At 38.2% G+C, this 1,013,771-nt stretch overlaps 4 protein-coding genes, 1 long non-coding RNA gene and 1 other non-coding gene across 15 annotated transcripts; 1 reads left to right on the top strand and 5 right to left on the bottom strand.

The window, feature by feature from the left end:
• Window positions 1–43,599: 43,599 nt before the first annotated feature.
• Window positions 43,600–575,601, bottom strand: LOC106005973 (serine/arginine repetitive matrix protein 1). Its single transcript, XM_045088141.1, has 5 exons — window positions 575,384–575,601; window positions 566,862–567,529; window positions 566,066–566,310; window positions 316,108–316,176; window positions 43,600–43,833 (listed from the first exon to the last, which is right to left on the bottom strand). Exons 1-5 carry the CDS (start codon window positions 575,599–575,601, stop codon window positions 43,600–43,602), a joined length of 1,434 nt encoding a protein of 477 aa, XP_044944076.1.
• Window positions 575,602–614,097: 38,496 nt separating this feature from the next.
• On the bottom strand, window positions 614,098–745,136 carry ZCWPW2 (zinc finger CW-type and PWWP domain containing 2). Of its 6 annotated transcripts, XM_013057166.2 has the most exons (12): window positions 745,047–745,136; window positions 737,743–737,857; window positions 726,042–726,146; window positions 720,141–720,240; window positions 704,792–705,145; window positions 692,740–692,899; window positions 663,994–664,108; window positions 651,480–651,526; window positions 626,129–626,184; window positions 624,911–624,978; window positions 618,037–618,143; window positions 614,098–614,725 (listed from the first exon to the last, which is right to left on the bottom strand). In XM_013057166.2, exons 4-12 carry the CDS (start codon window positions 720,200–720,202, stop codon window positions 614,564–614,566), a joined length of 1,131 nt encoding a protein of 376 aa, XP_012912620.1. In that variant the 5' UTR covers window positions 720,203–720,240; window positions 726,042–726,146; window positions 737,743–737,857; window positions 745,047–745,136; the 3' UTR covers window positions 614,098–614,563. The 6 variants fall into 6 exon arrangements, with proteins under 6 accessions (XP_012912620.1, XP_044944933.1, XP_012912623.1 ...); XM_045088998.1 differs by lacking the exons at window positions 726,042–726,146; window positions 745,047–745,136 and having other exon boundaries at window positions 737,743–740,859; XM_013057169.2 differs by lacking the exons at window positions 720,141–720,240; window positions 745,047–745,136 and having other exon boundaries at window positions 737,743–740,858.
• A 3-nt stretch (window positions 745,137–745,139) lies between these two features.
• AZI2 (5-azacytidine induced 2) lies at window positions 745,140–781,172 on the top strand. Of its 3 annotated transcripts, none has more exons than XM_045088997.1 (9): window positions 745,140–745,701; window positions 758,476–758,696; window positions 760,120–760,245; window positions 760,909–761,008; window positions 762,136–762,284; window positions 770,927–770,985; window positions 771,811–771,879; window positions 776,769–776,988; window positions 779,096–779,234. In XM_045088997.1, exons 1-9 carry the CDS (start codon window positions 745,599–745,601, stop codon window positions 779,108–779,110), a joined length of 1,062 nt encoding a protein of 353 aa, XP_044944932.1. In that variant the 5' UTR covers window positions 745,140–745,598; the 3' UTR covers window positions 779,111–779,234. The 3 variants fall into 3 exon arrangements, with proteins under 3 accessions (XP_044944932.1, XP_044944931.1, XP_004754374.1); XM_045088996.1 differs by having other exon boundaries at window positions 745,147–745,701; window positions 776,769–776,887; window positions 779,096–781,172; XM_004754317.3 differs by lacking the exon at window positions 771,811–771,879 and having other exon boundaries at window positions 745,149–745,701; window positions 776,769–776,887; window positions 779,096–781,172.
• CMC1 (C-X9-C motif containing 1) lies at window positions 777,231–866,834 on the bottom strand. 3 transcript variants are annotated; one of them, XR_006609267.1, is made up of 7 exons: window positions 866,614–866,834; window positions 846,210–846,299; window positions 787,338–787,428; window positions 783,635–783,755; window positions 781,868–781,975; window positions 780,782–780,875; window positions 777,231–779,706 (listed from the first exon to the last, which is right to left on the bottom strand). XR_006609267.1 is itself a non-coding variant. In XM_013057171.2 (5 exons), exons 1-4 carry the CDS (start codon window positions 866,630–866,632, stop codon window positions 783,635–783,637), a joined length of 321 nt encoding a protein of 106 aa, XP_012912625.1. In that variant the 5' UTR covers window positions 866,633–866,834; the 3' UTR covers window positions 777,231–780,875. The 3 variants fall into 3 exon arrangements, 1 of the variants encoding a protein (XP_012912625.1); XR_006609265.1 differs by having other exon boundaries at window positions 777,231–780,875; XM_013057171.2 differs by lacking the exon at window positions 781,868–781,975 and having other exon boundaries at window positions 777,231–780,875.
• Window positions 863,678–863,785, bottom strand: LOC123394614. Its single transcript, XR_006609371.1, has one exon. It is a non-coding gene; the product is annotated as a U6 spliceosomal RNA (small nuclear RNA).
• Window positions 866,835–869,831: 2,997 nt separating the features above from the next.
• On the bottom strand, window positions 869,832–908,743 carry LOC101689406. Its single transcript, XR_001179769.2, has 4 exons — window positions 908,470–908,743; window positions 879,447–879,579; window positions 872,536–872,631; window positions 869,832–869,935 (listed from the first exon to the last, which is right to left on the bottom strand). It is a non-coding gene; the product is annotated as an uncharacterized LOC101689406 (long non-coding RNA).
• Between the last annotated feature and the right edge of the window lie 105,028 nt (window positions 908,744–1,013,771).

Genomic DNA, 1,013,771 nt, shown 5'->3' with positions numbered 1-1,013,771 from the left:
CATGTCACTTATAAGCATGGATTATTCAGTTTTCAAAGGACTGATACAGAAAAAAACTACGTTCTACGTGTAGTACAAATGCTAGATTCATAAAGAAGCAAAAACTAAGATCCAGGGATATATTTGTTTCTCGTAACTGGTAATCAGGACGTAATATTTAGCATATTGAGCATTCACTGGAAAAGGAAAGGAAACTCTAAGGAAAAACTATCAAGAGGCTCTTCTTTCTAAGCCACACAATGTGTAATGCTCTTAGAGGGTCTTGCCTATGGTGTAACCACAAGGACTAAAAAGACAATTGCCATGAGTTCTATATTTAAAGAAAAATCTCTGGTGTTTTTCTCAGCTCCTATTTAATTAGTGCAAAAATTATCCATACAGCTGTTGGGAGTCTTTTTCTCCCAAATTCTTTTACTTGAAGGCACTTCCAACAAAGGGTCACCCTGCGCTCTGATCAAGCAAAACATAACATCCTTTACGATATGCCACTGTGTTTGTTGGCACCGCCTCATAAAATAGACATTTTATATAACCAAAAGCAGTTCACGTCCTCTGCACCACAGGTCTTAGATCTACCCCTTAGATCTCCTCAAAGAGATCCTCTGTGCTGGTGATTTTAAAACATTCAATTTTCGCACATCGTTTCAATCAAATGTTTTCCTGAAAGAATGGAATTTATTTATATGGTAGAAGTGCAATTTAGACATGAACTTGCCGTTTACTCGTTCTTTCATTTGACTGATGTTTATTGAGCATCTAACAATACAATGCAGGGATTATTCTAGGAACTGGAGCCTAGCAAACATAGGCCATGCTCTCTAAAGGGGTAGATGGACAATAAGAAACACAAAACAAACAAAATAAGACAGAATCAATAGGAAAGAGAAATCCATCTACTGGCAAGCCTGACGTGTGTAACAGCAGTCCAGTTTAAGCTCTGTACCTCCGCACAGCTCAAGAGTGTGATTTTGCACATTGCCAGTAAAACGCACGCAGAGCTAACCAAAGATATTCTGCTTATACCTCTTCTTCTGATCGCTGTTGAATTCAAATGAGATTCAAATGTGCTGACCTGTCGCCGAGTTTGCAACAAATCACTCTGAATTATTTTAATCTTTCATCCAGGACTACTAAAAATTCTGTTCTCTTCCATGCTTTCACATTCATATAGATAATAAATTAGATGATTTCCATTGTGTTATTTTCCTGTTTGAATTTAGCTGTGTGTATTTGCTCTCCCATTCCCTCCAACGCCTCTTCGGTAAACAAGAGAACCCCTGGCTAAACAGCTTGCTCTTGGAGACTCACAGTCTCATTGTATTAGAATAACAGAATTACAAGAGGATTAAGTAACCAAAACTGATATATATATATATATAGATAGATATAGATATAGATATCTCCTGGTTCTGGAACACCAAATGACCTCCATGCGCTCACCCTCTTCCACCTTTCCTGTGTCCAATTCCACAACCCAACCTCATCAAAGATGAGGAGGTGAGAGGAAGGGAATCATGCCTTCTTTAAATCAGACATCCAATTTGTGGCAGCTTCTGAAAGCTATCACAGAAATGCTCGATTTGACCAGGTCAAATTTCATTTGTCGTGTACTTTTATCACTCTCAAAGCTGGTGCAACGTGTTTGCAATAGAAATAAGGAAAACAAAAATGAACTGCCCCGTCGGCTTGTCAGATTAAAAAAAGTGGATTGATTTTACACCTTTGAAATAAGCTGCTGGCTTGAACGCTCTTTCTTCTACTTTCTCTGTTTAAAGATTCGTGTACTCTTTGGACTCAAAGAGAAGCATTAAGGTCGGATAAATGTAGAACACAATTCTATTCATGATGATGACAGTGGCTAACATTTACTGAGCACTAACTATGTGCTAGTATTTGTGTTTGTTATCTTATTTAATACTGAAAACAATTATTATTACCATTTCTCCTTCCTATTTGCTGACCCTATACTTTCTCCCAATCCTTTGCCGTCTTCACTTCATTTTTTCATTCAGCTCTATCTCATGGTTATTTTAAAAATGCACATGGTGAGACACAACCCCCAACCCCCACCCTTGCTTGCTGCTTACCTAGAAAACCAAGCAAGAAAAAATTTTATATGTATTTATATATATATATGCAATATATATAAAATAATATAATAGAATTAATATATACACATATATTTTTTCTTCTCCTGAGTAGCTGAGCTCAGCTGAATTCCCACAAAAAGATAGCTGGGTTCCACTATAAATTTAGGATGACTGAACTCAAATGGGAGCCCAGCACTGGTGCGTAATCATAGTCCATATCTTCAGTCAACTTAACTTCCCATTACCTACAACCACAACTTCAACATTTCTACTCTTCTCAATGTTCCAACTTCTAACCCTCCCACTCCTCCTTTCCTCCTTAATCTGAGAAGAATACTTTGCCTTCTATTTTAGTGGAAAAACTAGTGATAATGGAAAGGGGCCTCAGCTACCTTCTACTAAAACTATAAATGTTACAGCTTCTTTTTTCTTTGACCTTCAAGATCCCTCATGTTACTGCAGAGGGGGCCCTTCCTGTCACTTAAGCCCAGTGAGCCCATTTATTTATTCTTCCATTCCTATCTTCATCTTCCTTCCCAGTAACTTATGTTTCCCATCTCCTCTATGTTCAACTAGTTTTTCTCAACAGATCATGCCCATCAAAGTTTAAATATGCTCATGTCTCTTCCATTTTGAAAGAGCCCCTTTACTCATCATTCCAAACTCTTTAAATTCTCTCTTTCATTTAATAGACGAACTTGCTGAAACAGTTGTCTTCACATTCAATATTCATATCCTCCATCCACTCGAAGCTACTAGATTTTAACCCCATGTGAATGGAAATAGCTCCAGCTAGAGCACGGTGAGGTAGATGGACTGCTCATTTTACACTGGTAACTGGTGGAAATGGTATTTGAACCCATGCCAGTTTGCTTCTAGAACCCAAGGTCTTAGTTAATAAATTAGACTACATTTAAAAAAATTAACCTACATCCATTACAAAAGCATTAACTGTTTGCCCTAACAATTTTAGTCTTAGATGGTCTTTTTTTTTTTTTTTAAGATTTTATTTATTTATTTGACAGACAGAGATCACAAGTAGGCAGAGAGAGAGGAGGAAGCAGGCTCCCTAAGAAGCGGAGAGCCCGATGTGGGGCTTGATCCCAGGACTCTGGGATCATGACCCGAGCCGAAGGCAGAGGCCTTAACCCACTGAGCCACCGAGGCGCCCCTTAAATGGTCTCTTTATAGGTACACTTACACACCTCAAGAGAACATATGTATGAGGATATTCCTTATTCATAGCAAATATTTGGACACAAATACAATGTCCATAAACAGAGGATGGACAAATAGACTACGCTATTTAGTTAAAATGGAATATTGTGCAGTTATGTAAAAGAAGAAAGAAACTCTCTAATTGATAATATATCAAGATTTTATTTTATTTTTTAAACTTTTAAGGAATATTTATTTATTTGTGAGAGAGAGAGAAAAAAAACACGATTGGGGAGAGAGGGAGAGAATCCTCAAGCAGACTCCAAGCTGAGTGTGGAGCCTGACACAGCCCTCAATCCCAGGACCCTGAGATTATGACCTAACCCAAAATCAAGAGTTGGATGTGTAATTGACTGAGCCACCCAGGTAGCCCTAAAGACTTCAAGTTTTCGTTTTTGTTTTGTTTTGTTTTTAAGATTTTATTTATTTATTTGACAGATAGAGATCAAAAGTACGCAGAGAGGCAGGCAGAGAGAAAGAGGGGGAAACAAGTTCCCCGCTGAGCAGAGAGCCCTATGTGGGGCTCGATCCCAGGACCCTGGGATCATGATCTGAGCCGAAGGTAGAGGCTTTAACCCATAGAGCCACCCAGGTGCTCCAAGATAAGTTTTTAAATGTAAGGTGAAATTTTATGCAAGTTTACATAAAAATGAGGGAAAATGAGACTATTTATTCTTATTTGCCTATTTTTACATAAAAGATAAAAGTATGCACAAATAACAAAAAATGATCACCTCGTGTTGGATGTTAGAAAATGGGCAATAGGAGAAAAGGATATGAGTACAACACCATAGTCTACCTTTATGTATTTTTTTGGTTTTTGAATCATGATATAGTGAAAACTATTTAAAAATTAAACTTTAATTTTTGCTCTATGGATTTGCTATGGAGAATTTATGAATAAAAATATCCAAAAAAATTCAGATATGATGTAAAACATTACTGATATGATGGGTTTGATTTAAATACTCACTCTATCACACCACTCCCTGTGGCTTTTCTGACAGCTTCCTCCTACAACCAAAACACAATCAAATTCCTTATCAAGGCCTACAAGGCTCTACCTAGAGAGAAATTTATCAAATTATATTCAAAAACTTTCCCAGAATGAAAATATGATTTTCTCATTTAAAAAAAAAAAAAGTCTACTGAGTTTATAGATAAATAGATGGGGAAAAACAAGACAAAACAAAACAAACCCTACCAAGCCACGTCACTGTAGAATTTCAGAAGCATATGCAGCATTGGGAATGAGATGTCACCTGATTTCTGAACCTCAACATCAAAAGCTAGGGGACAATGGAGAAAGGAACTCAATATTCAAAGAAAAACTGATTTCTAACTCAGAATTCTATATCCAACCAAACTGTCAACCAAATATGAACAAAAGTGAATGAAAAATGGAGCAAAATTTTCCTCCCACATAGCCTTTTATGGGGAACTACTGGAAAACATATACCACCAAAACAAGAGATTAAACAAATAGAAAGGAAAACTGGAGCCAGAAGGCTGAGGATCCGGTGCAGAAGGGGTAGGGGATCTCCAAGATAAGTGTGCCAGATTAGAGGAAGCCAGCTCCGCATCAGTCAAAAAAGTCATCATCCAAATCAGAACAGGAGAACCGCCCATACAGAAATAGAAGCTTCATTGTTAATGTTAGTGTATGTAAAAAAAAAAAAAGGTATGATTTTAGGACAAAAAGTTGCTCAAATATGCCATAATAACAGGAACACTGAAGAATCATCTAAAGAAATATCAACACATTGCTATAGTGGAGAAGTATGACAGACATATGAATGGGAATGTGAGAGCTGAAGCACAAATGTCTATAATGGAAAAATCATAGATAATATCCAAAATCAAAAATATCAAGAAATAGAAGGGCAGACATATTATTGAGAGCTGTTGAGATAAATAATCAAGGAAACCACAGGAAGATTTCTAAGTCGTTTTCTCTGAAAGCAGAAAGCAAGGGCAGAGCAGGCAACTGCTGTTTTCCCTCATTTTCCTTTTAGAAATATTAGATTAACTAAGAACATGAATAACTATAATAAAAATTGGAAGTTAAAGAAGGAAAGGAAGAAAAATATCCTCAACATCTAAACTTGAAGTTAAAAATATTAGTCAACAGCTAAGTTTCTGTCATAGTTAAAGAGAGAGAAAGGAGAAATTCAAAGACTTATGTCTTTGGCATTCTAAGAAAGATATAAAATTAATCAACTATCTGCTCAGTTGTACAACTAATGTCCTTAAGGGGGAAAGAGCACGAGTTTGTTCATTCTTCACAGCTGTTTTCCCATTCATTTTCCATTCTTAGCAGAAACTCTCACTAAAATTAATGGTAGTTATTTGAGTGTAAGTAAAGGATAATGTATTTTTCCACAGGCCAGGAAGTACTTAGTGAAAATAATGTGGGATAGGATTATTGCTGAATTAAAAACCATTCTTAATGTCCACAAAGCATTATTTAAAATGAAATAGCATTAAAGGTTTCATTATTTTCATCATTTTACTATACTTGATAAGTAAAACGACACTTTCAAAAATTTCTCAAGTTCACAAGCTACTAAATTTTAATTTTACTGGTAGTACATTCTACCATTATCTCATCCATTTATTTATTATTAGTGATCAGAGAGAATTTTTCACCTCTAGGTTTATTTAAATATTCAATAAACTCAACATTTTAGCTACAATATTATAGTACTACATGGTTTTTAAAAAACTGCTACTAAATTTCTTGACTTTCCTGTCAAACAATGACATAAAGGGACTGCAGTTATTGTAAAAAAAAAAAAAAAAAAGAAATAATTTTTCTTCTCAATTAACAAGTGTTAAAATAAATTCCTTTCTTCCTTAGATGTTGTGGGGGATCTTGGTTTTGGCTTTTTTGGTTTGGTTTGCCTTGGTTTGGTTTGGGTCAGAGTTTAGTATAATTGAGGTTTATTTCTTTCTTTATTTGACAGACAGCGAGCGAGAGAGAAAGAGAGACTACTAGCAGGGGGAGGCTTATTTTTTTCTTTACTTGACAGAGAGAGAGCAAAAGCAGGGGGAGCACCAGAGGGAGATGGAGAAGCAGGCACTCCATTGAGCAGGAAGCCCCATGCGGGGCCCGATTCGAGGACCCTGGAATCATGACCTCAGCAGAAGGCAGATGTTTAACTGACTGAGCCACCCCTGTGCCCTAATTGAGGTTTATTTCTTTTTAAAATAAGATTATTTTATTTTCACTTATAAACAGTTTCTAAAATGTTTAATTTGGGAAACGAGGGAAATATTGAAAGAAAAATATAAAAATCACCAGAGCCCTCTCTCTCCTGTTGCTTTGAACAGCAATGACCCATGTTGCAATGGTAGAACCTCTATTAGCTTAATTCCCTGAGATACTGTTTAGAACAGAGTTCACGAACCAATTAAGAAAACTAGGATTAGCAATAAATAAATCTTTTTAGGCATTAAGCCACTGAGATTTCAGGAATATTTGTTAGTGTAGTAAAAATCCAGCTTATCCAAACATTCCCTCCAACCCTACCTCCATCAACCCCTCCAAAAGGGCAAACAAAGAAGGAAGAAAGGAAGAAGCCATCTGGAGCCCTTTCCTTGGTATGTAGGATCTTGATGCTAACCTCACCAGGCCACATAGGCTAAAGCATGAGAAAATTTAAAGACTATTCTAATTGTGGAGCTACAGAAATAACCCCAAGTCAAAAACCTCCGAGAGAATGTGGCAAATTCTACTAAAGTTATTGATGATTATCATAAAAATAGCCAACACTGACTGAGAGAGTATCTTTTGCCAGATCCAGTTCTAAGCATTTTGCACATGTGAACATACTTAATTTGCACAACAACTAAGAGACAGCTACCATTTTTCCCCCCACACATGAAAAAGCTTAGACAGAGTAGCATACTAGCTGTGTGTCAAGGTCACACAGCTAGTAAATAACAGAATTGGGATTTAGGTCTAAGAAGCCTGACTGAGACTTAACCTGAAAAAATGTGTTTTTATCCACCAGGCTATGCTGTCTTACCAGTGACAGGAAGAATTCACTTCTCCATACAAGAAAATGGTACATGAATATGGTCAGCTCTAAAGCAGATAGGGATACAGGGTACAATCATTGATAGGCTGCCCAATTCCATTACTTAACATTTGCCTACAGCTTTGATATTCTAGAACCTGCCAGGGAATAGTTCAGTTTCCAAGGCAAAGCAGTAAGTGGCAGAGACTGAACAAGATGGAGGAAAAAGCAAGGACCTTTGTCCTTCCGGCCGTGCCACCTTTCCTTTGGGACAGAGGAAAGAGAGATGTTTAGAGTTTTAAAAGCTTACAGGCCTAAATTTGAATCCTGGATGCTGCTAGGCAACTTGTTTTATATAGGAAGAAACAAAGGCTCTACAATATTATTTCACTTTGGTTTTTTCATTTATGAAACAGTCATTGTAAAGCCTTCGTCAGAGATTTCCTGTGGCATGAAATCAAGGTTTTAGAGGAGGTGATCGTTGACAATGGCCAGCCCAAACAGCGGTGACCAAACTGCATGTAACTGAAACTGGCTGGGCAAAAGGGGATTATCGGCTCTTAATACTTGACACGAAACAGGAGTTGAAACAAAGTCATCACGATCTCTTACAGTCTTTCAGCTTTGCTTCCTTCAGGAACCTCTCCCTCTGAGACAGGTTCAACGCTCCCAGAGGCAAGATGTCTGCCAAAGCCTCCTGGGCCACAATTTACTTTATCAGCCTCCTGGAGCGAAAGGAAATACCTCCTTGTCAAGGGCTCAAGGAAAAATCCTGAAAAGGCCTGCAAAGTCCTGAAAAGACATGTGCTTGAGAATGACAGGTTCAGGGGCGCCTGGGTGGCTCGCTCACTTTGGGTGGCTGCCTTCGGCTCAGGTCATGATCTCGGGGTCCTGGGATGGAGCCCCAAGCCCCAGGAGCCTCCTTCTTCCTCCTCTACTCCCACTGCTTGTGTTCCCTCTATCTCTGTCAAATAAATAAATGAAATCTTAAAAATGAAAAAAAAAAAAATAGAGGGACTGGTTCTGTTTGTGGGATGTGCCAACGTCTGCAGCACACTGTGTTCTGATTGGCCCGACCTGGATGACCTGCCACCCTGGAGAACAAGGACTGGGATCATCCCACCTGAAATACACATGTGAAAGTGAAGAAGGGTGGTTGTCCAAAAGTGTATGAGGAGCGGCGGGGGAGGAGGGAGGAATGGGTGCTGCAGGCACAGACCACCTAACATCCACCGGAAGTGGACATTTCTCTTACATTGTGATTCATGAATAAACAAAGGGAGACATTCTGGAATTAGTCAAGTTTTTCCTATCAAGATGATTTATGTTCACCGGGTAGACCTTAGAATACTGCCAAGACAATGCTGAGATGTATTTCTCAAAAGTATGAGTGCTAGCAACAGTATAATTTATAGGAATGTAATCTTATAATATGAAAATACTTAATTTTGACCAGGCTAAGCAAACTAAGTCTTTTAGGGGTACTTATTTCCACTTAAAAATAAATAAATTAGATAAATAAATGAATAAATAAATATCCTTAGGAATATTTATATGTATGGTATGGGACATTTTTTCCCCCCAGCTAAATGCCCCAGTTAATCTGGGAGTAATCCTCCTCATTTTTATCTATTTTATCTATTTCTGTTTTTTATTTTTTATTTTTAAAATTATTTATTTATTTGACAGAGGGAGAGAGATCACAAGTCGGCAGAGAGGCTGGTGGGGCGGGGGGTGGGTGGGAAGCAGGCTCCCTGCTGAGCAGAGGGCCCAATGCAGAGCCCAATCCCAGCACCCTGAGACCATGACCTAAGCCCAAAGCAGAGGATTAATCCACTGAGCCACCCAGGTGCCCCTCCTCCTTTTTATAATGAGATAATTTTAAAGGAACTGCCTTCTTCCCATGCTTATTTTAGTGAGCCAAGCAACTCAAGTATACACAGAAAAACCAACAATTCACAAGGCTGCATACAGTTCTTCGGATGGCTATATACGGTATGCGAAAACATGTCAGGAAACTATGTTGTGCAGATCTTTTCTGTTGAATATTGGGATGGCTTGCATTTAAGAATGACTGGCACATAAATATGTTTTTCTTTTCCAAATTTATGTAAAACAGTGATTGGCACCCGACCCAAAGGTCAAGTATGGCCTTCCACCTGCTTCTGTAAGTGAAGTTTTGCTGGAACATACAAACAAACCCAGGGCTGTTTTTGTACTTCAAGAACAGAATGGAGTCATTGTGGCAAAGACCATACTGACCCCAAGCCCAAGATATTTACTATCTGTCCCTCCATAAAAAAAGTTTGCCCACGCTTTATGTCAAGAATATAGGTAAACTGTATATATGACTCCAGGTCAAATATGTCTGATCATACAATATAGAAAAGCAAGATGTTCTTTTTCCTGACTTGATAATATTACAGCAGTTGTCCCTACAAGCCACACAAGGCATCTAAATTTTTAAATAATTTTGTATTTGTTTTGCTACATCGGGAAATGTACATTGTTATTTCAAAATTGTACAGAAGCTTCTCTGGGTCCTGAGATAATTTGTAATCTAACAATAATAATATTTGGTTCTAAAATAACAGTGGTATTTGAGGACAGAATGCCAGGGAACACCAATATGATGTTCTGATGAATATTTATGAGCACTTCCACCTGGCCTTCAAGCTTTCCATGCTTCAGTGCTAATGTATTTGTGTCTGCACGGTGTGTGAGTGTGCGTGTGTTTGCGCGTGTGTGTGAAGAAGGCTGAGAAAACGGAGAACCATTTTGAGTCCACCTCTCAAAGAATAACCAAATACATTAAGTCTAAACTCTTACCCCCTTCTTTCCCTGTTATGAGCCCTGACTGCAATCATCTTGGGATCCTATCTATAGAACCTCTTCTAATTCTTGCATGGGTCTCACTGTATTCGCATCATTGTTTCCCCTCTTTCCTGAAACTTATGTTTTGTTTCCATTCCTCTTAGATCATTTCCATTAGCACACAAGCATTCTGTATTAACTACCTCTGGTTCACACTAATTTCTTTCATTATCTTTACAATAACAGCCATTGAAAGATCTTTCTATGTTTGCCCTCTTCCCGTCCTCTCTTCCATTCTCTCTTGAATCCATTCCAAAGCAGGCTTTATGGCTGCTGCTCCCCCCTCCACTGAAACCAGTCTTTTCAAGTCACTAAAGACCCTCACATTGCTCATTCTACATTCAGTTCTCAAGCCATCTTTTCCCCCAACATTTCAGCAAAATTTATGGATATCCTTCAATACCTTTCTTTATAACACTTTTTTCGCTTGAATTCTGGATTACCATTCTCTTCCTGGTTTTCCTCCTAGCTCCTTGGACCTTTCTTCTCAGTTGCTCTGACGGATCCAGCCTCATTTCTCTGACCTCTGAACATTAGAGCAACCCTAAGTTCATTCGGCAGACCTCTTCTCTTTTTCTGCACTCACTTCTCAGTCAACAACACATCCAGTCTCATGATTTTAAATACCATTGTTATCCTGATTAACTGCTTAACTCCCACACTGGTTATTAAGTTCTTACGGGCAGGGGGCACAGCATATCTTCACTGTCTCGCATCGAAGCTATGCCAGCTCTGCCTCCCTCTGTCATAATCCAGTCCATAGGCACATACCTACTTTGTCTGGACAGTCTACAGGTCACCTCACTGGTCCACTACACTGATGGCAACGTACTGACTGACCTGGAAAACAGAAATAGCATGAAGCTTAGAAGCCTTGCTGAGACACATGAGTAATGGCCAGAGCATAGGCAAAAACACAAAAGGCAGAGGACCACTACCTCTGTGAGATTTCTGGGACTCCAGTGGTCTGAGACACTTCCTCCAAAGTGGAAGACAAAGTATGGCAATTAGCACTGCCTGGAATTAAGACAGAAGCATTGTCTTGGTATCTGTGCTTTCTAGGCAAAATATATTCCATTTCAGTGTAATGCTCACAAACCATTTAAAGATAACTTTAAGGTCTCTGATTTTGAGGGGGGCCCAGAGCAAGGGACTTTCTGCTGCAGATCCAGGCTTCAGTGAAAGCTTCTCTGCTATTTGGAATTTACATCCCAGCTGCTCCAGTGGGATTTATAGTGTTTGTCGCAAATATGCATATCTCATAACTCTGCTAGTAACCTTCAATAGGACAATTACAGGGTAGACCCTGACTTTAAGGTTTCAGAGCTAAGGCTTATCTTATTCTATAGATAACGATTCTCTTTCTGAGAACAACTCCCAGATTGCCATCGGGTTCTCCTAGACACTACACTTGATTGTGAGACATCAAGTGATGGTACACCCAGAGCTGTCTCCCTGTGTTATCTGACCCCTCAAATCAAGAAGACTGGGCATGCACATCAGCAATCCACCAAGTGGAAATAGGAGACCAGACATGGATCTGGAGCAGGTCCTGAAAGAAGAAACAAGCTGGGTCATCAAGTAATTCATAAAACATCTACTATTGTTGCATTGGTTTCACCCCCTCTGTCTAGATTGAAGGCGTCAAGGAAAGTTCTTAGGAACCATTTAACTGAGGGGTAACAACCTGGGCTTGGCTTATAGCATGACAGACTGAAAGCAACTGGAAATAGATGGCTGTAACATCACCGGCCCGATCTAACTTAGTTCTTTTTTTTTTTTTTTTTTTTTTTAAGATTTTATTTATTTATTTGACAGACAGAGATCACAAGTAGGCAGAGAGGCAGGCAGAGAGAGAAGAGGGGAAGCAGGCTTGACGCTAAGCAGAGAGCCCGATGTGGGTCATGACCTGAGCTGAAGGCAGAGGCTTTAACCCTCCGAGCCACCCAGGTGTCCCCTAACTTAGTTCTTAAAGGTGGAAGTAACAGAGGGAGTTACAGATATCCACAACAGCCCTCTCCCAATAAAATGCAGTCTTTACCTTGGTTTGCTGGTTTCTATAGGATCTGTTCCCCAGAAACACAGCAGACCTCACCTCCTACCCTCTCCCCCAGGTTCATTCTGCTGTCGTCAGACTGTGCTCAATGTTCCCAGAATACCTAAGCAATATCCAGAAGAGGGTCACTGCACCTGGTGTGATCTCGGCTTGACCTACTCTTCCATTTCAGTGTAGTCTGTGCTGAAAAATCCCCACACAAGAGGGCCTTTCCTGACCGCTCACTCCAAACAGGTCATGTCATTTCTCTGGAACCTTACCCTACTGGATTTTTCTTCTTAGCACCCACCACCACCACATGACAAATCTTTATGGCCTTCTGGTTGTTAATATTATTTCAAAAAATACTTTTACTTACAATATTATTTAATATTTATTAAATCTATTATAATATTTAATTTTATTGATTTATTATGTACGTATATATGTATGTACTCATTTATGTGTTTTTCTTCTCCTCTATCCAGAAGATAAGATCTGAAGGTGAAGAAATGTTATTTCTGTTTATGACTGTATGCAAATTGCCTAATAAAATGTCTGGATTATAGTACCACACTAAAATGTGTTCTTACCTACCACCATCCGCCTACCCTGTATTTATTTTTGAAGCAATCAAGGGATCCACTGTTGTCATACGTTGAGCACCTCAATATATTTGACCTTGGTAAGTAAACACAGTATCAGTACAGCTCTGGATTCATCATTTAATTAGTGACACACTTACAACTTTATCAAGGTGACGCCTGTCCCTCCATGCCAAATTTAACCCTTGAATTTTTTTTTTCTTTACTCTTTTCAGTGTATTTATTTCCTTACTAACTCTTGGATCAGAACTCATTGGAAAGGGATGAACTATTTGTGTCCCATTGGTATTTGAAAGGCCAATGATTTCCTGTCAGTTTTATCAGGTTGTCAAGCCTCTGCTCTATGGTTGAACCTCCCTCAGAGGTTCAACCTGCCATCCTGCACTTCTATTCCTGACTTGAACGAAATCACAGCTAGTCCTTGTCACAGAGTAGGGTTATACATGTAAGCACTGTGCGTGCATCTGTCCTCTTGCGATATTGTTTTCAATAAAAAGGGATGCCCACACATCATTAAAGATTCTGCCCTAATGATTCCATGTGAGCATGTTCTGCAGACGCATAACAAGGCTGCACCTGTTACAGCCGACAATTATCCAAGTTCTGCTGTAACTCCAGCCTAATGTGAAACAATTTAGAGAAAGAATGGACCTTGAAGGAATTTGAGGATAAATATGAGGACTTAATGCATTCAGCACAGGTTGCCGGTTGCCCCTTTAACATCTTCTCTTTTTACATAGTATTAGAGTTTTTTGGTGCGTGGTCATCAGTTTAAAAACTTGATTTTTCAGCCTCTCTTTTGCGGGAAAGTGTTGCCATCTGACTGAATTCTGGTCAATGGATGTGAGATGTGATGTGTTAATTTCTGAGTTATTCTTAGACTTCTTATGTGATGGAATATATTCATAAATTGCTTAAATGGCTATCAATTTAAGTGTCTCTTACAACTTTCCAACTTATATCCCATGTACCTGAGTGCCCTGACAGACTCAACATGTCATTTAGTGCTCACTTCTGCATAATACAGTAGAATCTTTAAGAGCACAGGCTTGAGTCAATCTGTGGATTTAAGTCCTACTTCACCATTTGTTGCCTGTGGAACTCCAGTCAAGAGACTTTAACTGTCTGCACTTTAATCTCTGCTTTCAGTGAAATCAGAACAGTACAAGTGCTATCACTCAGATTTGCGGCTAAATGCAACCAGCTACCATCCTTAACATGTTTAAAACAGAACCTGACACTCCATAAGCAGCACCTAATCTTATTTATTTAGAAATGACCCAAGGTCATCATTCATTCAGCCAAGTTCTCTCATGAAGCTTTCTTTATGTCCCACATGTTCCATTCTCTTAGCATGTGGTATGACAATTCCTGCTTAAGGGAGAACTGCCTTTGCTAAGAAAATTTTCTGACAAGCCCAGTTGGGTTATGGGAGTCTGTTGAGGTGGAATGGATAGAGGCTGCTGCCAGATTTGAAAAAAAAAAAAATATATATATATATATATGTGTGTGTGTGTGTGTGTGTGTGTGTGTGTATGATTACTCTGAACAGAACCAGGAGAGACATTTCTCTGAAGCCAGTGGTGGGAGAATGAGAGATGGTGCAAGCTAAGAATATGGTGGGAAACTGTGCAAAATCTTTTATCCCCTCTCTAGGGTCATGGAATTCTCAGTGAACTTACTCAAGGTCAGAGAAAAGTACGATTACACTTTTTTTTTTTTTTAGGAAATTAACGATGGAGCTGAGGTTCTCCTATGAGGTGAAACATATGGTGAAACATGATATGGAGTAAAATAAAAACATGGCATGGGATGAAACAGAATCTGTGCAGAAATAGTTATGCGCAAGGATGCAGACTATTAGAAATTTGTTAAAAAATCATCTAAGGTAACTCTTTACATCCTCTCGTACTTAGACCTGGGCAACTAAGTCAAGTTTAAATAGTTCTTTCCTTGCAGATGTCCATCCTCCTCCCACCATTTCCATCACAGAAATGTTGACCACATTCTCCCTGGAGTTTCCATTGTGCCATGTACATATACCGCTTTTCTGTTAGCTATTACAGTGTACTGAGTGTTGCTATTCTCTCCTTAATATATGTTGCTCCAATATTAGAATGTGAATTGCTAGTAGTGGAGGTTGTGTTTTATTTATTTCTATAACCCAACATCTTACAAAGAATGCAAGTGTTTATTGAATGAATGAAATAAAGTAATGGCTGGTTATCCACTTCTCTACTCATGAATAAAGAGGACAGGGTGGTAGATACAGCCACCTATGATGAGTGATGATATGTGGAAAACAGAAGAACTTCAACTCTTCCCTCATGTGCCTGTGATCATGTGATGATCATAATAGCTTGCCTACATTCTGTCAATCAGAATTGCCAATGGCTACTCACTTCTCAAAAGGCAGGCTTAGTTTAGTGAGAAGGGCATAGAATTTATGCAAAGTATCTACTACTTATGTAGTTAGCTGTAGCATCTTTTATTATATGGATCAATAAGAACAGGTTAAAAATATGAGAACCCCTGGGCGCCCGGGTGGCTCAGTGGGTTAAGCCTCTGCCTTCGGATCAGGTCATGATCTCAGGGTCCTGGGATCGAGTCCCGCATCGGGCTCTCTGCTCAGCAGGGAGCCTGCTTCCTCCTGTCCCTCTCTGCCTACTTGTGATCTCTGTCTGTCAAATAAATAAATAAAATCTTGAAAAAAAAATGAGAACCCCAAATGGGGGAAATCTTTAATTTCCTCTCCTACATATATCATGACCTTTGTAGCTCCATGAGCTTTCCAGGTTCTCTTTATTTATTTGGTATTTTAAGAAGAATGGAAATCTTGCTTTAGAAAAATACAGGAAAATATTCTAGTCATCTGAGTGTGGGAAAGGTGAGAAATTTATGGGAAACATTTAACATTTAAAGGACGGGTAGATGATGAGAACAACCATCTCCCAGCAATACTGACATTGTACCCCAAATCAAAATATTTGGACAAATTAGCATTTGGTTAATGTTTTGTATTTCCAACTTTACAACCACTATGTGTAATTACACACAGATTAATCCATTACTTTACATGTGGGTAGTGGGAATGTTCACAAGGAAGAAAATAGGAAGACTAAAACACATTTCCAGGGGGGTGAGCGCTGCTGTGAATGAAGCTGGGTTTCTTCTGACTTGCTGTGCCCTGTCCCTGCCAACTCCAAATAAAACCAATGGAGACTGTTAATTCAATAATTATCAAATGCATTAAACATGATTTTTTTCATTATTCTCATTTGAAGTATTGAATTTTATTTTTTGAGTTTTAATATACTTTATACAGAGAGTCCATTTGGGGCCTCTGATTTTAAAATCTGATAAGAGTTCGTCTGTGGCAGAGAAAATGCAAATAAACTTCAGCTCAACTTAGAAAGGACAGTATGTGCGGCTTATGAGCAACTTATTGTGGAAAAAGAAAGCCCCGGTGTATTATGCACAAAAAAAATCTCATTAGTTTTTATTGATGGGTGGCATTTCTTTGCAAAGCTGTTTTGCTCCTTGATAAAATGAGCAGAGGTACGGTAAATCCAAAATTTGAAGTTGGTGGACAGTCTTAGGTGTGTGCCCAGCAAATGTCTGGTAGATGTAAGCAGACACAAAGGACAAAGGAGGTTGACAAAGCTGTGTGAAGAATACAGACATCTGATCATTTAGCATATATTGATTTCGTTTTAATCTTTTCATTTATAACACCTCACTCACCACTGCCACTGAATTACAGCATTTCTAAAGTTGGTTTTAAAATTCTTACTGACTCCATAGACTCTGTCCCAATCACTTCTCAGTAGTGTTGAGAATCGGTAAAGATGTGCGAGGCTTTTTAGGAACAATGCAGGTGGAAAGGGAAAGAAAGCTGATGGTGAGTAGGGGAGGAGGGATTGATAGGCACAAGGTGGGGAAGCATGGAGGAAGATTAGCCCATGACATGGTAAGAGGACATCTGTAAACCCAGTGGCACCAGGAAGACATGAGACTGGCCACGATCCATATACAAAAGTCAGATTTTGTTTGTTTGTTTGTTTGCTTAGCTTATGTTGGTAGATATCCAATTACCAAATCACAACTACTAATTCATTTGATTTGTGAAGCCCCACATTTTTTTTAACAGCTCTGTGCTTATAGCAACACTAAACCCAAAAGGATTAAATTATAATATAGGGTCTTAATCTGATGAGTTACTTCTGAAGCTTAATTATATTTGTCCAACAGTAATTTAAAGAATTAGAACAGGGCTTTTACCATATCCTGATTAATGATAGCATTTACTCTGGTTTTCCTGTTCAGCCAAATGATTCTCCTGAAAAGCTTAACATCTGATCTTGCCTGTAGTATCTATCAGTTTTCCTGACTCTGGCTCAGTTTCTAGTCTTTAAACCTAAGTTTTCTCATCTACACAATGGCAACAATAGCCCCAGTTTCATTGGTAATTAATAGAACTAAGTGAAGTAATGTTGAAAGAGTTTTTTTCCCCTGCCAACAGAATTAGCACTCAGTAAATGGTAGCTGTCCTCCTGCTGGTATCATCAGGTTCACCTCAGGCATAATGTGTCCAGGGAGAGAATGTTCGCTTTTGGAAATATAAAATATAAATAATGAGGTGATCTGCTCAAGTGCATACCTCAGAAGACTGAAAAGTTCCCACAGAAACAAAACAAAACAAAACAAAACAAAATAAAATAAACAAACAAACCAAACCCCAACAACTATGCACTAATATTTACTTAATTCCCTTCCCCCAAGTCCTGGGTCACCTCAGGTCAGCCAATCGAGCCTCCTGTATCTTTGTATCTGTCACATGTGTACTTCATGGTATTGTTTTGGTAATTATGAAGTAATGACTTTAAATGGTTTAGGAAATGCTGAGTATTTATGTGCCAGAAGAAATGATATTGACCTAGAAACATATTTAGCAATTATGAATAGCTTAGATAAAACAGGGAAAGAACTATTTAAATCTTTACCATATTGCTAAAGATCTTCAGATTATAGCCTATTTATTTTGATTAATTTTATTATCTCTATCTAAATGTGATAAACAGATAAAACAATATGCTTGTGAAGCTTATACTGACACTAACAAAATACATGAAATAAACAGTACAGTAAATGCCAAGCACCTGTTTTAATATAACAGGTTTTCATGTGATTTTTCTTAAAATCGCCTGGCCTTCTATGGCTCTTTGGGAATTGTTCTTATCATGAGAACATAAATTCTAACGTGTGTTAACAACAGATACGACTATAGCGCGTTTCTTTTTGAAATATACACAAATAAGAAAAAATTTAAAGGCATAGCAATAGTTTTCTTTAAGTGTGATTTTTAGGAAAAGCTAACACCTACTCTCTAACCATCAAAGAAAAAGAACTCCAGGGAAGCCAAAAGGAAATCCATTTTTCAGCCTCAAACAAGGGAGAAACCATCTGTGCTAAATCATAAAACAAATGCACTGAGAGTTTATATCAATATACACATGGGAAGGAGGTTATTTACTCTGTGGAGGAAAAAATCCTCATTATATTTAATCATGTGAATTTCATGGGCAAGTAGACGCCTAGGCTGTTTTAACATTTTCAAAAAAGGCTTAAAATTCTCATCTTAAAGAAATATAATCTATTCACTATCAGTTAAACTCCTCAAATAGAGCCAAGCTCAGGAAACTCCTTATCTCCATCCCATAATGTTCAGGATAAATTCTGGCAAGAAATATTAGAAAATAAGTTATTCAGTTAGTCACATCTTTTCTTGTTAATTCTTTCTCTCTAGTAATCATTTCCATTATAGGTGGTCCCTGTCTTTTGACGGTTCAACTTATGAGGTTTTTTTAAATTTTATGTTGTGCAAACGTGATACCGTTTGGTGGAAATTGTAAATCAGATTTTGAATTTGGATCTTTCTCAGGCTGGGGTCATGCACTGGATTCTTCCTTGTGCTCCCAGTCAGCCACGCCATCACGAGGGTAAACAACTGATACACCTACAACCCTTCTGGACCCATAAAGTCATTCTGTTTTTCACTCTCTGTTTATTATCAATTACATGAGATATTTAACACTTTATTATAGAATAGGTTAGATGATTTTGCCCAACTGTAGGCAAGTGTTTTGAGCATGTTTAAAGGTAGTCTTGGCTAAGCTACAGTGTTTGGGAGGTTAGATGTATTAAATGCAGTTTCAACTATAGCTTTTTCAACTTAAAATGAGTTTGTTGAGATGAAACTTCAGCACTAAGTCGAGAATGATCTGTACTTTTGTACATTAATGGATTCTGCCTTGAACTCTCAAAGGTCCAATACCAGATTAGCTAAAGAAAAATGCTATGCAAAGCACGGAAGAAGATATTCTGGAAGATGTAATTGTTTTTTAATCAGGTTACTGATAAAATTTTGTTCTAATGGATAGGTTTGAGTTTCTGAAAAATACTCAAAGAACAAAAACTATTTGTGTCTTTGAGTTCAGAATGAGGCAAGTCTTGAACTCACCCAAAGGTGTTCATGCCTAGAAGTGATAAAGGGCCCTCATTATAACTCCATCACACAGTGGGACAGCCAAGGAGAGTTGCCTTATAAAGTCACAAATTTAAAAAAAAATTATTTTTAATTTAAAAAATAATAATAATAAAGTCACAAATTGTGTTTCTCACCAGACTTGTGGTAGAGGGAAAAGAAAAAAAAAATGCGAGATAATCTTCTGAAAAGTAATTGCAAAAGGAGTCAAATGAATTTGCTATAGCTCGTAGATGAGGTAACTGACTTTATAATTAATAAGCACTCAAATTGAAGACTCCACATTCCCAGGAATCTTTATAATCAATACTTTATATTGTTAACTTAAACGGGAGTTTTGTTGTGTTCTTAAGGGCAGGAATGATTCTCTAACTTTAAAAGATTATGAGGTTTAGCTGGAAGGAAGTACTTCCTAGAATTGAAACATTTCTCTAAACAATTTAATGAATAACGACATTTCTCTCAAAGTTACACCTGACACAAGGAGTAGCCTGTCTTGTATATATAGGCTAAGGGAAAAAGGGAAAGATAGACACACGGAGGAAAATTATAAATTTGGAGAGATTTTATTAAACATGAGCTAAAAGCAGTTCAAGAATTCTAAACAGGCTGTGCCTAAGACTCTACGCAAATGAATCCTGTACCCATGGTCTACATTGTATTCGTCCAACTCTGTTACATGCTGAGATAAGTCTATAAAATATATTCATTCTTTGCATTTAAAACTTCACTCCATCAGAATAACTTTATATCTCTCCGCTGGTCTTTATGAATACTTTAATATTCATTTCCATTGTGTAAATGAAAAGCCAGCTTGTTATTGGGTTATATGCAAGATTCATAAAGTTTTATTTCTGAAATAACATCACTTCTCAATTCCTTTCCTCGATGCGCTGTTAGCGTCTGTTGAACCTCTGACATTCTCTCACATCTCGTTTATGATCTGCAGAGGTGAACTCGGTACCCACCTTGACAGACGAAAACTTACAGACTATCCCAGGGAGCTTTCCGTTTTTCAGTCAACGCTCAGGCAGCAGCTGCACAGTGAGCACCTCCCGCCCAGCTGCTAAGGGTACAGGGCTCGAGTAGGGACCCTCTGGTGCCCGCCCATGCAATAGATACTCAGTTGAGGGAGACACAGCACAGGGCTTTTGTAATGGACAGCAGGCTGTTAGGAGAATTTGTGAAATCGAATTCATCCAAGACAGTTTCAACTGAGCTCCCCTTCGCATCCTCCAAATGCAAAGCCACCTTTATTGTCTACAGACATTGAACTAGCTGCCAAAAAGAACCAACCACTAAAGCTGAGGCTTTTGACCTTCATGATGTGATTATCTGTTAGACGGTGCTCTGATTTGGGGGGGGGGGGGTATTTTCTTTTTTAAATGAATTTCTCCAACTTTTTAATTTAATAAGGTTTTGGGTAATTCATGAAGTTGAGCCTCTATGACAAAAACAAAGGGCTGAACACACCTCTCCTCCATTTTCCTCAGGAACGGACATCAGGAATTGATCTCAGCTCTTGCTATAATGAATCTAAATCTGAAATAGTAAGAATACATTGCCTGGAAGATGGAAACAGAGGGGATGAACAGGACTGGGAAGAACGGAAGAGTAATGATAGAGATGGAAGGAGGGATGAGAGTAGCTTCTTGAGGCAAGAATGCATAAATGAATGTATCTATGATTCTGTCTACACTGTAAGATGCCCCCTTGATTCTAGAAGAATTACAGGGAAAACTTTGAATAATGCAAAATGAGAGACAGCTTAGAAGCTAGGACGGTCCAGGTATGATGGAGAGCTCAGAACAGAAAGGGATTTTACAAAAAGAATGAAAGAAACTCAATAGCCAGTCAGGTATGACTGAATCATAAAAATTCAATTCTAATGGTATTAGCATTTTCCCAATGATATAGTAGTAAATATTCACTAAGTGATTTTATCTGCATTATCATACTTTGCAGACAAGGATACCAAGTCAAAATTTACAAATGATTTGCCCAGAGTCAGCAAGCAAATAAATGACAAGGCACAAATTTAAATCTTCTGACACTATATTCTCTGCCCTTTGTATAGTGTCAACCTTACAAGAGACAATAAGAAAGGAGGATGATATAGAGGGGACAGTGGTTTGTCAGTAGACAGTACCTGGTCTTAATGCCTTTAGTTTTCTTCTTAAAACGTGACTCAACTTCTTTCAGTCATATGGAGTATACATATCTGTATCCTCTCCCATGAAAATAATTACAGTTTTCCCTATCCTTAAAGAAAAAATAAACATTTTTCTTACTCTTTTGATTTTTCCATGCATTAGTAGAATAAGGAGGAATAAAAGACTTTCTATCCTGAGATGTATATGTCATATGACAATCTCAAAATTTTTTTTTTAAGATTTTATTTATTTATTTGACAGAGAGAGATCACAAGTAGGCAGAGAGGCAGGCAGAGAGAGAGAGAGAGGAGGAAGCAGACTCCCCGCTGAGCAGAGAGCCCGATGCGGGACTCGATCCCAGGACCCTGAGATCATGATCTGAGCTGAAGGCAGCGGCCTAACCCACTGAGCCACCCAGGCGCCCGACAATCTCAAAATTTTTACCAACTGAGTTTCCAAAGTAGAAATTTTCCACACACAGCAAGGGTTCCTTGTCTCTGGTAATCCCACATCATTTATGGAAAATAAATCAGTGCATGACTCTTCCCCAACGTACATGCCCCATGTGGAATTCCTTTTATACTGCAGGGCTCAAGAGTGAGCTTATCTCTGTCCTGTTTAGACAGACAAAAGGTGCCATGAGTAAAAAAAGAAAATGAAACGAAAAGGAAGGCACCGAAGGAAAATTGAATGATAGCGTTAGAATAGGATTCTATGCTATCTTTCATCCGTAATTGGTTGAGGATTTCCAGTGGTCTCAGTTTTCAGGGAAACATAGCCTGACAGTGATTTCACCTATTAATCTATGCTTCAGAATAAGTTCCAAATGACATAGCTTAACTTCAAGAAAGTTAGATGCTTAAATAAAAAAAAGCAGAGATGGGAATGAAGTTAGGACCACTATGAACAAATACAAACTCTAAAAACAGCAGTCTCGATGGTAGGAGAAGAAAGGCATTGGTAACCAACAGGTGCCTCGGATAACCCCATGGGTTCAAATTTGGAATCAGGTTGCTGTACATTTCAGGAGAGTGGATTATTGGACAGCAGTATTTCTGTAGAAAATGATTTGTGTTAATTTTCACAAGGTTCCTTATATCACAATAATTTCACAATTGACAATGATAACTATGACAAATTCATAACACAAGAGCAAAGCATGTTTATTGCAGAAAACGTAAAAAAAAATGCAGAATACTTAAAGGTCTCTTTGTGAAATACACATTGGCTTTGGGACAGTCTCAATGGTTTTGAGTTGTCAGAAATTTTAAGATGGCAGACCGCATCCTTTACCACCATTTCATGCATGTAGTAGAAGGTATGTTCTTGGTATCAACTAAGAACTTGGTTAAAAGCATGGATTTGGGAGTCAGAATTACATGTAAATCTGACTCTTCTTCAACAGCTATGTGATCCTGTAGGAGTTACCTGAACTCCCTGAGACTTCATTTCTTTATTTCTTTTAGGGAGAACAACCATATCTATTTCCCCGATTTGTTAAAAGGTTAAATGAGATAATGTATCCAAAATGCTTAGCTCAAACTGCTGTATATTGAATCAGGGAAGACCTCCAGGCTCTACCTGAGGTGTTTCACTTTTCCCCTCTCCATTTTTTTTTTTAAGATTTTATTTATTTATTTATTTAACAGAGAGATAGAGAGCACAAGCAGGCAGAGCAGTAGGGAGAAGCAGGCTCTTCCCTGAGTGGGGACCCCGATGTGGGTCCCTGTTGATCCCAAGACCCTGGGACCATGACCTGAGCTGAACACAGATGCTTAACTGACTGAGCCACCCAAGCGACCCTGTTTCCCCTCTCTTTACACACCACACTCCCAATCTCAGTCAATAAGCTTCCACCAGACTCATCATTTTTTAAAAAACATTTTTTAAGATTTTATTTTTTATTTATTTATTTTTAAAATTAACATATAATATATTATTTGCACCATGAGTACCGGTCTATGAATCATCAGGCTTACACATTTAAAAGCACTCAACATAGCACATACCCTCCCCAATGTCCATAATCCAGCCTCCCTATCCCTATGCCCCCAACCCCCAGCAACCTTCAAAAAACAAAACCCTTTGTTTTGTGAGATTAAGAGTCTTTTATGGTTTGTCTCCCTCCCAATCCCATCTTGTTTCATTTTTTCCTTCCCTACCCCCTAAAACCCTCACCCTGCCTCTCAAATTCCTCATGTCAGAGAAATCATATGATAATTGTCTTTCTCTAATTGACTTACTTCACTCAGTGTAATACCCTTTAGTTCCATCCACATTGTTGCGAATGGCAAGATTTCATTTCTTTTGATGGCTGCATAGTTTTCTACTGTTTGAGAAACCTCCATACTGTTTTCCAGAGTGGCTGCACCAGCTTGCACTCCCACCAACAGTGTAGGAAGGATCCTCTTTTTCTGCAACCTCACCAGCATCTGTCATTTCCTGACTTGTTAATTTTAGCCATTCTGACTGGTGTGAGGTTGTATCTTACTGTGGCTTTGATTTGCATTTTCCTGATGCCGAGTAACACTGAACACTTTTTCATGTGTCAGTTGGCCATCTGGATGTCTTTGAGGCAGAAATGTCTGTTCATGTCCTCTGCCCATTTCTTGATTGGGTGATTTGTTCTTAGGGTGTTGAGTTTGATAACTTCTTTCTAGATTTTGGATACTATCCCTTTATCTGATATGTCATTTGTGAATATCTTCTCCCATTCTGTCAGTTGTCTTTTAGTTTTGTTGACTGTCTCCTTTGCTGTCCAAAAGCTTTTCATCTTTATAAAGTCCCCATAGTTCATTTTTGCCCTTGCTTCCCTTGCCTTTGGCGATGTTCCTAGGAAGAAGTTGTTGTAGCTGAGGTTGAAGAGTTTGCTGCCTGTGTTCTCCTCAAGGATTTTGATGGATTCCTATCTCACTTGAGGTCTTTCATCCATTTTGAGTCTATTTTTGTGTGTGGTATAAGGAAATGGTCCAGTTTCATTTTTCTGCATGTGGATGTCCAGTTTTCCCAACACCATTTGTTGGAGAGGTTGTCTTCTTCTCATTGGACATCTTTCCCTGCTTTGTCGAAGATTAGTTGAGCATAGAGTTAAGGGTCCATTTCTGGGCTCTTTATTCTGTTCCATTGGTCTATGTGTCTGTTTTTATGCTAGTCCCATACTGTTTTGATGATGACAGCTTTGTAACAGAACTTGAAGTCTGGAATTGTGATGCCACAAATTTTGGTTTTCTTTTTCAGCATTTCTCTGGCTATTTAGGGTCTTTTCTGATTCCAAATAAATTTTAGGATTATTTGTTCAATTTCTTTGAAAAAAATTGATGGTATTTTGATAAGGATTGCATTAAATGTGTAGATTGTTTTAGGTAGCATAAACATTTTCACAGTATTTGTTCTTCCAATCCATGAGCATGAAACATTTTTTTTTCCCCATTTCTCTGTGTCTTCCTCAATTTCTTTCATGAGAACTTTATAGTTTTCTGAGTACAGATTATTTGCTTCTTTGGTTAGGTTTATTCCTAGGCATAATATTTTGTTTTTATTTATTTATCAGAGAAAGAGAGAGAGAGCACAAGCAGGGGGAGCAGCAGGCAGAGGGAGAAGCAGAATCCCCTCTGAGCAGGGAGCCTGACTCCAGACTCAATCCCAGGACCCCAGGATCATGACCTAAGCTGAAGGCAGATGCTTAACTGACTGAGCCCTTCAGGCTTGGCTAACTCTTTCACTTCTTTCAGGTCTCAGATGGAATTTTGTTTCAAAAGAGATTCTTTCTCCCATCCTGTTCCTTAGAGGAGCTCCCTTCCCTCTGCTGTTCATCCCGAATCACAACTACCTTTGTTGTTTTTCCTACTGGACCCACCACTGTCTAATTTTTATGTATCTATCCATTTTCATGCCTACTGCATATCATTCTATAGCAGAATGGATGCCCCATGTAAGTGGCGACCTCACTGTCTTGCCTAATATTGTAGTACACTTGGCAAAGACTGGCTTCATGCTCACCAAACATTGTCTCTTTTTCAAGAAACATGGCCATGTTTCCCAGCATTCCTTGCAATGAGCATGACCACATGGCTGAGTCTCAGAGAATGGAATGTGTGGGCAGTGATGTGTGCCCCTTCAAGGCTGGATCTGCAAAGACTTGCCAATTGCAATTCTCTAGTCTCTCTCCTATCTTTGCAGATTGGATGAAGAGGGTCCTCGAGATGACTCCACAATTCCAAGGGATTACAAAGTTGGAAGGTGTAATGAAACTAGCATGCTAATCAACATGGAAAATCTTCACATGAGTAAGAAATGTTTCTATGTTCTTTAGCCTCTGAAAGTTGGGTATTTGTTATGGTAACCAGACATATGAATACCTAAGCAAACATACTCTAGGACCTGAAAAACTGCCTGACACATAGTAGGTGTTAGGAGCAGAATGTCTGTGTCCCCTCAAAAATTCTTATGTTAAATCCCTAGCCTCCAAAATGATGATATTTGGAGATGGGGATTTAGGTAAATAATTAGGTAATAAAAACATGAGGGTAGGACCCTTATGATGGAATTCATGTCCTTATACAAAGAGGAAGAGAGGTGCCCACCTCCCTCCCCCACATCTTTCTTTCCCTTCCTGAGCAGGCACTGAGGAAAAGGCCATCTGAGCACACAGTAGTTGGCTGTCTGCAAGCCAGGAAGAAGGCTGTCACTAGAACCCAATCAGGCTGCACACCGGTCTCAGAATTCCAGCCTCCTGAACTGTGAGAAATAAATTTCTGTAGTTAAAACCAGTCTGTGGTATTTTATTATAGTTGCCTAAGCTAAGACTGTAGGTACTCGATAAATATGTAATAGGAATTAGTTAAATAAGCAAAATAATTAAATTGGTGGCATTATGTCCCATCTTATATCAAGTCTTCTTCCCTAAACTATATTCGTTCAAAGTGGGTCAAAGAAGAAATCACTCTCTGTGGGAAGCAATTCTATCCAGATGATGCTCGGAGCTCTCTGAGGGGTACACATTGTTAGAGGTTGAGGAAACTACACCTCCTGGGCTTAGGGGTTTAGTGAATATTAACATAAAAAAGAAAATAAAGTGATTTTGGTGTACAGTGTTACTCATTCCCCGCACTGACATTTCCTGTTTGGGATCATAAAGGGGATATGAAGGACTCATAAAACCCTAAATGAATTGTGCCATAAATGTTAACCGCTATGATAGCATGCTGAATGCTACGTCAATGCGGTGCTGCTTAAGGGGACCCCTCTGCTCTGATACCTGAGAGCGACAGCAAAGCCAATGTCAGGTCCCTGTGTGTGCCATTAAGTAGGAACCCTCCCCCACCCCGTACAAGGTTACGTTTTAATGCATGTCTGTCAGGAAGAAGCTCTGACAACAAAAAGTTATATTTGTTTAAACAGGACAGCACTCCCCATGCTGAAGAGAAATCTTCACAAAATATTCCTATGCATCTTAATTATTAAATCCCAAAATTGACAACTATTAGTCTTTAATATATTACCTTTTCTTTTTTTAAGATTATTTATTTATTTATTTGACAGAGAGAGGGAGAGAGAGAGGGAGGGAGTGCACAAGCAGGGGGAGCTGAAGGCAGAGGGAGAGGAAGAAGCAGACTCCCCGCTGAGCGGGGATCCTGATGTGGGGCTCAATCCCAGAACCCTGGGATCATGACCTGAACTGAAGCAGATGCTTAACCAACTGAGCCACCCAGGAGACCTTACCTTTCTTTTTTCTTTTTTTTTTTTTTTTTTTTTAAGATTTTATTTATTTATTTGAGAGAGAGAGAGAGAGCACTGAGGGAGAGGAAGAAGCAGACTCCCTGCTGAGCAGGAAGCCTGGTGTAAGGCTCCATCCCAGGACTGTGGGATCATGACCTGAGCCAAAAGCACATGCTTAACCCACTAAGCCAATCAGGCAACCCAATATATTATCTTTCAATTTGAGCCAGATGCCCAAACACATGAAGTTCATCCCACTTACCCTTAGGCCTTGATAACAACTTTTGGGAGATTTAAGGGACTCAACATCTCAATTTTAGAAGAATGGGGTGCCTGGGTGGCTCAGCTGGTTAAATGACTGTCTCTGGCTCATGTCATGATTCTACAGTCCTGAGATGGAGCTCTGCATCCTGCTTTTCCCTCTCCCTTTGCTGCTCCTGTTTTCTCTCTATCAAATAAATAAAATCTTATGGGTGCATGGGTGGCTCAGTCAGCTAAGCAGCTGCCTTCAGCTCAGGTCATGAGCCTGGGGTCCTGGGACTGAGCACTGCCCCCCCCCATCTGTTTCCCTGCTGATTAGGGAACCTGCTTCTCCCTCTCCCTCTGCTACTCCCCATGCTTGTGCTTTCTCTCTCTATATCAAATAAATAAATAATCTTTTTTAAATAAATAAATAAACTCTTGAAAAAAAATTAGAAGTGGAAATTGTGAGCTTTCGGTCTATATTATCATCAGGCAAACTAATAACCAAGGAGAACAGTTGGTTCCGTTAAAAAAAAAGAGTGTTTTTTTATAACAGTGGTTTTGAACCCATTTGTTGAGTCAAGTACCATCTCTGTTTCTTTAGCCTTTTTTTGCAGATGCCTTTAAGAACTTGTATTATTCGTAGTACCCTGTGAACTAAAAGAATTCTAGCGATGGCGCTCAGCCGAGCATTTGGCTCTGCGGGCTGAGCACAGGCGTCCAGGCCACTCCGAGCGGGTGAACTGGCTGTGCAATCCCTGTGCAGAATCACTGCCAACCATCCTGGCATCTGAACACCTCAGATGCCATCGTTAAGCTTTAGAGTAGTTATCTTTTTTTACGTGCCATCCGAAAAAGGCAAGTACCGAGATTTTAATTTTTAAGGAATATTTTATCATGAGAACGTATAAAGCCTGTGTGTCAATGCCTGTGCCCCCATCAGTCCGGGTCGGAAATAGAATCCTACGAGGAGCGTTGAGGCACCCATGAAAGATCCCAAGTATCCCCTCTTATTCTGAACTCGGTAACGTGCCTGGGTTTTACTTATGCTTTTGTTATTTTCTGTCACTAACATTTAAAAATATTTTTACTAAAACCTTATGCCACAGAGTCAGGATTAGAATTCTGAATGTATGACACCTGTTAAAAGAGCTTTGCAGTCATAAACTAATCAGCATTTTCTGGTGTTCTATTTTGCTTCGTTTACATCTGTTGATTTGAAAGTGTCTAACATGTAATGGATCAGAAAATAGAACACTGGGTAAAGTGTTTTGGAAGTCTCTTCTGACTATAAAACACCAAAACTAAAACGATTTCAAGCAACAAACCCAGACAAATCTGTTCATTTTTAGCATGGTTATGTTTTTTATTTTTAGGTTAAATAAAAATAGACACAAAAAAGGTCCAATTTGCAGTGATTTGAATATAATTCTATTGCTTTATGATGAAATACAATGCAGTAAAATGGCAAACCTTTCTTTAGGTACACTACTTTATATTTTCATTCTACTTTTATTCAAGGAAGGAGCTAAATCCTTTAAAAATATATATAAATGATTGATAAATACTTGAAAAGACTGTTGGCTTCTGCAGTGATGAGAGAAACACAAATTAAAACAATAGCATACCATTTTCACCCAGGTTAATAAAAGTCTAATTGACTGATAGTATCCAAGACAGACTACACTATGGTAAAACATATCTTTATGAACATTGGCAGCCTTGTATGTATATATGTATATAACCTTGAAACTACTGCAAAAATTTCAAATGAAAATATCATTAGTCAAAGAAATTGTATTTCTCTGAACAGTACTAAAAGAAAATCTCACAATACATAAAGATACACACACACACAGTATATATATTTACTCTATCGTGATAATAAAGAACAATTGGAGACCATCTCATGGTCCCTAATAAGAGAAGATTTACATTCTTCATTATAAAGCCACATTATTATATTTTATGCCACAATTAAAGGGAAGATGGATTTCTATCTTTCTAGCAAGGACAGGATGCTCAGGATACATTGCTAAGTGAGAAAAAGAAGAAGTTCCAGAATAGTGAGCATAACAGGTCTCCATGTCTGTTAAGAACTATTTTGGCCTAGATTGAATTCTTTCAAGGTAACATTGTATTTCTTCCAAAGAAATTCCTTGATTCACTTGTCTGGGGTGGAATCTGAAGTCCTAAAGGGACCTGAGTAAATGTAGCATTATTATTTCCCTGAGAACTTCTTGGTGGCTCCATAGGTCATGCAGAGAAGGAAGAGAGAAACAAGGAGATAGAGTAGGATATATGACAATACCCTGCACTGAATGTATAACCCCTCTTAATCATCCACCAAATTCCTGATACAAAAATCTTAAAAGGATTATTGAGAGCAAGTCTCTTAGAAAAAGGAAAAAAGAATGTCTTCTTTGTTCTGTGTGTCCAAGAGAGGCATAGAGAGAGGAGACACAGCCATCATCCTTCCGGTAACGTCACAGCCTTGTGGTAAAAAAAGAATTTCTCAACACACAAAAAAACATTACCCATTAAGAAAATTGATAATTTTGCTACACTCCAATTAAGATATTGTTCATCCAGACCATTTCTCCAAAGAAGGCCTACAGATGGCTAACGGAAACATGCAAAGATGCTCAACATGACTAGTCATCAGGGAAATGCAAATCAGAACCAAAAAGAGATAGACCTTGTACCTGTCAGAATGGTTAAAATAAAAAATACAAGAAATAAAAGTGTTGGTGAGGATATAGCAGAAAAGAAACCCTCATGCACTGTTGATGAGAATACTAACTGGTATAGCCACTGTGGAAAACAGTATGGAGGTTCCTCAAAAAATTAAAAATAGAATTAACATATGATACAGTATTTCTACTACTGGGTATTTATTTAAAGATATGAAAACACAATTTGAAAAAAATATATGTATCCCTATATTTATTGCAGCATTATTTACAACAGCCAAATTATGGAAACAACCAAAGTGTCCATCAATAAATGAATAAAGAAGATGTAGAGTGTACATGCATACACACACACAATGGAATCTTACTCAGCCATAAAAAAGAATGAAATCTTGCCATTTGCAGCAACATGGGTGGACCCAGAGGGTATTATGCTAAATAAAATAAGTCAGTCAGAGAAAGAAAAATACTATATGATTTCACTCATTTGTGGAATTTAAGAAACAAAACAAATGAAGAAAAAAGAGACAAACCAAAAAAAAAAAAAAAAAAAAAAAAACAGACTATAGAGAACATGAAACAGAACTAATGGTTATCACAGGGAAGTTGGTGGGGGGGTGTTAAATAAGTGAAGGGGATTAAGAGGACACATTTATTATACTGAGCACTGAATTATGTGTAGAATTATGTGTTGAATCACTATATTGTACACCTAAAACTAATATAACACTGTATATTATATTGGAAGTTAAAAAAAATATTTCTCATCAAAAGAAATCATAAAAAGTGAAATAAAACTGAGGGGCACCCAGATAGCTCAGTAGGTTAATCGTCTGCCTTTGGCTCAGGTCATGATCTCAGAGTCCTGGGATCGAGCCCCAAGTTGGTCTCCTCGCTCAGCGGGGAGGCTGCTGCTCCCTCTGCTCCTCCCCCTGCTCATGTATGCTCTGTCTCTCAAATAAATAAAGAAAATCTTAAAAAAAAAAAAACCTGAAAGAAAATACTTGCTATATACAGAGAAGTCAAAAATTATTCTCCAGCTGAATATAACATTTCTACAAATAAGAAGGAAAAAGACAAATATCTTAACAGAGACATGAAGATAATATATTGCAGGCATTTCACAGAAGATCAAATAAGAGAGACTTCTGCCTAACCGTAAGTTGGAGTACAACCACGATCTGGCATTGACTAAGCAGTTTGAATACACCATACCCTACTACCCAGCGATTCCACTCCTGGGCATAAGCAACATGTGCACCAGGTGTCAGGAACTCCACAGCATTGCTCATTGTAATAAAAACAAGAAACGACCCAAACAGTCACCGACATTAAATTGGATAAATCAACTGTGGTACATTCAAACAATTATATAATACAACAGGAAAACTGGATGAACTCTAGCTAATCACATTATAATGGATACATCTCAAAAACATAATGTTGAACAAAAACGAAATACAGATTTGCAAAATACGTATCGTATGTTTTTCATTTTGACGATGTTTAAGTACGGGCATATAGTAAAGCTATGAAGAAATGCAAGGGAATGCTTAAAATGAGAGCCTGGATTATGGTTCTTTGAGGGTGTTAGGAAGGAGATGCATTCAAAGGCCATGGGGGAGCCACAAACGTATCTGTAAAGTTCTGTTTCTGAAGCCACCTGTTGGATTTGAAGGTGAGTATTTGTTATAATGTTGTTATTATTGCCCTATTATTTGTATTTAAATACACAGCTCAGTTTGAAGAGCTACTGAAGGGGGATGGGCATTGGCAACCAAGAGCCTCTGGAAGGATAAACGACTCTCCTCTGAGGCAAGGAAAGGAGGACCCTGGAATTTCCACTTTAATGTCTATTTGAGAAGTTTCAGTGTTAATCCCAAAAGAAGGCACACTAATTTTCCAATTGAAAAGGAAAGATCCAGCCTTAATGGGTCTTTGCACAGGAACAATTATAGAGACCAGGGGGAACACTGATGTCATTCAAGTTCACTGCCTGCAGACCCTGCAGAACTTGACCTTAAGAGACAGCCATCAAAAGTTCCTTCATAAAATTGATTGATAAGGGGCGCCTGGGTCACTCAGTGGGTTAAGCCCCTGCCTTCGGCTCGGATCATGATCTCAGGGTCCTGGGATCGAGCCCCGCATAGGGCTCTCTGCTCAGTGGGAAGCCTGCTTCCCCTCTCTCTGCCTGCTGCTCTGCCTGCTTGTGATCTCTCTCTCTCTCTCTGTGTCAAATAAATAAATAAATAAATAAATCTATCTTTAAAAAAAAAATTGATTGATAAAACCGTCCTTCCTTGGGCCCTGGGTGGCTCAGTCTGTTTGTTGGGTGTCTGTCTGCCTTTGGCTCAGGCCATGATCCCTGAGTCCTAGGATCAATCTCTTAGTTCAGGCTCCGTGCTCAGTGGGGAGCGTGCTCTCCCTCTGCTGCTGCCCCTCTCCCCGCTGCTCATATGCCATCTCTGTCTATCTATCTCAAATAAATAAATATCGTCTTTAAAAAAAAAACAAACAAACACCTGCCTTTCTAGGGCATCTGGGTGGCTCCATCAGTTAAGCCTCTGAGTCTTAGTTTTGCCTCAGGTCATGATTTCAGGGTCTTGAGATCAAGGCCCATGCCAGGCTCCCTGTTTAGTGGGAAGTTGGCTTGAGATTCTCTCCCTATCCTCCCCTGCCCTCACTCCCACAGTCTTTCTCTCTTCTCGCTCTCAAATAAATAATTTTTTTTTTAAAGTTTGCCTTCCCTCACAGGGTGAGGGGAGCTCTTTGGAAGCATTCTTGTTTCTCAGCTTAAAATTCTTTATTTTTTCATTTCCAAAAGGATTCATTACAAGGAAGTATTTTTTGCTTCTTTTTTTTTTTTTTTTTTCCCCTCCCAGTGACTTAATAGGTTTATGTTTAGGAGACCTCACTCACATAGATGACAGATAACAGACAAATCTGTTAATTTATGTCAGCTTTAGCATTTAGAATAGCACAGTAAACGAAAACCTTTCCTTCTTGTATGCCTTTTATAACAACAATGCCACTTCCCCCCATCTTTAAATTCTCATGTATCAGATTCCTTATTTAAAGGGAGTTAATCTCACCCCAGTGGTCATAACCAAATTGTGGAAGACATCATGTGACCCACTAAAGTCTTTGAAAATAGTTAATTTTGTTAATATTTTATTAATGATTTTAAAATTTATTGATGATTTTAAAATTAAATGTTGTGGTGCATTTAACCAATTTTAATGTTAATTTTTAAAAAAAATTATCAAGGGAGTTTTTAAAAATCAAACATACAAAACTGAGCAGCAGGATATCCTACCTGGAACTCCGAGGAGGTCTCAGAAAATCCAAGCTTCAGCGCAGAAGATGTGGACTAAGCTGGATGGATGGCTGAATTCATTTCCCAAAACATCTGTTTTGGATACTCAGTATTAACCAGTGTCAAGCCATGCATTATTAAGACGAGACAAGGGACTATCAGAAAACAGGAAAGGGGGTTGCCTGGGTGGCTCAGTTGGTTAAGCATCTGTCTTTGGCTCAGGTCATGATCCCAGGGTCCTGGGATTGAGCCCCATGGGGGTGCTCTGGTTGGTGGGGAGCTTGCTGGGAGGGGAGACTGCTTCTCCTTTTCGTTCTGCCCCTCCCCCAGCTTGTGCATGCTCTCTTTCAAATAAATAAAATCTTTAAAAGGTAGGAGAGAAAAAAGAAGGAAAGGAGGGAGCAAGGGAGGAAGGAAGAAAACAGGAAAGGAAACCATTGTGGCTAGGAACCAAATAAAGGGCATGAAATGTGTCAGAGGAAACTCCAGCTCTTCAAACCATGTGAAAAAAATAAAGGTGAGAGGAGAGAAGCAGAACAGTATTCTCATTTATACGTAGAAAACATTGTCTTTAAGGAGAAAACCACATGAAACAAACATGCAATCTTAGACCTCACTAGAAATGACCAACTCTGGGCAAGCTTATAATGACTTCCAGTCTCGGTCTACTAGAGCAAGGATGTCAACAGCAACGTATGGAGAAAAGTTGAAATTTCTAGCCAGACACAAATGTCTTCATGTACCTGAGGGGCTCTCAACTATTTGAAACTTGAGTCGCAAGGTCTTCAAAAAAAGGTGCCATCCAAATAGTGCAAATTGGAATTCTGTAAGCCTTCTCTAATGATCCAAATTAAAATTGATTTCTTTCCCAAAATAGCTTCTATCTATTAAGTGATTTATAAAGGATAAACTTGTGTGAAACTGCTTTATGTGTATTATCTCATTAACTTTTCACAATGACCTCAGGAAGTAGCTTATCATTTTCCTACTTTATAGAGAGGAAAGATAGAAAGAACCTATCTTCTGGAGAATGCTGATCTGTAGCAGCATCAACCTTGGAAATATCTGTTATTCTAGTTACCATTGCTGAGTAAGAAACTACCCTGGGTTTAGTGACTTAACACCACAACCGTGTCCTATGCTCATGCTTCTGAGACTTAGGAGTTCAGAGAGAACACAGTGGGAACAGTTTGCTTTTCTTCTCCCATGTCCCAGGCATTAGCTGGGAAAACACAGATACCTTGAAATGACTCAAGCAGCTGGAAAGTGGAGTCCTCTGGAGGCTTCTTTAGTCACAAATCAGGCGTGTGGGCTGAGAAGACTTGAAAGCTGAGCCCAGAGCACCTGCACATAGCCTGTCCACTCCACTAGTTGGTTTTCCCCACCACATGGCAGCTGGGGTTAGAAAGGGCTTTCAAAAAAGCCAGCTAGAAGCTACATGACCTTTTCTGACCTTGATCTGGAAGTCATACAGCACCACTTCCACCACTTTGTGAAGTGAGTCACAAACATTAGGCAGACGGAAGAGGAAGGTGGAAGAATGGCAACGTCAAACTGCAGAAAATTATGGGTGGAAAGGGTGGTATTATTGCAGCCATATTGGCAAATATAAATTTTGCATCTCTACCCTAGACTTTTTATTAAGATGGTTAATTTTCATCTATCTTTTTGAAGCCATTGTTAGTAGTTAGATACTTTGTTTTCTGCAGCAAAAGAAACCCAAGTGATAATGTTCTTTACCCGACTTCAATAATCGTAATGTTATCTGCTTTGTCTATTTAGTCTTAGAGGAGAGAGTGTATGTGTGTGGTGGGGTGAAGGGGGGTGACAGCCTTAGAATTGATATAATGTGAAAGAGACACAGATGTGCAGAGATAGAGGCATCTGGGTGGCTCAGTCTGTTAACTGTCTGCCTTCAGCTCAGGTCATGATTCCACGGTCCTGGGACCGAGCCCCACATTGGGCTCCTTGCTCAGTGGGGAGCCTACTTCTTCCTCTCCCTCTGCCTGCTGCTCTCCTTCCTTGTGGTCTCTCTCTCTGACAAATAAATAAATAAAATCTTAAAAATAAATAAATAAATAAATAAAGATATGCATAGATACATAATCTCTTGGCCTTTGGAGAATGTGGGCAAGAATTGGGGCAACCAGATTTCTGAGCCATGAGCAGCTTCTTTCACAGTAAGTGGGCTCCACGGTATGAAAAAAAAAAAAAGTTTAGGAAAAAAATTACGATCAAGTAGTGGTCTTCAAATGCTGTTCACATGATCCTGGAACAATTTTGAAAGATTACGTACTCTCTTTCGCATTTCTAGGTTATCTAAAAATTTGGTTCTGAGTTTAAATAATTGTAGTGGTTGCAAGTTCCAGACCAGGATACAGTATTCTTCTGCCTTAGCACACAGATATATGTACAGCTGGGAAAGTCTGGAAGCCCCATGGTTTACGGTGCCTGATTAATCATTACATGGGGCGTCTCCTTTGTTGGCACCCCCCTGGGAAGTTTCCACACCCTGAGGCAATAGACCAAAGTAAGATTTATGTGCAAGGAATATGCTTTCTTTTGTAGGGGGATGTGGTAGAGATACCATATATTCTCTAATGTTGAACATTTTTTGACAATAAAAAGGGACACTATTAACTATTCTAAGAAATAAGCATAAACCAGGAAAACCAGGATATAAAGTGATCCTAGCAATTAGAACCTTAGTAAGCTACCAAGGGAATCAGTTTACAATAGAGACTTCATGGAAGCTAAAGATCTGGTCATCATTTTACTGAAAACTGCTCATTTTCGGTATTCCTTCAAAAGTTTTCCATAGCCCCCAAATTTGTATAGATCTATCATTAAGCTAGCATCCAGCCATACCAGTTGCCAAAGTACTGAAACATCACCGTACATGCTAGTAAATAGAGTAACAATAATTGGAATAACCAATCAAAATCATCAATAATCTAAATTCTAGCATTTGTGTTTCATTTCAGAAACCACAAGCAGGCAAACTGTGATTCTAAGACCTCCTTGTGGAATGGGTATTGGACACAGAGCTTGGGAATCTGCTACGAAGAACTTGCCATTTATTTCCAAAGTTGACGGGTACCAGTGAAGCATAGATATCCTTATCTAGAAGAAATGAGACTTCCCACTTCTTCAAATGTCTCCTTCAGGCTTCCAAAAGAAATGCCTGTCCTTCCCCGTGGGGAGAAGTAGGGTCTGGGTTCAGGAAGCAGATAGCAAGGTGACTGGGTGTCATGGACATACAGTTGTCATGGGCATAGACAGCAAATGCCTTCATTGTGGGATAAAGTCCTCTCTGACAGGTTTTTGAGACCTTTGTTTTGTTTGACAACTTAACTCCTAAAGGAAGGCAGCTGGCCCTGTGCTTTGTTTTTTTTTTTTGTTTTTTAAAGATTTTATTTATTTGACAGACAGGGATCACAAGTAGGCAGAGAGGCAGGCAGAGAGGAGAAAGCAGGCTCCCTGCAGAGCAAAGAGCCCGATACTGGGCTTGATCCCAGGAACATGGGATCATGACCCAAGCTGAAGGCAGAGGCTTTAATCCACTGAGCCACCCAGGCGCCCCTAAGATTTTATTTATTTATTTATTTGAAAGAGACAGAGATCTCAAGTTCGTGGAGAGGCAGGCAGAGAGAGAGGGAGAGGAGGAGGAAGCAGGCTTCCCGCTGAGCAGAGAGCCGGATGTGGGGCTCGATCACAGGACCCTGGGACCATGACCTGAGCCAAAGGCAGAGGCTTTAACCCACTGAGCCACCCAGGCGCCCGCCCTGTGCTTTGTAAACAAGTTTCCAGAGAGGGACTCTCCGGGAAACTTATACAAGGATAAACACAGAGAGTCCTCTAGCAAGACGGTGCTGCGTCTCTACCCTCTGTCTTGTGCCAAGCTCCACACTCTTCCTCCTTTGCCTGACTGCTCTCTTATTGAAAGAGAGACAGGGTCTAGAAGCTTCCACTACCTCCAGTCAGCACCAACCTCTCAGCACACTTCTATTTTTTTCATGCTCTTTATGTCTTCTTTTCTTCAGCCCCTTCTCCTTTGTCTCTATTAGGAACTGGGCTCTTCCTGGTCACAGACTCATGGTTGGCACAAGTGGTCTCCTGATTAGCCTCAGCGGGGCCACGGAAGCTGACTGTGCTTCCTCACTAGAGGAAAAGAAAACAATATGCAGGCTCCTGGCCTCAACAGTGAAGATCAGATCATCGCCATCTACTTTCCTCTTTTCCCACTTCCCTGCCTCCCTCTCTGCATCTCCCTGGCATCACACAAATGATAACATCATTTCAGGTAAGAAGAAAAAGGTACAAGTGAGGAGCAGGTGCAGGGAGAGTAGAGAGCAATTACAAAGGGCAACCGATGATCCCCTTCTTTTATGACTAATGTGATCGCTTAATGGTTATCAATCCATAGGGAGTGGTGGGCATTGTGATGTAATTCCCCACATCAAGTCAGGGAGCAAACAGAATTATCATTTAATAATAATGCTGACAAAAGTATTGAATGAATGATCAAAACCAGCACACCAGTCAATATACTATCTGGAAATTATTAGAATGATTTTATGAATGAAATGGATTACAAATAATACCACTAGATAAGAAATTTACATGATATATCATTCACTTCCTGAGATAATAAAAAGAGTATGATCTATTCAATATTTGACTTATATTATTAGATATATGACTGTATTACTTGAATATTTGAACATTACATTTTACCATTTTACATCCAACATTTAAGAGACCATCCTAGATGCCTGGACACAGTTTCTTCATTTGCATGATTTCTTCACTTGCTAGTGCAGTGGATCAAACATTAGTAGAGTTTTAATAACCTTGTATTCACATTTTCTTTTAACATATGTATTGGAATGATTATCAAGGGGATAGTTATCACCTCATTTTAGAAGGAGAAAAACAGTGGGTCTCAGAAAAATGAAGCATGTTAGTGAATGTGAATTCTGAATTGTGATAGGGTACCCATTTCAGTCCTCTATCACTCAAAGAACACCTCTCACATTATGTTCCTCAGTGAGAAGGTCCATCCATTTCAGGAAGCTCTAAATAATTACCTAATGGCTCAGAAGGTAGCCATCAGTCACTGGATATTATGATTGTGCTGGGCTGAGTAATAAATAACCCACCCAGATATCCACAGCCTAATCCAAGGAACCCGTAGGTGTTATATGGCAAAAGGAACTTCGCAGATGTCATCAAGTTAAGGATCTTCAGACGGGAAAATTATCCTGGATTTTGTGGGTGGGCTCTTAAATGTAACCACAAGTGTCCTTATAAGTATGAGAGGCAGAGGGAGAAGTGACTACAGAGAAGACCGTGTGAAGATAGAGCAGAAATAGAGTTGAAGATGCTTTGCTTCTGGCCTTGAAGATGAGAAAGGGCCCATGAACCAAAGTATGCAAGGAAGGTAGCTCCAGAAGCTAGAAAAGGCAAGAAACAGATTCTCCACTGGATGCCCTTTTGACACCTTGAGCTCAGTTCAGTGAAACCCATTTCAGACTTTCCAACCTCTAGAAATGTAAAAGAGTAAATGTGTATTGTTTTAAGCCCCTCAGTTTGTGGGCATTTGTTACAGCAGCCATAGGAAACTAATACAGTGATATACAACGGGACTCTGAGGATGTCCCTCCTCGGTCAGGGAGAAGCCAGACTGTATTCTGAAATTCAACAGGCTGCTAATTTCAAGTTAACTAACCAGGCACTCATGGGGTATCGGGATTCCTCAGTAGCAAGGGAATGGAAAAGAAGGGGAGCTACCTGAATCACATCTACTAACTATGCAAACATCACATTGGCTGACAGACACCCTTGAACCCCAGGAAATCAGCTAGAGACCTGGAAATCTTCAATCAAACTAGTAACTCAGAGGAAAGGGCCAGAATTTCACCAGGCAGGCTGAGCATTTATAGCTTCATTAAAGGCTACTAAATTATATGACTCAAGAAAATCACTGGCAATTTATTCGGACAAGAAATGTTTCTGTGGTTTTTACCACAAAACCTCGTTGGACCTTACACTGCATGACTATGGAATCTACTCTCACTTTTTGGAGCCTAAAGTATCTGTCTAGTTCTTTGGCTTGCAATATGAACCTAAGTAAAAAGTATGAGGGATTCAACATTTCTGGATGTTGTCACTATAACCCAGTTCTCAGTGACCCTGTACAGAACCTCTGATTCATTTTCAGATGATACAGCTCCTTTTTCAAGATGGTAGAAGAGTTGGGGCACCTGGGTGGCTAAGTCAGTTAAGTGTCTGCCTTCAGCTCGGGTCATGATCCCAGAGTCCTGGGTTCGAGCCCCATGTCAGGCCCTCTGCTCAGTGGGAGCCTGTTTCTCCCTTTCCCTCTGCCTGCTGGTCTGCGTGCTTGTGCTCCCCCCTCCCCGTGTGCTTCAAATAAATAGATAAATTTAATCTTTAAAACAAACAAAAAAAAGATGATAGAAGAGTTAAATGGTTTCCTGTTCTTAGAGTCAAGAGTTTAAAGCCATCTGATCAGGGATGGGAGAAATAATGGAAGAATGTCAAGTAGGCCTTAACATTGATCCTTAGAGTGTCTTTTTTTTTTTTTTAATTTTTTATTTTTTATAAACATATATTTTCCCCAGGGGTACAGGTCTGTGAATCACCAGGTTTACACACTTCACAGCACTCACCAAATCACATACCCTCCCCAATGTCCATAATCCCACCCCCTTCTCCCAAACCCCCTCCCCCCAGCAACCCTCAGTTTGTTTTGTGAGATTAAGAGTCACTTATGGTTTGTCTCCCTCCCAATCCCATCTTGTTTCATTTATTCTTCTTCTACCCACTTAAGCCTCCATGTTGCATCACCACTTCCTCATATCAGGGAGATCATATGATAGTTGTCTTTCTCTGCTTGACTTATTTCGCTAAGCATGATACGCTCTAGTTCCATCCATGTTGTTGCAAATGGCAAGATTTCATTTCTTTTGATGGCTGCATAGTATTCCATTGTGTATATATACCACATCTTCTTGATCCATTCATCTGTTGATGGACATCTAGGTTCTTTCCTTAGAGTGTCTTTTAAATCAGAAGTACAACAGGCATGACAAATTTTTTTAAAGAATTTTCTAGTCTTTTGCTTCTACTTTCCACATCTGGCTCACTTTACTCATGGTGGTGTGACAAAAGAAAGTAGGTTTCTGGATTATATATATATTTTTTAAAGATTTTATGTATTTATTTGAGAAAGAGAGAGAGTGAGAGAGAAATAGAGAGAGCAGGAGCAGGGAGAGAGGCTGAGGGAGAAACAGACTCCCTGCTGAGCAGGGACCCAGATGCCTGGCTCTATCCCTGTACTCCAAGATCTTGACCCAAGCTGAAGGCAGATGCTTAACTGACTGAGCCACCCAGGTGTCCGTCTGTTTCTGGATTTTAAAGCACAAAAAGTAGCTAGACTTCCTGCAGTGATTCCAGTGGTTTCCAAAACAGGGCCACACCTATTCTTTATTCCTCCCCCCAAAACTAAAATGGAGTGTTTAACACATACAAGTTCTTCTCTGAAGAGTAACATGTACATTTAAATTATATGATAGCAAAGAGTTCTATCAGGGGTATAATCACTGTCCTCAGCATGTAAATAAAGACATGGGGACTCAATGGAAGGAACACTATAATAGAGTGAATGAGAATACTGGTTAGAGGCTAAATAGCCAAGGTTTGACTCTCAGGTCTCACTACTAGCTGCATAACTCTGGGCAAGATTCTCAATTTTTCTGAGCTTCACTTCACTAATCTTTGAAATGGTGATAATAATAGTACCTACCACCTAGGGCTATTTTGAACATGCATACCTATATAACACATATAAAGTTGGCCAGTGCAGAACTTAGAAAATATTCAGAGCTCAATAAATATCAGCTACCTTTACATGACCTTGAAGCCAATAAGAATATGATTTGGAGTATTTCATTAAATTATAATTTGTCATAATCTAGCTCGACAAATAATGACTGAAGGGAAAAGATAATGAGACATTTTAACTATGGAACTGGTTACTGAAGGAAGTTTTATTGCCAAACACATGAAACTTGCTTTTTATTATGAAAACAAGTTGCACATATTTTGAACATCAAATAGATCAAAGGATATACAAGAAAAAGTTAATCTTTCCCTTACTGCAGAACTTCAGTTGCATTCTATAGAAGTAATCACATAGATACATGCGTGCGTGTGTGTGTGTGTGTGTGTGTGTGTGTGTGTGTGTAAAATCTAATTTGACTCCCAGATTTCCTTCTTGTTCCTCTACCAGGATTTTTTCACCCAGCAGCCCAAGTGAATTCTAAAACAATTAAATTGTGTCATATAATTTCTTGCTTAAAATACTCCAATGGCCCATTGTATTTAAATAAAACACAAACTTCTTATTCTGGATTACAAAGTGCTACATACTCTGGTCTCTGCTTTTCTCTCTAACCTGTCTCCCTCTGTTCTCTTCTAACTAAGCTCCAGGAACACTGGCTTTCCCTCTGTGTATATGATGAACATTCAAGTTCATTCCCACCTCAGGACCTTCACATTGTCCCTTCCCTGGAACGCTCTTCACCTTGAACTATCCATAGTTACGTCTCTTTTTTATTCAGATCTCAGATAAAACCCATCTTCCCAGTTCAGGACATAGCTGACTCTACAACTCAAAAAGCCACTCGGTTATTCTTTATCATTTCAACCTATTCTGAGTCTTTGTGCAACATCTAATACCACTCTATATTTTATTTGTTTGCCTATTTTTACTTATTCATATGTTTAGTTAGGTAATTGCAAGCTTCTCTGTTTCCTAGAAAGGGACCTTCGTGACAGCAAGGCCTCTTTGCCTAGAAGGATGCTGAAAAATAATGCGTGTCTAATAATGCTTCATACATTTTTGCTAAAAGTTAATGAGGGCTATTTAGGCTATTCCTTTTCCAACTAATTTCAAAAATGGGGCTACATTGCCCTAACGCATTCATCCCTGTACATGTCCCATCAAGTGCCAAAAGTTTAATTATTGAGGCAAAGGTATATACAATTTAAATTTTGATCATTGTTTCCAAATCACCTTTTAACAAAGTTATGCCAATTTACATTCTGAGTGGATTCCTTGAATCTTCTTTTAAGTGACTTCATGACATGATATTTGAAATACATTCTCTCAATTTAGAAGCTCAGGACACTTTATTATTTCATAACTTTGAAATGCAAACAGGATAGCCCAAGTGCAGACATCCACAGTAGACCTTCAGAATGGCTGGAGAACCCGCAATTATAGTTACTGACAATTCGGTGAGTTACTATGAGAAGCATGCATGACTCCCTCTCAAAGGTCTCTCATTACCCAAGTCTTACATCTGAATTTTTAGCAGTAAACAAAGGTTTACTAATTAACAACTTTCCCAAGCATACAAGTATAATTTATGATAACAAAAATCTTAGTTGATGAGGATTGGATGGAGACACAGAAAACCATAATGGCAGAAACAGGTACCTTATTCGAAACGGTTCTCAAATTCCATAAATTTATTTCTCCCCACCAAAGGCTTCTTTATCATGCCCTTTGAGTCATCTATGGCAACAAGCTCAGATTCTGTGTAGTAGTAACTGGAAAATACCCTACTGATGAATGTATACCTGTATGTTCATATTTGTTTAAACTATATCACCAAGACCAATGACAGAAGTGGGGGCATATAGATGCCATTGACTCCTCCATGCCATTTTGTGAAAGACATCCTCTCCCAGTGCAAAATCAACCAACTAAAGTCATGAACAACAGCCAGAAGGGAGCCAAAAAACAAAGCCATAGATGTACAAACATCCAACCTCTACAGGAACGTCATTCCAGAACTTCCACCAACCTGTTTCACTCAGAAATATCTATAAATGTAACATGAATTTTCAGCAAAGATCATCCAAACATCTGTCATTTAAGCACATAAGATGTTCTCTACCACTCATCTCTTTTACTCAACAGCAGCATATTCTCCCCTTAGAAGAATTACAGCATTGGAAAAAATTGCCCAGTTAATTCAGAGATACCAACTCTGGGTTCAAGAGGTACCTGTATGAAGTATCCAATATGCTAAATACAGAAAAATGGGGGTACTTACAGCAGGGTGTCCAGTACAGTAGGCATAGCTGGCATGGGACTGATAGTGCAAGCTTGCTCTTGGAAAGGAGTATGTGTTCCAGGCTGGTTGGCTGCTGTTCCACTGAGAGCTGAAGCCAGGGCTCATGGTCACTCGGGACTTACTAGTTTGATAGGCTCTCACTGTGGAGCTAGACTATCAAGAAGAAAGAAATGCAATGTAAAGACAGCTCTGCATAAAACCCAAGTCAGCTATATATAGCAGTAGGCACTTTCTTGTAGGACTGTGCCACAGGTCTTGGCTGGTTAAGGCAAATGGCTGATTCCTTAAGGGGAGGCATTAAATACTGTACTGACTAGGAGAAAAGTATTTTCTCACTGTTAGAATTTTAACTGGATCACAAAACACAAAGGTTCATTGAAATGGATCTTACTGATTATTTTTTTTTCCCAGTTGCAACATGCAACCCCATCCTCTGGAAATGAGGTATGTTTTAGTGGTGACAACAGTGGGGATACGGTTGATTTTGCATACACGTTCTCTTATCACAGTGTTCACCCTAGAAATTCACCGTCGATCTCATCTGAATGCAATAAACGAAAATCTTACTTTATGAGGATGGGACTAAGGCACAGATTAGTCCCTAACTCTAAATAGTCTTCAAATTCCATGAATACTATTGCTTTCCTGTGGGAGGCATCACAGAAACCTGGTCATATGTCACCATTCTACTACCTAACGGCAGCATAATGATGAAGGATTTGAAACCGTCATTTACCCTCAACCAGCCGTACCCATGTATTTAAAAATAGAGAAATAGGAAAATATCGATTAACTTGCCAAATGTTAAATATACATGGTTGTTCATAACTGTATATAGGGTAGAATGAACTGAAAACAAAACTCACTTGTATCTTCTTTGTTTTCAGATGGCCACGACATATAAGACATATAATAGTTTCTTTTCAGAGAATAACTTTCTATCATCAAATTGCAATAGCTACTTACCCAAGTAGTACAGCAACTTCCACAATAAATTCTATTTATAAATCCATGGGCATATGCCAACTCAATCACTAGGAAAATGCGCTAATCTCATTGCCATTATATTCAGGAAACCTAGTGGGAAGAAACTTCTACCTGAGATTGTGTTCCCCATTAGGCTAGATTTTGATATCATTAGATACTTAGAGGAATGACTTTTCTGAAGACAAGTTTGGGCATCTTGGAGTAACTGAAAGAAAACAAGGGTCTCAGCAACTGGAAGGTTCTAGGCAAGGCTATTTCTCTCACAATAGCCTCAAGATACTTGGAAAGGGAAGAGAAAAGATAAACCAGTGATTCACTGGTAAGCAACTTAAAATACTTAAACTCCAAACTAGAGAACACAGCCTTGTTGACGTAGACAAGTTTTTTTTTTTTTTTTTTTTTTTTTTTTTTCCGACCCTCTGTCTCTACTCTCATCCTCATGCTAACTAACCATGTGTACCCTCCTCTCCAAGTGTTCAATAATTCAATGGTATGTGCAGGTCCAGCAATGCGAAGGTAGACCCTGCTGCCTACCACCCTAGGACAAACCTGTGTTAGAGAAGCAATAGCAGACTTCTATAAAATTGGGATTTGGGTGGGGCACCTGGGTGGCTCAGTCAGTTGAGCATCTGCCTTCTGCTCAGGTCATGATCCCAGGGTCCTGGGATGGGCTTCCTGCTCCGTGGGTTTGTCAGATTCTCCCTCTCCCTCTGCCCTTTCCCTGCTCATGCTTGCTCTTTCTCTCTCTCAAATAAATAAATAAAAATCTAAAAAAAAAAGGGGGGGAGATTTTTGTACATGGTCCTAAGTATAGAAGCTCCATATTTATATATTATATGTGTGATATATACTATCACACGTTATATGTGTGATATATACTATCACTTCAAAGAGTAACAAGCTCACCCACAAAACTATCATTGGCCCTGAAAGTATCTTGGCTTTCGGCTCTGCATCTGTGGTTACTAACATTAATCACCCTCACTAGCTCCGTAGGTTCTCTGGCTTGCTCCTTCAAGACCAAACGTGGTTAGTTCCTTTATCAGTTTTCACATTTAGATCAGCTCCTGGACCTTAACATTCTTGGAAATTGTGTATGCACTCATCTCTTGGTTTAATTACATTCCCACATTGCTTTAGGCTCTCCTCAATGATTTTATTCATGGTGGTCTTCCTCTTCAAATTCTTTTTGGTCCCTCCTTTACAAACCTCACATTCGAACTACACTTCATACTTGGTCCCAGTTCCCATTCCCTTGCCTTCCTACTCTCACACAGCCCTCCCAGTGTGGCTCAAACACTTCAGTCTGTGATTGCATTGTTTTGTATTGTTCCCACTATATGTAAATTTCAGCTCTCCAACCTAGCTGAGAGTCTAATGAGGTCAAGATCGGGTATTGCTGTATTGCCTTTTTCGCAGCTCAAGGAGTCTTTATCTCCCTTGCCCTTGGAAGGCTCTGAAAGTGTTTATCTCCTTATCACTGCAATCATCTTTCCCTCTGACTCCTTGACCCTTCTGACTCTACCTTCCTGTCTCACCTGCGTCCTTATCTTTCTATTTGCTTTCCCCAAATGAGGTCTTTTGCCAGGGCTTAATTTTCAGCTCTGTGCTATTCATTCTTTTAACTTTCCTCCTTTGTGATCTTATTCATGGTCAAAGCTTTAAGTATTAATTCTAAGAAGATGACTCTCTGATGTAATTTAATAGTATGTATTCTCTTCTAAATTCCAGTCCCAAATCTTAAAATATCTGCTGGATATGGATGTATAATTATCAATCACCACAAATGGAACAAAAGTTTAAGTTACTGTGTATAAAATTAAATGAGTGTATTGTGTTACTGTAAAATTTCACCTCCCCACAATTTCTTTATTTCTGCTAATATTATGGCATTATTTTGAAAGTGACTGCATTGATCTTTTAGAATGCCTGTGCCTCATTTATTTGTCCTCCAGCCCGTTATCTAGTGCCACCAAATTCTATTGACTCTCTTCAGTGGGTCTTGAATTGATGCTGTCCTTTCCATTCCCATTATGAGTACCCAGTTCTAGGATTTTATCAGTTTCTATCTAAGTCACTAAAACTATATCAACAACCTTCTACCTTAAGCCTCAATTCACTCTACACAATGACATCAGATTAGTTTTCCTAGAAACTTGCTCTTATGGTGTTACTCTCTAATGAAAAATGTCCAGTAGTTCTCCATTACCTCTGAGACAAAATCCAAAATTCCTAGTCTCCTTGAACATTCTTTCCAACCCTAACCAATAATGCAAGGCTTATTTTTTATTCCTTTCTATATAGTCTCAAGCTCCAGATAGATTGTTACTCTGAACAAGATTTATGTCTGTCACACCTATCTACTTCCTAGAATGTACTCCCCTGCTCTTAGTTCACTTGACCCTACCAAACTCTACCTTTTCTGGAAAACGTATTTCTGTTGACCAACCCAAAGGGACTTTTGCTTCTACTGACACTGACACTGACATTACAGTGACATTACAGATTTTCTTTCACATTCTTCTGGCTCTTTCATTTGTGTGGTACCCAGAAAATCAATACCATGACTTCATGAGTAGAACTCATCAAATCCCCTGATTAGTCTGTCACACAACAAGTCGCATGTCTCAACACACATCTTTGGGAACAGGTGTCTCAATTGTATTTCTTCAGAAGAACATGCAAGAACTTGAGTATAAGTAGTTCATTTTGAAGTGATTCTAGAGAAAATAAGTAGGAGATTAGGAAATGTGACAGAGAAAGGATGAGACAATTCATTTGCATCACTGAGTAATTTATCACTATGGAGAACCAATTCCATTGGGAGGCTATGGGAGACAGTGCAGAACATGTTTCAGAGTTACCTTATCGGAAGTTCAAAGAAGCTGGGGTATTTAACCTGATTCCCATTCATCATTGGTTGAGGTCTACTACTGAGAGCATTATTCCCTGGCACAGGCATAGCTGTTCTGCCTCACCAAAAGAAAGTTCTGATGTAGAGAGTACCATGGGACTGTTAAAATGCTCTGAGAAAGTAAGTGCCGAGAAAGTATGGGCAGAGCATTGATAGCATCAATGTTAGGTGGATGATTCCCTGAACTTCTTCTTTTTTTTAATCTTTAAAAATTTTATTTATTTATTTGAGAAAGAGAGAGAGAACACAAATGGGTGGAGGGGCAGAGGCACAGGGAGAAGGACTATCAGCCACCCTGCTGAGCAGGGAGCCCAATGTGGGGCTCGATCCCAGGATCCCAGCATAATGACCTGAGCTTAACTGACTAAGCCACCCAAGCACCCCTTCCTGAAATTCTTTTTTTTTTTTTTTAGATTGATTATTTATTTATTTATTTATTTGACAGAGAGATACACAGTGAGAGAGGGAACACAAACAAGGAGAGTAGGAGTGGGAGAAGCAGGGTTCCTGCTGAGCAGGGAACCTGATGTGGGGCTCGATCCCTGAACCCTGGGATCATGACCTGAGCCAAAGGCAGACTCTTAAAGATTGAACCACCCAGGCTCCCCCTGAAATTCTTTATATCTGTCATAGAACCCCAGACACTTGAATTTTCCTTTTGCATGACTGAGAGCAAAGGGCTCAAAAATATTGGTCAAATTGGCTTGACTACACTACTGTTAAGGATTTGAAAGGACAATGCATGAAAGAAAATACTGAGATGGCCAGTAAGCATGGTGAAGAGGTGCTCAAAATCAGTGGTCATTAGGAAAATATAAAATAAAGCTATAAGAAGATACCGGTTTATATCCAGGCAAGTAGCTAAAACTAAAACTGTTGACAACACTAAATGTTGGTGAGGTTACGGAGGACCTGGAACTTCATACATTGTCAGGGTAAAACTATATGTCCTCTGCTTGGTGGTTTCTGATAAAATTAAGCCTATTTCTACTTATGACCTTGTAATTCTATCCCTATTTACCCAAAGGAAAATAGATTTATGCAAAAATATTGTATAAGAATGTGCCTAGTAGCCTTATGCATAATAGTCCCAATCTGGAACTTATTCAAATGTCTATCAAGAGGAGAATGGTTTAAAAAAAAGAAAGTGCTTTCATATAATGGGATACTACTCAACAATAAATAGAACAAAATTCTGATATATACAACTACATGGATAAGTCTGAAGATCATGCCAAATAAAGAAAGACCAGGAATCAAAGAATAGATATGTGCGACTTCATTTATATTAAGTTCAAAGGAAGGAAAACATAGAACAATAGAAATAAGAAAGTGATTGTTGGGGGTTGGGATGAAGAAGAATTGATTAGAAAGGGGAATGAGGTAATTTTCTGGGGTAATGGAAATGTTAGCCATCTTATTTTGGGTGGTCATTACGTGAATGCATTCATTACGTGAATGAATTTGCCAGAACTCATCAAACGTGAACACTTGAGATCTGTGCATTTTATGTCTTTCTTTCTTTCTTAAGATCTTTATTTATTTGAGAGAGAGAGCGCGCACACAAGCAGGGGAAGTGGCAGGCAGAGGGGAAGGGAGAAGCAGGCTCTCTGCTGAGTAGGGACCCCCCACTGACCCCCCGCCCAACCCAATGCAGGACTAAAACACAGGACAGGGAGATCGTGATCTGAGTGTAAGGCAGCCACTTAACCAACTGAGCCACCCAGGGGCCCATTTTATGTCTTTCTTATATTTCAATTGAAGTGAAATATAAGGCTCCAAAAGGCCTTAATTTGATTCTGAATTTTCCATGGATGTGGAGGATAGAAATGTCTCATAAAGCTGAAGCCCAATGATCTAAAAGTCCTAATTTTCTAGACCTCATAATTGGCTAGTCTGAGTTCTGCTATCTTTTCCCTTCTTGGTCTACCCTCTGAGAGCAATGCCAGAGAAAATCTAACAGCCAAAAGGCAGGCAGCCAGAGAGAAGAGCAGAGAGTCTGGATAAAGAGCATCTGAATAACCAGGAGCTGGCAGCATCATTTGGTGTCTGCCAACAGATCAGAGGTCAGGGCTGTTGGAGCAAGAAAAATGGAGCACAGCACAAAAGAAGGGCCCTCTTACATGCTTCCAGAAATTACAGAGCTCCAGGGAGCACTTGCTGTTGGCTCTACTCAGTCAGCACTAGCAAACAAAAGAAAGATAAAGGGAGGGGCAGAAGGAAGCTGCACAAGAAAAAAAATGCATTAGGGAAGAAAGCAATAACACTAAGATTTCCAGACACAACTGAGTGTGTGCTACAAAGGCATACTAAGAGGTAGCATTTACATGCAACTTATTACTTCTCAGACGCTGTTCTAAACGTTTTATATCTCCACTGCTGTAATGCATGTGTTGCTCACAACAATATTATAAGGTAGTTACTATTATTATCTGCATTTATAGGCAAGGAAACTGATGCAGAAGAAAAATGAGATAATTTAAAATTGTAGGGATATAGAACCACTAAGCAGTTGAGTGGATTCACACCCCGACTGGGTGCTCCATAATCCATCCTCCTCTTCCACTATCTCGGTTTGCATTCTCTCTGAAACAGATTCTAAGGCAAGGACTGGTTTGGTGTTTTGTTTTCTGTTTTGTATTTTGAGGGGGACGGGGGGTTAATTACAAAAATCAGGAGGAAAGGAACAGTGAGACTGGCTCAGAAAATGATACACCATCACTGTATGTTATTGTGAGCTATGCTATAAAGCAACAATCAGAGAAGTCTCCTGGGACATTTGAGAAGTGCTCAAAATGCCACCCAGAATTGTCCACGGAGAGATGAGAGGTTAGAGCCCTGGTGGACTTGCTTCTGTCACCCAACGGGTAAGGGTTGCCCTCAAGGAAATGATCACTGCTAGCACTTCTAAGCTATGTTTAGACATGGGAGAAAAAACTCTCTTGGTATCAAAGGAGAGCCTGGGGAAGAGTTGAAAAACACACAGTTAAAGTCAGGTAGGACACCATTAGTGCTTGGTGGATAAGAGCCCTCCATTGCAGTTGGGTTAGAGTTCAGATCAAAGATGAGCCAGAGGGGCGCCTGGGTGGCTCAGTGGGTTAAGCCACTGCCTTCGGCTCAGGTCATGATCTCAGGGTCCTGGGATCGAGTCCCGCATCGGGCTCTCTGCTCAGCAGGGAGCCTGCTTCCTCCTCTCTCTGCCTGCCTCTCTGCCTACTTGTGATCTCTCTCTGTAAAATAAATAAATAAAATCTTAAAAAAAAAAAAAAAAAAAAAGATGAGCCAGAGATGGGGTTGGGAGAATGTTATGTGGTTACCAGTGGTAGCTCCTGCAACCACCTCTCTGAGAGTTAAACATTATAGCTATGTTTATTATAGAGCATTTACAGCTATGTGTGTTTCAGACATTGTTTCTGAATCCTCAGAACATTTGACAACCTAGGTGTTATTGTCCACATTTTCCTGAAGACAGAGGGGCATACAATGTTTAGGCAACTAGCCTGAAGACACAGTTAGGAAAGATACAGAGCTAAGGACTGAAGAGTCATAGGAGGCAGAAGTATGGCTGATTATGCAATTAACCACTTGTCATCTCCAAAAAATAAGGCTTAGGAATGAACCGCATACTGCACTCTAAAATGGAGATTAAGAGAGAAACCATTAAAGGTAGAAGTTGATATGAATATATAGAGAAAGTCAGTGATCCCAAAGAGCACACAATGGTTGTGGGATGCAGGCATAAGCATCACTTACTATTACAAAATAATGTTACCTTTCCCTGCTGGTAATATCATTATTACATGTAATGCTCTAAAGTTAACTCAAGTTCAATGATCGGCAATGACACAATAACCAACTCAAACTGCCTACATATGCCTCCTTTAAAAGTTTCTTAGTCTCCATAAGTGAATGTCCTCCCCAGCAGGAAGAAATTACAAGGTAACTCTAGAAACACACTCAATAAATTTAAACTGAAATTTCTTTAAGTATATTCCAATGGTAACCTAAAAATGCTGCCAAAGTTGTCTTAAAAGGAATTTATATTCTTTATAATAAATACTTTTGAAATGCATACAATGTACTTGTATGTACTAATAGAGCAGAGCCCCATAATAATTATCGTAGTAGATGTGCTCCACTAGTCTACCAGCCCTGCCAGTCTTCCCACAGCTCCAGCTGACCACAGAGTATGCCTGTACAAACATGGTCATCCCAGGTTAACTGCACCCCCCAATCTCCTGCCCAACCCGAGTCTGGTTGAACCAGGTAGTCACCAGACCCACCCTGGGCCAATCGGATGACTTCTCCCGGAAATACGGAATTGTCATCTGACGACTCATAAGCCTCCACTGGGCACCTGAACTCAGAAGTGATGTAAAGGTAGAAATGGGGTTTGTTTGTATGGATATAGAAACAAACCAAGCCCTTCAGAGGGCTAGTGGGGCTGGCGGGGAGGAAGAGGGAAAAACAACCTATGGATAGTAATAGAGGCAAGAAGCAAGAGACACTCTTACTTAAAGGACATGAATGGAACATTTCCGTTCTGGGTGACTTTTATAGTTTTTGGCTCTGGTCTCTTGAACATTGGCTGTACTCCTGATCTCAGTTCCATAAGATATTACTGTATCCAGATACTAAATCCTTCTTTCCTGCGTAGGAGATCTTGAGTAGAAATTGCAATTAAATGACCTCTGACTATGCAAAGTGAAGGGAACAGATGTGCAGAAAGAAGCAGGGTTGAGACCACGTGATGCAGATAGAGAGAGAAACCGAGAGCTTTCTGGTTCCCACGAGGCCTGTAATACATTTCATGGGAATCCTGTGAACCATTCCGGTGACTCCCCATTTCCCTTCCTAACAACCGAATGGTTGCTTGTGGGGCACTGGTATTCTTTTTCTTTGTCCGTGTACCTTCATTTTCACCTGTAAAATGTCCTTATTGTTCTCTTTTGGCTTCTTTTTTTTTTTTTTACATTTTATTTACTTATTTGACAGAAAGAGAAATTGCAAGTAGGCAGAGAGGCAGGCAGAGAGAGAAGGGGAAGCAGGCTTTCCACTGAACAGAGAGCCTGATACAAGTCTTGATCCCAGGACTTGAGCCGAAAGCAGAGACTTAACCCACCGAGCCACCCAGGCGCCCCCTCCTTTGGCTTTTTAAAATCAGCATTTCCCACTGACATTAGGGATTCGGTGACCCTTCATTGAAGATTTTAAAGTTGTTTCCATTCTAAAGCAAGCATCATATAAGTAAAGATAAAAGTTGTGAACCAAACATTACACCTAAATAGACATTTTGGGTCAGCCCGTGAGCAGAAAACACGACCAAGTACCCATGATTGACGGCAATCAGCAGATGGTTAGAAATTCAGAAATACGACATCTATCTAGCTTCGACTCCTCAAGCGCAGTGTTGTAAATGGAACCACACCTATATTTTTTGTGTCATTCTTTTTTTCCCCAACTGTTCATTTTATTTTTAGTATCACATTGCCAACATTGTAATAAGGAAGAATTAGTAAATATTTATATACACATCTACATGCATGTATACCCACGCACACATACACATGTATATACACACACACATGCATCAGTTTCATAAGAACCCACAATGAACTTTTTTAGTAAGCAAATGTCAACATGAAGTTCACAGAGAGGCTAAATGACTTCCTGTGTGTGTTTATTTCCCTGTACTGCCCCTGAGGAAGTCTAAAAAGAACAGTTTCTACCCAAGGGCTCTCAGAGTTTCAATAGGTTTTTCAAAGTTCCCTCCCCGCCCCGTGCCCCAAGCAAAGGATTCCCGCTGTGAGGTTTCTAAAGATTTCACTTACAACCAGCCGAAAACAGGGCCTGAATGGACAGTAAAACCCACACCAAACCTCTCTTTGCACCCTGTGTGGGACAAGTGGTTACTTTGTTCATTTACAAAGGCTGGGCAAGCGAGGGAGAGAGAGACAAACTGCCCCATGGTATAAGAAGCTCCTTTCAAATAAATCCTTTCAAATGGATCTAAATCATGACACTCAAAAGGAAGGAGGCTGCCCAAGGAAACGGGGAACGACTTCTAAGTTCTTCTCACACCCCATCGCCCTCGGAGGAACAGAAAAAAAGTTTTCTCTTCTCTGACGTACTATCTTTTGTAACATTCCTCAAAGATGAGTCTCTTGCTTGGTCTCCACAGACCGACTTCTCTGAGGAAAATGAGGCCTTCTTGTTACGGTTATTGTCGCTTCCCTGACAGGGGGACTGTCTTGATGTTTCTAACATCGCTTCTTTCATGACTTGTAAATATAAAGGGCCTGAGTGATTTGCTTTGCTTATCAGAGACCGTTTTTATAAAATGATCATAAAACACGGTGCTTTCTGGCACTTCATGCTATTGTTACTGTCTAACTTCAAAACTTCAAAGGGTGGAACGTGATAGAACATTCTGTGTGCTCTGCAGACCCATTTGAGGGCTCTTGCCAGACCCCCTGGTGGGATCCTAGCCCCTGCTGAAGACTATCCCTAGACCAGCAGATCATACTACGTGAGTCCCCCAGTCACTCGTATCTGATGGGACCAGGTAGTCCTGACCAGATGCTCTCTTAGACCCTGGGAATGGCCACATAGTAACTAGTAAACCCCTGTTAGGCTAGAGGAAGAAAAAGCTCTGACCACTACAAAGTACAAATTAAAAGAATGACCGAGAGTACTTGGGAGGTTGCAAAGAGGGTTTCTTGCATGAATGCAAATGGAGAGGAAATTTCACATTCTCGCAGATGCTCTCACATACTTCTCCAGGAAAGGAATCCAGTAGGTCAAAGTCAGGCACTGTTCTCTCCTAAGCTTTTTCACTTTGGTAAATTCCCATACCCTTAGAATACTGGTATGACTCTGCAGCTCTTGCTAAGAGGAGAGGTGACTAATATAATGATTGTACTTTTTTTTTCTTTCTTCCCCATATCACCTCAACTTTTATTCCCTGCCCCACTCCCTGCCCCTGCCCCACCTGATGGAATGGTCACAGGACCCTGACAGCAGCTCTAAGTGTTGGAGACAGGATTGGTTCCTAAGCCAGCAACTGTTACTACGTTTGTTTGTTTGTTTGTTTTTAAAGATTTTACTCATTTATTTGAGAGAGAGAGAGAGTAAGAATGAAAGCATGAGAGGGGAGGGTTCAGAGAGAGAAGCAGACTCACCGCCGAGCAGGGAGCCTGATGTGGGATTTGATCACGCGGCTCCAGGGATCTGAGCTGTAGGTGGTCACTTAACCAACTGAGTCACCCAGGCGCCATGTTACTGTGTTTTTAAACACTTATGTCAGAATTTCTCATAGCCTGACCATGCAGGATGTGCCTTTTCCTCCACTCAGCTAACCTAGAGCCAGTGGTGAATGAAGCCATATTGGCTGGGGGGTGACAAATAGCCCTCTAATTCTGCACCTTTGCCCCCTTACCTCCCTGAATGGGAGTGGACAGCTGCTGAACAGCTGCCCGACTGGCTTTGCTGTCTGCAACCTAGACCCGTGGTGGTTGAACTTAATGTGCCTCCCAAAGGTGGAAGAGTTGCGGTAAAAATGCACAGTAGAAGGAATAGCAGCTGACGGTAAAAGAATGAATAAACGGTTATGCAGAGGGGAAATCTACTATCCCATTAACTGTGAAAGAAGCTGAGTGCAAGAGATGATTATTGTCTGAACTCAGTTATAACAGATGCCTGAACGGGCCTGAACGGGCAAAGACAGGTGTTTGCTGAGACCACTCCCACTTTTTGGAACCTGACAAGATCAAATGGAAGCCTGCAACCCTGAGAGGCCTTGCCCAGGGAGACATTCTTCGTACAACATGAGGATGAACTGGACTAACGATGAATGGCTAAATGGGATTCTAATCCCATGCCAGTATCTTTTGAGTTGCATGTCATTTTGCTGTGAAGGGTCCATGGCCAGAGACTGGGGCTGGGAGATGAAAGAATAGAAAATCTGTACATTGGTTTCTATCTCTATCCCTGATTCCTGGCCCAGAGCTCATAAAGCCCTTGTGATTTCCTAAGTGATAAGAGTACTAGGAGCAACTTTTGTTCTAATATTTGGTTCCTGGGACAAAACTCCTCAATCCCTTGGGATTTCCTAGGTGATGGCTGGATCTTTTGTCCTAAGGAGGCAACACTTGGAGGGCCTCCGGAGGGGAGCTGATCACCAGAAAGACCAAGCCATGATTCGAAGTTTGGGACTTTCAGCCCCAACCCCATTCTCCAGAGAAGGGAATGGGTGCAGATGGAGTTCATGAGTGTTGTGCCAATGCGGTAAAGCCTCCATAAAATCCTGAAAGGGAGGTGTTCGGGTGATGGAGCTTCAGGCTGGTGACCACGTGGGGGTGCTGGCGGTCAGAGCGTGGGCTATGCATCTCTGCTATCTGCATGTTCATCTGTAATCCTTTATCATATCATTTTACATAAAAAATTGATAATGTAGTAAGTAAACTTTTCTTGAGTTCTGTGAGCTGCTTTAGCAAATTGATCAAACATGAGGAGAGGGGCGTGAGGACCTCTGATCAATAGCCAATTGGTCAGAAGCACAAGTGACAGCTCTAGACCTGCAACTGGCTTCTGAAGCTTGTGCATGCGCGTGTATATCTATGGTGCAGGGGTGGGGACAGCAGTCTGGTGGGATCTGACGCTGTGTCCAGGGAGACAGTGTAAGAATTGACTTAAACTGTGGGACACCTGGGGCACCTGGGTGGCTCACTGGGTTAAAGTCTCTGCCTTCAGCTCGGGTCATGATCTCAGGGTCCTGGGATCGAGCTCCGCATCGGGCTCTCTGCTCAGCGGGGAGCCTGCTTCCTCCTCTCTCTCTCTGCCTGTCTCTCTGCATGCTTGTGATCTCTGTCAAATAAATAAATTTAAAACAAAAACAAAAACAAAAAAAAACTGTGGGACACCCACCTCATGGCACCAAATCGCTTGCTTTGGGGAAAACTTCCACACATTTAGTGACCAGAATTATCAGAAGTAATGTGTTTTGTGTGAGTTGTAAAGGAAATGCGTGAGAGCATTTTACTGACCGTGCAGAGTGTTGGTAAACAAGATCCCATACTTGGGCCTGAAGCATTGATTCATCTTTATTGTATACACCTAAGAAATACATCTCACACCCCAGCATACATGCTCTTCTTGCTCCTTGGTCTTTTCATGTGTGTAAATTAGATCCCTTTGGACGCATTCACAAAAACATGTTCATCGGGATATAAAATATTATCCAGATTTCTTAATGGGTTCACATGAGCTGCTTTAAATACTGGTGTAGCTTCAGAGCACCGGAATTCGTGTTGATTGGGGTGAAGCCTACTTCCACATTGCCATTTCTGTATCTTTAATGTGCCTCAGTTTATATATCTGTAAAATTCTGGTTTCTTTTCAATATAGTGTTTTTGGAGTATAAATTCCCCATGCTAGCATCTCAGCACGGAGATTCTTCCCGGTAGGCTAAGGGCACTGTATTGTACCATTATGGTGATGAACACACTACTTTGAAAATGGCTACTTTGCCTCATAAGGCCACAAATTTGATTCCTATGCTGAGTGATAAAAAAAGACTTTGCTGTAATGATAATAGGATGTATTTTCCCAAGGACCAATATGTTTTTCCCACTCACCCTTCCTGTGCCTCAGTTTCCTTTTCTGTGATGCTGGACTGATAAGAGAATCTACCTCATAAGATTGGCATTGGGTTAAATAAATTAACAAAACATTTAATAGAATGTCTCGTATTCATTAGATGTTACTACTGATTATTATTGAATTAAAATGTGACTACTTAATTTTTTATTTTTAACACTGTACAAACACATAACTTTAGGGACTAGAATTTGTGAAAGACTTCTTTCCTTCTCTCTTCCTTTTTCCTTCCCCTTTCTCTTCTTTCCTCCCTCCCGCCTTTCCTTTTAGTGTTCCTTTCTTACCTTCTAAATAGAAAAAAAAAAAAAAAATCAACCTAGCAAAGGCTAATTTCTTTATATCTGAGTAATTGATTCTAATACTTATTTTTCTTTTCCACACTAAAAGTCACTTTACAGCTAATTCCTGGCTCAATGCACATTCAATGAGCCCAACTACACTATTGCTTCTGTCTGAGTGTGTTGGAAGTTAAAGTCACATAGAACATCCCTGGGGGACAGTCCCACAGCCCCAGAGTGACTGAAGACTAGAATGGGCTGATTCCCCAAAATGAAATTAGCCTATAAAAATGACAATAAGATAAATGGAAAACGATTCTTACAAGTCTTTTAATAGCTTAACGTCAAGAGGTAAGCTAGTTCATCTGTTTTAAGAGGAATTGCAATGCTAGACCATGAAGTGGTGCTGGGGCAGGAGTTAATAATCTTCTTATCTCTACCACGTCTAGCACCCTGCAGATGTTCCGCATGAATCATCCAGCCATTCACTCATTAAACACTTATTTAATGAAGGCCTACAATGGGCCAAGTATTGTGTAAAGGCTGGGACTAGAACTATGAGAAAGAAATTAATAGAGATGAATAATTAGCAAGGGAGACAAACATTTGCATAAACACATAAATAGTGATATAATTGTTTTCATGGGGAAGTAAAATGTAGTAAAACGGGAATATACAGCAGGGTGCCCTACCATAATGTGGCAGCAGAGGAAGAAGTTGTAAGGGAGGCTGTGTATACTGCTGGGTATAAATTGGAAGAAGTAGTATTTAAAACAGTATCTGGAAGAGGGGTCCTGGGAGGCTCAGTCCACTGAGCGTCTGGCTCTTGGTTTGACTCAGGTCATGATCTCAGGGTCCTGGGATGGAGCCCCATGTGAGGGTGTGGGAGCTCTCTGCCCAGCAGGGAGTCCAAGGTTTCTCTCCCTCTGCCCCACCCCCCATTCATGCATACCCGCACTTGCACCCTCTCTCTCCCTCTCTCTATCTCAAATAAATAGATCTTTAAAACAGTATCTGAAAGACAGAGGAGTATTCTAGATGAAGAGAAGATGAAGGTACTAAAAGCATGGTCCTGACTGTGTGAAGGTTCAGGGGCAAGAGAGAACAAGATTAACATGAGAAGATCAGTGGGTCCAGAGTTAAAAAGAAGAGCAGTGTGTCCTGAGGCTATTCTGGGGAAAGGGTCCAGAAACTGGAAAAGAAAAAAAAAAGAAAAAAAAAAAAAAAAAAAAAGCCTGGAAAGATAGGGAGGGCAAAATCCAGAAGGATTTTAGGAGTCTAAGTTTTTACCCAAGAGCAAAGGGTAACTAAGATGGGTGAATGATTAGATTTTCATGTAAGAGCAAATTGTTTTCTGGAAGTCCCTGGAAAATGGATGGGGGTGGAATCGGACCAAAAGGTAGGGGTTGATTAGGAAGGTAAAGAATAGAGGTGATAGTACAGAATAAAGGCGATAATAACCAGAAGCAAGGTCTAGATTTGAGATATATTTAGTAGAGACTGTCATTAGGACTTTTGGAAATGAGGAACGGGCAGAAAGGTGTGAAGAATCACAGGTGATTCCCAGGTGAATGATGACACAGTGGTCAGTTAATTTAGGGAGCAAACAGAAGTGTTCATCACCAGGAAGTAGGGTGGTGTCCCAGCTAATCCTCAAAGATAATAAACTCAATTTTCAACCTTTTGGTGTTGAGATGTCTGTGTATCTACAGTATAGAGAACTATGGGCCTAGAGTTCACCAGAAAGCACCAGGCTGGAGAATTGGAAGTCTATTAGTAACTACAACTCTGCAAATGAACTGAGTTTAGAAGGCAGAAAGCTTAAGGCTATCACCAAAGTTATTAGTATAAGCTTCAGGTGATGAGCTAATTCAATTAGGCCTAGTATCTAAAAAATTAATTCCCATCGGCCAAAGATGTAAGGAGTGGCTTATTAGTGGAAAGTTCTATTACTGTTTCCATGCTGCAAAGTATGGCAAAGTACCAGGAGTAGTTTGCCCTTGGCATCAAGCTCATTCTAATAGTAGTACCACTTACTGAGTTTTCATTCTAAAGCAAACAATGCACTCCATAAAAATCATCACAGATTGAAAAAAAACAAAATAAAAACTGGACTAAGTGTCAGAGAATTCAGGATAGAGTCACAAATGAATCTTAATTTTTTTGTTTGTTTCAGGTTATTTATTTATTATTTATTTATTTTTGAGAGAAAGAAGAAGAAAGCATGCACACACATGTGCCCACAGACACATGGCCCCAAATGGGGAGGGGAGTGGTGCAGAGGGAGAATCAGAGAGAGAACCTCAAACAGGCTCCACACCCGGCTGAGAGCCTAAGGCAGGGCTCAGTCTCACAATCTGAGATCATGACCTGAGCCAAAATCAAGAGTGGGGCACTTAACTGACTGAACCACCCAGATGCCCCTGTTTTGTTATTTGTTATTTTAAATGGTAATCATTACTCAAGGACTGTCCTACCCATCATGTAACTTTGATTATAACACCTCTCCAATGCATCTTCTCCAAGAAATAATGCCAGAACTTAATGTCTCCTTAGTATTGTTACGGTTAATAGTGTAGGATGTTATGGTGTATTTGTTACAACTATTTCCTCAGCTAATTAAATAACAGGCATTTATTGTCAACACGTGCAAGACACTGTGCCAGGTCCTATAGAAGGCACAAAGAAATGACAGATTGTCACCCTGAGCAAACTTTCCATCCATTTGAATATAGCAATAGATACTCAGTAAATGTTTGTTGAAAGAACTGGCCCTACTCCCCGTTCTCTTGCTACAAAGATTATTTTCAAGTGTTCTACTGAAATCTGAGCTCGTGAACTCTTACCCCACTGTAGTCCTTTAGCGGATATTAACTGTTCCCTCATCTTTATTATCACATCATTTTGGAGCTTCTATCATGTTTGTGTGTGTGTGCGACAGGTATATCTAAATTTAAAACTGTTAGGGAGTGCCTGGGTGACTCAGTCTGCTCAAACAACTCTTGATTTCGGCTCAGATCAGGAACTCAGGGTCGTGAGATCAAGCTCCACATTGCACTCCGAGCTGGATATGGAACTTGCTTGAGATTCTTTCTCTGCCTCTCCCTCTGTCCCTCTCTCTACTCTCTCTCTCACTCTCTCTCTCAAATAAAGAAAGAAATAAATCTTTAAAAGTGTTAGAATATGTATTTAGGCATACATTTAGATACATACATGTACACACATGTGCACACACACATTCCACAGCCTTTTAGATCAGGGTTGGCAAACTTTTTCTGTAAAGGGCCAGATAGTAAATATTTTAGTCTTTATGGGCCATAAAATTTAGGTACTAATTATTTAACCTGGCATTGGAGGGTGAAAGCAGCCACAGATATTCTGTGAAAGAATGGGTATGACTGGGACATCTGGGTGGCTCCGTCAGTTGAACATCTGCTGTAGGCTCAGGTTATGACCTCTGAGATTGAGTTGGGGGGCCACCTGCTCAGTGAGGAGTCTGTTTCTTCCTCTGCCTGCTGCTTCCCCCACTTGTGCACACTCTCTCTGACAAATAAATAAACAAAATTTTAGAAAAAATAGGTATGACTGAGTGACAATAAAATTTCAATTGTAAAAATAAGCAGGGAGCTAGATCTGCCTTGATATAGTTTGCTGAACACTGTTCTAGACTCTTAACTATTTTTTTTTAATCTTTGTACTTTTTCCAGCAATTAGCATAATGCAGTGAGAATAAGCAACGAAAGGAGAGGCTTTGGCTCAATTTATACATGTCTTTATATGCTGATAGAAAACAACCAATTTTGTAATTCCAAGGGAGGAGGAAAAGCTCACCGAGATGGTGAATGTGTAAAACAGTGGTATTGATGAGATCTACAGGGAAGAAGAAAAATGGATTTGGGTAGAAATATTAATATATCTATCGTATTTTGTTCCAAATACCTACAGAATATCCAGTTGTAAATACCCTACAGAAACAAAGATGACCAGGTCTAAGTATAAAGTTATAGAATTATAGGCTAGAGAAACATATTTTTGACCATGCACCAAGACAAAAGCAAAATAGCTAAGTTTACCTTAAAAGATAGTGTTTCTGAGGACGCAGGTAAAAAAATAAATAAATAATAAATAAAGAGAATCAGAAGGCTAAGAACAAAGACCTGGGGTCATCTACAGGGAAAAGTCTATTTTCAAGTATGGGACTGCTGTGGATTGAATTTTTCCTCCCCAAAATTCAAAATTTTGAAGCCCCAATCACCAGTGTGATCATATTTGGAGATGAGGTCTTTGGGAGGTAATGAGGTAGATGAGGTCATGAGGTGGGCCCTCATGATGGTCTTAGCGTCTTTATAAAAAGAGACACCAGGGGGGTTGGGAGAAGGGGGGTGGGGTTATGGACATTGTGGAAGGTATGTGCTTTGGTGAGTGCTGATTCACAGACCTGTACCCCTGGGAATAAAAATACATGTTTATAAAAAAATAAAAAATTAAAAAAAAAAAAAAAAAGAGAGAGAGACACCAGGGAGCTTACTTCCTTTCTCTCTCTCTCTCTTTCTCTCTCTCTCTCCCCACCATGTAAGCACACAGCCAGGCAACCATCTGAAAGCCAGAAAGAGAGGCCCTCCAGGAAACTGAATTGGCCTGCACCTTGACTTTGGACTTCCCAGCCTCCAAGACTGTGGGAAATAAATCTCCTGTTGTTTTAAGATATCCAGTCTATGATATTTTGTTGGGGTAGCCTGAGCAGACTAATGCAGAAACAAAGGAGAAAGTTGGTTAGTTACTTCTAACTAGCAAATTCCCTTGTAAGGGAATATCACTAGTGGAGTATAATTATCATTTTACAAGTGTCGGCAACCATGTCTCACTCTGTAGTCCTAAACAAAAATAAGACCTTTCTAAGTTTCTTTGTTTGTTTTTTTCCAGTGCTGCCAGTAATCCAGTTCACTCTAGAAATGACACTGGCAAATATGGGAAATGTGCTTTAAAGGGTTTAGGAGTAGACATGTAAATTCATATACCTGTGTGAGTATATAGTATACTATATATGTGGACATAGACATTTATATTTTTGTGATTATCAAATAGGTATAATTGACCTAGAACTGTGCATAATGGCAGTTTCCTTCATCTCTCCTCTTCCTTACGGTATAATCTACTGAGAGTGTGCTCAGTAGTCTATGTAGCTTCCACAGAATGAGGGAGAAATGAATAGGCTCTGAGAGGAGTATCAGGGAAGGAGTCAAATAAACTTGCAAAGAAGCACAGTTTACTTGATGTGTGTGTGCATGTTTGTGTTACATACATATATATACCACATACGTGCACATGCAGTGAATCATGGCCCATCTCTTGGTGCATATTATTAATACATCACCACGACAATGTGTGAAGTCATCACGGAGGACTCTGGGGCTGGGGCAAGTGAACGGTGAGACTAAGTTTCAAAAATAAATATCTCCAATCCCAAAACGCACATTCTTCATCGTCTTTGCAACATCGCCTTCTACTGAATGGATAAATCTCAGAAGCAGAACTAATCAGAAGGGTCCGCCCCCCAAACAAAATACTTGAAATAAATGAGAGTGAGAGATAAAAGAAAATTTATGGGGAAGGTCCCTGGAGAATCGCGTTTCCCTTTTGAGGATTACTGTGCTGGGCAACAAGCTGCTGTCTGTGATGCATCAGGGAGGACAGTGAGAATTGAGAAGCCATTGTTTTCCAAGAATTCTTTTGGCCTCTCCCTGATCCATTCTTCTTCCCAATCTCTGTAGTTTCTACTGACATAATGAGGAAGGTGTCTGGCCTGAAGGTCATTCACTCTGCAGGCACACTAATGGCCAAGGGAAGGCAAGTCAATGAAAGGCTGTTTCTAAAATATCTGCCTCGAGGTTGCAGAAATTAACACTATTAACAGGAGGGAAGATGGGAGCTTAAATGAGGAGCTTTAGGAGTAGTAAGCTGCTTCAGAAGTAAATTAGCTATTGTTTGGATATTGGAATAAAACCAGTAGAAGAGTTTCAGTGATGCCTCTGTCACTGCTGTGGAGCAGATGGTGTCTCCCTCGGCTCAGAGGGGATTTAGCAGAAAAGCAGCTCTAAGAGAGAGAGGACTTGTCAGATCTTGGAGCAGCAACGGAGACATCCAGGTAAGTGTCTGAGAAAAGCCTGGATATTCAGCACATTACTTTTAAAGTTGCTGCGGTGAGTAGGAAAGATGGATGGGGATAATCTGTATCTCCATAGTCAGAAACTGCCAATATTGCAAAATGGCTTGCAACATTAGTAACCATTTACTCAGTAACCCTTTCTGGCAGAAGGCTTGATTTGCCGAGTTGATGTTGAAGACTTTTCTTTTTTTCTTTGTCTTTGGGATGCCTAACTAGATACAGCAGATTGGGTTTGGCAGTCATAAAAGGAAACATATGTGGCCCCATTAAAGAAGCTAATCTCACTTTTCCTGTCACATCGGAAGTCCCAAGTTTGTAGGATCAAATCCATAAACTAATATATATATTCAGTAAACCATGGTTAAGATTAGGCAAGGCATGCATGTTTGTTTGTACAAGTTGCAACTGAAACAGTCTTTATTTTAAGCAGCATATTTTTAGTCTTAACTGAAAATATCGCTCTGTATTACAGTGTGTGTGTGTGTGTGTGTGTGTGTCCAGATACTCTTATTCCCTCCAGAAGCTGCACACAGAAAAATATATATTTTTTGTTAATACTTTAAAAACTTTGAACTTACATACTTTCTCATTCCCCACCCCCATCCAATCTCAACTCCCACCAACAACTGTGAGCTCAGTCATTCCAATCCATTAACCAGTACTCAGATTTGGTGTTCATATTGTTTTCTAAATGCAATTTAACTTCATATGTGTTTTTCCAGAGTTAGAATTTTAAGTTGCGATGTTATACAGAGAAACAACACTTTGGAGTAATCATCAATGTTGTTATGATGGTTTTTAGGTCTTTTCTGAACCTGAACCTCCCCCACTGATCTCTCCCCTCCCTTTCCCCCTTAATCACCCTGTTCCTTACTGGCCTCCCTGTTGTCTCTTAACACACACTCAGCATACTTTTTCCCCACAAATGGCTCTCGCTAGTCCTTCCTTCTGGAAAATACCTCCTCCCCACCAAATATCATAGTTGTGTTTACATGCCACTTGCCAGAGTAGCTATGCCATCCATCCTAATAAAATGGCACATGTTCATCCCACTCCTTAACTATCTATCCTCTTATTCTGTGTGGTAAGCAGAATTCTAAGATGGTCTTCAAGACCTCCACCTCCTGGTTTACTCTCCTTGCATAATCCTGTGAAAATGGATTTTACTTCTCTGATCAGGTTATGTTATATGGCACAGTTGATTTTACCAAAGGAAGATTATCTGGGCAGGTCTGACCTAGTCACATAAGCCTTTTAAATCTAAGTCTACAGGGCCCGGAAAGAGAAAGTCAGAGTTTCACAGCAACAGAGAAATTCTCCTGCTGATCTTGAAGAAGCAACTGTCATGTTGTGAACAGGACCACTTGGCAGGAAATGGTAGGTGGCTTCTAGGACCCGAGGACAGCTTGCTGTTAGACATTAGATTAAAACAAGGATCTTCGTCTTATAAATGGAAGGAGCTGAATTCATTCGATAATCCAAAAAGATCCCACAACTTAGATGTGGTGGCAGGCTGGGAAGACATGTTAATTTCCGTCACATGACTGCCTGAGCAGAGAAGCCAGGTATGCCATGTTAGACTCCTGACCAAAGGAAACTCTGAGATGAATCTGTCTTATTCCAGACTGCTAGATTAGTGGTGATTTGCTACATAGAAATGGAGAACAAATACTACCTTTTAATTTTCTCCAAAGCATTGATCTCTAATGGACATGTTTTATATTTACTTTTTTCCTTATTTATTATCTGTCTCCCCTTACCAGAATATAAGCTCCATCAACCCATGGACTTCATTATTATCTCCTAAAACAGCGTCTACAACATAACTGGCTCTTACTCAATATTTATTGACTGAATGAAATAAATGTGGTATTTGAAGGGGGTGGATGCTTACTTCAGAAAAAGGTAAAATAGGAACTAGTGTCTGATGACACTCAGAAAAGGTGGAAGGGTCCCTTCCCAAGAGACTGGCTATTGTCCCATTATACTCTTTAGCACCACCCTCCTCCTCATCCACTGTGCTCGGAAATAAGCTGAAGTGGACCCTTCTCAGCAGTGAGACTCGCCAGTATCTCCAAAGCAGGTGCTACGAAGCAAAGGCAACATTCCCTGAAGGACTCATAAGAAATCTCAAGAAAGCAAAGGAACCCCTAACTGAAATGCAACTCAAAACTATGAGAAGTCACTACTTCATATCCATTAGGATGATTACAATAAAAAAACAGAAAATAACAAATGTTGATGAGGATATAAAAAAAATTGAAAGAAGAGAGTTATAGACCAATATCCTTGATGAACACAGATGCGAAAATACTCAACAAAATACTAGCCAATAGGATTCAACAGTATATTAAAAGGATTATTCACCATGACCAAGTGGGATTTATTCCAGGGCTGCAAGGTTGGTTCAACATCCACAAATCAGTCAATGTGATACAACACATCAACAGAAGAAAGAACAAGAACCATATGATACTCTCAATAGATGCTGAAAAAGCATCTGACAAAGTACAGCATCCCTTCCTGATCAAAACTCTTCAAAGTGTAGGGATAGAGGGCACATACCTCAATATCATCAAACCCATCTATGAAAAACCCACCGCAAATATCATTCTCAATGGAGAAAAACTGAAAGCTTTTCCGCTAAGGTCAGGAACATGGCAGGGATGTCCATTATCACCACTGCTATTAAAAATAGTACTAGAAGTCCAAGCCTCAGCAATCAGACAACAAAAGGAAATTAAAGGCATCCAAATCGGCAAAGAAGAAGTCAAATTATCACTCTTTGCAGATGATATGATACTAGATGTGGAAAACCCAAAACACTCCACTCCAAAACTGCTAGAACTTGTACAGGAATTCAGTAAAGTGTCAGGATATAAAATCAATGCACAGAAATCAGTTGCATTTCTCTACACCAACAACAAGACAGAAGAAAGAGAAATTAAGGAGTGAATCCCATTTACAATTGCACCCCAAACCATAAGATACCTAGGAATAAACCTAACCAAAGAGGTGCAGAATCTATACTCAGAAAACTATAAAGTACTCATGAAAGAAATTGAGGAAGACACAAAGAAATGGAAAAATGTTCCATGCTCCTGGATTGGAAGAATAGATATTGTGAAAATGTCTATGCTACCTAAAGCAATCTACATATTTAATGCAATTCCTATCAAAGTACCATCCATCTTTTTCAAAGAAATGGAACAAATAATCCTAAAATTTATATGGAACCAGAAAAGACCTCGAATAGCCAAAGGGATATTGAAAAAGAAAGCCAAAGTTAGTGGCATCACAATTCCGGACTTCAAGCTCTATTACAAAGCTGTCATCATCAAGACAGCATGGTACTGGCACAAAAACAGACACATAGATCAATGGAAGAGAATAGAGAGCCCAGAAATAGACCCTCAACTCTATGGTCAACTAATCTTAGACAAAGCAGGAAAGAATGTCCAATGGAAAAAAGACAGCCTCTTCAATAAATGGTGTTGGGAAAATTGGACAGCCACATGCAGAAAAATGAAATTGGACCATTTCCTTATACCACACACAAAAATAGACTCAAAATGGATGAAGGACCTCAATGTGAGAAAGGAATCCATCAAAATCCTTGAGGAGAACACAGGCAGCAACCTCTTCGACCTCAGCCACAGCAACATCTTCCTAGGAACAATGCCAAAGGCAAGGGAAGCAAGGGCAAAAATGAACTGTTGGGATTTCATCAAGATCAAAAGCTTTTGCACAGCAAAGGAAACAGTTAACAAAATCAAAAGACAACTGACAGAATGGGAGAAGATATTTGCAAACAACTAATCCGATAAAGGACTAGTGTCCAAAATCTATAAAGAACTTAGCAAACTCAACACCCAAAGAACAAATAATCCAATCAAGAAATGGGCAGAGGACATGAACAGACATTTCTGCAAAGAAGACATCCAGATGGCCAACAGACACATGAAAAAGTGCTCCATATCACTCGGCATCAGGGAAATACAAATCAAAACCACAATGAGATATCACCTCACACCTGTCAGAATGGCTAAAATCAACAAGTCAGGAAATGACAGATGCTGGCGAGGATGCCGAGAAAAGGGAACCCTCCTACACTGTTGGTGGGAATGCAAGCTGGTGCAGCCACTCTGGAAAACAGCATGGAGGTTCCTCAAATTGTTGAAAATAGAACTGCCCTATGACCCAGCAATTGCACTACTGGGTATTTACCCTAAAGATACAAACGTAGTGATCCAAAGGGGCACGTGCACCCGAATGTTTATAGCAGCAATGTCCACAATAGCCAAACTATGGAAAGAACCTAGACGTCCATCAACAGATGAATGGATCAAGAAGATGTGGTATATATACACAATGGAATACTATGCAGCCATCAAAAGAAATGAAATCTTGCCATTTGCGACAACATGGATGGAACTAGAGCGTATCATGCTTAGCGAAATAAGTCAAGCAGAGAAAGACAACTATCATATGATCTCCCTGATATGAGGAGTGGTGATGCAACATGGGGGCTTAAGTGGGTAGGAGAAGAATCAATGAAAGAAGATGGGAATGGGAGGGAGACAAACCATAAGTGACTCTTAATCTCACAAAACAAACTGAGGGTTGCTGGGGGGAGGGGGTTGGCTGAAGGGGGGTGGGATTATGGACATTGGGGAGGGTATGTGCTTTGGTGAGTGCTGTGAAGTGTGTAAACCTGGCGATTCACAGACCTGTACCTCTGGGGATAAAAATATATGTTTATAAAAAATAAAAAATTAAAAAAAAAATTTAAAAAAAATTTTGAAAGACTTGTGCACTATTGGTGAGAGTGTAAAATGGTATAATGCTGCCAAAAACAGTATGGTGGTTCCTCAAAAAATTGGAAGTAGAATCACTATATGATCCAGCAATTCCACATTCGAGTACACACTCAAAATAACTGAAAGCAGGGTCTCAAAGAAATACGTGCACATCCGTGTTCATAGGTGTATTATTTAGAATAGCTAAAATGTGGAAACAGTCTAAATGTCTACCAGCAGATGAGTGAATAAGCAAACCATGGTTTACACATACAACAGAAGATTATTCACCCTTAAAAAAAAAAAGGGAAGTCTGACATATGGTACAACATGTATGTACCCTGATGACATTATGCTAAAATAAATAAGCTAATCACAATAATATAATACATTATGAATATACTTAATAGCACTGAACTTAAAGATGGTTAAAATGGTAAATGTTTATATATGTTTTGTCACAATTTTAAAAAAAAGAGGGGAATAAAGGTCCATAGAGGGGAATATTTTTAAAGCCAGCGGCTAGAATAATGTCTAAAGTTTAAAAACAACAAAACAAAACAAAAACCAACAACAAAAAAATGAACCTATACCGAGGGAACCAGTGTAAATAGGGAATTCAAGGTTAAAACCAGTAAAAGAGGAAAAACAGATATTTTATATATACCAGGCAATAATCCACCTCAAGGATGAAACCTTAAAAACCTAAAGCATACAATATAACTAAAATGAATTTTTAAAAGCAACAAGAAGTAGGATGCATGGAAAAGTAGACAAATGTACAGCTAGCACAGAAAATTCAACTTGTTTCTCTCTCTGACAGATCAAATAGGTAAAAAAAAAAAAAAAAGTAATGCTATAGGAGATTTAAATATAATAAAAAACTAGACCAACAAACACATATATACACATTTATATAATACTTTGTACTCTAAAACTAGATATACATTTTCTCATAAGTCATAAAACTAATTGACTACAATGGACTATGTCTTCACACACACACACACACACACACACACACACATCCTATAAATCATTCCCAGAGACCACAATGGAAAGAAAGTGGAAATTACCACAAAAGATCTTACCACTCTCCTCCAAAAATCAAGGAAATTAAATTAAATTAAATAGAATGAAAGAATTAATTAAATAAAAACTATGAACGCACACCTGATAAAAAGTAGAATTTAATGAGAGTCAGTTTCTATAAAGCTCAGTAAAATAGAGAAGGAAAAACAAACTTTTGAAATTAAGGTCTTTCAAAAAAAGAAGGTGGAAAGAAATCAATTTGACCCCCCCCCCAAAAAAAAGGCACAAAGAAGCATACTTTAGGGGGGTATGGGGGCAAATAACTATAAATACAGAGGATTATTTGAATAGGAATTAAAAGGAAGAATATTTTAAAAATAATTATATCCATAAGCATACATAATCTTACAAAAGACAAAAGAAGAAAAAAAACTACCCAGAGCATTACATAGGTTGCTTGGGTAGGCCGCTAAAATCTAACTCACTTACAACTATAAATTTCAAATTACTAAATTAAATATTAACAAATTAAACTAGCTGTATTCTTTCTGTTCTATCTTGAACACATCAAGACAAAATAGGGGTTTCAGAATAACTGAATCTACCTATCACAATCTATCTTCTGCTACTTACCAGCTGTGTGACCCTGGGCAAGTCAAATAACCATTGTGTGCCCCAGTTTCTCCACAAGTAAAATGGTTGTTTGCAAAGTGAATGAGATAATTTAAAGCACCTGGAACACTACTAACATAAAGAACTCAATGAATGTTAGTCTTTTTATTGCTGTTTGTTATTAGCATTTCATCCAGAACTGAATGAGAAAAACATGTGGCATTTTTACCAGCGAGAAACTCTCAGCAAATTACATGGGACAGTAATATCTACTAGAAAACTAAAAGAAATACCACATATTATGGCTAAATACTAGAAATAATCTCTTTTCTATCAGGAACTAGATAAGGATACTGTTACTTGTTCATTACTGAATTGGATATGCTAAGCAACCCACTAAGACAAGGAAAAAACAGTCACAAATTGAAACAAAAAATAATTGTCTTTATGTCAAGATAACATGCCCAACTCCACAGGGGTTAACTTTAAATTTATAGATTTATGAAAATAAAAGATGTATGAAGAGATTTCAGCAAGGGAGATGGATTCAGAATCAAATTACATAAATTAATAGTTTTCATATACATTCACTGATTAGAAAACTTAGAAAACAGAATCTATTCACAATTACCCCTTCCCCTCCCCCCAAAAATAGAAAATCGCAAGGAATAAATTCATCAGAAAGTATGCAATGACTTTATAAGACAAAACTAAGATACTTTTTTTTAATGATTTTATGTATTTATTTGATAGAGATCACAAGTAGGCAGAGAGGCAGGCAGAGAGAGGGAGGGAAGCAGGTTCCCTGTTGAGCAGAGAGCCTGATGTGGGACTCAATCCCAGAATCCTGAGACCATGACCCAAGCCTAAGGCAGAGGCTTAACCCACTGAGCCACCCAGGCACTCCAAAACTAAGATACTTTTAATAGAGATTAACAAACTGATTATAATAGTCATATGGAAGAGAAACAAACAAACAAACAAATAAAAAACAATGCAGGGAAACCTCTATCAAATATAACATTATAGTATAAAGAGTGACAAATTTTAAAAAACGATGTGATATAGGTACAAAAGTAACTAAAATAGGGGTGTCTGAGTGGCTCAGTAAGTCGGGACCTCTGCCTTGGGCTCAAGTCATGATCTCAGGGTCCTGGGATCAAGCCCCACATCGGGCTCTCTGCTCAGTGGAGAGCCTGCTTCCCCCCCTCCCTCTGCCTGCCTCTCTGCCTCTGACTGTCAAATAAATAAATAAGATCATAAAAAAAAAGTAGCTAAAATAGATTATAGGAACAGAGGAATTAGAAAAAGCCTATGTGTGCATGAGAACTGAGATTTTGACAAAAATGGTATTTCAAATCCTAATGAAAATAACTTAGTATTGAATAACAAGTATAAAGACAATTTTTTTTGTGAAAAAATTAAAGCAGCATTATACTTCACCATTGAAACACATACATACATGCCCAAACCTGACGTGTTAAAGAACTAAGCTTTGTGTGTAAACACAAAAACTTAACAATAAAAAAACGTTGAAGAATTGACCTCTCTCTTTCCTAGGTAAGAGCAATCCTCGGATGTGGCCTGCTAGCGCTCAGCCTCCATGACTGTGAAAATTCTTTCTGCGTTCTGGTCCAAGACAGTGACAAAGAAGCCTCCTGAATTTACCTCCTGCCATGGAAACACCAAATCTGCAGCTACGCACAGAGCAATTCACTCTGATAGAAACTAGTGAGTGACTCCTACACGTTGGACAAGCAAGAAAATACCTACACTTAGCGTCTTAGCCCACCCTCAACTACTGGGAGCCACTAAGAACAAAGAAGGAGACTTGAACGATCCCTTAGTAAGTCTGGTTTGTATGTGAAACAGATACTGCCATATACTGCTAGAAGGAGTATAAAATGTTACATCCATTTCAGAGAGCAGTTTGGCAATTTAAATTAAAATTAAAATATTTCATATTTTATGGCATCAACTCCTTTTCACTGTATTTCCATGAGAGAAACAAACCCACACATGAATGGGAAGCATGTACAATAATTCTGACTGCAGGACTACTTTTAATGGCAAAGATTAGATATCATCTAAATGTTAATGAACACGGAAAATTAAATAATTACATTCTACAGCAGACTGTGTTAGCTGCCCATCCATCAGCCAACTCTTTCTTCTTCCTTATAACCAGAACAGCTTTATTTGCAGTGATAAGTGAAGTCTGAATGATAGATCATTATGAATCTAAGCTGTTGTAACCATCCAGCTCCCCTTTGCTGGACACTCATGTTCTCACCCTCTTTTGCTGCTGGTACAGAAGTGACACAGTGCTGGTAAAATGTAGTGGAATGTATGCTGAAGGTATGGAGCTTCCTGATTAAAGGAAAGCTATCTTGCCTTAGCTCTCTGACTCTTACTCTTTTTTTTTTTTTTTAAAGATTCAGGAATTTTCTGTAATTTCCAGAAAAATCTAGAACATACTATAAATTGTAGCCATTAGATAACCATAAGAACAGTGGCTTTCTGTAAAAATTCTAAAGAAGTTCAATACACCACACCCAGGAGCCCAGGAGATGTTTAGCAATGTCTTGCTATGTCTAAGACAAAGGTAGTGAATATAATAATATTTGGCTAATGTAGAGTAAAAAACTTAGCTTATATATGGACTTCCACTGAATCACCAGTCCACCTTTTTTTTGTAAAGCTGAAAAATTTAACTGTCAAGTTTTTGAAGTAAAACTCTTTAAAAGAAATAATAATTTTTAAGGCTAAGATGTACCAAAGACTCTGAATAGGATTTACTTCTATTTAACATATTACATATCACTTCCTCAAAGTTCTAAGACTCCTAATGGAGCCAAAATAAAAGTAGTTTTCAGGGATGGGTACAATGCAGAAAATTTAGAAGGTAAAGCATATCTAAATTTATGAACAACATGATTGATGCTGGAACAGAATAGAGAGTCCAGAAATGGACCCTCAACTCTATCATCATGCAATCTTCAACAAAGCAGGAAAGAATGTCCAATGGAAAAAAGTCCCTTCAACAAATGGTGTTGGGAAAATTGGACAGCCACATGCAGAAGAATGAAACTGGACCATTTCCTTATATCACACACAAAAATAAACTCGAAATGGATAAAAGACCTCAATGTGAGAGAGGAATCCATCAAAATCCTTGAGGAGAACACAGGCAGCAATCTCTTTGACCTCAGCCACAGCAATTTCTTACTAGACATGTCTCCAAAGGCAAGGGAAATGAAGGCAAAAATGAACTATTGGGACTTCATCAAGATGAAAAGCTTTTGCACAGCAAGGGAAAGAGTCAACAAAACCAAAAGACAACTGACAGAATGGGAGAAGATATCTGCAAATGACATATCAGGTAAAGAGCTAGAATCCAAAATCTATAAAGAACTTATCAAACTCAACACCCAAAGAACAAAAACCCAACCAAGAAATGGGCAGAAGACATGAACAGACATTTCTGCAAGAAGACTCTTATTCTAATAAATGCAGTATGAACAGTTGCCTAAGCAGAAGTAGACAAAAAGCATGAGGAAAAGGACTACATTTAAGGATGGTTAAGAAAGATAAAAAGAACATGCGTCCCTGGAAAATATTGCTGAACTATCAATCCATTCCTAGAAATACCTACCTTCAGTTTTTCTTATAAGTGAAATAGCAGATCTCTACATTGTCAGAGCCACAGATTAGAGAAGTTCTGGTCACTCTCAGTCAGAGGTCTCCATTAAACATAGTATGGAATACTATGCAGTACTTTTTAAAGGAATCATATAAATCTGCATTTATTTATATATTGTTAAAAGCAAGCTATAAAATTATATGTGTATATATACACATATGCATATTTATGTATATATTTTGAAAACACTTATGTGTGTGTATATCTATATAATGTGTATGAATATAAATGCTTAGAAAAAGTCTTGAAAGCTTATACACCAAAGTGATAACTGATACTGGTGGTGTCTGGGGAGATGGAAATCAAGGTACATGTAAGATCTAGTGGTTGTAATTCTTACACAATTAAAAATAAGTAAATAAGTAAATAAAAAGTTAAATGAAATAAAGTACTTGAAAATAAAAATAGTAAAGAGATGAAATATGCATTTTATTAATCTCAAACTCCCATCAAAGTGCAGCAAATGTTCGTTGACTTGAAATGTCATGGATGCAGAGTGTTTCTGATCTCCATATTTAAAGTATATGGGGAGTGTTGGCTCTATATGGTATATTCATATGTCTCCAACTGTCCTATGAAAAATGGATTTATTTGTGGTAAGCAAACAAAGATACTGGGAAACCGTCAAGTTTCCTAACCATTTCCTAACCAAGCATGTCCTAACCATTTAGAGATATACATGAAACAGATGCTTCCACAACACAAAAGGATTTCTTTCTCTACAGATGTTGCCATGGAAGATCTTATGTGGTCCTCTTGTGTGGTGAGTACATTATGAAAGAGAAGTACAGCTTTGCTTTAATCTGTAAAAACTCTCCCACAAATGGCAACCCACAATATTTTCCAGGATCTGCCACCATAAGATAGCAGATGGTGATGGTACAAATTGCAGAAAATTGTTAAGGCATCATATGTTGAATACATTACAACGTTTATTCAGAAGATTAATAATGGAGCGAGACAGACATTAGTAGATAGACAAGACGAAAATACATGTTCGAAACGAAACTGAAATGAGATAGAGAGCCAACCAGCATGACAGATCAACAAAACCAGGCATGGCTTTGTGAAAACATAGGAAACTTTGCTTTACAAAGAATGTAGGCTCTTTCTCAGACTTGGTACCTCAGCGTGGAAGGCTGGATATTTATGCAGCATTCATGGCACACCTGCTATGGGCCAGAGATTGTACTGGGCACTTGAAATTCAAAAAGGAAAAAGCACATTCTCCTCTCTTATGGAATTACCATCTAGTTGTTGCAACTAAATAACACAGGTGTGTGATGAATATTACCACATAAGCAAGGTCGAGGAAGTTGCCTAGATTGGCACTAATTAACTCTGTCAGGGAAAGGATGAAAAAAAATAAGAGGTGCTATAGGCTTGGGTGAATGTGTGGGGAGCAATCAGGGGTGTGTAGAAAATTGAAAGAAACCAGGCTTTCCTGATGCATGAGCAAGAGGGAGTCATAGGGACCTATGACCTATAGTCATATATCGTCATATAGTCATAGAGCTATATATGGTTGGAGCCAAGCTTGAAGGGTTGGTAATTCTAATGACAAGTGCCCACCCTGGGTCCTCAGACACTGGGAAGCAACTTGGGTGACACGGTGGGACTTGGATTTTGGAAATGATCTCTGGCCTGGGTGGAGTAGAAGGATGGAAGAGGGGCAAGCTGAAGTTGGGAGAGCGCAGCCAAGAAGCTTCTGCTGTAGTCAAAGCAAGCAACTTTAAGACCTGAGTTCACATACCTATTAGGTCTCAAAATCTGAAGGATATTTCTACCATGTGCATTTCAAAATAAGGAAAGGAGAGAAGAAGAGAGAGCAGGAAGGAGAAAAAAGGTTAAAAAAAAAAAAAGATGAAAATAGCCTGTCTGTGGCATAGCAATGTCAATGTCAACAAAGGGTTAAACTTAGGATAGCCAAAACCCCACTTTTTCTTAGTACACACAATCTTTTTTCCGGGTTTCCATATGTTCTTTGCATGGTTCTTTTCCTTAATGACTCGCCCGGAAATATCTCCTTTCTCCTTTGTTAGCAGCCTGATTTCTATATAAGTAACCCACTTCAGATTCTCTTTTTTCCATCAGTTCCTCCCACATTCACAGTGACCTGTCTCTTCCAAAAACAAAACTGGTCATTCTAAGTATATGATGTATTTTATTTTTCTTACCTATTGATGTGTTCCTGTTGCCTTCCTAATTAATGGTGTGCTTCCTAGAGGTCAGGGAGTTCTAATAATTTGTAAGCATTTCAGTACCTAGCAAAGCATTGAGCCCAAAGAAACATCAAAGTTAAGAGCCATAAGGGACCTAAAATCACCTTAGAAAAATCTCTTGTGCCATAAATGAAAAAACACCTACTCAGAAAGATTGAGAGTTACTTACTTACTGTTAGAGAAAAGAACTAGGATTAAAACCTTGGAGTTGATTTGATCAAGCATTTTTTGGAGTGTACTACCTACTAGGGCATTGTCCTATTCGACAGGAAATCATCTGGATTTTCAAGCCAGATTGCCCTTCTAATAAGCCATTCTTTTGATTGGAAAGGTAAGCAGGTGACATCTTCAGGAGAAGACTGCTAGTCCACGGAGCAAGCCTGACTCCCCCGGGTCGTGCTGAGATCCGTAGAGAAGATTGGTAATGTAAGATGTAAGAGATACCATACCTGAAAACCCCATCTCTTTCCTACAGGCTGAGAGAAGACACGCACTAGATGTACCCAATGAAGGAACAGATTCTGAACATCCTATAAAAGTGGTCACGCCCCAGCTCATGGAAAGTTCCAAATTAAAGAAAACAAAGAGGGCACTGTGAATCCTAAAGCACTCAAAGGATATACTCTCTTTCTCTTGAAAGCAACAGTTAAACTAATTGCAAAGAACTTCGGGTCTTGCACTCAAATTAAATATTCATAGAACTCCATTTACGTGCTGCATTTAGAAGTTAAGAGACTTTAAAAACCCTTCTGCATTCCCAGTAGTCAGCTAATCCATTAGAAATGTGATACCCACTCTAACCCAGAGTAACAGAGTGCCAGCCCAGGCGGCCAGCTGAGCTTGGAAGCTTTCTCAAGAGCTGCAGGCAGGGGCTTGAGGATGCTAAGTCATTCTGGCAGGAAATCTCTGGCCCTTCTCACCAGTGAGGTTTATCACGGAGCAGTTAAGTAAAAGAGAAGGCTATGCTAAGGGGAATAATGCGAAGCGGGGGAGGGCAGTGTTTCATGGGGAAAAAGACATTATTTTCTTATTTGGTAATGACAACTGATTCATACGTGGCCTGGGGGAATAAAAAAGATCTCGTGCTTAAGGAATCTAAATATTTCTTTAAGCTGAAACTTGCTTATAAATGTGTTTACACAAAGATGGCCGGCTGCCGTCTAGACAGGTGGCTTCTTTATCATGTTATCCACTATGCATTTTGTTGCACTAGGCATCAGTGAAGTGCCGGACGGAGGGCCATGTTCAGCCTGCCATCTGTTTTTGTAAATAAAGGTTTATTGGAACACACCATGTCTGTCTGTTTTCAGATGATTGAGTGCACTGTGGAGTAGCCGCAGCAGAGATGGTACGGCCCACACAGCCAAAAAGATTTCCCGTTTGACCCTTTACAGATGGAATTGCTGACCTCTGCTTTAGAAAGATTCCAGTGTTATAAACAAGGTTAAATTTTTTACTTGAATTAAGCTACGCGTGGCTTCACTGTGCTTGAATATATTAATGAAACACACACACACACACACATAGTATTAAGGAGGTGAAATGGAGAATTCAAAATGTAAAGAAAAGTCGGAACTCAGCGATGTGAAATTTTTTACAGTCTGCTTCCTCTGAAAAGGCAAAAATGGAGGAAAGTTTTTAAGCATTACAATGCAACCATCACTGAGTAATAGTGTTTTTGATCCTGTCTCCTTGAATTTCCTGCCATTCGTCAGCATTTTCTGAACCTCCTGGTAGAAATCACATTTTACTCTCGTGATTCCTCCCACCCACGGGGGGTGGGGAAGAACAATTCTTGGTGACAAAAGAAATTGCTTGGGTGAAATCTGTTATAGACCAGATGGGCTGGAAAGCTTGATGGAAACAATCCTTCATAACCTCTCACTATCCTCTGAATGCTTTCTTATTTACTCAGAGTAAGCCTTCCATGGCACATAAGAAATGCATATGTTGCTTCATTTATTATTTACCTGACATGTTGTTAGCAACTAGAGTTGGAAACCAGCTCAGAATATGATTTCTTAAGAAAAGACCAGGCAAGAGGACCGCAGACTCAGGCCAGCATGGAGACTAGGTACCTAATTCTTACTGGAGTTTTTTCAACTCCTATCTTTTTGGAGATAAGATCAGGTAGAAATTTAAAAAAAGAAAGAAAGAAAGAAAAAAGGAAAGAAAGAAAGAGAGAGAGAGAGGGAGGGAGGGAGGGAGGAAGAAGGAAGGAAGGAAGGAAGGAAGGAAGGGAGAAAGAAATAGAACACTGAGGCTCTCTCTATATTCGGTTATTTTCTTGCATGCGAGAATGAAGATGAATGGGGAAGCCAACCATATTCTCTCCAGGCACGGGGAAAAAAAAAAGTGTTCAAGAGAATAAAATGCTATTTGGTCTTTGCACTTCTACAACTACCTTCTTAGGTAATCTGAGAAGAGCCACCCTGGTCACCTCTTGGGTACTGAGGGTGTGACTTTTTATAAACAGTAAACTTATTTAACATGACATTTTCTTTAATCATAAACAGATACCATGCATTCCACTGATCTTAGAATCACACATCACATTTCTAAGCCTGATGCAATTTGGCCTTTGATGAGTTCCTACTATACATGAGGACATGATGGTCCCAAAAGTGAATAAGACAACCACCCTGTCCTTGATAAGTTAAGAGAAGAGCTTCCAATACGTAGAATATATATTCAACAGATCATTTCAATATATCAAACATAATTTTCTCAGATCATTTCAAAATCATATATTAAGAACTAAGGGATGGTTTATAGATTCTAATCCTGTCTTTAATAATTTCTTCCCTAATTAGGAAGGAGGTGCACAAACTATATGAATTAAAAGTATGCATCAAGGGGCACCTGGGTGGCTCAGTGGGTTAAAGCCTCTGCCTTCGGCTCAGGTCATGATCCCAGGGTCGTAGGATCGAGCCCCACACCAGGCTCTCTGCTCAGCGGGGAGCCTGCTTCCCTTCGTCTCTCTCTGCCTGCCTCTCTGCCTCCTTGTTATTTCTGTCTGTCAAATTAAAAAAAAAATATGCATCAAAATAACACTTTTTTGTCATTCTTTGTTCTCGGCCTGAACCTTAGCAAGACCAAAAATCTCGAAATGCAAAGAGACATAAATATTCACTGGTGCCTCCTGAACTCAGCTTTCAAGAAAAGATGACTCTTCATTGACTTTTTATACCGGAGAGATGAAAGGATTAAATGCCCCTAAAGGACAGGGATTATGACTTGAGTATCCATATATTTCTCACAGCATCTTACACAACATCAAGTTGACAAAAAGAGATTCCCAAGGTCTCAGAACGAATGAATGACAAAACGTGGGTCTGCTTCTCAAGACCTGTTACTTTTCACTGTATTGTCCTTAGGGCCAGTCCTAAGAATTCAGAAGAGGAAGCAAATTCCAAATGATGGTTGCCACGTGTCCACACGTCACATAGTTCATACCCGTAGACCAAGTATGCTTGGTTTAGTCCAGCTTCCCTTGCAAGAGGAAGAAACTGTTTCCATGTTGCTGCCACCAAAGCGTGCAAAGAACCAAGAGCTACTCACCACCCATCAGTCCAATGTCTGGCTTCATCAAGGGCAGGGGACCCTAGTGTCTTGCAGCTTCTCTCGTTAAATCTTCATGTTCTCTTTTCCTTTTTCATTATGTTTTAATAGATACCACTGTAAAAGGTTGTACTGTAAGACATATTTGCAAATCCTTTCAATTCCTTAAAGGACACTTTTATCCTCTCCCACCCCTTCTTTCTCTTTGTCTTTATCTTGTGTGTGCACGAGCACGCGTTTGTGTGAAAAAACAATTAGGGCTTGCCCAATGTAGTTATTTTTGAATAGTTCCATTCTCTTGGTGTATTGACCTGAATACAAGAGATAAAGTTGAAAGGGGCAAATAATTTGGAGAGGAAAAGAGTAAAATGTCCAAATAGGAACAAAGGTAATTTCAATGGCATATACATTGTTATTAATATCAGAAGAATTTGATAAACTTTTAAAAATCTCACTGGAGGAGTGCCTTGCAAGGAATTTGGGCATATACACACAATCTCTCCAAATTCAGGGATTCACAACATTAACTTTATAACTTGTTCCTCCTAGTCCACATTTTTAATTTTTTTTTTTAATTATCTGAATCCCTTTCAGTAAAAATAAAGATGTGGGCCCAAGACTTTGGGGTGAAAAGTTCAGTGTTAAAAATATCTTATTTGTCACTGCTCTTTGTGTGCTTAGAGACCCATTTTCCTTAGTCTGACCAAGAATTAGCTTTATGAAAAAAAGTGAATTCTATTTACATTTCTTTTCACCCAAATAAATATTCACTTAGAAAAAATCACATATTTAAATAAAGAATTCAGACACTTCTCAAAAACACTTTCCACATTTCATCCCATTGGTCTCATCCCTCTAAAATTCTAGAAGACATTTTCCTATAATTGAATTACTATATTAGAAGTGATGGCACCTAAATTGTCCTTATTTCAAATTCTATCCCAGGACTAGCAGAAACAGAGACCTTATACACAAGTTGGGTTTTATAAGAATGAAAATGGTCTCTACCCAATATGATTTTATTTTTAAAAGAATGTAGTAAGGGACGCCTGGGTGGCTCAGTTGGTTGGACGACTGCCTTCGGCTCAGATCATGATCCTGGAGTCCCGGGATCGAGTCCCGCATCGGACTCCCAGCTCCATGGGGAGTCGGCTTCTCTCTCTGACCTTCTCCTCATTCATGCTCTCTCTCACTGTCTCTCTCTCAAGTAAATAAATAAAATCTTTAAAAAATAAAATAAAATAAAAATAAAAGAATGTAGTAAAAACATGAGCAGGAAGCTCATAACTAAAAAGTCATCTTTGGAGTTTATTTCCAGATGAATCCGTCAGGTGCTCTGAGAGGATTTAAGGCTCAGCTCATAAAGCCTATAAAAATAAAAATGCAGCCAGATAGCAACCTAAGAGAGGAGCCCACAGCAGAACTGCCAGCCAGCGGTTCTCAACTGGGGGTGGCTTTGTCTCCAAGAGGACATTTGGCAATGCCTAAAGACATTTGTGACTGTCACTCCTGGAAGGGGCAAATACTGCTGGCATCTAGTAGACTGAAACAAGGGATACTGCTCAACACCCTACTGGTCCAAGGACAGCCCTCCACAACAAAGGACTGTCCATCCGAAAATGTCAACAGTGCAGAGGTTGAGAAAACCGGTGTTAGTCTCGTGAGCCATAATCTTTTGAGAGTTGCCATACCCTATTATTCCAAAACACACTTCTTGCCGTGTGGCATGCATTCATCTTATAAATGGAAGCAAACAAAAATTAATTTTCTTTTTACTATTTCTGCAACACCCCTTAATATAACTGGAGTTCCCATTGGGTGTTGCGTAACTAAGATCGTGGATTAATGATCCTGACTCAGAGCTGACCCAGTTAAATGGAGACGTGTTGGCACTTCTCAAAAAATGTGAAGGGATAGTATTTTATTTCTTCTTACACTGCCAGTTCCTCAAAGCCTTAAAAAAAAGCTCAAGTTTAGAATATACAAGATCATAATCACTTAAAATCAGAAATAATATAGTTTTTCATCACTAAGGAGAGAAAGAGTATTTTATAAAGGTAAAAAAAAAAATTTAACTTTGATCTTATCTTCTCAGGGAATTTTCCACATCTGAAAGTCTGGGGGTTAAATAACATATTAGGTCAATAAAGTGCTATTCTTTTTCACTTTATAAAGTGTAGCACAGCAGACAGCAAAGGGCCAGCAAACATATTTCCAATGTCATCTATCTCTTACAAGACTGCTAGCGCCCTTAATATGTTAATAGGTCCTATGAATCTCCAGTGGTACACTATACCCCATAGGGTTTCCTAAACTACTTCCACTATAAAACCTTTTATTTAGTTGCATTTTATGTAATTAGAATTCCAAACAGCATATTTTAAAAGTGCTGGAATGGTAAACCTGGCCTATTCCCAATGAAATCTCCCTCTATATTGACTAAAAGCAGTGTTCTTAACCGGCTTACCCGTGAGAGCCGCCTTATCTCTCATTTCACTGGACCAAGTCAAGCCCTTGGAAACGCAGTTCATTAGATTCTTCTAATGGATACGGTTTGGATTTTTTTTTTTCCCCTCACTCTTTAAGAGCCAACAGGCCACATTCTAGAGAATACAAAACACCCTCGGCATCACTGAACTGGTGGATTTTCCTATTTTCTCTCTTGCTTAAAGAAATATTTCCAATGTATTGCTCAATATATACTTAAAGGAGTGAAGCCACAGAAAGCATGCACATGTTATCATGGTTTCAAAACAGTATTGTTCTTCCAAAGTCAAAAAGACCAGGGAAGTTGACATAAATATCTATACACATAGAGAAATACACATTCAGGGGCAATGATACAGATTTGTAGTGTTCAAAAAAGATTAATTCTAAGAAAGGGGATTTTTAAATTAACTAGGATGGATTTTATATCCCATATTAGACTGAATAAATCATGAATATTTTTTCTAAATGGGCTGTCCTTCACTTACAGGACAGTAACACTTATCCACAAACAAGGATACACGCCACGAGGCACGTTTTTAGTCACAGGGAAAGATTTATTTTGATTCACCCATGTTCTCTTCCCTAGATCTTATTAAGAGTAAGTATTTGCAAGACCGCTGTTCACGCTTTGATATTGGGTTTATGGCTATTGAAGCAGTTGGTTCATGGTAAATTTGAACCAACAACCTCATTTTATTTAAGATTCTTATTGGCTGAGTGAATCAGCCACATAAAAGAATATAACCTCATTATACTGGATACACACACACATACACATATACTTAGATATAAATTTATACATATACCCCTATTTTTTAATAGCATAGGTGTTCGTATTCTAATATGGCCACAAAATTAAAACTTGCCTAAAAATCTGAGACAGTACCAAAGGAAAAAGAGGGATGCCATAGAATTATATTCAATATATTTTTTCTTTCTTGAAAATATAGAAGTACTGAGATGGGGGCAAATAGATGATCCCTTCTTTCAAAGAGCTCACTTGTATTTCTTTTTTCCTCTTTACCAATTATAAAACTGCATCTATTTAAGGCAGTTTCTTTCTTTCTTTCCCTCCACCTCCCTTCTTGTTCATTCATTCATTCATTTACTCACTTATTCAACATTGCTTGAACTCCTTCCAGGTAGTGTAGTGATATTAAACTCAGACCAGAAAAAAAATTAGAAAGTAGTGGAAATTAATCTGATTCAGAGAAGATTGCAAAAGCAAATATAACTGAAAGGTACCAAAACAACTACTCTAGGACAAAAAGATATGCTGCAATTTAATAAATATTTTCTGTACTTCATTAAAATTCCTTTTCGAATAACTCAGGGGTCAGCGAACCACATACAGCTCACGGACCAAATCCAGCCTGGTGCCTGTTTTTGCACTGCTCACAAGCTAACAATGTGTTTTGTAAACATTTTTTTTTTTTAATGTTGGAGAAAAAATAAGAATGGTAATATTTTGTGACATGAAAATCATATGAATTCAAGTATCACTGTTGTTCATGCTAAAGTTTTATAGGAATGCTGCCATATCCTTTCACTTATATATTGTCTGTGGCTACTTTCATGCTATAACAGCAGAGTTGAGTAGTTTTAACAGAGATCTTATGACCCACAAAAATTTTTACTACTGGGCCCTTTCAAGAAAAGATTTATAAAACCTTAGATATTACTGGCCTGAGAAAAGCAGTGTGTTTTGACAATGTAACTTCAAATTCTGTACCATTAAAAATGCAATAAGAGGGTATTCCATTTGACTACCAATATATAAAATAGATCCGAAAAAGAGATGCTATATATCTAAATCTAAAAGCAAATACATGTGAAGAAGGAATAAAAGCATCACAGTAGTTTATGACTTTGTAGTATGACTCCAGGGTATAAGAATAAAAATATATCCAAGAATCATTAGATAACTCATCTCAGCATTGACTCAGGTCAGCATTGCCTTGATCCTACTAAAATACTAATTGTGGTTTATGTGACCGAGTTTACAAAGAATTAAGAAAGAATTAAGAGAAATGAAGAAGGCTAGAAACTAAATGGAAAAAAAAAATTGGGATAATTCAGTGAAAAGAGAAGAAAGCCAAGGGGCAATTTATTACTGAAGTTTCAACTATTGTTGAAGACATCGAGCTTATGCATTAAGGAGACTTTTATGACAAAGTATGTTGCTCATTGTGGACCTGAGTTATCTAGAGAGACAACTGATTCTTCAAGTCTGCAAGTCCTGGAAAAAACAAAAAAGACGTTCATCCATGCTACCCTTTAGGAAAAAATATTTGGGACACCTGGCTGGTTCAGTTGGAGGAGTGCAACTCTTGATCCCGGGGTCATGAGTTTGAGCTCCACATTAAGTGTAGAAATTACTTAAATGAATAAATAAAAACTTGTAAAAAATCATGTAAGTAAATAAACTATATTAAGTGACCTCTTAGATGCTTGGACTTCTGAATATTCTAAGACTATTTCTGTAAATCTAAAAACATTAATAATTCTCATTATCAGTTGGGAGAAGGAAGGCAGAGCAATGAGCACCTACATGACTGTGTCTACCAGTTGTCCCTATAAAATGTGGGTGGAATGGGGTAAAAGCCTCCCTCAGTAACTTTGCTGCATGAGCTCTAAACAACTCAGATCAAGATTCTTTTTGCCAGAAGCAGAGCTTTCCAAGCAGTACTGATATTTTTGGCCTTGATTTATACTGATCAACAAGCATATGTCTGTAGGGATTAAATTAATTAGAGGAGATTTGCTGGATAATGTTCAAAGACAATAAAATTCCTCAAGGTTTACAGGCCATACAAGTTGGAGCACAAAATGGTACACCTTGGGGGAGGATTAAGAGAAACTAATTTTGTACCCAAAGGACCATCATTTTCTATCCCCATGCAAAAGGGAGACTTTGCTTCAACACGTTTCCAACTGGAGAACTAAGTTAATGCCTATAGAACTATATGTGTTGGAAAATAAATCCTGAAAGAATAAACTGAGAAAAAATAGATTACATGAAGAAACATGAAGTGTAAAAGGCAAATAGCCTGTTTAAAAAACATTTTTTCAAATGTCCAAAGGACATTAAGCTATTATTTCCCATGTTTTATGTTCTAAAAATAGGATAAGAGAATGGTTGCACTTAATCATACCATAGGATAAGTTTCCAGTTGAAGAAGGCTATTAAATCTTGAGTAAATTATTTCAAAACTTGTAGACTCTTGAAAATAAAATTATGTACAAGTAGATGGCTATATGGGAGTACAGCACTTGATACCAAGCAAGAGGCAGGGACTACTTCAGATTTCTTCTAATCCCAGACAACTTGTTGAGTAGATGAAACTGATGGTTACCTGTGCTTTACTACTTATAAGTTACTTAAGTCCAACCCACATGAAGACATCTTCAAGCTCCTAGTCCTCTGCCATTAAAATCGATCAGGGAAGGGTCCCCAAATTTGTATTTCTATCAAGTCCCCAGGTGATGCTCCTGCTGCTGGTCCAGGGACTGTTCTATGAGAGTCACTGGTTTATAGCCATCTCTATTGTCCCTTCACACAAATAGACGGAAGGCACCAAAGACCTAATTCACTAACATAACTCTTAGTCTGCTATCTCTGAATGTGAACATTTTTACATGATGCTTAATCAGCACCTTCTAGAAGACTTATATCTAATTAGCTACTGACTCTACAATAAAGTTTTGTTGTGGCCTTGTCTAAGTCAAAAGAGATACAAAGTACTTGGTTTCTCCAAATCCTGAGAAAAAAAATTACAGGGAGAGGAATATTTATTTGGCCAAAGGCTAAAAGCTAAGATTCTACCTAGGTCCCCCGACTCTTAGTGCCTCAAATGCAATGAAAACAAACAAACAAACAAATAAAGCTATTTCAGATTGCAGCTGTGTTTCAGAGCCTTCCACAGGCAATGCAAAGAAAGGCAGAGATATAATGACACAAACAATTTAGGAAGCTTGATTCTGAGATTATAATTTTGAGAATGTGAAAAGCAACAAGCTCATCAAGGCCCTGAACATACCAAAACATTATGCCAACATGTAGCTATTTCAAAGTACTATTTTCCCTAGGGTTCAGATACACCCAGTGAGAAATATCCCTAATTTTGTTTTATGTTAATAATTATTTTACACAGTTGTTAAGCCTATACAAAGTACCATCTCTAAGGGCGATTCCTTTATGCAGTCAATATCTGACGACGAATTAAGAAGCATAGTCTTAAAGAAAAGATACATTGTAAAAGCATTGTCGGTTAATTGGGCATAGATGAGTTGAATCAGTTTAAATGTAGTAAGGGTCGCAGCCAAAAAAAACACATAATGAGTCATTTACTTAAGCTAAATAATTTTCAGTTAAATCATTTACCTCTTTATTTAACCTTGGTAACCTTAGGTTTGATGTAGCAAACTTAGCACGTGAGAAACTGAGACACAACAATTTTATGCTCTTTGATGAAATCGACCTTTACTCTCATGAAATTTGGCTCCTTTATTTATACCATTTGAGTAAGGGATTAGAAAAGAACCAAAAAATGTGGAGGAGAAGAAAGGAAAAGAGAAAGGGAAATGAAGGGAGAAAGGAAAGGAGAGAAAGAATATTCATTTTTCTTTTTATTTTATTTTTTTAAGATTTATTTATTTGACAGAGAGAGACACAGTGAGAGAGGGAACACAGGCAGGGGGAGGGGAGAGGAAGCAGACTCACCGCTGAGCAGGGAGCCTGATCCTGAGATCCAGGATCCTGAGATCGTGACCTGACCCGAATGCCAACACTTAACAACCGAGCCATCCAGGTGTCCCCATTTTTCCCTTAAATAGGAGGTGATTTTAAACTCCATGCTCTGAGATTGCTCTGTGAATGTTAGCTTAAATAACTACATTAAATGAAAGGCTGAGAAATTCAGGAAAACCAGCCAAGACTGGGAAACATGCACAATATCCACAATACCCCACATGTACGAACAACTCATTCTCATTTAGTGAATTTTTGCCTGCTACAGGGAAATGGGAAATTTCTAAACTTAAATGAATTACGTTATCTTGATGTTTTCAAAGCATTTGACTTCAAGTTGTTAGACTTAGGAATATTAATACCTTACGACCAAAACGCTACCTAGCCCATTTTGTAAAACATATTTATTTTTTTATTTTATTTTATTCCATTTATTTTATTTTTTAAAGATTTTTATTTACTTATTTGACAGACAGAGATCACAAGTAGGCACAGAGGCAGACAGAGACAGAGAGAGGGAGAAGCAGGCTCCCCGCTGAGCAGAGAGCCCGATGTAGGGCTCGATCCCAGGACCCTGGGATCATGACCTGAGCCGAAGGCAGAGGCTTTAACCCACTGAGCCACCCAGGCGCCCCTGTAAAACATATTTAAATGGTTATACATTCCAAACGTTTTAAGAATTTAAAAAAAAAAAAAAAAGAATTAACAAGAATTATTAAAGGGCGTAACTCGGTCTGAGTTTCCCTAAATTCTGTAACCATTTCAGAAGTCTGGATACCCACAGAAGTGCAATAACTCTCCTAACTAGAGAGTAGACAGCTCACATAAAGTGAAAACAGACTGGCAGATAGAAACACATGTCCCGATTGTGAAATGCAGTTGAGTTTAGAGCTCCATCTGTTCCCAGACTTGAAAAGTCTGGGGTTTTCTCAAAACCACCACAAAAGATTTGTGTGTTGTACCAACAGAATGCAGACATTTTCTAAGCACTGGGCCAAATAATCATTTATAAATAAATCCTTATCTTTATAACCACAAAAATTGAAAACACTCAGTAAGAATGTGCCAACCTTGAACAAAATACCATTGGCCCCTCATATATCGTCACTATTTCTCTTTTTAGAGGCATCATTCATCTCATGAAAATAGAGTAACGAGCAAATAGCCACTTTTTCCCAATCTGCAAGGATATTTTCAGGACTTTGCCCTTGAAAAAGGTAGCTTTCTCACCGAAATCATTTCAATCGCTTTCAGGCAAGCATGGCAAACATCAGTGATCTAACATCAGGCAAGTTTTCCTTCTTGATAATAAATATGTTAGTTTGGAGCAGGCTCCCAAAGAATCCAGACAGCTCTGATCTGGCCCTGTTCCAGCAGTGAAGCGTCTGGTGTCGGAGGAAAACCATCAGATGTCTTTCAGATGTGTACTTCTATCTACCCCTACTGTCTGCAGCTTGAAACAGAAGTGGTGACCATTAAAGGCCCATCTTTTGGGCACTGATGTCAAACATCTTTGCTAACCACAATGTACAGTCAGCTGAGAACATCACGTATTTGTGGAAGAGGGATCTTTTGAAAATGTATGGCATCTGTCAGGTTAGATACTAGAAAACTGACAAGACTTACAGGCCACTCTGGGTCGGGATTCATAGCCAACATTGTAGAATTAGTGTACAGCTCTGTTTTCTTTTTGAAATTTACATACATTCCCCAGGATATGTGAAGATGTGATTCTGGTGCTGGACTAGCAAATTCTTTTGTATAAGCTGCACGTGTTCGGGGTCAGCCAAAGCCTCAGCATGGGGCATTTGGCTAGCTTCCTCGTATATACAGTAAACTGACTTAAGGAAAAAACAATGGTGTTTCTACTAAAATACTCTAATTCACACTCTGGGAGTAACAGGAATTAATTTAATGCTTAAGAGGGAGTGTGCACATGATGTACTCTGAGCACAAAGAGAGAACGACATTTAGTAGGGGACCCTCGATGATTTTGCTGGTGTAGTCCTGAAGACAGACTCAAATATCACAAAGCGGATGAGGCTGAAAAGGAGACATGTCCCTTGGGAGCTGGAAGTAAAGAAATTGAGCAGAGTCGAAACCAGGGGAAAGGCAAGGCAAAAGCAAGGTTAGAAACAGGGATAGGGCATAAGGATGACTGAAACTCAGTTACCTCTGGATAACTAGAAATCAAATGCAGAAATATTCATCATAAACTCAGGTGATGGCCAGTAGGAAGAATCTGGTGGCAGAGAGTAAACAAAAAGGGAATGGGAAGGGAGTGGCTCTGGACTGGCTCTAGACAGTGGCTCTGTCTAAAGAGACAGAGATTTTCATTCCGTTTGTCAAAACGTATCTGACATACACTCCAGCAGCTGAATTTACCCACCACTTTGTGTTCCATTATGGGCACTGGGGTAACTGAACGAGGGTAAGAAGGCTAATGTCCAGCAGCAGGCAGGGCTGAGGAGGGTTACCTGCCTTCAGAATCAAGCCATGGAACATTTCACAGTAAATTAGGTCGTTTATTTACCAGCTGAACATATCACTGTGGAAAACAGGACATTTATTTATTTTTTAATTTATTTAGTTATTTAAAAGACTTATTTGAGAGAGTCAGCGAGTGCTCACAGCCATGCGCCTGTGGGGGGGATGGGTGGAAGGGCAGAGGGAGGGGGAGAGAAAGGCCCAAGCAGACCTCCTGCTGAGCATGGAGTCCAATGTAGGGCTCGATCTCAGGACCCTGAGGTCATGATCTGAAGGAAACCAAAAGTCAATCACTTAACCGACTGCATTCCAAGGCGTCCCCAAAACAGATATTTAAAACAAAACGCAAAGTTGCCTATATTTGATGTGGGGTATTGCATAGAAGTTTGTGGTGCCCTCCCCCACCATTTTAACTATTGTAAAATAATCCACTGTCTGTGCCTTGATATTTTTTCAAAGATTTTTAAAGATCTTATTTATTTGTCAGAGAGAGAGAGAGAGAGCAAACACACAAGCAGGGGGAGAAGCAGGCAGATGGAGAAGCAGGCTCCCCGTTGAACAGCGAGCCCAATGCGGGGCTCACTCCCAGGACCCTGGGATCATGACCTGAGCTGAAGGAAGACATTTAACTGACTGAGCCACCCAGGCATCCCAATGCCTTGATATTTTTTGTCAAAATGTGAGCAACTCCAAGTGATACATTAGAATAGAAGTAAAAAAGAGACAGAGAGAGAGAAAGCCATGGAAATGTATTTGTTTTTGTTTTGTTTTTCAACAATCATGAGAAACCAAGGTTCAGATTTGCTTGTGTAGGCAAACAGACTGCCCATAGACCTAATATCACATATGGAAATCCCAAGTTCTGGCATGCGTGCATGATGGACCAGACTCTGGAAAAATCTCATGCCAGGGAAAACTGTGGATTGTCAGCCATTCGTGCCGAGTTTGGAATGTTACTGTCCCATTAAAGTTTCCAAGGCTTTACCCCTAAGAAACTTTTACAGGCACCCTGGGCAAGCCTTGCTCCGAGCCCCAGGAGTCAGAAGACATTCAGAAAATGAAGGCTTCTAAGGAGGGAACCTAGAAGTAAGTACATGGAGAAAGAGGGTGGGAAAGGAGAGGGCCTCCAGAAAGCTCTTTGGAGGTAAGCTTGAGAAGTCTCCTTAAAAACAAGGAGGACAGAATGAGAGAAACAGAGAAGAGGAAGATGGAAACTTTAAACACACAGCTGTGACAGGAGAGCAAAGGAGGGAGATCATGAACTATGTACGGGGTGAAATGTCATGCAGTGGGGTCCTCAGCATGTGCGGACAATGGCACTTTTTGGAGGAAATTCCCCACACCTCTTACTCCAGGAAGGAAACCCCTTTAAAGCCTGGAGGAATAGTGGGAGGGACAGTGGAGGGGGGGGAGGTCTCTAGTAATTCATTCTTAGGGCCTCTGCTTCCCTCAGGTTTGGGGTTTCTTCCTATAACCCAGTGCAGAGGAAATAAACGAAAACCTAGGAACCTTATTGTACCGGAGTTCAAGCAATCCACAAGTCACTCAAATGTCTGCACCCGCCACAATGTTTAAAATGGGACATGAATGGAAAAACAAGAATACGAGGGAAGAAAGTTAAGACTTTCTTCACGAATGGCTGAAAATCCTTCACGGCAGGAAGCCAAGACTTCCTCTGTGCTTCTCTATTTCTCTATTTCTTTATTTGGTTTTCACCTTTCTATATAACCTAAAGCCATGCCAAGAGAATGCGCTGATGATCCCACCACAGGGCGCACCTCTCCAAAGGTCCAGATTCTCTTGGGCTCCGCTCCAAGAATACAGAGGGACAAGGTCCCTTCATGCAGATGGGACTGAGGGAAAGAGGGAAGAGATGGTCTTACATGTTGCTCATCAGGAATTACCCCTACTGCCTCAGGCAAAGGCTCCCAAGCTGGATCTGATGCCCCAACAGGTTTCTGAAGATGTTTTCTGGTTGCTGTACCGTGGAGGAGGAGTGCTGCTCCTGTCCCCTCGTTCTGACTTCAAAGCCTGCCTATTTGTGACATTAGCAAGTGCTGAGATGAAAGCAGCGAGGAAATCAGTCTGCAGTGAGTGGACTGGAGCTGGCGGTTATATGTGTCGCTTTTATCCTGAACGAGGAGACTACAGAGAAAGATACAAATGATTTATTGTACACTGAGCCAGACAATCCTGACTTTGAAAGAAAAAAAAGCCCAACAAGTGTACATTTTCCTCCTCTTAAAAGATTCTATTTTGATAAAATGGAGAGATTCCACCAGATTCCTCACATGTTTGATATATACATATATATGTATACAGTGCAATACAAGGACTTTTGGCTGAAGCTTTCTGTTGCATAAAAGATACAAAATTATTTCTCAATGCCAAAGAAGTGCTGTGTTGACCTCCAGCCTGTTTCAGCTTTTTAATTCCCAAACCCTGTTGGATAGCATGAAATTTAATTTTTTGCCCCATCATGGGAACTGGGAAGAATTAAGATCCTAACCATGACCTCACATTCCATGAAAAATAAACTACTGAACCATGTGCACATAATAGCCAGTTCTATTTTAGTTGCAAATGACAGAAAACCCCGTCAAACTGAAACTGAAAAGAGAAATTATTGCCTCTTGTAAAAGTAGAGTCCAGGAGGAGTCCTAACTTCAAGGCATAGTTTGATCCAGGATATCTAGGAAGTGACACAAGCTGGTTTATCTCTCTCTATCTCTCAACTCAGTTCATGGAAGCCTATCTCCATATTGGCTTCTCCATCAAGCAGCCTCATAATGGCAAGATAGCTACCAGTAGCTTCGGGATTTTATCCGTATAAGTCTAAATCCAAGGGACAAAAAAAGTGAATTCTTAGCAAAAGTTCCATAAAATTTCAGGTTTCACTCTGATTGGACTGACCTGGGTCACATCACCCCTGATCTAATCACTGAGGTTAGGGCAATCCTGGGCTGCGAACCGGCAGGCCTGAATTACAAGTCTCCTTCTTCGAGGTCCATGTAAACCTCAGAACCTGAAAACTGACGTTTTTTGTGTTAATTCTACCTCCAAAATAGTATACAGAATCTGGAGAGGCACAACAAAAGACACACACTAAGGCATAGTAGAATATTTTAGAGATGTGCTGCTAACATATAAATGGTATTCCTCTCCTAGTACTCAAAGGCAAATAGTGGTAACAGATTCCAAAACATTTTTAAAAACTATGGAATAAAATTTAAAATTGATAAGATTAGATTTTTCTATGGATTTTTATTCAAGAAATATCTATTATTTTCTCTTCCTAGCTGAATACCTTTATCCAATTTATTAAATATTTAGGAATGTTGTTCAACACCTGCAATGCTGGCTTGTCGTTATGCTGCCCTTCTCCCCACCAACTGGGTCAAATAAAACAGTGTATGACACACAGTCACTTTTTATTCTCCTTAACTCATTCCTTCCTTAGTAGTGACCAGTTACCAAATTCCTACCATGTCCTAGATCTGTGCTGAGTACTTTCAACACAGAGTCTCCAACCCTTAAACTAACAGACTTTATTGCTTGTCCAAAGTAGTAACAGCTGATAAATGGTGGAACCACAATTTCAACCAAAATTGGTCAAAAGACCCCCTTAGGCTTTTCTCCTGTAGGAAGCTGCCTTGCACTCACTTCTATATGTTACTTCTGAAGGTCTGCTGTTCAGAGCCGCCTTCTCTAACGGTTCTGGTGCATCTACTCGGGTGAGTAGGAATGGGTAATTACACCCATCTACTAATTCTATTAAAGTCAAGCTAGACTAGTTATCCATTGCTGACTGCACTGTGTGACTTTTCAGCTTCATTCCCTTTTCATATTGCTCACTGGGAAGACTTTCCAAATTTTCCATCTATGAATAGTACATCCATGTCCATATCTAAAAATCCTACCCAGTCAAGTTTTACTTTATTATACTGCTATGGTCTTTAGGAAGAAAATTTTGCACTATACATCAAGATTCTTGAACATGAACATATCCTTTGACCCATTAACCCCATTTCTAGGGATTAATCTTAAAAAAATAAAGAGGTATGCATGGAGCTAAAACAAACAAGCACACATACACATATTGTCACATTAATTTTAACAGTGGAAGAATTAGGAAAAATCTCAACTTTCAATGCCACAGGAGAATGCTTAATAACATATTAATGTACATGTCAATAACAGTCACCATGTACAGATTATAAAACAGAATGCACAGACTGATCCAGTTTTAGAAGATAGCCTGATTGGCCCTTCCAGATTTACTCATGATCCTCTCTACTCTGCTGTCTGCCCCAAACAACAGGTCTGTAAGCACTACTCAGCAGACTCTTTTGATCTCTGCTTTCAGGTGGGTGCAGCCAGTGGGAAGCCCAGCACAATATCTGAGACAAGGTGGGGAGGAGGACAACAGGGTATTTATTCTCTTGACTCTCTCCCTGTGAAGTTACCTAAGCTGGCCAAGTTTCTTCAGGAAGGACAGTGCTTCTCTCAAGGTAGAAGGTTTTTCTCTACTAATCTCTCCTGCTAGGTTCCAGTAATCACAGCCTCCCCTTATCCCTTCATTAACAGGCCTGGGGTTAGTAAGAGCTCCTTTACTATTACTAGCCCCAGGTTACTGCACCACCCTGTGCTTACCCTATGTTTACCCACCCATATAATTTGATTATGCCATCTGTTTCCCATCAGGACCTTGACTAACACAACACAAATATAAACACACTCACTCATAAAAGGGGAAAGAAATCTTACAACAATATACCACCAAAAAAAGAACCAATAATAGATATCTCACTAGGTGGTAGTATTATGAGTAATTTGGATTTGTTTCTCCTTATGCTTTTCTGTACTTTCCAAATTTATATAATCAATATGTAATACTTTCAGAATTTGAAATAACCACAGGTATTATGTTCCTACAAATCTAACTTATGACAAGTGTCAGCTCTTCCATAGATTTTCCGCTGATCACATACCCTCTAAACTTGCCACTCTCTAAACCGAATTTTTCTACCATTTATCTTCTATGCTACAACACTCATAACTTCCTAGTGGTTAGGCTCTTTTTAAATGTGTATGTATTTATTTATACCACCCTTACTCAATGAAGGATTTAAGAGAACACAATTTGTATATAGCACTTCTCTTTTCTGAGATTAAAATCTCAAAATCTTGGAGGGCAGGGGCCATGTTTTATGTTCTCTCTATTCCCTACTGTACCTATTATGCAGTAGACAATCAATAAACATGGATAGAATAAATGAAATCTATAGAAGAGATTTAAAATCTCATTTCTGTCATTTCAACTTCCTTCCTATCAACTCTCCTCTATAAGCAATAAAAATGAATCATTTGAATTCAATTTCTCTACAGATCCATCTTCTAGTGAAAGCGCAAATCAGGAATGAAATAGCTAGAGGCAAGCAGTCTGAGGGACTAGGGAAAAACAGAGGGTTGGGAAAAGCCACTACGAGAGTACAATAATGAGTTCTTGGATAATCATGAGGTGGCTAGGTTTTACAACTAAGCTTTCTCACTAACAACAAATCTTGAGATTTTAGTTTCAGACCTCTGAAATGTATCATCAGAGGAAGAAATCTGAATAGCAGTATTTAGATTAATTGGGTCATAATTATTCTTTGTGGAAAAGAAAGATCAGCCTTAGAGAAAATCAAATTGTGACCCGATTCCTCAAAGCACCATTTCTTACTTGCAATTTCTATTTTCCTCAAGCTCCTACTATAAATAGAGGCAGTGAGTCTAATTAGGTATTCAAATAGTCACCAAATGCAATCTTCTAAGTTCAATTTCAGCAACTGTTGAGTAATGTACTCCTGAGAGAGTAAAATAACATCCTCGGACCTACAGGGGTAGCTGGCCAAAGTGACAGGAAGTTACCACTATCTTTCTGGAGAAATCTTTGCTTCATATCTGTCTTTGTCTTCATATCTGCAAATCCTAACCCTGTTGGGTGTGTCACCACTTCCATGGTGGTTGGAAGTAAGTGGGAAACAGATGTTGACACAAGATGCAACATGGCCAAAAACACAAACATGGTGTCTTAAGCCCCACAAGAAACCAGGAGAAGGAGCTCTGTGTCTCCCTTTTCAGGATTGTGAGCAGGACCTCCAGTAAAGCAGGTAAAGCACGGTGGAGACATAGTACGTCTGACTTATTTTATTGACTTTGACAGTAAAAAGGGTGTAGGGACAACTTGTCTGCAACATCCCCAAGAAGTTCTGGATCTTGCTGTCTCATAAAAATTTATTATATTATAATCTGGATTCACATACTCCTGGTCTCACCCTTTGCCTATAGAATGATTGCCTTTCAATGTTTCCCAGACCACATGTTGTTTAGCTGCCCAATATGCGCTTCCATGTGGTTCTTATTATTAACAAAACATTGTCAAAAGGGAGCCCCAGGACCAATGACAAGAACTGAACATAGCCAGATGCCACCAGTATCTCTGATTCAGTATCTGGAGCTCCAGTGGTATTCCTACCTCACCCCAGTTATCTTGTCTGTTTTCACACAACATCTATTCTAAAATCAGTAATTTAAAGAACACATTTCATCCCTACCAACTGAATACACAATGTACATTTTCCTCTGCAAAACATTTACTAAATACATTCGCTGTATTCGGCTCTTAACTGACAGATTCTCTATTCTAATACAATAAATGTCTTTCCTAACTATTCTTATATATTACTAAAAATGGTTTGTCACTTTTCAGGGCTAGGGATACCCCAGTATATAATTCTCCACTGCCCCCCTCAGGCATGCAGAGCTCTCAAGTTTCTCATTATTAAAATTTGCACTCAGAATCTGATTGACTAATTCACAATGAAGTATAATAGTTTTTGCTTCTTTCCAGATTTTTCCAGATCTTTCTATTCTAAAATATACGATCTTTAAATTAAGAGGACATATCTCTCCAGGTAGATTTCAGGTACTAATGGCAGGTGCTGAGTTGTTAAGGTGGAAGAGGGGGTGTTTTTAGAGGAATAACTTCATGGAGCTTTCCCAACCCTGGCCTGTAGGTTCGCAAAGGTCACATGTCAGGCTGCTCTAAGAGTAACAGTCTAAGAGTAGCAGTCATAGCACATCAATAACAATTTTTGCTATTTCTCATACCACTATTTATTAAGTGTCTTTTCTCTTCAGAGTTGGGATATGAATTTTAAAATTTTATTTCATTTTCACTGTGATCCGATGAAATTGCCCTGTTACTCTCACTTTATGCTGTAGAAACATAATTTGATCAAAACCATCCAGCTAAATAAATGGCAGAGCTGGGGTTTCAACTCACAGCTACAGGGTTCTAAAACCCATGGTCTTAGCCATTATGGTCTGCTTTGTGATGACCCCAGATAAATTGAACTTTTAAGATATTTACTGGATGGACTCATTTTTACTTCATAATTTTTTTTTCTTTAAAAATTTTATTTATTTATTTGACAGACAGAGATCACAAGTAGGCAGAGAAGCAGGCAGAGAGAAAGGAGGAAGGAGGCTCCCAGCTGAGCAGAGAGCCCGATGCGGGGCTCGATCCCAGGACCCTGGGATCATGACCTGAGCCGAAGGCAGAGGCCTTAACCCACTGAGCCACCCAAGCGCCCTACTTCATAATTTCTTGTTTGTTTTTCTCAGTACTCTCTCGTCAATATCATGAGGGTAATGTGATCAATTGCATTTGAACCTCTCCAAGTTTTGGGGTAACTCATTGTTGATCTAGTCATTTTTACACTCCATGGAAAGCTTAATTGGGATAGATTTTTCCTTTTTTTTTTTTTTTCTTCTCTCCAGCCTTCCTAGCTAATGAAAAAGTTTAAGGGGAAACTCAAGCTTGCATTTATTCCAACCTTATTACTAATCAAAATGAAAGAAGGAAAATGAATCAATAAGATACAATTTGTCTGTCCTAAGTTGGTGATGCTATGGGAGGATGAGTGCTTTTAAACAATACTGGGAGGATATAAATGGATAAAAGTTTTGTGCAGAACTGTTAAAGCATATGACCCTGGAATTACACTCCGTTGAACTTTTTTTAAGATTCATTTATTTGAGAGAGAGAGAAAAAGAGCACATACACAGGAGTTGGGGGAAAGGCAGAGGGAGAGAATCATCAAGCAGATTTCCCACTGAGTGCAGAGCCCAATGTGGGGCTCCTAGCACACTCATGAGATCATGACATAAGCTGAAACCAAGAATCCAATACTTAACTGCCTGAGCCATGCAGATGGCCCTGAACTTGTTTTAATTAAATAATCAGATGCACATCCAATAATTCATCAGGATATCTGCCTTTGTATGAGGAAAAACTGAGAAAATAACCTAAATATATAATTATAGGGGACAGTTAAATAAAGATGGGTGTATTTATATGGAAGAGTAATATGCAGCAACTAGGATGTTTTCTAATAATTCTTAAGGAAATGAAATTTTGCTAAAAATAGAATACTAAGTGTGAAAAACAGACACAAAATGAATGCTCTAAATGCTTTTAAATTTCAGAAAATAACAGATATTACATCAAAAGATTCACTGTTGTTAGAGTTAAGCAATAGGATTGTGGCTAATCTGTTGTTGCTTTGTTGTGCATCTTTAACTTCCCTTAAATTTTCCTACAAATAAATATTACTTAGAAGAAAAATAATTTCTATTTTTTTAAAAGATTTTATTTATTTACTTATTTGTCAGAGAGATAGACTGAACAAGCAGGAGGAGGGGCAGGAAGAGGGAGAAGCAGTCTCCCTGCTGAGCAAAGAACTTGATGCTGGACTCCATCCCTGGACTCCGGGATCATGACCTGAACTGAAGGCAGAGACACCTAACTGACTGAGCCACCCAGGCATCCCAGAAAAATAATTTCTAAAATAGAACTCAAAATAGAACTTTTTGCTTATATAAAGTAGGAAATGATTGGGTTCTGTTTTTATTTTCAACCAATTTCTACATTTCATAATTTGAGATTGAGTCCTTTCAACAGATTACTTACATTTTAACAGATATTGTAATATCTCAGTTCTAACCCCCCACCAACTCACACCAAATTTATCTACTCATTTTTAGCTACTGATCCAAGGTATAGCAAAATTAGTGCAATAAATTTAAACCACTCACGGCCAATTTTATGATCCTGGAATACATAATGCGAATGAATGCAAGAGTCATTCTTCACTTTCTTGTTACAAATTCCCTCTAGTAAAATGCAATGTGATGATTAAATTCTGTGGAATGGTGACCAGGGTGTGGTTAGTATTCTTTAAAATTTTCTGGCAAAACTACCAGAAAGAAGAAACAATGGGAGGGGGGTGTTTTTAATTATATGACAAAGAATTATTTCATATGTGCTTTGCTGCATATAGTGATGATACAAAGATTTAATGTTCATAGGAAAGAGAAAGTGCTAAGTCTCAGGAATTCAGGTCTAATCAACCAGGAATAACCACATGTGGTATATAGACCCTGTGAATCCAAGCACAGTCTCTGGAAAACAAATAGATCTCTACTTCCATATCTACAAATAATAAAAAGGGAACATTTATAAATCATGAATTGATGGCAGAGTATACACTCACAGAAGAGGATACACAGTCACTTGCTCACTGATTATTTGATTCTTGCATTCATTTATTCATTTGGAGATGTACTGAAGAGGTATTATGTGTAAAATCCAAATTAAGGCTCTAAATTGGTCTCTAATTTATAGTAACCAATGTATAGTAGCACCAGGCAGTACCCCTGGGGTGCTCATTGACAACGAGACTGTAGAACCACACTACATACCTCTGGAATCGGAGCTTCTGGGGGTAGGGCATAAAAATAAAAACTGTTACCAAGCTCCTTGGGTTATTCTTATGACCATTACATTCTTTTGTCTTATACAGACACAATTAATACATGAATATTAAGCAGCAATAGGAAAATGTAGTTTACAATATATCAAAGGAGTAGACCCATGGTTGTTAGCAAAAGTGAAGCAGTTAAGGATATTAATACAGTGACTTTAGTGCTTTTGTCAATTTAACTTTATTATGATAATGTACTTTTGGATAAACAACTACAAAATGTTACCTATGGTCCATCAGGAAAGTCATGAATCATTAATCTTTAGGTAAACTAACACTAGCTTTGCTAGATCGATGGCTGACTCAGAATACAACTAAAATAAAAATGTTTATGCATGTTAGTATGAAGGAAATGAGATATTGTGAAGCATAATTTCTGGAGCCATAATTTGTGAAGCCATGGAAAGGAGTATGACTTCTCTAGAAAAGGAAATAGGTAATGCTACATTTAAGTTCTGGGGAGATAACCTGCAGGTTCTGAAAAGCAAGTAATGAATATTTAGTTTGCAAAAGTAAGAACTATTATTTATTGAGAATTTACCATGTGATAAGAGGTATAGTCAGAACCTTATTAAATTATCCCAATTACCTAATAAATCTGAGACATAGATAGTATCATTGCATTATTCCCACTTAAAAGATGAGTAAACAAAGGCAAATGGAGATTAAATATTATTTAAGGCCACAAATCAATAATCCACAGCTTGTATACAAGCTATCGTTTAAAAACTTAAAAAAAAAAGTCTGTAAGGAAGCAAAAACCAACAACAAATCTCATAGCTTAGTAAATTAAAGAACAACAATGAAAAGAATTCAAAAACCATAATGACAGATACAATCATCCAAGGATACCATTGATCAAGGATCACAGAACCAGAGTACTAATGGAGAAAGAACATTTCATTTCGTCCAACTGTCTCTACTATAAATGAGGCATCTGAGGTTCCAGGAGCTAACGTGACTGGTGACAGGTAAGTCTGAATTCAGATGCCTAAATAGTCATGAATATAATGTTCCAGATGGACCTTTGTCTCATGGGCCCTAGAGTTCTTCCTTCAAGTCAATATGTTACTCACATGAGCCTTACAAAGTCAGCACGTTGAAAAGAAGATAAATTTTTAATTTAATATGTAGTTTTCCCACTACAGGACCACAGTGGGAAATATTTGAAATGTGAAGTGTATTAAAGGACCCATTTATTTGGTTTGCCATTTCTGGAACTAACCCCAAGCTCATGTCTATTCGTCCCTTCTTCTCTATTCCAAGTTCCTACTTCAGGACATTATCATCACTTCCATCATTATTATCTTTATGTTTCCTGTTTGATGCTTCAACCTCACAAACTCTTTACCTGTTGTCCAACTCTCTGTCGTGTCCTCTGTTTGGAGTAATAGATTAGAGTTCCCAGCTCATTAATGCTACTTACAAACTGTAACTACTGAACTATTTGAGCATAAGTTTCCCCACTTTGAGAAATGAACATAATAATATGTAGCTCATGAAGTTGTTGTGGGAATTAAAACCTAGGTTAAAATATCACTTTATTGACCAGTACAGCAGGTGTTCAAAATATAAACGAGTCTTCCCTACTACCTCCGCCTGAATGTTTCATTTAAGTGAATCATTCTGCTACGATCCCATTCGGCTACCTTCTTCCCCCATCCCCCACTTGCCCTTTTTCTCACCTCAGAAAACCTCCTCTTCAGTTTTGACTTCCTAAATTTACCATTTGAGTGTTTTTCTGTAGTTCTCTTGGTCTTTAAAGAGGAAGAGGGACAGAGAGAGAAATAATGAAAGTGAGCAATTTAGCTGTCAATGAGTTTTTCTCATTTTTTCCCTTTTGTTTCAATCCTGTCTCCTTTCAATTGTTGCTTAAGATAAATCCTGTTTACTCTGTTCTCATAATGGCATGTCGCTATCTGAGGTATCCATTGAAAAGAGGGAATGCGTTTTCCTTGGCAGTAATCTACAGAAACATCTGTTAGAATAACTGACTCGAATCACGTTATTGACAGGAGATTGCCACCCAGAGATGACTGCAAAGAGTTATTTTTTCTAGAAGCCTCAACTTTGGTTGTTTTACAGCCGTGCTCCATGGAAGTGCTTAATTTTCCAAGCCCCTTCTTTCTTAAAATAAGCAGCTCCCCAAACCTTTGGAATATAACTCATTTTAAAATTCACACTGTTGAGCTATGGGGATGAAAGAAAGATCTTAGGGCTTGAAAAGAGAGAAAAACATGTGCAAAAGGCAGGGGGTAGGTCATGGAACCACGTATAAAAGAGACAAAATTATAGAAGTACAAGAGTGCAGAGTCAAGGGCTGAAGTTTTAAAAATAAATTTTACCCTCTATAAAATAACATCCTGCTCCAAGTGAAGAGAGCCGTGTCTCTGATATCATTGATATCATGGAGACATAATTTATATTCAGCTCTGGAACTCATAATTCTAGGTGGAATTTCAGCCATATTAATCTGCAGCCAGAAGCAATTGTAAAATGTGTAGTCGGCCTCAAGGATATGAATATCCAACAACAAAAACAAAAAAGTGCTTTTCATTTCATGATCTGGAATCCTAACTTCAGAGTGGATGGGGTCAGAGACAAAATATTAAACATTGAATTAGAGCCTTTTTAATGATATGTATATAAATATTCATTTAAATCAAATGAACCTTCTTGGCAGACCCCCTGAAAACCTGATTGTCCCTGGCTTGCAGCTGGCCGGGAGTCTGTGGGAGCAGGGTCATAGAGGCATGCCTTCCTTCCTGTCTGCCCGCTCTTGTCTGCAGCTGAGCAGGACAGGAGGGCTTTGAAGGGAGGGAGGTCTGTGATGGGAAGGGTGACTTGGCGGTTTCTCAAAGGTCAGGTGTACAAATGCAGCTTAAATCTTTTCTCTCCTCTGCTGTCATTTGCTTTAAAATTGCTCATAATTTCAGAGAAAGTCAATAATCTTTTTCCCTTCACTAATTTGTTAACTTAAGATACTTACTAGGCACCTACTGGAAAAATCAAACTAAAACAAGGCAGATTAGGTCCTTAACCTCGTATAGCTTATATTCCTTCCATTCATTATACTTTATTGAGCACTTATAATCAGCCATGAGCTAGACAAGGTGGTAGGTACTATGGATTTACGGATGGAACAAGAGATCTCTGTGGCCAAAAAGTGCATGGTTAGGTTCAGTCAGTAGCCTTGCATCCAAATAATAACTCAGTGGTGAGATAAATGCTAGGAGTTGTCAGTACAAAGTGCTTCCTAATTATCTAGATAATGAAAACAGTGCCCATAGCCCTCCCACATTTCTAATATCTTAAAGAAAAATTACATTTCTTAGGTCTCAGTCAGCTGCTGAATTTATGAACTAGGGAAAACAGACACTCTGGCAAACTAAAATCAGTCATTTAAAACAGAGAAAGCATTAGATGGCATTATAGCAGGGCCTGGTATCTACATTTTCTCTTCTCTGTTGGGATGGAATACATTTTAAAATGCATGTAATAAATGATCATCCCAAGGCTTTCATCAAAAAGTATTATTTCCCATTGCTGGTTTAAATAACAAAAAGGTTTATGGGAATGAAATGTTAAGGTAATAAGACTTCAATATTAGATGTCACCTATTGATCTCCAATATATTGTTTTCCTCAGGACTCATGAATTTCCTGCAAATTGCTAAAGTAGATCACAAGAATATTAGGTCAAATATGGTCAGTGGTAGGTCTCTGAGTTTAGAAACACAAGTATTTAGCAAAAATGATAAAATTCTGATTAAAATGGAAGTTATATAAATGAAGATTTTTATATCAGTTATGTTGAGTTTTCTCCTTCAACTAAATGTCAGTCCCCTCCCCAAAATAAACACTGGTATCGAAAATGTAAAAGAAAAATTTTTGCCTTACTGTTGCTTTATATGCAATATATGAATATACACATACATATTCAAGATATGCAAACTATGCAATCTACATCGTTGTCCTATGTTCTGTAATTTTTATACCTTAATAGGCAGTATGCACAGCCAGAATTGACCTTTATAGAGATGATCCCACAAAAAAACCCAAAGTTTTAATAATATGTGCTGTACTTTCTATGGAAAAGAAGTCAATTATAGTTTTCAATCAGTTCTAAGGTGTCATTAATTGTACCCTATTTTATATGTTATATGAAAGAATTAAAAAGCTGCCAATTAAAAATAGCACAGGATTTATTATCATTTAGAATCTTTATTTCATACTAGTTGAAAGAGGTCTGTTAGATTTACTAAGAGATACAATTTTAACTCTATCACTCTTACGCACTCATAAAAAGGAAAATATAAGTGAAAAGTACTTGTGATAGTCTATCACATTCTGAGTCTGAATTTCCTGTATCACTTATCAGCTCAGAGATGTCACTACCCAGGTTTCTATACAGATTACATTCTAGAAACTGACAAGGGGGTTACTGATGTAGGTTTTCGTCAGAGGGTGTTTCCGCTAGGGTTTCTGAGCTTCCTGTCCAAGCTTCTGACAGCAAGTCCGCCAGTCCTGAGGTTAACTCTTTCTAAATCTTAGCAAGAGTTGTTATTAGAAGGTTTGAAGGTAATAAGCAGAATTCTGATACCCAATTAGTCCTCCCCAGTCAGTGTGTATGGAATCAAACACTAAGAGTTGAACTAGCACAGATATGTGATCATGGGTCCTAACCAATCCTGCTCATGAGCACGCAGGGACCATCATGCCAAGAGGTAGCCTGACCAAAAGAGATTGTGAGACATCATGGCTTGTAAGGGTCATCGCGATTTCAGAAAGGTTAGAATGCGAAGACTCCCCCCTTAGAATTGGCAAGATAAAGCAACCCCCAAATTAAGCTATTCAGAAAAGCACATTTCTCTGACATTCTTACGAATCGTATATTAACACATAGCATATACTATATAATAATATGTATTATATATATACTAAATTACATAGCAATCGTAACACAATAATGTAGCACCAGCCACACTTCATATAATGTTAGCAAAACAGTGGTTTCTAGGCTTTGTTATTATGGACAAAAAGACCAACAATGGTGTCCTCTCTAAGGGATCAAAATCATAATTACATAATTACTAATAATATAAAGAACATTTAGCTTGAGCAAAATATAATTATGTATCATTAAAAATGCATAAAATAGAAGCTAGGAAAAAAGGAAAGACTCTCTCCCCCACCCTTGACCTAAAAAAATTGAAAAATGTGGAATTGGGAAGAGCCAATAAAAATGGAATAAGCAAGGGCTTTAAGGTAGGGAAGAAGTTTTGATGCGTTATTTTTTTTCCTTGCAAAATTCCTGTGAAAAAGATACTTTCTACAAAGAAATGCTAATTCCCAAGCACCACACAGAATTTACAAAAGGAGGAATATTCATTTGGAACAACAGGGCAATTTAAAGAATACACAGATTGGTGGTATGTTGTCCAAAATGAGCTTACATTAGGAACTTGTTTAGATTTCAAGGCACAGACTAGATCTAGGCAAGAAGTATTCTAATAAGCTTATTTGCCCATTAGCAATACTATTCTGACATATGTACTAAATGGATCATAGAATATAGAAGTTTTCACCTGTTTAAAACCTCTAAACTATCTCAAGGGCAGCATCTCTACCACCTTTAAATTTCTACATCACTGATAATACATGCCACCTAATTAACACTTAATGATATAGTCCATCATATTAATTTTGCACGACCATAATGGGTATGTGCAAGAATAAATGAAGGATGAGGTCAGAAAGATGAATTTAAATTGGGAGCCCTGTTATCAGTTCTCCTTAATAAATGTTAGTGAACGTGCCTAATTAATAACCCAAATCCTCATTAGAAATTCATTCAAGTGTTTTCTGAACTGATAGGGATTTTGTAGAACTTCAATTTTGCTCCAGCAAACAATGCTGTACTATTTCGTAAGATTTTCAAATGTGTAGGTGCAAGGCATCTAACAAGCAAAAGGAGTTGAGGAATGTGATCTCATGTGGACACACAGGTATAATCCAATATATGCAAATATATTAAATTTTCTAAAGTCAATATTGGTAATACTATATATCATTTTTCTATGTAATATAGCACATATATAGTCATATCTTTTCATCTATGTACCCACAGCCATCTACTCATCCCCCTGTCGTTATCAAACTATCTAGTAAATCATGAAGTGGTGTAAATGGTTCTACATGGTGTGACCTCATTCCTGCCTGCTACTTCAGGCATACGTATATGTATTAGTGCTTCTTGTACCCTAGGCTCCAGCCATAAAGCAGTCTATATTCTCACATTTAGGACTACCCACTTTCAGAACTTGAAGGCTTTATTTGTGCTACTCTGTCTTTGAACGCCTCCTTGCCAGCTGCCAAGTGCCTTATCATGCTTCAAACATCATTTATCTCATTACCAGTTGTAAAAGGAAGCCACTACAGTCAGTGCTTTATACTGGGCCATGGTAAAGTGAGAGCTATAATGTGAGAAAAAGTTTTCAGTGGTATTTGTTCCAGGCATTAAAGTGGTCTGGGGCACTTGGGTGGCTCAGCGGGTTAAGCCTCTGCTTTCAGCTCAGGTCATGATCTCAGGATCCTGGGATGGAGTATCACATGAGGCTCTCTCCTCAGCGGAAAGCCTGCTTCCCTTTCTCTCTCTGCCTGCCTCTCTGCTTACTTATGATCTCTGTCTGTCAAATAAATAAATAAAATCTTTAAAGTCTCACTGCGTTTGAAAACAAAACTAACCTTAAAACAATAAAATTCTGAATGTATGTTCTGAAGATTGGGGCTACGGATTTTTTTTTAATATTTTATTTATTTATTTGACAAAGAGAGAGATCACAAGTAGGCAGAGAGGCAAGCAGAAGAGAGGAGGAAGCAGAGAGACTGATGCGGGGCTCGATCCCAGGACCCTGAGATCATTACCTGAGCTGAAGGCAGAGGCTTAACCCACTGAGCCACCCAGGCCCCCCGGGGGCTACGGTTTTATCATTCTGATATGCATATTTCATTTTAGCATGGTATCCTCATGACAACACATTAAGCAAAAGTCCTTAAATAGCTTCCCATACTTATCTTCCAGGCCAATAATTCATAGTGAAAAATATATCATGAAAAATAAAGAAGGTGTTAAAGAAAAATTTTAGTCTCCTCAAGATCATTATTGATGCAATTACTGCCTTAAATAAAATCACTAAAATATTTAATTGAGAAAACTAATTACCTTCAAGACTGCTAAAGTAGTTATCACAAACTACTATGACAGAAATAAACTTTTAGTAATTTATTTTTAACAAATCCTGCATGTGTCTACAGAAGAAAGCTCCTGCTCTGAATTAAAATTAATTTAAACTTATTCAAAGAACAAATCTGGGATATAACATTTAATAGATTTAGCCTCAATAGAACATAAATTCCAGCAGCTAAAATGATGGAAGTCACAAAATGTACTGATGATTCAAACAATGCCAAATCAAGGTGAAGAACAGACTACATTATGTATGGATATATATTTAAAATAAATAACGATGCCAATAGGTATCACAAAATAATTGCTATTATATTTAGAAAACTAAATTCATTCATATAAAGAATGTATTGACAATTAGGCTATCTTCTATCAAGATTCCTGAAATTTTTATTTAAAATTTAATACATGAACGTTTACTTCCTAAAAATGTAAATATTTCAGAAGGCTATATATTAACAGGCAAAATTCCTTTTTCAATTCCCAGTACCACCAATGACCTCATGGTCCTCTCTTCAAGTAGTTGCTTGTAATCATTTGAATGCATCCTTGCAGAATTATTTAAGGTTTCTACATTATGTATATATCTGTGTCTGTATGTATTATCTCACTCATATTATTCTGCTTTTGTCTCAAATGCAAAATAATTTTACATTTCAGCAAACATAGATAGTAATATATTCTCTTTGAAAAGCTGTTGAGTATCTTATGTACCAGAATGGATGTCTTAGAATTTGCCTATTTATTTGTCTCATTGTCTGTTGGCTGAAATTTAGATTATTCCCTAACTTCAATTGTTATAACCCACTCTATTTTATTGTTGTGCATCCCATCTCCCAACATTGGGGCACAAAGCATACCCCAGTGAAAACAATTAAATACATTTGATAAAACATTATTAATACATCCTTGAATGCACTGATGATCTGCCAGTATAGTAAGTAATACCACACTAAAGCCAGAAGGGAAGTTTACTCTGGTGCCAAGGACTTGATATGTGTGCCCCCCCCCCCCCCAGAATTCATATACTGAAACTCAATCCTCAGTGAGATGGTACTTGGAGATAGAGTCTTTTGAAAGAAATTAGGTCATGAGACTGAAGCCCTCATGAATGGGATTAGTGTTCTTCTAAGAAGTAACCCCAAAGAGAGCAGCCATGTGGGGGTTACAGCAAGAAGTTGTCCATCTGCAAGCCAGGAAGAGGGCTCTCGCCTGGAACTGAACTCTTCAGATCTTGATCCTGGTCTTCCATGCCTGTAGAACTGTGAGAAATGAATTTCTGTTCTTTTGGCCATCTCGTTTAGTATACTTTCTTGTAACAGCTGGAACTAAGACAGTTGATTTGTACCTTATGAGAATTTTTTCAAACTATGAATTTGGGCAACCACAGAAGAAAAATTCAGGGCCTTGTCCCAGTGAGACATCTAATAGAAGATACTTTATAAACTTTGGAACCTAAGCTGGGTAGGTACCCTAGTTCTTAATGGCTAACTGGTCAGAAACTGTCAGTGCTTCCAGGAAAATGACAGAAACAAATAAAATGCCTTTCTGGAATTTTTTTTTTATCCTAAATTTTTTTTTTAATTCCATAATTAAAATTAAAGAGAAATGAGCATCTTTGACTTCCAGTTTCTAGTTCCACATTTAAATCACCCCACTATCCTAAGAAGTAAACAAAAGACTGAAAAAGCAACTTTTCTTGCAAAAACTATAGCAACAATAAATAATTAGGAAACAATATTATATATAAATAAATGTGTATGTGTATATATATACATACATACACAAATATTATATATATACAGAGAAAGAAACTGGTAATGCAGTTGGACGGCTGCCTTCCTGCAAATGACAGAAGAAATGGCTTGCACATTAGTAATGGTAGCCTTAGTAGAAGCTCTAGCCGAATCTACAGATTCCAGGGACCACCATTGTCCTTTTTCTGTTCCACAGGCAAGGGTATTCAGCAGTTTCTTAGTAATTAAACTCCAAGATACTTCCCCTTCCTGTCTTTGCTCCTTAGAACTTCCCCCTCTTTGTAACCATTACATGTATTAAATTTCTTTAGTTTGAAAATACCCAAAAGTTTCAGGGGATACTAACAGTTTCCTTATACCTTGGAAAACCAAGATATTTACTGATTCAGTAAAGACATTTACTGATTCAGTAATCAATATTTACTGATTCCTTGTATCTTGGAAAACCAAGATATTTACTGATTTACTGTTCCTCTAGTATACTTTAGCAAGTCTCTTTCATGGTTATCCTTGACCCGAAATAGTGTAAGAATAAGTTGTTTTACTGTTAAGCATATTTGTCACATATTCACCATTAATCTAATCTTCTTGTATCAAAAAGATAGGTCTAGACAGAGAGATAACTTGAAGAACTGTGTTGAACTGTCTTGGAGAAACAGAGACCCACCAGATATATTCTAGATGTATTAAAGTCAAATATATTACAACGTGGACCTAAGTAATATATGTGTATGTTTAACTCTATATTTACATGTATTTTTATATATGTAGATTTTTCATATACATGCATTTATCCATGTCAGCTGTACATGAGTATATATTTAGCACCTATTCTTTAAATATCTTAAGTTATATTCAGGTAAATTTTCTTTTACATGAGCTCTCCTTAAAAAGATAACACTATTTGACTCTAAGGGAAATGCCTATATTATCTTTCCTTATTTCTTTCTTTCCTGAATAAGCCTAAAAGTTATGATTTTTTTTTAGAAAATTGGCAGAGTAGATTATTTCGACATTTCTATGTTGAATCATTCAAATATATACATCAAGCCATTTTAGCTTCCTATTCAAACCCCCAATTTTTAATTCTCTATGAGAATAGTTTCAGCTCTGAGGCCAAATAAAGATGTAAAACAGTCCTTTGTCAAGAATAAAAAGATTACCTCATCAACTAGCTACGAAATAACAGAACTAATTTAACTCAGATAATGGGGACAGTTTTTGGAACAAGGTAGAAATGAACTTACAAAACTGTAGAAAATATAACTTAAAAAAATTGTCACAGAAGTAAAGGTTGATGAAAAGAAATGCATCAATTTTTATTTTTTAATTGCTTTTTAATCTGCTGAAGGCTTCACCTCCCAAAGGGGCATAAGTGAGGGTCAGTGCCTTTCTCAATTTTTGCTATAATAGTAACATTTTCAACTACATCGAAACATTTGGAGAGAACCATGTATTTAAAGCACTTAAACAACAGATTCAACAGTGTAAAATTAAATTATAAGCAATGAATATGAATGTCCATTTCTATATGACTTAATTTTTTAAAGATTTTATTTATTTATTTATTTATTTATTTATTTATATAAATAAATAAATACACACAAGCTGGGGAGGAAGAAGGAGAAAATCTCAAGGAGATTCCACACAGAGCACAAAACCTGAAACTGGGCTAGATCTCAGGACTCTGAGATCATGACCTAAGCCAAAACTAAGAGTCTGATGCTTAACTGACCTAACCACCCAGATCCCCCCATGACTTCAGTTTTTTAGACCAGTATTAGGTTCACAAAAAAATTTCAGGGAAGGTAAAAGATCTCCCATGAACCCCCTGCCCCTACACATGCATAGCCTACCCCATTATCTACATCTCCCGCCAGTATAGTATATTTGTTACAATTTATGAACCCACAGCAACACATCATAATCACCCAAAGTCCATAGTTTACATTAGGGTTTATTCTTGGTGTTGTACATTCTATGGGTTTGGACAACTGTATAATGGCATGTATCTGTCATTACAGTATCATAAAGAGTATTTTCACTGCCTTAAAAATCCTCTGTGTTCTGCCTAGTAATTCCTCTCCTATCCCCAGTCTTGGCAAACACTGATCCTTTTAATGTCTCTACAGTCTTTCCTTTTCCAGAATGTCATGTATACAGAATCATACAATATGTAGTCTTCTCAGGCTAGCTTCTTTTATTTAGTAATATGCATTTCAATTTCTTCCATGTCTTTCCATGACTGATAGCTCATTTTTTTAGTGCTGAATAATATTCCACTGCCTGGATATGTCACACCTTTTTTATCTACTCACCTCCTGAGAACATCTTTGTTGCTTCCAAGTTTTGACAATTATAAATAAAGCTGCTATGAACATCCATGTGCAGGTTTTCACAGGGACATACATTTACAAATTGTTTAGGTAAGCATCAAGGAATGTTTCTGCTGAATTCATAGTTAAAATATGTTTTGTTTCATAAGAAACTCTCTTCCAAAGTAGTTGTACAATTTTGACCTCCTCCAGCAAAGGATCAGAATTCTTGTTGCTCTACATCAGTATTCTGGATTTTCCCATTCTAATAGGTATTCAGTGATATCTCATTGTTATTTTAATTTTCACTTATCTGATGACGTGTTTACATATGCTTATTTGCCATCTACAGATCTTCTTTGGTGAGGTGTCTGTTAAGGTCTTTGGCCTAACAGAATTGGTTGTTTTTCTTACTTAAGAGGTTTTTTGTATATTTTAGATAATAGTCCTTTTATCAGATGTGTTATTTGCAAACATTTTCTTTCAGTCTATAGCATGTCTTATTCTTTTGACATTATCTTTTGCAGAGCAGAAAATTTTAGTTTTAATAAAATCCAGTTTAACAAGTTTTTATTTTATAGACAGTGCTTTTTGTATGTCAAAAGGCCTTGCCACAACCAAGGTCATCCAGTTTTACTCATGTTATTTCTAGAAAGTTTATAGTCTTGAATTTTACATGTATGTCTATGATCTATTTTGGGCTAATTTTTTGAAGGGTATAGAGTTTGGGTCTAAGTTTTTTTTGTTGTTTTTTGGGTTGTTTTTTTTTTTTTTTTTTTTGCGTGTCAGTATCCAGATGTTCCGACACCAAATTGAAAACACTAACTTTGTCCCATTGCTTTGTCTTTCCTTCTCTGTTGAAGATCCACTTCACTATATCCATGCAGGTCTATTTTGGGGCTCTGTATTCCATCCCATTGATCTACTTTCATTTAGTTTGCCAATACACTATCTTGATTACTGCAGCCTCATAGTAAGTCTTGAAGTTTAGGTAGTATCTGTCCCCCAACACTATTTTTTTCCCTTCATTATTGTGCTGGCTATTCTGGGTTTTTTGCCTCGGCACGGAAACTTCAGAATCAGTTTGCTGATAGCCACAAGCTCAACTTGCTAGATTTTGATTGAGATTGTATGGACTACTTAGACAAGTTGGGAAGAACTGACATTGTGACAATATTGAGTCTTCCTACCCATAGAGTTGGAACATCTCTCCGTTTACTTAGTTCTTCAATTTCTTTGGTTAAACTTTTAAGAGTTTTCCTCATATAGGTCTTGTATATATTTTGTTAGGTTTATACCTAAGTATTTCATTTTGGGGGGGGGGGGGGGGTGGTGCTAGTGTAAGTAGTAATGTGTGTTTAATTTCACATCTCACTTATAATTGATGTTATAGAGGAAATCATTTGACTTTTGTATATTAACCTTGTATCCTGTAACCTTGCTATCATTGCTTGTTACCTCTGGTTCTTGTTGTTGCTGGTTCTTTCAAATTGTATGGATGAATATGCCATCTGTGAACACAGACTTTTTTTCCCTTCTCAATCTATATTCTTTTATTTTCCTTCCTTGCCTTGTTGAATTAGCTAGAATTTTCTTTTCTTTTTTTTTTTTTTTAAAGATTTTATTTATTTATTTGACAGACAGATCACAAGTAGGCAGAGAGGCAGGCAGAGAGAGGAAGGGAAGCAGGCTCCCTGCTAAGCAGAGAGCCCAATGTGGGGCTGGATCCCAGGACCCTGAGATCATGACCTGAGCTGAAGGCAGAGGCTTTAACCCACTGAGCCACCCAGGCGCCCCTAGCTAGAATTTTCAATACGATATTGAAAAAGAGTGGTGAGAGAAGATACTTGCCTTGTATCTGATCTTAGGGAGAAAACCCACCATTCAGTATGATGTTAGATGTTAGCTTTTTTTGAAACATACTTTATCAAGTTCAAAGCTCCATTTTTAATATCCTTAAAAGTAAAATAATGGTCCACTTCATATGTAAGAGGTTTTTATTTTGTTTGGCTTTCAAAATTTTTCAAAAATTCAAGAGTCCAGATTTCACATCATTTAAATTTTTATTTGTTAATTTAATAACTTCTTGAGTTTCGAAGCCTACTAACCTTGCATATCTTAATTTTAGATTAGGATTAAGCCTTAAACAAGGTTAAAATTAATACACTAACAGAAGTCATAATTTAATCTGGAAGGCAGTGGAACTATAATTAATATCTTTTATAGATCCTGTACTCCTAGAGAATCTTTATAACAAGCATAACTTCAGGTCACGAAAAAAAAAGACTTCCATTCACTCTTCAGTCAAGGGCATTTACTATGATAGTTAAGATGGACCTGAATTATCTTAGGAATTAAGGTGGTGGTGGGGTGTAACGCTGAAAGGCTGGCTCTGAAGACAGTGGGCATGGTTTCAGACCTTTGCCCTACTAGTTACTAGCTATGTGACCAGGAAAGTTGTTTAATTCTCTAATGCCTCATTTGTTATTAGTTAAGTGGAATAATATTAACTTCAAAAGGTATTTGTGAGGATTAAATGAGTTAATATGCATAGTACTCAAAACAGCCTCTGTAATATAGAATGTATTATAGAGTATTACTATTATTATTAAATGTTAAGAAATACAGAAAAGTACTTGCATAAATAACCCAGGTAAACTAGCAAATCACATAACTTTTCAGACTTTACAGCCTCATGTAAATGTTAATATGACCGATATAAAAATTAGATCATTTCAAGGAACCACAATGATTGGTCAAAAAAGCCACCTTTTGTGGCTGTGGGAGAGGAGAGAAGTTGTACATGAATTTAACCAGTTATGATATGAGCTCAGTTATTTCATCTGCCCTTGGTGGACACAAAAAAAATGACAATTTTAAAGGTTAATTGATTTGCCTTAACCTGTTACCCACAGTAAATAAACAAACTAGACCAGAATCATTTCATTTATGTGGATAATCTATGATCTCCTTTCAGGCAAGTTAATGAACTATTTAGGAAAGAGAAAGAAAATCAGAGAAGCATTGACCCCTGTTCCCAAAGCAAAGTATGCATTGAACATATTTTCCCTTGCTTAGTTCTACAGTGTATCTGCTTCTTTAGCTGGACATTTCTTTTATGAGGTACAATAGGAGGTTAATGGATCAAATGAGCAGATGGTAATATTCTGGAAAATAATGATAATACTTACACCACTGCCAGCGTCCCAACCCTGCTGAGTAATATGTTAACTCAGCAGTGGGGAACTGTTCCTGGGGGTACACAGACAATCTGTAGTGTTGCTTCCATTAAGTGGCTGAATGATCAGCTGTTGAACTCTCTCTCTCTCTCACACACACACACACACACACCCTCACACAAGAACACATTGCGTAAAATGCACTATTAAAAACAATTATTCTAAAGAATGCCAAGAGATAGCTAATTCTTCAAGTCAACAAATGTCTAGGAAGTGTCAACTTCATGCTGAGTAATATTGCATGATACTTCTCAAAATATGTTATGCTTAAAATAAAAAGTTCATTAAATAATCTTGGGCATTGTGTAGACAATTAAAAAGATGGTTTAAAAGAACAAACCTACAAGACAAAGGAAGCGAAGAGGGATTATAGTAATGTGAGTCTGACAGTTTGAAATCAGAAAGACTAGAGAAAAAGCTTGTATATTCAGGCTTGGGAAAGCTGAGTTTGGAGGCAGCACCAAGAGAGCTCAGAAACAACTCATTCTTCACTGCAGAACTCACACAGATCAGGAGTTGGTAATATGGAAACTTCTAGAAAAGGGAGTGACCATGGAAAAAAGACTGAAGATTGCATGATTGCATTCCAACTTTACTCAAGAAGAATTTGATGTCCAGATTCTTTCTTACACTTTGCATAGCCAGGCAATTGCTAAAGGCCCCACCTCTGCAAAAGACAGGAGGATTCATGTCTGAAAAGAATAAATATGTCTGTGAACAGTGAGGCAGAGCTAAGAGCAGAGATACTTTAGTAAAAACAGGGAATAAGTAAAAGCTTACATATGAATGATTATAAAAGACTGGAAAATTCTTCTCTGGTGATTTTTGACCAACCTGACTAAAGGTAATGGTCTTGGGATTCCCTGATAAAGTAGCCCAATCAACTGCATAGAAGAATTTCCAACTACCTCTGGTACCATGCTCTTAAGTTTAAACAAACAGAAAAGGATAGTCAGATAGCTTAGGGAAAAAAAAATACCAATGTACAAAACAAAAATGAGAACAAAAAAAGAATTGGGGCAAAACAGAGATTCATAGAGAAGAACACTTCAAAAATGTTAATATCCTCAGAGAGAGAACAGGAAATCTTTCATTTATGAATCAATAACTGGATGATATAAAAAAGAACAGAGACCTAAGAGTGACAATAATAACAAAGATGGTACAGGAGATATGTCCAGAATCCTAAATGACTCAAGTGGGTGCTTACTCATGTAAGCGCCATTATACAGTTAGATGTGGGCCACAGAAGAGATACCACCTGCAGTATTACTGGTGTTGGAGAATCTACAACATTGGGGCACATTGGAAAGCTCCTTGAGGGAGGTGGAGTGTGGGATGAGCCATCAGGGGTATGTACCGCTGTGAGAGTAGAGATGAGCTCAGGACTTTCCTTTTGGAGAAAAATGGCAATCACAAAAGAAATAAATAAAAATGTGGGAGTACCATAAAAAGAAATAAAAAGCATAGAGGAGTCACAGATTTGGAGAAAAGAGGGATACAAGAGGAAAACTGGTACCAGTATTCAGTAAGTTTTATAAGGACTAAGAGAAGCCTGGGGCACTTCCAGATGGAGGCATCTGGCAGAGTCCATGGCCTGGCAGTGGAATTCTAGAGAGAAGTCCAATCTGGTGGTTACCACTGGGTTGTTCACATGCAATATTATTCTACCTTTCTTCCTTCCCTTCTTTGTTTCCTTTTTCCAACAAATATTAGTGGATGCATAGATAAAATAAGACAAATCAAACCTCTGCACTTACAAAACTTTCATTCTTGTAGAATGATGCTAAGATCATGCATGAGATTAAAAGAGAGAGAGAGAGAGAGAGAGAGGCAGAGAGAGTGAGAGAGAATGTTTCAAAGAAAGAGGAATGCAGTGTGGAAGACAATGATGATGATGATGTCAACATTTCTGTACTGCCAGACTTGGTTTTAAGCCTTCTCCTTACTACTCACATGTGTCTGCAAACCAGCAACATCTGTATCACCTGGGAGTTTGTCAGAAATACAAAATCTCTGGCCCCATCTGAAATGACTGAATCAAAATCTACATTGTATCAAGATTCCTATTAGATTGTATGCACGTTACTGTATTAGTATCCCAGCATTACACAGTTTTACTCAGGAAATCCAGTGAGGTAGATTTTATCACAAGCCCTATTCGAAAGATGAAAAAATGGAGGCATAGAAGGGTCAGGGAATACTTACTAGCTATGTGCCCAAGTTAGGATTTGAGGTCACACCATCTCGTTCAGACATCCTTACACAGAATCATATATGCAATACTGTCTCTCAGTGGCCACTGAATTTGGGGGAAAACCTCATATTTAAAGGACAGCAGCAGAGGAAACATATTCTAAACGTTCTAGTAAGGACAGATGTAGGAAGAAAGCAAGAACAAGAAGGGTTTAAGAATCCAAGATGTATGTTTTTAAAGGAAAATATCCACAAGCCACATGGTCATCAAAAAAAGATAAAGTCCAGTTCAATGGAGTCACGGGCTAGGAAGTTAGTGATATTCCACAGAGGGCAGCAGGTACAAGCTCCTTTGCAGAACAAGGGGCTGGAGCGGCTGTGGGAAGTGATGAGCGCAGACTGCTCATTCAAAAGCAGCTCCAAGGAGCGCCATCAGTCTCCACAGCAATAGAAGCAACTGACAGAGCAAGAGAATCAGTTCTGCTGAACAGGAAGGTTTTCCCTGCACTTGGAGGATTAACGCCTGACCCCGGAAGATTCACTGCTCTTTTGAAGACAACCTTAGAGCTGACTTTTCTCTCTCCGTTTTGCATATACAAATGTCAAGCTGAACATCTGAGTTAAAGGGATTTTTATTGGTGTTGAAGTATGGCATGGCTTAAATGAAAGAGGGAAATATAATCTGCTTCTGTCACAAATCCACCTTAGTCAAAGTGTGGGGAAAATAGGTTTTCAGCAACTTTCTGATCCATTTAAACTTCAAAACACTTTATATTATAGCTGCTCTCCACTTTTCTGTCCTTCTCCTGCCTCCACATTTTAATAGGTTTCCCATTGAAGGGAAAACTCTGGTGAAAATTACTGTGAGTAGTGTTTTGTTGCGGTGGCCCCTCAAATGCTAATTTTCTAGGTATGCATGCAACACTGTGGTGCTGGGCTCCTGATGCTTATTTGGGGGATTCTACCTTTCTTCTGCTTTACATGTAAACATGTTAGTATCTGAGGAAACTCTCTGTTATCCGGGCACTATACACTAAAAAGATCTTTTCAAGTGCTGCTTTCCTATTGCAAAGAGCAAAGTCACAAAAAAGCCAGCGAGAAATTATTCATTCACTGACTCCACAAGAAAACAGTTGGAAAAAAACCAACAACAACAACAACAACAACAACTTTGTGTGCAGGATCGTATATCCTTTTTTCCGTTTTTTTTTTTTTTTTAATTTTAGATTTTATTTATTTCAGAGAGCGAAAGAAAAAAAAAAGAGCACGAGCAGAGCGGGGAGGGGCAGAAGAAGAGGGAGAAGCAGGCTGCCTACTGAACCAAGAGCCTGATGAGGTGGGGCTCCATCCCACTACCCCAGGATCATGACCTGAGCTAAAGGCAGACACTTAACTGACTGAACCACCCAGGAGCCCCAGGATGATATATTCTTAAACCTACTTTTTTTTCCTTTTTTCTCTCTTTTTTTTTTTATTTTTTTTTTACTGTCAACATACTTTTAATATTTACAGGTGATGAGAAACTGAGATTTTAAACAATTAACCAGCTTAACAATATCAATCCAATATGAAAGACGGACACATCCTCAAACATTCCATTTCTTATCTAATACTGAAACTATCAATACAGTCTCCTTCAGGACCTTTCATATGGAAGAGGGGTAGGGAAGCTATGGTCTGTGGACCATCTGTTTTTGAAAATAAAGTTTTGTTGGCATACCACTGTGCCTATTTCTTTTGTCTATGGTTGCAGTTACACTATAATGGTAGATCTGAGGAGCTGCAACATAGGTCAAAGGGCCAATAACACCTGAATATTCACTACTGGCCCCTTAGAGAAAAAGTCTACCAACCCCAGGTAAGCAATTTTGATGGACACATGGGGCAGAGGCCAGAGAAGGGGACTGGCTATGAGATGAGATTGTGTTTTTCCTTTTTTTAAAATATGGATTAAATTTTGTAAGAAAATAGTGTCTCAATCCCCACATTTATTTCCAGTTCCTTCCAAGGTCCTAGTGAAATGACAGTACAGATATGTAAAACTAATCTATCCATAACAGCAGAGAAAAAGGAAGTATACAATCAGCAAGCCAGAAGTTTCAACTAATTCCTGGAGGATAGCAGTTAGATAGGTCATACTGATGCTTAAGTTAGAATGAAAAAAATAGTCAGAAGAGGCTGCAGCAGAGGTAAGTAAGCACAGTGCTTTCGGGTGGATCCCCGCCCCCGCAACCCCGTGGCCCAACAGATGGAGGGAGTACAAGCAAACTTGGAGCAAGAATCAGGGTAATTAGTTAAAGGACTTACTTTGCATAACTGGGCTAGTCAGCCCCTTCAATTTCCTCTTCTGTTCAGTTGGCTATAGCAGTGAGTCCCAACTTAAGCCTCAAGTAGGGCTTTCCAATGAGAAAGATTAATCTGTCAAGGGTCCATTAATGTGTATGCTAGGACTACAGAGAGGGATAAAACAAGTACAATGCTGGGGCACCTGGATGGCTCAGTCAGTTAAGCATTTTAGGCCTTCAGCTTTGGTCATGATCTCAGGGTCCTGGCAACTGAACCCCATGTCGGACTCCCTGCTTAGAGAGCAGTCTGCTTCTCCCTCTTCCTCTGCCCTTCCCACCATGAGTGTGCTCTCCTCTCTAAAATAAATATAAATATATAAACTTTTTAAAGAAAAATGTTCAACGCCACTGGACCAGTGGCATAAAAAATGAAAGGCAGCTCAACCAGGATTGAAATAAACTCAAGTATGTGTCTCCACGTAGGGGACATTGAACATTTACAGCTGCTCCGAATCTTTAGAGCACTTTCTCTACTTTTCATGGGTCCCAATATTGTGAATATTACTTCCTGAGATACAACTTTGAAAGCCTGTATTTTCTAGTCTACATTGCAACTAGAATGTAGATACATGACTAGTTCTCCAGTCAGCTGTGTCCACACAAGACTCTGATTTAGGCATGACCTACACAAAGAAGCAGGTTGGGCACAGGGCATCTACTTGGACTCTAGGGTGCAAGTGGCAGCTGTTCCCCAATTAGACCAGTTCTTTAGTGAGGTTCTCGCAATTGTTTTTAGTTAGTTTGTTTCTAGTAGTTTCTCCTAGAAGCTGATCAACTCACTCAACAATTGGTGAGTTATTTAATATCTCTTAATAAATTCCTTCTTGGTTAAACTAATTGAAGTGGATTCTGTATTCTGCACCTACAAATTCTAGCAAGTAAAACCTCAAAATGAAATGTTCTTTAGCTTGGTGACAATGGTAGCCCTGGGCCTGCCTATACACTTCCTGTTCCCACATCCTAAAGCAAAATCTGTATGGAAACATGTCCTTATCCTTACACAGAATGACTCTTCTCTTTCAGAGTGTGAGTCTTTGGGGACAACAGTCCACAACTCCTAAAGAAATCCAGACCACATATTACACAATCAAGGCAGTTCTTCATTGGTAAAAACAAATAGTAGACCAAGGTTCATTTGTTATTTGAGGAAAATTCACAACTTCCAGAAAGATCAAAGTGGACAATAGAAACATAGATCCAGAAGGTACATAAATAATATGCTAATGCTTTTAAAGAAATAATATTTATTCTTCTCTTAGATATTTGAAATAGTCATCTATAATAAAACAATTAACTATAAAAAAAGTGTCAATTAGACAGCAAGAAAGAGATCTTGGAGAGGAATAAAATAGTTGCAAAATAAAATGTAGACTGAAGAGACTAAATAACAGAAGGGCAACAGATATAGGACATATTTATAATAAGTAATGTAAATTCAAGGAAAATCCCTAGAACATGTTCCAAAGGATAAATTAAACAGGAAATATTGGAAGAATCTTAAGAGACATGGAGAGTAGATTCAGAATGTCCAAACCTAATCTTAAAATCATTCAAAGATAAAAGAAGAAGGACAATGAAGGGAGAAGATAATCATATAGAATAAAATTTATCTCAAGTCCTCAGAACTGATGAAAAAAGTTTCAGGCTTATATATTTTTATGATATTTCAGCACTCCACTGAAAGAATATATTAAATCTTCCCCCAAAGAAAAGCATGTCATCTGCAAAGGAGTAAGAACCAAAATGGCACCATCATTCTTTCTCATCATCAACATTTCGTGTTAGGAAACAAACAGAACAATAACAAGTGTCAATTAAGAGTGACATGAAAGAATTCTGAAAATTTGTTTTCTCCCTCCTCTTACTGAAAACAAAAACAAAGCAAAAAAAAAAAAAAAAAAAAAAAAAACTTGAAAATCTATTCCAGCTAACTGAGAGAGGAATCCAAGAGAAAGAAATCATGGCATCTTAGAAACAATGCAATAATTTTAGAAATAAAATGAAAAATAAAAACAACTAATCTAAGAATGGCCGTCAGGTGGCATGTGGAGGCAAGTTTAAAGAATGTCTTCAAGAAGAGTCTCCATTTCATGGATGTGATAATAAGATGAAGGTATGTGTTCTCCACCAACTATAATAACAAGATTATCAGAAACTTTAAAGGTAAGTCAGGTTTTAAATATGAAGCAAACAGGGGCACCTGGGTGGCTCAGGGGGTTAGGTGTCTGCCTTCAACCCTGGTCATGATTCCAGGGTCCTGAGTGTTAGACTCCCTGCTCAGCAGGAAGTCTGCTTCTCCCTCTCCCTCTCCCCTTCCCCAGTGCTCATGTTCTCTCTCTCTCACACACACTCTCTCTCTCAAATACATAAATAAAATCTTTTAAAAATATATAAAGAAAACAAATATGGGGTATCATTTTGAGTAAAAAATAGAGTATAAAAATAAGGAATATACATTTAATAAATCCTCTTTGAGGTCAGACCTTTTTTTTTTCCATTTAGATTTTAAAATAAATAATAGTAATACAATCAAAATGTTATAAGTTCTATTTATAAGATTTTCAAAGTTTGATATCAACTTATGGGTAAAGCATTGAACAATGAATTATAATCAAAGAACAAGATATAAAAGGTGTAGTTTTGACATGTTAACATTGATAGAAAAAGGAGGAGAAGAGAAGAAAGGACAGGGAGACACAGAACTTCCTTATATTACTTAGGACAGTCCAAAGTTTAGGATAAAGAAATAAAAGGTTAAGTGTGTTAATTGAAAATGTTAAAAACAATATTATTAATCAAAACAGGAGGTAGAGGGAATAAAGGAGGATATCAGAATTATAACTGCTAAATTCCTAAGTTTTCTTATTAGGAAGTCAATAGAAACTTTAGTATATGTGCCGCCGAAGCGAGCACAGGAAGTCAATAGAAACTATATGTCTTCATCAACTCAAGATATTATGACAGAATATCACCTACTGGTGGTTTAAACAACAGAAATTTCTCATAATTCTGGAGGCTGGGAAATTCAGGATCAAGGTGCCAGCAGATTCAGTCCTTGATCTTTATTCCTGGCTCACAGAAGGCAGCCTCTCACAGACAGAGAGGATGCTCTACTGTCTTTTTCCTCTTCTGACAAGGCACTAATCCCATCATGGCAATTCCACCCTCATGTCTTCATCTAAACTAAGTTACCTCACAAAGGTCCCACCTCTACCTTCAACATAGGAATTTTGGGAAGATATAAACATTTAGTCCATAACACTATATAAACATGATAAGTCAATGTATGTCCATTATACTTCTTAAAAAAAAAAAACAAAAGGTCAAAAAACATAAATTAATGTATTTATTTTAAATTGTTTCATTAACCAAGAAGGTTCTAGAAGTATTCAAAGACAATTGTCTTGCAGCATTATTTATAATAGCCAAGATATGGAAGCAGGCCAAGTGTCCATCAACAGATGAATGGATGAATAGATAAAGAAGATGTGGTTTACTCAGCCATAACAAAGAATGAAAGCTTGCCATTTACAACATAGCTGGACGCAGAGGGTATAATACTAGTGAAAAAAGTCAGAGTGGAATTTAAGAAACAAATAAACAAAGAAAAAATAAAAGGAACCAAAAAACAGGCTCTTAAATGCAGAGAACAAACTGATGGTTACAGGAGGGGTGTCGAGTAGAGCATGTGTGAAATAGATAAAGAGGATTAAGAGTACACTTAACATTGAGAAATGTATACAATTATTGGATCATGATATTGTATACCTGTAACTAATATAACCCTGTATGTTAATCATATTGAATAAAAAAATAAAATCAAGATAAATGTCTCTAAGGAGTGGCACTAGAAGTGGAAAACTCAAAAAGGGAAAACTCTTTGGCTTTTAATTTTTTTAACTTTCTGTGTTGTTGAATTATTTTTATACTATGGACATACCTTATTTTATAATTTAAATAAAGCACTTAGGTAAAATAAAGACCATATTTGCAAGGATTAAGAGTACACTTAACATTGAGAAATGTATACAATTATTGGATCATGATATTGTATACCTGTAACTAATATAACCCTGTATGTTAATCATATTGAATAAAAAAATAAAATCAAGATAAATGTCTCTAAGGAGTGGCACTAGAAGTGGAAAACTCAAAAAGGGAAAACTCTTTGGCTTTTAATTTTTTTAACTTTCTGTGTTGTTGAATTATTTTTATACTATGGACATACCTTATTTTATAATTTAAATAAAGCACTTAGGTAAAATAAAGACCATATTTGCAAGGATAACCAGAACAAGATTTAGATATTCCAAATAGTAAAGATAAAAAATAACACGATGGGACGCATGGGTGGGGTAGCTCAGTTGGTTAAGCGGCTGCCTTCGGCTCAGGTTATCATCCCAGCAACCTAGGATGGAATCCCGCATCGGGCTCCTTGCTCAACAGGGAGCCTGCTTTGCCCTCTGCCTCTGCCTGCCACTCTGTCTGCAGGTGCTCACTCTCTCTCTCTGACTAATAAATAAATAAAATCTTTAAAAAAATAAATAAATAACAAGATTAGGATATAGGTCAAAAAGATGTAAAAAGTTTTAATTTTGTTATATTTGGGCAGCTAACAATACAGTTGACCCTTCATCAGTACAGGGGTTAAGAGTACCAACCTCCCGCCAAGAGTGAAAGATTCACCTATAACTTTCAACTTCTTGAAAATTTAATTACTAATAGCCTATCATTGACCAGAAGTCTTACCAATAACAGTCCATTAACACATATTTTATATGTTATATGCATTATATACTGTATTCTTACAATAAAGTAAGCTAGAGAAACGAGAATGTGATGAATAAAATTATAAGAAAGAGAAAATGCATTTACAGTACTGTACTGTATTTATTTTTAAAAATTGCCTAAGTGGACCAGTGCAGTTCAACTCTATGTTGCTCAAGGGTCAACTGTACTTATTAACACAGATGACAGAAAAAAATATCTCAAAAATAATGTTTTGTTATAAATTTATTTCTCAGAAAAAATTATTCTGAAAGCTACAAGCTCAGGCTGTACTAACATGAAAAAAATAATTACTGGGGTGTCTTGTTGGATAAAAATCATATCCCATTTCTTCATAATAAAAACTAAGCTTCTTTATAAGAGGTGGCAGCTTACTATTTCCATTGTATTTTCCTATTTATTTTCGAAATCATTTGATCTAGTATCTCCATCTCATCGATATCCCCAATCCACTGACACCACATCCTTTTTTCCAACTACAAGGCCATTCCTACCTTTACTTTCATCCTTACTTGGTTTCGAGTCCATACATGATTGTTGTCATTAACTTGTAATTGCTCCCAATCCCCCTGTGCTTTTCTACTATCTTCATGGTTTCTCCTTTATCCTTAAAGATTTGGGTCCTGGGTTCTCTCTTTTTCTTTGTTCCTCCAATTCTGCCATCCATCTCGATGTCAGAGTCCATGGGAATGACCCATCTAATATAGCTCCTTGGATCCTTGACTTCCTTATCTCCAGTGACTTTTTTCTCCTATCACCTCAGATATCATATCCCCAGAGTGAGACCCTGGACTGCCAACACTTGAAACTGCTCAGTATCCGAAGTTATTAGTTCAATCATCCCACTCTCAAACAAGAAACTTAAAGAGGGAACTGCTGTAGCCTTTTTGCCCCTTTTCTCCTTCCTGCTGGCTGCAATGGAACACCACCTTGGACCAGGAAATGGAATTCAAATGAAGGAGAATATGGCATTCCAAAGAGAAGGGGTCTGTAGAAACACTCCATCATTCTCAACTTAAGACCAAGAAATATGAGAGAGAGAGTTTTCGTAAACTTTTATCATTTTGAGTCTAGGTCCACTGAAATTAGATTCTAATGTGCTGATATCACTATATACTCTTGGTCATCAGTTCAAATGGTTACTCAACACTGCTTGGCAGCTTAACATCATTTTCGAAGAAGTTGTCTCTCTTTCACTTCACAGTCACTATTCACTGCCTTCAAATACCTGAACTTTCTTCTTCCCCATCTCCACACTACTTTCTTGCTTCATACTTCTTCTTCTTCTTTTTTAAAAGATTTTACTTATTTATTTGACACACACAGAGAGAGAAAATACAAGTAGCAGAGTAGCAGACAGAGGGAGAAACAGGCTCCCTGTTCAGCAGGGAGCCCGATGTGGGGCTTGATCCCGGGATCATGGGATCATGACCTGAGCCTGAGCGGAAGGCAGTTGCTTAACAACTGGGTCATTCAAGCACCCCTTTATTCATACTTCTTAATGAGAAGTATGTATAATTATCATTATATACTTATCATTAATATTGCTATAAAATCTAAAAAAATATTGCTATCAAATCGATTGACTAAATCCTTACTCATCTTTTCGTTTTTCCTTCTGATAACTTTGAAGGAAATGAGGCTCCTTCTAGCAAAGGTCAATCCCTCTATGGGTGCCCAGATTACACCTTTCTGCCACTTCAGTTTTCCCCTCCTAATTGCATTTTCAGTCTCTCCCTCCCCACTGCCCTCTCTCTTAGTTCTCTGAAATCAGTATTTTAACTTGCTCCAATTAGTGTCAAACTGAAAACCCAACTCCTCCCACACCACCTCCCCTTCTAGCTACTGTTCTCTCGCTCTTCCTCTATACAGGCTGCTCATATCAGTATTATCTGTACACACTACCACTACTTTCTCACATTCCATTAATTAAACAACTTACTTCAAAGACAGTACTGTATCTTAAACCCAAGGACATTACTTTTGATAAGAAAACATGCACTTGAATTAAAAAAAAATTTAAAATAACCCTTCTGTTACTGCTGATATCAAAAAATGGAAGGTAACAAACAGCCTCCAATCAATGGAGTTTTGTTTTGTTTTGTTTTTTTATGGTTTTTTTGTTTTGTTTTGTTTTTGAATCTTAAACTCCGTTGACCTTATATAACCATACTTTCTCTTGACTACTTTGACAACAAAGTCTCCTGGCTCTTCTCCTATCTCTCTGACCAGTCATTTTCCATTTCCTTACTGACCCAGCTCCTTTATATTTGAAACCTCCAAACCCTTTGCCTTCTCACTAACTGTGCATTTTGATCCCCTTCCCTCACCCTCTCTTAGTCTCTGCAAGGGGAACCTTTATTCACCTTTCAGGTGTCATTTAAATAGTACGACCTTACAGGACTTGTATAAGCTCCCAATCAAAAATTGTGTGCCATGGGGTTATGGACATTGAGGAGGGTATGTGCTTTGGTGAGTGCTGTGAAGTGTGTAAACCTGGCGATTCACAGACCTGTACCCCTGGGGATAAAAATATATGTTTATAAAAAATTAAAAAATTTTTTTAAAAAATTGTGTGCCACATTTTCTTTTTAAGTCTCTGTTTCAAAAAAAAAAAGTCTGTCTTTTATAATTCTATCCTCATTTTTGATATTATTTATGTCAAGACTCACAGTCTACCATAAACACAATAAGGGCAGGGATAATGTCAGTCTATTCATCACTCTATTTGAGCATCACAGTATATGGAAGAGATTCTATAATTATCTCTTGAAAGAATACATGAATAATTTAAGACTAGGAAATTTCTCAGCCACCTCTATTGTAACACAACTACAGAGAAAGGAGAGGGACATGCATTAAGTAGACTACTATTTGATTCATTTTCCATTGTTTTCTGCATCAAAAATCAACAAATATTTTTGGGCAGGGGTGGTGGAAGAGTATGTTGGAATGCTCTATACTTTTTGCTCAATTTTATCTGAAAACCTAAAATTGCTCTAGAAATTAAATCTATTAATTTATTTTTAAGTATATTAATTAAAAAAAATAAGAAGTCATCAAAACTTAATAGTTAACAGCATGGGCTATAAGTCAGACTGCCTAATTCAAATCCCAGCACTGCCATTTAGGACCTGTATGACTTCAGTCAAGTTCCTTAAACTCTCCCTCCAGAGAGTTCGCTTTGGAGTGCCTAGGTGGTTCATTGGGTTAAGAGTCTGACTCTTGGTTTTTGGCTCAGGTCATGATCTCAAGTGGTCATGAGATCAAGCCCCACATCAAGATCCATGTCAGCCTCCACATTGGGCATGGAGCCTGCTTGGGATTATCTCTCTCCCTCTGTCCAACCCTTCCCCCCACCCCTGCTCTCTCTCCTCCTCTCTTTCTCTCTCTCTCTCTTTTTGAAGAGAGAGAGAGAAAGAGAGGAGGAGGAGGAGAGAGAGAGACAGAGAGAGAGAGAGTTTGTTTTATTTTGCTTTAACATTTTGGTCACTGGTATATCCACAGCACCTAGAACAATGCCTGACATACCATTTGAACTTAATAAATAATTACAGAATAAATGAACCATGCACTTTTTTAAAAGACCAACAAACAAGTCTCAAACTTTGCATACAACTTTGTAACCAAATTGAAAATTCTCTGTTTGTACAATCCACATAATTTCTTCATTTTCTACAAGGATGGCCAGAGACATCAGTACCAAATCCTTATATGCTAAGATTTTCTCCAATTCATGTTTCTCAGTGTTTCAAATCTTTTTCTCCCTAAAACCAACAATACAAGTTTACCCATCCACCTAGTTTTAATCAAGAAAGCACATCTTGTCAATAAAAATGGAAAGTCGTATTTCATGTCTTCACGGACAAAATAAGTGCTTCAGTCTACCTGTTGGCTATGACTGGTAAAACCACAACTTTGATAAATACCAGCTGAGTGTTAACCATTTAGACCAGTCTTCAACAGGCAGAAATACTTGGTACCACCTCAACTTCAAATGTCTCAGCAAACAATCTACTTACTGCTGTTATCTAGTAATATCATGTGTATGACTCCCAGGAGTACAAAGAAAAATAATTAATGTCTCTCTCTGGAACTTAGAAGAAATAGAATAGCTAAAATGCAGGGGATTGCCAAGACCAAAAGCATGTTCCACACAACTTGGCAAAGGAATCTAAATTGGCAAAGGAATCAAAACATTCTTACTATGCAGGTTGGGATCATGTTGAATTCATGTCAACAAATCATAGTACTTTAAGGCCCAGCTCAGCAAATTTATGTTGTTTAAGAAAGAAAAGCAATCTGCTAGGGACAGTACAGTTACATTAAATGCCTTAAACTTCGTGCAGCACATGGTGAACATTTGTTCTGGTATTTCAAAGTTGAACAAAGTTTTTTCAAGATTGTACTTCTAAAATAGACATAAATTAAACTTCCAGAAGAGGATACAATTCATTCTATTTTAAAAATTTAACTCTCCTTGTGGAAGATAAAAACAGTCATTCAATAGAACCGTAGTTAGACCATTAACTGTTAGCCTTGTCATCAACCTCAGTGTCAACAAACATTTATTGAGTATACACTATGTGCTGGATGTTAGGCCAATCTATGAAGACAAATGTTACTATCAATAGATAAAATATGGTTGAAAGAAATGTAGTTAGCGCTTGCTTATTTGTTCCTTCATTTAGTCAGCCACTCAGTCATTCAGTCTTCTATTCATTCACTCTATAGCCCCTCCTATTTGCCAAACACTCTGCCCAGAGACTGGCATATAGAAGTAAACAAAACAGATAATGGTCTCAGTCCTCATGGAGCCAGATATTCCACTAGGCATTTTCCAAATGTTATCTCACTTAATTTAAACCTCAAAGTTATAACTACCAAGAAAGTATTTCCTCTATGACAAAGACAATTTGGTGCTTATGAGAGATTCATACTTTCCTCTATTTTCTGTCCCCCTTGCAGGTGTGTTGGGTCATGTGAAAATTCTAGACAACTGATGGAGATGGAGATAAAAAGTAACAAATGTCACTTCCAGGCAAAGATCATGTAAGCTTATGGGCCTCCTCCATCTCCAATCATCTATCTACTTGAGCCAATGAAGGCCACATCCTCAAACGTTTCTGCCACAAAATGGAAGCTGCCTGGAGCACTGGTTACTAAATGAAAGAAAGTTTACTTGGGGAAATCACTGGATCTGCACAGTAATATACATGAGCAAGAAAAAAACATGTATTGGTAATCCACTGAGATTTGTGTTTATTTGTTACTACAGCAAAGCCTAACTCATACACCTTCACCCTTCATAATAACGATCCCTAAGATTCTGAAGTGCAAGTTAAGATGGAGGCTGTCTGTCTCATGAACCCTCAGGAATTTTATTGGTAATTGGTCATCTCAAATGTCAAAGAAGTCCAGAAATGTCAACTGGCCAATGTGTGAGCAGTGTTGAAAAAAAGTTTACCAGGGAAAATAGCTGGTTATCTGAGGAGTTTCTGAGCCTATCATGTCCCACAGTCCTGTTTCATAATTTAACATTCCAAAGTGTCCATAACCATAACTCTTATTTCTTTATGCCTAAATTTATATACCTCAAATTCCTAAATTTATACCAACTGGGATAAAACAACCATTCTTTACTCTTTTCCATCTCTAAACTACTTTTTACAGAAACTCAGAACAAACTCAAGACCTAGAGTCAAATTTGCCTACCAGAGATATTTGACTCTAATTAACTAGGAAGGCAAGATGAAATGAAAGCCAATGTGTACCTGTTTGATCATCCAAAGCCATATTGCCTTACAAATCAGAAAATCAGCCAATAGAAAATTAACCTACATTTTAGACCTACTTATAATGAGTATCAGATCTCCAAATGATTATCCATATTATAATTCAATATTCAAAATACATTTTTGATGTGGCAGCACTGCTTCAGATTTTAAAGATAAGGACATTGAGGCTCAGAGAGGTATTACCTAACTGGTGAATAGATACAAACCAGATTTACCTGCTTCCTCTCCTAGGGTTTGATGTAATACTAAGGAAGATAAAAGCAATGTGAGGAGAAAGGAAATATATCTGACTCTGTCACCTGGCTAAAACAGCAGCCATTCCCAAACCTATTTCCCTGCATCCTAATGAGGCTTAAGAAGCTAAATATCCACTTCCCCAGATGCCCTAGCTGCTATCTCTAATCAGATGACACATTCCTGTCCAATGAAACACAGAATTCTGGTAAGGATGTTGGAGAAAGTTCTGCTTTCCCAATGAGTGAGAGCAGTTGGCGAATCCATGATCACTTCTTCCTGCCCTGAGCATGGGAGTGATGCCTCAAGATAGAGCAGCTTTCTTGCCATGACCAGTAAGCCAAGCCACTAAAGATAGAAAGCCCCTCAATGACATCATCAATCCCCTATACTAGCTCTGGACTAATTACCCTCAAACTTACAGCCATGTCAGATTTAATCAAGAAAGAAAAAAGAAAGAAAGAAAGAAAGAAAGAAAGAAAGAAAGAAAGAAAGAAAGAAAGAAAGAAAGAGATGGAGGGAAAGAACTCTTAGAAAATCCATGTACATTTACTAGGTCAGTAATCTACTATTATGCCACAAATCATCCCAAAACTCAGTGGTTTCAAAAAGTTACCATTTATTAATGCATGACCAGCAATTTGGGCTTGGTTCAACTGATGGTTCTGTTAATCTTGTCTTGGTTCTTTCATCTGGCTGTCCTCATCTGGCAGCTCACCTGAGGCTGGATGGAATGAAATAATCTTATCTTGTCTGGAGGTTTGTGGTGGTAGCCGGGTCATGTGTCTCCAGCAACTTCATCCAGGCTTCTTCATGTGGTAGCAGCATTAAGAAAGTTGGTCTCAGTGTACCAGCTCTGAGCCTGTGTCACATTTGCCAATGTCTAATTGGCCAAAGCAAGTCACATGGCTAAGCTTAGAGTCAGTGTGGGAGTGGACTACACAAACATATGCACACAGGAAGGAGTGATTCATTGGGAACCATTACTCTAATAATCTACCAATTCTATTTATGTTATTTGCATTCTTAGCATTAGCAGATTTTATAGCCTATGTGACAGATGAGTGTACCATCCTAAATAACCCAATCTTATGTAATCTGAACTACCATCAATGTTTCAGGTTTCATCTTCTCATATATCTCTATGGAATGATCCTTATCCAACTACCCTAATGTTGGAAAATGTTGTGGCTGATATATGCAAAATTGAGAGCAAACTCTACTGGTTACTGGAGCTACTTATCACTAAGGACCTCTTGGCTCTGCAAGCAGTCTTTGCTCGTTTTTTGTTTTTCTTAGAAAACTTTTTTTCCTTCAGCTTTATTGAGGTATAATTGACAAAAAAATACACACTTAGGGTTAGGAAATTAATATTTTGATATACATATGTATATATTATGAAATAATCACTACAATCAAACTAAGTAACATATCACCTGACATAGTTATTATTGTTTTGTATGTGGTATCAATACTTAAGATCTAGTCTTTAAGCCAATTTCAAGCACATTATATAGTATTGTTAATTACAGGCACATTGTTGTAGGTAAGAGCTCCAGAACTTATCCATCTTGGGCAATTAAAACTTTATACCCTTTAACCAACATCTCCCTGTTTTGCTCTTATCCTAGGTCCTGGCAACCAGCATCTCACTCCCTGCTTATATGAGTTTGACTATTTTAGATTCTGCATATAAGTGAGATCATGCAGTATTTGTCTTCCTGTATCGGCGAAATTCACTTAGCCATACCGTACTCCAGGTTCACGAGTGTTGCTGGAAATGACAGGATTTCTTTCTTTTTTGAGACTGAAAATACTCTGATGTTCATTATGGCATTATTCAAAATAACCAAGATATGGAAACAATCTAAATGTCTACTGATGGATGGCTGGATAAGAAAATGTGGTACACACACAAATATTATTCAGCCTTTAAAAAGAAGGAAATCCGGAAGCAGGGTTAAGCGGCCAGCAGATAGCTAATGGCTCATTACAGATAGTGGCAATAGGATAACAATGTGACAATGGAAGATGAAACTTCCCAGGGATTGGGAGGTCAGATACAATTGGAAGTAAATGGGTCAGGAAATGTGAATAATTATTGAACAGCATGGTCTCTATCATACTGGTAATCAGCAGAAATTATCCCTGATACCTAAATAAAAACATAATATTAGAGTGTCATGAATTAATGTGGAACTTAAAGAGATGGGTGGGGCATCATATGTTACATTTAACTAATAGAAAGTCTGTATTTCGGGACAAAAAATTAAAAGTAGCAGTGACTTGTTCACTCAATCACCCGTTCAATAAGTATAGGACTCAGAATTAGGTAAGAGAAAAGGCACAAATCCTCTAGCTCAGCTCACGCTACGGTGCATCATTCAGAGCATGGAAGTCTTGAGGAAATTTATTGGTGTGAGATTTCTCTCTTTAATATTTTTTTTCTTACGCACAGTCTATGCAGATGTAATTCCAATGTGAAAACAAGCCTTGGAATATAGTTACCACCAAAGTGTTCTGAAATTCCACTTGACTTAGAATTTTTTTTAAATTATAAATATATATATATAATTTTTTAAAAATTATATATATACACATATATATAATTTTTTAAAAATATATATATTTATATGTGTGTGTGTGTGTGTGTGTGTGTGTGTGTGTATATATATCCCCCCCAAAATGTGCCACATGATGCTCTCTGGGGATATTTTAGCAACCAGGATATTGTCAATGCCACTGCTACCACTAACTTCACTTTCCAACCCAAACAAATTTATTTTAGGGGAGGAGTAAAAAAGAAGGCAATACAGATGAATGAGGAGAAAGTGTCTTTCTGCTAACCCTCTTCTCATAGTTAGATTAAAAGCATTGAAAAAGCAGGGGAAGATCACATGCAAATCTTTCACTGTGTAAAAAAAAACAGGATATCCCACATTTGTCTAACACAAATGTTAATTTTTAGGCCCTGTGGCACGGTCTGTGATTGGCTCTGTTTCCACAATCAGAGACATTGTAAGATGCTCCTAGCTCCTTTTGTTTCCACCCAGCTTGCCTTCTTCCCAGTCACTAACTTCCAATCTTCTAAATTTTCAGACATAACCAAGGAGTAAGAATGAAAAAATTTCCAAATGCCCTTTTCTTCTTTTCTCTCTGAAATCAATACCACTGTTGGCTCTGCGGATATTATGAGCTAAGGAGAGACCTCACATTTGTTCTGAGAGTACTTAAGTTAGCTGGAAAGAAATATTTAAATGCATGGTAACTGCCAGGCTGACTTTCCACAGAACTTCATTTCATTGTCTGACAAGGGGATATTAATGGTTGCCTCACAACTTCCAAGCTAATACTTCTGATATTTAGGAATTCATATGGAATCACAATAAACTCAACCAAAAATGTTTAGAAAGCCAACCAATAGAAAGTGCTTTTCAAAAATGACTGTAATTTTCATCATAGTGTATGAAACTGTTCAGATGGAAAACCACTTCCCAATACAGATGTTGGAAAATATCATTTTTTCCCCAGAATGATCTATCCTCCTAGAATAGTTTACCAAAAAGCTATGGAAACTCAGGCATGTGCCTACTAAATATTGTGGAAACATCATCTTTTGTTTAATGTTACATGTAAACAGGATACAATTTGAACAATGAAAGAGGAACCAAAAGACTCGAAAACTCTCTGTCATAGGAATACCTATTTCATGGTTCTCAATTCTATTTACAAAGTATTTTAGGAGGGAAGTAGATGTTGCTGGAAGTGCTACATGCTTTCTAAAAAGGAGCATTAAAATAATATCACAGAGCTGTTCACAAAGCAAGAAAATTATCTTCTCATGAGGAAAAAGAACCCAAATAGTCTTTTCCATTTTTCATCTGATACAGCGTAATTAAACTAACTTGAAATTCAGATCGAGGGTGTAGATGTTCCTGCTTGAAAAGTGAGTAGTTGGTAAATAAATCTAACGGGGACTACAGAAAAGCTTTGCCAGAAATAAGTTCAGTTTACCTAAGACAATGCAGAGACACTTTTTTTTTTTAAATGTTCAGCAACTTACAACGACTTGAAGAGATGGAAAAGTTGTGTACTCTACTCTTCGGATGAAACACAAAAGCAAAGGAAGCAAAACCATCCACTTCCACTCAGTTACAGAGCATACAACGACTTCCCTCTCAACTCATCCATTTGTTTCTCGTAGAGTGATGAAAAGTACAAAGTTTTGCTTAGGTTTGGTGTGACAACCAAATCAATGTGAACCATTCCCTGTGTTTAAATCCCATAAAAAAAAAAAAAGGTTATAGCTCCTGACCATAAACCTGTGCAGGAACTGGCAGGCTAATTTTTTCATGAAGACAGAAAATGTTCCTTTTCCTTTACAAAAAAGACAATTTTAAAGACCATTTCATAGCTACAAATGATAAATGTGGATAATGGGGAAAATATTACACACTCGTGATTTTCACCATTCCTTCAATGTCTTATAGATTATGAAAAGTACATACATGGTTATTTTTAGCTTGCCTGTATATAATCCCTCAAATGCATATTAATAGCCACACACACATAGATACATAAAAACATAAAAGACTTTTCTGCCTATCACCCCGAGATAACATGCCTTTTTGCCTAATTTCCCTTTATTTCCCTTTTTAAGCATGCAAAACATGGCACTGGCACAGGAGACCATCAGTTTCATCTGCCAACTCTCATTATTCGTGTCAATCAAAAACAAGGAGTTGAGAAGGATATTGACATCAACCTGGCCATGACCTCTTTGGCAAGGGGTTACCTACCCCACTTTAGATATCTTCTAAACGTTCTTTGTTTTAAGAGACACGGCAATACTGACCACAGAAGAAAAATCATCAAAAAACTCAAACTAGTTGGTGTTGGATCTGTGGGTGTATGAGGTATATGACGGTAAGAAGCAAAGAGATGTGGAAAAGCAGGTACAACCTGTTAAGAAAATCCAATCTGTAGCTGCATCATTCGGTTAAATATTTGGTAGCTCAATTCATCACAATTAAACCCATTAGACAGGGCACAGATATTTAGTACTGGCAAACCCACTGGGATCACTGGAGGAAAGTGTTCGTTTACAGGGTCAATACTCACAAAACAGTTACACATTCCTTTCTACAGATAATGAATCCAGGAACCATCTCCAAGCCTGACAGGCATTTTAACATCCCAAAGAAGCAACTCTAACAAGAGGTCAGGCATGGTCAGCAGAACCCTTTATATTCCCTACGAAGCCGACACTCCCGTTAAAGAACATTGTAGCCTTTTCACAATCAAGGCACTGTGTTGCATAAAAAGGAGGGAAGGGACCCCTCCAACTGTCTTATTTCTTCCCCCTAATGCTCCATAGAGTCCCCCACATAGAAGGGTGACGATCTTTTATGACCTCCCTTGGAGGCCACCCATGTCCAGAAACTCTTAAAGAAGGTTAACTGCCTACACTGGATCCTGTGAGTGAAGGACAGCTAAGAGGGGAAGGTACAAAAAAAAAAAAAATCTCAAATTTGGTAATGTGATGACCCTATACTTTAAAACCATCAGCTGTCAACAAGTTGCAAGTTTGATTATTGATGTTCAGGAGAATTACAGACTCTTAATAATTTTATTTTGAACCATAAAGCCCTTGAATATTATCATATCAAAAACTAAGTGGTAACAGCAGGGAAGGAATTCCTTAGTTCTGCAGCTCTAATCCTCATAATAAAGATAAACCAGACAGAGTAAAGACAGTTTGGCATTCAAACTCCATTTACCATTCCTTACATTTTTTTACAGGAGGTTTGCTATAGTGATGGCATGCCTTACTGCACTTAGCTTGAAAACCAATAAAATATCATACGTTTTGAGAGCAGAGTGGTTGTACAACCACCAACTTCAGCATTGGGCTCTGGGTAGGTATTAAATCAGTGGGAGTCACTATTACTTTACTAACTTTTATGCAAGGACAGCAGGTAAGCTAGGTGTCTATAGAGCTGCCTGAGACCTACCCCAGACTACCCTATCCCTGAGACTTATTTACTTCCTTAGCTAGGTTTTGTTGCCATACAAATTCATGCCAGATATGGGTTCAGTCCCATACTAACATTTTTAGATTTTTTTTTTTTTTAAGATCCTATCATGCTTCTTCCTACTTCCTACTTCTTCCTACTTCTGCATTGAGAATAATTCCCTTCACCTGGGGAACTTTACTTGTCTACCATTCAGGACTCCACTGAGGTCCCACTTCTCTCCTTGCCACCCTCTTTTCATCACTCAGGGTTGGCATCACTTTTTTTTCTCGTGGCATCTTGGCCATATCTTTATCATAATACCCACCACAGCTGTACTGTGTTATCATCTTTGTCATATGGTTTTCTCCCTATATGGAAGGCAGGGACCTCCAATTTGTATCTATAGTGCCAGATGTGCCATGAGGGTTACATAAATATACACTGAGCGAATAAATTTCAGTGCCTTTTCAAACAAAATAATCATATGCCTATTCAAGTTGGAACTTTTCTGAACTTTTGCCTAACATCTTCATCAAGATAAGGAATAAAAGATGAAATCTACTGAGCGCTTAATTCCTGCCAAGCACCATGCTAAATCATTTATTTATAAGGATCTCATTAATTCCTCTAAAAAACCCTATATAGAAGGTTCCATTATGATGACTATTTTAAATAAGGAGAAATTGAGCCTTGGAAAGCACAGGTAACTTGTCTAAGAAGGCAAAATGAGTTCAGAGAATCAGGATTTACAGCGATGTGTTCTGACCCCATAGTTATCTATTTAGCCACTAACGCATAGGGTCTTCCATAAAATACCCCAGTTTGTAATTCAAATCCTACTGAAAGTCAACCACAGGACGCCTGTGGCTCAGTCTTTAAGCATCTGCCTTAGGCTCAGGTCATGATCCCAGGCTCCTAGGATAAAGGCCAACATCCCCCTCTCCCACTCCCCCTGCTTATAATCCTGCTCTTGCTTTCTCTCTCTCTGTCAAATAAATAAATAAAATCTCTAAAAAAATAAAGTCAACCATGTATTAAAATACATGCCTACACAGGCTCAAACACATGCATGCCAACAAAATGCTAGAAAATAAAAGAATACCTACTGATAAGAATACAGATTCAACATAAAAGAGCCTCAGAAGCAATCCTGTCCAGGATTAGTCTCAGGACTCCTGAGTTTTATAAGCCTTTCAAAATCTGCATGAAGGTGGCAGATGGTAACTGGGAAGGTTTCTGATGATGCTAACTTGCCTTGATTTGATGGGGTGGGGGGTGGGGAACCCACACATAGACGATCTAAAGGAACGCCAGACGGACTCCAGTGTTTTGGGTGAAGGGGCGGATGGATGGCAGATGAAAATTAACTCCAGAAAGGGAGAAATTCTATGTGTCAGCAAAACATCGACTCAACTTTCAGGGGCAGCCTTCTGGACTTTGTTGTAGCCTAAGTTTAAAAGGTCCATCCTCAACATTCCACCGGCACAAGAGCACAACACACCCTAAAACAAGGAAACAAATATCATGGAACAGGAAGTTCTCCCTTGTAACTTGCATCTGTCAACAGCCGGCTCTAAACCGACCAAATGTTCTATGGAGAAAAGAGTTTGGAGATAGTTTGGAGTTACTTTGATGATGTTCTCCACCGTGAAAAGCAAACAGGATGCTGCAGAATGTGAAAAGGGAGAGAACCTAACACCGTGCTGAAGAATTACATTTGAGTTCACTGTCTGCATCTTAGACCCAAAAGTGAAACAGTCCTAGACTAGAAGTTAATAATCTTTTTCTATATAAAGAGAACTATTGGCACCAGAATCCAAGGACCTTCAAAGAAGTACAGTGAGAGAGATGGTAATACATTTAAATTGCATGAGGTGACATAAACAATATTTTTATTTTTGGCAATGGAAGACACTGAGAAGTCCTATTTTAATACTACCACAGGGCGGGGGAGGGGAAGAGGGTGAGTCCTCTCTTCGGTGCAATTTTCTTCTGTCTTCTTATGCAGTTTCACAAAGCGAGACCTAGGGTCACAGGGAGGTAATGGCAAATAAACAAAATATATAAAAGGAAATTTTTCTTCTCCGTGGATATAATCGGCTTGTGGCATTCAATGTCGCTGAAGGTCAGAGTGGCAAAGACTGTGGCTGGAGTTCAAAGAAGCTGCATATTTGAAAATCAACAGTAACAGTGGCAATGGGGTAGCTAAGTGAGCAGCGACCATACTTCAGGCCGAAATACGGGCAAATAACCTTAGAAGTCTTGAAAGGTTTTATTTAGCCTTGATGCACTGTCCCTAAACTGGAAGTGTGACTGGACTGTCGGATGGTAGAGGCAAGGGACTGCCTCCCCTGCCCTCGTTAGCAGCTTTGCAGGTACACTGTCCCCTCCAGCTTCAGAAAAGTGACAGGGCACCAGGCATTTCCAACTTCCTCCTAATTCAAAGTTGTTCTTCGTTTACTGTTGACAGACTTGTATGAATATGAAAAGTGGTCTTTCTTACTAGTAAAAATGTGATACTAGTTAAAACCATTTGAACCACGAATTGTTCAGGAGTAGCTTCAAATTCAAAGGGATGGGTGTTTTTTTCCCCCATTTTTTAATTTAAATTCAATTAATTAACATATATGATTAGTTTCAGAGGTAGAGGTCAGTGATTCATCTGTCTTACATAATTCCCAGTGCTCATTACATCATGTGCCCTTCTTAATGTTAAAGGGATTTTTTTTTAAAGGAAATAAGTGGGGCTTCTTTTACTCTTCATTTTAGATCAATTTCTGACAAGATAGAGTTTATCCTTCCTTGTTTAGAAAGATACTTTTTGCATGTACATCCTATTTCTTAAAAAGAGTTTATTTATTTACTTGTCAGAGAGAGAGATTGAGCACCAGAAGGGGGAACGGCAGGCAGAGGGAGAAGCAGGCTCCCTGCTGAGCAATGAGCCCAATGCGGGACTCAATCCCAGGATCCTGGGATCAGGACTGGAGCCAAAGGCAGACATTTAACTGACTGAGCCACTCAGGTGTCCCAGTACATTCCATTTTTAACAAAGAGGTCAATTTGCTATAGATTTGGGTTTGAATATTAAAAGAAAAGTACCCACAAGTGTGGTTGTGCAGGAAGAACGATCCCCACCCCCACTCCTCCCGCCCCCACCAAAGATGTCCATGTCCTAATTCTTAATTGACTGAAACGCCCAGGCACCCCCCATGTCCTAATTCTTAAAATTTGTGAATATATTACCTCAAGTGGGAAAGGGGACATAGCATATACAATTAAGGATCTTGAGATAGGAAGATTATCCTAGATGATTTAGGAAAGCCTATGTGACCACAGGTGTCCTTAAAAGAGGGGGGCAGGAGTGTCAGTATCAGAGAAGGACATTTGATAGAAGAAGTGGAGATGAGAAGGAGGGGGTGGGGAAGTAGGCAGGGGAAATGAGATCTGAAGAATCTATGCTGCTAAGTTTGCTGGCAGAGGAAGGGGTCACACATCAAGGAATGTAGGTGGCCTCTAGAAGCTGCAAGAGCCAAGGAAATGGAGTCTCCCCAAAGGTTCCCAAAAGAATGGAACCTTGCCAACATGTTAACTTTGCAACTTCAGTCCTCCAGAAATGTAAGATAATACACCTACGTTGTTTTAAACCACTAAATCTTTGGTGATTTTTTAGAGCAGGAATCAGAAACAAACATAGACTCTGGCACCAAAAGTGGGCTGCTACTCAAAAGAACTAAAAATGTGAAAGTGGCTTGGGAATTAGGAAGGGTCAGAGGCTAGAAAATGTTGATGACCATGACAGAAAGAGCCTGGATTGCCTTAAACAGACTGTAGGTAGAAATGTGGGTTCTGATGATTCTGCTAAGGAGGACTCAGGTGAAAGGGGAGAGTACAGTGGAGAGATCCTACGTTTTCTTCAAGAACATTTAAATCTTCATAAACAGACTGTTGATAGAATTGTGTACTTAAAGGCATGGTTAGTAAGGGCTCAGAAAGAAATGAGAAATATGTTATTAGAAACCAGAGGAAAGAGGCTTCACATTACATAGAGGCAGAAAGCTTATCTGGAATGTGTCCTGCAAATGCAAAGCAGAACTTGTAAGTGATTATTTCTCAGTGATAATTTAGCTGCAGAAATTTCCACACAAAGTGGTGAAGATATGGCCTGGTTTGTGTTGGCTGTTTCTAGTCAAATCTACAAGGAGAGAAAAAAAGTAAGGAAAGAATTCTTAGCAAGGAAACAAAACCCTAGGACTCAGTGATTTTAGAAATCCAATTTGGATCTCAGAAATGTGTGATTTTAGGACTATAAGATAGTAAATTTGTGCTGTTTTAAGGCACCAAATTTGTGCTAATTTGTAACATTAGCAAATAGAAACTAACACAGTTGTAAAATGAGAAGTCCCAGATGAACACAGAATATGTTTATTCAGGGAGGAGAGTCTCTGAGACGTTAGGATTCAGCTGAGGAATCTCCTTGAGACTGACACACACTATGGCCCCATTCCTTCACTTAGATATGGCAAGTTTCAATCCGTCCATAGTACACATACAACTGCAGCATCAGCAAACCACCCCAAACTTGGAGACTTCAACACTACTGTGTACCATTTCTCATAAGTCTAAGGGTCATCTTGGCAGTTCTGATGGGCTCACTCCTGGGTCTGGTCAGCTAGAAGGTCCATTGGATGCTGGCTGGTCTAGAATGGCCTTGGCTCGGATGACTTGGCTTTTTTTCTGCACAGTATCTGATCCCCCAGCAGACTAGTCTGCTTTGTGCTTATAACAGTATCAAGGTTCCAGAGGGAAAAAACAGAAATATGCAAGGCCTCTTGAGGCCAAGGCCCTGAACTGAACACACTGTCATTCTGCTGACCAAGGCAAGCCTCCCATCCAGCCCAGAGTAAAGGGGCAGGGATATACTGCACCCCTTACAGGGAAGACAACAAAGCTGTTTTTTTTTTTTTGTTGTTGTTGTTGTTGTTGTTTGTTTGTTTTTAATATTTTACTTACTTATTTGTCAGAGAGAGAGAGAGAGAGAGAACAAGCAGGGGGAGTGGCAGGCAGAGGGAGAAGCCGGCTGCCTGATGGGGGATTCAATCCCAGGACCCTAGGATCATGACCTGGGCCAAAGGCAGATGCTAAACGACTGGTGTCCCATTGGCAAAGCCCTCTTAAGAGAGTTTGTAGGAAGGAGGAAAAAAGGGAAATATTTTTGCATCAATACGCCACAGTGTTCATGACAAAAACAATAACAATATACACCTGGAAAATACCCATTTTCAAAAGCATTCAACTGATAGCATGGTTCAGAGTCTCAAGAGGGAGGGAGGGGAAGTGGCAGAAAGGACAAGCGAAGGAGTGATTCAGTGGTATGATCACACTATTCCATTCACTGGTGTCAGGGGCAGAAAAGAAGACTATGAGCTTGACTGTTACCCCTACAGGGGGTATGAGTCATTGACACCTGCTTTACTAGTGCTAAGATGGCTTTTTCCTTGTCATAAATGCCAAATTGCTCTAATCATCAATGACATCTGCTGTTTGCAGAAATAAACTTCTGGTATATCAGTTATCATCATTAGGTTTAGTTCAAGTCTTTTTAATAACCTTATTTTTAAAGAATTAACCAGAGAGGAGGTTGGTGGGGGGCTGGGTGAAATAGGTGATGGGGACTAAGGAGGGCACTTGTGGTGAGCACTGGGTAATGACTGGAATTACTGAACCACAATAATATACAACAAAGCTAGTATAAGACTATATGTTAACTAACTGAAATTAAAACAAAAACTAAAAAAAAAAAATTTTTTTTTAAAGAACTAACCTTCAAAATCCACTCTTAAACCGTAAATCAGAGAGATATATGTTATTAACCTGTAAGTCAGCTGAAATTGAACAAGGACTTGAAATAAGGCCCATCATTTCACAGGCTTAAATTCCTAAGACCTATATGATGCAGTAATGTAGGAAAATAAAGACCCAAGTGGCAATGCAAAAATGCTGTGATGGAAATTTATGAAAGTCTGGAACCATTTCTTCCCAAAGGGGGGAAAAAAAAAACTTGATAACTTGTATCTTCCCACTCTCACCATGATTTCATAAAGAATAATTCAAGATGTACTGGCTAGGTCAACAGCAGTAGGTAATATTATAAAGATGCTTTAAGGATCTCACATAGTTTGATAGTTAAGTTCTACCTAAATTGATTTTAATTTTATTTAGACCTTTCTAGATGAAAAAAAAAAAAAAAGATTTTTTCAAACTAATACAGCCTACTAGTAAATATTGCCATTGGCCTGCATTTAATAAGCAATATGCAGGACATTTTAATAAAAGTTACCAATTTAATCTTCATCAAAACCCCTGAGGTGGACATGATTGTTCCATTTCAAAGTGATTAAATGACTTATGTGTGATTATACCACAACCAAGTTGAGGGTTAGGATTCTATCCATAATCAAAATAATATTTTTGTTTCCTAATACTGCTTCCTATGCCTAAGTAGAAGTACAAGGGACATGCTGAAAAGAACCCAGGGATGTTACAAGTGAAGGCATATGCTTAGTAATAATGCAAAGGCACTTTCCAGTGTCATAGCATTTAATAGGGTTCACCAAGTCTCTCTGGATCCCTACTTCCTGGGCAAATATTGATTTGTACCCCTTTTCTCTTGTAGCTGGTTGGGGTCAAAGGATCCCATGGATCTGGCCACTAAGGAGAGAGAAGTAACATGTGAGTTGCTTCTGAGGCACAGCGTTTAATTACCCAATGAAAAAACAACCAAAAACTCCCTTTGTTTCTTTTTTTTTTAAATTTTTTGTTTTTTATAAACGTATATTTTTATCCCCAGGGGTACAGGTCTGTGAATCACCAGGTTTACATACTTCACAGCACTCACCAAAGCACATACCCTCCCCAATGTCCATAATCCCACCCCCTTCTCCCAAACCCCCTCCCCCCAGCAACCCTCAGTCTGTTTTGTGAGATTAAGAGTCACTTATGGTTTGTCTCCCTCCCATTCCCATCTTGTTTCATTTATTCTTCTCCTACCCACTTAAGCCCCTATGTTGCATCACCACTTCCTCATATCAGGGAGATCATATGATAGTTGTCTTTCTCTGCTTGACTTATTTCGCTAAGCATGATACGCTCTAGTAACATCCATGTAGTCGCAAATGGCAAGATTTCATTTCTTTTGATGGCTGCATAGTACTCCATTGTGTATATATACCACATCTCCTTGATCCATTCATCTGTTGATGGACATCTAGGTTCTTTCCATAGTTTGGCTATTGTGGACATTGCTGCTATAAACATTCGGGTGCACGTGCCCCTTTGGATCACTACGTTTGTAACTTTAGGGTAAATACCCAATAGTGCAATTGCTGGGTCATAGGGCAGTTCTATTTTCAACATTTTGAGGAACCTCCATGCTGTTTTCCAGAGTGGCTGCACCAGCTTGCATTCCCACCAACAGTGTAGGGAGGGTTCCCCTTTCTCCGCATCCTCGCCAGCATCTGTCATTTCCTGACTTGTTGATTTTAGCCATTCTGACTGGTGTGAGGATATCTCATTGTGGTTTTGATTTGTATTTCCCTGATGCCGAGTGATATGGAGCACTTTTTCATGTGTGTGTTGGCCATCTGGATGTCTTCTTTGCAGAAATGTCTGTGCATGTCCTCTGCCCATTTCTTGATTGGATTATTTGTTCTTTGGGTGTTGAGTTTGCTAAGTTCTTTATAGATTCTGGACACTAGTCCTTTATCTGATATGTCATTTGCAAATATCTTCTCCCATTCTGTCAGTTGTCTTTTGATTTTGTTAACTGTTTCCTTTGCTGTGCAAAAGCTTTTGATCTTGATGAAATCCCAATAGTTCATTTTTGCCCTTGCTTCCCTTGCCTTTGGCAATGTTCCAAGGAAGATGTTGCTGTGGCTGAGGTCGAAGAGGTTGCTGCCGGTGTTCTCCTCAAGGATTTTGATGGATTCCTTTCGCACATTGAGGTCCTTCATCCATTTTGAGTCTATTTTCGTGTGTGGTGTAAGGAAATGGTCCAATTTCATTTTTCTGCATGTGGCTGTCCAGTTTTCCCAGCACCATTTATTGAAGAGGCTGTCTTTTTTCCATTGGACATTCTTTCCTGCTTTGTCGAAGATTAGTTGACTGTAGAGTTGAGGGTCTATTTCTGGGCTCTCTATTCTCTTCCATTTATCTATGTGTCTGTTTTTGTGCCAGTACCATGCTGTCTTGATGATGACAGCTTTGAAATAGAGCTTGAAGTCCGGAATTCTGATGCCACCAACGTTGGCTTTCTTTTTCAATATCCCTTTGGCTATTCGAGGTCTTTTCTGGTTCCATATAAATTTTAGGATTATATGCTCCATTTCTTTGAAAAAGATGGATGGTACCTTGATAGGAATTGCATTAAATGTGTAGATTGCTTTAGGTAGCATAGACATTTTCACAATATTTATTTTTCCAATCCAGGAGCATGGAACATTTTTCCATTTCTTTGTGTCTTCCTCAATTTCTTTCATGAGTACTTTATAGTTTTCTGAGTATAGATTCCATGCCTCTTTGCTTAGGTTTATTCCTAGGTATCTTATGATTTGGGGTGCAATTGTAAATGGGATTCACTCCTTAATTTCTCTTTCTTCTGTCTTGTTGTTGGTGTAGAGAAATGCAACTGATTTCTGTGCATTGATTTTATATCCTGAAACTTTACTGAATTCCTGTACAAGTTCTAGCAGTTTTGGAGTGGAGTCTTTTGGGTTTTCCACATATAGTATCATATCATCTGCGAAGAGTGATAATTTGACTTCTTCTTTGCTGATTTGGATGCCTTTAATTTCCTTTTGTTGTCTGATTGCTGAGGCTAGGACCTCTAGTACTATGTTGAATAGCAGTGGTGATAATGGACATCCCTGCTGTGTTCCTGACCTTAGCGGAAAAGCTTTCAGTTTTTCTCCATTGAGAATGATATTTGCGGTGGGTTTTTCATAGATAGCTTTGATGATATTGAGGTATGTACCTTCTATCCCTACACTTTGAAGAGTTTTGATCAGAACGGGATGCTGTACTTTGTCAGATGCTTTTTCAGCATCTATTGAGAGTATCATATGGTTCTTGTTCTTTCTTTTATTGATGTGTTGTATCACATTGACTGATTTGCGGATGTTGAACCAACCTTGCAGCCCTGGAATAAATCCCACTTGGTCGTGGTGAATAATCTTTTTAATGTACTGTTGAATCCTATTGGCTAGTATTTTGGTGAGAATTTTCGCATCTGTGTTCATCAAAGATATTGGTCTATAGCTCTCTTTTTTGGTGGGATCCTTGTCTGGTTTTGGGATCAAGGTGATGCTGGCCTCATAAAATGAGTTTGGAAGTTTTCCTTCCATTTCTATTTTTTGGAACACTTTCAGGAGAATAGGAATTAGTTCTTCTTTAAATGTTTGGTAGAATTCCCCCGGGAAGCCGTCTGGCCCTGGGTATTTGTTGGCTTGGAGATTTTTTTTTTTAATAATTTTTTTTTTTTAAGATTTTATTTATCCATTTGACATAGAGAGATCACAAGTAGGCAGAGAGGCAGGCAGAGAGAGGGGGAAGCAGGCTCCCTGCTGAGCGGAGAGCCCAATGCGGGGCTCGATCCCAGGACCCCGAGACCATGACCTGAGCCGAAGGCAGAGGCTTAACCCACTGAGCCGCCCAGGCGCCCCAGCTTGGAGATTTTTGATGACAGTTTCAATCTCCTTACCCATAATCCCCTGGTTATGGGTCTGTTCAGGCTTTCTATTTCTTCCTGGTTCAGTTGTGGTAGTTTATATGTTTTTAGGAATGCATCCATTTCTTCCAGATTGTCAAATTTATTGGCGTAGAGTTGCTCATAGTATGTTCTTATAATAGTTTGTATTTCTTTGGTGTTAATTGTGATCTCTCCTCTTTCATTCATGATTTTATTTATTTGGGTCCTTTCTCTTTTCTTTTTGATAAGTCGGGCCAGGGGTTTATCAATTTTATTAATTCTTTCAAAGAACCAGCTCCTAGTTTCGTTAATTTGTTCTATTGTTTTTTTGGTTTCTATTTCATTGATTTCTGCTCTGATCTTTATGATTTCTCTTCTCCTGCTGGGCTTAGGGTTTCTCTCTTGTTCTTTCTCCAGCTCCTTTAGGTGTAGGGTTAGGTTGTGTACCTGAGACCTTTCTTGTTTCTTGAGAAAGGCTTGTACCGCTATATATTTTCCTCTCAGGACTGCCTTTGTTGTGTCCCACAGATTGAACCATTGTGTTTTCATTATCATTTGTTTCCATGATTTTTTTAAATTCTTCTTTAATTTCCCGGTTGACCCATTCATTCTTTAGAAGGATGCTGTTTACTCTCCATGTATTTGGGTTCTTTCCAAACTTCCTTTTGTGGTTGAGTTCTAGCTTTAGAGCATTGTGGTCTGAAAATATGCAGGGAATGATCCCAAACTTTTGATACCGGTTGAGTCCTGATTTAAAACCGAGGATGTGATCTATTCTGGAGAATGTTCCATGTGCACTAGAGAAGAATGTGTATTCTGTTGCTTTGGGATGAAATGTTCTGAATATATCTGTGATGTCCATCTGGTCCAGTGTGTCGTTTAAGGCCTTTATTTCCTTGCTGATCTTTTGCTTGGATGATCTGTCCATTTCAGTGAGGGGAGTGTTAAATCCCCTACTATTATTGTATTATTGTTGATGTGTTTCTTTGATTTTGTTATAAATTGGTTTTTCTAGTTGGCTGCTCCCACGTTGGGGGCATAGATATTTAAAATTGTTAGATCTTCTTGTTGGACAGACCTTTTGAGTATGATATAGTGTCCTTCCTCATCTCTTATTATAGTCTTTGGCTTAAAATCTAATTGATCTGATATAAGGATTGCCACTCCTGCTTTCTTCTGATGTCCATTAGCATGGTAAATTCTTTTCCACCCTCTCATTTTAAATCTGGAGATGTCTTCAGGCTTAAAATGAGTTTCTTAGAGGCAACATATAGATGGGTTTTGTTTTTTTATCCATTCTGATACCCTGTGTCTTTTGACAGGGGCATTTAGCCCATTCACATTCAGGGTAACTATTGAGAGATATGAATTTAGTGCCATTGTATTGCCTGTAAGGTGACTGTTACTGTATATGGTCTCTGTTCCTTTCTGATCTACCACTTGTAGGCTCTCTCTTTGCTTAGAGGACCCCTTTCAAGATTTCCTGTAGAGCTGGTTTGGTGTTTGCAAATTCTTTCAGTTTTTGTTTGTCCTGGAAGCTTTTAATCTCTCCTTCTATTTTCAATGATAGCCTAGCTAGATATAGTATTCTTGGCTGCATGTTTTTCTCGTTTAGTGCTCTGAAAATATCATGCGAGCTCTTTCTGGCCTGCCAGGTCTCTGTGGATAAGTCAGCTGCCAATCTAATATTTTTACCATTGTATGTTACAGACTTCTTTTCCCGGGCTGCTTTCAGGATTTTCTCTTTGTCACTGAGACTTGTAAATTTTACTATTAGGTGACGGGGTGTGGGCCTATTCTTATTGATTTTGAGGGGCGTTCTCTTGAACCTCCTGAATTTTGATGCTTGTTCCCTTTGACATATTGGGGAAATTCTCTCCAATAATTCTCTCCAGTATACCTTCTGCTCCCCTCTCTCTTTCTTCTTCTTCTGGAATCCCAATTATTCTAATGTTGTTTTGTCTTATGGTGTCACTTATCTCTCGAATTCTCCCCTCATGGTCCAGTAGCTGTTTGTCCCTCTTTTGCTCAGCCTCTTTATTCTCTGTCATTTCGTCTTCTATATCACTAATTCTTTCTTCTGCCTCATTTATCCTAGCAGTGAGAGCCTCCATTTTTGATTGCACCTCATTAATAGCTTTTTTTATTTCAACTTGGTTAGATTTTAGTTCTTTTATTTCTCCAGAAAGGGCTTTTATATCTCCCGAGAGGGTTTCTCTAATATCTTCCATGCCTTTTTCGAGCCCGGCTAGAACCTTGAGAATTGTCATTCTGAACTCTAGATCTGACATATTACCAATGTCTGTATTGATTTGGTCCCTAGCCTTCAGTACTGCCTCTTGTTCTTTTTTTTGTGGTGAATTTTTCCGTCTTGTCATTTTGTCCAGATAAGAGTATATGAAGGAGCAAGTAAAATACTAAAAGGGTGGCAACAACCCCAGGAAAATATGCTTTAACCAAATGAGAAAAGATCCCAAATCATGAGGGGGGAGGAAGGGGATAAAAAGAGGTTCAAAAAGGAAGAAAGAAAAAAAAAAAGAAAAGGGAAGAATTTTAAAAAAAGAAAACAAATAAAGAAAAATATAAGAAAAAATATATATATTAGATAAACTAGTTAAAAACGTTAAAAAAGAAAAGGGTAAAAGTTTTTAAAAAATTTTACCAGAAGGCAAGAAAAAAGAAAAAAATTAAATTACCTGCGAGACTAAAAAAAAAATCACAGGGAGAAAGCCATGAGTTCCGTGCTTTGCTTTCTCCTCCTCTGGAATTCTGCTGCTCTCCTTGGTATTGAAACCGCACTCCTTGGTAGGTGAACTTGGTCTTGGCTGGATTTCTTGTTGATCTTCTGGGGGAGGGGTCTGGTGTAGTGATTCTCAAGAGTCTTTACCCCAGGCGGAATTGCACCGCCCTTACCAGGGGCCGGGTTGAGTAATCCGCTCTGGTTTGCTTTCAGGAGCTTTTGTTCCCTGAGCGCTTTCCATAGAGTTCCGGAGGATGGGAATACAAATGGCGGCCTCCTGCTCTCCAGCCCGGAGGAGGCGAGAGCCCGGGCCCCACTCCTCGGTGCGCCCTCAGAGAACAGTGCCCAGTTACTCCCATCTGCCTGACCTCCAGCCGTGCTCCGAACTCACCGCCGGTTCAAGGTAACCCTGAGCTGTGATCTCACTGTCTCTGTAGCCAGTTTTCCTGTTCCAGTACGCACAAGCTCTGCAACACTCAGACACCCCCAATCCTTCTGTGACCCTGCGGGACCTGAGGCCACGCTGACCCCGCATGGGCTTTGCCCCGGTTTAACCTCTGGATCGATGCCCCTCAGTGGAACAGACTTTTAAAAGTCCTGATTTTTTCCTCCGTTGCTCCGCCGCTTGCCGGGAGCCAGCCCCTCCCCCGGGGTCTATCTTCCTGTCGCTTTGGATTCACGTCTCCGCCAGTCCTACCTTTCAGAAAGTGGTTGTTTTTCTGTTTCCAGAATTGCTGTTCTTCTTCTCTTCGATCTGCTGATGGATTTGCAGGTGTTTACAATCTTTAGATATGCTATCCAGCTGATCTCCTGCTAGCTGAAGTAGTCTCAGCCTGCTACTTCTCCGCCATCTTGACTCCTCCCCCCCCCTTTGTTTCTTGATACTGACCATGAACATTAAATGTGGTGGACGCTCCATCAGCCTGGGTTCCTGTGTGACTACAATGACAGGCCCCTGCATCCCATGGGACAGGTACTGAGATCCATAAATAAAACTTTGCCAAGTTAAGTGTCTGAAATCTGGAAGCTCCTGATAATAGCAACATAATATAATCTTAATTATACACATGATACTCACTTCTCTCAAAAAGAAGACCCTTTCTAGGTTGCACCAAAAGCATACACTATTCTGCCTGGGTAGAGTAACCTACTAACCTCAACATCATAACAAAATACAAGGGTAGCCTAACCAGACACACCCAGATATAAGCAGAACTAACCTATGCATGAATAAAATAAGAAGGCATTTCCGGGTTTAAGAAATAATGAATGTGACGTTATTTCTTACATTATCAGTGTTTGGTTGTTTTATTTATTTATTTATTTATTTTTCGATTTCCAATGTCACTGATCAATGTGTGACCTTGCCAAGTGATTTCATGTGATCCCACTGACTACTTCATAGTTAGTAAGGACCCCCTATGACTCAAAATGCACATTCAACAACACCCAACTATTGGATGAAATGCAATTTCATCCAATTATTATTAAATTGCTATGAAAGTTTCTAAGAGATTACTTTGAATATCTAAACTGTTGTGTGGGCTCCTGGGTGGCTCAATCGATTAAGCATCTGTCTTCAGCTCAGGTCGTGATCCTGGAGTCCTGGGATGGAGCCCCACATTGGGCTCCCTGCTCAATGGGGAGTCTGCTCCTCCCTCCCCTGGCTTGTGCTCTCTCTCTCACTCACTCTCTCTCTCAAATAAGAAAAGAAAATCCTTAAAAAGAAATAAATAAGTTGTGGTAGACCAGTAATCAAATGTTTGCAGCCCTTTACCAGCTCACGTAACCACACCTTGAGAAGCACTGCTTAATGCAACAAAACTTCCTGGATTTGTCTTTAAAGTGAGCTTTGCATATGTGCAACTAGAAATGCAGAACTTTCCATAATCAGTTAAAAAACCCAACATAAGGGAAACTGCGACTAGTACTGATAGAAACAAGATTGAGCACTCCTGAGAGCATTAGCAGAACTTTGGTGATGAAATGAGCAATCTGGATGCTGAAGATCATACATGTGTCCCTTAGCCATACTTAGTAAGCATTTTGCTAATTCCTAATGGGAAAGAATTAATAGTTAATGTCAAAACATTCTGTATATTATTTATAGTTCATTGCATAGAAATCATCCTCAGAGACAAAATAAACTCTACATCATCTTCACTCCCTAGGGTAGGTCTGGTGTGCTCAGGTAATTTTTGTGGTCTTAAAAAAACAATCGCAGATACAGGAGTGCCAAAAAAATTATCCAGATAAATCCGAACAGTGGACCTAAGATTGACATTGTTATTAGAATTCTGGCTCCCACTCTGAACAGACAGAGCAAAAACAATTTAGATAGAAAAGTGCCTTAGCATAGTTTATTGCTATCTGAACATGCTACAAATGAGGCTTTTTATTTTAAGATCAGTCTGTGTATATACACCTACATACGCACACAGCACACAACATACACTCATTACATCTAAGTGTATATATGAAGTTTTCTCAACTTTGCATTATTGACATTTTGGGCCAGTAGTAATCCTTTGTTCTGAGAGCTTTCCGTACATTGTAGAATACTTCTAAGTATTCCCAATTCTACCCATTAGATGCCAGTAGTATGGCCCCCATTTCAAATCAAAAAATTTCCAGGTATTGCCAAGTGTCTCAAGGGGGAAAAATTGCCCTTGGTTGAGAATTAATGATATACATTATGTATATAACTGTCTCAGTCTGTTTGGCCGGTTATAGTAAAATACTCTACCTGGAATAGTTTATAAGCAACAGAAATTTATTTCTCACAGTTCTAGAGGTCAGAGGTCAAAAACCAAGGTACCAAAAGGCTCATGTTCTGTAAGACACCTTCCTACTGTGTCCTTACATGGAGGAAGGGGCGAGGAAGCCTTCACGAGGGTCCCACCTTCCTGACTTAAGCACCCCCTGAAGGTCCCACCTACTAATACCATTACTTTGTGGGGGGTTAGGATTTCAATTTATGAATTTTGGGAGGACACAAACATTCAGTCCATGGCCATATCTTTTAACAAATAATTGTATTAATTTCTTGGAAAAACTTGCATAAATGCATTAAAATCTATTTAAAAAGCAAACAAATCTATTATTTTCACAAAAGCAGATGGGACAAAGTTTTAAAGCATTGCTTAGCTGACATGTTATGCAAGTGATTTAAAGGTACATAAATCGTGTCCTGGTGGGGTTTTCAGCTCGCTGTTTCAGGCAATGGTCTCTGTGAAGGAAAAGTTCCAAATAACACTCAAAAGTAAGTGCTCAGTATAAAACCTTTAAGTTATTGAAAGCAACGGGAAGGGAAAAATAATGTCAATGTGGAGGCATGTGGGTTGTGCATCTACATTCCAATCACTATGTGGGAAGACATTCTTTACCTTTCCTCCTAGGACCGGAGGCGTTGGATCTTTAAATGGAGCCAGCTGCAGTAACCTGCATAACTCTCATGGAATGTGGAGTGTTCTGGGATTGTGTCTAGTCAGGTCTCTGGCAGGGCTGTGGCAGCTTTGTTTGTGGGCAGGCGGCCTCCTCACATTTCTGTTACTTATCCTTAAGAAAGTTGCCATGGAGACTGGCATGGAGATGGCAGTCAGCCAGCAGAGAGAGTTTTAAGTTGAAAAAGTGTGTGCGCACGCGCACACACCGCAGTCTCAAGCTTCTACTCATACATATTCCTAAAATAAACACATCTTTGTGTGTGCATAATCAACTTTTTAAAAACACATTTGATGTCATTGCCTATTTGGGTAAATGGCTGAAACATTGTTTCTTTTCTAACTTGCCCAAAGAAACACCACCAGATAAAGAGCAGTTAATGAAGTAGGAAAATAGCACCTATTAAAAGTAATCCATCACAGCTCATGAACACCCAGCTAGGAGGCATCTGATTGCAAAATCTGTTTGCTTGGAAAAAAGAGTCATGGAGAGAAAAGTAAAATGATATAGTAAATGAAGAATTTATTCCTCATTTGCTGAAAACAAATGAGATTTAGTTAAATACTATGAAAAATGGTCCAACACTCTATTTTATTTGCACACACAATATATAAAAATAACATAAGGCTTTGCAGACTTGGTTTTTAATTTTAGAAGGGTGGCTAAATTGGGATTTTCTTTAGCAATCTGAATAGCCTTTGTTTTTATCCAATATTTGGCATTTGGAGCGCTTTTTATTACAACCTTCAACTCAAGGTATTTTGTCAAAAACAATGATAAAATCCTGAAGTGTATCTAAGTTGGTAAGAGGGAGATGCGGGAAAAGTCATAAATCCTTCAGAATTCCCCAAAACAGCATCCGAAGCTTGTATTCTATTAGTGCATAAATCACTTAATGTTTATTTGGAAAGTAAATCTCTGTATGCAGTGTGCGCTTAATAAAATCAAAGTTTCAATATGCTTTTATCCCAGCATAGACAATATGCAGGAAAGCTTCTCCATAATTTAGATTATTGGGGTGAGGACCATGCAAATAAGTCTTCAAATAGGAAGACAAAATGAGAGAAAAAGTTTTCATGATGAAACTTCCCTTTCTGCTTCTTATGAAAGTACTATCGACTGTCCAATGACTGGAGTTTCTTTTAGTTTTTTTAAGATTCTATTTATTTATTTGAGAGAGAGAGATTGAGAGAGCATGAGTAGGGGTAAGAGACAGAGGCAAAGGAAGAAGCAGACTTCCTGCTGAGGAGGGACTCAATCCCAGGACCCTGGGATCATGACCCGAGCTAAAGGCAGATGCTTAACTGACTGAGCCACCCAGGCACCCAGACTGTCAGCTTCATTAACTTTATGGTGTCTTTTTAAAAAGATTTTATTTATTTATTTGACAGACAGAGATCACAAGTAGGCAGAGAGGCAGGCAGAGAGAGAGGAGGAAGCAGGCCCCCCGCGGAGCAGAGAGTCTGATATGGGGCTCCATCCCAGGACCTTGAGATCATGACCTAGCCGAAGGCAGAGGTTTAACCCACTGAGTCACCCAGACACCCCAATTTATGGTGTTTTTTTTCCTCTCTCCCCGAAGAGCAAACTCCCTTGGCGATATTGCTACCTGGGCTTGTGTGTGTCCTTGTAAAGCTAACCCAAAGCAGTTCACAAAGCTTTCTTTTCAATGTTTGGGGAAAAGAGTACAGAGTCACTGCATGGGTATGCACCCCTGTATCTTATAGGCCTCCTGACAACCAACTCTGATTTTACATGGTCCTTCTGTTGCTATATAAACACAACCTGCTGAGATTGCAAAGAAATTACAGGGTTAGTAGAGTTGCTACACATCATGTCAATACTATTCAAATCAGCTTGCTGTTGATGTGTTAACATCACAGTCGTTCCTCTCCATTTGATTCCCTATTCTCCTTGCCTGATGAATGACACAACATAAAGTAGGAGTCTGACTAGACAGAAGTAATTTATCCAACCCGTCTCTCTCTCTACAACCCACAGAAAGAGATACCATGTATTTTCCCCCACATATGTGACTATATCATAAAAATCCTGTCTTTCAGAGGGAGAAGCAGACTCTGCTGAGCAGAGAGCCTGATGTGGGGCTGGATCCCAGGACTCCAGGATCATGACCTGAGCCGAAGGCAAATAGATGTTTAACTGACTGAGCCACCCAGAGGCCCCCATACGTGAAATCTTATCATGGTGTTAATGATGAAAAAAGAGCTATTAAAATCCATTTTTAAAAATGTTTCCGGTAAAGGGAGATGTTTTGCAATAGAGGGGAGTTGTGTTTTTATTCTAGGCCTCAGAGTAAAAAGTCTTCATTCTGTGAGAAGACAATTCTGACTGTATTCTCCTATAGTATGTTGACATGTGTATCCGTCTCAGCTCAATTTTCAAAGGCATCTTGGTAAACCTGTTAAAGGCTGAATTAAAATACTCCTTCCCCACCCCCCAACTCTGCTAACGTTTTGCACTATTTTTTAGCAGGAATGAAGGTAAGAATGTTCAACGAGGGCTGACTTTTAACTTTTCATAGATGAAGTGAGCACAGAGATTGCAAGTCTCCAATGACACACGAGGCTTTGACGTTCCTTCAATTAAAAGACTTGCAAGTATAAAGCTTATGAAGTTAGTTAAAAGGTATGCTGGGAAAAATACAGAAAGGCAAAAAGAGTAATTTTCTTTCAGTGTTGCAATCGCATAGAGGATAATTTTCCTCCACTGAGATCAGGCAAAAAGCAAATGGATAGACACTTTATCATAAATCATCTAGTTTATACAAATAAAAGCAATTTCTTCCAGAAGGGCTATTAAGACTGGAGTCATTTCCAACATATATGATTCTGTTGATAACCTGGGAGATCACTGGGGTCAGGATTTTGATTTTGTGCTTCACTGTTCTACTCATCCTCCCTCCTGCTCCATTTTTAAACATTTCTCTGGATCCTTCAGACCTCTACTTCTATCTCTTTCATCCCCATCTCTAGAACCTAGACTGCAGTCTTTTCTTTCTAAGCCACATTCTATCATATTTCTCTTTGTATTGAAACACACCTGCCCTACATTTCAATCCCCCAGAGCTTCGTCCTGTGTTATCTAAGATGGTGTCTGATTGTGTGATAATCTAAACACATTCTAATGGCTGAGACTGAGTGGGTGACTTGCTGCCTGGGCCTCATCTACCTACCAGGCATAGCAGGCACTGCCAAGTGTCCATAATACTTTTTAGAGACCTACGAATATGCTTTTTTTTTTAATTAGAAGAAAAACATCAACCTTCAGCTCACAAAAAGATTGTATCATACAATATTTGCCTTTTCACCAACAACATCCTAAAATAGAATTTTTAACAAGGTTTCGTGGCTGAAGGGGCCCATGAAAGTCATACTGTGGAACTATCGCTATCCAGTGATTTATGCTCTGGATTGATTAGCAATCCTCCTGCAGTAGTTTCCCTATGTTCTGGCCCCCACTTCTAACTCTCTTTAAACAACTTTTATGAGATGTGACCTTCTTGCAAAAAACACTGTGAAGTGAAGATCTTATGAGATGATTTCTAATAACAATCTCAGGGGTGCCTGGGTGGTTCAGTCAGACTCTTGATTTCAGCTCAGGTCATGATCTCGGGGTCCTGGGATCCAGCTGTGTGAGGCTCTATGCTCAGCTTGGATTCTGCTTGAGGATTCTCTCTTTCCTTCTTCCTCTGCAACTCCCCCAGTTTGCACTCCCTGTCTCTCAAATAAATATATCATTAAAAATAAAATAATAACCATCTGAGAATAACCAAACCAAAAACTCTAATCCTCACATAATCTGAGGGATTACTGTCATGTCTACAAGACACTCCTTATTCACGATGACAATGATGCTAATAAGTCACATTTGCATTACCAGGCATCTTTGTAATCTTTTTGCACATACTATGAGAAAATACATCTTTTTTAAATGTCTCCCCCAGTAGTAGGTAATGCGGCTCCCTGCACCTTTATGACCAATTTCCTACAGTTACCCATATAAATTCTAAAATTATTACAGTATTTTTTATTATTATTTTTGGATGGTGAGTAAGGCTACATGAGGGTGATCTCATATTTAAATATTTTTGGAAACCATGTTATATAAGGATGTTAAGGAAATTTTGAAATTCAGTTCATCAATCTTTCCTTTATGTGACAAATGATATACAGTTCTGAAATACAAAGCAAAATAATAATAAAAAGGCAAAGGGAAATCAAGGACATGGGCAAGTAAGAATACTTACCTTTCATCAATAAGCATAACTTATGAGTCACTGCAATCACCAGAAACCCAACCTCCTACGTAAAAGAAGACAGTTATCAGCTCCTGATTTCTAAGGAAGGACTCAATAACCCCAGGAGGGAAGACATACAAATGGCTTTGCAGACCACTGTAATCAAGGACCATAATGCCTCCATGATTTATTATCTTTGTTTATTTTCTCTGATTTTCTAAATGTAAGAGGAACTCAAATTCACAAAGAAAGAAATCACAGGGCTGAGAGTTTTAAGTAGTTTTTTAATCACTCTGCTACACAGAATGTTTGTTACAGTGGAAATGGCGAGTGAATTCAGGGAATCATGTAAAAAAAATTAGACATTCCGGAACATGCATATCCCATCAATATTCTGGGACCAAACAGAAGTATGTGATTGAAAACAGTCAACAGAGCATTGGGTGGCATGTAGTTTGAGACAAGGGTATATATTCCCTCTTTTTGCAGTGCAGCTTTTTATTTTTTTTCCATGTTGATGTGGTCAGTACTTTGTATTTGCCAACAGGGATTGGCCTGTGATCAGAGGATAGGGCCTTGGAAATGAGTTATACATTGGATTTGAAAACTACTGTAAATCCCATGTTTATATGAATAGGAAATTAAAGTACAAAGATGCAGAATGTTATATCCATGAAGTTATTATTTCAGTATACAAGTTTTCTAGAAATGGTCCTCTCTGAGCTCCTAGATCTGGGTCTGTATTTGATGAGAATATAAAACCTTTAGTAAGGAACTGGTTATTCAATGCCCAAACAAATGTCTTCCACCCAGACTAAAATAGCATCTACTACTAACTTAATTCTCTTCATATTTTGTGGAGCAATAAAGATATGCCAACCATATGAACAGGTTTCAATTTAAAGAAATTTTTTAACTTGTGTTATTTTTTAAAGGTAAGTGAGAAATCATTTCTTAAAGAACTAATTAAGATTTTTAATTTTTAAAAGTTAACTCTTGCATCCTGTTAACATAACCTAGTATAAGCTTCTTATCAATCAGTCTCTAAGACACTGGCAAAGTCTTAAGGACCCGTGTTGTATTGCACTAAGCACGGGGAGCAAAGAGAAAACCTCAGTTACTATACCAGATGGAACAAAACTCAGTCTCTCAGTTACTATGTATACACTTCTGAGGGTCCTCTTTTGCATGTTCATTTAGTTGGTTGGTTTGTTGACTGATTGGTTGGTTGGTTGATTGGATTTGTAGGGAAATTAAAAAAAAAAAAATTAATGCCATAGAGCTCAGTGAATAGTATGGGGAAAAAGTATTTCTTACTGGCTAGTAACAGAGACTGAAAACACTAAACTGATAAAGACCATTCTAGTAAATGTTGAAGACAAAACCTGATTTTTAAGTTTGACATCCCTAATAGCATATAAGTTTGTTTTTATATTTATCACATTAAAACCAATAGCTTCCAAATCTGATCTTACTATAGAAGTATTTTTATACAGAAGGGTGCAAATTTCTTTCCTTTTATTTTTTTAAAAAAACCAGTTTCCTCCCATGATAGCAAGGCTATAATTTAGATATATAAGTAATGGTTTTGATTGATGTTAAATTACTAAGAATAAACCAGGATTAATTTTTTTTTCTTAAATTGATGTATTTCCTTTTGTGAAAGTAGGAGTGGTTAAAAGTTAATGGCTGCAAACAGCACGGAGGGTCCTCAAAAAATTGAAAATAGAGCTACCCTTTGACCCAGCAATTGCACTACTGGGTATTTACCCTAAAGATACAAACGTAGTGATCCAAAGGGCCACGTGCACCTGCGTGTTTATAGCAGAAATGTCCACAATAGCCAAACTATGGAAAGAACCTAGATGTCCATCAACAGATGAATGGATAAAGAAGATGTGGTATATATACACAATGGAATACTATGCAGCCATCAAAAGAAATGAAATCTTGCCATTTGCGACGATGTGGATGGAACTAGAGGGTATCACGCTTAGCGAAATAAGTCAGTCGGAGAAAGACAACTATCATATGATCTCCCTGATATGAGGAAGTGGAGATGCAGTGTGGGGGGCTTGGGGGGTAGGAAAAGAATAAATGAAACAAGATGGGATGGGGAGGGAGACAAACCATAAGAGACTCTTAATCTCACAAAACAAACTGAGGGAGGCCAGAGGGAGGGGGGTCGGGAGAGGGTGGTTGGGTTATGGACATTGGGGAGGATATTGCTATGGTGAGTGCTGTTAAGTGTGTAAACCTGGGGATTCACAGACCTGTACCCCTGGGGCTAAAAATACATTATATGTTAATAAAAATATAATAATATAATAATAATAATAAAGTTAATGACTGCAAAGAAGTGAGGATTGTACTTAGTTTTTACTGAGTAAGTATTATTTTAAAAACTACTGTGGATCCTTCTCAAAACACACCCCACTATGAAATGAGACCTCTGATGCCAACTCTCCCTCACTTCGGTGTGGATGGGTGCACAATGAATTGTATATTCAGAGACAGACTGATGGTGGAACAATCTTGAACAAATAATAAGGACCACAAATCAAAACAGGAGTAAGAGAAAAGTGAATGGTCACTGGAGCACTTGGCTTGGGGTCAGACTTCATTACAGCACATGGTAAATTTGACTTCAATCTGCTCAAGAAATACTGTACATTCCACATCTTTACTTACAAAATAGAGAAGGAACAGCCATTATGAGATAGTGAAATGGGTTGGTGGTCAGAAAGTAATTGTCAAAGTGCCTGGGTGCCTCAGTCAGTTAAGCATCCAACCAATTCTTGATTTTGGGTCAGGTCATGATCTCAAGACTGTGAGATCAAGCCCATGTTGGTTCTGTACTCAGTGCAGAGTCCACTTGACATCCTCTCCCTTTCTCTCTCCCTCCTCCTCTGTTCTTCCCCACGTTCACATGCACGCTCTCTCTCTTAAATAAATAAATAGATAAATAAAAATTAAAAATTAAAAACATTGTCAAAGTGCCTCTGACACAGACTCTTCTAGGAGGGGACTACAAGGGCAAGAGCCCAAAGGAAGGAATAAATGTGAGGAGTTCCTTCACATACCTGAAGTACTTTGGTCCAAAAGGCTAATAGCAAAGCTTATATTCTGAAGGACAGTTCAGAGATCCTAGCCAAGTGAAAGGTGTGAGATCAAAAGACTATCAATTAAATGAACACTGGAAAAGGTGATTAGTCCATGGGTCATCAAGAGAAGAGAAATTAGAACCACAATGATATATCTAAACACATAAACCAGGTTGCTAAAATTAAAAAGACTGACAATACCAAGTGCTGTCAAGGATGCTGAAGAAATGGAATCCTCATATACTGCTGGTGTAAATGAATGTGAATATTGTTTGGCAAAACTCATCACATCAAAGTGTACCCATCCATATAATCCAGCAACTCCAGTCCTAGATGTATAGCCAACAGACGTACATAGGTATGAATATCAGGTGACTTGTTCAGGAATGTTAAGAACAGCATTATTCATAATAGCCTTAAACTGGAAAAAAACAAATGTCTGTCAAAAGTAAAAACATATACATTGCATACTGTGGAATATTATACAGTGATGAAAATGAATGGGCTAATGCTTAAGGGGAAAACCTACATGAACCGCACAAAAAAAAATTGGAGAACAAGTGCCAGACACAAAGGAATATATTCTCTACGATTCTATTTAAGTAAATATCAAAAACAGATGAAACTAATCTACATTGTTAGAAGTCAGGATAGTGATTATCTTTGGGGTTACTTCCAGGAAGAGGGCATGAGGAAGAAATGGGGGGCTTCTGGTGCTAATAATGCTCTAGAGCTAGCTCTGGGGTGTGACCCAATATGGATATGTCCAGTTTGTGAAAATATATCAGGTAATACACTTATTTATCCACTTTTTATGTATTATCTTCCACTAAATAAAAGTTTTTTTTAATATAATTTTTTATTTTTTATAAACATATATTTTTATCCCCAGGGGTAAAGGTCTGTGAATCACCAGGTTTACATACTTCACAGCACTCACCAAAGCACATACCCTCCCCAATGTCCATAATCCCACCCCCTTCTCCCAAACCCCCTCCCCCCAGCAACCCTCAGTTTGTTTTGTGAGATCAAGAGTCATTTATGGTTTGTCTCCCTCCCAAAAGTTTTAAAGCTATTCATAAGTGTCATAGGCAGAAGGAGGAACGTGGATATTGAAATATTTTATGGTGACTAACATAACACAATTAAAAAAAAATAGAAAAAAAAAAGAAATGAAAGATAGTGGGAGGGCGATGCCTCTAAAGGAAGAAATCTGAGCAGGAAAGCAGAGGTGCTTTCTGGACCCATCCTACAAATCCTGTCCTAAGAGCCCACCTTCCGCTAGAGAATTAGCAGTCCTTGTTTTTAACTGGGATCTCTTTGTCATTTTCTCTGTGATCTTGGACGCATAATTTGAACTCTCTATACCTAATTTTCTCACCTACAACAGGGAAATATCTTGTAGTTTTGTTAGAAAGACTAAATAAAAGAAGAAAAATGTCCATAAGAGCAGCTAGAACAATCCTTGGTACACAGTTGATCATCAATAAATATAGGTTCTTCTGTGACTTCCTTCTCTTTTCCCGTTAGCTCTCATGAAAGGCTGCTTGAAAATAGAAAAATTAAAAATCTCATTTTCTCTATTTATTAACATCGTGGAAAATTCTTTTCATATCTATATCTGTGAACAAGGAGATCTTTTACTGCAATAAGGGAAGACACATGGCATAGGCCTGGCCTCCATTTCTTAAACTAACCAGATAATAGAGAAGGATGGCCAACATTCAAAACACAGTGTCAAAAGACCAATGCTGAAAATAAAGAGTTGCATCTCAGGGTTGGAAATGTAGGATTGGATTCAGAGAGAGAAAGGTTATGCAATGAAGAACAGGTAATAACTTAAATCTATTTCCCCCTACTATCTATCTTCTCAGCCATCACCAGGGAGAAGATAGGTTGCACACATGGCAAAAAAAGATCCACTGTTAATTTTGAAAAGAAAAAAAAAAAAAGAAGGAAAGTCTATAATGCTAAACTTATTTTGAAAGTATATAGTTAATCAACAATAAATTTATGGATTCACAGATGGATCTTATTTTGATATAATCTGATCTAGAAAATGGGGTAGTATCTTTGGCTCTATACACAACTTACTTTCTTTCTTTCTTTCTTTCTTCCATACAGTGGATGCTTTTGTGTGAAAGAAAATGCTAAACTATAGCATTCTGACTCCTGCGAATGTGGCTCATTAGAAATGGAGGGGAAAGTCAATTCCTTTGAAAGAAAATGTGCTGACCATCTGTGTATCTGGGGAGCCAGTGGGCCGCCAAGTCTCCACTACCCAGAAGGACTATAAGGGAATACACAAAATTGCAACATGTTTGCATATAGCCTCATAATTCAACATTCTGGGACACAGTACCTCTATGGAAGTACTTATTTTTATGGGGTAGGAAAGGACAATGGAAACGTTCTTAGCTTGGGTGATATTAGAAGGTGAGATAATCCTCTGACTCAGACAAGTCCCCTGCATGTGAGAAAGTGGTCCTAGAATCCATAAACCCACAAATGAAGGTCACAACAATGACAGCCACCATGATACAGTGGCACAGCTATAGGGTACAAGCACATAGATTTGATGAAAGCTGGACCCTAAGACCGCTTAATGCGTTACAGGTGATAGGGTACAATACTCGCCTTTGAGTTTTCAGTAAAAACTGGGACAGAGCTAGAATTCCAGCAAATGCATTGATTCCACTCAGCTAAAGAGTAACACTTTATCACCTTGTACCACTCCAGTTACACACAGTTCTGTATCCTTGCTTTCTAGGCACCCCTCAATGTCCAAGTAAAAAATCAATAATTGCCATAGTTGATTTGACTCGTTTTCCTCAACACTCTCCTCCTTGAGCTGGTCTTTAAGTACAGAGAGACACAGCTGTGTGTTCCTAGCTCATGGGCCAAATAGAGTATACCGACTTCTTTCTCTTCATTCACTAACTCGGTGATTCAATTGGAAAAGTGTGACCAAACCTGTCGAGCCCAATCTGTGCTTTATAAACCAGGCTGTTTATTGCTAATGTTCTGTTACTCCCTGGATATGTACAGATTTTTCCTTTTAATTTTTGTCCCATTACTTTAATAGAATTTGAAACTAGATTTAGTGGTTGTAACTGCCACGGCCACAGGTATGGCTTTTTATTGTTATTGATGTTTTTTTTTTCCTTCTTATTCCTCTGTATGAATAATGGGCAGGGGGAGAGTGTTATAACATCCTCTCGGATAGATTTTCATTTACAATTGAATGGTGACAAGTATAAGGGCATTTATGTTTCAATTAGTAAAATAGAAACAAAACATGGATGGTGCATTAAAATCAGACACCCTGTTTCTTAATGAGCTATACCTTCTTCCTACCTCCATTCATCCTTCTCTCTCCCCCTCTCTCCCTCCCTCCCTTTCTTCCTCTCTGTTCCTGTCTCTAACATATGGGGTAAGAATCTGCATCACTGTGATAAGATCCCAGAAGTCAGAGGTAGAAAAAAATACAATCCATGGAAGAAGTCCTCCCAAGTCTTTATTTATATTAGCAAACATTTACTTGCACAGTGGTCCTACAGTAGAATGGAGAAAATACAGAATTCGAAGCCAGAGAACTTGTGTAGTTACTCCAGGCCAAGTTTACTTAACCTCCCTTTATTTTTATGCCCTCTGAGGTTATTTTAAGTAAGAGGTCATGGACCAAAGTAACCATGAAAGAGGGCTATGGAAGTCAGGTTCTCTGAGTTATAAGTCACTCATGACCTTGTACTTTCAGTTTGACCTTAGGAAGTTACTGGTATCAGTTTCATCCTCTGGAAAACAGGGATGAAAACAGGACCTACTGTATAGGGTTATGGAAATTAAGTGAATCAGGTTACATAAAACACACAGTGCCACATGTAAAGAAAGAGACCAATGATATTATCAGTAGTAGAGTACCCATAAAAATAATTTAGAAAATGAAAAGTGTTTGCTATCAAAATTTCAATTCTTTTAAGGTTATTTCATGGGAAACATGGGAATCATCAAAGGCTGAATTTATAAAAAGATAAAGAACATACTATGCTCATGTACCTGCCCTAAAAAATAATGAGTAAGCTGATGACTAGATGGGACATTTTCATATAAAAGTAATGATCAAGATCCAAGTGCAGACTATGGGCAAAATCTTCCCTTCTGACAAGTCCATGTCACAGGACCTGAGGTTAGGGTGAGGTAGGAATACACATAGCAAGTTCTGAGGCTTGCATATAGAATTAGACTAGAGGGAACATTATTACAATAGGACAGTAGAAAGTGGGCTTCAGGGAGTTAGGAGAGAGCAGATTTTAAGTTCAGAGGCTCTTGTAGAGCAAAAATGTAATGAGGAAAAAGGATTAATTCAGTATGCTGTGTTAGAACTACTGAATGGGCAGGGGTATATAGAGAAGAGATAGGTCCCAGGAGCCACAGGAGTAAGGGGACATTTATGAAACAATCTCAGTGCTCCACTTTGCTTGGGTTCCATGGATTATCCCATACAAATATGATGTAAATCAATTGATGTGTATGTGTGCATGTGGGTAGGTGCACATGTATGTCTCCATGTATTCCTTGTTTTGTACACCAAATCGCTCAGAAAATGTAAAACTAACAAGTAATAGGTTCATATTTGCTCACATTAAAGATTGGATCTTTAACAACTGACTTAAATACAAGTAAGTCAGGTAGTTCCATACCATATGAATTCTAGTGAGTGAAAATATAAGTAAAAAGTGAATTAAATTTCTCTTTTTTAGCTATTATGATCACACCATACATTCAATAAGAATAGCTAATATTTATCAATTGTTAAGAGGGTGTTAAGCACTACAGCATGTACCTTTTATCTATTCACTTACTTATTTAATTTTTGAAAGAATCCTCTGAGATATATACTATTTTACCCTATTAAGGAAACTTAGGCAACGACTGAGTAACACAACACAGCTAAGTGGTAGAGTTGGAATGGGCAATGAGGTTCTGGAGCCAAAAGAATTCCTACCCTCCTTGCCAAAGTTGTATATAATAATTATCTGTGGATCCTGGGAACGGTTAAAAACAGAGACTCCTGAACCTCCTATCTAAAAATTTTAAGTCTATGGTAAGGCCCAAGAATTTGCATTTCTAACAAGTTCCCAGGATGGTGATGCTGTGGTCAATGGATTACACTTTGAGTAGCATTGTGTCAACTGTTGGATGAAAAAAAGTGAAATATCATAATAAGAAAAGGTGATCTCACTTCCAAAATGTTTAAAGTTTACTTCAAGGCAATATTCCAAAGCACTGATATGAAAATTACAGATTTAGTCCAAAAGTATGAGCTTGTTCATTGAGCATGATGATAGAACTGTTGAACTTATACCAGTATTTAGGATTCAAGCTGCTTTATTCTTTCTCTAAATTATCCTAGTATTTCTTCTGTATATTTTTTCTGTATTGAATAACAGCTTCTAGGCTTAGCATACTAATTGAAACATATCAATATTATAAAGCACTTAATTTAAAGACAGGAGACAATCCACTTGGAAATGTTGTGAAAGTCTCTTCTTATACTTTATTGCAAGAATTGAATATGTTAAACAACAACAAAAAAATTGACACAAATCATAGCCATCTTCAGTATGTTCTTTCAAAGAACCAGGAGAGTGACAGTCTAGTAGGACAAAGTCTTTTAGATAATACCACTCTACACCAAACAGGGAGATCTATGGGCCTACCACTACCCTCAGCAGCAAAGGCTGAGCAGGGGACCTACACTCTCTCCGGGCTATAATAAGGCACTTTGACCAGGGTAGTATCAGAGAAGACCGAGTGGGAAGCTGAGACTTTCACTCTAGCCAGGTGGCAATGAGATCACACCAATAGGATCAATGGTGATGATATGGATTATGGATTTTTAGCCTCCTCAGTGATAAAAAAGTGTTTCAACTCCTTGCTGGGAAGTGTTATTGGAGGCCAAGTGGAATCAGGACTTTTACCATCACCTGGGGGTAAAAGCAACTCTCCTCTTTCTGTGGTATCAATGGAAGCCACATGAAAAGCAGTAACAAACACTCTTATCCCTCACAGCCTGGGTGGTTATAGCAGAAGCCTCGTGAGGACTTAGAGCTCCTATCTCAACCAGCAGTAATGAAGAGCCTCTCAATGCACTCAAAAATCACTACAGATAAATCAAAATTTTACTCCAAAAAATTTTCAAGTAGCCAACAGGAAGGTAAGGACAAGAAACCAAGAAATAAAAAAACAAAGAGAACAGAAGACAAATTTAATAAGTAATTAATTAATTGATTAATAAAATGGCAGATTTAAACCCTAACATATGGGCACCTGGGTGCCTCAGTGGGCTAAAGCCTCTGCCTTCAGCTCAGGTCATGATCTCAGGGTCCTAGGATCGAGTTCTGCATCGGGCTCTCTGCTCAGCAGGGAGCCTGCTTCCTCCTCTCTCTCTGCGTGCCTCTCTGCCTACTTGTGATCTCCGTCTGCCACATAAATAAATAAAATATTTAAAAAAATAAAAATAAACCCTAACATATTTATAATTACATTTAATCTAAGTACTCTAGGTATACTAAATACAGAGATTGGCAAACTGTATTCAAAAACATGACCCAGCTATAGGCTGTCTATAAGAAATTCATTTCAAATAAAACAGTATAGAAGGCTGAAAGATGAAAAAAGATATATTACGCAAAAAGGAATCAAAAGGAAGCAAAATGGGGGCGCCCAGGTGGCTCAGTGGGTTAAGGCCTTTGACTTCAGCTCAGGTCATGATCCCGGGGTACTGGGATCGAGCCCCACATCGGGCTCTCTGCTCTGCGGGAGCCTGCTTTCTCCTCTCTCTCTCTCTCTGCCTGCCTCTCTGACTCGTTGTGATTTCTCTCTCGGTCAGGTGAATAAATAAAATCTTAAAAAAAATAAAAAAGGAAGCAAAATGGCTATTTTAGTATCAGATGAATTCGACTTCAGAGCAAAAAAAATTACAAGATACACAGAATAACACTGAATAATTTATAAAAGGGTCAATCTACCAAGAAGACATAGCAACTCTAAATGTGTATTCACCAAACAATAGAAGTGCATGATATGTGAATCTCAAAGTGATATAACTGAAAAGACAGATCTAGATACATGGAGTCTTCCACACTACTCTCTCAGAGGCTGATACAACTAGATGGAGAATCAGCAAGAATATAGAAAACCTCAAAAATAGCATTACTACAAGGATCTGATCACATTTATGGAGAAGCTTTTTAAGTTTCTAGGCAACATATACTAAGACTATATCCAAAGACATAAAATAAACGTCATCAAATCTAAAAGAATTGAAATAATATACAGTGTATTCTCTGACCCCCAAATGAGTCAAACTAAAAATCAATAAAAGAAAAGTAAAAGGACAATCTCCAAATACTTAGAAGCTAAACAACATACTTTCTAAAGAACACATCTGTCAAGCCTCAAGGGAAATTTTAAAAAATGAACTTAGTGAAAATATGACAACAATATTCATGGGATATAGCTGAAGTAGTGGTAAAAAAGAAATTCATAGCACTAAAATCATACATGAGAAAAGAGGAAGTGATTCAATTTTTGAGGCCCTCATTTCAAGACTCTGGAAAAAAGCAGGCAAAATAAATTCAAAGCAAACGGAGGAAGGAAATCAAAGTTAAGAGCAGAAAGCAATGAAATTAAAAACCAAAAAAATGACAAAGTTAATGAAACAAAAAGTTGGTTCTTTGAAATTATAACATAAAACTGACAAATCTCTAGCAAGACTGACAAGGAAAAAAAGAGAAAAGACACAAATTAATAACATCAGGAACGAAATAGAGGATATCAATACAGATCCTATAGATATCAAAGTATAAGAAGAGATTACTACAAACAACTCTACACACATACATTTTAGACCTTAAGTGACAGGAAATAAATCCTCAAAAAACACAAACTACCACAACTTACCAAATATGAGACAGACAATTCAGATAACCCTATACCTGTTACGAAAACTAAATCAATAATCTAAAAACTCTTACTCACCAAAGTCTCCAGTTCCTGGTGGTTTCACTGGATAACTCTACAAAACTTTTAAAGAAAAATGAACCAATAATTCTTCACAATCTCTTCCATAAAATAGAAGAGGAGGGAACAATTTCCAACTACTTTTATGAAGCTAGTAATACCCTGATACAAAAACTAGATAAAGATAGTATAAAATCAAAACAAAAAGAGGAAAGTTATAATAATATCCCTCACTAATATAGTAAAAAATCCTCAACAGAATGTTGGCAAACAGAATTCAGCATGTGCAAATAGAATTATAAAACATTACCAAATGGGGTTTATTCCAGGGCTTTACAGTTGGTTTGATACTTGAAAATAAATCAATATAATCCACCCTATTAATAGGCTAAATAAAATGATCAAATCAATCAATGCAAGAAAAGCTTTTGATAAAATTCACATACATTTATGAATAAAACTCTCAGAAAAAGAAGAATAGAAGGAAACTTCCTTAACTTAATAAAAAGCATCTACAAAAAACCTATAGCTAACATTATACTTAAATGGTGACAAATACAGTTCCCTACAAGATCAGAAATAAAACAATCTCCTCTATAACATTTAGGAGGGAACTGCCACTGGTGATTTCCTATCAAAGAAGCATAATCCCAAAGCAGTAATTTGTTTCATTTGATCATTGATCCAGGCTCTTCCAGAAAACCCTTAGAACTACCATGTTTTCATTACTTTATATTTTATGTCCAGATTTTTATTTACATTAAGGTTGGCTAATGGATGGGTAATTCTATACTGCAAAGTTCACATTCTGTCATTGACTAATGCATATATTATCAGTAAAAAAATATAAGTTGAGCTTAACCACTTCCATCATTCTTATTCAATACAGTCCTAGAAGTTCTAGCCAGTACGAGAAGGCAGAAAAGGAAAAAAACCCAAACAGATCAGAAATGAAAATGGGGCAACTGTGTGGTTCAGTCAATTGAGCTTCCAACTCTTGATTTCAGCTCAGGTCATGATCGTAATGGATTTTGAGATCCAACCCTGCGTCAGAATCTGTGCTCAGTGGGAAGTCTGCTTGAAGATTCTTTCCCTCGGCTCCACCCCCACTTGCTTGCTCTCTCTCTCACTCTCTCTCTCTCTCTCACAAATAAATAAGTAGGTCTTTACAAAAAAGAAATGAAATAACAAAACTAGTCTTCATTTCCCTGTAACATGTTTACATAGAAATTCACAAGGAATCTACAAAAAACTTCTAGAACTAACATGTTTATAATGAGTAAAATCTGAAGATATAAGAAAAACATACACAGATCAATTATATTCCCATGTGCTAGTAATGAACACATAGACATTGGACTTAAAATATTTATCATTTACAATCACTCAAAAAATACTTAGGATTCTAACAAAATATGTACAAGGCTTGCATACTAAAAATTACAAAAGGCTGATGAAAGAAGTTTTAAAACTCTAAATAATTAAAGAGTCACACCATGTTAATGGACAGTAAGATTGAACACAGTAAATATATCAACTTTCCTCAAAATGATACACAGACTTAGTGAAATGCTGAGTTTTAATACTTAGAATTTTTCTAGCTATAAAATTTCAAGTACCATAAACCAGGTTTTTGTCTTCATGTCTATATATATCTGGAAATATACAACATATTCTTCTTTTGATTGAAATATTTATCCAACCTTTCCTCCATATAGTTATTCAAATTTAAAATGAAACAAAGCATATTAAAATCCTATTAATATACATGCCAGGGAATGTTCTAAGCAGAAAACACTCATGGGAAAATTGACGAATTCCCCACCATCAGAGCTTCCCTCTCCTTCTCTTATCTGCATATATGTGACTTTTAAGACTTGCTTTCTTTGGGCACAAGTAAACTCATTGAGATATTTCAGCTTTATTATCTAACCAATTTTGAAAGGCACTGGAGTTCAGTGGAGTTGAAGAAAGAGTAGGAGGGCAATATGTACAGTCCATTTATATATTACAAAAAGTAGATTATTAGAGACATTTTCAAGGGCACCACATCTCTGAATATTTAAATACTCCCACACAAGAAATTTGTGTTACTGTCACAGAAGTCAACTAAAGAAGAATCTGAGAGCTTTCTAACACTGGCATGTTAGCTAATCAGATGTATCTTGGTGGCTACCGCAATGGGAGTATCACAGGTTTGGCATCTAGAATACACTGTTCGACTCATACCCCTTATTCTGGTGATATATTAAATTTCTCTCTCTTTCCTATTGCTCATATTGACACTTTTTTCTAGAAGTCTGAAATGTCCTTCACAAATGGGAACACAATGTTGCCTCAAAACTAGCCTAAAACTGACCTTTCATCTCTATCCAAAAATAGCGGTTTTTTTTCTTTCATTTGTAATGTTTTAATATATATCTCTAAAATGTAAATACCTTTTAATAAAAGTAGAACCAGAATACAATTATTATGCCTCAAAAAAACCCAGAACAATAATTCCTTAATGTCAGCAGAGAGATGTCAAATGCTTTGAATTATCTAACTTTCTTTCATGGTTGGCTTAGTATTCAAATAAGGTCCACATACTGCAGTTGTAAATTTGTGTCGTAAGTCTCTAATCCAGTGAGTCTCAAAGTATGGTCCTCAGACTAGCAAGATCAATATCACCTGCGATCTTCTTAGAATGCAGTTTCTCTGGCATTGCCAAATGTTTTAAGAGCTTTTATATAAATTATCTACATACCAGGCACTACTCTAAGCACTTTATAGTCAATATCTCATTTAATCCTCATGGAAAGTCTACAAGATAATCTTATGATAAATCAAGTCTTGCTGTCATCTTGCAGTAAGGAAAGTGAGGCTGAGGGAGACAGAGGTTGAGGGACTTGCCCAGTGTCAAAGGGCTAGTGACTGGTAGACCTAGGACTCATGTCCCGCAGCTTGGCCTCACGGTCCATGCTCTGAAAGCCATTCTAAATTATGGTCTAGCAGTACATGAATCTCATTCTGGCTCCCTTTTAGATCTACCTCTAATGACTAATTTTTCTTCACTCAAATTTTACTTAGATTTCCATTTGATCTCAGGCCATGGATAACCATATTAGCAATCAGAAAACAGAAACGATATGGACTGTATCAGCCAATTTTTATTCCTCACTTGGTCAATAAAGAACATTTAGTCACTTTGTCTTTAATCAGAAATATGGCAAATGAAGTCTTGGGACTGGAACTGGGTTTATTTGGATGAAACAGTTTAGAATATCAATTTGGCCACTATTTCTAAATGGGTAGCAGAACCTAGGGTCCTTAACATTATCCCTTGAAACTTGCTCTTAATGTTTCTTGTTTGAATTGTACAACTGAATGTGTATCAACATAAGGTCACTATCCCCCTTTGCAGTATTTTCATCCTCATTATGGTTCCCTTCATTTGTGCTGTCTTAAATGCTAATGGAATTTAGTTGGGCAATGATAATAAAAAGACAATAATTGCTGACATGTTCATGGCAAAGAAATCATAATTCTAAGTTTGTATCATCCTGACTTCATTACAGAACGCATCCCAGTGTTAAAAGCAATCTGTTTTGCTATCAGAAAAAAAAAAATGAATGTTTGTTAATAATTTTCTTGAAAAAATATTTAAGAATATTCCAAGGCTATCTCAATGTCATTTTCTCTTACTTCTTGAGTGGTAGGGAAGGATTAAATTCAAGGTCCTCCTTAACCCAAAGCCTATTTCATCAATGCGGTAGTCCATAAAAATTATGAATCATCGCAGTGCTTGTGGGTTGTGATTCTGGAGTTAGTTTTGCTTTCTTTTTAATTTTCCACATCGCTAATTTTTAAATAAGGAAGAAAGCAAGTGCAGATGAAGAAAGCTGGAGAAGTGCACCCACATCTACATTTACATCTGAGATAAAAATGATGGTATGAAAATCCATCAGTAATGACACAATCACTGTGATTGTCAAAGTAGGGCAGACAGAGGTGATGGGATAAACCTGGCATTTAGTTGGACTGAGGAGAAAGACCATGTTTTCATGTGTTCAGTTGTTCTCTATGAGATCTTCAGATGTCAAGTGTATTAAGTAACCCATTTTGAAAATAATAATGATTCTTTACCTTAATAAACTTTTGAATTGATGTCGTCCAGTCCTGATGAATCAACAATGTCCAACTTGTCAATTAGGTTTAAAACATCGATAGAAACATTTAGCCTAGTTACATCTTATTTACCGATTTCAAAGGAAAAATGTCCATTTCAGAGAAGTGGTTATTCATCCACTGTTTATCCAAAAGTCATTCCATAAATATTGAGCACCCACTTTAAGTATCAGGTATTTGGTTTCGAAGGGGCACCAAGGGGCAGGAGACAGAGAAAAAGAAGGCATAGTTTAAAAAAAAAAAAGTTGAATTTTGAAAAATGTTCTTTAGGCATTTAAATTCTAGGCATGGAGAGTAAAATAACAAAATTAGGCCATGTATGATTAAGTTTCAGATGAATGGCACACAGTGAATCAGATAATTATCACAGAAGCAGAGATGAATTTAGCATAAAGGTAACATAGCTCCAACTTTAGGATCCCTCATTTGGAAGGGTATTCACTCCTTTAACTTAACTTGTATATGTAATTTTAAAATATTTTTTTCTGAAAGTGGACCCCTCAAACAGTGTACTCTAATCTGCAGAATCTAATCTGCCTCAGTATAGGGATTCAGAAAGGCATTGAAGATGCCTTCTTTGCATTTGTAAATTCTGTTTTGGTCATGACTAGTGGTTACTTGTTTTCTGCACAGTTGCTAGCCCTTAGGATCCTTAAAGAACTAATTTGATTTGATTCACTAAAAAAAATAATTCTCTAATTTTTTGCAAGAGACACATGGGGTTGTTCTTCAAATCTGAACATGAAGAGAGATCTTGAGACACATCTCTTCGCAAAAAATAAAAAGTATGTACAAAAGAACAGGTATCGGTCACCAAATCCAAAGCCCAACTCTTCCTGGAACCAGAAAACGAATTCAATATAGAACCAAAATTCTTGCTTAGAGATAAGGTGTACCTTTATATGCCCTCAAATAAGTCAGATGCTGATCCCAAAATTATTTTAGCATACAGTTTTAAATAGATGTTCAGCTTCATTTTTTCTCCAGGTGTCAAATAAATTTGACCAAAAGAATTCACTTAAAAATATTTCCCAGTGATCTGAAATGCAAACTTAATGTTAACTAAATTCCCAGAAACATTTGGATCTATTCCTAGAAATTCTATTCTATTCCATCCATAACACTGTATCATTTATCCATGCATGAGTATAAATTATTTTAAATATTATAGTTTTAAGGCATGTTTTAATATTTGTTAAGATTATTCACTCACTGCCCTTTATTCTTCACATCTTTTTCTTTAATTTTCTTTGCTCTTCTTGGATGCTCCTATTTTATTTGAAGATCTGATATGTGATGTTTGTTTTGTTTTTATGGAACTAAATTCACAGATATGTTAGATATTTCTTTGTTCCTTAATCATGAATTCAAATCAGATATTTGCTTTCAAAGCCATTACCCATCTCTGACTTCTGTTTCAGGCTTTAAAAAAAAAAAATCATCTGTCTAAATTGCTTAGAAAATCTTTACGATGCATGTTGCTATAATGTAGGTTTGGTTATAAATACCTGCCAGTCAAATCCATCTCCCATGATGAAGGGCGGCTTTCTCTTACTTAATGTGGAAAGCTTAAAATGAAGGTGTCATCCTTGTCCCCCCAAACCACTTTAATAATGGTCTCCTACTGTAACAGAACTCCACCAGCTTATTGAAGTCAGCTGTTTTCTTGAGAGTTCCATTACCTGTGGCTATTTTCATTCACACACATTATTAAACAACAACAAGCAAAAGCAAAATTCTCTAAATTCAACCAAAGCCAATCCTTCAGGAAGTCAAAAAGAAGTACTGGGATTTAAAAATAAAATGAATTGTATCTCCTTATATTTTACAAGGGCTCTAAAAATTAATTTGCCACTGTTATATCTTATATTTGCTTAGAACACATGATTAATATCAATAAAATATTGTAATGTTTTTGCTTGATCTTACAAAACAACTATATTAGCTTATTAAGTTTACATCTATTCTTGACCCAAAAAAGATTTGATGCCAATGTATTTTTATTGAAAGTTAACTTAAAATAGAATATATTAATGAAATAAAGGAAAAGTTTTGCATTATTATTTGCTAAGAAGTTTCCTTATCTTTTGTTCAATTCTGGCCAACATATGAAAATTAAATTTCCTGGTTCTCTTGAGCTGTAGCAGAATCAAAAAGCATTATATTCAACATAGGGTTAAAATATGCTATTTGTTTATCCTTCTCATTAATTTGTTAACTAACTCTCCCTCAAACATCAAAAAGATTCATCTGAAAACTGTGACTTGACATATAATAAACCCAATTAAAAAAAAAATTCACACACAGAGATACATATACACACACTTACACATTTGTGCAGCTCCTAATGGTGCCAATAAATCAACTCAAAACTATAAAAAAGTAATTAGGAATAAAGAAATGACCTGTCTTGATGTTGCTTTTTTCCTCAATATGATTCTAACTCGATTATACATGCATATCTAATTACTACATCTGATGACCTATGGTCATAGCTTGATTTCTGTATTACAAATGGCCTGACATTTAATTAGTTTGTGTGATTAAATTATGTAAATATCTACATGGTGACCAAATGATTAAAACTTTTTTATATCTCCAGTTTCTCAGCACTAGAGTTAATTATATCTGCCCACATATATAGTATATGAACAGACTCACACAGAAATCCTTCCAAGTGAAAAGAAAGCTACAGTTATTCAAATTAAGATTGAAAGATATATCATTGAGTACATCTTACAAAAGGTGCAGCGGGATGGTTTAGGACTTCAATCATTGCAAAAACTTCAACCCTAAATTATAACAAGGACAGATCTAGTAAACCAGTTTCTCTACTTCTCATTCATTCTCATTTCTTTCTCTTAGGAATTGATGGCCCCTGAGTTTTGGTGTGGGTTTGCTTATAAGAAATGATTAATTCCGGGGCGCCTGGGTGGCTCAGTGGGTTAAAGCCTCTGCCTTTGGCTCAGGTCATGATCCCAGGGTCCTGGGATCAAGCCCCACATCCTGCTCTCTGCTCAGCGGGGCGCCTGCTGTCTCCTCTCTCTCTCTCTCTCTGCCTGCCTCTCTGCCTACTTATAATCTCTGTCTGTCAAATAAATAAATAAAATCTTAAAAAAAAAAAAGAAATGATTAATTCCTATAAATTTTAGATCAAATTTCAATGGTTACTGTCATGATTTCAAGCTTATTTCTTGAATTTGAATTTCTTATATCCCAAGTCAACCACCAATACTTCGGAGCCTGTCCCCTGAATTGCAACAGTTCTACTCTCAAAACTCTGGTACAAGCATCAGTAAATTCAGGAGTTCTGAATCTCTGCAAAAAATGTGAATTTGTTGTGAACCTCAAGATGACCCAAAGAAAAGTAAGAAAGGATCCCCACTCCCATTTACATAATCAAATTGAATGAAGCAGGGAACAAACGCTTTCTCTTAAAACTTGTTTACATTAACAGAGGACATTCTCTTGCCATCTTGGAGACACTTGCTTCATTCATTTTTACCCCATCCATATGAAGGCAGTGAATACAAAGGCTCCTAATTTTTCAGGCATAATAATGAAAGACAAAGAAGTTACACTGAAATCTACCACTAATCCTGAAATCTCATTTACCCAATGCATTCAATGACTGTTCCACCAGAGATTCCCCCCCAACACACCCCCCACCCCGTAAGAGATAAGAACAAAGTTAACTGATATGTGACAGTCATACATACAAAACTACTTGGTCAGAAAAAGGAAAACTTCACAAATTTGACTTTTGTTCCAATAGTAGGTTATTTCCTAAACTGTAGCTATATGATTATTTATTAGGATTAAATTATTTATCTTTAAAACAGTAAGTGACTTGATAAAACCTCCATGTCCTCCAGAAGGTAAAAGCAGATATAAAGGTAAAAGCAGACGGAATTTCTTTTCTCCAGATTTTATAGCAAAAGTGCTAGAATGCTTCAAATAGCCAGTATTGAAAACAATAGATGTAAGCAATCCAGAAGCTAATTAATTAATCTGTAATCAGAGAAAGTCATAACTTTAAAGGAGAGAATGATGATAAAAAGTGGGGTTTTAATAAAAGCAGAGAGAGAAAATAAGACCAATAACTTTGAAGAGTAACAGAGAAAAAGAAGAGAGAAACAAGATATGATTCAGTTAACGGTTTTAGAATCGGAAGGTAGAAATGATAAAAAATAATGAATTAAAAATGAAAGAAAATGGGCTTCCAGCTCAAGATGGAAGAATGAAGACCCACTGTATCTCATTTCCTTCACGGAATACACTGAGATAAAAGTATAAATATATAAGAAAAAACAAACTTATAAAAAGAATGGGAGTAGGAATCACCATTAGTCCAGAAATATTAACAAACTTCAGAAAATTATAAAATACATGACGCAGTAAATTGGCAACTAGCTGACAACCCTTCTCTATAAAGGTTAGGCCTGAACGACCACACACTCTCTTGTCATAAATACTCAGTTCTGCTGTCGTAGCTCAAAACACCCTTCAACCATACCTAAAAGTAAGAATGTAGTTGTATCCCAATGAAACTTCACCAAAATAGACAGCTAGCCCGTGGCTGTAATTTGCCAACCCCTACAACTAAAAACACTTCTGCAGTCATGGTATTGGCCACTCTGCTTATCAAATATCCATAGCTTCTGAGCTTAAAGATAAAAGAAAAACCAGAGTAAAATGTGAAAATAAAGAGAAGAAATTTTAAAAAGCCCTCACTGTGGAATAACAGTGCCAGTTACTCCTTCTTTAATCCTCAGTACACATAAAAGTAGGCAACTCGGCTCTAATGTTGAAGGGGAAAAAGGCAAAAGTTCTTCTGTAAATAAATTGCGTGATTTCAATCAGTGGGTGTTGATACCTTAAACAAAGGTCTCTTCTTCTGACATTTGGATCACACTTATCCTTAATTCCAGCCTGACCTCTTATGCACACTGTGCATCAATTCAGACTGCCTACACACGAATGGTGCCCATTGCGAAATTACTCAGTACTGAATAAAACTCCCAACAACTACACTGTGTTGAGTGTGAAAAAGTAAGCAGGAATCATCAGATGTGAGAAAATCTAACCGAGCAAATGACAAAGACCAAATTAACCCCAAAGTAAACAAATAATAAAAGAAATTAAAAGTAATCATAAAAAAATGACTCAGTATGCTCCTTGAAATTTGAGAAGACATTACACATTCAAGAAAATAGAAATCAAAAAGAAAACAAAAAATCAGGGATCATGAAAGAGTTCTCCAAGATTAAAAAGCAATTTTAAAACATTCGCTAGAATGGTAGAATGATAACATCAAATAGCTACATTAGAAAATTAATAGGAGTAATAAGGGGGGCATCTGGGTGGCTCGGTTGCTTAAGTGTCCAACCTTGATTTCAGCTCAGGTCATGATCTCAGGGTCTGAGATGGAGGCCTACATTGGGCTCCAAGCTGGGTGTGGAACCTGCTTAAGATTCTCTCTCTACCTCTCTCTCTACCCTTCATACTCTGCTCACATGCACTCAGTTTCTCCCCCTCTAAAAGGGGTGGGGAGGAGAAATAAGGGCTGACACATTGGTAAATGCTTGCAAATGCCAGGCATTATTGTAAACAGGCTGCATGTATCAACTCACCTAACCCTCTAGATTACTAAAAGGTAGATATTATTTTCAATTTACAGATTTTTTAAAAAAACCTATAAATCTAAGATATAAAAAAGGTGTGTGTGTGTGTATGTGTGTGTGTATACACATATATACATATGTATATATACCACATCTTTATCTGTTAATGAGTCAATGGACATTTGGGCTACTTTCATAGTTTGGTTGTTGTTCATAATGCTGCTATAAATATTGGGGTGCATGTACCCCTTCAAATCTGTATTTTTGTATCCTTTGGGTAAACACCTGGATCAATTTCTGGATCACAGGGTAATTTTATTTTTAACTTTTTGAGGCACCTCCATACTGTTTTCCAGAGTGGCTGCACCAGTTTACATTCCCACCAACAGTGCAAGACAGACTACTTTTTTAAAAAATTGATTTGTTTATTGATTTTTTTTTTTTTGTACAGACTCTTAATGATAGAGAACAAACTGAGGGTTGATGGAGGAATGTGGGTGGAGGATGGGCTAGGTGGGTGATGGATATTAAAGAGGGCACCTCTTACGAGGAGCACTGACTGTTGTATGTCAGTGATGTACCACCGAATTTTTTACTCCTGAAACCAACATTACACTGCATGTTAACTAACTAGAATTTAAATAAAATCTGAAAAAAGATATAAAAAGGTATTAAAGATATAAAAACAAAAAAAAAAGGATAAAAAGATATAAAAAAAGGTATCTGATTCAAAGAGTGAGTCTGTTCCATGACCCCTGCATAACTACCATATTCAGGGTGAAACACATGAGATATGGACAAATAATCAGGAGCCTAATATTAAACCACCAGGAAATTATTCAAAGATAAAACAGAAAAACAAAACATGAACATCAAATTATCACAGAGAAAATTTCTTTGAAGTGTAGAAGGAAATGTATTTTCAGATTTAAATGATCTAAGAATTGCTAATAGGATGATAAAAAATGTTTTAAAATTGGAAAAATTCTCATTAACTTGAAACATCAAGGGTAACAAGGAAATACTAAAAATGTCTATTAGAAAAGAAATTCCAAGTAAAATGTCTAACCCAGTATGACAATCAAGGAAATTCTCAGGATAATAGCTATGCAAAAGGCTTAGAGAACATAGAGTCCTGAATGAAGACGGAGAACACAGTACTTTTATAGCAATTCTCTGGAGAGAAAAGGAAAATTCAGTCATGTAAACCATGATTGAGGTTCCAGATTACCTTGAGGGTAAGCTAAAAGCACATCATTCTTTTTTTTATCAACATCAACAAAAACCAAAGGCCATTAGAAATTCTGGGAAAAAAAGAAGAGGAGGAAAAGAAAAAAATGTAAAAGCCATAATAAAAACATTATTTTTTAAAAATTTCCAAATGTGGATTCTCTTGTAATTTTCCACATTATTGATTTCTAGCAAAATGTCACTGTCACTAGAGAATATACTCGGAATGACTGTTGTAATTTGTTTTTGATAAGACTTGATTTTTGATCCATTTATGGTCATTTTTCATAAAAGTTCCATGTGTGCAGAGAATGATTATGCTGCACTTGGTGGATATAATATTGTTTTTATATTCATTAGGTCAAAATTGATCATTGTTACTTAAATATTGATTTCTGAAAGTAGTTAAAATCTTCCACTATGATTATAAATTTGTCTATATGTTTTTTGTCAAATATATTTAATATATTTTGGGGCCCTATAATATAACTTCACAGCATGAGCGTTACTCATTTCTTTGGGACTCCAAATGAAAGTGACATATGGGATCATTCTTTTAATGCCCTTGTCCATATTTTCTGTCATTTGTCTTTTTATGCTTAAAAAAAGCTTAACTTCTTCTGATTCATTTTCATTCACTACATTTCTCTTCTACGTCCTATTTAATGTAAGGTACACACTGAGTTATTTCAGTTATTGTGCTGTTCAGACCTCAAATTTTCATTTGGTACCTATTCAAATCTTCTATTTTATTTTCTACAGTTCCAATTTCCTGTTTTATTTATAACTTTGGCTTTTGTTCTTTGAGCATAGTAAGCAGTCTGAGCCTGACAGTCTCAGATACCTAAAGTCTTTGTGAATCTTTCCCTTCTCTGCAGTTTCTGCTGGTTATTATTCATGGTGTCTCATTCCTTTGAGTGTCTTATTACCTTTGACTGTGTCTTGGACATTTTATTGTAAAAATTATTCATAGGAATAATTTGAGGAATGAGATGATGACAAATCCCTCCAAATGGGTTCTATTTTGTTTCACTTTGGCAAGGTGTTAAGAGCTCCACTAGTCTGGGATGGCTTTAATCATCAGAGATTCCCTGGATCACCTAGATAATGTAAACCCAGGCTGCAGGTTTACTTCCAAAATCTACCCAGATCCCAGGATACAGATTGTGGAGTCTCTGCTTGAAGTGGAAGTGGCTTTAAAGGTGTCTCTACCCTTGATGGGCCATTGGCATTTACTTTTGGTCCCTCCTAGCCCCATGAGGTTGCCAAAGTGCTTTAGTCTGACAGGTCATTTTTGGATTTAAAACAAAACAAAAAACCTATAGGCTAAAGCAGCTTTATAGGCTAGGCTAATCCGTCTGGGTTCTTGTCCTCTTCAAGATTTTGGTCTTGCATGTCCTTACTGTATTCTTAATACTTTAATGCTTTTAGGAATATTTAAATATATTTTATCTAATATTTTGGTTGTCCTGAGCAGAATGATTCATCCCAGTTGCTCTGAGAACCCTTCCCTAAAGCTTAAAATATTAGTATTTCATTGCTCATATTTCCTGTTAACCAGTAACTTCCCCCGCACACAGACAACTGCTTTAAAGTTCTATGCCCATGTCTCATAGGAAAAATGCACAGCACAATGCAGAGAATAAAAAAATAAAATGATTTTCTTCTGTTATTTTGATAGACTTGATCAGGATAAACATGCATCAGTTTCGGCAGATGACACATTTAAGATCAAAATTATTCACTCCCACAATCTGGGCAAAAGTCCCACAAGTGAGTTGAGGGACTCAATGTGAAAGCTACAAAGCGAGATACCAGTCAATGTGCCCTACAGAAGAGCCCGTTCCCTAACACCTGCAAAACTTCCCCATTGACTTGGTCAAGTACTCCAATTCCAAGAACAAGAAGGTGGAATAAAGAGTCTAGGAAACTCATACAGGTTTATAACAAGTAGAAAGCAAGAAAGCAGTAAGACTATAAAGCCCCACTCCTAAACACAAAGTCTCATCTCTTGTGACAGAACGGTAGAGTAAAAATGTCCAGGTAATGAGCCTGGGCAATAGCCTGAAACAGAGTCCCAAAGTTCCCATAAGACCAAGGTTTGCCCCTAGGCAGTTAAATGATACCCATACATCTTCATATTTTAAAAAGATAGTGAAGGATTTTTGGATAGGCCTAATCAATAGCCCATAACCTCAAGTAGACTGAAAAAAAATTACTCTTCACAACCCAGAGAGGAGAGAAAGTTGCTGGCAGGGACTGGACTTGAACAAGTCTTGTTAGAATAAGAAGAGTATAGGGCTGTGAGCAGTCTGCTGGGATTGAGGACCAGGTACCAGATGGGATAGTGTTCATCTCCACCACGACCAAAATGAACAGATGTTAGCCAAATATAAGATTCACTCCTTCCTCAAACTCTCCAACATATTAAGTGATCTCTTCAAATTGGGAAACATACTCGGTGATGTAAAATCATCACCTTTTAAAACTGTAGTGAATCGTTACACAAAAGAAATATACCCTTGGCTCATACCTTATCTTTGATCTCTCTTTCATCCTGCACTCCTGTGTTGTATGAGTTTCTAGAAGCTTCTGTAACAGAGTACCACACATTGAGTGGCTTCAACAACAGAGATTTACTCTCACCCAATTCTGCAGGCTAGAAGTTCCAGATCAAGGTGTTAGTAGGTGTTAGTGTTCCTTCTGAGGGTTGGGAGGGAGAATTGGCGCCATGTCTCTACGTAGCTTCTAGGTTGGTTGGCAATCACTGGCATTCCCTAACTTGTATATTTATTTTCCCAGTCTGATCTCTGTCTTTATCTTCACACGGTGCTCACCCTGTGTGTCTTCATACAGTCTTCCCCTATGCAGGTCTATCTCTGTCCAAATTTCCCCTTTTTATAAGGGCACCAGTCAAACTGTATTACGTCCCACCTTAATGATCTCATTTTAAACTGTTCACCTCTGCAAAGACCCTGTTTCCAAATAAGGCAACATTCTGAAATACTGGGGGGTTAGAATTTCAGCTCATCTTTTTAGGGGACACAATTTAATTCATTACATATACCATCACTCACTTTCACCCCATTTAATTCATTACATATACCATCACTCACTTTCACCCCAACCCTCACTAGCTCCATGTCTCTGGTCCTCACATCAGAAGTCCTCACAAGAATGTCCTCACATTATTGATGTCCTCACATTATCACATTCTGTGATAATGAAAAAACAGAAAAGCCAGGTTTGAAGTTTTTATGTCTTTAAGGCCATACATGAAGAACCCACAGCACGTGGCTATCATCCTTCCATGATACCCATTCTCTGACTCCTGATGAATATTTAAAAGTAAAAAACAGATAGATTTGGAGTCTGCATACTGTTAAGATCAGCCAATAGTCTATTTAATTTAAATAGAATTGACTGACTACTCCACTTCCCCCACCAAAAACACTTAATAAGCTATCAAAGACCAACAAATTTCTTTTGATCTCGATTCCCACTGCTCTTTGTTTGGGTGGGAAAAAGAAAATAAAAATATAGAATGAACTAGACTGAGTGCTTGGCTGAACTATAGCAGAATGATGTTGGCTACTGAAAACTGTGGGGAAGAGGAATGGGGAAGAATTCAGGGAAGTTGGAGCAATAATTGCCAACAGGTTTCACTGGAATTAGAAAAGATGCTCATCTCTCAACTATTTCCTAAAAAATGTGGCTTAGCTAAATTATTTTCATCTACACTCCCCTAGGCCAACAGGTGAATGCCCAACATTTATATGAAGAGAAACTAAGTCTTTAAAATACTGCTTTACACCCGTATGTTTCAACTATAAACAATGTAGTTGTGTCTGTGTTCCTGTCAAAGGAAAGGATCCTGACTTATTTCTATGTTTGCGATGCCCTTTCCAGTGGCTATCACATAATCTAGCACACATAGGGCTTTAATAAATCATTTAAATAAATGTATATGAGCACATATACATTTTTCATCATTGAAAATTTTGCCCCTTAGGCAGTGCCACATTCTACCTCTTCTGCATTGAACTTCTTGATTAGGTCAACTTTTGAGACTATTTATTTCCTCTCCTTCCCAATTCAGCATTCATTATGTCTTTTAATGAATGTAAAAGATTTTTTATGAAGAAGAAAAATGGATAAAGCGCATTTTAGTATTAGAGAGCTGAAAATAAGAAACAAGTGAAGGAGGTGCTGTTTTTATTTTTATTTTTTTTAAGATTTATTTATTTGACAGACAGAGAGCACAAGTAGGCAGAGAGGCAGGCAGAGAGAGGGGGAAGCAGGCTCCCTGTTGAGCAGAGAGCCTGATGCGGGGCTCGATCCCAACCTGAGCCGAAAGCAGAGGCTTTAACCCTCTGAGCCACCCAGGCGCCCTGAGGTGCTGTTTTTAATGTGGAATCAATTCGAAAACATATCTATCTGTACACCGTGGATAAAAAGTGCCTAGCATGAAGCACTTCAGGTCTTTTTAAAGAACGGGTCTAGATAAGGCATTTGCAATCTTGAAGAACTGCTCTTGTTTACACGCACATAGGCAAATAGATCAGCTGATAGCCTTTCTTACAAATGTCAATTCACCAGCAATGTATACTACTGAACCTATGTCTTTTTTTCATAGCATCCCTGGTAAAATCCCAGAGAAATAAACCTCAGCCAATCTCCCAGGCTCTGGGATATTTTAGTCCAGATGTTGGCAAACTACAGTTCACGGGCCAAATCCAGCAATCCAGCAGTTGCTTGTTTCTGTCAATAGTTTGACTGGAGGGCACGTGGGTGGCTCTCTTGGTTAGGGGTCTGCCTTCAGCTCAGGTTATGATCCCACATCCAGGCTCCCCACTCAGTAGGGAACCTGCTTCTCCCGGTACCTGCTGCTCCCCCCTGCTCATGGTCAGTCTCTCTCTCTCTCCCCCTCCCTCAAAGAAATAATAATCTTTTAAAAAATAGTGTGACTGGAAAACAGCCACACCTTTCTCTTTTTGGATTTTTCTAGGCTGCTTTTTGTACAATGACCTTGTCATTGTGACAGAGACCCCACGGTAAAGGCTAAATAAAGTCTACACTACTGACCATTGGCAGAAAAAGCTCACCAACAGTGACTTTTGCTACAGACAACAGCAGATGCACAGAACTGATTCTTTTTTTCTCTTTGTAGACAAGTCCAATCACCAAATGATTTGCTTAAACACTTGTTTTTGCTTAACTATATATGGACATGAAAAAAAAAAAAACAATTTTGATGTAACTGTTTGGTTAATGTGAAGTTACACCTTCATTGAATGAAGATTCTCTTAGCTGTCTTCTGAAACAAAGTAAAGTTTCTACCAAGGTGAAAGTACAACTTTATTAGAAGTCTCCAAGTCCATTCAAAAGAATCCTTCTTAGAAACATCTTCGCTTTTGACAGTCGTGTCTATGCTCTCATTGCAAGTAAGTCTTATTACTTTCCCTACCTCAAGTGGAAAATCAGTTATGATCTTATGCCTATATTTTCCTCTTCCCTCTCTTCTTTTAGCTTACTCTTTATCACTTTCTACCTGTCAATACCAAACGTCCTCATTTTTTGCTTACAAAGTACTCTCACATATCCACTTCAGAATTAAAATTAATTTAGTCTCTCAGGCTCTTGTTAAGGAGTACGGCTTTCTCCTGCCTGTCTTTCCCCCTCCATGTTGACAGGAAAAGATTTATTTTTACATTTTTTTTAAACTAGAAAGTTAAAAATCAATCCAGTCAACTGCCCTTAAATAATCCTTCATTTTAGGCTCCAGGTATAAGCTTGTGATGTGTTTGTCCATGGATGACTGCAAAACGCGTTGTCTTCTTTTTATAGAACTGGAAACAGTTGTTGTTAGTGGAGGACCTCAGACCACTTCCATATTGTATAGTTCCTTTACCCTCCTGAACTTTGGTTTGGAAAATTCTATGTAAGCATACTAAGAAAGCAAAAGTCTCCAGAATTTCCTTTCTCTACTCTCACTCCAGCCAAGATAGACCCACCGAGGCCCATGTGTGAGGCTTGCTGAGGCAGAGAAACATGGAGGAAGAGGCAGTGAATGGTGCAGGTGAAGCAGCTCAGCGTTGGGATATGCGTCTGGGGCAAGTGGGACAAGGGTCTCCTCGAACTTAGGACAGAGAGTATAGAAATGGCCGTAGACTCCGACTGCAGTTTGTGGAGAATGCAGTGTGACAGGGACCTCTGGGCTCACTAGAGTGGCAGAACTCAGGAAAGAGGTGACAGGGACTTCCAAGCTCCAAAGGACAAGACTTCTATGATAAATCTGGTAAACACCACTGACAAAAGAACTAGTCCCTTCCCAACTTTTGTAGCACTCAAGAGGCCAGAAGACTTGTGAAATCATGTCTAGCCTGGGAGGGATCCTGCCAAATGGTTAAGACTGATTTTCCTACCAGACTGGCAGGGGGTACCTTGGAGAAAACGAAGTATGATTTAAGAAAAAAACAAAGGAGGGAAATGTTTGGAGCTAGAACCACTATTGTATACACTCTGAAGCCCAAATGAGTTAAATTTCAAAGAGAAATTGTACGAATAATGTAGTCATCTAATCTCATTTGGCAACAAAAACTATACAATCTAATAGAGTTTTAGCTTAGCCATCCAGAGACTTAGATTCAAATACAGTACTCAATAAAAGTAATTACTTTTTTCAGATTTGTGGTGCTTCTTGTACTTAATCTCTTTGTTTCTATTACACATTTACTTGCTTTTTATCCTGAATTGTACTATTTTGTGGATTGTTTTGTTCAATTTATAATTTGCCTCAAATCCTGCTTAAAAGCTGAATGCGCATGCTAAATGAGGGCTTGATGCAAGTTCCTTAGTGTCACATTTCTTTAGAAATAATTTTGTTCTAACTAATCTAATCCCATTATAATATAGAAAAAAATGTTATACCCTCAAGGTGCTTCATGTAGTTCTAGTTGAAATGCTTTTTCATTGCAATTGTTTCATGTAGTAGAAATAAAATAAAATTTGTTTTTAAAGTCACTTTTAAAAACCCAAATGGTTCAATTATGTACACTGTCTAACCAAGATTACAAGAGCATTATAATTTATCAAATTTATTCATTTGTGTCCCTTGAAAGCATTAATTTTGAAATTCTTCTGGAAAAATATGTAGCATAGAGCATATAAGAGAGTTAACAAATAGTATTTTAGTATTTCATTTTTAAGATTGTTTTTTTTATAAACATATAATATATTCTTATCCCCAGGGGTACAAGTCTGTGAATCGCCCGGTTTATATACTTCACAGCACTCACCAAAGCACATACCCTCCCCAATGTCCATAATCCCACCCCCTTCTCCCAACCCCTCTCCCCCCAGCAACCCTCAGTTTGTTTTGTGAGATTAAGAGTCACTTATGGTTTGTCTCCCTCCCAATTCCATCTTGTTTCATTTATTCTTCTCCTACTCCCTTAAGCCCCCATGTTGCATCACCACTTCCTCATATCAGGGCGATCATATGATAGTTGTCTTTCTCTGCTTGACTTATTTCGCTAAGCATGATATGCTCTAGTTCCATCCACGTTGTCGCAAATGGCAAGATTTCATTTCTTTTGATGGCTGCATAGTATTCCATTGTGTATATATACCACATCTTCTTGATCCATTCATCTGTTGATGGATGTCTAGGTTCTTTCCATAGTTTGGCTATTGTGGACATTGCTGCTATAAACATTTGGGTGCACGTGCCCCTTCGGATCACTACGTTTGTATCTTTAGGGTAAATACCCAGTAGGGCTATTGCTGGGTCATAGGGCAGTTCTATTTTCAACATTTTGAGGAACCTCCACAGATTTATTTTTTGTAAAGGAAAAAAAATTACAAATACAACTAAGGCTTTACCATACCCATCTTTTTCTTTCCCCCTCCTTCCTTAAAGTAGGCATTATACCCAAACTGATACATATCTTACTAATATACACGTTATACGTTAACCACTTATGTCTCTACCCACAAAAATGTATAAAATTATCTGGACATAACATAAATGACATCTTAATGTATATGGTGTGCATTAAAACTTGTTTCCTAGGGGTGCCTGGGTGGCTCCGTGGGTTAAAGCCTCTGCCTTCCGCTCGGGTCATGATACCAGGTCCTGGGATCAAGCCCCACATCAGGCTCTCTGCTCAGCAGAGAGCCTGCTTCCTCTTCTCTCTCTGCCTGCCTCTCTGTCTACTTGTGATCTCTGTCTGTCAAATAAATAATTAAAATCTTAAAAAAAAACAAACTTGTTTTCTAACAATTAAAACAATTTTAAAGACTATCAATGCATTATTTTAAGAATTAGATTCTGTATAAAGCATTTTCTCAAGAACTGAGTGCTGTATATACATATAATATTACATAATATATAATATACAAATAATTATATATTTATATCTTATATATGAATATATTTATATATTATGAATATATAAATAAATACAGAATATACAAAATATTTATTATATAATATATGTGTTATATATTATATATAAATATATATATATTTTTTTAGCTCAGTTTATACCTTGGGCATAATTGTAAATTCACCTTACACTTATACAAATAATGCACAGAGATAACTATCCTATCATCGCGAGGATCACTTGTGTTGCTCTTTAATAACCACTTCTCTTCTCTCCACACTAATAGTCTAATTTCTAAACCCTGGAACTATTCATCTATACACCATCTCTATAGCTTTATTATTTCAAGAATGTCATATAAATGGAATCATGGAGTGCATAACCATTAGGATTGGAAGGACTTTTTGCATTCACCTTGCTTTCATATTGGTCTCCTGAACATTCATTCATTCATTCATTCACACATATGGTCATTGAATGTATCACTCTACAGTTTCCTAGTGGTTTCTCTGGAATATACATACACACATGCATGTATGCATATATGCATGTATATAAAAATCACAATCTACTGTCAATATTTTTTAAAGGATTTATTTATTTATTTATTTATTTATTTGAAAGAGAGTGTGCACGTGAGGGCGGCGTAGGACAGAGGGAGAAGATCTTCAGGAAGACTTCCTGCTGAGGGCAGAGCCCAAGGCAGGGCTAGATCCCAGGATCTTGAAATCACAACCTGAGCCAAAATCAAGAGTTGGAGGCTTAACCAACTGAACCACCCAGGCACCCCCGTTATTCTGGAAAGGTAGGTCTGCTAGTGAAAAATCCTTTTAATATCTTTTATCTTAGAATGTCTCTATCTCCCTTTCTTCCCAAAGGATAGTTTCACTGGCTATAGAATTTGCAGTTGACGGTTCACTACTTTCAGCACATGAAGAACGTTGTATTGTGTTCTTCCCATCTCTGGTTTCAAATGAAAACCCTGCTGTCATCCAAATTGGTGTTTCCCTGTAGGTCATAGTTGTTCCCCTCTCTCTGCTCTCAAGATTTTTCATTGTATTTACAAGTTTCATAATCATGTGTTTTGGCATGAATTTCTCTGGAATATTTGCCTTACTGGGTTTGTGCAACTTCTTGAATCTTCTACATGCTTATGTGCAAATACAGAAAGTTTTTAACCCTCATTTTTTCAAACACTCTTTCAGCATTACCATCTTTCCCTTCTCCTTCTGGGACATCACCATGGAGGATGAATCTGTTTTTAATCACACCAGTTTCCTGAAACTCTGTTCATTTTTTACCCCCGGCCCATTTCTCTCTGTTGTTCAGATTGAGTAAATTTTATCAACTTGTCTTCAAGGTCACTCACACATTACCTCTCTACTAATGAACCCATATTTTGAGTTTTTAATCTCTGTTCTATTTTTTCAGCTCTTTAAATTCCATTTGGCTATTCTTTTTTTAAACCTCTATTTCTAGGTGGGGTTTTCCTTTCTTTCTTTCTTTCTTTCTTTCTTTTTTAAAAAGATTATTAATACAGGTTTTTTTTTTAAAGATTTTATTTATTTATTTAACAGACAGAGATCACAAGTAGACAGAGAGGCAGTCAGAGAGAGAGGGGGAAGCAGGCTCCCGCTGAGCAGAGAGCCCCATGCGGGGCTTGATCCCGGGTCCCTGAGATCATGACCTGAGCTGAAGGTGGAGGCTAAACCCACTGTGCCACCCAGGCACCCACAGGTGGGATTTTTCTATGTGTTTTTTTTTCCTTCTGTTTTTCTATCATTTTTTTCAAGAAAATTTGTAATTCCTGATTGAATCATTTTTGTGATGACATCTCTCAAATCCTTAGATAAGTCCAACATCTAATTCATATTGGTATTGTATGAATTGATTGTCTTTTCTCATTCATTTTGATATCACTAGATGCCAGGTTATTTTCTATTACATCCTGATTATTTCAGCTTTAATGTAGACAAACTTTAAGTCTTATTTAAATCTTTTATTGTAGTAGGTAGTCACTCTAGGATTAGCATACAGGTCTAGGCCTATTTTTGTCAACTGTGAATCCAATGACAATATCATATTCTGAGGCTTTGTGATTCACTTTTAGTCAGACTGTACACTGCTGGGGCTCTCAGTGACCTCTGATGATGCAACCTGAGGGGATGAAAGGTGTTCCGCAGGCCAGAAATCTTTCAGATGATAAAAGATAATACAGAACCCATCCCAGGCTGGGCATCTGTGGTGGGGTCCCTCTCGGTGTCAGCTGTCTACCCAATGTGTCTAGGCACAAGGAGGAATTTTCCAGTCCTAGAAAGGACTGAGAATGATTCCCAAGGTAGATACTTGCTGTAACAGATGTGTTCCAGCAACGCACCCTGGCTGCCCAGTTTCTCTAGGTTGAGGAAGCCATTTTTCCAGCTCATGGAGAAGAGGATTCTTGGGCTGGGCACTTGTCCCTAGGTAGGGGAAGGAAGTCATATGCCCAGTAGGAAAACAAAGTACTTCCCCTTGACTGTTTATTGTCAGAGGGACTCCCAATAGACTCTGAGATTGCCTAAGTATTATCATTTGGTCTCCTTTTCAACCCAGAGTAGGAATGAGACAACTCGACCACCTTCTGTTGCTAGGTTGGGGATGGCAAAACATAAACCTGGATTGTGTTCTGTTGTTGAGTGAATGGCAATAAAATGTCCTGCTGCTGTATTCTTCATCTAACCCTAACGTTCCTAATCAGTTTACCTTCTTTCTGCTTTTCAGATTTTCTTTTGGTTGCCTCCTGCGTTATTTCCACAGTTGACAGTTATATTTCATGAGGACCAGGAGCCATAATATCCAGATGAGAAGTCAGGTTTGATTTTTACACTGTAAAAGCAAATCTCTGAATCACAGTCTAACAAGGGAAGAACTGTGAGAATTTTACTTTTTAAATGGCAAGTATTTCATAGTGATCTGTTAAAGGCTGAAATTTATAAACACTTCTTACTAAAACATTATTTCAAAATAGGTATTCTCATAATTTCCTAGATGAAATCAATAAAAAACATCTTTAATATCTGGAAGTAGTTCTGTTAACAATGCCTTTTATGTAGTAACTGTAGGAGCCAACTGGGCTCATTGCAGCCTAATGCGCTAGAGCTTTTCATTGTGTGTACAATCATTTATCATAACAAATAATTAAAAGGAAAGTGTCCATTAAATTTATAGAATATATTGCCAGTATGATGTCTACTTTGTAAAAAGATTAGATACTCAGTCTCAGGATTACAGAAGAGCATGGAAAAGCTTTATAAATTTTCTGTATATCTAAAACTATTTTAAATAAAAGATTTTTTTTTTTAAATGTGCCTTTGACTGTAAGAATAAACCTGAACGATTTGGGAGAGTAGCAGTTACCTGATCCTTTGGTCAGAGCCAACAGAGAGATTCAAGCCAATGTAAAACTGTTTTTCAATTAGAATGGAAAACTCAAGGTTGATGCTTTTGTTATTACTGTTAAGGAAACAAAGGTCATTTACTCTCCTTTATCTTCTTTTGAGGATATGGGTAATGTTAAAAATTTACTTTTTTTTTAAGCACTAAGGTAGGAAAAATACCATGTGAGAAATCTTGAATCTTAGAGTTAATTGTGACTTGAATAGTCTTGTAATAGAGATGGCCCCAGCATATACTCCAAAATGTTACCAGGTAATAGAGGAAATGGAGATTTCTACTTTAATGGAAAGACTGATAAGAAAGGTTTTTTCTTTATGTAAGCTTAATGATAAAGGGATCCCATTACCACTGCTTTGCTTAAAGTGAAAACATGAAGTAAAATTTACTAAGAAAGCAAAGAAAAACTTATCTGAGTAGCCAAGTTACAGGTGTTAGGTTAGGACAAGCACAGAAAACTGCCTATAAGGACACAATATTTGCACTCATCCAAAATCAGGCTTCTCCATAGTGAGTCAATGAACTGTGTGGGAACCAGCCATCTACACAGATGAACAAATTCTTCTTGCTAGATTATTTGGTAGCCTAGGATGCAGGAAGAGCCACTTAGCACTTAAGACACAAACCACAATATAGACAGGTTCCCAAGAGTCAAAGCTCCAACTATACTTAGCTATAAATCTCTACCTATTATTGTGAATTATCTACTAACATTTAAGTTCCCTACGAAACATTCTTGAATGCCAAGGCAAAGTTTGCTTATTTACATCTGTGTTTATATTAAGAACAGTGATTTATCCACCCACCCCCATTAATGTAGCAATGGTGGTTCTTGAAACACAAAGTTATTACAAAAGAAGTTTCTGAGCTGGAACCTACCATGAGAACTTTCAGAGTGATTTATGAGATAATGATACCCTAGCTCTGTGAATGACAATCTGGTTGCAAGCTGGACAATCTGTAGAGGTTTATCTGCAATCAACTGATTTCCCCTGTTTCTACAAACTTTAGACACTTTCTTTTTTTTTTCCTCTCTCCCTACCAGTCTGATCCTGAAGTGTAAACATGAGATAATTAGGCATTTTTTTAAATATACAATTTACAATGGTGCCTGATATAGGGGGCTGGTCACTTACTAAATTAGAGAGATGAAGTTCATCTCTGGGAAGTTATCAGTGAAGTGATAAAGTTGAATGTAACAATAGGATTTGAGAATCCAGATTTCACTTGAAAGCTTTAAAAATTCATTTCACATTATAGGTAACCCAATATATACATTTATTCTCTTCATTTTCCCTTTCTTCCTTATTTCTTTTCTTCTTTCTTTCTCCTCTATTAGTTGTTTCTTCCCTCCCTTTTTCTATCTCCTTTCTTTTCTTTTTTCTATGTTGTCTTAAGGTACATTTTTGTGGCTTCTATATGTATGCTTTAGAGAGTACCTTTTGCTCAGAATTTTATGATTATACATGGAGGCTAAGAATTTATCCTACTAAGAATAATGTTTTAAAAATTACAACATGCTAAATGGTTTTAATATATTATGATGAAAAATGGTAAGATGGGAAGAAGGAAAACTTCAGCCATGAATGAACAAACAGATCACAGAGCTTGGAATAGAGACTCTTAATTTTCTATAACAGAAGGACACTTGACTTGGGAATCCACCAGAGCCAACCCATTTGCAATGTAAGGTCAAGTTACTTTATGAGGAAATTATTCTTGCATCCATAATCTAGGTTCACTTAACATATTCAGCCAGAAAATTAGAATGTGCCTACAGTTGGTCCTCTGTAACAGGATAGCTTTAATCTGTGCAGAACACTGTAAAATGCACTCGTATGAAGGGAAAAAGTCCATTCCCTGCCTTCCTAGAGATAGGAAATAATAAATCTATGAGCATTTTCTAATGCCTGAAGGTGGTAAGTTACTTCCTTTAAATCAGACTTCCAAACACCAGTTGGGCTGTTATGAAAACAATGCTACATTTCAGCACTGAGAAACCATCTGCTGCTCCTCTGGGTAATATACTCTTTATCATCCAAGCTTGGAAATGAAGCTTTTTTTTCCTCATCTCAAGCCTTCTTCCAACCACACAGTTAATTCTGAGGCACTGGAATAGACACAATATCCAGCATTGTTAGCCCTGGATACGGTATTGTGTAGAACATGCTCACCATTTGCTTTTCAATATGTTTGTGATTGAGGCTCAGGGCGATGAAGAACACTCAGCTTTTGTGACTTTTGTGGAAGTGTTGGATGTGCTTTTATGTGAGTACAATGTGATTGTCTTCTTGAAGAGTCAATGAATTTCCTAACGAAGAGAGCAAAGAAGAAGAAGAAGAAGAAGAAGAAAAAAAAAAACTGCCTGAAAATCGTTCATTAGAAATGACTTCCAAAACAAAATGTCTGGTGGAGAGATACAACCACAATTCATTTGTTCAATGTTTGGCTCCTGTGTCAAAGGAAAATGGAAAAAGTATATAAATCATCTACAAAGCCAGATCAGCCCTAGAAAATGAGCTAAGAGTTAGATGCCCAGAGCCTACTCCCATTCAATATGACAAACTCCAGAAATGTTCACAATTGCCACAGTTTGTTAATTGCTACACAAGAGTTATCACATTAATGCAACTCAGATGCCAAGAAGGGTTTAAATGAAGTTAAATGAGTAAAGCACGCAGAATGCTTTTCATTGTTCAGGCTTATGGGTAGTCAGTGAGTTGTATAATTGGGATCTCTAATGTTTCCAGCTCATTTAATCTTTTACTGTATTGTGTGAAGTCAACAAACATCTGCCAAAGGAAAAAAAAAAGTGCATGCCCAAATTCAAAGACCCAAATGCAAGGATCAAATAATTTTTCCTCCCAGAGTTTACTTTCTTAGAAATAAGACTTTTAAAAAATATATTTGTTTTTGCTTACTACTTTTATCTGATGGCCACAATAGCTAGACCTTTGCTAGTCAAAAGATATCCCATAGACCGGCGTGATCAGTAAGAGCTTGTTAGAAGTGGAAAATATGAGGTCTGTCCCATATTTACAGAATCAGAATCTGCATTTAACAAGACCCCTAGGTGATTTGTATGCGCAATAAAGTTTGAGAAGCACTGTGCTAAAGGACAATCCACATGAAATCTGTAAAGGAAGAACTATGCAAAACTCTTCCTTTTGAGTCTGGAGTGTGAGTTTTTTCTCTTACAAACATTCATCCTGAGTTTATAAGCTCCTAGAAACTTTCTTGCTTTATCGTCTTCTTAGGGTTGTTAATTAAATGTGAACAAACTGACTTCAGACATACTTGACATTAACAAACTTACAATACTGTAATAATAAAGAAGAAAACAGGTAATTCATGGACCAGAGCTCGTTTGCCACCTTTTGCTGTTAAATGACATCTTTTATTGATAGGGTGCCTAAAACTTTACCTAGTGGTGGGTGTGCTGGTATATGATTAATAACCAAATGATTGTCCAATAGAGGGGAAAGCTCAGATTTGAAGCATTTGGTGATTTCTGGTATGAATAGTCCAACTGTGGTCAATTTAAAGCCGCTAACACAAGGTCGCAGAACCCAGATTTGGGAAGAAATCGTACACAAGCGACTCTAAACTTGCGAGTACGAGGTAGTTCTGGTGTTCAGCTATACCTACGCATAGAGTTGACCACTTAGCTCTCCCTAGAACCTCAAGCCCTCAGAACCCCGTTGGAAAACTTCAGCAAGAAAACTGAAAGGAAATCAAGGCAACCAAGCTTCAAACAGCTTTTGTCTCATTCTTGCAATTCCTTTCCTTGGCTCCAACATCTGGTCTGCTTGCCCCACCTGGCTTGTCCTTGAATCTTCTACTTTGATTCCCATCCTATTACCAGCAACTTTTTGATGTGCTCAGTTCTCTGCCCATGGCTCTGAACTGTGCCAGTGTGACCTACTGCTCATGAACAGAATCTAAAGTGTTGTGGCTTGTAAATTTTTGACTAATGGTAAAGCGTACAAGTTCACCAATGATTTCTTCTTCTTTATGTATTAAAGCATTTCAGACTTCTATTCAAAATCCATTCTACAAATATTTAGTGAACCTTTTCTGTATCTACCACTTGAAAAGGAGAAAGGAGACTGAGTAACCGTGGGGATGCTGTAGGTTCTGGTGCATTTTACTCATTGAGAGAGGCGCAGGGAAGACGGCAGGGCTCTGTCAGCATCATGGATGCCCTGCTCTCCATTCTCCCGTGTGAAAGGAAAAACCTCCCTATGCCAGTGTCTTCCCTGAGGCCCAGTTCTCTGTTACTGTCCCACATCCGGGGGACAAAATATCTAAAATACCTAAAACAGTAATTTTTTAGGAATTACTTTCTTAATTTCTTTAGGAATTCCTTCTTTACAGTGACAGAGCTGATCAAAGACAAATGGGCCCTGGGCTTTGTGATGAATCTTTAGGGTGGTCGGTTGAAGGCTGACATGGCCTGAAGGGGAAGATCTTCACGAAGGGTTTCAGATGAGCTGCTTGAGCCTTATGACCCCTCTTGCCTCCCACCAATACTTTCTAAAAGTGACAGATTGTCAGGGTGCCTGGGTGGCTCAGTCCGATAGCGTCTGCCTTTGGCTTGGGTTGTGATCCCAGGGTCCTGGTATCTAGCCTCACACCGGGCTCCCTGCTCAGCGCAAAGTCTGCTTCTCTGTCTCCCTCAGCCTGCCACTCGCCCTGCTTCTGCTCTCTCTACCTCTTTCTCTGTCAAATAAATGAATAAATAAAATCTTTTAAAAAATAATATAAAAAAAAGTGACACATTCTCACATCAAGCAACCTATGGAATTCGTCTGTATGCACTGAAGACATAAGCAATGAACAGCTATTGGCTACATGAGAAAGATGAAATTAGATATAATACAGGGAGACCTACACACAGCTGATCACGTCCCCCTCAATTCTGGAGTTCTGCATCAACATGTTAGTCTATTAGTTCACTTTTTAATCTGCTTTGTAGCCCTCAATATTTTTTTTCTGAGTATCAGTCTACTTTATACAGCAACCACAACACATTTTTATGTTTTAAACACGTACTGACACTGTCTTCTGCTTAGAGTTTCTGTCAGTTTACAAAAAATAAGATGTTAATGTCAGATTCTTCAAGATAGAGCAATTGTGTTTATTTTGTAAAAATAAGAACACACAAATAGCAGAATTGTATTTTAGCTGAATAAAATATACTTTTAACTCCCAAATGCCAACTAGATAATCTCATGTAGGAAAGTTATCTAAACACATATTAATATTCAAAAAGTAATTTGTGTGAGAGCATACATTTCAAGACATCCCCACAGATTCAAAATTCCTGTAAAACTACAATTGTACAATTGTACTTGTGATCTCACATGAAAAAAATAACTATCTTAATAACATCATCATGTACATAGAGGTAACTCAAAAATATCTGCTGAATAAACAGTGACCTTGCATTTATAATAAGAGTGCCATGGTTTTGCTGGTGATGACTAATGAAAGTTCAGCACAGGTTAATGACATGGCTCTGTATACTATTCTGTATGAGTAATTTTAATTTATCTTAGTGGAAATAGGGATGAAAAGTACCTACCAACACTTCTGCCTGGAATCTTACCTCTCAAAATCTTAAATGTTCTCTTATGTTGCTAGTATCTCTTCTTTGGACTTATTTACTACTGCATCTTCAATGATGTTATGATACAACCGAAATAACTCTTACGTGTGTAAGTATTTGGTTAATATATTTAGAAGAACACTTGGGCAAAGTCCAGATAAACACTTAAATTTCAATGCTTATAATTACCGTTAGAGCTGAGGAATATATTTTCATTCTAAAATACTGAGGTTTAATAACATAATTATTGGACCAAACCCAAAACAAACACCTAGAAAAATATACAACAGCGAATTATATTTTTATGTATGGCTAATTTATTTTGAAAGAACTTCTTAAAAACCTCATTAAGTTGTTTTAATTTGAATGTCTAAAATTAACCTTAGGAGAAAAGAATACATTTTATTTATAAATATGAAGAAGAATGAATATTGTAGCTGCTGGAGTAGAAGCAAGTTAGAAGTCTGCAGAAAGTATAAAAAAACAATTAATTATGGTCTCAAAAGAATGTGACTTAATTTAATTTACCTAAATACTGTGTATTTTACATTTGTGCTTCAGGGAGACTTTTAACATTAAAAGAGTAATTTCATAAATCACAGAAGCAACTGGGCTGGTACTTATAAAAAGCATTAAGGTAGCATTATTTTTAAAAATTTTTTATTAACATTATTTAAAGAATTCATTACCACAATTTGTCTTAGCTGAATTTTGAAATCATTTGGTCGCCCCATAGCTTTGTAATCTTGGTCTTACATAGGCAAACTTGGAAGAAGAATGTGTTAGAGCCAAAGGGTGCTGATGAAGGAACCCAAGGCACTATCCATTATACATAACTATACAAGATACTAAAAGAAAATGAAAGGTGAATTTTTCAGATTATTTATCTAGAACCCTCTCTTCATGTTAAACCATCTACAAAGTAACTACTAATGGTATCACCATTAGACCCAGAGAAGGGGAAGCCACTGCATCCTCTCCAACACTCGTGATTGCTCTGCCTTTTATCAACATCTAAGTTCTCCCAGGGCAGCAGGATCCCAGCCAGCCACAGAAGCTCTCCAATACAGAGGAGGCTTCTGCACCAAACCCTAGCTGTTCTCTGTCCCTGTAGCGATATTTTTCCCACTGGAAGCCAGTTATCCAGTGGCAGCTTCTCATAAACTCTGAAAAATGCTCTATTTGACCAGGCACAGTGGAAAGAGGTTGTGGGTTAAATACAACCCTGGGATAAAGCAATGAGACAGCACTATAGACACCAGAATTTGCCAACATCACAATAAAGGCCAGGTCTCTAGGGCCAAAAAGAGCATTTGGAGATGGGTTTATATTTTCTCCCTTCCCAGTTGAAGGAGAACAAATAGTAAACTTCGAACTTTGAAGCTATTCCATTTCTTACACTTTAAAACATTTGCTTCCTTTGTCTTAATTCCTATACATTTTTCTCCACATTTTATTATGCCAGTTTTCTTTCTGTAACTTTTGTCTAGATCTCAGGGCTCAGAAGAACTATATTATATTTTAAAAAATCACTGAGGATCATGAAGAGCTACTACACATGTGTGTCCCATGTATCCGTATTTACCATATTCAAAATTAAAGCTGAGAATTTTTTAAAAACACAAGTATGCCCAAGCACACATGCTATTGGCTGCTAGAGTGATGCCATTACACATTACGTAGCATCGGAGGGCTCCACCGTATGCTTGCGAGAGAAAGAAAGTGAAAAACACAAAAATCATCTGGTGTTGCCACAAAGTGTTGACCTGTGGATCCCTGAAAAGGGAATTCCAGGAGTCCCTGGATAACAAATTAGAAGCTGCTGCCCCAAATAAATAGAAGGCAAAATTTAGAATTATTTTATCTTTCTCATATCAATTTCTACTCTTCCTCCAAATACTGAAAAAGAACAATGAAGTGGAACTTCACTGACTGATTTCATGATTATCATGTCATAGTACTCAAGACCATTAGTACTGTGTACTTATTAGAAGAGGACTAACCATACCAGCTATTGGTGAAGATGTGGGGAAACTGGAACATCTCACACTGTTGGTAAGAATGTAAAATGATACAACCAGACCAGGAAAACAGTTGGCAGTTTCTTAAAAAAATTTAAACATATACCTACCATATGATATGGTTATCCTCCTCCTAGGTCTCTAGGTCTTTTTCTTTCTTTCTTTCTTTCTTTCTTTCTTTCTTTCTGTCTTTCTTTCTTTCTTTCTTTTTTTAAGATTTTATTTATTTATTTGAGAGAGAGAGAGAGCAAGAGAGCACAAGCAGGGAGAGAGAGGCAGGGAGAAGGAGAAACAGGCTCCCCACTGAGCAGGGAGCTGGATCCCAGGATCCTGGGATCATGACCTGAGGCAAAGGCCGAGGCTTAACTAACTGAGCCACCCAGGCACCCCTCCTAATTCTTTATGTAAGAAAGACGAATGTGTATGTCCATACAAAATTCATACATGAAAATCATATCACCTTTATTTGTAACAGTCAAAACTGGAAACAACCAAATGTCCATTAACATACGCATTGATAAGTAAATTATGGTATATCCATACATTGAACATACTACTCTACAATAAAAATGAGTAAACTATTGATATATACAACTACATGGTTGAGTTTCAGAATAAACTTACTCAGTGAAAGAAGCCAGTCAAAAGTAGTACATTAAGAGAATGAAAAGCCAAATCAGAAAATATAAAATCTTTGCAAAATACAGTTCATATAAAAATCTGAAACCAAAATCTTAAAATTCAACAATAAGTAAAAAAATACAGGGGTGCCTGGGTGGCTCAGTGGGTTAAGCCGCTGCCTTCAGCTCAGGTCATGATCTCAGGGTCCTGGGATCGAGTCCCACATCGGGCTCTCTGCTCAGCAGGGAGCCTGCTTCCTTCTCTCTCTCTCTCTCTGCCTGCCTCTCAGTGTACTTGTAATTTCTCTCTGTCAAATAAATAAATAAAATCTTTAAAAAAAAAAGAGAGATAAGTAAAAAAATACAGCTCAGTTTTAAAAATGGGCAAAAGATATGAACAAACAACTCACCAGAGAAGATATAGATGGAAAGTAAGCATATGAAAATATGCTCAATGTCATTCATATGTCATTAAGCAATCACAAATTAAAATGACAAGGAGCTATTACTCTACACTTATTAGAATGGCCAAAATCCAAAACACTAACACCACCAAATACTGGAGAGGATGTAGAGCAACAGGGAGTATTATCCACCGCTGGTGGGAAAGCAAAATGGTATAGCTACTTTGGGAGACAGGTTGTCTGTTCCTTATAAAACTAAACGTATGATCTAGTAATCATGCTTCCTGCCATTTACTCAAAGAAGATGAAAACTTATGTCCACACAAACACCTGCACGTGAATGTTTACAGCAGCTTTATTCATGATCAATAAAACACAGAAGCAATCAATATGATTGTAAGTAAGTAAATGAATAATAAAACTGGGTGGTACATCCATATACAGTGATTTAAAGAAAAAAAGAGCTATCAAGCCATGAAAAAACACGGAGGAACCCTAAGTGCATACTGCTTCGTGAAAGAAGCCAATCTGAAAAGGCTACAGACTGTATAATAACAACTATATGACCTTCTGGGAAAGGCAAAACTGTGGAGATAGTAAAAGTAGCAGTGGTTATCAAGGAAAGGGAGGGAGGGTAGGAGGTGGAGCACTGGGGATTTTTAGGGCAGTAAAACTATTATTCTGTATGATAGTGTAATGGTGGATACATATCATTATATATTTGTCAAAACCTATATAATGTACAACACAAAGAGTAAACCCTAATGTAAACTATTGGCTTTCATTAATAATAATGCCTTAATATTGGCTATTAATTGTAACAAATGTGCCACATCAATGCAAGATGGCAAAAAAAGGGGAAATTAGGTGGGGCAGGGTGGGGGCTGAGTGGGTAAATGGAAGCTCTTGTACATTTTTGCTCATTGTTTTCTTAAACCTAAAAACTCTTGGGGCACCTGGGTGGCTCAGTGGGTTAAAGCCTCTGCCTTTGGTTCAGGTCATGATCCCGGGGTCCTGGGATCAAGCCCCACGTTGGGCTCTCTGCTCAGCAGGAAGCCTGCTTCCTCCTCTCTGCCTACTTGTGATCTCTGTCTGTCAAATAAATAAATAAAATCTTAAAAAAAAAAAACTAAAACCTCTCAAAAATATTAATTTTTAGAAGGAAATATTATATTATTCCATTAATATAAAGTTCTAGAATATGAAAAATCATGTACCTGGCAGAAAGTGGAGCAGTGGTTGCCTGGAGATGAAGAAGAAGAAAGGTAGGTTTTACCAAAGAGTGCAAGGAGCTCTTTGAGGGCAATGGATGGGTTCATTATTTTGACTGTGATGATGATTTCTTGGGGAAGCAGATATGCCAAATGTCTCAGATTTTATACTTTGAATATGTATAGCCTACTTATGTTAATTTGTTGTTCTAACCATTTCCCAGATGCTGCTAATGCTGCTGGTCAGGACCACACTTTAACACCACTGAGAGACAATGACACAGAGATTAAAGAGAGGGCAATTTTTCCCACCTTGGGTATACTTTGGAATCACCTGGAGAGGTTAAAAAACAGAGATTCTGAAGTCAGTTTGAGGTGAAGCTTGCCTTGGGGATTTTTTTTTTTTAAAGCTTCATGAGTGATTCTCACTTAGTTAAGATGGAAAGCAATTAGGATAGAGATACCTTAACAAAAAAGAAAAAAAAAAAGAGTTCACATCTGGCCTACTTGTAATAGCAACCTCCCAAGAATAACTAAAAACTAAGGGCTATTATGACTCAACCAACAGTGCATACTTGAAATTCCATTCGTTTTATTTGTATCACATATAGAATTTTTGGTATATCTACTAAAAAGTATAAGTTGTTAATTAATTGAGTATTGGGAGAAAAAGATGGGATTTCTTTTGTTTGGGAAATAGCTACAGTTTAATATTTAACTCATCACTAAAGCATAATCTCAGAAAAAAAATATTCTCATATCTTCTCCTTTCTGTCAGTTGCTAAGTCATATGAGGACACCAAAAATAATACAAGATGACTGCTGATCTGTTTAAGATTTAGTTATTTGAGTGATGGGCTGGGTAATTTTATAGTTCATTTGTACTGAATAAATTTCTTCCCTTCCAATAAAACTTCTTTAAAATTCAGTTCCATCACATCTCTTTCACAATGCATGTATTACTGGATTCTTCTAGTGTCCGCCTCCCATTGAAAGAAAAGAACCAGTGCAGGGAGACACACAGGGCTTAGGGAAAGGGTCTGTACCCCAAATCCTCGAAGAATTCATTTATTCTTCTATCTCCCATCCATAGGTACAAACCAAAGATGGGAATGAGGAAAACAAGCTGTGGTATTTTACTATTCAAGTCAGCCTCAAAACCTCTCTACCACATAACCAATTTTTACTTCTGTAAGGATTATTTCTCACTTGCTGTTCTGAAAGGTGGTTTGGCCACTTTTTTTTTTAAATTGTGCTATGTCAGTCACCATACAGAACCTCATTAGTTTCAGATGTAGTGTTCCAAGATTGGTCACATCTTATAGAGAGGAACATCAGATCTTCAGCCAATGGCCTTAGTTAACCTGGCTGTAGGGACTTTCCTGGATAAATTTTTGGCTGGCTACTAATATTACTTTTGATATACTAAACAGAATTTTATCAGCTATCTGAATCCTAATCATTTGTGGTTTACACTAACCAAGGGCTATTGTTGCACCTAACTAAATTCCTCAATTAATGCAACCCAGGTCTTTTCAAGTCAAGCCAAAGGCAAAGGTAATTTTATAAAATAGTGTGTGTATAATTGATTAAACAAATACGTCACTAGTCCAACAAACAACAGGAAGCTTGGTACAAGAGTATTTCAAGGTATTTGCTATTTTAATGTGATTCTAAATTTAGATGCAGAAAAATTGAAATTATATGGAATTCACATTAGCATTTACATTCCGGTGTCAAGGAGCTGTATTATTTTGTATAAACAAATTACTGGAGTCAATTTTCAATGAAGACAGAAAGTTCCTTTCATGATCATTGAATTAATATCTTCATAAAAAAATAATAAAATTTAATGATCTCAACAGCCAACTTCAGCAATCCTAGAACTACATGCTTAAGTTCCAAGAAGGCTCTAACTCATCCATTCTACTTTTTAAAGTTGTTCCAACTAAATGCCACAGTGATGAGGTAGACAGTGTATGGAAGGGGCCTCCATGAACACAAGCCAAAATTATACCCAGAGCTGGTACTATGAGCATATTCTTGATCTCATCTTCTGAAGAGTATGGCAGTTTTTTCTATAAGAGAGCTTTGTTCCTATTTCTCCTCTAGTCACACATTTCACCCTTTTAATCTGTATATCAGTCCCCACCAGGGCTGCAAAGCGATAGGTTTCAGATGAGCTATGTCATACAATTGGCTGTAGAGAGTCTAAGTGGTAAAGATAAGAAAAACAACATAGTTAAGGGAATCCAGATTCTCGTCTATTCCTATCCTTTGGAACTGACTCCACCTCATCACCAAATAAAGATGACAATGTCAGCTTCAATTCACTTCCTCGATTCATTACTCTGACCTTCTGCGGGACAGACATTAAAGAGCAGGTATGGACTTCCATGTCTGACAAGAATAGAAAGTCACAGGATAAATTTGCTCCCACTCTAACCAAACAAGGAGCCAGATAAAATATAAAAACAATGATTTTTTCCCCAAAGCTTATAAAAGAAGTGAAGTCACAAATAATAATGATTTAAAAAAAAAAAAGAAAAAAGAAAACAAAGCTCTACTGAACTAAGTTCAAGATGTGACAAGCCTTTCACAGAAGAGAAGGATATCATGTTTGCTTTCTTCCATAGTTGAGTAGTAGAAGAAAGAAGAAGCCATCTTAAATGTAGGTGAAAAGAAAGCTGCTGAACTTTCTGCAGATTTGACGGCTGTCTGTGGACTGGCATGACTCTTTAGGCTGGGAGCCTCAGATGAAAGGGGAGACTGGACAGCCCTGCCAATTCTTTTCCACAGGCCTTTCTAAGTTTTCATGACAGAGGCTGGGAGCAGGGCAGGAGAACTGAGAGAACAATAGCAAAGTCTTAGGGTGGCCCAGGAGAAGGGAGGGAAATGTTTCAGGCAAACTGGGCCTCAGAACTGAGTGCCACAGCTGTCAACCACTAGCACCAAAACTAGAGAGCTGAGAGACCCCCCTTCCAGGCTCTCTCAAGCCACTAGGACTGCTTAAATCTGAAGGCATTTGCCGAAGGACTTAAAGGCACTCCATGCTGACACTAGACCCGCCATAAATAATAGGCAGTGGCTGTCTGCTGCTGGAAAACACTAAAAGAGACTCCCTTGAGGTAAAGATGCACTGGGGCCTGGTAAAATATGAAAAGTAGTGAAGAAAATGGAGAAAATCCAATAACTACACCCAATTTTAACTGTATATTACTAAGGATTTGGGGGGACACAATTGGTGAGAAAGACCCTCACAAACACACACACACACACACACACAAACTACACATACACGTGACCTGCTAAATTCTGACAGAACAGAACTGAGACAAACCTGTGGTGAATAACAAAGCCCAGACACAGCTCAACTGATGATGAAATGTATTCATACCATTGCCTCACCTCCACATACCCATGTGTACACCACAGCTTGATAAAGGACAAGGCATGGCACTCTTTCTGGGATTAAGCATTTTCCTCAGTTTCTACTTTTCTACACAATGTTCAGAATGCAGTAACAGTTATGAGAGTCATGAAAAGGCAAGAAACTGTAAACCATCAACAAAAGAAAAAAACATTTAATAGAACCAGACTGCAAATAGCTCATATGCTGGAATTATCAAATAAGAACTTTAAAAGAACTATGATACAAATGTTAAAGTATGTAAGGGGAAAGGTAGGACAACATGCATGCACAGATGGGAAAATTAAAAGATGAAAACTATAAAAATGACCCTAATACAAATGTTAGAAATAAAAAATATAAAACTTGAAAAATTATTTCAATGGGATTAGCAGCAGACTAGACATAGCAGAGGGAAAAAAATCTGCAAACTTGAAAACTCTTGAAGAGAAATGGCCAAATACAAAGAGAAAAAAAGGAGTAAAAACTAAAAACAGAGTATTGGAGACCTGTGAGACAATATCAAACAATTTAACATATGTGTAAACGGGAGTCTTAGAAGGAGAAAAGGGAAGGAATGAAACAAAAAAGTATATATTTTAAAATATAATAATGAAGAATTTTCTAAAACTAAAGCAAGATATCAAAACCCACAGATACAAGAAGCTCAGTGATACCAGGCAGAATAAATACAAAGTAAATCACACAGAGGGAAAGTATACTGAGATGAAAGTCAACATTATGGAAAATCTAGAAAGTGATCAGAGAAGCAAAGACATAATACATATAGACAACAATGACAAAAGTAATGGCTGATTTCTCATCAGAAACTACTGAGGCAAGAAGATAATGAGAAGACATCTTTTAAATCCTGAAAGAAAAAAAATGTTAACCCAGAACTCTTTATCCAGAGAAAATATTTCAGGGATGCCTGGGTTGCTCAGTTTGTTAGGCATCCAACTCTTGATTTCAGCTCAGGTCATGATATCAAGGTTGTGAAATCAAGCCCCATCTGGGACTCTGCACTGGGCATGGAGCCTGCTTCAGATTCTCTCTCTCCCTCTCCCTCTACTCCCAACCTCCCACCCCCACTCACATACACAATCTCTTTTTCAGTGAAAAAAAATTTTTTTCAAAAATGAAGGAAACAGGCATGGAAACTGGTATAGCCACTATGGAAAGTGGTATGAAGATTCCTCAGGAAATTAAAAGTAGAAATACCATATAATCCAGTATTCCATTTCTGAGTATTTAGTGGATGAAAACAGAAATGCTAACTCAAAAAGATATGTGTACCTCCATGTTCATTATAGCATATTTACAGTAGCCAAGACAATGAACGTAATTGTCATCAATGGATGAATGGATAAAGAAATTAGATTATTTAGCTATAAAAAGAAGGAAATCCTGTCATGTGCAACAACGTGGATGGACCTCGAGGGCATATACTAACTGAAATAGGTTATACAGAGAAAAACAAATACTGTATGATCTCACTTATCTGTAGAATTTTTAAAAAGGCAACTCATAAATACAGAGAACAGTTTGGTAGTTGCTAGAGGCAGGGAGGTGTGTGTGAGGGGCAAAATGGATGAAGGTGGTCAAAAGGTACAAACTTTCAATTATCAAATAAGCCCTGGGGATGCAATGTATGGTATGATAACTATAGTTAATAATATCATGTTGTATATTTGAAAGTTGCTAAGAGAGTGGATCTTAAAAGTTCTTATCAAAAGAAAAAAATTGTGTGGTGATGGATGCTAACTAAACTTATTGTAGCTATTGTTTTATAATACATAACATGTATCAAGTCCTTATATTGTATATCTGAAACTAATGTCAATGTTATCTCAATAAAAAAAAATTACCAACAAAAGCAAACCATCTACTCAAGCACCATCTTTCCTACCAAGTTCTAACTTATATATTCTATTACAATTTTTTGCATGTCATCAATAATACCTTTAAAAAATGAAGGAGAAAAATAGATTTAATTGGCAAAACCTGAAGGAATTCATCTCTATCAGACCTACACTATAAGATTAAATCTTAAAAAAAAAACAACTATGAGCTATATAAAGTAAAATTATTAAAATTATTGCTGTGTATATAGCATGTGTGACAATAAGAACACAAACTATAGGAGTGTGGTAATTGGAAAGATACTATCATAAGTTCTTATATTGTTTGTGGAGTCATACAATGCTTACTGAGTTAGACTGTGATAAATTCAAGATACATACATTTGTATCTTTGTATGTTCAAGATACATATATAAGTTCAAGATATAATTTTTCATCTCTAGAGCAGGGATTGGCAAACTTTTCTTGCCAAGGGCCAAAGAGTAAATATTTTATTTAGTCTTTACAGATCATATAATCTCTGTTACCACTACTAAATTCTACTATTGCAAAAGCAGCCATATATAATAAGTAAATGAATGAACAGGACTATGATCCAATAAAACTTTATTTATAAAAATAATTCTGGATTTAACCTGTAAGATGTGGCTTGCTGACCCTTGTTCCCAGACATCCACCAAAAAAGATACATATAACTAAAAAATCAATAAAGAAATAAAAATGGAGTACAAAAATTTACTTGATTCATTCTTGAAGAATAGGGAAGTGGTAAAAAGCAAATGTGACAGGTGTAACTCAGATACCATGATGACAGACTTAAACCAAAACATATTAACGAATACATTGAATTAAAGTGGAATACACACCCCAATGAAACCAGAGACTGACATACTGGATTATAAAGCAAGACCCATATATATATGGTTTATTAGAACACCCTTTAAATATAAAGATGCAGATAGGTTTCAAAGTGAAATAAAAAGATATACTACACAAGAACATATGAATAATATTTTATATGAAGAACAGATAAAATAGACATCAAGAAGTAGACAATTATTAGTGTAGGAATTTCTTAAAAAGTTAAATCTACATCTTTTCTATATATGTATATAATATATGCAATTTTTCAAAATATTCTCTTATAATTGTATTTCTGTGATGTTGGCTGTGATTTCTTCTCACTCATTTGTACTTGTATTTATTTGGGTCCTTCCTCTTTTCTTTTTATTAAGTATGGCTAGAGGTTTATCAATTTTATTAATTTTTTCAAAGATAAGCTCCCGATTTCGTTTATCTGTTCTAATGGGTTATTTTTTTTGTTTCTAGGTTACTGCTTCTGCTCTAATCTTTATTATTTCCTTCCTTCTGCTGGCTTTAGGCTTCATTTGTTGTTCCTCTTCTAGCTCCTTTAGAAGTAAGGTTAGGTTGTCTATTTGAGACTTTTCTTGCTTCTTGAGGTAGGCTTGTATTGCTATATACTTCCCTCTTAGGACAGCTTTTGCTGGGTCCCAAAGGTTTTAGACCATTGTGTTTTCATTTTCATTTGTTTCCATGTATTTTCATTTTCATTTGTTTCCATGTATTTTTCTCGTCTTTGATTTCTTGCTTTACCCATTTATTGTTATAGCATGTTATTTACTATTTATTGTTATAGCATGTTATTTACTATTCATGTCTTTATGGTCTTTCCAGATTTTTTTCTTGTAGTTGACTCCTATTTCATAATGTCATGCTCAGAAAAACTGCCTGCTATGATTTCAATCTTTTTTGTGTTTGTTGAGGCCTGTCTTGTGAGTTAATATGTGATTTATTCTGGAGGACGTTTCATGTGCCCTAGAAAAGAATGTGCATTCTGATGTTTTAGGATGGAATATTTTGAATATATGTTAAGTCCATCTGGTCCAGGGTATCATTAAAGCCACTGTTTCTTGTTGATTTCCTACATGTAAGTAGGGTGTTAAAGTCCCTTACTATTATTCCATTATTATCAATTAGTTCATTTATGCTTATAATTAATTGTTTCATACATTTGGGTACACCCATGTTGGGTACATAAATATTTACAATGGCCATATCTCCTTTTATATCTTGTTGGATTGTCCCCTTTATGATTATATAATGCTCTTTTTGGTCTCTTTTTACAGTTTTAGTTCTAAAGTCTATTTTGTTCAATATAAATATCGTTACTCTGCCTTTCTTTTGACATCCATTGGTGTGATAAATGTTTCTCCACTCCCTCACTTTCAATCTGCAGGTATCTTTAGGTCAAAAATGAGTCTCTTGTAGGTAACATATAGACAGTCTTGTTTTTCTAATCCATTCTGACACCCTATGTATTTTGATTGGAACATTTAGTCCATTCACATTCAAAGTAATTATTAATAGATATGTACTCACTGTCTTTTTATTATTTGTTTTGTCATTGTTTCTGGAGATTTCCTCAGTCCTTTCTTGTCCTTGGAATTTCTGGTCTCTCCTCCTTTGCACTCAAAGATTCTCCTTTAATATTCCTTGCAAGGCTGGTTTAGTGGTCATGAACACCTTTAGGTTTTGTCTGGGGTACTCTATCTCTCCTTCTATTCTGAATAATAACCTTCTTGGATAGAATATGCTCAGCTACAGAATTTTTTCCCAATCAGTACTTTGAATTCATCATGCCATACCAAGCCACCTTCTGGCTTGCCAAGTTTCTGCTGAGAAGTCTCCAGGAAGCCTTATGAGTTTTCCCTTGCAAATTAAGGACTTTTTGTTTTGCTGCTTTTAAAATTTGTTTTCTTTATCATTATATTTTGACAATTTAATTACAATATGTCTTGGTGTTAACCTGCTTTTGTTGATTTTGATGGGAGTCCTCTGTGCCTCCTGGATCTGGATGTCTGTTTCCTTCCCTAGATTAGGGAATTTTTCTGATATTATTTCTTAAAATAAATGTTTTGTTCCCTTTTCTCTCTTCTTTTTCTTCTAGAACTCCTACCATATGAATGCCACCCACGGATCTTACTCTTAGGTAGAAAAATGAGAACCTATATCCACAAAAAACCTCATATACAAATCTTTATTAAAGATGTATTCATAAGAACCCAAATATGGAAAAGCTCAAGTACCCATGAACAAATGAACAGGCAATTAATGATATATTCATATTGTGGAATACTACTTAGTAATAATAAAGAACTAAAACTACTGGTATCCATGACAGCATAATCTTAACATTATTCTGAGTCTAAAAACAAAATAATATATATTGTACTATTTATACAAAGTTCTAGAATAGACAAAACTAACTTATTATAATAGAAATAAGATCAATGCTGTATTGTACTTGACTCAAAAGGCACAAAGAAACATTCTGGGGTGATGTAAATGTTTTCTATCTTGACAGAGAATGGGTCACATGGGTGTATCCATTTGTCAAAATTAACCAGCCTCATACTTAATATCTGTGCATATCCTAAAAATAAATTATAACCCAATAAACTTGACATTTGATTAGAAAAAGCATTTATACATGACTTTGAAAATCAGTAGGCATTTATGTAAATCAACTATAGCTATATAAATATTCATTGGCTATTAAACTGTTTTCAGGTCCAAGCCAAGAAGAATATTTGTTAATTAGGTTTTCTGCTGATACGGTCCTTAGATATTCCATTTCCTGAAAACACTGGGATAAAATATATAGAAACATGCAGCATACAACAGATAGGCAACACAACATTGTCCTTCCCCCTTTCCTTAGATGGAATCTAAAGGCAACATCTCTTATCCAAAATTTCACATGTATAACGTGTACAGTTCCTTTCATATTTAAGTCACATACAACCATTAGCTCTTCTAATCCTCTTTCAGCAACCAATGTAACCACACCTCCAATGGATCTGACTTAGCACACATGTTGAAACTTGTGTGTCACCTATACAAAACCATGAAATGCAGTTCTCAAAAGCTCAAGGTGGGCTTTGGCAGAACAAGAGAGTTCTAGTCAAAGCCACACTGGACTAGTCAATTTAGTGGAACAATATCGAGAGAATCCTGTGATAAGTTAAAGATGATATCCTAACCTGGCCAGGCAGCATGTCAAAAGTACAGATGACAAGGGGTGATGAGAATAGCATTAAACAATAAAGTTGAGTTCAGTGACAAGGCATTAGGCCAGTTCAGAGATTAGAGGTAATAGAGTGAATCAGGCTCAGGACTTTAAAACCTAATCCAGATTAATGGGCCTGGGTAGAAAGGGAAGGCTGTGCAGAAAGGGAAGCTTGTGCATTAGAGAAGGCATCAAAGAGTCAAGCCAAATGACACAACTTACCCTAGAACAGAGCTTTAGTTTCTAGTAATGCTTGCATTGGAAATTGATTTCCATTATACATTAGAGTGTGTTCTTTTAATAGTTATTGTTGCGAGAAAGGGGAGTTTTCTATTTATCTTTCAAAGCATATAATTTAGGGGTTTCAGTGAAGGAAAGAATAGAATGTGATGTTTGTGATTGAAATTAAATTTTAATAAAACCGTCTCTCTGAGTTCTGCTTACAATGCTAACTTGCAACTTCTGCTTTTGATGAAGTAGAGTAAAGAACAAAGCTCCCAATGAGAACTAGGAAAGGCAGATAACAAACCAAAACATCTGTTTGAAGGTAAAAGGGCCTGCCAAGAAAAGCCAGGACTGCAGAAGCCAAGATAATGGAAAGAAAGATCATTGAGTTGAGCCCAACTTTCTGCACACTGTTTTTCCCCCTGGGTCATTTGCCAATTCCTGGTACAGAATGAGAAGCTAATAAGGCTGGCAGATGTCAGCTACTAAATGGCAGAGAAGCCAGCAGAGCCTTTGACAATCTCATGGTGCTTGCCAAGACAAAAGTGACATTTGGAGCTGCCAAATTAGAAGAGGTTGAGAGGCCAGGCATCTAAGGTAAAGTGATCCCAACTCTCAACACAAGGTTTGCCCTGGAGGTATTTATGAATTCTTAAGTTGTACTGGACAAAATACTAAGGAACCAAATAGAAAGGAAGAAAAGAATGAAAAATACAGAGGAGTGATTAATAATCAGACGCTAGAAGATAAAAATTGACTTTACAAATTACCAAGGAGGAGGGGAAAAAAAAACACCCCAAACCCTAAATATCTCAGGTTCTCAGGTGGAATACCTAAAGGGCTAAAAGACGGGAGGGTGTGAAGCGAAGGTCGACTGAGTCCTATAAAACTACCACCCAGCCTTGAGCCTGTTCCGCCCCTAGCGGAAGTGATTTCCCTCCACCCACATCAAAGTGTCACCTGAGGAAAAGGATAATAAGTAACATGCTGAGTCTCCTTGCTATTTCAAACATGTGCTAAATAGTCAACAAGCCATTACCAACTATTAAAATAACAAGACCAGGAGAAAAGCAAAAAGACAACAGACACAGAAACAGATATGAACATCAGAAGACACAGATAGGATGCCAGAATAGCTAACTGTCAAGAAAATCAATGCTAAGTTCAAAAATTTCCCTGGAGAACTAGACTTTGTGAAAAAGAAACCAACAGAAATCTAAACACACATATGAAAATAGTGATGCACCTACAACTCAAGGAACACCAAGGACTGCCAACAACCACCAGAAGCTAGGAGGCATTTTTTATGACAAGCCTTCAAAATCGAAAATGTATTTTATGTGTAAAGCATATCTCAATTCAAGTAAAAATTCATTTTTTCCCAACTACACTAGACATACTTCAGTTACCCAATGACCACATATAGCTCTGGACTACCATAGAATGTATCAGATAGGACAACTCCATATCACAAAAAATCAAAGTAAAGCAAAGGTACATGCAGAAACAGGCACAGCCTTCACAGACATATTCCTGAACAAAAAGAAATCAGAATCAAAAGAGGACATGCTGAGGATTCCTTTTATATATCTCAAGAAAAGGCAAAGCTGACTGACGGTCCTATAAGTCAAAATAGTGATTCTCTTATGTGGGAATGGTTTTGACAGGCGAGAACACGAGGGAACATTTCTGAAGTGATATTCTATATCTTGATCTGGGAAGTGCTGTGTATATAAGTAAAAAATCAAAAAGTTGTCTATTTAAGAGGAGTGTGCCATCTGCAATTGGGCATAATACATATTATACCCTGTGGTATGCTGGCTAGCTGGACTTGAAGGGGAAGGGAGTGGAGAAGACAGAAGAATTTGTGGTTTGTAGAATCTGCTGCTTTTGTTGTGCACATATTTTGATTAAGTCCAATTTGAAGCCTCCAACATGACATCACTGAATACAAACACGGGAGAGAGACGAAATATTAGCTCCTACAAGTTGGTACAATCCAGTTCCCACACGTCTACCTTAACACAAAAAGTACAATAAATAAATACATGAAGAACTTGGAATTTAAACAAAGCAGGCAGCAGAGAGCCCGCTCTTTTGATGACGATCCCTCCCCTGCAGAAATAATCATGAGGAAGAGGAGGGAATCTTCTTCACCAGACTGAGACAGGCACAGGTAGGCTCCCTCAGCCTCCACTCCTGGGCACTCCCCATAGGCCCTCCTGCTCAGTGGCACTCGCTCTCAGCACCCCCAAACAGAGCTGAAGGATGATGACGGCATGCACTCTGAATGGAGCTTTCTCTTCTTACACACTGTTTAGTGCCAAATATGCTGTCAAACTCTGGAAATAATGCACTTTAAAATAATGAAGTGTATTAGACAACAATAGCAAAGGCAATATTGAAGTGTCAAATAAAAAATGTACAACAGTAAAATAAGGTAGATGCTCCCTGGTGCCTGGCTTGTTCATGGGGGAATATATATTAAAGCACAAATAAACAGTATGTGCTTCACTGGGTCTCTAAATTTTTACATGTTTGCTGTGCAAGAAAATTCATGCTGAGAGTCACCGTTTGCATTTCCTAACCTTTGTTAGGTCTCTATGGCCTCAGTAACACAGTGCTGCAACCATGTGAAATTAATTTCCTGGTTGCATTAGCTCAAAGAGATGCTGTCCTTTAAAGGTTATCAATTAATGAAAATTCTAATTCAATGTAAACATGGGGCCATAAAAGGCCTGGATACTGCACAAGGTGGCCTATTCTGGAGGGCAGTATGACATTTGCCCTAAGGCCTAGTACGACATACAAGAAAATGACAACAGTGGTAACAAGGCCTTTTACTATTATCTAATGCCATAAAGCAGTGCCACTCAAGGGAAAAAAAATTTTGATTCCAATAGTATAGTGGTTAAGAGGCAAGTCCCTGGCATGATCAACCTGAGGTTGCATGTGCCAGTGACTAAGCTGCATAAACTTGAGCAAGTTTCTAAACTTCATTGTGTCTCAGGTTCTTTATTTAAAATGGGGATTACAATAGTAATTATCTTACACACATCTATATAATCTTAAAAGTAAATTATTATGTAAAATTATTTTGATACATAGTTCTAAAACTCATTCTAGAATACTATAAATATATACATTTCTACTCCCTCAAGTAAGTTATCATAAGTACTCATCTAAATATTTACTTTATTTTTTTTAATTTTATAATTTTTTATTTTTATAAACATATATTTTTATCCCCAGGGGTACAGGTCTGTGAATCACCAGGTTTACACACTTCACAGCACTCACCAAAGCACATACCCTCCCCAATGTCCATAATCCCACCCCCTTCTCCCAAACCCCCTCCCCCCAGCAACCCTCAGTTTGTTTTGTGAGATTAAGAGTCACTTATGGTTTGTCTCCCTCCCAATACCATCTTGTTTCATTTATTCTTCTCCTACCCACTTAAGCCCCCATGTTGCATCACCACTTCCTCATATCAGGGAGATCATATGATAGTTGTCTTTCTCTGCTTGACTTATTTCGCTAAGCATGATACGCTCTAGTTCCATCCATGTTGTCGCAAATGGCAAGATTTCATTTCTTTTGATGGCTGCATAGTACTCCATTGTGTATATATACCACATCTTCTTGATCCATTCATCTGTTGATGGACGTCTAGGTTCTTTCCATAGTTTGGCTATTGTGGACATTGCTGCTATAAACATTCGGGTGCACGTGCCCCTTTGGATCACTACATTTGTATCTTTAGGGTAAATACCCAATAGTGCAATTGCTGGGTCAGAATCTATAAAGAACTTAGCAAACTCAACACCCAAAGAACAAATAATCCAATCAAGAAATGGGCAGAAGACATGAACAGACATTTCTGCAAAGAAGACATCCAGATGGCCAACACACACATGAAAAAGTGCTCCATATCACTCGGCATCAGGGAAATACAAATCAAAACCACAATGAGATATCACCTCACACCAGTCAGAATGGCTAAAATAAACAAGTCAGGAAATGACAGATGCTGGCGAGGATGGGGAGAAAGGGGAACCCTCCTACACTGTTGGTGGGAATGCAAGCTGGTGCAGCCACTCTGGAAAACAGCATGGAGGTTCCTCAAAATGTTGTAAATATTTACTTTTTTAATGGATTTTATTTATTTATTTGACAGACAGAGATCACAAGTAGGCAGAGAGGCAGGCAGAGAGAGAGGTGGGGAAGCAGGCTCCCTGCTGAGCAGAGAGCCCGATGCGATGTGAGACTCAATCCCAGGACCCTGGGATCATGACCTGAGCTAAAGGCAGAGGCTCTAACCCATTGAGCCACCCAGGCACCCCTAAATATTTACTTTTAATTGTAGCTTTTTATCCACCCTTATTACAAAAGAATTTCAGGTAGCTTTTGAAGCTATATACAAGATAAAAAAGATAAGTAAGTATAAAAATATGATCAAATGGAATACAAATAAGAAAAGTAAGATGGGGACAGGTGGGATATTAACATATAAATACTGTGAGATTCTTCACAGCTGTACATTTTACTGTGTAAGAAGCCATATTCAAACTTTATAAATATCCAGACAAATACTTGATTAAGCAAACTGATGACATGAATGAATCATCTCCAATTCCTTTTGAAAGTTGGTGTAGTATGCATAATAAATGAGCGAGTTAATGACAGCAATGAAAAGTCATGTTGATAATCCATGACATGGACATGAATAATTAGATGATGACTGTATTAGTAAAATGGGAATGATTTTCACTCAGATGGACATAAAACTATAGTCAATGAGTCTTCAACCCAAGAAGGAGCATTACTATTCAAATAATTATTATAATCTCGATTCCTTTGCTTTTTCTTATCAGAAAATTTTAATCAATATCTATGTCCTCTTGTATCCCAAATATTCATTATACATTTTCTTACTATATATATACTTCTAAAATTAGTAGTTGAGCCCATTTGTGGGGTACAATTCCATTTCTAAAAAATTAAGTGGGCTTAGACAATGCTTGTATGAAGAAGAAGATGGTAACCTCTAGAACCAATCACTAATGATGGTGAAACAGACCAACAAAACCAACAGTCTTTCAATGTCTCTGGAAATGTCTCTCCAATACAGTAGCTACTAATCATAAATGGCTAGCAAACTAAAACAAGTGAAATAAAATTGAAAAACCAGTTCCTCATATGGAGTAGCTGTATTTCAAGAGCTCAGTAGCTGTACTTGCTTGGTACTATCACATTGGATAATGCAGATATAGAACATTCCTATCACCACAGAAAGTTGCATTGTACAGTAGGACTTGTAGAATGTAAGTTTTCTTTTACCAATGAAAAGATAACACATTTACAAGTATATATGTAAGCCTATGGACCAGAGATCAAAGTGTATCTTCCAATAAAATCACAAGCACAAACAATTTCTAGGTGAGTTCATGGCAGTTTACATAGCCTTCAATGAACTGAAATCCTGCAAACTGACAGTGTAACACAGTCATAAAATATTCTATTGTACACCTGTGAGTAAACAAACATGGAATACAATAGCAGTGCCTGAGAAATGGTGTTTCATTTCCTATGAATGCTGTCATTAAGGGATAACAAGTTTCATTAGATAAGCTGATGTCCATCTAAATAAGGACAATTGTCGGTGACAATTCAGAAAACATATTCTCACCTTCTCATCAATATTAGAGGTGGCTAATAAGTCATTCTATGTTACAATTTGTCTTTTGAATCACAACAGAGGGCCTCTTTTCCTTGATAGGAAGATATCACTGCCACTAGACTTAGATATGTTCGCTTAGGTATTTGTAGTTTGTCTTCAGAAATTGAATTTTAAAAGAGGAAGAAGTGTGCGGGGATAAATAATCTTTCATAAATTAAATAAACAAGGGAAGAGAAGGGAAGGTTAAAGGGTTGCGGCTAACATTAGTTTGTGCTAAACAGTTTACACATACATATTTTCTCATTAAAAGTGCCTGTGAGGGACACCTGGGTGGCTCAGTTGGTTAAGCTGCCTTCGGCTCAGGTCATGATCCCAGTGTCCTGGGATCGAGTCCTACATCGGGCTCCTTGCTCAGCAGGGAGTCTGCTTCTCCCTCTGCCTCTGCCTGCCATTCTGTCTGCCTGTGCTCTCTCTCTACCCCCCCTCTCTGATAAATAAATAAAATCTTTAAAAAAAAAAAAAGTGCCTGTGAGAACAAGTGAGAAAATAAAAGAGATAAAGGACAAACTGAACTTCACACAGAAAATGACAGAAGAAATAAATTAAAGGATGAGATTAGAGAAAATAAAAAGGTGTGATAGACCAGACATACTAAAAAACTTTGCTACTTAAAGTGTGGTCTATGGTCTGGTAGCATTGACATCACCTGACAGCATGATGGGAAAGCAAATTCTCAGGCCCCACCTGAGACCTACTGGGTTATAACTTGCATTCCAGGAAGATCTCTAAATGATCCACATGCACGCTGATGTTTGACATGTGGACAATACATAGGAAACCTCTGAAACAAGCCAATTTTATTGCTTTGTAGGATGGTGTCAGAAGTTGTCAGCAGCCCATCCATCAACCACTTCCAAACCCTCTCTCTCTTGCCTGCTTTCTACTAATGAAACTAAAAAAGTCAGATTGCCTTCCTTCCTTTCTTGCAGCCAAAAGTACCAAGGACCACCAGGGGGACAATGAGACACAATGAAATACTTACTGACTGGCATTTGGTAAAGTTTTTCCTACCTGATAAAAGCCAAGATAGTGAAGTGAGATTTTTTTGCAACTTGCTGACTTTCCTCAGTTAAGACTGCCACTGTGAAGATATGATGCTTAGAATTAGGAAAAGAAAGCCAACGTTGGTGGCATCACAATTCCGGACTTCAAGCTCTATTACAAAGCTGTCATCATCAAGACAGCATGGTACTGGCACAAAAACAGACACATATATCAATCGAACAGAATAGAGAGCCCAGAAATAGACCCTCAACTCTATGGCCAACTAATCTTCGACAAAGCAGGAAAGAATGTCCAATGGAAAAAAGACAGCCTCTTCAATAAATGGTGCTGGGAAAATTGGACAGCCACATGCAGAAAAATGAAATTGGACCATTTCCTTACACCACACACAAAAATAGACTCAAAATGGATCAAGGACCTCAATGTGCGAAAGGAATCCATCAAAATCCTTGAGGAGAACACAGGCAGCAACCTCTTCGACCTCTGCCGCAGCAACATCTTCCTAGGAACAACGCAAAAGGCAAGAGAAGCAAGGGAAAAAATGAACTATTGGGATTTCATCAAGATCAAAAGCTTTTGCACAGCAAAGGAAACAGTTAACAAAATCAAAAGACAACTGACAGAATGGGAGAAGATATTTGCAAATGACATATCAGATAAAGGACTAGTGTCCAGAATCTATAAAGAACTTAGCAAACTCAACACCCAAAGAACAAATAATCCAATCAAGAAATGGGCAGAGGACACGAACAGACATTTCTGCAAAGAAGACATCCAGATGGCCAACACACACATGAAAAAGTGCTCCATATCACTCGGCATCAGGGAAATACAAATCAAAACCACAATGAGATATCACGTCACACCAGTGAGAATGGCTAAAATCAACAAGTCAGGAAATGACAGATGCTGGCGAGGATGCGGAGAAAGGGGAACCCTCCTACACTGTTGGTGGGAATGCAAGCTGGTGCAGCCACTCTGGAAAACAGCATGGAGGTTTCTCAAAATCTTGAAAATAGAACTGCCCTATGACCCAGCAATTGCACTACTGAGTATTTACCCTAAAGATACAAATGTAGTGATCCAAAGGGGCACGCGCACCCGAATGTTTATAGCAGCAATGTCCACAATAGCCAAACTATGGAAAGAACCTAGACGTCCATCAACAGATGAATGGATCAAGAAGATGTGGTATATATACACAATGGAGTACTATGCAGCCATCAAAAGAAATGAAATCTTGCCATTTGCGACAACATGGATGGAACTAGAGCGTATCATGCTTAGCGAAATATGTCAAGCAGAGAAAGACAACTATCATATGATCTCCCTGATATGAGGAAGTGGTGATGCAACATGGGGGCTTAAGTGGGTAGGAGAAGAATAAATGAAACAAGATGGTATTGGGAGGGAGACAAACCATAAGTGACTCTTAATCTCACAAAACAAACTGAGGGTTGCTGGGGGGAGGGGGTTTGGGAGAAGGGGGTGGGATTATGGACATTGGGGAGGGTATGTGCTTTGGTGAGTGCTGTGAAGTGTGTAAACCTGGTGATTCACAGACCTGTACCCCTGGGGATAAAAATATATGTTTATAAAAAATAAAAAATTAATAAAAAAAAAGAATTAGGATGCATATTTCAGGATTAATAAAAGACATTATCAACTTACTAAGAATAACTAAGTGGAGTTAGAAAGAGCTTGGGTTCTTGATGATATCACTGAGCCATTACACCAACCAAACTGGCCACCTTTGGACTTCTTGTGTTTTGAGAAATAATTCAATATCCTTTTCTCTAAGTCACTGTTCCATTACTTGCATCTATGGCCCCCTGTCCCAGCAGTGTTTGAGGAAGAAAGGAAAAGGGAAGGAACTAGTTATTCTTTACATAGAAAATTCATACATCAGGTATTCAAAATTCCAGAAGGACTCAAAAATTTTTAGTCATACTGTAGATCTGATTAAACCAGTGATTTCAAATTTCAAAAGGTTGTGTGTGTGTGTGTGTGTGTGCGCGCGCACACACACGCGCACTTTTTCTCCCATAAGGAAGTAAACATGATAGTTGGTATGTCTATAATTCACTTTCTGTTTCATAGACATAACTGAATGTGAATCACACTTAAATTTTAGTCTTATTTTTTAAAAACTACTTAAGTCATTGATTTAAAATGACAAGATCTGCTACTTTTTTGTCAGGCATGTTACTTTCAAACTTATTTACCTCAGATTGTGTGTTGTTAAATATTCACTGTACCTCTCAAAACCTGCTAAAATACAGAATTTCGGTTCACAGGGAGTAGATATCAAAGAGATGCAGGAAGTAAACAGGTTATATTTTCCCAAAACTTCATGATTAAAATCTTTAATCGAAGAGCATTTCCTACCATTCTCTTTCTCTTCCTCTGAATCAACAGATTAATTTGCAAAAGGAATGGAAATTTCGGCATCTATGTCTGTTTGGAATTGAAATTTTCCATGACACTTCGGTCTTATCCTACCAGTATAAGAGAGTGCTGCTGCCGCCACTGTTGCATCAAAGAGAAAGTGAAATCAAAGGCATGAATTACCAGAATTTGCAAGGATTAAGGTTTAAATCTTCTAGTTACTGAGGATAATGAAAGAATATATTGCAACACTTGTGAATGAAAATCTTTTGTGAATGTATCAATGCATTTCTTTCTTTGCCATCCTTCTTTACCATCAAAATAGCAATATAGGAAATCTTTTGATCATGGTGAACTTTCACAGACATCACTAATCAATTTCGTTCATGTTACAGAAAGGTTAAAATAAAAGGTTTGTACTTACTGTTTATGGATCCTAGGACATGCCTTGCAGAGACGTGTGAGTACTGTTCCTGGATATTGAGATATTTTTTTTAATTGTTTTTAGTTCAGACCATGTTTTTCTTTTGGACGAGGCTGGTTTGTCATTAGTCTCTTCTCTCCAAAGATTATAAGATAATAAGCAACAAATAGTTTAGATTTTCAGTTTTACTCCTTTGGAATAATATTTGTTACAATACACTCAATATAGGCACAACAAAGTAGTTCTAAATTATAATGTGCGTATAAGTCCCCTGGGGATCTTATTAAGGTGCAGATTCTAATTCAGTAGATCTGGGGTTGGGCCTGAGATTCTGTACTTCCTATTGGCTCCCAGGTGCTGCTGGTGCTGCTGGTCCACACAACATTCCGTGAGTAGCAGGATCTAGTATCTCAAAGTTCACAAAGTGCTTTAACTTACATAAACTCATATAATTCCCACCCATCCCTACCACATTGATGAATAAGAAAAAGTAAGTTTCCGGAAGCCTCACAGTCTTCCTCAAGACCAAAAGTAATAAAGTCGACACTTCAACCTTACAATCTGGCAAAATCTAATGTGTTTTCTACTTCAAAATAGGGCCTTTCCCTCTAACTCTTTCAGATGAGACATCTAAACCTTTGGGACAAATAAGAACAAATTCTGCAGGCCATCAGTTCATTCAGACTAATTACATCAACCAGTTTCACAGAATAGTATAGAAAGATCAATCTAGCTTACTTACATATCAGAATACAGTGTAATTTGGACTTTAATTAGACATTACAATGTTATACAAAAAGAAATGTCCGTTTACATATGTGCCATTAGCATGCCAGTTCTCTATAAAGCAGAAGTTAATTTTTCTTCAGATGGGGGGAAGAAGGAGTGATAAGCAGATTGGTTCTAATTTCAGAAGATGCTTCTTCTGGTCTAGGGAAAGATATCATTAGGGTTTCATTCTCTTCACTCTGTTGTCTCCCTTCCTTTCTCCTCCTCTCCCCTCTCTTCCTTCCCCCACTGCCTACCATCTATAAAATCCTTTAGGATCTGATTTCGTTTTTATGATTCAACTAACTGGAAAAGCTAAAATCCCTATGAGAGTCTGAGAGCAGCAGAAAATCTGATTATTTGGAGCGCTGTTGGCTAGCTCATGGCATCCACATTTAAGGAAGCATCCTGCAACAATCATCCAGAATGAGCATATGGCAGACCTCTGTATGCAGCCATTATTATTCAGTCATTGTTCATTATGTTTGAATTAACAGTGAAAGCATACATCATACTTATTAGATGATGTTTCTATTTAATTCCCTATTATCTATTAAAATCTCTCCACTCTTGCAGAGAGAAAACACAAAAAAGTCATGCACAGAGACTCAAGGACCACCCGCGATTACTTTTCCTATCCTTTCCAAAATATAGTTCTAAGCAGTTTACTTTAAAAAGCAACACCACCAGATTAGTACAGTAACATCATATGTCTTGTTCTGACCAGAGTTTAATAGGAGGAAATGGACTGATACTTTTTTTACTGATTTGTGAGCCAAATTACATTCATTCTTGGAGAGCAGAGAGGTAGGAGTGGCCCTCAACTGCAGAGTGGCCTGGTGGAAAGATGGCTTCAATATACTCTTGGATGATATTAATACATAAGCTAGACCAATACGATCATTTCCTGATTCTACAGAGCTACTATTTTGTTAATCGCTCTAGCATCCAGGAGACTGGAAAGAAGGGCCGGCATAGAACTGCTTAAAGACCATTGACCCTGTACCACATACTTCAAATGTTGTTGAACTTATATGATATAGGAAGGTGGTGAAAATATAACTGCAACATGACCATTCAAGAGTTATCTGAGACTCAGGTCTCAGTCCTGTGAGTTAATTCAAACCAGGAATATAAAGGGCTTTCTAATGGAGTTTACTGAGTTCTTAAACCTTAATGCTACCCTACTAATCTTTCATCCCAAGTGACCACCATGTTGTTGGGATACAACTGGCACTGGGATCACCAAAAGTGGGCTCCAGTGTGTCTTTTTTTTTTCCTCCTTGAAAGTCTTAGTATTCTTCTAGAATCATAAGTCACCCGCTGATGCAGCCACAGCTATAACCACTGCTGGGTATTTCATTCCTGTTCAGAGACTTTCCCCCGCCTTCCCCACTTTGATTTGATTAGGGAAAAACCATGCTTGCAGATCTAATACTTGTGCTCACAATGTTACAGAATGAGAATCAAGAACTATAATCTTCAAGGCTTTCCAAAGTTCTATTTGAAACTATTATAACAAAATAAGATTAAAATACTCATTTTTGTCATTTTTCTGATTTCTGGAGTTTATGAGAAAATGGCCTTCTCTTTATGAAGGTGAGCAAAATAATGCAATGAACCACAGTGGGGACTGGGGCAGAACATATAGATATACCCCTAACTTAACAGTGGCAAAATGAGCTAATTCCATTTAGATTTCATTAACTCTAAGTGAATCTTGTTTTCAGGACTGATTATTTGTTATGGAAAACAGAATTACAAAACTTTTCCTCAGCAGAAAAACTGAGGCAAAGATTTAATAGTAGCCTAAAGACTAAAGATTCATTTACTGAGTGCATTTTATTTAAATTAAAGTAGTATATAATCTAGTCAATGTTCAGGTTCACTTGTAAACAAATGACTACCCTCCTTCTAACAATAACAATGTAACAGTAACACCCTCCATGTGTTAAAATCTTGTATACTTTTCAAACACTTTCCATATGGATTAAGCCACTTTTGATCCAATAAGCACCCATAAAACTTACATTTTATTTAATGGCGAATTTTCTCCCACCCACAAAATATGGTGAAATCCTAACCCCCAGCACTTCAGAATGTGACCTTATTTGGAAATAGGGTCTTCACCAAGAAAACCAAGTTGAAATGAGGTCTTTAAAGGTAGGTCCTAATCCAACATGACCGTATCCTTATTAAAAAGGGGAAACTTAGATACAGACAGGCACTGAGAAAAGACGACGTGAAGAACACAGTGAAAAGATGGCCCTCTACAAGCTAAGGAGTACCTGAGGCTATCAGAAAGTAGGTTTCTTCTACTCACTTGAGGTCAATCATTTGCACTTTTTTTTTTTTCCTTTAATGATGCTTCTCTTGGAGTGTTTGACATGGAAGTTGATTGGCCTGCTTCTTAGATGGATGAGGTATGGTTGTAAGAATGCTGAATTTCTAAATTTACATAGTGAGTGTTCAGGTAATGTGACTGGATAAGAGGGGAAAATAATTTCGGAAACAAGATCCTTCTAAGTGGATATAAATGTGCTAGTTCATTCAGCATACAGTTATTGTATACTTGTTATATGTCTGGTATAGTACAAGCTGTGAGGATCTTACACAACACACACAATTAAACTAAGATATTATTATAACCAGATCTGGCAAAAGAATAACAACAGTGTCCTTACCATTCCTTCTGGGTAGAGCCAGGAAAAGGAAGACTCTTTCACCCTCATCCCTAAAGCTTGAGCTAAGATTTATACTGCAGGGGAAGAATTTGGCATAGTCTCCCTAAAAACATAGATGTTTCTGTTGGGTTTAACAAATAATAATATTAACTAAGCTAGCATTGTACAATTAATTGATAATTAAATTGAATGATATTATTAATGATTTTCATTAATTTTCATCCTAATTTTGTGTACTAGAATTACTACATTAAGAACTTGACAAGCACTTTCTCCTTTGATCTTTAAGACTAAAGTCTACTGGATAGATGCTACAATAATCCCATGTTACCGATGAGGAAACTAATGCACACAGAAGCAAGTTACTTATTTCAAGAGGTCCCAGAAATAATAACATGTAGAATCCAATTCCAAAGTGAACAGACAACAAAACAAAGAAGACTCCCAGATCCACTAACTAGGTTAAACTTCTGGTAAATATCTGCCTTCTCATTTCATGGAATAATACCTGTGATTCATACTTATGCAAAATCTATACACCCCCTCTATTTTACAAACAAATTCTAAGTCCAAAAGAGTTACAGTGTTGCAAAAAATGGAAAAATGCAATAAAAACTCCAGATGACAGGGTATGTAGATCCCTCAGAATGTGAATTTCTTTTGATAAGTCACTCCAAAAACAAATTAGTATTTCAATAAGAGGAAAAATATGTATATAAGATCACTGGTGTAAAGAAAATAACAGATGGCAAATGGAATCTTTAAAAATCCAATGCTGGTAAATAAGACACATGAGATTGGAAAACAATTTTTTATTTCAACCCTCAACAATTTTCCTCCTGAATAAAAATTCTCTTGTCAACTATAGGGTTTATATCAAATTTACCATTAAAATGTTAAAAAAAAAAAAAAAAAAGAGAGAGAGAGAGAGAAACCATGGCATCATTGAATGACAAAAGTGGAAGTGCCTGTAGAGGCTATTTGAACCCTCATACAGAGGCTAAAACTTCAGCTCAGAGAATTTAAAGTTAGTAACAATAGTAGATGGAAATTCTGTAACAAAGATGCATTCGTGGTTAAGATGAGGATTTTTAACAGTGTTAGCCCAAATTATTCTTTTTTTCCTTCATGTATCCTTCTCTATGTGAGGTCTGAGATGTTCATGAGTTCAAGTAATTCATAACTCTGTTAAGAACATTGAGTACTAATATATTTTTAAGGTTGAACCATCTGCCTCCCATCACCAAAAAGATTCTTCTTCATTTTGGCAATGAAGCCTTTCCAGGGACTTTCACATATGCACCACATGCCAATACAGTATTTTTCCCTCATAATCTTAAGAACTGAGGCAATGATAATAACTCCATGTCTTCTTCCAGAGCACAAGGACAGTCTACAGGCCACTATTACTTAGGCTGAGACTACCTCACCGACTTCTGGTCCATAATGGGTACCTTGAAGAAAGAAAGATTATTTTAAAGCATGATTCATGTTCCCCCAGTCTTTCTTCTCCTTCAGTGGTTATATTGGGAGTCCTTTGTTCCACATGACATAGCCTTTACATAGGTCACTGAGCCACCACTTAAAAGAGCTACTGAGGAGAACAGTCATCTTTTATATGTGGAGCCACAGATATTTTAGTGTTTGTCACCATAGCACAGCTTAACCTATCCTGACTAATGTGAAAAAAAAAACTATCTGTGTATGACCATTCATAAAGCTATATGTTTTGTTTTATTTTGTTTTTTTTTTTTAGAACTCTGTGTGTCCTACAATATACTCACATGTAATATTCCATGTAATGAGGGTTTTAATGCCAAATAAAGCATCTCAACAAGGAGCTAAAATAACTGGCTTAATTTTCTCTTTCTCTGGCTGTCTTACTTCTTATTTATTGTTATTTTACTTCTTTTTATTCACTTCTTATTATTGTTTCTTATTACCCACCTACGCTAACAACCAATCTATATCTTTCTAAGACATCAGCTACTACGTACTTGGCCATCCTTCTCCATCATTTCAATACTCTACCAATCACAGGGTCTGTGTTTTTGATGTCTTATTCCTTTTAGTCTAGTGCTCTCAAATGTACATTGCTGACTTGATCCATCTGACATCTACAGAGTTAATAACTCTAACTTCCCAGGATGTGTTATAAACATAGACCGTAACTGGAATACATAACCCTGAATATATGATGAAGATATACAATCAAATATCCTTTAGTTGGCATATCTTTCTGTATCTCCCTAGATAAGGGTACCATAACAGCCAACAAATATCCTTCACATTTGTTGGTTAAATAGAACCATGGGAAAATAGAATTTTATTTTACCTTCACCCTTTCTCCTGATAGATAGTTTTTTTATGAATGTGATATTCATCACCATGGGAGATTCCATTAATTCCAAAACGTCAAAAGCAATAGATCACCTAAAACCTTTTCTTCTGTATAAAAAAATATTAAGATCTCATGACACTTTAAGGAGAGAATTCCCTCAAACTGGAATTGAATATTAGATTAAGGACTCATTTCTCCCATTCCATTTATAATGTCCTTGCTGTGTGGTATGAAACAGAGTTCTTGATGGCGATGTGGAAGGTGAGAGGCTGATCTAGGAGCAGTTAATTGAGAGTAGATGGATTTTAGAAGAGCCTGCTATGCTGAAGCTGACAGGAATCACAAACTCAATAAAACCTCCTAACATTTGCAGACAAATATTTATATTTTCTATATTTTCTTATTCTAAAGTGATACCGTCACTATGTGGGAAAAAGGGATGAGAACATTTATAGCAAGAAGGCAGCAAGAAACAGCCCAATGCTAGAGAGAAACATGTGAAAAGAACATCTGCTTTCCCATAAAAAATACAGAATGGAAATTATCTGTGATGATATGCAAAGCATTGACTGAAGGGATAGAAGCTTTCATGCAGAGAAAGGTGAGGGGAGAAGGCAAAGCTAAAAGAATTCGCACAAAAATAAAACAGTATACCCCAAAACTATGTGTGAAAAGGAGCATGGTCGCTAAAGGAAACTGCAGTGACTCATTACAGCAACAGCAGAGTGCAGCAGATGACCTCCTTCATTTACAACTTACTGGTTCTTAATCAACAGTTTTAACCCATCATCTTAAGACAATAATCCCCTACACTGTCTCTTGAATCTTTCCTTCAAATTCTGATGAAGAGCTCTTCTTCTCAAAAACAAAAACAAACAAACAAACAAACAAAACCTATATCCACTATTTATCATACCTTATAGATACCTTATAGATGCCAGAAGCTTTGAATACCCTTGCTGGTTTGGGAAATTCCTCACATTGTCAATCCTAGTAAAAAATCAGAGGTCACTTTTTGTATAAAAGTCTCAATTGCACAGCTTCCCTCAAAGATGAACTAAGAGCATACCCATCAAAGCCAAACACTGAATTAGAAGCTGGTAGCACAAAGAAGGAGGCTTTGACCCAAATTCCTTCTGGCTTAAGTTACTCCCAGTTTCTAAGGACAGCACTGAACAGAAGTTCTATGCCGGTGTCTCATGTCCAGTATTAAAGTGTCTACCATGGTGTCTCCCCTTCACAGTTCTGATTGGTGATTTGAGACACTGGTCATTTTTATGTGATCCTGGCACCTCCTTTTCTAGCTTCCTAGAAATTATGACCTAATTATTATACTATACTTACTTTTTGCCTAAAACACTGAGGATTGATATGTCCTGTTGAGAACCAAAACCCTGTGGGGGACACTGTCTGTGCTCTGCTCAGATTGCCTTCACCTGTGGTGATTCCTTCTCCTTGCTTCCTAGTACTTTTATTTCTAAAGGCAACTCTTGCAACTTTCTTTGGAAAGACTGCTTCTGACTATAATGTTGCTTTGTATATAGGTAAAAAGAGCTGGTAGTGCCTGGAAACTGATGTTCCCATAGGCAATATTTGGCAAATGGCTGACAGGTGTAGGAATATGAAAACTACTATCATAGTTTGCTAGGGTTGTCATAACAAAGTGTCACAGATTGAATGGCTTCAAAAGCAGGAATTTATTTTCTCAGAATTCTGGAGGCTAGGAATTTAAATTAAGGTGTCCATGGGTTGGTTCTTCTAAGCTGATGCCCGTGGCTTATCTCCTCCCTGTGTCTTCATTTCCCTGTGTGTGTTTCTATGTCCTAATCTCCTTTTATAAGGATACCAGTCATAATGGATCAGAACCTGCCCATATGACCTCATTTTAACCATTACCTCTTCAAAGACACTATCTCCAAACACAGTTACTTTCTGAGATAAAGGTTAGGACTCATATATATAAATTTTCAGGGTGACACAATGTAGCCCATAACAATGACCTCACTTGTCCCAAGGAGATACAAACAATAAGACATGACTTACATTTCAGAGAACCTCTGCAGGATAGGGCTGAGGCTGGAACTTGGTCTAACATCACATTCTTTCTTGGGCTTCCTTCCCTTGCCTGGCCTGCTTCACTCACTTTTTAGTGGTTTCTCCTGGGATTTCCCTAATAAATTACTGGCATAGGAGTTCTCATCTCAGAACCAGTTTTCCTGGGAAAACTGATCTTTTACATAATCCTGATTAATACCCATTTTTTGCTCAGACAATATCACACCTGAAAAACTTTCAGGAGGATATGCAAGGCATCAGGAGGTGATGTCAATAGGAATGGAGAAGTAAAGACTTCCCCAAACACAATCTTCTATAAAAGCAATGAGAGCACTGGAAAAAAATTATAAAAATATCACCTTTCTCATAACTCTGGAAATTAAACAAAAGCTTGCAACAGGGGTACCTGGGTGGCTCAGTCAGTTAAGCATCTGCTTTTGGCTCAGGTCATGATCCCAGGGTCATGGGATTGAGCCCTGCATTGCTTCGCCCTGTCTCTCTCTCTGTCAAATAAATAAATAAAATCTTAAAAAAAAAAAAAAAAGAAAAGAAAAGAAAAGAAAGAAAGAAGGAAGGAAAAAAGAAAGGAAAAAAAAAGCTTGCAACAGACTAGTGAACATAGATTCAAGGAAAAAATGGCTGAATCTTAGTAGAAAGAAGTTATAGCATTTTTAGGTGGTCTGTTCCTATCCCTCTCTTCCAACTCTACTATACCTTTAAACATCAATAGCCTTACAATCACAGTGAAACTTGTATCTCAACTGCCTCTGGAAGTAACAGAACAGAGTTGGAAATACCCTAAAGCCCAATCCCAGAAAACTGTCATTATTTGATGCATCTGTCCATTCCCTGGAAAGCCACTCTCATTTGACCTACCTCTGAGTTTACCCAGTGCAAACAACTTTTCAATACATCATAATAAAACTATCAAATCTGAATACAAAAGAGAATCTTGAAAAGGCAAGAGATAACTCTTCACATACAAGAGATCCTTAATAAGACTAATAACTAATTTCTCATCAAAAATCAAGGAGGCCATAAGGCAGTGAGACGATTTATTCCAAGTGCTGAAAAACTGTCAACCAAGAATTGAGCCAGTAGTTCTATGCACACAAGAATTCTACATTGAGGGACGCCTGGGTGGCTCGGTTGGTTGGGCAGCTGCCTTCGGCTCAGGTCATGATCCCGGCGTCCTAGGATCGAGTCCCACATCAGGCTTTTTGCCCCACGGGGAACCTGCCTCTCCCTCTGACTCTGCCTGTGCTCTCTCTCTCTCTCTGACAAATGGATAAATAAAATCTTTAAAAAAAAAAAAAAGAATTCTACATGAGAAAATTATCCTTCAAAAATGAAGGAGAAACTAAGACATTCCAAGGTAAGCACCAATAGAGAAAACTGATCATTAGTAGACCGGCAGAGAAATAAATACTAATGGGAGTCCTCCTCACTGAAATGAAAGAACACAACATGGTAACTTATGTCCACATGAAGAAATAAAGAGTACCAGTAAAGGTAATTACTATATAAAGGATGCTATAAAGCTATTTATTTATAATATTTCCCCTTTATAATGAAAATAAAACTGCATAGAATAATTACAAATCTAAACAATGTAAAAAGATATAATTTATAAGGCATTAATGCACCAGGAATGATGAAGTGGGTTGAGCTACATAGGAGAAAAGATTTTTGTACAATTGAACTTGTTTGTATTAATCTGGCTAGATTGTTGTAAATTCATCTGTTAATTGTAATTTCTAGGGCAACCATTAAGAAAATAATAAATACATAAAATAAATGACAAGGAAATTAAAATGGTACACTAGAAAAATCTAACACAATAAAATATTAAAATAGAAAATGCAGAATAACAAGATGTGAGACATATGTAAAACAAATAGCAAAATGGATAATATAAATCTTACCTCATTATTAATTCATCAAATGTAAATGAAATAAACATTCTACTTAAAAAGCACAGCTTGGTAGAATGGATTATTTTAAAAGGAAAAACACATCATCTGACAACATACAAATCAAAACCACAGTGACAGTGAGATAGCACTTCACACTCACTCACATGGTTATAATAAAAAAGACTAATAATAACAAGTATTGTCAGTGATATGGAGAAATTGGAATCTTTATACAACACTGGTGGTAATGTTAAAGTGGGATAGCTGTTTTGAAAAACAGATTAGCAGTTCCTCAAAAAGTTAAATGTAGAGTTACTATTTGACCCAGGATTCCATTCCTAGGTATGTACCCAAGAAAATTAAAACCATAAGTGCAATTAGAACTCAACAATAAGAAAATAAACGATCCAATTAAAAACTGGGCAAAAGATTTGAACAGACACATCACTAAAGAAAATTTACAAGTGGGAAACAACCATATAGAAAGAAGTTCAACATCATATAGCATTAGGGGATTGCAAACTACAATATTAACGAGATTCTATTCCACACCTATTAGAACAGCTAAAATCGAAATATGGGCAGAAATGCTTCTGAGGACATAGCAACAGGATCTGCCATTCTTTGCTGACGGGCATAGGAAATGCTAGAGGTACTTTGGAAAGGTATTCAGCAGTTTCTTACAGACCTAAATCTAGTCTTACTATATGATCTAGCAATCAACACTCTTAGGTATTTATCCAAATGAGCTGAAGACCTAAGTCTACATAAAAACCCACACCTGAATGGTTATAGCAGTTTATTCCTAATTGCTAAAATTGGAAGTAACCAAGATGTTCTTCAATAAGTGAATTAACTGTGGTACAGCTATACAAAGAAAGAGTATTAGTGATAAAAGGAAATGAGCTATCAAGTCATGAAAAGACATGGAGGAAACTTAAATGTACATTGCTAAGTGAAAGAAGCCAGTCTGAAAATGCTACAGACTGTATGGTTCCAACTATATGATAGTCTAGAAAAAGGAAAACCATGAAGAGACGAGCCAGAGGTTTAGGGGACAAGAAGGAAAGAATGAGAAAGGAGAGGGGAAAGAGAAGGAGATAGGAAATGGAGCACAGCTATTATTTTGTACGTACTGTTAAAGCGGATACATGACATTATGCATTTAACAAAACCTATAGATTGTACAACAAAAAGAATAAACCCTAACACAAATTAGGTTCTATAGTTTATAATAATAATCTATCGGGGCACCTGGACAGTGCAAGTTAGTTAAACGTCAAACTCTTGGTTTTGGTTCAGGTCATGATCTCAGGGGCGTGGGATCTAGTCCCGTGTAGGGCTTTGTGCTCAGTGAGGATTCCATTCATCTCTCTTCCTCCCCTTTGCCTCTCCCCTTGCTTTCTCCCTTTCAGAATGAATAAAAATCTTTAAAAAATAATAATCTACCAAGGTTGGCTCCTAAGTTGTAACCAATATACCATACCAATGTAAAATGGTAATAATAAGGAAAACTGTGAGTGGTGGTGAGTGGGAGGGGACAGGGAGTATGTAGGAACTCTCTACACTTTTAGCTCAACTTTTCTATAAACCTTAAACTGTTCTAAAAAATAAAGTCTATTAATTTTTTAAATGTTCGCACAAAAACTTGTATATGTTTCCACAGCAGCATTATTCGTAACAGCCACAAAGTGAAAACAACTCAAATGTCCATCAACTGATGAAGGAACAAAGAGTGGTATATCCCTATAATAGAATATTGTTCATAAGACAAAATGGAATAGTGATATATGTTACGACTTAATTGAACCTGGAAAACATCATGTTGAAAGAAGCCAGACACAAAAGGGCACATATTTTACAATCCCTTTATATGAAATTTCTAGAATAGGCAAATCCATAGAGATAAAAAGGATATTAGTGGATGCCAAGGATAGGGGGAGGGGTAATGAGAGTGACTGCCAATGCTGAGGGTTTCTTTGGTGATTATGAAAAGAAATTAGGTCATATTGGGGCGCCTGGGTGGCTCAGTGGGTTAAGCCGCTGCCTTCGGCTCAGGTCATGATCTCAGGGTCCTGGGATCGAGTCCCGCATCGGGCTCTCTGCTCAGCAGGGAGCCTGCTTCCTTCTCTCTCTCTCTCTGCCTGCCTCTCTGCCTACTTGTGATCTCTCTCTGTCAAATAAATAAATAAAATCTTTAAAAAAAAAAAAGAAATTAGGTCATATTGATAGTTGTACAAGTATATGAATATACTGACATTCATTGAATTGTATACTTTAAAGGATCCATTTCAAAACATGTGAATAATATAGCAATTTAAAAATATGAAGCATGAAGTCACCTTGTCCTCAACAGGAAGAAAGTACATGTAGAAAACAGTATTGTTCAAAGGTCCTAAATACCATTGTGCTAAATCATACAATGATATAATCAAGTGTTTTCAACCTGACAAGTAAGATCATTGTGTTTTCTTATTATCAGTGATTACATTACGCAACTCCCCCCACCACACTTAAATCTAACCCATTCATTTTGGAGACTTAAAAAGAACTTGAAACAACTTCAACTAATCACAAGTGGGCCTACAATTCTATCTTCTTACATGAATGACATCCACGATATTCTAAGGTATTATTTGTTCTTCATTTTCTCTTCAAGTTAAGCTGTCTTTATTAGAGGGCTATTGTTTTGAGCTTTGAGTGTTTTTTGGAGACACAGAATCGTACCTCCCCTCTGCCAAGATACACACATGTGCACGCCTCTAGCATCTTGTTATTTCTCAGTTCTATGGGCTAAAATGTAGGAAACTCAACAAATGTAGGCAAGGCCTGGTATTCATTGAACTTAACTCCATGTCAACAATTGTGCACATTTATCCACAAAAGTTTAAGAAACAAAATTCCCTCTTGCAAAATATGCCACATCAGAGCAAAGCGGGCCAGAGAGCCTTGAAATATCAGAATGGACTGTATTTGCATTTTTCTCACTTTATCACTATTTCAACCCTATGATGTAAATTTGACCAGTATTTTAATCTCCACTTAAAAAATAAAGACTAGGGGCTCCTGGGTGGATCAGTCAGTTAAGCATTCAATTCTTGATTTCAACTAAGGTCATGATATTAGGTTCCAGAGAGTGAGACCTACATTGAGCTCCATTCTGTGCATAAAGCCTGCTCGAGATTCTCTCTCTCCCTCTTTTTGCTCTCCCCAACCCTCACTAGCATGTGCGCCCACTCTCTCAAAAAAAAAAAGAAAAAAAAAAGAGACCTAGAAACCAAGAAGGCACATTATTTGCAGAGGTTGCATTATTAATTTGTGGTAGCCAAGGAAGTATTAAACCATATCCTGATTCTCTCATATGTTTATTGAAAAGGGCATACCCTCTTCACTTGCATTGTGCTAGCAGCCCATTGAAGAAGTAAGGAAAATTATTCTGACTTTGTAGTTAAAATGCCTGAGAGAATTTAAAAATAGGTGATTGGGTTTTGCTATTCTATAACTTAATTTGGAAAGAGGAATGAAAGTAGTTGTGCAGAGAATGGGATGCAAGCCTTTAATGGCATATTTGTTTAAAATATTGTAGAGGGAATTACCCATGAGTCGCTTACTGAAATCAAATAAATTTCTTTAAATCACTCTCTTTTTCTTTTCATTAACAAATTCTGTATTGGGAATGATTTTGTAATCTCCACAAAGTAATAAAATGCAGTCTATCAATCTGTCTATGTGAAGTCAATAGCACCCTAAACTTAGTTCTCCTCCCTCCAGCATGCACACACATACACATGTGTGCACACACAAACTCACACTAAGTCCTTATTTTATGGCCTGAAGTATTTTCTCTTCCAGCATGTGCTTTGCAAAAGAAGAAGAAGAAGAAGAAGAAGAGGCAATGCCTCAGTAGCATTAAGGAGGACTCTTGAGGCACTTTTGCAATAAATTCAATATCTACTCCTGTTAGAGAAAATTGCCATAAATTACCAGGTATCACATTTTGGCTAAGCCATCAGTCAGCCACCTTTTGTGGAGGTGTATTTACTATCTAGTACATTTCTTGAAATTGCCTAGGTTGCTTATAAATGTCAAACAAGGTTCACATGCTTACCTGTGTTTCTTTTTAGCAACTGACAGCAAAATGCCCTCTCAGTGGGGTACGTGTAATTTAGCCAAGAAAGTAAAACTAAGAACCAAGATGTTTTTGACCCCACTGCAGTGGTACTGCTGAGCAAGGAAATCTCCACTTGCTGTCTCTTAGAAACAGCACCAAAAGAGACCATGGAACACATCTCTATGATGCAACCAGCTGTGCACGGAATCAACCCTTAATTAAACAGTACTTAAGAGTAATAAAACTAGGGTCACCCTGGCCATTTTAATTTCAGTGGAATCAAAAGGTAAACTCTGCCAATATTTAAGCCATTTTGTTTTGCTTTCATCAAATGTTCTCCTTCTCTAAGATTCCACTAAGGCAGCCTAAGTTCCCATTCCTATGAGAAGAGATTAGGTATGAAAGTAATCAATAATGTCTTTAAAGCACAGGAGAATAACTATAAAATTTTTATATTGTTCCCCCTTCTTAAAAAAAGAATTGGATTTGGGCTTCTATTTCCTCATCTATAAAATACTAAGAAGAATGCCCAATTCATAAAGCTGTTGTAAGGACTGGATGAACAATGTACATAAAATGCCTAACAAAGTCTTCTAAGATGGTACCAAAAGCTTACATGGAAACACCACCTTAACTCATCTCTATAGACTTTAAAATGAGAAAGATGAGTTTCTAAGAGGTCTTGCAGTTCCATCACTCAAGAATTCCATAAATCTGTAACAGAAAGGAAATATTGTTTGATTCCCCCATCTCTCATGCATGCTTTGTTTTTCCTTTCCTTCTTGCTTGCTTTGACACTACCACACTACCCTACCCTATCCCCATCACCACCACTAAAAAAAGAGGAAGCAAAAGGAAAGTTTTGTGACAAGTGCCTTTACTTTTGGCAAAGTTTAACATGCACTTAGTCATCTACTGTAGGTTATTTTGGCTTGATACTCTATTTTTTCTGTCAGTTAATAAAAAAATGTACCACTCACCACACCACCAACTACAGCATATGTGAGTGGACTCTCACATGGAAACAGAAGACTCCTTTTGTGGAATTTTAGAAAAAGCTATTAGCTATATAGGATTTCACTAATATTTTTGGCATTTCAACATAGAACTCCAAATCTTAGGCATATGGAATCTCTAAGAGTTCTATTAAATGTCAGTGAACTGAAATATTTTATTGTTAAAGGACCATTTTTCTTAGATAAACTGGAAAGGAAAATTAAAAAAAAAAAAAAAGAAGGAAATGGTGGAAAATGCTGAGTCATTGTAGAAGACAGAAGGGAAAAGAAAAAATGCAGAGACCTTGATAGATATGCATACTTCCAATTCTGGCTAAATTTAGGGGGAAGAAATGAATTATAAAACCAACATATGTGATCCAATTCCCAGAGAACTCCTTTTCACTACCAGCAAAGGAAAACCAGCAATCATGTAAGTATGTTCTCTCACGTAGATGAGCTAGGATCAAATCTTTGTGGGGGCTGAACCCCAACCTTTGAGAGAGTGGTGTCCCAGACCCAGGTTCTGAGTGCTATGTAACTTTGGAGAAATTCTTTAACCTCTCTGAATCAAAGCAACATACAGCAAAATAAAGGATGCCTAGTTACATCTGAATTTTAGATAATAAATTTTGCATATGTAAAACTAAGTTTTGAGGTTGTTTTGTTTTGTTTTGTATTTTGATCATTAAAGTCATTTGGGAGAAGAATGGTGAGTAGAAAAAAAAGAAGAGGTTTAAGTCAAACTATCTGAGTTCCTTCCTTCCAATTCTCAAGTCTATCTTATATATTTACTTGGTACAAGGCACTAAGCAGCTGATGATGAATAAAAGCAGACATTAAGCTATGAAAAAATAAATACACCAGTAAAATTAAAAGTGTAGTTCTCATGAGGGCAGTGGAAAGATGTTTGACCAGGAGAACCATTGCAGGTGCTAACTGAAATTGTGCATATGATACACTGAAGTACAGGTGGGAGAAGATGGAAGACAAGGTGCACAGGCTTGGTCTTGAGGAATCCCAAACCCTTATTATCTAATCAAGGAGGACAAGCCTCCAAGGAAAATAAAGGCTGGAGAAGAAGGAGGGATCTAGGATATAAATATTGTTGAGAGCAGAATAGGGGCTTTATTCAAATAGACAGTCATGGTTAACACTGAGAAATGTTGTTGACAGGTCAACTAATACCAGCACTGAGAGGTGTCATTCCATTCCATGACAAAGATGCCACGGTACCTGAATGAGGATTGTAACAACAGGCTGGGGAGTGTGGGCAGGGATATATTTACCTCTATTAGCTTTGCAACTGTGAACTAATCTTGAGAACAATTTTAGCCTCGGTTTCTCTAGCTGTAAAATGGGAGCTAATCACATCTACTTCAGAGGGAATTCCAAAGTCTTTAATAGAGTATATGTTCACTAAATAGTTCCCTGCATGTTCAAGTTCCCCGAGAAAACTGTGCTTTCACGGCACTAATTCAGATTCAACTTGCCCTCAAATTTTTCTTGGTGAGGTTAATCTGAATAACAACCATGAAATTTATTCTTATAGTCAATTACACTAGAACAGCTTTTAGGTAACAATCCACATAAAAATGTAGATATGCAAGCAAATAAAATCAAAATAAAATGCCATTGAGTAGGTAATTCAGAAGAATTACATAATAGACTTTATGAATCTGTCTTGGTGTTAACAGCAGAGTTTTTATCATTTTTTTTCCCCATCACAGTCTGAATCAAACTTGCAACACCCAAGATGATACCTCACCACTCCATACTTTTGCAAGAATTAAAGTGAACAAAAACCTCACTTAGATTCCTACCTATAGACATTCTCCAACAAATAAACACCATCTACCAAGCTACAAGGGGTTCCGCTCTTGTTCCTCTTTATCTGCAGAAACAGGAGTCAGCAATAGTTGTGACCCCAGGCCTGTTATGCCCCAAGCATAGAGTTACAGGCTTTACACACATTGTCTTATCTAAACATACAGCAATTCCACCAGGTAATTATGACTGGTCCCAACAGATAGAACTGAGGCTCCCAGAGGTTAAATAATGTACAAGGCTGGAACCAGGTGGAACCAGGCTCTGAAATCAGATTTCTCTGATTCTAAAACCCTAACACTTTTCATTACATTATTTTTTTCCAAGCTCAATGGTGTAACAATATTTGGGAGGGGGAGGAAAGATGGAGGAGTCCAACAATAATATTCACAGAAAGGAGATAACATCCTCCTATGTTATCTGCACATAGTGTTATCAGATTTGGCAATAAAAATAGAGGACACCCAGTTAAATTTGAATTCGAGACGAATAACCTTTTTAAAATTATTCTTTGTAATAAGTTTTTAACAAAATAAGTATGTCCCAAGAATTATTTGGGAAACATCTACACTAAAATATTATTTGTTGTTTCTCTGAAATTCAAATGTAACTGGGCAAACTGTATTTTCTCTGGCAACCCTATCTGTAAAGATTTTTAAAATATTAATAAAATTATCTACAACTTGGTGTGTTTTTATTATCACCACACACCAGCAATTCCAAACAATGTCAGTGACAGAATACTTCTCTGATGAATGGACTTCTTCCTACCATCCTCACCCTACACAGGGTGGTCATCACCACCTAAACTGTTCTATAGAATGTCAACACCCCATGAGATATTAAAAAGTCTGATGGATAGGGGTGCCTTGGTGGCTCAGTGGGTTAAGCATCTGCCTTTGGCTCAGGTCATGATCCGGGGGTCCTGGGATTGAGTCCTGCATCGGGCTCTTTGCTCTGCAGGGAGCCTGTTTCCCTTTCCCTCTCTGTCTGCCTCTCTGCCTACTTGTGATCTCTCTCTCTCTCTGTCAAATAAATAAACAAAATCTTAAAAAAAAAAAAAAAGTTCTGATGGATAATCTGCAAAGATGGCCACCGTTCATTCCTTCCATCTTTCTAAGCTCATGTAGCTCCATCAGGAAGTTAGGTCTAATTTCCCTCTCCTTGAATCTGGGTTGGTCTTCAGACTTGTTTGACCAAGAAACTGTGGCAGAAGTAGTATTCCGGAACTTCCAGGACTAAAATATTAGAAGCCTTGCAGCTTCCCCCTGGGTCTCTTGGAATGTTCACTCTTCAGATGCTCCCTTTGAGAATGCTTCCTCACAGAAATCCTACAAAAAAAACAAAGCCATGGAGAAAGGACAAGGTAAGTCCTCTCATTAACAGTCACAGCTGAGCTCTTGGATTAACTGCCAGTCATATAAATGCCCAGGCTAGTGAAATCTTCAGATAACTCCAGCCCAGCCTCTGTTTGATGAAAACTGCACAAGAGACCCAAGCAAGAACCACCCAACTGAACCCTGTGAAGTTTGAACTGTGAAGAACAGTCATAGATCATTTCAAAGCAGGGGTTTCTGAGCTCTAAAGCAGTATACAATTAAATGAAGAGAATTCTTGTGGGATTAAAAAAAAATCCTCACATAAAAATTTGGAAAACACTGAAATCATATTTTTCTCTTGGAAATATGCAACTAATGAATCAGTGAACACTGCTTTAAAAACTAATGATGTACTATATGTTGGTTAATTAAATATAATTTTAAAATGACAACAACAACTACAAAGCATTCCATAGTGTGTAAGTCCATGGCAACAGTTCTGAGAATTTCTGCAGAAAAATAACTGTTTAATTTTTGTTTAATCCAATATTTCCTAAATGTATCTGGTTTCCTAAATGTATCCAATATTTCCTAAATGTATCCATTTTCTGTAAAATTCTCATTAACATTTTGGGGAAAAAAGATGTTCTGGGAGCTCAGTTTAGGAAAATTTGTATTATTCCACGCTATTTTCCATCAAAGATAGTTATGTGAAGGAACTGTTGTTTCAAAACTAATGAAATGATAAATCTTCCTAATAGCTTGGGCTCCAAAAGAGAGCTAAGATGTAGAAATAGTTTGATTATATAATGTATATGATAGTTCCATTTGCTGAACAGCCAATAAGGATATGCTTTCTAATCACAGAACATATACATACAGGAAGAATGGGAGGGAATATCTGAAATTAAGATAGTCTACTCCAGGAAACCTAGGATGCAAAACAGCTGAAGCATAGGGCTGCCTTTATTTTTAGTAGGAAGGTCTCAATATAGAAATCTTCTATCTTAACAAAAGCTGGAGATTTCAACTCAAAGTTTTACTTTCCAGTTTGAATTGCTTGGCTTGGCCACAGCTGACAATCCAATTCAATTTCTAACTTTAAAGTGTGCCGCACAGATAGAGATTTACTTGTAAAATAAATCACAGTTAAAGTACAGGGAATATTTGTCTCCACCCATTTGTTTGAAATAGATCTTGAGTAATAAAACCATAATTCTCCAGCATTTTTGACATATATAACAGTTGACATATTTTCCCTCTTTAGTTCATGATAGCAAGCTGAAAGGTATTTTTTTTAACTCCTCATTTATCTTCTTTTAATAAATCATAAAGATAACATATTCCTTTGCAGGTTTTCTCAAATATGAGTGTTTTTAGAGTCAACTGCTTGAAGGAAAAGACATTTTTATTTATGGATTCAACCGAGATGAAACAAAGTAAAAAGCTGTATAAATAAATTGCTACAAACATTGCCTTCATTTTAATGTAGTTATCAAAGTACAACAGGTATTTACAATGAAACACTACACAGAGAAAAGGTAAACAAACACACGAAAGGATCCAAGAGAGATGTCGGTAAGATGAATCTAGGGCCTTGTTATTATATTGGGGAAGCTTATATCACTGAATGGAAAGGAAGTCAGCACAGGTCATCGGTGGAGAACGAGTTGCTCTTCACAAAATGCTTATCTGGTTTCACCCTCTCCAGTTCATTTTATAGATGAAGAGACTTGGGCTTGGATAAGAAGTCAGAAGTATCTTTGGGGGTGGGCGGTAGCACATTCACCAGAAGTAGCATCTTTTCAAAAAATGTTCACATGCCCCTTGTTAAGACAGTGAAAGAGAAAAAGGGGGGAAAAAAAAAAAAAGGACAAAAATGTTAGATGGACTTCCAGAGCCTGAGCCCAAAGACTCTAGAATGAGTTGATATCCCAGCCACACTATTCCTGCCAAAGGGGTCTTGGGAAAGGTACAAAGAAGCAGGAACAACAACACTCACCCCACAGGGGTCCTGAGTTTTACATGAGTGAGCATATGTAAAAATGCTGATAGCAGTACCTAGAACAGGGTAGGCCATGATAAAGTTAATTCATTTATCAGGGCCCCAAGATTCCTCAGGGAGAGTGCTCTGCTGCTTGTGAGGCACTGTATTCCCCCAATCCTTGGACTGTTTTCTCTTGAATGAAGGAAAAACTTAAGAAAAAAAAAAAAAAGGTTAGATGAAACCAAATGAAATATTCTACAGAATCATCAATAATCAAATTATAGGAAGCAGGGTGGTCAGAGGGTTTTTTGGTGAGTATGGTTTTGTTTTTAAATGTGTTTTCTCCCCTTTACTGACAGCAAAACAGGCCCCACCTCTAGAGAAACCTTTCTGTCCTGTTCTGAGGGTTCCATTCACACTGAAAGATGAATGGCATCCCTGAAAATGTACAGTGCACATATGTGGCTTGAAGGAGAGGCCCTGCCCAGCCCCCTTTCTGTCCTGGGCCTTACTGCCAAGGTTGCTGAACCCAACTATACTTAGATAACAAATCAATTCTTCAAGTTCATATATCTTTTCAATCCAACAATGGCAACTTCAGAATGTAGATTCTAGCCTCTATGATTTTTGAGTCCCATTATTGCTTTTAGTTACATGTGGCCAAGAAGGACATGGTAAACTGACCTAGGTTGTCATCAAGTGAGTAAGAATAAGGTACATATAGTATGTAAGAGTAGAAGACAAGTAATCAAAATAGTCCAAATGGCTTGTACAGTATATAAACTCTTAAAATCCTAAGCTACAAGGTCTTCCCAAATCTTTGTTAGAGACACCAAGAAGAAATCTAACAAGACCAAGACCTTCAAGCGATCCCTTAGACTAACTTGGAAATATAAGTATTAATATATTCACATATACCAACAGTCATGTGGGTGTATATGCATGTAGCCATGGAGAAAAGAAAATACTCTGGTCACTAAAGTCAGGTCTATCCTTTGGTTTAAATTTTAGAGAACCATAATTAAGCCAGCTCTATGACAGTCATAACTTCACATCCTTGATCTGACTCCTCTTTGCCAGAAGTTTTGAATTTACCTTTTTTCATGTAATAACTGTACTTGAAAGTCTATTATAACAGTTCTATTTCCACGTTATTTTTTCAGTTCAATGCACATGACAATCCAGAGAAACTGGACCCAACTGTAAAGATAAGAAAACTAAAGCCAGTGGGATTGCTGTGACTTGCGAAGTGACACAGCTACTTAGAGGCAGGCAAGCCAGGGATCTGACATTTTTTTCCCACTATTAGTCAACTACTTTTTCTCTAACATTTCTTGTTTTATGTTTTTCTCATTTCCTTATACCATTTCTGTGTTGAATTTTATGCTGATAACATTGGGTTATTCTCAGAGCTACCTGAGATCTTCACAGGAATGTAAAAGGGAAAATGGGAAAATCTGAGTTTCTGAGACATAAGTGAGACCAAGAAAAAAGAATCTACCTATATGGCAAGTGTGTGACAGCTGCACTGAAGTAGGAAAACAGGTGTAGACCTAAGCAATTCTGAAACTGACTGGAGGGTATAGGTTAAAGATACTGCATCTAGGCAGAGTACTGTGGTTGATAAAGCTTCTCCTCATGGGAATAGGGGTTTTACAAATTCTGAAACCACTGTACACCTACCCTGGAGCTAAACATACAAACAAATGGATGGTGGAGTAAGAGCAGGCTTCCCATTATTAGAGGGGAAGGTTCCAGATAAGCAATGGGGAAGAGGCCAGAATAAATCCTATAATGCTGGATTAGAGGTGGAGACATTGGTAAAAACTCCTGTTTAGCTTAATGCAAATGGATAAATATAAAAATGCTAAAGTTAATTCATTATCTTAATGGGTGTATATACGCAGGTTAGTAAACGTATATATATTTCCAAGTTCCGTTTGCTGAGTGGGCCTTAAAGCAGTGACATTCAATAGCAGGGAGCACATCTAGTGCCCAGATCTTAGTTTCTGACACTGTTCTCCAAAACAAGGAATGAGGACTCCTTGGAGAAATGGCTGGGTCTAGGGCTAGGGCAAGGAATATACTAGGTGAATCTGGAGTATCCTATAGAGTTAGCGATAAGGAAGTGCTCCTAAAACAAAATAACGGGTGTATGTCACAGGGGCATGAGTTCCCATTGAAAGTTCTTTCAATGGCCAAGGCTGGAACAATTGGAGTAACAAAATAAAAAAAAAAAAACATAGTATTGGGGTATAGGCCAACATATAAATACCCACGAGTTCTTTTTTTTTTTTTTTTTTTTTTAATTTATTTGACAGAGAGAGAGAGAGATCACAAGTAGGCAGAGAGGTAGGCAGAGAGAGAGAGGAGGAAGCAGCCTCCCGGCCAAGCAGAGAGCCCGATGCGGAGCTCGATCCCAGGACCCTGAGATCATGACCTGAGCCGAAGGCAGAGGTTTAACCCATTGAGCCACCCAGGCGCCCCAATACCCTCGAGTTCTAATGGATATAAATAAATGATTGAATAAATAAGGAAATGTAAGCAAATCTATGCAGAAGAAGCCCAAATAATTTATGCAGATACTTCCTTTCAAGGTGGTAGGGCTTAACTATTTTCTCCCCTTGGCCCCAAGTGTGGGCTGCACTTAGCAATTTCCTTCCAAAAAGTACAGTATGAAAAGGGAGGGAGGAATAACTTTATAATGAAGAAACTTACTTCAGCCAGGTAAATAAGCATAACATCATCACTAAAGCATATATTTTTGATATGCTGAGAATACTGTGTGGTCTTCTTCCCAAGAACCCATAATCTCAATCTAATCAGGAAAAAAAAAATCAGACAAAACCCCAAAGAAGAACATTCTACAAAAACCCTACTAATATTCCTCGAAACTGTCAAGGCCATCAAAAACAAGGGAAGTCCAGGAAACCACCACAGTTTAAAGCCTAAGGATATACAACAACAAACTATAATGTTGTATTCTGAATAGGATCCTGGGAAAAAACAAACAGGACATTAGGTAAAAACTGATATCTAAATGAAGTATTGACTCTAGTAATGGCCTGAATATATTGGTTTATTAACTGTGAAAATGTACCAAACTAATATATAAGATGTTAATATTAAAAATTATTTTAAAAACCACACACACAGAGCTTCCAAATGGATTTTCTTTTTTTAATCTTGGGTTCTCTGATGGTATTTGGTGAAGCATTAACTTTCCAAAGACCAGTACAGCATTTACAACCAACTCTTAAAAACATGTACTAATGAAGGGAAGAAGTCATGACATGGATATTCTAAAACATAAGATCTTTAAAATTGCCTCTATATTTGTTGAGGAAGATTCTGAGGCATTCTTTCTCCTATCTTACCTGCTCTCCCTTCTTTATTACATTTTGCTTGACCTTATGCTAAAATGACTCAGCACACTGAATAGTCAGCAGTTGGTAGTGGGAAACAGGGTTACGACACCATGGAGTGCAGTGTCTAGTATTTAAATACTGACGGATGATAGGCCTGCAAAGTTAGCAAGCCACACAGATAAGGAGGAGTTAGTCATATGCTCAAAAGCTTCTGGTAATTCTAGATTCAAGAATCCAAGGTTAAAGTTGTCTTTCAAGTAGCACACATTAATTGCAGATTCAGGCACTAATTAGAGGCTTTTCTCAACTTGGTCAAAAATTCATAGGGCATGGGAAGCATTTTTTCTACTTCAATTCCAAACAGCACAGTGAATGAATATAATAAAAGAACTTAACCCAGCGTGATGCAAAATGAAAGGGTCTCTCTGAATGCATGGCATGAGGAGTTGGGGGAGGATGGAGGGGCCACAGCAGTAGGTAGGGAGGAGACTAGAAAATTGTGCTTTATATTCCAATCACTTTGAGAATCGTGGCAGGTTCTGATCTCCTCACTCTCCGATTTTTCTTATTCCTAAAGAGAGCAAACAAAGCAAAAGAAAACAGCCTTAGGCCCCAAAATAGCAGGTCTCAAACACTGAGAACTATGATGCATATAACACTTTACAGCAACCCACTGTGCATGATTTCTGAGCATCAGCAGCAAGAAGAAAGGGGATACAGGCAAATGAATCACTCCAGGGTCACCAGTTGAAGTTATTCACCAATCCCAGTTCAGCGAGGTTGTCTGCTCACCTTAAAAAGTTGCAAACTCTACATACTAATGCAAATCCAAACTAAGTGCTCCAGATTTCCATCCAAGAAGCCCTGAGCGAGCATAAAAGACTTTCCGTTCTGCTTTTCCTGGCTGACTATGATGCTCTAGTCTTAGACCCACATAGCCATCTCAATAGGAATGTTTCTCTAAGTGAAATGCAACCATAGAATCATGGGCTGGTTCCAAATTAATTATAATTTCTGGCTAAGTCACCCAGATCCCAGGGCCACTTCCCCAGGAAATTCCTAGAAATTAGGATCTCTCCATGGGGGATGGTCTGAAGCCAATGACAAACTGTTTCAGGAAGATAAAAGTTGGTCACCCAGTCTCAAGAGTAGAACTTTTGGTGTGGCTTCCCCTCCAGAGCTCCCCATGGGATCGGGCTGAGGTCAGACCTCAGTTAAAACCGTATCTTTGCCTATATCCTTGCCCTATCCATCCTTGTCCTATCCGAATTTTCTCATTTCTTTGCAGATTTCACCTGAGATGGACCCTCAATAAACACCTGCACCAGAATCCCTCTCTCAGGCTCTGCCTCTAGAGAACCGAACCCAAGTTATCACCAATAAAAAGCTCAAATAATAATAATGGTGATACCATCACCAACCAGAAATACAACCACACAACAGCAGCTTACATTTGTTGAGGGCTTATTATTGCTGGGCACTGTTCTAAAGGGTTTTATAATAATCAGCTCTCTTAAACCTCACAAAAACCCATGAGGTAGGTGCTATTATCATCATCCCCATTTTTAGAAGAGAAAATAGAGGATCAGAGAGTTAAAAAAAAAAAAACCAAAAAAACTTGCCTACGGTCACACACCTCATAAGAGGTAAAACAGGAATCCCTGGCAGTCTGGCTATAGAGTCTTGGCTCTTACCCTTGATTCCACTCCAGCTCAAGTCCTAATATATTTTGCAACCTCTATTTGTTGTGAAGTTTCTCATTTAAGGACCCCAAAATGTATCCATAAGTAGCTAGTCTAGATTTGGCCATGGGATCCAAAGAAAGTGTGAAGAATTATGACCAAAAATACATTGCAGACCATCTGCTGATTTATAGGGTGCTGGGGCACCATGGACAGGAAGAGGCCCCCCCACCTCCCCTTCAGCACAGTTTGGCCTGCGGGAAGTCACAACCCATGGACGGACTTCAGAGTATGGTCTGTTTCATAAACTAACTTAAGGGAAATCAGGTGGATACTCCTGAGCTGCTGGGCACCCTGTTCTTTATTTGAGTTCATGACCCCTGTTATAAGAACCCAAACTTCACATTTAAAAAAGTTGAACAAGAAAGACTTAGAATACCCCCCCCCCTTCCCTCTTCTCTTCCCTATGAGTAGAGCTGCACAGGGCACTTCAACAGGAGAGAATCTAGAGGGCTGTTTTTGCTTACAACAGCCAATTAGAAAGCAAAAGGCCAGCAAAGGCCTGCCAGAGATTCACTGTGCCCTGGACAACTTCCCACATAAACAAAGTGGGGACTCCTTTAAAGAAAAGATGCCCTTGGCTTTTTTGAGGGTGAGAGTGATCTTCCTACAAAACCGCAACCTTTCCCTGGCCTTGAGTTCCCCTTATGCAAAACTCAAGTATATGTGGTTTTACTTCTGCATAACCTTCTCAGCAAGCCCACAAAAATTTGGGTTCCAGTATAAGTGATTTGCCAATTACTCCAGTTGGGGATAATTAGAAAAAATAGAAACCCAGGTTTATAGAGGAAGGAGGAGGTAACTCAGAAGGCAGAATTGTGGTAGAAATTTTGGCAATAAAATTTGGAAGGAGAAAAGAGAAGAAGATGAGCTTAAATCAGGGTCAGATTAAGACTTTTTAATACTTGGTGAAAAGATCATTGTAAGCTCCTCACTCTATATGTAATTCAAACCAAAAACTTTATACCTTAAATACTGGCTTTAACATATGCCATAATGAAACTAGTTTTGTTTCATTTCTTATTTTATTTTATTTTATTTTAAATTGTAAAAGTCTGAAGTCCATAGCAGCTGAACTCCCCCTAGCTTTTTGGAACCTTTGCTTGGTTCCAAAAGCAAAGGTTCTTTGCTTGCTTGCTGACTCTTGCACAAAGCAGCATGAGGTAAAGTGAAATCCATGTCTTAAAGCTAAATCTTTGTGCCTGTTGGGAAAAGAGAAACAATGGTATGTGCGATAGTTGCTGATGTCTCTGCTTGGCATAAGTTAATATCAGACAAATCTGAGCTTTCACATTATTCTGCATTTTAGAGGCCAAGGAAGATGTTAGAGTTAGGACATAGAAGGACAGAGGCAACAAGTTTTGTGCTATGAAATTCTAACAACGTCTCAAAGGCATTGACTATCTAGGAGAAATCCTAGACACAAAAGGGAGAAAACATCTTGATGTGTATGTGTGCTCCCTGTTGACAACAAAATAAAGCAACCCTATACGCATAACCAGTCGTCACCCAGAACATTGTAGTTCCATCAGACTCATTATTAAAATACCTGCAAATAGGCCTGTTCTGATTGTGAACCAGGGGATGCCCTCAGCAAACTGTACTCCCCAAGCCTTCCTCAGGGACTCCAGGAACCACAGGCATTGCCACAAGCCAGCGACAAACACCTGGACCAGCTCAGATCAGTGTCCACTCTGAACAGTCGGTGTCCCCACTCATGGCACACCTACCTATAACCGTGACATTGAAACCATAAGCCAGGAAGAGCAAGACATTTCCTCAGCAAAAGCGATCTGAAGACTGGGAAAGAAGAGGATAATGGCTATTATAACTCATTTATAATAAATACAACATATTTTAAAGAAAATTCTGACTTCCTTTTAACGTAAAGTTTCTCAACTATACTTTTCTCACTATGAGGTTTTCAAGACTCTGATCTTCAGAGTTGGAAAGACAAGTCTCTACTTTTAAAACTTGCTATAGGTAAGTAAAGACACCTAAGGACTCATTAAACTTTATTTACGTAAACCACTCAAACATGCGGCAAGATGCCGTCCATAATTTCATTCAACACAGACCTAATGAGGCCCCTCTATGTTTCATGCGTCCTTCCTGGTGCTGAGGATCCACCTTCCAGAAAGACCCATGTATACTTCTCTAGAATTCGCTGTCCATGAATCCTATCACCTTGCTCCCTCTTTAGAATGATTTCCCACTTATAGACTCCCATGGGAGAGGGTTTTCTGGAGCACAGTTGTCCGAGAGCCTTCCTCCCGTTTTTTGTTGTTTGTTTGTTTGTTTGTTTGTTTTTTCCATAGTGAGCATATTTTTGCTTCTTAAGACTCACATACAGATGGTTCCTTAGGCACCAAGAAAATGGTGAATATTGTGTAAGATTGATGACATGTGCACTAACATACAGGCAGCAGCAAAATAGCATCCAAATAGCTGCACTCATAGAAGTGTTTTTTTGTTTTGTTTTGTTTTTAATGTGTCTGGTTCCCTCCTTTTCCTTTTCTTTCTCTCTTCCTTCCTACTGTCTTTCCTTCTTTCCTCTCTCCTTCCTTTCTTCCTTCCTTCCTTTTTTCTTTCGTAAACTTCTACGTCTTACAGTAGTCTTCCTATTTTGAAAGAGATTGAGAGAAAAAGAAATGAGGAAGGGAGAGAGGGACCAATGGAGGAAGGAAGGGTGGAAGAAGGCCTTAGCTTGAAATTCTAATTGTCACAGCCCAGGGCGGTATGATAATATTGGATAACCTCTCTGCTTCAAGCTAAGGAATTCAACTCCCTTTTCCATATATCTTCTTTTATGGAGGACCGTTCTTACAGACTTTCAGTATCTGCATTAAAACCCTCCTCATAGCCCACTGTCAGTACATCATCTCCTTAATAAATTGCCTTCTGCTTGGTAATACCTTGTTTAGTTTTTATTTTCCAAAACTACACTTTGGAGATGAGAGAGTGGAACTTTAAAAGATATTACAAAATTAAAATTTCTGCCTGTTGCAGTTTCTAGGAACTAAAGCTGATCCTCATCAAATTATGCTAATTTACTGTATAGTGTTTAATTAAATCTTACACCAGGCAATCTAATTCCAGGGTTTATTTTCTACAGCTTAGAACTTGCAAACATGAAAATGCCTTTCAATTTAAATTTAAAAAGAAAGAAAGAAATAAAGAAAGAAATAAAGAAAGAAAGAAAGAAAGAAAGAAACTATTCACTGAAGTTCATTGGGAAAAAAATTTTACTTTACATCCTGGGTTTACTTCAGCCTCACTCCCTTTCTCATTCTTACTCTTTGTCTCTTTCTCTTTTCAAGAAAACAAATGCTCCTTAGAAATTGCCTCCCTCTATCCTGAATAGTAGATAGGTACATATCTCTCTGAAATGCCAACTTCTTTTAACTGGCCCATTTCCCAGACAGATTGTGTTCCTCAGCAAAAGCGATCTGAAGAGTGGGAAAGAGTGGGCTAAACGTAAACATAAGTGACTGGGGATAAGATAGGATCTCTTTCTGCAGGAAGTGACAAGGACTGTGCTGCTGCCACTGAACACGTGGGTCTCAGTGCCACCTGCTCCTCAAGTCCACTTACATGGGAAAAAAAGCTGACTTCAGTAGGCAGCCTCAGCTCTTACACACACACACACACACACACACACGATGAAGTTACTCTCTCCTTTCATCCTGACCCCACCTAATGGCCCTGACTCCATCACCTGCCAGCTACCCATAAAGAATCTTGTTCCCTGCATCTTTCCTTGTAGAAAACTACTGCACAGCCAAGAGCTGCCCAAGGCTTACAGAACTTCTGCTAAACCATCATGCAAGGTTCCTGGCTCCTGTGAAAACAGAACCAGCCAACCAGAAAGCTAATAAGTTTTGCTTCAACAGGGCTTTTTTTTTTTTTTTTGTCCTTTTGAGAAAATATTGCATCTGAACGTTATGACATTGTCCCAAACCTTGATTTTAAGTAAACCAAATGCTTTCGAATTGTGTTTCAGAGCAAGTACTATATTATCTTTATAATTTTCCATCATTTCCTTGATTTAAGTTGAAACAGTGAGCAATGGCCTCTGACACCTGAATGGCACACACAATTCAAAATCGACATAGTGTCACTGTGGTGTTGAACTTTTCCCATCAAAGTCCTCTAAGCCAAGACATTATTTTACCCTTTGTTGTGTGGGCTCCTGCCCTTTCCGATTTAAGTCACAGAGAGAAGGAACAATCTCTTATACATCAAATCTACTCAATTTCTCTGGAGCACTTGTGGTAGGCAGCTTCCAAGATGACTTCTAATGATCTCAGTCTCCTGGCATTCCCATCCTGTGTCTTCCTCCAACATTGAACTAGGGTTGGTCTGTGAGGTCAATGAAATACTGTAGAAATGTATGCCATTTAAGTTATAAAAGATGACATCTTCCATCTTGGATACTCACTTTGATCATATGCTCCTGAAGAAGCCAGTGTCACTCCATGCAACACTCAGTCTTTGGAAAAGCCCAGATGATAAGGAGTTCCAGCCAACAGCCAGCAAGGAACTGAGACCTGCCATTACTATCTAAGTGAGTCTGGAAGCAAATCCTCCCCCAGTGAAGCCTTCAGATGAGACTTCAGCTCCTGCCACCACTTTGACTACAATTTAATGAAAGATTATGCCAGAACCACAAAGCTACCCAATTCTTAACTCACAGACACTGGAATATAATAAATGTTCATTATTTTAAGCTGCTTGTCTAAGGGAAAACTGTTATACAATAATGTATAGCTAATACAGAAATGTGGACTATCCTATCCTTTCCTCTTCTGGTATTTCAATCAAAGTCTGAATAGGAAAAAAAAAATAACTTGGTTATTTGCAACAGAGGGACTCAATGCAGGGGGCTGGTTATACAGGTAATAGAAATGTTGTCAACTTAGAGAACAGTGAGAAAACCCAGAGACTAGCAGCATCAAGCTGCCATGCCCACCCTTAGACAAGAATAGCAAAAAGAGAAGGTGATATTACCGGAGACTGTGAGCCACATAACTCTCTACTACTCTACTCACTGTCTAACAGGACTTCTGAGATAGTGGAAATTATCTATATCTGCATTTTCCAATATGGTAGCCTTTAGCAACAGTGGCTACTTAGGACTTGGTGGCTAGTGCACCTAAAGTAATGAATTTTTGCTTTTAAGTTTAATTAATTTAAATTTATATAGCTGTATGTTGCTATATAAGTTAGTGGCCACAATACTGCACATTGAAGCTCTAGAAGCTATAACCACAGTAGGCCATTCCCTTGGAAGCAAGAGCAGTGGAAGACATGTAGCTGCTGTGTAAGGTGTCATCAGAGCTAGAGAGGGACCAGGAGAGAGTGAGACCTTGACATCGCTCATCCCTCTCTAATTTCCTCCCAATACTCCCCACTGGTAATAGCTAGTAGAAAGAACATTCCAGGACCTTGCTTCCCTGTGGGATACAGAGAACAGCAGGGAGGAGGTATGAACCAAAAGGTAGCATATGTCCAAAAAAGGTGAGCCTAGTGGTGGGTATTATGGAGAACACATGTTTCTTGGAACACTGGATGTGGTGCATAAACAATGAATCTTGGAACACTGAAAAAATTAAATTAAATTAAAAAGAGAGAGAGAGAGAAGGACTCAGAACCTTGATGATAGCTTTAGAATATCCAGAGCCTATAACTTTCTTTTGATAAAGAAAACACCGCCATCTTGTTTTGGGTTTTACAGTAGCCTTAGGTGCAGCCTTGGGACCTAGCCAATCAAATCTTTTCTTCCAAACAAGTACAGCCTTCTCCCTAAAGGAATTTAAGCACGTAAATGTCTCTTCATCTTGTTCTATGTGTTGAATGGGTTATTGTGTTTTACATGGTAAGCTGTAAACTGCTATAGTAGTGGCTTAAAAGAACATATGTGTTACCTCACAGTTTTCATAAAACAGGAATGCAGACAGAGCTTAGCTATTTCCTCTATTCAGGTTCTCACAGGCTGTAATCAAAGTGTTGTCTCTTCTATAGGCTTGACTAGGGAAAAATCCACTTTCAAGTTCACTCAGATCATTGGAAGAATTCATTTCTTTGTAGCTGTATGACTATGGCCTCTCTTCTGGAGGCTACCCACAGTTCCTGTCACATGACCTTCCAATAGGGAGTTCACGAAATAGATATTTGATTCTTCAAGACCAGAAGGAGATTTCCTTGCTCCAGTCTGTTAAGAGGGACTCTTACATAACAAAATGTAATCATGGGCATGACACCCCATCGCCTGTGCCATTTAACACAACCTATTCAAGGCACCGACATCCCATCACCTCTGCTATGCTCCATTGGTAGAAACCAGTCACAGATTCCCCCTCAAGGGGAGGGGATTTTACAAGAATATTACTCACTGGAGGTTCAACTTGAGTTATGTCTTCCATACTGCTGGAGAACAAAGTCTATATCTTATTATCTTTTTAATATTTGATGTTTATATTCTTGACAAACTTCATAGTCCTTAGCACACTAGGGTTGCTTTATAGTTTCTCAAATTAGAAAATCATATTTCAAAAAAAATGCTCCAACATGCAGTAAGATGGGAAATGCATGAGCAGCAGGATAGGATGAGCGATGAAGCATCTGCTTGACTAGAAAACACAATGAGATGCAGAAGTCTAGACAGCACAGGCTTGGGCACCTAGACAAAAGCACAGACACAGTAGTTACTGCCTAATTCAGGAACATGGTATAAGATAGAATTCATGCGTATATGGTTGTATCACAGGTCAGGAGGCAGCTGGAGTTTATTTGGTTCATATGTCATTGCTTGAAAAAAATGAATCAGTGCTAACATTTTCTAATAAGAAGATTTCACACCAGAATTCAGATTCCTTCTTGTCTCGAATTGCCACGATCAGTGGGCTATGACTTGGGACTACCTTCTTTAAATGAGGTGTTTATTTTCCAGTCCAATCAATCCTTACTCAGCCCCTTCCATTCAGAATTCATGTGAGTTTGCAACCTGTGATCTAAGATAATACAACAAGGGGTCCTAGAAGGTGAACCAGGCTCAACCTCCAGAAACAGAGGAAATGATTAAACTTTAGAAGTCCAGATAGATTGCTGAGATTTGGGGGTCCCTAGATGTGAAGAACATTGACCAGAGAGAGGCTCTACTAAGAACAAAGCCAGATTAAAGTTATAAGGAGATGTGTAGTACGGTGACTAACAAAACATCATTAAAAATATAATAAAAGTTATAAGGCAACTCTACAGATCACAGCCTTTACAGAGGAACTCAGGATAGGGACAGGAAAGGCAGCCACTTCTGTGGAGGCTAACTAAAAAAAAGTACTTTTGTGCTACAGAATCCTATGATCAGAACAGGGACATTGAAACTCATAGGATTTGGGGATTCTGTCTTAGTGCCCTTATTCACAGAGCAGTACACCTGGAAAAGGGGCTTAATGCTCCTCTCCCTCCCCTTTCCCAGAGTAGAAGGGCAAAGAGCAGAGCTCCATCCTCCAGAGAAGACCAGCTCAGAAACTAGAGATGGAACTAAGTCAACCTCTAGAAATTCAAGTAAATTCCCTGAAGAGATGAGGTATACAGCTGGGGCTGATAAAGAGATTCATTCCACTCAATTCTTCAAGTATAAGAATCCAAATTTGTTTCAAGAAACATTTATCCAGTTTTCTTCAGAATTAAGGTGTTAAAGAGTGTGTCTCCTTCTTCCCTTAAAAACAAAATGTCATCACCGAATCTCAGACATATTTAAAAATCATAAATTCAGAGCTTCGGGAACAATTGGCAGCGTTTCTATTCCAAAGGAGAAATCACTGATTTTATGAATTCTCCCAAAGTGGTGGATAAAATAGATTACCCTTCTCTGAAATCTTTTTTTCTTCTTTTCTGCCTACCGCTTTTCCTATTTCCTGGTTGTCCCCTATGTAGATGTAGGGAAGGGTCAACTTCCTGCTAGTAAATTTCTGAATACTTAAACTTCCTGTCAGTAATTTCTAATGCTTGGTATAGTCTCTGATTCTCATGATGATTAGTTGAGTGAAATTACTATCCACTTTCACCATTGGATGCTCACAGAGAGATGTGGTTTGTTTTTGATTGGCAAGCTTCTCAACCATGCTTGGCAGCCATTCCTATTCTTAGGTTATAAAGGGCCTGTGATGAAAAGGAGGGGTATCGGGATCAACCACAATGATGGTGGGGGTCTGCTGAACGATTGCACAAAGCAGCTGCAACCAGGTAGGTCTTGGTGGAGGAGCAGCCCTCCCATCTCAGTGCTGTCTATACCATGGTTAGTTTCATATGCCAAGAGTGGCATGTATTTAACATTAACCCCTGGTGCGTAGGCATGCCACAAGCTACAAAGAGCAAAGTAAAACTTCTCCTGAGAAAAATATAACCTGGTATTATGATGAAGGTGAGAGTTCTTGAGAGAAGGAGGAAAAGAAATTCAGTGGTAGGAGATTTCCCACTTCAGCAGATGGAGCCACATCCTCAATGCAATTAGAAGGACTACAGAACCCCCCATTTGTTTCCCAGATCTCTGGCTGTCACTATTTTCTCCAGCCCTCCACCCAGTATCCGGAAGTCTCCACAGTTGTGTAAGTCTTCAGATTGGTTGTTTTTGTTTCACTCTTCTTGAAAACCTTGAAGAAATCAGCTGAATATTCATTAATTTAAAAAAATCCATCTAGCCAAATTTTTCAAGTCACGGCTCAAGGTTTATTTGCTCATGAACTCATCCAGGAAGTGCTCCCTGCACGTTCCGTGGCTGGATGGCCCTGCTCCCAGGAAGGCAGGGTCACCACTTTTGATTATCACACCCTAAGGGAGGGAGCATGGCAATTTCTGTCCTTGAGGGATGACTTTATTGCCTCTCCATGGAGCATATCTCTGGCTTTAAGAGGAAGCTCTTTGGTACTAGGAATTTGGTAAGAAAACCTCCTTCTTTTCAGAATCAGTGGCCCACCCTCCACACTTAGTACTCCCCTGAGTACCTGCTAAGTAATCAGGCATGCCCAGCTCTTTTACGGGTCTCTTTTCAGGGGACCTAGGTTCCAGTTCATAAACATAACTGAAATCTGGTTGCAAATATACCCCAAGAGTCAGAAGCTGATGCAGCAGACACGGTAAAACTCTATTGTCAGCCAGGTTCCTTTATTCCATTAGGGGTGGGGCTCATGGGAAGGAACTACAGTGAACCAAGTAACTTTGCAATTTAAGTGAGAGAGAACTTGTGAGGAGGAGGATAAAGTTGGGGGTGGGGGGATGGGGTCCATGGCCTCCTTTTACAAGGTCAACAAAAGGAAGGAGATCCAGATTGCTACAAATAGATACATAGTCTCCTCATACTCTGTGACCAACACAGTATTGTGTATCTCACTGCTCCTCTCCCTGCCTGTCTCTGGAACAAACATATAATCATAGGTTTGAATCATATAAACATAGTTTGTGGCACAGAAGAAGATCCAGATCACAGTTCTGGGGTTCCCAATCTCACTTTTCATCTGACACTTCTTTAGTCCATTCAGAAAAATGAATCACGTGGAACAGGAATGACTTATTCTTCTTCCAATCCTAACCTTTGCTGATCTGCTTACTATCTGGTTATTCAAAACTATTAGGGGTGCCTGGGTGGCTCAGTCATTAAGCAACTGCCTTCGGCTCAGGTCATGATCCCAGGGTCCTGGAATTGAGACCCGCATCAGGCTCTCTGCTCAGCAGGAAGCTTGCTTCTCCTTCTCCCTCTCCAACTGCTTGTGTTCCCTCTCTCGCTGTCTCTCTGTCAAATAAATAAATTCTTTTAAAAAAAAACTATTAAACAAGAAGAAAACATAAATATGATGTGGGATGGTGGTATGTGTGTGCTCTGTGTGTGTGTGTGTATGTGAGACATCAAGTCTGAAGATGATAAACTGAGGCTAAGAGCATGCACAATTCCAGTTCTCATTGGATAGTCTGGTCATACACTGCTGGGTAACAAACCTCCCCAGCAACACTCATTTATTTAGCTCATGATATTGTAAATTACAGATAAAATTTTGACTTAGACTTATAGACAATGGCATGGAAGACTCAATTTATTGTTAAGTAAAAAATAATAAAAATGAATGAAGAAGTTGCAAAACAATACATATTGTACGGTCCAATTTCCAGAATTGCAAAACTCAAAAACACAGAATAGAACCATAAGAACTGTATGTGTATACATGGTTTTGAAATATATACAAAGTGATTGCTCTGAAGGAGAAGTAGTGAGTAAATGGACACCTATCCATTTTATTCTAACAACTTCTGTATTATCTGAATTTGTGAAAATAGATGTAGTTATTACTTTAGTAACTAAAAGTAAATATTAATTATAGACTTTACAAAGCCATTCTGGAACCAATTTTATTGGTGTATCAATGACTAAAACCCATCCTCCAATAATAGATCAGTCTCATTTGAACTGGCCACCAATACCTCTCCTTACTCTTCTTTTTAAAGATTTATTTATTTATTTGAGAGAGAGATAGGGAGAGGAAGCTGGGAAAGGGGCAAAAAGGAAAGAGAAAGAGTCCTTAAGAAGATTGCTTGCTGAACATGGAACCCAATGTGGGGCTCCATCCCAGGACCATCCCATGACCTGAGCTGAAATCAAGAGTCAGATGCTCAATGGACTGAGCCACCCAGATGCCCCTACTTCTCCTTACTTTAATACTCAATAGATTTTTTTTAATCTATTAACAACATTCAACACTTCCCAATGAAGCCAGTAAATACATGAAAGCAAGAATCTCCTCTTATATTTTATTTCCTGCCCTCCCACCATCTGGTTCATTGTTAATGTACATAATAAATATTTGATAAATACCAGGTAAATTTAACTCACACTAAGTCTCCTTTATAGGCTAAAGATTTAATTGTTGTAAATGTTTAAAAGGATAGAGACTACATACATACAGGAATAAAAACATCTCCCTAAAATTTACACCTTTTAGTGAGTATTCCCCACAGTCACCAGTTTGAATTATGCAGAGGCAGGAGAGGGCAGGGAAGGAAGTACCCTTTTAATAGACTGGCTAGGTGTCCTGTATCACCTTAAGGGCAGTCTTAAAATAGTGTATTACTGAGTTTTTTAGAGTTAAGAAGGAATTGATAACAGAGGAAATTTTGAGATCTGTGGATAAAATTATAAATATAAAATTTGTTACAGCATTATTCATAAGGCAAAATTGAGAAACAGGCTAAATGTCAAAAATAGAAATATTTAAATAAATTAGAATCTTCACCTCAGAAACTGTTGCACAGACATGTTTTTGAGATCTAATTCAACACAGGTCTCCTCTGCCCCTAATTCTTGTTAAAAGGAATAGTTGAGGTTGAAAACAGGGGAAATGTTACGCTAGCTCTGTAAATCAGGTAAGGATGCTACTTATAAGCCAGACATTTTATTTTTATTTCTAAAATATTTATTTATGTATTTGAGAGGGAGAGAGAGAGCGCACAAAGATCATGACCTGAGCCAAAACCAAGGCTCTGCTTCTTATCCAAGTGAGCCACCCAGGTGCCCCATACAAGCTAGGCCTTTTAAGTAACTAAGTAAAAATTAGACTAAATAAAGAAATAGAAAAATAAAATCCCACTTGAGAAATTAATGAAAGAGACTCCCATCCAAGGTGAAGAAAAATGTTTAAAAATGGCAAATATTGAATAATCTATATAAGTATATGATTAGTTATAATCCAGACTGAAAATCACAGATAATTCTAAACAAAAGTGGGCATTTGTCCTCTTCTATGTTCTCCTCCAGGAAGGTGATATATAAAAATAGTTTTTCTCAAGGTACCACCTTACAAGAGAGGCATAGATTATTTTTTTCTTTTCATTCCTAAACTTTTTTTTTTTTAATAGTTTTTAGGGTTTTCTGAATGGTCAGACTTGCAGGTACTTAGAGGAAGCAAGAGCTAAAGAAAATGTTCTCATAATCTTCTTTAACCTAAATATGAAAGGCCATTAAATTAAATATTCAAGGCCAAGTCTTTGAAAAAGAACAAATTCTTAGGTGCTGCGTATGGCCAGAATAGAAGAGAGAAGTGGCCCCTCCTAATCTCAGACTTCCAGTCACCGAGCCAAAAATTCTCATAGACCTACCTCCATCGTGAAGATGAGCTGGTGATGGACACAGCACTAGTGACCCTTTTGGGCCATGAGTTCTGGCTTTCCAGAACTGCTTATTCCTGGAACAGCCACAGGATCAAGTCAGTCCTCAGAACATCACAGATGTTCCATCGTATGCCCAGGGCTCAAGCTCTACAGGGGACCCTCAAATCTTACTCATTAGCAAGTGCTCATCTCTCAGCAATTATGTCTTCTGAGGTCCTCTGCCATCATATTGCATATGGATTTATGTCAGTTTAAAAGTTCTATTATTGGGGCACCTGAGTGGCTCAGTCCGTTAAGCACTTGCATTCAGCTCAGGTCATAATCCTGGGACTGAGCCCCAGCTCAGCAGGGAGTCTGCATCTCCTTCTCCCTCACCCTTCCCCACAGCTCATGCTCTCTCACTCAAATAAATAAAATCTTTTTTTTTAATTAATTTTTATTTTTTATAAACATATATTTTTATCCCCAGGGGTACAGGTCTGTGAATCACCAGGTTTACACACTTCACAGCACTCACCAAAGCACATACCCTCCCCAATGTCCATAATCCCACCCCCTTCTCCCAAACCCCCTCCCCCCAGCAACCCTCAGTTTGTTTTGTGAGATTAAGAGTCACTTATGGTTTGTCTCCCTCCCAATCCCATCTTGTTTCATAAAAGCCCTGTTATTGGTATCACTACCATATCCTGTTTAACAAGACAAAGTGTGTAACATTATTAATTAAAGTTTTCTTTTGTTAAAAGCTGTTACTTGTTCTTTCCTGTCATAAAAGTAATTAATAAAATTACTAGATTTTATTAGTATGATAACATTTATTATTAGTAATAAAAATATAGTTTGTTCAATGAAAATAAAGATAAAGGGAGGAATGAATATCGTTTAAATATTGATATAATGCAAATGTAAAGATTATGCTATCGAAGATTGTGGGAAATTCTAACAATGCTCAATATACTCTAAGTATAGAATGTTAAAAAGAAAACCACAGGCCCCAAATGGTAACAGTTTGGTTAGGGACCCAAGTCAGTAAACTGAGACTAAATACCTAAACTGACTGAAATCTCAACCTCTCCCAGAAAAGCAGTTTTAATAAGTCAGTCAGAAATTGCTGATGGATTCCAATAAGTCTGCCACGGGGCCCTCTTCATTCCCCAGAGGAAGATGAGGTAATCTGCATTAGCCCCTTTGCTCTACTCTCCAAGGGAAAATTACCTTGTCTGGAATAATCCTTGCTTTTCTTTTGTTTATAACTTTCTTGCCCCGCCCTCCTTCCTACAAAAACCCTCCATTTTGTACAGTTTCTTGGAGCTCCCGTTTGCTTACTATACAGGATGCCTCCCGTTTCATGAGTCATCTTTTTTTTTTTTTTTTTTTTTTTTTAAAGATTTTATTTATTTATTTGACAGAGAGAGATCACAAGTAGGCAGAGAGGCAGGCAGAGAGAGAGAGAGGAGGAAGCAGGCTCCCCGATGAGCAGAGAGCCTGATGCGGGACTCGATCCCAGGACCCTGAGATCATGACCTGAGCCGAAGGCAGCGGCTTAACCCACTGAGCCACCCAGGCGCCCCTCATGAGTCATCTAATAAAGCAGATTAGATCTTTAAATTTATTTGACTGAATTTTGTTTTTTAACAAGAATACACTCAATTTTGTTTAAAAAAGAAAATGTTTGTATGAATTTCTATTTAAGTATGTATGTGTACCTGTGTTCATGTATATATACATGTGTACACATATATATATATGTATACATACAGGTTGATAAAAGGTATCTCCAGTATTTGTCATCTCTAGATGCTAAAAATACCTATAATTCGTTTTCTTTCATGTGTTCAAAATTTCCCATAATCAACACATCTTAAACTGATAAAAGTAATCATTTTAAATTTTAAAAGCTTAATATAAACAACAAATATGAACAAAATTATTTTCCTTATAGTAGATTAGAATTATAAATTCAAAAGAAGGTAAAACAGAACGTAAAGGCAAGCCAATGTTCAATACAAAACGAACAAATTTTTGGTACTTATTGTAATTAATTTCATTTACCTAGTGATGCTTTAAATATATACTTGTGCAATATTCTGAATTCAAGTCAATATTTTTAATAAATAATACTCGGTAAGGTTAAATCAGTCAATATCCTATTATGAACATTTTCTTGATTTTTTCATTTTTGTTTTTGTTTTGGTATATACTGAAAAGAATCCTAAACACAATGGTCAGAGACTGGAATTCAAGAATGTATCAGGCATCTTCCAACTGTGTAAATTTGGCTATCACTTAACATCTCTGAATCTCTCAATGTTGAGCAAGTAAAAAACTTTGTTGTTACACATTCACACTTCTTCACAGGATTACTGTGATGGACCGATATCATTTTGGAACTTTGTATAAAATTGTATAAAGAGAATTGTATTAGTTTGGTGATCTGGAATCTTTGGTTTTAGCACAGGCACCTGTAATTGCTAATGGCAAAACATAGTAAAATATATTTTTTAAAAAGTTTTAAATTTAATAAAGGAATAGAAAACATTTCCTAGTATATCACCCAAAGATACCAAAGAAATGATGCATTATCTTTCACAAAGTGAAAGATAAATATAATTCAATTGCATTACTCATATACCACATGGAGAAATGAGGTCCCTGTATAAGTTTATAGCTCAGATCATGACCAACATACATTAGATCATGAAAAAATGCTTGCCTTCAAGTCATTAGTATTTTTAAAGTCAAAGAATTAATCATCAGAAAATCTATCACTATGATTCAGATTCAAATGTGGCTGCAGAAAGTCACACAGTATCTATCTAGCCAAGAAAATGTAGTTCAAATTATAATTGATGGTAGTTTATTTTTATGAGACTTTAAATTTTGTAAATAGTCTTTGATTGAAAATAAGATGATTGCAATGTAGTATAATAACAGAATACAGTCACTGATGATAGTACATGAAATTTGACAACAAATTGAAATACTTGGACAAAGAACACAGAAACATTCAAATACCTTGGCAACAGATATAATTATGATGATAAAATTATGTATCAAACTAATTCTTAAAGGGCAAGTATGTATTTTTAAGTAGGAAGACTATGTAATATGCATATATATGTAAGTCTAAGAACATTAAAAAAATTCTAAGAGCCACATAAGGCACTGGAATTAAGCATAGATAGTTACCAGTTAATGAGGGCAAATATTTAATCATACATATGCATAAAGCATCAGAGCTTAGTCATGTAGCAATTTTACACAGTACAAAAATGATTAAAGATGAAAGCAGAAAAAAAACGTAGGTAACGGCAATTGTCCAATTACTGGAATTTCTGCTCATAAGCTATTATTACACTTTTATTATATGCAGTTATCTGGGGTCCTATCATATTTTGATGACAGTTTGATGACTTCATTATTATACCTAATTCTTTCAATTAAAAAAATGGCTATCCCAGTAATTGAGAATTAAAGTATATTTAACACAAAAACATAATACACATTTTCTTATTTTGTTTCATTTCATTTCTTGGTGGCTCCCTCAGATTAACATTATTACCACTATACAAGGAATTTAGATGAGATTTGTTTCATTGAGTCTTGACTTTTGCTTGACATTTTGTATTAATTAGGACATACCTCCCCCAACTGTAACTATGATTGATACCATAGTAAAAAGTAATAGAATCTAATGGAAAAGAAAGCCAAAAGAGATCCAAAATATATAAGGATTTAAATGCAGAAAAATGGCATTTCAAACTCGTAGGGAAAAACAGAATTCATTGGCACTATGCTTAATGCACAAGCTCTATCTTAGGTCTATGGTACCTTATTTAACAGAGTATCTGGCACATACTCAACAACCAGTAAAGCACATTACTGAGTAATTCAGTGAAGAAAAAAGTTCAAAAAAATATTTGTTAATTTTCAACCACATAGAAATTTAGGACTATAAAGAAAAAAATCAAAACAATGATCTTTTTAAGTGGCAATTTTTATACCTCAGTCAGCTAGTTTAAGCTTTATTAAGTAAAAATATTTTTATATTCTTTTATAAGCAAAAGAAAACAGAAAAACAAAAAACAAAAAAAGAAGAAAGATATCATGGAAAATTTGGGCTGATCCAAATACATAAAGATGAAAAAGTCTGCAAGAAAAAAAAATACAATTAAAAGAAAAATGATAAAATAGGGAAATATGGCATATGTTATGACAAGAGTTAGTTAGAATTTGATAAATCAGGAAAAAATTCTAATTAGCCAAGGATACCATTAGATAAGTTACAAAATACATATAAGTGGTCAATAATCCTAAAAAACAAGCTTACTAGCCATGAAATGAATGCAAAAGAACAGCATAATGAAATGCCATTTTTTAAAAAGATTTTATTTATTTATTTGACAGAGAGAGATCACAAGTAGGCAGAAAGACAGGAAGAGAGAGAGAGAGAAGGAAGCAGGCTCTCTGCCGAGCAGAGAGACTGATGCGGGACTTGATCCCAGGACCTACTAGGATCCTGACCTGAGTCGAAGGCAGAAGCTTAACCCACTGAGCCACCAGGCACCTCTGAAATGACATTTTATTTTTTTAAGACTTTATTTATTTATTTGATGGAGAGAGAGAGAGCACAAGCAGGTAGAGCAGAGAGAGAGGGAGAGGATGACTCCCCCACTGAGCAGGGAGTCCATCATGGGGCTGGATCCCAGGATCCTGGGATCATGACCTGAGCTGAAAGCAGATGCTTAACTGACTGAGCCACCCAGGTGCCTTTGAAATGCCATTTTAAACTAAAAAATTGCCAAAAACTAAAATAAAAAGTAATAGTGAAGACGGAATCTTCCCAAAGGTGTTCAGAATGCATAGACCAAAAACTGCAAAAGCACACTATACTTTTACCTATTATTCAGTATATATTTCAAATCGCTTATCAAATGTACACATTAATACTGATACACAAAATAGTTCTCTATAATATTTACAATAGAAAAATCTGGATGCCTATAGCAGATATAACTAATTGCTCCCCACATTCTATTCTCCCCTTCTTCATTTTGTAATAACACCACCATTCTCCTCCCCAGGTTTTATCAGATGACATTTTTATAAGGAAGTAAGTTGCCCTTCACATAAAGGGCAAGGACATAGTGCTCATGAAATAATTCCAATCACAAAAAAAGGGGGGGCAAAACCCTTGAAGATGGAAGAGAAATAATACAGAAAAAAATCTGGATTTTAGGGGACCTTACAGAGCAAAGCGACTCATCACAGCCAGTCCACCTGCTTATCTTTGTGCTCTATCAAGAGAGAGAAAGAAACTTCTATTGTATTTGAATGATTAAAGTTCTCTTTGTTCCAGCTGCTTAGTCTCTACCTAATTAATACAATGTCCAAGAGAATAGGATTACCTAAATAACTTCATTCATTTCACAGAACACTAGCCAGCTACTGAAAATCATATTCCTAAAAATAAAAAATGTAAAAAATGGGAAATGCTTATGGCGTGGAGATTATTTACTAATCTGGGGAAAGCTGATTGGTAAATAACAGATATAATAAATATATTAATATCTCAAATTAAAGATAGAAAAAAATACAAGGTTAAAGTAGAGAAGAGAAACATGTAACGATGGTTCTAGATCTTTGGGAATACAGATCATTTATTTTCCTAATTTACTATGATGGCTTTGTATTCTTTTGACAGAATATAATAAAACTGGGGGAAATCTACAAAAAAATAATAAAATAAAATTTCTTAAAAAGAACTTAAAATGTTACAATTGAAGGAAGAGGTGCTTATACCTGGATATTTAAAGAGTGGATCAAAAAATATAAAACAGTTACATTGAAAGGTAAAGTGCTTTCCTCATAGTGGGAGCTTAATACATGTTTATTAAATTTGACCCAAGCAAATACATTTTCCATGAGACCCTTTGGTAGCATTTTAATGAAGTCTTATTTGAATAACAGGATAAAGATTAGCTGCATTTTAAAAAATTTGCCACTATTTACAACATATTCAGCAATAGTTCTAGGATTTTGCTATGGATGTATTAATTTTTTTCATATTAAATACTTCTAGTAAGTACTTATTTATCCTTTTGTGTGGCTTAAAAACTGATGTGATACCCAACACCAAAAGTGCTGTGAATCACTCAGCTTGCTTGGGCAGAAGATTGAAACTTACTGAATGCAGCCCTTGAAATGGCATCATGGAAAAGTGAACAAGTGAACAAATATAAAACAGCAATTCACATAATTTTGTAGATAATACAGAATTACAAATTCAAAAATATAGGACAATCTGCTTTTTCATGCTGATTTTTTTACCACTATGCAACATTTTTCTATTGATTTATTTTATTTTATTCTATTTTTTAGTTATTTCAAATATAGGCAAAAGACAGGAAGTAGTAGACATTTTCAGAATTCATGTTTCCATGTAAACTTCCCAACCCAACTGAGCCTAAACACCTTAACGTATATTTTAAATGTGTCAACCAATGACAGGTAAAAGTCTCTGGGAATTCCATTAAACTCTTAAATGACCTGATTTTTCAGTGACTTTAAGATGATCAACAGAAACAAGAATGAATAAATTCTTACTGTCCCAAACACAAGACCAAAGATGACAGTCCACATGACAGTCAGTTCAGTTCTTCATGAGTCAGTTTACACAAAGATGGATTCGTTGACTATCCCCAAGTACAAATAGCTACAATGAGATTATCTCTAAATTCACCAGTCACATTATGTGAATTTAACTGATAGGTCTCAAAACATAAAAACATGAAAGCAAATGCCCTGAGGTGGGAGTTTATCTCCTGGGAAAGATATGGTGCCCTTTGCGGATGATTCTAGCATTCTTCTATTCCTTGCATCTCATATTTTAGATAATAGTTTGAGGATTAATCTGGATTCCTAGAAATCCCACCTTATTAAGCATGTCTCCCTTTGCCTGATCAATTCTTCAGGTTTCAGGACAAACTTCACTTGCTCAGGGAAGCTTCATGACTCCCTGTCTCTCCCACTCCGCAGTCCGGGTCAGATGTTCTGCCAAATGCTCCCTCATCACTCTACACGATTTCATCCTGGGCTTGGCACTACCACTTACCCATAACCTCCACTTAATCCCATGGAGAATGGAATGATTTCAATCTTGTTCACTGTTTTATCCCCGGCAATTAGCACTATGCCTGGCAGAAAGTAGGCACTCGACTGTCAGATGAATGAATGAAGGAATGAATGAACAAACGAACAACTAATGCCAAACAAATGAAAGGGTAATGCAGACCCACCATTTCCTTACTGTCTCTCCTAGGTCAGGCTTCAGTTTTGCATTTAGGAATTAGGGAGTGGTTATTTTCCTATCACCTTCTCACTGACCTTCAGGCCTCCCTCAATTCCAGTTACTACATGTGAAGGCAGAAGCCAAATTCTTCTGTTCTTTCTGCATCATATATCCTTGTCTTGTTTATGACATGTTGAACAATAAGAAGAAAGACACAGTGTACTTTTGCTAATTTTTCAAAAGTCCATCAACTACTCCTAACCCATAAGAAAGGGCTTCTTCTCTTGGCTGTGCACTGGAGCTCTATCAGTTAACATCTATGAGCACTGAATGTAGATGAAATATTTCCATAGAGCATGAATATAAGAATACTTAGTAACATAGCTTACATTATTTGCTAGATGTCAAAATCATCTCCACATAAAAACAAATTTCTACAGATTCAATCTGAAGTAAATTCAGGTAATAATAAAAAGTTAGGTGAACTTAGTTGCAGATTTGAACCGTGACTATTACTATGACTTTTCCCATCCACCAGCTGGGTTCCCTGAAGTCAGAAAATCTAGTAGAACAAGAAAGATGTACTGAGACCCAAGTGCCAACAGTTGCCTTTGGCTCAATCACAGGTTTGAGATCATAAATTTGTACTGCTCATCCAATTTCCCCATTACAAAATTTACAGACTATTTCTTCTTTATATTCCAAACACTTTGCCACCCAACTGTGGTCCCCATCTGGCTGTAGCTCTCTCTGTATCAGTCCTGATTTTCTGGTTGATGATTCTACTATGGAAATAGTTTTTGAACAAAATGTTACAGAAAACAATCTCAGCTGCTAAAGAAATAGATTCTAAAATATCCTGTTTAAAATTTGTCTACCTTAAAAATCCAGAAAAATGGAAGCTTAATTTCCAGTATCTAAGAATACTCAAGATAATGATATTTTTAAATAACAATCAAGAAGTGTTGAGTTCTAAATCTAGTGTAATTTTTTTTTTTTTTTAAGAAGTGGGAAAGAGGCAGAAGAATGGCATTTAGGTTGGATGTTTAGTGTTAATGGTTTAGTATAGTCTTTGCTCGCTGCCCAGTCTTTATCATGCCACCATGCTGGGGTCATTGAAGGGATATGAATATTGGCTAACACTGCCAAGCTAAGTATGCATATTTTAATGATGATTTTAGAATACACTTACAAGATGCTCCAAAGAAAAAGATCTTATTACATTTTACTTGAGACAATTGAAAACTTCAAATATATTGGAATCTTATGGTAGAAAAAGCTCTCAAAAATGAGGCCAAGTCTGCACATGAAATAAGAAGAGAAAAATTGAGGCAATTGCCCAGATCTTTAAGGATAAGAGAGATACCTTAGCCTTTATAAGTCTACCCACTAAAGCAAAGGCTTGCTTCTCTCTCTCTCTTTTTTTCCCTATTTTCTTTTTCTTTCTTCAGGTATGAAACATAGAGATAATTGTGGCAAGTTCCTATTTCAGCAAACCTGTGTTAAAATAAACATAAATACTTGACATTTCAAGTCCAATTTGTACTTGCATTTTGCAGCTCTTGTCAGGAGGGAGTAGGTAATGAGAGTAGGAGCTTCTGGTCTCCCTTATTGCCTAGGTATGGCAATACTAAGGAGCTCTGGGCTAAGAAGACAAAGGGAGACAGCTTATAGTGGCTGGGGATCTTCCTCCAAGCCTTGGGCAGTGGCTTTGGGAGATTTAGATGCTAATTTGAGCTTTCCCGTTACACGTGCATTCCGATGTGTTTCTTAGTTACTAAGCAAATGCTTTACTTATGCCTCCAAGTCTTCAACAGACTAATGGTACCTAGACTGCTGCCTGGTGGTGAAGAGTATATCACAAAATAACATAAGCAAAACACTTATACCCATAAACACTTGTACCCATGGACGGCATGGGCTTGATCAACAGGAACTTGGAGCTAGTCTGCAACGGGGTCCAGAAGTACTTCCAATCCTATATATGTATGCATAAATAAGTGCTTTTTCATAGTCCTAAAGTACAGATAAATCAGCTTTTGGGACTAGCTAACCCTGTATCATAGAAACAAGACTGAAAACCTTTGTCAGCCTAGCACTCTTATGTCAAGAGACCTCTGTCCCTTTCATTTATAGCACATTCAATGCAGCCACACCCAATGTAAAATGCAATTTTGTCTGCTGCAAATACTTGGAGGGATGTTTAATTTTTGTTGAATATAAATTTAAATTTCATTATGATTTGATTTCTCAGCAACCATCACCATCTTTTGTGATCTGAGTATAGTCTAATCTATGATTGTTTTCCAAATGTAATACAACATTATGACAAATTTAATAATTTCTGAACATTAATATAATAATTAACATTAATTTTGATCAAGACCATTCCTGAGTGAAAAAAAATTCACTGATTAGTTGTTAAGAAATTTAGGTTTAAATTCCAGCTGTGTGATCTGAATAAAGCACTTGCTCTTTCTTTATACAATGGGCATGTCATCACCGTCTCCACTTCCTTCATCCATATATTGTGAGAGTCTTTCAAAAGAAAACAGGTGCAGGTACCCTGTGGCATGTAGGAATATTAGTACATGAATGAACAAATGGAACAAAAATGATAGTAGCAGCCTCAAAGTTAAATCTAGACTCCTCCAGTCTTTCTACATCCTTTGCAGTAAGTATTAACCCAGAGCATCCTGGGGAGAGCTGGAGGAGGTAGAAGACCCTACATCTACATCTATGAATAGCAAGAAGGAAAGCAGCAGATCTAGGACCTACTGGCTCTAAGTTCCACCTCAGAGGTATGACCCAGGGAGGTTCATGCCACACTCACATTCCTTTCCTCCACAAAGGTAAAAGCCTCAGGAGATTGGGGGAGGGTGTCTTTTGATTAGAACCCACCCTTCAGTAGCCTTGCATATGGCTCAAGAAAGGGCCCCACAAGTCGCTTACTCTGGCTCCCTGGAAACTTCTGCGGCTTTCATCAGAGTTATGAAAGTGAAACGAGGCCAGACATCGTTACAGGGCCAAAATGGTTCGGAAACAAAAATACGCCGTGCAGCAAACCCACCTAAGCCAAGGCAGCTGAATAAGCACCCAGCTCACAGCACAGGAAACCAGGCTGCCCTGTAAATAAAATTAACGTAATGAGACTCTGTCGCCATCCCATGTCTGAGCTGAAAAGTGATTTCTGCCAAGCCCTGTATCCAATCAGATAATCATGTCTCTGAATAAGCATAAGATTTTGAGCTAGAGACTTTTCAATGGAAATTTGGAGCACCCATGCACCAAAAATATTTTCTTTAGGATCGATCTCCCTGAAGAATTATAGCACTGAGAGCATTTTTCCCATTCTGTGATTCTAGTAGCTTGTTACTTGCCGCAAACTATTTTAACTGAAGAATGGCCTTAAGACTGAATATGTACCCAAGGGAGGCAGGAAGGGAAGAAAGGAGACAGAGACAGAGACAGAAAGACAGAGAGGGAAAAAAAGAGGTTTTCACTGTCCAAAGTACTTTTCTTTCAGCTCCCAAACTAATAAAGAATGAATGGTTTAGATACCCATCTCTATTCACTTTGCAATAGAGTATCCAATGAGAGTGGCTCTCAAAGGTTTTTTCCATGAGGAAAGCAAATTCACTCATAGAAACAAGAAGAGCAAAGAAAATTGTTACAGATCTGTCACAGCCTTATCTCAATAAGCCTGGCTGTGTGTTTAGATACTTGGTTGAATTAATACATCCCACTAAGTAACCTTGCTGCCTCCTGTAGCCTGCTCAGTGAACAAGAGAAGCAATCAACGGCAGGTGACAATACTGTGTGAGTTCCTTGTTGCTGAATCAATGACTAATCCTACCTGGCTGGAACGAATAGAATGGTAGGAAATCTGCTCTGACTACAGAATGCCTTCTACAATATTTGCATTGAAAAAACTTTTAATGATACGCTCAGCCAAAGTAGTCAACATTCCGTAGAAATATATCAGATCAGCTAGTTGACCCCCTACAGAATAATTCATCCCTGCTCCATATATATGCCTCTGAATGTGTTCTTATATAACTTTGTGTTTCACTAGGCTGTGGCTCTTCTCTTCCTTTGGTTACTCTCTAAGGGAACAGGTCAGGACTCTAACCATTGTGAACTCCAAAGAGTGGTCCTGGTTGATAGTCTAAGGTAAGACCTAGAGACATTTTAGGGGTGCTGGAAGGGAACATGACAAATTGAGACTCACCTGAGTACATAATTTTTAAAATTTAGCTTTTGGAAGCAGTCCTGAAAGTTTAGAAAGTTAACATGGAAACAAGCTGAATAGAAGAAATTAGCAAAAAAAAAAAAAAAAAAGCCTGATTTTCTTTTTGTGTATAGCTGTTTTACCTTGTTTTGGTTTTTTTAAAAGCAAGTTATAAAAGGGAATTCCTGAAGTAGCTGCTCCTAGGTGATTGGAGGAGGAGAGTGGAATGAACTGTGAATTCTTGAGTATTCAAAGTAAACCTCACTACTCTATAGTGATATGAGGTGCCATGGTAAACATCTGTGCTTGAATCCCCATGATAAATAACTGAATCTCTCTACACCCCACTCCCCTCATCCATAACATGGGAACGCTATCTATCAGAATTTTCCTGAGGATTCAATGAGGTAAAGCACATTAATGACTGTAAGTATGTCTCACAAAGGGTTAATACTGGATAAACATGGACATAATTATAGTGTTCATGCAGACTGTAAACTTGACAAACAACATTACCCACGTGCCTCGGCTGTGAAAGTTTGTGTGAGTACAATCTGTGTGCCACCTAGAACCAGAATTTAATTCAAATACAAAATCCTTTCTAGTTATTTAAAAGCATACTAAAATGTAATTACTTAAAAAGTTTTTATTCATTGCCAAAGCCGAGTCTGAGGGGACTTAAAAATTAAAATATTTGAAGGATGACTGAACGAAGCAACAATCGTAAGTAGAGACAGGCCCTGATGCATGTACAGTTGACCCCTGAACCATGTGGGGGGTTTGGGGCACTGAACCTCATGGACTTGAAATTATAATGTGTAACTTTCGACTCCCCCAAAACTTAATTATTAATAGCCAACTGTGGACCAGAAGCCTTAGTACTAACATACAGTTGATTAACACATTTTGAATGTTATATGTATTAAATACTATATTCTTACAATAAAGCTAGAGAAAAATATTAAGGAAGTTATAAGGAAGAGAAAATCCATATCCAGTGACATATTGTATTGATTTTAAAAAGTCACATATAAGTGGCCCTGTGCAGTTCAAATCCATGGTGTTCAAGGGTCAACTGTATACTTCCCAGATAATGTCCCTCTCAGCTAAGTCCTCTGTCAAAGCTGAATGCATTTCTTCTCCTCCCCATAGCTTCTGTTTACTGTCTTTGCCAAGGCATCTTACAATATAAGGGTGATTTTTCAAGATATTAAAATTTAGCTTTTGGAGTTAAAAGCAGAATCTACAAACTCAGACCACCTTAAGAGTTGAAGTCTTTAGACTACCATTCAATTCAACTTTCACTCCATGTAAAAGTTGTTACCTCGAGAATTGTCAGTTACACATTTGAGCACTAACCATTACAAGAGCTCATTGCCTTCTAAGGTTTTCCACTCCAACTTCACATGGTTCTTACAGTTTGAAAAGTTCTTCATGCTAAATTGCATTCTGTATCCTTGTAACTATTTCTACCACCTGCTAGAACAATGCAAAATTAATCTATTTTCTAAAACCCTTTAAATGAAGATTGTTTTCAGCGTGGCCCCAAAATCATTCTCCCATAAGCCAAATACCTACAGTACCATCAGAGAGCTATTTTTTTTAATTTCATGGAAATTAAAAATTGTGTTTTAATTTCATGGAAATTCTCTGATCACTCTTCTCTTAGCTTATCAATGAAGCACCTAATAGATAACAACACTCTGATGTGAACCGAGAAGCACAATGTGGGACAAGTGCATCAGCTTCCTTGGAACTGACAATAACCTGCTATTAATACAATTCAAAAAGAAATTAGAGTGTTTAATAGCTGCACCATTTCGTTTCCTTGTAGGAGATTTGGTTTGTATAAAAACCTGCTCATGCTTATTTTAACAGCAGTCTGGATAGGTCTCCGTCTCTGTTCTTTGTTTTCTAACCTAAACAATTGAATTTGAATTCAGTCATGTTCAGTGAGGTTGGGTGGATTTTGGCTATTTGTTCCAACTGGCCTACATCATCCTGAATTCCAAATTTATTATGCGATCTTCAGGTTTCAGGTATTTGCACAGCTTTTCAGTCCACATCCAAGTTGCTGACCAGCTTTGTGAAAGGGACAGACACAGTGAGGCTGGGAGTTCCTAAGCCAGCCTCTCCGAGTAATATCTGATGATTGTGTTCTTTATTAAGAGCTTTCCAATTTGCCAACAGGAGATCAGTAAAAACTGTCAAATGTCTTGCTCAAACTAATGAAGACCTGGATATTTTTAAAATGTCACTCAACTTAGACTCTTAATCTCACAAAACAAACTGAGGGTTGCTGGGGGGAGGGGTTTGGGAGAAGGGGGTGGGGTTATGGACATTGGGGAGGGTATGTGCTTTGGTGAGTGCTGTGAAGTGTGTAAACCTGGTGATTACCAGACCTGTACCCCTGGGGCTAATAAAAAAATGTTAATTAAAAAAATATATATATCACTCCATGTAGAAGTCAAATAATTAATGTATTAAAAAACAAACCAAGGGTAACTTTTGTGCCTGCCCTTTTGAAACACGATTTGAAATCTAGCAAATGCTTCCCCTTTTCTGTGAATGCACCCATCATTTGTTATTGATTTTCTGTTTTACCCCCAAAATTGGTGTCAAATTTACGAGTCTGTCACATCCATAACCGAGTTCTCGTTCCTTTTTTTTTTTTTTTTTTTTGGTAAATTACATAGTATATTTTCCTCAAGGATCCTGCTTACTTCTTCTTATCTGCTCTTCAAGTTTATCCCTTTCTCCAGAGAACAATTTATCTAGGCTTGATATTAGAAATCATTTGAAGTCTCTGGGTATCTCTGGAATAAAACTATAGAATATATTATAAATATATACTACTTTTATATATCTACATTATTTATATTTATATTCTATATAATAATTCTAATATATTCTCATTGCCATTTATTCTACTTCCCAGTTTGCCAAAAAAGTCAAATATAAAATTTCAAGAAGTTTCTAAAAAAAGGAACAAATGGGAAAACCTTGTATGTTGATTCTTTTTAAAAAAGAAAATTTATTTTCTTTTTTATTCCCCAACAAAACAAATAAAAGGTTCTATCTTATTCATGCCATTTGTTAGCATTATTCTGTGTTTCCCAAAATACCAATTCTGCCTCCTTTTGTTGTGAATATAGCTACATTATGATTTGGGTAGGGGGGAGGAGGAGGCCAGGGGAGAGTCTTTTTCCAAGACTGAAATACTTACAGAATTTTAAGTTCTTAACAAAATTTGTACATATGCCTCTTTCTATCTTTTAAAAACTTTTAGTATTTTTTCTTTTAGAAGTTATATTTTATATTTTTGCATTTATTTCTAATTTTAAAAATGAACTATACTCTGTAGAAATTCTTAAAGGAGAATTATATAAGAAAGCAAAAATATATATTCCTATATGCACACACACCCATATGTATGTACACTTTAGACTATATCATATGATTTTCTTATGTTAATAGAAATTATTTGATACATTCTACCACATGGACATTCTCCTAATGTTGAACATTTAACTTTTGCCAAGTTGTACTATTATAAATAATGCTGTAGTAAAAATATTTATATTAATCATTTTCCCTATTTCTAAATATACCCATGTTAAAATAGCATTGTCCTAATAAGAATAGCACTGTTTAAATACTATATTGTAGGATTTAATTTTGATTTGTAGGAAGAACATTTTTAATGTTTTCCCCAAAAAGGGCTGCTTTTATATGTGGGTGGCAAATTTCTGAATTCTTACTCATAAAATAATATAGGGTTTATATTAATTTCATTATGAAAAATAAACTGTTTCACAAAATTTTTGGATTATAATTCTTTTACTTCAGTGTTGGTACATGTTGTGTCATTGGTTTCAGGAACATTCTATTAAAGTCTGAGGATACTTGATTTCTTTTCTTTCATAGATACATTGGGATATATGTATTTTTTTTTCTTCTATTTAAAATATTGCCAAGATACAGGGTGTTTAGCGGCACCTGCGTGGCTCAGCCAGTTGAGCATCTGACCCTTGGTTTCAGCTCAGGTCATAATCTCAGGGTTGAGGGATCCAACCCTGCCTAGGACTCCTGCTCAGCAGGGAATCTGCTTGAGATTCTTTCTCTCCCTCCCCCTGCTCATGCTTTCTCTCTAATAAATAAATAAAATATTTAAAATAAAGATACAATATGGGGCACCTGGGTGGCTCAGTGGGTTAAAGCCCTTGCCTTTGGCTCAGGGCATGATCCCAGGGTCCTGGGATCAAGCCCTGATCGGGCTTTTTGCTCGGTGGGGAGCCTGCTTCCCTTCCTTTCTCTCTGTCTGCTATTCTGCCAACTTGTGATCTCTGTCTGTCAAATAAATAAATAAAATCTTTAAGAAATAAATAAATAAATAAAGATACAATATGTTTAGAACTCCCCCAAAACAGTCTTTTCCATGTACATTTCCAGGATCATTTTCTAATGCTTCCTATATCTTGGGCTTTATCTTAGGCTGTTGTGGCCTTTGATTATTTCTCAAGAAAACTAATATTTATGCTTTCCATTTGAGACATTTTAAACTTTTTGTTTTATTCCTCTTTGCTCAAGCATTCTATAGTTTGTTATTTTCCTCCATATCCCTCATTTAATATACATCATTTTTTATATACAGATATATGTTGAGGGAAAGAGAGTCAAGTTGCCATCCCTTTCTGCTAACAGATAAGATTTTAATTAAAAACTGCAAAAATATTTTTTAAATCTAAGTATATCAATGGCATCTCCATTAAACACATTAATACTTTTCCTCAGATTATTCACAATCACCTGGCCAGAAATGCATTAAGGAACTTCTCTACCCCTTGAACCATGTATAATTTTATATTATCTGTCCCTGAAAGCACATTCTTCTGGATTCTCATTTCCAAGAGAGAAGATTCATGGCTATTCCATGTCATATCTAGCACCAATACCTAACATGGTACCAGGCTTACAATACATACTCAAAATCTCTGTGACTGACATATTTACTCTGCATTAAAAAATATATATATATGTACTTGAATTCCACAATACTCTTAAGCCGTCTCTGTTCATGTCATTCATCTCTTCTGGGGTTCTGATTTCTGACTTAACTAGATGCCAGAAGAGCCATTCGTAAGAGCTAACTAAGCATTCTAAAAAGAACAGTCTTTGTCCTCAAGAAGATTACCAACTATTAGGTAAACAAACAAATAAATTAAAGACAGATAAAACCTGGGGCTGTGTAGATCATAAAAGGTGAACAGAAATCACCCCTCCTCACCCCCCTGGAAAAAAGAGCACCTACAGGAGCTCAGGAGAGGAAACTCTCCTTATAATCTTAAAGGGAGGCTCTAGGTTTAATACTCTTTTGAGCTACAAAAACATCCTGAACACTTCCTTTTCAGTCTTTATCACACACACTTGAAAAGCTCTTAATCCCCATTTGTTTGACCAAAATATTCATCTTATCTGTTCTCCCTATCTTGGTGAAGTTCAAAATATGTTTGTTTTCCTCAGTGCCAAAAAGAGTATTTTACCACCTAATAAGAGGTTGTTACATGCTCACAAAATACTGTATGTATTAAGGCAAGAGAACCATCTCTCAAGTGATCTTTGTTTTGATCTGTAGAGGATTCATAGCTGAATTTAGGGAAACGTTCTTTCCCCCAAGTAATTGCAATATCCATCTAATTCTAGCAGAAACAAACTCTTGTCATTCTGCTTATTCACACACCTACGTGAGCAAATGTAATTTCCTTGAGATAAAGTATCTTGGCTGAATTGGTAAGAAAGAAATAGGAAAGTAATTATTCCAAAAAAAAAAAAAAAGGAACAAAAGAACCCTAGGCTTGCTTATTAGTTGTTTGGTACAGAGCCATGTTTTTGTTCAGCTGGGGAGCTTGTTTAAGTGTGTATCTTATGCCTGGCTGGGAAAGAAATAAGGAAGAAACACACAGCTTATGGAGGTATAAATACATGGGATTTTCTTTTGGCCAATTACTATAACATGTAATGGTAGCTTTATACATATTCTTCCATAAATGCGATATGACAGTAAATAAACTTTTTTTTTTCTTTTTAAAGAGTTTATTTGACAGACGGAAATCACAAGTAGGCAGAGAAGCAGGCAAAGAGAGAGGAAGGGAAGCAGGCTCCTTGCTCAGCAGAGAGCCTGATGCGGGGCTTGATCCCAGCACCCTGGGATCATGACCTGAGCCGAAGGCAGAGGCTCTAACCCACTGAGCCACCCCAGTGCTCCACTGTTTTTTTACCAGTAGGCACAAGATAGTCAGCAAGGATGAAAACATGACCTTCCATGATTTGCAACATGTATCTTTGGCTCGCCAGTTTCTGCCCAACATGCTACCTTTGAAGAATTTCTTACATTATCAGACCTAGAGGGAAAGAGAAATAATTTCAATGACAGAAGATGCGGAAGACTCACTTTCCCAGCTCCCTTTGCAATTGTGGAGAAAGCACGAGACCTACGTTGTATTGGACATACACAGATCCAGGGCATTAAGTCTAGAGTGGATCACCAGCAGCATCCGGTGACAGTGGCGGTGACAATTCATGATGGTGCACTGACACTCAGTGGTGACAGCCTAAGTGTCTTCAGTGGCCTGATTCAGTGGCAAGGCTTGACTGGGTTATCTAGACTCCATTTACTTCTGCCTTTTTGCCAACCTGGTTTTCCATCCTTCTAGGCATACCAGTGAGCTGCCAACTAAAGCCTCTTTCTGCTTAAAATACCCACAAATAATTTTTATTCCTTGTCACCAAGAATCCCACTAATACAATGGTCTTACCAATGATACTCATGTTCGAGGTTCTATTGCTGTGTCCAACCTACTGGATGGCAATTCACCTTTTTACATACCTGATTCTCTTGTGAAGTCCTTCAGGACAGGCATAACTTTGTAGGGGGTTTTATGTTTTTTCTACCACCCATAGCTTTAGTCTATTGCACGGTTCCTAATATATATTAGGTACTTCAAAATGTGTATGAAAGTGAATAGTGCCATTAAAATTCTTTTATTGTTTCCCAGACAGATGATCTACCACATCCTTTTAAATTAATATAACCACATACTCTCCCATGCCTATGCTTGGAAAGATTGTGTTATTTGCTTCTGAGTTTGCCTTCTTTACCAGGTTATTAGCTTTGGTAAAAAGACCAAGTCTTAGTTAAATCTGGAATCAGTATCTGATGAATAAATTATTAGTGAACATGAACACAGCTAATAAATAGGGAGCCATGACTAGAAATTACGTCCACCAACGAGCTCCTGCCCCGGCCACCTTCCACACTCTGAAGCAGCAACATGACCAGCACAAGTATATCATCACTTTGGCCTATCAGCTCTTAGAAGAAATCCTCCTATAAAATCCTCCTATAAAACACTCACACCGGTTCCCTGAGGAAACCTAACAGGCCCGAGGGACTAAGGAAGGAGACGAAGGAAGCTTAGAGTGTCTGATTCTAGAAAAAAATAGTTCAAACTAAAAGGTCTATAACAAAACAATGATCATTAGCCATATAACAATGCCTAGTGTGTTATAACTTGTGTATGGATCATCTCTACTGCTCTTCTTAGCATACTTAGGAAAGACAAGTATTTTTATCATCCTAACATACATATCAGAATACCCACTGTGAATTATTCCCTCCAACACATCCTCCTAGACTGTCATCTGTTCAAGCAGCCAAGACACTAATGTTGTAACACATGGATTATAAGGAAGATATTTACTTCAATATCCCTCTTGAGCTGACGGTCTCTGCTGGGCTGTCTTGAATGTTTATTCAACACATCCACAGTGTGGCATAGTGCAAGGAGGGCCAGGTGTGTGCCCAAAAGCCCTGGCTGCCCCCCTCACTTCCTGGGTAACCCTGGGCAAGTCAACGAACTTCACTTTCCCTTGGTTTTCCCCTTCTACAAAGCTGAGTGTGCTACCTTGTGGGGATTTATTAGGCTCTGAGTAGAAAATTTTATTTTTCATATACGAAGCACTTAACAGGTGACCACAGAAGGGAATGGTTGTCATTATTGTGATTTTTGTCAGGTGTTGTGCTCAGTACTTTACCCAAGTTATTTTATTCCGTAGGTACAAATAAGGCCCTCTTCTTATCCCCATTTTACTGATGGGGAAATTGAGGCTCTGAGAAGTTAATAACTTGTTCAAATCTCCCAGTCTGGGATGTGAAGTGAAATTTCTCTGATGCTCAAGACCGCCCACTTAACTAGCGCATGCCACTTCCTTTGCCATTACATGCCTCCTGCCTTCTCGACGTCCTTTCTCTTCCTGCAGATGGATGGATCCACTGCACCACAGATAATGAAGTTGCCTTCCAGCCTGGCACTTCATTACTCAAGAAGCTGAATCACAGCCCTCAACCGCACCTCAGCTCCCCCATCGGCCCACACCACCCCTGCTCTCACACTGAGCACGAACCCAGTCTCCTTTGGCCCTGTAAGGAGTACGACAGAACCTCCAGTGTATTTATCAGAAGAGCCTTAAGCTTTTAATAAATGGCCATTTCAGAAACACAATTTCAGAGATCTCTGGGAGGCTATAATTGGAGATGGTATTGTCACTAGTGGCGATGGAAAGCTGCTTGCATTTGTTTCTCTGTCCTCTTGCGTTCCCTTCAGGTACCACGTAAAAGCAGTAAAAAATAGCTTCGCCATGCTGAGAGCTCCTGAAGGGTAAGCCGTTTCTTTGTCTCTCCCTGCTACAAGGTTGAGGCCATCCTTAAAACGGAAATGCCTACTGTAATGACTCACTGGTGGCTTCCTAATGGCCTGTTTTATTGTTAAATGTCTCATTTTACCCGATAAATCATTGTATCATTGCATCAGTTGTATGTCACTAGGCTAAAAACACACCTTCGTTGCTGATCTTTCCAGAAACAACAACCCCAACCCACACACAGTGCCTGTTCTTTATTCTGCATTCTACAGATGCAGACCTGCTTCCTGCAGACCTACCTACAGACTCCAGGCTCCTTAGGGTGGGAACATTTTTGTTATTTGTTCAACACGATTACATTCCATGAGAAAACTCTGTGTACCTTAAGAGTAGAACATAAATAAAGCTACCTGAGAGCCAAAGCAAGAGAGAGCCTGGAAACTGCTGTGTTTGGGGAAATTAAAGATATAACTGATGAATCTGAACATGATATTAATTTTAATATTAATATTAAAAATAAGGGTGTATTCTCAAACTGATAATTCACTCTAGGAGAGGTACTATTCTCTTCAATGCAAATGGTAGAAAAGTTTTTCACCAGTAAGCAAAATGATATGCAAAATAATAACTTATATGAAAAGAATATTTTCAAACTTAGAGTATCTTTGCCTTTGGACTAAAATCCTGTGGATCCAACAAGATGATCTTTATGGAAACTTCTGATGATTGAGGGGAAGTAATAAGCAAAATATTATCTATTAATTTTTAAAGCTATTTCAAATGGTGTGTCTTGATCCCCTATGACAATTCTTATACCAAAAATTATAAATAAAATTTCTTAGATTTGAAAAAGAAAAGAAATTTGAAAAGAAATTAGGTAGTATATACATATGATGAGCTATATTTGTCCAGTATTAAGATAAAATGGGTCACGCTACAGTAATGAACCAGTCCTATACCTCCCCGACTTAATACATATTGTTTCCTCATCAAAATTCTTGTGGCTCCATTGTTTCTTCAAAGTAGGACCCTTTTAAGTACTGACTCATGGTTCAGTTTACTTCCATCTCGTAACTATACCATCTAGAACACACAGCTTCCAGGGTGGCCAAGGCAGGTAAAGAGAAAGTTGGAGAATGACAAAGGATATTTTCACTGTTATTATGGGCTGAACTGTGTCTCCTCAAAATTCACATGTTGAAGCTCTAACCCTCAATGGGACTATATGTGGAGACCTTTTATTTGAACCTTTGTGGGGGTAAGTGATATTAAATGAGGTCCTAAGGATAGGATCCTACTCTGATAGAGACGATGTCCTTATAAGAAGAGACACCAGAGCTCATACTCTCTCTCCTTCCATGCACATACAGAGAAAAGGCCATGTGAGGACATAGCACACAGGTAGCAGTCCATAAACCAGGAAAAGAGCTCTCACCAGAAACCAAGTTTGCCAGTACCTTTCATCACAATGGTGAAAAAACACATCTATTATTGAAGTCAGCCCAGTCTGTGGTATTTTGTTATGACAGCCTACACTGACTGATACAACCGCCTTTGCTCAAATATGACATATGTCATCTCTGACCGCAGACCCCTGGTAAGAACTAGGCAAACAGCTCTGCCTGACTACATGGGGGCTACAAAGTTCTATTTCTCATACCCACAAGAGGAAAAGGAACCTCAGGACTAGTGAGCACTACTAATGCCCATACCTCCACACACCCTTCCCCCAAAGACATGAGAGCTAAACAAACTCTGACCTGGGGAGGAAGACAGACAGGATTTCAGAAAAATAAGGACAGCAAGAATCAGTAACAAATTAATGTCATTTCCATCTCTCTTAGATTTAGCTGCAAAAGACAGAAGGTATATAAAATGAGTCCTCTTGAAATTATGAGTAATTCAGAGAGGAGACGGCCTGACTAGCTTCTATTTCAAAGATTTCTGAAAGCAGAAGATTCCCCAAAGCACCGTGGAAGCCACTGGATGGCATATTGGGGAAGTGGGATGCAACTACCAACCCCAGCATTGGGTTCCCAATGGCTTACAGGGGTTTTGGTAAAAGACTGAAGCAGAAATTCAAAAAGTCCAGAGGCAGAGTTAGCTGGTAGCCCAGAATTTTCACTGGTAAAGAGAGGAACAGATCCTTAATGCTATGTTCTGCAAGACAGTGTTAAAAGTAGGAGATGCTGACACAGAACTGGGATTTATGGCTTCAATAAGGACAAAGGGATTGCACAAGAGCAAAGGCCATGTGGCATTACTTAACCGACAGAGGCAAGATGGATGAAAATACTGTCAGGAAAAGCAAAGCCAAAGTGGCAACCAGGGTATCTTGACCCACAGAGATCTGTAACTATAGCTAATAGACCATGGTATTCCTAGGAACAGGATAGATGTCTAATAGTCTGTGGCATGTCAGGATATCCTCTCCTAGGTAAAGAACAAGTTGTCATGCCTCATACCCCATAGCTCTAAAAGGGATGTACAGCATTTGGTGGGTCTATTTGAACTTTAGAGGCAGCTTATATCGTACTTGGGAATATTGCTCTGGGCCATCTATCAGGCGACTCAGAAGGGTACTAGTTTTAATGGCTTTCAGAGTAAGAGAAGATTCAGCAGCAGGTCCAGCACCCATTGCAAGTTGTCCTAGAACTCAGGCCATATGACCCAGCATATTTAATAGTGCTAGAGGTATACTTATTGAATAAAAATGAAGAATACTGTCCCTGACAAGCCTGAAGAGAAGAACCAAGTGCATATCCTCCAAGTTCTAGAATAAGGCCGGGCCTTTTGTAGGAGAATACTATTCACCATGTGAAAATCTGTTCTTGGAGTGCTAAGGAGCTCTAGTAGAATCTTAAGAGCCTGACCTGAGGACACCAAATAATTGTTATGTCTGGAATTGCCCATTGTGAACCAATATTATCAGATCCATCAAATCATAATATTGGATGGCTATAAGTAGCAATCCATCATGTGATGGAAATAGCACATTCAGGTCTTGAAGGCATACATAACTTACATAAAGAGGTGACCCAGACTCCTAGAACCGTTAGGTCATACTGATCATCTCTCTCAACTCATATCTTATAGCTACAGGGGAACACAGATACTATGATCAACTACTAGAGAAGAAAAACACCTAGGGCTTAGTTCCCTGATGGATTGGCTCTACATGTTGGTGTTGGCTGAGAATGATGCCACACAGAAGCTCTAGTCATAAGTGGCCTTGATTGAAAGTGGTAAAGTGAGAGGTGCCTGGGTGGCTCAGTCAGTAAACATCTGACTGTTGATTTTGGCTCAGGTCATGATTTCAGGGTTGTGAGATTGAGTCCCTGTTCAGCTCCGTGCTCAGTGTGGAGTCTGCTTGAGAGTCTCTCTCTCTACCTCTGCTTCTGTCCCTCCCCTAGCTTGTGCTCATTTACTCTCACTCTCTCTCTCTCTCAAAATAAATAGATAAAATCTTAACATTAAAAAAAAAAAAAGGAAAAGAAACAAACAAACAAAAGGGTGAACTGAAAGCCTGCTAGTAGACAAAGGTGAGAATAGAACATGTGATCATTCACTTTGTATGAAGGAAGAAATGACCTGTCCTGGAATGTAGAATAACCTAAATTATGGGCATTGCTGAATGGCTTATCTTACGAGTAAGCTGCCTGAAAGGAATAAGGTCAGAGACAAAAAAAAAAAAAAAAAAAAAAAAAAGAAGAAGAAGAAGAAATGTGTGAAGAAGAGACATATGGGTGAACCTACTAGAGAAGATACAAAACATGCTCTTATTTGTGTTTCATATTATAGCTCACTACAAAGTACCCACTGCCTCCAGAGGTGGAGAAAAGGCACTTACACAGTTGCTATAGTGATAGGAATGAAGGTTATACATGAGCCAAACAGCATAGGATACCTCTTACCAAGGTCACTGCCAAATCCCCAGCTTGCCAAGAGCAGAGTCTGATGCTGAACTCTAAATATGGCATTATCTTCTGAGAAGACCAGCCAACCACTCACTGGCAGATTAATTTATTATACAACTCCTACCTGGAATATTGCTTGCTGGAAATGATACTTACTACAGATATGGGATTGTCTCCCTGGCCTACAGCTCTTCCATCAGCATCTCCCTGCAAAAATTTATAGAACACCTAATTTAGATAAATATACCCTACCGTTCATCAAAAAGGACCCCTTTCATGGCTATGAAGGTACAACTATGGGTACTCGATCACTTGACCCAATAGTCCTACCATATATCACACTACTCAGAAGCAATCAGCCTAATGGCATTAAGAAATGGCTCATTGAAGTCTCAAATAAGTTCCACCTCAGGCACAACATCCTTTGGGTTTGGGACACTGTGCCCTGGGACTTAGGACTGAAGCAATGGCTGATGCACACGTAGCTATGTCTCTAAAAGTCAGAACTAACTGGCTAGAAAAATAAAGAATAAGATAGACAATGTTTGTCACGTCCAATTCCCAGTCTGGGGAATTTGCTCTTCTTGTCCCTAAAACTTAAGGCTCCACTAGATTGGATTCCACTGAACCGGAACTTACAACTACCACCTTGCCATTTAGGGCTCCTCATGACAGGAGAACATCAAGCAAGGAAAGGGATTACTGTATTGGCAATTGTAATTGATCCTGTTACAATTGGGAGGTTTGGTTACTACTATACAATGACGGACTAGGAGTACACACAGTACCTATGGAATTCTCTGGGGCATCTCTTAGTACTTCTGGCAATAACCATAAATGGGGAATTGTAGAAAAACATGGTCAACAAAGGTAGGACAACTGAAGACTCACATCCTCAAAGATGAAGTTCCAAGTTAACTCTACCAGGCCAGAACCTTGTCTGCACTGAGTGCTGAGTAAAGGTGAGGGAAATATACAATGAGAGATGAAGAAAGGAGATGAGAGGTGAGCGAGTAGCTGAAGCTTACTCCACTAGCCTTCATGTTCAAGTCTTTTGAAGATCTGGGAGTGAAGTGCCCTAGTTGATTCACCATATTGAATAGTTTTTGTGCCCTAATTCACATCTTTACTCACATCATTTACTGCAACCATTGATCCCAGCACAAGTTTCTAACTAGAAGCCTCTACCTGAAGTTGTACATTATAGTGCTTCTCTTCAGCTGTATTGCTGCTTTTCTGACTCTGCAGGGTGGGGTATCTATATGAACTCACTTAGCACTCATATATGGAAATTCTGAGATGGGAAAGAAAGCTAACACTTCACAAGGAAACTACTGACTGATGGGGAATGGAAGCTGATGGATAAATAAATGCTCTTCTTTTCTGCCCCTTTGGTAGAACAGAAATAGAATCTACCCCATCTTTCAGAGGGATAGGACAGAATCCAGCCCCAGGGGCCTTTATTACTATTCAACTCAAGAATGTATCCTTCTAGATTGTTTCACTGGTAAATTCTACTAAACATTTAAACAAGAAATAACACCAATTCTTCACAAATTCTTTTTTTTCAAAACAAAAACAAAAACAGAAAAGGGAAGACTTTACTCAATCTAGTCTATGAGGCTAGGTATTATCCTGACATCTAAGCCAGATGAAAATATCACAAGAAAGGAAAATTTCATACTAATAGCTGTTATAAATATAGATGCAAAAGTCTTGAACAAAATACTCTCAAAGGATTACAAACCATGACCGGGTAAAATTTATCTCTGGAATGTAAGGATGGTTTAACATCTGAAAATCAATCAATGTAATACACCTTGAAAACAGGAAAAAAAAAAAAAAAGTGGCCAAAGAAACCACAATCATCCCAAAAGATTCAGGAAAAGAAATTTGATAAAAGTTAAGACCTTTTTATGATTAAAGGACTTAAAAAACAAGGAATAGAATTTTTCATCTCAATAAAGGTTATCTATAAAAACACCCATAGCTAACAAAACTTAATGGTGAAAATATCAGAACTTTGGCCCTAAGATCAGGAACAAGACAAAGATCTTCATTCTCCCTCTTGTATTCCAAATTATACTAGAGATTCTTGGCACTGTAATCTGGCAAGAAGATGAAATAAATGACACCCAGGTTGAAAAAATAAATGTATAATTCTCTCTTTTTTTCAGGTGGCATGGCCATATATATATAGAATGTCCAAAGAAACCCACTTAAAAACTATTAGAATAAACAAGTTCAGCAAGTTTGCACAGTACAAAAGAAGCTTTAAAAACACAGTTGTATTTCTTGTGCTAGCAATGAAAAATCTGAAGGTAAAAGAAAGAAAACAATTCCATTTGCAAAATCAAAAATACCTAGGAATGAAGTATTTAGACAAAAGTATAAAATTTACACTTTGAAAATGATAAAATATTGTTCAAAGAAATTAAAGAAAAAATTAAACAAATAGAAGGACATCCGTGTTCATGGAGCAGAGAACATTACATTGTTAACATGCCAATAGTCACCAAAGTGATCTACAGAATCAACACAGTCTCTAACCAAAACCCCAGTTGGCGTCTTTGTGGAAGAAACTGACAAGCTAAAATTCATACAGAAATTTGAGGGTCAGAATAGCCAAAATATCTTGAAGATGAATAGCACTGGAAGTCTCCCATTGTCTTTGTCCATTCGGACTGCTATAACCAAATACCATAGACGACACACCTAAAAAAACCAAAAATTACTCACAGGTCTGAAGTCTGGCAAGTCCAGGATCCTGAGATGCCTGAAGACAGCTTGCTTCCTGGTTCATAGATGGCCTGCTTTTTGCTGTGTCCTCATATGATGGAAAGGGGGTGAGGGAGCTCTGTGGAATCTCTTTTACTGGACATGAATCAGATTTATGAGGGTCCCACCTTCCTGAACTTAGCAACTTCCAAAGACTTCACCTCTAAATACTATTACATTGAGCATCAGAATTTAACATGAATTTGGGGGGACAAAAATATCCACCTGCTTTCCAATATCAAAACTTACTACCAAGCTACAGTAATTAAGACAGTGTGGCACTGGCCTAAGGCTAGTACATGTAAACCAATGAAAAGAACTGAGACTCCAGAAGTATACCTTTACATATAGGTATACATGGTCATATACATGACATACATGTATATGTATATGTATATTATTATACATGTATCATGTATATGATATCTATACATATACATGATACATATACATGGTTAACTGATTCTTAACAAAGGTGCTAGGATAATTCAAAAGGGGAAAGAACAGTTTGTAAACAAATGGTGCTAAAACAACAGGATATGCATATGCAGAAAAATAAAATATGCTGCTTCCTCACATACCATGCACAAAAATGACCTCAAAATGGATCACAGACCTACCTAAATGTAAGATCTAAAGTTATAAAACTCTTAAAAGAAAATAAAGAAGTATATCTTCATGACTTTGGGGTAGACAAAGCCTTCATGTATTTAATACCAAAAGCAAAAGTGCCAGAAGAAAAAAAAGAAAAAAAAAGATAGACTGGCCTACATTGAAATTTAAACTTTTGTGTTTCAAAAAATACCATTAAGAATGTTTTTAAAAAAGTACAGAATGAGAAAAAAAATTGCAAATCATGTATTCGATGTAGTATGTGTATCTAATATATATATATAGCACTCTTAAAATTCAATAATAAAAGGAAAAATAACTAAAAAATGGGCAAAGGATCTGAATAGATCTGAATTGGTATTTCCAAAGAAATACCAGTCTGAATAGATCTGAATTGGTATTTCCAAAGAAATACCAATGACCGAGGAGCATGCAAAAGATGTTCCACTTCATTAGCTATCAGGGAAAAACAAATCAAAACCACAATATGATACCACTTCATACCCTCTACAGTGGCTAAAATCAGAGAGACAGAAAATAACAAGTGTTGTTAATTAAGGATGTAGAGAAATTGCAGCCCTCAACATTGCTAGATGGAATAAAATGGTGCAATCACTTTGGAAAACAGACAAAACATTAAACACAGGGTTATATATAATCCAGCAATCCCATTCCTAGAAATTTACCCAAGAAAATTGAAAACATATGTCCACACAAAAACTTGTAGACTAATGTTCCTAGCATTTATAATAGCCAAAAAGACAAGATAACTCAAATGTCCACCAACTGATGAATGGATAAATAAAATGTGGTTTGTTCGTATAAGGGAATGTTATTGGGCCATCAAAACATATGAAGTAGTGATACACACTACAACACGGATGAACCTCAAAAACATGAAAAGGGAAAGAAGCCAGTCTCATGGGATTCTATTTATATGAAAGGCCCAGAATAGGTAAATCCATAGAGACAGAAAGTAGATCGGTGGTTACCAGAATCTGGGAAAGAGCTGGGGGAAAATGGGAGGTGACTACTAAAGGGGATTTCTTTTTGGGTTAATGAGAATATTCTAACAATTGACTGTGATGCTGGATGTACAACTCTGAATATACTAGAAATGATTTAATTGTACATTTTAAATGGGGGAATTTTGTATTACATGATTTACATTTCAATAGGGTTTTTCTTTTTTTCTTTAAGGAAGAAGAAACTAAAAAAGAAAGAATGCACCCTTGCCTTGACTTTTCCTTTATCCCAATTTTCCTCTCCCATGTCCCTATTCCCTGGACCACCTTTGGTAATAAACTAGCCAACATAAACCCTGATTTAGGCTCTGCTTTCTGAGGAGAACACAGGATGGAAATACCTATTTGTGTGTGAGTGAGCGATTCTATTTCTCCTTGGAGAAACGGTCAAAAGGCAATATCACTACCAACATCATCACCTAGAGAAATTCACAAATTCTTTATCTCCTGTACTTATCTTGAATCTATGAGATAAAGAGGAAACCCCCACATACACTTTCTCAGAGATTTCCTTTCAAAGACTAAGAATTAGGGCAATAAAATTACCAACATAATAATTTAGGGTTTTTAAAAGTGTCAATATAGGAATGAATAAGAGTACTTTTCCTTCACTCACCACTAAAAGCCTTGAGTTCTGAACTTGGACACCCTATGTTAAAGACACATTCATGGTTTTGTTACAAAGAGTTGCCAAGCATTCAAACAACTAGCTACAAAAGGCTTTCTTGTGGGAAGGATAGACAGATAGATGAGAGAACTTATTCTGGAAGTGGTGGAAGTGGTGTGATTCTGGATCCATGACAATCAGTTCCCTAAGGCAGAAATGCACCTCTCTAGTTTGGTTTAGATCAGGGTTCTGTAAACTTTTTCTCCCAAATCGTCTGTACTTAGGTTTTGTGGACTACAAGATCTCTGTCATAACTACTTACCTCTGCCCTTGCAGTTTGCTGTAGACAAGAAGAAACTGAATAAGTGTGGAGATGTTCCAATAAACCTTTATTTATGGAAACCACATTTCTTCTAACTTAAATTCCAAATTCTTGTAATTTTCATTTTTCATGAAACATCACCCCTGCTTTGATGTTTTTCAGCCATTTAAAACTGCATAACCATACTGAGCTTATGAGCCATACAAAAGAAATAGTGTGTTAACTTCTAGAAGTAGATGAGTTCTACTGCCATTAGCAAAACCACAAACTAGGGCCTAAAGAAAGGGCCCCATACTCATGTTTGGCATAAAAAGAATAGAGCCACTCACTTCAAATGAACAATACAGCCAAAAACAACAGACACCTGACTTAGGAACTAGCATATACCAAAACCTAGGGTTCTATCTGCTGGTGGTGGAGGTGGTAGGGGGACCCACAGTGAATGAAAAAAAAAATTCCCCCAAATTGACATTTGATCCCTTTCTTCCATGAGAACAATAAGGCTTAAAATATTCATCTCCTTATTTTTTTTTTTTCATTTGATGTATACAGCATCCAATGTTAAACAGAAATGTCATCTCTCTCTCTCTAAGATTTTATTTATTTAAGAGAGAGCAAGAGAATAAGCAGGGGGTTTGGGGCAGAGGAAGATGGTGCCTGACTTGGGACTTGATCCTAGGAACCTGAGATCATGACCTGAGCCAAAGACAGTTGCTTAACCTCTGAGCCACTCTGGTACCCCAAAATGTCATCTCTAATGCTGAGGTATGTCTTCAGAAAAAGGTTGACTTACCTGGTCCTGAAGGCTAGACCCTGAGGAATACTCACTATAAGGTCAGAAAGAAGACAAGAATCTCAATCCAGAGATAGAAACTCTCAGCTCAAAAAGGTATTTAATATCGATGTAAAATAACCTTTTTTCTTCCTCAGCTAAATCCTCTCATTGCCAGAGGAGAGCCAATGCGCCCCCTTTGAGATTTGAAGCATAGCCTGAAGCAGTCTACCATAAGGGCAGACTTTCTTTGAAATCTAGAGCTTTATTTTAGGAATGCACGTGCATTTGTATTCTACTCCATAACACAGCTGCATGTTTGTTTTCATATAAAAATGGCATGTTAAACTACTTACCATCAAGGAAAACTGGCTCTCCTTGAGGATGCATCGTGTTTACCCTGTAGTTTTAAAGACCCCCAGGCCAACCACCTCACCCCCAAGGGTACAGGGAGTGCATATGAAGAGTGTAAGCCATGAAAGGACACAGACCTTCAAGATTTTGCTCAGGTACTGAATGCTCACTTTTTATTAACAGGGCATGACTGAAATAGGTTTAGAGTTAGAGGACGTCCCCCATGTTACAGGGCATAAGCTCTCCAAGTGCAGCTCTAGAACCCTACATCACCTTCACCTGGGGCTTCTTAGAAATGCAAATTCTCAGGCTCACCACAGGCCTACTAAATTGGAAAGGCTGAGAGTAGGGCCCAGCAATCTGTATTGTAAAAGCCCTTCAGGAGTGCCTGGGCAGTCCAGGTGGTTAAGCTTCCAACTCTTGATTTCGGTGCTTGTCATAATCTCAGGGTCTTGGGATCAAGCCCCATGTCAGGCTCCGTGCTCAGCTTGGAGTCTGCTTGAGATTCTCTCTTCTTCCTCTGCCCCTCTTGCTTGTCCTCGCTCGCTCTCTCTCTCAAATAAATACTAAATCTTTAAAAAAAGGAAATAGCCCTCCGGGTGACTGATGTTCCTTCGAGTTTGAGAGCTGCTTCTATAGTGGAAGGAGCTTGAAAGAGCCATTAAAAACTTTGTTTAGGGGCGCCAGGGCAGCTCAGCGGTTAAGCATCCACCTCTGGCTCAGGTTGTGATTGCGGGGGTTCCTGGGATTGAGCCCCGCATCGGGCTCCCTGCTCAGCGGGAAGCCTGATTCTCCTCCTAACTTGTGCTCTCTCGCTATCCCTATCTCTGCCTCTCAAAGAAAAAAATAAATAAATAAAATCTTAAAACAAAACATAACACAACTTTGTTTAAATTCATCCTGACGGTAGCGACCTCCCCAATCTCTCTTTGCCTCCTTGTCTCCATCTACAAAATCAGGTTACCACCTTCCTCTCAAGACTGTCTTGAGAATCAAATCAGATACACTCAGACATCCAGAAAACAAGACAAAGCATCAGATGTCCCAGTATAATTATTCTTTTCCTCCATCCCCAAATTTAACCCCAATACTAAAATTAAGGTACAGTTGGCCCTTGAATAACACAAGTTTGAACAGTTTAAACTGCTCAGGTTCACTTATATTCAGATTTTTTATATAAATACAGTACTGTAAACATATTTTTCTTGTGATTTTCTTTATAACATTTTCTTTTCTCTTATTTTATTGTAAAAATACTGTATAGAACATATATATAGAACATGTGTCACATGACTATTTATGTTATTGGTAAAGCTTCCCATCAATGGTAGGCTACTAGTAGTTAAGTCTGCGTGGGAGTGGGGAGGAGGGTGTGGGAGTCAAAAGTTATACATGGATTTTGACTATGTGGGGACTCAGTGCCCGTAACTCCATATTGTCCAAGAGTCAACTATATAAGTATAACTGAAATAATGACCTATTTCCATGAGGTGATGTGAGAGATGCAGCCGAAATATTTCCCACAAGACGCTCTCACCATGGTGTGTTCTCTCATCCACATTATTTGCACATTCCTGACGCTTAGCATATGGAATTTTAAAATCAAGTAATTATCCGAGTTGAGAAATATTTAGGCTAAAAAGTACTGGTGACAAATCAATTTTCAAGCAGCATATTTTGTCTTTGATTTTAAGAGTTCTTTGGGGAATATTCATTTATAAATTATCCAATTTAAAGTAGAAAAAAAATTCTCTGAAATACCAGCTTCAAAGAATAGTAAATTGTAAAGGGCACCATTTCCTTCTACATCCCAAATTAGAGCAAAATCTTTAAGGCATCCTTCTGGTTTCTCACAAAATCAGAGACTACACGCACCCTTCTCTCCTCAGCTACTCAGCCAAAACATTCATATAACCCTTGAATACCTATCATGAGACACTCAGTTCAGATCTACAGAGAAAACAAATAGGCCAAAACAAAACAAAAAAAAACATTCTTTAAAATAAGCAGAGGGGAGTTACGCTGCTATTTTTTTTAGTTGAATAATCTCAGTTTATTTCACTAAACAAGGTATTTTTCATCTGTTAAAAACTCTGTCTTTTCTAAGTGGCTTCCACAAATATATACAGCAAAATACAATTAAAAATGAGTCCATGGAGACAAAATTAGAAGAGTGTCAAAATGTAACTAGCAGTAAATACTGAAAAGTGTGATGCCTCAGTTTTCTTCAAAAATAAGAACACTTTTGAACAGAATGCAGAAATCCACACCACATACATATAAGCATACATACACACGTGTTCTTATATGCTTGGTGTCTCTCACAAACGCATATGTACAAGCTCCATTTTCTATGCAAAGTAATAGGAGAATAAACTTTAAGAACACAGCCCTCCCCCAAATATTTAATTTTCAATTATTTGGGAAAGAATTACATGCAAGCTTATACATAAAAATGTGGCTCTGAAAATAACTGGAAAAAAAAAACAGATAATTTGGGGGTTATAATATGGAGGATAATTTGGCATAGGAGTATATTTTACCTTACTTAAAAGAAAAACCCATTTTCAAATATGCTTAGCACCACTACACCCTGAAGTAGAAATCAGTTATGAACCATTGGTAAACTAATTCCAAGTCATTCTTCTTTATCCTTTAGAACAGGCTCCTAAAGGGGCTCCATTAGGCAAAATCTTGCTGACCTGCTCATTATTGTACACTCCCATACAGAACTTGGGATCTGCATTATTTAAAGCATTATCTTAAGTCATCTTGTCACTAACTCACATAATTATCTCTGTCTTAGTCTATATGGGATAATGGTATTTCAGAGGCAAAGTAGATTTGTCTACCTATTTGACAGAGATTGGAAAAGAGCAAACTTTCTAAATCTGGAGTTTGGAATCCAACGATGGTGAAATTCTTCTGGAATACCCTCCCACAGCACCCACACTATCAAAGGATAATGCAAAGGCCACCAGAACTTTAAAAGAAAACAGGAGGAAGAGAAGGTTTGTTGAGTTTATTAACTTGCCAGGCAAGAGAGAACACAGCAGAGAAACACTCACAGTATAGTTGTGGAGGACAGAGGCAAAGAAATCGGGGTTTTTTAATCACTAGAAAAATGGATGGGGTGTCTGGGTGGCTCAGTGGGTTAGCTTCTACCTTTGGCTCAGGTCATTATCTCAGGGTCCTGGAATCGAGCCCTGCATCGGGCCCTCTGCTTAGTGGGGGTACTGCTTCCCCCTCTCCCTCTGCCTGCCTCTCTGCCTACTTGTGATCTCTCCCTGTCAAATAAATTAAAAAAAAAATCTTAAAAAAAAGAAAAGAAAAATGGGAGTGGTTCAGATGGCTACGCTAATTAAGGATGACCAACCACAACTCTACATAAGACAGAATGAGTCCATAAGTCTGAATATGGTTGGCTAAAATAAATCCTTTGTTCCTTCTAGAAAATATCTTTAGTTACATCGAATGAGATGAGCTTTCTGGAGGGTTAGAGGTCCTTTTACATATTCATTTGTGATGAAACACAGCATTTGCACATATACATTTACACAACATTGATAGTGAAAGAATTTTTTGAAGTTTGGAATTTAAGAACTGGGCTCTGCAATCAGACTGCCTGGGTATGAACCTTAGGCTCCACCACTTACTGGTTGTTTGATATTGATATTGGGAAGACTACAGAATCTTTCTTGGTTTCAGTGTCCTCATCTGTGACACAAGGATAATAAAAGGATCCCTTCCTATGGTAGTTGCAAGTATTACATCTATTAATACATTGGTCCATACTTATTAATTACTTAATAAATGTAAGACATTATTAGAAATATCTTCCCCGTGGAACCACAGAAGATTGATGATGATAGACCTTGTCATTTTTCTCTCTCTCCCAAAGGAAATTAAAATTCTAGGTTGGAAAGTGATACAAACATTCATTCAACATCGATTCATTCATTCAGTGACTTGCATTCGTGGAGTGCCTACAAGGTACCAGGCCTGGCAGAACTCACAGTCTAATGAGAAACACAGACACACAGGTAATTAAGAGTCTGTGTTGAGAGGAAAATAAATAAGGTATAATGAGAAACAAAAATGGTATATTTCACACAGGAGTTGGGACTGGAGAGGTAGATAATTCTTTAAGAATCTGAGAGAAGGTGAGCTCAGCTATAACTAACTAGCTTTTTATTCATGTAAAAAGTTCTAGAAATATTATACTCAAAGAGTTATAATTTCTTCCCATTTAGCAAATATTTTTGAGAAACTCCTTGCTAAGAATTGCAAATACATGCATTTTTTGCTTCAATATTAAATATACTCAGAAACTTTGCATCTTTTATGTGAAAAATAAGATTTTATGGGAAAAATAAAATTGGGGTAAGCCAGTCAAAACTTATGAAACTTTGATCTAGAACCTTAATGCACACAATAATTATCTTAGTAAGAAATACTAGCATAACTAAATATCTACCATCACTTGAACCTACCATCTTTTGCAAGCCCTATACCTTGGGGTTTGCATTCCTCCTTACAGATCTAGGTTCTTGAGACATTTACTTTTAATAGTTTCATCGAAATTAAAACTATAATCTTGAGGAGATCAGAAAATCCCACCCTCAAATATTCTACTTCAGAATACTGATTCTTTTGATAGTAGATGCAGGAAGGGCTTTCTGGCCTCCCCCTTTCTACCTAGAAGCAGGACCTATCATTTCCTGTGAGAAAAATGCCCTTCCTTCACAAAGAAGAGAACATTTTTTTTTTTAAGTTTTATTTATTTATTTGTGTGTGTGAGAGAGAAAGAACTCGGGGATAGGAGGCGAAGAGGGAGACAGGTTTCCAGCAGACTCCATGCTAAGGCCCAACACAGGGCTCGATCTCTGGACCCTGAGATCACAATCTGAGCCAAAAACCAAGAGTCCAACACCTAACCGACTGTACTATCCTGGCACTTAGAAAAGAGGAGTACATTTTATTACCAGAGACACAAAGCTGTTGCCAAAATGTATCAGTACAAACCAACCTACGAAAATGACCTTCATCTTCCCTTAGTTTCCTCCGCGTTTCCTAATAACTGCCTCTGCTGCAACACTCCCTTTCACTTTGTCACAATTTCTTGTTCTCTGTTAAAGCAGTAGATACTGCTCTCAGGTCTATCCGAATCTTAGGGTATTTGCTTCTTTTTTATGAAGGCTGTCATGCTCCATGAAATATTAACATCAAAATAAACCTTGCAATCCTGTTCAACTGTCTTTGGTCAGTTTACTTCTCAACTCCAGCCACAGAACCATGAGGACAGAGGAAAAGTCTTAGTTCCCCTACAAATCCAATAATACCCTTCTACACCCAAGACTTTTTTTTTAAACCCAGAGGGAAAATGTCTTTGCCACATCTGCCCTTGCTGTCTCTCCTAACAACCTGACATGGTGGAGAGTTAGCAGTTCTAGGAACCACTAACTCATCTATTTCTTGCACTCAACGGAAGGCACTTTGACAAAAGTTTTCTTTTTCTTAGGATCCTGATGTATTGCTAAACGTTCTTCTTTAACTGTAAGAAAGCTTACATCTGATCATTTCAAAACATTAACAAGCTGAGAAAACTCACACATAAAACACAGTTTCTGTTATGCTGCTATCATGCCTTTATTTGCCACTCATGTTAAGAAACACACTTTGCTTCAGAACAAACCCTATGACCAGACATAGTCCCGAATCTCAAATAATTCACAGTTGGGTAGGAAAAAATAGTCACACAAACTCAAATTGTACTATTTTGAAATAACTGCTTTACTAAAAAGGGAAAGAAGTGCTAGGAGAAATCAGAGTAGACAGGGATTAAATTCCTGTAGCTAATTTTCAAAGGTTCTCAAGGTTGTTTACAATGGGAGAAACATGCCAAGGATAAGGAAAAGTGTTTCTAAGGCAGAAGGGACCTCTGGGAGTGCATTTCAGGAAGGGACAATGGGAAATGCAGAGATGCAAAACCACTCCTCAGAGTGCAAGAAGAAAACACCCCCGCCCTTCCTCTCTCCCTTCTCAACAATTTTTTGCTACTTCATCCCTGATTCCTATGGTTCTAATCATCATCGAGAAAACACACTTTAGCCAGGCCTTATTTAATCAAACTCAGCTTCCCTGCATCCATTTGAGGATATTTTGTGAGGTTGTTGCTTTTGGAGAATAGAGATGTGCTGGGGTGGAGGAAGCTGTCTCCAAGGCTGGATTTGGCTACTCTCCTAGGTAATGAATGTGATCAATTGATTTCCAAGAGTGGGTAGCAGGGCTCCACTTAAGAAGGAAATGTCTTTAGTTGGAAAAATAACACCACTGGTGTGAAAGGTGTGCAACCCTGTGGACCTGTGGGCTGGCAGAAACCAAGACTACAAAAGATGAGTGATAAAGTTCTCACCATGAGACAAGGAGAGGCTTTTGCTTGGCCCTCAGAGAAGCCAGAAAGCAGCTGGGAAACAAGCAACAGTGCTACAGGACGATGGTGGTGGTGCAAAAGCATTCTTCATATACTATAGTTCATATACTCTAGTTATTTGCTCTACAATACTTTCCCCATGATCCTTAAAACATGCTACACAAGCTCGTAATGTGTAGTCCCTTTGGCAGGGAGGGGGGGGGGGCGTTAAGGAGAAGTCCCATGTTTGTGTGAAACCCAAGATGGAGAATAAAAATTCCCATCTCCACCTAATAGGAACAGATATAACAGAGAACATTTAAGAAGAGCTTCAGAACCCTAAAACCCACAGCCTGGGTGTTGGAATCAATCTCATCTCGATTTTAAGTAACCAGGAGACCCTAGCATGGAATTAAGCCTACTTGGTTTGCCTTAATTTTTGATACCCTATACGTAGTCCTCCCTGACTGCAGTGTTATATCCTCTGCACACAAAAGATACTGACCATTGGATGTGTTCCTTAGGTGACCATTTGCTAATGTAATTTTATTTTTAGCACATGCTACCAAAACAAGACCATTTGCCTTCTGGTAATAATAATAAAGGAAGTTATCAGTGCATCCATTTTGCACCTCTGTTCCTCCTTAAGGGTAAGGTACTTGGAAGCTCAAGTTTCTGGCTTTTCGCCTTTGTGTATTAGCCCACTGCCTAGTTCGCAATAGCAATTTTCGCTCATGTGACGATGGAATCTGGCAAGTCCAAATTCTGCAGGGCAAGCCAACAGCCTGGAGGCCTAGGGAAGAGCAGATGCTGCAGTTTTAGTCTGAAGACAGTCACCTGGGAGAATTCCTCTTCAGGGGAGAGCAGTCTTCAGTAATCGACATTACTTAAAGTTTACTCGTGTAAATGCTAATCTCAGTAGAAAAGTATCTTCAGAGAAATAGTATAATGTTTCACCACTCATCTGGGCATTGTGGCCTCGCCAGGTTGACACATAAAATTAACCATCACACCAATGTACCCCCAAAGCTCCATCCATGGGCCCCATCACAATCACAACCCTCTGTCCCCACCCACACACCCAGCAAGTAACCATTCTTCTGATGATAATCACTTTTGTATTTTTAAAAATAAGTTTATCATTCAAACATGTATTCCTAGACATGACAAATAGGCAAGAAATGTTTGAATTTAATATTCCTTGTAAGTCTCCTTCAATTCATAGAACCCACACATTGCCTCTCTTCACTTTACAATTAATTTACTGAAGAACTTTTTGGGTTATCTAATGTAAAATTTTAATTAAAGATAGACTGGGGGCACCTGGGTGGCTCAGTTGGTTGTGTCTGACTCTTGATTTTGGCTCAGGTCATGATCTCAGGGTCATGAGAGCAAGCCCAGCATCGGGACTCTGTGCTCAGCATGGAGTCTGCTTGAGATTCTCACTCTCTCCCTCTGTCCTTTCTCTCACTGGTCGATACACTCTATCTCTCTAAAATAAATAAATGAAACTTAAAAAAAAAAAGACTGGAATATTTTGACACCTGAAAATAACACTGTTCTTACTGTTAAGGGCAGTAAAAACACTAAAGGATCTCTCAGTAAGAGACAGAAGAGGGAGATAGGACAGAAAAGGTCAGGGGACAGCAATGGGAGCAAAGGAAACTATTTACTATTTGTACCACCATCGGCTTCACTTAACACGCATGTACTACTTCATCAAGCTCCACATGCAAAACACTCTCACCCTCATTTCCTAGACAACAGAACCAAAATCAGCAGTCTCTCCAGTGTACCCACGAATGTACCCCCAGGTATAATAAGGCTAACTTCTCCACATCAGCCAGCCTGGTAAACTGGTTGCCAGTTTCTGAATCCAAGCCACCTGTCGCCAAAGCTCAATGCTGCCACCACAACGTTTAACTGCCCTGACTGGCTTCTTCTGTGGCTGTAAAAAAAAAAAAAAAAAAAAAAACACACCTTGGCTCACTCCACTGGAAAACTGTGAGTACTTAAGCTAATTTATGACTTTGCTATGCCAGTGAGGAAAAGCATTATTTCCCTACCATATTTCCAGAGAGACAGCTGTCCAGTGATCGTCATGTGACCTTCTTAGCAACTAGCTCACTAAGAGAGTTTGGATAAATGCTTCCTGGATGTACAGACAAATAAAGGAATGAGGGAAATGCCTGGGTGTAAAGAGAAAACTCGCATTTTAATGTTGGCTTTCTGCTAAGGACACAAGTGATAAAATAGACTTCTCCGCGTCCTCAGGTGTTGTGAAAATAATTCAAGTTTTGGATGTCCAAGAAGACTACATCAGGTGAATTATTTTAAGCCGTGACTTCTGAAACTCACCTCTGCACTGATAAAAATAGGCCCTCGAAACAGCTGCAGCCATAAAATGCGCCCCGGGTACAGGCTCGTGTGGCGCCGGCCAAACAGAGCAGGAAATGTCAAGAGCGGGGAGGAGACAGAGCAGGAAGCTTGCTTCAGCTCTCCTGATTTCAGCCGAGGGAGGAAAGGCGGCCATGGGCAGGACAGGCCTTGCGAGGCACAGATACACCTAATTTAGCTCATCCCTACAAATGTCACACAACTAAGTCACACATATTCCCACAGCTAAGCGTTAGCGCTTTCCTGGAGAGCAATTTCATAACCAGGACCCCAGTGCTTCAAGAGCTGATGGAAGTGTGGCCAGGTCTGTCTGGAGAGATGGCCACCACCATGGAAACAGCCCCTGGGCTAACCACGAAGGTCATCACAAATTTGAGAAGATCCTTGGGGTAGGATGGCAGGGCACCCTGCTTTTACCTCCATTTTGATGACTTCCTTGCTCTGTCATCTGAAAACCGTCATCCATTTACTGGATATCCCAGTGTGCCCCGTCATCAAACAGGGATGGTAATGCCTTCCCTTTTTACTTCATGACTAAGATAAAGTCACCTAACGTGCAGAATAGTGTATAGGTCACAAGTCTGCAATTCTTAGCAGTGTTCCAAGATTCGAATAGCCAGGAGGAAAGTTTTTTTTTAAGTTAGGTTTTGGCGGCAAAGCTTCATCTGACATAAACAGATTTGGTGGTGAAATCTGACCTAAACTAATTTGAAGCTTTGTATTTATTTAGTCCCATTGGGTAAATAGTCATAAGTTGCACTGCAGAAGTGCTAATGGAATTAAGGATGTGGCTCAAGACCCCTTCAGGACTATTCTAAAGTATATGGAATATATGCTGTTTTAACTTTCTAAAAATCCAAAACAATTTTAAAGTATATCTAGACATTGGGACTATGGGCTTGCATTAAAACAAAGACCATGATATATAAAATCTAACCAAATGCCCAGATTTCCTTTGACCATGATCCAAACTGCTTAGCCTTCAACTTAATTTTTTCCTGCATTGGTATAAACCTGCATCTTATCCTCAAACAGTTCACCAGCAGGGTCATTTTATCCATTAAGAACAACAGACACAGTATCCAGGGCTTATGATCTATCTCAGGTCCTGCAAAAATGAGAACTGAAAAACCAAGCTATTGGTCCCAAAATCTGAAAACAAAACTATAAAACAAAATCTACAAAATGTAGACCACAAAAATCTATAAAACTTAAAATGAGCTACTTCATCAGTGGCTAAATTTAGTATTCTAAAATATCATTGCTTTTGAAAACAATTTATAGATTCAATTTTTCTCATTTTGCAAGAATGCTCATGTATGCACAATAATTGTCAAGAAATGATAGCCTTTCATAAATTGTGTTTGTTCTTGTAGTCAAGTGATTGCAAAAGCAAAGTAATAAAAATCCTTCCAAATGTTTATAGAAAAATAGTATGTTTAGTATGAGATGCAAATGGCACTTAATATGTTTTATATACGTTAGAACATATAGTGCTTATAACGTTCAGCTTGGCCATGGAGAGAAGTATCAGCTCTGCCAGTACAACCTCTAAGAATGATATTAAGTATTGGGGTTGAGAGTTTTTCTCCAGGTGTCCTGAGCATCACCTGTTTTTCCTATGTTTCCTTAACAGCTTAGAGTTTTCTAGTTCCTTTTTTCAGTTATAAAGATAAACATCACTGATCAAACATCCCTGGCCTGGAGACATGTTCTGAAAAGTAGCCAGACCTAATATGACCTTCATACTAGATGTCCACTTAATTTGACCTGTAGATCAAAAGAATTCATCTTCACTTGGATTAATAAATTGATTCCAATCCAACTTGGAATAGTGACAAAAAAAAAAAAAAAATGCTGGTCTAAATCTCAGGCTGTCTACATAGAAGCACTAGTTCCATGGACATGAGCCATTGTTCAGATCACAATCCTTCAGCACAGAAATGCAATTCTATGGCAAGTTGTAGAAATGACTTACCTATCATTGGGGTATGCTTTATATAGAAAACTCAAATTCTAGGGATTCTGCTGCTTTATCATTTAATATTATTATACCACTTAATACTTAAAATACCTTATAAGTTAGTTGCCATATTTTTCTCCATTTTACAGGTAAGGAAAATAGCACTGAGAGATTCAATGGCATTTCCAAGATCAAGCTAGTGACATTGCTGAAATATGTATCATAGCTTTGTGTGTCTCCAGAGTCCAAGTTCTTACCATTATTATGGTGAGAATTGCCAAGCTCTCCCATCCAAAATAACAAGCCCAATCATTCTCATCCTTTTCTTTCCCCAGCATCGTGAAAGATTTCATACACACACACACACACACACACACACACACACACACATATCCTATAAAAGATGAAGCTATCTTTATCTTATAGAGCCATATCCCACTATGGAACTAAAGACTTTTTAGACTAATCGTATCATTCTGCGGTCACAGCCTATATCTTATTTCCCAAATTCCAAAGAGGCGTACTCTAAGATTCTACGGGCATAAGAAAGATAAATAGTTCTATCAAGCTCCACTACACTGCGGAGAGCCCGCAGCACAGTGTAGCAACAAATCCAATGAAACCATTGTTGCTTCTCCAGGCAGCAATCAGCAACTAAGTCCATGTCCACTGAACCAAAAATTTCTAAAAACAACTACTTGGCTTTTATTCTCTTTATTTCTAGCTTCCCCCCTGCTTGGTGTTAGCAGAGAAGGTTTCTGTGCCTCAGGCATTCATCTATAATTTGCCACTGGGCATTTACATCGATAAGAGGATTCATAGTGAAGTAAGACCACTGGTTTCCCTAACTTATTCTATTTTCCACAGCCCCAAAACATCAAGACGTCTCCCCATTTATACCACTAAGGACCTCCTTAAGTCTTAAGTCCACAGATTATCTTAGAGAGCACCACTGCCCACTGTTACAGTCATGCTTCCCTTAATGTGGAAGTGAAGGAGTCACCTACTCTGGCTGACAGCTTATTATGGCTAACATCAGGGTGTTAGTATCAGACGAACCCAGCAACCTCTTCTTATTCAACTCATGACTTCTTGCCACAGCCAAACATTGATTCATTGACTGTTTACTCTAAAGTGGCCTCTAATACCTACTCATGTTCCAGTAACAGCCAATTCACTGCTGATCCACTAACAGGTGCTTTAGAATCCTCATTTATGATTAAATAAACAAATATAATATAGAAAGGGTACAAAAGCCTCACTGTTTCCACACCTCATTTTTTATTCCAATGTCAATGATGCACTTTGATAATTTTATAGAAATCCCACTATTTACTATGACACAAAAGAATCACGAAGAAATCTGAGCTTACTCCTTAAAGTAGTTCAGTATTTGACTGCTAAGGTAACACATTTGCATCACTGACTTCTCTCTTCCTTCAACAACTATCTTCAAAGAACTCAAAGGAGTTTTAGTCCAAGTGGGTTTTTTGACTGGATAAATACATTTATAATGAAGTGAGCAGAGACATATTTTAAGAGGTTATGTCCCACAGTCTATATGTAAGTCAACATATTGAATGTCTTCAAAACTACACTTGAAAGTTCCTTTGGAAGGCTTCACATTGGATATCAATACATGTTTCTTGGTACGTTCAACAACTTCTCTTTTCCTTCAAAGATGAAACAGATTTCTCTGTTAGTATGCAAAGATGAATGGTTTGCATTTATGAGTCATTCTATACATAAAGTATGCACTTTTGAGCAGTAAAATCACATAATAGGGCAGCATGATGGTGACTTCATGAGGGCCCTCTGGTAATGGAGCCATTTGGGGTAATGGGAAATATAGCGACTCATCTCACCAGCGCTCATGCTTATTAAAGACAAAGTAAGGTGGAATCACTGGAACTGTTTAAATTGCTTTCTCCCGCCCCCCCTTCCTCTATTTCTCCCAGCTTTGTTTCTGATAGCATTCACCAGAATTGTTCACTTTAGTGTTGAAATAAAACTTGACATCATTTGAAGAAAATGGACATCGTACAACAATCTCAGTTTTATTTTCCTTTCTTCTTTCTTTCATTTCCTTCCTTCTTCCCTTTCTTAATAGCAGAAAGACCTAGAGGTCCATCCATGTTATGGCAAATGACAGGATTTCCTTCTTTTTATGGTTGAATAATGTGCCACTATATATACATAATACATTTTCTTTATCCATTCAGCCACTAGAGGACACTTGGGTGGTTTTCCATGTCTTGGCTTTGTAAATAACACTGCAATGAACAGGAGGGTGCAGATACCTTTCTGAGATAGTGATTTCATTTCTTTTGAGTAAATACCCAAAAGTGGAATTGCTAGCTTACATTTCTATTTTTAATTTTCTGAGGACCCTTCATATTATTTTCCATGCTGGCTATACCAATTTCCATTCCCACCAACAGTGCACAAGGGTCCCCTTTTCTCAGTTCCACCTCTAAGAGTAGATATAGATTTCAGTAATACTAAAGGTAATCAGAAAAACAGAATTCTATAAAATATAAAATAGGTACTGGATAAAACACAATAGTTGTGACTGAGCATGATTTCTTAAAGTCTGTATGTTCCATACATGGAGGAAAACAGCTCAGGCTTAACCCACACTGCAACCAGTGAGATAGAGAAGCGAATTTAAGAGTGGACAGTAAAACTAAACTAGATGCAATGTTAAGCCCAAGAGATCCACAAAGTTTCAACTCAGGCTTGTTTTGTTAAACACAATAATTAAGGAGGTGGCATGTGAGCAGAAAAAAGGTACAGTTTAACCAGCAATACATGTCAGAGAGAAGGTCCAGGTGACTGATGAGAACATGGAGAACAAAAAAAGTGCATCTTGTTTCCTGGACATGTGTGCGAAATGACTATATTTAATTCCTTGGAATCCTGGACCAGGGTGAGAGCTCTGCCAAGAGTTAGCTAGTCTAGGAAGACTTAGAGTCAGAAGAGCAGAAGGGTTATGATCATTCACTTAGAAACCAAGCCCATTTGTGTTGGGAGTTCTAGCTCTGCCACCCATTAGTAATAGTAAGGACTCATTAGATGGTACAGTAGCAGAAAAGCCAGTGTTCCAATTATAGAAAAGGATCAGAGAATAAGTTAACTATGCAGACAATAGCAGAAGGTTTATTGCAAAAATGCAAGGTTGTAATTGGTCAACATAGGGAACTAGGGGGGGTTGGGGGAGGAGTGAGAGCAGTAGACCAGAGGCTGGTTTCATAGGTGTGTTAATTTGCTGCACACAGTGTGTGTATTTTGTTTCTAAGCAGAGGGTCCCACACTTGGTTTAATGATTTGCTGTTGCAATCTTAAAATTCTCAATAATTTTTTACATTTTGCACCAGACCCCACAAATTATGTAGTTAGTCCTGGGTAGGCCATTATGGGTACCAAAGACACTTCAGACACTGAAGATATTGCAAGCAACCACAGAGGTTGAAATAAAGCTTCACTGATTATGACTGGCTTAGATTTGTCTGGGTCTTGCATGGATCTTACATGGCAAGACACAGAATCCAACTCTGGGGGATGGAACAAGGCAAAAGCAGGGCAACCTAGACAGGGGCGCTGGGGATGCTATAAATAATTACACCAGGACAAAAGGCATAACCTGTGATTCTCCAGTCAAACAGGGAGAAATGGTCACTGCATAAATAAGCCATTCTAGCCAATATTCTGAAATGATTCCTACAGAGCAAAATTGGCAATAAATATAGAAGATATGATCAAGACCACAAAGTGTGAGTGTTCATAGAAAATTCAAATCTATTTTTGGAGGTGGGAGAAAGGATAGTTATTATCTTATCTTTGAAAGGATGATCAAAACAGAATAAAATTTTATGTAGTCAAAACTTATGTTTGAAAAGCTGCCCATATGGTGATAATTGTTGCAGCTGGGTAAATGAGTATATGAGGTTCATTATACTATTCTCTCTACTTTCGTGCGTATTTGGAAATTTCATAATAACCATTTTTAAAATTAAAAAAAAATAGATGCTTTTGTTGATACCATATCAAATAAATATTTCTTAAATCCTCTAATACATTATTTTATTTTATTAAATTGTTATAAAATTACTTTGAAAAATAAATAGGAAAACAATGTGATTTGAGAATGATTTCAGCGTCAAGTGTTCTCAAATTACCCAAGTAAATAAACAGTGCTATTGCCAGAATTTCTATATTGAGGGACTTAGGGATATAAATCTAACTGGAGAAAAAAAATCAGAAATTCTGTCTTGAAGCTCTGTTTACATAGAAATCACATTATTTTTATTTAGATTTCAAAGTTGATTTTGAAAGGCCTGGGATGACTTTGATGGAGCTTAAGGGAAATTAAAGCTCTTGTATTAGTCACAAGAGGTTAGATGGTACTACAGATCCAAATTAACTCCAAATCCCAGAGGCTTAGGAACAGCTAAGGCTTGTTTCTGGCTTGTGGTACTGCCAGTCAAGGATTAACAAGGCACTCTGCTGCCCTCACTCACCCAAGGAACCCAGGCCAATGGAGAATCTGCCATGCAGTAACTGCGCTAGCTGGTGGAACACATGGCTTCCTCTATTCCTGTGTCAGGCAATAGACTACAGAATCACACATTGTCTCAAAACATGAGAGTCACTTCACTTCCACTACCATTTAATTGGCTGAAAACAGTAATATAAAAGCCACCTGACTGCAGAGGGGATCAGATGGAATATTTGGTTAGTATTTCTATTTCCACTATCTCCCAACCAGTCTTTTGGGCACAGCAAGAAAAGTACAGCTCAGAATTTCTGGGGTTTTTAATCCTAGAATCTGAGCTACACACTGAATGAGAATTAAAATGTCATTGATAGGTCTAGAAATATTTGTTCAACAAATTCATAATGAAAAGAAGATTATAGGGTGAGATTTCTGTCTAACTTTTTCAAACACTAAATAGTATTCATTTTCATATAAGAGGCATGATTAATTCAAATGAATATTAGTATTTCATTCAAACCAGCATAGCTGAACTTTCAACTACCAATACTTTCCTAGCCATTGCTATGGATAATAGTAATGTTTATTTTAAGATGAATGATTGTTTTAGTCATCTATTCCTATATGACAAAGTACCACCTTGGCTCAGTTGAGTGGTTTCACTTGGGGTCTTTTGTGCAATTACAGTCAAATGGTGACTAGGGTTAGAATCATCTGAAGGCATCTTTTCTCATTGGTCTGATACTTCTGTTGAGATGGCTGAAACAGCTGGGAGCTCTCTTTCCACACAGAGTCTCCACAATCTTAGCTTGGGATTTTCTATAGCATGGAATTCTCAAGATAGTTGGGATTCCACAAAGCAGATAGCTTCTCCTATAATAAACATTGTAAGAGCACCAGACGAAAAGTGCAAGGCTTCTTAGCACTACACTTAGAAGTCCCATGGTGTCACCTCATTCCATTCCATTGACTCATAGGGCCAGCAACACTCCAAAGAAAGGAAAGAACCCAAAGGTGTTAGTTACTAGGAGGCATGGTTCATTGGGGCACCATCTTTGTAGACAAGCTATCATTAATCAGATATTTCATTTAATCCAACCCTAATTTCCTTTATTCCAAATAATTCATTTTCAAATGCAAGTCCAAATCTGTAAGGGTTTATAGTATGTCAAGTTTGCTTTTTCACAGGTTTTGCCTTATCCTTTAAAAAAACTGTAAATGGGACATGACAGTTTGCAAATGTATAAGAATTGGTATTGCAGATCTTCCCTGATCTCTAGATTTATAATGCTAGCATGTCAACTGGATGTCAGCTCTAGTTAAGAACATTGCCACTTCACTATTCTGGTGAAATTCTCAAATATAGGAGTGCAAGTATCAGGAGGAATGCAACAGTCAGGGAGAATAGTGTAGGTCTTCCATTTTATATGTACAATCACATAAGTTGTGTGTGCATAGACATATACACACATATACACATATATGTATATATAATAGTTATATATGTATATATATACATGTGTGTATATGCATGTGTGTGCATATACATATGTTTATATATAAAATATATCTGTCTAAAGTAGATGGCCTGGCATTAGCACCTAGGCCAAGATGTTCCCTACTTAACAGAAACAATTTACAGAACATAAACATCAGATTAGACAAAGTTACTCTGTGACCCTAAACTTTACAAAATAAGTCAAAAACAAGACTGCTCCATAACTACATCCACGCAGAGAGAAAAACAAGACCACTGTCCAAACCACAAAAGTGGCCAAACAATCCCTTTACCCCAGTAACATAAGTGACTATTGCTTCATTATCACTTATATCTTTAGCTTTGCTCCACTGATCCCACCTTCTGGGTAAAATTATTAAGATATCCAATCATAGAAATATCCCCCCTTCCTAACAGTATTCAATCCAGAACAAATCCTACTTCCTTATCTCTTACCAAAATCATCTAACCCAAGCCTGAATCCCATAATAAATCCCACCCAACAGTACTCTCTTACTCAGATTTCCCTCACTTTGCATGCTATGCTCTCTGCTCAGAGCAGCAAGCAAAAATAAGCAAAAACTCTACATTTGCCTTAATACATGTGTTCTTGGTAGTCTTTAGCTGATGAGCATTATAATAATAATTTTATATAACATGTGAAATGTTTTCTATTGTTTAAACTGCAAATTTCAACAAATGCACACACAGATAAATGGGGTCAATTTTGTTCAGAATCCTGAAAGAGAATAAACTAGAAGTTTGTCTCATTTGTCTCTATGGGCTCCAGAGCATCAAACAACAATACACATGTTCCCAACATTGGGGTTCGTCACTGAAATCCCATGGCAACCACATCAATCTCAAATGCATAACATAGACAACATAAAGGCAACATCAGATTGACCAGTGATTCAGAGTATGGGCTCTCCTGTCCACTGTCAGCCTTACTTCTCCTACCACAATGCTTGTTATCAGAACTAACACCAGAGAGAAGGTAAAATGAATTTACTTAAATCAACTCATGATTATCAGCTTTGATGTGAGCCTCAGTTAAGGAAAAGGTAGAAAAAAATTATTTGGAGAAAAGAGAAAAAAATAGATATGGATTTGAGGTCCCCCCTTCCCCATTCTATCCCTGCTGTTATGTCATACAACTCCTTCCATTCATTCAACAAATACTTCATGAGCTCTACTACATGCTGAGTGCACAGATTTTTATATACAAGTATGAAAAATTATATAAGATGATCCAGGAAAGATACTCACTGTAACCTTTTATAGGTGGGCTGCACCCAGATACATTCTTTTACCACATGCACCCAGTGAAACAATCCATTGCTCTCTTCTTCTTTCGTGTAACATCAACCCTTCAAGATAACCAAACGTGTGCTGTCAACCTCGCATTCGGCCAGGTCTACCTGTTGCTAGAAAATGACACTGGGATACCTGATTAAATTCTCTTGAGAAAATGGTCACTCCTTAACATACTAAATTATTTTCCTAAAATTCATAAGTTATCCTTTTAATGAGATGAATTTTAATGTTCTTACCTACAAGGACTACTCTAAAAACAAAGCTTACAAAGTTACAAAGTTTAAAGGGCTAAAGAGATGTCAATCAATCGATTGATCATTATTGACCAAAACTTTATAGTGAGCTTTTAAGACATGATGCTTGGATGGGTGCCAATTATCCAAAAGAAAAACTCTCCATTTCTAAGTCATAGGAAGATAGTTACTTCTTATTTATAAGGAATGTGCTGAAGAGGAGATAGAAAATATGATGGGAAATACAAAAGTTTTCTAAAGAGAAGTATACAGTATGCATAAAAACATCACAATTTTCATTTCAGATTTGAAGATACCAGTAGCCAGTCACCATTCTTATTTGCCTGTGTCACTCAAAATTCAATTCATAATGACTTTTACTACATAGATATCTGTAGGTTTGTAAGATTCCTTACAAACTGAAAGCATTAAAAAAGACACTTTTTTCTTTTTTTTTTTTAACAAAGATGTTCTCAAATTATTCCAAATAAAACCCCAAATTATTGCAGCTTAAATAAATGGCATGGGGGGTGGTGCTGGGTGGTACAGTCCGTTAAGTGGCTGACTCCTGGTTTTGACTCAGATAGTAATTTCAGGGTTGTGAGATCCAGTCCTACTTTGGGCTCTCGTGCAGCTCAGAGTCTGCTTGAGACTCTCTCTCTCTCTCCCCCTACCCCTTCCCCCTGCATGTGTGCACTCACTGTCTCTCTCAAAATAAATAAATAAATCCTAGATAGATAGGTAGATAGATAAATAGATAAATTAAGAAATGTGTTTTTAAATAAAACTTACTAAACATATTAAGATCTATATTTTAAAGATTTTCTATTTGCAAATAGACTGATCTATACTTGAGTGGATACAAACACTTGTTTCAACAAAGACAGTTAACTGGGAAAAATAATTTCAGATTAGAAATATTATCTAAAGGCCAAAATGTAGTGCTCCAGTCAGTGTAAAATAGAACTATTGGTAAAAATGAGTTTTCACTGGCCTTAAGTTAGTCTGAAATCTTCAGGGAGTTAATATTGCCCACTGGTGAAATGACTGGGGTGTAGCCAGTCTGGAAAATAGTATGAAGGTTCCTCAAATAATAAAAATAGAACCATCCCATGATCCAGCAATTATACTACTAGGTATTTACCCAAAGGATACAAAAATACTAATTCAAAGGGATACATATATCCTATGCTATTTATAACAGCATTATCTGTAAGAGCCAAATTATGGAAAAAGCACAAATGTCCATTGACTGATGAATGGATAAAGAAGATGTGGTATATATGTATATATATGTGTGTATATATATATATACACACACATACCTACAATGGAATATTATTCAGCCACAAAAAAGAATAAAATCTTGCCCTTTGCAATGACATAGATGGAGCTAGAGAGTTCTATGCTAAGTGAAATAAATCAGAGAGAGACAAATGCCATACACGTTTACTAATCTGTGCAATTTAAGAAACAAAACAAACAAGCATAGGGAAAAAAAGAGAGGAAGGCAAACCAAGAGACAGACTTGCAACTACAGAGAGCTGATGGTTACCAGAGGGGAGGTGGGTGGGGTTAATGGGTTAAATAAGCAATGGGGATTAAGGAGTGCATTTGTTGGGATGAGCCCTGAAAGTGCTGAATATTGAAGTCCTGAATCACTAAATTGTACACCTAAAACAAATATTACACTATATGTGTACTGGAATTTAAATAAAAACTTAAAAAAATAAACCTAATTAAATGGACAGGAAAAAAAGAAATAGGAAGGTGCTGAAATCTAAGAACCAACCCTGTGGCGGTTAACTGGACCAACATAATTAAATGTTCGGGTTCTCAATTCCCACCCCTATAAAATACTGTCTCTTTATCATAGAGACATTGAGAGGATTAAATGAGATAACGCATGACAAGAAATTGGCGGACACCACAGAGTAAACATTCAGTAAATGTTAGGTATGATGATAATGATGAAGAAGGAATGGTGATGATATTAATTCTCAAATGAGCATGTATCTACCTGCACCAATTCACTCATTACTATGTCTATATTTGTATCAGTCTGAGCTTTACAAACAGTGTTATGAAGACAAATAGAAAAAGGTCCACTAATAAAATAAAACTAAAAAAAAGAAAAGAAAGAAAGAAAAAAGGTCCACTTTTCCTAATGAATAAATCCATGACAACTTCCTTTCTAAACTGTTCTGCTGATAACAAAAATCAGAGGAAGGCACAAAGCTAGAATCCAGGATTGAATTACAGTTGTCTTTTCAACCTCAGGCTGAGAACTTGTGTAGGTACTTTCAAAAACTGAAGGCAATAAGCCTATTATATTGCAAGCACAAAAGACAAAAGTTTTGTAATAAACACAAATTTAGAAGGGAAGGATTAGCTCATGAGTGACAAAGAGGAATAATTATTCTGTGTAGGATAGGGGTATAAAAGGATTACCACCACCCACTAGGCCAGCTCCAGAGAATAAATCTCAGAGTTTTCAGCAGCTTCGAGTCTGGTGAACCTGTAAGTATTCACATAATATTTCTAAAGTTAAAGTTAAAACCCACTGTTCTACAACAAAAGAATAAACAGCATCATGCCATGGTAGGTGTATCAATCAGAAAACAGTCAGAAAAATTGCTGGAAAAACAGAGCCCATAACAGGCCGTCAAAGAGAAGGAATTTAATATAGGGAACTAGTCATAAGGCTAATGGAAAGCCAAAAAACCAGAGAGGGAAGAATGAGGATACTTCCCCCTTCCCTAAAGCTTGGGAGACCACAGAGAGGGTATTCAGAAGCCAGAATCAAGGACTGTCTCACACTAGCTAGATCCACACAGAGGTACTGAACATGGAGATATACTGCCCAAAGCAAAAGAAGGGAAAGATATATCCTGGGTTTTCCCTTTCTATCTCTTCCTAACCAGCAATGGTACCTCCAGCTGGAAGAACCTATTTAGCAGTCAGTTAACAAGGGAGCCTGGGAACATAGATGTCAAGAGATGGGCATGGAGTAGATCTGAAAGCAGACAAACAATTGGCCAGCACAACAGGTAAATGCCAAGGAAATCTACCAAATATAAAAAAATGTACCACTCCTCTCAGTTAGGGTTAAAGAGGATCAAGAAAGATGGCGGAGAAGTAGCAGGCTGAGACTACTTCAGCTAGCCGGAGATCAGCTAGATAGCTTATCTAAAGATTGCAAACACCTGAAAATCCATCGGCAGATCGAAGAGAAGAAGAGCAGCAATTCTGGAAACAGAAAAACAATCACTTTCTGAAAGGTAGGACCGGCGGAGAAGTGAATCCAAAGCGACGGGAAGATAGACCCCGGGGGGAGGGGCCGGCTCCCGGCAAGCGGTGGAGCAACGGCGCACAAAATCAGGACTTTTAAAAGTCTATTCCGCTGAGGGACATCGCTCCAGAGGCTACACGGGGCAAAAGCCACGCGGGGTCAGCGTGGCCTCAGGTCCCGCAGGGTCACAGAAGGATCGGGGATGTCTGAGTGTCGCAGAGCTTGCGGGTATTGGAATGGGAAAGCGGGCTACAGAGACAGAGCCAACAGTGAGCTCACAGCTCGGGGTGACCTTGAACCGGTCGCAAGCTCGGTGAGCTCGGAGCACGGCCGGAGGTCAGGCAGACGGGAGTAACTGGGCGCTGTTCTCTGAGGGCGCACTGAGGAGTGCTGCCCTGGGCTCTCGGCTCCTCCGGGCTGGAGACCAGGAGACCGCCGTTTGTATTCCCGTCCTCCGGAACTCTACGGAAAGCGCTCAGGGAACAAAAGCTCCTGAAAGCAAACCAGAGCGGATTACTCACCCCGGCCCCTGGTAAGGACGGTGTAATTCCGCCTGGGGCAAAGACACTTGAGAATCACTATGACAGCCTCCTCCCCCAGAAGATCAAAAAGAAATCCAGCTGAGACCAAGTTCACCTACCAAGGAGTGCGGTTTCAATACCAAGGAGAGCAGCAGAATTCCAGAGGAGGAGAAAGCCAAGCACAGAACTCATGGCTTTTTCCCTGTGATTTTTTTTAGTTTTGCAGTTACTTTAATTTTTTTCTTTTTCATTTTTTGTTTTTTTTTTCTCGCCTTCGGGTAAATTTTTTTTTAACTGTTACCTTTTTCATTTTTAACGATTTTTTACTAGTTTATCTAAAATATATATTTTTTCTTTTTCATATTTTTCTTAGGTGTTTTCTTTTTTTAAAATTCTTTTTTTTTTTCTGTTTTCTTTTTTTTTTCTTTCTTCCTTTTTGAATCTCTTTTTATCCCCTTTCTCCCCCCTCACGATTTTGGATCTCTTCTAATTTGGTTAAAGCATATTTTCCTGGGGTTGTTGCCACCCTTTTAGTATTTTACTTGCCCCTTCATATACTCTTATCTGGACAAAATGACAAGACAGAAAAATTCAACACAAAAAAAAGAACAAGAGGCAGTACCGAAGGCTAGGGACCTAATCAATACACACATTGGTAATATGTCAGATCTAGAGTTCAGAATGACAATTCTCAAGTTTCTAGCCGGGCTCGAAAAAGGCATGGAAGATATTAGAGAAACCCTCTCGGGAGATATAAAAGCCCTTTCTGGAGAAATAAAAGAACTAAAATCTAACCAAGTCGAAATCAAAAAAGCTATTAATGAGGTGCAATCAAAAATGGAGGCTCTCACTGCTAGGATAAATGAGGCAGAAGAAAGAATTAGTGATATAGAAGACCAAATGACAGAGAATAAAGATGCTGAGCAAAAAAGGGACAAACAGCTACTGGACCACGAGGGGAGAATTCGAGAGATAAGTGACACCATAAGACGAAACAACATTAGAATAATTGGGATTCCAGAAGAAGAAGAAAGAGAGAGGGGAGCAGAAGGTATACTGGAGAGAATTATTGGGGAGAATTTCCCCAATATGGCAAAGGGAACGAGCATCAACATTCAGGAGGTTCAGAGAACGCCCCTCAAAATCAATAAGAATAGGCCCACACCCCGTCACCTAATAGTAAAATTTACAAGTCTCAGTGACAAAGAGAAAATCCTGAAAGCAGCCCGGGAAAAGAAGTCTGTAACATACAATGGTAAAAATATTAGATTGGCAGCTGACTTATCCACAGAGACCTGGCAGGCCAGAAAGAGCTCGCATGATATTTTCAGAGCACTAAATGAGAAAAACATGCAGCCCAGAATACTATATCCAGCTAGGCTATCATTGAAAATAGAAGGAGAGATTAAAAGCTTCCAGGACAAACAACAACTGAAAGAATTTGCAAACACCAAACCAGCTCTACAGGAAATCTTGAAAGGGGTCCTCTAAGCAAAGAGAGAGCCTACAAGTGGTAGATCAGAAAGGAACAGAGACCACATACAGTAACAGTCACCTTACAGGCAATACAATGGCCCTAAATTCATATCTCTCAATAGTTACCCTGAATGTTAATGGGCTAAATGCCCCTGTCAAAAGACACAGGGTATCAGAATGGATAAAAAAACAAAACACATCTATATGTTGCCTCCAAGAAACTCATGTTAAGCCCGAAGACACCTCCAGATTTAAAGTGAGGGGGTGGAAAAGAATTTACCATGCTAATGGACATCAGAAGAAAGCAGGAGTGGCATTCCTTATATCAGATCAATTAGATTTTAAGCCAAAAACTATAATAATAAGGACACTATATCATACTCAAAGGGTCTGTCCAACAAGAAGATTTAACAATTTTAAATATCTATGCCCCCAGTGTGGAAGCAGCCAACTATATAAACCAATTAATAACAAAATCAAAGAAACACATCAACAATAATACAATAATAGTGGGGGACTTTAACACTCCCCTCACTGAAATGGACAGATCATCCAAGCAAAAGATCAGCAAGGAAATAAAGGCCTCGGTCCTAAATCAGGACTCAACGGGTATCAAAAGATTGGGATCATTCCCTGCATATTTTCAGACCACAATGCTCTAAAGCTAGAACTCAGCCACAAAAGGAAGTTTGAAAAGAACCCAAATACATGGAGACTAAACAGCATCCTTCTAAAGAATGAATGGGTCAACTGGGAAATTAAAGAAGAATTGAAAAAAATCATGGAAACAAATGATAATGAAAATACAACGGTTCAAAATCTGTGGGACACAACAAAGGCTGTCCTGAGAGGAAAATATATAGCGGTACAAGCCTTTCTCAAGAAACAAGAAAGGTCTCAGGTACACAACCTAACCCTACACCTAAAGGAGCTGGAGAAAGAACAAGAGAGAAACCCTAAGCCCAGCAGGAGAAGAGAAATCATAAAGATCAGAGCAGAAATCAATGAAATAGAAACCAAAAAGACAATAGAAAGTAGGAGCTGGTTCTTTGAAAGAATTAATAAAATTGATAAACCCCTGGCCCGACTTATCAAAAAGAAAAGAGAAAGGACCCAAATAAATAAAATCATGAATGAAAGAGGAGAGATCACAACTAACACCAAAGAAATACAAACTATTATAAGAACATACTATGAGCAACTCTACGGCAATATTTGACAATCTGGAAGAAATGGATGCATTCCTAGAAACATATAAACTACCACAACTGAACCAGGAAGAAATAGAAAGCCTGAACAGACCCATAACCAGTAAGGAGATTGAAACAGTCATTAAAAATCTCCAAACAAACAAAAGCCCAGGGCCAGATGGCTTCCCGGGGGAATTCTACCAAACATTTAAAGAAGACCTAATTCCTATTCTCCTGAAACTGTTCCAAAAAATAGAAATGGAAGGAAAACTTCCAAACCCATTTTATGAGGCCAGCATCACCTTGATCCCAAAACCAGACAAGGATCCCACCAAAAAAGAGAGCTATAGACCAATATCCTTGATGAACACAGATGCGAAAATACTCAACAAAATACTAGCCAATAGGATTCAACAGTACATTAAAAAGATTATTCACCACGACCAAGTGGGATTTATTCCAGGGCTGCAAGGTTGGTTCAACATCCGCAAATCAGTCAATGTGATACAACACATCAATAAAAGAAAGAACAAGAACCATATGATACTCTCAATAGATGCTGAAAAAGCATTTGACAAAGTACAGCATCCCTTTCTGATCAAAACTCTTCAAAGTGTAGGGATAGAGGGCACATACTTCAATATCATCAAAGCCATCTATGAAAAACCCACCGCAAATATCATTCTCAATGGAGAAAAACTGAAAGCTTTTCCGCTAAGGTCAGGAACACGGCAGGGATGTCCATTATCACCACTGCTATTCAACATTGTACTAGAGGTCCTAGCCTCAGCAATCAGACAACAAATGGAAATTAAAGGCATCCAAATCGGCAAAGAAGAAGTCAAATTACCATTCTTCGCAGATGATATGATACTATATGTGGAAAACCCAAAAGACTCCACTCCAAAACTGCTAGAACTTGTACAGGAATTTAGTAAGGTGTCAGGATATAAAATCAATGCACAGAAATCAGTTGCATTTCTCTACACCAACAGCAAGACAGAAGAAGGAGAAATTAAGGAGTCAATCCCATTTACAATTGCACCCAAAACCATAAGATACCTAGGAATAAACCTAACCAAAGAGACACAGAATCTATACTCAGAAAACTATAAAGTACTCATGAAAGACATTGAGGAAGACACAAAGAAATGGAAAAATGTTCCATGCTCCTGGATTGGAAAAATAAATATTGTGAAAATGTCTATGCTACCTAAAGCAATCTACACATTTAATGCAATTCCTATCAAAGTACCATCCATCTTTTTCAAAGAAATGGAACAAAGAATCCTAAAATTTATATGGAACCAGAAAAGACCTCGAATAGCCAAAGGGATATTGAAAAAGAAAGCCAACGTTGGTGGCATCACAATTCCGGACTTCAAGTTCTATTACAAAGCTGTCATCATCAAGACAGCATGGTACTGGCACAAAAAAAGACACATAGATCAATGGAACAGAATAAAGAGCCCAGAAATAGACCCTCAACTCTATGGTCAACTAATCTTCGACAAAGCAGGAAATAAATGTCCAATGGAAAAAAGACAGCCTCTTTAATAAATGGTGCTGGGAAAACTGGACAGCCACATGCAGAAAAATGAAATTGGACCATTTCCTTACACCACACACAAAAATAGACTCAAAATGGATCAAGGACCTCAATGTGCGAAAGGAATCCATCAAAATCCTTGAGGAGAACACAGGCAGCAACCTCTTCGACCTCAGCCGCAGCAACATCTTCCTAGGAACAACGCCAAAGGCAAGGGAAGCAAGGGCAAAAATGAACTGTTGGGATTTCATCAAGATCAAAAGCTTTTGCACAGCAAAGGAAACAGTTAACAAAATCAAAAGACAACTGACAGAATGGGAGAAGATATTTGCAAATGACATATCAGATAAAGGACTAGTGTCCAGAATCTATAAAGAACTTAGCAAACTCAACACCCAAAGAACAAATAATCCAATCAAGAAATGGGCAGAGGACATGAACAGACATTTCTGCAAAGAAGACATCCAGATGGCCAACAGACACATGAAAAAGTGCTCCATATCACTCGGCATCAGGGAAATACAAATCAAAACCACAATGAGATATCACGTCACACCAGTGAGAATGGCTAAAATCAACAAGTCAGGAAATGACAGATGCTGGCGAGGATGCGGAGAAAGGGGAACCCTCCTACACTGTTGGTGGGAATACAAGCTGGTGCAGCCACTCTGGAAAACAGCATGGAGGTTCCTCAAAATGTTGAAAATAGAACTGCCCTATGACCCAGCAATTGCACTATTGGGTATTTACCCTAAAGATACAAACGTAGTGATCCAAAGGGGCACGTGCACCCGAATGTTTATAGCAGCAATGTCCACAATAGCCAAACTGTGGAAAGAACCTAGATGTCCATCAACAGATGAATGGATCAAGAAGATGTGGTATATATACACAATGGAATACTATGCAGCCATCAAAAGAAATGAAATCTTGCCATTTGCGACAACATGGATGGAACTAGAGCGTATCATGCTTAGCGAAATAAGTCAAGCAGAGAAAGACAACTATCATATGATCTCCCTGATATGAGGAAGTGGTGATGCAACATGGGGGCTTAAGTGGGTAGGAGAAGAATAAATGAAACAAGATGGGATTGGGAGGGAGACAAACCATAAGTGACTCTTAATCTCACAAAACAAACTGAGGGTTGCTGGGGGGAGGGGGTTTGGGAGAAGGGGTTGGGATTATGGACATTGGGGAGGGTATGTGCTTTGGTGAGTGCTGTGAAGTGTGTAAACCTGGTGATTCACAGACCTGAACCCCTGGGGATAAAAATATATGTTTATAAAAAATAAAAAATTTAAAAAAACAAAAGAGGATCCTCAATACAAAGCTGATGTCACCAATATTAGTTTTGATTGGGCTACCATTTGGAAATGTCATCAAATTAAGCCTCCCAATCCAAATGGCACTGCAAAGATTGAAAGACCGCCAATATAATCACATTTCTTTCAACATATGAGAAGACAAAAATGAAACCCCTTTTGGTAGCTCTTTTGCTCCTGGATTTCACATACAGGTAAGAATTCAGAGGACACATTGGGAAATGTATACAGGATGGTTACCATTTTAATTTGGCTTGGATATCAAAAACTACACAAAACCATCTAAACATTACCAGATTTCAGTTAAAAGGGTCACTGGAATATTGGAAAGCTAAAAGGATACATTCTGAGAATTAAGGACTGTTCCAAATATCATCCTGTCTTTGCTTTTCTCTTTTCACTGCAAGATGTAAAAACTTTGTAGGACCAGTCCAGAGTCAGATTCATATTAGACTATTTCCCTAGGATGTCCTCAGAAAAATTGTTTGGGCTTATAAAACTGAGTAAGTTCTAGGGGGAAAAAAATCACAGAACTGTAGACCAACTGAAATCGTGTAACCTTAGACAATATAATCTCTGTGTCTCACTTTCCTTAGACTGTGAAGATCAGATTAGAACATCTCCCCCATCTTCATGGAGAGCGCAGGGATGTGACCAGTGACTTGCTCAACCCACACCAGACAACCAGACAAACTCTGGAAAGTGTGAGAAGTGTGAGAAGAGAAATCAAAAACACTGATTAAAACCCAATGTGCATTTTCAGGAGATGCAGGAAGCCAAAGAAAACTGGATATTAAAAGCAATCTCCCAAGACTGGAGCCATTGCCCCTCTTTTCAGGTTGCCTTTTTTCTTAGCTCACACTCACAAAGCAATATATCCTTCCAGAGTTAAAAGACACTAAGCAAAGCTGATGCCAGTGGAGGCAGAGCTATCACCTCAAGTTTTTTCTACCAACCAATCAATATAAAAAGAGGCACCATGGGGCACCCAGGGGATGCAGTGAGTTAAGCATTCAGATTCTTGGTTTTGACTCAGGTTGTGCTCTCAGGGTCATGAGATCAAACCTCACTCTGGGCTCCACACTCAGCATGAAATCTTAAGTTTCTCTCTCCCACTGCCTCTACCCCTTTCCCCCTTTCCCTAATGTGCGCACTCACTCTGTTTCTCTCTCTCTTTCTCTCAAATAAATAAATAAATAAGATAAAAGAGGCACTGTGATAAAATAATGCATAATGGAAGAATTTATTTTTCCCATTAATTTCTTTAATATTTTTATTGATAAGTGTCAATTTCTTACAAAGAAGTTGCGAAGACAAGATAAAAGAATATAACAAGAGTGCTCACATTATGCTGAGACTGGACTAAATTACCATCCATACTAAGTGTCTACAGAGAGTCAATAAAATGTGGGAGAAGATGCAACTATAAACCATTTATAATGTGCTTCTTCTACCATCACTCCAGCCTGCCTAAGTGACCTTAAAAGTCTAAAAGAGAATTTGGACCAATAAAGCAAAAGACAAGACAGAGCTTATTTCCTGTTGGTCTCGAGGTAACAAATTCAAGTCCTACCCAGCTTTTAGAGTCTAAAGTTAGTGTTCTCACCATATGCTGCTTTAAATAGAAGCCCATGTAGTCACCTGTGTAAATGGCTTACCAACCTAAAAATCTTGCTTTTTTTACACACAGAAACATAACGGTGCTGTACTGGCTTAACTTGCTTGACCCGAACGCAGATTTTAATCATCCTGAGTAACAAGGTGAAAAAGTGATTATTTGCAATATCAGTACATTTTCGGATATACCAGTATATACACTCCTAGAGATCCTTTGTGTCATACACACACACACACACACAGAGGCATGCACATATGCACACACATGGGAACATACACACTTTCCTAGAACAGAAAGGACAGAGAGAAAATCTTTGGTTGAAGAATAAGAGGCAAATCTATTCTCACGAATTGCCAGACTGACTTCGTTAGCTAGGCACGGAGGAGGGCTTTGGATGTGGAACTGGGCATTTCCCTCTCACTGTTCCCCTCACGTAGCCCTGACTGGAGACTCGAGGTGGATAGAAGTCACCAAAGAGGAACTCCACAGCCCTTTGCCAAGGGGCCACCTTCAAGGTGAGAACAGGCAAGAGCCTGATACCCTCCACGTTTGCCCAGTAACGAGGTAACTGTACTTTGAAGGGCACTTCGGGGGGAAACAAGCATGACGAGATTCTTAAAAAGAGCATGTTACCTGATGTGGCTGTGAACTGGACCATCTGCTATAGGAAGGAGCCCCCGAAGACTTGCTGGCCGAGGGTCTCTGAAAAAGGGAAAGGGGGGGGAGATTTCATGTTGTCACACAAACTGAATCACTTTCTATTTCTCTAAACAAATTATTTATTCAGTGTCTACAGCTCCAAAAATTAATGCAGTCTTAGACTGTCTCAATTTACTCTCTGTTTCACTTCTTTTAAAACACATTCTCCTCAGTGAGTATAATAATACAAACACCAGAGCCAAAACATCTGGATCCAACTTGCAGTGTGTACTCGTTGTTTGACCTGGTGAAAGTTATCCAAATTCTCTCTGTCTCTACTTTGTCTTCAGTGAGACTAGAATAATAATTTTTATGTCACAGGATTCTTGAGGGGATCAAATTTTGTATGGTAAGGTGCTGTACACATAGAAGCCTTAATTCAACAAGCAGAAAATAAGGCAAATTATTATAAGTTTCCACATGAAACCAAACTGGTATACAGATATCCACATTAATAAATGAGGTCATTTGAATCTCTTACTATAAAGAGACCGTTCATCTTGGCAAAGACCTGACCGTACTATTGTTACCAGTTCTCTGGGCTTGTAAAAATACCATAAATTCACTGTAGATTTTCTCATCCACAGCCATTCTTAACACCACTTGGCAGGGGGTGGGGTACGGGGGGTGAACTTCTACCAGAGAGGCTCAAAAAAACAAAACAAAACAAAATAAAACAAAACTGCATACGCACATCCTCGGCATTTCCTCCCTCCACTCCAATGAGACAAAATGTAATTTTGGAGGGGCAGGAGGTAACAGAGTTCTGGGAAACCCTTTGCTTTTCTGATAAAAGGGAAAAGATAATGCTGTGACCTTCACCACTACTACTCCTTTCTCTCTAAATAAAGATACGATGCATGGAGCTGAAGCAACCATTCTGTGACCAAGAGGAAAAAGGGCCAAGAGAAGAACAGAGATGCTAACCCTAACTGGTCTTCTTATGCAGTTTAACCACAGCTTCAGGCTGCTACTCTTGCAGCCTGAACTTCCTTGGGTAATTGACTATACTCACATTTTCTACCCCTTGCAGAAAGTTATGGATACTTCATGGCAGAGGCGTGAAGATATGGAAGTGATTGGGATGTTTGGAGAATGACCAGTAGACCACTACAGTACTGCCAACTCCATACTACCCATCACAGCATTCCATCTGCCTTTCAGGACCCCTGTGTAATTCTGTGCTGGCCTTTGCTGTTCCTGACAGCTTTCCTCAATCTCTGCCACGGAAGGCTGGCATGCTAGCTAAATGCTGTGTTCTGCCTGCTCAGTTCAACTCTCCTCTCACATCTGCCCGTTTGAGGAGATAGACATGGGATCAGCTCCCCTGCCCCACTGAGGCTGATGGGATTGGATGCTATAACACAGTATAAGAGGCGTTTCTGATTTCAACTTGGGTAAAGGGAGAACTATCAAGGAAGTAGCTGGAAATTAAACTAAAAACTTAATCATATTCCCTCAATGAGAAGCAGTAGCAATGAATTTCAAACACATCTGACTTTACCAGCGCATGACCATGTACCTTCTCTTAATGCCATTTTCTTAATTGTGAAATAAGAATAATTTAGATGGTCTCCATGCTCCCTCCTTATCCAACCCAAAATCTAGTCAATTAAATGATGCTATGCTTTACTGATTATAGTGGCAACACTGAACTTCCATGGAAAGATGCGATTCCTCTCAATGTTATGTACCTAAAATACCAAAGAAACATCTGAAACCTCTGTTACCTAGAAAATGCTAGTTATCCAGAAATAGCCCATTGCCTGAATATTGTAGCAGATCCTGACTTCTCTGCATTTTTTGGAAGGGGCCATTGGCTGATTTTCTACCCCAATGATTTGGGCTTCAGTAGAATCTCGTCAACTCTCCTTAAGTCATAACCTTTAGGAATTTACCATCAGATTAATTTTTGAGACATCATATGTTGAGAGCATAACTTATCATAGTTTCAAGCCACAATACAGGTTTCTAAAATTAAACCATAATTTTTATATTATTATCAGGAAAATAAAGCTTTATGGTTTTTTTTAATTGAGATATAATTGACAAATAATATTATATAAGTTTAAGCCATCAGAGTTGATTTGATACATCTACATTTTGCAATATGGTTATCACCCTACTGTATATAGTAAATTTTATATAAAACATGTATATTATATATAACATATATATCTCTTCTTTATCCACTCATCTGTTGACAGACCCTTAAGTTATTTCCATATCTTGGTTATTATATATAATGCTGCCAGAAACACCAAGTGCAGATATCTCTTTGATAGCTTGTTTTCTTTTCTTTTTTTTTTTTTTTTTATATCATAGAGTAGTTCTATTTTTTCCATTTCTTAAGGAAGCTTCATACCGTTTTCCACAGTGACTGCACCAGTCCCACCAAGAGTGTGCACAAGGGTGCCCATTCCTCCACATCCCCATGAACACTTGGTATCTCTTCTTGAAAGCTTTGATTTTTTTTAATCAAAATAAAATGATGGTAATCAAATTCAAGACGTGAACACTAACATTCAAAAAAATATTTTAAAGAAAAGTGAGATGTGGGACCTACAGTATATGAACCAAATTATTACGGAACCTTGAAGTGGGAAGGACAGAAAATGGGTTTCTGTGGATTTGAGTGCAATAAAAACCCAATGTGAAACACACAGCTCTCCCTTCTTGAAAGGTGTCATGATACTTCCATGCCCACGCTTAACTTTCTCCTAAAGGTCACACTGCACTTCAGCACACAAGTATAATTGACTGCATAATGGTAATTGCAGTCTATTGTGATTCACACACTTCATGTCCTTTCTAGTGCTAAGGATAAATGTAAAAGGCCAGAGAAACAACAAAATAACTGGTCAATATTAATTACAATTTTAAAGACATGGCCACGTCCCAAATTGTAGCATAGCTTCTGATGGATGTGACTATATTCAAAAATCAGTTTAATAGCACAAAACACAATATCTGATATCTTTTTGAATCTTTGATTCAAAGATATCTTTTTGAATAAACTAACCATAAGGTGTAGTTTGGATTTCAGTCTGGACGAAAATAAACTCACAGATAAGTAATAGATCATACCCTCCATCTCTCCCTCTTAGTGCCCTTAGCAGTGGTTAATCAAAGGACAGTATCCAGATCAGAATAATGAGGCAAGCTGGTTTAAAATGCAAATTTATTGACCCCAGGAATTTACAAATCTCTGGAAGTGGGATCCAGCAATTTGCATTTTTAAGAGGCTCTTCAAGTGATTCGCATTTAATCTTGGAAGCAAAGAAACATCCCAGAATATTCCCAGCACACACTTCTACTGCCACATGCATCCACTGAGTAAGGATGATGATGAGTAGAGGTATGAAGACCCAAGGATATTATTGATAGTAGTTTTCTCTAAACAGACAAAATGAACTCTCAAACTCCAGAGAAATATCTCTGGAAATTGTGGGAAGATGCTTGAGGAAAAAGAATCTGATTTTTAATCTACTGATATAGATTGAATGTTGAACCACCACAGTCCAATTAAAATGGCTGAGTAAGGGTTGCAGTTTAGATATCCAACTCCTGTCCTTGGAAAACCTTCCCTGAATACCAAGAACTGGCTACTCTACTGATGTTTCCGGCACATCTGCACTTACATCTTAGCAAAACTTCTGTTACACTCACTTGTAATTGCCTTCTAAATGCAGTTTCCTCTTGTAGAATGGACATTCCACAAGGTTATAAGGGAAGACAGGAGAGAGTTGGGGCTGGGTCTTATTTACTCAAATAACTAGGCATGCTTGTATACTAAGTGCTCAGTAAACATCAAATTAATTAATAGGTTTAGCAGGCTTAATCCTATTCAAGTTTAGCGAGTATGACCAGGGGACTGTGACAATGGAACCAACACGCCTGAGGACAAATGCAGTAAAAACTGGTCAAATTCCAGAGCCTCAGTGGCTGCTATAATATCTTAGAAAGGGTAATACCACTGGCCCAGATTTCAGGATATTAGGGTAAGGAGTTCCCTAATGTGGCTTCATAGAAAAAACCAACCGTTAAAGTCAACAGGGCAAGAAATCAGGGAAATGGCAGACATCACACAGAGGTAGAAAGCACTGGTGAACGGCTACATGTGATTCCATAGGAAATGTCTCCAGAAGGCTGTGAGGTAACTGCCAAAGGACTAGATGATCTACAAAAACAGAGAGAGGCCGGAATTCAAAGAAATATTGAGGCAAAAATACATACCCCAGTTTGCGTCTTCTCTCTCTCCCTCCCCCAGGCTGTGGGTCTCAAGCAGATCCAGGTTACTTATATCAGAGAAGGGAGCTCAGGAGGAGGAGGATGGAAAACTGTTTAGTGACAAAAGCATGCAGAGTGTGCTATTAACAAAGGCAGGGAAGTACTATGCAGAAACCTGGAAGACAGACCAAATTCAATGGCAGCTCCTAAGTGAGGAAGGCTGCCAATGCTGCAGGGAGCCCACCAGCCAGCCAGCCGCCCTACTTCGTCCACACTGTCCTTCGCTTGGCCAGCTACTTCCAAGTCTAATTGCCCATCAGCGTAAGACAAGGAACTTTGGGAATGTGTACATTTTTCAGTAGCTACAGTTCTTTCTGCATTTGGCCTGGAGCATATTTGGAGAACGAGAAATGAAGAACCAATAAATAGTGTTAGAAGGTGCCAATTAGACATCTGCGTTTAACATCGTGGCACAAAACGTCATTGACAAATACAGTCCAGGAACCAACACGGGTTATTCAGACAGACTGAACTCTGGATGACAGACATGACTTTTGGGATTTTAATTTCAGATGGAAAACCATGTTTCCAGCCCCAGTGAGATGAATCATGCAAGAAACAAGACCAAACAGCAAAGGACCTAGACAGCAGTAACACTTTTAATAAGTAAGGTAGGAAGAGATGACTCAAAAACCTTCCCAGGGCAAGAAACTTTGTAAAGAATAAGTGGTAAAGGCTCTACCCACATGTACCTTCATAAGGAGCTACCAAAAAGAAAAAAAAAAAAAAAAAAAAAAAAAAAGAAAAAAAGAAAAAGAAAAAAGAACCCACACACAACCAAAGTCAACAACAACAACAAAAAAAACAAGTGCACATACCAAGCCAGTTAAGAAAAGGAAACTGATTAAGAAAAAAAAAAAAGGTATAGGGTGAAGTTCTGCAATCTCTTTAACAATTTTGCTATTGAAAGCATGATTTCGGGGGCGCCTGTGTGGCTCAGTGGTTAAGCATCTGCCTTCAGCTCAGGTCATAATCCCAGAGTCCTGGGATGGAGTTCCACATCTGGCTCCCTGCTCAGCGGGAGTCTGCTTTTCTCTCTCTCTCTCTCTACCTGCCTTCTATTGATGCTCTCACTCAAATAAGTAAATTTAAAAAAAAAAAAAAAGCATGATTTCCTCTTTATTATTATAATACCCTGGAACACATATTCCAGCATGTGCTGTTGCATGGACTCAGCATTTATGGATGGAGCCTATGCTGTGAATGTGAGAAACATGAGAAACAGCCTCTCCCCTCCCCATCCTCTGTAAACACCATGATCCATTAGTTACCTTCACTTTGATAAGAAATTATCAAGCTCAGGGCACCTGAGTGGCTCAGTGGGTTACAGTCTCTGCCTTCAGCTCAGGTCATGATCTCAGGGTCCTGGGATCAAGTCCCGCATCGGGCTCTCTGCTCAGCAGGGAGCCTGCTTCCCTCTCTCTCTCTCTCTCTGCCTGCCTCTCTGCCTACTTGTGATCCCTCTCTGTCAAATAAATAAATTTAAAAAATAAAAAAGAAAGAAATTATCGACCTCAGTTATGGAATCCCAGAACTCTGGACTAAACCATCATTGCCAAGAAGTCCTATCATGTTCCTAATGCTACAGAGAATCCTCACAGTTAGTAGCTAAAAGCTGATCTAAATCTTTCCAATTTCAATAAAACTCCAGATCATGAAAGTATATGACAAACAGCTCATATAATCTCCATCTCTTTCTAAGGCTCAGCATTTTCTCCTATTCTTTTCCCAATTAAATTAACCAATGCTGTTTAACCTTTCTCTGTGTGCCCTCGCCTCCAGTCCGTCTTCAGCCATTTCACTGCCCTTCTCTGGGTCACATCCAATATCTCCACGCTCCTTCTTCTCAAGTTGTGAAATCTGAAACTGAATGAGTTACTACTCCTTGTGTCCTCAGTCCATTATGAAAATGCAAAAGAAACCTAAGCTAGCCTCAATGCAAAAAAAAAAAAAAAAAAAGGGAAGAAAATCCCAACACAATTCCAAGCACTAAACATTGACTTAGTAACTACAGTCATTAGCCTTTGCCTCTTGGTCTTATTTATTTTCCATTGATGAAGGAGAAATAAAGGAATCTTGTTTAAGGAGACCTAACCCAGTCATCGTGTTGTGCTTACAAAAAGCAGATGCAGAATAATAGAGACTCCATCTGTCTCCATAAGTTAAAATAGCATATATATTTACTGAAACCAAAATGGCGCTCTCATTTTCTTTCCTAGGGTCTTTCTTTCCTAGTTCTCTGGCCCCTCCTTGTCAGAGGAAGCATTTTGTTGCACACCTAGGAAGTGCAAAGTTACCAACAGGCATTGCGAAGATGGCATTGCTTTCTTCTCTCCTTGTCCTCCCCTTGCTGCCCCCAAGAACCACCTTCTAGCCCGCCCTTGTCACTCCTTATCCTTTACCCTTTGTAGGTTCTTCACAGCGCCTCTCACTATCTGAAATTCTCTTGTTCATGTACTTATTTTGTTTTTCAGTGTTCCTGTCCCTCCCTAGAATGTAAGTACCAGGAAAAACAGCTTTCTTTTTTTTAATGCTTCTCTTTCTTAACCATCACTGTACTATCACACACACACAGCAGTATCTTCATATATACCCGCTGAATGATTCAGTGAAGGAAGAAGTACACTTGGTTCTTACTCTCAAAGACTTTACAGCCCAGTGAGGGAGATGAACACAAACGCAAGTTCATTCCAAGTGGTGCTGCTCTTTCCATCACATATGCAGGCTGGGCAGGCATGTGCTGCATGGGGAGCCATGTGGTATATTACAAGACTTTTCCACAAACAAAGTAAAATGCCTTGCTGTAATAAAATTCATACATTAGGATCATTTTTTAAAAAGCGGAAGTAAACAATCTTATGGAGCGTACCTTTTTCTCATTTATAAAAAGCTGCTCTGTAAGCTAACAATGGTTTTACGGGGGTAGAGCTGATTTTAGGGCCAATTCCCTGGCCTTAGGCTTTGAGTATCCTGGACCAGGGGCAGGAAGTCAGGGCATAAGGCATTCCTTCACCAACAGATGCTGCTTTAAATAACCAGAATGTGGTCTCCAGGCTCCAAGATGACCTCCAAAGACCCTGCTTCCTGATATCCATTCCACCTTCCAGTCCCCTCCACAATGTACAGGGTTGGTATGCTTGACCAATAGAATATAATAGTAACAAGGATATGTCACTTTTTAGGTTAGCTTATTTTCTGGGGCATGGCTTATCACCTTTGGGTTCCGTAGATCCAAGCCGTGTCACTAGAGAAACCATGTCATGAGCCACTTTATCAAGAGTCCCATGTGGGGAGAAATTGAAACCTTTCGCAGACAGCTACATGAGTGAACTTGGAAGTTGATCCTTCAGCCCCGGCCAGGTCTTCAGAGACTGCAACCCTGGCTAACAGCTTGAGTGCAAACTTTAAAAGAGACCCTGACCAAGAGCTCCTGTTCACTTATCCCCAACCCTCAGAAACTGCAAGCTGATCAAGTTTTGCTGTTAAGCTGTTAAATTTGGGGTCATTTGTGACACAGAAATATATTAACTAATTCACATTATTAGCAGAAAAACTATTCAGCTCTTAGTCTGTAGAAAGCATACAGTATTCTGTGAATCATACCTACCGGAGGGGAAGACATTACACTTCTTACAAAAAAAAAAAGAAAGAAAGTTTCTAGATTTTTCCTCCTTTAGGTTTTTTTTTTCTTTTTTAAATTAAGTCCCTGAATTTCCACATTGTTATTTAACATGTCTCGCAGTCACTTTCTCCAAGGAGACAGAGAACTGTAAGTCCCTGAAGACGCAAGCACAAGGTAACCCCCAACTCCCTTCCTGCACAGGACTAAAAACAGTGAACAGGATGCTCAGTAAATAAATGATAAGCTTCCTGTTATCATGCAGCTTTCTCTGTAACTCAACTTGATCTTGCTGTATCTTACAACAAAGAATAGATTCACTTTCGCTACTGGGCTCAATCTGCCACTCAGAGAAACAGAAACCCTTCTCTAGTGCAGCTGCCTAACAGGGGAGGGGAGGGTATTCTGCTTTCAAGGTACTAAGGGGAGGGGAGGGGCGACTCCCACAGACCCACAAGAAAACACTGAGTTGATTCGGTGTTCGCCCATCTGTTATATAGAGACTGGACCCACAGAACAACCTCCTGAAAAGTGGTTCTCTGGTCCTTTTGGGGAAATGCTACATTTTCCAAATGATTCAACCCATGCATCAGCAAAATTTTTCTATAGGGGACCACAGAATAAATATTTTGGGGCTTTGTGGGCCATACTCTTTCACAACTACTCAACTCTGCCATGTGACCTGAAAGCAGCTATAGAGAATACAACACAATGAGTGGATGTGGCTGTACCCCACTAAAACTATATTTGCAAAGATGGGCTTGATTCAGATTTGGCCCATGGGCTGGAGTTTCCATAGAGTTCTTGTTCCCCACTGGAATGTTTAAGTACCAGGAAAGCAGGAAGGTTAACACAGAGGACACTGTTCCAACCTCTCTCTTGGAGAATTACTGAACATGTTGGTACATAAAAGGCATTGAGAATTTCTGCTCCAAAGGCCCATCCATGGATCAACTTGTCCCAACATTACTTGTCCAAAGAATGAATGAATTTATCTATCTATCTATCTATCTATTTATTGTTGGCTGGCTGGCTGTACCTCTCCCCTCCTTTTTTCTCTCACTCAACTTATTTTCTTACCAAATATTTATTAACATCTCAGGAACCTAGTCTTCCATAGTACCTCCCCAAGGAAATAATGAGTCACTGAAACTGCCATGTTCATCTGAGTGAACAATTGGATTCTAACTCTTTAGAAAACTGGTTTGGAACTCAGAGTGTCAGTGAACATCTTAAGCAATACCTTGACTTTCAAACGTAAGATAGTCCCAAAGATAGAAAATTGTAAAAGTATCTGGGGTTTTGTGTGTGTGTGTGTGTGTGTGTGTGTGTGTACATATAATATGTTTTATGGAAAACTGATTGGCTAACTGCTTCCCACATTTTTCTGTGTCCTCTACCTCCCCTCATCCCTGTCCTAGAAGTGATTGTTCCTTTTGGAACCATAGTATGAAAACCATTAGGAAGTTATGGAGTAGGTCATTACCTCCAGAAAATGTCATATCACTAACACATCCAAAACTTAGAACACAGAGTTAATTTCACTGGCCAAATTAGCAAATTAGTGATTTTCTGCCAAAGTGTCTTAGGAACTTATAAAACACACATAGTGGCATCAGGGATTGTCAGAGTTCTTTTAAGCAAAAGAAACCTTGAATTCCTTCATTAGTAGTCTCTAATTATTGGTGGTTGTGGGCCAAACAGACCAAATCTGGAGTAATACAGGAGTGCACCTCACCAGGGTGTGAACAGCAGGAGACAGGGATCATTGGACAACATCTTGGAGCCTGCCTGCCACCAAGGTAGGTGGAACGAAATCAGACAAGCAGATTTTTCCCCCTTCCTGGATCTGATACTAATTATAAGGCATTAACCAAGTCATTTCAGCTCATCTATAAATTGGGGAGGTTGAACAAAAGTCAAACTTGCTGTGAAAATGAGAATCTATCAATATTCATACATTGCTTTAAATATTTTCAGTGCATATTCATATTAGTGTTGCCACAATGTTAAGTGGGAAGGATCTGGTCACAAGCTGGCTAGGGTCCAGTTTCCCAGAATGGAGCTACCCCTAACCTGAACTCCAACCCAATCATTTTTCTCTCAAAGGCATTAGAATTCCCAGGACAGACTCTCCTGAGCTTAGATACCACCAACGCACTCTAATCCAAAAGGCTTTTCAAAGCTTGAACTTTCCAAAGCCTGAGGAGGGGGTGGTAGTTGCTGAATTTTAAGAGTGGTTTATTAAACTGTCCATCAGATTAGAGGTTGCTCTTTCTATCTCCCAGACTTTTCCTTCATCATGGAGAGACATGGAACTCTCAGAAGTTTTTCTTATAGAAACATATCCCAGGACACTGCACAGCCCTCCATTCTTATCCTGGTATTTCCTCCAACCTTTTCACCTCATCACCAAACAGTGGGAAGACCAAGGTCTCCTCTGCACACGTAATACCAGATGCTAACTCAGTGGCAATGATCCTTCCAACCATGGGCACTTGTGACAAGGCTCTGATCTAGCCATTTAGCTGTGGCTAGCAAGGGGAGCATGGCCACACTACCATAATGAATCAGATTTGCTCTCCATGCTAATTGCTATGTACAAAACACTACTGGCATGCACACTTTCCAGGATGAGCATGTTGACAAGTGGAAGACGTTTGAAGTCTTTGCTCTGTGACTGAATGGACTAGGGCAGAGAGAATGCTTTTCTGACTCTTCCTGACAAGTCCTCATGTGGCTGATTCTTCTGGGGGCATAAAAGACAAAGAGAAGTAGAAAAACAAATTTTTGGCTCTTCTCTGCCAGGAAACTAAAGATTTCATAATTCTCAAAGTAAGGAATGACTGTAGAGTTTAAAACTTTATGAAGAAATAGCCATATCCCATCAAAATGCTCGTGAATAAACGGGGCGGGGGGGTTGAAGTTAATTCCTCCAAATAAAGCTCTCTATTTGGAAGAATTTTGTTGCCATCTGCTTCTGAAACTTTTTTAAAAACAGGGAGGAGGAAGGTGAGGTGAAGAATTAAGCCTAATTTTCAGAGAACGAGATGATTCAGGGCCAAAATGGATAAAAGCATTCACAAGCATTAAATCACAAAAAAAATTAACTGCCCAATGCGATGTGTATTTAGGTGGAGCAAATTCCAAGAAATTGTGGAAAGGCTGCCCTCTTCAGACACACTATTTTTCCTTAAGTTGCTATAGGTTTTTCTATATAAGTTTCTCTATAGGGGAAAACAGAGTATGGGGTAAAATATCAAGTCTGAGCTTTACTCTAATAAATAAATGTCAAACAAGGACATGAAAAAAAAATGTTATTGAGTACCTAGTGTGCTTGTCCGGACTTGTCTGGAATATATATCTTGAAAGTATTCCACATGGCCCTTGAAGCATGGAAGCAAGCTTCAGAATCCTAAGTGGTGATTAATTAATGGAGCTGTCTGTGGCTGAAATGTTTACCTCGGCTGTCACGTACCTAAGTGCATTCGGAATAACCAACTGAAGTCACAATAATTGGCTTTCATGCCATTAGAAATTTTAATAGCCATGATGAACTCTACTCTTATTCCACAAAAAATCCTTGTTTTTGGTTTTATTCCTGTAATTCTGAACAACCCAAAATGACAATTAAGAAGAGTCCTGTCATAATGGTAAGTATTGTGCATAGTTGGGACCTTGGGAAGGCACTAATTCTACTGTCAGCAGAGTTTCCTTAGAATACCCCACAGACACGTACTAGTGAGAAGCAAGGAGAAAATTTCATTTGAAACACAACTTGTTTCTCTACATTTCCTGATCTGGGTTTTTTTCTCCCCCAACCATTTATTTTTTCAATGATCAAACGCAAAGTATAAGTAATATAATAAGATGGCTTCTAAGAACCACACTCAAAAGCCAATTTCAATTATTTACAGTCAGTTCCAGAACAAATGAGAGCATATATATATATATATATATATATCCAACAAATCATAAAATACTCCCATTGTATCATCTTCTGCAGGAAGGACAGGAAGAAATTTTAGTTTGCAGGGTGGACTTTTGCTTCATAACAACAACAAAAAGAGAGGGCACATAATATACTCAAACAGAGGTCACTGGGGAAAGAATTTCCAAATATTGTTTTCGACAAACAATTGTTGATGGAAATTGAATTGGAGTCTACAGGAAAATGGTGTGCAGAGCAATAATAACTACAGATTTACATAATATGTGACACATGTAATAGAAGTATCCATTTTTTGCACAGGGACGTAAACACAGAATGAACTTGTTCATAATGTGAGGTGATCAGGCTGAAAGGAAGTGCGTGCCAGCATGTTTCTCCTCTGCCTTCTAATATTCAGTTTCATGTATAATTGATAGGCTACCATTTTTATGATGGTTAAAATAAGAGTAAATAAATTATGAGGATTTCAAATATAAGCCATTTTCCAGGAAGGCTCAGTTTTTCTTTGAATGGACATCATATGATTTTAATTCTGAAGGCATTTCTAGCAGACTAGCAATGTCATTGGCTTCTTATGTTCCCAAATTTTACTTAGCTTCCAATCTAAGATTGGTAGATGACTAGACCTCAAATACAACCCTTGTTTTATATTTTTGCAAAGGTGAAATTCATAACATTTGGGCTGAAGAGCCAGCATAATACCAAATGCTGAACTTCCGTTATACTTGTATGCAGGGATAAAATGAGGAAATGCCAAACAGAACACGCTTTACCCCAAGACCTTGGGGTAAAGAGAAGTGAATCACATGCGCCGTAACTTCTGAGTTTTCAAATACAGATCTATTGGTTTACATAATTAAAATTCTGTAAAATTACATTTTGAACATATATCCAACTATGGACACTATATATACACATATATAAGCTTGTAAATTTGCACAGTGTATGTATATAATTATATAAACGTGTATTATAAATAATATATTGTGTATATATAATATACATAATATATAATATATATTGTGTAAATATAAATATGTTTATAGTCATATTTTTGTATTTATCTTATTTATGTTATAAATATATGAAGATATTTACTAGCATGTACAATATGTAAGTATATAACATACTATGTATAATATATAAATATTATATACAATATATAAGTATATAACATTATATATTACACATTAGATATGTCACATGCTATATGCACATATTTTATAATTACATATATTTCATATTATGTAATATGCTATATAATGACGTTATATATACTATAGATAATGTTGCTGCTACAATGTATATATAAAATCATAGGCACTGAACTTATATTGAAATCTGAGAGATTTCTAAGGGTACTCTTTACTGTATGCAATTTCTAACTTCCACAAGGACTTTGAAATGAGAACCCTTTCATGAGAGGAGACACCTCTGTATCTATCCTCACCAGAGCACTCCACAAGCTTTCCAGCTTCCGCAGACATAAACGCATCTTTAATACTGAGCTCAGGAACTCCTTCATACAACTTCAAATCAAAGCCAATTTGTTTTTTTTGAATTGGTATTGGCTATGTTGGCCTTGGTCTACAGACAATTTGAAACAGAACCATATGGTATAATCAGGGATTTTATCACTGATTATGACACCTTTGTTGTAAGGTGCAGTGAAAGAAACACCAAATTACCTGGGAGATGTGAAAAGGAGAGCTAGCAGCCAGTGAGTGTTGGGACCAGACTATTCCACGGACAGGTACCGTAACCACCAGACCTCCCAGCTTCTCCAGGTCTCTGTGCTTTGATTAACCAGTGCTATGGAGGCACTGGATTACCCTTAAGGCATCAGTACAATCATTGTAAAAGGCTCTCGAAACCCCTTCTTCCCTCAGATGCACATTAAATAAGCTAGCATTCACGCCGCTTTCTCCTCACAGACAAACCATTACCAGCCACTGTTACCATGGCACAGACACACGCCAGGGAAAAGCCCCACACACAGAAGGGTTGTTTTTGTGATTAACTGATAGAATCAAAAGGAGAAAAAAATAATAGAGCGGGAACTCAAGCCATGCATAGCCATTTTTCCCACATGAACAAAATATTCATAAAAACAAACAGAGCATGGAGCCAATATGGCAAATTTCAGACATGAGCATGATTTTATAAATAATGACTTATAAAACTGTGGGAGAAAAGCAAAAGACAGCCAGTGTGCATTCTCCAGGGTTTGCCATACATCACAGCTTCGTTAGCGACAAGACAGAGGCAGCTCGGTCTCGGGAAAACCCCACAGCTCTACCAGGAGCAGGGAGGCACATGAGCTACAGGGGTGCATGTGAGGGTGCACTTCAGTTCCAGGGGACAAACTCCTCTAATCACCGAGGCAAAGCTACTCAAGTCTGGGTAGAGAGAAAAGTCCTACAGCTCTTCTGGGGAAGGGAACAGCCAGGAGATTTTCTGAAAGAGCTAGCACCTGTCCTTCAGCTTGCTGCTCCAGGATTTCTTACCATGGTGCCAAGTCCGAGGTCCGTGCAGAATGTTAAACTAAAAACACTGGAGCTAGAAATATCTGCAGTGGGGGGCCTGTTGATTTGTTTGCCTGGCTCCCATACACATTTTCTTTCATAAAACAAGGTACTCCTTTGAGAAACTCCTCTATCCCCACTAAGCTTGGCAGTTCAGGTGCATTGTCCTCTGGGTCACCCATGCCTGCCAGGCAGTTTCTTTATCCGGGATCTGGATCTTGGGTGGAATGGCCCAAAGGGCACTTGGAGCTGGTTCATCTCAATGGAGATGCTCTGAAGAGACCACATGGTAGTTTCTAAAACCTTCCTAGATCCCCGGAACTTCCCTCAATGTTGTAAAATGAGCACTGAAGGCTCATTTTGTTTTTTCTTTGAAATGTAATTCTGTCCTACCACATATCTTTCCAATAAATTCCATTTTGCTTAAGTTAGCCAGGGTTAGTTTCTGTTGGATTGAAACCAAAGAACCATAAGAGACACAGACTCTTACCAATTACCGTGTTTCCAATGTCTTTTCCACTCTCCCCTGCACACTATTTACCAAGTTCTGCTCATCTTATACTATTATTTTCTCTCTGTATACACACATTATAATACATGTTATGTTATATTCTGCTGTATTACACTCTGTTATACTATTCCACGTCTTTTGCATCCATAAAACACCCTAATGATGGACCTATTTATTATTGCAGATGCACCGGAGCTGAGGAGGTAATTGTAGTTCTCACAAGTTAAACTAGTCATGCATCAGGATAACCGAAAGCCTTTGGTAAACAACAGATTCCTGGTCCCCAGTCCCGGAGGACTGAGTCAGTTGGTCTAAGAGAGGGCCCTGAGAAGTCACTTTTCTAACAAGTTCCCAGATGAGGATGCTGCTTGTCCGGGACCACATAATGAGTAGCACCAGATTAAGTCAAAGCTTCTTGAACTCTGATGTACTTACAAATGCCCTGGGGAATACATTCTGCTTCAGCAGGTCTGAGGTGGGGCCCAAAACTGCATTTCTAACAACCCCCAGGAGAAGAAAATGCCACCAGACCACAAAGAGTAGCAAGGATTACATGACTGGCTCAGCTTGCACAATAAATAAGTGCCGGAGCCTCGACCTGGTCTCAGGTTTAACTTCTACTCGCTCTGCTGCCTCCCCTGAAAAAACCTGGTCTTTACAGATGGGAAACCCGAAACTCTGAAAGATCATACAATTTGACCAGATCTCTTAGCTCGTTAGTTACATATTTCATAGGACACGGACCCCATCTTTGATCACCAGCCTAGGCTGCTTTTCTCTGCTGTGCTCAAGAGTTTACAAAATATTGTAGATTCACTCCGTTCTACATTAAACCCTGACAAAGACACCAAGATATGGGCAAGGCCAGAACTCATCCTTATTTCATGGATGGGGCACCCAGGTGGGGTGCAGATTGCAGAAACCACTTGTTAATGACCACAATGCTAGAAGGTGTCAAAGCTTGACCTGACCTAAAGCAATTCTAATGCCAAGTGCCTGCTCCCACCTCCTGCAACAGCCCCCCTCTCTAAGAAGGAAAGACACATCCTTACTGTGAAAGACGGAAGGAACCCAGACAGACAGCAAGTATGGGGACCCAAGACTGAATCCAGGTGTCAAAACTAGAGGTCCTCTAGTCCTGTCTGGCCTGCAGAAGCATTTTCTCTGGCCTCTACAATGTCTGGTTGTTTGGTGGTGGGGCAGTTGCCTGTGTTTAAATACTGAGAAATTTCACACTATAATCTAGAATGAAAGCTGTAAAGATCTGGCAACACAGAGTGCAGATCTCATACCCTACGAAAATCAGCTCTGGGTGTGAGGAGAGGAATGTGGGGGCCTGGGGGTCATTAAGGTGGTCACACCGTCAGTGACCTGGATTTACATGATAGAAGACAGACCACTGGCCCCTTGTTCTTCAGTCCATCACAGCCCTCATTCAGCATACAGCCAGGAGACCCTCTAAGTATTGAGTTCCAATGGCTGAAAACTAAAAATCTACAAGACTACAGTACTATAATATCAACATTTCCCAGGGAAATGCATCTGTTAAAGTACTGGAGAAGAAAAATCCAGAATCCATGCCCCCGCCTTTATGGTTACACGAAGGTAAGTAGCTTCTCACTTTGGATGAAAGCTGAGCTCATGGTTGCCTCCTTTTCTCTCATAAAGTACAAGCTGCTAATTCTATTTGAATTACCACAGCATCCCTACTCATCTCTAAGTTTTAGTACCTTGACTGGTGATTATTTGCTGGTTCTGGAAAACCCTGCCTTTGTAAAAAAAAAAAAAAAAAAAAAAAAAATCATTTTCTCTACCCTCATGGATTAGCGGTCCCTGTTGCACACAGCCAAGTATGTTCCTGAACGAGGCCAAGGATCCAGCTGGCAAAATCCTGCTTTAGCATAATTTTAAATCGCCGAGTCAACATAATGCCACTCTTCTGTTTAAATTACTGAACAATTAGAACTATGTGGGGTGTAATTCCAGACCGAGTCCAGCCCTGCATGCGACTCTTTTTTGTTGTCACTGTTAAATGACCATATTAAAGCATATCCAGAAGTTGACTGAGGGTAGAGTTTCAGGGCAACAAAATTTATGCAAGGAATTTAAACATTGACATCCTCTTCGTTTAAGACAAAAGATTTGCCTGGAAATCATCACACCTTTAAGACCACAGTAATATATATGTGTGTATAGTTTGGGGTTTTGTTTGTTTGTTTGTTTGTGTTTTTTTGTTTTCTGTTTTTTTTTGTTTTATTTATTTATTTATTTATTTATTTTTTTGGAAAGTCAGCCCTAAGAGCAAACAGCCCTATCCCCTGGTGCTCTGCTGTCTCCTTGCAGCCTGAAGGTAGAAATAATGAGCCTGCAGAAGGGAGTGACAGATTTTATCTTGGAGACACTGACCCGAATGACTCCATTAGCATTGTTCCAAATGAAAAGTCGCCCTCCCTCTATGGGGATTGGAGGGACTGCCGGGGAGCTAGGATGCACTGAGATGTTCAGCTTCCATTTAGAACCAGATCCTTCTCAAGAACCAAGGACACGTTGTGCCCCCACCCCCACATGCATTCCCCAGAAGCCAGGCCCTGTCTTTTTCTGTAGTACTTGCCTGCACCAGAAGGAGAGCCTCTCAAATCAAGGAATACTACCTACGTCCTCCCTGCTCCCTTTCAGCCCACATCAAGGGGGTCCAGGTGGCTCAACCTGATGGGTGCCCTCCAGTCCAACCTCATGGTTTATCATTCGCCCATTTCTCTTCCAGGATTCTGTTTTTGTAGAAGATTAAAGTCATGCCTTCCCCCAGAGCTCTGACTTTCCATAGAAAACCATCCCTTCCTAGTTTTGAACCAGAAAGGGAAAGGGAGATGGAGTGGGGAAGGGGGTGATGGGTGGGAGGTCAACACACACACACATACACACACACACACACACAGCACCACTGAAGTCTCCAGGCAAAAGCATCTCATCCCACAGAGTAAAGGCCCTCTGAATCTGAGAGGAGTTCATTAGACTTTCACCTTTTGTGTACCAGACGTTCTCTAATCTAGAGATAATGCTCATGGACAAGCTTGGGTCTGAGATAATTCCAAATTTTACCCCTTACTTGCTGTGGGATCTTGTACAAGTTTAAGTAACTTGTTTAAATGCCTCTGAGGGGCTCCGTTTCTTCATTGACAAAATGAAGATGTTAGTTCTCATTTTGCAGAATCGTCTTGTAAATTAAATGCAAAAAGCAACTGTGTTCCAAGAACAGTGCCCAGTGCATGCAAGAAATTCAGTAAAGATGGCTTAATTATAATAGTAATAACATTTGAATAAACCCTCTAAACACAAAGTCAAGAATTCCCCATGCAGAGGTAGTCCCTACCATGGTAGTCCCCTACCATGGTAAGATTGTGGCTGAGGTCCCTCCCTGCCTTCTATCCATATTTCCCAGTGAAAGCTTTCTCAAGCTATGTTCTTCCCCAAGGACTGTTATGGGCAGTCCCACACTGCTGGACGAGGCTTTGATCTTGACTTTAATGAGAGCTTTAGAATCCTGAGTGACAGCTCTGTGGCAGGCCTAGACAGGAGGGACATCTCAGATAGCTCCCCAAGATAGCCCTTCACTCTGGGGAGTCTCAGTAGGTTAGAACATGCTGGAAACCATGGAGAAAATATAGTATCTTTTCCAGGAGTATCACTCTTCCTGAATGGTAAGTCATTTAAAATGTCATTTTTAAAATTGCAACAAACAAGGATATAAATGGAGGTAAAGCAAGGAACAAGATTTCTTAACTTAAAACATAAAACTTCAAGGGAAATTCAGGCCTACAGGAGGCTATTTCAGGCTCTTGGGGGCAAAGAGGTACGCAGTTTCTCTCTGTTGCCTTTAGGGTTGCTGGGAAACACTCACCAGGTCCCCAGTCACCCTCAAGACAACAGGTAAAGTAGGTGTTATTACTGCCCTTTCATTGGCAAAGAATCAGGCACAATTCATCTGCAGTGACAGAAAACAGATCAGTGGTTTCCCAGAGCCAGGATCAGAAGAACTGACCACAAAGGGACATGATTTGAGGGGGACAAATATTCTACATCTTGCTAATATTTGTGGTTACATGGCTGAACACTATTGTTTGAAAAAAAACCAACTGAACTGAACGGTATACCCCAAATAGGTACAGTTTATGATATAGGAGTAGAGCAAAATAAAATTGATTTTTTGAAAAAAGGCTTCAGTTTTTAATTAAGTGTTTAAAGCATCTGTTTACTATGCATCCAATTATAGGTGGAAAAATTGAACCTTATTAAAAAACAGAAAAACTGGGTGGGGGATGGGATGGAAAGAGATCAAAGTGAAAGGTGTAGGGAGGGGGAGACTAGAGCTGAGCAATTAGACAAAATTAGCAATTTAGACACACAGAAAGCGGATAGGGGACCTTCCTGTGAAGGGAAGAAGAAAGCAGAGAGGCAAGAGGAGGATGAAGAGGCAGGAAGAGGAGTGGGGTGCTAGCCTAGGAGCAGAATCTCCTGGGGAAGGCCAGGGAGGTGTTGGGAGGGGCTAACTGGGGGGCAGGGAACCTGGCACGCAGAAAAACTTCAGGACAGGAGAGGGGAGGTATACATGGTATACGTGGATACAGATGCGTTTATGGACATAGCCTCTGGTTTCCTGCACCATCAAGATGGGATCTCCTAAATTTCACCTACAGAGCAGCTTTTAGTTGCCTTCCCTACTGCTTCAGAGCTCTGGTAGGGATCTCCAAACCCCGAATATGCAAGCTGTCCCTCTCCCTTTGGCTCCATGGGCCATCCTCCCTACTTCTCTCTACAGAGCTCTTCTCCTGCCAAGTGTGTCTTTGCCGGGAGGTTCCATACTTAAAAAGCCGGACTTATTTTTAGCTCCTGACAGATCCTCCAGGTTTTTCAATCCAACAGACAGAGGAATGACTCGGCTTCTTTGGGGCTGAGGGTGTGAGGAAGAGGTGGGAAAAAGAGAAGAAAACCAACCTGAAGTTTGTTGCAATGTCGCTTTTCATTTTTCAATGTTAATTTGGAAATTTGCTTCTACTTGCTGTGAACCTTTCCACAGAAATATATTGCACCGAACACTGAAGTGTTTTAAAAATACTGGCGCACTCTGGTAACCGTCTGTCACTCTTTGCGGCACATAGCAATTTAAAATTATTGGAGCTCTTAAATTAAGTGCTTAAATTTGAAGGTGATCACCACTTTGGGCATGTGGATTGCACAGCTATCTCGACTATAACAGTGCTTCAATTTTCTTTAAGCAGGTCATTTTGAGGAGCGATAAGGGAGTCTGATTGCCCAGCATGCATTGATTTAAAACTAGTGGAGTCGTCAATCCATTTCTACAAGCGCTTCTGTTTGGGTGCAATCTTGCTCCGACGGCTAAATTGGGCCAAATTGGTCTATCCTGCACATGCCCAAAACACTAATGTATCTTGGTAATCTGCCTTTTTAACGGCAAAATTAACAATCATTTCTGGCTAAGCCAAAGACGGCACACCAGCAGGTATATTTGCCTTTTAAAAACACAAGGTCATCTAGGTGGGATTTTTCTGGGTGTCTAACGTCAAAGAGACATAAAGGGAATGTATGTATGGGTTTTTCAGAGACATTTGGCCCAACATACTGTATTCAATTTCTCAAAAATAATAGGAGTTTTATCAGAATGTAATGCCTGTTGGAGAAATCCATGTCCTTCCTAGAACCCACAAGTTAACATTTTATTGTCTCTGAAATACTGAGAGATCCCTGGGTTTTGCAATCTGACTATACACAAGGAATAAAAAAGCTTTTCTCAAATTAAATATGCCCTACTCAAGTTATAAGAAAAAGAAAAAAAAAATAAAGTCTTAAAAGGGAAAATAACCAATGGACAGAATGTCTCCCATGACAGATCTGAAGGTATCCCATTGTCAAGTAGTCCAACAACAACAACAATAATGTTTTCTTCTCAAAAATCAGTGAGAACTGCTGACTCAGGTACAACAAAAACAGCATTGACAGCTGATGTGCATTGAATCCTCACAGGAACCCCAGAAGGCAATTATTGTGCCCTCCCTTATTTTCCCTATCACGTAGAACTTGTTTTTTTGGTTTATAAGGAACAGATTTGCAGATTTCTTAAAAAAATATATTTTTAGGGGATGTCAGAGTAAGAAAGCACACACACGCTTACATTCTCAAAGGGTTTCTATATTGCAGCTCTAAAGAGGTATGGCATACATACCAGGAAATTTAGCCATTCTGAGTAAACAATGCAGATGATGTTTAGGAAATTTATATGTAGACAACCACCTCCACAATCCAATGTTAGAACATTCCTGTCACCTCCAAAAGTTCCCTGATGCACGGGGTCAAACCCCACTACCCACTCTTGTACTCCACCTCCCTGACCCCCAACCAAGGCCCAAGCCACCTCTAATGTGGGGATTTCACATCTGTGGGATCACACACATAGCACGCTTGCCTTCTTTCACATAGCCCAATGTTTCTGAGGCCCACATGGTAGCACGTATCAGTTCTTTGTTTTTTATTGCTGAATAGTATTCTATCATATGGTTACACCACAGGTGATGGACATTTGGGTTGTCTCCATGCTGGTGCTGTCAGGAACAACAGTGCTCTGACAAATTGTGCATGCGTCGTTGTGTGGACATAAATTGTCCGTGGTCTTTATGGGTAGAAACCCAGTAGAACTGGGGATAAGTTTATGTTTAGCTCTATAAGAAACTGCCAGACGACTTTTCCAAAGGGCCATGTCATTTTACAGACTTGTCTTTCCACCATTGAATAGATTCCCATTGCCCCAAGAGGAAAGGGAAATAGAACAGAATTAGTACTTAGCCCAATATTACACAATGAATAACTTCGAAGCTGGGGGTCTGAAGCTAAGATTCCCAATTCTATATCCAACCTCCTGAATTTCACAAAGTTGCATAGGTTATTGAGGTTAAACCAATTTCTCTGTTGGAGTGCCCTAATAATAAGGAACTTCAAAGAGAAGTCAAGAGCATCCAGTGCTTTCCCCATAGTTGGCGCACAGAACCCTTTCCTACTTAGTTCACATCTTCTGTTAAATTCTCAAAAAGCAGAGCCTCAGAAGGGGCCTGGATGCATGCAATTTGTTGAAGAAACACAGCAGAAAGAGACAAGAAACACTGAGAAGAGAAAGGAGGCTAAGTAAAATGGGGCATCAGATAGAATCAAACTTTTGCCTGACTGGGGATGAAGAGAAGCTCTGGGACATTAACTACAAAAGAGTTATCTTGTCAGCACTATGCTCCCAAAGTCAACCAGTCATTGGCTATGGGCTAGCCCTCCTTGGTGCAGAGGGAGGGGGGCTATGATCTTCTTTCCTTGGTGACTCCAAATGGTGGAGAATAATGCTCAAAGAAGGTGGCTGCTGGGAGCCGTTAGCAACCAACTCACTGAGTGCTATCTTGGAAATGGGCCTGGGAGGGGCACCCATAGCATCCATTACAGTAAACTTCTTTCCCTCTCACACAGGTTAACACATAAAACTCCTTCTCACCCCTGGGCCTTTGCACTTGCTGCTCTGGTCTGAAAACCTTACCTCAATACAACCATAAACATACTGGCTTCTTTTTACCTCTCAGGTCTCAGCTCAAATGTCAATTTAAAAAAAAAAAAAAGAAAAGAAAAGAAAAAAAAAAAAGAAAGAAGAAAAAAGAAAAGAACTGAAGAGAAAAGGGTAGTGATCATAGTAGTGTTCACCAAAACTGGATATACATGTCCTACATGATTGAGGGGGCTCTGTGAGCTCAAACACCCCAGGCATGAGATGAATCGGGGCAAAAAACAAAGCCTGTAGTATGGAAGGCACTTCCTTCCACTTTGAGACACTTCTTTCAGGATCACAGGCCTGCTGGTTACATGTTCATTCAGGACAGGACAGGTTTTGCTGTAGTAACCATAAGCCCCAAATCTCACTGGCTCAAAACCATTCCTTGTTCTTCCTACCCAGCCATGGTGGGTCACCAGAGGAGGAGGGGGATGGAGGCATTCTTCTGTCAAAGTCACCCCCTTCAGAGGCCCAGCTGGTAGATTAGCTTTCAGTATCAGTATTGCTCGTCAGTAACTGCCAAACCAGAAGGACAATGGTCCGGAGGCTCTAGCATTGGCAATTAAATGCTCCAGTCCAGAAGTAGCACCTGTCATTTCCATTCACAGCTCACCGGTGAGAATTGCTCATAGGGCCTGGACTTGCCAGGGGGTCTAAGAAGGGCAGCTGTCCCATGTGCCTAGCAAAGAGACCAATGGAAGAACTTCTGCACTTCCTTTTAGGCTTGACTTCATCTGATCCACAAATAGTGTGGCTCTGGTCACTGTTTCCAGTCAATGAAATCATTCCCTTTCTCATGGCCTCTTGTGTTGAAATGGTTTTAGAAAGAACAGAACTTCTAATGACATAATGACAGACAGCAATTAAAGAAGGGCATAGGAGTGGTTAATGAACTAGTAAGCATTTCCAAGAGAACTCTGAAGAACCATTAAATCCCAAGTCGCCAGCCAAGTAAGCCTGCTATATTTTTAACTGTACAGACCTTTTCTACTTTCGCTTCGAGGAATAGAGAGTTGGCTTGTATCTACTTCTAAGGTAAATGAAGGTCAAGAAGGCCATAAAACTTATTTTAAGACCAAGCCAGGACAGTGATCTGACAAGGTTATAGAACACAAGACCTTAATTAAACTTTCCAAGTAAAGAGAAAGAATCTAACTACTTGCTTATGTTATTCTCTGTGTGAAGAAAGTATTCAAAATTCTGTATCACAAGAAAATCTTTGCAATTAACTTAAAATAAGTAATCTTCTTCAAGGTACTTAGATTTATGATGCAAAGGTAGCTTTTAACTTAATTGTTATTTTTTCCCCCAGGACCTTCTGCATGCACGACAGCCAATTAGGAGAGCCTTCTTTTGCTAGTCAGCATGTTTGTAGCTGCAGAAGTGTACTTTCAATCCTTGCTTCTGAGATTAGCTCAATTTAGGATCCTTCTCCACTTACCTATGAGTTGCCTAGAATGATAAGTTCTGAATATCAGAGCAGGGGTTGGGGTCGGGATGGGATGGAAGAGACCTTAGTCTGTGTCTATTGACATAGCATTAAAGTCATGCAAACATCAGCCATCAACATCTGCCATGCAAAATCATCCTCTAGGTTTAAATTAAAAGAGATCACAGAAACTGACAATTTGTTTCCATGGCTATAGGAGGATTTTAAGAACAGTGATGATCCACTCAAAAGCCAAATCTCAAAGTGCTTAATTTTGCTTGTATTTGCTCTTATAGAGGCTCTCCAGTAAAAGCAACTTGAGTATTTGAGGTCAGAACACTTCCCTTAGTACTTGGTATGCCCTGACCACTTCTCCTCAGTTTTTCAGCCACACATACCTACCCAATGGTAATATGCAAGAATACCATCCATGGTCTCTGTGCTTTTTTTCCCACTCTGCAGAGTGCCATTTGTTCAATTCTCCCCGCAATGGACAGAGAAGGGAGAACGTATCATAAAAGATACGCCATTTGAAGAATGTGTCTGTCCCCTCCGTCCCTCTACTCCGGCCTCCTAGCTCCTCCTCAAATATGCCACCTCTGTCTAGACATCACATCAAATATACAGGGAAGGTTCTTGAGTCCTGAAAAAATTGAGAACATGTGGAAACAGTGAGTCCACCAAGCTGAAGCAGAAAAGCAGCTGCCTACTCTGGCCAGGACACATATGTGCTTATTTGTCACAGGGCCAGCGGTGGGCTGCAGAAATGTAAAACCACCAGCTCTTGGGAGAGAGGGAGCCCTAAATGGTACTGTTTGCCACTGGAGCATCACCCATCTTATACGTTTCCTGAAAATTTAACAACAGGATCTCGGGAGCTGGTATAAGCTGGTTCTGGCATACCACGACACAGTGGCCCATACTCCACACCCAAACAAAGTTAAGTACAGGAATTAAACCCATACCTGCTTCACATGCTACTTTCCCTGCCTGGGGCTCCCTAGGCATCCAAATTAGCCACCACCGGAGTAGATGACCCTACATCTTTCCAGCTCCAATAGGACATGATTCCACGTCTTACCAGGAGACTCCTCAGAAAACCCTTTCTACACGAATAACAGGACAGTCTGATATTGCCTCACTATTTTTAGATCTAGAAAGGGCTGCCAGAAGATTGAAAATCCAATCCAGAGTCAGATCTGATGCTACAATCTTCACCATCTCATCCTAGTATTATTGTAGCAGCTTCTTGGATGGTCTCTCCCACTCCAGCCCTTTCCTTAGCTAGGCAGCCACAGGAATAATTGTCCTCCATCAGCTGTGAGAATGAAGCCCTCCATCACCATTTTTGTCATGACATTTCCCTACCAGGCAGGCTTCAGAAGCTTCCCACGGCTTGTCATATCTAATCCAAACCCCTCAGCGTGGCATTCAAACCTGTCCGCCCATAAGCAAGACCAATAATCCTGGGCTTTTGTGGCCTCTCACAACACCAGAGAAGGCCTTTGAAATCCCTCTAGACCCTCCACATTGTGTCTCAATTTCCTCATTCACAGAAGACAGCAATAACTCTGATTCCCATCTTTCATCAGACTTGTTAGAATACAGAGTATCTAGTAAGTAAGCAAGCTGTCTGCATACTAAGTCTCAGGGACTTCCAATACTCTTAACACATTCATGTCCTCGATAAACCACAAACCCCTGTAAGGACAGATAACATGGGAAAAAACAAACATTTCATTTTAACACTTTCAGGGCCACCAGCGAAACAAATTTTCAGACACACTGGCATTTTCAGAAACCACTAAGCTTCTCTTTTCTTTACTTCTACTTGTAGTTCTTGGTATCTTTAAGCAGGGTCGGTTCTGAAAAGTAACTCCCCTCGCCTATGGAATGACAGTCAGAGAATGTCTTGCAAGTGGGGTCCCTTTAGATGTCCTGCTTGTCTTACACAAGGAACTGGAACAAATTCCTTTCATATCACAGGCTACGGGTTGAGAAACAGACCCTATTGAGGAAAGAGGACATTCACAAAGACAGGATATATAAGATAATGTTGAGGTCCCAACCTATTGATCCTCTTAGGACACCTGAGTTCACCTACAGCTATCCTAGATGGTTTACAGCATGCTGAGAGCTTCTCAACTCAAGCACCTGCCATCTCTCTTCAACTCTGCCTACGGGTTTTCTCCCAGCACCACCTGAGCTCACAACCAAGAAATGCTGGGAAATTAACATTCTCAGGGGCAGTCCTTACCAACTTCGGGTTGGGAGTGAATGGATAAGTGCCCAATTCTCCATTCTTTGGAAGGACACTACTGAAGGGCATTCTACATTGTTCCTCAGAATGTCCCAGAGTCATTGAGCCTCATTTTCTCACTGCTCCCTATCCCCACACACCAAACGAACCACAGGGTGAGAAATAAGACCACAGGCTGAGATTAGCCTATCGCCACCTGGGTTGATCCAAAAGGAGCAGAACTGGCTCAGAATCCTCTGGACAGTAATCTATTAATTAACATACATTTTATTAGCTTCCCTCTGTTTTCAACTGTGTTTCCTTGTTCTCCCAAATAAAATACCTGAACCCGCATCTTGGGCTCTGCTTTTGGATGAAACAGAACTAAGGCATGGGGTCAGTGAGGGAAGAGAAGGCGTATGTCCCCACCCTCCCACTCTCACTATGAGTAAGCTGGGTCCTGAACAGTCACCTGGCCACACAGTAATGATTCATTGTTCCACTGGGGAATTCCCACCCATGCTCCTCCTTAGAGATCCTTACAGATCAGCGGTTCTCAACTAGAGGCAATTTTTTGAGTCCCTAGGGACATTGGCTCCTTCTGGAAACATTTTCAGATGTCACAACTGGGGATGAGAGTTGCCATGGGTATCCAATGAGTTAGCGTCATGGATGTGGCTAAACATCATACAATGCACAGGACAGCCCTCTATAACAAAGAATTATCTAGGCCAAATGTCAGTAATGTTGAGGCTAAGACATGCCGGCATAGAGCGATCATGAGAACTCCGTCCATGGAGAATTACCACACCGCTTTGGCAGCAGTTAGTCTAGATCTGGGTGTCAGCTGTTTATAAGAGCCATCTCAGCAGATCTGCCCAGCACCGAGAGGCTTTGGGCCCATGGAAGATACAGTCTCCCTGGAAGGAGAGGAAGTCACAGCCCTGGGAGAAGCTGAGGTTGGGGTGGGCGCCTCCTGCTGGGACCAGACAGCCCCTCGTTCCAGCTGTTGGTCCAGGTGACCAGAGTGAGTCTCTGGAGTCCCTTTTCCATCTTGCACACAGAAAAGGTATTGAAACTTGCCCTCCTACTCTTCTCCTTCAGGAGAATATTGTTAAGATCATTCTTCAGGCCTGTAAACAAGTGTAAAAATGTGAAAGAAAGATAGAAGAAAATGTAAGAAAAAACCTTCCCTTTAAAAGCTTTTTGATCCGTGAATAAATCGTAACCAGAGAGGAAATCACCCTCCCCTGTCACTGATCCCTGTCCCCACACACCCAACAAACTACAGGGCGATAAATAAAACCAGACGCTGAGGTTAGCCTATCGTCTGCGTTGATCCAAAATGAGCAGAACTGGCTCAAAATCCTGTGGACACAAACACTTTCCTTAAAGATTGTCTCAGGGGCACCTGGGTGGCTCAGTCCTTAGGTGTCTGCCTTCAGCTCAGGTCATGATCCCAGGGTCCAGGGATCAAGCCCATGTCAGGCTCTGGTCTCAGAGGAGAGCCTGCTTCTCCCTCTCCCACTCTCCGTGCTTGTGCTCCCTCTCTCACTTTCTGTCAAATAAATAAATAAAATCTTAAAAAAAAAAAAAAAAAAGAAGAAGACTCTAACTCTCAAAGATATCACTATGAATTCCATTAGAAACAAAGAGTAGCAATGATGATGGGGTTAAAAAAGAAAAGAAAAGAAAAATCACTAGGGCCCCAAGAAGGCAAAGATCAGACAGGACAATCCTCTCAGGTGAGTCACCTGCCTAGAGGGAGTCGACATCAAGCAGCTGCTCAGCCCCTGCTCAGGGACACCTTCAGCCCCCACTGCACCTGGACGGGCACTGCTCAGGAATTCTACGAAAAGATTCCAAGTAGGACTGTCCCTGCCAAGTAGGCATTTGTCTACCTGCACGGCCCCCCTTGGCTGCTCGAATTAATAAGCTCCACTCCCCAAAGGTGGCTTCCCGCCAGAGTAGGGAGTTGGCTACCCAATCCTAACTCAATCTCCGGCTCACATTAAAGCCCACAGTGCTCCTGGAGCAGCTTTGCAAATCACTAATGGTTTCTTTTTCGGGAAAATAGAGAAGCAGGGAAGTGTAGCAGCCAGCTGACTGACAGAAATCCACAAAGCTGGCAGCCAGCCCAGCCCAGAAAACAAAAGGGTCTTTGGTTCACCTGTCAGGACCACGCTCCTTCCTCAGGTCTCTTCCCATGGAGCTTATCTGATTCCTTCAGCCAGGTGTGATGGAGCCGGGAGTGCTGACATCATCACCCGGGGTGAGCGGCTGGCTGGTTCGGAAGCCGCCAGGGAAGGCTGGCAGGAGACGCTGCTCTCAGCAGAGGCTGCAGCAGCCGGAGAGACTTGGAGTTCTCTCCTCCAAACTGGGGGCTCTGAGGAAGACGGAGGAGCTGGGGGCCGGGGTGACCCCCAGGAGTGTGAGGGAGCTCTCCATACTCACCTCTTAACCCTGGCTTCTTCCTTCCATTGGGTGCTTCCCAGAATGAAAGGACCCTTTCAAGGCTATGGAGTAACATTAGCCGGACTTAACTGAATCAGGCAGAACCTTTAGTTATTATCATTTGGTTATTCTCTTCCACCCGTTTTGACCAGCAAATATGCTCTTAAGGTTTTCTTAGAGCAATGGTTCTCGATGGGCAGCCCCCGGGGACAGGCATCACCAGGGAATGTTTTTAGAAATGTATTTCCCCCTTCGCCCCCATACAGACTCCCAACTTAAGAGGTTAAGTCAGAAACTCAGGGGGCCAGGGTGGGGGTGGGGGGTTGGCAGGTTTTATAAGGTTTTATAAGCTCTTCACATGATTCTGATGCACTCTACGATGTGCAGTCCGCCCTGGGGAGGAGCGGAGTTTATTACTAGGCCCCGGCTTCCCAGGTGATTTCAACTCCCAGCGAGTTCGCACCTGACAAAGGCACGCCTTCCATTTAGCCTTCCTCCCCAATGCCGTCCTAGCACTACCACCCCTCTCCCCCAAATATTATAGACTGACTTCAAGCTTTTCAAAATTTGCAATTTAAACTTCTCCTCTGAGTGTGAATGTTATATTAGCATAGATTTCTCATAGAATGCAAATGTCGCTACTCAGAAGCATTTCAAAGCCGAAAAGCCCTTGCACCTGTCATCCCCGTTAGTGAATTTATTTTACCCTAATACAAGCAATTCTAGATGAACCCCATCAGCATTTTTTAAACAAAATGGTTACTTGTTTGAAAATGATTGTATGGCGGGGTGGGGAGGTGGTGAAGGAAAGAAAATACACACACACACACACACACACACACACACCCCTACACCTAAAATGTGTATGTATAAGGGAACTATCATGGGCAAATATCTCACGTGAAGGTTGTTTAGGGGCTACTTTCTTTTAGAATAACATCACCTCTCAACTCTAAAATGCTTATAATATAGGTACCTGAGTAGCTCAGTGGGTTGGGCATCGGCCTTTGGCTCAGGTCATGACCTCAAGGTCCTGGGACTGAGCCCAGAGCGGAGCGCCCCTGCGTGGCGGGGAGCCTGCTTCTCCCTCTGCTCCTCCTGCCGCTCTCAAGCGTGCACGCACATATGCACCCAAGCACTTGCTCTCTCTTTCTCTCTCTCAAATAAATACAATCTTTTAAAAAATAAAATGCTTATAATAAGGTCACAATACTCCACCCTGGCTTTCCCTGCGCTCTTACAATTATTCCTCAATGCAGCCCCTCCGACACTCTGTATTTAAGTCACCCAAAGGGCTCTGCCTTCTCCAAATAACCCACGGATATCCAGGCCTTTCTGCTTCACTCTTTTTGTGCCCTCACTGACCTTCCCTGTGACAATTCCCCCAACCCCCAAGTCAGAATAACTTCTTCCCCATCAAGCTCCAACTCCATGGGTGAAGATGAACTAAAATGTTAGTACTCACTGTGGGCAATAATATGATGAGGGGGGCACCTGGGTGGCTCAGTCATTAAGCATCTGCCTTTACCTTAGATCATGATCTCAGGGTCTGGGGATGAAGCCCCGCATCGGGTTCCCTGCTGGTTGAGAAGCCTGCTTCTCCCTCTCCCACTCCCCCTGCTTGTGTTCCCTCTTTCCCTGTGTGTGTGTGTCTCCCCTAAATAAATATATGAAATCTTTTTAAAATTTTTAAAAATACTATGATGAAAGAAGCACTTCTGTACATGTTTCAGGGATGTAGGTGGGAGCAACTTTTCAGGAAAGCCACTGGGCAATATAAGCCATGGCCCAGGAATTCTTCTTGCAAGACTCTAACCCGAGGAAATTTTAGGAAAATCATGTTCAGTCTTTTAGGGAATCTGTCTAATCCACAGGCTGACCACCCTTTTGGTAACCAGCCCCCGGGTGTCCTGGTCATATGGTACAAAGGTGGAGGGCAGATTTGGGAGCTCAAAACCTGGATTTGAAGACTGACTCTGAAACAAGACACCTTCGTGACACGAGATAATTAGGAAAATTTTCTGAGCTTCGGCGGCATCCCACACGTAAAACAATCCTGTCAGGACTACCTCTCCCACGTAGGCTGTATAAGATACCCCATCGTAAGCACTTGGCACAGTGGCTGACATCCAGTTCACGTTCAGGAATTGCAAACTAGTGTACGCAACTACTCTAGGAAATGCAAACTAGTGTAGGCGTTATGGCTCACTCTTCTAGAGCTGACTGGTGGTAACGTCAGCTGGAGCTATCGATTTTTCTCCTGGGAGTGTGTGTGGCATTGGGACTCAGAGCCAGCTCGTTTGTCTGTTTGTTGCTGGGAGCATAACATACGCCACATTCTTCCATGTGGATGGAGAACCTGTGAAGCCTCTTCAAAGAAAGGGAAGTTTGACAACACAGCAGCAAAAGCAAGGAATAGAGCGCGTCCTGAGGGCTTCCCAGCCTTCAGTTCTGCTCTCTACTGGCAGCCGGGCTTTATTCCTGTCCTTGATTTCAGGAAACATTCAGTTCTTTCTAATACATAGAAGAGCATCATGATGACCACCTTTCTGCCCCTCAGGTCTTTGCCTTCTTCTGCCCTGCTCTCTGTCTTGGGGACTCAGAATAGGCTTGGCATCACCCAGGACCCCTTCCCCCCTTTAACCACACACCCTATGACCTTGTGATTTCATCTGTGAGTTCTTTTTTAATTGAATTGTCAATCCTCTTAGGTTCTTCTATAACATAAAGCATATGCATGAGATTTTCTTTTATTCCCTGAGTTATCGTTTTCTTTTTTGACGAGGTTCTTTGTCTTTTCCAGTTATGCCTTTTTCTCCCCTCTGTGGACCCTTTTACAGCTGCCATGTGGTTTTCTTTTTCATCTCATGGTTATCATGAGACACTTGTCCAGAATTTCTATTTGATCCGCTACAGTGTGAGTGAGTGAGTTCCCTTTAAGTTCCTTTCCACTGAGACTTATTTATAGCTCTCTAAACTACAAATAAAGCCTGGGCATTCCAGGTCCTAGCCAGTTGTTTTTGTTTTCCTTTCAGTGGACCTAGCAAGCTTGAGTGGAGGACCTGAAAGAGAAGGAAAGGGAGTGCAGCACAGGCTGCCAGCAGCTGTTAGCAAAAGACCTGGGTTGTCTAATGTCTCCTGATTTTGACAGACACCTGATCTAAACCAGGGTCCGTGCCACCTACATTAACAGGGTATCCCAGGGCCCTGACAGCTGTGCTATGTTCTCAGGTTGTGCTCCCCCACTTTATGGGGATCCTGGGAGCCTCTTGTCCACAGGGAGGGTCATCTTCAGTTGCTCACTTCTCATTTAACGATCTCACTACCCCAGTCAAAAGAGGGGAAAGCAGGGGGTGGGCAGCCCTTCGTAACACTTCTCTCCAGTCTGGGAATGATTCATGGAAATTGAGATTATGTAGACTCTGTGACAGAAACTGATATTGTCACCAAAAACTTTCCGTTTCCTGGTGGACACATGAAAGACAATGTTTCCCGGACTCCCTGGCAATTAAAGACGTCTGGCCAGGTGAAGTCAACCACTTCCAAGCTTACTCCAGAAAAAATTGTCATTTCTGATTCTCTACACTTATTCTTTTTAACAGGAAGGACTTTGAGGATCTAGAGGAGGAAGAATCCATAGATGGAAAGAATCTTGAAGCTACATCACAAGAACAACAATTTCGGTGCATAAAGGGTGAGAAAGGAGGTTGCACATAGCATGTGAAACATTGAGGTTTTAGCATTTTATGTTTCAACTCTGAATTAACCCTGAGGAATACATTCACAAAAGTTGTTTCTTGAATTCCGTAGCTGTGGTTCCGTGACATGCTATGTACGCCATTATATTTTAGTTCTTTTCTTAGCTGCCACTGGAGAAATATAGGGCATTCAATTATTCCTTTTTTCCTATTTTGTTCTACTAGTGATCTACTTTTTGTTTACTCGCTAGCTTTTACTAGTTGTCATTCATTTCATTAGGGAGATTTTGTAAACCTATGCCATGCAGCCGTTGTTATCCGAAAGTGACACAGTATATATTTTTTCAATCTGTTATAACCATTTTTGCATTCTACTTGCAATATATGTAGGTAGTTACAGACCTGTTTCTTTTCCAGACTGTAAGTTTCTTAGACGCAAGAATGATGACCTAGTTTGCTGGTAACTCTCATGGGTACCACAGAAGCTGGTTCATTGTAGGCACCCAATATTTTCTGACTAATAGATATACTTGTCATCAGTAACACTGGGCAATCAGAATTTTGTCTGCACGAATCTGAAGGTAAATATAAGTGGAGTAAACATTGATAATAAACACAAAATATAAACTGCAAAAATCTATCTATGGCCATATAGGACATTCTGTCAGAGAACCTCAAATAGTCAATTTACCTGCAACAAGAAAAAATAAGCACAGTCTACTGAAGTACTAAATACCTTGTCAATTACACAGAGATAATTGACACATCTACTTTGGGAATAGTAACAGAACCACAAGTAAAAATTTTGTAACTATTAATGTTGTATAAACACAGGCATGCCACTTTTGCTGCCTATTAACAGAGATCTATTACGATACAAATCTCTCAACACACCTCCAAGGATATAATTCAAACACTTGGGTGGCTTAGTTGGTTAAGCAGCCAACTCCTAATTTCAGCTCAGGTTGTAATCTCAGGGTCCTGGGATCGAGCCCCACATCCAGCTCTGTGCTCCACACAGTTTGCTTGAGATTCTCTCTCTCCCTTTCCTTCCGTCCCTCCACTTGGTTGTGCACGCTCTATCTTTCTTTGTCTCTCAAATAAATAAATACTTTTAAAAAGTAAAAAATAAATTTTAAAAAAAGTGTGCCATCAACCTCATCACTTTTGTAGTACATTGGTGCAGTACTTTTTAGCACTTAACTCTGAAATCCTAAAAACAAAACAAAACAAAAAATCCTAGAGCAAAAATGAGATTTATAAATAAGACCAAATGGACAATTGCCAACTTCTGACTCTTCCTGGACTTCTTGAGATAGAGTCTGTCCATGATCTCTATCCATGCACAGAAATTCAATGCTAAGACTAGTAGTCACTGGAATATAAAGTTTAGGTTGAAACTAAAGAAAGGTCTCCCTTCATTCCTTTTTCCTATCTATATATCTTTCATTCCATGATAAAATGAAAAAAAGTCCTTTTCTACCAGCTGATGCTCCCAAATTTACCTCTTCTCTGAACTCCCGATCCAACTAAATATTCAATGTGTCTACATGGATGCCTCAGGGGCATCTGAAAGAGATGCCTGCACCGTCCCTGTCCTGCCTGAAACCTACCTGGGTAATTGTCACCCCTCCACTGTATGTCCCCCATCCTTATCCACACCACACCACCAGGAGCCATCTTTGATTACATTTTCTTCCTTACTCTATTTATCTCTTCAGAAAAGTCTGTTATCTCTCCAAGTCTACATCTCACCTTTCACAAAACTAATCTTGGACTTCATGGCCTCTCATGTGGACACTGCCAGAGTGTCCGACATGGTCTCCTTCTGCTCTTCGGTACTGCCAGTCTATGTACTAAATACAGCCAATGCTGTATTTTTAAAATCCCAAATCAAATCATTAGCCTATCTTTAGGAAAGCCTAAAAGGCAAGAAATAATGTCACCCCAATGCTCTCTATCCACATTCTATAAAATTTTCCTCCTTCAAGACTGCCTTCTAGGTATAACTGTCATCCTTTCAGGTTCCCACAATGCATCAAGCTCTTTTTCATTGCTATTAACTTTTGCATTTGTCATGCAACTTTTTGTTAAATATCTCCCCCCACCTTGGAATGGCTAGGTCCTTATTCGTCTCACCTCACTTTAAATGTCCCCTCCTCAGAGAAGCCTTCTGAAATTGCCCTTCTTCATCTTTTCCATCTGGGATATTGTTTCTTTACTCAGTATCTTGTATAACACTTGACACTTAGTTGATGCTTAAGAAAGTATAATTAAATAAATGAGTGATTGTGAGAACTTGAGAGACCCACTGTGACTAGGATGACACTTTTATATTCTTGTTGCTTGTTAATTTTTAAGTCAACAGTTACCCACAACTTATGGCAAGACAGGTGAGTTTTTTATGAAGCAAAGAGAAGGGTTATTTTTGCTCCCCAAAAGGAGAAAAAAGCAGGACAAATTCTGGTAGAGAAAGTGCTGGTAAGGTCAAGATTTAACAAAGAGAGAGAACAGAAAGAGCTAACAGGAGGGTTGGTTTCTCTAATGTGGAGTGGATATGAACTCTTCCTTTGTCAATACTATAAAATCCACCTTGCTTACTAATGCATTTTGAGAATATCAAGGGATGTTAACTCTCGCATCTACATTAGCATGGACTAAACCAGAGCTTACATAACATAGGGTAATCCATGAACTGTGCTCACAAAACTAAGGAACTAGGGGATGAGGGAGCAGGTGACATCTTCATGACCATGTATGGTGAAAAAATCTTAGAACAAGATACAAAGTGCATAAAATATATAAAAAAAAAAACCCATACCTTTGAATACATTAAAATTAAAATTACTTTTAAAACTCACTATAGAAAAAGGAAAAGAGAAGCCAAAGAGAAGCCACAGACAGGAAAATATATTTGCTGTGCATATAACCAACAATACTTTAGTACCCAGAATATATAAAGAACTCCAACATTTCTCTTTGGAGAGCAATTCAGCAATATTTGATAAAGTTGAAGATATTCATATCCAAAACTTAGCAATTCCATTGTAGTCTGATCCTCTAGAGAACCCTTACACATGGAAACATGGTTAAGAATGTTCATTGCAGCATTGCTTGTAATAGTGAAAATCTGGGGACAACCTAAGAAAAGGGATAAATAAATTATGACAAAATCATACAAAAGAAAACTATATAGTAGTTATCAATTTTTAAAGCCTGCAGAGCAAAACTATTTCCCAATTATGGTTTCAAAGTACGTATTGAAATATGGAAACATGCATGAGAATTTTAAAAAATACCATATTCATGATAATGGTTCTTTCTAGAAAAGAAGGCAAAGGAAAGGAATCGGCAAGACTTGGGAAAATATCATGATCTGATAGGAGTGGAAGGGTCATCCGTCAGGGTTCATTAGGTTTACCTCAAAATCACTTCCATGTGTAAAATCTCTAAAAATTACATTAAAAATTTTTAAAGACTTAGAAAATACATATGAAGAGGAAAAAAATGTGGAATAAAGTAAGGTGAAACCCTGGCTAAGGTTAGCACACAAAAAAACAGACACTGTACACCACCATTCACATGGCAAAAAGTAATTCTAACACTAGAACATTTATTTACATAATCATTTCAGTTGTATTTCCAAATGTAGGTAGTATAAATCCTTGCCTGCAGATCATGGTATAGCATGGATTCAGTAATTTCATACCCACAAATTGGGGGAGTTTCAGCAACTGTTGCAACCCCCTCACCTCTACAAAGAAAAATCTAGATCAACTGCCAGTTCTATTCTATGCCACTCGGCTCTATGCAGTGCAGATCGCTAGGGGAGGGTAAGGATCTTGCCTGGTGGACATATTTCTGGGTTAGTTTGACAGACAGGGCATAAAATGCATCTCTAAAAGCAAATGAAATTATATTGTCATAAATAGGTAACAGCTCTGGCCGGGGCATGACATGCACACTGCCCAATGAATCACTCCAGGCTGTTCTTGCCTAAAATAATCCGGGGCCTTATGTGTTGGAGGAAGCCATGAATCTTTCCACTCCCAGAGCAGCAAGAGTATGCATCTGCACTGCTGGCTGGGAGAAACCTTCCTGAGGTAGAGGGGAGAAGAAAAAAACAGAGCGAGAATTTGGACTCTGAGGAGGAAAAAAAAAAAAGGGGGGTCATGTTTTTGTCTCATCCGGCTCATCTTTGGAGAAATTAAATTCACTCTGAATCAACAAGGGATTTAACCTCCTTGTAAGGAGGCTAAGATTTTATCATAATATAAAACCTGACACAATTACAATAGAATTTAAACCAGATTTGCTTTTAGTCTTTGTTTTTCAGGTTAGCTCTAACAGACACTAGTGACCGAAAGAAATGAGCAATGTAAAAAAGATATTCTTTCTTTTTTTTTTTTTTTTAAAGGAAGGCTTTGCCTTTTTTTTTTTTTTAAAGATTTGATTTATTTATTTGACAGACAGAGATTACAAGTAGAGAGAGAGAGAGAGGGAGGGGGAAGCAGGCTCACTGCTGAGCAGAGAACCCGATGCGGGACTCGATCCCAGGACCCTGAGATCATGACCCGAGCCGTAGGCAGAGGCTTTAACCCACTGAGCCACCCAGGCGCCCCAAGATATTCTTTCTTTAAACTAAGTCAGAATGCTTCACTTCCTCATATTTTCCCAGTGGCCAATGGGTGATGGGGTCTCCTCCTGGGGGATATCCCAATCCTCCAGGGGAAAGTTCAGATTCCGTGCCTTCCTACTCAACTTCCTGTGGCCCATTTGGTAAATGGGACCTATGTTTCCAAAGAAGCATTACCATTGTCCCAGCTTCTGGACTCTATAGACAGAAAACTTGCACGGTAGCAAGTACCATGTCATCCCTCCCTTCCACAAAGACTGGTGGGTTGTGATAACTCCATTTAGAAATAGGCCAAGTCCAGGCTATGATGTAGACTATACTTTATTTTAAACTACTTCCAACCTAGATCATGTAATGTCAATGAAAGTGATGCCTCTAGGCCCCAAAGCATAATTTCCCTATTTGACCATATTCTAGGGGTGGTTAGTGGACACTTATTCAGAAGACAATGTACCAGAGATGGTGTCCATAAGGCTTCAGCTAGCTCTATGTCTGATCAACAGAGAAATGTGTTAATTAGCATTATGAATGTTATAAATTGATTTTCAGGGACGCCTGGGTGGCTCAGTTGGTTAAGCATCTGCCTTCAGCTCAGGTCACAATCCCAGGGTCATGGGATCGAGTCTTGCATCAGGCTCCTTGCTCAGCAGGGAGCCTGCTTCTCTGTCTGCCACTCCCCTGCTTGTGTTGTTTTTTTTTTTTTCTCTCTCTGAGAAATAAATAAATAAAATCTTTTTTAAAAATAAAAAAAATAGATTTTCATTGGTGAAATCAGTGGCTTTATTAATAAGCATAATGGACACTAGACATGGGCTTTCATCAGTAAAAATGATGGTGTTACAGATACAAGGGCAGGATTGAATACAGTTGATACAGTCCTACTTTTACATGAACAGAAAAATTTTAAAAATCTAGGATTCCCTCCACATTTAGTAATGGCTCCCTAAGTTTAATTTCTACTTCGTCCCGGGATACTAGTTTAGAAAGTGCTTGATCATTTGATTATAAAAAGAAAAATAATTAGAAAATTCATGCCATAAAATATTATACTTTTTCCTTAAGTGAAATTTTCATACAAAGTGATTTGGGAGCAGACAAAGGACAGAGAATGAAGAGTTCATTGAGTTTATAGAACTTTGTACTTGCTTACTTTAGACTTCAGATGTATGAAAGAATGCTGTTTGAGATTTATTTTCCTTATACTATACTGAGATACTAGAAATGGGATAGCAAATACCATTTATCTCTAATACTAAAAGGAAACTAATAGTTGTGCATTGCCAATTAGGTTTAAGTCAGGTTTTAGCATAAGAACTAAAGCAGACTCAAATCATGACTTCATGAGGGAGCAAAATAGGAAAATGCCTGAGGATATAATTTGGCAATAAATGACAGATGGAAAAGAGAATTGGAGACATGGAGACTTAACAGGGTCAGAGAGAAGAGAACAAAATACAAAATGGAAGAATTGAGTGTAACATTCAGGAAAGAGAATGAAACGAAAAACTGAAAACAAAGAGGTAACATTAAAATAAACTTTCAAAACATAGGAATAAGGTAAAATAATAACTGTACGCTCTTTGGAAGTCATAAGAATATTGTCTAATAGGTCTTCCCCAGGGTGACTTAATTTTCTAGGAGAAGGTATCTTTGTCTGACTATTTACCGTTGATTGGAATTCATAATCTTTGAAGTTGAATGTTAACTTTAATCTTTGATAAATATACAAATGATATTTGAACAGTAGAAATGGTAATGCTAAGAGTTACAATTTTTGTTATTTATATTTTTACCATTTTACCAGTTTTATTGCCCTGTAGGAAGTGAACAAATTTTATATTTAAATTTAGCAATCTTATTCCAGCAGTAATTCTTTCAGAGCCTCTATGTACTTAGCTTTTCAAATTCCTGCTGCTTCTTTTGTTAATGAGTTAAATAAGTCTTTGACATGATAGTCATGTTTTAATTTTTTTTTTAATTCTACTTTGAGAGAAAGTTGGAAGAATTGCCAAAACATTTATAAGTAACTTACAGTGCTCAAATACCTCAGAGACAGATTGTTGTCTGATTATTATTATTCTCCAAATACCTATGTGGAAAGATATTAAGCATTCTCTTTGGAAGAAAATGTATTCATTCCCATTTCACAGAGAAGAGAACTGAGTTTGAAGAGGGTAAGTAAATTTGCTCTTATGAAACAGACCATAGCTTGCACTCAAAAGGTTGCCTGAGTCTTTTCCTTCTGTTATATAACCTTCAGATTCCATGAATAGAATTGCAAAATGAAATTAAAGAGTTGTCACATAAATACCCCTCCTTCTCAAGCAACCTCACTGTGTCACCATTCTATGTTGCCACAGGCATTTTGCGGAAACAATTCGGTGCAAGTCTGGCCAATACTTCCACTGCCTGAGGCTGCCTTTCCTCTAGCTGTGAGGTGATCTGTATTCTTATCAAGAAAACAAGGATGTTTTACGGGTTCCTTCCTACAGTTCTTTCCTAATAGTAGGATGAAATAATCTTGGCCCTGGTTCTGACTAGAGCATTTAGAGAACAATGCAATTATTATTGCAATTTTTGAATTGTCAGAGAATGAAAAAATAAATAAATTCAAGAAGATCAAAATGTTCTAATACCAACATTCTCCCCCATTTTGAGATCAAAGTTTTAAAAAGTGGTATCTCTCACCTCGTCTGTTTCCCCACCACCACCACCAACTTTCTTTAAAGCATGAAGGTTAGATTTTAATACACAGAGAGAGGACTGGATAGTAAGAAGTTCAACAAAAACTGATGTTGAGATGTTGAGAACTGTGAAGATCAAAAGGATATGTTGATTCTCAAACCCTCCCAATTTGTTGTACCTTGTGGGTGCCCCACACTGTACTAGGTACATCTACCAGAAAAATTCTGGGTCTACTTTAAAAAGACAGAGAGAAGTAATAGCCATGTAACAGGACAGAGGGCAGCCACACTTGTGGCGAACATGGCATAATGTATAAACTTGTCAAATCACTAAGGTGTATACTGGAAACTAAAGTAACAATATGTGTCAACTATACTCAAATAAAACAAAACAAAAGAAAAAGATAAAGTGAACATAAAGCAGAGTTCAATCATTTAGTATTAAATGTTATGAAACAGACCCTAAGAGTTACCAAAACTCAAAAAGACAGAGTAGGGAAAATAAGTGATCTGTGACACAGAAGTCCAAATGCAGAGACCAAAGCTCATCAAGGTCTCCAGTAATTTGTAAAGTTGGGCAGCAGGAAGGATTTTGAAGGGCAAGGTAGATCTGTCTACAGGGTTTATATTGCAGCCTAGTGATAATAAAGTACTTTTTGGTGAGTGGTTACTTTTTTGCCAAGTATAGTAAGTAGCAATTTACACACTATGTGTATTTAATTTCATTTGGACATCAGTCATGGGAGACAGATAAACATTACACCCATTTTGTAGATGAGAACACTGATATGATGCCCAAGATCTTAACTGAGGATTACTGAGCTCAAACTCTGTGTGGGGGGGGGGGCACACACACATACATGCATGCACACGCACACACACATATCGAGGGCAATAGGGCCACGCCGGCGCCAGGGTGGAGATGGGATGGTCACTTGGTGAAATTGAAAGGTACCAGGAAACCTTCAGTGGAAAGCTGCAGAGTGTGAGTTTGAGAAAAACAGACATTAGAGAATAGCTGTGGATTTTTTTTTTCTTCAGTCTCTGGCATGATGAAATCACAGTGGAGGATAAAAAAGCAAAGAGAGGGAAAGGGGAATCTGGACTGTAGATACATATCTTTTGCCATCTCCAAAAGAAAAGTGTCTTCTATTTTTAAAAATACACTTTTGCCCTCATTTGATTATATATACATCTTTATCATTTTTTGCTTTTTTTGAATTATAAATTTTGGTTAAATGTAAACCAATCATAAAGAAAAATTGGGGAGCTTGCTTGATAATTTTAAAAATATTTAAAATGTTTTACCTTATTTGCTGCTAATAATGCTGTGAGGTAGGGAACATAGGGTTTACTTAGTCATTGTACAGATGAGGGAAATGAGGCACAGAAAGTTTCAATGCCCCCCTTCTCTGTCCTCAGTTGTCATGAATGATACCATTACTTATCTATTAGAGTCAAATACACTAGACATTTGAAGATCATCCTTGACCCCCCTCTCTTTTCCATATGGCCTAACTCCAATTGATTACTTTGCCCCAACAGTGCTACATCATTTTAATAATGCTCAAATGCCATACCTCCACTCTCTGCCTATACTGTCATAACCGAGGCAACCATCCCTCCATCATTTATACACAGATTGTTTTGGCAATGTAAAAGGGACCAACCTGCCTCTGGTCTCACTAATGCTCAATCTCTTTCCCAATGGGCACCATTTTGTGAAGTTATTCTGTAGATATCTCAGCCACCATGTCAATGATGTTCTTATTTTCATGAATAAATACAAACTCTGTTGGAGCATATAAGGTCCTTCATGATGCAGCCTTCACAAAACCCCAGTGTTACCTCTTGGCATTTACCCTCTGTTCTGATAAGTCATACCTCCACCTCAGGTGCCATATTGTCCAGTCACAGAATACTTCCTGATGGTTCCAGAAGCTTCACACTGGAATTCTCTGCGTGTGTTGTTCTCTGTGTCTAGAATACTCATCCTCATTTTTCTCACAGTTCATTTCTTGTTCAGTCCTTCAAAATTCATTAGCTATGCTTCCTTCCCCAGGAAGCCTTTCTAGCGCCCCCTAGACAAGCATAAGATGACTTTCTATATGCACTTGGCCATATCATAGAATTTATCACTCATAAAACACACTCTATTTTCCTGTTCATCAGTCTTAGCACTAAGCTCTGTATCATTAAATGTCATGATATCGTTTCTGTCCTCTGCACGCATGCATACCACCCATTCCTTTAACAGCTCTCAAAATGCATTAAGAGACATATACATCCCAATACATTAAGAAAACTTGACTGGGCAGAGAGTTTGACCGGTCTGTAGGGAACCCAAAAGACACAAAATACGTTCCCTGTCCTTGAGGGAGAGTTCTATGAACTGGAAACAGGAGAAAATACAAGGAAAAATGACACATACCCAAGATAGTAGATTGAATGATGTCCCACAAAAGATATGTCTATTCAGAAACAATGAATGTAACCATATGCGGGGAAAAAAAAAAGTCTTTGAACATATAATTAAATTAAGCCTCTTGATATGAGATCATCCTGACCCCTGAGTGGGACCTAAATGTAATGATGAATGCCTTTATGAGAGGAGAAGATACTAACACAGGAGGAGAAACAGTGGAGAAGTTGATGTGAAGACAAAGGCAGAGGTTATCATCATGTGTCATAGCCAAGCAATGCAAAAGACTGTCTACAGCCTGCAGAAACCATGAGAGGAAGGGAACAGATTCTCCCAGAGCTTCCAGAAGAAACCAAACCCAATGACACTTTGATGTTGGACTTAAGGACTTTAAAACTGAGGGGGGATTTTTTGTGTGTGTTCAAAGCCATTCAGTTTATGGCAATTTGTTATAACAGCCCTAAGAAACTAATATGCCAGATATGAACAATAATAAGAAAACAAGACCTCACTTACTTTCAACACACATTTGCAATAGGTTAACACATTTTCAACAATTTAAGATGTGACCCTCTTCTTTCTGCTTGCGTGTTCTCTTCCAATCGTCAGACCCTGGCAGGGAAGCCTATGTAGAGATGCACTGAGGGCTCGGTAAATACTGAATGACAGATAACTATATTTTGTATGATAAGAGAGAGATGCTACCATAAGCAAAGCAAAAGTGAAAATAAGTACAGAAATGTGTGCCTTCCTTACTTCTAAAAAGGAAAAAAAAAAATCTGTCAGAAACAGGAAGGAACTGTCAAAAGTACACGGTATTGAGTACAGATACTGTGAAACAAGTCACAGTACAAGTTGTTTTGTGACAGTGTAAATGCATACATTTTACATCATGTTAGCAAGTAGGTATCTACTACCTCAACCGAATTACATGTGCTCCTCCCAACACTTTAATCATGCCGTGCAGTAATCTCCAATTCAAGAGAGATAAGTTGATAACTGATATATTCAGAGCTATATAGGATTTTAACACTGGGGAAAATAGGTTCTTTGGGAAAAAAAAAAAAAAAGATGGAGGCAAATTAAAGAGGGAAAAACATATGATAAACACTACTGCCGTGAAACGACAAGGACAGATAAAAAAAGGCAGCCAAACCCTTCTTCTTTTATGATTTGAAATTCAATAACCTGCATCTTTCCTCAGTGCCAAGTATTGTACTTCCTACTGAGGGACAAACTCCCTGAACTCACAGTACTTGGATTCTAGGGCAGCTCTTACAAAGCTACAATGCATTATGTAAATTGGTAATAAAAATAGCAATGAAATCATCTGCTCCCACATAATGTTAATAGTTAATAATTATTGAGTGTTTATTATGTAATAGGCACTTTCTAGGCTCTTTCCAAATTTATTTATTCAATACAACAATCTATTATTATCTCTATTTTACAGAGCAGGAAACTGAGGCAAGGGAAATGAAGTAAATTGTCTGCTGGCTGAACCAATCAGGAAGTGGTAGAGACAGGAGTGAAACCCAGCAGCCTAGCTCCAGAGCTCGTGGTTTCAATTACTGCCTTATCTTGCATCTAGATGTAATAGCAGTGACTTGCAACAATAAAAAGGAAAAATCATCTTATGGAATGAATTAATCAGTCTTTACTCCACATCACAAAGCACAAATTAAATAACCATTTCAGTCTCACACATACCATATTAAAAAAATGTGGAAAATAATAACACGTACTTTGCAGGATCCATGTGAGTATTCAAGAATGGGACAGATGGAAATGTGCCAGGCACAGTACTCTGAACAAAAAAGGAATTTAATAAATATGGATTTTTTAAAAATTACACACAGATTATTCCATGGCCCCTTTCCCTATCTTTTAAGCATTAACTTATAATTGGGCTGAAAATGCAAAAGATCACATTGAAATCACCAAAGTATATAACAAATCCTTAAGCCGTTGCCTACAGCAGAAATTTATGTTATAGCATCACTAAACTGCTTTATTTTTTCCCCAGCACAGAGGAAGACGACATTTGGTAGCCCAGTTTGTGTAAAAGAGGCCATGAAATCTCTTCTGACCAACGGAATCTGAAAGAATATGATGTATACCATGTCTAGATCTGGTCTCTAAAACCTACACTTCTAGACCTCTAGATCTAATGTGTCAACCCTGACAGACCAATTCTTCAACCAAGAACAACTAGAAAAACTACATGGAATGGAAAACAAAACAAAACAAAATATAAACTAAAAACATCACTTTGAGGCCATCACTTTGAGGCCATCATGTTAGAATATGTAGCAGGTATTAAGGGAGATGCAACTTAAAAGAGACCATGATGCTACCAACCAGAAACAGATCACCGAGGTGAGCATGACTTTCTGTAATACTTTTATCAATCTAATCATTTATCAGAGAGTATGACAAAGTTGCCAGATTTGGAGAGCCAGAGCAGAAAGCAGCTACTGGGAAACTGAAAAGCTAAGCAGACTTTTTTTTTTTTTTTTAAATTTTCAGTTAGCCACTGTATAGTACATCATTAGTTTTTCATGTAGTTCAATGACTCATTAGTTACATATAACACCCAGTGCTCATCCCAACAAGTGCCCTCTTTAATACCCATCACCCAGCTACTCTACCCCCACAACCTCTTTTCTGTAACCCTCAGTTTCCTGAATTCCAGAGTCTCCCACAGTTAGTCTCCCTCTCTGATTTCCTCCCCTTCAGTTTTCCCTCCCTTCCCCTGTGGTCCTCTGTGCTATCCCTTATTTTCCACATATGAGTGAAACTCTATGATAACTGTCTTTCTCTGCTCTCAGCAGATCCTTTGGCATGACACATTGGGGAATAAAATCAGAAGTTTAGGGTCCACTTAAGTGCAGAGTCTCAGGAGAATCACACTCCAGAGTCAGAACAAAGTGGAAATGGACCAGATATTACAAGGACTGGAACCTCAGCCTCAAAACAGCTCCAATCATTTGGCCAGAAAATAAACAAACTCTTTTATGGGAAAATATAACAGCATCTATAGACTTTAATATTTGTTAACAAAATGTATGGCATTCAGGTCAGAATTACCAAGCATATAAAGACACACAAAAGAAAAAGAATTAACTGAAACAGACCTGGGTGATCTGTTTCATGGGTGATCCAGATATGTGAGCTACCAGACACAGACTATATATTCAAGAAAAATGAATCAAGATGAGAATTTTACCAGTGAACTTGAATCTGTGGAAAATTAAGGGAAAATTCTAGAATTAAAAATATATATATAATTACTGAAATTAATACAACTTAGAATTCTGTAACCAGTTAAGATACATATCATAATGAAGGTGAGAAAGGTTTAAGGAGCTTGGAAGTCACCACTCTGTCCCAACTCTCCTTGGATCCATAAGAGAGGGAAAGACAAAAGACTGCCCCCACAACTGCCCCCAGGACTGGAGAGATGGGTGAACACAGATCATCACAGCATCCCAGAGCAGAGACTACTGAAGAAATTGCCACAAGAACCTGTGTTGGTTGGTAAGAGAATTTGAACTGTAATTGATGAATTAATTGCAGAAGGCTCAGTGTGGACAACTCTCAGAGTAAAAAAACTCCAGAGGGCCTCAGGCAGAGGGAAGATCCACAACATTGTAAGATTTACCTCTAGGAGCTCAACCAGATTCCCATAGTAAATATCTGGGGGGGGTGGGGGGGGGGGGAATCAATCCCCTCAGGCTTCCTGCAGGGAAAGAGAATAAGAAACCATTTGGAAATAAGCCAGAGCACTCAGTTCTTCTTAACAAGGCCTGTCCTCAGGGAGAACTAGTTAACTAGAACCTTACCTGCTTGGGTATTATCAGAGCTTAACGTGCCTGGGGGAAAGAAAATACCCAACTCTAGTCCATTGGTGTCATCCTGTCCCACCTAAATGGGGAGGAAAATACTGAGAAACCCTTTTGAAGTTCACCAAGACACACAGGATCCCTAAGAGACAGACCTAATCATAGGACAATAGAAAGCTCCCATACACCACCACCACATCATTAAAGCCTATTCACTGGAGTTGCTTTTACCTAGTACCCATGTCTGATTATTTAGAAAAAACTAAAAGGCATGCCAAGAGGCAAAAATATAGTTTGAAGAGCCAAAGCAAGCATCAGAATGCTTGTTAAACCAGATATGCACCAGATATGGCAGGGACATTGGAATCATCAGACTGGGTATTTGAAACAACTATGATTAATATGCTAAGACTTTAATGGATAAAGTAGATAGCACGAAGAAACAGATGGACAATATAAGCTGAGAGATAAAAATACTAATAAAGAACCAAAAAAATGCTAGGGATAAAAAAAATTTTAAAAATTGTAAGAGAAGTGAAGAATTTCATAAGTTTATATAGACTGGACATGGCTGAGAAAAGAACCAGTGAGCTAGAGGATATAGCAATAGAAACCTCAAAAATTAAAAAGCAAAGAGAACAAAGACGAAAAATAAAGAACAGAATTCTGGGGACTGTGGACAGCTACAAAAGGTATAACGTACACATAGTGAGAATACCAAAAGGAGAAGAAAGGAACAGAAGAAAATGTGAAATAATAATCACTGAGAATTTCCCCCAAATTAATGTCAGACACCTAACTACAGGTCCAGGAAGTTCAGAGAACACCAAGGAGAATAAATGTCAAAAAATCTACATCCAGGAATATCACCCTCGAACTATAGGAAATCAAAGACAAAAAAAAAAAAAAAAAAAAAAAATCCTGAAAGAAGCAAGAGAGAATAACACATTTTCTATAGAGGAACAAAGATAAGAATTGCATCCTACTTCTCAGAAACCATGCAAGCAAGAAAAGAGTGGTGGGAAACATTTAGAGTATTGAGAGAAAAAGAGAGAGAAAAAAAGAAATAAAACATTTCATAATGGGCAAGACACAAAGAACCTGTATTACATGATTTTTTACATTGTGTTTTACTTTGTGAAAATTCATGAACATCATACTGGACATAATGAAAGTTTTTTTCTAAAATGTCTACACAATGGTGAGAAGGAGGAGAGATGAGAAATAGTGAAGCTTTAATGACTATATTCACCCTCTCCTACTGTAAACCACCTGCCACAGGCTCAAGTTCTAGATGGGAAAACTAATTAACTTCAAATCATGTTCTCAACTTTGTTAATTACAAAAGACGACATTTTGACTACTGGACTTTCAATTACCTAAATATAACCAGAAAGTGCATGGGGTTCCTGAGCCTTCATCCAGGGTCAGTGCTTTAAGAACTAGGCAGTATGACAGGGCGCCTGTGTGGCTCAGTCAGTTAAGCGTCTGCCTTTGGCCCAGGTCATGATCCCATGGTCCTGGGATTGAGACCCTCATCGGCATTCCTCCGTAGTAGGGAGTCTGCTTCTCCCTCTGCCCTTCCCCTCCCTTCATGCCCTCACTCTGGCTCTCTCTCTTCCTTTCAAATAAATAAAATCTTAAAAACAAAAACAAACAATCAAACAAACAAAAACTAGGCAATGTGGCACTTGGTGACCTTTCTGAGTCATGGACCAGGCAGGTCCCTGCAGCATGTGCTGGGAGTCCTACACCAAGATGTTTCAAAGCCTTTTTAAAAATGTTTGCGTCCCCACAAAGCCCCATTCTACACAAGTTTATCAGGAGATTTGGGTAGGAATGGGCTTCACATCTATAAAATCAAGGAAGGAAAACTCTGAAAGGTTCAAATTCTGCACCTGTTCAAGGTCCTCATTAACCCACTTTACCTGAGCACACATCAGATGGACCATCAGTCTGGCTGTAAATCTCAGCAAGCTCTATTAGCTGGGAACATGCAGCATCGCTGTAAACTTGTAAACATACTTTGTGGCCTGCATAAAGGTACCTGGGAGGTGCATCAAACAAACTTGGCAATAAAAAAGTGTTGTGCTTATAATTATTTTCTAATTTGCTTGCTCTTCTCTTGTTTTTGTGCTCAAGACAGAGGATGCAGTGGAGGACCTGAGTCACAGCTTGGAACATAGCTACCCCATCAAGAAAACCCACTTGGGGGGCGCCTGGGTGGCTCAGTGGGTGAAGCCCCTGCCTTCGGCTCGGGTCATGATCTCAGGGTCCTGGGATCGAGCCCTGCATCAGGCTCTCTGCTCAGTAGGAAGCCTGCTTCCTCCTCTCTCTCTGCCTGCCTATCTGCCTACTAGTGATCTCTTTCTGTCAAATAAATGAATTTAAAAAGAAAAGAAAAGACGGGTTTTCTTTTTTGTGAGTGAGACATAAATTTTATTGACTAGTGTTACAGTATTTTAAGGCTGTTTGTTTTATGTCCTGCATTAACTAATGCACTGCTGTTGGAACTTTCAAGGTAAACAAAACCACCAATCTGTAAAATGCTTTGAGTAGTATGAACATTTTAACAATATCTGTTCTTCCAATCCATGAGCAGGGAATATCCTTCCATTTCTTTCTGCCATTGTCAATGTCTTTCATCACTGTCTTACAGTTTTCAGAGTATACGTCTTTCACTTCCTTGGTTCAGTTTATTCCTAGATCTGTTATTATTGTTTGTGCAATTGTAAATGGGATTGTTTGCTTAATTTTACTTTCTGCTGCTTCATTATTAGTGTATAAAAATGCAACAGACTCTTTGTGCATTGATTTTGTAACATGCAACTTTACTGAATTCATTTAGCAGTTCTAGTAGTTTTTAATGAGGTATTTAGGGTTTTCTATAGATAGTAAGATGTCATTCACAGAGAGTGATGATTTTACTTCACCCTTACCAATTTGGATGCATTTTATTCCTTTCACTTATCTGATTGCTATGGCTAGGACTTCTAGTACTATGTTGAATAAAAGTGTTAAAGTGGCTATTCTTGTCTTGTTCCTAATCTTAAAGGAAAAGCTTTGTTTTTCACCATTGAATATGATGTTAGCTATGAGGTTTTCAATATATGGCCTTTATTATGTTGAGGTATGTTCCCTCTAAATCTCTTTGGTGAGGGTTTTTATCATGAATGGATGTTGTACTTTGTCAGTTTCTTTTTCTGCATTGATTGAAATGATTATATGGTTTTATCCTTTCTCTTATTGATGTGATGCATCATGTTGATTGATTTAAAAATGTTGAACCTCCTTTACATCCCAGAATAAATCCCATTTGATTATAATAAATGATTTTTTTAACGTATTATTGGAGTTGGCTTGCTAATATTTTGTTGAAAATTTTTGTGTCTATGTTCATCAGAAGTATTGGCCTATAGTTTCCCTTTTTGGACGTGTCTTTATCTGGTTTTAGCATCAGGGTACTGCTGGCCTCATAAAAGGAATTTGGGAGTTTTCCTCCCCCTTCTATTTTTTGGAATAGGTTGAGAAAAATATCTATTAAGTCTCTTTTAAATGTTTGGTGGAATTCATCTGTGAAGCCATTTGGTCCTGGACTTTGGTTTCTGGAAGTTTTCTGAGTATTGATTTAATTTCATTTCTGGTAATCAGTCTGTTCAAATTTTCTATTTCTTCTTGGTTCAGTTTTGGGAGGTTATGTGTTTCTAGGAATTTTTCCATTTCTTCTAGTCCAATTTGCTGGCATATAATTTCTCATAATATTCTCTTAAAATCCTTTGTACTCCTGTAGCATCACTTGATATTTCTCTTGCATTTCTGATTTTGTTTACTTGACTCTCCTCTTTTTTTTTTTTTTTTTTTTTTTTTTTGAGGAGTTTGGCTAAAGGTTTATCAATTTTATTGTTTTTTTTTTTTTTTTTTTTTTCAAAGAACCAGCTCCTGGTTTCATTGATCTGTTCTATTGTGTTTTGTTTTTTTTTTAAGATTTTTTATTTATTTATTTGACAGAGAGAGATCACAAGTAGGCAGAGAGGCAGGTAGAAAGAGAGGAGGAAGCAGGCTCCCCGCTGAGCAGAGAGCCTGATGCGGGACTCGATCCCAGGACCCCGAGATCATGACCTGAGCCGAAGGCAGCAGCTTAACCCACTGAGCCACCCAGGCACCCTGTTCTATTGTGTTTTGTTTTGTTTTGGTTTTGACTTTTTTTTTTCGTTTTTGTTTTTGTTTTAATTTCTATTTCATTTATGTCTGCTTTTATCTTTATTATTTCCTGCCTTTTACTGGTTTGGAGTTTTGTTTGTTGTTCTGTTTCTAGCTCCCTGAAGTATAAGGTTAGGTTGTTTATTTATTTGAGATTTTTCCTGCTTCCTGAGGTAGGCCTGTATCACTATATCTTTGCCCTTAGAACAAATTTTGCTGCATCCCAAAGACTTGAAACCACTGTGTTTTCATTTTCATTTGCTTCCATATGTTTGGCTTTTTGTTTCATTTTGTTTTGTTTTGTTTGTTTGCTTGTTTTTTACTTTCTTCTTTGATTTCCTGGTTGACCCATTCATTGTTTAGTAACATGTTATTTACCTGCCCTGTTTTTGTGCTCTTTCCAGATTTTCTCTTGTGCTTGATATAGACTTTCATAGCATTGTGGTCAGAGAAGATGCATGATATGACTTCAATTTTTTAAAAAATTGTTGAGACTTGTTTTGTGTCCTAATGATCTATTCTAGAGAATGTTCTGTATGCACTCAGAAAGAATGTGTATTCTGCCGTTTTAGGATGAAATGTTCTGAATATACTTGTTAAATCCATCTGGCCCAGTGTGCCAAAGAAACTGTTGTCATTGATTTTCTGTTTGAATGATCTGTCCATCGATATAATTGGGGTATTAAAGGCCCCTATTACTATTGTATTACTATTGATTACTTTGTTCATGTTTGTTATTTACTGCTTTGTGTATTTGGGTGCTCCCATAGTGGGTGCATACATATTTACAATTTTTATATCTTACTGTTAGATTGTTCCCTTGATGATTATATAGTTTCAGTCTCTGTCTCTTGTATTTTGTCTGATATAAGTATTGCTACCCTGGTTTCTTTTCACCTCCATTTGCATGATAAAGTCTTTCCCAAACATTTGCTTTTGATCTGCATGTGTCTTTAAGTCTGAAATGAGTCTCTTGTAGGCAGCACATAGGTGGGTCTTGCTTTTTTATCCATTCCATTACCCTACGTCTTTTGACTGGATTCTTTAGTCCATTTACATTCAAAGTAATTATTGATAGGTATGATTTTATTGCCTTTATATTACTTATTTTGTGGATATTTTTGTAGTTCTTTTCTCTTCCTTTCTTCCCTTGCTCTCTTCTCTCACAATTATGTGGCTTTCTTTACTGACATACTTAGTTAGATTCTTTTCTCTTTATCCTTATGAAGGTACTACTGGATTTTGATTTGTGGTTACCATTGAGTTAGTATATAACATCTTCTGCATAGAGCAGTCCAAGTTGGTGGTCAATTACATTTGAACCTATTCTTTGCTCTTCACCCCATAATGTATATGGTGTCATATTTTACATCCTTTCTTTTTTCAAGGGTGGGGGATCCCTTTGCTGACTTTTTACAGAAATACTTATTTTCACAGCTTCTGTGCTTCTCACTCTTCTCACTCTTACTTATGGTCTTTCTTTTCCACTTAATGAGTCCCTTTTAACATTCTTTATAGGTCTGATTTAGTGGTCACGAATTCCTTTAACTTTTGTGCTTCTGGGAAACTCTTTATCTCTGCTTCTATTCTGAATGACAGCCTTGCAGGCTAGAGTATTCGTGGCTGCAGATTTTTTCCTTTCAGCACTTTGAATATATCATGTTACTGCCTTCTGGTCTGCAAAGTTTCTGTTGAAAAATCAGCTGATATTATGGGGTTTCCCTTGTATACAATGGCTTTCTGTACTCTCTTTGCTTTCCAAATTCCTTCTTTATCACTACTTTTTACCATTTTAATTAGTTTATGTCTCAGTGTGGACCTCCTTGGATTGATTTTGTTAGGGGATCTCTATACCTCCTAGATCTGGATTTCTGTTTCCTTCACCAGGTTAGTGAAGTTTTCAGCTATTAGTTCTTCAAATAAATTTTGTATTCCCTTTTCCTTCTCTTCTCCTGGGATCTCTATAATGCTTGATGGTGTCATTGTGTTCCCTAAATCTATTCTCAGTATGCATAATTTTTTGTTTATTTCACCTGCTCAGCTTGATGATTATTTTCCATTACTCTGTCTTCCAGGTCAACTGGTCTGAATGCAGACCAGGTCAGATTTGTTCTTCTGTTTTCTTTAGCCTATTTATTCCATCTAGTGTATTTTTTAAAATTTCATTTATTGTCTTTTTCATCCCTGGTTATTTCTTTTTTATCTCTTTTGTGAAGGTCTCCCTAATGTCCTCCACTCTTTTCTTGAATCCGGTGAGTATCTTTATGACCACTATTTTACTTTTTTAAAGATTTTATCCATTTATTTGAGAGAGAGAACATATAAGCTGGGGACAGTGACAGAAGGACAGGGAGAGGCAGGATTCCCACAGAGCAGGGAACCTGATGCAGGGCTAACCCCAGGACCCTGGAACAATGGCACAAGCTGAAGGCAGACACTTAACCAGTTGAGCCACCCAGGAGCCCCAGTGACCATTACTTTAAATTCTGTATCACGCATATATACTTATCTCCATCCTTTTAGCTCTCTTGTGATTTTTGTCCTATTCTTTCATTTGGAGTATATTCCTCTGTCTCTTCACTTTGTGAAACTGTCTGTGTCACAGCTATGTCTCCTGCTCTTGAAAGTAGTAGCATTATGAAGAAGAGGTCCCCTAGTGCCCTGCAGTACAGTGTCACCTAGTCACCAGAACCTGGCATTTCAGGCACATCTCTTATGAGCGTTGTATGTACCTTGCTGGTTTTGGTGAGCCACTTTTTCCTTTAGTCCAGTTGTATGCCTGTTGTGAGCAATGTTTGCTCCCTGTGGTGTTAGTGGGCCAATCTGTGGCTAACTTGGGCTTGAGTTCAGTCAGACCTTGTATTTTCCAGAGATGTAGTAGCACCAAACTGCAGGGTGTTTTCCCTGAGAGGCTTTCATTGTTGGGTAGGGCCTGCATTCAGACCAGTTGTCCGCCTCCGGCCCACTAGGGCCACGGTGTGACTTGTATGTGTGGTTATCTCCCTCTCCTTCCAGGGCAGGGGTCACTGTGGAGTGGTGCTGGCCCCTGTTGGGGCTGCTTGCACACTGGCAGTCTTGAGGTACCAGTCTGGATGGGTTTGGGCCAAAAGCATATTGGAGGGAGGGGATCTGCAATGTGCATGGGGGTGGGGAGCAGCAGTGTTAGCAAGTTAGGTAGTAAGTCTTGGAGCTGTGCTGTTTCCTGCAGATGGCCATGTGTACATGCTGCAAGGTGGAGAGGGATATAGAACTTGCCAGCTCCTTTGTTCCTAGAGGATTCTCCCAAGATCTCTATCCATCTGGGACACAATTCTGAGATAAGTATATTGTTCTCCCTCTTGTATACCCCAGGTGTTCTTCAAACTGCCACTTACATGCTTTATCTGTATGGGGCTGTTTGTTGTGCTGTCTCTTAAAGGGTAAGGACTCAATTTCCTCTTGCCCTTCTGTTTCTTCCAGAGCCAAGCCCATTGATTTTTAAAATTCTAGTTTTTAACCAGCCCCTCTAGTTCTCAAAGCCAAGTGTTATGGGGATTTATTTTCCCCACATGGGCTCCCTGGTGTGAGGATCTATTTCTCTCATCTTTCTGGGCATCCCTCCCTCCCACAGATAACCACATTCCATTTTGCTACCAACTGTGTCTCTGCCTTTCCTGCCCTTTTCAATGTGGTCTCTTCTCTATATCTAACTGTGGAGAGTATAGTGTCTTACTGTCTTTTTCTTAGTCTTAGTGTCATTTTCTGGTTATTTACACTAATCTGGGTGTTTTCTAGTTGTATCTATGGGATGAGGTGAACTTATGGTCCTCTTCTCCACCGTCTTCCCCTGAAGTCCTCTAGACCCACATTTAGAAAGCAGAAATCCATTCAAGAATCCACTCCATTGTAGGCTCAAATGCAAGACAGTCTTACACCAAAACTTGTGAATAGCATTAGACTGTATTTTTTTTTTAAGTATTTTATATATTTGACAGAGAGAAAGCACAAGCAGGGGGAGCAGCAGACAAAGGGAAAGGGAGAAACAGGTTCCCTGCCGAGCAGGGAGTCCCACTTGGGGCTCAAACCCAGGACCCTGGGATCATGACCTAAGCCCAAGGCAGATAACTGCCTGAGCCACCCAGGTGCCCCTTGACCAGCATTTTTTATACTGAGCTATCTGATTAATGGTTTCTCAAGAATTTTTTGACAGGAAATCATTTTAACTCTCCATGCCTCTGTTTCCTCATCTGATATTCTCAAATAAAAATAGTAAAACTAGGATTGTTCTAAAGATCATACATATAAGGTGCTTGAAATAGTCCTGGACACATGGGACTTTAATACCAGTTAGGTATTGTTTTATTAATGTGGGTATGATTATTGAGTAAACAGATGATTCAAGCAAAATAAAAAGAGGGGGAAGATCTATAGTGAAATAAATGTGGCAAATCCTGGGGTCACAAAATTAAACAGGTTTCTTATATGAAGGACAGTGACACCCCCAGTAGGCATGTAGAGTATGCAGTGTTTCCAGCCCTTACGTGCTAATAAATTTTTTTTTCAGAGCACATTAACATCATTAATTCATTTAACAGATGTTTATTGAGGGCCTATCATATATCAGGTACCGATACAATGATGATCTGTGTGGTTCCTCTTTTATGAAGCTAGTAGACAGAAGGGGAAAAATACAAGAACAAGTGAAAAACAAATAAAGTTACAAACCAGGAAAGGTTTGTAACCTTTAACCTTTGTGAGGTGGAACTTCAATGTACCTTTGAATACTGGAAAGTGTAGAAGGAAAGAAGATATTCCAGGTAAGGCACAGGGCACAGGGGAAAGGAAAATAACTCATTAAAATTTTCCATGAGGATTAGAACTTATCTCAAGTTAATGGATTAATGCCTGTTGTTCTCATAGCCTGGTGTATCAACTCAGCAGAAACTACACCTATTTAGGCCAATTATGTCATTTTCCCAATTCCTCTCTTGTTGCTATGATCATCAAAACAAAGAATGATACAAATAGAGAAGAAATTAGAAACTTTAGCATAAATGTTAATTACATAAATGAGGAAACTGAGGCCCAGAGAGGTTCAATGACTGGTGTCCCAGTTTGGTTGCGTGGACCCACACTGTTCCCAAACATCATTCTTCAACCTCACTGAGCATCATTTCCTCAACTAGAAAAACAAACAAATTAGCAAATATTTCTCAAGCTTTATATAATGCTAGGTGCTAGGGAGCATTAAAGCAAATAAATAAATAAATAAATAACAACATAACGCATGCCCTTTGGGTGCTTAGGGTCTGGCTGGGGGACAAGAAACACAGGTAAGTAACACAATCAAGTTTGAATAGGATCTCAGGACAGCAACCAAATGGGATGAACAGACAGCACTTAACAGTGTCCAGTGAATCTAAAAGCACTAATTATTTTAAAAGTATAGAGAAGGGGTTGCGGTACCTGGGGAGGTCTTTTGTAAGAAATCCAATTTGACTTAGGGGTGGAAAGTCTGGAAGGATTTGAAAGGGCAGTGAAAGAGAACATTTGCAAATAAAAATGATAAAGGAGGTATACAAGGAAGTTCAAGGTGTGTTGTATTTTGAAGAATAACCAAGTATGGGAACAGCAAAATAGAGAATGGCAAACTCCAGGCAAATAAAAATTATCAATTTAGTGGATCCTTTGGTGGGGAAAAAACTCAAGAGGAGTATTCAGGTCTCTGTGGACCTTCATTCACTCATCTACCCATTTGATAGTTGGAGAGTCTGTTCTATGCCAGGCAGTGTACTAGGCTCTGGGGATCTACAAATCAACAAAACATAGTCGAAGAAAAGAACCCTTTGGGAGCTTATCTTCTAATTTGTTGTCTCTCACACCTGACTGCACATTACCATTTCCAAGAAGCTTTTTAAAAGGACATTAAAATAAGTGAGAGAAGCCAGTAAGACTACATACTATAAAATTCTAACTATATGACATCCAGGAAAAGACAAACCTAGAGACAATAAAAAAGATCAGTGGTTGCCAGTCGTTCAGAGTGGGCTGAGGAGAAGGATGAACAGGTGGAGCACAAGGGGGATTTTAGGGGGACAAATTATTCTGTATGATATTGTCACAGAAGATACATAACATTTGTCAAAACCCAAAAGAACCGTACAACACAGAGTGAACCCTAATATAAACTATGAACCTTAGTTAATAATACATCAATACCAGTTCACCAATTATAACTAAGGTACCCCACTCTTCTAGGATGTTAATGAAAAGTGACACTACATAAGAAGAGAAGGGATATATGTGAACTGTCTATACTTTCACAATTTTTCTGTTAACCTAAATTATTCTAAAAGGTAAACTATATTAATATTAATAGGCTTTGGGTTTTTTTGTTTTTTGTTTTTGCTTATATATTTTACTGGGGGAAAAAAGAAGGACCTGCTCTTGGGTCACACCTGAGAATTCTGATTAAATAGAACAATGTGTCTCAGGTACTCTCTTAAGGTGCCCCTTATGCTTTTAAATCTACAATATCAGATGTTAGCAAAGACTTCAAACAACTGGAATTTTCATCCATCGTTGGAGAGAGTGCAAAATGATGCAACTACTTTGGAAAACAATTTGGCTGATTCTAATTTTAATAAAATTAAACATATACTTACCATACGCCCTAGTAATCCCACTCCTAGGTATTTATTTACCCAAGAGAAAATGAAACATATTTATGTGAAAACCTGTGCATATATATTTATAGCAGATTTATTCATAATTGTCAAAAACTAGAAACAGGGCGCCTGGGTGGCTCAGTGGGTTGGGGCCTCTGCCTTCGGCTCAGGTCATGATCCCAGGGTCCTGGGAGTGAGCCCCACATCGGGCTTTCTGCTCAGCAGGGAGCCTGCTCCCTCTTCTCTCTCTGCCTGCCTCTCTGCCTACTCATGATCTCTGTCTGTCAAATAAATAAATAAATAAATAAAATCTTAAAAAAAAAAAAAAACCTAGAAACAATCTAGAAGTCCTTTAAATGTTGACTGGATAAACAAATTTAGATGCATACACATAGTAGAATTCTACTCACTAGTAAAAAGGCATGAACCACTGATGCACACAACACAGATGAATCTCAAATGCATTTTGCTGAGGGAAAGAAGCGCTGTTCTAGTGAAGTAAGAGAATCAACAAACAAATGAGCAAACCTGCGGTAAATCACATAGCAATACAAGCTATAAAAATATAGCAGAGAAGAAAGTTAGGGAGACAGAGGGACGGACTTGCAAATTCAGACAGAGTGGTCAGGAGAGACCTCCCTGAGAAGGTGACATCTGAGCAAAGACCCGAAGGATGTGAGGGAAAAAGACCTTGTAATATGGCAGGACAGTTCAGAGTTTACAACAATGGCATAAGAATGCCATCAGAGGGTTTTATGGAGAAAATTCATGAATTTCTCTTAACTGACCATACTGGATGCTCATTGGAAAAAAGTTTCTTGCAGTTTAAGAGAAGCAGCAGACCCATGAGGAGACTATTTACAGCAGAGAAGGTGAAAGATGATGGCTGAGAGAGACATTCATACTTTCCCCCACAGAGACATACACAGAGTTTTGAAAAGGGACATTCTCTCCCTAAATGGAACAGAGACAGAGCATATCCAACAGGCATTATGCAGCTTGCACAAAGTGCTAACTACGCTGGTTATGTCCGGAGTAAAAGGAGGAAAATGCTCTCTTTAAAGTTACTCAGACAAATGTTTACTTTCTTCATTGAAGACTGGCAGTGGAAAATGAACAAAGCTCAGTCTGATTAGCAACAATTTGTCTTCTACAAGTGTGTGTTATGATAAGGGTAAAGGACACAACAAATAGGGAGAGGGGACACAAGGAAGTCCTTTAAAGACCTCCTCTGTTCAGAACCCTTCTCTGTAAGCAGAGTCCTATCCAAACCAGCTGGTCAACACTCTGATACCTGGGATGCCAGCGAATGGGATTCTGGAACCAGTACTTTCAAGACAGAACTACAGAACCTGAAAAATCAGGCCACTGTCCAGGTTCCACAGTGAACAAATGGCACAAAGAGCCAACATTTTGTTCCTATTTTAATTTGGGTTTTCCCAGAATCTAATCCTAAGCAGGGATTCAAGCAGAAGCATTTATTTGGGAGATGCAGGAAGCATTAGTAAGTGGGGAAATGACAAAGTGAAGAGAAGGCAGTTCATCAAGCCAGCTTCCCTTGCAGATAAATAGAACTTAACCCTGAATGGAAACTCTGGGGAACTGTGTAAAATAATACCTAGTAGTTACATCACCCAAGGAACTAGGGAGCTGGGGTATTTATATACCAACTGCTATCAGTCATTGTTTGAGGACTGCTGAAAGCAGTCACTAAGCTATTTTCCAAGCATTGCTGGCCTCTTACATTAGAGGCTTTGAAAAAAGGCTTCAGACAACAAAAAGCAAATACTAGCATCTGGAAGTCAAAAGGAGCTCTCTGAACTCATAAGAGCCAAGGGCTAGACCAGAGCACCCACACATTCTGCTACACACCAGGATTCTTCTCCATGCCACAAGCAAGGCATTTCTTTATGTCTGGCCAATAATTCCTCTGCACAGGAAATGATTTCAACAAATTGCAAAAAGGAGGAACTCTTCCCTCCATCCATTTCTCTCAAAGCACTCCTCATTGATTTATCCATTACATTATTGTTATAAATTAATAAAGTAAGGCACACGTTAATTTACTTTATAGGTTTCTCAGCCACTGATTTGCTATTATCCCTTTCTATTACTCAACTCACTGACTTCTGCAGATAAATTGGCTGCAACACAAATGCATCCCAGACTCTTGGATTTTATTAAGTATATAAAAGGTGTGTGATTTGTATTAACAACTCAACTCATCACCCCATATTCAAAACTTAGCCAATTAAGCTCAAGTACATATTAAAATAGGAAAGAGATTCCCAATTCCTAGTTAATATTCTTATTGCCTAATGAATTGCTCATTCTTTCTAATTCTAGTGCCATTTGCTTAATTTCCTTTTAATTTCTAGAATGTAAGAAAAACATGTCTAATTTTCTAGATGTGTGAAAATATATTGTCTTAATATTGCTTGTTAAAATTTCTTCAGAACATTGGAAAAAAGTGCCATAATGAGTGATAAGTAATAGATTCATCATCTGACACAGTGCCAGGTACATAGCAGGCACTCAGTAAATGCCTGCTAAAAGGATGAATGAGCCTACAGTTATATGACTAATGCCCATGAACAAATGAGGAGACTAGCTCAGTTATCACTATAGCAGCTTGTTTATTTATCTGGTAGCTATTGTCCTCATAGGTTTTTGGTGAGCCTGGTAAAGTGAAAAAATGTGCTTTTATTGATACTATCTCTTAGGGCTAATTGGTAGTTTTTATTTGTATAGCCCTTTGGAGCATTAATAAATTTTGATAAGAACAGGAACCATTAATTCACTCATTTATTCATTCAAAATATTTATTAAATGCTAACTATGAACCAGGACTCAGTAATAACTTCATAATGCAGATAAAGTTAAAATGATGCCCAGCCCACTAGAATATCATCTGTGGTGAACAGTTTTAATACAACTGTAGTTCAGCTTACAGAACAAGAAAACTGACCACGGAGGGAGTCAGGAAAGTTTTATCCAACATAGGATATCCGAAATGAGTCTTCTTCTGCCTGAGGTTGTTTCCAAATGGTGAAAAACATGTTCCAGTTTTAATTGTTTTAATGAACCTGTTGTAATGTCACTCTATTAATCAGTGTTCTCCAGGAAAATGGATATATATTTAATAAATTATATATATATATTTTATAAATTATATATCTTGTATACATATCTTGTAAATTATACATTTATATATTTTTATAAATTATATATATTTATATACATGTTTTATAAATTATATATATTTACAAACATATATATATATAGAGAGAGAGAGAGAGAAACAGAGACAGAGACAGAAAGAGTTGATGTTGCATCCTTAGGTCCAAAGTATAAGCCAACAGGCTGGTTATAGTCCTGAGGCAGAATTATTTCTCTTGTTCTGGAAACTTTAGTCTGCTCTCAAGGTCTCCAGTGGATTGGATGAACCCACCCACACTATGGATGATAATCTGCTTTACTCCAGGTCCACTGATTTAAATGTTAATCACACCTAAAAAACAACTTCACAGCAACCCAGCTAGCTAGACCAATGTTTGACCAAACTGAGCGACATGGCCTAGTTGACAAATAAAATTAACTATCACTGTCATGGGAGTAGTGGCTCTCAAAGCACAGTCTCCAGTCAGAATCATCATTATCTGGGAACTTGTTAGAACTGCAAATTCTTGGGCCTTCTCCAGACCTCCTAAATCAGAAACAGTGGGCGTAGAGCCCAGCAGAGTTTTTTTAACAAGGCTTTCAAGTGTTTCTAATGCATATCAGAGTCTGAGAACCGATGGGCTAGAATACTAGGTTCACTATTTGGGTCATAAAATGTTAACACAGAAGCAGGCTATTAATTGCTTTATTTTTGCCTTAGTCACTTGATAGATTCCACATTTAAATGGCATATCTGATAGGCCCAGCAACATCAAGTTGTATTCTAATTTTGGAGAAACAACCAAAGAGGGGACTATTGATTGTTTATAAATCTTTACTCAGAGATACTAAATAATGAATCCATTGAACTCCTCCTCCATCACTACCTCTAGCTCTTCAGCTCTAAGACTCTGCTAAGCTGGCTTCAATTTCCTTGACTAAGGTCAATAGGACCCACATCATAATTTGCCTCAAGACTCTTTAAAAGTCCTTCTGTTGGTATTGATCACACAATGGGAACTGTTTCTAAATGGTTTCATAGCAGTTGAGAGACAGTATATTCAGATAACCAATGGAAGTGGTTACAGTTTCTTCTCAGTGATTCACTGAATTATTTTCAGTGATTTTAAGTACCCTATTCATTCACTGGCCCCCGGACTTATCTATCAGTCATCTGTCACCACAATAATGCTGTATAACAATTGCACAACTTCTTGGCATGCTACAATATGTATTTACTGCTCATGTGTCTTATGTAGGTGGCTCTGCTGACTTAGGTGGGACTCAGTCACATGTCAAAGGATTGCCTGGATGTTGGCTGATCTAGGTGCCTCAACTGGATGACTGGAGTAACTTGACTCTGCTCCATGGCACTCATCCTCTAGCATCCCCGCCTAGACACAGTCTTATGATAAGGGAAGAGTGCAAGAGAGCAAGTACAAATGCAAACTTGCTTAGTTAAGCCTCTGTTTGCATCATGTCTACCAAAATATCATTGGCCAAAGCAAGTCATAGGGTTGAACTAAGAGTGAGGGGTGGGGACACTGCAAAGTTACTGGGAGGTGAGCCTACTTCATCCAGAGAGAGGTAAACTAAAGCCATGTTTAGTATCTACCTCAGTCCCTAATTGGAAACTCTTCCCTATCTCCCCTCCACCCTCTTTACCTGGCTACCTCTCACCCTTCAGATATACTTTAGGTATCACTTTCCTGATAAAACTCCATCAACTCAAGGCTAGACTCTGGGCTTTCCCATAGTTCCCTATAATTTCTATTACTGTAGCCCTTAATGATATGGACCTAAGTTAGTGAATCAAAGAAAGTTAACTGAGAGGGATGCTAATAATACATATTTGAAAAAGGTTGAGGTATATTATTTCTAAATGATTATAGAAGTATGGTGAATGTTTATTGGGGTTTTTTGAGATTTTTAACTTCTAGAGTAAGTGATATAAAATTCTGTTTATTTTGAAGATGGATTTTCCTCACCAATATCCACACACATTACTCAGCTCTTCCATATGCCACCCCTTCCACCTGTAACCTTTCCCCTCTGTGACAAATTAAATCCTCATATTTCAAGTTCCACCAGGCTTACATAGTAGCTATCCTGATAGTCCCATAGCACTCCACTTACCTTTATTACCACATTAATGACTCTGTTTTACAATTGATGGTATGAAGACAGCAGATTATTTACACTTTCTAATGAAAAGTTTTGGTATACTGCCAGACTGTGCCCTCAACACTGCAGAGAAAGAATGGAAACTTACCCAGAGTGCCCATCGTGGACTGGTGCCCAGGCACCTGTGCGAGCATCAGGCAGCAGTCTCACTCTCTAATTTCCACCATTTGATTCTAATAAGCTTAACTAACTAGCCTTCTGCTTATGCTCTGATTTCCCGTTTCCTTTCAGTCGCTAGAGACTCACTGAAAACCCTTACATGGACCTGAATTCTTCACTCAGGTATTGTTATCTATGTCTGGGTACACTAGACCCTGTTTTCAGTGTCATTTCTTGACCTAAAATTCAAACACAGCAGTAACATTAAGCCCCTCCTAACCACCAAAATACATCCAAAGGCTCTGCTATTTGTCCAGTAGGCCTCTTCGACCTCACCTCCAATGGCCATTTCTCTTTTGTAGATTTCCTGCCTCTACACACTCCCACTGATATCTCTGCATCCTGCTCAAGTGGGCAGCAAGCTTTTAGAATTATTCTTATCCTCATTTCTTCTCATCCTTTCTCTGTTTTTGCTCTCTCTTTTATAAAATATTTATTTTGCATAATGTTTAATTCTCCCAAATCTGTGTTTTCCACCTCCATTTTCTCTTAGGAAGTTCCAGCAACTGAAGAACCAGGTCCTACCTGCTTATCTGCCAGTCTGATATAGGAAACTAGATGATGGGGTCTTCTAATTTAAAAAAAATAAAAATTAAAAGAAAAAAAAAACAGACTCAGCAAGTACACATCATTATCAGGAAGCATGATGGTCCCTAGAGTAGTGATTAGGCATTTAAAGAAATAATAAGGATGGAAAGCTTGAAAACCGTACAGCAAAAAAACATTAAAAATAATCACCAACTGGCCGATTTTGTGAAGTTGATGACTTGCAAACAGTTTGATTTATAACATAAAAGGGATTTTTAAAAAAAATTAACAGACCAATATATTATGAAGTTCCCTAGTCATTCTTCCAAGGAGCAATGGAGGCTGGCTTAGCAAAGAGTTTCTACCATGGATACTGGGGATCTTTGGGGCTCTGTCATAACTTCACATGCTATTCCTAAGAGATGGCAACCACTTTCATGGATTGCATTTCCACTTTAAACCACTGACATCTGTAGCTTTAGCCCAAACTATTTTTCTGAGTCCTATATCCACAGAAGCCATAGTCTACTGGCATTTCCACTTGGGTGCCTTGGAGGCACCTTGTACTGTTTGGATCTCATTTGTCCTGTGAAAACTCTCCACCTTTCTTTACTCTGCTCTGGACTCTAGAAGACTATCTTTAGGAGCTACATCAACTAGACCCCTAACCTTTTGAATCTATATGAGTTTAATTAGTGATTGGCAGGTGCTCCAAGGATGGGGGCAGAGAAGCTGGGCTCTTTATTCCCCCAGTTTCTTCCCTGCCAGGCTATACTCTGACAAGACCACAACACTACACATAAGGCCATACCTCTTGTTGGATGGCTCTTTCCTACTGGTAGATTAAGTTCTGAGACCCATCCTTCTCTTTGGTCTTTAGACCTACAGAGAGTGATAACTCTCCATTACTGCTGATGCGAGAGTGCTTCACTAGCTGCTATTGATTTCCCTTTACCCCACTCTTAACTTTGTGAAGGGACTCTTAAACTCTTTAGTTGTACCTTCTGAGCTTGCATCAACAGTCAAATGTCCTAACCAGACATTCATTATTCCTCACCTCCATCCCCAGCAGGCCCCTGCTAACATTTCTCCTATACTACCTGCCACCGTGAATGGCTCCACCATCTATCTATCTAGTAGGACTATCCAGAAGTCTGGATCACATGGATGACTTCCCCATCTCACTCACTACTACCTATCAACCATCAAATCTAAGACTCTCTCACATCCTTCTACTTCTCTTCAATCCTACTTCAGGCCAACATTATCTTTTATCAAATTTACTATGACAGCCTCCCAAATGATCTCTGTACCTTTGATTGACCCATTCCAAATCCAATTCCTTTGATTGACTTGATGACTTAGTTCTATATCCTCTAAACAAGTCAGCTTCTTTGTTTATCCCAGTTTTTCACTGTGTCTTATCTCTTCATCCATATTGACCTACGGTGAACATTTGTCAATATGAATGTCATGTAGTATATTAGCTCTAATCCTCACAAGAATTAGGCTAAATGTTAATCTTCATTTGGCAGAAAAGGGAAATAAGCTCGATAATAAATAAATATTTCAGGGTCACATTGTAAGAAAGTGACATAGTCAGAATCTGATTCTGTGAGAGTCTAATGCCCATATTCTTTCCATCCTTGACTCTATGTGGTATATAATACATGAAGAGGTCAGTGCCCAGTGCTTATTTTTGTTCCTACAAAGACTCAGCGAGGCTGCTGGCAAAGGAGAAGCCCATGGCTTCCTTTCGGCATATAGCAAACCTTACACAACCAGCCAAATCAAAGATTAACAAAGGCAGCTCACAGTGTCAAGATGGGACTTCTTCAAATGACTTCAAATGGTCCCAAACTGTCTAGGTGTACTGAGCAATTTTATCATGGTCAACCAAATATCCCCATCCTTGTTCTGCAGCTTTACCTTGACCTTTGCTTTCATTAAGGACTCTGAATTGCACAGGCTACCCTTTGAACATTCCTAACCAAGTGGCCTTTTCCCAATATCACTTTATCCTTGGGGTTAGGTATTGTGCCCTGGTCACGACCTCCTTATTTTGGGACCTCAGTCCAACCCTACTTCCATCTGGCAGCATCCATTTTATTTCTATATCACTAAGTCCTCACGTTTGTCTGAGGTACTTCTACAATAACTATAGAAGTGCCCAGGTAACAAAAGCCCTGGGAAGAGAGCAATGTGTTTAAGGGTAAGAAGGAAGGGGCTCTTCTTGAGGCTGATAATAAAGAGAAAGGGACAGGCAGCAGTATGTGCCTGAGCCTGGCTGTGGCTCAGATGGCATCCTTCAGGACTTAGAAAAATCAAGCTCACCTCTGCTCCACCATGGTGAGGTCTATGTTTTGGATAAAGTTGGCAGAAGTACCCCTCTCCCATAACCTTAAACTCTACTCTATCATAGTCCCCTCACCAAAAAGGGAAGGAAAGCATAAAAATGTCTATTTTGTGGTATTGACAGAAGGGGCAAAGGAGATTTGGGGAGGGGAACTTATGATATACCACCTGGCACAGGGCAAGACCTCAACATATACTAGCTATAATTTTTTTTTAATTTTTTAAGATTTCATTTATTTGAGAGAGACCACACGATGGGGAAGGGACATAGGGAGAGGGAGAAGCAGACTCCACTGAGCACATGGCCCTTCACAGGGCTCCATGTGGGGCTCCATTTGGGGCTCAATCCCAGGACCCTGAGATCATGATCTGATCCAAAGTCAGACATTTAATTGACAAAGACACCCAGGTGCCCCAGCTAGCTAGATCTTAAGTCCAAATGTATGTGGCTAAGGCAAGGCATCTCTTGAAATCCATTCTGTTCAGAATCTGTAAGAGGACCCAAACCCAGAATGGGCATAATCAAAATAATAAGAAGGAAAATCAAAACAGACAGAAAGAAAAGAAGTTTAAACCATGCTTTACAATGAAAAAATTTTTAAGTTAGTTGGACCATTCTACGTAAATCACATACAAATATACTTCATAATATAGACCAAGGTAGTCCCTAGTTTGAGGTCATAAAGGACTGGGATTTGACAACTTTTATGTCGGCCTACAGTTTGAATTAAGTATATGAAAGGTGGCAATAGAACTTTGAAAATATTCACAAAGGAGAAACCAGTGAGGGCAGTGATGGAGGTAGTATCAGTGTTTGACTGGAGAAGGTACAGGTATGCTGGCTATGGGATGGAGGGCAACACGAAGACCCAGTTCACGAAAAAGAGAAGCTAGAAGGAAATGGAAGAGCATTTCTGCATCAAATATGCATACATTATTTAGCTGGGCAGTTTATAATTACTTTCTGGGAATCTCAGTGTGAGATAGCACTTTAAAGGTGATTTAGTCCCATTTGAGGGGTCAATTTGAGTTCTTAAAAATATAAAACACATGGGCTCACAAAGATACATATTTTCTCTCAGTTAGACTATTCATCTGGACACCAAAATCCATAAAGTTGATAGAAACAATGGTGACTTTATTAGAACTTCCTGAGCTCTAACTATGTACCAGGCACCATTCAACATTTTCCATATACTTTTTCATGCAGTGCTTCCAACAAGACTAAGAGATAGACATACTGTAACTGTTTCCATGGCAGTGGTATGGAAACTGAGGCTTGCGTGGGCCCATGGGGTTAGGTCACACAAGGAGCTAGTGAGAGAGAGAGCCAGAGCCTGATGCTGCCTCTCTCACCTCAGTATCTATGGATGTTAATTATCAGAGCTGTTTGTGCATTTGGGGAGCCCAGAAACGTGGCGAACCAGACACAAAGAAAATACAAGAGATGAAATGAGGCACTGAAGGACGAAAATGAGTAAAGTCAGAAGTTTAAGGTTAAAAATGGAGAGAAGCCTTACTCGCCAGAGAAATGCCCTGGCCATAGTTCTTGCAGCCAAGGTGGAATAGTCAGACACACAGCCTGGGTGAATTCCAACAGGAGGGGGAAAGGCCGCTGTGCCTCACTTGTAAAAGAAAGCCACGGGGAAGGCCTGGGATAAAGAGGAGACACAAAGCATGTCAACAGAGCAGGGAGGGCACAGTGGGGCAACAAACAAGAGAACAGAAACATCCTAATTGTTAACAGAGACAGGAAAACAGGCAGAAGTTAGCAGGGTAAAGGCTGCCTGGTGGCACTGTCCTCCAGGGAACAAGAAAAGAGACAGCAATTGAGGGCAACTTGGGGGCACATCCTTAGAGTTTATTAAAAGCACAACTGCATGGGGACCAAATGGGAATGTTTGCTACCAGTTCTCCCCTTAATACTGTCTGGAAATGCTTTTCCTCCTGAAAGCTAAAGAGCTTCAAATTTGTTGGAGGCTGTGGAAGAGAATTTTGAAATCAAAAGCTCTCAGAGGTAGAGCTCTTCTAGGATATGTGTAGAAACCAAGGCTCTTTATTTTTTCTGCTAAGGCCCCGTAAAGAAAAGGTAGAGACCTTACAAGGAAAAGAGCCAAGAAAACTTCCAGGTGTCAGACAGGAGCTGGGTGGAGGCTGGACCTCCAGTTTCGTAGCCTTAAGTAAGACTACTACCCAGCAGTGTGAACCATGGACTTCCTTCCCATGCCAAGAACAAATCACTTCTAAGTGCAAATTGGGGCAGCTTTTTTGAAGATTTTATTTATTTATTTGACAGAGAGGGATCACAAGTAAGCAGAGAGGCAGGCAGAGAGAGGGAGAAGCAGGCTCTCCGCCGAGCAGAGAGCCCGACGCAGGGCTCAATCCCAGGATCCTGAGATCATGACCCGAGCTGAAAGCAGATGCTTAACCAACTGAGCCACCCAGGCACCCCAGTGCAACTTCTTTGAAGAGTAACTTGGGGACAGCCATCATAACATTAAGAATTAGTGATTCCAATTTTAGTAATTTTGTCTCTAAGATATAGAGATATACAGTGATGTGTGCCTGAAGGTATGTATTGCAGTTTTATTTATAATACTGAAAGTCTAGATGACCTAAATGATCACGCATGAGAGACTGCTGAGTAAATAATGCTGCATCATACAGCAAATTGGTATTTGTCAATTTTTGGCAATATATAGAAAGATCTTCAAAATATATTCATTAATAAAAAAACAACATCCAACTTCTATAACATAAAAAACTCATTCATATTAAATGAATTTATTTGAATATATTTTTGTGTGTGTAAAAACTTTTAGAAACATTGAAAGAGTTGCTTTCACAGTGAAAGATAAAGTTAGGGTATATCTGAGATGGAAGAAGTTTTAATTTCATTTCATTTTATATCCTTCTGTACTGTTTGCATTTTTAAACCATACACATGGATTTAAAAACAGAACAATATTTAAAAAGTTGAAAAGAAGTTTCTCTGTGAGGGATTATAGTTGAAAATGGAATCTCTTTAAAATTAAGATACAAATCCCTGAGCAGAAACTATAGTAAAATGGAGTCAATACTTTAATAAATTTTTTATCCTTTATGACCAACTAGAATTTATCCCAGAGATGTAATAGAGGTTTAATATTAGAGAATCTATTAACAAAATACATTATATCATTAGACCAAGGAAGAGGAATTACATAATCATTTCATTGGTTGCCAAAGAACATTAGGTAAAAAATAAAAACTGATTAAAAAAAAAACCCTCTATAAATAGTAGACTGTCATAATGGATAAGCAGTAAGTATCTGAAAACAATAGCCAATATCATAATTGGAGTTATGGAGACATTTCAATTATACAGGACATTTTATCCTTTTGAACTTTTTAAAATGATGTTCACGTCTGAGTTTTACGTTAAAATAATTATGTTTCAGGGGCGCCTGGGTGACTCAGTGGGTTGGGCCGCTGCCTTCGGCTCGGGTCATGGGATCGAGTCCCGCATCGGGCTCTCTGCTCAGTGGGGAGCCTGTTTCCTCCTCTCTCTCTGCTTGCCTCTCTGCCTACTTGTGGTCTCTCTCTGTCAAATAAATAAATAAAATCTTTAAAAGAAAAAAAAATAATTATGCTTCAGAATCCATCTGGAGAATTCCTCTGAGAGGAGTGAGAAAGGTAAATACATGACCATCAGAAGGCATCCTCAATACTGAAAAAGACCTACCTCCCTCAGCCCCAAATCAATATTCCAAAGCATTGTTTGGGAATTTAGATTGCACCACGGACATGTCTGAAACCCATGTTTAACTCTTCCCATGTGTGACCCTAAACTATCTTCATGATGTGCTTTTTTTCAAAATCATCTAACAAGAAATTACCTAGCACTTTGTCTGTGCTCAGGACTGCTAGGTTTGAGACACACAAAATAGAAAAACACATAGGAAAAGGAGCAGGGGACTAAGAGCTCCTAGGAGGTGTCCCCATGTGAGGAAAGACAACGGGTCATGACCAATGTCCATGTCAGGGGAATGCCGACGGCCAATGACTTTGAGTGGAAGAGACAATGACTGCGAGGAGGCCAGGCTGACCTTGAAGAAGTCTTTCATGATTCGGTAAGTGTGGTAAGCTTTGAATGAGGTAGTGAGGAGGTAGGAAGGATGGAGCTGCTCCTACAGAAGAGTGCTGCAGGTGGCAAGTAGCCCCCTGTAAAACCGGGGTGCCACTGAGACACCAAGAAGCAGAGAGATGGCTCAGTGGCAAGTGTGAAAATATAAGGGTCCTTGTTCACAACGAGAGAGGTTCAAGTGATTGAGAGAAGGTAAACAAATGATTGGGTCTCAGAGCTCATGTGGATTGGAGGGGTGACTTTTCATTCATTAACCAGGAATCTCCAAAGCAGGAAGTGTCACTGGAGGTAAAAATCTTAAAAATCCTAACTTGGACAAATTGGTGTCAGAACTGTCCTTGGTCACTAGCTCCTGTGTTAAAGGTTCAGCAATTAATCCAAGACTGGGATTGAGGTCTGGTGGCGCCCCATGTGACATTCCCTACACCTTACTCCACCACGGCATGAATATGCCAGTGGCTCAATATACCTTTGGGCATTCTGTGTGGGCAAAGCACTATGAAGAAGATAAGGGGAAGAATTAAGGCAGAACTGCCCCCTCCACCCCCTCAAAATTACTCAGTACAATTAAGAAGACTTGTGACAGTGATTCTTTTTTAAAACACTTTTTTATTTAAAATCAATTAATTAGTGTTTAAGTATTATTGGTTTCAGAGGCACAGGCCTCTCATTTGTCAGTCTTCACACCCAGTCCTCAGTACATCACGTGCCCTCCTGTGACAGTGGTTCTTAAGGTTAGCATTGTCAGGATCACCTGGAGAGCTTATTAAAACACACATTTCTGAGCCCCAGGCTCATAATATTTGACCCAGTGGGTCCAGGGTGGGTCCTGAGAATTTGCATTTCAAACCAGTTCTCAGATGATGCTGGTGCTACCAGTCCAAGGACCACACTTTGAGAACTACTGACCTATGAGAAATAGTTACCTACAGATACCACGGGAACTCAGAGTATGGGGACGCTCACTTATGGAGATGAAAAATCAACTATAAAAATAAATAAATAAAAATCATACTATAAATAAAATTCCAATAAGTACTCAAAGTTATGACTTTTAGGTCTTTGATGTTCTCCGAAAAATGCATGTGGTTATCAAAGAAGAACCAGGCTCTAAGTAAATTCAAATAGCAGGGGAGGATATCCTGCCATGATTTAGGCCTACTCAATCAAGCATTAGAAACAAGAGCTTCAGGGTGCTCTTACAAGATCAAATCCTGCAGTACAGGACTCATGGCACAAGCTCATGGTCACTGCATGTACGGGCCAGTCTGGACCACAAGGAACATCTTTCCTCTTCAAGCTTTCCTGGGAAATATAATAACCACAAGAGCTACAGTTTTATAACACACAGCAGTTTACAAGTACTTTTGCCTACATTTACCCAAGGGACCAAATGAGGAACATATGAGTAAGTGTGCTGTAAACCGTAAGGTCTATTTAAATATTAGGTTATCATCATAATTTTATCCTTACAGATTCCCAACCATGAATATTGCTAATTTTTACCTACAAATAAAGTAAGACAAAAGTGGCTTGACCATGGTCAGGAAAACTCCAAGGAGCAGAGATAAAATTAAAATGAATACAGGATTTTGCTTCCAGATTCTGTGGTGTATTAGGCAAAAGATATCCCAGAAATACCGACTTTTCCACCTGCTCCATCCATAGTCACCAAGGAAGGGAGAGCCCTGAGTAATCATGTTTTATACTATGCCATTCTCTGTTCTTTTTTCTCACTGGACCAGAGCTGAGGATCTGACCAGAAGATTAGCCGATCCGTAAGTTAGACTATGGTTCTCAAAGTTAAATGTTCATTAGACTCACCTGGAGGCTTGTTACAAACAGCTTGCTGCCCATGCCCCCCCCCCCACACTCCACTTCACTCCCACCCCCCTCACCCCTGGGTTCCTGATTCAGCGGGTCTGGGGTAGGGACTACAGATTTGCATTCCTACTGAGTTCTCAGATGATGCTGAAGCTGCTGCTCATGGGGCCTCACTTTGAGAACGTCTAATTATATAACAGTTGGCCAGTCAGATTCCCTTTCTTCAAAATTTGAACGAGCAAATTCTGAGAGCATGAAATCTTTAGTGGAAGAGGGAGATGAAAGGAAACACGGAAAGAGGATTAATGAGTAAGAGCTGCGAGAGATTACAGCAAACCCATCTTACAAAGGAACAGAAACTAGAAGTGCAAGCAATGGGGCAAAGAAATGTTTTTCAGAACAGAGAGAAAGAACAAGCAGTTGATGGCAGAACAGAGAGCAGCAACCACGCAAGGGGTGCCTGTGCTGATGGAGCATTATGGAATGAGAGAAGAGACCCAAAAAGCCTCCTGACAGGTCCCCTGGCTCTGTCAAGGAACTAGAACTCTATGCTTCCTCTTCTTTCTGATCCCTGCTGATTTATCTTCTTCTGGATACCCTCTCAATTCTCCCTTCTGTATTAGACATGGAACCTCAAGAAAGTTTCCCTTTCAAAGAAAAGAACTGCATTGATCAAGAGAGGAGGCTGGAATAGTCTTCAATATGCCACCCTGTTTGTCTAACATCCAGGACAGTCCATAAATTTGGAAATTCTATCACCTCATTAGCAGTGTTCTGCAATGCACAGTGGCCATTGAGTCACTGGACCACCAGGTTCCATAGGACATGGCCATTCCCCATGCTCCAGTACCCATAAGGTCATTCTGATCTATAACCTCCCATGTCTCCGAGTTTGTCACCCTGACCAGTATTTGACAATGTTTGTTCCCCCAGATATGTCTTCTCTTGGAAGAATTTCCAGCACAATCTTCCAGCCCATTAGAAAGGGGAAAACAAAACAAAACAAAAAAACAGAAACAACAACAACAACCAGGGAACTTAAAAAAATCAAAATCACACTCTGGTTACTAATACTTTAAATGACTAGTTGCATGATTTAAGGTAATTACTTTAAAAAAAAATGATGCCCAGAAGGCTTATGTCTAAGGTAAAATATGTCTTTAAATCACAGTTTACTTTGTCAATGCCAGTCAATTGGTGGTCACTTCCTCGAGTGCTGTCTGGAGGATAATGAGCCTGTGTCCATCAAGGGTGCCATGATTGGTTAATAATGTCTGTCATGGCATGAAAAAGGAAGTGATATGTAGATGCTACATATTTTCCCTTCCTGATCCAAATGCTATCAGACATCCCTTCCATTTCTTAATTCTATGATTCTCTATTATCGTTAATGTGAATGCACCAAACATGTATTTACCTCTACAATGTTAGCTTTATATCTCTTGAAGGGCCATCCTTCTGGCTTTCTGTTGGGTCTTGGGCTCCACTTTTTCTCAGGTTGAACACAACAATATTCCAGCTCATAGCATTGTATGTGCACAGCAAATGCATCATAATACAGTGTCTATTAAACACTTTCAGAAAGTAACATTAATAATTCACACCAAATCCCTGCTTCCTTAGAAAAAACTGCATGAGGCAAATGAATTCAAATCCCTAGTAGGGGGGAGCTGTAGCCCTGTGACCACAGTTCTTAGATCCAGATAAAATGGCTGCAAGGAGAGAATTTTGATGAAAACCACCTTGGTTTGCCTTATTTCTTTTCTTCCTAAGCTTCTTAATAGTGGTGTCAAATTATTCCAATGCACCTGGCCTTGTTTCTGTAGAAACTATATAGCATAAAGTTGCATGGCGGAGAGAGTCATTAGGTCAAAAACATTCTTCCAAAGAGCATTAGAAAGACAGAACTACTTATCTTGCACTGTAACTGTCAACAAACTGCCTCTACCCTGGGCAAGTCACCACCCTGAGCCTCAGTTTCCTTATCTGTTAAAAGGGTTTTAAAATAGATGACTTCTCTACGACCTTCTCTGCAAAAAATTTCTACATGGGATTGGGAAATCAGATGTATCTAAAAAGGAACTCTCCTGTTACCACATTTATGATTAAAAATTCTGATTGTCCTCTATTGGTAAAAATAAAAATAAAAATCCAATTGCTTAAATATTGGCTACCTTCAACTCGGTTGGATGCACACTCCTGGCTCTCTGAGGGAGAAAAGGGACAGACACCAGGGAAAATGTGGAACTATGTGGAGATATTTGGGATTGCCAAATCTAGGCTGGAGGACGAATGTTACTGGCATCTAGTGAATAAAGTCTAGGTCGCTGTTAAACATTCTGCAATGCACAAAACAGCCATCCCACAATAACAAAAAATATTATGTGACCCAAAATGCTAGTAGGGTTGAGGTGGAGAAAAACTATACATCAATTCCATCTCACTGCAACAGAATTCACAAAGATTTTAAGGGTGGCAAATGAGATCTTCGATTTGATATCAAAACATTTCAGTTGTTTTAATTGATGTAAATCAAGGTAACTGTGTAGTTTATGTCAACTGTACCAGGCCAAATTAGCCACTGCAAAATAGCTAAAATATTCAGGATTTCTAAATATTACTAAGTGATGAAAAAAAATCACACTTGGCAATTTCTGAGCTGATGAGTACTACTTGAGGCAAGTCATTTTTCTATAGTAACATGCTTTGCTTGTATGAATTTCAAGCTCTCAATTTTATTTTTAACTTTTTTCAAGAAAAGCTGCAAGATCCTCTTTAATTATCATTAAATGCAATAAATGAAACAGTTTTCTATTTCTTAGCCTCATTCAGCTTAAGTACGAGAATGGAAAATCTTGCCAAAAGAATGTGCCTTCTATTTTGGAGGGGAACCAAAAGCACCTTCCTATATCCAGTGCTGAGACTGCCAAAATGGAAGCTAGGACAAAAACATCTTTTTGCAGTTCTGCTAAATTTTATTTTTGCATGTTAACTATCTTTAGAGGACTAGAAAGATTCCCACTGAAGACACCATGCCTGCTTTCCTCTCTGACCAAAGAGGAAAGAAATAATGTGTTTTGTGCTAAACTCTTAAGATCAGGAGATGGTCATTATAGTAGCATAAGTAGCCTGTCCTGACTAAAGCTCTCAGAAATAGGACCCATCTCTCTACAACAGGATAATAAATATGAGCCCCTCATTGCCTCAGGGGCATAAGAATATCCAACATCTTAAGTAAACTAACTCATAATTACAAACATATAAATCCCAGATACTGTTTTTATATATACCTTATGCCTCTTTGCTGCATTAAATAGGGTCTGAGACACTTCCAAACCAGTGTCTCCTTTGGTACAAACTTTAGTCCCAGTTTCTGAGCATCTTCCTTACAAGTTATAGAGACAAGCTGGTAATATGTACATTAAAAGTACCTTGCTCTGCTCAGTAATGGAAAATCTGTATTTGAGTGGCCCTTTTGCTACTTGAATTCATCCAAAAATACAAATTTTCCCTTTGTTTGACCAAGTATCCTTACTTAATAAGGGTCTGAGACCATTTCTACTTTATATTCTTGGGACACTTTAATGTGCAGGGATTTCTTGGGCATAGTTAGGAAATTTGATTAATGATTTGACCCAATCTGTGCTCATGTACTCATTTTACTCTTTCACGTATCTTCTTGATGTCAGGTTTTCTGCAGTTACAAGGCCCATCACAGAAACTTCGCAGGAGGGCCGAGTCATTTATTCAAACTTCTCCATCTGACATTTTAGTCCAGTCATAGTTATCCAAATAAAGCAAAACATTCCACACTAACCCCTCCCAACTGCCCAGCTGATCCGAGCTATTACCAAATGGTCTATATTCTTTTATCTATGGAAACCTAATTTATGAATTCTCAAACTTTTGACAATTCATTCTTCAAAAAAAAGCATGTTCTCCTATTGCTCTTAAAATAGTCTGTGGGTTCTTTTTTTTTTTTCTTTAAAGATTTTATTTATTTATTTGACAGACAGAGATCACAGTTAGGCAGAGAGAGAGGGGAGGAAGCAGGCTTCCTGCTGATGAGCAGAGGGCCCGATTCGGGGCTCGATCCCAGGACCCTGAGATCATGACCTGAGCTGAAGGCAGAGGCTTTAACCCACTGAGCCACCCAGGCACCCCCCAGGTTCTTTCTTTTTTAAAACACTGTGAAAAGTTTCATATTGTACTGTGGAAAAAACTCACAAAATCTCACAAAAAAACTCACAAAATCCCAAAAAAACTCACAAAAATTGCCCACTGTTTGAAGTCTTAATCTAGAGGAATTAGAATGCAGTGGATAATTTTTGGCCTAAAGGGCAGAAAATAGCTCCACACAAGGAAGACCCAAGACACCTAACTACAGTGAATAGCAAAAACGAATAAGGCGGAGATATCTAAAAACCTTCTCTGTCCTCAGATCATTCAGTTACAAAAAAGCAAGTATGACAGAATGTATAGTAATCATCTGTTTACCTGTGACAGAATATAGTAATTTATCTATTTACAAGTCTGTTTTTCCTGGACTTGAACGTGAGGTCTGAGGGCCAGGAATGTGTCCTATTTATCACCTCAAGGCCTAGAACAGTACATGGCACATGGAAGTTGTGTGATTGATTGAATAACTACATGAATGAACACCAGTTTTTCAACCTGATTTATCTGGCACATACATACTGTTTTGCTCTGCCTCTCAGATTGATTTTGCATTAAGGAACTATCACTAGGAATCTCCAACAACTTTAGAAAAATTTTCGCTTCTCCAGTGAGATCCCTATAACAACATCTGTTTTGTTACTGGTAGTCTTAAAAGGATGCTGACATATTGTATGCCCTGGTAAGACTAAACAAGAAATGGCAGGAATCAGGGTTGCAAATAAAGAAGGACTTAATTATCACCGTGACAAAATATCGAAACGGGGATTCTCAAGGACATTCTGGAGTCTCTGGAAACTTCTCTTCTGGGGAGACCAAATGAAAAGCCCCCACAAGCCCTTTATCTCATGAATTCTCACTCTATGACAGTATTGAAGAGAGGGTAGTAGGAAGAGTTTAACCACCATTATTCTGCTATAAAACAGGAATAAAAATGCTGAACTACCCATAGGAAAATAAAAATAAAGGAGATTATAAAGCATTTCACAAACATAAAGGATTCTGGCCATGCTGAATAATAATTTTAATTTCTTCCAACAGAACCACTACGTTTGACAGGGTTATCTTGAAATAACAAGTGGGGTCTATTCTGCCTAAAAGAATAAACAATTGTTGTGAGTGCCCTGGAAACCCATATGAAGTCTGGATTTTATATAGAAGGCTGTTTTCTCACTGGCTTTCTCCCTTCCTCCTACGATCTCTCCTTCCCTCTCTCCACCTCTTTCTCTCCCTCTCTCCATCCTTGTTTTGTAGTCTTAGTCCTATTAACGGATGATGACAAAAAACTACCTGCAGTAAGGAAAAGAGCACACAATTTACTTAAGACATGGAACAAGACCTTAGAAAGTTCTTTATCATTTCAAGTAGCAGAAAGCTTTTTAAAGAAGATGAAATCATTGAAAACCAAATCACTTCTAAATAGTTTAGCTCCAGAAATCCCGGCAAGAGTGACTGCAAAAGGGCAACCAACTAATGGCCATGCTATAGCCTCTCCCACTGCAGTATGGCTTGGTAGCTCCTCCCACCAAGAGGAGGGTTCCATTTCTTCACCCCTTTCATCTGGTCTGGCTGTGTGATTTGCTGCGCCCAGTAGAATATGGCAGGAGAGACAATGAGTCAGTTCTAAGCCCACACGTCTCAAGGCACTTTGCACATGTGCACACTTAATCTCCAAACCTCCAGCACTGCCACTTGACAAGCCTGGATTAGCTCACTGGACCGGGGAGAGAGCACAGGGAAGAGATCCACACTGTCTTGGCTAATGACAATATCAACCACCAGTCAACGGCCAACCAACAACTTAGATATGTCAGAGCTCAACCAGTATCAGCACGGCTGCCAACCTAACATAAAACTTTTCCCAGACATATGACTTAGTTTAGCTAAGCCAGAAAGCAGCAGAGCCAAAGCCTTGTACACAATGAGAGGTGATTATTGTTTTAAGCCCCTAAGTTTTAGAGTAGCTTGTTATGCAGTAGTACCTACATTATACAGGGCTCATCTTTATCTTCTCACCACATGCTCAATTGACCTACCTGACACTTATTAACCTTAATGGAGCTGAGACATACCAAGACCCTGAACATATAAAGATTTTATACCTGATGCATCGTGACAGATGATTGACATTTGGAGTACCACATGTGGTGTCTAAAGGGCATCCCTATGTTCAGAATAATTTTTAGGCAGAAATTCAACAAAGATACAGAATATTTAAACAGTAAAATCCACCAAAAGAATCAATAGAAACAATACCCCATCCAACAACAGCAGAATATACATTTTTTTTTTGTCAATTGCACATAGAGCATTCACTAAGATAAACCATACTGGGGCCATAAACAACCTCAACAAACTTAAAAGAATTGAAATTACATGACAAAAAACATATTTCTACATAATCGATAGGTCAAAGAGAAAATATCTCAAGAAATTGAAGAATACATGAAACTAAATTAAAACAAAACACAACATATCTTATGGGGGAACAAATAACATAACACTGAGAGGACATTTATAGCACTGTTTACATTAGAAATGAAGAAAGTCTAATAATCGAAGTTACTACCTCAAAAATTAAAAAAAGATATGTAAAATAAGTCCATAGCAAGAAGAGGTAAGGAAACTATGAAAGAATAGAAATTGATAAAATAAAAAACAAAAACAAAGAAAATCAATGAATCAAAAGCTGGTTCTTCAGGAAACAAACAAACAAACAAATGAATAAACCTTTCCTAGGATAACAAGTTTTTTCAAAAAGAGAGAGAAGGCACAGATCACCAATTTTAAGAATGAATTAGGCTGTTAACTACAGAGAACTGAGGGTTAGCAGAGGGGAGGCACAGGGGAACGGGTTAAATAGGCGATGCCGATTAAGTGCACTTAGGATGAGCACCAGACAGTATGGAATGTTGGATCACAGTATCCTACACCTGAAACTGGTATTACACCATGTTAACTAAATGGAATTTAAATTTCAAAAAAGGATAAAGTAGGGAAGATAACTACAGATCCTGCAGCCATTAATAAGATAGTAAGGGAATGTTATGAACAACTTTATACTCATAGATTTAGCAATTAGAAAGAAAATGAATCAGTTGCTCTAAAACTGCAAACTAAAAAAATCCAACCAATATTAAATAACAGCCTGAATAGGTCTATAACCATCAAAGAATTTGAATTTATGATTCAAAAGCTTCTAAATAAAAAATGTCCTGGGCCAGAGGGTTTCACTTAATTCCACCAAACATTTGAGGCGCCTAGCTTGCTTAGTCAGTGGAGCACGAAACTCTTGATCTTGGGGTTGTGAGTTCCAGCTCTGTGTTGGGAGTAGAGATTACTTAATTTTTTTTTAAATCTTCTGGGGCAACTGGGTGGCTCAGTCGGCTCAGTGTCTGCCTTTGACTCCAGTCATGATCCCATTGTCCTGGGACTGAGTCCCACACTGGGCTCCCTGCTCAGTGGGGAGCCTGCTTCTCCCTCTCCTTCTGTCCCTCCCCCTGCTTGCCTGTGCATTCATGCACATTTTTGCTCTCATAGATAAAATCTTTAAACATAAAATAAAATAAAGAATTCTACAAACATTTGAATAGGAATCAACCCCAACCTTGCCATTATTGACATTTTAGACTTGCTCATTCTTTAGGGGGCTAGCTTGTTCTTGTAGGATATTTAGAAGCCTTCCTGGTTTCTACCAAATACTACTAGCAAACTGTCTCCTCTTTTCCCCACAGTGACAACCAAAAATGCCTCCAGACTCTACCAATATCCCACTGGAAACAAAATTTTTGGTGGTTGGGAATCTGCGCTCTGCTGTGTTACCATGTAGAAATATACTTTTTTTTTAATGGGCACTGACTGCAGTGTTATAAAATGTCTGCATATAACCTATTCTATCCTAACCCAATGAATAAAATTTTAATTGCCTTGATTCTGTAGTTTTAAATGATACCCCAAAATTCCAATTTAAATATTAAGGTAAAAACCAAATGCTTATTCATTATACTAATTTGTTTCAAACCCAGTCTGGCACACACCTTTGGTAATAACACATACTTCAGAAGCATGCTGGGAGAATTAGTACTTAGAAAGTGCTTTAAAGATAAGACCATATTAAAATTATTAGTGCAGATTTTAAAACCTATTTTGTTCTAAAACTAGATTTTGCTAAGGGTTATTCTAAATTTCTAAACATAAAACCTCTACTCATCTCTCCCTAACTACTTGTTAGTGGATTTTACAGATGCAGGACTGGCTATAGTGCTACGTTTATTGGTCCCTGACATTTAATACTCATAAAATGTTTGTTTACAGAAGGTGATCTGTTATATTACATTGCCATAACTGGCTCAGATTCTTCTCTGAGCCATTGCTGCACTTTAACTGAAGGGCAAAGGGAAAAGAGAAAATATCAGATATTGGGTGTGACCTGAGCCAAAGAGACTAAGAAGGTATGTGGCCAGAGAACCAAATTCGAGTGCCCTAAGAGACTTGAATCCAGAATCCATGCAGCCTGTATATTTGAGCTGGTGGCAGGGATATAGTTCAAGTGATGTCTGTGTGATTTAGAGAAGGTCTCTAGGCATGAACTGAGAATAGGAGCAGACCCAAAGTGCAGAAATTATAGCAAAGGATGGGTTTGGTGCGTACCTTTTCAAACACTTGGTCAGAAAAGCTATGGTTTCTTGATGTTCAGAGGCTGCACTGAGCATGCTAGAGATGCAGGTCAACCCTATGTACTTATTAAGATATTCTTGTACTCTGCAGGTCAATGGGTACTCATTAGTGGTTTAAAACATGACTATGGAGAATGACTTACCCATGAAGATCCTGACACCAAGATCATGAAACCAAGACAGTGAACTACATATGAATACTCCAAACTACATATTTAAACACTTTTCCTCCAAGGTGAGTACCTATGATTCATTCGGAGATAAAGACATGACATTTTAAGAGCTAAGGAGAAAGGGAAGGAGAATGTAGCTGTCAGACGCAGAATAACAAAACAGGCCCAAATGTTTCAAATCAGGAGACAAAGGTACTTGTTAGCAAGGGTAAGAAAGGAACAAGGGATGATGAGGCAACCAGACATTAACAACATTAGGAAGCCATTATCCCCTGCTAGAGCCAAAGAGACAAGAAGAGAAAATAAGCATGACAGAAGTTTCATGAAAGCTGGAGCCATGACAGAGGGGCTCTCTGGTAGAGGCAGAGATCACACAGAGACCTACTATCAGAGTGTGGGCTTCAAAGCAAAGAAGAGACATGGAAGAAAAGAGCCTGCCTGCTGCTCTATATCTTTCTTGTACCTCCCATTGGCCAAACCCTATTGGAAGCCATTGAACAAGGGGCCCTGAGTGTTGTGGTCCAGAGTCATCATCCTTTCATGTCACAATTCTGGGCACCTGTGTGCAGAGAGGGGATCTAGGTGTCAAGGCAAGTGGAGCATAATTAGTACAGGAAAAAACATGATTGAATATCTACTATAAAAAGCAGACACTTTAATTATCTAACTGAAGTCATATGTAACTAGAATTGGTAGATGATTTAAGGATAATTTCCCCAAATATTTTCTGTATCAACCTAAAATTTCCACCATTCCATAAGATTTGGATTTAAATGGGTACTCTGGTAGTCTTCTGGAATAATAACTTTTTGTATAGGTAAGAAGCACAGTTTGATGACTTTTGAGTTTTTGTTTTCATAGTTCTTATATGGATGTCACCTAATCATTATCATTGAATAGCAGCTGTTTGTGGATTAGGTCAAGAATATCCTGTGAGTTTAGCTGGGGGCAGAAATTATGGACAAGACTGTGCTGATGAACGATGGTGATGGTTGTCCTCAAATGCCTGATAGGTTGTCCAGTGAAAGAGATTTCACATTCCTTCCTTGTAGCTATGGGGCTTAGGACAAAGGCTGAAAATTCATGACAATAGGTCAAACCTACGTATAGATGTGTGAATTGGCTCTCAGAGGGTTTTAAACACTTGAATTGGTTGCAAATTTAAAAGTCAGGAGTCGCTCCCCAAAAAGCCCACATTCTGATTTACTTGAAAAAAGTTAGAATACCTGGCCCACATTTCTATAAAGAAAAAAATATATGAGAGCTAAAAAGCCATACTCTTCAGTTTATCACAGTCCCTATCGTTCCCTATTATGTTCACTACAATGGGACTACATACCAGATGTTATTTATTATAATATTTGAAATGTTTTAATTTTTAAATCTGGATTACCTAGCTCATATGTACTATCTGCTAAGATTCTGTAGGCATCTGAATTTGAATTTCCTGAGTTAGAATTAGGATCTATGAGTAAAGTTATGGAGACACAGATTTCCACCTGACAATAAGTATGAACTCTTCAGAAATGGTACTGATTGCCATGGATGATAACAAGTTTACTAAAACAGGATTTCCAAGGGAAGCCGGATCACCATTTGCCAGCATGGATACACAGAGGGAATATTTTTTTAAGATGTATTTATTTAAGAGAAAGAGTGAGAGAGAGTGCACATGAACAGGTGGAGGGGTAGGAAGAAGAGAAAGAATCTCAGGTAGACTCCCCACTGAGTGGGGAGTGGGAAGCCCAACCCAGGGCTCCTTCTCACAACTCTGAGATCATAACCTGAAACAAAACCAAGAGCTGGAGGCTCAACTGAGTGAGCCACCCAAGCAACTCCAGGTTCTACAGAGGGAATTAAGCATTGGATGATAATCCTTAAAGTCCCTTCCTTGAGATTTTACTGGAGTTCAGACTGTGATCTTTTAAAGTCATCAACAATTCCTCAGTCATTTCTGATTCTAGCACAGGAATTAGAATATGCTTGAAGCAACATAAATATATGTTGTGTCAGATAATATTATGATTCGTTAACTATTTCTTATTTTAAGGTCATGATGGCTAAAACAACTTTTTAATCTGGGAAAAAAGGACATATTAAGTTATTGTTGTCCATCAACAAATGATCTTACCTGATTACTTAGCACAATCCAGCATTCATGAGACACAGAATAAGTTTAAAAGGAATGAAGAAGTAAGTTCTAAAAATATCAGAGAAGTTCTCAAATACTGTTTATATCCTTCAAAATTTTGAAGTGATTACTCCAGTGAATTATACACTGAAGTTAGTCACCTAGAGGAATTAAAAAAAAAAAAAAAAAAAAAGTATGGACTGTTTTGGGCTCTGTAAAAAAATAATTAAAAAAATAATAATTTTACCAATAGTGAAAAACTCTGGAGTGACTACATCTGATTAAAGACAGTGGTTTACAAAATATTTGGCTTAATTTAGCAATTATATAGTTTGTACCTATTATATATATACCACTCCTAAAAAAATAATTAATAAAAATGGAATGCCTCTATGAAGAGCTCAAGAACCTCTTTTGTTCATTCCTAAAAAAGAATGCTGACATAGAACATGGGCCAAGATCACTATTTGACCTTGTGGATAGAGCATGGAGCTTTGCTGTAATCATAGGTACTGCCATGTTATGAACAAATATTTTAAAACTGTAGGATCCACATAGCCTAGACTGTTTGGATTCCCATACTTTTTAGAATTTCCCTTTTCTGAAAGTTTTCCCATGTCATTGGTATGGTAAGATGATTCCTGGGTATCTTTAGGATATTTAACTTGGAGTTTATTCTTTCCTGCCTTTTCTTGCCATAGGATCAGAGATATCAAGGGCCAAGGTAAGGTTTTGGCCAATGGAGAGAAAGGCAAAGGGATGACTTGCTTTTGATCCACAAAAAAACAGAAATTTTTGAGGTCTAACTACAGGCTAGCCAGCTCACCCAACCTAGAGTTTACAAGTATTAAGATGTTAAGAGTTTAAAAAAAAAAAAAAAAATATATATATATATATATATATATATGTTAAGAGTTTACAATGACAATGTAAACTGCTTGCATTTTCTATTGTGCCACCATAACTCCATTCCCATTCCCACAGAGCATTTATCCTGCTCCAAACCCCTTGAATGTTTTCCCATATCATGCTTAGAATAAAATCAAAACTCTCCCCCAAAGTCTACATGGCCCAATGCAGTTAATTCCCACCTTCTATTTCAATCTCATTTCATACAATTTATATTAATAACTATTCTCTATCGTGCTGGTCTTTCTGCTGTCTTAAATATACCAACCTAATTTCTGCTTCATCACACTTCGCATGCTCTTCTTCAGTTTACAACACTTTCCCTCAGTTCTCTTCCAGACTGTTTTTTTCCTCATTCTTCTGGTCTCAGATTAAATGTCATCTACTCTGAGAAACCCTCCCTAACTACATACATTTCACATTCACACTCTCTTCAACACCACTTTGTTTTCTTTTATCAATACAAGTAACAATCTATTTTAGTTTGTTTCTTGTATTTGTTCTTCTTCTAGAACATAAGCTCTATGAATTCCTGACCATACTGTGGTCTCCAGTGTCTGCACAAGTGCCTGGCCAAGAAAAGGCTCTCAACAGCATGGATTTGCCAGGAAAGTCCACATCAGTATTTCCCATGTATATGTCCAGGATCCAACAAATAATGTTCTACATCATCAAAACTACCAGGTATAAGTGGCAGGTGAAATCTCCATAGAGTAATGAAGGACTTAAAAGGAAAAGAAAAGTAATACTGGTTGATGGTGAATCAAGCAACACTCTATAGGAAAGTACCATTTCTTATGCACCTTTAAAAAGAGTTTTGGATTTCAACAGGTCAAAAAAGAAGATGATATGAAGAAAGATTAGCATAATCAAAAAATTAAATTTAAAGTCATGTTTAAAGATTGATATCACACCAATGGAGAGGGTTCATAAGTGAATAGTAAGAGAGGAAAGTGTGAAAGTGAGTTGGGGCTGTGTGTTGGAAAATACGGAATGGCAGCATTAAGAGTTTGAACATATCTTATTACCTACTGGGAGTCATGAAAAATTCTAGATCAGGACATCCTTTGATCAGTGATGTGATTTGGGGGAGAATTTGTGTTGCAATGATATTTAAGAGGGATTTCAGTAAAGAGAGACCAAAAATTAGAACATTAGTGAAAAAGCTTTAACAATCATTTGAATGGCAGCACTGGGTGCCTAAGATACAGTTTTGTCAGAAGATGGAATAAAGATATTAACACCAAAGAGACATACTGGAGGCTGAATATTGTGGATATCTGGGATGATAAAGAGGGAGGTTTTAGTGAAGCAAATAATGTGGCTTATGTACAGAGAGAAAACAAGGATAATATGGGCTGAGTAGAGGAAGCACTGAGTCCTGCTATAGGCAGGTTTGAGCTGGTAGACAGACATCCAGATAAAGATGTCCTACAGTCAGTTGGAAATAAAATTTTGATTTTTCTTTTTTTAGAGGGGGGTGGGTAGGTGGGACTATGACATCAACCCCTCTATAGATAATTTAAAGTGTGTGGGGGAGTTCACTGATAGAAAAATCAGAGGTCAAGGAACAAAGAGAGAAGGCAGAACTTTGAACAACATCTACATTTGGGGGCAGACAGAGGAACAAGAAAACAAAGGAGTTTTGTCAGGTAGTTCCAAAATAGACTGAACACCTGCTCTGTGTGTCAGAAGTTCAAGTTCCTCACAATAGTATAAATAAATGCATCTATTTATCTTCTAGCATGATTCTTCCTGCAGGATTGAAAATGTCTTATTAATGTCACACACAACATCCATTTATTATGGCTGTTTATTATTCATCTTGAAGTGACAGCATACCTGGCACTTGCTTAAACACTTAGGAAGATAGACTTCCTGCTAGAACAGATGTCAGATAAAGGGAGATAAGGTCTACACTTCAACCTCAAAATAAAATCAAGATTTACAATCTGGGTTTATAGATACAAAATCCCTTTGTGTGAATTCTTTCCCCACCAAAGAAATTTTTACAAGAAATTTCATTATTGTATATTTATGTGCAGATTAATTTCCTATGAGAACTACAGAATTCTGTTGATTTTTTAATTGATGTTTTCATACCTCACTGTGTTTGTAGATATGAGATTTATAGCTGATAAGCAGTCAGAATTGCCCAAAGAAAATGGAGCCAAGGAGTAAAAGGCAGACCTGGTTGAATATGCAAGATCCACAGTGATAACTCCAATTTTTATAACCCAAAAACTTATCTTTCTAGAAGTCATTTACTTGCTACCTTTTCTTAACCTTCAGCTTGATTAACAGCCTCAAAGTTCAAGCTCCAAAGGCTAGCTCCACCTAGTCAATAAAACTTACTTTATGTACCTTAGAGTGTGGTCACTCACCCATCCGCATTAGCCCCATCTGGAACTTATGAGATATGCAGTTTCCAGTCCCACCCCAGACCTATTGATAAGTAACCTGAAAGTGGGGCTCAGTAGCCTGTATTTGAACACTCCCTCCCAGTGATGCTACTTTGAGACTCACTGCCTTAATCCAGTGATAACAATTCTAAGTGGTATTCATTCCATTACCTATAGGACAAAAGTCTCTATCCTAAACCTCATCAGAGAATTCCTTTTACAGATGAGAAAGCCAATATATCTACTATATCCCAGGTCTATCTTCACTTGGATCCTGTCTTATGTTTGTCAATAAAAGAACTACAAAATCGTGAGCAATTAAACATGCAAGGCTAATAAATGAGAAAAGCATGTGATTAGAGTTTGAGTTGATAATCCAAGAAAATATGGATGGTATAGGAAAATAAATTTTAAAAATTAATATTAGATAAAAATTTAGAATTAGTAATATTAGCATTTATATTAGAAAAAGATAAGGAAAACTTATAATCATATTTTTCTAGCACTTGCATTACAGTGGCCAAAATCAGTATTATTTTGTCTATTATCACATTCATGGGGATAAAACTAATACACGATCCTACTGCTATTCTCTACTAACAAGACTCAGGGCTTCTCAAGGACTAAATATTGGAGAATATTTAGTAGAGAAAATATTTAGTAGAGAAAAATCAATACAGGTATGGAACATCTTGTTGCCTTTAAGCAAAAGGCTTTCAAAAATATCTCAAGAGCAGCTGAAAAGACAAAAGAGACTATTTAAGGGGGTGTCCACATTCCAATAATTTGAACGAGAATAATTATAGCTCTTTGGAATAACTGGTTTCTATGGCTTGAGTTCATCGTAGTACTCAACAAGGAAAAGGACAAGGTATACAAAAAGGTCATTAAAAACAAAAAGGGCATATTGCAAAATATATATTCCTAGTAAGTAGGTTAGGGATTTGATAACTAGAGATGCTCTGTTTCTTTTATTTTATATATTTTTTCTCATTAAATAAAATAGAACAGGTACAGTGAATGTTAAGTCAAATAACTCAAGAAAAGTTAGAGAGTTTTCCTGGTTGATCAGAGAAATGATCTCCCCTAAGGCTACACATCACAGTCAGCTGTGTGTTGCAGGCAGATGCATGAGGTAGCTATCAAGAAGAGAATCTGCTGTCCAGACCCCTCCTTTCATCCCCTAGAATATTAAGTGGCTGCATACTTTGTTATCAAAATCCTGAGAAAACAAGGCGTGATGAAGTAAAGGCTCACTGTCTAAGATTTGATGAAGATGGAAGTTCTCAGAGGGTGGTCCATGTTGCCATTACAAGACAAGTGCTTCCAAGGTCTCACTGACATAGCAATGGAACTTTGACTCTAAGAAAACACTCAGGCCAGAAAACACCAGCCCACAATGGAACTGATTTTGCAGAGATCCACTAAGATGCCATATGTCAACCAAAAATCAAGCGCCTAATAACCCAGAATGTGATAACCCAGCTAGTTTAAGCCCACATGCTTTTTCTTTCAAGTCTGGCAAGATTACTATAATTCTAGGAAAATATAAACACTGATAAGCATTAAAAAAAAAAAAAAAAGAAGGGAGGGATAAAACAAGTTTACAAATAACAAAGACATAAATCAAATCCATAGCATAAATACTTCTTAATCATTTAAGTGAAGGTATAATGTATTTTGAATCTCATGGTGATTACTCTGTGTGTGTGTGCGCGCGCGCGCATGTGTGCACGTGTGCACGTGTGTGCTGTCTGCTTTTAAAAGTTTGTGAAGCTTTTAAATGTTAGAGGCTCTACTGAAATATTTAGGAGAATGTCTACTTAAGTTTCTAATCAGCATTTAAATATTTAAAATGATATGATTCATAAAGTATATTTTATTTGTGGCAAAGTAGCATTTGAATATTTAAAAAATTTTTAATAATTAATGAGATTTAAAATGTGGGTATTAAAAAGTTACCAGTAGCAATAAATGTTTTCCCTACATAAAAGAGCCTTGATCATTTTAGGAACAATATTATTGTCTGATTTTCTTTCTTAATAGTATTCTTGCCCTCATCTTGCATAAAATATAGCCCCACCCTCCAAGAGGTTAACAAAGATTGAGAAGAGATAAGGCAGACCCTGATACATACCGTGGTTCCATTTACATCTCTGATAAAATAAACATCAGAATCTTGACTGGGAACCCCAAAGAAATGTGTTTCTTCATGCATCTTCCTCCCAACAACAAAAATACATGAAGTAGGTGTGTGATACCTCTAACAAAGATAGTTACATCTCTTACTTTACAAGGTTGACATTTCCAACGTTTATCTTTAAAAGCTACAGTGGGTCAGTCTGACATGCTTTTTAGAGCATCATAACTCGAACTTAGAGAATTGGCTCAAGCTGATAATGATAATGGCAAAGATGAAATCCCGTTTACAAAACTGCCAAGCCAGAAAAAGCAAACCTCTTGTATAACAGTCCTGATCAATGCATTAGCTACTCCACACAATATTCAATATTCCCACAAAAATGTCCCAGCACTACAAAGGCTTGTGGACAGAGAGTGTCTTGGAACCCGTGTAATGGGATTTGACAAGAGCCAGGCACTCTAGGCAGGCTCAATCAATGTTAATTGAAGCAGAAGTGATTCAAAGGCAAATGGGAGTCCTTGAGAGGTGAAAAGGGGGCTCTGGGATTGTGACTCCCTCCTTTTCCCATTACCCCCTTATATTTAATTACTTGTTCTAGCTGGTGATCTGTAATTTGATTTGCCATCAGGTGACTCTTGCCCAGTCTCATATGTTAGTTGAGTCTTTCGTTTAAAGGAAAAGTATCTCGTAACCTGTGGAGGTGCCCGTTTCACAGGAAGGAGGCTTCTCCGGCAAGTGGGTCTCAGATTTATAGTCTCCTTTCTAGTTCCTAACACAGCAGAGGTATCAGTAGAAGGACAAGGGAAGAAACGGTTTAGTCTCAGATGACACTGCTGTATTTTCTCTGGGACTTTTTTATTTATTTTTTTTATTTGACAGAGACACAGTAAGAGAGGGGACTCAAGCAGGGGGAGTCAGAGAGGGGGCAGCAGGCATCCTGCTGAGCAGGGAGCCCGATGCAGGGCTCAATCCCAGGACCCTGGGTTCATGACCCAAGCCGAAGGCAGATGCTTAATGACTGAGCCACCAAGGTGCCCTGATGTTATTATTTCTATAACTGACCAGCACCTAAATTTTGAATTCATTTGGGCTCCCCACAGAAGCAAACCCTAAAACAGAAATTTGTGAGCATTAACTCCTTACTGGGAAAGTGATTCCAGGAAACACTAGTTGAGAAGCAAGCGTACGACACAGGAGAGAAAGACAGACAAAAAAGTGGATTAACAAACTAGTTCCTACCATGGGCAAGAGGAGTGTCACCTCACTGGGGAGCTTAGAGTCAGGGCTGACCCCACCTCAACTGGACCACCCAACAGTGGGGAGCTGGATCATTTATATACCAACTCTCTTCCGTGGGGTTGAGGGCTAGTCTCAGTGAGGGAAGAATGAACCCCTAAGCACTTACTGTCTGGGATCACACAGGCCCCACAGCCAGGGAAAGCCCTCAGAAACATGCACAAGGTACCAACGGCATCTGCTACAAATGTGTAAAATGCTTTAAACTCAGGCAGTCCTTTGGACAGGTACACAGTAACATCACGTTCTGTCCTTTGGACAGATACACAGTAACACCACCTTCTGGACAAGCTGTTGGAGCGAACTGGGAAAAGGTTGTTTCTGTCCTACATAAATGATGTCCTTTGATACAGTTTTAGGAACTAAGGTTAGAGTCAGCATTGCTTTGTTCCAGAATCTAATATTTCACCTCTACAAAAGGTGCTCCCTCATTTACCCTTGAGAAAGTTCTTGGACTCAACATTGACATGCGTTAGGATCTCCTCTGGATAAGATGCACTGAAACCTCTGAACACTGAACAGAAATAGAATTCAGCATAAGGCAGGTTGAACCTGGACCCCATCCAGAAGAACACCTTTACTTTTCATATTGATTTACAATTAGTTGGTGTACGTTTGCCAAGAGCCTAGACAGTAACTATGGGAAGCAGGTAGGAAAGCTGGGGTTATAAGTAACTTAGGGTTACTTATAACCCCAAGTTATAAGTAAGAATGATGCAGTTCTGAAGGTAAGGTTCACAGTAAGAAGCCAAGACAGCAGACAGGGACTGGGACCAAGGTGAGGGAGCAGCTGATCAAAACAATAAAGAGCCCAAGTTTTGGAGTCAGGCTGACCTGGTGCATTAGAGCTATGACTCTCACCAACTGGGAAGCCTGGCCCACTTACAAAGCAATTTCATGCCTCAGTTTCTCATCCAGGTCATGGGAGTTGAGAGTACCTACCTCATATGGCTGTTGAGAGAATTAAGAGCCACAACTTGCAAAGTACTATGCCCAATACCCAGCATTAAAGTAAATATTTAGTAATTGTTACCTGCTTTTGCATTATTATTATGGTTTTATGACTTCAGAGTAGAAAGTAGAAAATGCTCTTTCAACTCAGTATGGTTTGAAGTCCAGGACTATCTGTAGGACTGTAATACACACCACGGCAACCAGAGAACAATGACTTTATTGCCACTATGTATGAAATGGACAATCTAAGCTCTTGACCTTGCTTCCCATGTTGGTCATCCAGAAATCTCAGGTGTGGTACTGAGACTGCAGGGGGCTTTCAAACAGTGCTTTCTCCTGACGTGACAGCCACAGTCTGATGAGGCCTGAGGTGGGTCGAATTCCTCCCCCACGGTGAAGGAGACCTCTCTGTCAGTACCCAGAGAGATGTGCCTGCCCTTGGATGATATGGGCCTGATGTTGCAAACAAGTGGGAGAGATGGTCTTTCCTACACCTATGTGCTTGGTAAATTTTACTTTCTGTAAAAGCAAAAGTATCATTTCTGTGGAGGTAATGACTGCCGTATTTCACTCAGGAAGTAACCAAGGTATTTGGCTGCCATCAAGGTAGTGAGCTACAGATTGGCTTCTCCTGACTTTTGTCCCATGAATCTTTACCTTTCTTTCTAATGGCTTTAAGCAAGGAGGCCTAAGATGCTACTCAAAGGCTACTGTGTTCTTAGTCAACTATGCAGTCAACCTTAAGGACTTAGAGTGTTCTTTCAATTCTTTGCTAACAAATAAAATAATCACCATTTATGGAGTTGCCGCCACATCCCAGTATGTTTATAATGTGTACCGGGTCATCCATCTGATGTCCTTCTACAGGTGCTTATGACTGTAACTACACAAAGGATCATTATTGCCATGTTGCATGTGAGGAAACTGAAGTTCCAAGAGTGTGCAGCTTGTTCTACAGTCTCAGAGAAATACACGGGGGTTCCAGAACAAGATGGCAGCACCCTGGCCTACCTGGGCTACACCATAACTACAGAGGTCTAGAGCTGACCATAGCATGAAGAAGGGAAGTTGACCACATGTACATGGACCCCACATGGAGACAGCAGATGGCTCTGGAGACACCCCTGAAAGAGCAGTAAATCTGTGTCCAGCTGCGATCTCTGACAGTTCAACCACTCAAAGGTCTACCCTGGACTTTCTGACAAAGCACTGAGAACACAGTGTTGCAGGAAATTGACAGAGACCTTGTTGTTGAGTCAACCAAAGGTGTTTTATTGCAAGGCAGGCACAGTTACAGAGCATTCAGTCAGAGACGCCACAATTTCCATACACCCAAACACAGAAGCAGGCCTTGTTCTTGGATTCCTCCAAAATGAGCAGATCCACAGACAGACCTGGGCAACCCTATTGATGAGGTCAGCTGATCCAATTCCTGCTTTGCCTTGGAAAGTGGCATTTCCAAACTTTCTACTTATTGTTTTGTATTGGTCAGCTTACATTCAGGGTGTTTGAAGCTGCTTTTGATATTTATAATTTCTCCACCATTCTAACTGCAGGATCAGACAGGAATTAAATTTCAGCCTACAAGGTTTGTGTTTCTTTGTAGTGTAACATATATATCAAATATCGTGCAAGAACCCCAGGTATAATATATGTTTGATTATATTTCAAATCCAAGCGATACCACATTGAGATCGCTTCAGTAGCTAAGCAAATGTGACTCAGGCCATTATCTGGATCCAAAACTTGAGGGAAAAAAAAAAGAAAGAAAGAAAAAAATGTATTTTTAATCTAAGGATCAGTGCTACACAAATCAAATCACGCAGCCCCATTTACCAGGTAACCTGGGATTGCAATTCAGAAAATCCTTAGAGACAGAATTTGTTCATAAACAAGGCCAATTTCACCAACAGAATTATACTTTCTAAAGCAATCCTTTTCTTACAATTCTCAGGGCCAAGAGAAGAAAAAAGACAGAGAGGGGGCGGGGAAAAGGAAAGAAAGCCAACCATTCAAAAGCATCCAGAACTGTGTTATGCAGGTGATGGCAAAGCAAAAACAGTCCAATCAGGAACCACACGCAGCTCAGAGAGCTTCAGTCTGAAGGGGTGCTGGGCTTCAGTCCCACTCCAGGTGCTTCTTGGTTCCAGCTGCAGTGTTTCTGTCCTGGGGATCAGCAACATCTCCCTCACTCTCCTTCAGCAGTTCCCCCAGAGACCTGAGAAGGTGGTTTTTCCTCTGGCCAAAAGCGGAGCCTGTGGAAGGACACACGGGAAACAGCCCATCAGGCCTGGGCCCACCCATCTGACAGCTAAAGGTCGATGGAGTCAAGGGCAGAGGGAAGAGTGATGTTTCCTCACCTCCTCCAGGCTTCCTTCCTGCCGCCTCTCCAGAATGGTGGCTTTATGCTTTGGAGCACCCAGTAGCTTGGAATCTTTGAGATCTTGTAGTGAGCTGATTGGGATACCCATCACCTTTCAGTCCATGATATCTCTGTTGACAAGAACATAAAATAAATACCCCTGCATCACTGGTCTATGAATCTTGAGGAGAAGGAGACAAAACAGAGTAATACAGACATATGGAAAGAAGAGAAGGGAGGACGAGAGAGAATAAAACTCAGAAAGGATACTCTACCTGCCACCTTTCCCTGGAATTCCCCTAGGTGGTCGCATCCTGGACAGGAGGCTCCAGGTGAAGTCTAAGACCTCCCAGAGGTCTCAAAGTTCTGAAAGGTCAGGAAGCATCATTCCACTGCCACGCGGGCACCTGAACTCAAAACTCAGCTCCTTGAGAACCTCAGCCAGCCTTGCCCCAACTCTCCTGAGTGGATCCTGTCACTGAAATACTACATAACAGAGAGCAAAGTGCAGTTGAAAATTAGCAGGAGGTCCTCCATCTTCCTTTGCCCCAGGGTAGTGGTTAGGGAAAAGGCAGGAGGGGTGGGGGTGGGAAGTGTATCAACAACCACCTGGGCTTCTCTTTAGTGATGTCAGTCTTCAACTTCAAACTCTCAACTCCCCAACCAGTGATAAATCTCTAGGAAGATTCTTCCAGGCCTATGGTCCATGCCCTTTGGTTCAATTAGCCTTGCTCATTTGACTCTAAAGCATCATCCAGATCCTGAAGAAAGTTTCTATGCCTGGGTCAGGAGAACTCCAGACCCAAAGCATGCCAGGCACCTGGTTCCACTTGTGAACCCCCTTTCCCAAAACCCATGGGAAGTCCAGGTCTACCCTCTGTCCTTTGTAGAACCTATCTCCCTGGAACACCAAGTAGGCGGCATACCAGTGAAGAACACAGGATGAGAATTGTAGGAACTTGCAGTGCTACCAAGAAACGCAGAGAGAGGAGAACTTATCCAAACACACCCAGTTACCAGTGCTATACCAAAGGGTAGCAGCCAGTGGGAGTGGTCTGTCTTGGGCACACATTTATAAAGATGGCACACAGTCTATAGGAGATTTAAAATCAATAATAATATTAAAAGTTTCTGTACTTTTTACTATGACCACGCACTGACAATTCGAAGAATGTTGGCGACAGAAGAGTCCTTCCTGTCCAGGCACATTCCCATCCTTGACCAGTTCTGCAAACTATTCATGGTATCTTCCTTCTGCCGAATCTGTTCTTGTGCTCCTCCCTCTGCCTGGAAGTTTCTTCCCCCAATACCACCTGCCAACATGTTACCAACTTTCAAGCTCTTCTTCAAAGAAGACTCTCAGGACCTCTTGACAAGGAGGAATCCCTCTTCCTTTTAACTCCTACGACAATTTACCAATTTTTTTTATTTATTCCTTGTATTACACTTGAACATGCAACAAATATTATCTTCCCTATTAATATACATCAAGATGCTGTGAAAAATACCTGGGATTTGAAATTAAGTCTATGTTAGATTCCCAGTTCTTACCCTTAACTAGTAGTGTGATATCAGACTAATTTTAACAACGTCTGTAGCTTATTTCTGTATCTATAAGTTGAGGAAAATATCAGGGTTATTGCACGAAATTAGATAAACACACAAAATATCTAGCCTGAGATAATAAACCCTCAACAGCTATTGGTTTCTCTACTCTCTTCATAAGGGTAGGCTCATTCTTTCCTCCCCACTCCTGAAGGACTTAACCAGAAAAGTGGTAAAATGTGGAGGGTACTGAAAATGAGGATATGGAAGAACTACAACATAAGCCCATTTGAAGGATTCAGTAAGGAGTATGTACTAAGTTCATAGATCGAAACCTGGTAAATGGTATGGATTATAGTAATGTATAACATATAGGATAATCTTGTGAGTTAATGTAGGATCCCCTGACTTCATGAAACATTCTAAGTATCAATTATCAAGATATTCCTTTCCCTGCTTCAAAATTCTTCCTTTCTTCTTCAAATAAAAATATCAGACAGTGAATGGCGACAGTGGAATTTTTAGAAAATCATGTCATGTTAGAGCTAAGAGACCTTTTCCCCCTTTAGGTAACATATATTGAGAATCCATGATGTGCAAGGTACCATCCTAAGAACTTTACAAATAGTGTCTTATTTAATTCTCTTCTGAACCCAAAGAGGAGCTGCCTTGACTACTTCTGCAACTGAGGCACAAAGAGGTTAAGGAACCTGCCCATGGATGCACAACCGGTAAGGTACAGAGCTGAGTTTGTTAAATAGGTTGAGAATCAGGCTCTCACTCACTACGGACGTACTCCAGAACTTTCTGTGATGATGGAAATGTTCTGTGCTAAGATAGTAGTCATTAGCCATATGTAGCTCCTGAGCTCTTGAAATGAGTCTACTTGAGGAACTGACTTTTAAATTTTACTTAATTCTACTTAATTTAAGTAGCACACATGTCCAGTGGCTGCCATATTGGACACTGCAGGTTTACTGTTCCTTAAGACCTTGCAGAGTTCGCCTATTTTGATGTTAGAGAACATGATTTGCCCTAGACATTAAAGTCAGGGCAGAACATTCAGCAGGGGGAGCAGGGCTATGCTAATTATAGACCATAGGATTGGAGCAAGATCCACTTTAGTTGGAAATGCAGGTTCTTTCATTCACTGACTGTGATCACAGGACTTTAGATAACCTTCCTTTGTATCTGATCTCTTTATGGTTGAGGAGGCCTAATAATAGCTATTCTAGGGTCAATGTGACCATCACGTAGAACAGCATATGGGAAAGTGCTCAGCACATACCTGGTATAATTTAAGGGAAAGCTCTGGAACACATACACATAACTTAGAAGAAGCCCTTCTTCCATGTCGGCGAGAGAGCAGAGGAAAGTAGTAGTATCAGTGAGGCAGGGGAAAGGTTTTCCACCCACATTCCCTCAGGATGTACATGTATGTCACAGACCAAGTACAAGATGAGGGTTACAAATGCTTTCTCGTTTCAACAGGCTCTCAGAGTCTTAGTGTATGATTCTAATATTTCTATGTGAATTTCCCCTAAGGCCCTTACTTTAGATCTTAATCACCACCCCACCCCACGCTAAATAAGGGTCCTTAATGTTATTCCTCCCTGCTATTATTATGATTATTTCTATAGCCAAGTAGCAACACTCCTTATCCCAAGGAGCTCTTGGCTACAATCTTGTTCTTGCTACCTCACTCAAATGAGAATGAACTCTCTCCCTTTCACTCTTGTTCTTCCTCTTTCTTGTGTATACACACATTTATGTTCTCTCTCTGTATTGGTTTTTAACTTAACTATGTTTCACCTCCAAACCCCTCCTGCTTCATAGTTCTGGGGCTGGGACCCCTCAGAGCACATCTCTCCTACATCACAGGCCCCCTGTTGGGTCTGCCAGTAAGGGGAGGAGAGGGAATGGGGCTCCTTATGGGATTCCTAACCTGTCACATGACTCCAGTGAGCACTCTCCACCCTGGCAACAGCAGCCAGTTCCAGTAGGAGCAGCTGACTCCACTTTGCAGTATCTCTATACTCCCAGCTCCCTTCAGAGACACCAGCACAGCCAACTGTCCTGTGCCCCTCCTCAGAAGTCTGGGTTCCCCCTCTGCAAGGCCCATCACCCAAGTATTTAAGTTTTCATTATCCTAACTTCCTCCCTTTGTTCCCCCAGCCACAGGGGTACAGTAGCTTCCTGCAGCGTGTGACCTCTGTGAAGCTCAGTATCTCTTTGCATCTCTTGGATTATCCAACACCTGGTTAACAAGCGATGAGGTTCAAGTAATGCCATCCTGAAAGGCTCCACCTTGTCATACTGAAGTCTAAGAAAACAGCAGAAGCAGCAAGGTCACGGTGTCCTCTGCCTGCCTCTTACCCTTCTTCCAGGAAATAGCTCACGAAGCCCTCCTGTGAGAGATGCCTCTCTATACCCAGTGGAAAGGAGCACACTCACCTCTAAAGACAAGGGACACCTACATGAATCCTAACCAAGGGCCTTGAGAAGTCTCCCCCACTTACTCTGCTTACCTCCTAGTCCTTGACCTATCACATTCTCCCCCGACTGTGGGCTCTCCAGCCTGCCTCACTGAGAAACTCGCAGCTCTAACCACTGTGGTGGGTCTTTATTTCCCTGTGAAGGCTCCATGTCACGTAACACTGACATTACATAAATCTATATAGGCTTTTCTCCTGTTACTCTGCCCTTGCAAGTTTGCTTTTCAGACAGAGGCAGGGACCCTGAATGACTGGAGAAAGACTTTTTCCTCCCATACAAAAGTCTTCATGGTAATTCCTTCTGTTAAAATAACTTGCTTACGGGAGCCTGGATGGCTCAGTGGGTTAAGCCTCTGCCTTCAGCTCAGGTCATGATCTCAGGGTCCTGGGATCGAGTCCAGCATCGGGTTCTCTGCTCAGCAGGGAGCCTGCTTCCTCCTCTCTCTCTCTCTGCCTGCCTCTCTGCCTCCTTGTGACCTCTCTCTGTCAAATAAATAAATGAAATCTTTTTAAAAAAATAAATAACTTGCTTAGCTTCTGTCTCCTGACCGGATCCAACCTGATACTCTTCCTCTCCCTCTTTCATGGAAAAACTGTGTTACTGTGTATATAAGAATACATAAACATGTCTTATGGGGTTTTCCCCCCCACATAAAAGCTATCAATAAATTATTAACATGTCCTGGCATTTCTATTCTAGATCCTATCTGCCTAGCATGTGAATACAGGATTAAAAAGAAAAAAAGGAAAGAGCATATCAAATCATATAATTTGATATATCAGAGAGTAATTAACCCCTGAGGTGCAATCTCTGGGAGCTCATTCCTGGGCACATCTGCCAGGGCAGCTAAAAACCAGGTAAAACACATGGACATCTCCATTAACAAAGATCAACACATGGGAGTCCTGGCAGCGCATGTGCTAAAGCCTAGTGCGCAGACCTTCTGTAGCAATACATCAACAACTAACTGTGTCAAGTGAACGAGAGCCTTCTGCAATCCTGCAGCCTTCGACAAGCTGAACTGCCCCCCATGCCAGGTCTCCAGAGAAGGTAAATACCCACAACACATTGCAATGCCATACAGTTCAGTATAAGAGGAGACTACAGCAAAACCACTTTAGAGGTACTGACCATGACCACCCCTATCCCCATCTCCCCAACCAGGCTGCCAGTCTTATCCTCTATAAATACAGCAGGAGACCTGGGATGAAATCAGCACTGCTTATTGGTCACTACCTGCCTCTTCAACCTAAAAAGCTGAAAAAGCCCATGTTGACTCACAGCCCCTCCCATCATAGGTAGCTTTCATTCTTCTAAAATGATCACTGGAGATGAATCAGGTCTTTGTGACACAGATAAGTGACTATCTATCATCCACAGTACAGCTAACCTACCTCATAGCCCCAACATGATCTGCAGCCAATAGGTGCCTACTAGGACACTAGGTGTCCAAACTCAGAGCAGCCATCACAACCTGGATCCTCAGACTCCAAACCACCTTCCATCTCCAGTATGCTGCAGCTGGTCCCTTCTTCCCCATGTCACTTGAACCACACTCCTTTGAGGAACTCACATAAGAAAGCCTATGGGTTTTGGCTTCAATGTCACCCACTATTTATTCAGGCCTTCTTAGACAGTGGTTTCCTCAATGTTCAAAACTTTTCTCTCCTCTTCTTTTCAAGCCATTGTTCCCATTAATACCTGTAAATGGACCAGAGGCTGTCAATATCCCACTCTTATCCCTCAGGCCTTTCCTAGGCCAACCTCCAATTGCCATTAGCTGCATCTCTTTGCATGAGAGTTTTCTCCAAAAACTATCTGTCTGGGCCTGGCAGGCCAGGAATATGTCGGTAACCCATCCTGAGAGGAGTCCTCAAGCATCGGCTGATAGAGTCCAGGAGATAATGGTGAGGGGCATGTTCTTAGCTCTTCCCTATTATTTCCCCAAAGGTTTGAACATAGGTGTCCAATGTCACCTGCAGCTGACTCAGGAACATGCCCTTTATTAGCTGCCTTTCTCTTCTCTTCCTTTCCCTTTCCTCTTGGTGGTGCTTCTGAAACTTCTCCAATCAACTACTTGTTCTTAAATCTTTGTCTCAGGGTCATTCCTGGAGAACCAAACTTAGGCAGCAGAAAACTACCCTTTTTCTAATTCCAGTTACTTCAAGGCATTTCAGCAAATGCTTTAGCTTTATGTACATATTGATAGATCAACATAAATATGTGTTCCTAGGCTACTTTAATTGGATTTATAAATAATGAACTATACGTGTCCAGTTGGCATTTGAATTTTCACGTATTTTCGCCTTGTGCTGGTTCTGTCTCTCCTGTAAGTTGATAAGATGTTCAAAGGCCAGTAGTGCACCACCTCCTTCTTCTATAATTTTCCACAATGCCTGGCATGATGCTCTGCAGAGTGAATATTCAATCAGTGCTGAAAGACAAGAAGCTGCAGAGGTCAGATCCGTTTGGCCTGCAGGCTTGTCAAAGGTGAGAAAGCTCCTAAGAGAAGGAAATCGTGATGCTATTTTCAACCCTTTGAAGGATGAACCTGGAAACCCAGAATGGAAGCTGGCCCTGAGACAGAGCACTAAGTCAGGACACCAGAGTCATGTGGCACGTGCTCAGCCCTCCAGCCATGCAAGACAGGAGAGGCTGCATCACCGGATATGCTCTCGTGGCCTGTTTTTGAGTGAGAGTCCAGTCAGAGACAAAGTGAGCTAGATGAGCTAGCCTGAGTACTGTCAGGTCCATCCCCAAGAGATCTCTCCTGAAAAGTCTGGGCCTTTGCCAAAAACCAGTAGTCTTCTGAATAAGCTCCTCAAAATGCATCACAGAGCTGGGTGCTATTAGGTAAGGCACAAAAATGGATAAAAAGGAAGTCCTACCTTGACCCGTCTTATACTCCAGAAATGAAGGCTTAGGGGACAATTAGCAGAGGCACACAGTAATAAAAACTAGTACCCCTAACTACAAACATCCCTACCTTTGCTTCGGGCTGTCATCCCCCTCCTGGGCCAGGAGAACTTTATGCCCTTTCCACTTACGTATTTCCTTTCCCAACTGGAATAAAGTCTGGTTTATCAGAATCCTGGACCTCCAATCTTTACTAACTGGCTCTCTTGAGATATAAAGATTCTAAAGGACCTTTTGGGATCAAAGAAAGGTGAAATGACACTCAGTGTTATTTCAGAACTGAGTATTCTGCTGCATTAGTTTCTAAGCCTTTTACAACGGACAATCCAAATAAGGTATTGATTAAACAGATCACTCCATATCCCCAACTTGGTTGCTGAGAGACTTCAATCATTCCTGGTTGAGTCTAGTGCCTTACAGTGAATGGCCACTGGAAACCTCACGCACTCAGCACCTCAGAGGCTCAGCCACAGCTCCTGGTCCACAGGACAGGCCTGCCCACAGAATGCAGCTGTCTACCAGTTAGGGGATTCTAAAAGAACATTTCTAAGCCTTTATCTGAGGAAATCGCACCAACATATGGCTTTACATAAATCCTGCTGATTGAGGAAACTTAATTCTACAGCAGCTTTCTAAAAATAATTCTAATCTGAATAGAAAGTCCAGCCCTTTACACAGCCTAGACTGGTTTGCTCGCCCCACTCCCCACACCAGCACATGGGAACTTGAAGAAGCCGCAATGACAAGTGGATAGAGCAACGGGTAATTCATCCAGAAATGAACCGCAAACAGAATAATAAATTGTTGTCACAATGGCTGGAAAGAAGTGAGAATCCAGAAGGGCATGGATAGGAAGCACAATGACAACTACAGACTTCTAAGCACCAAATACGAAGGCACACACAACGTACTTTCACAATCTCCCTCTAACTTCTGCCCCTGTCTACACAGAAATGAACTGTCAGCCAGATAAACTCACTCAGGAAACAAATATCATTTACATAATACATAGACACAACTGCCAGAGCTATCAAGTCTCAGAGTGAAGTTCTAGATGATCTGGTCCATTCAGATGAATTCTGCACATTATTTATGGGAAAAAACCCGCTACTCAATTTTCTCACAGCTGAGAAGTACAATGCCAATGGAATGAATGTTTAATTACAGTCACCTTCAAAGCTCCAGGCCTACTGAAAGAGAACCATGGCAGAAGGGAAAAAGGAAACACATTTCCATTAGGTTTATTGACTCCCTGGGTTCCTTGCATGCTCGAGTGCCATTACAGCATGAAAATGATACCACAGGTTGCCAACGATTTTTACCCACACAGAAGGAACGCTTCAGTGCTTCCTTAGGAGACATGGTAAAAATATTCCATACTATCCCAAATTGTGCTCAACTTTGCATTCATTCACTGGCTATTTAACCTGTAGTAAGTTATAATATTAAATATGGTCCCATGGTAGCCCTACTAATGCCTGGTGTGTCTGAATATTAAAGGGTGGCCTTTTTGAGGTCAATTCTAATCCCGCCTAGTCTCTGCTATAGTCTAAGGCAGTTTAACATCTTCCCCACCTTAGTTTTATAGAAATTCCTTTCCTTTATCCCAAAACTGCTTTTGTCCTTGACAGCTTCTGGGTGTTATGAGTCAAGAATGGACAAGGGATTATTTATCATGAAGTGTTTTTATGACTTTGATTGGTCAGTTGCTTCAAAGAAGCCTAGAAGCTCCTATCAAAACATCTTTATGCATGCCCTGGACCTCCAGTGTGAACTCCCTGAAGGCTGAAGCTGTTTTTTCGCACTTGTTCCTTTTGTAAGTCTCACAATGCCCAGTACAGAGCTGGAGATTAAACTAAAGTTACTATCTTTTCTAATAAAAAGTTCTGGTGCTTACCATAACAGGAGATACCTTGTAGCTGCCCAACATGGATTAGGCATCCCCAGGTAGGTACCAGAAAAAGATGGTGCCATTGAGTCTCCTCCTGGAGTAGAGGGTTCCCAGTTTTTTTCTCTTTTTACTCCTCACTGACTTCTACCTGGAACTCACTGGTTGAAGGCAGAGACTTGGAACAAGATCTTAAATGCCAAAAAAAAATTACATGTACAGGTTGCTGAGATCAGATGGTCACAATGGCAAAAGAGGCCCTAGAAAGTCCCTACAGCTGGCCCCAGGACAGTCTCCTACACTTAATCCCTTCCCTCTTGGTCCTTTGCAGATTGCTGCTCACAGGAAATGGGAACGGAATGGGTGCATCTGTCTTTCCCCAGGAACTCTAAAATTGGAGCTTGTTGACTTGCCTGAGACACATCCAGGAAATAAGAAGGAATTCTGATCATTACGCAGAGGTGTTGGGGATATATAATGGGTATTTTCCCCCAACCAATGTAACTTTAGACAACCCTGGGTTTCAACTGCCTCATCTATAAAATGAGAACACTATATGTCTTGATTACATTGAACATCTCATATTCAGACATGTTCATTGCATTTGCTATAATCCATTGGAACTATCAATGAGAATGTCCCTTTTACTGTAGCACAAAGAAGGTTATTCAGGTCAGCTTCCAAAATGGGTTTAAGTGAGTTTTTGCACCCACGTCTACACCAGTAAATTTCCAATCTATCAATCGTTCCAAAGCTGTGACCCAGAGGAACCAAGTTCCCAGGCAGGAAATGAATATAAACAGAGTTCACATTTGTCTGTGTGTGGTCTACTCAGATGCAAACAGATTACTCAACCAGGGCAAACACAGGAGGTGCCAGCATCAAACCCAAATGGTGACACAGCCAATTACGATTCAGCTTGCCTTCCTGATTCTGAAATGTCACTTATGCTGAAGAAATGCTCTGTCTGGAAAAGCCCTGCAAAGAGAAACCACGCCACTAGGACTTTCACTCCTATGGCTCTTGTGAGGTAGAAGCCAAGGAGGATCATCAGCTTCCTTATGCTATCCAACAAACCTTCAAATTCCTTAGTTTTGGAGGAGTAGAAATCTTTAATCTGGAAGCCACAAACTCCTATGGACAAAAAGGCTTCGGAGGAAACACAGACAGAGGAAGAGGAGTGGGGGGGTACTCTGTGTAACTTGAGAGCACACCATTCAGCTCCAAGGGTCATTCGCCATGGAAGGGTCAGGACCTGGGGAGGCCAGATCTTTCCACTTTTCAAAAGAACCCAGAAATCTATATTATTTATGGGAAGCTTTTTGACATTAAAATGTTGGCAACTATAAATTTTTTAATCACCATGCAAGGAAAGAAGACATATCGATGGGCCATATTTGGTTTGTAAGTTGCCAAATTCCTAGGTTTCTCTGACAGATAAAATTAAAGACACAAAATAAGTGGAATTCCAATGGTTTCAATGTAAACAGGGTACAGTGGAAGAATATCAGCCTTGATGTCAGAAAACCTATTTATTTCTCTTGGATCTCCCATGCATGGTCTTTTGGGGAGCGGGGGGGGGGGGGGGGGGGGACAAATCACTTTGCTTCCTGAGTCTCCGCTTCCTTCTACCTGAAATGGAGCTAGACTAATGTAAGGCTGTTGGGAGGATCACATTAGAACAGGCTAAACTACATGAAAAGCACTCAGTGCAATGCCTAGTATGTTAGACCTCGATATACTATGCCTTCAATTCCCTCAGCTGAAAATTTGGGATAATAATGACTTTACCTCAAAGGAGCTATCATTTGAATTAAGTGGGATAGTGCAAGCAGAGGGCTTATCTTGGTGTCTGACAGAATAAGGGCTCAGTAGTATCTGTTGTTGTTGCTGTTATTTGTAACCATGAAACAAGTTTTAAACCCTAAGTTTTACCAACATGGACATGGTCACCCAGAGAGAAAGGCACTAGTCAAGTCTCTGCAAATATGTAGCAAAGTCGGAAATAAGAAAAGGGTTTCCTGACTCCTGACCAGCAAACTTTTCCATGAAGCTCTGGTTTCTACTAAACTCTTGGCCTGTTGTGTGTTCTTTCTCTACAGTAATTTCATCTATATAGTTACTATAAAACAATAGGCTGGTGTTATTTTGTTGTTGTTAATGACTGATGAAGTTGACATGACAATGTCTTAATTTATTGACATAGGGAGAAAGGGCAAGGAAAAAAAAAAAAAAAAAAAAGACCAGACTTTATTATATAAAATCCAAAGGATCAACTGAGTTTCTTTAAAAAGTAAAAAAATAAAAAATAAATAAAATAAAAGCCGACTATATAAAGTGGCCTGCATTCTGATTAATTATATAAAATTAAAATTTTGTTCCCTTTTCCCAAGACAGTCCTGAAACTGACAGCCCTTTTGATCACAAACAGTAATATGTTTGATGTCTACAGGAAAAGAATGTTATTCTATTTATGTAGACAAACAAAATTATCCCAAGCCACTGTTTGGGTAAACATGGCTTAAGAATATCAACACTGTCAAGGTGTAAAACACTCAGGAATTCAGCATTATCTTCGATGAAAGCAAACTGAGTAAAATGTTTGGAATCCAAGGTAAGAGACAATATTGTAAGGAATCAACAAAACTGACAGTTCACAAAACATGAAGTTCCTTTTAAATGTAGGCCTGAAAATAAAGCCCTACTTGTTAAAATTTATTTGTTGCCTATTTTCTGTCCTTGATCCCACTCATTTCCTTCCGCTATTCTTCATGTCTTGTCTCCTATTAGGATCTAAGGCTCTAAAATCTCCCCTTCTCTCTCGAGTTCCCACCCAGCCTCCATGACCACCACGCTAGGGGGAGGCTGTTCAGAAAGTCTATGTTAAAGCACGCTCTTGGAAGACTCACAGGGAACCTCAGTCCTTCTCTCACAGAGTTCTTTCCTTCAGCTTCTTCTCTCACGCTTCCCAAGTTTCTCATTTGTTTAAAGACAAATGAATACTAACTGGGGGTCAGGCACTGACCGGCCCATTCAGGCCCATTCATTCAAAAAATGCCAATGTTGGGTAGCCATTCTTACCTCTGTCTAGGTAGGTCCTTAGCTTTGAAACTGCAGAAAGAACAACAATGATAAACTTTATACTCCTCAAGGCTTGCTTCCAATCATTTTTTCTATCTACTTATGCCTGATTCTACCATTTAGTCTCCCCTTAGTAATATGCTCTGACTCATCACAGTTGGTTTTACTAGTATTAAGTACGTACCCCTTTATCTCCTTGATTACATTTTGAGTTTCTTGAAAGAAGAGACTGAGTGTTGTTGGCATTCAGAAACATTTCCTCTAATGAACACCCAGTAGACTGTCCTGCACTTAGTAGGTGTCCTCATAAAAACTTGTGTAATTGAATTATGTCTCAAATTCATGTCAGGTCATCATTTGAAAACACTTCAGCCTTTTAAAATTCTTCTCAGTGCTCTCATAGGAGAAAGTAGAGATGAATTCATTACTATGCTTGGCAAAGTGAAAAGCCCAAATTGGATCTGCCTTGCCCTTCTAGTTTGTTACACAGCTGGAATGTGAAGCTGGTTAGAAATCACATCCATCTAGGCTGGCAGATCTATCAGGATCCTGTTGAAGATATTAACATATGAGCTGGTTAGAATGGGATTTATGCATTTCCATCATAGGTAATGGAGATGAAAAGGAACCTGTCAAATCATAGGGCCTATCTGTCTGCCCAAGGAGAGTGTTCAATTAAAACAATTATTTATATATATTCTGCAGAGCTTTAAAGACTTCATTCTTCATGTCCCCTTGGGAATCTGGCAAGGGACAAAGAGAATGTCCATTTTTGCAAGTGAAGCAGACAGTAACTCAATGAATAATCCCAGATGCCTTGGAGATTGAAGCTTTGTCCCCTGAGCTCAGACAATGGAAATGTTTAGGCCACAGATTTCAAGATAAAGATTCTTTGGCAGGTTTATATGTTCCTAATCAGAGTGTAGGAGCTAATTACAATGAAGTTTACTGTCATTTTATAGACATGGCTTTGTAGAATGAGGCTATTTATTTCTTCCTAAACACTGCATACAATTCAGATATTCAGCTGCCAGTTGAGCAGTAGTGGCTTAACAATGGTTTCACAGACTAAAACAGATATAAATAGCATCATCATTCCACTGGGGAAAAGTCCCTCCCCACAAATAAACCTGTTTATTAAAACAATTACCATTCTTCGTATTTAGTCAAACAATACACAGAGTAATAGCAAAATTTAAACACTGAAATGCAATAAGGTACCACATTTACAAATCTTACACCGTTATCAGTCACTACGAAATCTACGCATGAGCATAACTACCAACCTCATTAAGTCTCATGCTATGCAAAGTTCCTTGCCCCTCTCTCTCTGTGAGTGTGTACACATTGGGTGGGTTCCTTGCTCAAAATCGTCTGTCCTCCAGCATTATGTCTAGACCCCATGTGGCCTTCCTTCATATGTAAGTTTTCAATTTCTCTAGCATTGAAACTAATAGAAAAATGTATCTCTGCTGTCTTAACACCGAATATTCCCTCTTTCCCTTCTGTTTTCCAGTTCCTTGTCTCTTCATGGCCCTTGCAAAAGGGATAATACAGGCAGCCTAGAGACATGAAAAAATAGGTAAACACTCTTACCATTACTTATTACTTTGTAAAATTTCTACTTCGTACAATGATAATAAGGAGTCACACTATACCTTACTCTGAGATTTATTCCATAACCCTTCGTACCAGCTGATTTGCTCCCTCACACACAACTCACAGACACTATTTTTAAAGGACTTGAAATTACCTAAATACCAACCTATTTCAGACATTCTCCTTTAAAAACATGTAAATAAAATATTTGCTTTACACACATACACCACACACAAATACACACAGCATTTAAGTGCCCAAAGGAACTGCAACATATTAGACATCTTGACATTTGTTTTTCCTAGGAGCTCATAATAAAATAGGCAACACTGACTCAGGCAGACGTGTAGTGGGCATTCAGCAAACATGACCTACATCACTAAACTGTGAAGAGACAGTGAAATGTCTGTCCCATATACTACAGCCCAAGGGCTTTTGAGGTAAGGAACAAAGACAGGTATAAAACTGGGGAAAACAGTCCAACATCTAGTGACACTCACATCCAGTAGGCTAAGATGGCTGGGAAACCTTAAGTTCTTTGCTCAACATCCAAAGCAAACAGAACCAATCATGACATCACTGCTTGAGTAATTAAAAAGGAAGATGGCTCAAACAAGGTAAGAGATTGTTAAAAGGAGAAATATCAATAAAGCTCTCATAAAGTCCCAAATAAACATAACAGAAATAAATTTTAAATGATAACACTAACCAAGTGGCTTCAGAGAAAGCTTGTTGATGAGCTTATATTTTCAAAGGGTGAGTATGAAGACAGAAAACATGTGCGCTATGAAAGATACACACTAAAGGGTCAAGCTAAAGCAGAGAAAGAAGCAAAGGTATATTTAGAAAAATATGAAGAAACATAAGCACCTTTTTCTTCTGTAAGTCTTTCTTTTAAACTGAAGGCAAAAAGGAAAATGGGTAGAGATAGTTGGGCTAACAATCATATAATTAATGTTCATAGCAGAGAAGGGAGTCTGACGACTCTTTTGCTGTTATTTTCTCTATCAGGATAGCTTTCAAACAAAAAAGGCTCAGGGTGGCAAAGAGAAAAATGTGTTTATTTACTAGCTGATTGATTACTTATTAATTCTCTAGTGCCAGGAACTGGGCTCCCCTTTGGCAACTCTGGAGAATAAGAAAAACATGATCTCTGCTTCCATGAAACTTGTATTATGGTGACATTAAAACTGAAGGGAAACCTGACCACTCCCTTAATACAATCACACACAGATCCTAAAGGTTAGCAATGAAATTATCTCTCACTCCTTTGCCAACCATGGAGTGCTGAAGATTCATTTTATTAAGAGAGATGTCAGATTTCTTTACAATGTCTAATAGATGAGAAAATAGTTATGGTGCACTTGACTGAGTTTGAGACTCCAGAACCCAATAAATCAGATCTGAAAATACTGAAAAAAAACTTTATGAGGTAACTGCAGAAGACTTAGTGAAGTGCACTCTTTTAAAATTTTTTTATAAAAAGACTGTCAAAAACTACATAAGTATTTTAATGCATTTTTTAAACAAGTCTAGCAATACAGAGAGATAACAGAAAATAAAGTTAAAGGATCACAGTGATGCTATGATTTGGGTTCTGGTACATATCTTACACGTGTGCCTCTACAATTATGTGCATCTTTTATATAAATACAGCATGGAAAGTGGCAGGTGTTACAAAGGAGAGATTTTCTTTCTCCTTTCCTTTCTTTTTTTCTCTCCTTTTGTCCTTCTTCTTGAGAACCAATGTTTAAACATTTACCAGTCCACTAGTGTCTTAATGTGATATGCTGTGGTTGCTATGGAACTATGTTACCCAATGGGTTTCTTGGGTGTGTATACTTTTCATTTTCATAAATGTTATTACGTTATGTTTCCTTAATGTATAAATTTATACTGTGACCATAAGCATATGAAAGTATATATATAACAACATCCCACCAGTTATGTGGTAAATGTTATACCTGCTTTTCATCGCAGCTAATCCTAAAGGTGGAAAATTTTTGTTCCAATGTACTTTTAATTTATGCTATCTAGATTGTAAATGAGGTGAGGGATATTTTTATAAGTTATTGGCAATTTGCATTCCTTCTTCTATAAATGGCCTGTTTATACACTTTGCCCATTCTTTTATTTGATTGTTTACTTTTTATGCCATTTTGTCTGACCATATTACTTAAACTTCTGTCATGTGTTATTAAGGTTTTCCCTAGTTTATTTTTAATATTTAGGCTTTGTATTTGGTATCTTTTGTCAAACACCATTTGTTGACAAATGTTTCTCTCTTTCCTTGGTAACTCTTGGTTTTCTGGTTTTACTCAAGCAGCTCTACCCTGCCCAAGTGCTACAGTCTGAATGCTTGTGTCCTCTCATCCAAACAGTATGGAGGTTCTTCAAAAGTTAAAAATAGAACTACCCTGTGACCCAGCAATTAAACTACTAGGTATTTATCCAAAGGATATAAACATAGTGATTCAAAGGGGCACAGGCACCCCAATGTTTACAGGAGCAATGTCCACAATAGCCAAACTATGGAAAGAGCCATCTAGTCTGTGGAATTTTGCTAGATCATTCTGAGCAGACTGAGATGCCAAGGTATGAAGGGAAGTCACATGGGTAAGTCGTTCACAGCATAGGCTCCACACTCAAACTGCTTCTGCCCGAATCCCAGCTCTGCCGTCCTGAGTGCCAGTCTGCTCTCTTCAAGTCTCTGCTTCCCCATTTATAAATTGGGGAAAAAACAAAAACAAACAAAAAAAACAAACAAAGAAACAAACCACCTTGGTAGAGCTATTTTGATGAGTAAATATTTAACTACATATTGTGAAATTCATTGTTCATCACTGTTCCCCCATCTTGAAATGTCTATCCTGGTTCAATTTTCATTTGGTATATTAGTTCATCAAATACATTCACAGGTATAGTCCAAAAACAGATTACAGTCTGAGGCTGTGCAGGTCTGACTATTTCTGTCTTTGCTCTGATTGATGAGTAAAATCTCAGTGGAGATTCCTGATACCACTCCTCTCTCTCAATAGCCTCTCGACATCCCGCTGACTTCTAGCTTCAATGGTTGTAGGCTAGTGCTGGTCTGATTCTTTACCTATTAAGAAATTTCTTCTCTCTGGGAACTTAGAAAAATGTCTCTGTCTCCTTGTCCTTCCAGAATTTCTAGGAGATTTAGATTACACATATATACCCATGTATTCTCGCGTATACACACAATCGTACATCCTTATGTACTTATAACTCCAGGGTACACACACCCACATGTGTTCATGGGTGTGTTTACATGTACGTGTGCATTTACATGTGTCCAAGCATGTCTAGATAAATGTGTGTGATGTACATGTGTGTTTATGTATGTATGTTTGTACGTATGTATGTATATACACATACTCACGCAAATATATATATGTATATATATATATATATATATGTATATGTATATGTATATATACACACACACACACACACATACATACTTTACTCTCTCATGAAACTAGCCTGGACCTGGATCATATTTTTCAAAAAGAAATTTCAACTCTTTTTTATTTTTAATCTTAAGAAACTTTTCTTCTCCTTCTTTTTAAATCACTATTGCTCTTCCATCTGTTCATTTTTTCCCTCCTGGATTTTTTTTTTTTCCAAGTTAGTGTCTTGGAACTGCCTTCTATGTTTCTTACATTTTTTCCTCAATATCTCTATTCTTTGTATTTTTGCTCCCTCCTGTGACTGTTCTTCTAGGAATCTAATTTGGTCTTCAGAAGAGACTATTCTCCTTTTAAATTATCTGCTGAATTTTTAAGTTTTCAAAGAATTTTTTTTCTTAATTCTCAAATTTGGGGATTCTAATTGTATCTCTTTAAAAATCTTCTGACCCTTTTGGTAAAGTTTCTGTCAATTCCATTATATCAATAACAAAACCTTTCAACTGGTTTACTTGGCTGTTCACACATAGCTTTATTTAGTTCTCTCTCTTTTCAGAGACAGGTGGGACTGTAGTTCCTGCCACAAGAAGTTAAGAGTGACTTACTTTTGCCATTAAATTATGAGAAAAGTATTGTGTGTAACTTCAGAGCAGAAGGGCTAAGAGCCCGTGCATGCTTCCTAACATTCTTTTCTCTCTGTCCCAGCAACAAGCACCATCCTAGTTAGTGGCTTTTCTATCGTCTTCAGACTTGTAGTAAGAACAATGATGCCATAGAGAAGAGCCCTCCCAGCAATCCTCAGGGGAAATGTAGATGACTGAGAATCACATTTTAAGCCACTTAGTCCTGGGGACCATTTGTTATTGCAGCACAGTTTAGTACACCCTGCCTGATATAGTCTGCTTAGTCTTCCTCTCTGAGATAAAATTTTGCTTTTGTAATCACTGTTGAGTACTCCTTCAATAACCTGTAAAGATTAAGCAATTGGAGTTTCCATGCAGAGGGAAACCATAGATGAACAGAAAGGGATATCTTTTAGACTAATAGACCAGATGTGAATGGAGAATGAGTCCTTTCTTCTCAGTTTCTTCTAGTACAAGGGGCACTCTTCTTTTGCATGCCAACCCTGTCCACTTACCCATGTAGTAAGAGTATGTTGAAATGGAGTCAGCAGGCTTGGGGACCCTACAAAAAGCAAAAGCATAAAGTATGGAGATGTGGGCTCCTTGCAAAATCTTGGTAGTCACCAACTGACAATCCCAACATTTATAGTGAAGCAAACCACCTTCTCTGTCACTTATCCCTTGACTGTTGTGCAATGACTGTTCCAGGGAAGCTCTGTGCCTGCTCTCTCAGAAATCTCTGGGGAAGGTGGAATCACAGACCCAGCGTCGAGGGTCCTCTAGCCTTCTTACTTTGGTTGCTGTGATGTTCCGAAAAGAATTAAGAGGGATAGGTGGACAAAATAAGTGATTGGGCAACCATCTTCATAGATCTCAGCCTGCAAATTTAAAAAGAACAGGAGAGATGCCAGGTGTCCTGACAGAAATGAACGTCCTGATCTTTTAAAACAGTGGGAATGTGCAATGAAGAAAGAAAAACTCAGAAACTGGTGAGCCTAATACCAAGTCTTAATTAAATTCTAATGTGTATATTAACTAAATTGTGGCTTCTTCAAAAGAAGAAATGATTACCAAGAATTAGTATTTGTTTACCTAGATAGGATGGCCAAACCTCATTGATTCAGGAATGTACCATGGACATAAGAACAAGCTTACCAAAAGATTTTCCTGTTTCAAGATATCCTTTAAAAGAAGGTGAAGAAATGACTAGGATGAAGTGGATTAATCATTGGTTGAAAGAAAAAATTCCTAAGGAGTGTTGATTAATGACTTCAAGTCATTGTGGAAGAAAATCTGTATAAGTTGCAGAAAGTTTTTATCCTTTTCAATGACATATATCAATGTCAGACACAATAGCAGAAATTTGGCTTAACAGAAGCTAATATAAATAAGAACCAGGGACTTCCCTTAGCCACAAGGTCAAAATACTGCATAAATGACGTGCTTGCCAAAACAGCATAGGAAATCTTGGGCCCTATTATAAAGATGTACAGAGTTTAGGAGGTGGGCAAGGTAAGAAAGGGTCAGCATAATTGACTTGGTATTAGCAAGCCTATACCATGCCTTTATACTAATAAGAAAATGGAGGCCCTTTAGGAAGAGACAGCCGGAAGATGAACAAGGACATGTGGCTCGGTGGGTGGAGTGAAGGCTAGAATTTAGCCGCCCAATACCACCTTTGCCAGGCATCACTGTACAGTACACAAATCTGCCTAACTATATGGCAGTCTTGCAATAAACTACCATACTCAGTTTTGGTCAGACCTCACTTGACAGATTTTGCTCTGAACTGAGTGTTCCTTTTTAAGAGAGACTTTCAAAGTGGGATACTTCAAAAGATGAACAGAATAGCAATTAGTTTGGAAAGTAACCCATATGAGAAAGGATTTAGAAACTGGTAAAGCTAACAATTGATAAGAGAAAACTCGGGAGACCATGATAGCAGACTTCAACTCTATGAAAGGAAAAGGATTAGATTTATTCTGGGTAGATCCAGAAGGTCAGATGAGGACTAGCAAGTAGACTCACAATGCCCTGGAGATAGTGAGTGTTCAAGAAATATGACAAATCAAGTCATAACATGTATGTTTCACTTAAGTTAAAGGGATAATTTTCCATATATATGGCAATTCAAAAAATATGTATGTTTTTAAATAAGTTCCTTATCAGTGGAGCGTTCCACCGGTCAAGAATTTTATACTAGACCCTTCATTAAGCAGAAGATTGAACTAGCAAGACTCTTCCTAAATTTTACACAATGCCACAAGACACAGTGTTTTTAACTATGCATATGTAAGGAGTTGTAAGAGATACAAATATAAATAACACGCATTTTTGCCTTTAAGCAGCTCACAGTCTAGTAATGAAGATGGATATGTACACAGCCATGACACTAAGCTATAAATAATTATTTCTTGAACACAACCAGTATACAAACCAAACCTGTACAACAGAAACTGTATCTCTTTTTTATTCTCATCTGCAAGAAGTAGAGTCTAAACCACCCAATAATTCACCATACATGTTTATTCTCTTGCTTTACATATTTAACCCCCACAGGAATACGAAGAATATATTTATTCACAACATCCACTAAAGTCTACTTTACTCTTAGGTATCAGAAAAGAGACCTGAACATAAGTGCCATCTGCGCAACTCTCATTCATGTTTTCATCTTCTTTAAATAAGAATTACCATTTGTGCTTCCTAAGAAGCCTACATATCTGGTTTACCCAGGAGGGTCCTGGCCTGTTGTCCAAGCATAATTTCTAATACCACACCCGTCACTCCCAAAGGTGTTCCATTTGGACTGTAAATTATATGGTCACTCTCATGCTATCCTACCTTCTAAATGCCTTATATCTGCTTTGTGGAACATAAAGAAGCCTAAAAACCACTGGATGAGTAGTTTTACATTGAACACGACACTTTTTAGGTGACCACTAACACTACTTAAATCTGAAACAGACTAAAATGATTACCTAAACAAAATGCAAAGATCTATGGAAATATGGTGACAGAAGAGAAGAACTCCATTAGAGAGACTCTTATAAGAAATAGGGAATTCCCTTAAAACCAAGAAATAGGTTCAAATGTCAGTAAGTAGAGAAGGCATTTCAACTAGAACATGGAAATACTTTTACGCTCATGTTTATTCATTCATTCATTTATTCACCCAACAAATAAGAATACAAGTAAAATGGTTCAAGGAATAGTATATTATGTAGGTAACAAAATTGGGAAATGGAAATATTGGGTAAGTCAGATATTCCTATATCAACATTCCTTTCTTGTTGATAGCAACAGAAATTGAAATGGAAGGAAAATAAGAGAAAATGGGTTTTCTAAGGTATTTTACATATTATTGTTAGCAAATGGGATTCAATATAACCATCTAAAATAGTAATGTTTTGTCCCTCAGTGATTTTCTTCATTCAAGTTGTTTTTTCTCTTTCTCCTGCCTGGGGATTTATGATTTAACAGGCTGTAATAGGCAAGATAAAGCCATTCATCATGCAGGCTTAATGTGGGAAAGTAAATTTAACTTGGTGAGCTTGATATATAAATATTGGCCTTTTTGGGAACACACAGAGCATATTTACTTGAGTGTAAAATCCAGGCTATATACTATGTCCAACAAAATTCTCAGGCTCAGGGAAGGACCTTTCAGTTATGAAGTCCGTAGAGAAGACTACTCCGGTGGGAGAAGGAGGTTATATATCTCTCTTGACCCTACTCCTTTGACAGCACTTTAATAACAGTACATTTTATCTCAGTATTTACATTCATATTTAAATTTAAAGGACAATGGAAATTAACATTTAGGCAGCTGGAAATTTAAGAGTGGGTTTACTCTTAGTAGATTTTTTCACAAAGATGGTTGGTATGTCTCTGACAAAGACAAGGCAAATGAAAATGGCATTTTACAAGTTTTAACGCCCTGTCTAGACACTGTTGATAAGCCACCAACTGCTGCATATGCCAGAAAGGCTTTGCATAACAAACGTGGAGAATACCTTCAGAAGGAGCTGACGGAGGCTGTATATCAACCAGTCAATACAGAGAAATACTGTCAGGCTGATCAATCAAATTACTTCACTTTTATTCATTTTTAATCAATAAATATTTTAATATTTAAACTGAGAAATTTGAAAATGTAGCTACACATCCCCATTTAAAGCTTTAGTATCAAGAGCCAGGCTTAAAGTTTCACCATGGATATGTCCCATTCGTATAACTAAAAATCTTTTGAGAGATTGGTCACCTTACTTCAAAATACTAAAATAAAGCTGGAGGCTGTGGGTAAATACAGCACAACTCTCATTATAGGTCGTAGTTTACAGTACGCTGTCATCAATATCGGAAGGTTTTGCCAAAGCCAAAACAGAAGCCATCTGCATGACAGTCTCAGCTAGCATACCTTCAGCTACATACATACGATGTTCACAAGCAGAGTTATCAAGGAATGCTATTCATATCTCTGTTTTCTGAATATCATTATAATAGTCATACGATATCCAGTTAGTAGAGATAATTCACTTTAGTTCAACATAATCTGAGTGCCTATGACATGATAACTGGGGACTGAAAGTTAAGTAAACCATGGCTCCTGCCTTCAACAAGATTATAATCTTTCGGTTTAAGGTTATCAGCCTAATATAAAGGCAAAATGATGAACTCGGATTATTAATCTTCAATTTGTCCAACTGTTTCACTTATATAAAAATGCATGTTTATACTGGATGAAGAAGGGGTATACAAAATTGTGGTAGTGAACCTGGCCTTCTGAGACTCAGAACTGAGAATCTGGATTGTAGGCAGATTGGCACATAGAGAAATAACAAGACAAGAACATACTTCAGAGATACCAAGGACACATTTTTTTAGTTCAGTTGATTATATAGTCAAGGTGGTCTCCAAGCTGCTCAGGAAAAGCTACAGAGAAAAAGGGTGGACTTCAGCGTGTACTGGATCCAAGTCAGAAGGCATCCTAGGAGGTTAGGATCAGTAGAAAAAAAATCACGAAAGAAATCTGTGCAATTTCTAGAGATTGAAGTGGGACAAAAAGAACAATGAGACAGATGCTATAACTCAATTAATAGAACAAAAGACTGAATGATGAAGGCAGAAATATTTATGGTGGCCTTATAGTCAACCAACTAACCAGAGGGTTGGAAAATGAGCCAAGGATCAGTGTTTTTGCAGCCTTTCAATGGAAATTCCCAATTCACAAATTCAGGCCATTCACAGTTACAGTCGTTGACCTCAATCTCTTTAAGTGATGATGCTGAACTGAGGATGGTTATTCAGTGAAATGCACCCAAACACAAAATACTATACATACATACCAACCCATACATCCAAGGGGTAAGCCTCCGGTTACCTAAGATATCAGATCATAAATTCTCCATTCTGTGTTGAAAAATAAAATCCTCACTTGTCTTGAAAAGAGAATTTCAGCATGCAATTAACTCACTATACACTGACTTATCACCCCAACAAATCAGTTCTTTGCATCAATTTTAAGTACATTAGAGCTCTCAAGAGGCAAAAGATAGCTTGTGTTACATAGGACACCATTAGTCATGTGTATCAAGCCCTAAAATGTCAAAAATGATTCTGACATTCTCTTAAACTGTTACAAGTCTGGGAAGTCACAGAAGTGTAACTTTATTGATAACAGTAAAGCACTGTAGGGAGAAACAGAATACAGAGGTAAGCATGTAAATTGCAACTGTACCTGTCTCCTTCCTTTAGAACCTGAAAATATCATCCAGATGATAATTATGACAGTATACATACTAAGCTTTTGATATAAGGCTGACACATGACTCCAGGATAAGATTTGGGGGACTCAGAATGCTTAGCTGAATGGGTTAGGAAAAAGATACGATCAGAGAAAATGCTTTGGCTTCAAAATATATTGATCTTTTAACTGTTCCTATACAGATAATGATACCCAACATAATGTGTTCCACTTACATTTAGAAGAGAAAATTTCCATTCTAGATTTCATAGCTAGAATCTCCTAATTGCATTTAAAAGCCTGAGAAAGTGTCCTCCAGCCCCAACTGTTCACTCTTTGAAAATATCCTTCTATAAATAAGGCTAATAGCTTCATTTTCTTTACAATAATGGGATTAACTATTTATAGACATAACGACAGGTCAAAAACCAATCTCCATTATCTGCCAGATGAAAACAATTCAATAATAACTGCTTTTGGCATTTTTTTTTTTTAATGCAGTGGCTGTAACACAATGATATTTGAGATAATTACTGACCTTTGTCAGAATAAATACTATCAACACAAACCTACCCTGAAACTAACCAAAGAGAGAGATACAGCTATTGCAAATTCAAGGTGCTGGAGGGCTAGAGGAGTAAAAGCAGACTTTCTAGCAGGTCTTCCTGCTGGTGGCTGCCGCTTACCAGACGCACCTGATAAAGTCAGTACACATGCCAGCTGTTTTTTTGTTTGTTCTCTAATATTTGTCAGTTCTTTGAAGAGGAAAGGGTCCCACAGTGTCTGTGTGTCCACCAGGTTAGCAAAAGAGTCAGCTATTTTGCTGAATCGCCATAAATGAAAAATAAACTGTTTCCTACAGTTAATAAGTTTTAAAAAATCAGTTTTCTATTTAAATAACACTGGCAAAGATAAAATAACAGGAACTGTAGTATTCTGGTTATTCTAAACTACATGTCTGAACATGTTTCTAAAGAGGAACTCTTCATTATTAATGAATTGTGGTAAATGTAGCAGAACAATCCACCATCTAGAAATCTGGGACCCTTACTATAAGATCAGCATTGTGAACTACAGAAAAGGGTTTCTGGTCAATACCTTGTTTTTGCTTGCCTCTCTATCTGGGTCTTTTCTATTCAGGAATAGTTGTTGACTCATCTTACAATTGGCTGACAGGAATTAATTGGTTATTCTATTAACCTGCCCCTTTATTCTCTCTTCCTTTTATATCTTACATCCTTCACACCAGGAGAAAACCCTAAAAAACTAGTTTCCATTACTGATTTCTGATCATTTGAATAATAATCTACATTTAAATTTTAAAAAGAAAGTTTTGTCTCCACATCTTCTCCTTCTTCACCACCCCTCCCCCAATAATTTGCCACTCTGAAGATACATCTCATTCTACCGATAAGCCTATAAAACACTGGTTTATGGGTGCCGATTTATTAAACCATCTTTACATTCCTGGAGATAAAAAAATTAATACCATCAAATAAAGTCCGATGCCAATACTAAGCTCATAACTGTACAAATCAAATTTCTTTATGTAACGTGCAACTTACTGGGGACATCCCTTATATAGCAATTCCTTCCATTTTCTATTTTATCCTAGACACCATTACAGGAATGAGTCCAACAAGTCAAAATGAGTTCAGGGAACCTTCTTCCAAAGAATGCATGCATGAGATTAATGAGATTTTGGAAATATAAGTGCTAATTGCAAATCATCAAATCACACTGCATGCAGATTACTAAGCAAGTACAATATGTTTTTCAGTTAATTACAAGCATAAAATAGAAGTGTTGTTTTGCTTTTCATCATCAATCTTTCCCTATTAAAAAGATGATAAAAGTCAGAAAATCCTAATTTGTTAGATCAGGACATCATCCCTAGATCACTGGTTTTCAGCCACTTTTGAACCAAACCGACTCCCTGAGAAGCCCCTCCCTGTACCCTTAAAAATCTACAATCTGATAACCACTTAATACAGTTTCCCCACTTTGCTTACTAGAAAGGAACGCCATGTCTTGCCCAAGGACAACTACATGGTTAATTTAGAGGCAAAGCATGTGTGTTCCCTTTTCCCACTCCCTATTCCTCCGCATTTCCCCCCTTTCCCTGCCCCTCACTTCCCCTTTCCTTTTACCCCCTCCTATACCTCTGCTTTGGTGATGGGTTCATTTGCCTACGGCCATGTTTCATGTCCTTTTGTTGTATTGGCATCATGTCCTTGATCCCTTCAATCTCCACCCTTTCTTCCCAGATAAAGAGCCCATCACTCAAGGTCATATCCTCATGTGTATAGGATTCCGAGCAGCCTTTATGCTCTTATTTCACTTATTAGATTGTAAGAACAATTATTTCTCACCTTCATGGTTTCTAATGAGAAAAGACTGTTTTCCTGGGGCAATATCTCTGGAATGATTCCAGGACAAGAAAACTTGTTTTGACAGTGTTTTTTGCTTATATCCCTCTCCTCCTCCACCAGTTTTAAATATTTATCTGGAAGCTATTAAACACACACACACACACACAAAGTGACAATACTTCAGTTGATGCTATTTACATTTCTAAGTACTCCTAATCTCAATATGTTTGGCTATTTTTAGAAACAAGGATTATCCCATCTGCCGAAGCAGTCATCTCCTGGGCTCACTCATTATTAATGCAGAAATTGCCCAAGATTTCCTGCCTAAGATTTGATGAGATTGACCTGTGGGTTTGGTATACTGATCCCATAACATCAACCAGGTTTGAGCCTTCATTACTCTACTGTGTGATGAAATCTTTTTACTTCTCTATTAGAATGATCATAATCACAATAGCAATCAGAGATCTTCTACCCACATGGTTTATTTAACTGCATGTCAATCAGAATTTGTATTGGGCTAGATGTTCTTCCTACTCTTTTTAGACCAGGTGAGTTTATTGTTGACATTATGGCACCTCCTGCTTTGGGCAATGAATGTGATACTACATAAGGGCTAGACCAATTAGTAGACAGCAGCTTTGCTGACTATCTTGTACTCAAGAAATTGGAAGTGGTGAGGACCACACCAAGGTATGAAAAATATTAGTGCAGTGAAGAAATAATATACTTCAGAATCTGTAGCTTTCAGAACAAACTGAAAACACAAACTCAATCTATTGTCAACTTCAACAAACACTTTAAAATATGGTAACTGCCAGGAAGGATAGCGACAGCTCCTATAAAAATTAGAAGCCTTAAGTCAAGAAGAGAATTGTCTGTATAGAGCACTGTCCAAAGATCTGTCTACTGTTAATTTTTTGATGCAACTATTCAAATGCTTCAGCATAAAAACAGCATCATACTCTATGGGTATTTTGTCTTTTTACCCTAATTAATAAGTTACAGTGAGGATCTACACACTGGATACATAGAGCTATGATAACATATATATCCTAGACAAACACAAAACTATAAATCCTCAGTCACCATTAACAAGAATTCACTATGAGTACATTTTGCAATTTTCTCTGTATCTTTCAACTACTGATTGAGCACCTACCATGTACCTGTCACTGAAAGTGCTGAGGACAGAACAGAGAACAGAACAGCAAAACTCTCCGCCATCATAAGTTTAAAAATAAGAATTGTTTTTTATTTGTAGAGTTGCAGTTATTCTTTTCCTCAATCTCCAGTTGAGTTCACAGGTGTTCAGAATGGTTTGATAGCTACCTAGATGAATTCCTGGGACCAGACAAAATTAAGGTCTCCTACTCCTCCTCCATCTTGGACTTTCCCCTCAAGAACTGTTTTTTAAAGCTAGCGCACTCAGTGCTCTAAAGTCATAGTTACAAGTAACTACCAGAAGTGGTTTTACATCCACTTAATGTGACAACTCACCTCAGTGAATGTTCTTCTGAAAGCCAACCAAACAGTAAAGCCCTTGGTCTATCTTCCTATTTTTCTCTATCACCCCACCCGACTCTCAAAAACAAGGTTTAGGAGGACAAAGACTGGCTCTGCCTTCCTAACCTCACCTCAGCAGCATCTACTTGGGTTCCTGGCACACACCTGATGCTTAGTAAGTAATGTTGACTGATTGAAAGTGAGGAAAGAAATCTGATTAAACTAAATCGGACTAATATATGAATTAATGTTAGCTCTTTAAGTCCCATACTTACTACACTTACCAAATCTGTTAAACTTAAATAAAATCAACCTCTTAGGGAAAGAGAGACCCACGATTTGGTGAGCCAGATGGGTCACATTCATATTCCTAAGATCAGCTATACACCTGGTTTTAGTCTTTTCTGAATCCATAGAATTCTGAAAGGCCTCAAATTTTTTCACAGCAGCTTCCTTCCCAGGGCTCCAGCTGCAGATAAGACAAGTATGCATATTTAGATGATCAATTGGTGGGCAGAGATTGCCTAATCTACCCTCGTCCATTTATGTGTAACAACAACCAACAGTATTTGTGAAACTACTGTCTCATCCATCCATCAAACTTCTATTATCTGAAGTGTAATTGTTATTTCACTAAGGGATCACAAAGATGGTACCTTTTTTATATGTTGCTGCTTCAACAGTTTGAGATATGCATCCAAATTGAGATTTTTGTTTCAGAGGAAAAGGGAAAAGATGGGGAAGCAACCATATTTACTGAAATGTCTCTCAGTCAGACACTTTGCTACATATTCTACTTACATCATAAAGTTCATAATCAAATCTATTTATTTGGGAATTCATTCAATCATTCATTCAATATATGTTTATGGAGTATCAGTGATATATTGTGTACTGGAGATAAAACAATGAACAAGATGATGTAGGGGGAAATGTACACAGTAGAATGATACCTATAAAGGCTGTACCATTAACCCCATTTTTCAGATAAGAAAACAAGTCGTAAAGAGCTTGAACACAAAAATGTGTCCAACTCATAAAAGTTTCAAGGCACTGTAAGTTTCAGAGCCAAAATCAAACTACCCAGGCCTTTCTGGCTTGACTGTAAAACTCAACCTTTTTGCTACCAGGCTCCTTCCCCTTCCTTTAGCCATTTTTATCCGAACTATGATCCTCGGACAGCAGCATCAGTGGCCCCTAGAAGCTTGTGAAAAACACAGAATCTCCAGCCTCTACCCCCATCAGACTTACTAAATCCTAATCTGCATATTTAACAATGCTCAAGGGGTTGTGTGTACATTAAAAGCTGCACAGGTCTCGGTCAAGAAGCTCTTAATGAGGTAAAAAGAGGAAGAAAAAGAATTAAAACGTTTTGCTACAATGATACCAAAAAGGGCTGTAATTCCACCAGTGTGTTTGGCATCTTGAGATAAAAAGATGTAGGCTGAGCCTGCAAATTTATAACCTTACTGTAAATAGCTCATGCACTTACACTCAAAGAGAAGCACAAGAGACGCAAGGTTGCACGGAGACCTCCAGAACATATACAACTCCTAGAAAGCATTGATTTTAATCCACCGGTTTGCTAAGTCTTGAGGATATGCCAGGCTTACACCACTCCTATCCTTGTTCAGTAAATCCGCTTAATGAGTACCTTCATATTCCCCCTAAATTGCCAAGCTAACCTATATTTTCAAGACACAAGTTAACTACTACTGCACATCAAATTTTTGAAAACCTGCTACAACTGAAGAAAGGTCACTTGTTAAAAGCAAAGGCTTTTAAAAATGTCAGGCATTTGCAAAACCTCTGTAGGAATGTTTTCCTACTGCTTGACCAATATCCTCTCTCCACCTCACTCCTCAGGACCTGACCCATGAGACACCGGTTCTGCTTCGTATATTACTCCTAAATTCTCCTAAGTTTTATGACAGATGCCTCCAGCTCTCTGAGTGACTGAGATCTGTACCCATATGTGATCTTCCCCCATCATTCTGTAATGTTTTAGTACCTTTCTGTGTTCACGTATAACTTTGTATCTAAGAACGGCTAACCAACCAACCAACAAGAAAACCCTTTTGAATATTCTCTGAATTTTGGTCATAAGACAAAGCTGCCTCCAATTCAATGTCAGAAGTCATCAATAAATTCTAAATCATTAAAATCTAATAACCGCCATGGGCAGGTTACAATATTTTTAAGTATTATTCTCCCCATCGAATTCCTTCCTCAGAATCCCCAGGGCTCTCTTCCAAAATGTGAGTGGGTCAACTCTGGGGGCAACAAAGATCACAAAAACACTTCACCATAACTTTAAAAGCCACTCTTCAAAATGTCCAAACCATCTGCACAAACAAGCAGGAAAGGAGGAAAGAGAGGAGCTGTGTAACCAGGAAGGTATGAGATCTGAAACCAATGTCCCCTCTAAAGCAAGTACCATCTATGGCCAGAAGCTGGGGTTGTGAAGGCTTGCCATCATCCAGACATATTTTCCCTGATGCCACTGAGGAAAATCAACTCACAGCGGACAACAGAGTGCCTGCTAATGTCCACTCAAGGATGGCATTTGTCTATGTCCTGTAACTCTCCTTCTCACCCCATGTACCCCACTCCACATAGGCAATCTCTTGGCTTACAATAAGGATGCTCATCAACCCCTGGAGGTAAGGAATTCTTGAACACCAAGAGGAGGAGGTGGGAGCAGGGGGAGAAAATCCCCACACCTGACCAGGTAGGACTAGCTACAACCAGTTCAAAATCTCTTTTTCAACCAGGACAATGCTGGAATTTGTAACCAGTGTTATTTTCTCAGATTGGCTACTCCTAAAATATAACTTTATTTCCTCCTAACCATCCTTAAAACGTTCCCTCTCCTCATCAATCCTTACAAGCTCTATGCTCGCTCCTCTGCCACGGATGATTCCTTCTATTTTTTTTTTCAAGATTTTTATTTATTCGAAAGAGAAAGCATGCACACACACGTGGGGAAGGAGGAGCAGAGGCAGAAGGAGAAGCAGACTCCCCACGAAGCAGGGAGCCCAGTGTTGGGCTCAATCCCAAGACCCTGAGATCATGACCTGAGCTGAAGGCAGAGACTTAGCTGAGTCACCCAGGTGCCCCTGACACTTCCTGCTAAAGCACTGGCTGCTTCTGCTTCCTCTCACCCCCTATACAATTCCCAAAGCCTGCATCCTGCCAGGGCTCCTCTCCTCACACCCTCCCTTCACCAACAGGGCACTATTTCTCCAAATCCTACAGTTCTTGGTCTTCCATACCAAAGTCTCTCTTCTGGTTTTTTGGTTTGGGGGGTTGTTTTGTTTTGTTTTGTTTTGTTTTTTAATGTGTGTGTTTCTACAGTGGTATTTGACTGATTTAAAGGTGAAATTTGAACAATTTAGTCTACAGATCAAAAGGCCCAAGCAAGTAGACAGATACGCAAAAAGAATCCTATGCTTATGAAGAAGCTTACATTTTGGGAACAGACCTCAATTGTACCAGCCACATGTAAAATTCAAACAGGCTGAGACTTCGATGGTCAGACAGATTGGAAAATTGGAGTAATTAACTGGGTAATGTAATAAAAGAAATAAATTCCAACAACTGAAGTGGGGGAAAGCTTTTTTTTTTAAACTAAAGGCACTGAGGTTGCCAGTCTACATTGATCAAATTGACAAGAAAATTGCTCAATTCTCTATTTCCCATTTCCTGGTAAACACAGTGAAAGGCATCCAGATGACTGAACAATTTCATAAAGTGACTAAAGTATATACATTATCCTCAGACCTTAATAGAATTTACATTTGTGCAAATGCCTTGCACGTAGTGTCAGGGAGAGATGACTGTGTTTGCATAATGACCTCTGCCAAAGATGCCCTGTAGACAGTTTTTCAAGAATGGAAAGAGAAACCCTACACCTCTCTCTCAGTAGCTGAAGCTGGCTTAGGCCCTCCTTGGGGATTTTCTGAGTGCAGTAGACAGAGCTAGTTCTTTTAAAAGCAGGCTCCTATCTCTTTAAGGCAATATTGCTAAATTTTCTCCATATCAAAACAGATATTTGGTGACCATCTAGACCAGAGATCAGCAAACTTGTTCTGTAAAGAAGAAGACAGTAAATACTTTAAGATCCGTGGGCGCATACAGCCTCTGTTGCATGAACTCAGTTCCAGCACTGCAGTATGAAAGTAGCCAGAGACAATACATAATTGAAAGGGCATGCTATAGATATGAATTTATCTCCCCTAAATGCAAGTATAATTTGTATCTTAACGTGTGTACCAGAACAGAAACATTTCTCCTTGCTCCAAAGCATCAGTATATATTATGTATTATTACTATTTAATAATATCTTATTAATAATAATATTAGTTATATATAATATATATATTGAGATTATTCTGCTAAAATGTGTGGATAGGTGAAAAGCTTCTTGAATTTTTAAGCCATGCTACATTTATTAACATTCAAATACAGATAGTATTTTCAAAAAGGAAAGTTTTCATTTTTGTCATTTCCTTTTCTTGGAGGCATTGGGTGGAAAACCACTGGTTCACCATGATCCATCTCTCCGCTCCTTAAGCATACAGGAGACTCTACATTCTAGTCTCCCATAGCCAGTTACCAAATAGAAGAAAGCTTCCCTGGGGTCTTCTGGACCCCCACACCAGGTCACTTCATAGGCATTTGATCTATACAATTACAAAGGAACCTATGCTCTGTGTTTGGTTCAGTGTTCTGCCATCACTATTTTGAAATGCTGAAGTTTTTGGAAAAGAGGTCCAATATTTCCAGTTTCCCCCAGGTTTCACAAGTTTATACCTAGTCCTGCCCACAGATTCAAAATCCCCGAGATTTTGAAACTGTTTGTTTCTGCATTGCATACCTACCCTATCCAAACATAACATGACACCCTTCAAGCCCTAGTAAGTGAAACTCTACCCCACTGTTTCCCTAAATGCACCTTCTCCCCTCTGAGACAGGTAAGTTCACTAGGCTGTCCCCACCTCCCCCCAGTACTATTACCTACTCCAGCATAACACTGACACAATTTATTGTTGTTATCTCCTAACTTGTCTGTCTTCCCATGTTGGGCACTCTGGATTTCCTCCATACACATTCCAACACCTCTAGAGTAACTTCCTACTAGCAGAAACTGGAAAGATAAAAACTACATTTCCCAGAGTTCTTTGCAGGTGAGATAGCGGATGTGGCCTAGGTGTTGCCAATTATAGATATACCCTCGGAAGATCTGTAATGAAAAGAAGGCAATGCAAGATCCCTGAAGGGTCCTGTAGTTACAGAAAAACTGAATATCTCAAAGGTCCTGCATGTGCACTTGGGGGGATGGGATCTTCCTGCAAGCATGGATTTCTTCTAGGGCAGCAAGGGCAGAGGCTCTTACCCACTATTGTGAAGTAGAAGCAGGGGGGGCTTCCCCTAGAGCAAGGCTGTGGGTGGGCACTTTTCCTGGCATCTCTCATTCTTGGTGATGTGACATCAAAAACGGATACCCAGGGCTTTCCAAAGACTTTTGTCAGCTACCTAATGCCCTCAAATAAATGTGGGGTTTTTTGGGGGGGGTTGGTTCCCCCTAGAGTGGACTCTGTTGCCCACAACGTGAACTTACACTTTTCCCCCAACTAGAGTAAGTCTTTGAGCACACAGACTGAATTTTATATATTTTCAAAAATCACCTCTTCACCTAGGACTAGCTTCATGTTTTGATACATATTAATGGTTCAGTAAACATTTTAGAGAAAAATGCAGACAGGCACACAGGAAGGAAGGAGGAAAGGAAAAGAATCCGTTTCCAAACATTCACAGAATTGGAATACAAACCTATCAATAAATGGCCCTCATATTTTAGGCATATTATAAATGTAATACATTGCTCTGATACACAGGATTTCAAACATTCTCGTAGTTACAGAAAAAGTGATTATCTCAAAGGTCCTGGTGGATAGATCCTTCCATGTCCTATGATGGTCTAAAAGTACACACGAGCATTTGCTGTATTTCTGTAAAGTATCTATTTTAACAAGCTCTTTGTTTTCAATTCATTTCCCAGATAATAAAATTCTTAAAAAATGAAAATTATACAAATATAAAAAACCTGTGCTTTTCCAGAATTTGAAAGCCCAGATTTCCATTAGGCACAGATGACAGTGAGGTAAGCTACAGTCCCAGTCAGGGAAAGAAAATTTGTCAATGTGATTCCACTTGAAGCCTCTCCCTTCCCCTGGGGCTCCTAAGAAGTTTGCTCATAGGCTGCATGGCAGCTTCTTGGGCGGTAGCAACACCTTGAGCTGCTCCATATTCTTCAAAAATCTGCAGTCAACACATTCAGCAAATAAGAAAAAGAATTGGTGCTGCTTAGGCAAACACAATCTTTGCTTTTCTGTATGTTCTCTTCAGTGTGGAATGTACTACTACTTTATATAGTATCAACTTCTTATTTGTAATTATATATTCACTGGAAAGTAGGTCAAGACACACTGGAGCTTTCCCATTTCCCAAATACTATATACCATGCATGAAAGTTGAGACTTATCAGGGTTGAAGTACAGGAAAGGGGGGAGGGGTGAAACAAGGAGAAGATATGAAGAAATGCAATATATTTCCCTCTAAGCCCCTTCATAAATCTTCATCTTCTTTCCAACAATATCTAGGAAAATCACAGTTTCACTCCAGGACAGGGATGCTCATTACCCAAGTTCAAAACCTATGAAAAATTACAGTGGAAAAATCATTCACAATTGATTTATGGTTAAATTGAAAGAAGTGGAAGTGTTGGACCAATCACCTGCTTTTTAAATATCTTTCAATCTCAACCCCACTCTAAAGCTTGGCTCCAATCTGCTTCTATAATTAGAGTACCAAAACACGAGGCATTAATATCGCCAACACACCATTAATCATTCCAGCTACCTCATGATGGAGGCCGCAGCCATGGATGAGAGGCAGGGTTGAACAAATAAAATAGTCATTGATCTCTATTTGAAGACTAGAGCAAGACCATTCACTCCATGTGTGTTTGCTGGTGTCTGTCATGCTGGAATTGTTGTATAGACTATGAATAACAAGACCATTTCACTTTAACAGCCTGAAACAGAGACAGAAACTCTGCATGTTAACCAGGTAATAAGCAAACTAAGATTTCAGGTACCTACACTTGGTTAATACGCAGTCCCTAATAAGCAATTGAAGAGCAAACATCATTTCCTCCTATGACCTTAATATCAGAAGAAAAATTGATGTGTGTTTACTAAAGGAGTCCAAAACTGTCTACTGGATTCTCTTGAATCCTTCATGAATAGACATGGTTTGCTTTGGTTTGGTTTGGTTTGGTTTTTGAGAGCAGTAAAACCTCAATAATATGAATTGTTCTGTGGGTAGACCTTCTAAGCCATAGGGGGAAAGTAGTTATTAGGTATGTTTTCCTTAAATAAGCGAAGTTACCCTTTTATGGTTTGTTACGAATACCTTAAGACTAGGAGACAAGAGATGTGAAATCAACTCTAGCTCACGTGCTTCAGAGGGAAAGATGAAACCACAGGCATCTTAATATCCCTCATTTGTCCACTACAGATTCCAGTGCTTGCCCATCCTGATAATTGTGAAGATGGAAGAATATAACACTTTTAAAGTAGCTTTGCAAAGTTGAGATCACTATGCAAAGGTAAACTTCTAGTAAGACAAGAGAAATAAAGTTAGAGTCCTTTAAAAGACCTGCATTGATTATTAGGTAAGGGTGACTTCTTCTTAGCACATTACTAGTTTATAAATGGATGCTCGGATACCACTTGAAAATTCTCTTAACACAGAACAACCAACTGTTCTAACTTGCCACAATTGACTAACTTATCATGTGCTCTCTCTATACATAATTGTTGCAATACTCCTCATGTTCAGCTCACATGTGAAGTAGGAGCACTTCAGTGTGCCTAAACAGCCCATGGTCACCCCAATGCCAAATCAACATCTGCATTCTCTTATAGATAAATCCCACAGATAAGTACAAGTAGTCCCTTAAAGGGCACCTGGGTGGTACAGTCGGCTAAGCATCAGACTCTTGGTTTCAGCTCAAGTCATGATCTCAGGGTCCTGAGACCGAACTCCAGATCAAGCTCCATGTGCTCTGCAGGGAGTCTGCTGGAATTCCCTCTCCTTCTGCCCAGCCCCCGCTCATGCACATGAAATCTCTCACTCTCACATAAATACTATAAAAAAATAAATAAATAAAGTACCTGTAGTCCCTTGAAATTACTCATCGTAAGACCCTTAGAATTCTCCTCTCCAGGCATGGGTAGTAGAGCATATTGTGTAATAGTCTCTTTCTGAATCTCTCACTATCCTCCTGGTGATGAGTAAGGACAGAACAGAGCTATTGGCATAGAAACAGAGTCTGCTTCTGGTTCTGATATTCTAGGTACCCACATGCTACTGACCCTGTGGCTAACCTGACAAAGATCTTCTAGAACTCCTTTAAATATTTTCTAAAACTTGCTATGATGAAGTCCAATATGGGAGCCACAAACCACCTGAGGCAGCCTGAGCTGACAGGGTGGGGGCGAGGTCAGGCATTCACCTCAGCTCTTCCCTCCATGGGAAGTGCACCTCTCTTGGTACTGCCCTGCCCTGCGCTGCCCAGGAAAGGTAGCAGAAGTAAGGTAAAGCTGCCCTTCCTACTCTCTCCATCGTTGTCTTGTCTTAGTTCCATGCTCCACCCAGCTACTATAATCTTTCACCTGGATTCCTTAGCCCTTGTGAAGGTTTTTTCATGTGCGGATAGTTGTTCAAATGGACGTCTCTGTGAGGAGAAAGCAGTGAAAACTCCCAATTCCACCATCTTTCAGACATCACTCTCCAAGATGTGAAACCTGGAAATGTGATTAGTATGTCTGAGGATCTCTTTTTAATTTAAACTTAAATAACAATATGTGATTAATGGCCATGATATTAGCCACTGCAGCCTTAGAGGGTTTTTCCCAATGCAATTCCAGTGTTGCCATTCTCCTTCTGTGACCTCGAAAGCTTCTCAATCTGTAGGAACCTCATCTGTAAACTCCTGGATTTAACTGCACCCACCATGGAAGGTTCTGGTGAGAATTTAAGATAATATACTAACTACTTGGAGTTGGCACTCAGGCTATTATCACCCACCATTCTCTACTTAACTCATTCCTGTATCACCATTGAGCATCATCTCCTCCAGGAATCTTTATCGGGTCTTAAAATTTGGCCTAAGGCCTCTTCCTAAGAGATCCTAAGGAACAGCCATCTCCTTTGCGTAACTGTCTATATTTTCTCACTAAACCCTGGGCTGCTGATAATGATTTATCATGCTATCCTAACCATTCATGCCTAGAACACAGCAACCTGAAGTTACACTTGAAAGGCTCCTATAACAATGTCCAGTGTATCCCCACATTCTAAACATTCTGATTATTCCTTCTATGCTTGTGGATGCCTTGCCATATAATAGATGAGAAATGACTGTAGGACCCATTATCTATATTCTCGTCACAGAAACTAAATATGGTTATATGTGAGAGTCAAATAACTCACTAAAAAGGGATTCATGGTGAAAGTACCCCAAGAAGATCTGCCAGAACTCTTACCATGTCAAAGAGGAGCTCAGAGTACTGTTCTGGGTTCTCCTGCTCAACCCTCTGAAAAGCACCAGGCCCAGTCGACAAGGCGATGGTCCTTCACTCCTCAGATCCAGAAGGCACCAGACCCTCAATCCAATCTACTTTGATACCCAGTGAACTACAGTGACTGCAAGCTGGCTGTCCTGTATATCATAAAATTAATGCTGACTGCACCTCCACAGAGAACATGGTGCTCTCCTGGTTCAGAGAGAAAACAAACCGTAAAGCCAAACACAGAACCATGTGCAGATTGTTAACCACAGAGTTTGGATCAGACATCTGCTCCTTTCTCACTCTTCAGAAATAAAACTGGACTTGGAAGAAAGTAATAAATTAACTAATAAATTAGCTGAAAGGATGGCCTTTCTGATGCCTTAGTATAAAACCCACCCCATTATTTCATCTAATAATAGAGGACTATTATTATAGTGAATCTATATAAGACTCGGTTTCCACATCTGTACAATGGCAGTTATAGTACCTATCATGCAAATTTGTGGTGAGCAGTAAAAATAATGCATTAAATGTCCAAAGGAGAGACTGAGGCTGTTATCATTCAGCCTTCCATGCCCACTTAATTCCTACATCACTTCTTTAAGCGATCTCAAAACTTGAAAAATGATCCTATGAGGATCCAAGACACCTGCATTTTCTCTATTTAAATATTGGTTTTGGGGCACCTGAGTGGCTCAGTCAGTTGAGTGTCCGACTCTTGGTTTCAGCTCAGGTCACGATCTCAGGGGCCTGGGACTGAGCCCCACATCTGGCTCTGGGCTCAGCAGAGAGTCTGTTTAGGATTCTTTCTCCCTCTCCTTCTGCTCCTCCCCCAGCTTGCATGTGCTCTCTCTCTCTCTCAAATAAATGAATACATATAAAATATGTAAAATATGTAATATATATTGAAATACTTATATCTTGCTCTCACTAGACCTTGGCTAGTTACCATTATTCCAAGCATCAATATCTAGAGCACAAGAGGAACTCTCCATGTATTTAAGGAATGAGTGAGTAAGTAAATGAAGGAATGAAAGCATGTGCCTCAGCCAACAATAGAACACACAGGAGAATTATATGGTCCACTGGTTAGAGTTCATATCCCTTTCCCCCTCAGAATCAGAATTACCTGGTGTGGTAGGCAAAACAATGGTTCCTCAGAGCTGTCCACGTCATAATCCCCAGAACGTATGAATATGTTAGGTTACACAGCAAAAAGGTCTTAAGGTTGCAGAAGGATATAAGGTTGCTATCAGCTGACCTTAAAACTGGGAGATTATCCTGGATTATCTGGATGGACCCAACAAAATCACAAGAATCATTAAAAGGAGAAGATGATATTAGGTCAGAGGTAAACAGAATTGAAGAAGAAGGTCATGTGATGCTGTTGCTGGCTTTGAAAAGGAAGGAAGGAGGCCATGATCCAAAGAATGAGGGTGGCCTTTAGAGTCTAGAAGAAAGAAGAAACAAGGGAATACACTCTCTCCTAGAGCCTCCAGCAGAAGCATAGCCTTGCTGATATTCTGATTTGTAACTCCGTGAGACGCTGTGTCATGCTTCTAACCCACAACAGTTTAATAACATGTTTAAGCCACTAAATTTGTGGTAATTTGTTATAGCATCAAAAGAAAAAAATCCACTTGGGTAATTTAAAAAAAAATTAATGCCCAAATCCCACCCCAGAATTCAGATTCAGTTAATCTGGGATGTTGCCAAGGCACTAGAATTTTTTAAAGTGCTGCAGGTAAGTCAAATATGAAGCAAAGCTTCACAATCATTTAATTAATTATCCACTAGTATTTAGATGTTCTCTCTGTCTCTCAGACACAATACACACACACACACACACACACACACACACACATATACCGGCCCCTCCCCCAATCAGTCAAGTACCATGTTCAGCTTGAGATAAAGCATGGGTTGAGCAAATATAATATTCCTTGATTTTTTAAATAGAAATGTGATGTTCCTGAATAGTGTTTCACTTGGCTATGGTAGGTCAATAGGAAAGATAGCACAATCTAATTCATTTAGGAAAGAAATATAAGGTTAGTTGCAAAAGTATTTAGTGTATTCTCCAAATCTGGGAGTTAAATCAGTAAGGAACCCACACAGAAACCACCTGATGGCCAGGATCTTAAAAATGGAAATGCCTAGGACACTTGAAATTGAGAATTTCCCCTATGGAACCTACTAGGGTACCATGCCCAGCAATAACCAAACTAGGAAACAAATGACATGAACAAAATTTTTGTAACTATTTTCACAGTCTTGACTTTGAGACCGTGTCTCTCTTGCCTTTGGTTCAATTTAGTAATGTATTTCTGAATCAGCTCATGAGTAGTCCCTGGAATTTAATCTTATCACCTAGATCAGGTGTTAGCAAACCACAGCCCACAGCTCCTGTTTTTGTAAATAAAGTTTTATTGGGACACCCCATGATTAACTGTTTGTATATTATCTAGGGCTGCTTCCTTGCTACAAAGGCAGAACTGACTAGTTGTGACAGAGACTATATGGTCCACAGTGGTGAAAATATTTTTACCATCTGGCTCTTTACAGAAAACTTTGCCAACCATTGACCCACATTAAGTATGGGTCCTTGACTTTCCCATTGCTACCAATGTTATTCTTAAGTCTGTTAACTTCATAAGGACAATTTAAAGAGCCTGGTAGAGGTATCCAACAATAACAGTTTGTGGGTATAGATAGAAACACCTATAACTGATTTTTTAATAATAATTTTAATTTAACCAGTGATTTAGTTCAGAGAAACTCAATATACTTTGAACATTATCTCATTTTTTTCTGACACTTTTTATTAGAAAAAAAATTGGGATAACCAATACATTAAAGACATCACTTAAATCGTTTAAGATATCATCAGTTCCTTTGTGCTTTCTCCCACTGTCAGTGTTTTGAGGATTAATTGCTCATTTGTGCATAGTACTGTACAATGCAATCTAAAAAGACATGGTATTTGCCTTCTGGGAGCTTACACAATCTGAGACAGGCAAGGATGGCAGAGAAAGAGTGCTCCTTGGGGGGTGCACTACACAAATCCCATAAAACAAACAAATAATCATTAATGTAATATAATCACAAAAGGTGAGTCCAGATTTTAATGGGAAGGCAAATAAACAAGCGCTCATGAAAGTAACCAACTCTTCTAACAAACTCTTCTAATTATTTAATGGAAGCTTTCCTGGAGATGAAGTTGGAGATAAAGTGATTAAGGTGACCTGAGAAACAATTCTAGGCGTATGGCTTAATTATACTTAAAGGGGCTAATTAGATGTAAGCATTGGTAGAGCAATTTACCCAGGAAAACTAAGGAAAGTCAAAAGCATTCTAACGTGACCCAACGTTTGAAAGGAAGACAAGGCAGTACACTTAGCATGGCAGAAATGGAGTATAAGCACCCCATGTGTCCTCACCCACTCCCATGGCAGGCATCACTAACTGATCACAGCATTCTTCCCAGCTATGCACAGACATAGCCTTCTATGTCCTTTACGTCACAGCACTCTGAGCGGCTACAACACTGAAAAGTGATGAGAAGTGGCCCTTAAATTAAAAAGGAATGATACCACTTCTTTAAGATTGTATTCATTGGACAATGAGAGATGAATAACCAGTTGCCTTGATCTGCCCTCTTCCCCGCAAAATTTGAAAAGGAGAAGTGAGAATCTATACGGTGTTCTTAGATATCACTTTTTTTTTTTAAACAGCAACATTGGAATTTGGGGTCTCTAGAGGAAAAAGCTAATCAGAGTGAAACTCAGTGCTGTGAAAAGAGAAAGGAAATCGATGCCCAAGAGTGAGCAGAGGCAATCCCAAATTATTGAGCACATAGTGGATATTGTGGGGTGTGGCCAGATCCTCTCGGGACAGAGGCACTACTTCCTCAGCTGTCAGAAGTGCTGCCTACTCTGTAACTCACAGCTGTATTCCTCTCCAGCAGCTGCCCTCCATCAAAGGCAACTGTATACTCAAGGTAATACCACTCCCCTAGGTAGTCCCCACCTAATGACTGTTTGAGGTAGTAACAGTGGCTGGGCCCCTTTTGATAATTCTCAAGGGCCATCCTAATTTCAGTCTCCCTTTGGGTTTGGTTGAGGTTTCGGCTGCAATTGCGTTGCAGTTCAACTTTTCCTTCTGCTGATCCTGCCACCTTCACTTCCTTACAAATGTGGCTCCAGAGACCACTGCCCCAAAACATCGTTGCATGTAACTCTCCACCTCACAGTCTGTTTCCAGGGAAACCATGGGAGACAGAGCACTTTCTAAATGGGGAAACACTCAGATACGTTTTTTTAAGGTCTCGAAACAATTCAATGAGATCGTTGTTACAATAACCATTTGAAAGATGGCTGAAGCTCTGAGGTTAAGTCACATGCTTGAAGTGCTAGAGCCAGGAGTTGAACACCCAGCTAGGTGCTACACTGTTCAGATCCAAGACTGATTGGTTGGCAGGGCCACAACAAGAACTCTAAAGATGTGGGTGAGCTGATGAGACCAGAGGGGTAAAGACTGCAAATGTCAGAGAAGGCACTAGGCTGAAGTCAAGAAAGGACAAAAGTTTGAGGCAACAGTGGAAATGGGTAGAAACTTGAAGCAAGACTAATTTGGAGACAGGAAATGCTGGCCTATATCTCATGCGTGATCCCAAGCATTTGTTTGTATACAAAAAATAATAATAATGACAATGATAATAGCTACTCTTGATGGGAAGCAGCTTCTAGGCAGACACTGTGCAATGTTTTACATATACAACCTACATACATATAGTACATGTCACATACATGCTACCCATATATTTACATATATGATCCATTCTAAAATCCCCAGCATTGCTGTGGGCAAGTATCATGAGCACATGTTTGCAGATGAGTACCACAGACTCAGAAGATTGGAGTGACTTGTTCATGGTCACGCAGCTGAGTGCAAAATTCAGTATTCAAACCAGGGTCTGTCTAAGTTCATGATACTTCCCTTACATTACAAAAAGTGAGTCCTAATGGAATTTTATGAATCTGATATAATAAGAGTAGCTAACGTAGACTGAACATTTTCTATCAACCAGATATTTTCTATCTCTTAAATCTTTCTCATACCCCCATGGGATAGGTACTGTTACTATCTTCATTTTACAAAAGACAAAAGAGAGACGCAGAGAGGTAGAAAAAACCTGCCCAGTCACATAGCTAGTAAGGACAGCACTTGATTCCAACCATCTTACTCCAGTGTCCTTGTGTGACACACCAGAAGCTGAAGTAACGGAGTGGGGGTTACAGACAGTTCCTTAAAATAAATAATGGGTCAAAAACTGCTCTTGAGTTTGTAACTTGAAATCTTAGAGATATACTGTGATACAATCCACTGTGATGAAGAAACTGGAATTGGGGGGAAATAGTCACAGAGCAAAGAAGATGAAATAAGTACCTTCGTCCAGTTAACCTTGAGTAGATTAAAAAAATATTCCATTAAAATTTTTTTTGAAGATTTTATTTTTTTAAAGTAATCTCTACACCTAACATGGGGCTCAAATTTTCAACTCTAAGATCAAGAGTCACTCTACCAACTGACCCAGCCAAGATCCCCTGGAATTTTATGTTATTTAAAAAATTTTTTAAAGGTCATATTTATTTATTTAACACAGAGAGAAAGAGAACCTGCATGAGTGGGGTGGTGGGAGTCACGTGGAAGAGGAAGAGGCAGACTCCCTGCTGAGCAGGAAGCCCCACTCGGGGCTCCATCCCAGGACCCCAGGATCACGACCTGAGCTGAAGTTGGATGCTGAAGCAACTGAGCCACCCAGACACCCCCCTGGAATTTTATTTTTAAGTAGTGTTTTATAGCTTCAGAGCTTCTTCTATATCATTATACAAAGTACACAGTTTAAGCAGGACTGGGTCAAGATGACCACTCAGGGGTGGCCAGGGACTTGGGTAGCACGTAAAAGTGAGCAGTAGCCAGACCCAGAGGAGAAGGTGACAAGTGGAGAGACCCTGGAACAGAGGAGCCCACATCAAGGGAATGAAATTGTTAAAAAAAAAAAAAAAAACACTCCGGCTGGAGAGGGAGGAAGACACATAAAAGAGGACTGTGCCCTGGAACCCTGTACTCAGTGTGTCTGAAGGCAAAAACAGCCTGGAACTTCCACTGATTTAATGGCCTTTCCATATATATTAAGAGGTAGCTCTCATTTTTTTCCTTCAAATGTCTCCTTCCAAAACAAATCTGTGGTTATTCCTGTCCCAAGCCTGACATCACTTCTGGCACCTTAGTCATTGAGCGGCGGTTGGGGGTGGGGGGGGGCTGGCTCCTTACCACCAGCCCCAGGGACTGTAACCAAGGCTTTCATATCACCGTGCTTCTTATGGGTCAACTCCTTCTGAACCCAGTCCCGAACTGCTGGTTGAACCTTGCCCTACATAGTTCTTTGAGTAGCTCCCGCACCACAGAGACTCTCCTTAGGTGACCCTCTCTGTATGGCCTCTGCTGTCTTCCTGATACTTGAGCAGAAAGAATGAGATGACATTCTCTTAGAGGCCCCTTCATCATTTACTTTCTCTCAACTTGGCATTAGGTAAGTCCATTCCTTTTCTTCCTCAGATATTGGTGACTCCTAGATTTTTAAATACTGTCCCCTTCTCTTCTTGCCCTCCTCCTGAAACCCATCTGAGTGGGGATCTCCAAGCCCATGACTACCATCTGGAAAGAAGCGCCCTAAGACCTGCTGCTTCTTGCCCTTCCTCCATGCCAGCATGCGTCTCCCCACCATCACTTTGCATTATTGCTCCTCAGCATGACCACCACCTCTAAACTCACAGACACTACCTCAATCCATCCAGTTTGCTTATAAAGGCAACAGACATCTCAGCTTTCCTCAGATCATAAGGGAATGAATCCCTGTCTCTCTCATTTGCCATGAAACCCTGATACAAGGCAGCTCTCTCCAGCTTTGTGAAGCCCCATGTCTCTTGGCTCCTATTCCACTGCCCTCCCTATCAAGGCCTTCTTCCACCTTTAGAGAAGGGTGATGGCAAATACTCTCATGTGCTTATTCATAACAATATGTTCTCTAAAGAGCAAATAGCTTGATCTGGCTCAGAAATACCATTCAGTAAGATCTCTCCACACATATATTCAAGGCATAAAGCTATATCAACTCATGTCGGCAAATAAGCATGAGTGCCTTATAAATAAAAGATATTGTGCCCCTGTGCTTTGTGAGTCAGAGATGATGGCCTAACCATTTCTCGGGTCTGGTTTTGAAAATGAGGTCACCAAGTGGATAGAGGCACCTCTGGGTCTAGCTGCCTGTGGCCTAAGTGCCAAGAGAAAATCCAGGCATCTACTGAAACTGAATGGGCACCAGATGCCTGCCTGTCTGATACTACCCTGTGGGCTCACTGGGTGGTCCTGGCTACCTCAGTCCAGTTCCCTCAAAGGATCTGGCTCAGATGAAGAATAGGTCATAATGAGAGACAAGTCCTAAGGTCTCTGGCTTGATAGGATTAGTGGGGATCAATCCAGAGTCACTTTCCAGAACCACAATGTTTCAGAGGAAATTGCCAAAGGATGAGTCTCCTCCTGGAGTGGAAAAGGGGATGGGAGACCATAAAATCCAGAAGCTGAGGGTTGGGGAAGCTTCAGTGGGAAAGTTATTCTATTTCCCAGAACACATGAGAAATATAGATGAGAGAAAGCGGCATAATGGATGAGCAACTCCCAACAGCCTCGCATAGCTTGTGTTAGACAAGGAACTGGGACAAAAGCAGGATCTGGGAACCAAATCAAACAAGGCCAGCTCCTCCTGCATTTTAAATCAACCAAGCGTTTAAGTTAATATCATCTAGGACACTGGGGCATTGTTGAATTTAAATAAAAATCAATGCGTTTTGCAGAACATTTTCCGTAAAATTATGAATCTGGAAGAACAATCAGTCATGGGGAAGACAATTAAAGAGACTGAGAAGTTTGTTGGCTCTAATCTCAACCACTGTAGAAGAAAAAAGAACACAGAAAATTCTTCTCATATTTTTAAAATTTAGGAGAGGCCAAAGGAACTAAACTTGCTTATCCTTTATAAAACAGTGCTCCAAGGTAGGGCATGATAGATAACGCCATATAAATATTGGAAAGTAAACAATGCTGAAAAAACAAAGAACTACTTCTACCAATATTGGCTCTGAGACAAGAAAACGGCTGAGGCAGACAAAAGATTCTCTGTGCAAAGCCACTTGTCTTCCTGCCCCTCACTAAAAAGCAAACAAGGCTTTAGAGTAACACAGACAGGTGTGCAACTTATCACCTGGCAAGTTAGGAAGCAGTATGTGGCCTCCAACCAGCTTTACCCCCCTGACAAAAGCTAATGCTTCACTGGTAAGCAACTGTATTAGCATGCCAGGCACCAAAGTGCTTATAAAAATGAAACAAAACAAAACTTCTGAACTACTTGGAAAATGGCTGCTGTACCTGAGTCCCTCGTGGTGTTCCCCCGCCCTGACTGCCCTTGGACTCTCTTTTGGAACTTTCTGTACCGTCCTATGATTCAGCATCTAAAATGTTAACGGCTGCCGTATCAGATAGCTCCCAGGCCCCTGCTTCAGGTTAAGCCCTGAGACTGCATGGTATCCATGTCTTAGCATTTATTGAATATTAAATATCATCTCTATCCTCTTTCCTTTTCTTGTGATGCACAGATTTGTGGATCATACGAAGTTATTTCTTCCCTAGGCAAAACCACCAGCTCACCGTTCCTCAGATCAATCCAGTGGAGATATGGTTTTCAAAGTATCATTCCAGATGGTTCCTCCCCTGCTCCAGCCCCCAAGAATGCAATAAGCATCACCCTATGAGTACAGAAGCCCAGACTTGGCATCCTAACACCTGGATTCAAATGAAGACCAGCTCTTCTACTAGTTTTGTGTCTGTGCTACAGCCATGTCTCTGAGCTTTGGGGGGGGGGGTGGTTTGGGGTTTTTTTACCTGCAGCACTGAATTACAGTCAAGAACTGTGCAGGGTTTGGACAGGATCAAAGATAATATGTAGAAAATGCCAAGCACAGTGCTGGGCACCTGGTAGGCATTCAATAAAATGTTCTATTATTACCAGATTAAACAGGGTGTGAGATAGGAGATCTGGAGCTAATACTTACATCTATCTCTATACTCCAAATTATATTCCTTTCACTTCCCCAATTTTTTGTCTACTGACCCCTTATTTTTTTCCTAAACACTTATTTTATGTGACATCCATCAGTCCTCAGAGCTGGCGTGGACAGTTGCCTCTCTGTTGGGAAACCAGGCACATCTGGTAAGAGCTGATGCCTCCATGTCCCCTGCGTCCATGGTGTGACAACTCCAGGACTTCAGGGGCCCCATACTGTGAGGCATCTATAACCACTTCCCCAAAGATGAAAGATGGATTGGAATAATACTTGAGGCTGGTACTCAGTTGACATTGGTCTCAGTGATCCTGCCGGTGAGACTCCTCTGAATCAAGATCTTTCTGAGAACTGGCAGCCAAACTCCAGCAAGATGCCCTTTCAGCACAAGGACTTGGTGCTTGTTGGGTCCTACCTGAGAGGCAAGCCTCCTGGCTACACATTCTTGGGCCCACTGCAATGTTCGTTGCCTTCCAGGATGATGCTACAAAACTATATTAAGAGACCAGGACATGATGAGCCACTAACAATACACTGTTGTCTGGACAAGCTCAGGGCCAGCCTAATTTACACTGAATTTTGATATACCATAAGCTGTTTGAGAGGCAGGCCCCAGGGGGATATTTTTTTAAAACTACAGGGATAGCACTTATATTGGGCATGTTTTGGGGGCTATGCACTGTGATAATTATTTTCCATATTTCATTTACCAACCACCTACAACATAGGCACTATCTCAATTATACCTATAGGGAAACTGAGGCCCAGAGAGGCTAAATCAATTTGCCCTGAATCACACAGCTGAGAATAAACACAACCCAGATGCAATCCATATCTGCTTTACCTCAAGAGTCCTTGTACTTTTCATTGTTTGATGTCTTCTATCCACCTTTAGCTCTGCCACTGAAGCAGAAATCATGGTCTCCACTTCACAAGAAGAAACCTGAGCAAGGTCCACATTTCTGAGAAGTCAAGACAGTAGAAAAGCCCAGACACACTGTCTCCCTCCAGCTGAATGCATGTAGGGGTACAAATACTCAAAGTGGAAGGTTTCACACTTATTCCATTTAAAAGAATGAAGCAGCCTTGGTGGGAGGGCAGGCATGAAGAGTGGGAGATGAGTGAACAGGGTTCAGAAAATGAGCAGGCCACCTGCAACGGGCCCATCATCTCCATCTTCTTCAGAAAAGTCTCCAGGGAAATATCAGTCTATGAGTTTTCCCCAAATCAAGTTTGCCCTCAGTCTTTGATTTTTTTTTTTTTTAAATGGGCCACAAATCCCCAGCTCAACAGTATAGCTGCAGAAAGAAATTTGTCATCTGTTGGCCGTAGCAGATAGACTTCGGCTCTCTTCTCTTCTCCAGTCTTTGGGGACAGATCCAAGATCTTGCAATTTATTTTAATCATGCAAACTCCTTTCTTCCCTTCATTTCTGACATGATCAGTTCAAGGAGTTTGCAGCCATCAGCGCAAGAGGCAATGCGCCCCATCTGATAGAAAGAGTCAATATTTGTAAACAGTTAACATGCGACTCGAGCAGGCAGGAAGAAATTGAGGCTGAAAAGAGTAAATACTGCCTGCTGCAGATATCCTACAGAAAGCTCTCTGGGTCCTGAATCCGACACCTTTATTTCAAATAAGCAAGGCAACTGCCACTGTTTGAGAATATTAAAAGAGTAAATAATGACACCTTTACAAATTCAGCAGGCTCTCCCACCAAGGGGCTTGAACATAACTGCCATGAAGCCATCCCACACATAGTGAAAGAAAATAAAATCACTGCTCTCACCATCAAAATAAATCAGGGGGCAGTCTTACAAGGGTGGTTTCAGGGGAAGGAAGGCACTTTGCTTGTTAAGAAGCTAATATCACATAAAATTTAAATTAAAAAAAAAAAAAAAGGATAGAATTCCCTTCCAAAGCAAAGATTTCACAGATTGAGAGAAGATTCTGGACCAGTTTTGCCAATTAATACATCTAAGAAGGCCTTGGCGGCCATAGTTATGATGGGAGATGCATCTCTACACTCCCCAAGCCAACATGGGACTCTGTCTGCCTGGGCCCAGGCCAGATGATGCTGGCATTCTAACCCTCATGCACCACCAAAAATGCATATCATAAAACTCAGAGCTTTGCCATTCCTTAAACATTCTAATCATTCTGAGCTCCTCTTAAGAGTGGTAGCTTTAGGACACCTGGCTGGCTCAGTTGGTTGAGTGTTCGACTCTTGATCTTAGGGATGTAAATTCAAGGTCCACATTGAGTGGAGATTATTTAAGAATTAAAAAAAAAAAAAAAAAGCCACAATGGTCGCTTTAACTAAGTGAAACCCTCAGACCCAGAGTTCTAGAAAAACACTTGGTGTCTGGTACACCTTCAAGATGGTTGAGTTCACTTGCTTCTATTCTTAAGACAGGAAAAACAGAAAGGTACAAGTGGGAAAGAACTTGCCTAGGAGCTCTTAGGAAGTTTTAAAAGACAACTGTAGTAAAAATCAGAGAATCTAGAGTGAAACAGAGCATCCATATGAAAAATAATTGAGTTTTCCTCATCTTCTTAATAAAAGAAGCCTATATCTCCTTAGAAAGACTTTTAAAAGACCTTTATAAATACATAAAATCAACTTTTGCCTAATTAGGTACTTGATGGCTACAAATTCACCCACCAATATCAACTTTCACCAATATTTATCTCAAAAAGCTTATTGTCTCATTAAATTCCCATGTTTTCCCATATATCAATCCTCAGATAGTCTTGACATGTATAAGACATCTATCCTTTGTTTTCTTTCCATAGAACTGCACAGTCAAGTGCCTTCCAGACTCCTCCATGTGGCTAATTACTTTCCAAACTAAACATGGCCAAAGGGCATTCTTGACTCCATCCCTCTCAGCCCATCCTTCAGCCTTCCTCACGGAAAGAAGAGGTATGACCACCATCAATCTACACAAAGAACAGCAATCAGCCCTGATTCAGATTCCTGCCTTCTGCTTAGCCCTCACCCCCACCAGCACCTCCCACTTCTCCAGAATCTTGTCAACTCAATAAACAAATTTCAAAAAAAGAACCAAGATGCCTTTCAACAGACAAATGGATAAGGAAATTGTGGTCCATATACACTATGGAGTATTATGCCTCCATCAGAAAGAATGAATACCCAAATTTTGTAGCAACATGGATGGGACTGGAGGAGATTATGCTGAGTGAAATAAGTCAAGCAGAGAGAGTCAATTATCATATGGTTTCACTTATTTGTGGAGCATAACAAATAGCATGGAGGACATGGGGAGTTAGAGAGGAGAAGGGAGTTGGGGTAAATTGGAAGGGGAGGTAAATCATGAGAGACTATGGACTCTGAAAAACAATCTGAGGGGTTTGAAGTGGCGAGGAGGTGGGAGGTTGGGGTACCAGGTGGTGGGTATTATAGAGGGCACGGATTGCATGGAGTGTGGTGTGGTGAAAAAATAATGAATACAGTTATGCTGAAAATAAATAAATTTAATTAAAAAAAAAACTTAAAATAGCACTTGGTCTATGCCTGGACTGCTGAAATTTACAAAAAAAAACAAAATAAAATAAAATAAAATCAATCTCAAACAGAAGCACTTCTTTCTTTTTCTAGTGCCAGCATCTTAGTTCAGAGCAACATGGTCTCTCAATTAAACAGGTGCAAGAGTCCCTTCATTTATCTATTTCTAATCTTGCCCCTTCCCAACACCTTCAGTATTTAGTAATGACAATCTACATATTTATGTATACAGTATATTGTATACATATATATTATAACATTTGATCATATCACTCTCCTTCTTACATTTTCACTGGATTCTCCTTCTCTTATAAAAAGGTTCCATATCCTTACTGCCGACTTGAAGACCTCCTGTGGATGTGCCCTTCCAAAGTCTTTAGTATCACTTCACATTACGTACTGCTTCCCCTCCTACTCCCTGATTGGGCTAGCCTGGCCTTCTTGCTGTAGCTTGAATCATACTTCATGGCCTCACACTTGCTTTTTCCTCCACATGGAATACTTATCCCCTGGCTGTTGATAATCCCGCTTTCATCCTTCAGGTCTCACCTCAGTCTTTCCCTACTAGTTATGTCTTCTCCCACCTCTGCAGCTTTCTATCACATGACCTTGTGCCTTCATCCTTAGAACTCCCAGTGCTCTGGAACTGCCTTGTTCAAATGTATTTACTTGCCCCCTCTTCCTTCCCAACCATGGAATATAATCTTCTGAGGGTCACGGCCCTGTCAATCCCATCTACCTTTGTATCTTCTTTGTCCAGAACAGTAGCTGGCACAAAATCAGCACTCAATAAATATTCATGACCATCATTCTCTCGGGTTCTTATGATTATCTAATGTATTGTTTCCTGTTTTGTGGTGAATTATCACCCACTCTGGCAGAGCTCTCTCTCATTATACCTCAGCAACAACCCCACCCACCAGCTTTCTAATAAGATGCTTCTAATCATTTGTGATCCAGAAAAATAGATCAAAAACCCATTAGCACTGAATGCAGCATAAGAGCAAATACGCTCTGAATGAAGACCTAAGTAAGGAGTTTTCATTTAGTACCTTATAACTTCATGACACCTATTTTAGCTACTCAGGAGATTCTTTTTGCTTACATCACATTTATAGGTAGACTTAAAAAGTATGGCAATGACCTCTAGAAAAGAAGTCATTCTAGTGGTAGTAGTGGTAATAATAAATTTAATAATAATTAATAATCATAATAACATCTATTCACATTTACCAAGCACTTACTGATTGCCAGGTACTTTCATAATTGTTTTATACATTTTAACTCACTCAATCTTCATAAGAACCCAGTGATGGAAGTACTGATATTATCATATTGAAAACACAGATGAGTAAACTGAGACACAAAGAGATTAAATACAGTAAATTTCCAGAGGGAATGTCAGTTAAATGGCAGAGAAAGAATGCGAACTCAAAACAACCTCAATTTAAAACATGCACTTACAACCACTACCTCCCAGTGAGCTATTACTGACTTAAAATTCCCCAGTTTAATATTTTAATTGTTAATATATGAATGGTTTAACCACGTATAAATTAAAAGTAATGATATTTTAAATTAATTTATAAACAAAAACATTTAAATCCATTAATCACATTCTTTGGCTTTTAGAAATGTTTAAAATAACAAAAAGATTGATATAAAGATGTATAAAAAAAAGTAAAAGTAATCAAAAGCAGGAGCAAGAAGAAACAAAATAGCACCTTTGTATACACAAAGCTCATCATGAACCACTTTTTCTGAAGACTTACTTTTCTGTCACTTTTAGAAACAGAAAAGTTATTACTACTATGGTACTGTTTTTAAAAACATTTTGAATCTCTAATTTGCATATTCCAAAATTAAATTCTAGAATAGCTGATCTCGTTCCTTACTGTGTGTCCTTCACATTTATGAGTATGCACTCAAGGACTGCTGGTTGGATAAATCAAGAGGACGCCACCCAAGGTGGTCCTGACCTGAGAAAAGCATTTGGCAGTCCTTTACTATTCCTGGTGACACACTGGAGACATGAAGACTCAGGACAGTGGGAACCTATCCTTACCTGACTTTCCAGAAAGTAGAGCATGGGTCTAAAGGAAATAGGAGTGAGCAAACTGGGGAGCACCACAGACGAGGGAGAACCAACACAGCACCCACCCAGCCCCACCACTTGTTTATCCGATGCTACTCAGACCGTGCCCAGGGGCGGGGTGGGGGGGCGGGGGAGAGGAGAAGAGGAAAGAATGTATCTTCAGGCTTCAATCTCCCTTCCCTCAAAACTTTGTTCCACACAGCAGAAAAACCTCCTGTTTCCAAGCTGACCCTGCATGGGCAAGATTGTGGTCCTCAGGGCATCTCATGCCTCAGTGTCAACAGGAATGTCTCAGGACAATCATAAGGGGAGCCACAGTCAGGTGGCTCCTGCATGGAGCCAGTATGAGTCCACACTCAGCAGGTCAGAAGAGCAGTTGGAAGAAGTACTGGGGTCGACAGGATCTGGAGTGGTTCACAAGGGCCCTGAGAGCTGGAAGGGGGTGTTTGTAACTAATTGAATCATGGGGCCCCAAGAGAGCGGAGGAGCAGACTGGCTACAGTCTGCAGGGGAACATGCACTAGAAGGCTTGCAAGGGGGTCCTGTTCAGCACCTTCATTACCTACTCAGATGAAAATCACAGAAAGCAAACTCAATTGACCATTCAGATGTCACAAGATTGGGAAAGAGAACTAGCAGATTGAGTGAGTGAATTAAAATTCTGAAGATTTTGACAGGCTGGAATGATAAGTGACAGTTACTAAGATGAAATTTTAAAAGGAAAAAATATTGCTTGGGTGGGTTCCCTAGCTAGAAGATGAATCACCACCAGGAATGAACATCCACAGGGGGGAAAAAATCATGGAAAGAGAATGTTTCCCTCTAATTCTTCTACCTGAGGGGCTGGACAGGGGACACCAGTGAGAATACTGTGGTATGCTAAGAACCCATGTCTCCCCTCCAGTAGATGGAATTCCCTGGGCTCCTTATGCCATAGAGTAGGCAAATGATAATTGCTTACTGAATTTAAAAAGGTAGAAGAATACTATAATGAATTCCTATATGCCTATCAGAGAGATTTGAATTGTTAACATTTTGCCATGTTTTGTATATGTGTTTTTGTGTGTGTTTGTCCCAAGAATTTGAAAGCAGCTCAAGAAAATTTCAACATACATTGCATAACCATAGTATCATTATCACGGTAATAAGATTTTACCAATTAACCTAATACTCTAATAATATTCAAAATCTAGTTCTTATTCAAAGTTTCCCATTTGGCCCATAATATCTCTTATAGCTTTCCTTTTTTCACACTGAACCCAAAGTTTCCACATTCTCTTTGGTTGTTTTATCTCTAGTAATCTAAAGGAAACTCTGTATTTTTTTTATTTTGAATCCGTCTGAATGTTTCCTTTCAGTGTCATTTAAATGATTCCTATATTCTCAGTATTTCCTATAAACTAGAAATTATGTCTAAGTCCTGATTAAATTCACCTTACCATTTCTGACAAGAATGCCTCATAGACGATTTCTCAAAATATTGCCTCGTGTTAGGAGGCATGTCATATCTGCCTGTCTCACTATTAGTGATGAGTTTGATGGCATGGATAAAGCAGTCACTGCACGATCTCTCCCTTCTAACTGCTATGTTTTTCCTTTTACCATTAGCAAATGATCGGCAGTATCATCACGCTTCCAGTCAGTCAGCATGAGTATACTTTACCCCCAAGAATACTTTATAGAAAGGTTTTAATAACCATTGACAATCCTTGTCTGGATCAATTATTTCATAGGGACTATAAAAATGGAGATTTTCTAATTCTATCATTACTTCTTCACTTATCAGCTGCCGTTCCCCATTAAAGAGCTTTCCTTCATCAAGAGCAGATGATTACAGCTCTACCTAAAAATTGACATTAGGTGTTTATATCTTCCTCATATTTGAGAATTCTAACCAAATAATCTCTGGACTAAAACAGGGTTAGAAGGCTTTTTTTTTTTTTTTTTTTTTTTTTGGCAAAGAGCCCACTAGCAAATATTTTAGGCTTTCCAAGCCTTCAGTCGCAACTGTGCAACTCTCCCACTGTAGCATGAAAGTAGCTATCAACAACACATAAATGGATGGGGTTGTGATCTGATAAAACTTTATTTACAAAAATAAATGGAGGGCCACGTTTGATACACAGGCCATCATTTGCTCACATTGATCTATAGCAGTGTCCTTTACTTTTGATATATTTTATTTGCCCTACTGTGCAGCTTTCAAAGTATTTCACATACATCAGTCAGTCTGTTCACAACAGCCATGTCACACAGATGGGGTATATGACTGCTATTAGATAGAAGAGATGAGTCTCAGAAAGGGTAAATGGGGCCCAGAACCTAGGTTTTTCAACAACTTGCCTGATGCTTATATTCCCATTGTCTCCCTTTATGTAGCTGAATATAGACCCCAAACCTACCATCACGAGCAACAAATGTAATGCCCCAAAGATTTCTGAAAAATTAAAGGTCAAACACTCTAATCGCTAAATTATGCTTTCCGCAGAGACTTAGCTATTGATTTGCCAGAATAAAAAATAAACCATCACAGCATAAACATACTCTGAAGACTACAGTTATGTTTTCATTTTCATGAAAAGAAAACAAAATTTAAAATGTTTTGAAATGCATAACCCAGGTGGAAATTAATGTCTGGGCTTAGTTTGTTAATACAATATAAAAATAAATAGAGGGGCAAACCCTTCCACATTGCCATTAACTTTGCCACTAAATCTATCAAAATGTCAAAAGCCACAGTTTTCCTCCCTAACTCATTAACAGGTGGTAAAATATACATAAGCACGTCCAGCACGGTAAAGTGCTACCTCATTACCCGTCAGTATTATTGCTGCCACCGCTGTTGTTAAAGACAGAAGCGATCCTTAAATAGTTAGACAAAATGCGTATTTTGCCTAACCAACTAGGCTCGCATCCGTGCTGGGGAGAAAAAACTATACTTAAATATAGGGTAATAAGTACCAAATCTGGTTTGTTATTGAGTCTCACCAAAAAACAGAACATGTAAGAGACCAGAGTCCCTCTCACCCCACCTTTTTTTAAAGGCAGAATTTGTCTTGAATTCCACGGGGAAAGACCAGGTTATTCAAAGTTGGAAAAACCTTCACCATCATCTTATATCCCACCTCCGTAAACTACTGTCAAAGTTTCGGAGGTATCGCAGTCCTTCTGGGGTAGGGAAGAGCAAGGAAGCTAACTTTTAATGAGACAACTTGCATGATCAGACCATTTATATTGGGCCCACCCCTCATATTGCAGCGGCAAGAATACCAATGAAAGCCCACATCCCAAACTTAATATTTTAAGTTATGTATAAAGCTAATGAATCACGGGGATGTCTGTGTGGCTCAGTGGGTTCAGTGTCTGACTTTTTGATCTCAGAGTCATAAGCTCCAGCCCTGTGTTGGGCTCCACGCTTTGCATGGAGCCTACTTTAAAAAAAAAAAAAGGAAAGAAAAAAATTTTTTTAAAAAGCTAATGAATCATTAAATAAAATACATTCTACTCTCCTACCTTAAGAAATACTTCATAACTATAAAATTTTAAATGTGTGTGAAGTTATGGTTTTTATACAAGTGAAAGTCAGCAAAACATTGGAGACAACTGAATTTAATTGTTATTGCACACATCTGGGCGTTCCGCTGATGGACCTGTGATTGGAGGATGAGTAGTTGGTTAATAATGCAAAATATGCTTCATTCACCATGTGTAACTATTGCAAAGAGATCCCTAATTCACAAGTACCTCCAGAACCATGAAGAGAAGCAAGAAAATGAATGTTCAGTACTACTGAAAAATAATACTTGCTAATCTAATAAACTACTGCACTTATGCTGAGAGAAAGGCTTTACAATTTAATTAGTCTTTTGTCTTACCTAAGTGCTTTTACTACTCAGATGTTCCCCACACTCCAAAGCAGTGCCCTTTTTCTGAGAGTACCACCCACACATCCTCCTGACATGCAGAGGCAGTCATCCTTTGTTTGAGAACAATGGAAGAGATATGGGAAAACCTGTTCCTGGGGCCTGAACAGTATTAGTAGTCATGAGAGCTAAAGTTTACCTGGCAACACTGAGTAAGTACCCTGAGTACCAGATCCCGAGTAACAGAGGCACCATATCTCCTTTACCAAATATATACATTGTATGTGTGTTAAAACTGAGTCCTTCTAAAGTGTGTAGCTCAGGACAGAGGCTCCCCTTGCCAGTTTTAGAAGTAAGTACAGCTTGACATTTCTTCCTTGGCAGAGTCATAAACCACTAGTTCTCCAGTGACTATCCCTAAGTCACCATGCTCCAGATGTGAGGGCCTTCAAGACACTCGGTTTGCCATACCACAGTAGATCCAAGGTTTCGAAATAACTATTCAGTACTGACAATCACCACTATTCATGGTCACTTCAAAGACAATTCCAATTTTCCCACTGACAGTAAGATGCAGGCACGGCAGGGGAAATAAACATTGGCAGTCTGGAAGAGAAAAGAGGGGAGAAAAACTGGGAATATGTTTCTTCCAAGGTTACTTTTTCTCCAACTCAGACTTTTCCACAGCAAAATCACACCAATGCCTTCTAACTCCCTGGCAGTTTGGAACTGTCTTTCAACATTTACCCAGTAAGTGTGTGCCAGGCACTCTCCTGGGCTCTGGGGAGAAGACTAGTCCCCCCATTAAAGGTCCCAGTATTCCATAACCATAGGTTTTCTATCGCCATTTCCTGGCTCATTATAAGGAAAATATGCATTACTTCTTTCCAACACTGTTTCTTTCACTCTTTCTCTTTTTTAGTCAAAGGCAATAACTATAGCATAAAAGAATGATGCTATTTTCTTTTTAATTGAGAGAAGATGCACCTAGTGTCACATATTCTAAGGTCAAGGAATTAACCACCTTCCCACCAGGCTTCTTGAAAGGTAACAAGTCTCAGCAGAACCAACATTAACCTTTGTCCCCTCTAGCCTGTGCCTCCGTACACCTACCTGCTGACCTAAATGGAGAACAAATCAGAAAGAAAGGAGGTTGAGGCACTGAAGGATTTCTCAGAGAAGCTTCCTCCTCACTCAACAATAAGAAAGGAAGGAGGCTTCAAGCAGGGCAGGAATGGCATTGTGTGTCCCCAGTATACACATGCTTAGTCACTGAAATTGGTACTAAGTCCCTGTACAACTGGAGGCAGGCAAAGAGCACTGGGTAGAGATGGTATAAGGGAAAACTTGGGAATTTTCCTGTTCACAAGATACATGTAGTTTAGATCTGAACATCTTGGCCACAATGATGGTAACATCACCAATGCCAGGTAACACTGCATTGCAATCTGGGCAGGCATAGGCACTGGGTAAGGCAATGTGATGTGATGTTTTCAACTAGGAATCAGCTAGAAGATACGGTTGAGTCATGTATAAGGAGCCACACAGGAAGAAGGACTTTGTTGAGAGGGCCTAATGGAGTCACCAGCCATCTGCAAAGGAGCCCATAAAATAAGTCATGAACCAGGTCAGCAGGTATGTTCAACCAAGAAAAGCCAGGCAACCCCACCATGGGAGGGCGTGCAAGGCAACATTTTCATCTCATCTCCTTCCTCATTGACCCAACATCAAAGTAGTCTTACAAAAAGGTAGAGAAAAGTGTGTAAAAGAACGGATCATGACCCAGAACCCTTCACTTTCAGGGAGTCAGAGCCACAGCTTTGGATGGGTAAGATGATGAAATAGGTACTAAATGGGATCAAAGTTTAAAGTTGGTAACACTGAAACTTTAAAAACCTAAAGTAGGGTTATTTTTATATGAAATAAGAAACTGGGTTTTGAAAGAGCAAATTGGTAGCAGTTATTGCACAAAAGCAAACCATTTCATGTATGATGCCATGGCATTCTGACAGCAGGAAACCAAGAAATTGTTAAACATATTCATCAAGCCACGATTGATGACAAAGCAATAAAACTACATCACTGTACTACAGAGAATCTGGTGTGCACATAGGACAGGTGTGCACCCCTGTAAAGCAAGCCTTGGGAAACTCAGCTCTATATTCTACCTCCCAGCTGCTTAGAATTGTAACAAAGAGTGATGCTGTTTGTCTTGATCGGCAAAGGCATTTAAATTTTGCAGAAGGTCCAGCTTAAATGTTTGCAAAATGTCTGCATTTACAGCTGGGAATCTCTTTCCCCAAAACTGCAGAGAACGGAAAATTGCACTTTGCATTTTTCTCTTTGTGCCTTCTTCTTGCTTCTCAACTTCATGGTCACCCATTAAAAATGATCTCCTTTGGAAAGAAGATCAGAAATTGCTTCAGAAAGGGTCTGTTCTTCCAAATGACATTGTTAAGATGGGCGTGTGTGGTTTTTTTTTTTTTTTTTTTAATAAATCTCTTTCTCTTCTGATCTCTTCACTTTGCGGCTAAAGTCTTTCAACCATCTTGGGATGAAAGAAGTACTGTAGAATATTGATTTTTTTTTCCTTCCCCCTGTAAATTCATGACAAATGGTGAACAAAAGCTTATCTGGAAGTTTAGACGTCCAATTAAAATTTTACTCTCAAGTGAAAATTCTTCTGGAAAAAAAAAAAAGAAAGACTCCATCTTTTGTGAACTCTGCATATATCTTCATCTCACTGGAGACATGTCCCAGGGCCAGTTTCAAGAAACTAATCTGAAAATTAACTTGGGAGAGGGTGACTGGAGAGAGAGTGAGAAAGGGGCAGGGAGAAAAAAAGGTGAGAAGCATCCGTTAACATATTTTATTCCTTTGGGTCAAAGGGGAAGAAAGAAATGGTACCTACTGGAAGGATAATGGGATTGGTGACTTTGGTGGTAATTTAGATCCAGGCTGCAATATGATTTAAAATAAATGTATATTTGGTCATTCAGATGACCAATATATATTTCTCGGCTATATTTGATCTTTATTCAGTTCCTGAAAACCCTTCAGAGCCATAAAAGTGAGATGGGTGTTTTGTTATTAATGAAGATGACTTTCAGTCCCCATCCAAGGACAGGGCTTGGTTGCGAGGAGGACCAAACATGTCATGACAGGTTGGAATGCTCAGTCCTACCTCCTTACCCCCAGAGGGGAGAGGGGATGGAGGTTGGATCACCCAATGGCCAATGACTTCATCAATAATGAAGTCAGATTCGTGATCAGACTGGAGCCTCCATAAAAACCCAAAAGACTGGGTTTAGAGAGAGTCTGGATTGGTGAACATGTGGAGGTTCAGAGAAAGTGTTGTACCTGGAGAGGGCATGGAAGCTCTGTACTCCATCCAGAGCTCTCCATATCTTACCCAGTGTATCTCTTCATCTGGCTGTTGATTCATATCCTTTAGCGTATCTTTGAATAGAGTGGTAAACGTAAGTGTTTCCTTGAGTTCTCTGAGCTGCTCTAACAAATTAAAAGAACCTAAGGAGGATGCCACTGGAACCTATAATCTGTTGCTGGTGGGGTGGAAGCGCAGTTATAGCCCAGGGCTTGCAACTGGCATTGAAATGGGGAAAGGGGACAGTTTTGTAGGACTGACAGTTTTGTAGGACTGCTATCTCCAGCTAGTTAGGGTCAGAGTTGAGCTGAATTCTCAGACACACTGCTGGTGTCTGAGAACTGCTTGATCTTGTTGAGGGTAGGGGGGATAGGGACCACCCCGATGTTGGAATTGGGTTCAGGAATCCTAAGAGAGCCGGTGTCAAGGCCCTGGGTGGGTCTGGCTGGGGTGAGATAAGACGCGGAGAGCTAGGCAGGGAAGGGGGCGTTATTTTAGACAGAGTGTGCAAGTAGTAGACAAGAGTGGACACGGGCAACAGAGGGTAAGGGAGGAGGCCTGGACAGGGATGAGCACTGTTTAGGTGAGAGACACATGGCTTGCAGGATGAAAAGTCAGAAGAAATTCTGGAACATGAATTGAAACAGCCTTGCATAGGTCCATTTCATAACAGGTTTAAAATTTAAATTGGTCCTTTGCTCACTTTTTTGTTTGTTTCTTGCCTCTGATTCTCCCTTTGCATCTATTAAATTCCCCGTTACAACTGTGCCTGATAAGCTTTATCTACTCCCTCTTTAGGTACCTTCTTCAACCACCACTTGAAACTATTACTAGAAAGATAAAAGGCCATTTGGTATAAGAACACTGTGGATGGGGTTCCGACACAGTCGGTTAAGATCAGACCCTTGGTTTTAGCTCTGGTAGTCATCTCAGGGTTGTGAAAGTGAGCCCTACAATTTAGATACTATTATATGTAAAGCTCTACAATGTCAAATTCCTAACATCCTAATACGCAGTCAGCCTTGGAAGTCCCAGAGCATTGCCACTGTCCAGCCTCCCCGCCCATGCCTGTCTTTCCAGCTGCACTCTAGTTACCCTCTGGGGAACTCTGCATAGCTTTGGTTCACGACTGGGTGCTGGTAGCGAACTTGCCTACCATTCATCTCAGAGCTTTGTCTTCATTATTCTCGTCAGAAAACAAACCTATCCTTCACCTGGAGGGAGACTCCGTCTCTGATCTTCCAGATGATACAAGATGGGCCCAAATGCAAGAGACTCATATAGAATTATCTTCCAATAATAAGCTCCCACACCACAAGGAAGGATGGGGGAAGGGGTGGTTCTCCACAAGGAGGAAACATGCTTTTTCAAAAAACAAAAAAACAAAAAAAAACAGAACAAAAAATCCTGAACAGACAACCTGTATCATTCTAACTCCAGGTGCATGAAATCTCTCTCTGGCTCCCCAACTCAGTTTTACCTGTTAAGAGCACCTGACACTGTTTTCTTTGCACCTGGGTGCATTGTGTCACTGCCAAATTCAGACAATTATTTTCATATGAAAACACGTATCTCTGAAGGCCAGTTCTTTGAACACACCTCAAAATACATATATTTTCCTAGAGGTAAATATATATATATATCACTACGGAACCACCTCTCTGCATGGACCATGAATGGTGAAGACAATAAACTCCTGCCTCAAATGCCCCAGCTACATTTGGCCTGACCCCGTAGGTATCTGAATTTGACAGTTTTGCCCATATGGTTACTTGTGTCTTTGAAAATCCTCAAGTCCACACAACTGAAGAGGTGAACTGAGTCTCAATGTGTAGGTAGGGAGGCTGGGCTGTCCTAGAGTAAATGAGTAAATAGCAGCCTCAGGTTCAGAATTTGCTTTGTCATGTAACTGCTATGACCTACCCATGAACTCCACAGAATGCTCTAAGCTCCATGGAAGGAATCTAGGAAGAGAAGTTTAGCCAGAAAAGATAGATGAAAGGAGGGCATGGAGTCTAAGAAGGGAAAATGTCCCCAGAGAAATAGCTCATGCTAAGGGACAAGTGACAACCCCCAAAAGGAAGGCATTTGAAATCCCACAAAACTATCTCTGAAAGAATCCTGTTATTTTCAGCCAAAAACATGTTTTCTCAAAACTTTGACTTGATCATGGATAAAGAGCATTACGATATAAAGATAGACCAGTTCTTTGAGTCACAGACATGGTTCTGTTAAATTCAGGATCAGATTGCCTGAAGAAAGGAGTTTCAAGGGATACACATGTTTTGAAGCAAAGTAGGTGGGGTGCTGACTGCAGCAGGCAATTCTGAGTCTTTAAGCAAAAATTTCAAAAATAAACCTTGGATATGTTCATTGACAGATAAACCAGTGTACACGGCTGTAGCCAAATGTTACATGGCAGGAATTCTTTTTCCTGTTCCCCTAAGTTTTTCCTACAACACCCAAGCATTCCAGAACCTCACCCATCCATCCATCTGTTCAGTCACCGAACCAATGTTTATCAAGTGACTATCATGTGCCAGGCACTGCTATATATTGGAAATTCGGCAGCCGCCAAAACATAGCATGGCCCCTTCCCTCACGGAGGTTTCCAACCCCAGCAGAAATTCAGCATTCATAAAGCAAAATCAGAAATGAATATCATAAAATATTATGCTAAAGACTGTAAAAGATTTTTTTTTAAAAAGGCAAAACAAAATGAAAAGAAAAGAAAAGAAAGCAGCCCTGCAACACAATAAGCAGGAACGTGACCTTTGTGCCCGTGGTCAGATCTGGCTTCTCTGAAGAAGCAGCTGCTCTGCTGAGGAAAGGAGGTACAGGAAACAACAGTTTAAAGTGGGCAAAGGAGAAGGCTTCCTACAGAGAGCTGAGACCACATGAGGGAACTGGAGGCCAGGAAGAGCAGGGAGTGTGGCTGGGTCCTGCATCAACAGAGGCAGGCAGTTGAGACCGGAAAAAGATCAGGAATATGCAGATGGGGCAGGGCAAGGCTGGAAAGCCAAGTTGGTCAGCCCTTGTGGTCTCATGAGCCAGGATCCATGGGGCCTCCTGGGCTGAGCAAGGACATGAGGAGATACTGAGGCAGGACAAAGCCATCTGACTGTGTTTCTAGTAGCTTATTCTAGCTTCTGCATGGATAGAGTCCAGGGGCCAAGAAAGGAGGCAAGGAGACTTTGAGAACGCAGATTCTCAAGGTGAGGCCTGAGGACCAGCAGTAACAGCACCACCTGTGAACTAAGAAAAAGCAGATTCTTGGGACCCTCCCCCCTGACTTCCTAAGTCAGGAACTGGGGGCAGTGGTGGGGGCAGTAATTGTGTTTTAACAAGTCCTCCAAGTGATGCCGATGCCTCTCAAAGTCTGCAAATCACTAGTTGAAGAGGTTACTGTGCAGAGCTGGCAGGAGACCCTGGCGCTTGTCACAGGAGGACGACAGTAGAGATGAAAGTCATTCATCTATGAACAATTCAGAAGTATTAATAGGTGCTCCTTACAAATTTGGCAAAAGTGAGCAAATGTACTGCTGCCTGGAGCCATCGAAAGAATAACAATTGAGTAAGTCCACAGATCTTGTAGCACCAAAGACAACTGCCCTCCTCTAGGAACACTGTTTGCTTACTTGAGGCTTTCTTTCTTTCTTTCTTTCTTTCTTTCTTTTTTATTTATTTGACAGAGCAAAATCACAAGTAGGCAGACAGGCAGTGTAGGAATTCTAGAAGGTAGCAGTTGTTGCACAAAGCTGACGTTAAGAAGCAGAGTGGGGAAAGAAAGGAAGAAATCACTGCTTAGTCCTTAAGGTGACCAGGACATTCTGCTGGTATAATTCTCTTTCTCATTTCCTTTACATCCATCCTTCCTTCAACACACACTCACACCGACAGACAAAGGCATCTTTCTATCCATTGGCTGGATGATAAGAAAAGGGGAATAACATGTTGAATAGCACTCCTCGGCAGCTGGAATGAGAAACACATCAATTAACTTCTAGTCAAGGAAAGAAAACAATTCCATGGACATGGTTTTTTTCTGTCATCTCTCGTTTGAGGAGAACTGAACTGCTCAAGAGAAAGAGCAAGTTTCTCAGAGTAGGTCTCCAAATCCAACCAGAATATTGGATTTTTGGAGAGGACCTTAGTGACCTCCTTTGACAGGGAGGTCACACTAGTTACAACAGACTTGACCCTAGACCCTACTACCTCTCAAACTCCTCTTCTCTCTCCTACACTCCTTCCAAAGCCTCATCACCCTGGGAAGGTGTTCATTCGTATAAAAAATGTTTAAGTAAACTTCATTTAATGACTATGAGATAGCACATTACTGAGGATTCCAGCTTAATCAAGAAGCAGTCTGTTCAAGGAACTCCAGGCCCGGAACATTCCAGCTAAGATTTCACTCTGTGTCCTTAGCTACTATTCCACTCTCAGCATCAGACACATTTGCATGCCGTGAAGATAATCATTAAAGGGATTAGAGACACTTCCAAGTGCAGAAGAGTGACAGAGTAACCAAGAGAGGCCTCCTCCTTGGCAACATCAATTAGGCAATCCAAATTGCCAGAGTGAAGCAACATCTTACTTCAAATAGAAGGAAGTTGGGGGAAAAAAAAAATAGGTAACGAACATCAAGAGAGAAGCAGTGGCTCCAATAATATCTTCAGACAAAAACAAACCCCAAGCATTACAAATATATCACTCAATCTCTTTATTATTATTATTATTTATTATTATTATTATTACTACCATTTTCTCAAAATAAAGAACAGCTGACTGATGTGGGAATTTTGATGGGAACAAACTTCTATGCTTCAGTTCCCCGATATTTATTTGTTCTGGTCATTTTCTCTCATTTGTTCTTAACAGATCAATATCTGCCCTCAGTTACTCCCCCACGAGCCTGCAATCTGAAAGCGAGTGAGTTTCTACAGAAAAATTGGGACTCGTTGGGGGGTTGGGGTCAGGGCACCCACAGCAGATTTGAGTTTGGGGAAACCTTTCTGTTGAGTATCGATGTCAGCACATCAGCTGAATTTAGATCAAATATTTACTCAGGGGAAAATATAATTACTTTTTAATTAAGGGAGCTTAGACCTGAATAAAATAACAGAAAGAAAAACATTTATCTGTGCTGTTCAGTCCTAAAATAATCTCCAACAGAAAAAAGTCCCTTCCGTGAAGTCTGGGAGCTCACAACCACTCAGCCATGTCATTCCAGGCATTTTTGGTAACCCAGATGGAATATGCTGTTGGCTAAGAGGGGGTTTGGGGAATTGGACCGCCAGGGAATCTCTTTAATAGACATGCTTACAGAGAGTAAGAGAGAAACCCAGTGAGAGAGAAATTAGAGAAACAAAGACACAGAGTTAGGGGAAAAAGAGAGAAAGAGAAACAGAAACAAAGATACACTGAAAAGAAAAGATATCCAGAGAGCAGAAAACATGCGCGCGCGCGCACACACACACACACACAGAGCAATGGCCACTTCAGTGCCCGTGGCTTACATACCTCCATCTTCAGCTACCATATTCCTGCTTCCTGTCCTTGGAATTCCTGAAATCGACTCGTATCCTTAAAGCCAGGCCTCTCACAAGCAGTGCACACTGAGGAGAGTAATCGCGCACTCTGATTACTTCGGGGACACTGGCTTCGATTTTTTTCAGTCAACAGGACTATACTAATCTATACTATAAATGATCGTAATTCAGTTCTCCAATGTTAAACTCAGGAAGTAAGCAAATATGGTCAGATGACTCCCCTCCCAAAACCCACTGATGCTCCTCCATTGCTCTGAGGATCCAGGTGAGTTTCTCCAACCTGTTTTCCCAAGTCCCCCAGGCTCTGACCTCTGCTGACATTACCCCCTAACCTCACCTCACCCCCATGCCCACGGACATCTCCCAGTTTCTCAAACCACCACAGGTCTTCTCTTCCCAAGCCTCTCCCTAAAACCTCTGCCACCTCCACAGACTTTTTCACAGGCCAGTCCCCTTCTCAGCATTTACAGATCAGCATTCTCCAGGGAACTCCCCTCCTCAAGGCTGGCTGAGCTGGGCTTCATCTGCCTCCCACAGGACAGCCCAGCTGCCCCAGTCATAGTACACCGGGGGCCAATAGAGCAACCACCTCCTAACTAGCCCCTCTCCCCTTCCACAAGGCTGTCTCTTTTCTGTTCACCACTAAATGTCCCACCACAGCACTGAGGACAGTGTTTAAAGAGGACGAATTTAGGTCTCTATAGGCTATATACCATTCTCTTTGTTTTCTTTGAGCATAACAAGGAGAAACTTTCACTAAGAGATATCAAAGAGCTGCATGCTGGCCATGTCCCTTATGAAGTCCCACACCATCCAGATGTCACGAGCACTGCTTCAGCTCACTGCCAAGTGCAGATTGTAAGGGTCGGAACAGCTCTGGGCCAATGTGGTTTGCCTGGCAATAGGGGTGGATGCTGAGGGACACTGCCCTCAATTTTCAGCCAACCCACTGCACAGATAAGCAGACTATTTGTCTGAGGCTGAGTTCCCTGGGAAACCAACTCTGAGACTCTGAGATTTGCGTGCAAGAGGTTTATTGGGCATGCCCTTGGGATAAACTCTGGAGGGAAGGGAAGGAAGCAGATTCAGGCAGAGGGAGGAGCTGACCTGAGATACACTCTCAACGGAGGTCTCTTGACCCCACAGGGGACTTGGAAAGCTTGGCAGGTTCTTTATAGTTTATGCTGCACAGAGGCAGGGGGCCCAATATTTGTGCTCTAGAGGCAAAGTCACTGGATGCTAGTTACCCCTTCTCTCCTGGGAGCCATCATGGCCTTGAGCAAAGCCAAAAGCCACTCTTAGCAGCCAGCACGCAGGGAAAGACCATGAGATCTGGGAACTGTCAGGGGCCGTACTGGCTGCAGCTGGCAAACAGAGGGCCTGAATGGGACATGTGGGCTGCACACCATCAAACCCATCACTGCATTTTGGAGGAGCCGAGACAGACGCTGATTCTTTCATTGCCTGCCTTGCTCAGAACTCTTGGGCTCAGACTGCTCATCAATGACAACTTTGCTTCAACCACTTCACAATACAATGGGAGAGATTTCTCCCCGGCATTCTTACAGGGAGAGATGGGAGCTAGCAAACATTTTTCAAACACAAACACAGCTCCCTTAGGCAGACTTTGGGCAGTACAGTTCTGGGTGGGGAGGGGTTGTGAAAAGAGAAAACTCTTGGGGACCTTAATTAAGAATGATAAGGGTCTCACCGGAAGCCTTGGTGAGAGAAAGAAGTGAGGGAAATGGAACCTTCTACTGTCTTCTGTCTGTGTCCGAGCCAAGGAAGAAAGCTGAGAGACATTGAAGAGGGGCTGACAGATGTAGGTCCCAGGAAAGCAGGAACCAGTAATTCTGAGTCATAAAACCGGAAAAGCACTGAACATTTGGTAGGTGAAGCAGCCCAGGGAGGGAAAAAACACCCATGTGGTATGCATTATGTCAGCCAAAAATAAACAAGTAAGCAAACAAACAAAACACCCATACAAGCTACTGCTACTGGGAAGAAAGATCCTGGAATTACTTTTCTACCAACTAAAAATGTGTACTCTCTCACCAATATGGTCCTTATTCATGATGCAGTTTAAAGTTATTTTAGTGAACATAAAATTTTAAAGGCTTTCATTGACTCATTTGGGACTTCTATTGCCACCCCTTATTTCAAATTCAGGATCCTAGAGTGCATTTTCTATTATGAGGGATCATAATACCTTATTTTGTGGGTAGAAGTTATCATACATACACACGTTTTCTAAAAGGACACCTAGTATTTAATTGCAGCTTCCCAGTGATCCACAAACTCACAGAATGTGACAATGAGTGGAAAGTACCAGAACAAGAAGGATGGCAGGCCAAGCCCCATCTTTCACCAGGACTGAGATCTCACAAAATCCCCTTAATCACAGCTAGACACATCTTTCTCATCTCTTAAATAACAGAGGAATGAATATAAAACAAGCCCTGTCCATCTTGTAAGGATTTCTGATTCAGATGAGATTTTGTAAGAGAGAGTAGCTTGTAAACTTTAAGAAGCCATACAAACATAAAGAATTATTATGACATGTGTAGAGAATATAGGAGTCTATTATAGAAAAGAGCAAAGAAAGTACCTGGTACAATAGGTGAGAAAAATATTTCAGTTGTAAGTTCATTTACATTTGGCCATTTTCACCCCAGTAATAAAAGCTATCACAACATGAAACATAATAATAAATGAAATGCTTTCTATGCTCTAGATAGCATCATGAAATAGTTGTACCTGGTTTAAAAAAAAAAAAAAAGAATTAGTCAATATTCACCAAGCTCACTTTTATGAGCTGGCACTGTTCAAGGACTTTTTACATATTAAATCATTTCATCCCCATTACAACCACCAGAGGAAAGCACTATTACTAATCCCACTTTACAGATGAGAAGCTGAGGCTCAGAGAAGTTAAGTAACTTACCCAAGGTCATAGATATAGGAAACAGCAGATCCAAGAGTTATACCCAAGCAGTTTGGCTCTGACCCCAACATAGTGATATACAGGAGTAGCAGAGAGTATCAACAATGAAAAGTTCTAACTGTGGGGAGAGGATGGAGGAGAAGGTCAGGGCAGGAAAATGTTTTTTAAATTTACTGTGCTTAATGTTATGATCCACCCTCTTCCAAATGTATAAAACTAAGGTGATTGAACTGAAAGTCCTAGCCCACAAACAAACGGTCCAATAACCAGGAATCTCTTTATTATAAAGGGATAGGTTTGTGCTTGATGGTTCTGTGGCCTGATCTCAAACTGACCTACCCCATTCCCAGTCCTTAACTACCAACAATTCAATTTGAGCCAAGGTAAGTGGATAATTTGGTCATGCCTACAGTCTGCCACCAGAACTTCTCTGGCAATACCCTAGAAAAGAGAAATGACCCTGTACCTTGGCTTTTCTCCTATCCTTCAGAAGAGAGATGCACAAATGAGCCACACTGTTTGGCCAGGATCTGTGTAATAATGAGCCCTCTTCTCCCAGAGGTCAGAGCACAACACCAGGCCATTTAGGGCAGACAGGGCAAGTTAAATGTTTTTTGAGCTTATGTCACTTCAGGAAGGAATGGCCATTTTCAGCTTTTTGGTGTCTGCCAAGAGAAACTGATTCTCTTCTTAAACATGAGCACCTTCTCTGTTCCAGAGACTATGCTAGACCCCAGGACACACAATAAATATGACTCAGTCTCTACCATGAGGAGTCAAAATATAGCAGGGCATGGCACATACATATATTGCTACCTGTGGCGAGTGCTATTTATTTATGAGAGCAGGACTCGTATTTAAGAGATAAGAAAGAGGGCAATGGGAACACAGAGGAAGGACTGAATGGATGGGGCATGCACCCATTGCATCCATGAAGGAATTACTTTTGAGTCAGATGATTGGGACTTATGGTCCAACCATAAATGAAGTGGGGTGGGAAAGAAAGAGGAATGGCCCCAAAATTCCTAACTTTTAGATCAGCTCAGACCAACATAAAGAAAGACCAGTTCTAAGAGGCTGTATCTGAGTTCATTTGTTCAAAGCGCTGACAAGTTTTAAACTACTATTAGCGCCATCTGTTGGCCATAGTAGAAATTGTCATACATTGGGTTGGTACTCTGCTTTAGCTAAATGAATTTGGGAAGTTTTCAAGATCGTCTGTATATAATAGCATTCTTAACATACTAGAGATGAAAAAGGAGAGTCCTTAAAAGTATATGTGGCCTGAGTTCAGACTGATTTGAAGATAAATCAATAGTACCACCTTGGTCAAGTCATTTACCTTGTTTAAGACTCAGATTTAGTCAAATGTAAAATGAGAATAAAATATTGTTTGTAACTGTGCCATAGAGATATTTTAAGGATTAGAATTTTGTCATATAAACAAAAACTCTCACACATTGGCAGTGGGAATATAAATTGAGCACCATTTTGGAAATCTGAATATCAGTATCTATCAGTGTTCAATATATGTATACCCTATGATTCAGGAGTTTCTCTCTTATGGATATACCCAACAGAAATAAACTCTGCATATAAACTCTGAATGATACATAGGAGAATTTTATATTGTTCCTATGTGTAATAATAAAAAACCGAATACAAATTTCCAACCACAGAAATAATGGGTATATAAACTGTGATATGTTCATAAAATGGAAAATCATACAGTAAAAAGCATAAGCAATCAGCAACTACCCACAAAAAGGTGGACAAATCTCACAAACATAATATTGAGGAAAGAAGCCAGACGCCAAATAGTACATATTGTATGACTCCATTTAAATAACCTTCAGAAACAGGTCAAACTAATAAATGTTGTTAAAAGTTAAAATAAAGATTACCAGTAGGTGGTGGGTTAGTAACTGGAAGGAGAATTAAGGAAACTCTAAAAATGTGAATGTTCTTTCTTGATTTGGGTGCTGCTTACCTGAATATATTTACTGTATAAGAATTTATAAGGCTGTAGATTAAAAAGAAGAAGAAGAAGTATAAGAAGAACACCATAGGTAGATTAAAAAAAAAATACAGTAGGTAGATTTTTTTAAAAAAGAATTTATAAAGCCGTAGATTAAAAAAGAACACAGTAGATAGGTTTAAAAAAAAACACACAAAGTATGTAGTTTTAAAGAAAAAAGAATTTATAAAGCCATACATCCATACATTATCATTTTGCCATTTTTCTACATATATGCCATTATGTCTTTGAAAATTTACTGAAAATATATTTTTAAGTGCTAACATGCTGCCTATAAAACTCACACTACCCAATTTCAAGGCTAACTATAAAGCTACAGTAATCAAGACAGTATGGTCAACTGATCTTTGACAAAAGGAACAAAGGCAATTCCATGGAGAAGGGCAGTCTTTTCAACAAATGCTACTGATCCAAATAGATGTTCATATGAAAAACTACCAAAAGGCCTAGACACACACCCTGCACCTTTCAGAAAATTAAGTCAAAATGGATCACAGACCTAAATGTAAAATGCAAAAGTATAAAACTTCTGGAAGAAAACACAAAAGCATAACTTATGAAAGAAAAACTTGCTAACTTGTACTTGATTAAAAGTAAAATTTTCTCTGCAGAAAACACTAAGAAAAAGACAAGCCACAGGGTGGGAGATTATGTTTGTAAAACACTCATCAGATAAAGGTCTTGTATCCAAAATACAGAAATCTCTTCCACTTTCTGCATGGTCCTCTGGTCAACCACAGTCCACGTGGATGATCCTCCTTCTGACACAGAGTCAGAAAGTCAACAGCAGCTTCACACACATCTCAATGTATGCACCTCACCTCATCTCATCCAGCAGGCATTCTATCATCTCACAAGATCCCAGAGGAAGGGTTAAGTACAGTACAATAAGATATTTTAGGACAAAGAGAATGACCACATTCATATAACTTTTATTACCATATAATTTCATAATTTTTTTATTAGTGATTGTTGTTAATCTCTTCTTGTGCCTAACTTATAAACTGAACTTTTACCATAAGTATGTATGTATAGGAAAATACAGAGTAATATATGACTCGGTACTCTCCTCAGTTTCAGGCATCCACTGGGGGTCTTGGAACCTAACCCCTGCCAACAAGGAGGGACTGCTGTATACAAAGAACAATAAAGACATAAACAGCCCAATTTAAAAAATGAGCAGAATATCTCAGCAAACACCCTACCAAAGAAGACAGACAGATGGCAAATAAGCATATGAAAAGATGCTCGACATCATCTGTCATTAGGGAATTGCAAATGAAAACAAGGTACCACTGCATGCATATTAGAGTACAATGCAGAACATGGGCAGCACTGAAGGCTGGTGAGGATGCTGGGACAGGAGCTCTCATCCACTGATGTTGGGAATCCAAAATTAGTGCAGCTACTGCGGAAGACCATTTGTCAGTCTTACAAAGTTAAACATCGCCTTAGCATACTATTCACCAACTATGCTCCTAAGGACTCACCTAATTTGTTTGAAAAATTATGTCTATACAAAAAGCTGCACATAAATGCTTATAATGATTTAGAATTGCTAAAAACTAAAAGCTACCAAGATGTTCTTCAAGAGGGAATGAAGAAAGAAACTATGGCACCTCTACAAAATAGCATATTATTCAGCAATAAAAAGAAGTAAGCTATCAAGACATGAAAAGATACAAATGAATCTTAAAGACACACTGCTAACTGGTGGGGAGCTGGGGGAAGCCAGCCTGAAAAGACTACAGAGAGTATGATTCAAATTATATGACATTCTTGAAAAGTCAAAAAGTATAGCAACAATAAAATGATCAATGGTTGCCAGGGGGATGGGAAGGGAGTCTTGAATAGATAAGGCACAGAGGAAATTTTATGGTGGTAAATCTATTCTGAACAATAAGGTAATAGGGGATCCATGTCATCATGCATTCGTCAAAAGCCATACAACTTTACAGCACAAAATGTGACCTTAAACATAGAGATGACTGACAAGTCACTTAGGCATTATGAGATCCCAAGAAGGAATGCTAAAAGTAACACAGCAACCTTACTGTATTACAAATATGTGAAACATTCCTCACGCAGATAGGGAAAAATAGTGTTGACTTAAGTAACTTCTGGAATGAGTCGTCTGTAAGCCTAAAAGGCAGTGAAAACTGTACATGAGCATTGACCTCTAGTTGATAAAGATTTTTCCCAATGGGGTATGGGTTAAAATTTCTGATAACATTATGAATGTCTACTGGCCTTGAACAATTAAAAAAATGAAGGGGAGATGGTGAAAGCCAGCTTTCTCACTACTGGAGTGGGAAGTTATCAACAAGCAAAGGCAGAAGGAAAAAACTATCCATGTGGTAATGGAGTAGAGCTGGAGACATCAACATCAAACTCATGTTTAGCTTAATACATATACCAACAGTCACACATAGAAATAGGTATCTATATATATACCTGTTAGTATACATACATATATGTTCCTGCTCTGTCTGTTTAACAGGCCTAAAAGAAATGATACTCCAATAAAAACAGCATATCTAGAACCCAGCTCTTGGTTTCTAATATCATTCTCCAATGAAAGGAGCCAGGGATCCTTAGAGAAATGCCCGACTCTAGAACCAGGATACGAAATATCTAAGATGAGCTTAGAGCATTTTGTGGTGCTTAAAAAATAAGGTGCTCCAAAAAGAAACACACACACACACACACACACACACACACACGAGTGTGTCGAAGGGAAACAAAGCCAACTGAAAGAGCTCCGAATAGCCAAAGCCAGAACAAGTGGAATAATAAAGTAGAACTGGATTATAACCAAAGTATAGAATAAGCATCCATGAGTCTATACTGACATAACTTGATAGAACTAAATGACTGAATAATAATTAAATGGGGGAGGATAGCTAAATCCCTTGTGTAAAAGAATTCCAAATGAATAACGTAGATACTCCATCTTCAAGGAGGTACAGCTTAACTCCTCATTTGTGAAGTGTGAGCTATAGGTAGTGACTTCCTTCCAAAGAGCATAGCATGGAAAAGGGAAAGAGAGTAACTTTACAGTGCAGAAACCTCACCAACACAACTTCAGTCAAGTGATTAAAATTAACCATCAGCAATGATAAGTCGTGCTAGTATTATGCACTCTTGATCTGACATGATGAAAATGATCTTTATCCCCAAAACTGATAACCCCGATCTAATCATGAGGAAAACATACAAATCCCAACTGAGGGACACTCTACAAAATGCTTGACCAGTACTCCTCAAAATTATCAAGATTAGCAAAAGCGAGGAAAGTCTGAGACACTGGCCAACCAAGGGGAGCCCCCAAGCAGACACGACTCATGAATGTAATGTGATGTCCTGGGTGGAGTCCTGGAACAGAAAAAGGTAAAAACTAAGGAAGTATGAACAAAGTATGGACTTTGGCTACTTAACAGTGATCTTATTTTAAAGCTCTGAGCACAGAATGTGATTCATAACAAGCGCTTGATATATATTAGGAACAAATATCATGAGAGATGAAGAAGAAGAAGAAGAAGAAGGAGGAGGAGGAAGAGGAGGAGGAGGAGGAGGAGGAGGTTCTGATATATATTAGGAACTAATATCATGTGAGAAGAAGGAGGAGGGGGAGGGGGGGGAGGGGGAAAAGGGGAGGAGGAGGGGGAGGAGGGGGATTAAGTAAAAGAGGGGTTTGGGAGGAGTGTTTGGGAAGTTGTAAATTGCACAGCTACATTCAGATGGGGCATTTATCAGCTCCACAGCCAGCCACTGAAGACATGGCAAGTACACAACTGCTAGAGAGAGCTTCAAGGTACAGAACCTGAAAAATATTATACACAAGGTACAGGGAACTAATCTGGGAAAGAGACTTATCAGGAAACGGGAAGAGAAGCAAAATCAGATTATGATTTAAAAGCAAAGGAGAAAGTCTCCCTTGAAGAAGGGTGTCAAAAGATTTAATGCTACATGAGATTGGGACAGATGAAGACTATATATAGCCCCACAGCTTTGTCTGTGACCTCGGCTAGGACAGTTTTAGAAGAGTTGGATTTAGAACAGAACTCAAGGGAGTATAAAGAAAATGAGACGTAAACCACTGGGGCAGCAACGTGAAGGAGAGAAATGCAACACTGTACCAAGATGAAATAATTGATGGAAATGTCTTCATGACATGAAGACTTGAGTACTTGGTTAGTAATTTGAAGGAATAGTAATTTGAAGGAATAGTGTCAAGGAAGCAAAAGAAGGTACAGAAAAATGGGATAACTGATATAATAAGAAATGGGATGGGACATGAGAAGAAATGATCCAGTTCCCGAGGAACTCTAAGTCTTAGAGAGGAGGGTGACTCCTCTTCCTCTAAGACAGACAAGAAAGAAGCAAGAATGAGTACTAATTATCATAGCCTATTGATGGTTTGGATGGTGATGACAATGTTGTTGATGATGATGATAGTGGTAAGAGCCCTAGCTAACATTTACTGAGTGATTCCCATGTGCTATATGGTGGATGATTCACTCACAGTGTAACCCCAGGGGGCATGGACTACTGTTACTTTCGTGTTACAGATGAACATATTGTGTTCAGTTAGATTAAACAACTTGCCCAGACCACTAAGGGGTAGAGCTTCACAGCTCCTCTTGACACTCCCCTTAAAATATTTCAGACCTCATCTCCTTCCCAGTAGCAGGTACTTTTCTAGCATACAAAGGTGCACACACCAAGTGTAGAAAATAGAGGGCACTCTTGTCTCCCCCCAGTATGCCCGGAGCCTTGTGTAAGTCACACATCATCCCTGAGTGTCAGTTTCTCTTCTGTAGAATGAAAGATCAGGACTAGACAAATCATTTCAGATTCTCCCCGCCTCTAACGTTTGTTGATCACTTTTAAAGACCCAGAAAGGCTTCAGAAGAGTCTACTACTGAACTGCGAAAGGTCTCATGGTGTTTAAAGTAAAGAATGTGGCTCATTCAATCTGGGGGTCAATAAACTTTTTCCGTAAAGGGCCAGAAAATAAGTATTTCAGAACTTTCAGGCCAAAGAGTCACACTCAATCTGTGTGTCACACAGACACAGTGTGTCACATTCAATCTGCAATCATGGTCACGAAAGCAGCAGCAGGCAATATATAAGTGAAGATTGTGGCTATGTTTCAACAAAACTTTTTTACAAAAATAGCCTCCAGACTGGATTTGGCCAAGGGGCTACAGTTTGCTAGCTCCTGCAACTCTGGGGCTGTGGCCATTAATAATACACCTCTCTCCTGTAGCTGAGCAGAGGACTTCTGGTAAGTCAGTTAAACTTACTTCAAATTAGTGAGCTAGAGTCCACAGAAAACAAGGGCATTTACCTTACCATGACATCAGGAGGCAACACTAGTAAAAATGGTAGTAAAATACTGAAAACAATATAAGGGTATCTGATATAATGGCTAGGCCAGCTGTCCTTTCTTTCTAGTGTCTATTAAATGAGAAAAAAAAATGGATTAAGTTGCATCAAGAGTTATTTAAGTTAAGAAAGAAAAGGCAAAGTGAATGGTTAACAATGAAATACCACACTGCACTCCAGAGTAAAGTGGAGGACTGGTCTTCTGGGCGTCTTGAAGAACTGAACATAAAATGATGTTAGTAACCACCAGAAATAAATCCAAACAAGGAGTGATATTCTTATCACCTGAAATCCTCTTTCCTTGGCCTTTGAAACTCACAAGGCTCTTAATTCCGGTGTCTCAGTGCCTTGAGACACTTGGGGGACATCTCCCAAGTATTCATTCATCCCCTTCTGGCATTCCCCACTTACGTTTGAGACTATGTGGGAGGGGAGGCGGTCTGGGAATGCGGACCCCAGCCTCACCTCCAGGGGGGAGCATGTTTCCTGGGCTAAGCCAAGCAAGTGGACTATCAGAATGAATTTCATGCCTAAGAATGAAGAAACGAGGGCATATTCACCTTGTCCGGATTGCCTTGTGTGGACAGGAGGCCTGGAATGGCTGCAGCTCTCTACTACCCTGAAGGAAGCCTGACTCTGAATGACACCAAACCACCACCAGGGAGGGCAGGCCACGAGAATCACAAGCAGTAAAGTCACAGTCCTAATACACCGTGGCCTTCTGGATCAAATATCCCTGGAAACCCATCCCACACCGTCAGCCTTTGAAAATTACATGACGGATAAGTCCCCTTTGTTGTCTAAGCAGTTTGAGTTGGGTTTTCCTGTTACTTTCAAAACAGTACATCCTAACTCATATATATTCTCTCCCTGATTTGTATCTACAGCATGCCTTGAGCAAGAAGTGGAGATGAATGTTTAAAATGGTCTTAATACTTTTATCTGCTTCTAAAGTATTCTCCCAAACTTTGTTGTTTTAAAAGCACAATAGCCGGGGCGCCCGGCTAGCTCAGTCGGTAGAGCATGAGACTCTTAAAAGCACAATAGCCAAACAGTCTCCTCCTCATCACTAGGGCTCCAGCCTGTCAGCCATTCATTTCTCCCACAGCTTCCGAAAGCAAAACACAGACTATCTCCAAGTCTTCTGACTTTTTAATCTGATCAAATATAAATGATCTCATTCAAAATGCTGTCTTCATGAGAGAATTCCCACTTGCAAATCGGTTTTGTCTTCAGATTTCTAAACTTCCGCCTCAGATGGCCCCTGACTAAAAGCTACTGAAACGAAGCCATGAACACCACTATTTCAGCCCCCAGAGAACCCCATCCAAGGGTACCAGTAAAGAGATTTATTCAGGAATTATTTCTGATTTATTCAAGAATGAGGGGAAGGGGCCTGAAAATGTCAGGTTATGTTTCATTCAGTCTCTCCTTTCTATTTTTAGTTTCCTCCAGGAATTAAAGTACCATAGGAAATTTTTGGTTTTCAGCCAAAAATCAGATATTTTACATGAACATAAAAACAAGAGCAGGACAACCTATTGGCCGTCATAACATTTCTCCCTTGCTAGCCAGCAGCAAACAAAGATAATGTATTAACCAGCCTCCCCAATACATTCATCATCTCAAGATATGCTGGATTCTTAGCCTGGAAAGATGCACGATGGTGAACATCCATCTTTTAAATGTCATTGAAACAAGGCTACTACTTCAAACACAAAGTCGTCTTTTTTCCTTCACCATTACTAAGTAAAACTTTTCCAAATGGCATGCCCTCCTGAAAACTCAAATATAGATAGAACAGGCCCACTACAAAAATATGCATTTCTCTACGTGCCCAGAATATAAAGGGAATCAAGTAGGCCAAACAGAAAGCAAACAGAAAAACCAATGAAAAGCAGGCACAGTGACCTCAATGGCATTGTATAGATCTCGCTTCTTATTTAAGTTATGTGTCTATGAGCTTTCTTGGGGTTCTATGCCTATGAGAGAACATAAGACCCTGGAAGGGGAAGGCAAGCAGTCTCAAAGCATAAAAAGGTGCCTTGGGGACAATCCTAGTAGGTCCCTCAGACTCAGGCTGCTGCTTCTGCTTCCACCTGTCCTGGGCTATTCATCCCCTCCCTAGTTTACTAGCTCTTCCCTCATCTCTTCCAATGGGAAAGCTCATCTACAAATGCCATTATCCTCTGGTGCCCATGGGGCTTGAAATCCCATTAGCCTTACTCTTGTATTACTTTTTCCTGTCTGTGGGGACACAGGAGAGTAATGTTACACTAAGCGAGGAAGGCCGAAGGCCAGGGTGCCCTTTCTTATTAGATGTCTGCATGCTTGCTTTGAGAATGAAGCAATAATATTTGCAGATACCCTTTGCAGAGGACTCCTGCCTGCTTTATCTTTATTTCTTCCTAACTAGATAAGAGAAGAACTTTCTCCTTCCTATCTCAAAGAAAATCATACAAGGACGTCATGGGGGGAAGTCACAATTAGATTAGGTAGGGGTTAAAATTATACACCAAGAAAATTATAAAAGGCCCAGGCCACCCCTTTTCTCTCACTGAATTAATTGACAAACTGTCCAGAGCCCTGGCTGTGAGATTCTCTTTTGTCCTCTTCTGCCCTGTCACCAAAGGGGCATATCAACTTCAGGTCTCTATACCCACAGGTTACTGAAAAGACCCACAATAAGGACGAAAGCTGGAAAAATTGGGAGGATTACTGAAATACCTTGTAAGCATCATCCTTGACAATGAATAAATGAAAATGGTTGGTACCATGTGGAACTCTTCACTATCCTGAAATTTCCATTCATCCTGCAATTAACAGAATCAAAGAACAGTCTAGTTCAGAAAATGGAGGGACCCTAAATTGGCTTTTAACTCCTCAGGCTAACACCTCTATGATTAGCCATGTCTCTAACTGCACTCCTGCTAATGACCATGCACTTTTCTGAGCTCTATACCAATCCCGACAGAGAACAAATTTCTGTTCATCTAGTAAAATTTGTCTATGTCTAATTTTTAGAGACTCATTGTAGGTGAAATTAACTATCAGTAGCAATCCTTTCCCACTATTGAACAACAGCAACAAAAATATGCATTAAAACAACTAATTTATTTCAGAATGTCCTTGCAACCAACAGCTGGTGAAACAGGAATAAGGATAATGTTAAATTCTATTGACTCACCTGGTGACTTAAAGTGTCAGCCTACCTTGAAACTCCACATAAATTAACAATGTAACACAGTTAAGCACCCTCAAGCCAACTGTGTTGCTGGTATTAGTGATATTCAAGACCAGGATCCCTTCTGTTGTCGTTGGATAGCTAATTTCTCAAGGCTTAGCAAACAAACACAGATGTCAAGGTCATAAATGGCAAGTGGGGTGATTTGTAGGCAGGGTGTGGAGGACAGTCACACAGAATATTTTAAAAGTATATGAATAAGATTATTTTGGGGGGGTTGTTGTTGGGCAGCAGAGAAAAGTAAGAAAGGATTTTCCATTACTATGAAAACCACAGAAAGCACGGGAAAGAAACCAAACATTCGAGATGGTGAATCACCTTCATCGACAATCTGTGACATATTTAACACAGTCCAGCTTCCTGTATAATAAGATTTGGCCTAAACTTCAAATATCAAGGATGTGACATGGGAAAAGAGCAAGTCTTTCTGTATCCCTACTACTCCCTCATTCCCCCCCAAAAATGGCCTTCTACCACCTTTGCTCAGAGACCTGGTGATTAAACAGTCAATGATCAAATCCAGTGACTTCAGCTCTTAATTTTTAGCTTACAGTCACACACACACACACACACACACACACACACACACACACACACACACACACACACACACACACACACACACTGAAATTTAAGAGATTTCTGACACATGCAGACATGAACCTATTCAACATCATATTCTGCATTCATAGTGCTTCGGTTCTTTTTTTCTTTGGCCCTTGTTATCAGTGGGCATCCAGCTTTGCCCAACACTTTCCAAATATTTTCCATATAAATGTTCCATCTACATATGTCATTTTATTTTATTTTTTTTTTTTTTTTACATATGTCATTTTAAATAGCTTTCCATTCTTAAGGACACAAGAGACATACATAACAACTACCCACATCCACACACATTTGTACACATAATATATTCCTTCTTCTCTTTGGAAAGAATGAAGCAACTTCAGAGACCTGAAAAGAATGGTAAAGGAAGAACCCTTCTTTTCCTGTCTACACCTCTTCATTAAACCTCACAAATAAGACAAGTGTCAAAGTTGGCTTCTTTACTTGTTCTCATGAAAGACAACATGGTGCAAGTGTAGCCTTTTCTCAATGTTAGAATCTCCAATATTATTACCTGGGCCCCATGACTAGAAATTCTAATGTGACTGGTTGAGTGGAAAGGGTCTTAAAGACAGACAGACTTGCATCTGAGTCCCTTCTCTATCACTATGAGTCATGTACTCTTGAGTAGTTACTTAAATTCTCTGCCTCAGTATTTTCATCTGTATGATGAGGATGGTATTACTGACAGGATCAGGGATTATACATGCAAAATCCCCAGCATACTTCCTTGGCAAACAGTAGTCTTTGAAAATACAGCAGCTTATTATTATTATGGCTCACTGTTGCTCAGCAAAACAGAAACCAAGGTAAAAAAGAAGGCTGTGCAGTCTTCAAGGATTCTAGCATGCTTTAAATGTCATGCTGTTGGGGCGCCTGGGTGGCTCGTGGGTTAAAGCCTCTGCCTTCGGCTCGGGTCATGATCCCAGGGTTCTGGGATCGAGCCCCACATCGGGCTCTCTGCTTTGCGGGGAGCCTGCTTCCCCCTCTCTCTCTCTGCCTGCTTCAGGGAGCCTGCTTCCCCCTCTCTCTCTCTGCCTGCCTCTCCGCCTACTTGTGATCTCTGTCAAATAAATAAATAAATAATCTAATAAAGTAAAAATAAAAATAAAATTAAAAAATAAAAAATGTTATGCTATTTAGAAACTATGCCCATGAAAATACTGTACAATATCTGAACTACTTTTGTGACCTCTTAAATAGGTAACCTATCTTAGTGCTCAGCAATGATGTATTCTGGCTCTTTCATTTTATCACACATTTCTTTTTATTAAATGTCTTTATCTAATTTAACAACAAATATTTTAGCTGGCTGGTTTATGATATGACCAATGTTTTTCCTGCAAGAGAGTATAATAGAAAGCTCCTTAATGTTTCTCTAACAGTAGAGCATTACTTGTGTGGAAATGAAGCCTGAAATTAGTGGTCTGCTATCTAATGATGATGTTTCTTATTTTTATTTTTTTAAGTTCCATATGAAATTATGCTGTAGACAAATCTAAGTCGATATAAGCTGGACACATTACCAAGACGCTATTAAGTTGTCATGGTCTGATAGTCCTCTCTAGCATCTCATTTGTGTGGTGTCTTGCAACCTAATGCCACCAGTGTAAAACGTGTGATTGCAAAAATCAAATACAAATGGGAAGAAGCACATGTGAAAATGTGGGAAGAAATCTTTTCATTTCAGTACACTGACCTGAATTAGAAACTGAGGGGTTTTTTTTCTTTAATGCAAGCCCCCATTTTTATAAACACATCCGTCCACATTCCTCTTGTAGAAGAATTCCAAAGACGAAAATGCAAAAGGACATACCCTGGACACGTTATGGGTCTTGTCTTCTATAGGATGGCATATTCTTCCCCTTCACAGAAAAAGTTCCAGCCCTGTTACTAAAAATGAAAGCGATGAATTCATGAGAATAGAAGGTCTTGCTCATACACGGAGTATGAGCACTCAGACTCATGGGAAAGGAGCAGAGAAGAGAGAGTGCAATTATTTTCATTCTAGTTTTCATGTTCCAGATATTGGAAAGAATAAAAGAGGTATTGGAAAAAGTGCCCGGAGGCACCACCCCAAATGTTTTAAATTACTATTCGGAACATTCATTAACCATCAAAAATATGCTATGCTGAACACAGTCTTTGGTAGATATCAATCAAAAGCACATTTTCTCACAAATGAACAGGGGAAAAAAAGCCCCAACTCTGGCATCTTTGTTCCTCCTGATTCTTTTCTCTGGGAAAATATTGCTTTAAATTGCTGTTTGTTCTTATAATGGACTAGTGCCTTTGAGGTCTTTACCACTTAAAGTGCTCTTAATGTACAGTCAATATACATGTAAAGTTTGCCCTGATTATATGCAGCTCAAAGGATTTCAAAACATCTTCCTAGAAGCTTTTCCTTTCTCCTCAGAATTCCCATATGAGTTTCCCGGAGGCTGATTTTCAACAGAGCACAACAGAGTCTCCTCTCGGAAATGGATTTCCCACAGAAGTGGGCTACATCAAAGGAGAGCTCACTAATGTGAGAGCGATCTCTCTGATTTCATTGAACCGCCACGCAGAAGAACAAAAACAAGCTATTCACAGACATTGGAAATGTTATGGCAGCATTAAGCACCACGCTGACCCTTCCCTCCCCTGCTTCTGTGACCGTTTTTTCTCGTAGCTGCCTTCCTTCCATTTTGCTGTGCTCATGTCAGAAGGCCCTGGCCTCCTCACTCAGAACTGCTGCTAAATTCAGTGGGTTCATTTGCTGGGCACCTTTCTTGCCCCCTCTTCGGCATCTGATAGAATTAACTCTTAACAATATCTTCATTCCACTTCCATGGTGCACACACTGCTCAGATGCTGACCACAGGCAGCCGTCCGCAGGAGTCTGCATCAGCCCGGCCACCGTCCGGCATGCTCAGTCCCTCAGGGAGACTGCGCCCACTCCCGTGACACTGATCACCATCTGTCTGCTGATGACCCCGAACCACATCCCCAGCTTTAATCTTCTCAGTCCTGGATATTTAACGCAGGAATGACTGTGATGGAAAAACACATCTTATTCAACAGGGTACACAGCAGGCAGGGGACACCCCCTTTTACCTAAGACTGGAAAGTGTATTCCTAAGGGACTGGGTTATGACCAGAGATAAACCAACTAATAGAAGAGATTAATTATTTGGTTTTATAAGTTTTCCTTCCCTAGTCCTCCTACCTGAATTAATAAATATGACTTCAAGTTCTGGTTTGTACTCCTATTGCTTATAGGTTTCCCATAATTTATACAGGCACACCCGCATACACACACACACACACACACACACACGCCATCCGTTGCATTTTGCCGCATTGGTCATTTGGTCTCACGTCTTGGAACATCAAGACAGACTCAACACGGCAGCTCCACTGACCCTAGTGCGAGATCAGGTTTAAAAATAAGGGAAAAGCAAGATGGATGGGAGACTAATTTAGATTCCAGATAAAAGAGCAGAAATCTGGAAATAGTCCTTGGATCCTGCTCCTACAGCTTTCTAAACATTTGGTGTTTTTAAAATAGCAGATATTGTCAATCAAATTCATGAAACCCAATACCTAGGGAGGCCCAGGAACTAACTGATCAACCCTGAGTGGGAGCTGTGGTAAGCGACAGCAGACACACATCCTTGGCAGGGAGGTGTGACCTCTTGGTCTGGCACGGTGCCATGCTGAGACGTCCTTCACTATTCAATGGCATCTGTCCTGGCTTTTGTCCTATTGCAATTCACCTGTATTTGCTATATAACAGAATTCCTACAAATTCACCTTGGATCCAATGTGTTATGGGATATTAGATCTGGGCAGGTCAAGAATGGATTCTAAAATTTTCTTCTTGCAGCTTCCACATAGCCTGTTTCTTCACCTACTTCAGGTATTTGTTCAAATATCCCTTTCCAGGCAGCCCTTCCCCAACCTCACTGCGTAAACTTATTACCCCCTCACTCAGCAATTTCCCGCCCCTCCTTTGCTCTTGTCCACAGCACTCACCATCTGACATACTACAGTTCCTGTTTACATGTTGTCTGCTTCTCCTTTCCAGAATACAATCTTTCCAAGGGTAGAGACTACTCTGTCTTCAATACCTAGAATGGTGACCTACACATAGATGCTCCGTCATGCCTGTATCAGATCAAAGAACTCATCTTTGATGATCAGATATCAAGAGTGACTGGACCCACCCACATCTTTTGGCTACTAATGGGACAGTGATAGGGCACAAGAAGTCAGAAATACACAAAATTTTTTTAAAAGTGGAACCACAAGAAAAGCAATGTAAGCTCTCCATACACCTCTCCTGATAACAGCACCAACTGCTCCTTAAGGCATGTATATTGTTATGGGGACAAAAATCAAGAAAAAGAGATGGGAGGGGCAATACCTACGCAATCCTGGGAATGGTCTGCTTCTTCAAGATGGATTCAAGAAACCATATTGCCTACTACCATGGGATGGCAGTCAGCTTGAAGTCAGGTCCCTGATGCTTAAGGTTTTGCAAACCAGACTGTCTCTCTGGAGAAATCTTAGGAAGGACCCAAGGCATACATTTGGGGATAGGGACAGAAGTGATACTGTGATCAGAGGGATGAGTGTCAGAATGGAAACAGAGGGTCTCGCTTCCAGTCTCAGCCACACTGTGGACCACACTGCCTCATGTGCTCTGTGAGGACATACTATGGTATATGGATTACTCACTCTACCTCTGAACTCATCATTTTATTTGACAAATTTTTAAGAATGCTTACCAGGCAGGCAGCATTGTGCCAGGTGCCATAGGGAAGAGAGCAGAGAATCAAGACCTTGCCCTCAAACGCTGAGTTACTGTGTGGCACTCTGTGATTGCTGGCCTTGCATGAGCCTCTGAGTTTTATGTGGGTCAGGGGACGTATGGTGCAATCCTGGACAGAAGAACTGTGCCTTTGATATCTGCCTTCATTGGTCCCTTTTAAATCTTGATCTATAGTTGTATGTCACAGGAATGCTACAGAGAGCTATTTCATCATTATTTTGTTATAAGAAAATCATACACTAGAATCAGCTCAGGTCTTGCTGGCTTTTTGTGACTCCATGCTTTCCAGAAAATTAATACAATTATTCTGTTAAGCACTCCCAAATGTGCCCAAACCATTATATTCACTGTGCCCAGAGGAAGTTAGCCCAAAAGATAATCGCAGTTTTACAGGAAGGTGGCATTAGCACCCATGGCTACTATCTCTGCCCAAAATAAGACTAACCACCATGTAAATCTGGTCAGATCTGAAGGAAGCAATTATTAGGACCCACACACAAACCAACACACAAACAGATGGGAGGGTGTTAACTACCGGCCATTATGAACAAAGAGCTGGGTGAGTGGAAAATGACTGGTAACAGGTTAAATATGAACTTACAGAGTAGGCACAAAGGTGGAGGCCAGAGTCAGGAAAGAGATTTGCAAGGAGCAGCAACAGGTCAGCACCATGCTGACATTCACATGGAAAGTACCGCTGAGAGGGAAGGAAATCATCGCAAGCCAATCTCCTCATAATGGTGTGTATAGTCTAGAGCACTCTGTTTTGAACATGTCCAGAGATGGGTAAAAAAAGGAAAAGCGACAGAGTCAGCTGTGATGCCTGGAGAAAAGGTTAAAGTCATATATATTCATTAAAGAATTGAGAAGATTGCATAGACACAATTATGTCTACAAAGAAATCCTGCAAAGCAAAAATGTTTGGAATATTAGTAACCTCAGTTAAGATCCATTCCGTCCACCCACCAGAGACAGGATTTCTCCTCCAAGGGAAAAATACACTAGTGCCATATTGTGACTGTGGCAAATCGGAGCACAATGACAGAGGAGGACTTCCCCCGGAACGCACACTCTGAGGAACAGAGAAGCTGAGGTTCCCTGGTGCAAGTACCTAACACCAAGTTATATAAAAGCTTAAGAAGAAAGGTATAGAAGACGACTCACAGTAACCTTCATCAGCATCTTATTCTGCGGTGCAGAGGAGGTAGGAAACAAATGAGTCCAACAACTTCTTTAAACAGATGGTGAAATCACAGCCTTATATTTTTGAAGTACTAACCAGTTGCCACCTGGCATGTCAACGCAGAATCAGTACAATTTTTAAATTTAATTCACAAAAAAAGGGGGGAAGGGAATGCCCATTTCCTAAAAGATACAAAAAGAAATTCGAGCAAGGAAAACTTATTTCAGATGTGCTTGTGTATTATAGTAATTAATAAAAACACATGGGACAGGTATGAAATGATCCCAGTATTAAAAACTGCTTTTTCAAAACCTCACCAAGCAGTATCATAGAATGAGGAACTTAAAAGACTTAACCTTTCTGCTTGACCCATGGCAGAATTAAATTATATCTTCCCCAACCTGATTTCTCCCATGAAATCTATTCTGTTTAGGATGAAGGTCAAGTACCAAGTGAGAATGATTTAGTGCTGCTCTTCAAATCCAATTCCATAATCATACTCTTGTCTCAAAATACCAGCTGGACATCAAAGATGAAAAGAAAAAAAAAAAGACACAAAAAAAAATGCGGCCACACTCTCCAGAATATTATGAAGCTGGAATACAACCGTTTCAAATTCTATCATCCTCAAGTACAAATAGAATTTTCATTCATCAAATACTAGGCAAACACAGAGCCTGTTGCAGGCTCCAGTGTTCTGCAGCATCTCACGTCTTCACAGAGCAGCACACTTCCCATTGCGAACTCCCCTTTCTCAAAAGAACTTGACTTCTTTTGAAAAACTGCAGTGCTTACGTTAAATTCTTTTCTTTCCTTTTCTGCCCGTGCATAATAGTCACTTGACTCCAGAGAAAGTAAAATTCAACAATCCATGGGTATTACTGAAAATACTTCAAAAACAGGCGGATCCAAAATAGTACAGTAGACAAGCATAGTAACTGTTTGGTCCATAATACAAACCCAACAGCAACTCGGAGCGGGAAAAGAGTCTTTATTGATTGTTACCTGTGTAGTGATGAACAATCAGAGGTTTTGAGGAGGAAGATGTTATTTAAGTAGATGTCCTAAAGAAAGCTTGAACTAGGCAAAAAGATTGTGCACTAAAGGCATTTCCTCCCCCAGTTCTTGCTTCCAAAGTACTTCAGAGGCACGCCGTAGATTAAAATTACTCTTCACAGATAAATCGGGGCTTTTATTAAATACTCCAGTAAAAACAAATTAACCAACATAAATTGAGTACCTACTACGCATTCTGTTTTTTGCTACACCCTTTACAAAGTAATAGAGGAAGGGTTGTTCTGTTTAAGAAAGCTACAGTCTCATTATATGAGATCAGACACCTTGTATCAAAGGATACATAATAGGTCAAACAGCAAAATATAAGTCGTCATCAGGTAGCATATTATATAAGAGTTGTTTGGTCAAGAAGTGGTATGAATTCAAAGGAACAGGGTGCCACCATGAACGTGGCAGCCTGAAGTGGGCCTTGAAATAAGGTTAAAAGTACTGGCAGCTATGGAGGAAAAGAACAAAAGAGTTGGGAACAAAGTACCGTGAAGAGAGCTCAAATTCTGCTTGGGAGGCAACAACAGAGTACAAGTGACTGGGTATTGCTTTTTTTTTTTTTTTTTTTTTTTTTTTTTTTGGTTAAGATTTTATTTATTTATTTAACAGAGATCACAAGTAGGCAGAGAGGCAGGCAGAGAGAGAGAGAGAGAGAGAGAGAGAGGAGGAAGCTGGCTCTCTGTTGAACAGAGACCCCAATGTGGGGCTCGATCCCAGAACCCTGGGATCATGACCTGAGCTGAAGGCAGAGGCTTTAACCCACTGAGCCCACCCAGGCACCCCTGGGTATTGTCTTTTGAAGGCAGTTCCAAACTGCTGAGGTCTAAGTTCAGGACTTTTTTTTTTTTTTTTAAGATTTTATTTATTTATTTATTTGTTTGTTTGACACAGAGAGAGAGAGATCAGAAGTAGGTAGAGCAACACAGAGAGAGGGGGAGGGGAAGAAGGCTCCTTGCTGAGCAGAGAGCCCAATGCAGGGCTCAATCCCAGAACCCTGAGATCATGAATGAGCCAAAGGCAGAGCTTAACCCACTGAGCCACCCAGGCACCCCAGGACTTTTTATATATTATGTAGTACACATCTGTGAGACTGCCTAATACCCTTCCCCCCACTCCCATAGCAATAGACATGTTTGCCCATTCCTTCACCCTAAGTTGTTTTTCCTTTTTCCCCCTATAATTTTCTATCTTAACCATTTTTAAGTGTACAGTTTAGCTGTATTAAATGTATTCATATTGTTGAACAAGCATTACCACCGTCTATCACCAGATCCCTTTCCTTCTTACAAAACTGAAACTCTGTACATTTTAAAACAGTAACTCCCCATGACCCCATTCCCCCAGCCACTGGTCACCACCATTCTATTTTCCTTTTTTAAAAAAAATCTCTTCTCTCCCATGCCCCAGCCTCTGGTAATTACCATTCTACTCTCTGTTACTATGAGTTCCGTTTTATGTCTGTTTTCTCGTTTTTTTCTTTTAAGATCCCTCATACAAGTGATATCAAATATTATTTTTCTTTCTGTGTCTGGTTCATTTCACTTGGCATAATGTCTTCCATGTTCATGCATGTTGTCGCAAATGGCAAGACTTCCTCCTTTTGTAAGGCTGAATATTATTCCATTATATGTATAATTATATATATATTTATAATTATACATATCCATATAATATTCTATTACATATGTGTGGTATATGTGTGTGTATATATATATATATGTGTATATGCATATATATATATATATATATATATATATATAATTTCCTTGACCTATTCCTCTACAGATGGACACTTAGGTTGTTTCCATAACTTGGCTATTGTAGAAAATGCTGCAATAGACATGAAAGTACAGATATTTCTTTGAGGTAGCGATTTTCTTTCCTTTGCATATATACCCAGAAGTGGGACTGCTGAGCCATTTGTTTGCTCTCTTTTTAAATTTTTGAGGAACCTCCTTACTATTTTCCATAACAACTGTATCAACTTATACTCCCACCAATACTGTACAAGAGTTTTCTTTTCTCCACACTCTCGTCAACACCTGTTATCTTTTGACTTTTTGATAATCACCACCCTAACAGGTATAAGGTGACATCTCACTGTGATTCTGATTTGTAGTTCCCTGATGATTACTGATGGTGCGCACCTTTTCATATACCTATTGGCCATTTGTATGTCTTCTGCAGAAAAATTCTATTTAGATTCTTTGCCCATTTTTCAGTTGGGTTATTTGGTTTGCTATTTGGTCGTAAACTTCCTTACATATTTTGGATATTACATTTTATTGAATATATGGCTTGCAAATATTTTTCTCATTCCATAGGTTGCCTTTTCATTTCAACTGTTTCCTTTGCTGTACATAAACTTTTTAGTTTGATATAGTCACACTTATCTATTTTTGCTTCTGTTGCCTGTGCTTTGGGGTGTCAAATCCTAAGAAGCGTTGCCAAGTCCAATGTCAGGGAGATTTACCTCTATGTTTCCTTCCAGAAGATTTATAGTTTCAGATCTTACATTCAAGTTTCTAATCCACTTTGAGTTGATTTTTGTGTATAATGCAGGATAAAGGTCCAATTTCATTCTTTTGCATGTGGTCCAATTTCATTTCTTTTCCAGTTTTCCAACACCATTTACTGAAGAGGCTATCCTTTTCCTATTGTATATTCTTGCATCTTTGCTGAAAATTAGTTGGCCAGATAAGCATGTGTTTATTTCTGGTCTCCTGATTCTGTTCCACTGATCTATGTACCTGTTTTGATGCCAGTATCATACTCTTTCGATTACCACAGCTTGTCAGTATAGTTTGAAATCAGGAAGTTCAATGCCTCCAGCTTTGTTGTTCTTGATCAAGAATGCTTTAGTTATTAGGGGTCCTTAGTGGTTCTCTATAAATTGTATTTTTTTTCTATTTCTGTAAAAAGTGTCAACTGAAGTTCTGACAGAGTTGAACTGAATCTGTAGATCACTTTGGATAGTATGGACACTTAAACAATATTAATTCTTCCAAACTATGAACATGGGATATCTGTTCATTAATTTGTGTCTTCAATTCCTTTCATCAGTATTTTATAGTCCAGTGTGTAGCACTTTTACCTCCTTTGTTATATTTATTCCTAAATATTTTATTCTTTTGATGTTATTATAAATAGAAATTTCTTAATTGCTTTTTCAGATAGCTTGTTGTTAGAGTATAGAAATGTAACTGATTTCTGTATGTTGATTTTGTAAACTGCAACTTTACCAAAGTCATTTATTGGTGTTTTGGGGGGATATTTTTTAAGATTTTATTTATTTGTCAGAGAGCAATCACAGGAGAGCAAGAGGGAGAAGCTCCCCACTGAGCAGGGAACCTGATGCAAGGCTCGATCCTAGGCCCCTCAGATCACAACCTGAGCTGATGGAAGATGCTTAACCAACTGAGCCACCCAGGCACTCCTATTTATTGATTTTAATAGCTTTTTAAAGGAGTCTTTGAGGTTTTCTTTACATAAGATCCTGTTATCTACAAACAGAGACAATTTTACTTCCTTCTTTTTTATTTGAATGCCTTTTATTTCTATTTCTTGCCTAACTGTTTTGGCTAAAACTTCCCATACTAGGTTGAACAGAAGTGATAAGTGCAGGCATGCTTGTCTTGTTCCTTATCTTTAAGCTTTTCACTATTAAGTGGGATGTTAGCTGTGGGTTTGTTATATCTGGCCTTTATTATGTTGAGGTACATTCTTTCTGTGCCTAATTTGTTGAGAGTTTTTATCACAAGATGATGCCAAATCTTGTCAAATACTTTTTCTGCACCTAAGGAGATGATTTTTTTATGTTTCATTTTATGAATGTGGCACATCACATTTATTGACTTGTGTATGCTGAATCATCCTCGCATCCCAGGGATAAATCCACTTGATCATGGCATATGACCTTTTCAATGTGCTACTAAGCAGACAATGTTAACTGGCTAAAATAATAGCCATTCCTAACCCCGACTCAGTTGTTGCTTCTCACAATGAAGGCTAATAAGCTAGTTGCTCATTTTCCCATATTCCTTCACATGGAATATTCACATGGCTCCCTGCTGGCTGATAAGTCATAAAGGGAAGTCTGGCGTGGGGTTCTGAAAAATGTAGACAAACATAATGAAAGAAGAATAAAGTTTGCTACCATAAGAACTTTTCTAGTCTCACCTTGAATGGGCACAAGGTATGTGGACCTCTGGCAGCCATAAAAATGAAGAGATGACAAGCAGGAATGTGAAAATCCTATAGAGAGAAGACAGAGCGGAAAAAAGAAAATGCTACAAGATTCTTAAGATGTCACTGAAATAAAGGTTCAACTCTAACCCCAGATTTTTTGTTATAATAGTAAATAAGTGTTAAGCCACCACTAGTTTATACTGCATTGTTACTTGCAATCAAATGCATTCCTATCTGATACACCTGCCTTCACCTTCCAAGACCCCAAGTCTTGAGGGCTGCCTCAGGAGAAGCCACATTCTCTATGACTTTACTCTCACCCTACAGTTAGGTGTTCTGAGTATAAGACCCCAACTCAGTCCCTTCCTGGGATTTTCTTTTTTTTAAGATTTTATTTATTTATTTATTTGACAGAGAGAGAGATTACAAGTAGGCAGAGAGGCAGGCAGAGAGAGAGAGAGGAGGAAGCAAGCTCCCTCCCGAGCAGAGAGCCTGATGCGGGACTCGATCCAAGGACCCTGAGATCATGACCTGAGCCAAAGGCAGTGGCTTAACCCACTGAGCCACCCAGGCGCCCCTTTCCTGGGAATCTTTAAACCACATCTGAGAAGGAAAGTTTGCACTCTCACATGGTTGCAGTCATATAAAATGTTAAGCCTGGGTCATCGGCAGCAATAGTTTTTGCACTGAATAGAAAGCCCATCCACAGTGAGAAAGGCAAGAGTCAACACACATAGCAAATCATGAATGGAACATGCAAGAAAACCTTAGTGGGATTCGATTCCCTAATGCCGGCTATTCCTGAGCCTAGCTTTCATGTGTACCCTTCCCACAGGTGAATCAATCTTTCTTTGAATCCCCCAAAATTCTGCTTTTTCCCCAAACTAGTTTTGAGTTTGGTTTCCTTAATTTATAACTCAAAAAACAAAACCTATGTATACTATTTCACATACTACCCAAAATAACTTTCCTATTACTTTTCCATTGAAATGAGAAACACAGAGGAAATTTCCAGAGGGTCAAAGTATAAGAAAAAGGTAGAGGTCATCTCTTCTTCTAAATCAGGCTGGGAAAGGCTACTATGATCCTTGATTCAAATAGCCCAGCTCTACCACTTAGCACTTTAACACCATAGATAAGTTATTTAACCTCTCTGGGCCTAAGTCAACTTATATATAAAATAAGAATTGCAGCTAACTCACAGTGGTTCTAAGAATTAAATGAGTCAATACATATAAAGAACTTAGAACGACATGAGGTAATATGGGTTCAATAAATGTGAGCTAATATTCTTGGACCTACATCAAAATCTTGAAAATAATGAGATACCTGATCCATGAAAAATAATAAGTGAACTTTCAGCTGTGGGGTCAACATATTAATCTTTTAAGCATCTACTGTGTACATAGCACTTCACAGTGCTTAAAATATTGCCTAGTATTAACTCTTAAACTTATTAACTAGCTTTATAACTGTAATCACTAAAGACTAAAGGTTAAGGAAAGTTAAATAATATGTCCACTATGGTATAGATAGAGCTTGAACCCAAGGTTGTATGAATTATAAGATTCAACTTTTTTCATGACATCATACAACCACAGGAATAAGAATGTGTTCAGTATTTTGGTTCTGTATAGTGGAGTAGAATGATTATAATGGCTTCGTATGTGATACAGAGTTAGGGTCTAAAATCAGAATTTAAGGGGGCCTGGCTGGCTCAGTCAGTTAAGCATCTGTCTTCAGCTCAGGTCATGATCCTGGAGTCCTGGGTCTGAGTCCCAGAGCAGGCTCCTTGCTCAGCGGGGAGCCTGTTTCTCCCCCTGCCTGCCATTCTTCCTGCTCCTGCACCCACACTCTCTCTGTCAAATAAATAAAAATCTTTATTAAGAAAAGCAGGTTTTTCATGTATTGTATGGTGACTAACATTACACAATAAAAATTTAAAAAAAAAAAGAAAATCAGATTTTAAGGCAAACCTTAAGTATAGAAGAAGCAACCCTTGAAAAATCTCTTAATTCATCTTTAAATTTCCATACTTGTGTCCTTGAAAGCACACAAGCCAAGAACTGATTCTCTTAAATTTTCTTTGTATTTTTTTTTTTTAAACTTGGAGGGACGGAGTACATGGAACTCCATGGGGCAAAGGGAAATCTTCTGTAAGCTCTTTTTCTTTCAAATTGTTGAATTTGTGCAAGTAGAATATGTGGTATGACTCCATGGTGGCTGCTATTCAGGGAAACACCTTCTTGAGGAACCCTGAATATGATCATTTCACTTCCCTTCCACCTCCAAGAAGGATGAAACAGCTGACTCAAGGTCATGAGCATAAAAAAAGTAAAGCACAAATATTCAAATATCTCTATTTCTACAAAGAGGTCAATAATTACTTGCCTCCTTATCCTACAGACAGATACTGCCTTAAAATATCTTTATATTCAAATAAATTTTGAGATTCCAGCTAAATGTGGATTGAACACATACGTTTCCCACCACTCTGAGCCCAAACCACATGAATCATGACAGTAGGAAAAAAAAAATTTAATGCAAAAAGGAGAAAGAAGAAGAGAAAAAAAAACAACAGATAAATCTTGAGAACTGGAGAGCAGATGAAATTAGCCCCAAAAGTATCAGCAGTGGGGGAAATCCTCTTAGAATTTGTACAGCCAGCCCCCAAAGGACTCAGGACTGAGAGGCAATGGATGCCCACAAAAGATGCAGGTAAAGCCAAGAATAGGGGAATGGCTTGAAGTAAAAAAACAACTATTCTCTCAATCCCCCAGACCACCTCCACCACTCCATGCTTCTCTACACTGTCACCCTGTCTCACCACATCACACCACACACACACACAGAGTCATCTTGAGCAGGAAAACAATGGCTCAGGGCCAATCCTCCCTCCAGGGTCCGCATATGTTCCCAGGATACTCTTCTGCAGTCATTGCCCCACTCAGCTCTGAGTCTGTCTTTCCATATGACTGATTTCAGATTTTTCGCAGCAGTATTTCTAACCCAGAAACCTCTCCTTCAAGACCACAGCACAAGCAGCTAGCCCTCAGCCATTCAGTTCAGTCTTACAACTCAATTGCAAATTTCCCTTTTGTTACACGGAAACTCGGATGAAAAAGAATTGAATATCTTATCACATTTACATTTCAAATATTATGAAACCAAAGATTGGTTCCTAAAAACATCATAATACACCTAGGATAGGGAAGGTATCCCATTTAGTGGGGAGGTTAGAGAAAGAGAAATGTCCCTATTTTCTAAGGGAGAACGTCAATAGATAACATCAAAAACTGTAAAACAAATCAAGAATGGGCTGTATAACCTTGCTTTTTAGAAAAACAGAGGTAAAACCCAGGAGAAATATCTTTAAAAGCTAGACTGGTTGACGTAGGATGGTGGGAACTGAGATAAGAGAAGAGCCAGAGAGATCTACTGTCATTGACCACGATTCTTGTAGAACTGCATAATTTTTAAAATTTCCTCCATTTAAGCTTGAAACAAAAATCAAACAAAAATAAAATACACCTGCAGGAATCTGTTCCCCCTCTTAGCTGTCAGCTCCATATTTGGCTTTACTTCTGCAACCTCTCCTCTCCAGAAATGTGCAATGACCACGTGGCCAAGTCAACTCAGGGTTTCAAAATGATTAACTACAATGTACACTTTAAATAAGTCTAAGGAAATCCATATTTAAATACTATAAACTAGGAGATGACACATCGGTGTATAAAATCTCCCCCAAATGGATTCTTTCACACACAGATCCTCTAATGATTCAATTGATTTTTAAATGTGATTTACATATAGCTTAAGAGCAATATATTCATTGAGCACAGAAAACCGGGACTGTACTCAATCTGCAATTTCCACACTATCACACAGAGGATAACACAATTTTATGAAATTACTACCTTAAGAAAACTTGAAACTGCCACTGGTTATATTTCAATCAAAATATCTACTTTTCAATTTTTTTAAATGAAGCTATCAATCCATTATTAAATCGCTTAAAGCTTATAAGTTAACATGAGTACTTCGTGAATGATTTTCTCATGTTTAGAGTAGCTCTGCAACACAGATTCACAAGTATTATTAGAAGTGTGATCAACCCCACTGAGAACTGCTGCAAATAAATGGCTTTGTAAAGCTAACTGTTAAAACTTGGCATTCACTGTCAACATCGAGCTGTTTTCCCTCCTATCTACAAAGACTCTTCTCAGATAATGCTTTGTTTGATAACTTCCACAGCCCTATATATTCTGGAATTGTTGAAAACACTCAAATTTGTTTTTCATTAAATCATTGTGACTTTGGCCTCCTGTATTTGACACATCATAAGGTTTCAAATCACATTGTTTTCTACTGTGAAGGAACATATCTAGAAGTTCTTTACATGCACTCACAAGATTTCCTATATACATAATGTTCATAGATTTATGGAGATGTAGAAACTACTGAAAGCTTGGGGTGTATTTAGGTTCTAGACACCAAATTTCTACCACGAATTTGATCTAAAATGCACCAGTCCACAGGCCTTACTATACGGAAAGCTCTGAAAATGGTGTCTTAAAAATATGATTCTTTCCATAATTTTAAAAAGGTGAATGTAATATTTAATCTACTTTTCAGAAAATTACCTCCAGCTTCAGTGACTGAAATAATTGGAGTGGCTAAAATAAAATTTTTTCAGAAAATACTGGTATGCATCAGAATGATGCCACCTTCATTACTGACAATACATCAATTGCTCTGTTCAGGTATGCTACAGTTTTAAATTATCTGCACATTAGTTAATGCTCAAAATTAAAAACAGACATATTTTTAAGGCTTTCTGTTGTTGTTATCCAACACATGTTTAGGACTGTCCATTAAATTTTTCTCTTTTACTTCTTAGAAAGCTCCAAGTGGGACACCTGGGTGGCTCAGTTGGTTAAGCGTCTGCCTTTGGCTCAGGTCATGATCCTGGGGTCCTGAGATTGAGCCCCCAACTGGGCCCCCTGCTCAGCAGGAGGGCTGCTTGTTCCTCTGACTGCTGCTCCCCCTGTTTGTGCACTCTCTCTTTCTCTGACAAATAAATAAATAAAATCTTAAAAAAAAAAAAAAAAAAAGAAGGAAAGAAAGAAAAGAAACCTTCATGCAAGTGTACTGAAGTGTACCATGTTCCATAAGTGCAGGCTTTTAAAATCAATCTCCTATACTGTGATGAAAATGAGTACATCAGTAATGAATAATACATCATCAACACTGAAAACCAGTCAACGGTTCCAAATCTCCATGATAAACTAGAAGGCAGAGTTGCCATAAATGATTGCATTTGAGCTAAACAAAGATATTGAAATCTGACATTAACTCCTAAGTACTCAAGGAAATGCTGAAATATCTCACCAGCATCTTTCCAGTTTGAGGTCCCAGGGAGAGATCAGCATAGTAAAATCTCAAGGGTAACAAAGTCTGCTTGGAATGAACTTATCCCTCCTATCCAAGGCACTGGAGACCACAGCACTCCTCAGAAAACATGGTCCACACACCATTACTGAAACTGTGGTCTAAGAGCTACAAAACATATCCTTGACTGTGTAAGGCTGATAGGCCTAACTCCTCCAGGCCACGAGCCCCAGGACATCTCTGGAGCCTCGTTTCCCACTCCCCCTGAACTGGGAGCACCCATAAAAGTTCAAAAGGCTATAAAGGCAAGGACAACCCAATGTCAGGAAGGCAATGATGAAATCCTTCATTGCTGATAAATCCAATAACAGAAATCGCAGGATCATATGGACACAGACTCCTATCTGATCAAATCCAGGTTCTCCTCCTCATTAGAACACTTTTTAAAAAATTGGAATAAGAGATAGTTCTGGAATACAAAGTTCCTGATGATAAAAGAGCAGAAAACTTGCCATTGAAGAAAGATAAAAAATCAAGGGTGAGTGGTGAAAGGTTTAGTCAACTCAGAATGAGACAACGAAGTAAGTGGCAACATCGTTTTGGAGGTTGTCTGGCAACACGTATCCAAAAACTTAAAAACATTCCGCACTTTTTTTTTAGTTTCAAAAACCATAGTTTTATTATTTGTATCCATGCAGTCACTGATCATTTAGTCTCTTGTATTTTATTTTAATTTTCCTTGAGTATAGTTGACACACAATGTTACCTTAGTTTCAGGTGTACAACATAGGGGTTTGACAAGTTGTGCACCCCTACATTTATGGCAGCTCTATTCACAATAGCTAAGATACAGAAGCAGCCTAAGTGTCCCTCCATAGACAAATGGATCAGGAAGATGTGATACAGCAGAGGATGATATAGCCACAAAAAGGACGATATTGTGCAGTCTGAGGTAACATTCAAAACCTTTTAACCCATCGATTATATGCATAGGACTTTACCTTCTGAGATAAGCAACCAGATGTGAACAGATATGCTGGGACTTATCACTGAAAAGGTGAAACAAATATAAACACAGATCAAAAGCAATTGGTAGAGAAACAGATATGTACTTACACAGTTGTGTACTTACTCATCAAAAGCAATTGGTAAGGAAACAGATATGTACTTACACAGAAAACTGGAAGTTAGCATGTATGACTGTTTCCATCATCTGTTAAAATACTGTGAAGTCATTAAAAATGCTACTCAAGGGCGCCTGGGTGGCTCGGGTGGTTAAGGGTCTGCCTTTGGCTCAGGTCATGATCCCAGAGTCTTGGGATGGAGTCCCGCATCAGGCTCCCTGCTCAGCAGGGATTCTGCTTCTCTGCCCCTCCCTTGGCTCATGCGCCTTCTCTCTCTACCTCTTGCTCACTCTTTTTCTAAGTAAATAAGTAAAATCTAAAAAAAAAAAAAATTCTACTCAAACTACATAAAGATACAGATAAACAACAGATTTTTGAGTAAAATAGACTAAATAACAATACTATCTTTTAAAAATATATATTTATTTATTTATTTGACAGAGATCACAAGTAGGCAGAGAGGCAGGCAGAGAGAGAAAAGAAAGCAGACTCCCCACAAAGCAGAGAGCCTGATGCGGGGCTCGATTCTAGGACCCTAGGATCATAACCTGAGCCGAAGGCAGAGGCTTTAACCCACTGAGCCACCCAGGCGCCCAAACAATACTATCTTTGATTAAAAAAAAAAAAAAACCCATGTCCATATATATATCTATATATATATCTCAGAGATAGATATATATATCTCAGATAGATAGATAGATAGATAGATACAAACACATATATAAAACAATGTGCCTAAAATTTTAACAGTAAATGGTAAAAAAATTATAAGTAGTTTCTGATGACTTATATGTTACTTCTAATCTTTATGTAAGTATCTTCCAAACTTTATCTAGAACAAATATGTATCCCTTATGAATTCTGAAGAAACAATAAACACCAAGTGTTTTTAAAATGTCACAGCAAAGGTCTGTGTCAAATTAGGGCTTTCTGTTCAGCAGGAGGGAGTCTGGAAAGTCCACAGTAAAGGCTTCCTCCTCTAAGGGATACCAGCAGAAGCAGAGCCAAGACAAGAAGTTACCGAAGACTCCACGCTTGCACGTTTTTGGTGCCCAAGGTAGGAATAACTGGGACATACAAGTTCAAGATAATGGCTAGATAAATGTATTACCAACAGGGACAGACCTAGTCCCATGCTGCTAAAAGAAGATGTGGTAGTTGCTCCAGTTTCAACAACTCCCAAAAAAAACCAGCGTGAAGGATGGTCTGACAGACAACCCTGTAGCTTATCATACTGATCAGCTGCTCCTCCGCAGGTGCCAAACCCACTGAGCAGGGACAAGGGCTGTGAAGGACAAGGTCACCAGAGGTGCCTCGGAGGTACAGAGCTGGGACGGAGTCCTCGTGGATGCTTCATCTGGGTTCAAGCCTTAGGAGAATTTCAGATAGAAACAAAGGAGCAGGGAGCTCTGAAGAGAACTGCGATGCGGTGTGTCCAGACGATTTCCCAGTCACAAGTCGGAAAGCAAGAGCAAGGAAGTCCATGCCGAAGTGCACAACCAGCACACTGTGGGTCTACTAGAAGAAGAAGGTGCTTCCAGAGAACAAATCTCTTAGCATATCGAGAACAAGAGACCTCCAGTCCTGGAGTAGATGTGTCAGAAAGCTGATGCTAGTGGACAAGACAGGGCAGTCTGAAAAGAAACCTCAGAAAGCGATTTAAAGAAGCAGCAAAAATGGTCCTCAGTTGTCTCCTGTCCAGAAAATAGATTACATTGTTCAGAACGACTCCTCAGAATTTTATGAAGATTTTAAATAGTAAGACAAATGTATTGACTCGGGGAAAACATGTATACATTCAATCTGCTTCGTCTACTTCATGACTTCTAAGAATAAAGTTCTGAGAATAGAATTCAAACTCTTTAGATAGGAAGCAAAGGGGGCAAAGGGCTAATACACTTTTGAACAAACAAGTTATATTTTTAAGTCATTTTTTACAAATGAAATGACCACTCTAGCACATCTGTATACAATTACCAGAAGCAAGTAATCTACCACTTGCATAAAGCAAGCTAAACTTTTCCTACATATTCTTCTATCCATTAAGCGTTAAGGTCCTCACACACACACACACACACACACACACACACACAGGAGAGTTTTCTATGTAATGATCTAGGACAGAGTTTTTCAATCTTACCTTACTGACACGCAGGCTGACTAAGTTTTCGCTGTGGGAGACCATCCTGCTCATTGTGTGATGTGTAGCTGTATGCCTGGTCCCCACCCACTATAGTCCATTAGCAATCTCCATGCTTGCAGCTGTGACAACCAAAAATGTCCCCATTCCCCTCACTGTAGAACCACATACCTACTGGTATTTTGACGACTTAATGGGATAGTCAGAGGTCTGGACACTGCAAATAGTCGGTGGGGACTTTATAAACCTCAGCGATTTGCTTGGAATTGAATTCAGAAAGAATAACAATGTGCTTTTTAGTTGTCTACTGTGATTTAACCTAATTTGAGTAAATTTAAAATCTACCAGAAGGTGTGTTGAAGGGTGATTCATTTATCATAAAAATAAGACCTTCTCATAAATTTTACAGAAAGTTTCAGTCATTCCTTTGTGTGTCCATGGTTGGCAAGAAAAGTACATGCTAGAAGGCAGAAGTATAAAATCCTGTTGCTGACACAAACTGCTTCATAATTAGCAGGTTTAGATTATGTTATAATGAGCATATGTATATATTATCAATGGATTTACCATTACATGCATACAAAAATGCTCTTCTTGGGAAAAAAAATTCATTAAATATGAATAAAGGGGATGCTGCCACAATTGCTTAAAGTAACTATGGAAATGTGTTTAAATCTTGATTCCACATTCTAATCTCTACCCAGATCTCTTTTGTTAAAAAAATCTACTTTCTCAGGGGCACCTGGGTGGCTCAGTGGTTAAGCCTCTGCCTTCGGCTTAGGTCATGGTCTCTGGGTCGTGGGATCAAGCCCCGCATTGGGCTATCTGCTCAGCAGGGAGCCTGCTTCTCCCTCTCTCTCTTTGCCTGCCTCTCTGCCTACTTGTGATCTCTCTGTCTGTCAAATAAATAGATAAAGTCTTACAAAAAAAAGAAAAACAGAAAAACAAAAACTCTCTTTTGGGCGCCTGGGTGGCTCAGTGGGTTAATCCGCTGCCTTCGGCTCAGGTCATGATCTCAGGATCCTGGGATAGAGTCCCGCATCGGGCTCTCTGCTCAGCAGGGAACCTGCTTCCTCCTCTCTCTCTCTCTGCCTGCCTCTCTGCCTACTTGTGATCGCTCTCTGTAAAATAAATAAATAAAAATCTTAAAAAAAAAAAAAAACTCTCTTTTTCTCAGCTCTAACATGAAGTTATACACTTTAGACACCAAGAATCTTTTGAGATTTCTTCCTGTGAATGACCCTTGCATCATAAATGCACCCAGCATTAAGGATACATTCATGCGGCAAGGTTGGGTTAGAACAGATAGAAAAATTAGGAAATGTGAAGCTGTATTGTAAAAATTTTATTCCTTGAAAAAACAAATTCAGGGGCCCCTGGGTGGCTCAGTCAATTAAGCATCTGCCTTCAGCCCAGGTCATGATCCTGGAGTCCTGGGATCGAGCCCAGGCAAAGGGGCTAATACATTTTTGAAAAAATAAATTATATTTTTAAGTCATTTTCTAAAAATGAAATGACCATTTTTGTGCATTAGCATATAATTATCTGAAGCAAGTAATCTACCACTTGTATAAGCAAGCTAATACTTTTCTACATACCCTTCCATCCATTAAACATTAAGGTCCTGATATATATGCATCTAATATCAGAGAGTTTTCTGTATAATGATCCAAGACAAGGTTTTTGTCTACCCACAGTCTGACTGAGCCCAATGCAGGGCTTGATTCCATGACTCTGAGATCATGACCTACGCTGAAGGCAGACACTTAAGTGACTGAAGCCACCCAGGCACCCCTGAAATTTTTTTTAAGATTCTATTTGAGAGAGAGGGAGAGAGAGAGTACAAACAAGGGGAGGAGCAAAGGGAGAGGGAGAGGGACAAGCAGACTCCCCACTGAGGGTGAAGCCCAATTCGGGGCTCAATCCTAGGTCCCCAGGATGCTGAGATTATGACCTGAGCTGAAGTCAGATGCTTAACTGACTGAGTCAACCAGGGATTCCAAATCTTAACTTCTTGATGACTATGACTTTCTCACTCAACTCTGAAATTATCCTTATTCTAATTCCAACACCTAGATCAGTAGAGGGCCCACAAGCAAATGTTTAACAGATGTGTGCTGATGAATGAATGAAGTGTTGCTGAAAGGGAATTAAGACCATTGCATAGTAAAGCAGGATGTCGGGAGGATTTGTGCAAAGTAGATGGCCCATAAAATTGGGAAGACTGAAATGTTTAGAAAGGAAAAGGGAGAGCATGTTAATGGTGAGAATGGAGAATTGCAGAAGAATGGGAAGAATTTGAAAGACTGGCCAGGGCCAACTCTACTAGACGAAATGTGTGAGTGAGAAGAAGGCTCCTCTCTGGGCCAGTGCCAGTGCACCTCTGGAGCAACCTCTATTTATAGTGAAGCACAGGGTGCCTGGGTGGTTCAGTCGTTAAGTGGCTGCCTTCAACTCAGGTCATGATCCTAGGGTCCTGAGATCGAGGCCCACATCGGGTTCCCTGTTCAACAGGAAGTCTGCTTCTCCTTCTCCCACTCCCCCTGCTTCTCTGTGTGTGTGTGTGTCTCTCTGTCAAATAAATAAATAAAATCTTTTAAAAAATAAAAATATAGTGAAGCACAGGGGAGATTTCAACCTCTGCTTGTCCAGGATCAGGAGACTTGGGCAGTGCACGCTCTGCACAACCATCTCAAACAGCCCTGAGGTGGCTCCCTGAGAGGAAGCCAAGGATTTCATTTTTCAAGCAAGTGCCCAGGACCTGATACCACTGGCTTAAATGGCTGTCATAAGCAAATGCTTTCCTCACTGCTCTTGGAAGTACCTCTTATTTACCGTTAAACTTCTAGACCTCAAGCTAACAGAACAGCACATCAAGGGATTTGAATCTCAGGCTCTGCTGCTTATGTGACCTTGGGTTAGTTAAATTTAACCTCTCTGTGCTTCAGTTTCTCCATCTGTAAAACGGGGATGATGACAGTTGCCTCACCACCGCCTTGAGAAGCAGGTTGAATAATCGTGTGTAAGACCCTCAGCACAGTGCCAGGCTCCAGGCAATACCTAATGAGGGCCCCAGATACCGTACACCTGGCTGCGTGATGCCTATGTTTCCAATGTGAAGCTTTGGAAAGCTAGTTATTCAAAATGAAAATAGCTTTTTATGCCACTTGTGAGTGGGGAATTATACATCCTCGTACTTTAAATTACCTGTTTTGTTGAGTACCGGAATTTGGTGCTACTTTTTTAGCTAACAAAATAACTAATATTAGAACACTTTTGAGAGGCAGAAACTAGGAGAAAGCATTTAGATTTTTTTCTATGTTCATAATTGCACAGCCTCTTCTCTTCTCCTGGAAAGAACCCCAGAAGATGGTTAGCATTGTCTCCCCAACTCACAGATGAAGAAACTGAGGCTCAAGCACACAGAAGGACCAGGTAGAGACCACACAGAAAGAGTGGTAGAGCTCAAAGAAGCAGTTCAGGTACTGAAGGGTCTATCTAGAGCTTCTATAAGGAGCAATGACCAAGAAAAAGAATCCAATGTTATCAGCACAAAATTAGGTACAGCACTCGGGAAGGATCCTGTGCAAGCCAGAGGTCTGGAAGCTTTAAACTTTATGCACTGCAAGACAGTTGCTCCTCATTGCTGAGGTCAGAATGAAATAATTACATTCAAATAGACTGTTGACAGAGCATGTGGGACCCTGTGCCAGGTGCTGTACTGGACTCCCACCCTCATCTAACCTCATGCTTTCCTCTCCCCAGCATCATGATAACAAACTGGGGTACAATGGTCAAGTTTCACATGTCAGCTTGGCTAGGCTATAATACCGTTATTAAGCAAAAGCCAATCTAGGTATTGCTGTGAAGGTGTTAGGTAAATGTGATTAACTTTTCCAATCAACTGACTGTAGAGGAAATTAGCCTGGTAGGCCTCATCCAATCAATGGAAAACTTTAAGAGCATAAACAGATTTCTGAGAGATGAAATTCTGCCTCAAAGCCATAACACAGTGGATGGAGCCAGAGAGTACAATGCTAAGCAAAATAACTTAGTCAAAGAAAGACAAATACCATATGATTTCCCTCCTATGCAGAATTTAAGAAACAAAACAGATGAACAATGGGGGGGAAAGAGAAAGGCAAACCATAAAGCCGACTCTTAATAGAGAACAAACAGGGTTGCTGGAAGGGAGCTGGCTGGGGTTGGGGGGCAGAATGAGCAATGGGAATTAAGAAGGCACTTGTGATGAGCACCAGGTGTTATATGTAAGTGATGAATCACTAAATCCTACATACGAAACTAATATTACACTGTATCTTAACTGACTGGAATTTAAATAAAAACTTGGAAGGAAAAAAAAAAATAACAGAAAGTTTGCCCAAATTTCCAACCTGTTTGATTTTCCAAACTGCTGGTCTGCCCTACAGACTTCAGACTTGCCAGCCCTACAACTCTATAAGCCAATTCCTTAAAATAAACCATACATGCATGTGTGCATATATACATTTATACACATATTTTTATACTTATAAATATATGTATTTATAAATGTATCAATCTAAAAATATCTCTGTACATATACATATATATCTATATATACCCTACTCTTCTAGTCTCTGGGCCTCCTCCTTCACAGGGCTTGGGTATGATCAGCTCTAAGCCTACTATGCAGTATGTGGCAACATCTCTCACAGCATGGGGCCAGTGCCAGGCTCTGGGAAGAGAGGCTGGCCCTCTGTTCCATGGGCAGGCATTCCTGCCCCCTTTCCCATCACACACAGCCTCTTGTGGTAAGCCCCCCACTATTAATCCTTAGCTTCATGCTTGCCAACCTCCCAATGCCATGACTGTCTGCGCCCCGCTGCAGTAGAGGGCCGATGGGAACAACTCTAAAACAGGACAATCCAGGTCTCTGCTCTGCACCCACCGCGACTAATTCAGAAGTCACAAGTTCAGCAAAATGACTGAATTCCACTGTGGAAGCAATCTGTCCCATACTGTTTTACTTCATTTTTTAATGTTTCAATTTTTTATTTAAGTCCTGACTAGTTAACATGCAGTGTCATGTTAGTTTCAGGAAATTTAGTGAATCATCTCTTACATACAACAGTGCTCATCACAAATATTCTCCCTAACGCCCATCCCCCATCTAGCCCATCCCCCACCTACCTCTCTTCATCAATCCTCAGTTTGTTCTCTATAGTTAAGTCTCCTATGGTTGGCCTTCCTCTCTTTCTTCCCTCTTCCCCCATGCCCATCTGTTTTGTTTCTTAAATTCCACGATGTTTTTAAAGAATGTGAAGGGCGCTTGGGTGGCTCCATCAGTTAAGTGTCCTTGAGGATGGAGCCTGCTTAAGATTCTCCCTCTCCCCACCACTTCTGGCACTCTCTAAATGAACGAATGAAAGAAAGAAAGACAGAGAGAGAGGGGGGAAGGAAAAGAGGAAGGGAGGGAGAGAGGGAAGGAGGGAGGAAAAAAGAAAGGAAGGAAGGAAGGATGGATGGATTTGAACCAACATTTAAAAATGCATGGGGTTTCACATCAAAATTTACCTTCTTCTTTAAAATCACAGAATGCCTGCACTTCTCCCAGGAGACAGGGTTGTCGACTGCTCCCTTTAGGAGTCAGGGCTCACCTGTCTTTCCTCATCTCTAAATGTCCCCTTTTTATCACACCAGCCTCCTTCTTCTATTAAAGTTATCCACTTAAATCCTATAATCCATTCTTTTCGAGGGAAACTAAAAAGTATATTTGAAATCCTACCACCAGCCAAGAAAGAAGCACAGTTACTTGTATGAAGCCATTGGCCCATGGCTGGACCAGCACGCTAGAAGGGCTGGACCCAGTTTTCCCACCTCTGTGTACCCCTCACATCCCAGCAGGAGCTCCATGAGGGCTTGGCTGATCTGCAGCCTCCTGCTCTCCAGCCCATTCATTAGACATTAGCAGAGCCAAAGAGATGGAAACTATTCATTTCTTCTAATTGCTAGCACTTCACACAACAGATTCAATGGGAGCATGAATGGAAAAATCTTGGCTGAGAGGACAATTAGGATTATATGGGGCCTGTGCTTTTAAACTCCTTCCACCTCACCTATGTACAGATGGTGCAAAAAAATTGGTCATTAGTTGGAGACACTTTTAAAGTGAATACTCAGGCAGAGAGAAAAAGACTGTAATGAGTTATCTATATGATTATGAAACCGTCTGAGAACAGCAGCAAACTGTTCTGAAGTGCAGAGTACCTCACGGAGCTGGGAGACAGAACAGGATCCCACTACGACGGACCTGCACTTCGGGCATCAGGCTTGATGAAGCAAGATACCTGTTTACCCTTCCTGCTCCCTTTCTGCTTTTGGTGAGCATGGACCATGGTGCCACAATACTGACTTTACTGCCATGGCCATTACCAGGTTTCATGGTGCCTGTACAAACATTAGGTGAAGATGTCACGTCTGTGCAGAAGATTTAGTGCACATTGCCTGTCCATGGGGGAGAGAAGTCTCTCCCCACTGTGGACACCTGGCTTGGAGTGTGGACGGTACTGTCATGCCAAGGTGCAGAAAAGGCACCCCTGCCTTGGATTATATAGACCCCTTTGCAAAGGCACATGACCATGTGAGCAGAGCACAGGCTGAATTTAATGCTGACCTATCTTCCTGTCTGGATGCTTCTATGCAATGCCAAAACCCACATAACCTTATTCTGCAGTCCCACCAGAGGTATAAAATACTGTAGCTTCTTGTCTATGAATAAGACACAGAAAAAGGAAGGAAATAGAAAAGAAAGTTTTTTGGGTAGGTAGTGATAAATTTATTTTATGATAGACTCAAACGCTAAAATCAGTTGGTCATCTGTCTATTGAGCAATGATTGTGCAGCTAATACATGCTAGATAATGGGGAGTCAATGGTATCCCTCAGACACAAGCCCTCCAGAGACCAAGGGACAGAATGTGTCAGTAAGTGCTTAGCCGGTATAATGATTTCAGAGGAACATTTGGAAGATTGGGATTCCTGGCCAGTGGGACAGCTGCTGATGTTTAGGCATTGATGCTTATGCTCTCTACACTTCAAACTTCTGAATTTCTGAAGGCTCTCCCTGCCTATGCCACTTAGAAGGTGCAATGCTGAAAAATGGGAATTAAAACCAATATATCCAGTTTTTGCAGTCACCTATTTCCTTAGAAAGCCCGGAGGAAGACAGCTAATTTTAAAAGGCAGGTACTGAAGTCCAGGATTACATGATGAAAAATGCGCCCTAGCATCAGTGCAACTGGCTCTGTTAGTAAACAGAAAAGATTCATTTCTTCTTCTTGCATCATAGCCATCCAGATTCGGGAGGTCTGGACCTGAAGCATGAATGCAAGGAGGAAAATATTTTAAAAGTATTTTTAAAGGTTCAATCCTGTATTTTTAGTTACTAAAAATGATCTCAGAAACCAGAAATTGGCCTCTTATTTACTGCTCTGAAAAATTCTCCAGATTCCATGTGAAGTGGTAACTACTTAACCATGTTAAGTAACCATGTTAAGTTCTGTCCTCCTTTTCAAAGTTTAATCCTGTGAGGATTATGAGGCGATATTAATAATAATAGAAAATGGTTATTTAGGCATTTACTCTACGCCAGGCAGGCTTCTGTTCTGCTACAGCTTTTCTGTTCCGTTTCATCAGCTCTCTTAACCCTTCCAGTATCTCCTTTTTCCTGAGAAGGAAAATAAAGTAATTGGCCTAGAATCCCAGAGATAATTAGTGGTACAGCTGGGATTTGAACCAAGGCTGTCTGGCTCCAGAGTCAGGCTGCCAAGCACTACACTTCTAGAACAACCATCACCTTTCTATTTCACTTTCCACGCTGAATTATAAATATTGGCTTAGGTGCCCAACTCTCCCACAGGGTCATGTGCTGCTTAAAGACAAAGACTCTCCACCCACTAGGGGGTGCTGCTACACTGTAGGCACCAGTAAGTATGTGCTAAATAAATGAATGAATGCACGTCTGCTTAAAACTATGTGTAGAGCCTACTAAGAGAACGTACCACATAGACCACAGGAAACAGGTAAACTAAGTAAAACGTGCCAAGTTGGGAGAAAAGAAAATTCTACATGGTTAAAAGCAAGCAGTGGAAGGGTTTTGTCAAAGCAATCAAGGTGTTTGAGAAGGATCACTTCTGGGCTCACACTGTTCATCCAAGTAGCAGGTAGCTGGTAGCTGAGAAAGGGGCAACTTCTCTTGCACAGGCCTGACCAAAACTACATGGAAGACGGGCAGGAAGGGAAGTGACAAAATATTCCCGCCACTGTCCACTGCAATCCCACTAGAAGGACATCTCCCTTTTCCAGAATGTTGGGAATGATTGCAAGGTGCCAGCAAGGATCTAATTTTACAATGACCATAAGAGTGAGTGAATGAGTGTGTGCGTTTGTGTGAGTGTGTGTGTGCTTAGAGGTGGGGAAGTAGAGGCAGCAAGAATGAATACCAGCCTTTGCAAGGCATAGGCTGTAAATGAATGTGGCCGAAACACTGAAAATAGAATACAAAAGTTAACTACAGTACTCTGACCAAGAAACCCAAAGGAACAATTCAGAGATGTACAGAGAACACAATCAAACCAGTCAGTGCAATCAAAACACAACCACAAAAGGCCTGCGCTAATGCAAAATTTTTTCCTGTTCTGTTCTCACAGAAACCAGATATAAAAAACATCCCAAACTAGCTTTTATTCTTCACCATCTGAAGAGAGGGTTGCTTGTTGCTTATAAAGCTTTAGAAGGAATTATAAATGCAGAAAATGAGACATTATCACCCAAAGAAATAAATACAATGTCCTCTCCATGGTAAATTCTGAAGGACATACCAAACCTTGAAGGAAACCTCATTCCAATCACCACTGCCCTGCCTCCATCCCTAGCATTCCTTAAAACAAGGCCCACGGTGACTTCTCCCAAGTTCCAGTGCGGGAAACCAGAGCAGTAGCAGCGCCCATGGCCTTCTGGTAGTGGACTTGCCCAGAGCTGCAATCACTACCCCATTACTGGTGTCTGTCAAGCCACTCCAAACATCAAATAATTCCTTCTCCAAACAAGAGCTGGAGTAATTTTTTTAAAAAAAATTCATACGTCAGATTATGCCATCCTTGTTTAAATATTTCCATTGCATTTATAATAAAAAACCATTAGCACACCTACAAGACCACATAACTGGCTCCTACTTCTCTCATCTTAGATCACACACTGTCCTCTAGCCTACAGGTGCCCTTTTTGTAATTCAACACCCTGAAGAAGTTTACACCAGCTAGTTCATAAAATGGTGTTTCCCGACATCTTTTTCTCTCTTCTCCTTTAGTATTCAGACTTCACCTCCACAAGAGGCCTGACCATTCACTCTGTTTTCTATTTAATATTTTACTTTCACCATCTAAACTTATCTGGATCTCTGAATTCGTTATTATTGTTTTATCCATTAAGGTCCAAGCAAGACATAGATATTACAAGCAAACTGAGCTGTGGCAGCATCCCCTACTAAAGGGGCTAATTACAGAAGTGGAGGCAGTGTGTGGGGAAGTACAACCCAGTGCAGTCCCCAGGGCCTAGGAACCATGAAGGACATTATTACCCTTGGGCCTGGAGTGACAAGGGAGGACGCAGAGAGCAGCACAGAGAAGGAAAGCATTTTGTATTTTGAGAACCACCTGGTAGGAGCTGTGACCTTCAGAAGCTCATTCAGCCAACCCACAAAGACTCCAAAGAGAGAAAGCTAGAGAAGGGATGACCCGAAGTCCCTCCTCCTTGTCCTCTGATTTCCAGCAGCAGCTCCCCATTTGCCAAGTTCAACAATAAGAGGACAAGGGGTCTATGGACAAAGACCAGGGATCAGCACTTTTCTTCTGTAAAGGATCAGACAGTAAGTGTTTCAGGTTTTTCAAGCCATAGGGTCCCTCTGGCAACTCCCAGGATCTGCTCCTGTAGGGTAGAAAGCACCCATCAGTGTGCAGACGTAAATGGGTATAGCTGTGTGTTAATGAGACTTTATGTACAGACAACTGAAATTTGACTTTCATAGAATTTTCACATGTCATAAAATTATCTTTGGAGCTTTTTTTTATCCATCAAAAACTACAAAAATCATTCCTCGCTTATAGGCCATACAAAAATCACAGCCGAGCCACATTTGGCCTGTGGGCCATAGTTTGCCTGTCCCTGATATAAACCATTCAGACCAGTCTCCCAGGCAGAATATAGCAGAGAAGGGTAGATGTCGGAGCGGAAGCAGCAAATGGAAATATGCAGCGCCTCTGTCTTGCCACAATTGAACAAAAGTACCAGGAGAGCAGTAACCTTACTGTATCCCCAACACTCTGTATGGGGCCTAGATATAGTAAGTGCTCAATAAAAATCTGTTGAATGACTCAACACATGGGTCTCCTGTTGGGATTCTTCACATGGTCGAAATCATTATAACTATCAAGAGTCCTTAAAGTCACACTAAATCACATTCCCTAAAAACATTTCTGGGGCATTATCACCTGACATTCAGGCTTTTGTCAGACAAACAAAGAGTGGATCTGGAGTCCTCAAAAGATCTACAGACAGGAAGCAGATGCAGGCATTAGAGGAATGTGCATCCCCTCTTAATATATCACCCAGGTTTAGGGCCCCAAGGCTTCCATCCAAAGTCTGATTGCAGTAAGAAATGATACAAAGAAAGAAAAAGAATATTTTCCTTTGCCTTAAGCCAAAGGCAGCTCTGGGACTGAGCCTGAGGGAATCTGTATGCTTGACTATCGATTCGCCTTCTAATCAAAATGGATAAATGCGCCCACTCGGGCTGCAGCTAGACAAAGAATGATGGACGCAGGTGGGGAGTTCCTGGACAAGTTTAGGCCTTTTTGCTTTTAACACAAGAGCAGCCTTGGTTTGGGGTATGTGGATATTTCCAGGAGCTGGGGGAAAGCTTTTGTTATTTAGTGCCACTCAGGGAAAACCCTAAATTCATATATCTATCTCCAGTTTCACAGCAAGTCTCTATCCAGAGAAACAATAAGCATATACTTCATGAATGAAAAGAAGAAGACATGTACCCTGACTTACACTACATTCAACACTAAGGAATTTTTCTGCTAATAACAATAATAGCTAATGTGCTAATTATAGAACTTATGTGCCATGTACTATTCTCAGAGCTGCTCATATATTAATTCATTTCATCCTTCTATCAGACTTACCAGGAAGGAACTATTATTATACCCATTTTATAAATTAATAAACTGAGGTGCAGAGGAGCAAGATATTTCCATGGTCATTCAGCTACTAAGCAGCAAGAAGCCATCTGATGACCCAGGAAGTCTTAGCAACTATGCTATTCTACCTATTTCTCCATTATATGATCAGTCCACCAAAAGATCTGCCTGGGAGATGCATCCAGTTCAAAACTGATTAGGAAATGACACCACCCGTGGATTCAAAGAGTTTATACTCAAGATTCAACACAAGATTCTCACAAAAGCTAGGCTAGGAGATTATACATTACATCATCAAAGTATTGCCTTCATGGCTGAATGCAATTCAGCATGGATTTATGCAGTGTCTACCGTGCGTTCTAAAGAGATGTGAGGTGCCTCTGGGAACACAAGCAAGATATAACAAGGGCCCATTATAAGAGTAACACAGGTGAAACAGCAGGTCCATGCAAGCCCAAAAAAAGATCACCAAATAGCAAACTAAGTACTTGTTTGCATTTCTTTTGTGAAGAATTAACCCTCCTTTGCACCAGTGAGCCCCCAAAATCTTCTCTATTAATAAAAAAGTTTAAATACACTGTGCCCAGGTAGGATAATTAAAATTCTGTATGAACACCCACCTTTCCATGCACTCTTTCCCTTCTGTTTTAGGTAAAATTGGTACCACCTTACTTTCCCAGATCTCTAGAGAGCTCAGTATCCTGCAGAGATTTTCTGAATTCCTAGTGGGTTTTTGCCTCAAGGTCACAATGGGTCCACCAGACGTCTTCCACATCCCAGATGAGACTTTAGCTCACTTTGCACCATTCTCGGCTCTGTGCCAGCCCAGCCATGGATTTCAGTCACTGTGATAACCCCAACCATTCATAAGGATGTGTGATAGACTTTACTTACGACTTTAAAACACAGCTATACACCTGAGTTTGATGATTAGATTTTTCACACTCAAATATCCCTCAGCCAGCCTAACACTGGGAATCTCCCCCTGCCTGCCTCTTCTCGGAAATTCCATCCTTCTACCATGCTCTCTTGTCTCACTCACTTACTTCTGCCCATTTCTCTGTCCACTCTTCTCTCTTTCAACCACTGCTCTAACATTTCTGTTCACTGCATAGAAAAATACATTTATACATCTGTTTACTACTTTTCTTACAGACCTTGCCTGTGAGGCTTCACGTTTCCCTGAATAATTCCTGAATAAAAATGGTTTCCTCACTGAAAAGAACTTTGGTGCCAGCTATTAAAATAATGATTGTCTTTAACCCCTACAATCTATTAATATTATATTCATATACACATATAAACATTAACAGTGTTAAAATAATAATCATTTTAACAGTAATGCAGATTTTCATTCAGTTTAACATACAAATAAATGTGGCCAGGTCATTTTCATTCTAGAAATTTATAATATTTCTTCTTAACGTGACAAAGCTCAGTGTGTTTACAGGACAGTGAATAGCTGAAGTTGCATATTAACAGAAATTTGTTCCTTACATCAAATCTGCAAAATGCACAACTATAAGTCTATAAGAAGTCTGCTACTGCTGGGGTCAGATGTAAGTTCTAGAACAAGCTTTCTTCTTTGGGTGAACTGCCTCCATGGACTTCCCAAAATAGCAGTCCCTTTACCCCTCAAGGGTCCTCAATGACAGTGGCCCTTTGAGAGCCCTGAGTCTATGGCAGCTCCTCCCCATCAACCACCCAATCACATGAATGACTCCCATGGGACTTTGTTACATGTACTACATAGCTTTAAACACAGAGTTAACCATGACATAACCTAAGAGTGGAAGGTATCTTTCCAATCGAAGGATCCCATAGTCATCCCTTCTCCACCCAGAGATGGGCCTCTTTGTTATGAGGCTTTATCCCGTCTCTCAGCTGGGTTTCGATACATGTACCTGAATCTAGCAACAAGTATTTAAAGATCCTGAGTTCTGCGCCGGGGTTACAGAAATTTTGACAATTCTGGCTCATGGGGGAAAAAAAGAAATGAATATTCATAAAGAGATGCAAAGACATACATCACCTACACAATTTTCATCACATATAGAGAAGACATATTAAATAATTTTAACTAGAATAAGATATACTAATTTTTACCCAAATAATAACACATTTTGTGGCATTAGTTTTGTTTTTGAGGGGACCTTTTTTACTGAGTATTTACAACAAATAAATAACCTTCCCTTAATAACACAGTGACCTTATTTTCAGAAGTGCATAGCACCTCATGACCAAAAAAAAAAAAAACCACTAAGAATAAGCAGAATACAAAGTGCTTCATATATTCCCTCTGACAAAGTAGAAGAGCAAGGAGAAAATTCAACATGCAAGCAATAACCTGGCAGGACAGCTGGGCACAAAAGCAAAGAGGAATGGAATATTGATAAAATAATTTTTACCCATCTCAAACATGGGCTCAACTCCAGGTTCATAACCGGAACATCAAATGGAATATGATCATGAACTCACGCCAGTATGCCTCTCTGAGATGTAAAATGGACTTTACACTTCTAATTCCCAGGGAAAGCCAGCATTTGACATGTATTAGATATTTTATCATAAAGACTCAAACTAAACATGACAACTGACTTCAAGTACACAATTTCCTAAGAATTCTGAGATTTGACATGGGGAATTTTGCATTTTAGTGTGGGAAACACAATTCACTAAAAGAGAAACTAATTTGTTAATCAACAGGCCTGAGTCTTGATTATCAATTAAACAGACTCTAAAAACATCTAAATAGATGCTAAACATATCTATGCAGATGGCCTCATTCAGTCCACAAATCTCAAGAGAGAAAACTCGAGCTCATTCATGGAAATTTTATCCCCTACAAAGTGAAGGAGACATGACATTGAATGCAATTGGTCTCTTAAAAAGAATAACACTGATATTTGCATGAAAAATAATTTAAGAAAACTGAGTTTAGATGATGGTAGACTGGAACAGGGGTACTGCAACAAAACTTAAAAATGAAGCTCTACCCCTTTTATAGGCAAAAATCTACAGTATTCTTGACTTATGTAAGTACAAAATATTTAATATTATCTTTAAAAATGCACTCCTTCCCAAGCAAGATTCCTATTGACCTCAACGGAACTTCTAAAATTGAAATAACTTTAGGGATGTTTCCATGTATGATGTTAACATAGTAACTGAAAGGTCATCAAGTCTTTAAAAATTTTCCGATTGTATCACCAACATATGTTCATCACAATTTCTCTTTCAGGGGTCACTCTCATGGGAAATGCTAGGAAGGTTTCTTTTTAATCATTCACAAGATTTCATATCTGTATTACACTAAAATCTTTCCTTTTAAGGCCATACCAAAACTTGTTCCAAAAAGATAAGAATAACACTTTGAAATATAAATACTTCTTAGCTAAATTAAAATAGGTCCTCTATAAATACATGAACAATTAAAATGTACTTCTAATAAGTGTCTCTTTCATGCACAGACATGGGCCCCCTTGGACAATAAAGAATATTTTTCTCAGAGTTCTATATCTCTGAAGTTTGCCACATGGGACAAGATGCAAATTTGGATGGGCTGTTTACCAATTACTCCACAGTGTTTATAAATAGCTTCCATACCCAATCAACTGCTTTTCCCTACTTAACAGGTGTTAGAGTAGGAAGGAGTTGGGGAAAGCCACAATGGGGCTGTCACATGATTATAAACTTTTTTTGGTCTCTGGAAGTGGTGCTACCTTCCAAGGAGCTATACAACTTTCTAAGCAGGGAGCATTAACTGGCTCTTTCCTGTTTTCCTAAATCATCGCTTTTGCTTTCTCTCTCTTTTGACCACGTGAGGTTGACTGACATAAGGTCAATGACAGAATTTTTCTAGAACTTTTTATTCTTTTGAAGCATAAAATGGTAAACTTTCCAAATCAATAGAGAGAGAATGAGTTTTTAAATGAATAGTCTGAAAATCTGCTAGTTTGGAAAAAGAAAATCAAATTAGAATCTTACCCTAATATAAAACACATCCAATAAATTCCAAGTGGATTGAAGAAATAGTATATAAATGATAGAGCACAGGTAAATATTTAACTTATCTGGAAGAAAGATTTTCTTTAAAAATGCAAATAAAGTTGTAGGAGAAAAAACTCTTATTTTTTCAAAGAATGCAATAATAGTTTTTAGTACTAAGTTGTAATTACAATTAAGATGCTTTTTCTAGGGGGACCTGGGTGGCTCCGTGGGTTAAGGCCCTGCCTTTGGCTGGGGTCATGATCTCAGGGTCTTGGAATTGAGCCCCGTAATGGGAGCTCTACTCAGTGGGAAGCCTGCTTCTCCTCTCCCCTCCCCCAACCTGCCTCTCTGCCTACTTGTGATCTCTGTCTACCAAATAAATAAATAAAACCTTTTAAAAAATTAAAAATTAAAAAAAAAAATTCGTCTACCTGTATAAATTTTACTCTCACATATGAAAATTTAGAAACCACAAAAGAGTAAAAGCAAAAAAAGTTTAAATCATCTGCAATACCACTCAAGAGACAGCCACTTTCAATGTTATATTATGTCCTCCTATTTCATCTGTATTATATTTATAAAGATGACATATATACAGTATGCCAATAGGAATGTACTTGGAGGTAGCTGGAGAGGGAGTACAACCCCAAAGTCCAGGTACAAAGTGTGGAACACAGACCTGAACCACTTATGATTTGGCATTCACAATGGCCATAGCAAATCATCCATGAATGAACATACAACCTCGCTAAAAACAGTAAGGTTGCTGGGACTTCCACGAGTCCTCTTAACGACACCTGTGTTTTTTAGCCATCTGTGACTGGAAGGGAAGACACGGTATGAGCACAGAGCAAATGCACTGAAAACAGAACCAAGACATAAAGAGAAACTAAATTCTACTTTGAGCCCTGAAGTCCACTGAGCCTGAAGCCAGTGATACCCCAGAATTTCAAGCTATTAAGTCCACACATTTCATTTCTCTTGAATTGGTGATCACTTAAAATAACTCCCATGGGGGCTCCTGGGTGGCTCAGTTGGTTAAGCATCTGATTCTTGATTTCAGCTCAGGTCATGGTCTGAAGGTCATGAGATTGAGACCCCACACAACAACAGACTCCCCACTCAGTGGGGAGTCTGCTTGAGATTCTCTCCCTCTGCCCCCACCCCCACTCATGCATGCACTCTCACTCTTCAATAAATAAAATCTTTCTAAATAAATAAATAATAAAAAACTAAATGACCCCCATGATGGCAGGTTTCTAATAACCAACATCTTTTTCACCAACACCTTCCATTTTCCTCAGCTTAAAACTATCAAAGCCCCATTTCTGGAGATGTGGGTTCACATACTCATGTCTGAAAATTAGAACAAGAGTGATCTGAAAGAAAATCTCAAGGAGATAAACAGATGACAGCCTGCAAAAACAAAGCCAACCACTATAAGTGACTGACAAATTTGGGAGGACATATGTAGGAATCTTGAGCGCAGTTTAAGGTTTGGCCTTTTTTCCTCAGAATGTATGAGAATTGGGACCTGACACCATGACAGAACCTATGTCTCCTACTTGTATCCTTTGCCTCATCTCCTCACTCTGAGAATATCTTATATCCACAGCTATGGCTGAAGGAGTTCAAAAATGCAAAAGAATCAAAGGAACCAACTGTAACAAAATTATGATATTTCACAATTTCTATTACCAGCTAGGCCTAATCACTGTCTCGAAAGATGAATAATTACGCACTACAGGTGCCGCATCAATCAATCAGGAACATGAATTTATTGACCTCCTATTATGTGCCTAGCATTACACAAAATGCTCTCTGAATCACAATGTGTATTGACACGATATTAAAATGTCAAAGTCATCTTTACAGCACCTCAAAAAGATGTGTGGGAAACACCACGCCAGCCTCTCCGCTGTATCCATCAACCACACAATCATGCTCAACACCGTCCATGGGCATTGACTTACAAAGGCACTGATCAGATTTCACTGCTGGAGGAAAAAGAAAATCACCTCGATGATGGTTTCATAATCATGTCACTGTGTGTGTGTGTGTGTGTGTGTGTGTGTGTGCAGGAATGTTAAAGAAAATAGGAAGAGGGATAAAACTACACTACTAATTGCCAAGAGAAGCTCAGTGTAAAAAGATCATTATAAATTGTGCTATGTTTTGATTTTACAGATGTAGACTTAAATTGCAATATCACTGGTTCTTTCTTGTCTCTCTTCTTGCTTTTTTTGGAATATAAGAGATAAAGAACAGGAAAACTGTAATGGAAATAGCACCATTCCACAGAGAAATGTTCAACAGCTGCTGAGACTGTGGCCTGCCACAAGAAGGTCAAAGTTTTGGAAGATGAAAGTGCCTGCAGCATGGCAGCTGACTGTGCCACAGCCCTTCAGACCCTGTGAAAGGGGGCATGGTGAACTAGGGCATCGGCACTAGAAAAAGCCACAGGAAAATTCAGACTGGTGGAAGCCACAGTTAACAGCAGTTGCTCCTAAGTGGAAACTGCATCTATAGTGGATGTTCCCTAGTTGACTGCCTTGGCCAGTCTGCATCCAGAAGGACTCTCCTGTCATGGTGGAATTATAAAGCCAGGCACCCCAACTAATCCCAGGGGCAGCCGCTGGATACTTTACAGTAACTCCCTCCCAATTAGGAGCAAAGTGGCACAAGATCATAAATGATAAAACATGCTCTAAATGCTGGATCCTAATGCCGGACGCCAAGAACTGCCTGTCCCCAATCTAGTACACCAGGCATCCTCCTTCAGTCTACCACCCATCCTCCCGTCTACTCAGTGTCCCTGTTCTAAACTCCCTTCTTGTGCCAAAACTTGGACAGAATTGGGATCTGCTGCTTACACAAGAGGCTTTTAACTAATGAGGTATCCAATAGCATCTCAGTGCTTGTATTTCTTTAACTCTTATTCTAAAATGCATTTCATTCTTTGGAAGATACTTGGTAGCCGCTCCAAAGAGTTAAGCAACACAGATCAATAACACATACAAATTAAAATAAGGAGCATTTGAATTTTATGTCCATTACCTAGGCTTTGGTAGGGCAGGCTAATAGCATTTTTTGAATAAAAATATCCCCACAGGCATCATCTCCCCATATCACCCTGATCTGGAAGCTAAACTTTTATGGTCACAGAACTCCCTGTTCCACACACAAGACCCCAAGCCCAAACCTCCCACCAACCGAACACATTTCCTTCCAAGAAAGAAAGAAGGGAGGGAGGGAGGAGAGAAAAGAATAAAAAGGGCAAAAAAGAAATCACAGTATCTTTTAACACTATTTTGCAAAGAAAATATATACATGTTTTAGGGTTTGTTTTTTTGTTTTTTTTTTTTGTTTTTTTTGTTTTTAGCAATCTTTCTACTTTCATGACACCAAAAAGTTCTACTCTTCATCCAATGCTTTTCACTGGTCTTACATAATTAATATCATCTTACTTTATTTTGGTAACTTCTCAATTCACTCTTTTCTAAGAAAGATACTACTGTTTTCTCTGTATAGAGATCATGACCCTGAGAACTAAAAAATACTTTTTGTTAAAAATAAACCATAAATGGTACTAGTTACGCTTTGTCGATAAAAAAGTATAACCAATCAAAAAAAAAAAAAAAGCCAAACATTTCCCTTAATTATGACAATGGCTGTAATTTAGTGATTGTCTAATCTCTGCTGGGCACAAAGCTGGATGCTTTACCCAAGTTCTCATTAATTCTTCACGACAATCCTAGGTAGCAGTGCTCATTCTCCCATGTTATTGATAAGAAAACGAAGAGGGCATACCAAACCTAAGATCCTAAGGCCTTTCTTCTTCCCCAAATGCTACAGTACTCACAACTGTCCCTGCTTCAAGAAAACTGGGCCATGCCACCCAAGTACCACTCTCTACCATATGGCAGGCTTCCCAGACTGCAATCGTAGGAAGCAATTAGTAATTAAAACTCTGCAAACCCTTTTAAGTGATGTCACCACTTCCCAGAGTTTCAAAAGAATCTTGAACAGTTTCCAAAAAGATATGATCAGTTATAGACTGATGACATTCAGTCTGATTCATACCCTATTACCAAAAAGAATGAAATAGATTATTTAAGAAAAAAAAAATTCCATAAATTAAATTTAATTAATTAAATCTGCTAGCAGGCACTGTAAGAAGACAAGAAACTAGGCTCAGCCTGTGTTTCTGTGCCTCTGGGAACTTTGTCTAACTCTACAGAGTATAAACATCATTGAAAGTCCTTGAACCAGTCATCCAGAAATGTCTTTAAGCTTCTGGGCCACATTACTCTTACCAGAGATGCTGAGATGTTGAAAAATTTTTTGGTTTGAGTCTTAATGCCTCTGGAGATCTTTGCCATTCTGTGGCTGAAATGCAAAGGAAAGAAGGAATGGCAAAAAGACAGCAACTAAAGGAGCCACAGAATTGGACAGTCCATTAATATAGATATTCAGACTCTGTATCACCAAGACGTGACTATATTCAGAATAGTGCTGATGTACCCTTTGTATGCAAAAACAAAGCTTTCATAATTACTCTGATAGCAGCCAGCGGGAACCATGTTTGGAATTTCTGATCTACCTGATTGTTTCTTATAAGGTTTTCTTAATTGAGATGGTTTGAGTGAATTCAGCTTATTCTTTCAGAATCAGTCGGGGATGGGAGGTGAAGACCTAGGCTCTAACAACTGTCCAAACCACCATCATGTAGCTACTGAGCATTTGAAATGTGTCTAAGTACTCACTGAAAAATATGAGAAGTATAATACACCCAATGGATTTGAAGGGTTAGACAAATAAAAGAATGTAAAACATCTCAATAATTTTGATATTGATTATAGGTTGAAATAACTTTTTGAACCTATTAGGGTAAATATAAGGCATCCTTGAAAACATCTCTGCCTGTTTCTTTTTAAAATGTGGCTACTAATCAAAAGAAATGAAATCTTGCCATTTGCAACGATGTGGATGAAACTAGAGGTTATTGTGTTGAGCAAAATAAGTCAATCACAGAAAGACGATTATCATATGACCTCTCTGATATGAGGAATTTGAGAGGGTAGTTTGGAGGGTAGGGAAGGGAAAAAATGAAACAAGATGGGATCGGGAGGGAGACAAACCATAAGAAACTCTTAATCTCACAAAACAAACTGAGGGTTGCTAGGGGGTTGGGGGATAAGAAGAGGGTGGTTGGGTGATGGACATTAGGGAGGGTATGTGATCTGGTGAGCACTATGAAGTGTGTAAGCCTGATGATTCACAGACCTGTACCCCTGGGGCAAATAATACATTATATGTTAATAATAAAATAAATAAATAATTTTTTTGAAAAAAATGTGGCTACTAGAAAGTTAAAATGGCATACTATTTCCACTGGACAGCACTGCTCTACCAGTCAGATTCAGAATCTGTCCCCCACTGACCAGGCTGCTGCACGGACTGTGTGGGTTATGCAGGGCATATACCTGGCAGTGGGTGCAAACAGGGATTGCCATTCATCCTGTGCTGGGACAGCCAACCCATCACCAGATGGAGAGTCTTAACCTAATGTGCACATGGGCTAAGCATAGTCCTCCTTAGCTGTCTGACTTGAGGGAGTAATATAACCTGTCTTTCCTACATCCTCATCTGTAAAATGGGGAGGCCTTGCGGACCTCATAGGATCCTTGCAAAGAGTCAGTGAGATAATTCACATCAAAGGCCTAGCTCAGGGGTCAGCATAGAGTAAGGACTCAATAAACCTTCATGATTATTAGGTCTTCCGTATAAATCATCCTAAATCTTGAGTCTTCTACAGACCACTGCAAGTCCTCAGAAACACTTTCGCTCGGATACCAGTGCCAGTTCAACTGGGTCGCCATTCTCTTGCTCAGACGTTGGTGATTCCAAAGGCAAGGCTAAGCAGCCGGGTGTTGCCTCTCAGCAGTTGGCTGATGAAATGGAATCAAGCCAAGAAGCTGCCAAGCATTGGCTTCACCCAGAGAAACTTTGCCACAACTACTGCGAAAGAAGTAAAACAAAGGTAAAGTTTTTTCAGATGAATAAAGCGAAAACCTTGGGAAAGAGAAGGAATGCCAAATAAATCCTCATCAGCTTGCAGCAACCACATCTTTTCCTCCCCAAATGAACGCCAGGTGTATAAGAAGGATAAAATTTCAATTAAGCTGCTACATAAAGATTCAATGACCTTTAAAACAACTAGTATACTTGAAAGGGCTATTAATCATCATTAGGCTACGCATCAACCACGATCCAAAAGTATGAGGCCTCAGACTGGGCACATCATTTCAAAGGTGGTAATATTTCACTTCAAAGTGCAAAGCGACAAAGGTCCACCCGACAAAGCAGGAGTCTGAGTTCCCATCAGGGAGGGCTGTTACCTCGGCCTGTTTTCCCACTATGTGGAAATGAGTTCCCGGACACAGAGTTCATTAAGCTGTGAGCCCAATTACTATCACATGGCGTCAACCGTATTGCAATTACAGCCCTTCCAAGAGGCAGCCAGCCGCCGTTTTCAGTAGAGAAACACTGGTTTGGACAAGGTTTATAAATGATTTTCATTAACTATCATTTACCATTAGCACAAATAAAAGCACTAAATGCCCACTTTGCTGTAGAGAATGACCTTTGGCCCAGATTCTCTCTCTAACCGATGAGGGCTAAATGTATTGTGACAGCTCCTAATCACATTTAGTGCAGCCCGTGATTTGATGGCGCTGGGTGTCCCATCAACTACAGACAGCCCTGGCAAGGCCATTATATTCCATTTCCTTTTAGAGATATGCATATTAGTATCCCAGGGAATCGAGAAATATAAGCCTTTTCCAATCATCCAGAGTATATTTCAATAGCTTAAAAAACTCATACAGTTACACCATTACCCACAAAGAATTGCTTGCAATGAGAACATATTTCTCGTCTTTATAATTCAGGTTTATATGCCTAAAATGCAGTAATCCGATCAGCCCTACTCTAGTACTATAGATAAAAACTCAGTCATCATAACTCACCAGTCAGAAACAATCCTCTCCAAAATCCACACATAATGTTTTGCAGCTCAGCTTCATCTCATAAAAAGTTAATACAGCCGTGTGATATTTAATGCTGAGGCATTGGTGCCTGATTTTGTACTAATCCAGGATAACACATTTCACAGAAACGTCAAGGGGAAACACTGGGAAGTCAAGACTCATAACAGGAAAGTGATTTACTTTGAAACTCTAACTCCTTGATTTGAATGAAAACAACTAAATGGACGCCAAATGCTCAAAATACAATACTAAATTATGAGTCGGACTCCACATTACCGTAGGTAACGGCTTCCCTTATCCTGAAAGAGATGGGCTCATACATTTCCCCAGCAAATGTCTGACCCCAAATGGTGGGGGGTGAAGGGGTGGGGGTTGGGGGGGGAGGATGCTTTCTAGGTACACAATCTGAAGCCAAGAGGGAAAAGAGGCAGAAGATTTACAGAGGGATGCAAAGGTTGTTTTCTAATAAAAAGCTAAAACCAGAGGCGGCTGAATTAACCACCACATGCACAATAATGGTTATCAAGCAGGTGTCCGTTACTATCCATTGTCTTCCCAGCATGAAGGCCTTGTTGTTGTCTACTCTTTGTTCTCCAGCAGCAGGCTTGACTGTCAGGGGGAAAGCAGCAAGCTGATGCCCACCCTCTGGTTCCATAGGAAAGTGAAACATACTTGGGGAAAACTCAAGACAAGGCGATGCTTTTCATCTAGATTACAAATATTTAAGGAAAAGAAAAGAATCACCACCAGCAGAGGATACTTTAGTTTTGGGAAGTTAAATGGATAATTTACGTAGGCAGATCCACTTTCTACAGATTTTTGGCAGAATGCTGTGTGTTTTATCAACACCAAAAGAACCTAAATAATTTTTAAATTGGCTACCTAACATCCTTAGCGGGGAGGGGGGTGCGGGGGGCTCATTATCATTGTTTTCTTTACCTGGAAGCTACCAGAACTTGGAAGTAGGGAAATTGTTTTCCTCTGTGAATTAAACTTTTAAAATCAGAGATACAAGGTCACTTTAAAGAGATGAGACATAGATGATTTCTATGTGAAAAAAAGAGCCTGTTGGACAATTAAAGCATGGATGGTAAAAAACAATGGTTTCCCATGGTTCAAGCACTTTGCTGTACCATTTATTCATACATTTTTATGGATAGAGAACCTAAAACACAGTGAGACAAGCAATCTGCCCAAGGTCACACAAAGCAGTGCCCAGCCAGTACTTTTTAAGGAATCTGGTCCTGGTGACCAAATATCACTCTTTGGTGGACTTAATACAACCAAACACCTCAGCCTCATGCCATTGACTATTTAAAATACATAACTCACTCATCGTGGCTGGTTACAGCTTCACAACCAGCGGACTACAATGTGTTGTCTGTGCCTACAGCGAAGTAATGGGTTAGTTGGTGGCATGTGTCTCTGCCTCCAGCAAGTATGGTTTGCTGTATGTTCATCAGTCGGCTTTCTGACTTTATATGTTAGAATCAGGAGTTTGTGAGTTTACGAGTCCACATCCACGAGAAGAAACCACTCGCAGTGCACTGACACATGAGTGTCCTGAACCTCCTGGGATCAGTCCCAGAATTTGACATATTCACAATACTAATGCCATCCTGTGACGAGATCCCCAGCAGGTTTGGGGTGGAAAGTCTGGACACTGCCATTGGATGAGTTAGGTCCTTTTCCTTTTAGTTAACTGCATATCATTACCCAACTTATGGTCTCTAATATTCCATGGTTTCCCAAAACATTTTAAAAAAGCAAAAAAATTACAGAAAATAAAAGCCTAAGGTCATATAGTCAACCTATAAAGAGCTCATTACACCTCCCTTTAATGCTACCTTACAAAGAGATTCCCCTGAATATAACAATTCAGGACATGCTTTATTTGTACTTCTTCATGTTATTCTGCACTTTGGATATGGATTATAGAATCTATAGTGCTTTTTTTTTTCCTTCAAAGTCACTAAAACTAAAAGCTCTGCTCTCTTCTTTAATATTATGCATTTAAGAACAAGCCACCACTGGAAATAAAATATTCTAAATGCCTCTTCAAATAGATGGTCCGTGTTAGCTAAACAGGGCAGTTCCGCTTAATCCAGTTTCTTTTGAAGACAAAGTGCTTTTAAATTCGATCTTTAAAAATGGGTCACCTGCAACTGTGTCGATTTCCTAATTTATTCATTGCCTTAACCTTGACATGCCCAGGCACACCAGGCAACCTGTTCATAGACAATTCATGGTGGAGTTAAATTCGTGGTGGGGGGAGAGGGGGAGCCTCCTGAACGGCCTTTAGAAAACAGAGTTGTGAGGCCAGACCCTGGGATGTCATTATAGCAAAGGGCTTAGGAGCAAGGACGGAGCCTCGAAACAGCTAGAGATCAGAATACCAGCTTTGCTACAAAAGAACCATTGCCCTTGGCATGTGAATTAACTTCTGAATCTCAGTTTTCTCACCTATAGTTGGGAATCATTTCTTTAAAAAGCCAATATTTGAGCAATCACTATGTTTCAGACATTATTGTGATTAGTGATTTAAGCCCCGCCACTTTAGGATGAAGGTGGTAGCACTATTATTGCCATGTCACAGAAGGGGAACTTGAGGTTCAGTGAAATTAAACTTGCCAAGGACACCCAGCTAGTAAATGGCAGAAGTGGCACTAGAAGCCGGGCTGGGTGATGCTGACTTGCCTCCTTAATCATTTTACTTAATACCTCCGAGGGTTGCTAACATAATTTAATGAGATGATGCATTAAAAGCACATTACCCAGTATACATTAAGCACTCAGAAATGACAGGTAAGTTTCATTTATTAAGTATTATTTTATTTGAGGCTGAGGCAAAAAGACACATAGGTCCTTGAAGTTGTTACTCCTTGTATTTGTAAAATTCTTCTTTATTGAGGGAAAATATTACTTATAGTACTCTAATGGTAGTAGCAATGATGACATAATAGTAACAGACTAGTTCAAAGCATGGCTCTCAACCCAAAGGTCTGGGTTCAATGAATGCTGGTGTTCCCCCAAATTTGTATGTTGTCCTAACTCCAAATGCAAGGGCCTTTGGATGGTAATTAGGTTTCGATGAGGTCCTGAGGGTAGGATCCTCATGATGGGATTAGTGCCTTTATAAGTAGAAAAGACAGAGCTCTTTCTCTCTCTTTGTGCCCACACACCGAGGAAGGTGACAGGAAGACACAGCAAGAAGGCAGCTGTCTGCAAGTCAGGAAGTGGGCTCTCACCAGGAACCAAATCGGCCAGCACTTTGATGTTGGACTTCCCAGCCTCCATAACCATGCTGTTTAAACACCCAGTCTGATATTTGCCATGGCAGCCTGGACTGACAAAAACAACTGGTCTGGGGTTTTCTGGTGAGATCTCTGGCAAGTTACTTCACCTGTTGAAGCCTCATCTATACAAGGCCCCCTACTTCTTAAGACTAGACTAAGAATTACATGGGCTGATACATCAAAAGCACTCAGCACAGCATCCAGTACAAAGGAAGGACTCTCTAAATATCAGCTATGATTTTGGGGATCACCCCCTTTCTCCACAGCCTCCAAGTCTTTCTGTGTAAATCAGATATGCCCATTGATATGTTTGGGAGGATATGTAGTAACAAAGATTTTCCAAGAACTCTTAGGTGGTATTACTTCTAAATCTCCAGAATGTTCTCTCTCAGAAAAGGCCATTCACCACCATGATCCTAGCAGGACTAGTGCACACACCTAAGAGCTATGTGAGGCTTTTCTCTGTTCCCATCTTTTCTTCCTGTGGCCTTTCACTGAGCATTTTTTCCTGTTAATGAACTCTTTCCTAGAAGTAGGCCCTTGGATCATTCTTTGTTTTAATACATCAATTTCTAGAACATTCTCCATGCTCCTTCCTATATATGATTTAATTCATAATCCTGCCTTCCCGTGTGTGGGTTTCAAAAACTTGTCCCTGGGTGGACACTCAGGGAAGAGGAGCAGGAGTGCCTACTCTCGGTAGCACGGCTCTGGGATCTTCTTGGGTTCCTCACTTGAAACTGACCCCATTCCTTCTCCTTTGTTGAATCCTGGCCTGAGATAAAGTCCATTTCACGTTCTAGAGATTTCATATCTTCTTTACTTTATAATATCTGAAGTCAGAGAAGCAAAATTTTTAGCCACTGAGAAGAAGAAAGGGGTGACATAGAGGAAATTATTAGCTATGGTGCAGGAAAAAAACAAAAACAAAAACCTAACATTTAGGCTGAATTTTTCATCTTTCAACCAGTTGAGCTGCTATGGTGCGCATCGAGCCTTAGAACAGTCTTTATTTCTCCCTAGCTATTTTAGATTATTAAAAAGTCTTTACTATCCCATTTCCTTTTTGCCCTGTAGTCTTTGGACCTCATTAGAAATGTTTATTCTTGAGGATAAGCTTTTGCCATACAGTCAAAAAATATTGAACTTCACTCCTTTAATCGCCAATTAGCATTTTTTTTGTTTCTCTTTTCTGTTGTTTATGCACTTTGTGAGTTAGACTCTTATTTCTCTGGAAAGAGGCTAAGCCCTTTCACACAGATTTCACATGGGGAATATAAGCAGGACATTTCAGCTCTCTCCCTCCCTTTCTCTTTTTAAATATTTAAGATAAAACACCAGTCCATTAAAAAGGCATCATCTTATCATATATAATCCTCCTTCCCAGAAAAGTGACTACATTCTGCATCTTCTAACCAAAACCACCTCAGACAACAAAACGACGTATTCAATCCTGGGTAATGATGGGGCCTCAGCGGGGAGAAAATGAGGACAGGCTAATGGTCTGAATGCTTGCCTCCAGAGCAAACACTGGCTCACCACACCTAAACCTCTCCTCTGAGGAGGCTGTCTTAGGTCACATACAACAATGCTCCCAACTAATGCGTCCCCATCTTCCCTCTGCCCTGTCTCTAAGCTGGACTCCTAATCTAGTTGTTTCTCTATTCAGCACCACTCCATGAGATTTTACTTAGAGCAGTTACACTTATTTCATAATTATTTACAGCAAATCACTTTGTCCCTGATTGCAATGACTGCATTCTAAGGCATATGTGTTTTGTCTTTATATAAAAGTTAAGCCCATCTCTGTGTTTTCTCCATATGGGTTGATTCTGAAAATGGAAAACCAATAAAGAGTGCTTCTTGTGATTTTTTTCTTAATGTATAGATACTATTCACTTAAGAATCAAGAGGAGTGATACACAAAAAATACATAAATCACTTCTAGTTGCAGATGTTTTCAGGCACCCACTGCAAATGACATTTTACCTCCTTTCTACCTTCCTTTAATTCTCTTAAACCTTATTCCTTTTCATAACACCAAAATACTACTATAATCTACTCATGAACTTTCTAAATTTTTGCACTTCCATTAATCTTTATTTTGTCTTCAGGCTTAATTGTTAATGTGGCTGAATATAGAATTGTAGCTTCACAACCTTTCCCCCACCTTCCCTGCATTGTAAAGACACTGCTTCTCTATCTTGTACACCCAGGGTCACTGATCAAAGGTAGAATATCACTATAATTCTTATACCTTGGTAAACAATTCATTTCCTCTTCTCTTCAGAAGTTCTTAGGATCTTCACTTTATCCTCAGAGTACTAGAATACCCTTAGGAGATGTTAAGTATTTTACCATGACTTTTGTCACAGAATCCTATCTCCAACTACTCAGCTCATAATGGGAAGCCTAAGGGGTAGTGTTAAAATCACATGTGGCCATATGGATGGTTTAAATAAGGTTATTAGATCTGGGTCTCTTTCTTTCCATCGTCAGACATGGCTTCCTGTGTGTTGGATTCTTTCTTAGGTTGATACTCTTTTTAAAAAGAGCCCCTGTCTGTTTCATGGTCACTGGGGGCTTAAGCATGGAGACCTCAGAAAAAGGATAAGAGCCATTTTATTCCAGCTTCTCTATAGATCCCCTAAGAAGCATTCTGGTATACAGTAGAGGACCTATGAAAAGGTAAAAAAAAAAAAAACTGAACAAAAAGAAGTCTACTAAGTTAGCACTGGGTTTTTCTTTTCCTTCATTCTGCTTCATACTTACTGAAAACTTTCAATCTAAAGAGTTATATTTCTTCTGCAAAAAAAAAAAATCTTCTATTATACCTTAGCTACAACCTCTCTTCTTTCTTACTATCTCTTTAACTCCCATTAGAATGTTAGATGCCTAAACATCTGCTTCCCATCTTAACACTATTTCCTGATTTTCTGACTATTGCAAGGTTTCCTTGATTCCATCCACAAGAATGCCAACAAGACCTTCAATCCCACTTGACTTATTATTTAGCCCATCCATTGATTTTTGTTTTAATGTCAGCAATCTAATTTTTTTATTTTCAGAAACTCCTTTCTGTTTTATGGATGAAAGCTATTTATTTACTCAGAGAACATGAATTTGAATTTCTTGCCCATTACTTGAATCATTTCTTTTTAATTTAGATGCGTTGTTCTGCTCATCCTTGTTCTCTTGTGTTTTTGCTCTTGGTTTTCATCAATAATCTGCTAAAACCTTGTTTGTCCATTCATATTTTTTCAATATGTGGTTTAGAAGAGGTAAAATGGATTTACTTTAAAGCTGTATATATACATCTGCTTACATCAGCATCTGTCCCTTGAATGGAAAGGCTGAGTACAGTTTCTAGGTAGGTCAATGGAATATGGGAGTATGTCAAGAGGCATTCATCCTGGATTATGGTTGGACATAGGGTATGCAAACATTGTGGTAAAAATTGTGTCTGTCGGGGCAGCCACGGTTATTGTAGGGATAGAACAGTTTCCTAGATTTCCTTCCTGGACGTCTACTTGTACCTCTTATTTTCCTTGGCATGTCTGTTGTAAAGATCTGGATTTCCTATACACATATCCCCACTTCATTCATAGACTTAAATTCTTTCTGGGATCTGTCCTAAGACCAACCACTTTCTTTAAGAAAGTCCTTTAGCCTTAGCTAAGGGGCAAAATCCCCTTCCTAGGGCTAGGAGGAATGATCTAAGTTCGAGGTTGTTAGAAATACCATTCTACATGATGAACAACTGCAGTGACTGCCCCGTGGCCCACTCTAGCTATCTTTGCTGACCCCTGGCTTGAAGCTGCTCTGAGTTGTGTGTCCACTGGGTTGTTGCCATTTGTCCACCACATCTATTTTCCGTCTTCCACACATTTTTCAAAAGCTCTGGCCACTAGCAGTATCTTCACTTATTCTCCTTACAGTTTCATTTTTTAATATTTTTTCTACAATTTTAATGGATAGAAGAAGAGTTAGATGCAGGTCATCAGTCTAGCATTTTGAACTAGAGCCCCCAAATACAAGTTAAGGCCTACTGGATTGACACAAAGTAAAATGATTGATCATGCTGGGTGATGGTAAATGTATAAGATATAGGCACTTTGATCTTAGAGGAAAGAAGGTTGGAACGTCTTTTTTTGGATGAAATTTGATGGTCACTACCAACATGGTAAATGTCCACAATCCATAACTTTCTAAACTCACATTTATAATATACCCTACAGAAGCATGACTACTTAAAGACTTATTGTATAATTATGTTTACCAAGGCACTCTACCTACAAGCTAATAAATAAGCAATAGCATAAATAGGGCAATGGTTGGGCGAATTAGTGTATATCCATGAAATGAGTAAAGAATGATGCAAATCTATTTGTGATGACTTGGAAAGATGCCCACAATATGTGATTGACAAAAGAAAGTTGCACAAAAGTGTTTTACATGATCTCAACTTAAAAAATAGTAAAATGAAAAGAGTATATTAATAATTTGCCTTGCTATTATACTAACATAATATAAAATGCTTCTAACATATTTCTTTTCTGTTCCTACTTTTCTTAGATTTTTAAATCTCTGCCTAGCCAGACACAGTTAATGGCTACCATCAATTAAAATCAAACAGCAATCATGCATGAAATACAAAAAATCTCCAAGAAAAAAAAAGTGCTGATACAATATGCTGAGAAAAAGAGTGCTGTAAATCATAACAAAGATATTTTGATATTTTAGAACATTTTATTTATTGTAATGTTCATATTCATACTACCCCAATTTTAGGTATCAAAATTCTATAGCTAATGTCAGAATCCTTCATGCCACAATCTGAATTCATCTCCATTAAGGCAAAAATATTTCTCACCAAATAACTTCTATAGAAATATTTGCCAATTTCACCCAAAATCAATTTCTAGTTGTGTATTATGTATCCAATGGCAATGTGGAATGCTCTTTTTGCCTTCCTATTTCTTTTCAAGCTCTCTTTCTCTCTTCCTGAACATTATAAAGTAAAGAATGGCATGACCAGAAGTGGAATGTATTACATGTAACAATAAAGTTTAGACTTGTTTATAATTTCAAAAGTAACATCTGAATAAACGTAAAACATCTAGAAGCACTAAAGTTTTACTATTGATTCTATCACAGGCATTCTTCATTTCTATTATAGTGTTTTTTTTATTTATTGCATGTCTTTCTTCATTCTTTCTTAGACTTTCCATATCTCCATTTACATTACTCATCTATTCTTTTAAGTTTTCTACTTTTTCCACTGGAGCCCTCAGCAAATTAATCATAGTTAGAATCACAAAGATTCTGAGTCTGATAATTCCAAAATTCCTGCCAGATCCAAGTGTAAATCTGACACTTGCTGTTTCTTTACACCGTGTTTTTTCCTTATAGTATGGCTTGTAATTTTTTACTGAAAGATGAACATGATGTACTGGGTAAAATGAAGCATAGTAAATAGGCCTTTGGTGAGGTAGTGGTGGGGTGGAGGCTTCCCTTCCTCCAGGTAGGTTAGGCTTTGGCACAACACCATTCCTTCAGGTATTCACTAGGCTTTAGTGAAATAGTTTCTCTTGAGGGCAGGCAGAAGAGAATACTCTAGCGTAATTCAAAATGGTTAGCGCAAGGGGAAAAATTTGAAAAATAGAGCTACCCTTTCACCCAGCAACTACGCTACTAAGTATTTACTGAAAGATACAAATGTAGTGATCCAAAGGGGCACATGCACCCAAATGTTTGTAGCAGCAATGTCCACAATAGTCAAACTATGGAAAGAACCTAGATGTCCATCAACAGATGAATGGATAAAGAAGATGTGGTATGTGTATACACACACATACTCACACACTGGAATACTATGCAGTCATCAAAAGAGACAAACTCCTTCCATTTGCAACGATGTGGATGGAACTAAAGGGTATTAGGCTGAGTGAAATATGTAAATCAGAGAAAGACAATTATCATGTGATCTCTCTGATATGAGGAATTTGAGAGGCAGAGCAGGGTGTTTGGAGAGGAGGGGAGGAAAAAAATGAAACAAGATGGGATCAAGAGGGAGACAAACCTTAAGAGACTCTTAATCTCACAAAACAAACTGAGGGTTGCTCGGGGGTGACAGTAGGGATGGGGTGACTAGGTGATAGACATTGGGGAGGGTATGTGATATGGTGAGTACTATGAAATGTGTAAGCCTGGTGATTCACAGAACTGTACCCCTGGGGCAAATAATACATTATATGTTAATTTAGAAGAAGAAAGAGGAGGAGGAGAAGGAGGAGGAGGAGGAGAAGAAGAAGAAGAAGGAGGAGAAGCAGCAGCAGCAGCAGCAGCAGCAGCAGCACAAGGGGATTTTTCTCCCATCTTCACTCTGACTGCCCAGCAGTCCTTTTGGAGATAAAACAGACAAGTGCAGTAGCTCCTCTAAGACCAGAGTCCTTGGAGTTTTAACTCTCAGACTTTTCCACACTGAACCTTCAGGAATTCATCAATTACAGTTTAGGTTTCCTACTCTGGCACTGGTTCCTGCAGAGTTTTCTGCTCTGATAAGTAGTGTTCTCTGTATTCGCTGTTTTCTCCAATTTGGGGGACAGTGGTTTGCCCTGTGACCTTTGTTCCCTGATGAATCTAAGAAGAGCTATTGACTTCAAGTTTGTTTAGCTTTGTTCTTGTGCAGAAAGGACTCTAAGCTCCTTACATGACAGACCCAGAAAAGGGGAAATTTTATCTCCTGAATTCTAGATGCTTACTTGAATGTGTCTTTGATTTGAAGCATCTATTCCTATCATTCATCTTAAATTGACAAAATGAAGAGGAAAAGAAACTTGAACAAATATATCCAAGAAATTATCAGCAAGTCATGAGAAGTTAGTCTCTATCAGACCAACACCTCTACTAATACAGTCAAACTAAACTTCTGATGAGATGCCTGGAAACTGGTGTTAGAGACTGGTGGTAACAGAGCCTTTACTCCAGCTGGTTGGAGTGGTGTGGAAAAGGGATCCTACTAATTATTTGCCTTTATTAAGAATAAGCTACTGGGGCGCCTGGGTGGCTCAGTTGGTTGAAGCCTCGGCCTTCAGCTCAGGTCATGATTCCAGGGTCCTGGGATCGAGCCCCGCATCGGGCTCTCTGCTCAGTGGGGAGCCTGCTTCCTCCTCTCTCTCTGACTGCCTCTCTGCCTACTTGTGATCTCTGTCTGTCAAATAAATAAAATCTTAAAAAAAAAAAAAAAGAAGAAGTTACTAATGAGATTAACAGCTAACTCCTTTAGAAAGATAAAGAAGCTATTAAGAATTAGGGCAGCTTCCAAAATTATCCGAAATTAAACACACACATCACATCACATCACAGAAGGGGGGGAACTAAAAGGCTAACAAATACTAGAGATTACCAAATTTACTCTTAAGAAAAGAAATGCAATCAATTCTCATTAGGGGGATGATTTCAAGTGATGGTAAGAATGATCTCATGTATGTTTTTCATAAATCTGTTGGTACTGCTGATATAAGATAAACAGGTATAACCATTCTGGAAAAGAATGTGCAGTATTTACACCATGTATATATGCTATAACCAGGCGATCTAATGCTAATGTACACCCACAAAGACATTCTGACACAAGGGAGCATCGCTTGTGATGGCTGGGACATGGAGGCACTCTGGTTGCCTACCACTGGGGAAATGAATCAACGTGATGAGCGTACACCTGGAATATTATGTAGCTATAAGAAGCAAGCCAGCGGGTGCCTGGGTGGCTCAGTGGGTTAAGCCGCTGCCTTCGGCTCAGGTCATGATCTCAGAGTCCTGGGATCGAGTCCCACATCGGGCTCTCTGCTCAGCGGAGAGCCTGCTTCCCTCTCTCTCTCTCTGCCTGCCTCTCCATCTACTTGTGATTTCTCTCTGTCAAATAAATAAATAAAATCTTTAAAAAAAAAAAAAAAAAAAGAAGAAGAAGCAAGCCAGCTGTCCACAAAACATGGACAGACACCAAAGATCTAGTTTGGGGTAAAATAAGAAACCAAATGAGAATCATAGTATAAAATACAAAACAAGATGACGTATTGTATACATACCATGAAGAATGGATGTGAGAGAAAGAGGAGAGTTGCAAAGGGTTACGGGGTTTTAAGGATCAAAGGTGGACAATGAACAAAAAAACAAAAGCAAGGTCTTACCTGGGGGAGAACAACAAACACACACAAGCCCTCTCTAGAAGATGTTACATTTTACCCAACTTTTCAGATTCCCCTAAACCTGCCAACTCAACAGCAGATCGGAAGCATAGTCCAATTCTTTGCCTTTTGCCTCTTCGTTTTTCCCACATGCCCCACGTTTACCTGCTGGGTTCTCAACCAAGTACTCATTTGCTTCCTAGGACTTGGTTCACCACTGGCTGATTCAATTTTTTAAAAATCCAGAATTTTAGTAATCAGTAACACCCACTTCCTCATTTCACAAATTCGGACTTGTTTTATGATTTCAAAAGTGACACTTAAATATACTCAGAGCATTTAGGGGCACTTAAGGAAATTGTACAATCCTTGACACTAAATGCTCACTTAGATGTGTCTGTAATTTGGGAGTATGTGTTCCTATTATTATGTGTATGAGAAAATGATGGGAGAAAGTCTTCCTTATGCAAATAAATCCAGTAATTTAGCAGCAGGCCACAAATGAGAAGCTAGGATCCCTGACTCTCAGACTGGCTCCTCTATGAATAGGGCAAAGCCAGGATGATGAAGAGTTATCTCAGAGCCCAGAGCTAGATCCACAGTCAAAAGAGACCACAGGTCTACAAAATCCCAGGTCAATGAGATTTGTTTTATTTCCTCATTGTCCACATTTGCACTGATTTTCCCAAAAGTGGTCTTTTTTTCTGGTGAAACCAGCATCTTTATTTTAAGAAGGTACATAGCCCTCTGATGCACACTGCTAATTTTCAAAGGCGAGAGCATCAACAAACTCACTCAGTGATGGAAAAAGATGCAGCTGAGGGTACAAGAAATTAGGGACCTTTGGAAAGGCAGTTAGTAGTTCCATAAACTTTCATATTTTTCACATGAAATACAAAAAGAACTTAACCTTTTAAATATTTTCCCACAACTGAATAAAGGCCTTGATGTGGAAAATCCAACACAATATGGTCATATTTCCCTGAATCAAAACCCCTACCTTCTTCATTTATTAATCACATTTTACCCTCATGGTAGTACTAGAAGTTCTCACTAACAAAATACCTAAAGAAGAAAAAAAAAAAAAAACTCACAAAGGCCCTCCAAAATGTAAAATAGTCCCAGAAGAGTGAACTGAAGTGCTCATTTTGGTTTCCCCGAGGTCTACATCTCCTCAGGCATCTCCTGTGATCTTTTATTTAGAGGGAAAAAATATTCTGCTGCCCGCCTATGCTTTCTCCTTCAGGCATTTAGCCCCAAAGAAAGAGGAAACACGAAGTTATTTTTAAAGAAAGCCCAAAATTTAAGAAATGAAGAAACAGATTAAAATGAAAGTGATTTTTGCAGGAGGTTGAAAGTGGAGTCATTTAGAGTAACCCTGGATATACAGATTACATGCGACTAACTGTAATCTTTCATAAAGAATTGGAATTTGTATTGATAGAAAAAGCTTCCAGCTATAAGAAAACAAGAGTAGCAACGATAAACAACACTGATCTCTTTTCTCAAAGAAGCACTATTCATGGACAAAGGAATTGAAGTGGAAAAATAACTTCAGATTTCAATCTACTCTAGAGTGATTCCCACAAACATACACAGAGAACGGGCTTAAATGAGAGTCACCTGAACAAAGTATAATAAACCTCGCATAATGGCACATCTCCCAGGCTGAAGTGACTCCCTACACTTAGCAATAACCCAAAGAGGTCACCAAGACAAGCATCTAATCTAACACAAGTCCACTTAACCACTTCTGCCAAAAGAGATTCTAAAAATGCTCAAAGGTCTCCAGATAAGACTCCAAAGTCATACCCAGGAACACATTTCAAAGCTTAATGGCCTACACTAGCAGGAAATGATTTCAGGTAGGTAACTTAAATCACCCATCCTGGTGATTTAACCTGTTTCTTCTCTTTTTGATTTTAGAGGGTAACTGCAGATCCTGCTTCAGTGACTAGCTCTTCCCTTACTGGAAATGCATTATCAAATTGTTCTCAAGACAAGCTGCTATTCTACTTAACCTTTGTTTCTGGGTCTCCCTTCACAACACTCCAAACTCACTGGTGGTTCCTTAGAATGATGAGAATGAGTCGTATGCAGAGAAGAACAAAGAGACACTTCCATTTTAATTGCAGGCAACTAGAAGAACCCCAATATGGGGCCTCTAAGAAATCCAGGAGTGTGGGAGGAAACTGAGAGCAATTCTCAAAAGGATATCAGAAGACCCAGTGATTCCTTTCTAAGCATTTTTCCTAAAGATATTTCCTAACATTTATCCACGAAAGGTACCAACATTTATTTACAAGGATGTTCACTGAAGCGCTATTTATAATAGGGAAAAAACAGAAGCAACATAAAAGTCCAACATTAAGGGAATTGTTGTTTTAAATTATAAGAACATTGGGGGGAATATTATTCATCTGTGAAAAGTAATACTGTTACATGAGTACTAACACAGTAAATATTTCTGTGATGCAGTATATTGTGTTAAGACAGTAGGTTGGGGTACTGTATGTTCAGACTGTTACGATTTATGTTCAATTATATATAATCTGAAAATACTGGTCTAGAAAAATACACAATAGCAAGATCCTGGCAACAGTTATTGCTGGGTAATAAGATCATGAGTTTTGCTTTTCTTATTTTTACCTATGAGTATTTCCTGCTCTTTCTCAGAAATGAACATATATTGCTTCTGTAGTAGAAAAAATTCCAACAGTGACTTTATCTTTGGAACTTCTCTTAAGGAATATTACTTGCTGCTTTGTACAAAACAAAGTAGAAAGCCGTAATGGAGCAGACCACAAAGAAATTAAGATTTAGACAAGGGTACATTCCAAAACGGGGGACATGTCAGAGACATGGCAAACGCAAAGACAAATGAGGATTGAGAGTCAATGGTTTCTCTTCCTTTCTGCATGACTTCTCTAAAGCATTTGACACTCATTCCTCTAGAATGCCACTCCCTCTTGGTTTCTTCCCATCCTCTGCCTGTCCCATTCATTTTGGCTTCCACTGTTCTACATGTTGCCCAAAGCTGGTCTCAGCTATTACTCTGTAACTATACCTTCCACCAACCTCTCTTCTGGTCCTTGGAATTAAATTTCCAATGTCCAGGAGTCCTACAGATCCATTCAAAACAAAGTCAAACTCCAAACCGCTTTCTGCTCTGCACAAGGCCCTTCAAAATCTAGTTCCAACATATCTGTCCAGGCTTAACAGTAGTGCCCCCCGCATCACCAACAACTATATCATGCCCCCCCCAACCACATACACACACAGATACCCCTGACCCACCATGTCTCTACCAAGCCCCAAGCATGAAATGCATGCAATGTCCACATGTCATTGCATCCCATTTCTACTGCCTGGAAACTCCCCTCTCTCTTCTCTGCTTATGGTCCATTCTCAAGCATCTTTCTCAAACACTCTTTTCTCTCTGATAATGAAGCCTCAGTCCCACTCTTATGTGGTCCTATTTTCCACAATGCTTTCACAACATTACATGCAATCCTCCCTTATACTTTTTATCCCCCTTCCCAGGCTGCCTTATTCCCCAGACAAGGCTATGAACAGTGTCATTGCCCAACTCCTCCGTGGAAGCTGGGAAGGCTAAGTAGTCACTTTCCCAGTCTCTCTCTTTCCCAGTCTCAGCTGCAGCTAAAGATGGTTGCATGACACAGTACTGCTCATGAGACATCAGCACAAAGCTGCCGGGGAATCTCTGCATAATTGTGTTTTCCTGATAGCAGAGAAAAAAAACCACACCACTAACACCTCCCTCTTCCTCTCACCTTGATATCTGGAGCTGCAGAAGCTATCTTGCCAACATGAGGGCAAAACCAAGAGAATCACAGATATTACAGCCCTGACGTCTGGGAGCTCTTAAACAACACCAGCGGCCACTAATCTGCAGACTTATTAAGTGAGAAAAATCAACCCTGTTTTTTCTAGGTATTTTTCACACTGTCAACTGTCTGCTGCATTCCTAACCGGTATTTTTATCAACAAATTAATGTAGCAATAACTACTGGAGACCTACCAGTCTCCTGACATTATACTATTTTTATTTGTTTTGCTTTATTTAATCTTTAGGCATCATCCTTTCTATTTGCAGAATTGAAAGTTGATGTGCTGAGAAATTAAGTAATTTCTCAAACATCACACATAGCTATGAAATTTCTGAGCCAGAATTCCAGCCCATCAGAGCTGTCTGATTTAAAAGCTTGTTCTTTTCACCATTTTTGAAGACTGATTCAATGAACCTAGACCAAGAAAAGAGCTGTTGAAGACAACATGGGTTTGCAAGCCCAGCAAATGAGAAAATCCGTATCAGCTAAATCCATTTACCAGTTTACTGATGACTTAGTAGTGTGGGACAGAAAAAAAAGCCTTGCTAAAGGTGGTAATAGATGAATTCTTTCTAAACTGCCTTCACAAGAATTATCAATCCTGCCACTATTTGTCACAAGAGATTGGATTCTCCTCTTTAAGGCCAAAACGGTTACTGCCCAGTGCTCCATTTTCTTCAAGGTGCTTGCAAATTCATTCACAAAGGAGACTCATGTTCAAAGGAAGAGTGAGGAAAAGGTTGTTTAAAGCATTTGTGAGCAAAGCCACCACATGAAAGAAAATGCCTCTGCTCATAAGTGAGGAGGCCATATTTGGGATCAGGAATGATCCTTTAAAAGGAGTAGGAAAACACGACCACAGTTTAAGGATCAAGAAATGCATGAGTTAATAAAAGAAAGAAGGAAAGAAAAATCAAGAAAAGAAAAGCCTGAGTTAATTTATCCTAAAGATATGAAAACAAAAAGTCAAATACCCTCACTATATTGCTCTTAGGCTCATGTACACCATATTGTGCAAGAAAGGCAAAAGTAATGTACCAGATAGGATATATTTAAATCTCAGTTCCACTACTAACTGTATCCTGGTGTCTGAAACACAATTAGCTTAATGGTCAAATGATGGTGATACACTTACCTTGTAAGGTTTTGTGGGGATTATTAAATGAGATAAAAGATAAGCAAAACACTTAGGTCAATGTCTGGCCCCAGTAAGTGTCAGATAAGTGGTGCTGCTGATGATAACAATAACAATTAGAAAGCAATGACAACAACAATGGTTCAGAAACACCTCAACTGGGTGGTGATCATGTTAACACTGGGGACAAAACAGGTACTTTAGATACGCAGTTTGAGTATTAATTAGGCACAGTGACATGATTTTAAGTCCAAGAACACTTAGGCTAGACAAGGCTGATTGCTTCCTGTGGAAGGGTTGATATCTTGAAGACCTCACATTATTCTACAATAATCCTAAAAAAGGATGCTGGCATTTATGTTTATCAGTCCAAAGGGGTTCACCCAACCCCCACCACTCATCATAGTATAAACAGCTTGCAATGTACTTGGCCACCAAATGTGAAATTATGTGATTCATGCTGAAATTTTTACAGTGGGTTTAGGTTCACATTATTTTCAATTGTGGACTCATAAAGTGAAGTACAATTAACTTTTGTCACAAAATTTCATACATGCATAATTTCAGATCTCATAAAATGTGACTGTTCCCAGACAGGCCAAATTCTGAAGTCTGGAATCTCAAGCAGACATAGTTGTCTAACAAAAGCCATTCTACTCCCCAACCCCTACTCTTAGAGAAAACACCTGTATCTGAGAAGCCGATGCTCCACAAGGTCACATTTCTCAGCTACCTTGGACTAGCCATTCTCTCCTACAGAATCTACATGGTGCTGTCACCTCCACATTCTTACCCCTTCCCCAACTGGATACAGGTGATAATTTAACCTTCAGGGATGGCAGACCATCAGATGGAAGGAGTGTGGGTCCCTGACTCACTGCATGAAGAAAGCCACCACTCACAGAGAAACATATATCTTGGACTGGGACATGAGTGAGAAGCTAAGTTTTATCATGTTGGAGACATTATGCATCTAAAGGTCTTTTTTTTTTTTTTTTTTTTAAAACAACAGTTTAGCCTCTCTTGACTAATACAGATTCCATAGAAGAAAGTTCTATGAAAGATTTGAGTCAATGAGACCAGCTGGGATCCTTAAGCAAAAAATGAAAAGAAAATCTAGATACATGTAATTGTGGTCCTTCAGGAGAATTCTTTAAAATTGAACAACCAGCCTCCACTACAACGTCCAGCTAGTGTATCTGACAGGTATTGCTAATAGAAGAAAAAAAAAAATTCTGTATCCATCAGCTATATGCTAAGTTTCCCATCTGTTTATGTAAAAAGCCTAGGTTAGTTAGTTACAGTCTCCCTAGGTTTAGAGACGACCTTTGCTAAAGCTTCTGTCTCCACACAAATAAAAACTAAGAACAGGTAGTAATTTGAAGAATCTCCAAATAGCTGGCTGCAGGAGCCCACCTCCAAGATTCTCTCCTCTTGGTTTGTTGTCTCCTGCCACATAGAAGGGGACTGGTCTGTGTAAGCAGCAGGGTACGGCAAGCATGACACAGTGTTACTTCCCAGGCTAAGTAGTAAAGACGCCATGGATTTCACCTTCTTCTGACCATTTGTTTTGGGAGAAACCTACTACCATGCCGTAAGGATACTCAAGCAGCCTTAAGGAGAGATTCTCAGGATCAGAGGCTCAGGCCTCCTACCAACAACGAGCACTAACTTGCCAGCCACAGGACAATGCCACTTCAGAAGCCAGTCATCCAACCCCAGTCAGGCCTTCATACCACTGCAGTCCTAGCTGATGTGTGTGGGCAGCAGCTCCCGGAGAGACCCAGATCTGGAACCACCCAGGTAAGTTGTTTGAATTCCTACAAAATGTTGAATGGCCTACAAAAATGCTTATGTGTGGAATACTAAATGCTTACTGTTTTTAAGAAGCTAATGGGGGAGGGAGATTAATTTGTTACACAGCAGCAGATAACTACTTCACTAGCTTGCTTTAGCAAGAGAAGGAGAGAGAAAGAAAGGAGTGGGAAAAGAAGGGGGAGGGGAGAAGGGGGAAGAAAGAGGAAGAGAGAGAAGAGAAACCTAGATAGTTCTCTCCCTAAGGCTGAAAAGCTTTGCCTATCTTCAGTTGTTTTTAATGCTTCCTAGAAGCCGGGTAAGACTGTGCCAGAGGTTATATAAGTACTATATTGAATTTTCTTCAGCCCAGTCAATATGACAAAATCACTTGTATATGTATAAGAGACTCTTTCTAACACGGCAGCCAAGATTTTATTCACGAACTGGTTACTGGCTCATGTGAACAGCAAATTTAAAGGTTTCTTCCTGGGTGTGAGTGTGTATGTGCTGGTAAAACTGGGGGGAAAAATGGCTAATTGAACATAGTGGCTACTTCATTCAGGGAATCAGACACTATTTCTTAAGAGCCTCACATTTCATATAAAATGAATACTTCAGGGCAATTTTATGCTTGTGGGGCTACACGGGACACTGAGCCTCTCCCTTCCCATGATTGAGAACCCTCATACAAGACTATTTCAGTTTTATCTTTCTTGACTGAGGGCACTTTAAAGGTGGGAAAAAAATCTCTCATTGCCTCCACATTGTGACTAGCTGGCTTGTCGGAAGTGTCACAGTGTTTGATCACACTGGCATGATTACTGAGGAATAGAAAGCAAGGAACTTAGGGTGGCTCATTTCTCTCTTTACAGTTTGCAGGAACCATCACTCTCTCTTACATTCTATTAGCTGACACGTTGACAAGGCCTAATAACAGAACCCCACATCAGAAAACTATATCAGGAAGACCCAGAATAGAACTGAATAAGACGGGGCCATACCTTATAATATACTACTAAGGTCAGAGCCACACAATGTCTGATGACTGTTGAGCAAGAGCCACCGTTCTGACCAGCTATCTGTGTCACAGGTCCAGTCTGTGGGGATTCTCCCTTGGAAATGGCTCATTTCTTTTTTTTTCAACCTGATTTTCCAATAAATTGAAATCTAGCAAATATTAAAGAATGACATGGTATTTTTATAGTAAGCTAATGGACCCAGTTATATAATTTCCATGAACACTGCATTACTTTTTAACAAAATCAATTTGTGTTGATTTTGTTGTATAGAGTCCTCTTTGCCTTTGAGGCAGCTGAGGCTGTGTAGACCAACACTTAAGCACATCCTGCAATGATTCCCAATCAGGAGTCTTTAAAGAGAATGTTGGGGTTCCATTAATCATCCGCATCACTGCAAAAAATGCAACAGCCCATGATTAAGACTGTCCAGGTTAAGTTAAACAGAGGTAAGTACTCTAGGCCTGGAGAACCAAAATAGGACCAATGCCTGTTTTTGTAAACAAAACTTCATAACAATGCAACCACATCCATTCATTTACAAACTGTGTGCAAGTGCTTCCAGGGGACAACACCAAAGGCGAGACAGAGGCTGTATGGCTCACAAGGCTGAAAGTGTTTACTACCTGGCCTTTCACACTTCAAGTTCCCTAACCCCTGAAATAAGGTATCACACTTCTCACTTTGGGTTCAGGATGTTTAGACTGATGCCAGACCCTTTCCTAGCTATCTCATGTACACTGATAGTTAATTTCTTGGTTTAATAAAGTTAAAATAACAAATTAGGTAGATTAAATCTTTCAGGATTTACGGTGGAGTCTACAGAAATTTCCTTCGTAACCAAGTATTGCCTTTATTCATGCTCAACAAAACTTCTAAAAATGAAATCTAGACTGCTCACACACTTATTCAACAGCTCTTAAACTACTGGGTAAGTTTAAGTAGATTGTCTTTTTTTCCAACATGTTTTATTAGTTGGTCACCAATATTTTCTGGGGTGGAATATTCTTAGCATTCTGTTGTGTTTTTAAGAAGAAAACATGTCAACTACTTCGGATACAATGTTTTGCTTGATGTGAAAAGTTATAAGCATGGATTAATCCATATTGTACAAGATAAGAAAGTGCTTGTAGCAAAATTTAATAAGGGCCTAACAACTGCAGGATTTGAACTCACTGGTTTGGAAACACAAAGCATATACATTTTGGCAGTAAAAGGGAAAATCTTTGTTACAGTCTAAGGAAATTACTTTTCTGGAGGAGGATTCCAATCTTACACCTTTGAAGCAACAGAAAGAATCTCAAAGAGTATTAGTGTTGCTGTAAACAAAGACAATACTCTGAATTCTTGGTGTAGAGAACTTTCTCCTCAGACTCATCGCTTCTTATTAGATCTGGCAAAAGGATGAATTCACAACTTTGGGAGTCCTGACACTCTATGACAAGGAGAAGAAGCCCTGTCATAGAAAAGGTTTTCCTTTTTCCTTTTTTCAAGGATTTCCTTTTTTCTCTGCCTCTTGTTCCTTCACTAGAGGTACACTCTGCTTTAACCTTTTTCTCAAAATAATATCCCCATAAAGTATACATAAAGTCAAGACCCAAAGGTCCAGAACATTCTCTAGATCAGGGTTTCTCAACCTTGGCACTACCGATCCTTTGGGCCTGATGCCTCATCACCGTAGGAGGCTGTCTCATGCACTGTGGGAGGTGTAGCAACGTCCACGGCCTCTACCCTTGACACCAGGTGTACCCCACCCCTGACTGACAACCAAAAGTGTCTGCAGATACTACTGAATGTCCCCTGAGGTGTGGGGGGCAAAACTGTCCTCAGCTGAGAACCTCTGCTCTAGCGAAGAGTTAGAGCTTTAACTTGTCCGAAGGTGATTATTTCATTCAACCTATACAAACCAATACTTCATACAACTTGGACCAAAATCTGTTCCCTTCCATGACAAAGTGGCTATGCTTGTTATCACAGTCATCACTGCCATGTGACATGGAAGCCTAAGACTTCCCCCAGAAAATCTCTGTGCTAGTTTCTCTGATTGTCATCTTCTGCTGTAGTTCCCAGATTTCCTTCCCACAATGTAATCAACAGGTAGAAGGCATCCACAGTGAGACTCACTTTTCAACTCAGTGTTTTCAAAACCTTCCCTGATTCAACAGCGGTGACAGAAAGCCTCTCGAAACTGATCAGGGCAAAAAACTACAGGGCCCGCTTTTGCTGAAGAGAGTCCACTGTGATAGACGGTTGCCTTACACACTGCATGTTAACAGAATTTCCTACTACAGCGCCAACAGTCGAATGTGGTTGTTTTCCTTGAGATCCTTTTAAATCCCCAATTCAATTACCATGCTCATTTTTCTGATGAATCATCAGCAGAAAGCCAGACTATTTTTTAGAGAGTGATATGATCCTCAGCCGGAACATTACTTCTAGAGGACTCTGCTTTACCTACTTGGCACTCAACACACAGGCTAGTCATGAAGAAGGTGAGTCCTCGGTGCTTAATACAGCATGAAATTAACCCTTTGCAGAACTTCTAAGTTCTTAAAGATGGCTGTTCTGCAACTGACAGCGAAAGAAAACGCGAAAACATAAAGCTAAATAATTGGGCCAAGTGCGTCGTGTTACTTTATTGTTTTATCTCTACATTTGATAGCCGCAAAGATGCAAATTTCAGCTCTAGGCCACAATTAAATTGAGACATCAAAATAAAGACTTCACATCTATTTTCAAACATCACAGCAGCAGTGAAATGTTAAATCTTCGGTATTGCTTTTCCCTCAAGGATTTCCTTTTTTCTCTGCCTCTTGTTCCTTCACTAGAGGGACATACACCAGCAAAGCAACATGTGACATGTAGACACTGCCACAGATACCAAATCCCTACAGAATTCAGGGACTGTGCCATGAAGGAGGAGGTCTCTTTGAATTCCAAAATGGCCTGAAAGTCCCATGCTTACGCTGTCCCTCGGAGCTGAGTGCTTTTGCAGGTAAAACATCGGCACATTTTCTGAGTGCAGTGAGGCTGGGAAGACACGACACCCACCTGTTGGCCGATTTTCCCTTAGTCTTGCTCCCTGAACATGCACCTTCCTGAGTTGCTTGAAGCCGTTGATAGGACAGACGCCAACATTCTGCCCTTCACCCTCAAAATATCCCAGTGGTGAAAAGGGAGCACTCTCTGATGCACAAGACTCTAAAATGAGCTCCAGCTCCTTGTCTTTAGCTCAGACATAGAGAAATAAGAAGGGAATGACTAATGGGCAATTATGGTTGCCTTGGCTACAACTCTAACTTTTGGCAGATGTATTAATTTTTCTGTACCTCTGTGTGTTTAATACTTGTTTAAATAGTACATAAAAATACTCAAAAGGTGTCAGGATTACTGGCCTCGCCATATGCCCTTTTTCTTTCTTGACGATTGTTTCCTGACCTGCATTCTCACTCCCCGGTCCAGATTATCTGTCACAGCTGGGATAGAGGAGACAGTGCTCACATCTCTCTCTCACCATTTTCCAAGCACTGCTGCATTCTGAAGATGATGCCTAGGGGCCTCCCAGCTAACTGGATGTGTAAATAAAAGAGTTTGAAATCACTTCAAGGTGTCATTCAAATTTTCATCCTAACAGGGAGGAAATTCACCACATTCACCCTGGGGCCATTTTCCCATCTCTTTTCCCGCTGACACGCAAGTAATGTGCTAGACAAAGGCACAGCAAGTCCCATATTAACATCTTTTAGGACTAACTCCCCAGTACTCCTCTAATCTTAAAAAGATCACTCTTCTCACTCATGAATGAAAAAAAGAAATATAAAAATGGTCTAAAAAGGAAGTTTTCATTATCCAGCTTTTTTTTTCATGTCCTCTCTTTCTCTTAGTTATCTCTACCTGAAACCCCTAGTAATCATCTCGAACTTAAATTATATTGAGCTATATAGGAAGAAGAAAAATAGGACACATTAAGGGTATAACTTGTAACTTAATACTCTTTATCCTTTACATAATTCAAAATTATTCCCTGCATTGTTGTTGCAAACATAGGGGCTTTGTGACGATATCAGACTTGGGCTCTCAGCAAGATCCCTCTGCCTGTGTGTTCTGACAAGTATCATCACCGTAATCCCCACAGTGTGAAGACAATCATTAGTAAATGGTAAAGAAGAGGTGTCAATGGTGCTTCAGCCACAGGTTCAACTACCCACTAATAAAGGCTCTGACCTTGGATAATAGAAAAGCCATCTCTTGGAACCACTTTACCAGAGACTGTTTTCTGTAATGGCCAAGGACAAATACCAAGATTCAGTGGAACACCTAAGTAAAAATAGCAACACCACTAGAAAAAATTTCTGAATGAGATCTTGCTCTAGGCAGCCTCTATACACAACAACATAAGTAGTTCAAAGATAATTTGTAAGTAATTCACCGAGAACATAAACCAAACCCTAGGAAGTCATAAAATCTTCATCCTTGTCAAAGGACTGGTTTCAGAGCATCTCAGAGGGATTTCAGTCAAAAACGGCTGTGGCAGGCCTGGAGAGCTGAAGTCAGTGCATGACATGGCTACACAACAGAATTTTCTGCAATGATAGAAATGTTCTAGATAGGTACTGCCCAATGGGGGAGACTTTCAACTTTGAGCTTTAAAGCATTTTTAAGTGTGGCTAATACAAATGAAGAATTTAATTTTTAATTTTATTTCATTTAAATTCCATTTGTCTTTAAATTGCCACATGTGTCTACCGACTACCAGATTAGAGAATGCAAGTCTGGAAGCTGGTGGTGGGGCAGGGAAGGGGGAGAGGGGTGCTGCCAAGGACTGATTGCCTTGTCCAGGCAAGTGAGAAAGCACTGCCAGGAAAACCACAAGCCCAAGGCAAGGAGATCCCCACAGCTTCCAGGCCACCTCCAACTGAAGATGAGAACCTGTTTCCAAGGCTAAGGCTGAACTCATTAGGAAAGCGGGCTGTGATGAACAAGAGACATCTGCCATGAACACAGGAAGGGGAGCTGGTGGCTCATTTGTGATTTCATAATGCCAATAGGGTGAGAACTTAAAGTCTAGCAGAAGTTGAGGGAAGCAGAGGAGGAAGCCAGGTTCTGAGGCCAGCAGATAGATGGCTACTCCAGAAAACAGACTGGTTCACAGTTATTTCTTCACTGCCCTAAATGGATGCTCTTGTATAAATATGGTCAAGCAGGGATGCTAAATATACGCTTGTAGCCAGGCAGCCATGGGGCCACTGATGTCATATTATATATTTAGCTGTTTATTTATCTATTGTATTTATTTAGGTATTTACTTGTTTGGTATCTGTCTCTCCCCCTAGAATGTGAGCTGCATAACAAGAGGGACCATTCTGGGCCAGAAAGTAGGTATTAAATAAAAGATGGTCAAAATGAGTATTCAACCATGTTCATCATAAATATATTTGCAGGTGTCCCCCATGCAATGTACTGTGCTGGCATGGAGGGGGGTTGGGGAGAATAGCTGTGAAAAAGACAAACCTGGTTCCTAGCCTCATGGCTTATATTAAATAGCCAATTAAGAATTAAGAATATATGACACCATACTGGCAATACCATATTGACTTATGCAGTAGGCAGGGAAATGTGCAAATAAGGAAAAGCTTCCTTGGGCATTAAACTGAATTTTTTAAGGCTGAGTTGGGATTAACTGGGTGACGGGGAAGTGAAGGGGGTGTGGGGAGAACATTCCAAGCAAAGTAAATGGGCTTGGGCAAAGGATACAGGTAGGACAGGATAAACTCCAAAAGCTTAAAAAATAAACAAATGGAAACAAAAACTACTGTCTTTATCAGTAGTTTTAACTGGATGTTATATGGAACTGATAAATACTGAAACCAATAGGGCAAGCAAGGCAGAGGGGTAGGACAACAAGCTGTCTGAGTCGGTTCGTGTTGTTTCCAGAGTACCACAGCCCAAATTCAGCCCACTGGACCTCCCAGATACCTGAATCCATCCAATACCATCTGAGGACATCCTTCCCAGGAATGACCACAATCCTATGGACCCCAAGTTCCAACACTTTTAACTTTAATGAGATACTTTTCTATTCAATTTCTTAAGTAGGGTCATAGAAAACCACTGGGAGAAAAACTCATTTACCTGGCTAAAGGGAGACTTACACACACACACACACACACACACACACTGAGACATGTGTAAGAGTCTACAAAAGCCTTTGTTCATATACTACTGAATTTGTTTCTAGTCTAGACAACTCTTAGAAAAGTAAAAATATTATCCCCATTTCAGTTGACAACCCAGAGGTTCAAAGAAAATGTAACTTGTTCAAGAGTTCAGCTAGAAGGGACAGAACCAGAATTCAAAGTCACAGCACCCCAATGTTCCTAGCAGCAGAATATAAGAAACAGTGCAGAGGATCATAGGTGATGGGAGGGAAGAGTGAAGGGGAAGAATTCAGAGAGGAAGACAAACCATGAGAGACAAGGAAACAAAGGGAGGGTTGCTAGAGGGTTGGTGGTGGGGGAATGGGGGAATGGGTGATGGGCATTAAGGAAGGCACGTGATGTGATGAGCACTGAATGTTATATGGAACTGATAAATTACTGAACACTACATCTGATACTAATCATGTACTACTATATACTGGATAACTGAATTTTTTTTAAAAAGTCACAAGTCTCATTATCTTCCCTACAAGAGCAGTTTCTTTCCAACTGAGGGCCTCATGAAAAAGACGGAGTCTGATCCTTAGTGACACCAATCCCTCCAAGCATGGAATTTTTTGACTTTTTTAAGTTTTTATTTAAATTTCGGTTAACATACAGTATGATATTAGTTTCAGGTGTACAACATAATGATCCAGCACTCCCATACAACACCCGGGGCTCATCACAAAAAGCGCACTCTTGAATTCCCATCCCCTGTTTAACACATCCCCCCACCTACCTGCCCCCACCCCTCTGGTAACCATCAGTTTCTTCTCTATAGTCAAGAGTCTGTGTCTTGGTTTGCCTCTCTCTTTCTGCCTTTGCTCACTTGTTTTGTTTCTTAAATTCCACATATGAGTGAAATCAGACTGTATTTATCTTTCTCTGACTGACTTATTTCACTTAGCATAATACTCTCTAGCTCCAGGGCAGCTGTGACTCAGTCAGTTAAGCATCCAACTCTTGATTTACGCTCAAATCAGGATCTCAGGGTCCTGGGATCAAGCTCCATACTCTGTAGGAAGTCTGCTTGAGGCTTCCCTCCCTCCCTCTACCCCTCTCCCCACTCTCGTGGGCAAGTGTGCGCTCTCGCTCTCTCAGATAAATAAATCTTTAAAAATGAGCCCCATCCAGGTTGTTGTGAATAGTAAGATTTCATTCTCTTCATGGCTGAGTAATGTTCCATTGTATATTTACCACATCTTCTTTATCCGTTTGTCAATCAGTGGACTCCTGGGGCTCTTTCCGTAATTTGGCTGTTGCAGGTAATGCTACTATAAATATCAGGGTGCATGTATCCCTTTGAATTAGCATTTCTGTATTCCTCAGGTAAATAACTAGTAGTGAGATTGCTGGATAGTAAGAGAGTTCTGTTTTTAACTGTTTGAGGAAACTCCATACTGTTTTCCACAGTGGCTGTACCAGTTTGCGTTCCCACCAGCAATGCAAGAGGGTTCCCCTTTCTCCTCATCCTTGTCAACACTTGTCATTTCTTGTGTTTTTGACTTGAGCCATTCTGACAGGTGTGAGGTGATGTCTCATTGCAGTTCTGATTTGCATTTTCCTGATGATCAGTGATGTTGAGCATCCTTTCATGTGTCTGTTGGCCATGTGAATGTCTTCTTTGGGAAAATGTCTATTCATGTCTTCTGGTCATTTTTTAATTGGATTATTCATTTTGGGGATGTTGAGTTTTATAAGTTCTTTATATACTGTGGATACTAACCCTTTACTGGCTATGTCATTTGCAAATATCTTCTCCTATTTCACAGGTTACCCTTTAGGTTTGTTGATTGGTTCCTTTGCTGTGGAGAAGCTTTTTATTTCCATGTAGACTCAGTAGTTTATTTTTTACTTTTGTTTCCCTTGCCTCAAGAGACCTATCTAGAAAGAAGTTGCTATGGCAGATGTGAAAGAAGTTACTGCCCGTGCTCTCCTGTAGGATTTTTCAAACTTGTAATTTATTTTTATCTATCTATTTATTTATTTATTTTTAAGAAAGAAAGCATGAGCAGCGGTTGTAGGGAGGGAGGAGAGACAGAGGGAAAGGGAGAGAGAAAATCTTAAGCAGGCTCCAGGCCCAGCAGAGCCCAAGAAAGGGCTCAATCTCACAACCCTGAGATGGAGACCTGAGCTGAAATCAAGAGTCGGATGCTTAACCAACAGAGGCAACCAGGTGCCCCTCAACCACGCAATTTTTAAAAAATTATTTATTGAGGTGATTCTCATCCTATCAGTGAAGGCCCTCCCCTAAAGAGCCTTCTCCAGCCAGGGAGACCTCATCAACTTTCTAAAACACATTTATTTCATGGTTGGAAGCTATAAGGAGCTGCTTTAGAAAGTTCTACAGCTACTTATTCAGAAAAGTAATGATACTTGTCCAATTCAAATTCAGAATCTTGTTTTGAACTATTTTTTAAGTCAATTTGGAGAACCTGGAATCAATCACAGGGCCTCATTAGTTCTGAGATACAATGAGTCATTTTCAGACTCATGGATCAAATGCCCTAAAGCACTTTCAACTGTGTCAGCTCTCATATCCTGAGAGTCTGCAATGATCCACGCACTTACATGTGTCCTCTAACCAGGGTGACCAACTATCCTGGTTTACCTGGGACCCCGAGTTTCCTGGGACAGAATGAGCTGGCTGCTCTAAGGCAACTCAATCCTCGTAATACTCAGGTGCAGTAAGGGGGACTTATCCATCACCATAACTGATAACAAAATTCAAACCAGTGCTCCCGGTGGTTTGCCTGAAGTCCTCAGAGCCTGCAGGATCAAACTGGGTTTGAACTGAGATCTGATTCCCAGGGGTTAGGCCTGCCCTAGCCCTCTAAGAAAACCAAAGCACCACAATTTAGCTGAGAGAGACGGACATCCTTGGGTACTAAACTGTAAATGAATACCTCAAACCTTCCACTTCTCTTGAGAATTCTCACCTTTCAACCTTCTGAAGTGGAGAAGATCTTTTCAGGACTAAAATAAAACTGGGAGCACTCTTTTGCCTTAAGCTCAGTGTCCTGATTTGCATATCAATGCCAGCAGTGTTATTTTACCTAAGGCCTGCTTTTAAAACACCTGGAGCAGAGAAAGCAGTCTGGGCCGGGAAACTAACCAGTAAATTGTGGAGACCAGGCCACACCAGGACTTCATCAGGTGCGGAGTCACACCTGATGAAGTGGAAAGAGTAGGAGTCTGACGGCCTTAAATTTAAATTCTTCCTCTGCCATATACCAGCTGTGAGACCTCAGGGCCAATAATAAGTTATTTGGCAGGCTTACCATTGAGCATAAAATGAGATCACCCAATGTGAATCTACCTTACTCCATGACTGGCACATGAAAAACACCCTGTAAATGTTAGTTCGCCAAGAAAAGAAATTCAAAATGACCCTTCTTTGTAATCGTCTCAAACTTCCATCAGGTTTCTGAAACCTAGACCTATGTGAAAATATTAGGTTGTATCAATAAGAAAACAAATAACTCAATTTGTTAAAAAAAAAAAAAAAAGCCAAAGATTTGAACAGAATTTTCTTTTTTTTTTTTTAAGATTTTATTTATTTATTTGACAGAGAGATATCACAAGCAGATGGAGAGGCAGGCAGAGAGAGAGAGAGAGAGAAGCAGGCTCCCCGCTGAGCAAGAGCCCGATATGGGACTCGATCCCAGGACCCTGAGATCATGACCTGAGCCAAAGACAGCGGCTTAACCCACTGAGCCACCCAGGTGCCCTGAACAGAATTTTCACCAGAGAAAAATACAGATGGCAAACAGGCACATAAAAGGATGTTCAACATCATTAGTTAATAGGGAAATACAAATCGAAGCCATAACAAGATATTACATACCTACTGGAATGAATAAAATTAAAAATATTGACTATACCAAGTGTTGACAATGTTGTGGAGCAAATGGAATTCTCAGGCATTGATGGTGAGAAAGCAAGCTTGATCAGTACATTTGGAACAGCTATATGTGAAAACAGACTGGTAGTTTCTTATAAAGTTAAATACAACCCAGCAGTCCCATTCCTAGGGATTTACCCAAAACAAATAAAAATGTCTCTCCACAAAAGAAAAAAAAAAATGTTTCTTAATAAAAGCCAAAAATCTATAAACCACCCAAATGTCCATCAACAAATGAATGGATAAACAATATGTGGTATGAAATATTACTCAGTTAAAAAAAGAAAGAAAGACACCTACTGATAAAAACATCAAAATGAGTAAATACCAAATACATTTTGTCCAGGAAAATAAGTCAAATGCAGAAGACTAAATACTATTTGACTCCATTTATATGAAATTTTGGAAAAGGCTGGGGACAGAGTGAGGGAACTGTCTGCAGAGGGATGAGAAAGAAGTCTTTGGAGGTGAAGGAAACCTTCCACATCCTGTTTGGGGTGGCAGCTACACGGGTATTAGCAATTGTCAAAACTCACTTAACTGTACACTTGAAAAGGGTGAATTTTACTACATGTAAATTATGCCAGGAAACCTCACTTCAAAGAGAAAAATAGATGATAAAATAGAAAGGGTCTAACCTGGGGAGGAGGGCTTGCAATCCTGCAAAACAGGTGGCATGGGAAGTGTGGCAGGACAGACAGGGCAAACCCTGTCCCTGGTATTGTGAATGGAACTTGACCTTTGGTTATTGGGAAAGCAAACCAAGAAAGGGGAGTCGTTTATTAGTTAATGTCTCTATATTGCCCAGTCTCTTTTCATTTAGCTACTTCTAATGCTTGTTAGGTCAACACTTCACTTTAAAAAAAGAAAAAAGAAAAGTTTTAAGTTTCCCCACTTACAAAGAACTTGGCTTGTGGTCTCATTTCTCCGATGGCCCTCCCAACATCCTACAGCATCACGATCTGTGTATCTGTGTCTCTGCCATGAAACTGTGGCTTTCTCTTTTCAAGTTTGTGATCGCAGCATCTGGAGGTGTATAAGGAGTGTGGACTGACTCTTCAAGGCAGCATTCAATATAAACACTACTGATAAGGGCCCACTTTGTGCCAGGCATGGTGCCAAAAGAGTGTGTGCTCAGGAATGAACAGCTCACCCCCAGCCTATACCATCTAAAAATAAGGAACCCACTGTCCAAGGTACCTTCTCCTGCAGGACTCCCTCTGTAGGATGTAAAGTCCAAATATAAGCACAGAAATGTATTGACATGTAGATTCAAAAGTCAAAGAAAATACTTTAGAGCTTTGAACAGGAAACCAACTTGCTTTAGTTCAGGGCAGACAAAAAAAAAAATGTAAATGTATTTCATTCCAATGGGCATGAGTTCCATGGAAGATCTATATTTTAAAACATCAGAGCCCAATCACATTCATCCTGAGATTATCTGTTCAGCAGATGTGAAACGTATCACTGATTTCATTTCGTAAGTGGAAAAACTAGCCTGTACATAAGCCACAGAAGACTTAATTTTCCACTGTATTCTTTCTTTTCAAATGTTAGGAAATTAACACTAAAAAAATATTTCAGGTTCTTTAAGTGTATTTGTCTGTCTGTAGCTGTCTGGTTCTTGCCTTCTCTCTTTGCCTCTACATCTCTCTGTTGTTTTTGTTTTTTCTTTTTTCTTTTTCTTTTCTCTCCCTTCCCTTCTGCTTCCCTCTCTGTCTCCTGTCCTGCTCTCCTCCCATTTCCTCCTCTCCCTCCCTAGAAGAGTTATACCAGTTATTTTGCCCCCTGATATACACTCCCCTTGATCTGGTAACAGCACCTTGATTTTCCTCCCCAGGGACTATACCCCTTCCAAAGAATACAATTTGTAAGACCCTTCAACCTAATGCTTGCTCTTCCTTGACCAAGAGGCAGATATCTGATCCAAGCAAGATCCATTAGATAACCTTGCCCTGGACTTTGGCTCTTGAGTAGTGACAGAAAGGCAAAAAGATGGCTGGAATTTATTCTTCTCGTGTCAGTGCCTTTGAGAGACCTTTCCTCACTTTCTACAACTTAGATCTTGTGAGATCTCCTGGCTGCAGTGTTTCTCAAAACCAGTTTTATCATTTCTCCCTTGATTCTGCAATTACCTTACAACCTTACAATAAAATACCCTTTTGCTCAAATTAAAGTCAGTTTCTATCTCTTGCAAACAAAGAGCCCTAAAAGATACAACTTTTTAGTTCAATCATTTCTTTTTAAGTCTTAAAATGTGCCACCCACTTCTCCCAAAAAGCCATAAATGTCATCTGTAAAAGCAGGCTATGCATTTGCTTTATTATTTTATTATTTATTCTATTATTTTATTTTTGCATGTACCCCTGGGTCTTGGGCTAGGATGCAGGGGTCTTCTATCCTGGTCTTCCTTGGCTTTCCTGGTGAGAGAGGTCTGTTGACAAGTCAAGATAAAGAGTAACTCTTTCCTAATCTCCTGCCCACCAGGAAAAGACATCAAGGCCCACAGGACAAAATCAGGTCAATGAGTACCAGCTTGGCTTGATTGTCTGTACCACTTGCAGCCACACAACCCTCTGGGGAACTAGAAATTCTAGGTGAACTTGGAGTCCCAACTCCTTCTCCTTTTCAGAACCTTGGATCACAAAGGTAATAATAATGATTACAATTATTAACAATTACTGAGCAGTCAGTACCTATGAAGCACTGAATAACAAATCATATACAGTTTATCTCTGTTAAGCTATATAATAACTGTTATTCCTATTTTACAGATAAAAATACTGAGACGTGGAAAGGTCAGGATCTTACTGAGATTAAGAGCCAGTGAAAGACAGAGCCAAGAGCAAATGCAGGTCTTTCTGATTTCACTCTTAATCAGAAAGCCAATACTCTTCATCACCATGACATCGTGCCAAATATGGGCAAGTTTCTGCTTCTGTGCTGGAAATCAGAGTTCACCTGGCTAATACAAATACAAACATGAAAGGGCTTCCATTATTTTTCATGCCAGCAACAAACACCCAAGGGGTTAGGCATCAAAGTGAACTGTCTTGATTTTATCAATTGCCTTTTCTCCTCTACTTGCCACTCGAGACTTTGCTGTCCTCTGTGTACTGACAAACCCTTTCTTACCTGGCACAGGAATGTTTTTCAGGATAAAATAAAAAAGAAGACTATCACTCGCCATAAGTTAACAGCACTCAAGAGCTTTGCCAAAGTTGTAACTCCCATAGGGCTCACTGTAGCAGGTTGTAGAGCTCTGGGGACCTCAACCTTTGTACTTTGCAAGCTGCTCCTACTCACCAGAAAAAAAGGGGGGAAGAGTTAACCCCAATCAAATTGGGCTCTTAAATACTCTCTCAAAGATCTCTCAAGTATAAACAAAGTCTTAAACCCTAGAAGGATAAAATGAAAATCATCAAGATGTTCGCAAATTCATTCAACAAATGTTGACTGGACAAGTTGAGCTAATAGTACTGTGCCAAAGTTAATTTCTTCATTGGACTATACACAGCAGCATAATTAAGAAGGATATTAACATTAGAGGAAGCTAGGTAAAGGGTATATGGGAACTCTCTGTCTTTTGTTTGAAACTCTTCTATAAATATGAAGCTATTTCAAAATTAAAGGCTTTAAAAAAATGTACCGACAGGCTGGGTAAGGGATTCCCTACAGCAACCTTCATAAGACTGCCAATTTAGGACAGCATGACTGTTGAAATGAGAATAATCATGTCCATCAGTGAAATATCACTGTAGGAACAGCACAGAGTCTCTCTAATTCTAAACCACAAGAACATATTTTGCAAACCAAGGCTTTAAGGAAAACTGAGCAAAGAAGTGAGCTTGGTCATGATAACTCACATCCAGGCCATAAACATGTACTTCACAGTAAATGGTAGATGGTTGTGTGGTGTGTGTGTGTGTGTGTGTGTGTGTGTGTGTGTGTGTTGAGGGGGCAGAGAGAAAGAGAGGGGAAGAAAAGGGGAGAATACATGAATGAGATGAAGCTAAAGCAGAACAGAAAGAATCATTTACATCACTCATCTGGGATCAGAAGTCGTCACACATTTGTATAAGTAACTAGATATCACAGATGGAGTGAGTTCCTAGATGAGTTCCTAGTCCTCAACAGAAGGACTTTAACTTTTCCAAAGAAAGTTTCAGAAATACCTATCCAAGAGTTATTCAGCATTAGCAACACATTTCAGAAATGTCTTGAATAGCCCTAGGAAATGGAATATCTAAGGCCTAATGCAAGAAAGTTTTGAGGATGATCAAATGGGTGGGGGGTGGGGAGCTCTTTCAAGGACAGGAAGGTCTCTTACTTAAGGACATAACCATGCATCTGCAAGACCAGAAGGAAAGAGTTCTGTCCAGTTTAGAGAAACTCTTCTCTGATACAAGGAAGAAGTGCTTGAGATAATGGGTGAGGAAATACCCCCCAAAGAGGGGGACCAACTTGTCTTTGGATGTCATTGCAAGAAGAGGTAACTGGTTTTTGTAAAGGTTTAATATAAACCTGCCTCAAAGCAGAGAGGGGAGGCATAAATGGTTGATTTAGGTTCTACGCCAATTCACCAAATCAAAGCACACGTAGCATGTATCTGCTTTAACAGACAGGAATCAGGCATTGTTATTCTAGGAACAGAAAGTGCCAGTCACATCATGAAACTCTGGTGTAAAAAATCCTTTGACTGATCCAGTTTTCTAACCTTTCCTCCCATTTCAGAGACTTTCTGAGGATGTACAACCGTGCACCTGCAATTCAGGAGACAAGTTGATCTGGCACTGAGCTCTGATTTCTTTTCCAGTAAGACAACTGGGGTAATTTCATGAGAAAATAAATCATGGCCCCCATAGCAGAATCTGAAAAAAAAAAAAAAATGCCATTACTCCCCAGACACTTTATTTTGTGGGGAGGGGAGTTTTATTCACTGATATCCTATTTATAGTACCTTTGCTCTGAGGAAGATTTAAGATAAATAATAGAGCACTCAAAACTCATATTGCTTTAGTTTCATGAATGAAAAAGAAATTCAATTGTTCATTGCATTACATTTGTACATTATTGTATTTAAATCCTATCATGAAAATAGCCCCACTTCACCCCAAAGAACTTAGTAAAACCACACTCCACTTTATCCCACTTTGTCTTCCATTTATATTTTAGTACAATAATTTGGTCAGACACCCAAAGGCCTCCCACTAATGAAAGCAGGATTTGCTAAGAAAGATCAATTTATAACCTGCCTTCGTACCCATGAAAGACAAAAAGAGTTATTAAAGTCTGAAACACAGCAACGGGCCTCAAACTCAGAAGAGCCATAGGGAGAGTACCAGAAGGAAACGAAGGGTTAACACAGCTGATTTCTGGCTTAAGAGAAGGATGCAACATGATTTTTTAAAGCAAGCACCTGGAGGGAAAAAAGTAATATTTTGTTTCCACCTCAAGAAATTGCAGACAAACGTAAAGCAAATCACATCAGTGGAATACTCAATTATCTGAACATGCTAATTAACGATATGTAATCAACCCGCTTTCAGGCCTTTCTTCACCTGCTGTAATTTCGTAGTGCATTGCCTTCCTTATTTCTCACAACCGGTAGAACATTAGACAGTCTGCATGGTGCATCAAAGAGAAACAAATAAGCACAGATTTTTGCTGATGGCAGGAATTTCTCATGCTCAGGGCATATGAACCAACAATATGGAAACGGCAGCACTGGCTGAATATTTTAATTATTCCCCACACCTATTCTGCAAAAGACACTTAAAGTTCGATTAGGTAATATGATACTCAGTAACCGTTATTTCATAAAACTGAGCACACACAGTCATTTAAAATAGTAAATATGCAGTCATGACAGAATTAAATATTCATGAAATCAAGAGCAACCGGAAAGCTGAGGATATTATAATATTAAAATTCATCATAGTTTTTACAATGTAAATCTTGTATGCATCCGTCAGGCACCCCGGTTCCGTCTAGTGGATGTTCAAATTCCAGTTCCATGGTAGACTGCCATTTAAATTACAATATTGATTTGGGTAGATAAACAACAATGTCAATCCTTACCGCAGTTTCAAAATGCAAAACAATTTTGAACATTTGCAAATACCAACTTGTTAAGCGAGTTCGTCTTCAAATACAGAACAGCAACACTCAACGTGATCCCAACATGGGTCAGATATTTGTTTAATCCCCTAGGACCTTCCAGAAGGTCCAACAGAAACCAAGGCACTCTCCTAGAAGGAGGACTCATGACAAGCAATTCTCCTCTAACCAGGCAAAGCGGCTATTTTTCCTGCACATTTCCTTAAGGGTTCAAAAGTGAGAAAGTATATTGACCGACCCTCCTTGGGCTCGCGTATCCTGATTTGTTGCACCAACTTTTTTCCCAACATGAGCAGTCAGTTTCAAAACGTATTGACAAACGCATGTGTACACTTTACACAGATACGACTAAATAACGCTAGCTTCCACAAAACGGAACTCCAAGCGTGAATGGGAGAAGACTATGCTCAGAGACCAAGCTGTAATAAATACACTCTGGTGATATTACCAAGGCAAGTATTTTTTGTGCCATTCCCTTTACTTTGCAATTTTCTCAACAGAAGAAACATCAGCACCAGAGAATGATGGCATTTGAGCAATTTTATACTGGAATCCAATTACCTGAAGAACTCCCCTCTCCACAGTAAGAAGTAGCTATCCCCTGGTCTACAATGACACAGCAGGGCAGCAAAAGATTACCAGGGCTCCTCTGCTGCCAGGCACCTGGTCCCGGCCCTCCTAGCTAGGAGGGCGCCAGCTGAGGAGGAGAACCTGGAGTTGAGAGCTGGGTTCGGCAGCGCTCTCCATTCTGCAAATGAGCCAAACTTTGCTCCCATTGTTGCCATCTTAAGGTTGATGTCACCTCCCTCCAAGGAGTCTTGGAAGCCACTTGGCAGCTCCCGAAGGCACGCTTCCCCTTGACCTACATCATCTAAATAAGCCTTGGTTATACTGTGTGGGCAAGCAAAGGTCTCTCCACACGGCTCTCCGGAGGTGCCGTGCTCTACCCCGGGCATCACACCGCATGTACCAGACTTTTCTCGGCACACACCTCTGAATACGGAAACCAGGACAGACTCCCGCACACGCCTTCCAGTTCGGAAAGTCACTCTCTCCCATCGACTCCCCTCAACCGCACGCCTTCCCCACATCTGCAACCCCCACCACCACACAAACGAGGGGAGGGGGTGGGGGAGCGGAGGGGTTAAAGTGACAGCCACTACTAGAGATCCTCGGTTTTGGTCGAAAGGTGTCACAGCTCCAGCACTGTGGACCTACCTTGCTCTCTCCTTTCTCCCTGCTGGGTCTCGCCTCGGGATCGTCGCTGTCCTCCGCTCCTGCACTCTCACCGCCGGGCACTTCATCCTGAGCCAGCGGCTGCTGCTGCGGCTGCGGCTGGGGCTGGGGCTGGGGCTGGGGCGGCTGTGGCGGCGCCTGGCAGGCTCCGCCAGCCCCCTGGGAGCGGGGGATGGGCTCCGGGCGCGGAGAAACTCCCTCAACATCCATCTCCATCTTCCCATTCACTGGAGGGCAAGACAAAAGCGGAGCGGGGACTTGGCAGCGGCGCCCGGCGGCTCCTCAGCTGCCCGTGGCACGCATGGCTCGCCGAGGAGGGGCCGCCTCCCGCGCGCCCTCCCTCCTGCCGCCCTTCGCCCGCGCTCCCCGCAGCTCCGCTCGCCCGCTCGGCTCGGGCGCTGGCGGCGTCTGGGCCGGGGCGCGCGGGGAGCGGGGGGCCGCGTGTCCTTGGAGCGGTGGCCTTCGGGCGCCCCCGGCAGCCCCGCTAAGCAGAGCGCATCCCGGCGGCGGCGGCGGCGGCGGCGGCGGTGGCGGCGGCGACGCCTCCCAGCCGCGCGCCCAGCCCCGGGGCCGCCCGGGGACTTGCTCTCCAGCCGGGCCTCCAGATTCGCGGTGCTTTCCAGCCTCTCCTAGGGCCCCTCGGCGTCTCCCCTCCCCTCCAACCTTCGGAACAAAGTTACTGGAAGAACGGCCGGGCGATACGGACAAGGACTAGGGGCTGCCAGGTGCGAGTGAAGCCCTACCATCCCCGCCCGCTGACCAAGCGCCGACCCCTCACCTTTGCCCTCGCCCCGGCGCCGAGGAGCCGAGGAAAGGAGGGGTTTCCGACCTGCGCCAGGTGGTGGCGGGGAGGACCGGCGGGAGGGGGAGCATGCGGAAGGCTGGGGGCCGGTGCGCCCACCCCTGAGCCCCCGCGCCCCCCACCTCCGCACGGGCCCGGCCCCCCGCCCCGCCCCGCCCCCCGCGCCGAGCGTGTCTCCGGGGTCAGCCCTCCGGAGCGTGCGTGAGTGGGTCCCCGGGCTCCCGCTCCTCGGTCTGCTCCGCCGCCGCCGGCTCCGCGCCACACAGCCCCGCGCTAGAGAACTGGAGTGAAGAAGCTGCGGAGCCGGCGGCCAGCTCCGGGCAGGAAATCGACCTACCCTCGCCTCCGGCCCGATCGCGGGCGGGAACCGGGAAGGGGTGGGGCCCCGCGTGGACCGCGAGGACGCGAGGCTCGCAGCGCGCGGGAGTTGGGCGTAAAGGTCGGCCAGAGAGGGTCGATGGGGGAGGTGGAGGGCGAAGCGAGAAGTCGCTGCCAGGCATTGACTGCAGCGTGCCCCGGGGTGGGTGCCAACTGGGCGCCGCCGCTCCCAAGTGGTGAGCTCTCCTGTGCTGGAAGGGCGTCCTCCGCAGGGCAGGTCTCCAGGAGGTTCCGGTGGTGACCCCAGGCGGGGCAACGAGCTGCGTCTGCAAATATAGGTAGATAAAGGTGACAAGGGTAGACTTGGAAATTCTTAAATCGGGGCTCACCGACAGTCAGGTGATCAGCATGACTTCTAAATTTATCACCACTTGGTCCTGGGGAGTAGCTTTCAACTTCGCGGGAACTGCTAACTGCAACTCTGTACGTCCAGGAGGGACCCTTCAGCAGCTATGAAGAGAAATAGCAGGTTATTAAGAACCTGTTTAATATTAAATAGAGCCCATTGTTCTGGGCTTTGAGTTCCATAATGCCCCCAAATGGATCAGCAGATAAATGAACTATTCATGCATTTCTTAGCAGAGGGTGGCCTTTTTTCCATAACATATAATGTATCACAGATAACGCTTACCTAATGAAACTAGAAAATTGCATTGTTCCTGACTGCTTTGCATTAACTTAAGACAACTTTTCCATATAAAGACACTGTCTCAGTAGATGCAATTACACAAGAACACATCATTAGGTCCTATCCTTCAATGCAATCTCTTAATCTCTGACTCTGCGTGTAAATGTGACAGAAATTAATTGCCACTTTAATTTAATCGGTGTAGACAGCCGATCTGGATATTGCAATGTGAACATGCTTTCGCAGAGAAAAAAGTTTGGGAACTGAATTACTCATATGCTTCTCTTCAGAATTTCTAAAAACCAGATTTCAAGCTCATTTTCTAAGTTGGGAACTTATAAAAAATAAAATATGCTTGCATTAGTCTGCAATTCACTGTATGGCATATGACCCTTTATGTTGTAAGACATCAGCCAGAAACATACATTGTAATAAATCAATTCTTGTCGTATTTTTATAACAGTAAATTACATTATGTGTGTAAAGTGCTTAGCAGAGTGCATTAGTGCATAGTGAGCACTCCACAATCATTGCCTGTTAAGCTGAAAATAATAAGATGATAGAAATGCACTGTGAGCACTCATCTGAGGACCTCGATTTCGGAAGAAATTGCCAGTTTAATATTTTTTATATAAGTTATTCTAAAAGATATTTTGTATTTTCGAAGAATGAAACCCCTTCTGAAGACAAAAAAAAAAAAAAAAGTCAGTGTGGTGTTTTATGCAATAAAGTTTTGAATCTGTCAGATTTTCTTTCCCCAGCGTAGAAGTAAAAATTATATGTCAGGTCCAACATGAGCTCAAACAGCTGACTGGTAAGTTATTACTCTTACATGCTTGTCACTTCCAAATGTGTTTGTGAACTTCTTTCAAGTCTTAAATGAAGATTAAATCAAAATAAAGATACAATGCTTTAACTAAATTTGTTCTAAATTTAGCCACATGCTTGTAAAGAGTCCCCCTGTTAAATGCAAATATTTTTCTTTCTCTGCCCTTCTATTTTTTGGGGACACAGATTTTTTTTCTTTTTTGCATCTGTCATAAGTAAATATGGGCTCAGAAAATATATTACATCTCAAAACTGTTGATTGCACCTAATTATGCATGTAAATTGCTACTTCAAGCATGCAGACAGCTTGCAACATTTTGAAAATTTTGCCCTAGTAGTCATCTGAGGTATTTGTGTTACTATTTTGCTTTTGCCTTAAATGACTTCATTTTCCGATTAGCCTCCCGATAATGATGGATCTATGAATAATTTTGACCTTTTGATGTCTCTCTTTTAGATGATTCAAATTAGCAGATCAGCACTTTAAACAAAATCAACCTTCTTATTGTTTATACCAGACCATTTGATGTTTTGAGTCATAGAAAAGAGAGTTTTCAAAAAGGTGTCCTGAAAGAAACATCTAACCCCTTGCTACTGAAAATGTGGTCAATGGCGCTTTAGCATCCCAACACCTGTATTGTTAGAAACACAGTCTCAGGCCCCATTCCAGACTTACTGCATCACAGTCTGCATTTTAACATGATCCCCCAAGGGATTCCTACCACATACAAGTTTGAGAAGCACTGTTCTAATACATCACATAGTTGGCCTTTCAACATCTTAATTATCTTTGGCACTATTCCCCTAAAATATTCTGGGAGAGACTTACTAGGAAAACACAATCACAGAAACTTTTTTTCCGCCTTGGTCAAGGTCCCTCCTTGCCTTCCCTTGCAGGATCTTAGTGCTGCATAATGAGAAGTTATGTAAATTAAGAATGTAAATATGTTGTATATCTGGTAATGGATTAGAAGTATACAATTTTTTCACATCAAAAGGCATTAACCTAAAAAGAGAAGAGCAATTTATCTTGAATAATAAATTTTATGCAAACATGTGGAACTAGTTCCTTTAGCTTTGGTTATTTTTGACCTGCCTGAGACTTGAAAGTCCACAGTTTCCTCTCTGCCTGGATTATTGATACATTCTGTTACCATGAAAGCAGAAACCACCAAGTTTGGGTCTGTGCAATGACTATCTAATAAAGCTTTAGTAATTTGGCATAAAGATGGACTAAACTATATGCCTCAGTATTTTTAGGAACTAACAGAACTTGTTACTTGAAAGAATTTCTCTAAAGTGCATATAGGTAGAGCAATAAACTGTTACTTTGAAAGGCTGTCAAGTACAGTAGTTCTCACCTTTAATGTATATGGTATACCTGGGGAAAGCTGTTGAAAATGCAGGTCATGATTCAGCAGGACAGGATCTAGGCCAGAGAATATGCATTTCTTACAAACTTCTAGGTGAAGCCAGGGCTTTAGGTCCTCAGACCTAACAGAGCTGCTTTATCATCACTAATGATTCTTACATTTTAATCACCGGGAGAGTGATCACTTGGAGATATTTTATATCTATCATGCCCAGACTACCCGCTTCCAGACAAATCTGATCCGAATCTTTGGAGGTGAGAGCTAGGCATCAGTGGTTTTTAAACCTACCCAAGTAGTAATGATATTTAGACAAGATTGGAAATCACTGTAAATCTGTGATTCTCCAAGGATGGTCCCCATTACCAGCAGCAGCCGCACTTGAGGGCCAGATATAAATGATGGCTCTCAGGCTCCACCCCCAACTTACTCAGTATCCACAGTTGAAGACCTACCTACAGGTGATATGGTTGCACATTTAAAGTTTGAGAAGCATAACAGCAACCGGATCACAACTCTTTTATCTCTTGGCTTTTTATTTGGCTTTTTATGGATCTACACCCTTCCTATACATTTGTAGAGAACCTCCTGGATAAAGTTCTGAGAAGAGGAATCCATGAGCATCCTAGCTGCCTTACTATCTCTGTGATTAGTGGCACTGGCTAGCAGAACATTTCTGAAATATTAGAAATGTTCTATATCTGTGCTCTTCAATAAGTAGCCACCAGCCACATGTGGCCAATGAGCATATGAATTATGGCGAATGTGAAAAACTTTTAATTTTATTTCATTTTAATTGATTCAAATTTAAATAACCTCATGTGGTTATTGGCTCCCCTATTGAACAGAGCAGCTCTAGAGTAATCACCCTTCCTGTTGTTCAACCCTTATTCAAATTCCCAGGTTGAACACAGGCCCCTCCTGCTCAGTTTTTGTATGTATTAATCCCTAGTGAATGCATCAGGATGAAAAACATCTGCCTTGCCACCTCATTTACATAATAAGTAACATTATGCTTATTATTTTGAATGAGAGGAGTTTAACTTGAATTAAATGCCACCAAAAGTTGTCAAAACCTTTTTCATAGTATTCATAATTACGTAGCTTTAATTTTACAGCCTTTTCAGACGTCAGCACACATGGGGTGCATTTGGAACTGCCTTAAGAAAAGGAGACAAAAGAGTGCAAATAGATTCTGGGTAGAAGACACATGAAGATACCCCTCCCCCAATATCTTATTGGTGCAAAATGGAAAGTTGCAAAAATTAAGAGTGGATCTCTTTTGAAAATAAATACCAAAACTTGAAGAGTCCTCTCAAAATGGAAGATGAGATACAAAACAAAGGAGGGATCAAGGAGCTGAGGTGACAAAAGAGAGTAAATGAAATTCAAGGTAGAAATGTACTCCACAATTATCCAGAATGTAAATACCTGATCTGTGGAATGGGAGAGGATAGGAGGGAAGGAGGGATGGGCAGAGTACGAAACAAAAATACTCATTATCTGAAGACAGGCACCAGCATCTGAGTCTTCCCTTCTCCAGGATGAGAACAAGCAGCAGCCACTGTTAGTTACCTCAGCCCTGCCTGCTGGCTCTCAAGTACGCTCCAGACATCAACCCCATGAGGTAGGTGCCATCAGGAAAGAGATTATTCAAAGGACATGATTTTAACTGACACATCTCAGAATTAAATTTTTTTTTTTTAAATCCCTACTCGAGAGGGAAGAGGACAGCATTCAAATAAAGTCCACCCTCTGCCTTGAAAAGGTCATGTGGCGTTTCCAAGCTGCATTAACCACAACCTATCTTATAAAAGGAGGCTAACACTAGGAAAATATTTCATCATCGTTATATTCATATTTCATCAGGGTCTCTGCCTTGCCCAGCTGCTGATTTGGTACTGTATGTTACAAGATTATGCCCACAAAGAAATGTGTAGCTAAGGGCAACAGCCTCACTTCTGAGGACGGTCACTTCATAGCAACTGAAACCAATAAATAGACTGCCGTTGTTGTCCTCAGAAAAGAAACTCCGAGGGACTTCAGACAATATGATTTCAGGAGGTTGGCCGCCAACTCAGAGGCCATTCAAAACTCATTTTGACTCTCACGCAGGAGTCTTCAGATCCCCTCAACCAGACTCCTTTTCTGCAGAAAGTGAGGGCAAGTTTCTTTATAATCCACATCAATCTACCTCAGAAAGGAGGAGGCGGAGTAACCCTGAAAGCAAAAGAAAATATTTACTTCCTTCCCCCATGGACAACAAAGGCCAAACCCAGTTCTATGTGTATGCGACTTTGCTGATAGCCTACGTGCTGTTAAAATGCAGCTGATTAAAAATTAAACCACATGCTCTAATCATTGTTGTAAGGTAATGTTTGGAGGATTCCTCCACCCTTGTTCAGACATACGCATGTTTCTCGGCTAAAGTTATAGGTGCAGTTTATAGACCTAAGGATTCCAAGGATTCTGAACTTTAATTTCGGGGCCACCTGAAAATATTCCCAAGCATTGCAGCTTTAAGAGCCATCACCTTGTGCTGTGGTGATATTGGAGCCCGTCTGTCTAGTGAGAGCCCTTGTTTGGCTTCTGGTATCTTATATAGAATGCCAGCTTTGCTGAGCTGGTCCTAGACTTGATTAGTGCCAAAATACCACCTTTGTTACCAATAAAGAGCAGCTTAGAGGAGCTAGCTTGCATCTGTAAGCAATTGCTCCTCCTATTTCTGAAAACCACCCCAGCCCCACCCCAGATGGGGGTGGAGACAGATCTACTCAGTGATGGTCTTCCTAGGGCTTTTGCAAGCTTTCCTTATGTGTGCCTTTCAGGCAGCTAGCTTCCAGGAGGTACAAGGAAGAGGCCAGGAAGCTCAGTTCATTCTCCCCAAATTCACTGGGAAGGTAAGAGGTATCTTAAGGGGAGATGCTAGGAGGATCCTGAACACCTACATACAGAAAGAAACATCAGGAGTAGGGAAGAAGTGTTCAGCTCCAAAGAAATTCTGATTCCTTGTCAACCCCAGGTCCCATGTCCCCTATCCTCCTCGCTCCCTGGGGTCTCCTGTCCTGGGTGGCAATTCTGGGAGCCCATGCTGGACAGCTCCATTTCCTGCCTCTTTGATTCACTCCTGTGGTCACCAGCCTACCACCAGCTCTACCAGTCACCCTCCCCTCAGTTATGGGCACTAACTCATTGGGTCTTAGATGTGGTTGGTCAGAATTAATATTCCTCTTACAAAGCTGTCAAGAATTAAACTCCTGACCTGGCTCTCATTAGCATCATGCTAGAATCAACTGAGCAAACCAGACATTTTACAGAGGTGTAAAGCTTGCCGAGGTGCTGCTGTAGCAAGTGCCTTTTATCTTACAAGTGCCTAATAAATATTACATTTTCATAATTTGGCTTTTTACACCAGAAATTATCTTTCATTCCCTTGTGTAGTATATTTTAGAAGACCCACCTAATGTAGTGCCTTACACATGGTGGGACTAAATAAATGTTTGAGAATGAATATTAAAGACCTTTTATGTGACGGCTCAGAAATGATTTTGCATCTCGTCTTGGAAAACAAGAAAAGGCCATTTGGAAACTAGGTTTTCACCATGGACTTCCTGTGGCCACATGTTTATATCAATGACACTGAATAATTGCAGGAAGGTAAAGAACCATAACTTGCTCTGTCTGAGCCTCCATTCCCTTTCTGAATTGAGGGACCTATCATTTGTTTCAGCTCAAAGATCTAAGGGTGGCTCAGTGGGTTAACACTCTGCCTTCGGCTCAGGTCATGATCCCAGGCTCCTGGGATCAGGCCCCGCATCGGGTTCTCTGCTTGCAGGGAGCCTGCTTCCCCCTCTCTGTCTGCCTGCCTCTCTGCCTACTTGTGATCTCTCTCTCTGTCAATAGATAAATGAAATTTTTTTTTTTAAAAAAAAGGATCTAAAAATAGTAGATATTTTTCCTGACCAAAGCAACCAATAATCAAGTGAGAGTGGGACACCCTCTACAATTCGTAACGATATGCTTTCATTTTCATCTATTGAATAGCAGATCCCTTATTTTTGGATATGGCCATTGGTCCCTGGGTCATGATGTCCTTATCTGTACACAGGGATTTTCATTTTGGAAGCAGAGTATAAGCAACATATACAACTATAGTCATAATTAGAAAAGACATTGTGGAAAACTAAGAATCTAAATGTAAATATGGACTAGGAAACAAGCCAGGAGACAGCCATGGATATAATAAATGAGGTCCTGGGGAAACCCCACAGAGTGTGATGATGAGTTGTACCATTCACCTGGATGTATTTTTAGAGCAAAGGACCACTCTTGTGGGGAGATTGAAATTTGAATGGGTGATATATACATTTTTAATAGAAAAGTATTCTCATATTCTTTAAGAATATCATGCACATGCTTTGAAATTAAGGCATAAGTAAATAGCAACTGTTTGCTTCTTCTCACTACTTCCTCAGCAGGCAGGCCTCTGGGCTCTGCTCTTGTTCACAACATTGTGTTGTAAACTGGTCACCGTCCCGCAGCCGAAATCAGTACTCTTCCAGCTTTTGATCTTAGCTGGCCACCTGTCTCATATCTCACTCCAACCTTCTCAACCTTCTCCCTCCCCAGCCTCTGACTATTCCCTACTGTCTTTATGACCCTCCCAGACTCATCTCCAAGTGACCTTCCCTAGTCCACATATATACTCTTTCTTCACAAAACTTCAACTCGCTCATCTTAGAGAAATAGTGCTCGCGTCACCACCAGGGAGATGAAGCCAAGCATTAGACATTTATTGATGGCATCTCTTTAATTATTATAACAGCTCTCTGCAGCAGCCATTACTAATCCTGTTGGATGCACGAGGACACAGAGGTTCTGCCAGTCCAGGAAACAGACCTAAAGCCTGTCTCTGGTAGTAGCAGGATGAGATGTTTGAACCCAGGCCCCTCTGGCTTAAGTGGCATGCTCCTTCACCGCCTATGTATATCAATTATCTGTGGCTGTGTGATAGGCCACCCCAGAACTGAGTGCCTGAAACAATAATAATTATTTACGTTGAGCGCCCGTCTGCCTGGCAGACGGAGCTCAGTAGGCAGGCCACGCCTCTGCTCCATGCTGGAGCTCCGCTGAGGATGGCTCCCTCACAGGGCTGGCAAGCCACGGCTGGCTCTTGTCTGGGAGCTCAGGGCCTCCCCTCCCCTCCACATGGGCTTCCCCTGATTCTATGTGGGCTTCTTCCAGCATGGAAGCTGGGTTCCCAAAGAGAGCCTAATAAAGGGAGGCAGAAGTACAAGGCACTTTTATGACTTGGTCGCGTATAGTCATTTCTGTTATACGGCGGTTGAGGCAGACGCAAAGTCCCACCCACGTTCAAGGGGAGGCGACACAGACTCTGCCTCCTGATGGGGAAAGAGGAAGGTACCAGAAGAGCATGTACAACAAGAGGAAACGCTGTGGCAGCCATCTCCATCTGTGGAGAAAGCAAGCTGCCACAGCTGGGTTCCTCCATTGTAAAGAGGACTTAACAAATCTTGATCTCCAAGCCCTGAAGCCATTTCCCCAGTTCTGATTGTCTATTTGAGTTTTTCAAAAGCCGGATTCACTTTAAATCCAGGCATCATCCCTCTGGTCACCAATGCTGACCAGCTCACCTGCGGCTCTTACTCCTCTTGTCCCCGCAGTCCCACACTCCGTTGCTCTAACCTGTCGGTCCTTCTACATCAGGACATTTAGGCATTCTTGCAAAAATATTTATTGAGCACCTGCTATATAATTGGCCCTACACTGGTTACTGTTAGTTATTAGGGATAAAGATACAGTAGTACCCACACATGCATAAACATGCATAAAAAATTACAAACATACATTCAGTCTTTGCTCTCTAGTAGTTGATAGGTTTTTGCAGAAAGAATAGACAAATCAATAAAAACTTACAACTGTTAGAAGCATTATATTCCAAGCACACCACAGGGTGTGGAGTTTGCAAGGAAAAGGAACTTTGTCCTAGACTTGGGTGAGTCAAGGAAGAAGGCAGTGAGTTTAAAGAATAGTAGGAGCCTGATTCCATCAGAGCCCACACGCTGCAAACAGACATGTATAAATACATTATAAATACATTCCATATCGTATATTTATATATTTGTATATATAATATATATTTATATATTATATATTTATATACATAAATATTCATAAAAATTTCATGCATGCTATAATTTTGTATTTATAAATTTTAAAATGTATTTTATATCTTTGCATAACTATAGTTACATAACTATAGTTTATATCGATTTGATTTATATATATTTATCTATTATTTATTTATATCTATTTAGTTTATTTATTTATGTATTTATTTATTTATGTCTATTTGGTTTATATATGTAAACTAAATAGAATACTACTTAGCTCAGGTTGACTATCAGCTGGTCTGCCAAGAGACAGTCTCTGAAGCATTGAATAATACCCACAACTGAACCTCTGTTCAAATATATTTCTCCACAGACTCTTTTTGAATATGTCTAACCCGTGGAAGGTAAATTAATTTAGTTGGGATTAACCAATATCACTGAGCACTGTAATGTTTGAAAGTCAATGTAGAGAGATCTTTTTCAAGTCTTTACAGGAATTTGAGAGCTTTTTAAATGACAAGGGAAGAAATCTCCCATGGCCCTGTTTTGCTAGATTGCGCTGGAAGATTTTCATCATTGTATTTGTTGTGTCCCCTGCTCTGCTCTGTGTCACCAGGAGCTGCGTTTCTGAGCTCCCTTGCTAACTTGTTTCTGGTTTAAGTCCATGGGAGGCAATGGCAGAAAGCACAAGGGTCCAAGGAGGAGAGAAGCTCGGGTGTTGCTTCTGTCTCTCTGCCTTGGTGGCATCCTAAGCAGCACACTCTGTGGCTCTTGTTCCCAACAAATAACCCCAGATTCTAGGATTAGGTAACACATCCTCCTCTCCCGAAGGTTTCCAGCTCTAGAGATGGGACATCCTCTTGATCCCACAAAGCTCTGGTGCTCCCAGCATCCTCTGGCTGCCATGTGTGAACAATTCTATCACAGTGTCTTCCATTTGAAAGACTAGAGGGGCATCTGGGTCCCTGATTGGACCTTGGCTTATACACCCAGCTAGCTCATTTCTTGAAAGTTATTTTTTAAAAGATTTTATTTATTTATTTGACAGAGAGAAATCACAAGTAGGGAGAGAGACAGGTAGAGAGAGAGGGAAGCAGGCTCCCTGCTGAGCAGAGAGCCTGATGTGGGGCTCTATCCCAGGACCCTGAGATCATGACCTGAGCCGAAGGCAGAGGCTTAACCCACTGAGCGACCCAGGTGCCCCTAAAGTTATTTTTAATTATTATGCAATACACATAAAATTTGCCATCATAACCGTATTTAAGTGTGTAGCTCAGTGACACTGGTACATGTATGGTGCACACCATCACCACCGTCCATCTCCAGAACTCTGCTCATTTGCAAAACTGAAACTCTGTACCCATTAACAACCCCTCATTTTCCCAACCCCTAGCCCCTGGCAATCATCATTCTACTCTCTATAAATTTGATGGCGCTAGGTACCTCATGTTAAGTGGAATTATACAGTGCTTATCCTTTTGTGACTAGTTTATTTCACTTAACATAATGTCCTCAAAGTTCATCAAGTTGCAAGATGTGCCAAATTCCCTTCCTTTTCAAGAATAAATTAATAACCTGCCATTGTGTGTATATACCAAATTTTGTTTCTCCATTCAGCTGCTGATGGGCCCTTAGCTATTGGAAATAATGCTCCTGAGTCCCTGACTTGAGTCCTGGAATTTCTGGATCATACAGTAGTTCTATTTGTATTGTTTGAAGAACGACCAGATTGTTTTCTCTGGTAGCTGCACCATGTACAGTCTCACCAACCACACACAAGAGTTCTAATTTCTCCATCTCCTTGCGCATACTTCCTATTTTCTGTCTTTTTGATAAGAGCCACCCTAATGGGTATACAGTGACATCTCATTGTGGTTCTTAGCTCATTTTAATACCAGAACAGTTGGCTTTGGTGGCAAAGATCATTGACTTAATCTTGTCTTCTGATCTGATGGCAAATGAGAACCAGGATTTCTGGCATTAAGCTTATTGCTATTCTGTATTTCCATGACAAGTTTAAGTAAGAGCCTCACCAGTGCCCAAGAGTTGAGGTCCCACGAAGATTTCAGAGAAAGCTTTTCTTCAAATCCCACCTCAACACTCCATGACCTTGGACAATTCAGCACACCTCTCTTCGATCTCAGGTCTTTTTTGTCATTACATTGCAAATAATAACCTCTGGCTTACACAGCTAGAAGAATTATATTTTCTCTACATATTTACTTATATTCCAGATTCTTAGTTTTAAATATTTGATGCTTCATATCTTGCTAGGTTGTTTATATAGTTAAAATCTCATATGCTTTTGTTGACACAGTATCAATAAAAAGAACTGAAAATGTGCACATGTTGCTTTCCCTGGTGTCTAAGCTTCGGAGAGGTGATTAATTAAAAGTACAAGTCCCAAACTCTGCCACCAGTAAATGTGTGACTTTGGAAATTATTAAATGTCCCTGAGCCCCAGTTTCCCTATCTGTAAAATAGGCCCAATAACCATTCCTATACCTTTGGGTTGTTGTGGAGATTAGATGATAAAATACCTCAAACTCTTACTTATCGCATTTATAAATATGCGTCAATGATTATTAGATTCTATTTTAATTACAAATTTGAAATATTAATGGATCCACTCTTGAGAGATCCATTCACTGAAACTTTACATTTCATAGAGGAAATTCTGGTTGGGATATATTAGGACACACTGAAAAAGAATGTGCCTGGCTCCATATGCAACCCTCCCCTGCCTTTCCCAAACTCCTCAGTGCATAGGAACTTCTTATCAATTAGGTAATCTACTGTGTAAGTAAGACAAGCTCCAGAGGCCTGGTCTTTCCTCAGTATACCTAAATGGTAGGACTCCACAGCACTGCATTTTTTGTGTAGTACAAGAAGTCAGAAATCAAGATTTTGATCAACTAAATGAGGTCAACCAGGGTCTTCTCATGAGGGCAGAACTTTTTGTTCAACCATAGTCCAAAGTTCCCAGGACTGTATAATGAGCCTGACTTATTTACTTCTTCTTAATTAAATGAGAAAATAAAGCACAATATCTACCTCATTCATTCATCCATTCATTTCACAAACCCTTCTTGAAAACCTGTGCCGGGCAGTTAGAAAAATATCAGACATGCAAGACACAGCTCTAGGCCTCCAGGGGATCAGCACAAGGTGCTCTGGGAATCTCCTGGCATCTAACTTAGTCTGAGGGGTCTGGGAGGAGGTCATGGCTGGGCTGAATCTGGAAGGATGAGGACATGTTAACAAAAAAGAATAAAAAAGAATAAAAGAATAAAAAAGAGGGTGCGTGCTGTTCCAGGAAGAGACAACAATGGGTACAGAAGCATGGAAAATGAGAATAATGTGACCTGTTGGGGAAACCTCAGGTGTGTAAAAGAAAAATGAGAGGCTGATGCAGAAGTTGGCTGGACACAGATCATGAAGGCATTTCTATGTCAGAAGTTCAGATGTGAGACCATACATACTACGGGGGAATGATTATGGTATTTTAAGTTGGAAATAAGAAAAGGGAAGGGATGTCTATGACTATTCTATGGAGAAGACTAAGCTTAGAGGTCAAGGAAACCAATTAGGGCACCACAGTAGTAAGAGAAGCAAGAAATAAGATTTCTAATGAGTCAGCTGCCACTGAAAGGAAGAGAAAGCACTCTATTCTAAATTGGAATTAGAAAGATGATCAACGGGACTGGGTGAGTCATTACATGTACCTGATGCTTCTAAATTAAGAGTTTTAAGATTATTGAGCAAGCCATAAATATCCTCTGACCACATGTGAGTACGTCAAACAAGTTTTCAAAAAATGGCCAAAGTGAGAGCAAAATCTGTGTGTTATGTAGTTGTCAGATTTCAACCAAAACTGACCTATTTTAGCATCAACTATGTTTAAGCAAACCAATCCAGTCCTTAAGACCCTTGCCATGATAAAAACCTTCCTCACAATGACTATAATTCTCCCCTTGGTCAAGTAAGACTCTTTCTCATGCTGTTTGAAGAGTGCTGAAGAATAGCTATTATACCAAAGGCATAGACTTGGCTTTGACTGGATCTTATAAATGGAAATGACTTCTCCCTCAGAGATCAATACAAGGTGAACAACACTAAGTATAATTTGCTGATAATTACCCTTCTCAGGTTCTATAGTTAATCACTCACCACTTAGAAATAAGTGAATTTTGTTTTACAGTGGAAGGAATAACAACCCTGAACACCAATTCCAGAACTAGGATTATCTTCAACATTGTCTTTCCTCATAGTTTGCATATATATTTAGAACAAGCAAAAACAAAACAAAAAACAAAAACAAAAAACAGAGCAACCATTTTGGAGTATATAATTGAAAGATACTCACTATTACAAGATATAATTATCCTACATTTTATAGTAAATTCCTATGTCTAAGAAAGTCTTCGTAAGCTGGATAAATAACAGGCTCCTTTCATGGTCAAGTACTGGCCACATTTTGAGAAAGCTAGATCATGGGTATTAGAAGACTGGAGTCCAGAGTTTGAATTCAGTAAAAAAAAAAGGGGGGGGGGGTTGTCAGGAGTGAAACATAGTCTCGATTCAAGGCTATAACCAGAAAAAAAGTAACAAGCTATTTGTTTTAGTAAAGATGGGACCACGGAAACCTGATTTCACTACTATTCTCCTGGATCTATCTCTCTCTGCTGTATAATCTTTGTCCTCTGGCTGGCTCCACATGTATTAGACTAAATTATGTCACATACCTTCCCATGAACTAATCACCATGGCCAAAATAATATGATAATCTAATGATGTAAGCGAATCATGTCCTGTCCCTGAATCTGTGCGTGCGTGCGTGCGTGCGTGCGGTCGGGGGGAGGCCAATGTCACCAGACCACATGTCTGCCACAACAGGAAAGGAACGAGACAGATGCTAGAGAGGCATCAGTGTCCACTGAAATGTCTGCTAAATCAGTTACCAATAAGAGCAGGCGGATAGAGCCAGAGGAAAAGGAAGCAAAAGAATCTGAGAGCAAACCAGTCATGGCACCAGCATCAGACTCAATTCCCTAGGCACAAGAGAATCCCACACTGAAGCAAACCAGCCTCAAATGGTAGGTTGATTATATTCTTGCTAGTGCAGTCACTAAGAATAACTTCTTAGAGAGGATTAAAGCCAAGATGGACATTCATGGCAGTCACTTCCTGATTTTAATTATTAAGAAAAGAACAATGATGGTTATAATGCCAGATATCTCATGGCAGTAAATCACCGCTCTAGAATAGAAAACAAGGCATTCATTCTTTCAAGCAACTAATGGACTATTTAGTAAATGTCTGCTCTTAAGGACAAAGTAGAACTCTGAAATGCTAAACATTTCATTAAATAAAACAACTTGTTTCCTAAGAAATGCACTACGTGCAGTGACAAGATGTTCTAGAACTGAGTGAGTCCTTTGATAGGAACAAGAAGTTTACATGCCAGTGTTGAATAGGGAAGGGGGAAAGGCTGCAGCTTCCAGGCAAGGGCATTGTATAATCACCCAGATCTGAGTGCAAATACCACTTGTTTTATTTTATTTATATCAAGAAATTCTGCCTAAGAACAAATCAATTGCTAAATATCTTACACAGTACTTGCAAGTGGTAAGTACTTAATAAATGTTCGTTGAAATAAAGTATTTATTGAGTGTCTTGTAAGTACTGTGACAGACCCTGATGGTAGTTTAGAAGACCCTGTACATATCCCTGGGCACTCACTATTCCCAAGTAAATGGAGGGCTTCTTATCAGGAACATCTGAGGCTCTGCTTAAGAGAGGTTATTAGTCCTTACATGGAGTAGGCTGTGGGTACTGTCCTGGGAGCAGCTCTCAATGATGGATAGCAATGGGTGGTTAAATGTCCCAGCTTCTCAGCCTCTCAGGTCTGACAGCTCTGAGGCATGTCCTATGCTGGTGTCACAGAGATCCTGAGTAGGAAAGAGCCTCAATTGCCTATAGCAATAAACTCCTCATTAATATACACTTCATTGGTTACCTTTTCTCCCTTTTCTTGCTTTCCCATTTCCTGCCAATGCTTCCTAGGATCACCTTCTAAATAAACCAGCCCTTTTCCTTACAACCTTATTTCATGATCAGCTTCTGGAGGAACACAGCCTATGACAGTAGTCCTCCTACTAGCCATTCTCCTCTTTTTCCTGGTTATCAGAACCCTAATGTATTGAGGAGATACAATAAGCCCAGCCCCAGGACATGGCTTATTATTGGGATACATGAAACATGGCAATCCCATTTTCTGTTTTCCTAGCCAATGTTGCAACGAAAGGAGGGTATCATGATCAATGTAACCAGTGAAATATAAGCATAAGGCTAGTGAAAGTTGTCTGGAGAAGATGTTGTCCTCCTGATAACAAGTTATAGATGCAACCGTTCCCTTCTTGCCTTAGATGCGATTATGGTACCATTTGGCATCTGCTACAGAAAAGAGGTCCATTGCACAGACTTTGTGGGCCCCCAGCATCACTGACCCTCTGAACCAATAAGAGCACCGGGCCATCTATGAGACCTCTTGCTATAGGACAAGTTATAACCTTATATGTTTGAGTCAGTGTTATTCAATTTTCTGTTACATGCAGCCAAAAGCAATCCTAACCAATACAAATACTGAGGACAACGTTAAGGGTTGAAAGAGATCAAGAAGGCACACAGCCCATGTCTGTTTCACTGAAGATTAAAAACTAAGTTATAAGATAATGAGAACCATTTGTATTCAGTCTAAGATAGTGGATATGATATAATATTTGGTTCAAGCCAAGATCAAGTACTGTGGAGTGTTTGAGGCTAGGGAATCCTTTAGGTCCCTTCCAGTTTCAAGTTTCTATCATTCTTTTCCTGTATGGAAGGAAAAGAGTAGTGGAGAGGTCCAGGGAAGAAGAGAAGAAAGAAATGGACCTTGAAAGGTGGAGATGAGTATGAATAAAGTGAAATAAAGAGCACTGCCATCAAAGCAAGGGTTAGAAAGACATGCTGTAGAAATAATGCTTACAACTTGAAAGGCTCACAATAGAAAGTCCTAAACTTGGACACCCCCAAAATGAATGGGGTGTGCAGCAGCTGCTGTTGGATTTCAGGTGTAGACATGGATGTAGCCTCATTAGCCATTTCAGAAGAGCATGTTTCCAAAAGAGTCTCTGCCTATGACTGGATCCAGATGTTCTTGCTTTTAAACCTTCTAAAGGAATCTCAAAATCAGCTCAATGGATAATGACAAAAGTGTTAACTTGTGTTACACCACTCTCTGAAGATGAGACCAGGGTGTCATCAGGTGTGGCATTAAATGCCAGGTGAAAAGAAAGTGGAAGAGACTGCTGTGGTGGAATTCACTGACACTGAACCCTGGAGAGGAACCTGATGTCAATACTTGGAATTTATGGCATCCATAATCCATTGGCTATTCCTTTGCAAAATCCTGTGAACTAGATTCTTTTTTTTTTTTTTAAATAAAGGAAGGGAATGAGGGCCAGACAATAAGTTCAAGGTAACTAAGAATCTTTTCAGCAGTAAGATAAACCATTGTTACCATGAGTCTGAAAGTTAGAGTTCTGTAGTGGAAAGAAATATAGAGTCCCTGCTAATTCTAACAGGATCAGTTACTGTGTATTACAAAGAGAACTAAAATTAGTGCTATCTACATTTTAAAAAGTGCTAGCACAGGGCGCCTGGGTGGCTCAGTGGGTTAAACCGCTGCCTTTGGCTCAGGTCATGATCTCAGGGTCCTGGGATCGAGTCCCGCATTGGGCTCTCTGCTCCGCAGGGAGCCTGCTTCCTCCTCTCTCTCTCTCTCTCTGCCTGCCTCTCTGCCTACTTGTGATCTCTCTCTGTCAAATAAATAAATAAAATCTTTAAAAAAAAAAAAAGTGCTAGCACATACGCTGCTACCGAATTCGTGCTTCACAAAACCTCAGGAGGTAGACAAGCCAAAAATTAAATCCCTGGTCTGCAAAGGAGAAAACTGAGGCTCCAAAGGTTAAGCAATCAAGGTCACCTTGCCGGGAAGGAGCTGGAATTCAAGTCTTCAAGTGCAAACTCCCACTCTCTGTTCCTTACTCCACACTGCTGTGTAAGTTTCAGCTATGTGAAACCAACTTGAGGGCCAACCCTGATTAGCCTTAGAGGGCCCAAGATGCAGGCCAACACACAGATATGTAACTTGTTAGCACCTGTACCGATAAAGTAAGTAATTCACTTATTCACTGAACAATTATTTCTTAAATGCTGATCATGCACCAAGAACCATACTATGTGCTGTGGATCCTTAGAGAAGAAAAGTTCCTTACAATTCCTTTCAAAGACACTGAATATTTTTGAATACTTTCCTCACACCTGAGGCGGAATGCCTTTTCTGGAGACAGACATTCAGCTGGCTCTGGTACTAGGGGCAAGACCTGCCATGGTTCTCTGCCTTGGATCATCAAGAACAAGGTGATCTAGAGAAGTGAACAGAAGATAGTGAGGAGAGAGGTCCAGGGACCTGGCGAGAAAGGTTATATGTCAGAAGTTCCACAATAGCACTGTCCAACAAACCTTTCTGGGACGATGGAAATGTCTTACCTTTGTGTTGGCAATTTGGTAGCCACTTCACGTGTGGCTCGTAGGACTGAGGAACTCAATTTTTTTGAGGAAGTGAATTTTTAACTTTGTTTAATTTTAATGAATTCCTAACCACATGTACCAAGTGGACAGACAGCACAGCTCTAGAAGCTAACCCGAGAGCTGAGTGAATGGAGCACATCTGGCATCATAGGGTGGGGAGAGCGATGTCTGCTTGCACAGAGTTGGAAGTGCATTCCCTTTCCAAAATTCCTCACGGAGAGAGAAGGGTCTTTCCTCGGAAAACTAGTTGGTTAGCTAACTGGGGTTATAGCAAAGCTGCGAGAACATGACCATTGGCACTAGTTTGAGGTTTCTTAATCTCAGCACTTTTGAGCAATTCTTTGTTAGGGGCGGGAGCTGTCCTGTGAATTACAGCATGGTCAGTGGCATCTCTGGACTTGACCCAGTCAGTGCCTGTATCATTCCCAGCTGTGGCGACCAAATATGTCTGCAGACATTGCCAAATGTCCCCTGGAGATCAAAATTGCTCCTGCTTGAGAACCACTACAGTAGGTCAAGAAACACAGCCAAGGCCAAGCTGCTCTGCAGGGCAAAATAAGAAAAAGTAGGGTTTGCTCTTGGGAAAGAGGAACAGAAGGCAAGTGAGGATGGGAAGCGCAGGGAAAGGGAGAACAGCCTGAAAGAGGCAAGCATTTTGGGGTCCAGCAGATAAAGAACGAGGGAGAACTCCCAGGGGCAGGAGAAAAAAGTCAAGAATAAGAAATCTGGCTCTTCAACTTGGAGTTGTTTTCAATACTATGTTATAAAATCCTCCTTCACATCATCCTACACCTGCCCAGTAAAATTTACTATGCTTTACAAATGTTTCTGTGGGTGGATTTTTGTAAGCTAAGATTCATGCTTGGATTAAATTACAAACCGAAATTAGCAGGTACCTGGACAGATAGGTGAAGATGATGCTGATGATGATAATACTAAAGCTTGGATTTACTGAGTCCTTTTGATAAACCAGACACCCATCCAAGCATACCTTAAAATATATAAGTAACTTTTGCTGACATGTGCATTATTTTTATTTCTACCTTACCCATGAGGACCAGAGAGGTAAATTGCCTGGATCAGGCAGGACACAATCAGGGAAGCAGAACCCCCTTGATTATTGTGGAATAAAAAAAATGTATTAAAAGCAATGAGACCTGGGGTGCCTGGGTGGCTCAGTGGGTTAAAGACTCTGCCTTTGGCTCAGGTCATGATCCCTGAGTCCTGGGATCGAGCCCCGCATTGGGCTCTCTCCCAACCTCCGCCACCTGCCTCTCTGCCTACTTGTGATCTCTGTCTGTCAAATAAATAAATAAAATCCTATAAATAAAATAAAATAAAAGCAACAAGACCTGGGAAGACCCAGAAAAGTAAAAGTCTAGAAAAGGGACATCAAAGGACCAGAGGAATATCAGTAACAAGAACCATGGCACAGGAAGATGAGTGGAACTAGCAGGCACATCCCACAGTGTGGCTGGGATCACAATGGGCAGGGATGGTTAAGTATTTGGTATTGGGCCCGGGCCCCCTGCCACTCAGTGGCCTATAGTCCATGAATATTATGTGGAGTAGGGAGAAGTGGGACATGCTGGAGTCCATGGCTCTATTTGTCACCACTGCTGTCGCCCTGATGACTTTTATCTCTGCATTATAAATAAAGTTAGAATCAAACAGCTAACAAATTAACTGAAAGACATATTCATACACTTATATAAATAGATGTTCATTCATTATTATTCATGAGCATAAAGCATGTTCCCTGTTGGGGTGCCTGAGTAGTGCAGTTAAGTGTCCAACTCTGGTTTTTTGCTCAGGTTGTGACCTTCTATTGGGATCATGTCAGTGTCTGTTGGGGTTATTTCTAAGTTGGCTTGGCACTCCATTTTTAGGGAATAAAAGATGATGAAATATTTCTGGCCAGCCTTTCACTCTTTCTCTCACACTCTCCTCATGTCCTAAAATTCCACCTCATTTCCCCCCCAAAAAAAATTCACTATGATTTAGTCTGAGGCCCATCAGTGGTCCAGTTAGTGGTCATGATAGAGCAGTTAGATGTGGAACAGGCAAACATACTGGAAGGAAACTCCTAATTGTACAAATGGAAGTTTCAACAGATTGCTCCTGCATTGGTCCATTGTAAACCCTGACGTGTGGAAGATGCCCAGGAATGGGGGAAAGAAGCATAGGAGATGTATGCAGCCAAGCAGAGAAGTTTATTAACAAGAGTCAGAGCCTTGGCCTCCCCTCCTTGGGGAGGGCATGACATATGCATGATCAGTGAGCAGGAGAAAGTCACGTGAAAGTGTTATGGGCTCTTTCCCTTGTAAAAGTGTGATTCCTGTACATTTTGTTGACCTGGAAATATGATTTCCTATATGTTTTAGCACTCCAGCAATGAGATCCTCAGCCGGTTTCAGAGTCTCAGCACCATGCCAGCTCAGCTCACTGGGTGACTTGGAATAACACATTTGGTGCAATTGGCTAAATCATTTTCATCCTGCCACCAGCAGGTTCCAATCATGGCAACCTAATCAATCTTCTGGCCATCTCCATTAATCCCCAGAATGACCCAGATAATCTGATTGGCTGCAGTGCCACCTAGTCACAATTTACATCAGACCATCTGGTGATTCCTTCTACTCCGAGGGTAGCCCACAAGGACCATCTGCTTCAATGCTCTGTATGTCCTGCTGAAGGAGGCGAAGGTTGAAGCCGACCACACACCAACAGGCAAGTCATTCCCTCCTGCCTTTGCATGAACCAAAGAAATCCTAAAATGCACTGTAATTTAGCCGCTCACATCCTGCAGAGCCTGCTTTGCATTCTCAGTGAACACATCGTAATATTCAGAATGCAAATTAAACTTTATGGGTGCCATAACCTTGGCCATTTATTGCAGCAGATTCTGTAATTGCCTGATGCTGCTAATACAGCCAAGACTACTTTGGCATTTTTAAAAAACTTTTGCATATAGAGCTGCCGTGTTGATTAAGCAATCTTGGTGTTTCTTTGCACTATTTCTTAGGCTAAGGTATTAACTAAGATCCTTTTGCCCACAAGTAACCAGAGTTGGTCTCAGCTAGAGATGGATGATAAAATTGAAAACAAAACTTATTAGTCTGCTCAAGTTCAAGTAGCAGTTATGAAATAAGTGGAGTTACTGTTGTAAAGGAAAACAGGTTACCACCAAAATACAAGGAGAGTTGAGGAGAAAAGTCACTTTAAGACCAAAGGGTGGCTATAAATTATACTAGATGGTAAAAGTTGGTTCTTTGAATAATTTGTACCACAAGGCATCTATAGCTTGCACTAATTTGGAAGAAAACCACCCAGCATTAGGATTATCTCCAAAGAATAATTTAAAAAAGCTAAGCCTCTTATGACTTACATGACACTTCTATGTCAATCAGAAAAACAGGTAAAACCAGCCTTGACCAGACATATTCCATTGCAATCTTCAGCCCTGGGGAAGCCACCACCAAATAAAATGTCCCAGGATGACCAGTTCTCCTAGTTTAAGGATATGGTGACACTTCTATGTCAATCAGAAAAACAGGTAAAACCAGCCTTGACCAGACATATTCCATTGTAATCTTCAGCCCTGGGGAAGCCACCACCAAATAAAATGTCCCAGGATGACCAGTTCTCCTAGTTTAAGGACATGGTGATACAAGGAGGTGCCTGATTTGAAAATGGAAATAGGCAACATTGCTGGAGTGTCCTGGGGGGTGGACTTCCCCAAGGTAGATAATCGGCAGGGACTTGGATAGAGTTAAAGGAGGGGTTTCAGGACTTGAATAAAAACCGAATTCTAAGCATGTATTTTGGGATGTCCCTGGATTACAGGAGAATTATTCCTCTTCCCCGGCTCAGTGGACTGCCTGTATAAAGTAGAGTTTTGTTTGTTGTCTTTTGCCCTCTTCCACCCAAGGCCATGGACATGAGAACTGGATCTTAAACCAGGAGGCTGCAGCGATCATTCCTCCAACAGTGCTAATGGGCTTCCTGCTTGTTACTTCTGAGGTGGGGAAAAGAAGTGGACATACTGAATAGACATGGAAGCTAAACAATCAATACAACCGATCTTCTGCCAGATCGGCACAGTAGATTGCATTAAAGGGCCCAGCACTTTACCTCTCCTTGTGTCACATGAACTCGTCATTCCACTCACTAAAGAGGCACAGTCTATCTCCCTACCTTCATATCTCGGCTCAGCCACATAACTTCTTTTCGACAAATTGAATGAGATGGAAATAACCGTGTGCAAATTCCAAGACTATTCTTCAAAGAAACTTCTGTGTTCTGCTCAGTGTCTTGTGGATATGCCACGAGAAGAACATGTCTGAACTAGTTCTCTGCCCCGTGAGCAGATAAGGCACATGGAGTAGAGATGTCCCAATCAAAATCAGAGCCCCCAGCCAACATCACGATGCAGTACTGAACTCAAATGCAGGTCAGACAACTCATACATGTGTGCATTATACTAACAAATGATCATTGTTGTAAACCATTGAGTTCAGGGATAATTTGTTTCATAGCAATAGCTAATTAATACAATAGGAATTAAGCAGATCCTGAAGTATTCAAGTTTATTGTCTTTTTATAAATGTGTTCCATTAACCTGCTGCAACTCCTCATTTCTGCTTGTCTGTTTCCTATTCCAAATTCCTAAGAGGGACAAATAGCTGGAAAGGTTACAGTATAATCTCATATAACATAATTTCTGTGTTAAGGAGCCAGAAAACCTTTCCAATGGTGTCTGCCACAGCTGAGCCATCTTCTCAGGTCAAGCACTATGAGTCCTCCTTAAACCTGAATCTCTTTTGCACTCCTGATTATTAAACATCTCATGCAGTTCCAAATAAAATGGCAGCAATCATGAAAAGTAAATGATATTGGGGTGCCTGGGTTGCTCTGTGGGTTAAAGCCTCCGCCTTAGGCTCAGGTCATGATCTCAGGGTCCTGGGATCTAGTCCCCCACTGGGCTCTCTGCTCAGAGGGGAGTCTGCTTCCTTCTCTCTCTCTGCCTGCCTCTCTGCCTGCTTGTGATCTCTGTCAAATAAATAAACAAAATCTTTAAAAAAATTTTTTTTAAGTAAAAAAAAAAGAAAAGTAGATGATATTAAGAACAAAACACTCTCTTTATCTCTGCTGACTGTCCATTTATTCCTGGAAATTCTCACAACCCAGTTTTCTCCCTCAGCACAGAACTGAGGTTCATCATCAATTTGTCGTGGCAAATGGTGTGTCACTGGGCACCCATGTCCTCTTATGAAAGTTTATATCCTTGGACAAGTTGGAACCTGGTCCTTTGTACCCAGAAAGGCAGTTGTTCTGTGTCCTTTGGATGCTCCATGTGGCTTGTGAGCCTGTCACAGGCTTCATTTGAAAGCCTTATCACAACCTTTAAAATCCAGGTAAACTACTCTAATAAAGTCCTGGGGAAAAGCGATATCATTTTTGTTTACTCTTTTTAAGATTTTTATAACTAGGATGATTTTTCCTTCCACAGCAGGATCTGTTTGTGCTTACTTCTTTATTTTCTCTCTACATTGTATTATGAGGTCTTGAAATAATATCTGAAAAACAACTTTTCTAGAACGTGGGGTAAAACTCACCACTTTGGTTTTTTGGAGGTCACCTTATTCTCTTTATAGAATACAGAATTAATTTGGCCTCTTGACCACTTTAAAAAACAACATTTTCTTTTTTTTTTTTTTTAAGAATAAATGAGTATTTCCGACTTCAGATTCCCTGCATTCACACTTTAACTTATTTTATTTCCAATAATACATTTGAGACCAGAAGAAATTTAGACTCCTAATTTAAAAAATTTAAGCTCTTAAAGTTAAATAAAAAAAGAACAAACAATTAAAAAGTGAAAAAAAAAGTGAAGTATTTTAAAAAGTACATGATAAATGGGGGTCTCTTCATACCATATTTTTATTTATCCTAATACCAACTGGAAAGCAAATAAATACATAGACTCACCTCACTTAAGCTGTGCAGTCAGTAAGTCTTGGAAAGCTATGCCACTTTTCTTTTTTTTTTTTTTTTAATATTTTATTTCTTTTCAGTGTAACAGTATTCATTGTTTTTGCACCACACCCAGTGCTCCATGCAATCTGTGCCTTCTCTAATGCCCTCCAGCTGGCTCCCCCAACCTCCCACTCCCCACCCCTTCAAAACCCTCAGATTGTTTTTCAGAGTCCCTGATCTCTCATGGTTCACCTCCCCTTCCAATTTCCCTCAACTCCCTTCTCCTCTCTATCTCCCTATGTCCTCCATGTTATTTATTATGCTCCTCAAATAAGTGAAACCATATGATACTTGACTCCCTCTGGTTGACTTATTTCACTCAGCATAATCTCTTCCAGTCCCGTCCATGTTGCTACAAAAGTTGGGTATTCATCCTTTCTGATGGAGGCATAATACTCCATAGTGTATATGGACCACATCTTCCTTATCCATTCGTCAGTTGAAGGGCATCTTGGTTCTTTCCATAGTTTGGCGACCGTGGCCATTGCTGCTATAAACATTGGGGTACCGATGCTATGCCACTTTTTTTATAATGGCTTTTCCATAACCCACCTCCTGTTTTAGGAATATATGACAATTTTCACTTAAAATCATATGAATAGGGGCGCTGGGTGGCTCAGTGGGTTAAAGCCTCTGCCTTAGGCTCAGTTCATGATCCCAGGGTCCCGGGATCTGGCCCCACATTGGGCTCTCTGCTCAGCAGGGAGCCTGCTTCTTCCTCTCTCTCTGCCTGCCTCTCTGCCTACTTGTGATCTCTGTCTGTCAAATAAATGAATAAAATCTTTTAAAAAAGAAAAAAGACATGTGAACCAAGTTTTAGTTTCTGCCCATAAAATATCATACAAAGCAAATCTGAATTGTGCAGTATGTGTAGATGAACCCAGTGTTTAGTTTCACTCATATGCCAAGGGACAATGAAGAGGTGACCTCGTCACAACTCTGTAATCTCGTGTGTGTGCGCGCAATTTCTCATGTTTGAAACAATCACACGTTCAGCCTTTATTTGGTTCCAAAGGTGTTTCCTATTCTATGACTTTATTAGTTATTTCTTGTAAAGATTTTAAGTATCTCTACACCCAATGTGGGGCTCGAACTCACAACCCTGAGATCAAGAGTTACATACTCTCTTGACTGAGTCAGCCAGATGTCCCTCTAAGTTTATTTTTTTAAGTTTAGTTTGACTTCAACATAACCATGAATTTTAAAAGACTGAAAACATGGTGAAAGTCAAGGTATGGAGAGAATATATGTTCCAAAAATGACTCCCTCACAGGACTCCTCCACTAAGATGAGTGGGAAAAGGCACCCAGGTGCCATGTTAGCTCATAGGCCCAAGGGTCACTAGAGAAACCCATCAGCAGATGAGAAGTAAGCAGTGTGGGCACTTAATATTTCAGGCAACAATTAGCCACCAACACTGAAGAGCTCTGCCAAAGACTGCAGCACACTAAACCCAAAGGTGCTCTTGTGAGGTTCGAGAGGCAGGGCAGAGTGGTTCTGCATCCATCTCTAGTCTTGGGTGTTAGTAGGGTCTGTGATCATATGGCTTCAAACAGTCACAGAAATGTAAAATGGGAAAATCATTTACACTAGATTACCCAGCAAGACAACATATGTAATCTTGAAGAACACAGTTCCAGGCCAGATTGAACTGGAACCCCTGCTCATCTACAAGATGGCAAGTTATAGAACCTTCGGGTGTGGCAGTTTTCTCATCTCTAAGACACGGACAATAGCAGGGCCCAACTCCTTGAGTGGTTGTGAGGATCAAATGTCTTCTTACAAGCTTATGCACATAGCACAGCGTCTGGCAAGCAATAAGCGTTGAACAAAGTTAGTTATCATCATTCATGCAAAGGAAAGTGGAGTGTCAAAGCAAATACACATTGAGTCTGATTTTTAACTCTAGATAATTAAGGCCTTCAAACTGCCCTTTATATCAATCACAGATTTTCTTTTGCTTGAAAAAAACCACTCATTTGACAAACCTACCTAGATGAAACTTTTCTTGATTCTCCACCGTTAACTTCCTACGGTTGTTACTCTGAAATAAAATGGAATGTTTTAATGTGTCGGAGTAGTAGACGTTGTATGTGTGTCCCAGGTCACCTCGTCACCTGTCATCTCAGTCCATTCCCATGTGTACAGCAGACCAGAAGCATGGGAGTTACCATCCTCTAGGAGCAGTAGAGGCCAGTGGGAACGGGTATATAAATTAGACCCCAGCTTCCTCCCTATCTCCTTGCCCAGGGATAGCTCTGAGGCATGTCCCTCTGCTGGATTCTAGGTTCCCCAGCAGCACCGAGCTCCAGTTGCCCACAAGGGTAACTTGTTGATAGGACGCCTTCAAGGAACCCATCCCTTTCCTGCGTCATTTCCCTACCTTCCTACTGTACTGTGCTGTCTGGTGCAAACCATCTGGGTTTCTGTTCTAAGTAAACCAGTGAGCCCAAATCTTGCCTGATTCTGGGGGACACCCCAACTAAGACAGCCAGCAATAAAATACAAAAGCTTCAAAAATGGGTTCTTAAACATATGTCTTTAAATTAAGAAAAGTATAAAAATGCACACCAAGCAAATTCAAGAAACTCCAACTTATTCTACTTTCTGTAGAATTTGTTTTGAGCCTTAGATATTTAATGCTTTCAAGAGAACTTTTTCTTTCTTCCAAAAATCTTTGGCTCATGAATGCTATCACACAGTGAGCATTTCCATTCTTTATTTCAATCTCATCGGAGACTGGAAGAATAGCTTTGACCTTGTTTGGAGTCACTTGAACTCTGCCGGCTCCAAGCTAACTTTTTCTCCCACATCCAAGCTCCATTTACTGCCAGCAAAACATGACTTTCTAGTTCAAATAAAAATATCTTTGAAAAGCCTTATAAAAAGGTTCATAAGGTGTGTTGGTATTTGAAATGGCTCTGAGGTGTATAAACGCATCAGGAACACACAGATTAAGTTTCCTTTGAAATGTAGTTTCCAAAAGAAAGGAGTCCTTGGGGAAAATATTTGTGAGGATTTACTGCTTTGTTTTGTTTGTTTGTTTGTTGTTCTATTTTGTTTTACTTAAAACGATTAAAAAATTGTTGAAAATTTTCTCTACGATAAAATCACTCTTGAATTCTCTTGAAACTACTGTTTAGAGAAAATCATTTCTCTGGAGAATAAATATTTAAAGTTCTTGCTACTTAGCAAACCAAATTTCTGAGGTTCTGTCAATCCAAAAAATTTGTTTTAATGTTCTTAAATGAATTATCTTTAAGGATTGTGCATTTAATGTGAACAGATTTCAGCATGTTTACATTTATGCCAAATTTATAAGGTCATTGGCATTATAGTTCATAAAAATCATTTGTAAGAAAGATTAAAATTTCTTTACTCTTAAAATTCGTTTGCTTGCTTTCCACTAAAGTGAATGTTTTTGGTAAATCATTACCATATTCAAGTGTCTCTATGTTCGTATTAATTAAATATGCACCAAAGAAATATTTTTTAAAAATACTTTTGCCTATGCATGACTAGCCTAATAAAAAAATTTTCTAGAGATTTAAAGAATTTGTTTTCATAACCTATGCGACACAGTAAACATGTTCAGAGCTCAGAAAAAAACTCATTATAAATGATACTACACATACCTGGTCCTCAAGTATTTTAAATTAATTTGCTTTGATAAAAATGTACAGTTGTAGGTTCTGGTAAGCTATTAATTAAGTGCATTTCCTTTTAGTTATTTTGAATACTTGTCTCACAGTTTGAATAGCCACTTATTTTTAAGAAGAAAGACGTGTAATTATTTTTTTTCAGTATTAATATTTTTTCTTTAAGTAACATGCTCTTTTTCCTTCCCACAAACAAATCCTAGTCTTTAAATAGTTATCCTTTTCAGTGGCAATCGCTCTATTCTCTTCCTCCTTCACACCCACATACATGCACACAGACATACACGTGCGTGTGTTTCGTGTGTGTGCACTACAGAATTTCTGCCTGCCTATCTGTTTCTCTTTTTCTGGTTTCCTCTCTGATTCTTTCTCTGTACCCTACTCCCCGCCTTCCCCTATGTCTCCCTTTCTATGAAATCTGCTGTTCAGAATGAAAGCACAAATAAAATAATCCATTAATTTGCCAAAACTGTAAAAGACAGTAAGCAAGCAAGTAAGCAAGCAAATCAGTTTTATACCGAGAGAACACTGCTGCCATAGGAGAACATGCAGGAGCTCTTGTTTATGTGGTAATTTAAAATGTCAAATGTAGGGTTAAGTTCTGCCTAATGCCTTTCAGAGGGGTGTTTACCTGTTAAAGTGAAGATAAACTTGTTTATCTGAGGTGAAACGCAAGATTAAAAAATTCAGATGTCTATTAAATACAAGCACAATTTCATTTATTTATGATCACCAACATGCTGTAATCAAAGCAGAACTCATTAGTCAGTGATCACTCGATTCATTGTGACATGTGTTTCTTCCAGCGAGAGAGGGAAAAGAGGAAATTCGCAGCCTAGAATGACAGGAACATTTAGGAAACAGAATTTTATTTGTTCTTCTGTTGGGAGAGCTAATTACTCATCGATTTGAGACCTAATGTCTTGATAAACATATATTGATTGAGCCTGATTATTTCCTGCAATGTCAGACACATTCACACATATTTGTGTTACTACAAAAGCTGTGTAATTTATTGGTGGGCACTAATGGCTTTAATGAAGTCAGAAAGCTTCAAGTGGCAAAAGTAATGAAAGGAAGATTGCAATCAGTGAATTTTCTAATTCTTCATTCCAGCTACAAATATTAGCCTATTTTCACTCATTAGCCATGTCCATGTTTATATAATGATTCATTTACATAAATCGGTCTGTTTAAAGTACTCCAACATCCAGTGCCCAGTTAAAATTTAGAAAACAAGAGAAAGAAGTGTCCAAGCCACTGAGAGAGATTTAAAGCTGTAGTTGGACTGGTGAGAAACATAAGAGCCAACTAGTGAAATCTGCAAAAAATGGTGAACTCAGCCTTAGCCATATGTGTCTTACTGAATGTGCCACATTCTTTCAGTCTCATGGCCTTTTAACTTGCGATTTCCTCTGCCTGGGATGCTCCTTCCCAGACACATGCATAGTTCTTTTATTAAATGTCTTATCAGAGAAAGCTTTCCTGACATCTTGTATCAAATATATAAAATAGCATCCCCATCTTTGATTTTTCTTCTTAGCTTCACATCTTCACTAACTTGGTCCCTACCTATTTTTTTTTTTTAATTATTTTCTATATGTCTTATCCACTAGCATTTACTTTGTTCGTTTTTGTTTACTGCTTTCCTTAGCTCCTAGTGTCTGGTGGATATTAAATATTTGTTGATTTGACCAGAAGGTAACTGTGAAGCATTAACATCATTTACTTTGACTAATATCTCAATACAATGCGAGTCACTGCAAGAAATGAAAGATTATGATTCTTCTCCTTAAGATGCTTATCATCTACTTGGTGAGAAGAGCCTGTCACACATTATATTAGCTATCTGTTGCTGTGGAACAAATTAACCCAATACATTAGTAACTTATAACAATGAACATTTATTATCACACACAGTTTCTATGGCATGCTCAGCTGGGTCGTTCTGGCTCAGAAGGTCTCATGAGATTGCAGTGGAGATACAGGGCTATGGTCATCTGAAGGCGTGATGGGTGCTGGAGGATCACTTCCAGAAGAGCTGCCTTGTGTGCTGTCAAGTCAGTGCTGGTGTCAGCAGAAGGCTTTGGTTCCACCACATGGACCTGTGCTTGAGTGTCCTCATGATATGCCACTGGATTCTTCCAGATGAGGGATCCAAAACGAGAGTGAAGTGGAAGCCACAGAATCTCTTATGATCCAGCCTCGGGGGGCAGAATGTGTCATGTCTAAGGTACTTTCATGGTGATGGAGGTGAACTCTGTTCAGTGTGGAAGGGGGCGGAGCCAGGGTATGAATCCCAGGTGAAAATTATCTTGGAGACCAGCTCCCACACATAAAATAAACAGTGAAACATACATGCCCATGTGTAATTAAGGACTACATGATAAACACATTCAAGGTTCAATCGGTTTTGAGAATTCGGTTTGAGAATACATAATTAGAAAGACCAAGTCAGGGGCACCTGGGCAGCTCAGTCGTTAAGTGTTTGCCTTTAGCTCGGGTCATGATCCTGGGGTCCTGGGATCTAGCCCCACATCAGGCTTCCTGCTCAGTGGGAAGCCTGCTTTTCCCCCTCCCATTACCCCTACTTATAGTCCCTCTCTTGATGTTTCTCTCTCTGTCAGATGAATAAATAAATAAATCTTAAAAGAAAAGAAAAGAAAAGAAAGGAGGCATCTGGTGGCAAATTTAACCCTCGTTTGGGCAAGTGTGTTTAAACACTTATAAATGGTAATTATTAAGCACTGTGTTTTCTGTGCTAGGTGCAGGGATTACAAATAAAGCCCAGACTCCGGGAAGGAGGTATTCATAGTCCATTGTGTGGAAGGTAAAAATTTTGGAGCAATAATGGTTTTGAATGAAGTTAAATACTTTGTGCAGGAAGGCAAGAACTGTCATCCAAATCCAGTTTTTCTCTGGGCACTAAAAGCAAAAATTATAAGTACACAAAATAATCACACATGTTGATGAACAATAAAAGTCTTCATGCTCTCATTATAAGCAATTTTGGTTTAATACAAGAAAGGTGGGTTTTAGGAATAGTTAGCTAAGTAATCTAATATCAAAAATTCACCCATCATGCTTATAATACACCAGGGTAAGCCATGAGACTACGTCAATACAAGAAATCAGGAGAAACTGATGTTATTCTGTCAAGCACCTCAACATCCCCTCTCTTGCTCAAATTGGAATGTGACTTCCTAGATTTTTAAACTTACCAGTCCACTCCAACTTTTTCCAGCCAGATGACTTTCCACATCGTATTTGCCATGCCAGCAAATGAACAAAAGGACATTTAATGTCTAAATCAAGTGACCATTGTTTCTTTTAACATTTTCTCCTGCCTATCACCTGATATATTATTCTTATCTCAGTTACTTTTCCGCCTGAGTGATCAGGATGTTCATGACAGAGTGGTTTATAACTGTATAATTGGAAATGCAGAAACAAATTAAACATCCATCAAGGGAGTATTTCAATGTATGGGTAAAATACAATGGAATACTAAGCAATCATTAAAAAATCATGTTGTAGGACAACGTCTTATGACAATAAAACACATTCACAATATATAGTTAAGAGAAAAAAAGCAATGGAAATATTTACGTAATTGTTGTTCCATATGTGCATTTAAGAGCACACATTTCTGGGGTGCCTGAGGGGCTCAGTTGGTTAAGTGACTGCCTTTGGCTCAGATCCTGATGCCGGGGTGGAGTTCCACATTGGGATCCCTGATTACAGGGAGTCTGCTTCGTCCTCTGATCTCCCCCTTCTCATGCTCTCTCATTCTCTCACTCTCAAACAAATAAATAAAAATTAAATCTTAAAAAAAAAAAGATTACACATTTCCTTGGAAATAAGGTTGTAGAAATTTTAAAATGTCAAATATAGTGATTTATCTGTAATTGATAGCATTGTAAGGTGATTTGCATTTTCTTACTAGAATTTTCTCTTCCTCCTACTCTTGTCCCTCTGGCAGGAGAACATGCCTGTGCTAGCATGTTGGAAGATGACAGGTGATGCATGAAGCGGAGCTGAGTTGCCCCGTTTCCCCATCTGAGACTGTCCTAGATCATCTGACTGCTAGCTGGTCCCTGATTGATAAATAAGCCTAGCATGATCAACAGAAGAGCCACAACTAAGTACACCTGCAGCTGACCACAGACACACAAGTGAGATCACCTGTATGTAACCAAATTGGCTGAACCTTGCAGGTTCGCAAACTAAAAAATGTGTTTTGTTGTTTGCCCCTGGCAAACATGGTTGCCTGCTACCCTGCATTATTGTAGCAATAGATAATGGATAGAGCTAGAGCTTGTCAGGATCTGGGGAACTGGGGGTGAGGGGGAGCAAGGACCAACTGAGATTCAGTCCAAAGGTGTTGAGTATGGAGAGCGTCAGAAAACATTTTTGAATGGTGAGACCGGCAGAAAGTCTAACATCAATATCAAAATAAAACGGATATTCTAACCTGCACAAGGCACTATGCCATGGTCTGGGTGGGTCACGAATGGAAGGACACAGAGCCTCTACCTCCTGGAGCTCAAACCGCAATAAAGGGAATTTCTCTTGACACAAATAGATACCGTTTTCAGAGTTAGCAACAATCATATTAAAACGCTACAGCACGGAAGAGTTTCAAATTGCTGAAGTTGGTTAAAAATGCATTAGCTCTTCTCCAACACGATTCTGAAAGCACAGTAAAATCAAAAAGTCTGCTCTAGCTGCCCGATGAACTTGAAGTAATGAGGTCTATAAGTTGACTTGGACAGAAGAAAATGATATTAAGCTTTCATGGAGGACAAATGAAAGTATCTACCTGTAACCTTTCTGACAGCCGGAGACCCTTTGCCATTTAAAACTCTGCTGCTGTGGTGCATTATTCCCAGGCAGCTGAGAGTTTAATAAGACTTCACCGAGACACCTCACCTTCCAGTCCCCGGCTGCCTGCTGGCAACCCTACGGTACTCGCTGTGGAAGCTGACAATCTGAGCTAACATCAGGGCATGGATTTCCTCAGACAGAGGGGCACCGGCTGGCATAATAAAGCCTGCCCACTGCCCCCTCCGTGCATGCAGATTGCACCACGGTCTGATTCCAAGCCAGTCGCAGTGCCTGGTACCCTTGGGTGCTGGATCTTGGAGAGGCCGGTGCTCCTTGCTCTACATTACCACAATCCCTGGCTTCCAGCTGGATGAAGGGCTGTCCCTTTAGTGTGATATGCAAGGCTTTCTTTGAGCAAAGCACAGCCTGCCTGGTCCAGCCTTCATTTCCAATGTTCTTCCTATCCCCTGCACTCTGCTTACTCAGGTTAGGTATCTGCTGGTCCTGCTTTGCTCCCCTGTGTGCTTTGTCCAGCCTGGGACTCTCATGGTCTCCAGCCAGCCCACTCTTCTACCTTCAAATTCTGGCTTTGCTTCACAAGTCGTTCTTCCCAAATAGACTATAATAGTAGTAGTGATACTTAGCATGCATTGTGCCAGGGACTATGCGAGGGCCTTCCCCATTTGAACTCATTTTATTCTGTTCAACTGCTCTAGGAGATTGGTATTGTTATTAATGTTATTACCATCACCATCATCCCAATTTTCAGATAGAGAGAGTGAGGCACAGAGAGGCTAAAGCATCTTGCCTAAAGTCAGAATCAGTTCCCTGGGGTTAGAGATCATGTGTATCTTGTTCACTTTTGTATTACTCCTGCCTAACACGAAACTTGGCCCATAGTATTGAAGGAAGGAAGGAAGGAATAAAATGCCCCCATGAAGCTGTTTCTGCAGTCAGAATTAATCTCACTCCCCTTTCCTTTCACATCTCTTCCCCAGTACTTAACACCTAACTTCATAACATTGCCTCCCCCCACCCATTTCCAAATAATCTGTGCTTTTACACACTGCTGAACATCCAAACCCTAACCCTCATTTGTTTGGAAGAAGTCAGGCTTCCATAGATCAGGTGGTTTCCAGCAGCTCTGGGGCTGCCTGAGAGCAGCTGCTGCCAAGGGAGGAGACCAGGAGTCTGGGAGACGTGGAAGAAAGACTACAGGCAAGGGGTTGGAGGCTGTGTTGCCACCACTTACCCTGAAGCAGCACAGGGCTGCCCCCTCTGGAATGAAGGGGCTCCAAGAACTTGCTGGCTCATTTAGCATTACCATGAGAGATGAGTGTGCCTTGATGACCTGGCCCCCTCCTGTCCTCCCACACTTTGGCTTCATCCAGAGTAACTCGGGGAGTTACGGAGGTTATGGAGAAATGGGGCGCAATGGATGGCAGCCGGACAACTAAAGAGGGAATGAAGAGGGCAAATGGTGGTGACCATATGGAGGATCTGGGGTTTCACCCAGCTTTGTTGGCCAAAGTACTGAGTTCCCTTAGGTCAAGACTTTATGGGGTTTAAAGATCAGGTGTCATGGTCATCGGCCCTCTCTGCAATTGGAAAGGAACCCAAGGAGGGGCTTGAGTGGGGAGTGCTAGTTCTGGCTTAACTCCCTGTACAAATAGCTATTCTGTTAGCAGCCAAGGGCGAAAGCTGTTTGTAGACGTCAGACTCTGTAGGGTGGTTTCTCACTTCTGGCAGGGGGCTCTTGACAAGGAAGGAATTGTATTAAGGGATTTTGTAATTAGTGACTCCCAGCTAACTAGAAAGAGAGCTCCCTTCTGCTTTCAGACATTCAATCTTCAAATGCACTTTCTGTTTTGTGGACCACCTATATAATTTTATGTTCTTCTATCACTAGATTGTAAGCTCCAGAAGAGAGGGGCATGGCCATATTCATAGTTCTCTTCTGCCTACTCCATTCCTTCTGCAAATTTTAAGAGGACCGTTTTACAAAATTTTCAACTTATGCAATTTAATTGTATGTCATAGTAAGTGAGTGTCATTGCTAAAATAGACTAATTCTGGTCAAATATTTTGGTGAGCTTCCTGTCTTTCCAAAGATCTTTGGAGCCAGGGCCAAAATTCCAACTTGCTGGAAGAGGGCATGCTGAACATAACCTAGGTTTCCTATGAAAGACATCCAAACATTTACTGGAACACATCCAAAATGCCATAGAATCCTGCCACCACCTATCAATATTAAGACTCTCTTCCCCTTTTCTTTTTTAACTGAATGTCTATGAAGAAAGCAGGTGATTAAAGCCACAGGTAGAATTCAACAGTGAGATGTCCCTTAAAAGATAGACATTGCTGTTGATTAAATGTCCCTTGAAAGATAGACATTGCTGTTGATTTTCTCTGATTCCCATCAGAGAAAAGATCACATGCTGCTAGCAATGGTTTCCTAAGATTAATTTTAAAAAAGAGGAAAAAAGTAACTCTGGTATTGATGACTAGTAGAGTAATATGAAAGCAAGTGATCATTTCAAATGTATAGTTACATTTTATCCTGGTAATTATTAGTTGCAATGTACTTAAACACAGTTTCCTTCAGAAAGAATAAATAGAAGATAAAGTTGATTTACAAAGCCCTTTCACATAAAATACCTCATTTCGTCTTCACAACAATGCTTTTGTTTAGATAGTTCCTTCCCTACTTCATATATGAGGAAACTAGATGCTCAATCCACCACCCACCTAGTAACCAGATTATGAAACAGTATACACGGTAATCAAGGGCATGGGATCCGGAACAGACAGAAATGTACTCAAATTCTGACCTTTCCACTTATTGGTAATATGACTTAGACAAGTTAGTAAAATCTGACCCTAAACTAGATTTTGCAAGTTAAAATGCTATGATACCATACCACTGGGCTAAGGAAGACTTAAGGAACAGAAATAGGATGGAATTATTTTGCATACTCTCCTTTGCCAAAGCAGACATTCCACCATTAAGGGCATTACTATAGAGTCTAAAAATACTTAAAAGAAGAAGTGACCCTGAAACAAATAATACAGTATATGTTAATAACTTTTTTAAAAAAGGAGGAAATGATCCACACTTAGGATCCCTTAGTGATATGTTGGTGGTGTTGGTATTCCATTAATTTATAATATATATGTTGTATATCTATGTATATATATACACTATATGTAAGTATATATATATATATATATATATATTTATATATTTGTGTATATATACATTTATATATACATAAATATATATATTTAATGGGCTAAATATATAAATATATATTTATATGTGTATATATATTTAATGGGCTAAGCCTCTCCAGTTGAGAAGCCTATCTGGGCCAGATTCAGAAAAAGCTGGGAGTGTCACTGGGCACAAGGCCTTGCACTAGAACTCTGGGTCCATCCTAGGTGGCAGGAGTATTTTGATAGGAACTCCATCCTAACAAGAAAACATCCCATAGGCCAGATACAGCTGGAAAGCTGCCACCAGACCTGATCTTTGAAACTGCTGCTAGGACTAAGAAATCAGGTGTATTCGTTAACTAGTGTTACAATGATGCTGTGTAACAAACCACCCCAAAGCTCAGTGGCTAGAAACAAAATACTTTATTCTATCCTGTATCTACAGATCACCTGGGGTAGCTCAGCTTCATTCAGCATGTCTCTGGGTCTGAGTCTTCTCCCTGGCCTTTCATGCTTCCTGAACTAGAGGGTTTGCAAGGGCATGTTCACGTCAAGGCAATGGCAGAGGATACAAGAGGTAAAGAAGAAACCACCTAGGTCCTCTAGTATAAATTGGTACCATTAGTACCATCACTCCAGCTCTATTTCATTGATCAAAGCAAGATTCCAAGGCCAAAGACATAAGGCAGGAAGTACACTTTGCCTCCAAAAGAGCCATGATAATTATGCAGTGGAGGAAGACACAAAGAATTTGGATTAGCAACTCAGTTGACTACTGTCCACCTCCCTGGCTACATTATTCACATCTCTCCAATACAGAAAGAACCATCCCCATCAAGGGATACCCAGAAGTCTCACCCAGTCATGGTATCAGGTTCAACATTTAAAACTCCATGATCTATATCTGATCCAGATGTGAATTAGACCTATAAACTAAGAAGACAGATCACTGGCCTATGCCCTCTTCCACCTAAACAATATGCAATGGTCCAATGGGGATAGGACACAGTGAACACCTCATTCACAGTGAAGAAACCTGTTCCTCTAGGCAAATAAGCCAAGTTTCCCAGCCAAGGTAGTAGGATAGCCCTTGGTTCTGTGGGAGGAGCAAGATGGTGGAGGAGTAGGAGAGTAAAAGACCTAATATCATCGGGTCCCAGGAGTTCAGATAGATATCAAACCGTTCTGAACACCTACAAACTCAACAGGAGCTCAAAAATGAACAGAAATTGACCACTTTCTGGAAGCTAGAACATGTGGAGAAGTGAATCTATCTATGGGAAGATAGACCACAGGGGGTGGGGCTGGCTCCCAGCAAGTGGTAGAGCAGTGGAGCACAAAATTGGAACTTTTGGAATTCTGCTCCACTGAGGGACAGCCCTCCAGAAGCTAAGCTGGGGGGAGCCCTCACAGCGACAGTGTGGTCTCAGGATTCACGGGGTGCCTGAGTGTGTCAGAGCTCCCAGGTATTGAAGCGGGGAAGCCAGCTACAGAGACAGAGCCAAGGTGGGGGCTCTCAGCTCAGGGTAACCTTAAACTGTGATCCGAAGTACAGTCGTCCAGTGCTTTGCAGACAGGGACCCAACAAGCGGCAGATCCAGGGAGACTCACCTTTTTCTTCTGGGAGGAGCAATGCAGGGGTGTGCTGCAGGAATCAGCTGGGTTTAGAGACTCCAAACAGGGCTGTGCGCCAGAGATAGAAACACTCAATCACAGGCTGGGTGAGCACAGAGTGCAGCCAGGGACCAGGGAGACAGGAGGGATTGACTGTTCTTCTCTTGAGGACTCACTGAGAAGTGGGGCCCTGATCGCTTGGCTCCTCCTGGCCAGAGATTGCGAGGCTGCCATTTTCACTCTCCTCCTCCAAAGCTGTACGGAAAGTGTTCAGGGAAAAAAGCTCTCAAGAGCGAACCCGAGTATATTTCTTAGCCTGGCCCCTGGCAAAGGTGGTGTAATTCTGCCACAGCAAAGACGAGAATCACTGCAACAGGCCCCTCCCCCAGATGATCAGCAAGAACATCCAGCCAAGACCAACTTCACTGATCAATGAGAACTGGAAAACTTCAGAGCAATGGGAATATAGCACACAGAATTCATGGCTTTCCCCCGATGATTCTTTAGTCTTTGAAAGTCAAATTTTTTTAATTTAATTTTTTTCTTATTTGATTTTTAAAAAATTTTCCTTTTTCCTATTTTAACATGTTTTAACTATTTTATCAATACCTTTATAAAAATCTTAATTTTCATTGCTATATTCTATTATTCTATTTCTTCACTGTATTTAAAAATCAAATACATCAAAAAAATAAGAAAATCCCTTATTTTTTGTATACATACAGGTTTTTCTTTCTCTAAAATTTTGGGATACAGTTTCTTCTAACAGATAAAAATATACCCTAAATGTAATGCATGGCTTTGTCCTAGTCTCCAGTCTGATCACATTCTTTCCTCTTTTTTCAACCAACTTCTTATCAATACCGTTTTTAGCATCTTTTGTAATTTTCATCTTTGCAGTCATATTCTGTCCCTTCATCATGTTTACCTTTATTTTGTATATATATAGAGAGATATACAGATATCCCCCTTTTTTCTCCCATTAGTTTCAGGTCTTTTCTGCTTTGGTTAGTGTATATTTTTCTGGGGTCGTTGCTACCATTTTAGTATTTTGTTCTTTCATTCATCTATTCTTATCTGGATAAAGGATAAGTCAGAAAAACTCACCTCAAAAAACAGAATAAGACATAATACCATCAGCTAGGGACCTAATCAATATGGATATTAGTAAGATGTCAGAACTAGAGCTCAGAATAATGATTATCAAGGTGCTAATGGGCTCGAAAAAAGCATGGGAGATACTAGAGAATCCCTTTCTGGAGAAATAAAAGCCCTTGAAGAAATAAAAGAACTAAAATCTAATGAGGTTGAAATTTAAAAAGCTATTAATGAGGCGCAATAAAAAATTAGAGGCTCCTACTGATAGAATAAATGAGGCAGAAGAGAGAATTAGTGATATAGAAGACCAAATAATGGAGAATAAAGAATCTGAGAAAGAGAGAGATAAACAACTACTGGATCACAGGGAGATTTCAAGAGATAGGAGATTGGGCAGTAATCAAGAATCTCCCAACAAACAAGAGCCCTGGGCCAGATGACTTCCCAGGAGAATTCTACCAAACATTTAAAGAAGAATTAATACCTATTCTCCTGAGACTGTTCCAAAAAATTAGAAATGGAAGGAAAACTTCCAAACTCATTTTATGAGGCCAACATTACCTTGGTCCCAAAGCCAGACAAAGACCCCATCAAAAAGGAGAATTACAGACCAATATCCTTGATGAACATGGATGCAAAAATGCTCACCAAAATACTAGCCAATAGGATCCAACAGTACATTAAAAGGATTATTCACCACAACCAAGTGGGATTTACTCCTGGGTTGCAAGGTTGGTTCAACATCCTCAAATCAATCAGTATGATACAATACATTAATAAAAGAAATAACAAGAACCATATGACACTCTAAATAGATGCTGAAAAAGCATTTGACAAAGTACAGTCAGCATCCTTTCTTGATCAAAACTATTCACAGTGTAGGGATAGAGATACATATCTCAATGTCATCAAAGCCATCTATGAAAAACCCACAGCAAATATCATTCTCAATGGGGAAAAACTGAGAGCTTTCCTCTTAAGATCAGGAACATGGCAGGGCTGTCCACTATCACCTCTGCTACTGCACATAATACTAGAAGTCCTAGCCTCAGCAATCAGACAACAAAAAGAAAATAAAGGCATCCCAATCAGCAAAAGAGAAGTCAAACTCTCACTCTTTGCAGATGATATGATATTTCATGTGGAAAACCCAAAAGACTCCACTCTAAAACTTCTAGAACTCATCAGGAATTCAGTAAAATGTCAGAATATAAATTCAATGCACAGAAATCAGTTGCATTTCTATACACCAACAGCCAGAACAAAGAGAAATTAAGGAGTTGATCCCACTCACAATTGCACCCCAAACCATAAGATACCTAGGAATAAACCTAACCAAAGAGGCAAAGAATCTGTATTCAGAAAACTATAGCGTATTCATGAAAGAAATGGGAAGACACAAAGAAATGGAAAAATGTTCCATGCTCCTGGATCAGAAGAACAAATATTGTGAAAATGTCTATGCTACCTAAAGCAATCTACACATTCAATGCAATCCCTATCAAAATACCATCAAAATTTTTCAAAGAAATTGAACAAATAATCCTAAAATTTATACAGAACCAAGAAAATACCCTGAATAGCCAAAGGATTGTTGAAAAAGAAAATCAAAGTTGGCAGCATCACAATTCCAGACTTCAAGCTCTATTACAAAGCTCTAATCATCAAGACAGTATGGTACTGGCACAAAAACACACACATAGATCAATGGAGAACAGAGCGCCCAAAAATGGACCCTCAACTTTATGGTCAACTAATTTTTGACAAAACAGGAAAGAACATCTAATGGAGAAAAGACAGTCTTTTCAACAAATGGTGTTGGGAATATTGGACAGCCACATGCAGAAGAATGAAACTGGACCATTTCCTTACATCAGGCACAAAAATAGACTCAAAATAAATGAAAGACCTAAATGTAAGACAGGAATGATCAAAATCTTTGAGGAGAACACCAGCAACAACCTCTCTGACCTCAGCTGCAGCAACTTCTTCCTATAAACATCAACAAAGGCAAGGGAAGCAAGGGCAAAAATGAACTATTGGGACTTCATCAAGATCAAATCTTTTGCACAGCAAAGGAAACAGTCAACAAAACCAAAAGACAACCAACAGAATAGGAGAAGGTATTTGCAAATGACATATCAGATAAAGGGCTAGTATCCAAAATCTATAAAGAACTTATCAAACTCTCTGATATGAGGAATTTGAGAGGGGGGAGGGTCCTGGGAGGAAGGGAATGAAAAAACGAAAGAAGATGGGACCAGGGAGGGAGACAAAGAGACTCTTAATCTCAGGAAACAAACTGAGGGTTGCTGGGGGCTGAGGGTGGCTGGGGAGAGTATGTGCTATGGTGAATGCTGTGAATTATGTAAGGCTGATGATTTACAGACCTGTACCTCTGAAGCAGATAATACATCATATGTTAATAAAAAGAAAAAAAAAAAAGACTTTGGTTCTGTTTCCAGGGAAGGGTTGGCAAGTAAGGGGTTGGGGTTGAGTTGAGTGAGCCAAGAGGAAGAGCTCTGGTCCATTGTTCTCTATAGCCCCATAGCTGTCCTCTGAGACATCCTTTTACATCATATTTTCTCATTTGCTTCTGAAGTGCACATTGAAACTTACACATTTTTTTTGATGGCTAAGAAGTTCTCCCAGCCTATTTCCTACCTGTAGAGAACTGGAGGCTCTGGGGCACCTGGGTGGTTCACTCAGTTAAACATTTACCTGCAGCTCAGGTCATGATCTCAGGATCTCAGGATCCCCGGATCCTTGGGATCCCAGACTCCTGGGAGTTTGCTTCTCCCTCTCCCTCTGCAGTGCCCTCCCTCCCCCATTTGTGCCCCATTTCCCAAGTAAATAAATAAAATCTTTAAAATAAAAAATCTGGGGGCTCAGAGGTCTTTTTTTCCCTGTCAGCTTGTCTCTTTTAGCTCAGCAGCTAGTACTTAGGCAAAGTCATTTTTTTTTTAAGATTTTATTTATTTATTTGACAGAGAGAAATCACAAGTAGTCGGAGAGGCAGGCAGAGAGAAAGAGAGAGAGGGAGGGAAGCAGGCTCCCTGCTGAGCAGAGAGCCTGATGCGGGACTCGATCCCAGGACCCTGAGATCATGACCTGAACCGAAGGCAGCGGCTTAACCCACTGAGCCACCCAGGTGCCCGGCAAAGTCATTTTTTCCAAAAACTTAGTGGGTTTTCTATGTATTTGATTCCAGTCCATTCTATCTGGCAAAGCCACAATTTTTTTTTTTAATGCTGAAAAGAAAAAATAAAAACAAAATTAATCATGTGAATGTGAAAGGGATTTAACCAATGATAAAAACATTATGACAGATGTTTGAAATAGCTTGATATTGAATTACTCAAACATAAAATAAAACTTCCTAATTAAAAAAAAAAAAAGACAGGTTGTTCTCTCCCGATTTAATTACTAGCACTTTGGGCACATCAAGTGGCAGTAGTACTAGGCCCTTAAGCTTTATAGGAGGTTTGCAAGTCCTTTGGAAATATTTGTACTGTTAGTAGCCACACCCCTGATTGAGCCTCTACCCTGAGGCCAAGTTTTCCTTAAGTGTACTAGGTTTGGTCTTTGACTCTTCTGCTATGATTTAACAACCAGACCTTCAACTTGATCTTTGTCCCAGGTCATACGTAAATTTGAGACTCTTTCTGTGGTTGGAGGGGCTGAAGATTAGAAAGTTTTATTTTTTAAGTCAACAACTTCCGGACTGCTTGCAAACTGTGTTTTATTTGGTTCTGAGCATATCTCTTTCTTGTATTTTCCTACAGGCATTTATTTAAAAGCAAACAACTCATACTTTCAAAATTTCTTTGGAAAACAAGTTTCTCCTCTCTTCCCTGCCTTTTCATTTGATTATGCTGTCCACTGCTCTGTGTGCTTATACCATGCAACAAACCAGTGGGTAGAAAAATCCTAATATTTAGATTTGTATACAGAGATTGTCCCACTTGGGCCTTAAGGTCAAATTTACCTCTACAGAACAACTCTTCTAGAATTATACTGAGTGATAGCAAGATCTGGCTTGGCCCTAAGGAAGAACTTTTTAAATGAATTTTTTAAATGTACTATGTTTGTTTAGATCTCTTCTTGGAACCATAGAGAGAGAAGAAATAATAGAACAAGATTTGGATATTTCTATTTTGGATTTTCAAAATCTTACCTTTATCTCTTGGAAGGGCCACAGGTGCAAATTTTACTGGTCTGGAAGTATCTGGAACAGAACTATACTATTTGGTAGTCCCAATAAATGGTGGAGTCCTGGAATACCCGCTAGTTGGTAGAGCATTAGATAACAGAATGGGTTGGTTCCATCAAGCATGACACAGATCACTTCAGGTTCATGAATAAAAGGGTCCACCTTTTAAAATTTTCTTTTAAAGATTTTTTTTTTGAGAGATACTACAAACAGGGGGTGCAACAGGCAGAGAGAGGGGGAGAAGCAGATTCCTTGCTGAGCAGGGACCCCTATGTAGGATTCAATCCCAGGACGCTGTCATGACCCAAGCCAAAAGTAGATGCCTAACAGACTGAGCCACCCAGACACCCCAAGATTCCTCCTTTTAGAGCTAATTATCAATTTTTTCCACAAAGGCTCTCGACTTTACATAGTTTATGATAGTGCTTAGGTCTATTAGTGGATGTATTAACTGTGGCCCATCACTCTCCACACCAGTGAGTTCAGGGCTGTAGATACTACAGACTGGCAAGTATATGGGAGCACTCTCCTCTTTATCCCACTGGTGCCCACAAGAGATTAACCTATCAAAAGTGCACTGCCTACCTGCAGCAGAGATAAAGCTAAGATTCTTACCCCTGGGAATCCCTGCATAAATTCAGCTTTTAGCAAGGGGCAAATGGACCAGGACTTCCTGGAATATAGGGCAACAGAGCTAGCTTTGATGCTTAACCTCTCCACTGTCTGTAGATCTAACTGGAGACTCAGCTGTCAATGGACCCAGCACTTTTATAGGTTCACGGAGGCCAGACACTAGGTGGGTTTGGCCCAACTCATTCCAAAGAGGACCAGCCACTCCTCAAACTAAACAAAGAGGGGCTCTTATTCCAACTCGAATGTTTGGGCAGGAGGTTCTAACATATTGCTTTATACCTCTCATATCAAATTTGGTATGACCAGTATACTTAGAATTTAATCTCCCTTGATGGGTAGATATAGTTTTCTTACAATGTCCTCCTCTGGGCTTAGCTATAAAAGTAAGGTATTGTCCACCTCTAGGCCTACCCTAGGAGTCAGCATAATCACATATAATCCTTGGTCCCAGTGGCCCCAAAGCAGGTTTGTTACCTCAGGTTCTACTGAAAGAAGCATGTTAGTCCATTTCACCTTGGAAGAAAAAGACAGGGTCCCTCAGAAGAAAGGTTTGGACAATAATCATGGTGTAACTTGTATAGTTTTCTGCATGTTGATTTTTCTCTGTATTTTATATATATTAATAGATTTTCTTTCACAGCAACTTCTGTGGGGAAAAAAGCTTAGTCTCTGGAAAGTTGAATAACATATCTCAGGTCTCCCAATGAGTAGGTGGCAGCACTGGGACCAGGAGGCAGGCATTGTGTCTCCACAGTCCAACTGCTATGCCCTGGTGTATGTTATTTGGCTGGCCTGCCCCAGAACATGGGGTATTTACCAGTAGGAAGGGTTTGCCAGCCAGGCACGATTCTCAGCCTTGAGGATAGAGATGTTAGCTGAATGCTTCTTCATCCATTTTCCTAAACACATTCTACCTGGAAATTTGTAAGTCTATATTCTCACATGGACAGAGGTTCCCCTCTGTCCTCTTGTAAGAGGCCTTTCCCCCAAGAGCCTCTTCTTGGAAGGAGATTGAACTTTCCTCTGCAGACAGAGCCAAACCAAATGTTTGTTCTCAGAACCATTTTGTGCAGCTCAAGTGTACAAAGACTTCAGTGGAAATTCCAGACTTCTACAAGTTAGAACATGGCAGAGATGAATTTAGTCTGGCAATTTCAGTATCTTACCTATAGAATCTGACTTTGATGAACACTGGCTGTTCCACCAAGAGGAATTAGCTGTAAGTGATCTAATTAGTCTACTACATGAGGGCTTATATCAAACATTTGAATTATGAGTAAAGTCCTTCAAATACAATTATAGTCATTTTTAAAAAGGTTTTTTATTAACATACAATGTATGATTTGTTTCAGGGGTACAGGTCTGGGATTCATCAGTCTTACACAATTCACAGCACTCACCAAAGCATATACTCTCCCCAACGTCCACCACCCGGTCACCCCATCTCTCCCTTCCCCTACCCCTCCAGCAACCCTCAGTTTGTTTCCTGAGATTAAGAGTCTCTTATAGTTTGTCTCCCTCTCTGGTTTTGTCATTTCATTTTTCCCTTCCTTGCTTTATGATCCTCTGTCTTGTTTCTCAGATTCCTCATATCAGTGTGATCATATGATAATTGTCTTTCTCTGACTGACTTATTTCACTTAGCATAATATCTTCTAGTTCCATCCATGTTGTTGTAAATGGCAAGATTTCATTTTTTTAAAAGATTTTATTTATTTGACAGAGATCACAAGTAGGCAGAGAAGCAGGCAGAGAGAGGGGAGGAAGCAGGCTCCCCACCGAGCAGAGAGCCCAATGCAGGGCTCAATCCCAGGACCCTGGGATCATGACCTGAGCTGAAGGCAGAGGCTTTAACCCACTGAGCCACCCAGGCGCCCCAAGATTTCATTTTTTGATGGTTACAAAATATTCCATTGTGTGTGCATATATATATATGTGTGTGCATATATATATATATCATATCTTCTTTATTCATTCTTCTGTCAGTAGACATCTAGGCTCTTTCCATAGTTTGGCTATTGTGGACATTGCTGCTATAAACATTTGGGTGCAGGTACCCCTTGAGACCACTATGTTTGTATCTTTAGGGTAAATACCTAGTAGTAAATACATATTTACCTGGCAAATATGATTGCTGGATAGTAGGGTAGCTCTCTTTTCAACTTTTTGAGGAACCACCATATGGTTTTCCAGAGGGGCTGCACCAGCTTGCATCCCACCAATAGTGTAGGAGGGTTTCCCCTTTCTCTGCATCCTCACCAACATCTGTCATTTCCCGACTTGTTAATTTTAGCCACTTCAACCAGTGTGAGGTGGCATCTCATTGTGGTTTTGATTTATATTTCCCTGATGCTGAGTGGATGTTGAGCATTTTCTCATGCATCTGTTGGCCATTTGGATGTCTTCTTTGCAGAAATGTCTGTTCATGTCTTTTGCCCATTTCTTGATTGGATTATTTGTTCTTTGGGTGTTGAGTTTGATAAGTTCTTTATAGATTTGATTTTAAGAAGTAACAGGAAAATGGGATCTATGACTTCTTGAGACATCTGTAGACTCTGAATATAAAATCATAATGCCAAGAGAAAGAAGAAACGTTTTTCTGAAATGCTATGGAGTAAATTCTGTTGGAGGAAAAAGAGGGAGGCTTAACTTCCACTGTTTCATATCACTGAGAAGTAAATATGATGTATTGAGAGATTATTCATTGACACTCTGGCTCCTGGAGTGGTTCTGAAAGGCAGACTCTGTCAAAGCATGAAAGTTCTGCTGCACTTACCAGTTTGGCCCAAACTGGGTATACGCCACCCATTTCTAATATGCATGTATTCATTTTTTAAAGATTTTATTTATTTGAGAGAGAGGGAGACAGAGAAAAACAGTGCACAAGGTGGGGAGGGACAAAGGGAGAGAAAGAAGCAGACTTCCTGCTGAGCGCAGAGCCCAATGTGGGGTTCAATTCCAGGACCCTGATATCAAGACCTGAGCAGAAGTCAGCCGCTTAACTAATGAAGCCACCTGGGGCCCCTAACTTGTGTGTATGCTGACCTTCAGTGAAAAACTCAGGAGTTGTTCCTACCTCTCCCTACTGCTGTATCCCTATATCCAATTGCTAAATCCTAATAATCCATCAATGCTAATGTAGCTGGGAAGCCATTCCACTCTCTCCATTTGTGCCATACTCAGGCTCTCAAAGTCTTGCACCTGAATTCCCTCCTCCTAACAGGCCTCCTGTCTCTGGTGTTACTCCTGCTCACTCCAACCTTCGTCTGCTGCTGGTGTGATCCTCCTGAAATGTAAAAGGGATTCCACTGCCTGAAACTCTCCACTTGGCCCTGCAGTTACAAACTCTTCAGCCTATGTACACAGTGCAGCTCACCTGCTGTGGTGACCTTCACACCAGCACACGGTCACTCTAGCTAATTCAACAAGCAATAGGTCCAAGGGGCTGTACTGCTTTCTTCTCTCTTCAAGCCTTGGTTTTGTTTCCATGTGCTTGGACTGTCCTTTCTCTGACCCCATACTCCCAGGAGAGAGAAGGGCATGGAAAGAGTGCAAGTGTGGGCACTAGAGATGGATGTGCATTAGAACACGATGTAGAAGGACACTCACCGAAACTGTTCCTGGGAATCACTATAGGATGGGGTTGTAGGGGAAGTGTTAAGGGAGTGATGTTGCATGATACACATTTTGCCTGCCTACATTGCTTATGGATTTTTTTTAGTGAGACTATATTTAACTTATCTCTTTATGTTTTCCATTGCATTTTCCCATCCTCACCTTCAGAGATACTGATTCAATAGGGGAAGCATCCAGGATTCTGATTGTCTACAGCCTCCCCACCTCCCCTGAGACTCTGTTAATCAGTTTTGGGAATCGGGGTTGAAATGATTATTTCCCATAAAAGGTAACTGACACCTCTGAGAAAAGCACCAACTCTATTATACAGTACTTTTTTTTATTATTTCGTTTTATTTTGTAGTAGCTTAATTCCACTACCAATATACATTCTCACATCTCTACTACACCTGAATTATCTGTATGAATTATAATAGCCTCAACGGCCATCTAAATAGCCACATTTGAATAAAGGGCCTAAATAAATCATTGTAAAGCATGCGTTTGTGCAGTAAGTTTATAAACCATTTTAAAACTAAGGCACACAAGAAAAAAATCTATAAATACAAATATCAGGGCTTCTTAAATCCTAAATTTTTATTACTAATTTAAGTACCATTTGATTGATTCTCAAAACAATGGCTATTCTCAAAGTATAAAATAGAAAGTTATTATAAATATTAGCTTTGGTATAACATACACCTATTTCCCTATTTTCAAGCTTTTGACTTTTGGGAAAATATAAACATGTAAGTGTCTTTATAACTAGCCTTTGAAAATATTTATAACACGCTAAAATTCAGACATTAGAGCATCTATTTCTTTAAATTTGTTAGTTATATTTTCAATACATTCTCCAGCTTTTAATTTTATCCCATCAATTACAAGATAGTCCTCTTCATAGTGGTTTTCGAATGGACTGCCTGCTGGGACTTCAGAGCTGCATTTAGTTAACTGTAAAAATAAACATACAATTCATCAGAACTACATCAAATTTACTGGAAGATCAGGCTTAATTATTTGAACAAAGTGTAAAGTAGTCAGTAGCTCCACAACCAAAAGCAGTGACACAAAGCATTGTTATTCTGGTGGTCAAATAATGATCCCCATGTGGAGCAGAATGTATAGTAAATGTGTTAATATAAGAAGAACTAACTATTCAGGCCCTATCTCTTTCTCCCAACTTTACACATTTTTAGTTTTCATTTTAAGCTTTGGGAAAACATTTCATTCTATGAATTTTGCTACATTTGTTTTCTGTATTTGTTTATTTTTAAGGTTATCATTATAGGGAATACAACTTAAAACTAAGTCACAATTTCTATGGCTATCTTCTCATAATCCTCTGTATTACTTAAGAATAGCCATCATTTGGTCTAGCTTAGTAGGAAGGGACACTAGTAAAAACAATGCAAATATCTATAAACACACACAAGATTTATAACTTCAAGTTTCATTAAAGATAGAGCGAACTTCCATGAAATGAAGAAAAAGAATAATTTATACAAGTATTTTCACATATCAAAAAATGTACCTTTTAATACAAATAATTATTCACTAAACTCTGTCTTATTTATTTATGACTTATCTAATTCAGGTGGATTTTATAAAAATCTGATATTAATTCCCTCCCATTGCTTGCAAAGCCGTGGCATGACAACCAGTGTTACATAAAGAAGAGTGTAATTAGGAAGGAGACTCTACTAAGGAAAATAATCTCATAAAACATTTCAGTGACAAATAGAAAAGAATTTTGATTATCCACATGTGTATGCTTTTTTTTTTTTTTTTTTAAATGTTGCTACTCTCACCTATTGGTGTAAGTGCTAGAGAGTAATCAACCTGAATCCTCATACGTGAAATGACGGATGAAAACACTATCAAATTTACAACTTTGGAAAGAGCTCAAACAATACCTGCTCAGAGAGTAAACATGTTCAGAACATTAAAATTATCAAGTGGCTTTATTGCGGAGGTTATAGCTTGTAAGAGGCCACTTTCTCCTGCAAACACAACACAGCTCCAGTTTTAAGTGGTGTTAACTTTGGAGGCCATGTTAATTTTCCCTACTAACTTAGAAAAAGCAAGCAAGACAAAGAAAAGAAAAGAAAAAAAAAAGAAACCCCTGAGGTGATCATTTCTTTTCTTTTAAACTGGAAATTGTTCCAGCTTTGATAGTTGGTTTCATTGCTATTCTCCTCATTTAAAAGTGAACAAGGTCCTAAATATACTGAACCTGGTGTGAATGCCAGGCTTACAAAGCTCGTTGAGGAGAAGGGCTTATGAACCAGTCTGCAGGAGGCACTCACCTGCCTGCCAGCAAGTTAAGATGGTTAATTTTTACAATTCCTCCATGGCTTTTGAAAGCATAAAATATTACAAGAATCTAAAACAAAAAGCAAGCTCCTGCCTGGTAATACATTGAAACTATGTATTTTACCTTAAGAAATAAAAATCAGAAGTCAATTTCTGTTCTATCATGATACTGGTTATAATGGTAAAATAGAAGCCAATTCTGTGGCTGTAAAAGCTCCAGGACATCTCTATAAAAATCACCCTGGCTGGAGTTTTGAAAAGACAAACTGCAAAGACTGAAAACACACTGCACAAAACCATATGGTGCTCCAACAAAGCACACATTTGCTGGGAAAGAATAATTTGTATATTAATTACATGTATATAATATATATGCCACCAACCTACAGATCTTGTTTCATTTGTTAGGAAAAAATAATTTGTATATTAATTACATATATATAATATATATGTCACCAATCTATAGATCTGGTTTTATGGAAGGTAGGATCTATACAGAGAAAACGAGTTTTTTCAAAAAGGAACTCTAATTGGAAAAATGGCATTCACAACCATGCAATTCAAATACAGGTTGATATTGCTGGTGCTAATTAAACAGGCTATGGTTTTCAAGTTGGTAAGAGTTTTTAGCATTAATTTTATTTTCTTTTAGCATATTGATCTCTTTAACTGTAAATCCTGTATATTCCGATTTCTAAGTCAAGAAGGGAGGTGTTTATGAATCATCTTTTTTCTTGTTGGAGTCCTGAATGAAATCATGCAATTGGGCAGTCTGCCAAAGTGTGTCAACAACCTTGTCCATATACAAAGTCACTTTTTTCAGCATCTGAGAAGAGACAGACTCCGGAATGAGTAGTTGCTCAAAGTAAGAATGTGGGAAAAGAGATGAAGTAAGGAAATCTCAGCCTTATTCTCTCCAGTGACTGCCACTGCCAACTCTCATCTGTAATAACAGCTGACCTTAGAAGTCAGTTTCTATGCAAAGTACTTTTCCTGGTTTGTCTTATTTAAAAAAAATCTTCTGAGGCGTGTGATAAGGAACTGTGCCAAATTACACAAATTGTCAGTGGCCGGACTAGGACTGGGACACTGATATTCTATTCCAGAGTCAGCAGTCCTAACCACTGTGCTCTCTCGACTCCAGGCACAGTATATATCTACATGAATGAATGAGAGAATGAATGAAACCTTAAGGGTATAGGACCTCTTGCTGCCAGTTCTCCCTATTTCGAGAACAGCTGTATTGCCTTGTGGAAGTGCCTGTCTTATGGCTTATTTTTCTCACACCTACCATATTGCTGCACTGTATTAATCACCTGGGCTTATGCCTTTGTTTTATTTGCATGAACCTGGAGCTGATGTGCTGAGCAATTGATCAACCAACTTAAAATTTATGTTGTCACATACAAATACTGAATAAAGTAAGCACACACTTACTTAGCCCAACATAGGTAGCCGAAAGAGAAAAAATGGAAAATTCTACCTCCGGTGTGTTAATAATGAAGTCTGTCCCTACAGAGGTTGTCCCTGTGCCTGAACCAGACAGGGCAGATGTCCTAGCAAGCTGCTCTCAGCCTGGCCCGTCTTCTCCTGACTGTGAAAATCGGCAGTAGTGGAGAGGTCTGTCTGCTGTGGTGCCCCATCAGATACTGTGAGCCCCTCCTCCATTCTTTCTTCATGTCAACCTCAACGACCCGAAACACAAAGAGCTCCTCCACTCACAGATTTTTTTTTTTTTTCAAAGACTGATAGATGTATTCTGACTTTTCAACAGGCTGCTAGTTTATTATTCACTTCAGGATAATCAAGGACTCAAATTTCAGAAGGGAATAGAAGTTCTCCATATAATTAAAACGTACATCCAGAAAAAATGCCTGCCACTGAAAGAATCTGAAGTTGCTGTTTAGGCCTGATCACGATGACCAGGCTACCTTCGCTCCTGCATTTACCTCCTCTCCACGCTCCTCTTCGGGCTCATCAGGTGCCCCTGTGGAGTCCAGCGCCTGCTGTAGCATTTGCTCTAGCTCCTTCAGTAAAACTTCGGTCTCAGAGACAACTAGAAAACATCGGTAAAAAAATGTTACATCTTAATTAATTCCATCAAATCCATAAGCTTAACTGCCCCAGAAGAGAAAACTGTCTAAATGTTACAAGATAAAAAATAAATATTTTGTACGATTTTCCCATGTGACCTCTGCCTGATGCAACTTAATTATGGATTTCCAGGTGAATATTTTACAATTATTCCTTTAAAAATGTAGGTGATATTCTTTTTTTTTTAAATTTTTAAAAAATGATTTTATTTGTTTATTAGAGAGAGAGAGAAAGAGGGCCTGAGAGGAGAGGGGTCAGCGGGAGAAGCAGACAGGGAGTCTGATGTGGGACTCGATCCCAGGGCTCCAGGATCATGACCTGAGCTGAGGCAGTCACTTAACCAACTGAGCCACCCAGGCGCCCCCCAAAAATGTAGGTGATATTCTTGCCATGATCACAAAAAGCTCACTAGAAGTGTTTTTTGTTTGTTTGTTTGTTTGTTTTTAAATCAGGGACAAACTAAATTGTTTTTTATTAACCAAGGGTCAGCAAACTCTTCCTGTGAAGGGACAGAGAGTAAGTATTGCAGGCTTTGTGGTTTCTGTCACAACCACTCAATTCTGCTGCTACAGTCCAAACTCTACACATGTACCTAAACAAATGAGAGTGACTATGTTCCTATCAAACTTTATTTACAATAGCAAGTGGCTTGTGGGCCACACTTTGTCATCCCTACAGTAAACTCTTACTGTTTAAAAGGGGAAACCACGTAATTAAGTGGCCAGGTTAAACACACGCTACTCTATTCCTAATTCAAATAACAATGCATCTTAACTGCTTAGTCTGATATCTATCCGCAGCTATATCTATATGTAGATATATATTTTAAATACCACACTAAAACAAAATTTGTGTGTGTATGTACACTGTGACATGAATTCACTGAACTTGCTGAGATAAAATAATAACCCATACAAGAAATAAACTATTATATAACTATAGACTTAGCTACTGATTAATAACATGCAGTTGAAATCCTGACTTAAATAGAATAGACATTTTTGTTTGATATAGTCTTGTTGAAGTAAAAATCAAGGAAACCACGTGTGGCCTGTTGTCCTGTACACCAGACAGATGGAGCATCTGAGAAGTCCTTCCAAAGGCAACATGATTCAAAGATAAAGGCCATGAATATACACCCCATCATTTTCCACTCTGGTGACAAAAACCTGACATACCACCTCCTATTATCCACCATTCTTTGGCAGGTCACCAAAAATCACACTAGGTAGAGCAGCTCAAAGTTCATGGAACTTGAAAATAGACCGAAACAGGACATACGCTTTCAAGCTAAAATATTATCGATGAATATGGAAGCAAGGCATTCTCAGCACTAAGTTTTAATCTAATTATTGAACATATTTTAAAATTTTCTAACTAATCAGTTTAGGAAGAGTGCATATGATATATGAATCCCTGGCATCCTTGTAAACTAAGCATGTTGGAAGGTAAAAAACAGAGATTGTTAATGTGAAAAGTTTTATGTGTCCTTTCCTCTTATCTTTAACTCATAAGAAGGAAATTTTAGAATTTTAATTTAAAATTTAAAATTTTAAAAAGTTTTATGTGTCCTTTCCTCTTATCTTTTACTCATAAGAAGGAAATTTTAAAATTTTGCTAGAACATTTTTAAATACTAGTGTTAAATAAAGTCATGGGAGGGTATGAAATAGAAAATTTTCCCTTTCTTGGTTGTCACTACAGTATAAAAGAACAATTTTTAGTTACCATTTTTCACATTACAATTTTACCTACAAAAATAGATTTTCTGTCAATACTTATCACTTGCCCCAAGTAGTTTTATGTTCATTCAATATTCAAATAATATCAATTATTTGCCTACTAAGTGCACGGGACCCAAGAGAGTAGGCACAGACCAATGAACCTTCCTGGCCATCATCTCTTTCCAGCCAATCTTAGGTTTTCTCCATGAAGACTTCTTTCAAAACAGTTTGAAAGTAGCTTTCTGATAAGCCATTTGCATACCACAGAACAAATTCCTATGTTTAAAAACACAACAAAAACTGTAACTGACCTTTTAGATGTGTCCACATATCTATGTGTTTCTGTATAATTGCTAAAGCATAGGAATACAGAATTTAAACTATTATATTCTAAAACAATGGAATTCAAAATTTGGTAGGCATAAAAATCTCATGGAGAATTTACTAAAAAAACATGAAGGCAACCCATGTCTACTGAATCAGAATTTTCTAGAGGTATGTACATTTATATTGAAGCAATTTTGTTAATGGAGTTAACCTCTCTTTATGATAGATTTCCTACTTAGTAGCCTGTTACTCAACAGACAACTACTTGTGATTATCTTCACACCAATTCTCCAGTCCCACTCACAGAATTGTATTTTCCTACTTTACATTCTGAGTCTATGGAAATTGATACTGACATTTAATGCACTGTTGAGAAGATGGATTTTGAGCTATGCTGTAAAGGAAAAATGGTACGCAAACATCTTTATATTTCTAAGGCTAGGCTAAAATACAATCAATTTATGATAATGAATGTCATTGCTGAATGGCATTGTAGGCCCTCCATTTTCAAGTGATGTGGAAAAATATGTACACTGCCTTTTGATCAAAGGGTATACAAAGTAATGGATGACTTCATAAATCAACCAGGGTTCATAACACCGACTTGATTGATATCAAATTCTGCTGCTAGAGCAATAGGAGGTTTGCTTTTCTAAATACGTATTCGTATATTGTAAACTGATAGAGTTCAAAAATAATTCTTAAGAAACAGCAGTTACAGTAATCTAAAAACTAGCTTATCAAAATTGGCCAATGATATCCTCCAAAGATAGGGACAGAATGAATGCCTTTGCTGATTGCATGACCAATCATCTTCTCTCAATACTGATTATCTTGTAGTTTCTGGGACTTGTTTCAATTTGTTGTTTAGAGTAAAGTGGTAGTATTACAGTTATTCCATCACTCAAGAGAAAGTTTTTTTTTTTAAAGTAAGAAAAAGGTGTCTCTTACACCAAAGTCCATATATGGCTTTTAAAAATGAATTTTTATAAAATAATCTGTGTATTTTTTCCATCCTGATGAGAAGTAACTTACTCTTGGTCTCAATAAATCAGTTGCTTTTTTAGAAGTCTTCAAATGTACATTTATGGAGTTTTCTCCAATCTTTACTCTTCTACTAAATGTTTAAGGAAGCTGTTTATTTCCTTATGTTAAGGGGCTACTGGTAAGTCTACCTACCCCAAAGCTGGCATTGAAAAACACCATCTGCAGTAAACTTTCACGGTCATTTCAATATTGAAATTTTGAAGGCATTCTTTCCCCCCCCCCCAAAGATTTTATTTATTTATTTGACAGATAGAGATCACAAACAGGCAGAGAAGTAGGCAAAAAGAGAGGAGAAAATAGGCTCCCCTTGGAGCAGAGAGCCCGGTGTGGGGCTCCATCCCAGGACCCTTGGATCATGACCCAAGCTGAAGGCAGAGGATTTAACCCAATGAGCCACCCAGGCGTCCCTTGAAAGCATTCTTATGGAAGACGGTGAAGAAGAAGAAAAAGTACTTGTGTTTTGTTTTATTATTAAGTAACCACAAACACTCCTCTTGCATGCTTAAATTTAAATGTAGTGATGAGTAAAATACAAATTAGAATGTAATGAAGAAGATAGCACCATTCCCGGAGATACAAACAGAAACAGGAGGCAAGGAGTTTTCCAGGAAAGGGGCATGTGGGCCAACCCCACCTTTTAGTCTAGAGGTTAAAGGTAACTCCAAACCAAGAGTAGATGGGCAAAGTTTGTCCTGAGCAGCAAGAAATCATCTTTCTCCCTGTCATCTCTTCTACCTCCCAGCCCCAGTTCCTACTCTTAAGGTCATGCTCCCCCAGGATTTCCGTCATGATCCAGACCTTTCCTGTATTAGCCATTCTTTTCCATGGCTATCTGTCTCAGGTGGCTGATGAATATATCCTTTGCTAATTTATTAATGAATGCCACAGATTATCAGTTAAACCTGGGTAATATGCCAATCTTTTACCTATCTAAACTTTCATAGATTGTAGACTACCCAATAAGAAGTGAGGTATTTCCCAACAAAAAACAATGATATAACAAAACAAATGATGAAAACCCAAAGACAAAAAGAAGTCAAAATCAGTTCATTAAGGGGGTATGAAAGGCTATAATGAAATCTTAAAATTGCTTAGGTTAGTTGTCAGTACTGTACCAAAACCCAATATAGTTAGCTTTACGATTCCTGATATTCAAAGCAACCAAGGAAACAGCTGCACACTTTGATTAACTTTAAGAAGATATGTGACTTAGAAAAACCATATAACAACCTCTGAAGTGTCTTGGTTTCCCCATTGATAAAATGGGAGATAAAATAATATCTAGGGTTGCCTGGGTGGCTCAGTGGGTTAAAGCCTCTGCCTTCAGCTCAGGTCATGATCCCAGCGTCCTGGGATCGAGCCCCGCATCAGGCTCTCTGCTCAGCGGGGAGCCTGCTCCCCCCCCCCCCCCCCGCCCGCCCTCTCCCCCGCCTGTCTCTCTGCCTACTTTTGATCTCTGTCAAATAAATAAATAAAATCTTAAAGAAAAAATATCTACCTTATTTACTTCTTATGATCTTACAAGGGCTAAATAAATATATATAAAGTGAAGACACACAGTAATTTTTACAGGTGTTGGCTATCATTATTACTATTGGTATTATTATTGCATCATTATAGATGCGCTTTCTTGTTCCTAAACACTGGGAAAAAAATGAGGTAGAGGGCCAATACAAACATAATTCATAATATTCCTTATAGTAATTTCCCCCCAAACATAGATATGCTCCACAAATAGCTATTTCTTAGATTATATCTGCATATCCATGGGCATACAGTTTAAATTATTTAATGATTCCTCAACTTTTTCTATTAATTTCAGAAATCTTCTCCTTGTTGGATAAGAGGGTTTTTACTGTACATTTTTATCACAGATGAAGCAACTGACACTTGGGCAGGTAAAGTAGTTACACTTAATTAGCTCTCCTCCCGACCTCTAATTAAGGAAGAGAGAAAAGCAAAGGGTAGAGTTTATAAGCCAGAAAGGAACAGCAAATCTGGGCAGTAGGCTGATGGGAGACTTTACTTGAGCACCTGGGAGTGTAAGGAAAATGGCTCCAATTTTCACTTGATCTAGGACTGATGCTACCTCAAGCCAAGAACAAAAGGAGTGATTTCAGAGACTTAAGATCAAGGGATACACTGAAATATGGGTAGGGGTAAAAAACTGAGGAGGAGATAATTTACTGAAAAATAACCACTCTTTCAAGAAGTAGTCAGCTCTTGCAAAGAACACAGCAGATTAGATGTTTATGCTTTTTATTTGTTTGAAATGGGATAAAGGAGTAAAACACAGATCAGGTTAAAGATTTGAACAATTAACTATTGAGACTTGAGAGCTACACAGAATGTGAGACTCCTGAAAGGGTGTCAGTGGATAACTATGGAAATGTATTCACTCATTTATGCAGCAGAGTGATTTCCAATCAATGGATTCCTGGCTATGATGGCTTTCTTCCTCAGTAGCCCCTGTGAGTCAGAGGCAGAAAGGATCCCAGCACTGGAGCCCTCAGCTGCAGTACCAAGGTCTCCTAGTGAGAATTCAGTCCAGGGATAAACTGACTTTTTTGCCTTTCTACAGGAGTATCTGAAGTAATCATGTGAGGCAAAAGGACAATAGAGCCAAGAAAATGAACCTAAGTTAGCAGGAAAGTAGCAGCAGAATAAATTTATTTTTTTTTAAAGATTTTATTTATTTATTTGACAGAGAGAGATCACAGTAGGAGAGAGGAAGGGAAGAGATCACAGAGAGAGGAAGGGAAGCAGGCCCCCTGCTGAGCAGAGAGCCCGATGTGGGACTCGATCCCAGGACCCTGAGATCATGACCTGAGCCGAAGGCAGCGGCCCTAACCCACTGAGCCACCCAGGCACCCCACAGCAGAATAAATTTAAGAAGAGATAGAAAGAATAGAATTTTGTAGTGGTTTAGGAGAGGAACAAAAGATTAAAAAAAGTTAACTATTTTGTCCTTCTTCTGACTACTTTCCTTTCTTTTAATAAGGCTAAAGATGAATGGCTTATTTAGTCAGTTGAAACACAGTGCCATAGAACACTTGGGGTGGCTATAAAGGAAAGGAAATATGGTACGGATAACTTCTTGGGGGTTAATGGGCTTTGGAACCTCTTTGCATGGCTGCCAAAGTTCCATCTTGCAAATAAGCATTTGCCTGCTTTTCAAGACTAATGAAAATGAAGGAAGAGTAAAGCGCTTTTGAAAACTAAAACTTTCTCCCTGCATTCCACATTCTCCCTACTGTGTTCTAATACGAACAGCAATTAATTCAGCTGGAAGCCCCACGCTGCTGCTTTTCTTCTTTCTCTCCCTCTGGCACCCCGAGGACCCCAATAATTTTTGAATGGAAGGGTCTGGATTTTAATGTATTGATGTGGGTATTTCCTCCCACAGCTACTGGTGCTTTATTTTTTTAAAAATTAAATATGTGACAGAGCCAGAGAAAATTTAATTTATGGGACCAGAAACCTAAAGACAACTGAAGAGATCTAGTATGTAAATCAATATCCAAAATGACCCACTAACAGTTCTCATCAATATATTTTTTTCTTCCAAAAATTACATTTAGTAAAATTAAATAGAAGTAAAGGAACTAAGAGTAGGAGAGGCCTTCACATACCCATGTTTTCCTTTGATAAGGCATCATCTGAACAAACATTTTCAAAAGAGCATTTTAAAATAGCTTTCCTAGAAAAGGAATTTGACAGATTTAGTTTCAAAAGACCAATCATGTATACTTCAATGGCCATTTTTGCATATTCATTGATAATTATAAATTATGAATATATTTCTTTATCTGGAGGTACTTTTCCTTGGTTTATACAGTAAGACAGCATGATACAGTGAAAAAGCCAAAAGGAAATAATATTGATCTAAGCTCTCATCTGGTGAAAAGCACTAATGATCTACCAAGTACCTTATATAGGCTTTTTCATGTAATCTTCCCCTAAAAAACCTACTAAGGAATTGCTACTCTCATTTTATAAAGAAACTGAAGCTCTGAGAAATTGAGAAATTTGACAATGTAGGAAATAGTTGAGCATGACACAGCTAAATTCTGTCAGACTGCAAAATCCATGCTTTTCCCATGACACTGCATTGCTGATTTAAAGTCAGAAAACATTTGTTCAAATGCATTTTCTCTAACCATAAGATCTTGAGAAAGCCACGTAGTTTTTTTAAGTCATAAGTTTTTCATCTTTTAAATAGAGATGATTATGATATACTTCGTATTTGATGGGGTTATTGTGAAGTATAACTAAGATAAGACTGGAAGGCCTTTTTAAAAATTTAATTATTCATCCTCTGAAGAAGGACAAAGAATAAGAGAAGGACTATCATATCAGAGTCAGACTTTGTCGTTGAGCAGGACTCCTTTTAATACAGCACTGATTACCATTCTTCAAAAAAATATGTAAATAAACTGTGTGGTTGGCTCAATGATAAACACTAAAACTTGTCATCAGTGGCTTATCAGTTCATTATAAAGGCCTGTTTCTGGTTTGCACTATTTTTAAACCAAACACCTGCTTCTCATCTGCTTGCTCACATGATTTTAATCTTCACTAGTTCTGCTTCAACATATTTGTATAAACATAAAACTTTCTCCATACTCTAAAACTACTACTTATCACCTTAATTCTTATTTCTTAATAATTTATTTTAATTACTAAGAAATAATTTATTTTTTAATTCTCATCATCTCTAATTCTTCTAGAAAATTTTGATGTTTCCCTAGAGAAAAAGAATCAAGAATCAGGGGGAAGTATCATAATAATTAATCCAATGTATATATACATTTCAATTTTATCATAATACTTTTTGTAAAAAAAAATACCTTTTCCTTCTAAATTTGGGCTTCTTCTTTTCTGTTGTGTTTTTGGAAACTTGCATCTACAAAATAACAAAAAGACAAGTTAGTTCAAATGGGACTAGATGAGTTCAGTAAGATAATGGGTTCTATAAGGTCCAAGTAATTTAGTACAGAAGAAAAACTCTGGCCCACTGCTTTCAAATAGTTGACTTGGAACCCCAAGTCAACCACTTCATAGTCACTACAATTACACTGATCTGCTCAACTTTCAGAAATAGTAGACTAATCCAACATGAGTCCCCCTCTCCCACGGCCACTCCCCCTTCTCACTTCACAAACATATAATAACACTAGGTAAAACAATCTTTAAGCTTTAAAACATACATGACCTTTTTTTTTTTAAGATTTTATTTATTTATTTGACAGAGAGAGAGATCACAAGTAGACAGAGAGGCAGGCAGAGAGAGAGAGAGGGAAGCAGACTCCCCGCTGAGCAGAGAGCCTGATGCCAGACTCCATCCCAGGACCCTGAGATCATGATCCGAGCTGATGGCAGCGGCTCAACCCACTGAGCCACCCAGGCGCCCCATACATGACCTTTAAAGGAGGAAAAAGAACTATACATATGCCAGAAACATGAGGAGTGCAAATGTATACAGATAGGAAGTGGCATGGTAAAAGCCTACAAAAAATGTATACTAGGATAGCGCCAAAGCGGTTTGGGATTTTAATATCTAGGCAAAGACAAGATGTGGAGAAATTGGCACCTCCGTACATTGTTGGTGGGAACGTGAAATGGAGCCACTTTGGAATACAGTTTGACAGTTCTTCAAGATGTTAAACAGAAAATTACCTTATGATTCAGCAATTTTACTCCTAGGTACATACCCAAGAGAAATAAAAACATTATATCCATATAATAAATTGCATATAAATGTTCATAGCAGCATTATTCATAATAGCTGCAAAGTAGAAACAACCCAATGTTCAACCTAAAGGATAGATAATAGTCTATCCATACAATGGAATATTATTTAACCTTTAAAAACAACAAAGTGATGTTAATACTAAAACGGAATCAATCTTGAAGACATTATAGTAAGTGGAAAGTGAAAAAGTCAGACATAAAGACCACATGGTATGACACCACTTATCCAAAATGTCCATAAAAAGGCAAATCCATAGAGATAGAGTTATATTAGTAGTTGTCAGGGATTAGTGGAAGAGGGGAAATGGGCAGTGACTGCTAATGGGTATGAGGTTTCCTTTGGGATGATGAAGAAATGTTCTAAATTTACATAGTGGTATTGATTGCAAAACTGTGATTATACTAAAAACCGCTAAATTGCAAACTTGAAATGAGTGAATAAATTATATCTCAATGAAGGTATAATTTTTTAAAACTTTGGTGACATGGAAAAATGGAAAGTAAGGAGATAGAATAGAATGTACCAATGATTAACAAAAGGAACCCAATGTAGCAGTATTACTGTTAGAAAAAAGCATAATCAGAGATTTTTAAAAAAAAGGGTTATTATCTGCGAGCTTACTGTCAGCTCTGTCTCTCAAATCTATGGTCAACTAATCTTCGACAAAGCAGGAAAGAATGTCCAATGGAAAAAAGACAGCCTTTTCAATAAATGGTGCTGGGAAAATTGGACAGCCACATGCAGAAAATGAAATTGGACCATTTCCTTACACCACACACAAAAATAGACTCAAAATGGATGAAGGACCTCAATGTGCGAAAGGAATCCATCAAAATCCTTGAGGAGAACACGGGCAGCAACCTCTTCGACCTCTGCCGCAGCAACATCTTCCTAGGAACAACGCCAAAGGCAAGGGAAGCAAGGGAAAAAATGAACTACTGGGATTTCATCAAGATCAAAAGCTTTTGCACAGCAAAGGAAACAGTTAACAAAATCAAAAGACAACTGACAGAATGGGAGAAGATATTTGCAAACGACATATCAGATAAAGGACTAGTGTCCAGAATCTATAAAGAACTTAGCAAACTCAACACCCAAAGAACAAATAATCCAATCAAGAAATGGGCAGAAGACATGAACAGACATTTCTGCAAAGAAGACATCCAGATGGCGAACAGACACATGAAAAAGTGCTCCATATCACTCGGCATCAGGGAAATACAAATCAAAACCACAATGAGATATCACCTCACACCAGTCAGAATGGCTAAAATCAACAAGTCAGGAAATGACAGGTGCTGGCGAGGATGCGGAGAAAGGGGAACCCTCCTACACTGTTGGTGGGAATGCAAGCTGGTGCAGCCACTCTGGAAAACAGCATGGAGGTTCCTCAAAATGTTGAAAATAGAACTGCCCTATGACCCAGCAATTGCACTATTGGGTATTTACCCTAAAGATACAAATGTAGTGATCCAAAGGGACACATGCACCCAAATGTTTATAGCAGCAATGTCCACAATAGCCAAACTATGGAAAGAACCTAGATGTCCATCAACAGATGAATGGATCAAGAAGATGTGGTATATATACACAATGGAATACTATGCAGCCATCAAAAGAAATGAAATCTTGCCATTTGCGACAACATGGATGGAACTAGAGCGTATCATGCTTAGCGAAATAAGTCAAGCAGCGAAAGACAACTATCATATGATCTCCCTGATATGAGGAAGTGGTGATGCAACATGGAGGCTTAAGTGGGTAGAAGAAGAATAAATGAAACAAGATGGGATTGGGAGGGAGACAAACCATAAGTGACTCTTAATCTCACAAAACAAACTGAGGGTTGCCGGGGGGAGGGGGTTTGGGAGAAGGGGGTGGGATTATGGACATTGGGGAGGGTATGTGATTTGGTGAGTGCTGTGAAGTGTGTAAACCTGGTGATTCACAGACCTGTACCCCTGGGGATAAAAATATATGTTTATAAAAAAAAAGGGTTATTATCAAATACTAAAAGAAATGACCTACCCAGAAAATATAGCAGTCCTGACCTATATATACCTAGAATCTCAGCCTTAAAATATATAAAACAGAAAAGAATTACAAGTAGAAACTAATAACCTATAGTTAAAATGAGATATTTTAATTTACTTCTCATACAAAGGTGATAAAGTAAAAAAAATTAGCAAAGAAACAGTGGCGTTCAATACCACAAATAATAAATTTAGTCTAATAAAAACATATCAACCCTAGCACTGAATAATTAAGGAATACATAGCTTTCAAGCCTGAAACATTCACAAATTTGACCACCTACTAGGTCACAAAGGAAGCCTCAAAGTATTAAAGTAATCTATTTTACAGACCACAGTCACTGGCTAAAATGCAATACAATAAGAACTCAAAACTCAAAAGATGGCTGAATAAATTTGTAATCAATTCATAGATGTAGAATAATTATATTCTCCCATGAACCTACCCATGATAAGAGTTATGATCTATGTCATTTAGATCAGAATTATTGTCTCACACTTTAGTTACTGGTATATGTGACTTATCTTCTCACTGGGTAATACATTTGTCTCCATGCCAAACCTTGCATGCTATAGGTGCATGTGGAGTGTTGTGGAATAAATGAATGAATAAATGTCCAGAGAAAGATACAATAAAAAAAATATATTACTAGGAAAAAAAATAGTGCCAGTGTTACTGTCCATTCAATACCATCGTGGTTGTTAAGCATTTAACAAATTCATACAATTTGCCCTCATCTCCTGATACAGAACCTCAATGCAACTGTCACTGCAACGTTTGTTAGCTTCTTTTGTCTTTTTGCTTTAACCTGCTAAAGTGAGCAGTTTCTTAGCCAATTTTGTCTAAATCTTTCACAGTTACACTGATCTTAATTTTACTGATCCTGAATCAAGCATCCACAGTGCAAGGGCGGGAACAATTTTTTTACATATCAAATGTTCAGCAGCTAGCAGAGTGCCATTCACATTGTATGCTCAAAAGCATTAACTATAATGAGATGAAGGTTGAATTTAATAACTCTCAAAGCATTATTAAACAGCTTAAATAGCTTAATAACCATTCGAAAGAAGTTTGTATGAAACACTCAGGGAATTCATATTATGATGCTAAATCATAGGTTTTTTGTGTGTAGGGTTTTGTGTGTGTGTGTGTGTGTGTGTGTGTGTGTGATCTGCAACCACAAGGTAATATTCAAATATTATTCCAGCCTTGTTTATATATATATATATATATATATGTATACACATATATACATACATATATGTGTATATATATAAATAAGGCAAAAAAGTATATGGAAATATTATTGTCTAACTCATTGTTCCACATCTCCAAAGACAATGTAGAGCTATTATTTCTATCTTGTTATTCACGATCAGCCTAAATTATGTGCATATTTGAGTATAAAGTGAAAGAGTTGCTACAAGGAGAAATAATATTAAAGTAACAAGGTACAAACTACTTTATAGGTATTAATAGGAGGAAATACTGTTGAATACCTACCATAAATCAGGAAGATTTCTGTTAGAGATAATAAATTCCTTTCTACTTTCTTAAATATTCCACAGCAGCCAAAAATGAACTAGTCAGTATTGCCAAATGCCCTGTACTTTCCAGCTCCAAGCCTTGATAAAATATGCTATGATGGAGAAGAGCATGGAATTTGGAATGACAGGATCATGATCTGAATTTAATCCATGCTACTTACTAGCTGTATCACTTCTGGTAAATCACTGACCACTGGAATATCTAGCAAGAGTCTGGTATAAAGCAGTATTTTCTGACTAAATGACCATTCTGGGTTTCAGGATCTTCTTTTATAAATAGGCTAAAAAAAAAAAAAAACAAAAAAACCTACCTCAAAGCACTTGGGGATAAGGTGAAATTAAATAACATCCCAAAAGGTATCTAACAGTGCCCAACAGTTAGTCAATGTTCAGTCATTGTTCAACCTGTTACACTAGTCCACTGGGCCAGTGTCAGAATTCTATCCTTTTTCCTTAGAGTATATAACATAACTTAGCACTTTGGTATGGTTGGACTTATAGGAGTCCATTAGTTTCCCAAGACTGCCCTAACAAAGTAACATAAACTTATAAAGCATCAGAAACTTACTTATTTATAGTTCTGTAAGACAGAAGTCTGCTTCTTATGGACAGACTCTTAATGTTGCTTGTCATTGGATGAGGGCCCAACTAATCCAGGATGACCTCATACTAAATCCTTACCTTAATTACATCTGCACTACTGAATCCTTACCTTAATTACATCTGCAAAGATCCTTAATTCTAAATAAGGTCATATTCTGAAATTCCTGGAGAATGTATTTTCTGGGGACTACTATTCAACCCACAGGTAGATACTATAATCTTTATCTATGTCATCCCTTCTACTTCTCTTCCTGTGTTGCAGCTGATTCTCCTATGTTGTTGAGCCTCATGCTATTCAGAGTAGTGCTGCTGTGTGCAGAATTAGCAACACCTGAGAGTTTGTTAGACATGCAAATTCTCATGCCCATCCTAGGCCTACTGAATCAGAAACTCAGGGAGTGGGGCTCGGAAATCCATATTTAAATAAATTCTTCAGGTGACTTCTACCCCAACTAGACTTTTCTAGGCCTTAGTCTAGCCCACAACACATTGGTACAAATACAATGCTATATACTGTCATTGATTTTACAGAAACCAAAGCAAATATTAATTCTTTTCTTGCTAGATGTAGATGCATCTATAAGAGGCATATGTAGAGAAAGAAAATGCCATTTATTGAAAAAAATATATTTATTTAATGATAATTAGGACTGCTGACTGGAATGGCAAATAGTAGAATTGCCTTTAGTCGCCAAAGACATATAATCTATATGAATTATGTTTACATCAGATTTATATAATCTTCATAAATTGACTTGATGTTGCCCATTTCCTTAAGTCACTATTCATCTAAATGAAAATCATTTTATTTTTAAGAAGAAGAACTTTGCTGGCTGTGTTAAATCTGAGGGCATAAAGTTTTGATTTAGCATTTTATGCTCAAAGAAGACATAAATATGTTTTTTAACCTTCCATTGAGAGTAATTGCCAGTCAATGATCACTAAAAAGCTGCCTATTTTGACAGAATTTCCAAACGTGAATCTGTGCCTTGAATAATATATACAAACTCCTTGTCAAAAGTTATCATATAGAAGGAAAAGCCAATATTCTCATTTCTCTTTGGGAAATCTGTTGGGAAAACCTGCTTGGAATAAGGATGATAACTAGTTTTATGCAGCATTGTAAATGATGGTTATTACTTAATCTGAATATCCGGAGAGTACAAATAATAAAGTTAAGTCTTTGGGCCTACATATGATTGTTTTCACTCTACTTTGAAAAGGGGGAAAATTAAAATAATCATTTTCTAGCCTATTTTAAACAAGATTTTAACAGAGAGAATACAAATCTAGTGCTTCTTACATATATGTCACTCAATTACCATATGCTCCAGTCCAGTCATTCTTAGTAGAGCTCAGTATTACTGCGAGATTTGGACAATATCAGAGATCAGTGCCTGGCAATATGACTTATAAATATCTTGCTGTCCCCTGCACTACCTTTAGCCATGTGTAAGTTCTCACTAAAGTACTGTGGATTTCTCTGCTTTGAGGGGCTTAGCAGAGAAAACAGTGGAGTCTGTATTCAAGCAGTGAGCTGAGACAGAGGAGAGTATTTTCCCTAAAAATAGAAGTTGACCACTAGACCACCTTAAGTAGAAGGCATGAAACACTTTCTATTAACACCTCCCAATCCTTGCTGAAGATACAAGTAACAGCACACTTCAAGAAATTCTATGATTAGCTACATCACTGATAATTTCTAAAGTCTTGGATTTAATTTTTTTAAATGGTCTTTGACTATCTACACCAGGGATAAAACATATAAAAACAGGAGTTTTTGTTTGTTTGTTTGTTTTTTTAAATAGGACAGGTTTCTCTCATATCTATAAAGAGATTAAGAATACTAAATGCTAATGGAAACAGGGTGTCCGGGGAGTATAAAACCTGTATGAAAAGCAGAATTTATGTCACAGTTGTTTATCTCATTGAATGGTACCAGCACATTTGATTATTTGTCCTCTATTTGGAGACTCTAAGATCCAAGTCTTTTGCAAACAATTCATGTTAGCACATAGTTTTTCCTAAAGTCACTGGATATTTTAGCAAGAGGAGAACATAGGGTCTCTAAGGAAGACTTCCTGGAATAGATATACAGGTCTACCCCCGAGATATTATAGGTTCTGTTCCAGACCACTGCAACAGAGTGAATAATGCAATAAAGTCAGTCAAATTAATTTTTTGGTTTCCCAGTGCATATAAAAATTATGTTTAGACTATCCTGTAGTCTGTTAAATGTGCAAAGCATTATGTCTATAAAAACAATGTACAAAGCTTAATTAAAAAATATTTCATCGCTAAAAAATATGCTAACCATCATTTGAGTTTTCAACAAGTCCTAGTCTTTTTCCTGATGGAGAGTATTGCCTCGATGTTGATGGCGGCTGACCAATCAGGGTAATGATTGCTGAAGGCTGAGGTGGCTGTGGAAATTTCTTAAAATAAAGCAACAGTGAAGTTTGCTACATCAATTGACTCTTTCTTTCACAAACAATTTCTCTTAGTATGTGATGCTGTTTGAAGGCATTTTACCCATAATAGCACTTTGAAAATTGGAGTCAATCCTTTCAAATCTTGTCACTGTTTTATCAACGAACTTTGTTATATTCAAAATCCTTTGTTGCCATTTTGACAATCTTCACAGCATCTGTACCAGGAGTAGATTCCATCTTAAGAAACCACTTTCTTTGCTCGTCCATAAGAAGCAACTCCTCATCTGTTCAAGTTTTATCATAAGTTTGCTGCAATTCAGTTCCATCTTCTGGCTCTACTTCTAAGTCTAGTTTTCATGCTATTTCTACCATATCTGCAGTTACTTCCCCCACTGAAGTCCTAATATTTCAATGTTATCCATGAGGGTTGGAATCAGTTTCTTCAAAATTCCTGTTAAGTTGATTTTTTTTTCTTTTTTAAAGATTTTATTTATTTATTTGACAGAGATCACAAGCAGGCAGAGAAGCAGGCAGAGAGAGAGAGATGGAAGCAGGCTCCCCACTGAGCAGAGAGCCCAATGCGGGCTCAATCCCAGGATCCTGAGATCATGATCTGAGCAGAAGGCAGAGGCTTTAACCCACTGAGCCACCCAGATGCCCCTAAGTTGATATTTTGACCTCTTCCCATGACTTAATGACATCTAGATGGTGAATCTTTTCCAGAAGGTTTTCAATTTACTTTGCCCAGATCCATCAGAGGAATCACTCTCTATGGCAACCACAGCCTTTTGAAATGTATTTCTTAAATAATAAGACTTGAAATTTGAAATTACAGCCCTTGATCCATGGGCTGCAGAATGGACGCTGAATTAGCAAGTATGAAATCAACATTACTTTCATTGTATATCTCCATTGTAGCTCACGGGCAACTATGTGCACTGTCAATGAGCAGTAATATTTTGAAAGGAATCTCTCTCTTCCCCTCCCCCCGCCCCCAAGCAGTAGGTCTCAACGGTGGGCTTAAAATATTCAGTAAAATGTGCTATAAGTAGAGATACTGTCATCCGGGCTTTTTTGTTCCATATATAGAGCACAGGTAGAATAGATAATTTAGCATAATTCTTGAGGGCCCTAGGATTTTTGACTGGTTAGTGAGCACTGGTTTCAACTTAAAGTCACAAGGTACATTAGCTTCTACAAGAGAGTCTGCCTACCCTGTGAAGCTTTAAAGCCAGGCATTGAATTCTCCTTTCTACTACAAAAGTCCTAGATGACATCTTTTTCCAAAATAAAACTATTTCATCTACAGTGAAAGAGAGTTGTTTAATGCAGCCACATTCATAAATTATGTTAGCTAGATCTTCCGGATAACTTGCTGTGGCTTCTACATCAACACTTACTGCTTGACCTTAAACTTTTATAAAGACAGCTTCTTTCCTTCAACCCTACAAACCAATCTCTGCTATCTTCAAATTTTTCTTCTACAGCTCCCTCACCTCTCTCAGCCTTCACAGAATTGAAGACACATTTCTCCTCTATCCCTCAGGCTCCTCCCACTCCCACTGCCCATCTTATGAGAATGACGAGGAGATCAATCTGGCTAAAGTCAGATCCATGGGCTGAAAGTCAAAGCAAAGAAGGGGTTAAGCAAATACATAAATCCCAAAGTAACCCCCCCCCCCGACATTTAAAGAGCAGGGGTGCCTGGCTGGCTCTGTTAGAAGATCATATGACTCTTGATCTTGGGTTATGAGTTCAAGCACCACGTTGGGTGCAGACATTACTGCATTTAAAACTTTAAATAAATAAATAAATAAAATTTAAAGAGCAAATACAATCATCCACACCAGAAAACAGGTACTATGAGTCAAGGGATCTTTGCTTGCTCTCATAAATGGTACATAAAAAGCTTTGAATATCCAAGATTAATCCATTTTTTTTCTAATTTTGTATCTTACTGCTAATAGTTATCCTATAGAATTCTCATAGATTGTAATTCAAGATAAAAGAAGTAAACCTTGCAACCTAATTAAGCATCTTTAGTTAATGAGTTATTAAAGAGTACCATGTTAAAAGTTACTCCCCCAAGAGCCTCCAGCTGGCTCAGTCAGTGGAGCATGCAACTCTTGATCTCCAGGTTTTGAGTTCAAGCCCCAAGTTGGGTGTAGAGATGACTTAAAAACAGAATCTTAAAAACAACAACAACAACAAAAAAAAACACTTCCCTGGAAATCTGTTTCACAACACTGCCTTGTGGTGGTGCAGTTTCCCAGTTACCCTCCATGTTTTGAGTACAAGTTAATTGAAATTAGCATGAAAATAACTTTCTAGGGGTGCCTGGGTGGCTCAGTGGGTTAAGCTGCTGCCTTCAGCTCAGGTCATGATCTCAGGGTCCTGGGATCAAGTCCTGCATCGGGCTCTCTGCTCAGCAGGGAGCCTGCTTCCCTTTCTCTTTCTCTGCCTGCCTCTCCGTCTACTTGTAATCTCTCTCTATCAAATAAATAAATAAAATCTTTAAAAAAAAAAAACTTTCTATGTTAAGATTTCCACTGATGATTTAAAGTGATAAATGGATAATTTCTATGTATAGTAATATATTTTTCTATGTATTTTAAAAATGCAAATGCACAACAAAATAGTGCAATTACATTTTAAAATTTAGATTTTGGGTGAAGAAAATATTATCTATTTTGATCAGGGATGGTAGTTACATGAGTGTATATACATTTAAGAAAAACTCACGAAATTCTACACTTAGTATCTTCCACAGTGTTTAAATTTTAACCTCAATTAAAAAGTTAAATTAAGAAAAAGTTAAGCCAAATGAAAGAAAACTATAGTAACTAACAGTATAGTAAATGGCAAAATGGTGATAAAATACCTGAATGATTCAAGTCTGGGGAATACTGGCCTATGGAAAGGTGAATGATGCCCACAGAGTAGAATCCAAAAGGAAACTAAATGAGTTTTGAATTCTGACTGTGACTCTTCCCAAGGGGTTCCTCTGCTTACTATTCTTTTCAGAGATTTCTCTCTGCCTGGGGCTAGAAGCCAGCAGTAGGGATCTATTATAATATTTATCTTTGGGGAAGGATATATATAAAGCTAGTCAATCAAGTGAGTTGCATACATGAATTCCATATTAATAGCAAACTTATTAATTAACACAAATATCTAGACATCTAGTCATAAAATGTAGGCAACTTATCCTGCGACAGGGCTAATGAAAATTTCCTACTTATTATGAAGAATTTTTACAATGATTTTGGAGAAAAATATTTTTTCATCAAAAAATATAATAGCCTAATTTCCTCATACATAAATGTATAAATCAAGACAGTGATCATTAATTTTGTCTTTCAAAGTGTTACAAGTTAAACTCTTGGCACTAACAAAAGTGAAGTGTTAAGAAAAAAGATACTCATACGTACAGACATAATTTCTGTATATAAGCCAAAAAAATTAGAAAACATAATGACAAAGAGATCCTTTTCTAATTAGTAATACTATCTGAGATAGTCTTAATTAGAAATATGTAAAATTTTACATTAAAAAACTAAAGGGAAACAGGGAGAAAAGTTATATTTCTACATGGGTGTATTTAATATTATAAATATATAATTTTTCCCTAAATTAACACATAGATTTCCTACAATACCAATCATTATCTCAACACAATTTTTCTTGGGTGCTTCAACTGTGTAATTCTAAAGTTCATTTGTATGTAGTTAAAACTATTTAAATTGTGCCTTTATTGGGGTTTCCATGGGAAAGGCAAGGTTGGGTAGGGTGAACAGTTCAGGACTGGCTAGTTTCAGTAATTCTGGAGGGCTCTGGCCTATAGGAATGGTCACCAGTTGCCTGGTATTCAATTATGGGATTATTGAGGGCAATGGAAATATTGGCTTGGTATTTCAGAGTTTCCTAAGAAGTTAGTTGCGGAATAAGGGTTTAGAACTGGTTGATTTACATATGCAAGATGTATCCTTTTTTACTGGTAAGGGGCAGTTCTTCCCCAGCCAGAAAGGTTTTGAAAATGTCAAAACATGATAATATACAGAAAATACATACATACATTATACATACACACACACACACACACATATGCAGACACAATACAATCTGAAAAAGTAAACAGATATGAACTATGAGAACAATTGTTAAAGATTATACTAATGAAGGATCACAAATATACATGTTAAAGAAAAGATAAACAACAACTAAAGCAATTTGAAATTTAAGACCCAATAGATGAATAGATAGAGAAGTAGGCATTCTGACATATTAAATGTCATATGTCACATAGTGAAGATGGCAAATATTATAAGGAAGATAAAAAAGAGTAAAGGGAAACATTACTTTTTAGTCAATAAATGGTATTGGAATAACTGGCAGTGTAGGAAAGAAAAATATCTTTTTCCTCTACTCTTCTAATTTCTCCAGGGGGGCCCCTGTAACAAAAAAACAGATTAAGAAGAGAAAAAGCATATAGATTTAGGGGCGTATGGGTGGCTCAGTCAGTTGATTGTCCAACTCTTGATTTCAGCTCAGGTTATGCTCTCTGGGTCCTGGAATCAAGCCCCAACTCGGCTCCACACTTAGTGGGGTGATTGCTTGAGGGTTCTCTCAAATAAGTAAATAAATTTTTAAAAAAGAACAAACAAAAACAAGCATACAGATTTATTTAATATGTTTTTTTTAAACATTTTATTTATTTATTTGACAGATAGAGATCACAAGTAGGCAGAGAGGCAGGCAGAGGGTGGGGTGGGGTGGGGAGAAGCAGGCTACTCGCCGAGCAGAGAGCCCAATGTGGGACTTGATCCCAGGGCCCCAGGATCACGACCTGAGCCAAAGGCAGTGGCCCAACCCACTGAGCCACCCAGGCGCCCCTATTTAATGTAAGTTTTATGTGACATGGCAGCCTTCATTAAGGACATAAACATCCAAAGAAGCAGTTAATCCTGAGTTTTTAAGCTAGGTTTGAAGAGTAGAAGGCCATGGGAAAATGTGACAGGATATGAACGGGTAGGAGTTAAGTGTAGTAAACTGTGGAAATGGCAAGGCTTACTCCCTCAGATTCTTCTCAGGTTCCCTCTACCTTTAGAGATAAGAAACCTCCTTTCCTTCCATTGTAAGGATGATATCTTACATGAGGGTCTTATAACCTGTTCGAGAAAAAGAAAATTCTTCCTGCACCTGCCATTTCATAAAATCTTTCAGCTTGAAATATTCAATATACCAAGATGCCATCTTTGGAGTAGCATGTCCTGAACTCCATCTTAGCAAGTTGCATAAAATTTTTATACCCTATCCTCATATCTCATATAGAAATAAATCTATATTCCCATAATAGCTAACATTTGTGAAATGTTTCCTATGTTATGTGCTTTACACAACTTGTTAGAGCAATCTTTACACAAATTGTCAGAGTCAGAGTCTTTGCAATACTTCCATTCTTCCCACTTAATGGGAAATTGAGAGCTTCCAAAGTAGCTAATTTCAGGTCATACTGCTAGTAGGTGACAGAGCCAGGATTATTACCTCAACAGCTCAATAGTCTACCTCTAGATGTTCTTCTTCTTACTCACTCCACTGCATTATTATCTATGAAGAAGCCTATGCTAAGTAAGAAATAAAAAAATCTCAGAAATGCAGATGTGACCACATACAAATATTTAACCTCCCCATTTCCAGGAAAAAAATAATAGAAAAACAAGTAATATGCTGGGAAAAGCATATACTGAAATGATGGCAAAATTTTATATTTTCATTACTAGCATATAAAGTATTCATATAAATTTGCAAGATAATATTAAGAACTCACACATAGGCAATTTATTACAAGTCACAGAAATGTAAATTAAAACAACAAAGTATGATGTACACTGGCAACAACATTTTTATGTGAGAACACCTGTCACTGCGGCATTTGCATGCACTGCTGGTGAGAGTGAACAACCTGATGTATTGCTATCACTGTCCCAGGGATCCTCCTACTGGGAACTGTCAGAAGGAAACCAAACATGTGGTGGGAAAGGAAGCAATATTCATGGAGATTTTCATCAAAGTGTGACCAACGGGAATTAAAGAAAGATTAAATGAATCACGACATATTTTGTTTAATGAAAGGGCAGTCTTTCAAAGCATGTCACAAAAGCTCTAAAATCCTAAAAGAAAAAAAAAATTTTTTTTACTATATAAGTACAGCACAAAAGAATTATAAAAAGGGGAAACTGAGAAAATGTTTGCAGCATATTAAGTACTAACAATCGATAATTAAAGGAACACCTACAATTCAATTAAAAAAAAATGAGAGAGAGAGAAGCCAGTCTATGGAATAAACAGGCAAGGGTATAAATAGTCAGTTTTCAGAAGAAATACCATGCCCAATAAATGCATTAAAAAGTGTTCCAACAGAGCGCCTGGGTGGCTCAGTCAGTTAAATGTCTACCTTTGGCTCAGGTCATGAACCTGAGGTCTTGGGATGGAGCTGTGCATCAGGCTCCCTGCTTCTCCCCCTCCTGCTGCTGCCCCCACATGTGCGTGCTTTCCCTCTTTCTCTCTCTCTCTCAAATAAATAAATAAACAAATAAAATTTAAAAAAATGTGTTCAACCTCATTAAAGTAAAAAAAAATAGATAACAGCAAATGAAAACAATGTTATTGTTATTTTATACCTCCTTTTAAATATTGGCAAATATGTAAAGATATCTACAACTGGCAAGAGAGTAGGAAAAGCACTGGTAGGAGTACTCAGATATAACTGCTTTGAAGACAATTTGACAATGCTTGACTGGAATTTTTAACTTTTATTTTGAAGTAATTTTAGATTCACAGGAAGTTACATATATAGCTCAAAAGAGTTCCCACATGGTCTTCACCCAGCTTCCCCCAATGTTAACATTACACAAAATCATAGTACAATTATCAAAACAAGAAATTAACATTACTGCAAAACCATTAATTGAATAAAGACCTAATTCAAATTTCATGAGTTTTCCCACTGATGTCCTTTTTCTGTTTCAGGACCCAAAGTAGGATCTCACATTACATTTGGTTGTTACGCCTCCATAGTTTCCCTCAATATGTAACAATTTTTCAGTCTTTCCTTTTATATAAACAAATTTTAAATACTCACATCCTTTACCCCAGCCATTTCACTTACAGGAATTATTCTGTTGAATTTGTGCAAAAATGTACAAGGATGCTTATTTCCAGATTTTGAAATAGTAAAATGTTAGAGATGGGGCAACAAGAGGGGAGAAAATGACTTGAACTTTCCATTTTACACATTTTGTAACCTTTGGTATTTTCTCCCTCGGATGTATTACATAAATTTATAATGAAAATAAAACAATTTATAAAGAAAAAAGACTGGTAATGGCTAGAGTTGGCATGTTAAGGCAGTCTAGACATTCCTTACACTAGTAATGGGACTATAATTGGTACCATAATGTTGGGGGATTTTTTGGATGGGAGATGTTTAGTAATTTGGCAAAATTGAAAATGTGCCTACTCTTTGACTCAGCAAGTTCTCTTCTAGCAATTTTTAGTGTAGAAATATTTACAGAAATATTTAAAGAGATTTGTGTACAATGTTGCTGCATTTTATTTATAATTTTGCTAATCCAGAATCAATCAATCTAAATGTCCAGGAGAATGTTCAATAAATGAAGAAGCCTCTATAAAAAGATATGCTACGCAAATGGGATAGATCTGGTATATCCGGTAGATCTCTGACTTTCTCATTCTTTTCAGATGTCCACAATATATTATTGAATGAAAAAAGTAAGGTTTAATTCATTACATTCATGTTAATAAAGCATATATATTTTATACATGTAAATATTATATAGTTTTTTCACATTTATTTGTACATATACTACATATATTTATACATGCATAAAGTATATAAAACTATTAACAGTGGCTTTTCTTTCAGAAGTGAAATTATAGGTGGGAAAGAATTTATATCTGCTTTTTTTTGTTTTCTCATAATGCTATTTCACTAATTTAAAAAAAAACCCAACTCTTAAAAGTAATAAGAACTATAAGGCAACATGAAAAAGATTTGTGATATAATACATAAATGAACATTAACAGCACATTGCTCAATGATTAAAACTATGCAAATAAACATGCATATAGAAACAACTGTAAACAAATGCAAAAATTAATTTAAAATTTTTAATCATACAGATGGGTTTTAGATGATTTTAAAAAGTTCTGTCCTCCAAATATAATGTTATTATATTACTCTGAAAAAATTAAATCATGATTAAAATGTGGGAGTTAGGGGCGCCTGGTTGGCTCAGTGGGTTAAAGCCTCTGCGTTTGGCTCAGGTCCTGATCCCAGGGTCTGGGACTGAGCCCTGCTTCAGGCTCTCTGCTCAGCAGGAAGCCTGCTTCCTCCTCTCTCTCTGCCTGCCTCTCTGCCTACCTGTGATCTCTGTCTGTCAAATAAATAAATAAATAACATATTTTTTTAAAAAATGTGGGAGTTAATTTTAAAAAGAAGCTTTGACATAATCTAACCTAATAGAACTATGATGCTATTGTAAATCTGAAAATCTTAAATATTCTTTTTTTTTTTTTTTACAGGTCTCTGAGTTGTTTTATTTATTTTTAAATTTTTCATTGAAGTTTTTTACATATACCCTGACATATAACATTATATAAGTTTCAGGTGTACAACATACTGTTTCAACAATTATACACATTACAAAATGCTTTCTCTAGTGGCTGCACCAGCTTGCATTCCCACCCACAGTGTAAGAGGGTTCCCCTTTCTCTGCCTCCTCGCTGTCTCTTGTTGCCAGAGTTGTTAATTTTAGCCATTCTGAACAGTGAGGTGAGGTGGTATCTCATTGTGCTGAGTGATGTTGAGCATTTCTTATGTGTTCGTTGGCCATGTGTATGCTCTGAGCATTTTTTTTTCCAATGTTTTTTTTTAATTAATTTTTTATTTTTTATAAACCTATATTTTTATCCCCAGGGGTACAGGTCTGTGAATCACCAGGTTTACACACTTCACAACACTCACCAAAGCACATACCCTCCCCAATGTCCATAATCCCACCCCCTTCTCCCAAACCCCCTCCCCCCAGCAACCCTCAGAATGGGAGAAGATATTTGCAAACGACATATCAGATAAAGGACTAGTGTCCAGAATCTATAAAGAACTTAGCAAACTCAACACCCAAAGAACAAATAATCCAATCAAGAAATGGGCAGAGGACATGAACAGACATTTCTGCAAAGAAGACATCCAGATGGCCAACAGACACATGAAAAAGTGCTCCATATCACTCGGCATCAGGGAAATACAAATCAAAACCACAATGAGATATCACGTCACACCAGTCAGAATGGCTAAAATCAACAAGTCAGGAAATGACAGATGCTGGCGAGGATGCGGAGAAAGGGGAGCCCTCCTACACTGTTGGTGGGAATGCAAGCTGGTGCAGCCACTCTGGAAAACAGCATGGAGGTTCCTCAAAATGTTGAAAATAGAACTGCCCTATGACCCAGCAATTGCACTATTGGGTATTTACCCTAAAGATACAAACGTAGTGATCCAAAGGGGCACGTGCACCCGAATGTTTATAGCAGCAATGTCCACAATAGCCAAACTGTGGAAAGAACCTAGATGTCCATCAACAGATGAATGGATCAAGAAGATGTGGTATATATACACAATGGAATACTATGCATCCATCAAAAGAAATGAAATCTTGCCATTTGCGACAACATGGATGGAACTAGAGCGAAATAAGTCAAGCGGAGAAAGACAACTATCATATGATCTCCCTGATATGAGGAAGTGGTGATGCAACATGGGGGCTTAAGTGGGTAGGAGAAGAATAAATGAAACAAGATGGGATTGGGAGGGAGACAAACCATAAGTGACTCTTAATCTCACAAATCTTAAATATTCTTAAATCCTTCCTATTTCTTAGAAATTAGAGATGTACTAGGCATTTATTAAACAAGTAAGCCCAAATCTATTATAATTGTGTTTTATGTTACCTTTATAATACTCACATAAAATAATTATTATTCGGTTTCTAAAACAAAGAAGGTCACACATCTAAGTAGCAGAACTAGCTACAGAAGTCAGATCTGGTTCATTCATAAGTTTCTATTCTGTCCACCATGACATGCTGTTTCCTGAATACTTGGTTTCATATTTAAACATCTTTTCAGAATCTGTAACAGGTAACAGCCTTCACCCATTACCTGATACATTACTATTTTTATTCTTACATTTCATTCTTTCTAGGGCCAACTGACCCGGATTATTTACTCTGGTCTGCACAAGTCCTTTGACATTCTGAAATTACTTACCGAGCTGTTATAAATATTTCATGGAATATTAGAGCAGAAAGGGACTTAGAGACAATCTAGATCTTCCCCTTCTTTTTTTTTCAAGTGGGACTCAGAGATGGGCTTACTCTAATTCTCTTTCATTCAGACTGCTCCGCTGGGCAGAGTGGTGGTCAGGTGAAAAGGTGTGTGCACCTAATACTCTTCACCTCAATCTTAACAGATAGCCACATAACAGCTGAACAGCTCAAAGGGGCCTATGGGAATGGTAGCGGCCTTTAGATATAGCGCTCCTACTTGAGCCAAGAAGCACTATTCCCAGTTGGCACTTAGCGACGGTTTTCAAGATGGCAACATTCTCACATCTTGGTTCAAAGAGGCGGCAGCAACCACCAGTGCAACCCAGCACAGGCCAACACAGAACTTGGACAACTTATTCCTCAAGGTCCTTTCACAATTCAAGGGAGGCAGGTGACACTGTGGTTAGTTTTGATCTTTCAAACCCATTTGGGGAATTTATCCTACAAAAATAATGGCGTCAGTATTTAAAGATATATGTACAAGGAGATTTATGAGAGCACTATATATAGCAGTACCAAACCATACCCGTGACTTGAAAACTCCCACTCACTCATCACTATAGGGCTGACTGACTAACTGTGATAGATCTGGTGATGTAGGCTCTGAAGAAGATTAAAAACAGATCTGGATCTGTTAGCCTAAGTGTTAAATCTACAGAATAACATATAATCAGATCTCATTGTTGTAAAAATAAGAAAATCACAAAATACTTTTACATGTATGTATGAACATTTGTTTATATAAATACAAATAAATAAAATAGACTGTTAGGATTTGCAACCCAGGATAAGGAGCTATACAACCAATTAACTTACTTTTTTATCAGTGTTGAATAGCCCTATGCCTGCTGTCTTCATTCATGAACAAGAGACAACACTGACTCTTTTTTTTTTTTTTAAATATTTTATTTATTTATTTGACAGAGAGAGAGATCACAAGCAGGCAGAGAGAGGGGGGAAGCAGGCTCCCTGCTGAGCAGAGAGCCCAATGGGGGGCTCAATCCCAGGACCTGAGATCATGACCTGAGCCAAAGGCAGAGGCATTTTTTTCACTGAGCCACCCAGGTGCCCCAATTATTATGACTCTCTTTCATAATAGTTGTTGAATCAAATGAAGTAACACTTGTATACACCTGGTCTTAGAGGGTACTTAATACCTATTATTATTATGGCCTTTTGGTTTCACACCAACAGCTTCTTCTTGTCCACATATTGAGTTTTATATTAAACAGTTCTATCTTTAAAAAATACTATCTTCAGGGCACCTGGGTGGCTCAGTGGATTCAAGCCTCTGCCTTCAGCTCAGGTCATGATCTCAGGGTCCTGGGATTGAGCCCCGCATCGGGCTCTCTGCTTGGCAGGGAGCCTGCTTCCTCCTCTCTCTCCCCCTGCCTCTCCGCCTACTTGTGATCTCTGTCTGTCAAATAAATAAATAAAATCTTAAATCTTAAATCTAAAATCTTAAATCTTAATACCATCTTCAGGGGAGCCTGGGGGGCTCAGTCAGTTAAGCGTCTGACTCTTGGTTTCCGCTCAGGTCATAACCTCAGGGTCGTGAGACTGAGCCCACTTCAGATTATGAGCACAGCATGGAGTCTGCTCAGGATTCTCTCTCCCTCTCTTTCTGTCCCTCTGCCTGCTTGCACACACACACACTCTCTCTCAGATCTTTAAATAAGTAAATAAATAAAATCTTTAAAAATATAGTATCTTCAATAGCCATATATCCAAAATGTATAGAAAAATAAAAACTACTTATTAGGTGAAATTAACACTCAAGCTCTAGTAGGACTAGCTTGCTAATACTTGAATAAGAACTAAGGAAAACTAATTAATTTTAAATAAAACTACCTAAGGAGCACTGTGTGGCTATGATGATTTCCTTGATTTCTCTAACTATAAATTTTCTCCTTTGTCAGGTGATGATGATATTGTCTTCTATGCCTTCTTCCCAAGGGTCTGAAGTGAAAGACAATATTTGCAGAAATGTTTTATAATCTGAAAGTACTATATTGATGAAGAATTGTGCCTTGCTTTAAGATTTGATTTATTTATTTATTTATTTATTTATTTATTTATTTGAGAGAGAGAGAGAGAGAGTGAGCAGGAACTGGGAGGAGAGGGTTCAGAAGTAGGCTCTGTGACCTGAAATGAAGGCAGGCACTTAACCGATGGAGCCACCCATGTGCCATGTGCCTGGAAGAATTGTTTTAAAACTAGAATTGTGCCTGTTCATAAGATGAAGTTTCCAATTATTTAAGAGTCAAATATACAAAGTGATTTGGATACTTAAAAAGACACTAAAAAATGATTTGGTATTTCGAAGATAGTAAAGGGATTTAAAAACCTAAGAAATGTTAAAAGAAGCTGTGGTATTATGGACTATCAGAACTGGAATTTTACCCTGGCTCAGCCTCTCCTGTTAGTCACTTAATACCTCTGGGAGGAGTTTCTTTGTAAGAATAATTATGGTAATACCTATTTCCCACTAGTATTGTGAGGGTCAAATGAGGCAATCTACGAGCTTCTCAGCTCTATCAGACCTAACGAATCCCTTTTATAAGAAATATTTTGAAACACACCATTCTCTATTCTTAAATGAAAGTCACAGACCACTAACTAAAACACCAGTATCTAAACTGGTCCAGTTAGAAGCTGCAGTCCCCTCCTTCCCTTTGGCAATGGGTATAGACATATTACTAAGTTTTGCCAATGCGATGTCAGAGAAATGACATGCACAGCTTCAAGTTCATGTTTCTTGTTCAACTAATTGTACTCCTTACCTTTTTTCATGGGCCAGAATGTGGATGTGATAGTGCACTCACCTTTTGACCATATAGATTAGACCACACCCTGGGGATTTACATAAAAATAAAACAGAAAAAACTTGGGAGTCTAAATGATTTTGTGGGGCAAAGCCTCCTCCCACCCTGGATCATTGGCCCACCTTTGGTCAGGTATAGAATAAAGTGATAGATAAACTCCTATCTTATATGACTCCCTGTAATTTGGAGTCTCCTTGTTACAGTAATTGTAGCCTGTAACATAATTAATAGATCTGACTACATGAATAATTTCAAAATACTATAACTTTAACTATACTATAAAAGAGAAATAAAATATATTTATCATAAAATAAAAATGCATTTCTATATGTGTATGCTTGAGAACAACTAACTTGAAGACATAATCAGTGAGATAAATGTCAGTTTTCCCTATCATGAATATATAAGTTTGGATAAAGTCAATCTGTACAGGATCTATAAAAAATGTACCAACAGGAAGTAGTGGTGGACATAAGAACAGAAACTACTTTCTTTGTTTTTACTTATAACTTTATGTAGACATACTTCATTCCTTCTTTTTTTAAAAAAGATTTCATTTATTTGAGAGAGAGCGAGCGAGACAGAGCATGAGTGGGGGAGGAGGCAGAGAGCGAGGGAAAAGCAGACTCCCTGTTTAAGCAAGGAGCCCAATGCAGTGATCCACTCCAGGACCCAGGGATCATGACCTGAGCTAAAGGCAGACACTTAACTGACTGAGCCTCCCACGGACCCCACACTTCATTCATTCTTCTATAATTCTTTTTAATTTAAATATCTGAGTTCTCTTCTAGACTGTAGGAGAGTATATGCATTTCTTTTTTTATAATTTATTTATATTTTAGGTATTTAACATACAGTGCAATATTGGTTTCAGAAGTAGAATTCAGTGATTCCTCACTTACATATAACCCCCAGTGCTCATCATAACAGGTGTTCTCCTAACACCCTTCACCCACCTCCCTCCATCAACCTTTATTTTGTTCTCAATCATTAATAGTCTTCTATTGCTTGATTCCTTCTCTCCTTTTTTTCTTTTCCCCTTCCCATATGATTCTCTGTTTTCTTAAATTCCACATATGAGTGAGATCATATAGTATTTGTCTCTGGTTTACTTATCTCACTTAGCATAATATACTCTGGCTCCATCCATGTCATTGTAAATGGCAAGATTTCATTATTTTTGATGCCTGAGTAATATTCCTGTGTGTATGTATGTGGGTGTGTGTATGTGTGTGTGCATGCCACATCTTCTTTATTCATTCATCAGCTAATGTACATTTGGGCTCCTCCAAATGTACATTATTGTTGATAATGCTGCCATAAATATTAGGGTGCATGTATTTTTGTATCCTTTGGGTAAATACCTAGTAGTGCAATTGCAGGATGGTAGGGTAGTTCTATTTTTAACATTTTGAGGAACCTCCATACTGTTCTCCAAGTGGCTCTACCAACTTGTATTCCCAACAATAGAAGAAGTAACAGGTGTTGGCAAGGGTGTGAAACTACTTTTAAGCTAAGAAACTTTTAAGAAAAGAAACAAATCTTAAAGAAAGATAATATTCTAAAATAAATTATAGATTGCCCAAGCATAGAAAATGGGAAGTATTATATTCTCCCAAATGAGTTTGGGAAAATAATTCCCTAAATTATTTGACATGAGATGACCTAGTAACAAAATATCACAGAAATCCCACAACACATCAGGGCCACATTCAGTCTCTAGTACTTGAAAATAACTTCGCCATAACTTTTAACATGTGAGGAAGAATGTCTCTTTTTTAAGATTTCATTTATTTATTTAGAGAGACAGAGAAAGAGAGTGAAAGCAAGAAGAGGGGCAGACGGAGAGAGAGAATCTCAAGTAGACTCTGTGTTGAGTGTGGAGGCTGATTGGGGGGTGGGGGCTCTACCTCACCACCCTGAGATCATGACCTGAGCTGAAATCAAGAATTGGACACTCAATTGACTGAGCCACCCAGGTGCCCCAAGGAAGACTGTCTTGATAATAAATTAGAAAAAGAGGCAATTAATATCTATATTATACTTATGTAATGAAGAATTTTAAGGTAGACTTTGGGGACATATCAGAGTAAGATTGGAAAACAATAGAAAGTAATTTTCTAAAAGTAATTTCCATATGTAATACCTATAGCAAATTTCTTAGTATTAATTCTAAAGTGTTAACACATATATAAAGGGTAGCAATACTATGAAATATTTCTAAATGTTTATTTTTTGAAATTCAAACAGAACAATACATTTCATTTATCTGTCAATTCAGTAATATTTGATTTTAAGACTGTTAAAAGGCATCTCAAATTTCCTGTTTCCGATTTTTAAATGTTTTCCATGGTACCTCAGGAACTGCACTTCTACTCTTTATGGTTAAATATGTAGCTAAATATGTTACAATACGTTGAGTAGAAGATAGGTAAATTCTTCAGTAATTTCAAGAACAATGTGTTTATTCCATTTTGGCTTCCTGCTCTATAATAAGCCTTCTAAATTCCTTGGCTTTTTGTCTAACATGTTATATTTCAGTATTACTTTGTATTAAATCACTATACAATTATGGTTGACCCTTGAACAACACAGGTTTGAACTTCACAGGTCTCCTTATGCATCGATTTTTTACAATACAGTATTGTATATGCATATTCTCTTCCTTATGATTTTAACATTTCCTTTCCTTTAGCTTTATTGTAAGAATACAGTACATAATACATATAACATACAAAATATATTATGTTTTTATTATGCTTTCAGTTGACAACATGTTATTAGTAGTTAAATTTAAGGGAGCCAAATGTTATACATGGGTTTTGGACTGCAGCGGTCAGTGCTCCAATCCTGTTTTGTTTAAGGGTCAACTGTATATTTGTAGTCTGTTGAGTCTAGCAGCACATTCAAAAGTCATGCCAAATGCTGAAGAGTTTTCGTTATTTAGTTTTGTTCCATACATTGCAAGATAGCTAGTTTCCTTAGCTTTGCCCAACAAAAAGCCCTCTATTCCTCCAAACTACTGTAGCCCAAGACACTTGTACAAATTCCCAACACGCTCCAAGACACATAGGGCAGTGTCTCTCAAATAATATTTAAAGGACCAGTTTTGCCCCGAGTATGCCCCAGATCTATCCTTCTATACAATTAAAAATAAGTTACTAGGAAAAAAATGAAATAGAAAATAAATATAAGTTCTATTTTATCATTATATTCAACAGACAAAAGTGACTCTGTCAAATTGCTATACAACTTTCTAAATGGTTCCTGTCATATTTTGCTCTTGTCTCACTGCAGACCAATAACAAATAATAAATAGTCCACAGGCTACTTCACACTTTAAATGGCACTGTCCTAGAGACAGTAGTACCATGTTCATTGAGAATCACTGGCAAAAATAAAGCAATATATAGAAATGTTAGTCATTATTACCTGTATCATTTTTGATTCTAAATATCCTTTAGCAGTTACTAAAATAAACAATTCCACCCACATTAATAATCCTGCACTCTCTCACATGTTCCTGTCTAAATAGTCAGACATAGACAGAAGTACTATTTCCTTTCTTTGAAAAAGGCAACCTTGTCTTCTATGATACAGGTGCAACATTATTTAGCTGGTGAAAAATACAGATTACTTTTACAAGTCAAAAAGCAAAAGTGTAAAACAAAATCAGATTTTAAAAGAACTCATGATAAAAATAAATAATACAAAAATGAAAGGACTCATAATATATACATACTCAGAGTACAAAAATGATGCTTACCTCATTGCCTGTTTATCTATAGGTCTGTGACCAACATTTTTTTCTCTTCTGTCAGGTTACACTCAACCTTCCCTAGGTCTGCCCTGCACCAGTCCCACCATTCAATTCAGGAAAAACTAGAGGGATAAGCTTTCCTTTTAATCACAATTCTTTTTCTTATGACATCAATATATTATTTGTCTAAAAGAATTTAATTTAACTATTGGGCCTTTCTCTTTTTAAGTAGTGTCCTATTAAGAATACTGTCGCTTGAGGAGAATGTTCTTCCTATTCCAATCATAGTTTTGAAAATAAGTAGTTAAACATCTCCCTGCATACAATGTACAGAATGATGTGTTAAATTTTGAAAATTCTTTTAAAGTGCTATTGACTTTACAAATTTTATTTAAAAGATGTTAGGTTTAGATTGATATAAATGGCTGATAATATTCTCAACTTCAAGGTAAAGTTCATATTAAACTGTGGATTTTAATTATTTAAATTTTCCATGAGATCGCACACATTTCAATATGGTACACAAAAAATATTTTAGTATATGAGAGTATGTATGTGAAATACAATGTAAATAAAAGCAATTGCTAACTTGTTAACTTTAAGTTTTTCATCGTTCTATTTTCTGATAATTCTGTAACAGTGAAAAAAGTAATCATAAATATTAAATTTTTAGTGTCAACCTAAAAAAGGAAACATATACTCAACCAATGTCTAGAAGAAAAAAACTCATTATATGTCATTTTGCTTTTAAATATTAATTCAATTCTCTTTTTAAAATAACTGTAATCAAATGGAATTTGAAGACTGCGTATTTTATATAATGAAACATGATCTTACCCTTTTCTTGGCTACCACAGCAACTTTGCCATCTGCTTTGGATTTATCTGTAAGATAATAAAGTATGGCTGTTTCAAAAAAAAATGCCTACACTCCTGTTTGAGTAAGTGCAACATTATAAAATCAGAATTTTCTACCTTCTCATACTGTAATATGTGTTTTTAATGGTTCTTTTGATTAAAATGCTAACAAACTCAACTTTCCAGAGTTAAGTAGAACAAAATAATCCAAAAGTAATAGCATTAGGGATTCATATACTTATTTGACAAATCTCCTCCCTAAGTCTAATTGGTTGGACGTTCTTGAGTTAGCCATCTAGTGTATCCTATTTTAGGTTCTGGTCAGCTTATGTACTCTGAAGTATATAAGATCTGGAATGAAATCCCAGTGACCTCTACTTGAACATCTCCTTGATGCCAGACATGGGATAAAGACTTTACATAGACAGTATCTTATTTAAACTTCATTGATAATCTTGCAAAGCATGTAGTCCATCCCCATTTCACAGCAGAGAAAGTTGAGGCTAAGTACCATGCCTGAGGCCATGCAGTGGGGCCAGATCCATGTGTTGGCAAGTCTCTAATCTTTATGTCTGCTGCCTCCATGTGGGACCCATAAGCAACACAACAAAAAAGAGGACTAGAACCAAATAGAATATAGAAAATTATTTTAAGATATTATTTTGATGTATGCAAAATAGTATGTGAATTAATAAAAATGATTGGCAATAATAATTAATAATTGGATTTTTATAGGTTCAATGTAGAATTCCAACTAAATTAATTGTACATAAATATTTACTCATACATTTGTTTTATTAACCTTAATATTATGGTAATGAAAAACAATTAGAGCTATGGACATTAGTATTATGGTTTTAGAGTTACATTTAATGTTAAAGAAAAACACATAGAAATTAAATTTATTAATATAGGACTGTAATTCACAATGAACATGTAAAACTAATAAAAAGAATAAATATCCATGAATATAAGAGTAAATAAATGCTTCCTATCTAAAAGCAAATATTGCAGTAAGAAACAAACTACTGGCATAAAACAGAGAAATTCAGAGAAGCAGGTTGCTACATTTATACCTATAATTAGCTGGCCACATGTCAACTGCCCTCTTTCCTATGTTTGGCTGCATGCTTAGAATAATCCCTTCTGGAATACCCTTTTTCTCCCCACTTATGAATGCACAAGACCATCCACCATCATAGAGAATTCCTCCACCTAAGAGAAATAATCACCTCTGTTGCAAAACCACAGTCATCCCAGGACACAGGACTTTCTTCCCTGTATTAAAGTTACTTCTGTACATGTCTAAGCACTCTGTAAGACTAGAATGTACCTTAAAGGCAAGGACCACATTTTATAGGCAGTAGGTGCTCAATATTTTTTTATAATTAACAAATGCACATGTATTTTATTCAAAATCTTATATGGATCTGAAATATGCATTTTCCCTGAACAAATGAATATTATTTACTAGTTAAAATACATATGTTTAGATGGTATGTTACTATACTAGACAGTGTAAGATATAAAACACTGTATATGTTCTCAGACCTTTAGTTTCTTTATTGATAAACCAGAAGTAATAATTTACTATCTTACAGGTATATTGTGAGATTCAAACAATCAACAATGTTCTCTTTTAGCTAATAAAGACATTCTGGGGTTCGCACACGTGCGTGTGTGTATGTGTGTATGTGAGTGACAGAGAAAGAGGGATCTAACTTTTGGAATACTAAAAAAATAGTTTAGTGATGATACATTTTACCACTGTATCATCTTAAGTGATTCTATCATTCTCCCATTTAAATAATTTGTTTTAGGGGCACCTGGGTGGCTCAGTGGGTTGTCTCTGCCTTCGGCCTGGGTCATGATCTCAGGGTCCTGGGATTGGCCCCACATCAGGCTCTCTGCTCAGCAGGGAGTCTGCTTCCACTTCTCTCTCTCTGCCGGCCTCTCTGCCTACTTGTGATCTCTGTCCGTCAAATAAATAAATAAAATCTTTAAAAAAATAATAATTTGTTTTAGTCTTTTTAGCATAGTTGGAAATAAATTAAAGAGTAATGATAAAAGAGCAAAGATTATTGAAATTCCATAATTTGTTTCAAATTTATAAAAGGGCCCTGATGATAATTATAAGAGAATAAACTGTCATATCTAAAATTTTTTTCTCTTTTCTCTTTTGAAGATCCCTAATAACAAAAGTCATGATGAAATATCAACTTGTACATGTAGTTAAAACTGTACAAAAAGGAAACTCAAAAACTAAAATTGGGTCCAATGGACCCTGATCATATACTGAAAGTTAACAAAAAAAAAATTATCACTTTCCTATATCTTTCCTCAACATATACGTCTTTACTCTTACGTAAAATTTCCAGCAGGGAGACAACTGCAAACAGAAACACCCAAACTGCTGTTCCAGGAAATTTTTGTTTTGTTTTGTTTTAAGATTTAAAAAATTTATTTGTCAGAGAGAGAGAGAGAGCACAAGTAGGGGAGCGGCAGGCAGAAAGAGAAGGAGAAAGAAGGCTTCCCACTGAGCAAGGAACCTATGAGGGACTTGATTCCAGGATGCTGGGTTCATGACCTGAGCTGAAGGCAGACGCTTAACCGACTGAGTCACCCAGGCGTCCCAAAGCCTTCTTTTTCTTTTTCCTTTTTTTTTTTTTTAAGATTTTTTTTTAGGAACTTTTTATGTTGAAAGGTTACACAATCATCTCCCAGTGCAACACAGAAGTGTTTTGGGAAGTATCAACAACCACTCTGATTTTCAAAGGGATTTGCCAAAGGGAGAAAGTCTGGTATAATGCTGAGAAACATTACAATCATTAGCATTTTTTCTATTAATAACAGTAAGTCCATGTTCAACTTCAGCAACATTAAACACTTTCTAAGAGCCAAATTTTCCCTAGTGAGAAAGGTTTAATTTCCTCCCTTCAGAAATCTCTGCATGTAGGGACCCTCACACAGAGTGAAAAGCAGTTAACAGGAAATGTAGATCTGGATAATTAAAAGGGCCTTTACTCCATTTTTGGGCTATAGCCACATCATAGTTTTAAAGTGCAAAAAAGGAGCTGCAGGTAAAAAATGAAAATGTTCCAAGTCAGCAGAGATGGTTATGCTTCATGACTCATAACAGATGTTAAAATTTTTTTTTATTTACAAGCATATTAGAGAGGACTACAAATATGAACACAAATCAATGGTTTCTTTCTAAAATATAAATTTTTAAAGGCTGTCCATTCATTGCCTCAGAAAATCTGTCAGTCTATGTTTCTTTAAAGATGACAGCTGAAAGAAAGCATTTTCTTAAAAAGGTAGAGGACAGTCCAGTTGCCTATCTGGCATGTAAAGAGCTTGGAAGTCACACTCCATCCTCACAAGTAAAAAGCTGAACAAATTGAAAATCAATAACTCTTCTTAGATTCCCTTAGAGAAGTGAGGTCACAGAGTAAACCACTGCCCCCAAATTTGGAGACAGGTGAATACAAAGAATCACAACTTAATGGAGCAGAAACCTCCACAGGAACTAGTGCTGGGGTAGGAACACATGAACTGTAATTGATGAATTGCTGGAGCCTCAATGTGAACAAGCTGAGAGATAGAAATTCTAGGGGGACCCAGTCATGCAGGAGGGAAGCACACTTTTGTGAGTTTACCTACAGGAGTTCTATCAGGTTCTCAGAGTGAAGACTGGAGAAAAATACCTTTGTGCTTCCTCAGCGGGGGGGGAAAAAAAGGAACCTTTCTGAAATATGCTAGGGCATTCAGTTCTTAACAGTTTGCCCTCAAGAGAAACTATTTTATCAAAGCCTAACCTATTGTGGTTTTTTTCAGAGCCTAACTAATTAGCTGGAAGGCAACAAATCTAGCCTGCTGTAGTCTTCCATGTGGGGGAAGGGAAATATCCAACTCCAGCTCCCCTTTAACTGTCATGTGCCACGTAAGGGGGTAAAAAAGGTGAGAAGCACTTGTGCAGTTCAAATTCCAGGACTGAGACCCAATCGTAGAACTACAGACTGCCTGCCTCAGCCCTACATGCCTCACCACTCCACTCGTAAAGGACTATGTACTGCAGTTTCTTTCACCTGGTACATCATATTTGCCTTTCTGCAAATAAATAAATAAAATTAAAAAATATATATATATACACAAAACAAGGCATACTAAAAGGCAAAAAGCAATTTGAAGTGACAGAGCAAGCATCAAGCATCAAAAACAGACCCATATATGTCCTAGATGTTGTAACGATCAGACTGAGTGTATTGATCACAGTCGTTTTAAGTTCAAAGTCTCTAGTGTTAAAGTAGAAAACATTCAAGAACAAATGGGTACTATAAGCAGAGAGATGGAAATCCTTTTTTTTTTTTTTAAAGACTTTATTTATTTATTTGAGAGAGAGAGAGGAGAGAGAGAGAAAAGAGCACGTGCATGAGCATCCCTGGGGGGCGGGGTGGAGAGAGAGGGAGAAGCAGATTCCCTGCTGAATAGGAGACTGATGCAGGGTTTGAACCTGAGCCAAGGGCAGAAGCTTAACCTACTGTGCCACTCAGGCACCCCAGGGAGATAGAAATTCTAAGAAATAATAATTAAAGAAGAAATGCCGGAGATGAAAAATGCTATAACAAAAATGAAGAATACCTTTCATAGTTTTATTGGTTGGACATAGCTGAGGAAAAAATCAGTGTCTTTGATGATATGTAAAATAGAAACTTCTAAAACTGGAAGCACAGAGAAAAAAAACTGGGAAAAAAAGAACAGGATATTCAAGATCTATGGGAAAACCCCAGAAGTATAATATATGTGTAATTGGAATATAAAAAGGAAAAGAAATAGGGGGTGCCTGTGTGGTTCAGTGGGTTAAAGCCTCTGCCTTTGGCTCAGGTCATGATCCCAGGGTCCCGGGAACGAGCCCCACATCAGGCTCTCCACTCAGCGGGGAGCCTGCTTCCTCCTCTCTCTCTGCCTGCCTCTCTGCCTTCTTGTGATTTCTGTCTGTCAAATAAATAAAATCTTAAAAAAAAAAAAAAAAAAGGAAAAGAAATAGAAAGGAACAGGAGAAATACCTGAAGCAATAATGACAGAGAACTTCCCCCAAATGAATGTCAGACACCAAATGAAGATCCAGGAAGCTCAGAGAACAATAAGCAGAATAAAAGCTAAAGATAGAAAACCAAAGATAAAGAAAAATTCTTGAAAGAAGCCTGGTGGTAGGTATTGCCTTATCAATAAAGGAGCAAAGACAAGAATTTCATTCAGGTCCTCTCAGAAACCATGCAAATAAGGGGAGGGTGGAGTTTTAGAGTGGAGTGGAGTGATTAGTGTTAAGAGGAAAAAACACCAAATTAGAACTCTGGTCACTGTGCAATTATCTTTCAAAATAAAGCAAATACACTTGAGAGAATTTAAGAAATTGATTTGTTACCAGTAGACCTACCTTGCAAGAAATGTTAAAAGAGAAAAGGAAAATGATATAGAGCGGAAACTTGGGTTGACATAAAGGAAGAGTATCAGAGAATGACTAAGTGAAAGTAAAATATAAACTTTAAATTTTCTTATTCTTTAACTAACTGAAAACTATTCGTTCAAAATAATAATGGCAACAGTGTGTTGAATTTAGGAAAACCATTTTCCTAAAAATTTTTTCCCTAGAGAAGTTAAAAAGAGGAAATAAAATCATATAAAATACTCAATTAAAACCAAAAAGGTGGAGGAAAAAAATCCATAAAAAGATGAGGCGCGTTGGTAACTCAGTAAGTTAAGTGTCTGTCTCTTGATTTCAGCTCAGGTCATGATCTCTGGACTGTGATATCAGGTTCCACGCTCATGGAGCCTGCTTAAGATTCTCTCTTTCCCTCTCCTTCCTTCTCTAGACCCCTGTGTCTCTCTCTCCCTCTCTAAACAAACAAACACACAAACAAAAACAAAAACAAAAACAAAAAAAGGCAAAAAAAGAGTAAAAGAAAAAGGAACAAAGAAAAAGGAAAACAAATAGAAAACAGTAACACAAATGGTAGCTATTAATCCAACTCTATCAATAACCATTTTAAATTTCAATGGTCTAAATATACTAGTTAAAAAACAAAGACTGTCAGAGTGGAGTAATTATACGCTATCTACAAAAAACTCAATTTAAGTATAAAGACACACAGAGGTTAAAAGTAAAAAGATACAGGATATACCATGTTAACACTAATCAAAATAAAGCTATTTTAATAAAGTAACTATATTAATTTCAGGCAGAGCAGGCTTCATAGCAAGCAAAGTTATCAGGGATAAAGAGGAGCATTACCTAATAAAGGCATCATTACTCCAGGAAGACATAATGATTATTAATATGAATGTGTCCAACAACACAGTGTCAAGGCATGTAACACAAAAATTGATAGAACTCAAGGAGAAATAGATGAACTCACTATTATAATTGGAGAATTCTGCAGAAATGAACAGGTCCAGCAAGCAGAAAATCAGTAATGACATTCAGTAGTTCCCCTTTATCTGTGGGGGATAGATTCCAAGATCCCCAGTGGATGCCTGAAACCATGGATAGTAATAAATCCCTATATGTACTGTTTTTCATATATATATATATATATATATATATATATATGATAAAGTTAATTTATAAATTAGGCAGAGTAAGAGATTAACAACAATAACTAATGAAAAGAACAATTATAACAATAAACTGTAACAAAAGTTATGTGAATGGGTCCTTAACTCTCTCAAAATATCTTATTGTGCTATACTTATCCTTCTTATTAAGATGTGAGACAAAATGCCTACATGATGAGATGAAGTGAGGCAAATGACACAGGCATTGTGACATAGGGTTAGACTACTATTGACCTTCTGATGATACATCAAAGTAGGATCATCTGCTTCCAGACCATGGCTGACTATGCATAACTGAAACCATGGAAAGCGAAAGTGCAGATAAGAGGAAAACACCATCAATCAATGAATGGCAATCAACTGAATGTAGTCTACATCTATAGACTACTTAATCCAGCAACAGCAGAATATACATTCTTCTCATGCTTACTTGGAACATTCACCAAGACATACTATGTTCTGGGCCATAAAGTATACCATAACTCATATTTAAAAATAGATAACATACAATAGTCTGCTCTCAGACCACAGTAGAATTAAACTAGAATAGAAAAATTGAAAGATAACTAGAAAATCCCAAATACTCGGAGATTAAACAATGCATTCCTAAATAACATAGAGATGAAAGAAGAATCTTGAGAGAAATTTAAAAATATTTTGAACTAAATGAAAATGAAAATAGAGTATATAAAAATTTGTAAGACGCGGTGAAAGCAGTATTTAGAGGGAAATTTATAGCATTAAAATGCAAATATTATGAAAAAACAAAGACCTAAAATCAATAAGCTGAACTTCCACTTTAGAAAACTAGAAAAAGAAAAGCAAGTTAAATATGAAGTAAACAAAGGAAATAAAAACTAGAGCAGAAATCAATAAGAGAAAAAATAGGAAATTAATGGAGGAAATAAAACCAAAAACTGTTTCTTTAAAAAGCTCAATAAAATCAAGACTCTAGCCAGTCTAACTAAGAAAAAAAGAGAGAAAACATAAATTACTAATACCAAAAATGAAACTGAGGGCATCATTACAGATCCCAAGATATTAAAAGGATAATAAAGAAATGCTGTAAATAAGTCTATGTCCACAAATCTGATAACCTAGATGAAATGGACCAATTCCTTATAAGACACAATCTCCCAAAAGTGACACAAGAATAAATAATCTGTATCTTTTTATAAAATTAAATTAATATAATAACCTTCCAAAACAGAAAGCATCAAGCACAGATGGGTTCATTGGTGATTTCTACCAACCATTTAAGGAACAAATTATATCAATTCTCTATAAACTCTTCCAGAAGATAGAAGCAGAGGGAATACTTCCTAATTCACTCACGGAAGCCAGTATACCAAAACCAAATAAAGACATTACTAGAAAACTACAGATTGATTTCTCTCATGAACATAGATGCAAAAATCCTCAATAAAATATTACAAATCAAATACAATGTATAAAAAGAATTAGACACCACAAACAAGTGAAGTTTATCTGAGGTATACAAGGCTGATTCAATATTCAAAATCAATTAATGTAATCTGTGACATCAACAGGTTAAAAAAGTAAAGTCACATGATTAGATCAATAGATGCAGGTAAAGCACTTGACAAAATCCAACACCTATACATGATAAAAACTCTCAGCAAGCTAGGAATAAAGGAGAATTTCCTCAATTTGATAAGAGAATCTATAAAAATCCTACAGCTAGCATCATACTTAATTAACAGTGAGAAACTCAAAGCTTTTCCACTAAGATTAGGAACGTCAAAGATCTTCTCACCTCCCCACTCTTTTCAATATTGTGCTGAAACTCCTAGCTAATGCAATACGAGAAAAAAAAAGGAAATAAAAGGTATAGACTGAGAAGAAATAAAACTGCCTTTCTTAGTAGATGACATGATCATCCATGTAGAAAATCCAAAAGAGAATTAAAAAAAAAATACTCTTGGAACAAATAAGTAATAATAGTAAGATTGCAGGGCACAAGGTTAACAAACAAAAGTCAATCACTTCCCTATTTACCAAACTGAGAAAGCAGGATTTGAAATTAAAGACACATTACCATTTACACTAGTGCCCGCCCCCCCCAAAGTAGAACACTTAGGCAAAATTTAACAAAATATGGACAAGATTATACGAGGAAAAGTACAACACTCTGATGAACAAAATCAAAGAACTACAAATTTGGGTATATTCTATATTTATGGATGGGAAGTATTGTCAAGATGTCAGTTCTTTCCAACTTGATCTAAAGATTCAGTGTAATCTCAATGAAAATCCCAACAAGTTATTTTGTGGATATCAACAAACTCAATCTAAAGTGGGGGAGGGTATGTGCTATGGTGAGTGCTACGAATTGTGTAAGACTGATGATTCATAGACCTGTACATTAGATGTTAATTAAAAGAATAAAAAATAAAAAAATAAAGTTCATATGAAGGGACAAAGATCTAGAATAGCCAACACAATATTGAAGGACAAAGTCAGAGGACTTGGCCCTACCTGAGTTTAAGACTTACTCTAAAGCTACAACAATCATGGCAATGTAATATTGGGGAAAGAATTTTTAAAAACCCAGATCAATGGAACAGAATAGAGAGCTCAGAAACAGATTGAACAACTAGATATCTACATGTCAAAAAACTTAATCTAGATAAGACCTTACACCTTTCACAAAAATTAACTCAAATCACATATCTAAATGAAAAATGTAAAACTATAAAACTCCTAGCAGGCAATATAGGAGAAAATGTAGATGACCTGGGGTATGCAGATGACTTCAGATATAACATCAAAGGCAAGATCCCAGAAAGAAATAATTAATAAGCTGGATTCCATTAAAATTAAAATTTCCACTCTGCAAAGAACACTATCAAGTGAATGAGAAGATAATCCAGAGTGGAAAAAAGTATTTACAAAATATCTGACAAAGGACTGTTATCTGAAATATACAAATAACTTTTTTTTTTCTTCTCTCTCTTCATTTTTTTTTTTTTTTTAGATTTAAGTTCTATTTAGCTAACACACAGTGCAATATTGATTTCAGGAGTAGAATTCAGTGATTCTTCACTTACATACAACACCTAGTGCTCATCAGAACAAGTGCCCTCCTTAATCCCATGCCCCACCCACCTCCCTCCATCAACCCTCAGTTTGTTCTCTATCATTAAGAGTCTCTTATGGTGACTGTGGACTCTGAGAAACAAACTGAGGATTTTAGAGGGGAGGTGGGTGAGGGGATGGGTTGGCCTGGCTATGAGTATTAAGGAGGGCATGTATTATATGGAGCAATGGGTGTTAATAAGTAAACAATGAACCTTGGAACACTACATCAAAAGCTAATGACATACTATATGGTGACTAAAATAACATTAAAAAAAAAAAGAAATTACAATGTTCAAAAAAAAGAGTCTCTTATGATTTGTTTCCCTTCTTCTCCCTTTCTCCTCCCACCATATAGTCATCTGTTTTGTTTCTTAAATTCCACGTATGAATAAGATCACATGGTATTTGTCTTTCTCTGACTTATTTCGCTTAGCATAACATACTCTAGTTCCATCCACATCAAAGCAAGTGAGAAGATTTCATTCTTTTTGATGGCTGAGTAATATTCCATTGTAGATATAGATACCACATCTGCTTGTTCCATTTATTAGTCAATGGACATTTGAGCTCTTTTCAAAGTTTGGCTATTGTTGATAATGCTGCTGTAAGTATACAAAGAATTCTTAAAACTCAACAATAAGAAAATAAGCAACTGAATTAAAAAGCAGACAATAAACAAATACCTCACCAAAGAAGACTTATAGATGGCAAATAAGCATATGAAAGGATGTTCATTATCGTGCCATTAGAGAATGTCAAATGAAAACATCAATGAGGTACCACCACAGACCTAATGGAATGGCCAAAATCCAGAATACTGACAACACCAAATGTTGGCAACTACGTGGAATATGAACTATCATTCATTTCTGGTAGGAATGAAAAAATGATGCAGCTACTTTGGAAGACAGTTTGGCAGTTTCTCATAAAACTAAACATACCATATGAAATGGGTCTATATTTTTTACATATAATTTACTGACCTTGAAGATTTCAGCAATGAAAGAGCTACATCAAATATAGTGTGCCAATTTCTGTAGGGTAGGAAGAATTTAGGCCATGAAATTACTAGTCATTATTTCTGGGTTGAAAGAAGACATTTTGGGTTAAAGAAGTCCTCAAAGTAGCGGGGTAAAATAGGTTGTTTATCTCTAAGATCTTTGTAAGATATCTGAATAACTTTGAAACAAAGTAAGAAGCTGAATATGTACTAGAGTTTACCCTGGAAACTAAGCAAGGACTACAGTGTCTATTTTGGAGATAGTAAAGAATAAGAAGTGAGTGAGCCTATTATGGCAAAGGCTGAATTCCTGGAAGTGTCTTCATGCCCTTCCATTTTGACTTCTCCAGGGATAAGAATCAAGTCTTTAGACACAGGACTGTCTATAATCTGACTGAATTACATCAAATTCTGCATGCAAAAATCATCAGATTTTCAACAAGAAAATGGGTCTGCTGCAAAAGCAAAGAGAAATAACCCCTCTCCATATTCTCGAGACAAGCAAGAATATCAAAGGACCCAGACATAAATATGCTAGCACATACAACAACAACAAAGACATAGTTCAATATTTATTGAGTGTGTCTACTACTAATGTGAAATGGTTACAATAAACTTTAAAAAATAACTGACTATATTACTTCAAGATATTTATATTAAAAACTAAAAAATTAGTATTTCAAAGTTTATTTTGGTTATACAAGAAAAATGTATACTCTGTGTAAATAATAAAATTGTATGCGTGACAATAAAGTGAGTTCAACCTTTACTGATAATAAACTAAGACATATTTTCAGCACAAGGAATAAAATCACATTTATGGTAATAATGTCTCTTTTCTCAGTTTCAAAGTAAACCAGAGTAATGGGCTTGTCATTCTTTTCCACTATCTTCAAATCTACTTATTTCTTTTAAAATATGAACTTAGGTAGCTAAGTTAATATTCAAATTTTTCCCAAATAAAATGTTCTCACATCTAAGTTTTAAAAAATATATATTAAATTCCAAAAGAAAAAAAGTCATGCTTACTTTAAAATTCAGTCAGCACTAAAATGACAGATCTTCCCATAATCTATTTTAGAACTTAAGATGATCATTTTAGAAATTAAGATGATAATTATTATTATCACTAAGAACATATTTAAGTTTATTCAAAATCATTTTTTCTGTGACAGTCATATTGAGTTAAAAGTATGTCCTATCTACTATAATTCCTATGATGAATCCATTTAAAAAGCTATGTACAAACCATAATATTTATGATTCAAGAGAACTTTCTCTGAAAATGACCTGAAATCTTATATTCTTTCACCTCATTAAAAAAGTTGAAGATTGTTTTTATCTCTGTCTTGAATTTCTTTAAAAACAAAAACATTTTTGAAAAACACTTTGTTCTGAAAGAATGCAGCATATGCAAGTGAAAGTTTCACCCCAGAAATATGTTTTAAGGCCACAGCTTCTAATTTTGAAATATATACTTTGAAATACACAAGAGAACTTATGTAGATAGTTGAAGGGTAAAGAAGATGATAGAAGTGCTAATGAAAACCCTTGCATTTAAGTAGAATGTATGTTTAGTCACTGAAAATAGTTTCAAAGGGCAAAATACATACTATTAATCCACACAAAATTTTTTTTTTTCAGGGGACAAAGATATATTATATCCCAATGAAGAAAAAGAGTTTTTTTTTTTTTAAACGTGCAAATATATTTTAGAAAGCATGCATCTGAATAAATCCTCATGTTGGGGTGGTAAAGAATAAAAAAGCTCATATACCCTGTTTGGCTAGGCGGCACATTTCCAGTCTTTGCTCAGGGGAATATCCATAGAGGAGGCGGGCTTCTTGTAGTGCACTTTTATACCATTTCTTTTTTTTCTTACATTTTTCTGGCTAAAGAAACACAGAAAAATAGTGAGACTCATTTATAAACATATTATTTTGTTTTAATATCTACTTGATTTAGCTGTTGAGCTGGAATTAATCTGATTTAAGCATTATACCATATATTACTTAGACTTTTGTATATGATTATTATTTTAGAGTATACCAAGGTTGGGGAAATCTTGTACATTAAAAGTCAAAGGGTCAGATTCTTGATTCGCTAAGATAATATTTTAATATGATTCATCTCACACTTTAAAAAGTCACCAAAAGATCACCAATGTAACAAAGTAGTCAGTATTAAAACATCTTATTAGAATAATTTGATTCTCTTTTAAGAGCAATGATCCTGAAGTGGTATAAAATGAAAAGCCAGGCTTCTTATTGTAACAAAGTTAATTCTATTCACATCCAGCTTTTGTGTTATGACAGGCAGGTGAAATATTCATACAAGTTCCTTAAACTTTTGCCCCAATTTCTTCATTTGTAAAATGTGGATAACAGTATATTCATCATAAAATTTCATAAGTATTAAGTGAAATAATAGATGGCAGTTTTCTGGCCTATTAAGCACACAATAAATATTATTCTACTTGAGTTCAGTACTTTTTCTGCATATTAAGTAATTTAAAAAATATTTTGAAAACAGAAACAAGAGTAAAAAAGTCTCTATGCTAAAAATGACTACAAAAATTATCTGGTCCAATAATTTTTCCAATGTTATTTTAGAATATGCCTAAGGAGATTTAAAAAAATAAAAATTTTAAGTAATCTCTATGCCCAGCCTGGGGCTTGAACTTATAACCCCAAGATCAAGAGCTGCATTCTCTACTGACTGAGCCAACCAGGCACCCAGAATTTGCCTGAAAAATTTTTTATAATGCTTTTATAAATATTATAATTTATAAAATGCTATACCACCATTTTCTTTTTGGAAACTGTACCATCAAAAAGAATACAGGTTTTTATTGCATAATTCCATATTTACCACTTGCATATAATCATCAGATACGTAATTCACTTTATACAGAAATGTAAATCTATGTAACACTTTTTTTAGTTCATTCAGAGAATGAAACCATCTATATATTTAAAGCTCTTTTCAAATTCCACCTTATTCCTAGAATCCTCAAATTAATATAAGCCATCTGTTCCCATTACACTTAATATTTTCTTTTAATCATTTACTACATTCTGACTTGTATTATAGATATTTGTATTCATAACTGCCCCCACCCATAAAATGAAAGGTCCTGAAGACAGAGGCAATAAACAGCATTTCATCTGTGTGTCCTCCACAGTACCCATTTGTCTAATCTCATTGTGTATAATGTAAGCAATCAGAAAGTGGTTGTTAAATTGCATGTTGTTCTGGACACTGATTTGATATAAAAGCCATCAAACAATATAATCAAACAAAAATCTATTATTTTAAATCTACTTTTATGCACAGAATATTTATATTTTATTCATTAATAGAAAAAGAGATGAAAATATAGGTAGATACAATTCAAAAAACATGAGAAACTATAAACTAAGAATATCTAAGCTAGTGTCTGCAAATCTAAGATCTTCCTACAACTCAAATGTTATAATGATGCTAAATAAAAAGTTAGTGAAAAATACCCTAGAAGCTGATATGGCACTAAATGACTGATGTTAAGGAAATTTCTTGAGAAAAACCAATACTGTACACAGCTAAAGTAAACTTTGGTGAGTTTGGGGAACTAAACACTTTCTTAAAAATCTGTGTTGGAGATTCTTTGAGATTTATCAGTAAATATGTGCCATCTAGTGGTAATACAACTAAACATCTTCAAAGAAAAAAAATTAAGACTATAAAGAATTTTGAATTCCAGAATTAGGCTCAGCTATGCATTATATTTTACAACTAAAGAAATGATAGGTGCATATCCTAAAGTGTAGACTGTGCCTCCCTACCCATTCCTGGTAATGTTTCTACCACAGGTGCCCATTATTACCAATTTCTTTCATAGTCTTTCAGAGATATCGTATGCATCTACAAACATATCATTTATATAAATATAACTCATTTTACAGAGTGTTGTGAATAGTTATATATACTTTTGAGTTCTTCAATTTGTCTTGCAGATCACTTCATTTATTGATTGATTCAACATATTCTAAATCGTTGGGACCTATCATTGAAGAAAATGGATAAAGCTGACATTCATTCTAGGCATTAAAACAGACCACCTATAATAAGCATAACAAATCAATAAAGCTTACAGTATGGTGAAAGAAGTTATAAATTCTATGTAATAAATAAAAGTTAAGGCAATAAAGTAGTCAGGGTAATTCTCATTGGAAAGGTAACACTGAGCAAAGATGGGAAAGAAGTCAGGGAGTTAGCCACATAACTATTCCAAGAAAGAGTACTCTGAGCAGAGGGAAAAAATACTCTAAGGTGAGAGAATACAAGTGTATTCAAAAAGCTTTGAAGAGGGGGGAGGAGTCAAGATGGCGGAGAAGTAACAGGCTGAGACTATTTCAGCTAGCAGGAGATCAGCTAGATAGCTTATCTAAAGACTGCAAACACCTACAAATCCATGGGCAGATCGAAGAGAAGAAGAACAGCAATTCTGGAAACAGAAAAACAACCACTTTCTGAAAGGTAGGACTGGCGGAGACGTGAATCCAAAGCGACAGGAAGATAGACCCCAGGGGGAGGGCCTGGCTCCCGGCAAGCAGCGGAGCACAGAGCACAAAATCGGGACTTTTAAAAGTCTGTTCCACTGAGGGACATCGCTTCAGAGGCTAAACCGGGGCGAAGCCCACGCGGGGTGCGTGGCCTCAGGTCCCGCAGGGTCACAGAAGGATTGGGGGTGTCTGAGTGTCACAGAGCTTGCGGCTATTGGAACGGGAAAACCGGCTACAGAGACAGAGCCGACAGTAAGCTCACAGCTCGGTGTTACCTTGAACCAGCCACAGGCTCAGTGAGCCCGGAGCGCAGACGGAGGTCAAGCAGACGGGAGTAACTGGGCGCTGTTCTCTGAGGGCGCACTGAGGAGTGGGGCCCCGGGCTCTCGGCTCCTCCGGCCGGAGACCAGGAGGCCGCCATTTGTATTCCCGTCCTCCGGAACTCTACGGAAAGCGATCAGGGAACAAAAGCTCCTGAAAGCAAACCCAAGCGGATTACTCAGCCCAGCACCTGGTAAGGGCGGTGCAATTCCACCTGGGGCAAAGACACTTGAGAATCACTACACCAGGTCCCTCCCCCAGAAGATCAACAAGAAATCCAGCCAAGACCAAGTTCACCTACCAAGGAGTGCCATTTCAATACCAAGGAGAGCAGCAGAATTCCAGAGGAGGAGAAAGCAAAGCACGGAATTCATGGCTTTCTCCCTGTGATTTTTTTTTAGTCTTGCAGTTAATTTTTTTCTTTTTCATTTTTTTTCTTTTTTCTCACCTTCAGGTAAATTTTTTTTTTAATTTAACGTTTTAATTTAATGTTTTTTAACTAGTTTATCTAATATACATATTTTTTCTTTTTTATATTTTTCTTTATTTGTTTTCTTTTTAAAAAAATTCTTTTCTTTTCTTTTTTTTTCTCTTCTTTTTTCTTTCTTCTTTTTTGAACCTCTTTTTATCCCCTTTCTCCCCCCTCACGATTTGGGATCTCTTCTGATTTGGTTAAAGCATATTTTCCTGGGGTTGTTGCCACCCTTTTAGTATTTTACTTGCTCCTTCATATACCCTTATCTAGACAAAATGACAAGACGGAAAAATTCACCACAAATAAAAGAACAAGAGGGAGTACCGAAGGCTAGGGACCTAATCAATACAGACATAGGTAATATATCAGATCTAGAGTTCAGAATGACAATTCTCAAGGTTCTAGCCGGGCTCGAAAAAGGCATGGAAGATATTAGAAAAACCCTCTCGAGAGATATAAAAGCCCTTTCTGGAGAAATAAAAGAACTAAAATCTAACCAAGCTGAAATCAAAAAAGCTATTAATGAGGTGAAAATAAAAATGGAGGCTCTCACTGCTAGGATAAATGAGGCAGAAGAAAGAATTAGTGATATAGAAGACCAAATGACAGAGAATAAAGAAACTGAGCAAAAGAGGGACAAACAGCTACTAGACCACGAGGGAAGAATTTGAGAGATAAGTGACACCATAAGACGAAACAACATTAGAATAATTGGGATTCCAGAAGAAGAAGAAAGAGAGAGGGGAGCAGAAGGTATACTGGAGAGAATTATTGGGGAGAATTTCCCCAATATGGCAAAGGGAACGAGCATCAAAATTCAGGAGGTTCAGAGAACGCCCCTCAAAATCAATAAGAATAGGCCCACAACCCGTCACCTAATAGTAAAATTTACAAGTCTCAGTGACAAAGAGAAAATCCTGAAAGCAGCCCGGAAAAGAAGTCTGTAACATACAATGGTAAAAATATTAGATTGGCAGCTGACTTATCCACAGAGACCTGGCAGGCCAGAAAGAGCTGGCATGATATTTTCAGAGCACTAAACGAGAAAAACATGCAGCCCAGAATACTATATCCAGCTAGGCTATCATTGAAAATAGAAGGAGAGATTAAAAGCTTCCAGGACAAACAAAAACTGAAAGAATTAGCAAACACCAAACCAGCTCTACAGGAAATATTAAAAAGGGTCCTCTAAGCAAAGAGAGAGCCTACAAGTGGTAGATCAGAAAGGAACAGAGACCATATACAGTAACAGTCACCTTACAGGCAATACAATGGCACTAAATTCATATCTCTCAATAGTTACCCTGAATGTTAATGGGCTAAATGCCCCTGTCAAAAGACACAGGGTATCAGAATGGATAAAAAAACAAAACCCATCTATATGTTGCCTCCAAGAAACTCATTTTAAGCCCGAAGACACCTCCAGATTTAAAGTGAGGGGGTGGAAAAGAATTTACCATGCTAATGGACATCAGAAGAAAGCAGGAGTGGCAATCCTTATATCAGATCAATTAGATTTTAAGCCAAAGACTATAATAAGAGATGAGGAAAGACACTATATCATACTCAAAGGGTCTGTCCAACAAGAAGATTTAACAATTTTAAATATCTATGCCCCCAACGTGGGAGCAGCCAACTAGATAAACCAATTAATAACCAAATCAAAGAAACACATCAACAATAATACAATAATAGTAGGGGACTTTAACACTCCCCTCACTGAAATGGACAGGTCATCCAAGCAAAAGATCAGCAAGGAAATAAAGGCCTTAAACGACACACTGGACCAGATGGACATCACAGATATATTCAGAACATTTCATCCCAAAGCAACAGAATACACATTCTTCTCTAGTGCACATGGAACATTCTCCAGAATAGATCACATCCTCAGTCCTAAATCAGGACTCAATCGGTATCAAAAGATTGGGATCATTCCCTGCATATTTTCAGACCACAATGCTCTAAAGCTAGAACCCAACCACAAAAGAAAGTTTGGAAAGAACCCAAATACATGGAGACTAAACAGCATCCTTCTAAAGAATGAATGGGTCAACTGGGAAATTAAAGAAGAATTGAAAAAACTCATGGAAACAAATGATAATGAAAATACAACGGTTCAAAATCTGTGGGACACAACAAAGGCAGTCCTGAGAGGAAAATATATAGCGGTACAAGCCTTTCTCAAGAAACAAGAAAGGTCTCAGGTACACAACCTAACCCTACACCTAAAGGAGCTGGAGAAAGAACAAGAAAGAAACCCTAAGCCCAGCAGGAGAAGAGAAATCATAAAGATCAGAGCAGAAATCAATGAAATAGAAACCAAAAAATTAATAGAACAAATCAATGAACTAGGAGCTGGTTCTTTGAAAGAATTAATAAAATTGATAAACCCCTGGCCAGACTTATCAAAAAGAAAAGAGAAAGGACCCAAATAAATAAAATCATGAATGAAAGAGGAGAGATCACAACTAACATCAAAGAAATACAAACTATTTTAAGAACATACTATGAACAACTCTACGCCAACAAATTTGACAATCTGGAAGAAATGGATGCATTCCTAGAAACATATAAACTACCCCAACTGAACCAGGAAGAAATAGAAAGCCTGAACAGACCCATAACCAGTAAGGAGATTGAAACAGTCATTAAAAATCTCCAAACAAACAAAAGCCCAGGGCCAGACGGCTTCCCAGGGGAATTCTACCAAACATTTAAAGAAGAACTAATTCCTATTCTCCTGAAACTGTTCCAAAAAATAGAAATGGAAGGAAAACTTCCAACCTCATTTTATGAGGCTAGCATCACCTTGATCCCAAAACCAGACAAGGATCCCATCAAAAAAGAGAGCTATAGACCAATATCCTTGATGAACACAGATGCGAAAATTCTCACCAAAATACTAGCCAATAGGATTCAACAGTACATTAAAAGGATTATTCACCACGACCAAATGGGATTTATTCCAGGGCTGCAAGGTTGGTTCAACATCTTCAAATCAGTCAATGTGATACAACACATCAATAAAAGAAAGAACAAGAACCATATGATACTCTCAATAGATGCTGAAAAAGCATTTGACAAAGTACAGCATCCCTTCCTGATCAAAACTCTTCAAAGTGTAGGGATAGAGGGCACATACCTCAATATCATCAAAGCCATCTATGAAAAACCCACCGCAAATATCATTCTCAATGGAGAAAAACTGAAAGCTTTTCTGCTAAGGTCAGGAACACGGCAGGGATGTCCATTATCACCACTGCTATTCAACATAGTACTAGAGGTCCTAGCCTCAGCAATCAGACAACAAAAGGAAATTAAAGGCATCCAAATCGGCAAAGAAGAAGTCAAATTATCACTCTTCGCAGATGATATGATACTATATGTGGAAAACCCAAAAGACTCCACTCCAAAACTGCTAGAACTTGTACAGGAATTTAGTAAAGTGTCAGGATATAAAATCTATGCACAGAAATCAGTTGCATTTCTCTACACCAACAACAAGACAGAAGAAAGAGAAATTAAGGAGTCAATCCCATTTACAATTGCACCCCAAACCATAAGATACCTAGGAATAAACCTAACCAAAGAAGCACAGAATCTATACTCAGAAAACTATAAAGTACTCATGAAAGAAATTGAGGAAGACACAAAGAAATGGAAAAATGTTCCATGCTCCTGGATTGGAAGAATAAATATTGTGAAAATGTCTATGCTACCTAAAGCAATCTACACATTTAATGCAATTCCTATCAAAGTACCATCCATCTTTTTCAAAGAAATGGAACAAATAATTCTAAAATTTATATGGAACCAGAAAAGACCTCGAATAGCCAAAGGGATATTGAAAAAGAAAGCCAACGTTGGTGGCATCACAATTCCGGACTTCAAGCTCTATTACAAAGCTGTCATCATCAAGACAGCATGGTACTGGCACAAAAACAGACACATATATCAATGGAACAGAATAGAGAGCCCAGAAATAGACCCTCAACTCTATGGTCAACTAATCTTTGACAAAGCAGGAAAGAGTGTCCAATGGAAAAAAGACAGCCCCTTCAATAAATGGTGCTGGGAAAATTGGACAGCCACATGCAGAAAAATGAAATTGGACCATTTCCTTACACCACACACGAAAATAGACTCAAAATGGATGAAGGACCTCAATGTGCGAAAGGAATCCATCAAAATCCTTGAGGAGAACACAGGCAGCAACCTCTTTGACCTCAGCCACAGCAACATCTTCCTAGGAACATCGCCAAAGGCAAGGGAAGCAAGGGCAAAAATGAACTACTGGGATTTCATCAAGATCAAAAGCTTTTGCACAGCAAAGGAAACCGTTAACAAAATCAAAAGACAACTGACAGAATGGGAGAAGATATTTGCAAACGACATATCAGATAAAGGACTAGTGTCCAGAATCTATAAAGAACTTAGCAAACTCAACACCCAAAGAACAAATAATCCAATCAAGAAATGGGCAGAGGACATGAACAGACATTTCTGCAAAGAAGACATCCAGATGGCCAACAGACACATGAAAAAGTGCTCCATATCACTCGGCATCAGGGAAATACAAATCAAAACCACAATGAGGTATCACCTCACACCAGTCAGAATGGCTAAAATCAACAAGTCAGGAAATGACAGATGCTGGCGAGGATGCGGAGAAAGGGGAACCCTCCTACACTGTTGGTGGGAATGCAAGCTGGTGCAGCCACTCTGGAAAACAGCATGGAGGTTCCTCAAAATGTTGAAAATAGAACTGCCCTATGACCCAGCAATTGCACTATTGGGTATTTACCCTAAGGATACAAACGTAGTGATCCAATGGGGCACGTGCACCCGAATGTTTATAGCAACAATGTCCACAATAGCCAAACTATGGAAAGAACCTAGATGTCCATCAACAGATGAATGGATCAAGAAGATGTGGTATATATACACAATGGAATACTATGCAGCCATCAAAAGAAATGAAATCTTGCCATTTGCGACAACATGGATGGAACTAGAGCGTATCATGTTTAGGGAAATAAGTCAAGCAGAGAAAGACAACTATCATATGATCTCCCTGATATGAGGAAGTGGTGATGCAACATGGGGGCTTATGTGGGTAGAAGAAGAATCAATGAAAGAAGATGGGATTGGGAGGGAGACAAACCATAAGTGACTCTTAATGTCACCAAACAAACTGAGGGTTGCTGGGGGGAGGGAGGTTGGGAGAAGGGGGTGGGATTATGGACATTGGGGAGGGTATGTGCTTTGGTGAGTGCTGTGAAGTGTGTAAACCTGGTGATTCACAGACCTGTACCCCTGGGGATAAAAATATATGTTTATAAAAAATAAAAAAATTAAAAAAAAAAATATAAAAAAAAATAAAGAAAATAATGAAAAAAAAAAAAAAAAGCTTTGAAGAAGCCAACCTGGCTGACACTAAATGAAGAAGGAGAGTGACAGGAAATGAGGTCACAAAATTAACAGAGGTCAGATCATGGAGGTTCTTTCAGGCCAGTGTAGGGAACTTGTCTTTTATTTTAAAGAAAATGGGAGCCTCATTCCACAGTTCTGAGCTTGAATAACATTTGATTTGATTCAAATTTTTTTTTTTTAAGCTTTAAAGTTTTGGCTTTGCTTTTTTTTTTTTTTTTTTTTTTAAGATAAAGGTTTGGCTTTTTTTTTTTTTTTAAAGATTTTATTTATTTATTTGACAGACAGAGATCACAGGTAGGCAGAGAGGCCAGCAGAGAGAGAGGAAGGAAAGCAGGCTCCCTGCTGAGTAGAGGGCCTGATGCAGGGCTCCATCCCAGGACCCTGGGATCAGGACCTGAGTTGAAGGCAGAGGCTTAACCCACTGAGCCACCCAGGTGCCCCGATTCAATGTTTTAAAACAATTTCTGATTGTTTTGACCAGAATAGACAATACAGGGGCACGTAGATATAAGATGACCAGCTACTGCAATAATCCAGGCAAGAAACGAAGGTGGTGTAGACCAGGGTAGTGGCAGTTGCCATGGTGTAAAGTGGTAGGATTCTGGACATAATTTGAAGGTAGAGCAAAAGGAATTTTTGTCTAGCTGGAAACTGGTTGTAAGGGAAAGAGAAGATGACTCCTAAGGCTTTTGGACTGAGCTAGTAGAAGGGTGAAATTTGCTGTCTACTGAGAAGATGGCTGTCAAGAGTTCAGATTTATTGAGTATGAGATATCTATTGCCACATCCAAGTAGAGATCCCAAGAGGAGGATGGTAAGGGAATTTAGCAAATAGAAAAGAACTGTAGATAACATTTAGGAATTGTTCACATGCACATGGTATTTAAAGCCAAGGAACTGGAAGAGGTAACCAAAGGAATGAGGAAATAATATGTATGTATACCCACATATATGCTATGTATATATCATTATTTATTTGACAGATGCCCTAATAATGAACATTTTAGTTATCTCTAATACCATGCAATTTGAAACAATGGTGTAATAAAAAAATTTGTCCATAGGTCACTTTGCCCATGTGAAAGAGTACTGAAGAGTAACTTCCGATGTTGAATTACTAGGTTTGAAGTATGTCTATTTTAAATTTTAGAAGTTACTCTGAATTCACTCTTGAATGAGGTGCTCACAATTTTTAATACCATAAACAGTATGTATCCTCACATCCTGGAGAACACTTCTGTTACCAAACTTTTAGATCTCTGTCAGTATTTTAAGGGAAATATGGTATTTCTTTTTTCATTATCATTTTCATTTCTTAAATTTTGTAACTATGAGAAATTTTAAATACTTTTGCAGCTTTGAGATATAATTGACATATAACTATAAATTTAACATATAACTGTAAATTTAAGAGCACAACATGATTGGATACATGTATATCTTGTAAAATCATTACCACAAATAGGGTTAGCTATTACCTTCATAAACTCACATAACTTTTGTGAGTGTGTATGTAGTAAGAACATTTAAGATCTACTTTTTTTGGTAAGTCTATAATATAGTATTATTAACTTTAGTCTCCATGTTGTACATTCGATCCTGGAACTTATCCATCAATTTTCCACATTTTTAAAAGTCACTTTCTTTTCTACAGAATGATTGTTCAAGTCTTGTGTTCCTATTATATTGGTCTTTATCTTAATGGTTTGTAAGAGATTTTTATAAATTAAAAAAGTAATCCTTTGTTACATGTATTGCAAATATCTTCTCCTGTTGATAATTTATCTTTTAGATATTTGCATTGTCATTTTTGTTCATTTAAATCTTTCATCCTTCCAGCAGTAATTTGAGTGCAAGGTATGAACTATACTTCTACTTTATTTTTTTCCCAATAGCTAGCCATTTGTACTCACAGAATTTATTAAATAATACAACTTTAATGATTTGAGTATAACCTTACCCACCAGCTATATTTCCAAGAACTCTGGAGTCTGTTTTTGAACCTTATATTGTTCTATTTGTCTGTTGAATCACTGTTAGTACCAAACTACTTTAATTACTTGAGTTTTATTTTAATTTTACATTTTATAGGCCTAACTCCCTCTCCTATATTTAATTTTCCTATACATTTTAGTACTCATCTTAAGTTCTTTTTAAAAAATTGGATTGCTTTAAAATTAATTTAGGGAAAATTGATATCTTTCCGTATTTAATTTTCTAAACCAAGATGAGGATTTTACCTTTCCATTTACTTAGGTTTTATTTTCTGTCTCTTAGTAGCAAAGTTTTATTTATACAGCACTTACATATGCTTCTTAAGCTTATTCCAGTGTATCAGGTATGTTTTGTTGCTATTATAAGTGGGAACTTTTAATCCCTTTATATTTTCACACTGGTTACTCTGTACAGTAATTTTAAAACTGCCATATAATTGAATTTTCTTATTGCTTATAATGGTTTTTTATTTGAGTTCCATGGGTTTTCCAGGTAAACAGTCATCTACTAAAAAAGGTAACTTTGCTCTTTTTCTTTCCTGTATGTGTACTTTTGCTTCTTTCTTTAGTTATCTGTATTGGCCAATTATACCAAGACAATTACATAATAATAGTAATCTTATATACTTTTGAAAACCCAAATTTCCTACCTGAACAAGCAATGTCTTCTCTAATTAAAATAAAACTTTCAATTGAATGAGTTTGCATATTTTTCAAGACATGCTGAAGTGATTCACAGTTACTTAAATGGAATCCTTCTGCAGAAGCTACCAAAAAAAAAAATGGTTATTTGTAATCATCTTCATAAACTAAGCTGTTTAAGACATTATCATAATCTTTCAACTGGAATATGCTAAGGAAAGGCTTCTGGATTGACAAGAAAGAAATAAAGACTCAGCATTTTACCAAATATAACACATTTATTCCATATACTAATTACTAGGGCAAAGTTTGTGAAGGATGAATGAACATCATGCTTGAATGAATTATAGTAATAACACTGTGATTAGGTCGAATTTTAAAACACTATAGTATTTAATGAGATAAATGTTCAACTTGAAGTTACATTTTGGACAAAATTCAGCAAAGGAAATAATGCTGTCTTGAATTAAGTCCAAACTAAGGCAAAAACTATTGTTCCCTGCCCCCAACCTTTTCTTAAGAAATAAAAATTTGTTTCATCGATTCTTCTTCTACCCACTTAAGCCCCCATGTTGCAACAAACCATAAGTGACCCTTAATCTCACAAAACAAACTGAGGGTTGCTGGGGGGAGGGGTGTTGGGAGAAGGGGGTGGGATTATGGACATTGGGGAGGGTATGTGTTTTGGTGAGTGCTGTGAAGTGTGTAAGCCTGGTGATTCACAGACCTGTACCCCTGGGGATAAAAATATATGTTTATAAAACATAAAAAATTAAAAAAAATTTGCTTTTAATAAAATTACCTTTTAAAAGCATGAAAACTTTTACATTTACCATTTCATCCAAAAGTCAAGTAAGATAATTAACTTTAGATTTAACAAAGAATTGTTCAAAACCAAATGGGCACTGAAAATAGGATTCAAACTCCAGCAGAAAATAATTGCCATTCAAACTCACTCTATCGACTGGAATCTAGAGGTTTCTTAACCCTTGCCTGAAATCTACTGCAGCTCTTGTGACTTTTCTGATAACCAGTAATAGAATGTCCCAGAGTTACTTAGTCCCCTGAATTTCAAAAACTAAAATGTCTACTCGCACGTTAAGAGATAAAATTCTACACTCTAGTTTAAGTTAGAACTTCTGTCCTCCACTTGCTAGGAGTATACTTCAGGCAGAAGTAGTCTTCTTTTCCTCCATGTGCTTCTCTGTCTCTCCCCACATCTTCTGGGTTCTCTGGGATTGAAAAGATTGGTGTGGAGAATGGAAAAGAAATTGCAAAAAAAAAACAACCCAAAAAACCACATTTTTGACTGCTACCACAACAATTTGGGGTTGGTGCTTCCTGGTTTTTAAAGTGTTTTTTATTATGGGGTGCCTTGTGGGTTTTTGGAGAACATTTTCACCAACTAGGAACAACTCCCCTAATAGAGGAGGTCTTTTTTTAGCTGGTTGCTTTTAATCCCCCACCCTATTATCATTTTTCTGCATTGTTCTGCCTAGATTGCCAAGGAGCAGAGAGCCATCTTGGTGGTGGAACCCTTCTATCACTCCGATGCTTTTCCCCACATTGTCTATGTCGTCGATACCCCAAACCATGGGAATGCTGACCATTCTCAGTGTCTCTAGCTCTTTCCACTCTGCTGCCAGACCTGATACCAGATATTCTCACTCTGTAGATTCTTTAGAGGAAAGCTGGCTGCCAGTATGCTGTGTTGCTCAAGCTCCAGAGTACACACACTGAGCTCTCAAAAAATCCCTCATACAGGAAAATCAACATCTTTCCCTTTCCCAAGATGGAGCATGAGGAGGTGCAGGGAAAATGCCACAGAATATCATTATTTTCTCCAAAGAAATTTCTGTATGTTTGACCTTTTATATCCTTGCATAAATTGGATGAAGGGCTGCCGAGTCAGTTTTGGCCCCTCCTTTGCAACGTGTAAATAATTATTTGTCTTCACCTTTTACAGTCTTAAAGATGTGTCTTTCACTAAAACCTGGACATATCTAATAATGGTAGAACTTTCAAATTATCTCCCACCCCAAAACAAAACAAAACACGAAAAGTTTTCAAACATACTTAAGAAGAAAGTTTTAAAGGCAGCTCTTCAGCAAATTTTCAAGGTGCTACAAGCTTATAAAGTCAAGGATAAAGATCAATGACTTTGCAAGAAATCATAGAAAGAGCTGGACATCTTCAAATTCAAGTAAATTCTATGATCCCAAGAAGGAATAATACCATGCCCTTTGTTATGTTTATAATACTCTGGCAACTTGAGTTTTCTCAATCAGTTTATTAAATTTAGGGTAGAGTGGGAAATAAGTAATCATCATAGAAAGAGAAGGAAGACAGTCTAAAAATTTGTGTGAATTTATGAATGTAAATAAGATGATTCTTGATAGATGTATTCTTGGTAGATGAATAAGCATGTAAATTATTTGGAGTAAAGATGAGGTTTGAGACTACTAACAGATGGTTAGAGAGGGAGGATAGTACCCTATGTTTGAGAAAATTCTTAGCTGTGTCCAAAATTAAAAAGTTTGTAAACTACTGTCCTATATGATCTTGTTTCAATTTGAGTATTACTGGCTGACTGAAAGGACTTAGTATCATTTTTACATTTTCCAAGATTTGAGGAAGAAATTGAATGTCCCATTTTATTGAATAATGTTTGTGCTATTACCACACACTAACATGGAGTGGTAAAGTCAAGAAAAATAATACATGTGTTTATCCACCCAGTAAGGCCAGAGGAACAAAATCTGCAATCCATCAGAAATTCACATCTTTTGTTGCTTTATATTTTAAGATTGCTTCTTCACCTCAGAGTTTACAATAACCCGAAGTTGTAGCAGGATAAAATTTTTTTTTTCAAGATTTTATTTATTTATTTGACAGAGAGAGAGAGAGAGGTCACAAGCAGGCACAGAGAGAGGCGGGGGTGGGGGTGGTGGCGGGGAGCAAGCTCCCTGCTGAGCAGAGAGCCTGATGCAGGGCTCAATCCCAGGACCCTGAGATTATGACCTGGGTCGAAGGTAGAGGTTTAACCCACTGAACCACCCAGGTACCCCTAAATCTTATGCTTCAAACTGGAATGTGTAAGCAGTGTCCCATTACTGATTTCTGCTAAATAAAATACAATGTAACAGCCTGCATCCAAAAAGGATAGGAAAATTGATCTCAGTCATTTGGGGGCTCACCTCTTACTTTGCCTAGGTTCATATAAATTGTAATAAAATTAACAAGGCCCGTGAAGACAGATCATTACTCTACAACCCATAGTGGTTACATGAATAGCAACATCTTTGTTTCAGTCCCTTGAAGTCAGGCAGTCTAAAGCTTATGGGCCACACCTAAACAAAAGAAGTTTTTTGGAAGTTGGGAACCTTAATGGCATGAGTTCAACCTCCCTGGGTGAACCCTGGTGCTATTCTTTTGTGAGGAGCCACTTGTCAGGGCACTGACAGACTTTTGAACTCTTCCAAGTCTAAAAGGATCTCTTCCCTGCTCAGCTGCTCAGCTGCTCCTGCCTGTCCCTCTCAGAGGCACTGACTTCTCTGTTCCCAGTCCACCCTTCCCACCCTTCAGGAACTCAGGTGGGGAAGACAGGCAAGCTCTGCTTTTGACCTTCACAAGAGAAAACTCCCCTGACACATGGGAACATAAGGGGCCTAACTACTTTTTGGAACAAACGAAAGGGGAAAACACCATCAAAGTAAATATCATCAACCAACCATTCGTGTTTGGTGGGCTGGGGACAAGCATTTCTTGGTTAAGGGACTTTGAATATTAGAATAGATAGGTAGGTGGTAGTCTTTCCTCCTCTCTCCTTGGTACCTTACTTCCTTACTCCACCTATGATTTTTCCTTAATTTCCCCCCATAGTACTCCTTGACAACTAACATACCTATATCTTTGTTATTATTTGTTTGTTTACTATGGGTCTTAACCTACTAATTTAAGTCTTATGAGGGCATTTGAATTTTGTTTGTTTTGTGCACATCTGAGCCTAGAAGAGTTGTAAATAATAGAAGCTCAGTAAATATTTATTACTATAAATAAACATCTTTTTGTTCAGGGTGGCACTGACAAAAACCAGTCAAAACTGGAGATGAAAATGAAAGCTACTGCATTTTTAATCCTGAATTATGTGATTAACCCTTGAAGAGTAAAAGAAAAATTTATAAGGATGAGGAGTATTAGGCATTATGATATGGTAATATTACTTCTAAGATAACATAGAACTTTTCAGTTCTTGTATAGAAATCAGATCTGTAAAATACTTCATGGGCCACTGATTTGTTCCATGATATTAGTAAGTATATTTTTTTCTTAGAAAAAAAAAAGTGCATCTAATTTCAAGTACTTTAAATACTATGTAAAAAAATAGTACCTATTGAAACTAGAGTAGTTCAATCAAATGCTTTTTTATGTAACCTATTTGGGAGATGGTAGAGCCTCACTACAGTCCTGTAGGTACAATAGCAGTATCTATAATCTAAAATTATCATTTTGGTTACATCGGTATTAAAGTTAACTGCAAAAAAGTACTTAAAATTTAGAAAAATTATCTTTTAGAACACAATGTTGAACATATATTAAAGAGCTGAAAAACAAGAGTCATAGGTACTTAGCCTGCTTTACTGAGCTTCATAAATTCATTGAAATGACTTCAAATATTGACCATTACTTTAAGTTATTTCTTACATAATATGCCATTAGAAACATGAGACTATAATTCATAGATTTCATAATCTAAAAATATATGAAAGAATTTTCCTTTTAAATGCATCTCTACTGAATGTTTGAGGTACTCTGCCTGGTGATTTACGTTAATTGTTGCTATTTATACATTCAGACTTGCCATGTAGGTCGCTGACTCTAACCATGCATTGCCCTGATGCATCGTTCTATTTACTATCACACCAAAGCTATCGCTCTTCTCTTCTCTTGGGCAGATTGTTTTCACTTAAAGCAATTCGGTAGAAAGTTAATCACAGGATATCTTGTCCTCCTTAAATTGGATTTCTGCAACATCAACCAGTAATCTAGACAGTAAGAACATTCCCGTTCCTTTGATGCACGCTAGAAGATAGTCATATCACACTCGTTTGCATCATACACTTCTTGGTTTCCTTCCTCTTACCCTTCATCTTTAACATAGACTTATATAATCTTCATATAGTCAACTCTGGATTATTTAGATAGTTTATTTCAATTGTTGAACACTTGAAGGAACTATTGCTTTCAAAATCTTACTAACCTATTGTTTACTCTACGTTTCCTTTGCACATAAATAGGAATTTTGCTTACTCTAACTCAGCAGGACTTTAAGATCAAAATAACTTATGTCCACTCTCCACACTACTGGAAAGTGTGAACTACCTAAATTGACAAAAAAAAAAAAAGTGTTCTAGTTTTGCTTAGTCTGATCCTTTACAAGATCTCAGAGATTATAGATTATGTCTGAGAGATAATACTAAGACACTGAGAATGCAATGAGTACCAGCGGAGAAATTAGGAAGAAAGAGTAAGAAAATCTGAGAGTCCAATTACAGTGTGATTCCATTACTTGGCTTGAAATATTGGGAATTACCAAAACAGGAACTGAGCATTCCTTGTGAAGGTGGGTGTAGAGGGCAGAGGAGAAAGCCAAGCAGTTTAAAGCAGTACCAGCAGAAAATCAGAAAAATCACAGGATACCAGATGATGCACTTTTTATTAACTTAGATTTTGATATATATTTACTAAGTAATCTGAAGATCTATAACTGCTACATGCTGTGGTGGTGGTGGTGGTGGTGGTTTTTAAAAAGAAGTTCCAGTCTGACACTTTAGTGTGGTCTATTGTTTTTACTGACATTCTTCTGAAAACAATTTTTATACAACCAATATATTGGTCACTTAGTGTGATGGACCTGAAACCAGATTTTGAGAGAAGGAGAGAAAAAGAAGAGGGCTCTGGCTGTGACAGCAGGGAAAAAATCAACCGCCACCAAAGAAAGAAACTTTTTAAAGGGACAAGGGAGTCTAACATAATTTTGCTAAAGATTTGTCTGGCTTCATTAGTACCACAAACTTAAATACACGTATATGTTTCACACACATACACACATAACACAACATAATAAAAATAATAAAAAAAATTAAAATTTTCATAAATATTTTCTTTAGCTAATTCCAGAAAACATAAAAAATAAGTATTTATAGTGAGATAATCTGCTACAGACTGGTGTTTGAGATTCACTGAGGAACTACATAGATTCACAGAACATTCCTGAGTATGTAGGTTCAGGAATATATGTATTTGTATACATATATATGCAAATATATATCAGAAATACATACATACAAATATATGTATATATGCAGACATATGTATATATATTTTTTCCTAGTTTTATTGAGAAATAATTAACACACATCACTGTGTAAGCTTAAGGGATACAGCATGATGGTTTGTTCTGCATATATTGTGAAATGATTACCACAAAAGTTTGGCTAATATCCATCTTCTCATATAAATACAATAAAAAGAAAGGAAAGAAGAAAAAACAAAAAAATGGTATTCCTTACGATGAGAACTCTTTGGATTTACTCCCTTAACAACTTTCTTATATATCACATAGGAGTGTTAGCTATAGTCATCATGTCATACCTTATACCCCAGTACTTAATTTACCTTATAGTGGGAAGTATGTACCTTTTGACCACTTTCCTCCAATTCCCCTCCTCCACCCTCTACCTCTGATAACCACAAACCTGACCTCTTTTTCAATGAGTTTGTTGTCATTGTTTCAATTCCACATATAAGTGAGGTCATATGGTATTCATCTTTTTCTGTCTCACTTATTTCACTTAGTATAATGCTTTTCAGAGTTTATCCATGTCATCATAAATGGTAGGATTTCCTTACCTTTTTTATGAATAATAAGGAATAGAAATATTTTTAAAGAGCTCTATGATAATGAGCAATTTTAGGAACTGGCAATAGAGCAAAACAAAACAAAACAAAAGACAAATCCTGGCATTGAGATACCAATGTTTGTATTAATAATAAACAATTACCACTAAGGTTACAAGAGAACAGATACTAGGTTTTAATAGTAGTCATGAAGAGGTCCTAAATCTCTGGCTAAGAATCAATACATGAAGAAGAAAACTTTCACATCTTTGTCCAACTTGGAAAATTCTGGTTTATGGCTAATTAATCAAGTTGGTTGAATTAACAGCAGGGGATCAATAAGAAGGATATTGTGATCTTCTAGTTTATAGATGATAGCTCATTATGAATTTGGTATGCTTATGAAGATTAGAAGCAGAAAGCCCAGCATAAATTTCAAGCAGGTTGACACATAATGTAAAAACCTGGTATTTGTAATCAGAAGACCTAGGCTTCAGTCCCAGTTCTGCTGTTGTGTGTGACCTTAGTCAAGTCACTTAACCTAAGCTTCAACTTTCTTAACAATGAATGAAGATCACATGAGAGAGTGCATGAAAAAGTACTTTGTAAAGTATAAAGCTTTTTTTCAAATGTTCATTATTAATGTCATAACTGATCAGGACATAAATATTTATCATTTGGTTTATGCAATCCAAGATAATGAGATAGGAACCATCCACAGAAGGGAGGAGCTGACTGGGTACATATTTTTTTTTCACAGGAGTTCTGTGAAAGAGTCTACTATTAATTTTTTAATTTACTAATTATCCAATGCTTGTGCAGTGCCAGGTGTCAAGAACAGCTTTAAGCACCTCACAAACAACTTATTTTAACTTCCTAACAAGCTCATGAGGTAGGTACTGTTGCTATCTTCATTTTACAAATAAGGAAATAGGTATTGAGTTTAGAACTTGCCCAGACTCTTATAGTTAGCAAGTGATACAGTTGGAATTCATATACAGGTTATCAAGCTCCAGAATTCGTGGGCTCAACCACTATAATATTTTATTTCACTAAAAGGCAATTCTGTAGGGGTGCCTGGGTGGCTGAGTCAGTTAGTGGTCTGCCCTTGGCTCAGGTCATGATCTCAGGGTCCTGGGATGGAGCCCTGTGGTGGGCCCCCTAATCAGTAGGGTGTCTGCTTCTCCTTCTCCCTCTGCCCCTCTCCCCTCTCATGCTCTCTCTCTCTGATAGAAAAATAAAATCTTTATTAAAAAAAAAAAAAGGCAACTCGGGATGCCTGGGTGGCTCAGTGGGTTAAGCCGCTGCCTTCGGCTCAGGTCATGATCTCAGGGTCCTGGGATCGAGTCCCACATTGGGCTCTCTGCTCAGCGGGGAGCCTGCTTCCCTCTCTCTCTCTGCCTGCCTCTCTGCCTACTTGTGATCTCTGTCTGTCAAATAAATAAATAAAATCTTTAAAAAAAAAAAAAGGCAACTCTGTTGCCCAAATATCAAAGATGGTATTATGAAGGGTTTTGCAGCTCATATCATAAGAAATAGAAAGTATCAAAAATAACAGAGAACTTCCATCTGGTACTTTCTATATAAGGTCATATTTATACTTCTTTGGAAAATTTCTTCTAGGATTATTAATTAGTCATTGAAAACTTAAATCACCATTGAACATATGGTTAAATATTCAATTTTATGTTACAAGTTTTTTCATAATTTTTAAAAAGAATAAAAAACTTGAATTTATTGTGGCAATTTAAAGAATTTTGCATATTCTGCTTTCAAGTTGTAGACTTTTTTTAAAAGATTCATTTATTTGAGAGAGAGAGAGCAGGAAGGAAGGGAGAGAGAGAGAACCCCAAGCAGACTCCCTATTGCATGTGGAGCCCAATGTGGGCCTCCATCCCAAGACCCTGAGATCATCACCTTAGAGTGATGACTCACCTAAGAGTCAGACACTCAACCAACTGAGCCACCCAAGTGTTCCTCAAGCTGTAGACTTTTTATTTTGCAGAGCTAAGTATATCATTAAGTCTGTAGGAAGAAAGCTATTGTGAACACTGCTACATAAAATGACAGGACTAGTAATGAACTATTAGTAATAAAGTATTACTAATATATTGATGAAACAGAGCACATGAAGCAAAGTGAACACTTGAGTCCATGGGTAATTTTAAGGCCTGTGTTCACCTGAAGTGTGGCTATCTCCCACTGCTCTGGCCAGGCTGTCTGTTACAGCTAGGAATATTCAACAGAACTGGGAGGATAGGTTTAAATCAGCCATGAAAATAAGCATGTGCTTATTTGTTCTGAGCCTTAAAAATGTCAGGATTGGCCTAATGAATTTTAAGCAATAGTACATAGAGTTAGCAAGACCTGGACCTAAAGGAAAGCTCCTTGGCTGATATTTTCTACTCCACATTTACTTGTTCTTTTTTTTTTTTCATGGAATATGTGTTTATGGGAAAACAATTGCTGTATTTATTACAGACAATTGCTCAGATTCTGTTTCACAAAAGAATTGTGAGAGAAGGTGGGAATTCTAGAAGAGGATGGTTAAATATGTGATACAGAATCAGTACACATTCTGGGAACTAAACAAAATGGTGAGCAAGTGTTAATTCTGAAATTTATTTCCAAAGTTAGTTTAGTAAGTATTGTTTAGGGTTTAGGGAGAATGGGTTTTGACTGAGTCATGGACTAGTCCTGGCCTTAGGCTATAAGATATGATATAATCAATTAATATGTGAGGGAATTAGAAAGAAATGAAAAAGGAAAGATAGTAGATCAATTGTAGACTTTCAGCTATATGATTATGAGTTTTGGGTTTCACTCTTCACTAATGGAAGAATGTACCAAAAAGTTACTACATTATTTACTAATTTAAGAACCCTAACATAAAAGACTCATCTTAAGGCAGACTTACTCATAGAGGGATGATTCTGAAGGCAATTTAGTGAGCCTTGTATTTTGGCTTAAAAACAATGTTCTGACTCTGGTTCCTTTAAGAGAAACTAAACACTTCTAGAAAATTGAGGAAGCTATATGTTGGAATTTCTTAGAAAAGATTACTGCTGTTCCAGTGAAGAGTCAACATGAAAAACCTAGGTGATACTTAATACATTTTTCATGCATTTGATGATGGGAAAGGTAGCCACCTGTTCTATCCTTTATAAGCTGAGTATAAAGTTGGCCATATTATTTGGATTTGGACTTTTTAACTTCAGTAGAAGTTCACAGCTATCTAAATTCATAAGAGATGAAGTTGGGAGATGACAGAGGTGAATTCAAGAATTTATTTGGAGCAGCCAAGTCAGCATACATAAATGTGAGTGAATCAAAAAGCAGAACAGAGATAGGGAAAGAAACTGGTTTCATTCAGTTGCAAAGAACATGAAAGATAGTATTTCCTATTCTCCTTCCAAATTCCATCAAACAAATCCAAAGTACTTGGGGACTATTCACTCACCAAGGAGTCAGATTAAGAAGGCTCTAACTTATCTCCTCCTTTGAATAGTTCAGAGCACTTCTGTTTACATTAACCTAGAAAAGCACTGCAGCAATGGCCTCTTCAGTCATGTACTAAAGAATCAAAACATAAGATGATCCATTAGCTTTATTTCCTCCCCTTGCTGGGACTATCATGTTGGTTGATAGAAAACACTGAATTTATATCATTTTTCACATATGATCTTAAGAGAAAAGATATTATTCATCTTATTGTTCTTGGTATCTTTTTGTAGATGTGGGTTTCTAAGGAAAGGAAATAAGTAATTTTAAAAGTATACTTCACCTGTACTTCCAATGAATAACATCACCTAATGTCTATTAAGAGCCTACTATAGTGACTATACTTATTGTGGTGAGCATTAAGTAATGTATAAAATTGTCAAATCACTATGCTGCCCATCTGAAACTAATAAAACATTGTATGTCAGCTATACTTCAAAAATAATAATTTAAAAAGAGCTTATTATATGACAAAGCAGTATACCAAATGCTTTGCATGTAGTATCTCAGTTAACCCTTACAACATCTTTATGAGGCAGATGCTATTTCAACCTCCTTTTTAAAGTGAGGCATGTGGGATTCATGAAGACTAAGTGACTTGCCTGAGGTTAATTATCTGGTAAGCAGCACAGCCAACGTTCAAAACCAAAAGAGCATGGCTCTAGCGCCTGCCTTATTAACTGGTATGACAACTTAATTTTTTCCCCCTAATATCCACTGCTATGGAAGTTTTCTTGGTTTATTTATCACAAGTTAAGGTCACAGTTGCATAAATATGTTCTAATTACTTTAACTTTTCTCCAGGCCCCAAACGAAAGAATGCTTAGAAAACAAGCACACAAACAAAAAATCTTAATCCAATAGTACCAAATTTACAGCAAATTTTATATCAAATATGGCACTTGTATAATAAAAACTTACTGAGAGTTTGATAGCTATACAATTATTTGCCAGCAGGAAATAGCATATATGGTCCCCAACTTATGATGGTCCGACTTACAATTTTTTGACTTTACAATGGTGCAAAAGTGATATACATTCAGTAGAAACCATACTTCAGATTTTGAATTGGAATCTCTTTCTGCGCTAGCAATATGTGGTCGATACTCTCTCAGGCAGTGGTAGTAAGCCATAGCTCCTGGTCAGCACACAATCATGAGGGTAAATAACCCATACACTGACAACCTTTTGTAGCCATACAATTATGCTTTTTTCACTTTTGGTACAGTATTTGATTACATGCAATATTCAATGCTTTATTATCAATTAGACTTTGTATTAGATGATTTAGCTCTATTTTAGGCTAATGTAGGTGCTCTGAGAACATTTAAGGTAGGCTACACTTAACTATGAGGTTGAGTAGATTATGTGTATTAAATGCATTTTTGACTCATGATGTGTTCAACTTACAATGAGTTTATCTGAACGTAACCACATTGTAAGATGAGGAAGATATATATAGCAAATGTAGTTTTCCACTGAATTGGCTAAACAGATTTATATTCACTTTCACTCCATTACTCTAAGAACAAAACACTGCCTGATGATCTAGTTATAAACTAATTTGCTAATCCTTATTACACATTACATTCTTAGAATTTGGATCCTAAAGAGCAGAACACTTGCTCAAATAGATCTTAATTCAGATGCACTTGTTATGACTATTGCAAATGTAATTTGAAAATATCTAGAGTTCTGCTTCACACTAGTCCTCCAAAGGGGAACCTCAAGGGGCAAATAAAGAGAATATCTACCAGAGACTGCCATGATTCAACATGTATATTAGAATTATAAGGTGAAAATTTTCATTTTGTAGGTACAAATCTGGGAAAACATTCAACAATAAATTAGATGACTGCATATGAATAAATACACTAGCATGGTATAGAAAGAGAAATAATTTGGACTTTGGAGTCAGATATTGTAACTCTAATAATTATTGTATCACCTGCTAGCTGACTGACCTTGGGCTAGACAAGTGGCCTGAATCTCAGTTTCTTCTATATGTCAAATAGTGACAATGCCTATCTTCATGGGGTTGCTCTAAGACTTTGAAAATTATATGAAAAGGATCTACCCAATTCATGGCCTAGGGGAGAGACTCACTATACTATATCATTGCTGTTTGTAGGCTCTTCTAGCTGTTGGAGTCATCATACTGCATGCTGATGTGAGAGTCCTTTGTTGCAGGGTATTTACTAAACCAAATTTATACTCATTACATTGATCATCAGTTGGTAATTTCTACTCATATGTTTATCACTATACAGCAAAGAAACAAACTTATTTAATACATTACTGTAGGATAGCAAGTTGTATTATCACATCTATTTACAGATTTGGAAGAGTTAAGAGTAATGTGATTTCAGTCATTTGGCCAAATTCTCAAGGGTACTAAAATTTCAGAACGGTTCTTCTAAAGATATAAGTTACAAAGAACTGTGACATCCTCCATTTCATCATTAGTGTATCTTTTGGAATAATCCCAGGTGCTTAACACAAGGTCTATATCTTTTTCACATTGTTTACTTATTACCTGGTGGGGAGAGGGAGGTAGTTTGCTAAGAGTGGTCAATTCAGGGATCCAGTATGAGAGAGCAGCAAATCAACACTTCAAACATTATCAGTCCCCGGGCCACAGGGAAAGACCAAAGTCTGGAGGATATTGCACTGCACACATTTGCACGTACAAAGAGGTAATATTCATAAATTTCATACAACTCACTCGCCCCATCCCACCCCAATTATCAAATGTGCAATTCTACTTTGCAACAGGAAGGAAGAGACTTGGAAAGTTCTGGTGAACACTATCAATAACTCCTCCAATTAGGAAGCAGAACTGTAAGAGCTGCGGAGCCCAAGTTAGCAATATGGCACTGCTTCCTGGAAAATACAGGCAATTCCACAATACAATGGATAAATTCTCAAATGATATCTGGAACCCAAACAGATGGCTGCATACCTATAGGTACATCCTACATACAGTAGTAAGCAGACTACTAAAATATATAGCCCAAAAAATCAGTTCACATCACGAACAAAATAACCCCCTACATTTTACCACAAGAGCATCACAGCATCAGAGGTGAACTACCTACCTACTTTTCTTGGCAACATGAAAAACTAGAAAAGTGTAGGCCAAGCAATTATTGGTTGGAGTACATTTCTTATGTCCAAGAAAAATTATAATGACTCTATATAACCAATAAGATAGATGATCAACTTCAACATACTAGAAATACTAAGATCAAATTATATAGCAGCTTTACCAGCAATATCTATAGATTATGCATAATGCTGAATGACAGGAGTGACCTTAAAGCTGTGTTCAGTGAAACAGATCATTATTGGGTTTGACATGTGAACGTATGGCAGTAAGCACAATCTCCAGGCAAACCTAAGGGAAAGACTAATCAAAGAAGTAGAAGGCAACAGGAAACAACAAGCCATAAGCACAGTTATATTACTACACTAGTAGAGATAAAACTGACAAAACTCTGATGCCTCAAGTTGGGAAAATTTAGGCAGTGGTTCTTACTCTCTGGACTGCACATTATATTCATTTGACAGACTTAACATTACTGAGGCCTAGCCCTACTCCAAGAGATTCTGATTTAACTGATCTACTAGCCTGGAGCCCAGGCATTACCATGTTCTTGTTGGTGTTGTTATTTTGTTGTTATTTTGTAAAGCTTTCTAATGTATAGCCAGGCTCAAGAAATGCTAAACTAAGTCATGTAATCTATCAAACTAAAAAATAAACTTGCAAGTAATGGGTTCCTCAGACAGGTATCTGCTAAATATAAAAGAACAGCATTTGTGCTAGTGGGGAAAAGTTATTTTCCATGCATTAACACCTAAAAAAATAGCCATTCAGCACATGTTCACATCTATTTTCTTTAAAGGGAGATTTCACCTGTCTTTATAGCTACTGATTTTATAGTAAATGAAAAAATAAAATGTATCCATAAACTAATATAAATCACAAGTACACAACTGAATACCACGTTCAACTTTTTTCTAAAGTATATCCCAGTGTATCTATGAGAAATTTTATTTATTATGTAAAACCTTATCATCTGTACCAATCAATAGACAGTGACAGCTCTGTTGTGCCTTCAACAATGAAATTAGTAAGTCGGTGGGTCCCATAAATATATCAACAAGGGGAAAGTGACTATTCAAAAAAAAAAAAAAAAGCTTGGCAAACACAAATTAGAAGTTAAAATTTTCATAATCTAACACTAAAAAGATATTTCATTTTCTTATAAATGCATATAATGTCTTTCTAGGATAACATATTTCTCTCCCACCTTAACATATATACTGTAAAATATTCATAGTCCATATGCAGTGAAAACGCTAAAATATTTAATCATCTGGTAAACTAAACTTACACAGATTAGGATAAAATGATATTGAAATAAGGTATGAAGTAAGATTTAGTTGATTAAAGCAGTGAAAGTTATAAATGCCTATCATTCTTTGCTGGTTTTAGAAAAAGAGATCGGACAACCTGTGCAATATGCATCCCACCTCCACTTCTAGAGGAATCTTTAAGAAAGTCCACATTGCCTACTATGCATTAATTTTTGTGTGAGTGATCTTTTTTCATGGGGGAAAGGGATGTGAACTTAATATCCAGATCAATGTACTACAGTGTAGAGAAAGCATTTGAGGATATGAGAGCCCTGGTGCAGAGAGGACCACTAAAAGATTAAATTTTGGAGAAGTCTAAGCAAGAAAATGGTGGGCTAGGGTTACTACTATTTCCATCTCTCAGGTCCAGTGAAATCTCAGCTGTCCCTGGACAATACGTATTTTGAAATTACTCTTTTTCAATCAATTTCTCATATGCAAAATTTTTGACCATTTTTCAACCTTGGCTAGCAGTATTTCTGAGTCAACTTTCTTCCTTTCTATTTCTTGACTAGACTGGTGTCAATGAGGTGTCAGTGTGAGTCTTCCCTTCTGGGTAAGCAGATCCTTAGATTGGCAGAAGTGGGGAATCAGAACACAGAGGGACAATCTGGCATGTGCTTGATGAATTTGTGGTAGAAGGGAATTCTTGAATGAATGAAGCCTTGAATGAAGAGACCCACAGATAAAGGCACCTAAATTATACCAGCTCCAAGGGAGCAAGTAAAGAAAAGAAGACACAGATAAAAAGAGTAAGTGACAAAGAAAGAGCCTAGGAAAGGTACCCTGAATGACTGTAGAGGAGAGAGCCTGCCCCAAAGCTTGTAAGCACCCAGTGGGTTATTCACCTAAGAGCACTTGGTTAGCTGGAGGAGTAAGGGGGGGAAGAGGGGAAACAAATACTTTATTTTTTTCTGTCCTCATCCTTGCATTAGGGGGCTGCTTAATTTAAGCAGCCTTGAATTGATGGTCTTTGTAAGAATTTCTAAGTTTACTTTAATGTTTTCAGAAGGTTAAAAACTTATGGCTTCAGATGCTTGAGTTTGGCTTTGTTTTGCATCAGATTTTGCCTTTGTCCTGACACAATTCAAATCCCAAGAGAGATATCAATTGAGACAATTTAAAAATTCACTTCTGGTTTTTACTTATATTTAAATATAATTTCTTAAGAATGTCTTGCTCTTCATCATATTGTCAGATCTCTAAGATTCTAAGGTCTGTTTCATGAGAAGCTAGCAGTTTTCCCTGTTCTTTAGGAAAGGGGAAAGGGCACAGAAAGAACAATTCTTGTATTCTGTGGTTGCCAGCAGAAGCGCCTAGGAGCACATCCAAAATGTCAGAGCAGAGAAGGCGCCTCACATTAAGATGATTGGCTCACAACTACCATGAAATGAATGTATGTATTTTATTCTGTACTTAAATATTTTCATTAGAATGGCCTTCCCTTTCAGTTGCTTTCAAGTTGGATGGAAAAAGATACTGCTTATGCCAAAGATATAGCAAAAGCCCATTTTGAAGGACCTCAAATTCACACAGATTTACTTATACTGTGGACTAAAGGACGTGCCTTAAATGTACATACACTTACATGTGTATTTGAACATAGATATTTCCACTATAAAATAGAAACCATCCAAACAGCCGAAGGAACCCACATTTGACATCTATTTTTAAATCAGACTTCTAATGAAAGTATGGTTTGCAGATGAAAAGTTTCAATATTAGAATACAGACACAGATAATTGAATTGATTTATAATGACTAAACTAAACCATGGAAATAAGCCCAGTTCGCCTATTCTCATTAACCTGAGAGTCCAGTCTATTCATTAGTTGTACTGTGTGATTTAAAGTTGAAAAAGTAAAAAAGATACTGAAGGAGTTAGTATAATGAAATATTCTCTTTGAAATTTGAAAATCTAGTTGCATTCCATAATTAATTTTCCCTGTGAGCTAGGCCTCCAACTTAAAGTCTTCTCAAGGGGATTTTTAAAAACTACCAAATGATAATATTAAAATTGTTTCAAAAGGCAATTATGTAAAGTCCTCAGTTGATTTATACTGCATTGCCATTCAGAAAAGAAAATTTAAAACTACCCTACTTCCCACATTTTCTTTGAAAAAACTTGTTTAAAAATATAAATATTCAATTTTAAACAAATAGTACACACTATTTCATTTATATAAATATAAAAATAAATAATTAGGTATCTTTGAGGCTCTAAGAGCACTAAAAATGGCCATAACTAAAAACAAGTGCAAAAGAAAAAAGCTTTGATGTTACTGTACCTACCTTTAATGTGATACTATAATATCCAACAAATGTTGCATTTATCCATGATCTTGAATGGGGATCTCCCAGGAATTCTACATGATATTGTTCAACATTTCCATCCAGGTCATAGATCACGTATTTCCCTTTAAAAGAATCTGGGCAAAGTATCCCTGGCCAGCTTCAAAAGAAAGTATTTTTAATTATTTAATTATTATGCATTAAGAAAGGCAGAAATCAGTGCATCTGTTATAATCATATACCAAACTTTCTCCTTTGAGTTTTAATAACTCACAAAACTTAAACATATTGCCTTGTATCCTTTAAAAGTAGGATACTCATTTGATAAGTCATCAGTTGTGCCTTTGTAGATATATAGAAAGCTTTGGTAAAGTCACATATTTAAGATAAACATAAAATACAAGGATAAAGAATTATAAGGCAAAAGAATGATTTCTAGGATCTGGAAGAGACATTTAGACACTGCTAACAGGAAAGGTTAAGATTCATGGCAAGTTTGAATCAACTCTAAGCAATAAGAATGCATAATTACTAAAATGTTAACCCACTGGCAGAGCTTCTGATGGGGCAGGAGAGAGCTCTCATTTCCTGAGCCAGGGCTGCCCAAAGGGTACTGATAGCACAGGCTGTGATAACATTGGAGATTCTAACTACTGTGGGACAAGCAGAAATAGAGTCTAGCAGTTTTATTTTGCCCCCCGCCCCTCTGCTCCATTGGAAGGAGACCAAATTTATAAAAATTTTTAGTACTGGAAGTAAAATTTATCCTTTACTAAAAATAAACCTTAAGGGGTATATCTTTTTGTGCCATAAACCTCTAGAAATTCTACTAGAAATACATTTCATCTTTTTCTTTGAGAAAAATAAAATACATACACATTAACTAAGTTTTAACTATTTTACCAATCTTTCTGGCCTAGACCTACTGTTTGGAGTCTAAAGTAGGAAAGGAAGACAATAAATAAAGTCAGGAAGCAGTAACTAAGTGATGCCAAGTTCTACCTCAGTTTGCAGCCCCCCTGTGAAAAAGAGAGAGTGAGGATCAAATCAGGAGATCCAGGCTCTGGCTCTGCCTTCTAAGAGGCAAGAGGCCTCAAGCAGGTAATGAGGCCTTGCTGTGACACTGGTTCCTCAATGTGCTATTACAAAGTTCACACAAATATATGCTTTATACATTTCTGGCTTTGACAAATTAAAATATTATAAAGTGCCATTGTTATGAACCAAACTGTGTCCCCCCCTCATCAAGTTCATATGTTAAAGTCCTTTTAACTCCAGTACCTCAGAGTGTGACTGTATTTGGAGATAGTGTCTTTTGAAATGTCCAACTGAGTTAAAAAATGGGCCCGAATCTAACATGACTGGTTTCCTTTTAAAAAGAGAAGATTAGGGATTGCACTGAATGTATAGATTGTTCTAGATAGACATTTTAACAATATTTGTTTTTCCAATCCATGAGCATGGAATGCTTTTCCTTTTCTTTGTATCTTCCTCAATTTCTTTCATGAGTGTTCTATAGTTTTCTGAGCACCCTACCAAAATATCACCAACTTTTTTTCATGGAGCTATAACAAATAATCCTAAAATTTGTACAAAACCAAGAAAAGACCCTGAATAGCCAAAGGAATGGTGAAAAGAAAGCCAAAGCTGGAGGCATGACAATTCCAGACTTCAAGCTCTATTACAAAGCTGTAATCATCAACACAGCATGGCACTGGTGCAAAAACAGATACACAGATCAATGGAACAGAATAGAGAACTCATAAATGGACCCTCAACTCTAAAGTCACCTAATCTTCAACAAAGCAGGAAAGAATATCCAGTGGAAAAAAAGACAGTCTCCTCAACAAATGGTGTTGGGAAAACTGGACAGCCACATGCAGAAAAATTCATCAAAATCCTAGAGGAGAACACAGGCAGCAACCTCTGTGACTTTGGTCATAGCAACTTCTTGCTAGACACATCTCCAAAGGCAAGGGAAGCAAAGGCAAAAATGAACTATTGAGACTTCATCAAGATCAAAAGCTTTTGCACAGCAAAGGAAACGGTCGACAAAAGCAAGACAACCAAAAGAATGGGAGAAGGTATTTGCAAATGTCTTATCAGAGAAAAGGCTTGTGTCTAAAATCTACAAAGAACTTATCAAACTCAACATCCAAAGAACAAATCATCCAGTCAAGAAATGGGCAGAAGACATGAACAGACATTTCTGCGAAGAAGACATCCGGATGGCCAATAGAAACATGAAAAAGTGCTCAACATCATTCAGCATCAGGGAAATACAAATCAAAACCACAATGAGAAACCACCTCCTACCAGTAAGAATGGCTAAAATTAACAACTCAGGAAACCAAAGATGTTGGCAAAGATGCAGAGAAAGGGGAACCCTCCTATATTGTTGGTGGGAATGAAAGCTAGTGTAGCCACTCTGGAAAACAGTATGGAGGTTCCTCAAAAAGTTGAAAAGTAGAGCTACCCTATGATCCAGCAATTGCACTACTGGGTATTTGCCCTAAAGATACAAATGTAGTGATCCAAAGGGGCACCTGCACCACAATGTTTACAGTGGTAATGTCCACAATAACCAAACCATGGAAAGAGCCCAGATATCTATAAAAAAAAAAAAAGCAGTATGTATATACAATGGAATGCTACTCAGCCATCAAACAAAACAAAACAAAACAAAACAAAACAAAAAAGGGGCGCCTGGGTGGCTCAGTGGGTTAAAGCCTCTGCCTTCGGTTCGGGTCATGATACTAGGGTCTTGGAATGATCGAGCCCTGCATCAAGCTTCTCTGCTCAGCAGGGAGCCTGCTTCCTCCTCTCTCTATCTCTGCCTGCCTCTCTGCCAACTTGTGATCTCTATATGTCAAATAAATAAATAAAATCTTTAAAAAAATGAAATCTTTCCATTTGCAAGGATGTGGATGAAACTAGAAGGTATTATGCTAACTGAAATAATCAGACAGTTATTATATGATCTCACTCATAATGTGGAATATAAGAAATAAAACAGAGGAGCATAGGGAAAGAGAGGCAAAAATAAAACAAGATGAAATCAGAGAGAGAGATAAACCATAAAAGACTCTTTAGGAAACAAACTGAGGGTTGCTGGAGGAGAGGTGGGTGGAGAATGGGGTAACTGGGTGATGGACATTAAGGAAGGCATGTGATGTAGTAAACACTGGGTATTATATAATACTGATGAATCACTGGCCTCTACCTCTGAAACCAATAATACGTTATATGTTAATCAATTGAATTTGTTAAAAAAATAAAAACTCAATAAAAAGAGATTAGGACACAGACATGCATAGGGAGAAGACCATGTGAAGACACAAGGAGAGAGATGCATCTACAAGCCAAGGAGAAAGCCCAAGAAGAAATCAACCCTGCTGACAATTTAACCTGAGATTTCTAGCCTCAGGATTGCAAGAGATTAAATTTCTGTTACTTTTAAGCTACTCAGTCTGTGATACTTTGTTTTGGCAGCCCTAGCAAACTAATCATATGCAGGTATGCAATTATATATAGGTAAGATAATTGGTATAATTGAGAGGTAAGAAGAATGACACAAAAACATTTTTTGCCTCATTTAATTATTTAGAAACTAGATAAAATTAGATATTTAGATAATTTTAAAACCTAAAGGAAGCATACAGATCATGCTATAAGGAATATGAAATCACAAAAATGGAAGATCCATAAATTACTTGGGTTTGAGGACTATAGATGGTTGATCTAATAAATTATCAATTGATATGAAAGTTACATAGTTATAAATATAGAAATTTATCTACCATACCATTGTAAAAAAGTTTTTATAGATCATAAATAACACAATCTAAACTAACAAAAATATTTCATGCTTAGTATTATTAATGAAAAAAGTTTGATTCCAGGAAATTAACAAATCCCAACTATAGTTGCCAGGAGGTAGTGAGTTGGGTGCACCAGTCACCAGGGAAGGTGGAATGTGAGAATGGAGCAGATGTCTAGCTGTTCCCTGGATGCTGAGCAGAGTTCTTTGGCTCTTGGACCTCTCTGAGATAGGGAAAGGGAAGGTAGAAGGTCTGCCTGGCATCCCTAGATCATGGAAGAGGAAAGGCTAGAAGATTACAAATTGAGTCAGACTATGTGGAACCCAAAGCCGCCTAATACTTTGGAAAATTGATAATGGAAAGTCAAGTAGAGGTTCAGGACCTAAATGAAGACCTCTATCTAGATCTAGTAATCAGGTTCACATCACAGTATCATTGCTATTTGGCAACCCTTATTGGGCTTAAAAGTGCTTAAGAGAAGCTTGAATTAGAGTTTATCTTTTAAACCTACATTGGAAATCTACATTTCTGAAGGAACTCGCTCAAAAGAAGATTTCAATAAGCAAACAAATGACTAAAAATGAATGATAGCTGTATTGGAGACTCCTAATTTATTAGAAATCAAGAAACAGTGGGTCCAAAAACACACAAAAACCCCCAAAACAAACAAAAAAAGAAATAGTGGGTCCTCCAATGGATTAGTAACTCTTTGAAAAGAAACCAAACTGTGATTGTTATATTATATTTGTTGACTACTCTTCTTAAAATGCAAGGGGCTCATGTTTAACAGTAGGTGATTTGCATCTCACCAACATTTTAGTATAAAATTATAAGTAGCACCAATTTCATTCAGTGTAAAACAATCACGGGATTTATAACACTTGAGAAGGGAAAGAAAAATATTTTGCCATTATTATGTTTGAGTTTTTCTGACACAGATTTTGAGAAAACTTCTTTTAAATAAAGACTACTGGCCCCTAGAGTATTCCATTTATATTGTTACTCTATAAAATAAAATAAAAATTAAAAAAAACAAAATTAAAACTAGAAATGACTCCTAAAAACAATTACATGCCAATAAAAGAAAAAAGTTTCTGTTCATTATTTAAAACATGTCATATTAGACAAAATATTGCATGCTGATTTACAGATGAATTATGAAAAGTGTTGTCAAATGTCCTTATAATTGGGGCACTTTAGTATTTCTTCCGGCAGTGTAAAGGAATTTTCTGACTCCTAGTCTGTTTCAGCTAAAACAGAATGTACCAAACTGCAGGAGAAGCTGAGAGGCAACAGATGCAGAAAACATGATACTTCTCTCCACATACTTTATCCATCATTTTCTCTGACTCAGCGTGACTGAAGAAAGCTGATGTCCATTTTTTGCTTTCATTCTGAATTCTGAGTTCCAAAACTGTCAATGATGATAGTGCATTGTGTAATTCTACTTCCTGATTTTTCATGTTAATATTGATGAGAAACTCTGAAGTGTTCTCTTGTGGGCTTAAAGACGGAGAGGGAGAGTAAGAGTAGGCAACCCAATGGGAAGGTATTTGAATTACAAGGAAAGTTGTGTGATTGATTTTAGAACCTGTGGTGGTGGGAGGTAAAATGTACATATACAACACGGACAAATAGATATCAAGTGTTGGAATCCACTTGGAAGAAAAGGAAAATTTGGGCACAACATGTAGCTTCGAGAGGAGTGCAAATACATCATAAAGAAACTGGTGTCATACACATTTCTCATCCAGTGGAAATGATCTTTATAAGATAGCTATTGCCCTCAGCAGAAGCTGACGCGTAAGCATGATTTCAGTTGCCATGTTTTTATACTCAATGAGAAATACGTGACTTATTTTCAAACTATGGTTCGGATGTTTAAAAGGAGAGATAGTTTGTGTGTGTGTTTTTTTTAAAGATTTTATTTATTTGAGAGAGAGAGACACAGCAAGAGAAGGAAGGCAAATAGAGGGAGTAGGAGAGGGAGAAGCAGGCTTCCTGCTGAGCAGCGAGCCTGATGCAGGGTTTGATCCAGGGCCCTGGGATCATGATGAGCTGAAGGCAGATGCTTAACAACTGAGCCACCCAGGAGCCCCCTGGACCTCACTCTTAATCTGTGGGAAACAAAATGGATGAGTTGGAATCATCACTAACCGAATGCTGTATTTGCCACAAAATCTCTCAGCTGTACCTAACTATAGGGGGATGATAGGAAGAGCAAATTCCCCATCCTCTCCCCACATTATAAGTATATTAATCCTTAGACAAAAGAATGCAAATAAGAAGTAGTCAAATAATATTTTATAAGACTGAAAGGATCTACAGAAATCTCAATTTATAAATTTCAATACTATATCTAAAATGTATTGCTGCATTGGCTTGTTAATTTAAAGGCATATCTTACCACTAAATTGTTTGTACTATAGTACATTAGAATGCAAATATATTTTCTATAAATTAACTTTCATATTTACCAAAAAGCTTTGTGAAATCTGTAAATATGCCCAAGGTAGGTACTTTCAATAGAAGCCTATTTTCTACTTGACAATGTGTCTGTCCCTACTAGGGGAGTTATGCACCATTATTTTTTACTTTTAACTTCTATGCTCTTTCCAGCTGAATACAATTATATCTGATTATTTTTTTTTAAATGAAGTCTGCTTAATATTTTGAGGATAGTTTTTCTCCTCCTAGTACATACAGGTATCCCCACCACCAGCACAACAGACATAGCATAATCCAAAGACAAGAGGCTGCATATGTCCTTTTTAAGTATGTAAGTGTGTGTTATCTCACAATGTGGAGGTAAATGTAACTGTTGTAATTTGATTTTCCACGGATCTTGCCCAGAGACAAAGTGCTTTTTCTTGACAATTCTTTATTTTTATTATATAAAGATTAAATATGCATTTCTAGATTCTGTATCAGTCTCTCTTTGCCTTTTTTAAGTTTTGTTAGAGAAGGTCAACTGTTCTGGGAAAGAGTAACTCTGGGATGTTGTTAAGATTGTTTCTGAGCCTTCAAAGTTGGGTGTAAGGCCATGGGCTAATGAGAACTGACCCAGATAATGCTACCAGCTAAGTGTCTCTACAGCCAGCTAGCTGGTCTTTCCACTTGAAATTTCAACATCTTTAATATTGCTTAATTAAGCTAGAAAAGAAAATATTTGACTATGTTTAGTGGGTTAATTCTAGTTTTATATTCTGCTATTGCAATTTATCCTGCTATCAGCTTTCTATGTATCTGTAGCACTGAATAAGAAATATAACTAGATTTTTTAATATTTTAAGGCTATATTTTAAGCCTGTGCTCAACTATACTTAGTTCATAAAGAAGAATACATATTACTACTTAGCCAAATCCATTCTATTCTTTCCAAATAGAAAGAAGTAGATACAGCTGCATTTTGCAGGTATTTTGATGGTTCTAATCATAGATTTGAGATAATTTAAGGCCTGGAGTAAAACACGTTTCATTTGTATTTCAAGTCCTAATCCTCAGTTACAAGCACAAAACTGCAAAAGAAATTCCTAATCAGATTTCTAACATAATATTTCAGATATAGTGACAAGAAACAAATACATTTCTTGAATTAGTTATTGAACCTTCAGAATTTCTAATAGAAAATACAAACTCTTTGCTTTCAAAAATATTAATTTTGGACCTGAAAAATGATATGGGACTACAAACACCTTCATAAGTAACCTCATAAGATAAGCATTCATATTCATGTCTTTTAAGATATTTGTTTTTACATAGCTATCTAGTTTCTCTTTGTGCCCATCCTAATTATTTTACAAAAGAAAATATTTTTAATATTTAAATAAATAATACATATATACTTATAACATTTCACAGCTAATCTCTAGAAAAGTCCCCTGTAGCAAAAGGTATATATCTCAGAGAGACTTCCACATTTGCAAAGGTATTAAATGTGTTAGTTCGCTAAGGCTGCCACAGAAAAATACCACAGAGTGAGTGGCTAAAACAACAGAAATTTATTTTCTTATAGTTTTGGAGGCTTTGAGTCTAAGATCAATAGGTCAGCAGGGATGGTTTCCCTTGAAGCCTCTCTTTGGCTCCCTTCTTGCTATGTCTTCAGATAGTTTTTCCTCCGTGCATGTGCATCCCTGATGCCTCTTTGTGGGTCCACATTTTCTCTTCTTATAAGAATGCCAGTCAGATTGGTGTAGGGCCCACCCTAACGGCCTATTTTTACTTAATCACCTCTTTAAAGGCCCTGATTCCACATACAGTCACTTCTGATGTTTCAACTTTGAAGTATGACTTTTGGGGAACACAATTCAGCCCACAATAGTAAGTGACAGAACAAGAACACAAATGTAGGTTTGATTTGAAGGTCTCTTGTCTGTATGGGTGTGCGTGTCTGTGTGTGTATGTGTGCCTGTGTGTGTGTGGTATGTTAAAGAAAGTCCATCACAGTCTCTCTATGACAGCAAACATTTTATATTCTTCATGGAGAACAGCTGACCGTGAATGGAAATGAGAAAATATGAGCCAGAGTATCTCAGCTTTGAGAATATTAAGTAGGAGAATGTAATGCAAAATAGCAAGGGATTCTGGGGAAGATAGTAACAATGGTGTTATGGTTTTAGAATCTCCTGAAATTTTCCTGTAAGTGCAGGTAGAACAACTATAACAGCACAGTCAAGACCTGACATACAACATCTATAACAAAAGTAAACGATAAACTACCCACAGAAACTACCAAAATTGAAGCAGGCAGGTACAAACTACTGACAGTTCTAAGACCCACATATCACTAGCATCTGTATGAGGGAAAGCAGGGTGGCAGGGAAAAGGCAACCAGAGGTCTGATGGGTTTGTGAAATAAGAACCTCAAAACCACAAGGAGTACTTATTGAAAAGTGCAGCAGGTCAACATGAGCACAGCAGCCAAAATTGTGAGGAGGATCACAACAAAACCTGGAGTTACTGGAGCACTCTGGACTCTGCAAACACTTAAAACTTACAGTGACAAGAGCTTACACTGATGAGAAACTGCTGGGAGTATAAACCAAATTGAAGAAGAAAGGATCAATATGAATAAAGAAAAGTGAGGGTACAAATAAAAGTGGGGATATATGCCAAAAGCACCATCCATGAGAAAAAGTTGGATTTCATTAAAATTAAGAATGTCTGCTGTGTAAAATACACTAGTAAGAGAATGAGAAGATAAGTCACAGACTGGGAGAAAATATTTGCAACACAGATATCTGATAAAGGACCGGTATCCAAAATATCCAAAGATCTCTTAAGCTCTCTAAGAAAATGAACCACTCAACTAAAAGATAGGCAAAAGACCTGAGTAGACATATGGCAAATAAGAATATTAAAAGATGTTCCACATCATATGTCATCTGGGAAATGCAAATTAAAACAACCATGTATGTTCATGAAAATACACAGAGGAAATACTAAGTGAAAGAAGCCAATCTGAAAAGTTTACATATTGTGATTACAATACAGCATTCTGGAAAAGGCAAAACTATAGACATATAAAAATCCCCAGGTGCCAGGGGGTGGTGGTGATGAATAGGTGAAGCAGAGGAGATTTTTAGGCCAGTGAAACTATTCTGTATGATAGACATTATAATGGTGAATACATGTTATTATACATTTGTCAAAAACCTATAGAATGTACAGCACAAAGAGTGAATCCCAATGATTCACTATGGATTTTGGTTGAAAATGATGGGTAAATGCCGGTTCAGAGATTGTAACAAACGTGCCAAACTGATTTGGGATGTTGATGGTATATGAGTTTGTATGGGATGGGGCAGGGGTGGAATGTGGAAACCCTGCACTTTTCCATTCAGTTTTGCTGCAAACTTAAAACTGCTCTAGAAAATAAACTTTGTTAAAATATGAAATTAATTTAATTTTAAAATTTTAAAAATAAAATTAGGGAAGAAAAAACTAGGAAATCTCAGACACCAAGTTCATATTTTTGATGCTCTGAGGAAATAATAGAATAAAGGGCCCTGGGTATACGATTTAGAAAAAAAAAAAAACAAAAAACTAAAGCAAATCTATTCTGCAGATTCCATTTCTGGACAAGTTGAGGTAGACTCAATTCTCTATATTCTTCCCACTAAGTACACAAAAAATTCCTAAGTATTATATATTAAATAAACATAAGAAGATTCTAAAGGATGAAGAAAAGATAAACAGAGAAGGGCCTGAGGACCTGAAGAGTGACATGGCAGGGAGTTCCCTGAGTTTATTTTGCCTCCTATATCCTAGACTGGGTGCTAAAGAAGTCAGCAACCCAGAGATACCAATGGGTGCAAAGGAACAAAAGTTCATATGAAGCCTGGTCTTTTGAGTCAAAAAACCAGGATAGGGGCAACCTAGCAAGACAGAAAACTTTAAAGCAATAGCTACCTTTTCCCAGCCAAATACCCTGGAAATTTCTACAGATCCCCATCTCCGTCCTTAACAAAGGGCGAGTGTTGAGCCTGGACTTCAACGCACTGAGCAGTAATAAAGCTCCCACTGAATCCCCACTCAGATGGTGGTGGAAGAGGACTACTGGGAAGCTGGAATTTTTATCACCTTTCAGAATTAACATGGTTCTCCCCGCCAGGGTATCAGTGGAGGTGAGAATAAGGTTCCCCTACCTTTCCCAGCAAAGTTGGTGAGTGAGAAGCCTTAACTCTAATCCCTTCCCGGCAGTAATGAGGCACCCCACCCTTTCCAGAGAGTAAGTGGAGGCTGACTAGAAAACCTAGATTTCCACTCCCAACGTGGCAGTAACAAAGAGGTTCCCTCATATCTCTCCAGTGCAGTAGTAGGGGCAGCCTGCTAGAAAGATTTAAATAAGATCCAAAATGAAAAAAAAAAAAAGAAAAGAAAATATAACAAATAAATAGAAGGTATATAGAGAGAACCAAATGGAAATATTATACCTGAAAATACAAGAACTAAAACAAGAAGCTCAATGGATATTTACAACAGCAGAATGAATATGCAAGAGGCAAGAAATGATCCAATCTGAACAGAGAGAAAATAGACTGAAAAAAACCTCTTCTTAAGGAACAGAATTCATTTCATATAAAAGTATAAAAGAGACTCAGCGGGTGTCCTCCAAAGCAGCTTCTACCTGCAAGCAACCCCCACAGGGACTGGCGCCACTCCAAAATGACTTCTTCCTTGGGAGAGGGGAAGATAACCACACACACTAATTGCTCCCATAGTCCCAGGAGCCAAAACTTACAGCTGGCCACACAGAGAAAATGTCCTGTTGATCAGTTCAACTACAGCCTTCCTGGGGCAGACTGGGGACAGACATCTGGTCTGATTGCTGTTGCCACCCAACCAGAAGCCCATGGCAGCTCCAGACTGACCCCTCAATGGCACAAAGATGAAACTCTGTCGCCCACTGTATCCACAACAAGCAAAGTGGGCCATTGCAGCCAACTGGACTAAAGGCAAACATAGCTCAGCCATAATAGTAGGGTGCAAGCAACACATACAGGACACACCCCTGGATCTGAGAAAGAGGGAGCATTGCACTAAGGGCCACCACAGAACCTCTTTTTCATAAGGCCACGACTTTCAAGATCAGAAGACATAGTTGACTTTTCTAATATACAGAAACAAAGAGAGTTAGACAAAACGAAGAGGAAGAGGAATATGTCACAAAGGAAAGAACAAGACAAAACCACAACAAAATAGCCAAATGAAACAGAGATAAGTAATATGCATGATAAAGAATTCAAAGTAATTGTCATAAATATACTCTTTGGGCAATAGATTTAAATTAGAGCTCAGTAACAATAAGATATTTAGAAATCCTCAAATATCAGGTAAAAATATACTTCTAACAGATCATCTGGAAAGAAGACATCACACAGATAATTAGTAAATGCTTGAAACTGAATGGTAATAAAACACAATATACCAAAATTTGTGGGATATAGCTAATGTTGTCTTTAAAGAGAAATTTTTAGCTGTAATTGTCTATATCAAGAGGAAGAAAGATTTAAATCAGTTACTTAAAGTTTCCAACCCAAGAAACTAGAAAAAAAAAATTAGACCCCAAAATGTCAGGGAAATAATAATGAGACCAGGAAACAATAAATAAGAAATTAGACAAACAGTAGAAAAAAAAGTTGATTCTTTGAAAAGTTTTAAAAATTCATCAACTTAGCAAGACCATAACTTAACAGTTTATTTTGAAATAACAACAACAACAACTTTACCTTGGCCAATTCTGTAATTTTACTAAAACCAGGCTCCCAAGAGGGAGCTGTGAATAGACAATCTTAAATCCACTTTCATGAAGCTGAGACTCTTCAGGGAAGTCTTCTTCAGAAACAGAGCAGTTATTGTATCTTGAATCAGCATTCATGAAGCAGTACCATGGTTTATTGTGGTCAACTCTGGCTGCATCCTTACTTGACAACAATCTCCATTTCAAACAGCTTTCACTCTCACATTGAACCCATACTTTGTTTACATACATACTGTTTTTTGCTGAGGGATCCATTGCAGTGTTACAATATTCTACTATTATCTTACTATCCAATTTTTCTTTTTCCATAAATGCATTTAATCTGGAAAACAAATAAGAAGAAAAGAATAAAGATTCAAGGATATAAGGAAAGTTCAAGCCAAAATCAGAGAAAGAGCTCTTTGAGACCTTTTGCTTATATAATATTGCTTTTTATCCATTAATTCAAGCAGCTTGAAAAAAGCATTTCTCAGAATTTATTATGAAAATTTTAAACATATAAAATGTTAGAATTGTATGATTAAGCTTCCAACTTCTAGCTTCAATAATAACTGTGTGTATAGTAAAAAATAATAAAACCAAAATAAAATAAAAGTAATTAGCAACTTATTTTGCAATAGAAACCTATTTTAAAGAATGACTTCAATATACCACATTCACAAGTTAGCAAAACACTACTATCCAGTGTAAGCACCATTTAAAGAAGCTCTCAATTCATGAGTTAATCATATATTTAGTAACTCACTCATCAAATTCCAGGGTCACCACAAATTGCTTTAGAAATTTGCCAATTTATGCCAATAGCCATAGCTCACAATTTTTTTTACCTGTTAATACTACTCGTATGAATGTATCCACAGAAAATGAACTTCAAAAAACTATCCTACATATACAAAGACCCAACAATATTCACTAAGACACTATTTATCATATCAAGAGTGGACAAATCTAAAAACACAAAGAACTGAATCTACTAAAAGAGAAATAAAATTTTGCTAATAATATTCATGCAAAATTTCTGGTTAATTATATAACTGGTGAGGAAATTTATGAGAAGCATGACTGCAATTTAGATTGCATTTGAAATGACTAGTCCTTTCTTCAATTCTCTGGGCCACTGGACAGTAGCACAAGTTGTTGAGTTTGGACACTGGAGCCAAATTATTTGTGAACTCCTGGCTTTACTGTTCACCAGTTGTCCTTGGGCAAGACATTATTTTGCATTTCACTTCACCTTAGGTGTAAGTGTGTGTGTGTGTGTGTGTGTAGCATTTTTGTTTATTTTCAATCCTAGTGCCATCTTTTAATATACTGCGTAAGAGAGGGATAATATGGAATAGAAGCCAATGATAGGAGACATCTTTTTCTAATTTCAAAGAGAATGATTCTACTATTGGACTATAAAGCCAAATATGTCTATTTTTTGATAGAGACCATTAAAAAGTTGCCAGAAAATTTTTCCCATCAATTACCAGTTTACTATGAGGATTTTTTGTTTATCATGAACCACTGTTGAATTTTATCTACTGCTTTTCTGTATGTGTTGAAGTAAACACAAAGATTGTCTAAGTGTATTAATTGGGTATGTTATAACAATGAATGTATTAATGATAAATCATACTTGCATTCTAGGTAAACTTTACATGATTAAGTGTTATGAGAAATTTTAAACATATATTACTATATTTAGCTTATTAATAGTTATTTAAGATTACACATATATTTATTTATAGATAAGATTGGTCTAATAATTTCAATTCTCTTCTTTTTTGCCTTTGTCTGGTTTTGATATCAAGATTAAAATAGCCTCATAAAATGAAGAACAGAATGTCTCCTTTTTTTTAAAGTTCGCCTAAGGAGGGAATTCCCAATTCTGTCTTATGTTTTTATTTTTAATTTTTTTTTTATTTTGCATGTTTAATTTTTTATTTTTTATAAACATATATTTTTATCCCCAGGGGTACAGGTCTGTGAATCACCAGGTTTACACACTTCACAGCACTCACCAAAGCACATACCCTCCCCAATGTCCATAATCCCACCCCCTTCTCCCAAACCCCCTCCAGCAACCCTCAGTTTGTTTTGTGAGATTAAGAGTCACTTATGGTTTGTCTCCCTCCCAATCCCATCTTGTTTCATTTATTCTTCTCGTACCCACTTAAGCCCCCATGTTGCATCACCACTTCCTCATATCAGGGAGATCATATGATAGTTGTCTTTCTCTGCTTGACTTATTTCGCTAAGCATGATACGCTCTAGTTCCATCCATGTTGTCGCAAATGGCAAGATTTCATTTCTTTTGATGGCTGCATAGTATTCCATTGTGTATATATACCACATCTTCTTGATCCATTCATCTGTTGATGGACATCTAGGTTCTTTCCATAGTTTGGCTATTGTGGACATTGCTGCTATAAACATTCGGGTGCACGTGCCCCTTTGGATCACTACGTTTGTATCTTTAGGGTAAATACCCAGTAGTGCAATTGCTGGGTCATAGGGCAGTTCTATTTTCAACATTTTGAGGAACCTCCCTGCTGTTTTCCAGAGTGGCTGCACCAGCTTGCATTTCCACCAACAGTGTAGGAGGGTTCCCCTTTCTCCACATCCTCACCAGCATCTGTCATTTCCTGACTTGTTTATTTTAGCCATTCTGACTGGTGTGAGGTGATATCGCATTGTGGTTTTGATTTGTACTTCCCTGATGCCGAGTGATATGGAGCACTTTTTCATGTGTCTGTTGGCCATCTGGATGTCTTCTTTGCAGAAATGTCTGTTCATGTCCTCTGCCCATTTCTTGATTGGATTATTTGTTCTTTGGGTGTTGAGTTTGCTAAGTTCTTTATAGATTCTGGACACTAGTCCTTTATCTGATATGTCGTTTGCAAATATCTTCTCCCATTCTGTCAGTTGTCTTTTGATTTTGTTAACTGTAAAGTGTCAGGATATAAAATCAATGCACTGAAATCAGTTGCATTTCTCTACACCAACAGCAAGACAGAAGAAAGAGAAATTAAGGAGTCAATCCCATTTACAATTGCACCCAAAACCATAAGATACCTAGGAATAAACCTAACCAAAGAGGCACAGAATCTATACTCAGAAAACTATAAAGTACTCATGAAAGAAATTGAGGAAGACACAAAGAAATGGAAAAATGTTCCATGCTCCTGGATTGGAAGAATAAATATTGCGAAAATGTCTATGCTACCTAAAGCAATCTACACATTTAATGCAATTCCTATCAAAGTACCATCCATCTTTTTCAAAGAAATGGAACAAATAATTCTAAAATTTATATGGAACCAGAAAAGACCTCGAATAGCCAAAGGGATATTGAAAAAGAAAGCCAACGTTGGTGGCATCACAATTCCGGACTTCAAGCTCTATTACAAAGCTGTCATCATCAAGACAGCATGGTACTGGCACACAAACAGACACATAGATCAATGGAACAGAATAGAGAGCCCAGAAATAGACCCTCAACTCTATGGTCAACTAATCTTCGACAAAGCAGGAAAGAGTGTCCAATGGAAAAAAGACAGCCCCTTCAATAAATGGTGCTGGGAAAATTGGACAGCCACATGCAGAAAAATGAAATTGGACCATTTCCTTACACCACACACGAAAATAGACTCAAAATGGATGAAGGACCTCAATGTGCGAAAGGAATCCATCAAAATCCTTGAGGAGAACACAGGCAGCAACTTCTTCGACCTCAGCCGCAGCAACATCTTCCTAGGAACAACGCCAAAGGCAAGGGAAGCAAGGGCAAAAATGAACTATTGGGATTTCATCAAGATGAAAAGCTTTTGCACAGCAAAGGAACCAATTCTGTCTTATGTTTAAGAATACTATTGTATCTACTATGTTTTTTATTACGTTTCTCTCCTTCACTCTGAAATTTATTTATATCTTCTTTTTCTTCATTTATTTTTTTATTTTCTTCATTTTATTGTCAGTACTTTATTTTATTTATTTGACAGAGAGAGATCACAAGTAGGCAGAGAGGCAGGCAGAGAGAGAGAGAGAGGAGGAAGCAGGCTCCCTGCTGAGCAGAGAGCCCGATGCGGGACTCGATCCCAGGACCCTGAGATCATGACCTGAGCCGAAGGCAGCGGCTTAACCCACTGAGCCACCCAGGCGCCCTATTGTCAGTACTTTTTAAACACAAGCAGAATTTGAGTCTTCCCATTTATTTTTTAGAATTCTATTTAATTAATAGCTGCACTTTATTCTTTCTTTCCTCTTCTCTCTTAGGCATTCTCTGTTGATCTTATCTTTCTTGTCTTTGAGTTGGTGCGTGGTTAATTTATTTTCAGTCTTTTTAAAATTAATTTTAAGGGCATCTGGATGGCTCAGTGGGTTAAAGCCTCTGCCTTCAGCTCAGGTCATGATCCCAGGCTTAGGATCGAGCCCCGCATCAGGCTCTCCACTCAGCGGGGAGCCTGCTTCCTCCCCTCCCTCTGCCTGCCTCTCTGCCTACTTGTGATCTCTGTCAAATAAATAAATAAATCTTAAAAAAAATTAATTTTATTTTATTGTGGTAAAAACACTTAACATAAGGTCTATCCTCATAACAAGTTTTCAAGTGTATAATACAATATTGTTGACCATAGGTACAATATTGTAAAGCAGATCTGTATAACTTATTCATCTTGCTTAATTAGAACTTCATGCCTGCTGATTCATAACTTCCCATCTCCCCTTGAGTCCCATTCACTGATTCTAGGAATTTGAATATTAGATACTATATATAAATAGATTCATCCAGTATTTGTCTTTCTGTAACTGGCTCATTTCACTTAGCATAATGGCCCCAACTTGATCCATATCCAATATTTTGCAGACCTTGGAAGGCTTAGTAATATTTCCTTGTAGGCTTTCTTCATCCATCCATCAACAGAAACTTAAGTTGTTTCCATATCTTGGTTATTGTGAATAGTGCTGTTATGAACATGGGAGGGCTAATTTGTCTTTGCAATCCTGACTTCAGTTCTCTTGGATCCATACCCAGAAGTGAGATTGCTGGATCCTGTGGTAGTTCTATTTTTTATTTTTTGAGGAATCCCCCATACTGTTTTCCATAGTAGCTGTATCATTTTGCATTTCCACTAGCTGTGTACAAGATTCCAATTTCTCCATGTCCCTGCCAACATTTCTTATCCTTTTTTTGATAATAGCCATCTTAAATAGGGTTGAGGTGATATGTAATTATGGTTTTTATTTGCATTTGTGATGATTATTGATGTTGAGGATATTTTCATATATCTGATGGCTGTATTTATGTCTTCTTTGGAAAATGTCTACCTTTGCTTAAATCCTGATTATTACTATTATTTCTGTTAGTTGTAAGATTTCCTTTCATATCTTGGCTTTAACCCCTTATAGAGTATATATTTTGCAAATGTTTCATCCCATTCTATAAGTTGCCTTTTAAATTTGTTGATAGTTTCCTTTTTTGTGCAGAAACATTTTAGTTTTATATAATCTTACCTATTTGGTTTTGGTGTCAGATACAAAAAAATCACTGACGAGACTAATCTCAATGATCTTTTCTTCTGTGTTTTCTTTAAGTGTTTTCAAGTTTCAGGTCCTTAATTTGAATTTTTCATCCTTTTGAGTTGATTTTTATGTATGGTATGAGATAAGGATCCAGTTTTATTCTTTTCCATATGACAGTCCAACTTTTTAATACCATTTATTGAAGATGCTATCTTTTCCCTATTGTGTATTCTTGGTGACTTTGTCAAAAATTAGTTGACCGTATATATGTGGGTTTATTTCTGGGTTCTTTATTCTTTTCCATTGATCTGTGTTTTTATGCCAATACCATACTATTTTGATTACTATGGATTTGAAATATAGTTTGAAATGAGGAGGTAAAATTCCTGCAACTTTGCACTTCTTGCTCAAAACTGCTTTAGCGATTTGGGGTCTTTTATGATTCCATATGAATTTTATGCCTACTTTTTTCTATTTCTGTAAAAAATGCCATTTGAATTTTGATAAAGATTGAATTGAATGTGTGGATCACTTTGTGTACCAGTGATATTTTAAGAATATTAATTCTTTCAATCCATGAACATGAGATATCTTGCCATTTATCTATGTCTTTTTCAGTTCCTTCCAGAAATGTTTTGTAATTTCCATTGTACAGAACTTTTACCTCCTTTATTTATTCTTATGTATTTTATTCCTTTTGATGTAATTAGAAATGGGATTGTAATTTCTTTTTCAGATAGTTTGTTGTTAGTGCATAAAAATGCAATCAGATTTTGATTTTGTAGCCTGCAACTTTACTAAGTTCATTGGAGTCTTTAGGATTTTCTATTAAGATAGTATGTTCTGCAAAGACAATTTTACATTTTCCTTTCTGATATGGATGCCTTTTCTTTTTCTTGCCTAATTGCGCTGGTTACCGTTCCCAGTACTAAGTTGAATAAACGTGATGAGAGCAGACACCTTTGTCTTGTCCCTGATCATAGTATGTTAGTTGTAAACTTGTTATATAAGACCTTTTATTTTTTTGAGATACATTCTTTCTATACCTCATTTATTGAGAGTTATATCAAAGGTTGTTAAATTTTGTAAAATGCTTCCTCTGCATCTAGTGAGATGATAATGTGATTATTTTCTCATTATGTCATGTTTACTGATTTGAATATGTTGAAATACCTATGGATAAATCTAATTTGATCATGATATATAATCCTTTTAATATACTGTTGAATACTATTTAGTATTATTTTGTTGAGAACTTGATACTGACCTGTAATGTTTTTTCTTTTTTTGAAGAGATTTTATTTATTAATCTGATTCACAGAGGAGAGCAAGAGCAAAAGCAGGGGGAGTGACAGGCAGAGGGAAAGGGAGGGAGAGGGAGAAGGAGAAGCAGACATCCTGCTGAGCAGTGAGCCCAATGTGGGACTCGATTCCAGGACCTTGGATCATGAACTGAACGGAAGGCAGATGCTTAACCAACTGAGCCACCCATATACCCTATAATTTTCTTTTTGTATAATGTCCTTACCAGGCTTTGGTATCAGGGTGACGCTGTCCTTGTAAAATGAGTCTTGAAGTGTTCCTTACTCTACAGTTGTTTTGGAAGAGTTTAAGGATTGCCACTAATTCTTTAAATGTTTGGAAGAATTCACCAGTGAAGCCATCTGTAGTTAGCCTTTTCTTTGTTGAAATATTTTTTTAAAAAGATTTTATTTATTTATTTGACAGAGAGAGATCACAAGTAGACGGAGAGGCAGGCAGAGAGAGAGAAAGAGAGAGAGGGAAGCAAGCCCCCTGCTGAGCAGAGAGCCTGATGCGGGACTCGATCCCAGGACCCTGAGATCATGACCTGAGCCGAAGGCAGCGGCTTAACCCACTGAGCCACCCAGGGGCACCTTTGTTGAAAGATTTTGAATACTGATTCAATTGCCTTGCATGTTATTGGTCTGTTCAAATATTCTATTTTTTCTGTAATCTGTTCTTTGTAGATTGTGTCTTTCTAGGAATTTATCTAGTCTAAGTTGTCTGATTTGTTGGCGTATAATTGTCCACATAGTTTCTCGTGGTCATTTGTATTTTTTTGGCATTATTTGTAACATCATTTTCATTTCTAATTTCGAGTTTTCTCTCTTTTACTCTGTTAGGCTAGCTAAAGTTTTGGCAATTTTATCTTTTAAAAAAATCAACTTGTATTTTAACTGATCTTTTCTATTATCTCTCTAGTCTCTATTCATTTATTTCTGCTCTGATCTTTGTTATTTCCTCCTTCTACTGATTCAGGTTTAGTTGTTCTTCCTTTCCTAGTTCCATGTGGTGTAAAGCTAGGTTGTTTGAGATCTTTGTTTTTTTGATGTAGACATTTATTACTATAAACTTCCCTCTTGGAGTTTCTTTTATTGCATCCCATAATTTTAGTGTGTTGATTTGTCTCAGATACTTTTATATTTCTTCTTTAATGTCTTCTTTGACATTCAGAAGGATATTGTTTAATCTCCACATATTTGTGAATTTTCCAGTCTTTCTTGTTACTTTCATGTAATTGTGATCAGCAAAGATGCCTGATGTGATTTTAATCTTTTCATATTTGTTAAGACTTGTTTTGTGACCTAATATATTATTTATCTTAGAGAGCATGCTATGTGTATTCTGCCACTGTTGGAATGTTCTGCATATATGTTAGATATTTTTGGTCTGAAGTGTAGTTTAAGTCTAGTGTTTCCTTGATATTCTGTCTGGATGATCTATCTACTGTTCAAAGTGGGATACTGAATTTCCCTATTATTATTTTACTATTATTTATCTCTTCCTTCTGATTTGCTAATGTTTGTTCTATATATTTAGATGCTCCAATATTGGGTGCATTTTTTTTTTTTTTTTTTTGAGAGAGAGAGCATGTGTGTTGGGGGAAGAGGGCAGAGGTGAGAAGTACCACAACTCAGAGTGCTTCACAGAGGTACTCTTAAGCTATATAGTTAGCTTTACCATACTGCAATATTTTTGAGTTATAACTAACTAGTTCAACAGGTTTACAGATTATGTTATCTAGATTAAATTATTCCCCAGAAAACTTGTATTTCTACAAGGAAACAGCATATTGAAGAGAACACTAATAATGTAAATAATGTGTAAGAGATAGAAAGGAAGTGAAAAATGATTGCTATCTATCACTGAACTGCCTAGGATTTTGTCCATCTTGCAACTATTGGTCTGCTATAATGGAGAAAGTACTCTAAGTTTATGGTACTATTTCAATAGAAAGCTTAGGAAAATCCATTTTGATAGGCTATTATAAAATGTTAAGGGGATTAAAAGATTACTTTTAAATGGTAGATAAAGTTTTCAGATTTTCTTAGAAAGTTGGGTCTCACAGTGGATAATATTGAGAAGATAAATTAACACTAAGGAAATGTCATTATTACTTAAATGACAGTGATACTCATTTTCAATTGCATCTAACTTAAACCTCTGGTATTTTAGATTTGACACAGTTTATCCAGGCTAATAGAATTTATAATACAGATTACAAAACACTTATTCTTTTCAAACCAGATTCTCATGATCTCTATCACCTCCTCTCCAACACTTTGCTGGTTTTCAAAATTAGTAGCATGGGGGCACCTGGGTAACTCCATGGGTTAAGCCTCTGTCTTCGGCTCAGATCATGATCTCAGGGTCCTGGGATCGAGTCCTCCATCAGGCACTCTGCTTGGCAGGAGGCTGCTTCCTCCTCCTCTCTCTCTGCCTGCCTCTCTGCCTACTTGTGATCTCTGTCAAATAAATAAATAAAATCTTTAAAAAAAATTAGTAGCACATACAGAAGATGCAAATGAAGCAGGAAAAGACAATGTGGTCTAGATCTAGTCTTTTTCTTTTTTAATGATTTTATTTATTTATTTGGGGGAGAGGGAATGTGCACACATGTGTGCGCGTGCACACACAGAGTTGCAGAAGAGGGGCAGAGGGAGAAGCAGGCTCCCCATTGAGCAAGACCCTGGGATCATGGTCCCTGGGATCATGACCTGAATCGGAGATAGATGCTTAACTGACTGACTCACTGAAACACCCCTGGAAACTTCTAGAGTCTTTAAATGGGTCCCCATAAAATTATGCCTAAGTACTTCACACTACAGATTATAAAGATATTGCTAAATGCAAAGTTATGCAAAGCATTAATACTTGCTTTACATGATTTCTTTTTAATTTTTGATTCCATGACTTAGCTAACGTTGAACCATAGAAATCAGAAGAAAATTTAAAAAATAAATTGGAGGAGCACCTAGGTGGCTCAGTCATTAAGCATCTGCCTTTTGTTCAGGTCATGACCCCAGGGTCCTGGGATCAAGTCCTGCATCAGGCTCTCTGCTCTGTGGGAAGCCTTCTTCTCCCTCTCTCACTCCCTCTGCTGTGTTCTCTCTCTCGCTGTGTCTCTCTCTGTCAAATAAATAAATAAAATCTTTAAAAAATAAATAAATAAATTTGAAAACAAAAATCATAGAACAGCTATCCAAAATAATACAGCCTTAAGTTCAGGCTGTTTATTATTTATTCTTTCATTCAAGGTAATAGTTATGAATGGTCACAGACACTCAATTTTCTGTCCAATAGCTCTACTACTTTTTATTAAACAAATGACTTAACCACTCTAAAATCTTTGGTCCCTTATCTAGGGATGTTAAGAATACTATTAGCCTATTTTGAGCTCTTGGTGCAGTGTATTACATACTTGATAATAAATATTTGTTAAATAAATGATTGACTTTGAACATTAATTCAAACATGTAGTGAGTTTCTACTAGATGTCAGTCACGGATATCAGGACTATGAACAAAAGATGAATAAGAAACAATCTCTCCTTTTGAGTTCAGACAGAGAAACAGATAAAATTAAGTTCCATAAAATACTAGACGAATGTAACAAAGGATGATACAGATAGGGGTTAGGTCCCAAAGGCTATAGATGGCCTTGCCCCATGGCTTTGGGCAGCCCCTAACCCTGTGAATTTGCTTGAAGCAGCCCACACCTAGCTCTTAAAGGTTAAAGTAACAATCTGTGGTTCTCCTAGACTGGAATTGCCCATGGGTGGCTCCTAGTCATGAGGGCAGCCTCCCACAGCTCCACTGAGGAGTGCTATAGTGGTTGCTCTTTCTCTGGGGTGACTCTACCTCTGCAGGGATTTTCTGCCTGGGTCACACACCAGGCAGAAATAGCCATGATCTCATGGCTTGTGCACTCTGTGTCCTGGCAGAGATGATGCATGAACAGTACCACTTGGATGCAGCAAAATCCGTTGCCTGTACCGTCTGGTGGGGTGACTACTGCAGCCTGTGCCATAAGAACTCACTGGAACCAAATCTGGGGCAATCAAGGAGCTTGCCCCAAATGCAGGGAGTGAAAGTCCTTGAAGTAAGGCTAAGCAGTAGGTATTTGGGGTGCTATAACAAAGGTACCATAGACTAGGTGACTTAGAGGTAACACAAATTTGTTTCTCACAGTTCTAATAGCTGAGAAGTCCAAGATCAAGGCTCCAGCAGATTCACTGTCTAATGAAAGCCCTTTCCTTGTTCACAGATGGCTGCTTTTTTGCAGTTAGCTCTCATGGTATAAGGTGCAAGGCATCTCTTGGGGTCTTTTTTTAGAAGGGAATTAATTCCATTAATGAGCATTTCTATCCCCACAATTTACCTCCCAAAGGCTCCATCTCCCAACACCATCACATTTTGGGGATACACATTCAGTATATAGCAACCGTCAAGTGTATGTTGGTTTTGGAAGTGGAAGGTTCCCAATGATAAGGAAGGGAGGATAGTGGCAGATGAATCTAAGATTTCTGGTAAGGGCAAATGAACAGTGGAGTTAATAATTGAATAGGTTTAATAATCAAATGCACAAATACAAGTTTGAGTTTTGGGGAATAGGAATAATACATTCTTTTTGATCTTAAGATGCCTATAGTTCTACTAGATAGGTAATTTGAAGTATGGGTCTGTTTCTCTAGAGAAAAGTTCTAGAGTCACACAACAGGAAGTCAGAGTATCAACTACTCGCCAGAAATCCTAGGCATCTACTTATTTTTAAATGCCTGACCATCTGGCTTTTACCAAACACTTCTTTTAAAGGAGACCAGAGACTTTCTAATCACATAGTTGAAAGGATTTTTCTCTAACTTTGATTTTTCACTAGTTCTTCTTTCTCCTCCTAGTTCCTAAATGTAGGCTTTTCTCAAAGTCTGTCTTTAAACTTCTCCTTCTATTCTCTTCCTTTTGGTGTTCACTCAAATAGCTTTGACACTCTCTCCTATGCAAATAGCTAACAATTCTCCATCTCAAGTCTCACCTTCATACCTATATTCCAACTAATTCTGACAGTGTCACCTGGATCCTCCTCAGGTACCCTGAATCTGGGCCAAATCGAGTTTTCATTTCCTTCAAAAGTCTCTCTTCACCATTTTTGCTACTTAGGCTTGAATTTCACCCAGAACCAACTTTGAAACTGCCTACTTTCTCATCCTCTCTCTTTGAATACTTGTCATTTTGTTATAACTTTAAAATTTTAAAGGGTCTCTGTGTATGATCCCACCTATAAACCCAGCTCAGTTCAGTAACTCACTCAGACTCCTCTAAGGAGCCTATGAACCAGCTGGTCTATTTCTCTCACCTCACATTTATTCTTTTAACTCACTAATGATAGGTTAATTTTAGAAACTCTTAATAACTGGTCCTCTTGCTAAAACACACACACACACACACACACACACACACACACACAGAGTTTTCCATTGCTAATATAAGGTCTCCACTTTATATCTGAAATCTCCACAGTATAACTTTGTATTGTAGTGGTTAAGAGTATGGGTTTTATTACCTGTCAGACCTCGATTAAGATCTAAGAACATCAACTTAATAGTTGTAAAACCTTGGAAAATCATTTAATATCTTTAGAAAAGTGGGAATAATAATACTAGCACCTGCTGCATAGCAGGTTCTTAAAGTTGAATAAAATAAAGTCTGTAGGGTATGTAGCAAGAAGCAGAGCACACTGTAGGTGCTCATTAAATGTCTGCTAGCTAGTATTACTTTCTTCTATTACTCTTTCAAACTGCATCAACTTACATTATTAAATAACTATCATTTTCCAAAAATACAAAATGTGTCTGTCTCTATACCTTTGCTCATGTTATCCTCCTTACTCCACCTTAACCTGTAAATTGCTGACTTTCAAGCTCTACTTCAAATGCCATCTTCTTCAAGAAGTCTTTCTGGATATCCCCAAATAGCTGCAATTTCTTCCTTCTACATTTTCCTTAACTTCTCATAGTTAGTATTCTGGTTCATATTATAGTGTTAATCCATACTTTCCATCATTAAATTGTGAGCTGAGGACAGACACATTATTTTTGTATCTCCAACAGTGAAGGCGTTGATGATGGAAACATTGTTTTCTGATCCACAAATGCCTAAATAATTAAAATGCAGGAATTTTTCCTATCATTTCTCTAATTTTTCTCAGTGTCATCTATATTGCTGTGGAACATCTAGAACTAGCCAATGGATGGGAAAAAGATTAGTGAGCAATTTTTAATTTGTAACAATACATTAAACATACTACTGGCTAAACTAAATTTATTAAAGAGGCCACCAAGGTCTGCAGAACCCAACTAAACAGTTCTAAACAATTTTATGCAGTATAATTACTATTATAGGTATTTGTAGCATTAAAGTAAAATTTATAAGCTCAAAAAAATAAGAAAATAAAAAAAGTCCATGTGGATTTTACATAAATTCTCCACAGATTTATGTAATCCATGAACATTATTTTAGAATGTTGCTAGTAGAGTTTGAAAAAATTAAGAAATAAGATTTACTGTTCTTGAATTGAAATATTACATAGTTCCATGTAAAGGAACTTACATGGAACTTACTTAAAGGCCAGAACAAAGGCCTTTAAGATGGACTATAGCCAATATGAATCCTTGTGAAGCATCCATTTTTATTACAATGTATATGTATTTTGTGACTGATGAAGCCCAGATGGCAAAATTACAACATATCCAAGGAGTTTGGAACAATATGAGAATTTAATGAGACAGTGTGAAAAATACATACAGAATAGGAATGAAGATAAATGACTGCTTATAACAGAAATTGTTTTTATTGTTTGTATGTGAATGAGAAAAATAATGATTCTTCTTCCAAATGAAAAAAGTTGTCATTATTCTTTTGTTTTCCAAAACTGCTGTTACAGGAAGTGTTTCCATTTTTAACCATGGGCTACCCCAGATAATGCCACTCTTTTGGGTTGAAGAAAAGTAGTAGTATCGGTTTCAAGGTCTTTAGACTTCAGGCATTTTTGTATCATAATTTCAATTTTTAGCTTCCAAAGAGAATTTGAAGTAATAAGATAATTTTAATGTTATAGATGATAATTTCATAATATTCAAGAGGCAGTAGAAAAAGATCAGGATTTGGTATCAAAACTGTAGTTTCTAATCTTGGTTATGCAACTTTGTAACTCTGTAATCTCAAGAGGGGCTCAGTGTTCTTATATGTAATGTGGGAGAATAAGGCCAAACGATTTCTAAAAGTTGTACTGCGTTAGTGTTTCTTGATTTATCCATTCTGGCTGTTCTTTCTCAAAAATATTCTGCTCCCTCTACCAGATTATCAGCTTCTGTGCTTCGTTCTTTCTAACCATGTATCAAGAGTCCCAAATTTCATCAGCCACCCTTTCATCACATCTGTGTTATTAAGTCTCGTCAGCTCTGAAGACCTGCTAAACCTTACTTGCTTTGGAGGTGCTGGTTTTCACGGTCTATTCTGTCTTCAGTTCATACATAATATCCCTTAACCTGGCAATCCGATTAGACTAAAAGCTACATTTATTGTCAATCATTAACACCGCACTCTTCATTACCTTTGATCCCCATCCAGGGTCTTCAGTCTGATGCATTGTATCATCTCTCATGAAAGATGCTTTTATCACTATCATCCAGACAATTAAATGTAGCAGGTATGAATTCCCTTTGGCAAATGTTGATCCAGTTTGTCACTGTCCTTCCCACATAATCAGCTTGATAAGATATTAGCTCTGAAGTCACAAAGTCTAAGAGGAATACAGAGTCTACCAATTACTGGTTCTATAACTTTGGGAAATTAACCTCTCATAATTTTATCTCCAAAATTATTACATCATAGAGAGGTTGGAAAGATAATTAAAAAAAATGTTAAGTGAATGTAATAGATAACAGTAATAGATAAAAATGCTTTTGTACAAGGAACAGTCAAGTTTAGAATACTCTGAGAGTTGGAATTTATTTTTTATTTTTTATTCTTAGGAAGATTCCATGAAGAAAAAGAAAAACCAAAATACAGAGGAGGATAGTGAGATCTATATTAAACGACAACAACAACAACATCAAAGAAATAGGGGCTCTACTGGAATGAATCTAAAGAAGCTGGTTATCAATTCAGCAAAGTTCAAAACCACAGAAATGTACAATTTTAAAATGGTAAGGAATTATTGAAAATTGCCATACTCTACCAACAAAAGTATAAACTGGTTGAAACTCTAGAGTGAAATTTTGCAATATGTAACAAGAGACTTTAAAATGGATCCATATAGTAATGGTATTGCATCAAAGTTAAGTTGCTGACTTTGATAACTACGTTATGATCATATAATAATAAAAATGATTGCTTGTTTTTGGAAATGCACACTTAAGTATTAAGCGACAGAGAAGGCTTATGTATTTTGTGACTGGTGAATTCCAGATGGTAAAATTACAACATATCCAAGGATTTCCAAGAGTAACTTACACGTTGAAAGACTGTATTCTCTGGTCTATGTGGTCAACCCCTCTGGCACCAGCAAGCTGCATCAGGAATGCAAGCTGCCATCCCCACCTCTACCTGTGAGCTGGGAGATGGGGGACAGTGGGTGGGTAATGTTAGTTTTACTTCTCAACTTGGATCAGATGTTTGGTCAAATACTATTCTCACTCCATCCAGAAGTTTTATCCCACCACGGCTCCTTTCATATATGGGGAAAGCTTAAGTCAACAGACAATTCATAACCTCAAATACATAGTTGAGGACTCAATCACAATAATCAAAGAGAAAAGCAAGTATGAAAGATAGAAAATAAGCCTAACAAAAGGAAGAACTCAGTACCTATAAAATATAAGCTTAATAAAGTGAGAAGGACAGCATTTTAAAATATTTAATAACTTTAGAAAGATATGGATGAATATTCATTTAAAAAAAAAACAACAGAATACCATGGAAATTTAAAATCTGACCACTAAAATTTTAAAAAATCAATCAATACACTGTCAAGATGGTTAATATACTGCAAGACTGAACTAAGGGTTTTTCAGAGAATGAAACCCAAACTTTGAAAAAATGATGTATAAGAGAAATTTAATAAACTAGGAAAGAAGCAAGAAAAAAAATAATACAGAAAAAAACCAAAGAACTAATAGAGTTGGTCAATACAGACTTTCATTAAAAAAATTACCATAGGGGCACCTGGGTGGCTCAGATGGTTAAGCCTCTGCCTTCCGCTCAGGTCATGATCCTGGAATGAAGCCCTGCATAGGGCTCTCTGCTCAGCAGGGGGCCTGCTTCCCTTTCTCTCTCTCTGCCTGCCTCTCTGCCTACTTGTGATCTCTGTCAAAACAAAAAACAAAAAACAAAAAAACAAAACAAACAAACAAAAAAAAAACCCATAGACTAGGTGACTTAAATTTTAAGAAACAGAAAGAAAGAGAGAGCAGTGGGAGAGGCAGACGGAGAGAGAATCTAGGCATGGAGCCTGACACAGGGCTCCATCTCAAGACCCTGAGATTATGGCCTATGCTGAAGTCAAGAGTCAGATATTTAACCAACTGTGCCACACAGGCACCTTTTATGTAACAATCATAAACAACAGAAAACAAATTTATTTCTCATCGTTTTGCAGGCTGTAAGTCTTTGGCTTGAAGATGGCTGGCTATCTTGTTCACTTTCTCCTGCAGCCTTTCCTCAGTACATGTGCAAAGAGAAGGAGAAAGAGCTTTTTTGGAGTCTCTTCTTACATGGATACTAATCTTAACAGATCAGGCTCTTACTATTAGGACCTCACCTAATCTTTATTACTTCCTAAGCAGCCCCATCCTCAAACACAGCCAAGTTGGGGCTTAGAGTTCCAACATATGAATTTGGGGGGTACACAAACTTAACTCAATAACAGTCAATAAAACAAAATCTGGTTCTTGAACAAGAGAAAATTCAGAAATAAATCATATTAGAAACATAACTAAAGAACCTTAAAAAAATGTACAAGCTCCTAGAGTATACCTTGAATATTTTTAATTCAAAAGGAAATTTAAAAAACCAGATAATGAGAGCTATGCTACTTTCATTTAGGAAAGTAGTTTTAAAAATCCTGGCTAAGGGGTGCCTGGGTGGCTCAGTGGGTTTAGCATCTGCTTTGGCTCAGGTCATGATCTCAGGGTCCTGGGATGGATCCCCAGGTCAGGCTCTCTGCTCAGCGGGGAGCCTCCCTCCCCCTCTTTCTGCCTGCCTCTCTGTGTACTTGTGATCTCTCTCTGTCAAATAAATAAATAAAATCTTTAAAAAGAAATCCTAGCTAAAGCAGATCAGATCTATAAAGTAAATCACATGTGTTAGAATATTAAGAAAAAAAATATCCTGGCCAAATAGGCAATGGGAAGTAAAAGTTATTTAGTTGTGAGAATGGTCCCTTGCAAGATGGCCTACCCAAAATGTGGCATCTTACAAAGCTCCACAGAAACTAGCTATAGCTCAGATCCTAAGGCAGTAAATACTGATCTGCTATAATGTTTGAACCCATTTGCCACCTCCAGTGGTACTCACGTTAGGGAAGGTGCTGGCATTAACACAATCAATCATGTATACTGATGTGGTCCACTGGCATGGCAATCCTGCTAACTTTCAGTTTTTTTTTTTTTTTAAGGATTTATTTATTTATTAGAGAGAGTGTGTGCACACAAGAGGAGGAACAGAGGGGAGGGGGAGAACGAATCTCAAGCAGAGTGCAGAGACCGGCTGAGTGCAGAGACCAACGTGGGGCTCGAACTCACCACCCTGAGATCACGACCTGAACTGAAATCAAGAGTTGGATGTTCAACCAACTGAGCCACCCAGGTGCCCCTAACTTGCAGCCATCTTCTATTTATAACCAGAAGTCTTAGATTTCAGCTACATTAGGATTTTTTATCAATCTTGAATGCCATGCTGTCAGGACAGTGCTGAAATCAAAGTTCTGCCACATCATACTACTACTGTATTCTGGTTCCTGATCATGCCAGGGGAGGAGCTGATGTTCTCTAATTACTCATTAAAAGTTCATATTCCAGTGGTCAAGTTCCCACTAGTAGAATCTGTCACATGGCCTAAAGAGATTGCTATGCTCTGCTTTAGAGTGGAATGAGGCAATGGTGACCCACCACTGAGGTTCTGACCCCTACTCCTCTATGCTTTCCCTAGTAAATACTGCTCCAGCAGGTCTGATATGTGTGTTGCTTGGAGACCTGCACTGTTAATGATGACATGTCACATTACAGATTACACAAGATAAACTATATAATCATCATCATATTTGCTGTCCCAAAGTATGTGAGAAATTCAACATTCATTAATAATTTTTCAAAAAAAAATGAAGGTCCATCTCAATCTAGTACCATTTATAAAAATAAATTCCAGACTGACTAAACACTAATGTAAAAAATGATAAAATTACAAAATAGCATATAAAATATTGAAGTCTAAATGTGTTTGTATATATGACACGGAAGTCATTAAAAGATTGATAAACTTGAACACATTGAGATTAAATCTTCTGTGGAATTAAAATTCAAAAAAATTAAACCATAAAATAAATTGAAAGGTAAGAAAGAGACAGAGATGAAATATTTCCAATATATAGACATATGGGCTAATATTTAGAAAGTATATTGTATGGAGTGAATGTCCTCAGGAGAAGAGCTTTAGAAAAGCAGAGAAGCTTCAAGATTGCTTTTCTGTTTATACTGTTTTCTAAATTTTTTAAAAGACTAAAATTTTTTAAAACAATTTTCCTTTTAAAGATTATTTATTTATTTGATAGACAGAGATCACAAGTAGGCAGAGAGGCAGGCAGAGAGAGCGAGGAGGAAGCAGGCTCCTTGCTGAGCAGAGAGCCCAATGCGGAGCTCGATCCCAGGATCCTGGGATCATGACCTGAGCCGAAGGGAAAGGCTTTAACCCACTGAGCCACCTAGGTGCCCCTGGAGACTAAATTTAATATGCTAGTATAAGCCTGATTATCACTACTCAACAATATAAAAAGTATAAAACAGACTCGTGATTTTGAATATATTAATACAAAATGTAGGACAACTCCATGAACCAAGAGAGTTAAAAGGAGAAAAAGAAGACTGGTTGATCTAGTAACAAATACAGAAGTAGAGATAATCTATACTCTAGTAGGTCCTATATCACCAATATCAGCCAAAATGCACAAAATAAAATTCAAATATGACTCGGGAGAGACATGATAATGGCTAAGACCTTATAATGTATCTCAAAGGCTACTGGAGAACTCATCCAACTCACTATGTAGTTTGTGTATAGGGTGGCATATGTGTAGGTTCTTCTGAAGGAAAGAAGTACAGAATTTTAATTTTAGATTAATAATTATAAAATTACAGGGTATCCATAAAAGTGGCTCACTGCTGCTATTATATGTACTCTCCAATTTTTTTTTTTTTTTTTTTTTTTTTTTTTTAAGATTTTATTTATTTATTTGACAGAGAGAAATCACAGTAGACAGAGAGGCAGGCAGAGAGAGAGGAAGCAGGCTCCTGGGATCGAGTCCCGCATCGGGCTCTCTGCTCAGCAGGGAGCCTGCTTCCTCTCTCTCTGCCTGTACTCTCCAATTTTTAAAACTTCTTAAAGATAACACTTTTTTAAAAAGTCTCTTTTACTTTAAAATAGTATCTTTTAGGGGTACCTGGGTGGCTAAGTGGGTTAAGCCTTTGCCTTCAGCTCAGGTTGTGATCTCAGGGTACTGGGATGGAGCCCTGCAGCCGGTTCTCTGCTCAGCAGGGAGCCTGCTTTCCCCTCTCTCTCTCTGCCTGCTTCTCTGCCTAATTGTGATCTCAATCTCTCAAATAAATAAATAAATAAATCTTTAAAGAATCACATTTTTATAAGGTAGGCAAAATGTTATTCCCTCACTATAAAAAGTGTTAACCTGTGGGGTTTCTCCCCTGAACTTTTAGGAAAGCAGCAATGAGAGAGCACTTTGGCTTAGGCTTACATAAGAAAGGCTTTTAATGGAGATTTTAGAATTGAAGAGCTTCAGATTCAGGATTCATGAATCATGTAATATCTCAATGTACAGAAATCCTGACTAAAATAAGCCACCCAAAAAACCAACCCACTCAGCATTAATATGTACTTATTTTCTTCCAGAATTTTTCTTTAATACAAAATAAAACAAAAAATTCTAATAGGTTAAAACAAGTCAAATGCCCACTCTAAAAAGGTAAATACTTCACAAAGATCAACTGAATCTACAACTAAAACTTAATCGTGCAGGTTTTTAGTCAAATCACTGGTCACATAATACAAACAAAAGTCAACATGGTAAGCATTCTAAGAAATGAAACCCAAGCAGCATCAGCCTTTGTTTTTTTGCCATTTTGAAGACTTATACATTTTCATTTTCAGAGTAACATATTACATATTACTATATATATATATATATATATATATATATACTATATAACAATATATAGTAATGTTTTGGTACTATTCATAGAGGATCTCTAAATTAGAAGATGCCAGTTTTCCCAAAGACAACTTTGGTTATGCTTTAGAAGTCTTAGATAAATGAAACACCTTATCAAATATTAACATAGAGGGAAGAGACACAAGATACAACATAGACAGTCAAGTTACTTCTTTGTATGTTTAGGAATTACTTTCTCCTTCAAGATATTTACACTAGGAAAGTGTAGTGTGTCCTGATTAATATTTCAGTAGTAAAGATTTGAGTGATCTGAACCTTGGTAAAACCTTAATTCGAAACTCTTAACAAATACTTCCAGTGTCAAGACTACTTTTATTTATATTTATATATACTTTTAAAATATTTTTATATATTATATTACATATTATTATTATATATATTATATATACTTTATATATATTTAAATATACTTTTATTATTTTATATATATATTTCCAATGCCAAGATGTATTATTACAAAATTTATTGTTATGAGGGAAAACAAGTATAGCCAGTCATATTTGAAAAATGTCTCAACCACTGCTTCTCAATATAGAAGGACAGAATTACATATGGGCTATCACACAATTAATCATATCTCTCTTCCCTGAAATTCCCTTAATTTCATTCATTAGAAGGAGATATAAAGACTTTATAGTGGCATGTAGCTTTCCAATGAAACACTTGCTATCTCAAATATTATGCACGTTTTTCTTTCAGTAAGCTAGTACTGGCTTCAGAGTTTGTAAAAATGGAGAAAAAAAGACCAATTCAAAACCATTCTAGAAAATGTCTTTAACTATAAGTATCCAAGTCAAAAGCTGGAAACCCACTGTTAAGGGCTGAACTATATCTGCCCCCCCCCAAATTTATATGTTAAAGTCCTAAATCACGGTGCCTCAGAATGTAACTGTACTTACAGATAGGGTCTTTAAAAAGGCCATTAATTTGAAATGAAGTCATTAGCGTAGGTCCTAATCCAACATGACTGATGCCCTTATCAAAAGAGGAATTTTGACAGACACCTACAGAGGGAAGACAATATGAAAACATAGAGAGAAGGTGACTATATACAAGCCAAAAAGAGAGGCCTGGAACAGGTCTTTACCTCAAGGATCTCCAAAGGAATCAACCCTCCTGACACCTTGATTTCAAACTTCTGGCCTCTAGAACTATGAGAAAACAAATTTCTGTTTTTTTAAGCCACTCACTCTGTTGTACTTTATTACGGCAGCCTTAGCAAACTAATACAGCCTTACTAAAAACTAGGGTTTTTGTTCCCCATCTAAATAACCCTTAGTCACCACTCCTCAGTGGAAATAGAGGCTCTGATACCCTGCTTCTCCAGCTTCTCAGAAACTGCTTTCTTACAGCTGCAGCAAGACTTCCATAGATGGGTGTCAAGGACTTCCTCAAAGTGCTTTTTATATTAAACACACAACCTACTTTCTGCCTTTTCTAACACATGAGATTACAAAAAAATAGAGGTGTGTTGTTAGAACCAGAAGCCATCTTTGTATCAAAGCCATTATCTGACTGATGATGCAACAGGGAGACTCAGCTGGAGAAGTACTTGAGGTGGTACAGTGGGTAAAGAAAATTTTAGTTTACATCATATTATGAAGGACTTCCTCTCTGTCACTGTCTTAAGAAACTTCATAAAAACTTAATTTTCAATATTTATTTATATTTATTTTTAAGCAGGTCTCCATGTCAACACAGGCTTGAACTCATGACCATGAGATCAAGACCTGAGCTGAGATCAAGAGTCAGACACTTAACCAACTGATTCCACCCAGGCTCCCATTCAATGCTCTCAAAAATAATATTTATATATATTTTTAGTGTGACACTGAGGGGGCCTTATTAGGACAGGAAGAAGAAAGTCTGAGATTTGAGATATATTTGAAGGACTACCAAATGGGAGTTTGGGGTAATGGTAAAATATTCAACTCTACCTCGTATTAAATCATTACTCTAAAACAAACCACAAATTAACCTTCACCATAACCTCTCAGGGGGTTGGGTACCAACCTTTCACAAGTTAGGAATTACTTTAAGGCAAAAAGAACGTGAATTCTAGTTGGGAATTCAGGGCTCAAGATTAGATATTTACAGATAGAAACCAGATTTAGGCACCAGTTCATGATTTCACTAAATAGACACGTTCTCTCCATTAACAGAGAAGTTAACAGGCTAAAAATTCATTCTAATCCAGCCTTCAGAGATACCTAACCATTAGAAACGGTGTCTTTCCTCATCCAAAACAAGAGGTCTGTGGTGGAAATAGTTAGACTGCTTCAGCGTTCATCTCTCTCTCTCTCTCTCTCTCTTTTTTTCCCCCCTAAGATTTTATCTATCTATTTGACAGAGATCACAAGTAGGCAGAGAGGCAGGCAGAGAGAGAGGAGGAAGCAGGCTCCCTGCTGAGCAGAGAACCAATTCGGGGCTCGATCCCAGGACCCTGAGATCATGACCTGAGCCGAAGGCAGAGGCTTAACCCACGGAGCCACCCAGGCGCCCCCATCTCTCTTTTTATTGGTTATGACTGAAACCATTGAAGGTTGGAATACTATGCTATTGTCATTCAACAGACTACGGAACCACTGGTAGAGGGTGTTTACTACTATAAATTGGAAACATTAAGAAGGGACACTGCCATGAATGGGGGAAAAGGCTTTTGAATTATCACTGAAATAAACCAAATGCTCTAACAGTGTTAGGCTCCAGAGTTTGAAAATACTAGAGATTAAGTGAGGATCTATAAAGTCTTGAATTTCGAGCTACAAAGAACTACTTCTGTGGTAGTATTCAATCTCTCTCTTCTTGCTGGGTTCTTAGGTCAAGTTAACATCCACATGACAAAGCAAAGGGAAAATAATCTACCTGTATAATCAGACTTTGAGATTCTTTTTTTCCTTTTTTTTTCTTTAAGAGAGGGAGTGTAGAGAGAGAGGGGTCGAGGGAAAGGGAAAGAGAGAATCTTTTTTACCCCCCCGAAGATTTATTTATTTTAGAGAGGGCAGGGTCCGGGAGGACCAGAGGGTGAGAGAGAATTTCAAGAAGACTCCCAGCTGAGCGCAGAGCCTGATGTGGAGCTCCATCTCAAAATCCTGAGATCATGACCAGAGCTAAAATCAAGAGTCGGATGCTTAACCCTACTGAGCCACCCAGGAGCCCCCAGACTGAGATTCTTGAAATGGGTCCTCCAGCAAGGTGTGGAAGAATAATTACAAATGACAAGATCAAATTAGTTTAGGAGATATTTATATAGATAAGAATTACTAAATAGATTTATACTTTATTACTAATAAGGAACAAATCTTAAAAGAAGGCAGTGATGAGTGTTGGGAAGAACGTGGGACACAGAGATGATTCAGTCTCCTAAAATATGATCCTCAACTAGCCAAATCCCTGGGCATAGGCCAGGTCCTCCACTCACAACAATGGACTCCAAGAAGAAGCTCATCACTGATGTCGTAACTTTCAGCAAAATTACCTTGCAGTCTGACAAGGTGGCCCAGAAAGGGAACTGCTGTGACCATATACATATTCTTCCAATAGCTCACAAATCTCAGTTTGGGGGGGACAGACATAGTTGTAACCCCAGGACTAGTCAAGACCTTGAAACATGGATAGGTTTTCACTTTTGCTTAAATATGGAAAGGTGGGACATCTATTTGAAACTATCCTCAAAAGGGAAAGGGCTGGCTGAACATTCCGTTTTCTTTGCTGGCAGAAGAAAGAGACCTTGGTTATGTATGAGTAGGATGGGGGCAGGAGATACAAGCACCTGATAAACATCAAAATTTTTCTCCTTGGTCTAAGATACATGTTTATAGCAAACTCAGGTTTAGATAGAGATCTTGACTCTGAAGCTCTTTTTATTTTACCAAAGCAAAATTGAACACTAAAATTAAGCTAAGTACCTATAAATTACTTACCTGTATTTGGTTTATATATGGAATTACTCGTATGATGGAAATGTAAACACCTTGTCCTCATCTAATGTCCAATTCATAGCTCTGCCATCTTCTGATACTCAACTCTGCTTCTCTATTTCTACTCACTTCACTTTAACCATTCTCTTCCATAAGTACTTTCTTCCAGTATTATCACCCCGCAAAAATATCAATTGCAAGCTTCTCTAATCCTCTTGTCCTCCCAAAAAGTCCATTAAAACCAATCACTTTTCAAGTAACATATCATACATTACACTTCAGTCCTGTCTTCATTTATATCCTTTTCCAGCTTGGATTCTATGGCCCATCATTAAAATTATTCCCTTCAAAAATCTTTAGAAACCTCTTTGCCTTTGATCTTCTTTTGATGAACTCGGTCATCTTTTTTCCCCCTCACCTGTACCTGAACAACTGAATGTTGTCATATGATCTTAAATGTCATGTGGAATTAATTCAGTTGTTTTCATCCAGGATCAATCACAAGGATGCATGCACACATAAACACATATGCATGTACGCACAACCTAAAACCTATTTGTTCCATAATCTAATAATCTCACTTTCAGGTATATATCCAAAGAAAATAAAATTACCTCAAAGAAATATCTGTTTTCCCATGTTCACTGTGACACTGTTTACTTTATTCAAACCTATACCTCATACACTGGACTATCATTCAGCATTAAAGAAGGAAATCTTGTCATTTCTGACAACATGGATGAACCTGGGTGAACCTGGAGACATCATGCTCAATGAAATAATTCAGGCACAGAAAAAAAATATACTGGATGACTGTCACTGAATCTGAAAAAAAGTCAAAATCACAGAAGCAGAGGAAATGGTAGTTATCAGGGGTGGGGAGGAAATGGGGATGTTTGTGAAAGGGAACAAAGTTTCTGTTATACGGAAATGAGTTAATTTCTAGAGACCTAATTCATAGCATGTTGACTATGGTTAATAATTTATATATTTGAGATTTACTAAAAGAGTAAATCTTAAGTGTTCTTACTACACATGCACAAAAGGTGACTGTGAGATGATGGATATGTTAATTAGCTTGATTGCAGTAATCACTTCATATATATATATATGTTGCATTATACACCTTAAATATATATAATTTTATAAAAATAAATTAGAACCAATTAAATTATTTCATTAGGATTTGGTTTTTCTTAATCTCTCTTCTCTGCCTCCTTTGGCATTAGGTTCAATCTTAGATTCTATAGAAAAGATGGTGGCAGCAAATTCAAGTCCAGTACAAAAGAGCAAGTGTCTCTGCAGGAATCTAGCAAAAATCTTATGGCACCACACTGGCTCTATCCCAGTATCAGTAACTATAGTGGGTGAATACCATAATTTTAAAGCATAGGTCACATACCCATCCTTAAAGCATGGGTAAAGACAGCTCCACCTAAAACCCATTAATGGAGGAGGTGAAGGGCTTTCCAGCAGCAAACTGGGTGGAAAACAAACTGCAATATTTGAAAATATATACAACAGAGGCAAAAATTGAAAAATATATAAAAAAAGAATCTTATGCTGGTAAGATTATAAATTGTTTTCTGCTCTATTTTCTAAAGTTTTTATGTTGGATAATTTAAAATTGTATTGTTTCATATAACTATACATCAATCTTCATTATTTACAGACTCCATTTTTGCAATTTTGCCTACTTTCTATAAAGTATTTGTTACCCCCAATATCAATATTTGCTGCACTTTCACAAGGCAATGTTGTGTCTTCTTGTTTCAGCTCTCATACTATAAAGAGGTACCATTTTGTGATCTATTTAGTGCCACATTTTTTCAGTAACTGATTTTATTGTTAAAAATGATGTCCCCCTATCCTCCCCCCTCCACCCCCAGCGGGCTAGCAGTCTTAAGCTCAAGAAGGCAGAGATGTGCCTTAAGGAGAAAATCTGCTAGGTAAGCTTTGTTCAGGCAAGTGCTGTTGGTCATGAGCTCAGTGTTACTGAATCAATAGTATAGATCAAATAAATTATCTTTAAACAGAAACATACATAAAAAAATAAGCTTTTGTATTGATTGATTAATGAAAATGTTGTGACCAAAGGTTTGTAGGAATCTAATTCTGCATTTCTTCTAGGAGCAAGGATTCAGAATTTGCTAATACAGTTTTCACAATAATGTAGGAGAACATAATGACCATGAATAATGAGATCAGACTGCAAGTATATATGGTATATATGTGTTTTAAATAAACATAATAAAATTAAATTTTCAATGAGTTTTATAAATGAATATAGGAAATAAATACAAAAGGCTAATATAAGTATAAAAGAACAAAATTAACAATATAAAAGAGTAATTTCTTAAAAATATTTTAGCAACATAATCTATCCTTGAAATAAACATTCTAACCGGATGCCTGAGTGGCTCAGTTGGTTAAATGCCTGCCTTTGGTTCAGGTCATGGTCCCAGTCCTGGGATTGAGTTCCACATCAGGCTCCCTGCTCAGTGGGAAGCCTGCATCTGCCTCTCTCATGCACCTTGCTTGTGTTCCCTCTCTCTGTCTCTCACTTTGTCAAATAAATAATAAATAAAATCTTTATTTAAAAAATTGATATTGATCTACATATTGATCTACATATATCAAAGTGGTAAGTAGCGACAGAAAATTCTGAATAGTAATTTATCAGATTTAATATTTTTTATTATGTTGCTCATAATTACAGTCCATATATCAGATCTTCAATTAAAATCAATTATTGAAAATTCTGACGAAATATTTTAATATGAAAACAAGTTTCCAAATAAACCATCAAACTACAAATTTTCAATAAATTTCAACCTGCAGGGTCTCTGCTAATTAAATAGCCTTAAACCCTTGTGTACCCAAAGTACTTGTTTATAATTTTGCCAATTATAACAACTTCTTGTTACAAAAGTTAAATCATAAAAATGTTTTATGGACTTGTAAATTTTAGCATTGTAAAGGTGTACCAGGCAATATATCAATAATGGTTACTCTTAGTGTCACCTTGGAAAATGAAGATCAATAGGGGTTAAGTAATCTTACTATGAATATAATTATAATGCACATAAGAAATATCAGGCAATGATCCTAGTTCAAGAAAATTCCTTTCACCTACAAAAATATATACTCTTTGGGGAAAAATGATATGTACCCCTCTGTAAATATATCAGTAAGAACAGTATCTCAAATTTGGCATTAATTTGTTCCTTGATTCACTCAGTCATTCTTTCTTTTTTTTTTTAAAGGCTTATTTATTTATTTGGAAGACAGAGTAAGAGTACGAGTTGGGGGTATGCTGAGAGAGAGGGAGAGAGAATCCCAAGCAGACACCCCACTGAGCATGGAGCATATAACGCAGAGATCATGACCTGAGCCAAAACCAAGAGTCGGATGCTCAAATGACTGAGCCATCCAAGTGTCCTCATTCTATTTTTTTCATAGATACTTACTTCAAACCTCTCACATGTCACACAAAAGTTCCAGGTGCTAGGGAAATAGCAGTGAATAAAAACAGAGATAACTTAACAGACATGAGTTAACATTCTAGTAAGAAGCGAAGTGGACAGTATATATAAGCAAACCAATAAATAAACAAGATAAAATTTCACATGTTGATGGATGCTTAAGGGGAAAAAAAAAAAAAAAAACCAGGATGATATAAGAGAATGATACACACTTTCGGGGGAGATGAGGAGATGGTCAAGGAAGGTTTATATGAAAGATGACATTTGACCTGAAACCTGAAAACTGAAGACACAACCCATAAACATCCTTGAAAAGAAGAAAATCTGAGCCTATGTGAAGGACAAAAATGAGACCAGTATGACAGGTAGTTAAATATAGGCAGGATTTCTGGTACAGATCTAGTATCAATTAGAAAAAAGGCAGAAAACCTAATAGAAAAACAGCCAAGAGACCTAAATAGGTACTTGACAAAAGAGTTAATCCATATGACCAATAAATATGAAAGTTTCTCAACTTAAGAGTCATAAAGGAAATGCAAATTAAAAGTACAATGAGATACCACTGCAAACTTATCAGCAAAGTCAATGTTAGAAGGATTGACAATGCCAAGTTTTAGTGATACAAATGAACTTGAACTTTCATATACAGCTGGATGGGTTGCCAATTGGTATGTCCACTGGCAATTTACTCTTCACTATCTACTAAATTTGACCATAAGTACTTCTGGGTATATATATGATACAAATATCTATATCTAATATCTGTATCTACCTGTCTCAATAGGTAATTTCAAGGTATGTTCAAGATTTGTAGTCAAAAACTATAAACTCAAGAATCTATAAGCTGCAGAACAGGAAAGTGAAATATGGTGTACTCACATTTTATAATAATATACAGCAAAAAAATGAACAAACTTCTGCTACACAAAACTTGAGTGAATCTCAGAAACATACGAAAAGAAGCCTGATTTTAAAAATACATATTATTTGATTCTATTTATTTTTATCTATTTTTTTTTTAATTTTATTTATGTGTTTAACAGAGAGACACACAGTGAGGAGGGAACACAAGCAGGGGGAGTGGGAAAGAGAGAAAGACAGGCTTCTTGCTGAACAGGGAGTGCAATGAAGGGCTCGATCTCAGGACTCTGGGATCATGACCTGAGTGGAAGGCAGATGCTTAACGCCTGAGCCACCCAGGCACCCCTTGATTCCATTTAAATAGTTTTCAAAAAAGTGGAACAAATTCACAGTGTTAAAAGTTAAGATAGTAGTGAGTTTTGGATCAAAGGGGTCTAATGATTGAAAGTGGCCATGAGATAGCTTCTCTGGGGCAGGTAATGTTCTTCAAAGATAATGAGTGAGAAGAAGAGATTGATTAATACCTTGCATGTGGTTATACATGTACACTAACTTTGGGATAATTTGTGAGTTCATCTACAACTTTCACACTTTTTTTTTTGTATGAATGGTAAAATTCAACAAAGTATATATTTTAAAAATTTATTATAGTAAAAAATAGATTTTAGAAAAGAGATAATGTTTTGGTCTTGGGTAGAAATCAGGCACTAAGAAAAGGGGACTGATTCTGTGTGTTCTGGAGGTGAAATAGGTAGAACTCACAGTTGTATCTTGTGTAGGGAATAAGGGAAAGGTAGTGATCAACACTATTAAGCTTTCAGCCTAAGTAACTGGATCAAAGTTGGTGATTTTATGTTTCCAGAGAGACACAGCAGTTGATTATATTAGATATTGCTTATCTGAGTAAGAGGAACAGAGAAACATGGCAGTCATCAATGATCAATGAACAACAATAAGTTAGAGGTAGAGATGAAAACCTCATTGGAGCATGCTAAAGTGAAATTATGAAGGAAATGGAGAAAACAATTTTAGCTAACTCTAAGTTGGTTTCTGGGGTTTGTTTTTTTTTAATTCTGTGAATTAGGAGAACAGAAATGCAAGAAAAGAGCAAAGTGGAAAGTATTGTGAGCAGAGTAAGTTACGACAAACATTCTACAAATGGTTGAAGAGAAGAAATCTGGCATAAAAACATAAGCTTCACTTACTTAATAGTCTTGGTAGAAGATCAGGCCTCATCAACCATAATTTGCCTTTCCCTGTCACCCCAGAACTAGAAGCCATTTTTTAAGAAACCTCTTGATATATTACTTGCACAACAAATAGTCCTGGATTCCTTAATGATGTTCAAGTGTTGTCTGGTGCTAATAACATTCAGCATGAACCAAAAAATGTTTTGGACACAGGGAGATATTTTCCTTCAGAACTTTTATTTTAAAGATCAATTTTAATTAAAAAATATTTATTGTACAAAATAATATTTTAGGAAAAAACAAAAGAAAAACCATTCCCAATTGATATGCAGACAAGAACCCATAGTAACATTCCGAGGAGTTAAGTTTTTTGTTCTTAACTTTAGGAATCTTATCATCATTCTATATTTCTGTTCTTCTGTATATGTGACAAAATTAACCCCTACGTGTTCAAACTACTATTTATCTTTTCAACTACTTGAGGCCAAGAGCATTCCTAACAAATATAGGCTTGATCTCTGATTTCTTGCATCTGAGATGCGGATTCTTGTAGGAAATTATGTAGTCATGCCTATCGGTACCACAACATATTGAAAGATTCCAATCTCAGAGGAGCTATTAGCACATCTTCAAGGCTATCCTTTTTATTCTTTCTCTTTCCTCTTGCATCTGGACAGTTATTGTTCTAAACCTTTATAAATAAATCCTATACCATCTTCCTCCTTCTCAAAAGATAAACTTGCCTCCTACTTTACAAGGAAATCTCCATCACTTCTCATCATAATACCCAAAAATCTTATCTAAAACTTCTCTCTTGCATATTTGCTGCAGTTTTAAACCCTGACTCTATTTTTTTGTTGTTTTGGGTTCTAAAATAGTTCTTGAGGATTTGCTGTGAGCCAGACATAATGCTTAAGCAAAGACAAAATCCCTCTCCTCAAGAAATGTTGAGCATTAAGCACTAGGAGACAAATGGAATGCTATGGAAGCAGATGTGGCATGCTAAGCCTTTAGGTAGAAGGTATTAGACCAGGTTCAGGTGATGTCTAACCCAATCTAAAAAATGGTAAGTAGGGGTCAAATCTCCTATCATGGGCCCCTAGGACTCTCAACTCCTTTACACACCTCCTAACACACTGTATTACGATTTGTTTGATGAAGTCCTCTACAAGCTAATGAAAGTCCACTTCGGTCAAGGTTTATATTATTATACTGTTAACCACTGTATCCCAGCATCTAAAAAAGTTCCTATCAAAGAAAAGCACTAAACATTTAGAGTATTATAAAATAATGGAAATAATATGAACTTCAGAATTAAGACTGGCCCAGGCAGTGTTGATATTCAAAATATTTAACAACCAGAATGACTGTGTGTATCAACTAAATATCATCATCTGTAGCTCTGGATTTAAATTCTAGCTCCATTTCCTGAGATTTTTAAATTAAGGCAAGTCAGTTAAATGATCTGAGTATCATTTTATCATCTGAACATGTTGATCACAGTAATACCTAATTCATAGGATGGTTTCAGTGATAAAATGAAACAGCATATAAAACCCATTTCAGTATCTGACACACTAAAGATATATAATAAATGTCTGACTCCCTTTCTACCTTGCTTTTAAGTAAGTTCTGTTTGTAGTTGGACAGAATAAAACATGCAGAAACCAAAGTGGAATGAGTGTACTCCAATTATTTCATCTTTCCTTAAGGATTTTTCTCAGATGCTTATTAACAACTAATTTAGTTTACTTCTAAACTTTAAAGCAGTTTTATTCGTTTATCTTTTTGAGAGAGAGAATGCACAAAAGCACCCAATGAGTGGTGGTCACAGAGGGAAAGAATCTTAAGTAGGCTTCACCCACCAGCACAGAGCCTCATGTAGGGCTGGATCTCAGGACCCTGAGCCTAAATCAAGTCAGACACTTAACTGACTAAACCACCCAGGTGCCCCTGCTTCTAAACATTAAAATGCATTTTATCCTTAATCTTCTCTGTGAAGTAAGTTTAACACTTGCTGTTCATTCATTTACCTAATTTGTGCCTACTTGTCAACCTTAGATTGTACTTAATGATTCAACAGAAATTTATTAAGGGCCTATTATCTATGCAAAATTGTAATTTAGCTTTATCATTCATGGACTAGTTTATGCAGATACTTCTGGATAGACTGTAGCTTAATAAACGCTCCAAGATGCTTAACAGATATTCTCTTTCCTTTTTGTTTTACTAATGAAGATAACTAATGAATTTCATCCCAAATCAGAAATTAAAGTTGAAGGCAAAGAAAGAGCTTCTGGCAGAATGAGAAACTGGTATCTTTTGCAGCAACTATATTCTTCAGCTTTAATTTTTTTTAAGGGAACAGTTAACAAATAATTAGAGATCTGATAAATTGTGCTAAATGCGAACTTCAAATCTTAGTAATTGATGTATATGCTTTAATATGCTATATTGGTTGTAAGTATCTCAGTTTATTCAGTATAGTGAGACTTGTCAGCATAAAATAACAGAACTAACAAGGATAATCACGATTAAGTTCTTCAGATCATCTACCAAATATAATAGTGCTATAAATGGATTCGAATTATATCTGTAGGTTGAGCAAAGAGAGCATTGATTTCAGATGGGCTTTTTTATTTCTCCCTACGTGTGCCTATTCTCAATGGACTTTTCTCTAAGCTATTTGCACAGAAGTCATATAGTTGATTTGCTTAAACATAAAATTTTGTTCCACTAACCTGAAAGAACGATCTTCAATTAAGTTCACCACTTCCCTCAAATCGCAAGGCACAAGAATAGACTCTCAATCTAGTCTAATTAGAGAATTTCAACTTGTCATTCGAAATGATTTATACATTGTCATTTGTGTTCCTCATTTTAGAAATAAGTGCCATAATTCTAATAAAGCGTTGATGACTTTCTTACACTGGGTGCTAGTGAGTAACTACATAATTATTGTTTCAAGAATCACTAAACAAGTATTGAGAAAATCAATCAAGAGTTTTAAAATGAGAACGTGAAAACAGAAGTAATTTTAAATTGCATAATGTAAAACTGAGAACATGCTTTTTCAACATATCACATCTAAATTTGCAAAGTAAACATGACACACTGAGAATAGGAATAAGTTGGGATTCTTACCCTGGAGAGAAACAATCTAAAGCTTTTTCCCAGTTTGTCCAATTTTCAGTTTCTTTAGAGTGGGTGGGTCCTTTGTTCTTCTGGCCTTAGAAGACACTCTGGATTGCCTGTCTTTCTGCATGATGAAATGAAGAAGACAAGGAGGCACATTAGTTTCATAAAAGACTTCCAAAAATCTTCTTCCATCTTACATTTAGGGCCTTCATAGCCTTGCCATCATCTTCTAGGAAGATTGATTCCCAGCTCCACTGTGAAGCCTAATATATTCTGTGCTGAAACTTCCTGGGCTCTATTTCTTTGAAATGTTCATACCTAGTTTCTTTCAGAATACTTGTAATCTTTTATCCACTGATGACTCCCTCTTTCCTTTGCTGTTACGTGTATATTTTCTTTTTTATTTTTTAACTGTAATTGTAATGGAAGGAAAAAACATAAATAAATCGGGCTGTAATCCGGAACAATTTGCTTACCAACACGTGAACACATGTGAACATTTTCACACGTCATTTATGTTATATATTTAAGCATAGGTATGATTTAGTTTTGAAGCTGTTCTTTACTCCTCAGTCATGTTATTTTAGATATGTCTAATGAAATTTAAAGTAAAGATCACAGTATTTTTCCAAGATTGCAGTCACTAGATGATTCTTTGTATTTTATTAGTGATTGATTTAGAGGCCTTCACTTACCTATTTTTTCTTTTGTTGCCCATGCTTTTGTTCCCATGTCCAAAAACTCACTGCCAAATCCAATACCATGATGTTCTCCCCTATTTTTCTTCTAAGAATGTTATAGTGTTAGCTCTTAAAATTTAAGGCTTTGATCAATTTTTACTTAATTTTTGTATATGGTAGGTAAGGGTCCAACTTCATTGTTTTGCATGTGGATACTCAGTTTTCCCAAAACCAACATCATTGGTTGAAAAAATTGCCCTTTTCTGTTGAATGGTCTTGGCATCTTTGCTGAAAATCATTTGACCACCTGTATGAAGGTTTTGAGGGGGCTCTCTATTCCATTGATTTATATGCATGTCTTTATGTCAATGACATACTGTCTTGATTGTGTTGTTCTGTAACACGTTTTAAATTTAGCAAATGTGAAACCTCGAGTTTGTTCCACTTTCTCAAGACTGTTTTGGATTCAGGGATTCCCTTGAGATTCCATATTAATGTTAACATAAATATCTTCCATTTGCTTTTTATTTCTGAGGATAGCCATCCTAGGGGGTGTGATGTTAATAATTCTAATTCCAATCATCTATTATGTTTTTTTTTTCCATTCTATCAGTTAGTGAAGGAGGGAACTTCAAATCTTCTAGTAGTGTGTGTTTATCTCTTAGTTCATATACTGTGAAGCTGTTTTATTAGATGAATTTTTTTAATCTTCTGGTGGAATTAATACTTTTTTTTCTGAAAATCTGCTATGTCTCACGGTAATATTTTATATCTGGCTATTTTCTACTTCAGCTTAGTTTATTTAAGATCGATATTTTTGTATCCTTTGCTGTTTTCCACAGATCTTTTATTATCAGCACATTTTTTTTCTTAATCCAACATGACAGTCTTTGAGCAGTCTGTGTACATTTAACATTAATACTGAGATATTTGGTTTTCAATATATCCTCCAGTATTCAAAGCAATGAATGTCATTCAAATCTATTTTTCTGAAACTTTTTATTAAGATATCATTAGAAGTGACCACAATTATTAACATTATGTATTATCAATATTTAAAATTTCTATTATTTTTTCAGCAAAAAGGAGAAGTGAGACTGACATAATCTAGGTCATGTAGGGTAAAAGCACACTCTAACTCTTAACTAAAGGAACATTTCATAGACACATCATATAAATATGCCTAATGCTACATTTTATAGTTGACAATTTCCTTATTGCTCTGTATTTCTCTTCTGAAAAAAGTGAATAAACTTGTCTCACAGTTTCTGTAAAGATGAAAGATATTTATAATCTTTTAAGATTTTTGTTGCTTTATTTTTAGAGAACAAGGATTATGGAATAGTATGCTGATTCATTTAATATCAAGATGAATAAAATTTTTCCTCAGGCCTCTTCCACTTTTCCTCAACCCAAGCCATTGTTTCCCCCCAAAGATCTCCACATGCATATATTGTTTTCACATGCATATTTTTTTAAGTGAGTTTGCTTTATCTGGAAAACTGTAATTGTCCTCTGCCTAGCTGCACAGACAAAAAAAAAATTTTTTTTCATTCTCTTTAGATTCTTTGGCCCATGTTTCATAACTTTTACAACAAATATTGACCAAAACATTAAATATCCCCACTTAGTGAATGATATACTCTTAGTGAATTACATACTCAATGTCAAAAAATAACTATTTTTCATGAATATAAATGTTATTGATAATTTAAACTGTATTTCTGCGGCTAATAGATTGCCAAGTTAAAATACAAGATTTGGGGTAGATGTAGTTATTTCATTCCCTTGTCATCTAAACAGAACTAAAAATCAAAACTGAAAGATAATAAGGTAGTCTGGCTTCTAAAACTCTTAGTTTTGAGCAATCACTTCAGTCACTAAGCTCAAAATATCAATGATTTTTTCAATGTATAGTTAAGTATTTCCAAGTAGTTCTAGTTCTGTCTTATCTCTGATGTATAAACTTCTATATTATCTAACACAGTTATTTGAAACCTATTAGTTCATTTGAGATAATAAATATATCAAACTGTCCTGTCACAGAAACAAAAGAAACACTTCTTCAAATTGAAAATTTGAATTATTCTAGAAAAAGTACTGGTAGGACAGGATAAAGAACTTTTTAAACACTCCTGCCAATAACATATACATAGCAATGCAATTCATTATGAAGATTTAGAAGAACAATTAAGAATTTTGATATCAGTTTAGGATGATCGAAAATTTTTTTATTCTGAGCACAAAGGGAACAAAATAGCTTTGATTTCTACTAGGGAACACTAGTAGAATGTCAAAATAATGATATAATATCAGTGATTGAAGACCCATCTTTTCAAACCATAAGAGCCTCTTAATGTCACAAAACAAACTGAGGGGGACTGGGGTAGGGAGAGGGTAGTGAGGCTATGGATATTGGGGAGGGGGTATGTGCTATGGTGAGTGCTATGAAGTGTGTAAACATGGCGATTCACAGACCTGTACCCCTGGGCCTAATAATATATTATATGTTTATAAAAAAAAATTAAAAAAATCTTTTTTTGTACTTTTAAGAATCAACTGACTATCCATACGTAGACAATTTAAAAATCAATAGTAGGTTTTAGGGTAATGAAAATACCCTATACAAAACCATAATGATGGATACATTTGTCCAAACCCTTAGAATGCACAATGCCGAGAGTGAACCTTATGCCAACTATGGACTGCCCCTGATTTTGAGGTGTCAATGCAAGTTTATCAATTGTAACAATTAAACAGCTGGTGGGGGGGATACTGACAATGGAAGTGACTGTGTATGTGTGGCGGTGGGGGTTTTATGGGAAATCTCTATACCTTTCCTTCAATTTTGCCATGAATCTTAAACGGCTCTAATTTTAATTTTAAAAAAGAAAAAAAATCTACGCTAAGAACTTATGTCTTTAACTTTGCAACTGTTATAAATTCAACAATTTCACTTTCATGTGCTGTGAGTTGTGCAATGGCTTGGAAATTTTCCCTTGCTAAATATTCTATTTTTAAAAATCTAGTTTAATTTCTTTCTACAGTTCTTATAGAAGCTTAATGTCATCCTTTTGTTGTTTATTTGGTAGCTTTATAAAATATCTTTCCTCTAACAAACTGACTTTGTCTTCTTGGATTTTACAGTGAACATGCAGAAATCTCCGAATTATTTCTTCTTTCTATTTTAAATAAGAAAAGAAGTTTTCATAGGCACATATACGAATTGCTATAAAAGAAAATCAGTGGGAGGGAACTGCTTGTCATGTTGTTAAATTTCACATACGTCTTTGTCTATGTGACTGATTTCCCGTGATAGATTTTATTTCCTTATACATCAAAAAGTCATTTGCCTGTTTCATCTCAGGGCCTAAAACAATGTCTAATACATGGTAGGTGATAAATTAATAAATTAATTTATTTACTAATTTGCTATTTAATTTAGCAATTTGCTAATTAATAAATTAATGCTAATTAATAAATTTGTTATTTAATTTGCTAATTAATAAATTAATGAATTATTATCCCAAACGGCAAGAGTACAACTTTCAAGCCTCAGAGGAGGGTTGTTCTTACTTCACTTAATAAGAATATACGATTCTCTCCACTGGATCTTTTTTTCTTTCTCTGTACAACATACCAAACCTATTCTGGGTTCTCTGTTGCTGTTCTGTTAGCTGTCTTCATATTTCTTCTTCATACTTTAGGGCTTTTCAGGGCTATCAAATTTTTCTTCACCTTCATGTTTCCAAAAAAAATCACTACACTTAGTTACTGTGCATACAATTATGACACTCAAGTTTTATTAAAAAAAAAAATGAAATCTCTGTCAGAAGCTAGTTCTGACTGAATACAAAGTATTTCAATTCAAAGTTATTATGAAGCATAGACTGTACATACAGAACAAGGCTAGTTCCTACAGACAGTAGCATCTCTCTCTTTTATAAATCAAATGTAAATGCCATACTAATTTATATCTATGATTATTCATCCTGTTGAAAAGCACATGAACAAGCTTTCCCTTCACAGTTGGGAACTTGGCTATCATTCCTTTTCTCCTTGAATTCATATTTTTATCTCATATATGAATTTGTATTATATATATTCATATTTTTATCTCATATTTATTATTCTCCTGCATACGTTTCTCCTAACATTTTAGTGTTTGAAAATATTTTAAGCTGACCATCCTATCAAATTTCCTTCTAACAACAAAAAGATTTTTAAATTCCTGAGAACATAAGTTCTAAAAATTTTCTTTAGTATTGTATTATCATTAAATTACTAGACTACTATTTTTATTTTTTATTTATTTATTTATTTTTTATAAACATACATTTTTATCCCCAGGGGTACAGGTCTGTGAATCACCAGGTTTACACACTTCACAGCACTCACCAAAGCACATACCCTCCCCAATGTCCATAATCCCACCCCCTTCTCCCAAACCCCCTCCCCCCAGCAACCCTCAGTTTGTTTTGTGAGATTAAGAGTCACTTATGGTTTGACTAGACTACTATTGATCAAGTAACAAACATATTATAAATTATGTTCATTTGAAAATATCAAGTCAGCTTTTATTAGAAATGCATCTCATAAAGAAACAGGTAGGCCCTTCTCTAACACCCATTTATATCATATATCCAGGATGAATACTACTCATTGCTAGGAAAAAAACAGGTAAAGTTTTTCTTTTACTTTGTATTCTTCCATTCCAAGAATTTGGGAGTAGAAGGATTTCCGGTTGTAAAATCTTTTTGAACTACTAAACCATGTACCAAAAATCACATAGAGGTATGTATCAAAAATTATTTTTTAGTAGTCAGCTGACAACTCAATTAAGTTCTGCAATATTTCTGAAGGCCTTTGGCAATTGCCATTCTTACAAAGGAATCAATTACCCAGTCATTAGAATCACTCACTTTCTAAACAGATTTAGATCAGATTAAAAGTATTGCTTTATATTACAGTAGTAGAGGGAAAATTACCAAAGAGGAAGGGAGAAGGTATCTGATTCAGCACACTCTGACGTAGATCAATTTTAGGGAAGAAAACATGCAAGGGGACAACCTGAGAATTAGTACCTTCAAACTATCCTTTATGTAGGGATATGTATGGAAATCCTCCATGTATCTTCTAAAGTTAAGGGTTAGGAATATGTGTTGCCCTGTTTGAAGCCTGTTGCTTCAGGATATACACAGATTTGGATATACACAGTTTATCAAGTCAAGACTTTTAAGTAGTTCACATCTTTTTGTCTATGTCCTTTTTTTTCCCCCTTAGGGGTCTGTGTGTGTGTGTTTGTGATGAGGTGAGAGAAAATAATTTTAACAAAATAATTTTGTTAATAAACTTCCTCATAATGATAGTAAGGAGGTGTTTAGTTTTTCATCAGAAAACTAAAATAATGGGCTGTCATTTTCTAAGAGGGAAAAGATAAAAGTCAATTTCCCTTCGTTTTTGACAAGTCTCAAAGTATTCTAACTTGTCAAAGTTGAATAACAGAAAGCATTTTCATATCTACAAATTAGAAACCAGAGTATCATTTTTATTTCTGATGATTTCGGGTACCTCCGCCGATTTGGTAAACATTCCTCAAAACTTTACCAGCCAAAACATCCTTACTGTAGTGGTCTGCTTTTTAAATTATCAAAGCGCATTACCAAGGCAATCAAAAAATAAACGATTCACGTCTAATATACTAAAAACAGTGCTCTCTTTCATGCCGCAGCCGGATAAATTAAAGCAAACTATTTAATTATTTAGATTTTTAAAAAATATGATGTAACTTTTAAGTTGCGTGTGGTCTTTGTTCATAACCACCGTGAACTTTCACTTAAACCAAAAAGAGAAGATTAACAACAAAAGCGTATTTTAAAGTTAATCCTTGCGTCGAATCCATTGTTTGATCAGAGCTACCAGGTGGGCTGAATTAAAACGCGATGTAAAAACACCTTCCAAGAGAACACTTATTTAAACAATATTCAAGTCTTAGTTGACAAAACACTATGTAAGAGGGTGGCGAGGGGGGTCTTTTTTGCCCACTGGCAGTAAATGAGGATAAGTTGCCAACAATTACCGTTTTCTCATTTATTTTTTTAAATCAGAAACAGCCCTAGAGCTTGAGGGGTTTCACGTGGCTGCGACCTCCAGAGACAGTGACGAGTTCAACTACTCGTGACTTCACAGCTCAGGCCTATCATCTAGAAATTACTAAAGACGGTAGAAAATCTAGGGCCGCCGGGTACCATCCGCAAATCCCAAAGCTTTGCCTAAACTCAGTTATGTAGGGTTTTTTGTTTGTTTGTTTTTTAAAGAGCACTGTGCCGAATAACTATGCTGCCCTGAGTAATTCGCCGAGCTTGTGTTTCAAATGCTGGCCTGAAGTTTACAGCAGCGCCCGGGAAACGGAGGTGGGAAGCCTTAACAGCTTCCTTCCGTCAGCCCCGAAGGCGTCGTTAGTTTCCCAGCTCCCGGCCACAGCGATCTAAACACTGAGCGCATCCAACAGACACCACAGACGCTCGGGGACCCCCAAGCGGACGCCGAGAGAAAGGAGCGCGCTGGAAGTAGGCCAAAAAACAAGCCAGCAATCCAACCGCCTCAGAGGCCAGATGAGCGCTTACCCACCTCCAGCTCCGCCTCCGTCTTCTCGCGTCGACGCGGCCCCGCCCCGCCGCGGAGACTCACGGGACACGTAGTACGCCGCGCCCACCTTCCCCTTCCCCCCGACCCTTCAAAGCCCCGGCTTCGAGAACGCCCTCTCAGCTCCCTGCGGACCGGGTTCCGGTTTGCTCTTGTGGCCTCGGAGCCCAGCCTGAGGACGGCGGAAGCCGCACTTGCGGCGGTTCATTATTCGTCCTCCCTTCCAGCCCCCCTCGACAGCGCTTCCCTCCCTCGGAACGCGACAGGGCCATCAGCCGGGGCGGACGCTAACGAGGCGGACGCCGGCGGGCCTAGGTCTCGCGCGCGTGTTGCTGGGTAACGGGCCTTCTCCGGCAGCAGTTCGGCAATTCCTGCTTCGGCTGGCTCTCCTTCCAGAACCTCCGGAGCCCTAGACGACAGGCCGGGCTGCGCCGCTTGCGGCGCAGCCGAGGCTAAAGAAATGGGAATTCCGCGGCGTTCCCGGAGCGGCTGCCTTCTCTGGGGAAGCGGTGGTGCCTTCGAGGAAACCGGAAGCCCATGGTGACCCCTGGCGACCCGGTTTGTTTTCCGTCCGTTTCCAAACACTGGGGAATCGAAACTCGGCGGCCCAGGGGGCGGCCCTACGTAACCTGTCTTCGGGGTGAGTGACTCGCTTCAGCCGGGCTAGGGGCGCGGGCGGTGCCAGGACCAACCTCCGCTGCCATTGCTGGTTCGAAGAGACACGTCATTTTCTTCACAATCCCGTGCGCCCTCTGACTAGGGAGCCGCCCGCGCCTGGGCATCCCTTAGTCCTGTCACCTTTTCACGCTAGCTCTTCCAGGCCCTACTTGGTTTTTCACTTTGTCTCTATTGCTTATTTTCTTTCCGTACTCTGAATTACTAGGGCGCCATTACTTGTATTTCATTCATTGAGATTGCATTTATATCGAAAACGGAAGAGGGACGTGTGGCTAGGACGGCACTGCCTGAGGCAGTGGTCATCACCCCGCGCCCCCCCCCCCCGCCCTGTCCGTTATCGAGGCTAACAGTAGATATTCGTCGTTCTTGCAGTGTCTAACCTGTACGTTTGGTATGATTTTTGATCATTTGTAGAGTGACTCCTACATACACGCACGGTACAAACAAGGAACTCACATAGTCGTAAGTGAGATAAAATATTCGCTGAAACTGTAATACAAGTTGGAATATGAACTGCTCCAGCATGTGTTGTTGGAGATCTGCTAAGGTGATCGAAGACAGTGACGTACTAGACTGAAATGACCTGTGCCTCTTAAACATAGCAGACATTTTTTTTTTTTCCTACTATAGAATTTTGAATTGGATTGCTTAAGATTTCAACGGCATAATTTAAATTCTGGTTCTTTAAACATGCCATATCTGATTTCCCAACCTGTTGTGATCACTCCCTACTTCATCTGTAAATTAGGAATGATAATCACTCACAGTGTCTTTGGAAAATTTTAATGCCATATTGTTTATAAAATGGGAAGAGGTATACAAATATAAGGGTTTAGTATTAGAGAATATAGTGTAATGGGAAATGCACTGGATTAAGTCAGAACATTAAGTCAGATCTGAGTGTTGAATTTTCCACTTACTCACTTGACACTGGGTAGGAGACTAAATCTCTTCGCCATTTTCCCACTCTCTTGAAATGAGAGTAATGCCTAACTCTCCAAGGCACCAGTACATAGTTTCTAAGTTTCCCTAGCTGTAGTCAGCTGGCTGGTTTACATTCCTGGCTTCACTTTTCAATCTTTGCCTTTCTTTTAGTCCACCTGTGATAACAGGAAATTCTTTCCACATCAGAGGTCTTAGATTTAACCAATTGTTATGAGGAACAAATGAGATAGCTCCCCTAAAAGCTGCCTGAGAGACCATAAACACTCGGTAAATATTAATTACCAACACTGAGCATTTTTGTTTATTGAATGAAATGTGATGACGTTTTTCATAATCCATGAACAGAACAAATGTGATTTCTTTTTCCTTGTTTTTATATTCTGGATTAAGGTACAGTTGTCTTAATGGCTACCAGAGAGTAACCACTGCTAATACTAAATTACTAATATACTAATACACTAAAGAGGGAATGTAAGTGCTCAATTCCATTGAGATTTATTACTTTATGAAAAGACTGAAAAGAAGTAGACTGTACTTCATACCTACCCTAACCCTGAAAAAAATCTTATGATTCCCTAGCCATAACACATTTTTGGACTAATGCAGTTTAGTGACATATGGAAATTAGAGTGGAGTTTTTCCTACTGTATATCTGTTGCTGAGCACATTTTGGGCATTCACTGAATTATAGGGCATTGGAGTTCTGAGGTATATAGACGGAGTGATAGTATCATGAAAAAAGGCACTTGATCATCCCTTCTTTATAAACTAGTTAAGCCATTCCTGCCCCAATTGTTTAATTAAAAATAGGGAGTGAAGGGGCACCTAAGTGGTTCATTTGGTTAAGTCTTGGACTTTTAATTTAGGCTCAGGTCATGATCTCAAGGTTGTGAGATTGAGCCTGGGGTAGGGCTCCATGTCAGTGGGAGTCTGCTTGAGATTCTCTGTTTCTCCATCACTCTCTGCCTCTTCTCTGTTTGCGTGTGTGCTCCACTGCTCTTTCTCTGTCTAAAAAGAAAGAAATCTTCAAAAAATATGGGGTGGGGGGTGTGTCGGGGTGGCTCAGTCAGTTGAGCATCTGACTCTTCTTAGGCTCAGGTCATGATGTTAGGGCTGTGAGATGGAGCCCAGAGTTGGGCTCCATGCTCAGTGGGGAGTCAACTTGGGATTTTCTCCCTCTGCCCCCCCCCAAAAAAGAAATAAAATCTTAGAAAAAACAAAAAAGAACGAGGATTTTAAGTGTTGGTCTCTTTGCCTCCCTAAGATTTAATCCTTGCTCCACTGTATTGTGAATAAACCTATGAAGTGGGTTAGGGATATTCTAGCTTTTCAGAGGTAGGAGGATGATGGCAATAGGAGATTCAGTTCAGAAGGAAATGTAGAACAGAGGAAAGAGCCCACTAGATAATGCTTAATTCCAACCCTAGCTCTGTCATATACTGCCAGTGTGATTTTAAGCAAATTAACCACACTTCTTTGAGCTTAAGTTTCTTCATCTGGGATGGTGGTGATAACTTTTTAGCCATGTTTGGTATGGATTTGAGGTCTAAGATTTGTACTATACCATTTATTCAGTTTTTGGCAAAAATGGAACTCCTTCTATCTGTTTAGGTTGTTATTCTATATTTGCATTAAATTTTCCTTTCACAATTTAGGAAGGTAGCATCTTAGTAATGAAGTTCAACCTTGTCATTTTTTATTGGTGGGAAAATTTACATCCTGAGAGGTAAACCAATCAGTAATCAAGGTGGCAGATTGTAGACTAGAGTCTGGGTTTTTGAATCTCTGGTTGGGGTTGTTTCTACCACTGAGCTTTTCCTTTCTGGATTCTTATTAGAACAAATCTGAATCCATGTTCTGTTGTCTCTGAAAATGTTGTATTAAGAGCACAAATTCAGAAGGAAGCTTATCTGGGTTTACATCCCACCTTTGCCACCGATTACTCATATAGCTGTAAATAAGATATTTAATTTTTTTCTAAGACTTTGTTTATAAATTAGGATTATAGTACCTACCTAAGAAATTGGAAAATGCATTTGGAAGCACTAGTGCCTGGTATTTGCTAAGTGATGAATGTGGTAAATATGATGATGATGAAATATGACAGAATAATCATATTTTTTTCCCTAGAAAAGAAGATATTTCTGTGTTTTCTAATATGTCACAAGCCAGTATATATAGCATGTCTTAACTCAGGGTACTCTTAATGTTGATTGTAGTAAATATTGAAATTTAAGATTTTCTAAAATAATTCTTAAAGTGTTAAAATTTTTTTTCCTTTGTCTCTTCTGTAGCCTCACAAACAGCTCTTGCTCCTTTCTGTCCACCTTATCTGGCAAATTGTGCCCTTCTTTCTCCATTATCATTGCAATATTGTGATTTATAAGAAATATGTATTTGATCGTTTAGATGATCAAAATGTATTTCTCATATATATTTGGCTTTAGTCCACAGTTCTTGGCCCACAGCTCCCAAACTCTTGGAAATTTCCTGAGGATAAAGAGTTATAGGATCATCTTTTGTCATAATATTTGGTCTCTTAACATCTTTTACTGAGCAATGAAGGTGAAAGGCATGTCTTGTTTATTTCTAACAAGTTCCTTTCTACCAAGACTGGGTTTATGTTAATATGGTGACTTTTGGACAGCAACTAAGGGTGAGAGCTGATTGCCAAGAAAACTAATCCTATCATTAGAGGGTTGAGCCTTTCATCCCCACCAAGGTTGGTGGCACTGAAATTTTAATCAGTTGTCAATGATTTAATCATTTTATGTAAGGAAGCCTTTGTAAAAACCAAAAGAGGGATGGTTCCGAGAGCTTCCAGAACATTTCACATGCCATTATGCTGGCCTCAAATTCCAGAAGGACAGCAGTGGCTTCGTTCAGGACCTCACCCTATGTATATGTATGTTCAGAAGCACAGGTAACAACCTAGGCTTACAGTTAGCATCCAAAGTAGAGGGCAGTCTTGTGGGAGCAAGCCCTTAAACTGTGGAATATGTTGGTAGATACTATCAGAATGGAGTTGAATTGTAGGCTACCCATCTGGTGTCTGGAACATTGCTTGATAGTGTGGAAACATCTCCTCCTCACATTGGAATTGGCTGACCAGAACACCTTTTAATCATTCTTGGGAATTTCATTGTTCTCGGCAATAAACGTCAACATCTTTCACCTTAACCCCACTCTGGTTTTTTTGTTTTTGTTTTTAAAGAGAGAGAGTGCACATGTAAGTGTAGGGGTGATTATGAGGAGGGGGAGGGGCAGGGGGAGAGAGAATCTTAAGCAGGCTCCACACCCAGCGTGGTGACTCACCAGGGCGTGAGCTCAACCCTGAGATCACGACCTGAGCCAAAATCAAGAGTTGGGCGCTCAACTGACTGAACCATCCAGGCACCCCTCACTTAACTGTTTTTAATTTTCTTTTAATTTATACATCTCTTATGTAAACCTCTAAGAAGAAACAATTTAATTCCAAATATATAAAATAATTGCATATTATATAAATATATTTCCTATAGGTAAATATATCTGATTCTCCTATATTATTGTGATGAGAGAGACAATGATTATGAATTTATTTCCTATACTATTAAAAACACAGTCTCCATGCACAAGTTAGGTGATGTTTACCAATTGATAATACAGAACTAACCAGGACCATAAATGTTTAAGAATACTAGTTATAATTGGAATTCTGTAAATCTCATAGTAGCCACTTAACTCTGTAGAATAGTGGCTCTCAAATTAGAGAGGGACTTAAAATTACATGGGTTGATTATTGAAAGTACAATTTGACCTTTTCACCCCAGGTATATTGACTTGTGAAGTTCTGCAGTGCTGTCTAGCACTCAGTATTTTTTTGTTTGTTTTCTATTAGAATTTTATTTATTGAAATATAGTTAACACAAGTGTTACATTAGTTTCAAGTGTACAACATAGGAATTTAACAACTGTATACATTATGCTATGCTTAGTACACATATAGCTACCATTTTTCACCATACAGTGCTATTACAGGATCATTGACTATATTCCTTATGCTGTACCTTTTCATCCTGTGACTTATTCTGTAACTGGAAGCCTGTACCTCTTACTCCCCTTCATTTTGCCCATCCCTCATCCCTTCCACTATGGCAGCTATCAGTTCTTGGTTTAGGTCCATTTCTGCTTTTGTTTGGTCTTTTGTTTTTTGGATTCTACATTTAGGTGAAATATAGAATTTATCTTTGTCTGACTTACTTCACTTAGCATGATGCCCTTTAGGTCTGTGTTGCAAATGGCAAGATCTCATTCTTTTCTATGACTAAGTAATACTCTATGGTGTGCTTACTATATTTTCATTATCTGTTTATATATCAGCAGACTCTTAGGTTGCTTCTGTATCTTGGCTGTTGTACATAATACTGTAGTAAACATGGTGCATATATCTTTTCAAATCAGTGTTTCCTTTTTTTTTTTGGAAGTACTGAGTTGTACAGTTTTTCTATTTTTAATTTTTTGAGGAACCTGCATACCATTTTCATAGTGGCCACACCAGTTTGCATTCCCACCAGCAGTGCACTAGGGCCCCTTTTTCTTTACATCCTTGCCAACACTTGTTATTTTTTGTCTTGATAGTAACTCTTCTGACAGTTGTAAGGTGATGATATATCATTGTGGTTTTGATTTGCATTTGCCTGATGATTAGTAATGTTGAGCATCTTTTAGTGTGTCTGTTGGCCACCATTATGTCTTCTTTGGACAGATGTCTGTTCAGGTCCTCTGCCCATTTTTTAAGCATATTGTTTGGATTTTGTTGGTGTTGAATTATATAAATTCTTTATATATTTTCAATATTCCTTATTGAATATGTCATTTGCAAATCTCTACTTCTGTTCAGTAGGTTGCCTTCCTTCTATTTTGTTGATGGCTTCCTTTGCCATGCAAGCTTTTTATTTTGGTGTAGCCCCAAAAGTTTATTTCTGCTTTTGTTTCCCTTTCCTGAGGAGACATATCTAGAAAAATGTTGCTAAGGCCAATGACAAAGAGATTACTGCCTATGTTGTCTTCTAGTCTTATGGTTTCAAGTCTTACATTTAGGTCTTTAATCCATTTTGAGATTACTTTTTGTGTATGGTATAAGAAAGTGGTGCAGTTTCATTCTTTTGCATATACCTGTCCAGTTTTCCCAATACCATTTGTTGAAGAGATTGTCTTTTCCTCATTGCATATTCTTGCCTCCTTTGTCATAGATTAATTGACCGCATAGGCACGGGTTTATTTCACTGTGCTCTATTCAGTGCCTGTTTTGTGTCAGTACCGTGCTGTTTTGATTACTGCAGCTTTGTGGTATGTCTTGAAATCTGGGTTGTGGTATCTCTAGCTTTGTTGTTCTTTCTCAAGATTGCTTTGGGTATTAAGAGTCTTTTGTGGTTCCACACAAATTTTAGTATAATTTGTTTAGTTCTGTGAAAAGTGCTCTCGGTATTTTGATAGGATTGCATTAAATCTGTAGATGGCTTTGAGTAGTATGAACATTTTAACAGTTTGTTCTACCAATCCGTGAGCGTGGACTATCTTTCCATTTGTCTATGTCATCTTCAGTTTTTTCCATCAGTGTTTGATAGTTTTCAGAGTACAGGTATTTCACTTACTTGGTTAAGTTTATTCCTAGGTATTTTATTATTTTTGATGTAGTTCTAAATGGGATTGTTTCCCTAACTTCTTCCTGCTACTTCATTATTAGTGTATAGAAATGCAACAGATTTCTGTATAATTGAGTTTGAGTCCTGCAATCTTGCTGAATTCATTTCTCAGTTTTAGTAGATTTTGGGTGGAGTCTTTTCAGGTTTTCTACATAGAGTATCCTGTCATCTGCACGTATGATAGTTTTGCTTCTTCCTTACCAATTTGAATGCCTTTTTTTTTTTTTTCTTTTTGTCTGATTGCTGTGGCTGCCATTTCCAGTATTGTGTTGAATAAGAGTGGTGAGAGTGAACATCCTTTTCTTGTTTGGGACCTTAGGGGAAATGCTCTCCATTTTTTCCTCTTGAGTATGATGGTAGCTGTGTTTTTCCTGTGTGCTGTATATAATGTTGTGGCATGTACCTTCTTTACCTACTTTATTGAGGGTTTTTATCATGAATGGATACTGAATTTTTTGTCTATGCCACCTTTGAAAGGAGGCTTGAGCTGTAGTGAGCACTCACCAGGGGTATCCCAGTGTGGATTAGGGGCCTGAAACTCATTGAGGTGGTAAGCCAGCTAGGGCACCTGGACTCTGCTTCTGTTTACATTATCAAGGTGGAAGGGGAATGTCAACTGTAGCACTCGTCAGTCTCCTGACCCAGAGGGAGTTCAGCAGCTTTGGCTGGTTCTTTTATTTTCTATAGCCCTTATAAAGGCATAGCTTGCTTCTCTCTCTCTCTCTCTCTGTCTCTCCCTCTTTGTCTCTCTCTGCCAGAGGGCAGAGGAATCTGCTCACAGTCTCCCATAATATCTCACCCCACTGTGGTTTGCGGTGGCCAGGTTGGAGCTTCCCTTTGTACCTTGTCTCTGTTTCTCTTGCCATTCTGTGTGTGTGGTTGTTGTCATTCAGTCAGGCCTCAGTTCTTCAGGAGTGGTTGTTGTATAAATAGATGCAGATTTGGTTTGTTCCTAGAGGACTTGAGGTCAGAATCTTCTGTGTCACCATCTTGGGCCAGAACCAGCCATCAGCATTTTGAAGAGTACTCCCAACTGATTCTGGGGCAGTGGTCCACATCTCACTCTGTCAAACACTCCTCTAGGTCATCTCCAGTTTCTTAGAATGTTCTTGAAAAAGACATTTTGTGTGTGTGGTATATTACTATAGAATGTATTTATTACAGATTTTTATGATCAAGAGAGGTCTGCTTAATCTTTGGGTAATATTTTTGATACTTGTTGAGATTTAAAAGTTAATGCTCTCAATTCTTGCTAGGTGTACCTTTAAAATATTGTCTAGTCTTTTGATGATTCTAATTTTGATAATAATCTGCTTATGACACTTTAAAATTTCTTTTTTATTTCTATTTTATTTATTTGATAAAGAGAGCAAATGGGCATGAGCAGGGGGAAGGGGCAGAGGGAGAGGGAGTAGCATACTCCCTGCTGACCAGGGAGCCTGATGCAGGACTCATTTCCAGATTGTGAAATGGATTGTGACTTGAGCAGAAGGCAGACGCTTAACTGGCTGAGTCACCCAGGTGTCCCTGCTTATGACACTTTTTAAAGATTAAAGTTAAGCACATGCTTGTTATTTTAAGATAGTTTAAGTTACAGTAAATAACATTAGATCAGTGTAGGATAAGTTTTCCCAAATTTTAGATGTTAAAACTGGTCTTGTCTAGTTTATTAAGGATAGTATTAGCTAGTTAAGCTTTCATGATTTGTCCAGAAAATCAAATTTCTTGGGCCAGTAACTTTGGATACTCATGAAGAGACATTTCATCACAACAGAAGTATATAAAACAGAATCATACTTTACTGTGAGGGAGATACATAAGCAATAAAGGCCTAGCCTACTTTGTTAATTTTCTAGCAATTTTCCTTTCAGTATAATAATTTATATAATGGGATAGCTGCCTTGTATTTTTCAGAACCTTTCTAAGATAGCATTTTCTTTGGCTCTGCGGCTTTTAATCTCTTTAAGTCCAGCTGGTACAGAGTAATGTAAGCATTAATATTTCTGATACTTTTGTGATTTCATATTTATTTTTGCAAAGATAATCAAAGTTTCCTTTTTCATTTTACAGCAAATTTAAAATACTGATTTTAAAACATTAAAACTGCATGCATATCTGTGATGCTAGTAGATTTTATCTTCGGTGTTTTTTTTTTAAGATTTTATTTTTAAGTAATCTACACCCAACATGGTGCTTGAACCTACAACCCCAAGATCAAGAGTCATATGCTCTACCAAGTGAGCCAGCCAGGTACCTCTTGAGTGTGTTTTAATGTATGGGTATTTCTCATACAATTTGGCTATTTCTTATACAATTTTTAGGACAGTTTTTATGCTGCTTTCCAAGTCATGTTTATAGTATAATAACTAAATAAATAGAATTGTAGTATAAAACTTGGAAGAAGCTCTTATATCCAAATAAATTTTCTCATATTTGGAGAGAGGACACCATATGCTACTTTTTAGTGATTTAAAAATAAATCATTTTACTTTAGGCAATAGATTTAAATATATAAAATAAGCTAGTTTCACTACTCATTTGTTCTAAAAAGACCAGTGATCATATTGTGTATGTGACATTGTTACATCAGTATACCTCCTTCCATCTAAGGTACTTAAAAACCTTCCTAGTTTTGTGGTCCTTTTTTTTCCCCCCTAAGATTTTATTTTAGAGAGAGCATGCATGCATGTGCGCACACATGAGTAGGGGAGGGGCAGAGAGAGAGGGAGAGAAGTAGAGGAGTCCATGTTGAGCTGGAGGGGTCGGGGATGGAATCTCAGGAATCTGAGATTAGGACCTGAGCTAAAATCAAGAGGCAGATGCTTAACAGAGCCACCCAGGCGCCCCCTAGTTTTGTAGTTCTTGATGAATATAACTATGTGAAAGATTCTTTGGGGAGGGAAAAATATTAATAGTTCAGGCTCTGAAATCCAGGTGCTTGTGCTATATACTAATCATCTGGTCTATAACCTTCCCAGGCCCCAGTTTTTCCGTCTTTCCCAGTAAGATTTCCTACCTCAGGGTAGTCATGAGAATGAAAAGAGAGAATATTTACAAAATATTTAGCACAATACTAAATAGTTCATTTGGTTGGATATAGTTTACAAATGTTGTATAAGTATTCTTCACATTCTTGAATTATGTTCGGGTCTGTTTTGAATTCCACAGAATAAGAACCAAATTCTGGGGTGCCTGGGTAGCTCAGTGGTTTAAGCCTCTGCCTTCAGCTCGGGTCATGATCTCAGGGTCTTGGGATAGAGCCCCACATCGGGCTCTCTGCTTGGGGGGAGCCTGCTTCCCCTTCTCTCTCTGCCTGCCTTCTGCCTACTTGTGATCTCTCTCTCTATCAAATAAATAAATAAATAAAAATCTTAAAAAAAAAAAAAAAAAAGAACCAAATTCTGTAGTCTGTCTACATAAAGACCACTTCAGTTTGTTTCTGTTAGGTATTTTTTTAATTTCACATCTTGCCATTTCCCTTTTCATACTTTCTTCTCTACTCTTTCAGGCCTTTGAACTTGTTTCCCTTGTCAGAAGTTATACATACAATGAAAATAACCATCCTTCTCACCTAAGAGTGTGGAACTAAGAGTCCTTTCATTATTTTATGATACCTTCTTTCAAAACTGCTCCTTATAACAAATAGCATGGAGGACATGGGGAGATAGAGAGGAGAAGGGAGTTGGGGGAAATTGGAAGGGGCGGTGAACCATGAGAGACTATGGACTCTGAAAAACAATCTGAGGGTTTTGAAGGGATGGGGGGTGGGAGGTTGGGGTACCAGGTGGTGGGTATTATAGAGGGCATGGATTTCATGGAGCACTGGATGTGGTACAAAAACAGTGAATACTGTTATGCTGAAAATAAATTAAAAAAAGAAGAAACTGCTCCTTCACCTGAACCCTCAATTCCTGTAGCACTTTCTCTTATTTCAAATATGTTATCTTGGGGCACCTGAGTGGCTCAGTGGGTTAAAGCCTCTGCCTTCAGCTCAGGTCATAATCCCAGCCCCGCATCAGGCTCTCTGCTCAGCAGGGAGCCTGTTTCATCTTCTCTCTCTGCCTACTTGTGATCTCTGTCAAATAAATAAATAAAATCTTTAAAATATATATATATATATATATATATATATATATATATATATATATAATCTTTATGGCATGATTATTTTACTGCACAGCTGTCTTTCACACTGGTGTTTTTTTTTTTTTCCTTCCCGGGTAAGTGATTATTTCATAATAAAAATGAATAGCTGAGCTGGTTAGAACTTTATATAAAGTAAAAGCATCCATGCTCTGATCCTTGAAGTGCACAATCAGTGGGACATCTCTTTTGACTTTGTAGAGTAGCTTATGCTTATTTCTTGTTTTTCAAGAGTCTTCAGAAAAAAAAAAAAATCTCAGTTGAATAAATCCTGCCCATTTGGTTGGATATTAAGATATGAGAAATCATATGCCTACCTTTCCTGTAATTTTAGATATAAACCAATTGCTAGATATACCAAACTGACATTAATTGAGAACAATTGTAAGCCTTCCATTATAAAAAATCAGTAAAGCAAAAATACAGTGATAGAAAACCAGAACTAGAAAAAACCTACACTTTTCCTTAGTATTCATGTTGTCTGAAATAAAGCAAAATGAACTTTACAGGCATTGATTGATACAGGGAGGGAGGTCAGAAGTTTTGGAGAAAAGCAGGCACAGTAAAACATAGTTCTTGTGCCTTAATCACCTATGTTTACATCTTCTTCTTTATTATTTTACTTGGGAAAATTACTTAAATTCCTTTCTACCTTAATTTCCTTACCTATAATATTCTTGGAACAGTGACATGCTAAGCAACCAAATGTCATTCCAAGCAAGGAATAGTAAATAAAAATGTTTTTCAGTAGTCATGAGTTACTAATACAAGATCCATGAAATTCCATTGATAGTCTTATTTAGATTGCTCTGTTTGATGTTTTATTTCAAACTAAAAGGTAACTAAAAGGATTTTTTAGGATCTCTTATGACCTGCAGTCCCACTTACTCTGTTTTTCCCATAAGGTCTTAAAAGATTTCAGCTACAGTTTCTCCTTCCACAGTGTTTTTCAGGAACATAACTTTGAGATGAGGAAGTAATGCTGAATCTAACAACAAAAGTAGATGTACAGAGCAAGCAAGTTCACTAACTACGGAAGTAATGGCTTCTTGTCTTAGGTTTTTGAGTTAGAGTTTGATTTGAATCCTATACTATTGACTCTTCATTTAATAACCAGTGTTTATTGGGCATCTTACACACAATGATAAGTTGGGGACACGATGAGCAAAACAGACATAACCTGTACCCTCCTGGAGCTAATTAACATCTACTAGCTTTAACCTGGGCAATTTACTTTACCTTTTTGATCCTATAAAATATAGATAATACTTACCTCATAAAATTGTTTGGATGAATTTGAAAGAGATAATAAAAAAAATGTACTGCATGGTGCTGGGACATGGCGAATACTGAAATAATTCCTTTGTGTCTTCTATTGCAAATGGACAACAATCAATCAGTTACTGGTATGCAAAGAATACAGTGGAGGATGCATTAAAACTTCCATAATACTCTTGTAATGAATTGTATTCAGAAGAGTTTTAAAAAATGTATAGTTTGGGAAGTTATAAAACTTGCTGCTTATATCTTAAAGTGGAAATACTGATAATGAAGCAATAGGTGGATAAAAAATATTTAAAAATTTTTATCCTGTATAAATGGTGTTTTGCAACTTTTTCTAAAACTTATTAATAATAGCTTAGATTGGTTTCAAATGCTATATGGATATCAGCTCATTTAATATCCTTAACTCTGTGAAGTAGTTGCTACTATTTCTTATACTTTCTAAATAAGGAAACCAAGGCAGAGAAATTAAGCACAAATTCTCACACTAAGCAGTGCTTGGATGCAGTTCCTAGAATCTGGTTCTAGGGTCCATGCTCTTCACCACTATGTTATGCTGCCTCTAAAAGAAATAGGAGTTTTTAACATTGACAGTATTTTCATTATTCTGAATACCATCTCTCTTTTCTTGCTCATTTATTGAAAGAGACATTTTTCTTTTACATTCTTTGAAAAAGCTGTCATGGATGCACTGGTAGAAGATGATATCTGCATTCTGAATCATGAAAAAGCACACAGGAGAGACACAGTGACTCCAATATCAATATATTCAGGAGATGAGTCTGTGGCTTCACATTTTGCCCTTGTCACTGCATATGAAGACATCAAAAAACGACTTAAGGATTCAGAGAAAGAGAACTCATTCTTAAAGAAAAGAATAAGATTTTTGGAAGAAAAGGTAATTACTATCTATTATATTTTATGACTTAAAGAATAATTCAAAATACTTGAAGTTTTAAATATTTTCCTATCCTCTCTTCACTGGTTGTACTGTTTCCAAGGTTAACTCATAGCTGGTTTCAAAACCCAGTACTTTTCATACTATGCTTCACATATCATGTACATGGGGAATATGTGTAGAGTTGGATTTAGAATATATTTTTGGAATATATTTTTCTTGGAATCTTTTTTTCAGATTGCCTTACCTTCATAAATTGTATGTATTTTATTCAGGATTTTATAATCTGTGCAACAAATGATATGCCAGCACAGGAAATTAAATGTAACATTGTTCTAATGTTTAAAAACTTCTTCACCAGCACTGATATCTTCTCTACCTCAACTTGTCTCTTTTGTTCTTGAACACACAGAATAATGCTTTTAACTGATAAAGGTCATCTGTTTACCTTTCTCATGCAGAAATCTGACACTCTTAAATCTTACAGAATATATAAGGTTGATAGCTGATTCCATTATAAATCATCATACCTACTTGGCTTTTTGTACTGGAAAATCTTTATCACTCATCCTTATATTTTTTGAGGTTTAAAGTTTTAACTTAGTTTTATGTTTCTTCTGATTAGATCATTGTATTTGTATTTTATAAACAGCAGCTTCCCCAATGGGGAAGGAAATGGATTCTTAGCTGCTAAGGAAATGAATTATCTTGTTATAAAAACTTTAGGAAGGGACTTGGTAGAGTTTGATTCATCTAGGAGAATTAAGAGAAAGGAGGTCAGTTGTAAAAATCATTATAATTTCTTTATATTCATGTACATTGTCTTTAATGGTAATCAAATTTGTGATATAGTTGGGTAGAGTGAGAAAAGGTAACATTTTGGAGCTTGTAGTTATGCTTATTTTAAAATTAAGTAGAAAAATGTGATTTGGTATAGCTAACATTGGAAATATTTGTATATTTTGTGACCAACAATCTTATAATTTCTATTCTGGAATAATGTAGTATTTAATTAACTACCACATTTATTCTTTAAAAAGGTCAAGCATACCTTAACTTGTCATTTTTTATGATGGTGGAAATGAAATACTACTGCCTTGAAAAACATCTTAAGTATTATAAAAGAATAATATACTGTTTTAGAATGATGAGTAAATATATGTTATAAAACAAAAAATATTGATTAAGTAAAAGCATAAAATAGAAGACTTTAAAAATGTTTACCTGTACTTTTTTTGCTTTCTTAATCAGTAAGGCTTACTTGTTGAAAGTAAAATGTTTATTTTTAATTATAGTCCAGGCTTTATCCCTGCATTACAAAGAAAAGTAAGGTGTGGAGCCATCAGAAGACTGGCGGCTTTTTTTTATGTTTGTTTCGTAGAATACGTCCTTTGAGCTTTCCCTTCTAATTTTATACCATTAGCTTATAGGAGCTCGATTAGATGAAGAAACAAATTCTGTGGGACGTGAACAAGTAAATAAGGCCTATCATGCATATCGAGAGGTTTGCATTGATAGAGATAATTTGAAAAGCAAATTGGATAAAATGGTAAGTTGGTTTGAAAACAGTTTCTATATATTGCAAATGAGTTTTCTTCCGGGAGTTTAAAATTAGAAATAAGAAAGATATTTAACATTTATTAAATAAAAAATTGAAAATATACATCTTGAAGGCAAAAATAGGAATTTTTTTTTAAGATTTTATTTATTTGACAGACAAAGATCACAACTAGGCAGAGAGAGAGAGGGTGAAGCAGGCTCCCTGCTGAGCAGAGAGCCTGATGCGGGGCTTGATCCCAGGATCCCGGGATCATGACCTGAGTTGAAGGTAGAGGCTTATTAACCCACTAAGCCACCCAGGCACCCCCAAAATAGGAATTTTTAATGGTGATATTTATAGCTTATTTCTGTACAAAATAAATACATAGTATGTGATGATGTTTAGGAATTAAGTATATCTAACACCACTAACTTATTTTGGAAAATCATGACATGGTAGATTTTGTCAATGTGTTTTTAAGAAAAAAAGCTAGTGACTAGTATTTCCTAAGAATGAAAAAGAAAAAAGGAAATTAGTGAAAAACTGGGCTAATCATCCCACCTTGCTTTTATAAAGGCCTAAATCTGTTTTTTTTTCATCTACCTGAAAATTAATGTATATCAACCTATAGATTTTATTGAATATAATTTGGCATTTTCCCTACTTAACTAGAATAAAGACAACTCTGAATCTTTGAAAATGCTGAATGAACAGCTACAATCTAAAGAAGTAGAACTGCTCCAGCTAAGGACAGAGGTGGAGACTCAGCAGGGTATGCCACTTATTTGTTACAAATATTATAATGGAATCAGTATAATTTTCCATTTATGCATTATATCCATTATCAGTTTTCTGTATCTGTATGCTAAGGCCTTAACTTATTTTACAATTTTAGGCTTATATTAATTTCTCTGATCTGCTTTCACCAAAATATCAACTCCTTTAACTTTTCCTTAGATATAAGTTGCACTTTTCCTAGAGAAAATTTGATGGTTTTTGTTTAGGGCTAGTTTGTGATGAAGTAGATGAAGAAAGGAGTAGAACTCCATCCTTGTCTGAGATCTTGCCTGCTGGTATGTCCTGGATTTTCCTTTCTACTAAACTTTTGCCCCTATTAAGCACACTGTCATGAAGTAGTTACAATTACTTTTTTTTTTTTTAATTTAAATTTATGAAGTTGTTAAAATGTGTAGATGAGATGCTAGAGTAAATAAGTAGTTCTGGAGCATATGGCTATTGGCCTGTTCCCATGAACATTCTGATGAGACAGACTGAAGAGTAGGCCTCTGAGAGAGGCCTTTTGATAGGCATTTGAGATGAGCTCTCTTACAGTAGCTGGTTGGGGCTTTTTAGCCTCTCTATCTTTAGATAGAGAGACTAAAGAACTATGTCAAAGGTAAGTCAGTATCCAGTTGTACTGAGTTTCTATAGTAAATGTTTATGAATAAATTGTTTTGACGTCATTTTCTAGGCCTGATGGTCATACTTTATACTCTGAGGGGACTAGATGGAGTAATTAGAGTCATGAGCTTCAGTTTCCTCACTTCATTTAATTTTTATCACTGTCTTAACCTTGACTTAAATATTGTTGACTTGCCAACAGTTTTAGCGTGTATTTAATTAGTGTTGTATATTTTAAGGTTTCAGACTGACAAACTGGTACTTTAACCTAAACAGAAAATCAGGGATAGTGGTGATTAATACATTCTGAAACAAGATTAGTAGGTTTCTTATTCTCATTAGCATAGGTCTTTGAAAGTAATATTACTGTTTTTAAAAACTGTTAGTTGTGCATGTTTTATATTAGTTTTTATATTATCTACGTTTTACTAGTATAACCTTTATCACAACAAATGTAGAAGGCAGAAATAACAATTTTATTGTCTATCCTCTTTTTAGTGATAAGGAATTTAAATCCACCTTCATCAAACTGGGAGGTGGAAAAGTTGAGCTGTGACCTGAAGATCCATGGTTTGGAACAAGAGCTGGAACTGATGAGGAAAGAATGTAATGACCTCAAAATACAGCTACAAAAAGCCAAACAAATGGTACTACAGAATTATTAAATTAAGAAATTCAGTATTCTGTGTATGTTGTCTATAGGATTTATAACTAAGGATTAAATCATAGGGTTAAATATATTATAACTACCTAGAGAGTTAAATTCTCTGAAAAATTTACCTTTATCTTCCCTTTTAATCATTTTGTCTAAAATTTGATATACTATATACTTCTAGCATAATCCCAGAATTATAAAATTTTATTGTTTTAAAGAGCTCATTTTAAAAAAGCTTTACTAGTTTATTAATTTATTGAAGCGTTTCTTTTAAACGCCTTTTCCTTCAGTTTCTTTAAGTCCTTTTTTTCTGTAAAGTTTAAAGAGAACTCGTTTTAAGTTTATCATTTTAATTTAATAATTTGGTTAATATAGACCCCACAAGAGACAACTTAGTTTTTAGAACTCTTGAAAAGAAAAAACTCTTAAGAGTCTACTAATTCACAAAAGTCTCAGTACTTTTGGGGCAACTTCAATTTTCAGCAAATAGCTGAGATTTTAAGAATTGGGTGGAAAAGTAAAAACAAAAAACCCTGCTGAGCTGCTAAAGTATGGTTAGCCAGAAGTCCTCCATAAGTTGCCTCTCAGGTCCTCACCAAGTCTGTTTACTAATACTTTACACTGGGTTCCAACAAAGTTGAACACAAGTTTTTAGATGTTATGACAGATAGTGCTGAAGAGAAAAGAAATGGTAGAAAAAAAGAGGAGTATAAGAGCAATGTACCAAATGCAGAGTTTTAAAAATAGTTGTTACAAGCAAAGTTCAGTAGTCTAGAGTCAGTCATTATATACACTGAAGTATTTTAAATAAGTTAACCAGTGAGAATTGTTTTTCAGCTTAACCATTTTTTGCCCATCATAGCATTCTAACCCCATTCTACCCCAGGTTCCTCTTGGGATGCCAATAACTGATGAAGACACTACTTCCCCCATATTGTTTGACTGCCTACCAGGACACTGCCCCTGAATCCCAATTGTCCTTAAATGGAACTGACAGTTCTTTATTTATGATGTTGTCTTTATTGAAGGTGACTACCCTTACGGATGAGCCACGCATTAAGAATAATGTAGCATTCTACCCTGGCCTCGGCCAAATGAATTCTTCTGAAATGGCCAATGAGAACTGATAAAGGGGAAACACTACAGCGATTACTATCAGTTTCTATTAGGGCAAAATACTTTTTTTCCTGCTTAACATATGAGGTTAATTTCTGCCTCCCTTTGAACCTATGATTACAGAAAATTTCTTCAAATGCTTCCAGCATCCTATCCCACAATCTTAGATGCCTTAGCCCCTGAGAAGCTAGCTAGCTGGCTGGCTGGCATTTATGCTTGCTTGCTTGTTTATATATGTGTTTCTTAATTTTAATAAAAAAAAATTCCAATCTAACTAACATCCAGTGTTATATTAGTTTCACATGTACAATATAGTTAACAATTCTTTTTTTTTTTTTTAAGATTTTATTTATTTATTTGACAGACAGAGATCACAAGTAGGCAGAGAAGCAGGCAGAGAGAGAGAGAGAGAGAGAGAGAGGAAAGCAGGCTCTCCGCTCAGCAGAGAGCCCAATGCGGGACTCGATCCCAGGACTCTGGGATCATGACCTGAGCCGAAGGCAGCGGCTTAACCCACTGAGCCACCCAGGCGCCCCTATAGTTAACAATTCTAACTGCTCATCATAAGTGTACTCTTAATGTCCTTCACATATTTTACCCATTCTCCCTACCTCCCCTTTGATAGCCATCTATTTATTATTAATAGTTAAGAGTCTGTTTTTAGGTTTGTCTCTTTTTCTTTGTTCATTTGTTTTTTAAATTCTGCATATGAGTGAAAGCATGATATTGGTCTTTCTCTGACTGGCTTACTTTGCTTATTTGCATTATACTCTCTAGATTCATCCACCTTGTTGCAAAAGGCAAGATTCCATTTTTTTTATTGCTGAGTATTAGTCCTGTGTCTGTATGTTTGTCTGTATGTATGTATACAGACTCATGGTTATTCTATTTTTAACTTTTTGAGGAACTTCCAAACTATTTTCAAAGTGGATTATACCAGTTTGCATTCTCACCAACATGCATGAGGGTTCCTTTTCTTCTCATCCTTGTCAACACTAGTCTCTTGTATTTTTTTTTAAATTTTTTATAAACATATATTTTTATCCCCAGGGGTACAGGTCTGTGAATCGCCAGGTTTACACACTTCACTTACCAAAGCACATACCCTCCCCAATGTCCATAACACCCCCCCCCCCTTTTCCCCAACTCCCCTACCCCCAGCAACCTTCAGTTTGTTTTGTGAGATTAAAAGTCACTTGTGGTTTGTCTCCCTCCCAATCCCATCTTGTTTCATTTTTTGATGTTAGCCATTCTGACCGGTGTCAGATGATATCTCACTGTATTTTTGATTTGCATTTCCCTGATGATGAGTGATGCTGAGCATCTTTTAATGTGTCTGTTGGCCATGTGTATGTCTTCTTTGGACAGATGTCTATTCGGGTCTTTTGCCCATTTCTTAAAAAATCATTTTTATTAACATATAATGTACTATTTGCCCCAGGGCTACAGGTCTGTGAATCATCAGGCTTACACATTTCACAACACTTACCATAGCACATACCCTGCCCAATGTCCATAACCCACCACCCTCTCCCTACCCCCTCAACCCCCAACAACCTGCAGTTTGTTCTGTGAGACTGAGAGTCTCTTAGTGTTTGTCTTGCACCCGATCCCATCTTGTTTCATTATTTCCTTCCCTACTCCCCACAACACCCTGCTTTGCCTCTCAAATTCCTCGTATCTCCTCTGCCCATTTTTAATTAGATTATTTTTTAGGTGTTGACTTGTGTTAAGTTCTTTATATGTTTAGAATTCTAACCCTTTACCAGATACGTCATTTGCCACTATCTTCTCCCATTCAGTAGGTATCTTTGAGTTTTGTTGTTTCCTTTGCTGTGCAGAAGATTTTTATGTTGATGTAGTCCCAGCAGTTTGCTTTTGTTTCCCTTTCCTGAGGAGACATATCTAGAAAAATGTTGCTAAGGCCAATGACAAAGAGATTACTGCCTATGTTGTCTTCTAGTCTTATGGTTTCAAGTCTTACATTTAGGTCTTTAATCCATTTTGAGATTACTTTTTGTGTATGGTATAAGAAAGTGGTGCAGTTTCATTCTTTTGCATATACCTGTCCAGTTTTCCCAATACCATTTGTTGAAGAGATTGTCTTTTCCTCATTGCATATTCTTGCCTCCTTTGTCATAGATTAATTGACCGCATAGGCACGGGTTTATTTCACTGTGCTCTATTCAGTGCCTGTTTTGTGTCAGTACCGTGCTGTTTTGATTACTGCAGCTTTGTGGTATGTCTTGAAATCTGGGTTGTGGTATCTCTAGCTTTGTTGTTCTTTCTCAAGATTGCTTTGGGTATTAAGAGTCTTTTGTGGTTCCACACAAATTTTAGTATAATTTGTTTAGTTCTGTGAAAAGTGCTCTCGGTATTTTGATAGGATTGCATTAAATCTGTAGATGACTTTGAGTAGTATGAACATTTTAACAGTTTGTTCTATCAATCCGTGAGCGTGGACTATCTTTCCATTTGTCTATGTCATCTTCAGTTTTTTCCATCAGTGTTTGATAGTTTTCAGAGTACAGGTATTTCACTTACTTGGTTAAGTTTATTCCTAGGTATTTTATTATTTTTGATGTAGTTCTAAATGGGATTGTTTCCCTAACTTCTTCCTGCTACTTCATTATTAGTGTATAGAAATGCAACAGATTTCTGTATAATTGAGTTTGAGTCCTGCAATCTTGCTGAATTCATTTCTCAGTTTTAGTAGATTTTGGGTGGAGTCTTTTCAGGTTTTCTACATAGAGTATCCTGTCATCTGCACGTATGATAGTTTTGCTTCTTCCTTACCAATTTGAATGCCTTTTTTTTTTTTTTCTTTTTGTCTGATTGCTGTGGCTGCCATTTCCAGTATTGTGTTGAATAAGAGTGGTGAGAGTGAACATCCTTTTCTTGTTTGGGACCTTAGGGGAAGTGCTCTCCATTTTTTCCTCTTGAGTATGATGGTAGCTGTGAGTTTTTCCTGTGTGCTGTATATAATGTTGTGGCATGTACCTTCTTTACCTACTTTATTGAGGGTTTTTATCATGAATGGATATTGTCAAATACTTTTTCTGAATCTTTTGCATCTTTTCTCTTGTTCATATGATGTATCATGTTGATTGATTTGGGAATATGGAACCACTTTTGTATCCCAGCAATATCTACTTGATCTTGGTGAATGATTTTTTTTTAATGTATTGTTGGATTTGGTTTGTTAGTATTTTATTGAGAATTTTTGCAGCCATGTTCTTCAGCAATATTAGCCTATAGTTCCCTTTTTATGTGGTATCTTTATGTGGTTTTGGAATCAGGCTAATGCTGGCCTTATAGAATAAATTTGGAAGCTTTCCTTTCTAAGTTTTGGAATAGTTTGAGAGGAATAGGTATTAATTCTTCTTTAAATGTTTGGTATAGTTTCCCTGTGAAGCCATCTGGTCCTGGACTTCTGTTCCATGGGAATTTTTTGATTATTTATTCAATTTCATTGCTGGTGATTAGTCTGTACAAATTTTCTATTTCTTCCTCATTCAATTTTGGGAGATTATATGTTCGTAGGAATTTCTCCATTTCTTCTAGGTTTCCTAGTTTGTTGGCATATTATATTTCATAATGTTCTCTTACAGTCCTATGTATTTCTTATATTTTCTCTTACTGCTTTTAAAATTTATCTTTATCACTACTTTTTGCCATTTTATGATTTGCTGTGGACATTTGATGGTATCACTGAGTTTCCTAAAACTTTTTTTTTTTCATTTTTCTGTTCAGTTTGATTTGTTTTCCATTACTCTGTCCTCCAGATCACTCATTGTTTTCTCTGCTTTCTCTAGTCTACTTTTTTATTTCTCTAGTACACTTTTTTATCTAGTGCATTTCTAATTTCAGTTACTGTGAGTTACTATTTTTTATCATTTCTATCACTTTTTTGAGGGTTTCACTGAGGTCCTCCCCTCTTCTCAACTTCAGTGAGTATCTTTATGACCATTATTTTAAATTCTACATTAGGCATATTACTTTGTTTTGTTTAGCTCTCTTTGCTTATCCTTCTTCCTTTTGGGATACAATCCTCTCTTAATTTTGTCTCTCTGTATTAGGAAAGTCTGCTATGTCTCCACTCTTGAAATAGTGAAATGGAAGAGGTCCTGTACTTTGCAGTACAATGTCCCCTGTTCACTGGAACCTCATGTTTCAGGCGTGTCTTCTGTGTGTGTTGTGTTAACCCTACCATTCAGGTTGAGCTGCTTTTGCCTTCAGTCCATTTGTCTGCAGTGGCTTTCTTTGTTGTGAGTGGGTGCATATTGGAAGGGGCAGGTGCACAGGAGAATGTAGGGGCAGGGCATATGGTGTTAGCATGGTTTGATGAGGTCTACTGTGAGAGGGGAGCTGGAGCTGCTTTTGAAAACTGCTTTATTGCTGGTGGGAGTGAGTCTACAGAAGAGTTGGGGCCGGGGGAATTGCAGCCTGGTTTGCTGTGGGAGGGTACCTGCTGCTGCCCCAAACTGTGGAGGCTGGTTAGGTTAGAGAGGGCAGATCTGCAGAAGCATGTAAGGCATGCTGTTAGCAACCTATGTGGAAAGTGTGCTGCACTGGTTCCCGCACGTGTCCATGTAAATAGGGTGGTGGCCCAGGGAGGGAAATGGTGCCCACCAGCCCTTTTGTTTTTGGGGAAGTCTCCTCAGGATCCCTGCTCCTCTAGTACGTGCTCTCTTCCATATACTGGAGGCATTTTTCCAAGTGCTGTTTCTTTGCTTTGTCTTCTTGGGGCTGATTATGCTGTCTTTTTAAGGGCCAGGATTCTGTTTCCTCTCATCCTCCCTTTTCTCCCAGAGCTGAGCCCACCAATTTGTGAAGTCCCAAGTGTTAAGCCTCACTGATCGTGGGAAGTGGGGTAACTAGGCCCCTCTGTATTTTCAAAGCCAAATATTATGGGGATTCATTTTCCCTGTGTGTGGTCCCCATACCTAGGGTTCTTGGTGTGAGGGTCTGCTTTTCTCCCTTCCTGGTGCCAATGGTGTCCCTCCCTCCTGCAGATAGTCCTGTGGGTAGATGTGTTTAGCTCCTGCTTGCAATTCCTGCCTCTTCAATATGGCCTCCTCTTTACTTTTTGCTGTGAATAGTTTGTTTTGCCAGTTCTCTGGGTTATTTACACTGATGTGGATGTTATCTGGTTGTATCTGTGGAACGAGGTGGGCATAGGATCCTCCTACTCTGCCATATTTTTCTTCTTCTTTTTCTTTTTCAAAAAAAGACCTTTAAGGATTTTATTTATTTGAGAGAGAGTATGAGATGGGGAGAGCAGAGAGAGAAGCAGACTACCCGCTGAACAGGGAGCCCAGGGTGGGGCTCAGTCCCAGGAGACCTGAGCTGAAGGCAAAGGCTTAACTGACTGAGCCACCCAGGCACCCCTAGATGCTATTTTTCTCTTTTTTAAGATGTGATTCCAACAAAAGATCTATACCTTGAAGCTCTGAATTATAATTGTCAGTAAACAGATTTTCCTTGAAAGGATGATGATAGCTTTTTACATAATGGATATTTCATTACAGAGTAGGAAAAAGTACCATGGAATTGTAAAATATTTTGTCTTATAATTACGGCGTTGCTTATTAACTATGTAACATTAGGAATATCTTCTTAACCTGTTTTCTGTAAAGTAGACTTAAAAATCTGTTTTTTTCCATAAAGGTTAGATAACATGTAACACTTTTAGCACAATGCTTAGTATATAGTGTATTCAGTAAATCAGTGTAGTTCAAAAAACTATGTACACTTAGTATATAATGTATTCAGTAAATCAGTGTATTTCAAAAAAAAACTTATGGTAATCCAGAAATGCAGTCCTGTTAAGTGGGTGTGGGTTATAGTTCAGTTCTTATTAGTTACTCTTTTCCACTAGATGGTGCTAGGGGATAAATTTGCTTTTAGTATAATTTACCTATCATAAATCCATAAAAACAGACATTTGAAGGTAGAAGAAACTTTAGAAATTTTTCACTTACTGCTGAAATGGCATCTGGAAAGACTAAGAAACAAGAATTTAATATAAGAGGAATTGTTTTTAAAAAAATTTAAGACTTCTTACTTTCATAGGAATTTCTTCGGCAGGGAGAGGGGGGATTTAAACTTTAAAAATGCTCATAACTAAGATAAAAAAATTAACCAGGAAAAGGGAGAATGGAATGCTTAATATAAACTTACCAGAAGTTCCAAGTGATGGAAAATCTGGATGTTGTGAGGTGTATACTTTTAAATTTTGTTCAAAGGTATTGCTGATCAGAGTCCTCTTGATATGGAATCAGAAAGGAAGTCAAGGAGAAAAATTTATGTTCATCTTATTAATCTTATATCTACTATAGCCATATTTACAAATACTTTTGAGGTGGTATTTTCTGTGAAACATTTTATAACATCTTTTAAAGTGTGAAAATAACATTACATGGACATAATAATGAGAAGTTTTTTGGTTTATGTTTTTTTACTCAGTAGATTACTGTTTTGTATTAATGAGATCAAGTTTCCAGTGTCTGTTCCACTATGGCCCTTTTTTCTTTTAATTTTAAATTTTTTATTTTATTTATTTTTAAACTTTATTTATTTTCAGCATAACAGTATTCATTGTTTTTGCACCATACCCAGTGCTCCATGCAATCCGTGCCCTCTCTAATACCCACCACCTGGTTCCCCTAACCTCCCACCCCTTGCCACTTCAAACCTCTCAGATTGTTTTTCAGAGTCCATAGTCTCTGTGGCCCTTTTAAACTTTCCCCCAATATTCCAGTCATTTATATTCAGAAAAGTTGATCCTTTGGGGAAAAAAAAGACACTGGGGCCAAAGAAGTTTAGAAAGCACTGGATCTATAAAATGGAGTTGGTGTAAAGTCTAAGGTACCGGGACACCTGAGTGGCTCAGTTGGCTAAGCATCTGCCTTTGGCTCAGGTCACCATCCAAGTTGGGCTCCTTGCTCAGCAGGGAGTCTGTTTCTCCTCTGCCTACTGCTCCCCCTGCTTATTCTCTCTCTCTGACAAATAAGTAAAAATCTTAAAAAAAATAAAAATAAAAATAAAAAAGTCCGAGATACCTAATAATAGCCCAGTTAGTGATTCACAATGTGCTCTTATGTATACCAAAGTTCTGAGAATTCTTAGCTTGTAGGAACCTGTTTAACTTGAACAGTGTTTCCCAATATTTTATTTTTATTTATTATTATTTTTTAAACATTTTATTTATTTATTTGACAAAGAGATCACAAGTAGGCAGAGAGGCAGGCAGGGACGGGACGGGACCAGATGGGCGGGAAGCAGGCTCCCTGCTGAGCAGAGAGCCCCATGCGGGGCTTGATCCCAGGACCCTGAGATCATGACCTGAGCTGAAGGCCAGAGGCTTAACCCACTGAGCCACCCAGGTGCCCCATCCCAGTATTTTATAATGATGGCCCCTGTATATATTCCATCACAAGGTACTAGTTGGGAAACAGATCTATACTTCTTAACAATTAGAACTTTTTAACTTTTTTTTTTTTAAACAAATGAAAGGATCCATCTCAGGAAGACAATCTGAAGAACAGTGATCTCCAAAGACTGAGCATTTCAAGGTATGAATATTTTTCAACATTCAGAAATAACATACTCTCCTCTGTAGGCCACTTTCTATAGCTTATCTAGATTTCTGTTAGGATTTAACCTTAAAAGTGAATGGATACCATTTGGGTACTGCATATAATCTCTGATCACAATGGATTTATAAAACATTTAACTGCTCTTTAGCAGTTGGTTTGAACCAAAATAGTAGAAAGGTACATACTGTGAAGCCTTAAACAAAATTTTTGAACATGTGATATTTTAGATAGGGCTTTAAGGAGCTAGCTGTATAGAAAGTATTCTGTATTAAATCCTGATTTTGCATGAAGAATTATACATTTCCATATACAGTAATACCACCCTGTCCTTAAGGCAAACTTGGACCACCTTAGTCTTTGGTATAACATGAATCACAAGAGAACTGTTCTCTTGGGATAAAAACAAAAGTAGCTGTAAGAATTCATGTTTTATTTTAACCTTTATTCCCTTAAATATATATAATTTTTATTTAACATGTACTATGTTTCACATTATCTTATTTTACATCCCTTCTATATATGGATACTTTAATCCAATGAAAAATAGTGAGTTGACTTCATTGTTGGATCATTTGGCTTCCAAGGTTTACAGATCTAAAGTAAATAATGTGAAATGGCTCCTATATTTCTTTTGAAAACCCAATTGAGAGAAATGATCAACTAGGGCAAACAATTTGAGGATTGCAGCCAATCTTTTAGATCCAGGGGGTAGGCAAACTTTTTCTATAAAGGAAGATCATATTTAGGCCTTGTGGGTCATAACCTCTTTCTTGCAACTACTAAACTTTGCCATTTGAACAGTTCTTCCGTTGATGCCTTCAAGTTTCATCTAACTTTACAGCAAGGAAGTTATTCCAACAGTGGGTCTAGGTCAGTGTCCATGTAAATTATTTCTTAAAGTTGTCTTTATGATACATTAATTTATTTTAGAAAGAAAGGAGTTTTGTGTGAGCAGGGAGAGGCAGAGGGAGAGGGGAAGTAGACTCCCCACAGAGCCTTGATTCCAGCACAGGGGTTCCATCTCACCAGCATGAGATCATGACCTGAGCTGAAACCAAGAGTTGGATGCTTATCAATTGAGCCACCCAGGTGCCCCTTATTTCTTCAAGTTTTCTTAATTTCTTCTGAGCCTCCCCCTTCATTTTGTTGTATTTATCAGCTTATAAGCCTCTTCAAACCATTTTTGGTAAGAAGCAGGGAACAAAGAAATATGTTAGAATCACAGTATGTCAAATGAAAGAGCTATGTATATTTTATATTAGAGGTCTGTGATACAGAATGAGACTTCTTCCATTCATGGGAAATTTTATATAATTTGGATCACATCACCTGAGAATAACTCAAAAAGCTGCCCCTCCTCCCCCCTCGCAACCTCCTTGCAAATGTTTTTTAAGACATATAATGAACAAGACAGTAAGGAATCTCCACACCAGGATTTAAGGGGATAAATACACAAGGAGATGAGTCTAGTTTTTGAGGCTGCCAGGCTATATAATTGTGGCTTCAAAAGTACAGTTATGAATTCTCTAAAGCTTGGTAGTATCTCAGAGTATCAGCTGAGAGAAACAATTTTTAGAAAGATTTGCCCTAAGTTCTTCACTCCAAGAGCTATGTGTCTGCTAAAAGAATTGCATAATTAAAGCATGTCCTGATGGTTTGCTAGTGCTCAAAGTGTACTTACGGTTTTATACAAGTTGGTTTGCATTTATTTTATGTAAACAATGTGGATTGCAAAACTGATTAGGTTTCCCTTTTCTGGTTAGTAACTAGAAAACTAATAACCAAATTTGTAGCTTACCCCTTGGTAAACTTTGTTATCATGCATTTTAATGTTAGTCTCATTCCTAGCTGCATTTTATCTTGTTTTTCCTTCACCTTACCGTTTTTACCTATGCCCAGTTTATAGTCCTGTGTTAATATTTTTAAGTTACTTCATCACTTTTAAGTGGAACAGTTCAAAGTTTACTACATTAGCAGAAAGGTTAATAGGAATGTTTCCACAAAACCTTTAAGTACGAGTTTATGTATTTTTAAGGATTATATTTTATTTATTTGTAAAACACCCTTTTTGGGGAAACTTTTTTTTCATATGTCCTCCATATGATGTCAGGTGAATGAGGTATTGTTCCCTCATATAGAGTGAACCTTTAGTTACTGGAGGCCTTTTATCTGGTACTTACTGTGTAGAATATCATTTAACAGCAGCCCAACCAGGAATTTGGCCTGTGTCTTGCTCATGTTCTGTTTGGTTTTAGCTTTATAGGTTGTTGTGCTCAGTGCTTAAACATATGTAGGTATGGAGTAAACTTATATGGTAAATTTTTAAAAAATATATATCTTTAGGAAATAAGGATTAGGCTAGTGTTTTTCAAATGGTGCTGTGCTCCCTGAGTGGTCATGAAACTTGGTGTGTTGAGAGAAGTATTTTAAACAAATACTGAATAAAATAGAAGAACATATCAGTGTGTACTACACATAGTGAGGGGGGTTAAGTATGGTTTCTCATAACTTACTCTTTGGGTTGCAGTGTAAAATGATTCGTTGCTGTGCCTCACATTAAAAAATTTCTAAAAGATACTTGATTTGGGGGAATCACAGTTGTCAAAATACACACTTCTAAATCTTTAGCTGTTGGGTAAGTTATCTCATACTTTGATTTTAGGATTTCTGGGGAATGTAATTGTAATAAATTTTCAGAAGCTAAAGAAAAACACAAATAGGTGAAGTAAAAAATTGGATTTTTCTTAGACAAGGAATACTAATTTCAGTATTGAAGAGTTGAATAGTTTCAATTAAGAAAACTGGGCTTGGGGGCGCCTGGGTGGCTCAGTGGGTTAAGCCGCTGCCTTCGGCTCAGGTCATGATTTCAGGGTCCTGGGATCGAGTCCCACATCGGGCTCTCTGCTCAGCAGGGAGCCTGCTTCCTTCTCTCTCTCTCTGCCTGCCTCTCAGTGTACTTGTGATTTCTCTCTGTCAAATAAATAAATAAAATCTTTAAAAAAAAAAAGAAAACTGGGCTTTACACAATTTGACTTCATAAGCAGGACATGAAACCTGCTTATTCACATCTCAAGGAGGAGGTACTTTACATTTAAAATTTAGAGGATTGAAATTTGTGGTTAAAAAGGTTGTGTTGGCAGCCAGCATATTGGAGGTGCTTGGTAAATGTGTGATGAAGATGATGGTAATAATGATATGAAAAATGTTACCCCCAGCAGGGCAGCAGGCAGTCCTTAGACTGGATAATTAAAAGATGGCTTTGATCAGCAACATGTTAGAATATGGAGTAATCTCTTGAACCTGTTTCCTCACAGGGAAACTGGTTATACACAGCTTGTCAAGTTGGTGCAAGAACATGGTTGAGCATTTACTACGTTAGGCATTTTTGTGGGGTTCTCATTTGGGGTGCTTTTTAGTGTTGCATATCAGTGCTCAAGTAGTTTTATAATTTCTTACACACATTTGCACCTGTGTCATTTAAAGCAAAACTTAGCTAAATTCACACTCCTGGTTGGTTGGGGAGGGGGACAGAGCCAGCCTATACAATCTCAAAAATACCTAGATAAGTGAAGGTTAGTTGGAACCCCGCTAAAGATTTGTGGGTAATTTGCCTTTTCCAATCTCACTTAAGGTAATGATTTAAATACTTTGTTCAAATAAATTAATTTTGTGAAAGTACTCTGAAGACTGTAGCACTTTCTAGTGTAAAGAGACTGTTATTACTTTATTATCCACAAGGGGGAGAGCTTATACTTAGTAATTTGTTGGTTTGGTTTGGTTTTGTTTTTAGCTGTAGTTTTTAATTCAGGTGACATTAAGGGCAAAAGAAAAAGACTTAGATGTATGTTGAACTTGGTGACCTAGTTTTTGGTTTAACCTAATTTATAAGCAGTCTTCATTAAATTGAATTGGAAAATGTGTATCAGACACTGCTTTAACACTTCTGATTGTTTCTTTTACTTTACATGCTTAGCTATTTTGAATGATTAAATGTGTTTGATATTCTAGGACCCAAACATGGTCTTGGATATTTGCTTTTGTTTTCTCAAAGTTAGGTACTGATTTGTCATCTCATGCCAATAACTAAACAGTATATTTAAACTACTATTCATATCATCACAGTCTGCATGAATTAGCAAGTTTAAGTGCTGTATATGTGTATGCAATGTGAGTAACTCTTTGGAAAGCATATTGAATACCCACAGTTGCAACAAGGAACAAACCACTCTTCACACTTAAGATGAGTTCCTATGTGAAACATTCATTGTAACGTACATCTCAGATGTTTACTGGTGAAATGGGGGTGGTTAACTAATTTTTGTTAAGTATTTAACACTTATCAAAAACCTGCAGAAAGCCCTGTGATTTTTAATAGACTCCTGTTTAACAAATGACATTTTCAATAGACTAAAACGTGTAGATTTTTCCCAAAAGCAGTATTAAGTTTATTCTGCTTCTAGTGAAAGAATTGTAGTTTTAGTGTGATAGAAATACCTTGACAAAAAACATATAACCTTACATTCAAAACAATGTTTTTTTTTTTTTTTTTAAAGATTTTATTTATTTGACAGAGATCACAAGTAGATAGAGAGACAGGCTGAGAGAAGGGGAAGCAAGCTCACCACTGAGCAGAGCCCCCGATGTGGGGCTTGATCCCAGGACCCTGGGATCATGACCTGAGTCTAAGGCAGAGGCTTTAACACACTGAGCCACCGAGGCGCCCCAGAACAATGATTTTTGAGTAGCTCTGTTGCACTGTAATTCAAACAGGATCTTAGATTTAGGTATCAAGAGTATTATATCTTGGTTTATTTAAAGGTTTTTGTTTATAGCTAGATAAAAATTGATATATTTTCTAACTTGTTTTACTTATTAAATTTACACCACTATCTTTAAGAGGCAGTAATGGTCATTTGAATGCTATGAGATCAATTGTTTTTATATTTAACATTTTACATATCCTTGTATAGCAAAGTAGGAATATATATTGAAGATCTGTTTATTTAGTTGGCAATTAAAAACCAAAAAAAATCATGAATATCCATGTCTAATGGAAGAATGAGACTTTACAAATTAGGTGTAAAATAATTTATAACTTCTCAGATAATTGAGGCAAAATACTTTTAATTATGAAAATGAGAGGCATTTATGAAGTTTTAAATTTGTTTCATATAATCCTCTCTCTAGCTTCTTTTCCCTTACCAGGAAATCATCTGGCTCTTCTTGTCTTGTGCTGTCATGTCACATTGGTTTAGACCAACCATATGAGACAGCCCAGTCAAACATAAAAGAATGAAATGCATGAAGCCTAAATTTTAATGTGGATCTGGGTATACATTCAGTAGTTGATATATTTCAATTCACAATGTCAAAACCAAGTAAGAGTTAAATACAAATTAAAACTCTATACATGAATAAACGTCACTTTATTTTTGATCCGATTTGTAAATGAAGACCATACCCCTTGAAGTAGTGTCACAGCACAGCACATTATAGGCTATAATTAATAAGAAATTTGATTGTAATACTATTTTTTGTAATAACCTTCTGTTTAATATAGTTCAGTTAATGGCCAGAATTGTGAATAAGATCTTTTTACTTATTCTAATGCCCATATTTGTTACTTAATGAGGAAGTTTTGTTTATCTCAAAACTGGAGCAGAAATGCAGATAATGCTCATTTCTATATTAAAGTCAGTCCTTTCTTTCCATAAAGAAAGTTATATAACCAGTAACTTTTTAAAAAAAATCTATTTCAGTGATAATATGCAAAATGCATACTGGGAACTGAAGAGAGAAATGTCTAATTTACATTTGGTGACTCAAGTACAAGCTGAACTACTAAGAAAACTGAAAACCCCAACTACAATCAAGAAAGGCAAGTTAATGTTTGCTGGAAACCCTATTAGAAGAGCAGCTGGCTATCGTTTCTTATCAAAATCTCATCAGATGATTTTGATAAGTCAAAGTATATATACAGTATGTTCACAGCCTACCTATTCTCTGCTTTGGCTTCATTCTCATACTGGTCAACTTCACACATAAAGGTGTTGCTGATGTGTTTTTTCTTCGTACTGTATTCTTTTCCCCTTGTGGCTTTTTTTCTCAGCCAAGTGTTGCTTATGTGTATAAGCCTGAGGTGTTAAGTTTGCTCTAGTTGACCTTTTACCACAACTCCTCCTTATATTTAAAAGAAAAAAAAGAAAAAAAAGACACCAAGACACCGAAAGCTATTTTTTATTCCAGCGTTACAGAATATATCAAAGACCTAGCTCTTTAAATTGTTTTTGAAGAAAATTACTTTGATGCATTTATTGGGTTCATTTGGTAAACAATTTTTCTTTCCATAAAGGATAGATTATTTAGAATGGAGACCAGGTGTTAACCCCTTATCTCTTTCAATGAAATGAATATTTTCATTGATTTGCTTTTCATATGTAACTGCTTGGCTGACTATACTTTCTGAGTTTTGGGCTAATATAGTACTGTTTTGCCAAAGCTATTTTTATACCTCAATCAGTGCATTTGCACTTTTTATTACATAATAAGTATATTTTTGAAAAGTTGTAAATTTGAATGCCCTAAGTTTATTTTAAAGGAATGAGATGTGACTTTATATTCACTACCACCTAATTTAAAATTATATGCACCTCGTATTGCTGCTAAAGAGGGCACAAGAGAATTTTGTTTTATAAATCTCCTCAGGAGTGTTTACTAGTAGGGAAAAAGGAAAACTAAAGTCAAAACTCCTTTCAGTTTCGTGAGAGTTATTTATGAATCAGGAAAACTAATACAGTGCTCTAGCAGGCTCCAACTTAATTTATGGTTCATTTTGCCCTTGAGTTTTCCAGTGGCCAGGGTTACATATGAGGCCAAGGTATGTCGATGGGGAAGTTCCTCCTTTTAAAAGGAACACAGAATAATCTTGTAGGGAGTTTTCAGTGAGGCTCTTTTTTTATGTAATAATTTCCAAAGAATAATATAGGAGGAATGTTCTTTCCATATTTAATAATAACTCATTTGTATGTCCCTTCTGATGAAGGATGCCTTTTGGTATATTGAACCATAAATTTTCTAGCATACAACAACAGTGGCGGGCTCAAGGCCACCACTCCTAACTGCGGCACTCAGTGCTTTGGGGAGTAGAGACAGACTAAATCTACTTTTTTTCTAATCTACAGATCACTCTTGTCCAGAAGTTGAGCACCTTTAACTTCTACTTCTTCTATCCCTCTTCCCAAGAAGAAAAGGCAATGAGCTTATAATGTGGTTCAGTTTTTTATAAAATTATAGATTCAAGTCTTTGTTCTAATTCCTAGCATTCTGCCACAGTTGGTTAAATTGGAAGGGGCAGAGAAGCTCATAAACTCATACTACCATTATGTTGGCTATTACTAAATAACAGCTTTAAAGCAGTTTGTTTTCTAAGCCATTATGTGCATACTTAACATTTTTTTCCTTGACCTATTACTGTAACCACAGCAGAAATATATGTTTATTTAAGAAACAGATTATTATGTATTAAAACTTTTATCCATAAAAACCTTTGGATCAATTCACAATGTAATTATTTCTGAAAAAATTTACTTTTGAAGCACCTATGGAAAAAAGATTTGAATAAGCAAAGGATATTATATTTAATAAAACATTACTTTAGAACAGCTTAGTTTCCACTGACATGTAGTCTGCAAACATTTTCTAGCCACATTATAAGCCAAGAAGGGGATCCTTTCTGTATTTTAACTTTATTGGCTTCTAACTTCTATGGAATTCTTCATCTTCATTAATTATTCTGTGATATAGGCAGGACAAGATAACTATGTCCATTTTGGAAATAAGAGAAGTAACACGTGGATGTAAATGACTTAACCTATCTAAAAGTCACAATGCCAGTAAATAGTGATCCAGAATTAGAACTCAGATCACTTTTCATCAGTCTTCAAGTCACAGTGCCCCAGTGGTCACGCAAACTTAGAAATGTTAATTTTATTTCCCGTTCTACATTTAACCAAATTAATGAAGTGTTATGTGTTTTATGATCACAAATGCCTTGACAACTGACATTTAGCCTGTGCTTTCTTTTTAGCCTGTGCCCCAGTAGGATGCATGGAAGACCTTGGGAAAGACAGCACAAAACTGCACTTGGCGAATTTTACTGCAACATACAAAAGACATTCCCCCCTCTCACCGAACGGCAAAAGTGTTTGCCATACCACATCTTCCCCTTTACCAGGAGATATAAAGGTTTTATCAGAGAAAGCAATTCTCCAATCATGGACAGATAATGAGCGATCCGTTCTTCATGATGGTCCTAACTTTCAGGAACACAGCTCTTATGGCAGAAATTCTCTGGAAGATAATTCTTGGGTATTCCCAAGCCCTCCTAAATCAAGTGAGACAGCATTTGGGGAAACTAAAAATAAAACTTTGCCTTTACCCAACCTGCCACCACTGCATTACTTGGATCAACATAATCAAAACTGTCTTTTTAAGAATTAATTCTGAAGAGATTCATGATTTGGTCATGAGGTTATTGTATCTCCCTCAGTGGCACTCTCAAGAAATTATTTAACAAACTGAAAGCAGATTTTGATTAAACTTTGCAAAGTTCTTCGGTATATACGTTTGCACATACTGTTCCACATTATGTAGTTGATTTTCCAATGTGAAAGAGCACCGTCCAGCTTCAAGTTCTGGCTAAGAATCAGACATATGCTACTTACTAATAAATAAGCTTAAGGCGTTTTAAAGAGACAATTTTACCTTTGATAGTAATTGTAAATAACAGCCTCACATAAAGAATGGAATTAAAATTTCTTGGACATGGTTTTATAAAGCATGTGAAATGCCTAAATATCCATTCGTAAAAATAAGAAGCCATTAATATGAGACAAATTAGAAGTTGCTTTAAGTTGCAAAAAAGAGCAAATGGCAAAATGAGTAAGTTATGTTTCTGTTGACCTACTGAATAAAGACAAAAAGTGTTATAGTTAAATAATAGCATCTCTTACAGGTTATTCCATCTCCGTATGCTATTATGTTTTCAAAGTTTAAGACTTTTTTAAATCACAGTGTTAAGACTTGAAATAACCTGATCATCAAAGCCAACCTTGTCCTATACATTCCTCAAATCCTAACTGAAAAGTGAAAATGTGTGTGAACTATTATAATTCTATAGTATTCAATGAGAAGCAGAAAGAGTACCACAAAGGTTTTAGTCTAAATCTGTGCCATCAGTGGTCCATAATGAAAATCTAAGTATGTAACTGGATAAAGTCATTTTCATCAGGGTCTGTACCTGATGGTTATGTAGAGCAACTTATAAATTGCTAGTTTATTTGAAATGTAACATTGTACTCATTAAGATAGTGATTTTTCATTAACCAAATTAGGAATTGTAATTCTGTAAACCAAATTCTGTGCTGTATTGATCTAGTACAATCATGAAATGTCCCCAGACTTTTTGATTCTAAGTGGTCTATCATTTATAAACAAGCATATAACAAGGATGGCTTCACACAAATCTATCTAAATTCTTACAGGATGGTGATATTAACATATTAGTAATATAATATATTAGTTGGCTTATACATCTTTTCCCTGAGATAAAGTGTTTCATGTAGGAAGCCTTTATCCTTTTTGATAGACAGTTTCAAATATCTTGAACTCAAAAGAGTATCTCAGATCTCTTCTATATTAACTGAATAGCATACATACATAAACAATGTTCACCGTTCACCAGATATTTCTGTCTTTCTATTATCTTACTCACTTATTCAGGCTTGTCTGTGATTAATGGAATTGGTGTCAGATGCTGGAATTTATTCTGACCAATGAACACAGCTGACTCCAGGGAGTACAATCTCCTGCCAAGTAATAGAACAAAACCCAATATGCATAAAACAAATACAAGACTCCAGGCTTTAGCTAAAGGAAGCAACTACCTGTGTAATAACAAAGCAGCAGAAACTATTTCTCATGTGGCTGCATAGACTATATATTCTATCTAATCTCTAAGGTAGCTTACTGGTTTGTCTTTTTTTAAACCAAGGTTGGAAACTTTTCTTTGTAAAGGAGTAGTATGAGATAATGGCTTGATTAATGTTTTGAACAATGCCAAGAAATTGTTTAATTAAAATAAATTATTTTTGTTTGAAATTGAAGCGAATGTGAAATACTGTCCTTGCCTTTATATTCCAAGGTCAGGTACTATTTAAATGTTAGTTGTTCATTTGATTCATGTAACAGGCATTTGTCTTGTTAAACCAGTTCTTAGCGGAAAAAATGTTCTTCCATATGAACAAGAGGGTGGCTATCCAACAGGTATGCTAAAAATCAGTGGTTGTATGTTCTTTACAGTGTAAAGTGCTAAATAAATGATGTGTAGGACTCTGATAAAGATTAACCAAAAACTTTTAACCAGCCACAAATTTAAAAATGTATGCTTTATGATCATCTCCGTTGTACATAAGATTCAAAGAGAAATGGGAATGGCCCATCGTTTGATAATCTATTTGAGATGGAAAAAAAAAATTTAAAGATTTACCTGAGGGGGGGTAGGGAGGAGAGAGAAAATCTCAAGCAAACTCCCCACTGAGCACCAAGCCCAACCAGGGGCTGGATCCCAGGACCCTGAGATCATGACCTGAGCTGAAATCCAAGAGGGAGATGCTTAACCAACTGAGCCAGTCAGGTGCCCCCGACATGGAAAATTCTATGTTGATTTCTTTCATACTGCTTGAAATTTGCTCCAAAGGGCTTCCCTTGGAAATATCTTTAATCTTTAGCTTTTTATAACCCAGTTTACATTTATATAACAGAATGAAGAGAAAACAGGTAACAACAAAAAGCCACTCACTCCTTCCTCTTGGTCTCCTATCAGTGAAAATAAAATCTGCATCATCTTTAAAAGGAAATGGAGATTCTGCCCAAATGGAACCTATTCCTAAGCAGAGCAGGGACACACCTATGGGAAACATTAGAAACCAAGTAAGTAGGGGAAAATTCAGACTTAAAGACCTGAGACCTAATCATGGAAAAACCATAATGATCTGATCCAGAGAGGCTACATGAACAAGGCGGATCTTTAGGGGCAGAAAATCTGTGCACTATTTCTTCACAGAAATAGCTTCAGCCAGAGGTATGAATAAGCAAGCAAGACAACAACTGAGGCAGCTGTTTTAGAGTAGACAGTGTGGTGGCTAGGCAGGATATCCTGAAAGCTGTGATAAATGGTTTAGTTTCTGGCAGAGGAATGAACATACATACTACTATTCCAGTACCTGTGGAGAAAGTGACATCTACAGAAAATAAATTTTCCACATAAATTTAGCTCCTCTGATTGTCATCCAAATTATAAATTAGCCACAGATTATATATTTCACTAGCTTTTTAAATTTACTGCCTTATCTTCATTTGCACCATTAAAAGTAAGGTCCTGTGCGCTAAGAAATGTAATACGTACTGAAAAGCTAACAGAAGAATATAGGCTGGATGATGCCTATGGTATGTGGTCTCTAGGTTTCTACATTTGCTTTGCTTTTGTCTGCTCTAGTAATCTTTCTTTTGATCTGTGGGCTGGGAAAATGTGGTTTCTTTGGTTTTCAAGTAAGAGTAAAATAGTTCTTTGAGTGGTTCACTTGAGTAAAGTATGGAACTTGAGCATCACACTAGTTCCTTAGCATCCTATCTGCTTTAAACTAAGTCCTTTAAAAAAAGAATAAGCTCAGATCTATTTTATGGGATAGGGGTCAAGATTTAATCTTGTCCTAGTATGTAGTAATTTCTATTTGTGATTTTAATGAGAAATACATAGAAACTGGTTGCCGTGGCTATAGTGGAGAGTTAACAGCTCATGGAAGAAAAGAAAAGCAAGTTTTGATATAAAAAACTGGAACCAAATTATTGTACTTGGACAATTTTTTACATTAGCTGCTGAAATCATTAAAATATTTTCAGTAACCAAATGAACAGGTCAAGGAACATAATTCATTTTAGGAAACTTTCCATCAAACATATAAGTAAAATTAATTCATCTATTTCTTTATATGTTTCCAAATAATCCTTTACTACTTCCAACAACCATTAAAGAGCATTTACCACATCTGAGGCACTGTCCTAAACACTCTACTTACTTGCAATAATCCTCACAATAACTAAAAATTATTTCCATGGTTACATACCTAATAAGTAACAAAACCAAGAAGGAGTCTGGTTCATCACTATTCTACTATACTGCCTTATTAATACCGCTGATGGCTGTCCATCCCTACTTTGGTTACTTCTGATCCCTATGATTACCCATTAGCCTATACACTGGACAAAAGGAATATAAGGTCTATATAGAACCCTAAATCTCAGTATCTCTGTTACAGAACTGTAGTTGTGGGAAATTTACCAAAAAATCCATGATGACCAGGCAGACCATATCCCATTTCACTATTTACTACTCCTACCACATTTGACACACCTGACTTTAAAATTAAAAAAAAAAAAAACAAACTTTATTTCAGATAAAATTAGTATTTCCATAATTTAGAATAAAGCAAACACTTCCTTAAGTCCATTATTTTAGGTGATAATGATTTCCGTGAGTATCAGAGCTTCTAAGTATCTGAACACTTGCCTACATGCTTGTGGGAAGCTTCTGTAGCCTTTTCTTGGTAGGAATTCCAGTTTTTCTGAATTCTTCCCTTTCCTTCAGGTATTCCATTTTGCATTCTTCATAAAAGGCTGGATCATTATAACTACAAGAAGGAAATGAAAATCTCGTTTAAAAAAGTGAAACTTCACGAATGTTTTTTATTTTTTTTAATTTTTATTTATTTTTAAGATTATTTATTTATTTATTTGACAGAGAGAGAGATCACAAGTAGGCAGAGAGGCAGGCAGAGAGAGAGAGAGATGAGGAAGCAGGCTCCCTGCTGAGCAGAGAGCCCAATGCGGGACTTGATCCCAGGACCTGAGCCAAAGGCAGCGGCTTAACCCACTGAGCCACCCAGGCGCCCACACGAGTGTTTTTAATATAAGCTTGGTTTAATAATATTCAGACATTTCACCAGGTACAATCTTTAAAAGTAGATTTTAAGAAATGGTCATAAACTTACTGTAAACATTAGGCTATCAACCTGCTTACTTAAGAGGGCAAGGGGGATGACCTAGTGGTTTGTTTTTGAATGGCAGGATAGAGTGATGAGAAGCACAGCGCCTATCCTCAGGGAGCGCATGGCGTTCTGGAACAGGAAGGAAAGGCTGCACCACAAGGAAAGATGCAAAATGCTGTGCCAGAGGTATGGCCCAGTGCACCATGGGAACCTGGGAGAGAAGTGGGGAAAGGAGAGGTGGCAACAAGTGCAGGAGTTGCACTTTAACGGACAAGAGAAGTCCAGACTGAAGGCACACTGGAAAGGAACAAAGATGAGGAAAAACAATGAAGAACTGCAAATAACTACCATTACAGCAGATTATGCACATAAGACAAAGGGCCTGGAATAAAGCTAGACAGGGCAGGAGCCACATCATGAAGGCCACTGTATGCCATATCCAGAAGTCAAAATCTATCCTGAAGGCAATGGGACACTATTAACAGAAACTCAAAGATCAATTCTATGTCGTAGGTGAGTCAGTCCACATTGTACAGCCCAAAAGGGGGCAGCAGAGTTCAGTGCAGGATGCCCCGTAGTAAGTAAACTACCACAATGAACCAGAAAAGAATGATGAGGGCCTAAGCTAATGGAGAAGTTGGGATGAAAAGGACAAAATCGATGTGGGGGAGATATAGGTAATAAAACCAATAGGAAATAACCATTTAGAGTTAAGAGAGAGGAGTCTAAATTCTAGACACATGATGCAGGAGGAGGAAAAGGAGGGGAGTTCAGTTTGGGACCTGAAGAGAGCAGAAAAATGTCATGACCTATAGGAAGTAACTGAATCCATGGGTGTAAACTGAGCTGTCACAGACCTAAGCATGAGGAGAGAACCGGGAACCCATTTTAAGGAATCAGTTAAGGAAGAAAAGGCTGAGAAGAAATGAGATGTTGGAGGAATAGGAAAGAGTGTAAGGGATGCCAGATAGAAGGGAATTTTAAGGAATTTCTGGAGGTCAAGTAAAAGGAAGGAATGAAAAGCACTTCACTGCATTTGGCTACCAGGAACCTATCAGAAACTTGAAGAGCCACACGCAGTTCCAGTGGAAGGGGGCAGAAGCAAGGCTGCTGTTTACTAAGGAATGAGTGAAAATGAGACAGAGATAAATGAGAACAAGCATTCATATTTCAAGATGTCACTATGAAAAGATGAGAGGGCAGTGGTTAACTTCATTTCACAGTAAAGCAGAGCACTTTCTTATTCCAAAATGAAGATATAGACTGTTGAGAGTTCAGGTCAAGCAGTAAAATCCTTAACTCCATCTACTTTCAGTTTCATTTACTGTTTCTCTCCTAAACAGAAGCAGCCTCCTCCAACCCTTCCCAGCCCCTTCCCCCAGAACAGACTAGAAGTTCTTTCTCCTTATTTCCGGGGGTAAAAGATGGGAGGATATTTAAATGATTAACATTCAGATAACAAAAACAAGTACAATTTTTTAAAAAAGCTACCTTTTACTCACTACCTCCTATGTGCCAGGCACTGTTGTAATGAGTTTATGTATAGTCCCCCACGATCACTCCATGAGGAATAATTTTCCCATCTTCTGTGAGGAACTTGCCTGAGGCTGCATGGCTAGCTAAGCTCTGGCTGGTCCAGAAGGTAAGCCCTGGCTGCCCTCTCCCCAGCTGGCACTCCTGCCCCTTTGCTCTAATAATGCCCATCTGAGAGGGATGGATAATATGGCAAACTAAGAACAAGTTATTATGATGACTAAAACTGAGGTGTAAAATCCCTTAATATACAACAGAATTTAAATTCAGTCACAAAGAAGTTTAACAGGTTCGTTTATTCATTACACATCTCTTGGGAACAGGAGGAAATAGGAATGGAAGAAAAACAAGTCACAGAAGGAACTCTTACTCTCTTATGAAATGATTAGTGCAGATTAACTTCTCAAGTCTTCTAACTACAGAATTCTAAAATAAGTTTGTAAATTTAAATGTATATGTACATTAGTTGTTCTCAAAAACAAAAACAAATATTTGATTCAGATAATCACTTGTTATATAATTCCCTAAGGAAGCATCAAACCGTGCGGACCTATGTTTCAAGGGCTAGAGAAGTATAGAAGGAAATAAGGGTTAACCAAAAAGACCTCACAACTGTCAGTTAACAATACTAAAGTATTCTGCAATATCATCAATAATGTAGACAATAAAATGTGTGGGGAGATACAACAGAAAGCACCTGGGGTGACTGAGTGGCTCAGTCAGGTGAGTGTCCGACTCTTGGTTTTGGCTCAGGTCATGATCTCAGGGTTGTGAGATCAAGCCCACATCGGGCTCTGAGCTCAGCATGGAGTCAGCTTGACATTCTTTCCCCCTCTCTCTGCCCGTACCCTGGTACTGCTCTCTCAAAAAAAAAAAAAAAAAAAAAAAATAAAGTCTTTGAAAAAAAGAAAGCACTTGCATTCCAAGAATTTTGCAAATTTTTACTTTAATATTCAACTACATGTCAGTGAACATGATATTTAAGAATTATTTTAGGGGCACCTGGGTGGCTCAGTGGGTTAAAGTCTCTGCCTTTGGCTCAGGTCATGATCCCAGGGTCCTCGGATGGAGCCCCGCATCGGGCTCTCTGCTCAGCAGGGAGCCTGCTTCCTCCTCTCTCTCTGCCTGCCTCTCTGCCTACTTGTGATCTCTGTCTGTCAAATAAATAAATAAAATCTTTAAAAAAAAAAAAAAAGAATTATTTTAAAATTGATTAACTTCAAAAATCTAAATTTACCTTTGTATCCTTCATTTTATCCTTCATTTGATTTATTACAACTTTCCCAGGAGTTAAAAATTATATTAATCCCCAAATCACAAGGCTGGCAAATCATCTAATTCAGTACCTTTTCATTAGAAGAGACAAATATAAGCCCATCTATAATATATTCTACAGCTCAACCTCTTCATGAAAAGGAATTTGCTGTCATATGAAAAATCCTGCATTTTTGTTTGCTTGACCTCATATTTTTAATCAGATATAATGTTGACCCATGTAACTTGATAATACCTTTCATAAATAAATAAATTGCTTAATATTTAACAAACTGAAGTCTCAGATTGAGCTAACAATATCAAAGATCTGATGGGGTGAAGTACAAAATCTATTACATGTAATGAGTTAAATAACAGTCTTACCTGCTACATGTATTAAAAACATAGAGAAGCACCAACAATGTGGTGACTACTTACTGAGCAGTTAGGCATTCTTTCAATGCAGAATTTTCTTTCCGGCATTTTACTACCATAAGGATTCCAGAGTCTTTGCAACATTTGGTAAAATCTGAAAAAGTTTGGAAAGAAAAAAAAATGACTTGCAGTTACATCAAAATTTTTAAAGATTCCTTAGAGAAAGAGAAAGAGAGAAAGAGCGTGGGCGGGGGGAGAGTCCCAAGTAGATTCCGTACTGAGTACAGAGCCCAACACAGGGCTCAATCCCATGACCCTGAACTGAGATCATGACCTGAACTGAAACCAAGAATCAGATGGACACTCAACCGGCTTAGTAGACACTCCTAATTTTTAACAGCTCTAAAATACTCACCACTTAACATCTATTACTTAGATTATGCTTGGCACATAGTACACACTCCAGAGAAGACATGCACACAAATAAAAGGCAGAACAGGATAAGCGCCATTAACTTTGCAGAAATAAGGGATGACTCTGAAAGGGCGGGGGTTGGGGGGGGTGGGGGAGAGGACCTCTGAGGAGGCCTCCTAGACACAGAAGGGATGTGGAGAATAAGGACGATTCCTAACGCAGAAGAGGGGTCTCTTTTACAAGAAATAAGTGCAAGGGTGAAAGGGGAGTTGTTTGCAGATATGGGCCTCTGGCCTCTAGTCTCTGCAGGTCACCTGCAGGTCAGGCATCAAGGCACCCACTTTAAGCCAACCCTGCCAAAGGGCCTTCCTATCTGATAATAGGGTTCCCACTCCATTCCCAGGTCAACTCTTAGATGTCCCTGGAAACAGCTTTCTGTCAAATTTCCATTCTAGTAGTTTGTCTTTTAAATTGTACTAATCCCTTGGTATCCTGCCTTCTCAACACTCCCAACTCAGAGAAGCCTGGCGCCCTAATCCAGTCTGCTTTGGAAAGTCAGACTTGGTCCCCTGTTATTCTTCCCACAGGACAGTGTGCTTTGCTGCAGCTCCCGACTATTCTGGCCCTTCCTCTTGTCCACTGGCTACTCTAGTTTCAGCTCTGCCATCTCCAGTCTGCTCTAAGTAACGAACCATTTCCATGTCAGACTTCAATTCAGTATCACCCTCGCATAGAAGCTATAGGTAAAACACAGTGTCTTCTGAGTATCTTTTATAATTCCTTTAATGCAAAATTATCAAGATTTCCCTCTTTTCTTGAACTATTACCCTTCTAGTTACTAGAGGATATAATTTATAATTATCTTAAAGCAAGCAGGTAATTCAGGGGTCTCCCTGATGACACAGAATATGTTAACCAAAAGTTTTAAACCTAAGCAAACTGGAAATGACTGGAATCTATTAAATGCCTTAAAAAAAAACCTCAGGAGAGGGGCTGTGCTGGGACAAGAGCCCCACAGCACAGACATCTGTGTCTCCCTGAAATGTCACAGCATACTCTGACGGAGAAGCAGCAAAACAGGAATAAGGCCGAGAGATGCAGGCAATGACTTTAATTCAAACAGTTTAATGTGTGTGATCACATGAAAGCGGGGGACATGCAGTAACACTCCACGTCAAAGACACGTAGGATTCTCTTCCTTCAGCTGCTTGTTCTCCAGTCCTGGCAGTCCCACCACTGCTCTCCGACCCCTGAACTCACTCAGCTATCCTTTTCTACTTCAACTACAAATATTCTGTTCCATTCTGTGCACGAGTTGAGCTCCTGAGCCAAATCAGACCAAGGAATTTCCTTTGTGCCCTCTAAGGACTCCCTCCAACTCAAAAAGGCATAACAGACTTATATAATCAGCTCATTATCGGGGAGATCCTGAGGGGTGGCTACATGGCTATAGAAGTCCATTAACTTTCACTCTGGAATGTCACTAGTATTCCTACATGTGAATTTCTCTAGTTAAAGGATATTAAAATCTGCTTTTCGACAAGCAATGGTTATGATGCTAAGTAAGATTCTAAGACCAAGGGACCTGGTTTGTGGGATGCCTGGATGGCTCAGTCGGTTGAGCGTCTGCCTTCAGATAAGGTCATGGTCTTGAGGTCCCAGGACGGAGCCCCATATTGGGCTTCCTGCTCAGTGAGGGAGTCTACATCTTCTGTTCCTCTGCCCCTCCCCCCACTTGTGTTCATGCTCTCTCTCAAATAAATAAATAAACAAAATCTTAAAAAGACCTAGGAAATCCTCAAAGGGAGTATGTATATATAAAGTTAACCTGGAAGTGACTGAATCTGGCTAAGGGCTTCTGTAAGGGAACTGCTGTATTCCACAGTGGTGATGAGCCATGGGCTGATTGCTCTGCATCACATCTTACTAGACCTATAGCAGACCAGTCCATGCTCAAATAGTGCCTAGAAGAAAGATCATTAGCATCACAAATTTGCCTAATGAAAATATGCTAGGTGATCAAAACCCTCCTTTCCTGAAAAACACCAACACGATGGCTATTATCAAGTCCACTTTCCAAATTTAATAAACCCAATACTTTTACATTTGACAGATTCACAACAGAATGGTTACACATTATCTTACTTCCAGATACGTTTTCCCTATTATGAATAAAAATATTCTCAGTAGGGAACTGATGCAAGATAGCATCCCTGTATTCTGACCACAATAAAGGCACAGTCTGTATATTTTCATACTTGTCCAAATCTCTTGGAATAACCATGACTGGCCTAAAGCCTCAAGCTGTTCGTAAGGTTTTTGTCACTTGTTTAGCTACAAGATTTTAATGAGGATCTTGCTTTCATACCACATTAACAAACATTCATATAATAATGATGTCGCTAATACAGCCAACTAATTTCTAAAATGGTATTCTACGATATTCATAGAAATTCTTTGTCTTTCAATGTTATTTTAAAGCTTATATGCCTACATATAATTTAAATGCATTACCATTGAAGATTATGAAAAGAAAATTTCATGCACTTAAGTAGATCTTAAAGGAAATACAAATGAATATCAATAAACAGTAAGAACAGAGAGCTTAAAAAGTTATTTCAAATTTAAAAAACATATTTAGAGGTAACATTCAAAACTTTTTTCTTTAAAATGTCAAGAACATGGTACCTGCTCTTTTCAAACTATTCCATAAAATAGAAGAGGAAAAGAAAACTTCTAAAGTCATTGTACAAGACCAGTATCACCCTGGTATAAAGCCAGTAAAGACACTACAAAAAAGACTATAGGCCAATGTCTCCGATGAACACGGATGCCTAAATCCTCAACAAAATCTAAGAAAACTGATTTCAACAATACATTAAAAAATTACAATAGTGGGATTTATTCCAGGGATACAAGAGTGGTTCATTAGTCACAAATCAATCAATGTAATACATTACATTAACAAGACAAGGGGATTAAAAACCATTTGATCACCTCAACAGTCGCAGAAAAAGCATCTGACAAAATGCAAGAGCAAAGTAGGTTCCAAGGGAACATTCTTCAACATAATAAAGGTCATATATGAAAAACCCAAAGTTAATATCATACTCAATGGTAAAAAACTGAGAGCTTTTCCTAAAAATCAGGGACAAGACTAGGATGTCCACTCTCACTGCTTTTATTTAACACAGTACTGGAAGTCCTAGCTGTAGCTATTAGACAAGAAAAAGAAGTTAAGAGGCATCCATACTGGTAAGGAAGAAATAAAACTGTTATTATTTGCAGATGGCATGGTATCACATGCAGAAGACCCTAAATACTCTACCTAAGAACTATTAGAAGTTATAAATGAATTCAGTAAACTTGCAAGATACAAAACAAATACACAGAAATTGGCTGTGTTTCTATCCACTGATAATGATGTAACAGAAAGAGAAATTAAAACAATTCCACTTAAAATTGCATCAAAAGGAATAACTTATGTGGAATAAACTTAACCAAGGAGGTAAAAGACCTATACCCTGAAAGTTATAAAACACTGATGAAAGAAAGTGAAGACAACACAAACAAATGGAAAGATATTCCAAGTTCATGGACTGGAAAAACAAATATTGTTAAAATGCCCACCCTACACAAAGAGACCTATAGATTCAACACAATTCCTACCAAAATACCAACAGCAGTTTTTACAGAACTAAAGCAAATACTCCTAAAATACATTTGGAACCACAAAAGAACCTGAACAGCCAAAGCAATCTTGAAAAAGAAGAACAAAGCTAGATCACAATCCCAGATTTCAAGATATAGGATAAAGCTGTAATAATCAAAACAGTATGGTACTGGCACAAAAACAGACAAAAAGATCAATTAAACAGAACAGAAAAACAAATAAACCCACACTTATATGGGCAGTTAAACTTTAACAAAAGCGTTAAGAATATGCAATAGGGAAGACAGTCTCTTCAACAAATGGTGCTGGGAAAACTAGACAGCTACATGCAAAAGAATGGAACTGGACACTGTCTTATACAATACAACAAAAATTCACTCAAAATTGATTAAAGACCTAAATGTGAGACCTGAACCATAAAACTACATAAAACTCCTGGAAGAAAACATTAAGCAGTAATCTCTTTGATGTCAGCCCTGGAAACACTTTTTTTTTTTTTTTTTTAAAGATAAGTCTCCTGAGGCAAGGGAAACAAAAGCAAAAATAAGTTACTGGGACTATATCAAAATAAAAACCTTTTGCACAGCAAAGGAAACCATCAACAGAATGAAAAGGCAACCTACTGAATGGGAGAAGATACTTGCAAAAATTTGATATAAAAAGAAATTAAAAAGCTTGAGAGGGATACTCAGATTTGTTATCTACATTTGTTAGAACATATTTTAAACGGGAATTAAGATGCGATTCTGACAAAGCATTTAGTAGGTAACACTTGGGATACAGATGACTTCTACTTATGTAAAACCAAAGGGCAATGGCACATTAATATTGGGTAGGTTCTAAAACAGTTCTTGGAGATTTTCTGGGGAAGACTGCAAAGTAGGAGGACTCTAAGCTCACCTTGTCCCACAATAAAACTAGGTAACATTCACATCGATATAAATAACCCAGAAAATGATCCCAAGACTGGTAACAAACCCAGCTTTGAAAAGTAGAGAAGAGGCCACCTCAAAGAGGGTAAGATAGGTGAAACATAGTGGGGAGGGATGTCAGGTGTGCAGACAAGAAAGAGAAAATGACTCTCACACTGGAGAGCCCACATGGGAAAGACAAATTCCCATAACATTTGACATTGAACACAAAAGGAGTCAAATTTCATGAGTTCTTACAATCAGCAGAGCTTTACACTAAGCATCAGTTGGCTCAAGTTCTGGGAGAGCTGGGAGGGTAAGAGAAAACTGAGTCCCTATCCTTAAAGAGACAGCACAACCAACAGCCTTGGAAGATACAGCATGGAGGCAGTGTATGAAAAATGTCTGGGGCATAAAGAAAGAAGAGTTAATTTAGTCATCTCAGGGCTTGTCCTGGAGGGACAAGGATCACTGGGGGACTCCTCCAGGGACAAAGGAGCTGGCAAGCACCATTTTGCTCCCCTGTGCCCTAGCATACACACACGGCTACCTGTGGGAACCAGCCTGGCACCAACACTTGCCACCTAACTTGCTAAGAGTTTGCCATCCCCGCACATGCAAATGCTGCTAACACTGCACCACCCAGGACAGTGAGCTTCTACAGCGCTGCCTGCTCCAATACACTCTTTGCTAGAGCCCTTCCAAAGCATAACCACAAGCCTGGTAGTGTACAAGCAGCCGTGACAGGGACAGCACCACTCTAAAGTGACTCCTGTCCTGGAGAGAAGGGAAGATTACCACACACACTAGTCCCAAATGCAACTCCGGCAGTGGCATGGGGGCAGACAGAAGTCTGACTGCAGGCTGTACCCACCAACAAAGGCTTCTCAGGGGACAACACAGGGAAAAGTGTTCTGCAGTTTGGTGCTACTCCACCTCTAGACTGAAGCAACTCAAGCCTAAAGTGGCCCCTGACTGGTCCACCAACACCACAGGAAGCAAACACTGCCCACAACAGGCAGAGAGCCACTGGAAAGAGCTGGATGGAAGGAAGAAAAGCCAAACCACGATACCAGGATGAATGCAACACACCGAAGACAGCCCTGAAGTGTCAAGTTCTGGTCAACACAGGACACTGATTGCAGGGTACTCCAGGACCTCTTCTTCATTAGGTCACTACTTTTAAGAGCTGGAAACGTAGCTAACTTTCCAGACACACAAAAATGGATATGGAGGGGCGTCTGGGTGGCTCAGCCATTAGGCATCTGCCTTTGGCTCAGGTCATGATCCCAGGGTCCTGGCATCGAGCCCCACAACAGACTCCCTACTCAAAGGGAAGCTGCTTCTCACTCTCCCACTCCCCCTGCTTGTGTTCACTCTCTCGCTGTCTCTATCAAATAAATAAAATCTTAAAAAAAAAAAAAACAAACAGATACGGAGTTAGACAAACTGAGGACAGAGGAAAATGTCTTGTATGAGAGAACAGAACAAAATCATAGCAAGATACCTAAGCAAAATGGAGAAAAGTAGTAGGCCTGATAGAGAACTTGAAGCAATAAATCTGGGGTGCCTGGGTGGCTCAGTAGTTAAGCGTCCGCCTTCAGCTTGGGTCATGATCCCAGGGTCCTGGGATCAAGCCCTGCAACAGGTTCCCTGCTCCACAAGAAGTCTGCTTCTCCCTCTCCCACTCCCCCCCCAACTTGTGTTCCCTCTCTCACGGTATCTCTGTCAAATAAATAAATAAATAAATAAATATCTTTTGAAAAGATTGAAAAAAATAATAAAGCAACAAATCATAGGGCACCTGGGTGGCTCAGTTGGTTAAATGTTTGCCTTTGGCTCAGGTCATGATCCCAGGGTCCTGGGATCAAGTCTCACATGGGCTCTCTGCTCAGCAGGACACCCACTTCTCCCTCTCCCTCTGCCTGTCACTCCCCCTGCTGCACTCTTTTTCTCTCTCTTTACTTGTCAAATAAATAAAAGCTTAAAAAAATAAAGTAATAAATCATAAAGATAAACTCACTGGACAGTGAGACCCTTAACAAAGAGACAGAAAACATAAAAAAGAAAACTTATAGATGAAGAATTCAATAAATTAAATTAAAAATACACCACATGGAATAAATAGTGGAGTAGAAGCAAAAGAACAAATCAGTGACCCAGAAGACAGAGCAATGCAATGTAATCAAGCTGAGTAGGCGAGAGACAAAAAAACAAAAAACCCAGAATAAAAATAGACTTAGGGAACTCAAACATAATAATATCCACCTTATAGAGCTACCAGAAGGGTAAGAGAAAGAGAAGGAGGCAAATAAATACTTGAAGAAATAATAGCTGAAAACATCTCAAATCTGGGGAATCAAGATCAAGGAGGCACAGAATGCTCCAAACAAAATCAACCCAAGGAAGTCCACACCGAGACACAGAATAATTAAAATGGCAAGAAGTAGTGATAAAAAGAATTTTAAAAGCACCAAGAGAAAACAAAATAGTTATACACAAGGGCAACCTCATAAGGCTACAAGCTGATTTTTCAGCAGGAACTTTACAGGCCAGAAAAAAGTGACATGATATATTCAAACTGCTGAAAAGAAAAAATAATCTACAGCCAAAATTATCTATCCAGCAAGGATATCATTCAGAATAGAAGGAGAGAGAAAGAGTTTCCCAGACAAAAGTTAAAGAAATTCATCACCATTAACCCATGAGAAATGTTAAAAGGGACTCTTTACATGGAAAGGAAAGACCATAAGCAGGAATAAGAAAAGCAGTCAGCACAAAAGCAGTAAAAGTATGTTTATATGTCAAAATCACTCAAGGGACAAAATAAAAGGGTGTAAAGTGTGAAAACATACACCTAAACATGGAGGGGAAAGGCATAAAGAATGGATTCAAACTTAAGCAACCATCAACTTAATATAGACTATATATGCAGAAGTGGTTATAAACAAATGAAAAATCTAAAAACCAGTAGTAGATAAGCAAAAAAATAAAGATAAAGGAGGCCGAGTATGTCACTAAAGAAAGCCAAATAATCATGAGAGAAAAGAGCAAGGGAAGAAAGGAACAGAGAACTACAAAAGCAACCATAAAACAAAAATGGCAGTAAGTAATCTACCTATCAATAATTATTTTGAATGTAATGGGCTGAAGGCTCCATACAAAAACAGAGGGTGATGGAATGGATTAAAAAAACCAAAAAAAAAAAAAAAAAAAAACCAAAAAACCCCAGGACCCATCAATATGCTGCCTGCAAAAGACTCATTTCAGACTTAAAGAAACCTGCAGCTGAACACAAAGGGACAGAGAAACATTTATCATGCAAATAGATGGGAAAAGAAGCCAGGGTAGCAATACTTCTATCAGACAAAACAGACACTGAAGAGGAGACAAGAGACACGAGACAAAAAAAGGACTCTATATAATCATAAAGGGGACAATTCAACAAGATATGACAACTGTAAAGTAAGTATTCATGCACCCAACATCACAGCACAGAAATACATTAAAAAAGGCTAATAACAAACATAAGGCAAGTAATCAACAGTAAATTTATTAGCAAATGATTTTCACACCCAGCTTGTACCAATGGGCAGATCAACCAAACAGAAAATCATCAAGGAAACAGTGACTTTGGATGATACATTGGACCAAATGGATCTAACAGATATACTCAGGACATTCCAACCTAAAACATCAGAATACATATTGTTTTCAAGTACACATGGAACATGCTCCAGGAGAGATCAAATATTAGGCCACAAAACAAGTCTCAACAAATTCAAAAAGACTGAAATCATATCATGCATCTTTTCTGACCACAATGTTATAAAACTAGAAACAAACTTCCAAAAAAAAGTCTGGAAAGAGCACAAATACATGCAGCTTAAATAACATGTTACTAAACAATGAACAGGTCAACCAAGAACTCAAAGAGGAAATGAAAAAAATTCATGGAGACAAATGAAAATGACAACACAATTGTTCAAAATCTTTAGGATGCAGCAAAAGCAGTCCTAAGCGGGAAGTTTATATCAATACAGGCCTACTCAAGAAGCAAGAAAAATCTCAAATAAACAACTTAACCCTAAAACTCAAGGAACCAAACCAGTAGAAGGAAAGATATGATAAAGATTAAAGCACAAACAAATGAAATAGAAACTTAAAAAACAATAGAACAGATCAATGAACCCAGTCACTGGTTCTTTGAAAAGACTGACAAAATTGATAAACTTTTACCCAGATTCATTAAAAAGAGAGAGAGAGAGAGAGAGAGAGAGAGAGAGAGAAAAAGACTCAAACAAAATCAGAAATGGAAAGAAGAAAAATAACAAACAGGAATACAAATACTTATGAGAATATTATGAAAAATTATATGCCAACAAACTGGACAACCTAGAAGAAATAGAGAAATTCCTAGAAACATGTAAACTACCAAACCTGAACCAGGGAGAAATAGAAAATGTCAACAGACTGACTACCAGCAGTGAAACTGAAACAGTAATCAAAATCCCAATAAACAAAAATCCATGACTGTCCAGCTTGACAGGCGAATTCTACCAAACATTTAAAGAGTTAATACCTATTCCTCTCAAACTATTCAAAAACATACAAGAGGAGGGAAACCTTCCAAATTAATTCTATGAGGCCAGAATTACACTGATACCAAAACCAGATAAAGACATTACAAAAAGAAGGGAACTACAGGGCAATACTGCTGATGAACATAGATAGAAAAATGCTTAACAAAATACTAGCAAACCAAATCCAACAATACATTTTAAAAATCATTCACCACGATCAAGTGGGATTTATTCACAGGATGCACGGGTGGTTCTATATTCTCAAGTCAATGAATGTGATACATCATATCAACAGGAGAAAGGATTAAAACTGTATGATTGCCTCAACAGATGCAAAAAGCACTTGATGAAGTACAATATCCATTCGTAATAAAAACCCTCAACAAAGTAGAGTTAGAGAGAACATACCTTAATATTATAAAGGCCATCTATGAAAAACCTACCACTACTATCTTATTCAATAGTGAAAAATTGAGAGCTTTTTTCCTCATCACTTTTACTCAACATAGTATTGAAGTCCTACCCGCAGCAATCAGACAAGAAAAAGGAATGGAAGAATTGGTAAGGAAGAAGTAAAACTTTTACTTTTTGCAGATGACAGGATACTGTATGTAAAAAATCCTAAATACTCCACCAAAAACCTACTGGAACTGGTATCTGAATTCACACAGGTCACAGGACACAAAATCAATATACAGAAATCTGTTGCATTTCTATACACTAATAATGAAGCCGTAGAAAGAAAAATCAGGAAAACAATCTCATTCACAACTGCACCAAAAATAAGAAAATTTCCTTCCTTACGCAAGGCAGTGAAAGACTTGTACTCTGAAAACTATAAAATACTGAGATGAAAGAAACTGAAGACAGAAACAAATGGAAAGACCTTCCATACTACAGACTGGATGAACTGAATGAACAAATATTGTTAAAATGTTCATACCACTTAATGTCAGCTACAGATTTAATGCAATCCCTATCAAAAAACCAACAGCATTTTTTACAGAATTAGAGCCAAAAAATTCTAAAATTTGTATGGAACCACAAAAGACCTCGAACAGCCAAAGAAATTTTGAAAAAGAAAAAACCATAGGTATCACAATGCCAAAGTTTCAATTTATACTACAAAGCTGTAGTAATCAAAACAGTATGGTACTGGCACAAAAAACAAACATATAGACCAAAGGAATAAAACAGAAAGCCCAGAAATAAGCCTACATTTACATGGTCAATTAATGTTTGACAAAGCAGAAAAGAGTATACAATGGGAAAAAGAGAGTCTCTTTAACAAATGGTGTTGGGAAAACTGGACAGCAACATGCAAAAGAATGAAATCAAACTACCTTCTCACACCATACACATAAACTCAAAATAGATTAAAGACCTAAATGTGAGACCCAAAACCATAAAAATCCTAGAAGACAACACAGGCATTAATTTCTCTGACAGTGGTTTTAGCTATGTTTTTCTAGATATGTCTCCCTGAGGCAAGGGAAATAAAGCCAAAAATAAACTATTGAGACTACATCAAAATAAAAGTCTTCTGCATAGGAAAGGAAATAATCAACGTAACTAAAAAACTACTTACTGAATGGGAGAGGATATATGCAAATGATATATCCAATAAGGGTTTAGTATCCAAAATATATAAAGAATTTCTGCAACTTAGCACCAACAGAACCCAAAGAATTCAATTAAAGTGGACAAAGGACATGAACAGACATTTCTCCAAAAAAGACATACAGATGGCCAACAGATACATGAAAGGATGCTCAACATCACTCATCATTGAGACAATGCAAATCAAACCTATAATGACATATCATCTGACACCTGTCGATGCTAAAATGAAAAACAAAAGAAACAAGTGTTGGTGAGGATGTGGACAAAAAGGAACCCTAGTGCTGGTGGGAATGCCAACTGCTGCAACTACCGTGGAAAATAGTATCGAATTTCGTCAGAAAATTAAAACATAGAAAACCAGTATGATCCATTAACTGCACTACTGCGTGTTTACCCAAAAACTACACAAACACTAATTCAAAGACATACATGCATCCCTATGTTTACAGTAGCATTATTTACAATAGCCAAATTATGGAACAGCCCATATGTCCATGGAGAGATGAATGGAAAAAGAAGATATCGGGTGTACATAGGTATGTGCACACATACACACATACACACACAGGAATATTATTCAGCCTTGAAAAAGAATGAAATCTGGCCATTTGCAACAACACAGATTATTATGCTAAGCAAAGTAAGTTAGAAAAAGAAAAATTCCATACGATTTCACTCAGATGCAGAATTTAAGAAACAAAACAAATGAACAAAGGTAAAATGAGACAAACCAAAAAGCAGACTCTTAACTATAGAAAACAAACAGATGACTATCAGAGGGGAGGTGGGTAGGGGGATGGTTGAAATAGGGAAAGGCATTAGGAGTACACTTACCTTGACAAGCACTGAGTAATATACAGAATTGCTGCAATACTGTATTGTATACTTGAAATCAACATAATACTGTATGTTATCTATATTGGAATTGAAATTTTAAAAATTATAATTAAAAATAAAATATGCATAAAGTTTTAAAAAACAAGTAAAATGGTTCCTTTACAAAAAGATTTTATTTATTTATTTTTAGAAATAAATTTTAGAAAGATTGTGTCAGCCAGAAGTGGGAGAGAGAGAACCTCAAGCAGACTCCACACAAAGTGCAGAGCCCGACCTAGGGCTCGATCCCAGCACCCTCTGAGATCATGACCTGAGCCGAAATCAAGAGTCTGATTTTAGGTGGCTGTTTTGTTGGCCTGTTTTCCTATTTTCCCATGGAAATTCGTAATTCCTTTAAAGGTATTTAAAGGTGTTAATAATAGCAATAAGAACAAAATAATAACGGCAACTAAAATACGGTGGGTGTTTATTATGTACCAGATACTATACTGAGTAGGTTTATTCACTTGAATTTTGTAAAACCACTGTCAGATAAGCACTTTTATTATCTTCATTTACCAGATGTCACATTTAGGTTATGTCACATTTCTAAGACCACAGAGCCTGGCACAGACTAGCCTAGCAACCGGCCTTTCCTCATTCTGGAAAAATACTTGTAACTACTACTGAATTCCACTTGCTCCTTCCACAATAAGAACACACACAAAAGTCTCCACATCTAGCTGCAATTTCCATGGTCACAGAGGAAACTAAACCCAGGCCAGTTAGCTCACAGAAAGTCGCAACTGAGAAGTGGGGAGTGAGCGGGGGTAGCCCAGCACACCCCTATCATCACCACAGGAAAAAATAAGCTGTAGACTTGTTGCTCAATTTTATGCTACTTAGCAGCAATCATCTGAAATAAGTAACATCAGGTCTCTCACTCTTTGGTCCCATCCTGTTTTCTAGAATTCCTATAAAATATATTTAAATACTTAAATTAAGTATTTTATGCACTGGAAAGTGGCTTCTCCAAACGGTATATAATGAAACACTGAATTCTGTGTGTCAGATTTTAAGTGCTACCAGCACTTGAAAGGTACACATTAGCATAGCCTAGTGCTGCTGAGCAAAACACCCACCCACCCCATCTTTTTTTAAAAAGACTGGCACTAAGAGATGTTTGAAGTCTCCCCAAATCACAGTATCCATTGTCATTAACAATAGCAGAGGTGGAAGATGTAGAAGGCGATAAAGCAGGAGAAATGTAAGTGAATGAGTCTGGTTCATGCTGTACATTTTTCTTACATGTTCCCTCTCTGTTCCCATTGCCTCCCAAGTTGAAAGAGCTGTCCATTAACAGGCACTGATCAAAGCAGCTAACAGAACAGCACAGCTCTGAACATGGAGCCTTCCAGGCTTCCTTGCCATCTCCTGGTGGGTGCTCTGCCCTCCCCCACCCCTCATGAGAAGCACCATCACACAAAAGTAGAATCCATGCTTTTAATAATGTCAGTAATGCAAGCAATAAACTAACCCGCTATACTTTTTCTCTCTTTCAAGAGGTTTTACAGTCCTTTCTGGGCATGAGTATGAGCCACCACTGACCATTTACCACAATTCCCAGAGGGTCCAGGGGAAGGACGAGCTGCCTTGTTCCAGACTTCTGGGACTGAAATGGTGAGAGTGGGAAGGACTTCACAGGTCACTTAATCTAAACTCTTACTCAGTTCGGAAGGTCCTTGTTAACCATCTCTCTGTTTAAACACTGTGACAAAAACTCCTTATCTCCCCCATGGTAGCCAGTTCCTATGTGTGTGCGTGTCACATGTGTGCTGTGGGTTAAGGGAGGATTTATGGCATAGAAAAAAAAAAAAGCACAGTACATAGAAATGCTGCCTCCTCCTCAAATATTACAGGAAATAACATCCTTCTTGCTCCCTTTTCCTGGTTCAGAGGCAGTGTGAATGTGGCTCTCTCTTTCCTAATTGGATATGCTTTCTAGAGTACTAACAAAACCTGGGCACCCCCCTCATAATCTTCTCATTTGTCAAATTTATTTATGTATTTAACACCTTGTTTCGCTCCCAAAAGGATCTAAAAGAGGTTGGCATCTCCATTACAAAACACTGACAGTAAGTTTTGCAAATTCAAACACAGCAGGCGATTAAAATATGAAAATGATTATGGCTAGGTATTTCTTAACAAAAATGAATATATAAATAAATACATAGATATCAAAAAATCCTTTGGAGGGAATCATTAAGAGAATGACACATCACTAGCCATTCCTCATTCTACTTTTCCTGAGCTGAAACAAAAAAGGTTTTATCTAAGTAAAAAATAGCCTTTGACACCATTGAAAAACACTGAATCAGCCTTCTTTTACTCTGTCACATCAACAACCAAAGGAGTAAAATACTATACCATGAAATACTATGCAGCCACAAAAAAGAAAAGAATAGGAAAAAAGTACATTAACAGGAAATGATCCCTAGGACCCCAACTGAAAATCGAGGCAAGAGCAGTACAGTGGAGCATGTTATCATTTCTGCTTAGAATACAAAATGGAATATTACAACTCCATCAGAAAGGATGAATACCCAACTTTTGTATCAACATGGACGGGACTAGAGAAGACTATGCTGAGTGAAGTAAGTCAAGCAGAGAGAGTCAATTATCATATGGTTTCACCTGTGAAGCATCAGGAATAACTAGGACATTAGGAGAAGGAAAGGAAAAGTGAATTGGGGAAATCGGAGGGGGAGACGAAGCATGAGATATTGGACTCTCAGAAACAAACTGAGGGTTTTGGAGGGGAGGGAGTGGGGGGATGTGTGAGCCTGCTGGTGGGTATTAAGGAGGGGCACGTACTGCATGGAGCACTGGGTGTGGTGCATAAACAATGAATGCTGGAACACTGAAAAAAGAAAATTTAAAAAATAAAACATCAGGTTTGTGTATGCGTGCATATCTGTGCATCTATACAGACAGATGTCTACACAAACTCCAAAGGGCCAGAGAAGAACAAGGAAGAAAACTGGTAATTGTGGTTGCCTCAGAGGAGAAAAACTGGGGCTCTGGAGGGCCAAGAAATAAAGAGACATGTTTGTACCGTGTCTGGGTAGTAGACACATGTGTCAACCTTCCAAAATGTAATTTTAAAAAAAGCAAGCAAGCAAGCCATAGCTCTGCGTGGAGGGGAGAGCGGAGTCCGGTTCAGACTTTGATGATCAGAGTGAAAAAATCCTCTGCAGTTTCCTTCTTAAGCAAGTGCTTTTCCCTGAATGCTGTGCACCAACGACTGGGTGGGGAACCCCTCTATATCTCACTAAGAACACCCCGTTCATCACACTCTAGGGCTATTTCTGCACATATGGCTTCTTTTCATTAAATGCTAATTGTTCTCAAATACAAATTTGGACATTCCTTTTCACAAAATACACAGCTACATAGATCCTACTATTCCCATTATACCAATGCCAAGCAAAAAGCACTATTCCAAGGTAAAATGACACTATCAAAAGTCACACTACTGGCTTTCTTGTAATTTAACACGGTCACACCAACTGCCAAAACGGAAGAAATCTGACAATAACATGTGCTACCTTATTCATAAATAGGTCCAAACTCTCAGTTTTAAAAAGAAAAAAAAAAAAAGACATGATATGCTAAATTTAATTAGACATTTACTAAGTGTAGTGTCCCTAGTTAACAAGGCAAATCGATCTTTTCAGTTCTGGCTGCAGTTTATTTAAAGACTTTACAATTTTACTACTTAAGAGCAAGTCCTATGGAGGTGTTATCTCACCATTTATATTTTCACAACACTTATGATATTGCTATCACACTCTTAAAATAAATGAAAAGCCCATGCCACATTTCAGACCAATGTAATGCTACAGACTCTATTTTTATTTCTAGAAATAAACATTAAAATAATTCGGTATTGCTCACTTTATTCTTGCAATGTTGAACATTAAAAAAAAAAGTAAAACTAAGTTTGTTTTTTTTTTTTTTTAAGTCCCAGGTATACTTGAAAAGCAGAAGTTAATCACTTGGCTTTAAAATTAGGCACTAGAAAAACACAACATCATAAAATTCTCACAACAACAGCATTTTGTGACAAAATTATTATGCTTTTAATTTTCTATTAAATTGTGATTTATTAGCTTGCTACTTTAAAGATTAGTTTGTGTACAGAACGAATTTAGTGGTGCATTTAATGAGACAAGAAGGTAGAATGATGAACACGAAAAGATTATTTCACATTGTAGTGCATGAGCTATTTGATAATTCTAACATAGTACAAAAGAAAGCTTCTCTCTAGATTGATCACGGTTCAGTTAACATCACTGAATATCTAATACCTCCAACTCAATTAATTCTCACCTGATTAAGATCAGACTGATATTCAAACTAAATCATCTCTCCAGTCAAGTAGAAATCAATATTTCTGATTTTACTTTTAAATTACAATAGAAAATAAAATGCACGCATCTTCAATATGCCAAGAGTAGCTTTTTCTATTCTGGTCTACCACGGCATGGATAACACAGTTGATTAAAGAATTATTCTAATTTGAGCACCGATATGTAGCAGAATCTGATTAATTTGAACACAGAGATGGAATAAAGTAATTAAATATATCTTATACAGGGCAAATAGAAAATTGACATAAAGTAAACTTGACTTCTTTAAAACAAACCTCACTATTTATCAGCTCAAGTAGTTAGGAACACGATCTTATTAAAGATTGATTACTCTGACAGAAGAGTCTTATTTCAGGCACAAATATATACAAGATGGACAGACACAGTTCTTTTTAGATCATACTCTTGCTACCACTGTGACCTCCAAAAAGCATGCACCTACCTAAAAACGACCAAGCAGGACTTTTCTAGAAAAAAGACATACCAACTCATTTTTGCTAAGCAGGGTTAAAAAAAAAAAAAAAATCAGTGCATCCTAAAATAACAAAATACTTACATACTTGTAACTTTTACTACTTGAAGAGGACTCAAAATAGATTTTCCTACTCTTTATTCTTTAATGCCACTTCAAATTTAAGATGGAACAGAAGAAGAGTAAAGCCAAATTATTTGTTGTTTGTTGGATTAGCTGAATACGAAGTATTGCTTTGCTTGTTGGCAAACTCAAAATTTAGATGAAAAGGACAGAAAATTCTCAAATTTTAAACAATACACTGAAGAAAGTAAAATCACAGCTAAATGTACTATTAGAACTGAAAACAATAATACAATCTGAAGAGTACTTACTGTGTGCCAAACATCGTGCAATACATTCATTTACTATATATTATGTATATATCATATAAAAATACTTCTATAATGTACTTTAAAAATAGGATATAATTTATATAAAATATATATTTCGGGCGCCTGGGTAGCTCAGTGGGTTAAGCCGCTGCCTTCGGCTCAGGTCATGATCTCAGGGTCCTGGGATCGAGTACCGCATCGGGCTCTCTGCTCAGCAGGGAGCCCGCTTCCTCCTCTCTCTCTGCCTGCCTCTCTGCCTACTTGTGATCTCTCTGTCAAATAAATAAATAAAATCTTTAAAAATATATATATATATATTTCATATACATTATTCTCAAACCTCACAAAATAGGTTTATTACTGTGCACTAAATAACTCCTGGTGCTACCTACCTTAGATGTACCTTTTCTGGTGTCTTAAGACATATCAACCCACAGAAAAGAATATGAGGAACAAAAAATGCAAACTAGTCTGGAAATAAAGATTCCCCAAACCATACCCAATGAGAAACAGCCATAGGAATTAGTAGGGCATAAAAAACTAGTAGATAGTTAAGGGCATAAAAGTTTGGATTTTATGTTAAGATAGGGTACTCTCCAAACACTTGTAGAATCTGATGCTGGGCTGCCTGGAAAACTTGCAGGCACACAGGCAACTTCGAATTTGGGCCACTTGTATGATATACAGAAAGGGACAGTTTTTGCGTTCATGAAAGACTGTTTTTATTGAATCACACAGACATTTCAGTTTGATTTTCTTAACTAATAATTGAAGCGCATTATTTTTGGAGAAATATTTTGTGTGTGTGTGTGTATATGTGTATTTCTCCAAATACATAAAGTAACCGTGCAAGCTGACTGTAATGAACCAGTGCACATGTCCCCCTGTTTAAAGGAACCACACATGTCAGCGGTTACTTCATTCCAGATACCCTCTTTGCCTTGCAGTAATGGAAACACATCATTACCGGATCTGAGGATTTACACTGTTTTTTAAGCTGGAGTTTTTGTTTTACGTAAAATATCGCAATTTTAAATAGTTTAGCTAACTTTGTTTTCTAAGACACTGCACAGAGGAAAAACAAAATATGTCTACATCAAGGGCCTTGGTTGGAAAGCTGATGGTCTGTGCCATTGACCTCAAAGGCTTTCTTGAACACTTCACTTCCAGAGTAATTATGCACACGTGGTTATCCATTCAAAAACTACGATCACTCACTTGACAACTACTGAAGCAGAAGTCTCATAATTATTCTAAGTAATGTAGCTGTAGAAACAGAGTAAGGACAGACTCCCCAATCTTGCCATGATCCTGTGAGACCACCTCTGTCATGATGGATGTAAATGCATTTACTTCCTTTTAGGAATCAACAACAGGAAATCAACACGGGCCCTTAACTGAAAGTTTACACTTCCTTTGGGTTAAACATCTCTGTATGCTCCAAGAAGCACTGTCCTTAAGAAGAATGTTTCATCTGAGTGGATGCTACTTTAAAAAGTAAAGTATTACTAAATTACCAGGCACTTGGTAAACTAACAAATCGTCTGTCTGCTGCCCTCAGGAAGTGTCTAATGGAGCAGCAAAGCAATGACACCCTGAAAATGTTAAACAATACAAAATAAAACTGCAATTATGCAAAAATGACAAGTATCAGATAACAGTAAAAGACGGGCTACCCAAAGAGGGCATGTGCAATGACTGACAATACCAGACCACACGTGAAAGGGCACAGCTCAGGCTGCTCGAAAGCAGCATGTTAAAGGGCTACTCCCCCCAAACCCCACCATTCGCAAACATGGATGGAAGAACTCCAAGAAATGTAAAACAGCAATCTTTATCTTCTCCTCCCTACTACTCTATTAAGCAATCTGTGAGTAGAAAGGATAAAATGAAGAATTCTTTAAAGTATACCCAATAATTTTACATTCTCAGAATCCAATGTAATAGCAGTTAATTATACTCACGCATAAAGCATTGTGGCAAAATCAAACAAAGTCAAAAACATAGGGGTTGGTCTTCACCTACTTATCAGACACCGCTAAATAAGAATTTTACTTTTGTTCTATATTTTATTAGTAACTTTCATTAAGATAATAAAAATAAAATATAAAGTAAAAAAGTAAAAAAGGATTCAGAAACGTTCTGTTGTAAGAAGTAGAGAAAATAGCTATCACAAAGTCTTATGTTAGATTCCACAAAGAATATTTTTAATTTTAAAACAGAATGTCAACAGGGCTGATTGAAATAAAGAGAAATAAATTAATGCTAAATAATTACTAAGGAAGTTTTGTTTATGGAAATGAATAATTCAGTGTTTTACAAAGTAAATTCAAACAGCAGCTGCTTTGCTGACATTAAGCTTTCTCAAAATGTACAAACTTTAAAACTAGAGAATCATCATTTTTTTTTTAAAGTCAAACAGAAGTTATTTTCTAGATCTTCTGGTTTTAGTATAAAATATTACATGGTTACAAAAATAATCAACTAACCACTTAAGGAGTCTCAGCATTACATTCTTCATGGGAGGTATCTGTCACATTCTCGTTAACTCAATGTATGCATAATTCCTGGTTTGTTAAGTCTTAGAACAGCTGGGGAAGAAAGGAATTCAGATTTCTAACAATCTGTTCCCAATCCACTTGGTCCTGGGTTTTATTCAGATCTCAAAATAAATCTTATGGTTGCCTTTAACTCCACAGCAGTTCCAGCTCTGTATCCTAACTACCAGTCCGTATATTGGATAGAACTCTTCCTCCTTCCAAGAGAAATAAACTCAAACTTAAACACACTTTAAAAATATTGCACGTGGGGCGCCTGGGTGGCTCAGTGGGTTAAGCCGCTGCCTTCGGCTCAGGTCATGATCTCAGGGTCCTGGGATCAAGTCCAGCATCGGGCTCTCTGCTCGGCAGGGGGCCTGCTTCCTTTCCTCTCTATCTGCCTGCCTCTGTCTACTTGTGTTCTCTGTCAAATAAATAAATCGATCTTTAAAAAAGTATTACGAATTAAGTTCCTTTTTATTAAAATTATTTTCCTTTTTACTAAAATTATATATCCATAGCTTTTATCCAAAACTGCTTAATCCAAATAATTGATCCACACAATCAGTATCTCATAAAGGCAGCTAACAGATACAAAGACTTAAAAAATAATGTTTCAAGTACCCCCAAAGATCTATCTGAAATTTGAGCAAGACACTTGCCAATGGTCACAGAAGACAAAAAGAAAACCAGTCCTATTTACTTAAGATTATTTGAGGCTTGGGGCTACTTAAGATTATTTGAGGCTTGGGTCACCTTGGTGGCTCAGTGGGTTACTCTGCCTTCGGCTCAGGTCATGATCGCAGGATCCTGGGATCGAGCCCCATATCAGGCTCTTTGCTCGGCAGGGAACCTGCTTCCCTCTCTCTCTCTGTCTGCCTCTCTGCCTACTTGTGATCTCTGTCAAATAAATAAATAAAATCTTAAAAAAAAAAAAAGATTTGAGGCTTGTCCATTGTGTAAGGCAAACTGTAGTCTGCAGTTTTAGTGCATGATGAAAATTTAGTAGATTACAGAGTATTTATTAAAAAAAAAAAAAATGAAAAAAAATAGGGGCACCTGGCTGGTTTGGTGGGCTAAGCATCCAACACTTGATTTCAGCTCAGGTCATGATCTCAGGATCATAAGATGGAGTGCTGAATCAGGCTCCCACCCAGCAGGGAATCTCCTTGAGATTCTGTCTCCCTCTCCCCTCCCACAATCTCTCTCAAATTAATAAATAAATCTTTTAAAAATGAAAGAAAATAGGAAATATCAACATATGTTATGCATTTCGTCTATATAAACCTATATATCTAGGGGTACCTGGGTGGCTCTGTTAGTCAAGCATCTGCCTTCAGCTCAGGTCATGATGCTCCCTGCTCAGAGGGGAGTCTTCTTGAGATTCTCTCTCTCCCTCTGCCCCTCCCCGTGCTCATGCTCTCTCACTCTCTCTCAAATAAATCAATAAAATCTTCAAAAAATAAAAATTAAAAAATAAACCTATGTGTCTATATAAATATATCTCTACATACCAAGTCCTATTCTAGACACTTGGGACAAATGAGTAAAACAAACTCAGGGTCTCTGCCCTTGTGAAACTTATCCAGCAAGAAGACAGATAAGAGAAATAATATTGTACAGTATGTTCAAATATATAAGAGTTGGGGTGCCTAGATGGCATAGTTAGTTGAGCATCTGTCTCTTGTTTTCAGCTCAGGTCGTGATCTCTAAGTTGTGAGATTGAGCCTTGCAGCAGGCTCTGAGCTCAGCGTGGAGTCTGCTCAAGTTCTTCTCTCCCTTTCCCTATACCCACCCCAACACCATGTATGTGCATGCTTACTCTCTCTTTCAAATAAATAAATCTTTAAAAAATATGTATGGGGGGCACCTGGGTGGCTCAGTGGGTTAAAGCCTCTACCTTCAGCTCAGGTCATGGTCCCAGGGTCCTGGGATCAAATCCCCCATCAGGCTCCCTGCTCTGTGGGGAGCCTGTTTCCCCCCACCCTCTCTCTGCCTGCCTCTCTGCCTACTTGTGATCTTTGTCAAATAAATAAATAAAATCTTTAAAAAATATATATATATGGTAAGAGTTATAGGGAAAAAGGAGAGAGTAGTAAGGTGCATCATGGGGGTATGGAGACAGTGGGTTGTATTTGATATAGGGCTGTCAAGGTAGGCCCCTCTGAGAATTCGAGGGGAAGACCTTAAAAGAAGTGGAGGAATGAATATATCATCATTTATACATCCAATGACAGTGTAATATAAATATTTTAGTTTCTAATCCTATACATAACAAAAAAATATTTATAAGGAAAACAGACCTGAAGAAAGAATAACTGTAGTTAAAACTAAATTTCAAGACTGGATTCTAAGCACACTACCATCCACCAAAGAGAAGGCAAGGTTATTAATGTCAACGAAGTTGCTCTTGTGGGACTCGGACAAGGGCCTTAATTTTAAAATGTCACTAAAATGAAAATAAAGACTAGAGACAAAAGAGACACATAAAGAGTGATTTAAAATCTTAAAGCAAAATGAGCTCAGATAAAAATGCATGTACTGAAAAAAAAAATATTCACTAAAGATATTTCTAGGGTAGCCAAGTGTGAAATAGCATTCTCTATTCTTTCTAGAGTCTACAAATTCTTTCGTTTTTCTAAAAAAAAAAAAAAAAAAAAAAAAAATCAATAAATGCCATAAACTAATAAGCATCTTTGCGACTTCTGCCTGGGTAACAAAAGAATGAAGAGAGGAGTTTCGTTAATGAACCCAAACCTAATTTCTAATATAATAAGCTCCTTCAGTAGTAGGGAGCATGAGTATTGACTGATGTTTTGGAATGACAAATCTGGAAGTAACTACTACATAATGTATGCACTAAGGACCTATGTCCTCTATTTTTTTTTTCAGTCAGAAAACACAAATATATTTCCTTAAAGAGAAAGTGGGAAAAATAATGTTATATATCCTATGTTAAAACTATGTTCTTGATTCATAAAAATGAAAGAGCATGAGCAAATTAAGGATTTCTGGTATTATTTTTTGTTGACTTTCACTTACCTATTCAGTTTTCATTCATGCTTTAACTTGCAATTAAAGAGGTTTCTTTTTATTTATTAAATACAAGCAGTACTTAACTTCTGATACTTACCAATATCGATGTAGCTATACAAATACTTTTTCTTACTTATTTTATAAAATCCCATGAAAAATTTTCTCAAATCCAGCTGAAAGGTTAGTAAAATTTATTTCTCCTATATTATAGAAGAGAGAAATTTATTTCATACAACAAAAAGGAAATTTTATCGCCAACTTTTGCTATTTAACTACATAATATGCAACTTCAAGCTATTCTGTAAGAAAATAAGGCAATTACAGAAATTTTTGCATATGAACAGGGAAAAGCTGTTTCTGTTTTGTTACACACAACAAATGAGTCAGGGTCTCATAACTGCAATGCCAGTTCTGTAATTTTTTTGATGGAATTAATTTATGTTACTGCCCCAAAACTGCCACTGATTAAGGATGCTTAATGGGTATACAAGTTATGGTCGATGAGAACCAGTGAAAGCAGTTCTACCTCACTGGACATTAATTTTTTAAAAAATCACTAACTTCACATTTATTTCACCCAATTAAAATGAATTCTTCAAAAAAAATTAAAATTATCTTCTTCCCTTACCTGAAATTCACAGTTCAAAATTAATCATGTATCCAAATACATAAGGTCTTAGAAAGAAAATTAACACAGAGGAGACTCTGGGTGGCTCAGTCAGTTAAGCAGCCACCTCTGGCTCAGGTCACATCATGCATCAAACCCCACATCATGCTCCTTGCTCAGCAGGAAGCCTGCTTCTCCCCTGTCTACTACTCCACTCCCTCTGCTTTTGCTTGCTGTCTCCCTCTGTCAAATAAATAAATAAAATCTAAAAAAAAAATTAACACAGGTTTTATAGAACTAAAGTGTTTTTCAGTTAAAGAAAGATACATGTTTTGCTTTAAAACTCTGTTGTAATATCTTAAATAGAAACCTAAGACACAAAGCAAATTTCTGTTAAGAGCTGGATGTCTTCTTAGTTATGTCTCAACTCACTGACCTCAAATTTAACATGTCCAGGTTCCCTGCTTCTCGAAAATCATTTGAAGTCAAACTTTTGGCATCATCACACTTCTCTTCGGGGTCATCTTTCCAGTCACTAAATGCTGCTAATGTTTTCTGTGATGCTTCTCATTCTCACTGGCATCTTCCCTGAAACAGGCCCTCTGCTTATAGCTTAATGAAAGGAAAAGCATCCCCTTTCTCTAACATCTCCTCCATCCAGCCATCCCCCATAAACAGAAAAATCACTAGTTTTCTCTCATGTCACCAGAGGCGTGACGGAGAAAACAAAGCCTGACAAGATTACAAAGACGCAACTGTATTGGAAGTACTGCAGTTCCAACTTACCCTCCCCGAAAGTTCCTGTTTCTAGAAGAGACTTACACTAAAGGTGTGATTAGTATTATATGGATTTAAAGGAGGACTGACTTAAGATTCAAAATAATCTCAATTAATATGGTCAACCAGGGCAAAAAAAGAAAAAAGAAAAGAAAAAATTAAGGTGAAATTTCTCAGGAATAAATGCAAAGTCCTGCATTTAGGTTTAAAGAAATCCTTTCATGTTTTAGAAGAGGATGACAAACAAACTCAATGTGATCCAACAAAATGAAACATGATAGAACACCTAAACCCACGTTAATACCAATATCCTAGTTACAGTGGCACAAGCTCACAGGTATCTGTGCTCTTCTCTGGGGACCACATATTTACTTAGATGGATTTTGACAAATAAGCATGTTCCTAAAGATGATCAGGAGACTGAAAGAAAGAAAAACCACAGTGTGTATATAGTTGACCCTTGAACATGGGTTTGAACTGTATGTGCCCACTTATATATGGATTTTTTTTCAATAAGTATAGTACTATAAATGTATCCTCCCTTATGATTTTAATAACATTTTCTTTCCTCTAACTTAACTTTAAGAATATAGGATATAGTACATACACAAAATATGTGTTTACTGTTTTGTTATTGGTAAGGCTTCTGGTCAAGGGTAGGCTAACAGTAGCTAAGTTTTGGGGGAGTGAAAAGTTATACATGGGTTGTCAACCATAGTGGTAGGGGTGAGGATGTTGGCATACATAACCTCCACATTATTCAAGGGTCATCTGTATACACCATGTTATGTACTAACTACATCTTGGAAATCTACCTAGAGTATGTGTGGGAAAACACAGAAATTTCCAAGCTACCCTGAAATGAGTTCAAGAAAGGAAATGAGACTATGATTAGTAAAGTAGGCCTAAATAAAATCTTGGAGGACCTTGAATATAAGACTTTAGACTGGATCCTAGAGGTAGTGGAGAATGACATGAACTTAACTGTATACTTAAGAAAGTTTTACCTAGCAACTTTTAGAATAAAGTTCAGGAAGATGAAGGAAAATAAATTTTCTAGATAGGGAAAGGTAGTCTATATGCTAATAAAACAATTCAGACAACAGATATTGAGGACAATTCTAGGGGGAAAAACAATCAAAGGATATTGCAAGCTCATAAACTCTTCCACAATAAAATAAACAAGAGGAGTTTCAAAAGAGGAAAAATTGCCCAACTTCCACAATGCAAGGAAAGAGGCATATGTAATCTCATACCTAAACTTCAAAAAAAGTAATAGGAAAGAAAGAAAAGACTGGCAAACTCAGCATGGTGAGGATCAGCGTAGCATGGCCACTAGTCCCATTTCCACCCCTTAGAACACACTGGAGGATGAAAATGAATTTTAAAAAGTGCTAAGAATCTCCACTAATAGCACTCCTTATTTTTGAGAGCAACAGACCAAGGGCATAAATAAGAATCCTAGAGAAGAGTAAAGAACAAAATGAGACCCCTTAGAATAAAAGCCTCTAACCACATTCAGAGGATCTCAGCAGAGGTTTAAAAAAAAAAAAAAAAAAAAAGCCCACAGTATGCCATTTTTCAGGGCTCCACGCTTAATAGCAAGGATAACCCAAAGGTAACCCCACAGGAAAAAATGAAACATTCCTGAAGGCTATTTAACAAAAACACTGCATTGACCAGTACCTTTCTTTTCTCCCCTCCCTTCAGGCTTCAGGAAAGTACAGAGAAGAACACCTCAGCTCTCACACTATAGCCCACAAGGGAAGACAAAGATATCAGAGAAAGGTGGAGTGTTAAAGAGAATTCACCCACAATTTCAGAGAAACAGCAGGGCAACTCTGCAAACATACCCTAAGGAAAAAAGATTCATCTCAAATGTCACACTATGTAAGAACTCAATAAAAATATAAATTCAAGAAAGCTAGGTTTCAAAGAATCGTTGAGAAAATAGAGTGAGATTTAAGAGGAGATAAAAATCTAAATATCTAAACAGATGTATAATGTGCCAATATACTAGAAATACATAAAAAATAGACTATACACAGCTAAAAATTTAAGTGAGAGACTTTGTAAGAATGACTTTAGATAATCATAGTAAATATGGAGGAAAAATGTTGAAACTTAATGCAAACACAAAGAAAACCAAAATGTGATAGGTAGTTTCTCAGATGGCCTCAAATTATCCCAGCCTCCTGGCATCCATGCCCTACAATAAACCACTTCCCTTGAGAACAGGCTAGACCTAGCGGTTTCCTTCTAATTAAAGAACAGGCAATGTGAGGAACAGGATGTCACTGCCATGGTTAGGTGACAAAAGAGCCTGACTTTTGTGTTGTTACCAGATGTTCTCTAGGCCTTCCCAGTTTGCATGCTCTAATGATAAAAATTGCCATGAGGGAGAGACTTGTGGCAAAGAACAGAGGGGCCACTGGCCTCGGGACAACAGTGAGCAAGGAACTGAGCCTGTCAGCACAATATCACACGGAGGAACTGAATGCCGCCAGCAACCACTGGATAAGCTTCCCCAGTCGAGGCTTCAGATGAGACCGCAGACCCTAAGACCACTCTGTGACTGCAGCCTTGTGAGAGACTGAAGCAGAGAACCAGCTAAGTCATGTTAGAGTCCTGGCCCACAGAAGCTGTGAAGTAATAAATAGGTGCTGTTTTTAGCCACTAAGTTTTGAGGTAACTTGTTACATAGCAAATGGCATCAAGTGGTAACCCTGTTTCAGTGTTCTAAGGATCACTGGTCTCTCCGATAAAGAGAATTCAAAAAAAGAAAAAAATATTTTACATAATTTAAGTTTTCTGACATAAAGAATTGAATCTGCAAAAAGACACTGTATATTCCAAAAAGAACTGACAGACAACAATAACCACTTAAGATATAGTCTATAGACCTAACCCAAGAATTTAAAAAAGAGTTTTTCTTTTATCTAAGTAAAATGAAAACTCCTATGGCAGGATAGTTGTGAGGTCGGGCAGGGATGAAAATCAGGCTCAGAATTCCCAGAGCAACATTCAATGTCAAAAAATACTAACAGGGGGCGCCTGGGAGGCTCAGTGGGTTAAAGCCTCAGGTCATGATCCCAGCCTCCTGGGATCGAGCCCCGCATCTGGCTCTCTGCTCTGCGGGGAGCCTGCTTCCTCTTCTCTCTCTGCCTGCCTCTCTGCCTAATTGTGATCTCTGTCTGTCCAATAAATAAAATCTTAAAAAAAAAAATCTCAGAAAAAAAATTAAAAAAAAAATACTAACAGAATGTATACAAATTTCTGAGGGAAAGAAATATGAACTGACAATTTTATGTCATGCATGAGACAACAAGCAGTCCTTTCCAAACATGATAAATATCTAGGATTCTAAAATGCAAAGATTCTTAAATTATTTGACAATGAAATCTAGCCAATCAAACAATGAATCAAAACAAGTAATAAGGGATGCCTGGGTGGCTCAGTGGGTTAAGCCGCTGCCTTCGGCTCAGGTCATGATCTCAAGATCCTGGGATCGAGTCCCGCATTGGGCTCTCTGCTCAGCAGGGAGCCTGCTTCACTCTCTCTCTCTGCCTGCCTCTCTGCCTACTGTGATCTCGCTCTGTCAAATAAATAAATAAAATCTTTAAAAAAAAAAAAACCAAAACAAGTAATAAAAGGTGGAGAAGTGATGAGCACTGAATTTATGGTTACAGAAAAGAATGGAAGTATTATAAATATCAACAATATAAAAATAACTTAGAAAAAATGGAACCTAAAAGGTGGGATGTGGAGAAGTATAATTTCACCTTCAAAGCAGAGAATCAACTGATACTGCCCCAAACTAGATATAAACTTTAAAATACACAATAATTCAGCTTGTTAATGGCCTTTATCTGAGGCACATTCAGCAGTAATACATTTTTCACCTGAATTTCAGCAACTTGTTCAGTTTAGTTTTGCTAAATTCAACTTTAAAAAATAGTGATTTTTATATAACCCATTCCGTGTCTGTTCATAGAGATCTCTATTTATGAATGGGGAGATTAAGGGTAAGTTTTTGGAGGGGGTCATCCTTTTTTAATTTCTTATGTTATATAAATGGAGTATTTATAATTTGTAGTAAAAGATATTTTTCTAAAAAATTAACAATAACATATGGGGGAAGTAAGTAATGAAAGCCTCAACTGGCAAGGAGGTATTGAAAATAGAAATTTTCACATAGTATTTGAAAGATTCCTGAACTGGGACTAGTAATCCTCAAAGGCTCCATTTGATTCTAAGTTTCCAAGATCGCAGAATTTCCCCTCTACTAAAATCCAGGCAACATAAAAATCCCTGTTTTCTATTAAATCAAAGTCTAGATTTCGTTGCTTGGCTTTTAAGAAGCACCAAAATATGACTCTAAAGGCAACCAGTTTTACACAATTAGGCCAATCTGCTCACTGTCTCATAGATACCTTGTACTATATTCAGCTTTCATGTTTTAAATCCTATGTGGGATATCTTCTAAACAGACGGATATTGAAATGTTACCAATTTATAGGCTATTTCATCCCCAACAATTAATAAGATAAAGAGACTTAAGTTTTAAAAAGCTATCTAAATCTAACCTAGCTAAAACATCTATCTGCTGCATAAAATTCTTCCTAAACTCTTCCTAAACATTTTTCAGAATTTCTAGAGCATTCAGACTTTTTTATATCAAAACTCTAAATTAATGCTGTGTAAATCTGTTAGTCTTAACAAATTTAAAAACCTGAAAGAATAGAAAAAGTTTTAAATATTAGGTTAAATATATTTAGTTGGAAAAAAAACTTAAAAGAAAAAATCTTGAAGTTTTTAATTAAAAATAAAATGAAAGGGTGATAAAAATAATTCTGATTTGAAATATGTTCTCAAACCTTTGATATGGTCTTCCCTGTCAAATAATTCATATTAGGTATTTTAAAAAGAGAATTTTATGCATTTATATAGCATGCTACAGTTTACAAAGTATCTTAATGCTCATTTACCTCTAAAAATAATTTTACAATTATAATTATCCACTAAGACCACATTAAAAAACCAGAAACTAGAAAAATGAAAATTTTAATTGCTTCAGTAAGAAACAATTTATGAAACTTCATTGATTTATCACAGAAACGTTTTAATCAAAATACTCTTTACCACGACAAAACTACTTTTGCAAGTAAGCAACTAAAGCTTTATTTGTTCTTCCTCTGAACCATGATTAAAATATTTATATTCCTTGTTTCAATATTCCAACACATTCAGAATGGTAGCTGTATTTGTTTTTTTTCCCTTCACTGTAATTTTAAAATCTGAAATTATCTTTAGCTGACTTTTTCTATAAGACCTAAAACTTTATTAATAAACCCTAACATTTAATGTTATATTTACAGTAATGGGAAGGAGCATAAGTCATGTAAAGAGGAATATGGGTTAACTATAGTCTCCTAAGAACAGCATTTTCAGATATTTCTACCACAAGATGGAGATAAAGTAGACATATTTACATATGTCTAAAAGATATCATTTTTATTAAAACATTTGATGTCATGTAGTTCATAACTGGAAATATATGCTGATCTTTAAGATAAACAGAAAGGTAATACTAGTTTATATGACATCAATTTCAATTAAAGTTATTTCCAAAATATTCTTTTGATAAAAGAAAACAAAGACATACCATGTTCTCATGTTTCAATTCATTTTACACAGGAAACTACCAGTATATTAAGATTATTTTTAAACATTCACTGAAGATGATTCATTATGTCTATACCAGTGCTGTCCAAAGAACTTTCTACAATAACGGAAATGAACAATAGACTGCATTATCCAATGTGGTAGCCACAAGCCACATGTGGCTGTTCAGCATTTGAAATGTGCCTAGTGCTAAGAAAAATTAAGTAACTAATAGGACTAGTGACTACTAGCTACTACTAGCTATTAACAACTACTAAGCCTAGATCATAGCCAGCTTAATATTTTAATGTAGATCAACATCTAATAGAGTTTTCAGATATTAAACAGATAAAACCTGAAATATAGTTATGAATTAGTGATACAAAAATGTGTTCTGACAATTAATAATTGAGGTCTATCCATAACCATGAGGAAAAAACCAAAAACTCAAAATAACTACAGGAATGAAAAAGTACTGTGTATTAAAACAGTTTTATACCATCCTTCAAAGAGAATAAAAGAGCATTAAAACATACATATATAATACACACAAATCTTTGAAAAATATAACAATGACCATATGAACTTTCATATTTGATATAGAAATGTGGTTAAATATTCAAAATATTAAATATCAAATAATTGCACATAAAATAAACTCCATGTTTACCACTTATTCAAGTCCAAGTTTAGTTAACATTTAAAAACAAAATTGGTCCCTCTTACCAAAGAGTAAGAGTCTAACTCTGCAATTACAAAGTAGAGCACTTTGCAACAGAGAGATTCCAAAAAAAATCCATTGGACCTCAATCGATTCCAAGCTGCATACCATGTGACTAGAGAGCCAACAGCCAGGGTGTTTCTAACTAGAAGTACTCTCACCATCCAGCCAAAGACACCAATCAAAAGTGCTGAAACCAAAAGGAAAAAATTTCATGATCACATCCTGAAAGCATAAGGATTCAAGACCAAACTGCTTTATTCACGTCTTTTTGGGGTTTGGGCAGATAAGGGAGGGAGCCGAACTGAAATGCTATGAAATCAACACTGAGGAGATAGGAGAGTAGAAAAGAATTTGTGGAATCATCAGCAAATAATTCTTGAAAATATGTTGATGGTTGGACACAGGTGCTCTGACTTTAAAATCAAGAATGTTTACTTATCTGTAGGTTACAAAATTAGGACGTTCTCATTTGTAATAGTCAAAACCGGCATGCCATTGACTAGTCACACTCCAAAAGAAAATGAAAAATAGAACTCTTCTCTTCAGCAGATCTACCCTTCCCCCAAAAGATCTCATTAAATGATTTCTTCATGTGCTGTGTTAAAACTGAACCCCTAGAGGGCAACTGAGCTTCAATTTTTACTTCAGAATATACTTCAGTTCCTAACCAGTTTATAGACACCATGACCTATTTCCTTATACTTTGGAACTTTTCCTTTAAAACAAAGGGAAATGGAAAGAAGAAAACTAAGATATTCCACCAACTAATGAAAAATACCATTATGGAATGTATTCTTTAACACTGATAATTCAAAGATGAAGAATATGGTATATTCTTATAGACATCCCGAATAACACAGATCATAACGAATATCTGAGTATTAGCACCCTCAGCAGTAACCATGTAGCAGATAGGAAGATCTACTTAATGAGTCTATTTAATATAAATGCTTTGCATAACTTTACATTTATTAAAGGGCACGTTAAAATTTATACAGAAAAAAGTGAAGAACCCAATCTCTATAACAATTAACCCTATATAAACTACCCAATATAACTCACTATAGGAAAATCAGTATCTCTTCAAGGTAAAAAAATGTGACAAGATTTCCTAACTGTCCATCTCAGTTAATTCTATACCATGAGGTACAAGTGTTAATATTCAAATAGACCCACTCGAAATACGGACATACCAAAAAAAAAAAAAAAAAAAAAGGCATCACTATATCAAAGTGAAAGAATACTAGCTAGCAAGGCCACTAACCTATACAATGCAACAATGGTATATCTGGTTTAGCCTTTTCTTAGTGAAACTTGAGAAATGAGGCATCTACAACAACCCTAACATGTATATACTAGCAGAGGAACATAGCAGAATGAGTTGAGCATTTACCTGGATGGTATATGGGGTTACAACAGTAACTTGATTGTGTTTTTAAATCCCAAAAGATTTTTAAACAATAAAATCTTATATTTGTATGTTTACTCTACAATATGTAACTTGTTAACAAGAACAAAACTTTAAATCAATCCAGATTTTTTTTGTTTTTGTTTTTTTCAAGATTTTATTTATTTGAGAGAGAATGAGTGAGAGAGGGAACACAAGCAGGGGGAGATGTTGAGGGAGAAGGAGAAGCAGACTCCCTGTGTCAGAGCTGGATGCCTGACACAGGGCTCAATCCCAGGACCCCGGGATCATGACCTGAGCCGAAGGCAGATGCTTAACTGACTGAGCCACCCAGGTGCCCCCAATCCACAGTTTTTGACTGTCAGTGTAACCACACAAGGCCCTCCTTCCCACCTGGGTCTGTCAGCAGTGGCTCAGTGCCAAAGCAACCATCCCCCGGAAGGCAAAGAATACATACATACACATGCTGGTTAAGACCTTATGTCATAATTTTCTTCACTAACTTTGTTGTAAACTAGTCACACGTACAATTTCTTGTAATTACATTACACCCTACAGACTCATGGATCTAAAATGATCACAAATCAAACTGCTCACGTAAATTAGAATCTGTGTATGACAAATTAAGCACAGACTAATGGAACACAAAGAAAGAGGCTGCTGAGAAGCGTGAAGTTTGTGTGCCATGAGGTCAGTCATTTTCAGAATAGGAAAGAGGGACAGGGAGTAGTATAGAATAAAAAGGAGGCAAGGGTTCAGACCTTAAGAGCATACTTGGGTTCATTACTTCCTAAGATTCTTTGGCCCACTAGAAAATATGAAGGTTGGCCTAGAAAATGTGGGGCTCATCCTTGAAGATGGAAGGAAAGGAAATAAAGTGTCAAAAATAGAAAACACACACACAATCAAGAACAACAACTAAAAGCTTCTGGTTTATATGGACAAGTGCTCTAGATCAGGAAGTATGTAACCTGAAGATACACAAAATGAGCCGTAGGCAGGTAAAATCCATAATGGCCTGTTGCCATGTGCTGCTTTAAGGAGCAGCGCTGGGTCTTTGGCTAGTCACTTATTCTCGACTGTGGCTGCACATTCAAATCACGATGCAAGCTTTGAAAAGAAAATAAAAACATCCAACCATATCTTTCTTTGTGGAGAGGAGCCTGTGCATTGGTATTTTTAAAAAGATTCCCAGCTAACTCTGATGTATAGGAAAGGCTGAGGACCACTGATCTAGTTTATGTGTGAGAGGATACAATCATAAAGGCAGAGCAGAGGTTCTACCCAAAGAATATGACAATTTGAATCTCATCATATGAATATATGACAAGGGAAGGAAGATGTGGAAGAAAAAGATAACACAGAAGAAACCACCCAAAGCCTTTATCATTGAGGCATTTAGTAAACAGGTCCACTCTGAAAAGCATGGGGGTACTTATGAAATTAGAATTCCTTAATAAACTCAACTACATGTACCTCAACCGTAAGTACTTGTCTCATGAGGACAAAGTAAGGAAAAAACAACATCTTTTTCACACTGGTACATGAAAACTATGGTTGGCCAAACCTTCAATAAGGTCGGAATTTTTAAATTTTTCTTAAGTTTTATGAGCTTGGCATATCTATGGGAGATATACCAGGCGAAGAATAGGATGCAACATATTTTCTTACTGACATGATCTAGGATTCAGCTTCCTTAAAAGTCAGTTTCAAATTTCCAAACATAGTCTTGACTCTTCTAGGATGGTCTAGTTCACAATCTGTGTAGGTGAGTGGTGAGTAAAGTAAGCAGCAGCTATAACTGCATCAACCTGTACTGAGTTAGAACAGAATTGTTCCTACTGATCCAATAAAGGCATCTTCCACCACAATAAAGAGCTATTATCTGGAACAGTCAGAACGGAAGTGAAATTACCTGAGCTCAAGGATTCAATAGGCTCAGAAAGACAATCAAAAGAATGAGACAATATGTTAATCCAGAAAGAGCTGGGTTTTAATCATGTATTTGATATTAACCCATGGTTTGAACTGAGGTCCATCAATTACCTAATCTCTTACATAAAAGACACTCGAAAAAGCGATATTTAAACATTCTACCCATCACTTAAATTCTATGTAAGACTTGGCTCTTCGGCAGTGTCACTGACTAAGGAGGTGTAAATATGGGGCTGAACTACAGAACTATTTTAATAAACACATGGTAAAGTTTAGAAAATCAGGAGGAAGCTGAATTTGTGTGTGATGACCTAGAAATCTTAAATATAATTTGTCCTAAGAAGTTAAATCCAGTAAGATTTTCTCAAACTGTGCTGAGAGATATTTGAAATAAGAAAAAACCTCTGATAATATGGATTCAGAGTTAAATTTGTGCTGTATTTTTGAGTTTGGTCATCATTAAAACAGGTTTTAGGGTTATGATGCAGAATTAAAGGGATAAAAAAAATCAGTATTACATTGTTTACCCATGCACTTTAAAGGTAAGGACCTGGGTACTGTATCAGAATGCAGACTAAGACTACTTGTGGGGGTTAGGGGAGGGTGGGAAGAAGCAGCCTGACAATGTGAACTTTCTAATTATGTAAGCAGAAATCAACTGCCATTAAATTAAGAGAATAAACTGCCATTTCGCTATTTAGCCAATCTGAGACCAAAGAAATTTTTTCTTTAGGTTTGAGGACTCAGGTAAAATGTTATAAAAACCTGACAAATCAGTTTGTCTAAAAGAGGTAACACTACCTACCTAAAGACACCTGTAAAAACAAAAAGGCTGTGTCACAGTTAACTCTGGGGAAGTACTACATACAGTTAACGCTCATCCTCACACTGTAGCCGGACACTTTCCATCACTGCCAGGGGTTATGATACAGCAGTTTGAGACAGGGGTGCCCCCTTAGCTCTGGCAAACACACATCATTGCCTGTCATTTTAATGAACAATACCTTTTAGTTTTAGAAGGCAGAAAACCAGACTTTGGAAAGGAAATTTGTTAATATATACAGTGTTCCGTTGCAGAACTAATATTTCAATTCTATTTATATCAGTTCTCTTTCTGGGAAGGGAGGAAGAGAGGGAAAAAAGAAAGGGAGGAAGAAAGGACAGACTTCAGATGCTTCTGATTTCTTTTTATTGTTTTCTTTTTACATTTCTTTTCAGCGTAACAAAATTCATTGTTTATGCACCACATCCAGTGCTCCATGCAATACATGCCCTCCATAATACTCACCACCAAGCTCCTCCAACCTCCCACTCCCCGCCTCTTCAAAACCTTCAGATTGTTTTTCAGAGTCCATAGTCTTTCATGGTTCATCTCCCCCTCCAATTTCCTTCAACTCCCTTCTCCTATCTCCCCGTGTCCTCTGTGTTATTTCTTATGCTCCACAAATAAGTGAAACCATATGATAACTGACTCTCTCTGCTTGACTTATTTCACTCAGCATAATCTCTTCCAGTCCTGTCCATGTTGACACAAAAGTTGGGTATTCATCCTTTCTGATGGAGGCATAATACTCCATAGTGTACACGGACCACATCTTCCTTACCCATTCGTCCATTGAAGGGCATCCTGGTTCTTCCCATAGTTTGGGCAACTGTAGCCATTGCCGCTATGAACATTAGGGTACAGATGGCCCTTCTTTCTATGACATCTGTATCTTTGGGGTAAATACCCAGTAGTGCAATTGCAGGGTCATAGGGAATCTCTATTTTTAATTTCTTAAGGAATCTCCACACTGTTCTCCAAAGTGGCTGTACCAACTTGCATTCCCATCAACAGTGTAAGAGGGTTCCCCTTTCTCCACATCCTCTCCAACACATGTTCTTTCCTGTCTTGCTAATTTTAGCCATTTCTAACTGGTGTAAGGTGGTACCTCAATGTGGTTTTAATTTGAATCTCCCTGATGGCTAGTGATGATGGACATTTTTTCATGTGTCTGACAGCCATTTTTATGTCTTCATTGGAGAACTGTCTGTTCATGTCTTCTGCCCATTTTTTGACACGATTATCTGTTTTGTGTGTGTTGAGTTTGAGAAGTTCTTTATAGATCCTGGATATCAACCTTTTGTCTGTACTGTCATTTGCAAATATCTTCTCCCATTCCGTGGATTGCCTCTTTGTTTTGGTGACTGTTTCCTTTGCTGTGCAGAAGCTTTTGATCTTGACATCCCAAAAGTTCATTTTCGCTTTTGTTTCCTTTGCCTTTGGAGACGTATCTTGAAAGAAGTTGCTGTGGCTGATATTGAAGAGGTTACTGCCTATGTTCTCTTCTAGGATTCTAATGGATTCCTGTCTCACATTGAGGTCTTTTATCCATTTCGAGTTTATCTTTGTGTACCGTGTAAGAGAATGGTCGAGTTTCATTCTTCTACATATAGCTGTCCAATTTTCCCAACACCATTTATTGAAGAGATTGTTTTTCCATTGTATATTTTTTCCTGCTTTGTCAAAGATTATTTGACCATAGAGTTGAGGGTCCATATCTGGGCTCTCAACTCTGTTACACTGGTCTATGTGTCTGTTTTTATGCCAGGACCATGCTGTCTTGGTGATCACAGCTTTGTAGTAAAGCTTGAAATCAGGTAACATGATGCCCCCAGTTTTATTTTTGTTTTTCAACATTTCCTTAGCAATTTGGGGTCTCTTCTGATTTCATACAAATTTTAGGATTATTTGCTCCGACTCTGAAAAATATTTGTGGAACTTTTATCAGAATGGCATTAAAAGTATAGATTGCTGTAGGCAGTATAAACATTTTAACAATGTTTATTCTTCCGATCCAAGAGCATGGAATGGTCTTCCATCTTTTTGTGTCTTCTTCAATTTCTTTCATGAGTGTTCTGTAGCTCCTCGAGTACAGAACCTTTACCTCTTTGGTTAGGTTTATTCCCAGGTATCTTATGGTTCTTGGTGCTATAGTAAGTGGAATCAGTTCTCTAATTTCCCTTTATGTATTTTCATTGTTAGTGTATAAGAAAGCAACTGATTTCTGTACACTGACTTTGTATCCTGCCACATTACTGAATTGCTGTATGAGTCTAGTAGTTTGGGGGTGGAGTCTTTTGGGTTTTCCATATAAAGTATCATGTCATTTGAGAAGAGAGAGTTTGACTTCTTCATTGCCTATTTGGGTACCTTTTATTTCTCTTTGTTGTCTGATTGCTGTTGCTAGGACTTCTAATACTATGTTGAACAAGAGTGGTGAGAGTGGGCATCCTTGTCGTGTTCCTGATCTCAACGGAAAGGCTGTGAGCTTTTTCCCATTGAGGATGATATTTGCTGTGGGTTCTTCATAGATAGATTTTATGAAGTTCAGGAATGTTCCTTCTATCCCTATACTTTGAAGCATTTTAATCAGGAACGGATACTGGATTTTGTCAAATGCTTTTTCTGCATCAATTGAGAGGACCTTGTGGTTGTTCTCTCTTCTCTTATTGATTTGTTCTATCACATTGATTTATGAATGTTGAACCACCCTTGTAACCGAGGGATGAATCCCACCTGGTCATGGTGGATAATCTTTTTAATGTGCTGTTGGATCCTATCTGCTAGGATCTTGTTGAGAATCTTAGCATCCATATTCATCAGTGAGATGCTTCTGATTTCTAACTAGGAAACAAATCTAAACTTTTGTTGTTGGTTTTCTTTTCTTTTTTTTTTAAGATTTTATTTATTTATTTGACAGAGAGAAATCACAAGCAGGCAGAGAGGCAGGCAGAGAGCAAGAGAGAGGAGGAAGCAGGCTCCCCGCTGAGCAGAGAGCCCGATGCGGGACTCAATCCCAGGACCCTGAGATCATGACCTGAGCCGAAGGCAGCGGCTTAACCCACTGAGCCACCCAGGCGCCCTGTTGTAGGTTTTCTAAGGCACTCCAAAATCAGGCCTGACTCCAAGTCTTGTCTTGTCATCCCCCAAATACAATGTCTCTTAAGGTCAATCTCTTTACTGCTGTAGAGACACACTGTGCCCATTCTTACTTCTGGGCTTTCAATCCTGAGGCTATGGTATAAAATGCTTTTCTAGCATCCCTGTACTTACCCAGTCATTAGCCACCCTTCAAGGTCCACTTCATATAGCCCATTTTCTTTCAGTCTCACCTGATTAAATCAGAATTTACTGGCTTTTTTCTCAACTAACATGTAGCTATTCTATTATAAATTGCTTTATACGATGTAAGTCTAGTTTAGGCATGTCTGGTTTGTCTCTCATCAACCAGACAAGTTTCTTAAACCAAGTCTCCTATTCTGCCTCTATAAAACTTCTTATGGTGCTGAACATGTGCTAGGCAGTCAATAAACATGCAGTAAGACTGCTATTACAATGAACTCTGTAAATTAGGAGCAGTATTATTCTTTAAAAGGGTTTTTAAAAAGGTTTGAGGAAATGTCTGCCTATCTACTTAATGTTCTTGATTTATCTCCAATAAAAAGTAACTGACAAATATTAAGAAAAATCTAGAAAACTTAAAAAAAATTTTTTAAAGATTTTTAAGTAATCTCTACACCCAAGATGGGGCTCAAATTTACAACCTTAAGATCAAAAGTCACAGAAACCACCAACTGAGCCAGCCAGGTGCCCCAAGAACAAATTTTTTAAATCACAGATATTTCTAACATTTCTTTAGAAGCATTTCTTTATAGCACTCTTTCTTCATAGTATTAGCCATAATTTAAATTTGAATACTTACTGAATAACTATCTCCCCTGGTTAAACTCAGTAAGAATAAGGACTAAATCTGTTTCTGTCACAGTCATGTGCAGAGTGTTGGGTGTGTGCAATACTTGGTCCCTGGTAAGTGCTCATAAAAAACTTATGGAATTAGAGGTGCCTGGGTGGCTCAGTGGGTTAAGCCTCTGCCTTTGGCTCAGGTCATGATCTCAGGGTCCTGGGATTGAGTCCCGCATTGGGCACTCTGCTCAGCAGGGAGCCTGCTTCCCTCTCTCTCTGCCTGCCTCTCCGTCTACTTGTGATCTCTGTCAAATAAATAAATAAAATCTTAAAAAAAAAAAAAAAGCACCAGGGTGTCAGACTGGATAGAAAATAAGACCCATCTATATGCTGCCTACAAGAGACTCATTCAGACTCAAAAACACCTACAGTTGAAAGTGAGGGGATAAACAAACAGCTATCAAGCAACAAATGGATGCCAAACAAAACCAGAGTAGCAATACTTTTAACAGACAAAATAGACTTTAAAACAAGGACTGTAACAAGATACAAAGCAGGACACTTTACAATAATAAAGGGAATAATCCAACAAAAAGATACAATAACTGTAAATTGTGCATCAAACTTAGGACCACCCAAATGCATAAAATATTTAATAACTAACATAAATGAACTATTCAATAATAATACAATAGTAGTAGGGGACTTTAACATCTCACTTACATCAATGGACAGATCGTCCAAACAGAACAGCAACAAGGAAACAATGGCTTTGAATGACACATGAACAAATGGATCTAACAGATATATTCAGAACACTCCATCTTAAAACAGCAGAATATGTATTCTTTTCAAGTGCACACAGAACATTCCTCAGAACAGATCACATATTAGCACAAAACAAGCCTCAACAAATTAAAAAAGATCAAAGTCATACCATCCATCTTTTCTGAGTACAACACTATGAAACTAGAAGTCAACCACAAGAAAAAAATCTGGAAAGACCACAAACAAATGGAAGTTAAATAATACGCTACTAAATAATGAATGGGTCAACCAGGAAATAAGAAATTAAAGAGTACATGGACTCAAATGAAAATTAAAACATAACATCCAAAACCTTTGGGATGCTGCAAAAGCTGTCCTAAGAGGAAAATGTATAGCAACTCAGGCCTACCTCATGAAGAAAAATCTCAAACAACCTAACCTTACACCTAAAGCAGCTAGAAAAACAAAACCTAAAACCAGGAGAGGAAGGAAATAATAAAGATTAGAGCAGAAATAAATGATACAGGGAAACAAAAAAAAAAAAAAAAAAAAAAAAAAAAAAAAGAAAGAAAGAAAAGAAAACAACAGAACTGATCAATGAAACAAGGAGCTGGTTAGTTGGGGGGGGGATCAATAAAATTGATAAACCTTCAGCCAAACTTATCAAGAAAAGAAGAGAAAAGGATTCAAGTAAATAAAATCACAAATGATACAGGATAAATAACAATCAACACCACAGAAATACAAACAATCGTAAAAGAATAGTGTGAAAAACTAGATGCCAACAAACTGGACTACCTAGAAGAAATGAATAAATTCTTGAAAACATAGAAACTATCAAACTGAAATAGGAAGAAGTAAAAAACTTGAACAGACTAAGAATGAAAAAAAGAAACTGAACCAGTAATTCAAAAACTCCCAAAAGGGGCACCTAGGTCTCAGTCAGTTAAGCGTCTGCCTTTGGCTCAGGTCATGAACCCAGGGTCCTGGGATCGGGCCCTGCATCAGGTTCCCTGCTCAGTGGGAGTGTCTGCTTCTCTTTCTCCCTCTCCCTCTCTCCCAGCTTGTGCTTGCTCTAAGAAATAAAACCTTTAAAAAAAAAAAAAAAAGCCAACAGGAAAAAAAAGTCACCTCCCAAAACACCAGATGGCTTCACAGGTTACATCTACCAAACATTTCCAGAAGAGTTAGGATCTATTCTTCTTAAAACATTCCAAAATATTGAAAAGAGAGGAATACTTCAAACTCCATTCTATGAGGCCAGCATTATCTGGATACCAATACCAAAGACACCACTAAAAGAGAGAACTATAAGCCAAAATCCCTGATGAACGCACATGCAAAACACCTCAATAAAATACTAGCAAACTGAATCCAATAACAGATTTAAAAAAAATTCACTCACCAGGATCAAGTGGGTTGCAAGGTGGTTCTATATTTACAAATCAATCAACAGGGTACATCACATAAGTAAGAGAAAGGATAAGAACTATATGATCACTTCAGTAACAGAAAATTGCAGAAAAAGCTTCAGACAAAGTACAACATCCATTCAAGATAAAAATCCTTAAAAAAGTAGGTTTAGATTGAACATACTTCAACATAATAATGGCCATCTATGAAACCATCCTCAGTGGAGCTTTATCCCCTAAGGTCAAGAACAAGATAAAGAAGTCCATTCTCACCAGGGCTATTCAACACAGTACTGCAAGTCCAATCCACAACAATCAGACAACAAAAAGAAAAAAAAGGCATCCAAATAGGTAAGGAAGAGGTAAAAATTTTACTATTTGCACATGACATGATACTACAGAGAAAAACTTGGAAGACTATAGCAAAAAACTGCTAGAACTGATTGAAGTCACAGGATACAAAACCAATGTACAGAAATCTGTTGCATTTCTATCCACCAATAATGAAGCAGCAGAAAGAGCAATTAGGAAATCAATCCCATTTACAACTGCACCCAAAATACGAAACCAAGGAATAATCCTAACCAAAGAGATGAAAGATCTGTACTCTGAAAACTATAAAACACTTAATGGTAGAAATTGAAGATGACACAAAATGGAAAGATATTCCACATTCATAGATTGGAAGCACAAACACTGGTAAGGTTCCACGCTCATGGACTGACTGGAAGCACAAACACTGGTAAGTACAAACACTGCCGAAAGCAATCTAGACATTTAATGTAATCCCTATCAAAATACTAACAGCATTTTTCACAGAACTAGAACAAAGAATTCTAAAATTTGTATGGAAATACAAAGACCCCAAATGGACAAAGCAATCTTGAAAAAAAAAAAAGTAAAGCTGGAGGCAACACAATTCTGGACTTTATGTTACAAAGTAGTAGTATGGCACTGACACAAAAATAGACACACAAACCAAAGGAACAGAAGAATCCAGAAATAAACCTACAACTCTATAGTCAATTAATCTTTGACAAAGCAGAAAAGAATATATAATGGGAAAGACCTGCTCTTCAACAAATAGCGCTGGGAAAACTGGACAGCAACAGGCAAAAGAACAAAACTGGACCATTTTCTTACACCATACACAAAAATAAACTCAAAATGGATTTAAGACCTAAATGTGAGACAGGAAACCATAAACCATAAATAAATCCCAGAAGAGAACACAGGCAATACCCTCTTTGACACTGGCCACAGCAACTGTTTTCTAGATATGTCTCCTGAAGCAAGGGAAACAAAAGCAAAATGAATTATTGGGACTATATCAAAACAAAAGGCAACCTACAGAATAGGAGAAGATATTTGCAAATCACATATCCAATAAAGGATTAGTATCCAAAATATATAGAGAGAACTTATAAAACTCAACACTCAAAAAATAATCCAATTTAGAAATGGACCAAAGACATGTACAGACATTTCTCCAAAGATTTAGATGGCCAAGAGATAAATAAAAAGATACTGATCATCACTTACCATTAGGGAAATGTAAATCAAAACTACAATGAGACATTTCACACCTATCAGAACAGCTAAAATAAAAAACACAAGAAACAACGGCTGTTGCTGATGATGTGAGGAAAAAGGAATACTTTTGCACTGTTGGTGGGAATGCAAATTGGTGCAGCCACTGTGGAAAACAGTATGGAGGTTCCTCAAACAGTCCTCAAACAGATCCATAGTTAAAAATGGATCTCATGATCCAGCAATTGCACTACTGGGTATTTACCCAAAGGAAAAAAAAAAAATATTTATATATATATATATATTTTATTGCACCCTATGTTTACTGCAGCATTATTTACAACAGCCAAGCTATGGAAGCAGCTCCAGTGTCCATAGATTGACAAATGGATAAGGAAGACATGGCATATACATGCACTGGAATATTATTTAGTCATAAAAAAGAATGAAATCTCATCATTTGCAACAACACTGGTGGAGCTAGAGAATATTATGCTAAGGGAAATAAATCAATAAGAAAAAGACATACCATATGATCTCACTCATTCATGGAATTTAAAAAACAAAACAAATGGGCAAAGGGGAAACAGACAAACCAAGAAGTAGACTCTTAACTAAAGAGAACAAACTGATGGCTACCAGAGGGGAGGTGAATGTGGGGATAGGTTAAATAGGTGATGGGGATTCAGAAGTGCACTTGTGATGAGCACAGGGTGATATATGGAAATATCAAATCCCTGCACTGTAGATCTCAAACTATTTTAACACTGTATGTTAACTAACTGGAATTAAAATAAAAAAAGAAAATACTCATAAATGCCTTTCATGACTTTGTGCTGATCTGCATTTCTAGCCAGCAGTGTAAAAACCTGCTTCTCTAAAACCTTGTCAATGTTATATACTATATATGTTTTCTTACCTACAAATACTTTAGCATGGACTGGACTAGAATTCTATATTTTGTCGGGACCGCCTCCGGCCGGGAAAGTCCCCACCATTACAAGTTGGTGCTTGGCTCACTGCCAGCAAAATACACTGCAAGTAAACAACGAACGTTCTGGTGAAGCCCGCCTAAAGGAGGACATTGTCACTGGCTGTTTCAAATTTAATCAGCATAGTAACCGGACTCTCATTGGCTCTCCCCATTGCTTGGCCCCTTATTGGTCACCCTGCCGCATATAAGCTAAGGAAGTTGATGAAATAAACGGATGAAGCATTAACACCATACCAGGCTGACTGTCGTTCTTGCGGGCCAAGGGCAACAGATGGTGCCGAAACCCGGGATTTGTTAACGAGTAGTAAACCTTGCAAGGAGAAAAACCGCAGGTAAGCGGGAAAGGGACCACGATCAAAGTGGTGGGAATCTTGTACAAGACCGCAACAAGAAGCGGGGCGGCCATAGAGCCGGGATTTTACAAGACCGCAACAAGAAGCGGGGCGGCCATAGAGCCGGGATTTTCTTATCGCTTGTGAAATTAACCTAAGCGGCCAGATGGGTTCTGAATTATCAAAATCTAGATTGGAGGGTTCTTTAAAGGACGTTCTCAAAGCCAACGGTGCATCGCTGAAATCAAAAACCGTCAGAGCATTTCTAACTACAGTGGAAACCGTTGCACCTTGGTTTTTGGATGAGGGTTTGTTAAATATTCCACAATGGGACCATTTAGGAGAGGATCTTAAGAAAAGAGATAAAAGCAAACCATTGCTGCCTGGAACATTAGCTATATGGACTCTGTTCAGAGGATGCCTTGGGGGACATAAGCCAAGAGGTGAGTCAGCTATTCAGGAGGGAGCTGAGGCCCTTAAGAGATACACATAGCACCAGAAAAAATCCAAAAAACATCTATCAAGGACTATCTGGGCACTAGACTTGATGATACTAAAGTTAAACCTTTAAAGGTAACCCTACGAACAGATAATTTTAAAACATTAAATGACTTCCAAAAGCTACTAGGAGACCTTAATTGGATTAGGCCTTATTTAAAGCTTACAAACGAAGAATTGCATCCTTTATTTGAAACGCTCAAAGGAAATGCTGATCTCAATTTCACCCCGTCATATGTCCAGACAAGCCCAAGCAGCTATCGAGTTAATTCAAAAAAAGACTGGAAGCTGCTCAGGTTGACAGAATTGATTATTCAAAAACGCTATATTATTGTATTCTCGCTGTGGAACGAGCCCCGACTGCGGTCTTCTGGTAGGAAGGACCCATATCATGGGTCAACCTAGCCTACTCCCCAGGAAAAATTCTGCCATGGTATCCAAACGCCATTGCAAAAATTTTACTGAAGGGTGTAAAACTCAGTGTCACAGCATTTAGCAGACAACCTGACATCATCATCACTCCTTATACACAAGACCAATTAATCTGCTTAGCAGCATGTGATGACGATTGGGCTATAACCATGACCATTGTTACAGCAAAGTTCGACAATCATTATCCTACAAGCCCATGGCTTCAATTTAGCTTAACGCATCCACTCATTTACCCTAGGGCAACTCGCCACAAACCACTCGATAGTGCTAAATTGGTTTTCACTGATGGATCCAAACATGGGGTGGGTGCTATAGTCACAAAGGAAAAAAAAAAAAAATTGGACCTTCCTGTTTCAGAGCACTTCCCCACAGGTCACAGAGCTACTTACAGTTACAAAAGCCTTTCGATTATTTCATCATGAACCCTTCAACCTCTTGTCAGATAGCAAATATGTTGTTCAAGCCGTTTCCATTCTTGAAAATGTAGGTCATATTAGTACCAAATCCTCTATTACCAAAGCCTTAAAAAACCTCCAAACAATAATATGGGACAGAAAAGCCCCCTTTTTTATAGGTCATATCAGAGCACATACAACTCTACCTGGTCCCCTAGCAGAAGGTAACCGCACCGCGGATCTACTAACAAAGGAACAGTTTATCTTTACAATAGAGGATACATTACAACAAACTGTTTCATGTAAATGCACTCACACTCAGATTAAAATTTAATATAACAAAAGCTCAAGCCTGAGACATAGTTGTATCCTGTAAAAACTGTGTGATGCTGCTTCCGTCACCTTCCCTAGGAGTAAATCCATGCGGTTTACTGCCCAACCATATATGGCAAATGGATGTAACTCACATCCCTGAATTCGGCAAACTCAAATATGTACATGTCTCGGTAGATACCTGCTTGGGAGTCATTTTTGCCTCTATCCATACAGGAGAAAAAACCAAAGACTTTATTTCCCACTACCTTCAAGCCTTCGCCACTTGGGGTAAACCCCGACAAATAAAAATGGACAATGGTCCTGCATATACTTCACAATCATTCCGCAGTTTCCTTGCCCAACTAGATATTACCTTAAATCATGGTATTCCCTACAACCCTCAAGGGCAAGCTATAGTAGAACGCGCCCACTTGACCCTCAAACAAGCTCTTTTAAAACAAAAAGGGGGAATAGGGGACACGTTTCAGTCCCCTAAAGGCAAACTAAACACGATTCTAACACTTGATAAAAATGGACATGCAGCAGCTGAGAGACATTCAGCACGTACCAACTCCTCCCCTAAGCCTTTAATCCTTTGGAAGGATATTCTTACAGGACAGAGGAAGGGTCCAGACCCTGTACTAATCTGGAGCCGAGGTTCTGTTTGTGTTTTTCCACATGACAAGGAAGTACCTATTTGGATTCCTGAGCGGTTAACCCGACAAGCCCCAGACCCTGAAGACGGCGCTAAAGAAGATGCCACTGATACTACTGATATGGGGAGCATTAACACTCCACCTCCCGCCGATAGCGACCCGTGAATTGTGAGCAATCCTTAAAGCCTGGCCCTACCCTTTGCCAGTTACTAACTCCTCATTAATATTCCCTCCATTTTTCACAACTAATCAAACATTAGGACTGCCTATTGTACACAATTAGCCCGACATTGCGTCTTTACAGAATCATACCTTCTATCTGCCAGGAACTTTACTATTACCTTAGACATGAACCAAACATCACCCCCATGTATCCAATTGAGTAATCAAACACTCGGACATTTTCAGCCATATAATCATACTGCCGTTAAAGGTAATGTTACCATCTTACAGGGTCTTACCCCCAGCCCTTTGTGTTACCCCTGTAAAATTCTCTCAATTTAATAAGGCCAGGAATTCCTCCCAACAGCTCTCCCAGTATTTGCAGGGTGCTTGGTCTGACAATTTTCAAAATTTCACATGAATCCTTCTGGCTGAGATAACTGAGATAACTAGCGTGTGCAACCAGCTTCCCTCCCAGAGCTATTTCAAACATTCAGCAATATGTTCCAGTTCACCAAACAATGGCCTGGCACAATTGGTCTTCTTGTCCTCCTTATTGGCATTCTGCTTCTATTCAGAAAAGTTCGCCAATGGAGAACACAGCGAGAGCAGAGCCGAGCTATAGGCCTGCTCTTATGTCAATAGAGGCTGGGACATCTCCCCAGATATGGCTAAGTATGCTAGATTGGTAGTCAAAGACGGGTAAGATCAGTAGAAAAGCATACCAACCTAAGACAGGACAGAGATCATCGATATCTTGTGTCTGATGACAGGTAAGGATGTTTTCTGCTACTGACAACCTAAGACAGGCACGATCTCTGCCATAAAACAAAAATGGGAGAGATGTCGGGGACTGCCTCTGGCCGGGAAAGTCCCCGCCATTACAAGATGGCGCTTGGCTCACTGCCAGCAAAATACGCTGCAAGTAAACAACGAACGTTCTGGTGAAGCCCACCTAAAGGAGGACATAGTCATTGGCTGTTTCAAATTTTTTTTTTTTTTGGCTCTTTCAAATTTAATCAGCATAGTAACAGGACTCTCATTGGCTCTCCCCATTGCTTGGCCCCTTATTGGTCACCGTGCCGCATATAAGCTAAGGAAGCTGACGATATAAATGGATGAAGCATTAACACCATACCAGGCTGATTGTTGTTCTTGCGAGCCGAGGGCGACAATACTTGTTTATTTTTTTTTCTTATTAGGGAAGTTAACACACAAGGAAATAAATCTTAAGTACTGCACTCGATGAAACAAAGTATACACACCTCTGCATCACAAACCAACAAATTAGAGAATATTGAAAAGGACTCTACTAAGTTCCTTTAAAGTTCCTTCCTGGCCCACTCCCAGCCTAATGGTGTAACCCTCATTTGGATTAGTTTAGTCTATTCTAGAATATGTATTTTTTAAGTAGGTTCTTTCATTTTTCTATTTCACTCAGAATAATAGTTTGAGGATTCACCTGTGCTGCAGTGTGTTATACAGTAGTTATTCAATTTTATTGCTGAAGAGTATTCCATTGTATGAGTATACCACAATCAGGCTATCCCTTCTATTGAGAAATACCTGGGTTATTTTCCATTTTTGGCTCTTATAAAAAAAATCTACTGTACATATTAGCATACAGAAATGAAAATTATGTTGAAATGATTCATTTCTCCTAGGTAGAGCTGCTGGGTCATTGTGGGCAGGTATGTGGTTATTAGTAAATATTTTCAGTGTTTTTAACTATAGCTATTATGCTAACTATGCAATTCCAATTACATAAAGGTTGTCCTTAATATATTGTTCTAAAAATCAATGATATTCTATTCATCTTTTTAAATTACTTTTTTCCTCTATTGTTTAGAGTAGCTATTTCAATCGATCTCTCTTTAGATTCATGACTCCTGCCATTTCTATTCTGAAGTTCCTACATCAGACAGTAATTTTTAGTTCTAGAATTTCAATTTGGGTCTATTATTTTGAATTCCTTGTTAAGATTTACAGTCTTTTTATTCATTGCAAGCATATTTTCCTTTACATGTTTAAGCAATTACAACAGCTGATTTCATATTCTTCTCTAATTCCAACCTCTTAGTTATCGTGAAATTAGCCTCTGTTGATTTCTTTTGAAAATGGATCAGGTTTTCCTGTTTCTGTGCACCTAGAAAAATTTGGCATTCTATCATGCGATCAATATCATGTGAAGTGTTTGGATTCTGTGTTTTTTTCCTAAAGAATTTTTTTTTCTTTTTCACTTAGTCAATTTTATTTGCTGACCTCAAACTGTGGGACCCTATCTCTCCTACATCATATAGCGGGTAGCAGCTCAAAGTTTGGTGAATGAGTAGCTTAACTGAGTGGCTTGGAATTTGCTCCACATGTAGTTGAGGACTGAGTCAGAGACAGAGTTTAGACACAGTATGAGGCTCACTTTCTCTAGCTCCCAACTTGTTGCGATTAATGTTCTTACCCTCCTCTTACACCATCACACATAAATACAAAGTTTTCTAACTAGTTACACTAAACCCTATTTTAGGTCCTGCAGACCAGTAAGAGTAAAGACTAAAAAAGTAAAGGGTTTTTCTGTTTGTTTGCTTTAGTCAGAGTTACAGCCATCTTACAAGATGGAGACTCAGCCAGTACTATTCCCTTCCTTCACTGTGACTACCCTCTGACTTCCAACTGCTTTTGTCTACACTCAAATGACTTTATGTTGTTATTTTTACATTTTGGTCATACTTTATAGTTATTTTCTGCAGAGAGACATGCAGAATCCTAAGCGATCAGAGCTATCAGGCCATGCCAGAAGCGGAACTTCTCCATCATAAATTTTTAAGACATATCAAGTTTGCTAGTTACACATAATACTGTAGGCATGGTTTGCAATTCACCCACTGAAAGCGAGGGCAAGTATTTTCCATATTTAATAATATGTATGTAATTTGTCAAAAAGGAACTTTGTGTCCTCTGCTCATTTTTTAAATTTGATATTCACCAATTCCTAACTGGTAGGTCTTTATATATTAAGGATAGCAAACCTTTGTCACATATGTTACAAATAGATTTTCCTTATTTAGGATCTATTATGTTTGTACTATAAGACATACAAAAAGTTTGATTTTTTTTTTATATTTACAAATACATGTTCATTATGGGAAAATTTTTAAAAATCCATTCTATAAAATAAAAATCACCTATATCAACCATCCTTTCTTCTTCCAATACCCTTTTATGGCTGTTTTTTAAAAACCGGGTATACTTCCAGTCATTTGGAAGTCTGTTTAACATTATCTACTGAAATTGAAGTTATATACAGTGTATGACCCAGAAATCCCATTTCTATGCTATAAATTACAGCACATTCATATGATGGTGCTATATAGCAATGAAAATGAAAGAACTATAACTTCATACAAAAACATGGATAAAACAAATATAATGAGTGAAAGAAGCCAGGCACAAAAGATCACACGCTGTATGGTTCCATTTAAATTAAAACACAGGCAAACTAATCTATGAAGTTCTCAGTCAAAATGGTTGTTATTTTGCAGAGCAGGAAAAGGACGGTGATTGGGAGGAGACTGGAAGAAGGACAACTTCTGGCAATTTCTATTTCTTGATTTCAACAATAATTACCCATATGTTTACTTTATCATAATCCACAAACTGTACATTTATGATTTGTGCATGTAGGAGACAAAGCTTAAAGTAATGTTTTCATTTTGAAGACTGAAAAAGCTATGCAAATTACAGAGCCTATGATCCACCTTCTCGTGTTTCAGATACTTACTAAATTTTGGATGTATTTACTTTTTTCAACATATATTTATAATTGTGCTAGAACTACACCATGTACTTAGTGATGTGAGCATATTAACATTTTTTAATGATCCTTCATAGACTCAACTATTAGTTACCACATATTTTACTGAGTGATTTCATAAGATATAAGGTAATGAAAATAAAAATGTTTCAATTCTAGTAAAAAAAAAAAATCAAAGAAGTAGATATTGTTAACTGTTAATTATAAAAATAAAGAAAACATTCAATTTCAAAGCATAAATCACATTCTTATGCTGCATGGGTATGACTGCATTTTTAACAAGTAAATGGTTTATAGTTTGCATAGGTATAGAGCTATAGCTCTAAGAGTGCCATAGGAAATACCAGAAATGTTCCCCAAAAATGAAATAAAAACTCAGAATCACTTAAGCTACAGGAAGAAAATAACGTTTCCATTTTGGTAAAGTCTGTGATAAATAATACATAGCACACACAATCCAGCAACAGGAAAGTAGTAACTAAAAATAAACTAGCACATATGCAAAGCATATCATCACTTACCAAATCTACCACCCAAGAAAGACATAGCTAAGTGATCTAATGACATGGTTTTTGATTGATCCCCTTATAGTATGGTAGGCAACCACTTCCAACTGCTGAAAGTCAGCATAAAGTTTATTTGCTATCTTTGACATAGTTAAATGGCATGTTAATGGAAGAGCACTAAACTGGGAATTAAGATACCTGGATTCTGACACCAACTGTGATTTTTTTTTTTTATTAAGATTTTATTTAACAGACAGAGATCACAAGTAGGCAGAGAGCGAAGAAGAAGCAGGCTCCCCAATGAGCAGAGAGCCCGACGTGGAGCTCAATCCTAGGACCTTGGGATCATGACCTGAGCTGAAGGCAGAGGCTTAACCCACTGAGCCACCCAGGTGCCCCCCAACTGTGATATATTAACTCATCACACAATACTGAATAATCTATTATGGTATGAGACCATATCCTCACATTCCTCTCTGTACTTGGCACCATTAGTTTCTCCCTTCGAGTACTGAGGTATAGTTTGTTAAATTAACAAATCAGTGTAGTTATGATTTGCTCTGGAAGGGAAATGGCCTATGTGGAATCTTAAAGAAAAACCAAGAAATAAAAATGTCAGTTTTTGATACCAAAACCACTGCATTTGCATAAACAGTCTACTCCTATGTTTCCCTTTAAAACTGATCACTTTTTACTATTGCTTAATACAGTATTATTAATATAGTGGCTTCAAATTTAGATGTCTACTAGGCACCTCAGAGTTAACATGTCCAAAACTAAACTCTTACTCCATCAATCACCAAAAACTAAACTAAACTAATATTTCTTCACAAAATTTTGCCTCATCTCTGGTAACTACAGTCCCATCCTTTTATTTGTTCAGGACAACTCATAGGAAGCTATCTCTTTCCTGTTGCCTCTACCTTCAATGTATGTCTTGGATGCGTTCATCCTCATCATCTCCAGTGCTATCACCCTTTTAATCCCCCATCACATCCTTAAACTGCAGCACCATTCTAGCACTCCCCATGGCCCTCACTCAACTTTTTCTCCAGATGACTTATATTTACTTATAATAACCTACAATATTTACCTCCCTCCTTCATTGAAATGTAAGGTCTGTAATAAGAATTTCTGTTTCATTCACTGTCCATGTAACAATGGCTAGGGAATATTCAGTAAACATTTCTGACTATGTTGCATATAACCCTAAGGTTCCATTCAAGTGCATAAGGGAACCTGAAAGTTCTTTTTTGCTTGTAAAAATATATCTTCAGCGGCACCTGGGAGGCTCAGTCAGTTAAGCATCTGCCTTCAGCTCAGGTCGTGATCCCAGGGTCCTGGGATTGAGCCCTGCCATTGGGCTCCCTGCTCAGCAGGCCTGCTTCTCCCTCTTCTGTTCCCCATGCTTGTGCTCTCGCTCTGTCAGGTAAATAAAATCTTTAAATCTAAAATAAAATAAAAATATATCTTTAGTGATATGGTAATTGGATAACACTAAAATATATGCAAATAGTACAACTGAATGCTATCAACTGAATGCTAGACAACCAATATGTTAAAATATGATGCCAGATAAACTTCTTTCTGGGCCTTGGATCAAAATTTCTCTCATAGCTGTTTAATTGAATATTCCAAAAATCTGAGTAAATCATAAGAAATCATTACTACTTAGACTACTACATTATATGATTTAGGATTTACTCTTTATTATGTATTCCTCAAAAAGAAAGCCAGAAAAATGAACTGGAAGAGGAGATACATACTAGGCTACATCTGCAATCAATAATATCTGATTTATAATTTGCTTCATGAAAATAATGCAAGATTGTTTCTACATGTTGGCTCTGTAAATGTGATAAAATTAAACATACTACAATAAAATGCTGTCTTTATCTGTTTTATACATTATAGTTCCAACCAAATTCTAGCCTTCTGTAAAAAGGAACTGATTATTTAAGTGGTTCTAAATCTAAATGCATTCCAGAGTTTTGTACTAACCAGATTTATAAATTACCCCCCTTTCCAATAGACAAGATTCCTCTAAGAATGTATTTCAGTCAAAATATAATTACTTGTGGGGTGCCTGGGTGGCTCAGTGGGTTAAGTCTCTGCTTCGGCTCAGGTCATGATCTCAGGGTCCTGGGACCAAGCCCTGCATGGTCGGGGGAGGGTCCTCTGCTCAGTAGGGAGCGGCTTCCCCCTCATCCTCTGCCTGCCTACTTGTGATCTGTCAAATAAATAAATAAAATTTTTTAAAAAATAATTTTATATATATATGTATGTATGTGTATATATATATATATGTGTATATATATATATGTGTATATATATATATGTGTATATATATATATATTTGTGAGTATTTGCACAAAGTTAACCAGCCATCCGCTTTATCTTGAAAGAATGTCAATTACAACTTAAGGATCATCAGTTAAGTGAAATGTGATCTTATACTTAGGTTTTGTAAACAAGGGATGGTACTGTTTCAAGCCCCTATTTAATTTTGGATTAATTTCCCATAAGATAAAAGAATTTAAGACTATTACAGCAAAATCATTGAAAGGTCAGGCCTAGGAAAGCTGGGATATAATAAAAACTTGTTAATGAAGTAAACAAAGAAGAATAAAGAAGTTAGTTCATATGTTATTTATTCATCTTAACAATATTCCTAAGTTTCAAGTCACAAAAGTTTCAAGTAGACTTTTCACACTTAGACCTTCAAAAATAAGTTGCATAAATTACATTTGAGATACTAAATTCATCTGCCCTGACAAAACTCCCTGCTAATGTAGTCCCTTAAAGAGTTAGCATTTACATATTTAACTTACTTCAAAAACTCAAAGAGACTACACCTCTCTCTGTGGGAAGAAAACTAGCCAATTCATTCAAGAGTACTTATGTACAGTCATAATTACAAAACTGCCCTGTTATGCAGAAACAAGGCAGTCATGATAAGCCATTAAGTCCTACAATACAGGTATGAATTAAACATAATGGAGAAGCACTATGATCAATAAGTAATGACCACCATATACCTTGCTCAGTCATTTTAAAAATAATTCAGCTGCATTTGTCAGATATAGGTCTATTACTCATAAAGTCATGACATCAGGCCTGAGAGGCATACACAAGTACTTACTGGCAATTAATTTGTATTATGTCCATGTACAGAAAGGGGTGAACACGGCAGGCCTGATGCTGTTATCTTTAGAAAAGCCTGTTTGGAAGGTTGGCCTAGCTGGTGTCTGACAACTTGGATTTTGGGAGTGTTCCCACCGTTCCCTAATTGCTAAGAGTGGCTCACTGTCTCTAAACTGTTTGTGCAAACCATATGGTTTATGCTGAACACCTGCTTTCCTTCTGGGAGTCTGAAATTTTGGTAATGCTAACCAAAGGATGCCTGTGTGACCAACTCCTAATAAAAACTCTGAGGACTAAGTCTCTAATGAGTTTCCCCAGTACACAACACTTCACACATGGAGTCACAATTCAACACTGGAGGAATTAAGCACATCCTGAGTGACTACTGGGAGAGGGCTCTTGGAAGCATGTGCCTGGTCTCCTCCATTTCATGTGCCTTTTCCCTTTGGCTGTAAGAAACCTTAGCCATGAGTGTAAATACACGATGAGTCCAGTGCAGGGCCAAAGAAGAAGAACTGCACTTTCAATCTCTCTATTATTTCTTAATGTATGTAACATACTCTTAACAATATGCATCACACTTGGTGATTTTACATATTTGACCCTCCCTAGTGTTAATTAACACTGATGAACTGTTCAATGGCAAAAATATATGTAGTGGTAACAGCACCACTCAAACAACAAAGGGAAAGTTTTTGGCAGGTTCAAGTAACACAGTTGGATAAAAGATGGATTTCTTTGACCATGCACAGTCTTCAGTCCTCCAGTTTGTTTTAATTAAGTTTTGATAGTTTTCCACCTGTAAACATCCTAAAGGATATCCAAAGTATTCTTAATTTGATTTTTTCCTGTCAGTTCATAATCCTTGGAATTTGTAAAATGTAACATACTTCATTGCATGTGACGGACAGAAGACGACAGATATTCTGTTTGCTACAGCTCTGCAAGGTCTCAAAGAAATGAAGAATCTGTGCTTCCTTATGGTTTACAGAATTCCTTTAGAACTAACTGTTACCACCTATTGGGCAAAAGATCAAAACGGACTCAGAAGAAGACATTATACAAAAGAAACATTAAAATATGATTAAAAAAAAAAAAAGGTGTTAGTGAGCAGTAGATACATCTAGGTTAAAGAGAGCTCCAGGCCATCCCCGATGACAGAGTACTACTTTGGTCTTGATGTGTCATAGCAAGAAGAAAAAAAAGTTATTTTTAAAGTTAATTTCGTTGTTCAATGTGGAAGCTTTATATCAAATGTCAACTATGCAATTCAGAAAAAGCAACAAAATATAATGAATTTTTACAAAGCATCAATTCAGTGATTATTCCTCTCATGGACTACTTCCAGAAGAAAAACTGTAACACAAGAATGTATAGAATATGCACATATGTAAACTATGCAATGTATATATGACAAACTATACACACACACATATATACACAGACAACATACAGTATAGGTGACACAATATTACTAACACAGAAAAATTAAAAATTAAATTAAATTAGCAGAGTCAGACACATGGAAAAAGTCACAGAATGAAAAGTAACCTCCAGAGGTCATCAAACTGTCTTCCTAAAACACCACAAGCTGGTAACTCCCAGATCCAAGAAAACCAATGATTCCACCATCATACTTGATGAAAGAGAATTTCTGTTTTGGCTTTTAGAAAATGGGAGACCTGGAGAGAGCCATGACATTCTAGAATTTTCCTTCAGTTTTGTTCCCAACATTGTCCGTGTTCATTGTGTTAATATCTAAAAATACACTGGTAATTTTAGTGGCTCTATTCATTGCCAGTATCACTGGCAAAAGAATACTATAAAGTTCAGTTTTCTATCTCAACCAGTTGATCACTTGCTTTTCTGTTGATGTATACTCTACCAACAGTTAATCTTATCTGAGTGTATATAATAACAAGATCAGCATTCTCAGTTCTGTATCTAATCTCTAAGTTAAGCCACCTTTACTCATCAAATTAAGGTTAAATTCCAAAAGAAAAGGTAATAGGTATTATTTTTCTATATAAAAAAATGCAAAAAAGCATATTTTATAAAGACAAAGATTATCAAGTTGACACCAGTTTAATACAAGTACTGCTTACTTGTTACCCAGAAGCTGAGATTTTCTTGTTTCTGGTTATAGTTTTCATTACTTGAAATGACAGTTATTGTGACTTTATAAACATACACTGTAGAATAAGAATCATGAATTGTAAATAAAAATTAAGTTTTAGAAGCATTAAGGCATGTAACAATGAAACATTCTAAATGTTATCAGCTACTTAAGACAAATTTTAATTGTGTTTAAACATAAGATGAAATGTGCAACTCAGACTAAATCAGTGTAGAGTAAAAACCAATAGTGTATATACAGATAATGAAGGTATCGCAGAAACTGGTTAAAAATTATAATGGAGAGAGAACTAGTAAGAATATAGCAACCTGGCTGAAATTGATATTCATTAGGGTACTCTTCACATCAATAGGGAGCATTTGGACTCTGTGGTCTTTATCAGTGTCCCAGCTGGTAATGGTTGAAGGTTAATGCCTTACCCCATTCTGTTCAATTTTCTATCCTAATTAGCCCTCCAAATCTATAGCTGTGAGCACCAAGTGTCTGTGCTCAAAAGAAACTAATTAATGCTAGCAAATTAGATCAAGTCCAAAGATCCAACAGCCAAACTCTTAGTTAAATGCTCCTTGTTAATAGGAAGTGTAGCTGTCAATAACTGCTGTTGGTGATTATAATGAGGCATCCTTCTTTCATTGAAAGTGATTTCATTTCTCTTTGTCCCTGCAAAAGCTGTTCCATTCCCTTCACAAACCTAAGTTGCTGGCAGTCTGACCCAGTTCTTATGATCAGCTGGGATGAAATGACTTGCAAAAAATCAAACAGAAAAGCTTTCCTACATAATCAGGTTTAAGGCATTTAGCAGAAAGTCAGATCACTTATTAAAATTCCTGTATCTTTATCGAAAAACTATACAGTGAGCACACACAATGTTTTTATATAAAAATTCTATAATTATTTAATAAAGCAAAGGCTATAAATAGTAAATAAACTACAAGGTGAGTGTCCTGATTCTAAATTACATCTTATTGTTCAATTCAAATATAGATCTGCTGCTGCTGAACACCAATGTATGTTCTTGACTAAACCACATGGTTAAGCAAGAATACTAAAGAGTATTGTTTTATAAAATAATTTTAGATTCTATAACAGTCTTAGACCATATGGCCTAAAAAAAAAGTCAATATATGATTATCTATAAAAGATTCAAATATTCAAAAAATCAATTGTTACACCATGTTCTAACAGGGACAAATGCATTGAAAAAACCCAAGCAGATCTCAAATTTTAAGATGCTTTCAGTCTTCAGAAGATTTTAAGTATATTTTAAGAAAGATTTAACTAAGTCAACATCCTAAAAACAACTTAACTTTTGATAAAGCAAAAAATAAACATTTTTTCTGTACCACTCGTTATATGATAGTTGTGCAACACAAACTTATATTTTGTTATACTCTATTTCTTTTGTTTTTTAAAAAAACCAAAAACAGTTTCATTGTTTTAGGAGTTAGCAAAGGCAGTTCTGAAACCCAAACCCAATTCTGCATTTTCATCTGTATCATGTGAGTAAAAACTCAATCTGTAATTGAGTTAGCTAGCTTTTTTTCATTCTAGATATCAGAATAGGGTGTTAAAAACAGAATAAATACAACTCATATTTATAACTTTGAACCAATATATCAGTAGCAAGTAAATCTTCCTGGTAGTAAAAATTTAGCCCTATAATTCCATTACACATTGTTAATTTTTATCCTCCCTCACCTGGGTCAGGAGATTTTATATATATAAATATATACGTGTGTGTGTGTGTGTATACACACACACACACACATTTATTTACTTATTTTAAAGTTCTGAGGCAAGTGGAGAATTATCTCCAGACTATCTGCATGACACCTGCCAATTCTAGCTTTGCAGTGAACCCTGCCTGCAGATGGCAATGGGTTAGTTACTCCTGATACCTGGGGGTGTGAGTGCAAGGAAGGTGCTCTGATTAAACAACTAATTCACAGTGAAAGCAAAACTAGTATCATAGACGAAGTAATTACTGATAACATTATTTATGGATGGATTTAACTTAAATCTTATGAATGAATCTGAAACTGGAATAGGGCACAATAAGTCATCTAACAAACAGAAATGACCACCACACTATGTCCACTGTGAGAATTACTCTTCTTTTATCGCTTCAATCCAAGGATTTCAGAGGTCATTCTCAAAGAACAGCATCAGAGGGACAGAAATGTTCCCGGCATCCAAACATTACTGACAGAGTCCCAAAACTACAGATGTCACAGCCTGGCTCCCTATAGAGAAACTTGCTGATGGGAATCACAGGCCATCATCCTCCACAAAGAATCACTGAAGTCCCTCAAGGAAGAAGACTACAGGGAAAAGTGAAGAAGGGAAGCCAGAAAAATGGTGTACATCAGCAAAAATTTTACTACTACCTCTTTTAGATGGCCATTTCAGGGATAGATTTGTGTAAAAAGATGTTTGTTTCTACAGTAATACTGTCTGTCATCTGCTTTTCTAATGACCCCCCCATCTATGGCCTCAGTTTTTACCTTCCACTGCTTTGTTTACATGTTTTCACTAAATTTTATATATTAATCAACAGCATGTCTTCTAGATGTACAGAATACAGGAGTATCCTGCATTAAGAAACATTTTCTAAACAAAACATACATATGTGGGTGCCTAATGCATTCATTTACATAAATATCCTAAAATATAGAAAAGTAAAAAATAAAAAGTCTCAATGGAATCTTAGTAGTACTTACAGTAACAATTCAGAAATAGACAATGGCACCAAAGAAAATCATCTTAGAATATATAAGAATGTTGCTGAAGAAAAAACAGGTACATGTTACATTTGAGGTTTCTTCTTTCCCTATCGAAATCACCGGAATAACTTGTTTCTCTAAAATACTAATAACCAAGTTTCTCTATATATGTAACTGTACTCCTGGGAAAATTTTTTTTACTAGTAATTTGGGAAAATATTTTTAAATTGTAAATGAACTGAACACCGTCTGGAAGTTCTGAAAGCTGAAATACTGGTATCTCTGTGAAAGGGTGAGAAGCAATTCATACATATTAATTCATTGACTACTTGACTCTGAGGCTAAGGATTAAATTCAGATCATATTATAAAAAAATGAATTTGATCTTTATATGAATATTTGAATCTTACCTTGAACTTGTTCAGAACATCTCTCTCGGGCTTTTTCTCTCATTATTTTAGGGATCAAAACATCCTTTTCAACATGTCTGAGATGCTGCCCTGGGGAAAAAAAAAAAAGATCATTCTTTAATATAGTGAAGTCTCAAGTAAATCACCAGTTTAGGGAATCACCAGTTTAGGGAAAAAATCACCAGTTTAATATAGTGAAGTCTCAAGTAAATCACCAATTTAGGGAAAAAATATCCGCTTTACTCAAAATGAAAGCCTATGCAAATATATTAAAAGCTGACTCTCACAACTTCATTAAGATTGTGATTATTTTAGTTAGTAAAAATCATTCTAAGTATTTTTTTATATAAAACAAAAAAATGTGGGACACAAGCAATACGTTTCTAAAAATTTCTACAAGCTACACTGCAACACTTTTGATAACATTCTATGCAGCCTTGTCAAAAGGTCATAAACTAAAACATTATAATTTCCCTTCTTAACATAACCCAAAGAAAGAGGATTTTTATCAATACTGAGATTCAAGGATAGATGAACAGATCCAAGATTATGAGACACACAAGTAGTTTAGTAAATAACATGTATTTATCCCCAAAGGATCAGGACATTTCCCAGTATCTAGTGACACATAGGAAGACCAGGACCCCTAAACTTTTCCTGGTACTACTCAATTCCCAACAACCTTTGGATATAGGCAGCCATGAACTGAGAGTATTTGCCAAGCGTGTAAAACGGCAGCTTAAAAAGCAAACAAAATCAACAACAAAATAGCCAAGAATCACTTAAATTTGGTGGGACAACATGGTGAAAGGGGAAAACCAACTGTAATTAATCAAGAAATATTTAAACCTTGGAGACTTAGAAGAGTAAAAAAAAAAAAAAGAATTTACAGTAAGTTTAAGAAATACACTAAAGTAAATATAAAGACATGAGTCCTCAGACAGAAATGGATTACGGATTACCTATGCACACTGTAAAGAAATATATGAAGGTCAAAAATCCCAAAAGCTTCAAAAGGGAGAAAACGTTACCCCCACAGAGGAATGAGAATCAGATTTATATTGTTTCACTGGCAAGACTTTGATACATGAAGACAATGGAGAAATAACTTCAAAGCTCTGAGAATGAATTTCTTTATATCCAAGGATTCCAAAGCCAATTAAGAGTGTGAAGATATTTTCAGATGTGTAGGGACTGAAACCTCTATCCCAATCCTACTGACATGAAGCCACCCCTTTCTGTTGTGCAACAAGCCATCAACACACTTAGTGGCATAAAACAAACATTGTTATGCATAGAGTTCCAACAGGCCAGTACTTCAGAAAGTTAAGGAGAATTGACCCTTCTCAGCTTCATAGTTATCTGAGGCCTCTTCTAGAAGAGGCAAAGGACTGGCATTGACTTCAACAGCTACAAAAGCTGAGGCTGGAGGATCTACTTCCAAGATGACTTCTTTCTTCACTTACCCATTTAACCTCTGGTATGAAATGGCTGATGAATGGGCGTGGTGAGAACTGTAAACTAGAGCACCTATACATGACTTCTCCGTGTGGGCTGATTTTTCAGAGTGTAGCAGGTAGGTCTGAGGGAAAGCAGCACAAAGGGCATGTAGGACTCTATACAATATTTTTCACAACTTCCTGTGAGTCTCTGAATTATTTCAAAATTAAAAGATCAAGGAAAAAAACTTGTATAAGAAATCATAGAAGAAAATCTTCATGACCCAGAGTTAAACAAAGAGTTCTTATACATAAACCAAACTCATGATCCATAAAAGGAAAAAAAAAATCAATAAATTTAAACTTCATCCAAATTAAAAGCTTTCACAGAAACTGCTCTTAGGAAGATAAAGACAAGCCACATAGTGGAAAAGGTTATTCACAAATTTCGTATCTAAAAAAGGATTTGCATCCAAAATACATACAGACTTCTTTGAACTCCAGCAGTAAGAAAACAATCCATTTAGAAATGGGCAAAAGACTTGAACAGACACTATACAAAAAGATAGAAGGATAGCAATAAACACATGAAGAGATGCTTAGTATCATTAGTCATTAGGAAAATCCAAAATAAAATTACAAAAGTTATCACTAAAGACCTATTAAGATGGCTGAAAGAAAAAAAGTAGTAATACTAAGTGCTAACAAGAATACAGAGTAACTGGATCTCTCAGACATTCCTAGTAGGAACATTAAATGGTACAGGCACTCTGGAAGATAATCAAGCAGTTTCTTATTAAGTTAAACATAAGTTTAACTTATATTAAACTTAACTTATGTTAACTAAAACTTAACTAAACTTACGTTAAATGGCATTTAACTTATGTTAAATGGCAGTTTCTTATTAAGTTAAACCTAAGTTTAACTTTTATGTTTAACTTAATGCCATGTGACCCAGCAAAACACTCATCAGGATTTATCCCAAGAAATGAAAATATGTTCCCACAAAAACCTGTGGGCAGATGTTCACTGTGGCTTTACCCATAACAGCCAAAACATGGAATTAACCCATAAGTACTTCAACAGATAAGTAACAGTTCAGCAAGACAACGGAATATTATTCAGCAATAAAACAGAATGGATTGCTGACATCCAACAATGGCAGGAACTTGAATGGATATCAAGCGCATTAAATTGAATGAAAAAAAGACCATCTCAAAGGGCTACATATTGTATGATTCCATTTATATAACATTCTTAAAGTGACAAAACTGGAGTAATGGAAAACAGATCACTGGTTCCCAGTAGTTCAGAGCTAAGGAAGCAGTAGGACGATTAAAAGCAAACAGAGGTTTCCTTTGTGCTGACTGAATAGTTCTGAATGCTGTGATCACGGCTACCTAACTATTCACCAGCCATAAAATATCATAAACACACACACACACACACACACACACATAAAATTTGATAAAATTCAACTAAGGTATGTACCTGAATTAGCATACCAATGCCAATTCCTGTTTTCCTTATGTATAATTTAGAGCAGTGTGTTCCAATTCTTTTCCATTTTTACTCTAGTAGAGCCTTTTTAGTTTTTTCCTAATGCCCCCCATGAAATACCACAGACACATTGTCTATTTATATGCTTCATGTATAACAGTACTTCATATATTGAAAGAGTAAGATTTTCTCCCTCCGTTAACAATTTTTGCCCCTTTGAGGGCAATATCATACTCACTGAAGACCTAAATGAAGATTATGAAAGACAGTATCATTAGGAAAAACTGGAGAAAGGGAACATGAAAACTGCCATGTTTTGCAGCTTTATGTGTTACTCTATTTCAAAATAAAGTTATAATTTTAAAAAGCTTAAAAACATCTAAGAGTAAAGGACTTAGAATAACCAAAACAGTATAAAAGAACAAATCTGGATGACTTACATACCTGACTTCAGGTGATTCCAAGTCTCACTACAAAGCTACAGAAATCAAGGTGGTGCAGTACAGGTATAATTAGCATAAATAGATTGATGTAACAAAACGGAGTCCAGAAATGTTTCCACTTAGATACAGTCACTTTATTTCGACATATTCGCCAAGGTTACTGAATGAAGAAACAAAAGCGTTTTTTTCTAATATTTTAGTTATTTGAGAGTGTGAGCAAAGAGGAAGGATAGAGAGATGAAGAAGCAGACTCCTCACTGAGCAGGGAGCCTGATGTGGGACTTGATCCCAGGAACCTGGGATCATGACCTGAGCTGAAAGCAGAGGTGTAACCGAATGAGCCACTGAGGCACCCAATAAAAGCATTTTCAATAAATGGTAGTAGACCTGGATAAAAATGGAGGTGGGGGGGAAATCAGCCTAAACCTTCTGATCTACTTCACAGTACCCATAAAAACTAATTTGCCACAGATTATAAACCTAAATATGAAAACGAAAACTATTAAACCAAAAAAAACCCTCAATTCCTCAGAGTAGAAAAAGATATAAGAAGACACAAAGACACTAAACAGAAGAGAAAAAGATAAATTTAATTTCATCAAATATAAAACCTGTTCATCAAAAAACACCATGATGAAAATTAAAAGGCTAGCCAGGAGAAAGCGTTCATGGTAGATAGACAGATAGCTACAGACACAGATAAATACAGAAATAGGTACAGTTCTATATCTATATATGTAGATACATAGACTTATTTGACAAAGGACTTGAATTTAGCATACATAAAGAACTCCTACGGATCAATAACAAAAATACAAACAACCAAATAAAAAACCCAATAAAAAAGGGACAAAAGGTGTGAATGGACTCTTCAAAAATATATACAAATTGTAAATATGTAAATGAACAGGTTTTCAAAATCATCAGTCATTAAGAAAATGCAAATGAACCCCATTATACTATTTCACACCCACAAGAATGACTAAAAATTAAAAATAGTGACAACACCAAATGTCAGAACGTGGAGCAAGTGGAACTTTCATATATTGCTGGTAAGAGTGTGAAGAGATAAACTTCTTTGGAAAACTAATTGTTAAGTTATAGTTAAATATACACCCAACCTACTTTCCACTCCTAGGTATTCATTCACCTAACGTCAATAACAACACATTTCCAGAAAATGACTTGTACAAGTCTGTTTATGGAAGCATTCACACTAGCCAAAAATTGGAAACAACCTAAATGCCCAACTGAATATTACTCAGCAATACAATAACTGCTGATACACTCAGCATGGGTGGAGCTTAAAAACTGTTGACAATAAGAAGCCAGGCCCAAGAGTAAATACTACATGATTCAAGAACATAAAAAATTGTGGTGATAAAGAATAGAACACTGGTTATCTATGAGAGTTGAGGAGAATACCCTCTGGGAGAGGTCTTGATTCGGTCAGTTGTAGACATGTATCACAACTTACAACCTGCAGATTTCACTGCATATTTTACCTCAATTTATAATATATTAGCTTTAAAACATGATAAATAACTGCACTCACAGTGGATGACTTTAACATGTAACTTTAAATAATTAAGTAGATAAAACGTTCTGTAATTTTCTCCTTAAAGATATTATTCTTTTACTAGATTTACTTCTACTAATAAGGGTTAAGTAACATGTAATTATTTGTCGCTAGTTTCACTTAAATCTTATTGTCCTTATAGCCAACACAATCTTACTTCTCATTAATTCTAGTAAATTGGCCATAGTCTTCTAATTTCTATGTGGACAATCACAGGGACAGCTCTGCTCTTTCTTCTTAAAAGCTTACTGGCTAGGTCCTTTAGAAAGTAAAGTAAGTATGAACTAACAGCACCTCAGTCTTGGATGCTCAAATTCCATTTAGAATTTTTATAGTGATCTTCCTGTTGAGATTGGCCCATGATTTTCCTCTGTGTTGCTTTGTATAACAGTTACATTATTTAAATGATAAACTGGGGACCTAACCCTCCCCTTGTATTCTCTGAACACTCTATATAAAATAAAGATTAACAGTTCCTTTAAAGTTTGGTAGAAACTACCTGTAGCTATCAGTTTTAGGAATCAACTTGGCTAGGCTATCCTCTCCAGTTATTTAAACAAACACTAATCCAGGTTATGCTGGGAAGGTACTTGGCAGATGTGATTAAAGTCTATGATCACTTGACTTTAAGTAAACTTGATTTTCCTAGCTAATCTGGGTGGGTCTCAAAAGCCTGAAGAACAGCATTGGTGGTATTTTGGGGATCATAGCTGCCTTCAAAAGCCTGAAGAACAGAACTAAGATTTTCGTAAAGAATGCCTTCTGCAAACTGCAGCTCCAGCTCAGAACCAAGGGTTCTAATGCTGATAGCCATTCTTCCTCATAGCTTGGCCGGCCCTACATTTCAGACTTGCCCAACTAGCTACCACAGTCACAGGACCAATGGCTCTCTGCTGGAATTCTTGACCGGTACACCAGCTGTTAGGGCCTAGGTCTTGCAGTCTCTGTGTGTGAGAGAGACACAGAGTTTTACCTACCAATTCTATTTTCTAAGGGCTTTTTATTTTTTAGTCAGTTACAGTTTTTAGCAAATTTATATTTCACAAGGAAACTATCCATTTCAAATTTTCCAAAGAATGATATGAAGATATTCACATGATTTTTTTTTCCTCTTTACCACACCTATAGTTGTATCCCAATTTTCACTGCCTATGCCAGGGTTCAACAAACTATTTCTAGTTAAGGACCAGACTTGTGAATAAAGTTTTGTAGGCTACAAACTAACTCTGTCATGTATATGCTTTTTTAAACCACCCTTTGAAAATATAACTAACCATTCACAGCTTACAGACCTTACTCTAGACCTTTTGCCTGGACCCTGGTTTACTGAAACCTGGCCTAAACTATTTATTTATGCCCCTCTTTCTCCTTAGCTTTGCCAGAGCTGCTGTCAGATGGGAAAAAGGACAGTGAGCTTATAGAAGGCACCGGAAATATGGATGGAGGAAAAAAGGCAGCTTTGAGGGAGGCCCTACAGGATCACAGGGCCTGCAGGGACTAAGGAAAAGAGGATTCAAAGAAGGCTGCCAGTTTTTCTGGCTCCCGGGGAAATGCTGTGACCACCCAATGACACAGGGAACGCACGAGAAACACCAGGTGGGAGAGGACTTCAGCTGTGGACATGGTGAATTTCCGATGCCTGTGAGACTTCCTGTGGAGTGGAAAGCTGATGTGTACTTGAAGGGAAATAATGAAACAGGAGACTATCTCCACATACTTCTTTCCTCCTGGTCTGCAGCACACATTTTAGGAGGCATCAGTTATTAACACGATAATTAATGAGGAGTGGAGGAAACACTGTAATACACCGACCTAGTTTATAAAATCAATATCAAAATGTTACCTCTTCCTTTCACTTATATAATTTTAAACTATACAACTTATTAATATTGTGTCCTGATGAGTATCTTTTGTTCTAGAAACTTTGTAGTGGTCTCAGATAACAAAAGCACTAATTTTTTAAATCAGTTCCTTAAATGGGAATGGTTGTGTAATATCAAGCTATTTTTCCTTAAGAAATTATAACAGAAATTTACCTATTTATGAATTCTAGGTTATAATTCCTATTTAAACATATGTTTTAAATAGCTTGCAAAAATTCCTTCTGAACATTCTTCTAAAACCTCCTAGGGCAAAACAAACAAAATCAATTACAGAATCACACGAATACTTAGATTTTCCGAACTCTTGGTGTTAATTCAAAAATAAAAATATATAAATAAATTCTACTAAAGATGCTCTCATTTGATAGCATATCAACCACTGAACATTATTATAATTTTATATGTATTACAAAGCTATCTTCAACACAATTATAAAATTATCCTTTTTATTCATAAAACTCAAATGATTCTCTCAAAGTCAATGTGATGCATATATGTTATACATTTGTATAAGAACCTGCAACAAAAAAATCAAATTTTGAGAGTTTGCTACCATATAGTCATATGAATTTATACTGATATAAAAAATCAGGATAACACCACCAAAGAAAATTTCCAAAGCTCTAACTTCAACATTCTATCATCACCTGAAAGTCAATTTTCACCTTTTTCACTGGCTGAATTTGTTAGCTCAGATTTTGCTTGGGGGCTCACAAGTTCTTGCAGTATGGCAGGAATAGATTAGATTGTAAGTCTACTGACAACAGCAGTTGCTATGAATCCACAAAGATAACAGTGAAGCAAATCAAAGTATTACAGAATCTTTCACTGGAAAGAAGTGACATTGGAAGGGCAAGGTATGCCTTTACAAAAGTGAGAATGTTCTAATTTAACAAATTTGATTCTTGTTTAGAAAATGCCACTTTTTTTTTTAACTTCCTGGTTAAATTTATTCACTCCTGAAGACATTTCCATGCTACTCTTCACTCTGGAAGAAAAACAAGAAAAATGCTTGCAGTTAAGTTTGCAACGGTATCCTCATTAGCCACAGTTTCTATCTTTAGGGCTCTCTACTAGCTACCAAGAGCCTAGAAATGAAGAGCTCCAGGCAGATGGTATCAGGAAAAACATAGAAAGACCAGTGTTCTCAATTGCTACATTTCCAATAAGTGCTTCACACCAGGAATCTAGGCAGCTTCCAGTTTTCAACAGCACAAAAATAGGGATGATCTTGATCAGAATTCTCAGGTTCTTGCCAGCTTGCTCATACTTTCTTGCTATGATAAAATGAGGAAGGGGTGGATGGGTGATAGAGATACTTAAGCTGGGAAAATTACGACAATGAAGATCAGTGCTCCTTTCACACTCTTTCTTTCCTTCAAGCCCTACTTGAACGAACAAAACCAGAAAAGACAATCAGTAGTAGGAGATATTCCCCACCCTCCCCTGCCCCCAAATTCCAGCCTGCCGCTGGCTATAAGGCCTTCAAGATGAGGCAATGAGACCACAGTCTGTGTAACAGTCCACCCAGGTGAAGGTACTTTGATTCCATTTTGCGGATACAGAAGTGGAGACCCACAGGGTTAAATAAAATCAAGTCTCTGATAAAGCAGCAATGCCAAGATCATGTAACCCAGCTCTCGAATCTTCTTCCATGACACACCATACACACGCAGGTGGTGGCCTCTTTAAAGGGATTTCAGCAAATAAGGTTATATAAGCTTCAGAAGTGATACAAAGTGTGAAATAACCCTCAGATAGTCAAGATTGTTTCAGAAGCATCAGAAGCACAGGTAAAATTAAAAAAAAAAAAACAAAAAAAACACAAAAAAACCACCTCACCCTTCAGATTGTTTTCTTTAGCAGAGCGTTAAATGGAATTCTGATCTCTGATTTCTAGCATGCTGAAAATTATTTGAAAGAAGGGGGAAAAAAAACCTACCACAAGCCATTTGTCGTTGGCTGAAAAAATACCTTCAAACAAAGTAAACATCACATATTAGGTCAACTGGTAATAATCTAATTTTTTATAAGCTCAAACTTCAAAAAGAGAGGGAAAGCAAGTCAGTAAGATAGATGTCCCTACTTCTGCTTAGCTTCTGGGTCAGATACCCTATAGCCCACAACAGGAGTCTTCATATGAACTATTTTGTCCTATCAGCTTTCACTGTTAATAACCACCCAGTTCACACTAGATGTGCCCATTTCCCAAAAGCATCTATTTCTTGGACCTCAGATTCTGTAGATTGTGAGGTGTGAAAACTTCCTCTTCCACCCACATTACTTTAACCAAGATGAGGCCAAAAAGGGACAACAAATCTAAAGGTATACCAAAGCAGGAAATAAACTTATACAAGAAGACATGCCAATTTTAGAAATGTGCTGCAATCTCCATCGTGGCCATAATTTCTTAAATGAAAAGGTTTCATATTTACTTTACTTGGTAAAACTTTGAGACTATCTTTTCCTACAAGCACAATTTCCCATTGATAGATAAGAGAAAATCAGCAGTGTTATGAGAGGCATAAACAGGTATTTGAGAAAGAAATAAGGGACAGTATGCCTAGGTCTTCTCAGCAATACACACCTGATTTTTCTGATGGTACATCTGGAACATGGTAGACTATATTCAAATCTGAATGTTCCTCAGTGCCTTTGGCCACTCTACTCCATCAGTTCTCCTTCATCTTACAATATTTCATAACCTTTCTTCAGAAAACATGTGCCACTTTGTAATGGAGTGGGGGAATTATTTTTACATTGAGAGGTTATTCACTTATTTCAAAGAATCAAACTTTGCTCACACCACTCATGGCTTTCTTGGCATGGCCTTCAGAGTCTGTGTGTGTTAACCTGAAAACCAGTTCCATGATACAACTTTTCTTGGGGAGGAGCATTTCCCAGGATGATCACCTACCACCTTCACCAGACTGCCCCTAGCTAATGTTGGCTGAAATTCAAGTTCACTTTCTACACAAGAAACTTACCAAAAATGAGGATATTGAGATGAATGGACTGTACAGGCTGAAGGCAAATCCTACAGGAGTCTCTCAAAAATATTCTGAAAAAACGTAATACTAGGAAAAGCATAAACGATTCCAAGATCTGCTCCTAGTCCTTCTGCAGCAACCCCACAAGGTTCTACCTTTAAAGATGCTGCTGCCATGTTCTCAGTGATTATTTCCAGCTCCAAAATTTACTCTGTCCACATTTTCAAGTGTCTATTGGCAATTTCCAAGTCCCAACGGTATCATGATTTCAACTTAAAAATTTCAACTTAAATCTGCATTCTGCCATCCTGGTGGTTATGTTATACTCCTTACGGCGTCTGGGTGGTTCAGTGGGTTAAGCCTCTGCCTTCGGCTCGGGTCATGATCTCAGGGTCCTGGGATGGAGCCCCGCATCGGGTTCTCTGCTCAGCGGGGAGCCTGCTTCTCCCTCTCTCTCTGCCTGCCTCTCTGCCTGCCTCTCTGCCTGCCTCTCTGCCTGCCTCTCTGCCTGCCTGTGATCTCTCTTTCCGTCAAATGAATAAATAAAATCTTTAAAAAGAAAGAAAGAAAGAAAAGAAAACCAGCTTACATTTATATGGTACACAGAAGAAGCACAATAAATTATTTAAAGAAGGAAGGAAGTGGTAGAAGGAATTGTTTTACAAACATCACACACAAGGTATTACAAAGTAGCAGGGGCTCAGAAAACCCAAAGCAATCTTACAACATTACCCAGCAAGTAACTGTAGAGTCAAACTCCAGCTCAATCTTCTGTCCTTATTTTCCATTTTCTACCTCTTATTTTCTTAACAAAGTCTACCACCTTGTTCCATCCCAAAGTTCTCTCTGACCTCAGCACCTGAAAGTGCCTTCTCCTCCTTTAAGCCCAGGATTTGGGGCACAACAATGCTATGGCTCTAAACTGCACCTGGATTCATACATCATACCGTATACCACCCGTGCAATCTTCTTTTCCTGACAGAGCAGTGGTTGCCATGGACTGATTCTTTGTCCCCCTCCCCCACTCCACTTCATCCTGAAGCTCTAAACCTTAATATGACTTTTATCTGGAGAGGCAATTAAGTGTTAAAGGAGATCATATGGGTAGGGCCCTAATCTGACAGGTGGTCTTATAAAAAGATTCTAGCAACCAAATTGGCCAGCACCTCCAGCTTGGACTCTCCAGCCTCCAGAACTGAGGGAAAATAAGTATCTGTTGTTTAAGCCACTCAGTCTATGGTACGCTGTTATGGTAGGCCAAAGACACTAAGACAGATTTTGGTACCAGAAGTTCTCAATTCTGGCTGCATCTTCTAATAAGCACTTGAGAAGGCTTTGTAAAACTCTGATGCCTGGGCACCACCCAAACCAGTTAAATCAGAAATGCTGGGATAAACCCAAGCATTTGTATTTTTATTTTATTTAAAGATTTTATTTATTTGACAGAGAGAAAGATCACAAGTAGGCAGAGAGGCAGGCAAAGAGAGAGGGGGAAGGCAGGCTCCCTGCTGAGCAGACAGCCTGATGCAGGGCTCGATCTCAGGACCCTGAGATCATGACCTGAGTCGAAGGCAGAGGCTTAACCCACTGAGCCACCCAGGCGCCCCAAGCATTTGTATTTTTAAAAGCTCCTCAAATAATTCTAATATGTGGCTAAATCAAGAAACACAGCATGAAATATAAGTTTAATGAGGTCCGAGACCATGTCTCAGTCATCTCTTAATTCGTTTTAACTGTTGGCACATGGCAAATATACATTCAAACTGTTTAATAAGTGACCCATGACTAAGAGTGTTTCAACATTTGATAATTATGGATATTCATTCTATTAACAGATATTAAATACCTACTATGTATGCATCAGTCACCACGCTAAGGTGTCTACACAATGCTAAGAATAGCAGGCTAGTTCCTTATTCTGCCACATAAACATTTGAAACTCAGTATTTTAATTCATTATACTTAACACTCCTTTGATTTGTAAAAAATAAAACAAAAACAAGAAACAAAAAACTCCCAGTAACAGTTCCTCAGCAAACACAATGCAGGATATTAAATTCCATGTTTTTAAAAAAAATTTTCCCCTCAATCTCTCAACTCAAAAATGTTACATATTTATAATCAGGGCTGGTGGAGGGAGAAAGCGAATTTGGGCATCAGTGTTCTTATTTGGGCAGTTTCATTTGATCCATTTACATCAGGTAAAAGGTGGTATTTTTTGACATCTTTATAAACTTAGGGGCTTCTACACGTATGCTATTAACATCCTTATGCAAAAATAAGGAGAGTCCTCTAGTCAATGGAACATAAAACCTGACTTTTTTTTCCTGTGGTGAACCATCTGTGCTGACTCAAGAAGCCTTTGAGACCAACTGCAAGTATTTAAAAATCATAGATGTTTAAGGCTTAAAGCAGCTTTCAGGGGCACCTGTTGAGCGGCTGCCTTCGCCTCAGGTCAAGATCCCAGGCTCCAGGGCCTGGGCCCCAAGTTGGGCTTCCGGCTCTGCAGGGGGCCTGCTTCTCCCTGCTGCTCTATGGGCTTGTGCTCTATGTCAAATAAATAAGTGAAATCTTAATTAAAAAAAAAAAAAAAAAGCAGCATTCACAGTTATTGATAAACCTTACTCTCCTGGTTCCTCATCCTCAAACCTGAGATTATGCCATTTAGAATTGGGCGTAAGGTTAATAGCAAAGTCTAAAACAAGAAGATATCATTACAAATTTCCCAATTCAATTGGGTGCTATTTCAGTGCTCCCCCCCCCCCCCCGTGGGCAATCTCTTACTGTCTAGATGTAATTAACTGGTTTATCTTCTCTAATCATCTAGTCTCTGATAAACTTAAAGAGGAGAAATCATGTAAAAATATTTACTGTTTACTACACAGTTACATACATATTCTCATTCTTCACATGATGCTTTTCTTCATTTCTCAAATCACCGGACACAGAGACATTCACATCTATAAGTTCCACTTTATTTCTCAAGGAAAAAATTCTAGGTCTAGAATGAAAAAACTCTATACTCAGGTTATTTGACATTTTGGTAGTTTTTAAAAATCTCAAGTAATTTTAAAATTGTTTTTTGAAAGATTGCGGGGTGGTAACAATCAGGGAAAGCTTCCTATGCAAATAATTCTAAAGTGAAGTGTGAAAAAATGAACAAGAATTAGACAGACTTGGGGATGGGGAAGAGAGGGAAAATTCTAAAAAGAAAGAACAGTATGTCAAATGGCCTAGAGGGAAAAAAACAAAGCACAGTTTGGCAGATGTTAGGTCTATCTGAAACTAATGTTATTACCACAACCCCATGATATCCACACCTGGAGCCAGTACAGACACCTGTGCGTATTTATATGTTTGTGCACATAGCCCTTCCTACCTGACCTACCACTATTCCAACTTTCATTAACTGAACAAAGGTTCCTAAGAGCTTCAGATACAAGATTTTTAGGAGAAAGCTGGAATCCTTCCTATAGTAGAATGCAGGAGCACTCATACCTGCAACCTTTTCAGGACTGCCCCGGGCATGGCAGCATATTCCAGCTCTCCTGCCTGCTGCCCCCCTCCCATCTCCTGCAGTGGGCAAGGACGGACAGAGGTCACAAAAGCCCAGAGCCCTTGCCTCCAAAGTGGGACAAGCCCTGCATGCTGCGGTACACCAGAGCTGATCAGGTAGAGACAGGCCTTCCCTGAAACCACATCCTTGCTCAGCTTCTTCCCCTTCCCTTTCCGGTTCCCCTCAGTCCCTCACAGGTTTTTTCCTAAGAGCATACCATTCATCAATCACTTGCATGTAAAACATCCAATGGTCCCCAGACCTTGGTCTCTAATGTCATTCCCAAAGAAAGGAACCAGGGTTTGTAAGAGATAGGACTAAATCTATGGATGGGCCAGAAATACCTTGTGAGAAAAAATGGAAATGCTCCAAAAAAAGGATGGGAGCATATCACAAGGACCTGGAAGCTAGTTTGAAGGAATGCTCTCACTGGCTAAATCTGGGAAAATGTGAGCACCAAAATAATTACGTACGGCAACAAGTTATAAGTGGAAAAAAAGGAATTCATGAGTGTGTATCTATGATAAGTCTATAAATAAATAAACAAGAAACAAAATGATCTCTGGCTTGTATCAAAACACCAATACCATCCAATAAATGTGGAGAGAATGCTGGAGATAGAAAATCGTCACTCTGAAACCACTGTAGGGAAGCCTGAATCAGGCAAAAATCATCAATGGATACCACATCAAAGGGAATTTTTTGATGAGGAATTGGTATTTGCCTAGTCATAAATGGTCTCCCCACAGATTACTAATAAATGGTGAGAGGAAAAAACAAATGGAACAAAGCCCTTGACTGGGTGATTAAAATTAGTATCACCTATGAGAGACAGACATCAATGTGCCTCCAGATATGACACCATGAGAAAGACATCACCACTGAGGCAGTATTTTGCTGAGAACAAATAACCTGGATCTGATGAAAAGCCACATTAACAGAAAGTGAAGGAAAGTTCTATTTGCCTAAAAATCTGCAGCATCTTCCCATCATTCTTGGGATAAAATTCAAATTCCCTAAGCTGGCTGACAAAACATTTCATGATTTGTGATTCACAACTCCTATAACCAATATACTTCGAGTTTAGAAATATATAAAAATTACAAGTTCAACAGATTTTTAACCCTGAACTACCAATGTAATCTATGTCTAAGAGAACACTACAGAGCTACTGAAGCAATAATAAAAATTTTGCTGATCAGCTACATAACCTTTTATATATTAGTCACCCAGTGCTCTGAAAAGATTCTTCTAATCTGTTTAGATGTCTAACTTAATTTCCAGTGAATTTGATTAAGTGCTGGTATCCCTAAAGCTAATCTACCTATATACCCACAAGAACCATTAACAGAACCCCTATAATTCAAACATTCCAAGAACTGCCATGACACCCCCCCCCCCAAGATACATCTTCAACACCTATGCATGGGATGTCATGAAATTCCTGACTCTACTTTCCATCCTCTGAGCTCTTGCTATCCCATATTCCTCCCCTAATTAGATTTCTGGACAACACCATAACAGCGACACACACACCTGGTGAAAGACACTTCTCTCTGCTGCTATTGCCCCACTATGCAAAAGTAGAGAACAAATCCACACTAATGGATGAAGGAAGGGGAACTAACTACCCTGCTAAAAGAGGAAATGGTACAAGGGGGTGGGGAAGAGAAAGGAATCTCTTCTGGTTATTAGAAAAAGTAATCAAAATTATCAGGCCCAGGTTTCTGTAGGTTGTCATCTGGGAATATAATGATGTTGGAAAATTCTCTGGAATCTGGAAATAGCAAAGGAATAATTAAGTGTTCTTTCAGTACAGCCCTGGGCTTGACTTTCCATTACCAGGCCCTTTTACAACTTGGTACAGGAGGAGGTTAATGTCTAGAACTTTGTAGAATAAAGACAGAAATAATTTCTGACCAGTGGAAAAGATAACCCCAAAGATTACAGTGTATGGTCCTGTTTTAAACCCACCATTTTTCTTTTATCTAAGCAAGCAATCTATGAAACAGTCTATGCATCTAAATTGTCAAACGCTTTTTGGACTGTTTCACTAATTCCCACACTAATGAATTGAAGAAAATCTTCAGCACACATTCATTTTGTATTTGCATGAGTAGTAATTTTATCTTTTTGAAAATTCTATTTTAACAAGCACCACTTTTTAAATTGTTCCTATAGGGGATCATGTGTTATGCATTCAAAATATACAATCCTTTAAATTTTCAATCACTTAAGTCTGACTAGATTTTCAAAATATACTTGTAGAAGGGGTACTAAACTGGCAAATATGGAATAGACTATGCTTAAGTCTATTATGCAAGAATGAGCTATACTGTATATTTCTGAACCATTACTATGCCATCAAAGATCCCATTCATGGCTAAAAACGTAGGGATAATTTTCTCTGGAAATAGGGGGATTAGACTGATAAGAAAACAAAGCTAAAGAATAAGTCAATAAAAGTGGAAGAGTTCAGAACAGTGGTTCCTTTTCTACTGTTTGCATATTAGAACTGTCTGGACTATTTTAAAATGTCAGAGTCTTAGTAAATTAAATCTGAATATCCAGAAGCAAACCACATACGAGTATTTTTTACAAATATTAATCTCTTTCTGCAGCCACTTTTCTTGGGTGTTGTGAACTCCCTCCAGCTTTTTCTCTCTGCATTCAAATAGTAATAGAAAATAATGAACATAATTACAGCTGATAAATGTACAAAGAGTGCCCTTATTACCCCTACATTAATGAAAAGGAGAATAGTGTCACTAAAACTACATAGAAGAGTAAGTATGTAATCTGCATTTCAATGCTGGGTTCAGAGCTTCTTGAGAAAAAATGGAGGTTACAAAGTTAGTTAAAAGCTGTGCCAAACGAAGATCAAACTTGTATAAAGATCTTTAAAAATCTAACATAAACCAATGAAGGTAACCTACTGAATGGGAGAAGAAATTTACAAATAATATATCTTATAAAGGGTTAGTATCCAAAGTATATAATGAACTCATAAAATTCAACACCAAAAAACCAAATAATCCAATTAAAAAATGGGCAGAAGACATGAACAGACATTTTTTCAAAGAAGACATCAAATGGTCAACAGACATGTGAAAAGATGCTCAACATCACTGATCAGAGAAATGCAAATCAAAACTACAATGAGACATCATCTCATACCTGTCAAAATGGCTAACATCAAAAACACATGAAACAAGTGTTAGAGAGGATGTGGGGAAAAAGGAACCCTTCTGCACTGCTGGTGGGAATGCAAACTGGTACAGCCCCTGTGGAAAACAGTACAGAGATTCCTCCAAAACTTACAAATAGAACTACTCTCCAATCCACCAATCACACTGCTAGGTATTTACCCCCAAAATTCAAAAACACTAATTCAAAGGGATACATGCGCCCCTATATTTATACCAGCATTATTTACAATAGCCAAATTATGGAAGCAACCCTAGTGTCCAGCAATAGATGAATGGATAAAGATGTGATATATACATACACAAAGGAATATTATTCAGCCATAAAAAAGAATGAAATCTTGCTATTTAGGATGACGTGGATGGAGCTAGAGAGTGTAATGGTAAGCAAAATAAGTCAGAGAAAGCCAAATACCGTATGATATCACTCATATGTAATTTAAGAAAAACAAACACCAAAAAAAAAAAAAAAAGAAAGAAAGAAAGAAACAGAGACATGAAGAAACAGACTCTTAACTATAGAGAACAGATTGCTTCCACAGGGGAGGTAGGTGGAAGAATGGATGAAATAGGTGATAAGAATTAAAGAGTACATTTACCCTGATGAGCACTGAGTAACACATACAATTGTGGAATCACTATAGTGTACACCTGGAACTAATAACACTGTCAACAACAGTGGAATTAAAATAAAAAACTTAATAAAAATATTTAAAAAAATCTAACATAAACCATTGTGAAAACAGACCTTGCTATGTAAACCTCATCTGAAACAACTACCAGCATGGGCACAAGCCTCTGTATAAAAAGCAAGAGAATTATCAAAATGTGAACCTATGTTTCAACTCAAGAACCAAACAAAAATGAAGCTAAAAAATACAAAACTGGCTTTAATATATTTTTGGGTGTCATCCTTGCACAGGGGCCAGGCTAATATTCTATCATTCCAATTTTAGTATATGTGCTGCCAAAGCGAGTACAGCTTTAATATATTTTTATTCTGGAATTTAAACCGAGAAGAAAAATTTAAAACTTCCAACTTGCTGAATCCACTTTCTTTCTTCCCATTCAATTTTGCTGCTTCCATTCGTGCCTTTTTTTTTTTTTAAAGATTTTTATTTATTTATTTGACGGAGAGAGATCACAAGTAGAGAGGCACACAGAAAGAGGGGGAAGCAGGCTCCCCGCCGAGCAGAGAGCCCAATGCGGGGCTCGATCCCAGGACCCTGAGACCACGACCCGAGCTGAAGGCAGAGTCCCAACCCACTGAGCCCTGCTTTTAATCAAGTTTCCAATGATTACACTGTTAGATTTGGCCATCACCAGCCAGCCAGTCAGTAAAAAACCCATTAATTATCCTTAATGCCTCCCTTTCCCTCACCATCTTTATTCAATACAGCAGCAGGTCTTCTCAATTGTTCCTCCAAAACAACCTAATAAGCTTTATATTCTTTTCCAGCTTTTCTAATACCATTCCAGTCTACAATACTAACATATCCGGCCTGGACTACTGCCACCACCTCTTAACCGGTTTCCCTGCTTGCATTCAGGACCCCTCCATAGTGCATGATACCACTACAGTCAGGGTACTAAAGACAATTTATAATATGCCATTGCCCTCTTTAGAAGCCCCCCAGTGCTTTCCTATCAGAGCCTTCAAGGCCTTGCAGCATCTAGTTCCTGCCTACTTTCCCAACATCTTCCCTTTTGGAGCTCCACCACTCTGGCCCTCGTTCATGGCAAATATTTAAGCATTTGCTACTTCTGACTGCCTGGCATACTTTTTCCCTACCTCTTCACATAACTACTTCATCTTGTCCTTCAGATTCCAATTCAAATACTTCCTCATAGATCTGTTCACATACCACTCTAAGGTAGTCCGCTCTTTGCCACCTAACACATGACACTGCTTATTTTCTTCATATTTATCATAATCTGGCAGAATGTATATGGGGGCATAGAGTTGGGGGGGGGGGTCTTTCTTTTACCATTGTATGCCTGTGACATGTAACGGGCACTTATTTGTTTAATCAATAAATACTCCAACAGAGGCACGGTCTATAACCATGCAAATGTATTACAGAATTCTATTCCAGACTGGACTCTACGAGCAATTAGCTGCATAGCCTTGGGCATACCACAAGATTTGAGTGGGTTAAGAGTAACTGGACAGTAAAAAAGTGGATGGGGCGCCTGGGTGGCTCAGTTGGTTGAGCGGCTGCCTTTGGCTCAGGTCATGATCCCAGGGTCCTGGATGGAGCCCCACGTCTGGCTCCCAGAACCTGCCTCTCCCTCTCCCTCTGCTGCTCCTCCTGGCTTGTGCTGTCAAATAAATAAAATCTTTAAAAAAAAAAAAAAAAGTGGAGATGGCATGTAGGATTTCTTTTTCCTTAATTTTCTCCTGGATCTAAATTCAAGAATATAGATGTTTGAAAGCATTTGACCTCTCTGCCTCCGTTTCCTCATTTGTAGGAGACTGCTCTGAATACCACTTTCAGCTAAGAAATACTAGAACTAAGGCTCACCTGGGTGGCTCAGTGGCTTGAGCTTCGGATTCTTAATCTCAGTTCAGGTATCGATCTCAGAGTTGTGAGTTCAAGCCCTACAATGGGCTCTATGCTGGGGTTGCAGCTATTGTAACATGCCTTAATCTACTTTTTAACCTAATTTTCCTTAGGCACACCTTATTTCCACCCTGCAACCAAACATTACACTTTACTGCCTGTACATTTCCTCATTCTGCCGCCTCTTCTCCAACTCCAACCACTGGAAGTTTCCCTTAAAAGCCCAGATCAATTGTTAACTGCCTCATAAAGTCTAATTCAACCACCTGGCCCAGTATTGGTATGATCTTTAGGTGTTCCAGAAATTCTTTTATGCTTCAGAGTAGTCCCTGATCCTCTGTCCACCTGTTTCTTAATCCATAAAAGGGAGATAATACTATCTAACATACCGCACACTATTGTTGGACAACTGTGAAAACTTAGCTTGATAATAAAGCGTTCAATAAGTAGTAGTATTTGTTGGCTACATACACTTTCCGCTCTCCTTGAGAGTCACCAAAATGACTTCATTTCCGAATCTCCAGAAGTTTGAAGCTATTACTACTCCTTCCAATGCCTCAAGTTTTCATATTCATAAAATGAAGGGAGTGGACTAGATCAATTACTATTCCCTTCAAAATGAAGTTCCCTATATTTACATGAATACCCTTTACGGAAGCCTCAGGTGAGCTTCCCGCAACATAAATAGCTTAAAGCAAGGACACAGGCGCAGGTGAGCTGCTTTAAGGACGGGAATGCGAGGAACCTGAAACCACTGCTGCAAATGGAAGTGGCGTGTTAACACTAAAGTTAAAATAATGTTTATCAAAACCCTGGAGATCCTTTCTCAAGAAACTGAATCTTGCCTTAGTGATGGCTCTTTTGGATTTTCGCTTTTAGGTTAGATTACAGATTATTTGAAGGAATCAGTGCCCCAGAATGGCGGAAAAGATGACGAAGAGACCAGTCGCGTTAAGAAGGAAATGTGTGTAAGCCACGACTGGACGAGAGTTTACACAGCAAACCCAACGCCTTTCACCTAACCCTAACCCCAAGAAGCGGGAAGAAGACCGAAGACTGCTGGGAAGAAGTTTGCGGCCGCCAGAAACCCTAAGGCGGCAGGCCGGCCGGGCGTGCGCTGACGTCTGCGGAAGCGGTGCAACCTCAGCGCTCGGCCCCTTTTCTAGGCCAGCCCCCAACCGCAGAGCCGCAGTTAGGGACCCCGACCGTAACTCCTCAGCAACCCCCGCGTCCCGCCCCCGTACCTGCGGGGTCGAGCGCCATCTCCGCGGGCGGAGAGAAAGCAGCGCCTGGCCGCTCCCGGGCGGGGGCAGGGGAGGGGAGGAGCCTGGGCTGGGCGGCACGTGCGGCCGCCAGGAGCTTCCCGCGGGAGGAAGAGGAGGCGGCGGTGGAGGAGGAGCGCCGTGCCCTCTACAGAGCCCAGCAGGCCTCTTTCCTTCCTTCTTATTTCCCTAGTCACTACTTCCGCCTCCCATTGCGCCTGCGCCCTCCTGGCCCCGCCCCGAAGCCTGTAATTGCTGTGGAACCGACATCTGCGGGGGAATGGCCGGGCAGGGGGGCGTGGCTTCGCGTGCGTTGGAGGCGGAACTGCCTCCGACGCGGGCAGCCTGGCTTGGGAAGGAGCGTGAGCACCCGGTTGCAGACTGGGCTAAGCGAAGACGAGAGCAGAAGCTGTGGGCCTTTGGGAGTGCGCCTCCCGTGCCGACTAGGGTCACCGCCAAGCACCTCCCTCCACGTCCGCCTTCGGAGAACGGAATGAATCATCCTGTTCCTTTATTTTTTTTCTCGTTAACGTTCATTCATTCATAAGTGTCTATTTTATGCCTGTCGGGTTCCAGCCACGGGTTCGGAATACGAGGGACAGATAACTGAATAAAAATAAGGTTCCTATTCTCGAGGAGTATCGTGTTGGCAGGGGAGTCAAATACCAGCAACACGCTGTTAAATGGGATGAACTCCACGCGTGCGAGTTATAGACAGCTTGTTCTACTATAGAAGTGGTATAGTTTGTGCAGTATCATTATTTGTCCCACGCATCAGCAGCCTGCGGTTCCCCTGGAGGGGAAATTTAAAAAAAAATGGGCGCTAGAAAATATCCTTAGGGCGTACAGCCTGATTTGGGTGATGTTAAAAATCCCGACTCTGTCAATTAAAGCTGTTTTGAGAAAAATGAAGGAAGGCCATAGCTATGCTCCTGAAGAGCCCCAACTGCCCTCTTGTTAAAAAGAAACTTTCTGGTGGCAGTGGTGCTCATTTCCACTCACCAACCAGCCTTCTGAAATGCTTCCTTGTCATACCCACGTGTAGCTAGTTTGAGCCTCTGAAGAGTGAGGTGCAGCCGGGACAGATGGGACAGATGTTAGAAAAACAAGGAGCAGCTGCTTCTTCCCTGGGAGGGATTTAGAGCTTTCAAAATGATCCCCTCCCCACCTACCTGCAGTCCCTCCTCCCCTGCTGCTGCTTCAGCCTGGTCAGTTGGCAGAAAAAGCAGCCGCAGTTGAGCAGGGCTGGGAAAGTGGGTCTCTGCTCAGCAAGTCTTCCGTTTAAGGGCCTATTTGGGCATAACGGCCCTTATTACAGCTGTAGGTTGAGATGCCAAGGTGAAGAATTAATGTTTCACTCAGCCAGGCAGGAAAGCAGGTCCGTTTTCTTGTGTGTTTTATACATGTGTTTTGAAACGTACCAGATTCATTCTGGTGCCCCTTTTCTTTTTCTGGAGGTGGAGGATTTCCTTTAGAAAATAAATCTTTTTGAGGAGATGAGGTGAAGTATAAAAACAAAAGCCAGGCCTCAAACTGAGGTAATTAAACTAAATCTTCCTAGATGTAAAAGGCATCACAGAGAGCTTCAGTCAGTGACCCAAGTACCTCTTCCTGAATCCTACATTACAACCTATTAGCATCACAAATTCCGACATTTCTCTAGACTTTTGTTTCTAATTTGTAAAATTATTGTGAGGAGTAAATGTGATATCATTTAACTGTTTCAGTCATTGAAAAACCATTTCTATCACTTAAACCACTACTATTTATTTTTATTAAATCTAAATCAGCTCGCTTAAAGGAAAATGCACAAGGGTATTAACCACTTCAGCCTTATCCTATGCAATAATACCTGTAAAATCATGGGTTTTCCATGTCCCATAAAATGGATTGCTGGACATATCACACTATGAGAAGCGCTAGCATCTCAGTACCTGGTACCTAACAGGGTACCCTTCTCCTGTCTTATTAAATCAGATCATTTGGGGGCAAAGTCTTTATAATGTACCTGGGAAAGATAAGTCGATTATTAAAAGTTAAACCATAGAAATGTAATTTTGGTAATTTAAAACAGAAGAAATTTCCTAAGATATCACATTATGAATGGACAATTCTTTGAGCAGTAACTGTAGTGGGAACATAAAAAGGAAGAGAGCACAATGTCCCAGAAATGAAGAAATATATATTATCTAAGCATGACCTCTAGGGCTCAAACAATATCTGGTACCTAATGGCCCCACAGTAGCCCTTCACAAAGGACTGAATGTCAGGGTGGATGGTTAAAAAGGACTTCAAAGATGAGGTAGAAATTATGGCTGGCCATGAAAGATGGGTAGCATGTGTCAGCAGAGAAGAATGCATGTCACACTAGGAGAAAAGTAAACAAAAGGGTCTGGGAGGGGGCACCTGGGTGGCTCAGTCGGTTAAGCATCTACCTTGGGCTCAGGTCACAATCTCAGGGTCCTGGGATGGATCAAGCCCTGTGTTGGGCTCCCTGCTCAGCGGGGAGTCTGCTTCTCCCTTTACCTCTGCCTCCTCCTCCTGCACATGCTCTATCTCTGTCAAATACATAAATAAAATCTTAAAAAAAAAAAGTACCTAGGATTTGAGATGTTCTTGAAGGACAAATGAGGCATGGAAAGGACAGAAGGTAAGCAATAAAAACCTATGTGCAAAACCTAGGTAGGAAGCAGGGATGTGTGGCAGGCATGGTGGGGAGCAATGCCTGAAACCATTCATCTGAGGATTTGCGAAGCTAGGATGGTTAAAAATGAGACTGAAAATGTTAGAAGAGGTCAGATTCCCAAAGCCTTAAATATTAGGCTGAGGAGTGTTTGAATCTGTTGCTATAAGCAGTCAGGGGCTGTTGAAGGTTAACAACTAGAAAAATGGCCTTGTGGTCAAAGTGATGTCTTCTAAAGATTTTTTGTAGGCTAAATATAGGTGGCAAGGAGGGAGGCAGGGGCTAAGCAGAAGGGTAAGGGACTATTGCAGTTCAGGCAGGATCTGAAAAGAGCCTGAATGGGTGTATGTGGCAATATAAAAGAAAGGACCGTAGTGAATGTTCCTGGAAAGGAAGAATCCATTCTTCGTCACTGACTTAGGAGACTAGATCAAGGAGTCAAGAAGGATCTCTAGGTGATTCTGTTCCTTGGCAAATGTACACAGACAAATGAGAAAATCATGGTGACGTACCTATTCATGCTTCAAATGATCTGCCATTGATCGTCATTACTGGGGAGCAACACTGAGACAGGGGAACCAGCTAGGAGGAAATTGCAGTGACCCAAGGGAGGAAGGACAGCTACTGATGTGTGGCAGAACATGCAAAAGCAAAGAGAAATGAACTGCTTAGTATGTAGACTAGACATCAATGCACACACACATATACATATCTCTTAGTTGAATGTCTAAGGAATTTGCAAGTATGCATAAATACATTACTTGTTTATTGCATCAATTCTGACTAGATCTAGCATACTTTTTTGCTCTATGTTGATAATCAGTTAACTATTTCTAATGTTTGAGAAAGTCAGCCCCTGCTTGCTTCCAACTCTGCCCAACGTCAGAATTGAAGACTTTTCACCAATAGCTCTGCTCTGCCCCTGTCTTTGAGCCAGTGAGAATTACATTAGGAAGAATACTAGAAGCTCCATCACTACCAGTACACGAAATTTGTAACTAGTTCTTGGCTAGAAGATCCCCATCCATTGGGCCCTATCCATTGGGTCTGCTTTCTGAGCTGTATGATTCAGCCCCCTGGTCCCCCAGGACCTCCCCCTTCTCCCATTTGAATGCATTTAGGTCCAGGTTGACACTTAAATTAGTTTGTTAGGCCTGCCATTACAAAGAACCACAAAATGGGTGGCTTAAACAACAGAAACCTATCTTTTTCACAACTGGGGGCTAAAGGTCCAAGATCAAGATATCTGTAGGTTTGGTTTATTCTGAGACCTCTCTTCCTGGCTTACAGATGACCATTTTCTCCCTGTCTATTCACATACATAGTCTTCAGGATGTGAGTATCTGTGTCCAAATTCCTTTTCTTTTTAAAATAAGGAAACCAGTCATATTGGATTACGGCCTGCCTGAATACCTCATTTTAACTTAATTATCTCTTTAAAGATGCTATCTCCAAATACACTCACATTCTCAGGTACTGGGCTTGGGACTTCAGCAAAAGAATTTTGGGGGATGCAGTTCAGCCCATTATAACAGTCTAGTTCCTTACAAGGACCAGAACCCTTCCTGGAATCCCAAATCACTTGGCTAGAGCCCTGATAACTTGCCTAGCTATGGCCTCCGCCCATTGCAATATACTTTGTTCTTGTCTTTCTAGTAGTTGAGTAGGTTCTGCCTCGCAGTGGCTCAGTCCTCCTAGCCACTTCAGTCAGCTCCTGTCTGTCCCCCACTGCCCACACCCAAATGATCACAACGTCCACCTGGCTCTTTAACGAATCTTTTTAGTCCATCTGCCAACTGTACTGTTGCGACTCAGTCCAAGATCTACCTGCTTTTGCAGAGATGTTTACAATAGTCCTCTAACTTGCTCTCTGTTCCTGGGCTGTTTCTCCTACCACCCATTCTTTCTAACTCATTTCACCCACAACCGCAAATAAGATCATAAAATTTCTTACATAGAGTCCCTCAGTGGTTCTTCATATAAATAAAATCCAAACCTTTCCCTCGGACAAGGTTCACAAAGCCCCTGATAGACAAATTCCAGCTCATTACATCATCCTTTCAAGAACAACCTGCTTGTCCTCTACGTTATCCACTGTATGAGACTACTTGCAATAGTTTAGAAAGTATCTGTGGGGACTTTTCTGTGCATTATCCCAGAAAAACAGGTAAGGTTCTGTGCTGAATACAGACACTTGAAACTGATTTCCAAAAGAGTGTGTAGTGGAAAGACAGAGGCTGTGGAACTAAGCAGAGCTCAATTCTAATTCCTCTGGCCTTCTTTTACTTTTTAACTGTTTTATTGAGATATAACTTATACACAGAAAAGGGCACAAATCTTTGTGCAGCTGAATGAGTACTTATATATGTATATACTTTTGAACTACACCTCTGATGAGGCTGAGAGCATTTCTAGTCATCCAGAACTTTCCTTGATACCTCCTCCCGATGCACCAGCCTCCATAAAAACAATGACTCTTCTGACTTCTATGAGAATTTATTAGTTTTGCCCGGTCTCAAACTTATGTAAACATAACTGTATAGTATAGTCTATCATATCTGGCTTCTTTTGCTCAGCTCAAAAGCCATGAGACTCATTCACGTTGTAAATATCCACATATCTGCTCTCTACTTGTAATTTATTTGTTTCTCCCCCTGAGTCTCAGTATCCTCAATCACACCACGCCTACATAATTGATTGGAGCATTAAAGAAGACCTGTGACAAACAGTGATAGTGGTTTCTAGCACATGGTAGGCCATTGCTAAATTCAAGCTATTGTTATTGCAATGATTATTTTTTACTCTAGAAAACTGTCTTTTTGAAGTTTTGCACTATATTCAGGGTGGTTTTTTTTTTTTTTTTCAAAATGTAATACTTCAGAGCTACTCTGCTTTCAAGACTGAAATCTGGGTAACAATATGTTTAAATCAGTATTATGTGAACATCCTTCAAATGAACAAAGGAGATTTAACAGTGTGCCCTATCACTTATCAGGTGAGAAAAAAGGTGTGAAAAAAAAATCACCTCTCACCTCTGTGGAAGGCTTTTTATATTTTATGTTTTGTTTTTACTGTGAATTGTTTTCTGGGTGGCCTCCTTTAAGACAGACCACAATTTTTTTCTGGGGTCACAGAATTTTATTCCTAAAAAATACTTTTTAAAAAAGGGTAATAAAGATAATAATAATTCTATGACATGACTTATATTGGATTTCTCTCACCTTGGTCTTGTGCAGATATTATGATCCTTTGTAGAACTTCTCACAGGAGCTGGCAAACTTGACAAAAACAGTAGGGCTTTTCATTGTACAGTGAATCTGAAAGAGCAGTGACATTCTGATTAGATGGCCAGCTGTCCTGAAAACATCTCAAGGATTTTTTGCTTATTTAGATAAAATAAAGTTAGTGAAAACTCTAACAACTCATTCCAGATGTTTCTGCACTATTAATCCATCAGACGACAAACTTCCTGAATTCACTACCCACCCCTCCCCCAAGTCAGAGAGCGTACTATGTGCCATGCACTGTTTTGAGCCTTGGAATAAATAAAGATGACAGACTTTCCCTTAAGGAACTCACAGTACAGGGGGCATAAGACAAACACACGAACAAACAATCACAGTCCAACATGATAAAAGATGATGTGGGAGCCCAGAGAGGGAAATTAATTTGATTTCCAGAAGATATATTTGAAATAACTCTTTAAAAGTTATTATTCAACAAGAGAAAGACAATGGTTATAGTTAACAGCGTTTTACTGTATAGAATAGGCATAGGGTAACCATCATGAACAACAAATATGGTTGAAATAGCTGGATTGGCCACTATCAGTTGGAGCCACTTAGACACCAAAGAAGATAAAAATCAAGAATTGAGAACTGCTATCAAGTTCTGATGCTTTCTCACTAGTGCTACGCTCAGAAAAAACAACCCTATGTCATTGATTCTGGTATATTTATCAATAGGACATTAAGAAATCAGTCCAAACGAAGAGCTCCTAAACACTCAGGACCTGACCCTCAGTAAAGAAGAGTGATTACAGAGATCTATTCCATTAACTAAATTCTATGTCACGGGGGCGCCTGGGTGGCTCAGATGGTTAAGTCTCTGCCTTCAGCTCAGGTCATGATCCTGGGGTCCTGGGATGGAGTCCCACGTCTGGCTCCTACCTCAGCAGGGAGTCTGCATCTCCCTCTCCTTCTGCCTCCTCCTTGCTTGTGCTCTCTTGCTCTCTCTCTCTCAGATAAATAGAATCTTTAAAAAAAAAAAATCTACATCATGGAGCCAGGGATCCCAAGGTATGGATGAAGAGTTTCCTAAAGGAAAGAGGTATTGTTGTTGCTAAGCCACTTGACTCTGCTGTTTTGAGGGAAGAGACTGTCTTAGGCACCACTATAGTACCTCTTAGACAACTTAGCATCTGGCAGGGTAAATGTTGGTTGCATAAGTTCCTATTAATGGAGAGTATAGTGGCACCATGTAAAACTAATATGGGTCACATGGTCCACAGATTATTTTTCTTTAGCATCACTTTCTTCTTCTTCCTGTCACTAACCCCTACCTTAATTCAGGTTGCCATTCCTGATCTTCGGCTAAAGATAGCTTTCAGGTTTTACATTCTTATGTTTCCTGGTCAAGGCATCCCCTCACTTAGAACATGATATACTTATTTATGGCACTGTCTGCTTGATGTCTTGTTCTTTCGGACTCTGCTCCTCCCCTATTTTGTTACATGGTTTCTACCAATGTTGTCATGTCCTTATAGGACCTCTCTCTTTAGCCATACTCATTTGTCCAAGAACAGTTACCTGACCTAAAGTAGACCAGTGATGTTTCTGTCTAGAAAATATTAGCCCTGGGTCTAAGTATATCATCAGTATTTGTCTCCTGAGGCTAGAATTGGAAAATGTAGAAGCCAGTAAGACACAAGTGCTGTGCCGTGTAGAGAAAGTTATCTTTAAGGAAGAGTAAAGATGATGCCTAACCAGAAAAGTACAGAGATTCAAGACTGAGAAAATCCATATAGAGTTTGAATCTCTGGTTGTAGCTGCTCTGAGAGTTATATCTATTCCTGCCTTTCTGGGGCTTGGCTCTTTGAGCCACCAAAGACTCATGACTCCAAATCTTCTACGTCCCAATTCTCGCATGTGGCCACTAGTTCTTTGTAGGCTTCGGACACCTTCGTATAGGTGCAAACTGTTAGTACTTTGTATCTCTCTGAGACCACTGCCTGGAACATCCATGGGATCCTCTGAGCAGTTACACAGTTACACACATACAGAAGTGCAGGGGAAGCTACTGCCTGCAGGGTTATTTTAGTCAACAGTGAATGGAATCCAATAGATAAAAGTGTCCTACCTTTTATTCCCTGGGAAAATAGTTCTGAAGCACATTTTATAAGACCCCTCCTACAGTCTCGTGGTATCCAGTACTAGTCACCTTTAGTGGGACACTCACTAAAACATGAGTGTATTATCTTTCCCTACTTCCCTGCTTCACTTTTCCCTGTCTCCCCTTCCAGCTCTCTGGGATGATATTCAAAGATAATCTACTTGCACATAATCTAGGTTAAATGAGCACTTGCTCATTGTTTCTTTTCCTTTAAACTGATTCAAGTTGGTTCCTATTCCTTGTGACTCAAAGACATTGTCCAGATTAATTCAAAGCCCTGCAACGGTTCCCCCAGTCGCCCATAGAATACAAGCATACAAGCAAGAGAACTGGATGGGAATATATGGAAATCTGATCCAGAGTTTACATTCTTAACTTCTCTGGTGCTTCATAGATGTTTATCCCCTCTCCCAGTTGAGAGTTAATCAAATTCTCCCTAACAATGCAACGGGTCATTGAGAATACAAAAAAATCCAGGCACACACATGAAAAAACCCTACTATCTCCAGGATTGCTCCAGTTCACTATTTGTTCTTATCCTGCTGTGACTTGTGTCTAGATACCACACTTTATTTTACTGTTTATCTGTTGTTGAAGATTAAGGCTGTTTCTAATTTTTCTTTTAAAATTAACATTGAAGTGAATATTCAAAAAAAAAAAAAGCTTTCATCTCTAGCTCTGTTTATTTCTGAAAGATAATTCCTAGAAGTGGAATTATGGTGCTAATTACTGTGGATGAATTGGCCACAATAAATAGTCGCTTTAAATATATTTGCTTAAATTAGTACGGACAGGCATTTTGTTCCAACTTACTCATTTTTATTAGTAGTGATAAATATTTTGCTTGTTTAATAGGCATTGTCCTTTTATAAATTGTCTATCCATATTCTTTCCCATTTTAAATTAAACCATTATTATTTCTTATTGATTTATCTATTGCTTTTTTATAAGAAGCCTATTTCTATCATTCGTGGCATTTATTTATTAGAGTTGTTTTCTTTTTACTTTTATGAATAATAATTTGACAGACTCATGTACATATGGAGTATTTTTTTGTTGTTGTTGTCTATTCCATTATTTAATTCTTAGAAATAACCCATCCTATTTTCTATATTTCTTTTTTCCTGGGTTTTTAAAAAATAAACAGATTGCCAGGATGTCTGAGTGACTCAGTCAGTTAAGTGGCTGCCTTCAGCTCAGGTCATGATCCCAGAGTCCTGGGATCAAGCACTGCATCGTGTCAGGTTTGTTGGTTAGTGGGGAGCCTGCTTCTCCCTCCCTCTCTGCAACTCCTCCTACTTTTGCTCTCTCTCTCTCTTGCTCATTCTCTCTCAAATAAATAAAGTAAGTAAGTAAATAAATAAATAAATTGCTATTTTACAACTATTTTCTTTTCTTCCTCTTTATTTTATTTTCTTATGGTGGAAAATGAGGATCTATCCTTTTCTCCAGAGAACTAACCAATTCTTCTAACACTGTTTTCCCAAAAGTATTTACTGAATAACCTACCTTTTCCTTTTCAGTTTTTTTCTGATCTTGAATCTATCTCTATGCTCTTTGTCTTCTCCATTTCCCCGCCTATTTCTATGACTATGTCATCGTCTTTTCATTTTTCAGCTAACTCTTAAGCTCTGGGTAGATAAAGTGAAGATACAAATGATATATCCTCTCTTCTGATTTCAGACCACGTCTCAGCACATTTGAGCACTGAACTTACTTTACGCTCAAGACACTGTCTGTGATTCGTGTGTGTCAGGACAATGAGCAGTGTCACTTGCCCCATCAACTCTGGCTCTATGCCTGCTGGCTCCTCGTTTGTGAACAGATGAGGGAGGGGCTGTGAGAGCCCATATTCCCCTCTCCAGGTTCAACTAAAGAATGTTTCTTGACTTCCCATTCTTGGTTGCAGTGCATGTTTATACTTATTTCATACTATTTATATTATTATACCACGGGTCCCTGGGAAGCAGAGTCTGAGGCAGAGATTAACACACAGAAAGTTTGCTAGGGAGTGCTCTGGTGGTTAAGACTTTTGGAAAAGAGGAAAAGGAAACAGGGAAGGAGGAGATAAACAGTGGTGTAGTCCTAATAAGAACTTAGCCAAGCTCTGAAGCTGGTTAACCCTTCTGAACTGTCCTGAATTGGAGCAAGGGGAATGGGCTTCATATTCCCTCCTGCATTGACCAATCATTGGTAGAAGGCTGTCCTAGGAAGGGGCATGGCCTTGGGTGAGGCATGTCTTTTTAGTAGGTTGCACTAATCATGATTTTAATTACCAGAATTATAATTAAAAATTAACGTTAATTTCTGAGATGCATTCATTATTAACTGTCCCTCTCTATATCATAAGCTCCAGGAAGTAAAGGACCATGTCTGTTTTTTAATCTCTTTTGCAGCCTCAGAGCATAGCAATTTTTTGTTGAGTACCTAATGGGTACAAAGCACTCCATAAATAATTGCTGAATAAATACATGACTAAAAGAAACAATATTATCTTCTTTGTCTATATTTTAAAAGAAGAAAGTGAGGTACAAAAGAGATCTAATAAATGGTAGAGCTGAGATATAAGTCCACTTCAGTTTGGTTCCAGAGGCCAGGCTCTTTCTACTATGACAGTGTCCTAGTCCGCTCAGGCTACCAAAACAAAATAACACAGATTGGATAGCTTAGACAAAAGAAGTTCTGGAGACTGGAAGTCCAAGATTAAGGGGCCATCAGAGTTGGTTATGGGTGAAACCTCTCATCCTGGCTTGTAGGGACATCATTTTGCTGTGCTCTCATGTGGCCTCTTCACTGGGCACATGCAGGGAGGGAGGGGGGAGAGCAAGAGAAAGGGAAAGAAGGAAAGAAGGATCTCTGGTGTTTTTTCCACTTCTTATACAGACACCAGTCCTATCAGATTAAAGGCCCAACTTTCTTTATGACTTCATTCAACCTTTACTACTATCTTGTAGGCCCCATCTCCAAATATAGTCACATCAGGGATTAGAGCTTCAAAACATGAATTTGGGGGCAGGGGGACATGATTTGGTCCATAACAGAAAGATTTCCAGGTTTTATTATAAAAACAGAAAGATGTAGAGGAATCTAACTTTGATAGTATTGCGATGCTCTCCTTCTGCCTTCTGCACACCTATTATGAAAGTAATGATGCCAGTGTGTCTAATTACATAAGAAATAAGAGAAAAACAGAAAAATGTTGGAATGAAAGGTGTGAGAAACTTTAGAAATAGACAGTAGTACTCCAACATTGGGGTTATTTGGCCCTCCTCTAATTAGTGACTCCAAATGGCTGCCAGACCATGAAGTATCTTCTTAACCACCAAATCAAATTCTGACCGCATTTTCTCATTAAAGACATTCAGCTTTCAGCTTCTCTTTCTTGTATTCTGAAATAGCTATGGTTTTCAGCCATTAATCTACTCCATCCTCCATACTTGGACTAGTTTTCATCCTGAGAAGAAAATAAGACCTTGTCACTCCCTTGCTTAACTCTATATATTCATATATATTCATTTCTATATATTCTATATATTCATCTCTTTATATTCATTTCTCTATATATTCATTTCTCCCTCTGACAGTGGTTCTAAAACTTCATTGCCTATCAGAATCACCTAGAAGGCTCATTAAAACAGAGTGGTGTCTCTCCAGGACTCATGCCCCCATTCCCAGAGTTTCCAATGCTGTAGAGCCCTGAGAATTTGCATTTCTAACTGTTCCTAAGTGACGCAAATGAAACTGATCCTGGGACTGACGACTTTTTGAGAAGCTCTGTCCTGCAGAGAAGACTGACCCACAGACTCTTGCCTCTGTCTGGCCCCAGCTTGCTCACCTCTTTTCCTCTTACCTTCCTCCTTCTAACTCCCATTGATCTTACATGCTAGCCACATGTTTTCACCAGGTCCGGAATACTTCAGCATTGTCATACTTCGTGCCTTCATGGCTGGCAAAGTCTATTTCCTACCCAGCCCACATGCTCCTTCTATACACAGCCTCCCTTACTTTTTCGGAGTATTTTAATGATGATTCCACATACTGTATTCATATATATCTATTTTATATTACTGCTTTATTTTTATTATTTTTCAAGCCCTTCTCTTTCACGGTGGGTTTGACTATACAGGAGACATGTCTCATTTTTGTATTTCTGATGATTCACATAGTGTCTGCCAAGAATGGCTGCTTGGTATATGTTGAATTTGTATTTAAAGTTAATTCAGTTTGATTATCCATAAAAGGCTTAAACCATTCATGGGATGTAAGGTAGCTCTGACATCCTGTAAGTTTCCTTTCATCCTCTTAGGATCTGAGACCCTATAGAAGAGCATTTCATCTACTTTCAGCTACTGTGCATGGCTTCCCTTATTCATCAGATCTCACCTTCAATTTGTCTATGTAGCTGACCTCCATTCCAGGCTTTGCTGGCCATGTTTTTGTCTGGCAAGCTCCAGCATTCTCTTCGGCTTACACCTTTACTTCTTGAGGTTCAGACTGGGTCCTCTAGCTCTCTTCTCACTAGCCTCCCTTGCCTCTACTACCTGCCAGAGTAGCACGCTTTGTTTGATCTGATTTGGCCCACTGGTTCCAGAACTTTGAAACCATCTACAGCCACTAGGCTAATGGTCCACACATCTGCAGTCACTATAACCTGAAGAAAGGCTGCTGGTTGAACCTTTCGCCTTACTCTCCCTTTTCCCCAGTTTCCACCTATTAACACTTGATTCATTATTCAACCAACCTTCAATTCATTCTTCTATTTGTTGTTCCACTCAGAGCTTGTAGGTGACAAAGTGTATGGCATCACTTACTACATTTCTACTTCAAACTATGTATTATTACGCACTGAAGTCATAAAGGGGGAAAACTCTGAGCTGGAAAAGAAAGAAAGAAAAAAATTTCAGTCACAACTCAGCTGTGAAATATTGCTAATGACAGCCTCTTCAGTTTATCAGTAAGAGGGCAACATAAGCTGTATTTTCAGAAGATATGAATAATCCAGCTCTTTATTAATTATACTGGAAGCATATAGTATTCCAATTATAAAAATTATCAGCCGTGAAAAATTTCATACCCTGTTTACTTTCAGGGTGAAATACACCTTCTCAAACTTGTAGATTATTTTTGCTTTGTAGGTCAGGCTTAAGTATAAATGATAATTCATTTCTCAGATAAGCTAAAAGGCTAAAAATAAAAAAGAAGAAACTGTCAACTTCTGATAAACCAGATGCAAGAGGTGATAGCTAGGCCACCATGTCAAATTTCAAATTAATAATTTTAACTGTACTTGGGCCAAATAAACGGACTTTGTAAAAAATTCCTTACTCTCAGAAATTATGTTATTTCTCGTTTATATAAGGAGTTTGATTTTTATCTCTACCAGATGAAATTCCCTGTAATTTGCCGTTTCAAATAATTACTCATAACAAACCAGAAGAATAGGTGCTATATGGCCTGATACATATATTCTCTAGCTGAAATGCTTTTCTAGTTTTGATTCTTTGATCCCTTCAACCAAGTGTAGGCTTGGTTTTCTCAGTTTTAAAAGGCATAGAGATCCTGCCTTCTACTACAAGAGGAATAAAACAATCTTGGGGTACTACTCAATAAATGGGAGACAACAATTCTTAATAATGTCCAACTTGCAGTATTATTGTTAGTATTAAATAAGGGAATAATTATGGAAATGCTAGCCAATGCATGCACACAGTTGGTGGTCAATAAATGTTAGAAGTCCCCTAATAGTACCACTGTCTGTGAGTCCCAGAAATAGCTCAGGCATCCATGTGCTTTCTTACAGGAAATTGGTTGTGAATATTTATATTTTCTGGTCAAGTAGAGTGAATCGTTCCTTGCAGTGCTCTCGAGAAGAATGTTGGAACACATGAAGTACCCAAATGGACACATCTGGTGTTCTAGAAAGGCTATTGGAGGGGAGGTAGAGAAGCTCAGTGCCTTGGGAAATGTGCATTTTCCACTGTGCAAAACAGAATCACATTTGCCAAGAGGAGGTTTATTGTCAAGAGATGAGACAAGTAGGAAATCACTAAAATTGCTGTCTCTGTGAACGGATTTGGAAGATGAATGCATTGAGATTTCTTCTCAGCCCTCATTTTCTGCTTCTCTGTGGTATCCAACACTGTTGCCCATGTCCTCTACCCTAAGCTACTCTTTTTGAAAGTCTTTTCTCTGTACCAGATTGAAACTATATTCACATTCTTCTCTCATGAATTCTGCCCTTTTCTGCTATCTGATTAAACCGCTTCCATATTTAAATTTTTGACTTTCCATTATGTTCAATCTTGAGATCCATGGCCTTCTCTGTGGACTTTCTCATAGAGAATCCATCCATTTTGGGGGATGCAACTTTTGTAATTTATGTGGAGGGTTCCCAGATATCACTGGAGTTCTAATTTCTAAAGTTTCAGGTTTGCATCTCCTCTACAGCTCCCTACCGAGTAATTGTTGATGTTGTATTGATATGCCGAACTCAGCATATTAGAAAAGACTCACTTTCTGTCATCCTTATTTCTTTTACTATTCTCAGAACTCAGTTCATGCTTATCATGTCAGTCATGTTAGAATTGGTTCAACATTTCACTCCCTAAACCTAAAATCATGTTGAGTAACGTTCTCTAATGTCATAGATTGTTCTTTCCTCAGTCAACATCTTTGTGTACACCAATATCCTTTCCCACTTTGACTGTTTTTGTAGCCACAACCTGCCTGCCAACTCCAACTACTTCAGACCTGCAGACTCTCTTTTCTCCAGTTCATTCTGTGCACCTCAGCTAGTTTATGTCTTTTAACAACCTTTGCTAACTCATCACAGCATTGCTTACTGAAAACCCTACAATGACCCTGAGTTTCCACAGGTTTTCCAAACTCCTGGCCTTCCAGGACTACATCTGGACTAACTTGACTCTATAATCCCACTCTTTCCCACTTATCACTATCCCTCTGGGGCTCCATTCATTCCATTTACAGAAGGTTTCTGATAAGCAGTGACTCTTTCAAGGAAAGGTAAAATAGAGCCCTAAAACCTTCCTGAGATACTTCATTTTCTGTCCAGAACACATCCTCATGGTTATAAACTCATTTTTTTAAAAGATTTTATTTATTTAACACAGAGAGACACAGTGATAGAGGGAACACAAGCAGGGGGAATGGGAGAGGGAGAAGCAGGCTTCCCGCTGAGCAGAGCTTGATCCTAGGACCCTGGGATCATGACCTGAGCCGAAGGCAGATGCTTAACACCTGAGCCATGCAGGCACCCCATAAACTCCTTCTTTAGACACACACTTGATTCCACAAATATAAAATGGCACTAGGATGTCAGTAGGTGCTTCTAATAAGCACTTTTTGTCATGGCCCTATAATCTAAACACTGAGAACTGGCAAATTTCCCAAGTATTCTCTTTATTCATACAAATATCATTTAAAAAGATCCTTCAATGTTTGCATTTTTCATCACATTAGAAATTAGAAATTTATTTTTTATTATTAAATGTTTTAAATAGAAAATATAATAGGTACTCCTATACCTATCATTAGATTTAATAGATGAGAAAGGTCAGAAAGGTCATATTTACTGCAAGGCACTTTAAAAAAAAATGTTCTTTATAAGTTGCCTGGGTGGCTCAGGCAATTAAGCAGCTCAGGTCATTATCTCAGGGTTGTGAGATCAAACCCCACATTGGGCTCACACTGAGCATGGAACCTGCTTAAGATTCTCTCTCTTCCCTTCTCTCTGCCCTTCTCCTTCCCCTTGAGCTCTATCTAGCTCTCTTTCTCTCAATAAATAAATAAATGAAATAAAAATAAAAATGTTCTTTAGTTCATCCTATTAATGGATGATTTGCCCACTGATAACTATTAATAATTGGATGTTATGATTTTAAATTCGTGACTAAGAATCAAATAAAATTGCATTGATTTCTTTGGCAATGTATAAGAGAATATAAGGATATAACGAGTCCTATGACCCAAACTTTCTGTTCACCAGTAACTGAGAAGATACCAAAAACATTAGGAGTTGGGTAATATTTGTGTTAGATTTTGTCTATGACTTGATGTGAGTAGAAAAAGAGCCTGTCTAGGAAAGAACAAGTCAGTGCATGTTCTTTTATTAGACTCAGAACTGAGTTAGCCAGCGAATTTCCCATTATATCTTAGCTGCCAGGAAACTTGCACTATTTAATTGCTAAACTTCATAAATTAACTCATCCCAGGTCCCTGTCATCTGTTATTCTCCTTCTTTTTAACAGGTTTTATACTTTTAATTCTTACTTGTCTAACATGTTTTAAAAGATGACTGTAATCACTTATTGAACATTTTTTAAAAACCCACAGAAACACACTTACAGGACACGATTCTCTCAAATCATTAGAGAATTCCAAGATACAGTATTCCATGGCAAATTCATCAAGTTTCTCAAGATAGGACATAAATAGTGACTTGTTTTAAATGGGAATAATGAAACCTAATTTTTATGAAACCCACAGTAATCTAAAAGCTTCAATTTCATTTGTGTCTATCCTCTCTTCAATACCAAACTTCTTAGCAACCCAATTAGGTGGTAAAGAACTGATACAGATTTATCAACTTTTTTCATCAGTTTGATAAGACAGTCAAGGATTCAAATTCAAATGATGGACATTGGGGAAGGTATGTGCTATGGTGAGTGCTGTGAAGTGTGTAAACCTGGCGATTCACAGATCTGTATTCCCGGGGCTAACAATACATTATATGTTTATAAAAAAAATAGAAAAAATATTTTAAAAAAAGATATGGAAAAAGAAATAAGATACCTGATTAATTTATAGATGGATAACTCTATTGTCCATGAAGTATCTTATCATACAAGTGAGGCATCTCAGTCTCTGTTCATAGCCCACACCTAAGTTTGGCTACTGAATTCACTAAAGTAAAACAGTGGTAAGAAGCTACAGGACTTTGAAGTAGAGGGATAAGTAGATCTTAAACAACTTGCCCAATGGAAAATGAATTCATGCCCAAGTCCAGCCTAGAACCCAGATTTCTTGGCATATCTAGGAACACTATAACTGGTTTGTGTTAATGTTTCACGTGGAGACAGTTTTACTTGTTTTTGAGTAATAGCTTAAGCTGATAGTTGGCTGAAGTAACCACTTTGAAGGTCAAAATTTATTTGAATTTGTAAATTCTCTCTCTGTTGAAAAACTATGCCCACTATTGAATTATAGGCAAGGCATTCGATATAGGTGTTGGTCAAACAGTGGTAAATAAAACAGTACTTAATGGCCCTCAGGATCTTTGTATCTAGAAGCAAGTTTTTTAATTCTTTATTAATAAAGTTGAGAATTGGGTGGGGCTTTACTGAGATTGGGCCATATGTACATAGCAGAGATGCTGACTCCAGCCAATGATGGAGTGGAGCTGAAGGTGAGAGGTCATAACATTTAAAATTTGAGATCAATAGGAGTAAGTCAGGCTAAAAAATAGGAAAGGGAAGAGAAAAATGTTCTAGGTTCAGGAAACCCAACAGAAATCCTGATGGGTTTTAAAAACCTAAATAAGTTTAGTCTGGCTGATGCTTCAGAGCAAGTCTAAGCTGTGAAGTTGTAGACACAGGCCCCTTCACCTACAGATGACATTACCAGGGTTGGCATTGGTCCTGAGAAGAAGGAGAGGCCACTTACGGGATAAAGAATGAAGTGGTCTGAAATTACATTTTAAAACAAAAGACTTCCAATATGGTAGGTTCATTCAGTGGGACTCCAGAGGTCACGGGCATAACCAATTTTAGATAATCAATGTTCAGGTCCTCCACTCCCTTTTGTACTCTTTCTTAAAGGGGACCCTCTCGAGAAAGCATACACTTGCAGTGAAGGCATCATGCAGGGTTCTTTTCCCTGGTATATCTCACGTCTGTCCTTCTTCCTCTTTACACAGAAGAGACCTATCTTTCACTCATTCTGAATCTTGCTCTGATGGGTTATTCAGGAGCTCCCAAAAATGGACAAATCTAAATATTGATTTTGGTGAAGTCTTCATTTCTCAAGACACAGTAAATCTGCTTATAGATTTGAGATTTCCTCTTGTTTAAAAATAGTTTCATTAAGCATAAAACAGGTATCAGAAACAGTCTTAGAATATTTTGAAGTCAGGTATACTGCACAGTGGAGATACAGGAGTAGTGGAAACTTTAACTTAATAATTTTGTCCATTTCATTCCTGAATTACTACCATAGAATGCATTCTTCCTGAAAAGAAGTTGGAAAGAGCAAAGAAAGAGAATTTTGGTCAAAAACATAGATGAAGATGGTACTTTATTTCACCGAAGTAAATTCCTTGGATTTTTTAGAAAATCTAAACAATTTTTAGAATTATAAAAAAGCATGTTAGAAAATAAGAACCTGCAACAAGGGGTGCCTTCTGAACATTTTCATCCTCCTCAGTAAGGAGAAAGCACCAGTGAAAGAATTCTCATTTACCTCTTACACAGTTTTATATATTGCATGTATTATATATACATCTACAGTATTATATATTATATATTGTATAAATATACAGTTTCAGCTGTATATTTGGCCTGATTTCAGAGAGAAAATTGTGGGAAATTATTTATTTTCAACAGAATTTATAGCTTCAGTAAAAGGAACATATGACAAAGTTAACTTCATGTTTCATATTTTTATTCAGGTTATGGAGAAACAATTTCATTATCCTTTATAAGGGATTATTGAATATTGTGAACACGTCTGAAAGTTTTGCTTGGACCATGTTTTTCGTTCTGTGTGTCTCATCAATATCTTTAGTCATCTACTCATTCCTCCCAGTATTTATTATGGGAATAACTGCAAGGAAATGTGTTGTAGATTCTGCTCTGTATAATGCAATGAACCAAAATCATTAATATACGGCAATATCTTTTCTTCTGTTTACTCTTAATTTTTACAAAGAACATTAATCTGACACTCTGAACTTAAAATCAGTATTAGCTTATTGTGATTAAGTCCACTATCTCAAATGTGGATTTGCTGCTCTAATTCTATTTTTTTTCCACCATGAAATATTACCACACTATCTATATATAATAATTATCAAGAGCCTATCTTTATGTCTACCTGTCATGATTTTTTAAAAGATTTTTATTTATTTACTTGACAGGGAAAGAGAGAATGAGAGCTCCTGAGCAGGGGGTGCAGCAGGCAGAGGGAGAAGCAGAAGCCCTGTGAAGCGGGGAGCCCAATATGGGGCTCAATCTCAGGCCCCTGAGATCATGACCTGAGCCTAAGGTATACCCTTTACTCACTGAGCCACCCAGGTGTCCCTACCTGTCATGATTTTTAAAGCATCGAGAAATGACCTAGGAAACTGAGCTTTGGCACAAATGTAAAGGTTTTTTTTTGAACAGAAGGCAGAAAATATCCCAACATGTGGAATTTAATACATATGTGAAATGTATGAATTTAAGTGAATATAAAACCTAGATTTGAGTAATTTTAAATTCACAAATAAGGTGCTTCTAAGTAAAAGAGTAAAATTAATTGTCATCTGATAAGGTTTTCTAGTGTTTTTATTTTAATTCCAATATAGTTAACATACAGTATTATGTTGATTTCAAGTGTAACACTATAGTAATTCAACAAAACCATACATCACTCTGTACTCAACACAAGTGCACTCCTTAATCTCTACTTCAACGGACACTTGGACTTCTTCTATAATTAGGCCGTTATAAATAATGCTGCAATAAACATAGTGCATGTCTGCTTTTGAATTAGTGTCTTTTAATTTTGGGGGGATAAATACCAAGTAGTGCAATTGCTAGATCATGAGATAGTTTTATTTTTAACTTTTTGAGGAACCTCCATACTATTTTCCACAGTGGCTGGACCAGTCTGTATTCCCACCAACAGTGCATGAGTATTCCTTTTTCCATGTTCTCACCAATAGTTGTTCTTGTGTTGTTGATTTTAGCTATTCTGACAGGTATTATCTGATAGCTCATTGTAGTTTTGATTTGTATTTCCCTGATGATGAGTGACAATGAACATCTTTTCATGTGTTTCTTGGCCATCTGGATGTCTTCTTTGGAGAAACGTCTGTTCATGTCCGTTTTTCAACTGGATTATTTAATTTTGGGGTGTTGAGTTATACCAGTTCTTTATATATTTTGGATATTAACTCTTGATTGGATATGTCATTTATAAATATCTTCTTCCATTCTGTAGGTTGTCTTTTCATTTTGTGGATTGTTTCCTTTGCTGTACAGAAGGTTTTTATTTTGATATAGTCTCAATGGCTTATTTTGCTTTTGTTTCCCTTGCCTCAGATAACGTATTTAGAAAAAAGCTGCTACAGCTGATGTGAAAGACATTACCATCTGGGTTCTCTCCTAGAATTTTTATGGTTTCAGGGCTCATATTTAAGTCTTTCATCCATTTTGAGTTTATTTTTGTGTGTGGTGTGAGAAAGTGGTCCAGTTGCTTTATTTAGCAATATGCTGACTGCAATATGCAGTTTTCCCAACACCATTTAAGAGAGTCTTTTTACCATTGCATACTCTTTCCTACTTTGTTGAAGATTAATTGACCGTATAGTTGTGGGTTTATTTCTGAGTTTTCTTTTCTGTTCCATTGATCTATGTGTTTATTTTTGTGCCAGTACCATACTTTTTTTATTACTACAGCTTTGTAATATAACTTGAGGTGAATTTCGATGTCTTCAGCTTTGCTTTTCTTTTTCTAGGTTGCTTTGGCTACTCGAGGTCTTCTGTGGTTCTATACAAATTTTAGGATGGTTCATTTTAGTTGTGTGAAAATTTGTTGGTATTTTAATAAGGGTTGTATTAAATATATAGATTGCTATAGGTAGTACAGATGTTATAATAACAAATTTGTTCTTTCATTCCATGAGCACAGAATGCCTTTCCATTTCTTTGTGTCATTTCAGTTTCTTACATCAGGGTTTTATACTTTTCAGAACACAGGTCTTTCACATCTTTGGTTAGGATTATTGCTAGGTATCTTATCTTTCTGTTTGGTGTGCAATTGTGAATAAGATTGTTTTCTTAATTTCTCTTTCTGCTGCTTCATTATTGGTGCATAGAAGAGGAACAGATTTCCGTAGATTAATTTAGTATCCTGTGACTTAACTGAATTTGTTTTATCAAATCTAGCAATTTTATGGTTTTTAGGGTTTTCTATATATAGTATCATTTCATCCACTTCTTCCTTACTGACTTGGGTGCCTTTTTTGCTTTTTGTTTTCTGATTGCTATGGCTAGGAATTCCAGTACTATGTTGAATAAAAGTGGTGAGAATGGACATCCTTGTCTTATTCCTGACCTTAGTGGGAAAGCTCTCAGTTTTTCCCCATTGAGGATGATGTTAGCTGTGGGTTTTTTTTCACATTTGGCCTTATTATGTTGAGGTATGTTCTCTCTAAAACTGTTTTGTTGAGGGTTTTTACCATGAATAGATGTTGAACTTTTTTCTGTGCCTGTTGAAATGATCATATGGTTTTTATCTTTTCTCTTATTGATGTGATGTATCACATTGATTTGTGAATGTTGAAGCACATAAATCCCGCTTGATCATGGGGGGTGATTTTTCTTAATGTGTTGAGTGTGGTTTGCTAGTATTTTATTGAGAATTTTTTAAAATTTTATTTATTTATTTGACAGGGAGAGATCACAAGTAGGCAAAGAGGCAAGCAGAGACAGAGGGAGAAGTAGGCTCCCCACTGAGCAGAGAGCCCGAGGCGGGGCTTGATCCCAGGACCCTGAGATCATGACCTGAGCCGAAGGCAGAGGCTTAGCCCACTGAGCAACCGAGGTGCCCCTTATTGAGAATTTTTATGCCTATCTTTATCATATTTGGTCTGTAGTTCTCTTTTTTAGTGGTCCATTAGTCTGGTTTAGTATCAGGGTAATGCTGGCCTCATAGAATGAATTTGGAAGTTTTCCTTACATTAGCATGTTTTTGGAATAGTTTGGGAAGAAAGATATCAACTCTTCTTTGAATGTTTGGTAGAACTCCACTGTGAAACCATCTGGTCCTTGAGTTTTGTTTCTTGGGAACTTTTTGATGACTGAGTTAATTTGTTTGCTAGCTATCAGCCTGCTCAAATTTTCTATTTACTCCTGTTTCAGTTCTGGTGGTTTATATGTTTCTGAAATTTTCTCCATTTATTCTAGGTTATACTATTTATTAGCATATAGTTTTTCATAAAATTCTCTTATGATTGTATTTCTGTATTACTGGTTGTTATTTCTCCTCTCTCACTTGTGATTTTATTTATTTGAATCCTTTGTCTTTCTGACTGTCTCTCTCTCTCTCTCTTTGATAAGTCTGGCTAAGGGTCTAACAATTTTATTGATTTTTTTTTTTCAAAGAACCAACTCCTGGTTTCATTTATCTGTGCTATTGTGTTAGTAGTTGTTTTTCTTGTTCCTAGTTTGTATATCATTTATTCTTGCTCTAATCTTTCTCTTTGCCTTCCTTCTTCTGGTTTAAGGTTTCATTTGTTGTTCCTTTTGTAGTTCCTTTAGGTGTATGGTTCATTTGTTTGAGATTTTTCTTGTTCCTGGAGGTAAGCCTGTATTGCTATTAATTTCCCTCTTAGAATTGCTTTTGCTTCATCCAGAGGTTTCAGATTTTTTTTTAAATTTGTTTCCATGTACTTTTTTAGTTCTTTTATTTCTAGTTGATGCATTAATTGTTTAGTAGCATGTTATTTAACCTCCATGTATTTGTGGTCTTTCCAGAATTTTTTCTTGTGGTGGACTTCTAGTTTCATAGTGTTGTGCTCAGGAAAGATGCATGGTTTGATTTTGAGTTTATTGAGTTTGTGGAAGCTGGTTTGCGGGCTAATATGTGATCTAGTTTGGAGGATGTCCGACATGCACTTGAAAAGACAATATATTCTGCTGTTTTAGGATGGAATATTCTGAATATATCTGCTAAATCCATCTGGTCTGCTGTGTCATTCAGAGCTGTTGTTTCCTTGTTGCTGTTCTGTTTAAATGATCTGTCCATTGATGTAAGTGGAGGGTAAACATCCCCTCCTTTATAGTATTATTACTGATTACTTACTTTGTGTTGGGTATTAACTGTTTTATGTATTTGGGTGATCCTAAATTGGGTGAATAAATACTTACAATTGTTATATTTTCTTATTGGATTGTTCCCTTTATGATTATATGGTGTCTTTCTTTGTCTCTTGCTACAGTGTGTGTTTTAAGGTCTATTTAGTCTGAAGTATTACTATTCCAAGTTTCTTTTGGTATCCATTTGCATGATAGGTGTTTCTCCATCTTCTCACTTTGAATCTGCAGGTGTCTTTAGGTCTAAGATGGGTCCCATGTGGGCAGCATACAGATGGGTCTTATTTCTTTATCCATTCTGTCACCCTATGTCTTTTGACTAGTCCATCTACATTCAAAGTAATTACTGATAGAAATGAGTGTACTGTCATTTTTATTACTTGTTTTGTGGTTATTTCTGAATATTTTCTCTGATCCTTTCTTGTCTTTCTTTCATGTTTTGCTGATTTTGTTTAGTGATATATTTGGATTTCTCTCTCTTTTTTCTTTGCATATGCATGAGTGGTTTTTGATACATGGTTACCATTAGGTTTGTACATAACCTTTTCTGCATGCAGCAGTCATATTGAGTTGATGGTCATTAATTTGAACCCATTATTTTCTCCTATTCTCCCCATGTCTTAGGTATATGTTACTATGCTTATATTCTGTTTTTGAGAACTGCTTGACTGATATTTTACAGAAATGTTCATTGATACTGCTTTTGTGTTTCCTACTTCCAAACTGTTGCTTTTGGTCTTCCTTCCCCCTCTAAGAGTCCCTTATAAAATTTCTTGCAAAGCTGGTTCAGTGGTCATGAAATCCTTTATGGTTTGTTTGTCTGGGAAACTGTTGACCTCTCCTATTCTGAATGATAGCATTGCTGGATAGAGTATTCTTGCCCACAGACTTTTCCCATTCAGTGCTTTGAATATATCATGCCATTCCCTTCTGGTTTGCAAAGTACATGTTGAAAAATCTCTTGCTAGCCTTATGGGTTTTCCCATCTAAGTTAATGACTTCTTTTTGTCTTGCTGCTTATAAGAGGTTTTCTGTATCACCGTATTTTGCAAATTTAATTAGAATATGTCTTAGTGTCTGTCTGCTTTTGTTGATTCTGCTGGCAAGTGTCTGTGCCTCCTGGATCTGGATATCTGGTTCCTTCACCAGATTCAGGAAGTTTTCAGCCATTATTTCTTCAAATAAATTTTCTGTCCTCTTTTCTCTCTTCTTCTTCGTCTGGGACTCCTATGATACAAATATCATTACATGTGATGGAGTCTCTGAGTTCTCCAAGATCTTTTCTTGTTTTACATGATTCTTTTCTTTCTCTTTTGTTCAGCTTGATTAATTTTCATTATGCTATCTTCCAGGTCACTAATTTGTTCCAGTGCTTCTTCCCTCCTGCTGCTCATTCCGTCAAACGTGTTTCTCATTTCATTTATTAAGCCCTTCATCTCTGCTATGTTATTCCTTGTCTCTGTGTTAAGGGTGTCACTCATGTCTTCCACTCTTTTCTCAAGTCCAGTGAGTGATGACCATTGCTTTAAAGTCTCTACCAGGCAAGTTACTTGTAACTGTTTCACTTGGTTGTAGCCTTGTCCTGCTCTTTCATTTGGGATAAATTTCTCTGTCTCCTCATTTTTGTCTGCTTCTGTGTCTGTTTCTCTGTGTTAAGAAAGTCAGGTATGTCTTCTGCTTTTGAAAGTAGTGATTTTATATGACACCTGGGCAGCTCAATTAAGTGTCTGCCTTCACACAGGTCTCCATCTCAGAGTTCTGGGATAGAGCCCCACTTCAGGCTCCCTGCTTGGTGGGGAGTCTACTTCTCTTTTTTCCTCTGCCCCTCCCCCTCCTCACGTTGTGCTCTCTTCCTGTCTCAAATAAATGAACAAATCTTAAAAAAAAAAAAAAAAAAAAGGAAAAAGGCGTAGCTTTATGCAGAAGGGTGCCCTCCACTGCAGTGTCTTCTGTCTATCAGTGACTGGCACTTTGGAAGAGTATCTGACATGTATTGTTTATGTCCTGTTGTTGTGTCTTTTCCTTTTAGGTCAGTCATCTGCACTGACTCTCTGCCTGCTGTGGGCTATGATTACTCTCTGTGCTATTAGTGGGACTCAGCCAGATCAGCCTTGTGGGGATGTGCCTGCCAGACCTTGGGAGCAGGCCAGTGGTGTTAGCAAATTTGAGCTGGGTTAATAGTCCTTTTATGGATCACCTGAAGTTCTGTGGGGCAGCCTGGGGTATGAGAGTGGTCACAGTGTGTGACAGTGGTTGGAAGTGGGTGTCTGGGTGTGGTTTTGTGGCTTGGTGGGGTACATGGAATCTGCTGTGTACCTAGCAGCTGGGTGGGTCCTGAGTGTGTGTGGTTTTAACAAAATGTGCCTTATGCTCATGGCTGAGTCTAATGGGCTTGGAGTAGGTGAGTCCTCAGGAGAACTCCTAATAAAGTTTATTACAGTTTCTGGTACAATCTCAGGCATTGGCCAAGAAAATAACACTAGAAACTGGTAAAATGTCCTTTCACTAAGAGGTGTCCAAGTTTGTGCTTTGTATAAGATGAAGGAGGATCTAATCATGTTTTCAACTGATATATCAATGTTAAAAAAACACATGATATATAAAATATATATTATTGTATATATTTATACTTACAGTGTATATATATAACATTGCATAATATATTATATTATATTATATATCATATCATGTGTTTTTTGGCATATTGCTTGAGAAGAGTTTAATGAGATGAGTCCTCATTGGTGTAATAAAGTTCTTTCCTGGCCCACTAGTTATTTAGGGAATCAAAGCTTCTCAAAAATTATATCTATAAGGCCAAGTATGGGCATAGAAGTTATTATGAATGCTTTATCATTCCAGAGATATATAATATTTATCCACAGACACATAAACTGATAAAAAAAAAAGACTTATTTATTGGGGCACCTGGGTGACTCAGTGGGCTAAAGCCTTTGCCTTCAGCTCAGGTCATGATCCCAGGATCCTGGGATCGAGCCTTGCACTGAGCTTTCTGCTCAGCATGGAGCCTGCTTCCTCCTCTCCGCTTGTGTCTCTGCCTACTTGTGATCTCTGTCAAATAAAAAAATAAAATCTTAAAAAAAAAAGACTTATTTGTCTCATTACAAAGTCATTTTCTTACAAAATTTTACTTTCATGTTTGAAAAATTTTTTCTAAATATGTAATATGTTTATGATGTTTTCATCAATTATATTATAAGATAACAGTAACTCAACCTATAAGAACCTAATAATAATTACAACCTTATGGTCACAGGAAATTTTTAAACATTTTGACTTATATATATGTTTTTCTGCAATGTGACAGGATAATCAACCAGGACTAAAAATTACTCTTTAGGATAAAAACTGTAGGGAAAAAAATGGAGTGGAAGTACAAGTTCAAGGGAAAAGTATCAAACCCCTGCCATTTCCAGTTGTTAGAGAGGAACTTCTTCATGTATTTATAAGAGAACAATGATAGACATCAAATCTTATCATTTAAATTCATTTGGATCTATTCAAAAGAGGACACAGCTGTTTTATTTTCTGTATCAGTGTTGCATCATACTGGATATTCCACCCTTTGTAATTATCTAATTTTACAGTAAAATAATTTTATGTGAACTTAAAAAATAGTAAGAAAGTATATATTTTTTCAAAAATTCTAAGGGTGGTTTGTAAGCAAAAAAGTGTAATGACCACTGCAGAAAATCTGTTTGAGTACAGTATGAAAAGGAAACAGAAGGGGGCAAGACTGGAGACAAAAAGACTAGCTAGTAGGATGTTGCAATAAATGACTCAGGATAATGGTTGCTGCGACCATGATGGATAAGAGACAATGAATCTGCGATACACTGGGAGGTAGAATGAATAGGATATGTTGAGAGATTAGATGTTGAGGAACAAGAAGGGTAAAGGATGACACCGAGCTTTCTATTTGGGTAACTGATGTTACTGAAAGAGGGAAACATAGTGAAGTAATAAGTGTGAGGGACAGGTGTGTGATGCCCTGAGAGTGTGTGTGTGTGTGTGTGTGTGTGTGTTTGCATGCATGTGTGTAGTATTGTGTGTGTACTTACTTTCATATAAGTGCATGGAATGAAGATGAGAAGAGATATTTGGGCTAGAGGCTTAAACTTGGTAGGCATAAGAATATATACATAATAACTGAGTCTACGGGAGTAAATGAGATCTCCCAAGAAGAGATGCAGGAGGAAAATTAGGAGCATGTGTTGGCATGAAAAACAAGAGAAGGCAATGTTTCAAAAGGAAGGATTATTTAGTGGTGTCAAATGTTGCTGCAAAGTCAAGTTAAAGAAAGATGGAGAAGACCTTTTTCAGAAGAGTTTCAGTAAAGAAATGGAGACAGAAGCCAGCTTGAAGAGGGGGAATAGATGCATGCGTACACCTACACCCACACCCACATTCAAGGTGCGGCAATAGGAACTACGGGTTAAACGGCTGACAGTGGATTTATTTGGTGCTGATAAATCAACTATTGCTAATTAATAGAATTTTTTTTTTGTATATAACAGAGAAATGTGTGGCTAATTTATGAACTGAAAAAAATCATGTATTTTACTCTTTAAATAATCAAGTTTTTCCATGAAAATGCACTTTATAACAACACTTGTCTCCTCATTTACTATTTAGGCTTGCTTCAGTAGACAGGGATGTCCACTCAATATAAAACACTGGGCTAAATTGGGCTGGGATAATGAATCAGACGTGTAGCCAGATCTCAAGGTATTACAAAGGAGTTACCATGTCTTTAAAATATCATACTATGAGGCAGTAAGTGATATGTGTTGCAAATATACACTTTGGCTTTAAGAATATAAATATGGGTAAATATTTTTATCTAAAGGCTTTTAATACAGTGTGCACAGAATACTAATTTTAAAGCCCTAGTACTTAGATCTGTATTCCTTCAACAAGGAGTCTCTGCCTTTTCCTGATTATTATTTCTTAAAGAGAACACACAAGTAAACCTAAAAAATTAACAAAATAATGCACATGGGCCTACCTCTTAGTTTGGATTTCTATACATCAGACTATCAAAAGAGAACTAACTATATTCAATTCTTTATTCAGCTTAGTTTGCATTTTAAATGGAAATGACAATGTCCAGAGTAAAAAAATAACTTGACTCTTCACTCAAATGTGATTCTTCTTTCTTCGCTCCCCCTTGCCTCTGGTCTTGAAACATAACTCTCTTCTCCTTCTTAAACTCTCATATTAAAAATTGCTTAATTAGGGGAGAATATGAAATTTTATTCATTCTTTTTTGAGGACTTATGCAATTAAAAAGTTGAGAATCTACTTGGATGTTTGAGGAGCACAGATTACACTGAACAATCCACCCTTAAAAATTAAATAGAATGTTATAATCATAAATAGCTCTGCCTTGCAGTCTTTTCTGTAATTCTAACATTCATATTGTCATTTGATTAGTTAATCATCCATTTTCAAAGGTGTGAATGTGTTTTCACACTTCTGCTAAGACAGTGTTAACTATGAAACTATAGATAGCAATAGAGATTAATTATCTATTGCACAAGTTCCCACACCTTGTGCTTACCAGATAGAGGAAGAGAGTGCATGTCTTAGCACAGGTGTGATTTCAAAAAATGAAAAAAAAAATACTTGGTCAAATGAGTTCAAGGAGTACTTTCAATTGGCATACCTTTAAAATGTTAACCACATTGACACTTTTAATTTTATTTCATAAAACAATTGATCTCCTATGTATCATAAGAATTATTCCCTGAGTGGATTAGTGAATCTCTTTGGTTATAAATGAATGAGTGAAGTGGAGGCATTTTATAAATGAATCACTTTCTCATGAAATTTGAAAGGGAACAGAGCTCTATCAGATTTTAACAACAGCTGTAACTTCATTACGACAAAGCCAGACATTTTAGACTTGTCTTCTGAAAGGTTAATTAAATACATCGAGCCTTCTGAACACACTAGTAACTCAAAATAATAATAGTGCTATTATTATAATAGCAATAAACTGTCCAGCTGGCTTTTAGTTTTGCTGTTCTCTGACCCTAATGAAGTTTGCTAATTTTGAATCTGGCTCACCATCTCTTTGGAGACTGATTTTTCTATCTTAGTGAGTTGTTAGCTTTGATGTATAGGGTATTGTGACTGAAAAGAGAGACTAAGGGATAGAAGTTTATCTGTAACTGCATACTGTTTTGAAGTAAAGATATGTTCAAGTTTTGATCCATCATGAAAGGTAATAATTCCTCACTCCTAGATCAGTATTAGCTTTGATTTTACATTAACCTGGTGCAATTGATCTTTAATATCCTACAAGTCTTCTTTATGATGTAAACCAAGGACTGAAAATAAACAAAAAATTATTTCTCTTGATCAGAAAATGTTTCTACCATGTCATAAGCTTTCTGCTTTCTTCTTTTTTCAGAGAGTGGGTGAAGGCATGGTGTGGTTCTGTATGGACGCTAAGACAAGCTTGCAGACTCCTTGTTCTCTAAGTGCCTCCAACTGTAAATACATCACCCCAAATTGCTTCTTCTTTCTTGGTCTTTCTTGGGTATGACACCAGAAAAGCAAATGTCAAGGGTTTTTGATAGCAAGAAAATGAGATAAAAACCAAATATCATTGGTTTGTTAGACAAAGTAGCACAATATTCTTATATTTCTAAGCAATCTTGTCAGTTTGTACTTAGTTACTCTTCTATAATGTAAATTCCAAAGTCCAGGCTAATACACTCTCCATTTAATGAATTAGAATGACCATCATTTATCACCAAAGCCCCATTTAGATTGAGGACACTTCAGTTCTCAGGCTTATTTTTACTTTCCTGGAAGGCCTGAATTAACCAGAAACTTCCTGAGAAAGCTTGGGCCTAGCAGCTTCACTGATGAGTTTGCAATATTAGGCCAACCTTTGAAAGAAAAATAGTTGAAAGGAAGATGGTGAAAAGTGATCAGGACAGAGACTTTTTCTTATAAAAGACATTCCAGAAAATAAACTTTATCTTTATTGGATTGGGCATGCCTTCTGAGGAAAGAGTCTGCCATGTCCTCATTGGGTGTTATTTTGACCTTATTGCCCATCTGTGGACCTGGGAGAGAAAAAACACAAACACATGGAAAGAGAGGGGATCTTGGGACCTGGGAAATTAAGATGTATTTCCCAGGAAACTTCAGATCTTAAGATTTAAGATTTTCAAAGTTTTGACCAGCTTCAAAAATAAGAGCACCACACACATTTTAAAATGTGCTCCTTGGAACCATACATTGGATGGCCTCATTGTCTATAGGTGCTCTAATTGGGGGCAAAACATACAATAATGTGAAATTCCTCTTAAATTAGAGCTTTTTCTTAAACAGAATGATTCTCTGGGGCATGAAGCAAATGACCTCTTCTATTCTTTGTAGTAGTCTAAGCCAGAGAAGACCCTGTGGATGACATAAATCTTCTCTTTATCCCTGTCTTTGACGACATACTTCTGAATAATTCTGACACATACCAGAGCCTTCTAGAGGGTTGAACCATGTGCAGGCACTCCAGTTCAGCCCAGACTTTCAACCATCCACAACAAAGTGCTTCAGATATGCGAGGAATCTCTCTTGGATTCTCCAAACAACCCTGTTGCCACAGCTGAAAACCTCTGAGTCGTCTCAGTCAATGTCACATAGAGCAGAAAAGTCACTCTACTGAGTCAAATTCCTGACCCACAAAATAATGAAGTTTAATTAAACTGCTATTGTTTGAAGCCATTACATTTTGGTGCAATTTCTTGTGCAGCAAATGGAAAAGAGGTGCTATACGACAAAAACCTTAAGATGTGATATGGGCTTTGGGACTCAGTGGATGCCGGTATGGCCTCAAAATTATTGTAAATGTAATCTCAAAGAACCTCATGAGGCCACTGCTGAGGGCTCCTATGACACTGCGGAAAAGGTTGTCTGAAGATGAGGAAGAAAGGATGCTTGCTATGCAGTGGCACAGTTTGCCATAAGTACTGCCTCTGGAGATTTGGAAATTCAAAAGGGTAAAACTTAAGGTACTCATGGGCTTGGCTGTGGAGATCTCCAGGAGGAGTGCAGAAAGTGCCAATTGGCTTCTTCTATTGATTATGATAACTTAAGAAAGAGAGGAAATGAAGAAGAAACTATTAGGCTTTCTTGAGTCAAATTTAGAAGAATTATAATATATCCAGGATTTGCTGGGCTTGAAAATAAAACTGTTTTCTATACGCAGTGTCTCCCAGCAAAAGATTTTCAAAGTAATAAATAGCAAGATCAAATACAGAGTCAACAGTAGAGCATAGCCTCAGGGTAAATATCTCACATATGTAGGTGTAAGAACCTTTAGGAGGATTTCAGGAAGGTTTAGTGTAGGCTTTTATAGGTCCTCTCAGTTAAATGATAAAGCTTTCAAGAATTTTGAGGGTATTTTTCTATATCAGCTTTACACATGGCCCAGGTATAAAAGGACTTGTCTCAGAAAGAAATGGGAGTGTGACTTTGTTTACTGGAGTTTATTATGAATTGATATAAAAAACCCACAAAGTTGTTAAAGGAATCAAAACAGCTTGGAATGAAAGAGACAGAGATAGTACAAAATTAATTTCTCTGAGTGAGAAGGAGGCTAAGAGAGCTATATTGGTGTAAACAAATTCTTTTTTTTTTTATGGATGAGAAATGATGATTTGAAGGGAGGGGTCAAGAGCCCAAACATCAAAGTCAAGAACCATTCATAATCCCTTTACAAGGGAGCAGAATTGGGCCCCAGTCAAGGGATTAAAGTGGTGCCATGAGCCTGAGTGGATTGCTACGGGTCTATAAACACTAGGTACTTTCTGTTCCTTCCCTTTTTTGGATGGATTTGTTTATTTTGGCCATCTAATCTCTGTTTCACCATTATAGGTTGAGAAGCCTTTTTCTTTAATTCACAGATTCTATGATCAATGGGAACTGTACTTGACCACCAGCGGTGAACCATAACACTTTTAAAGAATTGAGCCATAACACTTTTTTTTGTTGTTTCTTTCTTTTTTTTTTCTTTTTTTTTTTTTTATAAACATATATTTTTATCCCCAGGGGTACAGGTCTGTGAATCGCCAGGTTTACACACTTCACAGCACTCACCAAAGCACATACCCTCCCCAATGTCCATAACCCCACCCCCCTTCTCCCAACCTCCCTCCCCCCAGCAACCCTCAGTTTGTTTTGTGAGATTAAGAGTCACTTATGGGGCGCCTGGGTCGCTCAGTGGGTTAAGCCGCTGCCTTCGGCTCAGGTTATGATCTCAGGGTCCTGGGATCAAGTCCCGCATCGGGCTCTCTGCTCAGCAGGGAGCCTGCTTCCTCCTCTCTCTCTCTCTGCCTGCCTCTATGCCTACTTGTGATCTCTCTCTGTCAAGTAAATAAATAAAATCTTTAAAAAAAAAATTCTCTTAAAAAAAAAAAAGAGTCACTTATGGTTTGTCTCCCTCCCAATCCCATCTTGTTTCATTGATTCTTCTCCTACCCACTTAAGCCCCCATGTTGTATCACCACTTCGTCATATCAGGGAGATTATATGATAGTTGTCTTTTTCTGCTAGACTTATTTCGCTAAGCATGATATGCTCTAGTTCCATCCATGTTGTCACAAATGGCAATATTTCATTTCTTTTGATGGCTGCATAGTATTCCATTGTGTATATATACCACATCTTCTTTATCCATTCATCTGTTGATGGACATTTAGGTTCTTTCCATAGTTTGGCTATTGTGGACATTGCTGCTATAAACAAAGGGGCACGTGCACCCGAATGTTTATAGCAGCAATGTCCACAATAACACTTTTAAAGAAGGATCGCAGTAGCTTCATTCATTGTGATCTCAAAATGGGAATAACGCAAATATCGTTCAGCAATAAAAAGAGATCAGACACTAAAGACTACATATTGTATGTTTCCATTTATACTAAGTAGTTCAAGGACATGCAAATTAAGCTACAATGGTAAAGGTTACAGGAGTGGCTATCTACCTCCAGGGGAAGAAGAATTGACTGGAAACAGGCTTAAGAAAATCTTCTGAAGTGATGGAATATTTTTTATCTTGGTGTGGGAGATGGTACATGGACACATACATATGTAAAAATTAATTGTGCTATGCACTTAAGCTTTGTGCATTTTTTTTAAAGATTTTATTTATTTATTTGACAGAGAGAGATCACAAGTAGGCAGAGAGGCAGACAGAGAGAGAGAGGAGGAAGCAGGCTCCCTGCAGAGCAGAGAGCCCGATGTGGGACTCGATCCCAGGACCCCGAGATCTTGACCTGAGCCGAAGGCAGTGGCTTAACCCACTGAGCCACCCAGGCGCCCCGCTTTGTGCATTTTTATGGTGTCACTGATATCATAGTTAAAATCAGTCATTGTATTTGAAATTCCAGGTGTGGTTGTCCTCCATATTGTTTAGGTAGATACATACATGCACTGAGAGAATTCTCTTTTACTCTTCCTTGGGTCAGTCATTAGTGGGTCTAATAGTGATTTCACATATGTGTAATAGTGAATCACACATTAGTGATTCACACATGCGTTGAGAGAACTCTTTTTTACCCCTCCTTGGGTCAATCATTAGTGGGTCTAAGAGTGATTTCCTCCCTTCCTTTCCTCCATATATTAGCTAAGAGGGAACTTCATTTTTGTATCAGTGAATTCTCATAACAATCATATGATTTAATCAGTGCTTTGTATTCCTTGTTTTCTGTTAGAATATTCTTTCATTTCTCATCATTCTCTTTGGAGATTCTTACATTAATTTTGTTCTTGATATTTCACTTTTGACTTCTGATTTTGGAATCAAACACTTTTCATCATCGATTTTATTTTATAATCTGTTAATGCCGGCATTTTCCAAATCAAGTTTCAAATCATGGTATAACAATTCATAAACAATTAGAGCCATATTTATTTATGACACTGATTGGCATTATGCAAATTAACCCCATTTATAGAACAATGGCTTTTATAACCAGAAAAGGTAATATTACTTTATATGTTAAATATATTTTGTTTTCAGATGGGTAATCTGAAGTTTTGTTTCTTCTCTCTCTCTCTTTCTCTCTCTCTTTTTTTTTTGTCCCTTGCTTGAGATAAATTCACTGCATATTGCATGTTCCAAATTTAAACCTGACACCTAGATAGAAAGCTGACAAACAGGAAACGACTAAAAGGAAGAGGTTCTTCCTACCACATTTGATACCATCAAAACAGACGTTTTTTGTAAAATCTTTTTCTTTTGTTTTTCTTTTGGGCATAAGGGAGTGGAACAGTAATGGTTGTCAGTTTATATATTTATCCCTTCGTGCCTATGTTAATAAAAAAATGATTGAACAGTCAATACAGTGTCTTTTGGTACACGCCTTATAATTTGGTTTGGATCAGATTATTCAGCTTTTACACCTTTTGCTGGGAAAGTTACAAACCAATGAAATGTAATGTGTCCTTCTTAGGGCATTGTCTCCAACTCTTACAGAAGAATAATTGCATATGCTTATTTCTTATATTCATAATGAAGAAAGCCAGTCCGTGCACATGTAAACCATAGAGGCTATTGTCTGTTGACTGAACACATGAACTCCAAGTCAATCCCTTAGACATAAATGCTTCTATCTTTTTTTTTTTTTAAGATTTTATTTATTTACTTAACAGAGAGAAATCACAAGTAGATGGAGAGGCAGGCAGAGAGAGAGAGAGAGGGAAGCAGGCTCCCCGCTGAGCAGAGAGCCCCATGCGGGACTCGATCCCAGGACCCTGAGATCATGACCGGAGCTGAAGGCAGCGGCTTAACCCACTGAGCCACCCAGGCGCCCGATGCTTCCATCTTTTTCACAAAAGTGAGACCTGGAAATAATCTACAGTATAGGTGTGAAATTCTGGATGTTTTAAAACTAGCCATGTAGGCCATCCCTGAATTTACTATTTTAATTAAAAAAATAGTACATGCTCATTATAAAAATTAAAACAGTACTGAAGCATACTAAGATAAGTAAATCTCCCCCTGCCTGCTCTGCCTCTCACTTTAACTCCCTTCCCACACAAAGTCACCTTCATTAACAGTTGGTAGGGATCTTTCCATTTTGTGCATTTGCCACTTAAATGCAATATGTATCTAGAGAATAGTCATTCTCTCTCTTTTTATCTAAATGAAGTTATGCTACATGTAATGATCTAAAATTTATTTTGTCTACTAAATATACCTCATCTTGTTACTAATAGTAATCTACCCATTTCAAATTTTTGAAATAAAATTTTTTTAGCTAATTTTGCTAATTATTTTTACTTTTTTACATTATGAATAATATATTGTATTCATAGAGATTAAACGATTGCAGATGAGGCTAAAATCCCTTTAATCCTTGCTTTGATTTCTGCCCCTACTCTCAATACTTCTCTTATCACCACTGTTGATAGCTTTATAAATGTCCTTCCAGACCTTATTCTTTACATTTATATATCGTTATTTACAAAATCATTAATAATTTATAGTATTGTTTTTCTGTCTATTTGTTTAACTTAAGGAGGTTTTCTTTTTTTCTTTTTTATTTCTTTTCAGTGTAACAGAATTCATTGTTTATGCAACACATCCAGTGTTCCATGCAATATGTGCCCTCCATAATACCGCCTACCAGGCTCCTTCAACCTCCCACCCCCCACCCCTTAAAAACCCTCAGATTGTTTTTCAGAGTCCATAGTCTCTCATGGTTCATCTCCCCTTCCAATTTCCCTCAACTCCCTTCTCCTCTCCATCTCCCCATGTCCTCTGTGTTATTTCTTATGCTCTACAAGTAAGTGAAACCATATGATAATTGACTCTCTCTGCTTGACTTATTTCACTCAGCATAATCTCTTCCAGTCCTGTCCATGTTGATACAAAAGTTGGGTATTCATCCTTTCTGATGGAGGCATAACACTCCATAGTGTATATGGACCACACCTTCCTTATCCATTCATCCGTTGAAGGGCATCTTGGTTCTTCCCACAGTTTGGCGACTGTGGCCATTGCTGCTATGAACATTGGGGTACAGATGGCCCTTCTTTTCACTACATCTGTATCCTTGGGGTAAATACCCAGTAGTGCAATTGCAGGGTCATAGGGAAGCTCTATTTTTAATTTCTTAAGGAATCTCCACACTGTTCTCCAAAGTGGCTGCACCAACTTGCATTCCCATCAACAGTGTAAGAGGGTTCCCCTTTCTCCACATCCTCGCCAACACACATTTCCTGTCTTGTTAATTTTAGCTATGTCTAACTGGTGTAAGGTGGTATCTCAATGTGGTTTTAATTTGAATCTCCCTGATGACTGGAGATGATGAACATTTTTTCATGTGTCTGATAACCATTTGTATGTCTTCATTGGAGAAGTGTCTGTTCATGTCTTCTGCCCATTTTTTGGACATGATTATCTGTTTTGTGTGTATTGAGTTTGAGAAGTTCTTTATAGATCCTGGATATCAGCCTTTGTCTGTTGAAATGGATGCATTCCTGGAAAACTATAAACTGCCAAAATTGAACCAAGAAGAAATTGACAACCTGAATAGACTGATATCTAGTAACAAGATTGAAGCAGTGATCAAAAACCTCCCAAAAAACAAGAGCCCAGGACCTGACGGATTCCCTGGGGAATTCTACCAAACTTTCAAAGAAGAAATAACACCTATTCCCATGAAGCTGTTTCAAAAAATTGAAGCAGAAGGAAAACTTCCAGACTCTTTTTATGAAGCCAGCATTACCCTGATCCCCGAACCAGGCAAAGACCCCACCAAAAAGGAGAATTTCAGACCAATATCACTGATGAATATGGATGCTAAGATTCTTAACAAGATCCTAGCAAATAGGATCCAACAGCACATTAAAAAGATTATCCACCATGACCAGGTGGCATTCATCCCTGGGTTGCAAGGATGGCTCGACATTTGCAAATCAATCAATGTGACAGAAAAAATCAATAAGAGATGAGAGAAGAACCACATGGTCCTCTCAATTGATGCAGAAAAAACATTTGACAAAATCCAGCATCCGTTCCTGATTAAAATGCTTCAAAGTATAGGAATAAAGGGAACATTCCTGAACTTCATAAAATCTATCTATGAAAAACCCATAGCAAATATCATCCTCAATGGGAAAAAGCTCACAGCCTTTCCGTTGAGATCAGGAACATGACAAGGATGCCCACTCTCACCACTCTTGTTCAACATAGTATTAGAAGTCCTAGCAACAGCAATCAAAAAACAAAGAGAAATAAAAGGTATCCAAATTGGCAATGAAGAAGTCAAAATCTCTCTCTTTGCAGATGACATGATACTTTATATGGAAAACTCAAAAGACTCCACCCCCAAACTACTAGAACTCATAGAGCAATTCAGTAATGTGGCAGGATACAAAGTCAATGTACAATGATTTCTGTAAATCAGTTGTTTTCTTATACACTAACAATGAAAACACAGAAAGGGAAATTAGAGAATCGATTCCATTTACTATAGCACCAAGAACCATAAGATACCTGGGAATAAACCTAACCAAAGAGGTAAAAGATCTGTACTTGAGGAACTACAGAACACTCATGAAAGAAATCGAAGAAGACTCAAAAAGATGGAAGACCATTCCATGCTCTTGGATCAGAAGAATAAACATTGTTAAAATGTCTATACTGCCTATAGGAATCTATACTTTTAATGCCATTCTGATCAAAATTCCACAGGTATTTTTCAAAGAGTTGGAGCAAATAATCCTAAAATTTGTATGGAATCAGAAGAGACCCTGAATTGCTAAGGAAATGTTGAAAGAGAAAAACAAAACTGCAAGCATCACGTTGCCTGATTTCAAGCTTTACTACAAAGCTGTGATCACCAAGACAGCATGGTATGGCATAAAAACAGACACATAGACCAGTGGAACAGATTAGAGAGCCTATATATGGACCCTCAACTCTATGGTCAAATAATCGACAAAGCAGGAAAAAATACATAGTGGAAAAAAGACAGTCTCTTCAATAAATGGTGCTGGGAAAATTGGACAGCTATATGTAGAAGGATGAAACTCGACCATTCTCTTACATGGTACACAAAGATAAACTCGAAATGGATAAAAGATCTCAACTTGAGACAGGAATCCATCAGAATCATAGAGGAGAACATAGGCAGTAACCTCTTCGATATCAGCCACAGCAACTTCTTTCAAGATATGTCTCCAAAGGCTAAGGAAACAAAAGCGAAAATGAACTTTTGGGACTTCATCAAGATCAAAAGCTTCTGCACAGCAAAGGAAACAGTCAACAAAACAAAGAGGCAACCCACAGAATGGGAGAAGATGTTTGCAAATGACAGTACAAACAAACGACTGATACCCAGAATCTATAAAGAGGTTTTCATTGTATATAATGTTCCACTATGTTCTTCTGCACTCAACAATTTGTCCTGGAGACCATTCCATGTTAGTACACATAAATCTATCCTATTCTTTTTTTTTTTTATTAACATATAATGTATTATTAGCCCCAGGGGTACAGGTCAGTGAATCACCAGGTTTACACAATTCAGAGCACTCACCATAGCACATACCCTCCCCAATGTCCATAATCCAACCACCCTCTCCCTACCCCCCTCTCCCCAGCAACCCTCACTTTGTTTATCCTATTCTTTTTTTTTATCCTATTCTTTTAACTAAGATTATAGTACATATACTATATACATATATATATGTATACATATATATATATTACTATGTACATGTACTATAGTATATCTTGTTTAGCCCCTCCACTATTTAAGGTCATTTAGGTTGTTTCTGGATTTTTTCATGCTTATGCTTATGCATAATGGTACATAATCTTTGTAACTTTAAATATGGCTGCTTATGTAATTGTGCAGAACATGTCAATTTATGAGCATATTAAAGATGATACCTTCCTGCCAAAATTTGCAGGTCATGGTTAGTAACCTGAGCATTTTATTTAACTGATAATAAAAAATATGATAAAATGTGTGACTTTGTCAATAATTCTGACAACATCAAAGTGTTTCACTTTGTATAGAATAAGGGAGGTTAATGAGAAGTGAAATTACTAAGTCACAGTAGGTATGTAAATTTTTTGTTTCAATAAATACCACTGAATTGGCCTGCAAACTATACCAAATTCAATTCTACCAGAAATTCCCATTTCTTCACAATATTGCTAATAATACTGTCCAGTTTTTACTTTTTTTAAAGGAAGCTCCATGCCCAGCATGGAGCCCAATGTGGAGCTAAAACTCACCACCCTGAGGGCATGACCTGAGCTGAGATCAAGAGTTGGATGCTTAACTGTCTGAGCCAACCAAGCACCCCAACACTGTCCAGTTTTAAAATTTTTTTTATCAACCTGATCAGTGAAGAGTGCTATATAACTGATTACAATTTACGAGCCTTCAAACTATACCACTGGCTTTCCCAGGTGTCCAGCTTACAGATGGCAGATGGTGAAACTTCTTAGCCTTTATAATTGGATGAGCCAATATCTTATAATAAATGTCTTCATATATATATATGTATATATAATGTTTATTTATATGCATAAATATGAGATCTACAAGATAATATAGACATAATATTTATCTAATGGCTAGTATATTAGTCAAGGTTCTCCAGAGAAACAGAACCAATAGGCTATATGTATATACATACACACATATATATGTATGTGTGTATATATCTTATATGTGTATGTATATAAATATACATTTATATGTACTTATGTATATTATCTTATACATGTTATGTATGCATATATATATATATATATATGTATGTATCTTATATATATAAAAATACATCCTAGTAGTCCTGTTTCTCTGGAGAACCTTGACTAATACACTAGCCATAACCTATACAGTTTTGTAGACAGACAACATTTTTAAATGTACTGATATAATTAACATGTTTTTGTACAAACTATTATATATCAAGATTGTGCTAAGTGTTCCAAGGTTTATATAGAGGAGCAAGGTACAATGTAGTGGTAGTTGATCTCTCTACCATAATTGGGGGCAGTTGTGTATTTAGGGGAGAACAGGATTACAGAGGGTCTTCAAGAAGCTCTGATAGCATTTAAGATCTGTCTTGATTTTACAAATTAAAGTGACCACAAATTATTTGAACCTGTTTCTACTGAATCTGGACAGACCTATGACTGCTTTCACAAGTAGACTATGTCACGAGTGACACCATGGCAGTTTTGGATCTAGACTTTCAGAGAACTGGCATTTTAGCTTTGATTTCTGGGAACCCTGAGTCACCACGTGGCAGTCTGACTACCTTCCTGGAGGGAAAGAGAGGGGCCAAAGTGAGCCTAGTCCTCTATCTCTTCCTGTCAAGGCACCAGTCTAGAAAATAAAGATGTCTTGGATTCTCCAGATGAGCTTAGCTGTCAGCTGGATACTATCTGGCAACCCCACTGGATCCCATGTGTCTGAATTCCTGACCCAGAAAACTGTGAAATATAGTAAAGTAGTTTACATTTTAAGCCACTGAGTTTAGCAGTGATTTTTTTAAGCAGCAATAGATAACTGGAATGAAGACTGATTTAAGAGCATTATCTAAAAGGAAAGAAAATGCTGCAATTGTAGTAGATTAATCCTCAAGATGACAGAGCTTACAATACGAATCCCTTGCAGTGCAAATCTTTCACTTAACTTATAGTAGCAGAGCACCATTCTTTCATACATATTTTTGTATTGTATGCACGTACTTCTTACAGAGATAACACAACAGAATAATTTAGGAATAAATTCTGACCCTGAAACAATTAAGTGCTTTTAGTTGGCTTCAATCTTAATGCAGTGTGTGATAATTATGACTTAACTCAGCTTGGGACTTGAATTCCGAATATCAAAACAAGATAGGAGGTCAGCTCTTAATATAAAGATCTCAAGATCTTTACATTAAAACAAAACAAAACAAAACCTTGTGTCTGAGAGAGATTGAGGATTTTGGCTAAGGTCTCATGAATGATTGTGGCAGAATCTGGAATAGACCTTTGGTTTCCTAACCCTTTCCTAGAACCCTTTATTTCATTGCATTGCAAACCATGAACACATGTGTGCATGTATGCACAGACACCTAGGCACAAAAACATAATTTGGTTTTAAAATTTCAGAACTCAATTATTGTAATACTATGCAACAATCTGATTTCGAAGGCCAAACAGTCATTTGACTACCTGTGTATACAGTGGTATACTTGTAAATGTTTGACAATTGGTTCTTTGAAAAAAATGAAGGAAGTCCTGATTTGTAGCATTTGCTGACTTCTATAGTATAGCTAATCCCCACTATGGCCAAATTCAAGCTATATTAACATGAACTTGGGAGTTGGAAGAGATCTGCCAACTCATCTTCCTGAGCCAGTACAAGCCAGTTCTAGCACATCAATGATTATACCACTTTAAGAAAAGCCAATGTAAAAAGAGACATATTTGAAGTGATTAGTCACAAAAGATTCTTTACAAAATGAGTCACCTCACTGCTTCCTTGAAGAGCTGGAACTTTTAAATGCATTAAAATATTACCTGCGAAGCAACATTTCAATTTATATTGCAATGAAACATTGCTAAAAACAACATGTATATATAGTCTCTGTGGACAATACAGCAATGCTCACCAAATGCTCTCCATGCTCCTTACATTTCTCAGACCTTGTAGTCAGCTTGGTCCCAGGTGATAAGTTTAGGTCAATGACTTATGAGTGGAAGTGATATCAATGACTTCTGGACAAAGGTAGGTAAGGACTGTGCGTTCTTCATGCCTTATCCTGACACGATAGCCTTGGAAGCCACAGGCTGAAATGGTGACATCACAAGAGGAAGGGAACATGAATTCTTGAGTCAACAAATGGAAGGCGGCTCTGCTGACCCTCTTCAGACTTGGCAAAAACAAGAAGTTATTTTATCTGTGTCTGAAATCACTGAGATCTGGGGGGTTGTTACTACACGACAGTAAGGATTATCTTGACTAATAGTTTTATAAGGGCAATTTCATATATTTGAACTGATGGAAACAAGGAAAAGCCATGTCTTAGAAAGAGAAGAATGAAGATAAGACAGAAAGTAGGAAAGAGTTTCCAACTTCTAATTAACCAGTGAAGTTGTTTCTGACTATAAACTTCTGATGCCTTTTAATATGGGAACAATGTGCATATACTATTAGGCTGCCTTTTATAGATAGCATTTTCATTTGGAGGTCTAACCAGTTAAAATTATAACGACAATATTTGCATGTCATTTTTAGAGCTATAAATCATTTTTGTATCCTATATTAATTATTTCTTTCATTTCTTTTTTCATTAAACAATTATTTATTGAATACTGTGATATTACAGTGTGAGATGCTGGGAATATAATGGTGAAAAAAGCATAGACTCTACCCTCATGGAATTTCTAGTGCTGGGAGTTACACGGTTATTAATCAAATTATCTGAGAGTGTTAAGTGTCTCAAAGGAAAAGTATGGGATGCTGTGTAAATGTAATAGAGGCATTTTTTTTTTTTAAATGAGTTTGTGGTCAAAATGGAAGGGAAGTGATATGCTCTTTCCTGAGGAAGTGATATTTGAATCAAAATCTGAAGGATCAATAGGAGTTAAAATGAAGAGGGAAGTTTCTTCTTACTGCTGTAACACTTTACCGCAAACCGTGGCTTAAATATACATAATTCATTATCTTACAATTATGGAGATCAGAATGGGTCAGCAGGGATTCATTCTTTCTGGAGGCTCTAGGGCAGAATCTGTTTAAGGAACAGATCGCTTTTTCTAGATTCTAGAAGACTGCCACATGCCTTGGCTCATAGCCCTTTTCCAGTAATGTCAGCACTCTGAGTTCTGTTTCTGTGGTCACATCTCCTTTCTTCTGATTCTAAACATCCTGCCTCATTCATATGTCCTTCTTTCTGATTCCAAACTTCTTCCCTCCCATGTGATTACATTGACCTACCTGGATAATCCAAGATAATCTTATTGTCTCAAGATCTTTAACTTAATCACATTTGCAAAGTGCCCTTTTCATATAAAATCAATACAGGTTTTGTGGATTAGGACATGGACATCTTTGAGGGCCATCATTTTGTCTACCACAGTGTACAAGATAATGGAAACAGCACTTACTGACGTGCTGAACTAGAGGGACATATGTCATTGGAGAAGCAGAATGAAACTACTGTAACTGGACTGTCACTTTAAGGGGAGGACAAGAATGTTACATTGGTCTAGAGAGAGAGGCCAGGGAGAAGGGGGGTTCCCGCAAAAACCTGTTGTCATAGTCAGCCCAGGCTGTCCTATAGAAAATACCACTGACTAGGTACCTTAAATCACAAACATTTATTTCTCACCATTCTGGAGGCTGGAGAATCCAAGATCAAGGTGCTGGCCAATCTGGTTCCTAGTGAGAATATCTTCCTGGCTTGCAGACAACCATCTTCCTGTTGTGTTCTCACATGGCTATCTGGTCTCTTTTCATAGGAGAACTAACCCCATCATGACAGTTCCACCCTCATGATCTCACCTAATCCTAAATAACTCCCAGTACCATAACATTGGGGATTAGGGCTTCAACATTTGAATTTTGGAAAGACAAAACTCAGTGCATAGAACCTGTAGACTATTTTAAATTTTGGATCTATAATTACCCAAGGAGTACTTGGAAGCATCTTTATTTACCAAGGAAATACCTATTAAGAAAAGATTACCTAAAGGAGTTTTCACATTATTTCTAGATCTAAGGTGCTATGCAATTCAAAATGTGCCAATAAAAATTTGTAGCAATTCAATCTTGTAAAATGGAGACAATAATGGTACCTGCTACACATGCTGATGTGAAATACTCATGTAAAGCACTTACAATAACGTCTGGAACATATAAACACTACATAGATATTAGCTACTATTACCTAACTGTGCAAAATGAAATCTTCTGGTACTAAGGGAAGGAATAATATTATAGTTGCCTAACTCTGTGGGATTTAAAATGAAAGATGAGGGAGATGGGGTGAGTGGGGGATGAGAAAGCAACACAACAATTTAGACTAAAAATGAAATGGCAGGTTAGAGAGTGTAAGAAGAGAAAAAGCAAATAAAGTGGCTATCTAATTGCATTCCCTGGTGAATCCAGTTCAAATGGACAAGACAGATTGAGTGCATAATAGAATAAATGAAGCACAGTTTGAGAATCTCTGGGAATTCTGAAATGTCTTAGGTTTCCCTTGATAGAATTGAAAATCATGGCGAGCAGAATGCTGGACCTGTGGTGTATTATCAAAGGAGCCACTTATTCAAGCAAAACACTTAGTGCTGCCATGCTGATGTGACAAAGAATGACACTCAGGCAAAGATATAAGGCCATTTTAGTTGTCAGTTATATTCCGGGTTGAGTCTGCTAAGGCATATAGACATTGTTTGAAGTTAGTCTGGAATGACAACTTTTCTATGCAACCTGTAAGAAGTATTGTACTACTAACAAGTGGGTAGGGCTTAGTCAGAATTATGTGATTTACACTGTCTTGGATTGGGTTTCCCTAGAGCAGACACTGATACAAGGATTTGAGTGTAATAGCTTATTTGGGATGTGATCCCAGGAGGTAGTAGCATTGTAAGAGGGTGGACAAGTGAAACAGGGAAAAGAAAGCAGTAGTGGGTGAGCTAATGAGCAGATTAAAGCTGAGGACAACTGAGGTCCAATTCCCCTGGATACCCGGAGGAGATGCCATAGCAGCCTCCGTAAAGCTGCCCTCTTACCAAGGGTGAAGACTCTGGGGTATTAACGCTCCAACTTCTATCTGTCATTAGTTGAAGATTGGTTGGGGGAAGAAGGGTCAACATCTGTGGACCACATCTACTTTTCTACTTCCAGTCAGAGAAATAAATGGTGTGCTCTAGGTTGAAACTGTAGGCAAGCACAGGACAGAAAGGGTTGAGAGGATATGGGTATCTGCCCTGCAGATCTCAGACTTAACATTCTTGACATCTGTGGAATATATTGAAATGTACATATAATGATTCAAATGTTGTGATCAATTCTCTCTTGATTACCTTATGATACCACTCAAACCTTTTTCCCTCTCCTTTCTGCATCATGAAAATTGCCCTATGAACTGGATTTACTTCTGCATTATATTAATATGCTCTGCCTTTTCCCTCACTGTGTCTGCTTCTCTTGCTAGCTGATTACTGATCTCTCTCTCTTTCCCTTTACAGCAAGCTCATTGAGAATATTATTTTTTACTCAATGTTTATAATTATTTTTCTTCCATTATCTCTGGAATCAATTAGAAGTATATATTTTCCCTAGTCTCTACACAAATAGATAATGACAAAGTCATTAATAACTTGCATGACAATAAACTCAATGATCAATTCTCAGTCCTATTTTATTTGATTTCTCAACAGTATTTGACAGAGTTGTATACTCCCTCCTTTTATGATACCCCCCCCAATTGAACATCACATTCTCTTAGTTTTCTTCCCATCTAACTGATGTTTCTTATAGGTTTCTTTTGCTGAACATCTGCTAGTTCCTTCTCATCCTTTGACTTCCAAATATTGGAAGCCCCCACCCCAAACCCAGTCCATGGACCTCTTCTCTTTTCCATCTACACTTAGGTGATATCAACTGGTCTAATGACTTCAAATATCATCTGTATGCTCATGATTCCCAAATTTATAGCTTCAGCCCAGACTTCTTTTCATAATTCTATTCCATTCTAGTGGTTCTAACCTTAGGGCAATTTTGCCTCCCGCTCCCACTCTGAGGGATATTTAACAATGACTAAAAAGGTTTTAATTCTCACAACAGGGGGAGTGGATACTACTTGCATCTAGTGTATAGAGACCAGGGATGCTACTAAACATCTAACAGTACATAGGACAGCTCCCCACAGCAAAGAATTATTTAGTTCCAAATGTCAATAGAGCTGAGGTGGAGAAACCCTGCTTTATTCTCATATAAACAACTGCACATTTAACATATCCATATGGGTGACTAATGGACATCTCAAACTTAACATCTCTAGAAGTCAGTTCTGACCAATATTCCCCAAACCTGCCCTCTCTGCATCGTTTCTTAATTTAATTAATGGCACTTCTACCCTTATAGTTAGATAAGCCAACAGTGTTGGAATAATCCCTGACAACACCCCTTATCCCTGACAACCAGTCCATCAGCAAACTGCTCCTCAATCTTGAAATCTCCTCACCTTAACACTATTATCCAGGTTCAAACTAGTAACGTCTGTTGAGACATTATTTTATCAAACTGCTGGAATTATTGTCTTCATTTCCAAAATGTTCTCCTGTTCCTGAATCTCCTATAGTCAGTCTACAACCAAGAAACCAATGATGCACTTAAAATACATATCATGTCACACCTCTGCTCAAAACTGTCCAAAGACTTCCTGTATCACATAGAATAAAAGTCAGTGTCCTTTCAATGACCTCAATGTCTTACTTGATTCATCTCACTTTTACCCATTAGTCTTGCCTTTACTTAGCCACAACAGCCTTGCTCCTTTGCTCTTCTGTGAGCATAACAAATGTGCTCCCATCTCCAGGCTGCTACACTTGCTTTTTTTTCCCCAGATTATTCATGGCTCCTCTTTTACCTCCTTGCAGCTCTATACAGATGTCTCCATCTCAGGGAGGCCTTTGCCGGCAACCAATTGACAATTGTACACCCTTTTTCATTCCAACACACCCTACCTTCCTTCGTTGTGCGTTTTTTTTTTTCCTTTACTGTATTGATCAGTTTCCAGCACGTTGTATATTTTACTTATTTTTCTAATTCACTGTCTGTCTCCTTCTTGTATAATGTCAGTTTCATGAGGTCAGGAAGTTTGTTTTATCCACTGATGTATCTACAGTGCCTAGAATACTGTCTAATATGAAGTAAATTTTCAATAAATATTTACTGAATAAGTGAATTAATGAACAAAGAAAATACAGCTTTCTTTGTTTCTATGACTGATGTAATTTTACTTTTGTGCCCCATTCTTAATCATGGTAGGGAAAATAAAGACTACTAAATATGCTAAGTTAGTCTTATTAGCAAAACATGGAATAACAAGAAGTCTGATACACTGCTTCAAAGAGCATAGTTAGGCAAAAAACTTTGGGAAAGAACTAGGCATTATCTGATAAAAGGCAAAGATCAACATATTCTACGATACAGCAATTCCACTCCTAGGTATATATTCTAGAAGTTCTCAACTCTCAACTCTCAACCCTGTGTTAAGCAAATTTGTTCATAATGAACCCTGAAGATAATCTAAATATATAAGACAGGAGAATAGACAACTAACTTCAGGTATAATAAACTGTGAGTGATTTGTAGCTATATACAGCAATGTGAATGGATTTAAAAATGATATTGAGAAACAGCAGCAAATTGTTGAGGAATTCTATTAAATATAAATACACGTATGTATGTATGTATATACATATATATGAAGCTCAGAGACATGCTAACCTAAACCATACAATGTTAAACATACACATATAGTTGATAACTAATAACACAGTCAGGAGAGTGACAAACACAAAATACCAGATACTGGTTACCTAATTGAGGAGGCAAGAAAATAGTCCTTTAAAAATTTATTTATTTATTTATTTAAATTATTTTTATTAACATATAATGTATTATTTGCCCCAGGGGTACAGGTCTATGAATCATTAGGTTTACACATTTCACAGCACTCACCATATCACATACCCTCCCCAATGTCCACAACCCAACCACCTGAAAATAGGCTTTTAGATACAAATTCAAGGAGTTAGTATCAAAGGTTCTGGTCATACTCAAGTGTTTTAAACTGGGTGGTAGGTATGCAGATGTTCATGGTACTGCAATTTTATACTATACACATATTGTATGAGTTACATGAAAATATTCTGCATGTATTGTTATTAATTGCTACAGAATTAAAAGTAAAAGAGTCTTGTGCATATAACTAGTATATACTATATCTTTCTAATCCAGAGAAAAGTCAAGTGGAACAAGGTCTTAACTAAAATGGTGGACTCCAATATTACTACATACTTCATGCTATAAATTATTATTGCTTTGGTAGCCATCATGTGATATGAAAATGAATACAGGAAAGGTTATTAAAGACTGGAAGGAAGTGGTAAAACATTTTTTACAGTTTATGAATTGGTAGTTTATGAATCAGGTTTTTTGGGGGAAATAGCACTGTATTAGTTATCTATTATTGTGTAAGAAGTTACCAAAATTTTAGTAGCTTAGAACAATATACACTTACTATATTACAGTTTCTTTGGTTCAGGAAATCTGGGCATACCATCATCAGAGCCTCTGCTTAGGATCCAATGAAGCTACAATCAAGGTGCTGATGGGATTGTGATTTTTTTTTTTAATTATAGATGGAGAGAGAGAGGAGAAGCAGAGGGATAAAGAATCTGAATAGGCTCTCTGTCTAGCACAGAGCCCGATGTGGGGCTCGATCTCAGAACCCTGAGTTCATGACCTGAGCTGAAATAAAGAGTTGGACACTTCACCGACTCAGCAACCCAAGTGCCCCTGGGTTGTAATTTTATTTGGGGAATCAACTGGGGGAAGGGAATTACTTTCAAGCACACTCAGATAGTTTGCAGAATTCATTTCCTTATAGCTATAGGGCTGAGGTCCAGCTTCTTGCTGGCTGTAGCTCCTTATTATGTGGATGCTTCTCCCACAAGGCTACTTACCCCATCAAGCCAACAAAGAGAGTATCTAGAATGTATCTGTTAATCAGAGTCTACAAAACATAATGTAATCATGGGCATGACATCCCATCACTTTGGCTACATTCTATTAGTTAGAAACAAATTTCAGGTCAAGATCACTCTCAAGTGGAGGAGATTACACAAAGGCATGGATATCAGGAGGTGGAGATCATGGAGAACCAGCTCAGAGTCTGTCCACCACAGGACATTAGTGAGAGTTTAATGAGGGGCCTATTTACAAAGAGTGGTCTGGGCAAAATCAAGAGAAACCAACGAGAGGTATTGAAGAACCCTAGGCCTAGAAATAGCAGTAGACTTTCTTACTCAAGGGGAGGGGGAAGGGGCTGGAAAGCGCATCCTGTAAGTGTAGGAGGCTGGCTGCCAAATGGCAGGTGTAGCTCTGACAAGGGAACACTGCCACTGTCAACTTGCAGCCCAGAAAGGAGAACATTGGAGTCATGGTTTGGCCAGCAGTTTTCAAAGTGTGGCATCGAGACTCCTTTGTGTCCCCAACAAATTTTATAACTATTTTAGTTTTTAATAATTATTTTTAAAAGTATTTTCATAATAATACTGAGGTATTTGCCTTGTTTACTCTAAATTCCTCATGTGTATACCAGGGAATTTTTCAAGGATTACATGACATGATACTGCAATAGATTGAATGCAGAAGCAGAAATCCAGCTGTTTCAAATTAAGCCAGATATTAAGGAGATCTGCAAAAATATAAAACAATGTCAGTTTTATCATTTACTATTATTTGTTTTGGGGACATATAGTTATTTTCATAAAAACATGTTATTTATATGAATGTACAATGGAACTATTATTTTTGAAATAAATTTATAAATTAATCTAAAAATGTATTGTTTTAATATCTAATGTGGTAACTTCAATAGATATAATTTGTTTTAGCTTCTAACATCAATAGACAGAATTTTTCTCTGTATCAATGTATTGATATATATCAGTATCAATTTCTATTATATATCTATATCTATATTATATATCTATATCTAGATACAATTTTTTTGTTTTAATTTTTGTATGATAAAATCAATAGATAGAATTTTTATCTTTTCAGAGTATAAATGAGTCCTGAGATCAAAATGTGTGAGGCCTACTGACATAATCTCATCTTTGTTTCACTTGTTGCCTTCCTATTACTGGTTCTCATTGGCTGAACTGAGGGGGAGCCAGAGGAGAAGTCATCAGCTGATATCTGGGGAAGATGGTGGAGATAGAAGAACTTGAGCTCACCTAATTCCATGTTTACAACTAGATGTCTTTTACATCCAAGTCAGTAAACTGGAGAGGGATCCAAAGACAGGCAGAACAATTCCACAACCAAATATAGAGAAGATCTGCATCTGAAGGATTAGGAAGGTCAGAAAGGTGGAGGGAGGCTGCCCACTGGAGGGAGGGAGCTGCACGCATGGAGAGGGTAGAGAAATGGGTCCTTGTACCAGGAAGCCCACATGGGAAGACTAATCCCCTTAGTGTTTGGTTTTAAAACCCAGAAGAGTTGAAATTTCATGAGTTTGTAAAACCCGTGGCACATGGAACTAGGACTTTGGAGTTAAACTGAGTCAACACTGGTGAGCCTGGAAGGCAAATGATAGCTAGTTTGTCCTTAAAGAGTGCAGCCTGTGGAGAAGCAACATAAAAATGGCAGTTTGTATAACATCAGGGGCAAACAGGAGACAAATCTGCTCATACAGATTTCAGAGATTATTAGGGAACTCCTTTGAAAACAAGGGAATAGGCAGGTGCCATTTGCCACCCCAACTCCCTAGCATAAACACAGAGATACCTGCAGGAAATGGGGCTGCACAGATACTTGCTAATAATATGGCAGTGGCCTATGCCTACAAGTTATCCTGATAACTCATCTACTCCAAGCCTGCTAGCCCCTGCCCCAGGCACAAGGCAAATTTTTAAAGCCTCAAGGGCACCCACTCAGAGTGTACTGTTTTTACCACATGCTATGTACATCCACTGCACCACACCAAGCTGTGTGACCATGGCCACCCTTTTGTGCAGATCCCAGCTGCCACAGCACTTCACATAGAATACAGGCCCAACACCAATTTGGTAACGTCTCTGCCCTGTTCCCACCTTCACCAGTGGGCATGCCCCCACCCTTCAGAGCTGCTCTGAAGGGATCCCACTAACACCACAAAGAGCAAACACAATTCATAACAAGCAGAAAGTAAGTGCAGATGACTGCACTGAAAGGAAAAGTGACTCAGACACAACAACAAGGCATAAGCAATTCTCCTAAAGTACCAGGCTCTGGTGAACAGAAGACAGTGCACTGGAGGGCACTCCAGGATCTCTTTTGCATAAACTCCTTACTTGCAAGAGCAGAAGACACAGATGACTTTCTTGACACACAGAAACAGACACAGAGAGGCAGACAGAAATGAGAGGAGATGGAGAAATTTATCCCCAATAAAGAGCAGGAGAAGACTACAGCCAGAGATCTAAGTGAAACAAATACAAGTCACTTGCCTAATAGAGACTTTAAAGCAATGGTCATAAGGACACTCACTCACTGGACTTGAGAAAGAGTGGAAGACATGAGTGACACCCTTAACACAGAGACAAGGAATAACATAGCAGAGATGAAGGGCTTAATAAATGAAATGAGAAACACGTTTGACGGAATGAGCAGCAGGAGGGAAGAAGAACTGGAACAAATTAGTGACCTGGAAGATAGCATAATGAAAATTAATCAAGCTGAACAAAAGAGGTAGAAAAGAATCATGCAAAACAAGAATAGACTTGGAGAACTCAGTGACTCCATCACATGTAATGATAATTGTATCATAGGAGTCCCAGAAGAAGAAGAAGAGAGAAAAGGGGGACAGAAAATTTATTTGAAGAAATAATGGCTGAAAACTTCCTGAATCTGGTGAAGGAACCAGATATCCAGATCCAGGAGGCATAGACACTTGCCAGCAGAATCAACAAAAGCAGACAGACACAAAGACATACTCTAATTAAATTTGCAAAATATGGTGATACAGAAAACCTCTTATAAGCAGCAAGACAAAAGAAGTCATTAACTTAGATGGGAAAACCCATAAGGCTAGCAAGAGATTTTTCAACATGTACTTTGCAAACCAGAAGGGAATGGCATGATATATTCAAAGCGCTGAATGGGAAAAGTCTGTGGGCAAGAATACTCTATCCAGCAATGCTATCATTCAGAATAGGAGAGGTCAACAGTTTCCCAAACAAACAAACCATAAAGGACTTCATGACCACTGAACCAGCTTTGCAAGAAATTTTATAAGGGACTCTTAGAGGGGGAAGGAAGACCAAAAGTAACAGTTTGGAAGTAGGAAACACAAAAGCAGTATCAATGAATATTTCTGTAAAATATCAGTCAAGCAGTTCTCAAAAACAGAATATAAGCATAATAACACATGCCTAAGACATGGGGAGAATAGGAGAAAATAATGGGTTCAAACTAAATGACCATCAACTCAATATAGACTGCTACATGCAGAAAAGGTTATGTACAAACCCAATGGTAACCGTGTATCAAAAACCACTCATGCATATGCAAAGAAAAAAGAGAGAGAAATCCAAATATATCACTAAACAAAATCAGCAAAACATGAAAGAAAGACAAGAAAGGATCAGAGAAAATATTCAGAAATAACCATAAAACAAGTAATAAAAATGACAGTACACTCATTTCTATCAGTAATTACTTTGAATGTAGATGGACTAGTCAAAAGACATAGGGTGACAGAATGGATAAAGAATTAAGACCCATCTGTATGCTGCCCACATGGGACCCATCTTAGACCTAAAGACACCTGCAGATTCAAAGTGAGAAGATGGAGAAACACCTATCATGCAAATGGATACCAAAAGAAACTTGGAATAGTAATACTTCAGACTAAATAGACCTTAAAACACACACTGTAGCAAGAGACAAAGAAAGACACTATATAATCATAAAGGGAACAATCCAATAAGAAAATATAACAATTGTAAGTATTTATTCACCCAATTTAGGATCACCCAAATACATAAAACAGTTAATACCCAACACAAAGTAAGTAATCAGTAATAATACTATAAAGGGGGGGATGTTTACCCTCCACTTACATCAATGGACAGATCATTTAAACAGAACAGCAACAAGGAAACAGTGGCTCTGCATGACATACTAGACCAGATGGGTTTAGCAGATATATTCAGAATATTCCATCCTAAAACATCAGAATGCATATTCTTTTCAAGTGCATGTGGGACATCCTCCAGACTAGATCACATATTAGCCCACAAACCAGCTTCCACAAACTCAGTAAACTCAAAATCAAACCACGCATCTCTTCTGAGCACAACACTATAAACTAGAATCAACCACAAGAAAAAGAATCTGGAAAGAACATGAATATATAGTGGTTAAATAACATGCTACTAAACAATGAATGGGCCAACCAGGAAACAATAGAAGAAATGAAGAAAGACATGGAGACAAATGAAAATGAAAACACAATGAACCAAAATCTTTGGGATACAGTAAAACTAGTTCTAAGAGGAAAATTTATAGCAATTCTCAAGAATCAGAAAAGTCTCAAACAACCAAACCATACACCTATGGGAGCTAGAAAAAGAACAACAAACAAAACCTAAAACCAGAAGAGGGAATGAAATAATAATGATTAGAATAGAAATAAGTGATATACAAAGTTAAAAAAGAATAGAACAGATCAGTGAAACTAAGATCTGACTCTTAAAAAAAAAATCAATAAAACTGATAAACCTCTAGCCAGATTTAACATGAAAAAAGGAGAGAAAGGACTCAAATAAATAAATTGCAAAGGAAAGAGAAGAAATAACAACAAATAACACAAAATACAATCATAAAAGAATATTATTAAAAACTTTATGCCAACAAATTGGGTAACCTAGAATAAATTTCTAGGAGAAATTTCTAGAAACAAATAAACTACCCAACCTGAAATAGAAGTAAATAGAAAATTTGAACAGACCAATAACAAACAAAGATTTGAGTCAGTAATCAAAAACTCCCAACAAGCAAAAGCCCAGGTCTCACAGATGAATTCTACCAAACATTTAAAGAAGAGTTAATACCTATTCTACTTAAACTATTCTAAAAAAATAGAAAAGGAAGAAAACTTCCAACTTCATTCTATGAGCCAGCATTACCCTGATACCAGAACCAGATAAAGAAACCAATGCATAAGTAAATAAATAAATAAACAATAAATAAAGGCTGATATCCTTGATTAATATAGGTGTAAACATTTTCAATAAAATACTAGCAAACCACATTCAACAATACATTAAAAATCATTCACTATGAACAAGTGGGATTTATTTCTGCATTGCAAGGGTAGTTCAATATTCACAAATCAATGTGATACATCAATAAGAGAAAAGATAAGAACTGCATGATGATTTCAATAGAAAGCATTTGACAAAGTCCAATATCCATTCATGATAAAAAACACTCAACAAAATAGGTTTAGAGGGAACATACCTCAACATAATAAAGGCCATCTATGAAAAGCCCACATTTAACATCATCCTCAAGAGGAAAAAAAAAAAAAACCAAACCTGATAGCTTCCCCCCTACGTTCAGTAACAAGATAAGAATGTCTATTTTCATCACTTTTTTTTTTTTTTTGAGAGACAGAGAGAGAATGTGAGAATGTGCATGTGTGAAAGCATGAATTGGGGAGGAGGGGCAGAGGGAAAGGGAAAGAGAGAATCCTGAGCAGGCTCCTCGCCCAGTGTGGAGCCTGGTGTGGGGCTTGATCTCACAACTCTGGGATCATGACCTGAGCTGAAATCAAAAGTTGGATACTTAACTGACTGAACCATGCAGATGCTCCTACTGTTACCACTTTAATTCAAATAGTACTGGAAGTCCTTGCTATAGTAATTAAATAAGAAAAGGTAATAAAAGGCATGCAAATTGTCAAGGAAAAAGTAAAACTTTCACTATTTGCAGATGACATGATACTATATACAGAAAAGTCAGAAGACTCCACCAAAACACTGCTAGAAATGAAAGAGAAATTAGGAAACAATCACATTTACAATTGCACACCAAATAATAGGATCCCTAGGAATATACCTAACCAAAGTGGTAAAAGAACAATATTCTGAAAACAATGAAACACTGATGAAGGAAATTGAAGCAGAAACAAAGAAATGGAAGACACTCCATACTCATGATTTGGAAGAACAAATATTGTTAAAATGTATATGATTCCCAAAGCAGTCTACACATTTAATGCAATCCCCTTCAAAATATCAAATGATTTTCACAGAACTAGAACAAAGAATTCTAAAATATGTATGGAATCACAATAGACCTGGAATAGCCAAAGCAATCTTGAAAAAGAAAGCAAGGCTGGAGAAAACACAATTCCAGACTTCAAGTTACATCACAACAGTATGGTACTGGCACAAAAATAGACACAGATCAATGGAAGAGAATAGAGAGTCCAGAAATAAACTCACAACTATGTGGTCAAATTAGTCTTCCACAAAGCAGAAAAGGATACCAATGGCAAAAAGATAGTCTCTTCAACAAATGGTGTTGGGAAAACTGGACAGCAACATGCAAAAGAATGAAATTAGATCACCTTCTTACACCATGCCTCAAAATAATTTCAAAATGGATTAAAGGCCCATAAATGTGAGACCTGACATCATAAAAATCCAAGAAGAGAGCACAAGCGGCAATTTCTTTTGACATCAAGCTTAGCAACTTCTTTCTAGATATGTATCCTGAGGCAAGGGAAACAAAGGCAAAAACAAACTACTGGGACTAAATTAAAGTAAAAAGCTTCTGCACAGGGATGGAAACAACCAAGAAAACTTAAAGGCAACCTACTGAATGGGAGAAGATACGTGTAAACGACATATCTGATAAAGGGCTAGTATCCCAAATATTTAAAGAACTGATACAACTCAACATCCAAAATCAAATAACCTAATTAAAAAATGGGCAGAAGACATTTCTCCAAGGAAGACATTCAGATGGCCAACAGACATATGAAAAATGCTCATCATCACTGATCATAAGGGAAATGCAAATCAAAACTACAATGGATATCACCTCACACCTATCAGAATAGCACAAAAAAGTACAGAAAAGCATAAAAACCAATAGGTATTGGTGAGGATGTGGAGAAAAAGAACACTCATGCATTGTTGTTGGAAATGCAGATTGGTGCAGCCACTGTGAAAACATTATGGAGGTTCCTCAGAAAGTCAAAAATAGAACTACCTTATAATCTAGCAATTATACTACTGGGTATTTATGCAAAGAATTCCAGAATAATAATACAAAGAGATACATGCATCCCTCTGTTATAGCAGCATTACTTACAAAAGCCAAGATATGGAAACAGCCCAGGTGTCCCTGGATTGATGAATGGATAAAGAAGAAGTGATCTATATACGTAGTGGAATGTTATTCAGTCATAAAAAAGAAAGAAATCTTGTAATTTGCAATGACATCAATGGAACTGGAGAGTATAATGTTAAAATAAGTCAGAAAAACACAAATACCATATGATTTCACTCATACGTGGAATTTAAGAAACAAAGCAGGAGAAGAAAAAAAATAAGTGAGAGATGGATGGAGACAAACCAAGGAACAGACTTTTAATGTAGAGAACAAACTGATGATTACCAGAGGGGAGGGGGAAAGGGACGGGTGAAATAGGTGATGGGGATTAAAGAGTGCACTTGTGATGAGCCCCAAGTGTTGTACGGAAGTGTGGATTCACTATATTGTACACCTGAAACTAATATAACACTGTATGCTAACTAACTGAATTAAAAAAAAAAAACTTAAAAAAAAGGAGCCATCAACCTGGTTTATGTATCCAAAAAAAAAAAAAAAAAAAAAAAGTAGATTTCTAACACAGAGCAGGGCAGATCATGTTAAAGAATAGATGTTGAAAGGCAAACAGAGAATATCTAACAGATGATCATTTGTTGTTTTGGGTTTAATCCACTCTCTTCAAAATTCCTAAGGAAATATACTACTAAAGAATTATACCATTCATTTTCTCCTGTCTTTGGAATTACATAGTAAGAGTGATCAAATGACTTGTCAAACCTTGCTTTTGGTAGTTCAGTCTTGTCATTAAAGTTTAATTAAAGATTAATAGATTAATGGTTTAACGAATTGTAGTTTGCATGGAGAAAGTTGGTAATTTTCAGAGTTCAGAAAAGCAAAAGGTAAATCTATCAGTTTTCATCCAGTAGTATGTAAGAGTAACCAAGTTTCCAGTCAGCAGCACCCCAGTGAATTGTCATGAATCAGAAACACTTGGCACACCTGACTCATCCTTCTCCATTTATTGGTGAGGCCCATAAGCGCCCCCAGAAAAAGGTCTCTAGCTGGAACTCCACATCCTGAGACTCTTTCTGGACACCACCTCCTATCTACTTGAACCTTAACTGCCCTGTTGCTTCAGCCATGATTTTCCTTTGGACTCTCTGGATCTTGAATAACTCCATCCCTTTTCTCTCTACTTGCTTCATACAATAGGCTCTGGGTCAACTCTGCTATGTTCCAGTACTCATTCCTGAGTCTCAGAACTTAGGTCCTGGAAATGATGCCTTATTCCAAGCCCCACAGTCCATCTGTCTGGCATGAGTTCTTAGATGATAGGGAATAGAGTCTGATCACCACTTCATGGATAAAAGGTCACAAGACTCTTTGACTTTTGTTATTCTAAGTCCATGATCTCCCCAGAATCTCTAGTTTTATAAGTCCCTTGTGGTTGGGAAAGGTGACATGAGTATTTTGATCACCAGCAACTAACTGACCAACTGTACATATTTCCATCTCTTCAGATGTAGTTAATTTACTCAATTTCTAGGGTCTGATTAATTTGAAGAAAAATGTTAACGCTAAATTTCTGAATCTATACCACTTATCAGAATTTGTCCTTTAGATTCCAGTGCTCTTTAAGCATTGACCTGCCAATGTCTGACCTCTCCCATTAAGATTTCCACATTCATGGGAGCTTATCTTAGTTTGTAACTTGCTGTCATCAAGTTTCCTTTTTTCTAACTTGTTGATATTAATGATGTGATGTTCTGTTCTTTGTAGCTTAGAAGACAGCGATGTTCAGGTAGCATAAATGATTGCTATCTCATAAACTGAAGAGAATGTACTATAGGTTGAAATGGCAGGATAAATCCAGATTCTGCCATTTGTGATGCAGTGTTGGAATTCTGCCTCCATAATTAGACACTGACTGAAAATTGGTAGGCAAAAAATATAAAGTGGAGATTATGGAGGGATTGGCTTTCTGTGAGGAAGTGATGAAGTCTCAGGCAGTAGAAAATAGTGCTCTTAGGTTCTACTAGATGCACCTCTCAGATGCCAATTGGGATCAAAGAATGGGGCTCAAAGTTTTCAATACAGTTCTCTGTCAGTGAGAATTTGCTTACTTTGAGCATGGACTAAAGAATGCTTTCCTTGTTAGTTGAAAGCTTCTGTGTCTATTAGCATCTCAGATTTTCCCATTGTCTTTATACTCTCTCCTGATCATTCTTTAAATCTTGTATCTTCAATTCTTTGAATTTTAGTATCTGAATCTGGCCTTGTTGTGACTGCTTGTGTCCAAAATTCTTGGTTCTCACATCTTACCAAAGCTCTTCTGTTTTTTGACTTCTTTCTTTTTGCCATCTGAGAGTGATTTATTACTTAGACTTTGATACAAATAATTCTAATAACAACTGGCTCTATTATAAGGCAACAGAGAAAATACAGTTTCCACAAACAGACTTACGTGACAAATCTAACTTCTAGCCCAGTCCTAGCATCTAATGTGTAATAGGGATTCCACAAATATTAGCTGAATGAATAAATAAATGAACCAAGTAGTCTTTATGCTTCCATAAAATGCACAAAGCCACACATTTTTAGCAATAATCATATATTTTTAAACATAACTGCCAGCCATATTACTTTGAAAAGAGAGCATAAATGTGTCTATGTGGATATTATTGGTATGTTTGAAAATAAAACAGTGCACATATAAAGCAGAACAACAATAGATAACATGGCCATCTGTAAGCTGGTGCACAAAAAAAGGTGTTATCAGACTTAATGTACAAATGGTAAACATTCAGTAAAACATTTTAAGTAAATCTTAGGGACCCATAAATAATAAAGCATAATCTACACTTAAATTGTTTAAGTAATGTTGCATTTTACATTTAAAAGACGTTGGGGTCGATTTACAGCTTGACACTCAGGAAAGGGTATTTTGCCATATTCAAGAGTCACAGTCTTTATGTCATAAATTCCAAGAAGAGAAACAAGTAGAGCTCTAATTTTTGGTCCTATTTTTCTTTTGGTGGCAGAATAATTTCTCCCATAAAGATAAAAACGAATGAAGACTTTCCTTTTCCATGATTTCCTGAAATTTGGCTACAGCAAATGCATTATCTGAGTGACTATCATTCTTTCTGTGTCCATGAAAATACCACAGCATTTTTTTTTTTTCATTAATGAGCATTAACTTGTCAACACAGATTTCCAGGTAGCTTTTTGGTTGATCTTATCTAATATTCTCCACTTAGGTCATTCCTTGTGCGAGGAAAAAAATCATTTGCCAACTACCGGTCTTCATTCATGCCATATTTATGATAAAAGTGATTTTTCTCTTTCAGTGCATCATTACCAAATATTGCCCAGTTCACAGGACTTCCATGGAGGTCTATAAAGAATTTTCTTTCTTTGAGGATAGTTTAGTCACTGATACTGTCTTGAGTCCAAAGTCATTCTTGGCTCCTTTGAGGCTTGGAGTGAAAATAGCCACATACAGTAGCAGAGGAGCAGAACCAACTATCTGTGCCTGCACATGTGCCCACCGTCCTTCCTCTTTCTCCAATGTGTACTCCTAGGCTCTAACTTTCCAGTGATTTCCTTGGACACAAGCTTCCCAAGGGCTATGGCCATATCAGTCCTGTTCACCACAAAATTCTCAGCTCCTAAAAGTGCCTGGAATAGAATATACATTCAATGATGATCATGGAAGATAGGAGGGAAGGAAGGCAGGAAGGCAGGAAGGAGGAGGAAGGGAGGGAGGAGAAGAGGGAGGGAGAAAGGAAGGAGACAGCTTGGGTGAGGTGCCGTACTTGTCCGGTTTGTATATTCTTGCTCCGTTTGCCATTATTGCTTGGTGAACGTTGTTCCATACCCCTTTCCCCTGCCCCTTGGATTTATTTATTTATTTATTTATTTATTTATTTATTTATTTGACAGAGAGAAATCACAAGCAGGCAGAAGGGCAGGCAGAGAGAGAGAGAAGAAGGGAAGCAGGCTCCCTGCTGAGCAGAGAGCCCGATGCGGGACTCGATCTCAGGACCCTGAGATCATGACCTGGGCTGAAGGCAGAGGCTTAACCCACTGAGCCACCCAGGCACCCTGCCCCTTGGATTCTTAATGCTGAAGTGTTTTTGACTCCTTTTGACTCCTGATTTCTGCTTCAGGGACCATATGCTGTCTTTTGACAGTCTAAGGACTATGTTCTATTTTTCCTATAGTCAAGGAAATTTATTAATAAGATGCTTTCTGCCTGGTGTAACAAAAACCCTGACTTTACTGCTTTAAACAAAAGGAATTATTTCACATAACAAGAACTCCAAGGGCAGAATAGCTCCACATATAATATAATTGGGGCTCTGACTCTACTTCTTGGGAAATCTCATGGCTCTATCCTCTCCGTGTTGTTTCTGTCTTCCTACTATTTCCCCTCATTGTTGTAAGAGGACCTCACCAGTTCTAGCATCTCACCTAGACATGACAAAATTTAGGATCTGAAAATAAAGTGGCTTTTCCTCTGTCTTCAAAACCCCCCAGCTGACTTTGTAGCATGTCTCAGTGGTCGCAACTGAACCAACTGCCCGTGCTAGAAGAATAGGAACACCATGCTTGATCTAAACTAGTCAGGACCCCTTTCTTGGGGTGATGTGAGTCAGCCTTCCTTGAAGCCCATAATGTTGGGGAGGAGGGTAGGAATTTCAGGAAAACTGAAGTCATGTTAACAAGGAAGAAGGCAATAGGTATTGGGAAGATATTGGTCTTAGTTTGGGTTATCCCAGAAGCAGATCCTAAAACAATGTATAAGTAGGTTGTTTAGGAGATAAAACCAGGAAACATAAGGGAAGTAGGAAAGTGAGAGAAGGAAGAAGTCAGCTAATAAAAAACTGTTTTATAAATCAAGTTACAAGAATGGGCAACTGAAAATACTCTAGCTGGGGAATCCCGGAAGGCAGTGTAGACATTTCTTAGAGTTATCCCAACCAAGTTATCCCAACCAAGTTATACCATTTGTCTGCAAACTGCCATCTGCCATTGACTGAGGATTCCTCCCAGTGATATTAACCCCCAGGACTCCCAGCCTGCTACACAGTTCTCTTCTGGCACAGAGTCATGGTGCTTTTGGTAAGACAAATCCTACAGGATATGGCTGGATATGACAGCCATATTTGATAAGACAAATCTTACAGGATATGACAGAATCCGCCAGAGCAAACAGCAGGCTTTGCTACTACCATGAACTATTTAAATTTATAATTTCATCTTCAGATTTTTAGAACAACAATGCCATCCCCAGACTACTTTAAAATAAATGTAATCTTCATCATACCATGTGCCTTTTAAACACAAACAGTTGTTCCAACCGAACAGAAGAGATTTTCAGAATAAATTCCAGGTTCTTGATTACCCTTGAGACTCAAATGTCAATTTGGAAAGAAGTGGTGGCAGGGGTAGGTCTGTGGGGAAGTCTGCCTCAGACTGTTTTCTACTTTAACTTCTTTTTTATAATGTTGTATATATTTTTTTAAACAAAGCATAATATTTTCAAAGGAAATATCTTTTTAAACAGGAAAGAATTATGTAGCTCTAAGATACTTTTAAAAGTTACTTTTTTACTAACACCTTTTTTAAAGAACAATTTAATGTGTGTGCAGAAATATTTAGGGGAAGATACAGAGATTTTCCATATGCACCAGACCTCAGATATGCATAGATATGCCAATGATCAGCATCCCCCCAAAGTGGTAAATTTATTTTAAGTGATGACCTACATTGACACATCATAAACACCCCAATTTCATAGTTTACATTACAGTTTACTCTTGGTATTATACACTCTATGGATTTGGACAAATGCATAAGACATGTATCCATTATTACAGTATCAGAGTATTTTCATTTACCCCCAAATCCTCTATTCATTTCCTGTCCCCACGTCAGACTCCAGTAATCTTGGATTTTTTTTTTACCTTGTCTTTTCCAGAATGTCATATAGTTGGAATCATACAACATATATATCTTTTTCATATTTTTTCACTTAGTAATATGCATTTATGGTTTTTTCCATGTCTTTTCATAGTTTGATAAGGTCATTTTTTAATACCTAAATAATATTCCATTATCTATTTTTTTAAGATTTTATTTATTTTTATTTGACAGAGAGAGATACAGTGAGAGAGGGAACACAAACAGGGAGAGTGGGAGAGGGAGAAGCAGGCCTCCCACTGAGCTGGGAGCCTGATGCGGGGCTCCATCCTAGGACCCTGAGCTGAAGGCAGGCACTTAACCACTGAGTCACCCAGGAGCCCCTCCATTATCTAGATGTACCGTAGTTCACTTACTGAAAGACATTTTGGATGCTTCTACCTTTGTGGTTATTAATTAAGCTGTTATAAATACCTATGTGCAGGTTTTGTGTATATGTAAGTTTTCAGTTCTTTTGGGTAAATACCAAGGAGCATGATTGCTTGATTGTGTGGTAAGAGTAGGCTTGATCTTGTAAGAAATTGCCAAACTGTCTTCCAAACTGGCTATACTATTTTGTATAACTATCAGCAATAAATGAGAGTTCTGGTTGCTTCATATGCTCACCAGCATTTGGTGTTCTAAGTGTTCTGGATTTTGCCCATTCTAATATGTATGTGCTGGTATCTCATTGTTTTAATTTGCATTTTCCTCATAACAAATAACATGGAATATCTTTTCATATGCTTATTTGCCATCTATATATTTTCTTTGATGGGGTATATGTGAAGGTCTTTGTCCCATTTTTTAAAATGTTTGTTTTGTTTTCTTATTATTGCGTTTTAACAGTTCTTTGTATTTTGGATAATAGTCCTTTCCTTTTGCAAATATTTTCTTCCAGACTATAGCTTGTCTTCTCATTCTCTTGCCAACGTCTTTGAAAGAGTAGAAGTTTTTAATTTTAATGAAGTCTAGCTTATCAATGATTTCTTTTATCCTGCCTTTGGTGTTATATCTACAAAGTCTTTGCCATACCCAAGGTCATCTAGGTTTTGTCTTGTGTTATCTTTCAGGAGTTTTATAGTTTTGCATTTTACATTATTTATTTTGAATTAGTTTTTGTAATGGGTATAAGGTGTCTATATTCTTTTCCTTCCTTTCCTTTATCTTTCTCTCTTTCTTTTTCTCTCTCTTTCTCTCTTGCTTTCTGTTTACATATGGATGTCTAGTTGTTCCAGAACCATTTGTTGAAAAGATTTATCTTTTCTCCATGGTATTGTCTTTGTTCCTTTGTCAAAGATCAGTTAACTATATTTACATGGGTCTTTTCTGGGCTCTGTATTATGTTTCATTATTCTATTTATGTATTCTTTTATTAATACCAGACTGTCTTGATTACTATAGATTTACAGTAGGTCTCAAAGTTGGGTAGGATTTGTCCTCCAACTTTGTTCTCCTTTAATATCATGTTGGCTATGAATAAACGGCTGGGATTTTGACTGGTATTGCACTGAATCTATAGGTCAAGTTGGTAAGAATGGATATCTTGACAATATTGAGTCATCTTATCCATGAACATGAAATATTTCTCCATTTGTTTGTTTTCTTTGATTCATTCATCAGAGTTTTATAGATTTCTTCATTTGGATGTTCTACATACTTTGTTAAAATCATACCTGAGTATTTCATTTTAGGGGTTCAAATGTAAATGGTATTGTGTTTTTAATTTCAAATTCCACTTGTTCATTATTGGAATATAGGAAAGTGTTTCACTTTTCACTTTTATATGTTAACTTTGTATCCTGTAATCTTGCTGTATTCGCTTATTAATTCCAAGAGTTTGTCAATTCCTTTGGATTTTCTACATAGACAATTGTGTCATCTCCAAACAAGACACTTTTATTTCTTTCTTCCCAATCTGCATGCCTTTCATTTCTTTTACTGTCTTACTGAATGGGCTAGAATTTCTAGTACAGTGTTGAAAAGGAGTGGTGGGAGGGGACATCCTTGTTCTGCAGGCAATCTTAGTGGGAAAACATCATGTTTTTTCACCATTAAGTATGATGTTAACAATTGATTTTTTGTAGTTTTTTCTTTTTTTTTTTAGCAAATTGAGGAAGTTCCCCTTTCATCTTTTTTTAAACTAAAAAAGGTCAGATGAAATCTTTTTTGGATGGATTGTAAATGTAAAATAAAAAGGATTCATTTCTGTGTTGTTTTGTGTCTCCAAAATTTATACGCTGAAGGCTTAATTACCAGTACCTCACAATGTAACCTTATTTGGAAATGAGGTCATTGCTGATGTGATTTGTAAAGGTAAAGGTGAGGTCATACTGGAGTAGGGTGTGGGCTTCTACTCTAATATGACTGGTATCTTTATAAAAAGAATGTGATGTGAAGGGACAAATATACACACCATGAAAATGCCAAACAAATATAAAAAATATCAGGGAGATGCATCTATAGGCCAAGAAATGCTACCAAACTGCCAGGAGCTAGGTGAGAGGCATGGAACAAATTCTCTCTCATAGACTTCAGAAGGAACCAACCCTGCCCATATCTTGATCTTGGACTTCTAGTCTCCAGAACTATGAGACAATAAATATCTGTTCTTTAAGCCATTCAGTTTGTGGTACTTTGCTATGTCAGCTCTAGAAAACCAACATAATTTTTGTGATATTTTTATAAAGACTTCCTTTTAGAGTTAGTATAATTACTGGCCAAGATTTCTGAGAAAGGTTATCCCTTTAGATGTGAATGAGTGTTTGTGGTTCTGGTCTCTTAGCACCAGTGGTAAATCGCAAAGATTTGGGTCACCTTATCCTAGTTGCAGGAGTGGAGGAGGAGACATGCGAATGTATATTTAGGAACGGTCAGACCTGTCTAGATTTATAAGGACAAAAATTACTATTGGAAAAACATTGCTGCTGTGATTGCTGGAGACTTTTCATAATTTTTTTCTTTCCTTATTATGGTACTGTATAGAACTTGCCTCTTGCGTGTCTGATAGTCATTTACAACTTATCCATTTGCTTAGTGAAGTTAGTTAGACTAAAGGTAGTGTAGGAGTGTAAGAACCAGAGGGAGAAAGATTTAAGTCACTTTCCCAACAAAGTTGGGATACTGAAAGTGGGGTTTAGATGGAATTATAGTTCTATAATTGCCAACCCAGTTTGTTTGAAAGACACCCTTCAACAGTTTTGCCACAATTGTTTTGGAGCCCCCATCCAATAAATGTTTGTAAAATGTCATGTACATATGAATGTGTGCATCATTCAGGGTAGCGGGTGGGGGAGTGGGGAGAATGTGTTGTTCTCAACAGAGGTTTAAACTGTACTGGAAAAAATGATGCTGATAATAATTTGAAAATCACTGTCAGGTAGGATTGGAATTTTGAAATGACATTAAAGAAACTTTATTGTTTAATTTATTTTTATAATGTTGAAATACTATGCATCAGTTAGTGCTTTATAGTTTAATTCTTTAAAGGCAGCCAGGTGGTCTTTATTACTTCTGTTTTGCTGATGTCAAGTGAAAGGCTGAGAGGCTAAATAATTTCCCTAAGGTCACAAAGCTCATAAAGACTGAGGACTCATATCAGACACTGTCTTGCTTCAAAGACGGCTTTTATCTTAAATTCCCTGCTTCTTTATTCAGTGGCAGTCTTCTCTTTATTGATTTATTTATTTTTAATTTTTATTTATTTATTTATTTGAAAAAGAGAGAGAGAGCGAGCATACAAGCAGGTGGAGCAGCAGAAGGAGAAGGAGAAGCAGACTCCCCACTGAGCAGGGACTCAGTCTCAGGACCCTGGGATGATGACTTGAGTTGAAGGCAGACACTTAACCCACTGAGCCACCCGGGCACCCCAGGTAGTCTCTTTAAAAGCTGAGTTTCATTAAAGCCAGTTAATTGTAAGCATCAACTGTTGCATTGTTATATAGTACATGAATTATAGACAAATTCAAGATTTTTTCCAAATTTCAAGATTCTGGAGTACTGTGAGTAACCAGGTTTTGTTTGTTTGTTTGTTTGTTTGTTTGGCTGTCGGGGCCTTATACAGAATGAGGGGAAATGTGAGACCTCCTGACTGGGCTCTCTGCCCTATTCTTCCCCCTTCCAGAACTTGTTTAAATTGTAGCCAAGCAACTTTGCTAAAGCATGAATAAAATCATGTCATTCCCTTGCTTAAAATTTCCTGGTGGGATTTCATCTGAACCAGATCTAAGCGATTTGCCATATCCTACAAGCTTTAGAGGGGAGAAGGGAGAATTATTAATTAATAATTAACTATTAATAATTAAATTCGGGGGTGTGCCTGGGTGGCTCTGCAGGTTAAAGCCTCTGCCTTCGGCTCAGGTTATGATCCCAGGGTCCTGGGATCGAGCCCCACATCGGGCTCTCTACTCAGCGGGGAGCCTGCCTCCCCCTCTCTCTGCCTGCCTCTCTGCCTCCTTGTGATCTCTGTCAAATAAATAAATAAAATCTTTTTTAAAAAATTAAATTTGGTTAAAGGTGGTAACTGGGGTTATCTTGGGCCAAAGTGGGTATCTGGTCATTCTTCCTTCGAGGTTCTACTTGCTCTGTCCTCTGTTCATTTCTCTGACACAGTATACCTTAAACCTCCCTTCATTTCCTCTCTTTGGCCACGCTGGCCTAGTTTCTGGGCGTTGAACACACATTTGCTTGTTTCTGCCCCTCGTTGTTTGCTGTCTTTCTGACTGAAATACTTTCCCCAGACCTTCACATGCCTCTTCCCCTCTAATTGTTCAAACCTCAGTTCAAATATTTCCTCCCTAAGAGTGGTCGTTCTCGCCCAACAGAGTTAAACTATCCCCTGCTCCTCACTCATTCTCTCCCATAGCACCCAATTTTATCTTTTCCTGGCATTTGGTGGATATTGATTTGTATTTATTTTTTTATCTGTTTAGTGTCTGAATCCCTCTACTATTAGATGAGCTCTTTGAGAGCCGGGACTTTATCTTGTTCACAGTGTGGCACATAGTAATTTCTGAAAATTTAAGTGTTGGTTACTATTGGCTACTATTAAAAATGGTGGTTACTGGAATAATTTTCTTGTTTGCAAGAATAGAGATACTTTTGTATAGAGCATAAACATCTGGCCCCTGCCCACCTCTCCATGCTCACTAGTCACCCCCAGCTCCTGCTAGCTGACCTTCTGTGCTCAAGTCCTACTTATGGGACTTCCCTCCTTCTGCATTATTCCTTCTCCTTGTCCTGGACCTGCACTTCCACTGTAATTTCTTCACTTCTCTAGAACAAGTCCCCAGTGGTATCCTCTGTCTCTAGTATTCCAATACTCATCACACTTTATAATTTTTATCTGGTTCATTGTTTTCTTTCCATTAGATTACCAGCTCTATCAGGAAAGGTGTCATGTCTCTCTTGTTGACTTCTGTATTCTGAAACCTAAGACACTACCCACCACATTGTTGTACTGCTTCATGAATGAATGAACCCACAAACATGTAGATCTCTCAATATATTTGCTCCACTCTGGCACTCTCTTCGACTTTTATATCCTTGACTTTATCCTAAAAATATAACAGTTCCACACACCAGGCATCAGCAGAGGATTTATCACCACCCCCTGATTCATTCTCAATTTCTAGATGTTAGGATATCCTGCTGTCCACAGCATCAGTGCTAAGCTAAAAATCTTCAGTCTCTTATTAGCTCTCAACATCTAATGAGTCACCACATGTGGTACTTGTTTAAAATTGTCTTGCTTTTTTCCAGTGCCTGGTGCCAGATATCTGCTCTCTTGTCCCTTTAACAGAAAGTCTCCTTATTGCCATCATTATGGTCAAAATTGGTGAATACACCTGCTGTCAGATTTTAGTGGATCTCATGGTGTGCAATCAGCTGTTGTTTGAGCTCTCTAATTTCAGCATTAGAATATTGGGAGATCAGATTCTGCCTGCCACAGAGAATTCTTATGGCACAGAGAGACTGATGTGTGGTGCTAGAAGCAAGCTACATGCCCCAACTACCTCTGAATTAGTGCACTGCTGAAATCAAGATCATGGACATAAATATACACTTAACCTCAGCTAGCTGTACCCCCAAATGATCATGGGAAATGGGCTTTAAATAGTGAAGACTTTTAGTTATCACTCTTACATATTTGTATTAAGGATAGAGCTTGTAATTCTCTGAGGATGTTTATGTATACAGAGACCATCTACCATCATTCCCAGGGAGAAGCAGTATATTAGGAGCTCTGGAGCAGGACTTCCTGAGATCAAATCTCAGCCTCCACTTCTTATATGACCTAGGGTAAGTGTCAGTTTCCTTGATTACAAAATGCATATTACAGTAGTAAATAGTTTATAAGCTTATTGTGTAGGTGATATACTTAATATAGGGCTTGACATGCACCATGTGCTGTGTTATTATCACATTGTTATTACTATCCTATTCTGGTAACTACTCATTCAATAGAAACAAAGAAATTAAAAATCCATATGGTAGAATTTTTTTTTGGCAGAACATATTAAATTTTACTACCAAAATCTCAGTTGCATTTTTCCTAGGAAAAGTCATAAGGAAGAAATTATGAAAGAAATCTTTATGCTTCAAACTTTTTCAAAATGTTATTATAATAAGTTGTCCTGCCATAATTTATGTCCCTATATTATTTTTCTTTCCTGTCACCCTTTCTTGTCACACTGCTTTAGCAGGACACAAGTAGGTATTGCCAATGCTTATATGTCTGCACAGTGAACTAAAGGAGATTTCTGGATACTTTTTCTTTTTAAAAGTCTACAGAAGTAACAAAAAGTAGTTTAAAACATTTAAAGCATACAAAAGAGCAAGTAAAAATTACAGTCCAATGCCAACAACAACAATTTTTTAAAAAAACCCGAAACCTTTTCCATTCAAATCCAAATTCCCAGTAATCAAAATAAATATAATTAACTAAATGGCTGTGTTATTTCTATTTCATGCTCTGGAGACTGGTGCATTGGTAGTCCCTAAAGAACCACACTTTCTGGTATCCATGGCTTTGTGTAATTCCCTCCCACACTGATACTGAGCTTGGCCATGTGACTTGATTTAACCAAATGGAGAACAAAAGTTTGATAGGTACTTCCACAAGGAGGTTTGTCCTCTTGGAATGCTGTCTCTTGAAAACCATCTGCCATGTAAGAAGTCCAACTACTATGGGACCACCATCCTCTGTGGAGAGCCATGTTAAGACAGAGAGGCCATGTGAGGCACACTGAGGCACCAAATGTGAGTGAAGCCTTTTAGAACTCCTTTTTTTTTTTTTTTTTTTAAAAAAAAATTTTTTAAAATTTATTTTCAACATAACAATATTTATAGCAGCAATGGCCATGGTCACCAAACTGTGGAAAGAACCTTTTAGAACTTCTAACCTAGACTGGTCACCAGCTGTCATAGCACATTTTTGGCCACCAGTCAATATCACAACTGTATTCCCAGCCCACAGAATCATGAAAAATAATAAATTATGTTCTGTTAAACATATGTTCTGGAGTGGTTTGTTATACAGTATTAGATGACTTAAATGAGTAGATATGCTATAATTTGTTTTTCTAGGTCTTTAAATAACTATATAGATTAGAACTGACTTTTGCTATTTTAAGAAAAGAAACAATCATTCTTTAATAGATGTGTATGTATACTCATGCTAGTATTTCTATAGGATAGACTTCCCTTGATGAGATTGCCAGGTCATAGAGTACAGGGATTTAAAATATTGATACTGCTGCATTGTCCTCTCATAAAAGCTGTATCAATTTACATTTTCACCAATATGAATCATATTGTCTATTTCTTTACATTATTGTTAATATTTTCTTATCAAGCTTCTAAACATTTGCAACTATATTTCACTGTTATTTTACTAAGCATTTTCTTATTACTGTCTAAATAGGGGTTTAACATCTACTTTTATCTTTTCAGGCACAATTTTTAATTGGATTGCTTGATTTTCTCAATTTTGATTTGTAAGAACCATTTAGGAATTAAAGATATTAGCCCTTCATATGGGCTAAGCGTTCAAAATATTTTCTTCTAATCTGTTGATTCAAACTACGTATTTTGTTTATGGTATCTTGCAGTTTATAAAGGCAATGAAATTGTATGTTGTCAGGTCTCACAAGTTTTCCACATTTCTTGGCAAGCTTTATAATTATCTTCCTTATAGTGAGATTATTATAAGTATTTACTATATTGTCTTCTATAACATAGAGAGCTAAAATAGATTTAAACTGATAGATTTATTTATCTGGAATTTGTTTTTGTGGGTGGTATGAAGTAATAATATAATATTTTTTACAAGTAGATAGCCAATTTTCTTAAAACTAGTTGTTGAATAGTTTTCCCTTTCCCTGCTGATTAAAAATGCCATTAAGTTGATGAGAAGATGCCAGTACAGGAGGACAGTAGGCTCACCTCTTCCCACAATACACATAGGTAACACCTGTATCAGTGTAAATAACCCAGAAAACTACCAAAAGACTGGAAGAACAGACTCTCTGCAGCCAAATGTAGAGAAGAGGCCACATCAAAGAGAGAAGGAAGAGTGCAGATGTGGTCGGGAGCCAAACTGACCATAAGACTATCCATGGCAAGGAAGGAAGTAGGGAGTTCAGAGGGGGAAGAGGAACAGACACCATGCCAACTATCCCAGGAACAGGGAATCTGCACTGAGAAGATGAATTTCCATAGCTTTTGGTTTTGAAAACCAGAAGGGCTGAATTTCACGAGTTCTTACAACCAGTTGGGCTTAATACCTGGAACTTTAAAAATCAGCTGGCTTAGCTCTGGGAGAGCCAGACGGCAAAAGGAAACTGAGTCTCTGCCCTTAAAGAGACAACACAACAAATAGCCCCACTGACATACAGCTTAAAAACAGTCGTTTGAAAGCTGGGGTACACAGGAGGGAGATTTGTTTACTAATCTCAGAGCAGGTACCAGAAGGGCAGAGATCTTTGGAAGACTACTCCAAAACAAAGGGTTGATGGGCACCATTTCCTTCCCATGTTCCTAAGTGTAGATATGCAGATATCTGCCAGAACCAGTAGAGCACCAACACTCCACCTACCTTGCTAATACTGTGCACTGCCTCAGGGCTTTTCTGTAGACTTAACCCTTCTGTTCTTGACTGGACAGGAATTTTCCTAGTCAGGTGCAGGCCTCCTCCCACAGTACACTGGCAAGGCCCTTACTGACACGATGTGTCTTACCTCCATGTTTTCCTGCAGACCATTCCCCTCCAACAAGCCCTTGCCAGGAACACATCCAAAGTAGTGCCACAAACATGCCAGTGTTCAAATAACCCCAATAGGAAACATCACCACCTCAGAGTGTTTCCTGCCCTAGTGAGAATGGAAGTTAACCACATACCAGTTTGACTGCAATCCCAGCAGTGGGCTTGGATCAAATATCTGGTGTATGGGCCCTGCCCACCAATGAAAGCTTTTCAAGGCACAACACAGGGAAAGCACCCTGTAATTTGGTTCTTCTGAATCTCTGGCAGGTACCTGGTCTGATTCAATTCAAGCTCGAGGTGGTCCCACACTGGCCCACTAACAACAGAGGGGCAAAACCCTGCCCATAATAGGCAGAGAGAGCTATTATGGGATGACTGGACTGAAGGCAAATGTGATCAGCCACAACACTAGGGTGCTCAACACACATAGGAGACACCCCTGAAGTACCAGATTTTGGCAAACAGGGAACCTGAACTTCAGGGCACTATAGAACCTCTTCTTCATGAGGCTACTTGTTCAAGAATAGATGTAGCTGATTTTTCTAACATAGAAACAGACAGACAAAATGGAGATAGAGGAATATGTCTCAAATGAAAGAATAGGACAATATTACAAAAAGAGAGCTGATGAGATAGAGATAAGTAATGTGCCTAATAGAAAATTTAAAGAAATGGTCATAAAGATACTCACTGAGCATGAGAAAAAAATGGAAGACCATAGTTAGACCCTCAATAAAGAGATAGAAAAACATAAAAAAGAATCAATCAGTTATGATGAACACAATCATTGAAATTAAAAATACACTAGAAGGAATAATAATAGATTAGAGAAAGCAGAGGAACTGATCAGTGACCTGGATGACAGAGTAATGGAAAACAAACAAGCTGAAAAGGAGAGAGAAAAAAATAATTTAAAAAAATAGAATAAGGAAACTCAGTGACACCATCAAGCGTAATAACATTTTCATTATAGGGATCCCAGAAGGAGAAGAGAGAGAGGGAAGGGTAGAAAATTCATTTGAGGAAACAATATCTGAAAGCTTCTCAAATCTGAAGAAGGAAATAGAAATCCAGATTCAGGATGCACTGAAAGCCCCCAGCAAAATCAATCCAAGGAGGTCCACACTGACACAGAGTAACTAAAATGGCAAAAAGTAGTAATAAAGAAAGAATTTTTAAAGAAGCAAGAGAAAAGAAAACAGTTACATAAAAGGGAAACCACATCAGGTTATCAACTGATTTTTTCAGCAGAAACTTTGCAGGCCCCAAGAAAATGCCACGATATATTCAAAGTACTGAAAGAAAAAAAGAAAAAAGAAAAAACGAAACAAAACCCTGCAACCAAGTGTACTGAATGCTGAAAGATTATTTTTCAAAATGGAGAGATAAAGAGTTTCCCAATCAAAAGTGAAAGGAATTCATGTCCCCTAAACCAGCCCTTTAAGGAATGTTAAAGGGCACTCCGAGTGGAAAGTAAGGACCATAAGCAGAAGTAAGAAAAGCAGGTGACACAAAAGCAGCAAAATTAAGCTTACATATAAAAATCAGTCAGGATATTCACAAAATAAAAGGATGTAAGGATGACACCATGCACTTAAAACTTGTGGGTGGGGGGAAGGGAGAGGAGTAAAAATGTAGTGCTTTTAGAATAAGTTCAAATTTAAGAGACAGTCAACTTAATATAGACTGCTATATACATAAGATGTTATATATAAACTTAGTGGTAACCACAAATCAAAAACTGGTAACATATATGCAAAAAATAGAGAAAGGGATCAAGTATATTACTATAGAAAGGCAGAAAACTCTGAAAGAAGACTATAAGAGAAGAAAGGAACAGAGAAGAACTACAAAAACAACCATAAAACAAATAACAAAATGGCAATAAGTACAGAGTTGTCAATAATTACTTTCAATATGAATGGACTAAATTGCTCAATCAAAACATAGGGTGATGGCATGGATTAAAACAAACAAACAAACAAACAAACAACCAAACAAAAACAAAAGACCAAACTATATTCTGCCTATAAGAGAATCATTTTAGACTTAAAAACAGATGCGGATTGAAAATGAAGGGATGGAAAAAAAAAAAAAAAGAAAAGAAAATGAAGGGATGGGAAAGCATTTATCATGCAAATGGAAGTGAAAAGAAAGCCAGGGTAGCAATACTTCTACGGGACAAAGTAGACTTTAAACAAAGACCATAACAAGCGATAAATAGAAGGACAATATATAATCATAAAGGGGACAATTGAACAAGACATAACAACTATATAAAGCAGTTAATAACAAGCATAAAGGAAGTAATTGATAAAAATATGATAATAGTAGGGGACTTAAACACTCCACTTACATCAATGGACAGATCACCTAAACAGAACATGAACAAGGAAATAATGGCTTTGAATGATGCATTGGACTAGATGGAGTCAACAGATGTATTCAGAACATTCTATCCTAAAACAGCAGAATATGCATTCTTCTTAAGTACACATGGAACATTCTAAAATATATTACATATTAGACCATAAAATAAGCCTCAACAAATTAAAAAATTTGAAGTCGTACCATGCATCTTTTCCAACAACAATGCTATAGAAAGCACAAGAAAATATCTGGGAAGAACACAAATTATATAGAGGTTAAATACCATGCTATGACATAATGAATGGGTCAATAATAAAAAAAAGAGGAAATAAATCCATGGAGACAAATGGAAATGAAAAATAACTTCCAAAATCTTTGGAATGCAGCAAAAGTTGTACTAGAAGGGAAGTTTATAGCAATACAGGCCTGCTAAAGAAGCAAGAAAAATCACAAAAAACCCACAAAAAAACCAAACCCTAATCTTACATGTAAAGGAGTTAAAAAAGAACAAATAAAACCTAAAACCAGGAGAAGGAAGGAAACAATACAGATCAGAGCAGAAATAAATGAAATTGAAACTAAAAAAAACCCCAATAGAACAGATCAATGAAACCAGGAACCGGTTTCTTTCTTTCTTTCTTTTTTTTAAAATTTCTAGTATAATTAAAATACAGTATTGTATTAGTTTCAGGTGTACAATATAGTGATTCAACAATTCTATACATAACTCAGTGTTCATTGTGACAAGTATATTCAATCCCCTTCATCTGTTTCAACTATCCCCAACCCCACCATCCTTTTGGTAAACATTAGTTTGTTCTCTAAGAGCCTGTTTTTTGTTTTGTCTTGTTTTGTTTTGTTTTGTGTGTGTGTGTGTCTTTTTTCTTTGCTCATTTGTTTTGTATGTTAAATCCCACATCAGCGAAATCATATATTTCTTTTTCTCTGACTGACTTATTTCCTCAGCATTATACTGCTGAGATCCATCCATCCATGTTGTTGAAAAGATCAACAAAATTGATTAACTTTTAGCCAGACTGATTAAAAAAAAAAAAGACTCAAAAAGGACCAGATAAAAGTAGTACTTAAAAGAGAGAACTACAGGCCATTATATCTGATGATTATAGATGCAAAAATGCTCAACAAAATATTAACAAGCCAAATGCAACAATATATTTTAAAAAATGACTCACCAGGATCAAGTGAGATTTACTCCTGGGATGCAAGAGTGGTTCAATAGTCACAAATCAATCAACGGGGTAAATTACTTCAACAAGAGAAAGATAAAAACCATATGATCATTTCAATAGATGCAGAACAAGCATTTAATAAAGTACAAGATCCATTATGATAAAAACTCTCAACAGTAGGTTTAGAGGGACTGTACTTCAGCATAATAAAAGCCATATATGAAAAATCCACGGCAAGCATCATACTCACTGGGGAAAAACTGAACTTGTCCCCTTAAACCAGGAACAAAACAAGGATGTCCACTCTGACCATTTTATTCAACATAGTACATAGTTCTAGCTGTAGCAATCAGAAAAGAAAAATAAATAAAAGACATCCAAATAAGTAAGGAAGAAGTAAAACTTTCACTATTTGTAGATGACATGTTACAATATATAGAGAACCCTAAATATTCCACCAACAAACTACTAGGAATGAATTCGGTAAGTTTGCAGGATATGAAATCAAAATACAGAAATCCATTGCATTTCTATACACTAATAATGAAATAGCAGAAAGACATTAAGAAAACAGTAATATTTATAATAATAAATACTAAAATAATAAAAAATAACAAATAATAAATACCTAGGGATGAATGAATGAATAAATAATAAGATACTTAGGGATACTTAGTCAATTATGTGAATGACTTGTACTTTGAAAGCTACATTGAAAAGAAATTGAAGATGACACAAACTGAAAGATATTTCATGTTCATGGATTGTGAGAACAAATATTATAAAAATGTCATTGCTACCCAAAGCAATTTATAGACTTAATGCAATTCCTATCATAATACCAACAGCATTTTTTATAGAACTAGATAAAACAATACTAAAATTGGCATGGAACCACGAAAGATCATAAATAGCCAAAGCAATCTTGAAAAAGAAAAACAAAACTAGACGTATCACAATCCAGATTTCAAACAAAAACAACAACAACAACAACAATAAACAAACAATCCAGATTCCAAGTTATGCTATGAAGGTGTAGTAATCAAAACAGTATGGTACTGTCACAAAGACGCATGGAGGGGTGGCTGGGTGACCTAACTGGTTCAGTTTCTGACTCTTGATTTTGGCTCAGGTCATGATCTCAGAGTCGTAACGTTGAGCCCTGTGTCAAGGTCTGCACTGATGACAGAACCTACTTAAGATTCTCATTCTCTCTCTCCCTCTGCCCTCACCGACTCACACTCTGTTCTCTCTGTCTCTCTGTCTCTTTCTTTCAAAATAAAAAAATAAATAAAATATTAAACACAAAATTGATATATGGATCAACATAACAGAATATGGAGCCCAGAAATGAACTCATGATTATATGGTCAGTTTAACTCTTTTTTTTTTTTTAAGATTTTATTTATTCATTTATTTGTCAGAGAGAGAGAGAGCACAAGCAGGCAGAGTGGCAGGCAGAGGGAGAGAGAGAAGCAGGTTCCCCGCTGAGCAAGGAGCCCGATGCAGGACTTGACTCCAGGACCCTGGAATCATGACCCCAGCCGAAGGCAGACACTTAACCAACTGAGCCACCCAGATGTCCCCAATTTATTTTTGATAAAGGAAGCATGAATATGCAATGGGAAAAAGAGTCTCTTCAACAAATGGTGTTAGGAAAAGAGGACAGCAACATACAAAAGAATGAAATAGAACTCCTTTCTTTCACCATACACATAAGTAAACTCAAAATGGGTGAAAGACCTAAATGTGAGTCCTGAAACCATAAAAATCCTGGAAGAAAGCACAGGCAGCAATTTCTCTGACATTGGCCAGAGCAATATTTTTCTAGATATGTCTCCCGAGGCAAGAGAAACAAAAGTAAAATGAACTATTGGGTCTACATTAAAATGAAAAGCTAATGCACAGCAAAGGAAACAATCCACAAAACTAAAAGATAAACTGCTGAATGGGAGAAGGTATTTGCAAATGACATATCTGATAAAGAATTAGTATCCAAAATATATGAAGCTACACAATTCAACAACAAAATCCAGTTAGAAATGGGCAGTAGACATGAACAGATATTTCTTTAAAGAAGACATCCTGATGGCCAACAGGTGTATGAGAAGATGCATTTCATCACTCATCATCAGGCAAATGCAAATCAAAAGCATAACTAGGTATCACCTCACCCCTGTCAGAATGGCTAAACTCAAAAACATAAGAAACAACAATGTTGGTGAGGATGTGGAGAAAAAGAGACCCTTGTGCACTGTTGGTGGGGATGCAAATTGGTGCAGCCACTTTAAAAAACAGTATGGAAGGGCCACCTGGGTTGCTCAGTGGGTTAAAGCCTCTGCCTTTGGCTCAGGTCATGATCCCAGGTCCTGGGATCAAGCCCCGCATCGGGCTCTCTGTTCAGCAGGGAGCCTGCTTCTCCCTCTCTCTCTGCCTGCCTCTCTGCCGACTTGGGATCTCTCTCTCTGTGTCAAATAAGTAAATAAAATCTAAAAAACAAAACAAAAAAAAAAACAGTATGGAAGTTCCTCAAAGAATTAAAAATAAAATTGCCATATGATCCGATAGTTCTACTACTGGGTATTTAAAAAAAAGAATATGAAAACACTAATTTGAAAAGATATATGCATTCCTAAGTTTTTACAGCATTATTTACAATAGCCCACATATGAAAGCAACCCAAGTCTCCAAGGATGGATGAACAGATAAAGAAGAAGAGGTATATATACATTAGCATATATAATACATTCCATATAACATATATCTATAACAGAATATTATTTAATCATCAAAAAGATTGAAATCTTGCCATGTGCAACAACATGGATGGATCTTGAGGGTGTAATGCTAAGTGAACTAAGTTAGTCAAAGACAACTACTATATCCACATGATTTCACTCATATGTGGAATTTAAGTTACAAAACAAATGAACAAAGGAAAAAAGAGACAAACCAAAAAATAGCTCTTAACTATAGAGAACAAACTGCTGTTAGCCATCAGTGATGAGAGGTGGGGAGTTTGGGAGAAATAGGTAAGGAGACTAAGAGGACACATCACAATGAATACTAAGAAACGTACAGAATTGTTGAATCACTATATTGTACAAAACACTGTATGTTACTTAGACTGGCATTAAAATTTTAAAAGTGTGAAGAAAAATGTAAAAAAATAAAAATGACATTTTTTTAATGTAACCTGGGTTTGTTTCTGGACACTATTTTGTCCCCCCGCCCTTTTTTTTTCTATTTACAGTAGCAAGATTCTTAAAATCATCCTGAGTTTTTCTTAATAGCATAGTGAAGTTAACAAACTATTCAGCCCACTCCAAAATTTGAAAGAAGGAATTCTATTTGTTAAAGAGTCAGTTTACTAACTTACTAACTTACTAGTGCACACTTAGAATTTTGTAAAAAGGACACTATATTTCATTTAGAACCACAAGATGCTATAAAACAGCAATTAATATCTGAAGTCAATAGTAAATAGAAAAATTAACCTGAGAAAGAATCTTTGTGATGCCACATAAGATTATCTTAAATTTTATATGATGACGATCCCAATTCCTTGTCTGCCTTCTTTCCTATACCTCCAGCAATTCAAAAGGTAGTAAGTACTGCATAGAACTGGAAGGAAAAAAAAAATCTGTTGAGAAGATTAAAGCTGGTTGGGCAGGAAGGATGCCCAGAACTTGTTATCCAAATTCAAAATAACTGTCCAGAATAACTTTAAAATAATGGCATCAGAGAGACAGTGGAGGCCTCTTCTATATTTTTCAGGAGTAACAGAAGATTGTTGCTTTTCCCATTCACAGTTAACGGTGTTCGGCATTAAACAAATAAAATCCATTCGTCTCTCATGTAAAGGAAATGCTCAAACTCTTACCAGGTCTTAGGCAGCTCCATCCGTTGCACAGTCTGCTTGAATTTTTCAGTTCGGATGGTTTTATTCGGTTCATGTAACTATATTACTTGAGTTTTTTTTTTTGACTCTCATTGATAAAATGGTGTGCTAAAATCAAGTTTCCTAGCGTGACAGTAAAGTGTTAAACAAGTGTCTCTACGCAGACATTGATCTTAGGCAACCTGTAAAAATGGTGAGTGGTTTGAAGCCTGGATTTGCAGTGGCCTCCACTAATTCTACCCTTGAATTTGTGGACATACTTTTAAGAGTTGTTGACCAAAAAATGCATCTTTAGTCTTAAAATAATTCCAAACTAAATGGACTTGAGTATTAACATTTTAAAAACTTGACATTAACTGTGACTCTCCCTTTATAATTGATTTTGGCATTTTCTCTTTATTGTTTAAAAAAAATCTATTTTCTCCTTAGTACAAAAATGCAGTTTGAAAACTACAAACATGAGGGGAAAAAAAGAAAAACAACCAAATGATTCATAGTCTGCTATAAAAAGTGAAGTGCTGTGAAGTAATTTACTCTATGATCTTGGAGTCACATAATTAAAAACAAAATGTTTGTGTACTCACTAGGAATAAATTGTAACATGTTTCCATTTTTTCCCACCAGTCTTTCTTTGTGAAATGCTAACACAAAAAATACTATACCACATCTGCTGCCTCTGTTCCCCACCCTCAGAGATAGGCACGTTTGCATTTTTTTCTGTGACTTAGGGCAGTTCAAATGGCATCTTCATTTCACTGATTATTCAAATAATTACTTCTATATATAAACCAAGCCTCCCCTTCGTCTTTTTAAAATGCCATTTGTAAATTTATATTTTGTGTTTTACTTACCTACCTATCTTCCCTATTACATATAACCTTCTTGAGGAGAAGGAATTAGTCAAGATTCATTTCCTTGTAAAGGATAAAGTCACAGCTAAGTAAAACAAGATAATTTCTTTTTAATAAGATAGATTCTCAGAACACTGAGAAATCTGAGAGGCTTCAGGCATGGCTGGATCCAGAGGCTCAGTCTCTTTCTCTTATTCTCAGTACTGCTCATCTCAATTTGGCCTCATCCTTCTTACAGACATTTTTTTTCAAACACCATTTACTGAACAATTCATTTTGAAAGGTACTTCTTTCTTGATAAATATGGCAGAAAAGTCCCAAATAAGACTCTTATCTTAGATAATTATTCCATCCTGAACCCATCATGCTACCAGAAGAAAGGAACTTGTTGATTGGCAGGCCTGGGCCATGTGCACCATCTTGTGGCTGAGTACACACAACAGAAGAAATCAGAAAGGGATGCAAGGAATCCAAAGATAAATGCTAGTGATGGGATCCTTGATTTACTTTTGGTCACTCCATGCTCTTAGATGGTACCTGGGATGTATTTGGTAAGTATTCAATAAATATTTGTTGAATGAAATGACCATATCATTAATTACTTTCTACCCAATAGTGGGTGAAGAGGGGGCATTAATGTTGAGCTCTTTGAGACCTACTAACATGATTAAGAAGACTATCTTTGCTGTTTAGAATTGTTCCCTAAAAGAGTTTCATTAAACTTATTTTACATTAAGGCAAAGAAAACGTAAGGGGAATACAAACCTGTCTATAGAGAAAAGTAGAGAGAGAAAGAGGTACTTACCTGGGACTTTAAAAAAAAATGGATAGCTTCTATTTGCCCCTCCTGATTTCCCATTCACCTGTTCTTTTTCTGGGGAGGCTGATCTGTAGGATGGCATCACCAGCTTCCCTTGCCCTTTGGCTTCAGTGGGGCTTAGCTAATGGGAGGCATCTGCAGAAAATCAGAGGGCAGGAAGTGAGAAGGGTTGGGTGTTTGTTCCTCTAACTTCTGCATTGCCAGGTCATTGTGGGCTGGCTACAGGCCTTTTCAAAAAGCCGTAGTTCATTTCATATAGCTCTCTAGATTTTGATAATGATTTCTTCTTTTTGCTGCTTCAAGCTGAGGGGTGGTAATGGCTACCAACACTGCACCATGTTGATTTTTCTAAAACCCTTTCACACTTCCATAAAAATAGTCCACTTACTGAACTCTCCTTAAATTAGCCAGTTAGAGTATGCTCTATGTTTCCTGTTGGGTCATTAATATTTGCCTAACCAAAACGGAATACAAACAAACAAACAACAAACAAAGTCTACAATCTGGTAACCTTCAAATTTTTACTTTATGGGGTAGAGTGGGAAAGAAGACAGATCGGTTCTTGACAACCCTCAGTCTTCATTTTTTGCAGCACTTACCCCATTAAAAGTGTCCTTGATGGTCATTCTCATGGAATTTTATTGGTATGAATACCTCTTGTTTTTCTTTTTGAGGAGTAACACTATTCCAGGCCTAATAGCCAGCTGGTATTCATGAATTTTAATCTTCTGAAAGCTAGAGTTTTACTTCTAGAGACAAGGCTGGCATACATCCTTTGGCCCTCTACTCAGACACAGGTTTTTAACTAATGATTTAAGGAAAAGAGCAGGCAGAAAAAAATTATTTCATTAATCACCACTGCATGAAAACCAAAGGACCTAGCTGGACAATCCCACCTGTGTGAAACTCAAGTGACAAAGCCTGCTCAGAGTTTGAAAAAAGCAGTGTTGCTCTCTTCCCAATTAAAGCAAAATTAATATTAAGATATTTCAAATGGATTTCTGCAAGCATTGTTATCTGCTAAGGAGCTTCATCATGTTCTTTGGTTTTAAAGTGAATTACTTTTGCAATGAAGGTAAAATGTATTATTCTCTTTTCACTGTGACATTTACTCCCAGCCTGTTTATACCAATGCAGCTGCTGTGTAAGTCAGTGCTTTCTCTTTTTCTTTCTTTTTTCTTTCTCTTTTCATTTTAAAGGCATATATGCGAATCATCTGACCCAGGTTGTACACGAGCTATACAGCATATGGTTGGGGTAAAGAACATCGTATCTTTTGTTCAACAGTTTTTGTATTTCTTTCCAGTCTTTTGCTTCCCTGGTCCTCAAATAAGGCTAATTACAAAGAAAAAAAAAAAAGGTGGGACTGGTGGAGAGGGAGCCTTTAGAACCATTCCTTTTGCAGCATGGAACAAAAGAGAGTACCAAGGGCATGGCTAGGCCTCAACAAAAAAGAAAAGAGAAAAATCACCTAATGAGGATGTCGAGATAAGTGCTTGTGAAGAAAACTGGCAAAAAAAGAGCTTTTAGTCTAAAATCCATAAATAAGTGTGCATCAGATGGGTACTAGAACATTTTTAACAAGATAGGCCATGAAAACTATATCCTTCTATGCAAGAGCCTCAAAAATAATCTCCTTTCTTTATAAGGTATTTTTCTTTCAAAAATTAATTTAAAAAGAAATACTTGAGAATTAAGATGTTTTATTCATGTCTCTGAATCCATTATAGAGTGGATACCATATAAAGAGTTGTTTTTGAGACATAATTACTGATGCTGCTGGCTTCTTCGGGGTCAAAGGGTTTGCATGAGTGTATGAAGAAGTTGTTCATGGAGAAGGGCCGAGTACAGGAGATTTTGACCTTGGAGCCTTCTGTTGCATTTTTATTTTTAAAATAGGAGAATAGCAGATCTAGTTGAAGTCTGTTAATTCTATGTAGCTCTTCTTCCTGTCTATCCTGATAACGCCAGAGCCTTACCCTTCGTGCTAAAGCAATAGAGATCAGGAGTTTAAGACTAAATTAATTACAAAAACACCAAAGAGCCACAGATTTTTAGAGTTGGAAGGACCTTAAATTACCTACCTTTATAAAATGTAAGGGTGGCAAAAAAGAAGTCCAAGGAGAAAGAACTCTTACGACCTTAAGAAGGATTTAATTTTGCTGTGTATTGACCTGAATGTATCTACCTGCAGTTTATGTAAAGAAGAATATAGGAGTGTATGTCATGGTAACCTTGAGACAGTGCTCTACTAGATGGAAGACTTAGTTGGTTGATCTAAAGATTTTCTTTCCCTTTTTTTTTTTTTTCATTTTGCCACTTGGTAAGGTAAATACACACATTGTATGCATGCGAAAGTGTACTTCTTTTTTTTTTCTCACTAATCATCTCTCACTTTATTATGATGAAAAAATTTATAATCAATTTTGTTTTATCTTTTCTAGTTTTCATGATTTTAATACAGAAATATGTTTATCTTTTATTTTGTATCTTATTATAAATAAAGACTTTGTATTCTTCCATGGGGTTTATTAACTTCAAAGTCTTAAACTCTTTTCCCGCTGTTGAACATGAGAGACTGTCTTTATTTTCTCAATATTATAACCATTGTTCCTCTGTTACTCAGGACCCAACAATGGCTCCACAACTGCACTCAGGAAAAGCCCAACATGAGTCCTGCTTATTCTGTCAATGTAAATGCTGATCTTCATTGCCCTCCTCTGCATTTTCTTTTTCTATAGCACCAATAACGTTCTCATATATTATAAAATATCCTTATTGCATTCACATTTATTATCTGATTATCCTGGTAGCCATACATAGATCTTCACCTTTTTCACTCCCTAGTGTTCTCAAAGCACCTACAGCAGTCTCATACATGTGCCACAGTAGGCTTCCCATAAACATTTGCTATACTGCATTGGGTTCTAGACAAGAAAAGCTCTAAACCCTTTTCTTTGTTCTATTGTTTTTTCAGGGTAAATCCTTTGATACTCTGAAAAGCCTAGCATAAGAGGCAGTTTGGTCATAGAGTATGAAAATTTTCATGATTTTTTCATAAAAGTTGCCAGATTATCCTATAAAATAATCACCTTTGTTTTTATTACAACCAGAAATATGTCAACGTACATATTTTTCCATAGTCTAACTAGCTTTAGATTAAAATGTAAATGTTTTAACTAGTACACTGGGAGCAAAAATAGAACTAATTCTTTGTTTTAATATGATTTTTTTCCAATAAACATTGTTTAGTATCTTTATATTTAATCAGTTGATATATAATTTCAATATATGTGCTGTTGTATATTATCTAAGTCTACTCACTCCTGGGGCTCATTATATTTTGGCATTTTGGTGAGATTCCTAGTTGTGCATACCAGTTCTATGTTATATTCACGAACCTATTTTGTTGGCCTAATATTTTCTTATGTCTTGATAGTAATGCAGATTTTCATTTATGGAAATATTGAAAATGTTGCATATTTTTACTGCTTACATTTCTCTACTATTTAAATTATGTGGAAATTAACAATTTCCTATAGCTAGGATGCATTCATATTTGAAACTTATTTTTAGATCTTTGTTTCATAAAAGGTGACCTGCAGACCAGCAGCAATCTATTGAATGGGAATTTACATTTTTATAAGATCCTTAGTTGATCATGCACATTAAAGATTGAGAAGCATTGTTTTAGGTAGCCTCTCTTATCTCCTGAAATTCGGAGAGAAGTTTGCTGTATCAGAAACAGTGATGGGTCAGATATACGGCTATTACCTGCTTTAGGTTGTTCCTCCAGACAATGCAGCAATCTTTTCTAGATTGTTGGGCCCCAAGTAATTTTCTAGAATTATTTAGAGTAAGTTTCTAGAATAATCTAGAATTTTCTAGATTGGTCAATCAAGCACCCTGGTTTTGAGGTCAGACAGACTTGCGTTCAAATGATGCTCTATTATTTATTTACTGTATTGGCCAAATCACTTAACTGCTCTATGCTCACTTGTCTCACTTGAAAAATACAGAAAAAATAGTGCCCATCTGAGAAGTTAATCATGAGAATCAAATGAGAAGATATTTGCCAACTGATTATACACTGTCTGGTGTATGGTAAGCATCAATAAATGGTAGCCATCATTATAATTCTGATCTTATTGTAACCCTGAAAACATATACTGCCCTAAACAGTGGTTCCCAATCTTCTCAAACTCAATGTTGCAAAGATTTTGTGAGTCTCCTGATATTCAGAGATTTAGACAAACCTCTACCTAGAAATTTATTAAAAAAAAAAAAGGGAAATATTTTATAACAGAACAGCTATGGAAGTTCAGGCATGATTATACAATGAAACATTAAAAAGTATTCATGTGTTCACTTAAAATTAGAATCCACACAAATGGGAGAGCTCAAACGCTGTCTAAAACTGGCAGTTCAAATATTGGAACCAGGACTATAATTATGAACACAATTTTTTAAAATGGTTAGTATCTGTTTGTCAAATTGTGAACAAGAGAAAGGATAATCTTCCATGGATTTGTATGGTACATACATTTCTAGAAAAGTCAGTGAGCCTAAAAATGGTGCAAAATATAATTTATGTTAATATATAAAATAGAGTTATGTCCTGGGGTCAGATAATGAAGGTAGCTTATCTTCATGAAGATCTGGTGGGATGCTAACCTGTGCCCACTGCTGGACAATTCTTCATTACATGGGACTTTTCTGTATATCACTAAGTTCCAGTAATGCCTTCCAATAATTGAGACAACCAAACATGCCCTCACAAATTTCTAAAAGACCTTCAAGGAACACTATTGCTCCTGCTGGGACACATCACCTCATTAAATTCAGTGTTCTTTTCTAAATACGGTATCTTTTTGTCTCCCATCATTGAGGCTGACAACTAACATAACCTGTATACTATGATATAAGAGGGATCCAAGAAATAATTACCACTCTTGTAATTTTAGGTAAAAACAGAACTATGACATGATATAGTTATACCCAAACCTAGAAGTAAATGCCTTTCAGACCAAGTGACTAACAATGGAGGGATTAAAACTTTCTCTCTCTCCTTGACTCTGGGATACCTTCAGGTACAATTTAGGACATTTTAAGTGATACTGTGACACTACAAATTGTAATTGATGTTCAGGGAACAGACTTCAGCTTTTTAACGCCCCCGAGGTATGTGATCTTACATTGATATGAACTTTGCTGAATCTGATTCCTTAATTAGAACCCAGAGTTCCTGTGATAGTTGGAAACTTCTGGGTTTTCTCCCTGAAAAACTTACTGACCTACACAATTTAATGATGAAAAGTTCAAGACTGCAAAATGCATTTTTTATGGTTGCTGTTTACATAGAATTGAACACCATGACAAATGTTCATCAAGCGAATTTCTACCACAGATTATTTGCTTATTATTTTATTTATTTATTTATTCATCCTTTAAGATTATAGTAGAAAATTCAAGAAGGAAAAGTTTGAGGAAACAACTGAATGATCTAATAAAAGTGGTAAAATAGAGTTACTCTAAAAAAATCAACCAAATGAACAAAAATAATAGCTCTGTTATTTATTGTATTAACCTCTGTTTTGCACATATCTGTCCTTTTCTAATTTTGGTGTGAACACATTTATGAGTTATGTTCAGAGGGTTTACTGCATCTTGATAAAATTCCGCAGTGAGCCCTTTTGTGACAGAAATCGTGGGCTTACATGTCCTCTTGGACAACCTTGTTTTTTCAGAACTTAGATCTCACTCAAATATTAATGCGCTAACTGTTCGTGGTAGCTCACTTTTACGAGGAAGCGTGGCAGAATGGTCAGCTTTCTGACTAAATTTTATGATTTAATAGCATAGAATTGTTGCAACAAAGGGATTTCTAGTCATAGACACTGTTCCTCAGCATTCCTGCATTGGGTGTGGTCACATGATTGAGAAATGGCCAATGAAATGTGGATGGAAGTGAGGTATACCCTTGCTTGCCCTGACCCATTAAGTCCCTGGAGCATTGTTCATGCTCTTAAGCCTCATCTGCTAATTTAGTACTTTTATGGGAGCCATGTATAAAAGACTGCAGACTCCACCACCCAGGTTCCTGAATCATTAGGTGGAACAGATTGTCCCCTTCCTCTTCCCACACATTGGAATTTACAGGAGCCAGAAATACAAATTCATAGTTTTAAAGCAATGGAATCTGGAGTTTTATTTGTTACAGGATCTAGAATTACCTTAAGTTCACTACTGTACATATGAATCCTCGAAGAATTTCTGGCACATGGTAGGCCTTCAATGAACCAATGAAAACATGCTGCCTATAGAAGAGCAAAGAAAAATGCCATATAAGCAGAATTCCTTGGTCTTCTAGGGAAGACCTTGGTCAAACAGACCAAATCAGAAATTATCTTAAAGGAAGAATAAGAAAGAATGTGAAGCAGGTAATGCCACCAGCTTGTGTAATTCCATGGAGTCAGTATTTTCTTATGTGACTTTAGAGATCAGGAGAGAATCTGATAGGAATTTTAAGTTATTGTGGAGCCATACAAATAATAGCTGTATCAGAGACACTAGTGCAGTTTCATAGAAAAGCTATCATGTAAATTAGTATGAAAATTAAAAAAAAAAGTCATGTCATCTCTGTGAGATTACTCTGGGTAACCAACTGCCACATGTAAGAAACAGTGCAATACTTTTGCCCCTATGTCTAGTTGAGGAAAAAACAACCCCGCATGACCATCTAAGTGTACTTATACACCATTATTTATGGAGCGCTTCCTCTGTCAATATCCATGATTACGACAAAATCCTTCATGAGAGATTATAGAGTTCCATTCAGCCTGATCAAAGGTGGGTTTATTTGATTATGCCAACAGTTGCATGTACATTTTCTTATTTAAGCTTTTACATATTATCATTCCCAGCTGACATGTGGGATAATGGAGACCCAAAGTTGTTGATGAATTAATTTGCCCATGGGCACCCAGCTATGTGCCCCTGCCATGCTTTTCGTTCTCTACCCATCACTTCCTAATATCCCCAGGTCTCATACTTCCACTGTGGCTCCCAGCATCAACCACCAGATCACCACACAACCTCTAGTTTAACATCACAACCAAACTCAGATAATTAATTCAGGCACAGCACACCTGGGTTTGGAATCATTTCCTTTGGATACTTGCTTTTTGAGGTCACTCAAACTGCAAACAGCCCCTGTTGTGATTGCTATTTCCTAGTAATCAATCGTTTTCCTTTAGCCATGCCTCCGTACCTGGTGACACTACTACTTAGTTTTTTTTACCTTTGCATCTGGAGGTTCACCACACATTGCCAAATGTTCACTCTGTAGCTCTAGCTGTGTTCCCTAGAGGTGTCTATCTTCCCAGTGCGGCCCCAATCACAAATCCCTCGTGCTCTATCTTCTAAAAAACAATCTTTCCTACCAGGGGTCATCAAACTTTTTTTCTGTAAAGGGACAGATAGTAAATATTTTAGGTTGAGTTGTCCACACAGTGTGTCACAGTTCCTTGACTCTGTCCTTGTGGTGCAAAAGAGGCCACAAACAATTTAAGTGAGTGGGTGTGGCTGCATTCCAATAAAACTTGACGAAAATGGTCTGTGGGTTAGACTTGGCCATGGGCTGCATGTTACCAGTCCTTATTTTATACATATATCATTTTCTATGATTAGATTTAATATTTCCCATGACATTTATTTGTTTTACAATTTTCCTATTTTGGAGTCTTGATACGAATATCTAAAGAAAAGCAGATACATACTCTGTTGGGTTATTTTAGGATTGTTAGAGTTCATGCATACTCTGTTTGAAAAAAAATATGCAAGGAAATTTTGGATTAAAGACATGTTTCCTAATAAAAAAGAAAGATGATTTCTGACAAGAGGTAGAGAATGCACTAATGTGAGAAAATACAAAATTAATATTTGTTAACTTATAATGGATAACTGATATTGCATAAAATGAAAGTATGAGAGATTTTGCCTTTATTTATTCACTGAAAATGTTAGTTTTATCTCTTTGCTCTAGGCCCTGGGATTACAATGTGAAAAAAACAAATGTTGTCCCTGCTATACAGAATTTATGGCTTAACTCAGGAGACACACGTTTGACAAATAATTATCACAAAAGGTGAAGAATATATGGACCTGGTAAGTACAGGATGAAAACAGGAGCTTGGCTGGAAAGAAGGACCTGGAAGGGGTATAGGATTCGAGGAAAGTGATGTTAATGGAAGGAGACTGACAAATGGCTTTGGAATTTGAAGATGGAAGTTGAATGTGTATCCCCAAGACTTTGAAAGGCTAATGGCAGACTCTGAGATAGGACCATCAAAGGATTGGGAGGATTGTTTTGTTTTTTTTTTCACAAATGTCTTTTTAATGACCTTTCAGATTAATGGGGGGGGGTGTAAGAAAAGGATGGAAGCAACAGGTTTAAGTAGGTAGCAACTCTAAATGAGGAGTATGGTTGTGTTAAGGAAACAGTAAGTGACTCATTTGCCTGGGGCTTGGAATGAAGGAGAGAAAAAGGCTGCAGCTAGGGTGGGACCCAAAGGTTAGAGCCAGATGGTGGGAGGCTTTGAAGGCCAGGGTAAGGAACTGGGTTGACTCGAACAGACTGGGCAGACCTGAGTGGCAAGAGCAGGGTCTGCGCCAGGCAAGTTTCAGGAAAATGAGAGGAATTAGAGAAGAAAGTTCTGGAGGCAAGGAAAATAGGTAAGAAAGTCTATGGCTAGTGAGGGTCACACAGGACTGGGAGAGGAACAGGGTTATGTTGTCTTGGGAATTTGCTTCCCTCCTGCATAGACTCCTTTGAGTTAAATGCAGCAGCTGTTTGGCTGCCCGTGGCACAATGCTTTACTGGATGAAGAACAGTACTGTATTCACTGGCTGCTGACAATGTCTCTCCTTTGCTCTGCAATGTTTTAATTATGTTTGACATTCATCACACACTATTATCCAGTGGAAGCAAATTGAAGAAATGCAGCTTCATTTGAAGTCAAACCAAAGTGAGGACACATGTAATTATACAGTAATATATTATTACTTAGAAACTGTTAGATTTTTAGGTTTAATAAACCTGTGGCTTCCCAACTACCACCCCACTCCCATATCTTGTCTTGATTGCATTGTAAAAAAGCCTCCGCCCACAGTTGAATTACCAACATCCAGAACAAAGAATCGCAAAACATTAGGAATCAGGAGAAAGCAGTACTTTTTGTTATGGAAAATTTCAAACACAGAGGTCAGTATAATAAACTCCATGAACCCAACATTTAGTTTCTTAATAATCATCACTTGGCCCAAATTGTTTCATTTTTAACCCCGCCTACTTCACCCACAACCTGGATTATTTTAAGAACCCTCCTACACTGTTGGTGGGAATGCAAGCTGGTGCAGCCACTCTGGAAAACAGCATGGAGGTTCCTCAAAATGTTGAAAATAGAACTGCCCTATGACCCAGCAATAGCACTACTGGGTATTTACCCTAAAGATACAAACGTAGTGATCCAAAGGGGCACGTGCACCCAAATGTTTATACCAGCAATGTCCACAATAGACAAACTATGGAAAGAACCTAGATGTCCATCAACAGATGAATGGATCAAGAAGATGTGATATATATACACAATGGAATACTATGCAGCCATCAAAAGAAATGAAATCTTGCCATTTGCAACAACATGGATGGAACTAGAGCGTATCATGCTTAGCGAAATAAGTCAAGCAGAGAAAGACAACTATCATATGATCTCCCTGATATGAGGAAGTGGTGATGCAACATGGGGGCTTAAGTGGGTAGAAGAAGAATCAATGAAACAAGATGGAATTGGGAGGGAGACAAACCATAAGTGACTCTTAATCTCACAAAACAAACTGAGGGTTGCTGGGGGGAGGGGGTTAGGGAGAAGGGGGTGGGATTATGGACATTGGGGAGGGTATGTGCTTTGGTGAGTGCTGTGAAGTGTGTAAACCTGGTGATTCACAGACCTGTACCCCTGGGGATAAAAATATATGTTTATAAAAAATAAAAAATTAAAAAAAAAATCTCAAGCATCCTTTTATTTGGGCTACACATACTTCAAAATGTATCTTTAAAAGTTACCTTTTTTTTCTTTTAAAGCAAAGACTACTACCATTATAATGCCTGAAATAAAAATAATGATAACTTTTCAATACCATTAAATATCTAGTCATGGTTTAAATTTCTCCAGTTGTCTTCAAATTTTTATTTGATAGTGGTTTTTCTCTGTTGTTGTCCAAATGATATAGGAAGAAGAGCTTCGTGTGGAGTAGGTTGATCTATCTCTTGTGTCTCATTTATTTATAGATTTTTTTTACTGTTTCCCCCCGCCCCTGCTTGCTATTTATGTATTAAAGAAAACAGGTCATTTGTCATGTCAAATTTCCCACTTTATGGATTTACTGATTAGTCATGAGTAACATGTTACTCTAGACCTGGCTTTTCAGTAAACTGATAATTAATTAGAACTAGAAGCTTGATTAGATTTGGTTTTATCTTCTTTTGCAAGAATATTTATGGGTGGTCTTCAGTTCAATTGTGTTAAATTAGGAGGCATTTAATGTTTGGTTTTCTCTCTTTTTGGTGATGTCAAAAGAGAGGAATGGATTCAAGTGATGTCAACCTGGTCAAATTATTATAAAGTTCTTTATTTTAATTATTTTTATTTTAAAGCAAAAGTTTATAAAAGAGAAATAGGAGACATGCTTGAGTTTTAAAAATATCTCGCCTTATAAGGAAGCTTGTAGATTTAAAAGGTTGATGTGCTTCAATACATTGAAATAATATTTTTTGAAATCACAGATTATTTCATCTTTGTCCAAAAGAAAACCTTTCAAGTTGGCTTCTTCTTTCAACTTTTCTGCAGTATCCTGGATAGATTCCTTGCTTTCCGGCATGACAAGAGGCTGATTTCGTACTTTCTGGAATCAGCTACTTTTCTAATAACCCCTGTATCCTTTTAGTGAGAAATGGTGTTTAGGCCTTTTCAAAAGACAGAACTAAGAAATATTTTTTTCGAGAAAAAAACAAATCATGAATTCATACTTCTATTTCCAACATAAATTTATAATTTTTATTTATTTGATTTTATACTTGTAACTCCTTTCTCAGGCGATGTAAATCTCAGTTTCTAATGAAAATGTAGTTTTTCTTTGTTTTTTTTGTTTTTTTTTTTTTAAAGATTTTATTTACTTGAGGGAGAGACAGTGAGAGAGAGCATGAACAAGGAGAAGGTCAGAGAGTGAAGCAGACTCCCCATGGAGCTGGGAGTCTGATGCGGGACTCGATCCTGGGACTCCAGGATCATGACCTGAGCTGAAGGCAGTCGTCCAACCAACTGAGCCACCCAGGCGTCCCAAGTTTTTCTTTGTTTGATCCTAATATACAATTTCAAAATAACCATACCACTAGTAATACTAACAATATGACTATTAAACATACCTTAAAAAAATAAACATAGATTAATTTCCTTGCAGTTCTTTTTGCTTTTATGATATATCACACTAAGCTGTATAATTGAATTTATAATCTATAATTAATATATATATATAAAGTAAAGTTTTATATATATGTATATAATTAAAGTCATCAAAATAGTTTTTGGCTGGGTGGTTAAGTCTACAACTATATTTATTTCATTTGTTTTTATTTTTTAGGGATTTTTAAATCCCTCAAAGCTGCTGGTGAGAATCTTGATATGAGTTTCCCCCCTATGAACCAGGAATGCTGCAGCCGTCTGAGGGCAGGGCGAGATGGATGTCTCAGCAGACACTGGGAGAGTGAGCTAATTCACGTTTCCTCCACATACTTTGCTCTATGCAGGCCCTCAGTGGACTTGCGGCTGCCCACCCACGTTGGGGAGGGCCATCTGCTTTACTCAGTTCACGAATTCAAATGCTAATCTCTTCAGAGATTATCCTCACAGACACACTCAAAAATCAGGTTTTACCAGCTATCTGGGTCTCTCTAAGCCTACACATAAAATTAACTATCACATTTGGGTTAATTTGGTTTTTTATTATGTAAAACATTTACATGTGCCCAAAGACAAAAACTATAAAACTAATGGATTCGGAGAAGCATAGCTTCCATCTCTTTGATCTTTATCTTGCTCCCTCCTGATCATTACAGATAACCACTTATATTTATTTTTAGCTTATTCTTCCACTACAAATAAAACTTTTTAATTCCTTTTTTAATACACTTTTATATTCCTTTCTTTAAAAAGATGGACTTTTATACTCCTTTTTTTCTTAAAAAAATATCACACATACTTTAATATTCCTTTTTTAAAAATGATAGTACATATGCATACTATGCTGAAGAGGACAGTGTTTAGAAGGCTATAGAAGAAAGCTCTATATAGGGGCATCTGGGTGGTTCAGTTGTTAAAGTGTCTGCCTTTAGCTTAGGTCATGATCCCAGGGTCCTGGGATTGAGTCCCGGGTCAGGCTCCTTGCTCAGTGGGAACCCTGCTTCTCCCTTTCCCTCTCCCACTCCTCTTGCTTGTGTTCCCTCTCTTTCTGTCAAATAGATAAAATCTTTTAAAAAAAGGAGAAATATCTAGAAAACTAAAATGACTACTCTTATAAAAGTAATTTGTTATATTTATCATTAAAATTCAGATTTACTAAGTATAAAATCATCACATTATTTAGATCTAGTAAAGAAAGTTACTTCAAAATGAACTTTGTGAGGCTAGACCTTTGTAATATATGAAGGAAAAACACTTTGCTTTTACCTAATGATTATATATCCAATATTTATTATGTGCCAGGCACTGTTTTAAGCACTTTCTAAATATTAGCTTATTTGATCCTCATAACAACCCCATAAGGTAAGTACTATTATTAACCTTATTTTAGAAATAGAAACCAACCAGGCTGTCATCTCCTAAGGTCAAACATTTACCTTGTATTCTTCTGTTTGCTATAATAAGCAGCACTGTAATAAACAGTAGACATCTTTGAAGACAAATTTTAGTTTCATCAATTAGTGTTTTCCTACAATGATAGGAATTTATCTTGGTGGGATTTCTGAGCTGAAAGGTAAGCATATATATTTTATTAAATAGGCTTTAACTCATGACCTTGAGATCCAGACCTGAGCTGAGATCAAGAGCTGGACACTCAACTGACTTAACTGCCCAGGTACCCCAAAAGCTAAGCATATTTTAGAGTAAGTATTTTGGAATTTTTTATCTTGAGCTCAAAGAAGTGGGAAGGAATCCTTTTCAGTATGTGGTTGGACAACATATCCCCATGGGTTTTTGTTTTTTTTTAATTCAATGCCATGAGATATAACTGGCATATAATAAAATGTATCCAATTCAATTTGTGTGATTTGATGTATTGACAAATGTATATACCCTTATTATCACCACCACAATCAAGAAATAAGCAGGCGGGCACGTGGGTGGCTCATTGGGTTAAGCCTCTGCCTTTGATTCAGGTCATGATCCCAGGGTCCTGGGATTGAGCCCCGCATCAGGCTGTCTGCTCAGCAGAAAGCCTGCTTCCCCCACCACATCTCTCTGCCTGCCTCTCTACCTACTTGTGATCTTCGTCTGTCAAATAAATAAAATCTTAAAAAAAAAAAGAAAGAAAGTAAGAAAAGGGGGGCACCTGGGTGGCTCAGTCAAGTGTCTGCCTTTGGCTCAGGTCATGATTCCAGAGTCTTGGGATAAAGCCCCATATCAGGCTCCCTGCTCAGTGGGAAGCCTACTTTTTCCTCTCCCACTCTCCCTGCTTGTGTTCCTTCTCTTGCTGTGTTTCTCTCTGTCAAATAAATAAATAAAATCTTAAAAAAAGAAAAAAAGAAAAAGAAATAGAGAACATTTCCAGCACAACCAAAAGTTCCCTTGTGCCCATATGTACTTCTCATAAATTTTGAGAACAGATTCCTTTTACCTGTGTTCTGTTTAGAGGAATAAATAAACTTTTTAGATATAGGCCATCTCATTCCCAAATGAACTATCTCTAGGCAGAAATAAATTTTTATACTTGTCTGTTTTCTTTTCTGCTAGAATCCATGTCAGAAAGCATTGACTTGAAGCTATCAATATTAAAAGCTGTTTTCACTATGTGAGCTGAAAGCTGACATCCATTGTGCTGTTGATACCAAGACAGCAACTCTCATGTCTCCTGGGTTACTCTCACCAGCACATCCTGCCTTTTTGGATATATATATTTGACTTTTATTTAGACAGAGGGAAACATTCAAATAGCTATAGCAGCCTGTTACCCTGAGGGAGTGTTATACATCTGTCCAAAAGATGGGAAAGTTCAGTTTTTGAATGATTAGGAGATTTCTCTTTTAATCAAGATTATGAAAGTGAGTTCTACAGACATGACCAACTATATTAGCATGTAATCATGGAATATTAAAATTTTAAATTTGGCATCTATATGCAAGGAAAAGAAAAATCAAAGAGCTTACTTGGCTTACACAGGTCATACCATTTAAGATACAATTGGGATTAAAACCTTAACTAGCGGGATAAAGTACTTCTCCCCAAATCCCAGCCTATTGTCCCAATTTCATGTTCTTTTCATCGTATCATGCTGCCATTTCATAGTGCTCTTCCTTAGGCATGACTGTTCCCAGACAAAAATTATAGAGACTGTATTCATACTACTACAAAAAAATTTTCATGGCCCACACTTTTGATATCACTCACATATTAGTTGCAAGTCAACATTATTATACGCAAGCTCATATTTAGTTGGTATAACATACACCTTCTCAAACAGCATGCTGTGCCAGACAGGGAGAAAACACGGGCACAACATCTCTGAAAAATCAAACTCTCATAGCCATTTACCATAAACCAGAGCCAATCACCAGAGCTAAATTAGCCAATTTAGCTAATTTCTTAAAAAATTAGAAAAGGAGTAACTGTATGCTTTACAGAATGTTCCTTGCAATAGTGTGGGAAGTCCCACAAGATGGTTTGAACTATGTGACCTTGAAAACTAGTGACTTTTTTATTGTGAAAGTAAAGTATTTTTTCTATTTGGAAAATATAAGCAATAATAGCAATAAAACAATAAATGAATAAAATAAAATTATTCCCAATATTTAAAAATTAATTTCCACTTAGTTAATTAAAAATTAATTAAGTTAATATTTTGGTGTATAGTTTTCCAAACTTATAAAAGTATTTCATATATCCAGGACCCTTGGGTGACTCAGTCATTTAAGCATCGAACTCTTTATTTCAGCTTGGGTCATGGACCCTGTTTTGGGCTCTGTTCTAGGCATGGAGACTGCTTAAAATTTTCTTTCTCTCTCCCTCTGCTCCTCCCCTCTTCACGCTCTTTCTCTCTTAAAAAAAAAAAAAAAAAAAAAAAAAACCAAAACCAAGAACAAAAAACACCTTTTTAAATTAAAAATTATGCTAATAAGTTTGGTTTTAGTAACACAATCAATATATGAGTAATATTTCCTTCCTATAGACATAGGAGGGTATATTGGTTAAAAATACAAGCCCTAGATTACTTGGTTAGCATCTGGGTTCTGCCAATTATTAGTCATGTGACCTTGAGTAAGTTCATCTGCCCATGCCTCAGTTCTCTCATCTATAAAATAGTTTAATTTTACTGCTTATTTCCTAGGGTTGTTGCCAGAATTAAATGAATAATGCAAAGTATTTAGAAAAGAATCTAACATACTACTATTATTATGGTATCATCATTATTAGAAAGCAATTTAATCAACATAGGTTCATTGAATATCCCTCTTTTGCCCACTTTCTCCCCCATTCCAATTCCCTTTACAGAGAGAACCTAATCATAAACATAGCAAAGAACCCAACCATCCCAATGCTGTGTTCTCTAAGGATAGATTTATGATAATGTTCTGGCTTCTGCTAGATTTAAAAGAATTAAGAGGAAGAAATACTTCAGGAATCTCAAATGAAACTTTCTGAATGGAGTGAATTTCGCAGACGGGCAGAAATTTTTAGGAATGGGCCCAAATGCTTCCCCCCCCCCCGACCTTTTTTTTTTTGAAGATTTTATTTATTTAGTTAAGAGAGATAGTGAGCGGGAGAGAGAGTATGAGCAGGGGGAGGGTAGAGTGAGAGGGAGAAGTAGACTCCCTGCTGAGCAGGGAGCCCAACCTGGCTTAGGGTGGTGAAGGCAGACACTCAACCAATTGAGGCACCCAGGCGTCCCCAAGTTTCTTTTATAGGTATAGAAAAGAGAAAGCGAATGATCTTGGAACTGCTCTGGCCATTCTTGGCTGTTGCTGCCAAGGTTGGATACTACAGTTTTTTACACGTTTCTACTATGGTCTTTATTTATTATTTAGGTTCTATTTATTTATTTATTTAAGAGAGAGAGAGAGAGAGAGAGAGAACAGGGGTGGTGCAGAAGGAGAGACAAGTGGATTCCACACTGAATGGGGAACCTGATTCAGGGCTCTATCCCATGACCCTGAGATCATGACCTGACCCCAAAATCCAAAAATCCAGGCACCCCACTACCATGGTCTTTAAAAGTTTACATCTTTACCTGTGTAACTGAAAGCAGATAGAACCATTTACACCTGAGTTCCATCTCTTTTCCATTTCAGAAATTTTTATTCTCTGAAACAGAACCTGTCTCTGTTTCTTACTTCAAGTTAGTGTTGTCATTCTAACTGAAGACTATTTTGTGTAGGCTGGTGCTGACTTCCTGAGATAATCAACCATAGTGAGAGACTGGGTTCCTGTAACAACATGACAGCCCTTACTGGGAATGGTAGAAGAGCATTTCCTGTAAGAAGGAGGTAGGAGTGGGTGGGGCATGCTGCTCTTGTAATGATGGCGAAGCTAAGCAGTCCATAGTACCACCATGACCCTTTCTTAATTTCTTTCTGCTTTCTGCCTGTGTGTCACCTCACTTTCATTACTCAGCAACATGCTGTGGGTGTGACTTTTGCTCTTGTATTCCATTGGTGCCATCTGCTCCTGCCTCGTCTCCTTTGATGTCATTATACAGATGGCAAGGGCACAATGGGAAGTGGCACTTAGTTCAATATGGTAGCTCTGGATACATCAAGGCTGACCTTGCATCAAGGCTGCTGATAAGTAATCCTGCTCATGTGTAAGTCTAATAATGGAATCATTACTACATTTTGGTTTAGCTTCTGAAATTCCATTATAAATTATTAGAACAATATCTATCCATTCTAAAATATATATCTTTTACAGTATGGGAGATAATATATATGATTGTTTTTAAAGGTTATCTGGTAGATTTCTAAAGAATGATGAAAACTTGCTATTAACAACCTACCAAAGTCAGAAATATTGTTGATATCATAAACAATAGAAAATGTCTTACAAAAGTGCTTGTTAATTTGACCATGTAGGTGTCAGAGCTAATCAGTCAACAGCTACAGCTAATGCAGGAAAGAAGAAAAATTAATATTCATTAGACTCTTGTTTACACTTCTGTTGTCAAGGTTAATCAGTTTACTTTAAGCACAATGTTTCACTCTTATTAAAGTCATTAGTATCTTTCAGTACATAGAGAACACTTGGGTTTCACAAGTGTGCTTGATTTACACATCACATACACTGCACAGGGACCCAGGCTTAGGCCATCTTTTGCTGGGATTTATACATGAAGCTTTATTTAGACCAATCAATTATTATTCCGCATAGGGGCATAATTAAATAATAGTTAAAGTTTTTAGGTATTTGGTAATATTTTCAACTGCAGAAACTAACAAAAATTCGCCTCTCATCTTTAACACAAACATTACACACACTAATATCAAAATACTACTGGCACTGATGATGCAAAATGATGATTTCTGGTATTTTTGTTTACTTTTGCAGCAAAGCAATCATAAATAACTAAAGCATGACTAGAAACTTTTACTGAACAGTGTATGTGCCTGGTATTCCATGGATATAATCTTGTCAGAGGGTCAGTTTTTCCCTACTATAAATAAAAAAGTAAATTTTCAAGTCCCTCCAACTTATCAATTTGATGGAAATCCCAGATTAATCTTATTCCAGTTTACTCCTCAACAAACTGCAAGTCTGAGTTGCTCAGGGGAAGCAAGCCTCTGGGATGGCTCTCTTACCACTGATCCCCTTTTATATCTCATGGAGAATCTGATAGAAATAATACAAAGTGGTTTTCAACTTTTACATATGTTTCCTTGGAGTTTGGTTCCAGAGACAGGAACTATAGTGTGTTACTCAGAAGACTGGATATGGACTCTAATGGCTTATGATTTTCTGAAACTTATTCACTACTCACGGATTTGAGAATTAGAGCCTACAGAAATAATCTGTTCATTTGAGCTAAAAAATGGAGCTGTGCTGTTTTTCCTTTTTAAAATGTTATATCCTGATAATTAGAATGCTCTGGATATATGCCTCTTGGCTAGAACATATAGGACAAACAATATTTCTTCCATTGTAAATTATATGTTCTTATGATAGTGAATGTAGAAGAACCTCTGAGAACAAAAGATTCTTGAGTAATTGATGTAAAAGGACTTGATATTATTCTTTAATAAGTTATTTTCAGCAAATATTATCTAAAATTTAATTAATATAGCCAATACATTCATGCAGTAGGAGATTCGTTCATACTTTAGTGAAGAGGAGGACAATTTGTGGTCTATCAATTCTGGTAGTTTTTCTCCTGAAATCTCTTAAAAATAAGTGGACAGTGCACTGGAGCACTCTTGACATTTTCTGTAGTTATCATAGATGACATGTTTGACTTCCAACACAAAATAATCTTCACAATACTGTAGAAGTGTACAGTATAGTACTTTGGCAATTACATTAATTATTTATGAGTGAGAAAAGACTAAATCTGTAGTTAGATTGGAAATAGACATCTATCTGGCCTGGAGCCTTGATTTGGCTTCTCAACTACACTGTCCAGTAGAGCAGCCACTAACCAGGTTTAGGTATTAAAGGTTTAAATTAATTAAAACTAAATAAAATTAAGAACTCATTTCCTTACCTACATTTCAGTATTTAATATCCACATGCAGCTAGCAGTTACCATATCAAACAATGCCAGAATAGAATATTCTCATCATCTTAAAGTTTTTATTGGGCAATGCTGGTCTAAAATTTATGCGTCCTCATCAACCACAAAAATTATCTATTTTTCAACCACCTCCCAAGAAATGCTTATTTAAAGGCTGCTTAGCAAAGAGATATTTTGAACTCTTGGCTTCAAAGGTCATGCTCAAACAGTAACAGGAACAAGAAACAAACAAAAAACAAATTCTATTACTAATGAAACTAGGAGATGTTTAATTCCAATGACATATGAATATAGAAAAATACGGAGAAATCATAAATGACGTAGCAGGTGGGAGGAAAGTCAAATGACTGTTTTTGTGTGGAGTGATAACTGGGAATAAGTAGATGAGCTTTGCAGAACCTGAGAGAGGCTTAGAAACTTGAGGTAAATTCTCAAATATAGGTAGGTAGGATACTTCTATCTTACAGGGTCAGAGTGTTTCCTTTATTCTCTTTAAGTGGCAAGCTGAATGTTTATTTTCTAGATTAACCAAACTAGATATTCTGGATTGGGGACCTCAGACACAGAGGGCAGACAGTGGAAGAAGGTGGCATACTGAAAACTGTGTTGCCAAAAGAAAAGGAACATCCTGAATGGTAAGAACCCCTGGTTTCTTTCCCCTACTCATTTCCAGAACAGCAGCAGGTTCTTTATCCTTCCTTATCATCACCTCATCTCTAAAACAGGAGATTAGAATCTCCTTCCTTGGAGAAAACAAACAAATCCAGAGGAAAGACGTGCTAATCTGGACTTGGAGTATCCACAAGTAAAAAGCCAGGGGCTTTCTTCACTGCGTTGCGTTATAGCCACCAGCACACAAACTTATTCTTTCACAAACAGATGCCAGGTGATTTCTTAGTGCCTCATTCTTAAACAGAAGAACAGCCAGTGATAGCTGGGTATTTGAGGATACCCAGCATAAAAGAAAGAGAATGAAACAGGCAACAAAGGAAAAACAAAAAGAAAATTCAAGAAGAGAAAAATCTCAAAGTAAACATCAGAGAGATAAGAGAAATATTGCACAAATAAAACAAGAACAGCATACCATTAAAGGAAATGAAAAAGGAAATTGAACAAAAAGAAAACTGAGCAAAAATATATAGATCAAAAATATATAGATATGTAATATCTATATATCTATAATATCTATATATCTATATATAATATATATACATCTATATATTATAGATATTACATATCTATATATTTTTTACATATATAGGTATGTAAGAGCCATATATTACGGATATAGGTAATATCTGATGAACAGGAATTCCACAGGGTAGGGAAAGAATAGAGAAAATGGTAAGAAAGAAATACAGGAATAGTTCCTCAAACTGAAAGGGAGGAATGCCAGCACAATGCATAAAAAGAACCTACATGATTGTGAAATGTCAAAACATTAGGGACAGAAAAAGATCTTGAAGATAGGTCACATTACAAAGAGCAATGATTAGGAGGACATCGATCTTGTCAATGGTGACTAATTTCTAGAAAAAATCAAGAGGAAAAGACTGTGTACCTAATTTTAAAATATTGATGTAAATGTCAGAGGAGACGATAACAACAAGCTGAAAATGATTTACTCTGGGCACAGGAGTGAGGAACCGGGGAGGAGGTATCAAGAGACTGCTGTATTTTTGCTGGAAGCCTTTCAACATTCCTCAACATCGAAATTATTTGTCTGGACTATCTGATAAAAATAAATTAAAAACAAAACCCATTCTAAGAGGACGATCTTGAGTTATGTAATATTCAATTTTTATCAGATTCTTAGAAAGTAAGCAAGCAAACAAATAAATAATGGAAACTTTTAGACTCATATCTGGGAAATATCAGATTATAAAGTATACAGGGTTATGATATGAAATTAATGCAGAAAAGTAATGAATAAGTATTTGGGCTCTTTTATCATGTGAGGATTAGAAGACATCATAAAACACAGTTTTCACTGGTAGAACTGTGCCTTTTAAAAAGCAACCATAACCATGCTTTTAATCTTATCCTCAGAATTCACAATAAAACTCCTGAAATGATTCAACAAGCAGAGAAAATAACCCAAATGGCTGACAAAGAATACTTTTTAATGTTCAGTGTGTCAAAAATGTGTTAATACTAGTTAAGGCTAACATCTTGACCATGACATTTTAGTATGTCAATGATTATATAAAAATTCTAAGAGCACTCTTTTTCAGGATGATTCTTTTGGAAACTGAGACTTACTAAGAAAGATTACAAAAATCCAAATACATTATCATGGAAATCTTGAAACACCTGTGTTTCCTACCAGGTTTCCATTGGAGAATTGGTAATGCCTCAAGACTTGAATATTACAGAAGATGTCAAGTTATTAATGAAGGCAGATTTAAAAAGAAAGTCTAATTGTGTAATATTTATTTATTTATCTATCTATTTATTTATTTGATAGATAGAGGTCACAAGTAGCCAGAGAGGCAGGCAGAGAGAGAAGGGGAAGCAGGCTCCCCACTGAACAGAGAGCCCGATGTGGGGCTCGATTCCAGGATCCTGGGATCATGACCCAAGCCGAAGGCAGAGGCTTTAACCCACTGAGCCACCCAGGCGCCCCTAAGTGTGTAATTTTAAGTGTATTTACCTTCCTCCAAACCAAAGAAGTAAAATGGAAATCTTTTAATTACCTGCATAAGACTCTGGTGGCTTCCTTTTACCTAGCTTATAAAATTTGAATTTCTTAATCTTTTATTCAATAACCTACATCAGCTTTCTCTTTTCCCTTACTCCTCTTAATACTTTGTCAGCTCAAGCCAGATGAATCTACTTCCTTTTTCCAAGTTTGGTATTTTTTGTTTTGTTTTTGTTTTTTTAGTCCTACCTTTGTGTTTTCATCTGTACTTCTGCCTTGAGTGCCTTCATTTTCCCCTTTACCAAACCTTATTTTTTTCTTTCTTAAAGTTTTGCTTTAAAGCCCAACTCCAAGAGGGACTTCATGATTGATACTAACTGCCTGTTTCGTTGTTACTCTGTTTGACTGGTTTTTAGTATTCTTGGCCCTTGTGAGAACCATTAGCAATTTTATTAATATTTTAGTTTCATCATGGACTTACAGCAAATTACTAACTAACTTGTCTTCCTTGACAGTGGGCATGTCTTCTGCTATCTATGGGGATTTCAAATCTATGGTATCCTATATAAAATTAATAAAACCCTCGTTTATCTCTTTATGGATATTATGCTCACTTTTAATTAGGGATCCATTGATCCCATATATTTACTTCATATGCTCAGTGTGTCTATCTTCTACTGTGTCCCTCAAGGGTCTAGATATTTTGGTGTGTGAGGGCTAGTTCCCTTGGGGGTTTTAGCAGCATGGACTAGCATCATGTGGGGGTATAGGCCAAGTTATGGTTGGTGCCCCTTCTGCCGAGATAAGGCAGAGAGAAATGGGTACCCTCTAGGCATCAGAGAATGACAACTGACCAAGGATGGGTAGGTGGGGAAGTGGATACCCTAACTCTGAATCTGTCCGCACTCCAACAATTTTCTAATGCCTTGATATGCCTAGACACCTGGGCTTCCCTTGTGAGTGTTGATCTCCAAATGCCCACCAGGCCTGCAAAGACTCTTTTAGGGCAGTATAGAGGAGAAACAAGAACAGAAGGTAAAATAGTTCGCCATGGCTGCATGGCTAGCTGCCCTCTACCCTGCTCCCTATCCTATGTCCTTTTAGTTCCTAGCTTTCCTCTAGCTATTTAGCTTCTCCAGGGGTTTCTGAGGACAAGGGATGAGACCTTAGTTACCTCTCTTTCAGCAAGTGTTGCATCTCTCCAGGGCTTCTTACTCTTTGGTCCCATTGACCCTTTTGGAAGTCTAAACATGCCTATGGACCTTTCTCAGGTCTGTAATACTTCTAAATAGATAAAATAAAACACATAGCATTACAAAGGAAATATTAATATTAAAATACAGCTAACAAATCCAACTTAACGATAGTTACATATGTGCTTAGTCACAAATAAATAACAAGCTCTAGTGTCTGAGTTACTGTAATTCTATTTCTGTAATTATAAGAATTAAACTATAAAAAATTAAAAATTAAACTAAATTTAAAAAAACATAATTTCTAATGATGTTGAACTTCACAATTTTTAGACAGCTGAGATAACCATAATATGATATGGAATACATGATTTTGATCAATAAAAGTCACAGATACTGTGAATATGGCAATATGTACTTTTATTTTTATTTTAAGATTTTATTTATTTATTTGAGAGAGAGAGAGGCAGAGTGAGAGAGCATGAGAAGGGAGGTTAGGGGGAGAAGCAGACTCCCCATGGAGCTGGGAACCCGATGTGGGACTCGATCCCAGGACTCCAGGATCATGACCTGAGCCGAAGGCAGTTGCTTAACCAACTAAGCCACCCAGGCACCCCAGCAATATGTACTTTTAAAAAATTAAGTCTAAGAATTAGCAATACCTAGATGTGTTATAATTTTAAGCTCTTGTGTAGTGAAATACAACTCTTCCTTTCTCCTTTGTTCCCTGGTCCCTTAGCTGTCCTTCCTAGGAGCAGCCAGTTACTTGTTTGCATGTCTCCTTCTAGAGAAATTCAGTGCATATACAAGAGAGGGAGAAAAATTATGTATTTCATTTAAATCACTTAATACATTTTGGAGAGTGTTTCATTTCAGCTCATACTTTTTAAGAACATGTAGCATTCTGCTGTGTGAATGTACCATGATTTATTTAACCAGTCCTTTTTTGACGGCTATTTATGGTATTTCCAATTTTTAGATCTTATAAATAATGCATATACAATTGTGGAAACATGTGGATTATATATGTCGCACAGAACACTTAAAATGAAATTGCTCAATGAAAGGGAATTTAAATTTTTTTAAGACTTTATTTATTTATTTGACAGATAGAGACCACAAGTAGGCAGAGAGGCAGGCAGAGACAGAAAGAGTCGGAAGCAGGCTCCCCGCTGAGCAGAGAGCCCCATCCATGTAGGGCTCGATCCCAGGACCCTGGGATCATGACCTGAGCCGAAGGCAGAGGCTTTAACCCACTGAGCCACCCAGGCACCCCGGGAATATAAATATTTTAACTGAGAAGAATTTGGCTGAGTTATCCTCCAAATAAGTTGCATCGATTTCTTCTCCCATTGAGAATATGTGAGAATTGTGTTTGGAAAATGGACATACTGTCCCTGGAACTTGGCACTATTTAGGATACTGGGAACAAATTCACAGTACAACTGACTCTTGAATAATGGGGGGCTAGGAGTGCTGGCCACAGTCTAAAATAGGGGTATAGCTTTTGACTCCCCAACAACTTAACTACTAAAAGCTTACTGTTGACCTGAAGCCTTACTGATAAAATACACAGGTGATTAACACATCTTTTGTAAGGAAAATATTATTAAGAAAATCATGAGGAAGAGAAAATACATTTAAAATACTGTATATTTGTTGAAAAGAATCTAAATATAAGTGAACCCATGCTGTTCAGACCTGTGTTTCCAATGCTTCATTTAATAGATGTTTAATAGAATATGGTTGTTTTCCTGCATCACTGGAAATTGCTTTCACTTTTGTGGCAATGTCTGATTTTGGTTTTTATCCTTGGGGGTGGCATAGAATCCTTCATTAGAAACTTGACAGCCTGGGTCAGCATGTTAGAAATTGTTCTAATAAATCAAGTTTTAATAGTTTATTATATGTATTGCCTGTCAGAGGGAATACATATTAACCCGTGTCACACTGGAAGTTTAACACCAACTTCAAAGCACGTACTAGTTGTCTTTTACTTTAGATGTTTCACTCATAAATTGTATTAAAGATAAACAGTGTCAGTAATACTCTAACAATTCTGTTTCCATAGTTGCCCGTGTTTTTGTTAGCATAAGGCTTTAGTTGTGTAGCTTCAATCTCTGGGTTGTTCTCCTACTAGGTAAATAGTAACACAGTTTTCCTTCTACTGGAAAGACAAACCAGGTTGTAGATGTCTAGTGAAGAGGACTTGAAGAGGACTCCCAAATGCTACAATGTTCGATTAAATTAAGTTCAGAGAAATAAATTATTTCCAAGTATGTTCTCAGAGACACCCATAGTTTTCCTTATTTGACATCATCTTTACCAATTAAGAGAACATAATTCAAATGATACTAATAGTCTTTACAATTTCATGATTTCCTGGATCTTTTCCCGTTTTTAACTTCAACAAGTTCTTTTGGTAACTCTATGAACTATAAACATGCTAATATTAGTCTTATTTAGATTTTTAATCTGAAGGGTTTTCTAATCATTGTAGTAAGTGAGTCCAAAACTAGATAGGTTCCCCATAAGAGAAGAATTAGGATGACTAAACAAAAGTGGTGAACACTGATTAAAATAATAATAATGAGTAAATGGATTCATATTCATAGGTTCTTCTGAAATCTGATATAAAGAATTGGCCCTTGGTTAATCTCAGGGCAATTAGGTACTCCTGGAGACCTACCAAAATTCTTTTAAGATTAGAAAAGGAAGAGGAGTAAGTGTTGATAGGGAAAACAAAGAAAATCCAGACTTCAGAGACTAATTTTAATTCTTTTGAAAATAGTAGGAATCAAATGGAAAACATGTAAAAGAGAATTGAGTATTGGGGAAACATCAAAAAGGTCTTGTCAGAAACAGTCTTCCTATCTTCTCCTCCTGTGAAAGGAGATAAGACTGAGTGATCAAGGAAAATTGTAACTGCAATAGATCTTGATTTCATTCATTCATTCATTCAGTGTCACTGGCTCCAATATAGCTCTCAATTCTATCTCATGTGACATATTCATTGACCAGCCATGTGCTCTGGGTTGTTAAGCAGTTAGAGGGTCCAAAAAAACTGATTAGACTGAGTTTCATGGTAAATAGTGTCATCTGTGTACAGACTAGTATTAAACAGTACCCAGATAATTGATTAGAGAGAGCTAATGAACTGTAGAGACAGATGCAGCCTCCAACCAGGGATTTGTAAGATATCGGTACCTTAGGCCATTACTTTTGGGGTCTCCACTATGCGAAGAATATAGGGGAATAAAATTAAGAACTTAAAGTAACTAGAAGGAAGAATTTCTTAATGTTAATTCACATTCAACCAATACTTACTGAGTGCCTAATATGTGTCAAGCACTATACTAAAATGCCAAGGATACAGTATAGGAATTAAAAAGTCTGCATTTGTGCAGCTTACATTTTATTGATACAATTAATGATAACCATGATGATTTTAAACACTTGAACATTACAGTAAGATTTAGGAATATTTACATCTGAATATCTTTAAGTATATGAGAGATTTTAATTTGCATGGGAAGATGAATGGATGATGAAATGTGATATATAAATATCAATTTTATATATGTACATAAAATATATATAAATATCCACCATATATATCACTGTATATAAATATTATATATACACATATGTAAAATATATTATTATCACTATAAGAAAGAAATGGTAATTATGTGAAGTGATGGAGGTGTTAACTAATCTTATTGTGACAATCATTTTGTAATATATACATGTATCAAATCAATACCTTAAACTTTTGCAACATCAAATGTCAATTATATATCAGTAAACCTGGGGAAAAAAGGATTACACATTATCCTCTATGCATGTATGAAGGCAAATATATAAAAGAGATGCTTCTTCAACAACTGTTCAATTTTCTAAAGTTATTTCCACTGTCTATATTTTATGGGTTAGAGGGAAATTAGGAAAATAATAAATTACCATGAACCAATAAGAGAATAACAAGCCTGGGAAAAAGTTCATGGAATTTAGTCTATGTTCATGTATGTGTACAGAATGAGACAGCTAGTGTTCTTTCACCCTTTACTTTAGTAAGATTTTGGAGTAACTGTACTTGGTTGTAAGATGTCATAGGAGAGACAATGAGAAAACAGGTTATGACAACATGAGGCTGTTTAGCATAACAAAGAATCTGAAAGACATGACATGTGAAAATTAACTCAAGAAAGTAGAGATTACATTTTTGTTCTGGGGCTATGAGTTTGAGTTACAGTTCTGCTCTTTGTCCTCTGTGCAACCTTGGGATATTACTTTACTTTTTCTAAGTCAGTTCCTCTTCGGTGAAAGGAGAACAATCACACGGCCTGCTCTGTCAGGATGATGGTGGCATCAGGTAACTGAAAATTCAGCTAATCTTGGCCCAGTCAGGAAAGACAGCACTTGTTTACTTACCAAGAAATCTAGAGGTCCATGGTTCTACAGTTAGTTCAGAGGCTCCCTGGTGTGAAGGTTCTAAGTTCTCTATGATTTCCATGACTTTCCCTCCATTGTTGAAAATGGCAAACAGTGTTCCAGACACCTCACCCTCACAATTTCAAGTCCAAAATCTAGCAGCTGTGAGAGCCTCCAACATGCCCCTCTCCCTTTAAAAGGGAGCAAATGTTTTTTCCCAGAATCCCCCTTGCACATTTTCCTCTTCACCTACTTGGCCAAAACTGAATTCTAAAGCAACCCTTGGCTGCAAGAGAGTTGAAGAAAGCAAGCATTTGGTTTTCTATCCTTTAATCAGGAGAGCAGGCAAGAGAGATGGAGCTCATGGAGTTGGCCTCAACCACCTCAGAATATATCTATAAATATATAATGGGATGAAACATGGCACCATAATTTTCACAGTACATATAGTAAATATTTAAAAAGATAACAATTATTTGTTACTATTATTTTCCCTGAAGAGAAACATTTTTAATGGCAAGGCTTTATAATTTCCTTTAAATATTTGAGTCCTGTGATACATGTGAAGAGAACAAAATTGAAAACTTAATAACTTTCTATTAGGTCTGCTTCAAAATGTTACTGACACTGTATGGTAATAAGGGCACAATCAATAAAATTTTCAGAGAGAATTGGTATGATCCCTGTGTTTTAGGTGGGAACTTGCATTAGATAAAGTCTAGGATTCCTTCTCCTTGAAGGTTCTATGGCTCTATCACACAGCAATCAGAAGCTCAAGATATAAGATCCTTCTCTTGGCTTAAAGTGAATTTAATTTCTGATTGGGCTAAATTGTAATGTTCTGGCTATATTCATTTAATTTCTAAGATGAGGATCTTAAAATTCTAGCCATTGCAACTCCATGGCTGCAATGGGGTACAATCCATTTACTGTTATCAAAGAAAAGACTAGTTGCTTGTACAGAAAGGTACAAAATAATAGTACAAAATTCATCCTATTTTTAAATTTTAAAGTTTCAAATATTGATATCTAGTCAAGTAAAAAATGAACACTGGGTCAGTAGCTTTCCCAAAACTTCTTTATTGGATTATGTATTCTTAAAATGTGTATTTCTCATTTTACAAACTCCTCTGCTGAGCGCACATACCATCTCTCCCTTCGTTAGGATTTGGTTAAGAGTGCTCTGAATGTGTTAGAACTGTGTAAATGATATTTGCCATGTATGATTTGTTTCCTCTTCCCAAGCCTAGCAGGGAAGGGAGGTGTTATATCTCAAGAGACTCTTTTACCAGGTCCAAGTTTTAAATAAATGAAACTTGTACTGACTCCAACACACCATCTTGAGATAACCTCAGGCCCTGCAGCACACTGACAAGCAGAATGATCACAGCCAAGTCGCAAAACTGTCTTTTGAGAAGAATAGCTAGATGAAAAACATTAGTAGTGACTGAACCAAAGGGAAGGCTGACTTCTTCAAATTCTTCAAATCCATTCCATCACTCACTAAAACTGTTTTTGTTCAGGTCACCAATAACCTAGGTTTTCCAAAACACCATGGCTGTTTTTCCATCCTTATCTTATTTGTCTTTTCAACATCATTCAACAAGATAGAGAACTCCTTCCTGGATGGCTTTGATAATATCACATTCTCCTTGGGTTCATACTTCCTTTCCAGTTGCTCCTTCTCAGTATTTTTTCGCTAGCTCTTCCTGCTTTATTCCATCATCTGTTGTTGGATTATCAGTGATCTTGTGTTGGATTCCTCCTTTTCTGTCCACACTCTCTAAGGCTTGAAATTCCATCTTTAGCCAATGCTAATCTGTGTCTCCAGTCTAGAGTTTCTCTGAATCCTATTTCAGACTGCAAACTGTGCGTGCCCAGAATGAGTCATGATATTCTCTTTTCCCATTCTCTGCCATGCAACCTCATTCTTCTTCAGTCTCCCCACAGTAAACGGTACTATCATCCACTCAATTAATAATAACAGAAACCCTAGAGTCATCCTAGAGTTCTCCTTTAATAGTAACTTCACACCCAGTCAGTCAGCAGTTCCTGTCAATTTACCCTTGAAAACACATCTCCAGTGCATCCAGTTATTCCATCTCCACAACTACCACCTGCTTCAAGGCACCATCATCTCTCATCTTGTATGCAGCAATAGCCTCCAGGCAGTTCTCCTGGTTTCCTTTATCAGCTCCCCTATAAATCTTTCTTTGCATAGCAGCCAAAATTGAATCCTACCATATCACTCCCTTACCCAAAACTCTTGAAGAGGGTCTGTTGCAAGTTAAAAAAAAAAAAAAATCCAGATTCTTCACTATGGTCTTTGAGGTGCTTCATATTCCAAACCCTAGCAAAGTTTTCAATGTCATAACAGTTCTTGCTCTTTCTTTCTAAGCCTTACTAACACTGGCCTGACAAACCAAACTCTTTCCTGCCTCAGGCCTTTTGCACTTGCTATTTCTCTTAGAATATACTTTGTCTGGCTCTTTTCATAGCTTGCTCCTCTTTATTTATTAAGTCTCAGCTTAAATGCCGCTTAATCAGGGATGTTATTCTTAATATCTTACCTAAGGACTATTTTATGTATGTATGTATGTATGTATTTGCCTATTTAGACTGGTAGGAAAATAGTTCTTTTCTTTCTGGGATTTTAGGCACTTATAAAATCTAATCTGGAAATGATACAAAAAACAGAAACAAAACTAGCATTTGGAAGCCAAAATAGATTATGATGAGAAGGGCTCCATTTGATCACTTTTCCTGGATCTTTTAACTTTTAACAAGAATTATAAATTCTAAAGCCATAAGGAGTCTTTCAGGTAGCTGAAATTAATGTGATGAACTATGTTTAGGACAGCTGGGAGTAGTGAATCAGTCAGAACATGTTCATGTAAAGTTATTCAAGATAGAAATTTTTAAATGCTATTCATGAGAAGCTAAGCCTGGTTCAGGGCCAAATTTGGCCCTTGAGCCAGGAGTTTAAAATCCATATTTAGATGTTTCTTTTGTTGAATAAACCAGAACATTCCTTGATATATAAGCATCTATTTTTTATGTTTCTATATATGGATACTAAAACATAACAAAAATCACATAATCAATAGTTTAAAGCTATTCATTCTTTATTAGCTCTTTAGGTATTTTCTCCTTTTTTTGGAGTATTGCCAATTTTAATTTTACATAGGCATATTCACCTAACCAAGAGACTTAGGAAAACCTAGGTGTTCCAAAACACAACTCAACACCAAAAAAATGAAATAAACTAATTTAAAAATAGGCAGAAGACATGAACAGACATTTCTTCAAAGAAGATATATAAATGGCCAACAGACACACGAAAAGATGTTCAACATCACTCATCATCACGGAAATGCAAATCAAAACTTACAATGAGATATCTCACACATATCAGAATACCTAAAGTAAAAAACACAAGAAACAAGTATTGGGGAGGGTGTGGAGAAAAAGGAATCCTTTTGCACTGCTGGTGGGAGTGCAAACTATTGCAGCCACTGTGGAAAACAGTATGGAGATCTGACAAAGAATTAAAAAAACAAACAAACAAACAAACAAAAAAAAAACTACCCTATGGTCCAGTAATTGCACTACTGGGTATTTATTTTAAAAATATAAAATTCAAAGGGATACATGCACCCTGATTTTCATTGCAGCATTATTTACAATAGCCAAACTATGGAAGCAGCCCAAGTGTCCGTCAATAGATGAATATTGTGTGTGTGTGTGTGTCTGTCTTTCTATCTATCTATATATAGACGCACATACATACACACATATATATACACTTTATACATGCATACCTATATATACACACACATATATATACATATAATGGAATATTACTCAGCCATTAAAAAGAATGAAATTTTGCCACTTGCAACAACATGGATGAAGCTGGAGAGTTTAATGCCAAGTGAAATGAGACAAATACCATAGGATTTCACTCATATGTGGGATTTAAGAAACAAAGAAACCAGCAAAAGAAAGAGAGAGAGAGAGACAAACCAAGTAACAGACTCTTAACTATAGAGAACACTGATGATTACCAGAGGGGAGGAGGGTTGGGGGGATAGGTGATGGGGATTTAAAGAGAATGCTTATCATAATGAAAAAAAATAAAATAAAAATAGAATATTTTTATTTAGTAGGAACTTGGTTGTGAGTTTATGTGTCCATGTGTCCCAGTGCATTTCTTACTGCTAGTCTTAGTAAAAATGAGTTTGAAAAGCCCTCGGTAGACAACCCTCCGGTATACCTCATCTCTGCCGTGATTCTGACAGAGTGGAATATGTCTGGGCTGCCATTTAAGGGCAGATTTGCAATCCAATCGTCCTTAGGTTATGTGATAAGACAATTGATGCCTTCCTGGTTCCACGGTTCCATCTGAGGGTATGCCCAGAAAGATCCAGCTCCTCCTCACAAAATGTCATGAGGGACATAAGACTGGCCGAATTGCCCATATGCTGAAACAAACCCTAGCTTGGAGCTACTGTGTTCTGTCCTTTAAGACTCCATGGGACTAACTCAAAAAGCTTAATTTTGAGTAGGAATACATCTTGGGCAACATGCCAGAATGTAACAGTTCTGAGGAAAAAGAATTTTCTGCTTTTTCCTTCTCCGTACTCTTAGAACAGTCACAGAATGCTTCGTTTCTGTGAATAGTTTTTCTGAACATAAATTAATTAGTTAAAAAAAAAAAAAACTTCGCTTCTGGCCAGCAAATGTACGGACTTTCTTCCCACACCAAGCAATTCTTAGATGACCCCCGGGGTGTCTTACGACTTAACTCACATTAGCACACTAGCTGCCCAAATCCCACAGGGGAAGGGCTCAGTCCCTCAGGACTGCTCACAGTTTGGAGGCCAGTTGCAAGTCCAGCTTGTCACCTGTGCTTCTGATTGGTGGGCTATAAATTGCTGGTTTACATAGCCTTGTCCTCAGGTTCAATCATTTGCAAAAATGGCTCACAGAATTCATGAAAGCAGTTTACTATTACCAGTTTATTACGAAATGACACAATTAAGGAACAGTCAGATGGAAGATGGCACAGGGCCAGGTATGGGGGAAGCAGTCCAGACCTTCCGTGGCCTTCCTGGGCACCTCTCTCCCAGCACCTCCACATGCCTGACTGCCTAGAAACTCTCCAAACACTGTCTTTTGGTTTTTTATGGGGGCTTCATTACGAAGACATGACTGATTAAATTATTGGCCATTGCTGACCAGCTGAACCTCCACCTGTCTCCTCCTCCCTTCTTAGGACTGAGGGAGTGTGGAGGTAGGGCTGAAAGTTATAACCCTGTAATCAAAGGATGGTTCCCCTGGCAACCAACACACACTGCCCCTCCTCCCCCCCATTATCTGGGGGCTTTCACAAAACCACCTCATTAACTTAAACTCAGGTGTGTTTGAACAGAGGAGGGTGCTTATTAAGAATAACAAAAGACCTCCATCTCACCTTTATCACTCTGGACCTATTTCAGAACTGTGGAACAAAATCTAACTATAACAAAAGATGTTCTTATTGCACTTAACCATTCAGGAAAATACATGGATTGTAGAAGCTAGATTCCAGGAATCTTGAGAAAGGCCAAAAGATCTATTTCTTATTATAGCATAGCATCAGAGGTGTTAAACATGTAAATCAGGGATCACCATCCAGACCACCCTCAGGTGTGAAGCAAGTAAGATAATGTGTGACTATACCCAGGTGGATAAAAAAAAGAGTCATGGGGAAGTGTGTAACTTTCTAAAGGGAGCAGCCAGTACTTGGCTGCAGTTAATTGTTATCTGTAGGAATGTAAGGCCAGTATTTTCAGTCCTCCCCAATTGTCAAGGGACCCAGAAATCTGGCTTTTATGTAAAATGACATGTTTTTAAATACTGGCAACATTTTTTGAAAAATTGAATGGTGTATTACAGACCCCAAATTTCTTAGGCAAGATTTCTAATGACTCCCAGTTTGTTTCTTTTCATTTAGATCAGACTTTGAAATTTTATTTTTTTAGTCAAGAAATCTGTTCCTTTAAATGAGATTTATACAGAAGTCTGATAAATAAAACCACCACTAACAAAAATGGTTGGGGATGGGTTGAGGTTGTAGCTTAAGCTCACTTACTTAGTGTTTCTAGCCCTGTTTCATGACTCATCAGTTCTAGAAACTAGAGCTATAGCACAGATCTGAATGCTATACCAAAGGCCTCTTGAGATGGAATTCTGTTTTTTTATTCAAATTGACAATTTGCCTCCTGTTTTCTTCTTCAGGCCGTCCTTATAATGTAATAGAAAGACTGTATCATCAACCTAGGAAAGGATGTTTGTCTTTTAAAATTGTTATACATGTTGGGGCAGGAGGAAATATATAGATCATTTCAGTGATCTATATATTCAGACATTTCAGACACGATCCTGTTGTAAGCCATTTTAAATTAGAATCAGCACTTTCAAAATCCATTCTGATATCGCCATGTAGATTCATAAAAATGTTTAGAATTTGAGATCTAAATCAAAATCATATAAGCTAGCCCCTAGAACAACCTGGAATTCCTTCTGGGTTTAAGCAGAATGTAGGAAGTCCAGAGAGAGTTGGATTCTATGGAATCCAATGCTACTATTAGATCACTTAGTACTAGAAAAATAGAACTTTTCATAACTGAGTTCCTATTAAAACGATTAAAACGGGCCTACAATTCAGCCTTTTCTATTCTGAGCTTCTTCAATCTTGGGTTTTCTGCAACCCTACTATCCAAATAACACAAGATTTTAAAATCTCCATAAAGGCATGTTTCGGGCATTTGATTCAAGATAGCTTAATCAAAATCCGTAATGAAACTAGATATTTTACTTCTAAACAGATGTTGTTTTAAACAGATTTCATTCATAACTTTTGTATAAAATTAGTTGGACAGTCTTTGGGAGAGGCAGACCAGGCTAGTGAATACTACTAGTGAAAAACATATCCTCAAATGTGGGTTATTTGCTTAATAAATTTCAAATGCTTCATGGAAACCTCATATTTCTTTGGCCTTCCTGACCTCTTTCCCATCCACTCAACGGGGAGGCAAGGCTGGAAAGTGGCATAGAAACGTTATTTTCGTCTATCCTTCTCCTACATATTCCACAGTATTTATCACACAACTTTCATCTTCTTGCCTGAGCACAAACTCCCTCCAAAAGAACAGAAATGATTTATCAATATTTTCTCTTTTATTTCTTGCCTCCTGCCTACAATTCTCTTTTGGCTAACTTCTGTTGAACTCTTGACCTTGGGTAAAGATGCAGCTTTGCATGAATATTTGAAAGTGACTTTTGGTGATTTAGCTGCTAAATGTGTATGATAGAAATCCAGCTTACCTTGGAGGCTCGTAGGGTTTTTAACTCACCGTGCCAGAGAGGAAAGCAGTCTGGGGAAAAGCCAGCTAATATCTCCCAGCTGTGCCGGGGAAGTGTGAACAGCTCTGTCAGAAGCGTTGCCTTTTTCTCTTCTTTTCTAGACAGTACCTTATACGCAAACCATCACTTCTCATTTGCCGTGTGGACAACGGTGATGAAACTGCTGCTTTATTGCCCACGGAGAAGCCAAGTGGGGAGTCTGGAGCTGATCCTGTAGTTCCCCTGGACAAGAGAAGTTTTAAGCTCAGGACTGGTCCCAGAGTACACACAAAGAGAGCTGACAGAAAATATATATTCACAGTTTTGGCCTAAAGGTTGTTGGCTGACCAATAGGTAATACGAGGAGAAATGGTCTTTTCTGGAGTTGTAATTCTTTTCAGGTGAGAAAATTGAATGCCATCCTGGGAGCAATTCAGCCTTTCTCGGTAAATTTTCAAAGTGGGTTTGTTAGCAGATTGGGGCTTTGTATGTTCAAGGCTGTTAGGAGAAGTGACAGAAACATAGGGAACAAAACCTCAGAAATAAATATTAAATTTTAGCTATGGGCCAATCATTCTCCTCCTTAGTGCTTTATCAAAAAGCAGATACTGAATGACTGCATATGTTCAGAACTATTTGTGGCAAACCCTTCATGTCCTCCCAAGAGCCATTCCCCCTACCCCTTCCTTCGACGGCAAACCCCTCCTGTCATGGGAAGCTGCAAGTTTGGGGAACTTGCTTTCCTAAGTTCTCTTGCAAGCAGAGATAGTCAGTGACATAATTCTGATCTGTGAGTTATAAGAAATCTTGTGACTTTCCAGAAAGATTTTTCTCTATGATTAAAATATGATGAGGATGAAAAAGCCTTTTTCCCTTTTAATCTTCTGACATTAGAATGAGGCTTCATGAGAACAGGGACTTCGTCTGTTTTGTTTATGGTTATGTCCCCACACTTACAACGATGTGTGGTACTTAGTAGTCTCTCACCATATTTACTTACTGACTGAATGAGGGAATACATGCAAATATTTGTGAGAGAATGTGATGTTTAGAACTGTAGCAGCCATTTTGTAACCTTGAAGCAAGAAACTTTAAGAAAATAGCCAATGCCCTGAAGATGTCACCATGGAAGTTCCTTGATGGCATCACTGAGCTACTGAGATAGTCTTGTGGCAAATTACCTCTGTATTTCTCTTAATATACAACAAAATCTCCCATTTTTATTTATATTTTTAATTTTCTTTTTTTTTTTTTAATTTTTTATTTTTTATAAACATATATTTTTATCCCCAGGGGTACAGGTCTGTGAATCACCAGGTTTACACACTTCACAGCACTCACCAAATCACATACCCTCCCCAATGTCCATAATCCCACCCCCTTCTCCCAAACCCCCTCCCCCCGGCAACCCTCAGTTTGTTTTGTGAGATTAAGAGTCACTTATGGTTTGTCTCCCTCCCAATCCCATCTTGTTTCATTTATTCTTCTTCTACCCACTTAAGCCTCCATGTTGCATCACCACTTCCTCATATCAGGGAGATCATATGATAGTTGTCTTTCTCTGCTTGACTTATTTCGCTAAGCATGATACGCTCTAGTTCCATCCATGTTGTTGCAAATGGCAAGATTTCATTTCTTTTGATGGCTGCATAGTATTCCATTGTGTATATATACCACATCTTCTTGATCCATTCATCTGTTGATGGACATCTAGGTTCTTTCCATAGTTTGGCTATTGTGGACATTGCTGCTATAAACATTCGGGTGCATGTGCCCCTTTGGATCACTACGTTTCTATCTTTAGGGTAAATACCCAATAGTGCAATTGCTGGGTCATAGGGCAGTTCTATTTTCAACATTTTGAGGAACCTCCATGCTGTTTTCCAGAGTGGCTGCACCAGCTTGCATTCCCACCAACAGTGTAGGAGGGTTCCCCTTTCTCCACATCCTCGCCAGCATCTGTCATTTCCTGACTTGTTGATTTTAGCCATTCTGACTGGTGTGAGGTGATATCTCCTTGTGGTTTTGATTTGTATTTCCCTGATGCCGAGTGATATGGAGCACTTTTTCATGTGTCTGTTGGCCATCTGGATGTCTTCTTTGCAGAAATGTCTGTTCATGTCTTCTGCCCATTTCTTGATTGGATTATTTGTTCTTTGGGTGTTGTGTTTGCTAAGTTCTTTATAGATTCTGGACACTAGTCCTTTATCTGATATGTCGTTTGCAAATATCTTCTCCCATTCTGTCAGTTGTCTTTTGATTTTGTTAACTGTTTCCTTTGCTGTGCAAAAGCTTTTGATCTTGATGAAATCCCAGTAGTTCATTTTTTCCCTTGCTTCCCTTGCCTTTTGCGTTGTTCCTAAGAAGATGTTGCTGCGGCAGAGGTCGAAGAGGTTGCTGCCCATGTTCTCCTCAAGGATTTTGATGGATTCCTTTCGTACATTGAGGTCCTTCATCCATTTTGAGTCTATTTTTGTGTGTGGTGTAAGGAAATGGTCCAATTTCATTTTTCTGCATGTGGCTGTCCAATTTTCCCAGCACCATTTATTGAAAAGGCTGTCTTTTTTCCATTGGACATTCTTTCCTGCTTTGTCGAAGATTAGTTGACCATAGATTTGAGGGTCTATTTCTGGGCTCGCTATTCTGTTCCATTGATCTATGTGTCTGTTTTTGTGCCAGTACCATGCTGTCTTGATGATGACAGCTTTGTAATAGAGCTTGAAGTCCGGAATTGTGATGCCACCAACGTTGGCTTTCTTTTTCAATATCCCTTTGGCTATTCGAGGTCTTTTCTGGTTCCATATAAATTTTAGAATTATTTGTTCCATTTCTTTGAAAAAGATGGATGGTACTTTGATAGGAATTGCATTAAATGTGTAGATTGCTTTAGGTAGCATAGACATTTTCACAATATTTATTCTTCCAATCCAGGAGCATGGAACATTTTTCCATTTCTTTGTGTCTTCCTCAATTTCTTTCATGAGTACTTTATAGTTTTCTGAGTATAGATTCTGTGTCTCTTTGGTTAGGTTTATTCCTAGGTATCTTATGGTTTTGGATGCAATTGTAAATGGGATTGACTCCTCAATATCTCTTTCTTCTGTCTTGCTGTGGGTGTAGAGAAATGCAACTGATTTCTGTGCATTGATTTTATATCCTGACACTTTACTGAATTCCTGTATAAGTTCCAGCAGTTTTGGAGTGGAGTCTTTTGCGTTTTCCACATAGAGTATCATATCATCTGCGAAGAGTGATAATTTGACTTCTTCTTTGCCGATTTGGATGCCTTTAATTTCCTTTTGTTGTCTGATTGCTGAGGCTAGGACCTCTAGTACAATGTTGAATAGCAGTGGTGATAATGGACATCCCTGCCGTGTTCCTGACCTTAGCGGAAAAGCTTTCAGTTTTTCTCCATTGAGAATGATATTTGCGGTGGGTTTTTCATAGATGGCTTTGATGATATTGAGGTATGTGCCCTCTATCCCTACACTTTGAAGAGTTTTGATCAGGAAGGGATGCTGTACTTTGTCAAATGCTTTTTCAGCATCTATTGAGAGTATCATATGGTTCTTGTTCTTTCTTTTATTGATGTGTTGTATCACATTGACTGATTTGCGGATGTTGAACCAACCTTGCAGCCCTGGAATAAATCCCACTTGGTCGTGGTGAATAATCTTTTTAATGTACTGTTGAATCCTATTGGCTAGTATTTTGTTGAGTATTTTCGCATCTGTGTTCATCAAGGATATCGGTCTATAGCTCTCTTTTTTGGTGGGATCCTTGTCTGGTTTTGGGATCAAGGTGATGCTGGCCTCATAAAATGAGTTTGGAAGTTTTCCTTCCATTTCTATTTTTTGGAACAGTTTCAGGAGAATAGGAATTAGTTCTTCTTTAAATGTTTGGTAGAATTCCCCCGGGAAGCCGTCTGGCCCTGGGCTTTTGTTTGTTTGGAGATTTTTAATGACTGTTTCAATCTCCTTACTGGTTATGGGTCTGTTCAGGCTTTCTATTTCTTCCTGGTTCAGCTGTGGTAGTTTATATGTTTCTAGGAATGCATCCATTTCTTCCAGATTGTCAAATTTATTGCCGTAGAGTTGCTCATAGTATGTTCTTATAATAGTTTGTATTTCTTTGGTGTTAGTTGTGATCTCTCCTCTTTCATTCATGATTTTATTTATTTGGGTCCTTTTTCTTTTTGATAAGTCGGGCCAGGGGTTTATCAATTTTATTAATTCTTTCAAAGAACCAGCTCCTAGTTTCGTTGATTTGTTCTATTGTTTTTTTGGTTTCTATTTCATTGATTTCTGCTCTGATCTTTATGATTTCTCTTCTCCTGCTGGGCTTAGGGTTTCTTTCTTGTTCTTTCTCCAGCTCCTTTAGGTGTAGGGTTAGGTTGTGTACCTGAGACCTTTCTTGTTTCTTGAGAAAGGCTTGTACCGCTATATATTTTCCTCTCAGGAATGCCTTTGTTGTGTCCCACAGATTTTGAACCGTTGTATTTTCATTATCATTTGTTTCCATGATTTTTTTCAATTCTTCTTTAATTTCCCGGTTGACCCATTCATTCTTTAGAAGGATACTGTTTAGTCTCCATGTATTTGGGTTCTTTCCAAACTTCCTTTTGTGGTTGAGTTCTAGCTTTGGAGCATTGTGGTCTGAAAATATGCAGGGAATGATCCCAATCTTTTGATACCGGTTGAGTCCTGCTTTAGGACCAAGGATGTGATCTATTCTGGAGAATGTTCCATGTGCACTAGAGAAGAATGTGTATTCTGTTGTTTTGGGATGAAATATTCTGAATATATCTGTGATGTCCATCTGGTCCAGTGTGTCATTTAAGGCCTTTATTTCCTTGCTGATCTTTTGCTTGGATGACCTGTCCATTTCAGTGAGGGGAGTGTTAAAGTCCCCTACTATTATTGTATTATTGTTGATGTGTTTCTTTGATTTTGTTATTAATTGGTTTATATAGTTGGCTGCTCCCACATTGGGGGCATAGATATTTAAAATTGTTAAATCTTCTTGTTGGACAGACCCTTTGAGTATGATATAGTGTCCTTCCTCATCTCTTATTATAGTCTTTGGCTTAAAATCTAATTGATCTGATATAAGGATTGCCACTCCTGCTTTCTTCTGATGTCCATTAGCATGGTAAATTCTTTTCCACCCCCTCACTTTAAATCTGGAGGTGTCTTCGGGCTTAAAATGTGTTTCTTGGAGGCAACATATAGATGGGTTTTGTTTTTTTATCCATTCTGATACACTGCGTCTTTTGATAGGGGCATTTAGCCCATTAACATTCAGGGTAACTATTGAGAGATATGAATTTAGTGCCATTGTATTGCCTGTAAGGTGACTGTTACTGTATATGGTCTCTGTTCCTTTCTGATCTACCACTTGTAGGCTCTCTCTTTGCTTAGAGGACCCCTTTCAAGATTTCCTGTAGAGCTGGTTTGGTATTTGCAAATTCTTTCAGTTGTTGTTTGTCCTGGAAGCTTTTAATCTCTCCTTCTATTTTCAATGATAGCCTAGCTGGATATAGTATTCTTGGCTGCATGTTTTTCTCGTTTAGTGCTCTGAAAATATCATGCCAGCTCTTTCTGGCCTGCCAGGTCTCTGTGGATAAGTCAGCTGCCAATCTAATATTTTTACCATTGTATGTTACAGACTTCTTTTCCGGGGCTGCTTTCAGGATTTTCTCTTTGTCATTGAGACTTGTAAATTTTACTATTAGGTGACGGGGTGTGGGCCTATTCTTATTGATTTTGAGGGGCATTCTCTGAACCTCCTGAATTTTGATGCTCGTTCCCTTTGCCATATTGGGGAAATTCTCCCCAATAATTCTCTCCAGTTAATTTTCTTTTTTTTTTTAGATTTTTATTTATTTATTTGGCAGACCGAGATCACAAGTAGTCAGAGAGGCAGGCAGAGAGAGAGAGGAAGGGAAGCAGACTCCCTGCTGAGAAGAGGCTCCATCCCAGGACCCTGGGATCATGACCTGAGCCGAAGGCAGAGGCTTTAACCCACTGGGCCACCCAGACGCACCGCCCCCCTCTATTTTTAAAACTACTTTTCACTGGTTGGTTCACTCAATAAATATTTTCTGAGTGCCTAGTCTGTGCTAGGCTTCATACTAAGTTCGGGGGAGACAGCAATAAATAAAAAAAAGTCTTTATCTCTGCCTTAGTGGAAACAGCCAATGAACCAATGCACAAGTGAATGTATTTTGTATGATAAATCGCACTGTGGAGAAAAATGAAGCTGAGTAAGGAGGCATGGGCTGGAGTGGGCAGAAGTGCTAAGCAGGAGAGGGGTTGTTGTTCCTACTTCACATAGGGTGTTCCGGGAAGACCTTGCTGGAAAAGTGACATTTAAGCAGGAATGGTTAAATGAGGAAGGGATTTATGTCATCATCAGGGGTTGAAAGAGCATTCTGTTCAGAGGAAAGAGAAATGCAAAGGCCTTGAGGTGAGATCATGGCATGCTTGTGTTTTAAGAACAGCAAGTAGGCCTATGTGATTAGACTAGAATGAATGAAGACATTAGTAGGAAGTGAGTTCAGAGAAGATGGGAAGCCATTGCAGTAGAAGGTGGTTTATGCAGAAGAGTGACTTAATTGGATTTATTTTAAAAACACCTACTGTTTGGGGTAGAGATGGAAACAAGGAACCATCTGGAATAACCCAGGCAGGAAATGATAACAGGTTAGACCAACATGAAACAGGTGTTTTAAGAAGAGTTCAGATCTGTATATATTTTGAGAGTAGAGCTATCTTGTCGGAGGTATTTTAGACAAAAACAAAACAAAACAAAACAAAACAAAAAAAACCCAAGGATTATGTACTTCTGCTTTACACATTTATTTTTCTAGTCATTTCCCAACTCTACTCATAAACTGTTTATCACCATGTTCTGAGATTTACTTGAGAAAGCTTTTTTAGAGCTTTGCCATTTTATAGTTAATATTAAGTAGTCTTGGAAGATGATGGCTATTTCTGTCACAATCCACTTCTGATCCCAGCAATATTCTTGAGAAGAATGAAAAACTATTACCTCTTGTGCACAAGTTTAAAGTATTCATATATCTTGGATTACTTTCCCACATTGAATGCTATAGTCCATTACTGACTTAATTCATTGGATCCCAACTCTTGAACTGAAATCACTCAAGATGGTCTTGGCCAACTTCCCTGTTTTAAAGATAGAGAAACTGAGGCTCTGACAATTTCTGTGAGCCTCAGCTGCATCATTAGTAGAATGAGATGATAATCCTAAATGTTTTCCCAAGGGTTCCCTAGTCTTTTGATTTCTTTGATTTAAAAATTTAGGATTGTTATAGTGTCACACTTTTGTAAAAATACCAAGTCAACTTTAGTTTGAGTTCCAGTTTGCTTGATTTCAGGAAATGCAGATGCTGATTTATTTCCTTCCCTGAGAGTATCTGAGAAATAAATGACTATATATTTAAAGGATTTACCCTGGTTGTCATTTGCCATTTCAACCAGCTGACTTGCTCTGGAGCACAGGCCAAAGCTCATTCTGTTGCTGTTCTCTTCTTGCAATTTTAGGCCAGCTTCTTGCAGGCATCTGTGCTGCCCTGGATCACTGTATTTTTCACAGACATCACCGTTACTTTTAATGAGCATTTTCTGAGGTCTTGAGGATAATGCACTGTGAGTCCAGTGAAGAACGGCTCTTTGATTCTACCAGTCCTGGGAGTCCCCAGGTCCAAGCCTTCCCACTGTGGTTCTCTGTGGGGTTCCTCTTTTTTAGCATCTTTGCTTGGCTTGAACCTAGTAGTCATGGCCTTATGACCATATTAAAGGGACCAGTTTGGTTGTACCAAAGTGAGGACCTGAAACAAATATATCATATCCAATATAGCAATTGTACTTGTTTCCTATGGCTGCTGGAACGAATTACTACAAACTTTATGATTGAAACAACAGAAATGTATTCCCTCACAGTCTGGAGGCCCTAAGTCCAAAATAGTTATCACTGGGTGGAAATTACCGTGTCAGCAGGGCTTTACTCCCCTGGAGGCTCTAGCAAAGATTGTTTCTTGCCTCTTCAGCTTCAGGTGGCTGCCTGCGTTCCTGGACTTGTGGCTCTATCACTCTAATCTCTGCTTCCATGGTCACATTGAGTCCTCCCGTCCCGTCTATGTCATATCTCCTTCAGCCCCTATGATTTTGACACCAGTTCTAATGCGTGTGTTTTTTCCATGCCACCAAGCAGTTCTATGACCCCGGAGTGCCGAACGGTTCAACTCAATTCTGATACTACCTACCTGGAGAGAGCAGATCTCACAGGTTAAGGACTCAGTCCTATAAGACTGCCATCCCTGCCCCCTCCTCCCACTTAAGATGCTGATTGTAAATCCAGGTTATCACCTGTGATTCTGACTGACCCCCTCCTTGGAAATTTGCTAGAGTGCCCACAGAACTCTGAGAAATATTTTACTTACCAGATCACCTGTTTATTAGAAAAGGATATAACACAGGAACAGCCAGATGGAAGAGACACATAGGACAAGATATGTAGGACAAGATATGTGGCTTCCATGTTCCTCTGGGGATCACACTCCCAGACCCTACAAATGTTCACCAACCTGGAAGCTCTTCAGAGAAAGTCTTTTTAGGTTTTTAGGGAAGCTTCATTACAAAGGCCCGATTGGGGGCCCCTGGGTGGCTCAGTCAGTTAATCGACTGCCTTCAGCTCAGGTCATGATCCCGGAGTCCTGGGATGGAGTCCCTCATAGGGCTCCCAGCTCCAGCAGGAGTCTGCTTCTCCCTCTCACCTTCTCCTCGCTCATGCTCTCTCTCACTGTCTATCTCTCAAATAAATAAATAAAATCTTAAAAAACAAAAAACAAAGGCCAGATTGGTGTAACTCATGGGCTACTGAAGATTGAATTCAATCTCCAGCTCCTCTGCTCTACCCAGAATTTGGGAACTTTCAACCCTTTCCCCCTAATCACATGGTTGGCTCCACTGGTAACCAGCCCCCCTTCCTCCTGTTACCTAGGGGCTTTCCAGAAATCACCTTGTTAACCTAACAAAAGACACTTTTATTGCTCTCCTTACAGGGAATTATAAGGGTTTTACGAGCTCTGTGTCAGTAATGAGATAAAGACCAAATACAGATTTCTTATTTTAAATCACAATGTCACAGGGGCACCTGGGTGGCTCAGTGGGTTAAGCCTCTGTCTTCCGACCAGGGTCTAGGGATCGAGCTCTGCATGGGGCTCTCTGCTCTGCGGGGAGCCTGCTTCCCCCTCCCTCTCTGCCTGCCTCTCTGCCTACTTGTGATCTCTCTCTTTCTCTGTCAAATAAATAAATAAATAATCTTAAAAAAAAAAAAAAAGAAATACTATAAATCACAATGTCACAGTTTCTCTCTTCTATAAAGATACACGTTGTGTCCTTTAGGGTGCACTTGGATAATACCAGGTAACCTCCCCCATCTTAAGATCCTTAGTTTAATCACATCTGCAAAGGCCCTTTTCTAATAAGGGAACACTTACAGGTTCCAGGGATTCAGAGCTGATATCTTTGGGGGCCATGATGCAGCCTACCACAATAGTCTTAGTGCTGTTCACCAAATAGTTCCCATTTGTAATCTTCTAGACATTGGCAGTATTGTACTACCTGACTTCTGACTTCTTTGGTTGAATGGGGGATATGACCAACGAGTAAAAGTAACTTGTGTCACTTCTAAACTTAAGCAGTTAATTGCTAGTGTAAGAACGAGAGAGCTGCAATTCCCTATGCTGGGAGCACAGGAAATTTTGGAACGATGGCTATACCAACCAGCTGGTTTCTCTGTGGAGGGAGGTGTGAAACAGAGACCTGGCTGACCTGCAGTGACGTAAACAATGAGTAAAGAACACACCTATGCTGTTAAAGTCACTAAATTTAATTGTTTTAATTTGGATCGTTTTGCTGCAGTGTAACTTCACCTATCTTGATTGATATACCCAGAATCTAGGTTCAACTAGAATCAACAACCAGAAGGCCAGAGAAAGAATATAGTTTTCCTTTCATCACAATCTAAAACTTTCCTCCCAAATGAATAAAAGTGAGAAATTCCATTGTCCATTTCTCCCAGGAAAAATCGTCCCTCCAAAACTCACATTAGAGCTCAATAACTGATCACCAGTACGTTCCCCAAAATACAGGTCCTTCCATCTTGTTATTAATAACAGCTATATTGAGATATATTGAGATATAATTGGATATAATTCATATACCATAAAAGCCACTCATTTAACATATGTAATTTACTGTTTTTTTAGTATATTCACAGAGTTTTGCAATGATTGCCACTTATTTTAGAACATATTTGCTAACCCCAAAAGAAATCCCATAGCTATTAGCTTGTTACTCCTCATTTATTTCCTTCTACCTCAATGTTTGGCAGCAACTAATCTACTTTCTATCTCTATGGATTTGCCTATTATACACATTTAATATAACTGAGACTACTCGCTATGTGATCTTTTGTGACTGGGCTCTTTCATATGTCTTTAAGGATCATCTGTATTGTAGCGTGTATCAGCACTTCATTCCTCTTGTGGGTGAATAATACTCTATTGTATAGATATATGACATATAGTTTATCTATTCATTAATTAATGAACATTTGGGTTATTCCTACTCTCTGGTTATTATGAATAATGCTCTGTGAACATTTGTATCTGAGATTTTGTGTAGACATATGTTTTTAATTCTAGGTCATTCAATCTTAGAATAACATGTGGACCATGAGCAGTCCAGCCTAGTTCCTTTTCAAAATCTTTTCAAAATCTTTCCTCTACTTTGAGATGGTGACGTTACATATCTGTAGTAGTTTTCTGTAATGGATGTAGCGAATTACTACATGGGACTCAAAGCAACACGAATTATTGTCTTAAAGTTCTGGAGTTTAGAAGTCTATAGTGGATCTCCTTGGGCTAAAGTCAAGGTGTTAGCAGGTACTAGAGGGTGATCAGTTTCATCTTCAAAGCCTGCAGTCTTTGTCTTATTGTATCTCTCATTGTGATTTTCTCTTCTGCCTCCTTCTTCCATGTTTAAAGGATACTTGTGGTTACACCAGGCCCTCTTGGATAATGTAGGTCATCTCCTTATTTTAAGATCAGCTGATTAACAACTGTAATGCCAACTGCAACGTTAATTCCTCCCAACCATGTAATATAGCATATTCACTGATTCTGAAACAATTCTCTGGCCCCTTTCAGGAGGCATTATTCTGCCTACCACAATATCTTTTTAGCTGTCTTGGAGTCTCTGCTCCAGGTCCTTTGGAAATAACTATTTGAAAATACACACACACACACACACACACACACACACACGAAAAGCAATATAGATACACAGCAGTCTAAATCAATACCTAAGGAAAAAACTTGCAAAATGTCTAACTACTTCAGAGAATAGTGTGGCAGTTTCTTGCAAAACTAAACATACTAGTACCAGAGGCTCCAGTAATCATGGCTCCTTAGTATGTACCCAAATGAACTGAAAACTTGTAACAACACTCATAGTTTTTTCATAATTGCTAAAATGTGGAAGCAATGAGGTGTCCCTCAGCAGAGGTAAACAAACTATGGTACATCTAGACAGTGGAGTATTATTTAGTGATAAAAAGAAATGAGCTAACAAAAAATAAGAAGAATAAATTAATGAAAAAAATTAATGAGATATAGGGGCGCCTGGGTGGCTCAATGGGTAGGCCACTGCCTTCGGCTCAGGTCATGATCTCAGGGTCCTGGGATCGAGTCCCACATCAGGCTCTCTGCTCGGCGGGGAGCCTCCTTCTCTCTCTCTCTCTCTCTCTCTCTGCCAGCCTCTCTACCTACCTGTGATCTCTCTCTGTCAAATAAATAAATAAAATCTTTAAAAAAAATTAATGAGATAAAGAGGAAAGTTAAGTGAATATTGCAAGTGAAAGAAGCCAATCTGGGGCATCTTGGTGGCTAAGTCAGTTAGGCATCTGACTCTGGATTTCAGCTCAGGTCATGGTCTCAAGGTGGTGAGATCATGTCCTGGAGTTGGGTTTTGCACTTAGTAAGGAGTCTGCTTGAAATTCTCTTTCTCCCTCTCCCTCTGCCCCACCACTCACTCTCTCTCAAATGAATAAATAAATCTTTTTTTAAAAAAGAAGCCACTCTGAAAAGACTACATATTATTATATGATATTAGCTATAGGACAGTTTTTGAAAGGCAAAGTACAGAGATGGTAAGATCACTGGTTACCAAGGGTTTGGAGGGAGAGAGTGAGATCATGATGAATGGGTGAAGCAGAGGGGATTTGGGGGACAGTGAAATTCTTCCTTATGACACTATAATGGTAGGAACATGTCATTATACATTTGTCAAAATCCATAGAATGTACAACAGAAAGAGTGAACCTAATGTAAACCAACCTTAGTTAATAGTATATGCATGTTGGCTCATCAATTGTAACAAATGTACCACAATAACACAAGATATTAATGAAAAGGTAAACTGTGGGGGGGAGGGGATATATGGAAGCTGTATTTTATGCTTGTCTATAAATCTAAAACTGCTCTAAAAATAAATTTTTATTAGTAATGATTAATAATATATTTATTAATATAAGAAATCTATTCATTGCTTAAAAATTCAAAACTATAGAGATGTACTCTGACTACTATAAGGGTAAGGTTTTGCATTATTTTTCTGAGAAGTGTAGCTCCTGGGATCTGTCCTTTTTGAATCTCTGGACTTCAGAAATCTTTCTCTCATGTGTAAAACTAAAAGCCCATGGAATGTTTTTCTCATATGAAAATAAGGTCAATTGGCTTCCTAAATAAAATTTAGTCTCTACTTCATAAAAGGCAGACAATTAAGTGACAGTTTTTACAGAATCAACTCATTAGAATTTCAAACATTCTTGGGGGCCAGTTCCCTCTGCCTCAACTCTGTTTTACCTATAATATGGGTAAAAAATCCAAAACAGGTTTCCATGCTTAGTAGCTATTTGTGTTAGCTGAAATTTGGAAGAATTTCATTTCCAGTAACAGCCATTGTATATTTAATCTCAAAGTAAGCTATTTTTTGCACTTTTTAAGTCATCTTCAGACCCCTCAGGGGTTTGTTCTTTTAGAAAAGAAAAGAAGTCTCCACCAGTGAACACCGAAATAGACATCTGAGCATTGCCATCATTTCCTGTTTTTCTGTGAGGATTTCTGGCAGGTCAAACTTGTTCATCATTAACACTTCTATTCAAAAATTATGAAAATTCACGTCAATCACCAAGAAAGTGAACTTATTTAAGTCTTGGGCAAGATTCTTGGATGGGAATGGGGATATGATCTTTGAGAAGGTTAAAAAAAAGAACTTACAATGAATAAAATTCAGAAACTGCTCAATTTGCTTATTTTTAAATATAAAACAGACTACAATTAGGAATCTCTAACAACTTTCTATTAAGAACTGTGAATTGTCTGTGATTTTATCCTACTCATAAATTAATAAGCCTTTCACAATTTCATGCATCTGAGGGAAAATATAAGACTTCTAGGTCAGAGACAAAGGATTTTATGACACATGAGCCAGCAAGCAGAATTAAGTATATTTGTGTTATTTGCCCCATGCCCAGGACACTCAGGGGCAACATAGATAGGCCTTGGTAGATACACCAGGTTATATCACAGGAGAGCAGCCTTAAGCTTGGAAACCCATTTTTAAAATAATGACCAATAAGCATGAGTTCACTTTACCTCCTTTACCCTGGAGGAAGACACTAGGTTTCAAGGATGTAAGCAAACCTATTCTTTACTCTGGAGGGAGACATTATTTCATATTTTCAGTATATAAACATCTTTGAAAATATATCCTGGACAAAAAAAAAGACATACAGTGACTGGCTCATAAGGTATGCAGAACTCTGTGACCCGTGGAGAACCATCTCCCAATCTTTCCTTGAAATATCTGACATATGCTGTACTCTTTATAATAAGATGATTCTACTGATATGACAGATTCGTACCCTTTTTTCATATGTGATTTAGGTTCCCCACCCTAACAGAGGCAGTGATTTCTTCAGAAACATCTAAATTCTCGCCTAGTGCCCCTCAAAATTAAAGTCTGGTTCAGTGGTGTGGTCAGTGATCAAAGATGAATCCAAGCTAATGGACACATACGGGCGTTGAACAAAGAACTTAGGCTTCAGTCACCTGAGCTTAAAACCATTTATTAGATTTAGCCAAACACTGGGAGCAATCCTGAATTTCTCCATTGCCTTCCCTGGTCTCCATACCCACTCAATCACTAATCCCACTGATAGGACTCCTGGACCAAACTGTCCTCTCCAGCCCTATGCTGTGGTTCATGTCCTCTTCTTACCTTGCTAAACCTATTGTTATATGTCTCATCTCTCTCCTTGTTGGCTTCTTTCTTTCCAGCCTTGTCCAACTTGCCTCCACCATTCACACAGTGGACAGAACGAATGCAAATCTTAACATGCCATTTCTGTTCTGAAGATCTGCACTACCTCAGAGCTACGGATAAATATCCAATGTCCTTAGCATGGGACAGTTACCTTCCTGCAGTTTGGCTCCTGATTAAAACTTCAGACAAAACACCAAATTTACCCCACCTTATGCTGCTAGAATTTTCATCTGCAAAAAGATATAATAATAGTATCTACCTCATAGGTTGCTCTGAGAATTACATGTGTTAATATGTGTTCATTGATTACTCATAATAATTGCTCAAGAAGTGTCATAAGGAGAGTAATTCTCTAGCTGCATCAAACTGCTATCAGTTTCTCCAATAGACTAGATCAACCCCTATCAACTTCTTGGGCACTTTTAAAATACTTTATCATCTTGGATACTGCTTTTACTAATCACAGAGCCTATAATAAAATAATGCTTTTTTTTTTTTTAATGCTTCCAGTCTACTCTCTCTACTGCCAAGTAAAATTCAGAAGACAGGGATTATATTTGACCCATGTATGGATTCCTAAGGCCATCCCCTTTTCTGGCACATAAAAATCCCTTAGTAAATATTTGTGGGGCAGTTGTGTGTTATTTCTGTTTTCATGGATACAGATGGAATATGCCCAGCAGATCTTTCCCTACTCTTTCAGGTCTAGGTTTTGTAGTTATAGGCACTACTTTCAGGCCTTCTGACTGTCTTTGTTCTACTTTTCCTCTTTAGAGCGCTTGCTCATAAACCCAATAGTTTTTGATTGTTACATCTTAGAGTCTCCCCACCCTCCATCCCCTTGGCTCTGGCTAGAAGTATATTACATATGAATAATACAAGAGTTGCACTAATGCTCTTGTTGATAAATCTAGTAGGCAGGCTTGGGGGTACTGATTTTTTAGTTACTCCAGTTCTTCAATGTAGAAATATCTAACCTTATAAGACCCATTTACTGAGAATGTAAGTGAAAGGAAGGTACAATTTCTTTGCTGCTATATTTTGTCTCACTATCCCTTCTTGTTAGTTTTCATTTTTGTTAGTAGCTTTCCACATAGGTACTATAAGATAAAATAAGAAACATACTGAAGGAATGGCCTATGTACTTAATTACCTTGAAGAGTGCATGGTTCTGATCACTTTGTTAAGGTGGCGTTTACCAACTTTTGCCATTGCAAAGCTATTTCTCCTCTTGTAATGAATAAATATTTATAGGGAAATAATTTGAGATTATGTAAATATTCTGTTCTTCATCAAACTTTTACTCATTAACTTAACATCCATTAATAGTTCTTGCCTAAATAATAATAATTACTATGATGGTCACAAAATTGATGATTTTCAAACTCACATCATATGCCCCTAATGTGATGCATTAAGAAGGACAAATCATCATATATGTAGTGTTCCTTCAAAAAATGCATTATTAGAATCTGTTAATGAAGAAACATCAAACAAGCCTAAACTGAGGATATGCCAGAAAAGAAATGGCATGTAATCCTAAAATGTTGGTGTCAGAGAAGAAAAGGAAAGACTGAGGAACTGTTATAGATCAAAAGAGCCCTAAAACACTAACAATTAAATACAGTGTGATTTTGGATTGGTTCCTGAGCCAGAAAAATTTACTATATAGGACATTACTGGGATAACTGGTGAAATTGGGATATTAACTATGCATTAGGTGATAATATTGTAACAATGTTAAATTTCACAAATCCAGTAACTGCACTGTAGTTATGTGAGGAAAAAATGCTGCTGAAGAAATACATAGTGAATGTTAAGGAGTGATAGGAATGATACAGGCAACTTACAGTGGCTCAGAAAAAATATGTATGCATATATAGTCAATTAAAGCAAGAACGAGGCAATTGTGGTAAAGTGTTAATAATGGTGGAATCTAGAAAAAGGGTCCATGGTAGCTCTTTGTACTATTCTTGCAATTTTTCTTTTAAGTTTGAAATTATGTTTTTAAAAACTTTATTTTTTGCATTAAAAAAAGAACACTTTTATACACTTTTATACACTTACTGCTATGTTTTTAACATGATAAAGCTTTTGGGAACCTGAGTGGCTCAATTGGTTAAGCAACTGCCTTCAACTCAGGTCATGATCCTGGAGTCCCGGAATTGAGTCCCACGTTGGGCTCCCTGCTTCTCCCTTTGACCCTCCCCCCTCTCATGCTCTCTCATTCTCTCTCAAATAATAAAACCTTTTTAAAAAAGATTTTATTTATTTATTTGACACAGAGAAGGAGATCAAAGCAGGCAGAGAGGCAGGAAGAGAGAAAGGGGGAAGCCGACTTCCCACTGAGCAAAGAGCCCTATGTGGGCTTGATCCCAGGACCCTGAGATCATGACCTGAACCAAAGGCAGAGGCTTAACTCCCTGAGCCACCCAGATGCCCCAATAAATAAAATCTTTAAAAAATATGATAAAGCTTTTTTAGATATTATATTAGAAGTATATTATCCTTTTGATTTTTACTTTTTAACTGTAAGAACCTTCTCCATATGTGTACTCTCCAATTGCAGGGAAACCCTTATTTATAAAAACAAAGCAGTTAAGGATGTATAATAAATAACAGACACTAGAAATAATCACACAATCAGGCCTTTGGAACCCAGAGCATCCACTGTGATGATTCATGATTTAAGAGCATCTCTAGAACCTCCAATATCTTTACTTCCTCTTAGCAGATTGTGGCCATTGATCTCTTGCCTGAAGATGATGCTATTGCTATTCTCAGACTTAGCTTTTTTTTCTTTCTTTTTGAAACCTCTGATTCTTTCTGTACCTCTGTTTCTCTTGTGTATCTTGCATTCAAAATATCTTAGAGGAAGATATGACTGGGTTACTTAGTCAACATCTATTACTGAGCACAGCAGTTGGGTGGGTTTCCTTCATCAATCCATCTGATAAGCAGTTGGACTACCTTAGGTCAAGCTCTGGATCCCAATTTGATATATAGCAGAGCCAACCAAACCAAAGATTCTTTGCAGACCTAGACAACAGAGATTGTATTCTATGTTATAGCAATGTTCTTGGTCCAGTGGACATCGGTCAGTTTATCATGTCTGTAGAACACAAAATAAACACATGAAAAAAGAACCACCTGTAGTCAATTTCTTCAAAGGGAACATTCCCATTTTCATCACTCAGGCCTGTTAGGGGTAACAAGGATGGATTAGTGCCTATCTGAGTAAAATCTTTATGTCTGTATGATCACAGAACATAGAAAAATCCAAATGTACTTTCTTTATGTAAGCCATAGGGCAGACATCGAGAAAACATGGATATTGGGGAGGGTATGTACTATGGAGAGCGCTGTGAATTGTGTAAGGCTGAGGAAATCACAGACCTGTAGCCCTGAAACAAATGACACATTATATGTTAATAAAGAAAAATTAAAGATTCACTACAAAAAAAAAAGAAAAGAAAAGAAAAGAAAAAAGAAAGCATGGTTATTTGTGCCATGAATCACATGGAGTTTGAAGTCAAGGGGATTGGCCCCAATTCCTACCTTCATCACTTATTGGGGTACATGGTTTTGGAAAATTACCTCATCTGAATCTTGATTTCCTCAATGGTGAAACCAGTATGATAAAATAGCTCAGTGAAATATTAAATTACCCTATGAGAAGATTGCTGTGGGGATTCAATAACATGACACATATAAAGCATTTAGTATAGTGTTTGGCACATAAAAAGAGATCAGTCAATGATAATGTTTATTATAAAATCTGCTTTAGGGTTATTGCACATCTGTAGCTAAGGATAGTATATAAAGTTATTTTCAGTAAATTAATTTATGTGTGTGAGGCACTGCCCTATATTTTCAGTTCTTTTGCTTTCTGACCCTTTAAAAAAATACATTCTTTTTATATATGCTTCACCCAAAGATAACATCTTATATAACTGTAGTATACTGCTTAAACCAGAAAATTGATATCGGAACAAACTATTAACTCAGTTATAGATGTTATTTGGATTTGACTAGTTGGGGGTTTTTTTCCCCATTTCTTCCAGTTCTTTTACTCAATCCATTTCTAGTTTATAGGTGACAGATTCAAACAGAATTAACAGAATTTCATCGTATAGCACAGATTAGTTGTGAGCTCCTGCCACGCCCCCTTGCAGTAACCATTATAGTTTTTAAAAAAGATGGACTGGGGCATCACTGGTTTTCTTGACATCCAAGAAGGAAGTATTCTTGGGGTGTCAGGGTAGCTCAGTCAGTTAAGCAGCTGCCTTCGGCTCCGGTCATGATCCCAGGGTCCTGGGATTGGGTTCTGCATTCTCCCTCTGCCAGCAGCTCCCCTTGCTTGTGCTCTCTCTCTGTCATTGTCAAATGAATAAATAAAATCTTTAAAAAAATCAAAAAAGAAGGATGTATTCTTGAGGGAAGTCCAATCCTTCTAAAGGTACATAGGGCGGAAGGAATTTGCCTTGGGCTATAACGATGAAGAACATTTTGTCACTGCAGCTGGCTAATTCACATCAGGACTTGCATAGAATGATCCTCGAAGTCTGACAACTCTCACTCCAAAAGGAGAGGAGGCACAATAGTGTCCAGTGGGCAGGATACTGAGAGCCACAACACTGCCTTCCCAATCCCTGTGGACCAGGGAATAACCTCTACCCAGCCCTAACACTTTCTTCTGCCTCCACTACCAGGATTGCACTAAATGCAGAGTCAGTGAAGAAAAGCTTTTAATTTGGGGAACTGTCTAGGGAAAATAAAGAATGCAGTTTGTTTCCCATTCACAGGGGACTCATTTTTTTAGGCTGGAGTGCCTGGCAATGCCTGGTGTCTTATTTTATCTAATTTTTAAAAAAGATTTTCATTTTTTTACTTGACAGAGAGAGAGTAGGAGTGAGCACAAGCAGGGGGAGGGGCAAAAGGAGAGGGAGGAGGAGGAGGAGGAGGCTTCCCACTGAGCATGGCACAGACTGTGGGGTCCTGATCCCTGGAGCTTGGATCATGACCTGAGCCAAAGGCAGACACTTAACCGACTGAGCTATCCAGGTACCCTTTGGTTTTATTTTTAAGAAACTTAATGTACCATACATTTAGTCAGTTTGTCAATCAACATTTTAGTTAAGTCCTGGTTAAACTCATAAAATATTGTGTTTGTGATCTCTAATAAAATTAAACTATTTTTTCTCCAAAAACCTTGCAAATTTCTTTACTGCCCATATATTTAACTTTGGACTCACGGTCTAGGTCTGTAATAGATTCTTGAAAATTTCTGCAGAATCTTTGTGGTTTTTTGTTTTGTTTTATGCTTTTTGAGACAATGACAGATTCACAGGAAGTTGCAAAAATAGCACAGAGGGCACTGGGTACTCCTTACTTAACTTCTCCCAATGGCAATATCTTACATAACAATATAATATCAAAACCAAGAAATGACACTGGTACAATATAAAACTGAGAAGTGTTCACATTTAGCCAGTTTTTACGTGCAACCATTAATAAGTTTTTGTGTATGTGTTTGTATTCATGTATGTGTGTGTTATATACAATTTTAACCCATATATTGATTCATGAAATCATGGCCACAATCAAGGCACAAAACTGTTCCATAAGCACAAAGGAACTCCCTTGTGCTACCCTTCACGCACCAGTCTCTATCCTTTGGCAAGATTATAAAGTCCTCCTTAGGAGTGTCTGAGTGACTCTGTCAGTGAAGCCTATGCCTTCGGCAGGGGTCATGATCCCACAGTCCTGGGATTGACCCCAGTTTGGGCTCCCTGCCCAGCAAGGGGACCTGCTTCTCTCTCTCTCTCTCTGTCTGCTGCTTCCCCTCGTGTTCACACTCTCTTTCTCTTTTCTCTCCCTTTGTTAAATAAAATAAATAAATAAACAAACAAACAATTCTAAAAAAAGAAAAGTCTTCCCCCAGAAAAATTAAAATTGTACATATGGTTTGAAGTCTCCCACTTATATGAAGCAGATAGTTTCCATCTAGGATAATACTTAACTCAGAAATTTGATTTTGCAGGATGCCTGAGTGGCTCAGTTGGTTAAGTATCTGCCTTTGGCTCAGTGTCCTGGGATCAAGTCTTGCATCTGGCTCCTTGCTCAGCAGGGAGCCTGATTCTACCTCTGCCTGCTGCTACCTCTGCTTGTCCTTTCTTTTTCTCTCTCTGACAAATAAATAAATTAAATTTCTAAAAAAATTTGATTTCATATTGCTTTTAATTAATGATGCAAGAGGGGGAGAAATTCTTAAATAGTGCATACTAAGTAATTTCCTCTAAAGGAGGTAACTTTCCTTGGAAAAATACATTAAGAAGTGCCCAGGGCAGAAAGTGAGCCTTCAGAGAGTGAGTGTGTTGAGGCCAGAGTGCCTGAAGAAAGAAAGAACTCTAGAATAGAGGGCAGTGTGCATTGTTTTGCATCTCAAAGGGAAAGGGAAGTGAGTGGTTATAGGACATTCTTGAGGGTGTGGGTCCTTTTAATTCCTTTTAAGACAAGTTGTACGGTTGTAGTTTGAGCTTCTCTTTCATCTTAGCCCAAAACGCTTCAGAAAAGTCTTATTAAACTCATGTTCATTCATTTTTTCACATATTCATTTATTCATCCATTCATCAAATTGTAATTGAGCACCTTCTATGTTCATGGCATATTCAAGGCTTTGAAGTTATATCAGTGAACATGCCCAAGGCTGCAATCTCACCCGGCTTACACTCTAGTTGAAGAGAGAGAACAAACAGATTAATGATTTTGCAAAATGTCAGCTATTATTGAATATTACGAAGAAGAATAAAGCAGGGTATTGGGGTAGTGAGGGAGGGGGGTGTGCATTACTCTAGATGGGGCGGTCAAAGGTGGCAACATTTTAGCGGTGACCCGAATGAAGTGGGGGGTGCAATCTCTACAGGTGTCTGGAAGACCAGTGTTCCAGGCAGAGGGAACAGCAAGTAATCTAAAAGTCAGCTTGGTGTGCTTAAGAAACGGAAAATAAGCCAGTGTGCCTTGAGGACAGTAAAAACAGAGAGTTTCAGGAAATGATGCATATGATTGCTGTGGAAAGTAAGCAAGGACTGAGTTGTGTGTATTGAAATGAATGGAACAGAAGAAACTTCTAGAACCCAGAGGTCTGAAAATTTTACTGGTTCTGAGAATATAAGCCATTGTCTCCTTACCCGATCCCAGAAAATTTAGGTACTACTTTGGACTTCTGAAAAGAAAGGAGTTGGTAGAAAGTAGAAGACACCATCTCATTTTGATGGGGCAAGGAGTCACTGACATATAGTTTCCTCTGATATAACTCTTTAGAAATTCTGGAACTTTCATCAGAATTTTCATTTTAGGTCCTCACAGCTTGTTAAGCAGCTGTGTGTCACTGTAGTGATCCATTCATTCTTTAATAAAACTCACTAAATTTTGATAATAAAATCACTAGAAGTAAAGTACATGAGCATGGCATCTTGGTCTGTCTCGTTCTATACTTTTTGATGTCTACACAAGTGCCTGGCATGTAATAGGAACTCAATAAATATTTGCTAAAGGAGTGAAAGAAACAATAAATCAAGCAGTCAGTTTTGGAATTCAAACAGTGCACATATGTATCCTTAAAGAAGTAAATTTGTTTGTTTAGAATGTTAATAACATGTTTAACTATGTGTTGGTGATTTTTCTCTAGTCAGAAGGTAAATAGGACACAGCCCATCTTAATGAAAATCTTAATCTTAATGAAAAGTTATAATTTGATGAAAAACATCTGTAATAGCCTTCAATATTTTCAAGTAATAAAACCTCAATTTAGATAGCCCGTGTTCCTATCCAGATTTTGTGACATATTTTATTACCGAGAAGTATCAGTTTTGAAAAGTGTCAATCGAAATTGAAAATATGCCAGGTTTATTAACACCAGCATTAACAGAGTTTTTAATTAAGTTGCTGATTCTGTCAATAATATAGTTTACTGTTGTTTCTGAAGAGTTGTATAAGCATTTCTTTTTCACATAACTTTTATTCCGTACAGGTGTGGAATGGAGCAAAGTTTCAACAAATGTGCAAGAAACTAAGCAAAATTTCATGATGTGTTGTTTTATTTCTATAAAAATAAATATATGTTTTCTATTTTTTTTTACAAAAAGATTTTATTTATTTATTTGATAGACAAAGATCACAAGTAGGCAGAGAGGCAGGCAGAGAGAGAGGAAGAAGCAGGCTCCCTGCAGAGCTGAGAGCCAGATGCAGGGCTCGATCCCAGGACCCTGGGATCATGACCTGAGCCTAAGGCAGAGGCTTTAACCCACTGAGCCACCCAGGCACCCCTAATTTGGTCCTTAAAACATGGGTCTTCCTTATTAAACATATGCTTAATTTACTATTGCTTAAATGTACTATTGAATCAGTAAAATTTGCTTTTTTTTTTTTTTTAAGATAGAGAGATGGATTCTCTGGAATCCTGGTTCCTGGATAGATGGTTGATAGCAGCTTCAAGATTTGTTTGTAATACAGATTTCAGGATGCTGGAAGTGAAAATTACATTGTTTATGCTTTTTTATACCTGTAAAGTCTTCTACCTCTATTCTCTCATGATGTTATAAATGTTCTCCATCTTTGTGCCAAGCATACAATACAAAAGAGGGCTTACATTCGTAAGAACTGGATAAGATATAATATTCCAGTCTTATTGCAGAATTCGGATGCCCCATTAAAAAGCAGAACCTTTTATTCTTCTCCTACCCACTTAAGCCCCCATGTTGCATCACCACTTCCTCATATCAGGGAGATCATATGATAGTTGTCTTTCTCTGCTTGACTTATTTCTCTAAGCATGATATGCTCTACTTCCATCCATGTTGTTGCAAATGGCAAGATTTCATTTCTTTTGATGGCTGCATAGTATTCCATTGTGTATATATACCACATCTTCTTGATCCATTCATCTGTTGAAACAAGATGGGATTGGGAGGGAAACAAACCATAAGTGACTCTTAATCTCACAAAACAAACTAAGGGTTGCTGGGGGGAGGGGGTTTCGGAGTAGGGGGTGGGATTATGGACATTGGGGAGGGTATGTGCTTTGGTGAGTGCTGTGAAGTGTGTAAACCTGGTGATTCACAGACCTGTACCCCTGGGGATAAAAGTATATGTTTATAAAAAATAAAAAATTAAAAAAAAAAAAGAAATTCAAACTTAAAAAAAAAAAAAAAAAGCAGAACCTTCATTTTCTACACCAGAAGGTATAGTACTTAAAAGATTCCTACAACTCACATGTTGGAATTATGTAGTCCAAATAACAATATTTCCCTAGGATGTGTTGCCATTCATATTCATTAATTTGTCTGTAAATATTCTGTTCTGTACCAAACCAAAACAGGTTGGGTGTTAGAAATGCTATGTTCCATGCTGAATGATTTGATTCAAATCTTCAAGTCTAAAGTTAGATTTATTCTAGTTTGTGTAACTTCAGTAGTGGTTTTTATACATCCTCCATTGATTAACATTTCATATATCAACTTGGTCTTTTGTATCTAACCCTTATTGGGAAGTATGGATTCCTTTAAAGAGAAAACCACATGTGAATTTTAAAAGGAATACTTGTATTCCTCATGTAACAAGACACACCCCCTTTTTAGTTTTTAATCCAGTCTTAGCTTCTGCCAAGGTGTCAATGTAGCTTTGTGGTGGGTTGATGACAAAAACATTTCCAAATTCTCCACCCCTCCCTCTGAACTTGCTCTTCGTTCTGCTCTGTGTCTTTGCACCTTCTTTTATAAGGAGGTAGATTCTATTTCCCCGCCCCCTTAAGGTGGGATGATCTTGTTTGGGCCAATAGAACACAGAAAAACTGACAATGTGCCAGGTCTTAGCCTGAGCCTTGCAGACTTCTGCTTTCTCTTGGACCCCTCATCCTGTGAGTAGCTCTCAACTACACTCTCAACTACACTCTCCTATTTGTTAACCAATGTGAAGTGCAACCATGAGCAACTATTTAACTGCTCTGGCTCTTGGTTGCCTCATTTTTAATAATGAAAGCATTGGTTTAGGGGGGGTCCATAATGGCCTGTCTACTTTGCACTATGGTTTCTTCTTTGACTCATAACTTACTTAGAACTGTAGTGTTCATTTTGCAAACAGGTTAGATTTTTAGATTTAAAAAATGACTTCTCACTTTTTACTTCTCTAGGATTGTGTTTGGAGAACATGACCTGTATGGGACCTGGTATCAGAAAATACTGAGTTTGTGATATTGAACATATTTTCATATATCTGTTGGCCATCTGTATATCTTCTTTGGGAAAACGTCTATTCAGATCCTCTACCCATTTATAAATTGGATTGTTTGGGAGATTTTTTGCGATTGAGTTATATATGTTCCTTATATTTTTTTGGATATCGACTGCTTATCAAATACAGGGTTTGCAAATATTTTCTCCTACTTAGTTGGTTGCCTTCTCATTTTGTTGATGACTTCCTTTGCTGTGCGGAAGCTTTTTAGTTTGATGTAGTCCCATTTGCTTAATGTTGATTTTGTTGCCTTAGCTTTTGGTGTCAAATGCAAAAAATCATTGCCAAACTGATGTCAAGAAGCTTACTTCCTATGTTTTCTTCTAGGAGTTTTGTAGTTTCAGGTCTTATATTCAAGTCTTTAATTGATTTTGAGTTAATTTTTGTATATGGTGTAAGACAGTTGTCCAATGTTCCCAGCACCATTAATTGAAGAGACTGTCCCGTCCCTCACTGTATATTTTTGGCTCCCTCCATTGTAAAACAACTGACCATATATTTGTGGGTTTATTTCTGGGCTCCCTGTTCTATTGTATTGATCTATGTATCTATATTTTTTTTATTTTTTTTTAAAATTTGACAGACAAGATCACAAGTAGGCAGAGAGGCAGGCAGAGAGAGAGGAGGAAGCAGGCTCCCTACTGAGCAGAGAGCCCCATGTGGGGCTCGATCCCAGGACACTTGGATCATGACCTGAGCCGAAGGCAGAGGCTTTAACCCACTGAGCCACCCAGGTGCCTCTCTATGTATCTATTTTTAATGCCAATATCATACTGTTTTGATTACCAAAGCTTTAAGATATAGTTTGAAATCAGAAAGCAAGCTGCTTCCAATGTTGTTCTTTATCAAGATTGCTTTCACCATTTTGGGCTCTTTTATTTATTTATTTATTTATTTATTTATTTTTAATTTTTTATTTTTTATAAACATATATTTTTATCCCCAGGGGTACAGGTCTGTGAATCGCCAGGTTTACACACTTCACAGCACTCACCAAAGCACATACCCTCCCCAATGTCCATAATCCCACCCCCTTCTCCCTAACCCCCTCCCCCCAGCAACCCTCAGTTTGTTTTGTGAGATTAAGAGTCACTTATGGTTTGTCTCCCTCCCAATCCCATCTTGTTTCATTTATTCTTCTCCTACCCACTTAAGCCACCATGTTGCATCACCACTTCCTCATATCAGGGAGATCATATGATAGTTGTCTTTCTCTGCTTGACTTATTTCGCTAAGCATGATACGCTCTAGTTCCATCCATGTTGTTGCAAATGGCAAGATTTCATTTCTTTTGATGGCTGCATAGTATTCCATTGTGTATATATACCACATCTTCTTGATCCATTCATCTGTTGATGGACATCTAGGTTCTTTCCATAGTTTGGCTATTGTGGACATTGCTGCTATAAACATTCGGGTGCATGTGCCCCTTTGGATCACTACGTTTGTATCTTTAGGGTAAATACCCAATAGTGCAATTGCTGGGTCATAGGGCAGTTCTATTTTCAACATTTTGAGGAACCTCCATGCTGTTTTCCAGAGTGGTTGCACCAGCTTGCATTCCCACCAACAGTGTAGGAGGGTTCCCCTTTCTCCGCATCCTCGCCAGCATCTGTCATTTCCTGACTTGTTGATTTTAGCCATTCTGACTGGTGTGAGGTGATATCTCATTGTGGTTTTGATTTGTATTTCCCTGATGCCGAGTGATATGGAGCACTTTTTCATGTGTCTGTTGGCCATCTGGATGTCTTCTTTGCAGAAATGTCTGTTCATGTCTTCTGCCCATTTCTTGATTGGATTATTTATTCTTTGGGTGTTGAGTTTGCTAAGTTCTTTATAGATTCTGGACACTAGTCCTTTATCGGATTAGTTGTTTGCAAATATCTTCTCCCATTCTGTCAGTTGTCTTTTGATTTTGTGAACTGTTTCCTTTGCTGTGCAAAAGCTTTTGATCTTGATGAAATCCCAATAGTTCATTTTTTCCTTTGCTTCCCTTGTCTTTTGCGTTGTTCCTAGGAAGATGTTGCTGCGGCAGAGGTCGAAGAGGTTGCTGCCCGTGTTCTCCTCAAGGATTTTGATGGATTCCTTTCGCACATTGAGGTCCTTCATCCATTTTGAGTCTATTTTTGTGTGTGGTGTAAGGAAATGGTCCAATTTCATTTTTCTGCATGTGGCTGTCCAATTTTCCCAGCACCATTTATTGAAGAGGCTGTCTTTTTTCCATTGGACATTCGTTCCTGCTTTGTCGAAGATTAGTTGACCATAGATTTGAGGGTCTATTTCTGGGCTCGCTATTCTGTTCCATTGATCTATGTGTCTGTTTTTGTGCCAGTACCATGCTGTCTTGATGATGACAGCTTTGTAGTAGAGCTTGAAATCCGGAATTGTGATGCCACCAACGTTGGCTTTCTTTTTCAATATCCCTTTGGCTATTCGAGGTCTTTTCTGGTTCCATATAAATTTTAGAATTATTTGTTCCATTTCTTTGAAAAAGATGGATGGTACTTTGATAGGAATTGCATTAAATGTGTAGATTGCTTTAGGTAGCATAGACATTTTCACAATATTCATTCTTCCAATCCAGGAGCATGGAACATTTTTCCATTTCTTTGTGTCTTCCTCAATTTCTTTCATGAGTACTTTATAGTTTTCTGAGTATAGATTCTGTGTCTCTTTGGTTAGGTTTATTCCTAGGTATCTTATGGTTTTGGATGCAATTGTAAATGGGATTGACTCCTCAATATCTCTTTCTTCTGTCTTGCTGTTGGTGTAGAGAAATGCAACTGATTTCTGTGCATTGATTTTATATCCTGACACTTCACTGAATTCCTGTATAAGTTCTAGCAGTTTTGGAGTGGAGTCTTTTGGGTTTTCCACATAGAGTATCATATCATCTGCGAAGAGTGATAATTTGACTTCTTCTTTGCCGATTTGGATGCCTTTAATTTCCTTTTGTTGTCTGATTGCTGAGGCTAGGACCTCTAGTACAATGTTGAATAGCAGTGGTGATAATGGACATCCCTGCCGTGTTCCTGACCTTAGCGGAAAAGCTTTCAGTTTTTCTCCATTGAGAATGATATTTGCGGTGGGTTTTTCATAGATGGCTTTGATGATATTGAGGTATGTGCCCTCTATCCCTACACTTTGAAGAGTTTTGATCAGGAAGGGATGCTGTACTTTGTCAAATGCTTTTTCAGCATCTATTGAGAGTATCATATGGTTCTTGTTCTTTCTTTTATTGATGTGTTGTATCACATTGACTGATTTGCGGATGTTGAACCAACCTTGCAGCCCTGGAATAAATCCCACTTGGTCGTGGTGAATAATCTTTTTAATGTACTGTTGAATCCTATTGGCTAGTATTTTGTTGAGTATTTTCGCATCTGTGTTCATCAAGGATATCGGTCTATAGCTCTCTTTTTTGGTGGGATCCTTGTCTGGTTTTGGGATCAAGGTGATGCTGGCCTCATAAAATGAGTTTGGAAGTTTTCCTTCCATTTCTATTTTTTTGGAACAGTTTCAGGAGAATAGGAATTAGTTCTTCTTTAAATGTTTGGTAGAATTCCCCCGGGAAGCCGTCTGGCCCTGGGCTTTTGTTTGTTTGGAGATTTTTAATGACTGTTTCAATCTCCTTACTGGTTATGGGTCTGTTCAGGCTTTCTATTTCTTCCTGGTTCAGTTGTGGTAGTTTATATGTTTCTAGGAATGCATCCATTTCTTCCAGATTGTCAAATTTATTGCCGTAGAGTTGCTCATAGTATGTTCTTATAATAGTTTGTATTTCTTTGGTGTGTAGTTGTGATCTCTCCTCTTTCATTCATGATTTTATTTATTTGGGTCCTTTCTCTTTTCTTTTTGATAAGTCGGGCCAGGGGTTTATCAATTTTATTAATTCTTTCAAAGAACCAGCTCCTAGTTTCGTTGATTTGTTCTATTGTTTTTTTTGGTTTCTATTTCATTGATTTCTGCTCTGATCTTTATGATTTCTCTTCTCCTGCTGGGCTTAGGGTTTCTTTCTTGTTCTTTCTCCAGCTCCTTTAGGTGTAGGGTTAGGTTGTGTACCTGAGACCTTTCTTGTTTCTTGAGAAAGGCTTGTACCGCTATATATTTTCCTCTCAGGACTGCCTTTGTTGTGTCCCACAGATTTTGAACCGTTGTATTTTCATTATCATTTGTTTCCATGATTTTTTTCAATTCTTCTTTAATTTCCCGGTTGACCCATTCATTCTTTAGAAGGATACTATTTAGTCTCCATGTATTTGGGTTCTTTCCAAACTTCCTTTTGTGGTTGAGTTCTAGCTTTAGAGCATTGTGGTCTGAAAATATGCAGGGAATGATCCCAATCTTTTGATACCGGTTGAGTCCTGCTTTAGGACCAAGGATGTGATCTATTCTGGAGAATGTTCCATGTGCACTAGAGAAGAATGTGTATTCTGTTGCTTTGGGATGAAATATTCTGAATATATCCGTGATGTCCATCTGGTCCAGTGTGTCGTTTAAGGCCTTTATTTCCTTGCTGATCTTTTGCTTGGATGACCTGTCCATTTCAGTGAGGGGAGTGTTAAAGTCCCCTACTATTATTGTATTATTGTTGATGTGTTTCTTTGATTTTGTTATTAATTGGTTTATATAGTTGGCTGCTCCCACGTTGGGGGCATAGATATTTAAAATTGTTAAATCTTCTTGTTGAACAGACCCTTTGAGTATGATATAGTGTCCTTCCTCATCTCTTATTATAGTCTTTGGCTTAAAAATCTAATTGATCTGATATAAGGATTGCCACTCCTGCTTTCTTCTGATGTCCATTAGCATGGTAAATTCTTTTTCCACCCACTCACTTTAATTCTGGAGGTGTCTTCGGGCTTAAAAATGAGTTTCTTGGAGGAGCAAACATATAGATGGGTTTTGTTTTTTTTTTATCCATTCTGATACCCTGCGTCTTTTGACAGGGGCATTTAGCCCATTCACATTCAGGGTAACTATTGAGAGATATGAATTTAGTGCCATTGTATTGCCTGTAAGGTGACTGTTACTGTATATGGTCTCTGTTCCTTTCTGATCTACCACTTGTAGGCTCTCTCTTTGCTTAGAGGACCCCTTTCAAGATTTCCTGTAGAGCTGGTTTGGTATTTGCAAATTCTTTCAGTTGTTGTTTGTCCTGGAAGCTTTTAATCTCTCCTTCTATTTTCAATGATAGCCTAGCTGGATATAGTATTCTTGGCTGCATGTTTTTCTCGTTTAGTGCTCTGAAAATATCATGCCAGCTCTTTCTGGCCTGCCAGGTCTCTGTGGATAAGTCAGCTGCCAATCTAATATTTTTACCATTGTATGTTACAGACCTCTTTTCCCGGGCTGCTTTCAGGATTTTCTCTTTGTCACTGAGACTTGTAAATTTTACTATTAGGTGACGGGGTGTGGGCCTATTCTTATTGATTTTGAGGGGCGTTCTCTGAACCTCCTGAATTTTGATGCTCGTTCCCTTTGCCATATTGGGGAAATTCTCCCCAATAATTCTCTCCAGTATACCTTCTGCTCCGGTCTCTCTTTCTTCTTCTTCTGGAATCCCAATTATTCTAATGTTGTTTCGTCTTATGGTGTCACTTATCTCTCGAATTCTCCCCTCGTGGTCCAGTAGCTGTTTGTCTCTCTTTTGCTCAGCTTCTTTATTCTCTGTCATTTGGTCTTCTATATCACTAATTCTTTCTTCTGCCTCATTTATCCTAGCAGTTAGAGCCTCCATTTTTGATTGCACCTCATTAATAGCTTTTTTGATTTCAACTTGGTTAGATTTTAGTTCTTTTATTTCTCCAGAAAGGGCTTTTATATCTCTCGAGAGGGTTTCTCTAATATCTTCCATGCCTTTTTCGAGCCCGGCTAGAACCTTGAGAATTGTTATTCTGAACTCTAGATCTGACATATTACCGATGTCTGTATTGATTAGGTCCCTAGCCTTCGGTACTGCCTCTTGTTCTTTTTTTTGTGTTGAATTTTTACGTCTTGTCATTTTGTCCAGATAAGAGTAAATGAAGGGGCAAGTAAAATACTAAAAGGGTGGCAACAACCCCAGGAAAATATGCTTTAACCAAATTAGAAGAGATCCAAAATCGTGAGTGGGGAGAAAAGGGATAAAAAGAGGTTCAAAAAGGAAGAAAGAAAAAAAAAAGAAAAAGAAAAAAAGAAAAGAAAAGAAAAGAATTTTTTTTTAAAATAGAAAACACCTAAGAAAAATTTAAAAAAGAAAAAATATATATATTAGATAAACTAATAAAAAATTGTTAAAAAAGAAAAAGGTAACAGTTAAAAAAAAATTTTACCCGAAGGCGAGAAGAAAAAAAAAAATGAAAAAGAAAAAATTAAATTAACTGCAAGACTAAAAAAAATCACAGGAAAAAAGCCATGAGTTCCGTGCTTGGCTTTCTCCTCCTCTGGAATTCTGCTGCTCTCCTTGGTATTGAAACCGCTCTCCTTGGTAGGTGAACTTGGTCTCGGCTGGATTTCTTGTTGATCTTCTGGGGGAGGGGCCTGTTGTAGTGATTCTCAAGTGTCTTTGCCCCAGGCGGAATTACACTGCCCTTACCCGGGGCCGTGGTGAGTAATCTGCTCGGGTTTGCTTTCAGGAGCTTTCGTTCCCTGAGCGCTTTCTGTAGAGTTCCGGAGGACGGGAATACAAATGGCGGCCTCCTGGTCTCGGGCCGGAGGAGCCGAGAGCCCAGGGCCCCACTCCTCAGTGCGCCCTCAGAGAACAGCGCCCAGTTATTCCTGTCTGCCTGACCTCCGGGCCGCGCTCCGAGCTCACCGAGCCTGCGACCGGTTCAAGGTCACCCCGAGCTGCGAGCTTACTGTCGGCTCTGTCTCTGTAGCCGGCTTTCCCGTTCCAATACCCGCAAGCTCTGCGACACTCAGACACCCCCGATACTTCTCTGACCCTGCGGGACCTGAGGCCACGCTGACCCCGCGTGGGCTTCGCCCCGGGTAGCCTCTGGAGTGATGTCCCTCAGCGGAACAGACTTTTAAAAGTCCTGATTTTGTGCGCGGTTGCTCCGCCGCTTGCCGGGAGCCGGC

This window comes from Mustela putorius, unplaced genomic scaffold, assembly GCF_011764305.1.
Source record: "Mustela putorius furo isolate JIRA1106 unplaced genomic scaffold, ASM1176430v1.1 tig00003834_pilon_pilon_pilon, whole genome shotgun sequence".
NCBI lineage: Eukaryota > Metazoa > Chordata > Mammalia > Carnivora > Mustelidae > Mustela > Mustela putorius.
The sequence above is the reverse complement of the archived record's forward strand: the minus strand, read 5'-3'. Positions and strand labels throughout refer to the sequence as shown.

Excerpts from the sequence above, each read along its gene's own strand:
- CMC1 (XM_013057171.2), bottom strand. Across the intron at positions 787,429-846,209 it reads ATGTTCTGAACAAGTTCAAG|ATTTTACCAAATGTTGCAAA; the intron begins GTAAGATTCAAA and ends AAACTTTTTCAG. Across the intron at positions 783,756-787,337 it reads AAAGAATGCCTAACTGCTCA|TTATAATGATCCAGCCTTTT; the intron begins GTAAGTAGTCAC and ends TCCTTCTTGTAG.
- LOC106005973 (XM_045088141.1), bottom strand. The coding sequence starts at position 575,601 with ATGGAGGAACCCAGCTGTGGCAGCTTGCTTTCTCCACAGATGGAGATG. Across the intron at positions 566,311-566,861 it reads GCGCCGGGGCGAGGGCAAAG|TGAATGGGAAGATGGAGATG; the intron begins GTGAGGGGTCGG and ends CTTGCCCTCCAG. Across the intron at positions 316,177-566,065 it reads GGGAGAAAGGAGAGAGCAAG|AGACCCTCGGCCAGCAAGTC; the intron begins GTAGGTCCACAG and ends TCCCTTTTTCAG.
- ZCWPW2 (XM_013057166.2), bottom strand. The coding sequence starts at position 720,202 with ATGCAGCTTGCTGGTGCCAGAGGGGTTGACCACATAGACCAGAGAATA. Across the intron at positions 626,185-651,479 it reads CTGTGGTAGCCAAGAAAAGG|ATGCAAGTTTCCAAAAACAC; the intron begins GTAAGATCATGT and ends GTTATTTTGTAG. Across the intron at positions 618,144-624,910 it reads CTTATCAAAGGAAAACATGG|TTGTCTCTGAGACCGAAGTT; the intron begins GTATGTGAAGGC and ends GATGTTTTCTAG.
- AZI2 (XM_045088996.1), top strand. The coding sequence starts at position 745,599 with ATGGTGACCCCTGGCGACCCGGTTTGTTTTCCGTCCGTTTCCAAACAC. Across the intron at positions 758,697-760,119 it reads TAAGATTTTTGGAAGAAAAG|CTTATAGGAGCTCGATTAGA; the intron begins GTAATTACTATC and ends TTATACCATTAG. Across the intron at positions 776,888-779,095 it reads CCCAACTACAATCAAGAAAG|CCTGTGCCCCAGTAGGATGC; the intron begins GCAAGTTAATGT and ends CTTTCTTTTTAG.